The sequence below is a fragment of the Manis javanica genome, chromosome 2 (assembly GCF_040802235.1).
Source record: "Manis javanica isolate MJ-LG chromosome 2, MJ_LKY, whole genome shotgun sequence".
NCBI classification, from domain to species: Eukaryota; Metazoa; Chordata; class Mammalia; order Pholidota; family Manidae; genus Manis; species Manis javanica.
In genome coordinates this window covers 35956937-36870035 of record NC_133157.1, presented here as the reverse complement: position 1 = coordinate 36870035, position 913099 = coordinate 35956937, and the positions used below count along the sequence as shown (strand labels likewise).

The window sequence follows — 913099 nt, the reverse complement described above, 5'->3', positions numbered from 1 at the left end:
AGTACACTAATTTTGCTAGTGAAGTGTTGAAAATAACCCATTTCTTACTGACTACACTAAAAATCTTACAATGTGGACTGCTGATTGAGGACATCAATGTTCAACCTAACCAAAAATTTAAATATTTATGAACACATAGCCAACCAAATGGAGCAGATATAATTGTCTGTCATCAGAGTGGAAATTTTTAAAAAACAGAAAGCAAATTAAAAATCTCAGATCCTTTTCTTTTATTACCTAAAACACAAACAAGCCAAAAGAACCTTAAAAGACCTATTTCCCTCCATGACTACTACAAGTACTACCAGCATGCTGCTGGATTTCTTTGTAGTCCTCTTTTTATATGTACACATCCCCTCCCCACTTTGTCAGCAATAAGTAGAATGAAACTTACATAAAATCTGTAAAGTACATTTTTCACTCATTTATTGAGACTGTCTTTCCATGCCAATATCCACGTCCCCATCATGTACATGATTGTACAGCACAGAATGTCTCCAATTTCAAATGTATCCAACTCTTCTCTATTGTAAAGGTCATGGGGCAGGTACAAACTGGCTGAAACCCAGTAAGGATGAAAATGCAAATAGAAGTTTTAAAACATCAGAACAAAGAAAAGTGCCAAAAAATGCTAAAACTTCTCTGAGTTTCCCTCAAACTCCCCCAAAAGTGCTGATGTGTAAAATGACTAATCATTTCAGCTATTTGTTTCAACCAACATGCCATTTGATTAACTTACCACATAAACTGCTTTCAGTCAAATTGCTGAGTTTTCAATCAAATGCTTGGAGGTTTTCAGACTCTTTTGAGCCATGGAATCCTTTGTATAACTCAGGAGACTGTAGTATATCAATCAGTAAGGAAGGAGCTGCTGCTCTGGCACAAGGCAGCAGTGGGGACAGGAGCTCAGTGCAGGTCCCTCGAGGAACCATGGTTTCTCTAAAATCACGAGTAGTCATGAAGATTCTCATTCTGCTCAAAAAAGAAAAGACCCTTAAGCCTCACCCAGGTAAGCATCCCCCTTTCAAACCCATTTTTCAGGTAGGGAAACTGAGATTCAGAGCAAAGTAGAAATTTGTTCACCCAGAACTAAAACATCCACGTCAGGCTCTGCTTCCTGCCCCAGGAGCCCAGGAACCCCCAGCTAGAAAAGCTGGGAACTAGGCAGCTAAGCTGTGGGGGAGGCAAAGGCAGACCCCAGGATGGTCTATAGCACTGACTATCTCTAATTACAGATCCCTCTGCCCCTAGGCCAGCCTCTCATTCTTCTCAGAGTCATATGTGTGCCTCCAGGACAGATTTAACAGAGACTAGGGCATCTGGGGTCAGGAGTCACACCATTTGCCTAGGGGTAAACATCCTGTAAGTCAAGGGAGCAGAATTCAAACCCAGGCCTGTTCCATTCTAAAGTCCAGGTCAGGCTGCTTAATTTCACCTTAGAATCCAGACATAGAGCTCAGACCTGTCACTTTCTAGTATAAGCTAGAGTGTGTCAGGGAGGCTTCTTGAGGGAGGCAGGTCTCATTGACAGAAGTTGGGAAATGCACTGAAGGAATTCACATGTGATGTGTGCAATGCATTTGTGTCTTTGTATGTGAATATATGTATGAGTGCAGGGGCAGGTGTGTGTGTGCATGTGCGTACCAGTGCTTGGTCTTGCATGTGAAAACCTCTCTGTGGCTACTCTCTGTCTCTGTCTCTGTCTCTGTCTCTGTCCTCTTACACACACACACACACACACACACACACACACACACACACACACATATACAGAGATATATAGTCATGCACATATGAACATGTGCCTATTCCACTGGGTTAATATTTTCCTGCCTGCGTCAGCAGAGTCCCACTCAGTGGGCAGCTCACTGCAGAAACGTGCCGTATCTGATCTGGTCTGGGGCTGTGGGCCTGGAACAGGGGGCTCGGGATGGGCAGGGAGCCCATTTCAGCTTCCACAGGAAAGCTACTCTCTCTTCACTCTCCTGATCAACCTGAAAAAGGAGATAGGCCTGGCAGCCTGATGTGAAGTGACTGCCCTGACTCCCCACTCACACTGGGTCTCCCTGAGTGGGGCAGCCTCCCTGCCTTCCTCTGATGAGCACGGCCAGCTGCTCCCTGAAATACCTCCCCTCTCCCTCATCTTTGCCCAAATCCTGAGGCCTCTCCATAGACAGATGTTCCACTGAAGACAAATGGAGTAGAGACTCTGAAGAAATGCTCACAGGGTGGGTGCCCCTCTTCAGCAGGAAAGCAGCTTTAAAATGACCATGCTAGGTTGTGGGAAGGTGATAATATTTGATTTACAGCTTTCCAGGAATACACTGATTGCACAAAGGACCTGTATGGAGGTGCATGTGGGCAGGGACTAAAGCACAGGCACCCACGGGAACTGAGCCTCAGCCAAGAAGGCTCGATGGAACACAGAGGCCCCAGGCAAAGTGTGGCCTTCGGAGTTCCTGGGCCTCTCCCAGTGTCAGTGGAGGGTCCTCTCACACCCTCACCAGTCCCTTGAATACAGGCTGGGCCAGACTGGGCTGGGTGGACAGTTTCTTCTGCTCTGGGTACAGCCCAAGGTCCAGGGTGAGTCAAATCCAGGTGTTCTGAGAGTGCCCTAATGAATCTCTGTACAGGACACACATGGATGGAATGTGGAATGAAGAAGATGACCCCCAGTGGCGTTACTGGCCTCAGTGCAGACTTTGTGGCTTCTCGCCTCCCTCCCTCAAGCTCCATCTCTGAGCAGTCTCCTCCCCAACACAGGGCTGCATTCTGACCTTCATGGTCCTTGCATTTTGCATTTGTGGGCCCCTTCCTCCATTAAAAAAATAAAAAATTATATTGTACAACTGTGCTGGTATAAAGCCAAATATATTAATGTATATTGAAATATTTTCTTCAATCAACAAAAATTTTTTTAACTCTTTTTTGTGGGCCCTTAAAAAGAACATCTTCTCAGGCACTGTACCTACCATGTCCAGTGAAGATGTCGGCTATGCACTTCGTCACTGTCCTCTCCCACCACACAGATGCTGTCATCTCCCTGTCCTAGTACCAGCCCAGATCTCACCCACTGCTCCAGGACAAATGAGCAAACATCCCTTTCTCCTCCTCTCTGTTATACGTCTGTGGACATGTCTAGCTTTACCTCCTCCAAACCAACCTCATCTAAACCCCCAAATTTGTCCACTCTAGTTTGAGTCTGGGAATGATTTGGGGTTCGGCTACTCAGGGGGCTTCCCCTCCAGGTAGTGAGCTGTAGTTCATAGCTCAGGCTTTAAAGCTAGGCAGAACTGAGCTTGAATTCCCTTCAGCTTCTTAATTGGTACTGGATGACTTTGAGCAAGATATTTAATTGGGTGTCTTCACCTATAAAATAAAATACTAATCCTCACCTCAAAGGGTTGTTGAGAGGCTAGATTAAGTTGGTAAAGGGTGTGACAATGCCTAGTAGAGAGTAAGCACTCTGTATGGTGGAGAAGATGCCTCTTTGGGGAAAGGGACGCTGCACCCCACCCCTTCTGCCCTGACCGACTTTTGCTTGATGTCGGGGCCAAGCTAGAAGGGCTGTGGGCAGAGTATAACTATGCTCATTGCACAGACAGCAAGACCAAAGCCCATGGACATCCACCAGATTTCAAGCCACTCCAGATGGGCATATCTGGTCTGCCAGCCCTCCCCGTTTCAGCCTGGCTGCTCAGCTCTCTGGCTTAGCACCCTGGTGGCTGTTTCTGGTCTGGAGGTGAGGCTGCCATGGGCACCATGCAATCACCAGCTCAGTCAGCAGGCAGCTGGGAGATTCAGGCATGATAGGGTCTGGGGCAACCTCCTGGGGATGCACCAGCCTACATAGCACATTGTCTAACAGGTGCACAATAAAGGTACGTTGAGAGAACTGAGCTCCTCCTGCCTTGAGTGGGAGAGAAATAGGTTGTCAGGGAGGGTGACTGTGTCTGTGGGTGGAGTGAGGGTGTCTTGGGCATCCTGTGAATTCACGGCTTCAAGACCCAGAGCCCTGGGCCAAACAGCCAGGGCAGAACAGAGAACAGGAGTTCTTCACTCCTGTACAAGATTATTTATTCCCTCCCTGCCTGCTCCCACCCACAACCTGGCCCACAGTTAGCCTCTCACTTGCTTTCTGCAACAGTTGAGACAATCCAGCCTGCAGCTTCAGTGGGGTAAGGTGGGGCCCCTCTGAACCCCGCACCATATCCTTTTTACAGCACTCATGAGACTGGAAGCTAGCAGCCCCTCCTGGCTGTCTAACCTGACTTCTTTTGACACAGGGACCGTGGGTGTAGTCAGAGTAAGGTGAGGCCCTCTGGAAAAAGCAAGAAAGGATATTTGCAGTCAGAGCAATGTAACTACATGCAAGGAAACCCCCCTAACAAAACTCTGTGTTAAACATTCAGCTCTAGAGTCATTCTTCAGTGAGATCAGTTAATATACCCCAGATAAAGAAGAGTAGCACATGTTTTTATTATGCTAATCATTTATAATCATGTGTAAGATTCACTTTAGCATGCTAAAAGGCCCAGGCCTATGTGCTATCTTTCCTCCTTCAGATCTGCTGGTGATTTTGCAAACTGAGCAAACTAATTTAGCATGCAGGCCCAGCCATAACACAGTGAAAGGCAAGAAGGAGTCCACCTTAAAGATAAGACTGCACTTAACTTACTCTTTAGCAAACAATGCCTCAGCCCACCTTAGGGGCTGAGCAGGTGGCCTTGTTTCATATGCCCCCAGACCAAGATGCTGGTATCTCGGGGGAGAAGTCAACAGAGCAGGAAATTACTTGTATCAAGTAAATTCTAAATACCCTAGGACCACTCAATAAGTCTACATCCCTAAGCTTTTTCTCATGTTCTCGGAAAAAAAACCTCAACTGCCTATAAAATCCCCTAGACAATGTACCATTACGGACTCTCTTGTCCCCTCCTGGCGTGAGCCTGGAACTCTGTCCTTTCACTTTATCTCTAAATAAAAGCCTGTACCTTGCTCTCCTACCTTAAGTGTTTGTGAAGCTCATGCTTTGGCTGGCTTCGTGAACAAGAACCCAGGCATCACTTTGGCCTGAGTTCCCTGGAGGCACCACCTAAGAGGCCCTCCTCCAATACTCTACAAGTACTGACAAGGCCTTCCTTAGCCCCAGGGTCCTGCTCTGAGGGGAGGCACAGGGCTCCATCCAGCCCAGTTCACACAACTTCACTGCAGCTTCCAAGTTTTCTTTTCCACATGACCTGTACTGCTTCCTTTCTTGTTTTGTTGACTTTCATGCTCTTTGCTCTTGCTAAGCCTGCAGCCGCAGAATGAAAACTCTAAACTCAGGAAGCATGAAAGTTAGGGGTGGGGACAGGGACAGGTTGAATGAAAGAGGAGGGCTATGAGCTAGTTCCGACATCAGTCTGGGGGATGCTGCTGGCAAGCAGGGTTGGGAGGAGCAGGGATGGGTGGACAGATTTTCCCAGCCTCTCTATGGGCAGGTCTTGGCATGTAACGGTAATTTGTTTTGAAGCTAAGCCCCAGAACTCTGAACACCTCACTTCACCAGGAGGTTTGAACACCCATTTCAGGGCACAGAGCAAGGTCTCTGCAGATTGTTACCTGCCTTCCAACACTCGTCCTTTACCCAAACAGCATGGGGAATGCTGCCGTCCCCCTTGTAGAGCCCCCAGGACCAAGCCTTCCTGACTTTCCAAACACCTCCATGAGAATCTGTCACCCAAGAGCCTGTGAGGTGGCCCCACAGGGATTATTACAAAGGGAAAGTTGAGCCCCAGAAAGATAAAGGGGCCTCTCCAAAGTCACTAAGAAAGAGCTTGAAGTAGAGCCCAGCCTTCCCAGCCAGGCTCTCTGCCCCACTTCAAGCATCTGTCAGACCATGGAGCATGATGGGAAGGTAGTACCAGGCCTCAGGTGCTGGGGCAGGGGCCACCACACCCAGGCATGGATCTGCATGCACACCATGTGTCAGCGCACACAGCGCCCCACAAACCAGGGGCATGGGCAACTTGGAACTGATGTGCTCTCCTCATATCCCAGCAGACCAGGCACTGCTCAGACCCTATGTCCCTTCCACCTGCAGAGACATTGAGAGAAAGCTCCAGCTCAGTGCCAACCTACCACAGTCACGGTTCCTGGCCTGCCTGTGTGGCTTGTGGGGTTGTGCATGCCCTCCCAGGGTTGGGATGGGAGAGCCACCCTGGCCTGCAGTGGTCTCCTAAGAGATAAGCTTAGGGGGCCACTTCCATCACCACAGGCTTAGAATGCCCAGCTCTGCCAGCTGGTCCAGCCATGCCCTCCTTGGAGAGGATCATCTGTCACCAGGGAGCCCTTCTCCCCTGCTACCACTCAAGCCTCCTTCTCAATGGCTCCACAGGCTCTAAACCTGCATCTGTCTTTCAGGAAGACACCTGTACCCATGTACTGAATTGCTGTGTGTTCACCCACACTGCCTCCACCTCATACCACGTGCACCCTCCACACCTGTGGCCCACATCTCTGCACAGCCCATGTGGGCTGTGTGCTCAGGGACATACCAACCTATGTGCAGTAGACATGGGCATGCCTCTCAGACTCAGGCATGTAATATAGCATATACCCCATATGGATGAATACACAGGTGCTCCATTCTACATACCCTCTTCCTCTTCCTGGGCCAGGCCATCTGAGGGTACAGATGAGTCACCCGCCAACCTGTGGGACCTGCTGAGCCAGCAGGATGGGAAACCCCAAGCTGACAGCTGTGGTCTCAAGGGACTAACACCCCTAGTGAGACCTGCCCTTCCACCAGTCTCCAGCAGCCCCCAACCCTCCACTTCCACCTTTATTACCTCCTGTCCACTCATTACCTCCAGAACTCATGACAGAAAGGCCCCTCCATTCTTTTTAAATGTGAGTGTGTGTGTGTATCTGTATGGGCAGCTGAGCTGTCAGTCACTGTGCCCCAAGGGTACCATCAAACTTCTGCTATTAAATACAGATGCCTCAGGAGAAAACCAGGAGGGCAGCAGGATTCATCCTCTCTCCTCTCCCTTGTCCAAACCCCAGGCCTGCTATCTGTGTCCTCTCCATGGAAGCTCTTCCTGTTGATAATGATTCACACTTCTTTCTCCTTATAACTTGCATGCTCTTGAGACAGGCACTCTGGACCCAACAGGCTTTATACCCTATTGCTCTCACCCTCCAGTGTATTCCTGCTCAAGAGTCTGTCCCTGAGACTGAGAGCTCCCGGAGAACAAAGGGACAGTCTGCAAACACAGAGAATCAGGAGGCAAGAGTAGCCCAGGTGAGTGTTTCTCATCCACCAGGCAAAGGAAGCTGATAAAGACCCCTCCTACCCTGGCTCCCATCCCCCATTATTACTGAGTCAAGTTCTGTTGGGGCTGAAGAATGTCCTCAAGCTCCAACTATATGGCAGACATGTTGGTAAACACATCGTCAACCTTGTACATGCATTAAAATTAAGAAACATCACTCCAAGACTTGCCATCTTTTAAGTCTGAAAATATACAGTAGTTAAAAATGTGGCCTCTGAAGCTAGACCCTGGGGTTCAAATCCCAGCTCTGCTAGTTAAATATAATCTCTCTATGCTTCTTTTTCCTCATCTGTAAAAAGGAGAATACTATGTACCTCATGAAGCTGTGCCTACTAAATGAGTTCATAACACGTTCAAAGTGCTTAGGAGAGTGCCTGGCGTGTAGTAAGTACTAAGAGTTTGCTACTATTCTCCCTCCCTCCACTAATTCATTCAGTACTTTATAATCTGTTCCTAACAAACTAATCTTCACACAGCTGTCAACATGATCTAAACACAAATCTGAGGGGGTCTCTCATGTACTTGAAATTCTTCCGAGGCTGCCCATGGCTCTCTCAGGATGATATTTCTACAGCATCAATTGCTCTATAGAATGCTTTCTTTAATTTTTGCCAACCTTTATCTGTAGCCAACTGACAGTTGCAAATCATACAGGATCTGACAACATCAGACCACGAACAAGTGCTTGATTACTATCTGATTCTGCAAAAAGTCATTCACATCAGAAAGACAAATACCATATGATTTCACTTATTTGTGGAATATAAAAACAAAGCAAAACAGAAGGAACAAAACACCATTAGACTCATAGACACTGAGAAGTGACTAGTAGTTACCAAAGGGGAGGGGAGTGAGCTGGGGTTGGGGGGAGGGGAGGTGGGACTGTTGAACCACTGTGATGTATATTTGATAATTTAAAAAAACTTAAAAAGAAAGTCATTCACATCATTGACTAACATAGTTCTGACATAATTTACATTAAAGAGTAAGACAAAAATAAAAGAATGAAGACATGTTGAAACTTCATTCATTTGCCAGTGATATAAGAGACCTTTTTTGTTGAACTGGATGAAAGTTTTCAAATAACTGAAAGAATGTTTCCTCAAGGTTTTGCGCTATTCACAATGTAGTGAAAAAAGACATGACAAGCTTTTAAGTTTAATCTTCATTATAACATTTTCGCCACCACTTTCTTAAGTCTCGACCAGTCCTATGTAGACCAGTCTACCTCTTTTTTGTAAATGGTCAAGTATTAAATATTTTAGCCTTTGCAGGGCATGCACTTTCTGTCCAACTACTCAGCTCTGCCATAGATAATAAGTAAACAAATGAACATGGCTGTGTTCCAAGACAACTTTATTTTTGGACAATAAAATTTGAATTTCATATAATCTTCACATGCCATGAAATATACTTCTTCTGGTTGCTTTTCAACTCTTAGAAAATATAAAACCAATCTTAGCTCACATTCTTGGTCTGCAGGTTGCAGTCTATCAACCCCTGGTCCATGCAATCAACAAAACAATACATTAAGCTCTGATTTGTAATGTTAGTTTCACCCATGCAAATACTGCCACCACGGCAAATTTCAAACTCCCAGTATGATATCACTGAACAAAGAGTTGGGAAGAGATGAGCAGCAACACACCGTTATATAGTTTCTCCACCTTAAAGATACAATAGATGTATATAACTTCAAGAGGATAGATAATAAGAAAATGTACTAACAATTAGGAAGTGATTCATTGGATAATTTATTACCTTTGTTTTAAAAATAATTTATGTAATTATATATTTGTACAATTTAATTTATAATACTGTGTTTGACAAGCAGTTTGCAACATTCCTACAAACTTCACTTTTGTCTCTTGTGAGCCTCCGGTGGTGGCTCCAGAAGCTCAACCTCTGCCTCTGCCTCTGCCATCCCCCCACCCTCCTTGGCAAATGTCAGCTGCCCCTTCCAGATTCAGGGTCTAGGTTAACTCTGCCCTGCTCAACCCCCCACCCCTCAGCTGGATGCGGTGCCTTCTCTGGGTTCCCACGGCCATGACTGCTTCTCTCACAGCCAGTACAGGCTAAGCTACTTCACTTACTTTGTTGTCTGTTTTCCCTCCGTGGGGAATGAGCTCAGGGACCAACACTCTTATTCACCTCTGAATCCCTAGGGCTTAGAAAATGCCTGGAGGATAGAAAGCACTGGTAAATGTTTGAGGAATGGAGCAGGGAAGGGCTGAGTAGCCTTGCCCAGGACCCTGGAGCAAAAAGACTGGATTAGAGAAGTGGGCATCTGATGAGAGGGGCTTAATTCAGGGGACTCAGAATGTCATGGGGGCTTTCAAGGAGGGGTGTCTTGTCAAGCTACAAGCATCCTACAGTACCACTCTGCCCCCAGCAGGTCCAGCCTCCCCCACTCTACCCACTCAGCCCAGATTTCAGCTGAGTCTTCTCTTAACTCCCAGGACTTAGAAAAAACTTATAAGGGAGACTCACTGGTCTTTGGTGATCAGGTCAGGGAACACTTTGTTTGCTGTAGGCAAGGACCAAGGAGATTCTCCTCATTTCACAAAGGAATAACTAAGGTCCTGGGCTAGCAGGTGCCTAATCCAGGCCTTAGATGTCCCAGAGCTTCTTTTCCAGTTGCAAATTCCCCAAACCCTGGCTGAGGACTGCAGGCTACCTTGTTCCCCAGGTCAGCCTTTCCATCTCCCTGCCTTCTAACAAGACAGCCCTCTCTCCCATAGAGGGACTGGGTGGTATGGCTTTTCCTCTCCCTTCTGGGAAGTAGCCCAAATTAAGAGGCACCTCATTCTCCCTGATTCACCATCATCAGCCCCTCCTGTATTCTAACCTGAATTCCTCCTGCTTTCACGATACTGCCTTTCCTTCCCAGAAAAGGACCTTGGCTCCCACCCTACAAGTGACCTCACCAGGGGCTCTTCTCCACACCTGAGTCCCTCCCCAACCCCACAGCAGAGCCATGACCTAGCCTAACCCAGCTTCTGTCCCTGCAGGTCCTGAAGAAAGTCACCAGCAAGGGCAGCCAGCCTGCTGGAGCCACCTCTCCCATCCTTGACCTTTGCCCAGGATCCACCCTCATCTACCCCCTCTCCACAACACATACACACAAACCCCATCCTGGGGCCCAGGCTCCACTGTCCACCTGTCCAGACTTGCCTTCTGTCCTGTTGGCCATATCTAACCCAGCCAGTCCCCTATGGTAGAATGTCTTCATTCAGGTCAGAGAAAGGAGCAGGAAGAGGGAACCTCAGGGGGCAACTTCCTACCATGCCCGTGGCTGACATGCCTTCCCAACTTGGGATGTTCCGTGAAAGACCCCAGGGCCCAGGTCTCCAAATGCCCCAGTTTTATGAGTGGGAAAAGTGAGGCCCCAACAGGTACTTGAGTGTGTGAGCACTGAGAGCTGGCCTAAGGCCTCAAGGGTGGGTTAGTAGAGGGACAGGACTAGATCTAGGGCTGGATCGTATGCTCAGGCTCCTATCCCTGCACTGGATGCCTCTTTCTTGTAGACAGCCACCAGCAAGGAGACTCAGAGGGTTCCCCTGCAGAAACTGGAGGGGTGCCAGAGGACTCACAGGTGGGTCCCAGCTCTGGCAGAGTCCAACCTTACCCTGAAGAGTTTTAAGAGGTTGAGCAACTCTGAAATCAATCCCAGCTCAGTGCTAATAGGAGGAAAACAGACCAATTCACTCAGTAACTTGGGGTTCCTTAATAGTGGCCTGCTAAATGAGGGTGGGATGGAAGCAATCCTCATTGAGGACAGGCAACAGGGGGCATCATCAGCAGAGAACATAAAAACAATAAAAGTAACCAAAAGTCGGTCTGCTTTTTGTAATCACCATCAGCAGCAATTCTAAACAATGTCAGTAATAAAATTCTCCCAGTTAGGGTACCCCCCCCCCACTGCCCGGGTATTCCACTATTCCTAATTAGCATATTCATCTCCAAATTCCTGCCTATCAAATCTACATTCCTTCTTAGATCATAAGACCATTCCATCTTCTTTGGATAATGTGTGGGTCCTTTTAGGACATCTTTTTCTGAATGTCTACCTCTGAGCATATTGAGAAGCATTCACAGTTCCTACAAAGGTACTTACTATATTCATTACTTGTTCATTCATTCATTCATTCAGCCCTACCAAGCACTGGGTGCTGGATGCGCAGTGGAGAGCAGGTCACAATGCCAGCGCTGGAAGCACAGAGGAAGCTGGTGAGTAAACAAGAGGCTGCAGCACAGACATCAGAAGTAATCAACACAGGGGCTTGTGGGAAATCAGATGAGGGGCACCAAACCAAGCTGGGGAGGCAGGGGCCGGGCTGTGAGGGAAGAAGGGACATCCTCTTCAACAGCTGAAACATGAGAATGAGTTAGTCAAGCAAACAACTGGGGGTCAGAAAGGATCATTTCCCCTGTAGAAGAGGAAACTCATGCAAAGGCCCAGAAGGAACCTGTACAATGCTGACAGTGAAAGTCTCTGAGGCTGGTGTAGATGGGAGTGAGGTCATGATAGAGAGGTCAGCCTGAGCCAGATAGTGAGCTGTCTTGTCCTTGCTCCTGAGGGTGATGAGGAGCCACTGAAGGGCTGTAACTAGTGTATTAGAAAGCTCATCATGGCTGTAGCTCGAAGGCATGAATCTGGAGTGGGAAGAAGAGTGGAGCAGCAAAACTGGTTGGGAGGCAGCTGCAGTAATAAAGGCAAGAGTTGGTGGTGGCCTGAACAAAGGGAGTCCCATTAGAGAAGGAGAAAAGGGTTGGGCTGGAGCAATGGTGCTGGGGAGTGACTGGCTGTGGGGATGCAGGGGCAGGAAGTGTGTGGTGGCTCCTGAGGTCCTGGCTGAGGTGGTTGCCCTCGGGAACACAGAAGGAGGAGCAGGCTTAATGTATAATCAGGTCTTATTTTCATATTTATGATAAGAATTTCTCAAATTCATATTGCTTCATAAATGTACCATCATGCGTGTGAGAGTTTTTGTTTTTGTAGATCAAGGTAGTCCCGAAAACACTTTCTGTGTAGGGAGGGTTTATTCTGAGGAATTAAAGTGAAAATTAATGCAAGATACAGCCAAAAAGTACATTTCACTAATTTAAAAAGCAATTTAATTAATTAACTCTATCACACTTTACCTATCATTCTCTCATTCAGTCCTGGTGCAAGCCTCATAGGATTTATAGCTTAGTAAACCAAAAAGAATATGAGATTGAAAAATAATGACATTTTCACATAAAACGTTACTCTTGCCTCTTTGTTTTTACAAATGCATTTCTTTTATTATAAAAGTAATAATGCCCATCAAAGGATATGTGAAAACCACAAATAAAACAAATTAAATTGTTCACAATTCAGGAACAGCACAATGCCTATTAATTTTCTCACTCCTTTTCATCTTTTAATCTTCCTAAGTACTCTGTTGACATGATTGAAAACAATCTAGTATACACCTTTTATATAATGCTCTTTTCACCTACTGCCATGATTATAGAATAATTACCAGCTCCAGAACCATGATTTTAATAACATAGAGACAAACCATACTTTATTTAATTTGTCTTCTGTCATTGGGTATTCAGTTTGTTTCCAGCTTTAAAATTTTGTATTTCATTTTTTCATTCATAAATGTGCATTTGTATTTCAGTGTTTCAATGGTATAAATAAGATTACAATGAAGATCTTTGGGCAAAGGCTTTGTCTACATCTCCAATTATTTTCCCAAGGATAAATTCCCAGAATTTACGTAGAAAAAAAGAGTATGAGAAATATCCAGGTTTATTTTAACAATTTTTGTATTTACCGCTTCAAAACCATCAGTTTTATGGCGTGAGGTAAGGATCTAAGTTTTGCTCTCCAGAGATCAGAAAAGGGGATCTTCTTCAGGTATCCCCCATTCCCTACTCCCTCTTAAGTCCCCATCTTCTTTTACATCCCTTGGAGTGCAGAGAGATGATATCAAGAGGTGACATTACAAGCTACAATTAGCTTTGCCCTAATTGGAAGAAAGTGTTCTTCCTTGTTGTGTGAGTAACTGACTTTCTCTGAGTGTCCTCACTTTCTGATGCGTAACTGGAAATGTGCATCTCTGCTTGAATTTTGTCAGAAGTGCTTGTGCCAAGTCAGCTAAGAAGCTCTTGAAATGCTCATAAGTTAGTGAAATAAAAAGGGATGCCAAAATACAACAGGGAATGAACAAGTTAATATGTGTATATTGCCACATATGGTGCTTGACATCAAGTGCTCAATAAATATTGTTTATTCACTCAACAGACATTCATTGAGCCCCTCCCAAAAGCCAGGCACTGTGCTAGGCTTGGAAACCTGACAGTGACTGAGACAGACATAGTTACACCCTCCCAGAGTGTCCTGCCTAGTGGGCAAGACAGCCTTAAACACATGATTATACCAGTAAGTAGTTGATCTTAAGTGTTACATGTCAAGGTACTGGGGGCCATGAAAGTGTATCATAGGGGTAGGTAGTGACATTGGAGGAAAAAAAAGGGAAATAATAGTCAATTTAATAAATGGAGATTTTAGGTCTAGGCTGTGTGAAAGCAACTGTCAGATGTCATAGGTGCAGGCCAAGAAGATTCAGGGTTCCTGGCAAAACCTCCTCCCAGTACTCTTTCAGTACCCTGGGAATAGGTCCAGCTGACACAGGGGCAAAATGAAGCACCCCTGGCCAGGGCAGAGCAAAGGTTATTTCCATGGCCGATCCAGGATGGGAAGCCCAGAAGAGGCCGAAGGCTGGAAAGGCAGGGACAAAGGCTCAGAGGTAGGTCAGGTTGAGAATGCCTCCACTAGAGGGGAAAGCCCATCTTGGCACCTAGATAAGGGGCTGGAAACAAGGAGGATATTGGTAATGATGACAGGGAGGAGGCAGAGATGGGAAATGCTGGTAAACTAACAGAGGGGATGGAGAAGGGTGGTGACAGTACAGAGGACTTAGATGTGATAGGGACTGGGACAGGTGGGGAGGGCTGTGGTGATAAACGTAACTAGGATGACAGGGACAGGTGGTGTCAGTCCAGGTGACAGGGGAGATAGGAATGGAACTGTGACAGGGTTGGGAGTAGAGGCAGTTGATAAAGCAGACAGGGTTAATTCAGAGAGCAGCAGCCTTGAGCATGGGACTGGGGCAGGGATGCTGGCAATGCTGGGGAAGGAAACACGGTGATGGGACCTGGGTCAAGTGATAGCATGGTTAAGGGCAGTGGTTGTAATGCAGGGAAGATAGTGAGGGTGACAAGTGAGTGACGGGGAGGGAGATGAGTGGTGACCATGAAGGTGACCCAAGGATGACAGGAAGTGTAGATGGTGATGATGTCTGTACTGGTGGCAGACTAGTCACACCCACCCTAGCCCCTCCCTGTGCCTGTTTCAACACTGGAACTGTTTCCTAGGCCTCAGGTGCCATGACTCAGTACCATACCTCAGTCAGGCCCCAGATAAGATCTCCAGGCATAGCCAAGGCCAGGGGGGCTGGCTGTGTGCCTTTCCCAGTTATGCACAGGCCCATCAAGGGACCCAGGTGTGGAACCCTAGTGTCATCTCTGCCTCCTCCCTCCTGGATCCACATCTACCCCAATCTGAGGTCCACCAAGAACCCCTCTTCTACCTCTCCTTAGAGAATATAACTTTGCCACAGTTGTTCTGGCCAGGGTTTTGTCTATTCAACGAGCTTCTTCCACAGCTGACCCCATTAGAAGTTTCTGGGCCTTCTAATGCTTTGTTATAACCATTCCCTGGGAGGAGATTGAAAGGAAGGTAGGCTACAAGTGGGGTCTGAATAATTCCATCCATTCATCCCACATATATTTGTTGAACCCCTTGCAACATACTAGGGGCTGCCTTTTACCACCAGACCTATATTCTCCTGTCTCAGTGAAGCTCAGCCTGGGGCAGAGACATGTAAATGGCAGTCACCATCAGGAGATAGTGCTATTCGCTTATAAAAGAAGGGGAAAAACTGGTTTGTAAAACCTGAAATCTACTTAAGGGAAATCTCAGGACCTGTGCTAGTGACCCACTTGCATTTTGCTCAGCTGAATACAAAAAAAAAGAAAAAATTTAGATTATAGTAAGCAGTTAGGAGGGAGAAAGTAAGGAGGCGAGATCAGAGAAAGAAGAACAGCCATGTGGCCAGAGGCTAGGACGCTAAACAGGATAAAGATGCTAATGAGAAATTGCCACTGCAAAGGGGCCAAAATGATTTCCAAGAAAAGAGATGTCTAATATTCAACTAGAAGACGGTAGGTTTGTGCAAAGTAAACTCCTTCCATCTCCCCCAGCCTTCAGCACAGTTACTAACATGAAGACTTGACACCCCGGTCTCTCCACACTTCCCTCAACTGTTCACTGTGCATCTGGTCTCTGTCTGGCCACCAGCTGGTTCTTCCCTGCCTCCCTAGCTTGGTGAAGGATGGGCCCACAGGGGTCACCAAGCAAGAGCCCTAGGAGCCCTTGATTTCCTAGATTTTCTCTGACAAATATTTTGTCTGACCTTACCCGCCCACCTTCCCATTCTCACCCGGTACTCTAAGCTGAAGCCATCCTGATCTCCTGCCACTAGGCCTTCACATGAGCTGTTACCACTACCTGGAGGACCCCGCCTGGCTAGTTCTTTCTGATTTTTCAAGTCTCAACATAGAGGTACAGGGCTGACTTTATAGGCAGGTGACCTGAACCTTAAAAGGGCCCTGTGTTTGATTTAATACTGTTTTCTGACTTGAAATTCTAAATAATTTTTGAATAAGGGGTTCTGCATTTCATTTTGCATTAGGCCCTGAAAATTATGTAGCCAGTCCTGTAGAGGTATTTTGTTCTGGTGAAATGTCCCAATTCTTAATTTCTTTTGATTGATTGTATTTGTAGTCTTCTCCACTACTTAGGCTTTGAGTTCCATGAAGACAGGAACCATTTAGTGGACTTTGGTTTCCCATTTCCTAACAGTCCCCAGTTTCCATTTGGAAATCAATCTTGTTCAGATAGAGCTGACATCTCTCTTAGGGCCAGAGGTGAAACATGTGACTTGGGTTAATCCAATCAGCTTGGGCCATCCTCATGACTCTGGGCCGGACCTATGACCAAGCTGGTTCACTCAGAGTGCACCTCTGACCTCTGACAAGGATACTCCCTCTTCCCTGATGGACATTAATAAGAAATATGTAGTCTGGGGCTACTGCCAGGTGTCTTGGAACCACAGGAGAATCTAGACTTAGGATGAGGCTAACACGATGGAAGGAAGACAAGAGAAAAGGAAAGGATGTGGCTTCGGGATCAAGTGTCACCTGAAGTTTCCCTCTGATTTTTCAGTTACGTGAATGAATGAATTGCCATTGTTGCTCAAACCACTTCAAGTCAGAGTTCTTCTTTTTTGCATCCAGATGCATCCTACCTAATATTGTATATATCTTGCTCATTGTAGTATTCCTGATATCTACCACAACTTGACATTAAAAAGATCCTCAATAAATATTTGGTGAAATAATGAACAGCTAAATGAATTAAACCCAAGCTCTCTAGCAGAAAGACCAGAAGTACTACTTACACATGAGACCCTTCCAGGAGCCCTTCCTCAGAGTTTCTACTGGTCTCCCTGATGCTACATACCTCAAGGGACCTCTACAGGTCCCCTTCTTTCCTGCCTAAGGCCCAAATCCCTGGGACAGCCCAGAGCTCAGGCACTTTCTGTTCTTCCCTAAGGATCTGGGTCTTCTGTGGGTTCTCTGTGCAGTCAGCTGTCCCTGACCTTAGAAGCTGTACTCTGAGACTGAGGACCCAGACCTAGACTGGCCCTTACCTTACCCAGGAGCTTCAAGCAAGTCACCTGTACTTGAGACTCAGCCTCCAGCTCTGTAAAATGACGTAAGAATTTGGACCCATTGACTTCAGAGAGTCAGATGGCCCTGACTCTGGTGACAGAGGATTCTACACTTCTGTGAGATAGACAGGCAGCTCTACCAGCAGGAAAGTGGGAATTTTAGTTAATCCTGCTGTTCTGTTCTTCAGCAAGTATTTGTTGACAGCCACTGTGTGCTCCTTCTAGACACTGGGACTCTCAGTCGCATTCTTTAAATATCTTGCTTCCTGACCCCTTGCTCTGAAAATCTAGGTTGTAACCTCAGAACTTAAAGGCTTCCCAACTGCACATCCTGACCCCGTGACCCTCTTCTCCCTATCCCCTGAGTTTACCACCTACACACTACCAGCCTATCAGACTCATTGCATAGAGGTATGGCTTCTGGCAACCCGTGGATAAGAGTGTATTCTAGTGTGAGTGCCGGGTAGGTGTGTATTCAAGTTGGGGTGCATTGGATGTCAGCGTGTGCTCAGGCATGCATGATGTAAGGTGTGTGTGATGTGAGTGTAAGGACATGAAGTGTATGTATGTAAGTGTGTGTGCCAAGTATGAATGTAGAAGTGTGTGAGTGCACATGAATTTATTCAAGTGTGTTTGCAAATCTGAGTGAGAGTCACTGAGTACAAGTGTGTATGGGTGAGCACAGGTGGGTTGAGTGTGGAGTGTGTGCATGTGAGTGTGTCAATGAATGAGTGTGGGTGTAAATGTGCACACTTCCCTTACCCCATCCTTCACCAGTCACAGCAGACACACCCTCACATGTGTGTGTTGGCACATATGTACCTCCAAAGGCCAAAGGTGGCTCATGCCATAAACCTTAAGTCAAATAAAGGGAATACTTTGTGTACATGCTGGAGTCACCCTTCCCTCTCCACTCTTGTCATGGAGCTAGGGATCCCCCAGCTAAAAGCTACTTCTACCAGAAAAGAGCTCCCTCAGACGAGGAACCTGTGTTCTGCTTCCCCAGCTCAGTAGAGACCACCTCCTCCCCTCCATCAGCCTGATTCCAGCCAGGCCCTGACAGCGAACCTGAGCAGAGAGGCAAAGGATGAGGATGGTTTGCAGGACATTCCAGATGCCTCCTTGGCTATGAGGGTGTCTCCATGGAGACGAGCACTGGACCATGTCCCATGATTGTGGGGGCACCCAGCATCCCCTCTCTCCTCACCCAGCCTCTCCCAGCCCAGGCTTCTGGGCTCTAAGTGCAGCAAGGAAGCCTAGAAAAAGCCAATCACTCCTCCCAGGGGCTTCCAGAAAAAATGGCAGAGGCTAGAGGATGGTTGTGAGTATACCATAACAATTTCTCAGAGCAAGAGATAGCAGAGCGAGTAGAGGTGATTGAATCTGGCTTAAGGCTATAACTCCAGAGAGCACTGGAGACAGGAAAAGGTCACACTCGCCTCTTCCCCATACCACATCATGTCTCACTCTGACCTGAAGGTGTGACCAAGCTGGCCAAGAGATGGGACCCTGAGCAGGTCTGCTCAGTTGGTTTGCAGCCTACTTATAATCTCATCCCACTGGCAAGCTTCACTGTTCCACAGCACCCCCACTAAGCCCCCCAGGCCTCTTGTACTTTGGCCATATGCAGGGATGGGTGGGTCAAGGGACACAAACCCTTTACTTCTCCTAAAGTTGCTGAAACTCCCAGTATATTGGTCAGAGCTGGAAAAGGCCCCTGAAGTCATAATACTTGTCCTGGTTTCTGTCCCATTCTTGAGTTGCCTAAGTGGGATGGCAGTGAGTCCTGAGGAAAGATTCCTGATCAGGCTCTGAAAGGTCAGAAACCCCAGATTATATTTTGTTTCTGCCTCCACCTTCCCTGGTATTGCTCTCTCCCTGACCCTATGTATATATATTCACCCTCTAAATCCCTAATGCATCATCACAACCACTCTCAACCCTTTTCAGACTCCCAGATCCCAACAGAATGGTAGGGTATCCACCTCTTCCTTTTTCAGGAGCCTGAGTTTTCTGGAAAAGAGCTAAGGTAAGAAAGGGGCTCTGGCTTTCATCTCCACTGACCTGTCTTCCCAAGAAAAACTGGCTCCACTTGGAGGGATTGAGACTAGACTCCTAGACTGACTGAGGCCCCAGCGAAGTTCCCAAATAGCTGGGAGCTGGAAGAACAGCCTTGGAAAGTCAGGCATCTCATTCCAAGCCTGACTGCACACTTTCCCACCCCACAATACACAGGTCACTCACAAGGAAGCATGTTAATAGCAGGAGTGATATTACTCTATGGCACTTACTACTACAGTGAGCATTGTTCTGTGCATATGTTAATTCACTTAATCCTCACTTTGTGCAACTTAATGAGGTAGGTACTATCCCCATTTTACAGAAGGGGAAGTTAAAGAGCAGAGAGGTAGAATCTGTCAGGGATCCAGTAGGAAGTTTATCCTTGAAGAGCATCCCTGGAAAAGGTTTATGAAGAGACTCTTTACAAAAGTGGGGACAAAGTCCCAGGGAGCAACAAGGGATGTCCTGGGGACTAACAGCAGGCAGCCACTCCCCCCTCGGCCAGAGGGGGTGAGGGGAAAGAACAGTATTACTGGAACACAGTGAAAACCCTTAAAAGGCATGAATACCTGACCTTTCTCCCTTACCCCACATAACCCTCTCTGCCCTCTGATTTCCTGACTGTGCCTCCCACTTACCAAACCCACCTAGAAGCCAGTGGGAAAGAAGCCTAGGCGATGCAGCCCATTGATTTTAGCCTCCTGAAGGCCCTCTCGAGAAGGCTGGAGCTTGGATCTGGGGAATTATGGAGACCTCCACATGCCTGAGGTCCCATGGCTGGGAAGGGCTGGCTTGGATTGCAGGTGATAGGGGCCCGAAGCCCTGATACCTCAGATGGCATAAAGTGTTGTTGGGAAAAAGAGGTCAAGGGGAGGCAGGTTGGGGACAAAAAACCAGGTTCTAGTCCAGGCCCTGTTGCACTGCTCTGTGACCATGAGTGAGACATTGGGCCTCAGGTTACCCTTTACAGAAGGAAGAGGTAGGTGCCCCTCTGGGATAGTCGAGGTGCCCAGACCAGATGGAGCCTCTCCTTTACCTCAGATAAACCTGGCACCAAAGGCCGAGGCCCCAGGAGTGAGGATGCTGGGGCCCTGAGGCGGCCACCTCCAGCTGCTGGCCAGACACATGGTTCCTCTGCCCCTTAGGACTCAGTTGTGCTCCTTGGTAAGCTCCCTTCAAACTCCCTGAGGGCCCCTGTGCCTCAGTCACTCCTCCCTTTGCACTGCCAGCATGCCCTGGTCCACAACTCGGGGACCCCACCCCAGGCCAGACTCTCTCCTCCCAATGAGGAGGTACAGATCGCTGCCCACCTAAAACCTTCACAGGCCCTTCCTTAGGTTATCAAAGGCATCTCTGGCCTCTGGGGTCTCTGTAGGGGTGGAGTAGTCCCTCTTCTCTCCTTCCCACCCCACCCAACTCTACTCCACCCATGCTTCCCCAAGCCTAGGGGGCCCCGCCCAGGTTTTCAGACAAACAAAATTAAGGGGAAAGAGTTAGCAAGGAGGGAGCTCATAACCAGGAATTAAGGAGGAGGCATGCCCTGGGGTAGGATAAGCTGGACAGGCTGGCAGGATAGTCACTGGTAGGTACAGACAGAGATGGGCACACAAGGTGTTCTCTTAAAAGTTCACAAAGAAAGATGCAGACACAAAGACTCAGGCACTGACAGAGACACAAAGACATGGTTAGCCTGAGACACAGACCCACAGAGACACAACCAGCTGTACTGAGAGACAAGCACACCCAGAATCATGGAGAAATACACACTTGCATGAGTGCACACACACAGAGGGAGGCACACAAGGAAAGAGGAACCAAGCTCGGGTTTCAGGGATTGTTTGATTTCAACCCTGAAACTTGGGCACCTGCAAAGCTAGCTGTGGACAGGATGAGGCTCAGGAAGAAGGGAAAGAGATGAGGCCAGGGATCAGCCTACCCACCCCACCACCACATAGTGATTCTCCCTCCAAGCTCACACTGGAAAATGGATTAAGAGATTTTCCTCAAGCAGATGAAGAGATTTTTTTTTTCCTGGAAGTTGCTATTAGCCAGAATTGCTGTTAGGAGGCAGCCTGAAAATGAGTGGGGTGGTAGGCAGCTTTCCTCTGGCCCCTGGAGGGGTCATATACTGCTGCTTGGCTCATGTCCCTACCGACCCCTGGCCTGACTCAGTGCTCCCAGCCCCTGCCAGGCTTTACCCTTTCTCATGCAGTCTGACCCTCCACCCAACATGTCCCCTTGGCCACACACTCTGTCCTCTACACCTGTGCATGTGGCCCCATTTTGTGTCTCCCTTCTACCCCTCCCCAAAAGCCTCCTCAGGTCAGGGCACAGCCAGCCATCACCACCACTCCACCTCCCCCTTCTCAGGAAATTCAGAATCTGTGGAAAGAATCTGAGGCGGAAGAGAATGTTGAATTCACTGACCTTTAAAAAACAGCCTTCAGCATCTCTCCTCCACCCGCTGCCCCTGCAATTCTGCCCGAAAAGTAATGAGGTGACATTTGTTGACTATTTACCATCCACTGGTCACTGTGCTAAGTCCCTTTCATGAGTTATTTTCCATTATCTCCTCCTGTCAATATTTCCCAGTTCACAGATAAGGAAACTGAGATTCAGGGAAAGAAAATGACCACTCTAAGGTCACACAGCTAGAGAAAGACCACACTGGGCCTGGAATCCAGGTTTGTACTACTCCTTAGCCACTGTGCCAGAAGGCCTCCTACCACCCTCTGGGCTGACTGCTCAGGGCCAACTTCAGGGTTTGAGAGGAAGGTATGACAGAAAGGCAGGGTTGTGCTGGGGAGGACAACATGGTGGGAGCACCAACGGTGGGACCAGTGTAGCTGGAATGAAACTCTGAGGCCACATTCCCCTCCTGAGGTTTGCCCTTCCTACCCCCAGGGCCTGGGAAGCAGACACTCCCTCTGGCTTGGATCCCTGCAACATTCCAGACACACCTCTTGGGAGCTGGGGACAAGGAGGTTGGAGGCCTGAGATGGAACTACATTCTCGCACCCCCAACTCCCCAGAGTCCTGACTATGTGACCTTGCATTTGCCACCCACCCTCCCTGGGCCATGGTCTCCTCGTCTGTGAATGGCTGAGAAGCAAGAGCTGGCTTAGCCTTGAAAAACCTCTAAAAACAGTTCTCCTGCTGGACCCAGTGATCCTCCGGCTCCCAGGGGTTAACTCTGCAGGAGGGCTTGGGTTGAGGCCACCTTCCCTTTCATTCCTGGTGAAACTTGAGGAGGATCTGGTAAGGAAGAAGGTGAAAAGGGTCACATGATTTCCTGACACAGCTTCCTGGGCTCAGGTGTGCTGAGCACCTTGCCTGCCTGGGTAGTCAGGGCACAGAGCAGTCAGTCCGACACTGGCCGTACAGGACACAGAGGTGCCTCAGACTGAAGAACAGAAGCAGAGGGCAAGAGAGGGATGAATGCTGCTGTGGTCTCTGGGCTCAGACAGCTGACTATGGAAGACGGAGGGACTGTGGGGAAGAGCAAGGATGACTTTCTGGAGGAAAAGGCATTAGAGCAAGATTAGGATTTTAGTGAGTGGGCACTTTGAAGCAAAGACCCAAAGGTAGGAAGGCTCATGGGCGCAATAGTAGTCTGGATGTGGATGGCGCCTTGTGATGTAGGGACAGGGGCCAGGTTCTAGAGGACCTGAATGCAGGATGGAAGGATTTCTATTATTTCTAGGCAGCAGGGAGAGCCTCAGAAAGAGGCCCACTTTCAGCAGGGGTTTCAGAAAGATCCCTCTGGTTGCTGTATGGACTGATTAGGGCAGGCCTGAAGGTTGGGAGGCTACTGAAGGGGCTATGGCCAAGGTCTGGGTAGTGGAGCCTGAACAGCTTCGAGCTGTTAAAGGCAACACAGATTCCCAATCTGATTGGTCTCCTCTGGCAACAGGGAGCTCACTACTTTGTGGACAGCACTACCTCCCCGGAGGATCACTGGGTCCAGCTCTGCCTGGGAGGAAGTTCCCCTATGCCAGGCTCAAGATGGGTGGGTGCAGGGATGAGGAAGGGAAGCCATTCATTGTCCTGGGGGCTCCCAAGAGGTGAAAGCTTAGGGGAAAATGTGTCACCCCTGAGTTCAAGCTGAGAGGCTTGGTGAAGAGGCTCTCTGACCTGTATGACTGACAGCCTGCAGGGCAGGGCTGCAGTATTACCCTCAGGGTTTCCTGTCCAGTTTAGACAACACAGCTGGGCACCCTGGATATTCGTGGCCAGACATCCTGAAACTCCTTAACTGGCCCCAGATCAAGAGCAGAGCAAGCAGTTATTTGTACAATTGGCAGTTTTAGGCATACATTTTATTGTTTTTTTATAAAAGGCAGAGTACATGTGTTAAGTGGAGGATTAAAGGAGAAATAAGGCTACTTTAAAGAGGGTCTTCCTTCCCCAGAGAAGAAAGACCCTCTTTAAAGTAGTCTCCCAACCCCCATCCCTAAAACTGTAATATTTGCTATATGTTTTTTTTAAAAAAGAGAGAGCAAACATGAAACTTACGACCTGGACTTCACCCCACCCTCTCATGCCTACCTTATGACAAAACATGTTAGTCGGCTCCTATTTATGTACAGCCTGAGTTCCATACCTCAGCTGTGGCCCCCTCCTCCCAGCCTTATCCATATTCCCACCCTACTTCCCCCAAAGCCTTGAGAAATCCCCTGCTTAGTAAAAAGGGCAGACACACAAACTCAGAAACACATCTATCTGGACCCTCCTCCACATGGAGCTCCTGAACCATGCAGACCCCTGGTACCTTGCTCACTCACAGATAGACACATCACCTTCTCCCTTCCCCAGGGCTTCCTGAAAGCTAGAATCACCACACACACACACACACACACACACACACACACACACACACACTCACTCACTCACTCACTCACTCACTCACTCACACACCCGCTGCTCATTCTCTCCTTTTGCAAGATGAATATGTTGGCCCTACACCCTGTCCCACCACAGCTGCAGGTCCTATTTATCAGGGTGGGAAAATCCTGAAGGGGGCTGTCCAGTGGGGCAGGGCGAAGCACTTTGCAGCTTGGTAGGGGGACCGTGGGGTCTCCTAGGGAGCAGCCTCTGGGCAGTCAGTGGGTGCTCAAGCTGCAGGGTGGGTGGGGAGTGGCCCCTGCCCATTCAGATCTGCTCCTTGTGCTTCACATGTGCCAGCTTCACATTCTCCTGCTCCACGGAGGGTGGAGGCTGCTCCAGGTGGCAGCCAATCATGAGCTGGTACACAAAGACACCCACAATGGAGCCCAGGAATGGAGACACGATGGGCACCCACCACCAGTGGCGGCCAGTCCTGGGAGAAGAAATATGTGGTCAGGGCAGGTGGAGCAGAGCAGAGAGGAGGCAGGCTGGGGCAGGCTGGGCTGGGGCTGCACTCACGTGAAGACTTCGGAGCCCCAGCCAGCGATGGCAGTGAAAAGGCGGGGGCCAAAGTCCCGGGCAGGGTTGACAGCGTAGCCAGAGTTGAAGCCCATGGAGGTGCCGATGACCAGGACGACCAGGCCCACAGTGAAGGCCTCCAGGCCACGGGGAACGGGGTTGTTGTAGGGGTCAACAATGGCCAGCACACACACGATGAGGGAAGCTGTGCCAATGAGCTACAGAGTAGGGGAACAGGGTGAGGAGCAGCTCCCCCCAACAGCCCCTTCTTCTGTCCTTTGGCTTCCCTCCAACTCTTAGAGCCTTGTCATCTCTGTGCTCTCCTCTCTAGAGCAGGGCTGCTAGAATTTTTATGTGCATAAGGTTCCTGTGACAAACTGGTTAAATATGCAGATTCCTAGAAGTCTGCAGGTTACCTGCCATCATGATTCTTAACGTAGATGTCCCCACATACAGATTACCACCCCTGCTATAGACAAGGAGTCCTGTCCCCCTGCCAGCCTATGAGCAACGAGAAAAGCTTGGTCCTCCCCGCTGTGCTCCATACCTGGTCGAAGAAGCCGTTGACCACGTCCAAGTGTCCAGAGGGGTAGGTGGCAAAGATGCCAGCTGTGCCATTGGGACCTGAGACTACAAGCTCATTCTTGGCGAAGTCCCAGATTGCATCTAGTGACAGATGAGACCTCAGGTGGGTGAGGGCAGAGGCCTAAGTCCAGTCTCCCCTTGCAGGCTGGGCCCACTCTCCCAGGGCCCATGGGTGAGTATAATCACTACTGAATTACTCTGGAGTCTGAGGGGGTGGGGCAGGTAGGGTAGAAGACCTAAGACTTCATTGTTGCCTAACTCGTTTCTTTCCCCATGTGCCCCCCACCTTGGGCCTGTGCATGAATGAGTCATGAGCCTGGGGCCTGGGCTGGCCCCAGCTGTCTGTCAGCAAAAGGCGTGGTGCCAGCAGGTCCCAAGCAGAGGCAGGGTGTTGTGGAGGAGGGCAGGGTGGGGAATGCTCACCATAATACAGCCCAAAAACAATCCCAGCACCCAAGAAGGCTCCCAGTGTCTGAGCCAGGGTGTAGATGGGCAGCTTGATCCAGGGCTCACGTGCCAGGAAGCACAGGGCAAAGGTCACAGCAGGGTTCAGGTGGGCCCCTAGGCAGAGGAGAGATGAGTTCTGTTAGCCATCCTGCCACCGTAGGAAGGCCAGGATTCCCAAACCCCATTCTCCCCCTGTCTGTCCCAGTGAGCAGGGATGCAGAGAAGAATTTCTTGTACCAGAGGGCAGGGTGGACTATGTAACAGGCCAACTCTGATAATCTCTTATTCCAAAGTGAGAGTTTAAGGTTCTAAGTATCAAGTTCCTTCTCCACTCTTTTTCCAAAGGCTGAAAGCTGAAGCCACAGTTATGCCCTGCCCTTGGGAATGCCCCCCAGCTGGACACCTGTAAGAATGCTGTTGAGGGGTGATGACTGAGGGTGGGATAAGGCCTTACCGGAGACCTGGCCAGCAACAAGGATGCCCAGGGTGACAGCAAAGCCGAAGGCCAGGTTGATGGTGAGGAAACCACCGTGGGTGCCCCGGCTGAGCACAACCTGGGCCACAGAGCCACAGCCAAACATCTGTGTCAGGAAATAGAACAAGGTAGGGAGGTGAAGCCCAGCTGAGGGCCAGCAAGTCTCACTCCAGAAGGAAGGGGTGAGTCCAGCGACCTCTGCCTGGGAGTAGGCCCTTCCTGGAATGCACCCCCAAACTCCTCCTGCCACAAGTGCATTCTGCAGAAGGATGCAGACAGGCCCTCCTACCCCAATGTTCCAACTCCAATACAACAGGACCCTTTGGAAGGGACTGGAAGCAGAGGCTGCAACCCGGAGCCCAGGTGACTGAACCGTCTTTGATTTCTCTTAAATCTCGATAGGAGTGGGTGTAGGGTAACAACTTTCACCTTAGTACCCTTCAGGCCTGGCCTGATGGGATGGGAAGGCTCTCACTCATCCCCAACCTGCAGCTGCCTCCCTTTTTGCCCCAAACAGATGGTGGTGAAGGGGTGGAGTTCACAAGTAAAGAGAGAGGAAGCCAAAAGTTAGGTTGAATCCACTTCTGAATCTAGGATGTCAGAGCCCCTACCCCTGGCTCTCCCCTCTCAGCACCCTGATCCTCCTTGACCTCTTCCTGTCCCAGAGCCTCCTATCTCCACCCACCCTGACTTCTCTGCCCTCCAGATTCACCACTCAGATTTGGAGGCCCTAAAGACAATGATCTGAGTGGCTTCTCTCACTGGCCCCAATCCGGGACCTAAAGCAATAGAAGTGGGGAGATTGGTTTTAAGCTTTCTCTCAGGAAGGCAGCAATTCAAGAGAACTAAGGTCCCTGATGTCCTGCAAGTACAGGACATATTGTATGTCTGTTCACCTTGTTCAAATGTAAAAACGCACAGCTCCTGTAGCAGCTGTGAGAAGCTGTGAGCCTAGGTGTCTCCCAAAGCTGCTCCAGCCCCTGCCCTGGGTAACCTCTTTCACCTCCCCATAACTAAAAGTTTGCTGCCTAGTAAGCAGACAGTTTCCAACACACATGCTAAGGACCGCTGTGCATTCTGATGGGTCAGTGTTTTGTTGAAATGGGTTGTTAAGCATTTTGATTATCATCCCTCAAAGACCAAGAGATAGTGGGGAGGCTGGTGGCAATGATGCAGGGCAAAGGTGTGCAGGCAGGTGAGAGCAAAGATCAGAGATTGTGAGTATGTGTGTGTGTGTGAGGCACGTATGTGTGTGTGTGTGTGTGTGTGTGTGTGTGTGTGTGTGAGGCACGTGGGGGTCTGGGGCACCCTGCCCAGCTTGGCAGGCCCTGGCCTCAGCAACTTGCCTCCCTGAGGCCCAAATCTGGCTCCATCCCAGGAGGCCATGGAGAGAGAAGCTGTCAGAGCCAGTTCCACCACCTTAGGGCTAATCTTCCTCTTCTTCCCTGCTCCTTCTCCCCCATCCCCCCACCTTTCTAGTACCCAGAGAAAGGAGCTTCCCTCACCCCAAAGCCAGCCCTGATTTTGCCACTGGGGTTCTAGGTCTCCAGCCCACAGAAGTAGGAAGGCAAGCCCTCACCCACCACTCAGGCCTCCCAGGCCTGGCCCCTCCTCTTGGGGCAGCACTTGAGGTTCTGACACCTGATGCCTCACACCCACCAGAGCCTGAAAGCCTTCACAAGCGGAACACCTCCGGTTGTGGTCAGGGATAAGCCAAATGAGCCTGGGGCTCACTCAGTGAGAGGCCAGACTGCTCTTTTGTCAGGGAGGCACACAGACTTGGGAGAGCCTAGAGAGGCCCCCCTGTGAAGGTAGAAGACAACTGCCCCTGTCCTGGCTGTTCCCAAACAGGGGCTGGACCAGAAGTCAGAGTTGGGGAGCCTTGGCCCTGGGGGAGGAGCATGATAAGCACCTGCCTCTACTCCCTTCTTGGCACAGGGGAAAGAATGACTGACAGGGCCACTAATCCTGTGTGGGGCTGTGGATAAAGGGCACCACTTAGCTTCCACCCTTCCTGTCCCTGGAAGCCAGAGCTGAGTCTCAGCCCTCCTCTCCCTGTGGAGGCCTGCTCTACCACCCCAGTGCATTTGGAAGGGGCCACCCCAGCCCTGCTTGTCTCTAGTTAAGCTTCCAAGTCCAAAGGGGGCTTGGTGGTCTGCATTACCTAGGGTTAGGGCTGGGGCAGTAATGGAGTAAGCCAGCAACTGCAATGGAGCAACTGAACCCAGAGGTAACCCAGGGGAAACAGATGTCATCACAGGAGTGGCTGAAAATCACAGTAGCGGGGACAGGAAATGGAGACTGTAACTGGTGTATTTGCCAGACTGAAGAAGTGCAAACAAGAGTCACCCAAGAACAACCCAGGGACAAAAATGGTGTAACCAGGGAGTAACAGACTGGAGAGTTAACTCAGTCACGGCAAGTGTCCCACTCAGAGAACCCATAGAAGAACTAAAAAACCCAGGGAGTAACGCAGAGTGCTTCTACATGGAAGCAGGTGGCGTCCATTTGGGTAACTGACAGGGTCTAGAGTTGCTCAGCACAGGGGAGCAACTTTAGGGACACCATGTTCTCTGTGCCTGGGGTGCAGCTACCTTCCACAGTCTCCTATCTCCAGGATCCTCCTTTCTTCCCACTCAGCTATTTGCACCTTATCGGGCCTCCACCCTCTGCCTTCATTTGTGGTAAACTGTCTTCAGGTCACAGAAACTTCTGGACTTTCTAAGGCTTAATTATTCATTAGGAGCCAGGCATCCAGGACCCAAATAACCTAATAGGGACCCATTTGCTGCTGTCCCCTCTGCCTCCTGGGGCTGGGACTCTGGGAACCTGGGGAGCTCTGGGAACCAGGAGAAGGAGCTAGAGGTCCCAGACTACAGGGGTGACTCCTGCCACCAGCCTGAGGGCTGAGTCACCGGTGGGAAGGTAAAGGATCAAAGCTGTCACTGGGGAGTAACAGCTGTCATTCTGGCAAGAGTCAGAACTGTCATAGATGGGGAAGGAGAACTCTGGGAGGGGTCAAGGCGGGAGGTGGGGGAGGACTGGACGCTGCCTTGAAAAACAGTCCCTCAGATGAACTGAGGGAATGGGGAGTGTGGGGCCTGGAGAGAAGTGAGCTCTCTGGGTCCTTCCACTCACCACGAGGATGAGGGTCCCCAGGCACTCAGCCAATGCCTGGCGAAGCAGCCTGTAGCGGATGTGGAGCATCTCGCCGCAGCGGGACACCAGTTCTTTCTGTCGACCCATGGCGGGGGCGGCAGGGTGGCGGGCGCGGCAGGCTGGCGGGCGTAGGGGCTGTGGCCCGGAGCTGCGGTGGCGCCCTATATAGGAGGGCGGGAGGCGCGCACCCCGCCCGCCCGCCAGCCCGCCCGCCAGCCCCGCCCGCTGAGTCCCCGCCGCGGGGGAGAGGGCGGCCACCCGCCCGGCAGGCCTGGGGAGGCTGGCCAGGGCGCTGGGTTCAGGCGAACTGAGGAGGAAGGTGGGGGGCGGGGGTGTGAGGAGCTTCAGTAATGGGTCTGGCTCCAAGAGGGCACTTGGGGGAGGAGGCATCTTGGGGGCTGAGAGCCGTGGTGGGGTTTCGGCGTGTGGAGGGCCAGGTGGACCGGGCTGTCATCCCCAAGAGGGCAGGGGCGAGGGAGACAGAAAGGAAAGGGCTGCTCCCAGCTCTGCAGGACAGCTGGGCCCACCATGTCCTCAGTCGTGGGGCTGGAGGGAGGGGATGATGGGCCCCAGGGGAGGAGAGACCCTCTGTCAGCCCAGCCTGTGGAGCTGGTGGGACCTTGCTCCTGGTGCCGTGAGTACTGTCACATGTTGCTTGTCTTGACCAGCTCTGTCCACAGCCGTGTCCACACATGACATCTGTCCTGTGTGACTAATCACACTTGCTGGGCATTGCTCACGGCTGTGCACATAGCTAGTTTAACTGATTTTGTCAACACGTGTCCCTTTGTGTGTTTTGCACATGGCTCTAGAGGCTGAGCTGCAGGTGTCCTGACAGGCCACAGGCTACCTGCTTGCCAGTAGGCTGAGACCCAGCTGTTTTTAACCCTCTCCTCTCCCACGCTGGCTGAACACGAGCCAGGGGAGAGTCTGTCCCTTTAAGAAGTTAACCAGGCTAAAGTCTTAGGGTGTGAGCCCCATCTGAGGGGGGATGGGGCAACCCTGCCCCTGTGCTGCATTTAATAATCTGGTAACAGGTCTGGTGGCCTGGGCACTACTTCCACAGGACCAGGAGCAAATAATGCCCTCACTCCAGTCTCTACGGCAGCACTGCCAGGGTTTTCAGAGGGACTTAATCCAGGTAGGTAGGCCAAGGGCCCCATGGACCTGTCCCTTGAGAAATGGCTGTCAGAAATGGCTCCAGAGATGACTCATGTCTAAAGAGATGAGGTTTAGCAATGCACACTGGGTAGAGTCACACACATGCACATGCATGCACACACACAAACATACCCTGAGGCTGGCAGCCAGACTCATCTATTGACACTGAGCTCTGCTCACATGCTTATGGGATCTCATTCACATGACAGCCTGAACATGGACTCACACATATATGTAACCCCCACCCGAGGTCTCCGTGGTCCTTGGCGAAGGGAGAAACACCCCTTCTCCAGGCCCCCATAGGCTGGGAGGCCCCATGGTGAATCAGGGAGCCATCACCGAGTGCCTGTCCATGGCCCCACATCAGTCTGTGACTCAAGACGGAACCCTAGACTCTTGGTGCCAGATCCCAGACTGTGGGAATGGGGAGCGTCCACCCTGCTGCCCTTTCATCTCCCCACCCCAGGGTGTGCTGCTCAGGTGGGGATGCAAAGGCTGCACAAAGCAAGAACTGGCAAGGGGTTCCCAACACTGCAAGAAAGTAGGAAACCCCAGCCCACAGCACCCCTTCCTTATCCTACCCCATCCTGAGCCTGCCAGCAGCTGAGGCTGGCCTGGGAACCAGAGCAGGGAGAGAAACAGGGGCAGCTTTGCCACCAGCAGGCACATGCAAGGCCTCTGTAGACACCCATGTTTGCACTCAGCCCACGTAGAGGTCACATGTGCTGCACCAGGAGAGAGCAGATCACACACACAACTGTGCATTTGTGTATCTTATTCACATTTTAAGTAACACTTATTTACACACGTGTACCTGTATGTACTCACACATGTGTGTGTGTGTGCCTATCTATAATCCCGGGACTGCAGTTTACCATAGAGCATCTTTGTGACCCCCTCTAGTGGATGCAGCCCCATGCTAAAGCACAGGGCTTGGCAAGTGGAACAAGAGTTGCCTCTCAGTGCCCCCTGACCCAAAATCAGGGCCCAACCTTGAGGACCATGACCCCAAACTCATTCCTATCTCTACTAGACTAGGGTGTACACACATGTTCATAAATACACATGCACTCTGTGGGTTAGGGTTAGAGCTGAGAAAGTATGGGTAGGGCTTCATGCTTCCTAGTGAACCTTAGAGGACCCTGCCTGGAGGAGGGCAAAGAATGCAGTGCCCTCCAATGGCCCCTTATTCCTGTCAGTCTTCCTTGTGTCATCTGGGATGGAGAGGGGTAGGGACCTGGTGATGCTTATCCATAAGCACCCAGCTGGTCCGAGTTTGGGGGGCAAAAGCAGGGCCACATTGGATGGCTCAACACCTGGGGTGTCATTCTCATTGTAGTCAATGTGAATGGCACCCCCTGAAGCAAAAGGCAGAAGAAAGCATGGCTTCAAAGAGAAGAGCCTGAGCTTGCTGAGCCCTTGACTCTGAGTCACACAATTTACACAAAAAGAGTCCTCTGTACTCCCTCCCATGCTTTGGGAAGGAAAGCCAGGGCTGAGTGCATGCTGGAAGCCAGCCCGCCAAACTCTGAGAGGATGCAGATGAGGAGGCCCACTTCCTCCCGGGGCATCTTGAGCAAGGTCTGCATCTCACCTGGGAGGAAGGGCTGAGCCCAGGAAGGGACCTTGACAGTCCATCCACCTTGTGGAAGGCCTTGACTTTTGGGGATCAGCAATGGGGAGGGGGTTATAAGGCAAAGGAGGGGCTAAAGATGCTGGACTAGAGGGGCTGGCTGGGGACCTTAAGGAGTGGGATGGCATGCCCTTCACTTCCTGCCCCTCAAACTCTTTTTGCCTGAATGGGAGCAACCTGAACCAGCAGAGAGGGAGACATGGGCCTTGCTGTCAGGAAGTAGAGTGGAGAAGAGACATAGGAAACAAATCATGCTACAATCCTCCCAGCTTCCCTGAACCCCCTAACCTGTTCCAGACCATTGGAGTAGGATAGGAGAGGTACAGGCCAAAAGAGACATACATTTTTAAGTTTAGGATGCTTTCCTCTCGTTTGCAAAACAACCCCCAAAGTAGGTATATTTTCCTCCTTTCACAGATGATGAAACTATGGTTTGGAGAGAAGTCATTTTCTATGGTCTCACTCAGCCATTAAATGTTGAGCCAGGATTCAAATCCCATGAGGATGGGGAGCAGAGGTGAGGAGAGCAGAGAGGCCAGGGAGCCACAAGTCCAAAGCACAGGGGAGCAGAGAACCCACTGAACCCCACACACTTGAGCTTCCTTCTAGAGTGTGCCCCACTTTTAGGCCACTGCTGGACATTATTCCTGCTGGCCCTTGAGAGCTGGGGGCTCGTTCTGGGCTGTAATGGGGAATAGAGGGCAGAGCTGAATTACCCTAATATGAGCATCCCCAGACTGAGGTGTGGCCAAGCAGCTTCTCCTACTGGGCCAACAGTCACCCTGTCTCCAGACAGACAAGATGGCAGAAAACCTGTGAGCACAAACTGCCCCCTCAGCACCTCCAGCCAGGTGTCCAGCTGGCCCTTGAGAAAATTCCACTTTTCAACCTATATCCTCAGACTCTGGGTTCACATTCTGGTGTCCCTGAGCTACCCTTGGTACCCTTCAAGAACAGCAGAGTCATAGAAAGGTGGCAAAGGGATGAGACGGAGGCCAAGAGCTGCACTGAGGAAGGGCCTAGAGTCATAGAGACTCTGACTAATGGGGCAGAATCCTCTTGCAGACCCAAAACCACAGCTTCAGGCCTGGTATGGCCTCTGACCAGTCAGATGATGTAGACAGCTGTCTTCTCTCAGTTTCTTCCTCAGTCACCTGGAGGTTTCAGATGGCATCCCTCCCTCCAACCCATAGCCTCTATGAGAATCAAACATGATTGTAAATGTTTCAGGCTTTGAAAACTGTATTACAAAGACCAAATAGAAGGAAAGGTTCATTCTAGAATCTGCCTCCTTAATCAGAGCCACATTTTTCATGTGTGAATGTGTGTTCTTGACCGTGTGTGTGCATGTATGCATCAAGGTCTGTGTGTACATGTAGGTGACCATGGGGTACACACATGCATGTGTGTATATCCATGAGGGCTTGTGTGTGCATGTGTGTGTCCATGGGAGTCTGTATGCCTATCTTTGTGTGTCCCTGCTTGAGCCTGGCTGTGGGTCTGGGCCCAGTGTTTATAAAAGCTAGAGATAGGATATGGGGATCTGTTGAGGAGTCTGGAGATAAACTGCCTGGACATTTGGGGGCCTGCCCTATGCCACCCTGGGAGGAGGGAAGTGAGTGACATGGAGCTGACATAGACCAGGCTATCATTGTGAACAGGCCTAGGGTGTCTGGAAGGCTCTGGTTTGCACCTCAGGGGTCAGCTCCCTGGAGTCCCTGGGCTCTATGATTCACATCTCCCTGCTCACTAGCAGGAAAGTTCCTAGAATTAGGATAGGGTTGCTTCAGAGGTTGAGGGGTGAGGACCAGAGGTTGAAGAGGGATGGAAAGCTCACAGGCTTCCTTAGGGGACTGAACCAGAGCCTGGCATTTGTCCTGCCCCTGTAGCCAGGAAGGGAACACGGAACATCTTTTGGGCTGAGACAATCAGAGGGCTTCCTGGAGAACACTTGGCTGGAGATTTTATAGAGGGTCTTCCAGACGAAAGACTGCCTCAGGTAGGGATGGCTGCTGGCCTGGTACCTGATAAGAGCAGCCCCAGGTAGGAACATGAGTAGCACAGTGAGGGCCTTAGGTATTATATTAAAGGTCTGGACCTTATACAGGAGGCCACAGATATTCAAGCGGTGCTTCTTTAATCCCCAAGGCTCCGAGGAAGCTCTCACAGCGACTGCTGCAGCTGGAGAAGGGAAGAGGGACGCCAAGGAGGCAGAAACCTGGCCCCACTTCCTGCTGCAACCACAGCATTTTAACCATTTTAGATCAGACTTTACACTTGATTGTTTCGCCCCTGAGAACTGTGGCTAAGAGGAGGCTTGAGGGGTTTTAAGTAGGGAGTGGAATGATCTCCATTTGCCATTTAGAAGGATCTCTCCAGCTGCGGAGGGGAGGATGGGTTAGAAGGGAAGAAACCAAGTTCAGAAGGCCTGGAAAAAAGCCACGGAGGAGGGAAAGAGGCCAGATGCAGGGCAATGGCTATAAGGAGAGGGAAGGGTTTGAATTGGGGATTTAGGAAGCAGAGTGGGCAGGGTAGGTTGGCAAGAGGCTGAAATGGGAGGCTGGCAGAATTGGTTAAATAGGAAACTGAGCTTGAGGTGAGGCCCAGGACAACTGCTCTCTGAGACGCCTGAGGTTTGAAAGGAGTAGGGTAGGGGACTGCATCTGAGATTCCAAAGGTGATGGGCGTGCAAGAGGCCCAGTACACTCTCCAGCCTGGGTGCTAATTACAGGGCAGCCACCAGCTGCCCGCCCGAGAGGAGTCAGGGAGACCCCACTGGTTGGGAGATGGGTGTGGGGGTGTGGAGGGAGACTGAGGAAAGGTCAGGATGCCACATTTATCTTTTTCTTTTTCTTTTAATTGAAATATACTTCACCTATAACATAGTATAAATTTAAGGTATACAACATGTTATTACATTTCTGTGTTGTAATATGATTGCCATTGTAGTGATAATCAGACCTCTATCACATTACATAACTATCCTTTTTTTAGTGGCTGGAATTATGTTCTAGTCTCTTAGCAAGTTTGTTGATTGTAATATTGTCTGTATTCACTATACTATGCATTCTCTGGGGCTTATTTACTACTCGTTATAAATTTATATCCTTAAACATCTGTCCTATTCTCCCACGCCCCATATATCCATATTTTTTCATCCAAACCTTTGGTAGTGGAATGAGGGCTGGATCTCAGTGCCCCCTTACCCACTCAGTAAGGGCCCAACCTTGGCCTCGTCAATCTCTAGGAGATCCCAGCCCTGTCCTGTGGAGGTTTCCAGTCTAGGAGAATAGAGGACAGTTTGTTTTATTTTTGAGGAGCTTCCAACTAGGGAACAGAGAAGACTTAGGCTAGAGCTGGTTGGACCAGAGTGATCACGCTCCCACCCCCAGCCCCACCCCTATCATCGACCCTGCTCCCCTGGGTCCTGCTGATAATGGCTTCATTACATTGCCTTGGGCAGAGGGAGGGAGAAGCCTGTCAGGCTGCCCAGGACCAGAGAGGGGCCAGGCTTTCTACTCCCTCATTCCCCATTGCAGAGATCTGGAGCTCAGGCCTCTCTACTCCTTTATTCCTCCTAATCCCACCCATGGGTCCCAGGAAAGCCCAGGCTCAGCAGCAAGGCCTACAGCCAGGATGCCTCGATTTTCTGAAGATCCACCCCCAACCCCTGTGTGACCCTGAACAATTCCTATAACTCTCTGGGACTCATGCAAACCAGAAAAATTATCTTTCTCACACCTTTCCCAGAAACTGATTTGGTATTGGAAAGTGAATCCCTCTTAGGGTTGGCAACAACCTGGTCCCCCTTAGTTCCCTGGGGCAGCCTAAGTAAGATGCCTCCTTCTCCCCACTCTCTGCAGCAGAGGGAGGGGCATGCTGGCCTTTCCTAAAAAGGGCAGGAGTGACTCACATGCCCCAGGCTACCCCTCCCCTCTATCACTCACCTGGATTAATCTGTGACTCACAAATCAATACCGGATGTTGGTTGGGGGGGGCACGGCCTCTCCCAGATCTGAGCAGCCCTCAGGACTTCATTGGATTTAACCTGCTCCATTTAAGCTTTGGGGTCTTGTTCTTTCTCCAAAGTAAGGCTCTTTGGCTAAAAGGATTCTGGTTTAGAGGAGGTTGTCAGATACAACAGCCAGAAGGGAATTCACTAAATGTTCCTACATAAAGAGACTTGGAAGGCCTGATAGAACTGGAGAAATGGAAGCCCCAAGAAGGGGAAGCCTTTGTTTAAAGCCACAGGAAGGAATACAGAGTTCTTGCCTCCTATCTGAGAGCTTTTTCTGCTGACTTGCTCTTCAAAAATAGACTTCCCCTTTTACAGCAACCTAGAGCTGGAGGCAAAAACCTGCACTGACAGCCTAGTACTACAGATGTGTCCACGCACCCCCAACACACATACAGTAGACAAATCACTCCATACACCAGACACAGTCCATCAGTGCCCACCTGCAGAGTGAAATGCAGAGGTGCACCAAGGCAGAGGCACCCATGGGGATGCACAACCTACTTCACCCTATGCAGCCTTGCTCACACCTGTCCTAGCTTCTCTTCTTCCCTTCTTAAATTCCAGCTCCTCATGCGACCTCCCCACCCCCACCCAAAGGTCATCTTAGACCACACCAGCCTCCTCACCTACTATGAAGAAACCTGGGTTGGACCTGCAGAGGGACTGAAATTAAAGCCTGCACTTCCTGCTCCCCCCACACCTAGCCCCATAAACTGGCACAGGGAAAGCAGAGAACAATGGTGCAGTTCCCTAGGGTCTCCACCCTCTTCCCTTGCCATGTTGGGCACCTGACAGTCATTATGCCCATATTAAAGGTGGGAGGCAACAAAGCCAAGGCTCATTTCCCCTTGTGGGACTGGTGCCCGTGCCTCTTGGAGCCGCTGATGGTCTTGCCTGGGAGCAGATTCTGGCCCCTGCACTGGGGTAATCTGAAACTGGGTTTTGCTGGAAACCCCAGGACTGAAGCCAACCCAGGGATGAAAGTGGACAGTCTGAAAATGGCCACTGCCTCCCTCCTGGAGTCCACACAAGGACAGTGGAGAAAATGAGGGGCCAAGGGAAAAGGAGGCAGAGGATGAGCCAGGGACAACCACAAACCCCAGGACTCTGTGAGCGCTGGGACTGCATCTTTCACTGAAAATAAAACTTAGCACACTGATGTTTGGAGCTTATGAATGAACAGCACAGGGAGAGAGATGTAGACGCCAGGTCACACAGCCCTTCAATGTATTTGCTATGCTAATTTCAACCTCAGGCTGAGCTTAATTATTACAACCACTGAAAGAAGGATAATTATGTAATGTGGTAGAAATTTAATTATCACTACAGTGTCAATCATATTGCAGTATAGAAATGTAATGTTAACATGTGGTATATCTTAAATTTATATAATGTTATATGTGAAATGATTTCAATTAAAATAAAAATAGATATGATATCCTGGCCTTTCCCGACAGTGACAGGTAAAGCATAGGTTCACAGAGACTAACAGAACTGGGACAAAATTGGAAACCAGAGTTCCCACATGTGGCTTATCATCTCGAGGATGCTTAATAGCATCAAAATCCCTCCACAAATGGCCCCTGCCTACTGCTGAAACTGTTCCCTCGATCAGAACATGAGGATGGTCAAAAAGTATGTACTTCTTAGGGCTGGTATGATTGTATGATCAAATTCCCAAACATAAGATAATGTAAAATAAACAGTGCCCAGCATTTACTAGGCACTTAGTAAATGTCAACCTTTCATTACCTCTCAGGCTATCTCTCACCATCGCCACCCCATCCATTTTAGGAAGAGATCACAACTTATGATTCCCTCCTTGAAGTCTTCTGCTGGCCTTCCACGCTCCCCACCTGCCTGGGCAAGGTGGCCTTTCTGCACACACCTGTATCCTACCTGAGCAGAGCACTGTACTAGGTAACACGAAGGTCCCAAGAAAGTCTGTGTTCAAACATGTGCTCTGGCCCCAAAGAGTTTACATACAGAAGACAAGGTTAAAAGGTAGACAAGTCAAGAATATGAGAAAATTAATTTAATTTTAAATCAGAGTTTAAGACAACAGGAGCATTTATACTGCTATACATGACTACGAAGTAACTGAATGGAGAGCAAGTGCTCTAATGTTTCAGAGGAAGGAAAGCACCTCAGGCTGAGGGCGAGCAAAAGGTTTGATGAGGCACTACTAGAGTTGAGTCTGAGACAACAGGATTAGGGGAGATAAAGAACGGAGGGGCTGCCTGAAGTGGGGTGTGGACCAGGCTGAAAGGAAGTAGCATCCCCCATTCCCCAGGCCACTGGGAGCCCCTGGAGAGTAGGACTTCGGTGTCCCTCTTCACTGCACACCTGCTGTGGGAGTGGAGTGGGGGAGGTTTGGACATGAATAGGCTGGTGCACAGAGCTGGAGGGACTCAGACAGAGGCCAGGGGAGCCCCTCCATGCTTTCTATATCTCCCCCGGGACTTGGGGACCATCAGTCTCCCTTACCCCTCTACTGACCCAGTCCCTTCCTGTTCTTTATGCTCTCAACACCAAAGCCCCTGTGCCCCTTCAATGTGATCTACTTATCCATACATTGCCCCCTCTCCACTGCTCAGTGCTGGCACTCTGTGACCCTCAGGAAGTGCCACACCTTCTCTGGGCACCATTTAAAAGCACACTGAGGTCTAGGCACAACATCCTGGCAATGCAAAGGGGAGACAGCCTCAGCCCTGAGCACATGCCCTCCTCTCCAGATTTCCGGAAACAGCCTAGGAAGGGGGAAAAAAAAAGCCCAGGTGAAGGACGACAGATGGATGGATCTCCTGGGTTCATTCAGTTCCCTCTCTGAGCTAGCTCCTACTGCTCTTCTGGGAGTTCAGATAGTCAGGCCCTGGGACTCCATAGGACATCATGGCCCCTTGCTCCAGTGCTGAGGCATCAGACAGAAAATCAGGGCAGGGCTTTTGCAGGGGATGACTCAGTGTGTTCAGGCCAGCAGGCCCTCCAAGGAGGGTCCATATGCAACAAGTCTGGAGGTAGTGCCACTGATATTCTGCTCCAGAGGTCTCAAGTCCTACTGTCCATCTACAACTTGCTCCTGGGGCTGGAGATCACACAGTCCACCTCTCACTTAGGGTCTCCACAGCCTGTACCAGGCCTTCGCCCAGGATGACAAAGTCCTCCAGGATTGCTTCTACATTAGGCACCATCACCAGCTCCCCACCTTGAGACACCATCACGTGCCCCTTTGTAGTGGAGGCCTGGGGAATCAGAGAAATATGGATTGAAGTGTTGCAAAGGCACATTCACAGACACCAAGATGGGGGTGATTGGAGGAAGAGACATACAAGCCCACATGCCTCACACCTGAGACAGGGTCACTCATGCAGCATGCCACACACAGACATGCATGCCCACATGGAGCCACATGTACACACTCAGGAACATGTGGCTGTCACCCGCTGGCACACCTTGAAGGGCTGAGGTTGGAAGCTGGTGGGCTTCCAGAGGACACCAATCACTTCTCCACCATGCTGGTCATAAAAGAAAAGGGCAAGGTCCCTGAAGGCCTCCTAGGAAAGGGCAGGACAGAGATGAGATTACAGGTGGACATCTGAGAGCTAACTCCATGGCCTAAACTCCACCCAGAAGTCCCCTCCCCAGAGTCAGTCAGTCCTTTGGGACCTACCCTGAGCTGCGCCAGATAGAGCTGAGGGGGATCATAGCCCAGAACAGGCATCAGGGATGAGGGCCCTGGCTCACTGAGCAGGCCACGGCAGAAGGAGGCCGCTGGTGAGTCCACAGCCTGGCGGTGCCGGGGGATGTGGCGGGGAGACAGGCGGATCAGCACATCATACATGTCCAAGGGTGGCCGGAACACCATCTGAGGGGTGAGCAGTGCCCACTTGGAGTTGGGGGCTGGACCACAAACCCTTCCACATGCCTACTTGGTTCCCTCCCTTAATCTGACCCCCCAGTATGGGCCCAAAAGCTTATTTGAAGGTAGGAATGTCACAACTCAGTTGGTGGTAGCTTGGGTTCAGCAGAACAGCACAGGCCACTAGCATGAGGCCCGATGGAGCCTGGATGGCCCTAATTCTCCTTCAGGCTCCACCACTGCCAGGCACTGTGGATGGCTTCAATGCCTTCTCTGGACTAGGTGTCACCAATCAAGGAGACTGGACATTGCATGGAGGCTCCTGGAGCTCCAGACTTCTAGGGTTCAAAGGTAGATGCCCTAGAGCACCTGGAGTCACTCGGTCAAGGGCTTACCCTGATGTCCCCTGGCCCCCGGGGATCCATTAGCTGCTTCTCTAGGACAGGCAAGGCCTTGGCTGCCAGGACCACAAGCTGCTGTAGGATCTGGAGGGTGCATACATCCGTTAGGTTAGATCTGACCCAGGTCTCTCTTAGCTCAGGCTGGGCCTGTTTATCTCTTGGAAGAGAAAAACCACAAATTTGGGGGCACAGATGTGACTGAACCTGGGGCGAGGGTCCATCCTGTGTCCATATGGAGTTTTTGCGATCGTTGGGGGTAATAATGACCATGATGGGGAGTTGTGTCCGAGTTGCCAGGAAGCCACTGCGTATCTCCACCTGCTCCTCCGCTGTGGACAGGAGGGGTTCTTTGGTCAGCCAGCCCCTCTCTCCCAGCCACCTTCCACTGACTCAGGTCTTCTTCCTATGCACCTAGCAGCTGCCCAACACAGGGATTTTTTAAACCCCAGTCCCTGAACCTGGTGGCAAAGGTGATAAAAGGGACAACACATTGGCCTCAATCAGGCAGGGCATTAAGCTCCCAGCCTTAGCCTACAGGCAGAATTTTTCCACTCCGTAGCACCCTAGGCATTACCCAGCCTGCACAAGCTGAGGCCTGCCACTGACTCCCTCCCACCCTATGTTCCCACACACCTGGGGAGTTAGAAAACTGATACCCTCTTCTGTGCTGGGACAAGTAGCTCCTTATATTACAGCCAGAAATCATCACTTCCACCCCCGAAAAGGGCTGGGCATTTTCTGGACCCTTCCCTGTTTCCCAACACATCTTCTCACCTGGTGTTTAGGATCCCCCTTCCACTCTTCTCTCCCTTCACAGCCCCCAGGTAGCCTGTCTTCCACCCCCAGTCCATTCTGTTTCTGATCATCCTGTAGGCGAACCATATCTCTAAATCCTTAGGCTTCTTCAAGGCTTGGAATGGCCCTCTTTCTCCCAATAAATCCCCACTCCAAGGCAGTTAGGATCAGGCATAGATATTTGGGATGGGGAAGACCCAGGAAAAACTAACAGAATAACAGGGAAAACCTTCACTTGTCCTATTCTGCAGTTCACAAAGGTAGCTCTTCTCGTAGTCTGACCCCAGTCCTACCACTTACCAGTGAATTCATTATTGAGGTTGACAATCAGGGGGTTGTTCTTCCAATCAAAGGTTGACACCAGGAAGAGGAAGCGAAGGAAGCCCACCTGAGGGGAGCTGAGAGGAAGGAGTGAGCAAAGAGTCTGGGGCCCAGCCACACATCCCCAGGCTTTCCCCAGGTTAGGGAGTCTAGACCCCTTAATGTGGATTAAGGGTGTTCTTAGAACCCCTTTGCTCACTCATTTTGGCCACCCTCTCCCATTTGGACTGAAGGTACAGCATGAGGGATGAACGCTGGCCCCAGGAGGAACTTTCTGGCAAGGGGAAAGGTGCAGGCAGTCACCTGGGAGGAGTGAAGGGCTCAGGGTGCAGGAAAAGGGCAGCAGCCACCAAGTCCAGGCTCTCATCAGTGAACCCGTCACCCAGAAGCTGGGCACGTACCCACCGCTTGGCCAACCGAGCCACACCAGAGAAGGCTGAGTGCTGCTGTTGGAGTCTGTCGGGGAGAGGAGAGTGGCAAAGAGACCCAGGCACTCAGCCCAAGAACAGTGTTTTAGCCCCACTGCCACTATTTATTCAGGCTTTACCCACTGTTGGCCTCTGTGTTAAGGCCTTATGTGAATAATCTCACATTCTCCTAACTAATGCCCCAGTAGATTGGTGCTAATATTATTCCCACTTTATAGATGAGAAAAATTAAGTATGGGAGGGAATTCTGCCCAAAGGGACACATAACCAATGAAGTGGCAGAACCAGGATTCTAGAACTTACCTGACTCTAGAACTCATATCCCTAATATACCACCTGACCTTCCAGAGAGACAGGCAGCAGGAGAGCAGAATGGGAGCAGGAAAGGGTCTACAGACAGAAGAGTCTATTCAAGTGGGCATACCCATGCAAGGCACTGGTGAGCAGGGGCAACTGCCTGGTGTCCTTCTCTAGACAGAGGGAGGTGGGCGTGTCCCTCAGTGAGATCATTCCCTCAGGGCTCCGCATTTCCCTCAGGATCTGGGGCTCCCGCTGATAGGCCACACGAATCCGGAACACAAACCCATCCTGTTGCAAGAGGGTATGGAACAGGCGATACATGTTGTCCTGGGGCACCCTGACGCCCTTGTCCCCTTCCTGTCTGAGGGTATCCTTGCCCTACACCAGACTAACCTTGAGGACATCAGTGTGCATGGCTGAGGCATGGCACCGCAGTCCGTGCTGCTGTGTCAGCAGCTCTGCGAGGCGTAGCTGGAAGGCAGCTCGGACTCGCCGTATGGCCTCCGCATCCTGTGGCCACTGACCACTGCCCTCCAGGTGACATATCACTGGAAAGAAGAAAGGTCTCAGACTGCAGCCTGGAGTGGCAACAATCCCTCTCATCCCTTCTCAAATGCCCGCTCACCAGTCATGGGCTCCACATAGGCTGGACAGGGTTTGTCGGTCCGGGGCAACAGTGAGGCCCGCTCTCGGAGGTGCTCGTAGAACGAGTAGGCTGGCCGGACTGGGGTTGGTGGGAACACCTATAGAAGAAGTGGGGCTGAGAATGGGGCCAGGACTGGGGGGAATGCTGTCAGGAGTGGGAAAGGGCGATATTGGGTAAGTGGAGCAGAAGTTAGAGGTCACTAAACAGAAAGGGCTTCCTCCCATCTTGCACCTCACCTCAGTGTAGCGCAGCACTGGGTGTGCTCCTTGTACAGCAGACACAGTCAACGGGAGACCTTCCAGCCCCCACAGCAGACGGCTGAGGTCATCATAGCAACGCACCGCCGCTGCTAGGGCCTCTTCCCCGGTGCTGGAGGTCTGACAGGAAGAAGAGAGTCAGCAGGCCAGCCCCTGCAGAGCCCCCTCCACCACCATCTGGGATTCCACCAGGGTTCAGGCTGCTGCGGAGCCAGTGCCCCCTCTGCTGGACATTCCAGGAAATGCAGCCTGGCTGAGGCGGTAAGGGCTCTGCACCCACAACCCAACCAGGCCACACAGACTACTTCACATTTCCTAGTTTAACCCTAGTCCTGACCCAGAGCCCTTACCTCTTTAAGGCCTTGGATCAGTGCATCCAGGAGGCCCCCCATATAACGGACACAGGTACCTGGGATGTCAGCATGGCTGGAAAAGGGGCACAGACATACTGGTGGTCAATTGGGAGCTATGCAGTGAGCTGCTGGATGTGAACTGCTCACCCCAAAAGCTTGGGCCAGACCCTCCCAAAAGGTTCCCCAGGCCACAGTTATCTCTGGCATCCAGATGCAGACACTCACAGTGCCAAGAGGTGGGTGACGACCTGGTGGGGAATAAGGCGCTTTTGGGCCATAGAGGCTGCCTCCCAGACCACAGCTTCCCGAATAGCTCCATCCTGGAAACGCCGAAGCTCCGAGCGAGATCCCCAGAACTGCCGGAAGTCAGATGCCTAAGGAGAAGGGGTGGTGGGCGAGATCAACAAAGGCGGACTCTGTGAGAATTTCCTTGACAGGCCTCAATACAGGTGGCACGAGGACTATCCATCCAACTCCTTCCAGCGCACCGGCTGGACTTCCCAAGACAGGGCCAAATCACTCCCAGACCCCAGGTCTCCTCACCTTGGGCTGGTCGGCCTCTGGACCCAGCTCGAGGACACTGGTAAGGCCCTCAGGTCGGAGGAGCAATCCCAGGGTCAGGGGCCCAGAGTCTCTATGCTTCGGTGGGTCCTGGCTGATATCCCACTGTAGGATATAGAAAGGCTGAGCTCAACCCCAGAATCTCCCAGCTTGATCTAGAAATCCACTTTCGAGCTAGTTTGAAAGATCTAGCCAGAGAGATGGTGTGTTTGTATCCCCTGGGACCCTGGATCCAGTCTTGCTCAGACCCACAAATTCCCCAACCCACATCACCTCACCTCTGAGACTGGGGGCCGAGAGTGGGCCAGCAGGTGTATCCGGGACTCCAGGCCCTGCTCCAGGAGGGTGGTTAGTGGACCCAAAGCAGCTGAGACATAGTCCCCACCATGGTCCTGCAGCTCTGGCCACAGGTTCAGCCGGTGGCATGCTGCCTGCAGGCGACTCAGTGGATGGAGACTAGGGGAGGCACAGAGGACCAAAGGGGAAATCAGGTACTGCTGGCCCCAAGTATCACCACCTGCCCCCTCAACCAAGATCAGAGCACCAACTGAGGACCTTTGTTCCATCACTGTAGCCCCAGGGCAACAGGACTCACTGACATCCCCTCACCCTAAACTTACTGCAGGACATGGTCAAAAGTCCGAATCATAGGTTTGGGAGTCATCAACAGCAGCTGGAATACATCATCAGCTTTGCTGTCCAGCAACGCCATCGACAACTGTGCCTCATGCTGCACCTGGGACCACAGGGCACGGAGGGAACCCAGCTGTGAGACCACCACCAATGCACCCCTCCCCTCCTTTACCCGAGGGCTCAGATCAAAAGACCTGCCTGATTTAAGTTTTTTGGAGAGGACTTTCTGAGGTTCTGGTGCTGGCAAATGGACAGAGTCTGGGCTGGGACATCTGGGAAAACCCAGGAATGGGGGACCATTGGTACCTGGTGGTAAGTGGAGGCAGTGACATCAGCACAGAGGTTGAGCCGGCCTGAGGGGTCCAGGAACACCACAGAGAAAGCCTGGTGGAAGTCGGCCAGGGCTGGCTTTGTGGGGCAGAGAGGAGCCAGTCAAGGTTGGGGCCTTACCTTTGGATCTCCTTGCCCAGACTCAGCCCGGCCCCACTCACCAAGGAGGAATCTGAGCTGAGACATAAACTGATCCCATGGACAGTCAGATCTGTGGTGGCTGAAGTGAACCAGAGAAGGTGGGAGTGTCAGAAGGTATCCCTCTCCCTGGTGACCCAGCCCTAATGACATCCTGCCTCCAGGATTCAGTTTGGAATTCAGTTTGTTCATCTGTCTGAAGGCAAGAAGCCAAATGATCCCCGATGTGATGGGAGGATCCCCAGGAGACTGGAACGCTTGGTCTTTCCGAGTCTAGCCACCTCACCTAGAAACTGCAAGACGCTTCTCAGGACCTGGTAGCCACTCATGGTGGTGTGGATCTTGTGTGTGGACACGAGGAAGGCAACCAACATGGAGACAAGAAACCCGCTGAACCCTCCCAGGCCCTGAAAGAGAGATGGAGAGAGAGGCCCGAGCTCAGACGCAGCTCACCACTCAGCAAGGAAAGGAAGCTGGGCCACTTTCAGCTCACCTTGTCCAATTCCCGCTGCCGCAGCCAGATCTTCAAAAGTATCACACCATCTTTCAGCCCCAAGGCTGAGCCTAACATGGTTGATAGCAGCTGCACATGGGACTCGAGGGCTGTGTCCTGTAGGACCCATGTGTTATAGTGAGGGGTGGGGAGCTCTGGGCTACCTGTGGGACGAAAGGGGGAGCCATGAGAGAAGTCCCCACAATACCCTTCCCTCTAGCTCCATCTTGATACCAGTGCCTGCTCACCATCCCCTGGAGGACTCTGCCCTCGGTACCACGCAGAGCGCACATTGTTCTTGGATGGCAGCAGGCGGCATAGGCGGAAGAAGTCAGGTGGAGGGCATGGATGCAGACGCACAGTGACCAGGCGCTCATCCTTCCCTGGGGTGGGAGACAAGGAGTGCTGAGACCCTGTATTTCCCTGGGCCAGAGGGGCCCCTGTACCACCCCTTCACTCCTACTTGAGAGCCCATGCCTTCCCATCACAGAACTTGAGGTCCTTATACCCTCCCTCTCAAACTTGAGACACAAGCCTCTCACCTTGGACTTGAGGGCCCTGTGCCTTCCCCACCAGATTTGTCACCTCATACTGTGCCCCCAGCCCAGTGTGTGTCTCCCACCATGCGGCCGCAGCAACAGGGATGGTTTCAGGTGGCAGCCATTGGTGAAGGAGAAGCGAACACTGCCAAAGACAGGGTCTTGGGCCAGGTGGTGAGCCAAGTGGGCTAGGTAGAGAGCACGCTTGCGGAAGTAGCGCTGGTTCAGCCCATCCTTGTCCTGTAGGATCTCCTGGGGGAGGTCAGGAGGAGAGAGATGATCAGAGACAAAAGCATTAGAGAGCTTGGGGGCCAAGATGAAGCCAAAGTGAGAGTGGCAACCCCAGGGGTTCTCTGCTGGCCAGAGCACCTGAGCCAAGGCAAGCAACACACCTACTTTCAGATGAAGGGGCAAAGTTCCAAAGGGGCAGCAGGCATAAGGAAGGGCATATCTAAGCTGCCCTCAGGACAAGTGCAGTGGTCTGTTCTTTTGACTTAGAATTTGATTTTAATCTCCTGGCAAGTGGCAGGTGGGAGAGAGGGAGGAACCCAGGGATTTGTGAGAGTGAAGTGGCAGGCCTCTCTATCCCCTAAACTCTGAACCTCACCCTGGGCATGATCAGGGCCATATCCACATTGACGTCCGGCCGGATGCAGGTACCCAGGAGGTAGCTGCCCACAACAGTGACCTGGGCTGGGGGCAGGAAGCGGAAACAGCCCTTCACAGTATAAGGTACTTGATGGAGAGGAACTCGAACCCCAGTCGGGAGCCATGCCTGATCAGTCAGCTGTGGGAACAGAGACAGTGACAGCGATATATATTGATTTGATTGTCTTACTAACATGTCCCCTTGATGTCTAGTAGACATCTCAAATTCAACACATCAACATGTTTGGCACCAAACTCTTGATCTTCCTATAAACATGCCTCCCCTATTAAGGCAACTCCACACTACTTGCTCATGCCAAAATCATTTAAATCACCTTGACTTATCCCTGACAAGAGCTCCCATTTTACTTTCAAAAGGTATCCAGACCCTGACCACTTTTCTTTTCCTTTTTTTTTTTTTTGAGAGGGCATCTCTCATATTTATTGATCAAATGGTTGTTAACAACAATAAAATTCAGTATAGGGGGGTCAATGCTCAATGTACAATCATTAATCCATCTCAAGCCTAATTCTTGTCAGTCTCCAATCTTCTGAAGCATAACGAACAAGTTCTTACATGGTGAGTGAATTCTTACATAGTGAATAAATTCTTACATGGTGAACAGTACAAGGGCATTCATCACAGAAACTTTCAGTTTTGATCACGCATTATGACCTATAAACAATCAGGTCAAATATGAATATTCGTTTGATTTTTGTACGTGATTTATATGTTGATCCCACATTTCTCCCTTTATTATTATTATTATTATTTTTATTTTTAATAAAATGCTGAAGTGGTAGGTAGATTCAAGATAAAGGTAGAAAACACAGTTTAGTGCTGTAAGAGGGCAAATGTAGATGATCAGATGATCAGGTGTGTGCCTATGGACCAAGTATTAATCCAGGCTAGACAAGGGCAGTAAGACATCCACGGATGCAGAAGATTTCTCTCAAAGCGGGGGGGGTGAGGTTCTGAGCCTCACCTCTGTTGATCCCCAAATTTTCACCCGATGGTCCCCCTGCGACTGTGCCTGTCTTAGGTTGTTCCTCCCTTGAGGAATCTTACCCGTCTCTGGCTAACCAGTCATCTTCCGGGGCCATACAGGGAAATGTAAAATTGGTAAGTGAGAGAGAAGCCATATTGTTTGAAATGGTTAGCTTTTTACTTCTTTGCAGATTTATGCCCTGTGGCTTCTATGCCCAGCACTTGTCTCGAGGTATCTTTACCACCTGGAGGAATTATGATACTCGGTAAATTCGATATGAGGCACGAATTCTATTTAAGGGTTGTAATTAGGAAGAAAGAAGAAAAGCTATAGATGTAGCATATGGAAGGAAACATGGGAGGATTGATTATGTAGAGTACCTTAAGTATGTATAGGTTTTAAACTACTAACTAATTTGCACACACATATTAACATAATAGGAATATGGTGACATAAACAAAGCAAATCTATAATTACCATCCATCTCCAGTGAAGCCAAGAAAACCATTTAGGCACCCTAGGCATTTGTGAATATTTGTCTATGATATGATGGATATTCTGACCACTTTTCTATTCTCTTTCCTAGTCTGACCCACCACTATTTTTCAGTGGATCACTGCGCAATAGGTTCCTAACTAGTCTCCCTGATTTCACCTTTGTCTCTTGATGTTTTACTTTCAACACAATAGCCTGAGTGAACTTTTTAAAACTGAAGTTAGAGCACATCACTGCTCGACAACAAAACAAACAAACCCTGCAGAAGTTCCCTGTTTCATCCAGAGCAATAGCCAAAGTCCTTGTTTTGGTACATAAGGCCTGCCTGAAGTACCCTCTTCCTCCATTCCCTTTCTGAATTCATTTCCTTCTACCCCTCATTCATTCCAAGGAACGTACCAGACCAACTCATGGCTTTGAGCTTTTCCCTTGACTGTTTCCCCTTCCTGGAATGCTCTTCCTCACTTGGATATCTGTAAGGCTAATTCAGTTCCTTCAACTTTTCACCCAAATGTCACTTCAGTAAGGCCTACCTCAACCTCTATTTAAAACTGCAAACCACTTCCATCCTTAATATTCCCACAATCCCCTTACCCTATCCTATTTTTTCCTTTTTCCATAGTGCTTACTATCTTCTAACATTGTCAACATTTAGATTACTTGTCACACTTATTATCTGTTGTCCATAACATAAAACATAGGCTGTTTTGTTCCCTTATCTAAGAACACAACTCCTGCAAGGCATGTGTTTGCTGAATGAATGAACATGTATGTGATTGACCACACTCCCAGCTTAGTCTCCTGGTAGTGAAAATGAGCTCCCTAGCACCCCAACCCCTCCAGAGAATAGCAAGGCCTGTTTCAGATGCCCACACTGAGGACCTCTTCTGGGCTTTCCAGTACCTCACACTACCTGCTTTACCTCTGTTTCAAGAGTTGAGGGCACCTGCATGACCCGTTGGTTGACTTCCCGTAGGAAAGCATCAATCCGCTCCTTCTTCTTCTCTGGCAGCCTCACTCCCTTTAGTAGCTCTTCTACCTGCAAGAAGAGACAGGGGAAAGTCCTTTAGCCTCAGGGTCCCAGTCCCACCCCTCTAACCCAAGCCCCAGCCACCCAACAGTACCTGTAAACGAAGCAAACTGGAGTGGAACAGACTCTCAGTCTCCCGAAGGCGATTCAGCTCTTCATTGGTAGGCTCCTTGTACAGTTCTGCTGGGCTGAGCTTCACTGGCTGCAGCAGGCCCTCCACTAGAGACCTAGCCACTGTACGCTTCTTTGAGGATTCTTTCTTCCCCACCTTGCCTGTGCCTTTCGGAGCTGGCTGCATTACCTGTAGCCAGTAAGAGGGAAAGCCAGTGTGAGATCATAGACATCTAGCATCCCTGCCTGAAGTGCCACCATGATAGGGTGTAGGCAGAGGCTTCACTGGCTCCTGGTCTCTCTTTTGAATGGGAATCAAGACTGTAAAACCCAGACTAATCATTACTTAAAAGAACATTATGGAGCTCTAGACTGAAAACTACTTGAGTTGAGGGCTTCTTGTCTACCTGATAGCACAAGCACGGACCTCTGCTTAGAGTTAGTAGGAGTAGCAAATGACTGGACCCTGCCCTAAGCAATGCCTGAGATCTTTATATTCCCAGAAACCATATATCAGGGATCCTCCTCTTCTGCTGGGTTAGTCCTGGGACTTGGCAATGCTACCTCCGCTTTTGTTCTATCCAAAGCCTGTCAAGTTCCACCCACGCTAACAAGCCCTGACTGCAGATTGCACCAGTATACATTAAGTGCTTGGAGAGCTAAATTTACCGGTTCTGCAGGATATACTCCTTAAATTATTCAATTTTCACAATGATCCCAGTAGAAAACGGACACTTGATGGAAGTCCCTTGAGCTCGAGTTTCCACAGTTGGTATGGCTATACTGTGAGCAGACTTCACACCTTGGTCTGCGGGATCCCAAACCACCTCTCCTACAGCCCTGGGCCTGCTCCACTCCACGGTCCCAGAGCCACCATGTGCCCTCCGTTACAATGAGGAATACAGAACTGAGCACAGTATGAAGGAAGATTGCGCCAAACGTTTCCTGGTCAGAGAAATGCCTTAAGCCGCGAGGCTCTATTAAATTTCCAAGTGCAGAGCTCCCGAAGGAGAAGCTCAACAGGCTTTACTGCTTCTATGCAAATAACGGTTCCATTTCCCTTAGCACGCCCCGAGTGTCACAGTGCCCCAGGCGGGAAGCATCGGGAGGAATGGGGCTCCTTAGGGATCACCGCCGTCGAGCCCCTCGCCGGTAAGCTGTCGGGCTCTGCCGCCTCCAGCACGTTAAGCTTTCCTTCCTCCCCAACGGCTCCTTCCACCCACCTCCGGTTCCCCAGCAGCTCCGCGATGGTGCTCTCCCGCAGGCGCCGCCTGCATCCCTCCCGGTCCAGGTCTCGCTCCCAAACTCCGGATTTAAAAAGCCCAAGTGCTCGGCACAACTTCCCACATCGGCGGAACTGTCGAACTCCTCGACAGTGCTCCCGCGGCCCCGACCAAGTTGCCGCCGCAGACGTGCTGAGGTCCCAGGCTCCGGAGCCGCTAGCCACGTGCTGTCGGACTCCGCCCAGCTCCAGAGCCATTGGGTGAGTTTCTGATGAGTCCCTCGCCACTGGTTTCTGTCACTCTCCAGGGCCTCCCATTATGGGGGAGGAACCAAACAGGGTTCTCCGATTTACGGTCTTTTTGCGACACCAGACCGGAAACCTGCCGGTATCCTGGCTGTCGCTTCTTCCTCACTTCCTCTCTCGGATAGCAACTAAAAGGCCGAAATGGTTTGGGCGTTCTGGGAGAGTGTTTATTTACACCGGTGATTCCTCTCCTTTTCCCTATCCAACGTAAATTATCAGTTAACTAGTCTTGTCAGTTCTACCCCCAAAATGCATCTTGAATTTACTCACTTTTCTCTGTCTTTACTGCCAAGTGTAGTCCAAGTCATAACATCTTGCGCCTAGTCTCTTGTCAAATAGCTTTTCTCCAGTTAATTATTAAATTTTTAAATTTCCGAGTCTACAGAAATGCTTCAATACTAATAAAACGAACGCGCATATACCTTTTACTTACCCATCATAACTTAGTGCTTTGTCAATTTTGTCTTTGTGTACTTAGGTATTATTTTACAGAACCACTTGAGTCTCAGATGCACAAATCCCTAAATACCTTGGTGTCTACTAAGAACACGGACTACCTCTTACTCATATGATCTTAAAATTCTGGAAATTTAACCTTGATACTAAATTCTGCATTCAAATTTTGCTAATTAACCCAATAATAAATAACTTTTACATAGTAGCATTTTACTTCCTGAGGCAAGATCATGCATCTATTTAGTCGTCATGCTTTTTTCTCTTAATCTAGAACATTTCCTGAGCTCTCCCTTTTCTAAATATTTTTGAAGAATATGAGTTTCATTTAATAGCTTTTTCTTTTAAAAATTTTTATCGAAGTACAGTATACAGAAAATTTCACATAAAGGGTACAGCTTGAATATCCAAACATAATGTGTAATCAGTTCCCAGAAAAGCAAAACATTTCCTGCCCTGTTAGAACCTCCCAACAGTAAGCACTATCCTAACTTCTAATAACTAGATTGCTTTATGCCATCGCTTTTAAAAAGACTACAACAGTGGTTTTGTCCTTCTTTAATCCATTTCCACATGGTTGCCAGAAAGAGTTTTCTAAAACTAAAATCCTATCATGTCACTGTCCTTTTAAAAACTCATCTGTGGCTCCCAATTGTACTTAGAATGCTGCAAAGCTATGATCAATATGGCCCCTCACTTACTGTCCCATCTTTTTTCTTGATACTCTGCCCTTGCTCACTTAGATGCAGCAACATCAGCCTTCTCTCAAATCTTTGGTTGCACCAAGTTCTTTCTCACCTCAGAGACTTAAGCCAAAATGTTTGCTCTGCTTGATATTTTGGCTTGACTTTTTCTCCTTTCCATCTTTTAGTTCTGAGAATAAATCTCTTCTTTGTTAAGGCCTTCACTGACCACCCAATCTGGAATATGTTTTCTCTTATCTAATCTTTTTATTTCCTTTTCAGCACTTTTCCCCACAACTTTTATTGTTTATGAGTTGTCAATCTCTTTGTCCTTGACTGAGTCCATGAAACAAGGACCAGGTCTACATTGCCAATGCTGAGCACATTATAAATGCTCAATAAGTACTGAGTAAATGAATGTAAACACTGTCAACTTCCAACCTCTCTCTGTCAAATGTAATGCCTCCACCATATTGAACTACTTGGAGTTTCCCTACTCTATCTCTTGTTTTCCTGTTGTGGGTAAAATTGTAATATTTCCGGATTATCTTGCCGGGCTTTAGTACATCTGCATATCAATAGGCGTTTCAGAGGTGGAAAAAAGTATGGATTTAGTGCATTTGCATCATTCCTCAGAAAAGTCCACCTCCATATCAGTGGGTAATTACCTGGGCAACAGAGGGCTTAACTGTACCTGAGAGGTGAGGGGTGGGGTCTTTTTGCTTTTGGAGCAGGACAGAGAGAAGGCCCCAGACCGCAGTTTGTAAGCAGCAAATGGATTTTAAACTTTATTTCTCCCTTTGATTGTTTTTGGTTTTTAGAGGTATTTTGCCCTGGGATTTCTTCTCCCTGGACTTACACCTGTCCTGGGCCTTTGAACTTGCTGCTCCCTTTGCTCAGAATGTTTTGTTTGATTACCCCCTCATCTCCAGTTTTACTGAGATATAATTGACATATAACATTGAGTGTATATGTTTGTTAAACGTGTATTTTGCAAAATGGTTACCACAATAGTGTTAGTTAACACATGTAATACATATTTCACCTCACATAATTACCATTTGTTGTTACTATTGTTATAGTGAGAACATTTAAGATCTACTATTTTAGCAACTTTAAAGTATATAATATTGTTAACTATAGTCACCATGCTGTACATTAGATCCCAGAATTTATTCCTCTTATACCTGGAAGCTTGTACCCTTTAACCAACATCTCATTTTCCCTACTCCCCAGCTCCTGTCAACCACCAGTCTATTCTCTGTTTCTGAGTTTGGCTTTTTTATATTCCACATGTAAATTAGATCATACGGAATTTGTGTTTGTTTTTCTCTGACTTATTTCACTTAGCATAATGCCCTCAATGTTCATTCATATTACACAAGTGACAGGAATTCTTTCTTCTTTATGGTTGAAGAATGTTTTGATGGTTAAGGAAGGTTACCTGAAGGTGATAGGACTTGCGCTAAGTAGTGAAGCATGATTTGAGTTCGAATTGACTGAGAGGAATAAGCAGCTCCACTGAAGTCTGAGGAAGACCAGAGAGCTGATAGATTAGTTACCATTTATTCCACATTGGATGACACTTAAGAAGTGTCAAGCCCTATGCTCAGTGTCAAGGATAAAGAGATAAGACATGATGATCAGAAAGCTGGAAACCTGGAATAATGCTCTTGCCCTCACATTTCACAGGCTGGTCCCTCCATTCATTTAAGAGTGACTTCAGAGATTTCCTCTGCACCTGTCATGCTTCCATTTAAAGTTGCATCTGCCCCAAATTTTCAGTCTTAACCCCCTTTTAATCAACTTCATTAGTACTTATCAAAACTTGCAATAATATTTTTGTCTACTAATTACTTGTTTTTGTCTATTTCTGTGTTAGACACGAGAATGTAAGCTCCAGGAGGGCAGGAACCAATCATTTCTATCTTGTTAATGAACATATCCTTGGCATTTAGCATAGGACCTGTTACACGGCAGGCACACAATATACATTTTGTTGAATGAATGATGAGCTCTTTCTTAAAAGCACCTCAGAGGCTGGGAGAAAGATGCAGTATAGCATTGGGGGTGATATGATATGCACAGATTGCTGTGGGCATGTTAGACTAGGAACATTACAGCATGGTGGTTAAGAGTAGTCACATAAAAGTGTAATGGCCAAGGTTCAAGTCCAGATTCTGCCATTTATTCACTGGGTAACCTTGTTTTTTAACCTGTCTTATTGTACTCAGTAAAGCAGAAATTCTACTTTGGATGTCAGGGATTTTTGTCCAGTATCATGTCAAGAATTTTTGTGAGAATTAAGTGGGATACTGCATGTAAAAAGCCTGTCACATGCTAATGCACAAAAAATGTCACCAATTTTTATTAAGGGGTGATTGTGGCTCCTTAAGAGCATTATTTAAGACTTACATGTGTTAACACATGTAGAATGAAAAAAATGTTGGCCCCCTGAAGAGTGATTCTGTGATGTCAGAATTAACCTTTCTAAATCAAATACCCCTCCCTCTCATTTATCTTACCAAGATTTCCGTGTCTTCTCTCTTTGGGAGAAAAGCAATTGATTCTTCAAGAAGCCCTAGTTAGAGAGTACCAGGTGGTGCCATACTGAGGGTCTTCTTTGCCACCAGAGGGCACCAATCAGTCAAGTCAATCTCTACCTGTCACTGTGAAACAATGTGAAAAAGTCTAGGAAGCTGTTTTCTGCTCTTCTTTCTTTTGTCAAATAATGTTTTGAGCAACTACTATGTGTCAAACATTGCAGTAACTTGCATATGGTTGTGAACAAGTCCTCTGGTCCTTATGGAATTTATAATCTTAAGCACCTACTGAGACAGGGACCATGAATGTAGTCAGAGTAGGGTGAGGGGCTCCAGAGGGGGCAGGGTGAGATATTTGCAGTCAGAGCAATGTAACTACATGCAAGGAAACCCCCCTGCTAAAACTCTATGTTAAACATTGAGCTCTAGACTCTTCAGTGAAATCAGTTAATGTTCTCCAGATAAAGAAGAGTAGCACATGTTTTATTATGCTAACCATTTATAATCATGTGTAAGGTTCACTTTAGTATACTAAAAGGCCCAGGCCTATGTGCTGTCTTTCCTCCTTCAGATCTGATGAAATGATTTTGCAAACTGGGCAACTAATTTAGCAAGTAAGCCCAGGCATAAACAACACAGTAAAAGGCAGGAAGGATTCCACCTTAAAGATAAGATTGCATTTTAATACCTAAGAAGTTAAGACCTTAGAAATTCTTAACTTACTCTTTAGCAAACAATGCCTCAGCCCACCTTGGGGGCTGAGCAGGTGGCCTTGTTTCATATGCTCCCAGGCCCAGATGCTGGTATCTCAGAGTAGCTTGTGTTAAGTTAATTCTAAATATTCAGAGACCACTTAACAAGTCCACACCCCTAAGTTTTTTTCATGTTCTCGGAAAAATCCTCAGCTGCCTATAAACCCCCCTAGACAACGCACCACTATGGACTCTCTTGTCCCCTCCTGGCATGACCCGGGAGCTCTGTCCTTTCACTGTATCTCTAAATAAAAGCCTGTACCTTGCTCTCCTACCTTGACTGTTTGTGAAGCTCATTCTTTGGCTCCGCAAACAAGAATCCCCCGCATCACTACTAAGTGTCTGGGAGATCCAATTAGACATGGAAGTGGAATGTTGGATTAAAATGTTGTTATTGTCTTCTTGCCCTTGGCTGTGAGTGGATGAGAACAATTACTTAGTGCCTCCTTTGTGTCCAAATAGTGTGCTGGTTGCTGAGGAAGGATCCAAGGATGAAAAACGCAAAATTGCAGCCTACTAATAAACTATGTCTTACCTGCTAGGGTAAAAAAAGGGATGAGATGTTCTGTGGAATTCAAGTTCCTCTTACCTGAGAAGGAAAGAGCCTTAAGTACACAACTCAGGAACACACTAGACTGTGGGCCTCCGAGGCATGCATATGTATATTAGCCACCCACCTTAGGGCCCTGCTCATTGTGGACATTAGTATGATTTTGTGAGTTGATTATAGCCCAGGGAGTACTCTGGTCTGGTTGCCAGGTGTATGTTAGGCTAGGAATCTACCATTCTGTGGGTCAGGGTGAGGCTATGGTGAGTTTATGTGGGTGAGATGCTTTGAAGACGAACTTTCTGCCTGTTTGTCTACTAATAGCCTTGTCATTAAAGGCATCAACACTTCCCCCATTTCCAGGTCAGTAATCTTCTCATCTCTAAATTAAATGGTGGAGGAGGGGAAGTCAGAAAGTCTACATCATCACTTTGGGAGGAGGGGCTGCATTGACTAAGACACTCCCTGTCTTCTGAAGTGAGCTTTAATTACAGTAGAGTTTGGTCTCAAGACTTAGAGGAGTTGGGAACTAGGGAATGATTCTTGAAAATACTGAGACATCATCTCTGAGGAAAAAAAAATGAAGGGGCTCCTTCAGTGTGGGCTGTGCATAGTGGCTAACTTCTAAAGAGAACAGTATAGAAAGGAGGTAAAAAGAGTAACTTCATAGTGGAAAAACCTTGCCACACTACCTTAGCCAGGTGATTGCGGTCAATATCAACACTGGATAAGTCATGTTGATTTTATGTGCCCTTGATATGATATGATGAAATTGTATTTTACCTCTGTCGTCTTCTACCCAAAAACCTGTAACTCCAGTTTAATCATGAGAAAAACATCATGAATCCTAGTTGAGGGACATTGTATAACGTATTTTAGTAATCTTCAGAACTTTCAATGTCATCAAAAACAATGGAAGTCTTATAAATTGTCACAGTCAAGAGGAGCTTAACAAAACATGAAAATTAAATACAGCGTGGTGTCCATGATGGTATCTGGGACAGAAAAAGTGCATTAAGTAAAAACTAAGGAAATGTGAGTAAACACTTTAGTTAATAATATATCAATATTGGTTCATTAACTGTAGTAAATATACAGGAAATTGGGGCCAGTATATGGGAACTCTATGTACTATCATCTCAAACTTTCTATTAAATCCAAATCTGTTGTTAAAGAAGTCTTATTAAAAAAAGGAGGGGATGGTATCAGAATATAACTAGCCTATAACATTTTTTTTCTTCCTTTGAAGTTCCTACTTTACCCTGCCAGTCATTGTGCTAAACGCTGTATACAGATGATCTCATTTAATTATTACAACTGCTTATGTTAAGTATGATTAACCCTCTTTTACAGAGCTAGTGAAAAAGGAAGGGATAATGTAAATGGTGGAGCCAAGGTTGGAACCTAGGATCTTTCTGATCTCCAAATTCCAAGTGTTTGAACTCTCACAGTAACCCAGCTTTTCTAGGAAACGTTAGGAAGTTATAGAACATGCCTTCCTAAGAGGATCTAAATCACAGGAATTGAAGAGTTGTCTCCACATTTCACTTCAGTAATGATTATCTTAATAGACCCTCAGTTCTAAGTTGGATCTTCAAGTTGAAAGGTCCTGTCGGGGGTCAAAGTTCAACGAAAAGACTTCATTTTACAAATGCAACCTGAGGGTTAGCTAGAGCATGTGTCCCAAATCGTAGAGAGAGGGTCAAGAACCCAGGTTCATTCTGTATTATTTCTCTCTTCTCAGAACTTCCTCTTTGTGTTTAAAAGGGAAGTAGAAGCTGGCCTGCCTCCCCATTTCTCTGACGGGAAACTGCTCCCAACCCCCAAGTGGGTGACACCCCACTCTCCAAGGATACATTGGCGTGAAGGCCAGACCTGCAGAAATGATGTCGGGACGCTTGTTCCCACCTATAAGACCCACATTCTCTGCACATCCTTGTCGAGCACCTACTAAGTGCATAGATAGCAGACTGTCAAGGGCAGGGGCCTGCAAAAGACCAGGTATTCCTGGAGGATTGCTGAGGAGACCTGTGGATAAGCCTGGGGGTAAGGGGGACGCTGACAGTTCTAGGACTCGAGGTGCAGTCGCCGGTTCACCTTGTAAAACGCACCGTCGATCCACACAGACACTTCGGGGCTAAAGACCGAAGGGGCCACAGCCGCCTTCGGCCCGCACAGCCTCTAGGCCCTTTAAGGGCGGGGGACACGAGCCGGCGTCACAAAGCGTCGCCACCGCGCCGGGCGGTGGAGAAGAGGCGGGGAGGTGGGAGGAGGACAGGGAGGAGGGAGAGGAAAGTGGGGGAAGGAGGGGTGCGCGCACGCGCGTCGGGCCGCCTGCCGCTGAGAGCCGCCCTCCCTCCCGGAGCGCGGCCCTCCTCCCTCCTCCCTCCCTCCTCTTCGCTCCGTCGCTCCCGCGGCGCGAGGCGCTCTGGCTCTTCGCCCCCTCCTCCGCCATCGCCCCTCCCCCCGCGCCGCCGCCGCCGCCGCGAGACCCCCACGCGCCTCACACCCCCGCCCTTCGGCCCCGCGCGCCCTTCGGCCCCGGCAGCCCCCGAAGAGAACCAGAGGGCTAGAGAGCGCGGCGCTCCCGGGCCAGCTCGGCCCCCTCCCCTCACCACCGCCGGCCCTCCGCCGCCTCTCACCGCTTCCACCACCTCTCCCCCCCCCTGCCAAGTAGAGGCCCCCTCCGGGGGGGGGAGGCCAGGGACCGGATTCCCCTAACTCCCTCGCCCCCTCCCCCACCTGGCCGAGTGAGGAGAAGGGCCCGGCCCAGCCCGTGTCGTGTGTGAGGAGGACCCGGGCCGGCCCACGGGCCGTCTGGGGCCTGATCCGGTCCTCTGGTTGTGTGAAGACAGGGGCTCGGTGCGGCCCGGCGAGCGCGAGCGGAGGGTAGGGGCCTGTTCCGGCCCGGCCGGTGCGTGAGGACTGGGGCTCCGGCCCGGCCCGGCGCCGCCGCCGCCGCTATGGCCCAGCAGCAGATGACCAGCTCTCAGAAGGCCTTGATGCTGGAGCTGAAATCCCTGCAGGAGGAACCGGTGGAGGGCTTCCGGATCACCCTGGTGGATGAGTCCGACCTCTACAACTGGGAGGTTGCCATCTTCGGACCCCCCAACACCCTCTACGAAGGCGGCTACTTCAAGGTACTCCCACCCCTCCCGGACCAGGCTTCCCCCGAGGAAGGCCCCCTCGGTCCGCCGTTTTCGGAGCCAAGAGTGTAAGCGCGGGTGTGTGGAGGGGGCTCCTCACCTCGGCAGCCCCCTCCCCCATCCGTGGAGGCAGGAAGGCCTAGCTCACCGAGTGCCTTTTCTTTGTCATGGGGGCGGGGGCGGGAGGCCAGCCTGCACCGGGAAATGGGAAAGTCTCTCTGACTAGGGTAGTGGCTACCGGAGGAGGGCTGTCTTTGTTTTGTTTGCCCAGCTGAGGGTGTGTGGGAAGAAAGGTGATCCGTCTTTCCTCTCTTGTCCTCGGATCAGAACCATCCCCTGCGCAGGCTGGCACTGCCCCAGAGGGCAGAATGACCCGCACTTATTGGACTGTACCTTTTTGGGGGTGGGGGAGGGGTATTAGCCCGTCATTCCAGAGGCAGCCAGTGGCCTGACGTGTTGAGGATTTGATGGTGGTAGTTCCAACTTTGCGCTCCAGTGGGTGGTAATGAAGAATAGGACCTAGTGGTGGTAAACAAGGGTGCCTGCATTTTCTTGCCATGATCCACTTGAGGGAACTTTAATTTAGCCCCTTTCTGTTCTCATTCTCTGTTTACTTCAGTGGTGTTTCAAAATGCCCTTTGTCCTCACCCTGCCACCAACTTCACTGTTTTGTTTGTTTGTATTTTCCTCTCTACATGTAGAAATATTCATAGAGGGTGGAATGGTAGGGAGACTGATAGTTTCCCACTCGGGGAGACAAAATTGAAACCTTTTGCTCAGCAAAGAGGGTAGTCTCACAGATGAAAAGTATCATCTGAGGTGAGATAATTTCAGAGAGTAGAGGTTCCTTAGACAGCGATCGTAGACATTGTTTCTATTGTTTTCCATGATTTTGGAGCAGTGGTTATATCGTTTTTGAACCCAGTGTTCTTTTTTTTTATTTTTTTATTTTACCGTATATGAAAGGATGAATCGCAGATTGAAGGTAGAATGTTTTAAATCGTGGGGGAAGAAACAGGAAATTAGTGCTTAAAAATCCTTTTAATTTCTTTTCAAAATGAAGTAAAATAAAGCAGTGAGTCTTTGTTATGAGGGGAGGGGCTATTTTGGCAAAAGTTTTAAATGAGTGTCTTAGTCATGTAGTTATAATGTATATTTTTAGGGCTACCTAATCACTTTTGTTTTCTACCTTTCTGAAAGTAAAGCCTCAGTTTCAGGTTTGAAATCGGGTCAACTTTGTATAAAATGTGAGTAATTGATAAGGGCATGTTTTATAATTCACTCCTGTGATAGTTACTGAATACCTAGTGAAGCAGGTTTTTAGAATACTGTGTAAGAGTGGAACCCTGATCAACTCTGTGCTTCATCTTTTGTGGTCACCATACACTGTACTTTTCAGATGCAAATATTAAAGTCATTAAATAAACATACAAGTTATTAGGGACAAATTGGGAAAGGTATGCTGTGTCCATGTTGAAGCACATTCTCTAAAGTGTAAATTTTCATTTATAGATGCAGGAAGAATTAGTTGCACAAAATGGAATTTGTTATAACTTTTCTTGCAAAGCATTATTTAGCAAAATCTACTGGATAACTTAAGTGAAATAAAATTTAATTTCCATGAAGTATTGTTTGGAACAATTGATAGTCAAGGTAAATGTTAGAATAATCTCACTCCAACGGAGTTTAAAAAAATAAGCAAAACAATATATGAAAGGAAATGATGGGTTGCAAATTATATGTTTTTGCTTAAATAACTGGGAAAGGAGTGTGGAGGATCCTGAGTTGAGAGTAGGTAGTATGGAAGGAATACTCCCTGTAACAGATACTGATTTAAATTAAATGCTTTTTAATTTCAGTCCTCTTTAAAAAGAATCTGGCTTAGTCTCCAGTTTCATTGTATGTGTTAGACTTCTTAATCTTTGTGTCTACCTTTAGCTGTGACATGTAAAAAATGTATGAAAATTCTTAAACACATTTTATGTTTTAGCCTTGCATAAAAATTTTGTTAAATTTCATTTTCTTTATTTTTTTCCTTATTGTATATAGCCTTTTATTCCAGAAGTCCTTCGTTGGAAAAAGGGAAATTTATGGTTGTGGGCAGTTAACAATGGTAGGTTTAGAACTGTAATTTTTTATTTTACTCTTTTTGTCTTAAAACAAGGCTTTTAGTGTGTTCCACTGCAGCTGCAGTTAAAAGTTGGCACAGATCTTTCTCTACCAGAATTCTCCCTTATCAAAAGATAGTCCTTGCACATTTAGTATAATTTATTTTCAAGTTAAATTCTTTACTCTATTTTGCATAATAGTTTCTGAGGGCAGTGGGATTGCCATTCTTTTAACTTTTCACACTGTAACTCCTTTAACTTTTACATATTAATAGGCTTCTGATTGATTTTTTTCACCGTGAAATAAGTTGGCTCCAGTCTGTTTTAATTGTGGCATCTATTGTGGTAGAGACTTCTGAGACCTGTATTGCACAAACTTTTTGTGATTAATCCTGCTTTTTGTTAAGTATCCTGAACCTGCGTGATTCTTAGCTTTGGGAGGGAGGGGTTATTAATATATGATGGCCAAAGGTAGTTTCTTGGGTCTGTTTTTCTGATATTATGAAATCCTTTTTTTTTTTAGCTTTGCTGTCTTTTTGTCCAGTTTCTGGATCTCATTGATTTACTGGGCAAATTGTTTTGCTGCTTCGAATTTTTCTTATATGGGTCAGTCATTACAAAACAAAGTAGTAGATGGCTTAGAATACTGAGAACACCTCTGAACTTAATTTTACTACTGTGGAGCAAGTTGGAATCCTGTTATGTTACTGGAAGGATGAATCGTTGATCAAGTAAGCAGTTAATAATGAGTTATAATAAGCTCATCTCAATTCCTTTAAAAAAAAACTGTCTTTTCAAACAACTTCTGATAGTCGTGCATATCTTAGTGTGGCTGCTTTGGTATAGAACCTCCTTGGAACTCCTGCTTATTTATCTAAAATCATGATAGCAAGTGAGTCTAGAGATCAGAAATGCAAATACCTCTTTGGTGATGTGCATAGCGTAAGAGTGTAAATGATACAGAAAGTTTAAAGTATCACAGTTAACTTTTCCTCGTTTTGATTTTATTCAGTAATCTGATGAAGGGAATGAAATACATGTATGTTCCATTTTTAGAAAACTCCGAACTGATAATTTGGGAAGTGTTTGTTTTATACTCATTTTCCTTAATACTTTATCAGACTTAATACTTTGACTTATATTAAAGAAACTTCAATAATTGTTTTTAAAAATAAAGAATATGCATTATTTTAATTTGTTCTAGAATCAATGAATCTATTTTCTGTCTTTCCCCCACCAAAAAACCTCCAACTTTAGTCTTTGTGCCTGGCAGTGTCCTTGAGGTTATAACATAGTCTATTTTATGACTGACAGTATATGAAAGAAACAGTTCTTTTAAGAAAGTGATTCTTAGTCTTTTTGGTATGTGGATCTTTTTGAAAAATTGATAAATTTTCTCTGAAAAGAAAAAGGGCACACATAAACTAGTTCATATACATTTTCAGAGGTTTAACTGATAGGTTAAAAATCCCTGTTTTAAGGGATTTGGATAGGCAACTTAGAGACAAAATTAACTTTAAAGTTATAAATGTACTCCTGTTTTTAAAGAGTTGAATGATGAGAAACTTACAGTCAGTTAAAAATTTCATATTTTTAATTTTTTCCTGTCACTTTGAGAATACCTCTTAAGGCTTTAGCTGTAACCTTTTCTGGGAGCTTCCTCTTCAGTGTTAGATGAACTGAGGCAATACTGTAAATGGAGACATAGTTAATGTCCAGTGGTTTTGGGCACTAAATGCAATTTTAGCATTTTTTTCCATGTCAAAAATATAGCACCTCAGTATTTTATAGAAATGTTTTTACCCTATTAAGTTGATTCCAAGGTGCATATTTTTCTAGTTCTTAACTCTTCTGAAATTGGGATGTCTTAGAATCCAGGAAGTCCTACAGTTGCCATCAGCCAGGTGGCACTTGTGACTTGGTTGTTATGAGAACTTTAAATTGAAATATTCTGATAAAACTTTTTTTTTAAAAAGCCAGCATCAGCATCTTTTTTTATTAAGGTATCATTGATATACACTCCCATTTCAAGAGGTCTGCTCTTTTCTGCAGGTATGCAGTCTGGTGCAGCCTTCTTTCCTGCTGCTCTTTTAGAATTAGTTGTATTAATTACATTTTCATATTATATGTGGTTTTGGGAGGAGGTGTCTGTCTCACTCGCACATCACCATCTTTAATACTCAACCCGTGTCTTAAATTTATAAAATAAGGAATATTTCCTTTTGAATGAAGGATTTGGGTCCTAATTAATACTGTCTTTGCAGCACATTGATTAGTCTTTTTCAGAGATTCGTGTTGGTAAACAATACTTCTTGAGCACTCATCAAAGGCAAAGCACTGTATGAAGAATCACTACCTTGTAGATAGTAATAGTAAGGGAAAGTATTAGGACATTGGTAACCTTGCAGCTTTTCTGAATGATTTTCATAAATAACTTCATGCAGGCTTTAAAACACAGAAATGTGTGGCATAGGTTTTACTGATGCAATCATAAATGGCAATTAAAATAAAAGATTTTAAAGTTTTAAGGCCAGTTAGAGCATTTGTCAGCCACAACCTATCATGATTAAATGTTCTGTTCCATCTTTGCAACTTAGTATTAGTGGTTCTAGTCTTAAGGTTCCATAAGAATCTGTTGGAGACAGGCGAAATAAAGGAAGCTATCTAACAAATTGGTCCACCTCTGCTCATCTAGTTATGGAAAAATAACAGGAAGAGTTATATTATAAATTTAGGGCTTAGGACTACAGAACTCCCATCTTGCCGAAAGTTCATACTTAAAAAGTTTAATTCTTCTATGTTCCTGAACTTCTTTGGACTGTTTCACATACACTACATAGATGTACAAGTAAGACTGAACCTCTTTGAATGAGTTCTGTGAGCACAAAACTAATTACTTCAACTTAATTTAGCAAGAAATTGTTACTCATAATTTATGCTTATGTACCTTTAAATGAGTTTGGCTCTGAATTGACTGGAATGATAGATAACTAAATTGAAGAGAGAATTTTAGTTTAGATTGCCAAGGTTTGATATTACTTAAATATTTTTCCATATGAGAATTGGAAAATTCAGATTTTGGAATATGTATTTAAAATAGAAAGTGCATAGGCCACTTTAAACATCTTTACTTGATTTGTTTTAGCAACAAATATAAAAATGGTTTTGTTATAGCACAAATAATAAATTGAATTGCTGTTGTGAACCTATTGGCAAGGTAAGTAGAATAAGCACTTAAGACATGCTAAAATGTTGAATGCTATATTTAATTGCAGATACATACTACTATTCCTGGTATAGTAAGGTAGGTATTAGTAGCTAACATTCATTGAGTGCTTGCAATATACCACATATTTTACATGGAGTATCTCATAATCCTCTTGTGAAGTATGGTTATTATTATTCTCATTTTATATATAGGGAAACTGAGTCACACAGAAGTCATTAGAGTTGCTCAAGGGTCCTCAGCTAGAAAGTTGTAGTACCAGGTTGCTTGACTCTAAAGCCTGTGTTACTGTATTGCTGAGATCTTGTATAATTTAGGAAGGTGTTTGAAGGTATAAAAATGTAACTTTAAGGAAATGAGATTTATGGAGGATTTTATAAGGAACTATCTTAAATTTTACTTAAGTTTAAAGGTCACAACGATAATTATCTGCTCCTCCACATTATGGGGAGAGCTTGATGACTTCAGTTTATATCTCTTAATTTCACTGGGAAAACTGGATTATTTTTTGTTCTTGGACTACTTGAGTTAGAGAATGATAAATCATGAGTTAGACAAGGATTTTCTTTTGTTGATGAATTGATTCCTTTAATAGCAAATTTCTCATGGGGGCGGGGAGATGTTGATAGTGTTGAGAAATATAAATACAAGAACAATAGTCATGGGATTAGAAATGATGATTAAAACACCTCTGAAATGATGTTGGGAAGATGATAGAAGGAGTTAAATTTCTTAATACACAGTACTGGTTTATGCTTTTAAAATAAAAATGCCATAATACTTTTCCAAGTATATTTAAGCGCTGTAGGAAACTTGAGCAGTTTAAGATTAAAGGTTTTTTGTTGTGTTTTTATTTGAGTCTGTTAGGTCGTATTTCTTACCTCTGTTACATGTTTGGATCAGTGCCGTAGTTTCGATCTGTTTTGTATTTGTATTTCCAAATATCACAGTTCTTCAGTTACCTGCTTTTCTGTATTTCTGCATGAATAGGTGATGTTTAATTTGAGGGTTAAATCCCATGAAATAATTCTGATTGTGTGGTTCACTTAGCAACTACATAGTAATTGATTGTAAACATTATTACTACCTTTGTTGAATATAACCAATATTTGTAAGATAATGTTAAGAATTGGTAACGAACGTTACAAAAATTTGGACAATATATAGTAATCTTTTATAGAAGTAGAATAACTTAACATTTAAAAAATAAATTTTTAATTTTACTTATAACCATATTTAATAAGGCAAAACAAAAAGTTTTGTTTCAAAGAATATCCTTATATGATTTGAAACTTTTCTTTTGAAACTGTTGGCAGAGGCACAGGTAAAATTAGTTTAATACTTTACATTTATATGTGATTTTTGACTTAAAAAACAGTATTACTCAGGTTATTTACCTTAGTCACCAAGTTGTCTCTGAATCACTTTTGAATGTTAAACCAAAGTCTGCAGTAAAGAAGTGAAGATTTGCCACTAATAAAGGCATTAAGAAGCTGTGCAATAGGCTCTGAAGGTAGTTCTCAAAATAGGAATCCTAAATTGTTTTTATGCAATAGTGGTGTAGCATTGTTGGAGTGGATGTATAGCAGCCTTCTGAGATGTTTGCTCTGAAGTGGGGGGCAAAGCTCATTTGAGTTTTGGTAGTTGGGTTAAAAAAAAACAAAATGTTCCTTAAGAAGGCCCATCTTGGTCTTGCTACTTTAACTGCTGTTTCTCCTATATAGGTTAAACAGAGAAAGGAATAATAGTATGTATAAGCCATTAGGAACTACTGTGGAACAACTTAGTGCTAATGTTAAAAGTGTAACAACTGTATCCTCAGGGTTCCTTTCTTTAGTTCTTTGGAATTTTTTAATCATATTTCAACACTTAACTGTAAATGAGAATGAAAGAAAATTTGCTAGACCAAGAGAAAAGTCTTACTGACAGTATTGTGTAGAATTTAGATTGATTTAAGGAATTTTGTGTTAAAAGGGCTTTAAAATGGGAAGAACACTTCCTGACTTTGGAATTGATAAGTCTCTAACTTACATAACTTTTTTCTGAAGTTATTTTTTTGTTGGTAAATTGTGGGATGTACAGAGTTTGCCTAAAAAAAGGTGCTAGTAAATGGTAAAAACTGGAAAAGTTACTTGAGGACATGGAAGTATTGTATAAAGGAAATCAGTTATTTCTGGTTAAAGTTTTTTTTTCAACTGTGACCAAACCTAGTGTGTGAATCTAAATACACTCTTAATCATGAGCTCTTTAAGAAATGCTACTGGGTCTTACTTATGCTTGAAAGTAAATCTTTTTTGTGTGTTGGGGGTGTTCACATCTTTTGATAATGACAGCACTCCTTCCTTTAAAGTTTGCATGCAATTTCAAGGAGTTACTGAAACTTGAATTTTCTCCATAGACCTTAGGTGATTCGGCCCCTAATCTAGACCATGGTGGTATGTTAGTGGCTTAAATATTTGGATTGCTCAGTTTCTTTAATTGTGCTTTCTCTTTTGGGAATCCTTTTTTTAAAATTTTAATTAAAGAATCATTGATATACAATCTTATGTTGGTTTCAGATTAACAACACAGTGGTTCAACATTTATCAGTACTATCAAGTCTTACCACCTGTAGTGCGGTCACTGTCTATCTTACATAGTAAGATGTTACAGAATCATTAACTGTATTCTCCCCCCACCCCCGTGACCAACCTATATTGGGATTGTGAATTATTGTGCCCCTTAATCTTCTTCCCCCTCTCACCAACCCTTCCCCTTTGGTACTCAGTAGTCCCTTTTTAGTGTCTGTGAGTCTACTGCTATTTTGTTCCTTCTGTTTTGCTTTGTTTTTATACTCAACAAAGAAGTGAAATCATTTGGTATTTGTCTTTCTCTGCCTGGCTTATTTGGCTAAGCATAATACCCTCTAGATCCATCCATGTTGTTGCAAAGGGGAGGATTTGTTTTCTTCTTATGGCTGAATAATATTCCATTGTGTGTATGTACCACATCTTTATCCATTCATCTGTTGATGGACAATTAAGTTCTTCCATATTTTGGCTATTGCAAATAGTGCAGCGATAAACATAGGTGTGCAGATGGAGAAGACATTGTAATATATTTGGGTTTTCCCATCAGTGACATTTTGTCTCTAGTTGCCAGGTTGCCTCAATTAGATCTAGTGTTCTGGTAATTGAAGGTTTAACTAAAATTTAAATTAAGGCTGAAATCTTGTTTATATAGTAATATAACAAATTGGGATCTTTGTATAGGGCTTCTCTTCTAGTTTAAATATTAAAAGACTTACTTAGGAGAGGTTAAGAATTTTGGAAGTCGTAATGAGAGGCAGTAGCAAAACCTGCTAGCTATAGCAGTCCTGTGAAGGTAAAGATTGCTTAACCTCATTTGGAAAATATAATGAATAAAATAAAACAGTTAAACCCAGTTCTGTTTTAGCCTTACTTTTTAAAACTCCAGAAAATGTTAGATATTTTAAAAGCAGTTCATTTTAGAAGTGCAGAATTTCTTATAAAACAAAGGATTTTGAATAGTGTTGCTATGAATATTCTAACAGTTCTTGATACATTAAAAGAACCAGAATAATAAAAAAAGCACATTTTATAGCTGTACTTGTTCTTTAATACTCTGCATATGTGCATTTTGTTAAAAATTTAAAGTTTAGCCAAATGCATATGTATTTTTTTCTTATCCCCATATATATATATATAAAGTTTTTTAAATATAAGATTAACTACATCTTGCCCATTCTGTTAGCATATATACCCTTAATTAATTAATTAATTATTAATGAGATAGAGTAGGGAGGGAACTTTTAAAATAGGTAAATTTCTGTGTTGTGAGACTTGTTACAAACAGACTCTCGTAGGTTATTGTTTCAGCTATCAAATATGTCCTGCAGAATTTTCAGTCTACTTCTTTAATTAGACCTCTCTTGTTTTTTTGCCTGCCTGTTAGACATTTCTACCAGTATGCCGTATTTACACTAATGCCTTAAACACCAGACTGGACTTCACCTTTTCCCATAAGCCTCTTCCATAGTCACTGTCCTGTATATTGGACAGTTTACTCAGTCATAGAAGCGTAGAAACTGGAAATAAATCAGTTCAGATGATTTCTGCTTCCTCTTTCCACATGCCCAATTATTTTTATTACCTCTTGTCTCTGATATTGAGCCTCTCCTCTTCATTCCTCCTGCCACCATATAAGTTCATTCAGTCACTCACTTAGACTGTGATAGTAGCCCCTCCAGTCTGTGATGCCAGGAGAATAGCCTTTCTAAAGCTCTACTCTGACCTGTCCCCACCAAAACAGAGCAGCAGCAACAAAGGAAAAAGGTAGGAAAGAATTTACCAGCTTATCTTTGACAAAATAAAGTAAAAATTCTTTTGTGTGGTATAGGTATACAAGGTCCTTTGCAATCTGGTTCTTGCTTACTTTTCCATCTGTATTCCAGTTTTTGCCCTGTATATAGGTGATATTTGACAGTGCCTTTGTCTGTGCAGTTCTCTCTCTGGGATGCTCTTTTCAATGTTTCTCTTGCCCTTTTTAGTCTGGTGAACTCCACCTTACATTTTAAGACCCATGTCACTGTGAATGACCTCTTGAAAACTTCTCAGGCTCTCCCCTCTACTCATACTCTCCAGTTAGGTCGTTTTAAAGTAAACTCAGAAATCATATCCTTTCATATGTAAATACCAGAAACCGTAAAAGATAAGGACTCTTTTTTAAAAAACATAATCATATTATCCTTACACTTAATAAACAGTAATTCCTTAATATTACCTAATATCTATTTAGTGTTCCAATTTCCCCAGTTGTCTTTAGTGATACACTTTTAAGTTAGTTTGAATCAGGATCCAAAATAAGGTCCACAACTGCATTTGGTTCATAGACCCCTTAAGACTTTATTATTTGATAGATTACTTTCCTCTGCCTTTAAAAAAACTAACACCTTTACTGAGATATAATTCACATGCCATATAGTTTACCTGTTTAAATGTATAGTGTTTAGTATATTCAGAGTTGTACAAACCTTACCACAATCAATTTTACAACATTTTCATCACCTGAAAAAGAAACCCAATCCCAGTAGCATTCACTCCATTTCTCTGCAAGTCCTAGGTAACCAGTCTATTCTGTGACTATATAGATTTGCCAATTATTTCAATGTATAGATTTGAATTTCATATAAATGGAATAATATATGGTCTTTTTTACTGGGTCTCACTAAGCATGATGTTTTCAAGGTTCATATATACTTGTGGCATATATCGATACATTCCTTTTTATTGGTAAATAATGTATGGACATTCTGTTTATTCATCGGCTGATAGACATTTGCGTTATTTTCCACTTTGGTTATCATAAGTTGTGCTGATATGAACATTTGTGTACAAATTTCAGAGTGGACAGATATTTTCATTTCTCTTGGTATTTACCTAGGAATAGAATTACTGGGTCATATGATAACTGTGTGTTACAATTTGAGGAACTGCCAGACTGTTTTTCAAAGTGGCTGTGCCATTTTATATTCCTACTAGGAGTGTATGAGGGTTCAAATTTCTCTACATCTTCACCAACACTTATTCTTTTTTTTTTGTATCATTAATATACAGTTACTCACTTTCTAATTGTAGAAATGGCTTATTTCACTGCGCATAATACCCTCTAGCTCCATCCATATTGTTGCAAATGGTAGGATTTGTTTACTTGTTATGACTGAATAATACTCCATTGTGTATATGTACCACATCTTCTTTATCCATTCATCTGCTGATGGGCACTTAGGTTGCTTCTATTTCTTGGCTATTGTAAATAGTGCTGCAATAAACATAGGGGTGCATCTGTCTTTTTGAAACTGGGCTCCTGCATTCTTAGGGTAAATTCCTAGGAGTGGAATTCCTGGGTCAAATGGTATTTCTATTTGTAGTTTTTTGAGGAACCTCCATAGTGCTTTCCACAATGGTTGAACTAATTTACATTCCCACCAGCAGTGTAAGAGGGTTCCCTTTTCTCCACATCCTTGCCAGCATTTATTGTTGCTAGTCTTTTCTTTTTTTTTATTATTATTAAAAAAATTTTTATTTTGGTATCATTAATCTACAGTTACATGAAAGACATTATGTTTACTAGGCTCCCCCCTTCACCAAGTCCCCGCCACATACCCCTTCACAGTCACTGTCCATCAGCGTAGTAAGATGCTGTAAAATCACTACTTGTCTTCTCTGTATTGCACAGCCCTCCCTGTGCCCCGCCCCACATTATACATGCTAATCATAATGCCCCCTTTGTTTTTCCCCCGCCCTTATCCCTCCCTTCCCACTGATCCTCCCCAGTCCCTTTCCCTTTGGTAACTGTTAGTCCATTCTTGGGTTCTGTGATTCTGCTGCTGTTTTGTTCCTTCAGTTTTCCATTTTTCTTATACTCCCCATATGAGTGAAATCATTTGGTACTTGTCTTTCTCCACCTGGCTTATTTCACTGAGCATAATACCCTCTAACTCCATCCATGTCGTTGCAAATGGTAGGATTTGTTTTCTTCTTATGGCTCAATAATATTCCATTGTGTATATGTACCACATCCTCTTTATCCATTCATCTACTGATGGACATTTAGGTTGCTTCCATATCTTGGCTATTGTAAATAGTGCAATGATAAACATAGGGGTGCATCTGCCTTTTTCAAACTGGAGTTCTGCATTAGGGTAAATTCCTAGAAGTGGAATTCCTGGGTCAAATGGTATTTGTATTTTGAGCTTTTTGAGGAACCTCCATAGTGCTTTCCACAATGGTTGAACTAATTTACATTCCCACCAGCAGCGTAGGAGGGTTCCCCTTTCTCCACAACCTTGCCAACATTTGTTGTTGTTTGTCTTTTCGATAATGGTGGTCCTTACTGGTGTGAGGCGATATTTTATTGTGGTTTTAATTTGCATTTCTCTGATGACAAGCAATGTAGAGCATCTTTTCATGTGTCTGTTGGCCATCTGAATTTCTTCTTTAGAGAACTGTCTATTCAACTCGTCTGCCCATTTTTTAATTGGAGTATTTGCTTTTTGTTTGTTGAGGTGCGTGAGCTCTTTATATATTTGGGATGTCAACCCTTTATCAGATCTGTCATTTATGAATGTATTCTCCCATACTGTAGGATACCTTTTTGTTCTATTGCTAGTCTTTTCTGTGTTGGCCATTCTAACTGGTGTGAGGTGATAGCTCATTGTTGTTTTAATTTACATTTCTCTGATAATTAGCGATGTGGAGCATCTTTTCATGCACCAACAGTTATTCTTGCTCTCTCTTTTTTAAAATTATTTTTTGGTAATTGAATGTATTTAACTACTGTACTTCTGTCTTCAGTTTTAAGGAATTCACTATTGGGCTGGTGATAATCATTTTACTACAAAGTAAAGAATATTATTATACTACTAAAGTAATGGAAAGTTACTATGTTTCTAACACTGGATGTCACCAGACATTTGTTATACAGTAATCATGGAAAGTTCTAGCCCCTAACCTAATTAGCTACCTATTTTCTCCACATTATTTCTTCCCTATTTTAATTCATTCAATGTTCCCATGCAGGACCTAGTCATATATGAGCTTCTGACATGCAGCTGTTTAAAATTAGGTTAGTACATTTGGTGGGGAAGAATACTAAGCTCATGATGAAATTAATCTTTTATGCAGCTGTTATATAGGAATTTAGATTTTGTAATATTAAAAATGCAATGGACATTTATTAAGGGCATTCACTTACTGTTTTCTTTAAACTAGTCTAGGAAAACAATTCAAATAATATTAAAGTCTTTCCTCTGTTTCATATGTGATTCTCCAGAAATACTCTATACATATACAAACATATCTATGCAGTTTTAAAATAGAAATGCAGTTGTACTGTTTTTCTGCATCTTGCTTTTTTTAAAATTAAGGTATCATTGATATACACTCTTATGAAGGTTTCACAAGAAAAACAATGTGATTATTACATTCACCCTTATTATGGAGTCCTCCCCCATACCCCATTGCAGTCACTGTCCATCAGTGTAGTAAGATACCACAGAGTCCCTATTTGTCTTCTCTGAGCTACATTGTCTGCCCCATGACCAAACACACATGTGTACCAATCATGATAGCCCACAATTGCCTTCTCCCTCCCTCACCCCTCCCCTTTTGTAACCGCTAGTCCCTTCTTGGAGTCTGTGAGTCTGCTGTTATTTTCACACAAAAAATTTATGTACATTAATCTTTTAGATGTATGTTTCTATGAATTTTTATAAATACGTAGTCATATCCATATTTCTGGAAGAAAAAAATGAAACAGTAGCAGGACAGTTTGTATATTATATTTGTGTGTATGAGAACAAAGTGAGTTTTTTCTCCTAACATGGTATAATGTAGAGAATGACTAATGATCTAAAACCTGTTGCTTGTGGAGTACAGTGAATCCTCATTATTTTGAAGTCTTCTAATTTGAAATTGGTGGCAGTTTCTAACCAGAGCTCACCAGTTCACTCAAAAATGTTGTCTGAGCAGTGGAAGATTATGAGAGGGGGAGGTATTTGAATTACATTGATCATTTTTTAAATATGTTTGATGGCACAGATTTTTTTACTGTGGTAAAATATAACATTTATCATTTAACAATTTTTAAGTGTACAGTTCAGTGACATTAAGTCCATTCACAGTGTTGTATAATAACCATAACAACTATCTATTTCCTGAACTTGATTGTCCCAAAGTGAAACTCCATATTCATTAAATAGCACCTCCTCAATTTCCCTTGCCCCCAGCCCCTGGTAACCTCTATTTTCTGTCTTTAGAATTACCTATTGTAGATGCCTTGCATAAGTGGAATCATAACAATATTTATCCTTTTGTGTCTGGCTTATTTCACATAATACAATGTTTTCAAGATTTATATGTGTTGTAGCATGTATCAGAAGTACATTCTTTTTTATGGCTGAGTAATATTCCATCACACACACATTTTGTTCATCCAGTCATCTGTTCATTGAGCTTGGATTGTTTCCACCTTTTATCTGTTGTGAATAATGTTGTTCTGTCCTGGATGCTGTAAGTGTTTAAGTAGGCTCCAGAATTCCACAATAGTTATTCAGACAGTTCCTGCCTGCTCAGTAGTTTTTTAGGTGGAGGGACAGATTCCTGAGCTTTCTACTCCACCATCTTCCATGATGTCACTATGTTAGCTTCTAAATAGCTACTGTTAAACATTTAATTACATTTATGATACATATTCATTATATAAAAATTAGAAAATATAGATAAGCAAACAGTAATGTTTCATTTTGTGTCTTAGATACATAAATTGGGATCATACTTCAGAAACTAATAATAATGATTTTTAATTGATTTGTTGTAACTAAGATTTCATGAAAAAACATGCATGTATACTGTAATTTTTAATTGCTTTGAATATATATTCTGTAAATTTATTCAGGTGGCCTATTGGTGGACATTCATTTCAGCTTTTCCCCTAATGTTGCAAGGAACTTTATTCCATACATCTTTAGAATTTTTAATTTTTTTGAAATGAAATATTTTAGGTTTAGAAATAGAGATTAATGTAATGAATAGCCATATGACCATTCAAGCTCATATAACAAGGTGTTATAGACTGAGTAGTTTATGAACAGAAATTTATTTCTCAATTCTGAGGCTGGAAGTCTGAGATCAGGGTGCATGGGTCAGATTATGGTAAAGGTATTCTTCCAGGTTGCAGGTTTTTTATTTTATCCTTAAATGGTAGAGGGCAAGAGAGCTTTTCGGGATCCCCCCCCTTTTTAATTAATTAATTAATTTTTAATTTTGCTATCGTACAATTACTTGAACAACATTATGGTTACTAGACTCCCCTATTATCAAGTCCCCACCACATACCCCTTTACAGTCACTGTTCATCAGTGTAGTAAGATGCTATAGAATCCCTACTTGTCTTCTCTCTGGTTTCATGACTTACTTTCAGGTCTTTGATCCGTTTTGAGTTTACTTTTGTGGGGTTAGACAATAATCCAGTTTCATTCTCTTACATGTAGCTGTCCAGTTTTACCAACACCAGCTGTTGAAGAGGCTGTCATTTCCGCATTGTATATCCATGGCTCCTTTATTGTATATTAACTGACAGTATATGCTTGGGTTTATATTTGGGCTCTCTAGTCTGTTCCATTGGTCTATGGGTCTGTTCTTTTGCCAGTACCAAATTGTCTTGATTACTGTGGCTTTGTAGTAGAGCTTGAAGTCAGGGAGCATAATTCCCCCTGCTTTATTCTTCTCAGAATTGCTTTGGCTATTCAGGGTCTTTTGTGCTTCCATATGAATTTTAGAACTATTTGCTCTAGTTCATTGAAGAATGCTGTTGGTATTTTGATAGGGATTGCACTGAATCTCTAGATTGCTTTAGGCAGGATGGCCATTTTGACAATATTACTTCTTCCTATCCATGAGCACGGGATGTGTTTCCATTTATTGATTTCTTCTTTTCTTCTTTAATTTCTCTCATGATTGTCTTGTAGTTTTCAGAGTATAAGTCTTTCACTTCCTTGGTTAGGTTTATTCCTAGGTATTTTATTCTTTTTGATGCAATTGTGAATGGAATTGTTTTCCTTATTTCTCTTTCTCCTAGTTCATTGCTAGTGTATAGGAATGCAACAGATTTCTGTGTATAAATTTTGTATCCCGTAACTTTGCTGAATTCAGATATTAGATTTAGTACTTTTGGAGTGGATTCTTTGGGGTTTTTTATGTACAATATCATGTCATCTGCAAATGGACAGTTTGACTTCTTCCTTGCCAATCTGGATGCTTTTTATTTCTTTATTTTGTCTGATTGCTGTGGCTGGGACCTCCAGAACTATGTTGAATAGCAGTGAGGAGAGTGGGCATCCTTTTCTTGTTCCCGATCTTAAAGGAAAAGCTTTCAGCCTCTTGCTGTTAAGTATAATGTTGGCTGTGGGTTTGTCACATACGGCCTTTATTATGTTGAGGTACTTGCTCTCTATACCCATTTTGTTGAGAGTTTTTATCATGAATGGATGTTGAATTTTGTCAAATGCTTTTTCAGCATCTACGGAGATGATCATGTGGTTTTCGTCCTTCTTTTTGTTGATGTGGTGGATGATGTTGATGGATTTTCCAATGTTGTACTATCCTTGCATCCCTGGAATAAATCCCACTTGATCATGATGGATGATATTTTTGATGTATTTTTGAATTCGGTTTGCTAATATTTTGTTGAGTATTTTTGCATCTGTGTTCATCAGGGATATTGGTCTGTAATTCTTTTTTTGTGGTGTCTTTGCCTGGTTTTGGTATTAGAGTGATGTTGGCCTTGTAGAATGAGTTTGGGAGTATTCCCTCCTCTTCTACTTTTTGGAAAACTTTAAGGAGGATGGGTATTAGGTCTTCACTAAATGTTTGATAAAATTCAGCAGTGAAGCTATCTGGTACAGGTGTTTTGTTCTTAGGTAGTTTTTTTGATTACCATTTCAATTTCCTTGCTGGTAATTGGTCTATTCAGATTTTCTGTTTCTTCCTTGGTCAGCCTTAGAATCTAGGTTGTATTTTTCTAGAAAGTTGTCCATTTCTACTAGGTTATCTAGTTTGTAAGCATAAAATTTTTCATAGTATTCTCTCAGAATTCTTTGTATTTCTGTGATGTCTGTAGTGATTTTTCCTTTCTCATTTCTGATTATGTTTATGTGTGTAGACTCTCTTTTTTTGTTAATAAGTCTGGCTAGGGAGTTATCTGTTTTTTTTTTTTTTTGAGAACCAGCTCCTGCTTTCATCAATTCTATTGTTTTATTCTTCTCAAATTTTATTTATTTCTGCTTTGATCTTTCTTATGTCCCTTCTCCTACTGACTTTGAGCCTCACTCGTTTTTCCTTTTCTAGTTTTATTAATTGTGAGTTTAGAGTGTTCATTTGGGATTGTTTTTCTTTTCTGAGGTAGGCCTCTATTGCAGTATATGTCCCTCTTAGCACAGCCTTCGCTGCATCCCACAGATTTTGTGGTGTTGAATTATTGTTGTCATTTGTCTCCATATATTGCTTGATCTGTTTTTATTTGGTCATAGATCCATTGATTATTTAGGAGCATGTTAATAAGCCTCCATGTGTTTGTGGGATTTCTCATTTTCTTTGTGTTATTTATTTCCAGTTTCATATCTTTGTGATCTGAGTAGCTGGTTGGTACAATTTCAATCTTTTTTAATTTACTGAGGTTCTTTTTGTGGCTTAGTATATGATGTATTCTTGCAAATGTTCCATGTGCACTTGAGAAAAATGTGTATCCTGTTGCTTTTGGATGGAGTGTTCTGTAGATGTCCATTAGGTCCATCTGTTTTAATATGTTGTTCAGTACCTCTGTCTCTTTACTTATTTTCTGTCTGGTTGATCTGTCCTTTGGAGTGAGTGGTGTGTTGAAATCTCCTAAAATGAATGCATTGCATTCTGTTTTCCCCTTTAATTCTGTTACTGTTCGTTTCACATATGTAGGTGATCATGTGTTGGATGCATATTTATTTATAATACTTATATTCTCTTGTTGGACTGACCCTCTTATCATTATGTAATGTCTTTCTTTGTCTCTTGTTAATTTCTTTGTTTTGAAGTCTATTTTGTCTGATACAAGTACTGCAACTTCTGCTTTTTTCTTCCTGTTAGTTGCATGAAATACCTTTTTCTATCCCTTTACTTTCAGTCTGTGTATGTCTTTGGGTTTGAAGTGAGTCTCTTGTAGGCAGCATATACATGGGTCTTGTTTTTTAATCCATTCAGTTACTCTGTGTCTTTTGATTGGTGCATTCAGACCATTTACATTTAGGGTGATTATCGATAGGTATATATTTACTGCAAGTGTGCAGGCTTTAGATTTGTGGTTACCAAAGGTTCAAGGGTAATTCCCTTACTATCTAACAGTCTAGTTTAACTTCACAAATAAATACAAGGCATCCGGATTGGTAAAGATGTAGTCAAACTGTCACTATTTGTAGATGACATGATACTGTACATAAAATCTCTAAAGACTCCATTCCAAAACTACTAGAACTGATACCTGAATTCAGCAAAGTTGCAGGATACAAAATCAATACACAGAAATCTGTTCCTTACCTATACACTAAGGATGAAGTAGCAGAAAGAGAAACCAGGAAAACAGTTCTATTCACAATTGCATCAAAAAGAATAAAATACCTAGGAATAAACTTAACCAAGGAAGTGAAAGACCTATACCCTGAAAACTACAAGACACTCTTGAGAGAAATCAAAGAGGACACTAACAAATGGAAACTCATCCCATGCTCTTGGCTAGGAAGAATTAATATTGTCAAAATGGCCATCCTGCCTAAAGCAATCTACCGATTTAATGCAATGCCTATCAAAATACCAACAGCATTCTTCAACGAACTGGAACAAATAGTTCTAAAATTCATATGGAAGCACAAAAGACCCTAAATAGCCAAAGCAATCCTGAGAAGGAAGAATAAAGCAGGGGCGATCTCGCTTCCCAACTTTAAGCCACAGTAATGAATTCAGTTTTGTACTGCCACAAGAACACACCCACAGACCAGTGGAACAGAATAGAAAGTCCAGATATTAACCAAACCATATATGGTCAATTAATATATGACAAAGGAGCCATGGACATACAATGGGGAAACGACAGCCTCTTCAACAGCTGTGTTGGCAAAACTGAACAGCTACATGTAAGAGAATGAAACTGGATCATTGTCTAACCCCATATGCAAAAGTAAATTCGAAATGGATCAAAGACCTGAATGTAAGTCATGAAACCATAAAACTCTTAGAAAAAAACATAGGCAAAATCTCTTGGACATAAACATGGGCGACTTCTTCATGAACATATCTCCCCAGGCAAGGGAAACAAAAGCAGAAATGAACAAGTGGGACTACATCAAGCTGAAAAGCTTCTGTACATCAAAGGACACCACCAATAGAATAAAGAGGCATCCTACAGTATGGGAGAATATATTTGTAAATGACAGATCTGATAAAGGGTTGACATCCAAAATATATAAAGAGCTCACGCACCTCAACAAACAAAAAGCAAATAATATAATTAAAAAATGGGTAGAGGAGCTGAACAGACAGTTTGCTCCAAAGAGGAAATTCAGATGGCCAACAGACACATGAAAAGATGCTCCACATCACTAGTCATCAGAGAATTGCAAATTAAAACCAAAGTGAGATCTATCACCTCACACCAGTAAGGATTGCCACCATCCAAAGGACAGACAACAACAAATGTTGCTGAGGATGTGGAGGAATGGGAACCCTCCTACACTGTTCGTGGGAATGTAAACTTGTTCAACCATTGTGGAAAGCAGTGTGGAGGTTCCTCGGAAAACTCAAAATAGAAATACCATTTGACCCAGGAATTCCACTTCTAGGGATTTACCCTAAGAATGCAGCAGCCCAATTTGAAAAAGACAGATGCACCCCTTTGTTTATCACAGCACTATTCACAGTAGCCAAGAAATGGAAGCAACCTAAGTGTCCATCAGTAGATGAATGGATAAAGAAGATGTGGTACGTATACACAATTCTTATTCAGCCATAAGAAGAAAACAAATCCTACCATTTACAGCAACATGGATGGAGCTGGAGGGTATTATGCTCAGTGAAATAAGCAGACGGAAAAAGATAAGTATCAAATGATTTCACTAATACATGGAATATAAGAGCAAAGAAAAAAACTGAAGGAACAAAACAGCAGCAGACTCACAGAACCCAAGAATGGACTAACAGTTACCAACGGGAAAAGGACTGCAGAGGATGGGTGGGAAGCTAGTGATTAGGAAGGGGAAAAAGAAAGGGGGCATTATGATTAGCATGTGTAGTGTGTGGGAGGGGCACGGGGAGGGCTGTACAACACAGAGAAGACAAGTAGTGATTCTACAACATCTTACTACACTGATGGACAATGACTGCAATCGGGAATGTGGGGGGAACTTGGTGATGGGGGGAGTCTAGTAAACATAATGTTCCTCCAGTAATTGTAGAGTGATGATATAAAAAAAAAGATTAAAAAAGTCATTAGAGAACATTCAACTGACTGGCACAGCTCATCAGCCCCTCGGATAAGTAAAGTTAAGAAATGGAAAATCATAAAGCCCAGTTAGGTTATTCTATGTATATTATTTTATATTAGCAAAGTGAAATGATCATTTCTGCCCAGTTCATATGGAAAAATATTTTATAAATAAAGAAGCTTTTATACTTTGACACATTTCATATATCTTAAGCTGCGGTTTGTAGGACAGTATTGCCTATACTTTAAATGGCAGATGCAAACTTAAAATGGCTTAATAAAAGGAATACATTTGTTCATGTAGCTGAAAAGATAAGAGGGGCTCTCTTCAGGTAAGGTTTGATCTATAATACTTTAGCAACATATGAGTGTATTAAATTAACACATTGTACACCTTAAACTTACACAATGGCAAATGTCAATTATATTTCAATAAAATTGGAAAAAAAATCAGATTGAAAGAAGTTGGAGAGTATATTTATATTTTTCTTTCCTAAGTGATATCCAGTGCCTGAGCAGTATTGGTATTGTATATTAATATCTTTCAGTTTAATCCCCATACAAATTAGAGGCAGGAGAAAAAAATGAAGTCAAATTTCATTTTAACACAGGTTAAGATTTCCCAAATTTAATGTTTTCCATAAAATTTGAAGTCCCCAGTTTTGTGTACCTGGGACTTGGAAGATATTTAGGGTCAGTGTTCTAAGAGGATATTAAGCATCTTATGATTGGTTAAACTGTTTTAGAATTATGTTGGAAGCTTAAAAATATAGATTCTCGGCTCCAGCCTCATACTTTATAGAATTAGAATTTGCTGGGAAGGACATGGAACTCTGGTGGGCATCTTCAGGTGATTCTGATGTAAAGCAATGTTCCTATTCCTGATATTTCACTGTGATTCTGTTTGCTTTATTTTATGTCCCAAAGATACAGATCTATAAATATCTATTAAAAAAAGGTACTTTAAAATTCATTGTTAGGTTTTCTTCAACCAAATGCCATCTTCCCATTCTACCATGAAACACACAACTGTGAAACTGTAAGCAAAATTTTCTTTAAGCTTTGGGATTTTTATATCAGTATCTTGCATAATTTTATTTCAAGAATATTTGTATATGATGTTTTTAATGAGTAGTTGGTAGTTTTGATTTTTGGTCAGACAAGGAAATTATATCTATTTCCCAGTAATTTCCCTTAGTGAATGAGAACATTAGTAGAATGTATTGCTCAGCTGAAGATTTTAGTTACTTAGGTAATTATTTACAAACTTTTAGAGAAGTTTTAGGGCCTAAGTAAACCATCAATATGTTCTTTCTCTTGTATAATTAAACTACCAATTTTAATATCAGAAATATGGAGAAATTTACTTTAAAGTTTGTCATTTTATTTATACTTTCATCAGTAAATACTGAGTGTTTACTATGTGTCAGACACTGTTGTAGGTGCTGAGGATACAGTGAACAAAACCCAAAAATTCCTGTTTAATGGAGTTTACATTCTAGTGGCAGAGAAGACAATGAAAAAGTGTATGACATCTTAGAAAATGGTAAGTGCTAGAGGGAAAAGAGTGGAGCAGGGAAGTAGAGTGTACAGTCAGTAAGAAGATACTAAAAATGCTTTTGTGTGACATTTTAGATATCTTTAAAGAAAAGGTGACTTGGAGTAAGATTATAAGGAAGGGATGGAGCTAACCATGAGGTTCCATGAAGAGCATCTTGACTGGAGAGCTAAAGAATAGAGTGTTATTCTTTATTGTATACTGTCCTAGGTTAATCAAGTAGAGGGTAGCGAGTAAAAGTTGAATTATGTTTATTTTCTGTTGGAAAGGCTTGTAGTTGTGGTTTTTTTTTTCTTCAGTGCTGTTTAGTGCAACTAATTTCTTGGGTTTTTATGCGTTATGATTTTAGAGTGTACAAGTAACTTTAGAGACTGTAGTCTCAAGGTTTAAAACTTAAAACTATTGATCTTTTTTATCCCAGTGGAGTTAGAGATTAGGCATTATATATTTTAGTGATCCTTTGAATTTTACTCTGCTAAACCTCATTCTTCCTTAAGGTTAATTAACAGAGGTAATGTGTAATAGAATGGTTAAAAATATGGCTCTAGAGGCAGGCAGCTAGGTTCTAGTTGAGGCTCTACTGTGATCTTGGGCAAATCATTTACCCTCTGTATGCCTTTAGTTTTTTCTGTAAAACAGGAAAAATATCGCTCCTACCTTGTTAGGGATACTGTGAGAATTAAATATGTTAGTACATGTAAAAGTATTTAGAATGTGCCTGCTATGTAAAAAACAGTAAATGTTAGTTGCTATTATTAGTGTTAATATTTTGAGCAGCACTTTAAAAAGTAATATGTTTGCACATCAAGGAAAAATTAATATAGAATATTAGATGAAAGTTTTATATACCTACTACTCTACCACTCTGCCCCATACCCCTGCTCTTCCCACAGTTTAAAAAAATATATTTATTTATTGTTTTATGTTGTGGTGAAATATATGTAACAAAAATTTCCCACTTTAGCCATTTTAAGTGTATAATTCAGTACTTAATGCCATTGAATTTTGTACTTAAAAGTATCTTTTTTTGCTATAGGAGATGATCACATAAAATATCTAATTTCCCTCTACTGTATATCCTCCCAATTTTCTAATAGTTTCATAAACTTTTAAATTTGTTTCAATTTAGAAATTAAATAAAATCAAAGTTATAGGTGTCCTTAGCTTAAAGAATCAAATGGGTTCAATAGGTTATTATTAAAATAGCAGTCCTCCAAACACCCCTCTCTCCATTTTCACCACTCCACAAGAAACAACTTCTCATTCTTTTAGTTGATTATTTTGGCATTTATCTCCTTGTTAATAATAGGCTTCTGTTGTTATTTTTTATTTCATTATTTGTGATTGCCAAGATGGAACATAAAGATTTTTTTTCCCTCCACTTCCTTCTCTCTTCCCTCCAGCATACATGCACATATGTTCACACATGTATTCCTCCAGCCTCCCAGTGAAGTTATGTCATAATCATAGATCTTCTCTGATTACAATGTTAAGATGTTAGTAAGATACCATTTTTTATTTTCCACATACTTTGTTTTTATGTAGTTTTCTTAGTTTTCTATGTGTTGATCACTAATACTGAGAATTTTTTGTAACAGCTTTATTGAGATATACTTTACAAAGTATATAATTCACCCATTTAAGTCTATAATTTAGTGGTTTGGGGTATATTTACAGAGTTGTACCACAATCAATTTTTGAAATATTTTTATCATCCCTCAAGAAAATGTTTTACCCATTAGCAGTCACACCCCATTTCCTCTCAATTTCTTCAGCTCTAGACAACCACTAGTTTATTTTCTGTCTGTATAGATTTGCCTGTTATGAACATTTCAGAAAATGGAGTTACACACTACATAATATGTGATCTTTAGTGGCTGACTTCTTTTTCTTAGCATAGTATTTTCAACGTTTGTCCATGTTGTAGTTTGTAGCAGTACTTCATTCCTTTTTATTGCTGAATATTGTTCTGTTGTGTGAGTATACCACATTGTTTACTTACCTGTTGATGGAAACTTGGGTTGTTTCTACTTTTTGGCTGTTAAGAACAATGCCTCTGTGAACATGCATCTAAAAGTTTGTGTGGTCATACTTCCATTTTTCTTGGGTATGCTAAGAGTGGAATTGCTAGATCATGTGGTAATTGTTTAATGTTTTAGGGATTCCTAGACGTTTTTCCAAAGCGGCTGCATGTTTTTACCATACCACCAATCTTCTAGAGTATTCTGAACTTTATTCTGCTGGTTACCTTCTATACCTAGTTCGTATCTGTTATCTACAGGAGAGCACTCCCTTCACCATCATCCTTCACCAAATCCTGGCATTTCCTGTTAATTCTACCTATGCTGGAGAGGCTGTTTCTCTTCTTTTTTTAAAATTCATTTTGTTATCATTAATCTACAATTACATGAGGAACATTATGTTTACTAGACTCTCCCCTTCCCCAAGTCCCCCCCACAAACCCCATTATTTAAAGTCACAGTCACTGTCCATCGGCATAGTAAGATGCTGCAGAATCACTACTTGTCTTCTCTGTGTTGCACAGCCCTCCCTATACCACCCTCACATTATACATGCTAATCGTAAGGCCCCCTTTCTTTTTTCCCACCCTTATCCCTCCCTTCCCACCCATCCTCCCCAGTCCCTTTCCCTTTGGTAACTGTTAGTCCATTCTTGGGTTCTGTGAGTCTGCTGCTGTTTTGCTCCTTCAGTTTTTCTTTGTTCTTATACTCCACATATGAGTGAAATCATTTGGTATTTGTCTTTCTCCGCTTGGCTTATTTCACTGAGCATAATACCCTCTAGCTCCATCCATGTTGTTACAAATGGTAGGATTTGTTTTCTTCTTATGGCTCAATAATATTCCATTGTGTATATGTACCACACCTTCTTTATCCATTCATCTACTGATAGACACTTAGGTTGTTTCCATTTCTTGGCTATTGTAAATAGTGCTGCGATAAGAATAGGGGTGCATCTGTCTTTTTCAAACTGAAGTGCTACATTCTTAGGGTAAATTCCTAGAAGTGGAATTCCTGGGTCAAATGGTATTTCTATTTTGAGCTTTTTGAGGAACCTCCATAGTGCTTTCCACAATGGTTGAACTAATTTACATTCCCACCAGCAGTGTAGGAGGGTTCTCCTTTCTCCACAACCTCGCCAACATTTGTTCTTGTTTGTCTTTTGGATGGTGGCAATCCTTACTGGTGTGAGGTGATATCTCTTTGTGGTTTTAATTTGCATTTCTCTAATGACAAGCGATGTGGAGCATCTTTTCATGTGTCTGTTGGCCATCTGAATTTCTTCTTTGGGGAACTGTCTATTCAGCTCCTCTGCCCATTTTTTAATTGGATTATTTGCTTTTTTGTTGAGGTGCGTGATCTCTTTATGTATTTTGGATGTCAACCCTGTATTGGATCTGTCATTTACGAATATATTCTCCCATACTGTAGGTTTCGTTTTTATTCTGTTGATGGTGTCCTTTGCTGTACAGAAGATTTTCAGCTTGATGTAGTCCCACTTGTTCATTTTTGCTTTTGTTTTCCTTGCCCGGGGAGATATGTTCGTAAAGAAGTCGTTATGTTTATGTCCAAGAGATTTTTCCCTATGTTTTTTTCTAAGAGTTTTATGGTTTCATGACTTATATTCAGGTCTTTGATCCATTTTGAATTTACTTTTGTGTATGGGGTTAGACAGTGATCCAGTTTCATTCTCTTACATGTAGCTGTCCAGTTTTGCCAGCACCATCTGTTGAAGAGGCTCTCATTTCCCCATTGTATGTCCATGGCTCCTGTATCGTATATTATATGTTTGGGTTAATGTCCGGACTCTATATTCTGTTCCACTGGTCTGTGACTCTGTTCTTGTGCCAGTACCAAATTGTCTTGATTACTATGGCTTTGTAGTAGAGCTTGAAGTTGGGGAGTGAGACCCCCCCCCCCCACTTTTTATTTTTTCTCAGGATTGCTTTGGCTGTTTGGGGTCTTTGGTGTTTCCATATGAATTTTAGAACTATTTGTTCCAGTTCGTTGAAGAATGTTGTTGGTAATTTGATAGGGATTGCATTGAATCTGTATACTGCTTTGGGCAGGATGGTCATTTTGATGATATTAATTCTTCCTAGCCAAGAGCATGGGATGAGTTCCCATTTGTTAGTGTCCTGTTTAATTTCTCTTAAGAGTGTCTTGTAGTTTTCAGAGTATAAGTCTTTCACTTCCTTAGTTAGGTTTATTCCTAGGTATTTTTTCTTTTTGATACAATTGTGAATGGAATTGTTTTCCTGATTTCTCTTTCTCTTAGTTCATTGTTAGCGTATAGGAAAGCCACAGATTTCTGTGTGTTAATTTTGTATCCTGTGACTTCACTGAATTCCCATATTAGTTTTAGTAGTTTTGGAGTGGATTCTTTAGGGTTTTTTATGTACAATATCATGTCATCTGCAGATAGTGACAGTTTGACTACTTCTTTACTGATCTGGATTCCTTGTATTTTTTTGTTTTGTCTGATTGCCATGGCTAGGACCTCCAGTACTATGTTGAATAACAGTGGGGAGAGTGGGCGTCCCTGTCGTGTCCCCGATCTTAGAGGAAAAGCTTTCAGCTTCTTGCTGTTCAGTGTGATGTTGGCTGTGGGTTTGTCATATATGGCCTATATTATGTTGAGGTACTTGTGCTCTATACCCATTTTGTTGAGAGTATTTTTTTTTGATAGGGCATCTCTCATATTTATTGATCAAATGGTTGTTAACAACAATAAAATTCTGTATAGGGGAGTCAATGCTCAATGTACAATCATTGATCCACCCCAAGCCTAATTCTCATCAGTCTCCAATCTTCTGAAGCATAATGAACAAGTTCTTACATGGTGAACAGTACAAGGGCAGTCATCACAGAAACTTTCAGTTTTGATCACACATTGTGAACTATAAACAATCAGGTCAAATATGAATATTCGTTTGATTTTTATACTTGATTTATATGTGAATTCCACATCTTGACCTTATTATTATTATTATTATTATTGTTATTTTTAATAAAATGCTGAAGTGGTAGGTAGATGCAAGATAAAGGTAGGAAACATAGTTTAGTGCTGTAAGAGGGCAAATGTAGATGATCAGATGTGTACCTGTAGACTAAGTGTTAATCCAAGCTAGACAAGGGCAAAAAAAACATCCATGGATGCAGAAGATTTCTCTCAAAACAGGGGGGGTGAGGTTCTAAGCCTCACCTCTGTTGATCCCCAATTTCTCACCTGATGGCCCCCTTGTGACTGTGCCTGTCTTAGGTTGTTCCTCCCTTGAGGAATCTTACCCGTCTCTGGCTAACCAGTCATCTTCCGGGGCCATACAGGGAAATGTAAAGTTGGTAAGGAGAGTTTTTATCATGAACGGATGTTGAATTTTGTTGAATGCTTTTTCAGCGTCTATGGAGATCATCATTTGGTTTTTGTCTTTTTTGTTTATTTGGTGGATGATGTTGATGGATTTTCGAATGTTGTACCATCCTTGCATCCCTGAGATGACTCCCACTTGGTCATGGTGTATGATCCTCTTAATGTATTTTTGAGTTTGGTTTGCTAATATTTTGTTAAGTATTTTTGCATCTATGTTCATCAGAGTTATTGGTCTGTAATGTTCTTTTTTGGTGGTGTCTTTGCCTGGTTTTGGTATTAAAATGATGTTGGCTTCATAGAATGAGTTTGGAAGTATTTCTTCCTCTTCAATTTTTTGGAAAAATTTTAAGGAGCATGGTTAGTATGTCTTCATTAAATGTCTGATAAAATTCAGCACTGAATCCATCTTGCCAGGGAGTTTTGTTCTTGGGTAGTTTTTTGATTACTTATTCAGTTTTGTTACTGATAATTGGTCTGTTTAGATTTTCTGTTTCTTCCTTGGTCAGTCTTGGAAGGTTGTATTTTTCTAGAAAGTTGTCCATTTCTCCTAGGATATCTAGTTTGTTAGCATATAGATTTTCATAGTATTCTGTAATAATAATTTGTATTTCTGTTGGGCCTGTCATGACTTTTCCTTTGTCATTTCTGATTCTGTTTATGTGTGCAGATTCTCTTTTTCTCTTAATAAGTCTGACTAGGGGTTTATCTGTTTCATTTATTTTCTCAAAAAATCAACTTTTGTTTTCATTAATTTTTTTCTGTTGCTTTATTCTTCTCAATTTTATTTATTCTCTGCTCTTTATTATGTTCCCTCCTTCTGCTGACTTTGGGCCTCATTTGTTCTTCTTTTTCCAGTTTCAATAATTGTGACTTTAGACTATTCATTTGGGATTGTTCTTCCTTCTTTAAGTAGGATCGCTATATACTTTTCTCTTAGAACTGCCTTTGCTGCATCCCACAGAAATTGGCACGTTGTACTGTTGTTTTCATTTGTCTCCATATGTTGTTTTTTTAATACATTATTTTTATTTTATTTTGCTATTATTTATGTACAATTACTTAAGCAATGTTATGGTTACTAGACTCTCCCTGTTATCAAGTCCACACCACATACCCCATTGCAGTCACTGTCCCTCAGCGTAGTAAGATGCTATATGATCTGTATATTGTTTGATTTCTGTTTTTATTTAGTCATTGATCCATTGATTATTTAGGAGCATGTTATTAAGCCTCCACGTGTTTGTGAGCCTTTTTGTTTTCTTTGTACAATTTATTTCTAGTTTTATACCCTTGTGATCTGAGAAGTTGGTTGGTAGAACTTCAATATTTTTGAATTTACTGAGGCTCTTGCTGTGGCCTACTATGTGGTCTATTCTGGAAAATGTTCCATGTGTGCTTGAGAAGATGTGTTTCCTAGTGCTTTTCGATGTAAAGTTCTGTAGATGTCTGTGAGGTCCTTCTGTTCTAGTGTGTTGTTCAGTGCCTCTGTGTCCTTAACTTATTTTCTGTCTGGTTGATCTCTCCTTTGGGGTGAGTGGTGTGTTGAAGTCTCCTAAAATAAATGCATTGCATTCTATTTCCTCCTTTAATTCTGTTAGTATTTGTTTCACATATGTTGGTGCTCCTGTGCAGGGTGCATAGATATTTATAATGGTTCTATCATTTTGTTGGACTGACCCCTTTATCATTATGTAATGTCCTTCTTTATCTCATTAGTTTCTTTGTTTTGAAGTCTATTTTGTCTGATACAAGTACTGCAACACCTGCTTTTTTTCCCCCTATTGTTTGCATGAAATATCTTTTTCTATCCCTTCACTTTTAGTCTGTGTATGTCTTTGGGTTTGAGGTGAGTGTCTTTTAAGCAGTATATAGATGGGTCTTGCTTTTTTATCCATTCTATTACTCTGTGTCTTTTGATTGGTGCATTCAGTCCTTTTACATTTAGCATTATTATTCGCCAGATGTGTTCTTATTTTCCTTGCAGGCTTTGGATTTGTGGTTACCAATAGTTCAAGGGTATATTCTTTACTATCTAACCAGCTAACTTTAACTCACTCATTACGCTATTTAGAACACAGTCTGCTGATTCTTTATTTCTCTTCTTATTCATCCTCCTCCACTCTTTATATGTTAGGTGTTTTATTCTGTACTCTTTTTGTGTTTCTCTTCACTGCTTTTGTGCATAGCTGATTTTATTTTTTACCTCTAGGTAGTGTTTGGTTGGTCTGCTTTCTTTGCTGTGATTTTGTTGTCTCTGGTGACATCTATTTAGCCTTATAAGTAGTACTTCCATCTAGAGCAGTCCCTTTAAAATACCCTCTATAGGTGATTCGTAGGAGGGAAATTCATTCAACTTTTGCTTATCTGGAAATTATTTAATCCCTCCTTCAAATTTAAATGATAATCTTGCTGGATACAGTATTCTTGGTTCATGGCCCTTCTTTTTCATTGCATTAAATGTATCATGCCTTTCTCTTCTGACCTGTAAGTTTTCTGGTGAGAAGTCTGATGATAGCCTGATGGGTTTTCCTTTGTAGGTAATCTTTTTTCTCTCTCTGGTTGCCTTTAATACCCTGTCCTTGTCTTTGATCTTTGCCATTTTAATCATTATATGTCTTGGTGTTGTCCTCCTTGGGTCCCTTGTGTTGGGAGATCTGTGGGCTTTCATGGTCTGAAAGACTATTTCCTAATACTTGTTGCAAATATGTGCGAAAGTGGAGAACCTCACCTCTTTAACTTTTGACTGAACAAGTAGTGTAGAAAGCAATTTGATATTACATATGATTTCATCAGCTTTAGTTGTCATCAAAATATTTTAAGCTTTACTGTAATACAAGTTTCGCATGTAAGCAGTATTTTGCTGTATAATTTTATTTAAAATTCATTAAGGAAGATTATCAAGTTTGCTGCAAAAGGTAATTTCTCAAGCCATTCAATGTTCTGTAATAATGGTTGAGGCTGGTTTTTTACCTGTAGAAAAATTTTGAGATCAGAAAAATGGAATAAAACTGCCAAGCCATTGTACTGCTGTATGGTAGGGCAGGTCCAGGATAATCATTCTGCCCATTACTTTCTTTTAACATAGCGATCATTGTCATTTTAAAGTCATTATTTGCTAACTCTGGTATCTGGGTGGTCTTTGAATTTGTTTCTATATCTTTTTCTTTTCTTGATTATTAGTCAATATTCTGTCTCTCTGCATATCAGTTTTTTATTGTATGTGAAACATTGCATGTAAAAGAACCATAGAGAGGCTGAGCTGAATTTCTTTTTCCAAAGATGTTTTCCCCTTTACTTTGTTAGGTAGTATGTATATAGTATGTAGGGCTGTTCTCTTCAAATCAGTCAACGATTAACTTAGGTTGAAGCTTGGCTTACAAGGTTTAGCAAGACTCGGTCCGTCTCTGATTGTCCTTGTGCTTCCGGTGTGTATTTTGGGCTTTTGATAAGAGAGATGAGTCTATATTTCCTCAGCTTTAAGCAACTGCAGGAGATTGAATTCTGCCCTTCAGAGGTTCTGAGATTTTTACCCATCAACACACCATGCAGCTATAAAATCTGAAAAATGTCTATTTGTGTTAGTGCCCTAAAGCCAGCAAATTTCCCATGAGTAGAAGTGGCCGTGTGTTTTAAGCACTTCTTGTCTTTCATTCCAACCCTGTATGACCACCTCAAATTGGGCTGATTTCTCTTTCTCTTAGTATAAGAGTCCCTTTGCCAGGGCTCAGTCTGATTTTTCAGTCTACCACCAAAATTAACAAATGCTCCCCAGAAAAAGAAAATGACCATCTATTTCTGACTTAAAAGAAGGGCTCTTATATTTCTGAAATTTTAGTTCATATAGCTTTTGTTACTTTCATAGGTGTCCAAAGTGTTTTAAAAATTTTTTTTGCAGTTTCCCGACTTCCCATCCCTCATCATTGTGGTGGGAAAGTTGGTCTGCTGTGGCATACTGTATCCTGCTTGGAAGCAGAACTGTCTTCTACTTAATATCTGAGTGACCAAAAAGCTGATAAAGTTCTGAGTGCATGGATGGGGTTTGGCAACTTTAAATTTCTCTGTAGGGTGATCTTGATACCCTTTTCCTAATGAATCTCCCAGTGTCACTCCGTTAGGCCTTTCTCTTAAGCTTGTGTGTTTCCACAGTATGAAAGCTCTTCCAAATTTTCTGTCTGGAGTGTTTAAGAGACCAGCTGCCAGCATCCTGTGAGCCACCTGTGGAGGAGTACTAGTATTGTCAACATTTAGCTTAACTTTTCTTTAATCCTCCCTATTTGCAGGATGTAGTTAGTTCCTGCCCTAAAGTGAGTCTAATGTTGTCTAATTCAAAGACTTGTTTTACCTTTTCCAGAGAATTAAAGTGTCCATCTTCTGGTATGAGTACCCCTCAGTTTAAAATCAGCAGGCAGATCTGAGAATCTTAACTGATTAATAAATAACCTTTCAGGCAGTTTTTCTCCTCTTCACCCACTTCTAGAGCTACTTGATGCTTCCAGTTCTCAACATTTTGGGGGCATTGTATGTGAAAAATGTGTTCGCTCCTTTTTCCACTACCAGTTTAAGAGTTGACATTTCTGGTCAGTTGGAATAATTTGTTTCTTTTCCATCTGTTTTCTACAGTCCAAAATTTAATTGTGGTCTCTGCCAATTTTCTTTGTCCATGTGGGTGTGTGCATTAAAAAAAATTCCCTGTATTTTAACTTCTTGTGGGTTTTGGGAGTGACCAAAGTAGAGCTATGTCTGTTCAGTCTGTAGCACTAAAAAAAGGTAATATGGTACAAAACCCATAAAGTGTAAAAGGATACATATAGCAAAAAGTTAGTCTGAGTAATCTATTTTTTTCTCTACTGATTTCAGATGTCATCTTTATCACAATCCAAATTCCTTTGTTTATTTGGGTCTATTTCTGTTGTTTGTTCCATTAATTTCTACCTACTTTTACTTATTTTTGCTTAGAATATATTTTAAATGTTTGTTAGGATTATTTCCCTCTCATTACTTTTGGTTTTCTCTGAGAAATGTCTTGATTTTTCTTACTTACTTTTTTGTATGAACCTTTGAATCAAATTAGCTAGGTACTGCCCCCACCCCCCAGTACTTTATTGTCATTGCATTACATTTACAAATTAATTTGCAGATAGTTGACATCTTGACAATACTAAAATATGAAAATGACCTTGCTTTATTTAAAGCTTCTTTTGTGTCTCTTCCAGATATCTTAGGTTTTTTTTTTAAGTGTTGTGTTTTAAGACTCTTCTCAGAGCAATTTTTGGTTCATAGCAAAATTGAAAGGAAGTTACTGAGATTTTCAGTACTACTGCATACTGTGCACATGTAACTTCCCACATTATTAGCTTTCCCCACCACCTTGGTTAGTTGAACCTACACTGACAAATAATAATCACCTGAAGTCCACAGTTTATGTTAGGGTTCACTCTTGGTGTTTAAAGTAACATAAATCCATCATTATGATATCATGCAGTGTTTTCACTGCCCTAAAAATCCTCTGTGCTCTGCCTATTCATCCCTTCCACCTTCAATCACTGTTCTTTTCCTATCATCACAGTTATATCTTTTTCAGAATGTCACATAGTTGGAATCATATAGTATGGAGCCCTGTCAGATTGATTTTTATTTAGTAATATGCATTTGGGATCGTCCATGCCTTCTAGTGGCTGAATAGCTCATTTCTTTTGAGCGGAAAATAATACTCCATTGTCTGGATGTACCAGAGTTTGCTTCCATTCACCTATTGAAGAATATCTTTGTTGTTTCCAAGTTTTGGCAATTATGAATATGGCTGGTATAAACATTCAATGTACAGGTTTGTGTGTGCATAGTTTTCAACTGATTTAGGTTTTAAATACCAAAGTGCAAGATTGCTGGATGGTATAAGAGTATATTTAATTTTGTAAGAGAATGTCCAACTTTTCTTTCTATGTGACTTCCATTTTGCATTCCCACCAACAGTGAATGAGAGTTCTAGTTGTACCACATCCTCACCATCATTTACTGTTGTCAGTGTTTTGAATTTTAATGGTTCTAATAGTATATAATGGAATCTCATTGCTTATTTATTATTATTATTTTCATTCTAAAAGGTTTAATTTTTCTCCCTTAGTTTCTATTTTGGAGTTTCCATTAAAAGAGATGGGGAAGACCATGGGAAGAGGTTTTGGGGCAACCTTGTTGTTAAGTTAAAGATTTTAGTATGGTAGCATATTTAAAGTGTGACACATGGAATGAAGAGATTATGGAAAAGTTATCAGTTTTTTAAAATATCAAAGACTAAGATATGGGAGTAAATGACTGAGGTATAGGATAAGACTGAGGACCTTGGACAGCAGCAGCCGTGTTTATCTTGAACACAATTAGCCACATCTTCCCAATTCTTACTAAGTCTGTATCACCTTGTTCCACCTCTCAGGTGCTTTTTCATGGACAGTTACTGGTATACAGATTAAGTGACTGAGGTACGCTTGCCTTACAAGTATTCAAACTCATGCCTCTGTAATATTAGATACTTTCAGGACCTATACCCAATGATGAACAGCCACATAGTGTTGGCTATCACTGGTAACGTATTCCTCTTGCCTGAAACACCATTCATATTCCTTCAAAAACCAAATCCAAGACACTTCTCCTATTAAGTCTTATGAGAAAAAACTGTTCCTTATATGGTTCTTAGCACACTAGAATTTACTTCAGAACTGTTTACTCACCAAATAATTGGAAAGTTTAAGGAAATGTCCCAAATCAATAAGGCTTTTATTGCATTTTTAGAATACTGCAGATAAGTCTAAGGAATCATCCATCATTTCGCTGTGTCTGTAGCTGCACAACTTAGATCTTGAATCAACTGTTTCTTTTTCAGAAACATGTTATTGAAGTATCTGGCTTTAAAAAAAAATATCAAGAGTAGATATTGAATTCTGTCTGTTGCATGGCTTTTCAGCATCTTATGGAGATCATCATATGATTTTTCACTCCCTGTTCTGTTAATCATTAAAACATTTGCTAAATATTGTGACCTGGTAGTATATGGCTATTACTTACTATATGGCATATATAAATAAGATTGCCTGGAACTGAGCCAGCATCACACTTACAGAAAAACAGTCAAATCTGATGGGTCAGGCAATTTTCAAGCCAAGAAAAGCTAATCTGAGATGAGAAAATTGTGTAACTTAACAGTGAATTACAGAGGTAATAATTGCTACTGTTTGAGTGATTAACATGCAATGCTCTGTGCTAAGAAAAAAAAAAAATATATATATATATATATATTTGTAATATCCATTCTCCATTAGTTTACTAGCTGTGTGGCCTTCTGCAAGTTTCTAAACTTTTGATTCATTTTCCTCTTTGTAATGTAAGTTTGATGATAATGCCTACCTCATAGGGTTGTGGTAAGAATTAAATGAGTTATAAGAAAGAAACAAATCCTACCATTTGCAACAACATGGATGGAACTAGAGGATATTATGCTCAGTGAAATAAGTTAGGCAGAGAAAGACAAATACCTAATGATTTTCCTCATTTGTGGAGTATAACAATGAAGCAAAACTGAAGGAAGAAAAAAATAGCAGCAGACTCACAGACTCCAAGAAGGGACTAGTGGTTACCAAAGGGGAGGGGTGAGGGAGGGAGAAGGGGATTGAGGGGTGTCATGATTAGTGCACATGGTGTGTGGGAGGTCAAGGGGAAGATAGTGTAGCTCAGAGAAGACAAGTAGGGACTCTGACATCTTACTACACTGATGGACAGTGACTGCAATAGGGTATGGAGGGGGACTCTATAATAAGGGTGAATGTAGTAACCACATTGTTTTTCTTGTGAAACCTTCATACGATTGTGTATCAATGATACCTTAATTTAAAAAAATAATTAAGTAAGTTAATATATGTATAGAATTTAGAACAGTGCCTGGCAAGTAAACAGTGAGAACTGCTATTACTATTATATGTTTATTATAGCAACCCCATGAGATACAAGTATCACCGAGCCATATATATGGGCGGGAAACTAAGGCTCTCAGAGTGTTTAAGAGTCCAAGGTTACACAGATTAGCTTGCATTTCTGGCCTAAAGCATATTAACTGTATTTTGCCTTGGTTCCCAAAGCAGGGTACTTGGAAGTTTAGACAGGAAGGTTTTTCAGGAAGTTCTCTGGTAAGAGGACAGATAGACCCCTTGGTGCTGTAGTTTGGAACAAAGTACATACAGCCTTCAGGAAAATATTGGCCCTGGCAAACAGAAACTGAGTGTACTTCTAGAACAAGAACTTAAGAATTAGAGTTGAGGCACATGTTAGCTTTTGGGCTGGAGGAATCTGGTTGGAGTACAGTAATTAGACCATTCAGGATTCAACTGAGTCTGAGGATCAAGGAATATGAATAGAAGTCAAGTCAGAATTGTTCTTGGAGGTGAGGGATGCACTGATTCTGTGGTTGTTGAAAGTGGCTGCAAGGACAAATATGGCAGAAACTGGGAACTAGGCTGTCATTAGTTACTTAATTTCTCAGTCACCTGTATTTACTCTTTATCTCATGATACTAGACCAGCTGTACCCTAGTGTCACCTGGACTAATTCTATCATGGTTTAGATGCCCTTGGCAATAACAAGTTTCATCTGTATGGTGATTACTGCTGATGTAACTGACCTGCTTATCTAGATTCCTGACTTCTGTCTTACTCTTAACCTCTTAAAATTCGTTTGCCCCTCCGAATCTTGCCAATCTGGATTCCTTACTGCTGTGACATGTCTGATTTGTTACTTGCTGCTTTCCTTTTAATTAAATTAAATTTTCATTTATAAAAATCATTCAGATACATAGTTTTAAAAGTCAAGCATACTATAAAGTTTGTAATAGTGGACAGTAGTCCCTTACCACTCCCCACTACCCAGAAGTAATCTCTTTCTACTGTTTAGAAATGGAGAGAAAATGAGTCTTTGGTTATCTCCCATGGTTACCTTTAACATAAAGCCACACCTGAGATGAGCCCTACCCCCAAACTCAGTCACATATGCCAGTATTTATTTAAACCAACTTTTTTGTTATTCCTAGGATTGAGTTAATAATCAGACTTCTCCATTCATGGCTCTTTATCAATATTTTGCCCATATCACTCCTTTTCTTGTTGTTGGTTGGTAGATCTATATATCTATATATATCCCTTTTTATTCCCATTCCCTCTTCTCTTCCCCTCCTATCCTATGAGCAGCCACTCTAGTATGTTTATGAATCTCCTTTGGTAGGCACTCTTTTAAAAATGATAAAAAGTTTGTAACAGTCACAAACTTAGAGAAAAACTCTAAAAAGCTTTCTTCCTGAACCAGTTGAGCATAAGTTGCCAATCTCTGATGTGCCACCATTACTCTGTATATAGAGTTTATTTCCTACAAACAAGGTAATTCTACATAATCATAATATAACTATCAACAATCAGGAAATTAATGTTGTTAATGTTAATACCATCTAATCTTCAAACCCAATTCTATGTTTTCCCAATTTGTTCTTTGTAGCAGAGGATCCAGTTCAGAATCATGTGTTGGTTTTAATTGTCCTGTCTCTATAATTACTTTCAGACTGTAATCATTCCTTAGTCTTTTGAAGACTTTAATGCCTTTGATAGGCTTGACGGTTACAGGACACTTCTATTTTGTAGAATGTCCCTCAGTTTAAGTTAGTAAAATTTCCTCATGTTTATTTCAGGTAACACATGATTTTGATTTGTCTCATTACTGATGATACCCACTTTGGTCACTTAGGAGAGTCTGCCAGACTTCAGTAAAGTAACTCTTCCTCTTTGTAATAGGTATTTTATCGGGAACTATTTTGAAACTACATAAATTCCTATTCAATTTTCAATTTATGTCTATAGGGATTCCTAGGTTCTTATTTTACTCACACATTCAGATAGTGTGCATTTTATATGCATGCATATTGCTTAAATATTGTTTAAATTTATCTTAGTGTGTAACAGTATATTAAAGTATTAAAATATCTAAATCTGGAAGGTCATATTCCAGAATGTTCAGGATGATTATCTGGTTGGTCATGAGTTAACCACCATAATGAGATAGGTGGAGTTCAGAAAATTTTATTACACAAAATAAGAGCCTAGTGTTATTTCTAGCTGATCTGGAATTACAGGGATCCAGCTGCGTGATTCAAATCTGACCTGGTCTTGGCTGCAGTTTGGTGCCACCTGGTGGCATCTGTCCCCTTCAGATTAAATATAAATGGGGGCAAATCTGGCTGGCTAGGACTTTGAGGCATTGGCAGCAATTTTAGGTATAGTTAGTTGTTGCCAGGTTCTTTGACAACAATCCTGGGAAACTGGGCCAGGTGAATACTGGGAATGAGAAGACCCATTCTCCACCTACTTAATTTCTAAGACAGGTGGTCTGCTTTTCTCTTTTAGGCCTCACCCTTGCCTCTGTCAGGGCAGGGATGAGTGGTAGCTGAATGTGACTACTGCACCATCAGTGATTTTGTTTTCTGTTTTCTGTCTTTTAAAATGTGTACTTTCTGATATTTTTAAAACTAAAATACCTGTAATAATGTTAATTATCTTAATGGACATTTGACTAATTTTTATCAGAGAAAAAGGCTATTTGGTTAAGATGGGATGCTCAGCTGTCTAAGGAATAAGGGAATCCATATTAAGCAGGAGGTTTATGTAGGAACTTCATAAATTTTTTCAAGCAATGTTTCTTTAAGGCCTCCAATCAGGACTTGTTCTGGGTATGTAAAAAGATTCTCCAATCCAGAGCAACTCTTACTTGTCTTTAACTTTTCTGTTTTAATTCTATTATGTGCTATCACCATTTCTGAATTATTTTCTAATAACTGCTGATTAATTTACCCACTCACAAACACTTTTTTTGGATCTTAGGTGCAGAGGGTTAAGTTAACCAAAATCCTCAGTTTACAGCCTATAGTTGTTGATCTGTGCAAACTCTCTCTCTCTTTACATTTAACTTTTACATTGAAATGCATAAAATGCACAAGTCTTAGTGTATAGTTCGATCAGTTTTTATTTTTTAATTTTTATTTTTGTATCATTAATATACAATCACATGAGCAACATTGTGGTTATTAGATTCCCTCCATTATCAAGTCTCCATCACATACCCCATTACAGTCAGTCTCCATCAGTGTAGTAAGATGCTATAGAGTCACTACTTGTCTTCTCTGTGCTATACTGTCTTCCCGGTGCTCCACCCCTACATTATGTGTGCTAATCTTAATGCCCCTTATTCCCCTTATCCCTTCCCACCCACCCTCCCCAGTCCCTTTCCCTTTGGTAGCTGTTAGTCCATTCTTGGGTTCTGTAAGTCTGCTGCTGTTTTGTTCCTTCAGTTTTTTCTTAGTTCATATACTCCACAGATGAGTGAAATCATTTGGTACTTGTCTTTCTCCGCCTGGCTTATTTCACTGAGCATAATACCCTCTAGCTCCATCCATGTTGTTGCAAATGGTAGGATTTGTTTTCTTCTTATGGCTGAATAATATTGCATTGTATATATGTACTACATCTTCTTTATCCATTCATCTACTGATGGGCACTTAGGTTGCTTCCATTTCTTGGCTTTTGTAAATAGTGCTGCAGTAAACATAAGAATTCAATCAGTTTTGACATGTACACTCAGGTAACCATTACCCAGATAAAGTTAACAAATATTCTCAGTAATCCCCACCCCCATCTATTTCACCTACCCCCCTTCACCCATCCCTTCTGGCAACTACCAGTCTGTTCTCTGTGTTTGAGACTATTTCAGTTTAGTTTGCTGTTTGTTTTGTTTTTTAGAATCTGCATATAAGTATGTGGTATTCATATGGTATTTATCTTTCTCAGTCTGACTTACTTCACTGAGCATAATACCCTCTGGGTCTATCCATGTTGTTGCAAATGGAAAAATTTCATTCCTTTTTATGGCTAATAATCCATTTTATATATGTCCATCTATCAGTGGATATTTAGGTTGTTTCCATATTTTGGCTATTGTAAATAATGCTGTGATATACATGGTAATACATATATCTTTTCAAATTAGTGGTTTTGTTTTCTTCAGCTAAATGCCCAGAAGTGGAATTGCTGGTGGGTTGTAAAGCATTTCTATTTTCAGTTTTTTAAGAATCCTCCATACTGCTTTCCATAGTGACTGTACATATTTGCAATCCCACCAACAGTGCCCAAGGGTTGGTTGCCTTTTCTCCACATCCTTGCCAACATTTGTTATTTCTCATCTTGTTGATACTAGCCATTCTGACTGAGGTGAGGTGATATCTCATTGTGGTTTTTGATTTGCATTTCCCTGATGATTAGCAATGTGGAGCATATTTTGATGAGCCTGTTGGCCATCTGTATTTCTTCTTTGGAAAAATGTTCAAGTCCTCTACCCATTTTTGAATTGGGTTATTTGTGTTTTTTTTGGTGTTGAGGTATATGAGTTCTTTATATATTTTGGATTTTAACCCCTTATTGGATGTCATTTGCAAATACATTCTCTCGTTCAGTAGGTTGCATATTCATTTTATGGTGCTTTCCATTACTGTGCAGAAGTCTTTAGTTTGATGCAGGCCCACTTGTTTATTTTTGCTTTTGCTTACCTTGCCTGGGGAACCATATCCAGAAAAAAATTACTAATGCTGATGTTCAGGAGTTTACTGTCTCTTTTCTTCTAGGCATTTTATGGTTTCAGTTTTTATATTTAGGTCTTCAGTCCATTTTCCGTTTATTTTTGCATATGGTGTAGACAGTGATCCAGTTTCATTCTCTTGCATGTAGCTGTCCAGTTTCCCAACACCATTTACTGAAGAGACTGTCTTTTCCCTATAGCATGTTCTTGTTATGTATTAACTGACCATTATATAGGGATGGGTTTATTTCTGGGCTCTATTCTGTTCCATTGATGTATGCATCTGTTTTAGTGCTAGTGGCATACTGTTTTGATTACTGCAGTTATGTAATATAGTTTGAAATCATAAGACTTGATACCCCCAGCTTGGTTCTTTTTCAGTATTGCTTGGGATCCTCAAGGTTTTTGGTGTTTCCATTCAAATACTAGGATTATTTTCTTTAATTCAGTGAAAAGTGCCATTGGTATTTTAATAGGGATTGTATTGAGTCAGTAGATTACTTAGCACACTATGGCCATTAACAATATTAATTCTCCCAAACCAAGAGCAAGGACTAGCTTTCCATTTATTTGTGTCATCTTCAGTTTCTTTTATTAGTGTCTTAAAGTTTTCAGAGTACAGGTCTTTCACCTCCTTGGTAAAATTTATTCCAAGGTATTTTATTCTTTTTGATGCAGTTGTAAATGGCACTGTGTTCCTGATTTCTGTCTCTGCTAGTTCATCAGTATATAGCAATGCAACCGATTTCTGTGTATTAATTTTGTATCCTGTAACTTTGATGAATTCAGTTATTCTAGTAGTTTTGGAGTGGATTCTTTAGGGTTTTTTATGTACAGTATCATGTCATCTGCAAACAGGGACAGTTCAACTTCTTCCTTACCAATCTGGAGGCCTTTTATTTCTTTGTGTTGTCTGATTGCCATGGCTAGGACCTCCAATACTATGTTGAATAGAAGTGGGGTGAGTAGGCATCCTTGTCTTGTACCTCATCTTAGGGGAAAAGCTTTCAGCTTCTCACTGTTAAGTATAATGTTGGCTGTGGGTTTGTCATATATGGCCTTCATTATGTTGAGGTACTTGCTCTCTATACCCATTTTGTTGAGTTTTTATCATGAATGGATGTTGAATTTTGTCACATACTTTTTCAGCATCTATAGAGATGATCATGCAGTTTTTGTTCTTTTTGTTGATGTGGTGGATGATGTTGATGGATTTTCAAATATTGTACCATCATTGCATCCCTGGAATAAATCCCACATGATCATGATGGATGATCTTTTTGGTGTATTTTTAAATGTGTTTTGCTAATATTTTGATAAGTATTTCTGCATTTATGTTCATCAGGGATATTGTTCTGTAATTTTCTTTTTTTATGGTATCTTTGCCTGGTTTTGGTATTAGAGTGATGCTAACCTCATAGAATGAGTTTGGAAGTATTCTCTTTTCTACTTTTTTGAGAATTTTAAGGAGGATGGGTATTAGGTCTTTTATAAATATTTGATAAAATACAGAGGTGAAGCCATCTGTTCTGGGGCTTCTGTTCTTAGGTAGTTTTTTATGACCAATTCAATTTCACTGCTGGTAATTGGTCTGTTAAGATTCTCTGTTTCTTCCTGGATCAGTCTTGGAAGGTTTTATTTTTCTAGAATGTCCATTTCTTCTAGGTTATCCAATTTGTTAGCATATAATTTTTCATAGTATTCTCTGATAGTTCTTTATATTGCTGTGGTGTCTGTAATTATTTTCCTTTCTCATTTCTGATTCTGTTTATGTGTGTAGACTGTCTTTTTCTTGATAAGTCTGGCTAGAGGCTTATCTATTTTGTTTATTTTCTCAAAGAACCAGCTCCTGGTTTCATTGATTCTTTCTATTGTTTTATTCTTCTCAATTTTATTTTATTTCTGCTCTTATCTTTATTATGTCCCTCCTCCTGTTGACTTTGAGCCTAATTTGTTCTTTCTTTTCAAGTTTTATTAATTGTGGGTTTAGATTGTTCCTTTGGGATTGTTCTTTCTTGAGGTAAGCCTGTAGTGCTATATACTTATCTCTTAGAACTGCCTTCACTACGTCCCACAGATTTTGGGGTGTGAGTTGTTGTTTATATTTGTCTCCATATATTGCTTGATCTCTGTTTTTATTTGGCCATTGATCCATTGATTATTTAGGAGCATGTTATTTAGCCTCCATGTTTGTGGGATTTTTTTGTTTTCTTTGAGTAATGTATTTCTAGTTTCATACCTTGTGGTCTGAGAAGCTGGGTTGTACAATTTCAATCCTTCTGAATTTACTGAGGCTTTTTTGTGGTTTAGTATATGATCTATTCTGGAAAATGTTCCATGTGTACTTGAGAAGAATGTGTATCCTGCTGCTTTTGTGTGGAGTGTTCTGTAGATGTCTGTTAGCTTCATCTGTTCTAATGTGTTTCAGTGCCTCTGTGTCTTTACTTATTTTCTCTCTGGTTGATCTGTCCTTTGGAGTGAGTGGTGTGTTGAAATCTCCTAAAGTGAATGCATTGCATTCTGTTTCCTCCTCTAATTCTGTTAGTATTTGTTTCACATATGTAGGTGCTTCTGTGTTGGGTGCATAGATATTTATAATGGTTATATCCTCTTGTTGGATTGACCCTTTTATCATTATGTAATGTCCTTTGTCTCTTGTTACTTTCTTTGTTTTGAAGTCTGTTTTGCCTGATACAAGTACTGCAACACCTGCTTTTTTCTCCTTGTTAGTTGCATGAAATATCTTTTTCCATCCCTTCAGTTTTAGTCTATGTATGTCTTTGGATTTGAAGTGAGTCTCTTGTAGGCAGCATGTAGATGGTTCTTGTTTTTCAATACATTCAGTGACTCTATGTCATTTGATCGGTGCATTCAGACCATTTACATTTAGGGTGATTATTGATAGGTATATGCTTATTGCCATTGCAGGCTTCAGAGTCGTGGTCACCAAAGGTTCAAGGGTAACTTCCTTACTATCTGACAGTCTAACTTTACTCACTTCATATGCTATTACAAAAAAAATCTAAAGGTTTTGTTTTCCCTCCTTTTTCTTCCTCTGCTATTCTTTATGTACTAGGTATCTTATTCTGTAGTCTGCATATCTCTTGACTGACTTTGGGGGGTAGTTGATTTGATTTTGCATCTGCTTAGTAATTAATTGTTCTACACTCTTTGTTGTGGTTTTATTTCCTCTGGTGACAGCTACTTAGTCTTAGGAACCCTTCCATCTATAGCAGTCTGTCCAAACTACACTGTAGAGACTGTATGTGGGAGATAAATTCTCTCAGCTTTTGCTTATCTGGAAATTGTTTTATCCCTCCTTCAAATTTAAACGATAATCTTGCTGGGTAGAGTAATTTTTGGTTCGAGGCCCTTCTGTTTCATGAATTAAGTATATCATGCCACTCCCTTCTGGCCTGTAAGGTTTCTTTTGAGAATTCTGATGATAGCCTGGTGGGTTTTCCTTTGTAGGTCATCTTTTTTCGATCTCTGTCTGCTTTTAATGTTCTGTCCTTATCTTTGATCTTTGCCATTTTAATTACTATATGTCATGGTGTTGTCTTCCTTGGGTCCCTTGTGTTGGGAGATCTGTGCACCTCCATGGCCTGAGAGACTGTCTACTTCCCAAGATTGGGAAAGTTTTCAGCAATTACCTCCTCAAAGACACTTTCTATCCCTTTTTCTCTTCTTCTTCTGGTACCCCTATAATGCACATATTGTTCCTTTTGGATTGATCACACAGTTCTCTCAGTATTCTTTCATTTCTAGAGGTCCTTTTTTCCCTGTCTGCCTCAGCTTCTCTGTATTCCTGTTCTCTAAAATTTCTATTCTATTTACCGTTTCCTCTACTACATCTAATCTGCTTTTAAATCCCTCCATTGTATGTTTCATTTGAGATATTGCATTCCTTAATGATTGAATTTCTGTCCTGAATACTACCCTGAGTTCTTGAATATTTTTCTTTACCTCCATGAGCATGTTTATGATTTTTATTTTAATATCTTTTTCAGGAAGATTGACAAGTTCAGTTTCACTTGGCTCTGTGGTGTTTATGGGATTTTGGTTTGAACCAGGTTCCTTTGATGCTTCATATTTGTATGTGGTGCACTCTAGTGACCGGAAGCTATACTCTCTGGAGCTGCTCAACCCCTGGAGCGATGTTGGTGGCCACAGGAGAGTGGTGCTGATGCCTGGGTGGAGGAGAGAACTACTTCCTGTTTCCCAACTGCTGTGTATCTCCACTGCCAGAACCAGTGGGCCGAGTGCACATGTGTCTAGGCTTTGAGTTTGTGGCTGCTGTAGGTGGGGCCTCTCTCTGGCTGGCCTGACACCAGGGCAGGGGCTGCCGGTTTGCAAGCTGGTGCCAGTCGGGAGGAATTTGCAGCAGGCTGCGTGTCATGGTGGAGGTCTTTGGAAGTGTGTAGCTGCCAGGGGGATAGAGCACCTGAAGCTTCTGTAAGCTCCCAACCTGCTGGGCAGAGTGTGCCCGAGAATTTTGTCCACCTGTCCTTTCTCCTGAGCAATAAGCTCTGTGCAGTCCTGGCCTCTTTAGCAGCCCTCTCGCTGTTAGGAAGTCTCTCAGACTGCCCGCCTTTCTCTTGTCCTAGAGCAGCCAGATGTGGATCCCTGTTTTCCACAAGCAGCTGGTATCTGTCTCTCCAAGTGTTCTACCTGTCTTAGCTTTCCAAACCCACTAATCTCCAGAGCACCGTGCAATGTAAGTTCATGCTTCCAGAGCAGATCTCCTGGGCTGGATGTTCAGCAGTCCTAGGCTTCCACCCCCTCCCCACCCCATCCCATTTCCCTTCCTCCCACTGGTGAGCTGCGGTGGGGGGAAGGGCTTGGGTCCCACAGGATCTTGGCTTTGGTACGTTACCCTCTCTGTAAGGTCTCTTGTTTTCTCCAGGTGTATGCAGTCTGGCGCAGCCTTCTTTCCTGTTGCTCTTTTAGGATTAGTTGTATTAACTATATTTTTGTATTATATGTGGTTTTGGGAGGAGCCCTCTATCTCACCTCTTATGCTGCCATCTTTAATCTTCTGGATTGTTAAGAGAACTTTTAGCATCTATTTGTTTAGCAACTTCCAAATGTACACTATGGTATTGTTAAATAATAGTGATTGTGCTGTATGTTTGTGTTCTTTTCTATAGAGCAATAACAGTATACACTGCAGTAATAGTATAGCTGCTTGGGTCCTGGACCTGATTCCTCTGTGTCTGTGTGTGTGTGTGTGTGTGTGTGTGTGTGTGTGTGTGTGTGTGTGTGTGTATACACCACATTTTCTTTGTCCGTTCATCCATCGATGGACACTTAAGTTGTTTCCATGTCTTTGCCATCATAATGATGCTGCAGGTGTTTTTTTTAATGTAAAACTTAAAAATCTAAAAACTAAATGACGTTTTAAAACTTACTTTCTACGTATTTGCTGTTAGAATATGTACAGTTTTTTTGTATTATTTTTGTATTCATTGACCTTGCTAAGTTACTTATTAATTATAGTAGTTTATCAATTATTTTGGGTCGTGTATATAATTATGAACTTTTTCTCTTTCGGTGAAACATTTCTTGTAATAGCTTCCAAGAAAGGATACCACTGGTAGTTAGTATTGAGACCTCATGTGTTTAAGAGTACTTTTACTTGATCTTTGCAAATGAGTGATGGTTTTGCTGAGATTAGAGTTGAAGGTTTAAAATCATTTTACTTCAGAGTTTCGAGGTATTCTCTTTTTGCTTCCAGTGTTACTGTTAGTCTCATGTGATAATACATTTTTTCTCTATGGAATCTCTTTTCCCAGTTTGAGATATAACTGACGCATAACATTGTGTAAGTACTCTGTAGCCTCTTCCCTTTGTCCTCAGTGTTCTGAAATTTCACCGTGGTATGAATTGGTACAGGTTTTTTTCATTAATTGTGTTGGGCAGTAGTAGATCCTGCTTGTGTCTTTTAGCTTTAGAAAATTTTCTTGAATAATTTCTTTCCCTCTTTTAAACTCCAGTTATATGAATTTTCACACACCAGACTGGTCTTTGAATTTTTTTTCTCCTTATTTCTCAGATTTGTTTTCTTCATACTGTTTTCTAGGAGGTATCTTCAGTTCTGTCTTATAGCCCAAATACACAGAAGTGTGCACGTGTGCATTTGTGCATTTTCTCTTTGCTATGTAGTTTTAATTTTTCAAAAGCCTTCCCTTTTTAAAAAAATTTGAATATTCCCTCCCCCCTTTTAACCTCTTGTTCTTATTTTGTGGATTCCATATCTTTTAACATTGTGAGAATATTAATTATATATTTTTTAGGTTTTCTTCTGTTTTAATTTATTTTTGGTTTTAGTTTTGTTTTCCTTCTTTGTTTTTGCCTCTAGGCTTTCCTTAAATATCTTGAGATCCTGTCCACTAATATTTGAGAGTGAGGCACTAAAATGCAGATTGTAAATTCAGCTCTGTGTAAGAGCAAGATTTATAAACTATTAACTGTTACTGTATAGTGACTGGTGTGGGCTGATTGGGTGATCCCCATTTGTTATACCTTTAATTTTTTTCTCTTCTCTCTCTTTTTTAAAAACACAGTATCAAGGTATCATTGGCATTTTTGGGGGGCGGGGAGTGGGCGGAGGCGGAATGGTTAGTTACCTCAGAGAATACTTTCTTCTATCCGGCATGTATAGTCCTGGTTGCCAGCCTTCTTAGAGCCAGGTAGAAAAACGAAGTCCAGGATCTTCCTATTAAGTAGTAGTGAAATTTTGCATTTCAAGTTTGGTTTCCCCACACACAGATCAACCCGGTTCAGTGGTGGTAAAGTCAGTCTCCAGTCTTATGTTAGTGTGATGTGGGTTAGTTATTTAACAGCATGGGGGAGAGGTACTGGGGATCTGAGTACTCTTTATACAAACTTTTGACCAATTCTATTGTCATCATCACTTGCACTTGGTGCCTCCAATTTCTGAGTTTTTCCATGGTTCTGTGGAAGAAGTAAACTTAACTTCTTGGCTTCCTGACAACCAGCTTGGGTTTAAATTTTCTCTGGTCTTCTAAATTACCAAGTATCCTTCTGGTTTCCAGCTCCCAAAGTTTTGTTCCTTTTGTGTCATCCCATTTGTTCTTGGGTTTTATGACTTAAAAAAAAAATAAAAACGGCTTTTAAAAAATAAACTTAGTGGAAAACATAAAAATAAAATAAACTTAGTGGTTTGTGAGGAAGCAGGTTAACATATTTTTAAGCAAAAATGCAAATGTCTTTTCTAGTATTCCATTTAACATTAACACAGCTGATGGTGCCAATGGTTCCTCTAGCATTTATTTTGGGAATAAATGGTTTTACTTTTCAAGCTGAAAGAAACATTTTATCACTGTGTTTAAAAAAATACAGAGGACCATCAGTACTAATCCTGAGAGATACTTCTCCTTAAATGTCTGAAGTTCCTTTTTAGAATCAAGAGCATTAAGGACTTCCTGTTAATTTATAATATTTCATCTTAATCTTGGGATAATTATATTAAGTATTAAAGTAGTAATTAAACTTTTCAGATTGGAATTTTTAATCAGTAAAGACTCAAAATGTCTTGACTGTAAAACCTGTGTCATAGCATCACTAGGTTTAGCCACTAACTTTATTCTTCACATACTGTTAATGTAACAGTTTAAAAGTTTGTACTAGTGGTTGGCAGACTTTGGAACTTTCAAGAGTTACTAAAACATATTTTGATTACTTATGCTGTCATGTTGAAAACATATCCTATAGCAGATGTGAGCTGATGACACAGCAGAAAAACTCAGCAGTGGGAGTGTCCTCATTTCACTCTAACTCCAGGCACTAATCCAAATGCAACAGTAAACAGTCTACATTTGATGTCAGCTGAGCTTTTAGTAAGTATAATTGTTTTTAGGACTTAGTAACTTTTTATTAACCTATGTAATAGTATGCTCATAGCCAGGTGGCAAGAATAATTGTAATACATTCCACTATTCATATTTGTTTTTGAAATTCCATGTGAAAATTATTGGTGAGATAACAGATTACTTTAACTGTACATTTGGGGGTTGTCAGAACTTTATCTGAAGCCATTGTATACTTCATTTATGTATATTGATGTTTTCTAAATTACAATTTGGTTATGGATTTTAGGACCTATTTTTGTTTGCCCAGAAATTTTTGTTTTTTTGTAATGTGTTACATTTGGGGAGGATAGAGGACCACGGGGAAGTTACAGTGAGAGCACATTAAGTTAAAAAGATCTTGAGAGGAACTAAGGAGTATGAGAAAGAGTAGGCAGAAAAGCTAGACCATGAGGAGACAATGGAATTGTAGAAGGCTAGGAAATAAAATTATTTTAAGACAAACTAATAATCATGGGAATTGTTTCTTGGTAGTGAAATATGCAGACAGGAAAATAATTTGTTCCTCAGTTACTAGATCATATGCATTTGTAGCTATATATATTTCTCCCCTTTTAATTTCACAGCTGACAAAATGAAATGACCATACAAAGTGTTTAGTCTAATGCCTGCCACTTATAAGCTCTTTAGAAGTATTTATCATCACTTCTCACCTATCATTGTTCACTTATTTCCTCAATCCAGAAAACTGAGAGTCATCTTTGATTTTTCCCTTCTATCCCAAAATCAAATCAGTCACTAGTCTGATTGATTATACTTCCTGAGTCTCTTACATAAGTCTGTGTTCATTCTTACTGTCTCTGCCTTTGTTCTGTGTATACCCTTCTACATTCTATTTCCTGTCTTTAAGTAAGGTCCCTTTCACTTTGGTCTCAATTTGGCTCCAGTATTACCGTTCTGTAAATCTTCCATAATCAATCTCAGGCAAAGTTATGTATTTATTTTACAATACTCTCTTAGCACAGAGTTGTTAATTCATTTAACACACTTGATTTGTATTCATTAATTTGCATGTTTGTTTTTGGTTAGACCATACTCATTCAGCAGTAGGGAAAGTGTTATAAATATCTTTGTTTCCCACCTCCCATATTGGTTCCAGGGAGAAAGCATGATTGGTTTTCAATAATGATCTGTTGACTGATTGAATAAATGAAAATATTAACATAAGTGCTCAGTGTCTGAATAACTAAAAATAGATGTCTGGTGATTTCATTGAGGGTACACTTAGGATGGCCTGAACATTTTAGAGTAATGGTAATGGTGCAGAAACTATTTTGGAGGTACTTGTTCTTATGTGTGTGCAAGTTAGGCAAGAAAGATATAAAAAGTTGATGAAAAGGTCTCTCAGCATCTAAATGACTTCTATAACAGTTTGTGTGTGTGTGTGTGTGTGTGTGTGTGTGTGTGTATAGGTATCATTAATCTACAATTACATGAAGAACATTATGGTTACTAGACTCCCTCCTTCACCAAGCCCCCCCGAACAAACCACATTACAGTCACTGTCCATCAGCATAGTAAGATGATGTAGACTCACTACTTCTCTGTGTTGCACATCCCTCCCTATGCCCCCCCCCCCACATTATACATGCTAATTGTAAGGCCCCCTTTCTTTTTCCCTGCCCTTACGCCTCCCTTCCCACCAATCCTTCCCAGTCCCTTTCCCTTTGGTAACCATTAGTCCATTCTTGGGTTCTGTGATTCTTCTGCTGTTTTGTTCCTTCAGTTTTTCTTGGTTCTTATATTCCACATATGAGTGAAATCATTTGGTACTTGTCTTTATCTGCCTGGCTTATTTCACTGAGCATAATACCTTCTGGCTCCATCCATGTTGTTGCAAATGGTAGGATCTGTTTTTTTCTTATGGCTGAGTAATATTCCATTGTGTATATATACCACATCTTCTTTACTCATTCATCTACTGATGGACATTTAGGTTGCTTCCATTTCTTGGCTATTGTAAATAGTGCTACAATAAACATAGGGGTGGACCTGTCTTTTTCAAACTGGGCTGCTGCATTCTTAGGGTAAATTCCTACAAGTGGAATTCCTCGGTCAAATGGTATTTCTATTTTGAGCTTTTTGAGGAGCCTCCATACTGCTTTCCACAATGGTTGAACTAATTTGCATTCCCACCAGCAGTGTAGGAGGGTTCCCCTTTCTCCACAACCTTGCCAACATTTGTTTGTCTTTTGGATGGTGGTGATCCTTACTGGTGTGAGGTGATACCTCATTGTGGTTTTAATTTGCATTTCTCTAATGACAAGTGATGTGGAGCATGTTTTCAAGTGTCTTTTGGCCATCTGAATTTCTTCTTTGGAGAAGTGTCCGTTCAGCTCTGCCCATTTTTTAATTGGATTATTTGCTTTTTGTTTGTTTAGGTGCGTGAACTCTTTATGTATTTTGGATGTCAACCCTTTATCGGATCTGTCATTTATGAATATATTCTCCCATACTATAGGGTACCTTTTTGTTCTATTGATGGCGTCCTTTGCTGTACAGAAGCTTTTCAACTTGATATAGTCCCATTTGTTCATTTTTGCTCTTGTTTCCCTTGCCTGGGGAGATATGTTAATGAAGAAGTCGCTCATGTTTATGTCCAAGAGATTTTTGCCTATGTTTTTTTCTAAGAGTTTTATGGTTTCATGACTTACATTCAGGTCTTTGATCCATTTCGAATTTACTTTTGTGTATGGGGTTAGACAGTGATCCAGTTTCATTCTCTTACATGTAGCTGTCCAGTTTTGCCAGCACCATCTGTTGAAGAGACTGTCATTTCCCCATGGCTCCTTTATCAAATATTAATTGACCATAAATATTTGGGTTAATATCTGGGGTCTCTATTCTGTTCCACTGGTCTGTGGCTCTGTTCTTCTGCTAGTACCAAACTGTCTTGATTACTGTGGCTTTGTAGTAGAGCTTGAAGTTGGGGAGCAAGATCCCCTCCACTTTATTCTTCCTTCTCATGATTGCATTGGCTATTCAGGGTCTTTGGTGTTTCCATATGAATTTTTGAGCTATTTGTTATAGTTTGTTGAAGAATGTTGTTGGTAATTTGATAGCGATTGCATTGAATCTGTAGATTGCTTTAGGCAGGATGGCCATTTTGACAATATTAATTCTTCCTAGCCAAGAGCATGGGATGAGTTTCCATTTGTTAGTGTCCTCTTTAATTTCTCTCAAGTGTGTCTTATAGTTTTCAGGGTATAGGTCTTTCACTTCCTTGGTAAGGTTTATTCCTAGGTATTTTACTCTTTTTGATGCAATTGTGAATGGAATTGTTTTCCTGATTTCTCTTTCTATTAGCTCATTGTTAGTGTATAGGAAAGCCACAGATTTCTGTGTGTTATTTTGTATCCTGCAACTTTGCTGTATTCCGATATCAGTTCTAGTAGTTTTGGAGTAGAGTCTTTAGGATTTTTTATGTACAATATCATGGCATGTGCAAATAGTGACAGTTTAACTTCTCCTTTACCGATCTGGATGCCTTGTATTTCTTTGTTTTGTCTAATTGCCGTGGCTAGGACCTCCAGTACTATGTTGAACAACAGTGGGGAGAGTGGACATCCCTTTCTTGTTCCCGATCTCAGAGGAAAAGCTTTCAGCTTTTCACTGTTCAGTATGATGTTGGCTGTGGGTTTATCATATATGGCCTTTATGATGTTGAGGTACCTGCCCTCTATTCCCATTTTGTTGAGAGTTTTTATCATGAATGGATGTTGAATTTTGTTGAATGCTTTTTCAGCATCTATGGAGATGATCATGTGGTTTTTGTCCTTTTTGTTGGTGTGGTGGATTATGTTGATGGATTTTTGGATGTTGTACCTTCCTTGCACCCCTGGGATGAATCCCACTTGGTCATGGTGTATGATCCTTTTGATGTATTTTTGAATTCGGTTTGCTAATATTTTGTCAAGTATTTTTGCATCTACGTTCATCAGGGGTATTGGTCTGTAATTTTCTTTTTTGGTGGGGTCTTTGCCTGGTTTTGTTATTAGGGTGATGTTGGCTTCATAGAATGAGTTTGGGAGTATTGCCACCTCTTCTATTTTTTGGAAAACTTTAAGGAGAATGGGAATTATATCTTTTCTGTATGTCTGATAAAATTCCGAGGTAAATCCATCTGGCCTAGGGGTTTTTTTCTTGGGTAGTGTTTTGATTACCGCTTCAATTTCTTTGCTGGTAATTGGTTTGTTTAGATTTTGTGTTTCTTCCTTGGTCAGTCTTGGAAGGTTGTATTTTTCTAGGAAGTTGTCCATTTCTTCTAGGTTTTCCAGCTTGTTGGCATATAGGTTTTCATAGTATTCTCTAATAATTCTTTGTATTTCTGTTGGGTCTGTCATGATGTTTCCTTTCTCGTTTCTGATTCTATTGATGTGCACTGATTCTCTTTTTCTCTTAATAAGTCTGGCTAGAGGCTTATCTATTTTCTTTATTTTCTCAAAGAACCAGCTCTTGGTTTCATTGATTTTTTTCTATTGTTTTATTCTCAGTTTTATTTATTTCTTCTCTCTTTATTATGTCCCTCCATCTGCTGACTTTAGGCCTCATTATTCTTTTTCCAGTTTTGATAATCGTAAGGGTAGAGTATTCATTTGGGTTGTTCTTCCTTCTTTAACTATGCCTGGATTGCTATATACTTTCCTCTTAAGACTGCTTTCACTGCATCCCACAGAAGTTGGGGCTTTGTGTTGTTGTTGTCATTTATTTCCATATATTGCTGGATCTCCATTTTAATTTGGTCATTGATTCATTGACTATTTAGGAGCGTGTTGCTAAGCCTCCATGTGTTTGTGAGCCTTTTTGCTTTCTTTGTACAATTAATTTCTAGTTTTATACCTTTGTGGTCTGAAAAGTTGGTTGGTAGAATTTCAATCTTTTGGAATTTACTGAGGCTCTTTTTGTGGCCTAGTATGTGGTCTATTCTGGAGAATGTTCCATGTGCACTTGAGAAGAATGTGTATCCTGCTGCTTTTGTGTGGAGAGTTCTGAAGATGTCTGTTTGGTCCATCTGTTCTAATGTGTTGTTCAGTGCCTCTGTCTCTTTACTTATTTTCTGCCTAGTTGATCTGTCCTTTGGAGTGAGTGGAGTGTTAAAGTCTCCTAGAATGAATGTATTGTATTCTATTTCCCCTTTAATTCTGTTAGTATTTGTTTCACATATGTATGTGCTCCCTTGTTAGGTGCAAAGATATTTATAATGATTATATCCTCTTGTTGTACTGACCCCTGTATCATCATGTAATGTCCTTCTTTGTCTCTTGTTTCTTTGTTTTGAAGTCTTGTTTTGTCTGATTCAAGTACTGTTACTCCTGCTTTTTTCTCTCCATTAGTTGCATGAAATATCTTTTTCCATCGCTTCACTTTTAGTCTTTGTATGTCTTTGAGTTTGAAGTGAGTCTCTTGTAGGCAGCATGTAGTTGGGTCTTGTATTTTTATCCATTAAATGACTCTATGTCTTTTGGTGCGTTCAGAGCATTTACATTTAGAGTGGTTATCGATAGGTAAGTACTTATTACCATTGCAGGCTTTAGATTCGTGGATACCAAAGGTTGAAGGGTAACTTCCTCACTAAGAGTCTAACTCAACTCACTTAGTATGCTATTACAAACTCAATCTAAAGGTCCTTCCCCCCCTCCTTTTCTTCCTCCTCTGTTCTTTATTTATAGGGCATCATATTCTGTACTCTTTGTATATTCCTTTTTATTATCTCTGGTGACAGCTGTTTAACCTTAGGAACACTTCCATCTATTGCAGTCCCTTCAAAATACACTGTAGAGACGGTTTGTGGGAGGTAAATTCTCTCAGCTTTTGCTTATCTGGAAATTGTTTAATACCTCCTTCAAATTTAAATGATAACTTGCTGGATAGAGTATTTTTGGTTCAAGACCCTTCTGCTTCATTGCATTAAATATATAATGCCACTCCCTTCCGGCCTGTAAGGTTTCTGCTGAGAAGTCTGATGATAGCCTGACGGGCTTTCCTTTGTATGTGATCTTTTTTATCTGTCTGGCTGCTTTTAATTGTATGTCCTTATTCTTGATCTTTGATATTTTTATTATTATATGTTTTGGTGGTGTCGTCCTTGGGTCCCTTGTTTTGGGAGATCTGTGGATCTCCATGGCCTGAGAGACCTTATCTCCTTCCCTAGATTGGGGATGTTTTCAGCAATTAACTTCCTCAATGACACTTTCTATTCCCTTTTCTCTCTCTTCTTCTTATGGAACCCCTATAATGCAAATATTGTTCCGTTTGGATTGGTCCCACAGTTCTCTCAATATTCTTTCATTCCTAGATATCCTTTTTTCTCTCTGTGTCTCAGCTTCTTTGTGTTCCTCTTCTCTAATTTCTATTTCATTTATCGTCCACTGTATCTAATCTGCTTTTAATACCCTCCTTTGTGTTCCTCAGTGATTGGTTCTCCGTTGTAAATTCGTTCCTGAGTTGTTGACTATGTTTCTGTACCTTCATGATCATGTTTATGATTTTTATTTTGAAATCTCTTTCAGGAAAATTTACTTGTTCAATCTCACTTGATCATTTCTCTGGTGTTAAGATTTTGGTTTGAACCCGGTTCCTTTGATGTTTCATATTTGTATGTGGCACCCTCTAGTGCCCAGAAGCTCTACTCACTGGAGCTCCTCAGTCCCTGGAGTGATGTCGGAGTTCGCAGGGGAGTGGCTCTGTTGCCTGGCTAGGAGGGAAGAGCTGTTTCCTCCTTCCCGGCTGCTATGCCTGTCTCCACTGCCAGAACCAGTGGGCTGAAGACACAGGTGTAAGTGTCTGTGCTTTGCGTTTGTAGCTGCTGTAGGTGGGCCTTGCTTCTCACTGGCCTGACGCCAGGGCAGCGTTTGCCAATTTGCAAGCCAGGTACAGGATGGCTGGGAGAAAGGTGGAGCTTGCTGCATGTCATGGTTGGAGGCCTTGGAGCTGGGTATCCAGCCACATGGGGATGGAGCGCCTGAAGATAGTGAAAGTTCCCAATATGCTGGGCAGAATGCACCCAGACAATTTTGTTTACTTGTCCTTTCTCCTGCTCAGGAAGCTCTGTGCAATCCTTGCCCCTTTAGCATCCCCCACTTTTAGGAAGTCTCTCAGACTACCCGCTCAGATCAGCTGGATATGGATCTCTGTTTTCCACAAGCAGCTGAAATCTTAAGTCTCTTCAGGTATTCTGCCTGTCTTAGCTTTCCAACCCCACAGATCACCAGAGCAGCATGCAATGTAGGTTCGTGCTCCTAGAGCATATCTCCAGGACTAGGTTTTCAGCATGTCCAGACCTCCACTCCCTCCTCGCTGTTTCTCTTCCTCCTGCCTGTGATCTGGGGTTGTGGAAGAGCTTGGGTTCTGCCAGGTCATGGCTTTGGTACATTACCCTATTCCATGAGGTCTGTTCTTTCCTCCAGGTGTATGGATCTGGCGCAGCCTTCTTTATTGTTGCTCTTTCAGGATTAGTTGAATTAATTATATTTTCGTATCATATGTGGTTTTAGGATGAGGTCTCTGTCTCACCTCTCACACTGCCATCTTTATTAGTTCTTTTTATAAAAACAAAATGTACTAATTAATGTGACACACCTGTACTTAGTACTGTTTTACACATGTAAGCTCAATTAAAAATTATATAGCCATTGAGTTTTGGTGATTTAACATACACTCTTACAAATGTTTAAAGAAATGCTGTAAGAACACGCTAATAACAACCCTGCCATTGGGGCTAATGAAATATATATGTTATTTTAGTCCCAACAGTCTACACTGTAGAAAGGAGTTTTGTTTCACTGGGGTATAATAGGGTCAATTACTAGCAGATGAATAACCTACAGTTCATTTATTAGCATTTCATTTTCTTTTCAGGCGCATATTAAATTTCCTATTGACTACCCATATTCACCACCTACCTTCAGATTCTTGACCAAAATGTGGCACCCCAACATTTATGAGGTAAGAGACGTCTATTATGAATTTCTCTGAAGGTTTTTTAAGATACAGTCCTTGAAAATAACCTCTACGTATCAGTATGCTGTGGTAGTTATGTTGTAACCTCAAATAAATATTCATGGTTTCCGATTTTTAGTTAGTTGTCTCTAGTTTAATTGTTGAAAGTTTAGGGAGTTTTTTAATACCAACCAGTATATGTTATAGTTAATTTAAGTTTAAGGCTTTAAACCTTTGTTGCTCATTCCTAAGATTATAAAACATATGTGTTAACATTTACAGTTTTTAAATTAACAGATAAGATCATGCAAATTTTTTAAGTTATGCATTAAAAAATTAAAGTATGATTGATAAACAGTCTTATATTGGTTTCAAATATGCAACACAGTGGTTCAACAGTTACCCACATTATTAGATCCTCACCCCTCTAGTGCAGTCACTATGTGTTGATGTAGTGAGATGTTACAGAACCATTATTTTATTCTCCATGCTGTACTACCATCCCCGTGATGAACCTATATTATGATTGTGAATTATTATGCCCCTTAATCCCCTTCCACCTCCCCATCCCCTTGCCCTTAGTAACCACTAGTCCCTTCTCCGTGTCTATGAGTCTATTGATGTTTTGTTTTTATACTCCACAAATAAGTGAAATCATTTGGTATTTGTCTTTCTCTGCCTGGCTTATTTCACTGAGCATAATACCCTCTAGATCCATCTATGTTGTTGCAAATGGGAGGATTTGTTTTTTATGTCTGAATAATATTCCACTGTGTCTATGTACCACATTTTCTTTACCCATTAAAGATAATACAGATTTATTTGTTTACCTATACTCTAGTTTCACAGCAAGGGTTACCTTCATCAGAGATTCAGCTTTGAGGGTGGGGATGTAACCTACTATATTTGGACTGGCCTCCTTTCAGGAGTTGCTGCAGAGCAGTTGAGAGCCTTTTTCAATCCCAAGGTGAGATTCTTCTAATGGATAAGTCTGCATAGCTGGGGGAGTCATTTCTAGTTTTGTTAATGAAATATACTTTAACTTTGAGCTAATCTGGAATAGAATGCTGCCTTATCTTTCTCAGGATAATTATGTCAGGGCCCTTTAAAACATTCTTTGAGCCCACTTTACCATTCTGTAATCTCTTTCATTGCACTGGTTCTGAAGCTTTCTCATTATATCATAGGTCGTGGCCCAAGCATTAAAATTCCTTTTTAAAATTTGCATCTTTAGTCGTGTAGTGCTTTTTTTGGCCTGGTGGTTATTGGGTAGCATATTTGCTCCAGAAACAGAGCTGCATAGCTTTCAAAATGCTTGTAGGGAAGAAATGGAGATCTTACTCTAGGATCCTGAATTTGTATCTCAGTCTGTGTAAATTAGCACATTGGAGCAGCTTTGTTTTTCATAACCTGCTTTTTCTGTAAAGCATAATCTTCATTTTTCTTTCCTTCTTAAAACAGGCCAAACTAGTGTTCAAAGGTGATACATAGTTATATTTTTAGAAATAAATCCTGGAATATCGGGGGTTTGTTTTGTTTTCATATCTTTAGTATTTGATGTAATCACAATTATAAATGAATAATAGTGACTCCCTTATACTGTTCTATAGAATAACGTTATCCTGTTGTAGGAGACACTATAGAAATAATTCACTGTTTCCTAAGTTCTGAGTTCAGTGCACATAGCAATATTTCTGTATCCCTATCTATTTCATAAACAAAAGTTCTGTGTTCAAAACTGTAGTATATGTAGATTTCAGATAACAAGAGAGAAGTGAGGAGACTAAAGCTTTTGTCTTGCTATTGAGAACGAATTCACCTTAATCCCATATACATACCTGTTTTTATTCATTTATGTAATTCCCACACCCTTCTCAAAAAGAAACAAAAAACCATAAAGGATTCAGAGCTGTGAAGGAGGAAAATATATGTAGATAATTCCCCTTTCCACTGTTTTTTTTCACTACTAGGCTATTTAGTTGTATCTCTTTTAAGATTTAGCTTGGATCTTTTTTTAAAATGTTTTTCATATTCATAATTGTTACAATAAAATAATTCATACAGATATTAATATACAGTTTTCCATGCCATAAATGTTTTTAAAGAAGTGATCTCCTAATTAGGAATTAAATTTGATGTATTCAAAAGGGTCATAACATACTCTTCTCCCATAAGTTAGTTTATCCTCTGAAATTGATATCAGAATTGAACTTTTTGAGGGCCTATGTCAGGGTTTCTGATTCTAGAGATTGAGGCTCCTGGTTCTTGGCCAAAGGACTCACTACTCACCCACCAATGTTGCCACTTTCGGTAGACATACAGTGAACCTCAATGTCAGTTGCTCTAGTCATCAGTGTTTACTGCAGTTATTTATAATAGAACTGGAAGTGGTGGGGAAGCAATGATAATAACAGCAGCAAATCAGAAGTACAAGCCCAAAGACCTGTTCAACTGCCAAAATATTGGAATTGATTGAAGAGTTTTTGGTATATTAACTTCATGAGCATTAAAAAGAAGTATTATAAAGGCCATTAGTGGTAGAAAATAGTTCATTATGTCAAGTTTTAAAAGTCACAAGAGCTTTCCTTGCAGTTTTGTTAAATATATGCACATAGATGTATTTTGTATAACAAAGGGTTATATATACTGCTGTTATAGGAGTGAATTTAATTATTTTAACATTTCTTTTATCATTGCCGTTCTTGTAAAATTTACAAATATCAGGGGGAACATAGAGAAAAAAGAAACTTTAATATGTTGAATGAGCTAAAAAACAGTTTCCTGTGTTTCTGTGCTCAGAAGTTGACAGCCAACAAACCCCATTTGCTCCACAAATCATGTATTAAAATGAGGTTTTCATACTCTTCACTGTGAACTTTGCATCATGACAACTCAATCTCAGTGCTCTTCAGTATTATTTATTTGAAAAATTTTTAATAGACTAATTTTTAAAGTAGTTTTTGGTTTACTGCAAAATTGAGGGGATGTATGCAGAAGTATTTAATATTTTGTGATTCTTTTAAATCAGTTTGTAGAATATATTATGGAGCTTTATTTTTGAAAGTGTGAGAAACACACTCACTGGTCTAAATTCAATAAGTGGACATGGAGACAAAGAGAACAGCGGAGCGAGGCTTTAATGACGGTCTTTCAAGATCGAGTGTCTGGTGGGCAGGCACACCTGGGGAGTTTGGCGCCAATAATTTACCTCCTAGTGCACGAGTCCCTCCCCTGGTTCCTCATTGGCTGAGTACTACAGGGTTCAGTCTTCCCCGGAGGTCGCCTAAGCTCATTATATCTTTCCTTTACATGTCTTATTCTTATTGGTAGGTTTAAAAAAACTCAAACAGGTATTGCCAGGCCGTTATCAATTTCTCCACCCCCTCTCAGCCTGAGCAGCTTCTACCACGTGGCCCTTTGTTAATACCTTACTGTTAAAATGTTTAAACATCCTAGTGGGAATAAATCACATTTAGGTTTTATACTCTTTCCTAACAAAAGTAAGAAGTATTTTGAATGTTTTGGAAGGAGTATAGACATTAATTTTTTTGTGTAGAGTGTTCACAAATTAATGTCACCAATGCAGTCATGAAATAAAGATTACAGTAAGATACGGTATATCTTAGGCTACTTGGTGGCTCATATGAAAATATTTTGCCATTTCTCTTAAGAGTCTAGATCTTTCCTATATGTTGAATGAGCTAAAAAACAGTTTCCTGTGTTTCTGTGCTCGATTCTAGACCCAGATGACTCTCAGAGCACTATATTCATCTCTATAGCCAGCCACCAGCATTTGAAGATGTACCAGTTTGGCTACTAATCCCCTGTAATTAGGGTAGGGTATTTTTTTAAATGTTACTGTTTTGATAATTATTAAAAATAGGCTCTACTGTTGTAATATGCTTTTTTTTCTAAGACGCGTTGTCTTAGCTTGGGCTGCCATAACAAAAAAGCATGAATAGGGTAGCTTAAACAACTAAGTGTATTTTTTTCACAGTTCCAGAAGCTAAAAGTCCATTGTTAAGGTGCCAGCATAATTGCTTCCTGAAGACCGTCTTCGGCTTATCTCTGTGTCCTCATGTGGTTTGGCGGGGAAAGAGCATAAGAGCAAGCAATGTGTACATTAGTGCTAGCTCTCTGGTGTCTCTTATAAAATTTTTAAAAGGTTTTTGCCAAGTCTGCAGAAAGATTGAATTTTTAAAATAGAATTTAGGCTACATAAGTAGCATAAACCAATTGCACATAGTTTATGATCTTTGTAATTATTTAGATGGATGATAGGCCATTAAGAGTAAAATGGGTGAGACTTAAAATCAGCTTTTCAGAAACTGAAAAAACTGGAAGAGGTTGCTTACAATAAAGCCATAATTATAAATTATATTTTAACATTACACAGTAAAGACCAGGTAAAAGCAAGGATACTGTGTTAGGGTTCTCCAGAGAAAAAGAACCAATAGGAAATATGGAGATACATGTGAGAGGAGATTTATTGTAGGAATTGGCTCACATGTTGTAAAGACTGACAAATCCCACAGTCTTCCCTCCTCAAGCTATAGGAACAGGAAAACTGGAAGTATAAAATTCAGTCCAAGTCCAAAGGCCTGAGAGTCACATGAACCATTGGAGGCCAAAGGCCCAAGAACTGGGGAGCTGCTGGTGTTGGTCCGAAGGCCCAAGCCCCAGGAGTTCCAATGTCCCAGCTCAAGAAGAGAGAGAGAATTTGTCCTTCCTCCACCTTTTTTGTTCTGTTCAGGCCCTTGATGGGTTGGATGATGGCTGCCACAGTTGGTGAAAGACTATTCTTTTACTCAGTCTAATTCAAATACTGATCTCTTTTGGGAACACCCACACAGACATACCCAGAAGTAACTGAGCTAACTGAGCATCCCTTAGCCCAGTTGACACACAAAGTTACCCATCATAGGTACCTTCTCTTTCTATATTCTGGGCACATTATGCTCACAGGGGGTGTAATTTGACTGTAGGTCCATGAGTCCTTGAAGTAACAAGATGTCTTGTAATAAGGGTTTTTACTCCCTTGCTTGGTGAAATTGCCTTTAGATACTAAAATAAATGGTAGCTCAACTGGTTCTGCTTCATCTCTTTTGCTCATTTAACATGTATTTCTTCATCTTTGATTAAACTGTTGTTATTCGTTTTCTCTGATTAGTGGAATTATCTGGTAGATCTGTGGTATTTCTGTAATTTCTTTGAGAACTTATTTTAATGGTTATTCCACCTAACAATCAAATAATGAAAGCAAGGAAACCACATTAGAATTGATTACAGAGTTTTAATATTGCATTCTCAGTTGATCTTCAGTACTAGGACAGACTGCTTAAGTTATTATTTCTAATGCATTTCATATAAATTTTTAATATAAAACTTTGAAATTGCAATGTTTTGGTATTATAAACATACTGTACTCATTAAATTTAAATCCACTTTAACAAAATTATTTTGAAATGGTTAGACGTAGAGTTCAAAAACAGTACAGAAAGTTCTCATATACCTTTTACTTAGCTTCCTCTAATATTAATATTTTATACACCCATGATGCATTTATCAAAACTAAGAAACATACTATTAAGTAAACTACACTTAAAACATATATTACTTAACTCTACAAGAAGATATGTCAAAGAAATAATCAATCCTCCCATGTTTCCTTCCATATGCTACATCTATAGCTTTTCTTCTTTCTTCCTAATTACAACCCTTAAATAGAATTCGTGCCTTATATCGAATTTACCGAGTATCATAATTCCTCCAGGTGGTAAAGATACCTCGAGACAAGTGCTGGGCATAGAAGCCACAGGGCATAAATCTGCAAAGAAGTAATAAGCTAACCTTTTCAAACAATATGGCTTCTCTCTCACTTACCAACTTTACATTTCCCTGTATGGCCCCGGAAGATGACTGGTTAGCCAGAGACGGGTAAGATTCCTCAAGGGAGGAACAACCTAAGACAGGCACAGTCGCAGGGGGGCCATCAGGTGAGAATTTGGGGATCAACAGAGGTGAGGCTCAGAACCTCACCCTCCCCTGCTTTGAGAGAAATCTTCTGCATCCGTGGATGTTTTGCTGCCCTTGTCTAGCCTGGATTAATACTTAGTCCATAGGCACACACCTGATCATCTGATCATCTACATTTGCCCTCTTACAGCACTAAGCTATGTTTTCTACCTTTATCTTGCATCTACCTACCACTTCAGCATTTTATTAAAAGTAAAAATAATAATAATAATAAAGGGAGAAATGTGGGATCAACATATAAATCAAGTACAAAAATCAAACGAATATTCATATTTGACCTGATTGTTTATAGGTCATAATGCGTGATCAAAACTGAAAGTTTCTGTGATGAATGCCCTTGTACTGTTCACCATGTAAAAATTTATTCACTATGTAAGAATTTGTTCACCATGTAAGAACTTGTTCGTTATGCTTCAGAAGATTGGAGACTGACGAGAATTAGACTTGAGATGGATTAATGATTGTACATTAAGCATTGACCCCCCTATACTGAATTTTATTGTTGTTAACAACCATTTGATCAATAAATATGAGAGATGCCCTCTCAAAAAAAAAAACATATATTACTTAAAATATATATTAGGGAATAGGGAACTTAAAACATGTATTACTTGTCTTTAGTTGCTCTCTTTTTCCTCTAGTTGAGACACAAACTCTGTTATCATTGTGTAATTAAATGACCAGAAACAAAATGGTTGAACTGTATGATCACAATCTTAAATCTTAACATAAAGGTGCTGAGTTCTGTGTTAAGATTGTGTTATATTATTAGTATGTATTCATATTTAAAAATAAGCATTTGACTCAGCCATAAGAAAAAAACAGATCCTACCATTTGCAACAACATGGATGGAGCTAGAGGGTATTATGCTCAGTGAAATAAGCCAGGCAGAGAAAGACAGGTACCAAATGATTTCACTCATATGTGGAGTATAAGAACAAAGGAAAACTGAAGGAACGAAACAGCAGCAGAATCACAGAACCCGCGAATGGACTAATAGTTACCAAAGGGAAAGAGACTGGGGAGGACGGGTGGGAAGGGAGGGATAAAGGTGTGGAAAAAGAAAGGGGGCATTACGATTAGCATGTATAATGTATATGTGAGGCAAGGGGGGAGGGCTGTGCAACACAGAGCAGACAAGTAGTGATTTTACAGCATCTTACTACACTGATGGACAGTGACTCTGAAGGGGTATGTGGGGGGTACTTGGTGAAGGGGGGAGCCTAGTAAACATAATTTAAAAAAATGCCCAGAACCCTACAGGGGAAAAAAAAAATACACATACCTTCAAATGTTAAAAAAAAAAAAGCATTTGATGAACATTGAATAGGTACATATTTTATTCAATGGTCTTTAAGGAGGTGCCCGAAAGAACATTTGTATCTTTCAGTTCATTTAAAGATTCTTTCAGTGAAAACGATTGCTTTCTTACCAGCTAATCAGAATTGTATAACCTAATATATTTTATTTGCTTTATCTACTAGAATAAATTGACATAACTCTGGTATATATCTGGTATATATTTGGTAAATGTTTTTCTTTTGTATCATTAAAATAAGTTATCATTAATTGACTTGTAAAATATTTTTTATTTCTAAAACATTAGAGGTTTTATAGAATGTTCTCATAAAACTCCCAACGTCTGTGTGTGTTTCATCTTGGTTTGTATGAGCCAAATGAATGCGGTAGAAAGGCAACAGAAACCAGGAGATTTTTATTCTGACCTGGTGTTGAAATCTTAACCAGCAAAAGTGATTTGATAATACATAGTATTAAAGATTTGAACTATATATTGTGCTTGTTTAGATTTAGATTTTGCTTTTTTTCCTAAACTTTTTATTTAAAAAAATTTTAATTAGCACACCAGTTTACTCTGTGAATGGTACACATACCTTAAGGATTTAACTATAGGTATATTGGCCATCATTTACAACATGTTAATATTTAGGCCACCAGATTAAATAATTTGGGACAAGCAGGATTTTATAGATAATTTATGTAATTATATACATGGATTTGCAGATCTTATGCATTCTATAAGGTATGGAGAAGAGATTTCCTTGGGCATTGATGTGCCCAAATTTGGCTACATATCAGAATCATGTGGAGAATTTGTTAAAAATAAAGAATGCTGGAGATTTCAGTTTCATTGGAGTTGGATAGGGCCTACGCTACATAGCCTTTGTTTTACATTTTGGAACTGCTTTTCTGGAGGACTAGAACTTCCCACATCTCTTTAGTTTCTTTCTTTCTCCATGTCCTGCCCGCACCCCTCTCCCCACCTTTCTTTTCTTTCCTTCTTTTGAAGTTCATAAGCATAAAATTACCATTAAAGTGAATACAGTTCAGTGGCATTTGGTACATTCCCAGTGTTGTGCAAACTACCACCTCTATTTGTAAAGCATTTCTCTCCAGTGTGAAACACCTTACCCATAAAGCAGTTTTCTCCCCATTCCCATTTCCCCGTAGTCTCTGACAACTACCTGTCAGCTTTCTGTCTCTCTGTATTTTATCTATTCTGGATATTTCATATAGATAGAATCATGCGGTATGTCACCTTTTGTGTCTGGCTTTCACATAGCATGATGTTTTGGAGACACATCGACATTGTAGCTTGTATCAATACTTCATTCCTCTTTATGGCTAAATAATATCCCATTGTATGGATAAACCACAGCTTATCTACTCATCAGTTGATAGACATTTCTGTGTTCACCTTTTGTATATGTGAATAGTGCTGCCATGGCATTATGTATCCCTGAACTTAAGTTTAAGTACTTTTTCAGTTCTTTTGGTTATTTATCTAGGAATGGAATGTGGGGCCAAATAGGTAATTCTGTGTGTTACTTTTTGAGGAACTGCCAAACTATTCTATGAACCATTTCACATTCTCACCAGCAGTGTATGAATGTCAGCTTTTCCACATCCTCACTAATACTTGTTATTTTCCATCTCTGTTTTTAATTATAGCCATCCTAAGGTGTTGTAAAGTGGTATCTTATTGTCATCTTGATTTGCATTCCCCAATGACTAATGATGTTGACCATCCTTCCATGTGCTTACTGACCATTTATATATCTTGACCATTTATGTATCTGGAGAAATGTCTGTTCAAGGCCTTTGCCCATTTTTTAATTGGCTGGTTTGTCTTTTTGTCTTGGAATTATAGGAGTTCCTTATAAATTTGGGGTACTAAACCTTTCAGATATATAGCTTGGAAATGTTTCCTCCCATATCAACAGTTTTTTTCACTTGATAATGTCCTCTGTGCAAAAGTTTTTCATCTTGATGAAGTCTAGTTTATTTTGTTGTTGCTAATGCTTTTGGTTTTCTATCTAAGGAGCCATTGCCAAATCCAGGGTCATGAAGATTTACCCCTGTTTTTTATTATTTTTTTAAGAGTTTTATGGTTTTAGGTCTAATTTTGAGTTAGTTTTGTATATGGTGTGAGGTAGGAGTCCAACTTCACATTTTTTTGTTTCCTAAAATCCATTTGTCCCAGCATCATTTGCTGAAGAGACTGCTCTTTCCTCTATGGATTGGACTTAGCAACCTTTTCAAAAATCAATTGGCTGTACATGTATGACTTTACTTATAGACTCAGTTCTATTGTCTGGGTCTGTATGTCTATCAGTATGCCAGTCCTGTACTGTTGTGTTGACTGTAGCTTTATAGGAAGTTTTGAAATCAGAAACACTGAATCTTCCAACTTTTTTCTTCTTTTTCGAGACTGTTTTGGCTTTTGTGAGTCCCTTAAATTTATATATAAAATTTTAATATTTGTCTATTTCTGCAAAAAAGGAAGGTAGCATTTTGATTAGGATTGTGTTTGAATCTGTAGATCAGTTTGGGGAATATTGCCATCTAAACATTGTCTTTTTACCAATGAACCCAGGATGTTTCTCCTACTTAGTCTTTTATCTCTTGGATCAGTGTTTGTAGTTTTCTGTGTACAAGACTTTCACTTCCTTGGTTAGGTTTATACCTAGGTATTTTGTTCTTTTAGGTGCAGTTGTAAATGGAATTTTTTTCTTACTATCCTTTTTAGGTGATTTGTTGCTTATGTAGAGAAATAAAACTGATTTTTTTAGTGTTAATCTTGTATCCTGCAACTTTAATGAATTTGTTTTTTAACTAGTAGCTTTCATGGGAATTCTTTGGAATTTTCTTTATTTGCAAATGGAAAATAGAACTTCACTTCCTTTTTTATATGCCTTTTATTTATTTTTCTTGTTTAACTGCTCTGGCTAGAACTACTAGGACAGTGTTAAATTGCAATGGTGAAAGTGGCTATCCTTGTGTTGTTTCTGATCTTAGGAGGAAAGCCTTTACTGTTGAATATGCTGTTAGCTAGGGGTTTTATACGTTCCCTTTATAATGTTAAGATAATTCCCTTATATTTACAGTTTGAGTGTTTTTATTATGAAAAAGTATTAGGTTTTGTCGTATGCTTTTTCTGCATCAACTGAGAAGCCCATCTTTTAATATGTTGTTTCTAAGTACAAATCAGGTAGTAACATTCCACTACTCAGAAATACTGTTTCTATGCATATTAAACTATGAAAGCAGTAACACTCCTCTGGCCTCATTTTTGTGCTCTCTTTTGCATTTAAACTGGGTTCTTCACTACTGTGGTAAGTAGAATAACAGCCCCTTAAGAGATATACACTTCCTAATCCCTGGAACCTGTGATAGGTTACATGTAAAGGAAGAATTAAGGTTGCTAATAATAAACTGACCTTAAAAAAAAGGAGATTATTTTGGATTATCCAGGTGGGCCCAGTGTAATTAAAAGGGTCCTTTAAAGTGGAAGAGATAGGCAGACAAAGAGAGAGATACTGTGACATTGGAAGAAAAGCCCAGAGGAATGCAACATTGCTTGCTTTGAGGATTAGAGTAAGAAGGGAAAGAACAAAGGAATGTGTGTGTATCCTTTAGAAGCAAGAAAGGGGAAGGAAAGAGATTCTTTCTCAGAGCCTCCAGGAAGGAATGCATTGCTACCAACATGTTGACTTTAACCCTGTGAAAGCAGTGTCAAAAACTGTAAAATAATAAATTCATGTTGTTTCAAGCCACTGTTTGCAATAACTTGTTAAAATAGCAATACAAAAAAAATAGCAATACAAAGTAAATATGACTTTGCAAACACATTTTATTCTACCATTTATGAAATTGGCTAATTTCTCCAGGTAAACACGTCTAAATTTCCCACAGGTGTTAAAACTATAGTTGTTATTCAAGGCCCATCTCATAGCTTCCTCAACTAGTAAGCCTTTCATTGTTATTCCATACCACTTCCCAGGTGTCCTCTGTCCAAATACACGTAGTTTCTCTCTGCTTGTTTGTCATGGCTCCTCGTGGCATCTAACAAAAATAGAGTTTCTGGAGAGGATTAAAGATGGCGGGATGAGAGGTTAGACAGAGGCGTCCTCCTAAAACCGCATATAATACAAAAATATGATTAATACAAGTAATCCTGAAAGAGCAACAGGAAAGAGGACTGCGCCAGACTTCATACACCTGGAGATGGGACCAGACTTCACGAAACAGGGTAATGTACCAAAGCTGTGACCCAGCGGGACCCCAGCCTTTCCCCCACCCCCAGCTCACTGGCTGGAGGAAGAGAAAACAGAGCAGGGAAGGAGTGGAGGCCAGGGACTGCTGAATACCTAACTCCAGAGATCTCTGGGAGCACAAACCTACATTTCATGGTACTCTCGTGATTAGGGGATTGGAAAGCAAAGACAGGCAGTATTCCTGGAGAGACTGAGATTCCAGCTACTTGTGGAAAGCTGGGATCAATATCTGGCTGGTCTGGGACAAAAAAAAGGTGGGCAGTCTGAGAGACTTCCTAACAAGGAAGCCCTTAGCAAGAAGGCTGCTAAAGGGGCAAGGATTGCACAGAGCTTACTGCTCAGGAGAAAGGACAGGTAGACAAAATTGTCCGCTGCACTCTCCCCAGCAGGTTAGCAGCTTTCACGATTTCCAGGTGCTTCAGCTCCCTGGCTGCCTACATAGCTCCAAGGACCTCCTCCGTGACAGGCAACCTACTGTGCCTTTCTCCTGGCCAGCCCCACCTGGCTCGCAAACCAGCAAACCCTACCCTTGCATTAGACTAGCCAGAGGGAAGATCTGTCTACAGCAACTACAAATGCAAAGCATAGAGGCTTATACCTGTGTGCTCGGCCTACTGGTTCAGGCAGTGGAGACATGCATAGCGGCCAGGAAGCAGGAAACAGCTCTTTCCTCACCCCAGGTACGAATACCACTTCCCCTGCAACCCCCAATGCTGCTTCAGGGGCTGAGTAGCTCCAGAGAGTAGAGCTTCTGGACACTAGAGGGCGACATATACAAATATGAAGTGCTAAAGGATCCTGGTTCAGAGTAAAATTAATATAACTCCTGAGAAAGGTGACATGGACTTCATGGCTCTTCCTGAAAGGGAGTTCAAAATAAAAATCATCAACATGCTAATGGAGGTACAGAAAGATATACAAGAACTCAGGAATGAAATCCGTTCGGAGATCCAATCGTTGAAGAGCACAATGGGGGGAAATAAAAGCAGATTGGATATGGTGGAAGAGATGGTAAATGAAATAGAAACTAGAGAAAAGGAATACCGAGAAACAGAGATACAGAGAGAAAAAAGGATCTCTAAGAATGAAAGAATATTGAGAGAACTGTGTGAACAATCCAAATGGAACAATGTTCGCATTATAGGGGTCCCAGAAGAAGAGAGAGAAAAAGGGATAGAAAGTGTCTTTGAGTAGGTAATTGCCGAAAACTTCCCCAATCTGGGGAAGGAGATAGTCTCTCAGGCCATGGAGATCCACAGATCTCCCAACACAGGGGACCCAAGGAAGACAACACCAAGACATATAGTAATTAAAATGGCAAAGATCAAGGATAAGGACAGACTATTAAAAGCAGCCAGAGAGAGAAATAAGATTACATGCAAAGGAAAGCCCATCAGGCTAACATAATATTTTTCAGCAGAAAACTTACAGGCCAGAAGGGAGTGGCCTGATGTATTTAATGTAATGAAGTAGAATGGCCTTGAACTAAAGATTACTTTATCCAGCAATATTATCATTTAAATTTGAAGGAGGGATTAAACAATTTCCAGATAAGCAAAAGCCGAGAGAATTTACCTCCCACAAACTATCTCTAAAAAGGAGAAAAAGAAAAGAAACCTTAGATTGTGTTTTTAATAGCATATTAAGTGAGTTAAGTTAGACTCTTAGATAGTAAGGAAGTTAAACTTCAACCTTTGGTAACCACAAATCTAAAGTCTGCAATGGCAGTAAGTACATACCTATCAATAATTACCCTAAATGGAAATGGTCTGAATGCACCAAATGACATAGAGTCACTGAATGGATTAAAAAAAGAAGACCCATCTGTATGCTGCCTACAACAGACTAACTTTAAGCCCAAAGACATACACAGACTGAAAGTGAAGCAATGGAAAAAGATATTTCATGCAATTAACAGAAAAAAGCAGGAGTTGCAGTACTTGTGTCAGACAAAATAGACTTCAAAACAAAGAAAGGCACAAGAGATAAAGGATATTACATAATGATGAAGGGGTCAATCCAACAAGAAGATATAACCATTATAAATATGCTCACAACAAAGGAGCATCTACATTTGTGAACCAAATACTAACAGAATTAATAGGGGAAATAGAATGCAATGCATTTATTCTAGGAGACTTCAACACTCTACTCACTCTGAAGGACAGATCAACCAGACAGAGAATAAGTAAGGACACAGAGGCACTGAACAACACATTAGAACAGATGGACCTAACAGACGTCTACAGAACTCTACAACCAAAAGCAGCAGAAAACACGTTCTTCTCAAGTGTGCATGGAACATTTTCAAGAATAGATCATATACTAGGTCACAAAAAGAGTCTCAGTAAATTAAAAAAGATTGAAATTGTACCAACCAGTTTCTCAGACTAAAGAGGTATGAAACTAGAAATTAGTTATGCAAAGAAAATGGAAAAATCCCACAAACAAATGGAGGCTTCACAACATGCACCTAAATAACCAATGGATCAATGACCAAATAAAAACAGAGATCAAGCAATATATGGAAACAAATGACAACAATAATTGAACACTGCAAAATCTGTGGGATGCAGCCAAGGCCGTGCTAAGAGGAAAGTATATTGCAATACAGGCCTACTTCAGAAAAGAAGAACAGTCCCATATAAGCAGTCTAAACTCACAATTAATGAAACTAGAAAAAGAAGAACAAATGAGGCCCAAAGTCAGAAGAAGGAGGGACATAATAAAGATTAGAGCAGAAAAAATAAAATTGAGAAGAATAAATCAATAGAAAGAATCAATGAAAGCAAGAGCTGGTTCTTGAGAAAATAAAATAGATAAACCCCTAGCCAGACTTATCAAGAAAAAAAGAGAGTCTACACACATAAATAGAACCAGAAATGAGAAAGGAAAAAGTCACTACAGACACCACAGAAATACAAAGAACTATTAGAGAATACAATGAAAAATTATATGCTAACAAACTGGATAGCATTGAAGAAGTGGACAATTTTCTAGAAAAATACAACCTTCCAAGGATGAACAAGGAAGAAACAGAAAATATGAACAGACCAACTACCAGCAATGAAATTGAACTGGTAATCAAAAACCTACCTAAGAACAAAACCCCTGGACCAGATGGCTTGACTGCTGAATTTTATCAAACATTTAGTGAAGACCTAATACCCATTCTCCTTAATGTTTCCAGAAAATAGAAGAGATGGCATACTTCCAAACTCATTCTATGAGGCCAGCATCACTCTAATACCGAAAAAAGGCAAAGACAACACCAAAAAAGAAAATTACAGACCAATACCCCTGATAAACATAGATGCAAAAATACTCAACAAAGTATTAGCTAACCGAATTCAGAAATACATCAAGAAGATCATCATCATCAAATGGGATTCATCCCAGGGATGCAAGGATGGTACAACATCCAAAAATCCATCATCATCATCCACCACATCAACAAAAAGAAGGACAAAAACCACAAGATCATCTCCATAGATGCTGAAAAATCATTTGACACAATTCAACATCCATTCATGATAAAAACTTTCAACAGAATGAGTATAGAGGGCAAGTACCTCAACATAATAAAGGCCATATATGATAAACCCACAGCCAACATTATACATAACAGCGAGAAGCTGAAAGCTTTCCCTTTAAGACCAGAACAATACAAGGATTCCCACTCTCCCCACTTCTATTCAACATAGTACTGGAGGTCCTAGCCATGGCAATCAGACAACACAAAGAAACACAAGGCATCCAGATAGGCAAAGAAGAAGTTAAACTATCCCTGTTTGCAGATGACATGATATTGTACATATAAAACCCTAAAGACTCCACTCCAAAACTACTAGATCTAACATCTGAAATCGGCAAAGTTGCAGGATACAAAATTAATACACAGAAATGTGTTGCATTCCTATACACTAACAGTGAAATAGCAGAGAGAGAAATCAGGAAAACAATTCCATAAGAATAAAAAACTAGGAATAAACCTCACCAAGGAAGTGAAAGACCTATACTCTGAAAACTACATGACACTCATGAGAGAAATTAAAGAGGATACCAATAAATCGAAACACATCCCGTGCTCATGGATAGGAAGAATTGATAATGTCAAAATGGCCATCCTGCCTAAAGCAATCTACAGATTCAATGCAATTCCTGTCCAAAATACCAACAGCATTCTTCAACGAACTAGAGAAAATCGTCCTAAAATTCATATGGAACCAGAAAAGACCTTGAATAGCCAAAGCAATCCTGAGAAGGAAGAATAAAGCTGCAGGGATTATGCTCCCCAACTTCAAGCTCTACTACAAAGCCACAGTAATCAAGACAATTTGGTACTGGCACAAGAACAGACCCATAGATCAATGGAACAGACTAGAGAACACTGATATAAACCCAAGCATATATGGTCAATTAATATACAATAAAGGAGCCATGGACATACAATGGGGAAATGACAGCCTCTTCAACAACTGATGTTGGCCTAACTGGACAGCTACATGTGAGAATGAAACTGGATTATTGTCTAACCCCATACACAAAAGTAAACTCAAAATGGATTAAAGACTTGAATGTAAGTCATGAAATCATAAAACTCTTAGAAGACAACATAGGCAGAAATCTCCTGAACATAAGCATGAGCAACTTCTTCCTGAACACATCTCCTCGAGAAAGGGAAACAAAAGCAAAAATGAACTTATGGGACTACATCAAACTAAAAAGTTTCTGTATGGCAAAGGACACCATCAGCAGAAGAAAAAGGCATCCTACAGTATGGGAGAATATATTTGTAAATGACATATCCGACAAGGGGTTAACATCCAAAATATATAAAGAACTTACATGCCTCAACACCTAAAAAGCAAATAACCCGATTAACAAATGGGCAGAGGATATGAAGAGACAGTTCTCCAAAGAAATTCAGATGGCCAATAGACACATGAAAAGATGCTCCACATCACTAATCATCAGGGAAATGCAAATTAAAACCACACTGAGATATCACCTCATACCAGTAAGGATCGCCACCATCCAAAAGACTAAGAACAACAAATGCTGACGAGGATGAGGATAAAGGGGAACCCTCCTACACTGCTGGTGGGAATGTATGCAAGTTCAACCATTGTGGAAAGCAATATGGAGGTTCCTCAAAAAACTCAAAATAGAAATACCATTTGTCCCGGGAATCCCAATCCTTCAAATTTACCCAATGAATACAACTTCTCAGATTCAAGAAGACATATGCACCCCTTTGTTTATCAGAGCACTTTTTACAATAGCCAAGATATGGAAGCCACCTAAGTGTTCATCAGTAGATGAATGGATAAAGAAGAGGTGGTACATATACACAATGGAATACTATTCTGCCATAAGAAAGAAAGAAAGAAATCCTACCATTTGCAACAACATGGATGGAGCTGGAGGACATTATGCTCAGTGAAATAAGCCAGGCGGAGAAAGACAAATGCCAAATGATTTCCCTCATTTGTGGATTATAACAATGAAGCAAAACTAAAGGAACAAAATGGCAGCAGACTCAGAGACTCCAAGAAGGAACTAGTGGTTACCAAAAGGGTGTGGTGTGGGAGGGCGGGTGGGGAGGGAGGGAGAAAGGGATTGAGGGGTATTATGTTTAGTACACATGGTATGGGGTCTAGGGGGAGAACAGTGTAGCACAGAGAAGGTGCATAGTGAATCTGTGGCATGTTGCTGCACTGATGGACAATGACTGCATTGGGGTATGGGTGGGGAATTGATAATATGAGTAAATGTATTAACCACATTGTTTTTTATGTGAAACCTTCATAAGAGTATATATCAGTTATACCTTAATAAAAATTTACAAAGTAAGAAAAAAAATAAACATGCCACAAGATTTTAAAAAATGAGTTTCTGAATATAGTATTGGTTATTGATTTTACTAAAATTAAAAAAAATTCTGTTGATATGGTTATGTATTTGTGTATGTGCATCTAAATGTGGGTTGTATGTATGTAAGTTATTTGCACTTTATATAGCTATACTTCTAAAGTTTTAAAAATTTGAATGTTATTTTTCTTTAAACTGGAAGATAAATGACTATCTTACTTAGTCTTTTCTTTTTATTGAATAGCACTCTGTATTGCATATGGTAGGCAGTCTATATGTGTTTGACTTAGGCTAAATGCACTTACAGACTAGGTCCTATAATTTAAATTTATGAACCAAAATTTATAACCATAGTGGTGAGTTCTTTCCATATATTGGGGGAGTAATTAAGTTGTTAGGCATATTTTCAGTTCACATAAACCATGGTTATTGAAACCAGTGCACTTGATATTAAGGATGGTTGTGGCCACTGTAGGCAGATTTTAAGCAAGCTTAGATTTTTTTTTAAAAGTACTTTAGGTACAGAATATGAAAGTAAAATATATTTAGTTGTTTCAAGACTCTTTTAAAATTTCTTAGAAGGATGGTGCTACAGTGTTTCTTGATCAAGAAATGCATCTTTGAGATTGGTCAAAATGAATGTTTAATAATTCTTTAATGTTGATTCTAGACATGAAGAAGCAACAGAATTGTTTTCTCCTCTAATGAGAAGAAAACAAGTTTTCCAGAAATAAAAGAAACTTGAGAACTCTTCTCCCCATTTTTGAGTATTTAGTGAATGTGGTATTTGTGTCTCGTAGAATGGAGATGTATGCATTTCAATTCTTCATCCACCTGTAGATGACCCACAGAGTGGAGAACTGCCCTCTGAAAGGTGGAATCCTACTCAGAATGTCAGGTAAGGGTTTACATAAGGAATAATCTGTTTTTTAGGTGGTTCTTAAGATTGGATATTATCTTTTAACAAGAACAGAAGAATCCTATGTTTGGTATTTTGTCGTCTTCTAGTTTTAAGTAGCATGTATGTGCCGTTTTGATGAGTTCTTTTAAATTTTACAAAATGCATAATATTACTCATTTCATTGTGCTCACCTTGTAAGAATTTTTCTAGTCTGATTTTTCCCATTTATACATCTGAGTTCCATCCTGCTGCTTCAGATCTCTTGACTTCCACATTTGGATTGGTTACTTCCTTATTCTAGGATTCTTACTACTTTTTGCAGAAAATTTCTTAGGTCTTTACAAAATCAAAATTGATTTATATACAATTTTCAAAAGAGCTTTAATTATCTCTTTTTTTTACATATGTATATATATGTGAATGTTATGATTTGGAAGGCTTGTATATCTCTTTAGATTTCCTTTGATTATTCATCTGTTGATCTATCTATATTAATATCTAAATTAATCTCTATTAATCATGTTTATATAGAGTTATGGCCTGTATGTGTGTGGGCTGGTCACTTAATCCCTTAAAAGAATTTTCAAGAACTATGTATGTACTCTGTTGCATGTTTTTAAACACGATTTTTTACATCACAAATTTATGAATGCAAGAAGGAAAAAATATAATTTTTAGCTACTATTTACATATTATTATCCCTACTAAGTTTTATTTATATTGTTTAAATGTTTTTCTGCAACAAAAAGTAATTAAATATTTTTAAATTATTTGTGACAGAAGGCTCTATTTATTTCTATATTGAATTATTAATAAACAGTTACACTTGTATACTTTTAACATTTTGTTGAATCATTTTTATGTTTAATAATCACTAGAAATGTATTTTTGATCACATTTGTTTTGCAGTTAGTTTATATATCCATGAATAATTATTACATTGCTAGAATGAGGCAGAAATAACAGCTTTAATACATATATATGTACATCTGTATATATTAGTAATGTACATTATATACAATAAGTATATTTGTCCTTGTGTGTATATATATATATGTACATACATATGTAGTGTGTATACAGAATGTACATTATATACAATAAATATATTTGTCCTTGTGTGTATATATACCTATGTACATACATATGTAGTGTGTATACAGACACACACAGATATTAGATACAGTGATTAGGAAACTTTATTTATATATGAACGGAATAAAATTTCTAGGGCAGTGAAACTAAATCCTTTTCATTCCTTCTGAGTTATTTGGCAGAGATCACATAGTGATCTATTGTAAGTCTTTTAACAAAAGAAGTAATAGTTTTATTGAAATACAGTTTCCATACCAGACAATTCTCCCATTTCAAGTGTACAGTTCACTGGTTTAACATACAGAGTTGTACAACCATCAGCACAATTTTGGAGTATTTTCATCACCCCTAAAGAAGCCCATACCTATTAGAATTTACACTAAAATATCCCTTAAACCCCATCTCACCCCTCCACCTGAAGCCCTAGGAAACCACCAATCTGCTTTATACAATATGTAGTATTTTGTAACTAGCTTCTTTTACTTAGCATATTTTCAAGGTGTGTTCTTTTAGTATATAGAATACTTCATTTTTATGGTTGAGTAAACAGTTTATCCATTCATTAGTTGATGGACATTTAGGTAGTTTCCATTTTTAGGGTGTTACGAATAAATACTGCTGAGAATATTGTAAGTTTTTACATGTTTATGTTTTCATTTCCTTAGATATATACCTGGGAGTGTAATTGCTGGGTCAGATGGTAACTCAATGTATAACTTTTTGAGGAACTGCCAGACTGTTTTCCAGCATGGCTGCACTCAGTAATATATTCCCACCAGTAGTATGTAAGAATTCCAGTTTTTCTACACTTCATTAACACTTGTTTAAATGTCTGTGTTTTTGTTGTGGTTTTTGTCATCAGTGCTTTTTAAAAATAACTTGAAATTTTAGATCAGTTTTAGATTTTCAGAAAAATTGAGAAGTATGGATGGTTCCCATATACCCAACACCTGCCAGTTTTGTTACTAACATCTAACATTAAGTGTAATAAATGAACCATACTAGAAAAACAACATTACTATGTTATGAACTACAGTCTGTACTGTATTTTGGATTTCCATAGTTTTTACCTAATGTTGTTTTTTCTGCTCCAGGATCCCATGCATGATACCAAATTATATTTAATAGGCATGTCTCCTTAGGCAACCGTGATGGTCTCTTAGACTTTACTTGATAATTTTGAGGAGCACTGATCAGATATATGTAGAACATCCCTCTATTGTTTTTTTCTGATATTTTTCTAATTGTTAGACTGGGATTATGAGTATTGGGGAGGTAGACCACAGAGGTAATACATTTTTACCATGTCATATCAAGGGTCCATAGTGTCCTCGTGACTTAACCACTGTTGATGTTAACATTCATCACCTGGATGAGACTATTTTTAGGGTTTCTCTGTTGTGAAGTTACTCTTTCCCTCTTTCCATTCTGTACTTGAAGGAAGGAAGTCATAGGTGCAGCTCCTATTTAAGGAGTGGGGAATTATCCCTCTGTGAGGCCAGGATATCTCTATAAATTATTTCAAATTCTTCTACACAGGACATTGCTCTATTCTCTGCCATTTTTTTCCCCAATCATTTTGTTAGTCATTTTTAATGATCTGAAGACAGTAATTCCATTAGGATATCTACTTTTGTCAAAAGCAAAGAATTAGAGGCTTCCTGATTTGCACAAGGATTTCTTACAGGTTTTTACCAAGTTATTACCACTTTCTCTGAAGTTTATACCAAAGAGTCCGTTCAAGACATATCAAATAACTTGATGATGCTGGTTAGTCATTCCTTTAGGTTACCTTGTTCAATGTAATACACTTAGAAAGGGTAGAGAAAATAGACATATTTTGGATTTCAATGTATCTTATCAGTACATTTTTTAGAAAAAAAGTCCCTTTTTAAATTCAAATAAATGTTGATATATACCTTACTTTGACAATAGCCTGCCTCTGAATGCCTATTCTTAGGTAGATGATACATAAGTAGGTAGATAGATAGATGGATAGACAGATAGATAGATAGATAGATAGATAGATAGATAGATAGATAGATAGATAGATATTGATTAAAGAGAGATAGATAGGTAGATCTGGCATAAGCCTTGCCATAAGTTTATTGTCTGTGAGACAAGGAATCACTACACAGTCCCTATACTTTTTGCTTTGCTTTAATGGCACTGTCCTAAGGGGTGTCCTAAGGGGTGATGAATTTCTTAAACATAATCAGAGATGAAATTAGTTAATTTTAATGAAAGTGTAATTCTAGCAGCCACAGTCTATGTATATCTGATTTATTATATCTTACCATATACCAAAATACTCCTTTTTAAAATAGCAGTGTGCCCTTTTATCTTCATAAATTAATGACAAAAAAACAGTTGGCTCTTTTTTTATACAATTCTTTTTATCAAACTATTACTGATACACACTCTTATGAAGGTTTCACATGAAAAACAATATGGTTACTACATTCACCCATATTATCAATTCCCCCCCACTCCCATACCGCATTGCAGTCACTGTCCATCAGTGTAGTAAGATGCCACAGAGTCTCTACTTGTCTTCTCTGTGTTACAGTCTTCCCCATGATCCCCCCACACCATGTGTACTAATCATAATACCCTGCAATCTCTCTCCATCACCACCTGCCCTTCCCCACCTCTCCCCTTTGGTAACCATTAGTCGTCTTGCAGTTTGTGAGTCTGCTGCTGTTTTGTTCCTTCAGTTATGCTTTGTTGTTATACTCCACAAATTAGGGAAATAATTTGGTACTTGTCTTTCTCTGCCTGGTTTATTTCACTGAGCATAATACCCTCCAGTTCCATCCATCTTTTTGGAAATGGTAGGATTTTGTTTCTTTCTTATGGCTTGAATAGTATTCCATTGTGTATATGTACCACATCTTGTTTATCAATTCATTTACTGACGGACACTTAGGTTGCTTCCATTTCTTGACTATTGTAAATAGTGCTGCAATAAACATAGGGGTGCATATGTCTTTTTTAATCTGAGAACTTGTATTCTTTGGGTAAATTCCTAGAAGTGGAATTCCTGAGTCAAAATGGTATTTCTGTTTTTAGTTTTTTGAGGAACCTCCATACTGCTTTCCACAATGGTTAAACTATTTTACATTCCCACCAGCAGTGTAGGAGGGTTCCCCTTTCTCCGCATCCTTGCCAGCATTTGCTGTTCTAGTCTTTTCGATGCTGGTCATCCTAACTGGTGTGAGGTGATATCGCATTGTGGTTTTAATTTGCATTCCCCTGATAATTAGCATTGTAGAGCATCTCTTCATGTGCCTGTTGGCCAACTGAATCTCTTCTTTGGAGAAGTGTCTGTTCAGATCCTCCACCCATTTTTTAATCAGGTTATTTGCTTTTTGGGTGTTGAGGTGTGTGAGTTCTTTCTATTTGGATGTTAACCCTTTATTAGATACGTCGTTTACAAATATATTCTCCCATTCTGTAGGATGCCTTTTTCTTCTGCTGATGGTGTCCTTTGCTGTACAGAAGCTTTTAGCTTGATGTAGTCCCATGTGTTCATTTTTTTGCTTTTGTTTTCCTTGCCTGAAGAGATGCTTTCAGGAAAAAGTTGCTCATGTTTATATTCAGGAGATTTTTGACTATGTTTTCTTCTCAGAGTTTTATGGTTTCATGACTTACATACAGGTCTTTGATCCATTTCGAGTTTACTTTTGTGCTGGGGTTAGGCAGTAATCCCATTTCATTCTCTTGCATATAGCTGTCCAATTTTGTCAATACCAGTTGTTGAAGAGGCTGTTATTTCCCCATTGTATGTCCACGACTCCTTTATCATATATTAATTGACCATATATGCTTGGGTGTATATCAGGGTTCTCTAGTTTGTTCTGTTGGCTTATGGGTCTGTTCTTGTGCCAGTAACAAACTGTCTTGATTACTGTGGCTTTGTAGTAGAACTTGAAGTCAGGGAGCGTAATTCCCCCTGCTTTATTTTACCTTCTCAGGATTGCTTTGGCTATTCGGGGTCTTTTGTGGTTCTATATGAATTTTAGTACTATTTGCTCTATATTGTTGGAGAATGCTATTGGTATTTTGATAGGGATTGCATTGAATCTGTAGATTGCTTTAGGCAGGTTGGCCATTTTGACAATATTAATTCTTCCTATCCATGAGCACGGGATGTGTTTCCACTTATTGGTATGTTTAATTTCTCTCAAGTGTCTTGTAGTTTTCAGGGCATAGATCTTACCTTGGTTAGGTTTATTTCTAGGTATTTTATTCTTTTTGATGCATTTGTGAATGGAATTATTTTTTTGATTTCCCTTTCTGCTAGTTCATTGTTAGTATATAGGAATGCAACAGATTTCTGTGTATTAATTTTGTATCTTGCAACTTTGCTGAATTCAGATATTAGATCTAGTAGTTTTGGAGTGGATTCTTTGGATCTTTTTATGTAAAATATCATATGTCATCTGCAAACAGTGACAGTTTAACTTCTTCTTTACCAATCTGGATGCCTTTTATTTATTTGAATTGTCAGTCGGCTCTCCTTTTAAGTTTTTCTTTGTTTTGTACCCCTGATGTTTCACCCCCACTGGGCAGTGAATGCACTATAGGAATATTTGCAATGTGTGGAAGGTAGACATTACTTCTCTAAAGGGCAATTGTGAAAAGGGTGGCTGGAAAAGAGAATTGATATGATACTTCCTTTACTCCAAGGAACATGTGTAGATTAATTTTAAGACCACTGCTTTATACAGGATCTCTCGTGATCATTAGCAAAATTAGTGTATTTCTACTTCTTCATTCTTCAGATTCCTTACATCATATGACTAGCTGATTGTACCTTTAACCTTATTTATACCAATTACTTGATTTTTCAGAATCAAATTGTACATTGGAATTTAGATACAAAAGGAATTCAGCACATTTAACTATGCCTCCTATTTTTCTCTCCCCACCTTTCCTTCTAACTTTTAAAACCTATTATTTGTTGTCAGGGTCATAAGGTTTATAATCTGTACCGTTCTTTTTCCCCAGTTTTTAAAATGTTTTGTTCCACTTTTTAAAATTCATTTTATTTCATTAAATGAATTTACTGTTTGCTGCCCATTCTTTTACTTGCTTTATCTATTAATTCGCTGAAATTTGTCCATTAACTTTTCTAGGAATATCTTCTAGGAGCCATGTTATATTCCCTCAGTTCTTAAATGTTATATGCTTGTATATTGGGCCTGTATATGTGTTTTAATACTTCAAATAACAGTTTAGGCATAAGATTTTAGGATCATGCTTTTCTTACTTAAGGATATTTTGGTTATTAACCCTGTGTTTATTGTTTTTGTGAAAAGTTTGGCTACTCTATTTCTCATCTCTTCCACCATACATAGTTGTTTAAGAGGTTGGCATGTTTTTGAAAGAAATGCATTATTTTCTCAATGTACTATATCCACTCCCCCTTTGAGAAAATAAGCCTCCCCTTTCTTTAAATGGAAAGAAAGCCTTAAACAAGATTTTTCAAACTGCATTCCCATGCTGCCTGAATGGATAATCTATTGCCATTACCCATGGGAATTTAAGATGTTTGCCTTTACTTCTATGTAAGTATAGACTGCATTATTTGCCTTGTCTCAGCATAAACTGTTATGAACATTTCTAAAATAGGCCTGTTTCTCATTCACTCAAGTACTTTGGGGCAGGCAACCCCTTTCATACTAATCTGCTTAACTACCTTTTGGCACTTGGGTACCAGCATCATTTTTTCTATCTGAGCCCTCAGGTCATTTGAGCCCTAATTTAGGATAGTTGACACTTGAACAACATGGGTTTGAACTGCATGGATCCGCTTGTGGATATTTTTCAGTAAATATATTGAAAAATGTTGGGGGTATTTGTGCCAATCTGAAAAAACTTAAAAAAAATCTAGCTTTATTGTAAGAATACAGTATATAGTATTTATGCAATATATGTTAATTGACTGTTACCAGTAAGGCTTCCAGTCAACAGTAGGCTTATAAGTAGATAAGTTTTTGGAGTCAGAAGTTACACTCAGATTTTCTACTGTGCTGTGGGTTGTTGCCCCAACTGCTGTTGTACAAGGGTCTGCTGTATTTCCCGGACTGTATGCCTCATGGAATGAATTCCCTGCTTTTATGCTTTTTTTGTTTAGTGGGTTCACAACCAGAACTAGTTATCTTCAGATTGCCCTTTTGATCTTAATACATGGGTCCAAAAGGTATTTATATTATAAATCTTTAGTTACATTCTCAGAACTTCTTGTCTCTTAGCTCCATGAAATCATTGGATATTATTCCTTCACTTGTTTTGATCTTGTGGGTAGGAGAGCGAATGGAGGGTTTTGGTGAATTTTTAGGGGGACATAGAGTGTTTTGTGTGCCTTGTAGAACCTCATCTACCTCAAATACCAGAGAGCCCTGGTGGTGCTCGAACTCTGAAAAGTCAGGAAAGTACTACCTGATGAGCAGATGTGGAATGCTTTTCCCTTTTGCTATTTTGTTGTGAGGCAAGGGAATTCTTAAGCTAGAAAATTGTTTTTCTCAAAGGTCATTTATGGCACTGAAATATCAAGAGGCACGGTAAAGGGTGATTTTTTTCCCGATATTCCTCTGCTTCTAAATTCTCTGTAGAGTCAGCAGTTTTCTAAGGGTTCTGAGCATCATATGTCATATCCAGTTTATGGTGGCTGTAGCAAGACAATAGTGGAAGTGTGTAAGATTCAGCATAACTTACTGTAGCGTCTTGACTGCTGCATAGCACTGTTACCTGAAAGTGGTTCCATGTTCACATGTGTTTGGACTTCTCCATGATCACCTGCACTAGTCTTTCATTCAGAAAATAAAGTTGCACATGGAAGACTTATATAACCTGAAGAAGAGTAAGGCATTTCCGTTAACCTTTGAGAGGCTAAGTCAGTTTATATCACAACACTTAGTAAGTAGTGAGTGTTGGCAAAAGAGGGAGCAAGAAAAAGGTGTTCTGCTACAACAATAGGGATTAGAGTATCAGCCATCAGCCAGCTAGTGTCCGCTAAAGGCTCAGTAGTTCACCTCATCTTAGAAGAAGCCAACATACTTTCTGGAAGAAGAGATCCACAGTCCTATACCCAGATGCCCAGGATTAAGTTTAGGGAGGGAGGGAGAGTTCCTTGTGGAACTGAGAAGTTTTAAGGAGTAAGGCATAAGTTAGCAATGACGTTGGAAAGATGTTGGAATGACGTTGGACCCCATGACACTGCCACTTGTCTGTGATTAGAGTCCACAACACCTTCTTCCTAGGGGAAGAAAAAAAGATACCTTAATCCAAGCTGACCAGAACCAAGTGGGAACTTTCAAGGGGGTCTCTCATAACTTGTGGTGTTCACAGCTGCCTTCTGTGAGGGACCATCCCCAGAAGTGCTGCCATGCCTGCTGCAGGCTCTTGGACAGGAAAGTGGTCTTGGTCAGGATTTGCTTTCCTTTGAAGAATGGATATATAGTGTTTTCTTTGCTACTATGAAGATACAGCACGGACCAGGTTTTTGGACCTGTTCAGGGGCCAACTCTTCAAGTAGAAGGAAGGGTCTCTTGGGAGTATGGTAGGTTGTTTTCCTGTCTAGTCTTCTTTACAACCTACTGAAAGGGAAGGGAGCCAGGGACTGCCCCAAGGAGTGGGTGGCAGAGTAAGCAAGGTCAAGAGAATTGGCTACAGTTCTAGGGCTTTGGCAAACCCCAGGATGATTTTATTTGCTCTCTTGATGTTTGCACATTTGTGTCCCACTGCATTCAACTTGCCAGTTTTTCATTCTTTGCATATGGTTTATATTTTTAAAATTTCCTTTTTAAATGAAAATGCTCTGATTTTTGTGTATTTTACTGTGAAATACTCATTCCTACTGTGTGTTCTCAGGGATATGTCAGTTAGCAGCAGCTCCAGGACTGCACAGCAGGGATTGTTTTATTTGTTAGTTGCTTTAGCAGCATAGAAAAACAATTATTTGTAGTATGTGACCCATTAAGCTACCACATTTTCCCAATCATAACAGACTTCTTTGCTGCAGTGTCCTCTGGTGTTACTGGTCCATGTTTTGAAATAGTGTAAGTGAGAAATTTAAAAAGACCCAGGTCAGCTAGAAGGTCATGTACTGACTGGGTTTCACTTCTCCATATATCAATTTTTCATCATCTGTAAAACCTAAGAATCTCAATTGATGAATCTTCCTCTCTGTATCTCTGTGTGTTTTAAGAGTCAAGTAAGTTTAGGTTTTTAATAATAAACCAGTTTTACCTCATGTTTTCTTGGAGGTATGTGTATGTGCTTGAGAAATGCCATTCTTTAATCCTGCAAAATTCCAAACTTTTCCTGCTTGATTTCCAGACAGACCTTTAAGTCAATTCTTACTTATTGTGTTAATAAGGCCAGTTTTCTGCCCTCTGCTAAAGTTGTACTTGTGATGACATAGTAGTACCCAACAGAGAAAGGGCAGACTCATCTCATTGACGATTGTCTATATGGTGAAAAAGGACAAATACAGCCTGGAGACTGGTCTAATTCTGATTTCCTGTCTCCCTCAAACACCTCTTTAATTTTGTTGTTTTTAAAACATGTCTAGTTCTGTAGAACATCATAACTTCCTGGTTTGTTGTTTGCTAGTCTGTGTGTATGTGCGTGCACACTCATGCATGTGGGCAAGCCTGACTGGTCTTCATTTTCTTTTGGTGTTTTATTTTTTACAAACAGCCAAGTCATCTCTGACACAGATTCTGAAGCAAGCAGGATAGGAAATGTAAATATGAAGACTGTACAGTGGAGGGCTTTTGCTTTTATCCCTTTGTCTTTCCTTTCTCCTCTTATTTTGCTGTGGAAGGAACATGCTTATTTCTGGAGTAACTTTATCTTTTCTTAATTAAAGTATCATCATTGATAATCTTATGATGGTTTCAGATACACAACAGTGGTTCAGCATTCACCCGTATTATGAAGTCCTCACCCCCTCTAGTGCTGTCACTGCCCATCAACACAGCAAGATGTTACAGAGTCATTAACTGTATCATCTAGGAGTAATTCTTAACTCCAAGAAGGGGGTGGTTATGGGAATTGTGCAATAAATTGGAAACACTTAAGAACTGTCTTTTTACCCCAGATTCTACTAGATTAGGTCTGTTCTTCATTGTAACAGGTTAAACACGCTACTGGATTTGGACAACTAGACCGGTTCCTCTAAATTTACTGAATAGTAGAGTTAGTCTTTGTGGGAACTGAGAGTCTGGGGATGGGCCCCCAAAGTCTATTCTGTTAATCCAAGAAATTTAGGGGTAAGTGCAATTCCATGTTACTGCTGAAAACAAAAGCTTTATGTGGAACTGTGAACTTACATAGACAGAATGAAACTAAGAAAATATGTATGTTGTTTTCCTGATCCTTTTCCCTTTGTTCATGAACTGCAGGAAACATTCCTTTAATGGGTCTTAGTGATCTCTTCATTAGGGTGTATTGATAGTTTCATTATTTTGTCTTTTTCCCCTTTCTTTCACCTAGTAACCGTCTCCATCTTCTACTTTTTCTTCTGCAGGAATAAAAAAACTATAAATGAAAAAAGATTTTTAAACACTGATAGCAACCAAAAAAAGAAGTAACTGTTAGAACAGTTCCAGGATTCAATTCTGTTTTGTACATGCTACCAGTATTGTCTTAGTAATTTGTTTTTTTCCATTCTATAAAAATTAGATTAATAATATTCACCTTGCAGAGTTGTTTACCATGCTACAGGTGTATTGCCTGTATTAAATTACTTTGGTACAAGTGTTAAGACAATTCAAACTACGTATGACATTGCTTCCTTACCTTTAAGTCATGGTGCATAGAAAAAATGAGATGATAGTATTTACAAATCACAATGTAGTAAATTGAAGATGCTCCTTTGGTCAGAAGTTAGTGTTCCAAAGGATCAGTTTATCCCAGGTCCTACCTACTGAACTACTTGAGGAAACAATATAATTTACCTGTAACCCATCCACAACATACTGGTTGGGACATTCTGGATAGATGTTGCATGTGAATTGCATCAGGAATCTGTTACAGAAAAAAATTTTCAGTTCTGTTTTTGCTCTGTGTTGGCCTTGTTATTGGGCTATCACCAGTTGGTGATAAAGATGGCCACCTGTGCTAGACTTTCCTCATTCTCACAGTTGTCAATCTAATCAATAAAAATCAATTGCCTTTCTGCTGTTAAAACCATCATAGTTCCCATCAGGTTTCTGACTGGCCCAGCTTGGGTTACATGCATATTCCCAGACGCATCAGTATTAACCAGATGGATGGAATTCTTTGGCCAGCACTTAGTGGCGTGTGTATTGCTATGGATAGGTAGGTTGTATGAAAGTGAGGCGTGATGGTAGGAAAGATTCACCCTATCTGAACCAATGGAATGGATTTGCCATTCCAAGAAGAAGAAAAAAAAGATTGCTTTCTAGACGATGGGAGAAAGTGAAACGTGATGAGTTTACTACTGTCATATTCCACTGTAGTAGCTGATGGTTCTGAAAACGTGGATTTCAATTTAGGAGTATGTGGTATTAGAAGTGAGTTCTTGTTTTGATAAAAATGGATCTCATTCACCTTATTTTAAAACTGTATTTCCCAATATAGTATTTTAATAATAAACACACATAATGTAAGTCAACTTGGTGAAACTACTCAAAGGTGAAACTTCCTCACTCAGATTCAACTAGACCTGTGTCGTCCAATGTGGTAGCTACTACATGTGGCCATTTAAATTTAAGTAAATAATATTGAAAATAAAGTTGCTCAGTTGCAAAAGCTACCTTTTGAAGTGCTCAGTGGGCACATGTGGCTAGTGGTTACCATACTGGCTAAGACAGATGATACATTTCCGTCACAGAAAGCTGTAAGCACTCACTGTTGGTCAAGACTGTTAGACCTTTTTTTTTCTCTTATAGCATACTTTGTCCTATCCTGTTTATCTAACAGGTGTGTTTGTTTTCTTCTAGAGCAACCCATATGGAATTTTCTGCCCACATTTTTCTTTTGCTTCTAGGATGTTATGTCAGTGCATTTCCTTGAATCTTTTAATGTAATTACTGAAGAAATCCAGAAGAATCTTATGGGGAGGGAAGGACAAAGAGTTACTCTGAACCTAACCTAATTCTTCCACGTTAAGGCTGTCATTTTTTCCTCCATTCTGCTTAACTCTGTCTGCCTTCTCTTACAAGTATGGAAAAGAAATACGTTTGTACATAATACCATTTTTCAGATCTAAGCAGCCACAACAAGAATTGGATATATGGAGTAGCATCATTTTACCTTCTCACAAAAAAGATTGCCTTCGATCTAAATACTTTTTTTCCTATTGCACTTAATTTTTTAAAGGTTACTTGGAAAGCTTCCAGACGTTTGACAAAAATTGGAACCTGAAACCAGTTGAGACAATGCCTTCTAGAGTTCATTCTATGCCCTGCAATATGACTTTTAGGCTCAGCTCACACATTCCCTGTTTTGTCTCCCAGTTAGCAGCTTGTTCTAGCCTAGACATATGAGTACTGAAAACAAAATTTTATGAGACTATTTCCACTCCCCTAGGTCTCAAATATTATAGTCTTAAATTAAATACTGTGAATATCTGTAGCTTGACCTTTTTTTCCTGTTTCTAGGACTATCCTGTTAAGTGTAATCTCATTGCTTAATGAGCCCAACACCTTCTCCCCAGCCAATGTGGATGCTTCTGTTATGTTCAGGAAATGGCGGGACAGTAAAGGAAAAGACAAAGAATATGCTGAAATCATTAGGTAAGGTGCTTTGTTTTGTCTTCCATTTGGTCACTTCAAGTCTTAACACAGAAGCAAAGTCTATCCTAGAACCAAGGATTTAAAGTGTTTGAACTTAACTACATATCCCATTTCTCTCAAGTAGATTTATTGTTTGGGAGGAGGTTTCTGCCAGAGCCTCGTGAGTTTGGCTTTTGAGAGCACACAGAAGATACTGCTGTAGCAGAACTGATTGCCTGGGAACCAGAACTTAGATTCTGAACTAGTCACATTTGCAGACTTTCCCTCCTAATGACTAGGGACACAGTTCTGGACTTTCTTAAGTGTACACTTGAGTGTACTCCAGACATTCCTGATATTTTTGTTTTCAAAATTTTTATTAATGAATCCCTACAGTTTACTGGCCTTTCTGACCACAGCAGCAGGTATCTTTGGGGTATGGTCATCATACTCAGTGTCAAGTATCTGGTTCCCCAGAGCTTAGAAACCTCTTCTTAGCAGATTTTGGACCTTTTATCACTTAACGTTTGGGGTCTTTAGTTTTAGTGTACAAGGGAAAAAAGTAAAACACATTAGGCTCAGCCATTCATTTCTAGATCATGAGTAGGATGTAAGGTTTTTATAACAGCACCAAAGAATTGGTACTTGAATGGCAATATTCACTGCCCCTTAATATCAGTACATTTTTGTATTCTTAAAATAGAGTTCCAAGGACAGTTTCATAAGCACTAAAATCTATACAAATAGAAAATATAATGCAGAGAAATGCTTGTCATCTGACGACCGAATATAGATCAGCAGTTCTCAAAGTTTTCTATCCATGGAATCCACTTTTAGACTCGTCTCTAATCTGTAGTCACTTAATGAGATTACAGGGATAGAATCGGGACATCTGTATTTTGCTTTTTTAACCAGGCCATCTAGGTGACTGGTGAGTACTACAGAGTTTAGAAGGAGTGGGAAATTTATAGGAGTGGACTGAGGTTTGGAAGATGGGAATGCTTCATAAAATAGGACTGCAGTCTGTTTTCCTACCAAGGAAAGGTAATACTTTGGAAGTTAGAGTGAATGCAGGGGTATTCCTAAGGGTTTATCTCATTTAATTCTTTCAACAATTACTTATCAGCTATGGGTTAGGTATTCTGATAGGTCATTATAGTCTTTCTTTCTCCTCAGAGAGCTCACACTACTTAACAAGCAGTTGTAAAGAAATGACCATGTACTATAATAAGTACGACTACAGAATCATAAATAAGAATGGAGAGACGGGGGAATATATATAATGCCTAAGAGACAGTATACCTCATAACCAAGTATTTTTCAGATATTTTTGTTTTCAGAATTTTCTCAGGAAAAGCCTTCTCAGGAATAAAGAAACATGTTTGCTAAAATACAGGTGTATAACAGCATGGCATGTCAAGAGAATTTTAAGTAGTTGTACATTTTAATGTAAATTCTGACTTGGGAAATTAAGAGAAACACCAGGTCTTAAAAGACATTGAAAGCAAGGTAAGGCATTTGGCCCTTAATCTTAGGGGCGATGGGATGTCACTTAAGGACTTGGGTCAGGGAAGGGATAATTGTTTCAGTTCTGAGGCTGAGATGAAGACTAAACTGAGGCAGTAGAAAATAATAGAAAGCACATTTGAAAACATTTATATTAGAACCAATACTTTTTCTTTTGAAAAGAAAAACAGGAGAAACTAGCCACAAAGATAGAAAATGACAAATGCAGATTTGCTGAGTTAGGGTTTCTGTGGAACATCAGGATGGAGACCTCCAAAAGGTTTTTATTAGGGTGTATAACTCAGAAAAGGTATGGGCTGGAGCCTGATTGTTTGAGGGCTGTCAGCATGAAGTGAATGGTGGCAAGAAGCATGGGAACGGGTAAGGTGGCCCCAGGAGAGCACGAGGACTGAGACTCATGTCTGGAAGCCTCAGCAACAGCGAAAGGTGAGACTTCGCATAGTGAGGCAGGCAGCAAGCGTGACCAAGAGGTCTACCTGAAGAAGAGGTAGAAGGAAGATAGGGAGGAGGGGAGGGTGGTGGTTTGATGTTATAGATTTAGTTTCTCCAATCCCTTGATGGCTCCAAGTTTCCTTCTAGTTTATCCAGTCAGTATTTTGTTGCACAGCTCAATGTGCCAGACTTTTCTAGATACTAGGGGGAAATAGAAGTGACTCAAGACAGACAAGGTCTGTGCTCCCATGAAGATCACATTCTGGTTAGGAGCAGCGATCGGGGAGGACTAAAGAGAAATGAACGAATGAGGAAAATCATTTAAAAAACTACTAGATAAGTAGGACAATGTGAAGGAGTAACTGGATGGCTTCTCTAAACTGGGTCATCAGAGCAGTCCTCCTCTAAGGGGGTGCTGTTTAAGTTGAAATCTGAGTGACAAGCAGCAGCCAACCACATACAGATTAGAAAAGCAACTGCTTCAACACAAAAAAATAAAGTAGGTGTAGTCAAGGTTCTAAAACCACCACGATGGCTTGGATATTTTAGAATTTGAGAAAGTAATGGTTGATGTGGATGAAGTGGTGCAGGTGGGTCACCCAGGACTTTGGAATTCAGTGTAAGACGTTTGGATCTTACTGTAAGGGCAAAAAGGAAGATTACTAAACTAAGAAGAGTTACCAGGGCTCCATTATGAGTTTAGCATGAGACAGCAAGGCAAAAAAATCTATCTCCGAGGTGATCTCTGGCTAACCAACATTTGAAGTCCACCGCTTTAAACTCCCTTCAAAGGCTCTTTACCAAGTTTCCTTCAAGATGGTACCTGATGGGCTGAGTCTTGGTGTGTAGAGGAGTATCTGCCAGATGCTAAGGCTGGTACAAAGTTCATTAACCTTGGTCATGAGGAATCTTGATTATTTAGAAAGCACAATTATAAATCATGACAGTGTCTTACATAAACTATCCTCCCTTCAGGAAACAGGTTTCAGCCACTAAAGCCGAAGCAGAAAAGGATGGAGTGAAGGTCCCCACGACCCTGGCAGAATATTGCATCAAAACTAAAGTGCCTTCCAATGACAACAGCTCGGATTTGCTTTATGACGACTTGTACGACGACGACATTGATGATGAAGATGAGGAAGAGGAAGATGCCGACTGTTACGATGATGATGATTCTGGGAATGAGGAGTCGTGACGTGCTCCGTCGACACCCCTGTACTGCCCTGCCGTCACAGGCCAAAGGGAGGGGAGCACTGGGGACCTAGCAGTGGCTCCTCAGCAGAAACCTATCACAGGGGGTGGGGAAACAAATGTGGCTCCTGCTGCCTCCCCTTATGGATCTCGGTTTGCTCCTTTTTATGGACCTCTTAATGGAGAGTATTCCTCCACAGAATGTCTGAATTCTTGCATTCTTTACCCTTTCATCACTGTATTGATTCTTTTTTTTCTTTAAACCCAAACTTCTGCCTCACTTCATCTCTACAAAATGTTCCCAGCAAAACACATTTGGTCTGTTTTTAGATTCCTGAGAATTAAATAGTCTTTCATCAAGATGTTTAATGTGTTGAAAGCTGAGAACCTATTGGAAATTCACAAGTGCTGTATATGCTGGGTAGCAAAAGGAAATGGGAGAAAAAAACCCCACAAAACTTTTTAAAAAGCAAATTTGCCAAGGTTTAGCTGCTCATTTGCAGTAGTATGTGTGCATTCATTCAGCCCCAAGGTGGCAAATTTTGGTTCCCTACTTAAAGCTGGGGTACAACAGTCATCAGGGACTTTGTGCTAAGCCTGATGAAGTGTTTCCTAAGGGCACAGAGACCCTTCAGCCTCCAGAACATCATCCTAACACAAAGGTCTCAGCTGAGGAGAGAAGTCAGAATTTGTTTTTTGAAATTGATTGGGATCTAAAGCCTGAAATAAATATTCATACTTTACATAGAACTGAGCACTTGATTGCTATTTATTTTAAAGGCAGAGTTGTTATTCCCCTGCCCAGGGAGTGTGGATTAGTATGTGTGTGGTCTTAGAGCTGGTAACAAAGTTTAAATCAGTATGCCAATATTGGTTGCTGCTGCTGGGGGAGAAAACGTCAAAACTACTGGTGACCATTGTTGGGCAAGAAAATACCTGTTTTATATATTTAACATGGCCTTTCCCTCAAAGCTACACTCTCATCATGAGGATTTTTTTAAGTAGCCAGTTTCAGTTACTCAGTATTACTACTAGGTGCATGTGTGAAAATTCTGGTTTTCAGTGAGCTGCTCATACCAATAATGGTAACTACAGATATCTGAGACATGAGTGGCCGGTTCCTGCTTTCCTCACTGGCTGTGACCTGGACTTCTCTCTTTCAGTGTGTACTCTGGCTATGGAGAGCAAGCAAAAGTTGCACCTGGAGCTTGCCCTGGGCTGGCTCTGACTCTTCTCAGCAGGGCCGAGGGAACTGGCTGCAGGCAGCGTCTGGGAAAGCCCTCACTAGCCAGGGACTTCAGAACTTGGCAGTGATTTTTGTTTCTTATGCAGCCAGCCAGTTCATAGGAGGGCTTTCAGTGGGGGAAAATCACTACAGTGCAAACAAGATTTTGGAAGGAACATACGGCAGACTGACTGCAGCCCTACTTTAGATCCCTGTACGCTAAGTGTCAACTCCTCTTCTTCAGATTGTAGCTCAGAAAGAACCAAAGGGTTGATGAGGGACAGGTAGGATGGATCCCAGGACAGCGTAGGTGATGCTTACTACTTCCTTATTAGCTCCTCCTTCCTCTCTGATCTCAGGGTTTTCATTAGCTTGTCAAACTCTCCACAAACATTTGCTGATTTCCAGCAGCCCTTTCTAGCCTCCAAAGTCGAGTATTAAGTGGGAACATTTAACATACTAAAATTCGCATGGGAATGTTGAGCCTGGTGCCAGAATCTGTCCAATACCCCTGAGGCCAGAGCTACTTCCACCCCTGAACCTAGTAATTCCAGTAGATTCAGAAAACAGAGCAGCTCTTTGTGACAAAACACTGACTACAATTCTCATAGGACACTGGGACTAGCTTCTTATTCTCTGTGCTTTAGTAATGCATCTAGATAACCTACAAATCTTCTACAGCCTAATAATAATGCAGATGACCCGTTACCCACACACAAACATACAGGTTTACAGCCAGTAGCTTGGTCTTAACTCTTGGAGCCCTAAAATTAAGCCTTTTCCCTTACTGCGAAAACATTTCTCTCCCAGGGCAGGCCAAGCACCTTGGCCTTATGGGAGGTGCTATGCTATTCAGCCCTGTCCCATTAGGCCCTGTTGGCCTCTGTTGTGTGTTGACTCAGGGAGCCAGAGCCAGATGTAGGTCGTACCTCTCAGCCCTTTTTGGGGTGTTACTATGAGGGCTGGGTTTGCCTCTGACAAGAGGACAATCAGTTCCAGAAAAAAACCTGGCATATATTGATTTGCTAGCAGGTAGATATTCTGATAGCTCAGACTGACCTGTAAAACCCAGATGCTGGTTCCAGAGCTCTGTCCTGAGAACACATCCTGTGGCAACAGGAAAACTGAGCATGTAACTTTTCTTTCTGGAAGTGGAGATCTCAGGCTGAGGCCAGAACCTTATGAGCACAGCTGTGCTGATTATTCGATGTAACATGAATTCAGAATCTGCATTTTAAGGTTCCTTCTGATTCTAGTGGAGGCCTCTGGATGTTCTTCAGGTCTGTATTTTGAGGCTCAGAAAATATATCATGATTCTGTTGTTGCTTCTCAGTCTCTCCCCCTAACCCCTACCCCCACCATTTTGTATCATTCCAGAGTTCTTTTCTATTGGCCAAACTTTGTAGTCCCTTTATTCTCTTCCCTGGTAATTATTTGCTTATTTGCTGGTTTCCTTATGTTTGGGACATAACAGATTGAAGGGGGAAATGTGTAGCTCTCCACTGAAAATTAACTCTCCATCCCTCCCATCCTAATAAAAAGGTTTACATTTACAAGATTCAGATGCAATTTTCAACTATTCTAAAACCAGCAGGACACACCTGACTTTAATAGTTTTCTTAGCTGAGATTGTAGATGTTTTTCTTCAGTTTAACTTAAAAGATGATAATGCATTTTGTGTTGAACTCCCCCTTTAGTGGTTTATTTTGTCTTTTTCTGCCCATCTGTCTACTAATAAAATGTGAAATAAAATATACCTGTATTGCTACTTCCCCATGGGTTGACCCTCTTCTTTTTTTTCTGTGTTAAAGAAAACTAATAATCTCAGTATTTCCACTGTCTCCTTGCAGATTATGCCCAGGACTCGGCTGAAAAATTAGAACAAACAAAACCCAAACCTTGCTGACCTGCTTTTTACACCATTCTGCTCAGCTCACTTCCTTGCAGAATAAACATCCTCAATCTTACCAGCTTCTAAGAGACGCTATTAAAGACACAGCCATTTGTTAACCTTCATTCTGAAGTAGAGCACAATCGGCCAATACAAGTAGGTCAGTGTGAGGACAGAGGGATGTTCCAGTGCCTGCCTTAGGCAAGCATTTTGTTTTGTTACCTGTCTTCCAAACTTTCTGCTGCTATAGCAGATAGCAGGTAATGGCTCACATAATTTAATAAAAGTCTGTATTTAACCCCAATTGTGGACACTTAGCTTTTTACTAGTAGGATCCCAAACTGGGTTTCATACATCTGATGAAATGACTACTGATCTTAGATGCCAAAAGCAAAAAAGGTAAACACTGCTCCTGGGCTGGTCCTGGCACTATCACAACCAATCCTGAAGCAACACAGTTTGTTTGCTGATTCACTCTGAAGGGTTTATTTAGGTGAGAGACCGCGCCTTGGTCAACACCTGTAGGCCGTATAGTACATACCAGGTTGGGAAACCGTTGTGACACACACACACACACACACACACACACACGTTGGAAAACCGTTGTGACACACACACACACACACACGTTGGAAAACCGTTGTGACACACACACACACACACACACTAGGCCGTATAGTACATACCAGGTTGGAAAACCGTTGTGACACACACACACACTAGGCCGTATAGTACATACCAGGTTGGAAAACCGTTGTGACACACACACACACACACACAGCAGGAGTAAGGAGCTGGACTGGACTCCCAATCCCATGTGAATGGTTGCTTGAAACTTTGTGGAGCAATGTGCCCCAGGACCCACTTCCCTACTTCACAACCGCCCTAACTCACTGGCCATTTATCCCACCACAGCCTTTGACTATCAGTCTTGAGAGTGTATTTGGCTGATGAAGAACAAAGGAGAGGTTTAGCTGTTCAAATTTCTTCGCCCTCAGGCCTAGAGCTATGTTCTTAGTTCCTACTTTGCTCCAGATTTTAAAGTCAGCTGACAGGTGGAAAAGAAACCACCCTGCCCTCGTATTCCTGTTGACCAAGAAAGACTGCCTTATTTCCTCTGTATGGAGTTGTCAGAAAAACAGCTTTGATACACACTGACCTTGCTCTGTGGCGAGGGATTGTCTCCAGCCACATCATTTACCTTTTCATCCCCTGTGTGCTGACTGGGGCCAAGCAAAGAAAGGAACACGATTTAAGCCCACACAGCCACTGTCAGCAGTGTGACCACGTGAGAGCTGCTTCAACTCTAGGAAGTCCAGGGTGCCTGGAATGATAACGAAGACAGCTACTGCCCTGAGCTATCCCTTCTTCATCACAACACTCAAGACCGTGCATGCTCTCAGAACTTTATTAGGTGGAGTTTGGGCTAAAAAGAAAACCCCTGAAACAGATGCCCACCTGGTTCAGGACAACTGGAGGAGAGTCTTTGCTTGGAGATGTGCTCTCATTGAGATGACAACATATCTTTGATTCTCTTTTTTTTAAGGAGAGCCAACTGGCTGAACATCTCTCAGTGCAAATTCAGATTATTTTAAAAAGTCAGCCAGAGGAAGGCATGTCTCTGGGGACTAGACCAGAAGCAGAAGCCCCTGCTCCATGTGAAGACAGACAGGTGCCACTTTCATGTGGGTGGGGGTGGGGTGGGCTTATCTCTGCTATTCCCAGATCAAGATTTGGCAGGAGGAGAACATGAAGAAGGTCCAGTTTCAAAAAAAGAAGGGTAAAGTAGTTACAGGGAAGTAAACTCAAATAACGGTTTACAAAAGACTTGAGATAAGTCGTGATTCTTCATTGGTATCTGACCCCAATACCTAGACTGTCTTAAACCAGCCCTTCCAGACACTGCCCCCAGCAGCCTCTTGGCCAGTGTGTGCGGGGTGGGGGGCTGCACAGAAAGCCTGGAGGCCAGTCAGGAGGGGGGCTTATTTTGCTACAGCAAGAAAGGGCTTGAGTGAGGAGAGCAGACCTAAGAGTAGCAGCTGCGCCCCACTTCCCCAAGATTTCCACCACATTTACAAATACATACATAAATACATTACATACAATGCAAGTCTGGGAGGCAGGCTCCCCATTAGAGGCTCGGATGACACAGTTACATGTCTCAGGTATTCTAGAAAAGGTGCTGGGCTCCAGAAATGGGATCCATGTGTTTGCTTCTGCCCAGGCTAGTCAGTCCTGCCCCTGCCCACCCCTCTTCTGGGTTCAGTTTGTCCAGTATGGAGAGCTGCCATAGGCTGGTTTGGAGGCTTGCGACTTGGGCTGCAGGGAGCTGGGCTGGCTGCGCTGACCCGAGCCACTCTGGTGGGGAGGAGAGAAGGCTGTCAAGGCTGTAGCAGAACCCCCAATGCAGGGCAGGGTGGCTGCCTCCCTCTCTGTCCTCACCTGGGCATCCTGTGGAAGGTGGTGGTGTAACAGCTGTGAGTGAGGCTGCTGGTGGGCAGGCAGGATGTGCAAAAACGGTGGGGGTGCATAACCTGGCGCTGCTCCAGGAGCCAGGGGGCCAGTGGAGCCCAAGGCCGAAGGCAGGCTGAATGGTGGAGGAGTCCCTGCGTGAAATGCCTGCTTGTCAAAAGTCTGCAGGGTAAAGAGACAAGGGTGAGGGCCAGACAACAGTGAGGACTGCACACCCCCCAGCCTCCCACCCGCCTTGTCTTCCCCGCACCTGAGTTGTCTTGTAGATAGAACCAGTCATGTCAGGTAGGCCAGCGGCGCTTGAAGACACGGACACTCCTAGGAGGCAAAGTGGTTGTTTCCACGGCAGCGGGGCCCAGCTCCAGCCTCCCCCGCCTCCAAGGACACTGGGGTAGCCTTGCTGCGAGAGACTCGGGGTGACACACAGTTACACTGGGCCTCGATCCTGGCAGGTAGAGGGGAGCGGGGAGACGCTACCTTTGCCAGGCCCAGAACCTGCAGACTTGTTTTGTGCTTGCGAAGACCCGCTGTAGCCGCCCTTGGTATAGTCTCCCGCTGCCGTCCCCTGGGTCAGGTCATCATAACCTAGTGTGGTGGGGGACAAGAGGCAGCATGAGCTAGTCATGCCTTTCCTGGCCACCCCTCTGCACGCTGGGGGCACCCCTCACCAGTGCTGTAGCCATGCTGCCCGTAACCGCCGGCCTGCTGGAAAGGGGCAGGGGGCACGCTGAGGTTCACTCCGTGCTGCTTGGCTGAGGCTGGAGGGACCTGTAGGGCCAGTGGGACAGGCATTAGTGGAGGAGCAGAGCTGGGGAGCAGGTCAGGTATCCCTGGCTTAGCCTCAAGCAGCAGGTGGTACAACCATAAGGGACCTGTGTTCATTAGTGCAACACATGCTGGAGTTTTTAAAAAAGCAATGGGAAAGTAACCTTGCCCCCAGCCTCACACACTCCTGAAGGCCAGGTGAGCCTGAGTGGGCCATGTCCCTGCCCCCCTGCTGCTACCTCCTGGAGCTGGAAGAACTCCCCCGCAAAATACTCACAAACACGGTGGGCCCATATTGGAAGGCACTGGGCACGCCTGTGTAGTATGGGAGGCCAGTATAGCTGTAGCCAGGTGGGAGCGCAGGATTCAGAAAGGGCTGCTGGGCTGTGTGATGGGCCTGGGACTGGCTCTGCTGTGGCTGAGCCAGTGTGGTGGTGGGCGCAGGGGATGCAGAATCACCTCGGCCAAACTTTGTGACATCACCTAGAAGGGGAGCACTGACTCCAGGCACTGCCTCTTCTCCCCCCAGGAAAAATGCCAGACTGGCTCTGGCAACCAGAACAGGTCTGGCTGCCAGCTCAACAATGGGAAGCCAGCCTGCCTCTCTCAGCCCTTTTGCTCCTGTTTCGACTCCTGGGATTTGCTACAGGCTAGTCCCACGCCACCCCACTCCTCACCCCAAGCAGACTCACCTGAATATGGGTTATTAGCTAGGCTCCCATCTCGGCTGGCAAGGGCTGTGGGCGTAGCAAAGGGGATTCCATAGTAATCCTAGGGGAGACCAGGGAGGCTCAGTCAGCCAGGCGGCCTCACCTACTCCCATAACGAGGGCAGCACGGGCGCTCCAGGCAGTGCCACCCCCTGGGACCAGCTGGCCTGAGGAGACAGCAGGTGCATACCTCCAGAGGGTAGCACTCAGGGAAAAGTCAAAGTAAATGGTGCCCAGTGGATGCAGCAATGTGGCATTCATTCCTCAGCCTCACACAGACGGACAGCAGTAAATGCCACAGGCTGAACCAACTGTACTGGCTGTTTCTATGTGAGAGGCTCTGAAGAACAACTAGGTAAGTTGACTGGATGCTGGAAACCTAAAAAGGAGCCAGCAGGACAGGAAGTACCTAAAGGGTTTAACAGGTCAGGGTAGACCTCAGCACCATCTCTGTCCTGGCAGCATGGCCACTGCAGCAGAGCTGGCGCAGGAGGGGAAGCCAACAGGGCAACTCACAGTGGAGCTCTGTGGAGAAGTGGAGGCCTGCCCAGCCTGGCCCTGCCACCCAGGGCTCTGCACCCTGGCCTCTGAGACAAAGGAAAGCCCCTGCTTTCCTCATGGGCAACACACAGCCCGACAGGAGCCATCCTTGTAAGGAATTCAGCCTCCTTCAGCTTCTGCAGGTTAACCTCTGGGAAACTCACAGCACCGTCAGCCAGAACCCCAGGAGGTGGCAGGACTAGGAAAGCAGAGCCAAGAAAAACACACCAGGGACAGGCCTGGCCTACCGAAAGCCTAGGAGGGGAGCGCTTTCACAGGAAAGCTGGAACTAGGTACAAAAGTAGCAAGCTAATAAATGGCCAAAGGGGAAAATGGAAGCAATGTACCTCAAAAGGTAGGCTCAGAGATTACTTCCTCCAACGCACAAAATGATAAAAGGTGTATGAGGCAGGATGACTCCCAGGGCCAGGATCCCAACAAGATACTCCTGGGACCCACCCAGAACACAGGAGCAGACTCCCTCGGGGCCACCTCCTGCGCTCCATCTCAGATGCCCAGGGCTCCTGGACCAGGTGGCTACAAGGTGACTGGGATTGGGGGTGGGGCCGGGGGGGGGGCACTCACAGTGCTACTTCCAGTTCCCCCAAAGCCAGAAGGCTCAGGTATCCCCAGAGAACTAATGTCCACAGCTCTAGAAATTTGTTATCATGTCTTCAACATCCTTTCTGGGCCCACTGGGGACACAGGTAGCAGCTAGATGGTCCAGCAGGCCTTTGGGCAGCAGGGGGATGGGCTGCTGCTCTGCACAGAGAGAGCGAGCCACCCAGGTACCAGCCTCTGCCTCAGAAATACCTCAGCAGACTGAGAAGAAATCTCCTGATCTGAGAGACAAGAGCTACAGCCACTGGGCCTGGGAAGTGGGGTGATGCCTGCAGCTTCCTCAGCTCTTTGTGGCAGAGGAAGCAACGGCCATGGGGAGGAGTCTGAGGAGAGACACCCACTGGAGAGAGCACCTCTTCTTTAGGGAATAAGGAAGAACACATCCAGTGGAGGGGACACTGCTGTCCAAAGAGTTTTTTACTCCCCAACACAGTGAACGATGTCCTGGGCTGCTGAAAAGGATCCAGAGTCTTGGAATTACCGGACTGAGGCGGCGGCGGCGCCATCAGGAAGGGAGCATGCCTCCAGCAGCCCTCCTGTGGCTGTTCATGGGGTCATCCCAGGGAAGGCCCAGGGCCTCCCTCAGGGAGCAACGGTCAGGATAAAGGGCAGTCCTGGCCTCAGAGTGAGACCAAGACCCTGAGGCCTTGCAAACAAGTGAGGTCAGGCCAGACCCAGAAGGGGAGTTCAATGCTGTCAGCACAAACACCACCCATGGCCACTTCACAGGGAGAAGACACTGAACGGCACTTTGAAGGCAAAAACTATGAAAACTCCAGGGGCAGTCAAGCAACCCTGTATCTTATGTCACACGGTCTTTTTTTTTTCTTTTAAACAAAGGAGTGCAGCTGCAGGAAAAGAAGGACCCACATTTAGTAGGAGGCAGCCCTCTTGGGTTCTATATCCTAAGGGTCTTTAGGTAGCCCAGGGATGAGCACAGGACACTCCATGTGCCCAAGCACACCACAAATAAGCACAAAACAGAAGCAGCTTTCTCAGCTGCCATGCTGAGGGAGATCATTGGGCCAAGTGTTCTTAAGGCCACGCAGGGTGGCAACCAAGACTAAGGGAGGAGGGACATGTCAACGAGCCTGAATCCCCTCCCACCACATCCCACTCACCACTGGCAGCCGTGACTGCAGCATCTGGAGCTCGTCATAGCCATAGATCTGCATGAGGGCCAAACAGGGTGTTAGGGACCCCACACCATCCCCCGGGGAGCCCAGGCCCATGTCAGGGTCCCAAAACAAAGTTAGAGAAAAAAGACACAGGCAGGAAGGGGACCTGGGTCAGCTGCCCTGATGGAGCCTAGATGGGGTTGAAACACCAGGGTGCAAGTGGCAGAGGCAGGCTCAGGCAAGGGGCAGCAGCACCTGGGGGCCACCTCGCCAGACCCTGCCAGGTGGGCAGGGGCCCCGCCATGTGCTCACCGGGTAGGCAGGCAGCAGTCCGCCAGGCCCCACGAGGTACTGGCTGTGCAGCAGTGGAGGCACCCCCTGGGGCAGGTTAGGGGGAGCTTTGCCTGGAAAGGTACAAATCAAACAGAGTTGAATCAACACTGCAAAGGAGATGCCTCAGCTACTACAGTGGGAGACAGTGCTGTTGAGCTCACTGTCACAGGGCTGCCCCAGATAGGGCCATGGCCAAGAAGGGAGGGCAACAGCTCAGACACAGAGGGCCACATCAGGAGGTGAGGAAGACAGAAAGCATGTGTCACCACTTTCAGGCTGTTTCTACGTCAGAGGGGTCTATGGCCAGACAGAAGAAACAGCGCCCCCTGTCCACTCCTGGTCACACTGCATTGCGCAAACTTGAACCAAAGGAACATCTGCCTCCTCAGGACAAAAGAAAGGTCTGGTAGGGCCAGGAGAGGGGTAGGCTTTTAGTAGTTTCTACCAAGCCAGTTTGCTTGGCCCACACAGAGTGCCCAGGTCTGGCTGATGGGTAATCAGCCACACAAAGTGGCCAAAAGGAGCCCACACCAGCTGCTCTTCGGCCCCTCCATGTCACTATGTCATCTCAGCTCCAGAGATGAATGAAGACTGAAAAGATTAGGGAGCTGGGAGCACAAAGGCTGTGGGAATCCTGCTGGAAGGGAGCCTACCCAGACACCAACTCACACCCATCCCCACCCTCGGCACTCGGAAGGTCAGTGCAACAAAGAGCACAAGTGTGCAATGCTGGCTGGGGCTGCAGGGAGACAAGGGTCTTCTGAGGAGCGTGGCTGCCCCCCCACCCCCATGCCCTGCAGCCTCTTCTGGGCACTCTTCCTGGGAAGCCAGGCATGCACCCGAGGGGCTGGCGGGGAGCAGGAAGGTCTCCGGGGCACACACCTGAGGTCGCCAAGGGCATGGCCCTGCTACTGCTGCTGGGGGCACTCGCAGCGGTCCCCCCCAGGCAGAGGCTGGTCGCTGTGTTCATGCTGCTTGGCAGGCTGAGCCCTGAGGACGTGGCACTCGAGGCAGAAGCTGCTGCTGCTGAGAAGGGAGCTGAGGACTGGAGGGAAGTGGTGCCCTCCACACTGGCATGCTGGCAAAACAAAAAAGCCACGACACATGGACGTGGGGCAAAAGCATGAGTACAAATCTCCCTGGCCTGGCACCAGGGCCTGTGGCTCAGGACTGCTGTGAGGGGTTCTGGGCCTAATGTCAGCCCCTCACACTGAAGGCCAGCAGGACCCAACTCATCAGCTCAGTATCAAGACCACCAAAATGCAGCTTTATGACCAAAACCTTCCCCCAAATCCTTACAGTTGCTCATGCTTTGGTGACTAAAAAAGGCACAGAAACCTAACTAATGAGCTCAGACCATCTGAGCTGAGGCAGGTGCCTGCCTCACAGAGAGCAAGCAGGCTCAGAAGGGCTGACTGTGGAGCCTGATCAGCCTAGCCCAGCCCAAGTCAGAGCTTTCTGGGCTTCTTAGTTACTAGGATTTGAAGTCACAGCTGGCCAAGAGACACTCTGCTCCAGAACCTTTCCAAGGCCTACAGATGTCTGCTCAACAAGATCCACCAGGCCCAGACAATGGTGGGGAGAACCACCAGAAGGAGGGCCGGGCCGGGCCCAGGGGGTGGGTGGAAGAGATACATCAGGTTGGGCAAAGCAAGGCCTGAAGAGGGAGGCAGACAGACCAGCCTTCAAAACAGAATGTGTGCATAACAAAGAAGCCTGGAAACACATGGTGGAACTGAGGAACGGAAGGCCCCGGCAGAAAGGGGGCTGCCATATGTCCTGCCTGCCGTGCAGCGCAGACAGCCTCCGCGGTCCAGCCCCACAAGCTGTCCCACCCATCTGAGCCCTGGTCATGGGCCCTGACTTTCCAGAATCAGGCCAGCAAGGTGAAGACAGCTTAAATCATGGTCTCCCGGGGCCTCCTGCTCCTTCCGCCTAGATGGGTGGATCTGAGTGAGGCAAGCCCCCGGGCAGGGTAATGGTCACACTGGCACCATAGTCCTTGACCCAGAGCCAGGCTGACCACCCAAAACCACCTACCACTTAACAGGCAACAACTCTGATCACTGCACCAAGGTGCTGCTGCTCACAGAACCTTTCAACCCTATTAAACACGGGACAAAAAAATTCATTCGCTTGTCTGGAGAGTAGCAGAATCCACCAAAGAGCAGCTTGCAGTCCTGGTTCCTGACTTGCTGGAAGAACTTAGTCATCCAGCAAGCCTCTCCTACCTCCGGCTGACTCTGTCTCTTCCCTCACCTCCCAAATCTGTGAGGGTGACAAGGGGCTGGTGTAACTGGCCTCTGTCCTCAAGATGGTTCACTCAGTCTATCCAGTGGGGCTATGCAGTCAGCTCTTCAGGATGGGCCCAGAAATGCACAGCCGCATCAGCCCGTACACAGGGACACAAGGGCAGGAAACAGCACTGAGATTTCCTTCATAACCTTGGAGTGGGAAGGCTGAACCATGACAGAATAGGAAAAGAAGATTACTGATTATCTATGTGAAAATCAAAAATAAAACAACAAAGCTAGGAAAGATATCTGCACATCACAAAGGGTATTTTCCTAAGTCTCTCAAATACAGGTGCATAGAAATAGACACCAAGGACCTGACAGCAAAATAAACAAGCAATATAAATAGCTTGCCAAAAAGAAATACAATGGCTTTCCAATATATAAAAAAGATGTTCAACCTCATTCAATTAAACACTACACTGACAGGTCATTTTTCTATTAACACACTGGAAAAATACAAATATTCAATTAACATGATTTCAGGAGGCAGTGGAAGATAGGACATTTCATTCACTGCCAGCGGGAGGTAAATAGGTTAAAATCACCATGCAGAGCAATTTGGCAATTTATATAAAATGACAAATGGCTAGCGATTCTACGTCCAGGATACACCCTCTAGACACAGCTGCACCCATGGGCACACACAGGAGGTCACTGAGTATGATGCTGTTTACAGTACCCAGACTGGAAATGGCTCTGGAGTTCCAGTGGTGGAGGACTGACTGTAATGTAATGAAGCCAGGAAAAAAGAACAAAAGAATTCTATGTTTCAAGATAGAAACATTTCAAAGATACACTGATAAGTGGGGGGAAACATTAAAAGACACTATGTATGAATACTCCCTTTTATAACAGGAAAAAAAATTTTAAGGTAGGTGGGGAAGGGGGAGGCCAGAGGAAAAATGACTGTGTATGTATTTTCTATTTTATGAGTTTAAAAAAACTTTAGAGGATCAAGAAAACAGAATCAAACAGATGAAACAGAAAAACCTTAGCATTTATCTTTTTGTATATTTCATTGTTGAACCTTTTAACTACATCAGCAATGTGGCGATTCTATCATACACACAGGGCACAGGACCCGCTGGACTAGGCGATTCTAGCTGCGTTCTCTGGACTGTATGATTTGGAGTTTCCTGCCAAGACCCAGAGTGCTGCTAACCCATGCAAGCAGGGGCGCTGGGTTCCAATGTGCCCTTGTCAGGAACAGCTGGCCAGTGAGCCGGTGTCCCCACCTGGGACGGCTCGTGGTTCTCCCTGGCCAAACGGAGAACACAGACACCACTGTGCTCTTCCACGGATGGTGGTCTGTGTATCTTATGACAAATAATTATGCGTAAGATTACACTTGGAAAACTAGTTTCAAAGCCAAATTAGTTCTGTGCAAATGGAAGCACAGAACTGACCTGACCCTTTTCCATCTCCTTATTCTGCAGATGACTTGATCTCTTCTTCAGAGGAAACCAATTTCCCCAACTTCCTGGCTCCCATACATGTGAACCCCAAACTTTCCTCTCTGCTAGGGGACCCATCGGTCCATCTCTCCAGAAGCCTATCTCCCAGAAAAGGGACATTCTGTTCCTTCCAGGCACCTTTCTTCCCACCGAAGCTTATACGAGAGCCTCCTAGAGCTTTGAGTGAAGCGCCCCCTCCACCCCACTAGCCTGCCTCCTCGCCATTTTCACCACCTGTCATTCTTCAACCCACTGAAACGATGCTCCCAACTTCATGCCTCTAAAAGCCACACTTCAATTACTGTTATGGTACTCTTTGGCACATGAGGACACTTGCCAGCTGGTACCCTGATTGCGCTTCCACCCCTGCCAGACTTCCTTGTTTCAATGTCAGCCTCCCCAGAGGCTCTGCCTCTGAGCTGGAGAAGATGGCCTGGGATGGCCTGAGGAAAGGGGGAACACAATACCTCCTGCCACAACTAGAAACGTCCCCAGAGCCACCAATGGACTGGAATGCAGTTACAATGACTGAGCTAAGAACCGGGGCTGTCAGTCTCAGAGCGAGACGTATGCATGAGCATGCGGAAAACAACATACTCCTCACAGAAGCTCTCCCTTCTCCCTCCCAGCATTCTCTCTTCCATGGCCTTCACAAACAGAAGGTTATCTAGGAACAATGCTCTTGATTCAACTTGACTTTTATTTAGTGGAGCCCAAGCTCAAGTTAGCAATAAGCCTACTCTTCTCTAAAAACCTTGGAAATACCTCAACAAACAAGCCCCAGAAAATAAAATATCCTCTGCTAACGTAGAAAGGTGTCCTGTAACGAAGAGGGAGCTCAGCAAATTCCTGGAAGAAATTCACCACCTGACAGCCCTGCAGATCGCAGATCAGGTCTAAAGAAGCCATGCCTCCACAGAGGTGTCAGTTCAGCAAGATCCCCACCCCCCAGCAAGGGGCCTAGGAAATCAACAGCTCAAGCCATATTTAGAAGATTGAGACGTTACAGTCATGCAATTTGAAATACTCTCAGATACTTCAAATGCGCAAACTAAGCCCCAGCTGCACACGATTAAGCTCCAAGCTGGCTGAGCAGGGAGGTGGGTGAGGAAGCCCAGAGACACTTACTGTGTGTGATGTGCTGGAGGGTGCTGGGTGCGCAGAGGAGAGACCACTTTGATGGGTGGGGAGCGAACTAGAAGACAAAACAGCACTGTGTGTCCATGCCAGCCAGTCACTCCATGGGAAAGGAGCCCACATGTCTAGGTGGACTAGATGTAAGCTTGCCCCATCCCTTCAACACCCATTGTTCCTTATCACCTTGCAACCCCCTCTAGGAGATCCGACGGTTAGCAATGATCTAAAGGGTCGCTCACTACGAGGATTTGGGACATCCTAGCCTGGGAAACCTCCAAAACCAGCGTATGTCAACTATAACCGTCTGCTCTTAATGTAAAAAGAACAGGATAGCACTAAGAAACTGCTACCCTTGGAGACCCCATTAAATCTATGTGTGAGGGAAGAAAGTTCCTATGTTCAACCCCACATGCCAGAGCCAGAGCTTCACTTCCCATCAAATCCAGAATTCTAATCAAATATTTTTGTTCCTGGCTAAAGAAGGGAAGAAGCAAACTCCACTAGAAAGATGTAGGGTCCTCACCAAATAAAACCCATTCTCCTACACACTGTTCTAGTAACTTCAGTTCTGAAGCCATGACCGAAGCAAGTCGAAGACCTGCTCAGAATGCCAGTGTCGTTCCCACTCCGCAGCAGTCACCTGGGCCCACAGCTGGAAGGCGAGGCTGGCTCAGGGGGACCCCGAGGGCTGAAGAAGAGTAGCAGCGACTCTCTGATCCGGGTCCGTTACTGGGGGCCCAGTGCTCTGGACCACAGCCATTACGAGCAGATGAGGTTTTCATGTACGGTGCCTCTGAGACCCCGCCCAGTTAAAACCTATGCCAGAGCATTTCTGCTGAGTCCAGGATGTTGTGCTGGTGGCAGCAAATGGGTTTTATTCATGGGAAAAGCCTTTACAGGTTGCAGGACTTCACTCCAGTGTGCCTCTCATTCTGGGCCCATACTTCCCCCATACCTGCTAAGCTGAGAGAGGGGGCTGTTGGACAGGTCACCAGGCTGGGACAAGGAGGGCAAAGTGGCAGTGTGCTGGGATGCAGAGGGCAGAAGCGTCATGCAGGAGGTGGTGCTGGGCAGGGAGCCCACAGACGGGAGGGCGGAGGGAGAGTCTGCTGCCTTTGGAGCTGGAACGGATGAAGTAGCTGTAAGAAACAAATCTGTTTAGCTCCAGAACCAACTATGAGTATCTGAAATATGTTCAATGTCTTGTGACATGTTAGGCTTGGCTGAGACTATATATATATATATATATAAAGTTACATTCCCCAGGGAAAATGCCCAAGCATGTCGCCAGATAGTCCCTCCTCGGTCAGGTATGACTATCAAAAGGGCACAAGATGATCAGACACATGAGAATCAGGCAAAGATTAGGAAATCTTCTTTATCATAAAGTGTCCTATGATGAAGGCATATTTCTCCCAAGTAGAGTGACCTGACCTTGAGCTGCACCCAGAAAGAGCAAGAGGCTCTGAGTGATACAGGCTCAGAGATATTGTGGGTCTGTTTCCAGACCACCACAATGAAGTGAGATAAATGAATTTTTTGGCTTCCCACATATAGTGCATGTGAAAGCCATGTCTTACACTGTACTGTAGTCTATTAAGTATAAAACATCATTATGTCTAAAAAAAAATCTACAAACAGTATTTTAAAAATACTTGATTGTTCGAAAATGCTAGCCATCATCTGAGCTTTCAGTGAATTGTAAATATAAATCACAGATCACCGTAATAAATGAGAAAGTTTGAAATACTGAGAATCATGAAAATGTGACACAGAGACACAAAGTGAGCAAATGCTCTAAAAAAAATTGTGCCGACAGACTTGCTCCACACAGTGCTGCCAAAACTCTTCCATGTGGAGAAAACACAGTTAGTTATCTGTGAAGCACTAGGTATGACTGTTCATATGAGTATAATGTGATGCAAATTTTCCTCAAAAGGCACACAAGGGTCAGTGAAAGTCTGGTGAGTGAGACTGTCCAAACATTAGGTCTCCCCTTCTACCAAATCAGGGGAACCTGTGAACGCTCACAGCCTATGTAGGGCAGATAGGGGTTGGCAGCCAATGTGCATACACTATGGAGAGTTACACATGCCTAAAATCTGCAGAAAGATTTTTAAAAAAAGCTGTGTCCAACACCTACTATGAAATGCACAGTGAGCATTTCCTTAACATGTATTTGAAAAGAACAACATAAGCAAGCTTATCAATTCCAGCTGCAAAAAGACTCGGTCTTACTGCCATCCACACATACAACTCAGACATGTGCTTGTACAGAAAGCATCATTGTCTTTTCCAGTTAGGAAAAAGCAGCAACTTTTACCCTCCTGCAGGACTCCCTGGGAATTCAATGGAAAACACTCTAGTCTCTTAAAAAGAAGGACAATGAAAACAAACACTGGAAGCAATCAGGGTCATCAATTCTTAGTCTTTACATTCCTGAGGCTTGTGTTTTACTGACAATCTAGTCCAAATATGCCACCTGTTCTTACGGAGAAACCTGATGCAGCCACCACAGATGTCCCTGACTCAAAACAAGACCCCAAAAGTTACCTCCTGAGTCTTGAATTGCACTAGAAAGTTTCTAAAAGATCAAGTGTGAGCAAGAGAGCAAGCCAATGTATAGAGAAGGGAGAGAAAATCTACCTAAAATGCACACTACATTCCAGACATTTCTCATCTCATTATGTCATTTAAAAATCTCCAAATAATCCAGGACACCTCTACATGTTCTTGATCCCATGCTTGGACAAAAGAATGAGTAACTTCTCTGACACTTAAGGTTCTCAGAGCTACCAACGTTCTCCAAGCAGCTCTGGCAGCCCAGCAATGCCAAAGCAGCTCCAGGTGGATCACTTGTGTCGTTCCATGCCTTCATCCCACATCCCTACTCCAAAAAATCCAAAATTGAAAGAATCTTTCTGGCTTTCATACCCAATAGTGGATATACATTTGCCTTACTGAGTAATGGGAAAAAATCACCATAAACAATCCCACATCTCCTAGCCAAGAACAAAAGGAAGAAACAACATTCACCTGAACTATCTCCAGTGACCAATGAACATATCAGAATTAGGAAAAGGGTCCCCTTATTTTCTCCCAAGTGTTTACAATGAGCTCATTTAACCTCTCTTCCTTGCAACAGTCATCAGATCCTGAGGGCAATGAGCATGTCTTTCCTAAACTAGCACACCAATTTTTGCTTCAAAAGTCCTTTACCTTACTTGAGTGACAGCCCCTTGACCATCTTGGAACCTGTGCCTCTGAGCAAAGCACCTTTTAAATTCATACTATACACTGGGGTTGTAGTCTGAGGAAGAATAATACAAGACTTGTCACCTCCTTTTGCTATAACTATGACATTTCTAATAATAACACCAGCGACAACCTACTCACACAGGCATCTCTAGCTGAACTTCTAAACCCTGCCAAAAAAAACTACACCAACAATGGATCAGAAAGTAGCTGTCCAGAGAAAATGTAAAAGGTCTACTTTTGCAGAATTAGTCATTGGCATATTGTTTTCCCCATCACGTTAGCTATTCTCTTTTTCTTTGGCTTCTACCAGCCATAACAAGAACAGTTAGCCTATATACTTACTGTCTATTGTCTGCTGACTTTGACCGTCACCATGTCCATTCTATAAGGAAGAGAAAAGACGTAAGCAAACCCACAAAATCAAACAATAACCCAGAAGACTTTCTACTGGGATTTAGCCACAAACATACGACATATATCGATCAAGAAACAGTGGCTTGTTTTATTTTGTTTCTTAATAAAAGAGAGATGAAATACAACAAATCCTTAATAAATATCAAGGACATGACATTCTGAGAACCAGACTAGGTACTTAAGGAAGTAGTAAAGAAACAACCTAAGACCGAAATCACAGGAAGAAATGATAAACAGCCCTAAAAATTATTAAGCAACACAACGAATTTAGGAATTCTCATTATCCTGCATTTATCACAAGCATTTCTGGCTCGTACATGTTTTATCTCTTGAGTACCACTCATGCAAGAAAGAAAATATTTCCAAATTGTAACATTTATCCAGAGAAACATGTTTTCTCAAACATACAAGGAATTATATTTTATGTTACTCCAAAAAATGGTTCTAAGAAAAAGAGATGTTACTTTGAAATGTGGCTTTTCTGAACTGTGTGAGTTAAGAGTGGGTTATGACAGGGTGGTAGTACCAGAAAAAAGCAGAATGTGAAAACAACTGGTTTGAGTTAACCATAAGGCATTTCACTGGTACAGAGGAGGCGGCATTCTCACAAGGACAACTCAGCTTCCGCAAGCTGAGTGGGGGACACGGGATAGAGTAAATGACAGTGGAGCCTACAGGGCTAAGTAAGATACTTTCCCTAGATGGAAGAAGGAAGCTAACAAATTTCCTTCTTAAAAATATCAAAACTCCTATAGAAAAAGATACACCTTATAGAGTTGTTGCCTCTAACTTAACCCAAATCCAGTATAATTTCTGTTCATAAAATGTGTTATTTACAACACATTTCATTCTTAAAACAATTTGAGTTATTGACAAGAAATGTAGACAATAAAACAGAACTGCTATAAAAAAATGAGTTTCAAGAAGATTAAAATCAAATAAAGGGAAACATAATATACTTTACCAATATATAAAGGTGGGTGGGGAGCAATCAAAGCCCTCCTCTTTTGTCTCCCTTTAAACTAGGGTTCACTACTCACAAAACATAAACACCTGACATTGAACATGTGCATCCTAAACAGCACAAACCCAGACATACAAATAAGTCTAAAAAATGCACCAGACAAAAAGAAAGGGAAAACAGGAAAAGGCAGCCATCAGGCCTTAAGATTATTTCATTCCACTTGAAAATGATTTTTTAAATGAAACAGTGGTCACACTGACACAATGCAGGAGGCCACATTATTTGAGGTGGAGAAATGCTAGGCAGAAGAATGGTGGGAACAAAAGTAGAAAGTATCAAATGGTCAGGAGAGACCAGAAACCTGGCAAAAGAATGATGTGAGCTGTAATATGGGAAGCCAAACAAGAGGTACAGCTAGCTGTAGTTGAGAAGTGATGAAAATGGCAGGGATTTAAGCTTGAATAGTACATAATCTGATTTCTATTTTAGAAGCTATAGACCAGAACTGTCAAACAGAACATTCTGCAATACTGGAAATACTCTGGTATGTGCATGGTCCTGTACTTTAGCCACAAAACATACCAAGTTCAACAATAAAGGCCCGAAGGGAGTTCCCCAAGGTGTCCGCACTCCCACCCAGACAGCCTGCCCGTGCTGTCCCAGATCAATGTCCATCTTCAAGAAACCACCCACCACAAGCCAGAGTCCTTAGTTAACCTTTTTCTTTTTTCTTTTGTTATCATTGATCTACAATGACATCCCTTAGTTAACCTTTTAGTGTCAAGTAGGCAGCCTAGAATCACTAGACAGCTGCGGTAAACATCTATCATAAAATATACAAAAGGAAGGGAGGGGGGAAAAAAACATCTTCAGTTTAAATGTACCAACAAGTATCTCCTGATAATCTTAGAAGGAAAGTTAAGAAAATGTACCCAAATTTCTGCTGGAAAACTCAATTCAACTGTTTTTATTATTGTCATGTTCTCACCTGCTCTTTGAAGTTTCTCTCACTAATAATGCTTGAACAGCTTTGCCTTACAGGAAACTAAAATATTATAGAGAAGACTACAGTCCTCCTACCCCATCTGTACTCCTGTGAACAGTCTGGGACGTATCCTTACATAGTCTTAATACTAAGCTTCTGGGTCTACCCATGTGCTCCTCCTCTGCACAGTTACTTGAAATGTGGGTTTCAAACAAGATGCCCACTGCTGGCAAATTCAACGACCTACAAGGATTCCACTGAAAAGGCTAGACAATGTCTGAAAGAAAATTTCACCAAAAAGCTTTATTTCCCAAACTATACACTGCGCCCTAGATAGTATCTGATACAAGAAACCTGGAAGACCCCTTACCATGACAGTTCCTGGAGCTGACTCAGACGGACTCACAGAGCTTTGGTAGGCAATCCTGCGGTGCAGAGAACTCTGGTCATAGGAAGACGTAGTCACTGGACTGGTGGAGCTCAGTGATGATTCGGTCAGACTGGAGGAGGTGACAGCTGACACTGTATAGGTGGAGTTCTGCACTGCACTAGTTATTGGTAGAGAGGTTTTCAAAGAATCACTACAAAGAATAAAAGGCACCAAGCATAAATTTGTCACTTTACATGGCTTCAGAGAGAACTATTTCATCACTTTGTCATATTCTAAATTAAATAAATACGCCTGTAACTACAAATGTACACTACTGCATTCTTTAAATGTACTAATGAGGCAAATAAAGATTCAAAACAACCCCCTTCCCCAAATGTGACCCACCTAATTTAATTGACAGGCAGGACACATCTTTAAGAATTCTTAAGAATCTTTAAGGAAACCAGATGTTGAGACCATCTTTAGAAAGACAACCCAAGCAAATATCATGTTTCAGCTCAAGCAAATGGAGAAATTTAACTAACAAAATAGAATCTAGAATCTGGGACTCTATACTTAAGAAATAGTCCATTGAAGGAAAATAAGCATTGGCAAAGATGTGCAGAAACTACATCCTTCATAGAGTATAAGCAGATTTAAAATGCAATAGCCACTGTTGGATGGTTCTTCAAATGAGTAACTGTAAGAGTTAATATGACTGTTAACGCCTAGGTATTAAGCTGGCACTTGAACAACACAGGGGTTAGGGCTTGAATAGTACATAAACCCTGAGCAGTCAAAAACCCACAGATAACTTCTCATTCCCACTAATTACTAATAGCCTACTCTGACTGGAAGACTTATGGATAACGATCAATTAACACATATTTTGTATGTTATATGTATTATATACTGTGTTCATACAAGAAAGTAAACTAAAGAAAATGTTTCAAATTCTTGCAAATGTCCAAAAATTTTTCCAACATATTTACTGAAAAAAAACTCTGAATGTAAATGGATCCACACAGTTCAAACCCATGTTGTCTGAGGGTCAACTATATATCCAGAACTGTAAGCACACAAAATTTATAAATGAATGTTCACAGCAGCATGATTCCCAGTAGCCAAAAAATGGGAATAGCCCAAATGTCCATCAATTAATGAATGTGTAAACAAAATGTGGAAAATCTGAAGTGAAATATTATTCTGAAAATAACTGCATACATGCTACAACATCAATAAACCTTGAAAACACTATACAAAGTGAAAGAAGCCAGACACAAAAGGCTACTACATATTGCATGACTCTAGTTGTATAAAATGTCCGAAAAAGGCAAATCCACAGATAGATTATTGGTTGCCAGGGGATGAACAGAGGGACATTGGGAGTGCCTGACAACAGGCATAGGGTTTCTTTTGAGTGTTGGAAGAAAAGTTCTAGAATTAGATAATGTGAATGGCTACCCAAACCCTTACCACAGGATACAGCATCTCCATCTCTATCAGGTTATTTGGTACACTCTATTTTGTTTTACTTTGCAAACAGAGGACTTAATTCAGTGATAACCAAGAGAGGTGGGAAGTTGAGTACCTTAAAGACTTCGAATACAAGTTGACGGGAATCTGGTTACTGTTTTCACTGCTTGTAGCTGGTCCAAATTCAGAGAGAGAAGGTTCCGATCCAAATTCCAAGGCGCCAAATTGAACATTTAACCCTGTGACATCTGCTGAACCAGGCATTTCCACTGCAGAAGCTGGGATCTGAAAAAGCAAAGCTGTAAGGTCAGAAACAGAGGCCAAGGGATTCCAAGACCCAAAGGCCTGTAACAGAACCAAAGGAGCACTAGGTTCTCAGGGCACTATTGTCAGGCCTTAAGAACAATGAGAAGCCAAAGGGAAAGAGAGGAATAGGATTTTTTTGAGAGAGAGAGAAGGGAACGGAGCAAAGAAAAATTTTAAAAAGTAACGGGAGAATGGTGTCACCCATTGCTTCTTAAGAGCAAAGAGGGTAAGGGGGCTGTGGTGGTAGATGACTGAAGGGGGACAGTGGGCCTCTGAAGAAAGCATTATCTGATCAAATCAGCACTCAACCTCTATTATATATACAAGAACAGATTTTCTGAGTAGATCCTGTCATTTTGATTAACAAAATCTCCACCACAAACCTATTAGCTCTAAATATTACACCAGTCACTCAGAAATGGCTGATTCCTCAAAGCAGTAAGCTATGTGCTTCAAAAATACCACATCACAGTTTCTGAGACTTACTAACCCAGCACTTCAGCTAAATGTTAAAATATATCCACTTTCCGGACTATGACTGCCCAGTGGGCACCTACCTTAGAAGCTGGAGGGATCCGCCGCTTAGGAAGCTTGATGTGTTTAGGCTGTGCTTGGTGGGCAGACACAGCAATGTTTTCGACAGTCATGCTGGGAAGCTGCAAAAGTTTGTTCACAGTGGAGGTGCTGTCTCTGGGTGCTGACTCTCTGAGTTTTACATGGGAAGGAAAGGACTCCAACCCAGGAGGAGGAACGGTGACTGCCTGCGTCTGGTGCTGCTGCCGCTGGCTCAGCTGGCTAAGAACTGGGGATGGTTCAGGCTGAGATTTGAAGTCTATGGAATGTGCAAGAGTGGGAGAGTAAAAAAAAGTAAGCATCAATTACTTAAGCACTCAGGCTTTGAGCTCGCTCTCCCACCATCGCTGATGGTGGAGGACTGTAGTCGGTAGTTTCTCACAACCATCTGCTAGCTGAACCACTTAAACGTTCTATGTCTGTATGTATAATGTATAATAACTGGTGTATGATAAATGGAAAAGGATGCCTGAATGGGTTTGTAGCTAATTTCTTATACAGAGAGAACAGTTTACGCTAAAGCACAGGAAGTGGTTAAGAAGAACACAGAGCTGCCATATACATCTGGCCTTTAGTTAACAGAGAATTTTATTTTTTGCCATATGGATTTTGTACCAAACTTTTGAAAATTATTTAATTTTTTAGTAAATAACAAATGTGACACTAGAAAATCCAAAAGGTACAAATACGCATATGATTGATACAAATCACCCTTCTACCCACCCATTCCCAAGTTCACTCTAGAGGCAGATACTATACCCAGTTTCATGAATATTTTCAAAAATACTGTTTCAATATACATACATACCCCCCCACACACACGTCTTGCTTTACCACAAACCATACAGTTTTCAGAGACTGTTCCACATTAATGTGTGAAGAGCTACTTCACTTTTGTGATTACATAGTAATCCAGTACACACAAGTACCAAATTTTAAAGCCAGTACTATGCTAATGGACTCTTGCTATGAAAACTCTATCAATGTAGCATTGTGTTTCTGTGAGACATTTTGCTCAAATGCAAATATACCTGCAGGATCAATTACTAGAACATTTACTGATCGAAAGAGTAACTGTATTTTAACTTGTGTCAAACACTTCAAAATTCCTATCCCTAGTTAGAACACATGCTTTTTCACATACTGTAATACCAAACTTCTATTCTTCCTAGTTTGAATGGTAGAAAATTGCATATAAGGTACCTATTAAAATGAAAGTTAAGCATTGTTTCATATATTTAAGTATTCATTGCCAATAAACTCTGAGCATACCTCTCTGACCATATTTTTACTTAATTGTTGGTCTCCTTGAGTTTTAGTTGCTCTTTTTATATTAAGGAAGTTAGCCCTCTGTCTACGGTATGATTTTCAAATATCTTTTCATATTTTCTTCTCCCTTTTGATTAGTGTTTTGTGTCATATCTAAGAAAGTTCACCTCACACAAAGCATATCACAATCTTCCTATGTTTTCTAGTATACTAAATTCACTATTTATGTTTAAATATTTGACCCATTTGGCATGTTAGTGCAACGTGGGAGAGTTAGGGATCCAGCTTCATTTTCCAGCCAGATATCCAGTAACAATAAACCACCTTTTCACCACTGATTTGAAATGCTACCTCTATCATATAGAACAGAGGTTGGCAATCTTTATCTTTCAAAGAACTCAGTAAATGTTTCAGGCTTTTAAAGCCATCTGTTAGCAGCTACTCAACTCTGCCTTCACAGATGAACATAAATAAAAGATTGTGGTTATGTTCCAATAAAATTTTATTTATAAAAATGGGTGGCAAACCTAGTTGAAAGTTTGCCAGTCCGTGACGACTTCAGATTTCCATCTTCAATGCAATATATTCTTGGACCTGGTATTAGAGGTATGTACAAAGAAGACAGGCTTTATCAAGAATCTCGGAAGAGCATGCTCAAATCTCGTCACCCTTATCACATGTGTTAACACAGTTAACACAGCTGGCCTATAGGTACCATCAGAAATTATGGCTTTTGCAAGATCAGCTCTTGACTCAAGTGTGGGAACATGGAATTTTGGTATATTCTAGACAAAGGATGCCAACACTCGGATAAAAGTTATTCTCCGAGCCTCGAGTGCTTGTACAATGTGGTTAATGTTGAATACTTGCTTTCCCTCTGGGAATCTGGAATAGTGACGTGTACTAGGCAAATGATGCCTATGTAACCAGGCCCCTAATAATAAAAACCATGGACACTGATTCTATAATGAATTTTCTTGTTAGATATCACTTCAAACATGAGAGCAGTCCCAAGTACTTCCATAATAATAAGCCACTTCATTCAGCAGAGAAATATGCTTCCATAGAAATATGCCCAAAACCAAGCAGCTCAACCCTATGGTTAAAATAACCCCGTTAGTGCTTAAAACAGTGAGGCATTTGTGTGTTGGTGGGAAATAGTGGTTTAATGCCCCAAAGTCTATGGGAGTGTAGTTTAGAACACATCTGACTTACACATGATACCCTTTTTATATTATAAACCACGGGCGGTAAGTCTGGCCCAAATCATGGTGGATATATGCAAATGTCAGAGTAAGAAAGCGACAAAAGGATGTGATTTGAAATGTCCACAAACCATGTTCTGTTACCACGCTATTCTAATAGAGTTCAGAAAATGCTGTCTAGGCATTTTCTCCAAGCGTTGTTTCCTTCTGGCTTTCCCATGCTTTTGCACATCTCTTCAATGTGTAAGCACTACTACAACTATTACTATTAACACATAAATACAGAGCAGACTGACTTAATTCAGAAACCCCACAGAAATTCTACTAAAAATAAACATCTGGATAAATTCCTCATTAGTGTTCACAAATCAGCATGCTCTGCTACTGTTTTACATGTCCTTACTAGGGGCAAACACTACAGAAAAATGTACTTACCAAAATGACTAAGGACTGAGGATTGGGATGCTGGGGGCTTGAGGTCCCAAGAAGAAGTGGTTGTGGGGAGACTTGCACTATTCTGCTGTGAACTTGAACTAGAAGTAAACTGGCCCAAACTTGGAGCTTTCAACTGATCCAAAATCTGGGAGCTGGTGGTGTTTACCATTTTTGAAGGTGCAAGCTCTCCAAATCCTGAACCAACGACGGATGACTTTAAAGGAAAAGAAAAGCAAAACTCCTCAGCAGTACAAGAATCACTACCTTAGGCTTTAAAACATACCACCTATTTTCAAATGGCTTTTTAAAACTATAACCTAGAATATCTGAATTAATAAGACTCATCTGAGTGAATGCTACATGAAAATATGACTATGCAACAAGACCTAAGTTCAGCAATCCTTACTTATTTTGATAAAAAGGTTTAAAAGCAAAGGGAAATATTTCCCTGGGTTTTAAGAAATTGATTTTTTTAACTGATGTCACAAGTTCACAAACAAACTACTACATTTTTTAAACTAAATAAATATCATTAAAAAATGTCAAAAACAAGCCTGAAAAATAAAAATATAGTATCTTCTTAATGTGTAGAACAGTCATATTTAATGATTAGAATAGGTTTGGTTAGAGAGAGATCAGCCGTGAGGTCATTCTGTAAGATTAAATGCAGGTCACAGCACTTAATTTAGAAGTTAGTATTCCACAATGAGACACTGAATTACACAGGAGGTGTTTGTACACTGGGCAGATACCCTGGATACCGCTGTGTATTCCCAGCTGTTTAGATAGCTAAGAACAACAAATATGCTCTGTAAATACACAAAAAATGCTGCACTTCCCTCTCTCTCCTGTCAGGTCAGATATCAAGATCCAAGGAAAACTAGAAGTCTATATAACTAGAGAACATAGTGGCAAATCAACTGCATTTTCACATATCAAGATCATTCCATTTCTGAAAGTATTAGTCAAAAATGTTTTCAATACCATCTAAAACGCCCATAACAGAAATGATTTGTATTTCCTCAAGAGGCCAGATCTAGTAAGCTGAAATAACTATTTCTGTTATCAATATCCAAAGGCATGGAGTATCCCCACCTATTGCAAGGAAACCCAAATTCTCCAAGGTGAGCAGAACTTCAGGTTATAGACAGTTACTGTATGTCACAAATCTACTACCGGAACAGTTGTGCAGAATTACTTAACATGGCTCCTGATTCTTTCCTCTTGCTGCCCACTATACCTCCCTTATACTGAAGAGTCCACCAAGACCCAGTTCAAGCCCAATTGCTAAATAAAGATTCTGGGATGATACTTCTAATTCTTCCTCCCTAATCTCTATCCTCCATTAGCTCATTTTATCAAATTCACTTTCTGTGTACTTTACAACACAATGAAATCTGAGTCAAGGACTAGTGCCTTGCTCCAGGTAATACTTGGCATAGGTCTTGGCTTCTCAATTCCACCTATACATTTCAAACAATGGAGGCACTTTTTAAAAAGTGTGTACTGGTTCACATGGGTACATGCACTTACATATACACAAATACAAGTACTCGAGCATTAAAGATGGTGGTGGGAGAGGTCAGACAGAGGCTTCCACCTAAAATTGCATACAATACAAAAATATAATTAATACAACTAATCCTGAAAAAGCAACAGGAAAGAGGATTGCGCTAGACCGCATACACCTCATGGAATAGGGTAACGTACCAAAGCTGCGGACCAGCGGAATCCAAAGCCCTTCCCGCACCCCAGCTCACAGGTGGGAGGAAGAGAAACGGAGCAGGGAGGGAGTGGAGGCCTGGGACTGCTGAATACCTAACTCTGGAGATCTGCTCTGGGAGCACAAACCTACATTTCATGGAGCTTGTATGGTACTCCCATGATTAGTAGATTGGAAAGCTAAGACAAGCAGAATTTGTGGAGAGACTAACATTACAGCTCCTTGTGGAAAGCAGGGACACATGTCTGGCTGGTCTGGGACAAAAGAAAGGCAGGTAGTCTGAGAGACTTCCTAACAAGGAAACCCTTAGCAAGATGACTGCTAAAGGGGCAAGGATTGCACAGAGCTTACTGCTCAGGAGAAAGGACAGATAGACAAAATTGTCCGGGTGCACTCTGCCCAGGAGGTTGGGAGCTTTCAGGATCTTCAGGGGCTCCAGCCCCCTGGCTGGCTACACAGCACCAAGGACCCCCTCAATGATAGTCAGCCTAATGGGCCTTTCTCCTGGCCAGCCCCACCTGGCTAGCAAACCAGCAAACCCTACCCTGACGTTAGGCCAGCCAGAGGGAAGATCTGTCTACAGCAACTACAAACGCTCAGCATAGAGGCTTAAACCTGTGTGCTTGGCCAACTGCTACACGCAGTGGAGACACACATAGTGGCCAGGAAGCAGGAAACACCTCTTTCCTCCCACCAGGTACCAGTACCGCTCCCCTGTGAACCTGACATTGCTTCAGGGGCTGAGCAGCTCCAGAGAGTAGAGCTTCTGGGCACTAGAGGGCGACATATACAAATATGAAAGTCCAAAGGAACTTGGTTCAAAGCAAAATTATTAACACAACTCCTGAGAAAGATTTAAATGACATCGACCTCATGAATCTTCCTGAAATGGAGTTCAAAATAAAAACAATTAACATCCTCATGGAGGTATGGAAAGATATTCAATAACTCATGAATGAATTCCGGTCAGAGATCCAATCGTTGAACAGCATAATGGAGGGTAGTAAAAGCAGGAGACAATAAATGAAATAGAAACCAGAGAAAAGGAATACAAAGAAGGTGAGGCACAGAGAGAAAAACAGATCTATGAGAATGAAAGAATATTTAGAGAACTATGTGACCAATCCAAATAGAACAATATTAGCATTATAGGGATACCAGAAGAAAAAGAAGAGAGAAAAAGGGAAAGCAAGTGTCTTTAAAGTTCCTCAATCTGGGGAAGGAGACAGTCTCTCAGGTCATGGAGATCCACAGACCTCCCAACACAGGGGACCCAAGAAAAACAACACCAAGACATATAGCAAAGATCAAGCATAAGGACAGACTATTAAAAGCAGCCAGAGAGAAATAAGATCACATACAAAGGAAAGCCCATCTGGCTAACATAAGACTTCTCAGCAGAAACCTTACAGGCCAGAAGGGAGTGGCATGATGTATTTAATGCCATGAAGCACAAGGCCCTGGAACCAAGATTACTTTATCCAGCAAGATTATCATTTAAATTTGAAGTAGGGATTAAACAATTTCCAGATTAAGCAAAAGAGGAGAGAATTTACTTCCCACAAACTATCTCTACAGTCTATTTTGGAGGCACTGCTATAGATGGAAGTATTCCTAAGGTTTAATAGCTGTCACCAGAGGTAATAAAACCACAGTAAAGAAAGTAGAACAGTTAATCACTAAGCAAATGCAAAATTAAATTAATTATCCCCAAAGCCAATCAAGGGATAGACAAAGAGTAGAGAATATGATACCTAATTTATAAAAAATGGAGGAGGAAGAAAAAGGAGGAAAAGAAGAAAAGAAACTTTAGATTGTGTTTGTAATAGCATACTGACTCAAGTGAGACTCTAAAATAGTAAGGAAGTTGACCTTGAACCTTTGGTAACCACGTATCTAAAGCCTGCAATGGCAATAAGTACATACCTACCGATGATCACCCTAAATGGAAATGGTCTGAATGCACCAATCAAAAGACATAGAGTCACACAATGGATAAAAAAACAAGACCCATCTATATGCTGCCTACAAGAGACTCACTTTAAACCCAAAGACATACACAGACTAAAAGTGAAGGGATGGAAAAAGATATTTCATGCAACTAAGAGGGAGAAAAAAGCAGGAGTTGCAGTACTTGTATCAGACAAAACAGACTTCAAAACAAAGAAAGTAACAAGAGACAAAGAAGGACATTACATAATGATAAAAGGGTCAATCCAACAAGAAGATATAACCGTTATAAGTATCTATGCGTCCAACACAGGAGCACCTATGTGAAACAAATACTAACAGAATTAATAGGGGAAATAGAATACAATGCACTCATTCTAGGAAATGTCAACACTCCACTCACTCTGAAGGACAGATCAACCAGACAGAAAATAAGGAGACAGAGGCACTGAACAATACATTAGAACAGATGGACTTAACAGACATCCACAGAACTCTACACCCAAAAGCAACAGAATACACATTCTTCTAAAGTGCATATGCTAGGCCACAAAAAGAGCCTCAGTAAATTCAAAAAGATTGAAATTGTACCAACCAGTTTCTGAGAACACAACGGTATGAAACTAGAAATAAATTAAGCAAAGAAAATGAAAAATCCCACAAACACATGGAGGCTTCACAACCTGGTCCTAAAATGGATCAATGACCAAATAAAAAGATATCAAGCAATATATGGAGACAAATGACAACGGTAATTCAACACGGCAAAAATCTGTGGGACACAGCAAAGGCTGTGCTAAGAGGAAAGTATATTGCAATACAGGCCTAACTCAGGAAAAAAGAACAATCCCTTGTGAGCAGTTTAAACTCACAATTAACAAAACTAGAAAAAGAAGAACAAATGAGGCCCAAAGCCAGTAGAAAGAGGGACATAATAAAGATTAGAACAAATAAAATCAGAAGAATTAAACAACAGAAAGAATCAATGAAAGCAGAAGCTGGTTCTTCGAGAAAATGAACAGAACAGATAAATCTTTAGCTAGGCTTATCAAGAAAAAAACAGTCTACTGACATAAACAGAATCAGAAATAAGAAACGAAAAATAACTATGGACACCACAGAGATACAAAGAATTATGAGAGGATACTATGAAAAATTATATGCTAACAAACTGAATAACCTAGAAGAAATGGACAACTTTCTAGAAAAATACAACTTTCCAAGGCAGACCCAGGAAGAAAACAGAAAATCTGAATAGACCAATTACCACCAAAGAAATTGAACTGGCAATGAAAAAACTACCTAAGAACAAAACACCTGAACCAGATGGTTTCACTGCTGAATTTTATCAAACATTTAGTGAAGACCTAATACCCATCCTCCTTAAAGTTTTCCAAAAAGTAGAAGAGGAGGGAATACTCCCAAACTCATTCTACAAGGCCAACATCACTCTAATACCAAAACCAGGCAAAGACACCACAAAAAAAGAATTACAGACCAATATCCCTGATGAACATAGATGCAAAAATACTGAACAAAATATTAGCCAACTAAATTCAAAAATACATCAAAAAGATCATCCATCATGAACAAGTAGGATTTATTCCAGGGATGCAAGGATGGTAGGACATTCGAAAATCCATCAATATCATCGACCACATCATTAAAAAGGACAAAAACCACATTATCATCTCCACAGATGCTGAAAAAGCATTTGACAAAATTCAACATTCATTCATGATAAAAACTCTCAACAAAATGGGTATAAAGGGCAAGTAACTCAACATAATAAAGGTCATATGTGACAAACCCACAGCCAACATTATACTTAACAGTGAGAAGCTGAAAGCTTATCACCAAAGATTGGGAACAAGACAAGGATGCCCACTCTCCCCACTTCTATTCAACATAGTACTGGAGGTCCTAGCCACGGCAATCAGACAACACAAAGAAATAAAAGGCATCCAGATTGGCAAGGAAGAAGTCAAACTTTCCCTGTTTGTAGATGACATGATATTGTACATAACAAACCCTAAGGAATCCACTACAAAAGTACTAGATCTAATATTTGAATTCAGCAAAGTTACAGGATACAAAATTAATATGCAGAAATCTGTTGCATTCCTATATACTAATGATGAACTAGCAGAAAGAGAAATCAAGGAAACACTTCCATTCATAATTTCATCAAAAAGAATAAAACACCTCAGAATAAACCTAACCAAGAAGTGAAAGACCTATACTCTGAAAACTACAAGACACTCATGAGAGAAATTAAAAAAGATACCAATAAATGGAAACTCATCCCATGCTCTTGGGTAGGAAGAATTAATAATGTCAAAATGGCCAACCTGCTTAAAGCAATCTACAGATTCAATGCAATTCCTATCAAAATACCAACAGCATTCTTCAACGAACTAGAGAAAATTGTTCTGAAATTCATATGGAACCACAAAAGAACCCAAACAGCCAAAGCAATCCTGAGAAGGAAGAATAAAGCTGGGGGGATTATGCTCCCCAACTTCAAGCTCTACTACAAAGCCACAGTAATCAAGACAATTTGGTACTGGCACAAGAACACACCCATAGACCAATGGAACACACTAGAAAGCCCTGATATAAACCCAACCATATATGGTCAATTAATATATGGTAAAAGAGCCATGGACACACAAAGGGGAAATGACAGCCTCTTCAACAGCTGGTGTTAGCAAAACTGGACTGCTACATATAAGAGTATGAAACTGGATTACTGTCTAACTCCATATACAAAAGTAAACTTGAAATGGATCAAAGACTTGAATGAAAATCATGAAACCATAAAACTCTTAAGACAACATTGGCAAAAATCTCCTGAATAAAAGCATGAGCACCTTATTCCTGAATGCATCTCCTCAAGAAAGGGAAACAAAAGCAAAAATGAACTCATGGACTACATCAAACTAAAAAGTTTCTGTACTTCAAAGGACATGATTAACACAACAAAAAGGTATCCTACAGTATGGGAGAGTATATTTGTAAATGGACTGTCCAACATGGGGTTAACATCCAAAATATATAAAGAACTTACACACCTCAACAACCAAAATGAAAATAACCCAATTAACAAATGGGCAGAGGATATGAAGAGACAGTTCTCCAAAAGAGAAATTCAGATGGCCAACAGACAAATGAAAAGATGCTCCACATCACTAATCATCAGGGAAATACAAATTAAAACACAATGAGATATCACCTCACACCAGTAAGGATCACCACCATCCAAAAGACTAAGAACAACAAATGCTGATGAGGATGTGGAGAAAGGGGAACCCTCCTACACTGCTGGTGGGAATGTAAGCTAGTTCAACCATTGTGGAAAACAGTATGGAGGTTCCTCAAAAAACTAAAAATAGAAATACCATTTGACCCAGGAATCCCACTCCTTGGAATTTACCCAAAGAATACAACTTCTCAGATTCAAAAAGACATATGCACACCTATGTTCATTGCAACACTACTTACAATAGCCAAGATATGGAAGCAACTTAAGTGTCCATCAGGAGATGAATGGATAAAGAAGATGTGGTACACATACACAATGGAATACTATTAGGCATGGAATACTATTAGGCCATAAGAAAGAAACAAATCATACCATTTGCAAGAACATGGATGGAGCTGGAGGACATTATGCTCAGTGAAATAAGCCAAGCAGAGAAAGACAAGTACCAAATGATTTCCCTCATTTGTGGAGTATAACAATGAAGCAAAACTGAAGGAACAAAATGGCAGCAGACTCAAGAGACTCCAAGAATGAACTAATGGTTACCAAAGGGGAGGGGTGTGGGAGGGCGGGTGGGGAGGGAGGGAGAAGGGGGTTGAGGGGTATTATGTTTAGTACACATGGTGTGGGCGATCACAGGGAGAACAGTGTATCACAGAGAAGGCAAATAGTGGATCTCTGGCAGCTTGCTGCGCTGATGGACTGTGACTGCATTGGGGTATGGGTGGGGACTCGATAATATGGGCAAATGTAGTAACCAGATTGTTTTTTCATGTGAAATATTCATAAGAGTGTGTAGCAATAATACCTTAATAAAAAGTTAAAAAAAAATACAAGTGCTCAACTCTCAATCCTGAAGATTCCTACTTGGTAATGCATAGACTCTGGCATTATTTTATTATTATTTACTAAAGTTCTCTATTGAGTATAGAACTATTGTTTAGCATATTAGAGCAGTGCTTCTCAAACAATTCTTACTCCAGTTTCTCAAGGTCTTGTTCATGACGAAGAGCAACATGCCTGAAGGTCAGTTAAAAAATCTCATGTCCTACCTATGCTCTTAGTGTGGCCTGGCTAAGATTCCAGCAAGTTGGAAAGGACAGTACATCAGCATAACAGTAGCCGATGGAAAGGCAGAGGAAAAAGACATAGATGGTTCAATCACAACTCTGGGGAGTTGTTCAACACTCTCAAAACAGAGACAGCACCATGCCTTGGCCTGCCCCACTTCAAGCACTGACACCCTCATACAGTCATCAATGACACTAAAAATGCTATGTTCCCAACACAGTTCTCAACGTGACATGAATGTGCAGACAAGAAGACAGCAGTGGAAAGTTTGCATGTTCAAATCACCATTTTATTAGGGTACAAGAAATGATTTGGAGCCAAGCAGGGGAAAATATTGTATCATATTCATGAGAAATTGTTTCTAAACCACAGATTTCAGGTAAACCACAGCAAAGAATGAACCAATTATCAGGAGTCAAGTACGGATGTCTGTTTAAAGGCCTTCTGACATCCCCCCTGCCAACTGAGAAATGCCAACAGTTGGAAACGGACCTTTTTCACCACTCTGCAACTACTTTCTTTCACGTTCAGTGCTTTTAGGTGTTACTTCCATCAACCTATCTTCACTAACAGTTTACTAACTTCACTATCATCCATCATTAACAGTTCCTGAAGTTCTTTCCAATGGGAACTTAATTCTTATGGGAAGGTGGGGTAGGATGTGCAACAGCAGATAACATCATTTTGATGAAAAACAACCAACTTATAAGGGCCTCCACTGCACAGGGTGGCATTTTAAGAAAAAGTACACTAACTTTATGGAAGAAGAAAACACCTAAAAATGCCAAAAATACAAGCATCTAGGCAGACTGGGAAAAAAACTGTCTTTGCACAATTCTGGCAAAGCTGGAACACTGACAGATGTTTGCAAATTAGACTTTAACATTAGTACAGAGACAGATTTGAAATAAAATCCAAGAAAAAGATGAACAAGAAGGATGCCTGACTGAGTGCTTAAGACTGAAAAGATTTCAACTAATCACAAAGAAATATTTTTATCTTGGTCCAGAAAACTCAGAATAATTGAATTCCACATGGAATCATCAGATATGTGCTTGGAAATTATCACATCATTGTTTTCTGGACTGAAATCTACTGCAGAAATTTTTATATTTAGACAAGAATTATAAAGCATTTGTAATTCTAGACTACACATTTCTAAAAACCCCATACTGAAATCAAAGTGAGTTACCAGACTCTGAGAAGAACAGGAGTGGACAGCAGTGGAGCAGCCAGTCCCAGGCGCCATCTGACTGGTGTGCTGAGAATTTGTGAAGACAAGGGCTTGGCCAAAGCCCTGCTGTTGGGAAGTTTCAAAGGAGTTGACTTCTGAGGCTTCACTGGAAGGAACAGGCTTCTGGAGCAAGGTTACCAGATCAATACTGAGCAAACAAAAAGAAATGGGGAATGAGTAAATCCCATCAACAATTGAATTTTAGGAAGTGAATTGGTACTAAGTAGAGCCATTCTAAAAAAAAAAAAAATCTAAGAATGGAAAAACCTTTGAAAACTGTTTTTAAGGGAGCCAAGAAAAAGTAGGATATCAGTCATCGCTTCCCCCCTCCAAAAAAAAAGGCATATGAAGCCACAGAGACTGAAGCAGAGCTCTGTGGAGAAGAGAAACAGAAAGATGTGTTGAGACAGTTCCACAGAAAGAGCATGACAATTGATTTGAAAACCTGGAGCAACTGAGTCAAAGTTTGGCTCATTTCCCTTAGAATATTTTGCCCTGCTTATTACTTGGAACCAGTTCTCTCAACTCTCCTAAAGGAGAGTGAATCCATATTTTGGGGGAATGAGGAACACAGCCATGGTAGACCTTTCAAACACATTCACATTTGTTATAAATATTCCTACAAGTTCTGTCATAAATATTCCTACAAGTCCTGCATTCTATCCCATAATACATTAAGATTTTTAATTTTACAATTTTCCCTCTTAAATATTCAAGAAAAAATGCACAATATATAGCAAATACACTATTAACTAAAACACCTATAATGCCCTCAGAGAAACAGGTATTCCAATTTGAGAATCATGACCTAAAAACCTAAGATCAGGAAGAACAAATGATCTTCCAAATATATACTACCTGACATGTGAGTGGGCTACTAACTCTTCTCCATAAGATCAGCAAAATGTACACGATTGCTTAATGTGATAATTGATTCCATTAAATCTTCTGAAAGGCCAGTTTCCAGTCAGTTCTATCAGGAACTCTCACCATGCAAATGAGGCACATTGTGGGAGGTCAAATAATTGAAGACTCAATCCTGATACAGAGCCAAGTTTGTAGGCCTGAGTTCCTCTCCTTATGCATTACACATTCTCACTTTGCTATAATCCCAGGTTGAAGTCCGAGACTAGCATTGTGGATCCCAAAGTAATGTTACCAAGTTTACGATTTACTAACTCTAGGGATATAAACAAACCTATGGTAGTTATATTACATATGACCCATCTTAAAAGTTTTGTGACTTCAAAAATAACATCAAATTTTATTTAGAAAAGATTTGTAAGATATATGTATGGTAAATTGTACAGTATTATCTTCTTAAAAATAACCATTAAAAAAGTCCACTTCACATTTTTTTTAAATGAAAATGATCTTACCAAATCCCCTAGTAATAAATACAGTGAAGTACTTATATCCACTTAACAAGAAATTCTGAGCAATTCATAAAACAATATAAGACATAACCTTTGATCATTTTTACTTCTCTATAATGATGTCATATAACCATCTCATTTAGTAGGAGATTGAGCATGTTAGGTTCAAAACTGCTTTCAATTCCCAGGTATCACATACATTAGGCTTTCATCCTTCTGGATCCTGATATTTTTGAAACCATAATCTAATATTTTTAGTGTTACATCCTATGAAAAAATAGGATGTAAGTGCATGCTTTTCAATATTTAGTTCTGTACACATTCTAACAATGTTTCTATTACCCTAAAAGTTCCTTCTTTTTCATGAACTATGACTCACAATCATAATACAGGTAGGTTACAGGGAAGGCAGTACAAAACAAAGACAAGTAATGACTCTACAGCATCTTACTATGCTGAAACACAGTGACTGCAATGGGGGGGGAGGGGGAAGGACTTGATAATATGGGCAAATGTTGAAATCACAGTGTTCATGTACAACCTTCATAATAAGATTGTATATCAATGATACTTTAATAAAAAAAAATTCCTACCTTTTCAATAATTCACAAGACTAGGTTAAAACCAGCAGAGTCCAATTGTTTCTCAAGTATACTTCAAGGAAAAAAAACGAAACAAGAAACTAGGATAGACCACATAAAATGAAATGTCTGCATTAGCCTAAGAAGCTCTAAATAAATGGTAGTATCTGAAGAAACCAAAGGGTATCTTGCATTAAGTTCATCTGTCAAAAAAACAGTGTATTTACAAAACTAAAAAAAGATCATTAAGTAGGTTTAAATTGACTCTGCCATAAATGACAACCATAATTGCTATTTTAATTAATCAGATATAACCAATTAAGAACTGAAGGGGCTTGCTTCCACAGCACATAACTAAAATTGGAACAAAACAGAGAAGATTAGCATGGCCCCTGCACAAGGATAACATGCAAATTTGTGAAGCGTTCCATATACGAAAAAAAAATGATGTAGGCTCTGGCAGCTCAGATAGGTTAGGTTATTGATAAAACAGTCTTAGTGAAAAAAGGGGAAAACAAAAAGGGATTCAAGAAAAGGAAAAAAAAAAAGAGACTTGAAACAATTTCAGAGGCAAAAATTCCAATTACACTTTGAACAACAAACAAATGGTAGCAAGAAGTATTTACCTTTGCCCAGGTGTGACATGATTCTCTGCTGGAGCAGATGAAGCAGTGAAGACCTTTGTTTCAGAAAGCTGTATAGAAAGAATGAAAGACAAACAACAACAAATGTTGGTGAGGTTGTGGAGAAAGGTGAACCCTCCCTACATTGCTGGTGGGACTGTAAATTAGTTCAACCATTGTGGAAAGCAGTATGGAGGTTCCTCAAAAAATTAAAAATAGAAATACCATTTGACCCAGGAATTCCACTCCTAGGAATTTACCCTAAGAATGCAGAAGCCCAGTCTGAAAAACACCTGTGTTTATTGTAGCACTATTTACAATAGCCAAGAAATGGAAACAACCTAAGTGTCCATCAGTAGATGAATGGATAAAGAAGATGTGGAACATATACACAGTGGAGTATTATTCAGCCATAAGAAGAGAACAAATGCTACCACTTGCAACAACATGGATGGAGCTAGAGGGTATTATGCTCAGTGTAATAAGCCAGATAAAAAGACAAGTAATAAATGAATTTCACGTGTATGTGGTGTAGAAGAACAAAGAGAAAATTGAAGGAACAAAACAGCAGCAGACTCAGAGAACCCAAGAATGGACTAACAGTTACCAAAGGGAAAGGGACTGGAGAGGATGGGTTGGAAGGGAGGGATAAGTGGGGGAAAAAAGAAAGGGGGCATTAAGATTAGCATGTATAATGTGGGGGGAAGCATGGGGAGGGCTGTGCAACACAAAGACAAGAAGTGATTCTACAGCATCTTACTACCCTGATGGACAGTGACTGTAATGGGATTTGTGGGGGGAACTTGGTGAAGGGGGGAGTCTAGTAAACACAATGTTGCTCATGTAATTGTAGATTAATGATACAAAAAAAAAATGAGAACACCAATAAAACCCCCACCAATGTTACCATAAATGCCACAGAGGAGGAGGGAAGTTTTAAAACGCAAAATAATTGACACTTTTTCCTCCAAAACAGACAGCTTTAGTAATCAGTACTTCTATTTTTTTAAGTTGTTTTTATAAAAAATAACTTGAAGAGGCTTAAAGATGGTGGTGTGAGAAGTGAGACAGAAACCTCCTCCCCAAACCACATAATACAAAAATACAGCAAATACAACTAATCCTGAAAGACCAACTGGAAAGAAGACTGCAACAGACTACCTACTTCTGGGGAAAAGAGGAGACCTCACAGAAAAGGATGAAGTAGAAAAACTGCAATGCAGCGGGACACGAAGCCTCCGCCCACCCAGGCTTTCACCCAGGCGGGAGAAAGAGAAACAGAGTGGGGAAGGAGTAGAAGCCTAGGACTGCTAAATACACAGTCCTGTAGATCTGCTCTGGGAGTACAAACCTAAAGTATACGGTGCTCTGGAGATTAGTGGGGTTGGAAAGCAAAGACAGGTAGAATGCTCAGAGAGACGGAGATTTCAGTTGCTTGTGGAGAACAGGTACGCATAACAGGCTGCTCAGGGACAAAGGATTATACAGACCTTGCAGATAAGGAGAAACGATAGGTAGACAAAATCGTCCCAGCACACTCAGCCCAGCACGTTGGGAATTTTCAGGAGCTTCATGCACTCTACTGCCCTGGCTGGGGACGCACACAAAGGCACCACAATGCAATACGCAGACTGGCAATCTTTTCTCCCAGCAGGCACCGCTTTGCAAACTTGCTACCACTGCCATTGAACCAGGCCAGCCAGAGGGTGGCCCCACCTACGATAGCAACAAGGGTGTAACACAAAGGCTCCTTCTTGTGTGCTTGACCCACTAGCCCTGGAACTGGAGGCAGGTACTAGAGCTGGGAAGCAGAAAGAGCTCTTTATTCCTGGCAGGTGCCGGTGCCCCTCACCTGCAAACCCCGCCATCGCTCCAGGGGTGGGGCAGCTCAAGAAAGCAGAGGTCCTGGGCACTAGAGTGCACCACATACACAAAGTTATTATTCCATGTTTTTCATTACAAATATGAAATGGCACAAGAACCTGGTATAACCCAAATTCCAAAAACAACAGAGACTGCAGTGAAACTAAAATCAGCAATATTCCTGATAAAGATTTGAAAATAAAAATCATAAACATGCTCACGGAGCTACAGAAAAATATTCAAGATCTCAGGGACTTCAAGAGATACAAACTTTCAAAAAACAATTATCTGAAATGAAACATACAATGGAGGGATTTAAAAGCAGATGAGATGAGATAGAGGAGGCGGTAAATAAAATACAAATTAGAGAACACGAATAAAAAGAAGCTGAGGCAGAGAGAAAAAAGGATCTCTAGGAATGAAATAACATTAAGAGAACTGTGTGACCAATGCAAAAGTAACAATATTCGCACTATAGGGGTACCAGAAGAAGAAGAGAGAGAAAAGGGGATATAAACTGTCACTGAGGAAATAAATGCTGAAACCTTTTCCCATCTGGGGAAGGAAATAGTTTCTCAGGCCATGGAACTGCACATATCTCCCAACATAAAGGACCCAAGGAAGACAAAATCAAGACATATAATAAGTAAAATGGGAAAGATCAAGGACAACGACAGTACTCAAAACAGCCAGAGAGAGTAAGAAACATCAAATACAAAAGAAAGCCCATCGGACTATTGTCAGACCTCTCTGCAGAAACTTTACAGGACAGAGGAGAGAGGCATGATATATTTAATGTAATGACACAAGGGAAATTGAACCAAGAATACTCTACTCAGCAAGATTATCATTTAAATTTCAAGGAGGGATTAAACGATTTCCAGATAACCAAATTTGGAAGAATTTACCTCACAAACCATCTCTATAGCGTATTTTTGAGGGACAGCTATAGATGGAAGCGCTCCTAAGGCTAAATAGCTTTCACCAGAGAAAATTAAAACCACAGTAACGGAAACAGACCAATTAGAGACTAAGCAAATGCAAAATTAAATCAACTACACACAAACTCAGTCAAGGGACACACAAACAGCACAGAATATGACATCTAATACAAAAAAAGTGGAGGAGAAAGAAAAAGAAGGGAAGAGAAAAAACAACATTAGATTGTGTTTGAAATAGCATACTAAGTGAGTTAAATTAGACTGTTAGATAGTAAAGAAGCTACCCTTGAACCTTTGGTAACAACAAATCTAAAGCCTGCAATGGCAATAAGTACATATCTCTGGATAATCTTTTTAAATGTAAATGGACTGAATGCACAAATCAAAAGACACAAAGGTGCAGAATGGATTAAAAAAAAAAAAAGACCGATCCATCTGCTGCCTAAAAGAGACTCACTTCAAACCCAAAGACACAGACAACAAGGGAATGGACAGAAAGAGTATTATGCAAATAATAAAGGGCAAAAAAGCAGGAGTTGCAATGTACTTGTATTAGACAAAACAGACTTTAAAACAAAGAAAGTAACAAGAGGCAAACAAGGACATTATAGAATGATAAAGGGGTCGCTTCAAAAAGAGGATATAACCATTACAAAATATCTATACACCAATGAAACTAGAAAAGGAAGAAGAAATGAGGCCCAAAGCCAGTAGAAGGGACATAATAAAGATTAAAGCAGAAATAAATAAAATTGAGAAGAATAAAACAACAGAAACAATCAATGAAAGCAGGAGCTGGTTCGAAAAAATTAATGAAACAGATAAACGCATAGCCAGACTTATCAAGAAAAAAAGAGAGTCTACACACATAAACAGAATCAGAAATGAGAAAGGAAAAATAATTACAGACACCACGAAATACAAATTCTGAGAGAATACTATGAAAAATTACATGCCAACAAGCTGGATAACCTAGAAGAAACACACAACTTTCTAGAAAAATACAATGTTCCAAGGAGGACCCAGGAAGATACAGAAAATCCAATTAGGCCAATTACCAGCAAAGAAACAGAACTGGTAATCAAAAAACTAACTAAGAACAAAATCCCTGGGCCAGATGGATTCACTGCTGAATTTTATCAAACATTTAGTGAAGACCTAAATCCATCCTACTTAAAAGTTTTCCAAGAAGTAGAAGAGGGAATACTCTCGAACTCATTCTACGAGGCCAACATCACTCTAATACCAAAACTAGGCAAAGATACCACAAAAAAAGAAAATTACAGACCAATATCCCTGATGAACATAGATGCCAAAATACTCAACAAAATATTAGAAAACCAAATTCAAAAATACATCAAAAAGTTCATCCATCAAAATCAAGTGGGACTCACCCAAGGGATGCAAGAATGGTACGACATTCAAAAATGAATCAACATCACCCACAACATCAACAAAAAAAGACAAAAACCACATAATTATCACCACAGATCTGAAAAGCATTTGACAAAATTCAAAATCCATTCATGATAAAAACTCTCAACAAAATGGGTATAGAGGGTAAATACCTCAACATAATAAAGGCCATACATGACAAACCCACAGCCAACATTACACTTAACAGCGAGAAGCTGAAAGCTTTCCCTTTAAGATAGGGAACAAGACAGGGATGCCCACTCTCCCCACTTTTATTCAACATAGTACTGGAGGTCCTAGCCATGGCAATCAGACAACACAAAGAAATAAAACGCATCCAGATTGGTCAAGGAAGAAGTCAAACTGTCATTGTTTGCAGATGACATGATATTGTACATAAAAAACCCTAAAGAATCCACTCCAAAGCTACTAGATGTAATATCTGAATTCACCAAAGTTGCAGAATACAAAATTAATCTGCAGAAATCTGTTCATTCCTATACACTAACCATGAACTAGCAGGAAGAGAAATCAGGAAATCAATCCCATTCACAATTGCATCAAAAAGAATAAAATACCTAGGAATGAACCTAACCAAGGAAGTGAAAGACCCATACACTGAAAACTACCAGACACTTTTAAGAGGAATTAAAACCGACACTAACAAATGGAAATTAATCCCATGCTCTTGGCTAGGAAGAATTAGTATTTCCAAAATGGCCATCCTGCCTAAAGCAATCTACAGATTCAATGCAATCTCTATCAAAATACCTACAGCATTCTTCAATGAACTGGAGCAAATAGCTGTAAAATTCATATGGAATGACAAAAGACCCCGAATAGCCAAAGCAATCCTGAGAAAGAAGAATAAAGCAGGGGAAATTATGCTCCCTCAGTTGAAGCTCTACTACAAACCACAGTAATCAAGACAATTTGGTACTGACACAAGAACAGACCCATCGAGCACAGGAACCGAACAGACAGCCCAGATATAAACCCAAGCATATATGGTGAATTAATAGATGGTAAAGTAGCCACGGAGATACAATTGGGAAATGACAGCCTCTTCAACAGCTGGTGTTGGCAAAACTGGACAGCTACATGTAAGAGGATGAAAATGGATTACTGTCTAATGCCATACACAAAAGTGAGCTCAAAATGGATCACAAAGACCTGAATGTAAGTCATGAAACCATAAAAATCTAAATAGTAAACACAGGTGAGAGGGCTCAAGATGGCAGCGTGAGTGGGGTGGCGGAAATCTCCTCCCAAAACCATATATATTTTTGAAAATACAACAAATACAACTATTCCTAAATGAGAAGATACAGCACAACAACCAGGCTACATCTACATCTGCGAGAACTCAGCATCTCATGAACAGGGTAAGATACAAAGCCATTACCCGGGTGGTCCCCGAGCACTCCCCCCACCCCAGCTCACCATCAGGAGGAAAAGAGTCAGAGTGGGGAAGAAGTGGAAGCACAGGACTGCTAAATAACCAGCCCTAGTAATCTGCACAGGGAGCACAGACACACATTACATGGTGTACTGGATATTAGAGAAACGGAAAAGTAAAATCCAAGACTGAGACGGCAAGCGGGTCCCCACAGCTGGAAATCCTGGGACAAAAGAACACTGGGTGCTTTTTAAAAGTCTTAAAGGCACAGGGACTCAACAGCAGGACAAAGTCATCCCAGCACACCTGGGAATCTTGAGGAACTTCATGGTCCCTAAACCACTGGCAGATAAAGCAGACCCAAAGCCCCTCACGGTGCTAGGCAGCCTGCCATTCCTTCCCCCCCAGCCGGTGCTGCAAACAAACTGGCTAACCCACCACAGCTGTGGAGCAGAGGGAGAACAGCACTGCTAGCAGCAACCACACAGAGGCTCCTCCCAGTGCGCAGCTAAACAGAATGAACAGAGGAAGCCAGAGCAAGGTACGGAAGGCACGAAGGGGCGCTGTTCTTGGAGAACACACCTGGCACAGCTGTGACCCTCCGCAGTGCACTAGGCTATCCTGATGGCCACCCCGCCCACAGTAGCTCAGGGGATTATCCCAGAGACTGCTCCCAGTGTTTAGGTAACCAGCACGGGCAGTGGAAGCCGGAACAAGGTCAGGAAGGCAGGAAGTGGAGCCATGCTGGAAGGAGAACACACCCGGCACAGCTGCGAACCCGGGAGAGCACTAGCCTATCCCGAGTGAAGCCCTGCCCACAGCAGCTCAAGAGATTATCCCACAGAGTGCACCGGGGGTGCGGATAGATGGCACAGGCAGCAGAGAATGGGAAGGCAACCAACAAGCAGGAAGGGACTTGTCCTCACAGCTGACACAACCGCCACCTGCTTGTGACCACTTCTATTGCCATGAAAATGCAGAAGAATCTGCTCCAGTCAAAAATCACCAGAGAGAGGGCCTGGTGAGATAGATGTAACCAATCTTCCAGAAAAAAGAATTCAAAATAAAAGTCATAACCATGCTGATTGACCTGTAGAGAAATGTGCAAGAGCTAATGAAGAGCGGAGAGAGGTAACAGAAGTGAAACAATCGATGGAAGGTCTTAAGAGCAGACTGAACAAGGTGCAAAACACTGTTAATGGAATAGAAATCAGTGAACAGGAATACAGTGAAGCTGAGGCAGAGACAAAAGGATGTCCAGGAATGAAAGAATATTAAGAGAACTGTGTGACCAATCCAACGGAACAATATTCACATTATAGGGGTAGCAGAAGAAGTAGAGAGAAAAAAGGGATAGAAAGTGTATTTGAAGAAATAATTGCTGAAAACTTCCCCAAGCTGGGGAAGAAAATAGTCTCTCAGACCATGAAAGCCCACAGATCTCCCAACACAAGGGACCCAAGGAGGACAACACCAAGACATATAATAATTAAAATGGCAAAGATCAAAGACAAGGACAGAGTATTAAAGGCCAGAGAGAGAAAAAAGATCACATACAAAGGAAAACCCATCAGGATATCATCATACTTCTCAACAGAAACCTTACAGGCCAGAAGAGAATGGCATGATATACTTAATGCAATGAAACACAAGCGCCTTGAACCAAGAATACTGTACCCAGCACAAATATCATTTAAATTTGAAGGAAGGATTAAATTATTTCCAGACAAGCAACAGTTGAGGGAATTTGCTTCCCACAACCCACCTCAACAGAATATTTTAAACGGACTGCTCTAGATGGAAGTATTCCTAAGGCGAAATAGATGTCACCATAGAAAATTAAATCACAGCAATGAAAGCAGACCAACCAAATACTAACTAAAGGCAAAAAATAAAATCAACTATCCACAAAAGCAGTCAAAGGAAACACAAAAGAGTACAGAATAAAACACGTAACATATAAAGAGTAGAGGAGGAAGAATAAGGAAAGAGATAAATAATCATCAGACTGTCTTTATAACAGCTTAATAAGACAGTTAAGTTAGATGGCTAGATAGTAAAAAAGCTACCCTTGAACCTTCGGTAACCTTGAAGCCAAAGCCTGCAAAGGCAATAAGTAGATATCTTTTGATAATGACCCTAAATGTAAATGGACTGAATGCACCAATCAAAAGACACAGAGTAATAGAATGGATAAAAAAGCAAGACCCATCTATATGCTGCTTACACGAGACTCACCTCAAAACCCAAACATATACACAGACTAAAACTGAAGGGATAGAAAAAAGATGTTTCATGCAAACAAAAGGGAGAAAAAAGCAGGTGTTGCAGTACTTGTATCAGACAAAAGATTTCAAAACAAAGAAAGTAACAAGAGATAAAGAAGGACATTACATAATGACAAAGGGGGAAGTCCAACAAGAGAATATAACCATTATAAATATACATGCACCCTACACAGGAGCACCGACATATGTAAAACAAATACTAACAGAATTAAAGGAAGAAACATAATGCAATGCATTCATTTTAGGAGACTTCAACACACCACTCACTCCAAAGGACAGATCAACCAAACAGAAATTAAGTAAGGACACAGAGGCACTGAACAACACACTAGAACAGATGGACCCAACAGACATCTACAGAACTCTACACCCAAAAGCAGCAGGATACACATTCTTCTCAAGTGCACATGGAACATTTTCCAGAATACACCACATACTAGGCCACAAAAAGAGCCTCAGTAAATTCAAAAAGATTGAAAATCTACCAACCAACTTCTCAGATGACAACGGTATAAAACTAGAAATAAATTGTACAAAGAAAACAAAAAGGCTCACAAACACATGGAGGCTTAATAACATGCTTCTAAATAATCAGTGGATCAATGACCAAATTAAAAGAGATCAAGCAATATATGGAAACAAATGACAACAACAGCACAAAGCCCCAACTTCTGTGGGATGCAGCGAAGATGGTTCTAAGAGGAAAGTATATAGCAATCCTGGCCTATGTAAATAAGGAAGAACAATCCCAAATCAATAGTCTAACGTTACAATTATTGAAACTGGAAAAAGAAGAACAAATGACGCCTAAACTCAGCAGAATGAGGTACATAATAAAGATCAGAGAAGAAATAAATAAAATTGAGAAGAATAAAACAATAGAAAAAAATCAATGAAACCAAATGCAGGTTCTTTGAGAAAATAAGCAGAAAGATAAACCCCTAGCCAGACTTATTAGGAGAAAAAGAGAATCTTGCACACATAAACAGAATCAGTAAGGAGAAGGAAAAATCACTATGGACACCACAGAAATACAAAGATTTATTAGAGACTACTATGAAATTTTACATGCTAACAAGCTGGAAAACCTAGAAGAAATGGACAATTTCCTAGAAAAATACAACTTTCCAAGACTGACCAAGGAAGAAACAGAAAATCTGAACAGACCAATTATCAGCAATGAAACTGAATTGGTAATCAAAAAACTACCCAAGAAGAAAACACCCAGGCCAGATGGATTCACCAATGATTTTATTGGACATATACAGAAGATATAATACCTACTCTTCTTAAAGTTTTCCAAAAAACAGAAGATGAGGGAATATTTCCACATCATTCTATGAAGCCAGCATAACTCTAATACCAAAACCAGGCAAAGACACCACCAAAAAAGAAAATTACAGACCAATATCCCTGATAAAAATAAATGCAAAAATACTCAACAATATATTAGCAAACTGAACTAAAAAATTCATCAAGAGGATCATACACCATGATCAAGTGGGATTCATCTGTGGGATGCAAGGACAGTACAACATTCGAAAATTCATCAATATCATTCACAACATCAACAAAAAGAAGGACAAAACCAAATGATCATCTCCATAGATGCTGAAAAAGCATTCGACAAAATTCAACAACAACTCATGATAAAAACTCTCAACAAAATGGGTATAGAGGGCAAGTAACTCAACATAATAAAGGCCATATATGACAAACCAACAGCCAACATCATACTGAACAGCGAGAAGCTGAAAGCTTGTCACCAAAGATCAGAAACAAGACAGGGATGCCCACAATCCCCACTGTTATTAAACATAGTACTGGAGGTCTTAGCCGTGGCTATCCAAACAAAGAAATACAAGGCATCCAGATTGGTAAGGAAGAAGTCAAACTGTCACTGTTTGCATATGACATGATACTGTATATAAAAAACCCTAAGACTCCACTCAAAAACTACTAGAACTAATATCTGAATTCAGCAAAGTTGCAGGATACAAAAGTAACATGCAGAAATATGTTCGTTTCCCATACAGTAACAATGAACTAGCAAAAAGAGAAACCAGGAAAACAATTCCATTCACAATTGCATCAAAAAGAATAAAATACCTAGGAATAAACCTAACCAAGAAAGTGAAAGACTTATACCCTGAAAACTACAAGACACTCTTATGAAAAATTAAAGAGGACATTAACAAATGGAAACTCATTCCATGCTCTTGGCTAGGAAGAATTAATATTGTCAAAATGGCCATCCTGCCTAAAGCAGTCTACAGATTCAATGCAATCCCTATCAAAATACCAACAGCATTCTTCAACAAACTGGAACAAATAGTTCTATAATTTATATGGAACCACAAAAGACCCCGAATAGCCAAAGCAATCCTCAGAAGAAAGAATAAAGAAGGGGGGGAATCTTGCTTCCCAACTTTAAGCTCTACTACAAAGCCACAGTAATCAAGACAATTTGGTCCAGGCATAAGACACACCCATAGACCAGTGGAACAGAATAGAGAGTCCAGATATTAACCCAAATATATACCATCAATTAATATATGATAAAGGAGCTATGGATATAAAATGGGGAAATGACAGCCTCTTCAATAGCTGGTGTTGGCAAAACTGGACAGCTACATGTAAGAGAATGAAACTGGATCACTATCTAACCCTATACACAAAAGTAAATTCAAAATGGATCAAAAACCTAAATGTAAGTCATGAAATCATAAAACTCTTAGAAAAAAAATAGGCAAAAATCTCTTGGACATAAACATAAGTAACTTCCTCATGAACGTATCTCCCTGGGTAAGGGAAACAAAAGCAAAAATGAACAAGTGAAACTATTTCAAGCTGAGAGGCTTCTGTACAGCAAAGGACACCATCAAGAGAACAAAAAGACATCCTACAGTATGTGAGAATATATTCATAAATGACAGATCCGATAAAGGGTTGACATCCCAAATATATAAAGAGCTCACGCACCTCAACAAACAAAAAGCAAAGAATCCAATTAAATAATGGGCAGAGGACCTGAACAGACACTTCTCCAAAGAAGAAATTCAGGTGGCCAACAGGCACATGAAAAGATGCTCCACATCATTTGTCATCAGAGAAATGCAAATTAAAACAACGAGATACCACCTCACATCAGTTAGGATGGCCAACATAAAAAAGACAAACAACAACAAATGTTGATGAGGATGTGGAGAAATGGGGAGCCCTCCTACACTGCTGGTGGGATTGTAAATTAGTTCAACCATTGTGGAAAGCAGTATGGAGGTTCCTCAAAAAATTAAAAATAGAAATACCATTTGACCCAGGAATTCCACTCCTAGGAATTTACCCTAAGAATGCAGGAGCCCAGTTTGAAAAACACATATGCAACCCTGTGTTTATTGTAGCACTATTTACAATAGCCAAGAAATGGAAGCAACCTAAATGTCCATCAGTAGATGAATGGATAAAGAAGATGTGGTACATATACACAGTGGAATATTATTCAGCCATAAGAAGAGAACAAATGCTACCACTTGCAACAACATGGATGGAGTCAGAGGGTATTATGCTCAGTGAAATAAGCCAAGCAGAAAAAGACAAGTATCAAATGATTTCACTTATCTGTGGATTCTAACAAAGAAAAAAACTGAAGGAACAAAACAGCAGCAGACTCACAGAACCCAAGAATGGACTAACAGTTACCAAAGGGAAAGGGACTGGGGAGGATGGATGAGAAGGGAGAGACAAGGGGGGAAAAGAGGCATTATTATTAGCACACATACTGTAAGGGGGGACATGGGGACAGCTGTACAACACAGAGAAGACAGGTAGTGATTCTATAGCATCTTACTATGCTGATGGACATGTGGTGGGGACTTGATGATGGGGGGTGTCTAGTAACCATAATGTTGCTCATGTAATTGTAGTACCAAAAGAAAAAAGAAAAAAAAAGCAAAAATCTCTTGAATATAAACACCAGCAACTTTTTCTGAAAGCATCTCCTCGAGCAAGGGAAACAAAAACAAAAATGACCAAATGGGACTAAGTCAAACTAAAAAGCTTCTGTACAGCAAAAGACACCATCAGCAGAACAAAAGGCATCCTACAGTATGGGAGAATATATTTGTAAATGTCATATCCAATAAGGGGTTAACATCCAAAATATATACAGAACTCACACACTTCAATACCCAAAAAGCAAATAACCCCACTAAAAAATGGGCGGAGGATATGAACAGACACTTCTGTAAAGAAGAAATTCAGATGGCCAACAAGCACATGAAAAGATGCTCCACATTGCTAATCATAAGGGAAATGCAAATTAAAACCACAATGAGATAACACCTCACACCAGTTGGGATGGCTAACATTCAAAAGACTAGCAACAACAAATGCTAGCGAGGATGCAGAGAAAGGGGAACCCTCCTACACTGCTGGTGGGAAGGTAAATTAATTCAACCAATGTGGAAACCAATAAGGAGGTCCCTCAAAAAGCTAAAAACAGAAGCAGCATTTGACCCAGGAATTCCACTCCTAGGAATTTACCCAAAGAAAACAAGATCCCTGATTCAAAAAGACATACGCACCCCTATGTTTATCACAGCACTATTTACAACAGCCAAGATATTGAAGCTACCTAAGGGTCCATCAGTAGATGAATTGATAAAGATGACACCATACATATACACAATTGAATATTTTTCAGTCATGGGAAGAAAACAAATCCTACCATTTGCAACAACATGGATGGAGCTAGAGGGTATTATCTCGGTGAAATAAACCAGGTGGAGAAAGATCAGTAGCAAACGATTTCCCTCATTTGTGGAGTATAACAATGAATCGAAACTGAAGAAACAAACAGCAGCAGACTCACAGACTCCAGGAATGGACTAGCAGTTATCAAAGGGGTGTGTTCGGGGGCAGTGGTTGGGAAGGGAGGGAGGGAGGAGATTGAGTGGTATTATGATCAGTACACATGGTGTGTGTGTGTGGGGGGGGGGTGGTGGTGAGGGTGGGCATCTTGGGGAAGGTAGTGTAGCACAGAGAAGACAAGTAGTGACTAGCATTTTATTATGCTGATGGACAGTGAGCGAAATGGGGTGTGTGTGGGGTACTTCATAATATGGGTGAATGTAGTAATCACAATGTTGCTTATGTGAAACTTTATAGTATTTTATATAAATGATACCTTTATAAAAAAATGAAATAGACTAAAGCCTTGCAAGTATTAGTAAGTTAAAGATAAATGAGAACTACATTAATCAGTAACAGCCTACATAACCCTGATAGAATACAGAAAATTCAACTGTTTCCACTTTTCTCTTAAATGAGGGGTGAGTAAAGGTGAATAGCTATAGTTCTCTCTAGAAGGAATTTAAGATTTGCATTTAAGATTACTCACCTTTCAATCGTCATTACTTTGTAACATCACAGAAAACTTTTAAATCTTTTTGAAAATTCCTGAGAAAAGACACCTGAATTCCCTATGCTAATTCTTTTCAGTAATTATTATATTGTGCTACAGTATGATCTATACAGAATGTTATGTCTGTATGAGTTACGTTTAACTCCTTGTTAGCTGAGTTTCATTTTAAGTCCTCATCTGACTCACAGAACAAAATGATTTGGGCAGGACAGTTATTATATTCACCATACAGATAAAAAATAGGTTCAGAAAGGAAAGATGCTTTGTCCAATGTCAACACAGCCAGAACGGAATTCACGCCTTCTGCCTCCTGAGACAACAGGTAAGGAGATGAAAAGCTTTTAGCCCTGGAAACATTTTTTTCTCCCACCAAACTCTAAGCAAAAATTCTAGTTACATGTAACACTTAAAAGTAGGGCAACTGTGCAATAACAGCAGTCTCTCATTCAATTTATTTTCAGCTCATTCTATCATTAACCCAATACTTATTTATGCTAAAGGGGAACTGCATGCTTTTAGTTCCTAATGTGAACAAAACAAAAGATTATGTATGATGAGTTCATTTCCTAAAACTAATATTTACTGAATGCCTTCTATGTGCCAGGCACTGTGCTAGGGTTTGAGTATATATGGTCTCTGCCCTGAAGTTGTGAGAATATGGATTGTAGTGAGTAAACAAATAATAATAAAAACAACAACAACAAAGTAGGGCATCTGTGCACAAGGAAGAACAAGCAGCTCACAGGCTGCTCTGACGTCTGTAACACGGGTACCCACCCTTTCACTGATTCAAATAACCCCCATGTAATCCGGACTCCTCATCTTACAGGTAACTGGGAGCCAGCCTGGTGACAACATGCTGCAAGGACTTAACAGTCAGTATGTGAAAGAAGTGAAAATATATCCTATATCTAAATTCTAATCAAAAGAGCATATCTATTCTTCCTCACATCTACCCGGTACGCTCCTTAAGGCAGATACAATACTGCTAAAAAAGAAAGGAAGCATTAAGTGCAGTTTGTTTCTTTAAAAATAAACTTGTAAATACAAAACGAAAGGGGGAAAAAAATCTCAAAAAAGAAATATCAAAGTCTGGGTCACTTTATGTGATTTCTGAAGGTCAGTATTTATAACCCCTTTATTCTCTCCTTCCAATGTCTGCTGTAACTCTCTATCACGTATATATTTCTGTTCTGGACCTTGAGAGCCAAACAGAAAAGCAGTATAAAATATGGTAAAGGGCTCATTCAGTTACTTTTCCTTTCCCCAATTAAGCATTTTTCATCAAAGAATCATCTTATTCTGAACCCAGCAGTTACAGCTGAACACTCCCCAGAAGCTATAGGGTAGTATACTCAAAACGTCTGTGGAACAAATGAATATAAAAGAGCCAGTCTAGTTGAAAGGGGCCAAGAATTAGGCACCAAAATGACTTATTCAGATTAATGTAAACTATGACCCAAAACACAGACTGTCTCCTTTAATAAAAATGTTAGAAAGAATAATAGTTAACAGGCAAGGGCATAGCATCTGTTGGTTATCAGGTCAAACAAAACAAAGATAAACTAAAAATGATTAGAGTCCTGCTTAACAGTTGGGTAATTTTTTAAGTAGACACTTTAAAATCAAGTTTCTTAAATTTCAAAACACCAACTGCCTTTTGAGAAGAGTCTGCTAAAAAAACCCAAAACATGGTAATCACACATGTATGAAAAGTAGACATGAATAGCTTAAAAATGTCTCTGGGGATCCTCAAAGTACCAATGCCTCTACCTCCAGGACCCAAAATAAAGAAAGGTCTGATCTGATGCTAAATACTTACATCTTCAGTCCAGTCTTCTGTTGTCCACTCTTCCACAGAATTCTTCCAGGCCTCTGCTAACAATAATTACAGTTTATACCATAACATCAAATACCGTCTTACTCCAAATGATTCTCTATTGTGTACTGAATAAGATATACCATATCTCACTAGCAACTTAGTTTACAATCCAAGAAATATAAGGCTGTTAATCTGTTCTCAATAAAAGACAACTAAGACAACAACATTGTGTTTTCAAGTATAACTTGGCTAGATAATACCTAAACTCATGTCTCAAACTGATTTTGCTTCAATGTAGGTCATATCCAAGCAATTCTGCCACAAGTAAGAAAATGAACACAGAATACACACATTTAACAATGAGATCTTTATGATATATAAAATTTAATACAGAACAAAATTCAATATAAGGCAGATCTATCTTGGGCCCTCATTTCAGGTATAGTACTGAATTATCAAATTGAGAAAGCATCCTTTTTATTAGTGATTAGGTCCACTGCATGGTTCCCTAACAGGGCTCCAGCAAAGTTGCACCATTAGTCCTGCTCATGTAAAGTCCAATGCTATACCTCCCAATGACAGGCACAGAGAACCTACTCAAACAGTACTTTACAGAACAGTCACCTATACAACAATTAATTCTTTAAAGAAAAGCACGTTTGTTCAAACATGCTGACTTTAGTACTTAGTGAACCTATATAAGGACAGGCCTGTTATGTTAAAGCACACATGAAATCATGTACCCAAAGAAAATGGTTTTAAAAGGAAATACACCAAGACATTAATTATAACCACCCCCAGGAAGATTGTGAATGCTTTCAATTCCTTCAATAGGAAGGAAAAAATGGGTTAGCACAGACGTACAATGAAGTTTGTATGTGGGGAGGTGAAAGGCAAGAGGGGCACACTCCTAAGAAAAAAAGGCAAGTGACCACATCTAACCTTCTTGGAATCATTCCAATACCCTAATAATCAACCATCTCATAAATAAACTCATAGTGTTACAGGAAAAGAGTCCTCCTATGTGGAATGCTTTCAGTAGGATGTCCCTAATTTAGGATTGGTTAAGGCAAACAAACATAAAAACCTATGGGTTTATAGAAGATATAAAATAAAAAATTCTTATAAAATATCACCTAAGATATACTACCATATGGGTATAAAAGGGAGACGTTTCAAACCTGAGGACAGTGCCTACCAACTGAGAAAACTACACACATCACTTAAGCCCTCATTTATTGCTGTGCATCAGAGAGCACAGACTTTATAGGAAGGAAAAACATGAGTAGAGGCATTTCCTGCCCTTCTATGCCTCTGTATCCTTGAAATAATAAAGCTTGGTAGAGAAGACTTCAATATTTGAAAGTGACAATCTGATCTTGTATACTGGAGATCACTCTTAAATGGTTTCCGTAATTTCTCTAGAAATGTCATAAAACAAGTATGAATTTATGTATCCCCCAAAAACATCTAAGATACGTTCTTAAACAAAAGTAGCAAGAAGTAATACTTCAAGTGAAGTAACACAAGGTACTACTAGACGTAGCTGGAAATCAGTACTGGGACCTTGTTCTCTAGAACCCTGCACAGGCCTCTTATAGAACACACTGTACACAAAGCTAAATGGATTTAAGGCAAGCCATCACTGACCTTTCACTCTTAACTTTCTTCTATAATGTGACTTTCTTCTAGGTTCCAATACATAATCTCTAATCTTTTAATATACTTCCTTCCAGATTTCTAAGTAAATGTAGTTTTAAAAGCTCACAACTAGACTAGTTACAGAGATGGCCACCTTTTTGGTGCCACTTCCAACCAACTTAATGTTATGTTTATGCTATCAATTTTATCATGAGATAATTTTCTAATTTAAGGATTGACAATTCTACAAAAAGCTGAAACTCAATTTCAGCAGTTTTAGGAACACTCTAATGAAGAAATAGAAAACAATTCCAGAACCTCAAAAATCCCATTCCTAAAACTTTAATCTTCAAGACAACTAAGACAACAGAGAATAATTTACGGGGGAATTTTCATTAAGAACTGTTGTTCATCACTAACCATTAACTAGTCAATAGTGGGTTAAGCCAATCATGCTTAACATACCAAAGTCATAGCTCATTGAAATGACAATAAAAAATGTTGAGTGATCACATGTTGTAACTATATTATTGAATGAAACATGAAGCTGATTAACACATTGTAAATTTGGAGGACAAAGAAGTTAATGAAAGCTTAAAATGGTAAGAGACATTTATAGGGAAGATGAAGCACACACAGCAAAACCCTTAAAGGTTGGAAATTATCTGAAAAGACTGATATATAAAGAAGGGATATCCCATGGGGTGGGAGGAGTAGGAATGATGAGGCATTATCAAAACCTATACATAAAATGTCCAGTGTTCTACAGTTGAAAACATTTTTTCCCCAAAAACTTTTAAGTTGTGGCAAAATACTCATAGCATAAAATTTACTACTGTATCATTTTTAAGTGTACAATTCAGTGATGTTAAAACACCCTTTCATACAAACGATAGGTGAAGAGATTGGCCTACCACTCAGTATTGTTGAAATAATTAAAACACAAACTTAGACATGCAGAATAGAGTGAGAATCTGAGTACATTTAAACACAGGCAGAAAAAAATGTACATTGTTGTAAGCAGAAGTGCAACATGGTAAATAGTTATGTCAGGCAACAGAGGGGAAAGCCCTATGTCAGAAGCCAAGGCCAAGTTATTGCAGTAACCCATCCTAGAGACAGACTATAAAAACTACCAAATATTAGATAAAGAATACAGATCAGGTCCTAATGCTATTTTGGAATATTAAAACTTTACAGTAAGACCTTGATCCTCCTTATAGACCTATAAGATATACCTCAAACATATGGGAAAACTTCAGTGAATTATTTTCAGCTTAAAATAATAAATTTGAGATATATGCTTTATGTTCAATTAACTTGATGTTAGCCCTCTATCTAAAACACATAGAAGGCAGCCATGTAGAAAAAAGGAAAACTGTGATGCAAAAATCTGTGTCACCTTTAAGGCCAATCTGTAAAACACTTTCCATAATCAAAACCTGATAATTATTTTATCGAGTAGTTGTAAAAAGAGAGCTTACAAACCTTCATTTGATGAATTTTTACTAGCTAGCCTTAATAAAAATGGAAGCTATTACAAGGATTTTAAAATAAGATTCTTAATAGGAAAATTTTAAAATAAAACATTCATACCTTTGAGTCCATAAGAATTTTTGTTTGGCAGATCCTGAACTACATTTTGAGCATCTGATACCAATTCTGCAGATCAATGTAAAATGGAGTATTTTAACATATCAAAACAAGGTATTCATAAGAAGAAAAAATGGCTATCAAACTGAAGAAAGGAAAGCATCAAAGCTCAGTATATGCTGTGTGTCCAAGGAGAGGCAAACTTAACTGCATGCAATCCATACTGTGACACACAACTGACTCAACTATGAACCTTACTAGCCAGGTGGCCTTTGAACCCTCAATTTGCATCAACTATCCTTGTTCTCTTCTCATTCCCCCTTTTCACCAAACCCCCTTCCCACTTGTCAGAGAGCATTCCAATCTGCTTAACAGGTATGTTTTCAGTAAATTTATAAATTAGCATTAATAAATACGTAATAGCAAACTGGTATCCTGGCTATCCTTCAGTTTTTCTATTTTGATTAATATGGACCCTCCTCTAAGGAATGGATTTGATCATAATCCCGTCAAAAGTCAGGTTCTGAGCCTATCAGGCTGAGGGGCTGACCTGAAATCTGTGTGTGTTACACAAAAGATTCCCATTCTATGAGGCTTCTAAAGAAACAGCCAACAACCCATTGCTGCCAACGTCCTTTAACTGTATACTGCATCAAACACATATTGCTTTATGTTTTTCAGCAAGGAATTTCCTACTCTAAATGAGAACAAGGGAAAGGAAGGGAAAGACACATGAGAAGTTACAAGGAGAGGAGGGAGAAATGGGAAAAAAAGAAAAATAGCTGTCAGTTAACTAATTCAACATTCTGTTTCAACACGATTTAAAAACCAGTGGAGGTTATGAATAAAGCCGCTATAAACATCACATGACATTTTTGTGTGGATGTGTTTTCAGTCCTCTCAACAAAAACCGAGAGCTGGGGTTGTATTGTTATATGATAAATGCACAGGTTGAGTTATTCTGCCACCTTCACTAACATTTGTTACTGTCAGTTTTCTTTTAATGCCGTTTTAATGGATGGTGGTAAACTACTATGGTTTTAATTTGTATTTCCCCAATAACCAATGATGATGAGCATATTTCTGTGTGCTTGCTATCCATACAGCTTCCTTTGTGAAGCATATGTTCACCTTTTGCTCATTTAATCACTTTATTTTGAAATACAGTTTCACAACTTATCTTTCCTCCAGTCCCCCCAGTGATCACATCTCACGTAATTATAATAGCCAATCTTTCTATTGAGGTAAAATACACTTTACAATTTACCATGTTAACCCTTTTTAAGTGTGGATTCATTGACAGTAAGTACATTCACAATGTTGTACAATAATCACCACTATTCACTTTCACAATTTTCTCATTTTTTTTGTCCACTTTTAATTCGCTCATTTGTTTTATTGGGTTATTTTCTTATTAAGTTGTGAGGGTTTTTCATATATTCTGCACACAAGTCCCTTTACAAATAGGGGGTTTTATAAATACTTCCTTCTGAAGTATGCCTTGTTCATTTTCTTTATTCTCTTTTGATTATGACTCGTGCTTCATGCCTACTGAATCCTACATAAGAAATCTTTGCCTACCCCAAAGTAGCTAAAATTTGCCACTATTTTCCTTAGAAGTTGTGCTGTCGGATTTCACATTTAGAGCTATTATCCCCCTGCAGGTTTTAAAAAAATAATATACAGTATTATGTATGCCAGTGAACTGCCTTGGAACTGTTGTCCAAAACTAATTAGAGCCTGTGGGTTTACTTGTAGATCTGCTATTACAGAAATGATCTATGTCTATGCTTTTCTCAGTTCCAGAGTCTTGATTACTGTAGCTTTAGAGTAACTTCTTGAAGTCAAGGAATGTCTTAGACCCTTATTGTTCTTTTCCAAAACTGTACAATGCTACTTCTTAGGTTTTCCAATTCAACTTATATAAAAATCTCCTACAATTTTGACTGAACTTACACTGTACTTATACATCAATTTGGGGAGAAATGACTTTTCAATAACACTAAGTCTTCCAATTCATAACCACTGAGTATCTCCTCCATTTTATATTTCTCATGTTGCATAATTTTCAACACAATCTTACATTTATTTTTTGAGATTCATACCTAAGTATTTCATGTTCCTGTACTACTATAAAGGGTAGAAGAGTTTTTCCCCCTATTTTATTCCAATTTGCAATTGTTCATTGCTAGTATAGATATAGTATCTTGATATTAGTGGTGGTAACACAATTACAAGAATTTGTTAGAACTCACTTGTAACCTTAAAAGGTCAAAATTGTATATGAAAATATGTTTCAATAAACCTGACTTTTTAAAACATCAGTGGGGAAAATTCTCATGTGGTAGACTACCATGGTGTAATTAATCCAAATAGTCAATAAAAACTAAGCTTCACAATAGTGAGATTTGAAATATATAAAAATGGTATAACCTTCCATTTATTACTTTTTCTTGAACCTCTCAATTTTATATCATAAGATTTTATTTTATAATTTCATAGATAGAAGTCTTATCATTTTGCATATTATTAGACTTCCTCCTAGGCATTTGATGTTTTTTGAAGGTAATTTTTTTCCAATTTCTCTTCTGCTGATGGTTTATAGAAATACACTTGTTTATTGAGCACCTAGCACCTTTGAAAAGCTCCTTTAGTGATTTATCTACAGATTCTTTTCTATCACTGCCAGAAAATAACAGGTTTTTCCTTCCTTCCATCCCTTCCAACTTCTCTTTTTAATTCCTTATTGCAATGGGTAAGCCCTCTGATACAATGGTGAATAGAAATAGTGAGAGTAAGCCCCCAGATTTTATTTGAGAAAACACATTCAACACATCATTAACTAGTGTTTACTCTGAGTTTTGTAGATATTTTATCTGGTTAAAGAAATTTCGATGTATTTCAGATTTGTCAGTTTAAAACAAAACAAAAACAGGAATGGATATTGCATTTAGTGAAATGCTTTTCCTTATTGAAATGATATGACTGAATTTTCTCCTTTATTCTGTTAAAGGACTGAATATTATTCATTTTTGTTTTGAGACTTAATTCACCATAACATAAAATCCACTCTTTACAAGCAGAGAATTGCATAAGTTTTAGTACAGTCACAAGTTGTACAATAATCATGACTATTATAGAACATTTTCATCACTCCGGAAAGATCTTTATTATATCTCTCCTTCTGCTGACTTTAGGCCTCATTTATTCTTCTTTTTCCAATTTCGATAATTGTGACTTTAGACTATTCATTTGGGATTGTTCTTTCTTCTTTAAATATGCCTGGATTGCTATATACTTTCCTCTTAAGACTGCTTTTGCTGTGTCCCACAGAAGTTGGGACTTTGTGTTGTTCTTGTCATTTGTTTCCATGTATTGCTTGATCTCTATTTTAATTTGGTCGTTGATCCATTGATTATTTAGGAGCATGTTGTTAAGCCTCCATGTGTTTGTGAACCTTTTTGTTTTCTTTGTACAATTTATTTCTAGTTTTATACCTTTGTGATCTGAAAAATTGGTTGGTAGGATTTCAATCTTTTTGAATTATTGAGGCTCTTTTTATGGCCTAGTATGTGGTCTATTCTGGAGAATGTTCCATGTGCAATTGAGAAGAATGTGTATCCTGTTGCTTTTGGATGTAGAGTTCTCTAGATGTCTATTAGGACCATCTATCTGTCCTAGTGTGTTGTTCAGTGCCTCTGTGTCCTTACTTATTTTCTGTCTGGTGGATCTATCCTTTAGTGTGAGTGGTGTGTTGAAGTCTCCTAAAATGAGTGCATTACATTCTATTTCTTCCTTTAGTTCTGTTAGTATTTGTTTCACATATGCTGGTGCTCCTGTGTTGGGTGTATATATATTTATAATGGTTATATCCTTGTGTTGGACTGAGCCCTTTATCATGATGTAATATCCTTTATCTCTTGTTACTTTCTTTGTTTTGAAGACTATTTTGTCTGATGCTAGTACTGCAACACCTGGGTTTTCCTCCCTGTTGTTTGCATGGAATATCTTTTTCCATCCCTTGAATTTTAGTCTGTGCATGTCTTTGGGTTTGAGGTGGGTCTCTTGTAAGCAGCATACAGATGGGTTTTGCTTTTTTATCCATTGTATTACTCTGTCTTTTGATTGGTGCATTCAGTCCATTTACATTTAGGGTGATTATTGAAAGATATGTACTTATTGCCATTGCATGCTTTACATTCATGGCTACCAAAGGTTCAAGGTTAGCTTTTTTAGTATCTTACTGTCTAACTTAACTCGCTTATTGAGCTATTATAGACACTGTCTGGTGGTTCTTTATTTCTCTCCCTTCTTATTCCTCCTCCTACATTCTTTATATGTTGGGTGTTTGATTCTGTGCTCTTTTGTGTTTCCTTTGACTGCTTTTGTGGGTTGTTGATTTTATTTTTTGCCTTTAGTTAGTATTTGCTTGGTGTACTTTCTTTGTAGTGATTTTATTTTCTCTGGTGACTTCTGTTTAGCCTTAGGAGTGCTCCCATCTAGAGCAGTCCCTCTAAAATACCCTGTAGAGGTGGTTTGTGGGAGGCAAATTCCCTCAACTTTTGCTTGTCTGGAAATTGTTTTTAATCCCTCCTGCATATTTAAATGATAATTGTGCTGGATATAGTATTCTTGGTTCAAGGCTCTTGTGGTTCATTGCATTAAATATATCATGCCATCCTCTTATGGCCTGTAAGGTTTCTGTCTGATGGTAGCCTGATAGTTTTTCCTTTGTAGGTGACCTTTTTCCTCTCTCTAGCTGCCTTTAAAACTCTGTCCTTGTCCTTGATCTTTGCCATTTTAATTATTATGTGTCTTCGTGTTGTCCTCCTTGGGTCTCTTCTGTTGGGAGTTCTGTGTACTTCCGTGGTCTGAAAGATTATTTCCTCCCCCAGTTTGGGGAAGTTTTCAGCAATTATTTCTCCAAATACACTTTCTATCCCTTTTTCTCTCTCTTCTTCTTCTGGTACTCCTATAATGCGGATATTGTTCCTTTTGGATTGGTCACACAGTTCTCTGAGTATTGTTTCATTCCTGGAGATCCTTTTATCTCTCTCTGCGTCAGCTTCTATGTATTCCTTTTCTGTAGTTTCTATTCCATCAATGGCCTTTTGCATCTTATCCATTCTGCTTATAAATCCTTCCAGAGATTGTTTCATTTCTGAAATATCCTTCTGGACTTCATCCCTTAGCTCTTGCATATTTCTCTGCAGCTCCATTAGCATGGATTTGACCTTTATTTTGAATTCTTTTTCAGGGAGATTGGTTAGGTCTATCGCCCCAGATTCCTTCTCAGGGGAGGATATCTGGGTTAGTCTGGTCTGTATCAAATTCTTCTGCCTTTTTATGGTGATAGAGATAGTTGTGGGGAGCTGGTGCATATGTTGGCTGGGAGAATGTCCCTTCTTGCTGGTTTGTAGCCTTCCTCTCCTGGGAGAACAGCGACCCCTAACGGCTTGTGCTGGGAAGCTGCACGCAGACGGTGTTTCTAATTCTTGCCCTACTGCTGTGAAAGAAGCTCTGCCCTCCTCCTGTGGGCATGGCAGCTTCAGGCTGCTGCTTCACTATGGCAGGGTGGCGTCGGAGGGAAAACAAGCAGAGCCTGTTTATTTCCGTGAGGTGCCTCCGAGCTGCACTGCCGCCCAGGGGGCTAAGGTGACCAGAGTTCCCTGGGGCTCCCAGCTGCTAGGCTAAGTGCCTCGGGACGCTTCCATCCAGCTGTGGGATCCCTGTCCCTTTAAGTCTTTCAAAAAGCACTCGCTTTTTTATATCGAAGGGACACCGGCTGCGGGGACCCACTTGCAGGTTTTACTGTCCTGTTTCCCTAGTATTCAACACCGCACTGTGTCTGCGCTCCCAGTGCAGATGGCTAGAGCTGGGTATTTAGCAGTCCTGGGCTCCCTCTCCCTCACGACTCCGACTCCTCTCTTCCAGCCAGGAGCTGGGGTGAGGCGCGCTGGGGTACTGCCGGGCTGCAGTTTCTATGTTACCCCCTTCATGAGGCGCTGGGTTCTCACAGGTGTAGATGTAGCCTGGCTGTTGTCCTGTATCATCTGGTCTGTCTTTTAGGGATAGTTGTATTTGTTGTATTTTCAAAAATATATATGGTTTTGGGAGATTTCCACTGCTCTATTCATGCTGCCATCTTGGCTCCCTCCTTCATCACTCCAGAAAGAAACCTTGAACCCATTCGCAGTCACTCTCCATTTTCCTACAAACATTTCCAGCCTTCATCAACCACCAATCTACTTCTGTTTCTATGTATTTGACTCATCTGGACATTTCATATAAATAAAATCATACACAATATGTGGCCCTGTATGGCAGACTTCTCTTCACTCTGTATGTTTTCAAGGTTCATCCATGCTGCAGTATGTATTAATACGTCATTCCTTTTTTTCTTTTTGGTATCATTAATCTATAATTACATGAGGAACATTATGTTTACTAGACTCCCCCCTTCACCAAGTCTGCCCCCACAAACCCAAATAACAGTCACTGTCCATCAGCATAGTAAGATGCTGTAGAATCACTACTTGTCTTGTGTTGCAGAGCCCTCCCCGTGCCTCACTCCACATTATACATGCCCCCTTTCTTTTTCCTTGCCCTTATCCCTCCCTTTCCACCGATCCTCCCCAGTCCCTTTCCCTTTGGTAACTGTTATTCCATTCTTGAGTTCTGAGTCTGCTGCTGTTTTGTTCCTTCAGTATTTTCTTTGTTCTTATACTCCACAGATGAGTGAAATCATTAGGTACCTGTCTTTCTCCGCCTGGTATATTTCACTGAGCATAATACCCTCTAGCTCCATCCATGTTGTTGCAAATGGTAGGATTTGTTTTCTTCTTATGGCTGAATAATATTCCATTGTGTATATGTACCACTTCTTCTTTATCCATTCATCTACTGATGGACACTTAGGTTGCTTTCATTTCTTGGCTATTGTAAATAGTGCTGTGACAAACATAGGGGTGCATATGTCTTTTTCAAACTGGGCTGCTGTATTCTTAGGGTAAATTCCTCTAAATGAAATTCCTGGGTCAAATGGTGTTTCTATTTTGAGTTTTTTAAGGTACCTCCATACTGCTTTCCACAATGGTTGAACTCGTTTACATTCCCACCAGCAGTGTAGGAGGGTTCCCCTTTCACTGCATCCTTGCCAGCATTTGTTGTTCTTAGTCTTTTTGATGCTGGCTATCCTAACTGGTGTGAGGTGATATCTCATTGTGGTTTTAATTTGCATTTCTCTTATGACAAGCGATGTGGAGCATCTTTTCATGTGTCTGTTGGCCATCTGAATTTCTTCTTTGGAGAACTGTCTGTTCAGCATCGCTGCCCATTTTTTAATTGGATTCTTTGCTTTTTGTTTGTTGAGGTGCATTAGCTCTTATATTTTGGATATCAACCCTTTATTGGATCTGTCATTTATGAATATATTCTCCCATACTGTAGGATGCCTTTTGGTTCTATTGATGGTGTCCTTTGCCGTACAGAAGCTTTTCAGCTTGAAATAGTCCCACTTGTTCATTTTTGCTTTTGTTTCCCTTGCCTGGGAAGATATGTTCATGAAGAAGTCCCTCATGTTTATGTCCAAGAGATTTTTGCCTATGTTGTATTCCAAGAGTTTTATGGTTTCATGACTTACATTCAGGTCTTTGATCCATTTCAAATTTACTTTTCTGTATGGGGTTAGACAGTGATCCAGTTTCATTCTCTTTCATGTAGCTGTCCAGTTTTGCCAACACCAACTGTTGAAGAGGGTGTCATTTTCCCATTGTATGTCCATGGCTCCTTTATCATATATTAATTGACCATATATGTTTGGGTTAATGTCTGGAGTCTCTATTCTGTTCCACTGGTCTGTGGCTCTGTTCTTGTGACAGTACCAAATTGTCTTGATTACTGTGGCTTTGTAGTAGAGCTTGAAGTTGGGGAGCGAGATCCCCCCAACTTTATTCTTCCTTCTCAGGATTGCTTTGGTAATTCTTCATTCCTTTTTATGGTAGAATGAATATTCCACTGCATGGATGATATACCACATTTTATTCATCCATTTATCCCCTGAAGGACATTTGGTTCATTTTCATTTTTTGGTTATTATGAATTATGCTTCTATGGACATTTGTGTATGTGCTTTTAGGTTAATCTATGTCTGCCATTCTTCTGAATACATACTGGGGAGTTAAAGGAGTTTTAAATGGTAAACAAACTTGAATACCAAGTATAAATTTAACATCACCATAATGCATCATTCTTTTTCTATCTTAATGAATTATTTTCAATATTTTGGTTTAAAATTTTTACATTTTTTGAAGAGTGAGATTAATCTGTAATTTCAAATGTTAGGACAAAAATCACTGACATAAAATATCTTCTCATGATCTTTTAATATCTGTAATACTAATTATAATAGGTAATTATAATCATTATAGTTAATATTAATATTCCTTTTCTCATTCTCTCAACCAATTAATCAATGCTTCTTCCCCTTTCTTCAATTAGTCTCATTATAAGTTTATCACTTTTACTACTCTCTGCAAATTACCATTTCTATAACTTTTGTTGATACTCTACAGCAGCTTTGATTTACAGCAGTAAATTGTTCTGTAATGGTAGCAGTGTCTTTTATTTTGGGCAGGGTTGATATTATATGGATGTTTGCTTTTAGATAATTCAAGCTATACATCTGTATTTTGCATTATAATTCAAGAAGTATCAAATTATGTTTTATAAATATAATCACAATAGTTAATATATATTAACAAATTCTCAGAAGAGCTCTAAGATTATCCATGATTTTCAGAAAAGAAATAATCCAAAAACATGGGTTACAGAAAAATCTACAAAAGCAATTGTTTCTCCAAATCCATCTATCACCTACCATTTAACCTGCCCACACTTCTGTCCACATTAGGAATGTAAGAGCTTTCAGTAACAAGTCTTCCCCTAAGCAATTCTACATATCTCTGATACACTGAGATCGCTCAGTGCAGATTTGTACTGACTTACAAGATTGATTATAGCCTCTTTCTTAGAGTGCAGAAACGAAAAAAATCAAATACCTTAAAGTCAGTTAGATTTACATGTAAGACTTTGGAAATAAGAACCAGCTAGTAGGCTCAGAGGTAAGGACAGCAGCCCATTTTTCATTCTTTTCCAACAGCACACTCTCATTTCACCTTTGTATGTTGAGAATTCAAACATGTAAAACACATCTCAGATGAGAGTAGACACTTACCAGTTCCCTCATCTGCACCATTCTGAGCAGCTTCCCAAACTACTGGTTTTGTCTCACACCCATCTATCGACAGAGAGTCTGAATAGTCCGCAGGATTAAACGTCCTTGGGTGTGAAATAAAGAATTAAAAGGTACAACTTCCAATTATAAATAAGCCATGGGTATGTAATGTACAGTATAGGGAATACAGCCAATAATACCGTAATAACTTTGTATGGTGAGAAATGGTACTGACTTATCATGGAGATCATTTTGTAGTATATAAAAATACCAAATCGCTATGTACACCTGAAACTAATAGGGTATTTTATGCTAATTTTAATTGATTTTTTTAAAAAAGAATTAAGACAAATGAAGCAATCATTAAAGTCATAAAATTTAACTGTTTATCATATATTCCCCAAAACAAGCTCTGTCCCCTCTAGAAGCTACTATAAGAAACTTCTCCCTCCTTCTCTATTTAATCATAACTAATTCTCCTAGCCATCAGAATGAATATCTTCTAAAAAAGCAGAGGTTGTCTAGGGACCTTCCATACAGTGTCATATGATGCCCCAATTCCCCTAAATTGCTGTCCTCTGCATCCTAAAGCAGGTGTGCAGGTGTAGAAACCTATAATCATTCTAGGCAGAATAAAATCTCTAATGTAAAGCTCCTCTAAAAACAAAGTCCAGACTTAAACATGCAAATAAGTCTTCCCTTTGCAAGTCAGAATCCAAGTTTGATTTTAAACCTTTTAACAGAATATTTATGATCCTTTCTGTATAGAAACAATGAATATAGATCAAAATAAAATGATTTGTTTAGGACTTTTCTTCATTAAAATCCTTAACACCCATGATTCAAATTCTAACTAGTACCAAATTAAATACCACCTGTAAAATTTTCACAACAGAATTTTTCAGCTTTACTGAGATACCATTACAACAAAAATAACAAAATAATATTCTTTAACATAAACAGCAAAAGACACAACATAGTTTAAAGCTACTAGGCTAGGCCTGTACATTTAAGTGTTCCAGCCAGTTTGCTCCCCATGTTGTTGACCTTCCTTTGTCCAGAGAGAGCTCAAGAAGAAAACTGAGGTGGCAGGAGGTACCAAGGTAGTAAGCTCCAACAGTGCTGTCCCTGGACCTATACAGAGACAAAGGGCTTCTCCCAGAAACAATTCCTTTCCTTTCTTTACTGTCATCTACATAAAGTTTCTATAGGAAGCTTAAGAACTTTTTCTAAATATCCGAAGGGAGCTAATACTTTAGATGCAGCAAAAAGTGAAAGAACAACCAGAAAAACTAAATAAATAGCTGATTATACCACCTACTTAGTAATAGTATGCTCACCCTTCACTATTTCAGTTCAGTAAAAAAACTATCACTTTTATACAAACAAACGTCACATTTACTAACCATTCAAAGACAATTGTCGGATTTACCAATCCAACTTTTATGCAGTGATATGCAACGAGGGGAGATTGTGCATATCCCTCCCAGGGGAAACACGGCAATGTCTGGAGACATTTTTGATTGTCACAACTAGAGGAGGGATGCTACTGGCACCTAGTAGGGAAAGACCAGGGATGTTGCTGCTAAACACCATACAGTGTTCGAGACACCCCCTCCTCAACAAACTATTACCCAGCCCAAACTGTCAACAGAGCTAGAGCTAGAAATCTTGTTCTAAGACCTAATGCAATACAATTTTATTTGTAATATTTAATTTCCATTATTTCTCTGTTGAAGTATAAAAAACATTTAATGTACCAAGATAAATAAATTGGGTACAGGATGGAGGAAGGAAAACATTAAAGTAACAATTTAAAAGGTACTAACTACAAAAATAGAATCACTAAGACTTACCCCATGCTTTGGGTTGAGAATCTTCCTGCCCCTCTCCCTCTGCCACGTCCAAATCCTTCAAAAAAGAAAAAAAGTACTGTAAAATAATACTTACATCCTACACAATTAAAATTCTACTAACTTCATTCTATACTAATGGACTCAAACAATCCTTCAGTTTCTAGCAACACCAGTAGTCCCATTCAGTGGACCTAATCTGTTGATCCCTAGTGACATAATCACTTACACATTGTTGATTTCAAAGGATGTAAAAATGTTTAATTTTGCTTGCATAATATTTGTGATATGTAGCAGCTTAACATAGGCAGGTTACATTTAAAATATTCTGGTCTTTTAAAATTGATGCAAATACTATAACATTGTAAGCCTCTAGTATAAAAATGAAATGAGAACCAGAGGGGGATACTACTGTGTAAGCTGAAGTACTATTATACATCATTTTTAACAATAGAACTTAGACCAATAGCCAAAGTGGCAGCAAGCAAGGAGTTTTATTTAGCAACTCTCAAGTTTCCTTAGTATTCTAAACTGTGGATTAAATAAAGACCTAAACACAAGACCTAAAACTATACAACTCTTAGAAGAAAATACAGCAAAAGCTTCATGACATTCAATTTGGTAACGATTTCTTGGATATGATATCAGAGGCACAGGCAGGAAAAGAAAAGAATACATGTTAGATCTGTGTATCAAAAGACACTGTCAACAGAACAAAAGGGAAACCCAAAGAATATATGCACATCATACATATAAGGAGGAATATCAAGAAAAATGAACAACTTCTACAACTCAACAAAACAACCATTCAAAAAAATGGGCAAAGGATCCGATTCAAGATGGCAATGTGAAAGGTGAGATGGAGAATTCCTCCCAAAACCACAGATATTATGAAAATGTACTTAATTTATACAACTAACCCTAAAACAACAAGAAAGAAGTCTGAACCAGACTGCACACAGACCTCACGAACAGAGCAGACCTCATGAAATAAGGTAATGTAGGAAAGCCTTAATCAGGTGGGACCCAAGCGCTTCCCCCATGCCAGCTCACGGGTGGGAGGAAGAGAAACAGAGCGGGAGAGAGGGTAGAAGCCTGGGACTGCGGAACATCCAGCCCTGGAGATCTGCTTTGGGAGCAGAAACCTACATTGTGTGGTGCTCTGGACATTGGGGAGCGCACACAGGTGGAGTGTGTGAGAGACAGATTGTGGCCATTTGTGGAGGAGGGGATCCACACCTGGTCACTCTGAAAGAAGGGAAAGGCAGGCAGTCTGAGAGGCTTCCTAGCAGCGCAAGGGCTGCTGAAGAAGCAGGGTTTGCATGGAGTTTGCTGCGCAGGGGAGGGGAGAGCTGGACAAGGTTGTGTGGGTGCGCTCTGCCCAGCTGGTTAGGAACTTTGATGAGCTTCAGGTGCGCCCCATTCCCCTGGCTGCCAACTCAGCTCTAAGGGCCCCCCACTGTGACAAGCAGCCTGCTACACCGTCCTCCTAGCCTGCCAGCACTGGTTCACAAACCTACAGTCACTGTGCCGGCATCAAGCCAGCCAGAGAGGCTCTACCTACAACAGCTAGAGACGCAAAGCACAGAGGGTTACACCTGTATGCTTAGCCCACTGGCTCTGACACCGGAGACAGGCACCACAGACAGGAATCAGGAAACAGATCTTTCCTCACCCCAGGCTCCAACTCTGCTCCCCTGTGACCCCCAACCTCACTCTAGGGGCTGAGCAGCTCCAGAGACTGGAGCTTCTGGGCACTAGTGGGCAACACACAGAAATATGAAACATCAAAAGAACATGGTTCAGACAAAAATCTCACAAACCCTAGAAAAGGGGCCAAGTGAAACTGAACTCACCAATCTGCCTGAAAGAGAGTTCAAAATAAAAATCATAAACATGCTTATGGAGGTACAGAAAAATATTCAAGAACTCAGGAATGAATTTAAGTCAGAGATTCAATCATTAAGAAATTTCGTATCTGAAAAGAAACACACAATGGAGGGATTTAAAAGCAGGTTAGATGTAGTAGTAGAGACGGTAAATGGAATAGAAATTAAAGAAGAGGAATACAAAGAAGCTGAGGCACAAGGAGAAAAGAGAATCTCTAAGAATGAAAGAATATTGAGAGAATTGTGTGATGAATCCAAATGGAACAATATTTGTATCATAGGGGTACCAGAAGAAGAGACAGAAAAAGGGATAGAAAGTGTCACTGAGGAGGTAATTGCTGAAAACTCCAATCTGAGGAGGGAGATAGTCTCTCAGACCATGGAGGTACACAGATCTCCCAACACAAGGGACCCAAGGAAGACAATATCAAGTCATATAATAATTAGAATGGCAAAGATCAAGGATAAAGACAGACTTTTAAAATCAGCTAGAGAGAGAAAAAAGATCACATACAAAGGAAAACCCCTCAGGCTATCATCAGACTTCTCAACAGAAATCTTACATGGCAGAAGGAAGTGGCAAGATATATTTAATGCAATGAAGCAGAAGGGCCTTGAACCAAGAATACTATACCTGGCAAGGTTATCATTTAAATTTGTAGGATGGATTAAACAATTTTCAGATTTTACCTCCCACAAACCACCTGTACAGTGCATTTTGGAGGGACTCCTATAGATGGAAGTGTTCCTAAGGCTAAATAGATGTCACCCAAGGGATAGACAAAGAGTACAGAATATGATTCAAAACATTCAAAGAATGGATGAGAAAGAAAAAGGAGGAAAAAGAAAAAAAAAGAGAGAACCTTTCAGTTGTGTTTGTAATAGGACACAAAGTGAGTTAAATTAGACTGTTAGATAGTAAGGGAATTACCCTTGAATCTTTTGTAACCATGAATCTAAAGCCTGCAATGGCAATAAGTACATACCTATTGATAATCACCCTAAATGTAAATGGTCTGAATGCATCAATCAAAGACACAGAGCCACTGAATGGATTAAAATACAAGACCTATCTATATAATGCCTATAAGAGACTCACTTCAAACCCAAAGACATACACAGACTGAAAGTAAAGGGATGGAAAAAGATATTTCATGCAACTAACAGGGAGAAAAAAGCAGGAGTTGAAGTACTTGTATCAGTAAATAACCCAATTAAAAAATGGGCAGTGGAGTTAAACACACTTATCCAAAGAAGAAATTCAGATGGCCAACAGGCACGTGAAAACATACTCCACATCGCTTATCATCAGAGAAATGTAAATTAAAACCACAATGAGATATCACCTCATACCAGTTAGGATGGCCAACATCCAAAAGACAACAACAAATGTTGGCGAGGTAGTGGAGAAACGGGAACCCTCCTGGTGGGAATGTAAACTAGTTCAACCATTGTGGAAAGCAGTATGGAGGTTCCTCAAAAAACTCAAAATAGAAATACCATTTGACCCAGGAATTCCACTTCTAGGAATTTACCCTAAGAATGCAGGAGCGCAGTTTGAAAAAGACAGATGCACCCTTATGTTTATCGCAGCACTATTTACAATAGCCAAGAAATGGAAGCAACCTAAGTCTCCATCAGTAGATGAATGGATAAAGAAGATGTGATACATACACACAATGGAATATTTTTCAGCCATAAGAAAACAAATCCTACCATTTGCAACAACATGGATACAGCTAGAGGGTATTATGCTTAGTGAAATAAGCCAGGCGGAGAAAGACAAGTATCAAATGATCTCACTTATCTGTGGAGTATAAGAACAAAGCAAAAACTAAAGAAACAAAAGAGCAGCAGACTCACAGAACCCAAGAATGGACTAACAATTACCAAAAGGAAAGGGACTGGGGAGGGTGGGTGGGAAGGGAGGGAAAAGGAGGAAAATGGGGCATTATGATTAGCACACACAATGTAGCAGGGGAGAGGCGGGGGGGAACACGGGAAGGGCAGTATATCCAGCGAAGACAAGTAATGATTCTATACTATCTTACTATGCTGATGGACAGTGACTGTAATGGGGTATGTGGGGGCGACTTGACAATAGGGGGAGTCAAGTAACTATAACGTTCAAGTAACTGTACATTAATGACATCAAAATTAAAAAATAAAAATAAAATAAATAAAGATAACTTAATCTTGAAGTTTAAAAAAAGTTACCAAGAAATCCCATTCTCAGGACATAAAACACATGACTGCAAAAAACAAACTTGTGGTGTGTGTGTATATATATATGTATATAGCTCCAACCAATGGAGTATTTGGCCATGAAAAGGAATGAAGTACTATACATGCTACAACACTGTACTGATACCTGACTGCACCCATGAACTTTCAAAACTTTAAGCTAGGTGAAAGAAGCCGGTCACAAAAGACCACATAAGACTCATTTACATATGTCCAGAATAGGCAAAATGGAGACAGAAAGTAGATTACCAATGATTTACTGAAGGGATAGAGGCTGGGAAAGGATGGAGGAATTTGAAAGGTATGGAGTTTCTTTTGAAGTGATGAAAACACTCTGAAATGACTAAGATGTCTGTCGCTCAATTCCATGAATATACTAAATGTACAATTTAAATGTGCAAATTGTATGGTATGCTGTATCTTAAGATTTTTTTTTGCTGTAATTGAACACTGTTACCAATGTAGAAAGCAAAGGAAAAAACACTAATTGATTAAGTGGGTTCACATGCACACTTTATAATGAAAGAGAAATCATTACAATGACATACATGTGACAAAAGGCTCTAACAGTAGTTAAATATTAAGAAAACAGTGTCAATATTTTTACAAAGGATTCTGATTGGAAATTATTAGACAACACAAAATACTTGAGCAGACAAGCAAGATGTACATTAAAAAAAGAAAGGAATTTATAAAGAAAGTACAACCTAAGGTCAAAAATTAAAGAAATTCTCAACTAAATCCTCAATTTCAATTCCAATATCCAAAAATCTTATGGAATACCTTTAGGAATAATATAGATAAATCTACAGGAATGATTTCCTAAGCAGTTCAGCTTGAATCTAGCTCCTCTCCATTTTTATATAAACTTACTAGCTAGTGAGGGCAGCTGATTCAGCCAAGAACAAAGGTAACAAGGAGTGTGGTCTTACTAGCTGGTTACATATCAAGCTGTTGTAAAAGACTTTGACTAGGAAAATCAAGATCCTATTTTTTCCACATATTTACTTGACATGGACCATATGTTTTTTAGGTTTTATTTATATATTTTAATTTTGGTATGGTTAATGTACAATTATATGAACATTATGGTTATTAGACTCTCCCTATTATCAATCCCCACCACATACCCCATTACAGTCACTGTCCATCAGCACAGTAAGATGCTATAGAATCACTACTTGTCTTCTCTGTTGTAGAACCCTCCCCATGGCCCCCTATATTATGTCTGCTAATAGTAATGCCCCTTTCCCCCTGCTTGTCCCTCCCTTCCCACCTACACTCCCCAGTCCCTTTCCCTTTGGTATCTGTTAGTACATTCTTGGGTTCTGTGAGTCTGCTGCTGTTCTGTTCTTTCAGTTTTTTTCTTTGTTCTTATACTCCACAGATGAGTGAAACCATTTGATACCTGTCTTTCTCCATATGGCTTATTTCACTGAGCGTAATACCCTCTAGCTCCATCCATGTTGTTGCAAATGGAAGGATTTGTTTTCTTCTTATGGCTGAATAATATTCCATTGTGTATATGTACTACATCTTCTTTACCCATTCATCTACTGATGGACACAGGTTGCTTCCATTTCTTGGCTATTGTAAATACTGCTGCAATAAACAGAGGGGTGCAAAATGGACCGTATTTTTTATTTGTCTGCATTCTGTTCCTATTCATTAAACTTACCAATGGAAAAATTATATGAACTATCATCATACAGACCACGTACAGAAAAAAAAACATGAAATACTCAAGTAAAACAAAGATCCCTTGCAGAATTCATCTGAGACAATCATAATTAAGAAAAACATTACGGCGATTTTAGTTGGATAGTTAGGTTTTATTTCAGTTTATTTGCCTAATCAAAACCAAAGTAATTATATCAACTCTACCCAAACTGTACTTCACTAATATTCAGTAAGCAAAATAATTTGTGCTTTTGTGCATACTGTGTACTGAACATTTTCCCTCTCGTGCCCTCTGCTGGACATGGGGTACTAAGCAATTCAAAGATATTGCCAGACACAGACCACTATCCTTCAATAGCTTGTTTAAATATAGGTGTGATGATAAAAAATGATATCTCACTGAAGTTTATTTGTATGTGGAGGGTGGGGTGGTTTGTTTTGCTTTTAGATCTAACTGGGCTTATTAATTACGAGTCTATCTGGGTCCCTTAACCCCCTGCTTTATGTCTTTTTATTAAGGTATCATTGATATACACTCTTATAAAGGTTTCACATGAAAAACTGTGTGTTTTCTACACTCACCCATATTATCAATTCCCACCACATACACCTCACCGCAGTCACTGTCCATCGCATAGTGAGATGCCACAGTCACTACTTGTCTGTGCAAGTCTTCCCCATGACACACGCACACACACACGCTTTACATCCTTTCCTAAAAGTAAACATACTTGAAGTAGACATTTGAATGTAAGCCAGAATCATCGCTATCTAAGACTTTACCTGGGTTCGCTCCTTTCAACCCAAAGAGTCTCCCATAAGCTATTCAAGAGTTCCAAGTGGACTTGGTTTCAGGGTTACACATTAGTTAAGTTCTTCCATAAAGAAAAGCTATTTACCTCACCTCTAATATTAAAAAGAAGTTTGTAATCCTTGAAGAAGGAAGGAAGCAACAAGACTAAGCATCAGCCTACTCCCCACTCTAACTCTCCCTCCCTCCCTCTCCCTGGAGGACCCAGGCTCCTAAATAGATACAGTTCAAAACCCTGACCCTGCCTCTCTCCAGACTCCGTTCTCTCATGATTAAAATGAAAACAGCAACAAAGATCCTCAGAAGGTTTTAATGGGGAATTAAAGAAAAACACATGTAAAGAATGAGTAACATGCCTGCTATACAATAAAGCACTCACAGTAAATATATACTATATTATTATTTCTTTTTAGTGGGTTAAAATAACACAAATTTATTGTCTTACTGTTCTACAGGTTAAAAGCCCAACAATGGGTCTCACTGGACTAAAATCAAAGGACTGGATTCCTTCCTGGAGGCTCTAGGAAAGAATCTAGTTCCTTATTTTTTTCAGATTTTTGAGGCTGCTTGTAAATGCCAGACTTTCAGTTGCTCTTTTAGTCTTCCTTCCCAGTCACTTACCCCACTGAGAATACTACCAACCTGACTTCTAACATTGTTGGTTACTGCTGGTTAGTTTTCTTGTTGTTTTAAGTATCACTGATTTAAGTCCTTATGTTGGTTTCAAATACACAACACAGTGATTCAATACTTACCCATATTATTAAATCCTCAGCCCCTCTAATGCAGTCATTATCAGCATAGTAAGATGTTACAGAACCATCAGCTGTATTCTCTGTGCTGTACTTCCATCACTGTGACCAACCAATGTTCTGACTGCGAATTATTGTATCCCTTATTCCCTTCACCACCCCACAATCTCTCCCACAAATAAAACACTAGTATCTTCTTCCTGTCTATAACTTCACTGGTATTTCCTCCCTTCTGTTTTACTTTCTTTTCATACTCCATAAATGAGTGAAATCATTTTGTATTTGTCTTTCTCCACCTGGCTTATTTCACCAAGCATACTATCCGCTAGATAAATCCACGTTGTTGTAAATGGCAGTATTTCTTTTCTTTTTGTGGGTGAATAATATTCCATTCTATGTACCACATTTTCATTATCCATTCATCTATTGATGGACACTTAGGTTGCTTCCATATCTTGGCTATTACAGTGTGACAATAAAGATAGGGGTGCTTGAATATTTTCGAACCAGAGATTTTATTTTCTTTTGGTAAGTTCCCAGAAGTGAATTTACATGATCAAATGGTCTTTCTAACTTTAGTTTTTTGAGGAACCTCCAGATTGCTTTCCACAAGTTGCTCCAATACACATTCCCACCAACAGTGTAGAATAGATCCCATTTCTCTGCATCCTCTCCAGCATTTCTTATTTCTTCTCTTTTGAATAGTGGTCATCCTAAATGGTGTGAAGTGATATCCCATTGTGCTTTTAATTTGCATTTCCCTGATGCTTAGTGATGTGGAGCATCTTTTCCTGTGCCTGTTGGCCAGCTGTATTTCTTCTTTGGAGACCTGTCTATTCAGGTCCTGCACCCATTTTTGAATCAGTTATTGGTTCTTTGGGTGTGAGGCATATGAGTTCTTTATATATTCTGGATGCTAACCCCTTATCAGATAAGTCATTTATGAATATACTCTTGCAATCTATAGGATGCCTTTTTGTTCCGCTGATGGTGTCCTTCGCTATACAGAAGTTTCTTACTTTGATGTAGTCCCACTTGTTCATTTTTTATTGTTTCCACTGCATAAGGAAATGTGTCCAGGAAAAAGTTGCTTATGTTTATATTCGAGAGATTTTTGCCTGTTTTTTTCTGAGTTTTATTGTTTCATGACTTACATTTAGGTCTTTGATCCATTTCCAGTTTACTTTTGTGTGTGGTGTTAGACAATAATCCAGTTTCATTCTCTTACATGTAGCTATCCACTTTTGCCAACACCATCTGTTGAAGAGACTGTCATTTCCCCATTGTACATCCATGGCTCCTTTATTGTACATTAATTAACCATATATGTATGGGTTTATATTTGGGTTCTCTATTCTGTTTGCTATTATTTATTCCATTTTTGTTCAACTAACTAAAGAAAAAAACATTCGATCAACACGTAAATTTAAACGCTTAGGTAAACATCACAAAAACTCATTTCAATAAAAACACACTGGCAGGGCCAGCTACAGCCCCCAACATTGGAGAAGCAAAGTGAGCAAACTCTCTTGCCACAAAGAAATTCACAATGTGGAATTGTATATGTTGCAGCCCTCCTCTTGAATCTGAACAGAAATCTTTTAAAAACAACTATAAAGACCAAGGGAAGAATTATGTTAACAACTGTGATTAATCTAGGCTGCAAGAACTGTTAACTGATAAACTCACTAAAAATGGACAATTCATTAACATAAATATCACTAAAAAAAAAAAAAAATCAAGAAAGAAAAGTACCTCCTGATGCAAATGAAATACAGAATACACACCACCACCAATGCTTACCTATATGAAACTGAGCCTCAATTTAATCTTTAAAACTAATTTATATTTACAGTAAATATGTGGGTCATGGAAAAAGCCAGTAACACAAGACACAAAAACAAATGCAGAATGTGAAACATGACTTCCAGTAAGACAAACATGGTTCTGACATCAGTGGTAAAGAGAAAAAAGGAAGGTAAAAAGAAGTTGAAGACAGAACTACTCTAGATTAAGGAGAATCAAAATATGTAATGCATAAATTGTATCTTGATCCTGACTCAAAGATATCAACTATGGAAAGGAATTTTTGGAATAACTAAAGAATTTTATACTTGGATTGAAAATTACATTTACATATGTAAAAAAAGTTTACTACTTTTTATTTAGGTATAAAAATAGTATCACGGCTACATATGAAAACACCTACATTTTTTAGAGATGCAAGCAGCAATTTAGGGTGGAGACCCAAAAAATCTCCTTTAAAATATTTCTGCAGAGATGACATGATATTGTACATAAAAAAACCCTACAGAATCTACTCTAAAATTACTAGAAGTAATACTTTAATTCAGCAAAGTTGCAGGATACAAAATTAATACACAGAAATCTGTTGCATTTCTATATACTAACAATGAACTAGCAGAAAGAGAAATCAGGAAAACATTTCCATTCACAATTCTACCAAAAGGAATAAAATACCTAGGAATAAACCTAACCAAGGAAGTGAAAGACCTATACTCTGAAAACTACAAGACACTCCTAAGAGAAATTACAAAGGACACTAACAAATGGAAACTCATCCCATGCTCTTGACTAGGAAGAATTAATATTGTCAAAATGGCCATCCTGCCCAAAGAAATCTACAGATTCAATGCAATCCCTACCAAAATACCAACAGCATTCTTCAATGAACTGGAACAAACAGTTCTAAAATTCATATGGAACCACAGAAGACCCCAAACAGCCAAAACAATCCTGAGGGGGAAGAATAAAGCAGGAGGAATCTCACTTCCCAACTTCAAGCTCTACTACAAAGCTACAGTAATCAAGACAATTTGGTACTGGCACAAGAACAGACCCACAGACCAATGGAACAGAGAGTCCAGATATTAACCAAAGCATATAATATCAATTAATATGCAACAAAAGAGCCACAGATATACAATGGGGAAATGATAGCCTCTTCAACAGCTGGTGTTGGTATAACTTGACAGCTACATGTAAAAGAGAATGAAACTGGATTACTGTCTAACTCCATACACAAAAGTAAATTCGAAAGGATTAAAGACCTGAAAGTAAGTCATGAAACCATAAAACTCTTAGAAGAAAACAGGCAAAACTCTCTTGAATATTAACATGAACAACTTATTCATGAACACATCTCCATGGGCAAGGGAAAGAAAAGCAAAAGTGAACAAGTGGGACTATCTCAAACTAAATAGCTTCTGTACAGCAAAGGACACCATCAATAGAACAAAAAGGCATCCTACAGTATGGGAGAATATATTCATAAATTATATATCTAGATAATAAGGGGCTGACATTCAAAATATACAAAGAGCTCATGCACCTCAACAAAAAGAAAATAATCCAATTTAAAACTGGGCAGAGGAAGTGAACAGACACTTCTCCAAAAAAGAAATTCAGACAGCCAACAGACACATGAAAAGATGCTCCACATCACTTGTCATCAGAGAAATGCAAATTAAAACCACAATGAGATATCACCTCACACCAGTAAGGATCGCCACCATCCAAAAGACAAGGTTGTGGAGAAATGGGAACCCTCCTATACTGCTGGTGGGAATGTAAACTAGTTCAACCATTGTGGAAAGCAGTATGGAGGTTCCTTAAAAAACTCAAAATAGAAACACCATTTGACCCAGAAATTCCACTTCTAGGAATTTACCCTAAGAATACAGCAGCCCAGTTTGAAAAAGACATATACACCCCTATGTTTATCACAACACTATTTACAATAGCCAAGAAATGGAAGGAACCTAAGTGTCCATCAGTAGATGAATGGATAAAGAAGATGTGGTACATATATACAATGGAATATTATTTAGCCATAAGAAGAAAACAAATCCTACCATTTGCAACAACATGGATGGAGCTAGAGGGTATTATGCTCAGTGAAATAAGCCAGGGGAATAAAGACAAGTATCAAATGATTTCACTCATCTGTGGAGTATAAGAACAAAGAAAATACTGAAGGAGCAAAACAGCAGCAGACTCACAGAACCCAAGAATGGACTAACAGTTACCAAAGGGAAAGGGACTGGGGAGGATGGGTGGGAAGGGAGGGATAAGGGGAAAAAGGGGCATTACAATTAGTACACATGATGGTAGCTGCGGGGGGTGGGGTGGGGGTGGGGACCGGGGAAGGCAGTACAGCACAGAGAAGAGAAGTAGTGATTCTATAGCATCTTACTATGCTGATGGACAGTGACTGTAATGGGGTATGTGGTGGGGACTTGGCAATGGGGGGAATCTAGTATCCACAATGTTGACCATGTAACTGTATATTAATGATGCCAAAATTTAAAAAATAAGAATGTCAAAAATATATGTATATTTCTGCAGAGAGTAAATGAAGGAAAGGGATATGAGGGTACTTGGGGTCTATTTAACTATTCTTTCCACTTTTAACTATGTTTGAAATCGATAATAAAAAAGACAGGAAAAAATAATTATAGTTAAAATCTGTTAGATAATTCCAGTCTTATTTGACTGTGCCTGGCTAATTAGTACGTATTGTTGCCCCTTCCTAATCCCCGGCATCATGTACATTTGGCCCATATGGCAGAAGTTTGGTAACTGACAGTTGGGTAAATGAACAGTCAAGGGGGTTGGCGGTATGTGTAGTCTGCCTCCACTCAGGACCTGGTAAGAAATTCTGCCACTGTCAACTGCTCATGTGGGGAACAGCCACAGCCACACTGGACAGTGGATCAAACAAATGTCAGTGAATTCATGTAGCTCCTCCACTGAACCAAAACAAAGGTCTGCATATTACATCATCTATCTTATTTTGTAACTCTTGAGAAAATTCAGTCACAGGCAAAAGTAAAAGAACCTACATTATTCAAGTGGCATAATGTCATTCCAAATAACAAATGTTTAAAAACGCTCACTAACAGAAAACATTGTGGAACAGGAGATGAGGTAAACAATGGGCAAATAATAATTTTAATTTTAAAACCAGTACCCCATGTGTAAAGCACATGTGTTAAAGTCTAATATAGAAGAATTTAATAATGACTTTTTGGTCAGAGCTTAATGATTCATATAAAGGGTTTTCTCAGCTCACGTGAAAACCGCCAATCGTTTTCCTCAAACTTACATAATCCAAACTCTTCATTCATAGGCATCAGTAAATGAATCAAAAGATTTCAAATCAACCACTCTTCCAGAGCACACTGCCATGCCTTACTGAAGTAAGTATAGCAACAGCTCGCGTCTTTCTTCCTGTCACCACCAGTTCCTTCCCCCTTATTCTGTCTTACCTCTACCACGGGCTCGCTTGCTGCGGTCTGAAGCCTTGTCTCCTTGATTGCTATCAATTCCATTCTCTTCACCTCTAACTACGGAAGAAAATAACACCACTTGTACATAGTCTTACCAGACAGCTATTAAAGGCAAGCACAGAAAGACTTTTTTTAAAAAGGCTAAAATTTTACCAAAGCATTTAGAAAACAGGAAACAAAACCAAACAAAAGTGTTTCAAAAATTGATAGTACATTGTGCTTCATTCCTATGTAAAAATCCTAAAAAGAATTTACAACAACATTTCACTGTTCTTTCTTCTAAGTTGCATTTGCCCTCCCCTGAAATAAGTTTGCTTCAAAAGAATCACCTTCTACTGCAACTGTGTTAACACATAAAATTTGCTCACTGATTAGATTCAAAGCCTGGGAAGGCACAAAAGAGCACAATAGTATTATCAAGGAAATACCAAGTTGTGAAAATTCACGTCAAGTTAGGTTTTTCATGATGCTGTCCAGAAGATGGAAAAGAAGATAAAATATAATCCTATACTGGCATTAGTGATGCTAAATAATATAGAAATTTCATGAGCAATACTGGCATAGCTTGCTTCCCCTTCATCTCTTTCAAGGCTTAACCCCTATTAGTTGTGAGTAAGGCCTTCCTTGCCCACTCCATTTAAATTTGCCAAACCCATCCCTAAAATCTCCATCTCTGCCTTTTATGACAGTATCATAATGTAAATGATATGTTACTTCTTTCTCTTTTTTATTGTTACACCTCATGCTACCTCCATTAAAGGTTAAGTTTTAGGAAGTCAAAGCTTTCCTTTTGTTTTATTCATTAATGTATGTATGCTATATGAGTACCTGATAGAGGAAGTACTTAATAAGTATCTATGGAATAAATAAACTAGTAAAAGTCTCTAAGGTGATATGTTAAAATATTTGTATTTTATTCATTCTTAATTTAGCAACTTTGCTATGTCTGTACAGCAAACAAGTGTTGTTTTGGGTAAATGATGCCAAAATCTGGATCGAATGCAAAACACTGAGAAAATCTTCCCCATCCAACAACTTTCCTCTTAATGTAACCTTTACTTATACCATGACTACCCATAAATGGGAAGAATAAACAGCTTCATCTATCAGTGAATGAAAAACCTCCTTTAAAATTAGGGACACACTTGTTTCTTAACAGAATGCAGTCTTAAGACACACAACAGCAGCACAGGTCATGCTACTTTGAAATTTTATCAGTTAGGGTTCTAACAAACTAAGCAACAGATCATTACTATGTGTGAATGATAAGAACAAACATTATACTAAGTAGATCTACAGGCATTCAGCTTTTTCAGTATGCATGAAAATTTTCATAATAAAAAGTGCAGAAGAAAGACCTGTACTTACACTCTCTTCCACGACTGCCATCTTTTCCTTTCCGGTTGTTGTTTCCACGTCCACGATTCACTTCTCTCTCACTTCTCTTCTCTCTATTCTCTTTGTTTTCTGAATTTTCTTTTCCAAAATTCTTCTTCTTCCCCACAACAGTCTCCCATGAAGTCTACCAAAGGGAAGAGGTGTCATTCAGGGTTGTCATTCAAAGTATATATATTTATCAATGGTAGGTGCATTTTATCATTCAAACCCAATTAATTAACTATGCCTTGCACCTCACTTGCCTACCATTTTATTTCTTTTCCATATAGTTCTACCTTCTGATGATAAAGACAGCAAATCTTCTGCCAAGCTCCCGCTGCTATATACACCACAAAAGATAGCACCCACTAGCTGAATTTAAAACATACTATATGATATTCCACCACAGAGCATTTTCCTAAGCTGATTTACAACAAAGTAAATGTCATTTCTCCAGTCTACAGTGGTAGGCTTTAAACCTGTTAATACATAGATTAGCTCAAAGACTACAAAATTACATAAAATGATGAACCCTAAAATCTCAGGAATATAACTTTCTCTATTCAGTTATGCAAAGTATCTAAAATACTTTAATATTATATAATGTTTTGGTATAACTTAAAAAAAAAACAACTAAGCTCCCAAAATTTCAATGTGAAAGGCCTGTTCTAAAGAGGACTCAAATTACTTACATAACCTCATGTCTTCCCCTCTCCTCTAGTGTGATACCAAATCAGACCATATATATAAATAAATTACTAAGAAAAGAATGAGACACTATGTTCTTGTGCATGTACTGAGTATTAGGATATCAACTGGGTATGTTACTAAGAAATCCATAGCTGGCCTATGTTTATATTTACTTTTCCATACTCTACATTATTTCACAAGGGAGTAGAAGTAATTCAATCTGAAAATAAGAGCAATTACTATTTTAACCTTTAAAAAAAACCTTAGAAAAAAAATACTGATATTGTAGAGCCAAATAAGCATAAACACTGGCAATTAATAAAATTAAAGATTATACTACAGCTGTTCTGGAATTATAATATATTCCAGAACAGTAGAGCTCAGATTTTAAATGTTTTTTTTTAAAGGAATTTTTTCAACATCTAAAAACCTCTGCTGACCTCACATTTACATGTAAAATGATAAAACATGGAAAAATACAAATTAAAATAACTTACTGTCTAAGCTTTCACAAATATTTTTAAAAAACCAACACCCTGAATAACCACGTATTACTCCATTGCTGATGAGCATAGATCTTTTCTACCTTCCTGGAAGTTTACCTGGCAATAATATCCAATTTTTAACTCGTTCACAGCTTTTGACTCAGTGATTATACCTGTAGGCCTTTATTCAGGAAATAATTAAGTAATTCTGCAAACATTTATATAAAATGATCAGAATAAAAGGGAGGACTGGAATTCCCCAAAAAGCTGGCTCTGAGACCATCTACTCTAGAACATCTATAAATGGAGAAGAATGTAGCTATTTTAAAGAGTACCAGGTATATACATAGAAAGAGATCCAGGATAAAAGTTAAGTGACTATCAGCAGTGTATAAAATAGGACTACATTTTTTAGTTCAAACAAGAGGCTGTGTATATATAGAAGTTAGTAATTATCTAAGTGAGGACATTTAACTTAACTTCACGTTTTTATCATTCTGCATTGTTTTCCTATTAAAAAAAGCAATAAAGGTTATTTATTCCAAAAAGTAACCTGTAATATAAAAATTCAACTTATTATGTTAACTAATATGAATATTATATTGACATATGACAGCTATGTAAGGCAGAATCCCGTACTCTTAGGTTAACAAGCCAAAAATGCTAGAGGGCCTGGAAAAGTCACACACAGAAGAGTCTGCACAAAGTACATACACACACAATTTATGTCTTAAGAAGGCCACACAGAAAAGTACTCAATCATTAGGCAGGGAAATATTTTTTTAGAAAACATTTGAGAAAGAGAACATGTTACCCCATTTCATTCAGGAAAAGGGTATCCATAAGCAAGTCTTGGCTTGTGAACAATGACTAAGACCTTATTAATGGGGTAAAGTAAGGAAAGAAACTTTTAAGGGGCAATTGGTCTAACATAATACCACATGCTAAAGAGAATAACACATTTTCACAACAGTGTGCAAACATGCACAAAGCCGTTCAAAGTGAACCAAATAATTATAAATTATTTTCAACTGAACTTTGCAACCTTCGTCATCTATATTTTATTACTTGCAGAATACATGCGAAAACCTAAGAGGAATGGTTCCTCCAGACACCACATTTAATCATCAGAAAAGATTTCCAAGCCACCTCATTCCAAAATGACTTTGCCACCCCTTATTTGTCAGTAACTACACAAATTACATTTTATTTATTTTTTCTATCATTAATATACACTTAAATGAGCAACAGACACGGTGGTTATGAGATTTCCCCCCATTATCAAGTCCCATCCACATACCCCATTACAGTCACTATCCAACAGCAGAATAAGATGCTATAGAGTCACTACTTGTCTTCTCTGTGCTAAACTACTTTCCCTGTGCCCCTCCCCTTCATTATACTGTATGTGCTAATCGGATTGCCCCTATTTTCCCTTATCCCTCCCTTCCCACCAATCCTCCCCAGTCCCTTTCCCTCTGGTAATTGTTAGTCCATTGTTGGGTTCTGTGAGTCTGCTGCTGTTTTGTTTCTTCAGTTTTCTCTTTGTTCTTTTACTCCACAGATGAGTGAAATCATTTGATACTTGTCTTTATTCCCCTGGCTTATTTCACTGAGCATAATACCCTCTAGCTCCATCCATGTTGTTGCAAATGGTAGGATTTGTTACCTTCTAATGGCTGAATAATATTCCACTGTGTATATGTAACACATCTTATTCATCCATGCATCTGCTACTGGGCACTTAGGTGACTTCCATTTCCTGGCTATTGTAAATAGTGATGGGATAAACACAGGGCTGCATATGTCTTTTTCTAACTGGGCAGCTGCATTCTGAGGCTAAATTCCTAGCAGTGGAATTCCTGGGTCAAATGTTATTTTTATTTTAGTTTTTGGAGGAACCTAAATAATGGTTTCCACAATGGTTGAACTAATTTACATTCCCACCAGCAGCATAGGAGGGTTCCACTTTCTCCACATCCTTGCCAACATTTCTTGTTTGTCTTTTGAATAGTGGTCATCCTAACTGGAGTGAGATGTATCTCAGTGTGGTCTTACTTTGCATTTCTCTGATGATTAGCGATGTGGAGCATCTTTTCATGTGCTTTTCATAAAGCAGGCAAGAACCCCCCTGCTTTATTCTTCTTTCTCAGGATTGCTTTGGCTGTTTGGGGTCTTTTCTGGTTCCACAGAGATTTTAGAACTATTTGTTCCAGTTCACTGAAGAATGCTGTTGGTATTTTGATAGGGATAGCATTGAATCTGTAGGTTGCTTTAGGCAAGATGGCCATTTTGACAATATTAATTCTTCCTAATGAAGAGCATGGGATCAATTTTCATTTATTAGTGCCCTCTTTAATTTCTCCTAGGAGTATCTTGTACTTTTCAGGGTTTAGGTCTTTCACTTCCTTGTTTAGGTTTACTCCAAGGCATTTTATTCTTTTTGATGGAATTGTTTTCCTGATTTCTCTTTCTGCTAGTTCATCATTAGTGTATAAGAGAGCAACACATTTCTGTGTGTTAGTTTTGTATCCTGCAACTTTGCTGAATTCAGATATTCATTCTAGTAGTTTCGGAGTGGATTCTTTAGGGTTTTATATGTACAAGATCATGTCATCTGCCAACAGTGACAGTTTAACTTCTTCCTTACCCATCTGGATGCCTTTTATTTCTTTCTGTTGTCTTACTGCCGTGACTGGGACTTGCAGTACTACGTTGAATAAAAGCAGGGAGAGTGGGCCTTCTTCTCTTGTTTCTGATCTTACAGAAAAAGCTTTCAGCTTCTCACTGTTAAGTATGACGTTGGCTGTGGGTTTGTCAGATATGGCCTTCATTATGTTGAGGTATTTCCCTCTATACCCATTTTGTTGAGAGTTTTTATCAAGAAAGGATGTTGAATTTTGTCGAATGCCTTTTCTGCATCTAGGAAATGATCATGTGGTTTTTTTCTTCTTTCTATTGATGTGGTGGATGATATTAATCGAATTTCAAATGTTGTACCATCAGCGTATGCCTGAGATGAATCTCACTTGATCATGGTGTATGATCCTCTTGATTTATTTTTGAATTTGGTTTGCTAATATTTTGTTGAGTATTTTAGCATATATGTTAATTAGGAATATTGGTCTTTACATTTCTTTTCTTGTGGTGTCTTTGATTTTCATATTAGAGTGATGTTGGCTTCACAGAATAAGTTTGGAAGTATTCCCTGCTCTTCTACTTTTTGGAAAACTTTAAGGAGAATAGGTATTATGTCTTATCTAAAGGTCTGAGAAAATTCAGCAGTGAATCCATCTCGTCCCAGGGGTTTTGTTCTTGGGTAGTTTTTTGACTACCAATTCAATTTCACTGCTGCTAATTGTCTTTTCAGATTTTCTGTTTCTTTCTGGGTCAGTTTTGGAAGGTGATATTTTTCTAGAAAGTTGTCCATTTCTTCTAGCTTATCCAGATTGGTAGCATAAAGATTTTCATAGTATTCTCTAATAATCCTTTGTATTTCTGTGGTGTCTGTCATAGTTTTTCCTTTCTCATTTCTCATGATGTTTATGTGTGAAGATACTCTTCTTAACAAGTTTGGCTAGGGGTTTATCTTATACAAATTACTTTTACAAAAAGAGGACAGACTGGATTAAAGATGGCAGCATGAAAGTTGAGACAGAGACCTCCTCCTAAAACAACATATAATACAAAAATACAATTAATACAACTAATCCTGAAAGACCAACAGGAAAAAAGGCTGTAGCAGACTGCATCAACCAGGAGAAAAGAGCAGACCTCATGGAATAGGGTAACGTACCAAAGCTGTGACCCGGCAGGGCCCAAGCCCGTCCACCACTCCAATGACCCAGAGGGAGGAAGAGAAACAGAGCAGGTAGGGAGTGGAGGCCTTGGACTGCTGAACACCTTGCCTTGAAGATCTGCTCTTGGAGCATGAGCCTACATTGCATGGTGCTCTGGTGATTAGAGGGGTTGAAAAGACATGACAAGCGGGACACTTGGAGAGAAAAAGATTCCAGCTTCTTGTGGAAAACAGGGACTCATATCTGGCTATCTGGGTGGGCAGTCTGAGAGACTGTCTAACAAGGAAGCCCTTAGCAAGAGGGCTGCTAAAGGGGCGATGACTGCACAGAACTTCCTGCTCGGGAGAAAGGACATGTAGGCAAAATTTTCCAGGTGCACTCTGACCAGCAGGTTGGCAGTTTAAATGATCTTCAGGCACCCCATCCCCCTGGCTGGCTTTGCAGCTACAAGGACCCTGGACAATGATACACAGCCTGCTGTGCCTTCCTCCCAGCTAGCCTGCATCTGGCTCCCAAACTGGCAACCCCTGCCCTGGCATTAGGCCAGCCAGAGGGAAGCCCTGCCTATGGCAGCTACAAACACAAAGCACAGAGGCTTACACCTCTGTGTTCAGCCCACTGGTTCTGTCATTAGAGAGAGGCATTGCAGACGGGAAGCAGGAAACAGCTTTTTCCGCCCCTCAGGCAAACACACTGCTCCTCTGTAACAGCCAACATTGCTCCAGGGGCTGAGCAATTCCAGAGAGTAGAGGTTATGGGTACTAGAGAGCACCACACACAAATATGAAATGTCAAAAGAACCTGATTCAAAGCAAAATTATGACTACACCTAAGAACGATTCAAATGAAATTGTCATCATGAATTTTCCGGAAAGATATTTCAAAATAAAAATCATTAACAGAGAAGGAGCCAAAATGGAGGTGTGAGTAGTTCAGTGGAAATCTCCTTCCAAAAACATATGTATTTTTGAAAATACAATAAATACAAGTATTCCTAAAAGAAACACCAGTGGATACAGTACAACAGCCAGGCTACATCTACATCTGTGAGAACTGAGCATCACACGAAAGGGGTAAGATACAAGCCTTGGCCCGGTGGGACCTGAGCGCACCTCAACCCAGCTCCCGGAGGGAACAAAGGAGTTGGAGCAGGGAGGGAGTGAAAGCACAGGACTGCTAAAAAACCAGCTATAGTAATCAGCACCGGGAGCACAGCAATATGGTGCATGGTGTTTTGAATATTAGAGAAATGAAAAAGCAAAATCTGAGTGAGTCCCAACAACCGGCTCCCCTGGGACAAAAGAAAAGCGACTGCTTTTTGCACGTGTTAAAGGGACAGGGACCTCACACCTGGACGAAGTCATCCCGGTGCACTCAGCCCAACACCTGGGAATCATGCAGAACTCTAGACAACCTAACCCCCTGGGTGGCAACACAGTTCTGAAGCCCCTCACAACGATAAGCAGCCTGCAAGTCGTTCCCCCAACTGGTGCAGACCCCAACACACCGGCCCAAGAATGGATGTGCGGTCACGTGCGCCAACAGTGGCAGCGCCAAAGGGGCCTGGGAGCGGCACGCGTGAGCTGGAAGCAGCAGTGGCAGAGCAGCCTATGCACTCCGGTGGCACCAGAGGGGCTCCAGAGAAGCCCCACCCCCAGGAGCAGCCCAGAATCTCAGCCCAGTGCACAGAATCTCTGCCAGGGCCAGACCCAAAGGCTGCAACCATCACACAGCTGCACGGTGGGGGCGCCGCTCTCACAGGAGAGCATGCCGGGCACACCTGACACTCCCTGGAGGGCTCTGTGCTACTGTGACGAAGACCCTGTCAACAGCAGCTATGGGGATTAACTCAGAGGCTACTCCAGGAGTGCAGGTAACTGACAAAGGAAGTGGAAAAGAGCAAAACAGTAAGAGGAAAGGACATTGTTCTCCCAGCTGACACAAGCGCTACCTGTCTACAACTACCTCTCTCACAATGAAAAGGCAGAAGAATTTGGTGTTAACCAAAATTACCCAAACAGCCCCCGAGAGGGGGCCTGGGGAGATAGACTTAACCAATCTCCTGGAAAAAGAATTAAAAATAAAGCTCATAACCATGCTGATGGATCTGCACAGAAATATGCAGAGCTAAAGGAGCAAGTACAGAGGGAGAATACAGAAATAAAACAATCTCTGGAAGGATGTAAGAGCAGACTGGATGAGGTGCAAGAGGCCGCTAATAGAATAGAAATCAGAGAACAGGAACACAGAGAAGCTGAGGCAGACAGAGATAGAAGGATCTCCAGAAATGAAAAAATATTACGAGAACTGTGTGACCAATCCGAACAGAACGATATTTGCATTATAGGGGTACCAGGAGAAGAAGAGAAAGTAAAAGGGATAGAAAGTGTCTTTGAAGAAATAATTCCTTAAGACATCCCCAAACTGGGGGAGGAAATAGTCTCTCAGACCATGGAGGACCATAGAACTCTCAACAGAAGAGACCCAAAGAGGACAACACCAAGACATATAATAATTAAAATAGCAAAGATCAAAGAAACAGACAGAGTATTAAAGGCAGCCAGAGAGAGGAAAAAAGGTCACCTACAAAGGAAAACCCATTAGGCTATCATCACACTTCTCAACAGAAACCTTACAAGCCAGAAGAGAACATCATGATATATTTAATGCAATGAAACACAAGCGCCTTGAACCAAGAATACTGTATCCAGCACAATTATCATCTAAATACGAAGGAGGGACTAAACAATTTCCAGACAAGCAAAAGTTGAGGGAATTTGCCTCCCAAAAACCACCTCTACAGGGAATTTTAGAGAGACTGCACTAGATGGAAGAACTCCAAAGGCTAAATAGATGTCACCAGAGAAAATAAAAACACAGTGAAGAAAGCAGACCAACCAAATACTAACTAATGACAAAAAAATAAAATCAAGTACTCAGAAAAGGAGTAAAAGGAAACACAAAAGAACACAGAATAAAACACCTACCATATAAAATTGGAGGAGGAGAAATAAGAAGGGAGGGAAAGAATCATCAGACCATGCTTACAATAGCTTAATAAGCGAGTTAAGTTACACAGATAGTAAAGAAGTTACCCATGAACCTTTGGTAACCACAAATCTAAAGCCTGCAATGGCAGTAAGTACATACCCATCGAAAATCAACCTAAATGTAAATGGTCTGAAAGTACCAATGAAAAGACATAAGAGTCACTGAATGGATAAAAAAGAAGACACAACTGTGTGCTGCCTACAAGAGACTCACCTCAATCCCAAAGACATACACACACTAAAAGTCAAGGGATGGAAAAAGATATTTCATGCAACTAATAGGTAGAAAAAAGCAGGTGTTATAGTACTTGTATCAGACAAAATAGACTTCAAAACAAAGAGAGTAACAGACACAGAAGGACATTATACAAAGATAAAAGGGTCAGTCCAACAAGAGCATACAGGCATTATAAATATCTTTGCACCCAATAAAGGAGCACCTACATATGTGAAAAAAATATTAACAAAATTAAAGGGGGAAACAGAATGCAATAAATTCATTTTGAGAAACTTCAGCACACAATTCACTCCAAGGGACAGATCAACCAGACAGAAAATAAGTAAGAAGACAGAGGCACTGAACAATGTATCAGAGCAGATGGACCTAACAGACATATACAGAACACTCCACCCAAAAACAGCAGATACACATTCTTCTCAAGTGCACATGGAACATACTCCAAAACAGACCACATGCGACACAGAAACAGCCTCAGTAAATTAAAAAAGATTGAAACTGTACCATCCAACTTCTCAGACTACAAGGGTATAAAACTAGAAATAAATTGTACAAAGAAAACAAAGACTCACAAACACACGGAGGCTTAACAACATGCTCCTAAATAATTAATGGATAAATGACCAAATAAAAAGACATTAAGCAATATATGGAAACAAATGAAAACAACAGCAAAATGCCCCAACTTCTGTGGGACACAATAAAAGTAGTTCTAAAAGGGAAGTATATAGCAATCCAAGCCTATTTAAAGAAGGAAGAACAATCCCAAATAGTCTAAATCCACAACTACTGACACTGGAAAAAGAAGAACAAAGGAAGGCCAAAGTCAGCATAAGGAAAGACATAATAAAGATGAGACAAGAAATAATTAAAATTGAGAATAATAATAGAAAAAATTAATGAAACCAAGAGCTTCTTCTTTGAGAAAATGAACAAAATAGATAAAGTCCTGCCCAGACTTACTAAGGAAAAAAGACAATCTACACACATCAACAGAATCAGAAATGAGAAAGGAAAAAATCATGACAGACACCACACAAATAGAAATATTTATTACAGAATACTATGAAAATGTACATGCTAACAAACTGGATAAGCTAGAAGAAATGGACAACTTTCTAGAAAAAAAAAACCTTCCAAGACTGACCAAGAAGAAACAGAAAATTTGAACAGACCAATTAGCAGAAATGAAATTGAATGGGTATTCAGACATTTAGAGAAGACATAATACCATTCTGCTTAAAGTGTTCCAAAAAACTTTAAGCAGGGAGGGAATACTTCCAAACTCATTCTATGAAGCCAGCATCAACCTAATACCAAAACCAGACAAGACTCCACAAGAAAACTACAGACCAATATCCCTGATGAACATAGATGCTAAAATAATCAACAAAATATTAGCAAACTGAATTCAAAAATACATCAAAAGGATCATACACTATTACCAAGTGGGATTCATCCCAGGGATGCAAGGATGTTACAACATTCGAAAATTCATCAACATCATCCACCACATAAACAAAAAGGACAAAAATCACATGCTCATCTCCATAGACGCTGAAAAAACAGTCAACAAAATTCAACATCCATTCATGATAAAAACTCTCAGCAAAATGGGTACAGAGGGCAAATACCTCAACATAATAAAGGCCATATATGACAAACCCACAGGCAACATAATACTGAAAAGTGAGAAGCTGAAAGCTTTTTCTGTAAGATCAGAAACAAGAGAAGAATGCCCACTCTCCCCACTTTTATTCAACATAGTACTGGAAGTCCCAGCCACGGCAATCTGACAACACAAAGAAATAAAAAGCACCCAGACTAGTAAGGAAGAAGTTAAGCTCTCACTTTGCAGATGACATCATAATGTACATAAAAAACCCTAAGGAATCCACTCCAAAATTACTAGATCTAATATCTGAATTCAGCAAAGTTTCAGGGTACAATATTAATACACAGAAATCTGTTGCATTCCTATATACTAATGATGAACTAGGAGAAAGACAAATCAGGAAAACAACTCCATGCACAATTTCTTCAAAAAGAATAAAATAACTCGGAGTAAACCTAAGCAAGGAAGTGAAAGACCTATATACCCTGAAAACTACAAGACACTCTTAAGAGAAATCAAAGAGGGCACTAATAAATGGAAATTCATCCCATACTCTTGGGTAGGAAGAATTAATATTGTCAAAATGGCCATCTTGCCTAAAGCAATCTACAGTTACAATGCAATCCCTATCAGAATATGACAGCATTCTTCAACGAACTGGAACAAACAGTTCTAAAATTTCTATGGAACCACAAAAAACCCCAACAGCCAAAACAATCCTGAGAAAGAAGAATAAAGCAGGGGAGATCTCACTTCCCAATTTCAAGCTTTACTACAAAGCTGCAGTAACCAAGACAATTTGGTACTGGGACAAGAGACCTATACACCAGTGGAACAGAATACAGAGTCCAGATATATGGTCAATTAATATGCAACAAAGGAGGCACAGATATAAAATGGGGAAATGACAGCCTCTTCAACAGCTGGTGTTGGCAAAACTGGACAGCTACATGTAGGAGAATGAAACTGTATTACTGTTTAACTCCATACACAAAAGTAAATTCGAAATAGCTCAAAGACCTGAATGTAAGTCATGAAACCATAAAACTCTTAGAAGAAAACATAGGCAAAACTCTCTTGAACATTAACATGAACAACTTATTCATGAACACATCTCCATGGGGAACAGAAACAAGAGCAAAAACGAACAAGTAGGACTATATCAAAATAACAGCTTCTGGACAGCAAGTAACAGCATTAGTAGAAAAAAGGCATCCTACATTAAGGGAGAGTATATTCATAAATGATATACCCGATAAGGGGTTGATATCCAAAATACACAAAGCTCATGCACCTTAACAAAGAATAAGAAAATAATCCAATTAACAAACGGGCAGAGAATGTAAACAGATACTTCTTCAAAGAAGAAATTCAGATGGCCAAGAAGCACATGAAAAGATGATCCACATTGCTAATCATCAGAGAAATGCATATTAAAACCACAAAGAGATATCACCTCACACCAGTTAGGATGGCCAGCATCCAAAAGACAAACAACAACAAATGTTGGCGAGGCTGTGGAGAAAGGGGAACCCTCCTACACTGCTGATGGGAATGTAAATTAGTTCAACCTTTGTGGAAAGCAGTATGGAGGTTCCTCAAAAAACTCAAAATAAAAATATCATTTGACCTAGGAATTCCACTTCTAGGAATTTACCCTAAGAATGCAGCAGCCCAGTTTCAAAAGGACATATGCACCCCTTTGTTTATTAAAGCAGTATTTACAATAGCCAGGAAATGGAGAGAACCTAAGTGTTCATCAGTAGGTGAATGGATAAAGAAGATGTGGTACATATACACAATGGAATACTATTCTGCCATAAGAAGAAAACAAATCCTACCATTTGCAACAACATGGATGTAGCTAGAGGGTATTATCCTCATTGAAATAAGACAGGTGGAGAAAGACAAGTATCAAATGATTTCACTCATCTGTGGAATATAAGAACAAAGCAAAAACTGAAGGAACAAACAGCAGCAGACTCACAGAACCCAAGAATGGACTAAGAGTTACCAAAGGGAAAGGGATTGGGGAGGATGGGTGGGAAGAGAGGGATAATGGGGAAAAGGGGGCATCACAATTAGCACGTATAAGGTAGGGGTGGGAGACACAGGAAAGGGTGTGTAACACAGAGAAGACATGTAGTGATTCTGTAGCATCTTACTACACTGATGGACAGTGACTATGATGGGGTATGTGGTGGGTACTTGAGAATAGGGGGAGTCTAGTAACCATAATGTTGTTTATGTAACTGTGGATTAATGATAGCAAAATTAAAAAAATTAAAAAAAAACAGCACTATTTACAATAGCCAAGTAATGGAAGCATCCTAAGTATCCATCAATAGATGAATAGATAAAGATGATGTGGTACATATACACAATGGAATATTATTCAGCCATAAGAAGAAAGCACATCCTACTATTTGCAACAACATGGATGAAGCTAGAGGGTATTACGCTCATTGAAATAAGCCAGGGGAATAAAGACAAGTATCAAATGATTTCACTCATCTGTGGAGTATAAGAATAAAGAAAAAACTGAAGGAACAAAACAGCAGCAGACTCACAGAACCCAAGAATGGACTAACAGTTACCAAAGGGAAAGGGACTGGGGAGGATGGATGGGAAGGGAGGGGAAAGGGAAAAGGGGGCATTACAATTAGCACACATAATGTAGGGTGGAGTACATGGGGAAGGCAATATAGCACAGAGAAGACAAGCAGTATTTATATAGCATCTTACTACACTGATGGACAGTGATTGTTAATGGGTTATGTGGTGGGGACTTGATATTGGGGGAAATCTAGTAAGCACAATGTTTCTCATGTAATTGTATATTAATGGTACCAAAATTAAAAATTAAAAAATACAACAAAAAAAAGTAAATTTATGTAAGCAACTGATATCTCAAAGCAATTTTGTCACTCAAGCAAAACAGCCATTATATGAAACAAGAAGTTCCATACTATTGATCACATTCAGTGTTTTCCTTTGTGACAGCTACTCTTCCATGAGAAACTTATCCTTAAAAACATGGACAAGTTCACTTCACATTATTTCAAAGCAATAATTTTGTTTCAGGAGACTCTGCCACAAGATCAGGTTAGCCAAGAGGACAAGATTAGACTGCTTTCATGGCTTATTTTAAATGTTCCTGCTCCCAGCAACCCTACAGTGTTTACATTCTCTAACACCCCCACTTTAATTAACGCTACCCCCGTCAGGGAAAAATACTCCGTAGAGCTGGCTGGCCATGGCTGCTGCAGGTATCAACCAGGTAAGAGACAAGGCTAACAATAGGAAAGAAAAGATGCACCATAGAATGATCCTAAACATACAAGCATTTCAAAAGAATTTTCACACTCCGTCTCCATTTCTTTCACAGCCCTCTCACAATCTCCAAACAAGCATATGCTTTTTGTGCCTGTTTTTAGGCCTAATTTGCTATTTTCTAATCCTCCAAGAAAACAATTCAGATCTGGTCCCCCACTATGTTATTTCTAGATTCATGACACATAGAAAGACATGCTCTTTATCTAACATTCAGTACAGAACCACTTTCTTTGGGTTTAGTCCCAAATGAGGAGAGGAAGCTAAAAACTCAAAACACAGAAGTGGGCAGTCATTTAAGACTTAAAATTTTACCCAACTACTCCAGAAAAGGAAAGGCAACAGAAAATAGTTTCCCAGCCTACCTCCACCAGAAAAAAAGGTAGCAGGCCCTCCAATTAACAATTTGGACATATTTCACTTATTCCATGATTTTTTTTTTGTTTAAGTAAAGAGGGCAGTTAAGCTCTTCAGTTCATTTTGAAAATAACAGACATTCAATGCTGCATCCACTAGCAATGAGTTAAACACAGTCCCCATATTTTATAAAACCCACCAAACACATGCTTAAGTGTCAGCAAACAAAAACTACTCAAAAATTTGTTAGTACTTATCATGATGTGTTTCCCCAACAAACTAGCATACTTGATACTTTATCATGTTGACTAGGGTTATCTTGCACGGAATTTTACTCACAGAAACTTCTATATTCAAACAGTGAAATATTTCCCTAATTATCTAACTTAATTACAAAGTTCATTCTGCTTCTCTCATATTAAATAAAGACACACATTTTACCTTTGAACTGGTCACAAAAGTTCATTTTTCCACAGCCAGTCCCTAATATGACTGGCCCTAAAAATGAGAACTTGATCAAACCTGAAGACTGACAAGGAAGGCACTTTTTGATGTATTCATCTTTGCACTCCTTTTTAGCTGAATCACTATTTGTTTTAATGTGCTCTGAAAAGGTTTCCTCAATTTAAAAATACAAATCAAATACTATGTGATACCCCACATAGAAATCAAAATATTAGGGCTGACAACTACCTGGTGTGGCTTCAGTTGCATCTTCTTAAAATGAAAGGGATGAGCTCTAGTTTGCCTGCACATTCTTCAAAACTTAGATAAGCTACAAGAACCGCTTTTTATTTTATACAGCCGTCAAATTTTCATGAAAATGTTTCTCTCGAATATTCACACATAAGCAAATAAATAATACCAGCATATCCAGGTTTTCTATTAGTCTAGAGCTATAAGGAGTAGTGAGAGGTGATAATCAAGATGAGGAAATGTAACAGTTGAGCCGAGAGAGGTTTTTCACATGGCGAAAGTGTCCACAGGCACAGAGAATATGACTGAGTTCTCTTTTCCAGTCTTAAAATTCTATGACTTCATGGAGATAACCATATATAACAAAAATAGTCATTTCAGGTTGAACACTAAAAAAACAAATATGGAATGGCGACGCTAATTCCCTCCACCCTCAACCCCAAATAATGTTAAGCTGAAAACACAATATGGAATTGGAAAACAAATCTTAGCACTGCAAATTAAATAATACTGATTAATAAAACTCACTGTGTCTGAATTCCCTTCCAGCAATATGTTGATAGCTTTGTTCACATCTCCATTACAGTCATGTAGGGCCACTATGCATTCATCCTGATTTTTTCCTGTCACTTCCATAAGCTGTTGAAATTATAAGAAAATGGTTACAAGCAAACCAAAACAGCACTTGATGTTAATTTTTAAGACTCTGTTAATAAAGATAGAAAGTATGCACTCTTTCCTTCCACATGAAGATGGCCTCCTTTCAAACCATGGATTTATAATCCAAGTGCAGACTTACCTGTTTTTGTGCCACCCCTGTCTTTCCACCAATATGTACAGAGTGTAACTATCAATCTGCCTCCAAACTGACCAAGTATCAGATTATTAATCAGCAGCATATACATGTATATACCAATGTTCTCAGAATACTCAGGATCACCTGACTACTCAAGGATAGTTCAATGGCCTGAGTTTCCCAAAACTCTAAATTATTCATATATTAAGTGGGACTATTTGGTTTCCCAAGTGTGTGAGTATGTGGCAACCATTAACAGAACATTCAGTCCACGTGTTTTGTACAGGGACAACATTCCCTTACATGAGCTATCACTGTTTAGAATATACATAGTAAATTGTAATACCCTGAGGTCTCAGGCAGAATTCTGCAAGTATCACAAAACTCACTACTAGACATAGCATTATTGCATGTATGCCTGAAGTAATTAAAAAAATCTCCTTAGTGCATTCTCTTTAACAAGGGAGATTAAGCTAGTTATTAACATATTCACCACAAGGAACAATCAATCAATCACAGATTAGGCACAATACAGGTCTCTCAATAATCTCCGAATATACAATCTATTGTGTTTCACCTATTTTAGTATGTACTACCTGCAGTTCAAAACAGTTAGGACCCACCATTTGAACTGATTTCTCTGCGGTCAAAAAAACTAATTAATATCAAAGCCTATCTTGAAATCCAGGTCTCCTGATATTATAAATACAGCTGTTTGCAATACACCATTCTATATCTATGATTACCTCCCTATGTATTATGACACAGAAGAAGTTCTACATACTCCACAGCTTCCCAGTCCTTCAGTCTTTGGGCAGCCAGTCATAATGACAGATTTTTGTCAATGATCTCTATTAACGCAACACCTGTCATATGCAATTGTAAAGACACACACCAAGTATCCAATTTCCCCAAGTGAGTGAATTAATAAGACATACAACTAAAATTAAAACTTAAAACTCTGAACTCCTGGACCAGTGATTTTTTTTTCAATATCTGCTATGTTATTCAGATAAAAGGCAACATAATTTGTAGAAGTGTTTCAATCTGTACATAAATCTCATTCTAGAGAAAGGGTTCCATCATTTTTAATAAGTCCCCTTCATGGTCTTCTAAAAATATACCATTAGACAGAGAAGGAGCCAAGATGGCAGCGTGAGTAGGGCAGTGGAAATCCCCTCTCAAAACCATATATATTTTTGAAGACATAACAAATACAACTATTCCTAAAAGAGAGACCAGAAGATACAGGAAAACAACCAGGCTACATCTACACCTGCTTCACGAAGGGCTACACCAGGGCTTCACCAGGGCTTCATGAATGGGGTAAGATACAAGCTGCAGCCTGCTGGGACCCGAGTGCCACCCCGACCCCAGCTCCCTGGCGAGAGGAGAGGACTCGGAGCGGGGTGGGAGAAGGAGCCCAGGACTGCTAAATACCCAACCCTAGTCATCCACACTAGGAGCACAGACACACAGTGCGTGATGCACTGGGTACTAGGGAAACGGGACAGTAAAACCTGCGAGCGGGTTCCCACAGTCAGCGCCCCTGGGACAAAAAAAAAAAAACAGTGCTTTTTGAAAGTCATAAAGGGACAGGGGCCTCACAGCTGGACGGAAGTGTCCTGGCACACTCAGCCCAGGAGCTGGGAATCCTAGGGAACTCCGGGCACCCTAACACTCTGGGTGTCAGCGCAGCGCTGAAGTCCCTTACGGCAATAAACAGCCTCCAGCCCGTTCCCCCTCTGGCGCGGCCCCACCATAGAGGAGAAGCAGCCAGAAATAGGCCATGCCCACAGCAGCCACACAGAGCCTCCCCCACAGCCACCGGGCCAGAAACAAAGGCCCCATCAGCACGCAGCTGCCCAACACAAGCCGCTAGGGGTCTCTGTTCTCAAAGGAACAGAAGGCAACAGGCAAGCAGGAAGGGCCTTGGTTCTCCAAGGTGACACATGCGCCAAATGCCTACGACTACCTCTATCACCATGAAAAGACAGAAAAATTTGATACAGACAAGAATAACCAAGACAGCCCCTGACAGGGAACCTGGAGAGATAGATTTAACCAACTTTCCTGAAAAAGAATTCAAAATAAAGGTCATAACCACGCTAATGGAGCTGAAAAGAAAAATGCAGGAGCTAACGTATAAAGCTGGGAGGGAGAATACAGAAATAAAACAATCTCTGGAAGGACTTAAAAGCAGAATGGACAAGGTGCAAGAGGCCATTAATGGAATAGAAATCAGAGAACAGGAACGCAGAGAAGCTGACGCAGACAGAGATAAAAGGATCTCAAGAAATGAAAGAACATTAAGAGAACTGTGTGACCAATCCAAAAGGAACAATATCTACATTATAGGGGTACCAGAAGAAGAGACAGAAAAAGGGATAGAAAGTATCTTTGAAGAAATAAATGCTGAAAACTTCCCCAAACTGGGGGAGGGAATAGTGGCTCAGACCATGGAAGCACACAGAACTCCCAACAGAAGGGACCCAAGGAGGAAAACACCAAGACACATAGTAATTGAAATGGCAAAGATCAAGGACAAGGACAGAGTATTAAAGGCAGCCAGAGAGAGAAAAAAGGCCACCTACAAAGGAAAACCCATCAGGCTATCATCAGACTTCTCAACAGAAACCTTACAGGCCAGAAGAGAATGGCATGATATATTTAGTGCAATGAAACAGAAGGGCCTTGAATCAAGAATACTGTATCCAGCATGATTATCATTTAAATATGAAGGAGGGATTAAAAACAATTCCCAGACAAGCAAAAGTTGAGGGAATTTGCCTCCCACAAACCACCTCTACAGGGTATTCTAGGACTGCTCTAGATGGAAGCACTCCTAAGTCTAAATAGATGTCATCAGAGAAAATAAAATCACAGCAAAGAAAGCAGACCAACCAAATACTAACTAAAGGCAAAAAATAAAATCAACTACCCATAAAAGCAGTCAAAGGAAACACAAAAGAGCACAGAATAAAACACCTAGCATATAAAGAATGGGGGAGGAGGAATAAGAATGGAGAGAAATAAAGAATCATCAGACAGTGTTTATAATAGCTCAAAAAGCGAGTTAAGATAGACAGTAAGATAGTAAAGAAGCAAATCTTGAACCTTTGGTAACCACAAATCTAAAGCATGCAATAGCAATAGTACATATATTTCAATAAAAATATACCATTAGTCTGATGAGAGAAAAGTGTTCTCTGGGGGAACACTCACTCCACGAAACAATTACTGCTAGACTTCTACACATTTTGGAGTGAGATAAGTGTTATAACTTAGTATCTAGACTCTTGAAGGGAAAAAGAAGTCTTATCATGAGAATGATATGAAAGATTATGATTAAGATTACATTATCAGGAAAACCTAGAAGAAATTCCTAGAAAAATACAACCTTACAAGACTGACCAAGGAAGAAACAGAAAATCTAAACAGACCAATTACCAGCAACAAAATTGAAGCAGTAATCAAAAAACTACCCAAGAGCAAAACCCCTGGGCCAGATGGACATACCACAGAATTTTATCAGACATACAGTGAAGATATAATACCCATTCTCCTTAAAGTTTTCCAAAAAACAGAAGAGGAGGTAATACTTCCAGACTCGTTCTATTAAGCCAGCATCACCCTAAACCAAAACAAGGCAAAGACCCAGCCAAAAAAGAAAACTACAGACCAATATCCCTGATGAACACAGATGCAAAAATACTCAACAAAATATTAGCAAACCGAATTCAAAAATACATCAAGAGGATCATAAACCATGACAAAGTGGGATTCATCTCAGGGATGTAAGGATGGTACATTTGAAAATCCATCAACATCATCCACAACATCAACAAAAAGGACAAAAACCATATGATCATCTCCATAGATGCTGCAAAAGTATTCAACAAAATTCAACATCCATTCATGATAAAAACTCTCAACAAAATAGGTATACAGGGCAAGTACCTCAACATAATAAAGGCCATACATGATAAACCCACAGCCAACATCATACTTAACAACAAGAAACTGAAAGGTTTTCTTCTAAAATCGGGAACAAGACAGGCATGCCCAACTCTCCCCAGTGTTATTCATCATAGTACTGGAGATCCTAGCCACAGTAATCAGACAAAACAAAGAAATACAAGGAATCCAGACTGGTAAAGAAGAAGTCAAACTGTCACTATTTGTAGATGACATGATATTTTACACTAAAAACCCTAAAGACTCCACTCCAAAACTACTAGACCTAATAGGGGAATTCAGCAAATTTGCAGGATACAAAATTAATACACAGAAATCTGTGGCTTTCCTATATACTAACAATGAACTAGCAGAAAGAGAAATCAGGAAAACAATTCCATTCACAATTGCATCAAAAAGAATAAAATACCTAGAAATAAACCTAACCAAGGAAGTGAAAGACCTACACCCTGAAAACTACAAGACACTCTTAAGAGAAATTAAAGAGGACACTAACAAATGGAAATGCATCCAATGCTCTTGGCTAGGAAGAATTAATATTGTCAAAATGGCCATTCTGCCTAAAGAAATCTATAGATTCAATGCAATCCCTATCAACATACCAACAGCATTCTTTCACAAACCGGAAGAAATAGTTCTAAAATTCATATGGAACCACCAAAGACCCCGAATAGCCAAAGCAATCCCGAGAAGGAAGAATAAAGTAGGGGGGTGTTGGGGATCTCGTTCCCCAACTTCAAGCTCTACTACAAAGCCACAGTAATCAAGATAATTTGGTACTGGCACAAGAACAGAGCCACAGACCAGTGGAACAGAATAGAGACTCCAGACATCAACCCAAACATATGTGGTCAATTAATATATGATGAAGGAGCCATGGACATACAACAGGGAAATGACAGCCTCTTCAACTGGTGTTGGCAAAACTGGAGAGCTACATGTAAGAGAATGAAACTGGATCAATGTCTAACCCCATACACAAAAGTAAGTTCAAAATGGATCAAAGACCTGAATGTAAGTCATGAAACCAAAGAACTCTTAGAAAAAAACATAGACAAAAATCTCCTAGACATAAACATGAGTGACTTCTTCGTGAACATATCTCCCCAGGCAAGGGAAACAAACGCAAAAATGAACAAATGGGACTATATCAAGCTGAAAAGCTTCTGTACAGCAAAGGACACCACCAATAGAACAAAAGGGCATCCTACAATATGGGAGAATATATTCATAAATGACAGATCCAATAAAGGGTTGACATCCAAAATAGACAAAAAGCTCACGCACCTCAACAAACAAAAGCAAAGAATCCAATTAAAAAATGGGCAGAGGAGCTGAACAGACAGTTCTCCAAAGAAGAAATTCAGATGGCCAACAGGCACATGAAAAGATGCTCCACATCACTAATCATCAGGGAAATGCAAATTAAAACCACACTGAGAAATCACCTCACAGCAGTAAGGATCACCACCATCCAAAAGACAAACAACAACAAATGTTGGTGAGGTTGTGGAGAAACAGGAACCCTCCTACACTGCTGGTGGGAATGCAAATTAGTTCAACCATTGTGGAAAGCAGTATGGAGGTTCCTCAAAAAGCTCAAAATAGAAATACCATTTCACCCAGGAATTCCACTTCTAGGAATTTACCCTAAGAATGCAGCAGCCCAGTTTGAAAAAGACAGATGCACCCCTATGTTTATCGCAGCACTGTTTACAATAGCCAAGAAATGGAAGCAACCTAAGTGTCCATCAGTAGATGAATGAATAAAGATGTGGTACATATACACAATGGAATATCATTCAGCCATAAGAAGAAAATAAATCCTACCATCTGCAACAACATGGATGGAGCTAGAGGGTATTATGCTCAGTGAAATAAGCCAGGCAGAGAAAGACAAGTACCAAATGATTTCTCTCATATGTGGAGTATAAGAACAAAGAAAAAACTGAAGGAACAAAACAGCAGCAGAAACACAGAACCCAAGAATGGACTAAGTTACCAAAGGGAAGGGGACTGGGGAGGATTGGTGGGAAGGGAGGGTTAAGGGGAGGGGGGAGAGGGGAAGAAAGAGGGCTTTACAATTAGCGTTTATAATGTGGGGGATGGGGGAATGGGGAGGGCTGTGCAACACAGAGAAGACAAGTGGTGATTCTACAGCATCTTACTACACTGATGGACAGTGACTATAATGGGGTTTGTTTGGGGGACTTGGTGAGGAGGGCAGTCTTGTAAACATAATATTCCTCCTGTAATTGTAGATACATGATACCATAATTTAAAAAAATAAAAAAATAATAAATAAAAAAGATTAAATTATCAAAAAGGCCTCTCTTTAAAGTTCTAAATGAAGATGTCAGCCTAGATTGTAATTTTACACTTTTTACCATGTGTTTGCAATCACTACCATGTTTGGAAAAAAGGCATTCAGATGCTCCTTAACATTAAAAAAAATTTTCTGAGAACTTATCAAATACTAAATATATTTTCTATATACAGGCATAGATAATATCAGTTTGCTCTCACAAATGTCTAGCTCATTGTTCATATGTAACACTAGTCACTCAAAAGGATAAACATATTCAACTCCTTCATTCTAGCCACCAATCTAGGAATACTTAATCACAAGTTCAAAATCCAGTTAGTTGAGACTAAGCAAAAAGCATATAAATTTAAAAAGAATAAGTTGCAAAAATAACAGTATCCTTTGCCAGAAACATACCTGTTTAACTTTAGCTTCAAACTCTGAATCATTTTTATCAAAGATCACTTGAGCAAGCCGCATCTGCTCAGCTGTTGCCTGGAAAACACACATTTATTAACACAATTATTAAAGACTTAAGCACCAAAAATTTAAGTGAGATGCCAAACTCTGGTGCAAAAAGATAAAAGCTCTTAAGCACTATAGCATTATGGTAATTAACTTAAAAAAATAAAAGGACTCTTAATTTAGACCTCTCAAAAGTATATAACCTATTCCCGTAAGGTAAAGAAACATTAAATTAAATAATGTAAAGGTCCCATTCCTTTGCCAAAAGGCCTAAAGTTTTTCTGTTCATCGTCATTGACTCACTTGAATTGTCCTCCCCTTGGGGAGATGGAGTAACCAACACAAGAGGAAGTAGAAGAACAGGAAGCAGTGGAAACAACTGCCCAAACAAACTTAGAAGCAGTCTTGCTGTCAAAAAAGCAAAAAATATTCTACTGTCAACTCTAAGAAGATACCACAGTCAGTTCTGAAGAGAAAAGGCTGTTAAGTATGGTAAAGACAAGACAAATTTACTTCCTTTTTAACAGAAATTAAAAAATGGTTTTAACAAAATTTTTAAGGTAAAAGAAACTTTCAGAGAAGGGACTAGTGGTTACCAAAGGGGAAGGGCCGGGGAGGATGGGTGCATAGGGAGCAGGGGATTAAGGGGCACTCTAATTCGCAAACACAACACAAATAGGTCACTGGGATGTTAGCACAGCAGGTAGAGTACAATTACTATAACCTTACTACGTTGATAGACAGTGACTGCAATAAAGGGGGTGAGGTCTTGGTAATAGGGGTGAAGGCTGAACCCAGTTTTGTGAATGTGAAACTATCATAAGATTGTATATCAATGATACTTTAATTAAATAAAAAAAGACAAAACAAACTTTCAAACACTAAAATTAGTCACCTCTGTAGAAAATCCTTTTCCAGTGGCTTTTTACACTCAAAATCTTTAAAACAAACAAAATTACTGCATTTTTTAGGTGTTCTTTTGTAGTATTTTTGCCATTAAAAAATTAGATAAGTAACTCATTTGAGCAGTGAATTACTGGCAATATACCAATTTGGATTCTTAGTTTTCAGTGGTATCATGATTGCAACAATAGTAAAACAAGGTGAGGAATATACAGGAACTAGCTATCCCTGGAACGGTCTTTCTGGTAAACCTAAAGTTACTCTAAAACAGTTTATTTTTATTTTTTTAAAAAGTTACCTTTGCATTATAATTAGCACACACAATATAGGTAGGTCACAGGGAAGGCAGTATAGCATGAAGAAGAGAAGTAATAATGATTATATAGCATCTTACTACACTGATAGACAGTGATTGCAATGGGGGGTGGGAGGGACTTGCTAATATGGGTGAATGTTGAAACCACAATGTTGACCATGTGAAACCTTCTTATGATTGTATACCAGCGATATATTAATTAAAATAAAGTTACCCTTGTTAAATAATATCTACACACTAACTCCTAACAAGTATTTAAAAAGTGAAACCATTTAAAATTACTAAATGATCTTGAGAGTCAAAAAAAAAACAAAAAAACCACAGAGAGCTAATAATGAACAACTTTTTTCTCTACCTCTAATACACATTCACTTCAAATAATCTCAACTAAAGGGTGTGGGGGGAACTCACCACAGGGCACTTTTCCCAAGGGCTTTCAAGTCCATGTGGGTGGCTGATTATACAAGCTCCAGCTAGCTTTGTCCTATTCCCTCCAATCTAATGGCCAATACCTTCATCCCAACCTATGCCTGCTGTGACCTCAGTTTAACTGCTGCAATGCTAGCAAACTACACCCACAAAGATGTCTGTACAGAAACTCAGTATCTACACATACTGCCAACTGTACCTCAATCCTGTCCAGTAAATACATTAAGGGCCTTACTATACCTACCTGCATATCAGTCATTTCCCTGACCCATAACCAAGTGAGAAGTCCCAGTACTGCAGCCAAGAGGAGCAAAGGCACGAGATAACTGGATAAGGTAAAAGGGAAAACCAAAGGGAAAATGAGCTCTGGGAAGATGGCACTTCCACATTATACATTTGAGTTTTGGATAGTGGAAACCTTGTGTTTGAAAGTAAACCACCGGTGTCCCTAGTACTAAAAGCTGACATGATTAATTTTTGCCCATCTTCCCCAATACCTTCCATTCCCTGAGCCTCAAACTTAAAAACTGTACCTTACTCATATTCATTTAGCCTTGCTCTGATCCAAGCAATTCCCACCATTAAATTTCCTTAAATTATAAAATTTTCACACAGACAAGAAAATTAGTGACCCATTTAGGGTCACAACCATAACTTATATTTGTTTCTCTGATATCAAGAACAGAACACTAAATATACTACCTTGTAGGGACACATACACACAAAAAAATTTATTGTGAATATCTGTAATAAAATTTATTGGCTACAACAATTCACTGGATAGGTCCTGCATTTTACTTACTCTACAAATCTTTATTATCTTAATGCTACACAGAGCCATTCTTATACCTGAATTTGTATACACATCCATGTTAGCTTTCTTAAAATAAACACAAAGATGTGAAACTACTGGGTCAAAGAAATATCTAGAAAAATGTTAAAAGGAGTTTTATACCATCTGCTCATAACTGCTCTGCACAAAGTTCACAAAGATTTATGTTCCACCAGCAGTGTTAAAAGACCTGCTTCCTCAAAATCTGACTTTAAAAAATACCACTTTAATCAATGAAAGAATCTCTCTCTTAGGTTTGATTTTTATTTCTTAGAGCACTAGTAAGAATAATCTTTTTAAAATATACTTAGTAATATGGCAATGATAAAAAGACTAAGAGAAAATAGTATGGAATGGGAACATCTTCATTTTGCAACCAACACAGTAAAGATTAGTTAAGACGAGAATCGTCGATGAATCCTAATTCTAAGGGGAAAGGTTGATAAGGAACAGGCTATTATTTGCACATGGTCTTAACCATGTCTCCACAAAGTCTGTTATTCACCTGCTAGAAGAAACACAGCAACAGTAGCAAGAGGAAATGGGCAAAACCTGGACTCAGTGATCAAAATCAACAGCTTCAATAAGGGAGAGACAGATACCATGTAACTCTGCATGTGCTACTTTGAGAAAAAACTACCCTCACTTACCTAGCATTCCAATCAGAGATCTATAACATGAATCTAATCATGAGGAAACAAACTCAAATTGAAAAACATTTTCTACAGTAACTTTTTCCCCAAAAATTGACAATAGTTTGGAAGACAAAGGCAAAAGAAAAATTCTATGCTAATGGAGAATAAAGAGACATGTCAAACAAATGGAGTATGTGATGATTCTGTACTGGAAGGGAAACTATGCAATGAAAGACACCACCTGTGGTGACACTATTGAGGTAAATTCCACATTCATAAAATTGTGAATATGAACTCTAGAAACACTGTAGCAATGCTAAAATTTGATGGAGGAACTGTATATAAAGAAACACTCCTGTTCATAGGATATAAACATTTAAATATTAAAAGGTAAAAGGCTAAATGTATTTAATAAACTCTCAAATGACTCAGAATAAATAATGCATGTGTGTATATGCAGATGTAAAAAATAAAGGAAAAGGAGTATGACAGAGCAAAATTTGCACCATGTTAAAAATCTGGTAAAGGGTATATGAGAGTTCTCTAAGCTACTCTTGTAACTTTACAGCAAAACCAAAATGCCATGGACAACAACATACAACACAACTGAATGACAAGGTATCCCTCACAAACCTCAAAACACAAAGAGGTGAAGAAAACTACAAACAGATAGAAGATCTGCATGGTATAAATTTGTGCCATGAGAAACTGAAAGAGATTAAGTGCTGGGATACCTGACTGGCTTTAGAACAGGAAAACCCCCAGGCATCTAAGAAGTTTTCACTGGAAAGTAAGGTGAGCCAATTTAAGAATAGCAGCTGGCACTGTAGGGTTTTGACAACTCCAAAAGCAAGGTAAGTGTCAGGATTGCAGACAAATTTAAAGAGGCTAGGGTAGTTGCCATCATAAACTCTTGAAACTAACCAGCTAGCATTATCACCAAGAGAAACTACTAGGGATAGAATCAAAATTCAGCCACATACACAGGAAAGAAGTCCACACTGGGAAAAGAGAGCCAAGAAATCTCAGACAGCAAGCCAACATAATGACACAGAAAAGAAACACTCTAAAATTAGAAAAACCACTCCTGGACAATGTTGTCATCTAAAAGTCCAAGAAAACTCACTTCACATCAAAATGAGCAACAGAAAAATAAAGGTCAAATCCCATTCAAAGTTGTTATAAAAGAAAACAAATAAGGAGCAACATAATTCCCAATAACCGAAAAAAAGCGTGCCCAAAAAGGTGCCTACAGAACAAAGCAAAACTACTATCTTCTGTCTCAAAACTAGTACTGAAAGACACCAAGCATGAAGAAAATTATGTAAGACATAAAAAGACTAACACAAATGTATTCTTCTAATTCAGAAATGACAATGAAGACTAAACACAAAAAAGGAACAAAAAAATAAACTAAAAGTTTTCCTCAAGAGAAATTTAAGGAACAAGGGGAAAATATTTAAAGTAAAAAAATTTTAAAAAGGAAAAAAAAGAAATGGGAAAAAAGGATGCATCAACTATTCAACATAAGCAAAAGACAATTCAACCTGCATCTGTGGGTAATACAAGTCTCTGAAAAATAGGACAGAAGGGGAACAGTACAAATGCTTGAAACTAAAACGCAAGGCAAATAAAATGTTTCACTATATGAAAGAAAACACACCACTCTTGAAATGATCGACCCATAACAAACCACACTGAGATGTATTCCAGTAAAACATCTGGACTTTAAAATGAAAACATGCATTGGACATGTAGGCAGAAATGACAAAAGACTTAAAAGGTAAAGAAATTAAGAGTATCAATAAATTTGTCAAAAGCAGCACTTTGTGCAAAAAGAAAATAAAACATTTAAGATACTTAAGTAAAGAAAATATGATCCTAGCATTTATAGTCAACAAAACTGACTTCACACTCAATTATAAAGGGCATGAGAATGCAAGGATCATCATCTCTGGAGTCCTTCCTGAAGAATCAACAACAGCACAGGCTTCAGACAACAAAAAGGGCTAAGGACTTTGAAATTAGTATTAATGGTAACTACTAAGCACACACTTACTGTAGAAATAAAACTAAATGATGTACAGTACTAGAGGTAGTATCCACAGGAATCAGACAACACAGAGAAATAAAAGGCATCCAAATTGGTACGGAAGAAGTTAGGTCACTGTTTGCAGATGACATGATATTGTACATAAAAAACCCTAAAGAATTCACTCCAAAACTACTAGAATAACTGAATTCACCAAAGTTGCAGAATATAAAATTAATACACAGAAATCTGTTGCATTCCTATATACTAACAGTAAGCTAGCAGAAAGAAAAATCAGGAAAACAATTTCATTCACAATTCCATCAAAAAGAATAAAATACCTAGGAATAAACCTAACCAATGAAGTGACAGACATATACCCTGAAAACTACAAGACACTCATGAGAGAACTTAAAGACACCAATAATGGAAATACATCCCATGCTCATGGATAGGAAGAATTAATATTGTCAAAATGGCCATCCTGCCTAAGCAATCTACAGATTCAATGAAATCCCTATCAAAATACCAACAGAATTCTTCAATGAACTAGAACAAATTGTTCTAAAATTCATACAGAACCACAACAGACCCCAAATAGCCAAAGCAATCCTGAGAAGGAAGAACAAAGCTGAGGGGATTATGTTCCCCAACTTCAAGCTCTACTACAAAGCCACAGTAATCAAGACAGTTTGGTACTGGCACAAGAACAGACTCATAGATCAATGAAACAGACTAGGAGCCTAGATATAAACCCACACATATATGGCCAATTAATATACAATAAAGGAGCCATGGATATTCAGTGGGGAAATGACAGCCTCTTCAACAACTGCTGTTGTGAAAACTGAACAGCTACATGTAAGAGAATGAAACTGGATCACTGTCTAACCCCATATACGAAAGTAAACTCAAAATGGCTTAAAGACCTGAATGTAAGTCATGAAACCATAAATCTTAGAAGACAACATAGGCAAAAATCTCTTAAATATAAAGAGGAGCAACTTTTTCCTGAACACGTATCTCCTCAGGCAAGGGAAACAAAAGCAAAAATGAACAAATGGAACTACATCATGCTAAAAAGCTTCTGTACAGCAAAGGACACCATTAGCAAAACAAAAAGGCATCCTACAGTATGAAAGAATATATTTTTAAATGACATATCTGACAAGGGGTTAACATCCAAAATACATAAAGAGTGCACATACATCAACAGCAAAAAAGCTAAAAAAAAACCCATTAAAAAATGGGCAGAGGATCTGAACAGACACTTCTCCAAAGAAGAAATTCAGATGGCCAACAAAGCACATGAAAAACTGCTCCACATTACTAATTATCAAAGAAATGCAAATTAAAACCACAATTAAGTATCACCTCATACCAGTTAGGAAGGATGGCCAACATCTAAAAGACAAGGAACAAAAAATGCTAGCAAGGATGAGGAGAAAGGGGAATCATCCTACACTGTTGGTGGGAATGTAAATTAGTTCAGCCATTGTGGAAAACAATATGGAGGTTCCCCAAAACACTAAAATACAAATACCATTTGACCCGGGAATTCCACTCCTAGGAATTTATCCAAAGAAAACAAGATCTCAGATTCAAAAAGACATATACACCCCTATGTTTATCACAGCACTATTTACAACAGCCAAGATATGGAAGCAACGTAAGTGTCCATCAGTAAATGAATGCATAAAGAAGATGTGGTACATATACACAGTGGAATACCATTCAGCCATAAGAATACAACAAATCCTATCATTTGCAACAACATGGATGTAGCTAGAGGGTTTTATACTCAGTGAAATAAGCTACATGGAGAAAGACAAGTACCAAATGATTTCACTCATTTGTGGGGTATAACAAAGTGAAACTGATGGAACAAAACAGCAGGAGACTCACAGACTCCAAGAGACCAGTGCTTACCAAAGGGGAGGGGGTGGGGAGGGAAACAGAAGGGGATTAAGGGGCATTATGATTAGCACACATAATGTAGGGGGGTCACCAGGAAGGCAGTATATAGCATGGAGAAGACAAGTAGTGACTCTAAACTATCTTACTATGCTGATGGACAATGACTGCAATGTGGTGTGTGTAGGGGGCCTTGATAATATGGGTGAATGTAATAGCCACAGTGGTGTTCATGCGAAACCTTCATAAGATTGTGTATCAATGAGACCCTTAATCATAAAAAAAGAGTAAGAAAGAAAATAAAGAATCTAAAGGTTTGGGAATCCTTCCCAGAGATCAGTAGGCAGTGTTTTCTTCTAATTAGATAAAAGGAACATCCCCAAATGACCCATGGGAAAACTATTTCTCCAGTCTGGAGACTTTAATTCTCTGGAAATCAGCCCAAAGACTTTACCTGGGTAGAAGATGGAGATAGGACCCCCTTCAAAAGATCACACTTGTCATCTTTACTAATTTGATAAACAGAAAGATGAAGTATTTCTTTAATTATTTGCAGGGCTGCACCTATGACTCAAACCTTGTACTACTTCTTTAATAAAAACCTATGCATGAAACATTTTCTTTCCCTATAAAGGGAAGGCCTAGTCCAGAAAGTCTGAATTTTTGAATAATAAAGTCTTTCGTGATCTTTTGTAAATACTATCAGGGTAAATGTATTTAGGAACAAGCACTGAATAGCAGAGATGTCTCTTGATAGCAGTGAAGTACAAGACTAATGCTATATTGAAAAATATAATGCAATGATTAAGTAGAGTCCACACCATGTCCCTTAACATCAACAGAGCACTCGGATGTGAATGATCATAAAGAAGTACCTTAAAATTTTTTAAAAAGTACCTGAAATTGGCTATTATAGTCCAATCATCAATCTGAAAATATGATGACTGCATAGGTTTCTTTACTTCCAATATTGCCTCTGAAAAAAAGTTAGCTAATCTAGTCAGTAACATGTACAGAAAGCTCAATTTTGTACCAAGGACTATGTAAAGCTTTTTACATGGATTGTATCATTTAAATAATACAAATAAATTGAGAAAGGGACTATTTCATGTTAAGTATTTTATACAAATGCATCTTATTAATTTAAAGCCATTCTAATTCTAAGATTAAAGCACTCTTTCCAGGTAACAACAATTGAAAGAAAAGGCAGCTTTTTGTACTCTCTTGTAATTCAGGTACGTCTGTACTTCAAAATACTACTTCTCCATATATCGGATTATTGTATTGTATTATGTTCCAGGGACATGATTAGATCAATAGTAAAGAAAAGTACACAGCCTAGATGCTGACAGGAGCAGAAAAAAGTTCAGGATTAATACTTAAGAAAGAACATTCAACTATACCTAAATCAATGACATTTCCTCTTTTCTTTTACACACTCACTAACTACTTTTTAAAAACAAGGTTCAAAATCCTGATGTTTCCCGCAAAAGAGAACCTTAAAATGTACGTGCTCCCTTACTTTCTGTATTTCTAAACAAGGCAAACGAGGTCCACAAAAACTTACCTGCACTACTTGTTTCTGTAGTTGTGCTGCCTGTATGGCCGAAACCTGTGTTTTCTCCCGAGCACCTCGGGAACGTTCACTGCTCACCGAAGTCATCATATACAGTATATACAAAGTAATGTATGTACAAAATAGAAAATCTGCAAGAAAGCAGGCATGGTCAGCAAAACTCCCAAATTACAATACTAGGCAAGGATAAAATTCAGAGAAAGGAGGAAACATGAGATTAAAACATGAAGGTTCTCTAAAATAAAAATTCTCAAAGAACAGCCCATTAGGATTTTAAACTTTCCTGGCAGTAATTAAGCCTATTTTACTAATGAAAAGTCTATGGTTTATGATTACAGCAATTCTCAAAATCTCAAATACCACCAATTTTAACCAGCAATTATTTCACCACAGTATGTAATTACTACTACCAATATATAGCTTTACTTGCCTCTTTTCATTTGCAGTTGGTATTTGAGCCCAAAGACAACATTCTGCCAAAACAAAATTTTACCTGGCAATAAGCCACTTTAAAATGTGCTGTCCAGGAGAAAACTATACCTAAAGGCAAAAACCACTTATAAGGAATAAATCTTTCAAGGAGAAAAAAACAACTGTGAATATAGCTTTCATTTATTTGACAATTATTTACTGAATAGCTACTATGGGCCAAGCATATAACTAAATATGTCATGAAACCATGTTTACCACAATGAAATACCACTCTACATCCACTATGATGGCTATTATACCAAAAAACTTTAAGTAGAAATTGAGGATGCAGAGACACTGAAACCCTTGTATACTGTTGGTGGAAATGTAAAATAGTACAGCTGCTATGGAAAAGAGTATGGCAATTCTTAAAAAGAAAAAAAAATCAAAAATAGAATAACCAGGGATTAAAGATGGGAGCATGAGGTGAAACAGAAAGCTCCTCCAAAAATCACATATAATACGGAAATATAGCAAATACATCTAATCCTGAAAAAGCAACAGGAAAGAAGGCTGTAGAAGACTGCCTAAGCCTGGGTAAAACAGCAGACATCAAGGAAAAGGGTAAAGTTCCAAAGCCCTAATCCAGAGGGACCCAAGCCCTTCCCGAACTCCAGCTCACCAGAGGGAGTAAGAGAAACACAGCATGGAGGGGTGGAGGCCTATGACTCCTGAACACCCAGCCCTGGAGATGTGCTCTGAGAGCACAAACCAACATAGTGCTCTGAAGACCAGTGGGGTTGGAAAGCTAAAACAGGCAGAGTACTTGGAGAGACTGAGATTCCCCAGCTGCTTCTGGAAAACATTTATCCACAACCGCCACTCTGGGACAAAAGAAAAGCAGGCAGTCTGAGAAACTTCATAACAAGAGGGCTGCTAAAGCGTCAAAAATTGCACAGAGCTTGATGCTCAGGAGAAAGGACAGATGGACAAAATTGTCCAGGCGCACTCTGCCCAGCAGGTTGGAAGCCTTCAGGAGCTTCAGGCGCTCTATTCCTCTGGCTGGCTACACAGCTATGAGGCCCCTCACCACAATACACAGCCTGCTGCTCCTTCCTCCCAACAGGAACCTGCTGGCAAACCATCTTCCCCCACCACTTCACCAGGACAGCAGGAGGGTGGCCCTGCCTACAGCAGCTACAAGTACAAAGCATAGAGGCTTCTCCCTGCGCGCTTCGCCCACTGCTCCTGGCAATGGAGACAGGCACTACAGCCAGCAAGCAGGGAACTGCTCTTTCTTCCCAACAGGCACCAGTGCCACTCGCCTGCAAACCCCACCATCGCTTCAGGGACTGAGCAACTCCAGGAAGTAGAGCTTCTGGGCACTAGAGGGCATCACCTACAAATATGAAATATCAAAGGAACCAGTTCAAACCAAAATTCTACAAAGACCAGAAAGATGGACAAATGAAACTAAACTCATCAATCTTCCCTGAAAGAGATTACAAAATAAAGATCATAAACATGTGGGGGCGGAGCCAGGATGGCGGCGTGAGTAGAGCAGCAAAAATCTCCTCCCAAAAGCACATATATACATGAAACTATAACAAAGACAACTTTTCCTAAAATAGAGACCAGAGAACACAGGACAACTTCCAGACCACATCCACACCTGCGAGGACACAGCACCTCGCGAAGGGGGTAAGATACAAGCCCCAGCCCGGCGGGACCCGAACACCCCTCCCCCTGGCCCCTGGCGGGTGGAGAGGAGTCAGCAGGGAGGGAAAGAGAGCCCAGGACTGCTGAACACCCTGCCCCAGGATTCAGGACCAGATTGCAGACAGAGTGCATGCATGGGGTCTTGGATACTAGGGAAAAAGGGGGGCAGGACCGGTGAGCAGGTGTCTGAGGCTGACACCGGAGAACAAAGAAACGGGAGTGGTTTTTTTTCAGCGAGTGCTTTTTGGAAGCCTTAAAGGGACAGAGACCCCAATACTAGGGAAACAGGGCAGCAAGACTGGTGAGCGGGTGCCTGAGACCGGCGCCTGAGGACAAGGAAAATCGTACATTTCTCCCTTTTTTTTTGGTGAGTGCTTTTTGGAAGCCTTAAAGGAACAGGGACCCCAATACTAGGGAAACAGGGCAGCAAGACCGGAGAGCGGGTGCCTGAGACCGGTGCCTGAAGACAAAGAAAATCGTGCGTTTTTCCCTTTTTTCTTCTCTTTATTCTTTTTTTTTCTCTTTTGTTGTTGCTGTTGGTGTTTTGGTTCAGAGAGTGCTTTTTGGAAGTCTTCAAGGGGCAGGACAGGACACATAGCCCAGAGGCAGGGAATCTGGGGATCTCTGGGCACTCTAATCCCCTGGGCAACAGGGAGCAGAGAGGCCCCTTATGGAGATAAATAGCCTCCTGGCCGCTCCCCCTCCAACGGGGTTCCACCATTTTGGAGGGGCAGCCCCAGTCCGGCCACGCCCACAGCAACAGCTGAGTTAAACTCCAAACCAACCGGGTAGGTAGCTGAAGCCCGGTCTGCGCACAGCTCCCAAGCATAAGCCATTAGAGGACGCTATTCTACCAGGAGAGGAAGGCCACAAACCAAAAAGAAGGAAAGCTCTCCCAACTGTCACTCGTACCAGCTCTGCAAACTATCTCTATCACCATGAAAAGGCAAAACTACAGGCAGACAAAGATCACAGAGACAACACCTGAGAAGGAGACAGACCTAACCGTCTTTCTGAAAAAGAATTCAACATAAAAATCATGAACACGCTGACAGACATGCAGAGAAAAATGCAAGAGCAATGGGATGAGATGCAGAGAAAAATACAAGAGCAATGGGATGAAGTCCGGAGGGAGATCACAGATGTCAGGAAGGAGATCACAGAAGTGAAACAAACCCTGGAAGGATTTATAAGCAGAATGGATAAGATGCAAGAGGCCATTGAAGGAATAGAAACCAGAGAACAGGAATGTATAGAAACTGACAATAGAGAGAGATAAAAGGATCTCCAGGAACGAAACAACACAAAGAGAACAATGTGACCAATTCAAAAGGAATAATATTTGTATTATAGGGGTACCAGAAGAAGAAGAAAGAAGAAAAGGGATAGAAAGTCTCTTTGAAGAAATAACTGCTGAAAACTTCCCCAAACTGGGGGAGGAAATAATCGAACAGACCACGGAAATACACAGAACCCCCAACAGAAAGGATCCAAGGAGGACAACACCAAGACACATAATAATTAAAATGGCAAGGATCAAGGACAAGGAAAGAGTTTTAAAGGCAGCTAGAGAGAAAAAGGTCACCTATAAAGGAAAACCCATCAGGCTAACATCAGACTTCTCAACAGAAACCCGACAGGCCAGAAAAGAATAGCATGATATACTTAATGCAATGAAAAAGAAGGGCCTTGAACCAAGGATACTGTATCCAGCACGACTATCATTTAAATATGATGGCGGGATTAAACAATTCCCAGACAAGCAAAAGCTGAGGGAATTTGCTTCCCACAAACCACCTCTGCAGGGCATCTTACAGAGACTGCTCTAGATGGGAGCACTCCTAAAAAGAGCACAGAACAAAACACACAACATATGAAGAATGGAGGAGGAGGAATAAGACGGGAGAGAAGAAAAGAATCTCCAGACACTGTATATAACAGCTCGATAAGCAAGCTAAGTTAGGCAGTAAGATACTAAAGAAGCTAACCTTGAACCTTTGGTAACCATGTATCTAAAGTCTGCAATGGCAATAAGTACATATCTCTCAATAGTAACCCTAAATGTAAATGGACTTAATGCACCAATCAAAAGACACAGAGTAATATAATGGATAAAAAAGCAAGACCCATCTATATGCTGCTTACAAGAAATTCACCTCAAACCCAAAGACATGCACAGACTAAAAGTCAATGGATGGAAAAACATATTTCAGGCAAACAACAGTGACAAGAAAGCAGGGGTTGCAGTACTAATATCAGACAAAATAGACTTCAAAACAAAGACAGTAACAAGAGATAAAGAAGGACACTACATAATGATAAAGGGCTCAGTCCGACAAGAGGATATAACCATTCTAAATATATATGCACCCAACACAGGAGCACCATCATTTGTGAAACAAATACTAACAGAACTAAAGAGGGAAATAGACTGCAATGCATTCATTGTACGAGACTTCAACACACCACTCACCCCAAAGGACAGATCCACCGGGCAGAAAATAAGTAAGGACACACAGGCACTGAACAACACACTAGAACAGATGGACCTAATAGACATTTATAGAACTCTACATCCAAAAGCAACAGGATATACATTCTTCTCAAGTGCACATGGAACATTCTCCAGAATAGACCACATACTAGCTCACAAAAAGAGCCTCAGTAAATTCCAAAATTTTGAAATTCTACCAACCAATTTTTCAGACAACAAAGGTATAAAACTAGAAATAAATTCTAAAAGAAAACAAAAAGGCTCACAAACACATGGAGGCTTAACAACATGCTTCTAAATAATCAATGGATCAACGAACAAATCAAGAGAGAGATCAACGAATATATAGAAACAAATGACAACAACAACACAAAGCCCCAACTTCTGTGGGATGCAGCGAAACTAGTCTTAAGAGGAAAGTATATAGGAATCCAGGCACACTTGAAGAAGGAAGAACAATCCCAAATGAATAGTCTAACATCACAATTATCAAAACTGGAAAAAGAAGAACAAATCAGGCCTAAAGTCCGTAGAAGGAGGGACATAATAAAGATCAGAGAAGAAATAAACAAAATTGAGAAGAATAAAACAATAGCAAAAATCAATGAAACCAAGAGCTGGTTCTTTGAGAAAATAAACAAAATAGATAAGCCTCTAGCCAAACTTATTAAGAGAAAAAGAGAATCAACACAAATTCAGAAATGAGAACGGAAAAATCACGACAGACTCCACAGAAATACAAAGAATTATTAAAGACTACTATGAAAACCTATATGCCAACAAGCTGGAAAACCTAGAAGAAATGGACAACTTCCTAGAAAAATACAACCTCCCAAGACTGACCGAGGAAGAAACAGAAAAGTTAAACAAACCAATTACGAGCAAAGAAATTGAAACGGTAATCAAAAAACTACCCAAGAACAAAACACCGGGGCCGGGCAGATTTACCTCGGAATTTTATCAGACACACAGAGAAGACATAATACCCATTCTCCTTAAAGTGTTCCAAAAAATAGAAGAGGAGGGAATACTCCCAAACTCATTCTATGAAGCCAACATCACCCTAATACCAAAACCAGGCAAAGACCCCACCAAAAAAGAAAATTACAGACCAATATCCTTGATGAATGTACATGCAAAAGTACTCAACAAAATATTAGCAAACAGAATTCACCAGTATATCAAAAGGATCATACACCATGACCAAATGGGATACATCCCAGGGATGCAAGGATGGTACAACATTCGAAAATCCATCAACATCCACCACATCAACAAAAAGAAAGACAAAAACCACATGATCATCTCCATAGATGCTGAAAAAGCATTTGACAAAATTCAACATCCATTCATGATAAAAACTTTCAGCAAAATGGGAATAGAGAGCAAATACCTCAACATAATAAAGGCCATATATGATAAACCCATAGCCAACATTATACTGAACAGTGAGAAGCTGAAAGCATTTCCTCTGAGATCGGGAACCACACAGGGATGCCCACTCCCCCCACTGTTATTTAACATAGAACTGGAGGTCCTGGCCACGGCAATCAGACAAAACAAAGAAATACAAGGAATCCAGATTGGTAAAGAAGAAGTTAAACTGTCACTATTTGCAGAAGATATGATACTGCACATAAAAAACCCTAAAGACTACACTCCAAAACTACTAGAACTGATATCAGAATACAGCAAAGTTGCCGGATACAAAATTAACACACAGAAATCTGTAGCTTTCCTATACACTAACAATGAACCAATAGAAAGAGAAATCAGGAAAACAATTCCATTCACCATTGCATCAAAAAGAATAAAATACCTAGGAATAAACCTAACCAAAGAAGTGAAAGACCTATACCCTGAAAACTACAGGTCACTCTTAAGAGAAATTACAGGGGACACTAACAAATGGAACCTCATCCCATGCTCATGGCTAGGAAGAATTAATATCGTCAAAATGGCTATCCTGCCCAAAGCAATATACAGATTTGATGCAATCCCTATCAAATTACCAGCAACATTCTTCAATGAACTGGAACAAATAATTCAAAAATTCATATGGAAACACCAAAGACCCCGAATAGCCAAAGCAATCCTGAAAAAGAAGAATAAAGCAGGAGGGAATCTCACTCCCCAACATCAAGCTCTACTACAAAGCCATAGTAATCAAGACAATTTGATACTGGCACAAGAACAGAGCCACAGACCAGTGGAACAGATTAGAGACTCCAGAAATTAACCCAAACATATATGGTCAATCAATATTTGATAAAGTAGCCATGGACATACAATGGCAAAATGACAGTCTCTTCAACAGATGGTGCTGGCAAAACTGGACAGCTACATGTAGGAGAATGAAACTGGACCATTGTCTAACCCCATATACAAAGGTAAACTCAAAATGGATCAAAGACCTGAATGTAAGTCATGAAACCATTAAACTCTTGGAAAAAAACATAGGCAGAAACCTCTTAGACATAAACATGAGTGACCTCTTCTTGAACATATCTCCCTGGGCAAGGAAAACAACAGCAAAAATGAGCAAGTGGGACTATATTAAGCTGAAAAGGTTCTGTACAGCGAAAGACACCATCAATAGAACAAAAAGGAACCCTACAGTATGGGAGAATATATTTGAAAATGACAGATCCAATAAAGGCTTGACGTCCAGAATATATAAAGAGCTCACATGCCTCAACAAACAAAAAACAAATACCCCAACTAAAAAATGGGCAGAGGAACTGAACAGTTCTCTAAAAAGGAAATACAGATGGCCAACAGACACATGAAAAGATGCTCCACATCGCTAATTATCAGAGAAATGCAAATTAAAAATACAATGAGGTATCACCTCACACCAGTAAGGATGGCTGCCATCCAAAAGACAAACAACAACAAATGTTGGTGAGGCTGTGGAGAAAGGGGAACCCTCCTACACTGCTGGTGGGAATGTAAATTAGTTCAACCACTGTGGAAAGCAGTATGGAGGTTCATCAAAATGCTCAAAACAGACCTACCATTTGACCCAGGAATTCCACTCCTAGGAATTTACCCTAAGAACGCAGCAATCAAGTTTGAGAAAGACAGATGCACCCCTATGTTTATCGCAGCACTATTTACAATAGCCAAAAATTGGAAGCAACCTAAATGTCCATCGGTAGATGAATGGATAAAGAAGATGTGGTATATATACACAATGGAATACTACTCAGCCATAAGAAGAGGGAAAATCCTACCATTTGCAGCAACATGGATGGAGCTGGAGAGTATTATGCTCAGTGAAATAATAAGCCAAGCGAAAGAGAAATACCAAATGATTTCACTCATCTGAGGAGTATAAGAAAAAAGGAAAAACTGAAGGAACAAAACAGCAGCGGAATTACAGAACCCAAAAATTGACTAACAGGTACCAAAGGGAAAAGAACTGGGGAGGATGGGTGGGCAGGGAGGGATAAGTGGGGGGGAAGAAGAAAGGGGGTATTAAGATTAGCATGCATGGGGGGGGAGGGAGAAAGGGGAGGGACGGCTGTACAACAGAGAGGACAAGTAGTGATTCTACAACATTTTGCTATGCTGATGGACAGTGACTGTAATGTGGTTTTTAGGGGGGTCATGGTATATGGGAGAGCATAGTAAACATAGTATTCTTCAAGAAAGTGTAGATTAAAGATTTTTAAAAAAAGGAAAAAAAAAGAAAGAAAGAAAGAAAAGGGGGATTACTCCTTGATAGGATAAAACTATTGGTAAATCAAAGATTAACGCATGGTTTAATATCCTTAATTTTGATCACTTAAAGGGTATCAGATGATTGGCTATGGAGGTACTCTTTTCTGATATTACTTTCTCTTAATAAAAAATAAAAAAATAAAAAAATAAAAATAAAGCAGTTCCTGTGTGCGGACCTCCAATGAGTTCTACACAGTGGTACAGAGGGCATGTCAAAGTGTGGGCAAAGGGTCTGTTTGTTTTTATGCAGAAGATCAAGACCTAGCTTGGCTACCTAGAAAATGAACTAAGATACGATATGAGGAGGAGCTTCCGGCATCAGCACTCTCTGGAGGACTCGTGCCGGGGGATGATCATCAAAAAGCCTCCACAGGGATCCGGGCGATGCTGCAGTTGTGGCTGCATCCATCCCACCGTTTCCTGGACTTGCCATTGGAATGAGGAGGGAGATGTCTAGGCTGGCATGTGCATACAGTGAGACAATGAATTTGAGTGGATTTGGACTGTTGGAACTCAACCAGGAGTTGGGAGGGGTGCAAGGTGTAGCGCTCCAAAATCTTACGACTATAGACTATCTACGGTTAAAAGGACATATGGGATGTGAACAGATCCCAGAAATGGGTTGCTTTAATTTGTCTAATTTCTCTCAGACTGTTCAAGTACAGTTGGACAATATCCATCATATCACAGATAAATTTTCACAAATGCCTAGGGTGCCTAACTGGGTTTCTTGGCTTCACTGGAGATGGATGGTAATTTTAGATTTGCTTAGTTTATGTCACCATATTCCTATTATGTTAATATGTGTGCGCAAGTTAGTTGGTAGTTTAAAACCTATACATGCTTAAGGTACTCTACAAGAAGATATGTCAAAGAAATAATCAATCCTCCCAAGTTTTCTTCCATATGCTACCTCTATAGCTTTTCTTCCTCCTTCCTAATTACAACCCTTAAATAGAATTCGTGCCTCATATCGAATTTACCAAGCATCATAATTCCTCCAGGTGGTAAAGATACCTCGAGACAAATGCTGGGCATAGAAGCCACAGGGCATAAATCTGCAAAGAAGTAAAAAGCTAACTTTTTCAAAGAAAATGGCTTCTCTCTCACTTACCAACTTTACATTTCCCTGTATGACCCCAGAATATGACTGGTTAGCCAGAGACGGGTAAGGTTCCTCAAGGGAGGAACAACCTAAGACAGGCACAGTCGCAGGGGGGCCATCAGGTGAGAAATCGGGGAACAGGGGTGAAGCTTAGAACCTCATCCCCCCCTGTTTTGAGAGAAAGCTTCTGCATCCGTGGATGTTTTATTGCCCTTGTGTAGTTCGGATTTGCACATAGTCTACAGGCACACACCTGATCATCTACAATTGCTCTGTTACAACACTAAACTATGTTTTCTACCTTTATCTTGTATCTACCTACCACTTCAGCATTTTATTAAAAATAAAAATAATAATAATAATAAAGGGAGAAATGTGGGATCCACATATAAATCAAGTATAAAAATCAAACGAATATTCATATTTGACCTGATTGTATATAGTTCATAATGCGTGACCAAAACCAAAAGTTTCTGTGATGAATGCCCTTGTACTGTTCACCATGTAAGAACTTATTCACTATGTAAGAACTTGTTCGTTATGCTTCAGAAGATTGGAGACTGACGAGAATTAGGCTTGAGATGGATTAATGATTGTGCATTGAGCACTGACCCCCCTATACAGAATTTTATAGTTAACAACCATTTGATCAATAAATATGAGAGATGCCCTCTCAAAAAAAAAAAAAACAATCATAAACATGCTCCTGCAGGTAAAGAAGAATATTCAAGAACTCAGGGAGGAATTCAGGAATGAGATACAGACACTGAAGAATACAGTATCTGAAAAGAAACACACAATGGAGTGATTTAAAAGCAGAATATGGGAAAAAAAATTCCATTCACAATTGCATCAGAAACAATAAAATACCTAGGAGTAAACAAAAACAAGGAAGTGAAAGACCTATACACTGATAACTACAAGACACCCATGAGATAAATTGAAGAGGATACCAATAAATGGAAATACATCCCATGCTCGTGGATAGGAAGAATTATTATTGTCAAAATAGAGATCCTGTCTAAAACAATCTACAGATTCACTGCAGTCCCTATCAAAATACCAAGATCATTCTTCAATGAACTATAGCAAATCCTTCTAAAATTCACGTGGAACCACAACAGACACTGAATACTCAAAGCAATCCTGACAAGGAAGAATAAAGCAGGGGGGATTACACTCCCCAACATCAAGCTCTACTACAAAGCCACAGAAATCAAGACAATTTGGTACTAGCACAAGCAGACCATAGACCAATGGAACAGACTAGAGAGCCCTGAAATAAACCCAAGCATATATGGTCAACTAATATACAATAAAGGACCATGGATATACAATGGGGAAATGACAGCCTCTTCAACAATTGGTGTTGGTAAAACTGGACAGCTACATGCAAGAGAATGAAACTGGATTAATGTCTAACCCCATACACTAAAGTAAACTCAAAATGGATCAAAGATCTGAAAGTAAGTCATAAAACCACAAAATTGTTAAAAGAAAACACAGCAAAAACCTCTTGAATATCAACAGGAACAACATTTTCCTGATAGCATCTCCTCAGGCAATGGAAAAAAAATAAAAAATAAACAAATGGGAGTATATCATGCTAAAAAAGTTTTGTACAGCAAAGGACAACATCAGCAAAACAAAAAAGCATTCTACAGTATGGAGGAATATATTTGTGAATGAAATATCTGACAAGGGGTTAACATCCAAATTATATAAAGAGCTCACAAACCTCAACACACAAAAATCAATAAACAAGATTAAAAAATGGGCGGAGGATCTGAACAGATATTTCTAGAAAGAAGAAATTCAGATGGCCAACAGGGATATGAAAAGATGCTCCACATCGCTAATTATCAAAGAAATGTAAATTAAACCACACTGAGATATCACCTCACACCAGTTAAGATGGCCAACATAGAAAAGACTAAGAACAACAAACGCTGGCAAGGATGTGGAGAAAGGGGAATCCTCCTACACTTTAGGCAGGAATGTAAGCTAGTTCAACCATTGTGGAAAGCTGTGTATGGAGGTTCCTTGAAAAACTAAAAATAGAAATACCATTTGACCCGTAATTCCACTCCTAGGAATTTACCCTAAGAATACAGCAGCCCAGTTTAAAAAAGATATATCCACCCCTATGTTTATCACAGCATTTTTTACAACAGTGAAGATATGGAAGCAACCTAAGTGTCCATCAGTAGATGAATGGATAAAGAAGATGTGGTACATATACACAACAGAATACTATTCAACCATAAGAAAGAAATCCTACCATTTGCAACAACAGGGATGGAGCTGGAGGACACTATTCTCAGTGAAATAAGCCAGGCAGAGAAAGACAAGTACCAAATGATATCCCTCATTTGTGGAGTACAACAACGAAGGAAAACAGAAGGAACAAAACAGCAGCAGACACAGAGACTCCAAGAAGGAACTAGTGGTTACCAAAGGGGAGGGGTGTGGGAAGGCAGGTGGGGAGGGAGGGAGAAGGGGACTGAGTGGTATTATGATTGGTACACATGGTGTGTGGGGGATCATGGGCAAAACAGTGTAGCACAGAGAACGCAAATAGTGAATCTGTGGCATCTTACTAGACTAATAGACAGTGACGGCATTGCGGTATGGGTGGGGACTTGACAATATGGGTAAATGTAGTAACCACATTGTTTTCCATATGAAACCTTCATAAGAGTGTTTATCAATAATACCTTAATAAAAAAAATATCTATGTACTCAACAGAGGAGCACCTACATATGTGAAACAAATACCAACAGAATTAAGGGAGGAAACAGAATGCAATACATTCATTTTATGAGACTTTAACACACCAATCACTCCAAATAACAGATCATCCAGACAGAAAATAAGTAAGGAGACAGAGGCACTGAACAACACATTAGAAAAGATGGACCTAACAGATATCTACAGAACACTCCAACCAAAAGCAGCAGGATACAAATTCTTCTCAACTGCACACAGGACATATTCCAGAATAGACCACATATGAGGCCACAAAAAAGGCTCAGTAAATTCAAAAACACTGAAATTGTACCAATCAGCTTTTCAGACAACAAAGGTATGCAATTAGAAATAAATTTTGCAAAGGAAACCGAAAAGCCCATAAACACATGGAGGCTTAACAACATGCTCCTAAATAGTTAATGGATAGATGACCAAATAAAAACAGAGATCAAGCAATATATGGAGAGAAATGACAAAAATAACTCAACACTGCAAAAAATCTGTGGGACATAGTGAAGGCAGTGCTAAGAGGGAAGTTTACTGCAATACAGGCCTACCTCAGAAAAGAAGAACGATCCTATATGAACAGTCTAAACTCACAATTAATGAAACTAGAAAAAGAAGAAATGAGGCCCAAAGTCAGTAGAAGGAAGGACATAATAAAGATCACAGCCGAAATAAATAAAATAAGAAAGAAAAAAACAGTAGAATCAATGAAAGCAGAAGCGGTTTCTTCGAGAAAATAAACAAAATAGATAGACCCACTAGCCAGACTTACCAAAAAAAAAAAGAAATTCTACGTACACAAACAGAATCAGAAATGAGAACAGAAAAATCACTATGGACACCACCAAAATACAAAGAATTATTAGAGAATACTATGAAAAATTGTATGCTAACAAAATGGATAATGTAGAAGAAATGGCAACTTTCTAAAAAAATACAACATTCCAAGACTGACCAAGGAAGAAACAGAAAATCTAAACAGATCAATTACAAGCAATGAAATTGAAGCGGTAATCAAAAAACTACAGAAGAGCAAAACCCATGGGCCAGAAGGATTTACCTCACAATTTTATCAGACATACAGAGAAGACATAGTACACATTCTCCTTAAAGTTTTCCAAAAAACAGAAGAGGAGGGAATACTCCTAAACTCATTCTACAAAGCCAACATCATCCTAACACTAAAACCAGGCAAAGATGCCACCAAAAAAGAAAATTACAGACCAATATCTCTGATGAACATAGATGCAAAATTACTCAACAAAATATTAGCAAACCAAATTAAAAAATACATCAAAAGGATCATACACCATGACCAAGTGGGATTCATCCCAGGAATGCAAAGACGGTACAACATTTGAAAAATCCATCAACACCATCCACCACATCAACAAAAAGGACAAAAACCACATGATCATCTTCATTGATGCTGAAAAAGCATTCGACAAAATTCAATGTCCATTCATGATAAAAACTCAGAACAAAATGGGTATAGAGGGCAAATACCTCAACATAATAAAGGCCATATATGATAAACACACAGCCAATATCATACTGAACAGCGAGAAGCTGAAAGCTTTTCCTCTAAGATTGGAAACAAGACAGGAATGCCCATTCTCCCCACTGCTATTCAACATAGTACTGGAGGTCCTAGCCACAGCAATTAGACAAAACAAAGAAATACAAGGAATCCAGATAGGTAAAAATGTCACACTGTCACTATCTGCAGATGACATGATATTGTACATTAAAAACCCTAAAGACTCCACTCCAAAACTACTAGAACTAATACTGGAATTCAGCAAAGTTGCAGTATACAAAATTGATACACAGTTATCTGTAGTTTTCCTATACACTAACAATGTACTAATAGAAAGTGAAATCAGGAAAACAATTCCATTCACAAATGCATCAAAAAGAATAAAATACCTAGGAATAAACCTAACCAAGGAAGTGAAAGACCTATTACTCTGAAAACAACAAGACACTCTTAAGAGAAATTAAAGAGGACGCTAACAAATAGATTCTAGCCAAGAACATGGGATGAATAAGAATTAATATCATCAAAATGGCCATCCTGCCCAAAGCAATCTACAGATTAATGCAATCCCTATGAAATTACCAACAGCATTCTTCAACGAACTTGAACAAATAGTTCAAAAATTCATATGGAACCATCCAAGACTCCAAATAGCCAAAGCAATCCTGAGAAGGAAGAATAAAGTGGGGGGAATCTCACACCCCAACTTCAAGTTCTACTACAAAGCCACAGTAATAAAGACAGTTTGGTACTGGCACAAGAACAGACACACAGACCAGCGGAACAGAATAGAGACTCCAGACATTAACCCAACAATATATGGTTAATTAATATACGATAAGGAGAAATGGACATACAATGGGGAAATGACAGTCTCTTCAACAAATGGTGCTGGCAAAACTGGACAGCTACATGTAGGAGAATGAAACTGGATCAATGTCTAACCCCATACACAAAAGTAAATTTGAAATGGATCAAAGATCTGAATATAACTCATGAAACCATAAAACTCTTAGAAAAAAACATAGGCAAAAATCTCTGGACATAAACATGAGTGACTTCTTCATGAACATATCTCCCCAGGCAAGGGAAACAAAAGCAAAAATGAACAAGTGGGACTATTTCAAGATGAAAAGCTTCTGTACAGCAAAGGACACCATCAACAGAACCAAAAGGTATCCTACAGTGTGGGACAATATATTCATAAATGACAAATCTGATAAGGGATTGACATCCAAAATATACAAAGAACTCATGGACCTCAATAAACAAAAAGCAAATAATCCAATTAAAAAATGGGGAGAGGGGCTGAACAGACACCTCTCCAAATTCAGATGGCCAACAGACACATGAAAAGATGCTCCATATAGCTAATCATCAGAGAAATGCAAATTAAAACCACAATGAGATATCACCTTACACCAGTAAGGATCGCCATCATCAAAAAGACAAACAACAACAAATGTTGGCAAGGTTGTGGAGAAAGGGGAACCCTCCTACACTGCTGGTGGGAATGTAAATTAGTTCAACCATTGTGGAAAGCAGTATGGAGGTTCTTCAGAATGGTCAAAATAGAAATACTATTTGACCCAGGAATTCCACTTCTAGGAATTTACCCTAAGAATGCAGCACTCCAGTTTGAAAAAGACAGATGCACCCCTATGTTTATTGCTGCACTATTTACAATAGCCAAGAAATGGAAGCAACTTAAATGTCCATCAGTAGATGAATGGATAAAGAAGATGTGGTACATATACACAATGGAATATTACTCAGCCATAAGAAAAAAACAGATCCTACCATTAGCAACAACATGGATGGAGCTAGAGGGTATTATGCTCAGTGAAATAAGCCAGGAGGAGAGAGACAAGTACCAAACGATTTCACTCATATGTGGAGTATAACAACAAAGGAAAACTGAAGGAACAAAACAGCAGCAGAATCACAGAACCCAAGAATGAACTAATAGTTACCAAAGGGAAAGGGACTGGGGAGGATGGGAGGGAAGGGAGGGATAAGGGCGGGGAAAAAGAAAGAGGGCATTACAATTAACATGTACAGTGTGTGTGGAGCACAGGGCGGGCTGTACAACACAGAGAAGACAAGTAGCGATTTTACAGTATCTTACTACACAGATGGACAGTGACTGTGAAGGGGTATGTCGGGGGGACTTGGTGAAGGGGGGAGCCTAGTAAACATAATGTTCTTCATGTAATTGTAGATTAATGATACCAAAAGAAAAAAAAAAGTGCCCCGTTCTGGTGAACATAAAAAAAAAAAAAAAAAAAGACCACACTGAGGTATCACCTCACACCAGTTAAGACAGCCAATATCCAAAAGACAGACAACAACAAATGTGGGAAAAGTTGTGGAGAAAGGGGAACCCTCCTACACTGCTGGTGGGAATGTAAATTATTTGGACCATTGTGGAAAGCAGTGTGGAGGTTCCTCAAAAAGCTCAAAATAGAAATACCATTTGACCCAGAAATCCCACTTCTAGAAATTTACCCTAAGAATGCAGCACTCCAGTTTGAAAAAGACTGATGCACCCCTATGTTTATCGCAGCACTATTTACAATACCCAAGAAATGGAAGCAACTTAAGTGTCCATCAGTAGATGAATGGATAAAGAAGATGTGGTACATAAACACAATGGAATATTATTCAGCCATAAGAAGAAAACACATCCTACCATTTGCAAGAACACAGAAGGAGCTAGAGGGTATTATGCTCAGTAAAATAAGCAAGGTGGAGAAAGACAAACATCAAATGATTTCACTCATATGTGGAGTATAAGAACAAAGCAAAACTGAAGGAACAAAACAGCACCAGTCTCACAGATACCAAGAATGGAGTAACAGTTATCAAAAGGAAAGGAACTGGGGAGGATGGGAAGGTTGGGAGGGATAAGGGTAAAAAAAGGGGCATTACTATTAGCAGACATAATGTAGAGGGGGCACAAGGAGTAGTGATTCTATAGCATCTTACTACGCTAACGGACAGTGACTGTAATGGGGTATGTGGGGGGACTTGACAATGGGAGGAGTCTAGTAAACATAATGTTGCTCATGTAATTGTAGATTGATACCAAAATAAAAAAATAAAATAAATTTTTAAAAAAGAAGATGTGGTACATAAATACAATGGAATATTATTCAACCATAAGAAAACAAATCCTACCATTTGCAACAATGATGGAGCTAGAGGGTATTGTGCTCAGTGAAATAAGCCAGGCAGAGAAAGACAAGTATCAAATGATTTCACTCATCTATGGAGTATAAGAACAAAGCAAAAACTGAAGGAACAAAACAGCAGCAGACTCACAGAACCCAATGTACTAACAGTTACCAAAGGGAAAGAGACTGGGGAGGATCGGTGGGAAGGGAGGGATAAGGGGGAAAATGAGGCATTATGATTAGCACACATAATGTAGTGGTTGGGGGTGCACGGGGAGAGTAGTACAACACAGAGAAGACAAGTAGTAATTCTACACCATCTTACTACACTGATGGACAGTGATTGTAATGGGGTATGTGGTGTGGACTTGATAATGGGGGGAATCTAGTAACCACAATGTTGCTCATGTAATTGTGTATTAATGATACCCAAATAAAAAAATTAAAAATTTTACTAATTCTTTGCCTCAGTATAAGCATTAAGACTTATCTGCATTCTAAGCACTGAACTTTAATCCACATTCATAATGAGTAGGTGATTAGACTAGAAATAATGGCCCCAGTTCCATGGCTAAACGAGAATTATACAGCTTTGTGACACATGAGAAGTACATTGCTTTCTTTATGTTTACTTACTACTGTTAGGAACTAAGCATTTTTCTCTTTTAATTAAGGTTTACTGCTCTGGGTTATATATTCATAAAGAGGCCTTTGGCATAAATGTTGCAAATAGAATCCTTACAAAACAAAACAAAATAAAATGACAGCCCTAGCACATGCTCGCTTTAAACAATCTTGGACTAGCTTAATTTCTGCCAGTATGGCCCTCCACACTAATACTGAAATGTCACAACAGCATGGATTCCTGTTCATAAAAAAAAGTCTTAAGGCACCCAGCTAAAATTTCCAGACATAAAACTGGGATTTTACAGAGCAAGCAAAGAGGGAAAGAAGTGTTACTAGAATCTTCTGGAAAAAACAGCTCAGAAAATATATAAATTTAACAGGATAATTAACAGATAACTTTTCTTTTATTAATTTTATGTAAAATTTCTGGGGACAGTGAATTCATAAATCAAGGTAAAAGTGTAAGTTGTCAAAGTTAAGTATCAACACCCTTAAAAACTCTTACCACCAATGAACTATGAAATAAGGCATGGAAAATAAGACTATAAAATGAACACCTTTAACTCACATACTTTCATACAGGGAAATTCTACATTCTCTTTTCCGGAAACAGAGCTACGTGTAGCATACAGGAATACTTCTGCAGTAAGCACCCAATAGCCAAACCCAAGGAATTCAGTTTACACTTGTGTTCCATCCCCTCCACCCACAAGAACTACTACCCTGTAAGAGGTTCCAAGACAATTCTTAGAATAGAAACAGACAAGATCAAGAGATTCTAAAAATAATCTAGTAAACTCAAACCACACATATATCAGGTTCTTGAGCGGCTGGAAGCACCAAGTCATTTCAATCTATTCAACCAAATTTAAAAACCTGTATTTACTTTATCTCAAAGTAAATTAAAATTTGATAGCTTTTAACACAGGTAAGAACTCCTACTACATTTTTAGCCTCTTTTTAAAAAGTCATCAGCAAAATTCCATATAAAGGTTCCTAGATTATCTAAAATGCAAGAATGATCTTAATAGCAATATAACAAAAGTAAACCTGGAGAATAAATCAACTTGATTAAACTACAAAGACTTTCTCTGCAGAAATGACATTTTTAGAAAATGTTTCATTAACTGCTATGCTTTTCCAGGAATGTTGGAGATAAGATACCTCAGTGAAACAGCTGCATTTTCACGTGATTCCAGAGTTTGGAATGAACTGAAAATGGTTAAAAGCCACCTGCACCTCTATTAAAGCTTAAATAAGCAAATACCACAAGGTCATCAAAAGAGAGCCCTATTTTAAAGCATAAAAAGCATTGTTCGGTAAAACATTAACTAAAAACCCTAATATCATAAAACCCTAAAAGAAAAACAAGGTCACATTTGATCATTCTGAAGAGTTACAGAACACTTTTGGTAACAGGTTTTGATGAAAGCACCAACTGGGCTTTCAGATAGTATCACAATGTGTCAGCATTGGAAATACCTCTAAAACCAGGAGGTTCATGAACACAGTGGTGCAGAGTACCTCATCTACTGTACCAAAAAGGTTTTCATTCCAGAAAAAGCAATACAAATGCCTTTTTCTCAAACAGAATGCAATTAACCCAAGCAACAAGAATTAGTTAATCAGCTAAGGGCCCAACTACTTAAAAGCAGAATATATGATTAATGTTCAAAAAGCAAGCCTTCAATAAGAATGCTCAGAGAGATGCTGTTTACTCAGTCCTGAGGGTAATGAATGGTGCCAGGACTATCTTGGACTGGAGAGGAGGAATAAGGGGTCCTTAATCTATAGGAAGAACTCACTCACTCATTCCCAAAAGCCTAAAACCAGTAAGTAATAATAGCAGCAAACATAGTTTTTAACAAATGTACCAGACATTATTAAAGTGCTTAATATGCACAGTGTTAAGTTTCCCAACAACACTCTGAGGTACGTACTAATATTACTCCCATTTTCCAGACAGGAAACAAAGACCTACAGAGATTCACAGCTAGTAAGTGGTAAAATTAAGATTCAAACACAGGCCATCTGGCTTGAAAGTCTGTGCTCTTAACCAGTATGCTATGCTGCAAGCCTAAGTGTCCAACTCAGCTTCGTCTTCTTATGACAGCATCCATACTGTTGGCATGACCAGCACAGCTCATACCTGATGCAAAAATATGTGGTTCTGGGTCAGAATCTCACCTATATTCCCAGCCTTTATACCGATAGGGAATGGGACTACATATAGCTCCCTTGGCTCTGATGTTACGTGTTTGTACCAGTTCTGTTACGTTTTTACTTGACTTCCAATCTGTGTTCTTGCTTTTTCTATTAAGAAAATACCCACTATTCTCAACCTTCTTCTGCAGAAGAAATTCATTCATTCACTCCTGCATAGAACAGGACTGGAACCTCAGCTGACTGGGAGGTCCAGAGCAACCAGCCAGCAAAAGGTCTGTCAACCTAGTAGAAACTAAAGCAGCTATGGTGCCAAAGGACTTTAGCATGAGACCCAATTCCATGCAGCTAAACTGCCTGTGCTGTGCATGCCAGTAAAGGACCAAGGCTGATGCTTTTATTCTCTACAGCTGCTAAAAGTAGAGTCAGGCCTCAAGCAGCTGGTGAACAAAGTTAACTCCCCTACATTCAGGCCACAGTGTTATCTGCTATTCTGTGCATATAATCTGCCCATGGGAAAGATGCATGTTGGTGGACCTTAATAGTACAGAACATCAAAAATTATTTGATAATAGTCATTTTTCTTCAGGTTACCTAAGGCCAGGGAAGAAAAGGTTATTTAATTATCTATGGCTGCTTTAATATACCTGTCCCACTCCTACGCTGCTAATTTCTTGGCTCTAAACACTCTTTTACCCAAGACCCTAGCTCAGCAGCTATTTTCTGATTGTTTGCCCTCCTATCCCTTGAAAAATCCCTCATTACTCATGATCCATCTTAACCCCTTCTTCTAACAGCCCTATCTCTAAAATAGATATATTTATATAGCATTTAACAAGCTCTACCAAGTTATATGAATACTGTACTTTTAAATACATTCAAACAAGCACCACCAAATAATACAAGATGACACCAACATTAGAGGGTCACTACTCCACAAAAACTAGTAAAGGATCTATTTTTTTATTAAAAAAAACTTGAGAGAAAGGGGAACCCTCCTACACTGCTGGTGGGAATGTAAACTAGTTCAACCATTGTGGAAAACTAAAAATAGAAATCTCATTCGACCCAGAAATTCCACTTCTAGGAATTTACCCTAAGAATGCAGCAACCCACTTTGAAAAAGACAAATGTACCCCTATGTTTATCGCAGCACCATTCACAATAGCCAAGAAATGGAAGCAAACTAAGTGCCCATCAGTAGATGAATGGATAAAGAAGATGTGGTACATATACACAATGGAATATTATTCAGCCATAAGAAGAAAACAAATCCTACCATTTGCAACAACATGGATGGAGTTAGAGGGTATTATGCTCAGTGAAATAAGCCAGGCGGAGAAAGACAAGTATCAAATGATTTCACTCATCTGTGGAGTATAAGATCAAAGAAAAAACTGAAGGAGCAAAACAGCAGCAGACTCACAGAACCCAAGAATGGACTAACAGTTACCAAAGGGAAAAGGACTGGAGTGGATGGGTGGGAAGGGAAGGATAAGGGGGATGGGGGAGAAAGGAGGCATTATGATTAGCATGTATAATGTGGGGAGGCGTGGGGAGGCATGGGGAGGACTGTACAACACAGAGAAGACAAGTAGTGATTCTACAATATCTTACTACGCTGATGGACAATGACTGCAATGGGGAATGTCAGGGGAACTTGGTAATGGGAGGAGTCTAGTAAACATAATGTTCCTCATGTAATTGTAGAGTAATGAGATCAAAAAAAAAACCAACAAGACTGTAATCAGATGAAAATAGAATTTCATAAGTCATCCATTTACTGGAATGTATTAATGGCTTTCTCATAATCCACTGATAATTCTTGGTAAACACAGACAGACACATACACACTCTTTTTTTCTTGCTCCACTTAGATTCTGTCCACCTCATGTATCTTTCTCTGGTCTTGTCCCTAGAATTTGTACCCATCCATATAAACAATAGTACACTTACAGGAAGCTTTTTGCTTTCAGTCTTCACTCAAAGTTCTTCACACAATCTGGGAACATGGAATTACTGGATAATTATGCTATTATCTCCTACCATGTTGCACAGCGGGCCTGAAGAGCCAACAGAATGGTAAAACACAGAAGAACTCAGAAAAGCAGCTACTCCACAAAGCACTAGAAAGTCTCAACCCAGGTTTGCAAGCATACTCTTTAGCCAAATGTGCCATTCCATCCATGTCCAAGTGTTAACAGTGGTATTTCCACAAACATCACGAATATCTCTACAAATTAAGTATCAGTATCAAAGTTTAAGACTCTGGAACAGCAGATCACTATTCACTACCATCCCTGGCTGCACAGTACAATCACTTGGGCAACTTCTAAGAAACAAAACCAGGTCCTAGTAAAATCAGAGATGCTCAGACTAGGACCCAAACATCAATATTCCTTTTAAAAGTTCTCAAAGGATTTCCTTTCAGATCAGGAACAAGACCAGGATGCCCACTCTCTTCACTTTTATTCAACCTAGTTCTGGAGGTCCTAGCCACGACAATCAAACAACACAGAGAAATAAAAGGCATCCATCCAGATTGGTAAGAAGTTAAACTGTCACTGTTTGAGATAACATGGTATTGTACATAAAGACCCTAAAGAATCCACCCCAAAACTACTAGAACTAGTAACTGAATTTGCCAAAGTTGCAGGATAAAAAATTAATACACAGAAATCTGTTGCATTCCTATATACTAATGATGAACTAGCAGAAAGAGAAATTAAGAAAACACTTCCATTCATAATTTCATCAAAAAGAATAAAACACCTCAGAATAAACCTAACCAAGGACGTGAAAGAGCTATACCCTGAAAACTATAAGACACTCATGAGAGAAATTAAAGACGACACCAATAAATGGAAACACATCCCGTGCTCATGGATAGGAAGAATTAATATTGTTAAAATGGCCATCCCGCCTAAAGCAATCTACAGAATCACTGCAATCCCTATCAAAATACCAACACCATTCTTCAATGAACTAAAACAAATCCTTCTAAAATTCATATAGAACCACAAAAAACCCTGAACAGCCAAAGTAATCCTGAGAAAGACTAAAGCTGGGGGGATTATGCTCCCTGACTTCATGCTCTACTAGAAAGCCACAGTAATCAAGACAATTGGGTACTCACACAACAACAGACCCGTAGATCAATGGAACAGACTACAGAGCCCAGATATTAACCCAAGTATATATGGTCAATTAATATATGATAAAGGAGCCACAGATATACAGTGGGGAAATGACAGCCTCTTCAACAGCTCGTGTTGGCAAAACTGGACAGCTACATATAAGAGAATGAGACTGATTACTGTCTAACTCCATACACAAAAGTAAACTCGAAATGGATCAAAGACCTGAATGTAAGTTATGAAACCATAAAACTCTTTAAGACAACATAGGCAAAAATCTCTTGAATAGAAACAGGAGCAACTTTTTCCTGAACACATCTCCTCGGGCAAGGGAAACAAAAGCAAAAATGAACAAATGGGACTACATCAAATGAAAAAGCTTCTGTACAGCAAAGGACACCATCAGCAAAACAAAAAGGCATCCTACAGTATGGGAGAATATATTTGTAAATGACATATCCGACAAGGGGTTAACATCCAAAATATATAGAGCTCACATGCCTCAACACCCAGAAAGCAAATAACCTGATTAAAAAATGGGTGGAAACAGCATATGCTGATTGATAAAATAAATTAGAAAATGCAGAAAAAACATTGGTAAAATACAAAAACAATGAATTACTAAAATTATGGTCTTACTGGAAACACAGCCTTTCGTGACTACTGGGATTAGGGAATGAAAGACAGTAATATACCTTTCTGCCAGGAAGTCAAGTTGAAGCTGTAGTTGCTGACTGCAAATCTATACTCCTTCCTTTGTGCCTTCTGAAATTTGATTTAAATCAAATAAAATGCATATGAATGAGGAAAGTCACTCCTGTTACCTGTCTGCAGTGGTACTCTGGGTTAACTGCTCCAAACTAGCAATGCAAGGCTGCCTCCAGAGACACAACCTTCAATAAGCCCCCTAACAGTTACCATCATTCCCTGAGCTATCTCCTTCCCTCACATTTTAAAGCAGAAATTGATTCGGAGCTGAATTGGAGTAGTGTGCAAATACAGATGAGAAAGACCAAGTGGAGACTAAAAGGAAACAATAGTAATATGGCAATATTAAGCCTACCATTTATTTGGCAGAGAAACAGCTCTTTCTTTGCACCCCCAATCTGCTGTGGGTTTCTCCGCATGTATAGCAAGACTATAAAAATCAAGGAATCTGAAGTTACCACTTTTGATTTTAGTAGGGGCTAAGAAAAGAGAGGAACAAAGGAGATGCAGTGATTCGGCAGGGAAAAATAAACCATTTCAATGCTCCCCCTCAAAAAAAAATGGGTGGTGGATATGAACAGACACTTCTTCAAAGAAGAAATTCAGATGGCCAACAGGTTCATGAAAAGATGCTCCACATTGCTAATTATCAGGGAAATGCAAATTAAACCCACAATGAGATATCACCTACACCAGTTAGGATGGCCAACACTGAAAATACTAGGAACAACAAATGCTGGTGAGGATGTGGATAAAGGGGAACCCTCCTACACTGCTGGTGGGAATGTAAATTATTTCAACCATGTGGAAAGCAATATGGAGGTTCCTCAAAAAACTAAAACAGAAATACCCTTTGACCCAGGAACTCCACTTCTAGGAATTTACCCAAAAAAAACAAGTTCTCAGATTCAAAAAGACATACGTACCCCTATGTGTATTGCAGCACTATTTAGAATAGCCAAGATATGAAAGCAACCTAAGTGTCCACAGTAGATGAATGCATAAAGAAGATGTGGTACATATACACAATGGAATACTATTCAGCCATAGAAGAAAACAAATCCTACCATTTACAACAACATGGATGGAGCTAGAGGGTATTATGCTGAGTAAAATAAGGCAGGCAAAGACAAAATGATTTCCCTCATTTGTGGAGTATAACAACAAAGCAAAACTGAAGGAACAAAACATCAGACTCACAGACTCCAAGAAGGGACTAGCAATTACCAAAGGGAAAGGCAGGGTGGGGAGGGCAGGGGGTGGGGAGGGAGAAGGGGATTTGTGGGGTATCATGATTAGTGCACATGGTGTGTGGGGATCACGGGAGGACAGTGTAGCACAGAGAAGACAGGTAGGGACTCTGTGGCATCTTACTAGACTGATGGACAGTGACTGCAATGGGGTATAGGGGGGATTAGATAGTAAGGGTGAATGTAGTAACCACATTGTTTTTCTTGTGAAACCTTTACAAGAGTATATATCAATGATACCTTAATAAAAATAAATAATAATAAAGTAAGATAGCATAATAGCACCTCAATAATCCTGTTCAGCTGAGAAATCAGGTATTAAGGCAATATGAAAGAAAATCTTCCAGGGGTCAAATGTTTTTGGTTCCAGTCCTTTTTGATATAAATGCCTTCTAAAATGCAATACATACTTCTCTCCCCTGGCAAATACAATGGAACAAAATCTAACCTTTTCTGAATCTACATCACTTATAGCCACATGAGGGGGGTGTGGGAAATTAATTTGAATCTATTCTAACTCCAGGACATACCTAGGAACTTGCTTTCCCAAATCAATTCATCTTATTATCATCTTTCTTGTACTCTTTCTCAAGAGACCATATGTGTCTGCATGACTTCTGGGCAGCATGATATGGCCATGTTCCTAAAATAATTTCTGAACCCAAGGACAATGCAATCTTTTGCATTGATTTTTAAGTAATTGTCATTTATTTAAAAATCATCTGCATTGCTTATAATCACAGACTCTTTTTTTTTAGGGGGGGCCTTTCAACCCCAAGCCTTATGCAGATTAAACACTGAAACCATTCTTGATTTTCAATAGGTTGCAGAATGACTTCTATGCTATCTTGAATAATTAAGGGACCACCATACCCACCTGAAACATCTGCTGATGTTAGCATGCCATTTTATCAGGTGCCAAGAAAAAGGAAAGAAAAGGAAAAGCAGGGACTATTTCCTGAGTTTTAACAAAAATTGGTAATAAACTGCCAACTGAATGTTCCCATTACAAATTCTCCTATCCCTGGCTCTAGCTGAACATGGCTCTTCCCCAACATGTTCAGCTGTATTAAGCCCCACCTATTCTCTCTTAGGAAAAACAAGTCTAAGAATCATTAGAACATATTTAATGTCAAGAATATCCTAGTCTGTGATAAAGATGGAGACATATTTTTATCATTTTTTGTGTCATACCTTCACTCCTATCCTTCCCCCGCTCTCCAGCTCTGCATCCATCAGATCATGATTAACTTCCCACCAGTTGCTCCGTCCCAAGTGGGAACAGCAGGGAAGTTGCTTCCTCCTTCTGGCTAAATTGCTCTCCCTTTGGCTTAATTGCTTCCCTCTTTCCAAGACCCTGTCAGAAAGGGGAAGAGGTGTCAAACTGTAGACAAATCTACCTCACCATTGTTGGGGACACAAGTTCAGTAAGTCAAATCTTCCTTTCAGTCAAGTCATATTGACTGCAACCAGTCCCAAAAACTAATAATCTTTGCTTATTGATACTCTAAGCCAAAACATTCTCTAAACTATATCAGTTTAACACTTGGTTCTTATTTTCAAGCACAGAAAAGCTTAACAATACTCAACACAGGAAAATCTCCAAACTTCAAGGTGTGAAAAGAACTTTAGGAAAATCCAATATAAACACTCAAAATGTTACTCATTCAACTCATAATCACTTGAACTTTTACCCCATTATCCCACATTAATTTATTGTTTTGGTTTTCGGATAAAGTGGTATCTCTGCTAACCACTGTCATATAGTAGAAAGTGTGAATTACCACTAAAATTGATTAAATACTATACTTTCACAATAGACACAACTTTACATATCTTCAGTTCTCATTAAAGACAACTCTGCATGAACCATTTACATAAACATTTGGCACTCACCTGTTACAAATACACAAATATTTCACAACTATTTTTATAAAGGCTCAGTATATCCATTATTAAACTACTCCAAGACAGCTGTATCATTTCCAGCTATTACGATAGGCCAAAAATATAAATACTGATATATTTAAGTACTTCAGACCCACAGGTTTTTGTTCACATTCTTCAACTTTCCTCATGGATCCAGGATATAAAGTTTTGAGGTTTTTTATTTAAGCATATTTGTTTTATTTAATGGAATTACTGTTTCACTCACGCCAAAAGAAACTTTTTAAAGTGTCTGTTACCTGAAGAATGTATTAAAACAGTCATGCAATCCACTTAAATATTAACACACCTGTCACTTATACCTAGGCTCAGTTTTCATTCAAATACCAAAAACAAAATTCCTTAATAAGGAAATCTTCTACCACTACTTTTGAGAACATATTCCCTATCCTTCTCGAGAAAACAAGTATGTATATAAACACCTGCTCAACTATTCTCTACATCCAGATTAATATAAAAAAAAAAAGGCTAGGAGACAGGAGGTGCCAAGATGGTGGCGTGAGCAGAGCAGCGGAAATCTCCTCCCAAAACCATATATGTTTTCAAAAGTACAACAAATACAACTATTCCTAAAAGAGAGACCAGAAGATAGAGGACAACAGCCAGGCTACATCTACACATGCAAAAACCCAGCACCTCATAAATGGGGTAAGATACAAGCCGCAGCCCGGCGGGACCCGAGTGCCACCTCTACACCAACTCCTCAGAGGGAGAAGAGGAGTTGGAGCGGGGAGAGCAAGTGAGCTCAGGACTGCTAAATACCCAGCCTTAGCCATCTGCACCGGGAACGCAGACACACACTGCATGGTGTGCTGGATACTAGGGAAACGGGACAGAAAAATCTGCGAGTGGGCCACGCAGCAGGCACCCCTGGGACAACAGAAAAGTGAGTGCTCTTTGAAAGTCTTAAAGGGACAGTAGCCTCACAGGTGGACTGAAGCGTTCCTGCTCACTAAGCCCAGCAGCTGGAAATCCCGGGAAACTCCAGGCGCCCTAACCCCTGGGTGGCAACGCAGTGCTGAGGCCCCTCAAGGCGATAAACAGCCTCCCGCCTGTTCCCCCAACAGCACAGCTCCACCATAGCGGAGTAGCAACCTGAGGCCCACCATACCCACATAAGCTGCCTGGGCCAGACTTAGAGGCCCCATCTCCACGCAGCTACCAGCAAAAGCCACTAGCGGTCACCTTTCTCACAGAAGAGGAATGCCACAAACTAGCAAGAAGGGACGTTCTCCCAGCTGAAACACACACCAACTCCCCACAACTACCTTTATCGCTATAAAAAGGCAGAAGAATTTGATCCAGACCAGACTAACAGAGACAAACCCTGAGAAGGAGCTTGGGGAGACAGACCTAAACAATCTTCCTGAAAAAGATTTCAAAATAAAGGTCATAACCATGCTGATGGAGCTGAAGAGAAAACTGCAAGAGCTAACAGACTAACTAGGGAGGGAGACTACAGAAATAAAACAATCTCCTGAAGGACTTAAGAGCAGACTAGATGAGGTGCAAGAGGCCGTTAATGCAACAGAAATCAGAGAAAAGGAACGCAGAGAAGCTGACACAGAGAGAGATAAAAGGATCTCCAGAAATGAAAGAACATTAAGAGAACAGTGAGACCAGTCGAAAAGGAACAATAACTGCATTATAGGGGTACCAGAAGAAGAGACAGAAAAAGGGATAGAAAGTGTATCTGAAGAAATGATTGCTGAAAATTTCCCCAAACTGGGGGAGGAAATAATCGATCAGAGTACAGAAGTACACAGAACTCCCAAAAGAAGGGACCCAAGGAGGACAACACCAAGACACATAATAATTAAAATGGCAAAGATCAAGGACAAGGACAGAGTTTTAAAGGCAGCTAGAAAGAGGAAAAAGGTCACCTACAAAGGAAAACCCATCAGGCTATCATCACACTTCTCAAAAGAAACCTTACAGGCCACAAGAGAATGGCATGATATATTTAATGCAGTGAAACAGAAGAGCCCTGAACCAAAAATACTGTATCCAGCGTGATTATCATTTAAATATGAAGGAGGGATTAAACAATTCCCAGACAAGCAAAAGTTGAGGGAATTTGCCTCCCACAAACCACCTCTACAGGGTATTTTAGAGGGACTGCTCTAGATGGGAGCACTCCTAAGGCTAAACAGATGTCACCAGAGAAAATAAAATCACTACAAAGAAAGTAGACCAAGCAAATACTAACTAAAGGCAAAAAATAAAATCAACAACCCACAAAAGCAGTCAAAGGAAACACAAAAGAGCACAGAATTAAACACCCAACATATAAAGAATGTAGGAGGAGGAATAAGAAGGGAGAGAAATAAAGAACCACCAGACAGTGTCTATAATAGCTCAATAAGCGAGTTAAGTTAGACAGTAAGATACTAAAAAAGCTAACCTTGAACCTTTGGTAACCATGAATGTAAAGCATGCAATGGCAGTAAGTACGTATCTTTCAATAATCACCCTAAATGTAAATGGACTGAATGCACCAATCAAAAGACACAGAGTAATACAATGGATAAAAAAGCAAGACCCATCTGTATGCTGCTTACAAGAGACCCACCTCAAACCCAAAGACATGCACAGACTAAAATTCAAGGGATGGAAAAAGATATTCCATGCAAACAACAGGGAGGAAAACCCAGGTGTTGCAGTACTAGCATCAGACAAAATAGTCTTCAAAACAAAGAAAGTAACAAGAGATAAAGGATATTACATCATGATAAAGGGCTCAGTCCAACACAAGGATATAACCATTATAAATATATATACACCCAACACAGGAGCACCAGCATATGTGAAACAAATACTAACAGAACTAAAGGAAGAAATAGAATGCAATGCACTCATTTTAGGAGACTTCAACACACCACTCACACTAAAGGATAGATCCACCAGACAGAAAATAAGTAAGGACACAGAGGCACTGAACAACACACTAGAACAGATAGATGGTACTAATAGACATCTAGAGAACTCTACATCCAAAAGCAACAGGATACACATTCTTCTCAATTGCACATGGAACATTCTCCAGAATAGACCACATACTAGGCCATAAAAAGAGCCTCAATAATTCAAAAAGATTGAAATCCTACCAACCAATTTTTCAGATCACAAAGGTATAAAACTAGAAATAAATTGTACAAAGAAAACAAAAAGGTTCACAAACACATGGAGGCTTAACAACATGCTCCTAAATAATCAATGGATCAACAACCAAATTAAAATAGAGATCAAGCAATACATGGAAACAAATGACAAGAACAACACAAAGCCCCAACTTCTGTGGGACACAGCAAAAGCAGTCTTAAGAGGAAAGTACATAGCAATCCAGGCATATTTAAAGAAGAAAGAACAATCCCAAATGAATAGTCTAACGTCACAATTATCGAAATTGGAAAAAGAACAAATGAGGCCTAATGTCAGCAGAACTAGGGACATAAAGATCAGAGAAGAAATAAATAAAATTGAGAATAAAACAATAGAAAAAAATCAATGAAACCAAGAGCTGGTTCTTCGAGAAAATAAACAAAATAGATAAACCTCTAGCCAGACTTATTAAGAGAAAAAGAGAATCTGCACACATCAACAGAATCAGAAATGAGAAAGGAAAAATCACGACACACCCTACAGAAATACAAAGAATTATGAGAGAATACTATGAAAAATTGTATGCTAACAAAATGGATGATGTAGAAGAAATGGCAACTTTCTAAAAAAATACAACATTCCAAGATTGACCAAGGAAGAAACAGAAAATCTAAACAGACCGATTACCAGCAACGAAATTGAAGCGGCAATCAAAAAACTACCCAAGAACAAAACCCCCGGGGCCAGATGGACTTACCTTGGAATTTATTAGACATACAGAGAAGACATAGTACCCATTCTCCTTAAAGTTTTCCAAAAAATAGAAGAGGAGGGAATACTCCCAAACTCATTTTACGAAGCCAACATCACCCTAATACCAAAACCAGGCAAAGACCCCACCAAAAAAGAAAACTACAGACCAATATCCCTGATGAACATGGATGCAAAAATACTCAACAAAATATTAGCAAACCAAATTCAAAAATACATCAAAAGGATCATATACCATGACCAAGTGGGATTCATCCCAGGGATGCAAGGATGGTACAACATTCGAAAATTCATCAACATCATCCACCACATCAACAAAAAGGACAAAAACTACATGATCATCTCTGTAGATGCTGAAAAAGCATTTGACAAAATTTAACATCTATTCATGATAAAAACTCTCAACAAAATGGGCACAGAGGGCAAGTACCTCAACATAATAAAGGCCATATATGATAAACCCACAGCTAACATCATACTGAACAGCGAAAAGCTGAAAGCTTTTCCTCTGAGATCAGGAACAAGACAGGGATGCCCACTCTCCCCACTGTTATTCAACATAGTACTGGAGGTCCTAACCACGGCAATCAGACAAACAAAGAAATACAAGGAATCCAGACTGGTAAAGAAGTCAACTGTCACTAGTTGCAGATGACATGATATTGCACATAAAAAACCCTAAAGACTCCACTCCAAAACTACTAGAATATCGGAATTCAGCAGAGTTCCAAGATACAAAATTAACACACACAAATCTGTGGCTTTCCTATACACTGGAAAACAATTCCACTCACAATAGCATCAAAAAGAATAAAATACCTAGGGATAAACCTAACCAAGGAAGTGAAAGATCTATATACCCTGAAAACTACAGGACACTCTTAAGAGAAATTAAAGAGGACACTAACAAATGGGAACTAATCCCATGCTCTTGGCTCGGAAGATTTAAAATCGTCAAAATGGCCATCCTGCCCAAAACAATCTACAGATTTAATGCAATCCCTATCAAATTACCAATAGAATTCTTCAACGAACTTGAAGAAATAGTTCTAAAATTCATATGGAACAACCAAAGACCCCAAATAGCCAAAGCAATCCTGAGAAGGAAGAATAAAGTGGGAGGGATCTCCCTCCCCAACTTCAAGCTCTACTACAAAGCCACAGTACTCAAGACAATTTGGTACTGGCACAAGAACAGACCCAAGACCGGTGGAACAGAATAGAGACTCCAGACATTAAACCAAACAAATATGGTCAGTTAATATATGATAAAGGAGCCATGGACATACAATGGGGAAATGACAGCCTCTTCAACAGTTGGTGCTGGCAAAACTGGACAGCTAGCTACATGTAGGAGAATGAAACTGGACCATTGTCTAATACGATAATACACAAAAATAAATTCAAAATGGACCAAAGACTTGAATGTAAGTCATAAAACCATAAAACTCTTATAGAAAAACATAGGCAAAAATCTCTTGGATGTAAACATGAGCGACGTCTTCATGAACATATCTCCCCAGGCAAGGGAAACAAAAGCAAAAATGAACAAGTGGGACTATGTCAAGCTGAAAAGCTTCTGTCCAGCAAAGGACACCATCAATAGAACAAAAAGGTATCCTACAGTATGGGACAATATATTCATAAATGACAAATCCAATAAGGGTTGTCATCCAAAATCTATAAAGAGCTCACATACCTCAACAAACAAAAAGCAAAGAATCCAATTAAAAAATGGGCAGAGGAGCTGAACAGACAGTTCTCAAAGAAGAAATTCAGATGGCCAACAGACACATGAAAAGATCTTCCACATCCGCTAGTCATCAGAAAAATGCAAATTAAAATCACAATGAGATATCATCTCACACCAGTAAGGATCACCACCATCCAAAAGACAAACAACAACAAATGTTGTTGAGGTTGTGCAGAAAGCAGAACCCTCCTACACTGCTGATGGGAATGTAAATTAGTTCAACCATTATGGAAAGCAATATGGAGGTTCCTCAAAAAGCTCTAAATAGAAATACCATTTGACCCAGGAATTCCACTTCTAGGAATTTACGCTAAGAATGCAGCACTCCAGTTTGAAAAAGACAGATGCACCCCTCTGTTTGTCGCTGCACTATTTACAATAGCCAAGATATGGAAGCAACCTAAATGTCCATCAGTAGATGAATGGATAAAGAAGATGTGGTACATATACACAATGGAATATTACTCAGCCACAAGAAAAAAACAGATCCTACCATTTGCAACATGTGGATGGAGCTAGAGGGTATTACGCTCAGTGAAATAGGCCAGGCGGAGAGAGACAAGTACCAAATGATTTCACTCATATGTGGAGTATAAGAACAAAGGAAAACTGAAGGAACAAAACAGCAGCAGAATCACAGAACCCAAGAGTGGACTAATAGTTAACAAAGGGAAAGGGACTGGGGAGGATGGGTGGGAAGGGAGGGACAAGGGCGGGAAAAACGAAAGGGAGCATTACGATTAGCATGTATAGTACGTGGGGGGCACGGGGAGGGCTGTGCAACACAGAGAAGAAAAGTAGTGATTTTACAGCATCTTACTACGCTGATGGACAGTGACTGTGAAGGGGTATGTGGGGGAGACTTGGTGAACGGGGGAGCCTAGTAAACATAATATTCTTCATGTAATTGTAGATTAATGATACCAAAGTTTTTTTTTTAATTTTTAATAAATAAATAAAATTAGAGCAATACCAAAAGTTGTCCGAGGATGTGAAACTCTTACCCATTTAATCTTAAGAAAAGTTCCCATGTCTAAGATATCCACTGTATATGTGAACTAAACTTCTTCCCTAGGCTTCCAGAGTATTAATAATAACATCCTCAAGAGAATTTAGAAAACAGTCACTCAATTTCCTGTGTTCTGTAGTTCAGATGAGATGCCTAAAAGAATGCCTGTACAACACTGTAGAAAACAGTTTGGAATTACCTAGCAAAGTTATATATACCGCACACACAACCCCAAAATTCCACTTCATTATAAATAGTCATCATCTGTTTTAGGGGGAAGGAAGAAACGTAAGAGATCACAAGACCACAAGTTTAATCTGTAATGACAAAAAAAACTGGAAATGAGGCAAACATCCATCACAACAGAGTAAGTTATGGCATATATCCTTACAATAGAATACCAATCCTACTAGATATGACTGACAGCACTAAGAATCAGCGTGGATGAATCAAAAACATACAAGAGTGAAACAAGTATCAGAAGACTCATACAATTTAGATCAAGATTGAAAATGGACAGTATTAAACTACGTTCCGTTTGTGGATATGTAAGTATGGAATAAAAATTACTCTAAGAAACAGCAAACCCAAAATGTAGGGTTAATGGTCACTTCTGGGAACGGGAGAAACGAATGCTATGCGAGATACACAGGGGCTTTATGTTTTAGTTCTTGGTCATTTTCTTCTTCTTTTTGAAAATTCTACATGTGTTTTTATACCTCATCCTTTATACCTTCTTTGGCTAGTGCGTATTTTTCAACAAAAATGGTAAAGTATGCAAAATACGATCCCACTTTTTTAAAAGTATATACTTTATATAAAAGAATAATGATTAATACTAAAATGTTATACCATAATGACATTTTCATTCTATTCTTTCAAATTTTCTAAAATGTATTTTCTTAGCTAAAATAGTGCCGGCCAAAGGTTTCTCTCAGCCACCTAACATAGAAGAGGCAAGGATTGAGCCTCCCAAAGAAGTGCTGTTCTACTGATACCTTGATTTTAAACGTCTGGCTTTCAGAACTGTGAGAGGAATCACAGTTTTCCTTGTTTTAAGGAATCAAAAAGAAAGATAGTGCCGACCAGCCTGCCCCCAAAACCTTTCCATAAAATGGAAATCTGTAATTGAATTTGAGAAAAAAAGGGGGAGTGGGTTTGGTCTAGAAAACAATTTAAAGTTAGGCTTGTCAATCAATCCGAAAGCCAGTCATTTTTTCCAAAACCGTGTTTCAGTTAAACTTTTATTTTTTTGAAGCCCACTTTTTCTCTGTTATAATGATTTGACAATGCCAAACACTGTTATCAAATGTGAAGTTCCCATACTTCAAAGAGCACACATTCCAGCCAGGTAGACACACAATAGAGGTAGCATACTACACACCTTGCCCAAGCCCATCCGTCTGCTTGGAAAGCAGCATGATAGGGTGGCAAGTACAGTCAAAAGGCCTTTAACTTTCTCAGTTGAGCCTGAGTGAGTGTTCAGAGTGTTTTTGTATGGGGAGTGAAGGGACAGAAGGAGGCAGAAAAAGAGAATGGTGAGAAAATAAGACAGAAATAAGAGAAAAAGATGGAGGATGTAGAGAGAATTAAAGAAGACAGAGAGGGAGAAAGACAGCATTAACAAGTAATCTGGGCTTCAAAAAGTCTTCATAAGTAGATTATCTACTTGACAGAGAATGAGACTACATGTGAAAAAAATATGTAAGTAGTAATGTATTATTATTGGAATGTATATGTTCAGTACAAGGATAAATGAGAAAATTCCTATGTAACATCTTAAAAACAGGTTAACATCATCACTGCCAGTATCAAGAAACAGAGTTACAGCAACAGGTCTTAAATCCAAATGAAATTCTCTCTTCTGTAAATCTTTGAAAATGTTCTCATAAGGAAACAAGTTTTAGACCCAAATATGTTCTATTACTTTTAGAGTCCTAAATGAAGACAGACAAGCAACACATTCCTAAGAACTTTTGAAAGAATACAGCCTGGTCTTAAATAAAGCTATTCTTTAATCCAAGCCCCAGTTCATAAATTAATTCAAAGTTAACTGGGTTCCAATTCAACTGAGCTCATAACTCCAGTATGAAAATGAGTTAACCTAAAAATCGAGATTCACTCTAGTACACATGCTATGTCGGCCAGAAATTTAAAAACCTGGTCTTCAAATCCTATGCCAAGAAATTCCAAAAGCTAAAATAGTTTATTTTCTTAAAAAAATATAACATAATGTTCCTCATGTAATTGTAGATTAATGATACCAAAATAAAAAAATAAAAATAAAAAAAAGCAGGACATGAAGCATCTTCCAGACATACTGCCAAGAAAACTTAAAAAAAAAAAAATGAGTAACAAGTATCAGCATAGGGAGTTTGCATTGTAATTGTCAAACTAAGCCAATTAATTTGGTTCTTGGACTTGAAGAAAACAAGAATTGCATTCCTAAGTATTTATTTATGGTTAGGTCAAAATTATTTCAAAATCTATTACATGTTACAAGGTGAAACTCTCTTACAAGTCTGCCCTCCCTTTACCTTCCTTCAAGTTGTATCTGCTGTTTGGTCGGGGGCAGGGGGGGCGCCAGGGGGAGAGGCATTGTTCCTAAAAATCAGACATCCACCAGCTCACCAGTCAACACCACTGTTGCCATAACATTCAGCTTTTAAAGGACACTGCATTTACTCACATTAAGCAGGCTAATTGATATTTGCTAACCTACAGGTTTCCTCTCAAGAATTAATAAAGATTTAAGAGCAGAGGGACTTCATCTGTGAATTCATGCAGACTCCTTTTGAGCAGGCATTAATCCTTTGTAATTCACTTACATCAAAAGTGCTATAACAACAAAATCTCAAGGTCATTAAAAAAAAAAGGACTGGGGAACCAACAGTTCAAGGTGAACACTTTCAAAGTAAGAGCTTCACTTCAGACCAGTAGAAACTTTCAAGACTGGTTTATACTTTCTACATGTAGTTTACGCTGAAAGGAGTAGAGAGCAACCAGTTCCCATCAAAGAAAAAGTATGAAAGTATAAAAAAGTTCTCCTACCATTTCTCCCCAAACACTAAATCACTCAGATTAACAGCAAGAGACTCTCATAATAAGCACTGCACAGGCTGCACAAGGTACCAGGAAAGGGAAGCTGAGATATTGTAGTTCTTCCAGCCTGGTTCTAAAGGAACTTCCATGTGACTACTGCAGGTCCAGCCCACATTTAAAGAGAGAGGCCAAAGGAAATCAGAACAGCAGAAAACAGGCAAGAGAAGCAATTTCCACAGACCTTTGCCGGGTCTTCGTTCCCTTGCCACCACTGCCAGACACATTTCAATCCTAACAAAAACCTCCCTTCTCCTAATTATTATGGGTCAGAAGCAACAGAGAATCAAACAAGGAAATCACAGCTGTGGGAAAAAAGCAGGAGAGGGGTGAGGGAAAAATCTCATCACACATGTGAAATTGCCACTCAGAAGGAACATACTGGAGACAAGCAGAAGAGTGGCGAGAAAACGAATCATTTCTGCCTGATGCTAAGAAGAGCCTTGGCAAGGAGAACAGCCCTAGCCAAGGGGGCCTGCAGGCACTTAAGAGATGTTGGTGTACTGGAAGAACCTACCGTCTCCTAAGGGTGACATTCATTCCCTTTCCTGAGACAGACAGGCACTACCCTAATCCAAGCACCCAATGCCTAGGTTACAGGAGAGTTTAGGTATTATGTTCATTTTCCTTCCACCTTTATTAGACAAACTGACACTAAAATTAGAATGTGCAATTCATGGCAAAAAGTGAGAAATACACTATTAACATACCTCTTGGTTAAAAAATGCTATCATAAGGGAAGAGAAAATAAAAGAACTAGGTTTACCCAAAAACTTGCATGCCCTTCAAATAAAAGATGACCTTTGGATACCTTATGTAGACCTTTAAAAACTTAACTGTTAAAGACACACAGTTGCTGAATGCAGACAGACAATAAGCCTAAATACTGGCAGACCATATAGCTCGGATATAACCACCACAGGATCATGTCAAACAGGAAATAACTAGAATGATGATGGGATCAACTACAGAGAACAAGGATAAGAGACCAGACTGGTAACACTTGAGAGGCCTGGGCAACTAATTCAACTGAAAACCCAGGGCAAAAGGTGGGAAAGCGAAGTGGGAAAAGTGATTTAGAAGGAAAAAAACTGAGATGTAATATACTAATTAAGGAATAACATTTCGAATATGTATTATAACACAGGTTTAGTTTACAAAACGCTCTCAAACCTAAAGTAAAGAACTATGACACAACCAAACTACAGGAACTGGGGGAAAAAACTGGGTCCCAAGAGTCTGACACCAAAGCCTTCCAAACGAAAAGGAGAAGCAGAATTTAACTATGCCTCCGGGTGAGCTGGGAAAGACTAGAGAGCGCAGAAGTTGGGTCCTGAGATATGCAGTCCCGGGACTAGACAGGCGTGGAAACGGAAAGGTGGTCAGGATGGGGAGCTTCAACGTGGAGAGGCAGCTCCAGCGGACTGGCAGGAAAGGGACAGAGGTGTGGGAGAAAACCACACCCTCCCAGGCAGAAACCCGAAGGGGGGAGGGGAAAGCGCCCCCGGGGGGTTGGGTGGGGCAGGGCCGACTAGGACCTGGGAAGGCAGGAAACAGCACAGGGCAACCCACGGGAGAGAGGAAAGAGGGCGCCTGGGCCTGAGCATACTGCGGACGTATGAAACTGGCGAGGGAAGCTCGGCCCGCACCGCACGGGTAGACGCTGGGGCACTACGAAGGGGACAGAGGAAAAAGCTGAAACCAGAACTAGAAAGCACACGCTACAGCGCTCAGAGACCTGGAACGGGAAAGGACAGAAGGTACCAATTACCGCTGCTGTTCTCGCTGGACTCGGGACCCACCGCTGCCACCGCCGGTCGTTACCTGCCAATGTGCCTCTTACAAAGCGGCGGCGGCGGCAGCAGAGGCGATTATGCCCGTCACGTGATCTCCGCGTCACGGACTAAGGAGGGGCCACCACACGTAGCTCGTGCGCAGCTCTTCTGCCCGCCCACAGAGCGCGTCCCTTCCTCTAGCTAACCCCCACGCCTACGTGCGAGGCCCACAGAGCCCAGGCCCTCAATAATGAGCAAATACGGGAGAGATTTTTGGTATTTCTGGTACTCGGACTATTAGGAGTACTACCCACCGCATCCAGGACGCTCACAACTGCAGCTCCTAGTCACGCTGTGATGACCTCACAAGGCCCAACAAAGTCGCTCCCCTGCGGCCTTACTGTCACGTGATGTGGCCCGCCCACTCCGGGCAAAGCCTAGCCTCCCAAACCTTGCACGAGCTGACTGCGACTCCCGGCCTGCTGCACAGCAAAGTCACTCACCACCGCACCGCAGCCTTCCCCTGGAGGTTTCATAGATGTCGCGTTTGTGACTTAGTGACGAAGGTAAGGCCGAGATGGAAAGCGGATACGGCTAGCTTCTGAGACATACCAGTAGATGCCACCGGCCAGGTGGCTGAGCGTGATTCCTGCTGGGAGATGTAGTCCGGCCGTGGGTGGGGTTCCGCTACACGTTCCCGGGCTCGCGCCCCGCCCCGCACGCGGGAAAACGCCAACGGCTGTCCTTGGTAACAGCACCACGCTTCAAAAAGCCCAGGGATTTAGGTTTTCTTAAATGTGGGATCGAATTCTGCGTTCCCAAGCCCGTTTTGCGTGAATTAACATTTATTGAATGCCTACTCGATGTCAGCCATTTACACAACCATTTTTATTCAATCTTAGCAAACCTTTTGAAACAGGATTGTCTTATTTTAATGATAAAGGGTTAGAGCGGTTCAGTTGTTTCCTGGCTAAAATACCCAAACCAGATTTTCTATCTCCAAACAAGTAATAACCCTTTTCTCAAGAAAGATCTAACCTGTTTTAACTGCAGCAATTCAGGATAAAAGAGGAAATAATGTTTTTTAATTGTAACATAGTGTTTTAGCGTTAAAAGCATTTTCTCATTTTCTGGCCTATTTGATCATCAAAGGCAGTATCCCAGGCTGATTTGATAAACAGACTTTGGAGTCCAGCAGGCTTTGTCTTAATTGGAGCCCTCCTTTGTGTTAATACCACTTCAAGTTGTGAAAATTAAATGAGATTATGTAAATAAAGTAACCTGCTTGGCAAGTAAACCCTCAATAAATATTAGTAATTATATTCACACCATATACGTATTTTTGATAATTAGCATATCCTGATTTTTGTGCAGGACACTATGTTAATTACTGACTTGCTAGTTACTAGTAGACTGTAGGTTAAACTACTTGATGAAAAACAATTGAAACCTTAAGAGTTTTGCCCAATTCAAGGGAAGCTTGTTATCATCTGAATTGATCAGAGAATGCTCAGGCTATGCCTTTAACAAAATTTATTGTCATGACCATTCATGTGTAGATATTATCTCTACACAGGATTGTGTCTGGTCTGTTCAATCAACATTGAGAGGTGAAGATTTAATGGAAAGAGCACAAGAAAACAGTTCTGAAAGGATACATACAAACCTGATAGCAGCAGCTGTGGCTGAGGGTGGGCAAGAGGTCTGTGATTGAGGGTACTAGTCAAAAGCGACTATATCTGTATTTTAATTTTTTTATATAGGGCAGATAATGATGTTTTAATTAAAGATTAACATTAAGAAAGGAGACACCAGAGACCATGTGTTACCTGTGTGACACTGTACAAGCTATGTCACCTCTCCAGGCCTCTATTTCCTGTTCTATTATTGTATTAAAATATATCCACCTTTTCTGTACCAGGCATACTGTGCTAGGTGCTTTCATTAAATTGTAATTTATCAAAGGAGAAATCCTACCTAGGAACTAGAATCAGGAAAATAAGGGCATCAACGTCCTAAAATCTCACTAATTATAGTTATTACCACCTAGATGCAATAGAACTCTCCTCTCACAGTAGTCTCCCCTATAGGATACCACAATCACCCCTTTCCAGCCAGGCTGAGATAAGCTAATTTCACATCCTGTGACTGCAAAGAACATCACCATCCAATTAACCTGTTTATGTTTGCTTAAGTGCACTTGGCTAGACTAAAGTGAGAGCATAATGCAATGGAAAATACACTGGAGAAATTCTCAGAAGCTTCGATTTTTCTACACACGTGGCTGGCAATAAGGTAGGTGGGTAAAATTAGTTTTTCTTAGATGAGACTCATTTCAGACAGAATCAGTAATAGGTGGCTGAGGTTTAGGAAGATAGAATCAAGGCGTATAAACTCCAAAGCAGGATTTTCACAATCTAGATAAAACTAAATTCTAGAATCAGTTCAAATCTTATCTACTCCCTCAAAGTAAAATAAATGGTCATAATCAAATGCATTATACCCTGCCCAAAGAATGCAATAACTGAGAGGGAATGGTCTAGTTAAAAAAGTGAGCTTTAAGAAGCAAAAATGTACACAATGCAGAGAAAAGGGTGGTGTGACCAGCATGTGGAACACTTTGGTCCCCTTGGCAGATCTCTGCCTTTAATGGATAGAGATTGGTGCTCCATACCTATTAGTCATAAAGATTACCCAAGATCGCCCAATGTATGTCCCATGTCACCAACAACCTTCTGATTAGAATTCAGCTTTTCATATTTTCCTCCAGGGGGGTGAATGCATTATTGGCTAGAGGACCATATGTGCTTTTGCTTGGCTGAAAATTAATACACTGACAATGACACTTGGCAGTATACCGTCATTTCTGAGGTATATTTATGCCCAAAGCCAGCTGAGCTGTGGGCATGCTGGCCTGTGAAAGCAGTAAACAAACAGTTAATAATTCAGCCACTGTGTGAGACTGGTATGGAATAACCAAAAAGACTCCCTACTAACACTGTTGTGTCTCATTTCTCTAAAAGGCCAGTTCCCTCGTAATACTCCTAATTAACAACTTGCCCTTCCTAAGCCTGTTTCTTCATAAATAGACAGGAACTAAATTCTGCTGCTTACCTTATTGGGCATTGTCAGGTTCATGCAAGATATTGCATATGAAAGTCTTTAGAAATAATTGGAATATAAAAATTATAAGGAACTATATTACCAGAAAAAACTTTATTTGGTTACACCAGTACTTATATAGCCTTAGTCAGTGGTTAAGGCTTCAGTTCTAGAGGAATCCAGAAAGGCCTGGATTCAGAACAAGAGTCAGCAAACTACAACTCATGGACCAAATCCAGCCCACTTCCGGTTTTTCAAGAACCCACTATTTAAGAATGGTTAGCCCTGGACAGATACATGTAAGAGAATGAAACTGGATTATTACTAACCCCATACACAAAAGTAAGGTCAAAATGGATCAAAGACCTGAATGTAAGTCATGAAACCATAAAACTCTTAGAAAAAAATATAGGCAAAAAACTCTTGGACATAAACATGAGCAACTTTGTCATGAACATATTTCCCTGGGCAAGGGAAACAAAAGCAAAAATGAACAAGTGGGATTATATAAAACTAAAAAGCTTCTGTACAGATACCATCAGTAGAACAAAAAGACATCCTAAAGTATGGGAGATATTCATAAATGACAGATCGGATAAAGGGTTGACATCCAAAATATATAAAGAGCTCACACACCTCAACAAACAAAGCAAATAATCCAATAAAAAAATGGGCACAGGATCTGAACAGACACTTCTCCAAAGAAGAAATTCAGATGGCCAACAGACACATTAAAAGATGCTCCACATCGCTAATCATCAGGGAGATGAAAATTAAAACCACAATGAGATATCACCTCATACCAGTTAGGATAGATAGCATCAAAAAGACAGACAACAATAAATGTTGGTGAGGATGTGGAGAAATGGGAACCCTCCTACACTGCTGGTGGGAATGCAGATTAGTTCAACCATTGTGGAAAGCAGTATGGAGGTTCCTCAAAAGACTCAAAATAGAAATACCGTTTGACCCAGGAATTCCACTCTCAGGAATTTACCCTAAGAATGCAGCAGCCCAGTTTGAAAAAGACATATGCACTCCTATGTTTATCACAGCACTATTTACAATAGCCAAGAAATGGAAGCAACCTAAGTGTCCATCAGTAGATGAATGGATAAAGTAGATGTGGTACATATACACAATGGAATATTATTCAGCCATATGAAGAAAACAAATCCTACCATTTGCAACAACATGGCTGGAGCTAGAGGGTATTATGCTCAGTGAAATAAGCCAGGTGGAGAAAGACAAGTATCAAATGATTTCACTCATCTGTGGAGTATAACAAATAAAAAACTGAAGGAACAAAACAGCAGCAGACTCACAGAACCCAAGAATGGACTAACAGTTACCAAAGGGAAAGGGACTGGGGAGGATGGGTGGGAAGAGAGGAATAAGGGATAAAACGCAGCATTACAATTAGCACACATAATGTAGGTGGTGGGGATATGGGGAAGGCAGTATATACAGAGAAGACAAGTAATGATTCTATAGCACTCTTCTATGCTGATGGACAGTGACTGTAATGGGGTATGTGGGGGGGACTTGATAATAGGGGGAGTCTAGTAACCATAATGTTCAAATAATTGTACATTAACAATATCAGAAAAAAAAATGGTTAGCCAAAATATATAAAAATTCACATGCCTCAACACCCAAAAAGCAAATAACCCGATTAAAAAATGGGCAGAAGATATGAACAGACCCCTCTCCAGAGAGATTCATATGGCCAACAGGCACATGAAAAGATGCTCCACATCACTAATTATCAGGGAAATGCAAATTAAGGCAACAATGAGATATCACCTCACACTAGCTGGTGAGGATGCAGAGAAAGGGGAACTCTCTTACACTGCTGGTGGGACTGTAAACTAGTTCAACCATTGTGGAAAGCAGTATGGAGGTTCCTCAAAAAACTAAATTAGAAATACCATTTGACCCAGGAATCCCACTCCTAGGAGTTTACCCAAAGAAAACAAGATCCCAGATGCAAAAAGATGCATGCACCTCTATGTTTATCACAGCACTATTTACAATAGCCAAGATACAGAAGCAACCTAAGATCCATCAGTAGATGAATGGATAAATATGTCATACATATACACAATGGAATATTATTCAATCATAAGAAGAAAACAAATCCTACCATTTGCAACAACATGGATGGAGCTAGAGCGTATTCTCAGTGAAAAAAAGCCAGGTGGAGAAAGAAAAGTACCAAATGATTTCACTCATTTGTGAAGTATAACAACAAAGCAAAACCAAAGGAACAAAACAGCAGCAGATCACAGACTCCAAGAAGGGGCTAGTGGTTACCAAAGGGGAGGGGTAGGGAAGGATAGGTGGGGAGGAAGGGAGAAGAGGATTGAAGGGCATTATGAGTGGCACACATGGTATGTGGGTGGGGGGGGTCACAGGGAAGACAGTAGAGCACAGAGAAGACAAGTAGTGACTCTGTGGCATCTTACTATGCTTATAGACAGTGACTGCAGTGGGGTCAGGGGGACTTGATAATATGGGTGAATATAGTAACTACAATGTTGATCATGTGAAACCTTCAAAAAAGCATATATCAATACCTTAATTAAAAAAACAACAAAAATAAAAGAACGGTTAGCCATCTTTAAATGGCTAAAAAAATCAAAAGAATACTCTTTCATGGCATACAAAACATAAGAAATTCAATTTCATTGTCTATTAAGTTCTATGTAACTTAGCCATGCTTTTTCATTATGTATTATCTATGGCTGCTTTCATGCTACAATAGCAAGGGGGAATATTTGTAATAGAAGCCACATGGCCAGAAAGGATAAAATGTTTACTGTCTGGCCTTACACAAAAGTTTGCCAACCCCTATTTTAGAAGAACCGACATGACCTTCAGCAAGGTACTTAAGCTTTCCTGCCTTAGTTTTCTCATCTGCAAAATGGGGATAATAATAACTACCTTAGAGATTTGTCTAGAGGACTGAAAGTGTTAAATTATAGTATTGGGTTTGGGTTTTTTTTTTTCTTTTTATCCTTTTGGACTGCAACCCACAAAAGGAAACACATACATACACACACACATATATATATATATTATATATATGACTAAAATGTTTTACAAAATAATATCCATATTTATGTACTCTGAGAGTTTCAGTATATCTTTCATCTAACATCCCTTAATGTAAATATTTTACATAATCATGGCTCATTCACTTCTGATAGTTTTCTATTCTACTTCTGCTTTCTAAAAAAATAGTTTCTCCTAGCCAAAAATGGAACAATTTGAGCAAGAAAATAATTATAATATTTGGCTCTAACTCAAAGAATAAAATAAATGTCCATTAGCCAATGCTGATGTAGATAGATGAATGAATAAATAGAAGAGACAACTCTTTCTTATATAAGAATTCCAGTTAATAAACATAAAAAGAATGAAATTTAAAAATCACCTTTAGATATGCCACAGAAATTGTTGTACCAATGAATAATAAAATAAGTGAGGAAAAGTTTAAGGAGAAATTCTATTTACATAGTCTCAGAGTATATCCCTCAAAATGTTTATGAATTACTATGGTGGGTTTTTAGTTGTTTTCTTTTGTTTTTATTAATTTTCATGGTAAATCCAAAGGTGTTCTAAGAGATTACTGTGGTGTTTTAACTAATTGTTTTATACTCCTCCCTTCAGGATTCCCTCCCCCTTGAATGTGGGCTCAACTTCATAACTCATGTCTAACAAATAGAGAATGGAACAGGAAAAGTAACTTTACAATGTGGAGATTTAACAGACATCACCTTAACCAACTGATCAAAGTCAACAGCAGAGTAAGAAGTTATATGATATCATGTACAACCTGGTAGTGAGGCAATGTGAAGGGCATATCACCTCCGTGTCATTCTTCCCAAAAATTCATCCTCTGAGCATAATCATAAGAAAACAGCAGACAAACCCAAACTGAGGCCCATTGTACAAAACACTTGCCCAGTACTCTTCAAATGTATCAGTCATAAGGAACAAGAAAAAAACTGAGAAACTGATACAGATCAGAAGAGACTACGGAGACATTTCAACTAAATTCACTCCAGTGTCTTGGTTTGAATCCTAGGATAGAAAAGTGGCATAAATGGGAAAAGTGTGGAAATACAAATAAAGTCTGCAGTTTGGTTAAAAGTTTTGTACTAGTATTCATTTCTTACCACGATTGTATAAGATGTTAACATGCAGAGAAGCTAAATGAAGAGTATATAGAAACTTTCTTTTAAATTATTTCAAATAATTATTATTTCAATTTTTTCAAAAATAAGTTTAAAAAAACAGCTGCTCACAAACTACTAACCTGATTTCCCAGCCCAGAAATGCATCTAGATTTGCAGGTTGAAAAATACTGAGTTAATTCAAGCAAAATATTTAGAACATTGTCTGGCACATAGTAAGTGCTCAATAAATACTAGCTAGTACTAACGAGACAGGGACCATGGGGTGTAGTCAGAGTAGGGTGACGGCCTCCGGAGAAAGCAAGGCAGGGTATTTACAGTCAGAGCAATGTAACTACATGCAAGGAAGCCCCCCTATCAAAACTCTGTGTTAAACATTAAGCTCTAGAGTCATTCTTCAGGGAGATCAGATCACATGTTTTTATTATGCTAATCATTTGTAATCATAAGATTCACTTAAGCATGTTGAAAGGCCCAGGCCTGTGTGTTGTCTTTCCTCCTTCAGACCTGATGAAGTGACTTGCAGTCTGCACAATGAATAATGGCAAAGGCATAAACAACATACTAAAAGGCAAGAAGGAGTCCACCTTAAAGATAAGATTGCATTTTAACACCCAGGAACTTCAGAACTAAGATTCTTAACTTACTCCTTAGCAAACAATACCTCAGCCCACCTTGGGGGCTGGGCAGGCGGCCTTGTTTGATATGCTCCCAGACCAAAATGCTGGTTTCTCAGGGAAAAATCAGAGCAGGAAGTTGTTTGTGTTAATTCTAAATATTCAGGGACCACTTAACAAGTCCACATCCCTAAGCCTTTTTTTTCACTTTCCCAAAAATTCTGAACTGCCTATAAAACCTCTAGACAACACACTACTAGGGACTCTCTTGTCCCCTCCTGGCACCAGCCAGAGCTCTGTCCTCTTGATGTATCTCTCAATAAAAGCCTTTCCCTGGCTTTCCTACCTTGGGTGTTTGCTAAGTTCATTCTTTGACTCCTCAAACAAGAACCCTGGCATCACTAATATCCAATAATAATGTTAGTTCTCTTTCAGGTTCTCTTTCTATTTTTTTCAAAAGAGACTTGCCTGTAGTGGCTGAAAATACATGGACCTTAATATAGGATATCATATATCATCTGTATCAATCAGAATGAAGAATCCAGGCCAAAGTGGGAAGACACTGTTTTGGGGTAATAAAACAATTTATCATAAGTCTATTACCATAGTCTCCAATTTGTTATACCTAAAATATTGGAGCTACAATATCCCCATTTCAAAATACATATTTCTTAGCATAAGGGTGCCAGGAAGAACCTTCAGAAAAAGACACAGAGGGACAGAAAAAAATTAAACAGTCTAAGTTAGACTTTACAAACATCTGCTACCATGACAAGAATGTGCTTGCTGTCAACTCATAAGAACACAGATTCTTTTCCTGCAGATAAAAGTAAGTAGGGAGACAATGTATTAACAAACTGGAGGAAAGATTTAGAGCCACAGTGTACTCATTGTACCAAAATGATTTAAAGATAAGGGGGTAAAACTAACATTTATTGTCTGATACGTACAGTACAATATATATGTCCATCTTTTTTTAATCCCCATTACAGGGTTGCAGAAAAGTATTTTAATTTTACAGAATAACAAACAGGAGAGGACACATTAAATAGCAGAACCAGGATTCTAAAGTTTGACTACAAAGCCCATGCCCTTTCCACTAAATCAGGTTGCTACTCTATATAAAGGTGTCAAAAAAAAATTTTTTTAATTGAAAAGTTTGAAGAAAACAGAAATGGTTGTCTAAGCCATGGAGAAGCAGGAAGGAAATAATCAACAGATAAAACTACTGTTAAATATAAAATATTTCTAGCATTAAAAAAAATTAAAAGGCAAACAGTAGGTAGTGTGGAAAAACAACCCAATTAATTTTTCAATGATTAATATTTTCACCATTAATAAAAACTCATACAAATTTATAAGAACACTGAAATTTTTGTAGCTAAATGGACAAAGCATACCAATAATTCCTAAAAAAGGAACATAGCTAATCAACAAACACGGGAAAATATTTTGCCTCTCTAACAACTTGTTCAATGGAAGTTATAGCAATAACATGCATTTTGCCTACCAAATTAATCAAGAATAAAAATAATGATGCCACCCAGTGGTAATCAGTGTTTAATAAAAGAGTTATTCTCTTATTTGGCTAATAGGACTATAAATTGGCATAAACCTTTGGAAAGCAAAACTTGTAATATATTAAAACCCCTTCATCCAAAGCAATTCTGGTACTCTACACTAAGGAAATAATTTCAAATATGGAAAAAAAACTTTTTATGCAGATAAAGGCATTTCTCACAGCTGTATGAAAGCAAAATACTGGGAACACCTTACATTGTCTGACTATAGAGGAATCGTTAAGTAAATTATGACATTCTTCCTAGATCCCATATTAGGCAGACTTTATAATATTTATATTCCCAGGACATGGGAAAATGCTTGCCTGGTACTGTTGTGTATAAAAAAACAAAACCAAATCACTGACTGAATATAACTATGTAAGTATATTATGTGTAGGAAAGAGACTGCAAATACATAAGAAGAATATTAAGATGGGCCATATTTAAGTAATGGGATTATAAGCAACATTCGCCCATTTTCACTTCTGTATTTTCAAATTGCTTTAATACTCAGTTCTTCATAATTTAAAAAATGATTAAACAAACTACTTAGAGCTGGGATATTGAAAGCTATATTCCCTGAGAAGAATCCAAACTGTATGAATATAATAACTTATCAGCAAGGACTGAATTTCTAGGAGGTGTTTTGTGATGACTTATGTCCCTGTCAAATACATATGCTGAAGTCCTAAACCCTAGTGCTACAGAATGTGACTGTAATTTGGAGAAAATGTCTTTAAAGAGGTAACTAAGGTTAAATGAGGCCATGGGGGTGAGCAGTAATTCAAATTGACTGATGTCTGGACACAGAGGGAGACAAAGAGAAAAGACCAAGAGAGAAGGCAGCCATCTATAAGCCAAAGAAGCCTCAGAAAATAACGACCCTGCCAACATCTTGATTTTGGACTTGTAACCTCCAAAACTATGAGAAAATAGATTTCTGTTGTTCACGCCATCCCTTCTGTGGTACTGTCTTACAGTAGTGCTAGCAAACTCATACAGTTGCTTATTAGAGTTCTGCTGAAAAGGAAGAGGGACTGGCAAAAAATAGCCTTCCTTCCCCTTGGAAGAGATTATTTTAATTCTGGTAATTCCATAGTTAGGGAAGTAGAGCTAGGGATGTCCATGTCTGATGAAGAATAGAATCCTCTGAGATCAGGAACAAGACAGGGATGCCCACTCTACCCACTGTTACTCAACATAGTACTGGAGGTCCTAGCCATGGCAATTAGACAAGACAAAGAGATACAAGGAATCCAGATTGGTAAAGAAGAAGTTAAACTGTTACTATTTGCACATGACATGATATTGTACATAAAAAAACCCTAAAGACTCCACTCCAAAACTACTAGAACTAATACTGGAATTCAGCAAAGTTGCAGGATACAAAATTAATACACAAAAATCTGTTGCTTTCCTATACACTAACAATGAACTAACAGAGAAATCAGGAAAGCAATTCCATTCACAATTGCATCAAAAAGAATAAAATACCTAGGAATAAACCTAACCAAGGAAGTGAAAGACCTATACCCTGAAAACTACAGGACACTTAAGAGAAATTAAAGAGGACACTAACAAATGGAAACTAATCCCATGCTCTTGGCTAGGAAGAATTAATATCGTCAAAATGGCTATCCTGCCCAAAGCAATCTACAGATTCAATGTAATCCCTATCAAATTACCAACAGCATTCTTCAATGAACTGGAACAATAGTTCAAAAATTCATATGGAACCACCTAAGACCCCGAATAGCCAAAGCAATCCTGAGGAGGAATAAAGAGTGGGGGTGGGTCTCGCTACCCAACTTCAAGCTCTACTACAAAGCCACAGTAATCAAGACAATTTGGTACTGGCACAAGAACAGACCCAAGACCAGTGGAACAGAATAGAGACTCCAGACATTAACCCAAACATATATGGTCAATTAATATACGATAAAGGAGCCATGGACATTCAATGGGGAAATGACAGCCTCTTCAACAGTTGGTGCTGGCAAAACTGGACAGCTACATGTAAGAGAATGAAACTGGATCACTATCTAACCCTATACACAAAAGTAAATTCAAAATGGATCAAAGACCTGAATGTAAGTCATAAAACCATAAAACTCTTAGAAAAAAACAGGCAAAAATCTCTTGGACATAAACATGAGCAACTTCTTTATGAACATATCTCCCTGGGCAAGGGAAACAAAAGCAAAAATGAACAAATGGGACTATATCAAGCTGAAAAACTTCTGTACAGCAAAGGACACTATCAATAGAACAAAAAGGCATCCTACAGTATGGGAGAATATATTTATAAATGACAGATTCAATAAAGGGTTGACATCCAAAATATATAAAGAGCTCACGCACCTCAACAAACAAAAAGCAAAGAATTCAATTAAAAAATGGGCAGAGGAGTTGAACAGACAGTTCTCCAAAGAAGAAATTCAGATGGCCAATAGACACATGAAAAGATGCTCCACATCGCTTGTCATCAGAGAAATGCAAATTAAACCCATAATGAGATATCACCTCACACCAGTAAGGATCGCCACCATCCAAAAGACAACAGACAACAAATGTTGGCAAGGTTGCAGAGAAAGGGGAACCCTCCTACACTTCTGGTGGGAATGCAAATTAGTTCAACCATTGTGGAAAGCAGTATGGAGGTTCCTCAAAAAGCTCAAAATAGAAATACCGTTTGACCCAGGAATTCCACTTCTAGGAATTTACCCTAAGAATACAGCAGCCCAGTTTGAAAAGGACAGATGCACCCCTATGTTTATCACTGCACTATTTACAATAGCCAAGAAATGGAAACAACCTAAGTGTCCATCAGTAGATGAATGGATAAAGTAGATGTGGTACATATACACAATGGAATATTATTCAGCCATAAGAAGAAAACAAATCCTACCATTTGCAACAACATGAATGGAGCCAAAGGGTATTATACTCAGTGAAATAAGCCAGGCGGAGAAAGACAAGTACCAAATGATTTCACTCTTATGTGGAGTATAAGAACAAAGAAATACTGAAGGAACAAACAGCAGCAGAATCACAGAACCCAAGAATGGACTAACAGTTACCAAAGGGAAAGGGACTGAGGAGGATGGGTGGGAAGGGAGCGATAAGGGTGGGGAAAAAGAAAGGGGGCATTACAATTAGCATGTATAATGGGGGTGCACAGGGAGGGCTGAGCATCAAGTAGTGATTCTACAGCATCTTACTATGCTGATGGACAGTGACTGTAGTGGGGTTTGTGGCGGGGACTTGGTGAAGGGGGGAGCCTAGTAAACATAATGTTCTTCATGTAATTGTAGATTAATGATACCAAAATAAAAATAAAAGAATAGAATCCTCACCCCTACAACCTTGTACCTAAGTGGTCCTCAAGGTCAAAGACCTCACTTAACATCAATAGCTCCTTAAAAATTTTTTGCATGTCCATCTTTTATAGAGTGAGGGCATTGTAAATACATAGAGAAATTACACTTAAAAAGCATGCCACTCCTCTGTTCAAAACTCAACATTGCGCTTTGAAAACAAGAATAAAATAACTCTGCCTACTTCTCAAAGCCCCCATAATCTGGTTCATCCTACTTGTCCTACTTTATTGCTCTTTCCTACCCATTGGAGCCCCTCCACTTCTGCATACCAAGACCTTCATGACTCTGTACCCTCACATCCCCCAGCAACTACCTTTCCATAATGCAGATCTCACCTCCTCTCCAGGGAATCACAGGCTTCATTAATCCTCCCAGTCTCACAATATTATTAACTCTTCATATGTGTGCATCTTGCTAATCAAACAGACTATAGATTGGCAGAAAATCCCATCTTGTTCTTGTTCTAAATTCCCTCATGATACTCAGAGAAGGAACTCATTACATGCTGTGGTTTAAAGAGAAGGGAAGGAAACCTAATATTTTTTGAGCACTTGTGAAGTGCCAGGCCCAGTGTAAGATGTTTTACAAAAATTACTTTTACTTTCCCACAGAGATTTTCAAGTATTATTTTTATCATCATCATCAACCCTCAGAAAGACTTAATGCAAAATCCTACTGTTACCAAGTTGCAGAGTTACGATTCAAACCCAGGTGTCCCTAACTCCAAACGTGGTGCTTTATTTACTCCCACATCATTAGTGCTGCTGTTAGTTTCTCCTCATTGGACTTGAAACTTTTTGAGACAGGGTCTATGTCTTTTTATGTCTGTATTTCTAGCACCTGGTACAGAATTTAGCTCATAGTGAGCATACTCAATAAATATTTTAAAAATGAAGAGTGATGCTTTCACTATTACCTTGTAAAATTCTGGTTTGCACTTCTATTTGCTTATGGGAGATGCTATTCACACCTATCTGTATATCCCAAATAGAATTTAGCAGATTCTAGAGATAAAAGGAATATGAGGTAAGTCTGACCTCTGGCTTATTGTATGCCCACTATGGGCACAGCTCTGTCTGGGTGCTGTGAAGAGAGAAAAAAAACATCTCTGACATAGTGCTTCACTGTAATAGGTGATAAATAAACACATACTGAGAAAGGGAAGTTAAACAGACTAAGGGAAGCTGGGTGGCCAATCTATACCAGGCAGGCAGGAATGCCAGGCAAGGCAAATTGTGTGGCCAACAGGCAGAAGAGAAATAAAAGCAAGGTAGGCTCAAAGACAAGTTGGCTGAAGGAAAACGTCTTTAGGATCAATGTAGTGGAAGGTAAAGTTACAGAGATCAGTAGTATCTGATTGTATATTATCTTGAATGCAAGGCTAAGAAATTTATTTCCTCCTATTACTAATCCCAGCTAAAATGCTTTTTCCAGAGAAACTGGAATGTTGGTAGGGCCTCTAGAGGCAGAAAAACCTCCTACAGGCACTGAGGAATTAAGCTCTAATGGTGGAATGACAGGTGGAGAGGTGGATATTTTAGATGAGGAGGCCACCCCCTCAGATCCTCTACTCATAGATATGGCACCAGTTCTGCCAACTTGAAGGCGGGCCAGCTTTGGTCACTAAAGAAAGAGTATTTTCCCTGAACACTCACTTGCATGTCAATTTCAAATTACTGAGTAAACTTAAGCAGAACTTTCCTATTGAGCTTTGCAAAATGTACACATGGTAATTACCAGAAATCTACTCTGATGAGGATAATTCCCAGGGTGGCTGTGGAAGAAAGTGCACCTCCCACAGCACACTAGGGAGGCAAGGAGGGGGCTTAACAACCTGTTCAGTCCAGGCCTTCCCTGACATTCCCCCACCCAAACACTAATCTCCTAGCAGCTTGCACCCTGTAGCAGGCCAAAGATAGTTCACTATGGCCTTTTGCAGGGACAGAATGGCCACACCTGTTATGTTCTTTAAGCTCAAATGCCTTTTGAAGGATAAAACCACACAGTGCTTCTCAACATTTCTGAAAAAGGGCTCTGCTCTAGGGAAAATTGAGAAGTATGTCATGGATCTGGGAAATGATTTGTGAGCTCATCAACTTCAGCTTCCCAGCAGGCAAGCAAACATTATCTTTATTTTAAAAAGGAGGATCTGAGACTCAGAGAGATTAGCTGTTATGCTGTCCTTTCCCAAGGCTCTTCCTCCTAAAGACAGTTATTGCTGTCTACTAACTAAATGCTTGAGGCTATATTAGGTGATAGGAGACAATGAATCAGATTCTATCTGTATGGCTTTCATAATCTAGCACGGAAACAGATATGTCAATTCCTTTTTTCTTTCCAGATAATTCTGCAGCTCTCCGTGTTCCCCAGTTCTGGGGAAGGCCCCATCCCTCTAGGAGGTACTTTACCCTAGGCCAATTCCCCACTAGGGGTTCCCTACTTGGAAGCCCCACAGCTGGGGGGATAACAGGTGAAGCGGCACCCCCTGCCACTGTATCCCCTGGGGCCTCCCCACCATCCACAGGAGCAGCCCTCCTAAAGGTAGTACCCATTGACAGATTTGGGGTTGAGAGGCACCCTGCCGCTTGCCACCAGACGTAAGTCCGGGGAGAGGAAATCCCAGGGCAAAACCCAAAATCAGTCAAAGGGAGAAATAAAGTTTAAAACCTGTTTATTGCTTACAAACTGCAGTCCAGGGCCGTCTCTGCTCCTGAAGAAGCAAGCAAGCCAGCCAGCCAGCCCCTCCCTTTAAACTCTCAGGTTCAGACACGCCCTCAGTTGCCCAGGTAATTACCATTGACATGGCAATGAACTTCTCTCCACTCCTGAGGATATGCAAATCAACTAAAGCCAGGTGAGATACTCTGGATATGTTACAATTTTACCCACAGAGCAGAAGTGGATGACTCCTTGTAAGTGATAAATGGGTTTCTCCCACTTTATTTTTCCCTTTGACTGATTTCAGTTTCAAAGGTAATTTGCCCCACTCTGGAAGAAAGGTTTTTACCTGCCGAGTTACCCCCTGTATCCAAACCCCTCCCAGATTTCCTTAAACAAGGTAAAAGAGCCTGACAACAGCTCAGAGAGTGCCCACCCCCTTTATTGCCCCCCCAACCCAAATTAATTTAGTCAAGTTATTAGGTAGCAAGGAACTAAACTCTACTAAAATTACCTTCATTCATTTATTCAAGAAGCATTTATTGAGTACATATGTGTCAGGCATTTTCATGGAGCTTAATCTGCTAAGAAAACTAGGATGTGCTGGAGCTGGCTGATGTGGGTTCATGAAAGCCAACTGCTAAATTTGCAAGAATTTTGCAAGTTGTCAAAAATAAATTATATAAAGTTCACATTAAATTATATTAAAAATAAAGGTAATCAAACTCATTGTCTTCTAATAATTTTATCACTATCTATTGTATCTGCATGTTGGAAAACCATATAATGATGTACTACTATGCATTTCATCCTAACTCACATCTAGTGATATGCTGATCAAGAGCCTGAAGTATAATATGGTGGGAGTATTTATGCCAGAGAAATCAGGAAATGCTAAAAATCAGGTCTTGTTTTGCTCATTGTCTACATTTAAGAAAATGATGGAGAAAATGTTAATAATGCTAATTAAAACTATGCCATGTCTGTAGTGTTACATTGTGAATACCAGAAAAAATTAACTGTATTTCCAGTATTCAAAAGCTATTATTCAATTCAGTATGGAAGTTGCTCACTTCACTGATGAAGTTCCTACACTTTTGCCTTCCTCTATTGTGTAAGAACAAATATATATATATATATCCATGGTTCCTGGCACAGAGCTTCTAAAAACCTTATAATTTCCTAAGTGATAGGACTGTCTTTTGTGATTAATAACAAGCTCTTTCTCTCCTACCTGAGTTATGCTAATGAAATGATAAGGTAGGGGTCTCTACATAGCAGCAGGATAGGGCTGGTCACCAGAAAGACAGAGTGATTAGAGAGTTAAAATTTTTAGCCCTACCCATCAGCCTCAGGAAAGATTTGATGAGCTGGTATGGTGAACGCACCTGTCTGCCAGGAAGGTGGGGCACTCCAGTTCCACCCTAACATTCAGCACCCTTTTGGACCTTGCCCTAGGTACCTCTTCATTTGGCTGTTAACCTCTATCCTTATATAAATCTGATAAATGTAAGTAAATGTTTCCCTGAGTTTTGTAAACTGTTTTAACAGACAACTGAACCCAAGGAGAGAAGAGTCTTGCCCAAGGTCACATGATAAATTAATAAATAACAGAACTAATAACAGTTTAAATTATGTAATGCTGGATACTGCTCTAAGTGCTTTTCATATAATTCATTTAATTGTCATAAGAACCTGATGTATTAGTATTATCTCATTTTACAGATGAGAAAACAGGCCCAGTGAGATTAAATTTATGTGCTGTTGTCTGTATTCTCCACTACTTCACTCTACCACCTCCAGATTGTATTGCATCTTGATTGTATTGTAGCTTGATATATCCTGTAGTTTGAAGTACAATATGGAGGGAATATTTATGTCACAGAAATCAGCAAATGGTACAAATTGGTGCTTGCTTTGTTGACTGTCAAGGCATAAGAAAGTGATGGAGGTGCAAAGGCATAGGGAGATGCAAAGACCCCATGAGATGGGAGGACCACCCCCAAAATAGCCTTGGATTGCAACAGCTTCCAGATGGATACCATTCCCACTTATGTGTAATCTTTAAAGTAAACCTCTTTATTCTTCAGTCTTGTATCAATAAATGATCATTTCTAGTGGTGTGTGTGTGTGTGTTTTAGGTATAATTTATGAAAAATAAAATGCAGAATAGTAAATATTCAGCAAGGCAACCACAAAGTCAAAACATAGAATATCTTCATCACCCCCAAAAAGTTAATTCAAGCCTCTAACCAATAAATTTCCATCATGGCTCCCAACCTACCCTCCCCCAACCACATTTTGATTTCTTTCAAGTAAAAGGTATTTAATTCTTCCAGTTGCTCAGGAGTCATCTTTGGAGTCATCCTTGACTCATCTCTTTGTCTCACACCCCACATCCAACACATTACCATTTCCAGTTGTAGATTTCAAAATACATCTAAAATCTAACTTCTCATCAACTCCACTCCTGCCTCCTTGTTCTAAGCCGTATCATCTCTCACCTCCCGACTGGTCCCCAGCTTCCCCGCATTCACATCCTTGCTCCCCACCCTGTAAAAGTATCTAATGCTTACAGACTTTCAGAGTAGAATAGACCTCAAAGTCTCTACCATTGGCCTCCAAGCTCCTCTCTCCACTTTATGGATCTCAATCTACTGCTCCCCACTGGCTTACCAGGGTCCAGTCAAATCAGCTTTTTTGCTGCTCCCTGAACACACAAGTACCTTCCCACCTCACAATGCTGGCTCCTCTACTTGAGACACTCCATATGGTTCACTCCCTCAGTTTAGTCAGGTCGCTGCTCAATTGCTAACCTCATTGTAGAGATGTTCCCTGCCCATCCAGAATAGCACATTCCCCTCACACTCTGAGGCCACTAGGCCCTGCCTTATTTTTTCCTAGTCCTTAAGACTTCAGATTATATTATGTATGTTTATTGTTTGTTTCTCCCAGAAACAGTGGTGCAAGCAACAGCCAGGTGGATTCAGTCTAAAGTGTAAAGTTAACATTAATTATCAGTACAGCATAGAGAATATAGTCAGTAGTTCTGTAACACCTTTCTATGTTGACAGACAGTAACTACACTAGTTGAGATGAGCATTTAATAATGTATATACCTGTGCAAATCAGTATGTCGCACACTTGAAACCAATAATATTGTACATCAACTATACTTCAATAAAAATAAAAACATAAGTTATCAGCCTTGGTCTCAGCCTGGAAAAACATTTCTGGGGCTAAAAAATTTCAGCATCTGGCAGCTCCAGGCACTGGTCAGTTCTGGCTGCCTCTTTCAATGAGTGCCAGGTGCCTTTGTTAGGAACTTTCTGATTCTCCCCTACCACACAGATGCTGAAAGAAATGCCTTCTTTTCTCCTTTTTTAATGGAGCAAAACAAAGAAATAAAAAGAAGTAAACCAATACAAAGAGAGACTAGACTAATAGAAATAGATTAAGAACACCAGGAGAAAGAGATTTTTCCTATATTTTCTAACAGAACCGAAGATAAAAGTTGATTCCTACAACAACTCTGGATAATTTATTGGAATGAACCATGTTTGAAATAAATACCCATGTAGCACACATGGAGATATTTCTTGGCTTTTTCCCTACCAACTCTTAACTCTGGGGTAATCCCCTAAACCCTACACCCAAATGCCAAACAATAATTCTGCATATTGTTCCATTTGGGCCCATTATTCTCCTGGTTGAATTCTGTAAGAGCTACACTACTTATCACCTTAGAACCAAAGATTCAAAGAGCTGAAAGTGACTTCAGGACACCCCTCCTTTCCCAGTAGTGTTTTGCATATGAGGAAACCAAAGCTCAGAGAGGTTGGGTAACTTGTCAAGATCCTACAGACAAGTGATGCAACTAGGTGAGGTGGTGTTTCATATACCTCAGGGGTACCTATCCTATCTGTCAGGGTCCCAGCAAGAAACAACGGATAATTGAGTAGAGTTTAATAAAGGAAAGGCAAAGAGAGATGGTGTAGTTCCCCTGGGCCAGGAATAGTGGGAAACTTGATCACTACTGGACCTGAGGGGACAACAGGAAGGGAGCAGACAGTGTATGGAAGACTACCTGATGGGTCTATGCAGACCCTGCTTTTAGGAAGGTGGGGTGTGTGATGGGGCTAAACAATCTCACCTCCTTCTCCTCCTTCCTTCTAGTCTTCCTTGGCTCAACTTAACCAGAAGCCAGAGGACTTGGAAGCCTGTTGGTAAGAAACCAAACAAGGGCACTGGGTAGGATGGAAAGCAGATCTAGAGGGGTACAAGGAAGCATACCTATCATCAATTTATTTACTGACATTTCAGACAATGCTGTTTGTGCCTCATAATTTGGCCTTAAAGTGTGCAACACAGTGAGCCACCACCAGGAATTTAAGATACAGTAGGAGCCAAGAAAGCTGTGAGTTAGGGCACTGAACTGTCACATACTGATGGAAACAGAAGGCTGGATAGGTGGACGGAAGTTTCCAGGGCCTGCTCTGCTTTTCTGTCCAACACTGACTCCACACACCTGGTGGAGATTCAGACAACAGCTCAGGCCTTGGCCTCAAGGAGCCTGAGTCTAGTTCACAGAGGGTGAGGCCTGGCCATGGATATGGCTGCTCTTGGAGACAGACATGATAGTGTTGGCAGGGAAGAGTCTCCGACAGCGCACCCTCCTGGAGGATCCGAAGTGGTACTACCTAGAGGAGAGGAAGAGAGGTGCTGGAGTTTCTGTTCTAGAACCTGTGAGATTGGTGGGAGTTCAGGGAAGCCTGGGGGACCTTCTCTTTCCTCAGAGTAAAGTTCCCTCTCCAGGGATCTCCAGACTTCACAATTCCCTTTGGCTGTATCCTGTCTCCTCCTCCCTCACCTGTCCACCTCCCTTTCCCAAAGCCACAGGAGCCTGGGGTGCAATCAAGATTCTCAGAAGCAAGTTAAACCAGTTCCTGCAGGTTTGGACATGCCCAGCTGAGAACCAGCCCCTGCAGAAAACTACTGTCGCCAACTGTAGCCACAGCCAGCTACAGAAGGTGCAGAAAGAGACTTGGGGAGAGTAAAGATTTCAGGGAAAACACAAATCAATACCTAACTCTAAACACAGACGACCCAGACTGGACCTGTAGATGCTGAGGCCTTGTGTGGGGCATAAAGCTAATGTTGGTTACCTGCTAACAGTGGTTAGCTGTGGCCACTTCTGCCTGAAAGGGCATTCCTGTGAGTATCAACTCCTTTCTTTGAGGCTTTGCTCTAATTCTACCAGCTCAGCTCCCACAAGAGTTCATAGTACTGCCTGGGAAGCTGCCACCCAGCATCTCGAGGAGCCCAGTTCTCAAGATTCTCTCGAGGTCTCCTGTGTCCTGGGGAAAGGCCACACATAGTTTCCTCCTCTTGTATGGGCAGCCTAGCTAAACCTCTCACCTCTTTGTGATTAAAAGGGGCGGCTATGTACAACCAGGTGGGATATTAAGAGGCTCCTGGTTCCTGTTCAGATGCTTGAAGGCTTGGAGCTTTTTGTCGAAGTTAACTTCAGCTAGTCCCATGCTCCTGGCTGTCCTATAGTCATGACTATTTGGACTCAGTTTAGGTGGAGATCTGCCATCTTGCTGGGACTGTGAAATCTCAACAGATGGCTCAGTCTCTTGGGAGTACTAAGAATGCTTTATAGTTGTGCTGTTTCAAAGCACCTCCACATACCTTATCACAGAAGTTTAGAGTCAGCCCAGAGATTCAGAGGGTCTGCAATGAAACAGCTGGTTAATGATTAGAGACAGGATTCAACTAGCAATATTAACCTCAGATCCACTGCTGTTTTTCCAAGCTGCCTCCTACCTAACTCCTCCAACCAATGCTCTGTTTATTGGAGTTCCAATGGCAACATTCTGTTGCACAGCAACAGGTCTATCTGGCTTTAAGTAACACACACACACTTTTGACAGGTTGTGTGCATGTATTTTTGTGAATCAAATCTACACATACATAGACAGGGGAGCTTAGTTCAAGGATTGCTCTGAAAAGTTCATTATAGAAAAAAAACAAAATACCCAAAACCTCTAAGGTTGACATTACCATTCTGCCTGCCCCTTCTCCTTCACCCCTTAAAAGTGATACTTTGTGCATACCTTTGATCACACTCCATATATGGAGTTTATGTTGGCATAGTAATTCCAGAGGTTGGGAACTAAACTCTAGCTCCCCCTACTGGGTGTATGATAGATTTACGGGGTCAAAGGAATTTATCTTCCCAGAAGGATCTGGGGCTTTCAGGACAATCCTGTATCTCTGCCTGTACTTGCAAAGCAGGGCAACTGAGGAAGGGTATGATCACAGGAGACTTTCTTCTCCTGAGCTACACATTGAAAGATTTTTGACAGGAGGAGTTGGATGTGAGCAACTTTTTTGATTAGGAGCAATTTTAACAAGGAAAAGTGGCTGTGTGAGTTGAGAGGATTGGATGAGCCAGCAGGCCTAAGGAGATGGTTCATACCAAAGGAAAGGGAAGTGAGGAATTTTTGTTTTAAACTTTTTGTGCAAAGGGGCAATCAGTATTTTCTCTCTATTTTCCTCCTTTATTTTAATTTATTATTCACAACCAATATATGTTGAAGAAAACTGGAGGGCATTTTAAGTGACACTACTAGAAAACTCAAGAGAAGCAAAAGAATAAAAGAGTACCATTGAAACTCTGCTGCCAAGATAGATCTAAAAGCTTGTTAGATTGATTTTTCAGGCGAAACGGTTGTCTTGTCATGTTGACAAGACTTTTGGACCCACCCAAGGGCAGTGGCTGGGGGTTGAATCAGCCAATGGTTTATTAGTCAGTCATGACTATACAATGAAGCCCTCACAAAAACCCCCAAGAGCATACTGCTTCTCAGCTGCGGAGAACTTCCATGCTTGGGTAATCACAATGCCTCCACATGCCACTGAGGCAGGCCCCAAGCTCCGTAAGGATGGAAGCTCTTTTATGGGACCTTGCCTGTGGAGTTCTTCGTCTGGACATTTAACTTGTATCCTTTACTGTATCCTTTATTAAACTGGTATATGTGGTTTCCCAAGTTCTGTGAGCCGCTCTAGCAAATTGATCAAACTTAAGAGGGAGGTTATTGGAACTTCCCATCTATAGCCAGTGGGTCAGAAGCATAGGAAACTGCCTGGAGCTTGAGAACAGTGTCTCGAGTAGAGAGTGGAGGGCAGTCTTGTGGGCTGGAGCCCTTAACCTGGGGTATCTGGTGTTGTCTCACTGGTGTTCGAGAATTGCTTGGTGTTGTTTGCAGGAAGACACACAGACACAGACAAATAAGACACACACTGGAACTGGGTCAGGTCAGGCACACACACACACACACACACACACGAATCGGGTCCAGGAACCTTGAAAGGAGTTGCACTGCTGTGTATAAAAATAGAGACATTAAAAAAAATCTCAAGTGTGATGTTATAAAAACTGGTACCTGAAAATTCCTCAGAATACTCCTGTATTAGTTTGCTAGGGCTGCTGAAACAAATTACAAGTTTGCTGGTTTTTGAAAAGAAATTCATTCTTTCTCAGTTCTGGAGTTAGGAGGTCCAAAAGGAAGGCATCAGTTGGGCCATACTTCTTTCCAAGGATCTGGGGGAGTATCTTCTCTTACTTCTAGCTTTTGGTGGCTCTTGGTGTTGTCCTTAGCTTATAGATGCATCACTCCAATCTCTGCTTCTATCTTCACATCTGTTCTCTGTGTCCCTGTATATCCTTTTCTGTCTCATAAGGACACTCTCATTGGAGTTAATACTTTACCTTACAGCACATAATTTTGATCCTTAATTATACTAGCAGAGACCCTCTTCCAAATAAGGTCACATTCTGAGGTTCTGGGTATTTTCGGGGGGGGCTTAAATTTTTGGGGGGACACTAGTCAACCCATAATTCCCAATGGTTTATTAGAAGCCATTAGGAAAACTAGAGTACTGGAACAAAAATGTAACAAACTCTGCTATGTTTACCTGCTTTGAGGACAGGGATCACTTCCTATTCTTAGACTTCCCTGCACCAGTAGAGCAGTTGTGGATGTTAAGGATCCAGGAAATCATCTCATATCTAGTCTGAATTCTCATTGTGTAAGTTAAAAAACATGTCTAGAGAGGGGGAGACTTTCAAAATTAAGGCCATGAGTAGAACTAGAACCAAACCCATATCCTCCCTTTTGGTCCATACTTACCCTGAGTGAGAGGTTAGCACTTGGGGATGGCATGCGTCTCCCTTCAGGGAATAGCATAGTATTTTTGATCAGGTAATATAACATCCCTCTCCCCTGGGAAAAGAAAATCTAATTTTGGAAATTTAAACATGGTGGTTGGGGCAATACTTTTTGTGTTTTTAGCAGAAGGGCATGGAGGGGCAGAGGGCTGCAGTGGTCATGAGGGCTGTTTCAAGTAAGCAGTACATTATAGGACCCACACTGCCGCCCCTTAGGCCATGATACCCATCAGTGTTCTCTACAAACCACAAATGGCCTTGCCCTGGAGAATGAAGAAGCCTCATTATTATTTCCAGTTGCTGCCACCAGCTAAGAAAAAAATAGCTACAAGTGAGGGAAGTTTGTTTTAAGACAGGAGTTGATCATTTATTTTCTTCCTGTCCGTGGCACTAGGGATGTTAATTACAGCTCTGAATACTGCTTAACAAGAAATGCAGTAAACATGTGACTCTGAGCTCAGTTAATGAGTATTATTATCCTTTAAAAATTCTGACTTCAGCAATTACACACTAATCAAGAGGAGTGCTCAGATGTAAGGCTCACCCCAAGGGGATTTGAAAGGACAGCTCCCACCTCTGTCTTGAAAAGCTGAATCATAGAAGAGCTTACAATCCCATGTTGAACAGTTCAGTTCACACCTGTCTCCCCAGCCGTAGTGTTGAAACAAATTTCTCATATTTGTTTCTCTGGATTTTTCTTTGGAGGAGCTAAAGTGAGGGCAGAAAAACCAAGCTAAGAAACCTGGACTTTCTTTTGAATTCATCAATGGCTCCAGAATTAGAGGCCCATTTTTTTCCATCCTCCTAAAGCTTCTGGTCATCTCAGCACACTATCATGAAATAAGATGTGGCTACGAACAAGAGGCATTGATTCTTCCTATACTCTCCCTCCCCGCCCTCATCCCACTCCCACATTGTCTCCCAAACACCAGCCAACTGAAAAGGAAAAAAACACTTGGGTCATAGGCTGATGCTTACAGGAACGACCTCCAGTGCTGAGCCAAGGATCTTGACACCCTGACTTGCTATTTCTGGGTACCTCCTCTAGGAACTGTCTGGGTAGCTCCTGGATCAGAGAAGCCTAGATTGGGAATCCTTGGCTACTTCATTGGGAACACTGAGGGCCAGATCAGTATTAATCAACTCTTGAAGTGGTGGGGAGTGGAGAACCTGGAACACAATGAGGTTCCAAAGGCTTCTGCAAAAGGACCCAAAGTATGAAGGAGGAGCCAGCAGACCATCGGGAATGAGGTATTTGGCCTGAGGGAGAACAAAATAGTTCTTTCATGGCCTGGAAGCAGGGACTGCTGGCAGGAAAGGGAGGGACTCCACAAAATCCACAAAGCCCTTCTTTGTGATACAGACTTTGCTGGAAAGCCTGGCTGGAAAATTGGAGCAGGGCCAAGATTCCATAGAGACTAGAGGCCCAGGCCAGGCCCACTCTATCCCACATCCTGTCATCTTTCTCTGAGCATGTTCCATGAACACGAGTCCCATAGTAACCAATACCCTGAGGCTGTTAAGTAAAAGAGCATGTCTTTGTTAATCTACATTTCCCCAAAATAATCTTGACTATGGAAACATTTTGCAAACATCAATTACTGTTCCAAGGATTAGGGATTCTAAAAATCTCATGTTTGGAAAGGCTAGTTCTAGTCCCTTTTCAAATGTAACTCTTCTCTAGGAAGCCCTTTCAATTGCCTCAACTCATTCATTTCTCCTTTCCTGTTCTGCAGCCTTTAATCAGTAGGTAGGTGGCTGTGTGAGTCATGTCTGAACCACTCAAGTTTCTAAGGCAGGTGCAAAAGGAGAGCTGTATCCAGCCCTGGAAAAGAACAGGTGCCACATAACAGAAAAACAGACACTGCCTTGCCTGGCCCTGTGGCCCAGCCCTGATGGGTCTTCCAGAGTTGGCTGTGAAGAGGGTAGTATGATTCAGCAGTCTGCCTTTCTCTCAGCTAGTCCCAAACAGGCTCTGGAAGTGCCTCACTATGGTCACTGTGTCCTCCTCTTACAGAGAGCAGCTAGGATCTGTGGCTCCAATCTAAAAAAAAAAAAAGAAAAAGATAACGTATTCCCTGGGTAGTGCTACCACTTCCAGTCAATCTCAGAGCAGCCTCCATGGAAGCAGACAGGGCCTATCACCAACCCAGGTTTATGTAAGAGCTGGTCACCTTACTCAAATCCCTAGTCATTCAGAGCAAGGACTCTCATCTTTAGCCTGCCCTTTTTTCTCCTTCCAGAGCACTACACCTCTTCCCCTGGGCATATCCACCCTCAATTGGAAGCCTTGACGCAGAGCCTGGGGATCAGCAGCAACTAGGTCTTTGTGTTTGCACTTGACCTGCCTTTAACTTTGAAGGAACACTTGCGCTCCCCTTGTACTCCAAGCAATTCCAGAACTCCAAACTGACCTTCCAACCAGTCATTTGGGGCCTTTTCCTGTTGCCTCTTGGTTATACACACTCACTCAAACCACTCTGCACTGGAATAATATTTATTTTTTTACTTGGCAAAAAGTCAAGTGCTACATTTTTGAAAACAAAAATCTCAAACAATCAAATGCATAACCTATCCCAGAAGAGGGTCTGGCAACAGTACAAAACATCCTACTTAAGGTCTTTTTTTTAATACACAAGTCGGTTTAAAATGATAGAAGTTCTGTGAGAACTAAGAAATCTACAGCCTGTAGTTTAATAATAGAAAAAAATTAAGACAATTAAAAGATCCATAGCATCCAGCATTTTGCCTAACTCCCTGTTTATAGCACCCATTTCTCTAGGTTAGATAAGAATTTTAGAACCTGTGGTGTATGCCTTGTACCACCAAGTTAGGATGGACTTGTTATTGCCCCCTTTCCACTAGCCCCCATCACCAAAAAGATACTCTTTTTCAGTCTCCCCACTTACACCAGAGCAGGGGGTATAACTGGGAGAGCAACTGAGAAACTGGAGTGCAGGAATGAATATACTTTTCCTTTCCCCAGGCTGGGCTGTTGACAGAAGTAGAGTATGTGCTTAGAATGAAGGAGGAATCTGCAGGTGGGAACAGCTGCTATCTGCAACAGGATGCGTATGTGTAAAGAAAGCAAGGAATAACTGGACATCATGGTCAGTTGCCTGCAAGTTTCAAAACCTTGGACTAAACAGACAGTTTAAGGAGGAACAAATTGCTAATCACATCAATGCTTTTACATGCACAACGTTGCTGGCTGTAGGTGACCCAATACCATCCCAGGGCTGAGCCAACAGAGTGGGAGAGGAGGTTTCAACCTCAGCCCCACTGTATGAAGAAAATGAACATTCCACACATGAAATACTCACTACACAAAGATGAACTCCCTGGTCACTCCCACCCTCCTGGACTGAAACCAACAAAAACAAAAGCAAAACCAATTGGGGAGATTAGAAAAAAGGCAAAAAAGTGTCTTCCCAAAGCTAAGGGACTGAGTATGTAATTCTTAGCAGACTTGAGGCCCCCAGCTGCAGGCTCATCAGATATCAAATCAGGTCTTGTTTGAGGGGAGGAAATGAGGATTCTCTTTACCAAGTCCTACCATACCTTCTGCAGCCCCTGGAGCTGCATCTGGATGGAGACCCTGATGTCTTAGGCCACTGGCTAAGCAGATGGGAAGTAGAAGTGACACTTTACAGAAGTGTTCTCCCCTGGGGCACATACAGATGAGAAGACAGGTAGAGGACAGGTGACTCTGGCATCCTGGTATGAGAGTCCCCAGGAAACCTGCTATCTAACTCAAAGAATTTTCTGGTGGTGATTGTTTTCCTTTCTGTTTTACTTCCTATAATCAGTGTTGTTACACTTTAAAAAACAAGGTAAAGACTAGTCCCAAAGTTGGACTCTGTGAATAAAGTTGTATTTTATAAATATTTTAATTATAAGTACTCCTTACTCCAGGTAATTTCAGTGACACACAGTACTTGCAGCCACACACACTGTCTCTCTCTCTCTCTCTCTCTCACTCACACACACACACACACACACACACACACACACAGCCCCCAAACTTTCACAGAAAGTCTGACAGCAACCATGTAATTATAAAGGAGCCCCACCTCTCAAGAATGAAGTAAGGATGAGAATGACTATGTCAGCCTAAAGAAGCCAGAGAGGGGAGAGTGTGTGTCACCTAAAGAAAAAAAAAATACAAATACGAATTACCAATGTTTGATTGAGAAGCCAGAAAGAAAAAAGACAGGAAAGTAAAATTCTAATTACTAAAAGGAAAAAAAGAATAAAAAACCAAAACCCTCCAGATTTCTATACAGAGCTTCTTCCTGTCAAGTGCCTAAACCATACACAAACTCTGATGTTCCCACTAAAATATAAGGGCCTCATACAATTGGAAAAAAAAAATCAAAATAAGAAACAAGGAAAATGAGGATGGAAGTTAGTGTAAATCTCTGCATTTTGGGAGAGAGTTGTCATTAACTCCAGAGCCCAGCATAGTTTCCATGAAGCCCTGAAGGGAGGGGACCTCCTGCCACAAAGAGTTTCGTTCCGGACAAGTCGTAGCAGTGGGTATAAACAGCACTGGGGAAGAAATCAATGTCCGAAAAGTAATTCCTCCAGGTTTCGTCACGATTCTATGGGAAGAAAAAGAGACTATTAGCAGCTCTAGGCCAAGGGCAGGAAAGGACAGTAATACTTTCTGGTCTTCTTAAGAGAAGAGGGTCTTGTTTCAGGAGACTGGTGCTTGTAGAAATTAGGGCCTCATTTTTCCACTGACACATTAGAGAAGACCAGGCTAAATAATTGCTACCCTAGCCTAAAGTCTCCTCAGGACAGTTGGAGACAAATTCTTTGATAATGCACTGGTAGCCTTGATGGGAGGTTCCTTTTCCTTCCTACTTACTCTGTTATTACAACGAGGTGGGGGGAATCCTGGGTCAACCCGTGTGTCTTACTGGGCCTCAGTTTTCCAAACAGACATGTAGGCCCAAAAGCAATCTCAAGGTAGAGTGCCTTCCTCTGCTCTTACTAGCAAAAAAAAAAAAAAAAGCATATGGAAGCTGGTGTATGTCAGCAGGGGTGGAGATGGGTGTATAGAGTGAGGACAACTTTTCTCTCATTCTTCAGTAACCACCTGAAAAGCAGGGACTTACTCACCAGCCAGCCTTTGCCAGTGGTTAGTTTCAGATTCTCCCCTGCTAGTCTGGGCTTAGACCCGTAACAAGCTGAGAGCTTCTCTTCCAGGAATCTCTGAGCTCGGATGTCATAGAACAGCAGAGAGCCCTGCCCTGTGCCCACAGTGATGATGTGTTCATAGAAGCTCACAGACCGGATCCCTGAGAGAGAAAAGTAAAGGGCAATGAACAGGGAAAGAATGCACTTGATAGTCTTCTATCCTGAATTTCTCTGACATTAGTCTAAGCTAAGTTCTCAGGGTACCCTTAAATACCAAACAGTGCCTTTCCCTGGCAGCCACAGCTCATACAAAATTCAAAGAACCCTGATGCCACACTGCCTGTCCATAAACTAACAGGAGCCCTGCCTCAAAGACGTGCCAGACGCCTGATGATACCCAAGATGCTTTGGGCCTAAGACCATAAGTGTGCCCTGAAACTCTCTACCTCCCCTAGATTCACTCTGGAGTCACCTTTCATAACTCTAAGCTCTTCTCCATTGTTTCCAGGCCATACTGAAACTGAGGGTAATCTGCATATTTATAGTCATTATGTTAATAAGGACTTCTTTGTATTTGACCTAAAACCATTACCATGGCACTGTAAGAGATCTTCATCTGTACTAAGTGTGTTATGAAAGTGGCAAACAATCTAGAACTGAAGCACCCAAAGGTGCCCCATCCGTCACTTATAGTGTGAATTTAAGACAAGTCACCTGATCACTCTAGGTCATAGGGAAAATATATCTGTTGCATCTGTGGATCAAATAAGTACATGGATATGAAGATGTCTCTTGGCAAATAAGAGGTGCTCAATAATATTGGTGAACCAGTATTTCCTTATTAGGTATGAAAGCTACTACTGTAAAAGAAAAATCTCTTAAAACTCTTCACTACAGACATCATTCCAACCAAGCCTACTGTTTTTTCCTCTTAGTACTCTCATTAGACATTATTCTCTCAGTTCTGAGATGTGTCTTAACTGTAATTGAAAATAAATCCCAAACAAAAGCCACTTTTGCGGTATCTGCATGAAAATAAACACTACTTGAAAGGTGGAGGCTAAACTGTAATCATACTGTGCTTTTAGGACTCTCAGTACAAAGTAAGATGGGGAAGAAAATACACTTTAACTTGGATGATCTGGATTTGGTTCCTCGCTGTTCCACTACCAACCTGTATGATGTGGAGCAAATTATTTAACCTCTCTGGATCTCAGTCTCCACACCTACAAAATGGGGTTAACACTAGCCCTACCTTTTCCTACCTGCTTCTCAAAGGGTTCTTGAAGAGATGTCAAATAAAGATGTCTAAAATATTAAAGTACAGTACAAACAAAAGTCTCTTTTATACTCCTCAATAAAGGTGAGGGTGCTTTCAGAGATAATATGCTACACAAGATGGGAGGCTAAAACCTAATTCACCCAGTGGCCAGAACTAAACTAAGCATTTTCTTCTAAACTTTTTTGACATATAATACATTGCACATATTTAAAGAACACAATTTGAAGTTTTAACACATGCATATATCTATGACACCATCACCACAGTCAAAATAACGAACATACTCATTCCCCTAAAAGTTTCCTCAGGCTGTTTGTAAATTCCCCACCCCAACATACCATCCCTTAGCATAAAATTAATTTTATAGTTAAGGCAGGGCCCCAGCAAAAAATTATCACAGGACAGAAAGTAGGGCTCTATGAAAGAACATGGAAACCACCAATATCGTGACTACTGGTTTTCACCAAAGACCTCTGTGGCCACATTATGTGCCTAGAGTGTTAGAAGCTCTGCTGCCATTATGCAAGTATTTAAGCTCCCTGCTTGTGTCATCAAACACCTCTACCAGGTTCCACAAAGATCACTATACTTGTTTGGAAACCAACACAGAAAGTGAAGGTCAAAACCCATTTGCCACACAGCTGTGAGCCTGAAGGGCACACTGGGACTCTTACCACTGCCTCGCTCCCTGGAACAAACAGACTTGACGTTGTATGATGGCTGTCGTGGATCCAAGAAGGAGACATGAGCTTGGGAGCCCACTGCATATACTGACCATTCACTACCATAGGCCAGGCACACATTCTCACGGCAATACGGCAGTTTGGTGGAAAGGAGCTGAAAACAGACAAAGGAGTGATGCAGCCAGGGTGCTACCAGACAGCACACTGCAGGGCACTGTTCTTATATGCCCACCTTTGTGGGCTTCCTTCATATACAAGCCACACTAAGAGACAAAAAGACAAGCCCAATTAAGGAAATAATGCCCTGCTCCATCTCCTAGGTATGTAAGAGAAACAGAGGGTGACTATTAATAAACAGTAAGATCTTGTTCTAAAGAGGACTGATGAGGGAAAAAAGTCAAGCTGGAATTAAATAATCAGAAGCAGAGAGAAAGGCCAAGACCTACACGTTATTTCCAGGGATGACTCCAGGGCACTAAAGCCAAGATTCCACTCTGTTCTCTCTGCCAGTAAGAGCCACTGCTCTTCATACAGAGGGGCTGATTTCTGGTTACCTTCAGTCTAATTCCCCAGTTGTATGGGAGTTGTACACTACAGAAAGCATACTCAGGGACTGGGGACTGGCTCAACCCCAGGCAACCCCCATCAGCCTTAACCCTAGGTCCTTGTCACTGAGCCAATCCTCAGTGGGTGTCTACTGCACTGAGCAAGGTCAGTGCAGCTTAAAGTCTGCTGTGACATGAAGTCAATAATTCCCAGAGCTCTGCTTCCTCTTGAGAAAGAGCCTATCACAAAAGGAATAAGCAGCAAAGGTCTCTGAGACAAGAAGAGGGCAAATGATCCAAAGATAGGTTTAACTTAATGCAAAAGTTGCATGTAAATACTGTAAATTAAATCCATATTCTCATTACCTCACATGACTATTTCAGAGATATTTCAGAAGATCAATATTAGTTTAATTTATCTTCAGTTGCCAGGGTTCCCAACATTTAGATTTTCTTGTCCTCACAACATGCCAAATAGCCAATAAGATACTTAAATGCACTGTGGATTGGAGGACTGCTAGTTACAAGGAACCTTTCAGCAAGTCCATGCAATGTGAAAGAACTGGTCTCTCTGATATCTTTAAAAGATTTTGAAAAGGGGCACACAAGACTCAGAAGTCATGCTATAAGTAATCACATGCCCAGACCCTTGGAGAACTGGTGCTTTAGATAAGAATGAAAAGGTTCAAGGAGAATGCAAGTATTTTAACCATAAGGTGAATGGTTAGGCAAAATGACTAAGTCATGTTCATCACACCTTAGACAGTGTATTTTCAGCCTTCCAGAGATGAAAGTAGCCATCCAGAGATACTGCTCCCAGTTCCTACAAGAGCAATGAAAAACAGGTTATAGACCAATCTGTAGCAACTAATATAAAATAATAAGCAGGGGAAGACCTTGGAGGTTGGAGTTCTTCCATTCTTCATTCCTAATCCCATGATGATTCCAGCAGGGGTAATGACATTATCAGCTCCTCATCTTAATCTATGGAATGCAGCTGGATAGCACATTAAACCAAGGCTCCTTCTTGAGAGAACCTCAGGAACAAGCCAAGTTCTAGCAATAATGTGGACAGACACCCATGGTTCAAAAAGCCCTTACTATGCAATCATTCCCATGACATCCTACTGGATAGTCAGAGCACAGCACACATATGAAGGACAGTTTCCTAAGTCTCTATAAGTAGAGGGTCTAAGCTAAGTCTGCCCCTAAGCCATGTTGAGACTTTCCTGGATATGGGTCTCCTTCCCAACACTCTACTTAATACTCAGTTTCAGGAGCTCTGACTCAATGATTGTTAGGTAAGACCTAGTGACTGTTGAGAAGAGGCAGTAAAGAATGAAAAGAAACTGACTACCAAAGAGAAAAGTGATTCCTTTCAGAGGCATGTATGAAAATCACACCCAAAATATAGCACCTGCAAAGGCATGTGCAAAAGAGAGACAGTCAAATCAGAGGGGCCCTGGGGGAACTGCCAGGCTAACCCACAAATAAAGACTAACCACAGAAATACTACACAGCTCAATGCAAGGGGTGCGTTTCATAATACTGTTATCATTTCTCACTAGCATCCCTCAGCCTTTAAGAAGTGTGCTGTGGACTCAGAACCCAGCTATGAAGCAAGCACTGACTTGGGTAAGGAGAAGGGAAGTACATCTCCCAAGACATAAGCCAAGAAGTTGGTAAGTCAGTAAGGTGAAGCAAGAGATAAAGGCTTTAGGAAACACTTGATGAGTTCATACCTTGTTCTTGTTGTTGAAGGCTAGAGCTCGGACCTTGCAGTTGTCAGGGTTTGTGTCCTCCTTGGGGATGTCCTTTAAGGCCTTGTGAGTGATGTGAGCATACACAGGGACCTGTGACATGTTGTGCCTTGCATCACTTTTGGTCAACACATCGTCTGTCACCTCCCAAAGTCCCATAGAGCCATCACGTGAGCCTGCAGGGCAAGGAGACCACAGATGTGAGGCATACCCAACTCTCATGGGACAGTCCCACACAAGCAAATATAGGCTCTTTTATTCTAGCTCTCTGCGCATCATCCTGTGTGCTGAAGGTTGGTCAGGTGGCCCATCCCAAAACAGAGCAGCATCTATTTTAATAGCTACACAAAAGGAGGATTCAACCAAGGTGTAGGAGTTAAAATATAACCTTTAAGCATAATATAGTTGGTGGGATTTTTCAAAAGAGAGTATTACATAGTTTCATAAAGCCCAGTAATTTCCCAGGCCAAATACTTAGGTCACTCAGGTGACTGCTACTGGGCAGTAGGGTTTGGGGGCATCTATTCTCTTAAAAATGTTTTTTTAAATTGACATATAGTTGATATACAATATTATATTGGTTTCAGGTATAATGGGATCTCTACTTCAGATCAGTGGTACTTAATCTTTTCTAAGTCTTGTACCCCTTTGAGAGACTTAGGAATGCTAAAGACCTCTTTCTCTAGAAAAACATACAAAACACCACATTGAACACTAAATTTCAGACAGGTTCATGGATCTCTTGAAGGCTTTCACCCTGGACCCATTGGGACCACAATCCCCATATTAAGAATGGTTGTACTACATAAAATGAATGCTTATAAAGATAGTTTTCCTTAGCAAACAATAATGAAGCACTTAAACTAAGAATACTTTTCTTTGAATTGAGCCCTGAATACACTGATGGTGGTTAAGTTAATGGAACCATCTTTCTAGAGTACAATTGAACAATCTGCAGCAAAACCCAGTCTGTGTTCCCACCTATGTTTATTCAGAACAATCTGTGTGTCCCAAAATAGGGCTATATTATACTCATAAAACAGAATATCAAGAACCATTAAAAAAGGTTTAAAATTACTTTCTTATAAAGTTATTCATCAACTCTCCTTGGAGACTAGGAGGTGCCCTTCTCATGTTGTGAATCTCCTGAATGTTTTATAGTAAAAATAGCCTAACATGAGAGAAATATCCAATTTATTTGCATCATAAAGCTCATGGGCAGGAATTCAAAACAAAGGTTCATCATGTCTGAAGTTTGGAAAAGGCCAAGGCACATCTGGAGAACAATGCATGGCTTATTAAGCAAATTAAAGAAATAAAATTAAATAAGCTTTATTATGAAAAATTTCAAGCTTACTGAAAAGTGAATTGTACAATGAATTGTATATTCATATCTATATTCTACTATCAATATTTTTATACTTGGTATATCATATGTCTATTCATATATCCATCCCTCTATATGATCCCATTTTAATCAACTAAAAAATATGTACTGAAAAAAAGACTAGCAAGATGTATTTCAAATATTAATACTGATAATACTGGATAGAGGTATTATGGACAATTTTATCTCCTTTTTTATCTGTACTTAAAAAAATCTCTTACAATAAAAATATTAATTTTATAATAAGGAAAATTTATTTTAAAATTATTTTAAATTATATAAAAATTAAAATTATTTAATCTGGTGGCAACATGAAGATTGGACTGGAGGAGATAAGCCTAGAAGCAGAGAGAAACTGCAGAAGGTTGTTGGAGTAATTTAAAAGATAGATGACAAGCACTCAAATAGAGAAGATAGAAAATAAATGGATGGATATAGAGATATTTTAGAAAACAGTATCAACATGGTTGGTAATCTAAGAAGACTGAAGAACCGAAGAGGAACCTTAGTTCTCTGGCTGTGCAGCTGGATGGGAAGTGAGAGCATTCACTAATGTAGGTCAATGATGGAGGGCAGTGAGTCTTGGAAGGGAGATGAGTTTAAATATGCTGATTTTGAGGGGGGCTCAGGGGTTGTTGCTCATCAAAGTCTTAACATTTAACACTGGTTAACAAATATTAAGTATTTTCAATATGGCAGTCACTGTGCATTATCTTAAACTTCCCAATGACCACATAAAATCATCATTCATGTTACAGATGAGAAAACCCAAGTTTCCAAAAGCTTTAGAAACTTGCCCAATATCACAGTGCTAGTAAGTGGCTGGACCAGGATTCAAACTCAGGTATCTAACATTGGAGCCAATGTTTTACTTAAAACCTTCTCCTATGTAGACTTGGGAGTTATCAGCCAGAAAATACAGGACACTGGCAGGAATCTGAAAGAAGAGCTGGGAGGCTACCAAAACAAAGTCAAGTCTTGGCTCCCAACAACCAAATTCAGTAAAGGGTACTGTCATTCATACAGTCCCTACAGAGGTTGACATGCCTTCAAGGAGCTCGCATTCATTGGGGAGACAACTAACTGGGAATCCAAAAGCTTCTGTACCACTCATGGGTAATTGCGACCTGTGACTATGCTTGTTCAGAGATTTACTGTTCTTTTTTACTGCTTTGCAAAGAATCCAAAGAAGAAATATTTATCTTCCTTTAGCTTTGTTAGTAGTAGTGAACTTTGCAATCAGACTTGGATTCAGATCTTGATTCCATCTCTATTTGTGTGGCCTTTGGCAAGTTATAATAACCTCTTGGAATCTAAATTTTCTCATTTGTGAAGTGAGGCTAATGTAAACCTAACTATTGTTCTAAGGATTATAGGAGCTAAAATGTGAATTACTTAATTTGGCAACTATTATGGTTATTTTTATTTGGGAATCAGGAATGGGGGATTGCATTTTTACATATGGTTACCCAGAAAACTGGTCAGCACTCTGAACCTACTGTCTAGGCTGTTGTGGGTATCCAGAAAGCATTTGTGTATTTCTAGGTAATCTTCTTTTCACTCATTTCCATGTATTTTTCTTCATTGGTCTACCACTGGCAAAGAAATTCCCCTAATCCTATATAGCTTTTATCAGTAAGAAACTTAATGCTATACAGCTGTACAGAAAATGGTAATTGCTCTTAGTACTCTGCAGAGCACATCAACTTTCCCAAAATACTTTCACAACCATTATCTCAATGAAGCCCCACAGAAACGTTGAGACTAACATACTATCACACATGCTTTCTGGAACATGGGAGGGTATGAATAATAAATGAAGAATGCCAGTAATTCCATTACCCAGATCAGGATTACACAGGGGAAATGACTTATCTAAGGTCATGTGGTAAATTACAGAAAACGCCAATAGTGGAAACAAGATCTCTTGGCCCCTAGGTATGGTCTGTTTACTGGGCTATTTCCAATCACACTACCATGCCTTTTCAACTTCTAGCCTCCCTGTCTTCTGTTTGCCATACCAAAACTCCCTACAAAAGGACAATTTTACCAGAAACTGCCATAGTGTCACTGATCCATGCAATGGAAAAGATCCAGTCCTTGTGTCCATCCTTGGAGAAGAGAGAGTGACAGGTGGAGAGAGGGGGAAAAAAAAGAAATTAGTAAAATAAGGATTACAACACATACTCTTGAAAAGCATACAAGTCTGACTAAAAATAAAAATTACAACTCTCATCTCTGATGATCTTAACCCACAGGGCATGATCCCAAAATCTTTTAACTTCTGTCATGAGGAGCTCAAAGCTGGAAGGAAACTTGCATTTTATGTGCAATAAACATGTCTCGTGGACACACAGCTCCAGCCTTCTATATCTGGGTCTTATTTGGGCTCTACACACAATCACATACTCGTATCCCTTCCATCTCGTCCTACCACTCTCCCCCTTGCTTCCTGGGACAACAGCTAACTGGCCTCATTACTGTTCCTTCTGTCTGGAACTCTCTTCCTCAAGACATTAATATGGCTTGTGCTCTCATTCCCCTAAGTCTCCCTACTCAAATGTTGTCCTTATCAACAGGACTCTCCTGACTATCCTCCAAAATAGCATTCTCTACCACTCTGTCCCTTTGGTCAGCCTTTACTCTTCTCCATGACACTCACCACACTCTAACATATTGTTGATAAGTATTTTTTGGCTTGTATGGTTTATATATCTCATTCCATTAGAATGCAGGCTTCAAGAGGATAGAAGCTTTATCTGTTTGATTCACTGCTTTATCCCTGGTGTTTAAAACAATGCCTGGCTATAGAAAAGCTCAATAAATAGTTGCTGAATGAATGACTTAGTAAACTTTGCTCTGACTATGAGCAATGGGTAATGGGCAATGTATGGACACTGTATTTAAACATCAACCCATTGCTGCTGGCCCATGAGGTGTGCTACTCACCCCTTTATCAAACATACACACTCTGTCAATAAACCCAACACTCCCTATACGGTGTCTAACCCCCATTGTGATATTTCCACTCCATGCCTCTGGAGTCAGCAGAAATCTGGAAGAAACAATCCTTTCCCAGAGGATTTGTGTGGGAAGGGCCTATGTTATCTACAGAGCTGTTTAAAAACAAGAGTACCTCTAACTACAATTACTGGGATAACTTACATCTCCCACACACACAGGATCTAGTGTAGGCAGCCGGTAGATGGCAAGACTGTTGGGGTTGTCTCCTCCAGTGGCTAAGAGTGTTCTAGAGGGATTCAGCTCAATGGCATGGATACCACAGCCCTGTTGGGTCACACCTCCAGGCTCCCGGTCCTTCAGAATGGGGATCTTGGTAATCTGACTTGTCTGGACATCCACTACAAATAGCTACAAGAAAAAAGGGATACAAAAGCTAAACAGTTTCTCTTTAATGTGGCTGATCCTAGGTATAAGCATCCATTCATTCAATTACACATCAAACATTTAATTAATGTCTACTGCACGCTAGACCCTGAGAATTATTAAAAGCATGGTGAGAGCTACTAGTCAAATGAAACATCAAAATAAGAAGTAAGACAGAGAGGGGTATAATATGCTATATGAATACAGACTAGGAAGCAATAAATTCTGCCTAGTATTCAAAGATAGCTTCAAAGATGTGCATGATACTACAGACCTAGTGAACCTGACTAAAGGTTTTCCACCAGTGTGGGCAAATTCTATGTATCTAATTCTCATCTACCCATGCATAGATACATAAACTAAACATAATTCCCAGAACACATCACAACCACTACTGAACACACCTGCAATTACCAGGTTTGCTGGAGTCACCTGAGACATATGACAAGTTATTAATACCTCACTGCTCGTCCCCAACACACACTCCACCATGTTCTGTGCCTCTATGCCTTTGCTCAGGCTGCTGCCGCCTCATAGCTCTGCTCTACCTCCTTACCAACCTAACCCCTTCTCACTCTTAAGACTCAACTTGGAGGAATGTTTGTTTATTTATTTATTTATTTATTTATTTATTATTTTATTTTGGTATCATTAATCTACAATTACATGAAGGACATGTTTACTAGGCTCCCCCTTCACCAAGTCCCCCCCACATGCCCCTTCATAGTCACTGTCCATCAGCATAGTAAGATGCTATAAAATCACTACTTGTCTTCTCTGTGTTGCACAGCCCTCCCCGTGCACCCCACACACAATACATGCTAACCGTAATGCCCCCTTTCTTTCCCCGGCCTTAAGCCTCCCTTCCCACCCATCCTCCCCAGTCCCTTTCCCTTTGGTAACTGTTAGTCCATTCTTGGGTTCTGTGATTCTGCTGCTGTTTTGTTCCTTCAGTTTTCCTTTGTTCTTATACTCCACATATGAGTAAAATCATTTGGTACTTGTCTTTCTCCACCTGGCTTATTTTTTTTTAAATTTTATTTTGGTATCATTAATCTACAATTACATGAAGGACATGTTTACTAGGCTCCCCCTTCACCAAGTCCCCCCCACATACCCATTCACAGTCACTGTCCATCAACATAGTAAGATGCTGTAAAATCACTACTTGTCTTCTCTGTGTTGCACAGCCCTCCCCGTGCCTCCCCCCCACACTATACATGTTAATTGTAATGCCCCCTTTCTTTTTTCCCACCCTTATCCCTCCCTTCCCACCCATCCTCCTCAGTCCCTTTCCCTTTGGTAACTGTTAGTCCCTTCTTGGGTTCTGTGCTTCTGCTGCTGTTTTGTTCCTTCAGTTTTCCTTTGTTCTTATACTCCACATATGAGGGAAATCATTTGGTACTTGTCTCTCTCCACCTGGCTTATTTTACTGAGCATAATACCCTCTAGCTCCATCCATGTTGTTGCAAATGGTAGGATCTGTTTTTTTCTTATGGCTGAGTAATATTCCACTGTGTATATGTACCACATCTTCTTTATCCATTCATCTACTGATGGACATTTAGGTTGCTTCCATTTCTTGGCTACTGTAAATAGTGCAGAGATAAACATAGGGGTACATCTGTCTTTTTCAAACTGGAGTGCTGCATTCTTAGGGTAAATTCCTAGAAGTGGAATTCCTGGGTCAAATGGTATTTCTATTTTGAGCATTCTGAGGAACCTCCATACTGCTTTCCACAATGGTTGAACTAATTTACATTCCCACCAGCAGTGTAGGAGGGTTCCCCTTTTGGAGGAATGTTTTATAGAAAAGATCACTCTTAGACAAAGGGCATTCCCAAAGGTCTATTATTAAACTTTTTATGTGATTCAATGATTCATTCCTTCATTCATTTATTCATTAACAACTGAATGCCAGGTATTGCTCTAGTGCTAGGAATGTAACTATGAACAAAAGAGAAATAATCTCTGCCCTCATACACCTTATAGTCTAAGAAGTTGATTTAAAATCCTGTCAGCGATTCTCATGATGAAGCCAAACCATATCAAATCTTGTATAAAATAGTGTTTGATAGGATGGAGATCTATGAAAGGAGAAACTAGATAAGCCTTATATTTAAAATATAAAAAAGAATGGAGGAATAGCTTAAAGAAGAGTGCCCAAAAGAGTGGGAAAAAAGTGTTTTAAAAGGAGACGGAGGGAGCAACCACTGTCCAATCTATAATGTCAGCCCTAACAGCTATTTAAGGCAGACCCCCTTCCTAACTGGCACCCTTGCTGGTGTGTCCCAGGCATTTTCAACTCAATGTGTCCTAAAGAAACTGTCTTCCCCCCAACTTCCCCCCCACTCCCACATTCCTGTCATCTGATCTAGTCCTGCCAAATCTACCTCCTAAATAATGCTTACAAGTGGCTCCTTCCTTTCCATCCTCTCTCATTTCCTCTCCCCTGGACAAATGCAACTGGTCTCTGCACCTTTAGGCAAGGCTACCATTGAGACTATTCTCCTTATTGTAACTGATCATGTTTATAGTTACCCTCATAAAAATGGAAATCCTCCTATAAAAAACATCAACTTCCCCTAAATCTTGGCTCCTTAGCATGGCATCAAGACTCTCCTCAATCTGGTCCTCCCATTATCTCTCTAGCTTCATGTCCTGCCTTATGTTCTTGGACTTCATGTTCTTGAAATAACTGATTATTCAGACCAAAATCTTCAATTAAGTATGTATATTTTGTTTTATGTTCATGCTGTTTACAATGCCAAAAATGCTTTCTGCTACTTCTTTCTTTACCTGGCCAACATGTACTTATCTTTCATGATTTAGTTCAGATGTGTTTGGGCTTTTAACTTCCTCTCTTATAGGCTCCCAAGACAGCCCTCTACCCACAATACTTAGACCATATCATACTCATTTATAATCTTTGTCTCTTTCTCATTAAGCTAACAATGCCCTCCCAATTCCAAGAGCAGGGGATTTATCTTATTCTGTCATCCCACCCCAACAATGTAAAGCTGCACAGTAAGTACTTATAGTAAGACTCCTTTCAGGGGCCTGCCCAATAATGTTAGGGGGCCCCATATCCTTGCACTCAGGGTGGGGCTTTATAGCTGTGTGTTTGATATAAACTCAGATCTCTAGACCACAGAACTGTCTGGGGTGGCCTCCTGGCTCAGGGAGAACCAGTCCAGATTGAATTGGGTCATTCAGTTCTCTCAGGAATGTGGACAGACTTGTGGCTCTAGACCAAACTGTCTGGGTAGCCACACTCTACCAAAGCCAGTTCCCAGAAACAAGGAAACAGAAGAGAGGAAGCATGGACATCTTTGGTTCCTAGTGCCTTTCCAATTCCTAGTTCTGTTTCCTTCTGATATCCAGGGATACTTCCTACTCTTGGGGTTTGCGAACTAGCCCTCCTAATAAATGTAAGGTTTCTTGGTACGCTGAAGTCTGAGCAGCACTGATGTAAAGAGAATCTGCTCTGTAAATTAAGGGCAATCAGTTGGGTGAGACACAAGAGTAAAGTGGCCTGCAACCTAAAAAGATCTGAGTTTCTCCTATGGAACCTGAGGGCTGACTAAAACTTCTTTTAGTCCATTTCTTTTCCTTTAAACAGGGTTCCATTTCTGCCATCCACAAAAGGTGAGAAAATCTTTTCTTTATTTCATGTCCAGGAAATCTTAAGTCCAAAACTCTAGTTTTGGAGTTAGTAGAATTCTAGGTTTGAATTAATTCCAGATTAGCTGTGTGATCTGGGGTAAGTCACTTAACCTTTCAGAACCTTGTTTCTTATTTATAAAACTAGTATCTATCTCATAGGGTTTTTAAGAGATCTCATAAAATGTAAAGTGTCTAGCACAGGGCTCAGCCAGAATAGGTACTTAATAAGTGATCCTAATAGTAATATGCTATTTTAATGTTTGTTTACTTTTGCATGGTGTAAGAAAGGTTGAAATGACATCCAAATACACTGGATGAAAGACATCTGATACAGGGAGATGGAATAAACTGATAACAGCTGAATCTGTAAAGGGGCAGAAAACCAAAAGTTCACCCCCAACCTCATCCTCACTGCTGTAGAGGAATGACAAAGTACCTTTCTACTTCAGAGGAAGGGACAGGGATTTGGATGAGCTGCCACAGAATATATTCCCCAAACTTTCTGACAAAAGGCCAAAGATTCGTGCAGCTTCTGTAACATTTCCCAGAATGGGGCTGCTCCACATTAACCTACTGGGAGCCCTGCCAAGAACTGGCAGCATGGCAAGGTAAGCTTGAGACACAATGGCTCCCTGCAGTCTACCATCTAGGATGAAGGAAAAGGAAGCAAAGACCTTACAATCAAGAAGTTTGTAAGACTAGTGAGTACATCTCTGTATGCATGTCAGCAGACACATACAAATATATGTACAAAGATTGAGGTGGCTTTATAAAATGGGGGTATGGGGCTTAAAAGTTTCTAACATTAATGAGTATTTTAGCTGGAGCCTAATGAAGAGAGGAAAGCAAATCCACATAGGTCACATAGACATCAAGATAAACTATGAGTCAGACAGTAATAGGCAAGCAGGCAGCCTAAGTTTGCTGAAAGTAGAAAGGGAAGACTACTGAAATAAAAGCAGAAGAATCCATTCCCTATCCCAAACCAACAAGATGGGGAGGAGCAAAGGAGCAAGCTAAGATCAAGAAACTTATCAGAAAATGAAGATAATATGTACTGTCTTTAAATGTGCAAACTGCAATGTCAATTTCAGGAATTTATGCTAAGAAAACAATGAAAGGTGAAGTTTTAACTATAATTCAACAATTTTAAACTAGTGAAACACCACAGGGGATTGGCTACACAACAGCCTATTATATGGCTTTTAAGAATGATGGAGTAGAGGTTATTTATTAACATGGAAAGCTGCTCATGCTATGGTATTAAAAGAATAAGCTTTTAAAAACATAACTTCAAGAATGTTGATTTTTTCTCAACGAACACACATGACTTGCACAGTAAAAAGAAAAAAAAAAGGACCAGAGGCCCTGAAATAAGAAGGAGCTGTACTCAGTCAGGATTCTAACAATGGCCAGAAAACTGGGCATTCTTTCTGACCCAATTCTAAAAGCTGGTTGCCTGCCCACCTGCAACCTGCTGGGTAGGAACTAAGAGTATGGCTGAGCTCAATCAGCTGTTTGAACATTATCAAGACTCTTGAGCTAAAAATATTTTAAACTGGTCAGAAGCTAGAAGAGTTGTCACAACTCAGAAAGTTCACGTCACTGTTTCTATTCCAAGTCTATTAAAGGAAAGACCATGTGGTTATTTAAATCAAGATAACATTTTTGGAGTCCCAATTTCAAAAGAAACACATCATGAATTTGTAAAACGGAAAAGCAGAAATTGGAAAACCACCACAATCCTACCACCAGTTGGTGTATTTTCTTTTAGGCCCTTCACTATATACCCAGTCACATGCATACATATTTTTCTCCACTTATGAAAGCGTGATCTCATATGTATCATTTTATATCTTTCTATTTGATACAGCAGTAACACCTTTCCTAATTAATACACTTCTATATACTTTTTTTTAGGATAACTTTTTTTTCACTTCTATATACTTTTTAATGGCTATAAGGTAATTCACTTGATATAAGCATTATCGAGTGGATTCCTTATTATTGAACATTTACACTGTGTCCAAATTTCAGTAGTATAAAATACACTGCAGTGAACATCCTTGTATCTAAATCCAGGTGCCTGTACTATGCCAAGATCTCTTACTCACTGAATTGTGAATCTAAACTACTCCTCCAAAAGATGGCTATGGAGCTGGCTTGCTGTGATTAGCAATGGTACTTTATATTAGGCCCTGAATTCTAATATTTTCCCAGTACAATCATGATTTTGTGGAAGGACAACTATATTAGGATTTATAATTATCCTGGATTTAAGTGGCATAATTCTTTACAAGTTTTGTATCTAACAAGTTCAGTAAACTGATTTCTAATCTATAATTCTGGAGGGCTCTGTTAAAATGGAATAAATCCCAAGAGTAACCTTTAGCAAGACACCTGAAATTCTGCCTAGTACCCATTACAAAGTCACCAAATAAAAACCTCTGACAGCATACCAGAGATTTCGCTATGTGAAGCACAACAAACATTTGGTAAAATAATTTCTCTCACGCTGTAAAATTAGAACCCAATTGAACACTGCCTTTATATAATTGCAAAGCCCATATCCTTCCAAGTGACACCATCCAATCAGAAAAACAGAAAGGTAAATAAGAGAATTGGCCCACTAGTCTGATTTGTGTAAATCATTTCTTCCTATGGAAGATGGAAAATGATTTCTGTAATACTCATGCATGCTAATAGGTAACATACAGATTATTCAGAAGAAAACAATTTCTGTACAAGATAGTGTTGGCTTTTTGTTCACCAGTGACATTTCTAGGCATAAGGCCTTCTAAGAATTAATAGGAAGCCTTATCTCTGATTTGCAAACTACTGGAGAGCAGAGATTATAGTTACATATTAACTATTTACCTGGTATATTAAAAGACTATAAGCTTTTAATATTAACTGTAGTAAAATAATGATACTATAATCCCTTTCCTTTTTTACTTTTAATCACTTTTACTTTACTTCTTGAGCAGAATAGCATGAAGACAAGGACAATACTGAAGTAGGGCAGGGACATGGGACAAGCAACATGATTAACTTTTCCTGTCTATGATGAAAAATGTCAAGATAAAAACAGTATAGTAAGAACAGGAGGGACTCCATCTTAAGGCTAAGATTCCATTTTAAAAATCAGGGAGTTAGGAGGCAGGATTCCTAACACATTTCTTGGTAATCAGCCAATAACTGACCCTATCTTAAGGCAGAACAAGCAGTCCTAACAGATAAGATTCCCAGGGCTTGAGGGAAACCATTTTTTTAAAATTAAGGTATCACTGATATATACCCTTATGAAGGTTTCACATGAAAAACAATGTGTTTACTAGTTACCCATATTATCAAGTTCCCCCATACTTGGTTGAAGTCACTGACCATCAGTGTGATAAGATGCCAGAGTCACTACTTGTCTTCTCTGTGCTACAGTCTTCCCTGTGATCCCCCAAACAGCATGTGTACCAATCACAGTACCCCTCAATCCCCTTCTCCCTCCCTCCCCCACCCATCCCCTTTGGTAACTACTAGTCCCTTCTTGGGAAACCACTATCTTGGAGAAGAACAGGAACAAAAAATTCCTTGTGTTAAGTTTATCTTACAGAATTATCTAGAGGACTGACTGTGGATGGTGACATAATGTCTCTCACTGGAGAGAGACATGAGACCACATGTAGAACCTTCAGACCCCGCCACCTCCACCCTTTGCCGCATTTTTGAAAGCCTTAAAAGATAGAATCCTAAGCCCTTAAGTGTGCCTCTTCTCTGAGGTTTCCTGCACTCCCCTTTCTTCGAGTGTGTACTTTTTGCCTTAGACTCCTCTCTGGTCAACTTAACTGCGTTTTGTCTCTGCACTCTTCCAGTGGTAAGCGTTTTTGTTACTTCGCTATTTCGTTCAATTTTCCAGACTTAAGCCCAAGTCTTCACTCTCTCTGTCCTACTCCAGACAAGCAGGGAAATGCTAATAAGATCTCTGTTTGGTGCTTGCAAGTTCTTCCATTGCCTGGATGATCTGGACAGGACTACAGCTGTATGATCATGCTCTTTAGTAGCCTGCTTGAAAATCTCCTTTCTTTGCCTTTAGGAAGCTCTCAGAACAGTCTCACTCCAATCAGTGCTCTGTGGCTCCCCCAAATCTTGGGGTGGCAGTGGTTTAGTACTATGCAGATTCAAGCAGACACTGGACACCAGGTGACACTAGCTTTAGGAGTTGGCAAGGGATGTACCCTATGCTGAGCAAGAGTTCAGTGAGCTTCCCTTTCCTCCTTTTGTTCTTCCTTGCTCTCTGCTGCCTGCAAGGCAGGTGCCATTCACTACTACTCTCACTTTAATGAATTCTTTCCGTACCTACACTTGTCCGACATGTTCAGGAATTCTTTCTTGACCAGAGTCAAGAACCGTCCCCTAAGTTGAGGTTTCACCTAGTACACAGTGAGAGACCTCCCCAGATGCAGCTGCCCGGCAACAATACGGCTGTGTATTTGCCCACTGAGAAGCAAGGTCTCTCTCTGGACATTATTTTGAGCTCCAAAAAAAACTCCCTGTGTGACTAAGAGGGGAAATTCATTTTGCTATATATCCTATCACTATATATTTGAGGCCCTACTTCACCTTCTCTCCCCAGAGAAGACATACAATGCATTAATTGTGTTCAATCTTTGTCAGCAAACAAAACAAGCAATGAATGTTAATTGAAGTAGGCCATTTTTAACATTGTTTTAAGCTAAGAAAAGCAGAGTTCCTCTCGCTGAAGAAACATTTTTATTTGTTATTGAAGTATAGTTGATATGCAATATTACACTGGTTTCGAGTATACAATATAGTGATTCAATAGTTAGACACTATTAAATCCTGACCTCCATTAATGAAGTTACTGTCAACACAGAAATATGTTACAGACCTACTGAATGTATTCTCTTCGCTGTACTTTCCTCCCTGTGACTAATTTATATTATGACTCAGATGTTGTGCCTCTTTATCCCCTTCACCTATTTCACCCACCTGCCCCAACCCTTCCCCCATGATAACAACCAGTCACCTCAGTGAATCTACTGCTGTTTTGTTCATTTTGTCTTGTTTTTAGATTCTACATATAAATGAAATCATATGGTACTTGTCTCTCTCCACCTAGCTTATTTCACTTAGCATCATACCCTCTAGGTTGATGGTAGGATGTTGTCACATGCTGTCACAAATGGTAGGATTTCTATTTTATGGCTGAGTAAATATTCCATTGTGTATATATATACCACATCTTCTTTATCCTTTCCACTATTGATGGACACTGTAGTTGCTTCCATATCTTGGCTGTTGTAAATAATGTGGCAATAAACATAGGGGTGCATGTTCTTCTTGAATCAGATTTTGTTTTGAGTAAATTCCAGAAATAGAATTTACTGGGTCTGAAGTAACAGTTTTAAAAATGATTTGATTGACAATGCTTTATCAACAGTAATGGAAATAAAAAATGTAAGATTACTCATAATCCTATTTCTCTTTTCGAATCTATTTTTTCACTTTTAAGTTCCTGTTTAATCCTTAACCACATGCATGTATAGTTGTGCACAGCAATAATAAGTAGAGACAGAATTTTGTATCTCGTTATATTTAATATATTAAATGCTTTGCATGTTATTACACTCTTCATAAATGTTAATGAATGCATATCATGCAGATTTGATTTACCATAAATTACTTAACCACTCTCTAACTATTAGTATTTACATAAAATAGTTTCCAATGAGTATCCTGTTAAGGGAGACTTTTATCAGGGAACCCTCCTGATACGCTGTTGGTAGGAATCTAAGTTGGTGCAGCCACTATAGAAAGCAATATGGAAGTTTCTCAAAAACTGAAAAGAAAAATACCTTTGACCCAGTAATTCCACTTCTGGGACTTTACCAAAGAAAACAAAACCACTAACTTGAAAAGACATGCATTCCTATGTCTATTGCAGCAGTATTTACAATAGCCAAGATATGGACGCAACCTGTGTCCATCAGAGGATGATGGATAAAGAGTGTGTGTGTGTGTGTGTGTGTGTGTGTGTGTGTGTGTACACACACACACACATACACAATGGAATATTACTCAGCCATAAGAACGAATGAAATTTTGCTATCTGCAACAACATGGATGGACCCAGAGGGTATATGCTAAGTAAAATCAGTCAGACAGAGAAAGACAAATATCATGATTTCACTTACATATGGAATCTATAAAACAATACATAAATAGATTCATAAATACAGAGAAGAGACTTCTGGTTGCCATAGGGGAAGGAAGAGAAAAATAGGTGGAGTAAAATAGGTGGAGGGGAAATAGGTGGAGGGGAAAAAAATAAATGAGAATGTTATCTTTATATGGATAATGATTATTGTGAGTATATGAGTGTATACTTACCAAAATTAATTGAGCTATATTTGTGCATTTTTGTTTTATGTACCTCAAAAAAGAAAAGGAAAAAAGACTGACTTTTCTTTTGGATAAATTCCTTAGTCTGAAAATATTAGTTCAAAGGGTACAATATTTTTAGGCTCTTCCTTCAAAAATAATTTCATACCAGGCTTTTGAAATATAATGCCAAAAAAGGGTTTTAGTGGCAGTATATATATGTGTCTGTTTCACATCCTTATCAAAACTGGCTATTAGTTGAATTTACAAACAAGAAGACATTTGATTTTTCTGTATTCCTTCTATAATGAAATGAATTTACTAATTATACTTCCTCATATAAATTATATCTAAGTAAATTACCTTTAAATGTTTCAGCTATTTGAGACGTGACTGACATACAGAAAGGAGCCATTTATAGATTGATGTTCACTTGTTAAGTGTACCTGAGTCTGGCCAGAAATAAACCACCTAGACACTACTTCCCCCTCCTCCTTTCACCGCCACCATGAATTATACCAACAATTTACTAAGCACATGTTCTACGTACTATGCTAACAAACATCTTATTTAATTCTGTTTATGACTCCACTAGGCAGGTATTACTCTCTCCATTTATTTTGTATGTTAGAGAAGAGGCTTAGAAGATATCTGTCTTGTCCAAGGGCACAAATCTAATAGGAAATGGAACCTAGACTCAACCCACCTATCTCTGAATCCAATTATACAATACAAAATTACTTAATCCAACTTGTTGGTATAAATGTGGTTATTTCTGACATATGTTTACACAGAAGAATACTTTTAGAAAAGAGACCAAAAAATTGGAAACGAATGGACTAAGAGGAGACCTAAAAAAAGTAGTGGGCAAATCTCTTGCCATAAATTTTCATGTCTGTTAATGAGACCAGGAGGCAAATACGGAAAATAACCGTTTGTCAAGGACTTCTTCAAAGTGAAAAAATAAGTCTTAATTATATCCGATTGGCTGCTAATAGATATTAATGAGTATGCCTACAAGGAAATTCTTACAGATCCATTAAATCTGATATCCTATCTGTGTCTGAGTGTGTTTTAGAAAGTAAAAAGAGGATTCAAATGTTCTAAAATTAACAAGATGGCAAAAAGAAAAAAAAATTATACTGTACAGCATAAAGCCTGCCAGTGATTCATATAAAAGTTCTCTGACATCTTTTCAAAATGCCAATTCCTAGGTTTCACTGAGGGAAATTCTGACTCAATAGTGGAGTAGGGACCAGCAATCTGCATTTTAAACATATACCTCAGTGATTGTGCTGCAGGTGGTTCCTTGGTTATGCTTGGGAAACAAAGGCCTAAGCAACAGAAATCAAATATGCATCAATTTAAAGGAAGGTAGGCTGGCAAAGCAGCCATGCTTAGCTAGTGAAACTTTTTATTCCTTTGGTGATATAGCAGCCATTCAGGGGATTAGGCCTGGGGGCTGGAAAGACAGGCTTCTAAAGGAAGGACCCAAGGAAAGCAGTCTTGATGTAATATAAAGAATTCTGACAAGAAATAAGGAAAACTGGGGTCCACACTTAATCTGCATCGCTCATTATAAAGTCTCAGGCAAATCACTTTTCACTGTTGGGTCTGTTTTCTCAATTGAAAAAGGAGAAGTAGAGGTCAATGGTTTGGACTCCATTATCTTTACAGTCCCTTTAGCTGCATCTGGGACGTATTTCTTATATCACTGCAACTTCACATGAGATATAGTGTCTTGTAACACACACGAGAAATTCAATTAACGTTTATGGATTTAATAAGTGCAGACACATACCCACAAAGTTGTCCCACTATATTCTAGACAATGAAATGTAGAATTATTATTCTAATTCCTCTCACATTAAAACTGTCCTGATGAGAATACCCACACCTAACATGTGAGAGGGACTGACGGCCTCCATAGATCAAAAGGCAAATATGACCATTCAGGAGAAATCAGCAGTTTAAAAAGTCAAATGTTACAGGTCAACCATGATCCTGGATTGAACCCAGTTGCCAGTTTTGGATCCATTTCTTCTTTTTATCTCCCAGACCAAGAAACTAACATGAATAACCCAACTCCTTCAGGGTTAAGCAGAAAAGCAATACTCCTAGATTATCACCAGGAAAAACCTGTATTTGTCAACTTTCATCCTGAACCAGATCCAAGCACTGCTCCCATTACTACATGTCAGCATGGGAAGAATTAAAAAGCTTTTTCTCTGAACGTAATGCCTGTCAAGGATCCAGCTAGGAAAAGAAGCCTCAAGCACAGGAGTCAATGTGTTCCCCTCCACTGTTCATTCTCCAATTCCCCAAGCTTTGTTATTCCTAAAGTATTGCTCCAACCACATCAGTCCCTGCTTAAATCTTTGGGCCTTGTCTGTCCATTCCCGATGGAATAAAATCTTAGCTCGTTATTAAAGGGCTTCTATCATTTGATCCTAATGAATCTTTCCAACCTTAATTTCACAACTCTTCCAAAAATCTAAAGCTTTTGACAACTGGATTCTTGATATTCCTCATAAGTGGCTGATGCTTTTCTCCATAAAAATCCAGATTTCTAGTTTCTCATTAAAAAGAAATTTTAAAAAGCTGTTAACTCTAAGCCCAAATTCCTGTATGGTAACAATGGGTTGATGTCAATAATCCCTTCTCTGTCTCTTTGCAGACCCCACTACTTCTTAGTCTTGTTCCTGACAAGCTTTTCTGCCAGACTCTGTAAACAACCCTAAACCAGGAAATATATCTTTCCATCTTGGTTCCCAGACCAAGTTCCAATGAAGGTTAGACTACCTCTCTTCTTTAAATAATTTAGTAAAAATATGACCATACTAATGTTATCAATGTTAAAACAGAATTGGCCATTCTTGCTGTTACTGCTGGGCTTACTGGACCCAGAGAATTCAGGGGGTTTAAATGAGTGCCCCTATGTTGAGTGTTAGCCCGCCGCACAGGAAAATTCCCACTGCAGGAATCAAGCAAGACTAAAAAAAAGCGAGACTAAAAAAAAGCAAGACTAAAAAGTCTATGAGATATCTCTACTGCTTAAAAGTACTCATATGCTCTGCAAAGATAATCAGCTTTAATCCTAGCAAAAAAAACTACAGATGAAGAAACTGAATCTTAGACATGTTAAGTAATGTGCCCAAGAACCTGGTAAGTGGTAGAACTGGGATTCAAACACAAGCAACTTGTCTCCAGTGCTCTTTCTCTACAGCTTTTTTCATAGAGGATGACCTACTGCCTCAGCAGAGGCTTCAATAATATAGTCCCAAGCCACGTCATTTGCATATGGTTATGTATCACATCCCAGCTAAGCTACACAATGGTCATTTCACCATTGGAAATGACCTGGCTTTGTAACATTTATGTACACTGTTAAATACTGATGAAAACCAAGAACAGTCAAGAGAAAAACAGTTTCTAACCTGAAGATACTTATTAACAAGTTATTTTAAAATATAAATGGTTGTGGTATACTTTCCTACTGAATCCATTTTAGTCATTTCATCAATGGTAAAATTTTAATACATCCAAACTTTATTATTGATAATCCAACATGAACTCCTCCTCCTCTAAAATCTTCCAAGGTATTTCCAAAACATTATCTAAAGACAGTTCTAATTGTTTAAATAATTTTCCTTTCTTTCACACTGAGGGAAGTCCCATGGAGCACCAAGAGCACTGGATAAACCTTTGGATTCATTATCACCACTACATTTTGAGTAAGTTATTGTTAACTTAAGTATTTCCCAAGATGTACACAGCCACCTTCTCATTACTGAATGTTATCACTCCCACTTTACAGAAGGGAAAATAAAGCCACAGATGAGGAAATCATTTGCCAAAAGTTCACAGAAGAGCAGTGTTTCTGGTTCCCTGCTTTGTTTCTGGAAACTAAGCAAAGAAAAACATTAACTGTAAAATGGAAAGAAAAGAGCCTCCCCACTTAAACATTTTAGGTCATGAGGACACAGGAAGACTAAAAGATTTAGGTATTAAGAGCAGGTTAAATTATTACTTAACATTATTCTCATCTTCCCAAAATAGAGTCAATAAAATCCAAGAATCAGAAGACTATGATGATTACTTTAGTTTATAATTCAGCAACATTTGCTGGGCAAAACACTATGATGGTATGTGTGGAGAGTGGAATGAATTCCTCCAAATGTGAGACTGCTCCATGTAATAACAATGATAAGTAGTTCTCTTAAACCGTGAGTGGTGTCCTGAGAGATGAGGAAAAGGAAGTTTTACAGAGGCTTCCCGCCACTGTTTAGTTTTGAAAGGCTTCTGTATGACCGCCGACAACAGAAAAGGAAATGAAAGCTTGGCCCCAACCACCATTACTTCCTTCCTTAAAATTCATGTTTAAATCTTATGTCCTTTAGAAACATTTCTCCTAGCATAAAAGACTTTCTTGATCTAGAGCATGTGTTTCAATTGACCCAAGATGTGTTTCAGTCCGTATTTATCCTGCCATTATGACATTACTTGTCTATTCACACAGGGTGAAGTGAAAGTGGAAAGAGCAGCTGGGTCTATATCCGATCTTTTCTCATACTTCATTTGGAATCATTTCCCACCTCCAGGCCCTGCTTCTTTTCATTTGCCTTTCCTGACGTCATGATACTTATGCCCTTCTGTTCCAATCATATCCACAATATCTAATCATGGATTGACTTATTTTATCCATGCCCTGTATTTGTGCTTATTAAATAGCTTACTGATCAATTTTTCCCTTCACTTGTAACTGTCTTCTAAGTCATTCTATGTAAAATACTCTCCTACTCATGTCATACTTAATTTTTTCTCTCTTGAATCCTCTTCAGGAGACTATTTTTCAAAAAGCAAACATTTACATCCTTAAAGACACCACCAGACACATATTCCCTGCCCTTTCTTATAGGAAATACATCTTTAGATTCTATTTCCACCACCACCGAAAAAAGTTTGACTCATTCCTACCTTCAGCCAAGTACTATTTCAAATACTTTTACCTATATATGCCATTAGGCTAGCAGATAACACCTAGGTTTTTACTATTACGTACCCTGAACATCATTCTTTCCCTTTCCTAAGTCCTTCCTCTGAGGCCTCCGACTTAAAAAGCAACATAAAAAGATGAGGCAAAAAAACTCTACATAAAAAGATGAGGCAAAAAAACTCTAGGAGAAGGAGCATATCCATATGGCAAAAAGCCTAACGAAATAGAGTCCACTGAATACTTATCAGAAATGAAAAAGTAGGAAAAAGAGCAGAAAGAGAGGAAGAAGTCATCAACAGATAGGAGAGAATGTAAGACAATCCCCTGAAAGAAACTGATGGAGAAAACCAGCAATGACAAGTTCTAGAGCATGTGGAGCCGCATATCCAGGACCTAGAAGGTTCACCTCCCCCAAGACACTTACCGTGTTGCATTTTGTGCCACACACCACTTGCCTATGATTCAGCCACTGAGATGCAAACACTTTATTAAGGGTCCCAAGGTGAAACTCTCTCTCCTTCAGGAGACTGGGAAGTTGCTGTGCTGCATAACAACGCAACACTCGAGAGTAGGTGGTTTCATTCTGTAGCCTGACTTCTCGGTTCTTCAGGTAGTACACTAAGGATCTCTTCACTGGGGGGAGTTTTTTCCTTTTTTGAAGTGAGTGATTCCAGCCAAACTGTGGAAAGCAACATTAGAAATCAAGTCTTTGGTTACCTTCATTTTGGACAAGGATCCTACTGTATTAGAGAAATCACCAAGAACTCAATCTGCAGTATTGACATACAACAGAAATTCAAACACAACAGAACAGGAATCTCAATCCCGAAAGCCCAGTTTAATTCTTCCAACACTGAAAAGATGCTGTTCATAGTCTCATTTACCTACAAGAAATGAGGGCTGAAAGGCAAGGGAATGGAAGGAAAGAAGAGGACAAAAGTTTTAGTAGGCCTCTTAGGAGTGAAGGATTTGGATCCCCTAAAGCTAACTTTGACAGAGAAGGGTATGAGGAGCTGAGTGCTTACCATACTGACCAGGACTGCATCTCTACCCAGCCCCCTTCTCCCTCAGTTTGTACTCCCCGCGGAGCAAGGAGGGTGCAGCCCAAGGAGCCAGAGTGGGGGTCCCAGGTCTTTGTGGGATACACTATCGATTGCCGTCTCTAGGCGGTTGGGGAATTCGAAAAATCAAACACCAACAGGGTGGGAAACACGTAAAATCAAGAGTTCGAACACGCGTGGAACAAGGCCTTCCCCTCCAAAGAGGTATAGGGATGACACCTGGGAATTGCTGTTTCTTCTAGAGGTCTAAGTGCCAAAAGGCCCAGCTCAGGGCTTGAGTATCCAGAAGGTGACACTACCAATAGGAAAGTTGCGATCGTCTCCATTTCTCGGGGTCCTGGGAAAGCATACTTCACTTTCCCTTCCAGGATCTTCTAGATTTCCCCCATTCCCCTTAACTTCGTTTCCCTTCGTCCAAAGCCAAGATTCTGGTTTCCCCTCAAGCCTCACTCCTAGCTGCAGGCCTCCCGTGGAATATGCTGTTTCCAAATTTCCTTTAGCTCCTCACTCCCCTGGCTTATCTGCTCTCCTGGGAACTCCTGGAGGCCCGCCCTGACCCTATAGGCCGGGGTTCCGCCCTTGCGTCCCCTCTGACTACAGACCTTGGACCCCGGTTCCGGTTCCCTATCTGAGAACCCTACCTCCAGGTGCCTCGGCCGGGGCCCGGGGCCCAGCCTCTAAACCCTCACCTGCGGGCCCTGCGCGTCGCTCCCAGCTCCCGGCGAGGAGGGCGCTTTCCGCTTCCTGCTAACTGCTTTCCGGGCCATAGTGGGCAGCGCCGGCGCGGCCCCGTAGCCACATGGGGCAGGGGAAGCGAGGGGTAGTAGGTCGGCGGGTCATATACTGGGCCCCGGGGCCGCGCACCTTAGTGCGCCAGTTCCGGAAAATGGCCCGGACCCGGGGAGGCGGGCAGAGGGAAGAAGGGTGGGAGGATCGGGGTCGGGAAAGGGAAAGGGAAAGGGGAAGAGGAGGTAAGAACCAGAAGCTTTCTGCCGACCAAGTCTGGAAAGGACGGCAAGCGACTGGAACCAAAACACCCCCTCCCCTTAGCCCGCGCTCCGTCACCCTTGCGCAGCCGCACTTTGCAGCGCGTCGCCACGGAGACGCCGCCGGGATTGGAGGAGCCGGGTTTAGGGTTCTGGGGAGAGTTCGCAACTGCTGCTCAGCGACTGCCCGCCCTTTTTCAACCGCCGTCTGGTTGTGACTGGAGGTGGGCGACCTAGGGACTAAGGAATCGCGGTTCTGGCAGCCGACCTCGGAGCTCCCCCCCACCCCCCCGTCCATCCCCAGGTACCCGGAAGTGAGGACGATTAACTCCGCTTCGACAAGGAATTCCTTCTAGCCGACGCCTTAAGCCGGCATCCGCCGCTGTTAGCTCGCTTCGAGCTCCACACTTTCTCCGAACCTGTCACACCAAGCTCTGGCGCCAAGGGCTGAACGCTGTAAGAGGAGGCAGAACCTCCTTCAACCCCCCGCAAGGTGGAGTTCAGCTAGGAAATCCATGCCAGCGTGGCCATACTTCCCCACTGCTGGGAACCTGCCCTAGCCGCTTCCCGGACCCCACCCCTGGGGAGCCCTCAGTCTCCATTCTCCAGTCAGTCTCCTACCTCCCCACGCTGGCCTCCTCCCCGCCTGACCCTCACTCCTGCCCCGACCGCAACAGCCCCTCAGTCGCCTTCTCCTTAGCTTCGACCTCGCCTCCCTTCATAGAGTCCTATGACCTGCCGGCCACATTCTCTTTTGTGCTTTGTGAAATAGGCTTCATGCTGTAATTTACCTGTTTCTTATTCTCCCATACAGTCCTAAATTGAGAACGAACAGGGAACTGCCACTGCCTACCTCTCCCTTAGGGCCCAGGTTGCGTCTCCGTCAGTATAAAGTGGGTGAAATTCTGAATCACAGAGAGTAGCCATTGACTTGTCAGGGCTAGCATTGATCACCAGACAACGGGACTTTTTCAGGATCACCGTTGACTCCATTTTCAGAAGATCCCGTAAGAATTTTGAGTGCCAGCCTCCGTTTTCCTCAGGCAAGAAACCCTTAGTGGAAGTAGAATGCTTTTGCTTGGCTCTGAGCAGCCTCAGGCTGTAGTGCCCGGTTACCTGCTGGTCCCTTCAGGCTTAAGGTCTCACCTCCAGGGAGCTCTGTTGGCCCATCTGAAGTTCTGCCTACAAGAGGCTCGGATTTGTTTTCCGAGTTGAACTAAAGACCAGATTGAGAGAGTCTTCTGCCATCCCAAGTGGGCACTGCCACCAATCCCTAATGCCACTTTGGGAAAGGCAGCTTCATTTTACGTGGTCAGGCCTATTCCTTCAGAGACATGCACACAACGAATGGGTCAGAAATGGGCTAGGTACCTTTTCTGAGCCTATTCCAGTTCTATCTTGTCTCACAATGCCCTGGATGATCCAGCAGCCTATGGACAAGAGCCTGGAATTCCTTTGAGAATCTCTAGGCACATGCTGGGCTGGGCTTGGTCCTGGTCTCCTCTGCCCATGTCAGAGGCTGCAGGCTCATCCTCAAGGTTGGTGCACTTCATTTATATCCCAGGCATCATCTCTGAATGCACCTCCCAGCAGAGCTCACCATTTCTGTGGAAATAAAATAGAATGAAGATTCATTTGGAAGTTTAAGAGCTCACAGTTGCTTTTAAAAGACTGCTAATACCAGGTATCAGTGAGGAGGTAGAATGACTGGAACTCTCATACATTGCTAGTGGGTATGAATTGGTACAAATAATTTGGAAAAATCTATGGCAGTACCTACTAAAGCCAAATATGTGTACCTTATGCTCCAGCGTTCTGTTTATAAACACAAAATAAATGAGTGTTTATGTCCACCAAAAGGCACAAAAATATTCATAGCAGCTTTATTTAATAGCCCTAAACAGGAAATAGTTCAAACGTCAATGGATAGTGGAAAAGATAAACTGGAGATTCCCATGACCTCCTTATTAGGTTTGGTAATTTGCTATAATGGCTCACAGAACTCAGGGAAAATAAATACTATTACCAGCTTACCATAAAGGATAGTATAAAGATACAAATGAAGAGGTAAAAAGGGTGAAGTCTGGAAGGGTCCTGAGCACAAGAACTTCTATATGTGGTGTATAGAGCACACTACCTTTATGGCGGGTGGATATGCTCACCAATTTGAAAGCTCACCAAACCCCAGAGTTTAGGGTTTATATGGAGGTTCCATTATATTGGCAAGGTCGATTAAATCATTAACCACTGATAATGAACTCAATCCCCAATCCCTCCCCTCTTCCCAGAAGTTTGGGGTGGGGCAGGGCTGAAAGTTCCAACCCTCTAATCACATGGTTTCTTTCTCTGGGAAACAGTCTCCATCCTGAAGCCATCTAGGGGCCCATCTTGAGTCACCTCATTAACATAAAGGGACTTATGAATAATAGAAGATGCTCCTCTCACCATTATCTCTCAGGAATTTACAAGAGTTTTAGGAGCTCTTTTACCAGGAACAAAGGACAAATATCAAATACATATATATATGTATATATATATTTCTCATATCATAATATCACAGTAATAGAAGTCAGAATAAGTCATTAACTCTTGGTGATTAGTAACTGGAAGGCGAACCCAGGGAGGCCTCTGGTGTGCTGGGATTTTTTTATCTTGATCTTGGTGGTGATTATACCTGTGTACACATATGAAAAATTTCATCAAGCTGTACATTTAGGATTTATGCTGTTTATGTTAATATACCTCAAAACAAAAAAATAAACATTCAAAATTTTGTCATCTGGATCCTTGCTCTTTAATTAGGATAGAAAGGAGGAAAATTTAAAAACCACAGCTCTAAGCTGAAATGAATCTGAGAGGACACTGAATTCATCACTTTGCCCTTAGCTCTACAAACAAAACAAAACAAATATACTCTCCAGACATAATAAAATATGGGAATCATCTTTGTCTCTCCCAATTCCCTTCCCCGCTCCTCACACAGACATCTATTCCAGAGTTCTATTTATGTTACCTTCTAAATATCTGAGTCAATTCACATCTCCCCACTACCCTAGTACAAATCTGTCACCTATTGATTGTACCATTTTGGAGGTCTCTTAGATGGACCACCTTTATCCACGCTGACCTCTTTTGTTATTCTGTTCAACATTCTGGAGATAGCTGTCTTTTTGAATGCAAATTTCATCAAATCATCCCAATTCTCACCTCCAGGTTAACTTTCTTCAAAGTCTTCTTCTTTTGATGAATATAAAATTCTTAATCTGGGTTTTCAGACCCTGCATGATCTGACTCCTGACATGACTCTAGCTACATCTCATACCTTACTTCTTTCTCAGCTCCAGCCATACTGGCCCTCTTTCAGTCCTTCTAATCGAAATGCCCCCTCCTGCCACAAGACCCTGGCAGTAGCCTTAACTCTATTTAGTTTACTCTTTCTGCCCCTCTTTGCTGTCATACCTACTTATCCTTCAGATCACAGTTAAAACAGTATTTCCTCAGGAGTGTTCCCTGGCCCCCTTGACTAGTTGTAATTCACCCACCCCTACCCATTATTCACAGAACAGAATTCATAGAGTAAATTCTAGTTTATTAGAATCACATGTTTCTCCTTTGTAGTAGTAACCACAATTAGAATTTTACATTTTTAACATGACTATTTGGTTAATGTGTCTCTCCCCAAGAGGATAAGCTTCTTGAGAGCAGGGACTATGGTTACTATTATTACCATTTTATCTCTAGTGCCTAGCACATGCCAGCATTCAACAAATATTTGTTGAATAAATGGATAAGTTAACGAATGAGTGCATTTTTAAACTTCCAAGGTTAAGAAATGTCCCTTGTTTGTCCACTCATTCCAGCATCTAATAAGAATCATTCATTCTTAGTAAATAATTTCTTGGACTCAAGTTTCACCTTTTCTGTGACTGGTCCCCTCCTACTGTCACCCATCTTCAACCTTGCTCATATGCTTTCCCTCTGTGTCCCTAAAGGATCTTTCATGGATAATTTGTCACATTATATTGTAATGATCTGTTTTCATGTCTGTTTCTCCCACTAGCTTGAGAGTTACCTTGAAGGCAGGACAAATTTATTCCAAGTCCCTATTACCTCTGATGGCACCTAGGATATTTTATGCACTCCCTAAATATGAAGGGATTGAACAAAGAGTAAGTCAAATGTATATTTTACAAAGTTCTCTAGGTATGTTCGCAGAGTTGACAACTGGTAGAAGGAAGAGACTATAATGAGAATAATGCTACAATAACTTGCTTCCAGAATCTTGGGTAAATCTATTTACTTACTTAGATAATTTTTTTTCCTAATTAAAAAATACTATGTGCTCACAATAGAAACTTGAAAAGCAAGAAAAGAAAGATACAAAAAATAAAAATCACCCACAATTCCACCCTCCAGATAACCACTGTTTACTCTTGATGTGTGATCTTCCAGTTCTTTTTTGTATGTAACTCTGTCTGTATCTATATATCCATATATAGTTCTTTTTAAAGATAATTTCAAACTATACTATTTTATAGCTTTAAATAAACCTCAACAGTTCCAATTTTCTTCACTTACCACCCTTCCAAATCAGTCCTTGTAACCATTCTATAAGTACAATATTCAGCAGGAGGCCCATCAGTGGGCAGCGGACCCAGGACCTCTACATTTTACTTTCTCTTTGAAGAAAAAACAAGAAATATTATAAAATGCTTTGGACAAATTGAATTGTATTATACATGCTTAGTAACAGTAATTTCTCTTGTTTATTTGCATAGTAATTCCTCTTGTTTATTTCCTTGGAACAAACAAAGCAGATATTGCCTTAATTCCCTGCATGACTCTACCCTTAATGTGTTGGAGCTAATTAACTATCCTTGCGAGGAACGGAATCAGGAGGAAAGCATTTCTGTTGGGAAAAAGGATTTGGCATTTTAATTCATAGAAACCATAACAAAAACACAGCATGATGAGACCTGGAAGGCAAAGACACAAATGCTAAGTACTCAGTAACTGCTTTCTGATGATGTAAATATGTTAGAGGTCTCTAAGGCAGGTGAATGGTAATTATTTCACTCTGTGGACATATTTTTCAGATCCTGAGGGATAGACATTAAAGGTGAAAGATATTATAGAAACAGTTCATCTCACTAAACTCATACTTTTGCAGAAAACTGAAGCCAAAAGAGTCAAGTCATATAGCCAGACATAAGATGAGTAAGAACTGGAACCCAGGACCTCTGGTCTAGCTTATTTTCAACTCTGACACATTAGATATCTGGGTCCAGTTGAAGCTGCAATTGGTGTTTATTTTAGCATTTTCCGAGTACTCTTATATTTTCTCCTTTTTCAGAACCTGAAATATTTTATCCAGACTGTCACCTACTTTGGGAGCAGAAATTCTGTTCCCATACTTTATTCATAATTTCATGTATACTGATAGAATTTGTGTTAAGTACAGTTTCTAATAATTCAGGAATTGATTATAAAGTTTGTAAATTATCCAGGTACCTTGTTTTTCCTTCCTCCTGCCTCTTAAACAATCTTACTTTCATTTGTAACCTTAATAAGATGAGGAAGGAAAAGAAGAGATGAAACTTTTCTACTTACAAGCTCAAGTAATTTATTTGTGGAAGCAACCTAAGTGTCCATCAATACATGAATGGATAAAGAAGATGTACATATATGCAGTGGAATACTATTCTGCTGTAAAAAGAAAAAGAATCCTCCCATTTGCAACAACATGGATGGATTAGAGGCCTTATGCTCAGTGAAATAAGACAGGCAGAGAAAGAGAAGTACCAAATGATTTCCCTCATTTGTGGAGTATAACAAAGAAGCAAAACTGAAGGAACGAAACAGCAGCAGACTCTCAGACTCCAAGAAGGGCCTAGCAGTTACCAAAGGGGAGGGGTGGGGAGGGTAGCTGGGGAGAGAGAGAGAAGGGGATCAAGGGGCATTATAATTAGCACACACAATATAGGTAAGTCACGGGGAAGGCAGTACAGAACAAAGAAGACAAGTAATGACTCTATAGCATCTTACTACGGTAATGGACAGTGATTGCAATGGTGTATGGGGGGGACTTGATAATATGGGTGATTGTTGAAACCATAATGTTTCTCATGTGAAACCTTCATAAGATTGTATATTAATGATACCTTAATTAAAAACTTAAGTTATAAAATGATAATAATAATAAAATTTTTAAAAAAAGCAAAACAGAAGGAACAAAATAGCAGTAGACTCACAGACACCAAGAAGGGACTAGTTGTTATCAAGGGAGAGGGGTTGGGGTGAGTGGGGAAAGGGGAAGGGGATAAGGGTCACAATAATTCACAATCACAATGTAAGTTGGGGACAGGGACAATATTACAGTACAAAGAATACAGTTAATGATTCTGTGACATTTTACTGCATTGGTAAATAGTGACCGCACTAGAGGGGGTGAGTATTTAATAATATGGGTAACTGTTCAACCACTGTGTTGTATACTTGAAACCAACATAAGATTGAATATCAATGATACTTTAATAGAAAATATATATATATATCTGGTGTCATTCTACTTACTTTATACTTTTCCCAAATGCTTAACTGTGGGGTAAATATAAATAAGAATTTAAAAAGCATATGATCTACAAATTTTGTTGAAGAATCTTCTACCAGCTGTAGGTAGCTATTGACTCAAAGGCAAGGCAATCTTGACATAAAAAAAAACATAGTTATCAACTAATGATAGAAAAATAAAATGTCTAACAAAGTGGAAAAAACTTTTCACATCATTAGACAATCACACAATAACATTTTTGTTCTGGTGACATAGACAACAAATGTCCAGAAAGTAATTTTAAAGACATTACCAAGAAATAAATGCAATAAATATTTTGTGATTTTTCCTTCCATTTGTGTGTGTATGCCTTCCATCTATGTATGGGTAAGTTAATTTTTTAAAATAAAAGTTACAGGCAAATTTCCTCTAGTATTTAAACTTAGTATAATGAGAACATCTCCATATTATTATATATCTTGAAAACATGACTTTAACAATGAAAAATAATTCAACAGAAGAATGTACCATAATAATTATTAATTTCATTTTTGTTGAAATTCATTTCATTATTATTGGATTTTTCATTATTACTGGATTTTAGCCTGTGTGTCAGGCAGGGTTCTCTAGAGATAAAGGAGAAGAGAGAGAGAGACATTTATTTCAAAGAATTGGCTCACATATAAAGAATCTATATATACATATTTATAAAGAGATTTTAGGCCAAAGAATTGGCTTACATGACTGTGGAGGCTGGTAAGTCCAAAATCTGTAGGGAAGGTTGAAAACTCTCAGGCCAAAGTTGATGATACAGTCTTGAGACAGGGTTTCTGTCCTTAAGGCCTTTCAAGCAACTGGATGAAGCCTGCCCACATTATGAAGGATAATCTCTTTAAAGTCAACTGATTGTAGACTTAAAAATTTTTTCCAGCTTTATTGAGATATAACATTGTGTAAGTTTAAGATGTACTTAAATTTGAAATACATATATATTGGAAAAATAATTTTATGACATAATAGAAAATATATATTGGTCTCTGACCTGGTTCCTGACATAGAGCTCCTAAAACCCTTCTAATTTCTGAAGTGATAGGAGCATCTTTTGTTAATATTTGGCTTTTGACCATGGTTCCTGACACAGAGTTCCTGAATCCCTTGGAATTCCTGGGTGATAGCAGTGTCTTTTGTTTTAATGAGTTGACTCTTGGTGGGTGGGCTACTTGATGGGACCTGGTCACCCAAAAGATGAAGCCATGATTAAAAGTGCATCAAAGTAGTGGACTAGGGTCAGTCTCGGTGCTTAATATCAAGGGCTAAGATGTGGAAAGGAGGCTGAAACAAATTGCTGCCCTCTACTGCCTGTGATTTGAGGTTTGGTAACTTTACGTAATCAAGAATCAGGTGGACACAGACACAGCCTCACAATCAGGACCTGTGTGAAACCATGAAGGGCTGTGATTGTATCTACAATGTCCACTTTCTTCTCAGAGCAGGGGTCCCCAGCAGCCAGGGTAAGGCCTAGATCCAAACCAGGCACTGGAAGAGAGGTAAGGAGAAGTGAGAGCAGAGAAGAAAAATAAAACAAATTTTCCACTTTTTTAGAATTTCTAAGTACAGATAGTTTTCTTCCTATAAGGGGAGGTAACAGCAACATTTTCCACTTTAAGATGACTTTGGAAGTAAATATCCTTAATGCATTAAGAAAATTAATTGTAAAAAAGACAGGACCCCCTCCTCACCAAAAATCCATAGTTAGGAGAGTAATTCATTCTGGATTAAAGGAAAGTAAAAGAAAAATCTTTGGAAGACTTTAACATAAGTATGCTTTGGATTCTCAAAGGAATAAAGGAAGAATAAGAAATTGAATAAAGCATAAAAATTAAAAATTGTGAAATAAAAACAGGCAAAAATAAATTATGAACAGGTATATATAAAAATCACTTTGAGGACATATGTTAAAACCACCATAGTAATTAATATTTATTTTATAATAAGAATTTATTAATTACTATGGTACTTTTAATAATGTCCAAAAGTTCTTTGATTCCAGGAGGTGGAGCTTAATTTCCCTCTTTTTGAGGATAGACTGGACTTTGTAACTTTGAGGTAGAGCAAGGACACGGGACAAGCATCATGATTAATTTTTTCTGCCTATGATGAAAAGATATAAACAGTAAGAAGAAGAGGAACTCCATCTTAAGGTTAAGATTCTATTTTAAAAACCAGGGAGTTAGGAGGTAAGATTCCTAACATATTTTACAGTAATCAGCCAATAACCAACCCTATCTTAAGGTAGGACAAGCAGTCCTAAATGGTATGTTCCCACTGCTTGAGGGTAACCACTATCTTGGAGAACAGAATCAAGAAATTCCTTGTGTTAAGTTTATTTTACAGAACATCTAGAGAACCAACTATGAGTGATGACAATGTCTCTCACCTGAGATAGACCTCATGAGACCATAAGTAGATCCTTGGCCCCACCCCCCCGACACAGCCCCATTCTTGAAATCCTTTAAAGACACAAGTCCGAAGCTTTAAGTATGCCTTCTATCTGAGGTTGCCTGCACTCCCCTTTCTTCGAGTGTGTGCTTTGCGTTAAAGCCACCTTGCAGCTCAATTTACTGTGTTTTGTGTCTGCTCTCTCCCAATAAGCATCTTTGTTACTTTGCTATTGCATTAGATTTTCTTGACTAAAGCACACATCTTCTCTCTCTCTCTGTTCTACTTTGGGCAAGTAGGGAAGGGCTAATAAGATCTCTGATTTTGTCTTGCCAATTTCCATTGCCTGGGTGACCCAGACAGGACTGCACCTGTACAATCCTGTTCTTTTCCAGCCTGCCTGAAATTCTCCTTTCTTTGCTTTTAGGAAGTTTTCAGAACATGATTGCACTCCATCCAGTGATCTGTGGCTCTCCCAAGTCTTCGGGTGGTGAGGGCTTATTTATCAACTGTGCAGATTCAAGTGGACACTGGACACCAGGTGACTCTGGCTTCAGGATTTGGCAAGGGATTAGCCCTATGCTGAGCAGGAGTTCAGTGGGCTTCCCTTTCCTCCCTCCATTCTTCCTTCTCTCTGCTGCCTGCAGGGCTGCTGCCATTTGCTCTACTCTCACTTTATGAATTCCTTCCTTACCTATACTCATCCAAGCTGTTCAAGAATTCTTTCTTGATCAGATTTGAGAACTCTTACCTGTCCAGGTTGAGGTTTCACCTAGTTCACAGGGAGAAACCTCCCCAGATGCAGCTGCCCCACAAAAACTTGCTTCTAATACATAGAATAAAGAAAGTGAAAAATAGTAACTCTATAGTAGAGAAACCTGGCAGACATCAACCTTAACCAAGTGATCAAGGTTAACTTCAATAATATTAAGTCAGATTGACATTATATACTCCCTTGTCAGATAACATGAGAAGGGAGCACTTCACCTCTGCAGCAGTCTTCCCAAAAATCTGTAACTCTAGTTTGATAATGAGAAAACATCAGAAAAACCTAAACTGAGGGATATTCTATAACATAACTGCCTAGCACTCTTCAGAGTTGCCAAGGTCATGAAAAAAGAAGAAAGGCTGAGAAACTGTAACAGATTGGAGGAGACTAAGGAGATTTGGCAACTAGATGTAATATGGTATTGAAGGCAAATTCTGGCGCGCTAAGACCCCCACCCCTTAAGATCCAATCACCAACGCAGAACACACCCTACCCCTACTCCTTAAAAACGTGCTTCCTCACCCACGAGCTGCTGCTCCCTCTCTCTGGGGGCAGCCATTTTCTCTTTCAGATAATAAAATCTCTTGCGTGGGCCCGTGTCTCCTGAGTCGTTCTGGGGTAAGGAGGTATCTTAGATTAGATTCTGATCATAAAAAGGACATTAGTGATAAAGTTGGGGAAATCAGAGTAAAGTTAATAGTATTGTGTCCATGCTAATTTCTTACTTTTGAAAATGTGCCATGGTTATATAAGAAGTTATCATTAGGGGAAGCTGGGTAAAAAATATTCAGGAACTCTCCATGCTATCTTGTAACCCTTCTGTAAATTTAAAATTATTTCAAAATGGAAAGTTAAAGAAACAAAATAAATCAATCAATTAGAAATCCTGGAAAGGACTGAAAAGTAGTTATTAGAGGGGGAAAAAATCTCACTGAACTAGGCATACTATCTTAAATGGACAGAGTCAAAGAGAGAAGTAGTTAATTACAAGTTGGTTCTAAGGAATTCACTGAGAGAACAGCATGAAAAATACAGATTAAGCATAGTAAAAGGGCATGGAGGATTGGACTGGCATCAGAAAAAATGGCAGAATGTGTGATCCATCCCTCCTCAGAGACACTGAAAAAAAATGGCAAAACCTTTCTCAACCTTACCAGAATCCTGGGAGACAGTTGAAAGTTTATAGGAACCAAAATGAGTGTTTAACCAGGAGTAAGACCACTGAAACACAGGGCGTCTTTGCAGTGTCTTGATTTACTCTAGCCCCACCCTACTCACTGGTGCAGCAACAGTCTTAAAGATTGCAGGCCACGCTCCCAGTGTAGGTAACTGCTTCTGGAAGAAGCAGAGTGGTCCTTGTTCTGAAGAAATTGAGTGTATTTTTTACCTGATTGAGGTTTCCCTGAAAGACTGATGTAAAGGGCTTTCCATTGTTGCTTGTAACTTCGAACTCTATCAGGGTGGAGGCTACAGAGAGACTTCCCCTAAAATTATTGAAAGGCAAATGAACAAACTGCTGCTTCCTGGGCAAAAAATAACAGTTGGAGCAAACAGTAGACACACCAAAAGCATGGGAAGAAAAATCTAAGGTTTTTTGGGGGAAATAAGGGTTTTGAAAGGTTTGTGTGTATACTGGGGAATCTAGAAAGCCACATACAGGGGAAGAGAAGGACACGTGCTTAGAGAAGAACTGAGGAGACCGCAGGTTTTCACCTTTAACTGACCGGTAAGCTCAGTGAAATCAGGAAGTGGAGGTTAAGGCAGAGCTGTAAACAGGTTGGAAGGAGTGGTCCAACACAGATCACAGCAAAGACCTGGGGTTTTTTCTTTTCTAATTTTTTTTTCTTTCTTCCTTCCAGGTATTAAAGAAATCTCTGTCAAACTATAGTTTTAGAATGTGATTCTATAGGAGAAGATCCTTGCTTTTAGGAGATTAATACCTGAAGTATTTAGGGGTTTCTAATTTTCCAACATTCTAATGGTATTTCCAACTTACCTTCCAAAATTCATGAAAGAAGACAATTTGCTAATTCAGTAATCTTTCTTAGGCTCTACTATATGATGGGTGTGGTGGATGGCAGAGATCTGACTTACCCTGCCTTCAAGCACCAGAATGAAGCCCAGCAGTCTGGCCAGGGTACCAGCCTGACGGTGGGGAAGCAGAATACTTGCCTGCGAAGCCTGAGTCATCATGAACAACTCCTCAGTAAAGCAGCTGCTTTCTAGGGCTGAAATGCTGCCAGGATCCTTAAATCTATAGACAGAATTTCTGAAATTAGAAATGATGAGGAGTAGTCTTGGGAACCACTGAGATGCTCCTAGCTTGCAGCTCTGTTTACATCCTGAATTTACATTACTAAATTTGAAAGTGCCATGGTGTCTTTAAATCTTCAGTAAAAATATTTTATCATGTGATACTAATTTCTTGACCTGAAACAGTATTAGTAGCCAACTACAATGAGGAGCAGCTCCTCTATGTAAGTTTTGTGTCTATAGTTTCTATGCAACCCTTCTTGGTGAATTCCCTGCTATTTTATATATTCTAGTGATCTGTTGGAAGACATCCTTATAAATGCCAGTAACTTTTTTTATTAAGGTATCATTGATATACACTCTTATGCAGGTTTTTACATGAAAAACATTGTGGTTACTACAACACCAATATTATCAAGTTCCCCCCCTCAACTCCATTGCAGTCACTGTCCATCAGTGTAGTAAGATGCCACAGAGTCACTACTTGCCGTCTCTGTGCTACACTGTCTTCCCCGTGACATCCCCCACACCATGTGTACCAATCATAACACCCCTCAATCCCCTTCTTCCTCCCCCCCCACCACCCTCCTCACCCCTCCCCTTTGGTAACCACTAGTCCCTTCTTGGAGTCTGTGAGTCTGCTGCTATTTTGTCCCTTCAGTTTTGCTTTGTTGTTATACTCCACAAATGAGGGAAATCGTTTGGTACTTGTCTTTCTCCTTCTTAAATGCCAGTAATTTTGAAAAATTTTATAAAGCCAGTGATCCCTACCCTTAACGAGCTCATAGACTAATAGAGGACCCATCTAACTAAAATACTAGACAGTCTAAGGGCCATAAGAAGTGTGAAAAGATCATGGGGAAGCCAGTGTAGCACAGAGAAGGCAAATAGTGACTCTATGGCATCTTACTACACTGATGGGCAGTGACTGCAGTGGGGTGTGGGGGGGACTCGATAACATGGATAGATGTAGTAACCACATTGTTTTTCCATGTGAAACCTTCATAAGAGTGTATATCAATAATACCTTAATTTAAAAAAAGTATGAAAAGGACCATGGGAACTCAGTTGGAGGAAGAGGATCAGGAATGCCTTCTTAAGGGAGGTCGCATAAGCCAATTCTTGAAAGATTTAGAGGGTTTCAAGGGAGAGAGATGGGTAGGAACTGAAAGGAAAATGGCTCTGCTTGGATGGGAAACTAATTGTTTCTTAGTATTCCTATCTTTCAGTTAGAAATGGATCCTCTCTAAATTTAGCTGGGCATTTGGCAGTCCGCTATCCTACATGTTTACCTCTCTTGCTGCTAGACAATGTGACTACATTCTGGCCCAAAGGGAAGTGAGCCAAAGTGGTGTTGGCAACACTCGGGCCACACCTTTAAATAGGAAGCTGTTTGCACTTCTCTTCCTCTCTTTGGGATGTAGCAATGGTGAGTCAGCTTTGACCCTGTGGACAAAAGTAATCCCATTGGTAGAGTAACAAGATGGACAGCACTGAGTCCAGGAGGACCTTGGGGAACAGAACCCCTGACCAGCTCTTCATGGTCTATCAGATCAGACTTTTACATGGGAGAGAAACAGAAATTCTACCTTGATTTAGCCACTGATATTTTTGTCTCCATCTAGTTAACATCCTAAGTAATAACAGCAGGAGGAAGAGAAGAAAGGCAATAAGAAAGAATATAAAACGTACTTACAAAGCCAAACTCTCTCTGTCTTTTCTTCCTTCTTTCCTCCCCTTCGTCTCTTCTAACTTTTCCTGTAATTATACATAAATGTATACACACACACAAACACACACTTCCTCTTCATATCCCACTGGTTCTAGATTTTTAGCTCCAGACATACCAACAGATGCATATCTTGTGTGTTTTTCCTGCTTAGTTCAGCCTCCAGTGAAGCAGTCCTAGGGATGGAAACTATTTCCTCCCTCAGAGACTCTCCTCTGAGCACAACGAGGCAGTAGGCATCTGGCCACACAGTGGATGGGCACATCTTCTTGGTCACAGTGGGCAGAGGTATTGATTTCTTTATACAGCCATCTTTGTACAGAATACAGGAGCTGTCTGCTCCTGGGAAGCTTTCTCTTTCCATAAATGGGCATTTTTTAGGAAGTCCTCCATGTGGGAATCACAAATGCTGTGTTTCCTTTTTCTATCAACCGTTCTCACTTCTCTATGTAACTTACAGGGTATTGTAAGAATTGTTTTGGTCTTCCCAGTATTTATGCTTTTGGCAACAGAATCCCAATTTTACTCTTAATTTCAGTTCATGTGGCTTGGCCTGGGGCTGACCCAGCCATTGGACTCTAGAACTGGATACATAATTTAGTTCTGGCCAAAGTTGGAGGTATTGGGAAAAAAAGTTTTCATAATGCTGGAGTTACTATACCAGAAGAATATAAGGCTGGAGCTGCTGGGGTCGCTTTGCCATCCCCTGCAGGAAGCCTATCTAAGAATAAAGTTAACATTGAGGAAAACAAAACCAAGAGATAGAAACCAACCCTGATGACTTTGTCTGGGAACATGCTTAGGTTGAATAGAGCCTCTGTCACTTGCAACCAAACAAATTTTGACAAACCGCAGGGGATATCAAACTCATTTGTCAGCTCTCTTAAGTGTCCCTTTGGCAGATGCTGTGTCTACCCAGATGCTTCTTTTTGAAAAATTTGCTGATGCTCCATCTTATTCCAGAAAGTATTGTTGGTCCCTTCTAGTAAGAAGTGCCCTCCTTGATGATGTCTGTTCACTTTGCTGTGTGGGGAAAAGGTACCAACTGTAATTTAAGGTTCCTAATCCTGCCTTCAACACTTACTAAGAATGAGACTTTGAACAAATCATGGAAATAAATCTGAACCTTGGTTTCCTTATCTATCAAATGGAGATATGATTACATAAACGCTATTGGATTATACTGAGGATTATATAAGATCACATATATAAATTGTAAAATCTTTAAATATGTTAAGAATTATTACAAAATGGACTTTCTGGATTTAGATAGATCTCTCTTCCTTTCCATAGCTCAGTTTTCTTGTGAAATTTGGGTTGGAGTGGAAAGGTTATGGCCACATTATTCTCCAAAGAGTCTATTAATTTTCACTTTCCTTGTGAGAGTGCCCATTTTCCCATATCCCAACCAAAACTGCATATTATAATTTTAAAAAATATTTGCTTGTCTGAGTAATGACTCTATAGCATCTTACTATGCTGATAGACAGTGACTGCAAAGTGTTGAGGGTGGGGGCTTGATATATGGGTGAATGTTGAAACCACAATGTTGCTCATGTGAAAGTTTCATAAGATTGTAAAGCAATGATACCTTAATTAAATATAAAAATTAAAAAAATTTGCTTGTCTGATGAAAAGCAAGTAATTGCTACATTTTAACCTTGTGAATGTGAATGGTCCTTCTAGGCAGTTGGAGATGTTTTTTAAAATCTGCCAAACCAGCATCCAGAAGTCCACACAAACAGCAGAGCAGCAACTGTTTTTCTCCTGCCCTGGCACCAGTTGATTGCTCAGCGTGGTAGTCAGATAAAGCTATTGGCTAGAGGCCTTTACAAGCTGTTGTGGCAATAGAAAAGGATACCTTCACTTCTGCCTTATTTGTTGTATGAATGAGCAAAACCCCCCACCCTGCCCCCACCACTGCCACCCAATGAACCTGTTAAATCATGACCCAGTGATCCATATCTCTTCAAATTCATTTCAGTCCATGTTTGGTGCCTTCTGAAATCATCAGTTCCACTTCCTTCTCCCAGGAGTAAACATCTGGGTGGAGGGACCCATGTACACATTTAAAATATAAAAGAATGATTGGGGAGAGGCAGAAATATCATATTTAAGTTTATAACCCTTTATGCCTTTCAAAACACTATCACAGCACTATTCTGCTTGACCCTTTCAAAAACCCTGAGAAGTAGACAGTATCATTCCCATTTTACAGAGGAGGAATCTGAGTATCAGATAGATAAGGCAACTTGCAAAAGCTACACAATCAATTGGTGGCAGATGCAAGACAAATCACATCAATTGCCACACAATTCCAGTTGTTAGGGATACTGTTTACCCTCTGTAGCAGCTAGATCAGAACTCACAAAGGCCCAGAACACTCTCAGAAGTTATTCTAGGCACAAGTAGGTCTGTTAAGGGTGTTGATCCTCTGGTCCTTTTTAAAGTCCCCTTTCCTTCGCCAGAGCAAGGGGTATCTCCTACACCAGATCCTGCACAACTATTACCATGAGTGTATAGTAGGTACTAAGGACAAAGGGTTCCTTACTTTTCACAGCTAGTTAAGGCTGGGGTCAGCATCCAGTGGAATCACTATCCCACGCTCCTAGGTCAAGTCTTTACTGAGTAATTTGATAATGGAGTTTTTCTGTTAATGGGAACTCAACTGAAATAATCAGCAAGAACCCATAACAGAAATTTCTGGCTGCAACCAAGAGATCATATTTCAGCTAATTCTCCCTAATATATGAGCCAGATGGGAAAAGGTGAGGCTAGAGGAGGAGGCAAAAGATGAAACATGATTCAGGAAATTGTAAAAGAGGGAGAAGAGAAACCCTAGTGATTCTGGGAAGGAATGTCAAGATGCAGCACTTAGCCCAAAGATTCAAAGGGCATTTCACATCTTCCATGTCTTTCTTTCTCCCTCCCTCCCTTCTTTCCTCTCTTCCCCCTTCCTCTTTTTAAAGCAATCTGGCTGTACAGAGACTTAAAAATTCTGGGGATTTAATTTCTCTAATTACTTGGAAGACCATCTGTGCCCTGCTTTGATGTGTGAGCCCCTGCTCTGGTGGAGGAACACATGCTCATCTGGCCTGTCCTTCCTGTTGCCAGCCTTCCCCATTCTCCATTCCCTACCGTCTCGCTATGGAATCACTTTTGTCAAAGAGTAGGGGTGAGTGATGGATCTAAGCAGAAATCCTCCCCACCCAGCTGTGTTCCTGATACCCCGGGGACTGGCAAACATCAAAGGACCATTTGACATCAGCTCACTCTTGGCCACCAACCAATATCCAAGAGCTGCATCTGGGTGGAAATCTATTCTGGCGGAAGGACTGAAGTTTCAGGAGACTTTTGCAGTTTTATCTCCCTTTTGCAGACCTGACTTAAGTTCAAGGCTGAGTCATCAGGGAATATCTTTTCTACACTTAAATGCAGGTTAATGACATAGCAGAATTCTAGTAAAGATAGTATATGGATATGGTTAAAATTTATTCTCTGTAATGAAAATTCATGAGCAAAAATTGATTTTTCAGATCCCTATTTACCATCTAGAATGAGACTAACTGTGGGCTGTTTGGGAAGAAGAGAAACTTGGGATTAAGGATTAAGTTATTCTTTTTTTTTTTTTTTTGCCATTGAGCAGCAATGTCTCTTCAATCTCATCTACTCCTACTCTCTTAAGAGTACTGGGAAGAAAGAAAACAGCTAAAGATAAGGGCAAGGGGAGTAGAAAAGAGATGTACCTCAAAGGGTGGCCTACTTTTGTCAACTTCTCTTTCTTGTATGCTACTGCTCACTCTACCTAGCCGTTTTTCAGACTGATCTGCCTCCCATCCCTCCACTCCCAGCCTTCCACTGCACTCCCTTCTTCACAGGAGTAACCCGTTCCTCTTGTTCTGAACTCCAGCTGTTCAAGGCACGAAGTCCATTAAGTTGGACTTTGTTCTTTCCTCTGTGTGCAATTTACAAGAACTTCACTGTGTTTCTGAGTATGACAACCCCAGGGAATCAGCGTGAGCTCAGAGTTTTTCTTTTCCAATTGCTCTCAGAAGTTGGAAATTCTTCTCTTTTTCCTGATATATCTTCTGGCCTGAGTTAGAGTCACAAGAGTTATAATCACCCGATGGTCAGGCTGTTTCTGGGGCTCAGAGGTACAGATAAAGCAAGGATCCCTATAATATGAAGACTCAATGTCTGAAGCACACCATAAAGAGCTTAATTTTAGGGGGTATTTTTAGGAAGCAGTTTGGACAACACAGAATTAGCTGTGCTTAACACAGAACTTGGCTCTTTGCCTTGCCAGTGGAAACAGAAACCAAATTTAGGGCCTTCAGAGATAGGCCAATCTGACTCCCTTATCACATACGTGAGGAAACTGGGACCATCTCTTCTTGCTAAGAGTGGTCCCAAAGTGATGGGCCTCTGCCTCAGTTCAAAGAAGCACAGGAGAGCTCCGATGGGCAATGTGGTGTGCTGTTTTAGAGCACTGGTTTTGGAGACAGGTGGACTTGGATTTGAAAACTAATGGTGCTGAGCAATAACTCCCACTCTCTAAACCTGTTTCCTTCACTGTAAATTTGGTTAATAATATTCTGTACCTTATGGGACTACGAAGAGAAGTAAATGCAAAGATGGATGTAAAACATTACTTAGAACATATCCAGCATTTTTTTTACAGAGATTTTTTCTTTTTTTTTGTATCATTAATCTACAATTACATGAGCAACAGACTCCCCCCATCATCAAGTCCCCACCACATACCCCTTTACAGTCACTGTCCATCAGTGTAGTAAGATGCTATAGAACCACTACCTGTCTTCTCTGTGTTGTACAGCCCTCCCCGAGCCCCAGCCCTACATTATGTCTGCTAATTGTAATGCCCCTTTTTCCCCCTTGTCCCTCCCTTCCCACCCATCCTCCCCAGTCCCTTTCCCTTTGGTAACTGTTAGTCCACTCTTGGGTTCTGTGAGTCTGCTGCTGTTTTGTTCCTTCAGTTTTTTTTTTTTGTTCTTATACTCCACAGATGAGTGAAATCACTTGATACTTGTCTTTTTCCACCTGGTTTATTTCACTGAGCATAATACCCTCTAGCTCCATCCATGTTGTTGCAAATGGTAGGATTTGTTTTCTTCTTATGGCTGAATAATTTCCATTGTGCATATGTACCACATCTTCTTTATCCATTCATCTACTGATGGACACTTAGGTTGCTTTCATTTCTTGGCTATTGTAAATAGTGCTGCAATAAACATAGGGGTGCACATGTCTTTTTGAAACTGGGCTGGTGCATTCTTGGGTAAATTCCTAGGAGTGGAATTCCTGGGTCAAATGGTATTTCTATTTCTACTTTTTTGAGGAACCTCCATACTGCTTTCCACAATGGTTGAACTAATTTACATTACCACCAGCAGTGTAGGAGAGTTCCTCTTTCTCCACAACCTTGCCAAATTTGTTGTTGTTTGTCTTTTGGATGGTGGCCATCCTAACTGGTCTGAGGTGATATCTCATTGTGGTTTTAATCTGTATTTTTCTGATGATTAGTGATGTGGAGCATCTTTTCATGTGTCTGTTGGCCATCTGAATTTCTTCTTTGGAGAACTGTCTGTTCAGATCCTATTCCCATTTTTTAATTGGATTATTTGCTTTTTGTTTGTTGAGGTGCGTGAGCTCTTTATATATTTTGAATGTCAACCCTTTATTGGATCTGTCATTAATGAATATATTCTCCCATACTATAGGATGCCTTTCTGTTTGATTGTTGGTGTCCTTTGCGGTACAGAAGTTTTTCAGCTTGATATAGTCCCACTTGCTCATTTTTGCTTTTGTTTCTCTTGCCCAGGGAGATATGTTCATGAAGAAGTTGCTCATGTTTATGTCCAAAAGACTTTTGCCTATGTTTTTTTCAAAGAGTTTTATGGTTTCATGACTTAGGTGGTGCATGTGTCAGCTGGGAGAACAAAGTCCCTTCCTGATTGTTGGTCACCTTGTCCTTCTACGCTGCCTGTGCTGTCTACCCACACACTGTGTGCCATCTCTGGGATAAACTCCTGAGCTGCCATGAATGAGGCCACCCTCTGGAAAGCCTAGCCCCCTGCAGGGGGTCACAGCCACACCAGGTGTGTTCTCCTTTGAGAATGGCACCCCTTTTTGCCTTTCCATCCTTACTCCAGCTTTCGCTGCCTATGCCAGTTACTCACACACTGGGAGGCAGTCTATGGGATAATCTCCTGAGTTGCCATGGGTGGGGCACCCCTTGGAATAGTTCAGTGTACTGTGGGGGGTTGGCAGACATGCTGGGTGTGTTCTCCTGCGAGAACAGCACCCCTTCATGCCTTCAGGACCTTGCTCTGGCTTCCTCCATCTGTCCCGGTTAGCTGTGCACTGGGAGGAGACTGTGTGGTTGCTGTGGGCAGGGCCGCTCTCCAACTGCTCCGCAGCTGTGGCAGGTCAGCCGGTCTGCTTGCATCACCAACGAAGGGGAACAAATGGCAGGCTGCTTATTGCCGTGAGGAGCTTTGGGGCTGCTTTACCCCCCGGGGGAGTTAGGGGGCCCAAAGTTCCTCAAGATTCCCAACCTGCTTGGCTAAGTGTACTGGGATGATTTTGTTCATCTGTTGAGCCCTTGTCCTTTAAGACTTTTAAAAAGCACCCTCTTTTTTTTTTGTCCCAGGGGAGCCAGCCTTGGGGACCTGCTTGCAGTCTCCATCTCAGATTTTACTTTTACTTTTCTCTAATATCCAGTACACCATGCAATGTGTGTCTGTGCTCCCGGTGCAGATTACTAGGGCTTGTTATTTAGTAGTCCTGTGCTTCCACTCCCTCCCCACTCTGAGTCTTTTCCTCCTGCCGGTGAGCTGGGGTGGGTGGACTGCTTGGGTCCCACCGGGTCATGGCTTTGTATCTTACCCCCTTCGTGAGATGCTGAGTTCTTGCAGAGGTAGATGTAGCCTGGCTGTTGTACTGTATCTTCTGGTCTCTCTTTTAGGAATAGTTGTATTTGTTGTATTTTCAAAAATATATATGGTTTTGGGAGGAGATTTCTGCCGCCCTACTCATGCAGCCATATTGAGCCCCTCCCCCATATTAAGCATTTTTAAAGTGACTAATACTATGTGTTTTATTCACCCTGTTTTTTCCCCCTCTAATCAATGACAAAAGAAATAAGTAGGAGGCTACTTACTTCCAAAGCCTCCCTAGCTGCTCTGCAAACCTGTTGGCTGGGACATCCAGGCTACTTAGGAGACCAGAGCAAGTAAGTACTTCTGTCTACTGATGGGAAAATTGAGGAATACAAGACATTTAATCTTCCACCCAGTGGAATAGCACGGTGTAACAGAAAGAGCATGGAGTTTGAAAGCAGGGCTTTGACCTGCATTCAAATACTAGTTATGCTGCCTAGTTGTTTCATGATCTTGGACAAATTTCATAACCAGTTTGAGCCTTTCTGAGAGATGTTAATACCTAACACATAGGGTTCTTATGAGGAGTAAATGAGAAGGTATATGTGTATGTTTAATACATGCTAAATTGTGGTTTATCTATTGTTTTTGCCTATTTTAGTATCTAATTTCCCTTTTTTTTGGAAGCATATTTTGATTTTTCTTTGGGGAACTACCTTTCCCTCACTGTACTAAGGGTCAGTCTGTCGGTCAAGATGCCCTTCTGTCCTGGCCAAGTGGGCAAAGGACCCAATTTAGGCTAGCCAGACCCTTGATTCCTATGACTTATATGCTGTGAAACAGAGATAGAAAATGGAGTGACCTTGATAAAGTGCTGAGTGGCAACCTAGAATTCTCTACTCAGAAAAAGTATGGTCAAACGTTAAAAATGGTTACATATACAGTGGAATATTCAACCTTTAAAAGGAGGGAAATTCTGACACATGGGTATACCTTGAGGACATTATGCTAAGTGAAATACACCTGTCACAAAAAGACGCCGGCACGAGAATGTGAGCTGCAGACTTCTGTGGATTCCCTGAGGAAAGAGATGGCCTTGATGCAGGAGGAGGTAGCACGAGAGCACCAGCAGCAAGGTGCCATTTGGATATGAGATGGCAGCGCTGCCAGGTGTTCTGAAGGAGGAAGAGGCCATCAAGGAAAAAGACGAACTCCTGAGGGAAGCACAGGTGGAGGTGGCATGAGAACATCAGCTGCGAAGCACTGAGGTGAAGGTAAGAGACCTTCTGAAGACCGAGCTGGCATTGTTGCGAGGCACTGTAGCAGAGGAGGCACTTGGGGGAGTAGAGAGAAAGGTGCTATCAGTCCCAGAAATGGAGGAGCTGGGGAAGGATGAAGGGGTGGTGCCGGAGGCACTGGCTCCTCCTGCATTGAAAGCACACCCAGTGGTTGTAAAGAAAATAAAGGCCCAGCAGCTGAAAAGTTCCCCAAGGAGAGGAGCAGCCCCCTCCCCAGGTCGTGGAGCACTCTATGGTCCACCCCTGTACTCAGGATGAGCCAGTGGCTGTGGGACTTAGGAGTGATGGAATTGTTTTGTTGGGATCAAAGATGGGAAAGCTGTCTTCCCTGACAGTGCAGCCCGCCTTGAGGCAACAATTACAAAATGCAAGGTGGCACATATAGTAGCTGAAGCAACAAGAACCCTGAAAGAAATAAGACCTGTTACTCACAGGAGGAATTTGAGGGGCCTTGGGAGGGTTGTCTTGCCAATGGGTTTAGCCCTGGGCAAGTTCACTATGGATTCAATGTGACCAAAGAAAATAACAGCAAAACGTTCTTGGGGTGAAAGGGTTATACCCAACTTTATTTCCAGGTGTCAGGTCAGTCACTAAAATCCCGTTCATTCAGAGTGAGTCTGCATGCAGCAAGCCGGACTCTGCCTCTGGGCCCCTCTGTCCACACAGCTGTCCTCTGGGCCTCTCTGCACAGCCGTCCCAACACTGTCATCCTCCAGGCCTCTCTGCACAGTCGTCCTGCACAGCTGTCCTCTGGGCCTCTGTCCTGGGCGCTGCCACCACTCCAGCCTCTGCTCTGCTCCTGCAGCCTTGCAGACCTGCCACTATGTCATGCCCAGAGCACTGGGCAAAGCTCTTTATATAGAGTCAACAGCCATGTACTGCCCATAGGTGTGCAGTGAGCTAGTCAACCAGGGCCAGATGAAAATCCTGGCCACAGGAACTCTCATTTTATCCACCTTTTATTCCTTCTAGTGGAAGCTAGAAACTCTTTTTGGGTCGAAATAAAGAAAGGAAAAAAATGATATTACAAAACTTAAAAGGAAAGTGGTATTTTTAGTACATTTAACATATGAATAATGTATAGAGTATATGACAGCTCTTACAACAAACCCCATAAGAAAAAGGGAAACAATCCCACAGTAAAGTGGGCAGGAATAATAGCAAGCAATTCACAAATGGTCAAGAAATACCCAACACAAGGAAATACAAATTAAAATCCAATGAAAAATCATTTATCACTGCTCTGGAAAAATTTAAAAGATTGATTATTTAAAATGTTGATGAGAACACAGCAAAATAGTTACCTTCATATACTTTGGTTCTAGCTGAGTCATTTTGATGACTTGGTTATTGAGTGACTCTTCTGGGTTGGAGTCTCTCTGATATGTTTTAACATGTTGTTATGGACTGAATTGTGTTCCCCTAAATTTCATATGATGAAGCCCTAACAACCTACAGAACGTGACTGTATTTGGAGATACATCCTTTAAAGAGATGGTTAAGTTTAATGAGGCAGTTAGGACAGGCCCTAATCCAATCTGACTGGTGTCGTAAAGTAAGAGGAAGTTTTGACAGACAGAGACACCAGAGATGTGCCTGCATGCACAGAGGAAAGGCCATGTGAGGACTTATAAGAAGGTGGCCATCTGCAAGCCAAGGAGAGAGGCTTCAGAAGAAACCAGTTGTACTGACACCTTGATCTTGGACTTCTAGCCCAGCATGTGAGAAAATAAATTCCTGTTGTTTAAGCAGCAGTCTGTAGGATTTTGTTATGGCAACCTAGCAAACGATACATATGTGATATAAAGATCATACTTCATGCCCCTTCCTTTATGTCCACCCAAATACTTCTTCCTTAGACCTCCTTATTCTTGATTTTGTAGTCTTTCTCATTTGAGGTCTCTAACTAACCAAGTCACTCACTGCTATCCATGATTCTGAATATATCCTAACCTCAGATCACTTCTTTTGTCATCAAAAGTTGATGGTGCATCTTTTAAATCTTACCGTAGGGAGGATTTCTCCTCAATACTGTCTTTCAGGGTCATCACTATGTGAGGCAACTACAGTATTTTCTGCTTATACTCACCTACCAAGCTAACCTCTTCTGTTAGCTGGTCATAAAGGCATATATGGTCATTGATATAAGCTGAGTGAAAGGAGCCAATGTAACAGCAGTGAATGACTTGGGGGGTCTGTGTCACTGTTCTTGTGGCAGCTTATATGTGTCATCTGGCCCTACTTGTGTCTAATCTTGAAAGTACCATTTCCATTTTGGCAGACTGATGCTGGGCCCACCTGACTTGGTAGGTCTGATAAACCAGGACTGTTTTGTCCATGCGGTTAATGTCTCACAGTCAGGCACTCCATCTCTACCATGGCTAGGGGCTCTTTTTCAAAAGATGTATAATTCTCTGTTGCAGATGTCATAGTCTTACTTTGGAACCCTAGTGATCTAGATTGTGATTCTCTAATTGGAGCTTGCCAGAAACTTCACATAATGTCCACCATAGGTTCTGATGGGTTATGTGGCTCAAAAAGCAGGACCATTTGTAACCCAGCCGGACCTGCTTCTGAACACTTCCCTGATCTGGGCTCCACTCAAACCTGGAAGACTTTTGTGTCACCCAGTATATGAGTTGGAGTGGTACTCTCAACTGAAGAATAATAGATGAGAGATTGTGTTTTTCTTCAGAGGGGATTTCTCAGCATTCCCCAGATCACTGGACTCCTTCCAAACTTCAACGTTGTGGTAAGTGCTTATCTTGTCATAGGGTTTATCTTCCACCTTTAAAAGCATATACAGACATCTTCACAAAGACTTTCAATGGCTTTGCAACTTTTTCCACATCCAGTCAGATTAATATTCTGTCCTCGATATTGAGACTAGTGTGATGTTCTGAGTTACATCCAGATGGTCCAAGTTCCTTCAGAATACATTATGGGCATGATAAATAGGCATGAAAGTTAACATAGCTCTGGGGCAAGACCACATGATAGCTAACTATTTCTGATCCAGGTGGAAAAGAATGCATTCACCAGTTCAGTCATCGTATACCACGTGTTTCTGGCAATGCTAATCTGTGTTAGCAAAGGTACTAAGTGTGGTCTGCAGCTGCAATTGAAACTACTTTTGTGAATTTACCATGGTCCACTGTCATTCTCCGGAATCTGTCTAGGATACTGCTAAACCAAATGAAAATATGATAGGGACCACTATCTCTTCATCCTTTAAATCTTTTAGAGTATCACTGATTCCCTGTAAGATGTGATTTTTTTTCATTGCTCTCTTGGCTGGGATAAGGGGAAGTTTCAGATTCTTCTCTTTGGCCTTCTCTGTTATGATAGCTCTTATTTCACAGGTAATGGGACCAATATGGTAGTCCTGTTACCAGTCAAGTGTGTTAATTTCACTTATGCATTTGAGAATTGGGGAAATAACAACTGGGAAATGTCTGTGCACATAATGGGTTTACTGTGAATTGAACTTGGGGCAGAATTCCATTTATTAGTTGGTCTCCATATGCCCCCACTTTAACTGCAGTCTCACTGGGGGACCCTGATAATGTTTTCAGTCCCCTACTATTGATTTCATCTCAGTCTCTGTGGCCAACAGTCTTGAATTTCTTGGATAATATTTCCCTTTCCCCTGTGTATGGCTGCCTAAGTGAATGGTGGTCTATAGCCTCCTGGTTTCGTGCCATCTACACCTGCCTTGGTTCTGTGGGGTCCTTCCTCCTGGGAACCTGTGCTCTCTTTTAGTCATTGTGTTCAGGTGTGAAAACTGGTTCTGGTCCAGAAACTGTGCAATGTCTTATGATTCAGCCCCTTTATCTTCTAGCCTTGATTTATTGTGATTGCTGGGTTGGCCATCTTGCCCTTAGGAACATCTATCTCCAGAGCTCTCTGCAGGTCGGGCCCTTCTGGCTGTCATATGAACCCCATAGCTCATTGTGCTAATTACATCCACGTTGTTTCTGACAATTAAATGCTGCCATCTGGCCTCTGTTGTTTTGGGATCCTATTGTTCTCACTGCTATCAAGGAGCCCTATTTGGAAAGTGCACAGGCAGCCACTATTGAGCCTCTCAGTGATGTCAATGAGCCTTTTCTTGGAACATTCCTCAGAGCCCTCCTGTAGAATAAAGTCATTTGGTGAGTTTTCTGGTTTTACATGCTATTTCTTCCATCCAAATACTAACTAGGCCCGATCCTGCTTGGCTTCCAAGATCAGACGAGATCGGGCAGTTTCAGAGGGGTATGGCCGTAGACTATTTCTCTTCAACCTTCTTCTTTTCTGAGCCTTTTGATTCCTTTCCCCCATCTCCCACAGCAGTTCTGACATTTCTACTTCATTTATTACGGACTGTAGCTTTCTCCAAGCTCTTAAGAACTATCCTGGCAACATGTTAACCCTGTTTCTCAGGGTTCTTGTCATGATGTTAAATCCTATGTTCCAGGAGAATGCTCCCACATTGATAACCTCTTCCTCATCTGGTTTCTGCTGGTACATCTTGGTTGTGCTCTACAGCTCCATTAGGCATAGTCCCTTTCCTTCCTTATTAGGTCCTGGCCATTTGTGTTGTTATTTAATCCTAGTTATTGTTCTAATGGCCGGGTTAGGATGTTGGGGTAGATCCAGATGGGGAGGCACATTTCTCATAAGGCAGAAATTTCTGCAAGAGGGAGAACTAATATTTAATAAAGAGTGCACGACTTATGAAGGCCCAGAGGTTATGCAGCCTCCAACAAACTGAAGGTTCAAGATTTTCAGGTAGATAGACCCAGATTTTGCCATCCCATGTCTTCCATTTCCACTTCTTCTCAACTAGGACTCTAACCTTGGTGTAGCCAATTTTCACTGGTTTAGAATTCAACTTCTCTGGAGCTCTGCAAATCTTACAGTTAAGTCCTGGGCCTGATCCTGATCCTCAGATTTTCCTGCCCTCTGGCTGCAGGAGATGATAGTCTCTTTATATATTGCCTTTCACACTTGACTTTTACAGTGTTTCTCCAAAGTATCTATTACTCTCAAAAACAAACATCCTATTACTTCTCAAATACCTGACACATTGTGCTCCCTACCCCCATGCATTCCTTTCTTCAGGCAAAGCGTCCCAACTTGCCAGTGGTGAAAGTTTTTTAACTGTGTCAATCACACAAATTACGTGCTAGGAACTAACAGTGCTCTACCCACCACTGGTGATGCTATACTCATTGCTAAACAGCTGGTGAGTGACCTAGTTCACAAATACCATTTTACAGTTTGCTTTCTTGGATCACTCCTGGCACCAATTATTGTTAATTAGACTCAAATCCAGAAAGCTTATTGGAGAGAGCGCTCAGGATCATTTGTAGGAAAGCGAAGAAAGCAGGACCGGGCAGGGGGAGAAGTTAGGCTGCAGTGTGTTCACGAAAAAGCTTCAGTCTATTCCATGCAGAGCACTGCAGCTGATACAGCCCTGCAGAATTATCCCTATTTGAGGCCAGGGTAAGTGGGCCCTTTATACCCCTGCATCATTCTATCTTTGAAAGTGGGCTGCCCTGGCAAGAGGGCGTGATGTTAAAAGAAGTGGCTTTTCTTAGGTAAGGTTGCGTGGGGTGCTTAAGGAACTGGGGAGTGAATGCTTCAGTTCTGAAGTGTGATCTGGGGAGTACACTACAGTTGTACAAAAATACACTTCCTATTGTTTGAACCACTTACAATGGGAAAGTATGTGTGCATTTTGTCTAACAAAAAAAGTTTAAAGTGTTTTTAAATAACCAAGCACACAGAAGCAATTAGAAATTACCCATAATCTTTCAACCAAGAGCTTGTGACTAAATATTTTCTCTTGCACTTAAAATTCAAAATTATATTGTTTGTGTGTACATAATTTTACAAAAATGAGACCATATTGTATATATTGTTAGTAGCTCTTTTTTAACTTAGCAATGTTTTATAAGCATCTTTTTATATATACATACTTCTATAGAACCCATTTTTAGACTTAATTTTTTTAGAAGTTTCAGATTTACAGAAAAAATCAAGTAGATAGTACAGAGTTCCCATATCCCCCAGCCCCCCAGTTTCCCCTATTATTAACACCTTGCATTTGTTACAATTAATGAACCAGTATTGATGCATTACTATTAGCTAAAGTCCATCAGTTACATTAAGGGTCACTCTTTTGTACAAATGCATAATGTCATATAATCACTTCTACAGTATTATTCAGAGCCGTTTCATGGCCCTAAAAATGCTCTGGGTTTCACCTATTCATTCTCCTTCTCCAACCTTTGGCAACCAGCTGATCTTATGTGACTATAATTTTGCCTTTCATAAAATCCTTTCTAATGGGTGCATAAGATTGTCTCATGGATTTGTCCAGCCCACCCTCTATTACAGGACACTGATGCTGTCACATGACTTAAAGAAAAGACTAGAGTGGTAACATCAAACCTGGGATTCACACAGCAGCAAATTGGACTTTGCTGACCTGGTACAAGGTTCACTTGCCTGTGTCCTCACACTTAACTGTGTATCCCACTGTTTCATTATCTGTGGGCAAAGGAGCCTTTTAGATCTCACACACTATCTTGGAAATGAGAAGAAAACTTCTGGCATTCACTCTGATGGGAGAACCAAAGCAAAGTTGTGAACATCATCTATCAATTTTGCCTTCCAAAGGAGTCTTTCCAAATTTCCCGGGGTTCTCTTTGCCAACTCCTTGTCACAGTTACTGGCATCAGAAGCAAATGAAATCACTGAAGTCTCTAATGATGTTCTGGACTGGGAGGCTGGCTTGCCAGGGTGTCCTCCTGTGCAGGTGCCTGTCCTCACAAGCTGCCTCAGCTCTCCTTTCAAAGGTGCCAGTCTCTACCTGTTCTAGAGGGGCAGCTATGTCTGGATTTTGCACTTTGCTCCCTGCACAAAAGTACTGGCTGAGGGGTCCAGAGAGGGCTGAAATCCAACTGCATCCAGCTGGCTGAGCTGTATACCCTGGTGCTGTGTCCACTCAGAGAGGGTACCTTTTTCTGTCTTGCACAGAGGCACAGTTTAGTCTAGTGATTGGCTTTGTCTTTGAGCTCAGCTTGCTAAGATGAACTATTCTAATTGTTTAGACCTTTGTCTTCCGCCAAATGTTCTTGATAACTGAAACCTGGTCTTTTTAAATCTTTGTTCCCATTGCATCACAAGGCTTTATGGAAAGTAGCCCTCAGTTTATTAGCTGATCCCTAGAGACAGGCTCTTTTAGCTCAGAGCCAGGAAAGTCTACCCACTTAAAAAATTAGTAAGATTAATTACCTCCTACCATCACTATATACTACTAACTGTATTTTATTATTTTCCAGGATGACTCTTACAATGCTTCCTGTTTTGTGTGTGTGTGTGGCATTTTGTTTTTCTTTACTGGGTTTTCTCCTGTTTTTAGTATCTGGTTCTCCATCTCTCTTGCTGATCCTGTGAACCACACCAATACCTTTTTGAGGTTGGCCATTACATCTTTGTTCTCAAACCCATTCTGTGTTCTTCTGAAAACTACTTTTCGCAGGTCCTTTGCCAACTGGACAGTAGCTAGATTCAGTCATTGGGAGGCACTGGCCAGAGACTGGAAGGCAGGAGGAAGGTACAAGTCTGGATAGTTCTTCTTCTCTGTTATGGCTATGGGGCCATTTCCCAGCAATCCCTGCCATTTTCTTCATGGTTTCTTTCTTTTCTTTTTATTTTGGTATCATTAATGTACAATTACATGAGCAACATTATGGTTACTAGACTCCCCCCATTATCAAGTCCCCACCACATACCCCATTACAGTCACTGTAGTAAGCGTAGTAAGATGCTATAGAATCACTACTTGTCTTCTCTGTGTTATACTGCCTTCCCCGAGCTCCCCAACCCCCTACATTATGTGTGTTAATCATAATGCCCCTTTTCCCCTTATCCCTCCCTTCCTGCCCATCCTCCCCAGTCCCTTTCCCTTTGGTAACTGTTAGTCCACTCTTGGGTTCTGTTTTTGCTTTGTTCTTATACTCCACAGATGAGTGAAATCATTTGGTACTTGTCTTTCTCTGCCTGGCTTATTTCACTGAGCATAATACCCTCTAGCTCCATCCATGTTGTTGCAAATGGTAGGATCTGTTTTCTTCTTATGGCTGAATAATATTCCGTTGTGTATATGTACCACATCTTCTTTATCTGTTCATCTACTGATGGACACTTAGGTTGCTTCCATTTCTTGGCTATTTTAAATAGTGCTGCGATAAACATAGGGGTGCATATGTCTTTTTGAAACTGGGCTTCTTCATTCTTAGGGTAAATTCCTAGAAGTGGAATTCCTGGGTCAAATGGTATTTCTATTTTGAGTTTTTTTTTTTTAACAATCTGTTGAGTTTTTTCTTTATTGCAAAATCATTACTTCCAATATAGATAATGGATCTTGGTACAAACACAGAAGAAGAGACCAAAACTAGGAAAACATCATTCAGAGTTGCATTCTGAGTAACATAAAGAGGAATAAACTACATTATCAACAAAAAGCTTGGAAATCTTCCCAATAAAGTTAATAAGGAACATTAGTTCTGGAGAGCTAACAGAATGAACTATTGGCAAAATTTATTTATTACATGACACCATTGGGCATAGAAAATAAATGACTACAATGTATGCATTCTCAGATATTTAGCTCATTAGTTGGACAGAACTATTTATGCAGAGCAGTGTCAGTTGTAGGTATATACGAGAGAAAAGTACTCAATGGCTTCTTGTTCTGTTTATCGTCACCATATTTTGAGTTTTTTGAGGAACCTCCATACTGCTTTCCACAATGGTTGAACTAATTTACATTCCCACCAGCAGTGTAGGAGGGTTCCCCTTTCTCCACATCCTCGCCAACATTTGTTATTGTTTGTCTTTTGGATGGTGGCCATCCTAACTGGTGTGAGGTGATATCTCATTGTGGTTTTAATTTGCATTTATCTGATGATTAGCGATGTGGAGTATCTTTTCATGTGTCTGTTGGCCATCTGAATTTCTTCTTTGGAGAAGTGTCTGTTCAGATCCTCTGCCCAATTTTTAATTGGAATATTTGCTTTTTCTTCTACATGGTTTCTACTTCCCCTCCTTCCTTTGTTCCAGGTCCTGCTGCCCATCCTCCAGCTGTCCACCCACCAGCCAAGTCCTGCTCCCTCCAGAGTCACAACTGACAGTCTAATATGTCTCTTTTCAATCTTTTATCAATGCTTCAATAAAGAGATAAAGTCTATTGAGTAGTTGTTTTCTATTTACAAAAATGGATACCATATGCAATATTCTGCAACTTGCTTTTTTACTTCACAATGTATTATGATAGTCACTGTCAAATTGCTCCACAAAAAGTTTCATCAATTTACACTGCCATCAATAGTGTATATGAATGCTTATTTCTCCATCCATGCCAGTCCTGGATATAATTAATCCTTTTAGCTTTTGCCAATTTGTTTCATTTTAAGAAATTATCAACAATGTTGACCACCGTTTCTTATCTTTACTAGCTATTTGTGTTTCTTCTTTAGTGAAATGCCTCCTGACAAGTTACATTCATATTTTTCTAAGAGTCATCTATTTTTCTTATTGATTTGTAGGGGCTTTTTATATATTGGGAAAATTAACCCTTTTTCTGTTATATAGGTCACAAATATTTTCTTCCAGTTTATCTTTTCACTTTGCATATGGGGTCTTTTGCCATCATCTCATCTATCAACCATTTTATTGATGGCTTCTGAATTTGGGGTCATGATTAGAAAAGTTCTTTCCAAACCCATGATTCAAAATATATTCTTCTATATTCTTTCCTAATATTTTAGAGTTGTTGTTCGTGTGTGTTTATATTTTCATCCTTTTGGGATTTGAGATCATCTTTATCCATTCTTGGTCATCAGAATCATTGCATCTTCATATGATGGTCATATCATAGGTCTTAGAATCAGAAGGGACTGCTTAGACTCAAAGCAACTGAGTCCTTAATTGTAACCTTGAGCTTCTGAGGAAGGGCAAAGGGTGTAAAACAGACTTCCAAGGTTCTAGGATTCACCCAGACTTTTCTTTTGAATTTCCCAACAAAAGATGTCAGTGACTTTAACAACAAACTAGAAGAAAGAAATCAGGAAAACAACTCCATTTACAGTTGCATCAAAAATAATAAAATAACTAGGAATAATCTAACCAGGGATGTGAAAGACCTGTACTGTGAAAACTACAAGACACTCATGAGCAAAATTAAAGAAGACATCAAAAATGTAAATCTATCCTGTGCTCATGGATAGGAAGAATTAATATCATCAAAATGGCCACCCTGCCCAAAGCAATTTACAGATTCAATGCAATCCATATCAAATACTGACAGCATTCTTCAGTGAACTAGAACAAATAGTTCTAAAATTCATATGGAACTGCAAAAGACCCTGAACAGTCAAAGCAATCCTGAGAAAGAAGAACAGAGCTGGGGGGATTAAGCTCCCTGACTTCAAGTTCTACTACAAAGTCACAGTAATCAAAGCGATTTGGTACTGGCACAAGAACAGACCCATAGATGAATGGAACAGAAAAGAGAGCCCAGATATAAACCCACACATTTATGGTCTATTAATATATGATAGAGGAGCCCAGAATATACAATGGGGAAATGACAGCCTCTTCAACAACTGGTTGGCAAAACTGGACATCTATATGTAAGAGAATGAAACTGGATTATTGTCTAACTCCATACACAAAAGTAAACTTGAAATGGATCAAAGACCTGAAAGTAAGTCATGAAACCATAAAACTTTTAGAAGACAACATAGGCAAAAATCTCTTGACCATAAGCATGGGCAATTTTTTCCTGGATATATCTCATTGGGCAAGGGAAACAAAATGGGCCTACAAGTGGGACTATATCAAACTAAAAAGCTTCTATACAGCAAAGGATACCATCAGTAGAACAAAAAGGTATTCTAAAGTATGGGAGAATATATTTGTAAATGACATACCCGACAATATAAGGGGTTAACATCCAAAATAAACAAAGAGCTCACGCACCTCAACACCCAAAAAGCAAAAAAACCCAATTAAAAAATGGGAGGAGGATCTGAACAGACACTTCTCCAAAGAAGAAATTCAGATGGCCAACAGGCACATGAAAAGATGCTCTACATTACTAATCGTCAGGGAAATGCAAATTAAAACCACAATGAAATATCACCTCACACCAGTTAGAATGGCCACTATCCAAAAAAACAGAAGCAACATATGCTGTGAGGATGTAGAGAAATAGGAACACTCTTACACTGTTGGTGGGAATGTCATTGGTGCAGCCACTATGGAAAGCAATATAGAGATTCCTCAAAAACTAAAAATAGAAATGCTGTTTGACCCAGTAATTCTACTCCTAGGAATTTACCTGAAGAAAACAAAAACCTTAATTCGAAAAGATATATGCACCCTATGTTTATCACCACACTATTTGAAATAGCCGACATATGGAGACAACCTAAGTGTCCGTCAGTAGATGAGTGAATAAAGAAGATGTGGTACATATGCACAATGGAATATTATTCAGTCATAAAAAGAAAAGAAATACTGCCATTTGCAACAACATGGATGGATCTAGAGGGTATTATGCTGAGTGAAATAAGCCAGGTGGAGAAAAACAAATAACATATGATTTCACTTGTTTGTGGAGTATGAAAACAAAACAAAACAGAAGGAAGAAAACATCAGTGGACTCCTAGATACTGAGAAGTGACTAGTGGTTACCAATGGGGCTGGGGTGGAAACAGAGGGGAAGGGGATTAAAGGGGGACAAAAATTTGCAATCACAATATAAGTTGATCACAGGGACTGTTGAACCACTGTGATGTACATTTGAAGCCAACATAAGATTGTATATTAATGATACTTTAATAAAAAAAAGATGTCAGTGACTTTATTTACAGCCTTCTAACTGTTAAACTTGAGCCAAACCTCCTCCCTCCTGTACCCTTCTCCAGCCATATCTCTGCTCTCCTACATAAAGCCGTTGCTCTGCTTACTGATTCTGAATTTTCCTGGAAATATCCAGCAGCCATGTCTTTGCTCAAACTGCTATGTTCTCATTGCTTTGGGCACCCTTCATTGTGCCTGTCCTTTGGGCCTAACTTAAATGCCTTAATTCTCCATGAAGTCTTCCTTGATTTCTCGTCTACTTGAACTCTCTCTCCTAGGGGCATGGAGTGTGCTATCTAGGGAACTCAGGTGATTTTCTGCAAAGTACCATCATTATCTGTATACTTATTTGATTCCATCACTTGCCTTCCCTGAGAGCATCATTGTAGACTCATGGTGCCTGGCACATGGTAGAACTTAGTTAATACTGGATGGCTAAACGAATAAAAGATTGTAGAGCTGGATGTCTGTTTTTCCTGTCTCTGTTCTTACACACCCCGATGTCTAGTATATGAAGGGAGGGAGAAAGAAGACAAAAAGGAGTTCAAACTGGTGCCCCTTGACCTACTTCTAGGCCAGCCATTTTGCTGGTATTGTGTAGGGGTACTGGGAGAGAAAGAAATAGGGCAGGGATAGTAGAGGACTGGCATCCTGTTCAGCCTCTTCTGGCCCCAGGTGGGTTGCCACTGAGATTCATAATTGGAAACTGACTCCTGAAATGAGTCACTCCAAGGAAGGTGAAACATTTGTTTTTCCAGGAAATGTCTCCACTTCCCTACTAATTCTTAAGGATGGGTTGCCTTCATGGAGGCAAACTGGGGGACATGGCAGGAGTAGGTGGTCAGCAATCTGGTCCTCATTTAAAGCAAGAAGGCAGAGAAGGAAAAATTATTGGATCAGGAGATTTATGTTGATCGAAAATCTCAGAAAGTCCTTGTCTGATGTGGGAGGCTTGTCTCTGCTCTCAGAGAGTCCCACTCTGAGAGGAGAGGCACAGGGCCAGCCCTCCAAAGGTTTTGCCTTCTTAAAATCTGTTATACAGTTGTCTTCTGATTCCTGTTCTATTTCTCTGGCCACTACTTTTCTATCTCTTTCTCTGCTTCCTCTTCCCATGCCTTACTTGTCAGTGTTCCAAAGGGTCCTATTCTCAAAATTTTAATTAATTTGGTTTTCCATTCTTCCAGCCAAACCTGCAAGAATTTGACTCAGGTCTAAAACCTTCAAATCATCTTTGAGCCCTCTGATTTCTTTACACTGTGAATCTAATCTGTGAACAAATTCTTATGCATCTATCTTCAAAATGTACCCAGAAATTGACCATTTCTAATAAACTTTTACTGCTATCACAACTCTAGCCTACAGTGCTATCATTTCCTGCATGGATTACTATAACTTCTAAGTGGTCTTTCTTCTTTCATTCTTGCCCTTCTTTGGCTCATGCTTAGTGCAGTAGCTAGAATGATCCTGCTAGAAAGTTAGATCATTTTCCTTCTCTGCTCTAAATTCTCCAATGGCTTTCAGCTCACTTAGAGTAAAAGCTGAAGTCCTTAAATTAATCCAAAAGATCCTTTGTGATTTGTTCTGTTATGTCTCTGACTTCATTTCCCACTATTCTCTGCTCACTCCATTCCAGCCACACCAGGCTGTTTTCCATTCCTAGAACACAGAAGGTGAGCTTCCACCTCAGGGCCTTTATACTTGCTGTTCCCTTGGTCTGGCATTATCTTCTTCTAGATATCTCCATGACTCATTTCCTCACTTCCTTTGGGTCTTTACTCAGCTGTCCCCTTTCCCTGGCCATTCCTTATACATTTTAGCCATGGATACTTTCTATCTCCTTTCCCCAGCTTTATTCTATGTAACACCATTCACTATTTTATTGTTTTCCTCTAGAATGTAAACTCTGTGAGAGCAGAGATTTTTTTTTTTGTCTCTTTCATAAACTGCTATATCCCTAGTGTGTAGAACAGTGGCTGGTATATTGCAGGCACTCAATAAATACTCAATGAATAAATACTTAATGAAAAGTTTATTTGTTCAAGGAATATCAATATACTACAAATGTGTACTCCTTATGTTTTTCCTGATTTCCAAGCTTATATTCCTTCCTGAACATCTCTCTAGAAAACATGCCATCATCTTAATCTCAGTTTGGTCAGCTGAACTCATTTCTCTTAGCACTTCAGTAAAGTTTTTGTTTCTGTTAATAAGAGACCCGCCGCCCCCAAACCGGGCTCTTTCTTCGTTTCTCCTTCCAGAGAGCAGGTATCTAAATCTTAAATCAGTCTCTTAAATCATACTCCAGTTTACCCCCTAGTCTCCATTCCCACTATCTCTGCTTTAGCTCAGGTGTGAGATTTTTTTACTCAATGCAGAAATCTACCATGTAGTCTCCAATCCATTTTATTCACTGCTATCATTTTTAATTCTCTTGATGAAAATCTGTGCTCAGCTAGATGCTCTCTTACGAACCTTTGTGGCTGCCCATTATGTCTTTTATTTTTTAATTCAAGTATAGTTGATATACAATATTGGTTTCAAGTATACAACATATTTTTTGTCCTAAATGTTAGTTCATGTTTTATTAACCCATATACAAGTATTTGTTTTCCAGTCTGTTGAAGTAATAGGTCAGACAACATTTGCCACAATAATGTCTGTGGCTGGCCATAAAAACTCCAGTACCACATTCATCTGGAGGGCACTCCAGGTAAAGGTGACTGATTTTGCCATTCTCACCCACCTTATAGTATTTCAAAACAGCTTAACTTTCTTTCTTCTATGCTTATTCTCTTGGGAGTGGTGTGAGACTTCTTTCTTAGCATCACCACAAAATCTCAACACAAGGTGAAGAACAGACTCCTTTTGAATGTTGTAGTCAGACAAAGTACAGCCATCTTCCAGCTGCTTGCCAGTAAACATTACTCTGCTCATCAGTAGGAATTCCTTCCTTATCCTGGATCTTGGCCTTTACATTTTCTACTGTATCCCAGGGTTCAACCTTGAGAGTGGCTGTCCCTTTAAGGATTTGCACAAAAATCTGCATCTTGGCTGCAATTCCACCACAGATGGCAGATCAGAAAGTATTATCTATTGAATTAAGTAGGCAAATAATCCAGAACTGATGATTTGCTATTCTCTGCTCACCTTAACTCCCTGCCTTTTAGAATGCCCACTTTCTCTCACTGTGAGTTAAATCTGCTGCACCCTTCTTCTCTGGCGTTCTGGAGAGAAAATGGGGCTGGAGAATTAGACAAGAGAGTGTACACAGTCTTCATATACCCAGAAAGTGTAGAGATGTAAATCTTTCCTAATTCCTTAGCCAAAAGTAAATTTTTCCAGAACAACTGATGCACCTGTTAGGCCATTATTACTCTGACTTCCTAGAGTTAACTGTTCATGCTTCACCCACCAGTTAGGAACTTTTGGGAACAAAGATTCATCTCAGTTATGAATCCTCCATGCACCTGATTTCAGGCAGAAAGCGGTAAAGAAAGGTTTGGCCTTGGATTATCTGGTTTAAACCCATTGAATGTCATAATTCAATGGAGGTTTAGAGGTCATCTTTCAATCCATTCACTTGTAAATGGAGAAAGTGAGGCCCAGAAACGGTAGCTCTTGTACCGGGTCACTGACCCAGGACCAGAAGCCAGACATCCTGACTCCCCAAAGTGGGTCTCGTTGGTAGGTCTTTTGTGCATCCCTTCGAGATTCAAGGCGCTCGGATTCCCGCCTTGGTCGCTTCTTCAACCCCTATGCTTTACCCTCTCAGTGACCCCCCCTTTTCGCCCTCCCATGGGTCGGAACTGTTCACCCATCCCTATGAGAAAGATCCAGGTAGCAGTTCTGCACCAGGAATGAGCCACGTCACCGTCGGCTCCTCCCATTGGCTTGAAGGTGGAGCGCCGCGCTGTGATGTCAGACGCCCAGGGGGGCGGAACAGCGAGGGGAAGGAGGAGGGAAGTAGGACTTCAAGATGGCGGCTGTGGTACTGCCCTCCGCTATGGTGACTGCCTGGCCCGGGGCGGGCAGAGTTGGAGGTGGTGGCGTTCGCTCTCCCTAGGTGCCGTAAGGAGCTCAGCAGGGACCAAGCCTGGGAGGCCGGCCGGCGCTAGCATCTTTCGGTTTTTGGGACGGCGGCGGCAGCAGCGTTCAGGTGAGGGGGGGCCTCCCTCTGGGAAAGGGGGGAGCGGGGCGGAGTTGGGGGAGGGGGCCGGTACCGGGAGAAGGATGGGGTAGGGAACATGGGGAAGAGACTGGAGGCCGCGCGGGATGAAAGGAGCTGCCGCAAGGGGATGGGAGAATTGGCCAGAGATTGGTGACTTGGGGAGGTTTCTGGGAGAAGGGTCGGAGTGAGGGGGTAAGAGTTGAAGGAGCGAAGAGCAGATGGGATGTGGGGAAAATAAATTGGGATTAAGGGGAGTAATACACTATTGGATGATAGGCGCATTAGACAAATACTAGGCTGGAGTGAGAGCTAGGTGGGATTCATAGGATGCCAGGGAGGGGGACCTAGGTTTTAGTAAAGAAGTGAGTGATGTAGTAGTTTAGGGGTCAGCTGGGGACGTGAGATGCAGATTTAGTTCTCCCTGAGGCTATGAGATTAGGGAGAAAGGAAGAAAACCAGACTTAGGGTGAGTGATCTTTGTGGTGTCTTTGATATTGCCTGGTCTTCTCCAGATACGTTTATCTTGCCTCTTTTGTTTGTTTCTTGGGTGGAGATTTACTTATAAGTCCACCTGGGACTTAAGAAACAGCCCTACATCTTTCTGTGGAACATTAGGTTATAGTTCATTTATTTGATCCATATCAGTGATCTCTGACCTTTGTGTTGTCACCACATGTACTTGTTTCTAGATTAGCCTTTTAAAAGTACGGTTCTGCAAAAAAAATACGTTTTATATTAAAACTGAAAAGAATTTTGAGAGTTTTTAGACACCGTGGAGTGTTGCAAAATCAGATTTGGTAATTTAGTTAACTACTAAATATCTTCTAACCCCACTTACTAGTGCTCTCTTTCCTCAGTTCTAATTATTATTATTTGGGTCTGGGGATGCAAATGATGTTTTTTTGAGAATTTTGCCAGATGGGATGGTGGGAAAAACAGAACACTTGTCTTTAGCGATAGCTAGATCTTTCTGGTTAATGCCCCAAACTAGTTAAACTGAAAGTTTCTGTATTATTTTATAGCGAAGAATGTGAAATAACCAGAATCTGAAAGAATTATATTATCTGCATTAACCTATTTTTTTTAGTAGAATTTTATAAATTTTTGTTTCTAATTCGTCCTAGTCATTCTTTCTGTTACTTATTGAACGTTTATTGAATGCCTATTGTGTGTTGCATTAATAAGAGTCATAATTATGGAAATAGAAAAATGAACATTTCTCTAGTGAGTGTCTCTATACCTGCACAGAAAATAAGTTATTAATTTGGTATGGCCTCATTGGAAGAAAAAGTGTTATTTTAGAAAGGAAGATGAAGAAAAAGTATGGGCATACAAAAACTTGCTGAAATTTTCTTTTGTTCAGCATTTGAGCCATTACTTCATCATGACATACTTTATGTGTAGCTGAAAGATTTAAATTTACATTTTGGTTTTAAAGAAGATAGTAACAGTATCATGATATGATGATATTAGGTCTGTAGACAATTCTCACCAGTAGTTGTTAGTTCATATTTCTTTTGTCACTTAGTGAGCCTTTTATGTTTTGACTACGTGTAAGATACTTAAAATGAGGATTTCTTAAGTTTAATTTCAGGACTAAAGTTTCAGTGACTAAAATTCAGGACTTATTCAGTGATTAAAATTCTGAGTATTTTTCAGCACTTTCAGATGTATTTTTATTAACCCAAAGTGTAGATATATGCCAGTATTATAAATCTTTCCTGTTCTCTAATTGTTAAATGTTTTAGATTTATCACATGTAGATTAAGTGTAAATTTATTTTTCCCACAGACTAACCAAAAAAAGAAAAACAAAAAACACAAATCATCAATTCATCATTAATCAGGTAATTTTCTTTAGACAGTTTTTCTCTAGTATGCAGTACCTTAAAGTAGTAAATAAGTTTTTTCTTAGAATCAAAAAAATCTTTAGTTGCAGCTTAGAAATCAACTGGGTTTAGTTTTCCATGTAACATGGGAGTCCTTGCATGTATGTCAGGAAGATAAGGGAAAATCTCTCCTCTTTTCCAGGTTCTAACTCCTTACAGGAAAGAGCCTTTCAGTTTGAGAAAGAATTGCTCTTATAACCTATAGTGCACAATTTTTTGTAATACTGGAAATTGAAGATAAGAGTAGTATTATCCTATGAATCGAGAGTTATAATTTCAGGCTTTAAAAATTTTAGATGAGGGTAGCAAGATTTACAAAGGGAAAGGTGCTAACTTTTGGGCCTATGCTAATGACGCAGGTATTGTTAAACACTCTGTTACTCCTGACAGTTTGATTAGATAGGCAGGTTGTGATATGCGGGTGTTGAAATTGAGGGTCAGAGAAGTAATTTAGCTAAGCTTATAGCTGTAAAATGGTAGGGTCTGAATTTGAATTCAAATTTGTCCAACTTCAATGTCCATACTGCATCTGTTAACACCATTTGCTCCACTTAGGTGGTGACAGGGCCATTCTAATAACTATCAAGTAAATTAAAATATAAGCACTATATTTAAAGTAATGCCATTTAAACTACTTGTTCTTATTAAAACAGTAGTATAACTAATGATAAAGTTAATTACAATTTTAGTAACTTAAAATTCACCAGTATTCTAGGAGGAAATGAATACCTGAAAATACTTTGTACTTAATAAACTGGATAAACTGGATAAGGGCCTAAAAGTTTTCTTTCTTGTGTTGCTGAGTCAGGTTGGAACCAGTTTATTAAGGGCCAGAATTTGTATTTGGCAGTAAACCAGATGTGTTCTCAGAGTCTGGATTGGTCATTCTCAGTTGCTTAAAGCTTACCGAACACATCCAGTGTTTGAGTCACTGAATTGGCTCAGGGGAGTTGTGAATCTTGTTACTGAGTCAAGAGCCTGTGGTGTGTGTTTTGATTGCTTCACTTCCTCCCCAACACTTGATATTGTCAGACTTTTAAATTTTTTCTGATCTGAGTGGGTTTGAAATCTGTTGTGTTAGGATTTCCTGAAGTTGAGCATCTTTTCATATCTTTATTGACCATTTGTGCTTTTTCAGAAGTGTACACTCAAATTCTTTGCCTGTTATTTTGAGTTGTTTCTCTTTCTGAGTAATTTTTTAAGAGGCCTTTATATGTGTATTTTGTACACTAATTGTTAACTTATGGGTTGGAAATATCCTCTCCCAATGTGTACTTGTCTTTTCATCTCTTCATAATCTTTTGGTGAGAAAAGTTCATAATTTTAATGGATAGAATTTTTCATTCTTTTATGGTTTGTGCTTTGTATGTGTCATATTTAGGAACTCCTGCTAGGCATGCCACTGTAACAAATACAATAAGATATACATCTTTAATGTGCCATCTAATCTGACATACTGGTTGATTAGGAAGGCAAACTTATGAGGAGTTGAATTCCTGTCATCTTCAGTGTTATAGGACCAGATGGTTTTAAAAGCAGCTTGAATTATGCCTTATACATTGGTGACATATATTTCCTGAAATTGGGAAACCAACAGATTGATGAATGAGGTGTGTATTTTACTAAATGTTAATGTGGTGTGACAATGAGAGACTTTTCTTGTGTGGACAGTGTTAGATACAATTCATAACAAGCCACTCAGTTTAAGTAGTTAGTATTTCTACTGAAATATTTTCAAAAAATTTTTGATATCTAACTTTTATAATGTTGGGTTTTATAAAGAATTGGGGATTAGAAGGGCTGAGTGGAAACATTTGGAAGACTTTTTGTTTTATTTTCAAGTTTACAACATAATTAGGAAAAAATTCTATGGAATGTATTTACATGGTCAAGTAAAAGAGAGAAATGTCAAGTTTTATAGTTAACAGCTCTTTTTTTTAATAGGGTTAGTATCACATGTTTATGGTATTTAAAATCCATTAGATACATTTAAAAGAATGAAGTAACTTTTATTCTCAATATTGGAGAAATTACATCTGAAGTTATGATGAACATTTCAGATTCAATTAGAATATATGTGAGGGAGTATATAGTTTTTCTGTCTTACTTTGTTTTTTAAATTCTGCCCAGTTCCCTGGACTTGTTTGGCTCCTCCTGTCCACTATTAGACCCTTAATCTCTAAGCAATATATGTGTAAATCTTTGAGCATTTGATTTTCTCTGTTGTGTATTTCTTTTTCACCATCAGCTAGTATTTTATTTTTCTAAAGCTAATGTACTGCATTTTACCCAGGAATTCTCAGTAACTTTTATTTATTCCTTTATGCTTAATGTTTGTCTCTCTCCATTAGAATTATTTCTAATGAGGGATTTTGTCCTGTTACTGCTGCCACTTAGAGAAGTACCAAGCAGTAGTAGGTACACATTAAATAAATGTTGAGGAAATGAGACATGAAGCTTGAGAAATTGTCTTTTGCCATGACCAGGCAGGGATAGATTTTCATGTGAACAAAATTTGATTGGGAAGCCGCTTTAAAGAAGGAGCAAAGAAGTAATTATTTAGCTAACTTGTCCATTGGGGAAGACACTAGAAACCAGATAACATGCCTTTTTACTGTAGAATTCTATTTATATATTTCTGTGTCTTCTTACTATAGTCTTTGACAGTGGTTTTAGTAGTTGTGTACAATCTCTTGGGTATCCTTTGGACAAGGTTTAATAACATTTGCAATCTGATTTTTTTTTCCTGAAATATTTTAAAAAATTATAGACTTCACACTAGAATACTTAATTACATATATCTTTTAAAAAAATCAGGACATTTTCCTTCATAAACAATACTGTTATACCCAACCATCAACAGTAGTTCCTTAATATCATATTATACCAGTACGTACTCAGATTTCCTGACTTGCCCCCTAAATATCTTTTACAGATTCACAATGCAGTTCTGATACCACCCAGAATTAGGCCAATTGACACAGGTTAAGGGCACATCATTCAGAAGACTGCCCTCACTTCAGACATAAGCTACAAGCTGGAGGGTTCCCAGGCCACCTGCATGTCTGAAACAACTGGATACCAATTTGATCATTCCACCCCTGCCCTCAGATTCAAAATTTTCTAGAGTCACTCACAGAACTCCTAAATGCTATATATAAGACAACAGTTTTATTAGGGCAAAAAAGGATACAAATGAAGACCAGCCAGAAAAAGAAATGCACCAGGTGAAGTCCTAGAGAGTCCCAGACTGGAAGCATGTGTCCTCTCCCCATGGAGTCTGGATGTGTTGCCCTCCTGGCACATTGTTGTGTTACAGTATGCCCAGTATTACTAACCAGGGGATATTTGATTTTATTGGGCTTAACCTTACATAGCCATGATTCACTGAATCATTGGCCGCAAGGTTGGGTTTGATTTCCAGCTCTGCTCTCCTGCCTGAAGGTGGAGCATATTACATGGTTTAAAGCCCCAGCACTCTATAATCACGATTGGTCTTTTCTGCTGTGGCAAGCCTCTGTCCTAAATCATTTTATCAGCATAAGTTACCTAGGGACCCACGTGAATCACCTCTTTAGCATTAACTATCATATAGGGTCTGAGGGGCTGGTCATGAAAAACAGATACTCTTGTCTCTTGGGTAATTCCAAGGATTTAGAGGATACTTCCTGGGAACCACCGACAAAGGCCCGCCAAATCTTTATTATACAGGATGATTTGTTCAGTCCTAGATCCAATTAAGACCACTTATTGGTTGGTGTCTGTGTGCTTTAAATGTCTTAAGGACCTGCGTTTTAGGTATTTCATTTATGGGAATTTCAAAACATACCAGAGTAGAGAAGCAAGTGTAATGAACTCCCATGTGCCAACATTCCAGTTTTCACAAAGATGTTTTTGTTATTGATTTCTCTTTTCAACTCTTTTCTGCATTTTTTGGGAAGTGGGGAAGTACCTGAACTATTTTAAACCAAATCTCAAACATTCCTGTAAATGTGTTATTATGCATCTTTAACTGTTAGGGCTTTCTTTTAAAAACATGATCACCATGCCATTATCACATGTAATGATTATTAGTAATTCCTTGATCTAATGCCATCCATGTTAAAAATTTCTCTTATATTGCCTTTAAAGTGTCATTCTACAGGTGACTTGTTCTACTCACAATTCAGATAAGGTCTATACTTAACCATTCACTTGCTTTTCATGTCTGTAGGCTTTCATTATATGATAATGAACCCCCTTCCATATCATTGATTAATTGGAGACACCAGGCTGTTTGTCCTGTAGGTATCCCACATTCATGATTTGTTTGTGCGCTCTTGTGTTGTCTTTTCCCTTGTTCTTCTATTTCTTATAAATGAATGATTAAATGCTTCTTTTATATTTTTTTGGTGGTGGGAGCAGCAACATATAGGTGTTGCTTTGTATTCTTTTTGCATCTTATAATTATGTCCCGTTTTTAGTGATTCTGGTTGTGTTCAGATGGTTGTCAGCCTGATTGTTTATTATAAAATTTCCCCTTAACCTTTACCTAATAGTTAAGCATCCATTGATGACACTTACATGAGTCAGTTGTTTAATCAGGTGTGAAATTGTATCATCATGCTATTTCTGTCATACTTATGTTTATAATATGCCATTTTTCTATAAAGAAGAGCTTTCCCTTACCAGCAGGCTTACTCTGAAGTGTAGTTCCTACTGGACAGGCAAGATGAATGCAATTCTTTTAATTACCCATTTCAAAGTAAACAGTTGGTATATCGGTCTTCTCTAATGGTAGCAGGTTATATTTGTGTGTGTGTGGAGTTTTTGGAGTATGCTAAAGGATCTTTTCTTTGGTATCATCATGGACTTGTGAATTTGCCATTGTATTCAAAACAATAGTCATTCTTTTTTTTAAAATTGTAGTTGATACACAATATTTTATTGGTTTCAGGTATACAGTCACATACATACATTATGAAATGCTCACCACAATAAGTGTAGTTACCAACTGTTACCATACAGAAGTGTTAAAATATTATAGTCATTTTTGATGCACAAGTTGTTTGATCAGTGGGAGCCATTTCAAGTTGGGAGCTTTTTAACATGATCTATATAAATCTTTGAAAGATTTATTGCTTTCATACACAACAAATAGCGCAGGTTCACATGAATTCTGCACATCTGAAAACAGCCATTTCTCTAAGAATTAATGCAGAAATGATATTGAGAGCTAAAAATCTGGGTGCTAGGGATGCTTGTTGATGCTGTTCTTGCTACTACAAATAAATACTTAAAAAATCACAAGTTCATATTAAATTTTACAATTTAGATTTAAGAATTAGAGGTTTTTTATTTTACCTTTTAATATTGTATTTGTCTTTTTTCTTACATAAAAATATCTGGTTCCTTACAATATAAATATAATTACTTGTTATGTTGAACATATACATAAATGGTTTAAAATAGTAATACTGATATTACTGCTAACAAGAAACAGTAAAATCTAAAATCTTTGCAGTTCCCTATGTTCTTAGAACAAAGTCCACAAATACAGAATACTGAGTTCTAAAGTCACTTGAAATAATTATTTTCTATATGTGGTCATTTTACTAATTTATGTAGTTAAGTTTATTTGTTTTAGTGTATATTCATCTGAGGAATTTAAAGAATTACATTGTAAGAATATGTCATAATATAGTTACTTTGAAAACTTGATATGTAAAAAGTAAAAGCAAAAATTGCCTGTAACCTATCATTAGAAATATCCACTATTAAAATATTTGTAGAGCTAACATTTATTGAAATGCTAATACCATGTATTAGGATTGTTCAAGTACTTTACATGCATTATCTTATTAATCTTTACAGTAGCCCCATGAGGTAGTTGCTATATTCCCATTTTACAGGTTGGTTACCTGAGGTTCAGAGGTGTTAACTTTTCCAAGGGATACACAGCTGATGAGAAGCAGAACTGGGGCTTGAACCCTGATTTTTCTTACTCTAAAACTTACCTTTTTTTTTTTTTTTTTTTTTTTTTTTTTTTAGAGGGCATCTCTCATATTTATTGATCAAATGGTTGTTAACAACAATAAAATTCAGTATAGGGGGGTCAATGCTCAATGTACAATCATTAATCCATCTCAAGCCTAATTCTCGTCAGTCTCCAATCTTCTGAAGCATAACGAACAAGTTCTTACATGGTGAACGAATTCTTACAGAGTGAATAAATTCTTACATGGTGAACAGTACAAGGGCAGTCGTCACAGAAACTTTCGGTTTTGATCATGCAATATGACCTATAAACCATCAGGTCAAATATGAATATTCATTTGATTTTTGTACTTGATTTATATGTTGATCCCACATTTCTCCTATTATTATTATTATTTTTATTTTTAATAAAATGCTGAAGTGGTAGGTAGATGCAAGATAAAGGTAGAAAACATAGTTTAGTGCTGTAAGAAGGCAAATGTAGATGATCAGATGATCAGGTGTGTGCCTATGGACTAAGTATTAATCCAGGCTAGACAAGGGCAGCAAGACATCCACGGATGCAGAAGATTTCTCTCAAAGCAGGGGGGGTGAGGTTCTGAGCCTCACCTCTGTTGATCCCCAAATTCTCACCTGATGGCCCCCCTGCGACTGTGCCTGTCTTAGGTTGTTCCTCCCTTGAGGAATCTTACCCGTCTCTGGCTAACCAGTCATCTTCCGGGGCCATACAGGGAAATGTAAAGTTGGTAAGTGAGAGAGAAGCCATATTGTTTGCAAAGGTTAGCTTTTAACTTCTTTGCAGATTTATGCCCTGTGGCTTCTATGCCCAGCACTTGTCTCGAGGTATCTTTACCACCTGGAGGAATTATGATACTCGGTAAATTCGATATGAGGCACGAATTCTATTTAAGGTTTGTAATTAGGAAGGAAGAAGAAAAGCTATAGATGTAGCATATGAAGGAAACTTGGGAGGATTGATTATTTCTTTGACATATCTTCTTGTATAGTACCTTAAGTATGTATAGGTTTTAAACTACTAACTAATTTGCACACACATATTAACATAATAGGAATACGGTGACATAAACAAAGCAAATCTATAATTACCAGCCATCTCCAGTGAAGCCAAGAAAACCATTTAGGCACCCTAGGCATTTGTGAAAATTTATCTATGATATGATGGATATTGTCCAACTGTACTTGAACCATCAGACAAATTAAAGCAGCCCATTTCTGGGATCTGTTCACATCCCATATGTTCTTTTAACCATAGATAGTCTATAGTCATGAGATTTTGGGGTGCTACAACTTGTACCCCTCCCAACTCCTGGTTGAGTTCCAACAGTACAGATCCAGTCAAATTCGTTGTCTCACTGTATGCACATGCCAGCCTAGACATCTCCCTCCTCCTTCTTATGGCAAGTCCAGGAGACGGTGGGGTGGACGCAGCCACAACCGCAGCATCGTCCGGATCCCTGTGGAGGCTTTTTGATGATCATCTCCCGGCACGAGTCCTCCAGAGAGTGCTGATGCCGGAAGCTCCTCCTCATATCGTATCTTAGTTCATTTCTGGGTATCCAAGCTAGGCCTTGATCTTCTGCGTAGAAACAAACAGACCCTTTGCCCACACTTTGACATGCCCTCTATACCACTGTGCAGAACTCATTGGAGGTCAGCACACAGTAACTGCTTTTTTTTTTTTTTTTTTTAATTAAGAGAAAGGAATATTATCAGAAAAGAGTACCTCCATAGCTGATCATCTGACACCCTTTAAGTGATCAACATTAAGGATATTTAAAGCATGCGTTGATCTTTGATTTACCAATAGTTTTATCCTGTTAAGGAGTAATCCCCCTTTTCTTTCTTTCTTTCTTTTTTTTTTTAAATTTTTAATCTACACTTACCTGAAGAATACTATGTTTACTATGCTCTCCCCTATATCAGGTCCCCCCTAACAACCACATTACGGTTACTGTCCATCAGCTTAGCAAAATGTGGTAGAGTCACTACTTGTCCTCTCTGTGTTGTGCAGCCCACCCTCCCCTTTCTCCCTCCCCCCCATGCATGCTAATCTTAAAACCCCCCTTCTTCTTCCCCCCCCTTATCCCTCCCTGCCCACCCATCCTCCCCAGTTCCTTTCCCTTTGGTACCTGTTAGTCCATTTTTGGGTTCTGTAATTCTGCTGCTGTTTTGTTCCTTCAGTTTTTCCTTTGTTCCTATACTCCTCAGATGAGTGAAATCATTTGGTATTTCTCTTTCTCCGCTTGGCTTATTTCACTGAGCATAATACTCTCCAGCTCCATCCATGTTGCTGCAAATGGTTGGATTTTTCCACTTCTTATGGCTGAGTAGTATTCCATTGTGTATATGTACCACATCTTCTTTATCCATTCATCTACCGATGGACATTTAGGTTGCTTCCAATTCTTGGCTATTGTAAATAGTGCTGCGATAAACATAGGAGTGCATCTGTCTTTCTCAAACTTGATTGCTGCGTTCTTAGGGTAAATTCCTAGGAGTGGAATTCCTGGGTCAAATGGTAGGTCTGTTTTGAGCATTTTGATGCACCTCCATACTGCTTTCCACAATGGTTGAACTAATTTACATTCCCACCAGCAGTGTAGGAGGGTTCCCCTTTCTCCACAGCCTCGCCAACATTTGTTGTTGTTTGTCTTTTGGATGGCAGCTATCCTTACTGGTGTGAGGTGATACCTCATTGTAGTTTTAATTTGCATTTCTCTGATAATTAGCGATGTGGAGCATCTTTTCATGTGTCTCTTGGCCATCTGTATTTCTTTTTTGGAGAACTGTCTGTTCAGTTCCTCTGCCCATTTTTTAATTGGGTTATTTGTTTTTTGTTTGTTGAGGCGTGTGAGCTCTTTATATATTCTGGACGTCAAGCCTTTATCAGATCTGTCATTTTCAAATATATTCTCCCATACTGTAGGGTTCCTTTTTGTTCTATTGATGGTGTCTTTCGCTGTACAGAAGCTTTTCAGCTTAATGTAGTCCCACTTGCTCATTTTTGCTGTTGTTTTCCTTGCCCGGGGAGATATGTTCAAGAAGAGATCACTCATGTTTATGTCTAAGAGGTTTTTGCCTATGTTTTTTTCCAAGAGTTTAATGGTTTCGTGACTTACATTCAGGTCTTTGATCCATTTTGAGTTTACCTTTGTATATGGGGTTAGACAATGGTCCAGTTTCATTCTCCTACATGTAGCTGTCCAGTTTTGCCAGCACCATCTGTTGAAGAGACTGTCATTTTGCCATTGTATGTCCATGGCTCCTTTATCAAATATTAATTGACCATATATGTTTGGGTTAATTTCTGGGGTCTCTAATCTGTTCCACTGGTCTGTGGCTCTGTTCTTGTGCCAGTACCAAATTGTCTTGATTACTATGGCTTTGTAGTAGAGCTTGAAGTTGGGGAGTGAGATCCCCCCTACTTTATTCTTCTTTTTCAGGATTGCTTTGGCTATTCGGGGTCTTTGGTGTTTCCATATGAATTTTTGAATTATTTGTTCCAATTCATTGAAGAATGTTGCTGGTAATTTGAGAGGGATTGCATCAAATTTGTATATTGCTTTCGGCAGGATGGCCATTTTGACGATATTAATTCTTCCTAGCCATGAGCATGGGATGAGTTTCCATTTATTAGTGTCCCCTTTAATTTCTCTTAAGAGTGACTTGTAGTTTTCAGAGTATAAGTCTTTCACTTCCTTGGTTAGGTTTATTCCTAGGTATTTTATTCTTTTTGATGCAATGGTGAATGGAATTGTTTTCCTGATTTCTCTTTCTATTGATTCGTTGTTAGTGTATAGGAAAGCTACAGATTTCTGTGTGTTGATTTTGTATCCTGCAACTTTGCTGTATTCCGATATCAGTTCTAGTAGTTTTGGAGTGGAGTCTTTAGGGTTTTTTATGTACAGTATCATATCATCTGCAAATAGTGACAGTTTAACTTCTTCTTTACCAATCTGGATTCCTTGTATTTCTTTGTTTTGTCTGATTGCCGTGGCTAGGACCTCCAGTACTATGTTAAATAACAGTGGGGAGAGTGGGCATCCCTGTCTGGTTCCCGATCTCAGTGGAAATGCTTTCAGCTTCTCGCTGTTCAGTATAATGCTGGCTGTGGGTTTATCATATATGGCCTTTATTATGTTGAGGTACTTGCCCTCTATTCCCATTTTGCTGAGAGTTTTTATCATGAATGGATGTTGAATTTTGTCAAATGCTTTTTCAGCATCTATGGAGATGATCATGTGGTTTTTGTCTTTCTTTTTGTTGATGTGGTGGATGATGTTGATGGATTTTCGAATGTTGTACCATCCTTGCATCCCTGGGATGAACCCCACTTGGTCATGGTGTATGATCCTTTTGATATACTGTTGAATTCTGTTTGCTAATATTTTATTGAGTATTTTTGCATCTACATTCATCAGGGATATTGGTCTGTAATTTTCTTTTTTGGTGGGGTCTTTTCCTGGTTTTGGTATTAGGGTGATGTTGGCTTCATAGAATGAGTTTGGGAGTATTCCCTCTTCTTCTATTTTGTGGAACACTTTAAGGAGAATGGGTATTATGTCTTCTCTGTGTGTCTGATAAAATTCCGAGGTAAATCCGTCCGGCCCCGGGGTTTTGTTCTTGGGTAGTTTTTTGATTACTGTTTCAATTTCTTTGCTTGTAATTGGTTTGTTTAACTTTTGTGTTTCTTCCTTGGTCAGTCTTGGAAGGTTGTATTTTTCTAGGAAGTTGTCCATTTCTTCTAGGTTTTCCAGCTTGTTGGCATATAGGTTTTCATAGTAGTCTTTAATAATTCTTTGTATTTCTGTGGAGTCTGTCGTGATTTTTCCATTCTCATTTCTGATTATGTTGATTTGTGTTGACTCTCTTTTTCTCTTAATAAGTTGGGCTAGAGGCTTATCTATTTTGTTTATTTTCTCAAAGAACCAGCTCTTGGTTTCGTTGATTTTTGCTATTGTTTTATTCTTCTCAATTTTGTTTATTTCTTCTCTGATCTTTATTATGTCCCTCCTTCTGCTGACTTTAGGCCTCATTTGTTCTTCTTTTTCCAGTTTTAGTAATTGTGATGTTAGACTATTCATTTGGGATTGTTCTTCCTTCTTCAAGTGTGCCTGGATTGCTATATACTTTCCTCTTAAGACTGCTTTCGCTGCATCCCACAGAAGTTGGGGCTTAGTGTTGTTGTTGTCATTTGTTTCTATATATTCCTTGATCTCTATTTTGATTTGTTCATTGATCCATTGATTATTTAGTAGCATGTTGTTAAGCCTCCATGTGTTTGTGAGCCTTTTTGTTTTCTTTGTAGAATTTATTTCTACTTTCATACCTTTGTGGTCTGAAAAATTGGTTGGTAGAATTTCAATATTGTGGAATTTACTGAGGCTCTTTTTGTGAGCTAGTATGTGGTCTATTCTGGAGAATGTTCCATGTGCACTTGAGAAGAATGTATATCCTGTTGCTTTTGGATGTAAAGTTCTATAGATGTCTATTAGGTCCATCTGTTCTAGTGTGTTGTTCAGTGCCTGTGTGTCTTTACTTATTTTCTGCCCGGTGGATCTATCCTTTGGGGTGAGTGGTGTGTTGAAGTCTCCTACAATGAATGCATTGCAGTCTATTTCCCTCTTTAGTTCTGTTAGTATTTGCTTCACATATGCTGGTGCTCCTGTATTGGGTGCATATATATTTAGAATGGTTATATCCTCTTGTTGGACTAAGCCCTTTATCATTATGTAGTGGCCTTCTTTATCTCTTGTTACTTTCTTTGTTTTGAAGTCTATTTTGTCTGATATTAGTACTGCAACCCCTGCTTTCTTCTCACTGTTGTTTGCCTGAAATATGTTTTTCCATCCCTTGACTTTTAGTCTATGCTTATCTTTGGGTTTAAGGTGAGTTTCTTGTAAGCAGCATATAGATGGGTCTTGCTTTTTTATCCATTCTATTACTCTATGTCTTTTGATTGGTGCATTAAGTCCATTTACATTTAGGGTGACTATTGAAAGATATGTACTTATTGCCATTGCAGGCTTTAGATTCGTGGTTACCAAAGGTTCAAGGTTAGCTTCTTTAGTATCTTACTGCCTAACTTAGCTCGCTTATTGAGCTGTTATATACACTGTCTGGAGAGTCTTTTCTTCTCTCCCTTCTTATTCCTCCTCCTCCATTCTTCATATGTTGTGTGTTTTGTTCTGTGCTCTTTTTAGGGGTGCTCCCATCTAGAGCAGTCCCTGTAGGATGCCCTGTAGAGGTGGTTTGTGGGAAGCAAATTCCCTCAGCTTTTGCTTGTCTGGGAATTGTTTGATCCCACCATCATATTTAAATGATAGTCGTGCTGGATACAGTATCCTTGGTTCAAGGCCCTTCTGTTTCATTGCATTAAGTATATCATGCCATTCTCTTCTGGCCTGTAGGGTTTCTGTTGAGAAGTCTGATGTTAGCCTGATTGGTTTTCCTTTATAGGTGACCTTTTTCTCTCTAGCTGCCTTTAAAACTCTTTCCTTGTCCTTGATCCTTGCCATTTTAATTATTATGTGTCTTGGTGTTGTCCTCCTTGGATCCTTTCTGTTGGGGGTTCTGTATAATTCCATGGTCTGTTCGATTATTTCCTCCCCCAGTTTGGGGAAGTTTTCAGCAATTATTTCTTCAAAGACACTTTCTATCCCTTTTCCTCTTTCTTCCTCTTCTGGTATCCCTATAATACGAATGTTTTTCCTTTTGTATTGGTCACATATTTCTCTTAGTGTTGTTTCATTCCTGGAGATCCTTTTATCTCTCTCTATGTCAGCTTCTATACGTTCCTGTTCTCTGGCTTCTATTCCTTCAATGGCCTCTTGCATCTTATCCATTCTGCTTATAAATCCTTCCAGGGATTGTTTCACTTCTGTGATCTCTTTCCTGACATCTGTGATCTCCTTCCGGACTTCATCCCACTGCTCTTGCATTTTTCTCTGCATCTCATCCCACTGCTCTTGCATTTTTCTCTGCATCTCATCCCATTGCTCTTGCATTTTTCTCTGCATCTCTGTCAGCATGTTCATGATTTTTATTTTGAATTCTTTTTCAGGAAGACTAGTTAGGTCTGTCTCCTTCTCAGGTGTTGTCTCTGTGATCTTTGTCTGCCTGTAGTTTTGCCTTTTCATGGTGATAGAGATAGTTTGCAGAGCTGGTACAAGTGACCGCTGGAAGAGCTTCCCTTCTTGTTGGTTTGTAGCCTTTTCCTGGGAGAATAGCGACCTCTAGTGGCTTGTGCTGGGCAGCTGCGCGCAGACAGGGCTTCTGCTTCCTGCCCAGTTGCTTTGGGGTTTATCTCCGCTGTTGCTGTGGGCTTGGCCTGGCTGGGGCTGCTCCTCCAAAATGGTGGAGCCCCGTTGGAGGGGGAGCAGCCAGGAGACTATTTATCTCCGTAAGGGGCCTCTGTGCTCCCTGCTGCCCAGGGGGTTAGAGTGCCCAGAGATCCCCAGATTCCCTGCTTCTGGTCTAAGTGACCTGTCCTGCCCCTTTAAGATTTCCAAAAAGCACTCTCCAAACCAAAACAACAGCAGCAACAATGAGAGAGGGAACAGAAAGAAAGAGGAAAAAAAAAGGAAAAAAAGGGGAAAAACAAGCGATTTTTTTTTTTTTTTTTTGTCCTCAGGTGCCGGTCCCAGGCACCCGCTCACTGGTCCTGCTGCCCTGTCTCCCTAGCACCAGGGTCCCTGTCCTTTCAAGGCTTCCAAAAAGCACCCACCCACCGGTCCCGCAGGGAAGGAACGCTCAATATTCTTTGTCCTTAGGCACTGGTCCCACGCACCCGCTCACCAGTCCCGCCGCCCTGCCTCCCTAGCACCGGGGTCCCTGTCCCTTCAAGGCTTCCAAAAAGCACTCGGCAAAAAGAGAGAAAAAAAAGGGGAAAAACGCGCGATTTCTTCCGTCCTCAGGTGCTGGTCTCAGGCACCCACCCACCGGTCCCACAGGGAAAAATGCGGGATATTCTTTGTCCTCAGGTGCCGGTCCCAGGCACCCGCTCACCAGTCCCGCCGCCCTGCCTCCCTAGCACCGGGGTCCCTGTCCCTTTTAGGCTTCCAAAAAGCACTCACAGAAAAGAGAAAAAAAAAAGGGGAAAAACGCGCGATTTCCTCTGTTCTCAAGTGCCGGTCTCAGGCACCCGCCCACCGGTCCCGCAGGGAAAAACGGGGGATATTCTTTGTCCTCAGGCGCCGGTCCCAGCCACCCGCTCACCAGTCCCGCCACCGTGCCTCCCTAGCACTGGGGTCCCCGTCCCTTCAAGGCTTCCAAAAAGCGCTCGCCAAAAAGAGAAAAAAAAAAAAGGGGAAAAACGCGCGACCTCCTCCGTCCTCAGGCACCGGTCTCAGGCACCCGCCCCCAGGTCTCGCAGGGAGAAACGCAGGATATTCTTTGTCCTCCGGCGCCGTTCCCAGGCACCTCCTCACCGGTCCCGCCACCCTGCCTCCCCAGCAACGGGGGCCCGTCCCTCTAAGGCTTCCAAAAAGCGCTCGCCAAAAAAAAAAAAAAAACCGCTCCGGTTTCTCTCCACCCGCCGGGAGCCGGGGGGAGGGGCGCTCGGGTCCCGCCGGGCCGGGGCTTGTATCTTACCCCCTTTGCAAGGCGCTGGGTTCTTGCAGGTGTGGATGTGGTCTGGATGTTGTCCTGTGTCCTGCGGTCTCTATTTTAGGAAGATTTTTCTTTGTTATATTTTCATAGCTCTATGTGTTTTTGGGAGGAGATTTCCACTGCTCTACTCACGCCGCCATCTTGGCTCCGCCGGCTAAAACTTACCTTTTTAATCGCTGTATATTCTGTTTTTAGTCTCTTTTCTGTGCTTATAAGCAGACAGATATTTTAAAACACATTTCATGCATTTGGGTTAGTTATTATTTTCCTAATGGTGTCTTTTTAGGATAAATCTGCAATTTTGATGAAGTCCACTTTTTTCTTCTATGGTTTGTGGTTTTGGTGTTAAATCTGAGTTGTTACCTAACCCAAACTCAGAAAGATTTTCTCCTCTGTTCTTTTTTAGGTTTTATAGTTTTAGATTTTATAACATCTGTGGTCAATTTTGAGGTAATTTTTTTGTATATGATATGCAATATGGAAGGTAGGCTTTTTTTGTTGTTTTGAGTATCGATATCCATTTGTTCCAGGATGTTTTGTTGAAAAGATTACCAGATTACCTTTTCTGTTGAGTTGCTTTTGTACATTAAAATATTTTGTCCGTATAAATGTGCATCTATTTGTGAACTGTTTCATTGATCTATTTGTCTTTTTTTTGGTGTCATTAATCTACAATTACATGAGGAACATTATGTTTACAAGTCTCCCCCCTTCACCAAGGTCCCCCTGCAAGATACCCCATTAGTCATTGTTCATCAGTGTAGTAAGATGCTGTAAAATCACTACTTGTCTTCTCTGTGTTGCACAGCCCTCCCCGTGCCCCGCTCCACATTATACATGCTAATCATAAGGCCCCCTTTCTTCTTCCCCCCACTTCTCCCTTCCTTCCCACACATCCTCGCCAGTCCCTTTCCCTTTGGTAACTGTTAGTTCATTCTTGGGTTCTGTGATTCTGCTGCAGTTTTGTTCCTTCAGTTATACCTTTGTTCTTATATTCCACATATGAGTGAAATCATTTGGTTCTTGTTTTTCTTTGCAGCTCCATCCATGTTGCAAATGGTAGGATTTGTTTTCTTCTTATGGCTGAATAATATTCCATTGTGTATATGTACCACATCTACTTTATCCATTCATCTATTGATGGACACTTAGGTTGCTTCCATTTCGTGGCTGATGTAAGTAAATAGTACTGTGATAAGCATAGTGGTGCATCTGTCATTTTCAAATTGGGCTGCTGCATTCTTAGGGTAAATTCCTAGAAGTTGGATACCTGGGTCAAATGGTATTTCTATTTTGAGCTTTTTGAGGAACCTCCATACTGCTTTCCACAATGGTTAAACTAATTTAGATTCCCACCAGCAGTGTAGGAGGGTTCTGCTTTCTCCACAACCTCGCCAACATTTGTTGTTGTTTGTCTTTTGGATGGTGGCGATCCTTACTGGTGTGAGGTGGTATCTCATTGTGGTTTTAATTTGCATTTCTCTGATGACTAGTGATGTGGAGCATCTTTTCATGTGCCTGTTGGCCATCTGAATTTCTTCTTTGGAGAACTGTCTGTTCAGCTCCTTTGCCCATTTTTTAATTGGATTGTTTGCTTTTTGTTTGTTGAGATGTGTGAGCTCTTTATGTATTTTGGATGTCAACCCTTTATCGGGTCTGTCATTTATGAATATATTCTCCTGTACTGCAGGATGCCTTTTTGTTCTATTAATGGTGTCCTTTGCTCTACAGAAGCTTTTCAGCTTGATGTAGTCCCACTTGTTCATTTTTGCTTTTGTTTCCCTTGCCAGGGGAGATATGTTCATGAAGAGGTCACTCATGTTTATGTCCAAGAGATTTTTGCCTATGTTTTTTTCTAGGAGTTTTATGGTTTCATGGCTTACTTTCAGGTCTTTGATCCATTTCAAATTTACTTTTGTGTATGGAGTTAGACAATAATCCAGTTTCATTCTCTTACATGTAGCTGTCCAGTTTTGCCAACACCAGCTGTTGAAGAGGCTGTCATTTCCTCATTGTATGTCCATGGCTCCTTTATCATATATTAATTGACCATATATGTTTGGGTTAATGTCTGGAGACTCTGTTCTGTTCCACTGGTCTGTGGCTCTGTTCTTGTGCCAATACCAAATTGTCTTGATTACTGTGGCTTTGTAGTAGAGCTTGAAGTTGGGGAGGGAGATCCCTCCCACTTTATTCTTCCTTCTCAGGATTGCTTTGGCTATTTGGGGTCTTTGGTGGTTCCATATGAATTTTAGAACTATTTGTTCCAGTTCATTGAAGAATGCTGTTGGTAATTTGATAGGGATTGCATTAAATCTGTAGATTTCTTTGGGCAGGATGGCCATTTTGACAATATTAATTCTTCCTAGTCAAGAGCATGGGATGAGTTTCCATTTGTTAGTGTCCTCTTTAATTTCTCTTAAGAGTTTCTTGTAGTTTTCAGGGTATAGGTTTGTCACTTTTTTCGTTAGGTTTATTCCTAGGTATTTTATTCTTTTTGATGCAGTTGTGAGTGGAATTGTTTTCCTGGTTTCTCTTTCTATTAGTTCATTGTTAGTGTATAGGAAAGCAACAGATTTCTGTGTTAATTTTGTATCCTGCAACTTTGCTGTATTCCGATATCAGTTCTATTAGTTTTGGAGAGGAGTCTTTAGGGTTTTTTAGGTACAATATCATGTCATCTGCAAATAGTGACAGTTTAACTTCTTCTTTACCAATCTGGATTCCTTGTATTTCTTTGTTTTGTCTAATTGCTGTGGCTAGGACCTCCAGTACTATGTTGAGTAACAGTGGGGAGAGTGGGCATCCCTGTCTTGTTCCTGATCTTAGAGGAAATGCTTTCAGCTTCTCGCTTTTCAGTATGATGTTGGCTTTGGTTTTTTCATATATGACCTTTATTATGTTGAGGTACTTGCCTTCTATACCCATTTTGCTGAGAGTTTTTATCATGAATAGATGTTGAATTTTGTCTAATGCTTTTTCAGCCTCTATGGAGATGATCATGTGATTTTTGTCCTTTGTGTTGATGTGGTGGAAGATGTTGATGGATTTTCGAATGTTGTACCATCCTTGCATCCCTGAGATGGAGCCCACTTGATCATGGTGTACAATACTCTTTATATATTTTCGAATTCAGTTTGCTAATATTTTGTTGAGTATTTTTGCATCTATGTTCATCAGGAATATTGGTCTGTAATTGTCTGTTTTGGTATGGTCTCTGCCTGGTTTTGGTATTAGGGTGATGCTGGCTTCATAGAATGAGTCTGGAAGTATTCCCTCTTCTTCTATTTTTTTGGAAAACTTTAAGGAGTATGGGTATTATGTCGTCTCTGTACGTCTGATAAAACTCTGGTAAATCCATCTGGCCCGGGAGTTTTGCTCTTGCGTAGTTTTTTGATTAACATTTCAATTTCGTTGTTGGTTATTGGTCTGTTTAGATTTTCTGTGTCTTCCTTGGTCAGTCTTGGAAGCTTGTATTTTCTAAGAAGTTGTCCATTTCTTCTGGTTTTTCCATTTTGTTAGCATACAATTTTTCATAGTATTCTCTCATAATTCTTTGTATTTCTGTAGGGTGTGTCGTGATTTTTCCTTTCTCATTTCTGATTCTGTTGATGTGTGCAGATTCTCTTTTTCTCTTGATAAGTCTGGCTAGAGGCTTATCTATTTTGTTTATTTTCTCAAAGAACCAGCTCTTGGTTTCATTGATTTTTTCTATTGTTTTATTCTTCTCTATTTTATTTATTTCTTCTCTGATCTTTAATATGTCCCTCCGTCTGCTGACTTTAGGCCTCATTTGTTCTTCTTTTTCCAGTTTCAGTAATTGTGATGTTAGACTATTCATTTGGGATTGTTCTTCCTTCTTTAAATATGCCTGGATTGCTATATACTTTCCTCTTAAGACTGGGGCTCCTTTTGTGGCCTAGTATGTGGTCTATTCTGGAGAATGTTCCATGTGCACTTGAGAAGAATGTGTATCCTGTTGCTTTTGGGTGTAGAGTTCTATAGATGTCTGTTAGGTCTGTGTGTTTTAGTGTGTTGTTCAGTGCCTCTGTGTCCTTACTTATTTTCTGTCTGGTGGATCTGTCCTTTGGAGTGAGTGGTGTGTTGAAGTCTCCTAAAATGAATGCATTGCATTCTATTTCGTCCTTTAATTCTGTTAGTATTTGTTTCACATATGTTGGTGCTCCTGAATTTGTGCATATGTATTTATAATGGTTTTATCCTCTTGCTGGACTGACCCCTTTATCATTATGTAATGTCCTTCTTTATCTCTTGTGACTTTCTTTGTTTTGAAGTCTATTTTGTCTGATGCTAGTACTGCAACACCTGCTTTTCTCTCCCTGTTGTTTGCATGAAATATCTTTTTCCATCCATTGACTTTTAGTCTGTGCATGTCTTCAGGTTTGAGGTGAGTCTCTTGTAAGCAGCATACAGATGGGTCTTGCTTTTTTATCTATTCTGTTACTCTGTGTCTTTTGATTGGTGCATTCAGTCCATTTACATTTAGGGTGACTATTGAAAGATATGTACTTATTGCCATTGCAGGCTTTAGATTCGTGGTTACCAACGGTTCGAGGTTAGCTTCTTTACTATCATACCGTCTAACTTAACTTGCTTATTGAGCTATTATAAACACAGTCTGATGATTCTTTATTTCTCTCCCTTCTTATTCATCCTCTTCCATTCTTTATATGTTAAGTGTTTTATTTTGTGCTCTTTTGTGTTTCCTTTGACTGCTTTTGTGGGTAGTTGATTTCATTTTTTGCCTTTAGTTAGTATTTGGTTGTTCTGCTTTCCTTGCTGTGATTTTATTTTCTCTGGTGACATCTACTTAGCCTTAGGAGTGCTTCCATCTAGGGCAGTTCCTCTAGAATACCCTGTAGAGGTGGTTTGTGTGAGGCAAATTCCCTCAGCTTTTGCTTTTCTGGGAATTGTTTAATCCCTCCTACATATTTAAATGATAATTGTGCTGGATATAGTATTCTTGGTTCAAGGCCCTTCTGTTTCATTGCATTAAATATATCATGCCTTTCTCTTCTGGCCTGCAAGGTTTCTATTGAGAAGTGTGATGATAGCCCAATGGGTTTTCCTTTGTAGGTGACCTTTTTTCTCTCTCTGATTGCCTTTAATACTCTGTCCTTGTCTTTGATCTTTGCCATTTTAATTATTATGTGTCTTGGTGTTTTCCTCTTTGGGTCCCTTCTATTGGGAGTTCTGTGTGCTTCTGTGGTCTGAGCAACTATTTCTTCCCCCAGTTTGGGGAAGTTTTCAATTATTTCTTCAAAGACACTTACTATCCCTTTTTCTCTCTTCTTCTGGTATCCCTATAATGCGGATATTGTTCCATTTGCTTTGGTCACACAGTTCTCTTAATAATCTTTCATTGCTGGGGATCTTTTTATCTCTCTCTTTATCAGCTTCTCTACATTCCTGTTCTCTGATTTCTGTTCCATTAACAGCCTCTTACACCTCATCCATTCTGCATTTAATTCCTTCCAGAGATTCTTTTATTTCTGTATTCTCCCTCCCAACTTTATCCATTAGCTCTTGCTTTTTTCTCTGCAGCTCCATCTGCATTGTTATGACCTTTATTTTTAATTATTTTTCAGCAAGATTGGTTAAATGTATCTCCCCTGGTTCTCTCAGGGGATGTCTGGGTTATTCTTGTCTGTATCAAATTCTTCTGCCTTTTCATGGCGATAGAGGTAGTTGTAGGCATTTGGCGCGTGTGTCAGTTGGGAGAACAAAGTCCCTTCCTGCTTGCCTGTTGCCTTCCCTTCCTGTGAGAACGGTGACCCCTAGCGGCTTGTTCTGGGCAGTTGCGTGCTGACGGGGCCTCTGAGGCTGGCCTGGGCAGCTGCAGAAGAGGCTCTGCACGGCTACTGTGGGCATACCTAGTCTCAAACCTCTGCTTCTCTATGGCAGGGCTGTGCTGGAGGGGGAATGGGCAGGAGTCTGTTTATCACCATGAGGGGCCTCAGGGCTGCACTGCTGCTCAGGGGATTAGGGTGCCCAGAGTTCCCCGGGATTCCCTGCGGCTGGACTGAGTGTGCGGGGACTCTTCCGTCCAGCTTTGAGGCTCCTGTCCCTTTAAGACTTTCAAAAAGCACCCGCTTTTCTTTTGTCCCAGGGGTGCCGGTCGTGGGGGCCACCTCACAGGTTTTACTGTTCCGTTTCCCTATTATTCAGCACACCACACACTGTGTGTGTCTGTGCTCCCAGAGCGGATGAACTAGGACTGGGTAATCAGCAGTCCTGGGCTCCCTCTCTGTCCCTACTCCGACTCCTCTCCTCCTGCCGGGGAGCTGGGGTGAGGGGTGCGCTCAGGTCCCGCCTTGCTGCGGCTTGTATCTTACCCCCTTTGTGAGGCACTGGGTTCTCGCAGGTGTAGATGTAGCCTGGCTGTTGTCCTGTATCTTCTGGTCTCTCTATTAGTAATAGTTGTATTTGTTGTATTTTCAAAAATATATATGTTTTTGGGAGGAGTTTTCTGCTGCCCTACTCACGCTGCCATCTTGGCTCTTCTCTGTTCATTAGATTTTTGAAGATAATTGCTCTGTAGTTCTAAAACACCTGTTGTTGAGAAATCTTGAAGCTTAGTCTTAATTTTCATTCCTTCGTAGATAACCACTTTCTCTCTGAAAGTTATTTTTTTTCAGGTTTCAGAAAACCTGATGATGATACAGATTTTTGTAATATATCTAGATTTCAGGTTTTCCCGGTGCATTCTGCTTGGTATTCATTTAACTCTTTCAATTTTGAGACTGTTACTCATCCAGCTAGTAAGTTGTTTCTTCCTTATCGTTCTGTTAGTTCTGTCTTGAAACTCCTGTTAGGTAGATTTGGCAACTGCTTGTAGCCATTGATCCTGAGCTTGGAACAGTTTCACCAAAGCCAACTTTTTCACTTTCTGTCCTTTTTTGTATTTAGGGCTGAAGTTTTAAAACTGCTGTGTTAAAGCACATTTACCGCATCACAAAATACACTCATTAAAAGTACACAGCTTAGTGGTTTTTAATATTTTCACAGACTGATAGTTACTACCACAATCTGTTGAAAATGTTGTAGAATATTTTCACTACCTCAAAAAGAAACTACTTGTCCATTAGCATTCATTTCCTATTGTCCTCAGCTCCTAGCAACCACTAATTTATGATTTCTGGATTTACTCATTTTAGATATTTCATATAAATGGTAACATAATATGTAGTCTTTCATGACTGGCTTTTCATTTGGTATAATGTTTTCTAGGTTAGACCATGCCGTTGATTTTTATTGTTAAATAATACTCCATTGTATGAATATATCATACTTTTTTTATCCATCAGTTGGTGAACATTTGGGTTGTTGCCCCTTTGTGTACAAGTTTTTATGTGCATGTATACATTCATTTTTCTTGAGTGTTCTTTTGGTAACTTCTTGGAGATTACATTTAACATCTTAAAATTTCTAACAGTTTGGTTTTAAGTGATACTAACATAACTTCAGTGTCATACAAGGACTGTACACCTATGCGGTTCTGTCCTACTCCTTTTAATGTTGTCACAAATTACAACTTTATATATAACATGGATGACCCTGGATGGCATTTTGCTAAGTGAAATAAGTCAGATATAGAACGACAATAACATATTTCTAAAAACTTTAATGAATTTTTCTTTTAAATCCTGTAGTCAAATAAAAAGGGGAGGTGGAAATAAAAACAGAATACTTGGCTTTTATTTTTGCCCATTTACTCTTACTGGGGCTCTTTATTTCTTCCTATGGGGTTTGATGTAGTATCCTACCTTTTCAGCCCTGCAGGAGTCCTTTTAGCATTTCTTGTAGGGTAGATCTAGTGGCAGTAAATTCCCTCAGCTTTTATCTATCTATGAATGTCTTAATTTCACCCTCATTTTCAAAGGACAGTTTTTGCCAGATATAGACTTCTTTGTTGAACAGGTTTCTCTTTCAGCAATTTAAATATGTCACCCCACTGTCTTCTGGGCTCCATGGTTTCTGATTAGAAATTAGCTGTTAGTCTTATTGAGGCTCCCTTGTACACGGTGTATTGCTTCTCGTTTTTAAAGATTCTTTCTTTGTTTTATAGCAGTTGGTTATAATGTGTCTTGGTTTGAATCTCTTAGTTTATCCTACTTGAAGTCAATTGAGATCCATGTCTTTCATCATATCTGGGAGCTTTTTGTTCATTATTTCTTAAAATAGTCTTTCCATCCCTTTTTCTTCTAGGACTCTTGAAATTTGTATGGTGATATGGACTGACCCCTTTATCATTATGTAATGTACTTCTTTGTCTCTTGTTACTTTCTTTGTTTTGAAGTCTGTTTTGCCCCATACTAGTACTCCAATGCTTGCTTTTTTCTCCCTATTAGTTGCATGAAATAACTTTTTCCAACCCTTCACTTTTAGTCTGTGTATGTCTTTGGGTTTGAAGTGAGTCTCCTATAGGCTCCATATAGATGGGTCTTTGTTTTTTTATCCATTCAGTGACTCTATGTCTTTTGATTGGTATATTCAGACCATTTACATTTAGGGTGATTATTGATAGGTATGTACTTATTCTGCTATTACAAACACAATCTGAAGGGTTTTTTTTCCTCCTTTTTCTTCCTCCTCCATTCTTTATATATATTAGGTATCATATTCTGTTCTCTTTGTCTATCCCTTGACTGATTTTGGGGGTAGTTGATTTGATTTTGCATCTGCTTAGTAATTAATTGTTCTACTTTCTTTACCATGGTTTTATTTCCTCTGGTGACAGGTATTTAGCCTTAAGAACACTTCCATCTATAGCAGTCCCTCCAAAATAGACTGTAGAGATGGTTTGTGGGAGGTAAGTTCTCTCAGGTTTTGCTTATCTGAAAATTGTTTAATCCCTCCTCTGAATTTAATGATAATCTTGCTGCATAGAGTATTCTTGGTTCAAAGCCCTTTTGCTTCATTGCATTAAATATATCATGCCACTCCCTTCTGGCCTGTAAGGTTTCTGTTGAGAAGTCTGATGATAGCCTGATAGGTTTTCCTTTGTATGTGATCTTTTCTCTCTCTCTGGCTGGTTTTAAAAGACTCTCTTTATCCTTCATCTTTGCCATTTTAATTATTATGTATCTTGGTGTTGTCTTCCTTAGGTCCCTTGTGTTGGGAGATCTGTGCACCTCCATGGCCTGAGAGACTATCTCCTTCCCCAGAAAGGGAAGTTCTCAGCAGTTACCTCCTCAAAGACACTTTTTATCCCTTTTTCTCTCTCTCCTTCTTCTGGTGTTCCTATAATACGAATATTGTTCCATTTGGATTGTTTGCACAGTCCTCTCAATATTCTTTCATTCCTAGAGATCCTTTTTTCTCTTTGTGCTTCATCTTCTTTGTATTCCTCATCTCTAATTTTTATTCTATTTACCGTCTGCTCCACTGTATATAATCTGCTTTTAAATCCCTCCATTATGTTTCATTTCTGATACCGTATTCTGTAATGATTGAATCTCTGAATTCTTCCAAGTCTTGAATATTTTTCTGTTCCTCCATAAGCATGTTTATGATTAAAAAATTTTTTTAAAAAAATTTTATTATCATTAATCTGCAGTTACATGAAGAACATTAAGTTTACTAGGCTCCCCCCTTCACCAAGTCCCCCCCCACACCCCATTACAGTCACTGTTCGTCAGCATAGTAAGATGCTGTAGAATCACTACTTGTCTTCACTGTGTTGCACAGCCCTCCCCATGCTCCCCTGCATGCTAATTATACATGCTAATCGTAATACCCCCTTTCTTTTTCCTCACCCTTATACCTCCCTTCCCACCCATCCTTCCTAGGCCCTTTACCTTTGGTAACTCTTAGTCCATTCTTGGGTTCTGTGATTCTGCTGCTGTTTTGTTCCTTCAGTTTTTCTTTATTCTTATACTCCACATATGAGTGAAATCATTTGATACTTGTCTTTCTCCGCCTGGCTTATTTCACGGAGCATAATACACTCTAGCTCCATCCATGTTGTTGCAAATGGTAGGATTTGTTTTCTTCTTATGGCTGAATAATATTCCATTGTGTATATGTACCACATCTTCTTTATCTATTCATCTACTGATGGACATTTAGGTTGCTTCCATTTCTTGGCTAGTGTAAATAGTGCTGTGATAAACATAGGGGTGCATCTGTCTTTTTCAAAGTGGGCTGCTGCATTCTTAAGGTAAATTCCTAGAAGTGGAATTTCTGGATCAAATGGTATGTCTATTTTGAGCTTTTTGAGGAACCTCCATACTGCTTTCTAGAATGGTTGAACTAGTTTACATTCCCACCAGCAGTGTAGGTGGGTTCCCCTTTCTCCACAGCCTCGCCAACATGTGTTGTTTGTCTTTTGGATGGTGGCAATCCTTACTGGTGTGAGTTGATATCTCTTTTTGGTTTTAATTTGCATTTCTGTGATGACTAGTGATGTGGAACATGTTTTCATGTGTTTGTTGGCCATCTGAATTTCTTCTTTGGAGAACTGTCTGTTCAGCTCCTCTGCCCATTTTTTAATTGAATTATTTGCTTTTTGTTGAGGTGTGTGAGCTCTTTATATATTTTGGATGTCAACCCCTTATCGGAACTGTCATTTTTGAATATATTTTCCCATATGTGTTTATGATTTTTATTTTGAAATCTCTTTCAGGAAGTTTGATGAGTTCAGTTTCACTGTATCCTTTTTCTTGTGTTTGTGTGACTTCGGTTTGAATCAGGTTCCTTTGACATTTCGTATTTGTATGTGGCGCCCTGTAGCGCACAGAAGCTCTACTCTCTGGAGCTGCTCAGCTCCTGGAGCAATGTTGGGGGTTGCAAGGGAGCGGCACTGCTGCCTGGGGGAGGAAAGAGCTCTTCCCTGCTTCCTGACTGCTATGCCTGTCTCCACTGCCAGAAACAGTGGCCTGAGCACACAGGTGTAAGCCTCTATGCTTTGCATTTGTAGCTGCTGTAGGTGGGACCTCCCTCTGGCTGGACTGATGCCAGGGCAGGGGCTGCCAGTTTGTGACCCGGTGTGGGCTGGCCTGGAGGAAGGTGCAGCAGGCTGCGTATCATCGTGGGTGGCCTCGGTGCTGGGTAGCCAGCCAGGAGAATGGAGCTCCTGAAGCTCCTGAAAGTTCCCAACCTGCTGGGAAGAGTGCGCCTGGACAATTTTGTCCACATCCTTTCTCCTGAGCAGTAAGCTCTGTGCAATCCTTGCCCCTTTAGCAGCCCCCTTGCCGTTAGGAAGTCTCTCAGACTGCCCACCTTTCTATTGTCCCAGAGCAGCCAGATGTGGATTCCTGTTTTACACATGTGGCTGGGATCTCAGTCTCTCCAGATATTCTGCCTTTCTTAGCTTTCCAACCCCACTAATCACCAGAGCACATTGCAATGCAGGTTTGTGCTCTCAGAAGGCTGGGTTCAGCAGTCCTAGGCCTCCACTCCCTCCCCACTCCTTTTCTCTTCCTCCCACCGGTGAGGTGGGGTGGGGGAAGGTCTTAGGTCCCACCGGATCCCGGCTTTGCCATGTTACCCTGTTCTGTGATGTCTGTTCTTTTCTCCAGGTGTATGCATTCTGGCTTAGCCTTCTTTCCTGTTGCCCTTTCAGGGTTAGTTGTAATAACTATATTTTTGTATTATATGTGGTTTTGGTAGGAGGCCTCTGTCTCACCTCTTACACTGCCATATTTTTTCCTGTTCTGACTTTTAATATCTTGTATTTCTTTCATTTGATGTAAACATTGTTAAGCAGTTGTGATAATGGTAGATATCTTTGTCTTGTTCTTGTGCTTACTGAGAATCGTTCTATAGTTTCCCCACAAGTCTCTGGCTTTGGTATAGAGAGAGATGGTTTTTGTTGATGTTTTTAAAGTTTTATGTTAAGGTGATAGCTATTTGATTTTCCCTAGATCTATTAATATCAACAGATTGTTAATATTTGAACTATCCTGTATTCACAGAATAAATCTCACCTTGGACATTATGTTTTATTATTAACAAGCTACTTAATTTGGTTTTTTTTTTTTAGATAATTATTTTTTATTGAAGGGTAGTTGACATACAGTATTACATTAGTTTCAGGTGTACAACACAGTGATTGAACATTTATATACATGATAATTCTAGGTACCAGCTATCACCATACCAAGTTGTCACAATATTTTGACTATATTCCTTATGCTATACCTTACATCCCAGTTACTTACTTATTTTACAATTGAAAGTGTGTACTTTATTTTATTTTATTTTATTTTATTTTAGTTAGTTAGTTAGTTAGTTAGTTAATTTATTTATTTATTTTGTGAGGGCATCTCTCCTATTTTTTTTGATCAAATGGTTGTTAACTACAATAAAATTCTGTATAGGGGACTCAATGCTCAATGTATAATCATTAATCCACCCCAAGCCTAATTTTCGTCAGTCTCCAATCTTCTGAAGCATAACGAACAAGTTCTTACATGGAGAACAAATTCTTACATAGTGAATAAGTTACATGGTGAATAGTACAAGGGCAGTCATCACAGAAACTTCCAGTTTTGATCATGCATTATCAGCTATAAACAGTCAGTTCAAATATGAATATTTGTTTGATTTTTATACTTGATTTATATGTGGATACCACATTTCTCTCTTTATTATTATTATTTTTAATAAAATGCTGAAGTGGTAGCTAGATGCAAGATAAAGGTAGAAAACATAGTTTAGTGTTGTAAGAGAGCAAATGTAGATGATCAGGTGTGTGCCTGTAGACGATGTGTTAATCCAAGCTAGACAAGGGCAATAAAACATCCACGGGTGCAGCAGATTTCTCTCAGAACAGGTGAGGGGAGGTTCTCAGCCTCACCTCTGTTGATCCCCAATTCCTCACCTGGTGGCCCCCCTGCGACTGTGCCTGTCTTAGGTTGTTCCTCCCTTGAGGAATCTTACCCATCTCTGGCTAACCAGTCATCTTCCGGGGCCATACAGGGAAATGTAAAGTTGGTAAGTGAGAGAGAAGCCTTATTGTTTGAAAAGGTTAGTTTTTTACTTCTTTGTATATTTATGCCCTGTGGCTTCTATGCCCAGCATTTGTCTTGAGGTATCTTTACCACTTGGAAGAATTGTGATACACGGTAAATTCGATATGAGGCACGAATTCTATTTATGGGTTGTAATTAGGAAGGAAGAAGAAAAGCTATAGAAGTAGCAGGCGGAAGAAAACATGGGAAGATTATTTCTTTGACACATCTTCTTGTGTAGTATCTTCAGCATGTATAGGTTTTAAACTACTAATTAAATTGTGCACACACATTAACATAATAGGAATACAGTTACATAACCAAAGCATACTTATAATTACCAGCCATCTCCAGTGAAACCAAGAAAACCAGTTAGGCACCTTAGGCATTTGTGAAAACTTATCTATGATATGGTGGATATTGTCCAACTGAACTTGAATAGTCTGAGAGAAATCAGACAAATTAAAACAACCCATTCCTGTGGACTGTTCACATCCCATATGTTCTTTTAACAGTAATTAGTCTGTAGTTGTAAGGTTTTGGAGCGCTACAATTTGCAGTTCTCCTAATTCTTGGTTGAGTTCCAACAGTGTAGATCCAGTCAAATTTGTTGTTTTACTGTATGCACAGGCCAGCTTAGATATCTCCTTCTTCATTCCCATGGCAAGTCCAGGAACCGGTGGGATGAGTGCATCTACACCTGTAGCAGTGCGTGGATCTTTGTTGGGGTTTTTTGATGATCATCTTCTGGCATGAGTCTTCCAGAGAGTGCTGATGTTGGAAGTTCTTTTTCATATCGTATCTTAGTTCATTTTTGGGGTAGCCAAATTAGGCTTTGACTTAATTTGGTTTTCACTTATTTTGAGGATTTTAATCTGCAGTCATACATGAGATTATTAATGATGAAATTGCTATTTTCTCTTTTTTGACATCAATATTACACTTTATGAAAAAAATCAGAAATTACTTTTCCTGTGTTTTGAAATCATTAAAATCTTATTGGAATTAGAGTTCTTTTGGGTGGCAAGAGCTTTTTGACAACTTTTTTTATTTCCTTTGTGGTTAGAGGTCTGTTTTTCTGCCTCATCTAAGGTCAGTTTTGATAATTAGTATTTTCCTAGAAGATACATTTTATCCATGTTCTCAAATGTATTTGCGAAGAGGTGAACAAAAGAATGTCTTAGGCTTATTTTAATTTCCTCTATTTTGTGTACTTATTTACCCCCCTCTTTTTTTTAAGTTGGCTGGGTGGTTAATTTCACAAAGAATCAGCCAATAAGGAAGCTTAGTTTTGCAAATACAGAGTTTGTGGACAATGATAGATCCTGAAAATAGTGTCTCTGGCTTACTTTAACTTGAGACTGAAAGTAAGGTCTTATAAACTCATTTCAGTGTTCACAGCCATGTGCTACACTCAGATTCTACATGTTTAAATAAAAAAAAAAAAATCTACATTTTGTGTATAGGTATATAAGTTTACTGGTAGATAAAGTACTTGGAAAATGGTTTACTCTCCTGCAAGTTATATTCAGTTCGCCAACATTTGTTGAGCTCTTGCTGTGTCTCAGTACTTAAAAAAAAAAATTAGACTCATTTGAAGTTGTTATTTTACATATGGTCAAGGAAAGTGATTTCTAGGCTTCTGGATTTCATGATCACTCAAATTTTAAAAGTGGGGGGAGGTAATTAACACCATTGCCAGCTTTTTATTTTGCCAGTAAAGGTATCTTTACAAGGTTGCTATGTGTAGTAAATGAATATCACTTATCTTGAATACTGAATACTTATTTTGGAAATGTGAATATTTTTACTATTTCCCTTAATTTTATTCTATCATTGTAGATTTATGGTATGTAGATTTATTGTAGATTTATTGTATCGATCATTGTAGATTTATGTAGATTATGTGTAGGGTTGACTGATTATTCAGTCTACTATCCTTATTTTACTGATGAAGGAACAGGCTCCAAAATGCCTCAGACCTAAGATAGAAGAAAGCTTTTTCTCATGAATATAGTATAGCCTGGTATTGACACATTAATAGCAGTTACAGGTGTGACTTTTGTCATATATGAGTTGGTATGAGTGCTAGTTGTATGAGTGTTAACTTTGTTTTCAGGTTGACATTTGATAATTCCCAAAGCCATCTTTTTCTGTAAGTTTGAGAATTTCCTGGAATAATTTGTATCTTGGAAAATTCCTGATTGTAGCTCTTGTTATATAATCCTGACTGTGATAGCTTACTAAGATACTAAATTGCTGTTGTGTTTCAAGAAGTTGTTTGTTGAGTATAATTTCATGTATAGTAATCTTTAAAAATAGAAGTATATAAAATAAAACACAGATCTTAGTGTACAGGTGTAATAGTACTTTAATGATGATACAGGAAGGGGAAGAAGGAAAACGAGAACATAAATATATTTGTCCTTGGGCTTTCTTTTCCCCTTATGAAAGGGCCTGGGCCTTGCCAGAATGTTTGTTTTCATTATTTGGCTCTCCTATGCCTACTTACCTTCTCCTACCCTCATCTTTCCCTTTTCCATTCCTTATCCTATCTCTTTTGCCTCTTGTGCCCTAGCTCCTCCTCTTCTCCCTGCAGTGCTTTTGTTACTTATTTCTCAGTCTCTTTTTGTTCTTACATATCTTTAATCAATGATTATCAGATTATCTTCCTGTAGTTTTTGAACTGAAGTGGCACTGAACTGGCAAAATGGAACATTCTTCTTAAATAAGTTTCTGGTTGCTTCAGGGAGTTCTGCATTTTATTAGTGTAAAAGTGTATGAATTAATGTGTGCTTTTGTTTTTTCTGCTTGATACTTTTCCTTTGATAGAAGCATTTCTATTTCTTTTAGTGGGAATTTATGATTGCTTATGAATTTTTTTCTTCCTGTGAGTATTTATAGTTTTACATTCGGGTCATATGCATTTTTTATCTTGCTTTGTGCAGTTTTTGCATAGTTTAAGTAATTCAATCCAACTTGTAAAAATATTTTAAAACTTATTTCCTGTAAATTATGCTTTTAATGTTATGCCATCACAATCTCTCTTCCATTTTCAGTAATTTATTTAATCATTTTTTCATAATTGAATATTTAGATTATAGAAATGTATTATAAAATGAAGGAAGTTTATGAAGAAGCTTATATATCATTTCATTTTTGCTCATATGTTCCAGGAAAAAAAGTTAACTCTAAGTAGCTGTTAAAACACCTTTGATCTTTGAGAGTCATTGAAGTTTTACTGCATAGCACACATTAGAAAAATCTTTACTGTAAGTGACCAGGTATGGATTCCCATATTCTTAGGTTTGTGGAAAATAGAGTTACCAGTTGTAGTCAGTGAATCACTTCATTAAAAATATCTTTTTCAGTGAATTATTTTAATATTTGAAGAAAACCCCTAGAAAAACCTACATTTTATCAGTTCTTTTGAGGCATACTTTTAAAGAATTTATACCTGACCAGACACCCGATCTTGCAAGACTGTCATTGAAGCCTTGCTCTGTTGTTCTCTTTGTCTCCATATCCACTTTCTGAGTTTGGACCAGTGAGTGTGTTTCTCAAAATTTGGGGGCTCGTTTGGGATCCTCTGGCCTTTGCGAGGTGGAGGCCCAAGTGGAGTGGGAAGACATGTCCTGCCCGGCTTTCAGCAGCCCACTCTGTCTGGGCGTTTCACTTTTGCACAGAAGCTGAGAGAAGACCCGAGGCTGTTGTGAGGAGACAGTGTGACCGACGCAGGGGAGAAAACGCAGGCACTGTGGCAACTATGCAACCTCTGTGAAAGAGTCAAGGCTTAAAGGACTCCTCATCCAGACTCCCCCACTTGAGTTCTTCACTCACTGCTTCTAGCCTGGAGACCTGGTGTTAGTGAGGTCCTGGAAATCTCAACTCCAGCCCACCTGGAAAGGCCCCTACCAAGTGCTCCTGACTATGGAAACCACTTTGAGGACTGCTGAAAAGGGTTGGACTCATTACACCAGAATAAAAAAATTAACTGAGGGATCTGGAAACAAAACAGAGAATTGAAAAGTGTCCTAGGTAGCTAACCAACCCTTAGGGCTAGAACTAAAAGGAACCTAAAAATGTTAACTTTTATCTTTCTAACTCTATATTTTACAGACAAGTCACAGGGAACCCTAGAATGGGAAAAACTCCTGGTTATCCTGTCAAACTGGTGATCAATATTACAAAAACATCAGGTCCCCCAAACTAGTAGGTTTGATGTTTGTCAGGTTCTGGAGATAATAAGTATCTCTGTTCTAAATGGACAAATGTTTCCCCATGTTCAGGGTGGAGCACCCAGTTTCAAAGATGGACAGCCCCTCATGCAACAGGGAAACCTTTAAAAGGAAAGGTCCACTTGGCTAAAGGTATTCCTCCTGATAATTACCAGGACAGACAATGTAACCCCCTCTTGTTAACTACTCGATGTATGTGTTACTGGAATAGATCCCGTGGGAAGGTTTGGCCTTAATTTAATCGAGGACAAGACTTCACCCATAGTGACCACCCCCAATCCTGAGGTAGATAAAGAGCCAGAGTTTCCCTGTAATGACCCTAAACTAGTTACTAGAACAGAGGTAAAGGATCTTGAAATTGAGACAGGTTATGGAGACACAATGCCTGGGTAAAATGGGTCAAATTTCAGTACTAATTTTGAACAAAAGCAATTGTTTATGCATGTGCTCCTGGAAGGCCACAGGCACAGGTGGTCCTGTTCCCTCTTAGCTGGGATACAGACCACACTGTGATGAATTGCATGTTGGCTCTATGTCAGGACAAGGATGCTTGGGGAAATGAGACTTGGAAAAGCTTGTCTCTACTCTTTCCTGCACTAAAGAAGTCAGAGCTGAGGGCAATCCCCTCTTTTTCCATAGGGAAAATGAATCACTCCTCATGCCTCTGTAGGCAAGGGGAAGGTTTCACAGCTCCTGTGGGGAACTTACTGACTTGTGCCCATGTCCTGAATGTCTCTAAAGAGGGCAACTTTCTCGAAATTACACATCCCCTGAGCAGATGTTTGGTTGTACTGTGGAAAGAAACCTGTGCAATTCATTGCCATCCAATGGGACTGGGACTTGTGCTTTAGTCCAATTGGCTATTCCATTTACCCTGACATTTCTCTCCACACCCAATGAAAAAGAAATTTTTCCTAGAAATTGCAGATCATTACAAGGATCCTTTGATTTGAATGTATACATTGACTCAACAGGAGTCCCTAATGAATTTAAAGCTAGTAACCAAATAGCTGCAGGGTTTGAATCAGCACTATTTTGGTGGTCCACCATCAATAAAAATGTAAATTGGGTCAGTTACATTTACTATAATCAACAAAGGTTTATTAACTATGCCAGGGATGCTCTTCAAGGAGTAGCTAGCCAATTAGATACTACCAGCAGGATGGCTTGGGAAAATAGGGTAGCATTAGATGTGATGTTGGCAGAAAAAAGGAGGAATCTGTTATGGGAGGAAAATATACTTTTACTCCAGTTAACACTGCCCCTGATGGTGCTATTGCTAAAGCCCTATAGGGACTCACCACTTTAGCTAATGAATTAGCTGCTAACTCTGGCATCAGTGGCCCTTTTACAGACTGCTTAGAAGGATGGTTTGGAAAGTGGAAAGGTATGGTTGCATCTGTTTTAACATCCCTTGTTATGGTTGCAGGAGTTGTAACTGCTGTAAGATGCTGTATAATCCCTTGTTTGAGAGGCCTGACTCAGAGGCATCCATAAACAAATACCTATGACATACACCCAAAATAATCTTCTGTTATTAGAAGGTAAATTTGACTATGAAGAAGAGAGTAAAAATCTATTAGAGAAGTTTGAAAAAGGACCAAGTGTGAGTTGAAAAGACATTACTGGGAATAAAATCAGGAATTCTTAAATAAGAAAAGGGGGAACTATTAGAAAAAGCATAAAACCTAAATGTGATTTATTCCCATCAGGTGGTTTAAACTTTTAACAGTAAGGTATTAACAAAGGACCACTTGGTGGAAAATATGCCAGGAAGTTGCTCACGCTGAGAGTGGGGGTGGGGTGGGGAATTGATAAGGACCTGGCTGTACTTGTTGGAGAAGAGAAAGAAGTTTTAAACCAGTAAAATTAAGACAAATGTAAGGGAAAGCCTAATATGGATATAACTGGCCTAGGCAATGTCCAGGAAAGAATGTGAATGCTGTAGTACTCAGCCAATGAGGAACCAGGGGAGGGACTTGCATACTAGGGAATAAATTACTTGTGCCAACTGCCCCAGGTGTGCCTGCCAAACAGACACCTGATCTTGCAAGACCATCATTAAAGCCTCGCTCTGCTGTTAAAAAAAAAAGAGAGAGAAAGAATTTACACCTTTTTTTTTTAAGTAATAAGGGGTACTACATTTTAATGCTGATTTGCTATTCTTAAATAGAGATTTTGCTTTGTTTCAGATAATATGCATGCTTTAACATGGGTGGTGGATAGGAAGGAGAGTTTTGATTTGCATTTCCCTAATGAATATGGTGAACATCATTTATGTCCTTCTTGGTCATTTGTTTATCTTCTTTGGAGAATGGACTACTCAAATCCTTTTGCCCAAATCATTTTACCAGTTGGATTGTCTTTTTATTATTGAGTTGAAGAGTTATTCGTATGTTCTTGATACAGGTCCCTTATCAGATATGTGATTTGCAATTATATTCTCCCATTCTGTTGTCTGTCTTTTGGTTGGACCTTTATAAAAACCCCATAAAGAATCAATTTAAATTTGGTAGAACTTCTTAAGACATTCCTGATGTTAGCTTGTTCTTGGGGTTATTTGCAAGCTTATTTATTAAATTAGAAGCTCAAGTAGTCTTTCCCAAGCCATTTACCTTCTTTTAAATTAAGGTATCATTGGTATATAATCTTATGAAGGTTTCACATGAGCGACATTGTGGTTTCAACATTTCATCCATATTATCAAGTCCCCCCCACCATTACAGTCACTGTCCATCAGTGTAGTAAGATGCTATAGAGTCATTACTTGTCTTCTCTGTGCTATACTGCCTTCCCTGTGATCTACCTATATTGTGAGTGCTAGTTATAGTGCCCCTTAATCCCTTTTGCCCTTCCTCCCCATCCATCCTCCCAAACCTCTTCCCTTTTGGTTATTGCTAGTCCCTTCTTGGAGTCTGTGAGTCTGCTGCTGTTTTGTTTTGTTCCTTCAGTTTTTTTTTTTTTTGCCATCCAAGTATCTTTTTTTCTTTGGTGTCATTAATACACAATTTCATGACCAACATTGTGGTTACTAGATTGCCCCCATTATCAAGACCTCACCACATACCCCCTTACAGTCACTGTCCATCAGCGTAGTAAGATGCTGTAGAGTCACTACTTGTGTTCTCTGTGCTATATTGCCTTCCCTGTGCTATAGTGCCTTCCCTGTGACCCCCCCCACAGTATGTGTGCTAATCGTAATGCCCCTTATTCCCCTTATCCCTCCCTTCCCACCTATCTTCCCCAGTCCCTTTCCCTTTGGTAACTGTTAGTCCATTCCTGGGTTCTGTGAGTCTGCTGCTGTTTTGTTCCTTCAGTTTTTTCTTTGTGGTTACACTCCACAGATGAATGAAATGATTTGGTACTTGTCTTTCTCTGCCTGTCTTATTTCACTGAGCATAATACCCTGTAGCTCCATCCATGTTGTTACAAATGTGGCAGGATTTATTTTTTTCTTATGGCTGAATAGTATTCCATTGTGTATATGTACCACATCTTCTTTATCCATTCATTTACTGATGGACACTTAGGTTGCTTCCATGTCTTGGCTATTGTAAATAGTGCTGCAATATTTATTCCTTTAGTTTTGCTTTGTCAAGCCATTTACCTTTCAAAAACAGCTGCTTCAAAGAGCTGATACTCCATAATATCGATAAATATTAGGGACATAGATGAAAATGCTCATTTCTTCTAGCTCTCTGTGAGCATATTCACAACTCTCATTGTTGGATGCTTAGATACTGCTTCTTTGCCAACAGAGATTAGAAAAATACATTTCTGGTATGTGCCTATGTAGGAAGGTTTAGGCTGCTAAGAATCTTGCTTCTGGGTTTGAGAAGGCTCATTCTGGGATTGTGGCTTATGTATATCATGACCCTTAAGCCTGTAAGAGCCTATGAAATGTCTTCTGCATATATAAAAAGGTTAAGTCATTTTCAATATGGCTCTTTGAAAATTGATCCATATATATATATATATATATATATATATGTTTTTTTTTTTTTTACTAGGCAACCCCTCCACCAAGTCCCCCCCCACAAACCCCATTACAGTCACTGTCCATCAGCGTAGTAAGATGCTGTAGAATCATTACTTGTCTTCTCTGTGTTGCACAACCCTCTCCGTGCCCCCCACCACATTACACATGCTAATTGTAATGCCCCCTTTCTTTTTCCCCGCCCTTATCCATCCCTTCCCACCCATCCTCCTCAGTCCCTTTCCCTTTGGTAACTGTTAGTCCATTCTTGGGTTCTGTAATGGTGCTGCTGTTTTGTTCCTTCAGTTTTTCTTTGTTCTTATACTCCACATATGAGTGAAATCATTTGGTACCTGTCTCTCTCCACCTGGCTTATTTCACTGAGCATAATACTCTCTAGCTCCATTCATGTTGTTGCAAATGGTAGGATTTGTTTTCTTCTTATGGCTGAATAATATTCCATTGTGTATATGTACCACATCTTTATCCATTCATCTACTGATGGACATTTAGGTCGCTTCCATTTCTTGGCTATTGTAAATAGTGCAGCGACAAACATAGGGGTGCATCTGTCTTTTTCAAAGTGGGCTGCTGCATTCTTAGGATAAATTCCTAGAAGTGGAATTCCTGGGTCAAATGGTATTTCTATTTTGAGGAATCTCCATATTGCTTTCCACAATGGTTGAACTAAATTACGTTCCCAGTAGCAGTGTAGGAGGGTTCCCTTTTCTCCACAGCCTTGCCAACATTTGTTGTTTGTCTTTTGGATGTTGGCCATTCTAACTGGTATGAGGTGATATCTCATTATGGTTTTAATTTGCATTTCTCTGATGATTAGCCATATGGAGCATCTTTTCATGTGTCTGTTGGCCATTGAATTTCTTCTTTAGAGAACTGTCTGTTCAGCTTCTCTGCCCATTTTTTAATTGGATTGTTTGCTTTTTGTTTGTTGAGGTGTGTGAGCTCTTTACATATTTTGGATGTCAGCCCTTTATCGGATCTCTCATTTATGAATATATTCTCCCATACTGTAGGATGCCTTTTTGTTCTATTGATGGTGTCCTTTGCTGTACAGGTTTTCAGCTTGATATAGTGCCATTTGTTCATTTTTGCTTTTGTTTCCCTCACCTAGGGAGATATGTTCATGAAGAAGTCGGTCATATTTATGTGTAAGAGATTTTTGCCTATGTTTTTTTCCAAGAGTTTTATGGTTTCATGACTTACATTCAGGTCTTTGATCCATTTCGAATTTACTTTTGTGTATGGGGTTAGACAGTGATGCAGTTTCATTCTCTTACATGTAGCTGTCCAGTTTTGCCAACCAGTTGTTGAAGAGGCTGTCATTTCCCCATTGTATGTCCATGGCTCCTTTATTGAATATTAATTGACCATATATGTTTGAGTTAATGTTTGGAATCTCTCTTCTATTCCACTGGTCTGTGGCTCTGTTCTTGTGCCAGTACCAAATTGTCTTGATTACTGTGGCTTTGTAGTAGAGCTTGAAGTTGGGCAGCGATATCCCTCCCACTTTATTCTTCCTTCTCAGGATTGCTTTGGCTATTTTGGGTCTTTGGTTGTTCCATATGAATTTTTGAACTATTTCTTCCAGTTCGTTGAAGAATTCTGTTGGTAATTTGATAGGGATTACATTAAATCTGTATATTGCTTTGGGCAGGATGGCCATTTTGATGATATTAATTCTTCTTAGCCAGGAGCATGGGATGAGTTTCCATTTGATCCATATATTTTATAATTGTAACTCTCCATTAGCTAGAACATTAACCAGAATACTTCATTCCCCAAGTCATGCTGGAGAACTAAAACTTTTAAAGCTTTAAAAGAATTATAAAATGATGCCTGTTTTCCATAGCATGTTCAGAAACCATAGAATATTTTTATGGATTATTTCCAGTATTACCTAGAGGCAGCCAGTTTAAATATTTTTTATGTATTTCTTTTTGGTTTTTTTCTTATCACAAATTTTAAAGTATGGCTGTTTTTGAAATCTGAGAATGTTTACCTTTTATATAATACATTTTTGTTTTTGTTTTTATCTTTATGTGTCTTCCCTCCCTCTACTCTCATCATACATTTCCCATGCACCCAGCAGAGTTAAACTGTAATTTGGGTTATCTACGAATTCAGTGTTAACATCATTATGACACTATTCACAGTCAATCCGTGAAAAACAATAATTATTTTCACTGAAGTTGGTATAAGCTGGTGGTGTTAGTTTTGGGCTTCTAAATGTCTTAATCCAGCTCTGCTCCTCAGGGATGGATATTAATTCATCGTTTAGAGGATCAGGATTTACCCCCAACCCTTGTATACATGAAGTTTTATTCCCAGAAATGTGTATTCATCAAGATTATCCCTGTAATATAACATTTCCTTTCAAATGTTAATTAAGCCAATGACTTATGCTCTTGAAGAGTCAAGTTAAGGAAGCAGCTTCATCCGTACATTTGCATGCTCAGACCTCTCAGGTGTCCTGTGTCTGCAAATGCCCACCTTTCCCCACAGGTGAACCTGCCATTAGAGAATTCCAGTGAATGTACTCTTGTCGGTCTTTTCCACACATCTTCAACTGACGCTGGTGACAGCTGCTGTCCTGTGACCTGGCACAGACCTTCTGAAAATCTCTGCTCATGTTCTCACTGGCTCCCCATCAAACATTTTTTCTGACCCTGTGTCAATTCCTCTGGTGGGAGATAAGAAAAATTTATTTTGCTGAAAGTTGTCCTGGACTGAGATTTGTGGGACCCTCCAGAGAGGCTAACAATTCAGCACTTTTCCAATAGATATTATTTATATATTTGGCCAATAGTCATCTAACAAGAGTAGAAAAAGCAATGTCCTACTAATAAAAACAATATTTAAAAAATACTAAGAGGATATTCAAAAGTGGTGTAAAATGAAGTATTTATAGGTGCCTAAATAGCATGTTATCATATTTTCCATGTCAGTTTCCTTTCACTTTTACCTGAATAGCCTTAGTCACTTACATTTGCTGAGACTACATGGGTATTGTTACAAAGTCTGTTCAAAATAGACATAGGGCTCCTCTCCATGATTTTTATATTAACAGAATGTTACCCACTTCAGCCTCTGATCAGCTTTTTGTCAATTCTTTATTGGTATTTCTCAAAACACATAATTTCTTGAGATAGATATAAGATGGTTTAAAATGAAAGTAAGAAAAAAAACTGGTGTCTCCTTCCAGGTAAACCCATGCACCATGCATTCATGATTTGCTTTTGCTTTCAGAATTTTAGCCGACAGTCATAAGACAGTGACAGGCGTTGGCTGGCCACAGGACTCAGGGTTCCCACAGCCAGTGGGGGTGGCACCAGGAGAGCTGTGCTCCTCAAGACACAAAATGGTCAACAGAGATAGCTTAATGCCTGGTGAGGGAAGGTTGTTTTTATTTTTTTAATTTTTTTTTGTTCTTTTCTTAATTTTGCTATCATTAATGTACAATTGCATGAACAACATTATAGTTACTATACTCCTCCTATTCCCCCTATTATTAAGTCCCCACCACATACTCCTTTACAGTCACTGTCCATCAGCATAGTAAGATGCATAGAGTCACTACTTGTCTTTTCTGTGCTATACTACCTTCCCCGTGTCTCTGCAAGCAGGGAAGTTTGACTTCTTCCTTGCCAATGTGGATGGATGCCTTGTATTTCTTTGTTTTGACTGATTTCCGTGGCTAGGACCTCCAGAACTATGTTGAATAAAAGTGGGGAGAGTGGGCATCCTTGTTTTGTTCCTGATCTTAAAGGAAAAGCTTTCAGCTTCTCGCTGTCAAGTATAATTTTGGCTGTGGGTTTGTCATATCTGGCCTTTATTATGTTGAGGTATTTGCCGTCTATATCCATTTTGTTGAGAGAGTTTTTATCATGAATGGATGTTGAATTTTATCAAATGCTTTTTCAGCATCTATGGAGATGATCATATGGTTTTTGTCCTTTTTGTTGGTGTTGTGGATGATGTTGATGGATTTTCGAATGTTGTACCATCCTTGCATCCCTGGGATGAATCCCACTTGATCATGATGGATGATCTTTTTGATGTATTTTTTAATTCGGTTTGCTAATATTTTGTTGAGTAGTTTTGCATCTATATCCATCAGGGATATTGGTCTGTAATTTTCTTTTTTTGTGGTGTCTTTGCCTGGTTTTGGTATTACAGTGATGTTGGCCTCATAGAATGAGTTTGGGAGTATTCCCTCCTCTTCCACTTTTTGGAAAACTTTAAGGAGGATGGGTATTAGGTCTTCACTAAATGTTTGATAAAATTCAGCAGTGAAACCATCTGGTTCAGGTGTTTTGTTCTTAGGTAGTTTTTTCATTGCCAGTTCAATTTCTTTGGTGGCAATTGGTCTATTAAGATTTTCTGTTTTCTTCCTGGGTCTGCCTTGGAAAGTTGTATTTTTCTAGAAAGTTGTCCATTTCTTCTAGGTTATTCAGTTTGTTAGCATATAATTTTTCATAGTATTCTCTCATAATTCTTTGTATCTCTGTGGTGTCCATGTGATTTTTCCTTTTTCATTTCTGATTCTGTTTATGTAGACTCTCTTTATTTTTTGATAAGTCTGGCCTCTAGGGGTTTATCTATTTTGTTTGTTTTCTCAAAGACCCAGCTCCTGCTTTCATTGATTCTGTCTATTGTTTTATTCTTCTGCATTTTATTTATTTCTGCTCTAATCTTTATTATGTCCCTCCTTCTACTGACTTTGGGCCTCATTTGTTCTTCTTTTCTAGTTTCATTAGTTGTGAATTTAGACTGTTCATTTGGGATTGTTCTTCTTTCCCGAGGTAGGCCTGTATTGCAATGTATTTCCCTCTTAACAGGGCCTTCACTGTGTCCCACAGATTTTTGTGGTGTTGAATTATTGTTGTTGTTTGTTTCCATATATTACTTGATCTGTGTTTTTATTTGGTCATTGATCCATTGATTATTTAGGTGCATGTTACTAAGCCTCCATGTGTTTGTGGGCTTTTTCATTTCCTTTGTGTAGTTTATTTCTAGTTTCATACCTTTGTGATCTGAGAACCTGGTTGGTATAATTTCAATCTTTTTGAATTTACTGAGGTTCTTTTTGTGGCCTGTATATGATCTATTCTTGAAAATGTTCCATGTGCACTTGAGAAAAATGTGTATCCTGTTGCTTTTGAATGGAGTGTTCTGTAGATGTCTGTTAGGTCCATCTGTTCTAATATGTTTTTCAGTGCCACTGTCTATTCAGTGTGGATTCTATTTCTCCCTTAAATTCTGTTAGTATTTGTTTCACATAGGTTCATAGATATTTATAATAGTTATGTCCTCTTGTTGGACTGACTCTTTTATCAGTATGTAATGTCCTTCTTTGTCTCTTGTTACTTTCTTTGTTTTGGAAGTCTATTTTGTCTGATAGAAGTACTGCAGCTCCTGCTTTTTTTTCTGTGTTAGTTGCATGAAATATGTTTTTCCGTCCCTTTACTTTCAGTCTGTCTATATCTTTGGGTTTGAAGTGAGTCTCTTGTAAGCAGCATATAGATGGGTCTTGTGTTTTTATCCATTCAGTGACTCTATGCCTTTTGGTTGGTGCAATCAGACCATTTACATTTAGGGTGATTATCGATAAGTATGTACTTATTGCCATTGCAGGCTTTAGATTCATGGTTACCAAGGGTTCAGGGGTAATTCCCTTACTATCTAACAGTCTAATTTAACTCAGTTCGTATGCTATTACAAACACAATGTAAAGGTCCTTTTTTTTTCTTTACTTCTTTTTCTTCCTCCTCCATTCTTTGTATGTTATGAATCATATTCTGTACTCTTGGTCTATCCCTAGGGTGACATCTATTTAGCCTTAGGAATACTTCCATCTATTGGAGTCCCTCCAAAATGCACTGCAGAGGTGGTTTGTGGGAGGTAAATTCTCTCAGCTTTTGCTTATCTAAAAGTTGTTTAATCTGTCCTTCAAATTTAAATGATAACCTTGCTGGGTAGAGTATTGTTGGTTCAAGGTTCTTCTGCTTCATTGCATTAAATACATCATGACACACTCCCTTCTGGCCTGTAAAGTTTCTGTTGAGAAGTCTGATGACAGCCTGATGGGTTTTCCTTTGTAGGTGATCTTTTTTCCTCTCTGTGGCTGCTTTTAAAAGTCTGTCTTTATCCTTGATCTTTGCCATTTTAATTGTTACATGCCTTGATGTTGTCTTCTTTGGGTCCTTTGTGTTGGGAGATCTGTGTATCTCCATGGCTTGAGAGACCTCCTTCCCCAGATTGGTAAAGTTTTCAGCAATTACGTCCTCAATGACACTTTCTATCCAGTTTTCTCTTCTTCTTCTGGTACCCCTATAATGTAAATATTGTTCCATTTGGATTGGTCACACAGTTCTCTCAATATTCTTTCATTCTTAGAGATTCTTTTTTTTTCTCTGTGCCTCAGCTTCTTTGTATTCGTCTTCTCTAATTTCTGTTCCATTTATGGTCTCTTCTACTGCATCTAATCTGCTTTAAAATTTCTCCATTGTATGTTTCATTTCAGATATGGAATTTAATGATTGAATCTACATCTTAAATTCGTTCCTGAGTTTTTTACTGTTTTTCTGTACCTCCATAAGCATGTTTATGATTTTTATTTTGAACTCTCAGGAAGATTGGTGAGTTCAGATTCATTTGGCCCTTTTTCTGGGGTTTGTGAGATTTTGGTCTGAACCAGGTTCTTCTGATGTTTCATTCATATTTCTGTGTGGTGCCCTCTAGTGCCCAGAGACTCCAGTCTTTGGAGCTGCTCAGCCCCTAGAGTGAGGTTGGGGGTTGTAGGGGAGCGGAGCTGCTGCCTGGGGTGAGGAATGATCTGTTTCCTGATTCCCATCTGTGGTGCCTCTCTCCAGTATCAGAGCCAGTGGTCTGAGCACACAGGTGTAAACCTCTGTGCTTTGCATCTCTAGCTGTTTTGAGTGGGGCCTCCCCTGACTGGCCTGACACCAGTGCAGTGACTGCTGGTTTGCAAGTTGGTGCTGTCAGGCCAGGAGGAAGGCTCAGCAGGCGTGTCACAGTGTGGGGCCTCAGAGCTGAGCAGCAGCCAGGGGAATGGAGTGCCTGAAGCTCCTCAAAGTTCCCAACCTGCTAGGCAGAGCGCGCTCAGGCAACCTTGTCCAGCTGTCTCTTCTCCCACGCAGCAAGCTTTGTGTAAACCCCGCCCCTTCACCTGCCCTCTCACTTCTAGGAATCCTCTCAGACTGTCTGCCTTTCCTTTGTCCCAGAGTGGCCAGATGTGGATCCTGTCCTCCACATATGGCCGGAATCTCAGTCCCTCAAGCACTCCGCCTGTCCCAGCTCCCCAACCTCCAGAGCACCACACAGTGTAGGTTTCTGCTCGCAAAGCAGATCTCCAGGGCTAGGTGTTCTGCAGTCCCAGGTTTCCACCCTTTCCCCATTCCGTTTCTCTTCCTCCCACTGGTGAGCTGTGGTGGGGGAAGGGCCTGGGTCCTAACGGATCAAGACTTTGGTATGTTACCCTGTTTCATGAGGTCTGCTCTGTTTGTGAGGTCTGTATCCAGTCTGGTTCAGCCTTCTTTCCTGTTGCTATTTTAGGGTTGGTTGTATTAATTAACTATATTTTTGTACTTTTTGTGGTTTTGGGAGGAGTTAGTTCTCTGTCTCACCTCTCCTGCCGCCATCTTCTATATAATACTTTTTTATCTTTAAAGAGTTTGGGCACAGCTTTTCTTTCTTCTATTCAATGTTTTGGTTAATTCCTAGCAGTTAACTAACCAGTAACTTTCTGTAAGTAATGGAGATTCATGATGATCGTTTGCTTTTTAACACTTTATATTTGAATGACACTTGCTGGCTAATAGGCCTTAAAGTGGGGACACCTACACTTCTGGGGTCACTAGCCATCAGGGTATATTGCTGTGGTATGATTTTCTGCCCAATGTAGGACAGATAGTAAGTAGGGATGTAAAGCAAGCTATGCAAATGCTTCTATGAAATAGCCTTGGCTAGGAATCAGGAATGGGCTGTTGGAGAGCTTACTTTGTTTGGTAACTTTGTTCTTGGCATACCTAAAAAGAGCTAATTTATTATCCAACAGATTATAAAAATTAATGAGTAAATTTCTCTTTACCAGTGAATAAAATTATTAGTTATTTCACTTAAAATAGCCATTGTTAAAGTGAAAATATGTCACCTGTATTTCCCCTTTTATTCTTCTGTATCTATATAATCATTCTTTAGATGGCATCCTTCTCAAATTCAGAGCTACTTGTTTTTGGTAACAGCTTTATTGATAATTCACATATTGTACAGTTCACCCACTTAGTATAATTCAGGAGTGTTTACTAGTATGTTCACAGTGTTGAAACCATTACCACAATCAATTTTAGAATATTTTCATTACCCCATGGGGAAATCGTATACCTGCTAGCTGTGGCAAATGCTTCTTAAAAACTCTCTTAGCTTTGCTGTGTCTGCTAAGTTTAGAAGGTATTTTGCCAGTTAAAGACATAGTATTAATATGTTATTTGAGGAGAGAAGAAAAGATGGCAGCATGAGAAGTGAGGCAGAAACCTCCTCCCAAAATCACATATAATACAAAAATACAGCAAATACAACTAAGTTTGAAAGAGTGACCAGAAAGAAGACTGCCACGGAGTGCCTGCATTTGGGGAAAAGAGAAGACATCATGGAAAAGGATAAAAGTAGCAAGGCCATGATCCGATGGGATCCAAGCCATCCCCACACCCCAGCTCACAGGTGGGATGAAGAGAAATGGAGCAGGGAGGGAGTAGAAACCCAGAACTGCTGACCACCTGTCTCTGGAGATATGCTTCAGCAGCATGAACCCATACTACATGGTGCTCTGCAGATTAATGGGGTTGGAAAGCAAAGACAGGCACAATACTTGGAGAGACTGAGATTTCAGCCATTTGTGGAGAACAGGTGCCAACAACCGCCCACTCTGGGACACAAGAAAGGCGGGCATGTTGACACTTCCAAATAGCCAGAGGGGCACTAAAGGGCAAGGATTACACAGTGCTTGCTGCTGAGGAGAAAGGACCAGCATGCTCAGCCCAGCAGGTTGGGAAATTTCAGGAGCTTCAGACAATCCATTCCCCGGGCTGGCAACATGCTCTGAGGTCCCCCACTTAAATACGCAGCCTGCTGCTCCTTCCACCTGGCCAGCAGTGGTTTGCAAATCAGCTGCTGCCTCTGCCATCACACCAGGCCAGCTGGAGGGTGGCCCCGCCTGTGGCAGCTACAGGGATGTAATGCAGAGGCTCCTCCCTGTGCACTTTGCCCGCTGGCCCTGGCAGTGGAGGCAGGCAGTGCAGCTGGGAATCAGGAAAGAGCTCTTTCCTCCCAGCAGGCACTGGCACTGCATGCTTGTGATCCTCACCATTGTGCCAGGTGCTGGGCAGCTCCACAGACTAGAGTTTCTAGACAGTATAGGGTGCTGCCTACATGAAGTTATTATTCTGTAGTAATCATTACAAATATGAAATGGCAAATGAATCTGGTACAAACCAAAATTCCTCAATCACAAGAAAGAGGGCTAAGCAAAACTGAAATTACCAATCTTCTTGATAAAGATTTGAAAATAAAAATCATAAACGTGCTCATGGAGCTACAAAAAAATAGTCAAGGTCTCAGGGAGGACTTCAAAAAAGAGAAACTCAAAAATACAGTATCTGAAGTGAAACATACAATGGAGGGAAATAAAAGCAGATTAGAGAGGTAGAGGAGATGGTAAATGAAACAGAAATTAGAGAACAGGAATACAAAGAAGCTGAGGCACAGAGAGACTAAAGCATGTCTAGGAATGAAAAAATAAGAAAACTGTGAGACCAGTCCAAAAAGAAAAATATTCACAGTACAAGCGCACCAGAAGAAGAGAGGAGAAGGGATAAAAAGAGTCTTTGAGGAGGTAATTGCTGAGAACTTCCCCAATCTGGGGAAGGAGATAGTCTCTCAGGCCATGGAGGTACACAGATCTCCCAACACAAGGGACCCAAGGAAGACAACACCAAGACACATAATACTGTCAAAATGGCAAAGATCAAGGACAAAGACAGAGTATTAAAAGAAGTCAGAGAGAGAAAAAAGGAAAACCCATCACCTACAAAGGAAAACCCATCAGGCTATCATCAGACTTCTCAGCAGAAACCTTACAGGCCAGAAGGGAGAGGCATGATATATTTAATACAATGAAACAGAAGGGTACCAACCAAGAGTACTCTATCTGGCAAAATTATAATTTAAATTTGAAGGAGGCATTCAGTAATTTCCAGACAAGCAAAAGTTGAGGAAATTTACCTCCCACAAACCATCTTTACATTGTATTTTAAAGGGACTGCTATAGATGGAAGTGTTCCTAAGGCTAAATAACTGTCACCAGAGGAAATAAAACCACAGTAAAGGAAGTAGACCAATTAAATCAACTACCCACAAAGTCAGTCAAGGGATTTACAGAGTACAAAATATGACACCTAATATATAAAGAGTGGAGGAGGAAGAAAAAGAAGGGGGAAATAAAGAACCTTTAGATTGTGTTTGAAATAACATACTAATTAATAAGCAAGTTAAGTAAGACTATTAGATAGTAAAGAAGCTACCCTTGAACCTTTGGTAAACATGAATCTAAAGTCAGCAATGGCAATAAGTCCATATCTCGATAATCACCCTAAATGTAAATGGACTGAATGCACCAAATCAAAGACAGAGTTACAGAACAGATAAAAAAAACAAGACCCATCTATATGCTGCCTACCAAAGACCCACTTCAAACCCAAAGATATACACAGACTAAAAGTGAAGGAATGGAAAAAGACAATTAATGCAAATAATAGGGAAGAAAAAGCAGGAGTTGCAGTACTTGTATAGGACGAAATAGACTTCAAAACAAAGAAAGTAACGAGACAATGAAGGACATTACGTATTGATAAAGGGGTCAGTCCAACAAGAAGATATAACCATTATGAATATCTCTGCACCCAAAACAGGAGCAGTTATGTATGTGAAACAAATAACACAGAAGTAAAGGGGGAGATAGAATGCAATGCATTCATTTTAGGAGACTTAAACACACCACTCATTCCAAAGGACAGATCAACCAGACAGAAAATAAGGAGACATAGGCACTGAACAACACATTAGAACAGGTGAACCTAACAGACATCTACAGAACACCCAAAAGCAGCAGGATACACATTCTTCTCAGGTACACATGGAACATTTTCAAGAATAGATTACATACTAGGTGACAAAAAGAGTCTCCGTAAATTCAGAAGGATTGAAATTGTCTAGCCAGCTTCTCAGATCACAAAGGTATGAAACTAGAAATAAATTGTGCAAAGAAAACTAATAAACCCAGAAACACATGGAAGCCTAACAACATGCTCCTAAATAATGGATCAGTGACCAAATTAAAACAGAGATCAAGCAATATATGGAGACATTACAATAATAACTCAACACCACAATATCTGTGGGATGCTGCGAAGGCCATTCTAAGAGGGAAGTATATTGCAATACAGATAAACCTCAAGGAAGAACAATCCCAAATGAACAGTCTAAACTCACAATTGATGAAACTAGAAAAAGAAGAACAAATGAGGTCCAAAGTCAGTAAAAGGAGTTAAATAAATAAATAAATAAATAAGAGCAGAAATAAATTAAATTGAGAAGAATAAAACAATATTATCATTGAAACCAGGAGTTGGTTCTTCAAGAAAATTAAATAGATAAACCCCTAGCCAGACTTATCAGGAAAAAAAACAGTGTCTACACACATAAACAGAATCAGAAATGAGAAAGGAAAAATCACTACAGACACCACAGAAATACAAAGAATTATAAGAGAATACTATGAAAAATTATGTCAACAAACTGGATATCCTAGAAGAAATGGTCAACTTTCCAGAAAAATACAACCTCCCAAGGCTGACCCAGAAACAGAAAATCTGAATAGACCAGTTACCAGCACCAAAATTGAATTGGTAATCAAAAAACTACCTAAGAACAAAACATCTGGACCAGATGGTTTCACCACTGAATTTTATCAAACATTTAGTGAAGACCTAATATCCAATCCTCCTTAAAGTTTTCCAAAAAGTAGAAGAGGTGGGAATACTTCCAAATTCATTCTGTAAGGCCAGTATCACTCTAATACCAAAACCATGCAAACATACCACAAAAGAAGAAAATTACAGACCAGTATCCCTGATGAACATAGAAGCAAAAATACTCACCAAAATATTAGCAAACTGAATTTAAAAATACATCCAAAAGATTATCCATCATGATCAAGTAGGATTTATTCCAGGAATGCAAGGATAGTATAATAAAAAGTCCATCAACATCATATACATCAACAAAAAAGGACAAAAAATCACATGATCATCTCTCTAGATGCTGAAGAAGCATCTGACAAAATTCAACATCCATTCATGATAAAAACTCTCAACAAAATGAGTGTAGAGGGAAAGTACTTCAACATAATAAAGGCCATATACAGCAAACTCACAGCCAGCATTACTCAACAGCAAAAAGCTGAAAGCTTTTCCTCTAAGACTGGGAACAAGAAAAGGATGCCCACTTTCACCACTTGTATTCAACATAATACTGGAGGTCCTAGCCACAGCAGTCAGACAACACAAAGAAATAAAATGCAGAGAAAGACAAGTATCAAATGATTTCACTCATCTGTGGAGTGTAAGAACAAAGAAAAAACTGAAGAAGGAACAAAACAGCAGCAGACTCACAGAACCCTAGAATGAACTAACAGTTACCAAAGGGAGAGGGACTGGGTGGGAAGGGAGGGAGGAGGGGGAAAAAGTGGTATTATGATTAGCACACACAATTAGGGGGCAGGCACGGGGAAGGCAGTATAACAAAGAGAAGACAAGTAATGATTCTATAGCATCTTACTACACTGAAAGATAGTGGCTGTAATGGGGTATTTGGTGGGGACTTGATAATGGGGGGAGTCTAGTAACCACAGTGTTGCTCATGTAATTGTATATTAATGATACCAAAATAAATAAATCAAGCTGTAGATCATTAAAAAAAGAAATAAAAGACATTCAGATTGTTAATGAAGTTAAACTGTTTTCAGATGACAGATATTGTACATAAAAAACCTAAAAAATCCACCCCTACACTACTAGAACTAATAACTGAATTCAGCAAAGTGGCAGGATACAAAATTAATACACAGAAATCTGTTGCATTCTTATATACTAACAATGATCTAGCAGAAAGAGAAATCAGGAAAAGTATTCCATTTACAATTGCATCAAAAAGAATAAAATACCTAGGAATAAACCTAACCAAGGGTGTGAAAGACCTATAGCTCTGAAAACTACAAGACACTCATGAGAGAAATTAAAGAAGACACCAATAAATGGAAATACATCCCATTCTCATGGATAGGAAGAATTAATATTGTCAAAATGTCCCTCCTGCCTAAAGCAATCTACAGATTCAGTGCAGTCCCTACAAAAATACCAATAGCCGCTTCAAGCTCTGCTACAGAGCCACAGTAATCAAGACAATTTGGTACTGGCACAAGAACAGACCCATAGACCATCGGAACAGAATAGAGAGTCCAGATATTAACCCAAGCATATATGGTCAATTACTATATGATAAAGTAGCCATGGATATACAATGGGAAATTGTCAGCCTCTTCACCAACTGGTGTTGGGAAAACTGGACAGCTTCATGTAAGAGAATGAATCTGGATTATTGTCTTAACTCCATACCCGGAAGTAAACTCGAAATGGATCAAAGACCTGAATATAACTCATGGAAGCATAAAACTCTTAGAAGAAAACATAGGCAAAACTCTCTTGAATATAAACATGAGCAACTTTTTCACGAACATATCTTCCTGGGCAAGGGTAACAAAAGTAAAAATGAACAAGTGGGACTATATCAAACTAAAGACCTTCTGTACAGCAAAGGACACCATCAGTAGAACAAAAAGGCATCCCACATTATGGGAGAATATATTCATAAATACATATCTGATAAGGGTTTGATATACAAAATGTATAAAGAGCTCACATGCCTCAACAACCAAAAAGCAAATAACTCGATTAAAAAATGGGTAGAGCATCTGAACAGGCACTTCTCCAAAGAAGAAATTGAGATGGCCAACAGGTGCATGAAAAGATGCTCCACATCGTTAATCATCTGAGAAATGCAAATTAAAACCACAGTGAGATACCTTCTCACACCAGTTAGGATGGCCAACATCCAAAAGACAACAACAGCAAATGTTGGCGAGGATGTGGAGAAAGGGGAACCCTTCTACACTGCTGGTGGGAATGTAAATTAGTTCAACCATTGTTGAAAGCAATATAGAAGTTTCTCAACAAACTAAAAATACATAGATATACCATTTGACCTGGGAATTACACTCCTAGAAATTTACCCTGAGAATACAGGATGTCAGATTCCAAAAAAAAAATATGTCCCCCTATGTTTATTGTAGCAGTATTTACAATAGCCAAGATGTGGAAGCAACCTATGTGTCCATCAGTAGATGAATGGATAAAGAAGATATGGTACATATACAGAATGGAATATTATTCAGCCATAATAAGATAAGAAATCCTGCCATTTGCAACAACATAGATGGAACTAGAGGGTGTTATGCTCAGTGAAATAAGCCAGGCAGAGAAAGACAAGTATCAAATGATACTATTCATCTGTGTAGTATAATAACAAAGCAAAAACTGAAGGAACGTAACAGCAGCAGATTCACAGAACCCAAGAATGGACTAACACTTACCAAGAGGAAAGGGACTGGGAGAAGTAGGTGCGAAGGGAGGGATAAGGGGATTAGGGGGCATTATGATTAGCACACATAACATTGTGGGTGGGTGGGGGCACAGGGAAGGATGTATAGCACAGAGAAAATAAGTAGTGACTCTACAGCATCTTACTATGCTGATGGACAGTGACTGTAATGGGGTATGTAGTGGGGACTTGATAATGGGGGGAGTCTAGTAACCACAATGTTGCTCATGTGATTGAATATCAATTTGGTGACTTAAAAGATATACCAATAGCATTTTTCAGTGAACTAGAACAAATAGTTCTAAAATTCATGTAGAATCACAAAAGACCCCAAATAGCCAAAGCAATCCTGAGAAGGTAGAACAAAGGTGGGTGGTTTATGCTCCCTAACTTCAAGCTCTGCTACAGAGCCATAGTAATCAAGACAATTTGGTACTGGCACAAGAACAGACCCATAGATTATGGAATAGAATAGCAAGCCCAGATATTAGCCCATGCATGTATGGTCAATTAATATACAATAAAGGTATGTATATACAATGGGGAAACAACAGCCTCTTCAACAACTGGTGTTGGCAAAACTGGACATCTACATGTACAAGAATGAAACTTAATTTTGTTTAACTCCTGACACAAAAGTAAACTCTAAATGGATCAAAGGCCTGAATGTGAGTCATGAAACCATAAAATTCATAGAAGAAAACATAGGCAAAAGTCTCTTGAATATAAACATGAGCAACTTTTTCCTGAACACATATCCTCTGGCAAGGAAAACAAAAGCAACAATGAAAAAGTGGTATTGCATCAAACTTCAAAGCTTCTGTACAGCAAAGGATACCATCAGCAGATCAAAAAGGCATCCTACATTATGGGAGAATATATTCATAAATACCTATCTGATAAGGGGTAGACATCCAAAATGTATAAAGAGTTCATGTGCCTCAACAAACAAAAAGCAAATAACCCAATTAAAAAATGGGCAGAGGAGCTGAACAGACACTTCTCCAAAGAAGTTCAGATGCCAACAGGCACATGAAAAGATCCTCCACATTGCTAATCATCAGGGAAATGCAAATTAAATCCACAATGAGATATCACCTCACACCAGTTAGGAACACCAACATCGAAAAGACAAGCAAGAACAAATGCTGGCTAGGATATTGAGGAACGGCAATCCTTCTACACTGTTGGTGGGAATGTAAATTAGTTCAACCATTGTGGAAAGCAATATGTAATTTCCTCAAAATATAAAAATAGAAATACCGTTTGACCCAGTAATTCCACTCCAAGGAATACCCAAAGAAAACAAGATTCCAGATTAAAAAAGACATATGCAACCCTATGTTTATTGCAACACTATTTACAATAGCCAAGATATGGAAGCAACCTAAGTGTCCATCAGTAGATGAATGGATAAAGAACAAGTGGTATATATACACAGTGGAATACCATTCAGCCATGAGAAGAAAGCAAATCCTATCATTTGCAACAACATGGATGGAGCTTGAGGGTATTATGCTCAGTGAAATAAGCCAGGGGGAGAAAGACAAGTACCAAGTGATTTCACTCATATGTGGAGTATAAGAACAAAGAAAAAACTGAAGGAACAAAGCAGGAGCATTCACAGACTCCAAGAAGGGACTAGTGGAGGGGTGGGGGAGGGTGGGAATGGAGGGAGGCAGAAGGGGATTCACACATAATGTAGAGTGGTCTCAGGGAAGACAGTATAGCACAGAGAAGTCAAGTAGTGACTATAGCATGTTATTTGCTGATGGACATTGACTGCAGTTGGGTGGGGGGGCTGGATAATACGGGTGAATCTAGTAAATACAATGTTGCTTATGTGAACCTTCATAAGATTGTATATCATTGATACCTTAGTAAAAAAAAATAACGTTATTTGAATTTGCATTTTTCAACTCATTTTATTCTCTTTCTGAAGAAAATTAAGCTGAGACATAAACTGATTTACTTAAATATGTTTTTTTGCTCTTAATTTGGGAAAAATATCCATTGTTAGAAACCATATATCATTGTAGAAAACTTGTTATCAGGCAGAAAGCACAGTAATAGAATTTAGTACAGCTATATGATTTGTCATTTTGAATTTACGCATTTAAAAAATACTTAATTCCAGTGGGATAGGTTAAAGTATTATTAGTATTGACATTATCTAATTCCAATGTTATGGGTATATATATATACTTTTTTAAAAATCGAGGTATAGTTGATGTTGTAGTAACACTTTCCCTTTTTAGTTTTCAGTTCTGTGAGTTGTAACAAATGCATGTATAGACTAGTCCACCAACCTAAAAAAATTCCCATGTTCCTTTTATAGTCAGTCCCTTCCTTCCCCCACTATTCACAGTCCCTGGTGCTAGACTAATTTTCTGTTCCTGTAAATTTTTTCCTTTTCCAGAATATTATAAATGAAATCATATGGTATATAACCTTTTGAGTCTGGGTTCTTTAATTTACCATGATGCATTTGACATTCATCCATGTTGTGGTATATCCATATATTGCACAAACTTCACCATTTACTGTACAGTCCAGTGGTTTTTTGAATGTTCAGAGATTTCTGCAATGATTACCACAGTCACATTAGGACATTTTCATTACCCCTGAAAGAAACCCTGTACCTCTGAGCTGTAATGTCCCATCTCCCTAAGTTAATTTTTATATATTGTGCAAGGCATGGATGGAGGTTTATTTTTTGCTTCTGAATGTCGGGGACACTGTTGAGAAAACTGTCCTTTTCCCTTTGAACTGATTTTGCACCTTTGTTGAAAATCAGTTGGCTATACATGTATAGGTCTATTTCTGGACTCTGCTCCATTGGTCTGTGTGATACCTTATGCCAATTTCACACTGTCTTAATTACTGTAGCTTTATAGTAGGACTTAAAGTGAAGTGGTAAGTTCCCCAACTTTGTTTTTTCATAGTTGTTTTGGCTATATATCTTTCTGTCTGTGTAAATTTTAAAATTGGCTTGTCAATTTCTTAAAAAGCTGCAGATTTAAATTCTGTTTTGAGTAATTTTCACAAGATAGCTGCAATATACTTACTTTTTTTAAAACTTGCAGTGAAAAATAGGTCATTTTCAGTACAGTGCCTTATTTACTGTAATGCAGGGTGATAGAAAGCATACCATAAATTCTTATTCTTATTATAGTTAGCCTTAATTTTTTTCCTGCTATGTCTTAGATAAGTTAAAGGTATAAACACCAGATAAAGTGAGATAAATTTTTAGATTGAAGAGCTCAGGTTATTTGTGTAAAAATGGGCTTTGTACTTACATATAGGGGTTGAAAGTGCGAAGGTAGTAATTGAGCTAGATGTGTGGTTTTACGGTTTTCCCTCCCCTCCCTACCTTTATTTTTTGGAATTTTATTTAAAATTAAAACTGTAGAAATGGTTGTATGTCATTAATTCTCCACTCCAGGAATTTCAGTCTTAACGATTACAGCTAATTGCCAGTAAAAGGTCTGTATTTATGTAACTGAATAAAATGGGATATATTTCTTAATCTGTTAAAAATAAAAATCTTGACATATTTGTAGTTTGTTTTTTTAAATTCCCAAGTCTTTTTTGAGAAAGGAAAACTAATGCAGTGCAAATCAAAACATACAATTACTAAAATTAACAACAAACCAAAAGTAATTTTGTTACATAAATGAATCCATTTATTATTATCTAGCAATGGTGAAAAATGGTGGCATTTCTACTGGTCTTGCAGTTCCTTCAGTCTTCTGATGGTCGACTTTCCTGTGACAGTGGAAGTGGTGGTGTAGGGCCAGGCACCACCAGCTACTGTTTTCATTCAGGAACCACAGTGCCAGATGCCCACAGGTCATCTCTTTATCTTGGTTTCATCATGAAAGGACCAAGTGTACTTAGTGTGCTGGCTTATTTTAGTTTTCTTCAGCATTTTCCTGAGGGAAGCATTATAACAGTCCAATATTTACTGATGATTTTGACCTTCTTAGTGCATTTAGCTGTTTTGCTGCGAACAAGGTGCAAGCCAAGAGAGCAACAGACATATTCATCGTTCATGTCAGGAAGATATGTGCTTAGAAATTTTTTTCTTTTGATAGTCTTTCTATAAATTGGTCAGTGGCTAATATACTATTACTCTATTTTTTTCCCCAGGACTTGCAGATTTCAGAAATGTTTTATTTTTCTCTAGAAACTAATTTCTCCCCCTTTCTGCTTTCTTTTCGGAGACTTTGGAGACTGAGAAGTTTAGGACTCTTGTCAGTCCTGGAACCTTCTGGTCTTCTGGTTATTTTTTTATAGTCTCAATTTTCTTATAATGATTTGTTTATATACACTCAAGGCATAATGAACCTAAAAATAGTTCTTTGTTTTTCAGGTTCTAAATGGCTTCTAAGAAGTTGGGTGCAGATTTTCATGGTAAGTCGTCGTTAGATAACATGGTTTGTTAAGATTTGATTAGGTAATTTGAAATCACTTTGCATTGTTTGATTTTTGTTTAAACGAGCAATTTGAGAAAAATAGTTGTATGAAAATGTAGCATGTATTTTCAAAGGACTTCAGATAACTTTAGTATTGAAATATTTCTTCAGAAGGATAAACTTTAGAGATGCTCTGGTTATTGTACTCGAAACTACCAGAGATAGGAGGGCATCTGCCTGTTTTTGTTGTATTTCAGCAGTATTTTGATGTAGTTAACCATTTTCTTTCTTATTCTCTGATCTTAGTTCTTTTACATATTAAGTGTGAAAAACTCTAAACCTTTAGTTAACACTTTATGTTTTGGTTTGGTCACGCCTCCCCTGCCAAGGATGTAATTCACTACAAATAACCCATAATCAGCAGATCAGTCAGTATGCTACAGAATTATTAGTAATAGTGATTACAGTTTTGCATTTGGAACTAATAGTTTGTCATCTTTTTCTAAGGTATAACCTTTCAAAATGGAATACATTAATAAGCTTTATTTGTATTTGGGAGGAACCAAGTTCTAAGAAGTTAAAATTAGACCCTCTTTCGTACTGTTTTAAGTTAACAAACACCAGAAATGTCCGGACAACACAATACTTTAAGAGGGCTTTTAAAGCTGATCGTCCATTTTAAAAATCATGTCATTGTTAAGAATGATTTGCTAGACTGCACTGTGATATGTTGGTGTGTGGCTTCTGCTTGATAGTATCACTTAGCTTAAGTTGGGGTGGTTACAGCAATCACTGTGGTTTTAACTTGGTTATGTATTCTATGCAACAGCTTTAGTATTTTGAATTGCATTGTGCAAATACTTAAATATATCACTTGTGTATGTTCTGTTAAATCCTTTTCGAGTTAAGTCCCTCAAACTCTGGAATTTGCATTCTGTGTAACAGGCCAGGCATTGGATTTTTCAGGTAAGATATCTCCTGTTGTTGAAGGATTATTACAGGGCTCCTGCAGAGTATGTGAGTATTAGTAGAGAAGCAGAACTGAAGTTGTCTCTGCTTCACTTTTTCAAGGGAGAAGAGAGGACAGAGCCACGGACAGAGGAAAGGCCTTGGGAGAGAAACTAACAAAAATGAAAAATTTATAATCTTACAATCTTATTTCAAAAAATAAGCTATCTATCTTGAATCTTTGGGAACTCCTTTTTGATTGGAGTGAAAAATTTTAGTTGGACTCCAGGTTATGTTTTCCAGCTAAACAATCTAGAGCGAAGATTGTTATTTTGAAGTTACCTCATCAGTAAGGACTTGTCTTCATTTCTTTACATTCCTAACCAAAATTCTGTTGCTTAAATGAAACATTCTACCTGAGTAAAATTTGAGAAATAAAGTTTCTCTTTCTCTGCTTCTTCCACTTGAATTTACTGAGCTCCTGCTTGAATTTCAGTGACTTTAGTTGGCTTTTAGAGTAAGAATCATATATTTAGATATCATGTACTTTAAGGAGTAGAAGTTAAAGGAAATAAGTGGATAATATTTAATAGTCAATCTTACAGGTATCTGAGTGCAAGAATCAAGTTCAGCCTGACTTTACAAGGCTGGAAACCAAGGTTACTATACCCTTCATCTCTGAGGAAGCTGTATAGCCTTTCCTCGTTGCTTTTCTTTGCAGGTGTTCTCCATTTTTATTCTTCATTTATACATTTGCTTTCTTGGCCTTCTTGTGTAGAGTGCATAGGTCCAAGAATGGCCACCCAAATTTAGGTGCTGCTTGCTACTTGATCTTTTAGTTTAAGTGGCAGTGTCGTACAGCTAAAGTTTTTGTATCTTTTAGTCAAGAAAGTATCTGACAGGCACAGATACTTAATGAGCTTATGGATTGGTTCCCCGTAAGTTAGATATTATTTGACTGGTCCAATGAGTATATATGTGTAATTCTTCTAGGGCATTTGTGGTGTGGACAGGGAGGTAATAAGTCTTCTCATGACCAAATATTAAAATGCTTTTTTAAATTTTAAATATTTGGGCTGACTATATCTTGTGCTATTCTTATGGCTAGTATTTGATTTACCTTCAAGTGTATTCTTTTCAACTGGGGTTGAACTTCATCACAATCATTTAATAACTACATATCCCTAAATAAGACTAAGAGATTTCTCAAGACCTTTAAAAATGTTTTTCTTATATTATATAAATTGTAAAACATTGGCTCAATTTAAATCAGGCATTTCTTGGAGCCTGGTGCTTTAAAATTTAATCTTTAATTTTTAACTCATTTTCCACTTGTTTTATCTAAGTTATTTTCCAGAATTGACTTTAAAAGGATTTTTAAAAATGTTTCAGAAAACAAATTAAATGCTCTTTTAATATCTGGAAAAATGCCTTGAGATTCTAATTTAGGAAGAAAATAGGTCTCTTTGGACTTAACAAAACTAAACTCCCTCTTTTTTTTTTGATAGGGCTTATATGTATATTTAATATAATTAGGTATATATTACAATATTATATATATGTAAATTAAAATAACAACAAAAGTGCTAAATTGGGAGATTGTAATCAGAATCAACATGTCCGAAGGTTCTTGTATTTTCCAGAAATGGTCAAAGAACTGATTTATATGAAACTCAAATATCAAAGGTACTATATTTTATTGGTTTGGACACTGAAGCCATTGCTTAATTTTTTGAAGAAAGCGATTTTTTTTATGTGATAAAATACACATAACACAAAATTTAAGACCTTAACCTTTTTTAACCGCACAGTTAAGTACATGCACACTGCTATAGAGCCATCACCTAAACTCCCTCTTTTGAAAGGCCAAGTGGCCCCATTTTTGACCATTTAACTTCTAGAGAGGTTAATTTCTCCCTTGGTTGAATTTCTGTTAAGATATTGAAATACCTTTCTGCTGAGTGAGAAAAAAGGATATTTTATTTTAGATTGTTTTAAAAGTTGATTTGTTATTTACACTGTTACATAGAAAAGTTAGCCACTGAATCATTGTTCTCTTAAATGTAATATGCTGTCCCCACCTGCCTTTCAAGATTTTCTCTTTATTTTTTGTTTTCAATATTTTGACTATGATGTGGTTTGGTGTGATTTTCTGTGTGTTTATCCTACTTGGAGTTAGCTAAGCTTCCTGAATCTGAGTTATCTTTTATCTCTGGAAAAATTTGTAGCCATCATCTCTTCTCACATTTCTTCTGCCCCATTGTGAGCATAATACCCTCTAGCTCCATCCATGTTGTTGCAAATGGTAGGATTTGTTTCTTTCTTATGGCTGAATAGTATTCCATTGTGTATATGTACCACCTCTTCTTTATCCATTCATCTACTGATGGACACTTAGATTGTTTCCATATCTTGGCTATTGTAAATAGTGCTGTGATAAACATAGGGGTGCATATGTCTTTTTGAATCTGAGAAGTTGTATTATTTGGGTAAATTCCAAGGAGTGGGATTCCTGGGTCAAATGGTATTTCTATTTTTAGTTTTCTGAGGAACCTCCGTACTGCCTTCCACAATGGGTGAACAAGCTTACATTCCCATCAGCAGTGTAAGAGGTTCCCCTTTCTCCACATCCTTGCCAACATTTGTTGTTGTTTGTGTTTTCGATGATGGCCATCCTTACCAGTGTGAGGTGGTATCTCATTGTGGTTTTAATTTGCATTTCCATGATGATTAGGGATGTGGAGCATCTTTTCATCTGTTTGTTGGCCATCTTCTTTGGAGAAGTGTCTGTTCAGATGCTCTGCCCTTTTTTTTTGGTATCATTAATCTATAGTTACATGAGGAACATTATGTTTACTAGACTCCCCCCTTCAACAAGTCCCCGCCAGATACCCCATTAGTCATTGTCCATCAGCGTAGTAAGATGCTGTAAAATCACTACTTGTCTTCTCTGTGTTGCACAGCCCTCCCCATGTGCCCCCCCCACATTATACATGCTAATTGTGAGGCCCCCTTCTTCTCCCGCTTCTCCCTTCCTTCCCACCCATCCTCCCCAGTCCCTTTCCCTTTGGTAACTGTTAGTACATTCTTGGGTTCTGTGATTCTGCTGCTGTTTTGTTCCTTCAGTTTTTCCTTTGTTCTTATATTTCACATATGAGTGAAATCATTTGGTACTTGTCTTTCTCCGCCTGGCTTATTTCACTGAGCATAATACCCTCTAGCTCCATCCATGTTGTTGCAAATGGTAGGATTTGTTTTCTTAATGGCTGAATAGTATTCCATTGTGTATATGTACTACATCTTCTTTATCCATTCATCTACTGATGGACATTTAGGTTGCTTCCATTTCTTGGCTATTGTAAATAGTGCTGCTATAAACATAGGGATGCATCTGTCTTTTTCAAATTGGGCTGCTGCATTCTTAGGGTAAATTCCTGGGTCAAATGGTATTTCTATTTTGAGCTTTTTGAGGAACCTCCATACTGCTTTCCACAATGGTTGAACTAATTTACATTCCCACCAGCAGTGTAGGAGGGTTCCCCTTTCTCCGCAACCTTGCCAACATTTGTTGTTGTTTGTCTTTTGGATGGTTGTGATCCTTACTGGTGTGAGGTGATATCTCATTATGGTTTTAATTTTCATTTCTCTGATGACTAGCCATATTGAGCATGTTTTCATGTGTCTGTTGGCCATCTGCATTTCTTTGGAGAACTGTCTGCTCAGCTCCTCTGCCGATTTTTTATTTGGATTGTTCGCTTTTTGTTTTTTAAGGTGTGTGAGCTCTTTATATATTTTGGATGTCAACCCTTTGTCGGATTTGTCATTTATGAATATATTCCCTGTACTGTAGGATGCCTTTTTGTTCTATTGGTGGTGTCCTTTGCTGTACAGAAGCTTTTCAGCTTGAAATAGTCCCACTTGTTCATTTTAGCTTTTGTTTCCCTTGCCCGGGGAGATATGTTCTTGAAGAGATCACTCATGTTTATGTCCAAGAGATTTTTGCCTATGTTTTTCTCTAAGAGTTTTATGGTTCCATGACTTACATTCAGGTCTTTGATCCATTTCAAATTTACTTTTGTGTATGGGGTTAGACAATAATCCAGTTTCATTCTCTTACATGTAGTTGTCCTGTTTTGCCAACACCAACTATTGAAGAGGCTGTCATTTCCCCATTGTATGTCCATGGCTCCTTTATCGTATATTAATTGACCATATATGTTTGGGTTAATGTCTGGAGACTTCTGTTCCACTGGTCTGTGGTTCTGTTCTTGTGCCAGTACCAGATTGTCTTGATAACTGTGGCTTTGTAGTAGAGCTTGAAGTTGGGGAGGGAGATCCCTCCCACTTTATTCTTCCTTCTCAGGATTACTTTGGCTATTTGGGGTCTTTGGTTGTTCCATATGAATTTTTCAACTATTTCTTCCAGTTTGTTGAAGAATTCTGTTGGTAATTTGATAGGGATTGCATTGAATATGTGGATTGCTTTGGGCAGGATGGCCATTTTGACGATATTAATTCTTCCTAGCCAGGAGCATGGGATGAGTTTCCATTTGTTAGTGTCCTCTTTAATTTCTCTTAAGAGAGTGTCTTCCAGTTTTCAGGGTATATGTCTTTCACTTTCTTGGTTGGGTTTATTCCTAGGTATTTTATTCTTTTTGATGTAATTGTGAATGGAATTGTTTTCCTGATTTGTCTTTCTATTAGTTCATTGTTAGTGTATAGGAAAGCAACAGATTTCTGTGTTTATTTTGTATCCTGCAACTTTGCCGTATTCTGATATCAGTTCTATTAGTTTTGGAGTGGAGTCTTTAGGGTTTTTTAGGTACAATATCATGTCATCTGCAAATAGTGACAGTTTAACTTCTTCTTTACCAATCTGGATTCCTTGTATTTCTTTGTTTTGTCTAATTGCCATGGCTAGGTCCTCCAGTACTATGTTGAATAACAGTGGGGAGAGTGGGCATCCCTATCTTGTTCCTGATCTCAGAGGAAAAGCTGTCAGCTTCTCGCTGTTCAGTATGATGTTAGCTGTGGGTTTGTCATATATGGCCTTTATTATGTTGAGGTGCTTGCCCTCTATTCCCATTTTGCTGAGAGTTTTTATCATGAATGGATGTTGAATTTTGTCAAATATTTTTTCAGCCTCTATGGAGATGATAATGTGATTTTTGTCCTTCTTTTTGTTGATGTGGTGGATGATGTTGATGAATTTTCGAATGTTGTACCATCCTTGCATCCCTGAGATGGATCCCACTTGATCATGGTGTATGATCCTCATGGTGTATTTTTGAATTTGGTTTGCTATTATTTTGTGGAGTATTTTTACATGTACGTTCATCAGGGATATTCGTCTATAATTATCTTTATTGGTAGGGTCTTTGCCTGGTTTTGGTATTAGGGTGATGCTGGCTTCATAGAATGAGTCTGTAAGTATTACCTCTTCTTCTATTTTTTGGAAAACTTTAAGGAGAATGGGTATTATGTCTTCTCTGTATGTCTCATAAAACTCTGTGGTAAATCCATCTGGCCCGGGAGTTTTGCTCTTGGTAGTTTTGCTCTTGGTAGTTTTTTGATTACCACTTCAATTTCTTTGCTGGTAATTGGTCTGTTTAGATTTTCTGGTTCTTCCTTGATCAATCTTGGAAGGTTGTATTTTTCTAGGAAGTCCATTTCTTCTAGGTTTTCCAGCTTGTTAGCATATAGTTTTTTGTAATATTCTCTAATAATTCTTTGTATTTCTTTGGGGTCCGTCATGATTTCTCCTTTCTTATTTCTTACTCTGTTGATGTGTGTAGATTCTCTTTTTCTTTTTATAAGTCTGGCTAGGGGCTTATCTATTTTGTTTATTTTCTCAAAGAACCAGCTCATGGTTTCATTGATTTTTTCTATTGTTTTATTCTCCTCAATTTTATTTATTTCTTCTCTGATATTTATTATGTCCCTCCTTCTGATGACTTTAGGCATCATTTCTTCCTCTTTTTCCAATTTCAGTAATTGTGTCTTTAGACTATTCATTTGGGATTGTTCTTCTTTCTTTGGATATGCCTGGATTGCTATATACTTTCCTCTTAAAACTCCTTTTGCTGCGTCCCACAGAAGTTGGGGCTTTGTGTTGTTGTTGTCATTTGTTTCCATATATTGCTTGATCTCTATTTTGATTTGGTCATTGATCCATTGATATTTAGGTGCATGTTGTTAAGCCTCCATGTGTTTGTGAGCCTTTTTGCTTTCTGTGCACAATTTATTTCTAGTTTTATACCTTTGTGGTCTGAGAAGTTGGTTTATAGGATTTCAATCTTTTTGAATTTACTGAGGCTCTTTTTGTGGCCTAGTATGTGGTCTATTCTGGAGAATGTTCCATGTGCACTTGAGAAGAATGTGTATCCTGTTGGTTTTGGGTGTATAATTCTATAGATGTCTATTAGGTCCACCTGTTATAGTGTGTTGTTCAGTGCCTCTGTGTCCTTACTTATTTTCTGTCTGGTGGATCTGTCCTTTGGAGTGAGTGGTGTGTTCAAGTCTCCTAAAATGAATGCACTGCATTCTGTTTGCTCCTTTAATTCTGTTAGTATTTGTTTCACATATTTTGGTGCTCCTGTATTGGGTGCATATGTATTTATTTGTTTTTTCCTCTTGTTGGACTGACTCCTTTATCATTATGTAATGCCCTTCTTTATCTCTTGTTACTTTCTTTGTTTTGAAGTCTTATTTTGTCTGATACTAGTACTGCAACACCTGCTTTTTTCTCCTTGTTGTTTGCATGAAATATCTTTTTCTATCCATTGACTTTTAGTCTGTGCATGTCTTTGGGTTTGAGGTGAGTCTCTTGTAAGCAGCATATAGGTGGATCTTGCTTTTTTATCCATTCTATTACTGTGTGTTTTGATTGGTGCATTCAGTCCATTTACATTTAGGGTGATTATTGAAAGATATGTACTTATTGCCATTGCAGGCTTTAGATTCGTGGTTACCAAAGGTTCAAGGTTAAGTTCCTTACTATCTAAGAGTCTAACTTAACTCACTTAATATGCTATTACAAACAGAATCTAAAGGTTCTTTTTTTCTTCTCCTTTTCTTCCTCCTCCATTCTTTATGTATTAGGTATCATATTCTTTACTCTTTATCTATCCCTTGATTGACTTTGGGCATAGTTGATTTAATTTTGCATATGCTTAGTAGTGAACTGTTCTACTTTTTTTACTGTGGTTTTATTACCTCTGGTGACAGCTTTTAAACCTTAGGAACACTTCCATCTATAGCAGTCCCTCCAAAATGCACTGTAGAGATGTTTTGTGGGAGGTAAGTTCTCTCCTCTTTTGCTTATCTGGAAATTGTTTAATCCCTCCTTCAAATTTAATTGATAATCTTGCCAGATAAAGTAGTGTTGGTTTGAGGCCTTTCTGCTTCATTGCATTAAATACATCATGCCACTCCCTTCTGGCTTGTCAGGTTTCTCCTGAGAAGTCTGATGATAGCCTGATGGGCTTTCCTTTGTATGTGATCTTATTTCTCTGTCTGGCTGCTTTTAATAGTCTGTCATTATGCTTGATCTTTGCCATTTTAATTACTATATGTCTTGGTGTTGCCTTCCATGCGTCCCTTGTGTTGGGAGATCTGTGCATCTCCATGGCCTGAGAGACTATCTCCTTCCCCAGAAAGGGAAGTTCTCAGCAGTTACCTCCTCAAAGACACTTTTTATCCCTTTTTCTCTCTCTCCTTCTTCTGGTGTTCCTATAATACGAATATTGTTCCATTTGGGTTGGTCACACAGTTCTCTCAATATTCTTTCATTTTTAGAGATCCTTTTTTCTCTCTGTGTCTCAGCTTCTTTGTATTCCTCTTCTCTTAATTTCTATTTCATTCATTATCTTCTCCACTGTATCTAATGTGCTTTTAAAAGTTTCCATTGTACGTTTCATTTCTGATACTGTGTTCCGTGATGATTGGATCTCCAACCGTAATTCATTCCTGAGTTCTTGAATGTTTTTCTGTACCTCCATGAGCATCTTAATGATTTTTATTTTGAAATCCCTTTCAGGAAGATTCATGAGGTTGATTTCATTGGATCTTTCTCAGGTGTTGTATTCATAATTTTACTTTGAACCAGGTTCCTTTGGCATTTGATATTTGTATATGGCACTCTCTAGTGCCCAGAAGTTCTACTCTCTAGTGCTGCTCAGCCCCTGGAGCAATGTTCATGGTTGCAGGGGAGCGGTATTGGTGCCTGGGGGGAGGAAAGACTTTTTTCCTGCTTCCCGGCTGCTATGCCTCCCTCCACTGCCAGAACCAGTGAACTGATCACACAGGTGTAAGCCTCTATACTTTGTGTTTGTAGTTGCTGTAGACGGGGCTTCCCTCTGGCTGGCCTAATGCCAGGGTAGGGTTTGCCAGTTTGCGAGCCAGGTGAGACTGGCTGGAAGAAAGGCATGGTAGGCTGCGTATCACAGAGGGGGTTCTTCAAACTGTGTAGCCAGCCAAGGAGCTGGAGCACCTGAAGACTGTGAAAGTTCCCAACTCGCTGGGCAAAGTGCACCTGGACAATTTTGTCTACCTGTCCTTTCTCCTGAGCAGTAAGCTCTGTGCAATCCTTGCCCCTTTAGCAGCCCTCTTGCTGTTAGGAAGTCTCTCAGACTGCCCACCTTTCTTTTGTCCCAGAGCAGCCAGAATTGGATCCCTGCTTTCCACAAACCACTGGAATCTCAGTCTCTCCAGGTATTCTTCCTTTCTTAGCTTTCCAACAACCCGATCACGAGAGTACCAGGAAAGCACCATGAAATGTAGGTTTGTGCTCACAGAGTAGACCTCCAGAATTAGGTATTCAGCAGTCCCAGTCCTCCACTACCTCCCTGCTCTGTTTCTCTTCCTCCCACCGGTGAGCTGGGTTGCGGGGAAGGGTTTGGGTCCTGCCAGGCCACAGCTTTTTGTACGTTACTCTGTTCCGTGAGGTTTATTCTCTTCTCCAGGTGTATGCAGTTTGGTGCAGCCCTTTTTCCTGTTGCTCTTTCAGGATTAATTGCGGTAATTATATTTTCGCATTATATGCCATTTTAGGAGGAAGTCTCTGTCTCACCTCTCAAACTGCCATCTTTAATCCATCCATCTGTCTTGTTCTTTTTCAAAAACCTCAGTTTGAATGCTCAATTTGAATTCAAAGTAAGTGTAATCCAGTTGCTACCTTCTATGAAGAATTTCTCCTCCTTCTGGAGTTATACCATTTTTTTTTCCCAGAAAAAAAGATCACAAAATAATAAATATCAACAATTTAGAAAGAAAGAGCACCCAGAATGAAGCCTTCCCAGAATTTATCCTGAGTCATTACACATTCAGCCCAGCGTCTTCTGGTAGCAGGTAATGCAGTGATGCGCAGAACCTGACTTCAGGGAGCTGCCACAGCACTGCCATCAGAGATGCACTTACTTTCTTTTTGAAAATTGACCTCAGACATTTTAGAAAGATTTTCAGTAATAAAGACTGAAATGAAAAGATATTTGGGGTGAGCTCCAAAATTGTTAGCCACAGTGTTTAATTCTCTGAGCCATGTGGTTAATTGAGTTTATACTGAATCTGTTTTAAAAACAAAATGTATCGAGAGCAAGAGAAATTGACATCCTTAAATAGTGTTCTGATATCTTGGATATAAATGAACAGTTCCTAAGTCAGAGTTGGTTATATTTGCACGAAATACTCTTTGTAGCCCTCCCAGTATCACTGATTGCTCTGTGAGTCATTTCTGTCCGTCAATCAAGGATGTTTCATCGTCGCTATCTCCGTAGGTGCCTCTTTGCCCTTTATCCCTTCCTCCTCCTCCCAGTAATCATACAACTGGTTGCTCATTCCCTGTTAACAAAGTTGAAAGAATACGATCAGGGATGGTTAGGGGATGTGCTAAATTACCTTGGCACTGGCTTTGTCAGTGACATGAAACTGCTTTTTAAAGTAGATAACTGGTGCTAATGAAGAGACACAGCAGTTGTTTAAAGGTATTGTGCTTGATCTAGTAGGTCCCTAAGCCAGCGCCTAGTTCCATTTATAGAATATAAGCTATCAGTGTATACAACACTGTCTTAGTTTACTAACTGAAAGGTGGGCAAGGAAGCAACATTTTTCTTAAAAGATATTCTCATTTGGTTCAGATATCTGTAGTACTTTGTTGTAGATTGCTTTTCCCCATCATCCCCCATTAGCAATTTACAAGAGATATTCTTTTAAGAAAATTTTGCTAGTATTATGTGGGTAGGTTTTCTTATGTTTGTATATCATACATGCTTGTATGTGTTATCTTCTAATGCGTGTGTGTCATACAGTTAAACTACTTGGAATACAGAAAAATTGCTTAAAAGACTAAATTTTGTGATTCTTTACTATAAGGCTTTCCAATGCTTCTGAGAAAATGCTAGTTTCAGCTTTGTTTCCAGTTAATCAGGGCACTAGCCAAAGTTAGAATCTACTTTCAAACATTTGAGCACCTGTTTTCATGGAAGAGAGAGAAATTCTTCAAAATTAAAAAGAATTTAGCTATTAATCTCTGTAACATAAAGTATTTCATAAGTGGCAGAGGGTTTTAGTATTGAAACCAATGCTTAGGTTTGTTGGCAGGCTGTGATGGTATCTGATAGTTACCTGTTTGGCACCTGGTACATTGTTGTGACTTTGTCCAGAATCTTAAAAATGTGCTTACAAGATGCATGAGTACTTGGTTAAAACATTTTCATGACTAGTCTTGCCATTTGGGTAAAATTTTGAATTTTAATATTCAGTGTATGTTAGTATGGGTGGTGAGGGTCAATATAAAACAAGTTTAAGACCTTGTCTTCTTTCTTTGTTGTTTACCTGTTGAGAAAAATCTCATCTGCAAGTGTGGGGAAGTTGGGTTTCCTATGGCCAGGATATTCACTGAACTTAAACCCCCTGATGATGTAACTGGCCTGTTGCTAGGCTACTGCTTCCACACCTTTAGTAGGCAATAAGCTATTATTGCACTCTATAAAGAGCTGGGCCCAGTGCTTTGGGCAGAGGCAGGGATGTTTGTGCTTGACCTACTGCCGGGAGAACAAGCCGGGTAATAAACCCTTTCACCCCAAAGCATGTTTTGCTGTCAATTTCTTTGGTCACATTGAATCCATAGCCAACTTACCCGGGGCTGAAACCCATTGGCAAGACAGCAAGATATGCTGAGTTTGGGATATGTAGATAAGAAGCATTTATCCCTTCTAAGGGACACTGATATTCTGGCTCAATCTCTAGAGGAGTATAAGGAAACAAACATATTAATAATACCTAGTGGTAAGACTTGAGGTGGCGATATGAACTGGGTAGTGTGTGATTGAGAAGGGAGTTGTTAGGCTTATTCTTAAGGGACTAGAAATAAGTATATAAGGGTGGGAATGTGAAAGGCATTGTCATCCTGAGAAAACAGCACTTCTAAAGATATGACCAACTTGGAAACTTTCCTAGAGTGTTAATAATTTTGGTTATGCCCCAGAAAAATCACAAAATTGAATACAGTTGTGGTTTTAATTTGCTAGCTGAGGGAGTGATCGGTAAAATGTTTTAGTTCTGGCTTGACGTTATATGGCAAGGAGAGACACCCTCATCCCAGGGATGGGAACAGGGACCTTCTTCCTGATAGAGGGTGGGTTTCAGGTGTACTAGAGCATTATCTGCTTCAGGAAATGGGAGTGATAGATATCTTGAGCTTGGTAGGTTTTGAAATCTACAGAGGTTTTAGAAGGGAGAGACCTCAATGGAAGAGGTAGAATTGTCTTACTGTGTTCCTGAGCACTCAAGAAAATACACTGGCACAAGAACAGATCCATATATCAGTGGAACAGGATAGAGAGCCCAGACATAAACCCATGCATATATGGTCCATTAAAAGACAAAGGAGCCATGAATATATGATGGGGAAAAGACAGCCTCTTCAATACTCTTGTTGAGAAACTGGACAGCTACATGCAAGAGAATGAAACTGGATTACTGTCTAACTCCATACACAAAAGTAAACTCGAAAGAGATCAGTCTTTGACCTTAATGTAAGACATGAAACCATAAAACTCTTAGAAGAAAACAGTCAAAAATCTCTTGAACATAAAAGCATGAACAATTTTTTCCTGGACACATCTCCTTGGGCACGGGAAACAAAAAATGAACAAGTGGGACTACATATAAAAAGGCTGTACAGCAAAGACACCATCAGCAGAAGAACAAGGTAACCTACAGTATGGGGGAATATGTTTGTAAAGGATTTATTCGATAAGGGGTTGACACCCAGAATATATAAAGAGTTCATATGTCTCAACACCAAAAAAACCCCAAATAACCCGGTTTAAAAATGGGCAGAGGACCTGAACAGACATTTTTTCAAAAAAGAAATAAAGATGGCCAACAGGCACATGAAAAGATGCTCCATATTGCTAATCATCAGGGAAATGCAAATCCAAACCACACAGTGAGATGATCACCTCACACCAGTCAGAGTGGCCTCTCTCCAAAAGACAAGAAATAAGTGTTGACAAGGATGTGGAGAAAAGGGAACCCTCCTGCACTGTTGGTGGGAATGTCAGTTGGTGCAGCCACTGTGGAGAGCAATATGGAGGTTCCTCAAAAATAATACAAATAGAAATACCATGTGACCAGTAATTCCACTTCTAGGAATTTACCCAAAGAAAACAAAATCCCTGATTCTAAAAGATACATGCACCTTTATGTTTATTGCCCTATTTTTACAATAGCCAAGATATGGAAGCAACCAAAGTGTCCATCAGTAAATGAATGCATAAAGAAGTGGTACATATACACAGTGGAATATTATTCAGCCATAAAAAGAAAGAAAGCCTGCCATTTGCAACAACATGGATGGAGCTAGAGGGTATTATGCTCAGTGAAATAAGCCAGGTGGAAAAAGATGAATACAATATGATTTCACTTATTTGTGGACTATAAAAACAAAACAAAGCAATGAACAAAATAGCAGTAGACTCATAGACACTTAGAAGAGACTGGTGGTTGCCGTGAGGGAGGGGTTGGGGTGGGTGGGTGAAAAGGGTGAGGGGGATAAAAGGGCACAGAAATTTTAAATCATAATGTAGGTTGGTCATTGGCTAGTAGTACAGCATGGAGAATGTAGTCAGTGATTCTATAAAATCTTCGTATGTTGACAGATAGTAATCGTACGAGGGGGGGTGAGGATTTAATAATGGGGGTAACTGTTTAACCACTGTATTGTATACTTGAAACCAATACAAGATTGTATATCAACTATACTTCAATTTAAAAAAAAAAGAAAATACACTAATGTGATGTCCAGAAGCAAGCCTTTACTAGTCACTAATACTCAAAAAGCATTACTCATTTTATAGGCTGTTTCATTGTCATGATGGTTCTGCCAGTAAGTTAACCCCAAACCTTGTCCAGCAAAGAAACCATAGTGTGTAGCTAGTGGGAGTCATATACAGGAGCCACTCTCATTTTGCCTGGCCCTATATAAATCACTGGTGCTGTCCTGGTCTTTCTGTATTACTCATCTGTGATAGGCAGAGAACCTCTAGGGAGTTAAAACAGTTTGGTTTCATATGGCTTGTGTCTTTTGTTAATCTTATTCTGATTCCCATGGTCTTGTCTGGTTTTTCTTTTTTTGAAAGTGCTATGCTGCTTAAGTTTTCTACATCTGCTCCAGAATGTAGTCTTTAGAAAACAAAAACTAGAATACTATCTTTGTACCAATTAAGAAATGATCCTAAAGCAGAGAAATCTTAATCAAGGAAGTTCTTTTGTTCATGTTCTATCATCGATTCAGCAGTATTTTTAAGTGCCTAATATGTGCCAGGCAATGTTGTAGGTTTTGAGACTACATCAGTGAATAAGAGACTTAAATCTTACCTGCAAGGAGCTTACGTTCCTTTGGGCAAGACAGACAATAAATGTAATTTAAAAATGAATTACATATTAGAAGGTAAGAAGTGCTATAAAGCAAAAGGTAGATGGTAACATGGGAGTACTGTAGTGAGGGCAGTGTAGTAATTTTAAATAGGGTGGTTAGGGTAAGCCTCACTGAGAAAGTGACATTTGAGCAGACTTGAAGAAGGTGAAAGAGTAAGTCATGCATATATCTGAGGGAACATTCCAGATAGAGCACCCAGTGCAGTTTTTTATGTGGGCTTAACCCTGTTGTGATTGAGGAACAGAGAATCACTGTGACTTGGGTACAGGGAGCAAGGAGGTGACCCTTAGGAGTTGAGGGCAGGTGGTAGTGGGTGTTGGGGAGACTGCTGTGGGCACTTTGTATTTACAGTAGGTACAATTGGAAGTAAACCCTAGTAAGATCAAATAGGCTTAAGTTTTCCTTAGAGACTTAGGGTCAGGAGAAGGTAGGTAAGCAGTCAGAAAGAGGAACTTTGTGTAGCTTCTAGTCTTAGGGTAGCATAAATTAATGTATCCTAGAGATAATAGCAAAACAAATAATAGAGTTTTTTGCTGATACTTTCTACTTTATTTTTGATTGTAGGGACTTTCAGTTACCTTGATGATGTCCCATTTAAAATAGGAGACAAATTCAAAACACCAGCTAAAGTTGGCCTACCTATTGGCTTCTCCTTGCCTGATTGTTTGCAGGTTGTCAGAGAAGTACAGGTAAGTGGTGATTTTTAGTTAAAGTTTAGTGCATTTAAAAATTTAAAGAGTAAGAATTTGCCATATAGTGAAGTAGAAAAAAATCATTCTCAGATCCCTTGTATTTCTTACTGTTCCTGTACTGTTTGACTCACATTCTTTTACTCGTGCTTGCATGCGTGCATGAGCACACACACACACACCCTTAAATGTGCTTAAATATCTATTACAGATCTTGTGTAATCTGTTAGACTGTGTATTCTTAGGATTCTGTGCCTTGTCCAAAGCAAACCCAATTTGCTTATTCACCTCTTTTCCTTTTCTCTCAATGTCCTCATTATCTTTTTGGTCACTCAAGTTAGATAATATATTTCTCATTGTTGTGTCTCACCTTTATCATCCAGTTCATCTTTATTTTTTTGCCTGGGCTATAACAGTAGCCTTTTTAACTGGCCCCTCTGCTTACAGCATTTTCCTTCAGTTTTACAAATTATTTCTAGAATAATTTGTTTTAAGTTTTAAGTTTTCACATCTCTATTAAAAAAATAATAATTCACCAATCCTTACTGAATCAAATCTAGACATAAGCTATGGTAAAGCACCTTAGCTGATCATTTCCACTGTGTTCCTGCCAAACTAGGTTATGAACCATTTGTTGAATATACTGTGTGTATCATCTGTCTATACCATGCTTTTTCTCATGGACTGTTCTCTCCACTTGGAATATTCTTCTCTTTCTTGCTGTACTAAAAGCTGTCTGCCTGTTAAAATTTATTTATTCTTCTAGACTGCTTAAATGCCATCTCCTGAAAAGCCTCTTTCTCAATCCTCCCATCTTTAAAGCTGAAAAGCTGAGTTATATGTAAATATGTAGAATTACTTCTTAAAAGCAGCAAATATTCCTATGTTTTGTGACTTCCTTTCTTCTTTAAACACACATTTATTGAATGCCTGCTTTTGAGCCGTGCTCTGCTAGAGCTGAGGATAGAGGTAAATGCCTTAGTTACTACTGTCCTCAAGGAGCTTTCAGTTAGAGAGGGAAACACATAGAAAAATAGAAGTTTCTCAAACACTTTGTCTTGTGAGTTAAGATTTTTAAAAATACAACTTTCTGCCAAAGAAGTTTTGTTTCTGGGGGATTCACTAACACATCACCATGTTACTCTAAAAACTATTTATTTAATCTTGCAGTCTGTATGCAGTGAGTCATCATAGTGGGAGAATTTCAGTTATTTTTGTTTAATAACATCTTTATCAAGAGAAAATTATTCACATACCATAAAATTCACCCTTTTAAAGTATGCAAATAAGTGGTTTTTAGTATATTCCAAGTTATATAATCATCTTTACTATCAAATTCCCAGAACATTTTCATCACTGCAAAGAGAAATGCAGTGCCTGTTACCAGTCACTCCCTATATTTCCCTCCCCCCAGCCCCTGGCAATCACTAAGTCTACTTTCTTTCTCTGGATTTGCCGATTCTGGGTGTATCATATATATGGAGTAATACAACATATAACCTTTTGTGACTATAGTGTATGTCCTCAAGGTTTCTCCATGTTACAGATGAAGTATTAGTACTTAATTCATTTATATGGCTTAATATTCCATTGTGTTGATATACCACATTTTGTTTATCCTTTCATTAACTGATAGACATTTTGGTGGTTTCCATGTTTTGGCTATAAGGAATAATGGTGCAGTGAACATTTATATATACAGGTGTTTGTGTGGAAATATGCTTCCAGTTTTCTTGGGTACATACATAGGACTGGAATTGTTGGGTCATAGGGTAACTGTATTCAGCCTTTTGGGGAATTGCCAGACTATCTTCTAAAGTGGCTGCCCCAGTTTACAATCCTGTCTATACTTCATGAGGGTTCCAGTTTCTTCACACCTCTGCCAATTTGTTGTTACTGTTTTTTTGGTTATATACACACTGTGGGTGTGCCATGGTCTCTTGTGGTTTGATGTGTATTTCCTTAGTTACTAATGATGTTGAGCGTCTTACATGTTTTTGAGTCCTGAGTAGATAATTCCTTATGTATGGAGATGTTATGGGCCAAGAAGAGATACAGAATTTCCCTTATAAAGTTTTACCTGTTCTCTTCATTTGGAGACAATATTCAGTGAACACCTTTCTGTGTGCAGGATACTATCAGCAGTATGATTTAAAAATGCCTCCATCTTCTGTCAGTAGTTCTCATATTATTCACTGCTTCATCTCTTCATTCAGAAAACTTTAGAATCCCAAATTGTGCTATTTTAGACTTTGCTGGGAATTTCCTATTTATTTGTAGTGTGAAGCACTGATAAGTGCCTGTCCTGTGCCCACTGTATTCCCAGGACCCTGTAATAACAAAAGAGGAGATGAAGGCTCTGAACTCTGTTGCTGTGTGGGGCAGTTGACTTTTTTGTTGTTGTTCTCTGTAATAGTGCCCTTAAATTTTTGATTGCCTGGGGTCTCCATTTGGGGATTTGGCTGTGGTATTGGTACTACCCCTCCCTCTTCCCCCTCGTCTAGAGAAGAATTAAATCTGGAGCCCAAGACAGATATATCTGAAGCTTCCTGTAACTTTATCTTGTTTGCCCTTGTATGACAGAACAAATTTGATTTTTCAGCTAAAAAATCCTTTAGCGTGAGCCAGTAAAATACACACGTAGTCTTTGCAGCCAGGGTCCACAGAGATTTCATTAAATGTGGGGTGGTAGTGGTGGTGGCCACAGTAGTAGGGGGTGGCCATAGTGTCATGGTTTAGAGCAGATTCTGGTGTCACTCATTCATGGGCTGGAATTGCCATGTAATAGCTGTGCAGTCTGCCAGATTTCTTCAACTCTCCAGGCTTCTATTTTCTCATCTGTAAGATGGGAATAATAAGTTTTTAAGGTTGTTAGAAGGATTAAGTAAAATAATGCATTTATAATTCTTATTCTGGTTCCTGGTACTCCATAAATGATGCTTTTTTTTATTATTGTACACTCAAACCACAATCTTATTTTTCACCATAATCTATTTTTTTCTGTGTTTTTATGTGTTCCAAGTATGGTACATTATTTTGGTAATTAAAACACAGAACTCAGTAAAAGTTTTATTTAAAAAAAGGGGACAAATTTCCAGTTGTTCTTGGGAGTAAAGCTTCAGAGACATGTGTTTATAGGTGGTGGGAAGTTGGTTACAGTCTCAGTATTTGGTGAAGGAAACTAATTGTAAAATTAGACTTCCTCCACAGAAGCAGCAGTCTTTGCCCATTGCTGTTTTCTGACTGTTCTGTTATTGCTAGAAAGGAAGCCCCATGATCCCCCCAGGTGTCTTTCTGGGGCCTAACAGCCTGCTCAGGGGTGTGAATTAACTTCTTGACATGTGCATTTCTAGGCTTCTCTTTTGTTGTTTGAAGCTGAAAGATGTGGGAATGACCAGAGGCACTTTATTATGTTTCTTCTACCCTGAAACTCTAGTCTTGGCAGTAGGTAGACCTCTTTCCTCTCCTTTCCCTTCTTTATTACTCTTACTGTCTTTCAACCTTGAATGTGCACACAGACTATGGTTAGCTCTGGTGCTTTAAACACCAAAGATTTTGTTTTCTCCTGTCTTAGGTGAATTTCATTTTAGATAATAGGTGCATTTTTTTTTTATATGTGCGAATTAAATTGTTTTGAACTGTGCTATGCTTTAAGCTGTTAAGGAACAGTGAACTGAATCTGTATGCAGTTTACACTGTAAAATCTTCATTTGAGTATGTGTAGATTTTTAAAAAATGTTTTATGCTTTATTGAAAGATTGTACTATGAGGCAGCATATGTTTCTAGAAATTATTACACAGCCAGAGCTTAGTTCTGAACCCAGATTTGATTCCTTATTGCTCAGAAAGCCAAAACTTGAGAGACAAGTGTGGTGAAAAGGGGAGGTCGCTTTGCTTTATTCAGGAAGCCAGCAGCCTGGGAAGTGGTGGATTAGTGTCCTAATACCATCTCCCTAGATTTCTTAACAAGCAGTTTTCCTGAATTTAGAGTACAATCTGTTCATTATAATTATTAGAAAGTAGTTTAAGAGCATAGAATCTGTAGTCAGACTGCCCAGGGTTCAGATCCAGGCTCTACCACCTACCTGCTTTTATGACCTTGGGCATAGCCCTTGTAAAGTGAGGGTAACAACAGTACCTGCTTTAAAGGGTTGTTGAGAAAATCTAGAGCATTACTATGTAAAAAGTGCTTAGAATCATGTGTGGCGCTTTATAAGTGCTTCTTAAATGTTAAGGGGTGGTTGTCATTGAGCATGAGATCTGTTTAGGGCATTGTGCTAGATAATAGATACTAATAGATACCCTAGGAAGGTCTAAAGCCCAGGTGTTGCCCATGGGAGGCTTGTGATATTGTTGGGGGAAGTGTTTAGAGAAAGATTAATGACTAGAGATTAAAGCTACATGTGGTCACATGAGCTCAGCATCAAATGGTAGAGACAGGTAAGAGTTATTAAGAGGAAGGAACGCCTGGCTATCAGAAAGGCTTCAGAGAATGTGGCTGAGCCCTGCCTGAGTGAAGGAGTCTAGGAAAGAAATTGGATTGAGGGGAGAGAAGGGAAGTGGCAAAGTACTTTTGGCTTGGTATCCAGGATTAGAGGTGGTGGGAACTCTTTGTAGAAGTAATCTGGGACCACAGTTTGATTAAACGATAAGAGGTCAGGGAGCCTTAGCCTTCCTGAGTGGGAATCATCCTGTGTACCTTAAATGCTGCCTTGCTCAATCCTCACCCAGTGCTGGTTGAGGAGGATGTGAAATGGGTGGAGGAATTGAGTCAGGGAGGTGCAGCACCTGGGTTCACACCTCCTTTCTCTGCTGTATCTTTGTAGTATGACTTTTCTTTGGAAAAAAAGACCATTGAGTGGGCTGAAGGTGTTAAAAAAATTGAAGAAGCCCAGCGGGAAGCACAGCACAAAGCTGGGGAAGCGGAAGCTAAAGTGAAATCTCAGAGTGGCGCCGAGAGCAACAGCACGATGAGCTTTTCCAGGACTCCCAGTACAACCACGATGCCACCTCCTATGAACCCCATCCTCGCCAGCTTACAGCACAACAGCATCCTCACCCCAACTCGGGTCAGCAGCAGCACCACAAAGCAGGAGGCCCTCAGCCCACCGCACGCAAAGGCAGATTTCAATCCTGCTGACTTTGAGTGTGAAGAAGACCCATTTGATAATCTGGAACTGAAAACTATTGATGAGAAGGAAGAGCTGAGAAACATTCTGGTAGGAACCACTGGACCTATTATGGCTCAGTTATTGGACAGTAACTTGCCCAGAGGCGGCTCTGGGTCTGTGTTACAGGATGAGGAGGTCCTGGCATCCCTGGAGCGGGCAGCTCTAGATTTCAAGCCTCTTCACAAACCCAATGGCTTTATAACCTTACCACAGTTGGGCAACTGTGAAAAGATGTCGCTGTCCTCCAAAGTGCCCCTCCCCCCAATCCCTGCAGTAAGCAATATCAAATCCCTGTCCTTCCCCAAACTTGACTCTGATGACAGCAGTCAGAAGACAGCCCAGCTGGCAAGCACTTTCCATAGCACATCCTGCCTCCGCAACGGCACGTTCCGGAATTCCCTCACGCCTTCCACCCAAAGCAGTGCCAGTGAGCTCAATGGGCATCATACTCTTGGGCTTTCAGCTTTGAACTTGGACAGTGGCACAGAAGTGCCAAGCCTGACCCCCTCTGATCTGATTTCCCATATGCCTTCTCACTCTGTCTTGTCTGTGTGCACAGAAGAATCATCACCTCCAAGTACAGGTCCCACGGTAAGCCTTTGAAATCCCCCTAAATGAGAGCGCCAACAATTTCTGAGTTCTTAGCAGTTGCCACCCTCATATTCTTCTTTGCCAGGTTTAGGGCAAGGTAGGGCATGGCCAACTTGGTCTCGCTTGAATATGTGGTTCAGGTTATTTTCCTGAGGAGCAGGATTATTAGCTTTGCATCTAAGCCTGGTTAATATTTGCTGTTCTTACCATCTTTCTGGTGTTTTCCTTTGAGAAGATAATGTGTGAATGATATTTTTCTGCCTAATCATTTTGTTCTTTGCTGTGCTGCTACATCTTATCTAGCCTTTTAATATGGCTTTCTTTGTACCTTTTTACTTTTTCCTATTACCTTTCTTTTTTTAAGGTTGCTGGTACTTCATTCTGTCTTCCCCTTGCTTGCCTCTGTCCATCTCATTCTGCCCTCAAGTTTGGTTTTTGTGTGTCCGGGGTTCAGCTAGCTTGGGGTTATGTTTCTTCAGACCAAATAGTGCCTTAGAAACTGGGAAATAATTTGTACTGGAAATTCAAGAAAAGGTAGAAATTTGTCATTTTTAAACCTGCAGGTTTTAATTCTTCCATTCTTTTTTTTTTTTTTTTTTTTTTTTTTTGCTTACTACTAAGGATTGTTTAGTTTTCCCCAAAGGAAGGGAGAAGGGAAGGTTGGAACTCAGATTCTGTGTTGAAAGATGGATTGATCCAAAAGCTGCAATTTGTATCACCCTGAAGAAAATCTGATTTTGTCACAAAAAGGTTACAGATACAGGAAAGTTCCTTGATTTGTCACCATAGGGCAGGCTTAGTTCTTGAAGTGGTTGTTTCAGCAGCATAGAACAGCACATTATTTCATCCTAGAATAGAAATAATTAGAGAAGTCCTAGAATGTTTTGCTGTACCAGTTCAGAATTTTAAAACGATAGTTAATCAAAATGACTATATGTAGAGCCAGAAAGGTGTCTGATTGTATTGGTGGGTTATCAGTTACAAACCATAATACCAGCTATTAGCTGGTCGAAAGGCGAGCCTTGGCTTGCAGCGAATGCAAAGTTCCTGGTGGATGATAGTCTCTCTGCAAGCACTTCCCTTATCGGAGAGCACACTGCTGCTTGTAAAGCAGCATGTACCTTGGCCCAGGTGAACTGCATAGTGTATAGCTCTCTAGTACTGGTTACCTCCTTAGGAATGTGCTTCCTCCTCACTCCTCCTGGTCAGTTGTTGGGCTCTGGTCAGCAGGATACACCTCTTCATGATACATTTTATACTTCAGAGAAATTACAAGCACTCTGGGGAAAGACGGAATCATCAGCTAAAACTTTGCCTCTCCCTACCCCCAATTTAACATTAGAAACCATTTAGAGACCAAAGCCAAGGAACTAATGGCAGAGGTCTTTCTCAAATCAGAACATTTGTAATTCTTTGACCTGCCTTATTCTGGAGTTTCTTTTGCACCCTTCCATTTCAGGATGGAAGGGGGCCTGCTGCTTGCTGGCTGGGGGACTTTCTGCCTTCAAGGGGCAGATGTAAACAAAGCTGGTGTTCTTCTAAGGAAGTCATGATTCTTAACCCCCAAGGAGCATGGATAGCCTCATTCCCATCGTGGCCCTTAGTGTGTCTGTGAGTCCCACCGTGAGAACCTTTCCGAGTGAAAGAAGCACTTCGCTCTAGCTTAGTAACTTGAGAGGGTGTAGGTAGGGGGAGTGCTCAACTGGACTGTACACACCCTTCACATAGGAACTCCCAGGGAAGTGTTCCTGGCATTTGGCTCTTATTGGCTATTTTAAGCCCAGCACTTGGGTCTGTTTTCAGATTTTTATTTTATTTTATTTTTTATTTTGGTATCATTAATGTACAATTACATGAGCAACATTATGTTTACCAGACTCCCCCCATTATCAAATCCCCACCACATACCCCATTACAGATACTGTCCATCAGCAGATTTTGATTTTATGTTTACTGTTTAAATAAACTGTTATAAGTTGAGAAATCCATGGGACCGTGTTGAGAGAAACAGTCTTGTTACGGGCCCTTATTCTTTCTGAGTTTAGCATAGAACTGCCTGACCTAGCCCTAGCCAGTGTCTCTTCCCACTGCCTGTCAGCCCTTGCTCTCACCTGTTAAACATTCTGCCATTGGGTTCTCTTTTTCCAGGTAGGGATATATTCCTTACTCTTTCACAGTTAATTCAGCAAAATATTTCTGCCTTTTCTATTATACTTCTGAGTTATGAATGATTCATAAGAGTAGTGCCAGTTTGCTTTTAAATTGTATTTTAAATAGTTGTTGACATACAGACTCTCTAGATTTTAGGTGTTTAACCTAAACCAGTTTATTTGAATCTGTTGATTGTTTTTATGTTGCTGTTGCTTTAATACTTGTGCAGACCTTCTCCATCTCTAGATTTTGAAAATAAATTTTTTTATCAAATACAAGCAAATTTTAATTAAGTTGCCTTTCAAAGGCTTACGTTGAAAAACAGTAGCTTTCTGCCTCATCTCTCCCCAACTCATTTTGTTTCCCAGTCAGACACTTTTAACTTTCTAAGGTATTTCTGCTGGGGTCTCTGTATATCTAAGTAAATAAGCTTATATTGCTTTTCCTAAATTTCTCAATTTTAGAGTTTAAGACTTGCTGTTTTAGCAGTTGAGGATTTAGCTCTTACAGCAGACCCTCTTTCTTCCACCCTTCCTATATCCTCCCTTCATGATACTTTGTCACAGATTTGGGGAAGGTTAACTGTTATTGAAGGGCCCCCACCAGTAAGATGGCAAACTTCCGGCTTCTCTTCGGGTCCTCGGTTCCCGCCGGCACCACCTGAAGCCCAATCACCTCTCGCTCCCCTCCCACTCCCAGCACCTAGCCAACAGCCACCAGCCCCGTAGAAGTGACACCTCAATCAATTCATGCCCCCTCCTATATAACCCAGCACCTTTCCCTAATAAAGCGGAACTCTCCGGTGAATTGCTGCTATGTGTCGCTCCTTTCCTTTCAGTTATTGTTCACATTATTATGATTCGGTAAGTGTTTATTGCTGAGCTCAAACAGCCTACTGTGAGTTTTTGTTTTTTTCAGCTTTTTTCTCAAACTGCCCTATTAAAAAATTTGTGTTTCTTGGTACACCTGTGGCTGATTTTGTCCAAATGCTCTGAGAGCCATCAAAGGCCTAATGATTTTCCCATTTAAACTTGTTGAAACATATTGACTAACCTGCCAGTTTTTGAGTCCATGAATATCCAAAAATGTTTAATTTTACCCTCGTGTGTGAATTTTGACTGGATTTAGATTTCTTAATTGGAGGACACTTTAAGAATTTTCAAGACATTGCTCCCTTTGCCCCCTTTTTTTCCTCCTTTACCCCCTTAAAAAACATTCTTAATTGAAGTGTAAGTTCTTCTGGTTTCTAGCATTCCTGTGCTGTTGAGTTCTTCTACCCATACTTGCCCTCCCCGCCCCCCGCAAAAAAAAAAGATTTTGGGGTCTTCATTTGAAATTTACCAGTGATGGGCCTTGTTTATTCATTGTGAGCCCTCCTAGATCCTTTCAAAACTAAGGTTCAGTTCATTTTTGGAATCTGGGATTTTTTTTAATAGTATCTTTTGGATATCTTTTCTGTTTTCTGTTCTTTTTGTGGAATTCCTATATGCTGCATGTTGGGCCTCCTTGACTGTTCTGATTCCCTATCCTTTTCTATTTTCTGTTTGTCTTTATGTTTTACTTTCTGGGATATATCCTTGGCTATCTTCTAACCTTTATTTTTTATTCTCAACCTTTTAAATGTTTTACTTTGTCATATTTTAAGTTTCCAAGTGCTTTATCAGTTCTCTGTTTTGGTTTGGTCTTATGTGGGTGGCTTTCGCTTTCTATTCATGTTTAAGAGCAAGGCACTTAAGAAAACAACAAAGAAAAGGAGGGGAATGTGTGTGTTGGGGTGTGCTTGCCTATCATTAACTTCACTGTAGGTTGAAGTTTGTTTTGAAGGGAGCTCTGCAAAATGTCAGCCTGCAAAAGTCTTGGGGGTTATTAACGTTTCTCCAGAGAACTCTGCTTGAGGGCTAAGGAAGGTCGGGGAGACTGCTACAGCCTTTTACTTAATCTCCCTTTTGGTTCTTGCACCTCACTCTGCTTTTGTGGTGCCGGGTGTTCCTAGTTCTCTCTGGTGTCTGGTTCACATTTTCTAGAGAGGAAACCTTCTGCCCCCTGCAGAGGGCTGGGACAGGGTAAGGGAGGTTATGCCTGAGGGGTTTACTACTATGATCTCTGAGGTTGTGCCCTCGCCTTACCCCACCAGTACCTGTTGCTTCCAAATGCTGAGTCCCTCTCGAGTTTTGAGGGGTTCTGTGGACTGACTCACCTTTCTCCCACTTATAACTTCATTGCTTCTGCTAGTTATCATGCCTCTGTAAAGTTTCATTGAATATATTGTCTACTGCTGTTCCCTTTTTTTTCTTTGACCTTAAAGGCTAATAACAAATTTAAATGTTTTATTATCATATTAGTGGGCTTTGGGGAAGGAGAATCAGTGTCAGTTTGTTGTGTTAAATGAAGTGTTCCCCTTTTGAAATCTAATAGGCCTCTCTCTATTCAACAGCTGTTGATCAGGGCCTTATAAGTGCCAAGCCCAAAGCCAGGCCCCAGGGATTCCAAAACGCCTGTAACGTGGTAACTGATGTCTAGGAGCTCACTTAATGTACTAACAATTGTGTCAGCAGTAAAACCCAAAAACTATTTTGGCTGTTGGTATTCCCAAGCCCAGGTAGATCCTGTCCCTGAAGAGAGAAAATCTTGGGACTTGCAAAATGGCCAGACTAGTGTGATCCAATCTACTCTTTAGTGACTCCTGTAACCTAATGACTGAGCCCTGCAGCTGGGCTGTGGGCAGTGTGCTGTGGGGGAGACGGTTAGGTGGAAGCAGCGGCCTCTTGAGACCTGTAGTCTTAGCTTTTCCTAACTGGCTTTGAGGAGAGTATCTTGTTAGAGCTCTGTAATTTTGGACATGCTTCTAGGTGGTGGATTCCCTGCCTCCTAACCCCTGGTGTTCCCCTCCCTCTCCAAAGAAGGAAATAAAATTCTGTTGAAACATTTTCCATGCTTCTTGGGAGCTGGGCCCAGCTGTGAACTAGCGTGAGACCTTGTTCCATCATGGTTGGTTTTTTGGCCAAGGGAATGAACTGCCTTCATGCTGTGGGTCTGATTCATTATCAGAAGTAGTGGGAGGAGTTAATTGTGGGAATCTGTACCCTAATCAGCCTGGAGTTAGTAAGGTATAGTAGCAGGGAACAGGCTGCCTGTAGCCAGTGCAGTAGAGGCTGGGCCTTAGAGTCCACATTCTATCCTTGAGGGCCCAGCCTGGTATGGCTAATAGTTGTTCAGTCCTGGTTGTATAAGGATGGCAATGGTAGCCAGAAATCAAAGCACAGTGTGCCTGGTGTGGGAGAAAGGTGGAGTGCCCTCAAAGCTCTGGGGCCCTGAGCTAGCCATGTGTGGGCCCAGCCCAGTGATAGAAGTGAGGGAGAGAGACATTGTTGGGAGAGTCAGCCCTAGAGTGAGGGTTTTTGAAGTGAATGATCCCTTTCACACAACCACCTTGGAAATGGAGGATGGAATCCCAGACAGAAATCACAGCAGTCATCTTGGGCCTCAGTCCTGTGGGTGGTCTCCAAACATGCCCAGGGGGTTGGGTGTGGAAGAATGTGGCTGTTGTGGGGTTTTCTCATTCTGCAATGTGGGATGAGGGTGGGGGAATAGGGGACAGCCACACTTGCTCTGTCTCCCCATCCTGTCCCTCAGCTGCAGCTCTCCTACCCCTGTCATTTCTCTTCAGGGTGTCTGGCCAGCATCCTGGTCCTTTTCTTTGAGGCAGACTGCTCAACTGGGGATTTGATTAGTGTCAAGAATGGCAACCCCTGGACTGAGCCACTTAAGTGATGTGTCTTCTGGTGCCCACATCTTTCTTCTTGTCTGATCCTCTTGTTTCTCTACTACCAGGTCACACCTCCTAATTTCTCAGTGTCACAAGTGCCCAACACTCCTAGCTGTCCCCAGGCCTATTCTGAACTGCAGACACTGTCCCCCAGTGAGCGGCAGTGTGTGGAAACAGTGGTCAACATGGGCTACTCATATGAGTGTGTTCTGAGAGCCATGAAGAAGAAAGGAGAGAATATCGAGCAGGTGAGTGGTTGGTGGTGGTGGGGGGTGGGGGGGTGGCCAGTCAGGAGAAAGGCCTGTGTCTCTCCTAGAGCCCCTCAGACTCACAGCACCAGAGTTCTTTCCTGTGAGCTTGGGGGGACTTAGGGTGCTTTGTTGGAGAAACTAGCAGCCTTAGCAGCAGTACTACTGCTGAGGGAAAGCCCTAGGTGTAATGGAGCTGCTGGACTCTTACCCAGCTACTGCTTTCTCTGCCCCTCCTAAGAGGGCTCCCTTGGCTGAGGTAAAGTCACATGTCTCCTTCCAGAAATGTTTACTCCCTGTCACAGCTACCTCTAGGGAGTTCCAGAATAGGGTACTGGAGTTTTAAACCTGAGGGCATTTTCTGACTTGGGCTGTTTCTCAGAAGAATATCCTTCCCAGGCTATGGAGTCGAAATCCTAGGAGATGGGAGTCAGCTGTGGTAGAGACTTGTTTGAAAAATGGCTCCTCATGTTCACAAGTGTGTGCCTGTCTGTTCAGCAAGTAGTCATTGAGGTCCTGCTGTGTTGGATACAGTTTAAGGTCTGTCCAGCATCTGATAGCTGGACTGGGAAGCAGACATCACACTAGCTGGTTTAAGACGCTTGGGAAGCAGAGCACTGTGGCAGTAGGTGTTCAAACTTCATTTCTTTTCTTAGATTCTTGACTATCTCTTTGCACATGGACAGCTCTGTGAGAAGGGCTTCGACCCGCTTTTAGTGGAGGAGGCTCTGGAAATGCACCAGTGTTCAGAGGAAAAGGTAGGAATCTTCATGCTTCACAGGACCTCTCTGGAAAGGAGGGGCAAAATAGTCTGTCCTGAGGTTTACCCCTGGCCCACAACCCCCTCTCCCTACTGCAGATTGAGGCAGTCAGAGCATGGAATCTTTCAAGTGTCCAGATATTTTGTTAGTTTGGGTTGAAATCTAGAATTCCAGGGAAGGGAAGGGAAAGATGACCTGGGCAAAAAACCACATACGTGAGGGTGACTGGAGAAATAGACACTTTGCCTAGCCTGCTCCCTGGAGAGCAGTCATTTCTGGGTTCAATATCCTGCCTTGGTGGGAATGTGACTCTGGGTGATGGGACCTGAACAAAGGTCAGCAAGAGTTGGGACTGGGCATGGCTCCCGAAGGATGATGGGCTGTGGTGTCAACCTGTTGGCCCCAGCTTCCTCCACAGCCCTCTTCTGCTTGCTCAGGGACCTTAGAGTGGCACCTGAGGCTCTGGTGAAGGATGCAGATGCCCCTAAGCAACGCCCTATGCACACATTCATCCACTCAGCTGTGCTGTGTGACCAGACCCCTTTCTTCAATCTGTATTCTGTTCAACCCCTTAGATGATGGAGTTTCTTCAGTTAATGAGCAAATTTAAGGAAATGGGCTTTGAACTGAAAGACATTAAGGAAGTTCTCCTCTTACACAACAATGACCAGGACAGTGCTTTGGAAGACCTCATGGCTCGGGCGGGAGCCAGCTGAGACCAGGCCCAGCCTAGGCTCTGCCACGGAACCACCCCTGCTGGAGGCCCTGAGGCACCCCTACCTGTGGGGAAGAAGGGACATACTTCCAGATTTTCTTTTGGGGATGAAGGTCAGGTTTGGAGACTGTGCTTGCCTGTCTCTATGAGCCTAGGCCCTGAGCTGGGGAGAAAATGGGGAAGATTTGGGTACGTGAATGCCCCCAGAACTGTTCTGGCTCCTTCCATATTAAATGTATTTGTATTTTGAGAAGTGTCCTTCCCACTATGGCCCTCCAGAGAGACTTCCATGTTCTTTCTGGAGTCTGTATGTCCTCAGCCGAAACCTGGCCTAGGTGCCGAAAGGAGTCAGGGAGAACGGGTGGAAGGACCAGACTCTCCGTGCTGCTGTGGGGCTAGATGCTTTCCTCCCCTGCACTGGTGGACTGACTTCTAGTCCAAGTTGAGTGCAATTGAAAGGTTCTTCCAGGGTTTTTCTTTTTCCCCTTTTAACAAAAGTCTCTTAGTGTTACACTGGTTCTGCAGTGTCTCTGCAGTGCAAAGAATGCCCTTTTCCCTGTGGGGCCCTGAGTTTGCCTCTCTGTCAGGCACTTCACCGTGCTTCCTCACCCCAGTCCTTCTTTTGGCTTGGTTTGCACCACAATCCTGTGCTACCCAGGAATTTAGAGCCCCCTGCTCTAGGAAACAGTTACCAGTTTAAGAAACCATTGACCCCTTCCTGGCACATTGAGTGGGGGATAAATAGGCTGCGATTTAGTTGCCCAGCGTTATTGCCACCTTGGTTCTCCTTGAGAACAGTCTCTGTCCAGCCCTCTGCTCTAGGATGACACCGCGCCTAACACCTAGTCATAGAAATGAGTCTCTTTGGTTTGTTTTGTATTATGTTATATATCATTAAAGATCTAAATACAAAGGCTATACCGTCTTGATGAATTTAAAGTAATTTGCTAACTATTTTGATTCTTCAGAAAGAACTACTAATAAAAATTTAAAAGGTATGTCTTCTTGTGATAATTTTTTTATTGCCAAGGGCTGTTTTACTGAGGGCTGGGGGTGAAGGGATTGCCTAGGGATGGAACAGGACCTAACCATTTTCTGTCATTTCTGTAGTTTCTTCCCACTATAGGCCTGTGGGACCCAGGAGCTGGTCTTCCAGTCTGCCCAGGTTTGTGGTTGGCAGAGGCAAGCCCCGACAAGGGTCTATTTAAATGTCACCTTGCTGTCTCTGGGCAAAGGGATTATGCCTTCCTGAAAGACTGTGGAGGTGAGATAGGCTGGGCTTTTGGGAGAGTCTCCCAGAAATGAGGGGAAAAAAATCCCTTTTCCTGTGAGCAGAATCAGACATTTATGTTCTCTTGAGACATAGGCAGGAGTAGCTTCAGACTGCTTCACCAGCTCTCTTGTAGCTGATAGAACTAGATTTATCCCTAAATATTCTTCTTATACTTCATACCATCCCACAGGCCTTGTGCTAGTATCCGGGAGTGAGGGTCTCTAATTTTTAGTGATCCATGTGAGAAGAGGCTGTAGAACCTTTGGGTCAGGAAGCACCAAGCTGGAAAGAGGTTGCCCTCTGGTGGTCTGATCAAGTATGGCAGAGATTGTAAAAGGGTGGTCGGGCTGCAGAGCTGCCCATCTCTGCCGCTTAAATTCCCTCATTCAATGCCAAGATGCTGAACACAGGCCCTTGAGAAGGGGAGATCCTGGGTGAAGGTGAGGGCAGGAGATGGACTGCCCTGAGATCCTCCAGCTCTTCAGCTTTCCCATGAGGGATGTGTGTGGCAGGTGAGGAGTCTTAGGAACCGGGAATTGCCACAGGAGAATGAGGGCTACTGGCCAGCAAAAGGCATAGGTGGGAAGAGAATAAATAATAATGCAGTGATTGACATGGGCACCCTCTTCGGTGTCAGTGCTGACTGCAGGCAGGGAGGGAAACTGGAGGCATAAAGCCTGTCCCGTATTTGCTGTTCAAGACACGTCAAAGTTTATTCATTTTACATTTTCAGAAGCCAACCTAATGTCCCAAATCAATCTCCAAGGGCTGATGGGGCAGAGCTCACTCCCCCATTCCACTAGCACCGCTGTTTGAGCTTTTGGCCAAGTCTTAAAGAAAGGCACTGAATTTGGCTGAAAAGCCTGTGGGCTGAACATGTTTCCTTCCCAGATTGTGATCTCTGACTGCTAGGTTACCACTGGCCACCGCATCCTCTGAGCCTCAAATTCAGAAAGTTTTTAAAAGTGTTTCCACAAATAAACAATGAGTAAGACAAATTCTCTTCCAGCCCTAAAGAAAAGGGAGGGGGCATATTAAGTTCTTTGCATGGGTCTATCCTTTCTTACAGATGCTCCTGTGCTGGGAACTGAGGGACACTGGCTTGGTCCTGAGAGAGGAGCTGGGGCCCAACCAAGGCCATATGTGGTTGAGGAATGGGTTCTGGTATCTGCAGAGAGGACCTGGCAGAGGCCCATCCAGTCCCTGAGAGCCCAGCACAGCTTCCTGAGCTGCTCCTGCCACCCTAGACTGGACCTTGCTCTCAGACACCATTGTTTTCTCAGGGGCTGCAGTAGGCCTGTGGCCCATGGCAGGCCAGGTACAGCTGCAGCTGGCTCCTCAGACTCTGGATGCACTGGGATTTCAGAACCATGATTTCATCCAACTGGGTCACAAAATCTTCAAAATTCTGAGAAAGGAAACAAAGGACAAATGGAAGCTTATGCTCTTGGTGGCCCTCTACCAGAGCTACTTTTCTAGTCCCTTCTCTTACAGGGACATTTCTGAGCCCAGGCCCCTTTTCCTGGAAAACCTTCAGGACAGGTACTGTGGCACAAGGTAGGGCCAGCTTCTGTGCATTTGAGAACGTAGAGAGGTATGTTACAGGGCAAAGCGGTGTTTTTGTATAAGTACCTCTGGTCTGCACATGGCATGTCACTGTTGCTGTCACAGAGAGACCCCAACAAGCCACTAGGAAGGCAGAATGAAGGCGTACAGAGGCTGGAAATGTTTTAGCCTTGAAATGGGCAATAAAGCACCATTTCCCACCTGTCCTTGCACCCCTTCAACTATCTGAGAGGGATGGCAAAAGTAGGCTCAAGGCCTCAAAAATGGTTAGAGTGTGATAGCAGACCGTTACCCCACATGTAACCACAACAGATAAGGGCGACCATCAAACTTGCTGCTGGCTAATTCCCAACAGCCCCTGCATGTCCTGCCAAGGCCACTTACATTAGGAACCAGTTGGCTCATCAGGGTCTCCTCCTTGAAGCCCAGCTCCGCCATTTCATCCAGCTGTTCCTGGTGTGCTTGGATGACCGCTTGCCTGGGAATACCAGAGGGGACACTATGATCCTCTGGGCCTTCTGTTCTCCTGAACAGCTTTCTGGAGCTGGGCCTCATTGCTAGGCCAAGAGCTGCCTCTACCCAGAGTGGTCAAGGCTCTGACCAGGGCCAGCCCACCACCACCGCCCACCTTATCTATTCTTAGGACTGTCAAGAAACTAAGGAGTACCAACAAAATACTGGGAGAGGGGTGGGCTTCTCAAGCTGCCTCCTACCTCCCCAGGTACACTGAGGGACAGGCCTGGGTGCTGCTTCTACATCAGTGCTGCCTACAGCTTCCTGCAGAAAGGCTCAAGGATGCGACACTTGGCACTGCTGTCATTGAGTGGGGAAGGGGGTCCAGATACCAAAGCAGGGGGTTTGAGCTAGAAGCTGGAGGCTCTGCCTTTTTGTCAGACCTTGCTGATGGGTGGAGACCACTGGAGACAGACAATCCACCTGCGACAGGCAGGCACCTCAGCTGTGTGTTCCTGAATGTCCTTCTCTTTGTCCATGGCCCTGGCCTGAGCCCAGTGGGCAGGAGGCACACAGCCAGCCTGGCAACCAGCCTTGGTATCAGGAGCCTTAGCATAAGGCTGTAACCTTACAGGATTCCCACAGGCCACCCTGCTCTCCAACTCCTGGGCCTCTTATGTGGAGGGGGGCCCTCCAGGATCTCCCCACCTCCTGTCTTTCACATCCTTTGCACTGCCATCTCATCTCTGTTGCACTGCTCAGAGCATCCTTTGTGGAAAGCAGCCAAACCCCGTTTTTCACGTTCCCCATCTTGGAAGGTGCCCAGGCGGTCTTAGCTCTGGAGTCACAAGGCTGCAGCTGCATTGTCTCTGGGCAGCACTTCCAGGAACACAGACCAAACAGAATGGAGAGGAGGATTCTGATCTTAACCACAGGTCATATGCTTGCTTAAGGCTTTTCTAGGCTGAGGATCCACCCACTCTGACAGACCTGCTTTAATAAATTATTCCTGCTGTTCGTGTCAGACGCTTTTAGGCAGGCTCCCTTGAGAAGCTGGACAAAGCCTCTCTCACTGCAGTATAGCTCTGACACTGAGCCAACTACAGCCATGCCCATCATAGACAAAACAGTAAGCTGGAGTAGGAGTAGGGGCGCCAGAGGGAATCAGGTGTTAGGGAGAAAGTCTAACTTACTGTGCATGCCCCAGGGTGGGCTGATGGAGTGTCCCTGCCGTCTTGGGAGAGCAGCTGGGGACCAGGGAAGAGCCTGCCTTTGCTAAGCACCTGGGGATCATCCTGCATTTGAGCCACGTAATGTCCTCATTGTAGCAGGGCAACTTGACAGGGTCTGTGCGCACACCTGGCTCCTGCCAGTAGAGCCCTGTTGGATGCCTTCTGTCCTGGGCCCAGGGCTGGTCAGCCACATCACTACTTCCTGTTTGTGGAATGAGTGTAGGCTCACCGTGGGGTACCCCACTATGTGTGTTGGGGAAGGGCTTTCCTGGGAAACCCTGGGAGCTGCCCAGCTCTGTCCCCTCAGCATTGGCATCATACTGTGCTCTGTCTCCGTGTTGCTGGGAGTAGAGTGCAATCTCTCTGCTCTGGCAGACCTCCCCCAGGTCAGCCTCCCTGTTGGGCAGCTTGTCAGCTGGGTGTTGATGGATGGGTGATGGGGACAGAGCTGGAAGATCACCACCAGGCTTGTTGTCAGGGGGAGATGATGACAGCCACAGGTGCCCAGTTGCTAAAGACACTGGCAGGACTGCCTCTTGATCACCAGATGACCCTGTGTAGCTCCCAGCTGGCCCCTTTGTACCCACTGCCAGTAGACTGTGTGCAGCCTCATCCTTGGCCAGATGGTCCAAAGGAGGAGAGCACTCATGGTCTAGGTTCTCCAGGAGGGACACAGTGAGAGGAGCCATCAGTCCAGAAGCACATTCGGAACACGTGCCTAGTTCCCCTCTAGAGCCTTCTCCTTGGAAAGGGTTATTGTTTTTCATTGTTCTGGTTGCCAGAGCCAGCCTATCTTCGCTGACTTCTCTCAGAGGTGTGCTGACTGGGTCTCTTTGGCCTGGGGATCCAGGAACTGTAACTTGGCATAGTGAGAAAGTGAAACCACCTTCCTCCAGGGATGATGAGCTGCCCTCAGCCTGCCCAGGACCTTCACTTCTGAAGGCATCCTGTCTGAGATCAAAGGCTGGGCTGCCATCTGTTTTCTGGCTACATACAAAGTCTACCTGTGAGCAGTAAGGCTTCTCTGCCAGGTTCTCCATTGGAGAAGACCCTGAGGAGGTGGAGTCCTTCTCTTTGCTCCAGTCCAAGGGCACCGTACTTGGGCTGTGACCATAATTCAGTGCTGCTCTTCTGTGGCTCGTGGGGTCCCTGGAAAACATCCAGTTTCCTCTTTGACCATTATCATCTGTCTGAGGGCTGAAAAACAGACTCAGCTGCCTTTCGGCCACCTGCTCATCAGGACCTTGTTCCCTCTGATGAAGGAAGAATGAGCCTTCATTAGTCTCCAGGGTGTTTCTCTCCTTTGTGGTCCTCTGACTGGACACATGTGAGAAAGAATCTTCACTGAAATCACTGTCATCAAGGTCCTCAACTTGGGCTCCATCACTGTTCTCGGAATAAGAGCAGAAGGAAGGAGGGGCCTCACTCTGGAGCCGCCCCTCTAGGGTTCTGCATAAAAACCTTTCCAGTGGCTGGTGCTGTAACTTCTGTTGGAGGAGAGGTGGCTGCTGGAACTGCTGGTGATAAAAGCGCAAATGTTCCTCCCTTTCCTGCTGGCGTGGAGGGATGCTTGTCCAAGCCTCAGATGCTGGCCTGGCAGGCATACCTGCCCAGCTGCCCTGACTGTACTCTGCTAAGTGGCAGATGTTGCCAAAGGAGAGCGCAACTTGTGACACAAACTGCTTCTGCACTGGCCGCGCGGTCGGCACGTTCCTGCACTTGGAGTGTGGTTTGCCATGCACCAGGCCTGGGCCAGGGGCCCTGCTTTCCACCCTGCTGGAAGTTTTGTTGCCAATTTGATTTTTCTCAGAGTACAGTGGAGCTGACTCTTCTGTTCTCGTTTTGGTTAAATGTCCAGACCGTGTGCTCCCCTTGACAGGGCTGGCTGGAAGGACCCACTCTTGGGGAGAACTCCCTCTGGAGCCGTGCCTTTTACCAGGGACTTTGGGTAGAGATGCAAAAGGGATGTTGGGTGAGTGGCTGGCCAGAGGACGGGCCTTCCCTCTTGTGGAGCCATGTGCCATGGTGAGCGACTGCTGAAGCCCCAGCTTGACTCGTTTTGGAGAGCACTTGTCTGGTGGGACCACAGCGGGGGTCTGAATTTGTTTCGGAGAAGAGTTTCCAGATGTCCTATTTCGACTGGTAGCTGAAGTGCTACACTTAATGCCTTTCTTTAGTTCTTTGACCCTGTAAATGACCATTTTATGTTAAATATATACTTTTGCATATTCTATATTCTTTTTCTACAGCTTTCAGGGAAAACAAAAACCAAAAAAAAGTATTACAAGGATTTGGAGTTTTCTTTTTATCTGGGGAAGAATAAGAGGAAACGGGGAGATTTGTTTCAGCATGAGATACCTACCTCTCTTTACCTAAACAAAAAAGTCTGGGGTCTTCCCTGAGGATATAAACATGCACCTAACATTATATGATCAGAAGAGTGTTGCAAATACCACAGTCCCATGTGAGGGACAGGCCAGGGGACCTAGTCTCAGAACTATAGTACATCCAATGTAGGGCCCACGCCACGCTCCTATAGATGGGCCAACTCAGGAGCCTGGTGTCTACCACTCACCTGCTTTTCCACAATCAGAGCCCACTTTTCCTGCAGACCACTTCCTCTTAGGCTTCTCTGAGAAAATTAGTTCCCTCAAACATGCTGGACAGTTCAGGAAGCAAAAGCCCTCTAGCAATAAGCAGGTTTGTACTAATTACATTAAGGGAAAAATGATGTGTCCATTCCCAGGGTTTCTCCACCGTAACACTAGCAGTATTTTGGGCCAGATAATCCTTTGTGGTGGGAGCTGTCCTGTGTACTGTGGGATGTTTAGCAGTGTCCTTGGCCTCTAGCCACTAGATGCCAGTAGCATTTCGCCCCAGTCACAACAATCAGGGGTTTCTAGATACTGCCAAATGACCCCTGGGAAGATGACAGAGTCTAGTCCACAAGGGACTTTCTAGATACACAGGTGTTTCTAGATACTGCCAAATGACCCCTGGATAGAGACACATTCTAGTCCACAAGGGAATTTTAGAGAACATGGAAAAATCCAGAATTAGGTCTCTGCTAGGATTCAGTTGTCAAGATCAGTCTCTTACTCTGTAATAATTAAAACAGTTTAAGAATTTGGAATTACAAAGAGACATCAAGTAAAAATAGTATTGTCCTGTGGTTTGCAGATTCTACATTAAAATCTCCTAGAAGAGATCAGTACTTATTCCTGGGGGCTCCCAGAAAATGTCTTTTCCATTGTTTTGGTTTTAATCTAATCCTCAAAGGTAGATAAATGACCCCTCTGGCCATTTCTAAAAACTAAGATTGTAAGCCTGACACTAAAACTTGATTTAAATCTTCCCTTTAGGGGAAGGCAAGGCAGGCAGGTAACAAGGCTAGGCAAAGAGAGAGGTAGGATGTGACTAAAGATACAGGAATTGTGTCCATGGGCCTTTTTTAGGTGTTGCAATACGGCGTACATACAAGGAAAGGGCTGAGAGGTACCACAGCAAGTCTACTTCCTGTTATAAAAATCTTAAGTATTTTAGTTTCATTGAGAGAAATACTACAATTTTCTCCTAGGAGTCAGAGTAAATAATCTAGAAAGCCTGAAGAAATCTTAGATGTAAATTGGTCGTTGATGCTAAATGCTTCCAATGTACTCTGTTACCAAAATCACTCCTGTCACTGAGCAATCTTCTGATATGGTTGTTAGGGCTCCAGCTGGAAATTTACTTTTGGACTATTTAAGCAACATTGCTCAAGCATGTGGAGAGATGAAACTTCTAAAGCAGAAAAGGAAATTTTTAAGCAATAAAATAATCCTCACCCTGTGTGTATGTAGGTTGTTACCTCAAATTAACTTCATTAGGCTAAGCACATAAAACAAATGGCATTCATGTTTATTTTCAATAATTTATCAGAGACTGCTTCAAATGGAAGAGATTATTTCTATTGCACTTTTTCCATTTTTTTAAACCAAAATGATTTCAAATAGTTTCTCAATTATACTCAATATATCCCCTATGAGAAAGGTTTATTTTCCTCTTCCTTTACTGAGGTGCTGAGAGATTTCTTGTTCTCTGTTCCTAATGATGAAGTTCTTACTTCAAGCAATTGTATATTTCCCCTTTGAGGAAACTTATTTGGGGGACCTATTAATATCACCATTGTTAAGTTAATGTATATTGAGTGCTCACTATGTGCCCAATGTAGTGCTAAGCCCTTCCTACATATTACCTCATTACTTCACATAACACAGTATTTCACAGAACACATAATGTAGTAGGTGCTAATATTATCCCCTCTCAGATAAGTAAACTGGGGCCCAGAAAACCTGCCCAAGGTCATGTAGCTAGTGGCAGAGGCAAAGTATTGGCCCAGTCTGACTCCAGAGCCCACTCTTGTAACCACTTTGTAAACTCTCCTAGTTAAATGAGATAAAGTACAAGGAGGGACTCATTCAAGCCCTGACAGCCAGGAGGGGCTCCTTTTATTCACAAATATTTATTGTATATCTAATAGGAACCAAGTACTGTCTGGGCAGTAAATACAGTGGAGAAAAATACAGGCAAGGTTTCCTGTTCTCATATAACTTAAATGATAGCTCAATTTTCCTTCCATGTGAGTTTCATAAAATATTCCTCAATAGGAATAAAGAAAAAAAGTAACAGGTTTTCCCTCAAACAGATTGCTAATCTTGGAGATAGCTTCTGGGAGACCAAAGAGAAGGATGGAAGATAGGACCAGGCAGCAAAGCAGCCAGAGGGAAGGATGGTAATAATAGCATCTTCACCTGCTGTTGGAGACATACATAACCACAGGGTGAGAGATGAGAGGGAGCGTAGCAGACATCAAAGTAATCCCGGAAAACACTGGCCACATGGTTAGAGGTGTTGGCCTTGCCACCAACTCCTAATGTGCTCTTTTAAAGGTCCTGTACTTCTCTGGGCCTCAGTTTATCCTTCTGTAATACATCTGGGTTGGTCTGTTCTGGACCTACATAGCTCTAATGCTCCTGCCCTGACAAGTTAAACAGATATTCTGTCCTTTACTATTAGGGCTGAGGCTAGCAGGAAAAAAACTCACTGAGTCTTCCACTCTGGAGAAAGATTTCATCTCCCACTAGCCATTTAAAAGCCACTGATGGAGCTGTCTCCTGAACCAGGGCATGCATCACCTTTTTGTCATATTCACACTTGTAAAATGGCAGGACCTACCAGGTCACATTCTTGAAATCACCAATTGCACATTCTACTGGTAATGGGATCATGGCCCCAAGAACCATGTGGAACTCAAGGTCAGATCTCTATGTGTATATGACACACACACACACACCTGCTACCTGAGAGCAACTCACCTGTCAGCATAGCGCAAGGTATTCAGAGTGTGTTCAGTGGCCACGTGGCTTGGTGAGATGTTGGCAATCATGCAGGTTTTGGCATTGCCAATGAAAGAGTCCTTCAGGACCTGCCCGAAACAGAAGGCAGGTCCTTGAGTCAAAGGGTATATTGATTACTTATTGTGTACAGGACAGTGGGCCAGAGTCACCCCTTCTTCAAAAAGGCAATTCACAAAAAGAAGAAATGCAAATGATCAGTTAACACTCACTTCACCACTAATCAAAAAAAATGCAAACAAGCCATTAGAAAAACAAATATATTTCACCCACAAAATTAAGAAAGACTCATGAGGTGAGCAGCTGCCCTGGTGAAAGTCTCGGAAAATGGGCACTTTCCTACACTGTTACACCACTCTGGTACCATGTGCCAGGAACTGGTAAAAGCTTTTGGGAAAACAGTTTGGCAGTAAGTCTCAAAACATGAAGAATGTGCACACTGTTGGCTTGGCAGTCATACTCCCAGGACTTTATCCTAAAGTGGCATTGTTCATATGATTTAAAAAAATGTACACACAGGAGATTAACTACAACATTACCATAGTAATAAAATTTGGAAAATCTAAGGGTCCATATAAATAGGGAACAAACTAAAAAGTTGCAAACTGAATGTAACACAGCCACTAAAAATAATTATGTATAATCTGTACTTAGGTACATGGAAAGATCTAAAACTTATCTTTGAGTGAAAATGGTAAATGATTCTATAACTACAAGTGGATCTATGTGTGGATGGATATGTGGGCAGAAAGATGCCTGGAAGGATGTTTACCAAAATGTAGCAGTGGTTATTGTAGGGAGGTGGGATTTTCAGGTGCCTTTTACCAATTTCTTTGTATTTGTATGTACTGTTTGAAATTTTAAAAAATTAAATAGGAAAACATTTTCTGGGGTTGGGGGATTTGTTTTAAAAACGTAACAGAGCTAATGTCAGAGTCAGGACTAACCACCTGTAAGAAGGGCTTCCTGGGTCCCTGGCTGAAATAGTGTTTGAGAAGACACAATCTAACTCACAGATCACTAATTCTGACTAGGAAGGAGCTGTATTATTAGAGGTTCCTCCTCAGGCCCTGTTAAGCTGCTGGTCTAGCTGTACAGAGTGAAAACCTTTCCCAGAATACAAAGATCCTCACTTAGACCAAAGTGCTACTGAGTCTGAACACAGAACTCCATGCAGACAGGAACTCGGGGCATCCATAAATGTCTCACGGCATTTGTTTGTAGGCAGACCCCTTCATAGACCACTCTTCTGCAGCCATTATAGATGCTTATCTATTGGTGTTTTCCACTAATAAAGAAGTATATATTCATGACAGAAAAATGGAAATCATCTATAATTCTACCATTCAGAACATGTGCATAATTTTTCTGTATGGCTTTTTGCCCCTTCATTTCATATTTTTAAACTATAGATCTGTCATCTTTCCTATCAGTACATGTCAAAAATCTATCTCATTCTTTTAACTGCAGCTGTTATTTTTTCTTGAACACTGGTCTTACAGCTAACAAAGTACCAAGCACAGCTATCCTCTCCCCACTTCCGTCAAGGGCTCAGAGACTACACTAAATCAATGGGTTTCTTTACATTAGAAATGAGCAGAAAGCTATTGGGTGGTGATCAGAAGAGCACACTACTGCTGCCCCTGGGGGAACCGGGCTGCTTTGTTCTGCTGCATTATCTGCCTCAGGATGCCCCTTTCTCCTCCTAGGCGGAGATCTCCTGAAAGGAACATGAGTCCTCCCTTTGCCCTGCTCGGACCCGGCCTAGCATTATGCCTTGCTGGCAGTTGGTACTCTGCTGAGTGAACACATGAATGAAAGAAGGAACAAATGAATGAACCAGATAGAACAAACTCAAAGCTCACATGTAACTTTACCTGAGTTAATTTGCTTTGCCTGAAGGGAGTGTGGGTGTGTTCCTGATCCAATGCTCTGATACATTCCTTCAGCTGCAGAGTGGTAAAATAACAAGCATATCAAATATCACATGTAAATAGAGAGCAACAGATCAGATTTTTCTATAAACCACACAGGCAATCCTCCAAAAGGAAGTCAAAATGCCCTGGTAGTTTCTTGTTCAGCAAGAAGAATAAACTAGACCAGAAAACATCATCCTGTGTTAACTGTGCCCACTTAAGGGACCCTCTACTTAAAGACTGTGATCCTAGGATTAGCCCTGATAGCAGGGAACAGACAAACCCAGACAAACCACCACAGGTCCCAGAGTCTAAGTTTATGTGTTGGCAGTTCTGGCTTGCCAGATCCCTTTCTCTCCTCTTCTCACACTATCTCAACTGTAGATATACTTCAGAAAATACACCACTCCCTGCGCCTCCCTGCTTACACTTTCACATCTATAGGTACACATTCAGATAGAAATGGTCTGAACAGGGCAGGAGAAATTGTCGAGTCAGAACTGTGGAGAAATCATTCAGGTCTACCTCCTCATTAAAAAATAAAACAAAAAGATAGGGACTGTGGCCCAAAGACAAGAGCATGCCACTTACTCCTGGGTAGAATCCCTTCAAAGTGCTCAAAGAAGTGCTCACTGGACATCCCTAGTGCCAGCAGAAACTTGGATGTCAGTCTCCAGGGGCAACATGCCCATCAGAAAGAGCAGGAAGAGCCAGGGTGTGGGGAGGATATGGGGAGAGATCTATTTCTGAGCCATGCATTTAAGCTAAAAGGCAGTCAATGAAAAGGAAGGGAGGGAACTGGATGGAAGGAATCCTTTGGAAGTACCAGTGCTGGGAGTTCCCTAGGAACAGGTAATTAGCCTTGAGAGTTCTCAGTGACAGCCATAGAGACCTGAAACTGACCCCTCTCTAGCCAAGAAGCTTCAGAGTCTAAGAAGGTACAAGTACCCCCCACTTTTTGAAAGTTCACATTATACCACTTTACTTTTAGGAAATAACTACATTAGTACCTGTTTTTGCTAACTAAAAGAAATCTGAAGATTTTCACTTTTACAAAAAAAGGCAAAAAGTGAAATAGCATTCAGCATTTGTTTTGCAGCAAGCTGTTTAGAGGCAGTGTGCATCCCAAGCAGTGAGAGTGGTACCACCAAGCTTCTGCCCCAAGGACCACACTCAGCATCCCAGAGTCAATCTGCCATAGCTCTGAACTGTGTATGTGAGCATCTGTGCTTTATCTCAATTTACTTTGTGCATCCGTTAGCAAGATGTGTCGTAGAGTATCAGGAAAGCCTGAGAGGTTTTTTTTAATTAAAGTATTGTTGATATACGGTCTTATATTGGTTTCAAATATAGAACACAGTGGTTCAACAGTTACCCATATTATTAAATCCTCACTCCCTCTAGTGTGGTCACTATCTATCAATGTAGTAAGATGTTACAGAATCTTTAACTGTGTTCTCCAGGCTATACTACTGTCCCCGTGACCAACTTATATTGTGATTGCAAATTATTGTGCCCCTTAATCCCCTTCTCCCCCTCCCACTGCGTCCCCTCCTTTTGGTAACCACTAGTTACTTCTCAGTGTCTATGAGTCTACTGTTATTTTTTTCCTTCTGTTTTGCTTTGGTTTTATACTCCACAAGTGAAATAATTTGGTATTTGTCTTTTTCTGCCTGGCTTATTTCACTGAGCATAATACCCTCTAGATCCATCCATGCTGTTGCAAATGGCAGGATTTCTTTTCTTTTTATGGCGGAATAATATTCCATTATGTGTATGTACCACATCTTCTTTATCCATTCATCTACTGATGGACACTGAGGTTGCTTCCATATCTTGGCTATTGTAAATAGTGCAGCGATTAGCATAGAGGTGCATATGTCTTTTCAAATCAGGGTTTTTGTTTTCTTTGGGTAAATTCCTAGGTCAAATGGTATTTCTATTTTTAGTTTTTTGAGGAACCTCCATATTGCTTTCCACAACGGTTGGCACCAATTTACATTCCCACCAACAGTGTAGGAGGGCTCCCATTTCTCTGCATCTCTGAGAGGTTATATTTTAGGTCTGGGAACACCCAATACTTTCTCCATGTAAATTAATGGTAATCACTTCTTCACTTTTTGCCATTTTTATAGGAAAGATTTCACAGGAATGCTCTACTTTCAGATACTGGGGGAAAACTGCAAAAGGGAATTTTCTCTTTTATTATAGATCAGTCCAATATCATGAAACTTTAGCATAGAGAAGATTCAAAAGGGACGAACAGGTAACTAAACCCTGCCTGAGTTGTATCTACCCCTTACATCCTCAAATTCAAGTGTGGCCATCAATCCCTAGGAGCCCTGGAATCCCTTTAGCCCTGCTGAATCAGCATAGGAAGTACACTTTATATGGAGCACTAAGGGAGACCCAAGGGGAATACTCAAGGAAGAAACAAGGGGCATCTCTGTGCTCCTCACGGAGCCCGGGATTTTGATCCTATCCTAGAAAGCTTATTCCCAGGCCCCTTTGCATGCTATCTCCCATGTGAGAGAGACATAGTCAAGTCCCAAAGAGTTGTATGACTTCAAAGGTACTTCTTTCCAGGTTTGACAGTAGATTCCTGGACTATGGTTTTAAGTATGAGAATCACTTGAAACCAATATAAGATTGTATATCAACTATACCTCAATTAAAGAAAAATAAATAAATGTGAGAATCACAGATATTTACTTCGAGGCTGTGGACCCTTAGCCAATTCACTAAACCCATCCGAGCCTCAAAATCCTAATCTATAAAATAGAATAAGAGAACTTGCTTCATTTATCCCACAGAGTTGTTGTAAAGACTAAACTGACTAACATATAGTAAGTGCTCAAAATATATTGGTTCCAAGGCTCCTTGGAGAAATGGTTGATTGCAGGGATAGGGCAGGGGAAGTACAAGACGAGTGTGTGATACCTCGTAGTGCCAGAGGGCAAAGAGATGTGCAAAAAAAGGATAGGGGCATATCAAAAGGATAGAGGGGCCAACCTAAAAGAGCTCCAATGGCAAAATTTGGGATGGTTTGAGCAACAAAATTATGATAGAAATCAATTATAATCTAGCAAATAAATATCCATTTACTGTTATAAATAATGTACCAAATAAATAAATTGGAAAGAAAGGACAGCTCTTTCATCCAGCAGAATTCTAACTAATTAATGAGGAAAGAATGATGGGAATGGAAAAATCCCAGCAGGTAAACACCACAGTAATAATTTTTACAGGTAAAAATCATCAATGATGCCAAAATTAGGTAGTGAAAGTGTGATGTAAGCAGGACATTTGCATAGTTTCAAAGTGTCTCCCCATAAGATACTTATTAATAAATTATAAAAGGAAAAAAAATAGTGACTTTACAGCAGAGAAAATGAGCCCAAACCCCCTTAACTAAGTGACTGAGGTTAACATTACCTGTAATAAAACAATATATTGACATCATGCACTACCTGACATGATACACTGAGAAGGGTACAACTTCTGTGGTACTCTTCTTAAAAATTCATTATCTAAGCATCAGAAAACATCAGGCAAACCCAAATTCAGAGATATTCTGCAAAATAACTGTCTAGCATTCTTCAAAGATATTAAGGTCACAAATGACAAAAAATGAGACTATGGAAACATGACAGCTAACCTTAATATAGGATTCTGGATCCAGAGAAGAACATTAGTGGGACTACTGGTGAAATTCAAACACGGTCGATTGATAGCAAATAAGTTCCTGATTTAATTTTACTATGGTTATGTAAGATATTAACATTAGGGAAGCTGGGTGAAGGAACACTATATATTTATTTTTTGCAACTTTTTTTAGTAAATCTAAAATTATTTCAAAAAAAATTTTTTTAAGGTACTGATTCTCTCATCTATCTCAGCCTCCAAATTTATCCCTCATGAAGGCTGGAAACAATGTGCCTAGCTGGAGATTAGTCCTGATCAAAAGGACTTAAAGTAATGTGGAGGAGCAGACCCAAGGCAGCACTTTTCAGCTGTAAAAAGGAATGAGGAAGATCTCTATATCCTGGAGTGAGCTCAGGATATTGTTTAGTTAAAAAAGCAAAGTGCAGAACAGTGTTTACAATGACTTTTTTCCCCCCTAAGAAAAGGAGTGAATACAAACATACATAAAAGGAGAAAATGGTTCTCTAAGGGGAGGGAAGTAACAGGGTTGAGGGGACAGGGATGGATACTAGACTTTTCTGAATATGGTTTGTTTTACAATTTCTACTTTAACTGAATATGAAATTGGTAAGCTTAAACACATAGAAAGAATTATATCAAGCAACTTGGCAACACAATAATATGACTGTACATCCCTAGTGGGATACAACCTAAGAGTAAAAAGGAAACTGCAAAGAAATCTTAATCTGAATTCAATAATCATATTATGAGTAATAGTAGCACTATTTTGAAATATATTGAAGTAGAGCAAAAAAGTTATATTAATGTCATCAGGAGCTAAGAATTTAGTATAAGAGAAAAGGAAGAGAAATATAAATTCAAAAATACTAAGTAAAAAACCCTGTAATCTTAAATTTGAATTGATTCATTAGTATGAATCACTGATATATTTTTCTCTTTTGAAAAAAAATATATTTTCCTAGTTCTGTACATTAAAAAGGCCTAGAACTGTTAACCATTTTACATTCCCACCAGTGATGTATGAGGGGCTCCAATTTCTTCACATCCTTGTCAGTAGTTGTTAATATCTTGTTTTAAATCATATCCATTTTAGCAAGTGTGTGGCAGTATCTCACTGTGGTTTTAATTTGCATTTCTGTAATGATGAAGATGTTGAGCATCTTTTTGAAATATTTAAAACTATAAAATAAAATCTGCTGGTAAGGATCACTATGTAATGATACAATGGAATATTAAAATAATGCTGTATTAAAAAAAAATGGCCTAGAAGCAAGGACTAACCGAGGGGTAGGAAGCACCCCTAGTATCCCTAAATGGTTTCTAAATACCAAGGCTTGTTTCCCTCTAAAACCAAGGCTTGTTAAAGGAATAGCTGATTCAAGGTTTGGGGAAGAAAATATACAAGATAAGTATGGAATATTTTATCATATCAGAAAGCCAGGAAGCTATCAGGGACTAGTAGGTCTGGGTCAAAAAGACACAGGAACACACTTGAAAAGTCTCTCACTGGCCAAAGATGAGCAATTTAAGCAGCAAAAATAATTATTACAATAAGTTTATAATAACAAAAAACAAATAAAAAAGTAAAAAAAAAAAATCTCATTGGTCATGTTTATGTTACCAGGACACTAACTCACTCTGAAAACTAGTGAGTGGAAGCAAAGAATCAAGCATTTATCTTGCCTTCATATAGTATGGATTATATCAGGATAATCAGAAAGTTTAGGGAAAGTTCTTTCCAGCTAATAAACACAGAAGGAATATTAGAAATAGAATACCAGGAGAGGCTCAAGATTGCAGGGTGAGAAGGCAGGATGGAAACCTCCTCCCACACAAACACAAAGGAAGCAACTACAGCAAATCAACTAAACCTGAAAATGAACTGAAGATGGCAGAACACACCATCTACACATGAAAAAGAGAAGACCACATAGAAAAGGGTAAAGTGGCAGAGATCTGACCAATTGGGACTGAAGCCCTCCCCCAACCCCAGCCACAGGCAGGAGGAAGAGGAATGGAGCAAGGAAGAAATAGGTACCCAGGAACTCTGTGCACCTGGCCCTGGAGCTCTGGGAACACAAGTCCACATTGCACTGGCTTCTGGTGATTAGTGGGACTGGACACCAGGGACAGCTGGAACACTCAGAGGCTGAGACACCAGCTGCCTGTGGAGGACAGGCCACACTCCACTGGACCCACAGAGACCCAGCACAGAGGCAGAAGTTTGAAACACTTGCAGGCACTGGGAGGACAGCCAGAGGGGTAAGGGTTGGATGGGGCTGTTTCTGCAGGAGAAAGAGTAGGTGGGCAATACCTCCCCAGCTCTTCCTCAGCCCAGAGGTCAAACAGTCTCAGGAGCCCCAGGTGCTCCATTCCCCTCACTGGTGGCTCAGCTCTGAGGCACCTCCCTAACACGCCAACATGCCACACCACATAGCCCAGCAATGTTGAACTTTGCTGCCAGTTGGGCAGAAGGAGACTCTCCCAGCTTTTATGGCCCTTTTTCAGCCCAACTGGGGAGATACCTGCAGGAGCCAGCTCTGAGAGGTCCTCCCTCCCAAAGGGTAGTCAAGCCAGGTGCTGCACACCGCACTGCTGCTAGGGGGTACCTGTGGCACTCATTGCTGCAGCAGCTGCACACTGCCACCTTGGAGGGACTGCCTCTGCTTCTGAGTTGGCCTCTCACTGCCTGACTCGCTACTGTGTTCTCCTGTGCCCCCATCTAACCCCCACCCCCAGCAATTGAGAGCCCATGGACCCTTCCACTGGGCGACTCACTGTTTCAGTGCACCCATGCCCTTTCCACCCTGTGGCTAACCACCACTTCTAAGTACCCAAGGGCTCCACAACTGGGTGACTTGCCACCACTGTGAGTTCATGCACCCTGCCATTGTGCAACTCACTCTGTGGCCACCCCACCCGTCCCTTTAAAACAGCAACTGGGCTTCACAGTAAAGGAGAAGCAGGCACTGGAGAGGAAAGAGTCCTGAACGTCTAGGCACCACAGGATGCCCTCTTCATAAAGCCATCACTCTCTAGATCAAGAAGCATAGCAGATCCATCTAATACAAAGGAAGAAACATAGAAAACCTGACAAAATGAGGCAGAATATGTTACAAACAAAACTACAGTTTAAGACACCAGAAAGAGGGCTAAATGAAACAGAGATCATCAATCTTCTTGATAAAAATTTCAAAGTAAAAGTCATAAATATGTTCACTGATCTGCAGACTTAAAAGTCATAAATATGTTCACTGATCTATAGACTTAAAGACCTCAGGGAAGACTTCAACAAAGACATACAAGAGCTGAAGAATACAGTAACTGAAATGAGATATACAATGGAGGGAATGAATAATAGATTGCGGCAGGCAGAGGAGACAATGAGATGGAAATTAGAGAACAGAAACACAACAAAGCTGAGGAGCAGAGAGAAAAAAGGATCTCTAGGAATGAAAGAATAATAAGAGAGCTTTGTGACATGCATAAAAAAACAGTATTTGCATAATAGGGTACCAAAAGGAGAAGAGAGAGACAAAAGGATAGAAAATCTCTTTGAGGAAATACTTGTTGAAAACTTTCCCAATCTGGGGAAGGAAACATTCACGTCATGGAAGCACAGAGAGCCCCTAACAAAAGGAACCCTAGGAAGTCAACCACAAGACATAAGAATTAAAATGACAAAGATTAAGGATAAGGAGAGAGTATTAAAAGCAGCCAGAGAACATAAGTAAAAGATAACTTATAAGGGAAATCCCATCAGGCTATCAGCAGTCTTCTCAACAGAAAATTTACAGGCCAGGAGGGAGTGGAATGAAAAGATTTAATGTACTGAAACAGAAGGACTTTCAACCAAGAATCCTATACCCAGCAAGATTATCATTTAAATTTGAAGCAGGGATTAAACCATTTCCAGATAAAGGCTATTCTTTGAGATTTATAACAACAAAACCAGCATTACAGGATATATTAAAGGGACTGCTGTAGATGGAAATATTCCTAAGACTAAATAGCTTTGATTATAGTGTCTAATACAGAAAGTGTGGAGGAGAAAGAAGAAAAAAAAAGTACTTTTAGATTGTGTTTGAAATAGAGCAATCAGCAACTTAATATAGACTGTTATACAGTCAGGAAGCTGTCTTTGAACTTTTGGTAACCACAAACCTAAAGCCTATAATATATATACAAAAAATTAAAAAAGAGAAATACAACCACGGTATTAAAGAAAACCATTAAATATAAAGAACATAAGAGAGGAAGAAAGGAACAAAAAGGATCTATAAGAACAAAAAGAAAGCAATTAATAAAGTGGCAATAAGTACATACCTATCAATAGTTAATGTAAATGGTCTGAATGAACCATTTAAAAGACACCTGGCAGAATGGATAAAGAAACAAGACCCATCTATATGCTGCCTACAGGAGACTCATTTCAGACCCAAAGACATACATATGCTAAAAGTGAAGGGATGGAAGAAGATATTTCATGAAAACAAGAGGGAGAAAACAGCAGGAGTAGCAGTACTTATATCAGACAAAACATATTTCAAAACAAAGAAAGTAACAAGAGACAAAGAAGGGCATCACATAATTATAAAGGGGTCAGTCCAACAAGAGGCTATAACCATAATAAACATCTATGTACCCAATATAGGTGCACCTAACTATGTAAAAATGGGGAAATAGATTACAACCCATTCATTGTGGGAGACTTTAACATACCACTCACATCAACGGACAGATCAATCAGATAGAAAATAAATAAGGGAACAGAGGTACTGAACAATACATTAGATCAAATAGATTTAACATACATCTGTAGAACACTCCACCCAAAAGCAGCAGGAAACAGTTTTCTCAAGTGTACAAGGAATATTTTCCATAATAGACCACATATTAGGCCACAAAAATAGAGCCTCAATAAGTTAAAAAATATTGAAATTGTATCAAACAATGTCTCGGATACAATGGTATGGAGTTAGGAATAAATTACACAAAGAAAATAAAAAAGCCTACAAACTTGTGGAGGCTAAACAACATGCTTCTAAAATCAATGGATCAATGACCAAATTAAAACAGAAATAAAGCAATACATGGAGAAAAATTAAAACAAAAATACAACAGTCCAATATTTGTGGGGATGCCACCAAGGTTGTTTAAGTACAAAGCAATACAAGCCTACCTCAAGAATCAAGAACAATTCCAAATAAACAGTCTAAACTCACAATTAAAGAAACTAGAAAAAGAAGAACAAACAAAACACAAAGTTAAAAAAGGAGGGACATAATAAAGATCAGAGCAGAAATAAATAATACGGAAAAGAATAAAACAATAGAAAAAATTAGTGAAACTAAGAGCTGGTTCTCTGAGAAAATAAATGAAAGCCAGACTTATCAATAAAAAAGAAGGTACACAAATAAAAAAATCAGAAACAAAGGATAGTCACGACAGATACTACAGAAATACAAAGAATATTACAGACTACTATGAAAAATTATATGCCAATAAATTAGACAACCTAGAAGAAATGGACAACTTCTTAGAAAAATACAACCTTCCAAGACTGACCCAGGAAGAAACAGAAAATCTGAACAGACCAATTACCATCAATGAAATTGAATTAGTAATAAAAAAAATCTCCCCATAAAAATCCAGGACCAGATGGTTTCACAGCTGAATTCTATCAAACATTTAAAGAAGAGCTAATAATACCCATCTTAAATTCCAAAAAGTAGAAGAGGAAGGAATACTTCCAAATTCATTCTCTGAGGCCAGCATTACTGTAATACCAAAGCCAGGCAAAGATGCTACAAAAAAAGAAAATTATAGACTAAAATCCCTGATGAACATAGATGCGGAAATGCACAACACAATATTAGCAAACCAAATTCAAAAAACATCGAAAGGATCATCCATCACAACCAAGTAGGATTTATTCCAGGGATGCAAGGATGGTATAATATTTGTAATTCAGTCAATATCATACACCACATTATCAAAAAGAAGGATAAAAACCATACAATATCTCAATAGAAGCTGAAAAAGCATTTGACAAAATTCAACATTTAATCATGATAAAAACTCAACAAATGGGGAGAGAGTACATACCTCAACATAATAAAGGCCATATATGACAAACCCACAGCTAACATCATACTTAATGGTGAAAAACTGAAAGCTTTTCCTCTAAGATCAGAAACAAGACAAGGATGTTCACTCTCACCACTCTTATTCAACACAGTACTGGAGATCCTAGCCATAGCAATCAGACAACACAAAGAGATACTAGGCATCCAAATTGGTAAGGAAGAAACTAAACTGTCATGGTTCATGGATGACATGATATTATACATAGAAAACCCTAAAGATTCCACCAAAGCTATTATAACTAATAACTTCATTCAGCAAAGTTCCAGGATACAAAATTAATACACAGAAATCTGTCACATTCCTATATACAAAAAACAAACTAACAGAAAGAGAAATCAGGAAAATAATTCCATTTACAACTGCATCAAAAAGACTAAACCTAACCAAGCAGGTGAAAGACCTATACTCTGAAAACTATAAGAGACTCATGAGAGAAATTAAAGACACCAGTAAGTGGAAATATATCCCATGCTCATGGTTAGGGAGAATTAATACTGTCAAAATGACCATCTTGTCCAAAGCAATTTACAGATTCAACACAACCCCTAACAAAATTCCAACAGTATTTTTCAATGAACTAGAACAAATTGTTCTAAAATTCATATGGAAACACAAAAGATCCCAAATAGCCAAAACAATCCTGAGAATGACAAAGCTGGGGGGAATTACACTCCCTGACTTCACGCTCTACTACAAAGCAACAGTAATCAAAACAATTTGGTACTGGCACAAGAACAAACCCATAGATCAGTGGAACAGAATATAGAGTAGAGATATATAAACCCACACATCTATGGTCAATTAATATACAATAAAGGATCCATGAATATACAATGGGGAAAGACAGCCTCTTCAAGAACTGGTTTTGGCAAAACTGGACAGCTACACATAAGAAAATGAAACTGGATTAATGCCTAACTCCATATACAAAAGTAAACTTGAAATGGATCAAAGACCTGAATGTAAGTCATGAAACCATAAAACTCTTGGAAGAAAACATAGGCAAAAATTTCTTGAACATAAATATTAACAGTTTTTTCCTGGACACATCTCTTTGGGCAAGGGAGACAAAAAAAAATGAACAAGTGGGACTACATCAAACTAAAAAGCTTCTGTACACCAGCAAAGGACATCATCAGCAGAACAAAAAGGTAACCTACAGGATGGGAGAATATATTTGTAAACAATTTATCCAATAAGGGGTTAACATCCAAAATACACGAAGAGCTCATATGTGTCAACACCCCTCCAAAAAAAATAACCCAATTTAAAAAAATGGGTGGAGGTCCTGAACAGACATTTTTCCAAAGAAGAAATATAGATGGCCAGCAGGCATATGAAAAGATGCTTCATATCACTGATCATCTGGGAAATGCAAATCAAAACCACAATGAGTTATTTCCTCACACAGGCAGAGTGGCCACTATCCAAAAGACAAGAAATAACAAGTGTTGGTGAGAATGTGGAGAAAAGGGAATCCTCCTACACTGTTGGTGGGAATGTCAATTGGTGCAGCCACTGTGGAAAGCATTATGGAGGTTCCTTGAAAAACTAAAAATAGAAATACCATTTGACCCAGCAATTCCATTTCTAGGTATTTACCCAAAGAAAACAAAATCCCTGATCCAAAAAGATATATGCACCCTTATGTTTATTGCTGCATTATTTACAATAGCCAAGGTATGGAAGCAACCTAAGGGTCCATCAATAGATGAATGGGTAAAGAAGATGTGGTACATATACACAATGGAATATTATTCAGCCATAAAAGGAAAAGAAATCCTGCCATTTGCAATAACATGGATGGAGCTAGAGAGTATTATGCTCAGTGAAATAAGGCAGGTGGAGAAAGACAAATACCATATGATTTTACTTATTTGTGGAGTATAAATACAAAGCAAAACAGAAGGAACGAAAGAGCAGTAGACTTACAGACAACTAAGAAGGGACTGGTGGTTACCATGGGGGAGAGATCAGGGTAGGTGGGTGGGGAGTTTGAGGGTGATAAAGGGGCATAAAATTTCTCAATCATAATGTAGGCTGTTTATGGAGGTGGTAGTAAAGCAAGGAGAATATAACCAGTGATTCTGTAACAGCTTCCTATGTTGACAGATAGTAGCTGTACTAGTGGGGCTGAGAATTTAATAATATGGGTAACTGTTTAACTACTATTCTGTATACTTGAAACTAATATAAGATTGTATATCAATATAAAAAAAACTTAGGAAATGGCTATTTTTGCAGAAGGGAGTAGGAGGGGTTTGCTTGGAGAAGATTGCTTGATGTTCTATTTTTTATCTGAATGTTGGTTATATGGGTGTGATCAGCTTGTGAAAATTCATTGAGCTGTGCAATTAAATATGTACACTCTTCTAAAAAAAAAAGAATATCATTATTTTGGAATCCCTAGCAAAACAAATGGGTATCGGTGATACTCATCAATGGCTGCTAAAACTCATCAATGGCCACTAAAATGGAGGAAGCTGACAACATTTGAATCTTTCTTATTCTCAATATCACAGAAAGAGACAAGCAGACATCCCAGAGATGGGAAATCTAAGAACTATCCATGAATTATTCTTTTTTTTTACTTTTTATTTTTTTAATTTTGGTATCATTAATATATAATTACATAAGCAACATTATAGTTACTAGATTCCCCCCATTTTCAAGTCCCCACCACATACCCCCATTATAGTCACTGTCCATCAGTGTAGTAAGATGCTATAGAATCCCATGAATTATTCTTGCCAAAAAAATAGAACCTAAGTCTAATTAAGCCTCTAGATCAGCACTTTCCAAATAGAAATACATGAGCCACAAATGCAGACCATAAGTATAATTTTAAATTTCTAATAGCTACATTTGAAAAAAATCACATGAAATTAATCTTAATTATATTTTACTTAATCCAATATACAGAAAAATATAATTTCAGCATGCAATCAGTATGAAAAAGTATTAACGAGATATTTCACATGCTTCAAAATCGTGTGTATTTTATACTTATAGCGTATCCGAATTCAGACTAGCCACACGTTTCAAGCACTCAATAGCCACATGTGGCTTACTGGCTTCCTTACTGGATAGCACAAATATAGATCTTAACTACTTTATAGAAAATAGATGATAAAGTACATGTTAAACATCAACAGGGGGATACAGTCAGCCTAATCCAGAATGTTGGAAATCTTACAGGACATGTAGCCCAGTTTTCCTCCATAAATACATTGATATTAAAAATGGAGAAGAACTGGTATAGAATAGAGACCTATCAACTAAAACCAACTGGAGGATTTACACCCTGGTTTGAAACAAACTAACTATAAAAATATATCTATGGAATAATTGGAGAAATTATAAAACTTGCTGGGTAATAGATACCATTATATAATTATTTCTTTAGGTATGATAATGGTGCTATGGTTATACTAAAAAATAAAAGTCCTTATCTCTTTGAGATACATAGTGAAATATTGGTAGAAAAGATGACATGATGGCAGGATTTGCTTTAAAATAATCCAACCAGGAGAAGGAAAGTGTTGGTTAGATTTTTCACATGTTGAGCTGGGTGACAAGTATTTGGCAAATCATTATACCATTTGTACTATTTTTTTTTTATGTTTGAAAAATACAATTTTAAAACTTGTTGAGAGAATTTACCTAAGTTAATCATTCAGTAACTGCAATAATACTTCTCTGTTCCTAATTGGCAGGGACTTACCAAAGGAAGAGAAGGCAGGGAGAGAAGGGAAGAGTTGTCTAGAGTTGCCAAGAATTTGACTGGGCAGCTTCCATCTCCAACCCTTAACTCCACGGCTAGATAAGACCAGGCTCTTGCTTTGCTAACTCCATCCCACCCTCACTCGGGCTACAGGTAAAGGGGTGCAAAATCTCTTAAGAAGGACTTTTAGATTAAAGTTTTCAAACAACTTACAGCCAGAAGACTCTGGTTTATTTCTGCACCTTCCATCTTTGTTTGTCTATCTGAGTCTCTGGCATCAGCTGCTCTTTCACTGCCAGCCAAGTCAATAAAAGAGATCCTAGAGAAAAGACACAGTAGGGATGACTTCTTTGGAGCTTTGGTTTATTTTTACATCAATCAGCATTTTCTGATGGCAGGAAGAAATTAACACTGGCCCATCCTCAGGAAAGAAAAGACATTACTGTCAGCTTTTCAAAAATATGGCAAGATTCTGACCTGTCAGCTACTGCTGACATTGTGTACTCAGGCACCTCCTGAGTGAAGTGCCTTTGGCTATAGTCATTTGTGAGAAAGTATGACTGAAATTAATAAAACATTCTTCCCATAAAGCTAAATGGCCACAATGCAAATCACTTAGGTGGCCACTTAGATAATTAAATAGAAACTATTGTGGGCTGCTTTCCAGCCAAAAAAAAAAAAGAAAGAAAGAAAAAGACTCATTACTCAGAGGTGAGATTGACTCATCCATCAGTGTGGCAGAATGTGCTAAGATAGCACTAGCAAAGCAATGAATGTACCCAATTGTCTTATGGCTTCTTTCAAGAAGGATGGATTAATTTTCCTTTTTTTTTTGGCCTCTGAAATGCATTCCCTCCTATTCCTCTGCTGATACTGTGGTTCACTTTAGAAGCAATCAATGTCCCTTTTAATAACTTAGGGTTGACCAACAATAGGTCATTACTTCATGGTTAATCAACTGATGGCACTTCAGCATAATGATTTATTTCAGGGCTAACAACTTTGCTCTGTATTCCTGAAATAAAGAACTCCACGGTGGCAGGGTGTCCTGTTGTTGATAACACATATTTTAAAGTCACACTAGGGAAAGGCAGACAATGCAATTCCCTGCATAATTCCAGCTCACCTGCCAAATATCCTCTTGGCTGCGTCTTTGATCTGAATTTGGATGATAGCATGGGAGCGGGAGGAGTCTACATTAACTCCAGTGGCCCCAGTGCTGCGCTCCTTGCTGCCTTTCAGGATCACCTGAAAATAAAATCCACAGGGTGATTTCCCCAAGGAGTAAACAAAGCCCTCTGGTTCCTAAGAGTTGGCTGAGAGCAGAAGAGACCAGGTAAATAACTTCATCAGTACATTGCAGTTTTCTCCCCCCACATGAAAAGCTTCCTAAACATTAAATCATACAGTTTTAGTACCCAACAATAATGTGAACAATGTGGACTACTAATCTTGGTGAAGAACATTCAATAGCTCAAGAGCTAATTTGCTCTTGATCTCACACACTTTTTAAAATCTTTGATGGGTTTAGCCTGCTAAAATCCCCAGGGTTTAACTTGGTTCCAAAGCAAGATCCTGTAATACCTATCTATCTTAGTAACTGAGGCAAAGAATGAAAATGTGCATCACAGAGTGACTGATCACATCCACCTGTTCCACCAGGATGCAGTCATAAAAGAGGCCAGGCCTGACGTGTGGGAACATGGACGTGATAAGTGACTGCAATTACCATGAGCCCATGATTTCCCTCGAGACCAATGCCCCTCCAAATGGAAGTAAAAACTAACTTGGGTCCCTCAAGCCACAGGGAATGGGGGAAGGGTGGTGAAGCCTCAGGACTGGCCTCTAGCCACATGGTGCCCTGATTTTGGATAGGAGAAGGAGTGTTGATTACTGATAAGCAAATAGATGAAGAACTTTAAAAATATTATTTGATAGAATTATTACAGTGGCCTGATGTGAGGCAAGTACAATTATCATGCCCAGTGTATGCTGAAGAATAACCTCAGAGGTTTATTTGCTCACAAACAGCTGTTATGTGAACAAAAATCTACATGCTGTATGACTGACTCCAAAGCCCATGTGGTTTCTACTATACTATGAGCACTTATGATAAGTTCACTTATTTTATAGTAAATTAAGAGTAAGAAAGTCTTTTTTTTCCTCAATCTCTCAGAATTTTAATTTATATCATATTGAACATGGCCATAATTTTTAAACTAAGAGTTGAAAAGTTGACAGAGTCAAATTTCAAGAATAGGCCATAAAATATCTTAACAAGTAGGGGCCAGGTGCTTTTAAAGATTTTAACTAATGATAAGTTCCTTCATGGTCTAAGCAGCAGTTGTATTTCTAAATATTATCTGTATGTGAGATTTAGAATTGTATTTTAGAATCAAATTTAGGATATTTTAAATGCACTCATCTTGGGGAGCAGAAAAAAGATGTCAGTGTGAAAAGTGAGGCAGAAACCTCCTCCCAGAATCTCATAAAACACGAAAATACAACAAATACAACTAACCCTGTAAAGGCAACCAGAAGATTGCAGAAGAGACTGCCTACATCTGGGGAAGAAGAGAAGACCTCACAGAAAAGGATAAAATGGCAAAGCTGCAATCTCGCGGAACCCAAGCCCTCCCCCAACCCCAGCCCACAGGAAGGAGGAAAAGGAACAGAGTAGAGAGGGAGTAGAAGCCCAGGACCACTGAACACCCAGCCCTGGAGATCTGCTTTGGGAGCACAAACCCCTATTACATGGTGCTCAGGAGATTAGTGGGGTTGGAAGGCAAAGACGTCAGAGAGGCTGAGATTCCAGCTGCTTGTGGAGAACAGATTTGCACAACCTGCCCCACTGAGGCAAAAGGCAGGCAGGCAGTTTGAAGGACTTCCCAGCAGCAAGAGGGGCATTAAAGGGGGACAGATTACACAGAGCTCTCTGTTCAGGAGAAAGGGCAGGTGGACAAAACCTTCCCTGCATGCTCAGGTCAGCAGGTTGGGAACTCTCTGGAGCTTCAGATGTTCCAACCACTTGGCTGCTAATGCAGCCCTGAGGCCCCCTGTGGTACACTGCTTGCTTTTCTTCCTCCCAGAATGTGGCGGTCCCACTTAGCCTGCTGGTCCCCTCATTGAGCCAGCCTGCCAGAGGGTGACCCCTCCTACAGCAGCTACAGGGACATAGCACAGAGGCTCCTCCTTGCACCCAAAGCCTACTTGACCCAGCAGTGGAGGCACGTGTTACAGCTGGGAAGGCAGGCAACCCACCCTGCTGAGCTCTTTCCTCCCAACAGGTGCTGGTTCCACTTGCCTTTGACCCTTGCCATTGCTGTAGGCCCACATGGCAGCTTCAGGGAATATTTTCCCTGCACACACAATCAGCTGATGGCCCACACAGCTCACTTTACCAGCAAGACAGAAAGGCACCACACCCACTGCTTGCCAACAGCTGGGGCTCCCGCACAGAAAATTGAGCTTCTGGGCACTAGAGGGTGCTGCCTACACAAAGATATTATTCCATAGGAAACACTAAAAAAAATGAAGTGGCAAAGGAATTTGGTCCAAACAAAATAACAAGAAAAAGTACCAGAAAGAGTGCTTAGTGAAACTGAAATCACTAATCTTCTTGATAAAGATTTCAAAATAAAAGTATAAATGTGTTCAAGGAGTTACAGAAAAATATTTAAGATCTCAGAGAGGACTTCAACAAAGTGACAGAAATTTTTTAAAATACAGTATCTCAAATGAAACACACAATGGAGGGATTTAAAAGCAGATTAGATGAGATAGAGGAGACGGTACAGAACAGGAAAACAAAGAAGCTGAGGCACAGAGAGAAAAAAGGATTTCTAGGAATGGAAGAATAGTAAGAGAGCTGTGTGACCAATCCAAATGGAACAATATTCGCATTATAGGGGTTCTAGAAGAAGAAGAGGGAGACAAAGGGATAGAAAGTCTCTTTGAGGAAATAATTGCTGAAAACTTTCCCAGTCAATTCACAGAAGTGCAGAGCTCTCCCAACACAAGGAACCCTAGGAAGATAACACCAAGACATATAATAATTGAAATGGCAAAGATCAAGGACAAGGAGAGAGTACTGAAAATAGCCAGAGAGAGAAAAAAGATCACTTATAAAGGAAACCCCATCAGACTATCAGGAGACTTCTTAGCAGAAACCTTACAGGCCAGAAGGGAGAGGCATGATATATTTAATGCAATGGAACAGAAGGGTCTCCAACCAAGAATACTCTACCCAGCAAGATTATGATTTAAATTTGAGCAGGGATTAAACAATTTCCAGATAAGCAAAAGTTAAAGGAATTCACCACCAACAAAGCAGCTCTACAGTGTATCTTAAAGGGACTGCTCTCAATGGAAGTGCTCCTAAAGCTAAATAGCTGTCACCAGAGAAAATAAACCCACAGTAAAGGAAGTAGTCCAATTAATTACTAAGCAAAAACAAAATTAAATAAACTACTCAAAAAGTTAGTCAAGGAATACACAGAGTACAGAACATGACAGACACCTAATGTATAAAGAGTGGAGGAAGAAGAAGAAGAAGGGGAGGAAAAAAAAAACTTTAGATTGTGCTTGAAATAGAGTAATAAGTGAGTTAAGATAGACTGTTGTTAGATAGTAAAGAAGCTGCCCTTGAACCTTTGGTAACCACAAATCTAAAGCCTGCAGTGGCAATAAGTACATATCTACCGATAATCACCCTCAGTGTAAATGGACTGAATGCACCACATAGAGTTACAGAATGGATAAAAAGACAAGACACAAGACACATTTATATGCTGCCTACAAGAGACCCACTTCAAACCCAAAGACATACACAGACTAAAATGAAGGGATAGAGGAAGATATTTCATGCAAATGAGAGGAAAAAGGAGTAGTAGTACTTATATCAAACAAAATAGATTTCAAAACAAAGACAATAATAAGAGACAAAGAAGGACATTACATAATGATAAAATGGTCAGTCCAACAAGAAAATATAGTCATTATAAATATCTCTGCACCCAATAAAGGAGCACCTACATATGTGAAAAAAATACTAACATAATTAAAAGGGGAAATAGAACGCAATGCATTCATTTAGGGAAACTTCAACACACCACTCACTCCAAAGGATAGATGAAACAGATAGAAAATAAGTAAGGAGACAGAGGCACTGAACAATATATTAGAACAGATGGACCTAACAGACATCTACAGAACACTCCACCCAAAAGCAGCAGGATACACATTCTTCTCAAGTGCACATGGAATATTTTCAAGAATAGACCACATACTAGGCCACAGAAAGAGCCTCAGATAATTCAAAAAGATTGAAATTGTACCAACCAACTTCTCAGATTACAAGGGTATAAAACTAGAAATAAAGTGTCCAAAGAAAACAAAGAGACTCACAAACACATGGAGGCTTAACAATGTGCTCCTAAATAACCAACGGATCAATGGCCAAATTAAAACAAAGATCAAACAATATATGGAGACAAATGAAAACAACTGTGGTATACAGCAAAGGCAGTTCTAAGAGGAAAGTATGTAACAATACAGGCTTACCTCAAGAAGAACAATCCCAAATGAACAGTCTAAACTCGCAATTAATGAAACTAGAAATAGAACAAATGAGGCCCAAAGGCAGTAGAAGGAGGGACATAATAAAGATCAGAGCAGAAATAAATAAAATTGAAAAGAATAAAATAATAGAAACAATCAATGAAACCAGGAGCTGATTCTTTGAGAAAATAAACAAAATAAACCCCTAGCCAGACTTATCAAGAAAAAAAGAGAGTGTACACACATAAAAAGAATCAGAAATAAGAAAGGAAAATCACTATGAATACCATGGAAATACAAAGAATTATGAGAGAATACTATGAAAAATTATATGCCAACAAATTGGATAACCTAGAAGAAATGGACAACATTCTAGAAAAATACAACCTTTTGAGACTGGCCCAGGAAGAAACAGAGAATCTGAACAGACCAATTACCAGCAATGAAATGGAAGTGGTAATCAAAAAATCTACCTAAGAAAAAATATACCTGGACCAGATGGCTTTGGCTGAATTTTATCAAGCATTTAAAGAAGAGCTCATACCCATCCTCCTTAAAGTTTTCCAAAAAGAAGAGGAGGGAATACTTCCAGCATTACTTTAATACCAAAACCAGACAAAGACACCACAAAAAAAGAAAATTACCCCTGATGAACACAGATGCAAAAATTCTCAACAAAATATTAGCAAACCAAATTAAAAAATACATCAAAAAGATCATCCATCATGACCAACTCAGATTGATTCCAGGGCTGCAAAGATGGTACAATATTCAAAAATCAGTCAATATCACAGATCACATCAACAAAAAGATGGGACAAAAATCACATGGTCATCTCAATAGATGCTGAAAAAGCATTTGACAAAATTCAACATCCATTCATGATAAAAACTCTCAACAAAATAAGTACAGAGGATAAATACCTTAACATAATAAAGGTCATATATAACAAACCCACAGTCAACATCATACCTAACAGCAAACAGCTGAAAGCTTTTCTTCTAAGATCAGGAACAAAACAAGGATGTCTTATTCAACATAGTACTGGAGGTCCTTGCCACGGAAATCAGACAACACAAACAAATAAAGGGCATCCAAATTGGTAAGGAAGCAGTTAAACTATCACTGTTTGCAGACAACATGATATATACAAAGAAAACCCTAAAGACTCCACCAAAAAACTATTACAATAACTGAATTCAGAAAAGTTGCAGGATACAAAATTAATACACAGAAATCCATTGCATTTCTCTATAGTAACAACAAATTAGCAGAAATAGAAATCATGAAAACAACTCCATTTACAACTGCACCAAAAAGAATAAAATACCTAGGAATAAATCTAACCAAAGAGGTGAAAGACTGTAATTCTGAAAACTATAAGACACTCATGAGAGAAATTAAAGAAGACACCAATAAATGGAAATCTATCCCATGACACATTGATAGGAAGACTTAATATTGTAAAAATGGCCATCTTCCTTAAAGTAGTCTAAGGATTCAATGCAATCCCTATCAAAATACTAACCAAAATACCAAGCACTATTCAACAAACTAGAACAAATAGTTCTAAAATTCATATGGAACCACAAAAGACCCTGAATAGCCAAAGCAATCCTGAGAAGGATGAGTAAAGCTGGGGGGATTATGCTCCCCAACTTCAGGCTCTACTACAAAGCCACAGTAATCAAGACAATTTGGTACTGACACTAGAACAGACCCACAGATCAATGGAACAGAAAAGAGAGTACAGATATAAACCCACACATATATGGCCAATTAATATACAATAAAGGAGCCATGAGTATACAATAGAGACAAGACAGCCTCTTCAACAACTGGTGTTGGCAAAACTGGAGAGCTACATGCAAGAGAATGAAACTGGATTATTGTCTAACTCCATACACAAAAGTAAACTTGAAAAGGATCAAAGACCTGCATGTATGTCATGAAACCATAAAACTCATAGAAGAAAACAGGCAAAAATTGAATATAAACATTAGCAACTTTTTCCTGGACACATCTCCTTGGGCAAGGGAAACAAAATAAAAATGAACAAGTGGGACTACATCAAACTAAAAAGCTTCTATACAGCAATGGACATGATCAGCACAACAAAAAGGCATCCTACAGTATGGGAGAATATATTCATAAATGACTTATCTGATAAGGAGTTAACATCCAAAATATATATAGAACTCACATGCCTCAACACCCAAAAAACAAATAACCTGATTAAAAAATGTATGGAGGATCTGAAGAGATACTTCTCCAAAGAAGAAATTCAGATGGCCAACAGGCACACAAAGAGATGCTCCACATCACTAATAGAAGAAATGCAAATTGAAACCACAATGAAATATCACCTCACAGCAGTTAGGATGGCCAACGTCCAAAAGACAAGAAACAACAAATGCTGGCGAGGATGCGGAGAAAGGGAAACCCTCCTACACTGTTAGTGGGAATGTAATGTAAGTTAGTTCAACTGCTGTGGAAAGCAATATGGAGGTTCCTCAAAAAACTAAAAATAGAAATACCATTTGATACAGTATTTCCACTCCTAAGAATTTACCTGAAGAAAACAAGATCCCCAATTCAAAAAGACACATGCACCCCTATGTTTATTGCAGCACTATTTACAATAGCCAACATATGGAAGCAACCTAAGTGCCCATCAATAGATGAATGGATAAAGAAGATGTGGTACATATACACAATGGGATATTATTCAGCCATAAAAAGAAAAGAAATCCTACCATTTGCAACAATATGGATGGACCTAGAGGGTATTATGTTCAGTGAAATAAGCCAGGAGGAGAAAGACAAGTACCAAATGACTTCACTCATTTGTGGAGTATTAAAAAAAAATAAAACTGAAAGAACAAAATAGCAGCAGACCTACAGACTCTAAGAAGGGACTAGTGGTTACCAAAGGGGAGGGGTTGAGGAAGGTGGAGAAGGAGGGAGAAGGGGATTAAGGGGCACTATAATTTGCTATGACAATATAGGTAAGTTACAGGTAAAGCAGTACAGCATGGAGAAGACAAGTAATGACTCTATAGCATCTTACTAACCTGATAGACAGTGACTGCAGTGGCGGGGGTGAGGACTTGATAATATGGGTGAATGTTGAAACCACAATGTTGTTCATGTGAAACCTTCATAACATTGTGTATCAATGATACTTTAACAAAAATAAATAAATGCACTCATTTTGTAAATAGCCTGCTAAAAGTTTAAAGGTCTAGCTGAGGAATCCTTGTGTAAAGAGACAAAACTGTTAATTTATGAAGTTGGATTATCAGATGTCATGGCTGTCTATTGCTGCTTATTCGAAATTAGAAGAGTTAGAGCAGTAATACCTTCACTGGGTGTGGTGAGAGCCAAAAAAAAATAATGCACCACTAAGCTTGGATGCTGGTTAGGTCACATAAGGCATTATCTATAACTGACCCATCTAATCTAAATGCACTTCCTCAGCCTGGCCTCTCTTTATCACTGTGACTTCATGCTTACACACATTGTAATGTAATGGTAATGGATCATCTTGGATTTGTATTGTTCTTTTTATCAAATTTTTCTCTCTCTTTTTTCATTACAAAAGTAAGACATGCTTACTGTGGAAAATTTGTAAAATATAGGAAAAACATAAAGAAGAAAATATATACCTCTTATAATCCCAGAGTTAATAAGATTGTGGTGCATTTCCTCCTAGAGTTTTAGGGCTCTCACAGAATTGCTTTTTTCCTTTTTTAATTTTAGAAACCCCATGAAGAGACAGGAGGGGTCTTTGAAACCTCTACATTTGTGTAAGCAATATGCTTGATGGATAAGAGAAGCAACACAGAGAAATTAAGGGACTTATCCAAGGTTACATAGGTAGAATATAGTTAGACTAGGGATAAGCCAGGAATCCTCTGCCACAAATGAGTAATGATGCTACTTCTGGTGGAACCTGGTGAGAGCTCAGAGAGGCCTCAAGGCCGTACCCATCAAAGAGCTGTGGATACTGACAGGAAGCTCTCAAAGGATAGCCTTGTGGTTAGCTTGGTTTTTCATTGCACCTTGTCTACTATGATGTCTACGATGTACTAGGTACCTGTGAATGGTGTCTCAGAAAAGCTAATGTGTTAGAGTGATCTTTCCTAAATGCCTTTTAGAGAAGGCATGAAGGAATTTCTGGTCCTTCAGTCCAGTTTCTTCAACTTCAGAAATAGGCTGTACCCACTAAACTTTTCAGAGCTGTGGAATAAAGCAGCTGAGCTCTGAGGAGAAAAAATGAGGCAGTCTGTGAAGATCATCAGACAAATATTTATAAATGTCATACAACCCAAGTGTGGCGGTTAAGAGAGTGAAATCTGAAGTTAGACTGCCTGGGTTCACATGCCAGCTCTGACATATGGTTGTGTGAACTTTTGCAAATCATTTCAGAGCTTCTGTTTGTTACCCATAAAATGGCAATCTCATAAGTTACCTATGAGGACTAAAAATGATAATCCATGCAAAGCAATCAGTACCACAATTGGCACATAAGTTCTCCATATATATTAATTTTAAAAAAGACACCAAAGAACTAACATCTTCATGTGAACAAACCCTTTTCACAAATGTAAAACAGAGTTACATGGGGAAATAGAACTTTATAGATCAACATGAGATTCCATGGGCATCCTATTACAAGTGAAAATAAAAAAGGAAGAAGAACAAAAGGACAAAAGGAAGGGAGAAAGAGAATAAAGAGGAAAAAAGAATGTATTTGGAGAAAATGCAAGTATAGGAGCTTAGCAAAATTAATGCAATCACCTGAAAATCACTAGCCCCCTTTTTCCTCTCACTACCTCCTCCTCAAATTCCTTCTTCCATAAACTAAAGTCTATCAGGAAAGTTTCTAAATCTTGGTCCTTTAGATCAAACATGTTAGGTGAGTAGTGAAATGGGGACCAGCTACAATATAGAGCCAACTGCAAAATTCTGTGGCACTAGGAAATGTTCAGTGACTTGTTAGTAAGAACAATAGATGTGACAAATTGAGCTAGCATCACACTAAGCATTTCCTGTATATTATCTCATTTCCTTCTTTATTACCCAACCTAATCATCTACTTTATCCATGTTTCAGAATCAGAAAGATAAGGACATGCTCAAGGATACATGGCACTGGAACCCAGATCTGTCTGGTTATAAGACTTTAATTACTAAGTTTCCTGCACAAATCCAAAGAAGGGTTATGAGCACTTCAGTAGTATAGGCACTGTGTATAGATTAAGTCTCTGATACTGGCATACAACTGAGGCCCCTTTAGGGAAGCTCTTGTTATGTGGGCCTCTGCTACCAATTACAGTCAAGGCAATGAAAAACCATGAAACAGATTTATTAGCAGTTTGAGAATGGGTACCTCTAAGTACAAGAAATGGCTCTGGGAATGATTTTAAAACCTGCAAATTTCTACAACTGATAAAATGCCCATCAATTGCCTGATAGACAAAATCTTGATTCTAAATCCAGGAAATACAATGAGTCAGTGAGTTCTCTGTAAAGGCAGAGACGACTTGCATTAGTAAGACCAGGTAATAAGATATACCTAGAAGGGAAAACTTCCTGAAGGAAGTTTGTGAAAAACAAAGCTGCCAGCTGTGCAGGTAGACAAGTGGCCATGCTTGTGTGAGTCTGAGTAATACTAGAAGATGACACCTGAGCAAACACATGGGCGATACCTGAGCGAGCATGAACCGCGACACCCAAGAAAATGAAAGTGTGACACCTGAGTTAGCAAGTGCATTGTTTTGAATCAATAAATGTTTATAAGGATAACTGTGCCAGATATCCATAATTTATATCACTTTCCACCTTGATCTCAGCTAGCTTTCTTGTACAACATATGTATTACAGACTGAGGGTATCATGGCAATGATGCGCTAATACATTGACGAACAAGAAACTTCTTTCTGTTTCCAGGAAACATAGCTTAATATAGACCAGTGCCCTAAACTTTTCTAGGGCAGAGGGGCTAACTTGACACCACATTGTCTGTTAACACAATTATGGCCCATAGCTACCGAAAAGGGACTTCCTGCTTGTGTTTGCTCCTTCCGCACTCAGTTGGCCTAAGTACCAGGGAGAAAGGCTTCATGAGGACCAACTCTCCTGCAACTCCCAGCCAAAGGAAGAAATGGCTGGGAGAGGAGGAGTCAAGAGTGCCATAGGGAATAGGGGTGTGAGCTGTTCTAAAGATGGGACTTGTCAAGTACCCAGCCTGTCCTTCTAGCCTTCTCCCTTTGACTCCAGCGAGTCTTGCTGGATATACATAAGAATGACTATTGTATCTGAATGTGCGAGATTTAAATATAATACCTATACCTTCGCACATTGCTGGTAGGAATGTAAAATGTCACAGCCACTTTGGAAAACAGGGGTTCTTCAAGAAATATGACCCAGGAATTCCACTACTAAGCAAGACTCAAGAAAACTGAAGACATATGTCTACAGAAAAACTTGTTCATGAATGTTTATAGCAGCATTATTTATAACAATGTTTCCATAAAAGTGGAAACAACCTACATGTCCATCAACTGATGGAGAAGTAAAATATGATATAGCCTCATAATGGAATATCATTAAGCTATAATGATAGAAGGAATGAAGTATTGATACATGTTACAATATGGATGAGCCTTGAAAATATTATACTAAGTGAAAGAAGGTAGACACAAAAGGGTTGTATATTGTATGATTCCATTTATATGGTATGGCCAGAAAAGGAAAATCCAGAGAGATAGACATTAGTGGCTCCCAGGTACTGGGGTCATGGGAAATAGGGAGCAACTGGTAATACTGTAGGTTTTTCAATCTGGGGTGATGAAAATATTCTGGAATTAAATAGTGGTGATGATGCACAACTTTCTGAATGTACAAAAAAAGAAAATCACTTAATTTTATATAAGTATATTTTAACAGGTGAATATTATGGTCTGTGGATTATATCTTAATGAGGAAACTAAAAAAGCCACTGAAGTGTACATTTTAAAAAGGTGATTTTTGTGGTATGTGAATCTATATTTCAATTTAAAATAATAATACCCACATCTGGGCTTCACTTTGAGAGATTCTGATTTAATTGGCCTCAGGGGGACTCAAGCAAGCATTAAAAACATGATGAAACTAGAAAGACAAGCTACAGAATGAAACAATATGCATATGACACAAATACCTGACAAATGTCTCATATCCAGAATATACAAATCAGTAAGAAAAAGACATACAACCCAGAAATGAGGAAAAGATCCAAACTGGCATTCCTTAAAGAGGATATCCATAAGGTAAATTAAAAATATGAAGAGCTATTCAATTTAATTCTCAATCAGCAAAATGAAAATTAAATTACAAATTAAAACCACAGTGAAATATAACTAAACAACTCCGGATTGGCAAAAACTTTTTTTTAATCAATAAACAGTATTGATTATAAACTAGATACGGAGTAGATTATAGAAAAATGAAGAGCAGTAGGCCTGTTCATATAATGCTTGTGAGTCTATACTGCATGGGAAAACAGTTGGCATCATCTAGCGAAGTGAAAGACACGCATGTCCTCCGACAACTATGTCTACATCCTTTCACAACTAGATATATATCCTAGAAAATTTACATTCTGTTGTGAAAAGTAATAACCTCACTGACATGGCATCTGGGGGCCTGCAAGGGGGCTCTCATGCCCACCAGGTCATGTCAATTACAGAGCCCACGGGAAAAAGAGATGGAAACCTTATAACGCATACTGTTTTGGCTACTTTACTACACAGTAGAGGAGGGAAGAGTTTCTGCCTCCCCCAGCAACAGCCCCATCAGAGACTGTCACAACTCAACCAATAAGAAGCCACGACAGGTGGGACTCCCAGTTTCGTCCAATGGATTTTTTCTTTGAACACTTCCCCAGTTCTCTTCCTTTCTTCAATAAAAGAGCACTCCTTTCCTTTGTTCTCTGGACTTGCTTGCAGTTTGCTTGTCCTGATCTGCAGTTCTCTGCTGTCCCCAAATAAACCCATTTTGCTAATAAAATCACTGACATTTTAAAGGTTAACACTGTGTGCTGAAATACATGCATAAGGACATTCACTGCTGCATTGTTAAAAATAGCTCCAAAATAGAAACAACCCCAACTGTCTATTAACCTTAGAATGGTTAAATAAACTGTGGCATAATCATATGATTGAAAACTATAAAACAAATAAAAACAAGCAAAATTATAGCAATATGCAAAAACATAGATGGAATTCAAAAGCATAATGTTGAACAAAAGAAGCAAGACAAAAGAATACACAGTGTGATTCTATTCATACAAAGTCAAACAGGCAAAAACTAAGTTATATAGTCTATGGTTGAGTACATAAGTGGTAAAACTACAAAGAACAAGGTGATAAGTATAAAAGTTAGGATTATAGAGGGGTGTGACTGGGAAATTGTTTAGGGAGCTTGTAGGTTGCTGCAGTGTTTTATTTCTTATGTGTAATTGATTATGTGTTTGTTTATACTATACACATTTAGCTTTTATATAGTTTTCTGGATAGTGCCATTTTTCACAATAAAAATGGTTAAATAATTTTTTAAGTTAGAAAAAAAGCCCTCTAATGATCTAATTTAATATGCCACAGTTTATTTAACCATTCTAAGGTTAATAGACAATTGGGGTTGTTTCTATTTTGGAGCTATTTTTAACAATGCAGCAGTGAATGTCCTTATGCATGTATTTCAGCACACAGTGTTAACCTTTAAAATGTCAGTGATTTTACTAGCAAAATGGGTTTATTTGGGGACAGCAGAGAACTGTAGATCAGGACAAGCAAACTGCAAGCAAGTCCAGAGAACAAAGGAAAGGAGTGCTCTTTTATTGAAGAAAGGAAGAGAACTGGGGGACTGTTCAAAGCAAAAAGTCCATTGGAGGAAACTGGGAGAACCACTGCATTAAAGGGAGGTTCACCAGAAACTTATTTATATAAAAGTTAATACATTTTTAGGGAAAAAAACTAAATAAACTGTTAACAATGGACATATTAGTAGGAGTGGGGAGTTGTGTACAGCAAGTTAGAGGGGGCCTTTATTTTTCTATCTTCTTATATAGTTTAATAATGTTTAAATTTAATAATGAGCAAGTATTACTTTTGTTATAATAAAGAGAGAACTTTTAATAAAAGAAGTAGATTTAAAAATACCTTTGTAAGGACACAGCAGAAACTACTAAAACTAGTTGCTTCAGGAAAAAGGAATGGAAGGGATATATTAATTGTATCTTTTGAATTTTGAACTCATGTGGAAGTATTGCCTATTAAAAATTAAAAAAATAAAAAGTATTTTTCTCTAGCAGCTTTTCCCAGAACCCACTGCATAAAAACATACGTAAGTGGCCTCTGAAACTGGCCCATGAGTATCCTCTCATGCACTAGGTTCTCCCACACACCTAAAAACTCTCTCTGTCATGGCACTGAGATAACCACCCTGCAGAGAAAGGAGCTATCTTCTTAGAGGAGGCCTCATATTTTATAAATGTGAAGTGGCATGCTTGTCACTGCTCTTTGCCTAAATTGGAGTCCATTTTACTGCTGGACAGCAAACTGAATTCCTTTGCTGTCCTTAGGCACTGTAGTGGGGTGACAAAGAAGAAAGTGTTACCTCTAAGAGAAGGTCCACACTATCCACCTGAAGCTCCTTCAGTCCCACTATCTGTACCATGTGCTTGCTATCTTCTCTTGCGAAGAGCCTGCAAATGCATGAACACAGTTGAATGGCATACCTGCTGTAATGGACTTCGTTTTTGCCTCCCCAGAAACCATTCTATCACACCTGCTATTTGAGTGCAATTGATGTGCATTCTCTCCCCCAGCCCCCATACCTGCTGACCCCAGCCGTGGACTTCAGTGATGGTCCTTGATTGTTAACAAATCAGGATCTTTGGTTACAATTATAAGAGTCATCATATAATCCTGATCTATGCCAATCTATGGATGGTATATTCCCAGCTACAGTAATTAATTCAGGAGAGGATATAGGATCTCTGCTGGGTTCAATCAGTTGTCAAGTACATGGGAGTAAAGCTTTCTCTTTCTGGAAGTGAAGATATGTGGACACACACACACACACAGCACAAATTTTATTATTTTATTCTCATGCCAAATGTTCTTTAAACCAAATGACCATTCTGACCAGAAAGAGCTCTTACTAAGGTTATCAGGGCTTGGAAGAGAAGCCATGACTGAGCTAACTTGAGGTTTCAAAACCAACATAAAGCACAAAAGAAAGACAACTCTTCCCCAGAGCAACCCTAGAGTATTGCCCTTCTTTATTTGACAGTTGTTATGTCAGGACTGAACTCTGAACACCTGTACATCCTCTGAACTGTGTCATTCTCAAAGATTCCCTTTCCTTTGGAATAGTCCACAGGATGGTGGCCTGTCTAAGCCCATTCACTGGCTTCTCCAGTTATGCTCCCCAATATCCTAGTGCCCCTCTACGGTGGGGGCCTGCCCTGTCACACCAGCCTTACTGAAATGGAGCTGCTTCTCCACTCCCATACCCCATTCCAGAGCTTGCCAAGCACACGAGGAACTTGCACACCCTTTTGGATAGCTCCAGAGGGGCTTGGGTATCTTTGCTGGGGGCTAGTCTCTTTCACTGATTTGGTTTCCTTCTACCACACTCAGCTTCAACTCACTTCTCTCCACCTGATGTGGCTGCACCAACATGTCTCAGGTCTGGTTAATCCTGTTATGAGAGCCTTTTATTCTTCCACCTCCCCTACTTCATCTCTCCTCCCTATTCTTCCAGTCAGCCAATGTCTTCACAACTTCTTTGCCTCCTACTCAGTTAAAGTCATCAGTTTCAACCTAAACAAACTTTTTATGCTAGAAAAATACAAAAGGGATTTAAAATCAGAGTTACTGAATACATTTCTAAATTAATTCATTATGCTGCAAAAGCAATAGTTTAAGCCTAATGATAGTTAAAAGTATAATGTGAAAAAAATATTTTCTTTTCTTTTTATTGATTTTGAAAAACCATCATTGAGTTTAGTGTAAGATTATTGGGAGAAAAAAACAAGAGCAAGTGGAAAACATTATTTATAGTTCTTCCAGTATAATAATAGGTCAAAAGAATAGGAAGGGATTTTAAGTGCATGTTGATTTCCTGACTTCCTGAAATTATGACCTTTTTCATAGACCAAAATAAAAGGGATAGTCTTTGATAACCATTGAACATTGATCAATTTAAAAATACTAACTGAAGGCTAATTTACATTTTTCTGTAGCTGAACTGACAGTTTAAAAAAATATGGCATCTGATTCAGGAGACTCATTTCACAAAAGGGCATTAATTAATGTACCAAGGCATCTCATTAAATTCCATGATTAAATGATTTTGTGAGACTCTGGCTTGAAACAAAGATGAACAGATTTACTGTTTCCTACTCATAACCAGTACCTTTTTCTTCTGTTTAGGAGGTCATAAAGCTGTCCGCAGTAGATTTCATAGAAGCTGATCCACACAAAGAGGTGCCTTCTTGGCTGGGACACTTCTAGGTGCCTGAAGATATCTTTGGCAGCAAGAGCATACAGTCCTGGGTTCTGATGAGTTCCTATCATGGTGTAGGTCTTTCCAGCACCTGTTTGTCCATATGCAAAGCAAGTGGCATTGCCTCTAGGGGAAGAATCATTTGTATTACTTATACATATGAAGATAGCAGATGTTAATCTACGTAGATTTTTAATGATAAAAGTCAGGTAAAAACAGAATCCTTGACAAAATTCAGCTATGAACATATAATTATTTAAAAAGAGGAGGGTTTTACATTATAAAATCATAGAAAGAGGAAAAAAATTCTCAAATCAGTACATGAGTTTTCTTATAGGAATTTTTTAAGGAACTGGTTAACACCGTAAGACAACTCAGGAAGATAGGGAAACAAGGACCCCTTCCTAGGTGCTTTAGAGGACCCCAGAGGATACAATTTTGCCTTACTCCTGAAAAGTAAGTTTGGTCAAAGAATAGAGAATTAAAATAAAAACAATAAAGAATACAGGATCACACACTAAACAGGATGGTAGTGATTACTCATATGAATACTAAAGAAGTTTGGACAAGTGAAATCAATGTAAGTAAAATATTTGAGAAAAGACTCCTAAAAGGGCTTCTCTCAGGGCCTCAGATTTCACTTTAATAAATTAATGGTTACTTGATTTCTAAGATCCCTTCTAGATCTAATGCCCTATGATTCTATGTAAGAATCATTATTCTTGCATATGGGTGGGTACATGTGTGAACACACCTTATATATGAGTGTGAAGAATTGCAGAGTAAGAGGTGGAAAGCAGACCAACCTGTCAATCACAGTACATTTTAGGGGGAGTTGAAGCCAAGATTACTTGAGGATTGTGGGGCCCAACTACGTAGTACTAAGTAGAGAATGAGCATAATGTTAGGTAGAAAGTACCTATTGCAAACTCTTGAACAGGAATCACATGTGTTAATGATAAAAGTAGCTACTCGCAGCAAGAAGAAAGTCTATGTACAGATACAGAGGTAGGGGGAAGGAGTTAGGCTGAAAGATAAATAAGAAGAAACAGACCTGAAGCCAGACAGAAACCAAGGTAAGAGTATTATGACAAGAGCAAAGGAACCATTAAAGTGTGAGAATCAAGAGATGGGAACTGATCAGATTTAAGCTGCTTGAGCTGAGATCAGTTATTCCTTGTCTTTTGAATCCCGACTCCCAGCAATGTGGACACTTGAATACACAGGCAGAGGCCGAGTTAGGTAAAGGATTATAGGAGAAAAATTTAAATACACCAAAGATCAAGCAGAATTAGAGTAAACAATACAATTTACCTTATTTTCTGAACACTTTGGTGATGAGCTTTTTGAAAGCAAAAACCAAAAAAACCCACAAAAAGACAAATATGGGAATGAAAAAATCTCTTATTACACTTTACAGAATAGATGCACTTAACTCACAACTCTTATTTTTTATTGGTAATGTCTTCACATTGAAATATTATCTTATTTTAGAAATTCCCTCTCTCAAAAAGCACTCCCTAGATTTGGTTCACAAGAAATTGAACCTGAAAGATATTTCACTTTTTATGGCTCACAAAATAATTTTTTAATGACCTCTGTAAAATCAATAAAAAGACAACACAAAAACTGGGCAAAGAAGATACTTGAATGACCAATAAGCCCATGAAAAGATGCTCAGCATGACTAGGTATTAGAGAAATTCAAATCAAAACCACAATGAGGAGGGAGGAGCCAAGATGGCAGCGTGAGTAGAGCAGTGGAAATCTCCTCCCAAAACCATATACAATTTTGAAAATACAACAAATACAACTATCCCTAAAAGAGAGACCAGAAGATACAGGACAACAGCCAGGCTACATCTACACCTGCGAGAACCCAGCGCCTCACGAAGGGGGTAAGATACAAGCTGCGGCCCAGCGGTACCCAAGCGCACCTCACCCCAGCTCCCGGCGGGAGGACAGGAGTCAGAGTGGGGAGGGAGAGGGAGCCCAGGACTGCTAAACATCCAGCCCTAGTCATCCACACCGGGAGCCCAGACACACCGTGCATGGTGTGCTGGATACTAGGGAAACAGGACAGTAAAACCTGCGAGCGGGTCTCTGAACCTGGTGCCCCTGGGACAAAGAAAAGCGAGTGCTTTTTGAAAGTCTTAAACGGACAGGGACCCCACAGCTAGATGGAAGCATCCCAGGACACTCAGCCCAGCAGCTGGGTATCCCGGGGAACTCTGGGAGCCCTAATCCCCTGGGAGGCAGTGCAGCTCCTGAGGCCCCTCACAGCGATAAACAGCCTCCTGCCCATTCCCCCTCCAGTGCGGCTCTGCCATAGCAGAGCAGCAGCCTGAGAGCGGCCATGCCCACAGCAACTGCGGAGCTTACTCCACAGAGGCCAGGCAAGAATGAGACCCCATCTGCGCTTAGCTGCCCAGCACAAGCCGCTATGGGTCGCCGTTCTCCCAGGAGAGGAAGGCCACAAACCAGCAAGAAGGGACGTTCTCCCAGCTGACACACGTGCCAGCTCCCCACAACAACCTCTATTGCCATGAAAAGGCAGAAGAATTTGATCCAGACCAAAATCACAGAGATGGCCTCTGAGAAGGAGCTTGGAGAGATAGACCTAACCAATCTCCCTGAAAAAGAATTCAAAATAAAGGTCATAACCATGCTGATGGAGCTGCAGAGAAAAATGCAAGAGCTAACGGACAAGGTAGGGAGGGAGACTACAGAAAAAAAACAATCTCTGGAAGGATAAAAAAGCAGAATGGATGAGATTCAAGAGGCCATTGATGGAATAGAAACCAGAGAACAGGAACACATAGAAGCTGACACAGAGAGAGCTAAAAGGATCTCCAGGAATGAAACAATATTAAGAGAACTGTGTGACCAATCCAAAAGGAACAATATCCTTACTATAGGGGTACCATAAGAAAAGAGAGAGAAAAAGGGATAGAAAGTGTATTTGAAGAAATAATTGCTGAAAACTTCCCCAAACTGGAGGAGGAAATAGTAGCTCAGACCACAGAAGTACACAGAACTCCCAAAAGAAGGGACCCAAGGAGGACAACACCAAGACATATAATAATTAAAATGGCAAAGATCAAGGACAAGGACAGAGTTTCAAAGGCAGCTAGAGAGAGGAAAAAGGTCACCTACAAAGGAAATCCCATCAGGCTACCATCAGACAGAAACCTTACAGGCCAGAAGAGAATGGCATAATATATTTAATGCAATGAACCAGAAGGGCCTTGAACCAGGAATACTGTATCCAGCACGATTATCATTTAAATATGAAGGAGGGATTAAACAATTCCCAGACAAGCAAAAGTTGAGGGAATTTGCCTCCCACAAACCACCTCTACAGGGTATTTTAGAGGGATTGCTCTAGATGGAAGCACTCCTAAGGCTAAATAGATGTCACCAGAGAAAATAAAATCACAGCAAAGAAAGCAGACCAACAAAATACTAACTAAAGGCAAAAAATAAAATCAACTACCAACAACAGCAGTCAAAGGAAACACAAAAGAGCACAGAATAAAACACACAACATATAAAGAATGGAGGAGGAGGAATAAGAAGGGAGAGAAATAAAGAATCATCAGACTGTTTATAATAGCTCAATAAGCGAGTTAAGTTAGACAGTAAGATAATAAAGAAGCTAACCTTGAACCGTTGGTAACCAGGAATCTAAAGCCTGCAATGGCAATAAGTACATATCTTTCAATAATCACCCTAAATGTAAATGGACTGAATGCACCAATCAAAACACACAGTAATAGAATGGATAAAAAAGCAAGATCCACCTATATGCTGCTTACAAGAGACTCACCTCAAACCCAAAGACATGCACAGACTAAAACTGAAGGGATAGAAAAAGATATTTCATGCAAACAACAAGGAAAAAAAGCAGATGTTGCAGTACTAGTATCAGACAAAATAGACTTCAAAACAAAGAAAGTAACAAGAGACAAAGAAGGACATTACATAATGATAAAGGGCTCAGTCCAAAAAGAGGATATAACCATTATAAACATATATGCACCCAATACAGGAGCACCAATATATGTGAAACAAATACTAACAGAATTAAAGGAGGAAATAGAATGCAATGCATTCATTTTGGGAGATTTTAGCACACCACTCACTCCAAAGGACAGATCCACCAGACAGAAAATAAGTAAGGACACAGAGGCACTGAACAACACACTAGAACAGATGGACCTAATAGACATCTATAGAACTCTACATCCAAAAGCAATCGGATACACATTCTGAAGTGCAATGGAACATTCTCCAGAATAGAGCACATACTAGGCCACAAAAAGAGCCTCAGTAAATGCAAAAAGATTGAAATTCTACCAACCAACTTTTCAGATCACAAAGGTATAAAACTAGAAATAAATTGTACAAAGAAAGTAAAAAGGCTCACAAACACATGGAGGCTTAACAACATGCTCCTAAATAATCAATGGATCAATGACCAAATTAAAATAGAGATCAAGCAATATATGGAAACAAATAAGAACAACAACACAAAGCCCCAACTTCTGTGGGACACAGCAAAAGCAGTAATAAAAGGAAAAGTATATAGCAATCCAGGCATATTTAAAAAAGGAAGAAAAATCCCAAATGAATAGTCTAACATCACAATTATCAAAATGGGAAAAAGAAGAACAAATGAGGCCTAAAGTCAGCAGGAGGGACATAATAAAGATCAGAAAATAAATAAATAAAATTGAGAAGAATAAAACAATAAAAAAATCAATGAAACCAAGAGCTGATTCTTTGAGAAAATAAACAAAATAGATAAGCTTCTAGCCAGACTAATTAAGAGAAAAAGAGAATCAACACACATCAATAGAATCAGAAATGAGAAAGGAAAAATCATGACAGACCCCACAGAAATACAAAGAATTATTAGAGAATACTATGAAAACCTATATGCTAACAAGCTGGATAACCTAGAAGAAATGGACAACTTCCTAGAAAAATACAATCTTCCAAGACTGACCAAGAAACAGAAAATCTAAACAAACCAATTACCAGCAAAGAAATTGAATCAGTAATCAAAAAACTACCCAAGAACAAAACCCCCGGGCCAGGTGGATTTACCTTGGAATTTTATTAGACATGCAGAGAAGATATAATACCCATTCTCCTTAAAGTTTTCCAAAAAATAGAAGAGGAGGGAGTACTCCCAAATTCATTCTATGAAGCCAACATCACCCTAATACCAAAACCAGGCAAAGACCCCACCAAAAAAGAAAATTATAGAACAATATCCCTGATGAACGTAGATGCAAAAATACTCAACAAAATATTAGCAGACTGAATTCAAAAATATATCAAAAGGATCTACACTATGAGCAAGTGGGATTCATCTCAGGGATGCAAGGATGGTACAACATTTGAAAATCCATCAACATCATCCACCACATAAATAAAAAGAAGGACAAAAACCACATGATTATCTTCATAGATGCTGAAAAAGCATTCCACAAAATTCAACATCCATTCATGATAAAAACTCTCAACAAAATGGGCATAGAGGGCAACTACCTCAATATAATGAAGGCCATATATCAGAAATCCACAGCCAACATCATACAGAACAGTGAGAAGCTGTAAGTTTTTCCTCTCAGATCGGGTACAGGACAGGGATGCCCACTCTCCCCACTATTATTCAACATAGTACTGGAGGTCCTAGCTATGGCAATTAGACAGAACAAAGAAATACAAGGAATCCAGATTGGTAAAGAAGAAGTCAAACTGTCACTATTTGCAGATGACATGATATTGTAAATAAAAAACCCTAAAGACTCTACTCCAAAACTACTAGAACTGATATCGGAATTCAGCAAAGTTGCAGGATACAAAATTAACACAGAAATCTGTGGCTTTCCTATACACTAACAATGAACTAATAGAAAGAGAAATCAGGAAAACAATTCCATTCACAATTGCATCAAAAAGAATAAAATGCCTAGAAATAAACCTAACCAAGGAAGTAAAAGACTTATACCCTGAAAACTACAAGACACTCTTAAGAGAAATTAAAGAGGACACTAACAAATGGAAACTCATCCCATGCTCTTGACTAGGAAGAATTAATGCTGTCAAAATGGCTCCCCTGCCCAAAGCAACATACAGATTTAATGCAATCCCTATCAAATTACCAATAGCATTCTTCAACAAACTGGAACAAATAGTTCAAAAATTCTATGGAAACACCAAAGACCCCGAATATACAAAGCAATCCTGAGAAGAAAGAATAAAGTTGTGGGGGGGATCTCGCTCCCCAACGTCAAGCTCTACTACAAAGCCACAGTAATCAAGACAATTTGGTACTGGCAGAAAAACAGAGCAACAGACCAGTGGAACAGAAGAGTCTCCAGACATTAACTCAAACATATATGGTCAATTAATATACAATACAATAATACAATAATATACAATAAAGGTCAAAAAATATATGGCCTTCATTATATTGAGGTACTTGCCCTCTATGCCCATTTTGTTGAGAGTTTTTATCATGAATGGATGTTGAATTTTGTGGAATGCTTTTTCAGCATCTATGAAGGTACAATATTGTATATTATTGTATATTAATTGTATACAAAAAATATACAATAATGGACATACAATGGGGAAATGACAGTCTCTTCAATAGATGGTGTTGGCAAAACTGGACAGCTACATGTAAGAGAATGAAACTGGATTAATGTCTAACCCCATACACAAAAGTAAATTTGAAATGGATCAAAGACCTGAATGTAAGTCATGAAACCATAAAACTCTTAGAAAAAAACATAGGCAAAAGTCTCTTAGACATAAACATGAGCGACTTCTTCATGAACATATCTCCCCAGGCAAGGGAAACAAAAGCAAAAATGAACAAGTGGGACTATATCAAACTGAAAAGCTTCTGTACAGCAAAGGACACCACCAATAGAACAAAAAGTTATCCTACAGTATGGGAGAATATATTCATAAATGACAGATCCAATAAAGGGTTGACATCCAAAATATATAAAGAGCTCACACACCTTAACAAACAAAAAGCAAAGAATCCAATTAAAAAATGGGCAGAGGAGCTGAACAGACAGTTCTCCAAAGAAGAAATTCAGATGGCCAACAGGCACATGAAAAGATGCTCCACATCGCTAGTCATCAGAGAAATGCAAATTAAAACCACAATGAGATGTCACCTCACACCAGTAAGGATCACCACCATCCAAAAGACAAACAACAACAAATGTTGGTGAGGTTGTGGAGAAAGGGGAACCCTCCTACACTGCTGGTGGGAATGTAAATTAGTTCAACCATTTTGGAAAGCAGTATGGAGGTTCCTCAAAAAATTCAAAATAGAAATACCATTTGACCCATGAATCCCACTCCTAGGATTTTACCCTAAGAATTCAAGAGCCCAGTTTGAAAAAGACATATGCACCTCTATGGTTATCACAGCACTGTCTACAATGGCCAAGAAGTGGAAGTAACCTAAGTGTGTGTCCATCAGTAGATGAATGGATAAAGAAGATGTGGTACATATACACAATGGAATATTATTCAGCCATAAGAAGAAAACAAATCCTACCATTTGCAACAACATGGATGGAGCTAGAGGGTATTATACTCAGTGAAATAAGCCAGGCGGAGAAAGACAAGTACCAAATGATTTCACTCATATGTAGAGTATAAGAAGCAAAGAAAAACTGAAGGAACAAAACAGCAGCAGAATCACAGAACCCAAGAATGGACTAACAGTTACCAAAGGGAAAGGGACTGGGGAGGATGGGTGGGAAGGGAGGGATAAGGGCATGGAAAAAGGGGGCATTACGAATAGCATGTATAATGTGGGGGAGGCATGGAGAGGGCTGTACAACACAGAAAAAACAAGTAGTGATTCTACAGCTTCTTACTATGCTGATGGACAGTGACTGTAATGAGGTTTGTGAGGGGGTTCTTGGTGAAGAGGGGAGCCTAGTAAACATAATGTTCTTCATGTAATTGTAGATTAATGATAACAAAAAAAAAACACACAATGAGATACAGCTTCATACCCATTAGACTGGCTAAAACAAAAAATACTGACAATACCAAATACAGCAAGGATACAGAACTGCAATTCTCATACATTGCTGTTGGGAGTATGGGAAATTGTTTGATAACCTTCTTTTAAATACATACCATTCCTATGTCCCAGAAATTCCATTTCTAGGTTTTTACTCAAGATAAATGAAAACAGGCCCACAAAAAGACCGTACAAGAATGTTTATGTAGTTTAATTCGTAATCGTCCAAAACTGGAAATGACCCAAATGTCCATCAACAGGAGAACTGATAAACAAGTTGTGGTATATTCATAGAAGGGAATATTACTTACTCAGCAACAAAAACCACAGAAACATGCAACAGCATGTACTAAATCAAAAAACATTATGCTAAGCAAAGGAGGATAGGCATAAAAGAATATATATTGAACTGATTCTATTTCTATGACATTCTACAATAGGCAAACTCTATAATGACAGAAAGCAGGTCAGTGGTTATTAAGACTTGAGGGTGGAAGTAGGGATTAACTAAAAAGGGACACAAGAGAACTTTCAGGGGTAATGGAAATGTTCTACATCTTGTTCTAGGTATTGGTTACTTGGGTATATACAAGTATCAAAATTCATCAAACCTGAATACTTCTTAACATTGCACATCTTATTATAAATAATCACACCTCAATTTTTTAAAGTTATAAAAACTATTTTTAAAAAGTCAAAATATTCTGGAATTAGCAACCATAACAGGTTATGTGGCATTTTCTACCCATACCTGCCTACATTTTAATTATACAATGGGAAGTCCCTAGTGCCTTTTCTGTCCCGTTTAATGTTTACTAAGTGTGAATAATTATCTCAAAATTAAAAAAAACACATCTATGAAAAATGGATGATAATCACTTATCTATTCCATCCAATGAAAATATTAACTGCATTATAGCCAGAATACATAATTCCTTATTATCAAAAGTTCAAACTAACTACAACCACTTTAACCTTTTTAATCTGAGGACTTTGATGAAATTAGGTTGTTGAGAGCTTATATTTTTCCACTAAGCACAGAGAATCAATATCATCAGTTTAAAAGGAAATTTTGCTGAAAATCTGTGAATGTGTGGCAAATTGTATAGAGACATTGCACTTTTCAGAAGGGTCTAATTTCAATTCACTACATCAAAACAAATTCATTTTTACTTCAAAGGATTGAAAAGCATAAGTGATATTTATTAAGAAATATGATTTATAGAAAAATAGAAAATAAAAAGCAAGAGAAACAAATATTACTATCATACCCATTGAAAATATGCTGAATGAGTGGGTGAGTAGTCTTCATGTATACCTCCCAATTGGTGCATGCCTCACCAAAGACTTCATCAAAATAAAAAACATGCTGAAAAAGAAATTTGATTTTTACAGAAAGACACATTTTCTGGACTTTCTTCACCACTATTCTAGTTACAGATAAAGGCACAAATGCATTTTTAATTAATAGTAACCAATGATGACAAACTTAGAGATAAACAAGCAATCAATAACTCTCAAATCACAGGGTCTTCTTTTACTTGAGATCTCTGTAGACATGTTCTTACAGTATAAAAACTAAGGCACCCAATTTTTGTTCTCTCTTATGTGAAGTCCTCTTAAACTGAGTACAACAGCAAGCAAATTCTCCTTAGGTCTAGGTGAATAACTGAATTCTATGGGATTATTCTCATAGCCCAGCTTGGGGCAGTGAACCTGAAATTTTGGGGGAATTCTAGAGGAAGATCTCTATTCCATAGGTTATATATCTTAACTTTTAATTACATAAACATTTATTATTTAGCTAGTAGCTGAATATTCAGTATAACTGCAGTAGGCACGTCAAGAGGCCCAAAGACATAGGCATTACCCTACCATTTCCCCAACCCTCGCCTAAAGATGCTAATCCAGACAAGTATACAAATGACTATAAGGTAGAAAAGTGTGAGATACAGTACATGTTGAATTCAAAGAAAAAACATCTTCCTTCTGATTGGGAACAACACTATGAAAAAGACTACACTGAGAATGGGCCTAGGGGAAAAAAAAGAGTTTGAGCGGTAGAGATGGAGGCAGGGCAGGTTATCGTGGGCACAGGGAAATTTGAGCAAACAGTCAAAGCAGGAAAGCGTTAAGGGAACAGGGAGGATTCAATGTGGTTAAAATTAAGCTCCTGGTAGGCAGAAAGGTGAAACAGAAGGCTAGAACAATGAGTTAGGACTATGTGGATGGGGTCTTGGGACATGAGCTTTAAGGGAAGGAGTGGAATGTTCACATTTAATTTAGTAAACAATGGGAAGACAATTAAAACCTTTGCAAAGGAAAGGGATGATTTGAGTTGTTTTACTGAAAGATTAATCTGGGTTCACACTGTTAATGGACTGGGAACAGGGATACTAGTAACTCAGTGGTGAGGTAAGAAGGGTCACAAATTAGATGACAATGAAAATAAAGAGGAGATGGACACATGAGAAATTTGGCCATTGCCTGAGTGTGGGGAGCAGGGGAGAGAAAGGAGCCCAGGATGACTCCCAAATGAAAACCATGGTAATCTGGAAAAGAAGAGACAGAAGAACCCATTCCTGTTAAATTAGGTCTGGAAAGCATTAGTTCAGCAGCCATAATTATTTGCATGATTTAGAGGCTTAAATGTTGGCAGCCTAACTATATCTGAGTTAAGAAATACTAATAATTTCAAGCCTGATTGTAGCATAATAATGGCAATATATACCCAACAAATGAGAGATGGTGCCCTATCTTCTACTACCTTTTGGGCCTGCTCTAAATATCCAGATAAGGAAAAATTATATGGTCAAATCCAGAAAAATGGACTTGGACCAATTTGTCATGAGTCACTCTATCCCAGGTTCAATTCTGTTTCATGTATCATTACATTAGAATGGAAATATGTTAGGTCATCTGAGAGGAAACTGGGGCCCCAAATTTGAATTTATCAGAAAATTTCTCCAAAAGTTAGTAGGTAAGAAAATAATGTATCTGTACAACATGATAAAGAGACCTATGAACTTTTAGTATGAAAAATGCAATAAGACTTTAAAGAACAATAAAATGTTTTTAACTGTTAAAGCTGGGTGACAGGTACATAGGGATTCATTATACTTTTGAATAAGATTGAAAATGGCAATAATAAAGAGCAAACATAATTCTAAAGTTCAACTTTAATGAATATGATCTACATCCAACTCATAACTGGTCTTTAAGAAAGGAGACAAATTAATTCATTGCTCAAATAACACCATAGGTTTTTATAGTTTACGTACAAGATCTTTCTCCAGAAAAGAAGACAAAAATGAATATAAGTAAATGTGCGAATTTTTTCTTTTATTTTGTGAAGTATATGCCTTTTCTTCCTCTCTATAAGTGCTTGTGAGTAATTTTAGCTCTTGAGTAAAAACTTTAGAAAGCACCTATTGATTAAAGGAACTAGTATCTTTCCAATAGGATTTAGGTATTGACTTTTCCAGTACTTTTGTAAGCATCTTTCATGAAATATATGCATACATGCAAATTATTGTAATTAAAAAATATATATAATATGAATCATAAAGTCCTTTGCATTACATATACTTTGATCATACTTTGTGAGTATGCATTAACACCTACTTTAGCCTTGATATAATTAGACTTCCATAGTTTATTTTTTAAATAAACTTTTTCAGATTATAAAAGTAATATGTATTTATAGACTATCTCTGGAAAGATACACTTAGAACACATAATACTGCTTGCCTTCTAGGAGGAAGTGGGATTACTGCATACCCTTTTGTGCCTTTTGATTCTGAAATAGGTGAACCTATGCTATTCAGAAGATTTTATTTTATGTAAAAGTAAGACAGCTGGTTGTAGAAAAATTTAAAAACATGGAAAACAACAGAGAAGAAAATAAAATTTCCTGTAAATCTTACTACCTGAAAAGCCACTGTTGACTTTTTTGATATATTTCAATACCATCTTGTTTTTTGAAATATATTTTTTCCCTATTTAAGAAATTGGATTAAAACAGATACAGATTTGTTTCCTTTTTCCTCCCACTTATTATGTTGATATAAAATTTAATGGTAGGTAGGATTGCACATTACATGTATATGATCATCTGTCTATACTAACAAAAGATTTGAAAGGAAAGGATATTTAATTAAATGGACAAACCTATTGTTTGAGTTTCTGAGTAAGTGTCAAAATGAAAACCAAAGGTCCAGGATCTTTATTTGCTAAGTTAGCTCTGAACTTCCCTTTTCGTCTTTCTAGTTATGTAAGGAAAAAAGGGGGGAAGCCTTCCCAGCACTTTTATATTATGGCATTGATAGGTAAGGACTTTGACCTATGAGAGCAAAGGTCCAAAGTTCAAATAGCAGAGAAAGCACTACAGAAACTATAGATATTCAATAAGTATTGACCAATGGTAATGACAAAGAAGTAAGGTTATTGTGTTTGGCAATAATGGAAAAAATACAAAAAGATAAGATGATGGTCCTTGAGGGAATTACTGTGACAGAAGCATCATTAAGGATGTCTTTGGTAGTAGTCATGGAACTAGACAGCATTACAACTAATTGGTCATTTAGACAATCTTCAAAATAAATACTTCCCACCTAGACCTAATAGATTGTGCATTGATCAGCAATCAATAAGGCTGTTAAAGTGGTTGGGTTGGTTATACAGTTGCTTAGTAATTTAGTGCCATTATTAAAGACTCAGTGAATTACTTTGAATGTCATTGTGAAACTCAATTTTGGTAACCAAAGAAAAAGAAGAACAATGCAAGTGTAAAAGAGGGGAAAAGTGTTAACAATTTGACTTCAGTGTTAAAGGATTTATTCCAGTAGAGTAAGATGTCAGCTGACTAAAGTGAATTGCTAGCACACCAGATTACTCACCGTTTGCTTGCTTTCTAACAGTAACTGTATTTTGAGGCAAGAGATAGAGAATAATATGAATGTTTAGTGAGACAGATTCAGAGTAAAATAAACTAAATTCCCAAATTTTACCATTTGGTGGATATCCCATTTTATTCACATGCTCCATAATTTTAGGAATACCTAAATTACAATATTTTTCACCTATGGGGTTTGCTGCTTCTGTATGAGACTGAAGAGTTATCGGAAGGATACCTGTCCCTTAAATGTTAGATGTGAAGTTATACACCTGGGATTATACTTATTCACTGCAATCCACCCTGTACAAAGTGGCCTGCTCAAGAGCCCAATTTCTACCAAATTAAGTTCAAGCCCAAAGACAACTGAGAATCAAAATAAGCAGTTGGTCGGCAATCTGGGGCTTTGTTGCTCAAAAATCTATCTTCCAACATTGAACTCCAGACTCACACTGAGCAGACATATTTGCACTGTGAGAGCTGGGCAAGAATTGAGACTAGCTATGTGGCCATCTCATACTCACTCTGGAGCATATGCCCAGTGACTGGTTCTGTCTACCACCAATTCATTATTTAAATTCTTTGTATGCCTTCATTCTTTTTTGCTGAACATACATAATTAAACTCATATAAAGCAAGTAAATGTATGATGTGACTCTGTTGCACTAGAGATGAGGATTTAATTTTTGTATCCCCATTTCACTATGTTTTTCAAATGAAGGCCTAAGGTATCTATAATTTAATACAATGTCACATCAGGAATTAATGCCAACACCCAAACTGAATTTTAGGATTTGTATGCTGCCACTTAAAAAGCAAAAAGTTGACGCATATAATAATTAGTTCCAGACACAAAAGGAAAGTATTTTACCTGCAGAATATATTGTGTGAGGTCAACTGCTTCTTTCTTCTCATGAACAAGTAGAGTTTCTTTGTCTTCTACAGTAATAATATTAATTTCTCCACGATGTACCTCCCTCATGCCCAGAGGGCGCTTTCGAACACAAACTCTTATTTTCTCCATCTCAGTCCAAGGATTCTCTTTCTCTGAGGTGCTATGTCTGATATGTTTATAAGAGGGCTTTAGTTTTTAATAATAGGATAAGGTCACTTAACAGGTCAAAGAATCTATACATTTTGTTACATATTAAGTTTTGTTTATATTTTAGTTGTTATATAATAGTTATATGTTATAACACACATATATTTGTTACATTTTTATATATTACATCTATTATATATATACATACCTACTATATATATCATATATATATATAATATACATATATCTAATATACATGACACTGAGAAAGTTCTTTTATTAGCTATATCTCCCTGATTACATCTGTCTCCATCCCTACTCCACCCCATCACTTGCCCTGGCAAAAACAAAATAAACAAACCCAAAGACCTAAGGGGGGCTTTAGGTCAAAGACTTGTGTGTGGCTTCTAGGTGTGATCTTCGAAAAGGCTTCTAACAATGGGTGATATATGTTCCTTATATCCCCCAAAAAAGCTGGTTAATCCTCAACTCTAATGCTGGTACCACCCTTTCAAGACCCTTACAAGACCCAAACCCATGTCTCTTGCTTCCTGTCAATCCAATTATTCTTGCACATTTACTGTTTTCTTGACCATTCAATCTAATTTCTTTTTTTATCCTATCTTGGTTTACTAAATACTTTGAATTAGGTGGTAGGTTTCAGTGTTCTTTTCCCCTACTCCTCCCCAATTGTATTCTGCCCTTCCCTTTGTCTTGTTCTCCTACGTCCTCTTTTTGTCCACCCTGATATGTGTTTGTTAGAACATAATCCTATATTTCTTCTCCCCAGGACAATTTTATGGCTGGTACTGTCCACCACCAATTCACCCTTTTATTCAGATGCATTTTTTCTCTGTCTCTAACTTCAGTGAACTCATTAACCTTAACATCCAGAATATTTGAGGCAATATTCCTTGGATAAGAGAGACAAAGTTCATCAGGTTTACTTGCTGAGCCTAATGGTGGCACATATGTATATATTTAAGAACTGACTACTTATCTATACAGAGATTCCTATTAAGCTAGGTAACAAAAAAAAAATAGGACTCTTGAAAGTAGTTTTATTAGGATAAATGCCTTTGGTGCATATACTAAGAATACCTTAGTAAGACAAATTATTATCTCCCTTTACACTTCAGAATTTGATGAATAGCCCCTAAAAAGCCTTTTATAAATTTTATACAAATATTTCACTACATAATTGTTTCATATCAATTTCAATTTTATGAGCCCTCCAACTGTCTGGAAAATTATTTTTTTGCTGGGATCTAAATTAGTAAGAAGTAGCAAATAAAATTTCTAGTATAATGCATAAAGGACTACTCAAGACTTTTGAAGCTTTTTTTTTTTAAACCAACATATAGTAGACTTTAAAAAATGTACCATTTTGAGGTTAAATGGCAAAATCTTGACAATCATTAAAAGTGAATGATGCACACAATGGAATACTATTCAGCCATAAGAAAGAAACAAATCCTACCATTTGCAACAACATGGATGGAGCTAGAGGGTATTATGCTCAGTGAAATAAGTCAGGCAGAGAAAGACAAATGCCAAATGACTTCCCTCATTTGTGGAGTAAAACAACGAAGAAAAACTGAAGGAACAGAATAGCAGCAGATTCACAGACTCCAAGAAGGAACTAGTGGTTACCAAAGGGGAGGGGTAGGAGAGGGTGGGTGGGGAGGGAGAGAGAAGGGGATTGTGGGGTATCATGATCGGCACACATGGTGTGGGGGGGAGTCACGGGGAAGACAGTGTAGCACAGAGAAGACAAGTAGGGACTCTATAGCATCTTACTATGCTGATGGACACTGACTGTAATGGGGTATGGGAAGGGACTCGATAATAAGGGTGAATGTAATAACCACATTGTTTTTCTTGTGTAACCTTTCTATATATCAATGATACCTTAATTAAAAAAAGTGAATGATGCAGTAGACTGATAGACACTGAGAAGTGACTAGTGGTTACCAAGTAGGAGGTGGCTGGGGTGAGTTCGGGGGGAGCATGAAGGGGATACAGGGGCACAATAATTCACAATCACAATATAAGTTGGTCACAGGGATGGCAGTATAGCATGGAGAACATAGTCAATGATTCTATATATCTTTCTACGTTGATAGACAGTAACTGCACTAGAGAGGTTGAAGAGTTAATAATATGGATAATTGTTGAACCTCTGTGTTGTATATTTGAAACCAACATAAAATTGTATATCAACGATACTTCAATTAAAAAAGTGAATGATGGACATATGGGGGTTTCACTGTTCTATTCTCTGTTCTTTTGCACATGTTTGATAGTTTACAAGAAACAAAATTTTAGTGCAGCATTTTAACAAGGGCCTTATGTCAAAATCTCTCATTGCTGGTGAGTACCAATAACCCATCATATAAAGGTAATCAAAGAGGACAGAAAATACCCTTTTCAAAAATGACCAGGGACTAGGATGGATGATATGAACAAAAGAATTGCAGTTTTCAAGTTCAAGGGGAAAAAGGAATGAATATTCTTCTCCTAAGAGGCTCGGTTTCAATGCCCAATGTTCCCTAGAAGAAATAAGCTGTATCTGTCTGACACGCAAAGAGTTAGGTCTATTCAAGATCTTAAATATGTCAGGCCAGCCAGTGTTCTAAATGCCTTAGACTTTTATTAAGATTCTGAGGCTGGTGGTTTATTCTGAATTTACCTGATCTGAGGCATCCAAACAGAATGCTCTTTGGATAGGATTACTCCCTAACAGCAAGCCTTAAATTGGTGAGAGAGTTTCTCAAAAGTTCTGAAACACTGACTCCTACTTAGGGTTTGGGTGAAAAGACAATACTGAGGATTACTGGGGAAAATGTTCTTTCTTACCTCCATTTCTCTAATAAAGAATGGGAAGAGTAAGATAATAACTACATTAAAGGTGGGAAAGCTCTGGGTTTGTCATGTATAAACCTCTATAAAAGAACTTATTTCACCATATGGTTGTTTGTCTGTCTTCCCACTTACCCTGTCCCCTAAGAGTCCATAAGTCTCCAGATAGCCTAATTATCTTTATAGCTGCAATCAAGCCTAGTAGAGGTGGTACTTAATATTTGCCAAATAAATGAAATAGCACTATTGAAACTAAAATATCCACTCAAACCAAATAAATAATGCAAAATGATGTATTTTTCTATTTATAAATAATTCTAATTTTGATTTTTATATGTTGTTCAATCAAAAGACCATAATATTCAAGAAAAATTTGTCTTTTTACCACTGAGCTAACCAATAGGACAACAACAATCTTGGCTTTGATGGTCATGGGGCAATCTGGTCTTCTCACAAAAGAAAAAAACAGTACTATCTGCTCTGCTCAACCAAACCCTCCCCACTAAAATCTCTTTAGAAACACTATAAAACTCACATATTTCAAATTACTAAAGGTATTTTTTCCTTTAAAATTGGATCTTCTATTTTGGGTGGGGGGATAAAGGAATTGGCTGGGTATGAGATGAGATCCTCTGAAACCTTGGCCAATATAAGACCAGATGTAAGTAGCTTGTTTTAAGGTATGAATAATAGCCTTTTTTAAAAGAAATGGAAAATGAGGTTTAAGAATGTATTTTGTTTCTCCAAACTCACCATCTATAACTTTTAAAATAACAAACAAGCAACACATTATTTTTAAAAGAACGTATTTTCTATTATACCAATATTAGTATTAGGGGTTACTCAATATCTCTGCTCTTGGGGACCTTATTTCAAATTCTAACTTGAGGCATTAGGTTGAAATGACTTATTCTCTCCCTAACTTTCAAACTCTAAACTCCATCAAAAGTGTCTTACTCTTTGCAGTTACCTAAACAACCTGTTCATCCAGGCCTGGAACTGTAGCACACACTCAGGGCAACATTTACCAATGTGAGCAGGTAAACTAACTGCTCCAAAGACCTACTTAATTCAACTTACATGCTCTTTGTTTTTAACTAAGCTTTATGTCTCCTGGTTGGTTTAAGTGAATTTGACAGCCTTATAAAACAATCCCTTGGATTGTATAATTTTTTTCCCCATCACAGAAGACTAGTTAACTATTTTACCTTCATGGATGCACTAGGTATATCATGTTACACTATAATAAATAATAGAAACAGGTCTGCTATAGGGGTAACAGCAGATCCTGGCAAGTAGCAGATGTTTGATGTACATGAACAATATCATCTTTCTCCCATCTGGAAAGTCCCAACTCCTCATTAATTTTCCCCCATCAAGGTATTTCTATTGTTGATGCCGAAGCTGTTCACTATCATTTTCTGAAAATAAGGAGTAGTTGCTCTCCCCTGGTCATGAAGACAACCTTTGCCCGAGGCTACCCTCCCTCCCTCCAAAAAAATGAGCTATAAAAATAAATTATTACCTGATACAAGAATGAGGGATTCCATAATTATACCCTGAAACATGAGAGACTCTTTGAACGATGGGACTATCACAATCCCCTAGTATTGGAGAAAAATGATTTGATGAAAAGAGCGAAGTGTTAGTTTCTGTTTGCACATGGGCATCAGCAGCTGTGGCATTCAGGATTCTTGTTTTTGTGTGGTATTGGGAATCTTCTGGTAGCATGTGCTGCAGCACTTTTAGGTAACTAGACTTCTGTTCACTTGCAGAAAAATCTGTTAAGTTGCACATTTCAAACCCATCATTGCTGGTAGTTCTGTCTTTGTTGTCAGCAGGAGAATCAAAATGTAGTTGCCTGCGAGGGCCAGATCTGGATTCCTGAGGCTTGATGTACTGAAGGTGCTCTGGGCTACTGACTACTTTATCCTCTTCCTGCATAATCTTAATGATGTTGATAAGTTGAAAGAGACGTTTGCGGTCTTTCATGTCATGGACTCCCAATTTGGAGTAGTCTTTCATTGTAACCTTGGCTAATTCATCTATTTTTTGAAGGCCAAGGGCAGTAAAATGAGGGTAATACTGTGCAAGTTCAGCTTCACAAAGACATTCATACAACCAGGATGTCATTTTTGTGAATAGGTTTCTATAAACTCTGAAAAGAAAAAAAAAGCCATTCACTTGAAATATAATATATATAATACAATTATTTATTTAAAAAATGAAAACCCCAAAATAAACAGGCAGAAAAATCCACTCAAGCATACCAAGTTTTCAATAAGTGTATTTTTCTTCTGAAATAATCAAACATCACAGTGTATAAGCAAAGATGCTATGATGCATTATAGTAACAGATGTAATTTTGTTCATCTGTGTAATAAAAATAGATCTTAAACTGTGTATCTACATAGGCACATGCACACACACACAACACAAGTCACTTACTTATTTCTAGAGAGATTTTTCCAACCTTGCAACATCTACATACCATGGTGTCAAACATACCAAAACTACTGAAGCCTTGTCCCCAACCACTGATTGCAGCAGGACTAATTTTAGATGTTCAACTTAATGTCAAGGCATGTTGCACAACTGTTTCCCTTGATTAATGAACAAAGGCTATGAACTCTTTCAGAATAGAAAGCAGAATTAAATAGCAAACCACAGATGACTGTAAACTAGTATAACTCAGAGGGAATCACATTTGTGTCTGCTGAGTACTGGTAAAAGTTAGTTGAATAAAGACGTAAAAACAACATTAATTCAGAATCTACTAATTCAGAATTCCAGATCAATCTAAAAGGTAGTTGGTTGTAGATATCTATGTGTATGGAATGTGAATTAAAAAATTTGCCTTGGAAAGTAATACTATGGTCAAGGTTGCATATTAAAATACTTAAAAAATTTTAAGACCAAGTTATTTAGTTAAACAACAAATGATGTAGTAATAACACATAATCCTGGCCTATTACTAAAGTCAGGACCTTGAGGAATTCTTTACACTCCTGTTTTTCAAGTTTATGAGAATATTCAAAAGTAAGTAAAGTACATTCTTTTTAAAAATAGTTTTCTAATTCAACTTCAAAATTCAATTAGTTAATTATTGGTAAAACTTTTCTATTTTTCATTTTAATTTATACTTTGCCTTTGTTCTAGGAGAAACAGAGGTCAGGGCTGGGCTAAGTAACACATCCTAAACTCACCCTGCCCTTTTCTATTTGTGGTATGTTGAGGGTGGAAGGGAAGGCCATGAATTCTTTGCAGGTCCTTCCATCAGAGTTGGAGTCTACTTCTCCCACTGCATCTAGGCTGGCCTTCTGACTTGTTTTGTCCAACAAAACGTGGTGGAAGCAACACTGTGTAACTTCCACACCTAGGCCTCAAGAGCCCTTGCAGCTTCTACTGTTCTCTTGCAAGTCTGCTGCTGCCATGTGAAGAAGTATAACCAACAACCATCATCAAAGCCAGACATGTGAGAGAAGCCATTTTAGACTATTTAGTTCCAGTGGAGCTACCAGCTGACTGCTGCAACATGAGTGACCCCAGGTGAGACCAGAACCACCTAACCCAAATATCTGATTCACAGAACTGTGAGCAAATAAAATAGGAATTGTTTTAAATCACTAAGTTTTGGGGCAGTTTATAATGACATAGCATTAGATAACTGCAACACTGCTTCTATGCCTTTTAAATGTTGCATCTTTGCCTGAAATGTTCCGACACCCTCTGCCTACTAAAATGAGTTATGCCCATCCTTTCAACATAGCTCTCAACAGCTCTCCCCCACTCCCATGCATGATGTCTTCTTCCATTCCTCAGCCTCTTCTACCATTTTACTACCAAGCACCCTATGCAGTGGTTAAAGGAGGACACCAATCCCTTTACTATTGTTTCTTCTACCTGGACTACCTCTCTTTCCCAGGAAAAACCTTATTTCTATTTTTCTTCTTTGAGGTATGTCCTAGCAGGGATAGCTGGCATTTCCCCTGTGCTTCAATAACAATAGCAGCTAATATTTATTGAACACTTATTATGTACCAGGCACTGTTCTAAGCACTGCTTGTTTACCTCCAAACAATCTCAATAAGTAGATAAATCACCTTTAGCAAGTGACTTATTAAACATCTCTGGAACTCATTTTTCTCAACTGTACAATGGGAATTTAGAGTCTCCACAATGTTACTTTTGGCAAGTAACTTATTTAATATCTCTGGAACTCAATTTTCTCGATTGTAAAATGGGAACTAACAGACTCCACAGCTCCTAGCATTAGGATTTAATGAGAAAATATTTGTACATCTCCCAGCATGATGCCTAATACATACTTACTGCCCAGTAAGTGTTGGTAGTTATTACTAATGTAATTGTAATTTTTTGTATTGCAACTATTTCACCGCCTTGCACAGAACCTAAAACAGAATAAACCTTCAATGTTTTGGAGTGTTTCAAGTTATAACACATATAAAAGCAGTTATAATCCCCCACGTGGCTCAGCCTAACCCAGTACTTTAACTGATAAAGTACTATGCAGTCTTTTCAATTTCCACAGGCTGTATGAGATCCTCTATTTCACATACCATTCCCTCAGTGACATACCAAACATTTCCCAACCCAACTCTGATAATCATGGCTCTACTGTATCCCTTAATCACTACCTGCAAGGCTGACATATGAATTTTGCAATGCTTGGTTATCCCATAATACCATGAGAGGGCAGATGCCAGAGATAGCAGTAATCTGGACATGCAGATTAAAGTAACTACTGCTATGCTTCTACATAACTCAGCAGTATTCTACCTTTCTGAACTCTACAGTTAGGACTATATTCTTTTGTCTTAAAAGTACATGTTCTTTGTACCACATTCCATTTTACAAAGGTCTGGTCCTCTCTTCTTCTGGAGTAAACATCACTGTAGGAATTTCAAAAATATATAGGTATCTGTGTCTCTTCCCAGATTAATAGAAAAATAAAGAACAAAAAAAACCTCACAGGGCTTCGAAACAAAAGTAACAGGAGATAAAGAAGAACATTACATAATGATAAAGAGGGCAGTACAAGATGATATAACCATTATAAATATATATGCACCCAACATAGGAGCACTGACATATGTGAAACAAATACTAACAGAATTAAAGGAGGAAATAGAATACAATGCAATCATTTTAGGAGACTTCAACACACCACTCACTCCAAAGGACAGATCAACCAGACAGAAAATAAGTAGGGACACAGAGGCACTGGACAACACACTAGAACAGTTGGACCTAACAGACATCTACAAAACTCTATACCCAAAAGCAGCAGGATACACATTCTTCTCAAGTGCACATGGAACATTTTCCAGAATAGACAACATACAAGGCCACAAAAAGAACCTCAGTAAATTCAAAAAGATTGAAATCTACCAACCAACTTTTCAGATCACAAAGGTATAAAACTAGAAAGAAATTCTACAAAGAAAACAAAAAAGGCTCACAAACACATGGAGGCTTAACAACATGCTCCTAAATAATCAATGGCTCAAAAACCAAATTAAACCAGATATCAAGCAATATACGGAGATAACTGACAACAACAGCACAGAGCCCCAACTTCTGTAGGACGCAGCAAAGGCAGTTCTAAAAGGAAAGTATATAGCAATCCAGGCCTATTTAAAGAAGGAAGAACAATCCCAAATCAATAGTCTAAAGTCACAATTATTGAAACTGTAAAAAGAAGAACAAATGAGATCCAAAGTCAGCAGAAGGAGGGACATAATAAAGATCAGAGAAGAAATAAATAAAATTGAGAAGAAAACAATAGAAAAAAATCAATGAAACCAAGAGCTGGTTCTTTGAGAAAATAAACAAAATAGATATATATAAAATATTAATTGACCATATATGTTTGGGTTAATGTCTGGAGTGTCTATTCTGTTCCACTGGTCTGTGACTCTGTTCTTGTCCCAGTACCAAATTGTCTTGATTACTGTGTCTTTGCAGTAGAGCTTGAAGTTGGGGAGGGAGATCCCTCCCACTTTATTCTTCCTTCTCAGTATTGCTTTGGCTATTTGGGGTCTTTGGTGGTTCCATATGAATTTTAGAACTCTTTGTTCCAGCTCATTGAAGAATTCTGTTGGTGATTTGATAGGGATTGCATTAAATCTGTAGATTGCTTTTGGGAGGATGGCCATTTTGACAATATTAATTCTTCCTAGCCAAGAGCATGGGATGAGTTTCCATTTGTTAGTGTCCTCTTTAATTTCTCTTAAGAATGTCTTGTAGTTTCCAGGGTATAGGTCTTTCACTTCCTTGGTAAGGTTTATTCCTAGGTATTTTATTTATTTTGATGCTATTGTGAATGGAATTGTTTTCCTGATTTCTCTTTCCACTAGTTCATCATTAGTGTATAGGAAAGCAACAGATTTCTGTGTATTAATTTTGTATCCAGCAACTTTGCTGTATTCTGATATCAGTTCTAGTAGTTTTGGAGTGGAGTCTTTAGGGTTTTTTATGTACAATATCATGTCATCTGCAAATAGTGACAGTTTAACTTCTTCTTTACCAATCTGGATGCCTTGTATTTCTTTGTGTTGTCTGATTGCCATGGGTAGGTCCTCCAGTACTATGTTGAATTACAATGGGGAGAGTGGGCATCCCTGTCTTGTTCCCAATCTTAGGTGAAAAGCTTTCAGCTTCTCACTGTTAAGATGATGTTGGCTGTGGGTTTTTCATATATGGCGTTTATTATGTTGAGGTAGTTGCCCTCTATGCCCATTTTGTTGAGAGATTTTATCATGAATGGATGTTGAATTTTGTCGAATGCTTTTTCAGCATCTATGGAGATGATCATGTGGTTTTTGTCCTTCTTTTTATTTATGTGGTGGATGATGTTGATGGATTTTCGAATGTTGTACCATCCTTGCATCCTTGAGATGAATCCCACTTGGTCATGGTGTATAATACTCGATATATTTTTTAATTTGGTTTGCTAATATTTTGCTGAGTATTTTTGCATCTATGTTCATCAGGGATATTGGTATGTAATTTTCTTTTTTTGGCAGGCTCTTTGCCTGGTTTGGGTATTAGAGTGATGCTGGCTTCATAGAATGAGTTTGGAAGTATTCCCTCCTCTTCTATTTTTTGGAAAACTTTAAGGAGAATGGGTATTATGTCTTTTCTGTATGTCTGATAAAATTCAGCAGTGAATGCATCTGGCCCGTGGGTTTTTTTCTTGGGTAGTTTTTTGATTACTGATTCAATTTCGTTGGTGGTAATTGGTTTGTTTAGATTTTCTGTTTCTTTCTTGGTCAGTCTTGGAAGGTTGTATTTTTCTAGGAAGTTGTCCATTTCTTCTAGGTTATCCAGCTTGTTAGCATATAGATTTTCATAGTATTCTCTAATAATTCTTTGTATTTCTGTGGGGTCTGTTGTGATTTTTCCTTTCTCATTTCTGATTCTGTTGATGTGTGTAGATTCTCTTTTTCTTTTAATAAGTCTGACTAGGGTTTTATCTATTTTGTTTATTTTCTCAAAGAACCAGCTCTTGGTTTCATTGATTTTTTCTTTTTTTTCCTCAATTTTATTTATTTCTTCTCTGATCTTTATACTGTCCCTCCTTCTGCTGACTTTGGATCTCATTTGTTCTTCTTTTTCCAATTTCAATAATTGTGACTTTAGACTATTGATTTGGGATTGTTCTTCCTTCTTTAAATAGGCCTGGATTGCTATAAACTTTCCTTTTAGAATTGCCTTTGCTGCGTCCTACAGAAGTTGGGGCTCTGTGCTGTCGTTGTCAGTTATCTCCGTATATTGCTTGATATCTGGTTTAATTTGGTTTTTGAGCCATTGATTATTTAGGAGCATGTTGTTAAGCCTCCATGTGTTTGTGAGCCTTTTTGTTTTCTTTGTAGAATTTCTTTCTAGTTTTATACCTTTGTGATCTGAAAAGTTGGTTGGTAGATTTCAATCTTTTTGAATTTACTGAGGTTCTTTTTGTGGCCTAGTATGTTGTCTATTCTGGAAAATGTTCCATATGCACTTGAGAAGAATGTGTATCCTGCTGCTTTTGGGTGTAGAGTTCTGTTAGGTCCATCTGTTTTAGGGTGTTGTTCAGTGCCTCTGTGCCCTTACTTATTTTCTGTCTTGTGGATCTGTCCTTTGGAGTGAGTTGAGTGTTGAAGTCTCCTAAAATGAATGCATTGCATTCTAGTTCCTCCTTTAATTCTGTTAGTATTTGTTTCACATATGTCGGTGCTTCTGTGTTGGGTACATATATATTTATAATGGTTATCTCCTCTTGTTGGACTGCCACTTTTATCATTATGTAATGTCCTTCTTTATCTCTTGTGACTTTCTTTGTTTTGAAGTCTATTTTGTCTGATACAAGTACTGCAACACCTGCTTTTTTCTCCCTGTTGTTTGCATGAAATATCTTTTTCCATCCCCTCACTTTAAGTCTGTGTATGTTTCTGGGTTTGAGATGAGTCTTGATCTGCTTTCTGTCATCATATATTTGTATTTTCTAAAATTTTATATAAATGGAATTACACAATTTTCTTTGGACCTGGCTTCTTTCACTTAGCTTAATGATTCTGAGATTTATCCATGGTGCACATATAAATCCATCATTTCACTTAAGGGAAAGATTGGAATGAATCAGTACATTGTCCAAGGTAACACAGCTCTCAAGTGATTGGTACTTGGGTCTTCTCATGGCTAGTCCCATTTTCTTTCACTTTTCCATGCTGCCTCCTTCAAAAGTAGCTGCAGAGACAACTCCATTGCCATCCCCCTTGACTGGCCCACTATCTACCCTGCTCAGCAGACTAGCTGCCTCCTGCAGATCTGTTGCTGCAGCATGGAATGAATCTCTTACAGCTGCCATCACCAGGAAAAAACCCTGCAAATCAGCAAACTCCAACAGAGGCCAGATGGGCCAGTTTTTATATGTAGGGTCCACTCAGTCAATGCCATAAGTATGTGGTTCTCCTTTGTGACAAACCCAGAGACTGCTAAGTCTCAGCTATTGGGATAACAATCTGAAATAGAGTATCAGAAGAAATCCAGTTGGCAGAAACTCCAACTTTATCCTAGTGGCAGATAAAATCAACTAGAGGGGGAATACATGCAACTTTATACACAATTAAGGAAATTTATTTACATTCCAGGATGTGGATAAGATCTAACTATTTAACATGCTCCCTCAAACTGTTCATTCATCTACCCAAACTACGTAACTCTTCCTAACCTAAATTGCCTGAAACTGAACTTGGAATTACATACCTCTCATTTAGCTATATGACCTCGGACAAAGCCACTTAGTTTCTCTGTTACATTTCCCTCTCTCATAGGATGCAGTAAGTTATGTGTGTAAAACTATATTGAAAATTGTAAAGTACTCCATAAGGATGAGACTATGTGCTCTTATTCAGCACTGGATCACTGTGCCTGACATGAAGTAAGTGCTGGCTGCCGTAGAAACAAATAGCACCATAATGAAAGATTTTTAACACTATTAAAATATGGTTTCTATTATTTGATGAAAATCTGACTATATCAAAAGGTAAGGGACTAGAGATACTGAAGTAGATTATATTTATAAAATATACCAATTAATAGCAATACTATGTGTAGGATGCTACTAACTTAAAACTATTTCTTCAATTACAAGTGTACTTTTCTCTCCTTTGTTGGCATAGTTAACAAAAATGCCTGATTATCATATATAATGTGGATATACTAGATGATGCTACATACAAAGACCAACACTTGATACAAATATAAGTCTGTGTATGTGTGATCTTAACCGATTTTCTTTTAATCAATTTGCTGTGGTATAATTTATGTATATAAACTAGACCCATTTTAAGTGTAGAGGTCATGAGTTTTGACAAATATGTACCCATGTAACCACATCAATCAAAATACAATCAAGACAGTCCCATCAAATACCCCTAAAAGTTATTACTGCAACCTTGGTGGTCAATCATCTCATCCATGCCTAGCTCACTAATCACAGTTTTTGTAAATATAGTTGAGTTGTATTTTCTAGAATTTCTCATAAAATATAATCACATACTGTCATTTTTATTTTAAATCTATATAATATATGGAGATTGGAGAAAGTAGAAAATCAGCTTTGTGTGATTTTCTTTCTTAGGCCTTTGGAAATAAGTTAAAATGATCATACTATTTTTCATAGCTCTTTTTTCACTAACCTAAATGACATCTGGTAATAAAGGAAGAAATCTCTTAAATCAGTCTGATTTTTAAGTCAACTTGAGAAAAACAAGGAATAAGTGAAACAAGTAATACACACAGTGTCAATGACTTGGGAAAAATATTCTTCATAAAAAAAATTGTTTGAAGAAATCCTATGGGTAGATAGGATATTTTTGCTAAAAGAGTTTTATCTTCTACTTTTTAGGGGGAGACAGTTCAGTAACTAACATGAACCTAAGAGCAGGTTTTATCATTTCAAAAAACTGTTGCCTGCTTCTATACTTGTCAAGATTATTCAATAGTTCTAATAAAAGTTTTTGATTACTTTAAAAAAGTAGAAAACCTAAATCAAAGGTCTATATATTTGTTGCCAATCAAGAAAATAGAAAACAATGGCCCAAGTTTTAAAGCATGCAAGTTATTTTTAGTTTCTCAAATTCATGTGACATCCAAATATTTCAATTATCAAAATGGAATAGGAAAAAACATGGTCAATAAACTCCTCTGGAGTATCATTAAATTTCAACCATTTTATTGAGATATAATTCACATACCATAAAACTCCCATTTAAAGTGTACAATTCAATAGTTTTTAGTATATTCAGTTGTGCAACCATCACAATACAATTTTAGAACATTTTTATCACTTCAAAAAGAAATTTCATACCATTAAATTTTAGATGTTCCACAAGCATCTAAAAGGGTAAAGCACTTCCCCTAAAACATTCATTTCTATTAACCAAAACCAAACTTAACCATGGAAGAAATTGAGAAAAGGTATAAAATTTTCTATAGAAATTTGAGCTGTGGTTAAAAGTTGTCAAGAATACAGATGCTGAATACTTTTTTATACTCTTTAAGCAGAGAATGAAAATCTCAAGACCTCTGACTCTACTTGGATAAATTAGAAGGGCATAATGTACATATTCTAGGTGGGTGGGATGGCCATAGTTTTTATTTATTTATTTTTTTGTTTTTTCATAGTTTTTAAAAAGTAATTCAATAAAAACCTAAAAATGCATGAACCAAAGCCTATTTCATTTTATTAAGATACTGAGGAACCCTATCCTTACTTATTTTAAGTAAACCTGTTTTTTTTTGGGAAAAAAAAAAGCCTGACTCACCTACATGGGATCCATAGTATCAAATAATCCTTGGTATTTTGATAATAGTTAAACACTTCCTCTTTAAAGGCATATTTATTTCTATTACAAATAATACAGTAAAGAGGAAAGTAAAATGTGGCTTTGGGTAGCTTTTACAGTAGCTGAAAATATTTGTGTTCAAGGTTCTTTTTAAAGAGAAATATTTAAAATTATTACAGAAAAAATTCATGTTCCAAGTTTTTAAAAAAATCCTCTCCGTTCAACAATAAAATTTTGTTATTTATGCTGAGCAACTCCTAAAACCATTAAAAGTTCACAAGTGCCAGGAACAACCACATCATTTGTGAGATAATTAAAAAAAAAATACAGCCACACAGTAAACAGAACTTAAATTTAACTAATCATAGATGGAACCGGACAAATACAACTTAAAAGTTCTTTAAATGACCATTACATTTTAAAATTAATACTTCTGCATGGAAAAGTTTTTAAAAAGGCACCTTTAGTAAATTACATTTATGAAATGTAGAAGGGTAGTATGTACTTATAAATATGATCCTATTCTTTTAGATAAAATGTTCTTAATGAAATGGCAGGTAACATATGGCTCACTAGAAAAAGAAAATAAAGGAGCAGTGAAGCAGAAGGTTATCTTTACTAAGGGGAAAAAAGTGTGGAAGACAATAAAATCAATTAGAGAAGGCAGAGAATTATGGAGAAGTTTCAGAGAATAGAGTCATGGGGCTAAGCCAGTACCATTGAAAACCAGCTGGGCATTATTTTATGAAGTTGAGTCTTCATGTATCATACAACCAAGCAACACAACTAGAAAAACTTTAGCACATGTGCTTCAGGAGACACATACAAAAATGTGCATAGCAGCATTGTTCACAAGAGCCAGAAACTGAAAATGACCTGCATGTCCACTGTCTGGATAATAAATTTGGATATATTCATACAATGGAATATTATACATAGTGATAAAAGAACAAACTAAATCTACACTCAACAATTTATCAATCTCAGAAACAGCATAAGGAGAAAAACAAATCCCAGAAAACTATGTTCCTTTTTATAAGGCAAGCAAATCCCATGTATTTTTAGGCATCTGAACACAAAATGTAGGATAGTGGTTACCACCTAGGGGAGAGGAGGGAAATGAGGAACAGCAGGAGAATATGGGGAGATTATGTACTAGGTCTTGGGCATTTATTCATTTTGTATTATGCTTTATAACTTGCATCTATGTTTCACACCTGTTCTTTGGTATGTACTACATTATATAAGAAAAAAAAAAAAGAATCCTACAAGTAGCCAGGTCAACAGAGATAATCTAGTCAATAGTTGGTCTTGTCTATACTATATAGCTTATGAAGGTTTCCTTTATACCTTACTCTTTGGCTTGCATAGCACTTAAATTTTCTTAGAATTCATTACAATATTTAAAAATCAGGAGCAATTTAAAATAACCAGTTTTTGCCCTTCTTGAAAACTAGAAGATAAAGTTACATTGGGCCAATAAGATAAGGCAACAACAGACCAAAACTGAGTTGTGGCTGCTCCCTGCATATACAATCCTATACGCAATGATGGTCCCTCAGCTCTTGGGTCTTTATGTCAACCAACTTTGTTCACTTACATGAACTGGTTAGCCCTGCAGGCATTTAAGTTGAGAACCATGATCTGGGCCAACACTCTCAATTTATGTGATAACTGAGGTTCCGAATGATTAAACAACTTGTCCAAGTCACAAGCTTTGGTAGGCTAAACCTCAGTGGCCTTTTCAAATATCTTACTGTTTTCTACTCTCTACTTGCTCAACTCTATGCTTTAAGTGAATATGCTGTTTCTGAAAGTAAGGGACTACATAGGAAATTCAGTAGGCATTAGAGCCTATTATACATTCTACTTACTATTTATAGAAGTAGTGTGAAAATACAAGGACCAAAATACCTTCTGATTACCGAGAAACTTTTTATCTGAGTTCCCCTAAACTATGACAATGACCAGTTTTAAAAATACACATAACAGCTTTATTGAGATATAATTCACATACTATACAATTCGCCCATTTAAAGTGAATTCAATGGCTTTTAGTATGTTCACATATTAAACCCTCAACCCACCCAGCCCCTAGTCAACCATTAGTAATGATTCTTTTTAAGGGATTACTAACAAAGTTATTGGGCCCACTGTACCATTAGAAATGAATACAATACAAACCCAATATTCTCAATCAATTTTCATCAAAGTGTTTCAGTAGTCCATGTTTGGCATAAGGTCCCTAATTATGAACACAAGAAATTCAGTATTATCAGTGGGAGATTAGAAGGTGAATAATACAGTACACACTTTTCCCCCAACAAAGGAATTAGTTATTTCAAACTCTAGGGATTATTCTATCTATAGACTACTGATCTCAACAGAAGACAAGTGATGCTAGACAACTGCTTAAAACAAGAGCTGCAAAAGAATGAGAGTATATGATACTTAATGGAATTCTTAAAGCTAAATGTGGATTTGGGGATGCTAGTCATGTAAGTTATACCCAAAAGTAGTTTTTGAGCAATTGTTTCTTTTTGTAATTGGAAAAAAAAAGGCTTCAAGTTTGTTTATGGTTAAGTAGCTAATGCTTTGCAATTACTGCAATTCCTTTCAAGAGCCCCATTGTGAGGTTAATAAGTTTCTTAGGTGAAAAGCATGGGAGCAATCACCTAAAAATAAACATAAGGAAATTGTTGAACCCAGTTATCTTAAAACAGTGCAAGTATTACTCTAATTATAGAGGTTTAATTTTGAAAGAATTTCCAGGAACAGGTGGCAACCAGTGCTGGGCTTAATTAAATTCAGTGCTTTATTTTTAAAATCTTGGTCTAATCGAATCGCAAAGGCTATTTGCAGATTTTTGCCATTTGGCAGTTATAAAATACTTTCAACAAAAATCTTCATGTGTTTAAATGAAAAAAACTACTACAATCAGTTTTTTAACATAGAATACAGTGTAAGATTTATGAACATATATAAAATCATACCATATAAATGTTTACAAATAAGATTTAAGAAGTTTTCTGGACACAGACACTATTGCTCTTTAAATATAGTTATACATATCATCATTGATCAATTTGTTCTTCCACATGGTTATTTCAATGCAAGATCCAATTATGAAAGGTCAGTGGTACAGTATAGGCAGACATGGTTATCACTCAGCATTACCAGTCACATGATACAAAAAACAATCAGGACTGCATAGGGACTCTAACTGGGGGCCCGACAACCTCTTAGTAGATTGATGTAAGGCATTAATAATTTGGCATATAAAAATAGTTCAATGAGTCATCTAATCCATTTAGAATGCTGAAGCACTTCTGTAGTAAATGTTAATCTATTTAATTGAAACTGCTTCGTTTCACCTTTTCTCTAAACTGACAGCTCAAACAGCCAGTAACTCAAGATTCAGAATTTTAGTTTACTGACTGGAAGGACTAACTGGTATGTATGTGCTCAGAGTACCAGTCCCTGGTGGGCCTTCTGTGTGCCGTCAGCCCCCTCCTGTAGTCAGTGGTAGGCCAAGTGTGAAGTATGACTGAGATGGGTTAGGGATGTCTTCTGGTTAATATTTTCCAAGTCACATTCTGTCATCCAACCAACTCCGAGGGACTCTAAGCTAGATATTTTGTTTGAGCTTGATTTACCAAATATTGCTTGGGCTTAGAAATTTGTTTTGCAGAGACATTTAAATCCAGGCTTGACTTATATATTTCACCTGAAACAAATCATGAGTCAAGTCAACCCCATTCTGGGAGTGGTAAACCCAGTACAGCCTCATGTCACCTCACTGATTACCATTTTAGAACAAGATAAATCAGCTCATTTGAACCTGCTTGAGTTTTTATTTTTTGTTTCTACTTTGTAGTAGTAGAATTATTTGAATTTTATGAGTTTGGCACTGAACACAATGAAAATCCATTCTATACCCTCCCTCCTGAACTGACATTTCTTTGCTGCTCACCTTCCTATAACCACTATTCCCTAAGCAGATAACTGATGTCCTTCATTTAGGAAGCCTTGACATGAATGCATGACATGGGTGACAGACAAGGAATCTGCTGAGGGTCCTGTAGCCCTCCTCAGTTTTGAACTTTTAGCACCATATGTAGAAAGGAGATAATTTGTGGGAGGTGAGACAGCAGCCCACACAACTGGAAACTTTCAAAGGCACTTAATGGATATAAAACTCTTCCTTCTTGGCATCATAGTTTTGGAGACCGCAGAGAGGGGGCACTCATACCCCTTCAGTGAGTTGCCCACGGCGGGTGGCGTCGAGGTGCCCTGTCACTGCCTCTGCAGTTGATGGGTGGTGGCAGCATCAGCAATAAAGGAAGAGGTTTCTGGCATTACAGACATCACCACACAAATACACTGCAGTTGTCTCCTCCAATGCTGACCACATACTTGTCATCATGAGAGAAACGGATGTTTGTCCATGAGCTGAATGACCAAAGTATCGCTTATGTTTGGCAAATTTTTCTGTGCGTGGAAACTCAAAGAGCTTCACGGGCCCAAAGTCATCTCCTGTGACAGGTTCAGGCCAGCATGGGTCACACATGTGCAGTTCACATCAGCCTTGTCTGCATTTCGTGGCCAGATGCCAATGACTTCGTCTCCCAGAATGTTTGTCCAGGAGGCCCAGGTGATCTTCTCAATGACCATGGCTTTGGTTACTGCTTCCCCAGGGGGACCTCATGCACCTGGTGCACCTGTTGACACCTGGATGTATTTGCCATCTGCAGAAAAATCCATCTGAATGACAAAACTTGGGATATCTTTGCAGTAACCAATGTGATTCAGGCTTGTGCCCTGAGTGAGGTCATAGAAGTCAACTGTGTGTTCAGAAGAACCAACGGCTAAAAATCTGCTGTCTGGGCTGATTCTAGAAAAAGCAATCCAAGAGCATGACTCATGAGGAGGGCTGTCTGGGGTTTGTCAGGCATCAGGTCTGCTCTGGGATGGGCCTGCCATGCTCAAAAACAATGAGATCTCTCTTCATGACTCACATACAGTTAGCTTCTCCTACATTCTATGGAATTCAACAATTTCTCTGGATGAAATCTCATGGAAGTAAGGAAATGGAAGTATGCAGACTTCTGTAGAATAGCATTTTACTAGCAGTCATTACCACACTTTTTTTTTGTACCATTAATGTACAATTACATGAGCAACATTATGGTTACTAGACTCCCCCTATTATCAAGTCCCCACCACATACCCCATTACAGTCAGTGTCCATCAGTGTAGTAAGATGCTATAGAATCAATACTTGTCTTTATAATCAGTTTTTATAAATTGCTAACATAGATTTTTTTACTCAGGGTTATATCTTTTTGCAAACTGTTGCCACAATGACACCAGAAATTGTTTCTAAAGGAGTGTGCTCAGAAAGCAAAGAACAATTAAAACAATTCCATTCAATGGGACCTAAGTTATTAATATGTAATTAAGTATACTACCTCATTAATCTTCCAAGATTTGTTGTGATAGATGGCAATGACCACCTGTGTTTTTGTTTGTTTTTTTATTTAAGTATAGTTGATACACAATCTTTTTTTTTATTGAAGTATTGCTGATATATAATCTTATATTGGTTTCAAGTACAGAACACAGTGGTTCAATAATTACCCATATTGTTAAATCCTCACCCCTACTAATGCAGTAACTATCTGATATACATTGTTATGTTGGTTTCAAGTATATAACACACAGTGGTTCAACAGTTACCCATATTACTAAATCCTCATCCCCACAGTGCAGTTACTATCTGTCAACATAGGAAGATGTCACAGAATCATTGGCTATATTCTCCATGCTGTACTACCATCTCCGTAAACAATTTATATTATGGTTGAGAATTTTTGTACCCTTTTATCCTCCTCCCCCTCCCCATCCACCCATCCCAACCCTTCCCCCATGTTAAACAACAGTCCCTTCTCACTAAGACTCTACAGCTCTTTTGTTCATTTTGTTTTGTTTTTAGATTCCACATATAAGCGAAATCACATGGTATTTGTTTTTCTCCACTTGGCTTATTTCTCTTAGCATAATACCCTCTAGGTGCATCCATGTTGTTGCAAATGGCAGGATTTCTTTCTTTTTTAAGGCTGAATAGTATTCCATTGCTATTGTCTCCATTTTTACAAATGAAGAAACCAAGGCACAGATAATTTATTAAGAGCAATTATATGAATTAGTTTTAGAAAGTGATCAGATATCCATAAGTTGGCTACACAATTCTATACCACTAGTTTTAAACAATCAAATCTCAACATAAACAGGTAACTAACTGAAAAGACTGTAAGAGACATAGGATGCTCCTCAATGCTGATGAAACCTCAACTAGAGTTTTTTTAGCCTGGATATTGTACAATAGTATTGACTCAGTACTTCCAGAATTCCAGGGTAATTTTAGTTCCCCTCACAATAAAACTGACAATCTTACAGAAGTGTTGTAGCAAAAACATGCAGTGATTGCTACATCACTATCAAAATGTTCCCATCATTGAGCATCTGAATGACTTGTCAATAAGCAAACTCATTAACTCCCCACAAAATCTACCCTCCACCTTTCTCTTCCTTGGCAGGAGGGGTGGGTGTGACAATACCATTTACCCTATCCATCTGGTCATTCAGAGATAAACTGGGAAAAATCCTAGATTCCTTCCTCTCCTTTAATCCCAAATCTAGGCAACAGGTCCAGTCAATTTAATCTCCTAAATATTTGTCAAATTTCCCATCTGCTACCCTCCTTCCTACCACCACAGGTTTGGTTGTTTAGTCCCAGTATCCTTCACCTAGATCATTACTTGTCTTTTAACCGCTGTCCCTGCCTCCAGTCTTGCCCCCTCTAAGCCATCCTCCCCACTAGAAAGCCAGATCATTCTTGTGAAAGCCCAGTTTTGACCATGCTGCTCCCTTATCTAAAACCCTTCAGTGGCATCCTGTTACCTATGTACAGAACAAAGTCCAAACTCCTTAGCATGCCCTATAAAGCCTTTTATAGTCTAGCCCCTTCCTCTCATTCTCCAGTTTAGTCGACCGTTTAGACTGTTTTCTTTCTCTATGCATTTATTCACAAGCTCTTAAACAGCCTCCTTACACTCTTACTAAATCTCACTTTACCTGTCTACCTCTTACCCATTGATCAAAACACAAATGAGGTATTTTCTGATTTCCCCAGATGTGGTTTGGAGGTCTCTTCTGTATTTATATCGTACATTTTTGCATATCTCTATCACTGCAGTTGCATTCTGTAGCAATTATCTATGAGTAGTATGTTTATTTTCTCCATTGGAATGTGATCTTGTGATCAAGGAATATATTATCTTATTATATGTATTCATTATTATCTTACTAATCTTTTTATTCCTAGTATCTAAAACAGTGTTTGAAAATAATACACATTCAACAATTATTAATGAATAAATGAATAAATATCCCTACACTATTTTTAAAACTATACAAAAGCATTTGATACCATTTATTGTCATAGTAGAAACTAAATCAGGGTAATCTGATTGCTCAGGGAAACTGGCAGAGTTTGTAGTTGCTCCTGAGCAAACAAAAGACTGTAATAATGAACTGCTATGGACACAGCTATGGACATTGTGACCAGAGGGTCACAGTTCCAACAAGAATCTTTCATCCCATCATTAAAGAAATAGTTTTTGGGGGCCTTTTAGGAGCTAGGCCCTGTTCTAGATATTGAGGATATATCAGTGAACAGAACAGGTAAGGCCACGGCCCTTAAGGTGCTATTATTCTAGTGGGAGGAGATAATTTCAGATAGTGATATGTGCTACTTCACATTGGATGGTAAGGCCTCATTCAGAAGAGAACATTTGAGGTGAAATCTGAAGTAATATGAAGAAGTTATTCATGTAAAGATCATGAGGAAGAGCATTCCAGGCAAGCATATTGGCTCTAACGTGGAAGTGAGAATGGCATGATCAAGACCAGTCTGGCTCTAACATAGTAGGTGAGAGAGCAACATCACATGAAGACAGAAAGGGAGGGGCCAGGTTATGCAGGGTCATGTAAAGGTCATGTAAAGGTGTCTGGATTTTAATTTACAGTGAAGCAAGAAGGCATGGAGGACTTTAAAGATCACTCTGCCAGTGTTGTGAGACATGGATTGTAAGGGATGAGGAAATAGGAGGGAGATCATTTAGGAAGCTACTATAGAGTTAAACAGTCAAAGGTAATAGTAACTTGGGAAAGATGTTTGCTTATGTGAGGATTAATTAGGATAATGTAAATAAAGTGCTGAATTAAATATCTGGTACATAAACACTCAACAATAAAATGGTGTGAGATAATAGAAAATATATATAGTCTCTGTCCCTGCTTCCTGGCATAGAGCTCCTAAAACCCTTGTAATTTCCTAAATGATAGGAGCACTAGGAGCATCTCTTCTTCTAGTATTTGGTCTTTGACCCCATCCCTGACTCAAGGCTCCTAAAACCCTTGTAAATTCCTAGGTGATAAGAACACTATGAGTATCTTTTGTTCTAATGGGGTGCCTCTGGGTGGGCTCCTGGATGGAGGATGGTCACCAGAAAAACCAAACCATAAGGAGAAGCTTGGAATTTTCAGTCAGAATTCTAATTCTTCAGAGAGGATTGGGGCTGGAAGTGGAGTTAATAAATTGTCATGCCAATATGATGATGCCTCCTTAAAATCCCAAAAGCATGGAGTTTGGAGAGCTTCTAGGCTGGTGAACAAATCCACACCAAGGGGGTAACACACCCCAACTGCAGGGGCACAAAAGTTCCTACACTTGGACCCTCCCAGACCTAGCCCTATGTACCTTCATCTGGCTGTTCATCTGTATCCTTTATGATGACCTTTAATAAGCTGGTAAGCGTAAGTGTTTCTGAATTCTGTGAGCTGCTCTACCAAATGAATCAAACCTGAGGAAGGGGTCATAAGAACCTTTAATTTGTAGCCAAATAGGATGGAAGTTGTGGGTAATCTGGGGACCTACTAGTTGTGATTGACATCTTAAGTTGGGTAGGAGCAGTCTTGTGGGACTGAGCCTTTAACCCATGGAATCTGACACTATCTCAGATAGATAGTGTCAGAGTTAAACTATAGGGCACCCAACTGGTATCAGAGAATTACTTGGTGGAGGAAAAAACCTCATGTTTGGTGACAACGTGAAGTGTTCGGTGTGACTAATAAAAGAGGCACACAGAAGGGAAAAGAACCAAGGTTTTTCCCTACACAGGAAAAAGACACAGGTGGAAAACGGAGTTTTTCCAATACAATTGGTACCAATTATTATTAGTTTATGCCTATGGAAAAGTCTCCTTGTTTAATAGTATATGAACACCAAAATCCATGAGACAGTAACTCAGGAAATATACAATGACCACAACATTTAAAGTATAGTAAGTAAAACACTATTACTCATTTAACAAAAAATTTGCAGAAGATCTACTCTGCACAGATTATGAACAGGTATGCTGAGCCACTACAGGAAACTAAATTATTAGATCAACTAATCTATGTGGGATATGAGAAGAGTTCAACCCCTCACTTTACAAACAACAACATTGCGGCCAAGAAAAACTTCTGTTCCTCCTAAATTGAAAGATGGGAGGATCCTGTCCTAGTTTGCTGTATAGTCTTTGGAAGGCTGAATAAATGATGTCTACCTGACACCAGTTTACTTGACTAAACTCATAGTAGAGCCACAGGAATTCTAACCTAATTGAACCCTTTGATTTTCCAGATGGAAAAAGTGAGGTCCAAAAGGGCTAAATGACTTGCAAAACCAGCCACAGTGAGTGAGTTAGAGACAGAGCCAAAACCAAACCTTAATCCCCAGCCTGGTGTCCATTACATGTCACAATCTTCAGTTCAGCTGTAAGGTAGTGTTCAAACTTTTATAAGAAGGTAAAAGTAAATAACTGCTACACCTTACTGTGTCAATCCTTTTATTAAAGTCATCACTGAGGTATGAATTTGACATAAGAATTATCAACAATGCAGACTGAGAGTGTGGGGAAGTTGGGGTTCCTGTGGCCAGAATCCTCACTCAACTTAACCCACCTGATGATGTAACTGCCTGCTGCTGGGCTGCCACTTCCACACCTGTAGGCAATAAGCTATTATTGCGCTATATAGAGAGCTCGGCCCAGTGCTCTGGGCGGAGGCAGAGACGCTAGTACTCGACCTACCGCTGGAGAACAAGCCGGGTAATAAACCCTTTCACCCCAAGAACGTTTTGCTGTCGATTTCTTTGGTCACATTGAATCCATAGCGAACTTGCCTGGGGCTGAAATCCATTGGCAAGACAGAGAATATATAGAATTATGAGTTAACAATCTTGGCAATGCAATTCTCTTATGGACACCTGATGAATGGACAGGCTTACTGGAGCAGCTGTTATATGTCCTAAAGTAGAGAGACTGTAAGTGGAATACAAAGGAAAAAATGTCTTAAAACATTTTCCAAAGCACACTTAAAATGTGACAATAGCTATGGGCCACTAAAAAACTGAGATAAACTCTGTCAGCATACAGGAACAACAGAATGATCTGTTTTAAGCAAACACTTATAGGGCGTCTAACAAAGCACTGGGAGACCAAGACTAAAAGCCACAATGTGGGGAACAGTCATAGCAAGTAACCCAAAAAAGTTTTTCCTTTCACAAAGATTTAGAAAGGCCAACCGTGGACTTTCAGGATCTTTTGCATAGAAGATTAGGGTGCCCTCCCCCTCCTCCCAGTTAAAAATAATCTCTGAATGGGAGCAAAAACGGGGCAGGGCATAGACGAAAATCCAACCTAATTGTGACGAATTAAACTCAACAAATACTTCTAGGAAATTCTGTGTGAAAGATGCTTGCCTTGCCGCAAAAACCTCAGACTTACGTGAGAGAAAGGAGAATGGTGTTCACGGAAGTACACAAATAATTGAAGAGGAAAGGCCAAAGAGAACGGTGTAAGTAAGGTTCCAATCAGAGATACGGGGGCAAAAGCAAGAGGACGTCGAGAATCAGTAAGGGCTTCCTGAGAGAAGTGGCGTTCGAGAAAATAGTTGGGAAAAAGGCGGATATATGGGAATGAAGGGTAGAAGAGTGGGTGAGAGTTCGCACAACCGGCTGAGGCCAACTGCCGGTTCCCTGACAACCGCCCGCCTCCTTACGCGCTCGGCTAGTGTCCTGCGTACCCTCTCCGGCGAGGCAGGCGCCAAGGCTCCCTACCAGGCCTACCCCGCCCCGGTTCTCCCCTGCCCTTTCTCACCTCTAAGGCTTCCAAATTCCTCGTCGGTCAACCCTGTCTGAGGACAGGAGAAGACGATGACGACTGGAGAGAGCCCGAATGCAGGCGGGTGTCTTATCAAGTCCTAAGCTTGAGCAGGCAGCCAGGCCTCATCCCCATGGAAACGCCGCCAAACGCAGGTTCGAACGCCCGCGCCGTTCCCGCGCGCAAGTAGGACAGCATCATTCACCAATAGGTACCTAGGAAACTCGATGATGTTAGCCATCTTCTCCTCCAGAGGACCAATCAGAGATCCGAGGAAACAGTGAGTAACACCCCAATTTCCGTCTTTCAACCAATCGTTCTGCTTAAGAGAAGATCTCGCGAAGTTCTAAATGAGAGAAAGGCACTCCTCTCTCTGTCTCTCTCTTTCTCTCTCTAAGGCCCGCTCCCTCAACCTCAGGTGAGTTGCAATTAAGAGGGGTCGCTGGATTTAGTTCTCCGCCGAGAAACTGCAGCTTGGAGCGATGGAAATCTGTAACTGACTGACCTCTCGTCGCTGCAGCGTGAAAAGTGGACGCACCCTCGTCCAAGCTGGCCAGGCCTCAGCCGCTAGCAGGACCTCTCAGGCACATGAAGGGAGGGTTCAATAGCCCTGTGAGCCTTGTTTGCGCCCCTTTAAATGGTGATGGGGTGGGTCGTTGGAATCCCAGAGTTCCAGGTTTAGGAACCAGCGGTCTGAGCACCATACCGCCCCCTCCCTGGGCCTCAGTTTCACTTATTACCCATAAAACCCTGCCTGCTTTCTAAAAGATTGTGTATTTTCTAACTGCTTCATTTATTGAATGCATAATATCGTACCGATTATAGCAGAAGTAAAGTCACACGAGAGGCTCCAAACTTAAAATATAACTTCTTTTTTGTTCTGGCCTAGTTTTGGTTTGGGCCCTCTGCGTTGTATATGTGTATATATGTGCTTAAAGTTAACTGAATGCAATCAAATAGCTAAATGTGAAGTGCTAATACAAAGCCGAGGTTATAAGTAATGATATTGGAAGTCAGGAAAACCTTTTGGGTCACTACCCAGAAACATCTCTGAGCCATAGTTTAATGTTTCCTCTTCTGAAGAATGGCGGTAATGGCTCAGAGGGTTGTGTAGGTTAAGTGAAATATTGAAGATAAAGCACCTGGCAAGCAAAAACAGCTCAAAAAATGGTGACTATTATTTTTATAATAGAAACAAGCAAATATACTAGCCAACAAGGCCAGTAAACTTCCTATAATAATCCCCAAACTTGTCAGTTTAAGAAATAACTAATAATTAAGGGAAACGTTCTTTAAAAGGTGAAATTTCTTCCCAGTACCTATATGAAAAGGACTTTATCTAGTGGGGACCTTATATATGAAGAGTATACATGGTGTGATGAAAAAGTGCATTCACTAGCAATTTTGCAGAAAATATGAAAAGCCAGTTCTTGATTCAACTATTGAAAGCTAAGAGCAAGTCATTAACACAACATAGAGGTTTCTGATGACCTTTTATGATTGACGGATAAGAGTGACTCATTCAGTACTTCTGATTTGTCAGGCCCTATGTATGCATTCTTTAAACTCTACAACTATGACAAGTACACATGAGGAAAATGAGTCTTTGAGAAGTTAAGTATTTTGCTCCAGCTGTTGAATTAGGGAGGTAGGTGTTTCTCACTGCATCACCAGTCATGTTTTCCTGTGTTGTGCCATGCTATTTCTGACTGAAAGGAGATGAAAATGCTTGGAATACCAGATGCAGTCAGACTTTACCCTAAAGGAGAGAGGTGAGCTGCAGAGGTACCTACAATAGGAGCAAAGACTTTCTCTAGTAGGAAATGTCTACCTTGGGAAATGAAGACATGACATGATCACTGCTATCCATTTACCTTGTGGTTAGTCTGTAGCACTTCAAATTCAGCTTGTCCCAAATGGAAATCATTAGTTTACTCCTACTTCTACCTAGTCACCCAAACCAACACCTCTCCTTTGGACAATGGAACATCAAATGGTATTGATTTTCTCTCTGAGCTCTCTCTCAAATTCATCCTCTCCTCTCCTTTCTCACTGCCTCTGTCTTAATTTAACTTTGTATCATTTGTCATCTGGACTGTTGGCACAGCTTGTAAAGGGTTGGTCTCCTTGCCTCCAACCTTTCCTTCTAATCGATTTCTCCACCTTCCTTGCTGCTCAAATGTCTTTGTGAAATGTCTAGCTGACCGTATTACAGCCCTGCCTAAAACCAGTGAAAGGCTCCTCATGCTTACAGAATATAAACTAAGCTGTTTAATAATGAAACGTCATCTTGTGCTTGAGGGTTTTTGTCCACACTCCTCTGCCTGGATGCCTTTCGCCTTCACCTTTACTCTTCCTGGTAAACCCCTAACCATCCTTTAAAATCCTTATGGGGTTCCCCTTTGACTTAAAGATAATCACTCCTTCTTTGCTAACTTTCCATCTTACACATACTCCTGTGATGCACAAAACACACTGGTCACCTGTCTGTTTAAATACCTTCCACTTTCATTAGACATGAGCCCCTAGAAAACAGGGGCTTTTAGTATTTGGCTTCATGTCTACTCTTCAATCCTGTCACACTGCCTGTCACATGGGACAGACTAAACTTACATTGAATAAATGAATCCCTTCAGGCTCTAATAATAGAATTCCTCATGTTTGCGTTCCAAATTGTACAGCAGATGGCACCAGTAGGCCACTTAACAGATTCCCTTCACTAGAAATAATTTTTGTTCCAACCTTGTACGACTTTGGCCTCATCCTAGAAGCCTATATCCTTGTCATTATAGGTGAAATCTCCTGTTTCCTCCATCAGCCAAATAGCAAAGATAGCAGGATGACTCAGTAGCTTGGTCTCTGAGGAAAAGTGGCTTATGTCCAGCGAAAGGTGCAGCTGAAGGAACATTTTCTTTGTCTCGGTTTATTCATGGTAGTTGGGGGCTTTTTTTCTTTTTGTTTTTGTTACAAGAGGGCTTTCTTCATGGACGGGTGCCTCATTTCTGTCCACTCCTTTGAAAGGGAAGAAGGGAGTTGGAGAATCGGAGGTTTGATATGGGGAGAAAGGGAAAGCTGAGAAGTCAGAGTTGGCCTTCCTCCTCCCAATAGAGCCTGGACAAATTTCCTGGACATGGATGCCCTAAGTTAGGTGCTTTTGTGCTTGTCAAAGGCTAGTGTCCAGGGGGTTCACAACACTTAGTGCTTGGGAACCCCCAGGCTACTGGGAAAAGTTTTGAACATGTGGTTTTAGGTTCCTTTCCCCAGAAAAAAAGAGGAGGCATAGAAACTTTTATCATGGCAAACTTTAGGGGCCTCAGGCTATACTTTATCCCCCACCCCAGAGTTATCTTTGGGCACCAAACCTTTATCTGCACCCCCTTCCAACTAAAACCTGTTCTCTGGAAAGGATTCCAACCAGATCTCTTAAAAATCTTCCATGTGAATACACATCAAAGACTAGGAATTTTGGACCTGGAAGTAATTTTATAAATCATTTACATGTCCTCTTACAGGGCCATTTGTGCTCTGCCCTAAGCCACACTCTTCATGGAAAGCAGAACTTTAGAAGGGGAAATGCATATAGACTTTGGAGTTAAACTTACTTGGATTCAAATCCCACCATTCACAGACTGCCTTTGGGCATGTATTTTAGCCTTTTTGAATCTCAATTTTCTCATCATAAACTGGAGATAGTAATGCTTATCCTGAGGAGTTGTCTTAAGCATTAAAAAAGAAATATGTAAACAACCTTCCACAGTGTAGCTGACACAGTGTAGATGCTTAATTCATAACATGGTGGCATGAAACACTCTGCAAAAGAGATTTTAGACTATGAGGCACAAGTTGGGGGGAGTATTTGAGGGGCTCATACAATATCTAACGGTATATTTGTGAGGGCTTTTGGGGTTGAGCTATGCTTGCAATAGCACTCTGATTAATTTGATGAAAACATTGGAACATAACACATTAGTATAGGCATTTATCTGTGAATTATTTTTTGGCACTTAGGTCCTGAACCTCCCAGGCTGTAAGAGAAGCATATATATAGAGACCACCAAGAGCACTTTTCTTTGGCTTCTGGAACCTTCTTATGACGTTGAGGGGTTTTTATTCAGGCTTTTTTTTAAACTACCTAAGGCACTGTGCCACTTTTCTGAAGTGTGAATTGCCTGCTGTCAGCCTGGAGTGCTCATCTCCACAATACTGGCTGCAGGCATATTTGCATATTGGATACTGTGTTCTTTAACTCCCTGAGGTTTGAATCCACTTGCAGTCCAGGTGTGTGTGTGTGTGTGTCCGTCCACTTGCAGCCCAGAGGTGTGTGTGTCTGTGTGTCTGTCCACTTGCAGCCCAGAGGTGTGTGTGTCTGTGTGTGTGTGTCCCAAGTGTGTCCGTCCACTTGCAGCCCAGAGGTGTGTGTGTCTGTGTGTCCGTCCACTTGCAGCCCAGAGGTGTGTGTGTCTGTGTGTGTGTCCAGGGGTGTGTGTGTGTGTCCAGGGGTGTGTGTGTGTGTCCGTGTCTGTCCACTTGCGCAGTCCAGGGGTGTGTGTGTGTGTGTGTGTGTGTCCGTCCACTTGCGCAGTCCAGGGGTGGGTGGGTGTGTGTGTGTCCGTCCACTTGCACAGTCCAGGGGTGTGTGTGTGTGTGTGTGTCCGTCCACTTGCGCAGTCCAGGGGTGTGTGTGTGTGTGTGTGTGTGTGTGAAGCTAGCTACTTTGAAACCCCAGGACAGCTTCAGCTCCATGGTCTCCTCAAAAATAGAAAACCCCCAACAATAGCCCCATTGACTTTTATGTAAATTGTACTCTTCAGGAAGACACTGGGCTACTTCCCCAAGTCCCAGAACTTACCCTGAGCATTTGTTTGAGTGGGAGGTAGGAAGAGAGTTCTGTTGAGTTAATGAACATCTGTTGTAAGCAGCTCTGCTGGTCCCAGGGAGACAGAGCACATAGTCTGGCTCCTCCCTGCCAGAGGCACAGACAGAGATGTACCATACTAGGTGTGCATCCATAGTGGCTTTGTGCTATCTACTTAGCTAAACTGGAACTAAGTTTTCTAGGATTCCGTTCCCGTATGGTTCCAGGTTAAGGTGACCTCAAGAAAATATTGTGCAAGTCTTGGAAAGCTGAAGTGAAATAGCAGCCAGTACACTGGAGGACAGAGCAGGGCCAGGCACGGTGGCAGTGCATACCTTTTCACACTGCTCTGCTGGCTCACCTTTTTGGTGTAGGATAGCTCCCAGGCCTGCAGTTCCTCAATCCAGCTGAATCTCCTTCAGCTACTGTGAGTTCTAGACCAGGTATACATTCAGCTCTGTGACAGAGGGTTCCAACTTCTCCTGCAAGTCATCTGTATCAATGCATTTGTAGACAGTGAAAGGAAGTGGCAGGTGTCAGTGTGTCCTCATGAGTTCCAGTTGTCCTAGGTCCCTATTTGTTCTCAGATTCATTTTCTTTGCTGTCCTCCACTTTGCATCCATCTATCCTTCCCAACTGCTGACCTTGCTGATCTGTAGAAACTTCAGGCCAGCAGGTGCAGAGGTGACAAAGGTTCCTGGATTTCTCCATCAACTTCCATAATTGCACAGGCCTAATACCTATACCAAATGCTTAATTTTCTGTCACTCGTAGTGTTCTGCCTCTCTGATCAAACTGTATAATAGTTTATTGAAGCCATGTGAAAGGCCCAGAGATGGAGTGATAAGAAGCTAAAAGGCTTCACAGAAGAGGTGACATCTGAGCTGCTTCTGAAAGGGTAGGTAGGAGGTTGTATGTAGGCAAAGGAGAGAGAAATTCTAGAGACTGCCAGCTCAAGCCAAGCAATTAAAAGAGCAAATAGTTCTGCCTTTTTAGAATGGCTGTCCCCTCCAGGGGCCAGAGCATAGGTAGAAAGTGACCATTTGATCCTAGCTCTTGTTCAAGCTCTTCTGGTCGCATTGAGTGGTCTGGTTCTGAGGTGTGGTTGCCCCTGTGCTTTGGTATCTGCTGGAACACACGTGTGCCCTTGTCACTACCCATGGCCCCTCCTCACAGCAGAATATCCACCTGCCTCCCTCTCCCCTGTGGTTCCACAGGGCCACCCCAAGACTTGTCTTTCTTAGCCCTCCCATACAGCCATCTTTGTTTCCCCTGCTGTATTAACAATGGCAGAGACGAGGAGGAATATCCTGGGGCTTCTCATCCTAGGCAGGTCACTGTGCACTCTGGCCTCACATCCCTATGCTTATCTAGGGTTTCCAATATTCATTCGATGGGATTCCACCTGAGGTAGGGGGCAAGGTGCCCTACACCTATAATTTGCTAATAGTGTAGGAGCATCTTAATAGGGAGACATAGGATCAGGTACCTGTTTTTGCTTGAACCTGGAGCCAATAATTTGAAATCTTTGTTTACTAGTTCTGTAGTAACAGGGTGCTTCCTTTTGGCTTCTAGAATGGAAGATTTTTTGGCATAAATAGGGACACCAGGGAAGAAGAATACAGTGGTTGAGGAAAGCCTGCTACCAGTTTACATATGAATTTTTAAAGTCAAGCAGCATTATACATACTACTCTGAACCATACTTTCTTCACTTAGTATGTCTAAAAATCTTTCACAAGCAGCAGCACATATGACTCTATCTCATTATTTCATGGCTTCATAATATTCCATCACATAGATAAGCTGTACTTAAAACTTAACCATTCCCATACCGATGGATATTTGTTTCTGCCTTTTTTCTTTTTGATATTGCAAACAAGGTTGTGATGCACATCCTTGTGTGCACATCTTAAACATGTATTTCTGTATGTCACAGTGCCTAGAAATGGAATTGCTGGGTCTAAGGGAATGCGCATTTTATGTTTTTTGATAATTATTACCAAATTGCCCTCCTAAGGGATATGCTAATTTACTTTCCCACCAACAGTATAGGAGAGCACAGACCATTTCAAAACCCCCTCTGAGATTATTTCCAGTCCTTAAAAACTCACATTACAGGTTTAGAAAGGTTTAGAATGCTTGCAGTACTGGGTGTGTTTGTTTTTTTGGTAAGAAACCACTGTTCCCTAGAGTAACATTACCATTTGTTGGCAGCCCTGAGAATTGCCCTGAACAGGTTTCAGTGGGTCTGATTTTTATGCCTTTGACAGATGCAAGCTCATCTTGATTGAGCACCAATAAAGAGGCCCTGGAGACCACCAACTCCTGTTCCAGTCATCCTCTCTGCATTAGCTCCTTCTTTGGTCCTGCTGGCTCAGGCCACTCTCCCAGACTTTTACTGCACTTAAGACACCTGGCTTTCTTTCAGTTATGCTATCCCACCTCAGAACCTTTGCCCATGCCATTACCTCCACCTGCAACAAACTTTGTTCCTCCTTCCCTTTGCCAGTTTACCTTTTACTCATCCTTTACTTCTCTGCTGAAACATCCCTTCTTCCAGGAAGCCTTCCTTAAGCCCCCAGATGAGGTTAGGTTACCCATTACACGTTTTTTCTTTGTAGCACATACCTTACTGGCAATTATTTTTTAATTTGCCTAATTATTTGGTTAAAGTGTGCCTTTCCCACTAGAATATAAACTGCATAAGGGCAAAGGTCTAGCACAGTACTTAGTACATAGTAAGGGTCAACAAATATATGTCAAATGAACAGGTGACACAAATTTTTCTTTAGCAGGGCCTTACATAACTGCTTTTCCATCTTTTTTATCTTGATTCCATGTTTCCTTTCAGATGATGATTTTTTGGCCACTTCTATAGATATTCCTATTCTTCTCCCTTCCTGTCTGTTGTTGTTGATATTTTATTTCCAAAATGGAAGAAAGACTAAGTGAAATGGGAAAGACAAAAAAATTTTAGCCTTTACCATATGGCTGATAAAATTAATGTGCTCTGCAAATTTCCAGAGGATACAGAAATACACGGAGTTGAAAATGAAAGCCTCCCCATAATCTCGTCCAGAAAACACTATTAATGATGTGTGTCCTTCCAGACATTGTCCTATGCATATTGAAATCTACTGAGTGCTTATTACATGCCCAGCACTGTTCTAAAGCACTTTACAAAAGTTAGGTCATAATTCTCATAGCAACCCTTTGAGTAGAGCTATTATTATCCTGTCTTACAGATGAGGAAACTGAGGCTTAGGAGCTAATCACTCAGTGAATAAGTGGCAGAGCCAAAACTCCAGATTCATACTCTTGACCACTCTGCTAGCTGGCCTCTGATTGGGTGGGAAAGAGGGTTTCTACTATGTGTGCTCTTTTGTACTTTGAATTTTGCACCATGTGAATATATAACATTCCAACCAATGGATAAAAGACTAAAAAAGTAACACAAAAGTTTTTAGTATACCACACTACATTTCCTAAGTGACCCCTCTGAGCCATCAGTAACCACATTGTTGGGGTCTCTGCTTCAGAGACCCAGGCTGGAGGCTGAGGGCAGTGGGACTGTGGACTTGATGATAATATTGTCCTACATCTCTCCAGTCTCAGTGGGTTTGCTTCAGAGCATCTCCACTGTCTTAACACACACACACCAGTCCCGTGTTTTAGCAGGGAGACCAGGAAGAGATAGAGCACACTGACAGGGTGGAGGCGAAGTCCTGCAGTTACACACAAAGGCCCGTCTCTGAGTGCTGGTCCCCCACTCGTCCTTGGCGTGCTGCCTTTTTCCTGTTGTGATGAGGTCACTGTTAGCTGGTCTCTGCTACTCCCCAGCACTAGAGTGTGGTCCCCCAAGATGGGTCTTCCTGTTTTATGTGACTTCCCAATGTTCCATATCTCTTCTTTGTTAAGTCCTCAGATATACCATGGCCCTGAGAGCATGTGGCTTGATCGTCTTCCGAAGACACCTCATTCCCAAGGTGGACAGCACTGCAATTGAGTTTTTGCTGCTGCAGGCATCAGATGGCATTCATCACTGGACTCCTCCCAAAGGTGTGAAGCCAGAGGGGCTGGCTCATGGGGAAATGCCAAGTGTTGCTCAGAAATCCACCTTCCAGACCCCTAACAAGGCTTGTTCCCAGTGATTGTAGAGCAGGAAGGGGCAGGGTGGGCAGGAACCCTTGATCCTTTCTATATACAAGGTCCCCATGCCAGGCCAGAACAGAGCTGAAAATAGAACTCTGTGACTGAATCCAGGGCAGAAGCAGCACCTGGTTTTTTTGTACCATTGACCAGAGCTCCAGCCTCTGTGGTGAACAGCTGGTGAACAGTAGGAGAAAAGGCACTGGGCTGGGAATTGGGGACCTTGGGGTGAGTCATGGGGCTGCAGGTCAGGAGCCTAGAGTAAATAGCCCACAGACAGAAGGGACTTTAAAGGGGAATGAGGTGGGGCAGGGTAAACAAGGATCCAGGGTTGGAGGAAAACAAGGTAATGGTAACGGGAAATAAATTTTGCACATTTGAGTTTCACTATTGAGAAACAAGGTGAAAAAGAGGACAGAAGTGTCATAAATACTATGAATAGAAATATTCACACTTGTCTTCTGATCACCTTAGTCAGTAGCACTGCATAGTACCTCTCACTGAAAGGTTCCAAAGACCTGTTTAGATGTTTTCCTGCTTTGGCCTGGAGGGCAGTAACCCTGTCAACACCAATGGGCAGAGCGCTGCATAGATGCTAAGGGAAGGTTGTGCTTAAAGGTGCCTGCAAGCTTCTGAAGGAAGGTGGAGCTTCCTCCTCTAATGTGTACCTACCTGGTTTTGTGTACATGGCTATATGAGGTGTGATACAGAAAATTCCCAAGAAGCCATGAGCTAGAATGGGTTTGTAAGTCCAGACTCCTGGTTGCTTTCTGTGGGAGCTGTGCAGCAGCAGCTGACTCAGTGCACTACTGTGAGGACCCCTTGGAAGAAGGAGGGCTAGGATATAGCCCTGTCTCCGAATCAAGGATTCCTGCACTCTGTGAGCTGAACTAGGAGGCCCCCAGCAACTTGCTGGAGCCATTTGTTGACAGAGGCGGCTGGACTCCTCATCCTTCTTGGCTCCTCTGGGCGAGCTGAGAATTTGCAGAGAGGGCCTACAGGCAAAGCTAAGTCTGCAGAGCTTCATGTTCTCCTGCAACAGTTTCTTGGCAGCTGTCTTCTTGAATCTGGGTCTTGCCAACAAATTTTCTTAGAACTGGCTCACAGCTTGTTCCTCGTCTTAAGTTCCCATCAGGCCTCACCCTGTGAAAGCAGTCTGGCCTTGCTTAGTTGGAAAGATGAAAACAATTTGGAAGAGCCTCAATAGCTACTTGGGAGCAGTGGCTGGTGCTGCAGTGCAGGATTTGGGGGCTGTCTTTTGGCCCTGGGACCGCAGGGACCGACTGTAGACAGTGTCAAGTCCTCATTGTGCACTGCACGCAGAGTATCCCCTCTTCTACTAGCTCCCACCTGCCAAGAAGGGACTGCCTCTCCTTGGGAAATCACTTTAAGGTTTCCAAGGGAAAGGTCTCCCTGAGAACATGGGGTGAGGCACGCTCCAAAGAATAAGAAAGCGGAGGTCTGAAAGAGGCTGTCTCTTTCACTGTCAGAGAGCAGTATTCCAGACCAGACTTGCCAAACACATGATCTGTTTCACTCTGCAGAGAAGATGGGGTGGGAGAAGGAATTGCCCAGATACCACAGAGCCAGACACTACCTGTTCTGCCCTCCATTCCTAGGCTTGTTAGGATATGGCCAATCTCTATACTCCCTTGAGCCTAGTAACATTTAGAGTCACTGAAGACCTCATCTTTAAATCATCTGACCTGACCTGGAAAATCCAGCTTTGTTGAAGATTATCTCCTCCTCCTCTTCCTCTTTTGTCCTAACCAGGCCATGCAGAACCAGGAGAAAATGACTTGGAAACAGCCCTGCGGGAGACACAGGAGGAAGCAGGCATAGAAGCAGGCCAGCTGACCATCATTGAGGGGTTCAGAAGGGAGCTCAGTTATGTGGCCAGGGAGAAGCCTAAAACAGTCATCTACTGGCTGGCGGAAGTGAAGAACTACGACGTGGACATCCGCCTCTCCCCTGAGCACCAAGCCTACCGCTGGCTGGGACTGGAGGAGGCCTGCCAGTTGGCACATTTCAAGGGGATGAAGGCAGTGCTCCAAGAAGGACACCAGTTTCTCTGTTCCACAGCAGCCTGAGCTGACCCGAGCAGTCATTTGCCTCAGTGGGATCCTTGAGGGCCTTCTGAGATGAACCCTCCTTCAGCTCCGGGGAAGTTTGTGCTGGTCTTTGGTTCATCATAGCAAAGACAGATAGTTTAGTAACATTAGCTGAGGACTGTCAGGCTAGCAAACAAAAATCTCAGCTAGGTGGAATGGAAGGCAAAGAAGGAGTAAAAAAATAAAAACAAACTAGGCCCAGTAAATGCATCCTTTTACTTTATAGATAAAACTACAAGCAGCTTATCTGTCCTAACCTCCTGTGTTTACTTCTTGGACTTTGCCCATGATGGGGAGAAGAAAGGTAAAGTGAATCAGAGCTCCAGCTTTAGCCAGAGGGAATCCTGTGTCCGTGCACTGTATCTCAGAGAAGCTAAGGCAGAGAGTTAGATGAGAGATCCAGCTGCCGGGGTGGCTCTCCGAGCTCTCTCATTCCACCCACCAGTGTACCTGACTGAGATCTATAGTTGGACAGGAAGTAAAAGCTAGTGAAGCTGGAGTGCAGGCTTTGGGTCTGTTCTGCTTACTAATGTATATCTCCCCAGCACCAGGCACATAATGCTGTAGGTGCTCAATAAATGTTTTCTAAAAAATTAGAGACCCAAGGGACTTTGGGAGATATGCCAGGTCACAATAGAGAGAGAAGGGACAGGCGGCCCTTGACTGCTAGGTCAGTGACACACACATCCAGGCCTCTCTGCCCAGTCCTTCCTCCCAGAGTTAGCCTGGGCCTTGTCAGCATGACTAAGTCATTGGCAAGAGGCAGGCCCAGGCCTTGGGGACTGCTTGGCCACCTAGTAGCCCTGTCACTACACTTGTGCATTCCTCATCTACAGCTGCCTTCACCTTTAGCAAGCCCTCATCATTGTTTCTCTCTTCCCACCCACTCCCTTTCTCCACAATTCAACCCAGAGGCGCAAGAGCTGGGTCTCCGCCTTCTTCTCTTGCTACTAGAGCTGAAGGAATGCAGGACAGGTGTTAGGTCCTACAGCCCTTCCAGGAGCTTTTAGCAGCTAGATTCATGTGGATTTTATTAGAGGTTGTTACCCAATGAAGTGCAGAAGATTGGAAGGGAAGGGGCATTGGCAAAGGTCAACCTGGATTACTAGGGTTAAGAACAGCCACCCCTAAAGAAAAGAGAAGTCACCCAGGTCTTAAACAGGCTTCCAGATGTTTTCAGTCACTAGTTCTGTGTGCAGACAGGGCAAAAATACTAGTGAACAGGATCTTGGAGCACTGCCCGGGACCTGAATGGTTTTGTTCCTCACCCCTCTGAGTAGCAATCTCTGAAGGAGGCCTGCTGCAGGAAGTTTTTGGAGCTTAATGTTCTCTTTCCAGGCCAGCAGGGACCACATCCCACTGATTTAATAAATGCCTGCTAGGCAGTGGTGCCAAACCACAGACTGGCTGCCTCCTAACAAGGGCTGGCCGGCCTTGTGCTCTCAGCATGGGAGGCTGTGGGATCTCGAGATGCTAGAACCTCATACATCACAGTTGGAAGGGACTGGAAAATGACCTGATTATGCTCCTCGTTTTTATAGCCGGAGAAAATGAGGCTTAAGAAGGTATACAACCCTGGCAGCAGCCTATATGTGGGGTGCTTTAAGGATGAGGTGCTAAAGGGAAGACTGCTCTGGAATATCTTGTATATTCCAAATGACTTTGGAGTCATTCCTCTAGGCCTTAACAGACTTTTCCATTAAAACACGGGTATTTGGAGAAGGCATGCCCCCATAAATTGTATTTAGCTGCAGAATTGCAAAAGAATTGACAGCAGAGTGGGATCAGGCATGTTATGGGATGTGGATGAGGGTGGGAGAGAGTGGAGCTGAGGTTGGGATGTGACACATAAGTACAAATCAACATCCATTTGCTCTGACTAGCTTGACGTATGGGGTTGAGACCAGCTGCTCTTTCAATCTGAGGCCCTCCAAGCTCCAGAGCATCTCCTCCTGGAAGCTTTCCCTAGTAACTACCCATTCCGTGAACACTGTTCTCCCAACCTCCCCAAAGAGGTTCCTCTTGGAACTCAACCTGTTTTCCCCAGGAGCACCTAGTAGACATATCCCTTCCAGGGTAATCTTAAATTGCCTTCTGGGGCATTTAGTAAAGACTCTGGAAAACCAAAATGCCCTCTGGAACCCCAAAAGCAATACCTTACACTCTAACACTAGGAACTTGTTTGCTGAATTGGAAGACCCAAGAGAATGAAGTTATAATGGTAGTTTTGGTAGAATTTCAACTGGAATACATGTGCAGGTATGGGACCCCAGGTGGGTCCCCATGTTTAGGTAGCAGAGGCTGACTTCTCCATCTGTCCAGCCTGTGGCCCACTGTCCCTTCTTTCTGGAGGATGGTGGGCCAGCCCCACTGCTGCCTCCATGAAGCTGTGCTACAAGAGTCCAGTGAGGCCTGCTCTCTGCCTCTCCCCGACCCCTCCCCACTTTTGTTTTCCTTCCCCTCTCATTCCACCCCCTGCTCAGGATTGAGTAATAAGGAGTTCTCAACTGGATTCCCTGGGGAGGGGAAAGGGAGTTAGGGAGGGAAAAACAGCACAAGGCTACAAAGTTCAGAGGCACCACCTCTTCCTAATCTTCAGACTGGGAACTCTCAGGGATAGGCCTCTTCCTATCCTATCTTTTTCCATTCCTCCCCCAACTCCACCACAGCCAAATTGGGGGCTTGCCACATAATGCCAAGAATTTTCCCATCCCCCATTGGGTGAAGGGAGTGAAAAGGGACAAATTTCCAGTTGTAAAATGAATGTCATGGGATGTAATGTACAGCCTGGTGACTATAGTTAATACTGTGTTGCATATTTGAAAGCAGCTAAGGGAGATCTTGGATGTTCTCATTACCAAAAAGAAAAAAAGTTCTTGTAACTGTATGGTGATGAGTGTGAACTGGATTTACTGTGGTGATCATTTTGCAGTATAAACAAATAGCAAAGCATTATGAAATTAAGATATGTCAATTACACTTGTTTTTTTTTAAGGGAATTTAACCTCTGTTTCCCCCTATGTTCCTTTAAAATGGTGAAATACGTAGAAAAGAATTTTCCCCTCCCCTCAAGCTGCTGGAAAGATCCTTGGACATGATGAAGTAAATGGTTAGCCTTAGAATAAAAACCAGGTTGTTCCTTGGGAGCTGGGGTGCGTCCCCGAGAGGACGGTATCAGCAGAAGTCCCACTGAGTTGGACAATGGCAGGAAAGGAAATCACCAAGTTGTCATTGCAGTATTCTTCAGGGCTGGTTCCTGGTGGCCTCCCCTGGCAGGGATGGGCTGTGCAGTCATTCTCATAACAGGAAGTAGTATTTCTTCAAACACTTTTCAGAATATGCTGGGAAGTATGTGTGTGTAAACAAAACAGAAACAGAGGAGTGAGGAGGATTCAGATCTGCGAGGCCTTGAACACCAGAGTTGGGATTTTTTCCTAAGTGACACAACTGAATGTGTGTCAGAAAGATTTCCTTGGCTGCTGTGTGGACTGGGTTGAAGGATCCAAGAGCAGAAAGAGTTAGGAGGCCACTGCAACGGCCCAGGCTAGAACTGCTAAGGTCTGATGTGGGGCAGTAGCAGAAGATGGGGAGGTCAACATTGGTCTTGGATTTGAGGAGGGGGCAAGGGACCAGGAAGCTTGGTGAGGGAACCAGCAGAAGTCTTACTCTGGTGCCAGGCAGGGTGAGAGACCCTTACCCAAATCTGGGGGAACAAAGGCAAAGACCCTCAGAAAACTCATCTTGGGCATAGAGAGAGGACTGATTCATACAGTCTGGAAAGGAAATTGAGGCAAACTCTCAGGGTGCACAGGGTTACAGAATAGGGACATAAGGCCCCAGTTCCAGATTTCCTGCAGTGACTGCTCAGCCCCTCCCAATTTCCTCTGGAAAAGGGAGTTCCCCAGTCCTGCATACCAGGGCTCCCCCAGCAGCCTAGGGGTACAGTGGAGACCAATGAGGGATTCTGGTCATAACAGGGCTGCTGGAGCTCCATGGAGGAGGGTCAGCCCCCCAATCCAGATGTGCAGAAAGAGATAAAGTTGGAATGCACAAGAAGTGCTGGCAGGCATGGGGGGGTGGGCGTTGGGCAAGTAGGATTGGTAGATACTCTTGACAAAATGGAGTGGAAAGCTAATTCATTTACTCCCCATGTCCTGGGGACCCAGGAGTCCTGGCTCGTGATTTCACACCTTCAGATACCTTTCCTCTTTCCTTTCCCTTAGACCACAGTGTCCTTCAGATCACAAACTCAGAGCTCAGCAGGGTGCTATGTGCAGACGTTTGGGGAAAAGGTGTCACAGGGAGGCCTAGGGGAAGCCAGTTGGGCTGGGAGCTGGAGCCTGGAAAAATCCCCATTTTTAAGTAAGATAAAAAAATAAACAGTATTATAATAGCTACCTTTTATTGAGCACCTACTTGTGCCAGGCACTTTACACACATCTGTGCTTATGATTCCCACAACAACCTGGGAGGTAGGCATTATTATCCCATTTTACATATGTGAAAACTCAGGCTCAACAAGGTTAAGCAGCTTGCTCAAGGTCACACAGCTTGTAGATAAGTGGTAGAATCAGCACTTTGAGATGGGCATCTGTGAGTGCCCAAACTTTCATTAGGCATTCTTCATGTAGAAAATAGAGCAGGGAGGAGTGGGCAAAGGGATGCATTCTCTAGAGGGTGAGGGACTGCCATCCGGGCTGTTGAGGGAAGCTGAGCCCTGCCCTGTTTCCCACCTCCCCTCTCTGGCAAGCCAATCCTTCCCCAGACTCAGCAGCAAAGTCAGCAGAACTCACTCTGGCTGAGATTGCTCTTCTTAGAAAGGGAAAATGACTGAAATGAAAAAACCTTACCCAGTATGAGTATTTACAGGTGTCAATGTGCACATGTAGTTCATGTGCTAAAGCACATCACCACCAGAACAAGAACATAACTCCCTTTTAGGTCACACCCTTGCCATGTGTGCAGGGAGTGGGGCAGCTAAGGAGTCTTGAAAGGGCTGTTTATTTCCTACTAGGGTCCCAGGGACATCACCTGGGAGGGGGCCAGCTCAATAATCAAAGCCTCAGATTTGCTCCCTGCCCCCTGCCTCCTTCCCTCCAGGCTCAGCCAGCCTCAGCAGTCTTGTGTTCGTTTTGTAGATCCAGGGACACATGGCGTCCCCCCACCTCTCTCTCTCTCTCACACACACACACACCCAGGTTCTTGAGGTAAGGCACCAAGTCTGGCCTGCTTGGTCTTACAAGTCCTTGACCATCAGGCTATGGCCCTGGCCCCGGCCCAGGGCTAAGCCCATGTGTGTACACAGATGGGTGGGTAAGTGCAGTGTTAGAAGTCTCTTCATAAATGAGGAACAATGATGATGGCTCTGGCTGGTCCCACTCCTTCCCCCTGGAAGGGGACCTTCTGCCTTCTCAGTTGGCAGAGCACCTCCATCCTTTCTCCCCTGCTGAGGTGGGACCAGGTCAACCACAGTTCAGGCCAGTGCTGGGAACTCAGGGCCTGGCTTTCAACACCAAGAATGTGCCCTTTCTAAGTGTGGCAGGGAGCTATTTTGGGACCTTAAAGAGGATCAAGTTCCCATCTCTGAAGGACAAAGATGGCCGCTCAGGCCAAGATGGAGGGTGAGGTTTCTCTTTGTGCTTTCAAAACCCAACCCTGTGTAACAGGAATAGAGCTTATCTTTTCCTTTGAGCTCTCTCACCTCCATCCCAAGGAAGAGGTTTTCTGCAGGCTGGGGTGACTGTGGAGGGAACGGGGGTGTTGGAATGTGCGGTGGAGTGGAGGTGCTTCACTGCCCCCTCCCCTGGCCCTACAGGCGCTGGCTCTGAGCACACTGACATCAGCACCCACTTAGTGGGTGGTAAAGAGGTGGAGACTTCCTGCAGGGTGGTTGTGATGGAGGTTAAAGACCTGCTTGAAGAATGGGGTTAGGGTTGTGAAGTTCCTAGGTCCTTGGCTGGGTCAGGATGCCCAGATGAAGTAAGCAACCTCGTCCAGGTCGACGGGGTAATCGGTGAGTAGCACCGGTGCCTTGTCAAAAAGCTCACCCTTATAGCTGCGCCACTTGCCCGCAGGCAGATAGACGTCCCGCTCCTGCTTGCCCGGCTCCAGTACGGGAGCCACCAGCAGCGTGTCTCCGATAAGGAACTGCGAGTCGATGCGGTGCGCGGTCTCATCGCCAGGCGCGATCCACCAGAGGGGGCGCACAATGGGGTCGCCCGTGTCAGTGACCTCACCGGCCAGCTCCAGCAATAGCGGTGCCACCAGCGATGCCCTCAGTGCAGCGAACTTGTGAGCGATAGCGACCACCTCAACATCGTATCGCCAGGGTGGGACTGAGAACTGCATAGCGGGCATGAAGGCAGCCACCTCCAGCCAGCGCACGTAGAGCTCGCGCTCTGGCACGTCGCCGCCACCAGCTGTGCGCTCAGGCACCGCGTTGCCACCCACCATATCCGGCAGGATGAATGGGTAGCCCAGCATGCTGACGGTGAGCACCGCGGGGATGAGCGAGCGCAGTCCCAGGTCGTAGCCCCATACGGAATCGCGGTCCACCAGGCGGAAGAAGCACGAGATGTTCTGTGACTGGTAGCCCACGCGGACCTCGGCCAGCGAGAAAAAGGGCAGCGCCATCTCGGTGTAGCGCCGGCTCCACACGCTGGGGTCGGACAGCGGCCTGTAGGTGCTGAAGTCCCGTGGCAAATAGCTGACCTCGCCGGCGTCGAACTTAAAGGAAACCACAGCATAGCGTGAGCGCAGCCGCCGCAGGTGCCCCTGGAACCAGTCGCGGGCCTCGGGGCGTGTGAAGTCGAGCACAGCGCCGATGCCATTCCACCAGCGCACAAGCGCAGGCAGCCGGCCGGTGGGTTCTCTCACGAACAGCTCACGCTCCACGCCCTCGCCAAAGAGCGAAGAGTTGTAGTTGACAAATGGGTGCACCCAGAGCGTGACGCGAAAGCCGGTGGCACGTAAGCGGTGGAACATGTCGCTGGCGTTGGGGAACTTGGCCTCATCAAAGTCGAAGTCGCCATAGGCAGGTGTGTACATGTCGTCGATTTCCAGATGGCTGCTGTTGAAGCGGTGCTGGCGAATCTGCTCAGCAAAACGCTGCACCTTGTCCTGGTCCACCTCGCGCCCGTACAGCACCCACGTGGACCAGATGGGGTCCCGGAAGGCCTCAGGTGCTGGCACCCTTGACGGCTTGTTGAAATAGCGCCGCACCATGTACTTGTGGATGGAGGTGACATCCGAGCCGACGCACACGCGGTAGCTGAGCTCAGGCGCAGCAGTGCGGCCTTCGGGCGGCTTGTAGGGCGTATCGTGGTAGCGGGCCTGCAGCCGCAGTGAGCGCTCCGTACTGTTCCAGCCCAGGTGGAAGGGCACTGAGTCGTTTACCTTGATGGCAGCCGCGCGAGATGACAGCCAGTAGCGCTCGAGTATGCCTCCAAATGCAGCATTGGAGGAGAAGACATCGCTGGTGACAAAGGGCTGGGGCTCTTGCTGGCCGTCCAGACGGATGGGCCAGTGCTGGGTCCTCATCTCGGCACCGCCGTACCAGTGCGCCGCTGCGTCGCCCAAGAACATGGCGTGCTCCACAGCCCGCCCGGGTGCCGCCTCCTCCCAGCGCACACGGTAGCACATGACTGTGTCCTTGGGCCTCACAGTCTGGATGAAGAAGTGCAGGGGTCGTCCATCGGCTGTGCGAGAGCAGCCAAGCAGGGCACCATCACGGCTGCAGGAATCGAGGTCCAGCGTGCCCGAGCGGAAGGCCAGGCGGAAGACCTGTTCGCCCTTTTGGTTGCGGATGGAGAAACCACCGCGGTTGAGGTCCAGCAACTCGGCACGTAAGTGTTCAGCTTTGCGTAGAGAGGCGCTGTAGTAGCACCAGGCCACCACTGCAGCCAGCACCAGCAGCCCCCCAAGCACCGCAGAGCCCAGCAGTGGCTTCACCTCTTTGGATGGCTTGGGCTTGGCAGGTGAGAAGTTGTCAGGCAGGAAGGTGTACATGGCTGCTGCTGTGGTGGTCTTGGGGCTCTTAGTGCCCTTGTGGCTCCCAGACCGACGGTGGGGATAAGCCTGGCTCTTCTCCTGAAGATTCTGGGGCATCAGCCCCCAGTTAAGGAAGGAGCGGGGGCAGTTGGGCCACCCGACAAAGCCCCTCTGAACCTGGCCTGCCTGAGTGTGGAACGGGAAGAAAGACATGAAATGAACTTTCTCATTCCATTGTATTTCCACTTGCTGCAGCAAGAAAGAAGAGGTGTGTGCCTTGGGAAGGGGTATACCAGGGCAAATCTGTTTTTTACTCACCCTTTCATATGGGCCTCAGTGCATGCCAAAATAAGTCAGGATTCTGAATAGGGAGCAGCAGATGGCATGCATCCCTATTTTCTTGGTGGAGGAACAAACCCAGACAGGGTCAGGGAGCTGTCCAGGAGCACAGAATCAGGCCTCCCTGGATCACACATGGAGACAGTTCAGGCTGAAAAGAAGGGGAGGGATTTGGAGAGGGACTGGTTTCCCAGAAATGTGCTCCTGGTGGGAGATGGGGGATAATCCAGACAGCAATTTATGACCTTTAACAGGGCAGTAGGCTGGTTTCCCTGTTCCTGGAAGGGAAGAGGAGAAAGGAAGGGGAACAGCTCAGACAGGGGATTAAATCTGGAGATGAGTTACCCAAAGCCAGACTCAGTCCTAGGCTCTGGTTTGGAGGGAGGCAGGGTTAGATTTGGACATTAGAGTTGGAGTCAGGAGCCTCACATGGGGACTATGATGGCTTCTCAGATTTCCCTCTCTTCAGTCTCAAATTCCACCCTGATCTCAGACATCCATCACCAAATCCATTTCCCTGCCCACCTACCTGCTTTGCTCCCAGCACCACATGTGTGGGCCAGGTACCTTCTGGCTTTATCTCTACCACACACCCACTGTCCTGCTGCCCTGCCCTAGTTTGGGCACTGTCATTTCTCCCCTGTATTATTGCAACACTTTCCCAATAGGCCTCACTGCTCCCAATTTTCCCACAATGCCTTCTGCTTACAGCAACCATAGTGATCTTTCTAAGAACTTATCAGACTACATCTGTCCCTCATTTTGAGAGCTGCTCATGACCCCAATGATGAAGTTCAGAAGTACAAGCTTTGCAAGCAAGGCTCAAGCATGACATGGTCTCATCTGCTTTTCTGCTTCTATTCCAGCCAGGCTTATTCTGTGACTACCAAAATCAATCCTTCCCTAACCTAAATCCTTCAGCCACCTGCTTGAGGAAATTTTACTCACTCACCTCGGGCTGGCATCTCTCCTGGATCTACCAGGGAGCCAATAACCCCTACTACATACATACATTCTCACACATGGTATGCTAAACATCCAGGTATGACTGCAGGGAAACAGGGGGAGATATGTCCCAATCTGCTGCTCAAGGCCATTGGCCCTTCCTGTCCCAGCCCTCAGGGCAGAATCCAACAAAGAGATAGCTCTAGCTAGGTACAAACACAGACAAACACACTGCCAGCTAGTCAGATGCTCACCTGCTGCAGATGGGGGGAAGGAGAGAGGGAGACTGGCAAACAGTAGCCTTCTTTCAGGTGCCAGTGTCTGTCTCCAAGTCCCCAGCAACTTCCATGGAGATTCCAGAACTGCTCACAGTCCCCACCTTTCCCACCTCTCCCATGTAAAGACTATCAGGAATGCAGGGCAGACCAGAATTTTGATCTTAGATGTCAATATACAGCCCCCCAGAATGCCTCCCCACTGTCCCCACCCTGGAGATGCTGTCTCAGGGTCTCATTCTCCATGCCCCCTCTCCCCAACTCGCGGAGTGGTCAGTTCCAACTGGTCGGGAACAACCCCTTATTCCCTTCCTGTCATCCCACACAATTTAGCTTTCAAAAACCCCCACCCCACAATGGACTCTACTTCCTATAGTTAAAAAGCCCTCCTGAAAAATGCAGGCAGTAGTCTTTAGCTCATGTCCTCAAGCTAAGCAGAGCCTAAAGAAGGCATTAAGTGACCCAGACCAGATTTGCTGTACATGTATATCCGTTCATTCAAGACAATGAGGCTCCATTCTGGGCACCTAGGGAATAAGGGGAAAGGGTCCATATCTGAATAGGACAGAGATCCCCTCATCCTCAAAACTTTCATCTTAAGTCAGTCCATCTCATGACCCTTGGAACCATGAAGAGGGCACCAAGGTGACCTCAAAAGCCCTTTCCAACACTTAGGCAATCTTAACTTCCTAGGATTCCAAGGTCCTTTGATGAAGGATAGGAGCCCACAGGGCTGGGCACCAACTCCATGCATGCCCTGTGCTGTTCTCCCAAATGTGACCACAGTATCCAACCCTAACAATAATGCCAAAGAGGGAGCATAGCTAGAGTGCCCATTTTACAGATGAGCAAACAGTGGCTCAAACAGTAAAAGGGACTTGTTTCAAGTCACCCAGGTAGCAAGGCTGCCTGAACCCCAAATTCCAGCTTAACTGTCCCCAGCATAAATATTAAGAGATGAGAGATAATGGTCTGACTGGCTGTCTGAAGGCAACAGAGGAAAAGAGCTCTGTGGCCAAGAGGATGGGACAGGCTTCTACCAGGTGGGGGTGGGTGGGCATGGTGAGGTCTGTCTTCCCAAGGGCTGGTGCTGCTGTTTGTTCTGGGAATGTTTCTTGCCGGTGAAAAGCGGGTAATTTTAATGGCAAGTGGTTCTGGGGCTGCGGGGGAGGAACTTGTGGTTCCAGTGTTAACGGTTCTGCTAGAGACCCCAGTAATCTGGTGCCTACTGCCATCTGGCCAACCATAGGCTAATGCTGGCAGGTGGATCTGCCACAGTCGAGCCTCTCCCCGTTTGCTACTCAACCTCAGTCTTGGCTGCCAGCTTCTAGTAGGATCTGAGGGGTAGGGTGCGGTCCGGCCCAGCTGAGGGAAGACCATTGCAAGCTGAATCGTTTGTCTAACACGGTTCCTCGGGGAGGTGGAAATGTCAAAGACAACTCAATCCGGCCCATCTCCCTGTTCTGCCCAGCCCAGCGACGGGATCTGTGGGATCGAGTGACTGCACTTAACAGCCTGGAATACTCCACACCCACCCCTGGCGCTACAGCTACAACGTACGAAGGGACAGACTGAGGTCAAAGTGCAGGTCACTCGCTAGGAACCGCGGCCCAAGGAGGAGCCCAGGTGTCCAAGCTCGCCCACCCTACTTATCTGTAGGAGCCAAAGTTACGAAGTGTGCTTCCTAAGTAACCCCCCAAGGTCCTCCCGCTGGGCTCACTCACGGTACTGACCCCAGAAGTGGCGGTGAAGGGAGGCTCCTGCAGATCCCCCTCACGCTAGCCGGGGCTGCGCAGCGACCGCGCCGCGCGGGGCGCTTCCCAGCCGAGTATAGCTGAGGCCCTCCTCGGGCCCCGCCCTCTGGCTGCTCGGCCACGCCCCGGCCGTTCTGTCTCGCCTCTGGCCTCGGAGTCCAGCCCCGCCTCTGGCAGCTGACCCCTCCTCCCATACCGTCACGCGGACTCGAGGCCCCGCCCTTTAGCCACCACCTTCCACCTCCTGCTGTGTGCCCGGCTCAGGGCACCTCAGGTCTGCCGCCAGCGGGACACTCCGCCTCCCGCCTGCAGGCCCGCCCACACTGGCCTCTTGTTTACCAGCACTCGCCTTCTGGGAAATGTAGTTTTGGAGGAAGGAGCAGCTGTGGATGTTGGAGTTCTTGCGCCTCTAGGCTAATTTTGGGATATATGTGAGAAGCAGCAAGCCGCAGGTTAAAGGGCAGAGTTGGCCCTTGGGATTCCTTCCGCTCCAGATTTGGGCAGGTGTAACGCTCACACTAGCTCTTCATACGGAAAAAGTTTTCCCATACGGAAAAAGGGTAGCAGAATACGGGAAAGATCTCAGTGGCTCAGTACAGGGCTGACTCAGTCAAGGACCCCACAGAGGGAGTCTAGTTCCACCAGGCGGGAAGCCCAAACTGTCGGACCAACCAGTAGTGACCGAGGTCAGGGACTGAGAAGACCAGCTTCTGCTGGATATTTTGCAATGCTCCCTTGCCCCTCCACCCCCACTCCCCACTTCGGTAGTGGCATCCGTTAGAAATGCCCTTACTGTGAGATGGACATGCTCTGCTGTACCCCTGCCCCCTGGAGCAGTGGAGTGCAAAAATATTGAAGATCCCAGAGATTCTGCAACACCCCACCCTGTGCTCCCAGAGGGACAGAGAAACAGGGTTTTGTTTTGTAATTTTAAATTTCTTGGTCATGAAATCCTTCAAAATGATTTTTTAGACCCCTAGGACTTGGGTGGCAGAGGGCAGCAAGAGTGTCTGAACATAGGCTTTTTGGTGGGGCTCTGGTGGCAAAACCTTTGGGTATAGGAACAGGCATCTGACTGAGGAATGGAGGATTCTGGGTCTACTAAGATGGGGGAAAGGGGACATCAAGGTTTGAGAGATTTGAGGGAAATGTCAGCTGGAGGGCTCTCTGAGGGTGGGAGCTAGATAAGACCTTCCCTGCATGAGTAGGTGGACGCATTAGTTTGGACTCGGGGGTTGAGGGAGGATACCAACTGAATATAGGTCTACTGTTAATGGGTCAGGAGGGAAGTACTGAGATGATGGGGGTGGGAAGGGCCCAGGGCAGGATGACAGAAATTGCACATCAGTTGAGGGGACTTGGCAGAGGCCATCTTCACAGTGTCAGATCTTGCTGGGTAAGGACACAGGAGGCAGCCTTTGCGGTGAAGAGTTTATTTATTGCTCAGCCCTTTGGCCCTGCCATCCCAGGCTCTACCATCAGCAGTAGTCAGGATAGGTTTCAGACACAAACTCAGGGTGGACTACATAGTTGTTTCTCTGGGACCACTGGTCTTCTTGAAATGGCTTGTGAGCCATCTGTGGGGAGAGGTGGGTCAGCGCTTTAGGACCCTCATATGTTTTGATTCCAATTCTCAATGCTGACTTTATCCCAACATTTTGCCCCTAACACTGATCTATGCTTCAACACTTACCTCCTGACCTCAGGTTCTACTGTTAAATTTCTTAACCGTAATACCCGTTCCCAACATTGACGTCTTACTCTTTACATCAAGCCCTGAGCCTAAGGTCCTGATCTCTTGACTCAAGCCCATTGCCAACCTGTAACCCCTCAAGGCTGGCCTCCACGGGTTGTCATGGGATCCTCCATTTCATTGCCAGCTTTGACGTCCTCACGGCACTAGCACGCCCTGGTGGCATCTTCCTGTCAGTGCGTCGCAGCGGACAGTTCCCAGCCCGACTAAGCCCGGAACCCTTGGCGCGGCAGAAGACAGCCTACCCTGGGCGCGTGTTTGCACGTGTTTGGGCCAGACTTACCTAAGGTTTGGAGAAGGGCAGTATGACGGCGGGGGAGTTATAACAGCACACTGCATTCCGGGCCGGTGCTCGTAGGGCGATACACTCCTGGAGGAAGAAGCGGTGGGCAGTTGGGGTTGGGTCTTTTGATTTCTCTTTTCGCTTTAAGACCCAGATTAAAACGCTGAACGGCGCTTCAGATGTCAGTCCTACGGCTGGGAGATCCTGCCCTCCGGCATCCTGACCCTTCAATACCCCATCGAAGTTTCTGGGAACACACAGGGAAGTCCTCTTCCCCATTAGGCCTCCTTTCTGCCGGCCTCGTTTCTGCCGCCCAGGCAGGGCAGTGCAGCGCGTTGGACTCTGGGGAGGGTTGGGCTCTAGTCGTTGAGGACCTGGGAGTCCCCAGATCCTCGCCATGGGACGGCAATTACTCCAGCACTACCGGTGAGGCAACAGGTTTCTGAGGCTTGGGTACTTTCTCGCTCCCTCTTACCCTTGTCTTGAACAATTAATCAGGTTTCTGCCTGGGAAGGGGAGGGATCACCACGGGGTTAGGGGCAGGGTTCAGGAGACCTCCGTCCACCTCCCCCATCGCCCTTCACAGCTCTCTGGACTGACGCGGATATTGGAATTTCCTCCGGCACAGCCTGCCTTGTCTGCCGCCGAGTGCTGGGAGAAGGCGGCTGGGCTGCGGCCGAGAGTTCAGGCCTCAGTTTCCTCTGTGAGGCTTTCTGCCTCCGGAGATGGTGTGGGCCTCTGAAGAGGTCAGTGCCTCTGGTGGTGCGGTCCCCATTTCCTTTTCACTTAGCGCCCGGCAATGGCCCCGCCTATTACCGACAGTGGCCCAGGACCCAGGAATAAAGGAGACTTTTCTGAGAACATACGGCACTCAGCAGGCTAGAAGCTCCTTATCCAGGGTCTGGTATTCAGGTAGGGAGTGGGTCGGCGAGCGTGGGAAGGGGATGCGACTGGTGAGCGGGGTTTCTTCCACAAACGAAGGAACACTGTCCGGCTGGGCCTCCAGACCAGATATAGGAGCCAGGTTGGCCTTGAGATAGGGTCGGGAACTCGGGGAAATCGCGCAGGCTCTCCCGCTCGGCGGTCTGCTCCTGCCCCGGGGCCCGAGGGCCGGCCCGGACGAGGCCGAGTAGGCGGATAGAGCTGGGTGGGGTCACAGGGCAGGGCGGGGCTTGAAGGTGCGCGCGACCAGAAGCCCGCCGCAGGGCGCGGGCTGACACTGGGGCGGGGCTTGTTTGGGGGCGGGGCGGGCCCCGGCTGAAGAACCACGTGTGACCTGCGAACCTTACAGTTGGCTGCTGTGCGCACGGAGGCCGTAGGCGGCGTTCGGTGCCGGGCAGCCCGGTGGCGTAGTAGTCCATCCCACGCAGACAGTAGTGTCGGCCGGAGCAAGCGCTTTCATAGCCCTGAAAGGGCAGGCGGCCCGGCAGCGGGTCCGCACACCCGCAGCGGGGCGTGATCTGCGGTTGGTTCCGCGACAGTGAGTTCAGCATGTTCACCACCACCTCGCGCTCTGCGCCCGCAGGCCCCGAGCCCGGGAGATCCAGACACAGAGTCACAGGAATGGGAAGAGACAGGGTCAGAGTTAGGAAGAGATGGAGACAAAAACAGGGGCAGACTGTGTCTACAGACAGGGTTACATCCTCTCCAGGAGCATCGGCCTCTGCCTCGCCCCCAGAACCTGATTCCCCGGTACCCGTTCTCTTCCCGCCCCACCTTCCGTTACCGTAGGCATTGAGTCGCTCCGGCTTAGGAGGGTACTCCAAGGGCATTCCTCGAACTACTGTCTCCATTCCGGCCTCCTGGAAGTGACACACGCTACCTCAAGCTCTGACCCGGAAGATTTCCTTCTTTGGGGGGTCCTCCCGAAACACCCAGGCCAGTCCCAGGCCGCGCCTTCCCCCGCCCTCCAGATGCTCCCCAGCTTTCCCAGGCTCTGAGTGTTTGGGGATGTTACTGGGCAACGCCTTTCTGTCTACACGGGGTTGGCGGGGAGGGGAGGAAGTGGAGCTGTAAGTGGACCCTGTCTGGACCTGGGCCTCTGACAACCCTGCCTCAGCGTTAACCCTTGATTTCCCCCCGTCTTTGTCCAGCTGACAGTAGCCGTGTGTCTTGGTGTCTCTCTAATAGTGGTTTTCAATATTGCAACATGGCCTGCCCTTTACAATCACCTGGGAACTTGTGAAAATTTCTAATTCTTGAAGAAGTTATGATTCAGAAGGGTTCAGTCAAACTGAGGTCAACCAGTTAAGAATCCCTGCCCTGGCCTCAGCTCCTCTCACATTCCCTCTTCTCTCAGGCCCTGTGGCTACAACTGGACTCCTTCCTATCTCCTTGGAAGACTCTCCTATTTCTACTGGCACTGCCTCTGGGTGGCCTTGTTCTCCCTCCTTTTGTCCTTGCTCCCACATTACAAAGGAGGAGAGAGTAGAGCAGGTAGACTCAGCCTACCACTGACTCCTTGGCCCCACCATATGAGAAGGGGCCAGGTGGCAAGCTTCAGGAAGGTATATGTCAAAGAGTGCACACTAGCCATGTCCCCACAGAGCAGGGCTAGAGTTTGGGGCCCAGGAGCCCAGCACAGCTCCACTCTCGTGCTCCCTTGTCTCCTAGAAAATACAAACTTTCACACATGGGAAAGAGCCTTGGAACATTATTGGTGGGAAAGGGATGATGAACTAATGGTGAAATATGAGTCACTGTGGTTTGTGAGGCAGAAGGGATGTGTGTCCCAGACCCTGGGCATCTGTGCTGGGCACAGTAGATACCTTAGGCAGCCGGGGAAGATATGTAGTATGTTTGTTCCAGCTGGTGCAGTTGTAAGGTTTTGTCCTCCACGTGTTATATGGGTCACTGCACAGGTAGTTTGGGTTGCATTTGTCTGCTTGGTCATAGGGGTAGAGACATAAGACAGTGTTACTCCTTATTTAACTCCAGGATCTGGGACCCCCCAAATGTTTCTCCTCTGATCCCCATCACATAGCTGTACTCTCAGTAATCTCCCTCAGGCTAGTCAAGCCTGATCTGGGCTCATATCTGTCTTAGACACTGAGATGCAGCCCATTTGCCATCTAAGGCAAGCTTCTCAGTGGGGTGTGGATTCTCTGAGATGATTGCTTTTCATCCTGGCACCACCCTCCCTCTGAATCAGCCAACCCAGATATAGGACCTCCTCCCAGTTCCTCCCACTCTATCTTCTACATCCAGGCTCCAAAGTTTGCTTGTTCTGCCTCCTTAAAATCAGTTGACTCTATCCCCTCTTCCAGTCCCTCATGATCTCACCCCAGTTTCTCTGCTGTGCCTTAACCAGGAGACAATATAATGATGTGGTTAATAGAATGGAATTGCAGACGACTGCTAGGGTTCAAATTTCAGGTCAGCCATATAGTAGCAGTGTGTGACCTTGACTAAGTTAATTAATTTCACTGTGTCTCAACTTCCTCAATTTTAAAATGGGTAATCTACCTCATAGGATTATTGTGAGATTTAAAAACGAGTTAATGTATGTAAAGCCTCTAGAACAATGCCTGGCACATAGAAAACTATTGTTACTGATTGGTCTCCCTGCCTCATTTTTAAATCCTACAATTTAATCTCTACATAGAAGCCATTGCACTTTTTTACAAATGAAAATCTAAAACCCTTGCTTACTTAAAACTCTTCAAAGCCCCACCTACCCAGTCTCCTAAATCTGTGCTACAAGGCCCTCCATGATCCGCTCCCCTAACGGTCTGATAGAACATGTGAGAAATATTAGCAAAGGAGGTCCAGGAGCCCTAGAGGAAGAACAGGTGTGTGTATGTATAGGGTAGAGTGTTGGTTTTGTGATACTGGGTTGATAGGCTGGACATACTGAGTTAGAGGTGTTTGGGGACATTCAGATAAAGATAACCATAATCAGATGAAGGAGAGTGGGATTCTGGTGAGAGGTCAAGGCTATCAATAAGGACTTGAAGTTGTCGGTAAAGACATGGGTTAGATAAAATGATTTCAGGAGAGAGTAAGGATAGAAGAAGACTCAGATTAGCACCCTGAGGAATCCCATGTTTCCAGAATGGATGGGAAACTGAGGCATCAGAGAAGTTGAGGAATGAAGGAGTTTCAAGAAGTAGAGAGTGGTCAGAGAGTAAATGCATAGGGTAGGTCTCATAAGGTAAAGATTGAAGAGTTTGATGGATGTGGTAATTAGAACCACACAAGAGCAGTTGTAATGTTTGAATGCAGGAGATGCAGACTCCCAATTTCAATTGGATGAATATTTATCATCAGTTCATTCAACAAATAATTGTGAAGCCTGATGCTGTTCTAGGTGGAGTGGCACAGCTGTGAATAAGACAAGACTCTGCCCTTTCGGAATGTACAAGGAGACATGATAAACACTTAATCAAATGAGAAAGATAATTTCTTGTAAGGTGTAAGAAGGACTGAGGAAGTAGAGACAGTATGGATTATGTTTCCAAGAACGTTGGCTGTGATGGGGATGAGCAAGAGAAAATTTTTAGGCTGGAAGCCTTAAATTAGAAAAGATTTCCAGGTTGAGGGGAGAGGGCTGGTGGTGCAGAGGGATGCAGGAGAGGTGGGGAGCCTGACGGTCCAGGGTCACTAAGAAAATGGGACGAGTTGGTACCCAGAATAGACCTGGAGGGATTTGTTTGGAGGTTAATATACCCTCCATCCCTCTAGGGATAAGACCCAGGACTCTTCCAGTTCTTTGGCACAGACAGGGAGCTCCCAAAAGACAGGGCCTGGATCTCCTCCTTCAGGGTCAGGATCAAGGTCAGGGTCAGGTGTTTGGGAGTCAAGCTTGAATGGGGTGATAAGTAGCCCAGGTCATGTGTGGGGATAAAGTTGATACAGGATTAGAGTGGGGGTCAGGATCCAAGTTTGGTTTGGTGGAGGGTGATCGGGGTCACTGAGTGGGGTCAGAGTAGAGTGAGGAATGAGCCCTACCTTCCTCTTGAGATAGCCAATATTTCTCAGGCAAGTAGGGGTGGCCTGGTATGGAATCCTTATAGCAGTAGTCTTGCATAGCACATTTAACCATCTTCGGCAGGGCTTCAGGATCTACGTGGCGCTGCATGGTCTGAGTCAGGCCCTGGGCAAGGGGATAGGGTGGAAATGGCTAGGTGCATAGAGACCCCAGCCTTGGTGTCCTGCTGGATCTGGATTCCACCCCTATTGAGAAAGTCAGCCCAGGTGGGTATCCCAACCCTTCTCCCTATGCCAGAAGGATCTCCATGCCAGCATTGGTCCCCCCTGAATAGTTCTTTTGTTTGTTTGAGTTACGATTTCTTCTTCTTTTTCCATCAAAGACTAAGGCCTTGGAGTTAGGCATTTGCCTTCAGTCAGAGTGGTTTTCTGAGTTCTCATTTCTGTCCTTTCCTTGGCTGGAAGCTCTTTAAGAGCAGAGCTGGGTATTCCTGTCCTCTGTCTTCCAGACCTTATGTTGCCTAGGAGCAGGACCTGGGTTTCTCCCAAGAGAGCTTACAGGATCCTCTTGAATTTATTAATCTCTGCTTTTTAGTGCTCTTGTGACTTGTTCAAGATATCCATCCATACTCTAAAATAATGGAGATAATATCCTATACTTTCTTCTAAAAGCTGTAAAATTTTACTTTCCATATTTAAGTCTTCAGTCTGTGAGGAATTGCTTTTGGGTTTGGGTGAGTTAGGGACCAGTTTTATTTTTATCCATAAGGATAACCAATTGTCCCACTGAGTCATCTGTCATCCCCCACAGAATTGTAATGCCACCCCAAGCCTGGTAAACATTTTCCAAAAGCCTTATTTTCAATCGTCTCTGTTGTAAATTGTTCCCATATATTTGTGGGTCCATTTCTGATTTATTTTATTCCATTAATCAATTTGTCGATTCCTACAGTAATACTATGCTTTATGAATTTCTATAGCTTGGTAATAAATATTAATATCTGATGGGCAAGTCCCCTTCTTCTTCTGGTGTGTTTTAGCTATTTCTTGGGCCTCTGCTCTTCTCTATGCATTTTAGAAACAACTTGTTAAATTCTTCAAAAAGTGTTGTTGAGATTTTAATCAGAATTGCATTGAATCTTTACATAAATGACTCTAACTATGAATATGTTATACCTCTCCATTTATCTTTTTAAGTATTCAAATTTTATAATATTATCCAGTTTTGAACACATTATTAGATTTATTTCTACTTACCTTAATTTTCTGTTGCTAGAATGTATTTTTCTAATTATGCTTTAGAAATAATTGTTGTTGATATAAAGACATGTGATGTTTACCTTATATTTATCAACTTTCTAACTTCTCTTATTCTAATAATTTGTAGATTCTATATATACAACTGTATCATTTGTGAGTAATGACAGTTTAAAAACAATCCTTTCCTATCCTTGAATCTTACATGGTATTGTTTTCCAGTATACAACTATTATGATATTGTTTTCTAATATTTAGGTTCTTTAAATATTTAAAATTAAAAATCCTTATAATTATTTTCTATAGACATTTGCTTAAATTTATCTCATTCTTAACAGTTTCTTTGCTCATCATTCCTTCTTGCATCTCAGACCTTCCTTTTATGATCATTTCCCTTCTCCCAAAGTATATCCTTTAGAAGTTCTTTATTGTAGGTCTTTTCATAGCAAACATTTTAGTTTTTGTTTGCCCGTAAGTATCTTTATCTTTTTGTTCTTGAAAGGAAGACACTTTGACAATAATTTCTCTCTGCCTGTTTTTAAGGTCATCTCTTAAGCTGGTGGTGTACAGTTTCACTGTGAGGTATCTAAGTGTGGAATTTCTTCTAGTTATTCTGTGGATTTATTTCTTTCATTAGTTCTGGGTAACTTGGAGCCTTTTTCTCTTCAGATAATGCCTATTCTCCTTTCTGCTCTTTCCTTCCAGATTCCAAGTAGATGTGTGTGAGATCTTCTTTTATATTGCTAAATGTTTCTTTTATACAGTCTCTGCCTCTCTGTGCTGCACTCTGGGAAACTTCTTTTACTCTTTCATTTCACTGATTTTCTTAAATGTGTCTAATCTGCTTTTTAACCAGTGCACTGAGTTTTTGCTTTTAACACATTTTTCTAAAATTTCTATTCAGTTCTTTTTTACATTTGTTTCATCTTTTGAAATATACTCACTTGTTGCTTGCTCATCTTGATGATTTCACATTTTGTTTTTAAAAATTCATAATTATTTTTTATTCTTTAATTGTTAATTCCAGTATCTGAAGTCCTTGGAGGGTTAAATCTGTTGTTTCTGCTGATTCTGTCATATGGTGGTTTGTTTCCTTACATCTCTTAATGTGCACTCAGATTTGATTGACCTTACTCTGAAAGATACCTGAAACTTACTTTGAAGATCTTTTCCATCATAGTAAATACCCATTTTTCACTGAACTTTCTGGTTCAGTTTGGAATTTATAGGTTTATTTCCTTCATCTCTCAGTTAGCTCTAGGCTTAAATTCCCGCTTGTAGCACTGATATTGACATTGATCCTCAGTGCAATCCTGTCTTCTAAGTATATGAGAGTCCAAAACAAAATAAATTTTTATGCAGGACCTTTTGAAGGAGGGCCCTTCAGAGTTTCTAGACCACCACACTGCCAGAAGCAAAACCTTTCCTTCATAATCCCATTGCTCTCTGGCTGTCCCTCCTCACTGAAGCTGGCTAGCCAGGTTACTGAAGGCTACTGCATCCAAGAGAGCCCCACTGGTGTCAACATCTGATACTGACTTTTGTCTAACGATGCTATCTTTGTTGGTTTCTTTGGATTTTCCTCCTATCACCCTGTCCCTTTTTATGGCTCTTTTTCCTTTACATACCCTTTAAATATTGATATTCTCCAAAGTTCTGTCCTTGGCCATTTTCTTACCCTTCCTTGGCAATTTCATTTACTCCATGACTTCAGCTATCATTGATACATTGATGATTTCAAAATCTGTAGTCTAAATCTTTTTCCTTTGCTTCAGATAAGTATATCCAACTATCCACTAGACATCTTTTGCTGGAAGTCCTCAAATATTTTTGTCTCAAAATGAACTTGTCTGTAATCCCAAATCTCAGTTGGTAGCCCCTACCATTCCTCCGCTGCTAGAGCATAAACCCTGGAGTCATCCTAATCTCTCCTCTTCTTTATATCCAGATGGTGACCAAGATCTGTTGATCCCTCCTACTGAGTGTGAAAAAGCAGGCAGGCACTCTCACATTTTGCTGCTGGGCACATAAATTATTACAACCCTTATTACAGCAATTTGAAGTGTATAACAAAAGTTTTAAAAATGTGCATATCCTTTCTCCCAACAATTTCACATCTAGGAATTTATCCTAAGAGAATAGTTATGTATACGAAGATATATTCACAAGAATGACTATACTAGCAAAATGTTATAAATAACCTGCATTTCCAATAAGATTGCTTAAGTATATTTTGGTACATTCATAAAATGCTATACAATCAGTAAAATTACATTATAGAATATTTTTGATACAGGAAAATGTACCTGATATATGGTTATGTGAAAAAGCAACATTCAAAATGTTAGCATACAATATGACACCATTTTCATATTGTGTCAATATTCAATATTACAAAAAACATTTGCTTCCTAAAGGGGCATATAATGATAAATTAATAATGGTTAATTTGGGTAGTGAGATTATAGACCTATTTTCTTTGTGCTTCTCTTGAGTTATACGCATTTTCTGCACTGAGCATATATTTATTTTGTAATAATAAAAATTATTTTAAAAAGTCTCTCCTATTCAACAGAGTCCTTTTGACTGCCATGGTCTCTTCTTATCTCCCACTCACATTCTCCTCCCTCATTCTCACTGGGCTTCTTGCTCCCAGCCCCCGCCCCTCCTATCTCCTGTCACTGTAGCCAGAGTGGCATAACTCACAATCCAATCATCAAGGTCCCAGAATCAAAAACCTGGAGCATTCTGTCCACATTTCTCAAAGAGCTTGAGGACTTCTGGGGTCTGAGGCTCCTCCCTTACCATAGGACCTAGCCTCTCCCTCTGCTCCAGCAGTTCTCTATTCCTGGTGGATCCCTGCCCCTAGGCTGCCCTTTCCTCTTACTCTAATCTGCTAGAGGCCTCCTCCCCACGGATCTCTTAGAAGATCTGCCCTCAGGTCCTTGGAATGCTGGTTCTTGTACCAGCACATTCCTCTGCTGGTGCATGCTCCACACTGGGCAACCCTACTGTGTTCACTAGTGTGCTGAGAGCTCCTCAGAGGCATGGTCTGACCCTTCATTGCTGTGTTTGCATTATGCCCGGCACATGTAGGTACTCAGTTTTGTTGGATGGTACACACAGATAAATTCTTTTCGGTAGAGTCACAGACTCACAGATCTCTCCATTTTGTGAAAGCTGCACAGACCCACGTGGCCAACCTGTCTTCAAGTACAGACACACAGATACAGGCAGATTGTGATTCTCATGCATAAGAACATGCCTATAGTACATTTTCTGGAATATTCCACAAGAAGCCTCAGGGCCTTTGCATTTCTGATGACTCTGCCTGGAACCCTATTCTTTCAGCTCTTCACATGTCTAGATCCTTCTCATCTTTCCAGTCTCAGCTCAATGTCACATTGAAAGACAGGTCTTCCATGACCTCTCTGTTTAAGTAGCTCTTCCTGGTTACTTTCCATTTCCATGGTCCTGATTATTTCCTTTACAGCATTTTGGGTAATTTATAAAACTCTTGTTTATTGTTGTTATTTTGTGATTATCTCTCGCTCCAAACCTCCTACCCTGGTGGAGTAGGACAGAATCTTACAATATTTTATATATTATTATAAATTCCATGCTTAGGCAAATGAATCTCACACACATACAAAGCTACAAAAAAAATTACAAACATATAATGACAGCCGCGCATTTTCAGTCACCCAGACACACATGGCCATACACTCTGGCGGGCCCCTGCTCCCCACCAACCTCCACTTACCGGGGTCACAAACTTGTTGGTTTCCCAGGCCCACAGAGGTGGGTCCTTATAGACCTCCTTGATGGAGGTAGGAGGCCTGTAGGAGTCACTGTAGGTGCTGATGGGGGTCTTGGTCTTCCGGGAGAAGAGGAACATAGTGAGGTCTAGAGGATGCCGTGGGGAGCTCTACCTACTAAGGGCTCCTGCAAGACATCAGTTACCAGCTTCTCTCCCAGATAGCCCACACCTTCAGCCCAGCAGGTGCCCCTAGCTGCTGTGAAGGATCTCTCAGCTTCCCTCCCCTATAGCCTTCCTGCTCCTACCCCACCCTGCTGCCCCTCCAGGATGGACAATGCCCATTATGATATCACCTGGATCAGCCCCATCCCTGGTCCAATTCCCTCTCCACCTCCAGCCTCTCCCTGCCTCAGCCTCTGAAAACAGCCCATTTTCCAGGATTTCTTACTCTAATCTGCCAGAGGCCTCCTCCCCACGGATCTCTTAGAAGATCTGCCCTCAGGTCCTTGGAATGCTGGTTCTTGTACCAGCACATTCCTTTGCTGGTGCATGCTCCACACTGGGCAACCCTACTGTGCTCACTAGTGTGTACATTCTAGACCAAGGCCCTTGTACATTCTAGACCAAGCTTCTCACTTTAGTGAAGAGAAACAGGTTCTGAGGGGTCAAATGATGCCCAGGGTCATGCAGCAGGTCAGTGGCAGGCCTGGCCTGGGAACTCATGAGGGGAAGGAGACTGAAGTGGGCATTCAGAGGATCAGTTCTCTCCTATTCCCAGCCCACCTGCCCCATGCCCACACCCCAGGCAGGGAGCTGAGGCTGGCTTGTTTGATGCTTTTAATATCATTATTTGTGTTACACAATACACAACCAAGGATGATGGTCAATACTGCAATGGAAATGTTAAAAAATATATTATACACAGCTCATGTCTTCCACACACCGTCCGGGAAATAAATTAGTGAGTACGGAGAAACCTGGCTGGGTGGCAGCCAGAGCTGAGGGTAGAGGGAGTGTTAAGGCAGTATCTACAAGGGGGATGGGTAGCAGGGGGGCAAGCTAAGGCCTCAGCTCCTCCCCTCCAACCTCCCAGACAGGGACGGAGGGAATGATGCAGTCTCCCTAGATCCAGAAGGTGCTGGTTGCCAGCTTCCTACCTTTATCTACCACTCCACTGCCTTGGTTGAAAGCCTTGCCTGCCAGGGAACTAGGTGTCCTGTGGAGGGAGGGAGCTTTTCCCTGGTTCCTTAGGGACAGAGAGGTTGAACAATGGGCCAGAGTCACACAGCAGCAAAAGCAGCAGTCTAAATGAGCCTTGGTGGGGGCCCTGCCCAAAGAAGAGGAGGTACCCATGTTCTAGAAGGGTGAGTCAAGGAGCCCAGGTTGGTGGTGGGAGGAGGAGGCTTGGCTCTGGGGCCCAGATGACAGGAGGTAGGGATGCTGACCAGAGTGGGAGATAGGCTCAGATGGTGGCCAGTATGGGCCTTCTGGGCCCTGCAGATACCTTCTCTGTCCTTGCCTCCCTTTGGCATTTTCTCATCCTCTAACCAGGGTCCCTGCACCACAGGAGGTAGGGGTGGGTTGGAGGAGTTGAGGGGGAGACCTGCACCTCATCACTTTGGAGCTGGCAGCCCCTGGGTGTGGTGCAGGGAGAGGTGCTACCCTTTATAAGCCACAGCCTTACTCCCTCTTCTTACTATCTTCTCCCCCTTCCAGATCCCACCTCCCAGGAATGGCATCCAGGGAGTGGGCTGTGGGTGTGCCCTTGGCATGCTTGCAGCATGTGAATGGCATACACGAGAGTGGATACACCGGCATGTGGGGTGTCAGCTTGAAGCAATGGGGACTATGCACCCTGGCCCTGGGACATGGGGTCTCTCTTGGGCTATCTGTGCTTTCAGTTTTCTTCACATGGGGCCAGGTCTACAGTGCCCAAGCCCTGGGGGATTTGTCATCTCCCCTTCTTGATTTTCATCCTCAGCTCTTCTGGCACATACGCACCCCCACTGCCCCCACCCCAGTAACAGCAGCAGATGCAGTATACACATCTGACTCACAGACAACCTATATAGCTACACCCATAACAGACAACCCCCCACATACACATTCACAAACACACACATGAATTCCCAAATTGATCCACATATACTCAGACGCTCACATGTCCCATAGGAACTTCCCCCCCTCCATTCTGCACATAACTCAGGAAGCCCCCGAGGTATACTCAAAGACACACAGAGACCTGACTGTACCCCTGCACAGAAATTCCTATGAAGCAATTCCTTCAGGTTTGAAAGGACTTTAAAAATAACTTCAGATGCTGCTAATTTTACAGTTGAGGAAGCTAAAGCTGGAAGAATGCAAGTGACTGTTGAAGATCACAGGGAGAGTACCAGAGCTTGGACTAGACCCAGGCTTCTGACTCCCAGTCCTGGGATCTCAGTCCACTGCACTGCTGAGTCACTTCCCCAACACACAGTCACTTCCCCAAAAGGGCACTCACATCTATAACAAAAACAGGCATCTGAAGAGACAGGCCCAATACACAGCCACAGACACACACTCTGACATCCTCACCCCCACACACATTCTCCCTACCACACACATGCAGCCACTATATTCTTCTAAGCTTGCTTCCTTGAAGATTCTTACTGGGATGAAGCATCCAGGATCTTGGGCTGGAGTGAGATGGGAAAGGGGCACCAGAGGCCAGCCTTACCTCCTGCTTCTAGCCTGGGACAGAGACCAATAAACAAAAGCACGGGGTGTTGGCAGAGAGAGAGATGCACTGGTTAGGGGTGGGTGAGGACAGATCATACCCCCCAAACTCTGGCCTGTCTCTATGGCCTACCTTACCCTCCCCCACAACCAAGAGCAAGAAAAGGGTGAAAGGGGCAAAGAGAGGAAGAAGGTAGTGATCTGATGGGGGGGGGCAATATCCCACAGGGTAGCTTTGCCAGGCTTCCCACCTGAAGATCAGGGAAAAAACACAAATGGGTACATGGGCCAGCAGGGAGTGCATGGAGGGAGCTCCCCAGTGCTGAGCACTGCCCACACTGCCCTGGGCTTTTCTCCCTCTGAGCTTCTTGCCTTGTCAGGCTGGGGCTGAGGGGGTTCATGGCTTCACTGCAGTGGGGCCAGGCCCCTGGCTTTGTGACCCACCCCCCACTCGTTACTGTTGGCCTCCCTGCTGTCCAGTGTCCTCTCTCCCCCTTAGGACCACAACTTTGGGGAGAGAGGCAGGGTGCTAGGCAAGGTTCCCCAAATAACTGAACAAACAGCTCCCACACCTCATCAGCCCCAGGGGTGGAGAGAGACCCCATTTTGGTTTCTCCGGCTCCATGAACACACAGAGGTACACGTCCTACCATAGGAGGAAGCAATGACTGTTACGAGGTTGGCGGCTGTAGGGGGCATGGGGGCCAGGGACAGGAGGACAAGCTGGGGAGGGGTCAGGCCCCTGCCCTGTCCAACCTGGCCCACAGCGGCCCTGCCCCAAGCGGCCACGGTGGCCCCACCTGCTACTGAATGTGGCAGGCGGTAGAGGACGTAGCCTGGCAGCACATGCAGGTGGGGTTCACAGACTTGGGGGGGATAAGATCCAGGTCCTCGTCATCGGGGATCTCGTCTAACCGGTAGCCATCCTTCAGCAGCTGGATGTTCAAATCTTGGTTGATCTGCTGTAGACAAAGGGGAGGGAGGTCAGGCTCAGGCAATTAGGAGGCAGCACCCACTGCTGGTATGGGTGCATCCCCAGGCCTTCTGCACCCGGCCAGGTCTCATCCCACTTCTCTCTGAAATCCCAGGCTTCTCTTAGGCCCAGCCCTACTTCCTTACAGGCACATCTTTGTGAGGCCCGGCTGCTACAGATCCTACCCATTCTAAGGGCTTCTTTCTGCCCCAGGCCCTACTTCTATTCAGGCCCTGCCCCTGTTTCAGGCCCAGTCCATAAGGTGTCACCTGTATTTCACACCCCATTCTATTTAAGAGCCAGGTTCCAACCCTGGGCTCAAGCCCTGCCGCTATCCCTGGGCCCTCCCATTTGAGGTCAGTGTCTAACAGCCTCACCTTTCTTTCAGACATCCCATCCCAGGTCTGCCAATTTTAGGCCTGGTTCCCCCAGAGGCTGCACTTAGCTTTGCCCATTACTTCTTTCAGGGGGTGATTTGGCATTGGCCCCACACCTTCTCCTAGATGGAAGGAGACTGCTCAGGTGTGTCTAGGGCAGAAGGAGTGGGGCCTCACCTCAGCAGAGGAATAGCCAGAGGAGGAATATCTGGACATGTCAAAGTCATCATCACTGGTGGTGGAAGAAAGGAGACAGAGAAGAAATTAAATAAAAAACTCCCTGTACTCTATTGCCCCCTACCAGTTGAAACCCCAGCCCCTCTCCTATGATTCCAAATAACAGCAAGATCTAAATAAAAACTGTCCTTAGGGTGCAAATCCAGTTTTAAGACAGGTTCCTAAGCCCACCCTTCTAAGTTAAGTGCCACCCTTGGCCTCCTCGTAAATAGAGCTGCTACTCCCTATCCCCTTCCTTCCTCCCTCCCATCTTTTTCTCTAGGCTAAAGTTCCCCTATCTTCTTGGGTTTTCCCAAAGCCAGGTTGAGCCAAGTGTGTTCCCAGAAGTAGGGCCCCCCCCTTAGAGGAGGAGGGGCACCAGACTGGTGTCTGGGCCCATTCTAGGGGCAGCCATTGGGTCAGCTGTCCCAGCACAGCAGCAAACCATGCCAGTCCTCTTCTCCTCTGTCTGGTCCCCCTACCTCCAGGTAAAACTTTTCATTCCCTGGCAATTCACCCTCGGAAAGTTCCTGGCTGTCTGGGGAACCCCCAGTTCTGAAAATAGAACAGGTGTGGCCTACACAGCCCACCTGTATGTTTGCGGTGCCGGCGGCTTGCCTGGCTGTCCCAGCACCCCCGTACACACCTGTCTGTGTCAAGGGCTACCAGTGGCTTCTCGTCGGGGCTCTGGTCAAGCGAGGAGTAGCCTTTATTGGGGACGACCAGCCTGGGTGAAGAAGTTTGGGGATTGGATTGGCAACTGGAGCACACAAGCCTGGCAAGGAACTGGGCTGGGCCGTGACCAGCACTCCTCCCACCCCCACTCCTTGGATCCTGTTCAGACTCTCCTCTCAGAAAGGAGCTGGGCCTGAGAAGGGAGCGGGAGGTGGAGGCTCCAAACCAGCAGAGATAGGTGGTGGCTGGCGGGGTCCAGGCAGGGTAGGGGCCTGTACCTTGTCCTGGCCATTACATTGTTCTTCTTGGGTTGCTGGTTGACAGGGCTACCCATGCTGCCATTCTTCAGGGAGCCCTTCCGGGCCAGCTCCCGCTGCTTCTCTGCAGGGGAACATGGGAAGGAAGCTGTGTCCTGCCCCAGGGCCACCTTACCTTACTGCTCAGGGCAGCCCGGGCTGGGCCTCCATTGTGAAACCCCTTGCTTCTCTAGGAACTGAGGCAGGGATCCCAACTCTAGGCCGTGTCACTCTGTGAAGACAGTACTTGGCCCTGCACAACCCAAGGCACATTGTAAAGGGCAACAGGAGGAGGCTGACTCCTGTCTTCCAGGAGATACTCCCACGCAGGGCAGTTGGTGTGTGCTTGACGCTAGAGAGAGGCTGGGGAGAGAGAGATGGAGCAGAAGGATGGAGCAGTAAGGGCTTCTTGCAGGGGACACTTTGAGCTGGAGAGCAATCTAGGAAGGAGGGATAGTGTACACAAAATACATTTTAGAAGCAAGCATAATAAGCATGGACGTGGATGGGATGGAGGGTGAAGATGGAAGGAGGTCAGGTTGGAAAAGTAGAATATGTTTATTTAGTCTGGGCCATCAATCATGTCTCAGATTCTATGCTAAGGGGCTGAAGGCTGTGAAGTGGGTTGGGCAGAATGGGGCTGGAGGGAAGGGAGCAGGAGGCTGGGGGAGCCTCTCTGGCTATACTTCTGACTCCTCTGGAGCATCTCTATTCTCTGAGCCCCAGACATACCAGATTCATGGGGCTGGTCACCATGGGACCCACTGCCCCACGTGTAGCACTGTTACCCATAGCTAGTAACTGCCTGGGCCATGGACAGGGCCTGTCTACTCTCTTACCCAATTGTGCAGGTGTAGGAGGAGGGGACTATTGAGTGGAGAGGGCTGAGAGGGGAAAGCTCCCGTAAAATAACCATACACTCCAGAGAGGAAAGATGGGAAGGGCATTTCCAGCTGCCGTGACCCTGGAATCTCCCCTGGCCTCCATGTCTCTGAGTCTCTCATCTACCAGCCAGCCTCTGACCTTTGTTCTTTGCCACTGCTCCTCCGGCTCGGCTCGTTTTCTCCCCAGCCTCTTTTCATCACGAGCAGCCACCATTACCACTCCAAGCCTCTAGGGGGTGCAGTTTGCCTTAAAGTTCCTGGTGGTCCTTTCATCAGTGCAACTGGGACAAGGTTGTGAATTTTCATGAAGAGATTTGGTAGTAATGTAATATAATAGGAAGGGGGAAAAAGTGCTATTTTGAAAGCATGTTGGAATTGTTTGAATTAATGAAAAATATGCAAACAATAAACTGGCAAAACAAAACCATTGACTACTATGCAACCATTTAAAAGAATGAAGTCATTTTCTATATACTGACAATGGAAGGGGCTCCAAGACCTTAAGTGGAAAACAAAAACAAAAACAAAAAAAGCCTCAGGAAATGTGTACAGTATGATACCATTTATGTTAAAATACAAAATAAAACTAGAAAAATGAAAAAAGCTTGGAGTGATTATTTCTGGGGAGGAAAATATAATAGGGGAGAGTAAACAGAGAAGTTACACTTGTTTAAATTGTTGTATTATTAAATTTAATAAGAACAAACAAATAAAACTGGCTGCCATTTAAGTCTGATGTCTTGAGAAGATGAACAGATTCCACTAAAGGAACTGCTCTCTTGTTTAGAACAGCCTGAGGGGCTCCTTGGATGTGGTCTAGAAGGAGAGAAGCAAGATTTAAAAAAAGACTGACTCAAAGCACAAAACTCTGTGAAAAGGAGTCCTGGCAGCTGACAAGGGAGAAGGTCTTAGAGTAGAGGGGAAAGGGCTCCTAGGACTGAGGAGGGGTCCAGTATTCTATGGGCAGCTGGAGCCTGAGGAGAAAGAGGGACAGGAGGGTGGCAGGGATGGCAGAGGAGTTTTAAAGGACAGCAATGACCTGTATTTAATTGTAAATGCTTTCCTGGATGCCTTGTGCTGTGCTGTAATTTCTCTTCATGAAACCAAATTTTTTAGTAAAAGTCTGTTACACACAGCAGCCTTGGGTGAGCAAAGCTTTGGTCTCTGAAGGGAGAAGGGCTTGGTGCAGGGTGAAGGGAGAACAGCAGCTACAGGAGCTCTGGGCAGTGGTGGGAGCCAAGTGACTTCAAAGGAGAATGCTGCTGCACCAACTGACCGGAGTGGACCTGAGATAACCCCAGGGGAAAGCAGTCCCTGCAAAGGGATGGAGATACCTGGGTTTACCAAAAAGTAAGAGAACACTCCCCTAAACAGGAACCAACCAGATCCTGAGATCTGTAGATGGGCTAAGGAGTGAATGGGGAGAGGGGCTCAGTTTCTAGGCTTTGGGATCCTCATTCCTTTCTACTGCTCAGACACAGCCACTGACACCCCACCTCTACAGCTTCTTCTCCACTTGTTCCAGTGTTTGATGGGACTTCCAACCCTCTCTCTGGGGCTCCATGTCTTTATCCCTGCAGCTATCCTCTGGAATACCTGGAGCCTTCTTGGATGCAGAGATGCCTCCTAGAGTTTTGGGTCCTGCAGAGAAATGTAATTTCCCTCCTTGCCTTGCAGGAGATAAGGTGCCTGGCAGTGCCAATAACATAGTGGCTTGAGTCTTGGAATCATCTAGCATATTTACAGCACCTCACTGCAGATCCAGCCCACGGCACCTTGTCCACTCCCCACATCTCCCTTACTCCCCCAGACACACTCACCCAGCTTCACTTGGAGCGGGGATGGTTTGTAATTCATGGCTACTGACTCACCCTCCCGGGCGTCACAGTCTCCGTCTGAGATGGAGGCGGCGGCTGGGTCCTAAGGAGGAGAAAACAGAGAGACAGGGTTGTTAGAAAGGAAACACAGGGGACTGCTCTAAGCCCCAAGGCTGGCCTTCCCACCTGTCCTCTGGGCCTCTGAGGACATCTGCCCCTGGCAGCTGGCAGGATATTCAGGGAGGGAGGAGCACCCTGGGAGGAAGAGCCTGAACTGGATATAAAAGCCAAGGAACTTGGCCCCCCCACCTGGCTGTCTGTCTTTAAAGTCTTGTTTGATCCAGCCTCCCCCAGAAAGCCCACCATGATTCCTTAAACCCGTAGGACATTCTTTTCCAGTTTCCCAACCGTTGCCTTGTTCCTTAGGACCCTTCCTTGCACTTATTTGGAAAGGTCTTTCTAGGTCCCTGGGAGTTTAATTCTGGACCAAGGTCAGAGTGGGTGCTCTGCTCCCTCAGACATGTCTTCTCCCTTGGTTTCCCCTGGCACTGGAAGGGCCCCTTCACAGGATCCAGAGAATTGACTGGCCAAGCCAGGCCGGACTTCAAGGTTCCAGCCACTACACTAAGAGTTCTCATGAGGACCTCTCTATTTCACAGATGAGTCCTAAAGAGTATTTCCTGGGCGAACCTGAAAGGTTGGCTGGGTATGATAGGTGAGTAGATAAATAACGACAAATTACTGGTAGCCATTTAGTTCTGTGCTGTTCACTAATCTAGCCTCACTCTTCCTTCTGAAACACCCCAAACCTCTGCTATAAGATCCAGGATCCTGGCACACGAGAAACTGATGACCAGCCATTGAAATGGGTGCTGCCATCCTAGGCGACTGTCCGTGCTGCCTCCAGGGATGCAGAGAGCAGACAGATGCACAGGTAGAATGCTCCAGGACTGGCCCACAGTGTCAGGCCCAGGGATCTGAGCAGCTACTGGTGACCCAGGAAAAGGAAGGATACATAACCATTATGGTGGCTTCTGTTCCCTTTATAATGAGGCAGTGGGGATGAAAACATGTTTGTCTCTAAGGGAAAGGAGAAAAGTCTAGAATGTTTGGGAGGGAAATTCTGGCCTTGTCTGTGTGCCTTCAGACCATCCAGGGTGCAAGGCACTGGGTGGCCTGTGTTGCCACAGTGGTTTTTGAGTTACTGAAGGCAGACCTGGGCCTGTGTCCTCTGCTCTGATCCCCACCCCTTAGCTGTGGTTGAGGGAGATGGGGCAGGAGGTTCTGCTCAGAAAAGGTAGGGTGCCCTAGTGCTTGCACCTCAGGTAACTTCTCATGCTGCAAGCCTCTCTGGTCCTTCATCTTCTGCCTCCCTGGCTAAGTTCCTCCTTGAGAGACTCCTTATAGATAGCACTTGTCCCCACAGCCTTGAGGAAGCCGTCCTCAGGTGGCCCTCACATGCTTCTCTGTGGTCAAAACAGCCTCACAGGCACTATTTGCAGGGGATGGGGAGACCTGACAGCTGGGCTCTGGCTTTCCCCTTAGGCTGCAGGGAGGGCTCTCTTCCAAAACTGCCTGAGGGAGGGCTTCTCAAAGGATAAAAAAGCCCATAAATGTGCATGTGAGATCCTTCCAGGGGAGCCCTGGCACATTTCCAATTTCCTCAGTCACATTACTTATTGCTGCAGCACTTGTCACATGTCATAAATACCACATCCATTTGGAAATGGCCCTCCCCCCTGGCTTTGAGGATACTGTGCTCCTTAGCTCCTTCTGCCTCTTTGACCATCATTTCTGTCTCCTGCCACAGCCCTCTGTCTCCTCTGCAGGGTCTTGTCCTCAGCCCTCCCTTCTCTCTTATAGGGGAGCCCTGGTGTCTCCTATAGTAGGGATTAACATTTTTACACTGGTAACTTCTAAATCTATGGTCTTCCAACCATGCATCTCTTCTGTAACCTTACACCCCATTCATCACATATAAGCCTCACTATTTTTTCTCTGGGGTTGACTTTAAACACACAAGCCCTTAGGCACTGGTGCTAATTTTTCTTTGTCAGTGCAGATGAATTCATCAAAGTTTCTTCTCTCAGGCTGGAGGTACTGGTGGAAATGCTCACATTTCCTGTGGAGGATGCCTGTGTAGGAAGGATGGGGCCTGAGGAGGGACTGGGAAGCTGTTGAGAAATTCTGGTACAGGGACCCAACATGTGGTCCTTGAGGAGACTGGGCAGGTCTCAGTCACTTTTGATCCTTGAGAGAAACTGCCAGTCCCTTTGGGTCATTAGCCAGGGTACAAAGCCCTAGGCTGAAAAGTCCCATGCAAACTCACCATGCAGCATTTCCCCTGTCACTGTCTATGACAGAAGGCCATCTTAGTGGCAAGAACAAAGATCTCTGGCACTGTGCCTGTGAAGTCAAGCCTTTTCTGTGGGCTTCTTATACGTCTTCCCTGAGAAATGTAGCCAATGCACCATGACCATTGCATGGAAATATAATCAGGAAGATTAAATGTGAAATATTCATAAATATAAGTATTAGAGAAGAATCCAGGCAGAAGGAAACATCTGTCTCCAAGAAACCAGGGAGAATTTTAAATGCCCTCAAGGACATCTGATAGGACTTAGCTAGATTTGGGAACTAGAGTAGGGATTAGCAAGATTATTAATAAACAATCATCAGAGACAGACATTGAAATGCATCTCTAACAGCAACCCATGTTTCTGAAATCCTTCAAATAAATTCTCTACTGACTGCAGAAATGATTAAATAGCCCAGCCTCAATGTTTCTGGGACAGGACATATAGGCTAATGGCCAGTGCAAAGCCAATATAACCAGAGAAAGGCAAAAGTGCCAGAAGAATCCTTAGAAAAGTCTGGTCCAGGGATTTCATTAAACAGTGTTCCCTGAACCCTGTGCCTTGGGTGAGGCTGAGTGTGAGGCTGGAGAATAGGAGGGGGTCTGGCTTCACTTCAGAGTAGATCCACTTCTATTTCATTTACGTAGTAGCTTTTCTGAAAGACTTGGTTGGAGAAAGGGTTCTGTTGCTCAAAAAAACACTCCATTGATTTAATCCAATTGGATCTTTCAAACAATGTTTTATTATGGAAATTATTAAACTTACACAAGAGTAAAGAAAACCAGTAGTGAGACCCTTGGGTACCTATCACCAGCTTCAACCAATATCAATTTATCAACCCATTCTTTTTATAATCCCAGCTCCTCTGTTTACTAACTCTGTGATCAGAGCTTTAGTTTCCTCACCTGTAAAATAAGACTAATACTAATACCTATGTCAAAGGTTCCTTTGAGGCTAAAATGAGTTAATACATGTAAGCACTTAGTACAGTACATACTGAGAAATATATATGTGCCAGCTATAAAGTTACTAGTAAAGGCTCTGTGAGGCCCACACATCAGGGACAGTGACTGGCCTACAGCTGCAGCAATGGCACCACACAGGTTTGGGCCTGGCGTATGTGGGGAGCTATCTGTGGAAAAAGTGCTCTCTCCACAGGTGAGAAGGGAACTGACCAGGGGGCATTCTGCTTCCTCTTTCTCTTCACTCTGATATGCTACACTTCCCTCACTATTTAACAGTGGCAGTCCTGGGGCTCATAAAGATAAACAAAAAAGAGGCCCATCCTTAAGGAGTTCCCAGCAATTATCAATTAAGGTAACAAGAGCCATAAAAAAGTAGAGGGAAAGGGACAAAGGGAGGGTGGTCAGAGAAAATATCGCAGAGGAAGACACTTGTAAAGATCTCAAAACATCAGTTCACTAGTTATCTTAAGGGGAAGGAGGAAGGATAATTGGGGAGCAACTGCAAAGGCTCAGAAGCACGAACCTAGCAAAGCAAATTCAAAGAACAGTCAATATTTTGCTATAGGTGAAGCCTAGAAGGTATGATGAGAAGTGGCAGGAAACAAAGTTGTGGGGTCAGGAGGACTCAGATCAGAGTGGAAGATGGGCCTTGATTTTATTCTTAAATTAGAAGATGAAGGGGATGGGCGACGAAGCCTTAAGCAGGGGAGTAACATGATAGATTTGAGATGGAGAAGGATTCTCTGAAAGTCATGCAGAAGACGGATGATAGGGGAATGAGACTGGAGATAAGAATAATTAGAGAGTTACTACAACAGCTCCAGCAAGATATGACAGGAACCTGAATTAAGAAGCAGACCGTAAAAGACAATGTTAAAGAGGGAGACTTGGCAGACTTTATAGATAAAATGTACAAGGAATTCAGACATTCCTAGTTTTCTGTCTGGAGGAATTGGCAAAGAGGTACTAATTACTAAGCAAGACAATGTAGGGGAAGGTACAGCTCTGCTGCCAGGGGAAACCAGATGAGTTCAGTTTGGACATGTGAATTTTGAAGTGTGTTTTGGACACCCAGGTGATACCATTAATAGAATTTAAAGTTTGGATCTCAGGAAAGCAGTGTGAGCTGGTATGATGAAAACCATAGAACAGAATAAGCCCACTCAGAGGAAATGAGCAGAGTGAAAAAAGACAAGAACCAATATCTAATCTTAGGGAATGAGTGAAAGAAAGAGACTGAGTAGGAGCAGAAAGATGGGATATAGGAAAAGATCTAGTAAGCCATTCATTCTGTGAATTTCAAGGAAGGAGAAATCAACAGTGTCAAAAAAACAGATGAGCCCAATTAGATAAAGACAATATTTAGAAACAAGGAAGTTACTGGTGGCCTCAGCAAACAGTTTTAGTTGAAGGGTAGGCAAGAGCCCAGATACAGGGAATTTGGGAGGGAATAGGAAATGAGGAAGTAGAGAGTGAACGTGGGCTGTTCTTACAAGGAAACTGACTGAGAAGGGAAGGAATGAAAACAACAATGAGCCAGAGGTTTGGAGCTGAGGGATTTCTTTGGATTTAGGGAGCACCTGACCACTGTCCTGGACTGAAGGGAAGGAAGCTGGGTGGAAAAGGAGATGTTTTATGAAGCATGATCTTTGAGAGTAATGAGGAGATGGAAACAGAACCATGGACCAGAGGAGGAAGGCTCTTTACTGAAATGCAAGGGAGGTGAAGATGGGTGGGAGGTGCAGATAACATCGAAACAGAAAGGTGGGTGGAAAATTAAGGGTGTTCATTCCTAAAAGCCTAGTTAAGTAAAGGAAGGGGGTAATACTCAGGGGTTGAGGAAAAGAGGAATAGTTGGTGGCTGGCCAGGAGTGGAAGGAGATCAGAGTGGCAGAGCTCCCAGCTGCAAATCCTCATTTTTCAGCCACCCTGATGTTGTCACCAGGATTGGGGACGTTCTCCATGGTGCTGAAAAATTCTGCCTTTGTCATGTGGACTGAACACGGATGATTTAGGGTAGAGACATAATTCAATTTTAGCTTTCTCACAGAAAATGTAACCTCTGTCCTCACCTTCAAGCACTAATTTTCAGGGAGACAGAAATTGAAATGGATTTAAAATGAAATATGAAGAGGCAAACTGCTTGTACCAACATTATCTAACTTTTCTTCACTGAACACACATGGTCAGAGTTGGCAGAGGCAGTTCTGAGTTGTCAAATGCTTAAAAGCTGCCTCTGTCATATCTGTACTCTGTTCCATTCCCTTGGGTGAAAGCAGGAAGCAGGACAGACCTAGAGCAGGAACAGGGTCAGAAAGATAGTGCTGATGAGGAAACAGGAAAGCAAGGAAGAACTGGAGCTCAGGCCACTCTCTCCAAGGTGGGCACAGCAAGATAGAGCACCAAAGACCAGTTGTTTCTCTCCCAATTTGTTCAGAGGTCAGCTCAGAAACTACCAGGGTCTGTATAGTCCCTTGTTCAGAGCTATCCCATTCCCAAAACATCTCTTAGCAGTGGGTGGGAATAAACATGCTTAGATGTATTTTAGAGAGAGATCCAGAAAATACAACTCAATGCCTTATATCTAATGTCCATGGCTGGGGAGAGACTTAATGTCCTGTCCAAGAATATTCAGTAGCAATCTGGGCATTGGTTAGACCTCTGTACTTCCCTGTAGATAGCTGCTCATTCAGCCTCGAAGGCATTCTCATTTGTTTCTGACTCCACATCTCACCATGAGAATCATTTGGCCAATGACAGCCCTTAGCCTGTGGTATGATCTGAAGTCCTGAGTCTCATTTCCTGATGCTGATTGTTGGGCAGCTCCTACTTTTATTCCCTATCTCCCCTTCTCCAGGAGCTGCTTGGGGAAATTTCTCCTTTGGGCACATATCAAGACCCTTCAGGGGCCCACTTATGGGAAAGGACAGAGACCTCTCATAGAGATAAGGTATTTTGGGGAGAGCTGGAAGAGAATCAAGGAAACATATATAAGACTGTCTTTCCAACTGTTTAAATAGCTCAAACTAAGAGGGGAGGATTGGAGAAAAGTCTGTAAAGTCTGAATTTGGGAGACGTGGTGGAAGATCTTGCTTGCCTATCTCAGGAAGACTTCTCTATCAGTCTAAATCTCCTCAATCTTCTAGGTTTTTCTCATGGAGAACACTCAATTCAAATAAAGTCAACACACTGTGTATCACCTCTCTTATCAGCTCTGTACTAGGTGCTGGTGGTAGGATGCAAAGAAAAGCACTCTTTCTTTAATCACACCACATTCTGCAGAGCATTCTGTGGCAAAGTAAAGTTCACTGAAAATAAGTAGAAAGCATTCTTATGCTTGGGCTAGAGTTTGAGAACTCAAATTGGTTCTGTGAACAGCTGAGGATTTTGTCTCCTTAAACAGCTCCTAGAATGGAATTCATTACCAAAAACAAGTATCACCAAACTCTTAGAAAAAAACATAAGCAAAAATCTCTTGGACATAAACATGAGCAACTTCTTCATGAACATATCTCCCCAGGCAAGGGAAACAAATGCAAAAATGAACAAGTGGGACTATATCAAACTAAAAAGCTTCTGTACAGCAAAGGACACCATCAGTAAAACAAAAAGACATACTACAGTATGGGAGAATATATTCATAAATGACATATCTAATAAGGGGTTGACATCCAAATTATATAAAGAGCTCACACACCTCAACAAATAAAAAGCAAATAATCCAATTAAAAAATGGGCAGAGTAGCTGAACAGACAGTCCTCCAAAGAAGAAATTCAGATGGCCAATAGGCACATGAAAAGACACTCCACATCGCTAATCATCAGAGAAATGCAAATTAAAACCACAATGAGATATCACCTCACACCAGTTAGGATGGCCAACATCCAAAAGACAAACAACAACAAATGTTGGCAAGGATGTGGAGAAAGGGGAACCCTCCTACACTGCTGGTGGGAATGTAAATTAGTTTAACCATTGTGGAAAGCACTATGGAGGTTCCTCAAAAAACTTAAAATAGAAATACCATTTGACCCAGGAATTTCACTTCTAGGAATTTACCCTAAGAATGCAGGAGCCCAGTGTGAAAAAGACACATGCACCCCTCTGTTTATCGCAGCACTATTTACAATAGCCAAGAAATGGAAGCAACCCAAGTGTCCATCAGTAGATGAATGGATAAAGAAGATGTGGTACATATACACATGGAATATTATTCATCCATAAGAAGAAAACAAATCCTACCATTTGCAACAACATGGATGGAACTAGAGGGTATTATGTTCAGTGAAATAAGCCAGGCGGAGAAAAAAAGTACCGAACGATTTCACTCATCTGCGGAGTATAAGAACAAAGAAAAAACTGAAGGAACAGACTCAGCAGCAGACTCACAGAACCCAAGAATGGACTAACAGTTACCAAAGGGAAAGGAACTGGGGAGGATGGGTGGGAAGGGAGGGATAAGGGGGGAAAAGGGATATTACTATCAGCACACATAATGTGGGTGGGTGGGGGACATGGGGAAGGCAGTACAGCACAGAGAAGAGAAGTAGTGATTCTATAGCATCTTACTACGCTGATGGACAGTGACTGTAATGGGGTATGTGGGGGGGACTTGTTAATAGGGGGAGTCTAGTAACCATAATGTTGTTCATGTAATTGTACATTAAAAAAAACCAAGCACCACCAAGCTTTAGTATCTTTATATTGGTTGTCATTGCAAGAACCAAAATGGAGGTGGTTTCTGCTGACCCAAGCCTAGTAATAACTGTAGCCATGGCAAGTTTAATACATTTTTCTATTATAGAGTAATACATGATAACATTTTAAAAAGTCACCTTTAGTTTCACTACCTTGAGACAACCTCTGTTGATGTTCTAGTGTATTTGAGTCTTTAGTGTATACCACAGGAGCAGCATTGAGGGGGTTCCTTCTCTGGAAGCTGGTGCTTGTCCTGTCCTCATGGTCACAGGGGTGGGCCTCCAGGTACCAAGTTGGCTCTACGTGGTCCCACCCTTGCTTGGACCAGGTGGAGCCAATCACAGCCTACCCCAGGATTAGGAGGTGGGGCTAAGAGGAGAGGTAAAGCTCAAGACTGTAGATTAGGTAGCAGAAAGTCACTGGGCAGGGAGATATGAATAAAGCTGATATTCAGAGAGAAGCAAATGCACAAAACTGAGAAAGTCCTCCCTAGGTTTCAGGGTTTGGTTCCAGAACTTGAGCTCCTAAGGCTTCACAACATACCTGCTCTTAGATACTATGAGAAATCCTAGTGTCCTTATAGTAGCATCTCCTTTTTAGCTTAAACTAGCTTGAGTTGTATTTTGTTACTGTAACCAGAGTATCAACTAATACAAATGTGTAGAATATTTAAAGAAAAACACACTGTATCTTATATTCTATATTTTTTAAAATTAGTATTAGAGCATAATCAACTCTCCGTATTTTTATACAGTTTTTGTAGCCATCAGCTTAATGGGTGCATAATATCCATAAAGGGGATGTATAATAACTTTTTAACTGTACACTTATTTTGGACATTTAGGTTGTCTGCAGTTTTTCACTATTATAAATAATGCTACACTGAAATCCATTTATATATTTGCATTTAGGATAATTTCTTAAAAAAAGTAATTACTAAGCCAAAAAGTAAGAGTGCTTTTAAGATACCTGATACATATTGCCAAACTGCTTTCCCAAAGGATTGCTCTACTTTGTAATGTTTCTAGCCATGACTGAGAGCTATAGCTGGTTCTTAATATTTTATTTTTCACTGTGTGCCAGGGAATTTCATGTCATCACACCTATCTATCATCTTCCAAGAGAACTCTGCTCCAGTCTTTATTTACTTGGTTCCCTCTGGGGAATCTTCTTTCAAAGAATAGAATTCCTTCTCAGCATCACCAGCCAGATAAAATACTCCTGACTTGAGGCTACCAATTAAGAACAAAAGGAGGGAAGACTTTGTTACACTGAAGCTTGAGAAGGGCTCTAAATGCTAAACGGAGCACCAGTATTGCCTGGTGGCTGGCCACCATGCTTCAGCTGGTCCTTGGCCTGTGCCAGCATGTCAGCTGTAGGAACTGTGAATAACTGCAGAGCCAGGAGGCAAACCTTGCAGAGTGAGTCTCCCTTGCTTTCAGACTTGGAATGGGAAAATTAATCAAAACGGCTCTGGAGTTATCCCAGCAGGAGTGGCAGCTCCTACTCCTTACCCATTATTTAGTTTTCAAAAATAGCTACTCAGAAACAGGGAGAAAAAGGATGGTGAAAAATATGAAGCTAGAGCTAGATGGCAAAGAACTGGATTCATTTTTTTTTTTGTGTGTGTGTGTGTATTTCAATATGCATTTTTATTTATTTATTTATTTTTTTTTTTGAGAGGGCATCTCTCATATTTATTGATCAAATGGCTGTTAACAACAATAAAATTCTGTATAGGGGGGTCAATGCTCAGTGCACAATCATTAATCCATCTCAAGCCCAATTCTCGTCAGTCTCCAATCTTCTGAAGCATAACGAACAAGTTCTTACATGGTGAACGAATTCTTACATAGTGAATAAGTTCTTACATGGTGAACAGTACAAGGGCATTCCTCACAGAAACTTTCGGTTTTAATCATGCATTATGAATTATAAACAATCAGGTCAAATATGAATATTCGTTTGATTTTTATACTTGATTTATATGTGGATCCCACATTTCTCCCTTTATTATTATTTTTTTTTTATTTTTAATAAAATGTTGAAGTGGTAGGTAGATGCAAGATAAAGGTAGAAAACATAGTTTAGTGTTGTAAGAGAGCAATTGTAGATGATCAGGTGTGTGCCTGTAGACTATGTGTTAATCCAAGCTAGACAAGGGCATTAAAACATTCACGGATGCAGAAGATTTCTCTCAAAACAGGGGGGGTGAGGTTCTTGGATTCATTTTTAAAATGGGGAGACAAGGGACTAGTGAGTTTTTAAAGAAGATTTAGAATCCTGCTCGCCTTCTTCATGTTTAGGACTGCTTATACTAGACTGATGTTCTGCTATTCATTCCCATTCCGATTCACCTGGAAACCCTATGACCAAACAGCCTTCATTTGGGAGAAAAGACACATATATCAACTCAGGGACACCCACTGTACCAGTTGCAGTTTGGGGGAAGCATGTGCAAAAGGCCTACAAGACAAGCCTCATGACCCAGGATGTAGGAGCCAGAGCCAGAAATTGAGAAACCTTGGTTTCTCCAGGAGGCCTGGTTTGGCCTAACCCCTGACCTTCATCCTTTTCCTTGAGTTCATCTCCTGAGCCAGATGTTGAGGAGGCTCCTGCCTCATGTTGGACCATATACAGGCTTGCGACCTAAAAGGTTTTTGAGCCCTCCCCCCATCCTGCCACATCCTGCCAACACCCTGCCCACTCCCATTTCAACCTGTTTAGAGAAAGACCATCTCACTTAATGAGGAAAGGGGTGAAAGTGCAAACTTAAAAATAGATGAACAGTAGTTAAAATGGTAAATTTTATGTTTTGTATATTTTACCACAGTGAAGAAATGGGGGAAAAAATGATCAACTGGCAGGGCCTGAGGCAGGAGAAGAAGATGGCATAAGCGTGGGCGGTAGAGAGATGTGGCTGGCCCATCTCGTTTTTTACTCAGTATCAGCCAACACAGACTTTGGAGATGAGACTTTTCATAGGAGAGGGGAAATGATTCTAAAATCAAGGGAGCTGGAGGGGCTGCGGGCTTCTGGGTTAGGTTTCTGGGAGCTTTACTTAGGCAGGTCTCAGAGAAGGGGAAGAAGAGAAGCAGCTGTTGAGGGCAGACAGAGCTTTAGGGAGGGTGATCCAAAGGATCGTTCAGTTTCCCTCCAGGACCTGGATTCCAGCTCCTCCAGGTAAGGAGGGAAGTACAGAACACGAGGAAAGGTGCTGCCCAAGAATCAACAGAGGATATTTGGTTGGAGAGTGCTTGAGACTGGTCCCTCAGCCCTGCACATGGCAGGAAGCTGAAGGAGGAGAAATGACCTTTGTTCTGGGTCAAATTGACTTGTGGATCCTCGTCTAGATCTTGACCCTAAATCTCATTTGGGGATTTTGGGTAAGCTTCAATTACTCAAGGGACTGAGCCTGGCCTGCAGTGGTTCATGAATATTTTGGACACCTTGATATCCCAAGAAAGCAGAGTGACAATCTGGCAGTCTCTGGGATGCCTCCGCAGAGCTGCCATCTCTTATCCCTTTGCTCTGGCCTTGGGAGAGTATAGAGCAACTTGTTCGTAATTCATGATAGACTGAGAGGGTTGGAATCAAACAGCTTCTCCCTCTGGGACTTTTTCTGTCCTTGCCCTTCCTCTCCTTTTTAGCCTGTTCTAACTCTCTAACCTCCATTATGCCTGGCAAATACCACTTCTTGCTCACAAAGACAATTTGCAGCACCAAAGCTCAGCTCTCTGGCCAGAGCAGTCTCTTCGTCTTTCCTTTTTGTCATCCCAATAATTAAACATCAGTGAGCTAGCCACTTTTTTAAAAAACCTTGATATTCGCTGAACAACAAGGGGTGGGCAGGGAACAGTGTACTTTGGGGAGGGAAAAACACCAAGGCCAGCTTCTTGCCAAGAAGACTTTAGTCTAAAAGTAGGGAGATGACAAGCACACAAATTAGCCTATTTAAGGAGAGAGAGGAGCAAGAGACAGAAATGCATGAAGGGTGGTGGAGCACGGAGGAGAGAGTGATGCTGCAGGAGGTTTGTTATCTTCCCTGATGAAGGGGGTCAGGCCTGGGCAGGCACAGCTATTGGGTCACTATGTACTTTGACAAGAAAGAGGGTGTACAGCAATGACAGGCGAGGCTCAGCCCTGGGGCCAGGACTCTAGCCTGACTAGTTTTAGTTGCTCTGCCACCAGGCATTCAGCCTACCAATTACCACTGAGATGCACAAACAACTCTCCCACAGAGAAGGGTCAAGAGACTCTAGGTGCATGGCTGGGAAGTATTTTTATTTGGAAGGCAAACAGAGATTCAGTCCTAAGAGTGCTTCAGAGAGAGAGAGATGGTGGCTCTGGTAAAACAAGCTCTTGCTGCCTCCAATTAAACCTAAGGCCTGCAGTCACTCTCACCAAGCCTGATTTATGCAGCAGGGAGTTCAATGGTAAGGGCTTAGTGCCCAGTGCAGGAGCGAAGGAGGTCAGAGAGGGCAAGGAAAGAGTTAACCCCACAGAGGCTTGAAAAGCCCCATCTGAGTTTCTGAGAAGTCTGTTCCTTAGGTTTTGTGTGTGTATGTGAGAGAGAGATGTTGTGCCAGTTAGTGATGGAAGAGTAGAGGGAGGGGAGAGCCTAGACTAGCACAAGCTCAAGGCAAATTTTCAGCAATAAAGCCAGCCAGTTGCTAGTTATGTATCTCTCCAGGGAAACAATACTCTTCTGCCAAGCTAGATGGTCCTGCGGTCTCTGCTGGAGGGTCTTCCCAGGCTCACAATGGTAGAGAGCCTTTCCCTGCCCATCTGCCACTTGCTGGCTGGTGCAATGACACTGACTAGCTAACTGAAGGGTCAACATTCCACAGTAAGGAGCCCTGAAACAAATAACTTAACACCCACTCAAAGAGCTCCACTGCAGCTCTGCAGTCCACATCTCTGAGGAACACCTCCTTTGCTCTGACTATATTCCCCCACAGCTTCTCCCCACCTGTGCAGCCTTCGCCTCTTCTAGACAGCTCGGACACACCTACACAGCCTATAGCCCTCCACACCTGCTGACTTTATCTATAGGATTGTGCTTCTTAAACATTAATGTGCATACAAATCACCAAGGGGTATTGTTTAAATACAGATTCTGATTCAGTAGGTTTAGAATGGAGCTTGAATGTCTGCATTTCATACAGGCTTCTAGATGATACCAATGCTCTTAGTACAGGGACTACATTTTTAATATGGCCTAGGTCTTGCTTTACTTCTAGCCCCTCTACACCCTTACCATCCCTAGACAGCCCCTCAAAGAGCCCTCTGCCTCTGCCTTAACCTGGTTACATTCTCAGTGCTGAGAAAGGACAGTGGTTTGTGGGGGAGTAGGTAAGAGGGGCTACCTAAGGCTCATATTTGGGAGGCAGCTATGCTAAGACCTCTGGCTGGGCTCAGGCAGTGTGTTTTTCAGACTCCTGACAACGTAGCCCAGGTATGGTTCTTCTGGAATTCATCAAATTATTTAGTTAATATTTCTTGCACATCTGCTATATGTACAGCTATGGTGCTTATTTTATCTCGTTTAATTCTCCTAAAAGATCAAGTAAGGTAAATACCCTGTTTTAGAACTGAAGAACCAGGCTGTATAAGGTAATATGTTCAAAGTCACATCTTGAAGGTGGCAGCACCAGTATTTAAATCTAATTTGCTCATTCCTTATGGCCCAGCTCCTTCTCAGCAATGTCAGATAAAGTCATGAGATAAACAGCACATCAGAACTTACACAGTCATGGAACTACTGTCTTGTAAAGCAGGTACTTGGAAGGCTGATACTAGCTTAATCATGTCTCCAGTGCTAGTACACGCTTGGAGCTCCTCTTTAGAAAATGGAATGAATGCTTTCTGATCACCAACCTCCTGCTTATCGAGTTCTCCATTGGCAGGAGATCTTGGAGTCACTAAGGCAGTCAACAACTCAAGATGGAAAGGTGGGGTGGGGGGTCGGCAAGAAGTATCAAGCAAGAAAAAGCACTGGGAACTGAGAATGCTGAACAGAGGAAAGAAAAGCAAAGGGCAATATAAGAAAATGAGATACAAGAGTTTCAGCCGCCAGTTCAGCTCTGGTCCTCCATTTTAGGGGCACTTATATTCTAGGCACTATGCTGGTTGCTGCAGATACAAAAATATGATCTCTGCCCATAAAGATCTCAAAGACCAGTGAGTAGGCCTAATGAATATGCAGAGAATTTTAATAATACGCCATGTGCCAGAACAGAGATTTGTATAGAGGTGGCATGTACACCAGACAGAAGCATCTATCCCATCTTGAGGAATAAGACTCCCCTGAAGAAAGCTGAGGCATGAAAGATGAGTAGGAGGTAGAAGTCAACCAGATGAAGAAGGGAGTAGGGAACAAAAAAAAGAGAAGAGAAAGGAAATGAAGGGGAAGATGATGCATATGAGTTTTGTAGCAAGCAAAAGGAATAGCTCACTTTTGGAATACTGAAGGTAGGGGTAAAGTGGCAGGTTAGGAGACTAGAACAGGATAGAAGGCTTATAGTCATGAAGGGCTTTGTAAGTCATGTTCAGGGCTTTGGACTTTAACTGGAAATAATGGGAGGGGCTTGAAGGATTTTAAGTCCATTGTCAGATTTATATAGACAAATCATTCTGGGAGCAGTATGGAGAGAATGGGAAAGAATGATTAAACTGGAAGTAGGGAGACCAGCTTAGAGGCACTGCAAGAAGTGATAAAAGTTTCAAAAAGGCAGAGTCAGATCAAGGTCAAGCTGCCAGGGCTTAGTGGCTGAATGGATCTGGGTTTGAGGGAAAAGCCCTAGGCAAAGATGACTCCCACATATCCTCCTGACTCAGGTGACTGGGCGAATTGTGACTCCACCAAACAAGACAGAGAAACAGAAATAAGAGAAAGTTCTAATGATTTTGTCTTGTGCAGGTGTGTGTATGTGTATGTCTATAAATATAAAGGGTCAGAAGAAAGAACTTGGGGAAAACCAGCATTGAAGAGGTAGGCAGAAGAGGACTGACAGCTATGGTCGGAGAGGCAGGGGACCAAGGAGAGGCCGGTGTCATGTCTGAGAAGGTTAAGGTTTTGAGAAGGATAATGTAAAAAAACAAGGAAGATCCAGAACTAGAGTTCTGGAGGGGCTCTTATATGACAGGTGAGACTGGAGTATGGTTGAGGCTGGGGAAAGAGCCAGCAGATAAAGGCCAGCTGTTTGAAGAGGCCAAAGAAGAGAACTCAAGACACACTGTTCTCTGGTTTGCTGACCTTTCAGCAAAAACCCTGTTTTTCTCTCAACAATTATGGGTCTGATCCTTGGGAGGCTTAAGACTCCCCAGAGAGAAGTTCTCCAATAGAGAAGTTCAGTCATGGTCCAGAGAGCATGACAGGTCTGCTATTTCTTTTTTTTTTGAGAGGGCATCTCTCATATTTATTGATCAAATGGTTGTTAACAACAATAAAATTCTGTATAGGGGACTCAATGCACAGTCATTAATCAACCCCAAGCTTAATTCTCGTCAGTCTCCAATCTTCTGAAGCATAACGAACAAGTTCTTACATGGTGAACAAGTTCTTACATAGTGAATAAGTTCTTACATAGTGAATAGTGCAAGGGCAGTCATATCACAGAAACTTTCGGTTTTGATCACACAGGTCTGCTATTTCTTAGGAAATGTGGCCAAGGGGTGCTGAAGCAAGGGAGGTTGACCAGAGCATGGCCAACCTCAAAGTAACAGTGAGAAGAGCAGGGAAATGGTACAAGGGTCATGCCACTGAAAAATCTCACCTGCGTAAAAGGCCCAGTGTATTCTTTAACTTAATCTATATGCTGTTCATCCTCTTCTTCCAGCCCCTTTTGTAACTTTGTAACCAGAAGAAGAGATAGACCTTCAAAGTGTAAATGAACCTATGTGGATAAAGAATGCTGAAATCTGGATCAACACCATCACCTAAATAACCCTGTTCTTAAGACCAAATTTCAGAGGAATTATGAATCACCTGAATACATCATGCCTTATGCTGACCCCTACCCCCAAAAGCCCTATAAAACCCAAAATCCTAAACCTTTGAACGTACCTCCTCTCTGAGGTTGCCTGCACTCCCATCTGACTGTGTACTGTCTTACATCAAATAACATTGTTGTTGCATAAGCCAGTTGCACTTGTTTCTGAACTTTCTTCCATGATAAAGACAAGAACTCTCCAACCTCCATCTCTGGTGGTAAATGTCTTTGTCACTTTGCTATTTCATTTAGCTTTCTAGTCTTAACACAATCCTTTTCTCTCTCCCTTTTTTATTTCACACCAGTAGGGAAGTAGAAGTTCTCAGGATATACTCTCACTCCATCCAGTGCTCTGTGGTTCCCCCAAATCCTGGGTGGTGGGGCTTAGTTCCCATGCTGTGCAGATTCAAGTGGACACTGGACACCAGGGGACGCCAAGGGACCCTGGCTTCAGGAGTTGGCAAGGGATTTGCTCTATGCCAAGCAGGAGTTCAGTGAACTTCCCTTTCCTCCCTGTTCTTCCCTGCTCTTTGCTGCCTGCATGCCTGCTGATACTCATTCACTTATACTCATTTTAATGGATTCCTTCCTTACCCACACTCATCTGACCTGGTTGAGGATTCTTTCTCAATCAGAGTCAAGAACCCTTCCCTGTCTGGGTTGAGGTTTCACCTAATGCACAGGGAGAGACCTCCCTAGACACAGCTGCCAGACAACAGCAAGCAGAGGAGTGCATAGCTCCAAGTTCTGGCTGCAGCACAGTCCCATGACTTATCCTTGGGTCATCCTTGCCAGGCTATGGCACAAAGCAGCAAAGACCCAGGCGCCTCTAGTCCTTCAGGCCAAAGGTCTGCACAGACCTAACAGGAATACCCTGTGAATGTAGGACAGAGGGAAGCAGCCTGCATTGAGATTTTTCTAGAACTCAGAACACCTGCTCCACCAACCATGAACATCCAGCAGAGGCTCAGAACCTATGTTCCAAATGATCATGATTGTGTGGTGATAATGATTTCTCACTTTAAGACCTTCAATAATACTTTTCTATAACACCAAACAAAAATAAAATTAAGGAGTCACTTGACCTAATTATTAATTTATCTCTCAGGCACAGTAATACAGCCAGTAAACTGTATGCCTCCACTGTAAGTTAAGAAATTCGCAGTTAGAGTTAGATTCTAGTTCTGTCTCCTGTATCCAAACACCAGAACCTATGGGTAAGTGGGCAAGCAAGGAAGCCAGGCTTGCATGAGGGTAAAGGACTGGTAACCTCAATGAGGTTAGACTGACTTCTCCCAAAACCTTGACTTTGGGGTTTACTGCATTTTGAAAATATCATGTTTTAGAGACGAAGCGTCTGTGTTTAGCTAGTTACAAAAATAGCTCTGTGAATGCTGCCAGAGTTGAATGAATGTTTTATGCTATCTCAGGCATTTGAAATAACCCAATAAGTTGAAAATTTTTTGCTGTGAAAGGAATACTTGTTCTGTAGAGCTAAGTCTTGGTTACAATTAGAAAGGAACTCCAAAATTCCTGTTTCCTGACAGAGGAAAAATGCTTCCTCTTCACTCACTTCACAAGGCCTCACATGTGGTCTTCAAAGAAGTGTAGAAAAACCATTTCCAGGAGTATTTTGGCTTTGATATGGACACTTAATTCCTCAGGCAGTAGGAACCTACCTTGCTTATATTGTGGCTTCCACTCTTCCCTCTACTCTCTTCTATCTTCTACTCCAGTGAAAACCTGAGCACTAGATCCTCAGTGACTTTATCCTATGTTTAGGAGAGCAATTTTCAACTTCTTGTTATATTTGGGTGGCACTAAGATGAGATCTCTCTCTATATATAGAATGATGGTCTATAGAAAAAACTTGAAAATCCTGGATTCTGGTCCACAGTCAACCCTGAGCTGCTCTGGATTCTGAGAGAATTTTGCCACCCACCCCACTCTGGCACACACCCAGCCAGCTGCAAATTGTCTGGACTGAGCTACTTTGACACGCCTCACAGTGCCTGGAGCATGCAGATAGGAGCAGGGAATGGCGCTGTTTCACCGGACATAGTAATGTAATGTAGTTTCTGAAATACGAGTATAAAATCTTGAAAGCTGATGTTTTTAAATCTATCTCAGGGGGTGGGGTAGTGTGATGGTGTGGAATTCCCAGCAGAACCACCTAAATAGGGAAATGGCTTCTGTCATGTATTAATAAACAGTTCAAAGCAATGGAAAAACATTCAGAGAGGATCTGTAGGGAAAATAAGTGCCGAGTCCTTCTTGCCTCCTCCCTCACTCCTCCGAGCTGTGCTGCTTAGGTGAGGACCATTCCACCATGTGAACCCCAAACTGGGGCTAGAAGAGCCTTTCCTGAGCATTCCTGGGAGAGTCCCCTGGCTGGGAGGATGAATGGGCACCAGCATCCCCTTGGGGGTGGGGCTGGTATGCTATGGCAGTTTGAATGGGTCTCAACTGGCCCTTTTATGAAAGGAATTATTCAGACTGGGCTAAGAATGGTGGCAAAGAAGCTGTCACTTGCCTTTCCTTCCATTTCCCCAGCCTCATCTCATGCTACTTTTCCTCCAGCTTTACTACACTCTGCAGCATTGCTCTCTGCTCCTGATGCAACACCAAGATCTTTCCCACCTCATTCTCCCCTTCTGGTTACATCTTTCTCAACCTTCTGCCTCAGCTGACACATCACCTCTTAAAGAAGCTTCAGTGAATACCAGGCTAGGTTAGGTCTCTCTATAATATACTCTTACAGCCTCTCCACACACCCCATACGTTTCATGCACTTATCAAATTGTACTTATATGATTATTTGCATAATTTATTTGTTTAATAATTGCATAATTTATTTGTTCATGAAGGCAGGGACCACACTTGTTTCCACTGTGTCCTCCCATTGCCTAGCACAGGGAATGATGGGCCAAAATCTGATAACAAACAGATTGCTTTCTACTTGGTTTGAAACCATAGCAAGGTTCTTTCTGTAACAGAGAGATGGCAAAAGGTTGGCGTGTGGCCAGCATGTGTCAAGGCCTTGTCTAATGGTGTCCCAGACAGATGATGCATTGTATGCTCTTTGTAGGCCTTCATCTATGTAAGCCTTCTGAATGCTCAGGATTGTATTCAATTTAGTAAGGTTTGTGGTCACATAATCAGTGCTCCTAATAAAACAATGAAAACTGAGCATCTGCTGTTTGGAAGGCAAACATCTATGTAAGTTAAGAAATGTGCAATTAGAGTTAGATGTAAGCCTCTGGTTTGGGGCTGAAAGACTGCCTTACGGGAAGTTATTTTGCAGAACACACAAAGTAAGAGTCCCTAAAACCCTCACTCACTTCCTGGCTTACCTGAAGGCTTGGCTTACTTAAAAGCCCACTTAAGGTCCATGGCCAAAGCAGCAGTTCAACTCCAGGTCGACTTCTCATGGGGAGTGATCATCAGCTGAGCAGACACAGCTTTCTTTGTGATTCAAGAGTCAGGCTCAGATTTTGCTTGAAGATATACATTCCTACTATCAGATGAGTAAGGCCCAACTCTCACTGTCAAGTTTTAGAGAAGTAGGAATTCCCAGCTTGGAATCCCAACCACCAACCCTTTGGAGGGAAATAGGAGTGGGGCTGCTCTGATCCTCTGTCTGATCAGAGTGCTTTCTGACAGCCTGGGGCTTGCAGCTATGTTTACCACACACTGAACCCCCCAAGCAGGGGAGCTCTTGGGAGTTCAGACATAAGGGCAAGGAGACAGCAAAGGAAAACACAAGAAACCTCCCTGAATGGTAAACACCATCTCTGGCAGAAGAATAGGGCCTGCGGATTTCAGTTTTGCCTGTGACTACACTCACTTTTAGAGTCTACACAGGTGGTTTCATTCTCTGAGCTCCCAGGTCTGTTCTTTTTTGGCCAGGAGATTCTAGAAAGAGCCTCTAGGGCAGAGAGTAAAAGAGTTGTCCCAGGTCAATGCCAGATGGCAGCTCTGGGATTAGAATTCATGGGCCCTCCTTTCCAGCCAGCTGCTCCCTCCCCTAAGTCCTGAACTGTTTCTTCTTCTGAATGCTCAGGATTGTAGTCAATTTAGTAAGGTTTGTGGTCACATAATCAGTGCTCCTAATAAAACAATGAATACTGAGCATCCACTGTTAGGAAGGCAAATATGCGGGTGCCTTTGCCCCTGAGAGAATAGGCCAAGAGCAAGCTCTGTTCTACTTGAACGAAAACCAACACCAACAACTCTCTTAGGATCTGACAGAGTCCTCATCTGTTCTTGTTTTGTCTCCAGGCTTCCTTGTGTGTCAAAAGCCTGTGCTTAATCCCATAGTAAGGGCCTCTCTGGAAGCTGGAAAACATTGTTTCTATAGGCAGAAGAGTCACCCTGAGGGACAGTCTGGATCCAGATCCTCTGAGCATCTTTTCACTCATAAATTAGTTACTACATTGTTTATGCTCCCATCTCAAGGTGTGCTATCCAGCTATGCCTCTTCAGATGGGCTAGGGGCAGCCCTAGTCCTTCCAGCCCAAACTCTGCCAGGTCCACTTGTGGCTCAGTGAACACCATTCTTTTCTCCTTCCTGCCAGTCCCATTATGACTGGCTGGTGCTAAGAGAGAGAACCTACAGCTGTTATCTGGTGGTTTCACTATTTCGTTAGTACCTGTTTCTTTTACCAGGCAGCTCACTGAGGCATGTATGGCCTTTGGGCTCAAACAGTGCCTTCAGAAAGGCACCCAGCAACCTATTAGAGGTGAAGAGAGAAATTGAGGAGAACCTTGCACAAGGCCCAGAGCAAGGCCAGTTGGGAGGGATGGAGCCTGAGTGTTTTCACTCAGCCTCAATCCAGGCATATTTACCTTCCCTTCTCAATCACCAGCCCAGGAAAAATGAGAACATAGTAACCTCATTTGTTGGCTTTCATTCATTTAGCCATGGAAGAGGCCTGGAGGTAGAGGATGAAACTTCAACCAGAAAATCCCATCTCTAGTAGGTGATTATGATTCCTCTGCCCTTCCAGACTCTTAAACACACCCCTTGTCTAGATGATTTGGGGAACTGGAAAGGAAACCCCTCTACAGTGCTACTCTAACTTCTGCCTTGAGGCCATGTGCATGGCCGGGGTGCCTGTGAAAGGCTGTGAGCCTCCAGACTCACTAGTTTCATTTTGCTCCTACTTCCTACACTTGCCCCTCTCCCCACCTTATGTCAGTGCTGTGATCTTCCCCTAAAAAAGATGTCTTTAAATTATGTGTACTCCCTCTGCCAGGCTGAAGGTACAGTGACAGCTCATGAAAGGTTCCAGCTTCAGGCCTTGAAACCTGCTCAGTGCTTCTCCTCTGTTTCCCTGGCCCCATTACTCCCACTTCTGGACTGAAAAAGGGGGTTCAGGGGTATTAGAGAAAAAGGTTCTTGTTTCACAAGACTCTTACCTTACCCCTGAGAGTTCTATGGCTCTGAGGTATTAGGGTGTCAGGCTCTGGCCAGAGACAGCTCAGGAGATCACATGTGTTGGAAGCTTATTTCACCGTCAGAGTGATGGTGACCTTAATGGAGAGCTCAGTCAGACTAGACATGTGTGAGAGGAGGTAGGGCAGGGTCTGGAGGGATTAGGGGGAGTCCCTGGATCCATAGGGCTGATCTTGGTGAGAGAGAAAAGGCCGGGCCCTTTCACAGCTAGAGATGTGTGGGAGGGGTTATTCAAAACTGAAGGAGCAAAGGCCTTAAGGACACAAGGCTTTTCAGACCCAGCCTGGATGGGGAATCCTTTAGGAGCTATCCAGGGTCCTGAACAGCCTCCATCCAAAGATCTTGGAGACTGTCAGTAATCCTGACCTTAAATGCTGCTGGCTCCTCTCTGCCCATCTCTGATGCCAACTGCCTGCTTGGACCCATGGCCTGAAGTAGCTCCAGCATGAATCCAATCACTCACTATGGCTGCAGCCTGGGCTTCACGCCTGCAGCCTGGTTTCCTGGCCAGATTTTCAATAAGGGGTGAGGTTGAGGATCTTAGTGTGTGTGAAAAAAATATCTCCCAGTCTCTCTGGAAGTTCAGGATTAACTGGATCTGGCTCAGGGGCAAGGTGGCTATGGTTGGGGGTGGGGAGAGTTCTCCATGTGTCATATCCTCAGACAGCTCAGCTGCTCCTCCCCTCTTAGTGGCTGTTGCATGCATACAGGCACATACACACAGTCCAGATTCTCCATCCTGTCACTGCAGAGCCCGTACTGCCACAGAGAAGGTAGAGCTTCTTTTGGGAAAAAGGCATCTGCTTTGTTTCCATCATGGATATTACAGAAATTTTGCAAAGAGCACCAAAACGTAAAGCTAACTTAAATGAATAAAATATTTCTTTTTCTGAATTCAAGAGGAATACATAGTTACTATAAAAGGTCCAGATAACACAAAAGAAAGAAAATCCCCCTTAATCTTACCATCCAGAGCTATATTCCATGTTAACTTCCTAGCACACAGCCTGGGTTCACAAGTGCTGGTAAAAGGCAGCATAATGTAGTGGTTAAAAACATGAGTTTTGGAGTAAGCCCTACCTCTGCCATTTATTTATCTGTGTGATCTTGATCAAATTTCTAACCTCTCTGGGTCTATTTTTCATCTTTAACATGAGGAAAATAGAACCACCTGCGTCATAGTGTTTTGGGGAGAATTAAATGGGATAAAACATATAAAGTGCTTACCACAGTCCCTGACACATGGTAAGCAGTCAATAAAAGGTAGCTTTTATTACATACACATACACCTCCATAGAAACCATTCTGTAATACTGTTTGATGCCTAATTTTAAAACACAGATTATTCTCCATCTCAGATAAAAGCTGAAGAGATGGGAATAAGTTCAGCTTAACTTCATTTCCTGTCTAGTCTAACTTTCTAGGCCACAGTGGTGATAAGCTGGAACTGGAGAACTAGAATGACATCCTAGCTCAGGAAGGAAAAAGCAATCTTTGATCCAAGGCTTCTAGCTTTTAGCCTGAATTCCTCAGCCAGGAGATGGCAGGGACTCCCTTTTGGTCATGGTTCTCTCCTCTTCTTGAACTTTGGGCCCAGCCCTTGTGGCCCACTTGCTCTGGTCAGCACTTTCTGCCTCTCTGCGCAGCAGCACCCCACTCTCCTCCAGGGTCTCCCTCCCCCTTGGCAACCACACAAGTCCACTTGCCTGGCTTGAGCAAGCCTGCTTTCTCACTGAGTCCTGGCCATTTGAGTCCTATGTCTACCTCTCCCACTTCTTCATACCTTCTCTCCTAACACTGTTCTCTTTGAGACTGGCACTGATCGAATAGTTAAAATTCAATGATCTTTTCTCAGGTGATCTTCCTTCATCTTTTGGTATCATTGGACAGTACTAACTAGATCTTTCCAGAAATTCTGTTTTCCCTTGGTTTTTATGAAAACACCCTATTGACCCTATTTTAGCCATCCTTCCTACTGTTCCTCCTCTCTCTAGACATAGATCCTTTCCTCAGTGTGGTCACTGACTCCACATGTTCTCTCCTGGCATGTGGGAATATAATATACAAACTTATTATTCCAAGTAATCTGTATCTCCCAAATCTATATCTCTAGCTCTGATGCTTTCTTAAGCCCCATACCCACATTTCCAACTGCCTACTACTTCACTGATATCATGTCATACCACTCCCCCAGCCTAGGTCTTCCTTTTAACTACCCTTATCTTGTTGATGGCACATTAACAAGTCCCAGTTCAATAGACTAAAAAGGAGTCATTAAAAACTTTTATATTTGAAATAATTTTATATTTACAGAAGAGTTACAAAGACAGTGCAGAGTCCTTGAATACCCTTCACTCACCTTCCCTTAATGTTAGCATCTTACATAACCGTGGTACATTGACCAAATTTACATCAACCAAATCAATACTACTCACTAAACTACAGACTTTAGGCAAATTGCTCCAGTTTTTCCATTAACATCCCTTTTTCCATTCCAGGATCCATACTGCATTTCATCAACATGTCTCCATGGTTTCCTTAGTTTCTCAGTCTTTTTTGACTTTCATGACCTTGACTTTTGAGAGTACTGGTCAGGTATTTTCTAGAATGTCCCTCCAATTTGGATTTGCCTGATGTTTTCTCATGATTAGACTAAGTTTATGGATTTGGGGGAAGAATACCATACAGGTGATGTGTCCTTAGCATCACAGGATACCAGGGGGTATATGATTTATTGCTGGTGATACTAACTTTTAGTCACTTAAAGTGGTATTTGCCAGGTTTTCCCACTATAAAGGTACTATTTTTCTCTTACTCTGACCATATTTTATTAATGAAAAGCAAGTCACTGAGCCCAGGCCACACTCAAGGGGAGGGAAATTAAGTTCTACTTCCCACAGGGAAGAGTGCCAAAGAATTTTTGAACATATGTTAGAAGTAACACTGTAATTAATAACACATTTTAGTTGAGATTCTTATAGGCTATGCAAATATCTATTTCTCTTTAAGTTTCATGCATTCATTTTAGCTATCAGTGGATCTGGCCAGCAGCAATTATTACTGTGATGTTCTAAAGGTAATTTTTTTCTACAAATAAAACTTTTAAATAAATTGTAATAAACACACTTTTAACAAATAAAAATTATAATCCTTCTGAAAGGAAGATTTGTCCCTTCTGCCCAGTTTATTTATTTATTTATACAATTATTTATATCAGTATGGATTCATTTATATTAATTTTCTTTGATGGGTTATAATCCAGTACCATCATTATTTATTTTGGTGCTCAAATTGTTTCCACTTTAGCTATTGGGACTTCTTTCAAGTTGGCTCCTATCTCCTTTTGACCTGTGTAGGGGGTCATTTCGATCACCTCTTTCTTCCGGCAAGCTAATCATGAGTTAAGGGTAGCACTTTCTTCAAAATATCTAACATTCTTTTTTTTTTCTTTTAATACTCTCTCAGTGAACATCCTTCTTCAGGTCTTTATCAGCTTATTTCAGGACCACTTCAGTGGTAACTCAGTCATCTCTCCAACTTCTCTCCCCAAATCAATCTATACATTACTCTTAAATTATTCTTCTGGGAATTAAACTCTGCTCTGATTACAGTATTCCCTTGGTCAAGACCCTTCAATGGCTCCCATCACTTGAAAACTCCTCAACTGGACATTCAATAGTTTTAGCAACATGGCTCAAATATGACAGTCTGGCTGCTTCTCCAATGGCTCATCTTTCCAAGTCCTTTGTTGTCTTTGTCCCATCTGTCAGCCCTATACGCTGATGACTTCCTATTTCTATCTCTAGCCCTGCTACATCATTTTAAGCTATTAAAAATTATGTTTATTGGCTTCTGTAACTTACAAAAGTAATACATGCTCAATGAAGAAAATTAAAACAATACAGAAGTGGTTAAAATAGAAAATGAGTCTCTGACTTTCCTCTGCCCTCCCTCTTCCTCAGGTTGGTTTTAAGAATGAAGTAGCCCTTCCAGATTGTTCAGTATCTCTCCTATCTCCCTATTAAGTTGCTACATCATAGCAAACAGGTATCAAGACATGCTTTGTGATGTAAGGGTTTTTAATGCAAGTCAGAAAAGTTTAAATTCAGAAAAATATAGATCTTTATGTCTGCATTGCTACTTATGCTTTCAAAGCTTTTTCCTTGTTATTATCTCATTAAGTCTCTGACAATCCTAAGAGATAGAAATAGTAACTATTTTTTTAATTAAGACTTGTTTCAAAAGAGCAGTTTTAAGTTCACAGCAAAACTGAGGTGAAGGTACAGAGATTTCCCATGTGACCCCTGCCCCCACACATGCACAGCCCCCCCAACTATCCTACACCATAGGTACAACCGATGACCCTGCAGTAAACACATCATAATCACCCAAAGTCCACAGTTTGCAACATGGTTCACTCCTGGTATTGTACAATCTGTGGGTATGGACAAATGTAAATAACATGTGTCCATCATTCAGGTATGATACAGAGTATGTTCACTGCCCTAAAAACCTATTATTTATCCCAATGTTACAGAGGAAAAACTGAAATCCTATAATGCTCAACAGCTTCCCTGAAGCCCCCTAGCCAGGGCTAGGTCCCATGTTTCCTGACCCCTTTCCTACTTTACCTCATAAAAAGTCCATAGGAAAACCACAATGAACAGTGACACTAATGAGAGGCCAGAAGCCAAAAAGAACAACTAAGATGTGGACATGGCAGTGATTGGTGATCATGGCTTTACCTTGGGGAATGTGAGAATAATTTAGTTCCTTGCTTCTCCTTTATGGTGAAGCTGAGACTGCAGGAGTCCTCTAAAGAGGAAATAAGAGACAGGAACATATTTGATCAGTATGATTGCTTCCTATTTCCAAGTAATGCCCTGCCTCCCAAAAGCTACAGGGCTCTGCAGAAATTGAGAAGGAAGTGAAAAGAATTGAGTCAAGTGTGGCCAGTCAAGGCTGGGTGTGCCCAGCAGGAACAAGACTGACCAGACAGGTGGCACACAGGTATCTGGCACCTTTTCCATAGCCAATGCCTTTTACCAACTTGTTGGTGTGAATACCTGATTGAAAAATACAGGAATTTTGGGAAAAAAACTCTGTCTCCTGGATAGGCATGATTTTTGGCTATTTGTTTCCTGAAATGGAAAAAAATGACTAGAGAAAAAGTAATATTGGTTTCTTGTAACAATTTCAAATACACAGAGGTGAACAAACTCAAATACATGTAAGAATGTGAAAATTCTCCTGTAAGTCAGAACTGTTACCAGTTTATTCTGCATTTTCAGACTTTTAAAATGTGTAATCATAAATACAAATTTAAACGTAAATGAATCAGATCATCCATATCCCAGATGTATGTAAAAATGGTAACTTTATTGCTACATACATTTTATCACACACAAAAAAATCTTGAACATATTTTCTTGTCAATCCATATTAGATCTTACTTCCTCCTTTAAGTCTGCTTCTATGTATGCTGCAGGATTGATGTACCATGATTTACTAAATCAGTCTGCTATGATATAGATTCATGAAAATTGTTTGCTTTATTTTTTCTCCTCTCAGTATTATAATGTTGGATCTATCTTAAAATTATGTACTTATGTAGTTATATTTATTTATAACTATTATAATATCTTATTTAAAAACTCTTTATACACTTGTCTATTTTTAATTCAATAGATCCCTACAAGTGGAACTGCTGAAAGGGTCAATGGTTCTGCACACATTATGTTGCCAGTTGTCTTTCCAGAGAAGTTGTGACAATGCATACTCTCACCAACAACTCTGATTTTGAAGTCAGAAAGACCTGGATTAGTTCTAAGACCAGATGGTTGTATGAACCTGACAAGTTACCTTTCTTAGCATCTCTTTCCTTTCCAGGTGTGTAATATTACCTACTTCACAGGGTCAGTGTTAGAATTAAATAAAATAATGTATGTAAGATGTTTTACAGCATGCCTGACATATATAACAAATGGTAGCTGTTTTTCATTTTATATTGCTCTCTTCATTTTCTTTGTTTCCATCTAGTCTATTCATTCATCAAAATATTCAATCAGTCCCAATTTCCCTGCCACAGAAAAGGAGCTTGGGATACTGACTAACTTGAGCTTTTCTAATCAACAGCAAGAGATATTGCCCTCTTACTGAGTCTGGGTTTCCCAAGAAAGCCTTGAAGACAATTTCCCGAGCTCTATCTTTAGTGACCAAATCACAGAAACAATAAACTCTCCCCTTCTCAGTGATCATTCTTAGGATTTAATCAGGCCACGATTACTCCCCAGGACACTGCTGATCAGGCCATTTCAACAGCTGGCCCTTTTGCTCTTTAAAACAGGACATTGCATTAAGCCCTGGAAACTACAAAGGGCCCATGGAAAACAGATGGGAGACAGACCCTGAGATACATGCACCCTGGGACATTGGGGAATCCAGGTTGAATTCCCTAACCTGTGTTCTTCCATAGCCTGGTCCAAAAGTAGGACGGCTGGAACTGGATCATGGGTTCTTAGGGCTTTAAGTTCCAGGAAATACTGAGTTAGGGCTGAAATTAACCAGGATCCATAGACAAAAAATGCCCAGTGACAACTCTCTGAACTGCCAAAAGGGGGCACTGTAGTGTTATGGTTAAGATCATGGGCTTTGATGCCACATACCTGGGCTTGAATCAAGGCTTCGTCATTTATTAGCTTTTTGTTCTTGGGTCTACCCTTCTCTGTAAATTAAGGGTATACAGTCTCCATATTGTTGAAAGGATTAAATGGGAGGTGTGTCCAGTAGCAGACGCATAGTAAGTGCTCGTAAACACCAGGACATACAACTGTAGGATGTATGGTTGAATATGAAATCAGATATGACATGGGGTTACCAAGTAAAGAAGACAAGAAGGTTGAATTCATTTAGTTCATTCAACCGATATCTACTGAATGTTTACTATGTATAAGGCATCTTGCAAAGAACAGGAGACATAATGGGAAATAAAAATAGTATGGCCTCTGCCTTCATGAAACTTGACCTTTAGGAGAACCTACGTGAATAGAATAATATAAATGTGTAAAATTATAAATGTTTTTGAAAGTGCAATAAGGAGAAGGCCACTGACGAAGTCTAGAGTTTGGGGGAAGTCCTCTGTGATGAAATTATAGCTGAGCTAGGATCTGAAGGATGAGTAAGAGTCAACTAAAAATGATAGAAGGTGCAGGGAAAGAATTCCAAGCAGAAGGAACAATGTATGTAAAGAAGCTAAAGCAGAAGGGAGGCTGGGACACCACAGAAGTGGAGAAAAACCAGTAAGGTTGGATGCAGTGATGGGGGTTAATGTAGCATGAGATGAGCTGGACAGGAAGGCAGGAGCCCTACCACATAAAGCTTTGCACACCATGTTGGGATTTGAGTCTTTACTTTAAGAGCAAGGGGAAGCTACTGAAATGGAAGGGGCTGCACTGGGCATCCATGCTACTTGGCAACACTTTCCTCATATCTCCTTTTATGGGGATGAAAGGGATGAAGCTTCACACAATTTCCAGGGGAGAGGAGCAAAGAAGTAATGTGCAAACAGCTCTCTTCCCAAATCAGAAAGAGGTCCTCCATATCTTCGCTGGCCAAGGAAGAATTAGACATAAGGAAGAATGTGAGTGGGCCACAGAGGGCTGTGAGACTCTCATTAGAAATGCTAGAGTGCTGATGGGCTGTCACTACAGAACTCCTAATATCTTCTGGCTGTTGCATAGCTGGGAACCCTAGCCAGCCTCTCAGACTTCTTGTCCCATCAGATTCTCCAGTGCACTGGACAAAATCACTAAGGGATTAACTGCTATTAGGCTGGGGTGGCGGAGACACAGCACTCCTGTGGGCAGAGGCAGGGACCCCAGGATGCATTCAGGTTTGCAAAAAATTAGCTCTCAACTTCTGTGTGGCTTCCTGGTTAGCTGGCTCACAGCACCCATAGTACATGCAATGAAAGGTTTGCCTAGAGACCACTTGCACATAGAGGCACACAGGCTCTACAGACTCTCCTTTGTAAGGAGAGAAACTAGGCATGGAGATCGCAGCATGGGAATGCTAAAGTACCAGAAGGTGGTAGCTGTGTTCTAGTCCTCATAGGTTTTTGAACTTGACTGGAAAAAGAAAAGGACCTGAGAATGCTAGAGCTGCCCACTCCACCCCTCCTCCAACCTCTCCCGGCCCATAGCCCAGCTAAACAGGAAAGTAGGCTTGGGTCCCTTCCAGACCCAGGCTGGGGCAGGAAGCTCAGGAAACAAATGAGAAAGACCCTCTTCAGCATAGAAGAAGGCTGCTTAGAAATCCCTGGGAAGGTAAAATAAACCCAGCCCCTGCTGAGTTCCCTCTCAGTGGAGGAAAAGACTAGCCTGACCTCCACAAACCAGCATGGTCAAGCATGCCCCTAGCAGGAGTCACAGAGAGCAGATCCTAAAGCTTAACAAGGGGAGACAGTCTCAGTGAGAACTGAGACTCCAAGTAAGGACCCTCCCCTCAGAAAAACACAGGCTTGCAGTGAAGCAGGGTGGGTATATGTTGTCTGAAGACATCCCAGGAACATCTTGGGTTGAAAGGGAGGGAAATGATGACATAGGAAAAAGGCAGTGACTGATAAAGTGGACCTAAAGGAGAAAGGGTTAGTGAGATCTGTGCTGTTTGTAGGGGATGAAAGGGGTTCTCTGCTGTGCAAATGTGAAGAAACTCCTGATGAATAACAGACTGAGGCAAGGGCCATCAATGGCTGCTAACAACAGTAGGTAGAAGGCTAAAGCGGAAACTTTGTGATGGAGAGATCCAGCTACCTACATCTTTAATCAATCCGAGCATAAGGAAAATCAGGATAACATCTGTCATGTACCTCCTGAATGTGATATGATAGGAGCTATATAGCATACCTCAGAACAATTCTTCACAAAAAAGTTGAATCTGAATTTGATCAAACCTTGAGAGCTAACCACCAGTTTGCAAAAATACAGATGACAGAGGATTACAGATGAAATAATTATTCAGAGTAATCCAGTGGGTGGGGCATAGGTGAAACAAGATTAGCCCTGGGTTGATCATTGTTGAAGATGGGTGAGTATTAAGAGGTTCATTTTACTTTTTTCTCTACTCTGTATATGTTTGAAATTTTTCCTGAGAAAACATTTTGAAAACTTAAACAAGTTCTGACTGCCTCCTTCTCCTAGCCCACTGAGCTGTAGGGAGAGTAGTAGCAACTGGACCTTTTCAAATGTTTCTTGAACCCTGAGAGCTGGCCTTTGGGAGCTGAAATGGAAGCAGGACACCTCCAGCAGCATCAGTAGTGGGGCTTTCCCAGAAGGCCCTACTCCACCAGTAGGGCTCCACAACAACCTGGCAGGGTGGGGCTGGGGTAGGGCCTTCTCCATCCCAGGCCCAGTCAATGGAATCCCTATGGGAATCAATAGGAGCACAGAGCACTTCTATCGCTAGTCTGGCCTCATCAAAGCCCCACCAAGGAGTCCAGGACTTTTCTCATTTGGTGATGAGAAGAATAAACCATCTTCTCACTCTTGCCTATGGAAGTTCCCTTAGGAACCACTGACAAAAAATGGAAATCACCAATCTCATAATCACCATCAACCCTTAGATCAGAAATGATGCAGTTCATTTTCATGTATGTGTTCTCATTTATTTTACAAATAGCCTGAAAGAGGTCAGAAGCCTGGCCAAAGTCATAACAAAAGTGGTACAGCTAGAATGCACCCAGCTGACTCCCTACCACTGCTGTGCACAGCTCCATGCCCCTCACTAGTTTACCCTGATCTCCACAGCCCCTCAAGGATACTCAAGCCAGCTCCTCTCATGGGAGATCCCTGAGACTGCCTCACTGCTGTAGCTCAGCCCCTGGCAAGTGAAGGATCTACAAACATAAGGTTCCATCAGGAAGCTGGTAGGGAGGCTGAAAGATGGCCAAACCTTGGTTCCTGCCTGATTCCCTTTGGTGCCAATGTTTGCCATCTTGATTATCATCCACCAACTTGGTCTCCCTCCTGGACTCAATGAAATTCTCCCTCCCCTTTCCTAACCACTAGCCACCACCACCTCCCCACATTAGTTCCATACTTCGGCTTTCTCTGAGCTTATGATCTCTGGAAGCAGCAGGCCAGCTGAGAGGGGAGGGCTTTCTGGAAGCTGAAATCCTTGGGAAACACCTTTGAGATTTGCAGAAGGGTCCAACAGAGGTCCCTCTCACAAGCTGCTGCAATCTGCATGCCAATGTGGCTGCTGGCTTTCCTACTAGAGACAGGCCTGCAACTGGACATATTAGCTTTTGGTTTTTGTGGTAAGGCGAATGTGAACCCCATGCCTGACACACAAAGAATAGGACAGTCAGGCTGGTACTCTTCTCTCCTTCCAAGAGCTCCAGATACTTTTTTCCATCTCCAGGAGGATGTATGCAAGTCATGCAATGTTGGAAGACTCAGATAAGAGCTCTTCATCAGCACACCTAAGATTTTTGCTCACTAAATATTACACATGACTCTATTAATAGCTTTTGCTGCCTCACAACAAAGCTGGCAACAACAGTCATTGGCTGTGCTACCAATGGGAGATGGGCTGGATAAGCGCATGTTCTCCTGTGTCCCTTACTCCTGAAAACTTACCTAATGCTGCAAAAGGAGAGGATGGAGTAAGGTTGATTTGTACGGGATTCAGACTACCAACTCAGCTGGGAGCCCCTGGGGAGTATACAACAAGTTACTCTTTATCAGAACTTTCAAGGTCCTTCTTATCCTATGGTCTGAACTCAAACATTAGTTTCTCATAGGAACCTTACCTGACACCCCCTATCTAATGTGGAAAGCTTAACTATTCGCTCTCATGTTACTTTGTTCTTGTCTTTTACTCATCATAGTTTTTAATTTTGTTACTATACTTTATTTGTTAGTATCTGTCTCTCCCACTGGACTGTCAGTTCATAAAGGCAAGGACCATGTCTGCTTTATTCATCATCTTATTCCCTGTGTCTGGTACAGTGTCTTGCATATAGCAAATGATCAAAAGATTTTTTTTGAATAATGAATGAATACCCCAATCCATGTAATCCCCTGAGTCTCCACTCATGTTTCCACAATTCCCCACATGTACCTTCTATTCCACTCATTAATGCCCACCTACTCATCCCCCTCTGGGACTCTACTGGTCCCCTCCTTAGAATCATCTCCCAACCTCTTCTCCACTCATCCTTAAAGGAACCTGTAGTTCTGTTTCATGAAAGTAAATCTCTTCTTTGCCAGACTCTAAGCTCTGAGGGCAGAAGCCATCTGCCAAAGACTTAAAAGGGAAGTTGGGGTGATAAGACTCACAATATAACACACAGAGTGGACCCCCAAATCAGGATGCCATATGTATCAAGTTATGTGATAGAGGTTTTGGAGCTTGGTTGAGAGCTTACTTAAATAGTCAGTGAAGGCTTCCAGGACATGGGGAGTTTATATGGCCCTCTGAAGAACAGGTAGGAGTGGAATAGGCAGAGGAGAGGGGAGAGAATTCTTAAGAGGAGAGTAGGCCTCAAGATGCCAATAGACAAAAGGAGATGAAGAGCCTGGCTGGACCTACTAGAAAGAAAGTTGGAATGAATGGTAAGAAAGTATGGCCAGCTGGGAGGGGCAAAAGCCTGGTGTCGATGCCTCAAAAACCAGTGGAGAAGTTTAAGCTGATAAAGAAGAACTTAGTTAGTTCCCAAAATGTGAAGGAAATTTGGGCTGGGAGTCAGGATATATCTGGGTTCTAGTCTAGGCCATGCCGACCTCCAACTGGGTAATAGGCAGGCTTCTCTACTTTTTTGGATTTTGCTTGTATATCTGTAAAAGGGGCAAAAATGATTTTCCCAATCTATTTCTCAAGGTTGTTCAGTGCTTTGGAAACATCTTTTTACCTACCTTAGAAAGGAATTTAAGATAAGAATAAGACACTGTATCCATAAACTTTACACAAAGACAAAGTATTGAGGCTGCGGGACAGATAGAATGGAGAGTTCACATCTTACTGAGCAAAGAGGATGCATGGAGAAGGTGAGACTTTTCTGATAGACCTTGAAAGATAGGAAAGATTAGCAAACACATATTAACAGAAAACTAGGAAAGTACTGCTCATACTAAGTTCCACAGTGGATTTTTTTTGGACATGTTTATATTGCACACAATAGAGCCATGTTTATTGCTAGAATGTTGTTCCTAGCTCCTACTTTAAAAAGAGTGTGGCATTTTGTAAAGAGCAACATGTCTCCCAAGTATCCTGGCTTCAGGCCCAACTTAAGAACTGCTACCACAAGGAATGGGGAGCAGTTGAGATAGAAGGTAGGGGAGGTCCAGATATAGAAACATGTTCATGATCCTACTCAAAAACCCTGATTCCTCCCTGTGAAGCCACAGGTAACAAGAAATCTAACCATCTTCCTTTCTTAACTTCAGTCCTTTAGGCATTTGAAAACCTTAAAATGTTTTCCCTGAGACTGTTTTTTTAAAGGTTGAACAGTCTCAGTTCTTTTAACTGTTCTCACATGACAGAGCTTGACTCCTTTCAACATTCCATTTACTCCTTCTCTTGAATGATGGTATCAGCATAGAATGCAGGACTTCAGATAGTGCTGACCAGTGCCAAGTAGGACAATCACCTCCAAGACATAAACTCCACACCTCTATTAATGCAGCCCAATTAGCACATTAGCTTTTCTGATGGCTATATCATATAGTAGACTTACATTAAACTTTCTGCTCACATAAGTACTAGCTCTCTGAAGGTCTACTCTAGCTTACTCAATCACATAGCATTCCTATTTAAATTACACATTACCAAATTCAGCCAGCTACCTCTCTGAGAAAAAGAGTCATATTACACACATATGATACAGTTTCTAAGTATGAAACTACCACATACTAGACCCTTACCTAAACTGGTAGGCAGCACAGCTCAAGACATGATCCCAGGATCTAGCCTTTTACACTGCTGAACAAAGGAAGAGGATGCATGCCTTACACTGCTAAGACAAAGGACTACCTTATTTCAGATGTGTCCTGAGTTCAATATAATAATAGGTATAGCTATTAAATATGATCATGAAACCTCAGCTGACAATAATAGAAGTACAGTATCAATATTATGGACAGTGGCAGCCCCACAGCAATCTGTGCTGGTCAGATCACATGGAGAGGTCTGTGTTTAGTTCCAGAGGTAAGAAACTCCAAAGTATCCACTATAGCAGCCAGGTTGACTTCAGAGTTGAAAATCAGTCTCTGGGAAAACAGAAGGAAAAATTAGGGCCTGGGGAAAAAAGAGAGTGCTAAGGCTGTATATCCCATAGCAGGGCCTTTCCTCTCTAGTACCGCTGGCTAAGGAGTCTCCTCTTGTAGCCTACACCTTCTTCTTGCTCCTTTGCTCAAGGGTTTATAATTTCATCTTAAGTGTGGCCAACCACTTATGTGATATTTATAAGGTCTTCTTCTGGATCTGCCCTTTTTCCCTCTTATCTGCTTAGCAGAGTCAAGATTAGTCCCTCTTACCTGGCCTATTTTCAAGGGATTATTAACTTTATATCAAGTCAATACTTCAAAAACCCATGAAGATTAGGGTAAGGAAAGATCTGTTTTTTTCCATTCATTTCTTAAGAAGCCATATCATAAAATTCCAGCCCCTTAGTGAAACAGATTGCCAAGCTGGCTAAGATCCCCAAGAGTGTTTGTTTTCTTTGCCTAGGAGAACTATGATGATTCACGGCTCCAGGATGATGAGCAGAGCACTAGCACTGATGTTTCCCTTGCTGAAGACCATGGCAGTTATGGTAAATCAAGTATGTCACTCTTTCTTACTGAATCAGACCCTGCCTCAGAATCCACCTTAACATATGCACTAGGCAGCCACCACTGACCAATGGGCACTGGCATAAGGGGTGAAACCTGCTTATCATCCATGCCCATGGAGTAGGGGCTATAAAATGATTATGCAGGGATGCTTCATGGGCTGCTGTGACTAATGGAGTCATTTAGAGGGAGGTAATCTAATCAGGAAATCAAGTTTTTCAGCTTAAATCCTAATTGAGATAGGATTCTTCCTGATGAAAGATGTGGACTATAATCTTTCTATTATCTCCTGCTTAGCAGAACAGAAAAGGGCAGAACACAGCCTATAGGAAAAAAGGAGAAACAGAACTAAGGCAAAGAGCAGCCATACTAGGATTAAAAGTCAAGTACTAAATGCTTAAGTGTACAGTATATGAATTATATCTCAATGAAGCTGTCCAAAAAAAAAAGCTAATGGTGAAGTTGCTGGGTTCACCAAACCACCATTTAGTAGAGAGACTTGAAAGTAAGTAAAACTCCTTTGTAATATCATGAGAAAAACTAGGCACTTAACATTTACTTCTACACCTGACCAAAGTTCACTAGAAACTTCCCACTGATGGCAACAAGTTCAGACCCTGACAGAACACAGTGACATCCTATTAGAGACCAGCATGGGGCAAAATGGTATGGGTTATAATAGAAGTTCAAAAGAACTGGGAAGAATGCAAATCTAGACTGGATCAGAAGAGAGACCAATTTTTAAGCCAGCATTTCCTAAGGAGTATTCCATGAAACACATTGGTTCTGTAAGATGTTAATAGATATAACATGAAAAAGGTCCCATAGCTATATAACCTTGGGAAACATTGAGTTAAACAAAGTGGAAAGGTTTCTTTACTGCAGGACTTCTCAGTGCCTTTAAAATGCTAGTAAAATGAGCTGGTATAGAGAATGTAGTGTTTCCCAAAAGAAGTTGTCTATAGATCCTTTTCCCCCCATAAGATTATCTCAAAGGACCAATATTCCTAAGAATATACTACAGGAAATGCTGGTCTAAGCCTGCATGGCTGAGGGCTTCACCAATTCCTTTATAAGGATAAAACTGGAAATTAATATGGGAACTATAAATTATTTACAGCTTGTATGTAATTATGTTTAAGTTAACAACATAGTAAAATATATATGGTTCTCACTCCGTGATTTGGGTGCAGTTAATTTAATAAATCTTAGTTAAAGGTACTGTTCTAAATAGAAAGATGGGGTAAACTCTTGGTTATGACAGCCAAGAGTCCTGTGATGAAAACAGGCAAAACTAGGCCAGGAGCCACAGTGGAGGGGCTCATTTCTGCCTGGATGTGGCCTTTTGTCATTCTTGAATTTCTCAGGGCTAGGATGGTCATTCAGAGAACACCCTTCATGGCCATTAGCCCCCTCTTACTTGTGCATACAGTCATATCATCACAAGAACTAAAATTGATCCTCAAAAATCATAACCATCTGGTCCTCAATTTGACATCTCTGAATAATAACAGCAAAGGTAAGTATGTATTAGCTTAAACTGACTCCTAAGAATGTAAAGCCTCAAGGGAACTCCTACTGGCCCATTGACCCATCCCCCAGACCAGACCCTGGGCCTCCTTGCTAGTTGACTTCCCCACTCCAGAGTCCTCTGTAGAGCCCAGGAGCTCACTTGGGTGTCCCAAAGTGAGACCTTTGGGTCATGTGCCAATTTCTGAACTCCAGAGCAGAGCCAGCTCCAGGACTGGTATCAGCTCTGCCTCTTTCCTTCCTTCCTTCCTTTCTCCAGCTTTGATGGCAAGATTCCCACTAGAGTCTCCTTAGGAAACAATAACTTGAGAGCCTGCTGAGCCACACCTCTTGCTTCCTTTAACCAGCACTTCTAGGTATCTGCCATTAACCTGATTTGCCCCTTTCTGCCCCATCCTGGGCTTCCTGCACCAGTTCTGCTGGAAGGCATGAATTAGCTAATCCCAAGAAGCTGAGTCTCCCTTGTCCCCTTTCCAAATATAAGGCTCTATTTGCCCTTTCAAGGAGGGGAGAAGGTTCCTGAGACTAGGTTCAAGGGAAGAAGGCTCCATTTTCCATTTTGGGGCAGTAGACAGCTGGGGGCTGGAAATGACTCAGCCTGACTCTCAGCTACATGGAAGCACCTGCCTGCAGAGGCTATGCCTGGGACCTTTAAGAAGCCAAGTCACCTCTGAGCTATCTCACCCCAGAAGCCTGCTCCCTTGACACACCTTGCCTGGAAGATAGCAGCCTGGATGCTGCTGTTACCCCAGGGCTGGTGTCAGAGAAGGGAGATATGTGTCCTTCTCCATTCTGACTCTTCCAGGTAAAACAGTAATTCACACATCCATTCTAGAAGAAATCAGCGAAAGGACCAAGCTCAGCTAATTCATAGGAAGCCATAGGTTTGACTAGAATAATGTTAAAAGGCCAGGCCAAAAACTGCAATCTCTCAGCCAACAAGGATTTTATTTTTCCTTCATCAAAGTGCTGCTGTGAAAAAAAAAAAAAAGTGCTGCTGTGAAAAGCATAACAACAGCCCACTGTGGCTCCTTGCTGCCACCAATTCACTTGTATTCATCAAAGAAGCCGCAGAGGGAAAGTATTCACTAGCAGGTGAGTACATTTCTTGGTACACTTTTTGAGGCTTTAGAGCCAGTGTCACTCGGTTTTGGTCCTCTAAGACTCATGTGTCCCCCATAACCCCAAGGATGCAATTTCAACAGCAGAGCAAAGGAAAACATCAGCCTTTTCCCACATAAGCAGTCTCTGAAGCCAAGAGGTACACAGGCCCCCTGAAATTCCTGGGGTGATGATGGTGCTTCTTGCTATGCAGATATCCATGGCAGAAAGCTGACAGTTATCCTTGACTTCTGACCTCTCTACCCCACATCCAAACAGGTACCACATTCTGCCTATTTCACTTTATTAGCATCTGTATATATGCTCCCTCCTCTCTTTCTGCTTTAGTCTCTTCATCTCTTGCCTGGCTTATGATTGCACCCACCTCCACATTAGTTTTCCGATCCTCCAATCTCACCTTCTCCAATCTCGCAACCACTACTGAAGTGGTACTCCTAAACTCATAGTTCATGTTATTTCTTTCATTACAACCCTTCATTTATTCATTTGTACCCTTTTGCTTCTTTCTCCTTGCCCTTTGCTAGAAACTCTTATCCTCACCTTTTTCTATTAGACTGCCAAGCTTCTAGTCCTCTTCTAAGAGCCAGGTCAGGAATGTCTCCTCTGTGAGGAGCCCCCCCCCACCCAACTTAATGAAGGCCCTTCCTGTTTTTCTTTGGCCCTGCTGGGCCTGGTTCTTACTTCTTGCAGAGTTCATTACCTATAATACGTCAATCAGTCTTGATTGTGTATATCCCTGGGGCAAGATTCTTGTTATTGAGCCCTGTACAACATCTAGCAAAAAGTAAGCTCTTTGTGTTTATAGATTGAGGAGATGTGTGGTAAGAGAGGAGCTGGAGGCCTGAGCAAACCTGATCCTCACTTTGCAATATAGAGAAAGAGAGAAGAGTATGCTCATCCCAGAACCTGAGGAATACTACTGGGTCATGGGCCACATAGACCCACTAGGAGGATCCATCCATAAATTGAAAAGTCATCTGACTATGAGGAGGCAACTTAAGACTCCCAGACAGTAGGATACCTTCCAGACAGGTAGGCAATTTTCCATAGTGGCTTCTTGCTATCTTTATAATGTTCTCTCTGCCACTTTTAGGAGCTGTTGTGTCCTACTCACTGAATTAATGTCCTGATGATCCCGATCCCTGAGTGTCAGGAGGCAGGAGGAGTCTTAAACTCCTTTTCAAGACACATAGTCAGAAGGTCAGAACCTCAGCATTCTTCATCTTCGCCCAAGGAAGGTGTTACTCTCTCTCAGGAGCACCTTCCGTTGATCTCCACTTTTTCCTGATGTGTACCTAAAGCCTTCCTGTAGTTGTTGAGCCCATCCTTCTCCTGGCCACCCACTGGAGAGATCTTGCTTGTCTCTATCCTTAAAGTATCTGCAACTGAGCATGTGTTCATGAACTAAAAAATGAGTTAATGGATAACCTAGGTTTCAGGGAGGCCAGACTAGCATTTCTCTCAAGCATGCAGAGACTCCATCTGGTGCCATTTGCCTTTTTTTTTTTTTTTTGTCTCTTAGGTCTCTGAGAGCACAGGAGGCAAGGTTTTGCTTGACACAATTAAGTGCTTAAAAGCTCTGTTGTTTTGTAATCAATTTCTTCCTCTCTAATAGCAGCTAGAGAGAAGACAGACTGTGAGACTGCCCAGCCCAGCTGACAGACAACAGGGCCAGAAAGCCTATCCCTTCTGCCTACATGAACAATAGCCCAAATTCAACCTAACTGTTCAGAGAGCCTTGGATAGCTGGGAGCTTCCCTAGATCAGTGAGTTACGTGGCTTAGACACAGAACTGACTTAGAAGGTGTGCCTATCCCTGGCAGTTTCTTTTGGAAAATCTGTGCTCAGAAACACTCAGGATTGTCTAGGAGACAGGCACAGCAGGAGTGGAGTCCGGGGCCTACGTCTCCAAGAGGAGCTCTCATTCCCTTCCTAAGCAGCCAGGAAGAGACTCTAGGGAGCTCTCAGGGATAGGCCCCCAGCCTGGTTTAGCTCCTGAGACGCAGCCAGGCCAATTAATTGGCTGAGGGAGAAAAGAGGGAAGCCACTCCCTTCAGTCAAACTCCCATCCAGGACAGGAGGCTCTGTGCAGCTGTGGCAACAGCAGCGACGATGACAATGGGGCAGGAGCTCTTCCTTTTCCTCCCACTAGCCGGGAACTGAGGCTTAAATAAGCGCCTTGGGAACACCCAGTTCTGCTGGCTGTGGTTTCTCTCCCAGCCCCTGCCACTCCCCTAGGCCTCATTTTCAAGCCTTAATTTCTCTTTCAAGTAAATAACAACAATAAATTCTTAAAAAGATGCTCTCCCCCTAGAGCTCATCTTTCCGAGCAAGGAATGGCCTCTGGATTCTTCCCACCACTATGGATGGGGGATGGCTATTTGATGATGGAGCTCACATGACAGGCCTCTAACAGTACAGCCTGGTCCACAAAGAGACAATGATGCTAACATCAGCACTGCCTTGACTCCCTTAGGGCTTAAGGAGACAGCCCCTCAGAGGGGCTCGCACTGGGAGTGAGCAAGAACAATAAACTTCTGCTGAACTGTGAGTTCCAGGAGGGCAGAGCCATACCTGTGTCTAACCACTGTGTTCCCAACACCTAGTGTAGTATCTGGAACAAAGCAGATGCTCAATAAACATTTGGTGAATTAATTTGCTGAATTAATGATATCAGGTCCCTACTATATTCTTTGGAAGAGAGAGGGAGGACCTACTGTTTAAACTTTAAAGAGATAGTTACAACTGTCTTCATTTAATAAATGGGAAAATTGCATCCAGAGAAGAGGAGAGACTTCCTAGAGGTTGCAAAAAATGAATAGGTCACAGCTGAGTCTGAGTCTGGAACCCTTGATTTTACTGGTCTACCCAAACACCCCTAAAGAGCCACTTTGCCCTTTCTTTTGCCGTCTTGATTCCTTATGTTCCGAAATGAAGGCCCTTGAGGAACTCCATACAAGATTCTGCTGGTCTCAATAATATACAGAGCATTTAAGGAGTTATGGGGATCCTCCAGGCTTCAATATGGGAGCAGCAGTCAAGAGTCTGAGATCTGCAGGGCATGGTCTATGACTCCCAAATGGGGGATGACTATATTGCTACTTCCATAAGGCTCTCATTCAACCTTAACAAAGTATCCTCTTGCAGAGAAGGGCTGCTTTAGTCTTTAAGAAAAGGGTCTGTAGGCAGCCAGAGCCTTTCTGGTGAGTGCCTCTTTGCCATAAGCACTTCTACTCCAGAGCCACACAGACCAGGAGAACTTCAGGCAATAACAGAGGTACCAAGGACAACTAACAGAGTCTGGGACTAACATCTCTTTCCTCCTCTCCCTGGACAGCTATTGCTTCCCTTCTTAAGAACCCTAAATGAAAGGCAAGAACCAATTCATTGCTTTCTCTCTCCTGACTCACTTGGACCTCATCGTCTTCCTTCATCCACCATCTATTTTTCCTCTTAATTAGATACTTAGAACTGGAAGGGCAATCTAGTTTGACAAGCCAGGTTGGCTGGAAAGATAATCCAGAGTGGAAAGTTCTCTTAAATCAGCCCAAAGTTCTTCTTCAAGTTCTTGGGACAGATTTCTCACCAGGATTTTCTGGCCCCCAAATAATGGAATAATGGCATAAGGCTAGGAAAAAAGTACATCAGCATCTCTCTCCCCAGTTTAACGTTGTACACTTCTGTAAAGCTTTCTGTTTGAGTTTCTAGACCTAAGTAGACACAAGAGAGGAAAAGCCACTTATCTTCTGCCAGGTAGACTCTAATGGTTCTCTCTACCATCCCCCAAAAGGTATGGCTTAGAGTTGGTCATGGCTCCCTGCCAAGGTCTGTGTTGGCTGCTGTAATGGGCAGATTACTTGCTCGGGAAGCCACAAAGCACATCTGTCAGCAGGGGTAGAATCAGTTCCTCACCTCCCCACCTAACACAGAGGGTGGAGGCTTAGAGAGTCCCAGATCTTCAGGACTGAAGAGTTTTGCCCTGCTCCACCAATGCTCAGAGAATAGGACATCCAAACCTTCAGGTTCCTGACCAGCACCCCTTGGGCCCCAAGGGAAAAAGGAGAAGGTACAGCGAACAGGGCCTGGGCCTCCCTCCCTTCCCTGTCTCCCTGTACCAGCTGGCTAGGCCTCAACGTCTCTCACCCAGCCACCGGGCCATCAAGCTAATCAGGTAGCCCCAAGAAGCTGTGCTCAGCGGGACAAGGTCTCCCCTAAGTCTGGCCTCCCTGAGCCCGCGTCGCCCTCCCCTTGCATTCCCTCAGCGTCGGCAGCGATGACATCATTCCTCCCTGACTCTGGAACCGCGGACAGGCTGCAGGATCGGCGCCCAGCAAGGACTCCAAGCACGTAGGCCTAGTATGCTGGGGGCTATTCCGAGCCCGTGGGCACAGGCGGTTCCAGCGCGACCCCGCCCCTTCTACTGTCGGTTCCCGAGCTCCCTCATCCGCGCCCCTGATTCTCCATTTCGCCGCCGCATTCTTTCTTCCTGGGCTCCGGCATCCGTAGCTTCGACTGCCTGTGCTCTCCTCCAGAGAAGAAAGGAATTCCAGGGTCCTGTACCGACCCCTTTCCCCCACCGGTCAGTGGTTCTGGCCCAGCGTTCCCATCCAAATCCAGCAACTGGCGGACAGGCCCCTCCTCCTCTACAAGTCTATTCCCAGTCCTCTTTGACTGACTACTCCCTGGTCCCCTCCCAGCCCTGAGCATCACAGGCCTCTAGGGCTAAACGCCTCCCCACCTCACCCCAGCCCCCCTGGGCCTGCCGCCTGCTGTGCCCCTTGACAGGTCCTTCCTTGCCCAGCTATGGGCCTTCACTAGCGGTGTGCACCATTGTGCTCGCTCCGTTCCCTCCAACGGCCGCGGTAGCTCCCTTGGCCTGCCTCCATTGACTGTGCCCTCCGCCTTTACAGACCTCTTTGATGTCACCCCGCGTATTCTCTTACGGTTTTCTTGTCCTGAAAATCCCTCTTCCTCAGCGATGCGTTTTCACAGGTCTTTGCCCCATTGGAATGCACCCCCTCCGCACAGTCCCCAAGGCCTGATTCTCTCCCTCGCCCTCAGGCAGCGCCCCCTCCCGGCCCTTGCCTGCCCACCGCCCGCCCCCTCACCAGCGGCTGCATCTCCGAGTGCGCGGTGGGCACCTGGAACCGGTCGATCTCTTCCATCATGGTGCCGGCGGGCGAGCGGCTGGGGGCCGGGCGCGGCCAGGGACGCCGGCTGGACGGAGCGGGGCGAAGGCCCCAGGAGCCGGGTGGGTGGTGCAGACCAGGCCGCCCTGGACAAGTCAGGTGTTGAAGCAGCAGGACAGATGGAGGGATGCGAGCAGGGCAGGAGGTTCGCTGGCGGGTGGAGGCCGGCGTGGCTCCGTCGGCTTGCCTAGCTCTACAGCGGCTGTGGAGGCAGAGCCGCAGGTCTTGCCTCGCCTCCTCCGCCGCCGCCGCCGCCTCCTGTCAGCAGCTCAGCCACTGCGGTGACTCGGCAACTCCACTTCCGGGTCCGGGACACCGCCTGGGTTTTGAATTATTTATGAGGAGGCGGTGTCTAGGCGTCCCAGCCCCTCCCACATTCTGGAGTTCTTAATACTCCAGGCCGCGAATCGTAGCCTTCCTGAGGGGGCGGGGCTTAGTGAAGTCGGAGGTTCCCTGTTCGCCCCGCCCCTCTTCCCTGGCAAGCTGACGGGGGTTGTTAGAAGCGCCTGCGCCTGGCTATCGGTTGGTTGCTTGGTAACCGCGTCAGGGAGGAGCGCATTCCCTACTGCAAAGGCGCAGGGATACACAACGACGGCTGTCCCAAAAGAACCCTTGAGACTGGGGATTGAAGTGAAAGAGATCCTGTGCGTGATCGAGTGCACGGATAAACTTCTTGTCTGCAGGCGAGGGAGCATTTTTGTAGGTGCTCCAAGTGTTGATTTGAAGTGCTTCCAGCTTCTTCGAAGATGCCCCAGAAACCGCCACCTCGTAGGCAGGTAACACACCCGGACCTGCCCTCTCCGGATGACCTCTGACCTTCACCAATGACCACTGATCACACTTCTACTGATCCTTCATCGTCCTTTCCTCTAGACCCTTAACTTTCTTTCTCCCTGTGACTTCTGACCTTTGTTCCCACTGACCTCTGACCCTGTCCTGCCGCTCTCTCTCTGGGAACTCAGTCCAATGAGAAAGACAGAACATACAAGCATACAAAGATAAGGGAGTATGGGATCCCTGGGGCTAAGAAGGAGAGAGACATGCAGGTTGAAGCAGCAGAAAAGCTTCAGGAAGAAGGCAGCTATGACTTGCATGCCTAAAGTGGAGAGGGAAGGTCAGGGTTGGGTGTGTTAGGGAACAAAAAGGAGTTTAAACTCCATTGTTCAAAGCTCCCTCTGGCTTTCAGGACAGTCCCAAACGTCCAACTTTCATTGTATAGCCTGCAAGGCCTTGCAAGATCTAGTCTTTGCTACCCACCCTACTTCAGATTTCATCATTGCTTTGTGAAAATTCCACAGTCCCACTACACTGAATTGCCCTCACTTCCTGGAAAGTGATATCCACACTACCTTTCTCCTCTAGGCCTTTGAAACTGCTGTTTCCTCTTCCATCCTGGTACAGTCTTTTCTGTCTTCTGCAACCTGCTCCATGCCACCCGCTCCATGCCACCCTACTTCAAATCTCTTTATTTCCTGATCATACATCAGGTCTTAGTTTGGTTATCATATTCTCCTATAAGGGATTAATTCCCCTTTTGGCAAGCAAGAGAGTGACATCCTCACTAGACTATAAATCCTGTGATGGCAAGGATCATGGCTGTCTCATTCATTGTTGATTCCTCTGAACCTAGCATAACACCTGGGATATGCTAAATTCTGAAAAAGGGTTGAATATAAATTCTGAATGCCTTGAGCTGTTCTTTGGAAATTTTTATCTGAGTGTGTCTGAAGGATAGGCAGGGGTGTGCCTGGGATGGAGAGACTAGTGAGGAGTGAAAACAAGGAAATATCATTGTAGAAGCATGTTTTCCAGGTTCATGTTTTTATCTGCTTTGGCAGTAGGGCTATTAACGATTCAAATTTGAACCACATGTACCCATGCCTTGGGTGTTCAAGATTAAGAGGTCAAAAATTCTGATGATGTAAACAGCCATTCTCATTTAACAATTATTTTATTGAGCACCTACTATATGCCAGGTATTGGTGATATGTGAACAAACAAAAATCCCTGCTGTCATGGAGCTTATCTTATCTTTTAGTTGGAGGTAAATTGTCAATAAACAAATAAGTAAAATATATAGTTTATCATATGGTAAAAATTTTCAAGGAGAAAAATAAAGTAGGGAAAGGGACTAGGACATTAAGAGAACCAGAAGGTTATGACTTAAATACAGTAATCAACAAAGGCCTCATAAAGGTGACAGTTGAGAAAGACCTGAAGGAAATGAAAGAATTAGCTATGTGATATCTGGGGAAAAAGCATTTCAGACAAAGGGCACAGCAAGTATAAAGTCTCTAAGATGGGAGCTTGCTACACATATTCTGGATCAGCAAGGAAGGGAGGAAGAAAGTGGCAGGAAATAAGGTCAGAGACGTGTATCCTCCTACCCTGCAGGGTTAATCAAATAACCTATGGCATATTAAATTGATCATGATGGAGCTCAATGAATCATAATTTGTAATTAAAATGCATGAATATCAGGTACCATAAACCATGACCAGCTCAAAACATCACTGGTAATGCCCCAATAACAAAATGTCCTTCCTGAAAATTTCAAGAATTCCAACTGGCTGCATGTGTGTATGTGCAGAAGGAGCCTTGCAACATTGCCAAACATTGCCTCTCAGCTAGACTTCTTAGTAGGAAACTGAATTAGAGTCTTCTGTGAACTCCAGTTAAAAGCTAATTTTAGTTTATGACTAACAAATTTTAGTACTCCTTTGTAACTCAGTTACCATAAAAAAAGTCCAAGTCTGGGATTTTGCATCATTTGCCTGTAAGAGCCAAATAAAAGTCTTGCATTTGTGGATCATTCTGTGGTCTCTCCAGAGGCCCTTCTGGGACAATATTTTTGATCTTGATGAGGAGTGACTAGGGTAGGGGTGAGAAGGCAAAAATGGGTGCAGGGCCAAAAGAGAGTCTTAGATGATTCAGAGATTTTGAGTCTGGTGACTGGGCTTGTGATCCATAGAAGAAAAGACAGGAGGAGGTGAGCAGAATCTAAGAGAAGTTGATGTGTTTCTACATGCCCAAGTAAGATACCCTCAGTCTTATGACCCATATTCTCATGTCATTCTTACACCTCTGATCTTCCTCAAGCCCTAGATCTGATCCTTTGTGCCTTTACCTCCTATATATTTCTCGAATCAAGCCACTTTTTTCATATTCACTGCCACCTCCCTATTCCAATGTACAATCATCTCTCACTCAGTGCTGTAAAAGCCTTGTAACTGGTATCCCTCTCGTCTACTCATGCCCCTTCCAATCCATTCTCTACATTGCATCAAGTGATTTTTTTCCAAACTGTCAATCAGATCATTTAAACTCCCACTCAGAACCCTTCAGTAACTCCCCATTGCTCTTAGGACAGGGACCAAATTTTTAGATAATCCTTCAGGGTATGGGCTGAGGCCTGCTTGGTCTCTAACACTTAGTTTATATTACTGCTCCCCTATTATTGTTGTACTTCAGTTCTATGGGTTGTGCTTTCTTTCTGGAACACTCTTCACACCCTCCCTTACACATATACTCACTCCAAAAATTTTAGCCCAAACATCAATTCCCCAATGCCCCCTGCCCTGTTAATGAAGATAGGATTAAGTTTCCTCTTATTATATAGTCTTATGGCTCTTGATCCTTTCTTCCATAGCATGTGTCCCAGTGTGTAATTATTCACTTTTTTGTATAATTATTTGCTTATTGTCTCTCTCATTAGACTGTGAGCTCCTTGAGAGCAGCACCTGTGGATGTGTTTGCTCGTATCTGTATTCTCAGCTCCTAACACACTGACCATCACGTCAGAAGCTTTCAATGATTGAAGTGAATGATGGACTATGGTTGGGGAACTAGTATAAGGGGCTGTGGAAACATGTGATAGGAGATCCTAACACTGATTCTGGGGGAATCAGGGAAGACTTCTAGGAGCAACATGATGATTCAAGGTTTTGGAAAGAGGAAGAAGAGTCCAAAATGTAGGATGAGAAGGAGTGACTGTAGAAGTTAGAAGACAACAGGGAAGAGTAATGTCCCAGAAGCCTAAGGAAAAATGTGTTCATAGTGAGTTTACAGTGTTTTTAAAGTATGTGGTCAGCCATGTTGCATGCTGCAAGGGGTCAATGAAGACTAAGAACTTGATATAGCCATTAGGTTTAATAATTAGGAAGTCATTGGGGATCTTGGAAAGAACACTTTCAGGGTAAAAGCCAGACTGAATTGAGCTAAGAAAGCAGTAAACAACAAGTAGACAAGGATTTTTTTTAAGAGGTGAAAGTAAGACTTGAATATGTTAAATGCTGAGGGGAGGGACCTGGCATAGATAAAGAGAAGTTGAAGAGGAAGGTGACAGATAAAAGAATGACTAGAACCAAGTCTCTGCTCTGAGGAGGTAGGTGTGGATCAGTTGTGGACAGGAGGTGGAACACTTTGTGATAGGAGAGAAGAAAGGAGGAAGGGAGGGCTGCAGATGATGATAATTTAGAGGTTTGGTGGCATGAAGTTGAGAGAGTTTTCTCTTCTCATCCCCCAGTAGTGGTATGGAATTCCTTCTGGAAGTGATAACTAGAAAATAAATTTTGCCAATGGCTGTTCCATTTTGTTATGATTACAGTCATGCTGTTTTCAGAGTTATGGTCTGAGGTTTTCATGCACAATTACCAGATTACAAAACAGCTGTGAGCATTTGAGGCCAGAATTTGGTCTCCTCCCCTCTTTACTGTGCAGCTTAGAACATCGTTAGTACTCAGTACATGCCAGGTACTCAAATAATAATGACAGAGGGCTCTGTGCTTATCCCTGTGCTTTGCAGCCTGCAAGCTGATGCTGAAGAGTAATTTTAATTCTTGGGCTCCAGCTGTGAGCAAGCCACATGGAACTGTTTTCTGGTAGTTAGGAATTTGTTGAGTGTTCAGTCTTCCCAATAGCTGAGACAGAGTTGTATGGAGGAAGCAAGCAAAGGACACAGATATTGATCAAACTTTGATTTCACTGCTTTGTGTCTCATAACACTTTATCCTACTCATGGAATCACTGGGTTCTGGTTTGTATGATGGGTTTATGTCCTCAGTTTATCTCACCTCCTAGATTTGAGGGCCCTTGAAGCAGGGCCAACTCAACTTTGGTTCTTCTTTAGTTGTCATTTGAGGATCTGTTATACTGTAGATGTTTAATAAATACTGGATGAGTGAATAATGACTAAATGAAGTAATTGATGAGAAAATACATGAATGACATGAAGATACATACTACAGTACTCTGAACACTTAACTTTTCTTTCTGGGCCGGCTGAAGCAGCTCATGCCTCCTTGGTCCTAGCCAAAGCAGGCATGTTACTAATTCTGTTACTTATGTAGGGACCCTGCCCCTGACTTTAAGCTTATTTTCCTACTTTCATTTTTACCTCACATCAATTTTCTCATTTACTCACTTTTTCCATGTCATATATTCAGCCTCAAATCTTGCTCTGGGACAAATTGGAATATAAATGTTCACAAAAATCTGCTGCTCTCTGGACGGACATGTGATTCTAAGCCTCTGTATCTTTGTTAATGATTTTGTTTCCTCTGCCTGTAATGCCCAAGTCTTTCCTACTTCTCCTGCCTTTTATGGGCTTAACAAGCTTGAAGGCACATGTATTTTAGGCTCTGTTGCAAAGAACAGAGGCTCACTCAAGTTACCTGAAATAAAGGGGGAGGTGAGTGAAGGGGAAAGGTATACATGTGGGGGTTTGGGGTAGGTATTATACCAGTGAGATAACCCAGAAGTTGGAATTAGCAGACAATGATTTTAAAGCAGTTGTTATAAATATATTTATGAACTTAAAGAAAATATTGACTTAATGTCTGGGGAATCTAAGCAGTAAAGTAGAAATAATAGAAAAATAAATATCAGAAATGAAAAATTTATTGGATGGGCCTAACAGCTGAATGTGAAAATGGATCCATTGAAATTATACAATCTGAAGAACAGAGAGAAACAAAATTAAAAAAAAAAAGCTGTACTGATCTCTGAGAATATGTCTTAATTCATTTGGAGCACACTATAGTTGGGATGCCAGAAGGAAAGAGAAAGGAGAAGGGAGGAATATTTGAAGAAAAAGTAGTCAAAAATTTCCTACATTTAAAGGAAAACATATAGTATTATCAGAAGCTCAGTGAGGCCCAAGCAGGAGAAATACAAAGAAAGTCACACCTACATCCTTCATAGTCAAAATACTGAAGAACGAAAGATAAAGTAGCCAGAGAAAAATACGTTGTATACAGGGAATAATGATATGATTATGACTGACTTCTCATTGTAAACAAGAGAGATCAGAAGACAATGGAATGACATATTTAAAATGCTGAAAGAAAATTACTGTCAACCAGAATTTTATATCTAGCAAAATATCTTTCAAAAAGAAAGGTGAAGTAAATATCTATTTAGATAAACTAAAACCAAGAGGAATTTGTCATCAGCAGACTTTCACTATAAAAAGTACTAAAGGAAGTTCTTTAGGCTAAAAATGATACCTGATAGAAGATCTATCTGTGGAAAGGACCAAAAAGTACTGGAAATGGTAAATATGTGACTAAAGATAAAAGACTAGCTTTTTTTCTTCTATTAAATTTTTAAAAAGACATATGACTGTTTAAAGCAAAAATAATACCCTTGTGATGTAGGGCTTATAATGTATATAAGAATAAAATGACAAAAATAGGGCAAAGAATGAGGTGGTGGTAGTAAATGGGATTGTGATGTTGTAAGGTTATTACATTGTAAAATATGAAGTAGTATTTATTCTTAGTAGTAGACTGTGGTAAGATTTGGATGCATTTTGTAAACCTTAGAACAACCACTAAGAAGTAATAAAGGCACAGCTAAAAAGCCAATGGAAAAAATAGAATGAAACACTAAAAAAATACTCAGTTAACACAAAAGAAGAAGATGAAGAGAGGGAGAAAAGTAGACGGAAAAAATAGAAAACAAAAAGCAACATGGTAAAGACAACGATAACAATACTTTAAGTTAGAAGGCAATGTTTAACAGGCTAGGGTGAAAAAAAAGCAAGAGCCAACTTTTTGCTGCCTACAAGAGATACAATTTAAACATGAAGACATAGAAAGGTTGAAAATTAATGAGTGGAAAAAATACACCATGCAAATGGCAAGCATGAGAAGTGTGGCTATTGTATTATCAAGGCAGCACGTATCTCCAAAGATAAATAGGTATATTTCTTAATGATAAAGGGTCAGTTCAAGAGGAGACATAAAATCACAAATGTGTGTACAGCTATTAATAGAACTTCAAAATGTATGAGTCAAAAACTAATGGAACTAAAGGGAGAAATAGAAAAATACACACTGATAGACATTTTAACACTCTTCTCAGTAACTGAAACATACTGAAGCTCTGTTAACCAACCTGACCTAATTAATATTACTACACCCAAGAACTGTAGAATGAAAAACTACCCCTAAGAAATGCAGACTATTCACAAAAATAGACCATATACTGGGACAAGAAATAAGTCTCACACATTTCAGAAGATTAAAATATTATAGATTTTAATTCAATTAAAATTCAATACCTACCCATGACAGAATGAATCTCATCATACTGGGAACAGTTTGACCAAAATGGAATTAAATTAAAAGTAAATAGCAATATTTTTAAATGTCCAAATATTTAGAAATTAAAGAACACACTTCTAAATAATGCTTATCTAAAAAAAAGCACAAGGGAAATTAGAAAACATTTTTAACTAAACAGTGATGTAACATCACAATTGTGGGGTGCTGCTACAGTTGTGCTTAGTGGAAATGTATAGCTTGAAATGCCTGTTTTAGAAAACAGGGAAGACTTCAAATCAGTGTTCTAAGTTTCTACTTTAAGCAAATAGAAAAAAAACAAATTAAATCCAAAGTAATAGAAGCAAGATTTATCTAATCAATTCCATTTATTTTATTGATTTATTCAGTTATTTATTGTTTCATAGAAACAATGAGAAAAACAAAAGAGAAAATTAACAAAGGCAGAAATTGATTCTTTGAAAAGATTAATAAAACTGGCAAAACCTAGCAGGGCTCATTAAAATTAAGGAAAGCACAATGGCCAATATCAGGAATGAAAAGTGCTTGAATAGAATAGACAAATTTCTTGAAAAAGTTTGCCTTAATTGACACAAGAAGAAATAAAAATATGAAGACTCCATACCTATTTAGAGAAATTGAATTCATCATTTAAAAGCTTCACACAAAGAAACCCCAGGCCCAAATGGTTTCACTGATGAATTATACCAAATATGTAAGGAATAAATGCACCAGCTTTACACAAAGTCTTACAGAAGGAAACAAATCCCAACTCATTTGATGATGCAAGCATAACTCTAATGTCAAAACCAAGCTAATATATGAAAAGCTGATGATGAGCCAATATTCCTCATGAACATAAATGCAATAAATCCAACAAAATATTAGCAAATCTGTTCCAGCAATCAATATTTAAAGAGAATAATATATCAGACCAAGTGGGGTTTATCCCAATAATGCAGTTAGCTCAATATTTAAAAATAAATCAAGGCAAAATGGCCATCCTGCCTAAAGTAATCTAAAGATTCAATGCAATCCCTATCGAAGCATTCTTCAATGAACTAGAACAAATAGTTGTAAAATTCATATGGAACCACAAAAGACCCCGAATAGCCAAAGCAATCCTGAGAAGGAAGAATAAAGCAGGGGGAATTATGCTCCCTGACTTCAAACACTACTACAAAGCCACAGTAATCAAGACAATTTGGTACTGGTACAAGAACAGACCCATAGACCAGTGGAACAGAATAGAGAGCCCTGATATAAACCCAAGCATATCTGGTCAATTAACATATGATAAAGGAACCAAGGATATACAGTGGGGAAATGACAGTCTCTTCAACAGCTGGTTTTGGCAAAACTGGACAGCTACATGTAAGAGAATGAAACTGGATTACTGTCTAACATCATACACAAAAGTAAACTCAAAATGGATCAAAGACCTAAATGTAAGTCATGAAACCATAAATCTCGTAGAAAAAAATATAGGCAAAAACCTCTTGGACATAAACATGAGCAACTTCTTCATGAACATATCTCCCCAGGCAAAGGAAACAAAAGCAAAAATGAACACATGGGACCAATTCAAACTAAAAAGCTTCTGTACATCAAAGGACACCATCAGTAGAACAAAAAGACATCTTACAGTATGGGAGAATATACTCATAAATGACATATCTGATAAGGAGTTGACATCTAAATTATATAAGGAGCTCAACAAACAAAAAGCAAACAAGCCAATTAAAAAATGGGCAGAGTAGCTGAACAGACACTTCTCCAAAGAAGAAATTCAGATGGCCAACAGGCACATGAAAAGATGCTCCACATTGCTAATCATCAGAGAAATGCAAATTAAAACCACAATGAGATATCACCTTACACCAGTTAGGATGGCCAACATCCAAAAGACAAACAACAACAAATATTGGTGAAGATGTGGAGAAAGGGGAACCCTCCTACACTGCTGGTGGGAATGTAAACTAGTTCAACCATTGTGGAAAGCAGTATGGAGGTTCCTCAAAAAGCTCAAAATAGAAATAACATTTGACCCAGAAATTTCACTCCTAGGAATTTATCCTAAGAATGCAGGAGCCCAGTTTGAAAAAGACATATGCACCTCTATGTTTATCGCAGCACTATTTACAATAGCCAAGAAATGGAAGCAACCTACGTGTCCATCAGTAGATGAATGGATAAAGAAGATGTGGTGCACATACACAATGGAATATTATTCATCCATAAGAAGAAAACAAATCCTACCATTTGCAACAACATGGATGGAGCTAGAGGATATTATGCTCAGTGAAATAAGCCAGGTGGAGAAAGACTAGTATTAGATGATTTCACTCATCTGTGGAGTATAAGAACAAAGAAAAAACTGAAGGAACAAAACAGCAGCAGACTCATAGAACCCAAGAATGGACTAATAGTTACCAAAGGGAAACGCACTGGAGAGGGTGGGTGGGAAGGGGGTGATAAGGGGGGAAAAGGGGCATTACGATTAGCACACATAATACAGCGGGGTGGGGGGGGACACGGGAAAGGCAGTATAGCACAGAGAAGGCAAGTAGTGATTCTATAGCATCTTACTATGCTGATGGACAGTGACTGTAATGGGGTATGTGGGGGGGACTTGATAATAGGGTATCCATAATGTTCAAGTAATTGTACATCAATGGTATCAAAATTAAAAATAAATAAATAAACAAACGTATTTCTTCATATTAATAGGAAACAAGGAGAAAGATCATATGTTAACATTTCACTAGATTCAGAAATAAAATTGACAAAATTCGACATTCATCCACAAAAGATTACACAAGTCAAATGAGATGATGTACTCAAAATGTTCAGTAAACTGAAAAATGCTATATAAGTGAAAGCTATTTTTATTTTCTTCCCTTTGCTGTAGCACCCTGAGATTTATAGGCTATTTTCTGGTAAGGACTTTCCTGGGATCTTCTTGGGATACACTTTTCAACTATTCAATCAATGCCTTCAGAATAAGACTCAGTTGCCATGCACAGCAAACCATGATAGAATAACAAAATAGTGACAACCACGAAGTGTACACTGCCACTGTAACTTGAGAGTTTACTGAATGATGGTGTCTGAGTTAGGTGCTCTTCGTGCATTACTTTATTTTATCCTCAGAGCATCTCTGAGAAGGGCACTAATATTTTTCTCTACCTTATAAATGAGAGAATGAGGATCAGAGACTAAATACTTTGCTTGGAGTCTCACATATAGTTCATGGCAGAGTCAGGAATCCAGCCAAAGCTTACTCTAGAGCTTCAGCTTTTTCACCCTATTCTGCTTGCCTGCTGTAGTCTTGTCTGAGAAGGGTCCCTAGAGTTGGCTTCTGCCCTTCTGGGCTTCCAGGGAGGCAAAGCCTGGTCTTGTTTCCCCTTTTTCTGCATGCTGGGTACTGTGCTAACACTCCATTGGTAGGAAAGAAAAACCTCTTTAACTGTAGTTTGTTGACTTTTGAAATTCTTAACTAGTGTTGTAAAAATAATAGACATTCACATTAAAAATATTAAACTATAAGTGAGTATAAGGTGAGCAGTATTGGTCCCCTTCCCCACAATTCCCTACATTCCCTGGACCAAACAACTAGCAACAGATACTATATATACTTTCAGAAACGGTATGTATATGCAAATACACATATACACATATTCCTAAAGTAAGCAGATGGACCATTTATTCCTATAACTTGCTTTTTTTTTTATCAATATACCTAGGCAAGAGCTCCATAACAACACAACACATAAATGTTTTACCTCATTCCTTTGAAAATACGCATACTATCTCATTGAATGACTATACCATAATTTATTTAACTAGGCTCCTATTGATATATATTTAGGGGTTTTTCCATTTAAAAAATATCACAAATAATGCTGTAGTGAGCAATTTTGTACATACATCTTATACATGTGCATGAATATTTCTACAGGAAATATTCAAGAAAGTGGAGTTGCTGAGTTAAGGGATATCTCATTTTTAATTTTGGCAGGTATTGCTGGATAACCCTATGAAAAGTTTGCATCAGTTGGCACTCTGACAATAGTGATGATAGTGCCTATTACCCTTCATCTAGTGTTTTGAAATTTTTAGATCTCTTTCAACTACATTTATCGAGTGCCTTCTGTGTGCTTTAGACACTGCACTAGGCTCAGGGATTTGAAATGCAGTCAGTGTAGCTAGATTTGTTGGTAAATTACTGCTCCTTGGGGACTAAGAGCCTTTTACCCTTTCAGAAAAGGAAGCTGCAAGCTGGTGAGGTATTTAGTTTCAATTTAGCTTAATGGAAACCTGTTAGTGAGTTTTAAAATAAGGACCAAGACAATTGAAATGGAAAGTGAGGCCTTCTGGGCCCCAGGAAGGAAAATACAGGGTCTGTGGGTTTGCATGCTTCAAAGACCTCTCTTTCCAGGAACAAACATGTTTCAGTACTGAACCTGGTGGAGATGTGAGCTGCTGAAGGCTCTAGTCTTCGCTAGGGCAGGTGCTTCCTAGTTAAGCAAAGAGCCACACAGATTCTTGTTGGCTGAGGGCAGAGCAGGATCTATAAATGGGAATATAGTGCTTCCAGTTATCATTAACAGGGCACAAACTCTGGCCAGGCACCACACTATGGTTTATGTGTATTCATTTAATCCTCACAACAAGCCTATGATTACCTGAAAGGATATTGCTATGATGCCCATTTTAAAGATAAGGATGCTGAGATTCAGAGAAGACAAGTAACTTGCCTACAGTCATTGAATTAGCAGGTAGCAGAGTGGGGACTCAAACCCGGGAATGGTTAACTTTAAAGCCCATATTTGGGCTCCATGGGTACATCTGATCAAATAATTTTTAAAAAAATATTTTATCTTCATGATAGGGTACAGCTTAAGAATTTTTGATCTACTTACCCCTAAAATATGCTGAGACAAATGGGTTGCTAACACTGTTCAGCGGGTTATGTACCAAGACAGGTCTAGGTGCAGGTAAATGCCCAGCAGGTGGCAGCAATAATCACCTGTTACACTGACCAGAATTTTATTTTCAAAGCACCCTCCCATGGAAATGGGAGAAGAAGAGTAGGATATAAGGTGGATGCAATGTTAGGGAGCTTGGGATTCATCTCATGGCTGATGAGGAGCTGTTGGGAGGCTTTAAATCAGAAGAATGATATGATCAGACTTATGTTTTAGGAAGATCACTTACAGTGATTAAGAGTTTGAGTTCAAATTCTGGTGACCTCTGGGTCAGTTGCTTGATCCCTCTATACCTCAATGTAGAACAGGTATAATTCCTTTGCAAAATAGGAATAATGTTAGCTCTATCATTGTGGAGGTTAAATGTGATCATGTACATAAGTTGTTTAGTAAGTGACTGGCCCATAGTAAGTACTCAATAACTAAAAATGATAATGATATAATTATTAGAGTGGAGAGAAACTGTAATCAGGGAAATCAAATGTAGTTAGGCAAGAGATAATAAGGACCTGAATTAAGGGAGTTATAAATGGAGAGGAGAGTTATGAAAGATATTAAAGAGATAGAATTGTTTGACTTTGAAATACAATGCCAATGGCAGGTGAGGAAAAGGCAAATGTCTTTGATGGCTCCCACTTTCCAACCGGGTGACTGAATGGATGGTAGTGCAGTTGAGTGAAATAGGAAATACTAGAGGAAATGGAAATTGGGGTGGAAAAAGAACACAATGAGGTCAGTTTTTAAGATAACTGAGTCTGACTTCTAAATAAAAGTCAGTCAGTCATAGGAATGGAAAGTACAGCACAGGGAATATAATCAGTAACATTATAATATCTTTGTATGGTGACAGAAGATAACTACCCCTATTGTAATGAGCATTTTGTAATGTATGTAAAAGTTGGATCATTATGTTGTACACCTGAAACCAATATAATATTATATATAAGTATACTTCAATTTTAAACTTTTAATAAATAAATTTTTAAAAGTACATTGAGTTTGAGTACTCTGTCATCAATTTGAGCATGAGGTTTTGGGAAGTCTAAGCTATAGAAATAGATTTGAGCTTCATCATAATGTGGAAGATGAAGCTGTGGGTGGAGACAAGAGCACATAAGGGGAGTGTGTAGAATAAGAACACTATGGGGTCAATCATATGTTCCTGGAGGAGAAAGAACTATTGGAGAGGTTAGTGACATGGAAATGAAGGTGGAAAAGTTTTAAGGAGAAGCAAGGGAGCCCTTAACATGAGCTTCTGTAGAAGAACTGAGAAGTGATGTCCAGCAACTGAGTTGTTACTAGTTCTTGCCTTCAGGATGCACACACTAAAATCTGTAACAATGAGAATAGAAAAATGCTCTATTATGAAGGATCTCAGGCTGGGACATCTGTTATTTCACTGAGCACCAGGGTTAATTTGGCTGCTGTGGTGGTCTGGGGTGGGGAGTTTCCTCTTCCTACGTCCCTCCTCCATAGACATCCTCCATCAGCCAAATAAAATGGCCTGTCCAAGAGTAAAGTATCTTCTTTGGTCAATAGAATAAGAATGGTGGAACTCCCTCACTGGAATCTCCAAGCTGCCTCCAATGTGTACTGCAGTATTGTTTCTTTTCATAACACTGTCCCCTTTTGTAGACCAAAATCCAGAGATAACTATTGAAGATCCATTTATCTTCCATTTCACAATAGCCAGTACTTGTGGTGGTGCTGCAAGTTGAGGCAGAGCCTTCCTCAAAGTGAGAAAAGGAAGAATAGAAGGAAGTAGGAGAAAGGTGACAGTATGTCAGGATTAGTTAAAGGACTAGCATAGGCTACTTGGGTAGGGTTTTGTTAGGCAGAGATAGTGGGAACAGGGAGTGGGAAGGAGAAGATGGCATTCTTGCAGGAGGATGGTAAACACAAAGGTGCAGAGGTGGGGAAGCACAGGCCAAACTCAGGAAATGTAAGTAGACTTGCTGGGCTGCATCTCCAAGAGCTAGCACAGGATGGGTGGGAGAGCAGGCTGGAATGCGGACTCAGAGCCAGACAATAGAGTTCTGAGGGCCAGGGGGAGGGAGTTTGGGCTTTCTTGCCCTGTGGTTTGACAGCTTCTGGGAGGAACCATCAAAAGCTTTTCAGGAATTCAGGTTTGTCTGTCTCAGGCTTCTCCTCCTGGAAGACCAAGGGCCCAAAGTGGCAGCCTGACATTCAATCTCCTTTGCCATGGTTGGGAAGTCAGGGCTGAAGCTGATTTCATTGGCCTGTTTTGCATTTATTATAGTGTGATTTTTATAGTGTGTTAATTGAAATATTTCCAACTGCCAAAAACAATTACACTCAAATTGCCCTGTCAGTTCTTTTATTGCCAGATAAATGTTTTACAGACATATTTATGGGGGTCAGTGGTAACTGGATCTCGTTTTCTATTTAAGGCTGGCAGTTTGAGTTGGGATTGGCCCTCCACTGCTCTGTTGTGGGCCAGAAAGCTGTTGGACATTGTGAAGCTTCCATCTCATTACCTTAAGGATCAGAGGTTCTTCAAAGGAAAGCAGCTTTCTGGCTCATGGAGCTTAGCCTCAGATAAAGGTTCCCATTCACTGGAAACCTTGGCAACCTGGCAGAAATCTGAATCCTGCTGCCTGCTCTACTAAAAACAATCCCAGCTCAAGCTGAGATAAGCTCTCTCCCCCTGGAATCTCTTTCCTACACCCCCTATCCCCACCACCATTAGAGCCTCTCACACAGACTCCATCATGAAAGAGTTGGAAGAGCTCATCTAGTTTAACTCCCTCACTTTGCATTTGGGAAACCTAGGTCCAGAGGCTTCTGCAAGATCACTCAAGTGGTCAGCAAGAGCTGGGAGCAGAGGTCTCTGTCCAATGTGCTATGCTGCCACCAATATGTGCCTTTTTGCTTCTCCACTGCCTTGACCCCTCCTTCAATGCGCTAGACCGGCTTCTTCCAAAAGCCCCTCCCTTACATATCCAGCCTCCACTGATCTCCCTCTTGCTCAGTCATCTGAAACATGTATTTATTCTGTATATATACCACATGGTTTTTGGTTGTTTGGTGGAACACTTTACTGTCTGTTACTGTTCTCCTCCTGCCTTTGTATGTACCATTTTCTTCTGAAAAAACATTTTCTCCACTTTGACAACTCATACTCATCCTTTCATACCCAGCTAAGAAATAGCCACCTTTGGGAGCCTTTCCTGTGCTCCCAGGCTGGGTAGGTGCCTCTGTGCACTCCTATAGAATGCTGGGCACACACGTTTCCATTGCTGGCACAGAGCTGCTTTCAAAGGAACATACTCTGAGTGCATGAGTGAGTAAATGATGAGTGAGCACTGATCACACTCATCTGTTCTCCATTAACCCTGTCAGGGCAAACTAGGGTAGGGACCTCATCTCTCTTTGTCTTTGTCCCACTGCTTAGGTTAGTGGGACACATAAATAGATGCTCACCAAATGTTTACCAAGTTGAATTGAGTATGCTTCTCTTGGGAACATAAAGTTTTAGTATATTAGAACCAGAAGATCATCATATCCAATCCTATGCGTTTTACTGAGAAGGAAACTGAGGCCCAGAGAGGGAAAGCATTTTTCCCAAGATCATGATTACTGATGGTTTTGATGGCATTCATTCATTTGTTCAGTGAATGTTTAATACCTACTATATTCTGAGACAGCAGTGTGCAAAACAAAGTACGCACTCATAAAGAGCTTACATTCGTCCCTCACAAGAATATAATCTGCCCTCAAAATCCCCTTAATGCCTAGTACAGAGCTGAGCAGTCAGAATATGCTTTTAAAAAATGTTTGTTGAACCAGTCGCAAGTAAAAAATGCCCAGCACTACATTACCTGGCTGCTCTTCATGAGTCAGCCCCACTGATGCTGCAATGGGGTTGCCTCAGATATAGGACCTCTTTGGCTGGGCTAAGAAGCATATGTTGCCATTGAGAGGACTGTTTCTGAGACTCGAGAAAGCTCAGTCTCCCTTGTCTTCAAGGAACCCTGGCAGAAGCCTTTGTGTGTCCTGTAATACTGTTTCTGATATTTCCCTAGAGATTTGCTTAGGACTTACCTTTTGTTTCTGTTCTTTCAGAGTATCAGCATGGGCAGAGGAGCCAGGAAGAGAGTAAGTGCTGAGACCACCACAGTCTCTCAGCAAGAAGCTAACAGCATATTTTCTGCTGAAAGAAAAAATAGAAAATTCAAATGCACAAAAACCCCATTAAAATCACCCTTAAGCCCACCATCCTGGGAAACCTCTTAGTTAACACGATGCTATGTCCTTTCAGATATTTCTTTGCATATATTAAAATTGCATAAATTTATTTTTAAATGGAATAAAAACGAATGTTACTCATAATCTGCTTTTTACATAGTATGTTCAGAACACCTTCCACTGCCAATAAATATACTTTTATAGCATCATTTCGAATTACTGCATAATATTTTACCATATGTTCCTTAAGGCCATACATAATTTGGTTAACCATGCCCCATTGTTAGACATCTAGATGTCTCCTTTTTCTCACTATTGTGGTCAGTCCTCCAACAAACATTTATGTATTTAAATCTTGGGCCATATCCTTGGTTATTTCTTCAATATAAATTCTTATACATAGAAATTTGGGTCAAATACTATAAATAAATATTTATTAGGCTTTTGATAAGTATTGCAGAAATTGCTCTTTAGAAAGATGCTAATTTATGGGTGCCCATTTTCCCACACCTCACCAACACTGGGTATTAGTTTTGTTTATTGGTTTTTGTTTTCAGTTTTCACCAGTTATGTACTGAAAAAAACTGTATTGTTTTATTTTGCATACTTTAATTGCTAATGAGGGTGAATATTTTTTATATGTCATGTGTCACTTTAGCAAGGTGTTTATCTGTCAGGGAAGGGAAAAACTTCTAGTCCTTGATTTTTTTGCTCCAAGGATCTGATGGGACTGTGAAGCTTAAAGTTACCAAGTATTGAGAATATTGCTGTTAGAGTAGCCTTCAGGTGGCAAACTGGAAGACAAAATATGAAGTAGCTTAAAGAACAGCTGGGCATCCTTCATTTTGCATAACGCCCTGCTTTTGGCAGCAGGTCCTGGCCATTAGCTTCCAGGCTGCATGGAAGGCAGCAGGGTGGAGTCAGTTCTTTGGTCCCAAAAACTCACCACAGTGTTCCAGCTAAGCCCTGATCCCCAGGGTCTAAGTGGCCATGATCTGCCAGGCAATAAGAACTCTGGGCTGAGCAGTTCCTTTGGACTCTTCCATGAGTGGTCTGTTGAACATTTCATATTCTGTATATCAGAGACAGAGCTTAGCTTCTAAGGAGAATTTGTGAATCAAGGAGCTTCCTGTAGCACTGCTTGCTTGTCCAAGCTAATTAGTCACTCCTGATCCTCATGTGAGGTTTTTGTCCAGGAGGAAGATTCAGGTACCGAAGTGGGAGAAGCGACAGATGAATGGGTCCAGCCCAAAGCCACAGTTAGACTTCCTGACCAGCTGGAGTTGACAGATGCGGTGAGTGAGCAGTATCCTTCCCTTGCTGCGTCTGCCTCCTCTGGCCTCAGGGATATACTCTTCCACAGTATCAACTAGGAGCCATGCAGAACCTGGGTGTGAGATGTCTACTGATGCCCCTGGGGTCCTCCAAAGCCTCTGAGGTGGCAGAAAGCCTCTGTGTATGACACCCTTTTGGTATTTTTCTCCCTTAGGAGCTAAAGGAGGAGTTTACCCGGATTCTGACAGCCAACAACCCACATGCACCCCAGAATATCGTCAGGTACAGCTTCAAAGTAAGTCATCTTCTCTGGTGCTCCTTGGCTTGGTGGTGACTTGCTACATTGCAAAAGCTCCTCGGCTATTAGAGAGATCACCTTTAAACCTGTCTTGGCTGGTACCCTGAGATTTTACATGGAGTTTTTCAAAGATTTTTAGAAGTTCTTTTTGACACTCTCTTGCAGTTTTGCTAATTGCACTGTTTTAAGTGCCCTGCAGAGCCTCTCTTTTCAAGAACCCAAAAGTGAATCATTCGGTTAGAAAAATACTTTTCCAATGTGTACGACACATTTTTCACTAACATCAACTATCAGGTCTTCAGGAAGTGAGTGTTCCTCAAGTGAGACACCTGGGTGGAGTACAAACTCCCCTTCGCACAAGGAGCTGGCCTTTCCCTGCTCATTCCTGCCTGGGAGGAAATCCCAGCAGGAGCAGGCTCCATTCCCCATGTCTCCTGACCTCACAGCCAGGTGAACAGCTGACTCCATCAGGGCCTTCCTGTGGTACACGTGGTCTGGGTGCCTTCTCACTTTGTAGACACATATATGGCACATCTTTAAGGGGGACAACAATTTTTTCAGCCATACGAGGTCAGCTCCTGTGAGTAGTGACTAAAGAAAACAGATTCTGAGGACAGTTCAAGCTAAAGGGGAAGTGATACATGTGTCTTTTATTTCAGTATTTTAAGATTCATTTGTTCCATGCTTACCATGTGCCAGTGTCAGGTCCTATATTAGACCTTTTACATATGTTATCTCATTTAATCCTCAGGTTTCTTTGATATAGGAACTATTTTTACCTTCATTTTATAGAAACCAAAATTAAATTGGATAAAACAAATTACAAAAGTCACACAACTAGGATTCAAAGCAAGATTTAAACTAGTTCTTTGTCTGATGCCAAAGCAACATCACACTTCTTCTTAAAAATATCTGTATATGAAATACACACATATATATGTAAAAATTATTTTGAATATATAAAAGAAACCCATGGTATAAATTTCAAAAGATTCAAAAGAATAATGAAAATTAAATCTCCGTCCCCTTTCCCTTTCCCTGGCGACAACCACTAGCAACAACTCCTTAAAAAGGAAAAAGTTTTATAGAGATATAATTTATATACCACACAATAACCCATTTAAAGTACAATTCAATGGCTTTTAGTATATTCACAGATTCTGCAACTATCACCACAGTCAAATTTAGAACATTTTCATTTCTCCCCAGAGAAACCCCATACTTCTTAGTTGTCACTCCCAGTCCTCCATCCCTTACAGCCCTAGGCAACCACTAACTCATTTTCCACCTCTGTAGATTTGCCTATTCTGGACATTTTATATAAAAGGAATCATACCTTATGTAGTCTTTTGTGACTGGCTTCTTTCATTTAGCATAACATTTCCAAGGTTCATCCATGTTATAATGTATATCAGTACTTCATTTCTTTTTATTGCCAAATAGTCCATTACATGAATATACTATATCCATTTATTATGCATTTATCAGTTGATGGGCATTTGGATCATTTCTGCTGCTTGGCTATTATGAACAATGCTGCTATGAATGTTCATATGTAAGTTTTTACAATGTTTTTTGAACACACTGCTTCTTATTTAAGATTGAGTAATCCATCACTCCACAAAAAGGTTGGGACAATTCCAGATGTTTCCTGAGAGGTTCCACTTCTGAGCTGTGCTACTGGCCTCCCTTGGGCAGCATATAAGGGATAGAGGGAAGATGCTGTGCCCTTCCTGAGCTTATGCTGGAGTGCAGCACACTCTATGGGCTCCTGTCCTTCTGAAACTGTCAGTGTGCTGGCTGAGGAAGGCATGCTACAGGCAGAGGAGTGGTGCTGCTTTGTGGGTGTCAATGTACTCCTCTGGCTCTCTGGGAAGCCCATTTATTAGAAAAAGTCCTTTGAGTTGACTGCCAGCTGGGAAGCCCTAGGCTGCCAAGCAGGTTCACCTTAGCCCACCTTCTAACAGCCTCCCAGGCCTATGTGGCATCCTTCCACAGAGCTGGTCTTCATCTCATTGGTCCTTCACTGAGATCCAGGAGCTTTAGGTTTCCAAATAGCCTCCTTTCCCTTGACGTGCTTGTGTGGGGAGGCAGATGGTTTCAATCTAGGCTTGCCTCATCTCCTTTCACAGGAGCAATGGAGTCAGAATTCTATTCCTAAACTGAAGAGGAAGGTCCTAGTCACTGCTGGGGACAGAGTGAAGCTGAAATCTCAGATAACAAGTATACGGAAGCTTATTTCCATGGGAACCTCCATCATCGTAATAATAGTTGCTATTTTATTGAGCACTTATTATATGTGTCAGATACTATGTTAATAGAGTGTTTTCATTACTTGCAACTATCCTGCAAATTAGATATTATTATCATCATTCTACAGATGAAGAAGTTAAGGCTTAGAGGGGTTAAACCCAAGGTCATGGAAATCAGGGACAGAATCAGGATTTGAATTCAATTCTGCCCACCTCTACAGACATGCTCTTGACCACTGCACTGTCCCATCTCCCCACCCATCTGAGTTAATGAGAAAGGAAGGCTTTGTGGTGACTTTTAAAGCAGAGCTTGCTCATCTATGTGCAGAAATAGAGATCCTGTTAGTCCTCAAGGGGCAGGTGGGTCTAGTATTGCTGGAGCCCATGGGTTGGTTTCCTCTGCAGTGAGTTTACCTCAGTGTGCCATACAAAGGTATTAATTTTCTTTATGGCTGGGAAGAAATATTTTCAAAGAAAGAAGGGATCCCTCGTCTTCAGACTAGGATACTGATCAATGAGGAGGAAGTCTAGAGGAACAAGTCTATAGGCTCATGAAAGCAGGGATCACATCTGCCTTTGCTAAGCTTTATATTCCTGGAACCTAGAACATACTTGGTGCCTTTTGTCTATTCAAAAATTAGTTTTTGAAGAAGGAATAAGCAAGATTGCCTGGGCTTTAAGCCTAGCTCTGCTTCTCATTTGCTGTGTGTACTGGAAAAGTACCAAACACAAACGTTGTCCAGGTTTCTGTGGTCTTGTATGAAACAGAGGGATTAGGGATTCTGTATCTTTAAGGATCTATCCAGCCCTGGCATCCACTAAGAACAGTGGTGAGACGGTCAGGTCAGGTATGTTTGATGACTGTGTGTGACCTGCCTGAGGTCTTTGGTGAGCCAGTTGAGCCAGGATCCTTTGGCACAGATGCAGGAGCCAGTGACAGGTAAATACAGAGCTGCTTGAAGTTTGTGTAAACAGGTATTGTAAAATATGCCTTTGATGAGAACTTTAAAAAAAAAAAACTTCATTTAATTTGCCTCCTCTTCCTTAAACCAGACTACAGTGAAAACTTCAGGTTAACTGAGTACTTGCTGAGTTACATTTCCATTAGCAGGTGGACCAACTTAGGCCTTAGAGAATGAAGGCAAACTACATTCTGATTCCAGCACTTGTGGGGACCCCTGGCCTGACTCAGCCCCCTCTCTTCTTAGGAAGGCACATATAAGATTATTGGTTTTGTGAATCAACTAGCAGTTCACTTCAGCCAGGTTGGGAACCTGATCCCCAAAGACTCGGATGAAGGCCGGCGGCAGCACTACCGTGATGAGTTGGCTGCAGGTAGGCCTCCTGGCTGGCCTAAGGCTGTAGCCCAGAGCCTGGTCCCCTTTCTCTGGTCACTGTAGTGGGTAGATTGCTAAGCTAGGACCTTGCAGAGCCCCTCCTTATATTAAGTCCAACAGTTGGCTGCCCCAAGTTAGGTCTTAGAGTTAGCCCAGGAGGCTCAGGCCAAGGAGAACCATGGGGCAGGTGAGGTGTGAAAGGCAGGAACCTAGAAGGCCTTGCCCTGCCAGAGGATGGGGGAGTGGGACTGGATTTGTGGCTTATCAGCAACATCCTACCCAGGTTCTCAGGAGTCTGCCAAAGTAGTGATTTCAGAAACAGAAATTCTTGAAGAAGAAGAAGAACCTAAGGAAGCAGAAGCTGAAGCTGAAGCTGAAGCTGGGAGTCAAACAGACATGCCTGCATCTGAGGTACAGCATAATATGGCTCTTCCTCCCTCCTCTTCCAACTGCAGCTGTGGGTGGAGGCTTCAGAGGCAGCTCACCGGGGACAGGGACTGAAGGTGAGAAGTTAGAGGCTATAGGTGCCAACACCTCTGGCATCGTCACTCTCTCCCACTTCTGGCCTATCCCACGCCTTCTCCCAACTCCTGATTCCCCACCATCTTCTTCTCTCAGCTGAACCCTGGTCCTGTGGGACTTTTTTTCTCAGGCAGCTGAAAAAGTGTCTGAAGAAGAATTGATAACTCCTAAGCAGCCAAAGGAGCAAAAGCTCACCAACAAGTTCAACTTCAGTGAGAGGGCCTCACAGACCTTCAACAACCCTCTCCGGGTAAAGCAGCCCACAACCCAGCCCCTTCAGCTTGCAGCTCTGCATGCAGGCAGGAAAGAAGCAGGCCTAACCCCAGCCCCAGAAGCTCTCAGCCTGGCAGGGTGACAGGGCAGACACCACAGTTTGTCTTTCCAAAGGGGAGCTGGGAGGATGTGTTCAGGGTCCTGTAAACCATCCAAGCAGTTTAAAGGGAGTAACAAGGAGGCTGGAGCCCTACGCTGAGATTAAAACCTGAATTGGGCCTTGAAGAGGAGGTCAGGATCTGGGGAAGAACTGGCAGGTCACAATGTTCCTGGGAGGCAAGGCTAGGAACCAGTTTGACTGAAGTTGATGGTCTCTGTGATAGACCAGCTAGAAAAGTTCCCTGGCTCATAAGTATGGAGGACCCTGAGTACCAAGCTGAAAGAACTTCTCAGAGTTTCAGGTGAGAGACTTACACATGTAAGGAAGTATTCTAAAGGAATAAATCTGTGAATGGAAGGCAGAGATGTACTAGTAGGTTTCTGGCAGCTCTTAATCACACTGTGTAGTCTCTATGCTGACCTCTGGTAATCTGGGTGATAACACAGTGGGGAGGGGTGCATCTGCCTGGTGGAACCAGAGATCCCAGGATTAGGGAGAAGCTTTCTCAGTGGGGAATATTAACCCAGTGGCCTGCCAGAGGCTGACCTCTGTGTTCTGTCTGGAGGCTGGCCATAGGTCCAACTTCTAACAAATCTGTTCATCTGCCACTAGCAGTTTTTCTTGGTTGAAACTAGCACAATCAGGCTTCGCTGCCCCTACTTTCTAGCTTAGGCTTCTTCTGAAGGAGACTTGGATGGGAAATACAGGCTTTCACTGTTTCATTTGCTCCTTTGGCCAGGCCCCTCTTTACTTCCCCAGTTCTGTGTCCCACACCTCCCTCACCTACAGCCAAAATATTTCACCCATGGATATGCTGTTGGGTTAAGGAGGAGTGGAGGGTTTTCTGTGTACTTCCTGTCGTCACTGTTCTCTAGGACCGAGAATGCCAGATGGAGCCTCCTCCCAGGACAAATTTTTCAGCCACAGCCAATCAGGTGAGACCCTGGGCCAGTCTAAAAGCCATGCTCCCCACCCCACCTTCCATGCTCAGCAACAAGGAAGACTGGTATAGTCAAAGATCCTCTGGCAGTCTGCCCTCCCCATCCATCTGCTTCCCTCCTCTTTATCTATGTTCTGAACACCTGGTACATGAGACAGTAGGTCCCCACCCAGTGAGCTCTGGATTAGCCACATGCCCCCCACATGCCCTTCCAGGCATGGCTTCTCAAAGTTCCTCCAAGACCAGGGGAGAACACTTGTTCCCATGGACTTTATGCAGCCCATTGCACCCCGTGGCTGACTCTGGTGTTAACACTCTGACCCTGCCCTTCCAACAGCCTTCAGTGTTCCTGTAGACCTTCCTTCCTCATCAGATCCTACCAGATGGCCATGCCGATTTTGGTAGGATATGGTGCCAGGAATTATGGGCAAACCATGCCACCCTAATGCCTCAGTTTCTTTCTCTGTTAAATGAAGACAACAGCAACCTCACAGGGTTGTTGAAGGGCTCCAATTGAAATAACAAACATTGAAGTATGTTGAAGTGTGGAATACTGGCCCATGGGTGACTTATTATTAAATGTAAGGTGAGCCTATCTGGCCTCCAGGTGGCAGTGACTGTCCAGGGGAGCACACAGTGTGATCTGAGGCAGCCCCTGATTCTTGCTGCTTCCTCTGCTACTATCCTTGGGCTTCTCCTGCTGTCATATGCAGTTAGCAGAGGTCCCTCACTCTTTGTTTAAACTTTTATGCTGAGAGGATATGGTCAGTGCTGCAGACAGCCAGGATGAGCCAAAATGTTTATCCCATCCCCATGGAAAGAGACATTTTTTGAATTTCCTAGTTCAGAGTTTTGTAAGTCACCAAGAAAAATGTGAGCTAGCCTAATGTTTGACCATTTATTCTGCCTGGTGGGGGTTGTAGGCTGGAACAGTACTGACATCCATCTGACAACTGAGACCCTGGGCTGCATGGTGGGAAGCCCAGCCCAAAGGTGCCCTGAGAGCTCCTTCATTCCTGTCCTAGAGCTGATGGTTAGCAGGGAAGATAGACAATGAATACATAATTAAGGTGTGCGGGGCGGTTAGGCAATGTCATGGAATTGTGTGACTGGGGTTGATATAATTGACTCCTCAAGCCATAAAACCTGAAGAGGAGCTGGCTGGGTGAAGATTTTGCCCTTGATGATCCTTCTCATCTTGCTCTTGCCTAGTGGGAGATCTATGATGCCTACATGGAGGAGCTTGAGAAGCAGGAAAAGACCAAAGAGAAGGAGAAGACAAAGACCCCAGTTACTAAAAAAATGGGGAAGATGGCTCTGAGGAAGATGACATCTATGGAATCCCAGGTTTGCTGAAGTTCCCATGACTCTGGGACACAGAATGACCGAGTGAGACCTTGACCCCTGGGTAGACAGAAGCCTGGCTATGTGGGAGAACTTCACAGACACTTAAAGCATGTGTATCATCAGGGGGAACTAATGTTGAAATATGAATAGTTATTTCATTGTGGGAAGATGTGAGGAGAGCTACAGCTGCCTCTTGCATTCCACACCTACTCCCAATTTTATATGGGTCTGGAGGCTGGCAGGGATTGAGGATTATTGGGCATGGGGGCAACAGAAGACATGAATGTTATTGAAAGCCCAGTGTGTACCTTGGAAGAGCTGCAGAGTCTTCCCAAGATGGGGTGAGGATAAGGCACCACCTCCATGGGCAAAGGCTCATGGGGTTTGGTAGGTTAATTAGCTCTTTGATCTTCAGTCCTCAGGTTTACTTGTGTTCAATTCTTTAAGGGAGTCTTCAGGGCCAAGAGTCAAGTCAGAGCTGAGCACAGGTACCAGTAAGTCCAGATCAATGGGCATGGCCATCTGGGATGGATTTACTGAGGAGCAACGTAGGAGTAACTTTAGAAGTCAAAGTTGAGGGACTTTCTGTGGGTGTAACAAGCATAGGTTTGGGGTAATCATGGAAGTTAAAGTGATAGGTCACTGTAGGAGAGGTCACCACAGGAAGATTTTCCCTCACAGGCCACATTTGTCCCTTCAATGGAGAGAAAACTGGGTCAGGAGCCAAAGACATGGTATGAGTTTGAGGGGCAATGGGTGGGAAGGATGAGGCCAATAGGAAGCTGAGGTCTGGGTTCAGCACCTCGGAGAGCTCCCAGACAACTATTGAGGGTGTGGTGTCTGCTCTACCCCAGAACCAAAGCCAGATCAATTAAAGGAAGTTCTGCTTCCTTTGTCTGAGGTATACCCGCTTCCATTCAATTCCATGTCTCTGATAAAGTCACATTTTAGGGGAGGTTTGACTGTTCCCTGCCTTAGCTTAATAGGAATTGCCCAGATTCAGTTTCATTCCATCACTGACTAAGCACTTGCTGATCCTGACTGTGCTGGGTACTAGAGCCCTGAGGTGAAAGATGGTGTCTCTGCCATTCAGTTCATCCTATCCAGACCTCTGACTTCCCCTGCACCATTCCCTAGAGGTTAGGGGTTTCATAGAGGCTGTCGGCTTGGGTCTGAGTTCACATGAAGATCGATTGGGTATTTGGCTATTGGCTCTGTGCTGGGGCCATGGTTATAGGAACCTTAATTACAGTTACTAGGACCCTGAGACCAGAAGAAAGGTCCCTGTAAGCTGAAACTGAAAATTGTCCTTAGGTCTAAGCCACAGGGACCAGTTGGTGTCTAACACCCTCAGGGAGGCAGACTCCACTGGGTTCTTCCAGCTTATCTGACAAGGAAGGCTGTGATGCAGGCATATTCTAGCCCTTTTGATCAAGGAGCTACAGTGGATGCAGAATACTGGTGGGTATAACATACCCCACCCCCCTCTAGTGAATACCTTCATGTGCATCCTGTCCCCAAGGGAACTGGACTCTAACTGGGAATCTCAACCACTGAGTCAGGCTGTCTGTAGAACAGAGTGGCCTTGTGTTCAGGCCCAGTGCATGAACAGAGTGACACCCCTTTCTTAGAGACCTGGGTCTGATTGGGTTGATATAAAACCCAGTATCAAAAGTGTGGGAGGAGAGAAAGCAGAATAACTCCATGAAACTCTATAGGAAGGTCTATAATGGTAAATCTCAGGTTTCTATCTCATTAATGGTTCATAAATGTACAGAAATGAATGCAAGCTTGTCTGATCTGAAATATTAGTACAGGAATGTGGGAAAGCGCTCAGAAGCCACAAGTTCAGTCAGAAGCAATAAAGAGCTATGTCTGCTCAAGTAGCATAGTATCCAGAGCAAGTAAGACAACAGACTACTATACTCTCTCCTCAGAACATATCTGGAGCTCTGAATCTCCCAGGACCAGGAAAGGACAAGGAAAGACTCTGAATCTTCCTGACCAGGGTGGTCAGGCTGGGGAGGGACTGGCTCTCTGTGTGGGGCTAAAAGTATAGGCTTTGGAGTCCACAGACTTAAGTTTATATCCTCACTTTGCCATTTATTAACTGGATTTTTCTAAAATCTGTTTCCTCATCTGTAAAGCCCTCTTAATAATACCTACTTTGCAATGAGAACCCAAGCTGATGTATGTACAGCCCATAACATAGTATTTGCTGGATACTGATTGTTATTAATATGCCATGCCATGCCATGGCTGCAGAGCTAGCAAGGTTCCTCTGAAGAACTGCTGACCTCAGGACTGTATCAAAGAAGTTAAGCAACTTGCCCAAAGTTGCCACTGGTCTCCTGATGTGTGGGATGGGATGAGAATGTTGGTCTGTGTGTCCCCAGAATCCATTCTCTTAACCACTGCCTGACACTGCTACTCCTCAAGAACCATGGGCCTGGCCCTCTGGAGCCTCTCTGGAGGTTGCCCTTGAACTGGTTCACTCCTGCCACCTGCCTAAACTCTTTGGGCTTTTCTTGCCAGGTTCAAGCTCTTTGTTTGTCTATTAACCTCCTAAATTGTTCACCTTGTGGATTTATGGAATTTCACATAAGGATAATGTTGATTTTTTTTATTCAAAATGAGTCATTTTTCTCTTATGAAACTTCCTGCTTTTTGTTTGGTCTGGGCAGTGGGCAAGGCCTGAATTAAGAGTGAATTCTGCCTTATACTCCCTGTGTACAAGCATGTTTCTCTCCCCTCTCTGAGCCTCATTGTCTTCCTCAACTTTGGCCAAAAAAATTGGACCAGAATCTCTGAGGCCATTAGTGGGCATCTTTGTCACTGACTGAGCCAGTGAAACCTCCAACCTACCCCACTAAAGGAGCCTCCTACCTGCCCTGTCTGCTCTCCCCTTCCTGGGCTTTCTTCAATGCCCTGTCTCATGCTCAGAGACATGCTTTCTCCAAAACAAGCTCAGATTAAAAGAGCGTGAAATAGGCTTTGCCCAGGGGCTAAGTATGACAGTGCAGACTCCTTGTGCCACTTGTAAGCTGGGCATTCCCAGAAGGAGGTGATGAAGTGAGGTGGACCTTGAGGCATGAAGACATATTTTTACAGAGCTGTCTGGGATGGGTGGTGTTAGAGAGTCATTGCTGAACCGATTGCATGCCTGAACTTTGGCTTGAGGCATGGCCTTTCCAGGTGCTGGCTATGAGGACCCATGGCCTCTGTATCTCCACAGAGTGATGATATCACCAAGGTGACCCAAGCTGCTAAAATCGTGGAGCGGATGGTCAACCAGAACACATATGATGACATTGCTCAAGGTAAGATTTGAAGTTCTAGCAACTAATATTATTGCCTGTATTAAAATTACCTCAAAGAAGGGGAGTATTTGAGTGTCCCAGCTAGGTGCTATAGATGCAAGGGGAGAGAAAATAGTCCTTCCCTCCTCTGCATATTACTAGGGAGACAAGACTTATACAAGTTAATTATGAACAATGGCATAAGAAAAAATGGGAGTAGTGATGAGATCTGACAGTGGTGCGGCAAACACACCTGCACATCAGTAATCCAATGCCTTATTCCCAACAGTCCTGGGAGGTAGGCAGAGCAGAGATCACCCCTATTTTATACATGAGGAAGCAAAGGCTAATGAATGGCAGAGAGGACCCAGATTGAGAGCCTGAGCTTCCTAATTCTGGGCTTTGTCCTCTACTCTGGCTTGAGAACAATATAAATGCTAGATTGCTGACAAAAGCTGCTCTGGGGATCCTTGAAATGAAGGAAGGGAAATGAAGGATGAGTCGCATCAGTCAAGGAAGGCTTCAGGGAGAGCTGAACGAAATGCCAAGAGATAGGCCAAGTTTGAGTGGGAGATTAGTAGAAGGGCAGATGTTCTGGGCAGGGGACAGCATGAGCAGTGACTCCATGGTGAAAATGAATTGAAATGGACTCTGGGGACAAGGGGCAGCAGGCGCAGTTACTCAAACAGGGGCCTTGTGGGAAGGTGATGAGAGTTCAGGCTGGAGACATGGCTGGAGCCAATTAGCGAAGGGCCTTGAATATCATGCAGGGAATTTGAGCTTTCTCTGCAGGCACCTCAAAGATACTGTCCAGGCAGAGACACAGCCCAGTGTGAGCAGGGCTGGAGGATGTGACTGGGCAGAATACAGGGATAGATGAAGGTGAGGTTCAAGTGTGGGGTGTAGTGGACCTTGCCACACCTTACCCACTCTGCATCATAGAGGATGAAGAAAAAGGAATGGTTATAATAGCAAAAACCTAGCTCCAGAATTCCCTGTGAATGGCCTATGTACTAGGCATTGTGCTGTGCAATTTGCACATAGTATCTTATATTATCCTGACAGCCACACTGTCAAGTAAATACCATTATTACCTCCATTTTATAGATAAGAAATTCAGGCTGGAATGTTGCCACCTGTTTAAAACCACAGCTAGTGTGAGGTGTTAGTGGTGTAATCAGGACTCGAACACAGTCCTCTTGGATCCATAGCCTAAGCACTTCAGCACAAGGCGACAGAGCTACTGAGCTGGAAGAGACATTTCAAATAAACATTCAATAGGTCTATGCTGGTGATTAATTAGTGATGAGATGAAGAAAGGGATTGATTCAGAAATGCCTAAATCCTGGGAGCCTGGGAAATTCTGGTGTCTTTGATAGAGCCAAGGAAACAAAATCCTTCCCATGGCATGAACAGCACATTCCCAAGTGGCTTTTATTTCCCTGAGAGGTTGTGCATTTATTTGGAGCAGCTGCCTCCCCAGAGTTGGCAGCTCCTCTCTACTGGCTGGTCTCCTTTGCTGACAGCCTAGGGCTCTTCTTGGTGACTCGATGCTCATTGCTCACCCATGGGACATAAAAACCAGGACTGCCAAGACCAGCAGCCTAAACAAGCCCCCTTGTTATCATTCATGCTGGAAAATGACCTTGAGTGCTTTTCAAAGCTGTCAAAGTACACAGCGGTTGTGAATGAATGTGTCACTCACACAGCTTGGCTTCCTGAAACCCAGCCTCTGCAACCAGCCCATCAAAGGGCTCAAACATGATTAATATCCATGGAGAAATTGGCCTTGGTGAACCTTTTTCATTTATAAGAACACAATCACATAAAAGTGCATTGAACTTTTATTTTTTTAATTGCATACTCTTTTCCCTTTGGGAAAGTATAATCATGGAGGAGAAGTGAAGGCAGAGAAGTGTTACCAATTAATCTCCTCTCTGAAATGAGATGTTTTCAAAGATATCTGAACACAGGGATCTCTGATGTGATCAAGGCTTATGCCTTTGCCCACTCTCATCTTTTTTTGTTCTGAGACACTTTTGAGGTTTGAATGTAGTCCCACAATGTTAAGGTGTGAGGCATTGGGAGAAAGGCTGGAGCAGTGTCTGAGCTTGTCCTTGACTGTGTTGGTTGAGACGATTCATTTTCCAATGGGTCATCCTTGGCTGGAAAGAAGACTGAGAACCACTTCACTTCTGTTGATTTATTTAATTGCATTCTTTGAACAGTTGCTAGGTATCTGATCTGTGGCTGGGCCTGTGCTAGGTGTGTGTGTGTGTGTGTGTGTGTGTGTGTGTGTGTGTGCGCGCGCGCGTGCGTATAAAATGAAGATAAATATACCATGCTGGCTGCTTTCCAGGAGCTGTCTGGTGGGGGAGACAGGCAAAAGGATAAAACAGAGGTAATACAGGAGGATAAGCATTTCAGTAGAGGAGAAACAGGGCTAGAACAATGGAAGAAATTAATTCTGCTCAACAAGAAAGTGAAGGCCTCACAGAGGAGGAGGAGTTTGATCTGGATCTGGAGTGAATAGCAGTTTTCCCGGAAGACAAGAGGAACAGGACATTTTAGACACTAGTTGATATAGATGGTATATGAAAGGTGGGTAGAAATGACCTGGAAGTAGTGTCCTGGAGCCTTGGTTTGACCAGGAAGCCCCTGTGCAAGGGGAGCCATAGAAGAGTTTTCAGTGGGGTTGGAGAGGTGGTGTAGTGAGGTGATTTACTTGTTCTCACTCTGGGAGCTCTGTGGCATGGACTGGAGGAGCTGTTACTGGAGGCAGGGAGACCAGTTGGGGCGGAGGGGTGTTTATTATTCTCCAGGTAAAACTGTTGGGGCCTGAACCTGGACAGTGGCTATGAGTTTGAAGAGACTGAATGGATTAAAAAGACAATCGGAAGGAAAATGTGATAAGTCATGGATTCCCAGGTTTCTGGTTTAGACAAGTAGAAGGATAGATGGGGGTTCTACCTAAGTTAAAGGAAATGGGAAGCAGCGACAATTTAGGGCAGGAGATGAACTTGAGTTTAGAGAATCCATGAGGTATCTAGGCAGCTCCATCATAGTGGAGCTTGGCTGTGAAGATTGGCAAACCTGGGATTTTATCAATGTTGGACATGGCTGCTTTATTTCATTTACCTCCAGCAATGTGGTGGACCTGGTGGGGATGGGAGGGTTTTGCCATAAAGTGGCAGTGCCAGAGCAGACTCAGCCTATGTGTGTTTAAGATTTTAAGTACTATGAAGACCCGGCTGACGAATACCGGGACCAGGAGGGAACGCTGCTGCCGCTCTGGAAGTTCCAAAACGACAAAGCCAAGCGATTGGCCGTCACCGCCCTCTGCTGGTGAGTACAGACACTGCAGCAAATCTGAAGCCCCTGAGCGCCTGCTCCCTGCCAAGCCATGAATGAGCAGGCACTTCTGCAGTTAACCACCTTGATGGTGACACATAGCATTAGGTAAAAATGGGACTGGGATTCTTATGGGACTATGTGATCAGTCCAGGTCTCTAAGCTCAACAGTAGATGTGTGCAGTGTTGTTAGGTAACAGTGTTCATGGGAAGGCTCATGTCCTTGGGAAAGCCATGTCCATTTCCTGGGCCAATGGATTCGTATTTCTCTTGCAGGAATCCAAAGTACAGTGATCTGTTTGCAGTGGGACATGGCTCCTGTAAGTAAATTGGCTATTCATTCATTTGCTCACTCAGCCAGTGAACACTAGGTACCTATTCAGTGCAGAGCTCTTTGTCAGGTATCAGAGATACATAATGACTAAGATACAGACATTTCCTTCAGGAGGTCCAAAATCAAATGGGGGAGACTGATAATCATACCAGCAATTTAGTTCTGGGTGAAGAAGTACACCAAAATGAGCCTTCAAGGAGTTATTACTGTGAGAAAAGACAGGGATAGCACTTTTGGCAGAGAGACTAGCATATGCAAAAGTCTGGGAGGAAATGAAGTTTGTGGAGGGGCTGAGGATTAGCCCTCAAAGGGCTTGATAAGCTGTTCCAAGAAGCTTGGATCTTCTCCTGAGGGGAAACCACTGATGGGATTTGAGAAGGGTGGGGACAAGCCCAGTGCAGCGGGGACCTGCAGACTTAAGATAGGAAGCTAGGAGACTGGTGAAGCATCCCAAGGTGAGATGGCAAAATCTCAAACATGAATGTAAAGTGGGGATGGAGAAATAGGTTTGAAAAGCATCAAAAGTTAGATTTAACCAGACCTGGAGAGGGACTAGATGGTGGGGGCTGAGGTAGGGGTCTCCTGATCAGGTCCTGGAGCAGAGAAGGGTTGGGGCAAGTGCTTGAAGCGCATTACTTGGCCCCTGAACCCCGGGAGAGCACTGCTGTCCAGGGTGTTCCCACCCTTGCCGGTGCTGCTCCACCCCTCCCCTCACCCCCACAACAGGAGGCAGCACTGTGGAAACTATGAGGCAACTTGCTTTCCCTTCGTGTTTCTTGGTCCCCACAGAAACCCCTACCTCCTCGCTGGCCCAGATGTTCCCCTTTCCTAACAGGAGAGGGCCCCACACTTCAAATTAGCCACAGCTTCCCAGCTTGTTCTCTGGCTGGGAGGGTAAAGTTCTATGAACAGAAAACCCTCCTATTCTCCAAGCTGCTGCTGGCTGGCAGGCCTACAAGCTCCTGGTCTCTGCCCCTCAGACAGCCTAGTCTGCCCAGCCCATTCTCTGTCCGGGATGGAGGAGGTTGGCGGGTGGTGGGGGTCAGGCAAGGAGGAGTTGGTGTTTGTCATTCCTCTCAGGGAGGAGACCTGGGAACTGCTCCCAGTCTTATGGTCTGGGCTTCCTTTAAGGATGCCCTAAATGCCCGCTTTGTGTCTCCACTCTTGAAGGTGGGCTGCTGCCAAGCAGGACACACCCTCCCCCTCTGGCAGGGAACTAGCACATTCCTCCCTCTCTGTTGCAGCTTCTGGGCCTGGATCAGGGCCTAGGAGCTGGGCAGGGCCTCCCAGGAGTGGGTGTGGACTCCCCTGTGAGGCTGCTTTCAGCCCAGGCTCTCTGCCCAGGACTGAGGTATGGGTGTGAGGGGCTTCCCAGCAGGTGGGAAGAGAAACTCCTTCAGTCTAGCCCCATCTTCCTTCCACCCAGGGCTAGAAGCAGGGTCAGCTAGTTGGAGTCATGTTAGAGGCAGTCCATGGGGGAAGACTTAGCCAAGAGCAGTCTTAGAAAAGATCAACCACCCCTCAGGAATAGATGATCCCAAGCCTGAAAGGCCTAGCAGTTCCGGACAGGCAAATGCCCAGGAAGGGCACATTGTCCTTTGCTGGTCACATCCACATGCCTAGGTGGTACCACAGTCAGCTGCAGAATTTCTAGCTGGAGGATCCCTTCCCAATGATGTGACCTGGGGCCAGAAGCTGCATTGAGCCTTGGTTTCCTCACTCGCGACAAGGAGAGGCCGACATCTGGCAGCCCTCTAGGTCTGGGCTGCTGTGAGACACACTTGCAAGGAAAGCTGCAAACGCTCCCTGTGAGCTGTAGGAACCACCCACACATAAAGGACAATCACTGCTGATGTGTCTGTGGTTCTGTCTCCTAGCTTGTCTATAGGACCCTCACGGGGTCTGAGCACAGAACAGGGGCTGTGGGGACAGACAAGAATCAGACAAGGCCCCTACCTAGTCTCTTAGAGACCAGGGCCCAGCACTGGCAATGGTGGTATTCACTGTTGCTGTCACTGGGATGAGAGTTGGCATCTATTCTCCAGAGCCTTGCACATCTCAGTACCACTCTGCAGAGGTCTGAGCAAAGCCATGCTGGGCTGGGACTCAGAAAGGCCCCTGCATTCACTCCTGAGGTTGCCTCTGGAAGTCCCATGCTCTTGAGTCCATGTGCCTCCCTGGAAAAGGGCAGAGCTAAGGCAGGCAACAGGGACACTAGTTACTGGACAGGTCATTGTGAAGAGCAGCTGGCTCACCAACAGCCACCACACTGTCTTTGGAAGCTCACAGATGCCAGCCTCCCATCATCAGACTTTGCTTTATGCGGACAGTCATTGAAGTGAGAATTTGGGTTTCCTATTGGTTTTGACCCTGATGAGCTCAGCCTAAGCCCCCTTCTGCCTGGAATTCCCAAATGTTTATTCTCTAACCTAGCCAAATAGGACTTTGGCAGGGGTAGGCATATACCCTAGGGAGGACTGGAGCCAGTCCCCCATTTGGTCACAGGGTAGGTTGGAGGGAGCCAGGCCAGAAGCAAGCAAGTGGGGAAAAGAGAGTCCAGGCAATTGCCTGCAACAACACAGAAGCATTCACACATGCCTCCCCTCTGGCTGCTGGGTACAAGAAAGTGAGCATGTCGGGCTGCATACGGGGTGAGACTAGGCTGCCTTCTAAGACCAGGCTCCATGTCTCAGCAGAGTGGAGAAAGAGCTGTCTTCAGGTGGAAGCAGATGGAGGGACACTGGAGGGTATGGGGAGATAGTCCAGGACGGGACAGCTCATGGGGCAAAGCTGGGATGTGATTACATCACCTGCTGCACTGATCCTTTCTAACCCATTAGCCAGTTCATGGCAGGAAAATGGGGACCCCTCATGGGTGTCAGGCAGGGATGGTGGAAAAGATCCTGCACAATCTGTGTGGTCCTGACTGTTTATCACAATGGAGATGGGGAGGAAACTTCCCAGCAGGTCACAACTTAGAAAGGCAGAGGAGCCAGCTGTCCCTGAGCCCAGCCTCCCTCTGGGGACAGCACCCCGACAAGAGGCCAAAGTCAGTCCCTGAGTCCTGGCACTACACCCATTTCCCATGTCCCACCACATCCAGGCCTGTCTCTGAGCCTGCCCAGGCCAGAGATACACTTGTAGGGATTTAAATCTTTCCTGATCATTTTTATTTGTCAGCTTCACTAATTAAGCAGTGTTAATTTCATTTACTGAAAATGGAAATTCATCCACCTCATTTCTCCTCGTTCATCCTCCACACACAAAATCCATCATTCCTCAGCTAGAGGCTGCGTTAAATTTACAGGACTAATTATGTTGTCAGGTCTCTTTGTAAATACAGTCCATAAAGGCCACTGTGCTTGCCGGGTTGTAGTGCAAGGGCATTCCCGTTGTTAGTTTAATTACTGGTTAGTTATTTAGGTTCTCAAATGTTTGCCTCATTTTCTCTAAATCAAATTAAATGTCCCACTTGATGTATTCTGCCTCCAAGGCCTTGCTCTTATTTCCCACACTGTTTAAATATGACTTCTAATCAGATGAGAGTGCCTGGACAAGCCCAGCTGCCTGGGAGGCCGACCCCAGCCAAGCACCAGGGCCTCTGGGTATTGCTGGAGGTCTGCACTGATGCCCTTTCTTCAGGCAGCCTTGGGCCGCTCCCCTACCTTTGGAGGCTATAAAAATCCTAACCAAGGGGTATTTTTTCTGTTCCTGGAGTCCAAGGTGGCAGGGCTGGAATGTGGGAAACTGAAGGAGGGTTTCATTATTGCCATCAGAAGAGCTGGGGAGCACTGCATCCATCCTGCTGACTTCTAGAGGGACTGCTTCCAAACCATCCCAGGAAAAATACCACCTATGAGGCTTCTCTCTCTGATTCCTTGAAGTAGGGTTTAGGTCAACCTTCACTAAATGCTTACTACATTCATTTCCTATTGCTGCTGTAACAAATTACTTCAAACATAATGACTTAAAACAACAAAAATGTATCCTTACAGTTCTGGAGGCCAGAAGTCTAAAAATGGGTTTCACTGAGCAAAAATCTGGTGTCAGCAAGGCTTCCTTCCTTTTGGAGGCTCTATGGGACCATGCTTGCCTTTTCTAGCTTCTAGAGGCTGCCCAGACTCCACGGCTTGCGGCCCCTCATTCCCGCTAACAATTGCATCATTTTGACATCTCCTCGTGTTGTCACAGCTCCTCTGACTCTCCTCCCTCCCTCTTTCCCTTATAAGAAGCCCCATTATTACACTGAGTCCACCCAGGTAATTCAGCATAATCTTCTCATCTCAAGTTCTTAATCACATCTGCAAAATCCCTTTTGCTGTACAGTTAACATATTTATGAGTTCTGGGGATTAGGACATGGACATTTTTGTGGTGGGGGTGCATTTTTCTGCCTACTACAGCCCCCCTCCAAGTGCCTCTTGCATGACTTAATAAGGAAGTCAATAAACAGCTGCTGCCTTGGAGTCTACCCTGGGACCCATTTGGGATGCCACAGTAAGAAAGGAGGAGGCCTGCTGGCTTGATATCCTTGTCTCTGAAGCTTGGCACATACTTCCCTCTGACCACTGACCTAGCTTTAGCCTGATGCCCCAACATGCCTCACTTGCCCTCCCTCCTTCCTTCTTGCTTTTCCTCTATTATTCCTTCCCTTTTATCCAGCCACATATACTTACTGAAATCCTGTGGCCTAGAGAAATCTGGAATTCCTTCACTGACCCCAGATTTCAGAGTCTCTGCCTCTTTATACAATGGCGTGTGGGGTTGGGGCTCCTATCTGTGTCCCATCTGTGGACCCTCCAGTCCTGCTTTGAGGATCCAAGGAGTTTGTGAGATTTAGGACAAAATAACCCAGGGCCCTGTAAGCCTTGACCCTGATGGGGATTCTAGCCTTCACTGGGAACTGAGGCACTGTGGGTGACCTTGATGACAGTGTCCTCCTGCGACAGCTGATGACCCAGTTGGTGGCATCATACTGAGAATGCTGGAAGGCTGGGCAGTGATGTCACTAGTTTGCTGGTGACCTGGCTGGTAACATGATACTGGGAATGTTGGAGGGCTAAACAATGATATCACTAGGTCTTCTGGTAGCCTGAGCAATAATATCACACAGGGACCATTGGAGGTCTGAGTAATGATGTCATTCTGGGACTTTTAGAATTCAAAATGATACAGTGATGAGATTGTTGGAGGTTTGGGCTGTGATGTCACATTGGGTATACATAGAGAATGGAATAGTGAGGACTCGTGGGGTCACTGGCATCAGGCATGAGATCACAAAATAAGATGGAATAAGAGAGGAAGCCCCAGTTAAATGAGAGTTTTCTCTGCTTTCCTGGTGTGGTTTGGCAGACAGAGCCCTGAACTGGAATTTAGGAAACACATAGTCTAGCCATGTTTAGAAGCTGTGATCTTTATGTCAGGATGCCTCATTTAGTTGCGACTAACAGAGACTACTAGAGCCAGGTTAAGAAAGGGAGGCTTATTGTCAGGATGCATGTGGCCTGGGAATTAAGGCAGGATCTAAGGCCTTGGTGTGATTGCTTGCTCTCTGTGCCCCTCTCTCATGCACTCCATGCTTCTCTCTGCCAGAAGTTCCTTCTTATGCTCAACTGCCCTGTCCCTTACACGCTCTCTAGTCCAGATTCTGAAGGGACTGGATTGGCTTTGCCAGTCATTAGCACCCCATTACTCTGGTGCCCCTTTCCCCTCCTTTCTCCACCTCCATGTAAAGATCAGATAGGTGCCATTACCCTGAGTAGGGTAATTTCAGCTACAAACGGGATTCTGGCTGTGGCAAACACCCTGTAATGGGTCTGATACACCTGGGAACACCATTTCTCCCCTCTGGCCTCAGTTTACCGATCTGTAAAATTAGGGGGCCATAATTCCAGCTTCTAGGCCCAGTGGTTCTGTGAATAGGTTAGAGATGTCCTCACTACAGAGTTACTAAGCCAGCCTAGGGTTTCCTACCCTCTTTTCCTGATTTCACTGGTCACAAAGACTCTGTGCATACATGCAGGGATATGGGGTGTTGAAGTTTGTCTAGAAAATGTCAGTCATCATGGCTGTCCCCCAGGGGTCCTGTACCACAGTAAGGACAAGTATAAGGGTCATGCCCTCCTTTACCCTTCTGCAATAAGGAGAGCATCTGAGTCCTCTGCCGAGGCATCAGCCACCCACCTACCCACCTTTTTAATCACTCTTTTGCTCACCCACTCACACTCTGTCTTGCCCATCATCAAGGACAGACTGGACATCAAGGACATCGATAGCTCACCTCTGGCCTAGCAGCTGACACTTTGACTACCCAGCGAAGGCCTGGCCTCATTCAGCCACAGGGTCTGACTCTCTCAGCACACTAAAGGCTGCTAAGGGCAAGCCCATGTCTCCATGTAGAGTACTTCTGCTCCTTCCAGGGTCTGGCCTAGGAGGAGACCCAGATCAGGTGCTTAGGATTTGCATGAACAAAAGGAGCAACAAGTGACTGTTGGCACTGCCCAGTTCAAGTACTTTGTGACCTGTGTGGGAAAGACTCTCCTCAGCCAGCTGATCTCTCTCTTCAAGAGTCAGCCCTTAGGGCCCACCCTGGAGCCAGCTCCCCATCTCCATCTCAAGGCCAGCTCCCTAATGGTTCTGAGATATTGCCAGGCACAGGGTGATCTGACTTGGCTCCAGTGGATCTGAAAGCTCCCAGTTCCTCCTCTTTGTGAGAGGCTCACTTTCCCCAGAGCAGAAGCATTTTCCTTCCTGAACTCCCAATGGCTCAGGCTGGAGCCTAGAACCTTTCACTCCAGGAGCAGCCCCCTCCTTGCATGTAAGCTTCCCTTGTAAGTGCTCAGGTTCCCAACAGGAGTTCCAGAGCTGGGACGGAGCAGTGGCAATAAGGGAAGGTGGACTCCCTGTAGAGAGCTTAGCTGCCTTGGTGGGCATACCAGCTTGCATCAGCTCCAAACCTACGCACCTAAGACCAGCCTGGCTGCTGGCTGCTCCCGAGTCCTGCCTCCCAGTGAGCACCAGCTGATGTTTGCAGAATGCCTGAGGTGGGATACCTGGGACCTAATCATAGCTGAGCTCACGCCCAAAACCCACAGAGCCCAGCCCAGACTGTCCCTGAGCTCAGTCACCTACTCCCTTGAGTAAGGAGCAGCCTTAGAAATAAGACAGAGGGAATAACTCAGCAAAACTAGTCAAGTTGGGGCTGCTTTCCTCTCCTTCCCACACGTGGGCTCTACACCTTAATACTGGCCACTTTGTCAGGAGGGCCAGGCCTGCAGTTGCCAGAGGCAAAGGATGTAGTGCTGGATAGGGGCTCTCATCCTAGCTACAAGGCTGCCTTAGCATAGGGCCCCTTAGCATGGGGGGCTGCTCTAGACTTCTGCTTCTCTGGCTCTGGCTCTTCTGAGCTTTGGAAGGGTCCTGGGCAGGTGGCAGGAGAGCTGGACTTGAGGGCTGAAACTGTATTCTGTTCAGTGGCCACATTATCAGAATGGGCAGAAAGTGTACAGAAAATGAAAGAAAGAGCAGGAGGGCACTCTCCTGACATGGGTGGGCAGCGAGGAAGACCTCTTCTGAGTGGTCCACTATTGATCACCTAAAGCTGTGGGCAGGTCAGAAGGACAGCACAGTGGCCTATGGAAGCCTGACTGGCTGGTTTGGACTTCTTGATTCAGGGAGCATGCCAAGAGCTAGGGTTCAGGCTGTAACTGGGGACTGTGGGGCTAAAGGGTGTGGGAAGATGGCCACAGATGGCTGGCTCGAGGCTCATATAGGCAATTCCATGTTAGTCTGAACTGAACCCCTCTCCTTGACTGGGGGACAGGGACACATGGGCATTATCTAGGCATGTAAGGACAGCAACCTGCCCTTGGGCTGGGCTCTGAGGGTACTGCTCCTTCCCAAGCCCACATGGCAGGGGAGGGCACTGGGGTCTTCCCTGGAAGGGCAGCAGGACCCTCCCACTGCAGCAGTCCCTCTTTCTTGGGGCAGATGACTTCATGAAGCAAAGCTGGGGAATGCTGTTGCTCTACAGCATGAAGAACCCCAGCTTCCCTGAATACACCTTCAGCAGCGGGAGCGGCATCATGTGTCTTGACATGCATGTGGACCACCCCTACCTGGTGGTGGTGGGCCACTACGATGGCAACGTGGCCATTTACAACCTCAAGAAGGCCCAATCCCAGCCCTCCTTCCACAGCTCAGCCAAGTCTGGCAAGCACACGGATCCCGTATGGCAGGTCAGCCTCCAACCAGGGTGGGAGAAGTGGGTATGGGTGAATAATGTATGGGCCTGGGAGACACTGGAGGAGGGTCCTTGGGGAGGAGAGGGCCACAGACAAGAGGGTGGGAATGACAGGTACCAGCTTAGAGGCCAAGAAACTGGTGTGAGAAGAGACAGAGAAGGCAAGAAGATGATAATCAGGAGGTAATAGTGTCTGCAGGAAGAACTGGGTCTGCTTCCCCAGAGCTCCTATTGGGAGGGCCCTATCTGTTGTGAAGGATCTCTTAGATGACTCAGAGACTGTGGCTGGAAGCCACCAGGACCAGACAGGCCTCTGCTGAGTATGTTAAAGGCTCTAAGTCCATGTCTGTGGGCTTCCTCAACTCCCCACAGGGCTCTTCTCTGCCACCTGGGCTAGATTTGGGGGAACTACCAGACAGGGGTAGACAGCCCTTAGGTGGGCTATGAGGCTTGCTAGGCAAGGTCTGTCCCTTACCTGGATATTGGGGCTAGATCTCACCCTGATTCTGTCTCCCATCTTATTGCCTTGGGAGTGGATTCCATGTTTCACTTGCAGAGGGTCTCTTAGCTCTGGCTTTGCAGGCCTTTCCTCAGTGTGTTCCAAAGGTCCTCCTCCTCCCAAGACTGCATACCCTTACCCTACAGGCAGGTCTGGGAAAATATAAGGATGAATTTCTGTCTCAAGTCACCCAAGACCTCTGGGCTCTTCAGGAAGTGCTGTGACTGTCTTCTCATCTTCCTCTGCCCTGACAGTCTGCAGGCAGGCTCTGCACCTCTCCCTTTCTAGCCCTGAGCTCCCTGAGTCACTGGCTCTCAGCCCCCAGGCAGCCCTAAGTACAGAGAGGACTGTCCAGGCACAGGGGACATGGCTCTCTTTCAGCTTCATCCTTTGTCCAGAGCTGAGGCACAGAGAGCCACTAGGTACCCTCTCCCCTCCCCTGCTCTCCACCAGAGCAGGGGCCAGGGCCTGTGGCCTCAGGAGCTCTCTTCTCCAAAAGCCTACCTCCCAGTTCCTCACCTCCAGGCACAAGGAGGACTCCAGACAGGGGGAGGATATCTGTAGAGACTTTAAAGACCAGAGAGAGGAGGAAACACCCACTTTGATGAGACTGAACCAGATGGAATCAGGCAGCACCCTCCCTGACCCTGCTCTCCCCACTCAGACAGCCCAGGGCCAAGCACAGAGCATCTCTGGTTGGCCTGACCACCCTTCTAAATAAAGCCCAGTAGTGGGTGAGGGGGACCTTACTCCCAACCTGTTCTGTTCTCTGAATCAAATAGCAGGTTGGGGAAAGAAATGGACCATGCAGAAGACAAATTATGCCTTTCACTGGCTGGGTGCCAGGGGGACTGGAACCCACCTGGACAGGGGGACCTCTGCTCTCCCACCGTTCTGTCAGGAAAACAGGGATGCTACCTTTGCATAACCTAAGAATCAGAGGTCTTGGCTGGCATCATGGCTTGTGTCATGTCTCTCACTCATTTTCTGGCTTCCCGTTCCCCGTTCCCTTCTTTCCCTCTGAACCCTGCCCCCTTTCTCACTCATCCATCCATTCAGCCATTCAGTAACTCCTTCCTGTTTGCTCTCCAGCAGCTGTCTGTGCTTAAAGGCTTAGTCTCTGAAGCTCCTAGTGGGGACATAACCACAGCCACAGGTTGAACAGGACTGGGCTAATGGGGGCTCATGGGGGCACTGAGGAGGGGCACCCAGATTCTCTGGACCAGGTCTTCCTAGAAGAAGCACATCTGAGCTGAATTGTGAGGGGTGATAAAGTAGATGAAGAAGGGTACAAAGGGGTCACACATGCAGTGACACAGGAGCATCAAGCAGAATGGTCTTCTGGGAAATAAAATATCATTTGAAGCACAGTGTGAGCGACAGGGAGCAGAAAACAGGACCTGGGAAAACAGAAGCTCCCAGTCCTGAGTGTGCTTCTCTACCAAATGGGAAAGCTTGGGTTGTAGGTCAGGGTTTCAAATGAAGCATTAGTACAGAAGCCCAACAGGTTAAAGGTGACAGTGAGCTGCCCTGGTAGGATCAGAGTCCCCTTTTATAATGCACTTCCCTGTCCTCTGAGGTACTCGCACAAGGCTCTTAAGAGCTTCCCCCAGCATTGTTCAAAACCTGTTGCCCAACCATCAGAGGATTTGGGGAGAAAAGTAACACAGTCATGTTTGTGTCTTGAAGATGTCCTCTGGCTGAGCATGAGAAACCCTGAAGCCTAAGCTATGGCTGGGACAGTGGAGTTACAAATGAGCTGAGAGCTGTTGAGGCAGTAAAAGCAATAGGAAGAAACTAGAATGGATATGGAAAAGGGAAGAATTGGTGACACTGCCTGGGACTCTGGTTTGGGGTCCCCAGTGGTGTATCCACAGAGGCAGGAAATGGCAGAGAGGAACAGATTTGGCCAAAAGTGACTACAAGAAGCCAGAGGTGTCCTACAGGCAGTTGGCTGGATAAAGCCTGGAATTTAAAGAAAGCCAGGCTGGTGAGTGTGATGTCAAAGACCAGAGTCTAGGTCCTTGTTAAAGGGACAGTGTCTCAGATCAGAGAGGTTATTTTGTATCTCAGATGCCAGACTGGGGCAGAAGGACTGTGTTCTGTTTGCAGTGGAGAGCCGGGGAGAGAACTGTCTCTTAAAAGAGGACTAGTCCCATGGCACAGGCTATTTCCCAAGGGAGCCCATCTGGGTGCCCAGCCCTGTTCAAGCCCCACTGTGAAACCTCAACCAGCAGCACTTTGGCGGGGTGCGTGTGTATTCTGTGGGACGTACGCAGGGAAGGGAACAGGAAGAATATCTGAGACTGGGGTCAAGCAGGTCTGCCCTAATCAGATAAGGCAAAAGAAGAGGACTTAGTTAAGCAGACTCCATCTCCTTCCCTACCACCTGCTTCCTGGGCATTCATTCATTCTCTTAACACCAGTTACCACCTGTCCCCCACCCCTGCTTTATTCCTGCCCTCCCACCTCCACCCCAGGAGCACATGTGTGACTTGCACACGCACATACACACTCACTTGCAAATACACACACCATCCCCCATTAGGCATCAGGCTGCTAAGTGTGGTGTGAAATACAATTTCCATGCGTGCTGGCAGCTGTTCATTAAACACTTCCCTTTGCAGCTCCCTAGCGCCTCTTACAGTCTGGCCTTTGACCCCCTCTGTTCCCACCCTGCTTTAAAGGGACTACCTTTACACACAAGGGGAAGTGGTCTAAGAGTCAGGGCTGGCTCTGACTTGTGCCTCCCAGGCTCCATGGTCTTCTAGGACCCCAATGAAAGGAAAAAAGAACCAGCTGCCCAGATAAGCCCAGGCAGGACTGGGCCTGCCCTCCTATAGCTCTGATTACCCAGACCTGGTGGGGTGGTTGGGAGGGGTAATCTCCTCCCCACTCCACCACACCCCTTAACAGCCATGGTGACAGCTGTGGTTACTTACAGGCTGTGGCACTGGGTTCCTGGCCTCCCTCACTGGGCCTCTGCTTGCGATGGGGGAAGGGACGGAGGTCCCAGCATGGGAGGTCTGGAGTGAGCTGGAGAATGGGAAGCTCTGGGCACCCAGTCCCACCCCAGTTCTCCGGGATATGGGTTGGCCAGGCCTCCACATCTGGCAACAGAAACTTGAGCCTTAAGCATGTCATCTTCATAAGACAACAACTCTGTCTCCAAAACACTTTCCCATATGTTTGTTTCCAGCCCTGAGAAGATGGGGTGGGACAGGATTATTAACCCCGATTTGCAGTTGGAGAAATTCAGCTCAACTCTGAGATTTGGGAGCAAGATTCCGGGAGCAGGAGCTAGTGGTGAAGTGAAAGTGGCAACAGAGGAGGGCCTGACTAGAGAAAGGCCAAGCCTGGAAGAGGAGGGAGGGGAAGGGGCCTGCTCCCCCTGACCCCAGAAGCAAGCAGGAGAAAGCCCTCTGCAGAACCTTGGCACCCCAATTTCTAGGATGGTGGTAATAATGAGGATATTAGCTAACATTTTACTGAATACCTAATATTTGCAATGTTAGGACCTACAGGCCTTACATGCATTATCTCATTTATTCCTTACAACAAACTTGCACTATTATGGTTCATTTTACAAATGAGGAACTGGTTGAGGGGCCCTGTCTTTTCCAGTCCCTGTCTATGAAGGAAGCTGAACCCAGAGCTACCACCTTCTCACTACAACCAGGCTCACAGAATCCATCCCAGCAAAGAGTTGGGCACCTCCACTGACCAGCCAGGATTACGGCAGTGCCCTGATAGGCATGGCCACCCCAGGATGGTCAGGGAGAGAGGGTTGAGTGAGATAGAGGTAGATGGAAGGAGGGAGGGAGGCTAACTGTGGGACTCTGAGAAAAGGCTCCCAGAACTTGCTTCTGAACCTCAGATGGGTTCTCGAGAGACCCCTGCTCAGCACAAACTCAACACCTGGCAGGTTCACAAAGCTCACCGTTTGGGATATTTCAGGTCAAGTGGCAAAAGGACGACATGGACAACAACCTTAACTTCTTCTCTGTGTCATCTGATGGCAGGATTGTGTCTTGGACGCTTGTGAAGGTGCCTGTTTCCCAGAAAGGGTCATGCGCGGGTGGAGATGGGGAGTGGAAGGAGCTGAATGGCAAAGGAACCCCCAAAACCCTACTGATCCAGCCCAACCCATGTGCCTCCCCCATCCCTGTACTTGCAGAGTGAGCTGGTTCACATGGATGTCATTAAGCTCAAGGTGGAGGGCAGCACCTCGGAAGGTCTGGAGGGAATGCAGCTATACACAGTGGGTAGGACTTACATCCAGGCCTGGTCATGTCACTCAGGCCTTGTGAGGGTCAGTGACAGTGGCTGTCCCCCTTACTGAGCACTCCCTCCTCCACTCGGGCTGTAGCCTGGACAGAAGGTAATGGGAAAGCCTGGCCCTGTCTGCCCAGCCCTTGGCTGTTTGCAGACCCTCCATGTTTATGCAGGTCCCATCCTGTTTGTAGACCCTGTTCCTGTTTATGCAGATCAGGTGCAGTTATGCAGATCCAACCCTGTTTATGCAGATCAGGTCCCTGTTTACCCAGATCCTATCCCTGTTTACTCAATTCCTACCTTGTTTATGCATACTGTATCCCTGTTTGCACAGACCATGTCCCTGTTTGCAGATCCTGTCCCTGTTTACCTTGACCCTGACCCTGTTTAAATCAATCCCTGCCTTGTTTACCCAAACCCCATTCCTGTCTGCAGAGGCCCTGGCCGTTTACAGAGTTCCAACTGCCTAGGACACGCAGTAGGCCAGAGGACGGGTTTCTTTTTTCCATGGCTAGCCCTAGCCCTCAAAAGGGCCTGGGTTCAGGCTTTCCCAGGGGGGCCTCCTGGGTAGAGGAGGTATTGGGAGCCTTCCTCCCAGAATGGGTCTAAAGCTGTTCCCTCTTCTCCCAAGGGTGTGGCACCGCCTTTGACTTCCACAAAGTGATTGACTACATGTTCCTTGTGGGCACAGAGGAGGGGAAAATCTACAAGGTGAGGCAGTGCCTCCACTGTGTCAGCTCCTTACAGGGCCACTTAGACCTGAACAATCTGGGAGATCATCATTCTCATTCTCTACAGACCATATTCTGACAGATCTAGGGCTCAATAGTACTAGAAGGCTTCTTGGGGGAAGAGAATGCATTCTTGACCTGCTTGGGTATCAGGAAGAGGGGATGACTTCAGAAAAGGGGATGAACACTCTAGAGGGTGACTTTAGCCTAGCCTGGCTTCTTTCCCTCTGAGCTCTCCCTCCCTTCCTGGGAGTGGGCACTGGGAGAATTGGAACATTCTTGGAAGACTTCCTGGAGGAGATTTGAACTTAAGCTGAGCTTTGAAGCCCAGATTTAGAAAATTTATCTCTGAATACTGGGTGTGTCCCAGCCTGCAGGATGGAACTTCATGGCCAGTTTCTGCAAGGTCTCGGTGTTAGCAGGTGAACATCCTTCTGAGCTGCCATCCATCCAGAAATAGCTCTGCTACAAGTTTTCTTAGGCTCAAAGACTCAGAATGTTAATTACAGGCAGCTTCCCAGGAGCCCCTGAGGCCCAGCCAGAGCTGGTCTGAATGCAAAAGAGGTCCCTGTACCCCCTCCCAATGGTGGCAGGGGAGAGGCAGGAGGGAGAAGAGTAAGACAATCATCACACTGTCTTCTGGAAAGAGAGTGAGGGGCATGCTGTCAGGGCAAGAAACCAAATGGGAAATCATAAAATTAGGACTTGCTGCTGGCTCTGCACTTGCTCTTACCCGGGCAAAGTGGGCAATCCTGTTGGAAGGATTCTGTCTGTGGGCTATGGGTAGACCCAGGGTTCTGTCTGTTCACAGGCCTTGGCCTGGACACAGGCTGGCCATACCTTACCAAGGGCCCCCCAACCTGCTCTGCCTTAGCTCAGAGAGAAAAGGCCCTTTCTGCCCGGGCTGGAACACTCTGGGCAGACTAGAGCGCTTTCCCTCACCCTCCAGGAAAGCTCCCTGCCCACCCCAGCCTCCAGCCCCTTAAGCCCCTCCTTTCTCTCAGGTTGTGTTGAGGGTGAGAAAAGCAGCCAGCAACTTGCCCCCAGCTCAACTGTGACAGTGATGTGGGGTGAGGACAGAGGAGGGATCTCAGGTTCTGACCCTCCCAGGCCCCCAGGGAAGTGACAGCTGCTGGCCTTTCCCTCACTCCTGATCTCTGATCCCTCCCCCTAACCCCAGTGCTCTAAGTCCTACTCCAGCCAGTTCCTGGACACCTATGATGCCCACGACATGGCAGTGGATGCTGTGTCCTGGAACCCATACCACACCAAGGTCTTCATGTCCTGCAGCTCTGACTGGACAGTGAAAATCTGGGACCACACCATCAAGTGAGGGGCATACCTTCCCTCAGGCCCTATCCTGGGCTGGGCTCTCGCGTGTGAGCCCTGTGTCATGAGTTTTCCACCTCTGTGCCACTCCAGGACCCCAATGTTCATCTATGACTTAAATTCAGCCGTGGGCGATGTGGCCTGGGCACCATATTCTTCTACTGTGTTTGCAGCAGTTACCGCCAATGGGAAGGTGAGTGCCCCCTTCCTCACCCTGCTGACTCCCCTACTGGAGGTAAGATATCTCAGTGTTCCCTCCTAGAGAGCCCACCCTGTGCCCAGGTCAGGTATGGGAAGGGGGGACATATGGACTGTATATTCTCAAGGGCCAGGTCTCCCAGGGCCTGTCAGAAGAAGGGTCATTCATCCCATGAGGACCTGAAGAGAGAATGGAACTGTTCATCTTGAAGGAGAAAGCATTCTGGGTAATAAGATGCCATGAAGAGCGCTTATATTCTCTGTGGGCCCTGGGGAAAGAGCTACTGGGTGGCAGGGGCCAGCCTGATGTAAGGAAAAACTTACGAGCCAAAGGTGATCTGTGATTGAACTAGTGTCTGAAAGGTAGTGAGTTCCCCATCCCTGAGTCTGAGAAGGGGTGACGGGAGAGGTCTGTATTAATACTGAGAGTTGGTGAAAGCTAAGAAACATTTTGTGAGAAAATTTTCCTTACTTTGATATAAGAGGCACCAACCCAGGGAAGTAGTATAGTGATTATGGCCTCAACCCTAAAGTCAGTCAGTCATCTACTTGCTGAACAGGTGTTTACCAAGAGCCAACTATGGCGCCCAGCTCTAGGCCACACGGCCTGGCAACTCAGGTCCCTGCTCGCACAGAGTTCAAATTCTAGTGAAGGGAAAGAGACAAAAAGCAACAACAAAATTCCCATAGCATCAAGTGCTAGACAGAGATTAAAAGAGGATGATGTGTGAGAAGGCAAATAGTGAATCTGTGGCATCTTACTACACTGATGGACAGTGAGTGCATTGGGGTATGGTGGGGGAAGACTTGATAATATGGGTAAATGTAGTAACCACATTGTTTTTTCATGTGAAACCTTCGTAAGAGTATATATCAATAATACCTTAATAAAAAATTTAAAAGAAAAGAGGATGATGTACATACACCAATGTTCATAGCAGCATTATTCATAATAGCTAAAAAGCAGAAACAACCCAAATGTCCATCGACTAATGAATGGACAAACAAAATGTAGTATATCCAAAATGATTATTATTCAGCAATAATAAGGAATGAAGTATTGATACACGCTACAACATGGATGAGCCTTGAAAACTTGCTTAGTGTAAGAAGCCAGTTGCAAAAGAACATACATTGTATGATTCCATTTACATATGCCTAGAATAGGCAAACCTGTAGAGACAGAAAGTAGATTTGTGGTTGCCTAGGATGAAGGGGGAGGGGGTTGGGAGAAGATGAGGAATGACCACTAATGGATATACAAGGGTTCATTTTGGGGTATGAAATTTTCTACAATTGGTTGTGGTGACAGTTGCATCACTGTGAATATGCTAAAACCCAAGAATTGTATACCTTAAGTGGGTGAATTTTATAGTATGGGAATTGTATCTCAATAAAGCTGTAATAATTTTTTAAAAAGAGAGAAAGAGTGATGTAAAAGAGAAGGACTAGGTGGCTCACAGATAGTCAGGGAAAGATTCCTTGAAGAGGTGACAGGCAAGCTGGCAGCTGAATGACAAGGGGCCAGCCTTCTGAAGATGGTGGGAGGCATTCCAGATGAGGCAACAGCAAGCCTAAATGCCCTGAGGTAAGAATGAGCTTGAGGGGTTTAAGGAACAAGCAGGCAAGAGTTACTGGGATCTAGTAAGCAAAGGGGAGAGAGCATGAGATTAGAGTGCAGAGTGGAGAATCTAGAGTAAGAAATCTGGATTTTATGTATATGGTACCAAGGGAGACTATTGGAGGATTTTAGGTTTTTTAAAGGTAAGGTCTGGCTGCTCCATGGAGGACAGATTGATTGTAGAATGGCAGGAGCAAAAGTAGGGAGACAGGTTAGGACCCTGCTGCAGTTGTCCAGGCTAATGGTTGCTAATGGTTTGGACTTAGGGTATGGTAAAAATTAGTTCAAACATTGGTTGAGCACGAGCACTGAGCACCTTACATGTATCAACTGGTGTAAACCTGGCTCTGCCATTTATGAGCAAGTTAGCCTTAAGAGCCTCTATCTTCTCATTGATAAAGTGGGGACGATAACAGAACCTACCTTGCAGAGTAGCTGCTAACATGCTTGCCCAGCTTTCTAGTACACAGTAAGTGCTCAATAAATGGTAGGTGCTATTATTGTTAGTTTTGCATAGACTTAAATTTTCTCCTAAGCTTTTTATTCTCACTCCCTCAACCACAGGAAAAACAGAAACACAAATCCCTTCTCCCTCTGCCTCCTGCTCCAGTATGCTAGTTTCTGTCGTGTTTCCCCAGAAAGCCTAGGGACTGGTTATCATCCCTGAGTGGCTGACACCCATCTTTCCACAGACACATGTGTTTGACTTGTCCATCAACAAGTACGAAGCCATCTGCAACCAGCCTGTGGTGGCCAAAAAGAAAAACAAGATCACCCGTGTGCAGTTCAATCCTATCCACCCCATCATCATAGTGGGTGATGATCGTGGGCATGTCACCTGCCTCAAGCTGTCACCTAACCTGCGCAAGATGCCAAAGGTATGGGCTTGTGGAGTTAGGGCTGCTGGAAGAGATATTCTCCATAATGGTGGGCGCTGAGAGAAAAGAGGAGCTGGGGTTGGTTCTGGCTTGGGAAACCCAGGGTAAGGGTCGTGTCAATGCCCAAATGAGTTGCATAGGAGAAGTAGGTTTGTGGGGAGAAAGTATCAGTTTTCACATACAGAATCTGAGTTACCTGTGGGCCCCCCAGGCAGAGACATCCGGTGAACAGGCAATTATGTGGGTCCAAAGTCTGTGGGGAGCATGTGGGCATCATTGGCTTAATTGGTGGAGACCAGATTGCCCAATCAGGGGACTTGGGGCTTAGTCACTGCTTCATTGGCTGAGCTGACACAGGGCTTCAGCTCCAGTGGTCCCTGAGCTGGGAAAACAGAAAAGGAGGGTAAGTAGGTCAGCATTTAGGCAGTCCTCCTTCTGAGCTCTGGTTCCTTTCTGGGATCTATAATGATCTGGAGACTGTGCCCAGAGCTCAAGAGCCCCAAATACAGGCCATGGAGCCCAGAGCCATGACCTCAAAGTCTAGATCTCAGAGTCCTGATTCAAACTTAAGAACCCAGGCCTTAGAATCCAGAGCCCAAGAACCCAGTACCCAGTTCCTCACATTTTGGAGCTGTGAAAGGAAATGGAATTTGCTTTCTGCCAAGTTCTGGGCCAGGATCAGAGCTGGGCCAGGGCTGGGCGATGTTGCCCTGATAACTGTACCTCCAAACTGCGGTTTGGGGTATTTACTTACAGTTTGAGGCAATGGCAGGAGCCTGCCTCTTTCAGCTACTGACACCTACCAGGGCAGGGGCACCAAACCATCCCTCTGGTACTGGCCTGGTCCAGTCCCCACAACGACCAGGCTAGAGTTTGGCAGGGCCTGTAATTGTAGCCAGCTGGGGGAGGGGGTGGACTTGGCTATAAATACTCAGAGAGCTGCTAAGCTCCTGCAGCTGTGGCCCAGAGGCTGTGGTGGGCTGGGGGTGGGGTTAGGAGGGACCGGGTGGGGTACAGTGGGATGGGATGGGATGGGGGAGGAGGGTTGGGCTTAGTCTGAAGCTCTTTGCTGAGACCAACTAGTTGGCCTCAAGGAGGAGGAAGGAGGCAGCACCTTTTGTGAAACAGATTGAATCTGCTCTGAATTTAGTGAGAGAGACTCAGGCTTGAGCTGGCAAAGCTTGACACCCCAGTGGGAAGGATGATGGTCACCCCTTGGGGCAGGGAGTAAAGGTGGTAGATCTGGGTGGGGGCCTACCCTACTCATTCTGACAAGGGAGGCAAGGATCTTCCACAGTCCCAACGGCTCAAGGGCAAGGGTCGGTCATAGCTTGGGGGGGTTGAGCTCTGTACAACTGCGAACCTCTTATCTCTGAGGATCTTAGTAAGGGACATCTGGGGACTAGTGCTTGGGTAGATTGGAGGTTCCTGTGAAATTACCATTTGACGCTGTCAGAAGCCAAGTGATTCAGGCAAAAGGAAGTCCTGCTCTGAGCACTTCCACGGGCCGCGGTCTCCTGCCCTTTCTAGAGGGCTTGGCCACAGAGGCCCAACCTGGCTCAGGGAGCTTCCCATGATTTGGGTCAGAGATCAGCTTGTCAAAAGTCAATGAGTCTCTTTCCCTAATTGCTGTATAGATGGAAAACTGAAGGTCAGAAAGGGAAGGGACCTGCACACAGTCATGCAGGGAGTTAATGACAAAGCTGAAACTTAAAGTCAGGTCCTCTATCTCCCAGGGTATGGAGTGAAAGGAGAGAAAAAATATCTCTGCCCTCTGCCTCAAGAATGCAGAGGTGAGCTGTGTAGTGGCAAGGGCACTAGGACCCAAGGAGAGGAGGAGACAGATTTGGGAGTAGGTGCAGGCATCACACCAGGAGGAAATCCTGCATGCTGTCAGCAGCCAGGGTGAGGTCAGGAAGGGACCTGCTGGCCTGTACTACCCACTGCCTCACAGCCCATGCCAGATTCAGGCTGGGCCATCAGCAGGGAAGGCTGGGGCAGGTGCCAGTGAGCAGTGGGCACAGGTGGCTGAGAGAGTAGGGGCTCAGGAGCAGAGCAACACCCTCCCCTCCTCTGGCTATGTCTGACACAACAGGCCTGGATCCAGATGGCACCCCACTCCCAACCTGACCTGAAAGCATTAGGGAAGAGAACTAGGTGAGGGCACCTGTGGCTTTGTTCACACCCATCTGCCACTGACCTCTTAGCCCCCTGTCAGGACTCAGCCAGGGGCCTCCTGTGGAAAGGGTGGTCCCATCAGTCAGAGGCCCAATCTCTCTCTCCAGGGCTACAGCTCCCCCTGGATTGAAAGGCTAGCTCCTCTAAGGGTCAGTGGGTGTATACTTTATCCCACTCCTCCCAGTATTAAGACCCTGAACCTCAGGTTCAGAGCCACAGCTGAATGCTTCTTGCAGGCCTCAGCGGGACCCCTGTAACACCTAACCTGAGTTGGGGAAGGATGCTGTGGCAGTGGGGAGAGTCAGGAATTCAGAATCTACCTGGGCAGGGGAGGGGCGGGGCACAGCTAGGGCATGCTGGGCAGAGGAGACAATGCTGGGACCTAGAAACAGTTAGCCCATCCCTCACCATTCCTCCCCAATGTATACTTTGCCACTGCACAGGAGAAGAAGGGGCAGGAAGTGCAGAAGGGTCCAGCTGTGGAGATGGCAAAACTGGACAAACTGCTGAACCTGGTGAGGGAAGTGAAAACTAAGATCTGAGGGCCTGGCCTCAGTCCCTGTCCTATTTCTTGAACCCAGTACTTTTAGCCCCTGACTCTGGTACTCAAGCCCAGCCTTAGCACCCAGTATATGACCCCACACTTGTTCAGGTCCCAGCATCTTCCCTTAGCACCCTGTCCCAGCCCTGGTCCTAGCACCTCAGCCCAGGACTTGGACCTAAACCACCATCACCCCCTCCTACTTTCCATAAATAAACCTGTGTCTGGAAGCCCACCACACCACACCTTTAATTTTGCTACTGCAGGGCCCCCAGGAAGAGAAAATCTCAGGGTACAGCCATATAGTTCCATTTATTATCCAGCAAACAGCAGGAGGACCAGAGGAGGGGCCCAGCCTGGACACCCTCCCATTATTGCCACGGATTCCAGTTTGCTTTCCCAAACTTGAGGGCCTAGAGATGCTTGGCCCAGGGAGAGAGTGGACCCAGTCCCTGGCCCTTCAGATGGAGCAGAGTCCAGATGGCCCTGGCTCTAGCACCAACTCATGAACCCCCACCCCAGGCCTGCCTACCTAGGGCCACCAGAGCCCTTCTTGAAGCCAGGCTGGCTAGACTTGTGTGCTAGATCCAGCTCCAGACAGGCTGGACTCTGAGTTCTGGATCCCACACTGATTGGACCATGGGATCCTGATTCCAGACTCTGGGTGGGGTGGACTTAGGTTCCAGATTCCAAGCTAGGCCAGGGGACTTCAGGGCTGCAGCAGGTAGCTGCCTTCATGGCTGGGCTTCTGTGGCAGGGGCGCCTTCTCAGGACAGGGGCCAGGACTGGAATTGGGACTGGATTCAGAGAGGGAGTCAATGTCGGCAGAGCGGGAGTGGCAGGCCCAGCAGAGAATGACCCAGAGCAGCAGCAGCAAGAAGCCTACAAGGCCATTGCAGACGATGGCGATGAGAGCCCCCTGGGAGATGGCTGCCCCCATGACAGGCAGCACCGTCAGACCAGCACAGACTGCAGGGCTGCCTCAATGGCAAGGCCCATGCCGAGGTGGGACTCCAGTGTAGCTGGCCTTCCAAAGAGGCTGTCCTGTCCACACACTCAATGATTCCTGGGCAGTGGAGATGTCCCCCGCAGTCCTGAGCCTGTGGAGGGGGAGGGGGGTACAGAGCAAATGAAAGGGTGAGGAGGAAAGGGTGGGGTGAGGCCAAGGAGCAGAGGGGTAGAGAAGACAACTCCCTCCCTCATCCCTGGCCTCCCTGGCAGAGGACTTTAGGTCCCAGCAGGCCCAAATACATCCTCGGGTCTGGCTCTGGGCAGTGGATGGGGGTAAGTAGCCACAGTGGGGAAGCTGGAGTAACCTATATCTCATTCTCCTTAGAGACAGCCTGGCCCTGCCCACCAAGCTTCCAGCCCTCAAAAGCCCTGTGTGAGGGGGTGAGATTGAGGAAGCCAAAGCCTTAGGGGATGGGGGCTGTGGCCGCTTTAGTGTGGCCTGGGTGCCTCCCCCATCTCAGGACTCCAGCCAGCCAGCCCAGGAGGCCTCCGGAGGTGCCAGCTCACACAGAGGGAACTTTGTGGAGGCCCTGGCAGGCATGTGTGGGTCTGTGTATCCAAGACTGTGTACCTAGGTGTGCCTCTCTGTGGGACTGTCTCTCCAGGTCAGGAGTGTGTGTCTGGCTCTCACTCTGTCTTTCAGTTCCCTTGCCTAAATGTCCCCTTCTGCCTCTGTATACCCACCGCTATGTTCGGGGAGCTGTCTCTGTGTCTCCATCTCTGAACGTCTCAGTGTGTCTCTTGTGTGTCTCATTTTTCTCCCAGTCTATCTTTGTGTGTATCTCTGAGTCTCTGTGTGTCCTTTTCTCCCTCTCTCTGTGTGTATGGGTCTCTTGTGTCTCCCGGTCTTTTTTCTCAGCTATATGTCCCTCTGTCCCTGTGGACGTGTGTCTCTCCCCTTCTCTGTGTCTGTGTAGTTCCGTGCGTCTCAGGTGCCTCCGTCTTTGTGTCCGTCTTTCTCTGCGTCTCTGTGTGGGTCTCTGTCTCTTTATCTCCGTCTCTGGGTCTCTGATTCTCGGCACTCGTGCCCGTGGGGGGAGGGCCTCCTTACCTGAGTTGAGCCCGGTGCGCGCTCGCGGGAGGGTCCTGGGCAGCGGGATGCTGGGCGCCGACTGAGGCTCAGAAACCTGAGGGCGCGCTGTTGGGGGACAGGGTGGGGGCCAGCGGTGGGAGGCGGGTAGGGGCGACGTCCCCTCCCCTGGCCCTCCCCCTTGGCCGCGCAGCCTCCGCCGGCCGCTCCCGCCGCGGAGCGACCGGGGCGGCCTCTGCCGCGGGCGGTCTGCGACGAGCGGGTACCTCCTCCCCCTGGGGCGGCGCCTCCTCCGCGGCCGCCGCCGCTCGCTCGCTCGGCGGCGCTCGGGCGGCTGCTACGGGCCCGGCGCGGGATTCGGCTGGGCTCGGCTGCGTTCGGCTGAGTTCGGGTGCGCTTGGTTGAGCTCGGCTGGGCTCGGCTAGGCTCGGACAGGTTCGACCAGCAGCAAAAACAGCGAAGAGCCCCGCCTCCTGGGAGGCCGGAGGCCGGTGGCCGGTCGGGGGCGGAGTCGTCCCCGCGCCGCTGCCACCATTCAATTGGCTGACCGCGCTAGGCTCTCGTGCCATTGGTCGTGGCAGGGGTGGACTGCCTCGCCCCTTGTGCAGGCGGTGGAGGGGGGCGGCGGGAAGGCTGAAAGGGCTACCCTGCTTGATCGCTCCCGAGGGAGTGGGGCGGGGGCGGGGGCGAGGGCCCCATTCTTGCAGGGATTTCTAGCACCTTCCACACCTAGAAGAGCTTCACACTCAACCCCTGAGAAAGACCAAAGCCTCTGTACCCCCATTCCTAAGGAGACTGCCCCTTGGTATCTGAGAGAGGCCTCTGTCTCCGAAATTTGTAGGAAGGCTTCGGGCTCCCCACATCTGGTAGGAGACTGAACCTCCTCGTTTTGATGTAAGTCCCCCCTACCTCCGCACGTCCACTTTCACCTGGGTGTAGACCCGGCCCACTTCAGAGAATCTGTAGGTGGCTCCACATTCCCTAGCTCCAGGAGGTGTAAGCGGTTCTGCCAACACAAGCTCTTTGGACACATTTATTGAGTTCGTGTGCCAGATTTGTGCTTTGCTCTTCTATGGGGAAGTTTAAGACAGAAAGGAATGGGATACTCTGAGGGATGGCTCAGCCCTGGCTAGAATGGAATGACTCTCTCTCCATCCTAGAAGAGGCTGACTCTCTCTATCCTAGAAGCTCTCCTAAAAGGAAGATCAGCTTGGGCAGGAGCTGTCAGGTAGGCCTTCCTACCTAACCTCATATGCCAGTCACTTCTCAGTCTTTTGAACTGGACCCTTTCTTCATCCCACTCTGCATATTCCCCATGGATGAGCATATCCCTAAAGCTAAAGACTCAGTGATCCCAAATCCAGCATTAATTTGGATTAAGTGCCTATCAGAATCAAGGTGGTGTTGATTCCTCGTTCTGCCAGTTAACTTTGTGACCTTGGGCAAGTTACCTAACCTTTTTTTAGCCTCACCTTCCTCATCTGTAAAATGGTTTCAGTAATAGCTAAATCTAATCTCTCAGGGTTGTGAATCACTGATTTATACCAGACCAATCACATCTCAGCAAAATGCCATTTGACACAATCCCAAGGACCACATGGACCCTCCCTCCAATGCCATGAAATTCAGATAAGATCCCTATAAATCCAAATGTTATCCTGCAAATGAGAAAAAGAAGGGTAAAATAATCTGAAAAACAGAGTCATTCAAACGTACTGAATTACTTAGAGCCTGTCTAAAATAAAATTTTGGACTTCACTGAGTTTATCAAAATGAATTAAATTTTAGTTACCCTGCCCCTGTTGCCCGGCAGGGTGGGGGCATTGTGAGCAAGATCAAGTCCATTCTAGGAAACAGAGGAGACTGATATATTGCATATCTGAGTGTAATATGAATGAATTTCGGATCCAGCTGCAGTAGTTCAGATTTTATCCTGAAAACAATGGGGAGCACTGAAGAATTTTGAGCAGAGAAGTAAATGTAATCATATCCAGAAATGAAAAGGATGATTTGGGCTAATTGGTGGAAGGAGGGATTGAAGGCATTTGAGAGTGAAGATATGGAGTAATGACAAGGGACTAAAGTGATGTAGGGGAATAGGAGTAGAGAAAACAGGAAAGTATTAAGGATATTTGGGAGTTACAATTGGCAAGACTTAAAGCTACCTAGACCTACAGGATATGGTGGGTAACAGGGAGGGAAAAGTCTGGGATAACTCCCATGTTGGTAATTAAGGAGTTGCCCTTTACTGAGCTAGAGGACGTATGACAAGGAATGAGTTTCAGCAGGAGCCTCGAGTGGTGGGGATGATGAATTCTGTTTTGGATATGTTGTATTCGAGGTACCAATTGGGCACCCAAATTCAGATGTCCAATAGACAGTTGGATAAGCAGGTCTAAGGTTCAGAAAGAAGTCAGGCTGAAGATAACATTTTGTGAGTTATCAGCAAAGGAATAGTAATCAAACAATTAAAGTGGATGAGTTCACCCAGGAAGAAAAAGAACTGGTTTAAGCAGAAAGATACATTTATAGTCAGATGCTGAAGCCTAAAGACAGGGGAAGAAAACTGGAACTAGTGGACACAAAAGCCATTTTTTGTGAATGTTACCTCTCATCTCTATTACTTTCTGATTGTCTCCCTCATTTCCCTCCCCTGCCCTGTCCCAGTCCCTGTCATGCCCATCCCCAGATTGGCATAAAATGTTCTTCTGGTCCACAAGGTGAAAACACAATTTTGGACAATCCCACAGCTCAAAAGTTTATTGTCCAGGCATCCAAGAAGATACTGGTTTTTTTTCTTGGTTGCAGTTTGCAAATTCCTCAGGAACAATTACTGTTAGCCCATCTTAGTTAGATGCTTAACTCTGGACTAATCAACCATAGCCAAGGAATGGATGAGGATCAAATTGTCTAACGTGGTCGACGTGATAACCCCATGAACATTGGTGGTGGGGTAGTGGTTCCTAGGATAGGAGAGATCCTAAAAAAGCAGAATGACAGGTATTGAATATAGTCTATCTTTGCCCAACACACACACATCATTTTCCAATGTATGATTCCAAAATGCCCTTACCTGCATAATCCAACCATCTCACTCTACGTATGTCAATAAGTTCAATGAAGTTTTTAATAATAAGTTCATTACGGTTTTAAATATGAACTCTCCAATGAAGGGCAGTTCAATCACACATCCAGCTACTGCTTCTGGAAGTTATATGATAGGATCATTGTTGTTCATGTATAGGTTCTTTGGGTAATGTCCTTTCATGTTCCAGTCGGGTCTCTATAAAGTGTGAATAAGGCTTCTAATAATCCCAATGCCTTTGTTTAAACTGACTTTGAACTACTCTCATCCTCCCCCAAAAGTCCTGATATTTAGAGATAGAAGAAATAGAGAATACAATAGAGTAAAAAGAAAGAACTGTACAGTGGTCACTAATCCAGAGCATCATCTATATTTTTTTGGCCCATGAATAAAAATTTTGGAACTAGGCATCTGTTTGTTGACTCACTACTTTGGCTATATAGTTCCTCAGCCAGCCAATCTAGTTACCCTAGGTTTTGCTCACAGAATGTGATCCCTTCCTTATCCAGTGTTCTGAGAACGCCATTGTGGAGTTCTCTGTGGGGAACTGTAATGATTAGCACTACACTTTCTACTGGTGCTTTAGGGATTATTTTGGGATTGAGCAATCACAGATCTCTGCATTTGAGGATGGGGTGTGGTTTTATTTTTCTTCCCAGATGATACCGTTCTTTTAAAACCATAATCAGCTGTATGTCAATTTCATCTGGAGGAGGATTCCTTTTGCTAATAACGCATTTCATTGGTCCTAATTGGGTTTTTTTCCTGGTTTTTGTTGTTTTTCTAGTTTAAACAACTCTGAAATCAGTGTATGTCTTACAATTAATGGCATGTAATAGTCTTAACCTCTTTTTTCTTAACAGTTTATAAAATAACTTGCCTCTTATAACTGCTGGAACATGAGATTTATTAAATATAGTAGTTTTATCAGAATTCTTTTTCACAAATAATAGATTACACTCTGGGTATTGAAGCATATAAAGGATTTGTTAAAAGATGTTATTTAGAACAATTGTTAGGAGGGTTGGAGAAATGGACTTGAGGCTCAGTTTCTAGGAACAATACCCAAAGCAAACCACACAACCTGAGGAGGAAACCACAGCCATTGCTACTCCAAATACTAAGCACCAAGGGTTCAATCTGCCAGCTTTACAAGTTCTGTGGCACTCCTGTAGTAAGAATCAAAATTGCACCACTGGGAACCACCTGTTACCACTGCCACCCCCCAAAGGCTGGACACCTGTATGACCTGCAACAACAGAAATTGAAGTCCTACTTGTCCCCACCCTGCCTCTTCTCTGTCCTTTTTTCTCTCCAGACAAGCTTCATAGGCCTCTCCAATTCACATAGTCTGATGGTTCAGACAAGTCTCAACTTTACAGCTTAAATCCAGGTACCCAATAAGATGTTAGCTCATCTCTTTCGGTTTGTTCTGGATTATCTTTCTCAGTTCTATTTCCAAAGTTTCTAGGGACTTTTGTTCTCATCAGCCTGGCTTTGGTCAGATGCCGGGCCCTGAACCTGGAACTAGGCATCTGTTTGTTGACTCACTACTTTGGTTAATAAGGGTTCATAACATGGTGGCTTCCATGATAGACATATGACTGAAAGGCACTTCCCACCAGAAGCCGAGAAAGGACAGAGGTTCAAGGAGGGAGGAGTCAGCAATCCAAAATGTCAAAGAGAGGTCCAGTAGTTTATACAAAAGGGACCACTGGACTTAAGAACAAGGTCGTTGATTATCTTGGCAAAAAGTAGTTCCAGTGGGCAGTGGACAGTGAAGATGTGGTATGTGGTGGACATCAGATTTTAGAGATTTTAAAAGTAAGAAGTTGAGGAAACAAAGATGACTTCAAGAGGATTGACTAGAAATTAGGAGGAAAGAGAATCGAAACAAAAGCATGTGGAATCAGAGAAAGTTTTTTTTTTAATTTCTAAACATTTCTTACATGTTTCTTACACAGGCATGTTTAAATAGCGGTGGGAAGGAGTGAGGAGAAAGGATATAATTGACAGCTATTTTTATTATTACTGTCCATCTCCCCTGGGCTGTGCAGATCCAGGCAGACAGGGACAGGGACTAACCCCTAAGGCCCTGGCAGAAGGTGTGAGGCACTTTAGCTTTTCCTACATCACATTGAAAAGTAGGGCAGAGAGAAGAGGTACCTGGCTTCAGGACTAAGTGACCCAGGTTGGGGCCCTAGGATTACACTATGGTCTGTGCCCAGAGAGGCCTTGTGTGGAAAACAAAGGGTCCCAAGGCTGGAGCCAGTCCTTGGGAAGTGGGGGCAGGGTGGACACAAAGCAGTTACACTCTTGGACAAGCAAACTTGCCCTATGCTCTGATTTCTCCATCTCAAAACCGACCAGTCGTTGCCCCATACCCACCTACTCACTCATCATCCCTGCCAACTATCACCTGCTTTCTCAGCACCACATCCCCACCTCCCATCACTCCTCAGTCACTGCCCCCATCTTCTGCTCTCACCATTCCTGAATCTGGCTCACCAAGGTCATGTTCACCTTCTTGTCACATCCAATGAATACTTTTTTGTCCTTTGTCGATTTCTTGACGGCACTCAGGCTGTAGAAGCCTTTTGAAATTCCATCTTCCCTTGTCTTTCACAAAGCCGCTCTCTCTGGGAATGTTTTTTCCTCCTCCTAAAGCAACAGCTACTGTTCGTTAAGCACCTAGACCCTGTCAGTGCTCTACATCGTTATAGATATCCCTCACCTGAACGCAAGACAGGTCCATGCAACAGGTGAAGGAACACAGGCTCAAGGCAATCTTGGGGTTTTCCTAAGGCCCCGCAGCAGCAGTGATAGAGTCTGGATTAAAATCCAGATTTGCTGCAGGCCCTCAACTCCGGCATGCTGTCTTCCTTATCTCTCTGGCCCCTCCTCAGCTGCTTTGGTGGGCTCTGCTCTCTGCGCCCACCCTCTTAGGTGAGCTCTTCCTCTGCACATGGCTTCAGTGTTCATTTTTGTGCTGATAGTACATTGACACCAATCCAGACCTCACTCCCAGGTCCCAGACTCGTATTTGTTGCTGCTGCAGTGGCTACTGTTATTAAAAACTAAGATTTATGCAGTGTTTACAACATGGCAGGCACTGTGCTAATTTCTTGATGTATATCAGTTCATTGAATCTTTACAATGACCCTATGAGGCAGGTGCTATTTTCCTATTTTCCACTTAAGGAAACTGATCCTTAGAGACATTAATCACCTTGTCCAAGGTCAACAGGAACCCAGGTTTGTCTGACCCCAGAGTTTGTTCTCTTAACTACTGACTAGACGCCTTCTATCAAGAGGTCTCACTAGTGCCTTACACTTGACAGGTCTACATCTGAGCTTGTTTGCCCCTTGCTGAGTGACCTTGACAAGTGATTGAATATCTGAGCCATGGTTATTTAAACTTCCCCAAAGCCTGTCCTCCTCCTGTGCTAACTAGTTCAATAAACAGTCCTACCATCTTCCAGTCAACAGAGTTCATACAAGGCTTTTCCCTCTCCCTTTTCTCCCCACTCCATGTTCATTAAGACTTGGTGACTGGGTGCTCTAAAAACCCTTGGCCCTGAGATACTCATTCCGACAGACAGGGAGGCCCAGCCATCTGCCTGAGACAGGAAAGGGAAGACTACAACTGGATCAAAACTCAGTCTATATCTCAATAAATTATCCCAGCCCGCCAGCTCCTGCCTCAGGCAATGACATCCCTTGGGGGCAAAAATCAAAAGGTATCCTTCTCTGCATATACATACACACTAAGACGTGTACATACAACCTGCAAAGCAGAGACACACATATATACAAGCAAGAACACATGTATATAGAAACAACAGCCTACCTGCAGACAGGCATGCACATGAAAATAGACATCCATACAGAGACACACCTGACACTCATTACACACATACCACATATCCAGGAAAATACATATGAAGAGGTTCACAGGTCGGTCTCCATAACACGTGCACAGGTGCATGCAAAGGTAAACCTACTGACAAACTCACACAACAGGTGTCAAAAAAATGTGTTTTGGACCATTGACTGAGGAGAGAAGTCAGAGATAAAGGCACAGATGAGTTTTCTAGAGATTGGACAAATGTATGTGGCAGACAAACTGATGGGAGAGACAGCCAGGTGGCAATAGGGAAGGGAGAGATCCTGACATGAAGGAAAGAGAGTAATGGTTATTTATATGGTACGAATTTCCCAACTGGCCCTCATTTATTCATCTGTTCATTTAATAGTTACCCAGCTGGGTCCTCTGCTAAGCTAGGTAGGTAGATGGGGCTGGGCTGCCCCTTCCTCACATATACCCAGCTGATGAGGGAGAGAGATCTATCCATGAGCAACTGTAACACAGTGATGAGTGTAGTGATGGGGGATGATATTCCACCTCTGAGCAGCAGGGGAAGGTAGGTGGTGTCAGGAAAACCCAAATCAAATACTGAACAAGTAGAAGCTGGGGGGATGAAAGAGATGGCTGAGGAGGTCAACTTGGGCCAGGGGAACAGCACATAGGAAGGTTGTAAACATTAGTTTCCTTTTGCTGTTTTCACAAATTACCATAAACTTAGTGACCTCAAACAACACAGATATATTCTTTTACAGTCTGAAGGCCAGAGGTCTGAAATCAGTTTCGCTGGACCAAAGTCAAGGTCTGGGAAGGGCTGGTTCCTTTTGGAGGCTCTGAGGGTAGAATCAATTCCCTTGCCTTTGCAGCTTTGAGAAGCTGCCTATATTCCTTGGCTTGTTGACCTTTCCTCCATCTTCCAGTCTCTGCTTCTGTTATCCTATCACCTTCTCCTCTGATTCCTCTACCTTATTTTCTATTAGGATGGTCATGATTACATCAGGACCACCTGATGATCCAGTATAATCTTCCCATCTCAAGAGCCTTAACTTAATCACAGCTGCAGAATCCCTTTGCCATATAAATTAACATTCAGAGGTTCTAGGAATTACGATATGGACACATCTGGGGGCCATTATTCAGTCTATCACTAGGAAGGTGGCATATTTTCTCACAATCTTTAAACATCCTCTAATGTAGATCTTGTTATTCCCAGATTGAAGATGAGGAATCCGAGGCTCACAGATGTTAAGTGATTTGTTATAAACCAAAAGAGATGGATGGATGGATGATCTTTTTAAAAAAATAGACTGAAAAAAGATACATGCTTATTATTTTTAAATTATCTATAAGCCATAAAAAGAATACAAAGAAAAATGCACAAATTACTCAATATCTCACCAGCCAGAAATGATCATTATTAACATTTGGTAGTCATAAAGCACTGAGAAAGAGAAGTGTGTAGAATGAGAATCAGGCAGGTGGAAAAATTATATAAGAATAAGACATACTGTACAAGCTATTTTTTTAACCAAAAGCACAAAGTATACTTTTACTGGAATTTAATAGAGGGAAAAGAAACTTAAATGAAAATGAAGGAATAATTGAACTTCAGCTAAATATTTCTTCACCTCAGAAATACTCATTCCTAAAAGACTCCTTTCAAATTAAGAAAAATGATTTTGATTAAGAGATTAGAGTAGGATTTTTGGCATTATGTTTCAGTCTTATATGCTATTAGTTGCTCTGAACTATGAAAAAAAATGTGATTAGTACTTCTACCTCCTTTTCACCCCCTCTCAACTTCAGATTATGTTGCCAATGTTTTCAGTTTATCAAGGTTTATAATATTTACATCCTGTTCTGCAACTAAAATCCCCAGTTTAATCTAAACCTAAATGGAATTAATGTTTACCACCAGTCCTTCTACCATGAATTTCCCTTCGTCAACTCATTTTTATTCATCTCTTAGCAGACTGGATTTTGTCACTGAGTCATGTTTTCCAGAAGGGCTCACGAGTTCTATATCCCCAAATAAGTGACTGAGATCAACCACTTTTTTGGTTATGTTTTGGGGTGACACTCTTTTACCCTCAAAACTTTGTAGATACTGTTCTGTGGTCTTGTTTCATTGAATATCACCCTGGAGAAATCTGAGATCTGAATTTTTCCCCTGTGTATGACTTGCTTTTTCTGCCTAGGTTTCAAAGGTATTCTTGTTTTATTCCCAAAGTTTGATAACCAAATCAGTCTGTCTTAATGTCAAATATTCTGTATCAATTTTTCTTGTATAGTATGTACTTCCAATCTGAATATTTAGTTCCTCCTTCACTTCAGAGAAAGCTTTTCTGTATTTCATACCTTAATGTCTTTTTCTGTTCTGTTTTTGGAACTTCTACTTTTAGGTCCCCAACAATTATGCTTATAGTAGCTTGTCTTTGTCATGTCTATTAACTTCACTCTAATTGCTCTAATATCTTTATCTTTGCCATGACATTTATTCTCACTATCTCAAGCCTTTCCTACACATGATTTTCATTTTCAGCAACACCTACTCTGTTTTGCTGTCACTAGTTTATTTAGTACATCTATAAAGGTATTGTTTTGGCCCTTTATTATTTTTCTTTAGTTCTGTAATCTCCCTTTTCATCTCATTCGGTTGGCTTATCATCTTGTCTCTGAGGTCTATTGATTGCATACAATTGTTAGGGTCTGTAACAGGAAGAACTTTCCAGGAACTGCTTTTATTCCTTTGGTTGTGTTTTCTTCTAGATTGGGGTCTTCATCTATTTTTTTGCATTCTGTCTTCCTTGTTCCTTTTGCCTCCGTTGCTCCCTTCTTTCCTTCCTTCCTCCCCACTTTCCCTCTTTCCTTCCTGCCTATATTGGGGCTGTGGCTTGTATACCTTCAGGCCGTGCCATTTCCTTTCCTTTTACAACTATCTACCATGGCTCCCATTTAGCACATCCTTGCTCTGCAGTGGAGGTCCTTAAACCTCTTCCCATCTTGTCTGGACCAAGGAGTTGGCTACTGCTTTCAAACCCACCCACCCCATTTCTGTAGCCTACAGGTGGCTTGGCTGGGGCTGCCTGCTGACCTTGATGGGGTCGGAGTGCTGTCTGAAGTCCTGTTAGAGATCTTGTTTCAGCTGGAGTGTGGTGCACATGCGTTCTGTAGGCTTTGGCTTGGCTCCCAAACCTTAACCCCACATGCTTGAAGATGCCATGGCAGCACATCTTGCCTCTCCTTAGGGACTTCTACTTATAAAGGGTTTTATTCCCCAGACTTGTCCTAAGACTACCTGCTCACTCAACAGTCCATTTCCTACAAGTTGCAGGATCTGAGTGAGAATTTTTGATATTTTGTTGACTCACTTTTACTTGATGCTACATTTGGGCAGGTGATTAGGAGACATACCACTTACCCACTGCACCACAATCTTCTGTTACTTTCCTTGGCTGTCACATTTTAAAGTTTATAAAACAAATTTCCTTGTTTGGTTGGACTTGAGTTTGTAGCAGTATTTTTGTTTTTGTTATTTTTGGCTTTTGTTCATTTTGTTAGCGGGGTGTAGGAAAGGGGTAGGATTCTGTGACGACTTCACTTTTCCGTCCTCATCCAGAGATCCCAGCCTTGCCATGTACATACCTCTTCCCTCAATTCATACCCACCACCTCTGGGCAAGACCCTTGCAGTCCCCAGCCCCCAGCTAGGGTGAGTCGCTGGGGTAAGACAGGGGCCTGCCCATAGGAGGCCTCAGAACATAGTGGGTGTTCAGTCCATGGTAACGAAAATGAGCAGGTAGGGTTTCATGGAAGCAGCCTCAGAGAAACTTCAAAGGCTTCACAGGAGGACATCCAGGCTGAGCACAGCATGAACCAAGATGTGGAAGTAGGAGAGCTGGGAACAGTGATTGGGGAATGGGGAGGGGGTGTCCAGCTGAAGGGAACAGAGAGAAGCTGGAGCGGACGGCATGCAGGGCCTCAGCCTGAGGGCTCCTGCACCTGTGTGTGACCAAAGCACTTAGCTCTCATGTCTGGACTCGCGGGGAATACTACTATAGTGAGCAGGGGCAGGCACAGGTAGGGAGCCTGGTTCCTGTCACTCCTCATCTCAGACCTTTCCAGACCTTCTCTGACTGCCCCACTCCCACCACCTCCCTTTTCTGGTGCTGCAAGATGCTCTTGCTCTCTCCCCTATAGCCACTGGTAAGGCCTCGGCCAAGGCCACACTAGGCTCTCTTTGTCCTGGGCGACACACTCACACACCAGATGTGCCCCTGGTCAGCTAATCACACAAAAACATAACTGCACAGCTATACACGGTCACCACAAACTCTCACAATGACACGGTAACACACTGTGCTCAAAGCCCCAAACTGCATGGCTCCCTCTGGAGCCTTTACCTCTGATTCTCCTGAGGGCTTGCCCTGCCCCCTGGTGGCCAGTCCCCAAGCCACTGCCCTTCTGGATGGTGTCAGACCAGCCCCGCTCGGATCCACAGATGGGTTAGCAAGGCCTGCTCAGGTATGGTGACCAACTGCTCCAGTTTGCCTAGGACTGAGGGGTTTCTCAGGATTTGATATACTCAGTGCTAAAACTGGGAAAGTTCCAAGCAGATGAGGACTAGTTGGTGAGCCTATTCTGAAACCCATGTTCCTGCAGAATAGTCTTTCTACCCCATCAGATTGGCCCTTCCTAACAAGATCTCTTCACAGCCTGTCCCAGACCAGCGTCCCCTTGACTAATCCAGTCATTCAGGCCCTCTCAAACCCACTCACCTTCAGATTAGCCTTCCCCATCAAAGTAGCCCTGTCAGACGAGGTCTCCTCCAGCCTGACCCTCTGCCCTCCTCTGAGAGGGAAGGATGTGAAGATGACATCCCAATCCTTCCGGCCTCCAGGGCCTTGGCCCTGCATCCCTGCACAGGTGCCACCATCTGAGGGTCATATCTCTATCTGGCAAGGTCCAGTAGCTCTGGGCTGTGGGCACAGTGAACGTATGGGCCTCAAGGCATAAAGACACACAGGTGCAGGGCACAGAGCTGGGGTTTGTGCAAGCATTCTGTTCTCTGTATGTGAGAATGAACTTTCTCAGAGACCCAGCCTAGGGGATTAGGCTCTGGGAAATTCTTAGGGCCAGAGACTGCTCGAGGGATTCCTGCCTAGTGTCCTGACCACCTCCCTTTCTTCTGGCTGGCTGCTGGAAAGCAGACAAGGGATGTGTATGCTGACAGCCGCCTGCCCAGGAGCAGGAAGAAGGGCAGGCAGGTGGCCGAGAGGGGGCAGCAGAAGCCAGGACAGCCCCAGCTCAGGCCAGAGAGCCACAGGCTGGGGGCTAGACCAGAGCAGGAAGACACAGAGGGAAGCAAAGACAGAAGGAGTCAGGGAAGAGGAGCAGAGACACAGAGATGGACATGGAGATACATGCAGACAGAGACAGAAACAGAGACCCAGGGACTCTGAGATGGGGACAGACAAACAGAGACAGACAGGAAGGCAGAAAAAGGGAAGACTGAGAGAGAGACAAGGAGGAGGGACAGAGAGGCAAACAGAGATGGAGACAGAGAAAGAGATGGCTAGAGAGACAGGGCAGCTAAGACAGTGGACAGAGTGACAGAGATAAGCTAAAGACAGAAACATTAGGATAGAGACCAGGACAAAGACATGTTCAGAGACAGGAATGAAACAGAGACAGTAATAGAGATGGGAATGGGTTCAGCAAGGAGATGATGGGGGCAGAGTTGAGAGAGCATTATAGGAATGGGGCATAGAAGAGGGTCCACATTTCCAGGGCAACTTGCTTAGGGAAGCAAAGAGAACTAGTGAGCTAAAAGGCTGGGCTGCTGTGCACATCAGGCCTGGGATCCAAACCTCCCCCAATGGTGGTTTAATTCTCTGGGTTCTGATTTAGCTCCAAGAGATCTTTATACTTATCTCCAGCTCCCCAGAACTACCATGGGAAATAGATGTGGAGGGACAGCTCTCAGAGGTAGCCATGGACAGCAGCCAAGACTCTCCAAGGCAAGCAGCCTCTGTGAGGTTGAGGACCAGGACCCCCAAGAAGGGATGACCACCCCAGGCCCAAGCCCGTCAGAGGCAATGACACTGCCCCTTCAGCCGCTTTGCAGCTTGGTCCTCCCCAGACCCAACAGAACTGCTTTCCCATGTTGCTAATGGAGGCCAGATTGCTGATGCCCAAGTCCTGGGTGGGTGGAATGTGGGTCAGCGCTGACCAAGGCTTTCAAGGCAGAAAGGCAGCACAGGCTAACTTCAGTCCCCTTACCACAGGCACAGGGAAGTGGGAGGCTGAGACCCATCCCAGCAATAGTGTCCTTGGCAAGACTTGGTGACTCCCTCCTCTCTCCACCCCTGCTGGACCTGGAGTGCAGGTTCGGAACTGAGCCACATCTCACAGGGACCAAACAGATAGAGCCAGGGGCCCAGGGTACAGTGGCAGGTCCACAGCCACTTCTCTGGATGTCCACCCTGGAAGCCTCTTCCTGCAAATGAGGCGACTGTTTGACTGGAAAAGACATGGGCCTCTCTACCCTGACATGAGGTCTTTTTGCTTTCCATGGTGTCTCCCTCCTGGAAGAGAGCCAGCCACCTTCACTCAGCCCCAACCCTAGCCTCAGGTCCTGTCCAGGCCTGAGCCATTGGTGTTTAAGACACTGTGGATCCCTTGTACCAGGGCGTTCCAGCAAGGAACATCCATTTTCTGACCCTGGCTGGAGGGAGTATGACAGTGGGATGACTAGTGGCCCAGTGGAGGTGCAGTGCTCAGTACGTGCCGTGTGCCTGGGTGTGTAAAAGCTCAGTACCTGCCACATACCTGGGTGTGTAAGAGCTCAGTACCTGCCGTGTACCAGCATGTTCATGGCTTTGGCTCCACTTCTCTCTTCTTGTTCCAGCCACCCAGAGCAAGGCCATGCCTGGCTCTACAGGTTGGGTCTCTGGTCTAACTAACCCTTTCCTCCTTCCCCCAGGCCAGAGGTAGCTGCCAGCCTGGCCTGAGCCGCAGACATCCTCAGCTAAGGAGCTACAGTAAGGCAGCTTCTACAAGAGAACTAGACTTGAGCAGGCTTGGGGCAGCCAGGGGCCCCTCCTCTGAGGAGAAATCAAAGGGGCCCTGGATTCCTAGTCTATGGACTAGAAGGGTGTGGGGGGACCAGACTGGGAACCTGCAAAACCAAAGCCAGCTCCTCCCTCGCTCACACCAAGTCCCATATGTAACCTAACCTTGGGGTATTCATAGTGCACATTTCCAGTCCTGAAGCACAGGTCCATCCCTAGTCACATTCCAGTGGCCTCCTTCAGGCCCAGGACTCTGCACTCTGAGCCCTGTGGCCTGGCTGAGCCCCAGACCTGACCTGCCAGGACCCCTAGACTGTCTCCTGGATGGCAGGGATGACAACCCCTACCCCCAGGCTGAAGCCTGACCTCCTCGCCTTCTTGCATCTCTGCACTGTGGATAAAGCCTGGGCCCTCATGGGAGGCAGCTCTGGAGATAACCACAGACAGGCCTGTGCCCTGCCAGGACTCAGCAGCCTCTAAGACTGACTGGATACCCCCATGTGGAACCTGCCTCATTAGGACCCCTGATTCCCCACAACTCTGCCTCTGGCCTCCAGGGAGCCCTGTGCCTCCACCCCACCCCAAAGAAGCAGAAAGCTCCATCCCCACACACATTTGTCTGAGAGCTGAACTGCTTCTCCCCACCAAATGGAGAAAGTTGTCTCTCTCCAACTATAATTTCTTCCCTCCTCTAGGCCTGGAATGGGAGGGATCCTTGGAAAAAGGATACCCTCCCAAAGTGGGTCTGTTCAAGGACTAATGAAATGGTGATGTTTAATGAGAACCCCCACCCCCCACCCTTGTATATACATCTATAAAAAATTCAAATACAGCAAGTTACCATTGAGTCAGACTAGAAGGGACTGACAGGGCATTAAATACTGTGGAGCAGAGAAGGGAGAGGGGAGGGTCATACAAAACAGGGGCAGAGTTGGGGGACTGAAAAGTGTGGATGCTGGGGGGAGGGGAATGGCTGGGCCCCCCCAGCGTCAGGAGCTTATAATCTGATGGTGGCAACAGAGACCCTGGGACAGACAGGAGGCTGGAACAGGAGGAGAAATTACAGATGTGAGGAGCTCCCCTCAGGCCCCCAGGGGCTCCTGGGAGTCGCTGGCATTGGAGGGTCCAGCCCGAGGGGACAATGTGGAAGTGGGGGGTCTTTGGTGGGTGGGTTAGCTGCAGGGTCCTCCACCCAAGGGAGGGAGGAGGGCCGGTATGGTGTGGCGGGGCTAGGGGGCAGCAGGCCCGGGCCCGCCGGGATCTCTACAAATTGTGTCTGAAGAGAATGCAGAAGGTCCTCCTGCCCGTGTGCAAAATAGAAACCAGGCTCTGCGGGCTCAGCTCCGGCCTCCTGCTCCTTTGCAGGTGTGCTGGCATGTCCTCACTGATGCTGGGCTCTGGGGAGACAAGGCAGGGTGCTGTGAGGAATGAGGGTGGAGTGGGGGTCTCCTCAGGCTCCCCTGTGCTGCCCAGCCTCACTCAGCTCACCAGATCAGGAGACTGCTGGCGGTGGTGGCAGCGGCAGCCAGGGCCACAATGACAGGGACACTGATAAATAAGAGTGCCGAGGGTCCTCCACCGCTGCCCAGCTCCCCAGGGTCACAGATCTTCGTGGTGGGCGGGGGCGCCAGTGAGCTGGTAGTGCTGGTCGTGGTCTCTGGGGAACACAGGAAACTCAGGGCTGGGGTCCCATCCAGATCTGGGGGTTCCTGGGGCATGCTTTTCCTGCTTCCTGCATCAGACTGGAGCTGCCGCCCCCATCAGACAACCCGTCTTCTCTCTCAAACATGCCCTGCCTCACCCATCAGGCAGATCCTGCTTTCTTAAGGCTCACAGATGACTCCCCACCCAATGGCCCCTACCAAAAAATGTAGAGACAGCAAGGACCGGAAACAGCAGAGCCCAGATGGGCAGACAGGAATGAGGTAGCCACACAGTGTGGAGACCCTCGGGGCAGTGGCTCCAAGTCCAGGGAGCAGGACAGCCAGGCTACAGCTCAGGCCCACTGAGAGAACAGAGGGTGGGGGCGGGCTCACCAGGGGCCTGGGCTTCAGTGGTGAGGTGTCGTGGCTCCTCAGTCCAGGGCGTGGCATGAGCAGCCACACTCCAGTCACTCCACGTCCCGATCTCATTGTCTTTGGCCGCCACCTGGATGATATATTCCTTCCCAGCGTAGGCATCCGTGATGGTGTGTGCTGTGCCATCAGACAGCTCCACCTGCAGCCAGACCACCGGGTAGGGGAGACCCTCAGGGGTCAGGAGGGTGAGACACCCCCAGAGGAAGTGAGAACATTTCCATGGAAAGAAGAGTGAAGGCCCCTTGCGGGGGAATTCGTACTCCCCTGGGGGAGGGAGGGGAATCTTGAGAATATTCATGAGGAAAAGTAAAGACATCTCAGGGAGGAGACACCCCCCAACCCCCATCCCTGCCCAGGGAGAGAAGATGTTCTTAAAGGAGAGCAAGGAAATCTTTAAGGAGCCTGGAAGCAGGCCCAGGGGAGCAGGAGGGCTTTCTTTAGTGTCCGTCTGCTGTCAGGGCAGCTCTATCACAACTCCCCACCCCAACCCCCACCTCAGTGCTGACCTCAGTCCCAGCCTGGAGATGGTGAGAGTGACAAGTGAGGAAGGGCACGGTGTTGTGCTGCCCTCTCCCATCAAGAAGCAATTAAGAGAGAAGGTTACAAATACAGACATGTTGCCTGGCTGCCTGAGTCCAAATTTAGCTCTAACCCTTACTAGCTAGGTGACCAATTACTTAACTTGCACATGCCTTGCTGCCCTCCTCTGTAAAATGGCTTAACAGTGTGTCACGCAGGGTTGTAATGAATTCACAGGCTCATGGTAAGTACCCAAAAGACTGTAGCCAGCTCTGTCATCATGGGTTCCAGATCAGGACCTGGTTTCCCACATGCCTAGTGTATCCACCAGCCTGGCCCCAGCAGGGGTTATTACCCTGCCTGAGGTGGGAAGGGGTAGGGGCAGCTCCCAGAGAGGCAGGACAGCGGCCCAGCTGCTCCATTTCCTCCTGGAGGGATAGCCACCCAACCCCCACCCCGGCAGCCCTATACAGTTGGTCTCCCCCATTCTCCGGCTGGCCTGCTTGTCCGGCACCCCTCCCAGGCTCAGGCTGGGCTCTGGTTCATCTCAGCGGCACCCGCCGCCTCATTAAGTCGCCTCGTAAACAGGGGCAGCGGGCAGGGGCGGAGGAGGGGGCTGCTCTGGGCCACGTCTGGCTTCAGGGCTTTTTTGGTCCCTGTTCCAATCTTCCCCCAGAAAGGCAGGGTCCAGGACACCTGACCTGGCAGGCTGTGAGGACATGCACACGTGTGTATGTGTATTCATCTGTGTGCAGCCAGGTCTGAGTAGAGTGGGAAGCCCCTCCAATTCCTGTCCTCCAAGTCTGGCCCTGAGGCAGGAGGCATTGGTAAAGGTCAGGAGCAGGGTGAAAGCCATTTTGGGCTGAGACCTGGGCTCAGTCAGGGCCCAGTTCCTCCTCTGGTTCCTAGCCCCCTTTTGATGTGCAAAGACCTCCTCTGGTGAGAAGCCCCAGCTTTTTCAGCTCCTTCTTGCCTGGTTCAGCCCTCAGGACCCTCCTTTGATTCTCTCCCTGAACCTCCACATCTGTCTTTCTCCAAAGGGAGAGCTGCAGGGGAGAGCAAATTACCACCTTCTTGATGGGCTTATGGTGGGCACCATACCTCTAGGAATGTGACCCATGAACCTGATGCTCTCCTGGAAGACACATCACCTAGGTGTAGGCTGTTCTCGCTAGGCTGTCACTGAACTCTTAAATCACCCCCTTAAGAGAATGGCTCCTCAGTTGGCAGGAATTCCCTAGCCCCTGGCATCTGCTTCACCTGGAGTCCATCAGGTTAGATGCTGTAGAAGTCAGGCCTTCTGGCCTCCCTGCTGAGTGCAGGCCACAGCGGAAGATGCAGGGAGCTTAGGCTGGGTTGCAGCACTTGCCTCCTCTGTCCATGCTGCGACAGCACCTGCCAGACCTCACGGTGCCCACACTTGTGCAATTGCTGGCCTGTATATCTAATTTCCTCCTGAAAAATTCAGGTGACGTTTTTCTTTGCTCTCCCCTCTTCACCCCCTCCCAAACTACACATGCCTCTCTCCAAGATTAAGGATGGGGAAGAGTAGATTCTGTTCAGAACAAAACTCAGGTTCAAAAGAGCCATAAATCTAGCCAACCTCAATGCCAGTGAGACATAGAACAGGGCTAGCACATGTCACAGGCCACACATGTTTTTGCCATGGAGCCTGCATATCCTGCTTTGCCCACATCAGTGTGGGGGTCAGTTCTGCTCATGGTGCAGGCCAGTGCATGGTCTTAGCATGTTAGTCACATGAATGTATGGAGCATGGTTCCTGCTGGGGACCACATGTGTGCGTGCCTGTTCCCGTGTGTGTGGTGGGCACTGTGCCAGGTCCACTGCAAGGCGTGTGCTCTGCAGTGCGCAGGGCTGCTGCCTGTAGCTCGTTAGCAGGGGAGGGGGGCTTGTGAAACTAGACCCTGGTTATTAGCAATGCATTAGGCGCAGGCAGCTGGCCAGGCGGGAGGGACTCCGGACTCTGTCGGGGAACATGTGAGCATGTGAGCAGCCTTTGTGGGGGCCAGGCCTGCAACCCCAACAGGCACCCTGGAGTCAAATTACTCACTTTAAAGGCCAGCCAGGGTGGGGACATGAAGAGATGTGGCTGAGGCCTGGTGGATGCAATGGAGCTACAGACTGATCCCCAAGCTGACCAGCCAGCCAGGGTTGCCCCATGGAGGACCTTTCCAGCCCCAGTCCTAGCCCATAGACGTCAGGGGCCATATAGAGTGCCCACAACCTTATGGGCCCATGGCTGTCAAGGAGAGAGAGCCTCAAATTTGCCCCAAACTCCTGGCTGCTCTCCCAAGCTCTCTTTTGTAACTAGAACAACATCCTAGACTACAGCCTGACCCCATACTGCCCTTTGTCTGCTGTTTGGTTCCCAGCCTAGGCCACCTGTACTCTCAAGCTGACCCCTAAGCTACATCTGACTGTGGAGCCCTGATACTAAGTCATGGCCTGAATTCACACACTGGACCAACTGAGCCCATCTCTGAGTCCTTGAGGAAAGGACTGTACTGCCCCCTGGGTCCAGCACAGGCCCAGAGCCTAGGACAGAGTATAAGAGGTGGATTCCTGGTCAAGACTGAGAGCCAGAGGTAAGAAAAGGGAAATACTGCCTGTCCTGTCTGCCATCTCCATTCCAGCGTTTCTCTCCACTGCCCTGGGAGCCACAAAGGTGTATTCCTATTGCACTAGTGGGGGTCACCAGGAACCCCTAAGGTAGGCCTTAGATCAGGATCAGGCCCTCAGCCCCATCCATCCTCCCATACTCCCTGGTCCTTACCCATCTGGAGAGCCTGACTGCCCTCAGGCCTCAGACTGGAACAGCTACCACAAGGGTATGGGCATCTCCCATGCTGTGTTGCTCAGATTCGGGCATTTGGGATCTGGGCAAGGCAGGGCACTCACATGCTGCCACTGGTCCAGGATGAGGGGTCGATAGCGCAGGAAGAACTTGAGAGGAAAGGACTCAGGGTCAGGCCAGGTTGAAGGGGTCTGCCATGTCACCTCTAGCCGGCGAGGGTTGCTGGGCACTGGCCGGGCTACCACGTTTTCTGGAGGGTCAGGCTTCACTGTTCAGAAGACACAACTTCATTACCACACTAATGTCTGGGAACAGCTCCCCCTGGTCAGTCCCAGCCACCATGTCCGCCATCTGACATCACCAGCCATTGTCACCATCATCAAGGTTGTCATCCTCTTCTCTGTTGTCAGTTCTGGCAACCACCATTAATAACCATCTCATTACTGCCACCTTTCACATTCCTGTCATCACCAATGACTAGAACTCATGATACTGACATCCCAAATTTCATCCCATTGTCCCAACCTCATCCTTATCATGGCCAGCATCCCAATTACTAAGCCTATACAAGAGCTCCACCATTATCACCATCACCCCATCATCATCTGGATCATCCCCTCATGCACCAGCATCATACACTCCCCACAAGCCTGGCTTTCACCTCAACTTTTCCAGCTCCAAACTGAGACAAAGCTTCCCTTGGAAGAGTCTGAGTTTCAAGCTGCTCTGTGGGTCAAGGTTAAAAGACAGGCACAGGTACTGAAGATCTGGTTTGGAGGTAGGCTGAGGATCTAATGGGATCATCTAAGAGCTCAGCTCATGGAGAAACAGTCTGGCCAGGGACACAGACAAGGGGCTGGGGGGCAGGCAGAGGGTCTGGCTGGGATGAGGTAAGAGCAGGCAAGGGGTCTGGCCAGGATGGGGCAGAGGCAGGCAGAGGGTCTGGCTAGGATAGGGGTTGGGGCGGGGGGGCAGTATCTGTCCCAGTCCTGTCTCCTGTTCTGACACCTCATTCATCACAGGCCGTAAGGAAGCCATTAGAGAGAGAGAGAGAGAGAGAGAGAGAGAGAGAGAGAGAGTGTGTGTGTGTGTGTGTGTGTGTGTGTGTGTGTGTGTGTGTGTAGGGGGGTAGAGGGGTGGAGCCTGCAGCTGTGCAAGGGTCTGGCCCAGCCTGCCCCCCTCCCCTTCCTGCATGATCTGGGAGCTAGAGAGATGATGGGAAGGGCTGCTGGAGAGGTCTGTTGGACCCTGCAGGAAAAGAACACTCACTCAAATGTTCACAGGTGTTTATCTACACACACACACAAATATACGTATGCCATGCACACATGTACACATATACATACATGCCACATATACCTATGCCTACGCGTGAACATCCTCACCAATGCTCATATACACCTCTGGCACACATCCACTCACTCCCACTGGAATATGCAGCAGGAGGCACCCCCACCTCCAAACATACCAATGGTGAACTCGTCAAAGGTGATAGCTGTGGCGTTGTGGCCCAGGGCATTGCTGACACTTATTGAGACCTTGTACTTGATGGTGGAGAACAGGTGCATGTAGCGGATGTGGCAGCGGTTCTTGAGGGCTGGGTCCTTCTCACAGACCATAATTTTGGAGCCGTGCCTGGGGAGGGGTGAGGCCCAGGCACCGTTATCAACATGAGGGTCTGGTGGGATAGAGGTTGGGGGAAGGTTAAACCCAAGGCTGGGCTAGGGTCTGAACTGAGGGCACAGTGGGGAGCTGGGGAGAGGTCAGAAGTCAAGGTTGGAACCATTCTCGGGTGCGTGTACTCACAGCACGGTCACGTTGAAGGTGTTGGGGATGTACGTGGGGGTGGGCAGATGCCAGGTGCAGTAGAAGCCTTTGGGGTAGGTGTTGGAGCGGCAGCTGAGCACAGGCTCCCGTGGCGGCACTGAGAGTGAGGACAGCATGATCAGGCATTCTTAGAGCCCCCAGTCCCCTGCACTACTGTGGAGACAGGTGGGCCCCAGAACCCCAGCTCTCCCCCTTCAACCCATCAGCAATGCCAGAGGTTGGTGGAGGGGTGTGTGTGGGGGCTGTCAGCAAGGGTCTGAGGCTTCCCAGGCCACAGAGAGCCAGATGTTTAATTAAAGAAAAACAAGGGCTGTATGGAGAGGGAGCCCCCCCCACCTGCTCAATGGAGGCAGGAACTGTTGGGAGCAGGGGACTGCGGGCCTCAGCTCATCAATCACAGGATGGAGGTTATGTCTGAGGGAATCGGCCCAAGCCCCACATCTCCTGCCACACTGTGTCCATTCCCAGAGGAACACTATGCAGCAGAGGAGGGAGTCTTGACTGGATGCTCTGGCTGCTGCAGTGGTCAGGGTGCACTCCCTGGGGAAGAGACATCCCAGGCCTGTCCTCGGTATGAGAAGCCCGAGGACAGGCCTGGTGGCTCCCCAGGGACATCAGCACTGGGTGCTGTTCACATGTGTCTGTGTGTGTAGGTGTTTGTGTGCTCGGGTATGCATGTTATGTGTCTGCATATGACATAAATGAGGATATACATGTATGACGGAATGTGGATACATATGTAGGAGCATCTATGTGCATGACTCTGAGATCGCCTGTCCACATATTACTGCATGTATGCACATGCCCATCAAGAGGAAGCTGTTCCTTTAGTGTGCACCTCTCCCCAACCTCAGTCCCCAGCTTCTCCAACACAGACCCTTTTAAAAAGTCTTTACATAGTAGCTGCCTTCACCCTGGAATGGGGAGATCCAGAGAGGTATGGGGATCTGCCTGGAGTCACACAGCAAACCAGAGCTGGGGCTAAGCCCCAGGATGGGGATACCCACCCACTTGACCACACACACATTGGTGAAGTCCTTTCTTCTGTCTAACCACACTCTTTTTGCTGCTGTGAGCATGTAGCCCAGCTGTCCCACCCTCAGGCATTGGGTAAGGCGTGAGGACAGCCGGCTCAGGTTCCTGGAAGGAGGCAACTTCTGTGATCTGACCCAAGCAAGGAATGTGGCTCCAGGGACACTGACACCTCCCTACTGTGCTCCCCCTCCCCCAACCTCCTGCCTGACAGGTGGACAGGAAATGGGAGGGGGGCAGCTCAATAAGCCAGGGACAGTGAAGGGGAGTGTGTCTATGCTTGCTGAGTGGTCATGGTGACACATGGGGAACTGTGGGCTTTCATCCACAGCGGGCACATGATTGTGACTGTGTGTACATGTCCAGTATGTGTGAAGCATGTGTGTATTGGTGCCAAACCCTCAGGGCCCAATCTGGGCTTCCAGTGGAAGAGATGAGGGGGTCAGAGAGGTATCAAGGAGGCTTGAGTGCAGCATACAGAGGGTGGGCCATGCTGTGGGCAGAGGCGGCTCCATACCCCAGGCCTGCAGAGGAGAGCCACAGCCTGACTGAGCCCCACAAATGGCAGCTGGCATTCTGCCCACTGCTGTCTGCCTCCCCAGGGGAGCCTTCCTGGCCCCATGTCCATCTTGTGTCTGTTCCATGTTCATCCTGGGTGCCTCTCATATCCCTTCCCTATCTGCCCAGGGGCACAGAAGCGTGGGGGTGGGGTGGGGGGTGGCCAAGGACACAGGAAGTGCCTTGTGGGGGCCTGTGGGCCAGGCCAGAGTTGGCAGCCACCCCAGGAGGAAAGGACATTCCGAGGTTGGCTGAGAAGTCTCCGCTCCCCCCTCCTGCCACTACCCCCCCTTGCCCCCAGCTTCAAAGGAGAAGGGTGCTGGGAGCGGTGGCAGACTGAAGCCTGCAGAGTCAGCTTCCAGCCGCCTGGGACTCTTTGGAGGGCAGAATGGGCCACGGCACTGGACTTCACAGGCCCCATCCCCTGAGCAGCCTCCCCAGTGACCACCCTCCCCTGCAGCCCAGCCTCCCTGTCACACCAGTTCCCATCTCTGACTGGGCAGGTCAAGGGGGCCGGGGGGCCAGGCAGGGCTTTGTCTGTCATCTGGCTACTCCTGCCTGGCCCTGGGCCCTGAGTAGGGAAGGGCTTGGGTTTCCTGACAGGGACCAGGTTTCTCAGAGGGAAAAGAAGGAAAGAAAAACAAAGAAAGGAAGAAAAGGAGTGACTTGCTGCAGCTGGAGCCCAGCTGAGGGGCTGGGTGGGCGGAGGTGGGGGTGCTGTGGGGGACCAAGTGTGAGGCTGTGGGACAGTGTGTGATCAGGAGGCCTGTTGTGAACTGCAGTGTGTAGGGGCAGAAGCTGTTTTTAAGACAATGCGAATGGGAGGCTGTGTGTGTAACTGAGAGGCTTGGTGTGTGTGACTGAGACTGGGCAGCTGTGTAAGTGTGCGATTGGCTGTGTGACTGGATGACTGTGTTTGTATGTGACTCAGGGCACGGCTGTTTGATTTCAAGACTGTCTATATAGTGAGGCCATGTGGCTGAGGCACTCTGTGAGAACACGTGTAAATGCACCATTGTGTCTGAAACATGGTAGCTGCAAAATAACATACCTGAGACATTGTATATGAGATGGAACATAAGCCTGAATGTATTTTTCAAACCATGGGTGTGGGAAGGTGCCCAGAATTCCAAGTGTGTCCACACGTATGAGCAAAACACTGAGAGAGCATGTCAGAGGCTGTGTGTGAGCAAAAGCTCATATGCAAATGTGTCACATCACACTCTGGGCATATATAGGCCTGCTCCTGGATGCTCAGGAATCCTGAGTTGCCCCCTGTGGGGGCTCCTGACTTGCCCAAGTGACTGTGTCAGCCTGCAGCAGGGTGTCCCTGGGTCTCATTCAGGGCTGTGTGTGCGTGTGAATGCGTGCATATGCCCCCGCTGGCCCAGAGTTTGTTTGTTTTCCTCCTAATTGGCTTGTTTTTCCATGTCCAGCCCACCAAACCGCATGTTTTTCCTCTCATCTCGCCAGCCTGCCTGGGCTGGAGCCCCCAGCACGCACGAGGCCTGCCCGCCGGCCCAGAGAGGAGGAGGGGCAGGCTGCCCACACGCCTGGCCACGCCAGACCAGACCAGGCAGGGCAGGGTGACCCTCCTAGCTCCAGCCCTTCCCAGCTCCCACCTACACTCCTCCTCCTGCCTGGCATTCAAGGCCTATGCCTGTTCCAATCTTACCTCATGACATCTCTCAAGGATCCCCAACGTCTGAACTCCCAATTGTCTCCCTCCTGCCTCCCACCCATCTTTTCTCCCCAGACATTTTCAACCACAGGCCGCTCTTCACTTCCCAGCCAAACACAGCTGAGGGGGAAGCAGTGCTGAACCAGGAAATTTGCAGTCAAATGCTCTACCACTGAGCTCTACCCCTAGAATCAGGGAGTCTGGAGTTCCCAACCTGACCAGTCAAATACAGATCTTAAAACTGGACAAGGAACTGTCCATTTAAAATTAATCAACCTCTGATTTGTATTACCTTAAATCAGAATGACACTGAATCAGCAGGGTCTATCTAGTAAACAAAAAAGATGCTACTAAAAGGAACCCTGTAATCTTATTTCCTACTGTTGTGAGGTCCTTTCATCATCCTGGGTAGGAGACTCCTTAGAGCTATTTGTGAGTGTCCACCTGAGGGTAGGACAGTGGATCAGGAGAAAGTTCAGGGATCAGCCTGGTTCAGGGAACTTTGAACAGAATATTTTAATCATCAGGTTCCCTTGGAAATAGAGAGATGAAAATCTTCTATGTTTAGGATAAATATTAAATAATTTTTGGTTTGAATGACCCACAGGTCAAGGATAACTTTGTTCTGTTCTCTAAGTGCTAAGGAGAAGGATAATTTGATATTGAGTATTGCCAAACCCAGTCTCTTGTTACTAATATAAAGTGACTGAGACAATCATGATTAATATCCCCTGTTTCTCTGACCAGCTCTTTAGAAGGAAATTAGGCAATAAGAGATAAGTACCTGTTACTAATGCTACAGCCAATTCATGGCCGCTCTCCTCTGACAGGCAGGGCCTAGGGAGTGGTCAGCTCTAGGGGATGTTCTGTGGGTACAGACTACAGACATTACTTCTAATTCCCCTCCAAAATGACCTCTCTAAAAAAGATCAAGTCATCAGGAATGGAGACCCAGGGTCACCAAGGCCCAGCCATCATAGCCAGCCTTGTCCATCCTGAGTACTTCTGGGACTCGAATTGAGAAGACAGATGTGTGGGAGACTTGTGCCAAGTTGGCCTTACCCTTCCGTGGCTCTCAGCCTTTTCCCCCGTGTAAGGGCCCCGACTAGTCGGAATACACCACTCCTGATAGAGCCTTTGGTGGAACAGGGAAGACTCCCTGCACTGGTCCTGCATTTCTCAAAATGGCCAGCAGGGGTCACTCCACCCTTGGTTTGCAACTAAGATGGCTGGTTATGACTGCTGTCTGTTCATTTTAAATGCATAGAAGGCTTTTCTGTGTAGAAAGGAACATCCCCACCAAAACATATTTTCACCTCTCCTCTAGCTCCACTGGTGAGTCAGTGTTTTTGCCTGAGCAATCCTTCAGCCTAACATTTCCCATGGTTGTGTACACCAATCTCCTGACAATGGGGAAAGGGCCTGCTCTCTGGTCCCTCCAGCAACCCCTCACCTTGGTAGCTCCCAGGGAGTAAAGAAACCATCTTCAGACAGTGGGTGCATCACCCAAATGGGATGAGGCCAGAGAAGCTTGAATCTTTGGCTCAAGGAGAAAAGAAATGGAACTTTTCAGATTATTTGTTCTGTCAGCAGGTGCCTCTGGCTGGGATCTGTGCCTGCCCTAGCTGACCGACCCTCAGCAACACTTATAAACTCATCATTCTGACCTCTCCAAACCGTTCTTCTGAACCACACTCACCTGCTCTTCCCTCTACCTTCCTGCCGGCTCCTCCTTATCACTTACTGTTGCTCATTTCTCTCTATTAACTCCTATAGAGTGATGGTCTTCAGGGCTTAACTCCGGGTCCTCATCTCTCCTCATCCCAGGCTCTCCCTTGGCCATCTCATCCCCTCCCACGGCTTTGATGCTAGCAATCCCCCAAATTCCCATCTTCAGCATGGGCTTCTCCTCAAGTCCCAGACACTCAGATCCACTGGTTACCAGTCATCAGCTCCCAGTTGTCCCCCAAGGACCCCAACCCATCTAAAGCAGATGTAAGTGGTGCTAAGATCCCTCACCCACACCCACTGCTCGCTCCTGCAGTTATTTGCCTAAGGGCTTTCTTTGGCCACCCAAGTCTGCATTGCCTGCTAAGGCATCAGGCCAAAAGTGCTGGGGAATTAAAGCCTCCCCACCCCCCTACCCAGGAGATTCCCTCAAGGAAGGACAGGCATGAGTTGGTGTATAAGCAGTCAAGCTCCTGCCCTCCTCAAGCAGGAGAACTCCAAGGTGCATGTTCTGTCTGGGCTCCCAGAGTTCTCCCAATGGGTTAAGCTCCAGTGGCCCAGAGCACTGGCCGGATAACTCCCTCTTTATTGGCTAACTAACTTCCTTTTTCTATCTCTTCCCCATACCCTTTGGGTGCTTCCATTACCTGCTGAATAAATTACTCACATACAGATTCTCATCCTGACATCTGATTCTAGGGAAACCCTAACTAAGACACTGTCCCAATAGAACACACTATCTTCTCCTCCAACCGACCCTTCCACCTTGTTTCTGTTTGAGGGACTGGTACCACCAGCTGTCTTGACTCCTCCCACTTTCTACTCTCCTGCCCTCCCTACCTCTAACCCATCACCAACTCCCGGAGGCCCAACTATCCCCCACTTCCCCAACTCCATGTTTGGTCCCACACCTTCATCTCGACTACATCCCAACAACCGCCTCCTTCCTGCTCTGCTTTGCCCCATCCAGCCTGCCTTTCTTTACCACAGTGAGGGAGAACTTTTAAGAACATGACTCTCAGCATGTCACTCCCCAGCTTCTAGGATCATGATCTGCCTCATCTCCCCCTTTAGGTCCCTTCCCCCATTTACACAAGCCCAAATGGGCCTTTTCATGCCCTCCTAGCTTCTGAGGCCTATAGTCATACTTGGCTCTTTGCCAGAAGTTATTTTTTCAATGTATTTTCCAAATCCTCTAAGTCTCTATGTGCCTACCACTCCAGAAAGCCTTCCTTCTTCTCTGGGGCTCCCCAGAACTTGCATACCTATAGCTACATAACCATGTACTCCATTTTCCTCCCTAAAACCCTAATGGTCAGCCCCTATGAGAGCACACAGTGGAGTGGGGCTGCTCCAGCTCAGAGCTGTGACCCTAGGATTCTTCCCAACCAGGCCCTGGATTGGCCATGCCCTGCCAGCCATCTTGTCACAGGAACAGGATTTCAGGATCTCAAAGAACCTCCCAGGGGGGACCAGATACATGTGCAAAGTGTCCAGGGGTCTGGACCCAGTGGGCAAGACTGAGCTCAAAGGTCAGAAGACCAGGCTAGGATAGGATCAAAGGGCAAGGGTCAGGGTGCTGCAGTCCTCCCCTCCTCCAACAACAGGAAGGGGACTTGTTGGATGAGGAGTTGGGAGCAGCACTTACAGCCCACATGCAGGAGGACCTGGTGACGCAGGTGCCAGGAGTCACGGTGGAAGCAGGCATACAGGCCACTGCGGCCCAGTTCCAGGCCCCGGAGCACGAGCTGAGAGCCATTGAGCAGATCAGGGGTCAGGTCTGTCCCGTTTACTCGCCACGTCACAGCTGCATCCCAGTTTGCTGTCCCACATGGCAGAGTCACATCTGAGCCCAGGCGCTCGTACTGCACATGGGGTGCCTCTGTGGGGGACAAGGAAGGCACAGGGCAAGAGTCACAGATCACAGCCCTGCCCAGAACCCCCAGGCGACATGTATGGATGAGAAACTCTAAGTGAGCAGTCCAGGACAAGAGGTTCTGTGATGGTGTGAGTGTTGGGAGATGAAGAGTGTGCAAAATTTCCCTGTGACTGTGCAAATGTACAGGTAGGTGAGCGTCTCCAAATTTCTATGTGTAAGTGCATATCTGGGGACTATGTGTGAATGTATGATCTTCTGTGTGCGTGCACTTGCATGGGGTGGGGGGGGAGTGGGTGGGATTGAGATTGTGTCAAGTGCTGGAAGGGGTTAGATCTCAGTGAAAACCCAGTTCACCTCCAGTCCCTAGGATCTTTAAAAAGTTTGCCTGACCCCCATGACCTAACCTCTTGCCACCAACAGGTCCAGCCCCAGTTACTGACATCTGCTCTCCAGGCAAGCTGGAGCTGATTGGCCCCACTTCTGCACTCCTTTCTCTGTCTCTCCCCATGTCTTTGTCTCCCCCATCCTTGCCTCTTTCTGTCCTGCCCCTCTCCCACTCTCCCAATCTGGCTCCCCTGACAAGACCCCTGTCTACCCACCCCAGCCAACCAGAGCTTGGGCAGCAGCAGGAGGAGGGAGAATGGGCAGGGTCCAGGAGGGGAGCCCTGGGGAACTCATGTCTACATTGTGAGGCAGGGACTGCTTGGGGTGGGGCAGGGGTGGGGGTGCGAGGTCTGAGGGGGCTCTCTGTCCATTCTTCTCCTGCCCCCAGGAGGGGCCTGTCAGAGTCAAAAGCAAACCCTAGCCCTGGCCTCTGCAACCCAGGTGTGATAGACTGAGCCCAGGAGACTGGAGTGGGAGAGCGGGAGGGAGCACCTGTCGAGAGGCAGTGCTAGGTGGGAGGGTGAGTGGGAGAGAGAAACTCCCAGACACTCATCTACAGACAACAGAGAGGCAGGCATGCAGAGCCAGGAGGGGGACCCCACTCTCCTTATCCTGCCCCTGGAGCCTGAGAGGACAGATGCTTCCCTGGCCCGGGCCTGATCTGTGGAGGGAGGGTGGGAGGGGAAGAGCAAGGGAGGAGGGGACAGGAGTAGGGGGTGCTGCGGGATCCCTCGTTAACACTCCCTCACATCTCCTCTCCAGAGAGCCACCCTGCTGAGTTGGGGGATTTTCAGAGGCAATTCCTGTTAACGAGCCAATTAAGTTGGGCCAGTGGCCTCTTAATTAGACTTGTTAACACCACCAGGACTGCAGGAGGTAGGGATTCCCCCTATGCTGCCAGCCACCCCCTTCCCTCCATACCAGCCCCTTCCCCAGTACTGCTTTTCTCCGTGCTGGAACATCTGTCTCTGTTTGCTGCCTGTCACCCTCCCTGTGCAGAGGTCTCTCTGCGTCTCCGGTCTCTCCCCACTGCCTGTCTCTGTCCTGCCCCTCTATGAGCCTCTCTGTCCCTGCTGGAGGGGAGGGAAGCAGGAAACCCAGCCAGCCCTGACCACTCGTCTGTGGGGCCCGGGACCAGATGAAGAGAGGACGCACGGGACACGGGAAGGGCGGTGGCTGGGGGCCTTGGAGGCCACAGCTGTGAGGCTGGACCAGAGACTGAATGGGGGCCACCCCCTGTGGACACTAGAGGCCCAGTGTCCAAGGTTCAAGCCACAGAGCTCCCCCAGTCCACCAGCCCTAGCCATTGAGCCCCTCTCCAGCCTCCCTTCCAAAAACCTGGAGCTTCCAGGAAACATGCCAAGCCCCTTTCCCTGCCCCCCTGCCCCTCCAGCAGAGACTCTGCATCCAGCTGCCTGAGGAGGAGGCTGAAAACTGACCGCTGGGGAGGGAGTGTGGCTGTCATGGTCCGTCCCAGAAGCACATCAACCTGACCAACAGCAGCTCAGAACTAAGTCAGTCACTGAGTGCGGCCCTTTAATACTGGGGAGCAGACACAGTCACTAGAGGAGCAAACAGCCACCCAACAGCACAACAAATACAACAGCGAGCAAATAATAACACTTCCCCGCTGCACCTTGGCGGCCTCATTAGGAAGACAGAAACGCAACCGACCACAATGGCAAACCAACACGGTAAGGGCAGGGCAGGCATGAGAAAATGACAACACACTGGCAGAAGACAACTACGGGCCACAATGCAACATGACATGACAATCCACAGTGTTACAACTGCCACAACAACACAACACAACAACGGCACCACATGGACCCATGCAACAGCTCCAAAGACGGTAATGACTTAACCCTTTGTCTCTGCGCAGCTCTCCCCCCACCCTGTGGGTGCCCCTACTGAAGTGCTTGTCCATTTCAGAAATTAAATCAAGCAGCAGGGGAAGGATGGGGTTCTTGGCCTTGACGCGGTGACAAATGCTCCAAAGAAATCAGCTGTGAAAAGGTTGTTACAAGCCAGGATGAGAGACAGAGACAGGATGAGGTCATAGACATGGAGAACACAGAGGTCGGAGCTGATGGCTCCCTCACACCTGCGTACTCAGCCTCACATGGGGGCCACATGCCAGAAACAGTCCCCCCAGGCGTCCTAACCAACTTCACATCAACACACACATAGGATGAGGACAGTCACACAAAGAGCAAGCACACACAAGAAAACCGTCCCCAAGGTCACAGCCACACAGGAACACTGTCTCCATCAGGGATGGTAATATCTGATACAAGACCACATGTGTGCACAGGAAGTACACCGTTACCCAAAGGCAGTTACACCTGGAGGCACCATCTCACACTCGGGGAGACAGTTTAACAGGGACACAAACACATAAAGAGACAGAAGCAGAGAGAAACTACCAAACTGTCATGCATGGGTACACTCTTAACCACAAGGACACAGCCCCACAAAGAGCACAGTCACACACTGGGCACAACCCACAAAGCTACAACCACATGGAGAAATGCATGCAGACAGGGATACAGTCTCTCTACATAAGAACATAGCCAAATGCACAAGGACAACCCCACACACTCAGAGATGCAGCCTTATGCCCAGGGCCTTGGTGGCATGTGGCTCTGCCTTAGACACAGGGCAGGGGCCAGGCCGATGGGAGTGACTGCTGGCAGGCCAGGATGGGTGAGGCCAAGGCAGGCTGACTGTAGGTGGTGGTCAATGGGCTGGCCCGGTGGTCCCTTTGGTCCCTGCCCGTTGGGGAGCAGCCCTGGGCAGGCCAGGTTCTCTCTGGATCTCAGTGTTGGTCTCACAAAGAAGAGGCCACAGGAGCCTCAACCCACCACCCTCCTTGAACCTATAGCCTTGAGGGTGGCAGAGCTCAACCATCAAGTTCTGCTCTGTGCCTGGGGACCAGAGATGCCCCCACCCTCTCTGCCTCTACCCAACCCAGCCAAGGTGTGAGGCAAGGCCTATCTAAGGGGGCAAATCTTGTTCAAAGAGTTTCAAGGTCAGACTTTGTACTGATGTGGCCACGGGAGGTGCTGGCTCAAATGTAGTAGAGGGGCTAATGGTCAAGTTGAGAGGGTGCCTGTTTCCCAGCAGGGGAAGCTGTACAGAGGACTCAGCCTTCACTGGACAAATGGTAGGGGGAGGGCAGGAGGCCACCAATGGTCCAGCCTGAGAAATCACTGCCTTCTCCAGCCATTCCAGCTCATTGACCTGTCCCCTTCCTTAGTATGCCAGCCTCCTCCCACTTCTCTGTGCCCATCTTCCCTCTAGGATAAGGAGAAACTCCTGCCTGATGTCTCTCTGAGTGCTTCCTACTGTACCCCGACAAGCCCCCAGGGGACCCCATTTCAGCAGACACTATATAGGAACCTTGTCCCTAGCTGCTCCTAACCCCCAATCCCGCTGCCTGTACCCTACACTCACTCTAGTCAGAAGACGACTAGTTCACCTCAAGCCAGAGCTATCATCAACACGGGACTATGATGAGGTGCCTGGAGGACTAGGCCTATGAGACGTCAGTGGGTGTGCCAGCGTCATATGACTCATGTCCCTCTGGACGTTCACATGTGACAATGGCAGCACTGCCAGTGTGTCGCTCTGGGGTGGATGCACACAGCTGTGCTGAGGAGGATTCATGGTCAGCTCTGAGAGGGGGCCGGCAGGGAGCCCCACCCACGCACCGCACTCACCCTGTGGACTGTGTCTCTGGGCGTAGACAACAGCGGTGGCAGCCAGCACGGCACAGCAGGCCCACGGAACAGGAGCGGCCATCTGTTGGGAGAAATGGGGTGAGGGGAAAGGGGCAGCATCAGCCCAGGCAGGGACCTCCTGGGAGCCCACTATTCTCAGGCTAGACTGAGGAATCCCAGCCCTAGGGCCAGGGCACCATGACCCCAAGTGCCCTTCTTAATGGGGCTTAGAATCCTCTTTCAAGCCATAGAAAGCAACATAATTGGCATCTGTAGGCAAAGGTTTGCTAAGATGGTGGACGGAAACCTACAGTGGTTTGCTGTTCAATAAGGCTGCTGGCTGCAGGATATAGTCAACAATGATCAAGTGAGAATGAAGGATTTTCACATACAAGTCCTTGTCAGAGGCCTCAGCCTGTCCTTCACCCCAGCCACTTGCCCCAGGAGCCTGAGACCCCGAGCCCAGGAGAGGTGCATGTGTCTATACACACCCATAGGGTACTCAAAGCACACTCGGCACCTGTCTCCAGAAGCCAGGATGGATCTATTTCCCCCTCCCCCACAACCTGCCGCAGCATAGGCTCATACCTGAGTGCAGGGAAATAACTATTATTTCCTGCAGAAAAAGCCCCAAATCTGGCCCTCCTACCCCAGTTTAAGGAGAGAAGGGGACTGTAAACCAGACAGAAGCAGAGAGAGACACTGCCAGACACTCAACCAGGGACACTATCTGAAATACAGCCAGACACACAGCAAAGACACTGGCCAGAGACACTACACAAAACCAGACAGAACCCCAAAGAAAAAGCCCCACTTGCAGTTGGAAATAGACAGGAAAGACTGTGTGAGGCACAACCAGCCAAGGGCAGAGAAACAGGCAGATACAACTAGAAGACCAGCCAGAGACATGATTGAGAACAACTAACACACAACCAAAGGACCCACCAGAAACTGTCAAAGACTCAGCCAGATACTAGCAGACATACAACCCCAGAAAGAGCAAGAAGCACAGGCAGAGAAACCATCAGTGACAAAGCCAGGGCACTAGAGACACTAGCAGAAACAGTGCCAGGGAAACTGCCTGACACACAAGCAGAGAAATACCAGAGAAACTGACAGACACAAATAGGCATACACCCAGAAAAACAGCTAGAGAGAGAGCCAAAGACACAGCCAGATGCTCAGTCAGGAAGTATGCACACCACTAAAAACACTGCCAGGGACACTCCAACACACAGTCAGACACACTGCCAGACACAGCCAGAGACCCTGTCAGAAATAATGCCAGAGGAATGGCCAGAGAAAGAGCCAAAGACACTGCAAACAGAGCTGTGGCAGAAGGATGAATGTGGGTGTCAGCTTGTTGCAGCAGGTGGGGGAGTTGGAGCAGGTCTGACTTGAAGGGACTCCTTTACAAAGGGAGAGGGCTCCTGCCTGCCCTCTGCTACACTCACACCTCACCAGGCACATCCTCCCTTCTGCACCTGGTTTTCCTCCAGCCACAGCCGCAGGTGCTCCGACCGCCCTCCCAGCACAGTTCCTCTCTCTTGGCCCCATGTGGCTTCAGCTACCCTCCCACATCAGTGACTTCTTGAGCCTTAGCTACCACTTGGCCTGGCTCCTCCTGACCCACAGCCACTCCTCAGACCTAAGCAGCTGAAAATAAACCCCGAACTTCCTAAATTCAGAGCTGGTGCTGGAAAGAGAGAGAGAAAGAGAAAGACAAGAGGTTCAAGGCCTACTTGGTTCTCCACCTCAACCCTTGCAGGTAGCCCTCAGGCTCTCCCTGCCTCCTTTGCCATCTGTTCATTCTTTTTCCTCACAGCCAGGAAGATACTCTTAACTCAGTGACAGGCTACTGGCCACCACATGGGGGCAGGAACCAGGGCACAGCGCTGGACGAGCAGGCGGAGTGGACCAAGCTTAGCTCATAGGATGGGAGAAGAGGAACAGGGTGGCCTTCTACTTTCAGCTCCTCCCTGGTCCCAGTTTGAAGGGGATGGGGCAAGAAGATGGCCTGGCATGGGTGTGTATGCATACCAGCACACAAGCACATATGCACAGGCACTCACGCACACACACACACACACACACACACACACACACACACACAGATCCCTTCAGGGAGAGGGATGGCTTCTTCATCAAAGTCGCCTCCATCAGCTGGATGAGTTACTGTAAGGGCCGGGCCCTGGGCCAACGGGGCTGCAGCCATGGGAGATGGACGCTGCTGAAAGCCAGTGCTGCAGAGTGGGGGATGGGGTACCAAGACAGACACTGCATGGTTGGGGGCACCCAGAAAAGGGAGAGACCCGGGGAGAGAGGGACAGAGACAAGGGGAGAGAGGGAGAGTTGTGAGCCAAGTCCCAGAGGGATAAGAAGAGACCAAGACAGGGAGAAATGGAAGAGATCTCACAGGAAGAGAGATGGGGAGCTTAGGAGAAGGGCAGAGATTCAAGGGCAGAGGGAGAGGCAGACCCAGAGAGAATGACAGAGACACTGGCAGGGTCTCTATACTCACCCTAGAACATCTCCCTAAGCCCACCCATCTCCTCTAGGGTGAGGGGAGGATGGGGTCAGTGCAGCCTTCCTGGGCGTTACAGGGCTTCTCCCTGGGAATCCAGGAGCCCAGCCCCAGGGGATAAGGGTGGACTAAAACCCCACCCTGCCCCACCCCATCTCTGACCCTGGCAGATTCAGAAAACTCATGGCCAATTTCCCCTTTCCCTTCCCTCAGAATCCCAGCCTAGCCTATTCCTAGGTACGGAAGCTGAGACCAGAGGCATCCAGGCTATACCTCCATCCTGCCCTAGTTTAACTCAGGCCACCAATTCCAGGGCAAAGAGCATCTTTCCCAGGATTTTTCCGAGTCCACACCCCATGGCTCTGGAACAGATCTGGAGGATAAATCCCATGAAGCCCCAGATAAGGGCTAGGCAAACTGGCCCTGGCTCCTTATAGACCCTTCCAGGAGGTTACCCTGGCCTCCAGCCCCAGCCCCAGAAGGAGGAGGCAACAAAGGGCACCCCACTAGAAAGAAAGGAGCTCAGTCAGTGCCCAGGCAGCCCAAAAACCCTTATCAGCACAAGGAGCACAGCACCTCTCTCCAAATACAGAACCTACAATGTCATCATATACACACACACACATGCAGGTGACACAGCAAGAGACATATCCTGGACCCTCAACTTATTGCCACTTGCCCACCATGACACAAAAACACCATTACACAGTGATAACAACACCCAGTGGAAATTACACAGTTGAACAGCTGAGAGTGACACACAATGGTGTTGACAGTCACTACAGTGACAATGATGTACTGAGTGACAGTCACATACAATGACAACAAATGGGGCAACGATACCTGTTGAAATTGACATGGTCACAGTGACAGGAACCTCAGAATCAAAGGTGTGATGAGACTGAGAGTAATGTACAGTGATGGTGACACAGGGATGTTGGCAGTCAGACTCAGTAACATGGCCGGTCACACAGAATAAGTCTGGTCTGTGGTGAGCTCACACCAGTCCACAGGCACCATGGAGGCTAACAGTCACTAGCTGTAGCACTGACAGGCTCCAGATCAGGGTCCTCAATTACACAATTCCTGAGTCTGGCTTAGGATCCAGGGCCCAGGACCCCTCTTTGCCAGTCCCAGCAAAGTTCCAGGTGCCCTCTGCCCCCAGTTTTAGCCCCTGCACAGCCGAAGGCAGAAACTGAGGAAGAAAAGGTATAAACTTTGGAGAAGCAGAGAGCAGTTTAGGTTATACATGGGGCCTCATCCCCTTCCCCTGTCCCCACCCCTGTCCCCACCCCTGAGGAATCCCTGCCACATCCGGGGTGGGGGGTTCTGAGCACCACTGACTGAGGCCCAGCTCTAACTGTGGGTAAGTGCTGATGTGCAGTAGTATGTTCTGAGCTTCAGGGTGCTGGCTGGTGTGGGTGTGCTGAGAGTCAGATAGGCTTAATCTGGCCTGGACAAATGAATAAGCAGGAAGGCCCTTGTGGAGCCTCCAAAAGTTGAAATCCAACAAACATCACTGGGCTGGACACCATCCTCCATGACCCATGACCAGGGTGAGGTCAGGAACATTCTGATGGAGGGGTCTGACCCATAGCAGGGCCATGGTGACATCTCCATAGCTTCTAATCCCCTCAGAAACCGCAGACTCCAGAATCCCTCCATGTGAAGACTCTGCCCTGGGGCCTCATCCCTTCCCCTGTCTCTACCGCTGTCGTAGAGGATGCATCCTGGGAAGAAGGCAAGGTCACAGGACAGGACACAGAATGGACTCATGGATTCAAGGAGCTGGGGACTCTAGAGGCCTCAGACCTGCAGAGGAATTAGGTTGCAGTGAGGAGGACAGACACCTACACTTGGAGGTGGGGAGAGAAAATGAGAGACAGAGCAGGGGCAGAGACAGGGACAGGGATGTGGTGGGCAGGGAAGAACAGCATTGGCCGACAGGGAGCCTGGGAGAGACAGTCAGAGCAGGCTGGAAGTTCCAGGATGGGGAGGAGGGGCTGAGGCCGGGAGGCCCCCAGATCCCACCAGGCCTAGGCAGCCTGGACAGCGTGGGCGGTGGAGGCGGGGGCAGAGGCCTGAGCCGTCCAGAGTGGGGGTAGGCCAAGAAGGGAGGCCTGGCCCCTGGCAGCTGGCCCAGCAGGCCCCCCACTGGGGAGGGGGCCGACCCAGGTCAGGGGCCAGCTCCTGGGGCTGGAGCTGGCTGGCCAGGGCAGGCTCCTACTCCCTGTGGTATCTCTCCATCTTGTCTCTGAGTCTCTTGTCTCTGGCTCTCTCTTTCTCTCTGAATCCAGACCTGGCCCCCTCAGCAATTGGTACCCCCACCCCAAGTGGCAGAGGACCCAGAAGACATGCCTGGGTTCAGAATTCAAGACTTATCTCCTCCCAGGGTACCACTTCCCTACCCACTGCAGGGGCAAGCCCCAGTGCTCAGGATAAAGGACCCCAACCAAATATAGGAGCCCTCCTCTCCACTGTAGAAGATGGCAGGAGAAGCTGAACACCAGTGGGAGGGGGGCCAGAGGGAGGCAGGGGGAATGGTCCCCTAGCTTCAACGGCTGGCGGAGGTTATGGAAAAGGAGGCGGCCCAATGTGAGTGAGTTGGGGGGGTGGGTATCCGCACCTGCTGTTGTGACCTCCACAGCCGGAGATGGGGGCCTCGGGGTGGGGGGACAAGATTCCGATGGATTTTGGCAGCAGCCTGGACTCTGAGTACTCAAAGCCCCCACCCCCAGCCTCTTGCACCATGGGGACCCTGAGATCAGCATGTGCATGCCCTGCTGCACATGTGTGCGGGCGTGTTGTGGGGGGAGCCTGGGGCCCTCTCATGATGGGCCTGGCTGGGCAGCTGGGAGAGGTCTTGGGGAGGTGGGAATCTGAATCCCACCAGCCCATGCCCACTTGTGAAGCCCGACTTGGCCCACGTGCTGCCTGGTCACCTGAACATTGGCTTATATGTGCACATATATGCAGGCCTAGGCTTAAACAGCCCTCTAGGTGCAAAGGGTCTGGGCTTTCTTCCTCAAACATCATCTGGTCCAGCCCCCTCCCTCTCAAATGGGGAGCAGGAAGGGGCAGATAAATTCATATCTTCCCTTTGGGCACATGGGCTCTGGACAGCTTCACAGAACTTCATGTACAAGTACCAAATCCCCCAACCCCTAACCTCAGTGGAGAGTCGCTTCTGGCTTCTAGAAGAATCAGGAGTACTCTTCTAACCAGAAAAGGCCCACAAACCAGTCAGATTTAAATCTGCAGGGAGTGGGGGCTGCTCCTCTTGGAGGGACAAATGCTGCCACAGGAGGCTAGACAGCTGGAAGAACTCCACGGAAGTGGGGGATGGACAGAGCGATGGGGGGAATGAGACTTCCTTTAGTTGACAGGGGAGAGGGCTCACAGAGGGATGAGGCAGGGCAAGAAGGACGCTGCAGGGCCCTCCATGGAGACAGAAGGATGAACAGAGTAGCTTTCCAGACTTGCGGGATGGACAAAGACCTATTTGCCCCAGCATCTCCCACTGCACCCCACCCCTGGCCCCATCACTGCTCTGGTGAGGACACACCCTTGAATATATACACAGAGGCCTATGCTTGCAAGCTTGTGTACACACACACACACACACACACACACACACACACACACACAGCGGGGACGGAGGGGGGGCAGTGCATGTGAAACAAAAAGAACTGAAGATGGTCTTTCTGAAAGAACTGGAGGTGAATGAAGGGAACAGAAACTTTGACTTCATGTAATAGTGTCCTGTTCTCCCTGCCCCCCTAACATGCATGCACACTGCACACTACTTCTGAAGAAGCTTCTGGTCTGCTGGGCAAAAGCAAGCCATCCTTCCTCCCCCTTTCTCCCCTCCTCACAGTGGGGAAGCCAGAGCAATCTGTTCCTGATGGGTAAACACAGGCATGAGTATGCGCACACATGCTCACACACACACCAGCAATTCAGGGTCACACAGCACCCAGTGCTCACTTCACCCCCAGACGCAGCATACACAGGCTCTCACTACCACCCAGCAGAGCTCCTCAAAACCCCCCACTTCCACATACACACCCAGAGCTTTACAGACACACCCAGGAGGCCTCTCACAGATACTGGCACTCAGAATCTACCATCGTAGCCACACATCATGGCCCCCCACATGGACACCCACTGCCACAGCCTCGCACACACAGTGTGCAGACACACACGCATATTGTCACAGTCACACACATAGACTCTCTCACACGCATTCACTCAAAACAGTCATGGTCTCACATATGGATACCATCACACACTCAGAACAGGCGATCTTCCACACAGATACCATATACCATTGCACCTCCAGAAACTCAGAGCCCCTGCCCATACCCTCAGCCTCTCACATCCCCACAAAGATACACACTCAGAATAGTCACTCCATACTGGGGCCTGGAGTTGCCTAGGCTGCACTTGGGGGAGGGGAATAAAGCTCAGAGCAGCCTGAGGCAGGAAGGAAAAGGGAAGGAGGAACTTCGTTGGTCTCTAAAAAGTGAGGAAATAGACAATTTTTCCCTAGGTGGCTCCTTCCTCCCTTAACCCAGCTTTTACCAGCACTGGGGAATAAGAGGAGCTTCAGGCCAGGCAGGAGAGGTGAGGACACCTCTGGGTGAAGAGATGGTGGCACTGGTAGTAGCAGGAGTCAGAAAACCCCATAAACCAGCCCATTCCCCAAATCCCTACTGCACCCTCATCCCCTCTTCTCCAGGATGAGGGTCAGCAGCAGCTCAGCCTACCCACCTGTGATATCACATAAACCAGGCCTCTTCAAAACCTCTCTGTGCCCACAACTGTCTATAGGATACCCCAATGTTAGGCCCAGCTACAGGAGGGGAGGAAAGGGGAAGGAGATGGGACCTCAGCCCACAGCCCCTATCAAAGCCCTATCATCACGGTCTTACCCAAAGCAACAGAGACGGCACTGGTCAAGCCAGTGCTGTCTCTATCCTCTGAGGACAAGAGTCCTAAAATGTTCTTGGACCCTGAAGCCCTGCCACCCCCACCCCCACCCCTAATTACAAGAGAGGATGCTGTGTCGCTGTCCAGGCAGAATGGAATCCAGGCTGTGCTGGCCATGCCCCAACCAGAGAACAACTGGCAGTGCTGCTGACATCCTCACCTCTTGCCACTCCACGTGTACCTTGGGCCCTGATGCCCCATCCTAAAGGGAGCCTGACAGGGCTTCAAGGAAGCCAGGTAGAGGAGCAGACACAAGGCAGCAGGGCCTAAGGAAACCGGGCAGGGCAATCCCATACAGCCAGGTGAGGGACGTGGGAGGCAGGCATAAGTTGGGAACAAATGAAATCAGGCAGCAGGCTCTAGGGAAACAGAGACCAGGTGACAGAGCCCAAAAGGATGTGGGCTGTGGGTGACAAGTGAAGCCAGGCAGTAGGGACTAAAGTTAGCTAGGAGGTGGGGACAAATGAAGCCAGGCAAGAGGCCCCTAGGATATGAGAAAAGAAGGATAGCAGGAGTTCATCCCCTCTGTCTAAATGTCAACCCCACAGCCTGGGCCTCTCTCTCAGTAGCCCCTTCCCACCCAGGTGGTGGTCCCCTCCCCCAGGCCAATGGACACAGCCAGAGCCCCCTCCTCTCTCTGAGGCCTGGTCCGGTTGCAGCCAATGGGCCCTGGCCCCATCCCTGGGACCTCAGGAAGTCCCAGTCCCTCCCACCGGCTGCAGAGGCAGGGGGGCTGGGGGAGAAAAAGAGAAGAGTAGAGAGACAGCTTGGCAAGGGGAGCGCGCCGAGCAGCCGCGGGGGGCGGGGGCTGAGAAAGGAGCGGGAAGCGCCGAGGCGGGCTGGCGGGCGGGCGCGGGCGGGGGTGTCTCGGCGGCGGCAGTGGAGGTGACAAGTTCTCCGGCCCTGCGGCCGAGCGGCCACTGACCTGAGTCCCCGCGCAGGCGCCCCGTCGGTGCCTCCGGCGCTCCGTGGGACCGCCCGGCCGCTCGAGGGCATCGGGCCCCCAGAGCTCGGGGCTGGTCGACTCGGAAGGCTGCAAGCCCCCCACCCCCAGCACACACCGCGAGAGTCCCGGCGGGCGGGCGAGGGATCGGGCTGAGCTGCAAGCGAGGCGGCGAGCGGCCCGGGAGGAGGGGAGGAAGGAGCGCGCCGCAAGCGAACGAGCAGGAGATGCGAGCTAGCGGAGGGAGCGAGTGAGGGACGGCAGGCAGTGAGGTCATCCTTTGAATCTAATTGTCTGAGTCAGGAGGAGATGTGGCATTTGATGCAGGGGGAGAGGAGGGGGAAGGGACCCTCCTTCCCCTCCCGGCTCCCGGGCCCCTCCTAACACCCAGGGTCGGCCGGGGTCTCCCTTCCCCACCCCGGGCGGGCGAAAGGCCTCGGGCCAACTCGGACAGACCCCTCCCTGTCTCCGGGCTGACCTCTGCTGCGGGGGGGGGGGGAGGGGGAATCAGTGCGCAGTGACATACAGGACCCAGTCCCACATCACCCTGAGTGGCTACCTTCCTACTCTCTGGGAGTGATGGGACCCTCCACCCAGGCCCGGGTCACCTTCCAGTATTTCTAAGGGTAACGGGACACCCCAACCCACCCCCAGGTCATATTTCTGCCCTTTAAGAATAGACGGGGAACTTCAGCCAGCCTTCCAGTTACCTTCGTGCCCTTAGGAGCATGAATTCCCCAAATCTATTCCTCAAGTTACTTTTTGCATTGGGAATTTGGGAGAACCTGGACACTGAACCTCAGCTCACCTTCCTGCTGCCTGAGAATGATAGTGCAATGCTACCCAGTCCTTTAGTTACTGCACTTGGACGGCATAAGGACCCACAAGTGACCCCAGTGTCTCCCTTTCTGCATGCCCAACCGTTCAGGAGGGGCAGAAGTGGGCCAGACTCCTAGGGTACCCAGGGGCTGCCCAGGTGACCAAGCTATTCAGATGGGGGAGGGCAACATGGCAACCAGCCCTGGGCCTGTCAGGTGTGCACACCCATACATGCACATATGAGCACATGCACACATGTGTAAACACACACAGAGAGGGGGTGGAAGCAGCACCAGGCAGCTGGGGATGCTCACACCAAAGGCCACACACCCCTCCCTTTGCCCCCCCCATGGAGAAGGGGTGATAAATATTTAAGGGGCTTTTAGCTCTGAAGGGGCTGAAGTTGGGGGAGGGAGGGGGATTCATGATGCCTGATTAATGGGGTTAAGGCTTGGATCAATCTGTCCGCCCGCCGCTCCCTCCACCCTCCTTCTCCCTCCCTCCGCCTAATGCGCTTTATCAGGAGACGCTTTTCTGACTTGGCAGCGTCGGGTGTTTTAAATAGACCCATTTAGAGCAAGGGTTGGGGGAGAAAAAAGGGGGGGAAGGCAGACAGAGATTGAAACAGGCTGGGAGACAGAGACAAGCCCTGAGAGTGAGAGACTGGGAGAGGAGAGACAGAAGGAGATGCAGAAACAGGAGGTAAGAGATTAAAGGTGAGACTCCTACCCAGGCTGAAATGTGGGGGGGCAAGGGTGATGAGAGGCCAAGGGGAAGCTAGGGAGGAACAGAAACAAGCAAAAAAAAGAGACAGAGACAGAGACAGAGACACAGAGAGAGGAAAGGAGCCACTGGCAGTGGAGAGAAACCCAGAGAGAGGCTCTCTGCAAGAGCTGAGTGCTAGCCTGGGAGACAGCAGAGATCTTTTATTTCCAAAAACAGTTTTTCATCCACTTTGTTAAATTAAAAAGCTGTTTTTAAAGTGGTGCTGGAGGTGCTGCTGGGGGAGGGTGGACAGAACTGCCAAATCCTCCCTCCTGGCCTCCTCCTGGGCCCCCACAGAAGCTGCCTCAGCCTTAACCCCCTGGGGGTGTTCTCCAGCTCCCCTGCTCTCTGCGATCCTCTAGGATCCCCAGGGACAGGGTCAGGGCATCTGAGCTACTGTTCATTGGCAGGAAGTCCTTCCTGCTGTCTGGCCTCACTCCCTCCTGCTGCAGGGAGCCCAATCTCTTGCCTAACCACTAGCCTTCTCTTCTTCAGCCTCTGTTCTGGCTACCTAAGGTGTTCCCAATTGCAGGAAGGGTGTTATGTGCCCTCACAGCTCAGTAACTCACTTTCCCAACAAGCAACCAGACTACTTCCAGGTGTGCCCTCTATAAATATTTATTATCTATTATTGTGTAAATCTCGACTTCTATCACATACCCCAGCCCATGTCTTTAGGTCCCTCTGGGAATGGTGAGATGGAAGTTTAGCTCTCTACAGCCCTTTGGAGCCTCCCTTCCTATTCTTCAGAACCCCAGCTCCATTTTAAGTCCCTTTCATAACCATGTGTCAGTCAGGGATAGCCCACCCCACCCTCAATAACACCCCAGCCCTAGTTCTGAAGGGTCATTACTCCCCTACTCCCGGGCCGGGAAAATGGCCAGTCTGTTTGGGAACTGAGATGAAAAGCCCAGCCCGGCCTTTGTGGGCCTCTGGCGGGTTTTGGACAATAGGCCCTTCCGTTCCGCTCCAGCGCCTCGATTCCTTGGACGCCCCCACCCCCAGGCTGCCAATCCAGGGGCCTTGCCTGGCCCCAGTGAAAGGCGGGGGAGTCAGGCCCACCCCCACCACTGGCCCCAGAAGATTTGGACTTTCCGACCTCCCATCCCATTTCCTCCAAGCCCAGCTGCTCCCCCAGTCAAGCCAGAGAGATGCTCTGGGGCAGAAAGAGAGCCCGACAAGGAAACAGAAACCTACTCCCATATCTGGGATGCAGCTCCCTCGGTGCTGAACCCGGTTTTGTGACCTGGCTTTGCCCTTGTCTTTGTGACTGTGGGTAAGTCTCTTCCCCTTTGTGGGGCCTATCCCAGGGGCATGAAAAGCCTCAGGAGGAAGGAGGACAGGGGAAAGAAGGAAGAAATCTTAGGCATTCCTTCACTCATGTCACTAGACCTACAGGCCTACTGCACCTGCCTGATGCTCTGAGATTGACCTGCCTCTTTTGGGTCCCTAGCACATACCTCTACCCCTGGCCACACACAGAGCACATCAATGTCCTTCCTCCTCCTCCTCCAGACCAAACTCTTCCCCAGACTTCCAAAACTGAGGGGGTGGGGTGATGTGACAAGGCTGGATTCTAGAAGGGCAAAAGGTACAAGTCAGAGGTCACAGAGAAGCCACAGCTTTTAGTTCAACTCGGAGCTTATTCCAAAAGTTCTATTCACTGTAAGAAGGGGAGACTGATGAAGGTGAGACTTAAGCATCTAAAAAAGGAAAAATTAGGAGAAGCCCAGACTCCCTCCAGCACCCCTTGCAGACTTCATGTTCTGAACCACAGGGACAAAGGGAAACCAGAGCTGTCAGGAAGGCCTGACACCACACACAGATACACACTCAAACACACCCACAGAAAATCCTAAAATCTCCACACAACCATTCACAGACACAAGTACCTCCACATCACATATTCTCACATGCATAGTCACACAGAAACACATGGCCACCAGTAAGGCATAAACACCCACCATCATACCATCCTTTTCCTCTTCCTCTTCACCACTATGACTTACTGGACATCTGTTATGTGCTAGGCACTGTGTTAGGCACTTTATATGCTTTATCTCATTTAATCCTCAGGGCTTCTCCATGAGGTAGGTTCTATTATTATTCTCATTTGACATTTGAAAAAGCTGAGATTCAGGGAGGTTAGGTAACTTGCCCAAGACCACACAGCTGATCAGGTCCAGAGCTTAGATTTGAATCAAAGTCTAGTTCTAAAGGCTTTCTGCTACACCAGTTTGCCTCTGCAGATCTCTCTACCACCTGCACTGTGCCTTTCCCAATAATTATGGTTAATACTTGTTCAGTATCCTTGATGAGCCAAATAGCATAAGTACTTACCATATATTTTCGTGTTGAATCATCAAAACAATCTTTGGAGGTAATCCTATTTCCATTTTACAGATGAGGAAACTGAGGCTCAGGAAGCAAAAGAACCTTGCCCAAAGTCACATAACTGGTAGTGGTAAGGGAGATCGCACTGTACTCAGGGCTATCTTGAAAGCTACTGTTGCTTCTACAGGCTCCAGTCATTTAACAGAACCCTCACCTACAAGATCCCAGGAGATCCTCAGGGTCCACCAACCCCCCTCCTCTCAAAAAACAGGTCCACATGTGTGTGTCTGCCAAAGGCATGATCAGGTACCTAAACACATAGCCTTGAGAAAGGGCCTCTAAGTCATTCAACGCTGCCCAGATGGAGAGACACCACCAACCAGGGACAGATGGCCAGAAACTAAAACAAGGTGTTAGAGATGGCTGGCTGGTGGTAACAGCTACAAACATACCAAAAGATGGGCCCAAAGAGAGCGAGGCAGAAAGACAGAGACACATATTGGGTCAAAGAATGATAGATATAGTCGACAAAGGAGCCAATCAAGGGAGGGGAGTGTACAAGCTGACATGAAAAACAGCAGATACACACCAACATACACAGACACTAAGACACATACAGAGCCATCCAACCTTCCCAAGAAAAGAATTGTGAAAGCAAACAAGTCTCGGGCTGTGGTGCATGTGTATGTGTACATGCGTGTGTTGGGGGGCATGCCGTCTGTATTGCTACGCACATTACACCAGCTGCTTCCAGCAATTTCATCTGATTAATAATAAATGCACCATAATTACAGCCTCTCCCCCAGCCCTTCCTGTTTTTTGTCAGCTGCCGCCAGGCCAACCCCCATGGACCCTATGGCCCCCTCCATCCTCACGTGCTGACTCCTACGAGGCTGAGGGAACATGGGCTGATGGAGGAGGCCAGACTCCCAACGTGAGGGGGAATACCCATCTCTCTGTTTGGATTAATGTCTTCGGCCTCTATGCAAAAGGTTATCTCCCTTAGGTCTCACTCAGCACTCTCCCCCAACCCCCAGTATAGCCTAGGGGCCCAGGTCTGGGATGCAGAGAGATTAACTCTGAACCTCCCCCCTGCCCAGTCTTTGTCACTCACTGGCTGAAAGTGGTCTCCATTCACAAACTTCCCCTAGCCTTGGAACCCCACAGGCTCAAAAGAGGAAGCACCAGAACAGAGGCCCCTACCCTGTCATTCCAACCCAGGTAGCTGAGGGTCTCTGCCCTCTTGTGGACCCCCACACTTTGGACACTTGGTAGCTCCCCCTCCCATCCCTGTGCCCCCCTAGGTCCACCTCCTTCCAGGCTTCCCACCCCAGCTCTCCAAGGCAGCTCTATCAGAATCAGCTGCCGGTTTGTGCTGATCTGTTTCTAATCGCTGGGGCCTGGTTCACGCTTGCCCCCCCCACCCCCAATATTGATTCCATTATTTGGAGAGTCATTGACGTCAGGGGCCTGGATGGGTGCCAAAACCGCCTTCTCTCCAGGCCTGGGCCAGGGCCCAGCCCCCTGATCCCGAGATTTCTCAGAGGGGCCCAGAAAGGTCGGTTCACAGGCCAAGGTCACATGGCATCTACCCTCAGAGGCTAGGTTCTTCTTACCTTTTGGGGACCACTGTGCAGCTCCTTTCTGCTGCACAGAGGCTTGCGGGTCAGAAGTGAGGTAGGGGCCTATAAAGGAAGGTGTGAAAGAACATCACTGGGACTTGGACTTCAAGGAAGGGCTTGAGGAGGTAGGATGGAGTCAGTGGCTCAGGAAAGGCTACTTGGGGAAGGTATTTTTCCTTTGCTACACACTTATTTTGGAACATCCTGAAGGTGGACTTGAAACAGTGACTACTGACTACTAGATATTTATGTCTGATATCAGATATATCTCCAGATTCCCTACGAAGGAAATTCTCTGCAATGTAGGATAATAGATTACCCTAAATGTTGCCATAATCTAACTGGCACCACTAATTTTATATATCTTTATTCCATAGAGAGCAAAGGCTCTCTCCGATGCATCTCACACCCATGCTGTCCCAGCTTCCCCATACTCTCCCAGTGTCTCCTGGCTCGGTGTCTATCTGATCCAGAGGCAGCTGCTGCTACACTGGCCCACACCAGCAACTCCAAGGCTCTGGCTGGATAGGGTATTTTTAGGATCTGAACCTTGTGTCCTTAGGCAGACATTAATAACCAATATAGACAGTCCGTGGTGCCCACAGCAGCTAAACAACCTCAGAGCCCATCCTTGGAGGCCCAGAGTCCAAGAAAACCAGACCTAGAGAGAGCAAGGGACATACACAACCACTTGGGAGAAGAAGATTTGCCCACCTTTTGAATAATCCTGAAGCTGGGGAGAGGACAGCAGTGACCTCTGACTTCTGCCATATTATCAGGGTCACTGCTCTACTCTCCCTGAGTCAGGACCTTTCCAAGGACGAAGCTGCCTATGTTCTGCACTCCCTCCCGGAGTGAAGACAAGTCCTTCGTTTACTCTAGCCTGCAAATCACTCATGGGTCCTCTGAACCAAATAGGGGTGTATAAAAGAGGCTGTTGGGTCTCAAGCTACAAACCCCAGAGTCCCCTCTCATGGCCTGTCCCACTCAAGGATTCATGCCTCAACATTTATTGAGCACCTCATCCCTGCCAATACCATGCTGGGATTGGGGATATGGCCCAGCCCACCAGGAACACTCAGTTTGATGGGGAAGGAAAACAATGTATTGTTTACAAAACACTGCCTGCTACTGTGTACCAGGTCTCTACCAGGGGCAGGGCACAGTGCTAAGCAAAGCAGACCCAGTCCCTAGGTCCCACAGAGAGCACAGAGCTGTGCAGCCTTGCTGAGCACTGTGAGGGGTAAGTATAGATAGTGTATCATGGGGCATACTGACTGCCCCAGATCTGGAAAATCCTCCTTTAGGATTAAGTCTTCTTCAGTCCATTCCTAACCCCAGGGAAGGCCCTAGCACTGACCAGAAGTTACCACCATAGTCTAAGTTCAGTTCCTTCCTCTGTGGCACTAGCCCCAGATTCTGGGAGCTGGTTCCCCACAACAGCAGGGTCTAAATCTTCCCCTACATATGCTCCAGCTCCTCTCTCCGCCCCTTGGCCTCCAGAGTTTCTGGCTCTGGTGACCCCCAACCTAGCATGGCTGTCTGCTTTGGGGGCTCTCTTTGCCCTCAGCAGAGGTAAAGGCGGGTACTGATCTCAGTGCTCTCTGTCCACAGGAACCATTTGCTTCCCCAGTCCCTCCCCACAGGAAGCTGGGAGGGATCTTGGGTGTGTGTGGTCAGGAACGGCCACAGGAGTTTAGACAGCTGAGGTCTCCCCAACTTCCCTCACCCCATGGTGAGTCTGGAGGAGGGGTCAGCTCTCTTCTCAGCCTCCTTGCTCTCTGGGACCCCCAAACCAGGCACACATGGTCCCCCCCAATCTATCTGCATTTCAAAGAAAATCTGCTCCATATGTTTCCGATTCATTTACACTTCAACTCACCAGAGTGGGGCAGAGAACAGAGTGCCCTGCCTCTAAGCCCCCACCCACAGAGGGGGACTGGAGAGCATGTGTCCCCATCAGGAACAGGGAGCAGTTACAGCCCAGCCACCTGAGCCTGAGGGCCAGGTGCCCACTGCATGGGCCCATGGGTGACAGTGCCCCTCAGGCAGCCTGCCCTGCTGGCCTCCAAGTGGGAGGGCAGAGAGTCTTAGGGCTGGTTGTAGCCTAGCCCAGCCCCCCACTACTGCTCTTCTGGGGATTGGAGAACCCTGGGCAAACACAGAGACAGGATAAGGGCTCCACAGGCACCCCAGCAGACTGAGATACATCACCTTGGCCCTACCCCTCTCCAGGCAGGGCAGAGGACAAAAGAGAGAGTGGGGAGAGTGTCCTCCCCAGCTGCCTACCTTCTCACCACACAAGGAGCCAGAGTCTACCCCCTCATCAGGCTGACCTTAACACCCCACCCATCCTAGGATGCCTGGGATGGGGAGATGTCCTGGGAGGATATGAGTCTTATTTCCCCACACCTAACCCTCTCTACCCCAGTAAGAGTGCCCAAAACTATTTAAGGGGGGTATGCACGTATGTGGCCCATGAACTCTACAGGATCACCCTGTACTAAACAGCTACTCAGATCTTCCTGCCAAGATCCCTGTCTCCTTGTGCAAGGAAAGGCAAAAAGGTTTAACTAAGTCACTGTTTCCCATCACCCTCTTCATCAGCCCACAGCACAAGTAAGGGATAGGATGAAACGTATCCCCTCCCCTCTCCACTTCTAGAGTCAACAGATCTTGTAGCAGTCTCTGTTCCTCACCCCAGTTGCCCTAATTTATATCATAAAACAAAAGAAATAATGTATTTGACTACTGAGTTCTAAGTTCACTGCAAGTGTGAACACCACAATCCTAGTATGCATTTGAATGTGAGGCCCAATATGGAAGTGTAACTGGGTGTGATTCTAGTGTGAACCCCAGGACCCCCGTTTGAATATAAAAGCTTCAAGATGGAAGCATGAATCCAAGTGTGGGCACTAGGGCCCTAGTGAGACTGAGTGTAGGCCCCAGTGAGGTAAGGCAGGGACATGGTACAAGCATCATGATTAACATTTCCTGCCTATGATGAAAAATGCCAAGATAAAAACAGTATAGTAAGAACAGGAAGGACTCCCTCTTAAGGTTAAGATTCCATTTTAAAAACCAGGGAGTTAGGGCAGTAAGATTCCTAACATTTACTTTGGTTATCAGCCAATAACCAACCCTATCTCAAGGCAGGGTAAGCAGTCCTAATTGATACGTTCCCAGTACTTGAGGGTAACCACTGCCTTGCAGAAGAACAGGATCAGAAAATTGCTTGTGTTAAGTTTATCTTACAGAATTATCTAGAGGAATGACTGTGGATGGTGACATAATGTCTCTCACTGGAGAGAGACATCATGAGACAACATGTCAAGCCTATACCACCAACCCCGCCACCCACCACCCTTTGTCCCATTCTTGAAAGCCTTAAAAGAATCCTAAGCCTTTGAGTATGCCTCCATTTTTAGGTTGCCCACACTCCGCTTTCTTCGAGTGCGTACTTTTTGCCTTAAATATGACTTCTCACTGCTCAACTTACTGCATTTTGTCTCTATTCTTCCAGTGGTGTTTTTGTTACCTTGCTATTTCATTTAATTTTCCAGACTTAAGCACAAGTTTTCACTCTCTCTGTCCTATTCCAGAGAAGTAGGGAAGGGCTACTAAGATCTCTGAATGGCCTTGCAAGTTCCCATCACCTGAGTGACCTGAATAGGACCTCAGCTGTATGATCATGCTCTTTAGTCCTGCCTGAAAATCTTCATTCTTTGCCTTTGGGAAGTTCTCAGAACATGATCTTAACTCCACCCAGTGTTCTGTTGTTTCCCCATATCCTGGGGTGGTAAGGACTGCATCCCTACGCCATGCAGATCTAAGCAGACACTGGACACCAGGGGACCCTGGCTTTAGGAGTTCACAAGGTGTCTGCCCTATGCCAAGCAGGAATTCAATAAACTTCCCTTTCCTCCCTCTGCTTTTCCTTGCTCTCTGCTACCTGCAAAGCAGCTGCCATTCCCTGCTATTCTCTCTTTAATGAATTCCTTCCTCACCTGTCCAACCTGTTCAAGAATTCTTTCTCATCCAGAGTAAAGAACCCTCCCCTGTCCAGGTGAGATTTCACCTAGTGTGCAAGGAGAGACCTCCCCAGACACAGCTGCCCGGCAACACCAGGATGGAATTGAGTTTAATACAATCACCAAGGATATCAATCTGAGTGTGAACTCCAAGATGAAATACATAGGTTTGAGTGTGATCCCAGGTTCCAGTGTGCATAACTGTAAGCCCCAGGACTAAAGTGTAAGTCTAACTGTGAGTCCCACGGTTTCCATACAAATCAGTATAAGCATTAGAGACCTAGTGTAAGTCTGAGTGTGAGCCCCTGAGTGTGAGCCAAGGTTTCCCATATGAGTCCAAGTGTGAGCACTGGGGTCCTTAAGTAATGGGAATTGAATCTTCCATGTGAGCACTAGAGTCCTAAGGTGAGTTTGAATGTGAGTTCCAAGATAGAAGCAATCGCCTATGAACCCCAGTGTCCTATGAGTCCTTGAGTTCAAATTTGAGCCCCAGGTTCCCCTTGGGAGTCTGAGTGTGAGCCCCTAGCCTTGATGTGACTCTGAGTATGAGCCCCAGAATGTACATGTGAATCCAGGGTCTTAGTGTGAGTCCAAATGTGAGCCCTAGGACCCCAGTGAGATTCTGAATGTGGGCTCTAAGTCTCAATGTAAATCTATGAGCTTCAGGGTAAGACATGTGAATCTATGAGTCTAGATTCCCAGTATGCGTCTGAGTGTAAACTCAGGACTGAGGTAGCTGGTTATGAGTCCCAGGATCCCAGGATGTAAGTGTAATTCTGAGTGTGAGTTCATATGAGTTTAAGTGTCCCAGTGTGAGTCTGGGTATGAATTCCAGAGGCCCAAGAAGTCTTGAGTGTGAACTTTAAACTCCTAGTCTCTGTATAAGGCTCAGAGTCCCAGTTGGAATCTTAGCTCTCATGGAGTGTGAACCTTAGCTACATGTCACCAGTCCTGACCAGGAACCCCAAGAACCAGTCTAGAGGATTTGTGTGGGCTTAGACAGTGGAAACAGGGAGGAACAGTTTATTGAGACACAGAGGCCCCTCCACTCCATCCCCACAAGCCCTGGCGAGCCTAACAGCCTTAAGAATATCCAATTGTTCAAACACCATCACCACACATGCAAGAGTACACCATCACACCTGAGTTAAACACACAAAAATACACTCAGTGTTTCAGACCCCCTAGACATACAGCAATAACAGATGCACAAATACATTCAGCATTTCAAACTCCTACCACCCCGATGATAGGAGCCACAAGAACACCCCCAGTGACACAGACACAAGTATCACAGGCAAAACAACTAATGTTTCAGACACACTCCCAGTGTTGCAGACAAGCTGCCAGCCACACAGACGCTTCTCAAAGAGAGAGACTAGACAGAAAGAGAAAGAAAATCCTGAATTTTCAACAACGCGTGAAATAGTCCTGCCCGCCTGAAGCTACTGAAGGGGGAAGGGGGCCAAGGGAGCCAGCAGAGCGAGAGCTAGACGCAGGAGAGGCTCGGGAGAGGAGGGGAGAGGAGAGCGCGGCGAGGCCGAGGAGAGCTGTCCGTCTGGTGACCTCCCCGCGGCCCAGCCCCCCACGCACGGGGAGACACACTACTCCGAGCAACACAGGAACACCCAGGCCGGCTCACGGAGCCGCACTGGAGGACACTCACCCTGGCAGACTCACAACAAAACGGGAATACACCACAAGTGGACTCACACGGGCACACAACACAGGAAGACTTACAAAGAGACACCGGAGGAGACCCACTACAAGTAGATACATCCAGGCGGACTCACGAGGAAACCACAGGCAGGCTCACGCCGACACACACATGCACACACACACACACACACGATAATTCACACGGGCACACATACACGGGCAGGCGCGCAACCGTCCGTTCACACCCCTGGGCGCTTTTAAGCCAAAGGAGAAAGCTGCCTCCGGGCACGCAGGGATCACTGGGAACCCCCAGCTCCGGAATTTTCCCAGACCTCGCGCGCGCTGCTGAGGGGTGAGGGAGAACAGGGACACTAGGACAATCCGCCCGGCCACCTCCCTCCCCCCAGCCGACTGTCAGCCCCCCACCACCACGCCCAACCCGCGGCGCGCCCGGACGTGGGGGCCGCTGCTTCTGCGCCCCCGCCCCTGAGTGTGCAGGCAAAGTTTCCCGGGAACTTTCCAGTCCCCCACCCCAGACCCACGCGTGTCTCCTCCTTCTTCCCGCGCGCACTAGGGCTGCGGGTCTGTCGGTCAGCCGGAGGGTCTGAGGGTCCGGCTGCGCGCGGTCCACCGCGGGGTACTCACCGTGCCCTCGGGCCGCCGGGACTCCGCGCCTCGCCCTTCGACCGCCCCCCGCACAGAGCGAGGCAGGGAGCGCGGAGCTAGCACTGCCGCCGGATCCCGTCGCCGAGCCCAGCGCCGCGCCGGCTAGAGCCGCCGCCTTCTCCTTCTCCTTCTCCTCCTTCTCCTCCTTCTTCTTCTCCTTCTCCTCCTCCTCCTCCTCCTCCTCCTCCTCCTCCTCCTCCTCCTCCTCCTCCGCCGCCGCCGCCGCCGCCGCCGCCGCCGCCGCCGCCGCCCGCTCTGCACCGGCTCCTCTGCGCCCGGCAGCTTTAACCCCCCCATCCTCCTCCCTCCCTCGCGCGCTCCCTCCCTCTTTCCCTCGCCCATGTGACCGCGGGCGCCCGCTCGGCCGCGCGCGCCCTCGCTCCCCTCCCCCCACGCCTTGTCTCCCCGCGCCTCCGCGGCCGCGCGCCACGACCCCCTCCCAGCCACAGCCCCCGCGCGCCCCCGCCTTGGCACGTTCCCGCGCCTGGCACGCGCGGCCCGCAAGCACGGGCACACTCACCCTGCACAGGCCTGTGAGCCCCCACTCCCATTCGCTTTGCGCTGGCACGCACCCTTCCTCCCGCGGGCACACTCGCCAGCACTAGCACGCGTGGCCCCCCTCACATTCACCCTTTCTGGGGAACGCCCTCCAGACGGCAGTGTCCCCGCGCTTCACGCGCAGGCCCGACCGCGGGTCCCAAAAACGCGCGCGCACATATACCCACACCCATTCCACTGGTTCCCCTAAGGGCCGCTGGGCGCGCACACTCCTCCCCCAGGGTCGCTCACTCACACTCACTCTCTCACTCAGCCTTGTCCAGGTCTCTGCTGCGCACACTCCCTCACGTTCAGGCCCCGACTAAGTCGTACTGACACCCTGGCACACCCCGGGCCAACTCTCGGGTCCTCCCGCCTGCATCTCCATGAGAGGAGCGCAAGCCGGATCCCCCAGTCCCCACTTTGGGCAGAGGCCAGCTGTCTCCACCTCTCCTCTATTCCCACCGCCCCCAGCAGTGACACACCCCGCCCTTCCAGTCAACCCTGGACTATATACGCATACACCCCTCGCTCGGAGGGAATGGGCTCTGCGCTCCCATAATCCGAAATGGACCAGGCTGGGAGTCCAGGCCCTGGCCTCCTCCCAAGTCTCCAGTGACACCACCACAATACCTTCTCCTTCCTCACATCCCACCCAGCGGGGACACATGGCCTGGGGAGAAACCTCTACTTTGATGAAGTGGGTAGGGGAGGGTGCGCCCTTTAAGCCTAGACCGGCAGTTCCAGAGCGCGGGGCACGCGCGAGTTTGGCGCTGGAAGTTGACCCCTCGAGCTTTTCTTTCGCAGCCTGGGCCTCTGAGGGGGCCGATGTACTTACTTCATTCACCCCCGGACTTCTGGTCTGGCTACAATATGGGGATTAGACTACCCGACCAACTTCTGTGTTGAGGCCACGCAAGAGCGCAACAGAAAGGGTGAATGCCAGAGGCAGAGAAGGAGTGGCGCACCCCCATCTCCACCCCACGGATTTTTCATCTGACCTTTGACCCATAATCCCTGCTCCCTGCCCTTCCGGAGAGCTGCTCCAGGGCTGGGGGTGGGGGTTGGGAGAAGTGGAGGAAATATCTTGCTGTTTCCTCACACCCTTCCCCAAAACGCTGCCCAAAGCGCACGGGCCCTTTCCCAACAAATGCCTCAGGGACTCCCATTGCAGAGTAAAACCTTCCCGCCACTGCCCAGACTTTTCACTTTCACTTCCTTGGCCGCCGCCGAATCCCCCTAGTGCAACCGGCAGGGGTCAGCCCGGGCTGAAGCTCAGAGAGGGCGGGCTGGAGCTTAAGGACACACAGAGACATAGTGGCCCCCAGCTGAGATCCAGCTCATTCCCACCCACAGGTAACCCCTATCTGGCCTCTCCGGGCAGCAGTCGGGGACAGAGCTGAGGCGGGGGTCGGGGGTCAGGAATTGCCCCCTCCTCATGCACCAAAACTAGGCCTCGGAGTTGAATGCTTAGGGGGCCGCTCCTCCTGTCGAATGACCGACCGGTATTGAGATCGGTGGGTCTAGACCTCCAGATCCTTCGGTGTCCCGGACTCATCCTCTTTCTGCCAGATTGAGACAGCAGTGGGGGTTATGCCCCGGTCCACCGTCCCTTCTCCTCCTGGGTAAGTGGGGGCTGCCGTTTCAGCAAGTACCGAAGTCCGCGGGTGCCGAGGCAAGGTCCGCACGGGGCAACCCTGGCCTGGGAGACGGACGTATCAGCGTGTCAGAGGACGCGCGAGGACTAAAGGCGCACGTCGGATCGGATCCTGGCAGCTGTCGGTTCGCCGCTCTTCCCGGCGCAGTACCCAACAGCCTCTTCCCCAGGGCCGCAGCGACATCTGGCGGGCGGTAAGGGAGGCGTGTGGCGCACGCCTCAGGCTGCGGCTCCCGCTCAGAGGCAGCGCCCATTTACAGAACAATTAGGGTACGGCCCCCTTTCCCTCCCGCCTCCACCGCCTGGCCCAGAACCTATTCTCCTTCCATCTGAGCTGGGGCAACAGATTATTCGTGGGTTTCCATTCCATCTGCCTCCAATACTCTATCTGCTCACGAGCTTCTGAGCTTCCTAAGCCCGTGTTCAACCAACCTGGACCCCACTGCTGTGGGGGCAAAGCCAGGCTTCTTAGGCAGGGTTCCAAAGCCCTTGCAAGATGTGGCCCTGTCTCCTCTTCAGCTTTACTGGGCGCTCTTATCCCCGGCCTCCCCAACTCCACACCAGCCCCCTTCACTGTCTCAGCGCACTTATCCTTAATCCACACCCCATTCCAAGGACATCCTTCCCCCAGCCCCACCCCATCTTCATCCATCTTACTATCTGCCTCTCCCATGAGGAACAGCCAGAAATAACTCCCCCAGTTCAGAGCTTTAGTGCCCTGCAAGTGATGGGGATCCCATATTTGATAATCCTAGAAGGCCTTAGGAAATTAGGGGAAGTTCTTGATTTTGAGGCCCTGGGATTTTACAGCCACCATGAAAGAGGACTCTGTGGCAGGACTTTTGGCTCCACCCTGGCACATGACCTAAACTTGAACCACATCCTACCCCTCACCCCCAGAAGTCAACTGTGCCATCCCAAGCCTTTGGGTATCATGGATCCTTCCCCATTCCTGCTGATGTGTCCTCAAGGAAGGAGAACCCCACCCCCCATCACCTCCTGTGGTCTTTTTCGGTGCTCTCTGGGGGGAAATAGTACTCATCTCTAACCTGCTATACCACCAGAAAGTTCCACTAAGGGACACATGCCTGGCTACCCAAAGTTATGAATGCTCATATGCAGACTCTCTGCCTTACCTACAAATGCCAAACACACCCATCATGTAAAGTCACACACTCAGTCTCAGAGTTAAACTTCGCACTGGGAGTCGAGAGCTGAGAACCAGACTGGCGGGACTCCCCGAATCACATACTTGCACAACGTTGTGTCTGTATGTTGTGCATAGACACAGTCGCACACACAGCCATATATTCAGTCACAGGCACACATGCAGTTACACACGTTCTCAATCACACGAAGCCCCACGCTGGGGTTTGGCGGGTCGGGGCGGGCTCCGGGAGGCCGTTACGTAAACACTCTAACAGTCCCCCCTCGCTCCCCCCCAACCCCAGTGCTTCCTCACGCAGTGCCAGCGCCCAGGGCGGCTTGGCTGGGGCCCGGGAACAGCTCGGCCTCGCAGAGGCTCCAGGCGCCGAGAAACCCGATCTGACACAGCCCCAGGCAGAGCTGGGGGGGGGGGGCCACAGCGCCCCCCACACTCAGGGTCCAGCTCAGCACCCACACCCTGCTGGACAACTCACCCCAATCCTGGGACAACTTCCAGGGCCCACTCACAACACCCCCATCCTGCAGACCCCCTTCTGGAATCCTGTCAGCTGGACCTCTGCCTAAGTATGCCCTGACCTGTCCAACCTCTGGCACCAGAAAGGGCAAAGATTCCCTAAAGGTAGAGAATGGGAGAGGGCTGAAGTCATAATGAGGGCATTCAGCCTGGCATTGCCCCCAACTCTGTGGAGCTATCTTCTCTTCCCACCTCACCAGGGCTCTCTAAAGCCACTCTGATAGAAAGAGGTGCTTTCACTTTTGCTCCAAGTCCCCCTCAGATTTCCTGCCTACCTTTTCCAACATACTCTATCAGAATTCTAAATTACTTGGATAGGCCCAAGTCCTCTCCCCTTTTGATATTCTTCCTTACACTTTAGCTGGAAGTTCTAATTACAGTCTTACTCCAATTCCTTCTGCTTTGCTAAAAAGGAAGTTTGAGGGCAACCTGAAACATTGGGAATGAAATCCCTAAAAGGAGGAAAGATTAAGGCTCAGGAAACCCCTGAAAATCAGGAGTCTAAGAGGAGGTTCCTGTTCCCCACCCTTAACATAACCCCCTCTCCACTCTGCAGCCCAGACTTGATTTTTCACATTAGCTTTTGAGTATCCGCCTGGGCTGCCCAGGCCCAGGCAGAAAGGGAATTTCCCCCTATGTTCTCTGTTAATGAACAAAACATTTCATGTTGAAATTCCTTCTCTGCCCCCAGTCCAGTGTCTCCAGGGCCCCCCAGCCTGACCAAGCAGGGGGACTACTAGGAGGGGAGTAACAGAGTAGGGGGTAGCCTGCAGGGGAAGCATAATTTACATTGGGGGGCATCTTTTTTCATAAATAATTAGGGTGGCTTTTTTTCACTTTTGGCTAAAATTATCCACTCCTGTGGCAGCTTCCCAGAAAGGGCGGCTGGAGGGCGGCCGGCACTATCCCGAGGCCCAGGACATGGCCCCCCTCCCCTGGGCAAGGAGCCTTCCCCAAGTTGTTTTCCTGGTCTCTTCCTCTGGGGTGTTTTTTTGATTATTAATCACATTTTCCATCTGCAGGCTCAGTCCAGACCCCCTCCCCTTGGGGTCAGGGCTGAACAGAGGGAGGAGCAGGCTCCAGGAGTATGAGTTGGTGACAAGATGGGCAGTTGACCCCTGGTCTTGACTGACCTGAAAGAAGCTATCAGTGACATGTTACAGATCATCATCCTGGTACATAGTAGGATCTTAGTCAATAAAAGTGGAGTGAATGAATGAACAGGTGTTCAGCTTTCATAGCACCCAGTTGGCACTGGAAGGCAAAACTCCTAGTAAGTCTCCTTATGCCACAGACAAGGAAACAGCTCAGAGAAGGGGAGTCACTTGATCAGTCACACAGCAAGTTGCCAGGGCCAGAGTAGGACCCCAGGAATGCTGATGGCTCCCTTATTCATAGGGCAGTCAGTCAATAAATATGTGTTGAGCACCTACTATGTGCCAAACATTGGTCTAAGTGATGGGATATAGCAGTGAACCAAATAGACAAACATCCCTGCCCTCTCAAGAATGTGGAATAACTAGAACTCCATGTACCTCCAGGTACGTGTCTAAGTTGGTACAACCACTTGGAAACTGTTTGGCAGGATCTACTATGCTGAATGTGTGTATACCCAAGACTCAGCAATTCCACTCCTAGATATATACCCAAAAGAAATTATTGTACATGTTCACCAAAAATGTTCATAGCAGTTTTATTCATAATAGCCTGAAACTGGAAACAACCCAAATGGCTGATAGCTTGTAATATAGTTACAACAATAGAAAAGAACTAACTATGGCTACAGGCAACAAAAATGGATAAAGCTCACAGGAAAAAAATGTTGAGCAAAGCAAAAAAACAACAACAAAAAAAACACAGACACAAAATAGTACATATTAAATGATTTTATTTATACAGAGTTCAAGAACAGGCAAAACTCATTTAGGATGATGGAAATTGAAATAGTGGTTACCTTTGTTGGGCAGAGGAGGTCAAGAGTGTACATACATTATGTCAAAATGTGAGCTGTGCCCTTAAGGTTTGTGCACTTCACTGTTTACTTTTTGCCTAAAAAAAGTGTAAAAATCCCCTGCCTGAGTAGGACTCACATTTTCGTCAGGGAAGGTGGATATTAAACAAAATAGGGAAGTGTACCATTTGTCCATGTGAAAGTGCCATGTCCGACTCCACAGCCTCCTCAGGCAAAAGGTGACAGCCTTTTGTCACCTAAGAGAAGCCGAGACTAAGCACCTTTGTTCCCTCTCCTAGTGCCTGGTTACTTGTGTGGTGACTGTGAGCGCCATGACAGCAGCCCAGTGGCTGCTATCTCCAGGCACCTAGAGCTGGGTCTGGCATAGAACAGGTGCTCCTAACACTTGAATAGGTTTAACTTAATAATGAATGGATGAATGATACAAGCAAGCAGGACAATATCAACCTGGGGGAGTAAAGTACCAGGGCACAGAGGAGGTAGCCTATGCAAATGGGCCACATCCTTGAGGGATGGGAAAGATGGTTTGGTATCCAGAAAGAATTAAGCAGAGACCCAGAAGGCAGGCTGAGGCAGCCAGAGTGGCTCAGAGACCACATCCTGAAGTGCCTTTGGTGCCAAGGCCATGCAGGCCTGGAAAGGCATAAAGTAGGTGAGGAACATAGCCAGATTTGGATTTTAGTGAGATCACTGAGGTAGAGGGTGGTGGGAAAGGCTAAGACTAGAGGTTGGGCAGCCAGGGAGGATGTGTTTCTGCAGTAATGTACAGGAAAGAGACCTCCAGCCTGACCAGGGGCAGAGCCAGGGAGCTGAGGAGAAAGTGTTGGGAGAGGGAGGGTGGGTACTCATTCATCTCCATCTGCTTCCGTAATCCCTGGAGGAACTCCCAGGTCACCCTGTAACAGAGAACAGGCCCCTTGGACACTTAGTCCAGTAGCTCTTCTCCCAAGAACCCTCCCCCTGGGTGATTCCAGGGTCTGGGATAAATTTGGAAAGAGAAGCAGATGGTTAGGAAAGGAGTAAAGGATCCAGAGAGAGTGGTCGAAGAGGGACAAGGGAGGACAGGGAAACTAGGATTAGGGGACTATGCGTACTTGAAGGCAGGAGCAAGGGCAGTCTTGCAAAATCACAGATGCAGTTTTTCATTTTGTATTATACAAATTTGCATGAAACTAATTCCCCGCTTAGAAGCACAAAGTCCTTCCTGCCCTCCCTGCTCCAGTGGGCCCTGATCCCCCTTCCCCTCCAATTCTTCATGGAGAAGGCATGTCTTCAAAGGGTTGCCCCTCCAGTGCCAGCCCGCTCTGACCTTGATCCCTGCTGCTGTAGTGCTGTCTCCCTGATAACAGGACTGGGATTTCCACGTAGATCTGAGGACTGTGTGGCCCCAAGATTGGCTTCTCCCTTCACCTCGCATGGTTCCATTCCTGGCCAGCTTACAATTCCCTGGGACAGGGGGAGAGGGAAGAGGCTCCAGATACCACCCAGAAACTCAACTGTGGTGACTCAGAAGACAGAAAAATTAGAGATTTTAACACTGAATGCCAGAAACACCAAATCCCAGGGAAACAGACAGAGGCATAGGGGGAGTCCAAGAGAGAAAACTGAATTAAATTCAGTTCAACAGACATTTATTAGCACCTACTGTGTGCCAGGCCCAGAGGGAACACTGTGTACAAAAGCACAGATGATTCTGAGGTTTTTGGCATGAGTGACTGGGAGATGATGGTACCATTCACTGAGCTGGAGAGAGAGTTGGGACTTGACATGTCCAGTTGAAGGGTCTATGGGGTGATAGCCAGCAGGGGCAAGGATGGGGAGAATAGAGAGGTTGATGAGCGCTGGCTGGCTGGCTGGCTGGAGGTGTGCGGTCACTGCTCATCAACTCCCAGTGCCCTCTGTACCTAGCTCATGCTGGTTGTCTGGGAATTCATCACCGTCTCAGACTGACCTGGGCACTATGGAGGTATTGGGAGGTGACATGATAGATCAGGGAGAGGATATGATGAGAGGGAGGGAAAGGAGGACAGGTTTGAGGCTGAAACCCCAGGAACCAAGATTAAAAGACGGAGAGGGCAGGGAAGGTACAGTAGTCCCAGAGGTAGAAGAGCAAGAGTCAGGGTTGCCACAGGACCGAAAAGGAGACTGGTGAGGCCGAAAGAGCCGGTCTGTGGCACAGGAGTAGGTCAGGCCAGCGGGACCAAGCTGTCTGATGGAACTGTCTGATGCAGAGTTCCCTCGGGGGCCTGGGAGCAGAGGGTAAGCCCCTCCTCCCTGACCTCCCTGCTGCCCCCGGGAGCCTCTCGCCACGCACAGGGGAAGATGGAAAAGCTCCCCTGCCCCCAGATTCCCATTCCTGAGCTCCTGGTTTCTGGCCTTCCCAGGAGGGTCCTGAGTCTTCCTCGAGCTCAGGAGCCCACAGCGGTCAGGGGACCCTGGGGGTAATTGAAACCAGGGCTAAGACATTAGAAACCATAATGTGGACTCCCCGGCTCCCCCAGGATAGCTCCTGGTTTTCTTCTTGCTCCAATCCTCCCTGCTGCTGACAGCTCAGCTCTCCAGGCACCCACCAGCTAGGCGGATGACCCTCCTCCCCAGACCAACAGGAAGGGACTTCCGACCAAAAGGCACCTAAAGCCAGCCCTTGGGGACCTTTTCTCTGGGCTGATGGCCTCAGTGTGTACTAGCCTAACCCCCCCATATGGAAGTGTCCCCAAATTCTAATCTTGATCCCTTACTGCAGAACCTATCATAGGGGGTTGAAGTTAGACAGTGGGAAGGATTTCTCAATAGTGTGAGAGATAAGAAAGGCAGATGTGAGGCAGGAGTGCCTCTCAACAATGAGCAGGTGCTCATTATATGTGGGGAAGAAAATGCATCTCAAAGTCTGAGCCCCACCAGCATGAGGTGTTGGAGCAGGAGCTGAAGCAGGGGAAGGCCAGGCTGCACACCAGGGTAGAAGGTCAAATAGGGAATTCTGTGGCCTAGAGTTCCCTTTCCATCTCTCTCCCTGCATCTCTCTGTTGCAGTCCTTGTCTTTGACAGAAAGGACAGGAAGCCCATGTTTGTTCACCTGATGGGGAGCCCCTCCCCCTGCATAACTGCCTGAGGACTCCAGGATGCCCAGATTCCTCATGAATGCTGGTGTGGGGATCTGTCCCCACCTCTACCATGTCTCTCTCTCCTTGGCACTTCAGTGAGAGCGAAGGGTTCAGAAACCTACCCCACCACTTACAGGTTTTGTGGCCTCCGGCAAGTGACTTAATGTCTCTGTGCCTCAATTACCTCAGAAGTAAAATGGATCATAATAGTGCCTATTTCTTAAGACTGTGGTAAAGATTCAATTGGATGAGCTAATACAGACAAGTGTTTGGCACCAGCCTGGTGAATATTGGAGCCTCCTTCATATGCTGGCTTTGGCTTTCTCCTCCTCTGCCATCAGTCCCCATCTCTCTATCCACATCACCTTCTGTGTCAAGTCTTTGTCCCTCTCCATCTTTCTCCTGATCTCTTCTTCTCTCCCTGTATCTCATTCTGCCTGCAGCCCCACAGACAGCCCTGTTTGACCCTGCTCCAACCTGCTGGCACAACTGGCCCAGGTGGGATGAGGTGGGGTAGCCAGGGAGGTTTTTAATTAAAACATGGAATTCTTGGCTGCAGGATCGTGCCTGGATTGAACATGGGTGAATCACACCCAGTGGGAAGAGTCATTTTGTCTGTCTTTTCTGGAGGGGCAGGAGAGCTGGGAACTCAGTCGGGAAACCTCTTGGAGGTTGCTTGCCCTGACTGTTCTGACTGCCTCCTCACCTGGGCCCAAGCCACATCCCCCATGTCTAGTGCCTGCCTGGAGGTAAGGCCACATGCCCAGAGCCCAGAACCAAAAGGGGAAGCCCTCCACCTCTACATATGGTGGCTTATCTGCCCTCAAAATACTCTGGCCCACCCTCACCCCACATCCTACTCTGAGTTTCCCATACCCTACCCAAAAATATGGAGGCATGTTGCCTCTATAGATCCACCTTTACTTCTGTCTCTAGCTCTGTATCTCTTTCATTTTACCTTTATCCATGACTTTGCCAGATGCATGCTTTGCAGCCACAATGGAGGCTACCAGGGATAGGAAACTATGGGGGCTGAAGAGTCTTGTGTTCTTTACCTGGACCAAAGAACCACTTTTTTTGTGGGGGGGGAGAGGACACAAAAAGTCTAGATGTCATTTCTCTATCACTGTTGATATGTGAAGGCAGAAGGCATGGTGTATATTAGGTGTCTACAAATGTAACCAAATGATGGAGGGCAAACAAAGGACCCCAAACAGGTAATTGGATGGCTGAGGCTACAGCAGGAAGGAACGTGGATTGACTGTGGAAAGGCTACTGCTTGACTCTGTGGCTCAGCAAGGAGTCTTCTCTGGGGGCCAGGATTGGTCTCCACTAGCCCCAGACACACCCCCATACCTGGGCCCCAGCCAGACCCTTCATGTCAGCTCTTGGGCAGAGAGACAGATGGGTGAACTACCAACACATGCCTCTCAATTTCCTATTCCCAATACATCATTGCCTCAAGGTGCCCACCAGCTTCAAGGAGAAAGAGTTGGGACTACAGATCAAGAGAGGGAGAAGCACTAGGCAGAGGCACACAGCAGGCAGAGGTTGGGGCAGGAGTCCTGGTGTCCTGGCAGCCAGCCTGGATCTGTAACAGCAGTCCCATACCAACACTGTTACAGGGGCCAGACCTGAACCAGGATTTTATGTGGCACAAGTGCCTAGGAATCCTGGAACATGCGGGCAGCTGGGCCAGGGATGGAGCATTCTGTTAGGCAAAGACAGACAGATAGGCAAGTTCCTAACCTTCTCATCAGATAGAGACAAGCATTCAGATAAAAAGTTCAGAGAACAGAATCAGAATGAAAGAGAGGAAAGAGAACCTGGGAGAGGGAGACCAAGAAATAGACACAATCAGAGATAGAGTCAGACACAAAAATAGAGATGCAGAGAAAGATGTGAGTCAGAGACAGAGAGACAGGAAGATGCAGGAGGGAGAGACATGGAATTAAAGACAGAGAGACAGAGATAGGGAGAGTCATGAAGTCAGAAACAGTGTCTCAGAGTCACAGAGCAATAGTGGCATGGAGTAAATGAAACATAGAGAAACTCAAGAGACTGGAAGATAGAAAAAAACAGGAGGGAGAAATAGAGATGGAGAAGACAGAGACAGGTGGAGACAGAAGACCAGGAGAGGCAGAGAAATGGAGAGAGAGCAAGGTAAAGGGAGACAAAGACAGAGTGAGTCAAAGAAAGAGATCAAAACGGCAGGAATGGGAAAAGCAGACAACAGAAGAGAGTCTCCTGGTCTCCAGTCTTTCCAGCCTGGTCTCCCCAGGGTTTGGGCCCCCCTTGCTATTCTTTGGTTTCCATAGCAACAGGGAGGGCAGCACCAAATCTGCATATACATTTACATCCTTTCTGTCAGCATAATTCAACAGATCTGTGCATATTCATGAGACTATGAACGAAGGTGACTCTCCCAATCCCTGCTGAAAACCTGGATGTGATGCCCCCTCCTGGCAGTACACAGTCATGGTTCCAGGCCCAACCCCAGAAGCCCGGACCTATTCGTGCCAGTTTCTGGTAACAAAATTCACCCCTACCTTTCTCAAATACTTCCCTGTATTTTCCTACCTCCAGACCTTTTAGGTGGTGCCCCTATACCTGCCAAGGATTCCCTTCCCTTAGTATCAATCCTGCCAACTGGGCAGAGAGACAGATGGGTGAGCTATCAACACATGCCTCTCAATTTCCTATTCCCAATACATCATTGCCTCAAGGTGCCCACGCATTCACACACACATACGCATGCACACACGAACTCTGGTTACTCAGTCACACTCTTATCTGGGTATTTCTGTCAAAGCAGGTGGTGCTTGAAAGGATCACATTGAAAGAGGCCGAGGTGTAGGCTGAGGTGAATGCTGACAGAGCTACCAACAGAGAGGGACCTAAGACACAGGGACCTCCACATGGAAGCTGACAGAGCTCCTGGTTCCAGCCAGAATAACCAGAACTAGAATAAAGTCAAAAGGAGCCTCAGAAAAGAAGGGCTCAGATTGTTCAAATGGTGGGGAAGAAGGTGTACCAGGGCCAAGAACATTTCAAAGTGCCAGGCCTTGAAAGCTCTTATGGGCTGGTGGGGGCTTCTCCAAGGCCTGCCCCAGACATAATTTTGGTTTACCATCTCCCCCTGGATCCCTACAGGAACCTCCTCTCTGCTGTTCCTGCCTTGTGTCCCCAATCCATTCTTCTCTGTAGCAGCCAGAACTCTCTCTCTGAAACACCAATCTGATATTCTGTATCACTCCCTCCTTACAGCCTTCAGTGACTCTCCATCACCTTCAAGAAAAAGTCCAAGCTTCTTGGCCAGGCACTCAGGCCCTTCCAGTCTGGCCTCCCACCCACCTCTGAGCCTCATTCCTTAGACTCCCAGCCTTGAACCTCATGCTCCAGTGATCATCTCATGCTCTTCTCACCTCTATGCCTTAGCTCATGCCTACTCTTTACCCAGAATGTACTTTCCACTTTTCTTTTGGCTCTTGGAGATTCTACACAGGTATTCCCTTCTCTTCCTTGAAGCTTTGCCTAGCCCTAAAGCCTGGATGAGGGGCTCTGAATTCCTTAAGTCTAATGAACTTCCTTAATCCCTGTTTTAATTACATCAACAGTGAATTACCTAGATATGGCTATAGCCTTCATGGGCTGGAGGTTTTGAGCCAGTGACTATATTGTCATATTGTGGGTGCCCGTTAGCTATTTGTTGCATAACAGAGGTCACTGTGCTCAGTGAGAACCAAATTTCCAGCCAAGACTTTTTGCTCTGTGTCTTGAAGTTCAGGTGGATCTCCACACCAAACCAGCAAAACGGATGGGCTATACCTTTGTAAATGCTGCCACCTTGTGGCCAAACTCAGAAGCACAGCCAACACTTCCCTACAGCAAGAACCAGAGTGGGAGCCCGAGATGCCCCACAGAATCAGGGCTGATCCCAAACAGGGGGAAGTGAGAAGGTAGGCTCTGAGGAGGGAGCGCCAGAGCCCAACACTGGTGTACTCTGAAAACTCTTGATGAGTTCCAAGCAGAGAAAATGGCAAGAGCAAAGGCTCACAGACAGAAAACTCTTACAGCACATGGGAAGAGTGAGACGTGTTAGTGTGGCCACAGCCCAGGGCCCAAGAGGACCAGGCCAAACATGGACTGAGCCATGGCAGTGACCAAGCAAGGGGATTCTTTAAGGCCATCCAGTGAATGAATTTGGATCTTGTCATCTCATCTGGACACGGGGAGGCAAAGGGAGCAGAAGACAGATATGGGTGTGACCACATACTTGGAGATTCAATATTTATTCATTCACTCATTAAATATTTATTGAGCCCCTTCTATGTACCAAGCAATATTTAATATCTTTAGGCTACATCAGTGAACAAAAGAAAATTCATGCCCTTTTGGAGCTTACATCCTCAATAGAAGACACAGACAGTAAACAAAAATATTTTAAAGAAGGGGATTATATTTAGAAGGCAAAAACAAAAACAAAAACATGGGAAAAAAGGCAGTGTGAGATCAGAAGTGCTTAACTGCAACTTTAAATGGGGTGGTCAGAGTAGGCCTCATTGAGGTGACATTTGAGCAAAGATTTAAAAGGAGGGAGGGAGATAGCCGAACAGGTATCTGGCAGAAGAGCATTCTAAACGAAGGCAATAGCCAGTGGCTTGGCTTAGAGAGCTCAGACGGAGTGCAGCAGGGAGACCAAGAAGGGGACTATTGTAAGATAATGAGGGGGCACAAACCAACAGATGCTGTGGGAATGCAGAGACCTAGGAAGCAAAATTGGCAGGACTTGGTGGTGTCTGCTTGCACATGGGATGCATAGAACTCCTCCAGTCACACTCTGTTCTGAGGTCTCCATTCCAATAAACAAACAATACATGCCTCCTCTAAGGCAGGCAGTGAGAATGCTCAGCACCCTACATGACTACCCTGAATGACTCCATCGCCCACCTGGATCACCCCACCACGGTCTCTTAATTCCTCAACCTCACCTGCAGGAACTTTTCCTCCAGGCTATCTCACTCTCACGTCCACAACCAAGCCCTGTCAACTCCTAAAACTCAAACCCACTGGCTCCTCCATCTCATCCTTTAGCCACTATAAAGGGTTGAATTGTATCTCCAAAAAAGATGTTTAAGTCCTAACCCCTAGTACCTCAAAATGTGCCCTTATTTTTAAATAGGAACTTCACGGAGGTAATCAAGTTAAAATGAGCTCATTCAGCTGGGCCCTACCAATCCAATATGGCTGGTGAAAAAGGAGAATTTGAACATAGAAACAAACATACACAGAGGGAAGATGATGTGAAGATGGATGACTGGAGTGGTGCATCTACAAAGCCCAGAAGGCAAAGACTGCCAGCAAACCAGAAGCTAGGAAGAGTCAAGGAAGGATCCCATCGTAAGAGTTAAACAGCCATGCCGAAACCTTGACTTTGGACTTCTGGTTTAGACAATAAATTTCTGTTGTTTGAAACCACTCTGTTTGTGGTGCTTTATTATAGCAGCCCTAGAATCTGGTATAGCTACAACGCCCTACTGTCGTTCTCTCAACTACTCCATCTCACCCCACCTCAGACATTTTCATGGGGACTTTCAGGCCACTGACCCCTGCCCCTTTCTATCTTCACTTCTTTCTGACCCACTTAGGATTCCTTGGTCGTCCACTACATGCATGCTCTTGCTAGTCTCTTCACTACTCTCCCATCATTTCAGCCTGTCTTAACTTCAGTCTGGAAGAATGCAGCAGTGTTCTGAGTCCTCACCTGACCGCACATACCCTGACTGATGACACTACAAGTTCATGGTCACCAGCTTCGATCGGTCATCCTACTGTACCCCCTTTATCTTTCCCAATTGCAACAACTTTCTCACACTTCCCACCAGCCTCCTCATTCCACTCTCAGCAGTGGGACTGTACTCCCGCACTGAAGTGGGAGAGAAGCCTTCGGAGCTCTGAACTCCCTTATGTTCCCACCTTTACCTCCACACCCATTTTCATACACAGGCATCCTCAACTCTTTCCCTCCTATTAGAGGAAGCCATTTCTCCTCTTCCCTTTGGGAGGCCCATATCTCCACGCTTCTGGATCTCATTCCCTTTCACCCCTTCAGAATCTAACTCTGAGTTATTCACAGACTCCTGCATCTTTAATCTCTTTCCCTGTTTGCTTCCCCTATCAGCCTACAAACATGCTCAAATCTCTGCTAACTCATTAAAAATAAATCATTTTTAATACCCTCTGTATCCCACATTCCTCTTCATCTATTTATCACCTCCTCTCCCATTCACAATCCAACTTCTTGAAACTGCTGTCTCCACTTCTTTACCTTTTGTACCAAGGCCTAACGTTTTTAAAGAAATTATGGAGGCAGAAGCCATGCTGCAGTAGACTAATGAGAAAGTGGATAGTAAAGAAATGGCATCAGTAATTACACACAACTCTTATGCTCCCAGACTTGGTTATGCTTTCTGACTATAAAACCTTCGCTTCTCTGTGGGTCCCTCCCTGCAGTTCTATGTGTAGGACCCCACTGGGCCCTGTAGAGGCCAAGAAGGCGAAAGGCTCCAGAATCACTAGCCATCACTCCTTCAGCCTATTTCCTGATTCTCTGAGTTGCAGATCCTGTTCTTCCTAAGGGATTTTGACCCCAGCTCAGTTTCCCTCCACACTACCCCTGCCATCATACTGGAGACCCCAGACCTAGAGCTTAATGATGAGGGGCCCAACTGGGAGCACCTCCTAGTAATCCCAGGGCTTGTGATGCCACCTTACTGAATCATTCCTTCAGCACAAGACACCATGCTTACTCCACATGACAATCCTGCCCTAGCCTCAGCAGGCTGCATCAGGATGGGATACTGAGCCAAAAAGCAAGTCTACAAATAGCCTGGCCCCAAAGCTCTGGGGACCAGTGACACTGGAGAGAGCTGTTGATGGTAAGACACACAAACGGAGATGTTCAGAGAAAAGGCAACATGCAGAAGCTGTGAGGGAGCAAAACCCCTGAATTAGCCACGAAGAGAATGGGCAGAAGTCAGGCAGTTGCTGGGAGCAAGACACCCAAGTTACCGCCACAGCTCTAGGGGTCTGTTAGATGTTCCACAACCTTTTGCATTTGAGATGCTTTGGGGAGCTGCTGTGAGGATTCTGTCTCAAATACTCCCTGGATCTCCATCAGAGTCTTCTGCATCACTGGACAACTTCCCTTGGAAAGCAAAGGATGTAGTGTTCAAAGTTTTGACTGCAGCCTGCTGGCCCCTTGGGCCCCCCATCCCAGCTCTAAGCCCTTATTGAGGGCTCCAGTCCCCCAACTCCATTTCTCCCATCTTAACCCCACCTGCCTGGGCTCAGCCAAACATTATTTCAACACTCTCCAATTGCTAAGCCCATCTGCCACGCTGAGCCCAGAAAAGCCCCAACTTTGTGCTTTCCTAGTGACTGGATATCCAGGCTGCTGGATACATTGGAGAAGACCTCAAGATCCAGTGGGGGACCCAAATGATTCAACTGTTCAAAGTCTGCACTGCCCACAATCCTGCTCTGGTCCCCCTTGCTATCTTGTAATCTTCGCCTCTCTCCTAATGTCTCTGACCTGATCAGGCTGAATCTGGCAGTCTCAGGCTGAGATGAAAAGGAGCAGAAAGGAATAAAAAGGTAAGGATGAGACCTAGAGGGGAGATGTGGGATTAAGGTATGTTTTCAAGATAGGAAAAATCATGTTTCTAAGTTGAGTCAACTAATGATAGCAATTAACATTTATATAGTACTATATGCCTACATGGTATCTAAGAGTCCTGTATGTGTATTTCTACATTTAATCTTTCTTAACAACTCTATGAGGTAAATACTATATATCCTGTTTTATGGGTGACAGCAGTATTTCACAGAGCAGTAACTTGCCCAAAGTCACGAAGCAGTAACTTGCTAGTGATTAGCAGAAATAGGATTCAAATCCAAGCAGTCTGGTGTCCAAGACCATGATCTTCACCACTACACTACATGCTGCAGACAGAGAAAAGTGTCTGACTTGGCAGTCCCTAAACCAGCCCAAAACAGGTAGCAGAGAGCCACCCAGGGGTCTAGATATAGTCAGGTTCCTGCTTGAGGCTTCTTACTGACTTTAGATCCTCCCAGCACCAGCCTGAGTCTACCCTTCCAGTCTCCAGCCTGTAAACTCCTGGGGACAATGGAAGGGACTCCCAACTCCCTTAATCCCACCTCCACACAGCAGGCCAAACAGAGGCTCATCAGACAAATGGGCAGAACCTTTATTTCCTAACTCACTCCCTGAACCTCTGTTAGAAGGCAGATCAGAGGCACTGGAAGTGAAAGGCAGAGTAAGCCTTTCTTAAGCAATCCAGAACCTGGCAGATACCCCACACTTATCACTCTTCACAGCAGTCCCTTTCCACACACCAGAGAAGGAGAAGCAATAGATTCAAGTCTTGCTGGGATGCTGAGCAGTTACAGAGGCCTCTGAAAGAAGGCACAGTCATTCTAGACATTCATGCCTGAAGAACAGGTTGCTTAGTCAGTCCTCAGGACCGCATGTCTCTGGCCCTTCTTCGGGGTCGGGGACCACAGCTGGAGCTAGGTGTGGGGCCCAGGCCAGGGGGTGCCCCTGGAGGCTGGTAGCCACACTCATTGGGGTCCAAGGGATCCCGGCTGAGCAGTACCCACACTGCAGGCACATGGCGGCGCACCGTGAGGGGATCTAGGCCTGTGTCAGGTGAGGCTGGCACCCAGCTGTCCTCTGTCTGAAGGAAGTGCAGCTTGGTAAGCTGGTGGAGGCCTGGTACCCGCCGCTTGACAATCTCAGCACAGCTGACAGCCTTCCCTGCAGCCCGGCCAGAACCTGAGAACACCACATGCCTTGCACTGCCGCCCTCCAAACGACCCAGCACCAGCCCCAGCAGGTTGCGGATTTTGCTGCCATCTCGGACACGCATCTCCAAGGTATCAGGAGGAAGCTGGGGCATCGGAGAGGGTGCTGGGAGTTCCACAGAGCCAGCTTTCCGGTAGTGCTCCATTCTGTTTGCTGAGTGTCTGGATTTCACTGCCCACTGCAGGAAGTGTCAGATGAATGCTAGGCAACATGTCCCAGCCCATCCCCCCACTTTGGCTCTCTAGGACATGGCCCTGCTTCCCAATCCAGACTTCCCAGGAACAGGACCATATCCCTTCACCCCCAGCTTCTCAGGATAGGAGCCATGGCCTGCCTCACCCTGGGAATGGACTGTACTCCATACACCCCCCATTTCTCTGGCAGGGCCATAAGCCTCCTTCAACCCTGGAGTCCCTGAGACAGGACCAAATTCCGCAATACTGGGTTCTTCAGGATAAGGATCAAGCCAAGCCATCTCCTCCCAAGCTTCTGGAGGTCTGGGACAGATCTTCTCCCGTCTTGAGCTCCCTGGGAAAGGGCCCAGATGCTCACTCCGGACTGCCTGAAAACAAGACTTAAGACTCCTCACATGAGCCTCTCCAAAGCAGCGAGAGGCCCCCCACTTCGGGCTCCCAGAGCTTCGTACACTCCAAGCTCCCCGAGACAGGAGACAGGGCCAAGAGCCCTCACCCAAAAGCTCCTGAAGACAGCCGATTCCTTCCCCCGACTCCGGGATCCCTACGACAGGGTCGAGCCCCTCTCACCCCCACACTCCCAGGGTCGATCTGCCCAACCCAGGTCACTCAGACACTCCGAGCAGAGAGGCTTAACGTGGAGGGCTGCTGGGGCTACGCGGGACGTCGGGTCCACGGCCCGGCCGGCCTCGGCCGTCTCCATTGCCACAGGCCGCCCCCAGGGTCCGGCCGGCCTCCCCTCCCTTCTCCTGACCCCCACCTTCAAGAGCCCCCTCCCCGCTAGGTTGTGGCTCTCACCGCCGCTGCCGCGCACGACTCAAACTCTACCTGAAGACAAGATGGCGCGCGGGCCGAGAGCGCGCCGAAGCCTCGGGGCCGCGCACGCCGGGCGGGGGCGGGGCCTGAGGGGCCGCGGCTCCGGCGGCTTCCGCAGGAAAACGGAATTTGGCCAAGATGTCCAGGCACCGGGAACAGAAGTGCAGTCTCCCGTTAATACCCAGGGAAGGAGCACTCCTGTAGGGGTGGAGAAGGCCCTGCGGAGAAGAGGAGCCGCCATCATCGAGTCCGGCGTCCCACGGATGGGGAGGATTTGGCCCTTAGAAGATGGCAGGGCTGGGGTTGCCAGACGAGCACACCGCAATAGCAAAGGCGAAGCAGAGGGTTTTGCTTTGGACAGCAACAAGAGGTCCCGTTTGGAATGGCTGCTGCTGAGCGGGCAAGAGCTTTGGTCACCAAGTTCTGAGTTTTAATCTGTGGGGACTGACGAGCCACTGAGGGTCTTCATCAGGGGTTAATGAAACCCGAACGCGTGCATAGCTTCAGGCTGCAGCTCAGGGGTGGATGGCGGCGGAATGCGGGTTGGGGTGGGGATTGGGCCGCCGTGTCCAGGGGGCTTGTCCATGGAGACTCGTATGGTGCCCGGCTCAAATATTTGTTAAATGGTGTGTTGAAAGAATGAACCAGTGAAATGGCATGGGAATAGCGAAAAGTAGATTAAATTGGGAGGTAGGTTCGGTGAGGAGTCGGCGACTTTTTGGACCGAGAATGAAGAACGTGGAATGACTCCCACTCTGAGACTTAGTTCGGACTTAATTGAATTTGAGATGGTAGTGTGAGACCGTCCCGGTAGGGCGCGCGGGCCTGCTGTTGAAATGGGGCCTGAAGCTACAGCACTCCCTGAGACCACAAGGGGACAGCAAACACTTGGAGCGAAGTGCCTATCAGTCTCAGCTCTTTCTCATCGTGTTCCCTCCCTCTCCTTCCCAACTGTCCCCAAACCTCTTCTCTGTTAATAGCACCAGGTAGGATTCCAAGAGAGAAACGTCAAGGTTCCTCTTTGCCTTCGCACATGCTGCTCCCTTGGCTCTAAAAGACCCTGCATGTCACCCTCCAGGGCTGCCTCCCCCATCCCTTTTTCTTGTGCCCCCAAAGACCCTGTGTTTACTTGATGGGACTGCCTTTTTCTTGACTGTCTCCCTGGCTAGTCTCTGCAGGGCAGGGATCAGATGGACCATACCTGACATCTGACATTTAGATGGTACCTGGGAAATGTGGGACAAATGGACATTCCATTCATGTCAATCAAATGAGAGCATTTGTCCTGAGAGCCCTACACCTCCCAGAATGCCAGACCAGTGTGAGTATAGTTTCTGGTTCAACTGCTAGGAAGGTTGACAACTCTACTCTCCAAACTTCCATCCCCACCATCATCCCCATCCTAGACCAGGAAGCTGGCACACTCCTCCAGTGATCTCTACAATTTATTGTCACTACAATAGGACACTGATAAAGGGAGGGAGTGCAAACAGCAAACTTCAAATAGCCAGACCTCTGACCTCAGAGCCCCACCTGAGTGCAGACTGGTAGGCTATCAATCCAAAAAACTGAGAGCTTCCTCTGCAGGTTGGCACACAGCCCTAGAGCCTGGCCGCCCTAGCCCACTGTGAGATGGGGAGTAGCCATCACTCCTCTGCTGGCTTCACTTGCTTGGCGGCCTCTAGCTGGCAAAGTAGCTCATCCCACTGCACAAATTGTTTGGAGAGAAGCATTGTCTGGTTGCAGGTCAAGGTGAGAACAAGAGTCAGAGACAGTAGAGAGATTTTGCATCTGCCAGAAGGGTAGGGGAGCTGGGGAATAGGCTAGTTGGGATGGGATGAGAGACACAGGGTTAGAGATGGAACAAAGGAATAGGGCTTTGGACAGCACTCCTCAAGGGCCTGGCTGAGCAAAAAGGATACAGTCTTGTTGTATTCCTCCAGGAGAGCCTTGGACTCCTCAGTGATCTCCATACACTGGTCCTATGGGGTCAAAGTGTTGCAGAGAAAGGAGTCAAAGTCCCCACTTTCCACTAACCTTCCTGCCTCATCAGGGATTCTCACTCCCCATGGAGTCCAGAAAGGGTGATGTTTAACCCCAGAGCCAAAAGGAGCAAATTTCAAAAGGAGCACTTTCAGACTCCAGGGTGGGTACCTGAACAGAAGTCCTAAGGCTGATGGAAAGGAGAATAGGTTACACATTTAAGGAAACATTCCTGCTAGTATATGTCTCCTCCTCTCTGTTCCCTATTTCGTGAACTTTAACTGGAACCTGAGCATAACAGTTCTACCCATTGTCAAGGACACACCATCCCCAAGAATTCTTGGGTACCTCCCGACATCAACCTTCTGAAGTCTCAGAATATCCCTACTCTGGGAGGCAGGAGACCAGGATGTGGCCCTACACAACTCCCTTCCCCTCTTGAAGGAAGATAAAGGATAAACCCCCAAGTTTCCCCTGAGGTTTGCATCAAAGGAGCCCAAGGCTGCTTCCCCAGGTGGCAGGGGTGGGGACTAGGAGCCTCAGCACCTCTACTCTCCCCTCCAGTCCTATCCCCGCCCATACCTGCTGCTGGATGTGGATCTGGGCCAAGCGCTGCAGGCGGGCAGCATGCTCAGGAACGGCTGTAAAACACAACGTATTCTGCCCGATGATGCTTGCTCCTTCCCCTGGGACTGCTCAATAGTCTATTAGGTCTTTGGCAGGATTACAGTATTGAGTGGAAAAGCTAAACAAATGCTAGGCTTCATCGACCGCTGCAGCTGGAGGTGGTGATGGGGCTCCCTGTCCACCACAGTCTTAGTCTAGGACCCAAAGGGGAGGGGAAGATAGGCCCCGAGGAGAAGAAAGAGCCTTAGGGTCCCCAGAGTTGCCCTGTACCCCCACCCTACTGCTGTAAGCAGGGCCTGATAAAGAGAGCTTCGCCATCATGGGATCTGTCCCTTTGCTCTCAGCCCAGCAGGACCAGGTCTGCCTGGCCTAGGGAACAGGGAGACTGCAGGTGGGCTGAGGATGAATGCCACGTCACTAAGCTGGCCACCTGGAATTCAACACCTTGAGCCTCAGCCACCATGCTGGGCCTACAGCTTAAGGCAGTCAGATGTTCAGCAGGTAGCTGATTGGGGTAGGGAGGGGAAGCTGAGAAAAATACCTCCAGAGACAGATAAGATGGATATCTGGATTCAATTAAAGTCATTGCTTGTCAAAACTCAAGACCAGAGACTGCTCTTAGCAGTGCAGCAGTTAGAATTCACACACAATTCACGCACCTGGCCTCTGCAGCACCCTGAAGGACAGATGATGCTAAGGGGTGGGGTGGAAGGCAGAAGGACTCTGCAGAGTTGAAGGCTGCTGGGCTTACACTAATGTCCTGAGGCCCAAATTGCCTACAGTTCTGAAACTGAGCTTTCTGCCATGGCAAATATAATCCCAATGCAGATGGCAGGGTGAGGGTAAAGACAGGGAGCAGCCCTAGCCTGAGCCCAGGGAACCTGAGGCACAGTGAAGTCCTTCCCATCCACCCACCTCCCCAAGCAGAGTAGTGGAACTGCAGCTCCAGAAAGGTACCTTTGATCTGAGTGCTGTCCAGTATAGGCACCAAAGCCTCCACCTGCTCCAGGAGTGCAACCTGGGAGAGGATAAACTGCTCCTCTAAGGCATAAACAGACAAGATTGTGACAGTAAGGCAAGCCCGGGCACTGCTTTGCCTATGCCAGGGGCTGAGGACCTGGCAGGGGAGATGGCTGAGTTCTTGAGCTTAGGGCAGCTACTCTGCCCACTGCCCCCTTCTCTAGGTACATATTCCCCCATTCTGCCCTCACCTTTCCTGGGCACCTCTAATCTGACCCACCTTGAGCCCAAGAAGCCTCTAAGTTCCTCCAAATCCCACCTTTCTCCAAATTTTAACTCTGAAGCCTCTTCCTCCAGCCTCCTATCAACAAACTCAGTGAGTCCCTCTGAGGCTACAGAAGACAAACTACTTCAGACTTGGGCTCCCACAGTCAAGTACTCCTGGGAAGGCATGAAAAAAGAGACATGTGGCAGACTATCAGGCAGGTTCTTCTCAGTGGCTCTGAGAGGCACAGACAACTACAAGCTCCTGGAGAGATGGACAGTAGTATGAGAGTCTGGTGAGGAAAGCAGAATCTGGGCTGGGCTCTGCACAGGGAATTTCAATGGCTGCAAAGAACCAGAAAAGGCATTCAAGAAGGGAGGACTGTTATGTCAAATGTTTGGAGGAAGGAATGCTTGTCAGTTAGTAGAGAAAAAGCATTCATTCAGTTGGATGAATTGGAGTAAAGAGAGCATAGGAAACAGCTGGATGGAAGGTATAACTTGTCAGTTAGTAGAGAAAAAGCATTCATTCAGTTGGATGAATTGGAGTAAAGAGAGCATAGGAAACAGCTGGATGGAAGGTATATCCAGCAGTTTATAGAAGGCATTGAATTGCAAGCTAAGGAATTAGGACTTTATCCTAGCAGTGGGGGGAGGGGGGGAGAGGGAGAGAGAGAGAGAGAGAGAGAGAGACTGAGGCTCGAAACTAGACAAACTGCACGTTGGAAATGTGTTTTGGGGAGATGATACTAGACCACGTGCCAAAAGGGAAAGACTAGGGTCAAGAAAACCACTTAGGAGATTGCAACTGTTTATGCATAAGGGGATGAACTCTGAGCCAGTGGCCACAGGGATGGATGGAGAGTCAGTGCAGAATCCCTCTTGAATCTGGTGCCCAAGCCACAGCAATGACTCAGGGATGTTCTGTTTCACTGCTGTGAACCTCACACCTAGAAGTCCAGATCACAGTAGATGATGATTAAACATCTTTTAAATGAATGAACAAACATAGATGCTTGGCAACCCTACCTCATGGAGTGGCTGGCTAGCTTATTAGCAGACATTGCTAAGGCAGTAGTTCCTGCATAGAACTCAAACCCCATAGCTTTCTCACATGAAAAAAAAGATGTTGAAACTCATGCCAATATTCTCAACTCTCCAAAATGCAATTCCCTCTGCCCCATCCTTTCCTAAAAGCTCCTCTGTCTAGTGAGCAAAAGTGAGGAAGTTTCTGAAGGAAAACCATAGAGGCCGACCATTGATAGTACACTGGAGCAGCTCCCACTGTGGCTGGCATCATGGCCTGCAGCGGCCTCAGAAATATACTGTACCCAATGCCTATTAGATGACCACAGGACCACCTCGGGCCTCAGTCCAGAGCCAGGTCAGAATTCCAGATAGCAGCTTCTAGGGCTGTATCCATAAAAATAGTAGTAGGAAGTTCATCTCTGTGCCCAGCTTTCCTCACATCCACATCCCCAGATACACATGCACACACTGTTCAGAATACCTGCTAAAATGAACTGCAGCTTAGAGGCATCAGGCATGGCAATGCGGTCAATGTACTCAGGATCCAGGTATTTGATCAGGTCTTCAACTGGAAAAGTAGCAAGATGGAAATTGGAATAGGGCTGAGGAGTGAGAATCTGTCTTATGAAAGATATCAGGGGAGTGGTCAACCTTGGGGAGAGCCTTGAGTGAGATGATACTGAAAGTGTCCATCAGCAGGCCTCCACCAGTTCCTCTATCCCCACTTCTGTATCTCTCCCCTCTGATCATCTGCTGACCAATCTCAAACTTTACAGCTGGGAACACAATTGCCTCCACTACCCTGGGGCCCTCGGCATTCCCACTGACCTATCTTCACCAAGGGTGGAAGGCCCCTTGCCTCTCAGTGCCAGAGGTTTTTCTAGTTTCTAGTTGTTGAGCAGGTGGCTAGCTTTGACACCATCTGACACCCAAGGCTGGGGCTCTCAGTGCCTAATTTCTTTCCTGCCTCTGAAAATGCCATACCCTTCTTCCTTCACCAAGGACACCTTTCCAGGCAGAGCTCTTACCCCATAACTTAAGACACTGTCATGGGCTTGGAATAAAGTAGAAAGCACACCCCCATTCACCATTTCAGCAGGGAAACATCTTCACAAACTAACCCCAAAGGGTGACTCCAACGATCTACTGGGCTAAAGGGTCAGGTCCAGGGCCAGGTCCCAGAAAGTATAAGCATAGGAGGGAGGGTAGACAGGCACCCCATAGAAGCACTTACTCTTTTTATACAGAATCTTCACTCTCTCTCTCTTGCTGGCGATGTTCCCCAAAGCAACCTGCACCTTGACCAGACTATCAGCCACCTGTAGGGGGAGTGGAAGTTAGTGCCAAGATTCACCACCTGGCTTAAGGTTTGGAAGAGGTAAAGAACCCTCAGTCCCTCTGACTCCCAAACCTCCTTGTCGCAGCAATCTAAGTTGGTCTTCTCTTGTATTAAAGGAGATATGCAACCCCACCTTCTGGAATCCTCAGTGAAGAGTGATAATCACGTACTCCTTGGCGAATTTCAAGTCTAACTGGGAGGTAATGAAGTATTTAGTTATGGGGCACTAGCATATACTATATATTCCTGGGTTCCTACTTCTCTGGCTGAACCTAGCTAGGCTTTAAAGGTAGAGTGTGAGGAATTTCAATATTACAGGGTCGAATAGAGAGGCTGTTGAAGTGAATGATCTCACCCAGGTTTTATGTTAGAGTATGAGGAATGCCAAAATTCAAGGGTTAACTATACGGGGAGGCAAGTAAGACTTAGCAGCAGCAGCCAGAAGGTAGGAGGAAAACGAGCAGGGTTAGCATCCTATATGTCAAAGGAGAGAATGTTTTGAGAACTCAGTTCTCAAATGGGGCACAATCTTCTAGGAACAACTAATTTCACAAGCAGTGTACAAAGACATCTTTACTTCTGAAGCACTTAACTCCACCTTCAATAAAAGGTCTTCCCATAGGAAAAAGGGGATGGGAGGGCAACTAAATTTCACAGTTGCCAAAATTCAGTCACCAGGGTGGGGTGCCGGACCATACCTGAACACCTAGTATCCAACCCCCTCCCTCCTAATCTTGGCTCTCTCAGACCTCACCTCTCACCCGCTAGAGACTTCCTTATCCCCCTATGCTCTGGAGTCCCATGGACCTCTGCACAATTCATTTAACAATTAATTACCTGGGGCTCCATGACGGCAATCCCATTGTGGATTTCATCTTATTAAGACACTTCTTAGTTTCTCGAGTGTGTCAGGTCTCCCCAGCTAGCCCGCGAGAGCAGGGGCGGGGTCTTAGTCACAATACTCACCGAGCCCATCTCAATTGAGCCTAAAAAATCGCAGCGCCCTCCATGGGAATGGAGCCTGAGAGTCCGATACGCTCCGGGAGGTTGACCAGACAGACTGGAGCGGTAGCACCCATCCTAGGGACCAGGCCAGTAGACCGCTCTTGCTCTGCTCCAGAAAGGGACCAGTGGACCCCAGATCGCTCACCTTTCGCGAGCTGCGCGACCCGCCCGACCCGTACACCCAGCGCTCCAGCTCCTCCACACGGGCCTGTAGCCGTTGTACATCAGTCACAGCCGCCATAGCTACTGGAGCCCTGCCTCAGACGGGGAACAGCCAGAGGGCGGGACGTCCGTCCAAATAGAGAAGGCTAGCCAATCAGAGCACAAGAGCGCCCCTCTATACAGGAAGTGACGACACTATTCGGACCTTTGGTGGCGGAAGTTGACCAAGGAGGTTGGTGCAAGGTGTTAAAAGCTGTCTGGTTACCTAGGTAACGGCTACCTGTCAGGCCCTACTCTTCTTTCCCCTGCTATTATCAAGACAATCATTGCCTTTCTTCTAATTACAGGATACCAAATAGGTTTCCCCACCCCATTCCATAAGGTTACACATATAAATACACCCATTATTCCGATTGGTCTGTTCCCATAGGTCAGAAGGAAGCCCTGAGAGATACCATAGTTTTGGGGAGTGCTCTAAGGTTCAAGAGATTAAGGCCACTCAGCACTATAGTGGCAGAATCGAGAATTCAGGCAATCTGATTCATGAGACTGAGCTCTCCTACTCTCATGGACCTTTGCTATTCTGTCTTACCCTCTGAGAACCCTTGGCTCAACACAGCTTGTGTAAAACCACATAATTTCTCCCTAATCCCCAGATTCAAACAAGAAGGAGAGGAGGCACTGGAAAGGGAGGAACTGCAGTTTTATTATTCAATATGACCTGAGGGACCGCTCTTTCACAACACCCCAACCCAACACTTCACCTGGCTCCTGAAGAGAAGCAGGTCTGACTCGAAGAGGTGGGATCCTAGAGATGACACAGACATTGGGGGGCACATGAGGAGATGATGGGGGTTAATGGGGACAGAACTCTTTGGTAGATGCTGCTGGAATTGGCCAAGGAAGAGGTGCTTTCCCTTTACAATGAGGTAGATGTACCATCAAAAGAAAACTCTTTGACATCAAGTCCACATGGCACAGAAGAAGAGTAGTCATTTCCCAGGGCTGGTTCCTAGAGTGGGCATCCTGGAAGAATCAATGTGTGTGTGTGTGTGTGTGTGTGTGTGTGTGTGTGTGTGTGTGTGTGTGGTCTCCTCCCCACTCAGCAAGGGCTGGGACTATTAATTCTATGTGGGGCTCTCAGCGTGAGGTTCTGGAAGGGGGCCCTGTAGTGGGTGGGGGTGCAGGATTGGTTGGGCCCTGGGAAGCTGGTACAGGCTGGCGGCGTGCAAAGAGGACACCTGGCAAGGGGATGAGGAGATGGTAAAGGGCAAACACAAAAGGGGGGAGTGAGGAAACAGAAGAGGGGGAAAAAAGTCAGTGTCCTGAGTGACCTGAACACCCACACATATACCTCTGCCACAAAACAATGAGTACAAGCCTCTTTGGTCAGTTAGAAACTCCTATGCCAACATAGATACTCTTGAACAGGTAAACAAGAAATATTTACACTGATACACAGGCCCATGACAAGGCTGACATCCCATGGTACCCATGCCAGAGAGGTCATGCCTTGGACCGCATGCTATGTAGACACCCCCTTTAACCCATGCCAGTGTAGCAATCCACAGAACCCCATGTTACTCATGCAAGTTTGGATATTCCTGAACCTCATGCTAATAGAGAAAGTCTAAAATCCCCATGCCAGTGTAAATACCCTTGACTTCATGCCAGCATAGACAGCCTCTAGTACCCATACCAGTGTAGACCACCCCGTTGATCTCTAGGGCCATGTTGATACTGCTGATACCACTGCCTGCCAGATTGAGAGGCCCATCCAGCCGCTCTTCTGTCCAGGAGGGGGCAGGGGAGTCACATTTTTGGGGAATCAAATTTCAGATTTACAAGTTCCCCCCTTCATACCTATAGACGACCCCCTTTCCACTTCAGCCCCACACCTATCATCACACAGTTGTCTATTAAGGGATCTATCTGCCCCACCTCCAAGGCCTGTCAGTGATGGGTCTGTCCTCACTCTGTGTACAGACCCAAAGCCCTCTCAGCAATAAGCCCCTCCTCACCCCTCAGGGAAATCTTGCCACGAGGCAAAAAACTGGGGGGTATGCCAGGTCGAGAGTGGTCCGTGGGCCCCATCAACACAGCCCTCTTCTCTGGGGGTTCCTCTGGTGCCAACTTCTCCCGTGCAGGTCCCAAGGCCAGGCCTACAGGCAGTGCCAGTCGAGGGGGGGTTGGAATTCCACTCTCCTCTGGAAGAATAAGTCATTCAGCAACCCTAGCCCAACCAACTCCATCTCTGCATTTGGTTCTCCCCCCAGGCCTGGGACCAAGGGAGGTCACCCAACTTCAAGCACCACATTCAATTTCCCCTCCCATCCAGAATCTCAGCCTAGAGGTTCTGAAGCTGGAGAGGCCAAAAAAAGCCGATATACATGTCTAGGTTGGTCCAAGACAATTTGGGGGATTTTCTTGTTCTTGATTGTTAAGTAATACAGGTCACAGGAGTCACAGACGACATGCAAACAGGAGCCCCAGGTGGACAGGAATGGAATAGAGCTGCTCTGGGTAAAGGACCTCTTCTTGGTCCTTTATCCTCAGGACCTTAGGACCCCTAAACTTGAGCGTGCACTAAACCTCAGTGCCCTATCAGTCCTTACTGCCCCCATAATTTAATGCCTCCCGACCTCAGAGTCCCCACATTTTAATTTTCCCTATATCTCAGCATCCCTCTAGATCTCAAGAGGCACCCCAACCTCAATCCCTCTTCCCTCACACCTTTCTTGACGGGGCTCGGGCTCAGCTGCGCGCAGGCGTGCGCCGGCAGACCTGATGCGGAGCCCTGGGCGGGGCGAGGGCAGGGCGGCGGGGCGGGAGGGGCGGAGCCAGGACCTAAGGCGGGGCCCGGAGTGCCCCGAAGGGACGGTCCGGCCAAGCCGAAGAGCTGGGAGGTGGTGTAAGCTTGACGACGGCCCTCGCGCCGGTTACTGTCGATGGCTGCCTGCAGCTCTCCCGGGGAGCTGAGCGCCCGCGTCTCGCACTCGTACGGGTACAGATACTTCATGTACCTAGGGGCAGACCAGTGGTGGTGGTGGGGGGGGTCTGGGCCCAGCTGATCAGACCCCACACCTTGACGCCCGCGCCTTGGGCACTCCACGCCCCGTGACTCTCCCACTCCGCTCGCGCGCCCGGCCTCACTGGGTGCGTAGAGTGAAGGCGGCCGACGTGATGGTGGTGGGCAGGCTGAGGCCGCGCGTGACCTCCCTCCACACCTTGCGGTTGATGACTTCCACTAGGCCGCCCTTTGCAGTCACCAAGCGAAACAGCGCGTACAGGTCCAACACCTGCTTCGCCATGATGGGCACACGGTTCACTGGCGTCCCTGGTTGCGGGGGGTGGGCAGAAAGTCAGGACACTATAACTAAGTCCCTGCCTTGTGGGCATCCTCGGGGACTGAAGGAGTCGTCTGCCTGGACGAGGCCCGGAATCATGGCAGGACTGAGAAAGGAGGGGTAGAGGGGAGGGATGGGGAAACGGGGTTCCAGTCCGAGCCCAGCGAGCCCCCAAGGCCTCCACTGTAGCAGGAAGGACAGGAGGCTAGACCAGGGGTCAGCAAACTTCTTCTGTAAAGGGCCAGATAGTAAATGTTTTAGGCTTTGTGGGCCAAACGTATCTGTCAGAACTAAGTACTCTACCACTGCTGCCTGAAAGCAGCTATAGAGGATATTTAAAGGAATGGGCGTGGCTGTGTTCCAATAAAACTTTATTTACAGAGTCTGATATCGAATTTCACATCTTCAGACATGTTATTGGTCTTTTAATTTTACGCAATATTTTTTAATGTAAAAGCTGTTCTCTTCTTTCAGGCGGCTACATTTGGCCCGCAGGCTTTAGTTTGCCGGCCCCTGCGATAGATCATAGGAAGGACTTCCCTACAGTGCTGAAGAGCCTGGACCCCGCTAAGCAGGCCCGGGGATGGCGGATGGGAGGAGCAGCCCCGCCTCAGCTCGCCGACTCCGTAGCCCGTGCCGCCCCCGCCGGCCAGTCCTGACAAAGGGGCCTGTCTGCGCTGAGCGATGGGCCCCAGTTAATTCCTTACCGATCCCGTCCCCTTCCGACGCTGCCTTCGGACCCGAACAATTAGCTGCGGCCTGATTAATGGGGGAAAATTATCGGCCCCGCGGGACCCCCACCCCCCGCAGAGGGAGTGGAGGGAGGGGGAGCAGAGGGAGGCAGATCTCCTAGCCTGGCGGGGGTGGGGGTGGGGGGAGGTTGGCGGGTGCTGGAATCTGCTAAGACCTCCCTACCACCTCCCCACCTGCCCCAGTGGAGGGGAGAACTCGAGAAGGTGCAGCGAGGGGACACTGGGACCAGAATGATTGGGCTTCCCTAGGGAGCAAAAGGACCAGGGGCCCCACTGAGAGATCCTGGTTAGGAAAGTACCTGAAAGGGGTGCTGGGCCTGGGGGGTGGGCCCGAGGGACTTTGGCCAGCAGCCGCACTAAGGAAGGGGGGACAGTGCAGCCAGTTAATTAGCAGCTTATCAGGCCGGGCTCTGAGTGAGTTAATTAGCTTTGTAGAGAGATAATGAGTCAGTGCTTGGACCCATGAATCTGGGGAGAAGCCCAAGTGATGGACTGCCGCCCACCCTGATCCCCTCCTGAACCCTTCTTGTATTCTCTTCCAGCTCCGAGATTCCTGGAAAGAAATTCCTTCTCTTCCACAGCCCCAACTCACATGTTACCCAGCCTACCCCTTAAAAGGTCCTTCCTTCAGTCTAATCCCAGTCCTTCCTGCTGTAGAGCACTTTGGGTGTCCCCTGCCTGAAGCAAGGGGAAACTGAAAGAGACAAGGCTGGAGGAAGGGTGAGCAAAAGAGTACCAAGGCATTCCAAACCCCCCAGTCTTGGGAACCCCCCACCCCGAACCCACCCCCCACCAGTTCCCCCTCCCACCCTCCCAATTGATCTCACACTCATTAACCTGCCAGTGGGCTTGCCACTAATTAATCCCTGGGTGGAGGAGGGGGGCAAGGTCAGAGGTTAAAGACACTATCGAGGGCCCAGAGGATAGGTGCTGCCAAAGCTCAGGCTTCTGCAGAGAGGACCCAACTTGGGGACTAAACCCTGGGGTCTCCCCTTTTTCAGACCTGGTAAATGGGGGACCTTCCCTTACATCACCCCACTCACCCCTCTTCTGCATGAAGCTAAACAGGTCATCCAGAAATTCCTTCCTCTTGGGGTCTGCATCGAGCTCGTACAGCTGGGGAAGGACTGAGATCATTTTCCTGCTCTTCTGACCCCAACTTCCCTCTGGATCCCAACTCAGGTTGTACCCTGAATAAGGGTCCCCAGCTAATGGGGTAAGTAGGGTCTGAAATGTGGACTACTGACATTAGGGTCTCTCCCCTTGGGGGAAGGTAGGGGCACTTTTTTCAAATACACACAGAGACCATCTACTGGCTGGTGGTGCTCTGGGCAGCTCCAACCACCCATCTGGGGAGTAAGGGCAAAGGAGCTACAGAGGCTCAGCCTGCCCTCCAGAGCATGCACAGAGCCCCAGGGAGGAAGTCAGGCTGGGCTGTGTTCTACACTGAGGAAATTTAAGGGCTTTTTGCTGTTCACATCTCTGCATCAGGGCTGAGGATGAGGAGCAGATATTATTCTAATCCATCCCTCAGGCAGTGTGGATGCTCAGAAGCTCCTGGATTGAAACCAAGGGCTCCTCAGCACCTTCTGATCTGATCTCCTTCCAAGGGCCAGTGACCTGCTCACTACAGAAGCTGCCACAGAGGCAATTCCTTATACCACCTGGGACCTGTAGGGTTGGGACTTGAAAAGGGTTATCCCACCCATTCCCAGTCACCTTGAGCCTCACTTCCAGTATCACTTTCCAAATACCACCCATGAGGAACAATCCCTAGGGTAACACAGTCATTTACACAGAGTAATAGTCCCTGAGTATCATCCATAGGTAATACTCCATCCCCCCAATAAGAAGTTATACAGTAAAAAATAGCCATGAATAACAAACCCCAGAGACATCTTTAGAGCTACTCTCCCACAAGAACTGAACCCAGAGTCTTAGAAGGATACCCACAAATAACACACACACTGTCCAAGTAATAATCCCCAAAATTATACCCAGGAGAAACAGTTACTAGGGCCCTACCTCCAGAATAACAGAGCCCTGAGTGAGTAACACTCCCAGTTTTCCACTAATGCCATAGAAAACCAGTCACAGATGAACACTTTTGGAAAATATCCAATACCAACACCCTGCAAGTAACACCACAATAGTACACCTAGAGTTACAGCCCTGTGAAATATCTTCATAGTGACAGACTGAAATAGTGCCTTAGAATAAACTCCAGGTGGGTTCCACAAAAAGAAGAACCTCAAATTAAGGCCCTTTGAGTAAGATGTCATTTCCAGCTGCACAGCGGCCCATTTGGTAACACTGTGGCTGTGGTGGCCATCACAGCCTGGGAACTGTCATACGTGGAGCTCAAGCCAGGGAGAGGATTTGGAAAGGGGAGTGTAACAGGGAAGAGATGAGGGGAGTATCAGCTTGCCAATGGAGTGGCAACCCCCATACTCCTTCCAAAGACAGAAGTAGACAACCCAGGACATGCCCACTGATTATTTGAATACGACCTTGTGACTTCATGTGTAAGAAGGTTAGGTAGGGAATGGTGCTAGCATTATAATCCCCAGTCCCTAGATCCCTCTTCTGCAAAAGAATTCTTGAAGGCTCCTACACACTTCTCACTTTCTCTTCCAGCATCACCAAGAACCTTCAATCTGTCAGCTGACCTCATGTTCTGGGCGTCTCGTCTCCTGCCCATCTCCAGGGGTCTGTCTTTCCCTCCCTGTCTCTATCCTCAGTCTTTCCACCATCTCTCTCCAGGTCTCTGCTTCTGTCCTTACATCCTGCAGTGGGCAGCGGGGTGGGTAGGCTACTGATCACCTGGCTCTGCGCTTGCCCAGAGAGGAAGAAGCAGGGAGGGCACATTGATGGGGTCCTACCTGCTTGAACTGTTCCTCGTAGGTCCACTCATGGGGCTGAGGTCCAGGGGGATGGCTGGAAGGTGAGCTGGGGCCCTGCGTCCCTGGACGGCTCTCCTCGGCTGCCTCGTCCTCTGTCCCAGCTTCCTCTCCCTCCTCATCTTCCTCAGCATCCTCTGCCTCCGCCCCAACCTCCCCCAAGGTCCCCTCGGGGGTTTGCAGGGTCCGGGGGCCAGGCAAGGGGAGCCGTGGTGGTGGCAGTGGGTGTGGAGGGGCCAATGGCTCCACCCCCTGGGCCAGCCGGGCTGCCTGCTGCCTCTGCAGGACCTCCATTACAGCTTCCAGGCGCAGTCCCCCCGCTGGTGGGGGCGCTGGTACCAGGCGGGGCCCCGTGGAAAGGGCCTCCTGTGGGGGATGGAATTATGGGTGCATGGCCCTGCTGCCCCCATAATCCCCAACACAAGGGGAGATGGTCATGGGTTCAGGGAAGTGCAGGGGGGCCAAAGAAAAAAGGCAGAACGACAGCTTTCCCAGAGAGGGACAGAGACAGCGAGGCAAAAAGAACAGGAGAGACAGAGACCAGACTGGAAGAGACAAAAATGGCATTGACTGTGGACAGGTAGAGACTGAGCAGATCAAAGAGGTGACAAGGACCAAGAAACAGAGAGAGATGGAGGAGAGAGAGAGATCTGACAGGGAGATACGGAGATAGGAATGGAGATGGGACAGAGACAAGGAGAGACAGAGGTAGAGAGAGACTGAGAGACTGAGAGGGACCAAGATTGAGAGAGACAGAGATATCAGGCAGGCACAAGGATGTAGAGGCAGAAATGGGGAGAGATGAGTCTGATAAAGATATTGGGTAGACAGACAGCGATGGTAAGAGAGCGAGAGTAAGAGATACATATCAAAGACCTGAGTGACAGGCAGTCCTGGGAGAGGGACAGGGACAGGGACAGAGAGACAGAAGCATAGACAAATAGTGAGACAGGGTTCAGAGAAATAGGGAAAGACCGACGCAGCAGGAGACGGAGATAGAAGAGATTAGAAAGAGACAGGGCGAGACAGTGAATTGAGGGGGCCAGAGAGAGAGAGAGACAGGGAAAAACAGACGGAGAGACGGGCCGCTACACAGCACCGAGGAGGCGCAGGAGTGGAGGGCAGCGCGGGCAGAGCCCGGGACGGGGACGGAACCCGGCGGGCAGGGGACAGCGGGGTCTCGATGCCCGCCGCCCGGCTCCCCGCACCCAGCGGCCGTACTCACCAGCCTGGCGCGGCGCGCTGCCCCCGGCGTCTCCACGGCGCTCCCTCTGCTCTGCCCGCCTTTCGGGCGGCCCCTGCCTCGGCTGGGTTCCGTGCGCGGGTCGCCCCGGTGCGCTCCTGCCGCCGTGCGCTCCTCTGGCCGCGGTGCGCTCCCTCGCCGCTCGGCTGGCGGCGGCCGCGGAGGCGGGACCCAAACGGGGCAGGGCGGGCGGGGGCGCAGGGGAGAGGCCCCGGTGGGCTCTGCCCTCCCAGCCCCCCAACAGGTGTCTCCCCCTCAATACTGCCAGACTCGAGGGGGAGAGGGCGCTGGAGAGCTGCCGGGAACCGTGCAAAGAGTGAGGAGTCCACCGCCACTGGACTCCGGGCCAGGGCCCCGCCCAGCCTCAGAATTCATACCCCCCACACCCACACTTCTTGTACGCCGTTCACACACAAACAGCCGTGTCTACTAACCAATACACTCTGTCACAAGTTCAGGCCCACAGTTGCTCTATCTCACATACTTGGTTACACGGGCACTACAGCGCCAGGGGCTTGGGTGGGCTGTGATCATGAGGGGAGTAGCTTTGCGGGATGCTGGGGTGAGTGTATAGGGTCTGGACAGAACAAGAGCTTCCTCCCTGCCCTGCTTATGTGCTGTCCGCAACCTCATGTGTGCTGCAGTTTGCACAATGTGTGCACATGGTGAACGCACACCTCTGCACTCACACTTGGAGGTCTCTGAGCTGGTTCCATACCTGCAGTGGGGTACACACACCACAGGCAGATACACTGCCATACAGTTTTTAGCTCTTTTGACATCCTATTATGGAAATTTCCAAGCATATAGACAAGAAGAGTCAGTAGTATAATGAACCTTTGACACCCATCACACATTTCAACAGTGATCAGCATTTTGCCCATCTTCCCATTCATCCTCTGTTCATGTGTGTATGACTCCCTAGTCTGTATATCCAGACCCCTTCAGCCAACTGCTTCAGGCCCACTTTAGCTCCAGCTATCTGCCAGATGGCGAGATGCTCTTCCTTCTTTGGGGTGGAGTGGCAGATCATAATTTCTCCTCTAAGCAGCCTGGACCTCACTCCTCTCAGGCACCCTCATACATCCCCCAGTTTCTTCCTGTGCCCAAAAGGTCAACCTACCAAAAGCATGAGGGCCACCTGGAGGTGATGCCAGGTGAGGGAGTGAACAACACAGGTTTGTAAGGTTTGATACCTGGCATGGGTGAGAAACTTCCCTATTTCAAACCAGCACCAGGAACAATCCCCTGAACTCACATCCAGGGAGCCCTGCTGGATCCAGGGCTAAAATTCCTCTAGGAGGCAGAAATTCAGGTGTGACTTTTGCTTCTTCCCTCCTCCTCAGTCTCTTCCAGTCAGTCCCCTCCTCTCAGACTCAGCCTGCCCTGGCCTGGACCATCAGCAGTTCTCATCAGGATCTTGTGGTGGTGACACACCCCTGCTCTCCCTGTCTCCAGCCTCCATTCTTGCCTTCAGCTCGGCTCCCACTGTGGTGCTAAGTCCTTGTTTTCTTTGGTCCAGCCTTGGCCACACTGAAGCTCAGTCCTTGATCACACCTTTCAGTCACTCCAGTGCCCCCTGTTCAGAGTTCAGACCTAACATACTGTCAGACCCCCTTCCCCTCCAAGAAGCCTTGGTAATCTAACCACTTTCAATATCCCTTCCCACATGGCTTTGTGTGGTGTGAGTTCTCCTGGGGCAGAATCAATACCCCTCCTCACCCCTCTCTGAGGCTGAGCCCATAAAGAGGAGACTCACTGAAAGTGTAGAGGCAGACACATGTGCCATGGGGGGTGTCTCCTGGGAGACTGGAGGGCAGAGGGTAGAGATCTGTGGAACCCCTGTGCCCAGCTTGCTCACCTTTCCCCACACAGCTTACCCTGGCTGCTCAGAGGAGAGGTGCCGAGAGAGAGATAGATGGGAAGATTCCTCTGGGAAAGACAGGAACTGGCTTGGGGAAATTCCAGCTGAGGGTTTGGAGGTTGCTTTGCAGGGGATGAGGGGGGAGGAGAGGGGCAAGGGACTGGGCAGCTACTCCCAAGAGAAAAGAAATCAACAAGCAGAGTCACCACCTATCTGATCCTATACCTCACAGAGACAAACACAGACAGACCTAGAACTCCATTCATCCAACACATATTTACTGAGCATCTACTTTTGCTAGATACTGTTGGACACAGGAATAAATTTTAAAAGTCCCTATTATAATGGTACAATTCCAGTGGGGGACATATATGGTATGTCTGATGGCAATATGCAAAATGGAGAAAATAAATCTGGGTTGGGGGAATAGAAAGGGAAGGATGTATTACTTACCTATTATTGCATAACAAATTACATTCATACTTAGCAGCTTAAAACAACAAACATTTATTTTCTCCTAATTCCGTGCATCAGCAATTCAAGAGTGGCTTAACTGTCTCTCATGAGTAAATATGTTGTAGTAAAAACATTGGCTACAGCCACAATCATCTGAAGGCCTGACTGGACAGAAGGCTCCACCTCCAGGATGGCTTACTCACATGGCTGTTGGCAGGAGGCCTTTCTTCCCAGGTGGCCCCCTCTCCACAGGACAGGATCTCATGCCTGAGTGTCCTCCCAACATGGCAGCTGGTTTTCCCCAGTGACCCAAGAAAGAGACTAAGGAGGCAGCAATGCTTTCTATGGCCTAGCTTTGGATGTCACCTATTGTCACTTCTGCTATACATTATTTATTAAAACTACACACCTAAGTCCAATCCACATTGAAGGGGAAAGGAATTAGGCATCACTTTTTAAAGAGAGGAGTATTAAATATCTCATGAAAGTATTTTAAAGCCACCACAGAAGGGCTGCTATGACACAAATATTAAGGGAAGGACTCTCCGAACAGGAATTGAAGGGAGGAAGCGAGCAGTGAGGAAACCTAGGGAAGAGAATAGCAGATGCAAATATCCTGAGGGGGAAATCTGCTTGATGTGTCTGAAGAAAAGCCCAGGGCCACTGGGCTAGAACAGGACAGCTGAGGTAAATGGTCAGATGTTTGATCAGAGGTAACATGGGCCTTGCAATAGGTTCCTCCTGGAGGCAGTGAAAGCACTGAAAGCACTGAGATGGGATGCCATTGGACATGTCTGAGGAGAGAGTGAAAGTCTGACCGACTGTTGGGTGGAGAACCCTCCACACAGGACCCACACCTGAAGACCAGCTAGGAGGCCATTGCAGCAATCCAGGCGAGAGATGATGATGGCTTGGACCAAGGTGGTAGCAATGGAGGTGGCAAGAAGTGGTTGGATTCTGGGTATGTTCTGAAGATAAAACTGATGGGATGTGTTGATGGCTTGGATATGGATATGAGAGAATGACAGGTACCCAAGATGACTCCAGGTTTTTGGCCTGGGCAGCTGGGTAAATGGAGGTACCCTTAATTGAGACAGGAAAGATTGCAGGAAGTACAGGATTGGGAGAGAAATTCATTTGTGTTGGACATTTTAAGTTTGAAATGCCAATTAGACAACCAAGTGGAGATGTTGAGTGAAGGAGGGTTGGATAAGTGAATCTGGAGCACAGAGAAAAGGTTTAGGCTGTAGGCAAAAATTCGGAGTCAAGACATACAGATGCTCCTCAAAGTCCAACCATTTTGTCACAAATAACAGGATTTCCTTCTTTTTTATGGCTGAATAACATTGTATTGTATATATCACATGTTCTTTATCCACTCATCCTTGAGGGCATTATGCTGAGTGAAATAAGTCAGAGAAAGACAAATACTGTATGTTCTCACTAATATATGGAGTCTAAAAAAAAATAGAATTCACAGGAACGGAACAGATTGGTAGTTGCCAGAGAGAGGCCAGCGGGTAGGGAGTAGTGGGAGAAATGGTGAAGGTAATCAACCTTATAAGTAGAAGTTATAACTTCTACTTGTAAGATAAATAAGTAAATAAGTACTGGGGATGTAAGGTACAACTGTCTTGCTAATAGGTTTCAGCCCCGGGCAAGTTAGCTATGGAGTCAATGTGACCAAAGAAAATTGACAGCAAAATGCCCTTTAGGGTGAAAGAGTTATATCCAACTTTATTTCCAGGTGGCAGATCAGTCACTAGAATCCCATTCACTCAGAGCGAGTCTGTATGCAGCAAACCGGTCCCTGCCTCTGGGCCCCTCTGTCGGCACAGCCGTCCTCCGGGCCTCTGCACAGTCATCCCGCACAGCTGTCCTCCAGGCCTCTCCGCACAGTCGTCCCACACAGCCATCCTCTGGGCCTCTGTCCTCGGCGCTGCCACCACTCCAGCCTCTGCTTTGGTCTCCTGCAGCCTTGCAGCCCTGCCACTGTGTCGTGTGCAGAGCACTGGGCAGAGCTCTTTTTAGAGTCAACAGCCATGTAGTGCCCACAGGTGTGCAGTGAGCTAGTCAACCACAGCCAGGTGAGAATCCTGGCCACAGGAACTCTCACTTTATCCACAACATACTATATATTGTATCTTTGAAAGTTACTGAGAGATCTTGAAAGTTTTCATTATAAGCAAAAAATTTAACTGTGAGGTGATGAGTGTTAACCTATTGTGGTAGTCATTTCACAATATATGTACATATCAAATCATTATGTTGCACACCTTAAAATAATAGTGTTATATGTCAATTACATCTCAATAAAACTGGGGCGGGGGAAGACATATAGATGGTAATCAAAATGGTTGAGATCACCTGGATGGGGTATAGACAAAGAAGTTTCAGGATTAAGTCCCCAGAAGTCAGAGATTGAGATAAGATTTAGAAAAGGAGCTCATGAAGGAAGAGTGGTGTCTTGGAAGCTAAGAATATTGAGTTATGAACTGTGTTAAATGGAAGTTGAGAAGAACTAACGACTGGACTGAGCAACAGAGAAGGGGAGGAGCCTGGGAGCCCAGTCCTCTGTGGGAGGGAGAAACAAGGGAAGGTGGGACCTCCTTGATAGATGCTGGCTTTGAGCCTAGAAGCATAGCTGGGTTACAGGTGGGAGATATCCTTGGGAGGCTTGACTTTGTGACTCATGATCAATGGAGAGACCCCAGCCAGGACCTGTCATGACCACCATGGTGGTAGTGGTGGGGTGTTGGGATGGTCATCTTGCTTTCAGCCTCAAATTCTATCAGAGTCACAAACTTAAGACTTTTGGTGTTGTTTCCAAATGGTTATACATGGAGTCTCTTGTATTTTTGTTCATGAGAATGTCAAATTTTTAGAATACACAATTTTTTATAACCATGTTCCTTTCATTTTTCATCTACCAGGAACCCTAAGAAGGGAGAGTGACCTGGGCCTTACTCAACTTCAGAGGGCCAGGCAAGGGAGCAGCCTAGGGCACAAACTTTAAGGCAAGTGCAGGGTCCCTGGGAGCATGCTTTAGGTACTTTGCCTCACCCTGGTCCCAGCCCCACCTATGTCAGACACCAGGTAGCATGCCTGCTCCCCATTTCTGGGAGCCTCCACGGAAGTAGGGGGTTCTGGAGAAAACAGACTGGAGAGGAAGAACTGCTCTGAGCCGGGGTGGATGTGATATTCTGGAAATCCAGAAAACAGTGAATGGAGAATGACTATGCGCTTTCAGTTCAAGAGTGAGCACACACCGCCACCCTGTGGTCACCAAAGGCAAGATTCCCAGGACTGCTTCCACAACAGCACTGACAGGCAAGAGAGGCAAGGGAGGTGAGGCAAGGCAAGACCAAAATATGTTAACACCCCATCCAGCCCTGAAATTCTTTAATTGTGGCATTCAAAACCGGTGGACAGGATCTCATTAAACTTGCTGACTTCAAGTTGTAAACCCAGAACTGATATCTGGGGATTGCAAATCTCTCAGGTGATTCTTAGACACACTGAAGTACACAGTCCAAAGCCACTGTCTTCCAAACTGAATCACACAGCAAAGGAGAGAGGCCTTTGTGAGGCCCTCCAGGAGTTAGAAGGCTTTCCTGCTGCTCAGACACACAAAGAAATGGAACTGTTCAACAGGTCTTTATTAACAGACAGATGGAGAGAATGCGGCCAGGGCAGTGTCTGGAAGCTGTGATGTGTGTGCAGAAAAGACCTTCTCTTTGGGCCAGGAAGGCCCCCTGGACATAGACCCACCTCTCCAGGTTCTCTCCCCAGTGGTGGGTCCTAGGCTGAGGTCTGCTGCCCATCATTCCTCTGAGTGAGGAATGGTATTTTTCAGGATAGGGGACCTTGACCTCAGTATTCTCCATTCTTCTGGTTCCTTGCTGAGTGGATGAGGGACAGGCCATGAGGGCACTTGCATAGCAGGGGCACAGAATAGAGGTAAGGCATATGGTGAGGACAGGGAGATGAAGGGGAAGGGGACCAGAGCTGCAGGTGAGGGGGGCCTCCAAAGGCAGCTCCTCTTCTCCTTCATCCCCACCCCAACTGCTGCTGGGTTGAGGAGTCGGACACAGGCAGAGTATACTACCCACCTCCATCCTAACTCCAGAGCCCTGACTGGGGACAAGGAAGCTCTGGAAAGGCCTGAGTTAGTGAGTCAAGCTTGTAGTTTGTGTGTTTGAACATGACTAGCCCTACTGGTATTTGGGGGTCTCCCTCTCTGGATGGGTGTGAATGCATGATGCTGCCATACACATGGGATTAAGTATCCAACATGTGTCCCATGTTCCCACTGGCCTCTATGTTTGGTTGTAAAAGCATGTATGTCCCTGCTCGTACACCAGGAACTCAGTATCTGCATGGTGTATCCCCCTGTCTTTTCACATGGGCTCCAGCAAGTGGATGTGTGCAGGCCTGCCCGCTCTAGTCCATCCACAGTGCTCCTTCAGGCCTGGCTGGTCAGAGGTCCTGGCCGAAGAAGTAGGTGGTGAGTTCAAGCCGGAGGCCCCGGGCATAGGCGCGAAGAGTATAGAAGAGGGTGAGGAAGTCCTGAGTGCTGAAGACTGTGTCAGCCAGTGCAAAGGCCAGGGTAGACGGGATGACACCCCGGCCGTATTCCACCATCCACGTGTTTGGCCCCCACTCCACAGCAGTTGCCTCACCAGGCCGGTGCACCACTGTCTCCCCTGGGGGTACAGGGAGCACCCACATAAGGAGACTAGCCCTGCCCTTCCATTGCTGCCACCTCCCTGGCCTGTGGGGAGGGATAAGAATGCAGAGGGAACTTATGGAAAGAAAAAGGCCTTACCTCACTTGCCTGGCTGCCCACCTGGAGGGGTGAGAAGCCAAGAGGGCCCTCTTAAATTTTCCTTTGTGGCATCACCTGGCTTATGTCCTCTCTTAGGGGAGCTGAGGAGGGAAACCTCACCTGGCCATGGGCCATTGTATGGAAGTCTGCATTCCCAAGCCTCACTCGTTGTGTTAAGCAGAAATTGAGCTAAACTTGGACTGGGCCCATTAGATAGGAAGGGGTGGTTATAATATTTGTAAGGCTTTCTGAGAAATGTAGCTGTCAATTACAATGCTTGCCATGCTTGTAACACTCAACCTTAAATTTAACTGGAAGTCCAAAGCTTTACTTTTATGTAAAATGTTTCACTATAGAAAAAAAAGACAACTGTCTGCCTTGTCTTTAGGGTTATGAGAGTATTTCTGATTACCCAACTGTCTCCCCAGCAAATGCTGGAATATGCAATAAGATATTGTAAAATATTTTGTAAATATTTTCACAAAATTTTGTCTTGTGAAATAGTGTCTTGTTGGACAAAAATCTGACATGGTTAATAGGGAGCTGTTATGTTTGTTTCCTTTTGACATAGGAAAGCAACGGGGTCCCTCAGCCTTGTCAACGAACCACCTGTGGCTTATCTTGGGGGTAAGGGAACCTGGGGGAGGGCCTCCCAATACACCTCTTTTCCATGTCATGGCTTTCCTCCAACTATGGGCACCAGAATGAAGGGACCCACCTCTCTGACAGAACCTCCTTACCCACCTGGGTAGAAGACCTCACTTTTGGTAGTGCCCTCTCTCCACTGGTGGAAGGTGCCAGAGATGATGGTGTCGGAAATCTCAGCCCAATAGCGCCCTGAGGGACAGTCAGAGGAAACAGATATCCGGATATCCGCGCCATCACATAGTCCAAACAAACATCAGCAAGAAGGACTTGGGCCCCAAACTCCCAGGGCCGCCCACCTGCAGCACTGACCCGAGTGGCCGCCAGAGCCGAGGGCGGTGCCGAAGAGCAGCACATACTCCGACAGCGAGGCGTGTAGAAGGCACATGGCGCCCATCCAGCCGCCAGCGTTCACGAACACCCACTGCAGCTCCTCGTCTGGCAGCACGTGGCCTGGGTGCAGCCGCCGCAGCTCCACGATAAGCCGAGAGAAGGCCAGCTCGTGGTCCAGCCCTGTAGGCGGCAGAGGTGCAGCAGAATCAAGGCCGGCACCGGTCCTGAACTCGGCCCCCGCCGCCCTAGCCCCCTGCCCTCCACCGTTCCTCGCTGGCTCACCCGCGTACTGCCGCGCCAGTTGGGCGACCTCTTCGGGCTGGAAGACGAAGCTCTGCGTGCCCAACCAGAACCAGACTACCTGGGCCAGCACAGCCGCGGCAGCAAGGAGCAGCGCGGTCCATGCCCACCGTCGGCCCACGGCCCACTGCATCCCCGGTGGCAGCCTGGCACAGCGCAGCGCAGAAGGGAGCCGAGGCCTTAGGCTGTACCACCCACGGCTAGCGCAGTCCAGGACCCGTTCCCCCGCCACAGCCGTGGTACGGCTTTCCCTGGCCAATCGAAACTGCCCGAGCACTCGGGTGCCGCCCCCTCGGGCTGAACCATTTCCTCGCAGGGTGCAGGAAGCAGGGAGGGCCGAGGGGTGGGGCGCCGCCGCACTCGCGAGGTGAGAGGGCGGGGCCAAGGGTGTCCTTGCGTCCCGCATCAGGGCCTCCAGGCAGTGTCTCTCCAAGCACCGCATTTGTGGAGAGAGGGGTGAATGGCGGTGAGTCCCAGAATGGACTGGCCCGCCTGGTCCCCTGACCGGTGAAGCAGGCGAGCCCTGAAGCTGCTTTCCGGGCTGGTGATTGTTGAGGCCCGCCTTTGCAAGTACAGAAGATGGGAGAAGGCACTTCAACTTGAGAGCCTAACGGAAGGCTTTCCGGAGGTGGTGACACCTGAGCCGTCTTTCAGAGCGATGGAAAGGGCCTTCCAGCCAATGAGACCTACTCCGAGAGCAAAGGCACGCACTAAAGAGAAAGCATGGGATCTTCAGGGACCTGCAATTCATTCTTTATTCTATAGCACAAAATGCGAGAGAATGGCTTTTTAAACCAGCTGAGGGTTATCAGGAGAAGCAAAAGCGAGAAAAGCAGCAGCATGGTGCAGTGAATAAGAAACTCTAGAGTGGACTGACGAGGTTAGAAGCCTGGCTGCAACTACTTTTGTGTGACCCTGGGGAAGTTACTTAAAACTCATTGTGATTCAGTTTTCTCATCTGTAAAAATAAGTTAATATTTATAAAGCAATTAGTGTCTGGCACGTGGTGTCATATGTGGTAGTTTTGTAAATAAAGGAGAAGAGAACTGGAAGAGGATAGCTTCACCATGAGTGTGATAGAATGAACAGTGGACAAGTTAAATATAATTGAGAGGTCCAGTAAACTGATGGAAAATGGTTGTTAGGTTTCTCAGTAGGGGCATGAAGCAGAGATGATGCTATACATTCACAAGTCATTTCATTTTGCTCTTGGGCAGCCAGATTACATTCCACAGTCTACTCTAGTTAGATGAGACTGTGATTGTATTCTGGCAAGTGAAGTATAGGCAGAAATTACATATGCCACTTCCAAGTCTGGCTCTCCTAAAATCTTCCCTGAAATTCTTTTCATTTTCCCTCTTTCCTCATCTATAATTGTAGTTACATAGAATTAAGTAATTAGTGGAGAATTCTGAATGCTACATGGGACAGAGGTCCCCCTCTTCCTGACAATGAACTGTGTTGTTAAGCCACTGAGTTTGTGGCTATTCATTTTAGCAGCTAAAGTTACTTACTCTGGCTAATAAAGGGCAAAAGACATGTTACAGGGTACTGTGCAGGTTAAGAGTAGAAGCTGGGAAGATGGACTATTTTTTTGAGAAACCTGGTGAAGAAGGAATTATCTAAAGGGGAATGTGGGTTTGAGGGAACATGTTTCTATACTGGCTCTGGTTTCTGTGACACTCCTGAGCTGACCATTCTCTAAGAACCCTGAGTAGCAGGGACTAACACCCAAATCTGGCCTCTACTCCTTGCTCCAGGCAGAGCCCTTTGGGACTTCCTAGGCCTGCAGCTCCCCTACCTGGTCTTTCAGAAAGCTTCTCCAGCACACACTGTTTAAAAAAACAACAACAAAGAAAAACAAAAGAAGCATCCTTTGGCCTTAAGAGGGTCTGTGACCCCTGCTGGGAGCCATGCCACTCAAGCTGTGTAGCAAAGCTCAGGCTGGAAGAAGACCCCCACAAATCAGGGGTCTTCGCAGTTGGCTCCCTCTATTACCCACCTTGATTTTGTTATTTTCCATTATACTATTGGCTTTGTTTTTACTTGCATTGTTGCCAAAGACTAAGCTAACCTTTGCTAAGCAGCACAGAAAAGATGAGAACATAAACTTCCCAAAAGCTTTTCAGGACAGTGCTCCTGAAGAATAGAACACGCAGGGCCAAATGGCGATCTTAGCATAAAGTACTGAAACCTGCTGTTAGTTAGTCAAACATTGACCACCCCATTTCCACTGAGAACGCCCCCCTTGTTTTGCTAGTGAAACTAGTGATGGAAAGTTTTATAGAAATAGAGTCATGAGAGAATATTGAATAGAATAACCCTGTTGACAACTAATCATCTCATGTTTTCTTCCCTCTACTAGTTCTATAGTTTCTTTTCCTTCTTTCCTAATCACAGCCCTTTACTAGAATTTGTTCCTCACCTTTACTAGAATTTGTGCCTCATATGTGAAATTACCAAGTACCATATTCCAGGAAGTAAAGATACCTCAAAAACAAGTGCTGGGCATAGAAGCTACGGAGCATAAATCTGCAAAGAAGTGAAAAACTAACCTTTTCAAAGAATATTACTTCTCTCTCACTTACCAGCTTTACATTTCCCTGTATGGCCCTGGAAGATGGCTGGTTAGCCAGAGACAGGTAAGATTCCTCAAGGGAGGAACAACCTAAGACAGGCACAGTCGCAGGGGGACCATCAGGTGAGAAAACGGGGGCCAACAGAGGTGAGGCTTAGAACCTCACCCCCCCAGTTTTGAGAGAAATCTTCTACACCTGTGGATGTTCTGTTGCCCTTGTTCAGCTTGAATTAAGACCTGGTCTGTAAGCACAAACCCGATCATCTACATACACCTGCCTTCTTACAGTTCTAAATCATGCTTTCTATCTATATTTTGCATTTACCTACTACATTAACATTTTATTAGATTCACATATAAAGTATAAAAATCAAATGAATAATTATACATCATATTTGACTTGTTTATAGTTTAAGGTTTGTAGTTAAAACAGAAACAGTTTCTATGATATGAATGGCCTTGCATTGTTTACCATGTAAGAACTTGTTTAGTCCCTGCAGCAGTGGAGTCATGGAGACCTGTGTAGCATATGTCAAGGAGATTTTGGTATCCACACAGAAGAAAGAGAAATGTAGATAAGAAGGGGAAATTTAGTTTGCTGCCTACTGTGCCCTATAAAGGGGTATAAAGTAAAGATATGAGTTTATGATTTTAGATTGATTATAAATTTATTAAAGCCTCTAAGAAAATTTTCGTGGGAAAGAATCCTAGCTAACTGTGGCACTAGGTGACCTGTATTTCACCCTGAGCTGATAGACTCCATAGTCGCTGCTACATACTGCACGCTCCTGCGGTCACATGCACTTCTTAGAAACTGTGTTGCATAGAAATGTAAAACACAATAGAGTACATGTTAATGAGAAAAGTTTTGGTCAAAGAACAGAAAAACAATCACCTGTCTAACGCTTGACCAACCATGAATAGATTAGAAAGTAAAAGAAAGAAAAAAGCTTGCCTATACTTATTAACCAACTGTGTATTCTAGTTTATCATCAAAATAATAAAAAATAATCATATCCTTGTGCAAAATGGTATAAATAAAGCTGTCATCAGCACTTTGTCGAGAGACCACCTCCATGTGACGCCGTGTCCTGTCTCTCCACGCGCCGACTCTGTCTCATCCTTTTGGGCTTCACACACCCCCGCTGGAGCTGGACTCTGGCAGACCCCAGGAAGGGGAATAAGGGGCTGAGGGTCACAGCCATCTTCCCTAGATACTATAGAAGAGATCACACCTCCAAGATTTTGGAGAGAAATGGCTGGGTAAGCCCCACCTCAGCCATCCTCCTCTTCTCTCAAAAAGTGACCTTGGGGAGACACAGAAAAGGAGATTTGGAGATGTTCCTAAAGGAGAACAGGAGTTAGTTGGCATGAGCCAGGGAGTGGCGCTGAAGCACTGGTGTACTTGGGAAAATGGGGCTGCCTCCAAAATCCAATCATTCAAACAACAAACACTGCTGAAAGAGTAGAAAAGCAGAAATATCTTCTATTCTCCCTTGCTCCCCATACCATAAGCATTCAGAGGGGCAGGCAAAACCTCTGTTTCTCAATCCCCTTATCCCTTCCCCCTACCTAGTGGCTTCTTCAGATTCCAGTCTGAGGACCTAGGGCAGAGATTAGGTAAATGACCAATGATTCAGTTTTTCATCTGAGCTGCAGAACACCTGGTTTTGGCCTGGCCTGACTGGGTTTCAGGAAAGGGGCCTCCCTGCTATTGCCCAGGTCCTAGCACACTAGGTTTCTGCTTTGGGTCTCACTGAAGTCTCAGAGACATTTCAGAGCAGTGGGAAGACCCTGGAAGCTTTGGTTCATCTCAGCTTGACCACTTATCCTTTGGGTGACCTTGAGGTCTCTGTTCACTACTGTGAAATGGAGGAGGTTCAGACAATATTTAGATGGCTCTTTAAAAGTGCCAGGAGAGGAATTAATTTGAATTTTGTCCTGGTATTGGTTTGATCCAAGGAAAAGTTAGAGAAGGGAAGGGGTGTGTAAGAGAAACACCTCTAACCCCCCACCCCCTTGGTGACTGGAGCTACTGACAGTCCTGTTCTAGCCACATTTTCAAGTTTCTTATAGTCCTCTTACCTGCACCCACTTCCAATGCTTCTGGTGTGTGCATGTAAAAAGAGGTAGAGAGCAAGAGAATGAGACTAAGGACATGGTTATGTTGCGCTTTTTCCCCAAATGTGTTTCTGCTGTCTGGTGGAGATGGGGAATAGTTATGGTGAAGTACTCACTCCCACAGGTAATACCTGAGACCAGGTTCAGCTGAAGCAGATTCGCCCCACCTCCATAGCCACTGAGCAGGTAAGTGAGGTCATTGTGGATCCAAGGTTATACCCTTACTTGGCCCTGGAATGTTCGCTGTGGGAGACAGAGGCCATTCCTGACCTGTACACACGGGGGCTTTCCTTTGGAAAAATGGTACCTGGCACATGGTAGATGATCAGTAAACCTTTGCTAAATGAATGACCAAATGAATGAAAGCCACAAAGAAATCTTGCAGGCGTCCAGGAGGTGAGGGATCTGCAATAAGCAGCTTTAACAGAGGTTCTTCCAGAATGTCTTCCTGTAAGATCTAGGCTTTGGCCCTGGAGTAAGGGACCACAGATGTAGCCCTCTACGGTGCTTGACGTCCTGAGCTCCGCCCCCAAGTGTCCTGGCGGCCCCTCATGGAGTCACATGCTGAAGTTTGACCAATCATCAGGCTAGGGGTGGGGCGGGGCAGAATTAGGGCTGGGTGAGAGGCAGCTCCTCTCGAGGTACGAGTGTCCGCGGCGGACCCGACCCTGAGCACCGCCGGCAGGCATCCGAAGGGGACGTCATGGCCACAGCCTTCCGAGCGAGCGGTAACGGCCGGGAGGTCGGGACTCTGGGACGCGGAGCCGAGCCTTCCCCTCCCTTAAGAAATTGTTGGCCCTACCCCCAGGTCGGCGCGCCCACCCGGCCAGGCCCCTGGAGGCAAAAGCACACGCCCGTGTTGGGGCTGCAGGCTGATTGGCGCTGGGAACGTCCAAGCTCTGGTTTTTAACTCCTGAGCAGGACGGGGCCGAATGGGGTGCCTCTAGCTTGGGCCTGCTGGTGGGTGAGACTCCCCCCGGCGGGGGGGGGCAAAGAGCTTTACTGACTTGTCTTGACTTTCTACTCCCAGAGCATCAGCATATCCGCTACAACCCGCTACATGATGAGTGGGTGCTGGTGTCAGCTCACCGCATGAAGCGGCCCTGGCAGGGGCAGGTAGAGCCCCCGCTTCTGAAGATAGTGCCCCGCCATGATCCCCACAACCCTCTGTGTCCTGGAGCCACACGGGCCAATGGAGAGGTAAGCTTTTAGAGTCTGTATTTGCTGGCATGACTACAAGGAGTAGCTTCTCCTTAGAACTGCCTGTCCCCAAAGGGCAGTAGACCTTCTGGGTCATGCCTGACCAAGTTTTTTCAACCCCAGAGTGGGCTTCCCCACATCCTTGTAGCTTGTCCAGAGCTTGAAGTCCACCAGATGACTGGTAGAAAGGGGCAGGGAATGCTTCTACCCCATCCTTGTAGGTGAATCCCCTCTACGACGGCACTTTCCTGTTTGACAATGACTTCCCTGCTCTGCAGCCTGATGCCCCCAATCCAGGTAACCTGCCCTAGCTGCTGTTGCAGGGAAGAGAGGCGAGACCTCTTGGGGGTTTGTTACAGAGAGCGATACCTTTTTATCTCAGGACCCAGTGATCATCCCCTTTTCCAAGCAGAGGCTGCTCGAGGAGTTTGGTAACTATGGATTTCGTCTCTTAAAACCTTCATCCCAGCTAAGCTCTGGGGTTGGGCCCTGCCCCTAGACAGCCAAGCCCTATATCTCTGTCATCCCTCCCTCCTTCACCACCTAGTAAGGTCATGTGCTTCCACCCGTGGTCGGATGTGACGCTGCCACTCATGTCAGTCCCTGAGATTCGCGCTGTCATCGATGCGTGGGCCTCAGTCACAGAGGAGCTGGGTGCCCAGTACCCTTGGGTGCAGGTCTGTGAGGTTGCCCCCTCTCCTGGATGGGCAGGGAGGGGGTGGTACAGCTTTGATTTTGCAAAGCTGCATTCCTATTTCCACATGATGTGATCTGGAGGGGTAGACCACCTTTTTGTCTACTAAAGCTCCCTACTCCTACCTGATAGATCTTTGAAAACAAAGGAGCCATGATGGGCTGTTCCAACCCCCACCCCCACTGCCAGGTAAGTGTCAGGGACTCCAGTAGATTTCTGGGCTTCATGCAGGTGGAGAGGAACTGGAGTAAGGGGTGGGACAGAGGAAGTGTGCTAGTGATGTGGCAGCTTGGGGGTGAGGGATCTGCCTGCTCTTCTCTGCCCCTGCCCCTTGACAGGTGTGGGCCAGCAGTTTCCTGCCAGATATTGCCCAGCGTGAGGAAAGAACTCAGCGGGCCTATCACAGTAAAAATGGAGAGCCCTTGCTGATGGAGTATGGCCGCCAGGAGCTGCTCAGGAAGGTGGGAGAAAGTCAGGGCCTGTGTCCCCAAGGAGCCCCTAACCTTACCCCGAAAGAGAGAGGTGTGTGAAGGAGAAGGGTAGAAGGGAAGTAGCAGAGAGACTTGCTAGGAGGCCACAGTGATGATCTAAAGAAAAGATGATGGTGGCTTAGACTAGGATAGTAGTGGTGGAGGTGGTGATAGGCCATCAAATTCTGGGTACATTTTAAATTCTGCTTCCCTGTGTATTTGCTGACTCTCCCTACACCCGCCTTGATGACCTCATTTCTATTTGGTCTGCCCAGGAACGTCTGGTCCTAACCAGTGAGCACTGGTTAGTGCTGGTCCCCTTCTGGGCAGTGTGGCCCTTCCAGACACTGCTGCTGCCCCGTCGGCATGTGCGGCGGCTGCCCGAGCTGAGCCCTGCTGAGCGTGATGGTGAGTCTCCCATCTGGGACCCTGAGGCCAGGCTGTGGATGGGGATGGCTCTGGTAGTGCCAGTGTCTGAGCCCCAGGCTGAGAGTCAGGCTCTGATTCCAGATCTAGCCTCCGTCATGAAGAAGCTCTTGATCAAGTATGACAACTTATTTGAGACATCCTTTCCCTACTCCATGGGCTGGCACGGTGAGGTTTATTGAGCACCCATCTCTAGCGCCAATATCTTTTCTGGGCTTCTGGGGCCCAGCCCAGTGGCCTGTAAATCCCAGCAAGCCTTGAAACTTTTGCTGGGGGATGTGTCCAGAGCAGGGATGCTGGGTCTGAGGGTGGAGTAAGGAGCTTGATGAAGCTGTGTCTCCCAGTGTGCTTTATAATGCCTGGGCTCCTCTGGCAGGGGGTGCTGGGACATGTAGTTTTCAGGTACCTAGCCTTGTGTGGGGTTAGAGGCTAGGCTGAAGAACTAAGAAAGGGCCTTCCCCAGCCATCTCTGCCTTCTTCTTGTCAGGGGCTCCCACGGGATCAGAAGCCAGAGCTGACTGGGACCACTGGCAGCTGCATGCTCATTACTACCCTCCACTCCTGCGCTCTGCCACTGTCCGGAAATTCATGGTTGGCTACGAAATGCTTGCCCAGGCTCAGAGGGACCTCACCCCTGAGCAGGTCAGGACTCAGAGCACCCTGGGTCCTCAGGTCCCCTTTTCTCTCCATTTCCTCAAAGGATCCCAACAATCATGACCCTGAGAACCACCGTAATCTGAATAAGCTAGGCATTCTTAGGGACAGGAGCACTCAGCTCTTTCACTGTCTGATTGTTCCAGCAGTTGCTTACCACCAGCCGTCTTCTCCCACAAGCCCTTCTTTACTGTCTCTTAGGCACTCAGAACTCCGTGCCACCATTCTGGGCAGCCCTGACCCTCCCTGATTGCCCCCTGTCCCCTTACAGGCTGCAGAGAGACTAAGGGCACTTCCTGAGGTTCACTACCATCTGGGGCAGGACAGGATGACAGCAGCCATCGCCTGACCACACTGACCACAGGGCCTTCTGCCTGAGGGAATTGAGTCCAGGGTTTGGGTAGACATGGGATCAATAAAACTGTGTTTCTCAAACTTTAATCATATATTCTAATGCCAAAGGAGTATGAACTCTATCTCTCAGGGGCCTGGGGTTAAATGCTGAAGGCACAGCTCCAGCCACAATTTTTCTTTGCGTATAGACATGCAGAAACGTAAAGATACCAAAATTCCACCCCAAACACCTCAGTGTTACCTCTGACCTATAGATTCCCTGGTTCCTGGAGTAACAAAGGCATCCAGTTTAAGAAACTTTTAGAATCCCGTGTTCTTGCCTGTGTCTGAGGCTTTGGGAAGGCCAGAATCCACTTCACCACCACCCCGAGGGGATCAGCTCACTGAGCCTGGGCCTGAGGGTTTGGTGGGGAGCGGGTGAGCAGGATCCTCGTCCCACTGGTCAGTGGCCAGCCCCTGGGCTTCTGGTCAGAACTCTGGCTTTGTGAGTGACTGAAGCTTGGCTCTGCTCCAGCCCACAGGGGCTGAAGGGGCAGGTCGGGAACGTGTATGTGGCTTTGTGTCCTTGGCTTCTCCAAACTCCAGCATGTATGTGCAGACTCTCTCACCTCTTTGCCCTTGTGTTTGGGGGTATTGCACAGGGCAGAGAACAGCTTTGGCAGAGAATGGGCTGCTAGAGTTAGGAGCCCCAGGGTCTGGAAGGAGGGGGATGGTTCTAGAAGGGACCTGGTTCTACCCTCCCCTCTGGACTGGTTTCCTTGGCAAGGCTGTGTAACTGTGGGAACAATGGGCCTTGCAACCCAGGAGACCTGATGCTGCTTAGTGTATTCTGCTGTTAGGTGAGGACAGAGCTTGTAAGCAATGCCAGAATACTTTTTGTTTCCATTCTTCTTTCAAGGAAACTGAGTCTCTGGAAGGGGATATCATGCCAAGGCTAGCCAGTGACATCCTGGCCCAGGGGAACCTTGGCTGCCTGCCTTCCAGTCCAGGGTTATTTCTTCTTCGAGACCCTGGAGGGGAAGGGCCTAGAACTTGGGAGTGTTGCCTGCGTCTGGAAGGAGTTCAGACAAACATGTACACATCTTCCTTGAGCCCCAGTGACTGGGTTGTGGATGAGAACCCTGGGTGGGTGGGTGGCCTCTTAAAGCATACACACACTAACCTGACCTTACACCTTGGCTGTGGCTGCATTTTAAAATCATCTGGGGAGTTAAAAATAATTCTCACGTCTAGGTTCAGCTTCTAGACATTCTGATTTAATTGGTTTGGAGTGTGGCTTGGCAGTTTTGAAACCACAATGTCCAGAAAAGTTTGAAACCAACTGCTTCACACCAGACCTCCTCCTTCCTTATCTTATCTGGAGTTGGAGGCACCTTCAGTTTCTCCAGTCACCTGCCCAGTGGTTCCTGAGTGGCTTTGTCTGTGAACAGCTGGGAGGCAGAAGGGCTTGAAAGCTTTCTGTCCTGCTCTCCCAGGAGGACAGGCCTTCAAGAAAGGACCTAGGATTCCAGCTCCAGGTTCTGTCCCAAGCAGCCTCCACGGTCCCAGACGGGACAGGAAGTGTCCAGCAGAGGTGGGGGTGGAGGTGATTGGCAGTTGGAGGCACCAATGGGCCGAGACCCCCGCCCCCATTTCTCCCCTCTCCTTCCATTGGTGCCTGGGCGGAGCCACCCCAACTGCGGGGCCCCAGGGCGGGAGGGAGGGAGCAGAGGCCAGGGCAGAGGGCGAGGGCGAGGGCGCTGGCGGCGGCGGCCGCGGAAGGTGAGGCCTGGTGCGGCGGGTGTACACGAGGAAACCGTGCCAGGAGAGGGCGGGGCAGGGTGGGGTAGATCTGGAGGGCCCAGAGTGACTCTCAGTGCCTGTGTGACTGTGAGGCTGTGTAACGATGCGGTGTGTGAGACTCTTAAGTGTCACTTTGTGCAACTGCTAGTTAATGTGACTGTGTGTCAGTGTGCATGTCACTGTGCAAGTGTGGGATTATGTGTCTATCTGTCAGTGTTCAGTTTCGGGGGAGAGACTGGGTTACGTGTTTGTGAGAGGGCCTGTGACCACATCAGGGAATGTGTTTCGGGAACGTCTCTGAGGGGTTTAAGGCTGTGTCTGCCAATGTGAGAGTGGGTGGCTGGGTTTGTATGTGCCAGTGTGTGACTTCAGCAGTAGCACTGCAAGAGTGAGACTTGTACTGTGTGTGTGTCCTGTGACCTACCAGACTGTGTGTTGGTATCTTGGGGACCCACTTCAATAGCCAAGGGGACTGACCTTTCTACTTAGTGTCCAACAGAGACAGCCCCATCCCCAGGGCACTTGGCTTCCCCTCCCTCTTTCTGAGCCATTGGCCTACTGCTCCTTATTATCTGTTTCCCTGTCTGACTCGGTTTCCTTATATTTCTTTTTCTTTTCCTACTACTGCCTTTCTAGAGCTATATCGCTCTCTGCATCTCTTCCATTTTGTCTCCCCAGGTATTCCTGTGTATCTGCTTTTTAGTTTTGCCTCTCACATTCTCTGCATCTCTGTCTCACTTTTTGCCCCTGTGCCTGGCTCCTGAGTTCATCATTGTCTCTTTGGCTACTTGGGGGCCTGTAACTGTGCCGAGATATGGGATCTGTTATGCTAAGAGCTCCCTGGAAGAGGGAGCTTAAACCATGACCAGGAGTTGCTTTTACAGAGCTCCATCACAAGGGCAGAGTGCTAAGTGTATGTCTGATAGGGTGCAGAAGAGTAAGATGTGTGTGTCTGTGCGAATGCATGGGTATGTGTAAATGTAAGCGTCTGAGTCTGAGCGAGGATGTCTGAATGTATTGGTGTGACTGTAAGCCACGACATCGCAGGGTGTGTGTTTGAGCATAAGTGTGGGTCTTGTGTATCTGGCACTGAGGGACCAAAGGCATTTCCTGGTGCTGGGGCCCAAAGAGTGGAAGGGAAGGTGAGAAATGGCTGGGGCATCCAGGGGAGGGGGAGCTGGGCTCTGACTTTTCTTTATATCTCACGGACAGGGACAGAAGCAGCCCTCCTTTCCCCCTTGTTGGTCCTGCTGTGCCTTTGGCTTCCTTTCCAGATTTGGGGAGGCCTCTTCCCTTCCCAGGGCCTCAGTGGGAGGGGGTGGGACTGGAGGAGGGCGGGGGAAGGAGGGAGAAGGGGGCCTGGCTAGGGGTGGCAGAGCTCCAGGGCTCAGAGGAGCAGGGGGGCCTGGAAGGGGAAGGAGGGGTTGATTCTGGGGTCCCAGAACTGAGTGGAGCTGAGACGGGTGCTGTAGCTGTTGGTAGCAAGTCCTGAAAGCCATGGACACTCAGCCACTGGGATCACAGAGGTAGGGCAGGGCTGATTAGGGTAAATGTGTTGGGGGGCCAGGGCTGAGCCACTACACTCAGAATTCACACAGGCATGCGGAGGCCCCTGTTCTGCTCTACTTGGGAGGGGTCTGTGCTTTTCCTCTTTGGAGCCATTGCCCAGGGCTCTGTCCCCATCTTTTCCTCTGTCCCTGTGGCCACTTCCCGCTGCTTTCCTGCTCTTGCTTTCCCCCCATCCAGGATCCCTTTCTCCTGGCCCCCAACCGCCACACGCATGGTTGATTACCTCCTCAGCCTTTCTAGTTCCTGCTGTCCCAGTCCAGCCCCTGCCACACTGAGCCCCCACCATCTCCAAGTTCCGATCTCTGATCATATCTTTGCCCTGTGGCCCCCACCCAGGCCCCTATCCCTGCAGGCTCCCAGCTCCTCTCAGACTCCTCTCCTCTCCCGACACCCTGTCTCCATCTGCTGGCTCCCTGCCCACCCCCAGGCTCTGGCAGCAGCCAGGGCATCTGGATCTGCTTAACTCCACAGCCTCAGCCTGCACCCTAGCCCCATCCAGCCTTACAAGCTTGAGACCAACAAGATTCCAGAATCAAACCCAGATGAGTGGCCCAAGTAGCCTGAGCAAGGAGCTAGGCGCAGGAGAGAAGGAGCTAGGAGCTTGGCTACCAGAGCAGGGCTAGCCTCAAGGCAGGAATCCAGGATGGGCTCAAACCCACCTGAACAGCTCTCCCAGCCCCAGGGTGAGCAGGGCTACCTCAGGTCAGTCAGAGGCAGTGATTAGCCCTGGGGCAGGTGGGGCAAACAGTGGAATCCCCAACAGCTGGATTGAAGGAGTTAATGGGAGTGACAGCCAGTGCCAGTGCTTGGTGCAGGGGTGGGCACCAAGGGTGGTGCACGGGGTGGTGCTGGCACAGCCTGTCGTCTCCGGCTTTTGTTCTGGGCCCTAGGCCCAGGACTGAAATGGAGGGTGTGAGGGTGTGTATGTGTGTTGCCTTGAATGTATGATGCAAAGGGGGAAACTTAGATCCTCCAATGATTTCTGATATCCTTACCCTACGTGGTACCTTAGCTTTCTTCCTAGAAAACTCCAATTTGGAAGAGGAGGAGGCAGGCTTTAGCTTCCTGTCTCAGGGATGGGGGATTGCTGACCCTGCCTTTCTCCCCACAGATGAGCAGCAGCTGCTCAGGGCTGAGCAGGGTCCTGGTGGCCATGGCTACAGCCCTGGTATCTGCTTCCTCTCCCTGCCTCCAGACCTGGGGACCCCCAGGTGAGAAGAACCCTGCTCTGTGACCCCAACTCTAACTTGTGACTTGCCACCTTCACTGTGGCCCCTTTTCATGCCTAACCTGTGACCCTGACATCCAGCCTGGCAACATCCCCTCTCTACCCTGTCCTCTCAGCTGTGTCTCCAGATTATAATGTGATGCTTTGACCCAATGACTTACTCAGGGCTTAAAAGTCTACCCCTTATGTGTGTCACTCTCACAAAGTGGGAGGTGGGATGGGAGAGAAGAAGAGGAAGAGCCTCCCCTCAGAAGTGCCCTCCACAGGGGTCCAGTATGGGCAGCCTGGCAGCTCCATGACACTGTGTTGCCCTGGAGTGACCATTGGGTAAGTAAGTGACCCATCTGCCTCTGTGGCTGACACTCAAGACCCCCTTCCTTGCCCGCTGTGTCTATAATCTCTCTATATAACCTCTCTATGTGTCCTAACCCTCAAAACATCCTTATTCAACAGAAAACTTCAACCAACATGCGTTGAGCACCTGCTAAAATGCCTGGTGTATTCTAGGCCCTGAGATACAGCAGTGTACAAGCCAGGCAAGATGCTTGCCTGCACAGAGCTGACATCTTAGTGGGGCAGACAGGCAATCAGCAAATCAGAATCTTGCCAGGTAGTTAATACCTGTAGGGCAGAAAACCAAAAGACAGGGATGTGGCAGAGGGTAACTGAGTAGTTACTTTTTATTGGTGCTCAGGGGAGGCCTCTCTTAGGAGGTGACATTGAAGCTGCTTTTGGAAGGTCAGGAAGGAGGCAGCCATGCACACGTTGTGGTAGAAGCATTCCTGACAGACGGAACAGCGAGTACAAATGTCCGGAGTTGGGAATGGGCTGAGCGCTCTTGAACAGAAAGGCCAACGTGATTGGAGTACAGTGGGTGAGGCGGAGAGAGGGCAGAGCTGAAGAAGAAAAGGAAGGCAGGGGCTAGATCATTGGGGTTTTGTAAGCAAGCAAAAGGAGTTTGAGTTTTATTGTAAGTGAGAAGCAAGTGGAGAGCTGTTGCATGGTATGACTTATACTTTAAATCTTTCCTCTGTCTATCATCATTTCATCTCATCCCCAGGGCCCCAGTGTCCTGGTTTCGGGACGGGGAGACAAGGCTGCTCCAGGGACCTGACTCTGGACTAGGGCACGAACTGGTCCTGGCCCGGGTAGGCAGTACTGATGAGGGCACCTACATCTGCCGGACCCTGGACGGTGCACTTGGGGGCATGGTGACCCTGCAGCTGGGCTGTGAGTCAGGGAGGGAGTACTGGGTGGCACTGGTGAGACATAGGGCTCCTGAGAGAATCCAAGCTCTGGGTAGTACATCTTCTGGGATGGGGAGGATCTGGGGACTTCTCAGTCTCCAGCTGTACCCTCTGCTTCTAGATCCCCCAACTCGCCCTGTTGTCTCCTGCCAAGCAGCTGACTATGAGAACTTCTCCTGCACTTGGAGTCCCAGCCAGGGCAGCGGTTTACCCACCCGCTACCTCACCTCCTACAGGTGAGTGCACGACTGGGCATGTATGCCTGTTCATCTGGGCATGCCAGCATAATGTGGGTATGTAGGCAGGGAGGGAGGTCCTGAGGGAGGCCTTAGGGAGAGGGAGGATCCTCTTTTCCTTTCTGACCTCAGATGGCCCCCTCCCTGTCAGGAAGAAGACAGTGCCAGGAGCTGATGTCCAGAGGTAGGAGATGAGGGAGAGGCTTGGGCTCCAGCTGAATCCCACAATGACCATTTCCAAAGCCCAAGATTCCATCCTCCCTCTTAGGATGAGTTCATCCACAGGGCCCTGGCCATGCCCACAGGACCCCCCAGGGGCTGCCCGCTGTGTAGTCCATGGGGCAGAGTTCTGGAGCCAGTACCGGATCAATGTGACTGAGGTGAACCCTCTGGGGGCCAGCACACGCCTGCTGGATGTCAGCTTGCAGAGCATCTGTAAGTACCCACCCCTCAACGGTCCCCCAGATCCCCAGATCGCAGAGAACCCAAACGGACGCCCGACTATAAAACTCCCTCCACCCAGAGCTTCCAGACATTTCCCTGTCAACATAGACCCCATTTCAGCACCCACATGGCCCCCAGGGAGACTAAGAAGCACAAGAGCTCAGAGCCCAGGAGGCAGGGTTACCTCAGCCCCCAGAAGTTGCTGCCGCTATCCCACTCCCCACAAATCCTTTCTGGCTGCTATCCCCAGAGCTGCCTCTCTGATTCTAGGCACGGTGCTGAACCATGTCTAGGTTGTCCTGCCTAATGGAAGCCCTTGCTTGTCCCTCCTTCCTCTTGATCTGTATGTGGGAGGGAGGTGCTAGAGCTCTGGCTTGACTTGGGGCCAACTCATCTTCTTGGATAGAAAGCAGAATCGCTCTTTAATGTACAGCAAACATTTCAAAAACCTATCCCCAGATCTCAGCTAATATTTTAATAGGGGTGACAGACATGTCCTGAGCCTAATGGATGATCAAGACTAAGATTTCCCCAACCCCCTTGGGAGTGCTTCCCTCAGGTACCTTAGGCACACCCCCGCCTCCCTTGGGAGGTGAGACGGAAGGGACGGGTACTTGTTCTCTGTCCTGACTTTGTGTCTCCACTGCCCACAGTGCGCCCTGACCCACCCCAGGGGTTGCGGGTAGAGTCGGTACCTGGCTATCCGCGCCGTCTGCGTGCCAGCTGGACATACCCCACCTCCTGGCCCCGCCAGCCCCACTTCTTGCTCAAGTTCCGGCTGCAGTACCGTCCAGTGCAGCATCCAGTATGGTCCATGGTAAGGCCTAGAGTGTGTACCAATCTGGGGTTGTGGGGCCTGTCTCTGGTTTCATGTTCTTGAGTTCTGAGTTTTCTGTATGGCTTTCTGGTGCGGCAGATCACCAAAGCCCTGTCGCTTCCAGCTATAGTCCTTTGCATGGGCCAGGCTTTGTGCCGGGCAGTGGGGATGTGGCAGGGACCCACAGACTAAGCCTCTGCCCTGCAGGGGTGTTAAGTCCATCTATGGGAAGGTAACAGTGGATTTTTAAAAATAATTTTTCTAGGAAAAGAGGCACATCCTCATACAAACACCCATATATCTAGATGAGGATAGTAGTGAATTCTCACCTCTGGAGGTATCAAAGACCGGTCAGCATTAGGTCCAGGAAGAGGCTGCCTCAGATAATGACCAATATTTCTGAGTTCTGTTTGCCTGCAGGCACCCATTTTACATGCATTATATTGTTTAGGGTATTCAATTCTATCTTACAAATGAAGAAACTGAGTTTCAGAGAGCCCAAAGGCCACCCAGTAAATGGTACATCAAAGATTTGAACCCAGGCAGTCTATATAACCGCCATGCACTTTTATCTTTCAAACACTAGTTGTAGACCTTACACCATGGTCACCAGATGTGAGGCCCAGACAGTTCCACCAGGCTGACAGGGACAGGACTGGGAGGAGGGGGTGCTCTTTGCAAACTGGGGCTGGGGAGCAGGTAGATGCTTACAACCTGGATAATGCAGGAGGAACCATCTTCACTCCCAGGTGGAGCCGGCAGGATTGGAGGAGGTGATCACAGACGCCGTGGCTGGGCTGCCCCATGCCGTGCGGGTCAGTGCCCGGGACTTTCTGGACGCTGGCACTTGGAGTGTCTGGAGCCCTGAGGCTTGGGGGACTCCAAGCACTGGTGAGAGACGGAGCCAAGGGGAGGGCTACCACATGTCAGCTGGACCATCGTTCCAGTGGGTGTGTAGCACACAAAGGTTCAGGAAAGGGGTGCTTCAGTCCTGGTTCCCTGCAGCCCCACCTTAACTTAAGTCCTACCCCTCAGCCTCCACCCTTCCTACTTCCCCAGGAGCAAGCTCTACCCTTTCTAGGCACTCATGTCCACCCCAGGCCCTGGCCTCCACGCCTATGCAGCGTGGACCATTCGCCTCAGGCCTCACCTCCCTTCAGGGTCCCTATGGAAGGAGATACCAGCTGGGGGCCAGCCACACTCTCAGCCAGAGGAGGGGCATCAGGGGGGCAGCTCCGCTCCCCCAAAGCCCTCTCTCCTGCCAGACCCACAGCCACTTGGTGAGTTTTGGCAGATGGGCAAAGGTTGTAGGGGATGGAAAACCACAGAGAGGTGGGGGCACTAAGTTTAGTCAGGCAGGCTCACTTTACTTGTGATCCCCCCTCTCAGACCACAGAGACCCCCTGGAGCAGGTGGCAGTGCTGGCCTCTCTGGGAATTTTCTCTTTCCTGGGACTAGTGGCTGGAGCCCTGGCACTGGGGCTCTGGTAAGCGACTGCCCTTGGCCCCTCAACCTCTGATCCCATGCATGCTTGGATACCCACAGACCGTACCCTTTCCCATCCCTCATGATTCTCACTGATGCCATTGAACCTATCTGATCCAGGAACTACTTTCTTTCCCCTGCCCTCCTTCCAACTTCATGATTCTCACTGATTCCTCTCCTGATGCTTTACTAATAAGCTCTTTTGGAGTACATGAGATGGCCCACACTGTCAGGGAGATAATTGCCTTTTTATATCCAGGCTGAGGCTGAGACTGGACAGGAAGGATGGACCCCAAAAGCTTGGGTTCTTGACCACAATGATTCCAGTGGACAAACTTCCAGGTCAGTAGGGCCTCCAGGAGGTTTGAACTCAGAGACATATGCCCTCATTTTCGGTGTCTGAATTAGGAGCCAGATGCGCTAGTTATGGTAAGGTGTTGGGAATCAGTGTTGTGTCTCCTCATTTTTATATTGGGGCTCAGGGATGGGACTTTCATTCTTGAGTTTCTGGCCTCACAGTTGGGTGTCTCCCACTCTCACAGGATATTGGGGCTCCTAGATGGACTCCCTCATTTTCAGGGTGTTAGGATCAGAACTGGGCATCTTTTCTTATTCTTGGGGTATTTTGGATCAGAGGTGGGTCCCTTCCCTTGTTCTTGATGTGCCTGGATCCAGATCAACGTCCACTCCCTCATCTTCAAAGTGTTAGGGCTCCCTCAGAGCTGGGCTGCCCTATTCATTCTCAGAGTGTTGGGCTCAGTACTGTGTTCCCTCCATCATTCTCAGGGTATCTGGGTCAAGATCCAGTCCTACTACCTCCCTTGATTTGCCTCTTGCTTCTTTTAGGATCTCCAAACCTGTAGAAGACCCAGGAGGGCTTCAGCTGATTCCACCTGTAACTCTGTCTTGCTGCTGTGGCTGGACGGACAGATAGAACACAAGCAGGACAGTAGATACCCATGGAGGGGGAGGTCTCAGCTGAATGTTCTGTTTGGAGCCCATTTCTGTGAGACTCTGTGTTCCCAGCTTGTCAACTCAAAGGTACCTGGACCTCTGATTTCATCCCAGAGCTGAAGGTCTACCTGAGGGATGTGTGTAGATGTGTATGCCTGTGTCCATGTATGCCCATGTGTATGTGTAGCAGGAAACATGTGTTCTCTGTGTGAGTGTATGTAGGTGCCTGGGGAGTGTGTATGGGTCCTTGGCTCTTGGCCTTGCCCCTGGTGGGGATTTTGAAGGTGTGAATAAAGACAATGAAGGGGTTCTGTTTACTGACATGATTCCTAGCTCCAGATTCAGGGCTGAGAGGAGACTGCATAAAAGTTGGAGACCACAGTCATAGACTATTATCCAATGGCACTTTATTTAGCTACTGGGAGCCCAGGTCCATTTTCTCTGTCAGCCCCCAATTCAGGTTGGGCAGAGTACCCTGGAACCTTTTCCCTCAGCGCTTAAACCACGAAGCAGGCTGTGGTTCTGGGGTTGGATGCAGATATTGCATTGAGACAGGTGAAGCCTGGGAAGAGAAAGATCCAAAGCAATGGTCATAGCTTGTGAATGAGCTTAGGGTCCAGGGGTTAGAGGCAAAGCCCAGGTGAAAACCTGAGTCAGCATCACAATTGGCAATTGGGGCTGGAGTTGGGATCAGCATTAGTGGGTAGGACTAAAGTCAGGGGTATTGGGGCAGGGGCAGAGCTCACACAAAAGCCTGGAGGTGACAGTCCCCATTAGCCTCCTGCAGTTCCGCCTGGATGACCTTCCTCAGCATGCTGTCTTAGTGGCTTTCTGCAGAGCTGAGTACAGCAGGTAGTGCTGGGCGGCAGTAGCAATGCTAGGGGACAACAGCTCCATGTAGGATGGACTTCCTGGGTTCATTTCCCTCTGCTCCATTGATCCAGACCTCTGGTCTTCTAGACTCCCAGGCACTCACCTGCTCCAGGGTCTGGGCTCAGCAACAATAGCAGCAGGAGGCTGCTGGTAGGTGAGGTTCCCTTCATGCTGCTCAGCCGAGATACTTCCTTCTCTCTCCTCTTCCTCCCCTACTTTTATATGGGTGCCTTTTACCTGGGGTACCAGGTGAGTCAGAGGCAGGTGAAAATACTGCTAATCCCGTGACATTCCTGGGCCCTACTTGGCACAGACCCCTTCCTCTTCTGTCATTTCCTATGGGCTCCTGAGCCCTGGGCAGAGAAGCTAGGAGGGGTAGTGCATGATGTGGGCTGACAGCACATGACTCAGGGCAGTCAGAGATCCACAGTAGCAGCCAGTGATGGACATTCACACTCACATTCCCATAGCTAAACACTCAGTTACGCCTCACTCCATTAGCTTCACCTGGACAAACAGCTATAGGCAGAATCATAGAGCTCCAGTGATACTCAAAGTTCCACCCCCACAGTTGGGTTTTCACAATTATCCTATCACACAATCACACTAGTACACAAATTCTGATGGGGAAGTTGTTGGTGGGGTGGGAACAGGGGGCAGCCAGCAACAATTTGCCTTTATTTTCCCCTCCTCACTTCCTGCCTGATGGAGCCTGCCTGTCTTAATCAGGAGAAATTGATGGGAGTAGGTCCTAGAAGCAGGTCCCTCTGGCTGAGGAGTCTTGGCTGGAGCCAGTCACAATCAGAGCGAGAAGCTTGGAGGAGGCCCTTTTTGATGGTATTGGGGTGCATTGGGGATGCTGAGGTGGGAACCACTTTCCCCAGCAAGATGGGACAGGGAGGAAAGATGGGGTGGATAAGGAAGGTGAAAGTTCTTTGGTATCAGTTGCTGGTGTCAAACAGGTAAAAGACCCAAGATATCTTATCTTCCTGTTTATGCCTAGTTCTGTCCCAGAAATGCCTGCTTGCCAGCATTGATCTGGGGTTCCCAGACTCAGTTCCTGGCTTATTGAGACATCAGACTCAAGAGCTCAATTTACCTCTTTTGTTCTATTCAAATTGCAGCCTCTCTCCACCATGGGCCTGGAGGAAATGTCCCCTCCCCACCCAGGGCCAGTAATACCCCTGTCAACAACCCTCTGTATCTCATTCTCTTGCTGAAGCCTCAACCTCCCATCTTCTTCCTGTCCCTTCTCTCCTAATCCCATATCCAACCTTCACTCCTCTTACCCCTTTTGCCCAGGGCAAAAACTCCTCCTCTCCTTTCCAGGAAGGAGTGGCAACAAGCTGCTGAGTTTAGTGCCCCTGGCACCTTGAAGAATTTCCCACTCCCAGTCTAGGGATTTCAACCCTGAAGTCCTGTTTAGTGTTTGAAACATAAACGGAGTCAAAACCCAGTAATGCAGCCTTTATCTGGTTGTTGCAGAGGTGCCTTCTGTGGCCAGCTACCCTTTATGGGACAGACCTTCTACTGGGATAGGGATTCACACCTTCCCTGGGCATCTCTTTCTGCTGCAGGGTGGTTGCAACAATCAGGAGGGACCATTAGCTCTGATGGTAGGGACTAGTCCCCCAGCCAGGCTGAACAGCACAAGCTGCTCCTCCCTCTGGTCCAGGGTGAGGCTTGAAAGTCCTCCTCTGGAATATGTCTTGTGGATACTCAGGAATTCTGACATGTCCTGGTGAGGGGCAGGTCCAGGTCTGAACAGGGCATTCCACCTTTGACAGTGTTCTTCATGTGAGGAAGGTTCATTTCATCGTGTGAGGAAATGGCTGAAGAGCCTAGTCCATTCCTGAAAGTGGCCTAGAGGTCATTCATCTTGAACTTCTAGTCCTTAGGGTCTCTCCCCCACCCTCCAGTCTGGACTTGTGCTCCACAACTTGTGCGCAGCCATTGAGGTGTCATCGTCTTACCACAGGTTTTCTCCATCATCGGCTATCCACCACACATTTTGTGGTCTTTCCTGTACCAATCAGTCTAAAGACCTGGGAAGGCAAGAAACGATTTCTTCCGGGTATGTGCCCCTCTTTCCCCTTTGGCTTCTCCCAAAATAGGGCCAAGTCTTCTCCCTAGCCATAACCTGCTGTGGCAGGGGTAGCCTCAGGCTCAAAGTTAGCTTTGTCCCCGCCCACAAAACTGGGCTATCTATGTAACTGAATCCTCTGGTGCCTTTTCCAGTGCTTGGGCCAATCCCAAGCTGAAAGCAGGCCCTTTAGGAGTCCCTGACCTTTAGCACTTTAGGAGCTAGTGGGTCTGAGGTCGCCTAGGTGACAAGACAGAAAGGGGTGGCAGGAAGCAGTGGCCCTTGGGTTCTCCTAGGGAGGTAGCAAGAACTGCTAGGTGGGTTGATGCTGGAATCCATACGAAGCCTGGGATCATACTGGAGGAGCCAGAAGTTGGGGTATTAACTGACAGAAAGACCTCCAACAGTAGCAACTCACTTCCCTGTGGCAAGCTGAGGGAGGCAGCTTTTACAAATCTTCTCCTCCTCTCACAGCCTACTTTCTACAACTTTGGGCTTAAAATATTTCAGATCTGCTCCCAGGAAAAAATTCTTCAGATACTTGGCAAAGTCCTGGCTAGGAGGAAGGTGGTAGCAGAGCTGGGGTTGAGAGTACATAACACAATGTGGGAATAAGGTTAGGAGGAAGTCCAGGCCAGAACTTTTAGACTATTCACAGCAATGGGAGGGCAGTCACTGAGAGTAACTGGAGGCCTGACACTGATGAGGAACCCTTAGGAATAGCAGGGACCTGGTATGTAAGAGCACACACTATCTGGGCGGAGTAACTGTCCGTAAGGAAACAGCCGGCGTGGAGGGGCTCCCAGCTGGAATGGCGACAGAGGCGGCAGTCAGGAGGGCAGCACGGTGGCTTCGGGTTTAAATCTTTAATGCACCGGCTGGCTGGGTAGTGGCGGCAGGTGTGCGGCAGGGGAGGCTGCGACCTGAACGCTGGGGAGCAGGGCCCAGGCCGCTTGATAAACAGCTCATCAGGCCTCGCAGAGGCTCCAGCTTCTGCTCCCGGGGGTGCGCCGAGCTGTGGAGCGACCCGACAGAGGCCTGAGGCTGGGAGGGGATTCCCAGATTCTCCCCCACCCCAATCCATCCTCCGAGTCCGAGCCTCGTACATGCCCGGGGCAGGTCCGGGGGGTCGCAGCTCCCTCACCTCCGCTCCCTCCGCCACATGCGCAACCAGGGGAAAAAGTAGAAGCAGCCCCAGTAGATCCTGCAGAAACAAGGCAGAGCCAGGCCGGACAGGGCGGGGCTGACCCCACAGACTCCGCCAGCCGAGCGCCCCGCCCGTCTCTCGCCCGCTCAGCCCCACCCCTTGGAGGCGGTCCCCTTCGTAGCCCACGCCCCCTCCCTCAGGGGCCCTACCCCTCCAGCTCCCCCCGCCCTCAGAGAACTCGTGCCCTCCCCCCACCCCCGAGCGGCTAGGTTCCTCCTCCGCAGAAGCCCGCCTCCACTCACTCCTCCTCCGCCTCCAGCGCCACCTCGTATCTCCTCAATCCCGACATGTCCCGGGCTCCGAACGGCTCCTGGGGAGGAGCATGATTGAATCAAATATTCCCCAGTCCCTGGTCCCCTTGTCATTGTCAGGACCAGTCTGACTTATTCTCAGGTTATCGGAGGCAGGTGGCCCCGGGAAGCCTCATTGCCACATCCGACAGGGTGTGATTGAAGATTTGGGGGACACTAGACGTTAAGAGATTAGGAGGTAGGCTACCTCGGGGGTCTGGGGCATTTTGGGGTCGGGGCGAAAGCCTTTGCGGTCATGGGGTAGGATATTTGGGGCCCCGGTGAGGTTTTTTGGGGGCTGGGGTCACCTGGAGGGGGCTGAGGGGTCGGCGCAGCCTAAACTCCCGCCCTCCTTGGCTCCACCCCGGAAACAAACCGTTACATTAGGTCACAGGGACTCCGTCACACGCCGGGGGCGGGGCTGGCCTATTACCCGGAAGGGGCGGAGTCATGATTTCTTCAGAGAAGGCGGAGTCAAGAAAAATGTCACACTAGGAGGGGAAGCCAGGGTCTATCACTAACGGGGTGGGCCAAGGTTTATGACTTACACGAGGGGCACAGGAGTCTCTTTTACACAGCTCCGCTGTGGAAGATAGAGACCTCAGCATCAGGAAGCAAGAAAAGAGCTTTGGGTTGCTGACCAGTAGCTTTCCCAATTCCTTCTCCCCCTCTCCTTGGCTTCTGCCCTGCTGATTGTGTTTCTTTTCTGCCCCATTCCACTTGAATGACCTTGGGCTGAGGAGGAATATGTCTCCAGAGAGGGCCCAGGCTAGACAGGTCAGGCTATGGAAATGCTTGTTGGCTGAGAAGTCTTGGCTAAGTCACTTAATGGCCTTAATGGTTATAGCCCTTCCTCTGAGCTGAGACTTCCTGTGATTTTTGTTCCTACAGTCATTCAACAAATACTTATTGAGTGTCCACTAAGTGCTAAGCACTGTGCTGGGCATGGGGATATAGCAGTAAAGAAGGAAGGTGCAGTCTCCACCCTCAGAGAGTTTATCATCTGAATTGGAAATGGAATTGAAAGAGACAATTAGATTATTTCAACAAACCTAGCAGGGGACAGTAGAGTACTGGGGTGGAGCCTAGAAAGAGCAATTACCCCAGTGTGGGAGATGGGAAATAGCTCCCCTATTTGGTCTGGGGAGGAAGGAAGGGGGCCTTGTAGATAGACTGTAGGAAGAAAGTGACCAGAAATGGATGAAGTGAAAGTTCCCCCAGGCTGACTTGTGGAGAATTTATACACTTAGTCTCTCCCCCACCACACCCTCTTTCTCCCTCTCATACCTGTCTTTCCCTGCCTGGGTCCCGAACAGCAGGGGACAGATCCCTGGATGCCAGTCCAGTCTGAGCTTTACTGGAAACACTGCAGTCTGGGTATGGAGAAGCTGTGCTCTTGCCACACTCACCTTGCTCACTTGCCACACTCACCTTGCTCACACTCACAGTGTGAGATGCAGGAGGCCCAGTCCTTGGCTCCCCAGGGCTGTGGTGATTCACATCCCTTCCCTCAGACATAGGGCTCCTTCTGGGGCTGTCATGGGCTAACTGCTCTTGTTCTTGGGTAGGAAGGAGAGGCAAGGTCATGGGTGGGGGTCTTGGGCAGGGCCTTGGAGGGAGGAGGCAGGGATGGGGAGGGTTGGGCTTGCCCTTGCAGTGGTCTTCTGCAGTATCTGATGAAGCAGTCCATACAGGGCTGGTCTGGGGGTGTACAGAGCTGGCAGCTCTTTAGTGCAGTGAACCTGGAGTCAGGGAGAATGGAGCAGCCCTTGAACATAGCTTCCTGGAAGGCCCTGGTGTGAGGGCCAGAGGCTGGAGGCCACATCTGTGAATCTGTTTTGGAGGCTTCCTTGTGGGGAAGGGCTCAGCAAAAAGAAGGGAAGTGAGACGGTGAATGGAGGCCCAGGTGATGGAGGTGACTGGGAGAGGGAAAGACTGGTTATTCTCTATCCCTCACTCAAAGGACAGCAGTACTGTGCAGCTGTCCTTGAAAAGAGATAGGAACAAAAAGGCACCAAAAATGTTCCCAGGAATTGGGTGTTGGTTCACCAAGAGACACAGTCCTCAGAGCTGTTGGTAGCACTTAGAGCTGGCAGGTGGGTGTTAGCCTTAGGGCTTGAGGAACCGTCCGTGAGAAGGCTGCAGCCCTGACTGGAATTCAGGACACCTGTGTCCATTGCCATAGCTTTAGTGTAATACCTTTCCACCCTCACCCCCATGCACTGTCCTCTTCTTCCTCTGGACACCCAGGCTAGAGGGGACAGAGTTTCTAGAGAAAAGCCTCTAGACACAGGCCCACCTGCTGCACACAGGCAATGTATAGATTGCATGAGAATATACACAGAACCCAGGGAGCCCCACAGTGCACAGGGATACATAATCACAGGGGCACACCCACTGGGCACATGTACACTTTCAGGTTCACAGACACACTCATACTTGGGTGTTGACCTGTACTCACAAGTCTCCCTCACAGACTTCCTGATCCCTGCTATGCCCCTCACCTTACCATTTTACCCCTTCCCCTTTCCAGGGTAGACCAGCAAATCAGCATGCTGAGAAAAGGAGTGATGCAGTGTAGGCGGCAGTGGAGGATGGATAGATGGACATTATTCATCTATCCGTTACGGTAATAATATTTGCTGATACTTAAGTGCCAGGTACCATACTTTATGCTTTAAATCCTTTGTCTCATGACAGATCTATGGAGTGCTATGAGCTATGCTTTCATTCATACAAACCCTTTCCTGTACTTCTTTGCATGGTTCCTTTAGGGAACTCCTCTCCCACTTCATGTGGTCTTTGTGGGTCTGTCAGCTGCAGTGCTCTGAGGTGGCCCATTCCCTGCCACTGTGATATACTGAAGAACTGAATGTGTGTTACAAGCACTGTTAATCAGAGGTTTTCCTGAGATACGATGTTAGGAGACAGAGGGCATCTGTTTTAGGTCACTTACTCTAAAAATTTAGACCTGAGGCTTGCGGTGGCCATATTTTCTGCTGTTAGAAAAGCACCTTCTCTAACAGGAATGAGGTCCCCACACAAAAAGAATTGGAGAGAAGTCAAGTTAAGAGATGGAGATAACATCATTTGAGCCCCAGGTCCAACCAGAGCTGAAGCAGACTAAATTTTCGTAGTGGATCTAGTTATGAGGTAAGAAAAATTTAGCTTTTTGCTTATGTTACTTTAAGTTGAATTTTGTCATTTGCAATGGAAAGAGCCTTGAATGATGAGTACTGTTTTATTATCTCCATTTTACAGATAAGGAGCCTAAGACCCAGAAAAATTACATTTTCCCAAGGTTTCCCAGCTTATAAATGGCAGAATTGTCCTTTTTGAAGCAAAACTCTGATCTCCTACCTATATATGTCTGTCCGTCTATCCATCCATCCATCCCATTCATATATTTATCTGACCATCCTCTAATGCTAGGACACCAAAGGAATATACCTTGTCTCATTTGCCAACTCCAATTCTGAGGCCCGGTTTGGATCAAGGGTTGACAGAATTTTTCTGTAAATGTCCAGATAGTAGTAAATCTTTAAGGTTTTGCTGGCCATATGGTCTCTGTAGTGACTACTCAGCTTTGCTGCGGGAGCCCCAAGCAGCCATAGACAGTATGTAAATGAACAGGCCTGGTTGCATTCCAATAAAACCTTATTTACGAAAACAGTTAGCAGGGGCCATGTTTTGCCAGTCCCTGGTCTGGATCAATAGCGTTGGGAACATAAGTAAGGAGAGGGAGCATGTAGGCTTTGCGTTTACCATTACTAATCTCGTGGAAACAAGACGATTTTTATACTCAAACTCTTGTGTTTGAATCTGGCTTTATGTCCTTGGACAGATGAGGGGGGACAGGTGACAGTTTCCTCATCTGTAAAATAGGCATAATATATATCTTGTAAAGTAGTACGTGTGCCTGACTCAGGATGGGCACTCAGTGAAGGTTAGGTTCATCTCTGTTTCTCATTCATCACTTACCATGTGTCACCAGTATCAGGAAGCAGTTTCGCCACACTCTTTTATTAAGTTCACCACTCAGGATACATCCTGTTCCCCAGGTGGTTTTTCAGCCCTATGTCTTCTAAACAAATACTCCTCTCTGGGAGAAAGACTGTCCGTGTGTATCTATGTGCCCATGACTGTGTATATGTAATCATGTTTGTTTGATGTGCCCTTCTGTCCATATTGTGATTATGTGCTTAAATGTCTGTGGTGTGTTCTTTATGTGAGTGGTTGGCTGTGTGATTGGCTATATTCCTCTGTGTGTAGGAGTATGGGTATATGTATGTGGGTGAGGGTGATGGGACTTGTGCATTTGTGTGTAGGCGTGTGTTCTGGCTGTTTGTGCAAACTATCCCTTTGTAGCTGTCAACCTCATGGGTCCTGCAGCGGGGCATCCAGCGTGTAGGGAAAAGGGATTATAGGGCTCCTGGCCTGGGTGCTGAACCTCATGGGACCTGCAGAGGGCGCCTAGTGTATACAGAAAATGGGATATGTGGCTCCTGGCCTGTGGAAGGTGGGGAGGAGGGTTCTGGCCTAAGGAGGCTGGGCTGTCCTGTTGCAGAAAGGAGTTGGAAATGAGGGAGAAATCAGATGACTCAGCTCCTGAAAGTCCCTGATCCTGGGAAGGGTCTGCTTCACCCTGCATTTTTCTCCATACCCTTGGTCCATATCCAGAGGGTTCCAGCCCAGCCAGGGCGGCAGAGCTTGGCTCTTGAGTCCCAGAGTATGGGTAGAACATTGCACAGGACTTCCAGAGGTGACAGGATATCCATAATGGATGGAAGTCTTGAGCAATAGGACATTCCCCTCCCTGCTTCGTGCCCTTTGGAGCTAGAAGTATTGCCACTGCCAGGTTTCCTGAACACCCCCTCTCCTTCATTTCCTGCAATTTGGGCCTATCTGGGCCCCAGGGTTCCTGGGCCCTGGCCTGGGCTAAGCTTTCTTGGGAGAAGTGCAAAAGATAAAGGCCCCCGAGCCCAAAGCAGAAGAGGACCTATGTGGCTGGAGATGAGGAGTCCTGGGGTGTCAGAGGGAAGGCAAAGGAGGGAACTCTGCAGACCCTTGAGGATGGGTGAGGCAGGAGGGAGAACATTCCAGGTAGAATGAACAGCAAGCACAAAAGCTTAGAGGAGAGACTGTGTTTAATTCCAATGTGGGTGAAGGAGGGGAAGGGTAAGTGGTGATGGAGGCTTTGTGTGTGTGTGTGGTAGGTAATCCCTGGGGGACTTGTGGCACCTCTTGATGATGCCATGCCTAGTAGTCAAAGGTAATGGAAGACCCCTATAACTTTAATCAGGCAGGGCCCCTGGAGGCTATTATTCTTAATGTGTGAAGGTTTGGGTTCCTTAGCAGGCATATAATGTCAACCAACTGAAGTGTTAGTTGGAGGCAGAGGGAATTGAATTAAAGAGAAAGGGTGGTAAACAGAATTCTGATATTCCTGCCCGTTGGTGTGCTTGCCCTTTATAATAAGCTTGCTTTGAGGGGATCCCCTTGACCTCTTGAGCTGTGAATGTGATGCAATATCACTCATTGATTGGGTTATGCTATATGGCAAAAAAGAGGGTATTTTGCAGATGTAATTAAGGTCCCTGATCAGTTGATTTTGAATTAGTCATAAGGGAGATTACCCTGGATAGACCTGACCTAAGCAGGTGAGCCCTTTAAAAAATGTGTAGAGATAAGAAATAAGTAGCGGCAGATGCTCTCATGTTGTTCCCGAAGAAGGAAACTTCCATCTTGTGGAAAGGGCTGTGTAGCAGGAAGTGGTAGGCAGTTTCTGGGAACTCATGGCCTTAGTCCTACAACCACAACTGCCAATACCCAGTGAGTTTGGAAGAAGACTCTGAGCCTAAGATGAGATTGCAGCCCTGGCTGACACCTGAGTTCAGCCTGGTGAGACCCTGAGCAGTGGACCCAGTTAACATGGACCTGGAGTCTTGACCTATAGGAACTGTAAGATAAGAAATAACAGGTTGTTTTTGCCACACTAAAGTTGTGGTGATTTGTTACACAGCAACAGAAATTTAGTATAAGAAGGAAGTAATAAATGCTAGTTGAGCCCCAGGACAAGTTTAAGATCTACTGACTATAGCTTTTGTCCATATTTCCTTCCTGGTTGTGAAATGTCCCTATTTCTTTAACTGACTCCCCTTTTCTTTCATCCTCCCTTATTCTGTTCTTGAATATAGGTTGTTGTGGTGATATTACTACTACTTCCTACTAACCAAGATTCTGTTTTACTTCTGGTAGTCACTCACTTTTTTTTTATTAGTTTTATTTTGGTATCATTAATCTACAATTACATGAAGGACATTATGTTTACTAGGCTCCCCCCTTCACCAAGTCCCCCCCACATACCCATTCACAGTCACTGTCCATCAACATAGTATGATACTGTAAAATCACTACTTGTCTTCTCTGTGTTGCACAGCCCTCCCCGTGCCCCCCCCACACTATACATGTTAATCGTAATGCTCTCTTTCTTTTTTCCCACCCTTATCCCTCCCTTCCCACCCATCCTCCCCAGTCCCTTTCCCTTTGGTAACTGTTAGTCCATTCTTGGGTTCTATGAGTCTGCTGCTGTTTTGTTCCTTCAGTTTTCTTTTGTTCTTATACTCCACATATGAGTGAAATCATTTGGTACTTGTCTTTCTCTGCCTGGCTTATTTCACTGAGCATAATACCCTCTAGCTCCATCCATGTTGTTGCAAATGGTAGGATTTGTTTTTTTCTTATAGCTGAGTAATATTCCATTGTGTATATGTATCACATCTTCTTTATCCATTCATCTACTGATGGACATTTATGTTGCTTCCATATCTTAGCTATTGTAAATACTGCAGCGATAAACATAGGGGTGCATCTGTCTTTTTCAAACTGGAGTGCTGCATTCTTGGGGTAAATTCCTGAAAGTGGAATTCCTGGGTCAAATGGTATTTCTATTTTGAGCATTTTGAGGAACCTCCATACTACTTTCCACAATGGTTGAACTAATTTACATTCCCACCAGCAGTGTAGGAGGGTTCCCCTTTTTCCACAACTTCGCCAACATTTGTTGTTGTTTGTCTTTTGGATGATAGTGTTGCTTACTGGTGTGAGGTGATATCTCATTGTAGTTTTAATTTGCATTTCTCTGATGACAAGCGATGTGGAGCATCTTTTCATGTGTCTGTTGGCCATCTGAATTTCTTTAGAGAACTGTCTATTCAGCTCCTCTGCCCATTTTTTAATTGGATTATATGTTTGTTGAGGTGTGTGAGCTCTTTATATATATTGGATGTCAACCCTTCATTGGATCTGTCATTTATGAATATATTCTCCCATACTGTAGGATACCTTTTCGTTCTATTGATGGTGTCCTTTGCTGTACAGAAGCTTTTCAGCTTGATATAGTCCCACTTGTTCATTTTTGCTTTTGTTTCCCTTGCCCGGAGAGATATGTTCAAGAAGAGGTCACTCATGTTTATGTCTAAGAGATTTTTGCTTGTTTTTTTCTAAGAGTTTTATGGTTTCATGACTTACACTCAAGTCTTTGATCCATTTCAAATTTACTTTTGTGTGTGGGGTTAGACAGTGATCCAGTTTCATTCTCTTACATGTAGCTGTCCAGTTTTGCCAGCACCATCTGTTGAAGAGACTGTCATTTCCCCATTGTATGTCCATGGCCCCTTTATTGAATATTAGTTGACCATATATGTTTGGGTTAATGTTTGGAGTCTCTGTTCTGTTCCATTGGTCTGTGGCTCTGTTCTTGTGCCAGTACCAAATTGTCTTGATTACTGTGACTTTGTAGTAGAGCTTGAAGTTGGGGAGCGAGATTCCCCCCCCACTTTATTCTTCCTTCTCAGGATTGCTTTGGCTATTCGGGGTCTTTGGCAGTTCCATATGAATTTTTGAACTATTTGTTCCAGTTCATTGAAGAATGCTGTTGGTAATTTGATAGGAATTGCATCAAATCTGTATATTGTTTTGGGCAGGATGGCCACTTTGACGATATTAATTCTTCCTAGCCAGGAGTGTGGGATGAGTTTCCATTTGTTAGTGACCTCTTTAATTTATCTTAAGAGTGTCTTATAGTTTTCAGGGTATAGGTCTTTCACTTCCTTGGTTAGATTTACTACTAGGTATTTTATTCTTTTTGATGCTATTGTGAATGGAATTGTTTTCCTGATTTCTCTTTCTATTAGTTCATTGTTAGTGTATAGGAAAGCCACAGATTTCTGTGTGTTAATTTTGTGTCCTGCAACATTGCTGAATTCCGATATTAGTTCGAGTAGTTTTGGAGTGGAGTCTTTAGGGTTTTTTATGTACAATATCATGTCATCTGCGAATAGTGACAATTTGACTTCTTCTTTACCAGTCTGGATTCCTTGTATTTCTTTGTTTTGTCTGATTGCCGTGGCTAGGACCTCCAGTACTATGTTGAATAACATTGGGGAGAGTGGGCATCCCTGTCTTGTTCCCGATCGCAGAGGAAAAGCTTTCAGCTTCTCGCTGTTCAGTATGATGTTGGCTGTGGGTTTATCATATATGGCCTTTATTATGTTGAGGTACTTGCCCTCTATACCCATTTTGTTGAGAGTTTTTATCATGAATGCATGTTGAATTTTGTCGAATGCTTTTTCAGCGTCTATGGAGATGATCATGTGGTTTTTGTCTTTCTTTTTGTTGATGTGGTGGATGATGTTGATGAATTTTCGAATGTTGTACCATCCTTGCATCCCTGGGATGAATCCCACTTGGTCATAGTGTATGATCCTTTTGATGTATTTTTGAATTCGGTTTGCTAATATTTTGTTGAGTATTTTTGCATCTACGTTCATCAGGGATATTGGTCTGTAGTTTTCTTTTTTGGTGGGGTCTGGTAGTCACTCACTTAAAGTTAGGCATGGCTGTGTGACCCACTTTGGTCAATGAAATGTGTACAGAAATAGTATGTGCCATTTGTGGATAGAAGCATTTTAGCAAGGGTTCTCCTTGCTGTATTCTATGGCTGGAGTGATCATGGGAACATGTGCTGAGTTGAAGGAGTATGCCAAAAGATCAACGCTGCCTGAGATGCTGAGCTACCACGTGGAGTACCAGAGACCGACCAGACCCGCAGTAGGCTTGGTGTGCATGGAGAATAAAATTTTGTTGTGTTAAGCCTTCATAACCTAGCCTATCCTTACCAATCAGGTTTGCTGATAGTGGTTTCCAGGTGTTATAGAATTGAGAGATGAGACTACAACCAAACTAGAGGAGAAATGGACATCAGCCTGATTTAAAATTAGGTTTTGCTATGGACTGAACCGTGTACCCCCAGAATTTATATGTTGAGGCCCTAACCTCAAAATGGCTGTATCTGGAGATAGGGTCTTTGGGAAGTAATTTAGGTTAAATGAGGTTATATGGGTAGGGCTCTAATCTGATGGGACTGTGGCCTTATAAGAAGAGGGAGAGAGATTTTTGCCTCTGACATGGGAGGACACAGTGAGAAGTTGGCCAGCTGTATGCTAGGTAGCGAGCTCTCACTAGAAACCCACCATGCTGGCACCTTGATCTTGAACTTCTAACTTCTAGAAGGGTGAGAAAATAAATTTCTGTCATTTAAGCCACTCAGCCTATGGTATTCTATTGTAGCAGCCCAAGATGACTAAGACAGATATGGTAATTGCTGAGGCTCTGGACAGTTTTTCTTTGGGGAGAGGTGAATTTTTGGTTGTATAAGCAAAAGTGATATTATGCTGGGTAATACCATTAAATTTCTAAGAAGTCTAAGGTTTGGGAAAAAGGATGTATGTTGATGTTGGATAGCTATAGGGTGGATAGTAGAGGTATTTATCATTTTTTTCACTACCCACAACCTTAATGCCTTTGTATGTTTGAGGAATTCCTACTATATTAGTCTTAGTTACCAATAGAGCTTGCCTTCCATCATAGACTTCCCAAAGATCACACTAATTTTCAAAGCCCCCTTTGCAGTTAGGACTTGGGCACATGACTTAAGTTTGGCAATCAGAAGCACCTTCCAAGGACTGTGAATAGGAAGCTAGCAATGATGCAAAGGAGTAGGGTTAATGGAGAATCCATTGGTGGTAGGAGTGGTGGCAGAAGTGATGTCCATTTTCCAGGGGCAGCTGTGGCTGTGATTTCAGAAGTGGAGTCTGGCAAGCTGAGCGCCTAATATTTGTGGGGTGGGGCCTTGAACTGAGGCTTTAGAAGGCCCCCATGGGGCATCTCTGTGTCTGGGCTCAAGTGCTGGGCTCCTGCATGAGGCCTCCAGCTTTTCCTTTTGTTTTTCCTGGTTCTTCCTGACAAGCCAGGCCTGGCAAGCCAGGCTGGACATCCCAGCCCTCAGCCTTCAGTTTAAGTACTACCAGTGAGACAGATCTGGGCTAAAAGCTTTGCTGTGCCACTCACTAGTTGAGTGGACTTGGGAGTCACTCTGTCTCTCTGTGTCTCAATTTCCTCATATATGGAATTGTACTAGTAATCTCCATCTCATAGTGTTGTTGGAGGATGCAATAATAGAATGCCCATAAAGGACTCAGCTTGCACCCTGGCACACAGCACCCCGAAGTAAAGGCTTTACCTATTCCCTGAGGGGCTATTCCTCAGACCTGGCTCTGCTGTATTTTTACTTCGGAGGGAGTCAGCTCATAGAAGTAGTATGTGTAATAGCTAAAAGTGCAGATTTTGGAGCCAAACTACCCAGCTAGGCCCCCCCAGCTCTGCCACTTTAATAGCTGTCCGTCCTGGGCGAAATGCTTAACCTCTGCACCTCGGTTCCCTCAGCTGCAGTGTAAGGATGATCCAGAGCAGTGCCCAGAGCTAGCAGTGAGTAGGATGCCACACAGCCATGTCCTTCCATGTGACAGTCTCAGGGGCCATGGAGGAAGCTGTTTGAACAGAGAAATGTTTGCTTATTCCCACACAGGGGCTATTGAAGGAAACTCCCCGCTTGGGAGTCCTGCTCCTTTGTGAGAGTTATTTCCAAGGTTTTCTGGCTGTTTCTGAGTTTCCCGGAGGCCTGAGAAGGGGGGTAGGGGGTGAGGACTTACCGAGAAATTCAACATGAGATGATGAAAATATGATCAAAACCGTATGGGGCTGGCTCTGACCAAATGCTTACCCACACAGTGGGGACAGCCCCAGTATCTCAAGAACTGGATGTGCTCCAGGTGTGAGTGGTGGGGGGGCATCATGGGAAAGGGCCATGTTCGATTCCATTTTTTGTTAAACAAATGTGTACTGAGGCTTGCTCTATGCCAGCTTCTGTGCAGAGCAAGGTTGGCAATGGAGATAGATGGACAGGCCTGTCCCTTCCCTTGGGAACTCTTATCAATAGGACAGGAAAGATGGAAGGTCTCTGAGCAGGAATGTCAGGTCCCTTTAGGGAGATGCTGGCTGTTGGGACCACAGGCTTTGGGGTAGGGAGGTACCACTCAGCTGCTGGCCTTAAACCTGGAGTGGGTGCCATGTGCCTAGAGAGGAAGGTGTCTACCTAGAGGCAGGCAGTGAGGCCTCAGGGTACTGGTCGGGGGCTAGAAGCCCATGCCACCCCAGAGAGCTGGCAGCTTCACTATTGTCAGGTAGGCAGATGGGCTTCTGGCCCACCAGAACTCAGGATAAATAAAGACACAGCACTCATCAGTGAATCGGTGAAACGGAGTAGGTGTTGACTAGATGAAGTCTCAGTGCTGAGAATGTTTGAGCGGGTCGGGACAAGTTACAGATTGCTGGGTCAAGCCCTCATGTAACTGGCAGGAAAGTAAGGAGGTAAAATCCAGTGACCAGGAGGGGTTGGTGGAGAGAAGAAGAGGGAGGGGGAAAGCTGGGATGAAAGGCACTGGCTGGAGGAGGGTGGTGGGGTTGCTGCCTGCTCCCTGCTGTACTCTGTGTGCTTCCCTTCAGCTTCCTCAAAATTCTTCATTCCTGAGGCCTCCAGAGTCCAGCAGGGGGCTGTTCACTCCAAGCCCCTTCACTAGCTCCTGGATTATTTTCTCTCTTCCTGAGCCTCAACTTCCTCTTTGTTCCCAAGGGGTGGTCCCCAGGGCCTCAGGGAATAGGGACATTTCTGTATGTGCAGGACTTGGGGGAGTCTGAGTGAACGCTGGGATTTAGCCTGAGACCCAAAGATTCATGAGCGAAGTCTTTGGAGGGACTCTTAAGTTAAATCCCCCTTACCCACACCTGACAGGTGGGAGAACTAAGGCCTTGGATTGGGGGGGATGAGGAAAGGACATGACTGGAGTTCCACAGGGCAGGACACAAACAGGACTGTGGAATTGGGGCTGGGTGTTGAGCTCAGGATTTGTTCCTGAACCCCTCCAGTGGCAGTGTCAGGGACATGGTGTTCAGGGCCTCTGTCCCAGTAACACCTTCCTCAGGGCTCATACACACACACACACACCTCGGTATCTGGGTATTCCCCCAAGAGTCCAGAGGGAGGGTTTGTGGCCACCTCCATGGCCGGCTGACCTCTCCTCTGCTTCACTGGGAACCGAGAAGGATTTGAGGCAGTGTGCTCCCTTACCCCTGTGTTTGTCCTCTGTCTGTTGGTGTACAAGATACAGGGTCCAAAGAGTGTCCACAGCTGGGACCTCTGGAATTCCATGGTTGACTGACTTAATGGGTGGATTAATGGATGGACAGGTGGGTGGATGGATGAATGGATGCAAGGAAAGCTAGATGGATGGATGCATGGGCGCCTGAATGGATTCCCCTAGGAGCACAGCTGAACTTCCCAGATAGCATTGTTCTTGGAAACTATCCTCATCCCACCCACTCCCTGTGACTCCAAGTCCTGGGATATCTGAAGTTTTGAATAATTACTTCTAGGTGCAAAGGAGAGGAAGAAGTTGCCATGCTGTCAGCTCAGTGAGGAGGGGCTGGCACAACTTCTTCTCTGCTGCTCCCCTTCCCAGGCCTGCCCAGGCTCGGTTTTGTTACCAGATGAGGCATATCTAGTATGATGAAGGCTCTTTTCCTAGGCGAGGATGCTGAGTCCAGCGTCCTAGCCATCCAACCCCAATGGCACATACTTGCTGCTCCCAGTGGGACAGGCCTTTAGAGGCCATAGCCAGGAGCGTCAGCCAGCTTCCCCAGGAGACTTCCCAAGGACAAGGAATTCAGTGCTCCCGAGAGCAGGGCTTTCGTCTCCCGAGCTGAGGCTCTTTCCCTATTACTCCCTTGGTCTCCATGTTGCCTTGGCCCTGGCACCCATGTGGGTGGCTGCGGGGTGGGGTGGGGTTCCTCCTTGCTGAATCTCCCTAGCTCCCTGGCTGCTCCTTCCACCCTCTCCTGCTCTCTCCTGCGCCCTCTCCTGCTCTGCCCTCTGGTTCTAAGGTTTGTCTGTCAGGATCCCTGAGGAGGTCGGCCCCATGATAGCCCGGATACACAGAGCAAGAGAGGAGGGCTGGCCTGGAGGTCAGATTCTATATGAACAGATGGGCCCTCACCACTGGCTGCTGAGCCTTTCCTTGCATATTTATTCATTCTCTAGACAAATATTTATTGAGTGACTACCTTGTGTCAAGCGGTGTGCTGGACATAAGGGTAACAGTGGAAACCTAAGTAGACACAATCCACGTCCAGGAAAGCTGATAGAGTAGCAGTTGTAACTCAGTGGGATGAGTGCTGCAAGGGGAGGTGCAGGGGACCCTGGGAGACTGGGAGGGAAGGAGGCCACCTAACCCAGCGTGGAATCAGAGAAGACCTTCGGAAGAAGAGAAAGAAGAGTGTTGCAGGGGAAGGAATGCCGTGGCTGGCTGGATGCCTTCCACCCAGGCAGTAAAGCTGGGTCTCCTGTTCTTCCCCCGCCCGGCCGGAGAGCTGGTTCCCACAGCTCCCTTCCCCCCAGTGACACCCAATCTCTGAGACACCTGGATGCTTGAATACTGGGAACACCTGCCTTTCAGAGCAAAGACTGGGAGCAATGAGTTTGACTTATTCAGGGAACTGACTCGCTCACTCAGGTTTAGCATTGCTGAACCGTGGATAGGGCTGCGAGGAGACAAGAACTGGGGTGCAGATTGTGGGAGCAGGTCCTGAGGACACAGGGTGTCAGGGGGCGGTCCATGAGGGTGGTGCTCAAGCTGCAGGATGGAAGTAGATCCTGCCATTTCATCTCCCCCTCCCTATCTTGATCCTCCTGGACAGACAGCAGACAAACAGATCTGTGGGTGCCAGTTGGACTTTATTGGAAGTACTGCAGTCCGTGTGGAGAAGCTGTGCTCCTGCCACACCCATGCTCACTCATGCTCATGCTCACACTGACACTCCAGGCCCTGCTCTGGCTGGGCCAGGTCCAGTGCAGAGGAGCAGGAGGCCTTGTCTTCCCTTCTGGTCCTTGGCTCCCCAGGGCTGTGGTGATGCACATCCCTTCCCTCAGTCATAGGGTTCCCTCTGAGGCTGTCATGGGCTAACTGCGCTTGTTCTGGGGGAGAAAGGAGAGGCAAGGTCATGGGTGGGGGTCTTGGGCAGGGCCTTGGAGGGAGGAGGCAGGGCTGGGGAGGGTTGGGCTTGCCTTTGCAGAGGCCTTCTGCAGTCTCCGAATGATGCGGGCCACCCAGGGCTGGTCTGGGGGTGCACAGAGCTGGCGACCTCTCACAGTGGTGAACCTGGAGTCAGAGGTCAGAGAGAAAGGAGCCTTGAAACTCAGCTGCCTGGAAGGCCCTGGTGTGAGGGCCAGAGGCTGGGGGCCATATCTGTGGACCTGTTTCAGGGACTTCCTTGAAGGGGTTGGTCTTGGCAAGGAGAAGAGGGATAAGTTGGGGTATCAGCAGCAGCTGATGGGGGAGAAGAGGTTAGACATGCTTCTCCCATAACTCACACAACAGCAGGTACTCTGCAGCCATCCTTGAGGAGGAGGTAGCGAAAGGCTTGCACGATGTTCCCAGGGATAGGGCGCTGCTTCACAGTCAGGCAGCAGTCTTCCGTGTCATTGGTACCACCCAGAGCTGGGGTAGGAGTAGGGGAAGAAGGCAGTGGCAGGACACAGGGACCCTGGAGATGGGTGGGGGGCACAGCCCTAACTGGGATCAAGGACACCTGTGTGTGTGGAGGCTGCTAGACCTGGTTTTCAGCCAGTATGCATCAATACACGGGGACTGGTTGCCAAGTGTATTGAAGTACTGCGGAGCTGTTTGGTAAATGACCACTGCCCTGAGCCCCACAGATACTTTCCTGCCACTCTGATTGCCCCAACCTCTCTCCCAGGACCTCTCAACTTCCCCACAAATGAAGAGCTAATGCTGGTCACAGCATGATGGACAGGGGAGGTGGGATAGCAGGATGCTGGGGTTAGAGGACTTCTGAATTGCCAAATATTTTGAGTGTTGCTCAGTGTCCTGCCTCAATGTCTGCCATTCTCCCCACCTTCAGCTAACATACACTGTTCTCTCCTTTGCCTGGGAAACTGAGGCAGCAGGAAATAGTACCCGAGAGAGAGGGGCAGCCACAGGCACTGGGATACACCAAGGGACAGAAACACTGGAATTCAGAGGCCCAGTTACACCCACACCCACAGGCACATGCAGAGCATGGGGAACCCCCAGATTCACTAAGACATGGAGACTTACTTGTGGTGTCCCTCCTGTCCAGCACCAAGTGGTCTAAGATCTAGATAGTTACCCCCTGCACTGCTCCCACCCAAAGCCTCCCCTCAGCCTTACCAGGGGAGGTCCAGAGAATCAGCAGGCTGAGGGTCAGGAGTGTGGCAGCGTGGGACGCCATGGAGGATGGCAGAGGCCGACTGACAGCACGTGTGTGAGCGTCAGCGACTCTGGGCTTGTGCCGGAGGCTGTGAGGCTGAGACTCGGCTGGGAGTGGGAGGGCGCAATGGGAAGCCCAGAGGCGTCCTGTGGGGCCTGAGTGGGCCTGAAAGAATGAGTGTGGAAGCCTGTGTGAGGCTGTAACTGCCTCCTATTTATGGCCCAGGACTTTCTCTTTCTCTGCTCAGAAATTCCCCTCCACATCTATTCTGTGGATTCCCCTGCCCCCCTCTTTCTGACCAAACTTGACCCTGCTCTCCCTCTCCTCCCTTAGCAGCTCCCCCTTCTGCTTTCCTTGGCTTTGGCTCTGAGAATCTAAGCAGTCTGCAGTCTGGCCAAGAGAAAGGGACCTTGAGAAGTCAGCTCCAGAGAGAGGGTCTGCACTGTCACCTCACTGGGGGCATTTGTATCAGCCAGAGGGCTGGCCTTCAACGGTGATGGTCAGGATGGGGGGCCAGAGTGAAGGAGCCCCCCCTAGCTTTATCCTTCAACCTCACCCTCTTCTCTTCTTTCCAGTGCAGGTGGTGGGGAAGAAGACCCCTGGTGCCCTCAGAACAACCGGGAGCCTGGGGGAGTCTCCCAGGTCATCACAGTGCCTGCTTTTGATCATCTGGGAACCAGTCACTCCCTTGGGACAAGCAGAGCTGAAAGGGAACGTTCCTAGGAAGGAGGCCCAGCACCCTGTGCCAGTCTCAGACCTCTGGGATTCAACCTCCTGGCTCAACAAACACTGCCCCTTTCTCTATTTACCATGTTCATATGCCCAACACCTGGTCAAAGGAACAGCTGGAAGGAGCCTGGCCTGGAAAGCCCTTCATCTTTCCCCTCCTCTCAATCCTGGGAACCAAGAGGGGATTTCTAAGGAGAGGGGCTGGCCAGCTCATATTCAGACAAATCCCCAAATTTCAAGGAATTGACATGTGGGGGAGGGGAGAAGTTATTTCCCATCCATATAAGACCAGAGGTAGACCAGAAAAGGTGTCAAAAGGGGAATTAATATGTGGGACTCCCATTCAACACCCCCACCCCCATGAGACCTGGACACTCTTCTGGAAGGTGGGGTGGATATTCCCCCATAAGTTTCTGACTTATCTTTCTTTCCATCCATTAATAATAATAACAGTAATAGTATTTTTTTTGGTATCATTACATGAGGAACATTATGTTTACCAGACTCTCCCCTTTACCAAGTCCCCCCCCACATACCCCATTAGTCACTGTCCATCAGTGTAGTGAGATGCTGTAAAGTCATTAGTTGTCTTCTCTGTGTTGCACAGCCCTCCCCGTGCCTCCCACACACACATTATACATACTAATTGTAAGGCCCCCTTTCTTCTCCCCACCCCCTTATCCCTCCCTTCCCATCCAACCTCCCCAGTCCCTTTCCCTTTGGTAACTGTTAGTCCATTCTTGGGTTCTGTGATTCTGCTGCTGTTTTGTTCCTTCAGTTTTTCCTTTGTTCTTATACTCCACAGATGAGTGAAATCATTTGGCACTTGTCTTTCTCTGTCTGGCTTATTTCACTGAGCATAATACCCTCTAGCTCCATCCATGTTGTTGCAAATGGTAGGATTTGTTTTCTTCTTATGGCTGAATAATATTCCATTGTGTATATGTACCACATCTTCTTTATCCATTCATCTACTGATGGACACTTAGGTTGCTTCCATTTCTTGGCTATTGTAAATAGTGCTGCGATAAACATAGGGGTGCATCTGTCTTTTTCAAATTGGGCTGCTGCATTCTCTGGGTAAATTCCTAGAAGTGGGATTCCTGGGTCAAATGGCATTTCTATTTTGAGCTTTTTGAGGAACCTCCATACCGCTTTCCACAATGGTTGAATTAATTTACATTCCCACCAGCAGTGTAGGAGGGTTCCCCTTTCTTCACAACCTCGCCAACATTTGTTGTTATTTGTCTTTTGGATGGTGGCGATCCTTACTGGTGTGAGGTGATATCTCATTGTGGTTTAATTTGCATTTCTCTGATGACTAGCGATGTGGAGGATCTTTTTATGTGTCTGTTGGCCATCTGAATTTTTTGTTTGAAGAACTGTCTGTTCAGCTCTGCCCATTTTTTAATTGGATTGTTCACTTTTTGCTTGTTGAGGTATATGAGCTCTTTATATGTTTTGGATGTCAACCCTTTATTGGATCTGTCATTTATGAATATATTCTCCCATACTGTAGGATGCCTTTTTGTTCTATTGATGGTGTCCTTTGCTGTACAGAAGCTTTTCAGCTTGATATAGTCCCACTTGTTCATTTTTGCTTTTGTTCCCCTTGCCTGGGGAGATATGTTCATGAAGAAGTTGCTCATCATTATGTCCAAGAGATTTTTGCCTATGTTTTTTTAAAGAGTTTTATGGTTTCATGGCTTACATTCAGGTCTTTGATCCATTTTGAATTTACTTTTGTGTATGGGGTTAGACAATGATCCAGTTTCATTCTCTTACATGTAGCTGTCCAGTTTTTCCAACACCAGCTGTTGAAGAGGCTGTCAATTCCCCATTGTATGTCCATAGCTCCTTTATCATATATTCATTGACTATATATGTTTGGATTAATGTTTGGAGTCTCTATTCTGTTCCACTGGTCTGTGGCTCTGTTCTTGTGCCAGTACCAAATTGTCTTGATTAACAGTAATAGTATTTTTGATTATTTACTTTGTGCTAAACTCTGTATCAAGGACTTCATCACTATTTGCTTCACTTCCCCAACAAAATTATGAAATAGTTTTTATTATCTTATTATCACCTCTGTTTAACGCATAAGGAACATGATGCTCAGAGCACACGGCCACACAGCTAGTGTCTTGAACTTAGGTGTTTTTTGCTCTGAGGTTTACATTCTTTATCACTATATCACACTGCCTGGCTGCCAACCGCCCATTGATCAATGAACAGTGCAGAGGAGGGAGACACTATAGATAGCATGCCTAGGTTGGGGTTCCGATTCCACCATTTGCTAGCTGTGGGATGTGCAAGTTATCCAGCATCCGTGGCTTAGTATCCTTATCCATAAACTAGGAATGGTAATAGATGTGCCTCTTATGATCAAATGAGGTACTCTGAGTAAAGCCCTTAGTTTACAGCCTGATGCATTATAAACATTCATTAAATAAACCAACTACTAAACAGTAACCATTATTACTATTTAATCCTTTCATTAAGATGTACATCAATTCATCTATCTACTCATCTTTCCATGTGTCTTGCCAATGGGTTTCAGCCCCAGGCAAATTCACTATGGATTCAATGAGACCAAAGAAAATGACAGCAAAATGTTCTTGGGGTGAAGGGGTTATATCCATCTTTATTTCCAGGTGGCAGGTCAGTCACTAAAATCCCATTCACTCAGAGCAAGTCTGCATGCAGCAAGCCGGTCTCTGCCTCTGGGCCCTACTGTCCTCACAGCCATCCTCCGAGCCCCTCTGTTCACACAGCCATCCCACACAGCTGTCCTCTGGGCCTCTATCCTCAGCACTGCCACCACTCCAGCCTTTGCTCTCCTGCAGCCTTGCAGTCCTGCCACCGTGTCACCCAGAGCACTGGGCGGAGCTCTTATATAGAGTCGACAGCCATGTATTGCCCACAGGTGTGCAGCGAACTAGTCAACCAGGGCCAGGTGAGAATCCTGGCCCCAGGAACTCTCATTTTATCCACACCATGAATCTATCCATCCTTCTGCTTATGGAGGTTCTGATTATTCCCTGTTGTCCTACTCCCATCTATTCTCCACTTTTCCCTGCCCTGTGTGTCCTCTGAAAGGCTTGACATGAAGGACTGCATTACTGAGGATACCTTGCCCTCTAGCTTCTAGTTTGTAATACCTCCCTGGCAAAGGGCATGCATTTTCTCTTCAGGACCCATTCTGATCACTCCTCATTATCTTCAGGCCCAGAGTGAGAGTTGGATTCTAACCTTGCCTAGACAGGAATTACAAGATGTGCTTTAAGAACAAGAGCACATATGCCAAAGGAGTTGCAGGAACTTGTCAACTATACTGGGAGGATCCTGGGGACCAGTGAGGACAAATTTATTGATATAGGTGCCCTCATCCAGGGTTTGGGCATTACTGTATTAGCTGAGCACCAGGGAGTGGTGTTAATAGTCTGTTGGATTTTACTGGAAGAATGGACTCAACAGTGGGCTAGGATCAGTGAAGTCAAGATGCTACAACCTCACTGACATACTGTAGAACATGGCTCCCTAAACTTTTACGTGCATATGATTTGCCTGGGGTCTTAATGTAGATGCCGATTCAGTAGATCAGAAGGGATCAAGCCCAAGATGTTGCATTTCTAACAAATTTCTAAGTGATGTTGATGGTACTGGTCCTCAGACTGTACTTTGAGAAGCAAAGTGGAGAAAGGAGTGGGAAGGTTAGAGAGATGGGACTGTTGGAATGCACCTATTATGTGCAACCGCAGATGGGACCCCTCTGAAGGGCCCTGAAAGAAACTTCCTTCTCCAAGGCAGTAAGAAAGGTACTGGTGAGGGGAACCCCAGCTTCTTTGAAAAGCACTCTAGTGGCGTCCTTAGTAGGCAGGCGATGAGGATGGGAGATGCCCTCTTGGGGATGAACAGTCTTATTTCAAGGGGAATAGTGGAATCCTTGAATGGTGGAGGCCAGATGTAGGCACCTAACTGGATCAATTAGATCAAACCTATAATTACTATATGAAATTACTATATGAGCTGCAAGGACAAGTGGTAATCAATGTGCTTTGACCACAGGGATCTGTGGTGCTAGCTATTGATCATAGTGTCTCTAGGAATGAATAAGGACAGCTTACTGATGTGCTACTTGACCTGTATGAGTGGAAACATTCTAGGCCTGCTAGGCAGAAATATGATCCAAATTTTATTGGGGACTCAGTCTTTTACCCAGTACCTCAATTTAAGTCAGTTTCCCAGACATAAAGCCCCTTGATTGGGAGGGCCTGAGTCCCTTTCACAGGTGGATTCTATAAATCTTTTCTCCTAGTTAGTGGTTCCCAGTGTCTTTCCTGGACCAGCATCAGTGTCACCTGGGAACTTCAGAAGTGCAAATTCTCGTGCTCTGCCCCAACTCCACTGAATCAGAAACTCTGAGGGTGGCCCAGCAATCTGTTTTTAACAAGCCTTTATTGTGATTCTGATGCATGCTAACGTTTGAGAATCACTGCCCTCAGTCTTCCCTAGAGAGATCTGTAGCCATTTGCCAGAGTTACGGTGAAGGGGGAACAGGAAATACTCAGACCTTTGGGGCATTATTAATGTTTCGCCTGAGGCTTTCTGCCTCAGTAAGTTCACTCTGGATTCTGGAACACTGAAAAATGACAATGGAATGTTGAGGGTAAAGAAGTTTATACCCAACTTTATTCTTGTGGGGGCAGGTCAAGCGCTAGAATCCCATCTGCCTCAGGGCAAGTCTGCGTGCAGCAAACCAGTCTCTATCTCCGGGCTTCTCCCTGCCTAGCAGCCCTTGCCTCTTCTCTAGACTCTGTTTGCTGCTCCAGGCTCTGCCTTTGCCTCCAGCCTCTGCTCTGCCCCAAACACTGGATGGAGCTCTTTATATAGCAACACAGGCAATACTGGCTTATTGTAAGCATTAACCTAGCAGTAGGCCGATTACATCAACAAGTAGATTAGGGTCAGGTGAGGATCCTGGCCATCGGAACTTTCATTTTCTGTACAATAGGTACTGTCTCATATTAATACTAGTCTTGGGGACTGTGGAAAAGGTGAAGGTTCCTATGGCCAGGATTCTCACCTGGCCCTGGTCGGCTTGCTCCCTACACACATGTGGGCAATACATTATTATTGACTCTATATGCAGAACTCTGTCCAGTGCTCTGGGAGACACGGTGGCACAGCTGCAAGGCTGCAGGACAGCAGAGGCTGGAGTGGTGGCAGTGCTGACGACCGAGACTGAGATGGCTGCGGGTGCAGAGATGCCCAGAGGCAGAGACTGGCTTGCTGCACGCAGACTCACTCTGAGCGGATGGGATTCTAGTGATTGACCTGCCACCATGGAAATAAAGTTGGTTATAACCCTTTCACCCCAAGAACATGGTTACATTGAATCCATAGTGAACTTGCTGAGGGCTGAAACCCATTGGCAAGATAGACCTGAAACCCTATGTGGTCCACCAGTCAGAGTGAGGGTTTATAGAGAGATTAGTCAGGTAATAGAAGGATCTTGGTCCAGGTCTATCTCACAGTGAGTCTGTAAGATCTGTCCACTGGTTATTTCTCTAGTTTCAGAGTGTATAGTGGGAATAGATATACTTAGTAATTAGCAAAATCTCCACATTGGTTACCTGACCACAGAGTAAGGAAAAGTATGGTAGAAAGTGCCAAGGAGAAGTCCTTTGAACTATGCCTGCCCTACCACATTCCCCCCTACAATAGTAAACTTAAGTGATGCTGCATTCCTAGACCAGTTGCATAGATTAGGGCAGTGTGAAGACTTTAAAAGGTGCTGCAGTCCTTGGCACAGTGTATTACAGCTAATCATTTAGCACATGACTTTTTTCTGTACCAGTCAATTAAAGACCATCGATATCTGTTTCTTTTCAACTGGAATGACAGGAATACATCTTCACTGTCTTCAGGGATATATCAACTTTCCTGCTTTCTGTCATAATATTGATATTCCACAGAACATCAACCAATGCCACGCTTACTGGATCTCGTGCATAAGGAATAGCAAGCACCCTAAATGCCTTATAAAACCCATCTATACCAGAGGGAGAGAAAGAAATCCTACAAAAACTTCAGGATCCTGCCACACAGGTGGCTGGATTTCTAGGCTATTGGGGATGCGCAGGAGCTGGAAAACAGTGGTCTGAGGTATGTTGCACCTTCACCATGAAGAAAGGCACAAAGCTTAAAGGATAGTTTGGGTTTTGGAGGCAACATGTATCATATTTATGTGTACTGCTGCAAAAATATTTACTGAATATGGCATATAGCTGGCAATTTTGAATGAGGCCCAGAGCATGGAAGGGCTCTGCAGCAGATTCAGTTTGCAGGCTAAGTTGTGACTGATAAATCTAATCAACTTCAGATTGTCTGTGGTAGAGAAGGACACTGTAGGAGCCCCAGCAGCAGGACCATTACAACAAAGACTTTTAGGGTGTTAGAGTAAGGCTATACCTCTCCTGCTAGCAACTCTTTTCTATTTGAGAGGCAGCTCCTGATTTTCCCTGGGCTCTGGTCTAAAACTCAGATGATACTTCACCCAGTGATGCAACTTAAGGGTGTTATCTGTAGCAAATCATGTAGTTGGATGTGCACAGCAGCATTCCATTGTTAAACGAACCTGTGCATATGAGACCAGGCCTTAGAAGTTTTAGAAGGCATGAGTAAAAGCATTGGCACATGGCTCAGATTCCTACTGTATTGTTTCCTGCTTCTTCTGACCATTTCTATGCCTTCATGGAGAAGTTTTCTGTTAACAGAGGGAGAAAATGCATGGTCTTGATTTTCAGGTGGGTTTCTGAGGTATGCCGGCATCAGTCAGAAGTAGGCTGTAAGTAGTTACTTACATTCAGACAATGATGAAGGGAAGTCGTTCAGTAGGCACAATTGCAGGCAGTACACTTAATGTCAACTTTGTTGGGAAGGAGAGACAGCCTGAGGTTTGGAGCTATAATAATTCAGGGGCAGTGGCTGCCTACAACAATCCTGCCCTCACCTCTGTGAATGATGCCTTCTCTAAATGCTTTTCCATTAAACCTTTTTGGGCATGTCAGTTGTTTCCTGCTAAGATCCTGAAGGATACAAGAGTATATTGCAGAGCTGGCATAGAGGTTTCAATTAAATTTTAATAGTATCTGCCTGGAATGCCTGTTGGGAAAGATCCTGAGAATAAGGAGGAAAGAGTGAAATAATGAAATAATAATTAACAAGGGATTTGTACTACATTCATTCAATAAATATTTATTGAGGACCTCCCATGTTCCAGGCAATGTTCTTGGCACTGGGATACAGCAGTAAACAAAACAGACAGACATTCCTGCTCTTGCAGAGTTGTTATTCCACTGAAGGAGATAAGCAATAAGCAAACAAGAAAAATATATGGTATGTTAGATGGCAATAAGTGCTCTGAAGAAAAATAAAGAAGGCCAGAGGGTTAGGGAGTACTGGAGAAAATGGTCATGGAAACCTTTACTGATAACAGTTGAGCATAGAATGGTGTCTTGCCACTGGGTTTCAGCCCTGGACAAGTTCGCTATGGATTCAGTGAGACCGAGGAATGACAATGGAATGTTCCTGGGATGAAAGGGTTACCTGGCTTGTTCTCTCTGCGATAGGTCAAGCACTAGGATTAGGTCTGCATCCAATAGCCTGCAACAGTCTGCAGGTCTGTAATCCTCCTTCCTCTCTGTCTCTACCCAGAGCGCTGGGAAGAGCTCTTTATATAGTGACTCAGTCAATAATAGCTAATTGCCTACGGTGTGGAAGCAGTAGCCTAGCAGCAGGACAGTTACATCATCAAGTAGTTTAGATTCAGGTGAGGATCCTGGCCATAGGAACCTTCTCTTCAGTCACAAGTAGGTATGAAGAAGGTGAGGGAGAGAGCCATGCAGATATCTGGGAAGGACGTCTTAGGTAAAGAAAGCAGCAGGTGTGAAGGTTTGAGCAAGAGTGTGTTTGAGGAATAGAAAGGAGGCCAGTGCTATGGAAGGGAAGTGAGCAAAGAGTAGAGTGGTAGTGAGATAATAACAGGGGCCAGATAGTGTAGGGCTTTGTAGTCCATTTTAGGGTTTATGTTTTACTCTGAATGAGGTGGGGAACCATTGGAGGGTTTTGAACAGAGGTGTGACGTAACTTAAAGGCTCTTTCTGGCTCAGATGGAGAATATGCTGAAGTTGTGCAAGAATGGAAGCAGGGAGGAATGGAAGCAGTCAGAGGCTATTGCAATAATCCAAGGAGGACATGATGTTGTTGGGAGTTCGTGAAAAGTGGTCAGATTCTAGAAATATTTTGAAGGTAGGTGCCAATGGGCTTTGCTGAGGGGTTCAGCATTGGATGTGAAAGAAAGAAGGCAAGAATACTGCAATATTCCTGGCTTGAGCAACATGGTAGATGGAATTACATTTACAAAGACGTGGATGACAGAGGAGTGGGTTTGTGGGAAGATCAGGAGCTTTGTTTTGACTTGTGAAGATGAAGCTGCATTTGGGACATAAAAGTGGAAATGTTAAGTAGGTAGCTGGTAATATGAATCTGAAGTTCAGTGAGAGATTCTAGAATAAGATACAAATTTGGGAGCATATGGATGGTATTTAAAACCATAAGACAATGAGATTTCCAAAGGAGTGAGTGAGTGTAGATAGAAGAGGCCCATTCAAATCCTGAAGCTCCCCAGCACTGATAGATCACGGTGATGATGAAGAAGAATCAGAAGGAGGGGCTGTCATAGCAGTACCCCCACAGGCTCTGAGGGTGGAAGGTGAAAGCACCCCTTCCCCAGCCTGTGGTTTAGATGATCCAAGGAGGGTGTTTCAGAAGCCAAGGAGTGAGTTGGAAACAGTTTCTGACCACACACACAGAGCCCTCACTGTGCTACCTGCTTCCCCTAGACCACCCTCTTCCCAGCCAAATCGCCTTTCTGGCATTTCTAGTTCAGTGCGAACCCTGGACAAATCTCCTCCCAGCTCAGAGCAGCCCAGCCCAGCCTAGCCCTCCTCTCCTCCAGGGAGCCTGCCCACCTTCATGCTCCCTGGTCTGACCAAATTCATACCCCAGGGGTCAGAGATCTTGGGTGCAGGGCACTTAGTCACTGGGACAGGGGAGGGAGCAGCTGGGCCTGGGAAGTCAAACAAGTCTGTGGCAGGGGTGGGAGATCAGGGCTGTGAATGATTATGTACAGAGGACCTCGACTAGATGCTTAGTGTTTGTTGAATGGCTGAATGTGGGTATCTCAAGTGTCCGTGGGGCCGTGCATAACTGGTTTGCCCATCACTCCTCTGTGTGTGTGGTGTACAGGGCGGTGTGTTCACATGTGTATGCGCCGGATGTGTTTCCCCTCCCAAGCCCGCAGAGGGCGCCCCAGCCTGGGAAGAGGGGCTTTGGGGTGGGACGTGGCTCCGGCGGAGGGGTGGCGGGGGGACGATCTGGAGTGGGGTTGGATTGCTGCTGTCGCAGGGCCGGAACGCGACCCTGAGCCGGCGGGCTGCTCAGAGAGCCTGGGATGGGCGTTGGGCCAAAAGTCCCTGTGCCTGGGACCGCGTCTGGGACTCTCCCCGCTCCATGCCTCCTCGGGTTCCGAAGTCGAGGGTTCCGGCTCGCCCCGGGGTTCCGGCGTGCGGTCCGGGCGTGCGCAGGGGAGATGGGCTGTGGGACCTGCGGTCAGCGTGGTTTTCGGAAGTCCTCTGGCGGCCGTTATCCAGGCCCAGCACAGCGGCCAAATAACCTGCACCCGATTGATTCCTTAAGCCACTTAATAACGGTGCGAACTTTAACAAAAGGTTTCTTTATTCAGTGGAACTTTTTTGAGAGCCTCTGTGCCGGACGCGATGCTGGGCGCGATGCATTAGCCCGGACACGGAAGACGTGTTTGGCTGGCTCATCAATGGGCATAGGAAAATTCTAGACCTCTGGCCTATCATGAGGCATATATGAGGCACAAATATAAAAATAATTAAAGGAAACTGGTCCCAGAAAGATGAAGGAAATGAGAAAAGAAAATTCAATCCACTAGCCTGCTGTTTGCCGTTAGCGGACCGAGGACCGCTGCGACAGTGCTGCCTCCTGGTGGCGGAGCGGGGCAATGAGCATCTCACTGCCAAGTGGAGTTTGGCATCTCGCTTGGTGAGGAGGAACTATTCTGAATCGAAATTGACGCCGGCTGCTCAGGTGATCAGAAGCGGACACAATCTCCGAAGGGGAGCTGTAGACACCACTAGAAGAATGACAAATATAGGCGTTAGAAAAAGAGGCTTGGCAATTTCAGCATCCATAAAAACGGTCACTTATTGGTCAAATCTGATGCCAAAAGACAGAAGCATTGATTTTAACAGAAGAGCATCACTTTGTCCCAAAATAAAAGGAGAAATAACACCTGGATGTGAGAAAGAAAAAGAACATCACCAAAGAGGCCCGATGAAGCTGAAGACATTTCCACAGGTAAATGATTAAAACTAGGAAACAAATAGATTTTGAGCTTTCATAAATAGCAGGCACACACCCATTAACCTCTGACCTTCCTGTGCCATAAAGCAGGCAGAAGATGCTCAGTGTGTCAGTGGTGCTGTGCTGGTAGCACCATGCTGCCCCATTTTTAATTTTTAAAGGGAAGATATCAGAAGACAGAACCTGTCATTGGCAATCATGTCCTTCTAAAGGCTGGACTGATGAGCAAGGAATGAATGGTGGCTAGCCAAAGGGTGGCCTGGGTATCATGGGGTGGGGGCGTGTTAAGAAATCTGATTGCTTAGTTTGGAATTAGTTTCAGGTTCATCTGTTAAGACATTTCTATTAACTGTCATTCTGGGAGATCTTACTAGGCCCATCCATCCCTTATATCCATATCAAAGACCCTTAAAGGATTCACAGAGGAGTGAACTGGGGGAACCAGGAGACTCCAGATTCTGAGGCAACACTGACAAGAAGGAGCTGGCCCACCATTTCATGAGAGGGTGTGCTATCATTTCACGGACGAGAGAGTGGTAAAGTCATTCAAAACCATGGGATTAGCAATTTTCCGGATGGCCCTGGAGGTGACATTGTTAGAAGATAGTGTTGACTCAATTTTAAAGCAATGAAATGCTTTAGTGCTTCAGTGTAAAAGGAAAAACTCAGGATGCCAGTGAATTTTCATGTTTGGGGAGTGATGATTTTGTAAATTTGGGGCATGACTGATCTTTAAAAATTTTTTTTCTGCTTTTCTTTTTATATTTTTAGTAAAAGCCATTGTCTTCATTGAATTTTCTTTTCTCACTTTCTTTTTACATTTCTTGTAAAAGCCACTGAACACTGGCATACTAGTATTCAGGAAAAGATTTACTTTTACTGTATGCATACACAAGGCTTTGAAAATCCTTTAAATTCATAATTTATTTTATGCTTTGCACCTACTTTTATGGAAATATTTACTTGTCTAAGCAGCAATCTTATGGAAAGTTACCTTTATCTCCTCTTCCATTTGGGTCCTTGTGGGTTTATGCCTTTACACACACATACAAACACAAAAAAACATTTACTGTAGTTGTAGTTGGAGCTCAGGAAGGAGCGAAATAAATGCATGTTTAATTTTCCATCTTTATCCTGAACTCCTACTTGTCTTTGAATTTAATGGTGCTGACCTTTTACCTTAGGGTTTGTGTTTTATGTTTTTATGTCTTGTTTAAGTTATTTTCTATCTCAAGGTTATAAACACACTCACCTACATTTTCTTCTGTTATATGTATTTTAAACATTGGGTCTTTAATCCACCTAATATGATGAAGCATTTGAAAAATATTGAGGCTATACTACTGGCAACATAGAGATATTTTAAAAAAGGATAGCAGTTAGAACTTTTAAGAAAAACGAAAAGCTGAATGACAAAAGAAAAATAAACATAGTACACTACTTTACAGTGAACAGTTACGTGGCCATAATAATGTTAACTTTGATCAAGACTTAAAATAGTTGCATGACTATATTTAGAGGATATGTTGACAGGAGAGAAGGGTTGATTAAGAACTAAATTCCACTTTTTATTACAAGAAGTCAGTAATGTTTAAAATTGACAAATCAACTGAGGTATGAAATAAAGTAGTTAGAACAGTACTAACTCCTAGAAGAAGTAGCTTAAGAGTTAAAAGTTGCAGGAAATGGTTGTTCTGAGTAAGCCTTTTGGTGCTTTTTGCTATTTTTAAAAACTGTGAGTATGTATTAGTTGATATTTTTTGAGTTATGCATCTTACAGAAAGAAGAAAGCACAGAACAACATTGTCAAAGATGGAGACAGACAAGTAGAATGGCCACTCATTCTCTGATGGAATAAATAATATATTGCATGCCTACTCAGGGCCAGGCTTAGGCAAATACTAGGCATGCAGGATAATTTAGTGAAATATGAAGTCTTGTTCTGCCTATGTTTTTCCTTTCTCTTTACAATAAGCAAGGGTTTTGGCAGGGCTGAGAGTATAGGCATCTTGATGTCCAAAGCCCTTCTGCCTGTGTAAAAGTCTTAAGTAAGCTTGGGAAGAGGTTATGCCCTGGAGGGACTGAGGAGAGGAGATTTTTGGAGAGAGTTCTTTAAGCCTGTGGAGGAGACTGACCTGTAGGTCTAGCCAGTTTGGGCAGGGGCCTCTAATCCCTGGCTTGACGAAGGGAGCAGCAGGACCTGAGTAGATGGCTCTGGGGCGTGTCTGGGGAAGCCAGGTCCAAGCTGAGGGGCTCTCACAGCTGAATTCCCAAGTCTCAAATGTGGCAAGGAGCTGAGAGTTTGAGAGTCCAGGCCGTGAAGAGTCATACTGCTGGGACCACAAGGGCCATAACATTCCCTGGTGAGACTGGTGTCCAGTGATGGGACAATGTGGAGGGCAAGGAGGAAGCCTCCCCTGTGTCTTGATGTTTCTACGACCTTTGCACAGCCCTTGGCAGATGGGACCCCAAGACTGCCTGGTGTTGAATTCCTCACTGATATGCCTGTGCAGGGGCTTGGAGGAGGAATTAAGTTCATTGAAAGAACATTTTAAGATGTGGTGATTGCACATCTGAGTTTGTAGACTAAGATCACACTTGCTGCACTTGGATAGGGAGGGAGGAGCCTCTACCTTCACAGGCCTCAGGAGGAGCAGACAGCAAATACAGTACTGTAAGGACTTTATGAGTGGTAAGTGCTGCAGCATGCTTAGGCTCCAGTGGAAGGAAAAGGTGGTGGGGGCAGCCACCTCTAGCTTCTTGCCCCTGTCCCAGGATCTGTTCCCTTCTTCCCCACATGTCCTGGCTCCATCTGATGGTTCTTCCTCTTGCTGCCTGGGAGTGAAGGGGTATGTAGGAGGACCTCTGCTTTGGGGAGGAAGGGGTAGAGGAGAGCTAAGCTGGAGTCTTTTTGGAGAGGAGATTGATTCACATCTCAATTCTGGGCTTCCCAAATGCCTGCCACAGGAGGTATTCCGTGGTCTCCAGAGCTTAAAGGGGCTAAAGTACCCTACAGGAGAAAAGAAGGGAAGGGGCAGAGGCCTTCCCAACTTGAAGGAAGCTGAGGGAGTCAAGAAGTCCAGACAGGAACAGAAGGAACACAGCCTCTTACAAGGAGGAGAGGCCAGAAACTGAGCTTCATTGATTGGGGCAGGAGGGAGTCCTTGTGGGTCTTTGGGAAGGGATGTGGCTCTGGGCTGGAACTGTGCATAGGGTAAGTTTCAGCAGAACTGGTGTTTGCCTGTGTTACAGGTGGGCTCAGGCTCTAGTCACTCTCCTGGGGATCCCCACAAAGGTACTTGGAGGTTCGCATTCAGTAGGCCCTAAGGAAAGGGGAGGCAGTTGCTGATAGAGCTGGGGAAAGATCTGGAGGTCATTCCTGGAGTAAGAGAATGCTGGACATAATCAGGGAGAGGATCTCTGCAGGGTCTCAGAGGCCTGCAAAGCTGCCAGAGGGCTCGTGCTCGGGGTCCACTATCTTTTTCATTGGCAGGGCTTTTTTTCTCAGAGACCAGGAGGAGCTCATTTTACTGCCCACAGGTCTGGGCACCTGGAGGCAAGGAAACCCTTGGGGTAGGTGAGAATATAGAATTTGCCAGCCTGAGCTCTTGGCTGGGACCCCAATTCTGTAGTGTGACCCCATTCTGTAGTGACACTGGCTTTCCCATGGACTCAAACACACAGGAACAGATACTTGGGTGGAGGCTGGAGTAGGTTTTTATTCAGTTAGGTATAAGTCATATTTATAAGGAAGAGGGGGCTGCAGTGGGGAGCAGGGTCAGGCCCAGGGTGCTGGCTGGTCCTTCCTTGGTGGAGACAGTCCTGCTGCCTCCTCTCATACTCCCTGAGAGACTCCACCTCTGCCTTTCGGCCTGGCCTGGTGTGGGCAGCTCAGCCATGCAGGGTAGGGCTGGGAATACTGAAGGGATGGTTAAAGCAGGAGAAGGGGTGCGGCAGGGCCCACATAAGGGGACCACTCTGGGGCTCCTGGGGCTCCGCTCTTCCCTAGCCTACTTCTTGCCCCTTGGATTGGGGCTCCAAGCCCTGGTGAGGCTGGTGAGGGCCTCCGGGCTCCAGGCTGGTCACTGGGCTATGGCCCTTTTGGGGAGTCTGGTTGCTCAGTCCTAGGAATGCAGATGAGAGCTTTGAGGGATGATTGAAGATCCCCTTCACTTCCCTCCCTCCATCCCTTCAGCTTTCTCACCTCTTACAGCCTTTGGAGCCCTTCCTCTTCTTGCCAGACTTGGGGGTCCCCTTCTCCTTCTTACAGCCTGGGACTTGTTTCCGTGGGGCTGGTGGCTTGTCCAGACGCTGCATCAGCTGCTGCACCCAGGCCTTCTTAGGATCTGCACATAGCTCTGCCTGAGAGCGCTTCCGAGGTGAGAACCTGGGGGTTGGGCATTAGCAAGCCTGTTCCAGTCTTGCCCACGATGCCCTCCCCACTCAGCTGCACCCACCCCCTAGCACCCACTCACAGGATAGCTGGGATGGGGCAGCCTAAGCTTGGCTCCTGCTTCCGGTAGCTGCGCACAACCTGGGCAGGAATCTTCCTTAGGCTGTACTTGAGACAACAGTCCTGTGCGCCTCCATCACTGCCTGCAGGGTGGGGTTCACAGGGAGCCAGGAGCTATGTGTAGGCTCCCTCCCTGGCCTCTCAGGCCCCTTGTCCCATCCTGGGCAACTCCCTCCTTGATACCTTGGGTCCAGGGGGTGCAGAAGGCCAGGACCAGGACAAAGACACTCAGGGCCAGTGACTGAGCCATTGCTGTGGTAGAGGGCTGAGTGTGCGGCCAGGGCTGTGGGTGCAGTGGAGAGCGGCAAGTTGGGGTCCGTATGTGGGCTGGGACTGCTCTATGGCTTATTTATGTAGGCGGACACTTTCACTTCCTCTCTGCACAGCCACTCTGTTCAGGCAAGAATAGGAATCTCCCTCCTTTTCCTTCCTGAAAGACAGATCCTATCCTGGCACCCAGCCTCACTAGTATGCAGAAACAAAAACTTCACACAGCCTAGTAGTCCCCAAGCTGCCAGAACCTACCTCCTCAGCGTCACCTGAACCTGTCAGGCCCTCCTTCCAGTCCCAGCCACTGTCTTGGTGCAGACCTCCCCACCTCATCTCCAGAACACTGCGATTGCCTCTTCACTGCACTCCAGGCTCCATGCGATTCCCCTCCTTCCAGCAGACTGAAGATTTCCTAAAATGCAAATCTGATTATTGAATTGTAGGAGTTCTTTGTACATTCTGCATAATAGACCCTTATCAGGTAAACGAGCTACAAATATTTACTCCCAGTCTTGTGAGTTATCTTTTCACTATCTTGATAGTGTCTTTGATGCATAAAATTTTTAAGTCCAATTTATGTATTTTTTCTTTTCTGCCTGTGTCTTAGGTGTCATATTTAAGAAGCCATTGTCAAATGCAAGGCCACAATTTCCCCCTGTATTTTCCCCAAGCTTTGTTGATGTATAATTGACAAATAAAGTTGTATATATAAGCGTACAATGTGGTGATTTGATATATGTGTCCATTGTGAGATATTACCACAATAAAGTTAATTAATGCCTCTCATTTCACAGCTACCATTTTCTCTTTTGTGTGTGGTGAGAATACCTAAGATCTACTTTCTTAGCAAATTTCAAGTATACAGTGCAGTATTAACTACAGTCACTAAGCTGTACATTTTATCTTCAGGACTTACTCATATTATAACTTAAAGTTTGTACACTTTGACCAACATCTCCCCTTTCCCTGCCCCTCTGCCCCTGCCATTCTGTTTCTATGTGTCTGACTTTTTTTTTTTGAAATTTCACATGTAAGTGATACCACACAGTATTTGTGTCTCCCTGTCTGGCTTATTTCACTTAGCACAATGCCCTATGGGTTCATTTATGTTGTCACAAATGACAGGGTTTTCTTCTTCTTTATGGCTCCATTGCATGTAAATACCCCATCTTCTATATCCATTCATCCATCAACAGACACTGAAGTTATTTCCATAACTTGCCTATTGGTAATAATGATACAGTGAACTAGGGCCTACAGATATCACTTCAAGGTAGTGATTTAATTTCCTTTGGATCTATACCCAGAAGTGGGATTACTGGATCATACGATATTTTTTTTTTTTAGTTTTTTGAGGAGACTCCATAGTGTTTTTCATAATGGCTGTACCAATTTATATTCTCAGCAGCAATGTAAAAGGGTTCCTCTTCCTCCACATCCTTCCCAACATTTGTTATGTCTGTTTTGTTGATAGTAGCCATCCTAACCGGTGTGAGGAGATATCTCACTGTGGCTTTGGTTTGCATTTCCCTGATGATTAGTGATGTTGAGTCTCTTTCAGTGTGCCTGTTGACCATCTGTATGTCTTTGGAAAAATGTCTATTCAAGTCCTTTGGCCTCAAGTCCTCAAGACCATTTTTTTAATCAGTTTTTTTAAATATTGTGTACGTTCTTTATGTATTTTAGGTATTAGCCCCTTATTGGATGTATGATTTGTAAATATCTTCTCTGATTCAGCAGGCTGCCTTTCATTTTGTTGATGGTTTCCTTCATTGTACAAAACCTTTCTACTTTGATGTAATATCATTTGTTTATTTTAGTTTTTTTTCCTTTGTCTAAGACTGGTCCAAAAAAAACATTTCTTATATTGATGTCAAAGAGCTTACTGCCTATTTTCTTCTAGGAGTTTCACAGTTTCAGGTCTTACATTCAAGCCAGACTCAATAATTTCAATTGCTTTTTCTTCAAGTATACTTTCTTCTGCCTTCCCAAATTTGTTGAATTCTCCCAGTGAATATTTTCACTTAAATTATTGTATTTTTGGCTCTGGATTATTTGTTTGCGTTCTTTCTTATAATTTGCATCTCTTTACTGATAGTGTCATTTAGTTCATACATCATTTCCAGATTTCCCTTTGTTCTTTGCTCATGTTTTCCTTCAGCTCTATGAACATATGTAAGACAGTTAATTTAATGTCTTCATCAAAATGTCTTGATGTTTCTACTGTGTGGGCTTCCTTAAGGATGGTTTTTATCAAATTCTTTTTTTCCTATGAATAGGCCATACTTTTCCATTTCTTTGTATGCTTTGTAATTTTTTATTGTGAACTGGACAGTCTGAGGATTATGATGAGGTATCTCTGGAAATCTGATTCTTGCAGTGCACAGGGATCACAGATATTTACTTGTTAGAGCTGCAGCCATCCATTTTGACTCTTCCAAACAAATTTTGCCAATTGAGTATTCTTTGTTGTGTGTGGGCCCTAAAGTCTATCTGCAGTCAACCAGGGATCTGACAAAGGTTTCTCTACCCTCTTTCTGCAAAAATGGTTGTCCCTTTAAATATTCTGATATTTGCTGCTACAGAATCCCAAGAAGGCCAAAACCAAAGCAAGCATATGCACCTGTCTCTCAGGGCATGACCAGACCAACCAAAATGCACAACCCCCCATTCTGGAGGGCAGGGATCTCCGCTACCAGCCAGGCACTCCAGGAATGTGGCTGCTCTTCCTACAGTGTTGCAAGGAGCTAGCTCATGTATGGTGTTCTCGTATGAAGGTCAGCATTCTCGCCCTTCATCAAGCACTCACCTGATTGTCATAAGGGTTCAATCAGGTTCAAGTTGACACAGGTACTGCCAATTGCTCTTTCCAGCTCACTGGTTGTTTTGGTGAAGAGACTGCCCCCTAGAGATTCCTACTCTGCCATTATGCATCCCTTCATTCCTGTAGCTGACCTTTTTTTTTTTCATTTTATTATCATTAATCTACAATTACATGAAGAACATTATGGTTACTAGACTCCCCCCTTCACCAAGTCCCCCCCCACCACAAACCCCATTACAGTCACTGTCCACCAGCACAGCAAGATGCTGTAGACTCACTACTTATCTTCTCTTGCTGCACATCCCTCCCTATGCCACACCCCCCATTATACATGCTAATCGTAAGGCCCCCTTTCTTTTTCCCCGCCCTTATCCCTTCCTTCCCACCCATGCTCCCCAGTCCCTTTCCCTTTGGTAACCGTTAGTCCATTCTTGGGTTCTGTGATTCTGCTGCTGCTTTGTTCCTTCAGCCTTCCCCCGTTCCTATACTCCACATATGAGTGAAATCATTTGGCACCTGTCCCTCTCTGCCTGGCTTACTTCACTGAGCATAACACCCTCCAGTTCCATCCATGTTGTTGCAAATGGTAGGATCTGTCTCCTTCTTATGGCTGAGTAATGTTCCATTGCATATATGTACCACATCTTCTTCATCCATTCATCCACCGATGGTCACCTAGGTTGCTTCCATTTCCCGGCTATTGTAAACAGTGCTGCGATAAACATAGGGGTGCACCTGTCTTTTTCAAACTGGAGTCTGTAGCTGACTTTTTAACATTTGAAATCTCTTATCCCTTTGGAATTTATGGTGCTGTATGGTGTGTGATGATTATTGGGTCATGACAATCTGTTTAAAACCAGATTGTTGGGGGGAGAGGTTGGTTCAGAGATGCAGGGAAGTCAGAGTACAAAGTGAGAAGGAATTTATTAAAGCGAGTGTCAGGGAATGACAGATTAGAATAATAAAGGAAGTTCATTGAACTGCTACTCAACATGGGGCACATCCCCTGCTAACTCCTTAAGCCAGTGTCACCTGGTGTCCAGTGTCCACTTGGGAACTGAGTCCCTACCATCCCAGGATTTGGGAGAGCCCCAGAGCACTGGATGGAGTGAGAATATGTTCTGCGAACTTCCTAGAGACAAAGAAAGGAAACTTTCAGGCAGGCCACTAAAGAGCATGACAGTAACCTGCAGTCTGTCTGGAGCACCCAGGCGATGATAATTTGCAAGCCCAGATCTGAGTTCTAAGCAGCCCCTCCTTACTTATCTGAAATAGCACAGAAGGAGAAAGGTTTGAGCTTAAATTTGGAGAACTAGAATGACAAAAAAAGTAACAAAGACACTTACTGCTGGAAAAGTGCAGAGACAAAACATTATAAGTTGAGCAATGAGAAGTTTATTTAAAGCAAGAAGGTGCACACTTGGAGAAAGGGGAGTACAGGCTACCTCAAAGAAGAGGTGCTGAAAGATTGGGAAAAGGCTATGCACTTAGAAAGTGCAGCGACCTCAGAGAGAGGGCGCCTCTAAAGTTTAGGGTCTGGGGTTTTATAGGCAGTTGAAGATTTTCAGGAATGTGACAAAGGGCCAGGTGCAGACTGGCCAAATTGTCCTAGAATGTTCATCTTTGTTAAGACATTAAGTTTCTTCTTTTTTTAAAACTTAATACAAGAAATATACTGCTTTGATTCTTTTCCAGGATATCAGCTTCTGTCTGGAAGCATATCAATTAAGACTGTCTGCCCTGCCTTCAAGATGGGCTGAGCCACTGTCTGTTTGGTTAAAATGCAATGTTAGCTTTAAGATAGACTTCTTTCTAAATAATCTGGGCCTTTGAGCAAGCTAAAGTAAATCTTACAATGGTATATTCTAATTGACACAGTGAAAACATAGGCTATGCTGAGATACTTTTCTTTATCTGGGGAGTATTCAACATTCTAGGTCAAATTGCTCCTGGCCTTCTGAGCTTTCTATTTTTAACTGGTTAACTCTTTGAGTCCTTCCTAGTGCGCTTTATTCTCTTTCCACCCTGCTCATATCTATTTTCCTGCCTAACAAGATTGGGGCCTCAGAGTTGCGATCACCAGGTTAGGACTGGAAAATCCGTCTGGTTCTCAGGGTGCTAAACCCAGCAGTATGCCCCTTTCTCCAGGCTTATCACAGCTTGCTGAAGGACAGCTTGGATTGAGGTAGGGAGAGTAGAGAGAGATTTGGAGAGGACAAGGATTGGAAGGGACACAGGACATGGGGGGCCAGGTATAAAGTAGTGACAGAAAGATTAATCCCAAAATAAGGATGTTGATCTTAAGGGAGGATGGGATGCAGAGGAGATGGGGATATTGTTGTGATGGAGATGAAGGCGTGGTGTTTTATCCCAAGATCCACAGAGAAAAGGGTCTGGAATCTGAGTGAGATAGAGGAGAGACACCTGAGCTCTTGAGTCTGAGGTTTTACAAAAGGCTGAGACCTTAAGTGGGGTAAGGAGTGTCCTGGCTGGCAAGAGCCTGGCATTCCTGGGACAGGACTGGGCAAAACAAAAGATAAGATTTCTTGGGTCTTTTATCTGGCCTGATGGCAAATCCTGGCACCAGAAAGCTTTTAATTCCCGTCTCTCCAATCTCCCCTTCCCCACCTGCCCCACCCTCTGTGGAAGTGACTAAGTAGGTAGCAATTATCCTGTCTCTGAAGAGTTACCAGAGAGGTAGGATGGCATGGGCTGGTGTGTGTGTGTGTGTGTGTGTGTGTGTGTTTGTGTAAGGGGAATGTAGATGAGCACTTCAGAATCATGTGAGGAGCTTATAAAAAATACAGAATTAGAGGCACTACCTTAGACCATTTTAAATAGAGTCTCCTAGTGTCGCTTAAGGGTCTGTATTTTTACTGAGTTTTTCTAGGTACTTTCAAGCCTTTAGTGAGGTGGGGCTGGGAGACCCACCTGGGCTGATTTTGCTCCCTATCCCAAACTCCAGATGGGCACAGAGCGTGGGGAAGGGAACAAAGGTGGTCTTGGGGAAGAGAAAGCTGGTGTAATACACCCTGACCTTCCTGAGTGAGGGGACTTGGGCCTGGCACAGCTTGTAGGAAAAGGGAGAACACTGCAGGGAAGAGTTGCTGCTGCTTCTCCTAAAATTCAGGTTCCGTTTCTCTCCCAAGACATCCTGCCCCCTCCCCTTGTGGATGCCATGGTGGGTGGTCTTTTGTTTGTCAAATGGTGTCCACAGCCTCCTTAAGCCCCATCCTTGACTACCTTTCTTTGACTCAGGAATCTCTTCCTAGGATCTGCCCTAAGTCCACCTCAGAACTTGAGCCTGTAGTGGCAGACCAGCTTCAGGGGGTGGTGCATCCTGGAGGTACTGGGGCCTTCCTGCTTCCTCTTGGGGCTAGAACCTAAGTTAGAGGACTTGAGGGAAGGAAGGGAGGAGTAGGGGCTTTGCCAGAGGTCGATACCTGGATGGACAAAAAGCAAGGGTTGGAAAGAGCTGCTCTCAGAGCAGGAAGGTGATAATGAGTCCCTACCACACACTGGTATGCAGGTGTCAGAGCCTATGGGATGGGGGTGGGAGCATGACAGGGGGGCATTGAGGGAACCTGGTAGGGAGTGGGGCCCAGGTATAGACACCAGAGGAAAGGCTGAGATGATGAGAGAAGTTGTTATCTTTCTCTGGAACTCCAAGTCTACCACCTAGCATTCCTTTGCCTGCAGCTGCTGGCCTGGGTTCATGCCACCTCACAGCCCCATTTGAATCTTAAGCTTGCAGCAAGGGTCTGGAGCTTGCAACTCTGAACGCATCTCTGAATAGAACTCAAGCTCCTCTACTGGTCCTCAGGCTGGACTGGTTGTAGACATTGGGGAAGGGGACACAGAGACTCAGATGGCTGCACATCTGGGATGTCAATGTCCACCTAAGAGTTCCAGTCCCTTGGGTGAAGGTTTTGGCCTGCTGGGCTCAATAGAGAGCCTAGGTGGTGTTTGACAACCACTGGGGTGGCTGGGGTGCAAAGGAGTGCTGCACTGGAGTCCTGGTGCCTGGGGGTGAGAGGTGAGGGGTGAGGGAGGTGTACACATGGCTGAGTTCAGCTTTATCTCTGCTGATGAGTTCAGAATGAACACACCCTATCACCAGATTGTGACCCTGGAGGGAAGAAGAGGAGGTGTGCTAATTCACTCCAATTTACCCCCAGGACTCCTTAGGACTGGTACCTGGGCCAGGCTCAGGGGTAGAGGTCCTAGGTGTGGATATTACAAGAGTCTGGAAATCCCCACATTGGGAAGTGGCCACATTCCCTTCAGCCCCAGGTCCCAGGACAACAGATGCTCCCAACTTGGCAGGCAGGAGCTGGGAAAGGGTATGGCAGGAATTTCAGCTCAGATGCTGGGCTAATCCCGGAACAGGACTTGGGGTGGGCTGGGCCCCTATAGGCTTGTATGTCTAGCAAGGGTCAAAGGGCCTGGGCGCCTTGGTGCTTCTAGGGTTCCAGCTGAGCACTGGGTTCTCCAGGGACATCATGGCCTGGTGACTGTGCAGGTGTTACTGAAGGGGCTACTGAGTTTCTGGAGGGCAAATGACCCACACCATCATATGTGCGTGACATCTGCGCACCTAGGATAGTTGTGGACATTACTCAGTGTGCTACCTAGGGTTAGGGTGAGAGTTAGCACTGTGCTTAGAATACCATTGGTAGTGGTTACAGGTTGGAGGTAGACAGTGGTAAGCATAAGGCCATGGAAAGACCTTTTTGGGTAAAGCCACCAGGAACACCTTGATAGAGTGTGTCTGTCCAGTTTACTCTTCCCTTAGAGTCTGTGTCTCCTGCAACAAAGAGGGTGGGGGTCAGTAAAGTGGGGACACTTGTGGGGATGAAGAAGGGTGTGTAGGTGAAGGATGGGGCCGCTGAGGAGGGCAGTGGACACACTTGCTGACCTTGTCCTTTCTTTAAAAGCACACAGCCATGTGGTGGAGCCCAGGGCTTTGCATGGGAACCAAGACTGTCCTTATTAAAGGACAAGCAGTGGGACAGAAACTACAAACCAGTTTAGAGGAGGGATACAGGCCTCGTCTGAGGTGGTCTAGGCAGCTTTATGCAGGAGCATGGCTTTGCTGGATGGATTTGGACTGCATGTGTGTTTGTGGGTCTGCAAGATGGGCTGTGTCTGTTTGCATGTGTGCTAGGCTGTCTTTCTGTCTGTGTGTGTGTTTGTGCCTGTGTCTGCTCCAGCAAGTCTGACAAAGGGTGTTCGTGGGTCTATGCAGGTGTGTTTCCAGGACACATCTCTGGTACTCAGAATTAGTTTCTCAGTGGCATCAGTGGATTTGTGTCCTTCTGTTTATGTGTCTGTGTGGCCAGGCGTCTGTGTCCATCTGTCTTTGACTGTGTGAGAGATTCTGCCCTGGCCTCTCGCTTTACCCTGCCGCTCTCCCCTGACACACACCAGCTGCCAGCATGGTTTACCACAAGGAACAACTTCCCTTCTCTTCCCACCGTCTGGAATCCCACAGGTCCGGCTGCCTGCCCAAGGTCCTCCCCCTGTGGCCTCTGGAGCAGGCCTGACCTTGACAGTGATACACTCTGGAAAGCCCCCAATATGCTCCTTTTCTGGCCATGCACCCAGAGAAGTTGCAGAGGAGGAGAGGGACAGGGCAGAAAAGGGGTGGGGGGCAGTTGGCAGCACCCACCCATCCTTCTGGAAAGAGAGCCTTCCCTCTGGCCCTGTCCCAGGCCCCATTTTTCTTCCCCATGCTCTCATCCAGTCCAAGTATTTAGGGTCCTGGCCTCTCTGTCTTGGGATGGGAATGAACAGTCCTCTGCAAACCCAGCAAGACCTGTTAGGGATCTAGTCCTCTGCGTCCCCCAACACCTCACATGCCAGCACTAGGCTCCTTCCTCACAGCCCCACCCGAACTCAAGGGTGTCCTCCTTTCCTTCCCTTCCCTGCATTGGACACAGGAACCATTCTTGTCCTTATTCTGTGTCCTTTATTTACCTACGTCCATTTTCGTCTTTATTCTCTGACAGCCCTGGCCTGTGCCATGGGTCCTGAGCCCAGGTGGAGCGTTAGGCTTCGGATGGCTGGTGAAGAGCAGAGGCTCAGCCCTGTCTCACGTGGTGCAGGAAGCATCTCCATGGGTTCGTTCCTGTGCCTGTCCTGTGTTTGTTGCCCTCCCTGCATGGGCTGCACGCTGTTCAAAAATGAAGCAGCTGCGGTCCCTATCGTTAGGATTCAGTGTTTACCAGAAGTCATTTTGTGGAGAAGCCAGTCACCTCCACTGTGGCCTGAAATTCTGTCCATAGAGATCTGCAGTACCCTCTGCAGAGACTGAGAGAATGGCCCCAGAAGGTCAAAGCCAGGCACCATGACATGATGGTACCTCAGAGGGCCAGAGGTGCACCCCACAGTTCACGAGCAAGCATACAGTCCTAGCACCTCCCACAGATTCTTGAGTAGTAAATTAAGGAGGATTTCATTCTGGTTTTACCTCTCTGGAGGCTAGGGGGAGTGGGAAGGTGGGGTTGATGCTAGAGCTATGGGATGGGCTAGAGCAAGGCTTCATCCCTCAGCAACATCCTGCGTGAGTCATAGGCTCTGATCCTGTCTCCTCTCAGAGCTTGACTTGGCTGAGAATTCAGGATCCTGAAGGCCTCAGTTCCAGCTCATCTCTGCCCCCACCTTGTGCTGTAGGACCTTGGTCGGCACTATGAACTCAACTGCTCTGGGGCAGGTAGGAACCTGTGGAGGACCATGGGAAGGACCTGCTCCACCTAAGCCAGGATGTGTGCTCATTAACCTCGGCTCCCCACTGGATGCTGCTGTGATCTTTCTGAGTCACGTTCCCTTCATTCTGGGCCTCCCTCTTGCCTCCTTATGCTGTGGCTCTCTGCCACCTCCCACTGTGCAGGAAGGATGTGCCTGTCCCAAGACCTCTTATGATCTTTGGGATGCTTTAGGGAAACACCTGGACGGTGCTGGCTCAGCAGGCCTGGGCCTGTGCTTCCTTGCTCTGGAGGCCACAGCAGGGACTGGGTCCCCATCCCTTAGGCACAGAAGCACCATTCAGAGGAGGGACACATTCATGCTGCTTCCCATCCTGGCTTTTCTGCATCCTGCTAATAGTGGACACACAGTGCTGGGGTCCTATCAGATGAAGAGAGTCCTGCCACCCCCTCCTGGTTTGATGTGATGTGAGTCATCCTGTATATCCCTAGGAATCAGGGCGAGGGTGTCCCATAGCCCCCATACCACATACACGCATCAAACAGCACTTCCAGCTCTTTCTCCAGCTCTTGGCTCCTCTGTGGTAGGTCAAAAAGTGGGAATGCAGAGGTGCCACCTTCTGAGAGATACGAGGTGACCCAAACCGAGGTCCATCATCTTTGTTACAAACTCATGGCAGCATCTTTGTCTTTCTGCCTTCTAGTTCTCTGTTCCCACTGTCAAACCTCCCTGGTCCCTGGCTGAACCCTAGGATGCCACACATGCTCTTTTTACCCATCTCCAGCCCCATCCCTTCCCTAATGCTCCATACATTTAGAGCTTTCTCTGCCTTCTCTCCCACTGTGGCCACGAGCATCTTCTTTACACATGTGATCATCAACTTCAACCATTTTTTCCATGCATCTGGGTTCACACACTGCTATGACTTCCTAGATCCTAGTAGAAACTTGCCATGGTAACTTCCAAAATCCTACTCACCTCTGGCTTTGGCTCTAGTCCCCTTCTCCCCACTTGCCACTATTCTTTGCCAGCTCTTCATTCACCCTGTAAGTCTTAATTTGGGGAATCCTTTCTTCTTTTGACACACAAAATCCTCCCTGATTAATGTCACCTACTCTCTACTTACCAACAGTAAAGCATGTGTACTTTGAGCCAAAGCCAGTCCCTCTTGGGAAATCATTCTGTTCCATTTCTTCTGCACTATGATGTTGCTCTAGCACTACTCCATTTGCTCTCCTGCATCATCAATTTATTCCTCTCCACTGGATCTTTTCCATCAACATCCAACATGCTATGTCTCCTTTTAAAAAATCTGTTGCTATTTCCTCATTTTTCTGCACCTCTGTGGAAAAAGCTCCTTGAATTGATTATACTTGCTATCACCAACCGCTCTTCCATTCTTTATCAGATCTACTCCAGTCATGTCTTCACCTCCATCACTCACTTGAATCTCTTCTTCCCAAGGCCATGAATGATCTGTGTTGCTAAATCTAATGATCAGCTCCAAGTCATCATCTTACTAGGCTGACCTGCAACTTTTCATGCAGCCACTTACTTTCTCCTTGCAATACTTGTTCTCTCTCAGCTTCCAGTATATAGCCTTCTGGTTTTCCTCCTATCTCATTGGCTACTAATTCTCAGTTTTTGCTTATTTGTTCCTATCATTTTTCTTCAATTTTATACTGTTGAAGAGTCCCAAAGCTTGGCCCTTAGTTCTCTCCTTTGTTTATACTCAGTCCCTTGGGATCTTATCCAGTCTCCTGGTTTTATACCTATCTATATCCACATCTATATGTGTCTATGCCTTATCTGTCTATCATCATCTATCTGTCATCCACAGCCAGGACCCTCCCTGAGCAGGCTTCTTTGAGAATACACTGTTGGGAGTAATGGTCCCAGGAAGAAGCTGGGATATTAGTTATGATGCTACTGCAATAATTGTACAAAGAGAGGGAGTGAGAAGCAGTCATGTTCTGGATTCATTTTGAATGTAGAGACAAGAGGTTTTACTGATGGATTGGATGTGGACTGTTAGGAAAAAAATACCAAGGATGATACCAATGTTTTTGTCCTAAACAAATGGAAAGATGGAGTTCCATTCTGATGTGGTGAATACTATGACTGGGGCATGCTTTGTTATTTATGTGTGATTGGGGATTGAGAACTGGAAGTTCATTTTTCTGTAGTTTGAGATGAATTGAACATTGAAGTATGTATGTTGGTTAGACAATTTGGGCATGTAAGACTGTCTATCCTATGAGATCATGAGCTCCACTGTGCAAGTCCTGCATCTTGTTCATTGTATTTGCTATAGTACTTTGCAGATAGTAAATACTCAAATATTTTAATTGTTGAATGTAAGACCTTTCTCAAGGTCACTTACTGTGATCCTTCTAGGGTCTTCATCAGCTGAGTACTTCCTCCTGTGGAAGGAGTCCCTATTCCATAGCACTCATCATAAATGTAACTGGTCTGCATTTCCAGCCTGGACTTTGGATTCAAGTACTATTAAGGTATCACTAACCAGCCACTGTCTTAAGCCCTGGGGATGTGACATAATATTGTGATTTTATTCAGCAAGAACAGATGAGAAACTGAATACAAGTGGAAGAAGTAGAAAGCGGGAATAGGGCACAAAGTTGCAAGAGACCAAGATTAGAACCTAGAGATGGACTTCATGTTTGGGCTGATCAAAAGCATGGATTTATTGCCGTAGCATTCCCTGATGATGGGGAACAGTTTGGTAGGATAGAGGGTGAGTCTCCTGAGTTTGAATTATTTTGCAGCGTCTTTGGACAGAAAGGCCAAATCACTGTTCTCCACATGCTTGGCAAGAGACCTATCACAAAGTTTAAATTTTCCTTCCCCCAAAAGCACTTGGAACTTGGCTGGCTTTCTAGCTCTGGGCTCTTTTGAGTACAAAACAAATTGGCTTTGCTCCTTCATGACACTCTGATCAGGAACGTGTCAGCTTCTGTCCCAGCTACTCAGACCTCCATCTACATGCTCCCCCTCCTTGCTTCTCTCCCAGCCTCCCCCTTGGGAGTGGTGGAAAAGACACTCTCCACGTCCTACTGTGATCTTCATTCCAGGAGTCCCTCACTCCATGCAGCTGATAGGCAGTGGAGGTTGGAAATAGGCAAGAGAACTACAGCAGACTCCCAGAGGGCTCCAGAGAGGCCCAAACAGTAACCAACAGGGAGCAGAAAAGGGGAGATGCTATCATTTGGTTCTGATTTTTATCCCGTCATATTATTAGCTGTGTGCTTTTGATAAACACAAGCACCTCCTCAAGGTTGGAGTACTGTGGAACTCCTCTAAAAACGTCCCCTCCAGATTGGGGGTGTATACAGAAGTCATGAATGAATTCTGCCTGTGGATTCCTGTCAGTATTTGCTCATGTCCACAGTGCTCTTCTGGGCCAAAGGACGCCATGGAGGTCATGACAGAATCGAAGCTTGACCCTTCCCTTCAGTGCACCTTCCACAAGGGCCTTCCTTCTCCAGGGTGGGGCTGGGAGGAGTTGTGTGGAATGCTGCCCCAGCTGCACTGTGGGATAAAGCTTCCATAGACTGGACGGATGGGTGTAGCCTCTACCATGCCTTCCCTGAACACACCAGAGTGGAGGGAAGGAGCAGACAGAAACTGATTAGAGATATAGAGTGTATTTTGGGGGCCGCTCTGCCCCACCCGCACAACAATGAAATGACAGTAATGGTCCTCTCCAAGGACTGATGACGTTGGGGAGCCCACAGTGTGGCTTGAGCAGGGTCATCTTAAGCAGACCAGCATTTCCCTCTGAGGCGAGGCTTGAGAGTTAGGGTGGTTTCCTTTGTTGGGTGGCACAAGCCACTCGGGGACAGTGCTGAGGGCAGTGGCGGGGGTGGCCCAGGACTGAGGCCGAGTGGAGTGGATGGGAGTGGTGCCCGAGCTTGCTGTCTGGGGGGTGAGGGCCACCCACGAAGGCCAGGCCCCACTTCTCAGTGGGGGGAGACTGGGCCTCGCCCTCTCTGTCTTGCCTTCTCTGTCTGAGTTCGCCCCATGGGACTTTTGGCTGGAGCCAGGCTCTTTGCTACATTCTCTTTTCCGGTGTTGGCCACTTTCTCAGCTGTAAAGAACTTGGATTCCCTGTGCCCTTGGCCTTTTGTCTTGGGGTTAATATGGTTCAGAAAGGATTTCATCTTGCTTCTCAAGCCACTCTGGGAGGCTGGGGCTCTTGTGGGTATGGACTGGCATCACCTGCCCCTGCAAAACACGACCTTGCAAATTTCGGCCGGGAAGTGGCTTACTCTGAATGAGCTGGCCCAGGAGAGGCTGGCCCTGTGACACCTGGGGCACTACAGGCCGGGCATTCTCAGGAATCCTTGCTGGTTTGCGGATGACACTGAGCTTGGTTTGACTATCTGGCAGGCCATGCTTCTTGGATTCCTTCCCCCTAGGGACTCCCGGAGGTAGCTCTGGGAGGTCAAGCTGAGGGCGATGCTGGGACTGTGTTGACAGGGAGCATCAAGGTGAAAGCCTTGTCCCTGCTGCTGGAGGCTGTGGGGTGTTCTCTTCACAAGCATCCCTTCTGGCCTCTGGGTGCCTTTTTTCTCTTGTTGCAGAGAGCACAAACCCTGCATCCCCTTCTCTGTGGTCCCCTGCTGAGTTGGGTTTCCCTGGGCCCCCTCTCGTTTCTGCCGGCATGGAGACTTGGGCCAAGTCCTTGCTCTTGCCAGAGCTTTGGGGCTCACGACTCCAGGGCTCCCGCAGGCTGGGGCTGTTCATGCTGCCTTCCAGCTGAACACAAAGCACCCGGGCCTCTGCTGTGTCTCCACTGGGTTGTGAGACTTTGGAGGCCCAGTGGGCAGAACCTTGAGGTACTGCTCTGGAACGTGGCTGCTTCTGGTTCTGCTTCACTGCCTTTAACTCAGTGGGCAGCTGCTCTTTGAGGTGGAGCCGTTCTGGACCCGGGTCATGAGGAATGTCTGCTGGGATGGGGAGTTCCTGGAGCAATGCTTTTCCTTGGTTGTTTAGACTTCCAGGAGACTCCTGGCTGCATATGTTCTCTGAGATCGCTGCCCTTTGTTCCCTGGACTCCCTCGCCTTTATGGGAATTTCCAGTTGTACCTCTAGGATCTTCTTTCTCAGGTGGAAATTTAGTTTGGCTAAGAGGGGTTTCTTTAGTGAGTAGGCTCGAGCTGGCTCTGGTTGGCTGTCTGGAGGCACCATCTCAGTCATTCCTTCTGCCTCCACTTCAGGCAGGAACTCATCTGCAATGTCTGCACAAGTCTCACTGGCATCCTGAAAGCCGGACCCGGGACTTAGATGCTGCTCATCAGAGGAGATCCTCCGAGTCAGTGGCTCTGTTGGGAATTTGTCAGGTCCAGGCACCATCTCTGTGATTACAGCCTGGGTAGTGACTACTGGTGCCATGGCCCCAGAGAGAGTCACAGAATAAAGAGCAGGCAGCCCTGACAAGAAGGCCAGATACTTGTGTCGTAAAGTCATCTCCAGTTTCTCAATGGCTCTCTTGGACAGGGTTCGGGGCAGCTTAGGATGTTCACTGACAACACCTGGTGAGGCCTGCTGCTGCTCAGGCGCTGTTGGCATCCAGGGCATAACTGCCTGCTGGAGGTCAGGGCCAGCTGCTGCCTGTAGCTCCAGGGGCTTGCTTTCTGGGATGCAGGTGCGGGGAGTCACTTCCAGGCTCCCAGGAATTATGCACTCCCAGGAGCTGTATACACAGGCAGGGACCTTGCCCTGATGAATCTGCCCACTTTTGGAGTTGATATGGCTCCGCAGTATTGCCTTGGCCTGGTCAAACAAGTGTGGGTCTATGATGGGTGAGAACGGGTCACCAGCCCTAATGGCCTCTGGGGCCGTAGGCTGGGGAAAACTCACATTGGCTCAGGCTGTGCTGCCCCAGGACAGAGTCTGCTGGTCGGTGAGGGACAGGAGCAACTGGGCGGACTCCCGGACCTTCTGGGGCAGGCCCCAGTGGGGGTGGATCGACTGGCTCTGGAGGTGGAGTTCCAGCAGCCTCCGGGCATGCTCTGGGAAGAAAAGTAGTTCCCTGGTGACGAGCAACATGGGTTTTCCTGGGCAGGATGTTTTCACTCTCTCAGGAGACTGGGCTTTGTCATAGGGCTGACACTGCACAGAGCTCTGCGTGTGCTGAGATCCCTAGAAGACAGCTGGCAAACCCCACTGATGCTGGAGCTGCCTCTGCAGCAGGTGCCACTCCAAGGCTTCACACTGGGCCAGAGTCAGAAATGCAACACTGACCTGAGCTCGCTGCTCAGATGGAGCGACCCAACTGGGGGAAGATGGGAAAGACGGTGGGGCTGACTGGGATGGACTTGTAGGCAGCACCGGGAGGAAGGAGAGCCCCTTGAAGAGAAAAGGATCATTCAAGGGGTACCTGGACATGCTACCGTTTGTGGAGAAGCCTTGAGAGCCCAAGACAGTGTCAACTAGGGACTCACTGTGTAGAGAAGGGAGGCCACAGAATAGCTGGCTGTATTTCTGTTGCAAACGGCCCACCGTGTCATAAACCTGTTGCCAAGGAAATGGGTAGAGGCCACTAAAGTGTTCTAAGGGCTGGAGAGGGAGAGGCTGTCCAAGCCACATGGTTTGGGATTTGCTGGTAGTGGTGTCTTTGTTCCGGGTCCATAATGGGCCATTCCAAGACCCAGAAGGCCTGGGTGGGCTGGCCGTCACACAGGAACCCCAGGTCTGGTAGGAAATGGCCCCCAAATTCTCGAAAGCAAACTCAGAAGTATTTTGGAGGAAAGAAACTGGTTGATTATGTTCAGGTCCATAAAAGAATGGTGGGTTTGGCATAAGCTGCCTCAGGGACTCCTCCACACGTCTGGGGAGCCCCCACCTCTGGAAATGCATCCATTTTTTCACATGAACTTCAAGAAGTCTCAGGACTTCAGGACAGAGGAATGGCAGTTGGGCAGGGAGGGCAGCTGCCATGTGCAAGGCTATGGGATGTGTCAAGGTAGTGATTTCTTGGTTCAGGGTCAGCAGAGACACTTGGGAAATCAAGGGCTGCTGCTCTTGGTTCCTGTAGACAAGGTTGGTGTCGCTGTGTGTCAACTCCTCTTGGTTCATCAGAATTCTAGGCTCCTGAAGGCTTGAAAAAGACATCATGTCTGGGCCCCAAGGCACCTCTGGCACTTGAAATCCCTGCCTTAGTTTGAGGTGCTCAGTCCAGTCGTCATGGATGTTGATTGTATTGGTTAACTGGACAGCTGGCTATGTTAAGGATTTCTGATCTGTGAATTGTGACGCTGGGGTGTTGGAGATGGAAGTGGAAGCTCTTTGGAGTGTGGAAACAATGCTCTAGATTCTGCTCAAAAGACACTCTTGACATGGACAAAATTTCTAGACAAGGAGTCATGTGATGGTCCTGATGAAGTGGGGGAGATCAGGGCACTCTCACCCACCAGCAAATGCTGAATCTCCAGGGCCATGCGATCACAGGTTTGGAAGCTGGTGTCTGTACACAGGATACTCCGCACACTTCCCTCCTGAGGAAGCCAGCTTTGGCTGGAAAGGGAAATAGGGCAACTGTTATGGAGGCATGACAGCTGCCTCCTTAGAAGTATGTGGCTTGCGTATGGGCCCTGCTCTCCTCTAGTCCTTAAAGCCCTGGAGCCTGTACTCTGGATATTTCCCCATCTACTTTATTCCCAGGTAAATGCCATTTGGCAAGTTACGGTGGGCTGGGCTGAGGGTCTGGCACTTGTTGGGCAAGGTCACAGACAACTGATGGGAGCGCGTGGCCAGGAGAGACTGGGAGGTGGGGTGAGTTCTCTGCTGACCTGTGTTGAGATGCTGAACTGGGAGAAGGGAATGAGGCAGATGGGTGGAAGCCAATGTTTAGCTGATGGGGCATCACCAGTAAAGTCAACAGGTAGAACCTGGCATCAATCTTGTTTGTAGCTAAGAAGGCCAGAGCCTAGTAATCAGTATTTCCAAACTGGAAAATGAGGTCCTTGTTGGAATTCTGCTTTCTGGGATTATAGGGTGCACACAATATCTCTTGGGAGCCAGCCTCATTCTCTAGAGATCATAAGAAGAGGATAAGATGACAGACTCGTGTCTGAGGGCCATCCCTGGACCTGACCTTCCTGAAGGCAGAACCAGAGGAGGTAATGTCAGCAGGTCCAGCTAGACTCTGAGGGGTCTGCCCTTGAAAGGGCACAGTTGTAGAGAGAATATGTAGAGAGAATGATTACTTTTTCATGCACTCATTTATCCATTCTCTTGACTGGTAACTTTTCTTATGGCTGAGTGTAAACCCATGTAGAGTCTTTTATGAATTGCCCAGTAGTCACATCCTGAATTCCAGGATCATGGTGAGCCTCGCCCAGAGCAGAACTTAGAGACTCCCCCCTTCTGAGACATATGATTCCCCTCTCAGCCAGCCCTCTCAGCCAGCCCTCCAGCCTCCACTGTGCTTGGCTCCCTCCCAGACACTGTCCCTCTCCTCATCCCTGCCCTGGCCAGGCAGAGAATCATCACAGGCCAGGCCGGGAGCTGGAGACTATGAAGAGCACGTGATCACCTTTTCATGATAGAGAGCAGCTCCCACGGCTTCTCAGCCTCCTCCTGGGGAAGTCTCCTAGCTGAGAAACCAGGAGACGGTGTTACATGGAACGGGGGAGGATTCGGGGACATCCTGCAGGAAGCTGAAGACCTTTGGTTGAGAGGTACTGGAAACCCCCAGTCAGTGCTCTAAGGCATGTCTGTGTACAGTTTAACCAGTGACGAGGTGATGTCCTGGACCTGATCTCCCTTGATTATCACAACCACACTGAGTGAGGTGGGATCAGCAGATGCCCATTTCATGGATAACCAAGAAATGAAGTGATTTCCACAGGGTCATAAAGCTAGTAAATGACACAGGTAAGGACTTCTGTCCTACTTCCTAATTTCTCAATCCTGGGATAAGGTGGATAATTTTGGAACATTCCCAGGCTCTGATTTCCCACCCAAGAAAGTCTTCTGGGAAAATCTATCAATTTGGGGATTGGTGCCTTCAGTAGTTATAGTAGCTGGCTCCTGGCACTGGGCCAGAGAGGGACAGATCCATGGGCACCTCGCTCACCGTGGAGGGGAGTCAGAGAAGGGACTGGGACTTATGTCTTGATGCTGCATCTCTATTCCTTTGTGTGACTTTTCGGTAATGCTTAAAGACAAAAAAGAAGTTAGCGTATGATTTGGGGACAGTTTCCTTTTTTAAGTCCAAAATGTGATAAAGGAAAATTGTATTTCCAATCTCTTTCTGTTTATCTATCTGTATTGTGTACACTCACCTACATACATTTCCTTCCTTTACTCCACCCTTTCCACCTGAACATTTCATTTTTCTACTTATTTCTCACTGGCATTGAGGCTGTCTATATTCCATACCTCCTACCGCCTTTCCAGGACAAGTTTTCAGAGGGTTTAACACGAGTCAGGAGGATATTGGGACAGATTAAATGGTGATTGGTTTTTGCTACTAAGTCCACCAATCAGAAAATTCCCCCATATTGGGAGGTTCTGAGATCTAGTGAGGTAGATTCCATCTCATCCAGGTCTCAACCCAAGCCAGAGATGTTAATGATTTTTCAATTAGAATAAACTGCAACAAAGGCCTGATGAGGAATTATTTCTAGGCTCTGAAAAGATAAGTACCATATAAGGTTAATGGGTGCATGGTACAAGATTTGGGGGACAAAAAATAGGAGGGCCAATGGAGAGACCCTGAAACCTTAAAAGCTTCTTATCTGAGACTTAACTCATTCACGTGGTCACAGTGTTTTCCTACCTGGCAGCAGCTCCTTTTAGGTTCCAACCTTAATGCATGGTAACTCCTTTTCACTTGCCAGATAATTAGGATAATAATGAAGATGGAGCCATAGGTATGTATATAAGGGATATCCAACATCCCACAGAGCAAAAGTAGGGCTCAACATGGTGTAAACCTCATTAGCATGAGGAGACCAACCATCTCTGCATGAGGGCGGTCAGTGTCCTCCTGCCTAATGACTCCTAATGCCTTGTCATCTCCGCCTCACAGTTGATGGAACCAGGCCACCAGACTGCATCACAAAGCCCTTCTGTTTCACAGGCAGGGACAGCTCATAGACCTTAATCTGTCTTAGGGAAGCTTATGTGGTTATTAAGTCTGCAGGTGAGGGTATCTGGTTGTAAGTGTTACAGAGCCTGGGACTAAAGGTGTCCACTCACAGGCAGTGTCTATGCTCCCACTTTGCCTTCTGGCTGCACACCATACACCAGCCTGACGGCTCAGCTCTCTCCTTCAGGACCCCTGTCTAGTCACTCATCCCCAGAAAACAGAGTGTTTAGGGACACAGGGAACCTTTAGAGGAAGAGTCGTTGGGACAGAAGACTCTCCACCAATTCTCCGACATGTACTAGAAGTGTATCTGAGAAGCACACAGGAGCTTAGGGAGGGCAGAGTCTGATGATGGCTTGGAAATGGAGGGCTTTAATGTTACAGGGAATGGGTAATGGAAAATCAGAGGTGTGTGAAGGGAACCCTGGTTGATGAGGCAGGGAAAGACCAAAATGGCACTATCTTTAGATTTAAGTCTGTGAAATATGGGAAGCCTCCATTCTGTGTGGTGGGAAGAGGTTGTGAGCACTGCTTTCCATGGAGACACAGGAATTTGGCTCATTTCTGCAGCACTATTCAGAGTTTTGTGTTTCACAGCTGCTCTACCCATGTGATAGCATTCTGCTTGCTCAGGAAGATGACTTCCTGTAGAGATGAGTGGCCACTTCCAACTAACAATCATAAACTAATTGCCACTCATGGACCTGCTTATCTCCTCTGCATGTACATGCTTACCTGAAGAGTTTTGAGTTTTAGCTTGGATTTTGGTAACTTTAAAGCAGTACAGGTGCTTTCCAATTAGGCCTTGGACCCATTACTCCTACTCCTTGACTATTGGTTCAGATATCATATTACCTGCTTCCCCTCTGTGGATATTGTGACATAATATCCCAGGTTTTCTTGAGAGAATCATGTCCTGGTAGCAGTGCTCTAGTAGCCAAAAAATGCTTGGGTTCAATAATCTCTGAGGAGACTATTTTGGTCCTTTAGCATCCAGTCCTTCATGCTACTGGAATGGTGAAACCTTAGTCTATTGTCATCCCTAAGCTGGGCAGTGTCAAGGGTACAAAGACATTTCAGTTGTGCTGTTTTCCTGCTGTTGAGATACTTAAGTATCTTTTTCCTAAGTTAGGACTAATTTACACGAAGCAAGAGTCAACAATCTAGAAAAGAATTATATGCTTATTTGTGAGGCCCACGTCACAAACATCCCCTTTCAGAGAAGAGAAAGCATAGTGAGGATCAGAGTGGTCAGAGAGGGGTCCTGGGTAGAGTGACGCTGGGGTTGGATCTAAAAGTACAGGATGTAGGGTAGAGGAGCATGTTCTAGGTGGGGGAGAAACTTTCCAACACACGAATGCAGAACACTGAGGAATAGGTCATGGAGTGCATTTGGCAGTTAAGAAATGCAGTCTAGATTGACAGTGACTGCATTGGGGTATGGGTGGGGACTTGATAATATGGGTAACTGTAGTAACCACATTGTTTTTTCATGTGAAATCTTCATCAGAGTGTATATCAATAATACCTTAATAAAAAAAAAGAAAAAGAGAAAGAAGAAATGCAGTCTATTTCTAACAAAGGTGCATATGGGTGGACTGGATAAGAGTGTGGGGAAAGACTGGATAAGGTCTCTTGATGGAGGCATTTACTTATTTCAATAATTATAATTAATTGGCTTTTTAAAAAGTAGGCATACAAACGCATATACAAAATTCAAAAGGCAAAAAAGGTGTGTGCTATGTCTTTCCTACTGTTGTCTTTGCTTTTCCCTTACTTGTGTATCTGTCTTCCCAGTGAGTTTCAGCCTGGGGCAAGTTCACTTTGGATTCAGTGAGACCAAAAAATGACAATAGAATGTTTTGGGGTGAAAGGGTTTATACCCAACTTTATTCCCATGGTGGCAGGTCAAGCACAGAATCCCTTCCACCTTAGAGCAAGTCTGCATGCATCAAGCTAGTCTCTGCCTCTGGGCCTCTTTTCTCCTGCAGTCATCTCAGTCTCTGTCCTTAGCACGGCCACCACTCCAGTCTCTGCTCTCCTGCAGCCTTGCAGCCCAGTGCACTGGGCAGAGCTCTTTATATAGAGTCAATAATAACATATAGCCCACACATGTGTAGTCAGCAAGCTGACCAGGGTCAGGTGAGAATCCTGGCTATAGGCACTTTTACTTTCTCCACAGTATCTCTCAGAATTTCTGCTCCACATATCTTTCAGAATTAATTTAGCATAGGAAGCATATGTATTGATATATAAATAGATAAAATAAACTGACATTTTTCTTCACAAGTGGGAACATATGATAAACACTGTTTTTTCCCCTTGTTTTATTCAATGATGTAAATATATATTGTATATGTAATTTTCTTTGATGGTTGTCAGTTTTTGATAGAACTACAACATGACTTATCTTCAATCCTATATTCATGGATATTTAGTTACTTACAGTCTTTTGCTCTGAATAATAATGCTGACATGAACCTTATGTATACAAGTCCTTGCACACAGGTATAAGTATATATGTAGGAGAAATTTCTAAGAGTTGAATTGATGGATGAAAGAGTGTATTTTAAATGTGACATTGCCTATTTGCCCTAATTATATAAATTTACACTCTCACCAAAACTGTGTAAGGGTGCCTATTGCCACACTTGTCAATTCAATATTATCAAAATTTTTTATCTCCATCAGCCTCAGAAGTGATAAATTGTATCTTGCATTTTACAAATTTGTTTTAAGGTTGACTACTCATTTTTTGCATGCTTATTTCCTTTTCTTTTAAATATATGTTCCTATTCTTTGATCTTCTATTTTTTTATAAATGCCTTTTAATATTAAGAAAATTAGTCCTTTGTATATATGTATTGCAAATAATTTTTTCTGTTTGTTGTTTATGATGATTTCTTGCCATATAGAAAATTTTGCATTTTATGTAGTTGAATCTATTAGTCTTATTATTAGTCTCATTAGTTTTTATTTTATGGCTTCTATGTTTTAAGAAAAATTTTAAAGGTTTTTCCCTTTCTGAAGTTCTAAGAAAGTTCTCCCTAATTCTTCTGGTACTCATGGTTTCATTTTTTATGCTTGCAACTTTGCTGCACTTAAAATTTATTTTTTTAAAATAAATGAGTGAAGTTGGTACCTGTACTAGCCAAGAATTGCATTCAAGTATATGTGACAGATTTAACTACAAAATAGGGCTTCTCACGGGCTTTTGGATTTTAGCACAAAGGAAAGCTGGAAATAGCACTGCTTTTACTTCTACAACAAAAAATCACAAAACTATCTGCAAATTTGCAACTTTTTTGAATTTATCAGAGAGCTGAGCTTCCAAGAAAACACAATTAATCTTAATCTAAGAAAAGACAGCATGGTGGCTCCAAGGGGGTTTGCACAAGTGCACTTGCTTATTCGGGGCTGAGTCCTCACCTGGACACCATCAAGTTGGTAAAATTCAGGTATAAATTTTAAGGAATTGCTAAAGGCCAAATGCAAGCCAGCATGAGAATACAGAAATTCTAGAAGGCCACAGTACAAGAGTAATTCACACTCACTTGCAGGCTCTTGCCATGGACCTTACCATATGTTCACAAGAAAGATTAGGGACAGCATGTGAGTCATGAGAAAGTCTCCCTTTAATACAAATCTGGGGAAAGGAAGATCTTCCATGTAGGGAGAGGCACCAAGCCCTATCCAGATCCTTCCCCCATCTTCTCTAGAGAACAAAAGCCTTAAGTTGCTGGTTGTAGTAAGTTCTGTCATTAAACAGTAAATCATGTATTAGTGAAGACCCACTACAGCTGGAGAAAGGGAAAAGAGAAAAAAAAAACTTCTACCTCTGTAGGTCAAGACTATTAGAGATCTTCCAGCAGAGGGTGGGGCAGGATCACGGAGAAGGCCGTACCCCTAAGACTCAAACTGGGGTACAGTGCCTATCTAATACTGATGCTGAATCAGAAAATATCTGAGAACACTTCCCCCACCCCTCCCACCACCAAGGAGGCTAATATGTATTGACCAATAAGTAACAGCAGTTTAGTGCTGAAATAGCATCAAAAGCATGGGGGATGACACTTTCTGAGGAGCAGGCACAAGGGAAGATGTAAAGCTGAGGGTGGAGCAGACACTGATAAAACCTCTGACAAACAAATGTCAACCATAAACACAGGTAATGTTAGAGAAACTTGAAGCCTGATGGGCATTGACAATATTCACAGCAAAACACAACCCAAACATAAGTCAGCTCCTCAGTAGATTGACTCAATCCCTAGCTCTAAAATCCTAGCAGAAGGAAAAGTGTGCCCATTTCCAGGCATTAAGGCTATTTACCTCAGTCTTTACTTCCTTACAATAGATGTCCCACTTTCAACAAAGTGTTATTACTAGACATACAAAAAGGGAAGAGAAAAATGATACACTACTAAGAGACAAAGCAATTAACAGAACCATACTCAGACATGATACAGATATTGGACTTATCATACAGGGAAATTAGAAGAACTATGATTAATAGGTAAAAGGGTCTAGTAGAAAAGGTAAACAACCTTCATGATAAGATGGGTAATTTCAGCAGAGATGGAAACTAAGAAATAAAAACATGGTAACATAAAGATTTCTTTTGTTTGGCTCATCAGTAGTGTTGACACAGAGGAGGAAAGAGTCAGTGAACTTAAAGACAATTCAAAAGAAATTATCCAAACTAAAACATAAAGGAAAATGTGGGGAAAAAAAATCTCACAACAGAATGGAGCTGTAGGACAATATCAAATAATCCGACACGTGCAACTGGCATCCCAGAAGAAGAGAGAGACAGAAGAAGAGATTGGGAAAGAAGAAATATTTGAAGAAATAATGGCAAGAAAATTTCAAATTAATAACCAATACCAGGCTACAAATCCAAGAATATTAGAGAATACTAAGCAAAATAAACATCTAAAAACATACCCAGACATATCATAAGTGAACTTCTAAGAACTAAAGACAAAGAGAAGATCTTGAAGGCAGCTTGATTAAAAAAAATATTAATAAGCAAACATAAGAAGATTGCAGACTTCTTATCAAAAACTAAGTAAACTAGGAGGGAGCCAAGATGGCGGCGTGAGTAGAGCAGTGGAAATCTCCTCCCAAAAACACATAGAGCTATGAAAATATAACAAAGAAAAATCTTCCTAAAATAGAGACCACAGGACACAGGACAACATCCAGACCACATCCACACCTGCAAGAACCCAGCGCCTTGTGAAGGGGGTAAGATAAAAGCCCCAGCCCGGCGGGACCCGAGCGCCCCTCCCCCCGGCTCCCGGCGGGTGGAGAGAAACCGGAGCAGTTTTTTTTTTTTGGCGAGCGCTTTTTGGAAGCCTTAGAGGGACGGGCCCCCGTTGCTGGGGAGGCAGGGTGGCGGGACCGGTGAGGAGGTGCCTGGGAACGGCGCCGGAGGACAAAGAATATCCCGCGTTTCTCCCTGCGAGACCTGGGGGCGGGTGCCTGAGACCGGTGCCTGAGGACGGAGGAGGTCGCGCGTTTTTCCCCTTTTTTTTTTTTCTTCTCTTTTTGGCAAGCGCTTTTTGGAAGCCTTGAAGGGACGGGGACCCCAGTGCTAGGGAGGCACGGTGGCGGGACTGGTGAGCGGGTGGCTGGGACCGGCGCCTGAGGACAAAGAATATCCCCCGTTTTTCCCTGCGGGACCGGTGGGCGGGTGCCTGAGACCGGCACTTGAGGACAGAGGAAATCGCGCGTTTTTCCCCTTTTTTTTTTCTCTTTTCTGCGAGTGCTTTTTGGAAGCCTAAAAGGGACAGGGACCCCGGTGCTAGGGAGGCAGGGCGGCGGGACTGGTGAGCGGGTGCCTGGGACCGGCACCTGAGGACAAAGAATATCCCGCATTTTTCCCTGTGGGACCGGTGGGTGGGTGCCTGAGACCAGCACCTGAGGACGGAAGAAATCGCGCGTTTTTCCCCTTTTTTTTCTCTCTTTTTGCCAAGTGCTTTTTGGAAGCCTTGAAGGGACAGGGACCCCGGTGCTAGGGAGGCAGGGCGGCGGGACTGGTGAGCGGGTGCGTGGGACCAGTGCCTGAGGACCAAGAATATTGAGCGTTCCTTCCCTGCGGGACCGGTGGGTGGGTGCTTTTTGGAAGCCTTGAAAGGACAGGGACCCTGGTGCTAGGGAGACAGGGCAGCAGGACCAGTGCGCGGGTGCCTGGGACCGGCACCTGAGGAAAAAAAAAAAAAAATCGCGTGTTTTTTCTTTTTTTTTCCTTTCTGTTCCCTCTCTCATTGTTGCTGTTGTTGTTTTGGTTTGGAGAGTGCTTTTTGGAAATCTTAAAGGGGCAGGACAGGTCACTTAGACCAGAAGCAGGGAATCTGGGGATCTCTGGGCACTCTAACCCCCTGGGCAGCAGGGAGCACAGAGGCCCCTTACGGAGATAAATAGTCTCCTGGCTGCTCCCCCTCTAACGGGGCTCCACCATTTTGGAGGAACAGCCCCAGCCAGGCCAAGCCCACAGCAACAGTGGAGATAAACCCCAAAGCAACTGGGCAGGAAGCAGAAGCCCTGTCTGCGCACAGCTGCCCAGCACAAGCCACTAGAGGTCGCTATTCTCCCAGGAAAAGGCTACAAACCAACAAGAAGGGAAGCTCTTCCAGCGGTCACTTGTACCAGCTCTGCAGACTATCTCTATCACCATGAAAAGGCAAAACTACAGGCAGACAAAGATCACAGAGACAACACCTGAGAAGGAGACAGACCTAACTAGTCCTCCTGAAAAAGAATTCAAAATAAAAATCATGAACATGCTGACAGAGATGCAGAAAAAAATGCAAGAGCAATGGGATGAGATGCAGAGAAAAATGCAAGAGCAGTGGGATGAGATGCAGAGAAAAATGCAAGAGCAGTGGGATGAAGTCCGGACGGAGATCACAGATGTCAGGAAAGAGATCACAGAAGTGAAACAATCCCTGGAAGGATTTATAAGCAGAATGGATAAGATGCAAGAGGCCATTGAAGGAATAGAAGCCAGAGAACAGGAACGTATAGAAGCTGACATAGAGAGAGATAAAAGGATCTCCAGGAATGAAACAACACTAAGAGAAATATGTGACCAATACAAAAGGAAAAACATTCGTATTATAGGGATACCAGAAGAGGAAGAAAGAGGAAAAGGGATAGAAAGTGTCTTTGAAGAAATAATTGCTGAAAACTTCCCCAAACTGGGGGAGGAAATAATCGAACAGACCATGGAATTATACAGAACCCCCAACAGAAAGGATCCAAGGAGGACAACACCAAGACACATAATAATTAAAATGGCAAGGATCAAGGACAAGGAAAGAGTTTTAAAGGCAGCTAGAGAGAAAAAGGTCACCTATAAAGGAAAACCAATCAGGCTAACATCAGACTTCTCAACAGAAACCCTACAGGCCAGAAGAGAATGGCATGATATACTTAATGCAATGAAACAGAAGGGCCTTGAACCAAGGATACTGTATCCAGCACGACTATCATTTAAATATGATGGTGGGATCAAACAATTCCCAGACAAGCAAAAGCTGAGGGAATTTGCTTCCCACAAACCACCTCTACAGGGCATCCTACAGGGACTGCTCTAGATGGGAGCACCCCTAAAAAGAGCACAGAACAAAACACACAACATATGAAGAAGGGAGGAGGAGGAATAAGAAGGGAGAGAAGAAAAGACTCTCCAGACAGTGTATATAACAGCTCAATAAGCGAGCTAAGTTAGGCAGTAAGATACTAAAGAAGCTAACCTTGAACCTTTGGTAACCACGAATCTAAAGCCTGCAATGGCAATAAGTACATATCTTTCAATAGTCACCCTAAATGTAAATGGACTTAATGCACCAATCAAAAGACATAGAGTAATAGAATGGATAAAAAAGCAAGACCCATCTATATGCTGCTTACAAGAAACTCACCTTAAACCCAAAGATAAGCATAGACTAAAAGTCAAGGGATGGAAAAACATATTTCAGGCAAACAACAGTGAGAAGAAAGCAGGGGTTGCAGTACTAATATCAGACAAAATAGACTTCAAAACAAAGAAAGTAACAAGAGATAAAGAAGGCCACTACATAATGATAAAGGGCTTAGTCCAACAAGAGGATATAACCATTCTAAATATATATGCACCCAATACAGGAGCACCAGCATATGTGAAGCAAATACTAACAGAACTAAAGAGGGAAATAGACTGCAATGCATTCATTGTAGGAGACTTCAACACACCACTCACCCCAAAGGATAGATCCACCGGGCAGAAAATAAGTAAAGACACACAGGCACTGAACAACACACTAGAACAGATGGACCTAATAGACATCTATAGAACTTTACATCCAAAAGCAACAGGATATACATTCTTCTCAAGTGCACATGGAACATTCTCCAGAATAGACCACATACTAGCTCACAAAAAGAGCCTCAGTAAATTCCACAATATTGAAATTCTACCAACCAATTTTTCAGACCACAAAGGTATGAAAGTAGAAATAAATTCTACAAAGAAAACAAAAAGGCTCACAAACACATGGAGGCTTAACAATATGCTACTAAATAATCAATGGATCAATGAACAAATCAAAATAGAGATCAAGGAATATATAGAAACAAATGACAACAACAACACTAAGCCCCAACTTCTGTGGGATGCAGCGAAAGCAGTCTTAAGAGGAAAGTATATAGCAATCCAGGCACACTTGAAGAAGGAAGAACAATCCCAAATGAATAGTCTAACATCACAATTATTAAAACTGGAAAAAGAAGAACAACTGAGGCCTAAAGTCAGCAGAAGGAGGGACATAATAAAGATCAGAGAAGAAATAAACAAAATTGAGAAGAATAAAACAATAGCAAAAATCAACGAAACCAAGAGCTGGTTCTTTGAGAAAATAAACAAAATAGATAAGCCTCTAGCCCAACTTATTAAGAGAAAAAGAGAGTCAACACAAATCAACATAATCAGAAATGAGAATGGAAAAATCACGACAGACTCCACAGAAATACAAAGAATTATTAAAGACTACTATGAAAACCTATATGCCAACAAGCTGGAAAACCTAGAAGAAATGGACAACTTCCTAGAAAAATACAACCTCCCAAGACTGACCAAGGAAGAAACACAAAAGTTAAACAAACCAATTACAAGCAAAGAAATTGAAACAGTAATCAAAAAACTACCCAAGAACAAAACCCCGGGGCCGGACGGATTTACCTCGGAATTTTATCAGACACACAGAGAAGACATAATACCCATTCTCCTTAAAGTGTTCCACAAAATAGAAGAAGAGGGAATACTCCCAAACTCATTCTATGAAGCCAACATCACCCTAATACCAAAACCAGGCAAAGACCCCACCAAAAAAGAAAATTACAGACCAATATCCCTGATGAACGTAGATGCAAAAATACTCAATAAAATATTAGCAAACAGAATTCAACAGTATATCAAAAGGATCATACACCATGACCAAGTGGGGTTCATCCCAGGGATGCAAGGATGGTACAACATTCGAAAATCCATCAACATCATCCACCACATCAACAAAAAGAAAGACAAAAACCACATGATCATCTCCATAGATGCTGAAAAAGCATTTGACAAAATTCAACATCCATTCATGATAAAAACTCTCAGCAAAATGGGAATAGAGGGCAAGTACCTCAACATAATAAAGGCCATATATGATAAACCCACAGCCAGCATTATACTGAACAGCGAGAAGCTGAAAGCATTTCCACTGAGATCGGGAACCAGACAGGGATGCCCACTCTCCCCACTGTTATTTAACATAGTACTGGAGGTCCTAGCCACGGCAATCAGACAAAACAAAGAAATACAAGGAATCCAGATTGGTAAAGAAGAAGTTAAACTGTCACTATTTGCAGATGATATGATACTGTACATAAAAAACCCTAAAGACTCCACTCCAAAACTACTAGAACTGATATCGGAATACAGCAAAGTTGCAGGATACAAAATCAACACACAGAAATCTGTAGCTTTCCTATACACTAACAACGAATCAATAGAAAGAGAAATCAGGAAAACAATTCCATTCACCATTGCATCAAAAAGAATAAAATACCTAGGAATAAACCTAACCAAGGAAGTGAAAGACTTATACTCTGAAAACTACAAGTCACTCTTAAGAGAAATTAAAGGGGACACTAATAAATGGAAACTCATCCCATGCTCATGGCTAGGAAGAATTAATATCGTCAAAATGGCCATCCTGCCGAAAGCAATATACAAATTTGATGCAATCCCTCTCAAATTACCAGCAACATTCTTCAATGAATTGGAACAAATAATTCAAAAATTCATATGGAAACACCAAAGACCCCGAATAGCCAAAGCAATCCTGAAAAAGAAGAATAAAGTAGGGGGGATCTCACTCCCCAACTTCAAGCTCTACTACAAAGCCATAGTAATCAAGACAATTTGGTACTGGCACAAGAACAGAGCCACAGACCAGTGGAACAGATTAGAGACCCCAGAAATTAACCCAAACATATATGGTCAATTAATATTTGATAAAGGAGCCATGGACATACAATGGCAAAATGACAGTCTCTTCAACAGATGGTGCTGGCAAAACTGGACAGCTACATGTAGGAGAATGAAACTGGACCATTGTCTAACCCCATATACAAAGGTAAACTCAAAATGGATCAAAGACCTGAATGTAAGTCACGAAACCATTAAACTCTTGGAAAAAAACATAGGCAAAAACCTCTTAGACATAAACATGAGTGATCTTTTCTTGAACATATCTCCCCGGGCAAGGAAAACAACAGCAAAAATGAGCAAGTGGGACTACATTAAGCTGAAAAGCTTCTGTACAGCGAAAGACACCATCAATAGAACAAAAAGGAACCCTACAGTATGGGAGAATATATTTGAAAATGACAGATCTGATAAAGGCTTGACGTCCAGAATATATAAAGAGCTCACACGCCTCAACAAACAAAAAACAAATAACCCAATTAAAAAATGGGCAGAGGAACTGAACAGACAGTTCTCCAAAAAAGAAATACAGATGGCCAAGAGACACATGAAAAGATGCTCCACATCGCTAATTATCAGAGAAATGCAAATTAAAACTACAATGAGGTATCACCTCACACCAGTAAGGATAGCTGCCATCCAAAAGACAAAGAACAACAAATGTTGGCGAGGCTGTGGAGAAAGGGGAACCCTCCTACACTGCTGGTGGGAATGTAAATTAGTTCAACCATTGTGGAAAGCAGTATGGAGGTGCATCAAAATGCTCAAAACAGACCTACCATTTGACCCAGGAATTCCACTCCTAGGAATTTACCCTAAGAACGCAGCAATCAAGTTTGAGAAAGACAGATGTACTCCTATGTTTATCGCAGCAGTATTTACAATAGCCAAGAATTGGAAGCAACCTAAATGTCCATCTGTAGATGAATGGATAAAGAAGATGTGGTACATATACACAATGGAATACTACTCAGCCATAAGAAGTGGAAAAATCCAACCATTTGCAGCAACATGGATGGAGCTGGAGAGTATTATGCTCAGTGAAATAAGCCAAGCGGAGAAAGAGAAATACCAAATGATTTCACTCATCTGAGGAGTATAGGAACAAAGGAAAAACTGAAGGAACAAAACAGCAGCAGAATTACAGAACCCAAAAATGGACTAACAGGTACCAAAGGGAAAGGAACTGGGGAGGATGGGTGGGCAGGGAGGGATAAGGGGGGGGAAGAAGAAGGGGGGTATTAAGATTAGCATGCATGGGGGGGAGGGAGAAAGGGGAGGGTGGGCTGCACAACACAGAGAGGACAAGTAGTGACTCTACAACATTTTGCTAAGCTGATGGACAGTAACCGTAATGTGGTTGTTAGGGGGGACCTGATATAGGGGAGAGCATAGTAAACATAGTATTCTTCAGGTAAGTGTAGATTAAAAATTTAAAAAAAAAAAAAGAAAGAAAGAAAGAAAAGGGGGATTACTCCTTAACAGGATAAAACTATTGGTAAATCAAAGATCAACGCATGCTTTAAATATCCTTAATGTTGATCACTTAAAGGGTGTCAGATGATCAGCTATGGAGGTACTCTTTTCTGATAATATTCCTTTCTCTTAATTAAAAAAAAAAAAAAAAAGCAGTTACTGTGTGCTGACCTCCAATGAGTTCTGCACAGTGGTATAGAGGGCATGTCAAAGTGTGGGCAAAGGGTCTGTTTGTTTCTACGCAGAAGATCAAGGCCTAGCTTGGATACCCAGAAAATGAACTAAGATACGATATGAGGAGGAGCTTCCGGCATCAGCACTCTCTGGAGGACTCGTGCCGGGGGATGATCATCAAAAAGCCTCCACAGGGATCCGGACGATGCTGCGGTTGTGGCTGCATCCAGCCCACCATCTCCTGGACTTGCCATAAGAAGGAGGAGGGAGATGTCTAGGCTGGCATGTGCATACAGTGAGACAACGAATTTGACTGGATCTGTACTGTTGGAACTCAACCAGGAGTTGGGAGGGGTGCAAGTTGTAGCACCCCAAAATCTCATGACTATAGACTATCTATGGTTAAAAGAACATATGGGATGTGAACAGATCCCAGAAATGGGCTGCTTTAATTTGTCTGATGGTTCAAGTACAGTTGGAAAATATCCATCATATCATAGATAAATTTTCACAAATGCCTAGGGTGCCTAAATGGTTTTCTTGGCTTCACTGGAGATGGCTGGTAATTATAGATTTGCTTTGTTTATGTCACCGTATTCCTATTATGTCAATATGTGTGTGCAAATTAGTTAGTAGTTTAAAACCTATACATACTTAAGGTACTATACAAGAAGATATGTCAAAGAAATAATCAATCCTCCCAAGTTTCCTTCATATGCTACATCTATAGCTTTTCTTCTTCCTTCCTAATTACAAACTTTAAATAGAATTCGTGCCTCATATCGAATTTACCGAGTATCATAATTCCTCCAGGTGGTAAAGATACCTCGAGACAAGTGCTGGGCATAGAAGCCACAGGGCATAAATCTGCAAAGAAGTAAAAAGCTAACCTTTGCAAACAATATGGCTTCTCTCTCACTTACCAACTTTACATTTCCCTGTATGGCCCCGGAAGATGACTGGTTAGCCAGAGACGGGTAAGATTCCTCAAGGGAGGAACAACCTAAGACAGGCACAGTCGCAGGGGGGCCATCAGGTGAGAATTTGGGGATCAACAGAGGTGAGGCTCAGAACCTCACCCCCCCTGCTTTGAGAGAAATCTTCTGCATCCGTGGATGTCTTGCTGCCCTTGTCTAGCCTGGATTAATACTTAGTCCATAGGCACACACCTGATCATCTGATCATCTACATTTGCCTTCTTACAGCACTAAACTATGTTTTCTACCTTTATCTTGCATCTACCTACCACTTCAGCATTTTATTAAAAATAAAAATAATAATAATAATAGGAGAAATGTGGGATCAACATATAAATCAAGTACAAAAATCAAATGAATATTCATACTTGACCTGATGGTTTATAGGTCATATTGCATGATCAAAACCGAAAGTTTCTGTGATGACTGCCCTTGTACTGTTCACCATGTAAGAATTTATTCACTCTGTAAGAATTCGTTCACCATGTAAGAACTTGTTCGTTATGCTTCAGAAGATTGGAGACTGACGAGAATTAGGCTTGAGATGGATTAATGATTGTACATTGAGCATTGACCCCCCTATACTGAATTTTATTGTTGTTAACAACCATTTGATCAATAAATATGAGAGATGCCCTCTCAAAAAAAAAAAAAATAAAAAAATAAAAAAAAAAAATAAAACAATACTTCCCTGTAAAAAAAAAAAAAAAAACTAAGTAAACTAGAAGACAGTGGAGTGACATCTTCAAAGTTCTGGAAGAAAAAAATTATCAACCTAGAATTATATACACCAAGACAAAAAAAGTTAAAAAAAAGAAAGAAATAAAGACTTTCTCAGCACAATAGGGTTTCTCTCCCACATAAAACAGGAAATTGGCTGTCAACTAATAATTCTCCACTTCTTCCTAGCTAACTGAACCCTAATTTAAAAAAAATTAAGGTAAAATTCACATTACAGAAATTCACCATTTAACCATTTTTAAATGTACAATTCAATGGCTTTTAGTACATTCACAACTATGAATGTACTGTGAAGCCATCACCGCTAATTCCAAAACATTTTCATCACCCCCAAAATAAATCCTACACCTATTAAGCAGGCAATTCCCATTTCATCCTCTCCCCAGTCCCTGACAATCACTAATCTGCTTTCTATGTCTATGGAATTTCCTGTTCTAAACACTTAATATAAATGGGAATCATACAATATGTGGCCTTTTGTATCTGGCCTCTTGCACTTAGCATAATGTTTTCAAGGTTCATTTGTGTTGTAGAATGTATCAGTACTTCATTCATTTTTGTGACTGAATAATATTCTACTGTATTGACACACATTTTGTTTATCTGTTCATCAGCTAATGGACATTTGAGTTGTTTTAATTTTTGAGCTATTATGAATAATGCTGCTATGAACATTCCTGTACAAGGTTAGTTTGCACACCTGTTTTCAGTTCTGTTGGGTATCTATGTAGGAGTGGAGTTTCTGGGTCATATGTTCTATGTTCAACTTCTTGAGGAACCACTGAACTGTTTTCCGCAGTGCCTGCACCATTTTACATTCCAGCCAGCAATGTATGATGAGCCTAATTTTTGCTCAGGGCTACCGTATGCCTAGTTCCTCTGGATGAATCATGATTGGTAATAGCCAACTGATGGATATTATATTTTACAAAAATACAACAATATTTCTAGTCTGACATTTCTAGCTTTTCCTGAAACTTGTCACTCTACTATTAAGAGAGAGAGTTGCTTTCCTTTCCTCTTGAAACTGGTCAGGCTACTGAAAAATAGAAGATGGAGTAAGTAATGTGTGACTTTTGATGTTATATCAAAAAGGCAATCTGGCTTCTGTCTAGCTCTTTTTCTTAGGACATGTGCCCTTGAATTCATGAATAGTCATGTTGGAAGTCCAGAACAGATCATGAGGAGAGGTAACATAGACACAGAATGAGATGCTAAAGCGCCCCAGTTGCTCCAGCCCCAGCTGATTATCCTCTCAACCCAGGTACCAGATATGTGGATGAGTAAATCTTCTCATGATTCCAGCACCAGCATTATGACTGCAACTGCAGACAAATCCCAAACAAAACTGCCTAGCTGACCCCAGTCAATCACCCAAACAATGACAAAAATAAAATATTATAATTGCATCTTAAGCTATTTACTCTGGGGGTGGTTTATTAATCAACAATACTTGTTAAAACAATTGATATCTTTGCTAGGTCCCCATTTTCTAGACTACTTTGCATCTAAGGATGGACATGTGGACCCAGTTCTGATTAAGATAAATGAGGAAATTTGCTGGGGGGCTTTTGGGAAAGAGTTTGTTTTCTGATAAAAGAGACAGGATATGATCACTTCCTTATAGCTTTACAACCTATGACACTATTGCTTCCTGCCTTTGAATAAGAAGTGTGGAGATAATGCTTACATCTAGGGCAGCCATCATGTGACCCTGAGGTGACAGGTCAGAGGATAAAACATCAGCGTCTGAGGAAGATGGAGAAGAATAAACAGTGCTTAGATGTTTGATGGCATCACTAAACCCCTAAAGGAACCCTGGAACCTTGTGAATGTGGCTACATTTTCTGACTCAGAGCACTTATATTTCTTCTAAGTACTTTTCATTTTCATGTACCATAATTCTGGGTTATAGCTGTTTTCTAATTTCATCTAAGATGTAGTTTTCAATTCTTGTTTTTCTTGTTTTCAGGTAATTTTCTAGAAGAAACATATATTCATTAACCAATCAACCTTATAATAAGAAAATGAAAATTAAACCAACAATAAGATAACATTTTCATCTCTTTAGACTGACAAAAAAATGATTATGAAATGTATTAGGAAAGATGTGCAAAAGAGGCCTTCTACATGCTGCTGGTTGGAACATAAATAATAACAAACTTTTGGGGTGCAATTTAGGGGTGCTTATGGAAATGTAAAATGCACATAGCCTTTGACTTAGCATTTCCCCTCCCAGGAATTTATCTAATAAAATCACAAAGACTAATGTACAAGGTTTTTCACCACATAATTATAATAGTGAAAGAGAAGAAGTAACTTAAACATGAAACAAATAAATTATGATGCATCTCTAATGGAATATTATGCAGCCATTAAAAATGATGAGGTAGATACATATGCTTTTGTATATAAATGAAACAAGTGTATATAATATCTTCTAATTTTTGTAGAAAAAAGTATGGGGAACACACACATACATTAATTATAATATTTATAAGTAGTATGTTTACATTGTAAACATTATATAAATAAATAAAAATATGATGGAATTGTTAAGGGCCATCTTGGAGGCTGGCTACCAGACAGGTAGATGAATTATTTATTCTCCCACCTCTAAGAGATTGTTACAAGGTAGTTTTTTTTTTTGATTTTTATACTTGATTTATATATGAATCCCACATTTCTCCCTTATTATTATTATTATTATTATTATTTTTTAATAAAATGCTGAAGTGGTAGGTAGATGCAAGATAAAGGTAGAAAACATAATTTAGTGCTTGTTACAAGGTGGTTTTACTGTATTCCCTGTCCAGAGTTGTCCTGCATGGCTAAGTGATAGTTGGACTGGCTCTGTAACACACCACCTTATTTGTTTTACATCCTTTCCTGCTTCACTTCCCTTAAAACTTCACCCTCCCTATAAAGAATTAGTGCTTGTGCTTTGACTGGGCTCTGATTTTAAAGAACTGGAGCTAAGACAAATAGTATAGCTTAAATATCTTGATAAAAATGTTAAATGGGGGTAAGGAATTTTAATACAAAATTTTAAATAAATTTAAATAAAAAATTTAAATGGCTGGAAGGGAGAAAGGAACAGAAAGTGCTTTAAGGTATGCAAAGGATCAGTGTGCTTCATGTATGTACTCTCTTTCTGAGAAAACTCTGGAAAGTACTGAGAAAAGAGAAGTCATGGTATAAAATAACTGTCAATGAGCACTGAATTCATTTAACTAGATTTCCTTTTCCATTTAATTTTTTTCTCTTCAAAACCACTATTGAACTATCCAAGGAAATATAAAAATAGGAGAAAATCTATTTCAATATTGGAATGTCATCTATATTTTGTGAAATTTCAGCAAGATACAGTGCAAATGTGTCTGGACTGAAGGACATGCTAACCAGCTTTTAATTTCATGAACATAAAAGAAAATTTCGCCTGGAAAATAAATAGATGAGAGTCCCCCAAAGAACTCCCCCACAAATCCAAGATCAGAATAATACACCTGGGAGTGAGAGTAGTGGGCTGTGGGATGGTGGTGGGCTGTGTGTGGGGCTGGGGGAGAACAAAATGACCTTGGACCTGCCCCATGGCCTAGTCTTAAAGCAGCCATCTTCTTGTCCATTAGCATTTCCAGAGTAGAAACCTCTAGGCAAACCAGGAACATTGCTGCAGGCCCCCTGCAACAAAGAGCTGTGTTTTAGCTGATTTCTGGTTGTCATGACCATCATGGGAAAAAACAACCACTAACTACATCAGTGAATATGGTGGAACCACTCTTTTTTTATACAAAGTGAAAAATTATACACTTTATTTATATTGTATTGAAATAAATTTTCACTGAGTACTTGCATTTAAAAAACAGTCACACTTTAACAAGACAATTACCCTTAATAAAGTCATGCTTCATGAAAATCCAGTATAATTTGGGTAACAAGCTGCCTGTTTTTGTAAATAAAGTTTTATTTTAACACAGTCATGCCTGTTTCTTGATGTATTGTTAATGCCTGCTGTCTCACTACAAAGGCAGAGTTGGGTAGTTGCAACAGAGGCCCACCAGTCTAAATAGTTACTATCTGAAAATGTGGCTAGCAACAGCCCTGTAGTTAATTACAGGCAGATTGTAAGAAAGTTCCAGTAATGACATATTTGCACATGGTCTTCTATTGCACATTTTCCCTAAGCCCTTGTGCAGGAGTATACCTTATGCTCAAAGACCTTATATCTCTAGATATAAATGCTGTATAAAAGTTTTCCCTTTATCAAAAATTACAAATATTTTATAAATGTTTTAATCCTATCCTATCTGATACATGGCATTGCAATTCTACAAAGTAGTGAACTCTATAAATCACCGTTAGGTTAGCACCAGTTTTTATATTGAAAAAGGGAAACAATTTAATAAAGTATGGGAAAAGTTGAATTTTGAACACAGAAAGGGGTAAAACCCCTCTAGAGTGTCCATTTAGGAGGATTATTTGCAACCATACTAAACCCTGAAGTTCACATTGGCTTCTGTTTTCACCTCTCCAGATAACTAAAGAAAGAAGTATTTTAGGCTGTTTAGTCATTTCTATTCATCTGCACCTAACCCTTGGAAATATAAGGGCCATGAATTGTTTTAACTACCTTGGATTTTGGGAAGGACCCATGACATTTTCCATCATTCTTATGTCAGGAAACACCCTTCAAATATCCTAGGAGTGTCTCTTATATTTACAGCTCTTAACTTTTGGCAAAGAGTATGTATTACTGTAAGGGTCCTATAAAGGTGTCTAATAAACAGTTGCTCTTTCTCCTTAGGGAGATGGCTGGTCCCCTCCTCACTCTTTCCCTGTTTCTCCCAAGTGATCTTAATTCTAAGCTAGCAAAAATGCCCAAGATTAGGGGCTGGAGAAAAGGATGGGCTGTAGGGCAGTCAGTGGAAAGCAAAGTAGAATCAGATACATGATTCTGGGAATTACATCAATGAGTTTACTGTAGAAAAAGAGGCTTTGGATTTTGAAGAACCAATGAACTCCCATATGTAAGAGTAGGAAAAGTTTAATGATTAATCATGGAATTATAAGTTTAATTTATATTTGGAGAAAAACTAACAAAATGAGCTTGCTTATGACAAACCACATATTGGGTTGCAACATGGATCTGTGCTGTGTATGAGGAGGTGCTCAGTTACTGCTTTCTGATGAGAAGAATCACTACTTTTCTCCAAAGCAGTGGTTTTCAATCTTGATGATTTGTTATTAAATCATATCATGTCAAAATCTGTGAATGTTTTACCCAATGAAAAACAAAGATAATTTAAATTTATCTCTATAATATGCCACTTTTACTCACTTCTCTTCAGATATGCTTGGGTGTATGGGAGAGAAAGGGTAGAATTACAGCACATATGCTGAAAATAGGTTGAGAGCCACTTCCCTAAAGAACAGGTCTTGCCAAAATCAGGTAATGTGGTAAAGAACATTCCTAGTTGATGTAGGAGTGAATATCACCTATCATGATTTGGCAAAGTTTCTTTTTTCTTAATCCAGGCCCGTAACATACTCATTAATCACTTGCTCCACCAGCCAGGCAGGTGTGGAACAAGAAGACCAAAGTTAGTTACGACTTGACAGGAATACTTTGGCGCAAAAAGGACAGACTATCTCCTAACTAGCAGGCTTGGGCAGAAGCTAGTAACATTGCTGGGATGGATGCTGAAAGGGCAGGCGGCTGTACTGAACACACCGAACTAGAGCAAGGATTAGAGCAAAGAGCAGACAACTGACAAACTAATTTCCATGACTCAGCAGAGGAAAGGGCAGGAAGAAGCTGAAATAGGCCGAATATCAGGTCTCTATGGCTAAGGTATCATCAATTCTGATCAGACCTCCTATTGCTGTTCTTCTATACTTGGCTTTTTGGTTCTACAGCTCCCCTGGCCAAACAAGGGAAGCCATAATTAAGAGGACCTTGATGTTCTCAGAGTGGGCTACTATATCTTGCATCCATCACCTGGTTTCACTTTGCATAGGCTAGTTGATTCACTGGAGTGTCAGAAATAGCTGTGTGTCTTCTTTTGGGAGAATGAAAAAAAGAAAGGAATTTAATAGTGTTTGGAAAAATTGATATTTACAATAAGAAGTAACTAGGTAAAATACTGATGAAATAAGGTTAAGTGAAAAAAACAGCATGTGAAATTATTTGAGCGTAATGAGTATACCTGTGCAAAAATGTACCCATGAGAAAAAAGATCAGAAAGAAATATGCAGACTTTTGGCAGGTTAGGGAGTTAAAGTTCTGAGTATATTTTTTCCATTTTTCTGAATATGTTGCTGTGCTTCTATAGTTTAAAAAAGCATTTCAGAGTAAATAGTTAAGGAGCTGCCAATCCAATAATAGACTAAGTTTCTTCAGACCAGCTCTCCTGCTAAGAACACTTTAAAAGACTGACACAATTTTAAAAAATATCTGTTTAAGGCATGATCCAGGAAAGAAAGAATAGACAAACTGAACTTCAATAAAAGTAAAAACTTCTGTTCTGCAAAAGACACTGTCAAGTGGATGACAAGACAAGCCATAGACTGGGAGAAAATATTTGCAAGAGACACATCTGACAAAGGGATGTTAACTAGTACATGCAAAAAACCCTTAATCAACAATAAACACACACAACCCCATGAAAAAATTGGCCAAAGACCTTAACAGACCCCTCACTAAAGAAGATATATAGATGGCAAATAAGCATATGAAGATGCCCCACAGCATATGTTATCAGGGAAGAACAAATTAAATAGATTTAATGATAGATAATAGGTAATATTACACATATATTAGAATGTGTATCAAATCAAGAACACTGGCAATGCCAAATGTGAGGATGTGGGGTAGCATGAACATTCATACACTGCTGGTGGGAATGCAAAATGGTACAGCCACTTTGGAAGATGTTTGGTGGTTTCTTACAATTTGAAACATACCCTTACTATATGACCCAGCAATCATACTCCTTGGTATTTATCCAAAAGAGTTGAAAACTTATGCTCACACAGAAATGTGCACACATATGTATAGCATTATTAATAATTGCCAAAACTTGGGATAACCAAGATGTTCTTCAATAGGTGAATGGATAAACTTTGGTATGTCCAGACAACAGAATATTATTCAGCACTAAGAAGAAATGAGCTATCAAGCCATAAACTAATATAGAGGAATCTTAAATGCATATTACTCAGTGAAATAAACCTATTTGAAAACTCTATACCATTTGATTCTCACTATATGACATTCTGAAAAATGCAAAACTTTAGAGCTTGTAAAAGATCAATGGTTGCCAGGGATTAAGGAGGAGGGAAGGATGAATAAGTGAAGCATAGAGGATATTTAGGCAGTGAAACTACTCTGTATGATAATATAATAGTGGATATATATCATTATCCATTTGTCCAAACCCATGGAATGTATACCGCCTCTGGTAAACTATGGCCTCTGGGTGACTATGATGTGTCAGTATAGGTTCATCAATTGTAATAAATGTACCACTCTGGTGCAGGATATTGATAGTAGGGTGAGCTGTGTGTGTGTGCCAGGAAAGGGAGGGTGGCAGGCAGGGAAGGGGAGAACAGAAAGTATATGGAAAATCTCTGTCCTTTTCTCTCAATTTTACTGTGAACCTCAAACTGCTATAAAAAAGTAAAGTCTGTTTTAAAAATCTGTTTGAAGGAAGTACCAAAGCAGTGAGGAATTATGGAGCCAAGAGTCATATGAAGGGAAGTTTACAGAGGTGAGCCTTATATTTGGGGCTATCTTTCCCCATATGGCTATTGTCAATAACAGGAGCTAAGAGGTTGCAAAGCTGAGCAGAAAATTTGACAGATTCACAGGATAGAGGGAACAAGAACTGAAATTCAGGGTCTGGTCAGGAGGAGGGGCTCTGGTAAACATAACAGACTTTGGTTGGGCCTGTAAAGGGCCCATAATGGTAAGTGTGGCTTGGAAATACATAAGCCCTCACAGAGATTGAATCCACTTTGAATCCTCTCATTCTGTGATTGAACTATGGTGATCTGGGATTGCTGATGCCTTTAGTTTACTTTCAGCCATAAAATACCAAGGCCTGATAAGGATACTATGAGAAAGGAAAATTACAGGCTGATCTCACTTAACATAGAGCTTACAAGCCTGAACAAAATATTACCAAACCAAATCCAGTAGTATATAAAAACTATAATACACTATGACCAAATTGAGTTTATTTCAGAAGTGCAAGTTAAGATTAAAAAAGCAATCATTGCAACTCACATTAAGAAAATTATATGATGATATTGATATGGAAAAAGAATAGATGTCATGAGCACCCATTTATGATAGTTTTCTTGCACAAAAAATAGAAGAAATCTGATAAAGAATATCTACTAAGCAAACCTTGTATTTAAAGGAGAAATGTTGAAAGCTTTCCCCTGAGATGAGGAATGAGACAGGCATGCTTGTCATCACTCTTTATATTCAATATTATAATGGAGGCCGAGCCAATAAAATAAGGCATGAAAAAGATCAAAGAGATAAGAACTGGAACGGAGGGAACAAAGCAGTCATAAATCATAGATGACTTAACTTTATATGTTGAAAATCCAAGAGAATCTATTAGATTAGAATAAATAAGTGAATTTAGCAAGGTTACTAGATAGAAGATCAATACATAAAAACATAGAATTGCTATACATTAGCAACAAACCACTAGAAAATAAACTTTAAAATGATGATTTACAAAATCATCAAAAATAATCAAATAACCAGGAATAAATCTAAAAATTTTGTACAAAAGCTCTGTACACAACTTATAAAACATTATCCAGAGAAATTAAGACTCAAATAAATGAGGAATATACCATTGGAAGACTCAGTATTATAAAGATGCCATTTTCTCCCAAACTGGTATATATATAGTTTCAGTGAAATCTCAATCTAAACATCAGTGATAATCTCCTTTTTTGGGGTGAAAATTGACAATCTGATTCCAAAATGTACATAGAAATGTAAAGAACAAAGAACAGCCAAGACAGTCTTGAAGAACAAAAAGGATCATTTACCAGGTACCAAACTTACTGTAAAGCTCACACCTAAAATGAACACAATGTTATATGTCAAGTATATCTCAATTAAAAACTTATCATAAAGATACAGTAGATAATGTGATGTTGGTACAAGAATAGACAAACTGACACAGTAGAACAGAATAGGAAATAAACAGACCTATACATATATGGACACTTGATTTATGACAAATGTGGCACTGCAGAACAATGGAGAAAAGAAGATGCTTTTCAGTAAATGCAGCTAGGTCATCTGATATCCATAAGTTTAAAAAAACAAATAAGTAGTCTTTACCTCAAGCTATAAACAGAATTCAACTCCAGAGGTACAGCATATCTAAATGACAAAAGTAGAATGAGGTAATTAACAGTTTGACTCATTTTGTTATGTTTGACTGCTGACAGCTGCCCTACATTCTCTTCCCTTTCTGCCCCATATCTGGGAAACTGATATGGAAGCCTGGTTGTTCTCTCCTTTGGTACTGATAGGAGATTGAAACTAGGCCTGTCTACACACAGTAACCCTCACCCCAGCCCCAACACCAAATCCATAATAAAAAAGTCCAAACCAGTCTCCTTTCTTTGTTTGCTCAGGACCTGCTTTGGAGGGCTGCCTTGCTTTCCCCAGAGATCTCAATTATGTTAGTAATAAACTTTCTTATACCCTTTGATGTGTGTCTGTGGCATTGTTAGTCTTGACATTTGAACCAAAATTTGGGTGGTGGCCCATCCTGTTGCTTTAGGGTAATCACAACAAATCAGAAAGCTTCTAGATTGTAACATAAAAGAATATTTTCATGACTTTGAAGATAGGAAAAATTTCTTGAAAGGACACAAAAAGCACTAACCATAAAGGAAGGCTGATACATCCATCACACCAGATTAAAATCAAGATCTTTTATTTATCAAAAGATAGTATTTAGATCTAGTAACCATAATGTTGTTCAAGTAATTGTACATTAACGACATCAAAAAAAAGATAGTATTTAGAGAGTAAAAGGGCAGGCCACAAAATGGGAAAGATATATACATATATATTTAGCCAAAAAATGGATTGCATCTAGAATATCTAAAGAAGTTCTACAAATCAACTAGAAAAAGACAGATACACACTAGACAAATGGGCAAGAGACCTAAACAGGCATTTATCAGAAAAAGATAACTAAATGGCCAGTAAACAAATGAAAAGGTTTTCAATTTCATTAGAAATCACAGAAATACAAATAAATAAAACCACAGTAAGATACCACTATAGGCCTACCAGAAAAGATAAAAAGATTGACAGTGTCAAGAAATGACAAGGTCCTGGAGCAACTGAAACTCCCATACATAGCTGGTGGGAGTATAAGTTGGTACATGACTTTGGAAAACTGTTTGGCAGGATCTATAAGCTTACCATATGCATTTCCCTATTACCCAGCAATTCTACTCCTAGATTTAGATCTGAGGAAAACACATACACATGTTCACCAAAAGGCATTTGAATGTTCAAAGTAGTGTTACTTAAAGCAATCTCTAAGTAGAAGTAATAAAAATTTTGTTTCTCAACAGAATGGATAAATTGTGGTATATTCATGCAATGGAACACTATATAACAATAAAGTGAATAAATTACTCTTTCATGAAACAATATGAACAAATACCACAAGCAAAATGTTGAGTGAAATAATATGTATGATTTCATTTATATAAAGCTAAAAAATGGAGGTGTTAGAAATCAGAAAAGAAGTTACTTTTAGGGAGAAGAAACGGTGGGAGTGAATAGGAGGGGGCACAATAAGATTTTGAGGTGCTAGGAATGTTCTATTTCTTGAACATTACAGAGGTGAATATTTAGGTATGTTTACTTTGTGCTAATTCATTGAGATATAAACTTTGTATATAATGTTTGTATATTGTTCTGTATGTATGGTATACTTCAATTAACTTAAATAAGTTAACCATGATAATACCAAATTGAAATTAAGAAAATAATTTCATATATACTAGCATAAGGAAGAATAAAATATTAGGAATAAATGTAACAAGTGACACACAAAATTTATACTCTGAAAAACTATAGAACACTGTTGAAAGAAATTTAAAAGCCATAAATAAATGGTAGATATCACATGTTCAAGGACTAAAAGACCTAATATTGCTAAAATGACAATACTCCCCAGATTGATTTATAGATTCAACATAATCCCTAGCAGAATCCCAGGGGGTTTCTTTGCAGAGACTCACAAGCTGATCCTAAAGTCCACATGGATATTCAAGGGATCCAGAATAATCAAAAGAAATATTGCAAAAAAACCCATAGAGTACAACCACTGTGGAAAGCAGTATGGAGGTTCCTCAAAAAACTAAAAATAGAAATACCATTTGACCCAGGAATTCCACTCCTAGGAATTTATCCTAAGAATGCAGGAGCCCAGTTTCAAAAAGACATATACACCCCTATGTTTATGGCAGCACTATTTACAATAGCCAAGAAATGGAAGCAACCTAAGTGTCCATCAGTAGAAGAAAGGATAAAGAAGATGTGGTACATATACACAATGGAATACTATTCAGCCATAAGAAGAAAACAAATCCTACCATTTGCAACAACATGGATGGAGCTAGAGGGTATTATGCTCAGTGAAATAAGCCAGGTGGAGAAAGACAAGTGTCATGATTTCACTCATCTGTGGAGTATAAGAACAAAGAAAAAACTGAAGGAACAAAACATCAGCAGATTCACAGAACCCAAGAATGGACTAACAGTTACCAAAGGGAGAGGGACTGGGGAGGATGGGTGGGGAGGGAGGGATAAGGGGAAAAAAGGGGCATTATGATTAGCACACGTAATGTAGAGGGTGTGCATGGGGAAGGCAGAATAACACAGAGACGACAAGTAGTGATTCTATAGCATCTTACTATGCTGATGGACAGTGACTATAATGGGGTATGTGGTAGGGACTTAATAACGGGGGAAGTCTAGTAACTATAATGTTGCTCATGTAATTGTACATTAGTGATACCAAGAACAAACAAACAAACAAACAAAAAACCGTAGAGTAATGTAGAGGATTCACACTTCTTTCAAAACTTACTACAAACCTACAGTAATCAAGATAGTGTGGTACTGGCATAAGGACAAAAATATATATCAATGGAATAGAGTTTAGAATAGAAAGGATCTGCAAATATATGGTCAACTGATTCCTGACAAGAGTACCAAAACAATTCAATGGGGGAAAGAATAGCTTTTTCAACAAATGGTGCTATGACAACAGCACCACAAAAAGACTGAATTTGTCTTCTACCTCATACCAGATACAAAATTAACTCCAAATGGAGCAAAGATTTAAATTTAAGAGCTAAAACTATAAAACTCTTAGAAGAAAACAGAGAAAATCTTCATGACCTTGGATCTGGCAATCTTACTTTTAGATATGATACCAAAAGTATAAGCAAATAAAGAAAAAAACAGAAACTGTACATCATCAGAACCAAAGCTTTTGTGCATCAAAGGGCCCTATCAACAGAGTGAAAAGACAGCCAAAGAATGGGAGAAATATTTGAAAATCATATACCTGATAAATTTAGTACCCAGAATGTATGAAGAACTTCTACAATGAACAAAAAGACAAACAATAAAATCCAAAAGATGGGCCAAGGACATAAACAGACATTTCTTCAAAGAAGATATGCAAATGGTCAGTAAACATTTGAAAACATACTAACATGCATAAGGAAATGCAAATCAAACCACAGTGAGATGCCACTTTGAACATACTAGCAGGTTATAATAATAAAGACGGTAATAACTGTTTTTGATGAGGATGTGGAGAAATTTTAACTCTTTTACACTGCTTGTAGGAATGTAAAATGGTGCAGCCACCTTGGAAAAATATTTGGCAGTTCCTCAAAAGGTCAAACACAGAGATACATACGACCCATATTCCACTCTGGGCATATACCCAAGGAGAAATGAAAACATGCCCACACAAAAACTTGTACATGAATGTTCACAGCAGCATTACTCACAAAAGGTGGAACCAATGCAAATACCCATCAACTAATGAATGGATAAAGAACTGTATATCCATATAATGAAATATTATTTAGCCATAAAAGGAATGAAATATTGCTATGTACTACAACATGGTTGAAACTTTAAAATATGCTTAGTAGAAGAATCCAGTCATGAAAGACTAATATTGTATGATTCTATTTATATTAAATGTCCAGAATAGGCAACCTATATAGAAAGTAGATGAGTAAGTGCCTATGGTTTGGAGATGGGAGGATGAGGATGATGGTTAAAGGATATGGGGTTTCATCTGGGGTGATGAAAATGTTCTTAAATTGAGAGTACCATGGCTGCCTAACTCTGAATATACTAAAACCCATTTAATTTTACACTTTACATGTGTTAATTGTATGGTATATAAATTATATCTCAATAAAGTTGTTACCAAAAAACTCCATAGCATGAGGGTTTTTTCCCCCTAGATCTAAGTAAGAATATTTGGAAAATGATTTATGACAAAGAGACAGATTACTACATAATATTTTTAAAAGTCCTTATTATATCTTCAAAACCAAAATAGATCCCTACACTTTTGAGAATTTAGGAACACTCCTCCCTTAACATGGAATGTATTTGAGGTCCTTCCACAACTTTCTTGAACTTGAAAATTCTTTAATACAAGAACAAGAAGACTTTTTTTTACAAAAGAGCACTCAATGACTGGTTAATAAAAATCAAATAAGGTTAATATACAAGTAAAAAGCAACTTGCATTAGCTTTCCCATAGTGGATCAGGAAACCTACAAAGCAGCTTAATCTTTTATTATTGCCCTCTATGTATTGTAAGGCCTAAAGTTACATGTGCTACCTTGACATCTCCAGGCTTTGCAGGGTTCCAAAGGCCAAACCATGAGTTCTATTCTCACCAGATGCACCCCTCACCCAGTGGGAAAGGCCCCCTACCTCACTAGTTTCCCTATCAGCCAGACCAGCTGGATTTGACAGTCCTCAACCTAAAGGGCTTCATCTCCCTACAGCCTGTGGGTTACAAAGCCTGCCTCCCATAGCCCCTGTTTGTTCAGTCTCCTCCTTAGAGCAGCCCAATATGGAGTGGCATGGTGTTTGGTGGGCTGGGCTGTGAATATATATGACTAATAAACTGCTGTCAGTCTCATAGGTCAGGTGTTGTGCATTCAGCCAAGCCCAGAAACCTAGGGTGGGTCTCTCCCCCATCAATGGGATAAAGAGGTGGACAGAACACTGTATCCTACCCAAACAGTTCTTGCTTCCTGAAGCTGCTGCTGCCCTCTGTGCTGCTGAAATAGTTTTCAGTCTCCCATAGCTTGACCTCTTGCCCAGGCAAAGCCATCAAATTCTGTAAACTTTGAACTTGCTCCAACCAGGGCACTATTTACCTTACAGGTAACCCACAGCTACTGTCATCCCACTAAGCCATTATAACCATTTGCTACGAACTCCTCTCCAGCAACTCACCCAGCCCTTGCTCCTGTGTCTCAGAGCTGAGGAGTTAGAGTCAAAGACAACCTTAATGCTTTTGCAGAGTAGGCCTGGCGTACAGGTTTATATATCAGTTTATTTATTGATTTGGTACTCACTGATGGAGCACCATTGCTTGTGTGGCATCACATTGACAGGACGGTGGCATCATCCTAAACAAGGGCACATTCATGTAATGAACACACTGTCATTTTTCATGATGTGGGTATGGATCTTCACATTTGCCCTTCCTGCCTCATGTTTTACAGGGAACCCAGACAAGGAGGTGAAATATATGGAAAGCCTCTGGGGACTCTAAAGGGCTACACAATTATAAAGGATTTATATTCATTTGTTTCTAGAAACTTTTCTAAAGCCAGACCCTGCTTCCATTCCAATGCTACAGCACCACAATTACTGAAATAGAATTTCTTCAGGAAACTTCACAGTTACTGTATGTACCATGGGTCATATCATAGCCCTTTAAAAGAAAAATCCTGACATACATGCCACTGTATGAGTTTGTCCCTGCACACAAGCCTGATGAAGAAGTTTTGATGTGTCTCATTCTCAGAAAATACTAGTGAAAACCTAAGATGTGCTAAGTATTATATTAAGTGCTGGAGACAGAGAAGCACAGCAACATTACAATTAAAAATATAATTGAATTTAAAAGTTGTGTTAACATAACAAAATTTACTATCTTTTTTAAAAAACTGAGGTATAATTGACATGTCATTATAACAAACATATTAGTTTAAGGTATATAACATAATGATTTGACACTTCTATTGAGAAATGATCAGGAATAGTCTAGTTAACATCCAATCACCATATACAGTTACAAAAAAAGTATATCCTTGTGGTGAGGACTTTTAATGTCTACTGTCTTAGCAACTTTCAAATATGCAATACAGTAATTTTTTTTTACAATTTTTTATTAAGTATTGATGTACACTCTTACAAAGGTTTCCCATGAAAAACAATGTGGTTAATACATTCACCCATTTTATCGAGTCGCCCCCACACCCCATTGCAGTCACTGTCCATCAGTGTGCAATACAGTACTATTAACCTTAGTCACAATGCTGTATATTACATTCCCATGACATAATTACCTTATAACTGGAAGTTTGTACCTTTTGACCTCCTTTACTCATTTATCCTACCCACATTACTCCCCACTTGTGGCAATCCACCAATCTGTTCTCTGTATCTGTGAGCTTGGTTTTGTTGTTCTTTTATATATTCTACACATAAGTGAGATCATACAGTATTTGTCTTTCTCTGACTTATCTCAATATAATGCCCTCAAGGTCCATCCATGTTGTTGCAAATGGCAAGACTGCACTCTTTTCTTATGGCTGAATAGTATTCTATTTTTTCAGTCCATTTATCCATTTACAGACACTTCAGTTGTTTCCATATTTTGGCTATTGTAAATAATGCTGCAGTGAAATTGGGGGTGCATATATCTTTCAAATTAGTGTTTTCATTTTTGTTGGGTAAATACCAAAAAGTGGAATCACTGAATTATATGGTAGCTCTATTTTTAAATATTTATTATTATTATTATTATTATTTTTAATTTCAATTATTTATTTTATTTGTATTAATTTAAATATAAACAGTGAAACTTCAGTCATTGGAAAACTTTTTTTTTTTTTTTTTGAGAGGGCATCTCTCATATTTATTGATCAAATGGTTGTTAACAACAATAAAATTCAGTATAGGGGGGTCAATGCTCAATGTACAATCATTAATCCATCTCAAGTCTAATTCTCGTCAGTCTCCAATCTTCTGAAGCATAACGAACAAGTTCTTACATGGTGAACGAATTCTTACATAGTGAATAAATTCTTACATGGTGAACAGTACAAGGGCATTCATCACAGAAACTTTCGGTTTTGATCACGCATTATGACCTATAAACAATCAGGTCAAATATGAATATTCGTTTGATTTTTGTACTTGATTTATATGTTGATCCCACATTTCTCCCTCTATTATTATTATTATTTTTATTTTTAATAAAATGCTGAAGTGGTAGGTAGATGCAAGATAAAGGTAGAAAACATAGTTTAGTGCTGTAAGAGGGCAAATGTAGATGATCAGATGATCAGGTGTGTGCCTATGGACTAAGTATTAATCCAGGCTAGACAAGGGCAGCAAGACATCCACGGATGCAGAAGATTTCTCTCAAAGCAGGGGGGGTGAGGTTCTGAGCCTCACCTCTGTTGATCCCCAAATTCTCACCTGATGGCTCCCCTGCGACTGTGCCTGTCTTAGGTTGTTCCTCCCTTGAGGAATCTTACCCGTCTCTGGCTAACCAGTCCTCTTCCGGGGCCATACAGGGAAATGTAAAGTTGGTAAGTGAGAGAGAAGCCATATTGTTTGAAAAGGTTAGCTTTTTACTTCTTTGCAGATTTATGCCCTGTGGGTTCTATGCCCAGCACTTGTCTCGAGGTATCTTTACCACCTGGAGGAATTATGCTACTCGGTAAATTCGATATGAGGCACGAATTCTATTTAAGGGTTGTAATTAGGAAGAAAGAAGAAAAGCTACAGATGTAGCATATGGAAGGAAACATGGGAGGATTGATTATTTCTTTGACATATCTTCTTGTAGAGTACCTTAAGTATGTATAGGTTTTAAACTACTAACTAATTTGCACACACATATTAACATAATAGGAATATGGTGACATAAACAAAGCAAGTCTATAATTACCATCCATCTCCAGTGAAGCCAAGAAAACCATTTAGGCACCCTAGGCATTTGTAAAAATTTGTCTATGATATGATGGATATTGTCCAACTGTACTTGAACCGTCTGAGAGAAATCAGACAAATTAAAGCAGCCCATTTCTGAGATCTGTTCACATCCCATATGTTCTTTTAACTGTAGATAGTCTATAGTCATAAGATTTTGGAGTGCTACACCTTGCACCCCTCCCAACTCCTGGTTGAGTTCCAACAGTACAGATCCGGTCAAATTCGTTGTCTCACTGTATGCACATGCCAGCCTAGACATCTCCGTCCTCATTCCTATGGCAAGTCCAGGAGACAGTGGGCTGGATGCAGCCACAACCGCAGCATCGTCCGGATCCCTGTGGAGGCTTTTTGATGATCATCCCGTGGCACAAGTCCTCCAGAGAGTGCTGATGCTGGAAGCTCCTCCTCATATCGTATCTTAGTTCATTTTCTGGGTATCCAAGCTAGGCCTTGATCTTCTGCGTAGAAACAAACAGACCCTTTGCCCACACTTTGACATGCCCTCTATACCCCTGTGCAGACTCATTGGAGGTCAGCACACAGTAACTGCTTTTTTTTTTTTTTATTAAGAGAAAGGAATATTATCAGAAAAGAGTACCTCCATAGCTGATCATCTGACACCCTTTAAGTGATCAACATTAAGGATATTTAAAGCATGCGTTGATCTTTGATTTACCAATAGTTTTATCCTATCAAGGAGTAATCCCCCTTTTCCTTCCTTCCTTCCTTCCTTCCTTCCTTCCTTCCTTCCTTCCTTCCTTCCTTCCTTCCTTCCTTCCTTCCTTCCTTCCTTCCTCCCTCCCTCCCTCCCTTCCTTCCTTCCTTCCTTCCTTTCTTTTTTTAATCTTTAATCTACACTTCCATGAAGAGTACTATGTTTACTATGCTCTCCCCTATATCAGGTCCCCCCTAACAACCACATTACGATTACTGTCCATCAGCTTAGCAAAATGTTGTAGAGTCACTACTTGTCCTCTCTGTGTTGTGCAGCCCACCCTCCCCTTTCTCCCTCGCCCCCATGCATGCTAATCTTAATACCCCCCTTCTTCTTCTCCTCCCCTTATCCCTCCCTGCCCACCCATCCTCCCCAGTTCCTTTCCCTTTGGTACCTGTTAGTCCATTTTTGGGTTCTGTAATTCCACTCCTGTTTTGTTCCTTCAGTTTTTCCTTTGTTCCTATACTCCTCAGATGAGTGAAATCATTTGGTATTTCTCTTTCTCCGCTTGGCTTATTTCACTGAGCATAATACTCTCCAGCTCCATCCATGTTGCTGCAAATGGTTGGATTTTTCCACTTCTTATGGCTGAGTAGTATTCCATTGTGTATATGTACCACATCTTCTTTATCCATTCATCTACCGATGGACATTTAGGTTGCTTCCAATTCTTGGCTATTGTAAATAGTGCTATGATAAACATAGGGGTGCATCTGTCTTTCTCAAACTTGATTGCTGCGTTCTTAGGGTAAATTCCTAGGAGTGGAATTCCTGGGTCAAATGGTAGGTCTGTTTTGAGCATTTTGATGAACCTCCATACTGCTTTCCACAATGGTTGAACTAATTTACATTCCCACCAGCAGTGTAGGAGGGTTCCCCTTTCTCCACACCCTCGCCAACATTTGTTGTTGTTTGTCTTTTGGATGGCAGCTATCCTTACTGGTGTGAGGTGATACCTCATTGTAGTTTTAATTTGCATTTCTCTGATAATTAGCGATGTGGAGCATCTTTTCATGTGTCTCTTGGCCATCTGTATTTCTTTTTTAGAGAACTGTCTGTTCAGTTTCTCTGCCCATTTTTTAATTGGGTTATTTGTTTTTTGTTTGTTGAGGCATGTGAGCTCTTTATATATTCTGGACGTCAAGCCTTTATCGGATGTGTCATTTTCAAATATATTCTCCCATACTGTAGGGTTCCTTTTTTGTTCTATTGATGGTGTCTTTTGCTGTACAGAAGCTTTTCAGCTTAATGTAGTCCCACTTGCTCATTTTTGCTGTTGTTTTCCTTGCCCGGGGAGATATGTTCAAGAAGAGGTCACTCATGTTTATGTCTAAGAGGTTTTTGCCTATGTTTTTTTCCAAGAGTTTAATGGTTTCATGACTTACATTCAGGTCTTTGATCCATTTTGAGTTTACCTTTGTATATGGGGTTAGACAATGGTCCAGTTTCATTCTCCTACATGTAGCTGTCCAGTTTTGCCAGCACCATCTGTTGAAGAGACTGTCATTTTGCCATTGTATGTCCATGGCTCCTTTATCAAATATTAACTGACCATATATGTTTGGGTTAATGTCTGGGGTCTCTAATCTGTTCCACTGGTCTGTGGCTCTGTTCTTGTGCCAGTACCAAATTGTCTTGATTACTATGGCTTTGTAGTAGAGCTTGAAGTTGGGGAGTGAGATCCCCCCTACTTTATTCTTCTTTTTCAGGATTGCTTTGGCTATTCGGGGTCTTTGATGTTTCCATATGAATTTTTGAATTATTTGTTCCAATTCATTGAAGAATGTGGCTGGTAATTTGAGAGGGCTTGCATCAAATCTGTATATTGCTTTGGGCAGGATGGCCATTTTGACGATATTAATTCTTCCTAGCCATAAGCATGGGATGAGTTTCCATTTATTAGTGTCCCCTTTAATTTCTCTTAAGAGTGACTTGTAGTTTTCAGAGTATAAGTCTTTCACTTCTTTGGTTAGGTTTACTCCTAGGTATTTTATTCTTTTTGATGCAATGGTGAATGGAATTGTTTTCCTTATTTCTCTTTCTATTGATTCATTGTTAGTGTATAGGAAAGCTACAGATTTCTGTGTGTTAATTTTGTATCCTGCAACTTTGCTGTATTCTGATATCAGTTCTAGTAGTTTTGGAGTGGAGTCTTTAGGGTTTTTTATGTACAGTATCATATCATCTGCAAATAGTGACACTTTAACTTCTTCTTTACCAATCTGGATTCCTTGTATTTCTTTGTTTTGTCTGATTGCCGTGGCTAGGACCTCCAGTACTATGTTAAATAACAGTGGGGAGAGTGGGCATCCCTGTCTGGTTCCCGATCTCAGAGGAAATGCTTTCAGCTTCTTGCTGTTCAGTATAATGCTGGCTGTGGGTTTATCATATATGGCCTTTATTATGTTGAGGTACTTGCCCTCTATTCCCATTTTGCTGAGAGTTTTTATCATGAATGGATGTTGAATTTTGTCAAATGCTTTTTCAGCATCTGTGGAGATGATCATGTGGTTTTTGTCTTTCTTTTTGTTGATGTGGTGGATGATGTTGATGGATTTTCGAATGTTGTACCATCCTTGCATCCCTGGGATGAATCCCACTTGGTCATGGTGTATGATCCTTTTGATATACTGTTGAATTCTGTTTGCTAATATTTTATTGAGTATTTTTGCATCTACATTCATCAGGGATATTGGTCTGTAATTTTCTTTTTTGGTGGGGTCTTTGCCTGGTTTTGCTATTAGGGTGATGTTGGCTTCATAGAATGAGTTTGGGAGTATTCCCTCTTCTTCTATTTTGTGGAAGACTCTAAGGAGAATGGGTATTATGTCTTCTCTGTGTGTCTGATAAAATTCCGAGGTAAATCCGTCTGGCCCCGGGGTTTTGTTCTTGGGTAGTTTTTTGATTACCGTTTCAATTTCTTTGCTTGTAATTGGTTTGTTTAACTTTTGTGTCTCTTCCTTGGTCAGTCTTGGGAGGTTGTATTTTTCTAGGAAGTTGTCCATTTCTTCTAGGTTTTCCAGCTTGTTGGCATATAGGTTTTCATAGTAGTCTTTAATAATTCTTTGTATTTCTGTGGAGCCTGTTGTGATTTTTCGATTCTCATTTCTGATTATGTTGATTTGTGTTGATTCTCTTTTTCTCTTAATAAGTTGGGCTAGAGGCTTATCTATTTTGTTTATTTTCTCAAAGAACCAGCTCTTGGTTTCGTTGATTTTTGCTATTGTTTTATTCTTCTCAATTTTGTTTATTTCTTCTCTGATCTTTATTATGTCCCTCCTTCTGCTGACTTTAGGCCTCATTTGTTCTTCTTTTTCCAGTTTCAATAATTGTGATGTTAGACTATTCATTTGGGATTGTTCTTCCTTCTTCAAGTGTGCCTGGATTGCTATATACTTTCCTCTTAAGACTGCTTTCGCTGCGTCCCACAGAAGTTGGGGCTTAGTGTTGTTGTTGTCATTTGTTTCTATATATTCCTTGATCTTTATTTTGATTTGTTCATTGATCCATTGATTATTTAGTAGCATGTTGTTAAGCCTCCATGTGTTTGTGAGCCTTTTTGTTTTCTTTGTAGAATTTATTTCTACTTTTATACCTTTGTGGTCTGAAAAATTGGTTGGTAGAATTTCAATATTTTGGAGTTTACTGAGGCTCTTTTTGTGAGCTAGTATGTGGTCTATTCTGGAGAATGTTCCATGTGCACTTGAGAAGAAAGTATATCCTGTTGCTTTTGGATGTAGAGTTCTATAGATGTCTATTAAGTCCATCTGTTCTAGGGTGTTGTTCAGTACCTCTGTGTCCTTACTTATTTTCTGCCTGGTGGATCTATCCTTCGGGGTGAGTGGTGTGTTGAAGTCTCCTAAAATGAATGCATTGCAGTCTATTTCCCCCTTTAGTTCTGTTAGTATTTGCTTCACATATGCTGGTGTTCCTGTATTGGGTGCATATATATTTAGAATGGTTATATCCTCTTGTTGGACTGAGCCCTTTATCATTATGTAGTGTCCTTCTCTATCTCTTGTTACTTTCTTTGTTTTGAAGTCTATTTTGTCTGATATTAGTACTGTAACCCCTGCTTTCTTCTCACTGTTGTTTGCCTGAAATATGTTTTTCCATCCCTTGACTTTTAGTCTATGCTTATCTTTGGGTTTAAGGTGAGTTTGTTGTAAGCAGCATATAGATGGGTCTTGCTTTTTTATCCATTCTATTACTCTGTGTCTTTTGATTGGTGCATTAAGTCCATTTACATTTAGGGTGACTATTGAGAGATATGTACTTACTGCCATTGCAGGCTTTAGATTCGTGGTTACCAAAGGTTCAAGGTTAGCTTCTTTAGTATCTTACTGCCTAACTTAGCTCGCTTATTGAGCTGTTATATACACTGTCTGGAGATTCTTTTCTTCTCTCCCTTCTTATTCCTCCTCCTCCATTCTTCATATGTTGTGTGTTTTGTTCTGTGCTCTTTTTAGGGGTGCTCCCATTTAGAGCAATCCCTGTAGGATGACCTGTAGAGGTGGTTTGTAGGAAGCAAATTCCCTCAGCTTTTGCTTGTCTGGGAATTGTTTAATCCCGCCATCATATTTAAATGATAGTCGTGCTGGATACAGTATCCTTGGTTCAAGGCCCTTCTGTTTCATTGCATTAAGTATATCATGCCATTCTCTTCTGGCCTGTAGGGTTTCTGTTGAGAAGTCTGATGTTAGCCTGATGGGTTTTCCTTTATAGGTGACCTTTTTCTCTCTAGCTGCCTTTAAAACTCTTTCCTTGTCCTTGATCCTTGCCATTTTAATTACTATGTGTCTTGGTGTTGTTCTCTTTGGATCCTTTCTGTTGGGGGTTCTGTGTAATTCCATGGTCTGTTCGATTATTTCCTCCCCCAGTTTGGGGAAGTTTTCAGCAATTATTTCTTCAAAGAGACTTTCTATCCCTTTTCCTCTTTCTTCTTCTTCTGGTATCCCTATAATACGAATATTATTCCTTTTGGCTTGGTCACATAGTTCTCTTAGTGTTGTTTCATTACTGGAGATCCTTTTATCTCTCTCTATGTCAGCTTCTATACGTTCCTGTTCTCTGGCTTCTATTCCTTCAATGGCCTCTTGCATCTTATCCATTCTGCTTATAAATCCTTCCAGGGATTGTTTCACTTCTGTGATCTCCTTCCTGACATCTGTGATCTCCCTCCGGACTTCATCCCACTGCTCTTGCATTTTTCTCTGCATCTCATCCCATTGCTCTTGCATTTTTCTCTGCATCTCTGTCAGCATGTTCATGATTTTTATTTTGAATTATTTTTCAGGAGGACTGGTTAGGTCTGTCTCCTTCTCAGGTGTTGTCTCTGTGATCTTTGTCTGCCTGTAGTTTTGTCTTTTCATGGTGATAGAGATAGTGTGCAGAGCTGGTACAAGTTACCGCTGGAAGAGCTTCCCTTCTTGTTGGTTTGTGGCCTTCCTCACCCCCTTCGCAAGGCGCTGGGTTCTTGCAGGTGTGGATGTGGTCTGGATGTTGTCCTGTGTCCTGTGGGCTCTATTTTAGGAAGATTTTTCTTTGTTATATTTTCATAGCTCTATGTGTTTTTGAGAGGAGATTTCCACTCCTCTGCTCACGCCGCCATCTTGGCTCCCTCTATTATTTTTATTTTGGTATAATTAATGTACAATTACAGGAGCAACATTATGGTTACTAGACTCCTCCTACTATCAAGTCCCCACTACATACTCCATTATAGTCACTGTCCATCAGCATAGTAAGATGCTGTAGAGTCACTATTTGTCTTCTTTGTGTTATACTGTCTTTCCTGTGCACTCCCTGTACATTATGTGTGCTAATAATAATGTCCCTTTTTTTCCCTTATCCCTCCCTCCCCACCCATCCTTCCCAGTCCCTCTCCCTTTGGTAACTGTTAGCCCATTCTTGGGTTCTGTGAATCTGCTGATGTTTTGTTCCTTCAGTTTTTTCTTTGTTTTTTATACTCCATAGATGAGTGAAATCATTTGGTACTTGTCTTTCTCCACCTGGCTTATTTCACTGAGCATAATACCCTCTAGCTACATCCACATTGTTGCAAATGGTAGGATTTGTTTTCTTCTTATGGCTGAATAGTATTCCATTGTGTATATGTACCACTTCTTCTTTATCCTTTCATCTACTGATGGACACTTAGGTTGCTTCCATTTCTTGGCTATTGTAAAAAGTGCTGCAATAAACATAGGGGTGCATATATCTTTTTGAAACTGGGCTCCTGCATTCTTAGGATAAATTCCTAGGAATGGAATTCCTGGGTAAATGGTATTTCTATTTTTAGTTTTTTGAGGAACCTCCATACTGCTTTCCACAATGGTTAAACTAATTTACATTCCCACCAGCACATAGGAGGCTTCCCCTTTCTCCACAACCTCTCCAACATTTGTTCTTGTTTGTCTTTTGGATGGTGGCCATCTTAACTGGTGTGAGGTGATATCTCATTGTGGTTTTAATTTGCATTTTTCTGATGATTAGCGATGTGGAGCATCTTTTCATGTGTCAGTTGGCCATCTGAATTTCTTCTTTGGAGAGCTGTCTGTTCAGCTTCTCTGCCCATTTTTTAATTGGCTTATTTGCTTTTTATTTGTTGAAGTGTGTAAGCTCTTTATATAATTTGGATGTCAACTCCTTATTGGATATGTAATTTATGAATACATTCTCCCATATGGTAGGATGTCTTTTTGTTCTACTGATGGTGTCCTTTCCTGTATAGAAACTTTTTAGTTTTCATTTTTGCTTTTGTTTCCCTTGCCCGGGGAGATATGTTCATGCAGAAGTTGCTCATGTTTATGTCCAAGAGATTTTTGCCTATGTTTTCTTCTAAGAGTTTTATGGTTTCATGACTTACATTCAGGTCTTTCATCCATTTTGAGTTTACTTTTTTGTGTATGGGGTTAGACAATAATCCAGTTTCCTTCTCTTACATGTAGCTGTCCAGTTTTGCCAACACCAGCTGTTGAAGAGGCTGTCATTTCCCCATTGTATGTCCATGGCTCCTTTATTGTATATTAATTGACCATATATGCTTGGGCTTCTATCTGGGCTCTCTAGTCTGTTCCATTGGTCTTTGGGTCTGTTCTTGTGCCAGTACCAAATTGTCTTGATTACTGTGGCTTTGTAGTAGAGGTTGAAGTCAGGGAGTGTAATTCCCCCCCTTACTCTTCCTTTCCTGGATTGCTTTGGTTATTTGGGGTCTTTTGTGGTTCCATATGAATTTTAGAACTATTTGCTCTAGTTTATTGAAGAATGCTGTTGGTATTTTGATAGGAATTGCACTGAATCTGTAGATTGCTTTAGGCAGGATGGCCATTTTGACATTATTAATTCTTCCTATCCATGAGCACAGGATGTGTTTCCATTTATTGGTATCTTCTTTAATTTCTCTCATGAGTGTCTTGTAGTTTTCAGGGTATAGGTCTTTCACTTCCTTGGTTAGGTTTATTCCTAGGTATTTTATTCTTTTTGATGCTGTTGTGAATGGATTGTTTTCCTGATTTCTCTTTCTGCTAGTTCATCATTAGTGTATAGGAATGCAACAGATTTCTGTGTCTTAATTTTGTATCCTGCCACTTTGCTGAATTCAGATATTAGATCTAGTAGTTTTGGAGTGGATTCTTTAGGGTTTTTTTATGTACAATATCATGACATCTGCAAACAGGGATAGTTTAACTTCTTCTTTGCCAATCTGGATGCCTTTTATTTCTTTGCGTTGTCTGATTGCTGTGGCTAGGACCTCCACAATTAGGTTGAATAAAAGTGGGGAAAGTGGGCATCCTTGTCTTGTTCCCAATCTTAAAGGAAAAGCTTTCAGCTTCTCACTGTTAAGTACAATGTTGGCTGTGGGTTTTTCATATATGGCCTTTATTATGTTGAGGTACTTGCTTTCTATACCCATTTTGTTGAGAGTTTTTATCATGAATGGATGTTGAATTTTGTCGAATGCTTTTTTAGCATCTATGGAGATGATCATGTGGTTTTTGTCCTTCTTTTTGTTGATGTGGTGGATGATGTTGATGGATTTTCGAATGTTGTACCATCCTTGCATCCCTGGGATGAATCCCACTTGATCATGATGGATGATCTTTTTGATGTATGTTTGAATTTGGTTTGCTAATATTTTGTTGAGTATTTTTGCATGTATGTTCATCATTGATATTGGTCTGTAATTTTCTTTTTTTGTAGTGTCTTTGCCTTGTTTTGGTATTAGAGTGATGTTGGCCTTATAGAATGAGTTTGGGAGTATTCCCTCATCTACTTTTTGGAAAACTTTAAGGAGGATGGGTATTAGGTCTTCATTAAATGTTTGATAAAATTCAGCAGTGAAACCATCTGGTCCAGGAGTTTTGTTCTTAGGTAGTTTTTTTTTAAATTTTTTAAATTTTGGTATCATTAATCTACAATTACAGAAAGAACATTATGTTTACTAGGTTCCCCCCTTTACCAAGTCCCCCCCATATACCCCTTCACAGTCACAGTCCATCTGCATAGTAAGATGCTGTAAAATCACTACTTGTCTTCTCTGTGTTGTGCAGCCCTCCCCATGCCCCCCACACACTATAAATGCTAATCATAATGCCCTCTTTCTTTTTCCCTGCCCTTATCCCTCCTTTCCCACCCATTGTCCCCACTCCCTTTCCCTTTGGTAACTGTTAGTCCATTCTTGGGTTCTGTGATTCTGCTGCTGTTTTGTTCCTTCAGTTTTCCCTTGTTCTTATACTCCACATATGAGTGAAATTTTTGGTACTTGTCCTTCTCCACTTGGCTTATTTCACTGAGCATAATACCCTCTAGCTCCATCCATGTTGTTGCGAGTGGTAGGATCTGTTTTTTCCTTATGGCTGAGTAATATTCCATTGTGTATATGTACCACATCTTCTTTATCCATTCATCTACTGATGGACATTTAGGTTGCTTCAATATCTTGGCTATTGTAAACAATGCAGTGATAAACATAGGGGTGCATCTGTCTTTTTCAAACTGGAGTGCTGCATTCTTAGGGTAAATTCCTAGGAGTGGAATTCCTGGGTCAAATGGTATTTCTATTTTGAGCATTCTGAGGAACCTCCATACTGCTTTCCACAATGGTTGAACTAGTTTACATTCCCACTAGCAGTGTAGGAGGGTTCCCCTTTCTCCACAACCTCACCAACATTTGTTGTTGTTTGTCTTTTCGATGATGGCGATCCTTACTGGTGTGAGGTGATATCTCATTGTGGTTTTAATTTGCATTTCTCTGATGATTAGCGATGTGGAGCATCTTTTCATGTGCCTGTTGGCCATCTGGATTTCTTCTTTAGAGGACTGTCTATTCAGCTCCTCTGCCCATTTTTTAATTGGATTATTCGCTTTTTGTTTGTTGAGGTGTGTGAGCTCTTTATATATTTTGGATGTCAATCCTTTATTGGATCTGTCATTTATGAATATGTTCTCCCATACTGTAGGATACCTTTTTGTCTATTGATGGTGTCCTTTTCTGTACAGAAGCTTTTTAGCTTGTTATAGTCCCACTTGTTCATTTTTGCCATTGTTTCCCTTGCCTGGGGAGATATGTTCATGAAGAAGTCACTCATGTTTATGTCCATGAGTTTTTTGCCTATGTTTTTTTCTCAGAGTTTTATGGTTTCATGACTTACATTCAGGTCTTTCATCCACTTGGAGTTTACTTTTGTGTATGGGGTTAGACAGTGATCCAGTTTCATTCTCTTACATGTAGCTGTCCAGTTTTGCCAGCACCATCTGTTGAAGAGACCGTCATTTCCCCATTGTATGTCTATGGCCCCTTTATCGAATATTAGTTGACCATATATGTTTGGGTTAATGTTTGGAGTCTCTGTTCTGTTCCATTGGTCTGTGGCTCTGTTCTTGTGCCAGTACCAAATTGTCTTGATTACTGTGGCTTTGTAGTAGAGCTTGAAGTTGGGAAGCGAGATCCCCCCCACTTTATTCTTCCTTCTCAGGATTGCTTTGGCTATTCGGGGTCTTTGGCAGTTCCATATGAATTTTTGAACTATTTGTTCCAGTTCATTGAAGAATGCTGTTGGTAATTTGATAGGGATTGCATCGAATCTGTATATTGCTTTGGGCAGGATGGCCATTTTGATGATATTAATTCTTCCCAGCCAGTAGCATGGGATGAGTTTCCATTTGTTACTGACCTCTTTAATTTATCTTAAGAGTGTCTTGTAGTTTTCAGGCTATAGGTCTTTCACTTCCTTGGTTAGGTTTATTCCTAGGTATTTTATTCTTTTTGATGCTGTTGTGAATGGAATTGTTTTCCTGATTTCTCTTTCTATTAGTTCATTGTTAGTGTATAGGAAAGCTACAGATTTCTGTGTGTTAATTTTGTATCCTGCAACTTTGCTGAATTCCGATATTAGTTCTAGTAGTTTTGGAGTGGAGTCTTTAGGGTTTTTTATGTCCAATGTCATGTCATGTGCAAACAGTGACAATTTGACTTCTTCTTTACCAATCTGGATTCCTTGTATTTCTTTGTTTTGTCTATTTGCAGTGGCTAGTACCTCCAGTACCACGTTGAATAACAGTGGGGAGAGTGGGCATCCCTGTCTTGTTCCCGACCTCAGAGGAAAAGCTTTCAGCCTCTCGCTGTTCTGTATGATGTTAGCTGTGGGTTTATCATATATGGCCTTCATTATGTTGGGGTACTTGCCCTCTCTGCCCATTTTGCTGAGAGTTTTTATCATGAATGCATGTTGAATTTTGTCGAATGCTTTTTCAGCATCTATGGAGATGATCATGTGATTTTTTGTCCTTTTTGTTGATGTGGTGGATGATGTTGATGGATTTTCGAATGTTGTACTATCCTTGCATCCCTGGGATGAATCCCACTTGGTCATGGTATATGATCCTCTTGATGTATTTTTGAATTCGGTTTGCTAATATTTTGTTGAGTATTTTTGCATCTACGTTCATCAGGGATATTGGTCTGTAGTTTTATTTTTTTGTGGGGTCTTTGCCGGTTTTGGTATTAGGGTGATGTTGGCTTCATAGAATGAGTTTGGGAGTAGTCCCTCCTCTTCTATTTTTTGGAAAACTTTAAGGAGAATGGGTGTTATGCCTTCTCTGTATGTCTGATAAAATTCTGAGGTAAATCCATCTGGCCTGGGGGTTTTGTTCTTGGGTAGTTTTTTGATTACCGATTCAATTTTGTTGCTGCTAATTGGTCTGTTTAGATTTTCTCTTAGGTAGTTTTTTTTATTACCAATTCAATTTCCTTGCTGGTAATTGGTCTATTCAGATTTTCTGTTTCTTCCTGGGTCAGCTTTGGAAGGTTGTATTTTTCTAGAAAGTTGTCCATTTCCTTTAGGTTATCCAGTTTGTTA

The 913099-nt window shown here is 42.9% G+C and overlaps 24 protein-coding genes, 4 long non-coding RNA genes, 3 other non-coding genes and 2 pseudogenes across 102 annotated transcripts; 10 read left to right on the top strand and 23 right to left on the bottom strand.

Annotated features, from left to right (window-relative positions):
• Positions 1-23514: 23514 nt before the first annotated feature.
• AQP3 (aquaporin 3 (Gill blood group)) lies at positions 23515-29443 on the bottom strand. 2 transcript variants are annotated; one of them, XM_037009806.2, is made up of 6 exons: positions 29265-29439; positions 26106-26232; positions 25628-25765; positions 25167-25285; positions 24620-24837; positions 23515-24533 (listed from the first exon to the last, which is right to left on the bottom strand). In XM_037009806.2, the coding sequence occupies exons 1-6, from the start codon at positions 29370-29372 to the stop codon at positions 24365-24367; spliced, it is 879 nt and encodes a 292-aa protein (XP_036865701.1). In that variant the 5' UTR covers positions 29373-29439; the 3' UTR covers positions 23515-24364. The 2 variants fall into 2 exon arrangements, with proteins under 2 accessions (XP_036865701.1, XP_036865702.1); XM_037009807.2 differs by lacking the exon at positions 24620-24837 and having other exon boundaries at positions 29265-29443.
• An 8674-nt stretch (positions 29444-38117) lies between these two features.
• On the bottom strand, positions 38118-60940 carry NOL6 (nucleolar protein 6). Of its 6 annotated transcripts, none has more exons than XM_073228151.1 (26): positions 59225-60940; positions 49408-49614; positions 49206-49322; positions 46759-46938; positions 46235-46403; positions 45861-45995; positions 45613-45776; positions 45406-45526; positions 45143-45201; positions 44958-45059; positions 44639-44754; positions 44297-44474; positions 44001-44123; positions 43683-43831; positions 43455-43530; positions 43084-43224; positions 42827-42944; positions 42595-42749; positions 42326-42489; positions 41777-41929; positions 41453-41550; positions 40562-40686; positions 40352-40441; positions 39768-39962; positions 39550-39651; positions 38118-39339 (listed from the first exon to the last, which is right to left on the bottom strand). In XM_073228151.1, the coding sequence occupies exons 1-26, from the start codon at positions 59243-59245 to the stop codon at positions 39190-39192; spliced, it is 3408 nt and encodes a 1135-aa protein (XP_073084252.1). In that variant the 5' UTR covers positions 59246-60940; the 3' UTR covers positions 38118-39189. The 6 variants fall into 6 exon arrangements, with proteins under 6 accessions (XP_073084252.1, XP_073084249.1, XP_017509913.3 ...); XM_073228148.1 differs by lacking the exon at positions 59225-60940 and adding an exon at positions 59177-59212; XM_017654424.3 differs by lacking the exon at positions 59225-60940 and adding an exon at positions 50648-50973.
• Positions 58196-152284, top strand: UBE2R2 (ubiquitin conjugating enzyme E2 R2). 6 transcript variants are annotated; one of them, XM_037009837.2, is made up of 7 exons: positions 58196-59070; positions 61126-61189; positions 114820-114906; positions 115742-115867; positions 133188-133285; positions 146023-146157; positions 149071-152284. In XM_037009837.2, the coding sequence occupies exons 1-7, from the start codon at positions 58994-58996 to the stop codon at positions 149288-149290; spliced, it is 807 nt and encodes a 268-aa protein (XP_036865732.1). In that variant the 5' UTR covers positions 58196-58993; the 3' UTR covers positions 149291-152284. The 6 variants fall into 6 exon arrangements, with proteins under 6 accessions (XP_036865732.1, XP_036865730.1, XP_036865734.1 ...); XM_037009835.2 differs by lacking the exon at positions 61126-61189 and having other exon boundaries at positions 58210-59070; XM_037009839.2 differs by lacking the exon at positions 115742-115867 and having other exon boundaries at positions 58215-59070.
• Positions 152285-153794: 1510 nt separating this feature from the next.
• Positions 153795-299849, bottom strand: UBAP2 (ubiquitin associated protein 2). Of its 19 annotated transcripts, none has more exons than XM_037009826.2 (29): positions 299683-299849; positions 260901-261040; positions 252225-252302; positions 245257-245367; positions 230456-230609; positions 229067-229144; positions 216403-216457; positions 214547-214650; positions 205315-205380; positions 202078-202133; positions 186930-186997; positions 184305-184494; positions 175104-175317; positions 172179-172453; positions 171431-171600; positions 169840-170050; positions 167449-167488; positions 164804-164987; positions 163840-163906; positions 159843-160038; positions 158940-159031; positions 158631-158678; positions 156332-156410; positions 155917-156122; positions 155543-155642; positions 155352-155459; positions 155125-155192; positions 154845-155036; positions 153795-154760 (listed from the first exon to the last, which is right to left on the bottom strand). In XM_037009826.2, exons 2-29 carry the CDS (start codon positions 260997-260999, stop codon positions 154665-154667), a joined length of 3405 nt encoding a protein of 1134 aa, XP_036865721.2. In that variant the 5' UTR covers positions 261000-261040; positions 299683-299849; the 3' UTR covers positions 153795-154664. The 19 variants fall into 19 exon arrangements, with proteins under 19 accessions (XP_036865721.2, XP_036865718.2, XP_036865715.2 ...); XM_037009823.2 differs by lacking the exon at positions 299683-299849 and adding an exon at positions 299494-299626; XM_037009820.2 differs by lacking the exon at positions 299683-299849 and adding an exon at positions 299176-299319.
• LOC118970841 (small nucleolar RNA SNORD121A) lies at positions 166065-166147 on the bottom strand. Its single transcript, XR_005058991.1, has one exon. It is a non-coding gene; the product is annotated as a small nucleolar RNA SNORD121A (small nucleolar RNA).
• Positions 184116-184198, bottom strand: LOC118970840 (small nucleolar RNA SNORD121A). The gene has a single exon (XR_005058990.1). It is a non-coding gene; the product is annotated as a small nucleolar RNA SNORD121A (small nucleolar RNA).
• On the top strand, positions 186639-186740 carry LOC118970833 (U6 spliceosomal RNA). The gene has a single exon (XR_005058983.1). It is a non-coding gene; the product is annotated as a U6 spliceosomal RNA (small nuclear RNA).
• On the top strand, positions 299596-317511 carry LOC108395375 (uncharacterized). Its single transcript, XR_001852651.3, has 3 exons — positions 299596-299745; positions 301375-301474; positions 305957-317511. It is a non-coding gene; the product is annotated as an uncharacterized lncRNA (long non-coding RNA).
• Positions 317512-325419: 7908 nt separating this feature from the next.
• Positions 325420-354278, bottom strand: DCAF12 (DDB1 and CUL4 associated factor 12). The gene is made up of 9 exons (XM_017657581.3): positions 353934-354278; positions 352608-352862; positions 336904-337110; positions 335789-335849; positions 332334-332527; positions 331349-331414; positions 330038-330200; positions 328064-328242; positions 325420-327540 (listed from the first exon to the last, which is right to left on the bottom strand). The coding sequence occupies exons 1-9, from the start codon at positions 354009-354011 to the stop codon at positions 327382-327384; spliced, it is 1362 nt and encodes a 453-aa protein (XP_017513070.2). The 5' UTR covers positions 354012-354278; the 3' UTR covers positions 325420-327381.
• Positions 354279-373958: 19680 nt separating this feature from the next.
• On the top strand, positions 373959-385414 carry LOC118970773 (uncharacterized). Of its 3 annotated transcripts, none has more exons than XR_005058873.2 (4): positions 373959-374089; positions 375132-375225; positions 375909-376146; positions 385288-385414. It is a non-coding gene; the product is annotated as an uncharacterized lncRNA (long non-coding RNA). The 3 variants fall into 3 exon arrangements; XR_012123617.1 differs by lacking the exon at positions 373959-374089 and adding an exon at positions 374313-374419; XR_012123616.1 differs by lacking the exon at positions 373959-374089 and adding an exon at positions 374408-374478.
• A 5262-nt stretch (positions 385415-390676) lies between these two features.
• LOC108395330 (ubiquitin-ribosomal protein eS31 fusion protein-like) lies at positions 390677-391138 on the bottom strand (annotated as a pseudogene).
• A 913-nt stretch (positions 391139-392051) lies between these two features.
• On the top strand, positions 392052-479072 carry UBAP1 (ubiquitin associated protein 1). Of its 8 annotated transcripts, none has more exons than XM_037009844.2 (9): positions 392052-392248; positions 394052-394106; positions 449133-449173; positions 450247-450472; positions 464627-464751; positions 469578-470513; positions 476496-476678; positions 477335-477436; positions 478015-479072. In XM_037009844.2, the coding sequence occupies exons 6-9, from the start codon at positions 469722-469724 to the stop codon at positions 478153-478155; spliced, it is 1218 nt and encodes a 405-aa protein (XP_036865739.1). In that variant the 5' UTR covers positions 392052-392248; positions 394052-394106; positions 449133-449173; positions 450247-450472; positions 464627-464751; positions 469578-469721; the 3' UTR covers positions 478156-479072. The 8 variants fall into 8 exon arrangements, with proteins under 8 accessions (XP_036865739.1, XP_036865735.1, XP_036865737.1 ...); XM_073228118.1 differs by lacking the exon at positions 392052-392248 and adding an exon at positions 392408-392726; XM_037009840.2 differs by lacking the exon at positions 450247-450472.
• On the bottom strand, positions 446510-449125 carry LOC140847536 (large ribosomal subunit protein eL43-like; annotated as a pseudogene).
• Positions 479073-479304: 232 nt separating the features above from the next.
• Positions 479305-560350, bottom strand: KIF24 (kinesin family member 24). The gene is made up of 13 exons (XM_017657617.3): positions 560137-560350; positions 539041-539673; positions 534483-534672; positions 529989-530086; positions 520555-520770; positions 518749-518836; positions 504654-504775; positions 503741-503846; positions 489949-490020; positions 488033-488142; positions 482640-484865; positions 481378-481471; positions 479305-480835 (listed from the first exon to the last, which is right to left on the bottom strand). The coding sequence occupies exons 2-13, from the start codon at positions 539646-539648 to the stop codon at positions 480707-480709; spliced, it is 4059 nt and encodes a 1352-aa protein (XP_017513106.3). The 5' UTR covers positions 539649-539673; positions 560137-560350; the 3' UTR covers positions 479305-480706.
• Positions 560351-560421: 71 nt separating this feature from the next.
• NUDT2 (nudix hydrolase 2) lies at positions 560422-574220 on the top strand. Its single transcript, XM_017657719.3, has 3 exons — positions 560422-560557; positions 568915-569055; positions 570919-574220. The coding sequence occupies exons 2-3, from the start codon at positions 568929-568931 to the stop codon at positions 571233-571235; spliced, it is 444 nt and encodes a 147-aa protein (XP_017513208.3). The 5' UTR covers positions 560422-560557; positions 568915-568928; the 3' UTR covers positions 571236-574220.
• A 1421-nt stretch (positions 574221-575641) lies between these two features.
• On the bottom strand, positions 575642-582694 carry MYORG (myogenesis regulating glycosidase). Of its 8 annotated transcripts, XM_017657675.3 has the most exons (5): positions 582538-582665; positions 580784-581331; positions 579830-579862; positions 579564-579735; positions 575642-579431 (listed from the first exon to the last, which is right to left on the bottom strand). In XM_017657675.3, exon 5 carries the CDS (start codon positions 579360-579362, stop codon positions 577218-577220), a length of 2145 nt encoding a protein of 714 aa, XP_017513164.2. In that variant the 5' UTR covers positions 579363-579431; positions 579564-579735; positions 579830-579862; positions 580784-581331; positions 582538-582665; the 3' UTR covers positions 575642-577217. The 8 variants fall into 8 exon arrangements, with proteins under 8 accessions (XP_017513164.2, XP_017513139.2, XP_017513172.2 ...); XM_017657650.3 differs by having other exon boundaries at positions 579564-579862; XM_017657683.3 differs by lacking the exon at positions 579830-579862.
• A 1281-nt stretch (positions 582695-583975) lies between these two features.
• On the bottom strand, positions 583976-595224 carry SPMIP6 (sperm microtubule inner protein 6). 3 transcript variants are annotated; one of them, XM_017657727.3, is made up of 8 exons: positions 594989-595224; positions 594544-594657; positions 589545-589689; positions 587363-587475; positions 586321-586396; positions 585879-586107; positions 584595-584681; positions 583976-584135 (listed from the first exon to the last, which is right to left on the bottom strand). In XM_017657727.3, exons 1-8 carry the CDS (start codon positions 595073-595075, stop codon positions 584081-584083), a joined length of 906 nt encoding a protein of 301 aa, XP_017513216.2. In that variant the 5' UTR covers positions 595076-595224; the 3' UTR covers positions 583976-584080. The 3 variants fall into 3 exon arrangements, with proteins under 3 accessions (XP_017513216.2, XP_073084153.1, XP_017513223.1); XM_073228052.1 differs by having other exon boundaries at positions 585884-586107; positions 594989-595007; XM_017657734.3 differs by lacking the exon at positions 594989-595224 and having other exon boundaries at positions 585884-586107; positions 594544-594848.
• Positions 595225-595364: 140 nt separating this feature from the next.
• On the bottom strand, positions 595365-645965 carry FAM219A (family with sequence similarity 219 member A). 4 transcript variants are annotated; one of them, XM_037009848.2, is made up of 6 exons: positions 645562-645965; positions 602500-602599; positions 599778-599880; positions 599471-599551; positions 598786-598840; positions 595365-598217 (listed from the first exon to the last, which is right to left on the bottom strand). In XM_037009848.2, exons 1-6 carry the CDS (start codon positions 645619-645621, stop codon positions 598062-598064), a joined length of 555 nt encoding a protein of 184 aa, XP_036865743.1. In that variant the 5' UTR covers positions 645622-645965; the 3' UTR covers positions 595365-598061. The 4 variants fall into 4 exon arrangements, with proteins under 4 accessions (XP_036865743.1, XP_036865742.1, XP_036865745.1 ...); XM_037009847.2 differs by having other exon boundaries at positions 595365-598220; positions 645562-645964; XM_037009850.2 differs by having other exon boundaries at positions 602551-602599; positions 645562-645963.
• Positions 645966-646122: 157 nt separating this feature from the next.
• Positions 646123-698478, top strand: DNAI1 (dynein axonemal intermediate chain 1). 2 transcript variants are annotated; one of them, XM_017657796.3, is made up of 20 exons: positions 646125-646418; positions 662285-662317; positions 663604-663702; positions 663897-663977; positions 667441-667567; positions 667853-667980; positions 668222-668341; positions 669340-669399; positions 670617-670751; positions 673987-674071; positions 677278-677395; positions 677678-677721; positions 685724-685971; positions 690433-690522; positions 690653-690740; positions 691382-691461; positions 692662-692810; positions 692904-693003; positions 695322-695507; positions 698129-698477. In XM_017657796.3, the coding sequence occupies exons 1-20, from the start codon at positions 646389-646391 to the stop codon at positions 698225-698227; spliced, it is 2100 nt and encodes a 699-aa protein (XP_017513285.1). In that variant the 5' UTR covers positions 646125-646388; the 3' UTR covers positions 698228-698477. The 2 variants fall into 2 exon arrangements, with proteins under 2 accessions (XP_017513303.1, XP_017513285.1); XM_017657814.3 differs by lacking the exons at positions 690653-690740; positions 691382-691461 and having other exon boundaries at positions 646123-646418; positions 698129-698478.
• A 41-nt stretch (positions 698479-698519) lies between these two features.
• ENHO (energy homeostasis associated) lies at positions 698520-700521 on the bottom strand. The gene is made up of 2 exons (XM_017657859.2): positions 700289-700521; positions 698520-699326 (listed from the first exon to the last, which is right to left on the bottom strand). The coding sequence occupies exon 2, from the start codon at positions 699164-699166 to the stop codon at positions 698936-698938; it is 231 nt and encodes a 76-aa protein (XP_017513348.1). The 5' UTR covers positions 699167-699326; positions 700289-700521; the 3' UTR covers positions 698520-698935.
• Positions 700522-715125: 14604 nt separating this feature from the next.
• CNTFR (ciliary neurotrophic factor receptor) lies at positions 715126-754260 on the bottom strand. Of its 4 annotated transcripts, XM_017657833.3 has the most exons (10): positions 752846-753045; positions 744015-744130; positions 732512-732593; positions 728175-728408; positions 721507-721624; positions 721169-721335; positions 719805-719968; positions 716325-716505; positions 715777-715945; positions 715126-715685 (listed from the first exon to the last, which is right to left on the bottom strand). In XM_017657833.3, coding segments are annotated over exons 3-10 (1116 nt in total). In that variant the 5' UTR covers positions 744015-744130; positions 752846-753045; the 3' UTR covers positions 715126-715684. The 4 variants fall into 4 exon arrangements, with proteins under 4 accessions (XP_017513322.1, XP_073084151.1, XP_017513315.1 ...); XM_073228050.1 differs by lacking the exons at positions 744015-744130; positions 752846-753045 and adding an exon at positions 754242-754260; XM_017657826.3 differs by lacking the exon at positions 744015-744130 and having other exon boundaries at positions 752846-753044.
• Positions 754261-770063: 15803 nt separating this feature from the next.
• RPP25L (ribonuclease P/MRP subunit p25 like) lies at positions 770064-771880 on the bottom strand. Of its 3 annotated transcripts, none has more exons than XM_017657880.3 (2): positions 771724-771880; positions 770064-770879 (listed from the first exon to the last, which is right to left on the bottom strand). In XM_017657880.3, exon 2 carries the CDS (start codon positions 770844-770846, stop codon positions 770355-770357), a length of 492 nt encoding a protein of 163 aa, XP_017513369.1. In that variant the 5' UTR covers positions 770847-770879; positions 771724-771880; the 3' UTR covers positions 770064-770354. The 3 variants fall into 3 exon arrangements, with proteins under 3 accessions (XP_017513369.1, XP_017513360.1, XP_073084128.1); XM_017657871.3 differs by having other exon boundaries at positions 771694-771780; XM_073228027.1 differs by lacking the exon at positions 771724-771880 and adding an exon at positions 771041-771633.
• Positions 771881-773138: 1258 nt separating this feature from the next.
• Positions 773139-779224, bottom strand: DCTN3 (dynactin subunit 3). The gene is made up of 7 exons (XM_017657893.3): positions 779064-779224; positions 777809-777893; positions 777056-777142; positions 775279-775362; positions 774277-774335; positions 773634-773693; positions 773139-773447 (listed from the first exon to the last, which is right to left on the bottom strand). Exons 1-7 carry the CDS (start codon positions 779157-779159, stop codon positions 773358-773360), a joined length of 561 nt encoding a protein of 186 aa, XP_017513382.1. The 5' UTR covers positions 779160-779224; the 3' UTR covers positions 773139-773357.
• Positions 779225-780220: 996 nt separating this feature from the next.
• On the bottom strand, positions 780221-786373 carry ARID3C (AT-rich interaction domain 3C). Its single transcript, XM_017657530.1, has 7 exons — positions 786062-786373; positions 784223-784295; positions 782234-782417; positions 781814-782103; positions 781102-781287; positions 780780-780869; positions 780221-780321 (listed from the first exon to the last, which is right to left on the bottom strand). Exons 1-7 carry the CDS (start codon positions 786371-786373, stop codon positions 780221-780223), a joined length of 1236 nt encoding a protein of 411 aa, XP_017513019.1.
• A 4979-nt stretch (positions 786374-791352) lies between these two features.
• SIGMAR1 (sigma non-opioid intracellular receptor 1) lies at positions 791353-796012 on the bottom strand. Of its 5 annotated transcripts, none has more exons than XR_005058956.2 (4): positions 795731-796012; positions 795415-795628; positions 795215-795307; positions 791353-792009 (listed from the first exon to the last, which is right to left on the bottom strand). XR_005058956.2 is itself a non-coding variant. In XM_017657914.3 (4 exons), exons 1-4 carry the CDS (start codon positions 795879-795881, stop codon positions 791945-791947), a joined length of 510 nt encoding a protein of 169 aa, XP_017513403.1. In that variant the 5' UTR covers positions 795882-796010; the 3' UTR covers positions 791353-791944. The 5 variants fall into 5 exon arrangements, 2 of the variants coding, with proteins under 2 accessions (XP_017513403.1, XP_017513395.1); XM_017657914.3 differs by having other exon boundaries at positions 795428-795628; positions 795731-796010; XM_017657906.3 differs by lacking the exon at positions 791353-792009 and adding an exon at positions 793284-794348 and having other exon boundaries at positions 795428-795628; positions 795731-796006.
• A 5009-nt stretch (positions 796013-801021) lies between these two features.
• On the top strand, positions 801022-814315 carry GALT (galactose-1-phosphate uridylyltransferase). Of its 10 annotated transcripts, none has more exons than XM_017657938.3 (22): positions 801023-801175; positions 801478-801647; positions 801926-801944; positions 802030-802078; positions 802195-802324; positions 802474-802530; positions 802680-802802; positions 803087-803219; positions 803322-803405; positions 803725-803879; positions 808708-808807; positions 809091-809151; positions 809885-810054; positions 810193-810307; positions 810459-810491; positions 810576-810742; positions 811405-811568; positions 812318-812459; positions 812729-812848; positions 812958-813054; positions 813313-813395; positions 813900-814315. In XM_017657938.3, the coding sequence occupies exons 1-22, from the start codon at positions 801151-801153 to the stop codon at positions 813914-813916; spliced, it is 2214 nt and encodes a 737-aa protein (XP_017513427.2). In that variant the 5' UTR covers positions 801023-801150; the 3' UTR covers positions 813917-814315. The 10 variants fall into 10 exon arrangements, with proteins under 10 accessions (XP_017513484.1, XP_017513427.2, XP_036865746.2 ...); XM_037009851.2 differs by having other exon boundaries at positions 801869-801944; positions 809885-809972; positions 810593-810742; XM_017657931.3 differs by having other exon boundaries at positions 801869-801944.
• Positions 814316-814422: 107 nt separating this feature from the next.
• On the bottom strand, positions 814423-817814 carry CCL27 (C-C motif chemokine ligand 27). The gene is given in 5 exon segments (XM_017657544.2): positions 814423-814517; positions 814520-814569; positions 814754-814828; positions 814830-814884; positions 814984-817814. Coding segments are annotated over 5 exon segments (342 nt in total). The 5' UTR covers positions 815051-817814.
• Positions 817815-818848, bottom strand: LOC108395358 (uncharacterized). The gene is made up of 4 exons (XM_037009854.2): positions 818769-818848; positions 818413-818480; positions 818108-818167; positions 817815-817978 (listed from the first exon to the last, which is right to left on the bottom strand). Exons 2-4 carry the CDS (start codon positions 818457-818459, stop codon positions 817822-817824), a joined length of 264 nt encoding a protein of 87 aa, XP_036865749.1. The 5' UTR covers positions 818460-818480; positions 818769-818848; the 3' UTR covers positions 817815-817821.
• LOC118970812 (uncharacterized) lies at positions 818457-837366 on the top strand. Its single transcript, XR_005058958.2, has 4 exons — positions 818457-818659; positions 820994-821089; positions 821487-821613; positions 834741-837366. It is a non-coding gene; the product is annotated as an uncharacterized lncRNA (long non-coding RNA).
• CCL19 (C-C motif chemokine ligand 19) lies at positions 832630-834373 on the bottom strand. Its single transcript, XM_017657567.3, has 4 exons — positions 834126-834373; positions 833285-833411; positions 832979-833072; positions 832630-832888 (listed from the first exon to the last, which is right to left on the bottom strand). The coding sequence occupies exons 1-4, from the start codon at positions 834184-834186 to the stop codon at positions 832874-832876; spliced, it is 297 nt and encodes a 98-aa protein (XP_017513056.1). The 5' UTR covers positions 834187-834373; the 3' UTR covers positions 832630-832873.
• Positions 837367-842138: 4772 nt separating the features above from the next.
• CCL21 (C-C motif chemokine ligand 21) lies at positions 842139-850288 on the bottom strand. 3 transcript variants are annotated; one of them, XM_073227981.1, is made up of 4 exons: positions 850049-850288; positions 849828-849948; positions 849557-849739; positions 842139-845122 (listed from the first exon to the last, which is right to left on the bottom strand). In XM_073227981.1, the coding sequence occupies exons 1-4, from the start codon at positions 850113-850115 to the stop codon at positions 844936-844938; spliced, it is 558 nt and encodes a 185-aa protein (XP_073084082.1). In that variant the 5' UTR covers positions 850116-850288; the 3' UTR covers positions 842139-844935. The 3 variants fall into 3 exon arrangements, with proteins under 3 accessions (XP_073084082.1, XP_036865764.1, XP_017513507.1); XM_037009869.2 differs by lacking the exon at positions 842139-845122 and adding an exon at positions 849052-849495 and having other exon boundaries at positions 850049-850253; XM_017658018.3 differs by lacking the exon at positions 842139-845122 and adding an exon at positions 849052-849476 and having other exon boundaries at positions 850049-850220.
• LOC140847502 (uncharacterized) lies at positions 844986-849180 on the top strand. Its single transcript, XR_012127563.1, has 2 exons — positions 844986-845346; positions 845757-849180. It is a non-coding gene; the product is annotated as an uncharacterized lncRNA (long non-coding RNA).
• A 107-nt stretch (positions 850289-850395) lies between the features above and the next one.
• LOC108384478 (SPATA31 subfamily F member 1) lies at positions 850396-869623 on the bottom strand. Its single transcript, XM_073228012.1, is given in 6 exon segments — positions 850396-850547; positions 867104-867206; positions 868228-868284; positions 868802-868851; positions 869476-869574; positions 869576-869623. Coding segments are annotated over 6 exon segments (504 nt in total). The 3' UTR covers positions 850396-850400.
• Between the last annotated feature and the right edge of the window lie 43476 nt (positions 869624-913099).

Coding starts and splice junctions, on each gene's coding strand:
- AQP3 (XM_037009806.2), bottom strand. CDS start 29,372: ATGGGTCGACAGAAAGAACTGGTGTCCCGCTGCGGCGAGATGCTCCAC. Junction 25,766..26,105: donor TGTTGCTGGCCAGGTCTCCG/GTAAGGCCTTAT, acceptor TCCTCTGCCTAG/GGGCCCACCTGAACCCTGCT. Junction 24,838..25,166: donor TCAACGGCTTCTTCGACCAG/GTATGGAGCACA, acceptor CCTACTCTGTAG/CTCATTGGCACAGCTTCCCT.
- NOL6 (XM_017654424.3), bottom strand. CDS start 50,701: ATGCAGGCGGCGCCTGCGGGAGAGCACCATCGCGGAGCTGCTGGGGAA. Junction 45,202..45,405: donor AAGCGTCTTGCAGTTTCTAG/GTGAGGTGGCTA, acceptor GGTTCACTTCAG/CCACCACAGATCTGACTGTC. Junction 40,442..40,561: donor AGGATGGACCCTCGCCCCAG/GTTCAGTCACAT, acceptor TGCACCCTCCAG/ATCCTACAGCAGCTTGTGGT.
- UBE2R2 (XM_037009835.2), top strand. CDS start 58,894: ATGGCCCAGCAGCAGATGACCAGCTCTCAGAAGGCCTTGATGCTGGAG. Junction 115,868..133,187: donor GAGCCTTTTTCAATCCCAAG/GTGAGATTCTTC, acceptor TGTGTCTCGTAG/AATGGAGATGTATGCATTTC. Junction 146,158..149,070: donor GAATATGCTGAAATCATTAG/GTAAGGTGCTTT, acceptor TCCTCCCTTCAG/GAAACAGGTTTCAGCCACTA.
- UBAP2 (XM_037009826.2), bottom strand. CDS start 260,999: ATGATGACTTCGGTGAGCAGTGAACGTTCCCGAGGTGCTCGGGAGAAA. Junction 172,454..175,103: donor CTCAGTCCTTAGTCATTTTG/GTAAGTACATTT, acceptor CACATTCCATAG/ACTTCAAATCTCAGCCTGAA. Junction 156,411..158,630: donor TGCAGTCACGGCTGCCAGTG/GTGAGTGGGATG, acceptor GGTCTCCCCTAG/GATTACTATGGAATCCCCTT.
- DCAF12 (XM_017657581.3), bottom strand. CDS start 354,011: ATGGCCCGGAAAGCAGTTAGCAGGAAGCGGAAAGCGCCCTCCTCGCCG. Junction 352,863..353,933: donor GCGACGCGCAGGGCCCGCAG/GTGAGGGTTTAG, acceptor TGCTTTCCACAG/TTTGGCTGGAATCACTCACT. Junction 337,111..352,607: donor GTGGCACAAAATGCAACACG/GTAAGTGTCTTG, acceptor TTTTTCTTGTAG/CTATTTGTAGTGGATGTCCA.
- UBAP1 (XM_037009840.2), top strand. CDS start 449,140: ATGGCTTCTAAGAAGTTGGGTGCAGATTTTCATG. Junction 464,752..469,577: donor AGGTTGTCAGAGAAGTACAG/GTAAGTGGTGAT, acceptor GTATCTTTGTAG/TATGACTTTTCTTTGGAAAA. Junction 476,679..477,334: donor AAGGAGAGAATATCGAGCAG/GTGAGTGGTTGG, acceptor TTCTTTTCTTAG/ATTCTTGACTATCTCTTTGC.
- KIF24 (XM_017657617.3), bottom strand. CDS start 539,648: ATGACATCCTGGTTGTATGAATGTCTTTGTGAAGCTGAACTTGCACAG. Junction 530,087..534,482: donor TCACACAATATATTCTGCAG/GTAAAATACTTT, acceptor TTTCTTTTTCAG/CATGTTTTTTATTTTGATGA. Junction 488,143..489,948: donor GGCAAAGCAAATTAACTCAG/GTAAAGTTACAT, acceptor TGTTTCGGGCAG/GTCCTGAAGGACTCTTTCAT.
- NUDT2 (XM_017657719.3), top strand. CDS start 568,929: ATGGCCCTGAGAGCATGTGGCTTGATCGTCTTCCGAAGACACCTCATT. Junction 569,056..570,918: donor TCACTGGACTCCTCCCAAAG/GTGTGAAGCCAG, acceptor TGTCCTAACCAG/GCCATGCAGAACCAGGAGAA.
- MYORG (XM_017657690.3), bottom strand. CDS start 579,362: ATGCCCCAGAATCTTCAGGAGAAGAGCCAGGCTTATCCCCACCGTCGG.
- SPMIP6 (XM_017657727.3), bottom strand. CDS start 595,075: ATGTGCTGGTACAAGAACCAGCATTCCAAGGACCTGAGGGCAGATCTT. Junction 589,690..594,543: donor CCAACAAGTTTGTGACCCCG/GTAAGTGGAGGT, acceptor CCCCTTGCCCAG/GGCCTGACTCAGACCATGCA. Junction 587,476..589,544: donor TTGGCTATCTCAAGAGGAAG/GTAGGGCTCATT, acceptor ATGACCAAGCAG/ACAAATGCAACCCAAACTAC.
- FAM219A (XM_037009847.2), bottom strand. CDS start 645,621: ATGATGGAAGAGATCGACCGGTTCCAGGTGCCCACCGCGCACTCGGAG. Junction 599,881..602,499: donor CCCGCTCCAAGTGAAGCTGG/GTGAGTGTGTCT, acceptor GTTCCCCTGCAG/AGAAGCAGCGGGAGCTGGCC. Junction 599,552..599,777: donor AATGTAATGGCCAGGACAAG/GTACAGGCCCCT, acceptor TTCTTCACCCAG/GCTGGTCGTCCCCAATAAAG.
- DNAI1 (XM_017657796.3), top strand. CDS start 646,389: ATGCCCCAGAAACCGCCACCTCGTAGGCAG. Junction 677,396..677,677: donor GCCGTCACCGCCCTCTGCTG/GTGAGTACAGAC, acceptor TTTCTCTTGCAG/GAATCCAAAGTACAGTGATC. Junction 690,741..691,381: donor AATGCAGCTATACACAGTGG/GTAGGACTTACA, acceptor TCTTCTCCCAAG/GGTGTGGCACCGCCTTTGAC.
- ENHO (XM_017657859.2), bottom strand. CDS start 699,166: ATGGGGGCAGCCATCTCCCAGGGGGCTCTCATCGCCATCGTCTGCAAT.
- CNTFR (XM_073228050.1), bottom strand. CDS start 732,593: ATGGCCGCTCCTGTTCCGTGGGCCTGCTGTGCCGTGCTGGCTGCCACC. Junction 721,625..728,174: donor GGTCCTCCTGCATGTGGGCT/GTAAGTGCTGCT, acceptor CCTCACTCTCAG/TGCCGCCACGGGAGCCTGTG. Junction 721,336..721,506: donor ACCTTCAACGTGACCGTGCT/GTGAGTACACGC, acceptor ACCCCTCCCCAG/GCACGGCTCCAAAATTATGG.
- RPP25L (XM_073228027.1), bottom strand. CDS start 771,091: ATGGCCCTGCCAGAGAAATGGGGGGTGTATGGAGTACAGTCCATTCCC. Junction 770,880..771,040: donor GAGTACAGTCCATTCCCAGG/GTGAGGCAGGCC, acceptor CACTTCCTGCAG/TGGGCAGTGAAATCCAGACA.
- DCTN3 (XM_017657893.3), bottom strand. CDS start 779,159: ATGGCGGCTGTGACTGATGTACAACGGCTACAGGCCCGTGTGGAGGAG. Junction 774,336..775,278: donor GGACAGCACTCAGATCAAAG/GTACCTTTCTGG, acceptor TGTGTTTTACAG/CCGTTCCTGAGCATGCTGCC. Junction 773,694..774,276: donor AGATCCACATCCAGCAGCAG/GTATGGGCGGGG, acceptor TTGACCCCATAG/GACCAGTGTATGGAGATCAC.
- ARID3C (XM_017657530.1), bottom strand. CDS start 786,373: ATGGAGGTCCTGCAGAGGCAGCAGGCAGCCCGGCTGGCCCAGGGGGTG. Junction 782,418..784,222: donor TAGCTTCATGCAGAAGAGGG/GTGAGTGGGGTG, acceptor CCCCGCAACCAG/GGACGCCAGTGAACCGTGTG. Junction 780,870..781,101: donor TGGCAAGATTTCCCTGAGGG/GTGAGGAGGGGC, acceptor CCTCCTGGACAG/AAGAGCGGCTGGATGGGCCT.
- SIGMAR1 (XM_017657906.3), bottom strand. CDS start 795,881: ATGCAGTGGGCCGTGGGCCGACGGTGGGCATGGACCGCGCTGCTCCTT. Junction 795,629..795,730: donor ACTGGCGCGGCAGTACGCGG/GTGAGCCAGCGA, acceptor TGCCGCCTACAG/GGCTGGACCACGAGCTGGCC. Junction 795,308..795,427: donor CGGCTCTGGCGGCCACTCGG/GTCAGTGCTGCA, acceptor ACTGTCCCTCAG/GGCGCTATTGGGCTGAGATT.
- GALT (XM_017657931.3), top strand. CDS start 801,151: ATGGCCACAGCCTTCCGAGCGAGCG. Junction 801,176..801,477: donor CACAGCCTTCCGAGCGAGCG/GTAACGGCCGGG, acceptor TTCTACTCCCAG/AGCATCAGCATATCCGCTAC. Junction 802,531..802,679: donor ACCCCCACCCCCACTGCCAG/GTAAGTGTCAGG, acceptor GCCCCTTGACAG/GTGTGGGCCAGCAGTTTCCT.
- LOC108395358 (XM_037009854.2), bottom strand. CDS start 818,459: ATGTCGGGATTGAGGAGATACGAGGTGGCGCTGGAGGCGGAGGAGGA. Junction 818,168..818,412: donor GCGCTGGAGGCGGAGGAGGA/GTGAGTGGAGGC, acceptor TTGTTTCTGCAG/GATCTACTGGGGCTGCTTCT. Junction 817,979..818,107: donor ATGTGGCGGAGGGAGCGGAG/GTGAGGGAGCTG, acceptor GTCGCTCCACAG/CTCGGCGCACCCCCGGGAGC.
- CCL19 (XM_017657567.3), bottom strand. CDS start 834,186: ATGGCGTCCCACGCTGCCACACTCCTGACCCTCAGCCTGCTGATTCTC. Junction 833,412..834,125: donor GATTCTCTGGACCTCCCCTG/GTAAGGCTGAGG, acceptor CTCCTACCCCAG/CTCTGGGTGGTACCAATGAC. Junction 833,073..833,284: donor TGCAGAGTACCTGCTGTTGT/GTGAGTTATGGG, acceptor CTCTGACTCCAG/GTTCACCACTGTGAGAGGTC.
- CCL21 (XM_073227981.1), bottom strand. CDS start 850,115: ATGGCTCAGTCACTGGCCCTGAGTGTCTTTGTCCTGGTCCTGGCCTTC. Junction 849,949..850,048: donor CTGCACCCCCTGGACCCAAG/GTATCAAGGAGG, acceptor CCCACCCTGCAG/GCAGTGATGGAGGCGCACAG. Junction 845,123..849,556: donor GGCTCCAAAGGCTGTAAGAG/GTGAGAAAGCTG, acceptor TCATTCTTCTAG/TGGTGTCTACAGCTCCCCTT.